We start from the raw sequence: 1,153,433 nt of genomic DNA on the forward strand, positions 1-1,153,433 counted from the left end.
CAATGCTGTGCCAGCAGTGCTTCATTTGTATACAAAAATAATAATAATTAAGTGCCAGGGCCCGCCTCAGGATGCCACTGCAGCTTACTCGACCCATTGTCCCTGCAAGCGCTGCCAATAACAGTACCAACACAGCTACCAACCATCACACTCCTACAAGAGTGACAATTCAGACTATTACAAGCTCTCAGAGCTATACAAGTGGCTTGAGTGGCAGGCATTCATTGTTTGTTATTGTATATTACACTAGCAGCCCGCCCCAGCGTTGCCTGGGGTAGAAGGGGGCTGGGGGCTGCATTTCAGGTTTGCGTGCTCTCCCTCCCAGGCCCCCGCCTGCCACGACATTGTCTGTGTCCCGGACAATGTTGTGGCGGGCGGGGGCCGGGGCGGGAGAGCACGCAAGCCTGAAATGCTGGCTTCCCCTACCCCCGCCTGCCCTGACATTCCCCAGCAGCCCGTGCCCCCGCCCACCCCGACCCTGGCTGCCCCGGATTCTTACCTTGCCTCTGCTGCTCACACCGCTGGTCCATATTTCTCCGCTCCTCCGCTCTGCCACTCACCACCTGTCCGCCGCCGCTCCTCCCCGCGCCACGTCCGCCTCTCCGCTCCGCCGCTGGCCTCACTTGACCGCTCCTCCCCTGCGCGCCATGTCCGCCGCTCCTGGGACGCTGCTCCTCCCCTGCTCCTGACGTGACGACGCACGTCGCGGCCGGCGCTACTTTGGGTGAACCAGTTTTTGTAAAAATTTAACTTTTTATATAACGTTTATTTTTAAAATTTTTAAAGCCTATGACCATCTACACACCCTGCCGATTTCAACGGTGTATCGGGTGTGTAGATTGGCTCTGTGATACCCGAGTTTACCTGGCTCAAAGGTGCAAGTTCTCTCTTTATAATAGTAGTATAGATTAATAACCAACTGATGTTGTGCTTCTCTCTAAATTAGATAAACAGAGCTGCCATGTGACAGATTAACATAAGAGCTGTGTAATTAAAATGAAGGATGGCCCAGCCCTATACTTTGGAATGACCATTTGCTAAAGTGTGAACTTGATCTGGACTTCACGCTAAGTGCCTAATTCACACATATTTTCAGCACTTAAATACAACTGCGGTACACAAAGTGCGCATAGAAAGTTGTAGTACTGGTATTTTGGAATTTTCTATCTGCCAAATTGGATCATAAAATGCAGAAATTCAGGCAGTGGGGGAGAGTTTCTGCAATCAAATATGGTGGGCTTTATGTGAGTTCTGATGGATTCGCATGTGCAAGTTTGAGAGCAACCAGAAATTCTTAAAGTTGCGGATGCAGTAATTACATGCAAGTTATTCTTCACATAGGAAACGCTAGCAAATGAATTCTTTGCCACACATATGTACCATCTGTTATGTAATGGGATTAGAGAGGGGACACCTTCATGTTCAATGGGAGGAGGGGTGTAGGAAAGGGGTCTTCTTTACCGGGATAAATATTTTGTCTATGGCAAATCAAAACAGAATTGACAAGTGCTAATGAGCTGATGCTTCATGTTTCCATATGGGAAAAAGATCACTGGATAATAATTCTGAATGTTTAAGTGTTAAACATGTACTACTGGACAAGTATTTGTGGTCTAGCTTTACCGAAGTATTCCTCCAAGTCTTTTCGAGTTTCAAAAAAGTTTCTAAAAAGTTGAACATTTTCTTCAAAATATTGGAGTAAACTTATCAAAATCTGTGAGCTTTTTCAATTTTGTTTAGTGAGTAAGGTCACAATTTCACAAGTGCAATTTTAGAGTAAGATTTTTCAAGTTAGTTAATTACATAGTTTACTGAATGTGAATTTTGTTAACTGTGCTCATTTAAAAATATTGCATGTAGATTGATACTTTAATTTATTCTGTAAGTCTTTGAACAGAGACTGATTTAAACATTTTGTATGAAGTAATGGTTTAATGCTTAGTTGTAAACTCAACTTTGGCTTTGAGGAGGGGCTTAAATCCACTAGAGTGACTTTGGTAAACTTTAAGGTAAGCTGTTTTCATGGTCAGAGGAAGGTGAGAGGAGTTCCCTAGCTCACGTTGCCACTGGATTCGAGCTAGCCTGGCCGATGACAGCTGATTAGCCAGAAACCGGTCCCAGGATGCTTGTTTCCAGTACAGGGAAGACATGGTTTGGCAGTTCGGGCTGGACTGTTCCCATGGGGCACAGGGTCAGACAGATTTGCATATGGCCATGTCTGAACTGAGGTGGCAGAGTGAGCTAAAGAATGATGATGGATTAAACCCAGATCAGTTGATTGGGGGTGAGTGCATGTTTTTTAATAAATGCTCAAACTACCCAAAAGTGGACGTCTTCACTTAATGCACAACTAAGGATAAGAAAGAGAGCTGAAGCTGGTGATTACAAACTTTCTGGCAGTGGAGTGGATATTGGGTAAGTTGTGAGATAGCTCAGAATATGATGATAACAGATTTGTGCACCCATTGGTAGTGAAGTGAAAACAATCAGCATTCACAGAATCATGAATCTTTTCTCAGGATAGCAAGAAACAAAGGATCATATTTAAAGTTTGGCAGGCAAAGCAAGTTACTCCAACAGAAATGTGGCAAAGTACCTGGTCCACCAAACTCTTGGTTCGCCCATTCAATTTAGAGATAGGCAAAGGATCATGATTTTGCAAGTGGAGCATCCCCTGGGCCAGTTGGTGGAAACCTTTGACGATAGCCCGACTCAAATTGGTCTGCTGGTGAACGTTCCTAAGATGGTCCACCCTATTTAGAGCAGATGTTCTGACATACTTCTTTCCTGTTTGGGACAATCAAGGAAAGCCTGACTGCCCCAAATATTAAAACAAATAAATGTCTCTCCTCAACTCAGCGAGAAAAGTCCCAGCTTGTCAGGGACATTTATTTGTTGTTTTTCAGATATAAACTCCAGCTTTGGGTGTTGGTGTTTGACAGGCAAAAATACTTTGCGGTTGGGTGCACTGAACATGGCACCCATACAGCAAAGCTATAATGCCTTCAGAGGAGCTGCAATGGTGACAGCAACTCTTCAAGAATATAGGTCTCCTACAATAGGTGGAAATTGCTAAATATTGTGGGTTATAGTCCGCCAACGTAGTTGATAACTACCCTCTGCTGCCCTGGTGGAATAGAGTACAGCAAGCCAACCTTTTAATAAGCACACCATTGTCTTAGTGAGCACTCGTGTATTTTACAAAGATAATTAAGAAAGTAGTTGGATACCAGCCTCTGTAAACATGTTGTAGTTGTTCTTAATGGCAAATAATTAAATATAAGTGATTACAGCAACTTCATAGTTCTATAAATTAATGTCTGACTTATAGGGATTCTTGGTGCGGACCTGAGGAAGAGTATGAGTTACCTAAAGGATGCTACTAACGTATTCAGTGTGGGGATCATAAATCCTTTGTGCCAGAAGAATAGGAACATACTAGAGTTACAAATATTCAAAATGTTACGACCCTAAGTAATACATTTTAGGAGTTTAGTGGCACATGTATCAAGCTAGAATTTTGCGAGTCCTTAATTGTGAATATTAAGTATTCGCAATTAAGGACTCGCAAACTCCTATGCATGTAGGGATCGCTTTAATGATAGAGATTCCTACACATTCCTTATTTGCGCCCCCCAAATTGGTACCCGCAAATTGCACATACAATTTCAGGGTGCAAGGGTGTCAAAAGGACACCCTGTTGCACCCCTGGAATTGGCCTGTGCACATACGTTGCGCACACACATGCCCTAAGGGCATGTGTGTGCGCAACATGAAACTTTGAAAAATGCACAAATGGGCTTTTTTCAAAGGTTTTGCAAATTACCATGACGTTCAACTTCATGGTAATTTGTGCCCCTATTAGCGAAATCGCTAATTTTTTTTACTTTAATGCATTGCATTTAAGGAATCTCAATTTCGGATTACTTAAATACAATCGCAATTTAAGTAATCGCAATCTAGAGATTACTTAAATTACGATTTTTGCATTTGGGATGATGCATCCCAAATGCAAAAATACCGGTCACAAAGGGGCAGATTCTGAGAATCTGCCCGTTTGCGACCGGTTTTTCCTTTGATGAATGTGCCGGTTAATTTCCAATTGCATCTTACAAACATAGTTGTGTCAGCTACTTCTAGAGTGGCAGTTGCTTTTATTTTTTATCTTTTGAATTTTCAGAGGAGCATCAACCATGTGCATGAAAAAATTGAGAATGTTTTGTAGGAAGCACACATGTCCTAGTTTGTTTTCATGTCAGGCTGTGCCTTACTGGTAGATAGCCTTGATCGGAAACAAAGAGTGAGATTTGCTTATAGATAGGTTTAACATAGTGAAAAACTCAGGAACTATAAAACAGCGGAAACAATGTCTACCTCCTGTGCACCTCCTGCTTCTACATCCTACGCCTGCTATGAAATATCTTCAAATAGTCACCTCAGAGCACTAGACGGGCCATCATGCAAGCACTTATCACCCGCAGACTGGAATGCGGCAACACACTCTTCGCTGGAATCTACAAACAATTCCTACACAGACTCCTGACCATCCAGAACACCGCTGCAAGACTCATACTCGACCTCCCATGTCTTTCCAGCATGACACCACACCTTAAGAAGCTTTACTGACTCCCGATTCACAAGTGCAGCCAATTAAAAATTCTCACTCACTGCTATGGGTTCTCCTACACTAAACCCCGCACGCAGTCAGGGGCAGCGAGATATAGAAGCGAAGGGAGAAACTGCTGCCTCTAGGATCCCAATACCTCCCGTTCAAAGTGGGGGAAGCGAACCGGCTTCAGCTGAGGTAGTCTTTGGAAAGCCCACAGGGATTCCACCAGCATCTATGGAAGCTTTGTTCCACATCCTTTCGGAGGATATCAAAAAGGGATTCACAGTATCTGAATCCAATCAGGGAGAGATTAAGAGTTTCTGCGAATCATTGGAAAAGAAGATAGATCTCCTAAATTTGAGAATTGAGACTCTCGAGAACTCTGTAGGGGAATTGAAAAACGAGCTAAGTATTGCAGAAGCCGACATATTGGCTCTCAAAGGGGAGGAGCAGAAGATCCAAGACAAGCTGGTACAATTAGAGAATAACTCCAGGAGGAGCAACCTTCGTATTTTGAATATCCCAGAGGGGAAGGAAGGAGATGACTTAAAGTCCTTTAGCGTCACATTAATAAAGGAAACGGTGCAGATCGAGGAGACTGAGGAAGAACTAAGGAAAGATATTCAAAGGGTGCATAGGGACCCCTTTAGAAGAAACCCTAATAAAAACAAGCCTCAAAATATTCTCTTGAATTTGCATACCTATTCCCTAAAAGAACAAAACCTGACCATGACTCTTAGAGCTAAATCACTGAGGGGGAAAGACTACTCATTTGAAATAAGATCTGACCTTGCACGACCCACCTTAGATAGGCAATGGGAGATTGGGAAAAAAAACTAGATGAGTTTTAAAAGCTAGGGGCCGTTGCCCAACTCAAATTTCCAGCTTTGCTAAAAGTCATGTATAAAAGCAGAATGCATAATAGAAGATCCAAACGAGAGGCAGACAAGCATGAAAAAAGGTGATAGTTAACGTCAGGAATTTCTTTTTGGTTTCTCTCCTTCTGTGTTTGGCTAAAGCTTCTCTAATCATTTTTAGCTGGGTGGAGGGCACACGTAGGGGGGCAAATAGACAAACATACTTTCAAGTAGAGGGGGGCAAAGCGGCAGGCCCGAATGGTCTGCCAACTGAGCTTTACAAAAGCATGGGTGATGTTTTAATTCCAGTTATGTCCCAACTTGTCAATGAGATCTTAAGTGATGGGAAAAATTGCCTGGCTCCTGGGGTGAGGCAACAATCACTTTAATATTAAAGCCAGGGAAAAATCCAGCAAGTTGTGAGTGATACAGACTCATATCGCTGCTCAATGCAGATTATAATATCTTCGCTAAAGTCCTAGCTGATAGGTTAGGCACAGTAGCAGGTGATATGCTACACCTTGACCAAAAGGGGTTTGTCAAGAGAAGAAATCTGTATGTACTTACATATAACCTCATTGGCGCGATAGATCTAGCCTCAACATACTCGCTTCCTCTAGCAGCTATTTTTGATAGAGTCAACTGGACATACCTGGCAGTTGTATTGGCGAAATACAATATTGGTAAGAACTTTCGTAGAGCCATCCAGTTGATATCTCAAGATCCACATACGCAAAAGTGCTGGTCAATGAAAACTTAACTAAGCTTTTTAAAATAACTAGGGGCACTAGACAGGACTGTCCCTTATCCCCTCTCCTTTTTAATTTGCAAATCGAGCAATTTGCTCAGAAGCTGAGAGATGAGGTGAGTATCTCACCATTTAGGCATGAATGATGGGAGAGAAAAGTAGCCCTCTATGCTGATGACATACTGGGTTTCTCCTCCGATCTCTCCACTGCTCTGCCAGCTATTATAATGCAGGCTGAGGATTTCGGTAGGATATCAGGGTATGAGGTTAACGCAGGAAAAACAGAGGTTATGTCATGGAATTTAAAGGAGAGCCAACATAGGACTAAAAGAGAGATGAGATCTCTTGGGGTAAAGTTAGTGTAGGACATTAACAAAATCACAGAGGCTAATTTGTTTAATGTAACAAGGGAATGTTTGCGCCTTAGGAAGAGCTGGGTTCATCTTCCCTTGTCAAACTTTGTGAGGGTGAACCTGGTTAAAATGATAATACTCCAGAAAATCACCTTCTTTTTTTATTCAATTCCACTACATTTCGGCAAATCTTCCATTGATAAACTCCAGCAGGCTATAAATTCATTTATTTGGGCCTATAAAGGATCCAGAATTAGCTGGAAGAAGCTTAGACATAGGAGGGAGTAGGGAGGACTGTCCCTCCCGGACTTACAGTACTACGCTTGGGCTTTCCAACTGTCCCACCCTAGAATGCTGTTAAAATCTCCAGATTGTGTTGGGGTAGGGGCTATGTTTTCAGCAATGTTGAGGGGAGCTCATCTAGTTCAGGATAGTTTTATGTTTAAGTACAGAGATCCTAAGTTCTTTAAAAAGATATGGTTAAAGGTGTTTCAGGCAATGACCAGAACATGGGCAAGCATCAGGCGGTTGACGGGCCTTAGCTATCTTTCCAGCCTTGTCCCCCTCTGGGACTCCGCTGGATCACAGGACTGTTTAAAGGACAAACTAGTGCAGCCACTAAGGGAGGCTGGACTTAGCATTTGGGGAGATCTCACACAGGAGGATACAATTCTACCCTGGCTAATGTTACCTACCATCCTGAAGGGGGTATCTCCAAATTTAAATACATCCAACTCAAAAGCTGGGCACAAAACCTGAAATCCCCAGTTGGCGAAGGAAACTACTTAGAGGAGCATCTGATGGAAAAACCTCTGGGGAAAAAAGAGGTTTCTGTATGGTATTGGAAAATTGAAGAGGCAATAGATGGGGACTTCAGACTTGCAGAAGATCTGTCTGTGGGGGGCTTGTCTGCCGGGAGAGCCTTGGGAACAACTCTGGCAAGTATCACTGGGCACTTTGTTCCTTACAGTTAAGCCGGCATGGTTAAGGATGAATCATCTCTTTTCAATCCGCAGGGCCTACCTAACTCCCCAAAGGTTATCAAAGAGGATGAAAGGACCCCCTGTAAAATGCAAGAAATGTGGCCTGGAGAGAGCGTCAGCCAAACACATATTCCAGGAATGCCCGGCTATCCTGGATTTCTGGGTTAAGGTCGGTGAAACATTAGATTCCAAGTCAAGGTAAGCCTCACTATGATCATCTTTGGAATTTCTAATGAAGATACAGGCCCAGCAAGAAGAGCATTGCTTTTTCATGCCACACTGTTAGCAAGAAGGGAAATCTGTCGAAGATGGTCGCCTCCCCAACCCTCCGACTGGTTAGACTTGGTTATTTCGACATCCAAATTAGACTTGAGATGGACTCAATCCAAAAGGAAGAAAGCCCTTTGGAACTTGTTATCGAGATGGTTAAATACAGAGGCAGGTGCAAATTGATTAGGGCTCCTATATTTTAAAAAACAAAACTGCCCTATGATTATACCTCTCTGGATCTCTCTAGACTGCGATGGGGTTTCCTCCCTCTCTCCCCCTTCAATGCCATCCTAGCAGTCGCCAGTGTATACCGGACCTAGTCTAAGAGTGACCTTTCCCATTTGGGACTGTACCCTTCCAGTACGCAGATGTACCTGCAGGGGGAGAAATCTCATACCTGCTCCTCCTGGGGCATGTTTGGGTACAGGCATCTAGATCGGTTAGTGTGGTAAGAGGTGAATGAGGAGAAAGTAAAATAAGTAAAAAATCCACTTATCTATAATACACCACCTGGTAGCCTTCCCAACGAGACAGAGTGGGCTCACAATGATGTGAAATGCCCATGTGACAATTTCTTGATATAATCAACAATGCATGTAACCCTTTGTTGTGTATTTTACCTTGAATGTGGAAAAAGTGTTTAAAGTTTGGCTTTTACATGAAGGTCTTTATAATTATCAAAAAGCATATCAATTTTTGATGGATATAGGTAACATCAAGGTCAATTATGCTTTAGCAACTTCCTCATTAAAATAATAAGGAAAGTTTTGCAGGAAAATAAATTGCACTGAAATTAATAATAGGTGTATTACATCTTTTTTTAGTGCTGTGCACTTTAGTCCATTAAAGCTGAGAATAATTGTCAAGACTATGACTGATTTGTTCTCCTTTGTCTGCACATTTATTAGAAATCCCATCTGAGAATCGGTTATCAGCCCTCTGCACTTTAACGTTTTCGAAGATGAAATTAATTCCTAAGATTATGACTGAAGTTTTCTCATTGAAGGGAGAGAGAGGGTAGAAAGCCCATTGCAGTCCAGAGAGATCCAGAGAGGTATAATCATAGGGCAGTTTTTTTTTTAAAATATAGAAGGAGCACTAATCAATTTGCACCTGCCTCTGTATTTAACCATCTCGATAACACGTGCCAAAGGGCTTTCTTCCTCTTGGATTGGATTGTTTAGTTTAACTACTAATTGCATTTAAGAAAATGGATATTTTTAAAAATTAAGAATGAGATTGATTTCGTCCTTATCACTTGCACTTTATATAGGAATATTTCTTCCTTTATTCTGAGCGGAGCAATTCTAAGTGGGCACTGAGCTTTGATTTGTTGTATCGTATTATCTGTATAAGGATGGAACAGTGGAGGCTCCTCATTTATGGTGGAGGAGTTCTCCTCCTTCCCCAAAATCACTGGAAAGAAAAAATAAAATAACACTTGTTCTATTTTTCCTTTCCTGCCGAGTCTTGGGGGCGGGGCCTGGTAGTGACAGGCAATCAGGTGGGCCAAACCATCAGGCAGGCACTCAGGCAGGTCAAACCATCATGTGCAGTGAAAGCTCTCTCCAACCTGTGACTAATTAAGCAAAAAAAGAATGGAGTAAAGGGTGGAAGGAAAAGGAAGAAACGAAGGAAAAGGGAAAGAATTAAGAAAAGAAAATAGAAGTACTCAAAGAAGGATGTCAAATAAAGGAAAAAGGCAAAAAGAATTAATAGGAGAAACAGAGAGAATAAAGGATGAAATGCTAACAAGAATTAAAAAGATGAAGAGAAATAAGTATGGTAAGTAACGGGAAAGGGTTGAAGAAAGAAGGATGAAAAGGTGGAAATGTAGAGAAAGTAGTAAAAGAAAGATTGAGAGAATAAAGTGGGTTGGAAAGAATGAAAGATAGAAACAGGTGGGAAGCGAAATGAATGACTGAAAAGGAGTGTAGAGAGTTCTGGAGGTGTCATTCGCACTCAGAGGGCTTTCTCTTTTCTTTGTGTTGGACCTGGTCTTTTTTGCAGGGTTATCCCCAAACTTTTTGCCTTTCTCTGCCTATTTTTCTGAACTTCTTTTTATTGGCGTTTATGACTCTGGGCACTTTACCACTGCTGATCAGTGCTAAAGTGCGAGGGCTCTCTCCTCTAAACATGGTGAGACAGCTTTGCACCTATTTGCCATAGTTGATTCGCATGTAAGAACTTGTACAGTGATATACCATATACCCAGGGCCTCAATTAAATGCTACTAGTGGGCCTGCAGCACTGCTTGTGCCACCCACAGATGTTGTCTTTAAATCCTGTTGCAGGGGTGCCACTGCAGGGTCTGCAAGTGCAGTTAATGGTCACTTTAACTTGGCATTGAAAGCACTTTGCAAGCTTTAAACCCCCCCTTTGATTACACATAGGTCCCTCCTAATGCAGGCCCTAGGTAGCCCTGTGGTTAGCGTGCAAGGTGTCAGATTGTCTCCCACTAGAAACCACGCTGCAGGAGCGACGATATTCCCAGCCCTCTATCCCCACCCAAACCGCAGTCCGCAATATATATACCACTGCACACTACAGCCTGAGCCTGGAGAGAGGGAAGGATAAAAAGAACAAAACCCGGGGAAGAAGAAGACTTCAGAGGACCCAGTGCGTCTCCAGCTCTTAAGGCTCTCAAGGGGTACAGAAAGAAACTCACATCCTGTAGAGGAGAGATAAACAGAAAGAACACAGATGAGAAATCACACCCCGCTTTACTCTCTCTATGCACATACAGTGTTTTGGGAGACACAACAACCCCTTTCCTCTTACCCGCAGAGGGATTCAGTATCGCTGTACTGGAGACTTTGTGCATCTTGATCGGTATTGAAATCTTCTAGAGTTAACACCACTCTATAGGAGTTTCCTTGACTCTTTATACACATTAGGAGAAAAAGTCTTCCGACACAAAAAACCCCTTCCGTCTTGGATATGTGTAAATAAAACGTCCCGCTTCCCAACACAACCCGAAGATTCAGTGGCCACAAAAAGAAAAGAAAAAAAACGCCAACTAACAGCTGGTTCGTAAATGAACCTTAATTACACACAAGGACATCGAGTGAGATCCAATACCCGGAAATGAATGCACTGGCGTTCTTCGAATGTCCGCACCCAGCCGCGTACAAACTCCAATGCAGAATCAGGTACTTAGCGCTCCAATGTCCGTAATCCCAATCCAGATTCTGAAAGGTATATCCTTTTCAGAGCGAAGCCTTGCTCTGCAAACAAATAGTCTCTCAGCACAAAACACAAACTCAGCAGATAATCCCACGTAGCTCGGTCACCAGAAAAGACAACGTGACCGGTAACTAAACCAAGCACTGACTGCCCGGTTTCTTCTCCTTAAAAGCCATCACATGGGTCAAGAGGGAGGGGTGTAATCGTCAGCATGTGCACAGAGAGAGCACTGGACGCAGCCCACTCTAAATCCCAACAGTACCTCCCCTCAAAGGCCTCCCTACCGGACGGGGCTTGGATGGGTGGCGTAAATGGAAAAGCCTCACCAATCTAGGGGCATGTACCCCACTTGCTGCCTCCCAGGTACGATCCTCAGGGGGATATCCTTTCCAATCAATCAGATACATGAGTTTCCCATTCCTTCTTCTGGAATCCAAGATAGCACTAACCTCGAACTCCTCGTCCTCACCTACCACCACAGGAGGGGGGGGGGCAAAACCTGCGTGGTAACTACATATGGTTTTAAAAGGGAGGTATGAAAGACAGGATGGATCCCATACTCATCAGGTAACCCCAACTTCATTGCTACAGGATTAACCACTTTGATAACAGGAAAAGGACCCACAAATCTAGGCTGTAATTTACGTGACCCCCCTAGTCTCAAATTCTTGGTGGAAAGCCACACCTTATCCCCCACCCGGTAAGAAGGAGCAGGGGCCCTATGTTTATCTGCCTGGCTCTTCATGTCAACCTTGGCCTTCTCTAGATGTTCCAAAGCCGTGTTCCAAATCTGAACCAATGAGAGCCCCAAGGTAGTTACTGCAGGTACCTGGCCTGAAGGCTGAATAGGGATTGCTCGAGGGTGGAACCCCATGGAACAAAAGAAAGGGGTCATTCCCACAGCTGAATGCACACTGTTGTTACATGCGAATTCAGCCAGAGGGAGAGCCACAACCCAACTGCATGACAATGACGTTACCAGACACCTCAAATACTGCTCCATGGTTTGATTGGTGCGCTCCGTCTGACCATCCGACTGAGGATGATAAGCGGAGGACAGACATAGTTTCATCCTTAAAGCAGCACACAACTCAGTCCAGAAATGAGAAACAAACTGAGCCCCCCTATCCGATATAATTGCCAAAGGCAATCCATGCAAGCGTACCACGGAAGACACAAAGATCGTTGCCAATTCCCCAGCAGTAGGTAACTTAGCTAAGGGTACGAAATGCGCCATCTTAGTGAATGAATCCTCTACAACTAATATGGCTGTAAAGCCAGACTCCAATGGTAAGTCTGTCACAAAATCCATACTTATTGTTTGCCATGGAGCGTTGGGTACTGGGAGAGGATGCAACAATCCTGAGGGCTTATTATGGGTCGGTTTATTCACGGCACACACAGGACAAGCCTTTACATACGACTGTACGTCTCTAGCCACTGACTCCCACCAAAACCACCGCAAACAAAACTCCATAGTTTTGGTGGTACCAGGATGCCCAGCGAGAGAGGAAGAATGGCACCATTCCAAGACCATATCCCAAAGATCAGGGGGAATAAACAGTTTGTCCTCATGATACAGCAACCCATTTCTTAAGGAAAACAAAGGTTGCGACAGCCAAGGTGTAAGATCGATCTTTCCCATTCTTAACTGAACCAACTCTTTAAAGTCATCAGTGGAAATGCTGCCCACTATCCTTTCAGGAGCAATGAATGAACACCTCTCTTTCTCAACTGTCAGGTCAGTGTGTTTCACATGGATACGGGACAATGCATCTGATTTTAACTGCTGCACTGCGGGCCTATAGGTAATGATAAAATCATACTCATTAAAAAATGAAACCCACCGCATCTGGCGAGGGGTCAAGGCTCGCGCTGACCAGAAGAACTCCAAGTTTTTGTGGTCAGTGAAGATCGTTATCGGATGCCGAGCACCCCACAAATGATGACGCCACTCTTCAAAAGACAATTTAATGGCCAACAATTCACGCTCCGCCACGGTATAATTCCTCTCAGCGGGCAGCAAGGTTTTAGAAAAAAAGGCAATCGGATGCATGTATCCGTTTTCCACGTCTTTCTGGGACAACACCCCACCCACTGCGCACAAAGAAGCATCCGCCTCCACAAAAAAAGGCAATGTAGGGTCAGGATGAACCAAAACAGGTGCTGTAGTGAACCTTTCAATTAATAGATTCAAAGAGGATTGAGCATGATCTGACCAAACAAAAGGCACCCCCTTCCGTAACAACACCGTCATGGGGGCTATGATCTCTGAGAAATGTGAGATAAACCGCCGATAGAAATTGGCGAACCCAAGTAGGACCTGAATCTCTCTCACACAAGTCGGCGACGGCCAAGAAGTGATAGCTTCTGTTTTCTTGGGATCCATCATAATTCCCTTTTCGGAAATCACAAACCCCAAAAACTCCACCTTAGGTGTGTGAAAGCTACACTTTTCTAGTCCGACGTACAGCTGCTGTTCTTTCAGGCGCTGCAATACCTGCCCAACATGGACTTCGTGTTCCGCAACAGTGTTAGAGAACACAAGGATATCGTCAATGTAGACTATGACGCTCAAATCCAAATATTCCCTCAGGACCTCGTTGATAAAAAACTGAAAAGCAGCCGGAGCGTTACATAGCCCAAAAGGCATAACGCAATACTCGTAAAGGCCAAATTTGGTCCGGAAGGCAGTTTTCCATTCATCGCCTTCACGGACGCGGATGAGATGGTAAGCACCCCTAAGATCTAACTTGGTGAAAACCGTCGCATGCTTCAGTTGATCAAGCAACACAGGTATTAAGGGAAGAGGGTACTTGTTCTTAATCGTACCCTTGTTGAGCGCTCTATAGTCCACACACGCCCGAAGTCCACCCTCCTTCTTCGGAATGAAGAAGATAGCCGATGACACAGGCGAGGAGGAGGGACGGATGAACCCTTTCTCCAGCATTTCTTCGATATACTCAGGGCCCGACAAAGCATAGACACGACTACAAGGTAGCGTCGCCCCCGGCATCAAATCAATCCGACAATCGAAAGGGCGGTGAGGGGGAAGTTCTCTAGCCTTTCCTTTATCAAACACTTCACTAAAGGCCGAATAGGTTTCAGGGACTCCCAACTCTTCTCCCGTTCCACCAGAGCTCACCGCACAAGTCAAGGGGGTTATCCAATCAGTGGCTATCTTATAACAACTCTGCAAACAGTGAACGGAGTCAAGGGTCACCGTTCTCCTTATCCAATCTATTTTGGGATTATGTGTCTGCAACCACAGTACTCCCAGAACCACGCCAAAAGAAGGGGCATCAATCAAATCAAATCCTATTTCCTCCGAATGACCATTGTCTCCTACCATACATAGAGGTTCAGTCTGACGTGTAATTGTACCGGAAGACAATTCAGTACCATCTATGGCCCGCACTGGCTCAGGCTGTTCCTTGTAAACCCAGGGAACTCCAATTCTTTCAGCCAACTTGATGTCCATAAAATTCCCCGTAGCACCAGAATCTAACAATGCCGACACTGGAGCCCTATGGTTGTTTGAGATAACCAAACAAACTGTGATGGTGAAATGTCTGGGGACCCTCTTCACAATGCCGGGTATCTGATACGGGGTACATAGAACCATAGATTCCTTAACCATGGCGTCCCTGTGCACACAGGCCACAGCCTTACGAGAGGGCTCCTTAGAAGGTTTCACTGGACAGTCCCTTGCATAGTGTCCCTCATGGCCACAATATAAACACAGATTGTTGGATCTACGCCTTTCTTTCTCAACCGAAGTCAACGGTCCCCTTACTCCACCTATCTCCATCGGTTCGGGGGTCTGTTTTAACTCCCCCCCAGATCCCCTTGATTCACTCCGAATAGGCAGAGGTCTTGACAAAAAATGTCTAGTTCTTTCTCCCTTCCTTTCCAACAACCTGTGATTCAACTTCACCACCAGATCAATAAACTCAGTACAATCCGACGGAGGATTAACCACCTGGGAAACCACATCCTTTAGTTCCTCGCATAACCCCTGATAGAAAATGGAGGTTCGTTTGTCAACAGGCCAGTGAGTTTCTGACACCAACCTATTGAAGGTGGACACATATGTAAGTAGATCTTGTTTGCCTTGTCGTAACTTCAATAGCTCAGCGTCACTAGCTTGCATGAACGCATGTTTAGCAAAAAGGGCATGCATCAAATCCTTGAATAAATCATAATTATTCAACACAGGATCATCATTCTCCACTAAAGGCACAGCCCATGTAGCCGCAGTCCCTGCCAAATAAGATATCACAAATGCCACTTTGGCGGAATCGTTAGGGAAGGCTGTGGGCCTGCACAAAAAATGGAGATGACACTGATTCATGAAGACTGCGAAAAGGACAGGAGTAGGGGTGGTGACATTGAAAGTCATAGGAGCAGAGCTATTACCAGCACCTCTGTCATACTGAAAAGTGGCGGGTTGTAGCAAAGGTTAACCGCTCCCCAACTTCCCTGTTCTCGTGACCTGGCCACATCCAACTCCCGACGCAACCCCTGGTTCTCTTTCTTTAGGTCCTGCAATTGCGTTTGTAATGCCGTTATGGCACCCATTAATTCCTGCATAGTGGGGACCCTCTCTTCCTGCCCATTATCCTCATTCTTATCAATATCCATCCTCGCTCGGGCAGCGCAACTATTCGTGGGCTTGGTTTTTTGTCAGATTGTCTCCCACTAGAAACCACGCTGCAGGAGCGACGATATTCCCAGCCCTCTATCCCCACCCAAACTGACTGCCCGGTTTCTTCTCCATAAAAGCGATCACATGGGTCAAGAGGGAGGGGTGTAATCGTCAGCATGTGCACAGAGAGAGGACTGGGCACAGCCCGCTCTAAATCCCAACACAAGGTGAGTAAAAGGTAGGGCATGCTCCTTTAGTTTGTGGCATACCCTCGTAGTGACAAACAGACTATTTTGTCTGTCACTATTGTGAGGTCTACTCCTCCCACAGGCTAGCATACAGAATTCCTTTATATATTTGTAAGTGGTAATTCCTGATGTGAAAGCAGTAGCGTTGCCATGCTTAGTATGTTTAGAATGGTAGTGATAAATCTAGCTTACTGGTGTAGTTGGATTTTACATTACTACTTTAGAAATGCCACTTTTAGAAAGTGGTTTAAGCAATGAGAAGCACTTGGACGTATCTTTAACTTGTATTTTTTTTTAATAAACCTTCTTTTTGACAAAGAAGCATGGTTTGGTGTTTTTTATTTCACCTATTTAATCTCACTGTTAGTTTCTTGACATAGAACAAACATTGAAATCATGTCAAGAGAAATAAACACATATATTAAAACAAAAACATCAGAAATCACATTCAAAATCTTTCACATTTGATTATTACAAAACAAAACGACAATTTTGACAATCACTAACATGAATGACCAGTCCATAAGTTGGAACAAAGAGCGTAGCTTTGCAGAATTGTTTACACTTTTACTACTGCCACCTGCTACAAACAACTAGACGATAAACCAAAAACCACAGCAGGCATACTGCCTTGTTTGTCCACTGTATCAATCAGTGCAATACTAATTATGTAATCTGGTTGTGTATGGTAGACGCGTTTCTGAACCCTATTCTAATTGGAGGGTTCTCATCAGGACCAGGACTCGGTCAGATTCTAGAATGTAATAGAATATTACACATGTATAAGTGGGGGTGTTAAGCTGATAGGACTTATTTCTGAATGGTCCACTCATCCACATAGTCTTACCTTTCTTATATGTTGGATAATTATGATGGCTGTTGGTATTCTGATTCGGGGTGTGTCAAGGTGTTCAATGTATATCTTAAAAGAGCAGTATAAAATTTCTATATTTTATGATGCACTCATATGAAACTGACCGCAGAGTTTAATTAATGACAAATGGTACAGGCAGCATGCACGCCTACGGGATATTAGGAGATGCACTAAAACAAACTTGCCTGTGAACTTTCACAGATGGGGCCAGGTCATTGGTGCCCAAGTTCCAGCGTAACGCAACTTGGATCGGGGGTTGATCAAATCAGCAGACGCGCTGGTGATTCTATTCTAAACACTTTTGTGTACAAGGCGTACGTGCTCGTGCTTGAGGGGAAAACTTGCCTGGACAGTTGCTATTTACCTCCGGGTCTCTTCTCTTGACGTCCGATACAAAGCGGAAGCGAGTTCGGACCTGTTCCGAACTTAGTAAATAAACACTCCCATTTTCATTTGCGGTCACAAGATCCTCGCTAAGCTTTCTGGGTCATGTAGTTACATGCACTAAAAAAATTATAGGAATTGTATGAAAGTGTAAAACCGGGTGGTGTTTTTTAAGTGTAAGGCATTGTGTAAACTCACAGTCTGTTTACTTCCAACATTCTCTATAGCGGTCACATGTCAGTCAGTCAAAAGATTACTTTATTTGGTATTTCATAACCATAAAGCATACATATCCAAAAACAGTTTAAAATAGCAAACACATTAAAAAAATTCCTTTAGTTAAAAGTGTCTTTTCTCGTTTTTTCATTTACAAATTAACCCAGTCATTATCGGAGGTCTAGTTCTGCTTTTTGAAGCTGGATCTCTACAGAATTCATAAACTTTACCCCGCGGCATATCAAAATGTTTGAACCTGCTCCCATCCAGCTGGTCACGGCTTGCCTGCAAGTACGGATCTGTAGCATATTAAAAATTGGTTTCAGTAAAATTTTCCTTTCTTCTTTAAAAGACTCACACGTGCACAGGAGGTGGCACAAGGTCTCACTGTGATAATCACATAATCTGCATCTTCGTTCCTGGTGAGTGACCTTCCATGACGGAATCAAGTCTTTTGAGAAATGGTTGCCCATTCTGAAAGCCATGAATTTTGTTTTTAATGATAGCCGGAAGTGTGCGGTGAGATAAGGTTGAGGTTTTAGTCGTTTATATGAATTTAGAATGGTCCATGCGTGTCGACGTTTGGCCAAAGTCTTTTTATCTTCTACCAGAGATAAGGCTTTTGCATTTAGATTGCAAATTTTTTTAAAGGACGTTGTTTCCGGTGGGTTGTTCCAGATCTCTACTATTTTTAGGGTATCTAGTGATGCTCTCAGGTCATGGCGCCATGAGTTGGGTTCCTGTTGGTCATATTGTTTTTTAATTTCTTGCCAACATAAGTTGTTTAAGGATCCTATTTCTGATAATCTCAATTTCCAGCACCATTTCACGAGAGTTGCTTTCCTCTGGTAGATTTGATTTTGTAGACCAAATTCTAGCCTTATTTGGGCAGGGGCTGCTCCTTTGTATATGTGAAAGACAGATTTGTAAATTCTTGTCTGGAGTGTGTTTAGGATTGCAGCTTCTTTCCCATGCCATATTTCCAGTCCATATGAGAGGGATGGTAAGACTTGGGCTGTCATTACTTTTAACAGGTGGTCATATGATGGACATTGCAATTTCTTTTGCAAAACCTTGTAGGCAAAACTCAGAGCTTGTGCCTTTGCAGCAATTGTTCTTTTATGATCTGTGAGGGACATGTTTTTACTTATTGTAATCCCCAGATATTTATAAGCAGTTGTTTCCTCAATGGGATTTCCTTTTGTTTGCCAAATGAAGGATTTTCCACTGGTGCCCGTCAATCTCACCACCTTTGTTTTTTTGATGTTTATTTCCAAACCTTCTCTATCAAAATAGTCTGTTAGTTCCGATATTACTCTTTGTAGGCCTATTGGGGTTTGGCTTAAAACTACAATGTCATCCGCATATTGGAGGCACTGGATGCTTTCATTGGCCAGTTTGGGCGGGTGTCCATTTACATTCTTGAGTTGATCTTTCAAATCGGCCAGATATATATTGAAAATGCTTGGGGAGAGCACGCAGCCTTGTTTAAGGCCATTAGTTATTTTTTGTTCGGCAGATATTCTTCTTCCATCACCCAATTTTACCTTGGCCCATGTTCTGCTATATAAAGCCATTAGTGTATCCATTAGTGCTGGAGGGAGACCCATGAGATCCAGTTTTTCCCATAGTCGTTTTCTGGGAACTCGATCGAAGGCGGTTTTCAGGTCTATATAGCAGGCTATTAGACTGGTCTTCCTTTTCCTTGCTCCTTCGATTAGTAAAGACAGGGCTGACAGATTAGTTAAGCAGCCCATGCCTTCCCTAAAACCAGTTTGAAAATTGGGTATTATTTTGTGATCCTTTATCCATTTTCGTAGTAGAGACAATATGCAAGATGAAAAAAGCTTTGCCTCCACATCGATTAGGGCTATTAATCTGTAGTTGCCAGGATCCATTCTGCATCCACTTTTAAGGAGAGGGTGAAAGATGTTTCCTTGTCAAGATTCTGGAATCTTTTTTTCCTTATAAATGTGGTTAAACAAAGGAGTCAGGTAAGTTGCCCAAAAGTCAATGTCATATCTGAATAAGGCATTAGGCATTCCATTTGGGCCAGCTGCTCCCTCCGCTTTTAATTTCCTTATTAAGCCGGTTAGCTGTTTGGTGGTTGTCAAGGGCGTTTGTTCCTCTAGGGCAGTGCTTTCGAGCTGGTTCTTTTTCCACTGTCCGAGGGTTTTTTCTTTTTGTACTTGGCCTTTTTTTAGGTAAGTCGATCTTACTGAGTTAATTGGGAGGCTCTGGGTGTTATACAAATTGTCAATATATGCAGCCCATGTTTCTTCACTTATTCCTATGTTGTGTTGATCGCCTGCTCCTTTCGATAGTTTGTTTATAATTTTCCAAAATTCTCCACTGTTTGGTAGTTTGCTTGTTCTTAACAGTTCTATCCAGATTTCCTCTGTGTAAGATGTTTTTGCTTTTCTGCAATCTTCTTTATATTCTTTTATCATTTTTTGTATTAAGCTGTGATCTACTTCTTTTCCTAATCTTTTTTCTGCGGCCATTTTCCTTAATTTTTTCGAAATTTCTCTTTTCTTATCTCTTAGGTTGAAATTATACCACGGATCTTTATTTACTTTGTATCCATAGATTGCCGGAGTTTTTACAGCGAATTTTCCTAGTACAAATTTATGTAAATTCTCCCAATTTGTTATGGGTGATTGGTTAATTAAGGTATTCGTAGAATTTACATGTTCCAGCACCGAGTCCATAATTTCCTTTTTTATAAAGCCTTTGCTTTTAATTTTCTTCAGTTTGTATATCTCCGGAATCATGGTGAGAAATTCTAATTGAGTTTTCTCTTTGATGTTTTTCCTTATTATTATCTCTTGTGGGGAATGATCGCTCTCTGGTCGAATTTGGATTCCAAAATAATCTATGCTCTTTTTTAGTTCATTGCTTATTAAAGTGAAGTCGATTATAGAGTTCCTTTTGCCACTCGTAAAGGTGGTTTTGGCAGGTATGTCTCCCTCTGTGTTTCCGTTGAGGATTGTTAAACCTAGAGATTCCAGTTCACCCCAAATATTATGTAATTTATCCTTAGTCGTATTGGTTTTTATTAGGTTGCTGTTGAAATCGCCGGAAAGAAATATCTCATGTAATTGATAAGTTTTGCGTAGGGATTTTATCAAATTAACTAAAGTTAGTGCTTTATTCTTTTTTGTTGTCTTATCTGGGTGGATATATATGTTTATAATTATTAAATTCCAGCCTGGACTTTTTTTACTTGTTTTTGACTCTATTTTGATCAGTTGTAACCAATTTTCCCCTACATCAAGCAGTTCGGTTTTCCAGTCTAGGTTGTTCGTAATAAAGATAGACAGGCCACCCCTTGGGTGTCCAAACTTTGCCAGACTTTCCGCCAGTATGTGATGTTCCTCGTATCCCATAATTTGCTTCGGGGTTAGGTTCCATGTTTCCTGAAGTAGAATTATTTCGAAATTGCTCAGGTAGTCTATTGTCTCTTGATCTTGGGACATTTCTTTGAAACCGTGTACATTCCATGAGCAAATCTTTATTTTTATTACTGGTTTTAATATTAATTTGATATTATGTCTTTGATTTTTTGGTGCCAGTTTCACTACATCAGGATCGATGAGAATTTAGTGCCTGTGCTACCCAAGACCAGTCTTTGTGTTCCTTCTGACGCTGGTGTTCCTGCTTTGTTTTAGTACTGCACAGATCTTGTTCGGGGACTGTTTTATTTCTTGCTCCCATTAGGATTGATTGCGTTTTTTCCTTTGTATTGTTAGATTGAGGAATTGTATTACTTAACAGTGGGAATGGATATTTTATTGGGGTGTGACGCTCTAGAGTTATTCCCCATTCTAAAAAGTGAGTCCTGGTTGAAAAAATGAGATCTGCTATTTCTTTGGAACCCAGGTGGTTCTACTTATATCCATGTTTGTTTCTTTGTTTCCTTGGATGAATTCTAGGGTTTTTAGGTCGCTTGTTGTTATACCCCTTAGTTTTGGTATCACTTCAAATATTCACAGGATATTTCCTCTGTTCAGTGTGTCTGTGTTTCCTTTAGTTTGATATTCCGGTTTAAACAATAATGTACATTCTGTTTCCATACTAACCGATTCAGGATGTCGGGTTTGGTAGACTCTCCTTTTTCCCTCACTTGGGACAAAATGAATGTGAGATATGTTATCGTTCTGGCAGACCATAGTTGTTGGGACCGGTCTGATGTAATCTACCATTGATGCCTCTTTTGCAGGATGCATATCTTCTCGACTTATTTGTAAGTTGTTTACGTTTTGCCCCATTTTATCGGTAGACTCATTTTCGGCATTATCTCTGCAGGTTCTTCCTTTATTTCCTACTGTGATGGTTAGATAAATATTCGATTCCCTCACTTGGTCTGCCTCTATTTTTTGTCTTCGCTCCTGTTCCGTTTTTTTCTGGTTGAATAGTGGATTTCCGCGATTGTGACAGATTGATCCTTTTTGGGCCAGAGTTACGCATTCCCTTTCTTGCGTGTTTTCCTGTGTTTCTTTTTGTTCTAAAGCTTCTCCACGGTTTGGTGTTGGTGTTTCGTTTTTGCCGTTGGTTTTCTTTAGAGTTGACTTTTCCTCATCTGTTGGTTTCCCTACTGTGTTTGATGGTATTTTGGTTAGGTTTGAAAGTCTTGATTGTTCTTCTATTTCCTCTCTATTTTTTTCTTTTTTTCCCTCCTCTATGATGGAGGTGTCTGTGATCTGATTGATTGGGACAACTTTTGTCTTTTGTTCAAAAATAGCAAAGAGTTTGTCTACCTGCTTACTTTTAATGGCTTTTTTTCTCGCCTTCCTTGCCCGTTTCCGTTGTCTTTTGGTTAGGGGTTCTGACATGCCCGACGAACTCATGGTTTTGTTTTCTTCCAGGCCTCTCGTTGGTGGTTCATTTTTGTCTGTGTCATTTGAAGTTTTTTCTTCTATGTTATTAATAGGTCTCTTTTGATTTAAGGGTTTATTGACCTCTGTGGCCTCTGTATTGAGGTTGTCACTTTTATTGGATTTCCCACATGTTGCCTCTAATATGTCTTTCAAAATGTCTGGGAGGGTTGCTAATTTATCTATTATTTCTTTGCAGACACAATTTTGATCTGTTAGTTTTGTTTTCCATTGTTTTTCCTCCTCCTTTTCTTTTATGAGGTATAACGCAATTCTTTCCAGTTTCAAATTTATCCCTGATATGTGGGTTGCAATTAGGTTCATTAAGTCTACCTGCACATCCAGTTTGTTAGATTGAAAGTTCAGTGCGCTAGTTGCTTGTTGTAGACTTTTTAGGAGCACCTCCCCCCATAGTGTAGATTTTCCTTCGGTTTGTTCTGGCCGTATTCTAGCGGTCACATGATCTTCGTTAAGCCTTCTAGGTCATGTAGTTGCATGCATTAATATTATATGAAAGTGTGAAACAGATTTTGGTTTTTTATCTTGTGAGGAATCGTGTAAATTTACAGTCTGTTTACTTCTGACATTTCATTCAGACCACTGACAGCTGTGTTAAAACGCATGATTAGATATGCTTCTTTTTGAAGTAATCTTTTCTCGAGGTCGCCTCTTCTTGAGTTCCACAATGCAGCACACATGGAAACAGCAAAAACGAGGAGAAATTAAACATTTCTCCTCATTGCACCAAGATAAGACCAGGATTTCACTGGTCTTAATTTTGGTGCTGCCCATATTTATGATACAATTTTATATAGAGGACAGCATCAAAATCAATTGGTGTTGCGGTGGAATGCCCACCACAACACCCGTTGACCACCCCTTTCACGCTAAGTATAACGGGAAAGGGGCCTTATTTATAAGGCAGCATTACACCACATTAAGTGGCTTAACGCTGCCTTGTAGATAGAGGTAAACCCCTATCGCCATCACAACATCAAGAAAAGAGGCGCTGTGGTGGCGAAAGGGGCTTGTAAATATGCCCCAATGTGTACCAAGTTTTTTTTCAAATGTTTTTGAAGCATAAGCAATTACTGTAATTAACTATGCAAATCTGTTTTTTGTTATCTCGTCTGAGCTCTGATTCTGAGTTTGTCGGAATTCAGATGTTTTTTATCACACTATGTAAATAACAATAACACAGAGTACGTTATATATTTGCTGCAATAAACAGCTCTATTATGAGTTTCTGGGCAATAACATGCAGAATTTAGTGCTTCCTGCACCAAAAATCTGCATGTACCATAAATACTGTATACTTTCCCCTGTTAAGCTCTGGAAGGTTTGGCCTGCTTAAATTTAACAGAAGGTGAGATATTAATGCACTTGATAATTACTGAATGCAGTAAACACCACCCAAATTGTAACTCCAAACCCTGCGCAAGCAGGGGTTTGTGTATGGGTCAGAAAACACTGACCCCCCTCGCAATCAGGGCCTTGGTAAGATATTCAATATATTTGTGGTTTTCATATTTTTTATTATTTTCTTTACATTTATTCAAGCAAACAAAAGTAACATTACATAACCCTCTGTTCTTTGTTTCCAAAATATATTTATGTTTCTGTTTTCCACAACTTTCACATGAGCCCAGGCAGTAGTGGGATGTCTTGGTAGTCTCTTTGATACTGCTATCACAAAACCATGCTCCCCATACCTACTTTATTAGGGCCTGCATTTATGAATATGGGAGCAGTGGGTAAGTGAAAAGGCAGTGGCCAACAGACTTTACTGACCAAGTGAAACAAACACTGCAGTAGATGCTACCTGAGGGCAATCAACATTTTATTTTAACATTTTTATAGCACTCACAATATTCAGGACTCTATCTACATGCAAAATTATACGTGACCTCAGGCTGGCCCTTTCCCCTATAGGCTGTGGGGAACCCAAGCACTGACCTTCTGTAAGTCAGCTTCATTGGCTTCACTGCCCTGTGCCTGCTTATGAATCTTTTGATCCCCTGCCAAGATGCTGATGGTGTTTGTCTATTTTGTAATCCTGCCTAACATCCTATTAACACACTTGTTTGGTCTTGCCTGCCACCCCTTCTTCAAATATGAAAGTCTGTGTCCACTGACCAGGATGCTGCTGTCTTTCTCTGTAGTGGTGTCAACATTAACTCATCTGCATGACGACTCTTCACAAAGAAATGAGGAACTAATTAAGACGCTCTAGAAAACTAAAAGGATGACAAGCTGCACATAAATTCTGATGAAGGAGGAAGGTGAAAGCCAAGGAATATGGTCAGTATGTTCCAAGTACCTGGTTCCATTTACATTATGCAGGAAGGTCAGTAAAAAGTATGTTAATATTCATTCACACATACACATATCCAGACAGGATAGGGGGCTGAGGTCCAGGAACGTTGTGGAGTAAAACTACTACACAGTTCTGGTTCCTACTAGTCATGCAACACCATGTGCTATTCTTTAGAATATAGTCATGGATTAAAATGACCCTTACTTCCCTTCTGCTACCTGAACTGTGGTTGGATGTCGCAGGAAACATCTAGTACAATGAAGGCATTATGGCATAGTGCCTTTACTACGCAGTCAGTACTGCGACTACAACATTACCACGAGTTCCATTAAAAAGCAAGAAAGTACAACAACTTGCTTTAGGGAATGCAGTGTTGGACTGGTGTTGGATTTTAAGTCAAACACCTTCCCTACTGATACACCGACTGGATTTGGAATAGTAATTTAAACTATTCCAAAGTGCAGCGCTTTCCTAAAGCCAGTCATTGTTATGACTTGCGTTGTAATGGAACTCGTGGTAAAGACACCAGTCGTGGTATTGACTACGTTGTTCAGCTACACGTTGTTTTGGCATGCGTGGTAACAGATGCTATTCAGATGTAGAAAGTACAGGACTGCTCTCACCATTTCTGGAGGATATATGATAAATAAGCTGACCACAGCATTCCAGCTTTGCATATGTTTATGGTGATGACCCGGTGATGTTGGATGTGATTGGCAGTTGCAAGATTGGTGAAGTTCGGTTTTCCAGTGAAGAGTGTGGTGTCAGTGCCTGTCGGTGTAGGTCTTTTTCATTGCCAATGTTGTTTTTAAATTGAAACCCTTAGGATGTTATGTATATTTACAGGTGCAGACTATGCATTGTACGACAGCAACATGGGGGTTCTTTTAAAATTGGTGTCCATTGAGTCTCTTTTTTCGAAGTCTGATGTTTCCTACGCCGCATTTTGCATGTTGAGTGAGGTACCACAAGGAATGTTGCTGGGCATTTGTCAACAGCTTAGGACTCACTGTTGCCAAATGAATAGCTGGTATTGTTGGCCTGCCGTCATGTCACAGAGATTTACTGACTTGTCATTTTGCAGGTCTGATGATGGTGTGATTATGAGTGGCTAGATGACTGCTATCTGTATATTTTGTATTTCAATCAATATAATCAATTTTTAAGTTGTTTGTATGCCATTTTCCTGGATTATATCTGAGGTTCTGGGTATTTTGGGTCCTAATTCTAAATGTGATGCTTAACTTTTTTGGTGTGTATTGTTTTGCCTTCAGATGCAATAATTAGATGTTGTACTGCATTATAGTCCCATTCATGGGGTATGAGGCCATGACGGTATGCCAATACCTATATAAACTGCAAATTCTATGGGCATCATTTTTGTTAGTGTATGCTGAGTTGAGTGTTTTGGAATGTGTCATTGGGCTGCACGTGCTGGATCTTGTCTTTTGGGAATCTTAGCATGTATTTGGATTCTGGATGGACATTTTAAAACATATGTGTGCTCATTCATCGATACAAGAAGTAAAATCACTGGATTCCCACCAAAACTGTCTTTAAAAGAAGAAACCAAACAAGAGAACTTAATTTCCCAAATCCATATGCACAGGAAGTTACATTGCTGGATTTCCCATTATCCATCTGCACAGGAAGGAAGATAACTACTCCCAGAACCTATTTAATAGTGGCTGCAGTGCAGATGCATGCAGCGGGCGCACTGCTGGTACGCTGACGTCACGACAAAAACAAGCCCCTCTGCGTTGATCTGTGACTGGAAAGCACCCAGTGCCAGGAACCCTGGTTCTCCCGTTACCCACTGATACACTTTTGCTGTCAGGATTCTGCCATCCTGCTAATAGATGTCTCTGAGGAGGGCCCTTTACAAACCTGATTTTACCTCAGTATAGGTCAATATACACGTCAGTGCTTACCATACTTAGTTTTGCTTCAACCTTTAGTCCAGGTTCATGTTCCATGTCCCTTATGCATTATGATCCTTGTAGTCGCCTCTGTCTTCAGACCCTTCATAGATCACATTACAGTGATGGTTTCCTGTTCACTAGATTTGTTCCTGGATCCTAACAGTTGTTCTGACCTCTGTATATTTACATTCCGGACCCTTCTCTATGTTTTCTCTGATCCATACTTCATTCTAGGCTTTTCTTTTCCCTGTCTTGTGTCTCTTGGTTCCCCTGGTCTTCCCTTTTCTAGGCGTCAGTTTAGCCTACTCTTCATTGGTGGTTCCCTGATTCCATGCACCTCGGGAATTCCTTGCATTTGTCTTTTGCCTTGCACCTCTGGTCCTCACCTGGGCCTAAAGCTAATTAAGCCCTGTGAGCACAGAGTGCAACAGCTTGCAACTGACTTCTGTTGCTGCTGTCATTACAGGATTGTTCTTTGATTCAGTTTTCCTTATTCCCTGAACTTGTCATTTTTGACCTTTTGACATATTATTCATCAGCTGAAAACTGGGCATGACTGCACAAGTCAATGCCATCACTGCATCCTGCTTCCACACTCTAAAGATGCTGAGGAAGATCTTCAAATGGCTCTCAAGCAACACTAGAAGAACTGTCACTCATGCCCTAGTCACCAACAACACCCTGCACACCAGGATTACCAAGCAACTCACTAGACTACTACAAACCATCCAGAACCCAGTGGCCAGACTCATTCTCAGCCTCACACATAGGACTCACATCACACCACACCTCTGGAAGTACACTGGCCCCCGATACACAAACACACTCAATTCAAACTCATCACACATACAGTGAAGGCACTACACATCTCAGCCCCCATCTTCCTGAACAGGCACATCTTCTTATACCAATAATAATAAAGGAATCTTATCTTGCGCAAACTTAGCCCAATGGGCGTCAAGGCGCCTAATTCAAAAAAGCCAGCTCATGACAGAAACCTGCAGTTCAACCTATGTAGGCTCTAGAAAAGCACCATGTTTTTAAGGCCTTTTTGAAAAGATACAGGGAAGGCAGAATTTTGATCTCCATGGGCAAAATATTCCAGAGGTGGAGGGCAGCGACAGAGAATGCCCTGGCTCCCCATCTGGTAAGCTTAAAACGAGGGACAACAAGCTGAAAAAGTCCCGCAGATCGGAGACACCTTGTAGGATGGTAGCGAGTAAGCAAAGAGCTGATGGCGCCTTTAGATCCATCCTCGAGAGCTCGATAAGTCATACACAGAATTTTAAAGTAAATTCTGTGTTGAATGGGCAGCCAATGGAGGTCTCTCCTCGCAGTAGTAGCAGAGGAAGCCCTAGGAAGATCTAGGACGAAGCGTGCAGCAGCATTCTGCACGATTTGCAGCCGATGTATGAGGCCCTTGTTGGATTTCATGTAGAGAGAGTTGCAGTAATCTAACCTGGAACCAACAAGGGCGACTGCAACCTGCTTACGTGCTTGTAGGGAAAGATAGCTGCGAATTCTGTTAAGTGTTCTGATTACTCCCCAACAGGTTGCAACCGTCCGATTCACCTGAAGGGACATCGAGAGTGACGTATCAAACACCACACCCAGATTTCTGGCAGATTGAGAGGGGGTGGGACAGGCGCCGAGAGAGGCAGGCCACCACTCACTCGACCACGCATCTTAGTCCTTCCCAAATACCAGCACCTCAGTCTTGTCGCCATTTAGCTTCAGGGAGTTGATAACCATCCAGTCTGCAACATGCTGCATGCAGATCCTGAAGCTAGAGGCAGATGTTATGACAGTCCCCCAATCCCCCAGACACCTGAACTCCACAGGACTCCTACTCGCACACTTCCTATGCATACACAGAACCAGATCATGAGGATGTGAATTCTCTTACATTGCTCCTAAAGCATTGAACGACCTCCCACTCTGCATCAGAGACTCCTCCTATTTTCTTGAATTCTGTAAAAAGCTGAAGACCTAGCTTTTCAATTAACCAATTTACCATTGGCACGGCTAGTCACACATACCTCCTCAGTGCTAGGATACCCCCTCGCAGATGCTAGTGTGCTTTACAAATACACATAACATAACGTAACATTGACACAGTGATGCTTTTGTTTCTACATCACCATTCGGCACATTTCATCTTCATGCATTTCTGAAGATCTTAGACTCTTTTTCATGACTCTGTTCTCATTTGACGGGTGCTACTTCTGTTTCTCTTTGCCGAGTATCTGAATCAGTTATGTACAATGGCTGTATTTGAGTCATAGGCTTCTACATGTACCAGAAAATAACATTAACAGTAAAAAATACATTTGGAGAAATCATCTGTGGTATGTCACAACAGAATTTGTTTAGGGGCACAAATACATGCAAGTTTGAGGAAGTTTGCATGTCTGACAGTGCAAGACAGTGACAGCTACACTCTGAGTACAGGGCCAGCGGTTCCCCTATCAAGATTCTGCAGAAACCACTTAAAAAAAATTCCCTAACTAACTGCTCACCTCAAGCTTTGATACAGTTGAAAACCAACACTGTTACATTCTAAATCGTCCATTTTACTGTCACACTATTAATCTATACTGTTCAAATTCTGAGAAGGTGAATTGTTAATTTGGGAGGACAGAGTCTCACCTCTTTCATACAACACAGTCATGCTAGATTGAAACAATGTTCACTGAGAATACCCTGATAAAATCCTCATAGCAATTGTGCAAGCAGCTTTTTTTCACTGCGCGAAATCTGCGATTGGTTCAAGCAGTACTAAATATTGTTAAGACAAGAAATCAACACAATAACATTTTCAAACAAATTTATGAAACTCAAGAAAAATAATAAGCAAACAGATAAAGAAATGGTAAAGAAATATGGGAACTGGAGGAATGCTCTTTTTATAGCTTGATTGCAAAAAGACACCAAGAAACTGCAGAACACCAGTCCAAGTCATCAATGTTCATTTTTGAGCAGGACCACGCATTATAACAGGCCAACCATGTTGGTGCAGGGGTCGAGCAAGCTTTGTGGATGGCACCAGTAAAAGGTTTTACCATGGGATTTTTACCTGGAATTCAAACTCCTCCAGTGGGGCAAAGCATGAATCTGAAGTTGCAGAGGGTCCCTCAAAGCTGGAAACACCTAATTCTGGACTCCAGCTGAAGCCTTCAGTTATGGAACTGAATAGTCCAAGCGGTAGAAAGTTATATTGTGTAGCCACTGGTGATGCTATGCTGCTGTGGTGACTTTGATGCCCCACCCTAGTTCCAAGCCCTAAGTTCTCCTAAGTACTGACCTAGTCACTCTCTTGGATTTGAGAAACCTCCATGGGGTTTCCTTATTGGAGAATAGCTGTAGCTAATGAGGGCACCATAGGATTAGATGCTTTGTTTCATAAATCATAGGTTTTCTTTGAATTATCTGGGAAAATCTCTTAGTGGGACAAACTAGCAATTCATAGCTGAAAAGTTGCACATTTCTTAGAGCGCATTAGTGCCTCACCCAGGCACTCCAAAGGGCAAAAAATGACTAAGTCCCACATTTTGAAGATTCTGCAAAGTCACACCTACTTTCTCCCAAAAAACTCAGACTCTCCTAGAAGGCTCCTTATGGCCAAGTCTCATTCCAGCCAGGTCTCCCTCTATGTGATGCACTCCCAACTAGGTAGCTGGCAATCTTATGCAGGATGGAGATATTCTTCAGTGATAGGTGTCTCTAAGGCAGCTCAGGGGCCCTCAACTGATTTAATGCCACCAGAAACCATTAGTAATAATGTGGGCACAGCAGCCTCCCATTATCAGGGGCTCCAAGATAGCATAAATAACAGACTTCTTAAAGTCACCCACAGAACCAGGCCACCCCTCCCGGGGTCATGAACAGTTAGGGACTTTCTCAACATAATTACCATCAAATGCAATTTTGATTAAGCGAGACCAGGACTATACTTAAAACCAGGAGACACAAATCTTTATCCTTCTTTGCTCCCGGACACCGCCAGGCATTATGACAACCCAAACCTATTACTGGTGAAAGCGCAGGTGCATAGAACAGACCAAGATTTAATAAAGGAAGCACAGGGTGATTGTGCCCATACCCTACCAGTTGCAATGTTGCCTAGCACCTGGGAAAAAACAGTAGTCACAACCAATCCTCAGGCGCACCTCAAAAAGACTCTATTTCACCACCCCCCCATTCACAGTTTAGTCAATGCTGTATTAGAGGGGGCACCAGAGGACTCCCTAGTGCAGCAAGAGTTGTTATTAAGCCCCTTTAACCAGTCCCATAAAGACGTTATTGACTAGCACAGCACCTCAACCAACTCTGGGCCGAAGCTCAATTACAATGCCTCTCTTTCTTCTATCAAATTGCCTCAAGGAAACACAATAGCCCTGATTAAAATCAGCACACACTCCAGGATAACCAAAGCGGGATGGACCGAGTGCGACATCGACTTGCCACATGCTCAATTTAGTTCCAATGAGACTTTAACTACCTCACTCAGCAGCAACAAGGAAAGTCCTTTACTTGTTGAGAAAAAGTCCAAATCCAATATGGTCACCCTTGTTTGAGACCATCGAGGTGATATCTTCGGCCCTATAATTCCATTTGGAAAAACTAGAATTTCAGGTAAACCTACTAAACGCCTTGGCAGCCTATGATTTAAGCAACAAGTGTAGGCTTTAAATGTCCTGATCAGGAAAGTATAGTAAGACCCAGCCACATCTTATCACTCGTGCCAATGCGCTACAACCGTGGACCTCTTCGAAAAAGTCCCAACCATCCTTTTGGCCATTTTAGCAGGAGTAAAAGCCCTAAAGTCTATCTGTGTCACATACAGACAATCTGGTTTCCACCACTCTCCAGATACTTCTCCTCATAGCCCAGTCTGGCAGGAGTGGGACCATCAACAGTCATCATGCCTGCTGAGTGACACTCAGCGCACATGTTCCATTAGGCCATGCCATAAGGATTATCGGGAAATCATCGAGGAAACAAAGTTGACTAACCAAGCAATACAATCAGCACCTTAAGGATGTCTCCCCATTCCCCAACCAGCTTGATCCAAACCAGGACCTAGTTCATCAAGGCCCAAGAACCTCCCTATCGAAAAGAGTGCATACGCATAAGTGTAGAGATGTCTCTATTAGAGTCTGCATGTGTTGCTAGGTAACTTGGAATGTGATGATTAGAAAGCCTGTGTACTGGAAGAGTGAAGCAGGTGGATAGAGGAGCTGGAGTTTCCTGTGCCTATTCTTCAATAAAAGACCTATATTCAGAAACCTACAATGTTCCTGCTTTCATCTTTACATTGGCTACGAGGATGGGATGCGAACCCACGCGTGCAAAGCACAATGGATTAGCATCCACAAACCCCTTGTACATTGATTTAAAGGTGGAAAAGGGCTAGAAGGGAGTGTAACTCCGAGAATTTCTAGGTGGATTCTTTCTGTATTGGAGTATAATTTTGAGATTGAGTATTTGAAGGGTTTGAAAAACATTGTGGCTGATTGTTTATCAAGGATGCCTATTGATATGAGTGGTGGTGAATCTGAAGTTGTGGAAGATTTGATATGTTACACAGAAGAACAAGCTTTTGATAAGGAGGAATGGAATGCAGCAATGTTGGAAGATGTTGTGTTGAAGGAAGTCATCCTGAGGGTATCTAATGGTTGGAATAGTAATCCTAGTCTGGATGTGTCTTTCAAAGAGTTCAAGAATGTGGAAGAAGAATTGAGTGTAAGAGAAGGAAAGTTATGGAGGAGGGATAAGTTGGTACCACCGGACGGTCTTAAAGCAAAGATTATCAGTATTGCTCACGAGGGTCATTTGGGCAGAAATATGACTAAAAGACGCATTCGTCAGTCGTTCTGGTGGCCAAAATTAGACAAGGATGTTGAAAACATTGTCACGGATTGCTATGCTTGTGCTGCAAGCGATAAGACCAAGGTTGTTCGTCAACCACCTTTTTCGTGTATTAAGTTTCCTGATCATCCTTGGGAAAGAGTTGTGTTGGATTTTCTAGGACCCATTTCAAGATTAGGGACAAATTGTAAATTTCTTATGGTTTTGGTAGATTACCATTCTAAATGGTTTGTTGTGGAAACTGTAAATAGTATTGTGTCTGAGAAAGTGATAAAATGTTTGGAGAACGTTTGTATGAATGAAGGGATTCCCAAGACATTAGTTTCAGATAACGGCCCACAGCTGGTGTCTAGGGGAATGCAAGATTTCTTTCACAGCAAGGGTGTGAGACATGAAAGGGTTGCTATGTTCAGACCTCAAGAGAATGGTTTGGTGGAGAGGATTAATAGGTTGATTATGGACAGCATTCAACTTTCTTTGTGTAATGGGTTGTCTTGGTCGGATGAGTTGAAAAAGCTAATATGGTCTTACAGGGTGACACCTCATTCTGTGACTGGTGTCTCACCATTTGTATCATTGAAGGGAAGGGAGCCAGGACTTAAAGAAATACCTGGTTGGTTAAAAGCAAAGGAATGTGTGTGGGTGGATCTTGAGAAGATTAGTAGCAGTGTTAAGAATCAGCAATTGGCTGCTGCTTGTCGGTACAATCAAATGAGGAGTGTCAGGCTTCCTACTATCAAGGTGGGTGACTGGGTGGTTGTGAAACGGGGTGGTGTTGTTACCAAAGGTGATAGTAAATTCTCTAAACCTTTCAGAGTCAAGGAAGTAAAAAAAAGTGTGCTGGTTTTGAGTGATGGTTCCACTTGGAGCTATGGTAATATTTCTAAATGTCCATCGCCTTCATTACCATATAATTGAGTATCATTATTTTCTTGTGAATGTATAGGTATATGTTTAGATTTATAAACATATGCGATTGAGTAACTTTATTTTCTTGTGTATATATAAGTATGTTTAAAGCTATTTAAATGTGTTTAAGTAGATTTTTTTATATTAATATGTATGGGGGAAGATTTGTAGAGATGTCTCTATTAGAATCTGAATGTGTTGCTAGGTAACTTGGAATGTGATGATTAGAAAGCCTGTGTACTGGCAGAGTGAAGCTGGTGGATAGAGGAGCTGGAGTTTCCTGTGCATATTCTTCAATAAAAGACCTATATTCAGAAACCTACAATTTTCCTGCTTTCATCTTTACAATAAGCCCCTCAGAAAAGCCAGGAACAGCAGAAGAATAAGGAATGGCAGTACTGCGCAAAAACCTCTCGCATCTGGCTACAGCAATGAGGAGCCAGACAACCTGCTGGCCTCAACAGAGTCCCGGCAACAGTTAAGCCAAGGGATAGTACATTCTTATCCAATATTCCTACAAAAGGAAGGGACTAACAAAGCCACTCAGCTTCTAGGGTCTTTGACAATGTGACTTGAGCACGGTGGCCACTATGACTCACCAGCCAGAAAAGGCAGTGCCACCTCTAAAGCAACAATATTATCTCATGAGTCCGAAAAGGTATGCACCAACTCTAAAGTGAGAGGTGGTGAGAGGATAGAGCCTAACGGCTAGAGCGGTTGACCTTGGAACTGGGGTCTCAGCAGTGATGCTTAACATCCTGTGATTCTGGGCAAATCACTTTATCTCCCTGTGCCTAGCAAAAATCAATGTGTCCATCTGTAAAGCAACTGGTGCTCATGCAAAGCGCTCTGATACCTTCGAGTCTAGTTCACGCTATATAAAAGCCCCCCCCCCCCCCACCAAAAAAGAAATAATTGACAACAATATCTCACCTCCAGGGCACAGTTTTCCTCTACCACAGCTAGTGGTCAAGCCAAATATCACCACTTTTTGTAAGGAAAGAAGGCCCATCTCACTCAAATATACCACCAGTATACCTGGAGGCTGGGTTATGCCCTCCTCAAACCAAAAATCTGCAACCGTCCAGTCAAACGCCTCAAGCACATGCAACCTCTGATCACTTACCCAGCCTGGGCTGGGGTCCCCTCTACAGCCACAGGTAGACACCACGGATACAGCCCCAGTAAGGCTTGAATTAGTCCCACATTATAAAACTAAAGGACTAAATGATGTTCTAAACAGGAGTGCTATCCTAAAATTGACAAGCAAGCTGAACAACCTGAAACATTTACAATCCAACCACATAGAAGGAGCCAAATTCAAGCCCAACCCATTTATTCCAGGCAACAAAATACCAGTAGTCACATGGGCCAATCCAACAACAGCAACTCAAGTGTGGCAGAATAAGGAATACTCTCAAAATGGGGTTTCCAAATCATAAAGTCTGAACCAGAGTCCCATCCCCAGCACCCTACTACCTTGCAGGGATTGTCACACAAGAGGCTGATTCCAACAAGTGGAGCTTTAATGGGGGCAATAGGTACAACAGACCCAGTAGCACACAGAGCCCCTCTGCAGATATGAAGTAACCAGCAATCTGACACGCTAGGAGTGTTATCACACACAAGGCATGTCACTCTTCAGGCACAGCAGGGGTTCCCCTCAAGGGGGACGTTGGATGAATGAATTTGAAGGCAAGAGTCACTCAGCACCGAACAACTGCTACTAAATGTAAATGGCCTTATTAGCAAGATGGTTGAGAACGACTTCACCACTTTCCTTTCAAAATATGAATCTACTGCTACTGCAGGAAAGCTGGTTGCAAACACCTACACCACAAATCAGCTTAAAAGAATTTCACATTGAAGCAACCGATTGAACCATGCGGCAAGAAGTAACTATCTACAGTGAGATCAAGAACCCTTGGACCTGAGCCTCTCTTGGGCTCAATGCATCAAACTGTCGGCTTCCCCTCCAACACAAAATGACTTTAACTTTCTAGCTTGCAATCTATACATTCATCCTGGCAACAAGAGCAACGCTGGCAAAATCTAGATATTGATTATTGATCACCCTGCTTAAATTTCTACACTTTTCCGCAAGCACATCTGGTACTGTCAGGGACTTCAATATGCACTTTTTGCAAAGTAGATCATAGACGCCCCAAGAGCTTCAAACACACATGCAGAAAACTGAGCAGCAATGATTTTAAATGACTCCAGAATAGCCAGGGATGGAAAATCATGTATTTGGACCTAGAAAGTATCTGTCTCACACAATAAATGGGTTCTTCCCCCAGGACCAACTGGCAGCTTACACCAGGCTGGCACATAAAACTAGCGCAATGCTGGATTATACACTGGCAGATGCGGAGCTGTTTCCAATGTTCAATTATGGCATTACTGTTTGGATGGAGAGTGATCACTTCCCCCAGCACGTTGAGCTACTAATTTGTCCACCAAAGGCCCCACATGCAAACAATGACTAACATCTCCTAGGACCTTCAAATTGAAACGTCTCACATGGCCATGTTCAGATGCAGAGGAGAACATGGACTTTGCAACCTTGGGGGTGCCTAGGAGTGGACGCCTCACAGGGAAAGCCAGGATGGGTTCCACAGCGGTATTCGTACAAGCGCCTTGAGACCCTAGCGGGTGAGTAGTGCGCTATACAAGTATCAATTTTTACAATTTTACAATTTTTTGCAAGAGCCCACTTGACAGCTGAGCAATCAAGCTCAATACAACATATTACTCAGGCACAGACCTGGGAGTCCTTGGTCTCCGCTTTCACTTCCACCTTCTTAATAAAATCCATCCCAAAAAAAGACAATTCCCAGGTGAGGGTAGCCTGGTTCACCCCCTCATTACTACTGAAGAAGAGGCAGCTAAACATGGAGATTCGATGGGCTCTAAAAGCAGACCCTCAGATAAATCAAGACATGAGGCAAGCATACAGAAAAGCTATTTGGTCGGCTAAAACCTCCTACCAGAGAAAACTGGGAATAAACCATCTCTATATGAGCAAACAGAAAAACAGTACATTATTCTGGGTTGAAATCAATAAACTCGCAAATGGGAGCCATTGTCACCGCAATGCTGACATCACCGAAGCAGATTGGGTAGCACATATAGCAGCAGTTTACACCTTGGATAAATTTGTCCTTCCTTCAAGAGCCACATTGGTCCAGCCAGGGATCCACGTTCAAAGCTCATTAATGGAGGCTCCAACATCCACCCAATTAGATGGCTTGTGGCAAGACGACTTGCAGGGCTGGTGCATCCTCAAGCAACTCAGATCTGAGGGGGCCCCAGGCCCGAACGGAATTCCAAACGCTCTATTCAAACAAGAGCTTCAATTCTGGGCCTCTCGTCTAACCCCACTGTTCAATTACACCTTCTTCACCAAATCTATACTGGCATCCTGGTGAGGCAGTATACTTCATCCCATTTACAAGTCTGGCTCGCAGTCCAATCTGCCAATCTGCAAACTATTATTGATCACCCTTATTGACGTTGAAGCAAAGATCTATATCTTCAACCTTTTGATAATTTTGGAAGCCTGGGTTTCTCTGGGCTTCAGAGCAGGCATGAATACAACAACCAACCTCTTAGTAGTCAGCCTCCGTGTAGAAAAAGCCAAACGTTCCAAACTCTATGCTTATTTTGTGGATTTCAAAGCAGCTTTTGATAGAGCACCAAGGGATCGCCTCTGGCAAAAATGGCCAATTGGGGAGTGCATTCAAAACTATTGGAAGCCGTTATTAATTTGTACTCAGACACAAGTCTAAATCAAGGTTGGTGAGAGCAATCAAACCACTTGCAAGAACCCCCATCAAACTCTGTTGGAAGATTAAGCAGCCCCACTTGCCGCCTTGTGCTGGTTGGAAATGAGAAGGCTGTCTGCTCACAAACACTTGTGGCCAATGGTCCTCCAGCAGACCATACATAACCTATGATTAGTTAAAGCCGGAGAACAGCAGTTTTGGATCATTGACTAGGCAGAGCTGGCCCAGAAACGACATGTATGAGAGTTTTGCAATCTCACACATCTTGGAGCCCGCAGCCATACTTGACAACACACATCGCAGTGCCCATTCATTAAGCACTACTGCTATTTCAAGTGGACTAATTTCCATCAAAGGACCTCACACCCACCTGGAAGCAGCCTTGGCCGGACAGCCAATGCCGCATATGCAGCAGCAGCCAAGAAAGCTTACTTGACCATGCGTGTGTGTGTCCTGTCCTCCTACCCCTTATATGGAAACTGACATGTCCTGCTTTGGGTGCCCTTCAGATAAGGTCTAGCCAGCCACAATAAGGTCACATTTGAATTGAAACTTGTGCCACCCCGAAACTTGTGCCACCCCTCCTCCCCCTAGCTAGGGATCTGGGAGAATGGCTTTTTCACACTACAGGGACAGAACAAATCTCTGTTAGAATGGACTCCTATTTACTTACTTTACAGATCCCAAGAGTGTGTCGGAGTGATTTGCAAAAGAGCGGTGTCCCAAGCATTTTATACAAAAACATCTACACATTGCAATAACAGAAGTAAAAAAAAAGTCTGATGCAAGAATAATTCACTGTGATTACATGTTAAAATGAATATCTGCAACAACAGCAGAATCATTTTTTCAATCATTTCATCATCTTTCTTATATAAAAATAAGCAGGTGAGCCCACGTCCAACATGGCCACCAGCTCTCACAATGTTTCATATGGTAACCCGTCACAGCAGGAACAGTGGAAAGAGCAGTCTAATTTGTATAGTTTATCCTTTGGAGAATGGCTGCTTCTTACCTGCTTTCAGCATGATTTATGACATCCCAAGTGTTGCATGCTCCCCCTTGCTACTGAAGCAGCTTCCTGGTAGGGGGTGATCAGGGCATCCAGATGTATGTGTTTTTGCCCCAGAGAACATCCTCCATCTTGCAAGCCATTTGTACACAGGAGTTTCAAAATGGATTCCTGCCTCCATATTGGCCAGTAAACACATGGCCACCCCCCACATGAATGCAGAGTACATGTGTGTTCACCACCGTGAGCCACATGTGGGTAGAGCGGAAACATTCAGCGAAAAGCAAACTGGAGGAGGCACTCTCACACTGAAGTTAACAGGAAAAAGGTTTAACTCCTATATAACAATCATAATGCTTCACCCCTGTTATTCTTTTTCCACCCCTGAAAAATAACTGTTTTCACTTTCTGAAAGGAGGGATGCAATTTTGGTGATGCAGCAAACCACAGAGACCAACTTTTTGTCTCAGGCCGACATACCGATACCCGCAGTGAGCATACACGAAGGGCATATGCAATGCACTACAGTGAAAACCAAAACTCCCCAGACTCATTGAAAACAGAATTCAGAGAAGGAGTGCGTGATCTAGAAAGCCACAAGGGACATCCCAAAACGTCCTTAGTCTTTTGAAATGCACCATTCTGGGTGTATGTGTGTGAATGAATCATAGCTGTATTTTCCTTTTTTTTAATCTTTATTCTTGATTTTTGATTATATGTAATGAATCACAGTATGAGCATACACAGGCACCCTACAACACAGGAGGATGCCAGTGTACACACAGGCAGAAGTCCACACAGGGCCGTTATAGGGCAACAATAACAATGTGTCAGTAGGTTGAAAGGCAGTGATCAGAGAACGACAAAACGCATCTGCCAAAGCTGCAGGTAGCAGTATGTCATAGTGTTTCAACCAACTCCCCCAAACCTTGAAAAACATGCTTGGGCAACCACTTCTTTTATAGGTAACCTTTTCCGCCACTATGAAGAGGTCCATTCCCAACCTCTAAACACACAGTTGGGACCTCTGAAGCACCCCAGGTACGCGCCACATCACACTTGGCTACTACAAGTACCAAGCTGACAAAGTGGAGCGTCTCTATATGGACATCGGCATCTCCAGGTACTTCCAATAGGACATACCTGGAATCAAGTGGGATGTGTTCTCCTAACACCCTGACCCTACTACCCATGACCAGTATAACTGAATGGCTGGACACTTCCAAAGAGTATGGACAAATGTCTCCTGTGCCAACCCACATTGCAAACATTACGGGGACACAGCCCTTCCCATGCAGTGCAGAGGGTCCCTATCAGAGTAAACAAAGTGCAGTATTTTAGGTTGAATCAAGCATAGCTGACACTTTATGCCGACCTCCCTAAGGTGTATGAGAGTTGCCTCCCAGTCCACGTCCTTGAGTTGTCTCCCTGATTCCTCACCTGAAGCGCTTTCAGGTTAACCAGTGTGTCCAGCATATGGTTGTTGAGTGTCTTGTACAGGAGGGAGATAGTCTTCAAATGCTATTCCTCAAGGAGTAGTCTGCCCTCGAGAGTGGTGTACCCAGGCATATCCAGCTCAACCATGGCATCTGACCCTATTTTAAGCATTGGTTGGAACTCATGTGGTACTCCCTTTTGAATTGAGGAGAAAGGCATCAGATCACTGTCCTCCAGGAGATACCCTCCCTAGTAGAGTCCCAGCAAGTCCCAAGACCCAATCCACTTAAGTTTCCTCAAATCACACACCCATGTCCTCTCCCAAAGCAGAACCATCAGTGTTAACTTCCCTGTCCAGCCCATATATTTAGTGGCTCGCTTCCAGGCCTCCATTGCCATCTGCATTCCCGGTAGTAATGTTTGAATACCCTTCCCACCCTACAGGTAGTGGAAATAGACCTGGTTTTCAAACTGTGTATGCTTCACTATGTAAGTAGAATGGTCCTGGGGCATGAAGGACCTGTCGTTAATAGCCACCATATGGGATGCCCAGTAGTAGGACCTAGCATATGGGATAGCAAACCCACCATTATATGGGTTGCGCTGAAGGGACTTGAGCACTATCCTATGGTGACAGCTGTCCCACATTGAAGCCTGCATGTCTCCTACAATCTTAATGAAAGTTGCCTCGGAAACCGGGCAATATGTATTTTATGAATATGACTCATTACAACGCGAGTTAGCCCAAGCATGCCATTACAACGCGGTTGATACAAAGACTGCATTGTTACCACGCAAAGCAATTACTACGCAAGTCATTACATCGACTTGCAGTAGATGGCGCACTGACATTAGAAATGTATAGGTTGCTATTCTAACTCCAGTCTATGTAAAAGTAGGGAATGTGTTGGAATAGTAAACTATACTATTTCTAATGTTAGCACGCCATCTACTACAAGCCGATGTAATGACTTGGTTATAATGGCATTGCGTGATAACAACGCGGTCATTGTAACAACCGCGTTGTAAAGGCATTGCGATGTGATGCCCGTGTTGTTAGGGTTGTTTCCCATATTTAGGTTTCGACCTGGCGATCTGCGCAAGCAGTTCGTGCAGGCGAAATCTATTGTTTACATATATTGGCTTCAGGAACGTCCCCCGGCTCCCATTGGCTAGCTCCATAAATGGAGGCTAGCCATTGGGAGCCGGATCTGTCCGTCAAGGCCGGACCAGATTCGGGGGCGTTCCCACGATTTTTTCCCTCTCCACCCACTTGTGATCGTCATCGCGGCGGTGGGTGTGTGTTATTTTTTTTTTTTGAGTCGGCCTGTTTTCGTCTTTTTACAAGTGTTTGTTGTTGGAGTTGGCTGCAAGATTCGAGTTCCCACGAGGGAATCAGGTAAGGAGCATTTTGTTTATAAATGTGTTTTCACTTTGTAAGTTTACGTATTTTGACGTTTTCGCTCTTAATGTCTTTTTTCTGTTTGCTTTTGTTTTTATCCCGTTCCCGCCCCCCCCGACCGCCAACGGAGGAAGCCTTCCCGACCGCCCTCCCGCTGTCCGTTCCCGCCCCCGCCCCCCGACCGCCAACGGAGGAAGCCTTCCCGACCCCCTCCCGCTGTCTGTTCCCGACCGCCAACGGAGGAAGCCTTCCCGACCCCCCTCCCGCTGTCCGTTCCCGCCCCCCCCCCCGACCGCCAACGGAGGTGATGTCCAGCTTGCGAAGCAACTATACAGTGGCTGTAGCCACAACATGTTTTTTCCTAAACTAATTGATGCAGACTGGAATCGTTTGAGTAGTTTTATGTCCGTAAAATATCCGTTCTGAAAAAGCAGATATTCTGTACTGAGTCTGTGTGTCCGATGAATCCCAGTTCCCTCACCGTGGTGGACTCATCGTCTTGGCTCTGAGTGAATGATCCCTTCTGCTGACTGAGTTCTTCAATGGCGTCCCGATGAACCAGCAGAGTCTTTGTTTTCTCTGTGTGAATCAGACTGTTGGTAATTGCTTGTGGAATACTTCCAGTCCCTAGCAACCAACATTTAATACTAATCAGATTTTTAAAAAAATGTGTTCACAGATTTAGTACTACACTTTACAAACCATTATACATATATCATTATTTTAAGCAAGCTATGTTTTACCACTCCATTTATTTAGTGGTACCCTGACTCAATCTGAGGTCACCGAATGCTGCGGTGTCCTTGCCAAAGCGCATACAGAAGCCACCGACCACCGCAGAAAGGAGTGGCAAGCTATTCATTAATTTCGCCATCTCATCCGCTAAAGAAGAGCCGTGTTGTATGGAAGTGGAACGACAGACTGGCTCTTGCTTATCTCCAGAGTTGAACGTAGTGCCGATTGAGGTGGATACACTGAACCATTAACCAGGCGGGCAAGCCAACGAATTGGCTCTCTTGGCTTGGATTGGCTTGGCTCTCAGAGCAGGCAGGCAGGAGGCTCGGCAATTACAAGCACACGCCGGCAGCGAGCCACATACCTCCCCGGCCCCCTCCCATGGAGCCTGTTTACTGAGCAGAAAAGGCCAACCGTGGAGCATTACCACCGGCGTGCCGAGGAGACGGCACAGTCCGGCAGCGATATAGGCTCCTAGATGTATGCAGGTCAACATGCACACTGCAGAGGCTGGTGGACGACCTGGCGGGCACAAGACATGGGGCAGTGATCACTTTCAACCTTCACTAACAGATTCCCCCCAACTACTGCCTGATGCCTCAGTCCATCCATCATGAACCTTCTCCAAGCCCCCTGTTTCTGTCTGCTCCAGTGTGTGTGTGTGTGTGTGTGTGTATGTGACTGCTCCAGAGTGTGTGTGTGTGTGACTGCTCCAGAGTGTGTTTGTGTGTGACTGCTCCAGAGTGTGTGTGTGTGTGACTGCTCCAGAGTGTGTGTGTGTGTGTGTGACTGCTCCAGTGTGTGCGTGTGTGTATGTGTGTGTGTGTATGTGACTGCTCCAGAATGTGTGTGCGTGTGACTGCTCCAGTGTGGGTGTGTATGTGACTGATCCCGAGTGTGTGTGTGTGTGTGTGACTGCTCCAGTGTGTGTATGTGACTGCTCCAGTGTGTGTATGTGACTGCTCCAGAGTGTGTGTGTGACTGCTCCAGAGTGTGTGTGTGACTGCTCCAGAGTGTGTGTGTGTGTGACTGCTCCAGAGTGTGTGTGTGTGTGTGACTGCTCCAGTGTGTGTGTGTGCGTGTGTGTGTGTGTGTGTGTGACTGCTCCAGTGTGTGTATGTTTGTGTGTATGTGACTGCTCCAGAATGTGTGCGTGTGTGACTGCTCCAGTGTGTGCGTGCGTGTGTGACTGCTCCAGTGTGTGTATGTGTGTGTGTATGTGACTGCTCCAGAATGTGTGCGTGTGTGACTGCTCCAGTGTGTGCGTGCGTGTGTGACTGCTCCAGAGTGTGTGTGTGTGTGTGACTGCTCCTGGGTGTGTGTGTGTGTGTGTGTGACTGCTCCTGGGTGTGTGTGTGTGTGTGTGACTGCTCCAGGGTGTGTGTGTATGTGACTGCTCCAGAGTATGTGTGTGTGTGTGTATGTGACTGCTCCAGAGTGTGTGTGTATGTGTGTATGTGACTGCTCCAGAGTGTGTGTGTGTGTGTATGTGACTGCTCCAGAGTGTGTGTGTGTGTATGTGACTGCTCCAGTGTGTGTGTGTGTGTGTGTGTGTATGTGACTGCTCCAGTGTGTGTGTGTGTGTGACTGCTCGTGTGTGTGTGTGTGTGTGTGTGTGACTGCTCCAGTGTGTGTGTGTGTGACTGCTCCAGTGGGTGTGTGGGTGTGACTCAGGGGCGGATTGGCAAGGCGGGCATTCGGGAATGGGCCGAAGGGCCGGTGCCTCAGTGCCCTCTGTGGGCCGTTTATTTCTCCCCTGTCCCAGTCCACAGAGAGTGGACTAGGAAAGGGGAGAAAAAAAAACGGCCCACAGAGGGCACGGAGACAGAGACTGAGAAAATGAAAGCAGCCTCGCTGTGCGGCCAGACAGCGATTGTCAGCTGTGGGCTCTCCTTCACCCCTACCCTGCCAAGCAATCAAGCTGAGGCTGGGCTGGGGAGGGGTGATTGTTTGCAATAATCGGCCTCCCTGGGGGCAAGGTGTTTCTCAGGCCTTTGAGCCATTTGCACCTCGGCCCCCTGGCGCCCATGCAGCCCAGAAACGGTGTTAGTCTTAACACTTCGCCCACAGCCCTTCACATTCAGGGCATAGTGGGCGAGGAAGAATGGGTCTTGCTGTGGGGGCCTGGTGATGTTTGGATTTTTTTTGTTTTATTTATTTATTTATGCAATTTTATATAGCGGGGACTTTACCCGAAGGTGTCAGGGCGCTTCATACTACGAACAGCAATAATACATGAGGAGAAAATTATAAGTGGACAAATTACAAAAGCAAACGTTAGGTTACATGAATCAAAAGTGACAATAGTGAGCAACCAAAATACAAGAGGAGCAAACGATACATTACAGGAGGAAAAATAGATATGTGTGCAGGTTACAAAAGCGTACAAAGTACAAGTAGAGGTATAATACTGCAATTAATGGCAGACACTCCAGCACAAGAACAAACGTTACGTAGGCAATGGTGGCACTTGTGCAAGTATCTAAAGCAAACAAATGTGAGAGGTAGCAAACAGTGTGTTACAAGAGAAAAGTGACGTGTGCAAGTTACAAAAGGGTACCATACACAGGTACAAGGGTAATACTACAGTAAATGGTAACACTCAAACTGCCAGAACACACAGGGAAGGCACTTCCCATGCACCAGCTTCACCTCAGCCTCCCCCTGGCTACCTGGCTACCTGGCTAACATGGATGACCCAGAAAGCTGTGTTTTGTGCTCCCCTGCCAGGACATTTTCCCAAGGCCTAGAGGGTTGATTAATTTACTAATTGCAGGGACCTTACCTCTGTTCATGTGTTTTGTGACAAAAAGAGGCCTTGCTATTTTTTTTAGTTCCTTAGCATGTAGGCCATTGTCACCTTCGCCCTGTGTCGTGTGCAAGAACAGTATCCTCCCACTTTCATTCCTTGTCTGTGCAAATGGTGTTTCATGAAAGGGCACGCCCCTTGAATGTGGGCCACGCCCCTTAAATATGGGCCACGCCTCTTGAATGTGGGCCACTTTTTTCGTCAGTGCCCGGGCCGAATTGTGATCCCAATCCGACCCTGGTGTGACTGCTCTGGTTGTGTGTGTGTGGGGGGCTCTGGGTGTGTGTGTGTGGCTCTAGGTGTGGCTGGCTCTGGGTGTGTGTGGCTGGCTCTGTGTGTGTGTGGCTGGCTCTGGGTGTGTGTGGCTGGCTCTGGGTGTGTGTGTGTGGCTCTGGGTGTGTGTGTGTGTGGTAGTAATTGCTGTATGCTGAGCTCGTCCGTAGGGTACAATAGTTCTCACATTTGCGAGAGATTAAGCTATTGGCAATGTAAATGACAATGCCATTTATTTATCTGTTTTCAAAATCAACACATAAATAAAAATTTTGTCATTTACAATGCCAATAGCTCTAACTTCTCCAAAGGCGAAACCGTTGCATTGTAAATGCTTGTTTATAGGATGTTAAACAAGTTGGGGACGATTATCATTTAAAGACTGTCACCCTTCCCAGGAAAGTGAGGGGCAACGCATGCCACCTCTTCTCTTTCTCTTGGAATTTGGACATCACACCGCCTAGGTTCCTGGTCTGACATTCCACCCTATGAGGAGTCACGAATATGCCAAAATATTGAAACCAGCAGTCTCTACCCGGAGCAAGTGGGGGAGAATACCAAGATTCCAGACCCCAAGGGGTGACAGAGCACCTTTTTACTCCAGTTAATGTGATAACCAGTGTATATGCCGTGGGATTCAAACACTTGAAGGATAGCTGGAATTGTTGCAGCCACCTCAATGGCATAAAGCAGAATGTTGTCTGCATACAATGAGATTTTCTCTTCATCGCCATCAGTCTGGAAGATATGAAAGGAAAGTCACAAATATTAGGACAGAAGTGAATCATGGCAGCCAAGGGCTCAATTGTGCGATCAAAAAGCAATGGGGACAAGGGGCAACCTGCCAGGTGCCCCACCCAATTGGGAAGGTTGAAGACAGCACCCTATTAACCCTCACTGCCGCGGTAGGGTACTAGTAGTGCAGTTTTCGGGTGAAGATACAGCCAGTGAATTGCACCAAACACCTTTCCAGCATCCAACGCTCGGAAGACATGGGGTTCTGTCCTGTGACTCACCTGTAACATCCAAATGTGGGGACGGCTAAAAGATTGAATCTGGTGGACCTACCAGGCAGAAAGCCAGACTGATCTCTATGGATAAGTGGGACTGTCACCATCAAGAGTCTGGGGACCAAAATCGTGGCCAAGATTTTTGTCTTATTGCTTAATAGGGAGATACAGCAGTAGGAGCCACTGCTTGTCTCCGGTTTGGCCTTTTTATGAATTACAGCAATAGTGGCACACTGCAGGTCCAATGGGAGCTCGTCTCTATCTCAGGCCTCTCAAAATAGGTCCAAAAGGTATGGACTCAATGGCCCAGAGTAGTGCTCAAATAACTCAGCTGGAAGACCATTAGGCCCCAGAGTCTTCCTTGTTTTTACTTTTCTGATAGCCGCTTGAAGCTCCTCAAGTGTGATGTCTTCGTCTAGGGATCGTCAGTCCTCGGCTTGGGCCACTGGCAAGTCTTTCTTGTCCAAGAATGATGCTATTGAAACCTTGTCTGTCAGTAGTCTGCCATTATAAAATGTGGCATAGAATTTTGCATTGGCTTCCACAATGTCGGTATCTGACGAGTGGGGAGTGCCAGACTCATCAATAACACATTGAACCCACCGTGACTCAGCCTCTCGCTTACTTAGCCAAACAAGCAGCTTACCCACTTTATCTCTGACATCATACAATCGATATTGCATAGCCAACAGTTGTCTATGGATCTCCCCCTGCGCCAGGTCCCGATATTCCCTCTGCAGTATCCCCAGATTGCGGAGTACCTGCAGATTTGTCTGGGCCCCTCGAAACCACTCAAGGTCTTTAAGTTGACATTCCAGGCCTTCTATCCCTTCCCTTGCTTTACGTTTTTTATGTGCTTGTATATTCTGCACCCAGTCGCGCAAGACAGTCCTATAGACCTCCCGAGGCAACACCACCAAATCCACTGACCCTTTATTCTCTTTAAAGTAAAGTTCTGCATCAATTAATAATTGTGGGGGTGAATTTTGGGTCTGTTGTGTCCCACACATTAAGTGTCCATCCGGCAGGCGGCTGAGAACCCTCCCATGTAGCATGACCCAGAGAGGAGAATGGCCAGAGAGGCTGTGTACCAAGTAATCTGCCCTATCCACTTCGGTCACCTCACCTGCTGGGGAAAAGATGTAGTCTAGACTTGAGGAGACCCTATGCACCCCTGAGAAGAAGGTGTCCGGACAACGGGTGGCATCACAAATCAAAGAGACCAAGGGAATCCGAAAACCGTGCCAGAGGGATGCCTGTTGGCCTGTCTACATCTTCACCCCATCGGTCTGTCGCCGGGACCATAACATCATTGAAGTCACCACCCACAATATGTAGGATAGAGTTGGCCTCCAGAAGGATGGCTGCCACCTCTTCCAGCACAGGTGCTTGGAGACGAGGGGGTCTGTACAACTAACCAAGGTAACTGACGTCCGCCCTCAAACTCACTGAACACTGACATATCTCCCATTTTGATCCATTTATGTCTGTTGCACCTTGAATGAGGAAGTTTTTTTAAAAATCAGGATAGCCACCCATCATGAACCAGAGGTGAACCCTGCACGTGCTTGAGTGGTATATGCCTCCTTCTCCAAAACATGGCACTGGGTTCTCAACAAATGCAGGAAAACCACATCAGACTGGAGACGATGAATGTAGCGCGTCACCAGACCCCACTTCAACTAAGTACCCAGTCTGTTAACATTACAGGATATAATTGAGCACAGTGTGTCATCTAGTAGGCTGCACTGCATTGTCAGGCAGCAATATGATCATGTCATTTGCTACTGCCGATGATGCTGCGTGCTGAGGTTGAGAAGCAATGGAGGTATGCCAGGAAGCTGTAAGGTGTTTGTTTTAATCTCTAATGAAGTACGAGGCAGGCAGAATAAAATAATGAGTCACAATAATCCTGACGAAGGGAACATTTCCCGAAATGCATTGGGTTTTTTGTAAATATTGTGACTTGTGGAAACGTTTCACTCTTCTGTGCTCTACAAAGATCTTTTTAAAGGAAGTTTGAATGCATAAAATGAATTGAAAAAATTGACGAAAGACTTGAAAAGTGACGGATTTAAATAAAGACCACAGAGGGCTTAAAAGGAGATTTCGATTAATTTGATTTATCCGCTATGGGCTGTGCATCCTGTATAGGGACCTACCTCACTTCCCCTTCGTTTGTAAGCAATATGACCATGCAGTCTCCTGCCAGTGTGACAGGGATCCTGTCTCTGTGTATGTGTCCCTCTCCAAAAAACTTAACTGAATCAATAAAACCATCAAAAAATAACATCTATGCAAATACTTCCTCTGGCATCCCAATGAAATGAGATCACCCTGCATCAATGTATTTTTAACCAACTGGCACACAACCAGGTGCCAACCTCCACACACAACACAAAAATCAGTACATGAAATTGTATGTGCATTTCCATTTCTTTGGTCGAGAGGATTAGTTTGAGCCTATTCATTTTCCAGAGCTCAACAATCGGAGAAAGCCAAACACATATGCACAGCTACACAAACTCGATTCAAATTTCTAAGGTCTGTGCCTAAGGGAAAGGCTGGTTTGTGTTAGTGTGCTATATTTTAGATGGCTAATATGTATCAGCAAATGTTTATCTCCAGACAAACACTTGAATGCCATTACGTGCTCTGTATCCTCACATCAAAGATACCCAGTTGCAAAAACATCTGGGGATACATTTGTGAGTGAGGCAGAAAATATCATATGTTTGAAACTTACTTTAAAAACTGGCAATGTAAACTATCTTTGTAGAACCATCACTCGGAGACACCAATTACATCCTTAATGTAAGCAGAATAATAATGTATAAGGGTTTGTTATGTTTTCTGTCACTACTGACAGTGCTTAATTTGAGCTGGTGGTTTTCAGTGCTCAGCACCGGCACTTAATTGTCAACACCAACTCTTATGACAGTCTACTACATGGTGGCACTGTTTGTCTAATTTTCAGAGGAGAACAACAATGGTTTTGAATTAATGCAATATACATTTTAAATGACTAATACTTGCGTCCAAGCTATTACTACAGCTTTGGATTTCTTGAATATTCTGAATTGTCACATTTCTAGGTGATGGAGCAAGGTCTCACATATGCAGAGACTTGCTTGGATTCAGCCCCCCGAAATAACCTATAATTAATTAACCAATATGTTTTGTTTACTTATATTTGCATTTACACCACATTCTAGTAAGCTGGGGAAGCTTGCATATGTGCTTTTAATAACATTAACCTGAGTGTCTTAAAATGGCCGCCGAAAACACGGGAACTTTACTGCGCATGCGTCTGCCACATCTACGTGGTACGGCGTATCTCTGCTTTTGGTGGGAACTTCTCGCTTCAGCGCACTAGTCCCAAGATTGCTGCTTCATGTGTACTCATACTTACGCTTATGGTGCTGCTTGTACTACGCTTGTACGTTCTGCTTAACTATTAATGTGAAAGTTAAAATACAAGTAGTGGGGTTAGGGTAGAGATAAGTGGTATACAGTGCATTCATTTATTTTTGTATTCTAATATGTTTCTCTTTGGCTTTGTTACTAGCTCGTATTTGGGCCTTAGGGGTGTCTTGAATCGTCATTTTGAATGCGTACTGTGCATGTGCCAGGAGAAACGAGAGACCTCGAACTGTGGCATTGAAACTGTGCCAGGGATTGTCTTACCCGCAATGCGCCTGAGAACCTCACCCCATGACCTGGGAAAAGGAAGAAGACTTGCAAAATGTTTTAACATTGAATGCTAAAATGAAATAATATTGGTGGGCGGAATAAAATCGTGAGAAAATAAATTATGGGTAGGAACTCGATCAATTCAAGTCAATTGAGATGATCTCATCTTGGTATGGTGTGATGACCTCTCCTCGTCTTTCTGACCAATCACTGAAGGGGAACACATAGATTTGCAACATTTATGGGTGGTACATTGCCCTTGTAATGGTATAACTAAGGTAGGGTTAGATAGAGAAATTGTCCGCCTTGTCCGAGTAGCTGACCTGTTACTGACCTAACGCATGCTATAGGAGATCAAGAGCAGGGGTGCTGGCGGAGCACTCTGTCAGAAGAATCAAGGTTTTGGTGGGAAATTGTCGATTACCCAGTCGGGGTACCAAATTTTGCTAGAGAGGGGTGTGACGCTGGCGTTGCACTTGGAGGAGGTCACCTGTCCTGAACAGCTCCTGTCTTGTCCCTAGGGCACCTGATTAGTCGGGAGCCTGGTCCTGATTTGCACCAGCCCGTGGCCAGAATGGGTCATTGCACAATACTAGGTAAATATAATTTGTGTGTTATGTCCTTGTGCTATTTCCCTTTCTCACCCTTCCAAGGTACCAATGTTTAAATGTGTTACTGTGATTTCTTACAAACTGTATGTCTTATTGATTATATTCTTGCTTGTAAAATTTATGGTCACGGTATTTTGGCCTCTTAACCTTTGACTCAGAAAAACTTGCAGAGATAAAACTTTTAAAACTTTCCCAGAGTCTGTGATTACTACAGGAAAGGTAAATGTGTTTAAATATTGCCTGTTTATGCTAACTCCCTCTTCGATCCCTAGGACTTATAGCAAAGGCGACAAGGATTGGTAAGTCAGGGTTTACAGGTATAAGTCCTAAAAGGACTCAAAGTACTGATAGGGTGATTTAGTTAGTAAACCACAGGCAGGACTGCTAGTTCAAAGTGTGAATGTTTTATGGGCCCAGGTGAGTATCGTAAAACTGAGCTAGTTGACCTGCGCGCTCTATCATAGGAATGCAATGGTTTGTTGTTGCGTTGGTATTGTCGTTGGCAGCGATGTCAGGGGCAATGGGTGGTGTAGGCTACTGCAGCCTCCTGACAAGGGCCCTGGCACTTATTTTTATTACAAATTAAGCACTGACTGATTAATGTCTGTCACCATAAAAAAGTGTGCCATGCCACACAATTTTGTCATAATTTACTGTTCTACCAATGCATTGCATTATTGTCTTTGTTGCTCATAATCACTTTCAGCTAGTACCCTTATTAAATATGCTAAGCTCAGGACAGAATTTTATGATGAGCAAGAAAGCCCTCAACCTATTGAGCAACTTTGTTAGGAAATGTTCACACTTCCCTTTCTAATTAGAACTTTCAGATAGATATCCATGTAGGGGTTGTGCCTATTACTTGCATTGCTCTTACCACACAGAACAACTGTTAATATTGTCTGAACTTTCAATGCTTTTGAACTTTTATTTAAATATGAGAGGTTCATTTTGTCTCCAGTGCTTGAAAGTAAACATGCTTTTTATCCCTTTAAAAAAGTATATGTGATCATTGTGATTCTCATTAAAATTACTTCTGGTAATCGAGACATGGTAGGGCGGATCTCCACAAAAATGTCAACTGAGATCATTTCCCATTATGCTAGAGAAGTGAGAAGCTTGCCAATTTTGAAGTCTCAAAGCATTTGCCATCTGCACTTTCTGCTACTAGGAAGTCATATCTGTATTTACTTCCCATCTGCCACAAACCCCTTTAATGTCAAACCACTACAAGATACGTGCGGATCTACTTTTGTTTTATAAAACAAAAGAGAAAAATGTGCAATTATCATTAGAGTACAACTTGAAAACAATGACTTTTATAAACAAAAGCTTTAATTGAAAATGTACTTTTTCAAAACATTGCAGGGATAACTTTTTTTTATCTCATCATTCATTTTAATATTTACCCTTTCGTACCCTATTGAGATTATAAGTGGGCACAACCACCACAAAAAGTGGATTTTAAAGAAAGGAAGGCATTTGCGTTCACATTTGAATTAGAGTTGAACAGGTTGTCATAATTTTAATAACCATAGTGCCAAATATGGCGCAGCTCCGATCTCCGTAATTCTTTGTAAATATACCCCTATGTGTTTCATTGATTTTCAGGCAGCAGCGGCTAGTAATTATTTGCCTGAGAGGTCTGCTAACCTGCCAGGATATCAGAGGCCCAGCAAAGAATCGCCACCAGCACTTAAAGACCCTACCCGGTGGTGTGGATGTGTTTTGCTGACAGTGCCTTCATAAGACCAGCAGGATTTACCTTTTTGGCAGAAAAACATAATACTGGCCAAATTCATGTTAAAGCGACAGGTAGGCATTTTATTTTGTACATTTTGGAAACAAACCCTACAAAGAATGCTATAAAATCCAAACATCAAAAAAGTAAAGACCATAATGTGCTATGGTTCTCTACCAGTGTGAAAGGGCCATTGATTTTTTCCCCATGTATTGGCCCTTATGGCTTACATAGCGATAGGGAAAAATGAAAAAAGGCAGTAGACTGTGTTCCATGAGTAGAGTCTGCGCTCTAGGGCCTTCAAGATGTGTTGCAAGTTGGCCGGTGCCAAGTAGTTTCCTGAAGTGGTGAGATTTGAGAATCCACAATTAGCCATTTTATCAGTCTGCCTACATTTAATTGAAAGCAAATTATAAAACGGTCAAATGTGCCTGGTAGGATATTCAGCACCTGACAATCCATTCGGGGTCACAGAGGTACATGCGTTTAATTTGAAATGTATTATTGCACTATTTTTTACCCTAAAGACAAATATATTATCTCAACTTATATTCCAATAAAATTTGAAGTTGATGTTTTGCCTTTTCCACTTTGCAAACACACTTAGACTGATATGTTTTCTTTTTCTATCTACAACTGGTTGAGAAGTGAAAAACCACTTGAAAAGATTTGGTGAGTCCTATAGAGTTAAAAAATGTTGTGAGTTCCCAAACCTTTTACCCTACTAACCCCAGCATCCAACGTTTGTCAAATTTCGTCTACCCTTAGTTAAGAGGTACACAAGAGGTAAAGTCTATCACATTGGGGAATATTTCTATATTAGCACATTCAGAGGTGAATTGGAAGTCAAATTCGGCCCTGTCAAAAATGTTCAAACCATACCCCAAAAAATGAAATTGCGGCTAGCATAGACCATGGGCCGAGGTTGGGACGTGGAGTCCATCATGCTCTAAAAGTAGTCGCCTCGCCTGGTAAAATCTCAGAGCTGCATAATGGCCAGCTAGGCTCTGCGTCAATGGATCTCCAAAGGGACACCCTGATTATGTAACCAGTATTCACCATTTCATATAAAAATACATTTTTAGCACCCATACGTTCCACCACAAGTACAAACACTTTTAAAATCTGGCCCAATGTGTTTTTTGGTCTCCAATGCTCCAATGATTTCTTGATAGGTCCTAAAGTTAATTCTTTGTTGCCCATATGTTACTGGGTGTGTCTCTGTCTTTCTCTGAAACCTAAAATAATCTCTTTCAGTTTGGTTTACTAAGAATGAGGAAGCAGCTGAACCACCAGCTGAAATTAAACACATGCATTTCTCAGTAACTATTATGAAATTGAGCAATAAATCTCCCCACCATTTTGAGAAGGTATATCAGGGGATTTCATAATGTATTTTTTTAAATATGTACACCCAATTTTTTTCTTATAATCATGAGACCATGCTCCACCCTTTCTGCTTATATCTCCTTCAAAGTAACATTTATCCTGGGCTTCAGTGTTACATTATTTGGGCACCAAATCATATTTTGCAAACAAATACTTTACGCTTAACCTTAGTGATTTTAGAGGAGTATAAATACACATAACTGGAAGTGTATGAAACCACACTCTTGTGTGTACATTGTCTTGTAGAAATAACTCGAAGAGCGTAAGGATGGCCTGGCAATAAATAATTCACGAACACTATATTGTACAAAACAATTGAGGTGCAGTTAATTCGTATAATCGACATTGTGGGTCAGAACAGGGCCGGACTGGGAACCACAACCGGCCCTGGCAAAGTACTCAGCCAGCCCCCCCATCCCCACTGGCAAGGGAATGGGGGGCTGTTTAGAGGTGCCGCAGAGCTCTTTGCCGGTGCGGTTTTCGGCCGATTTTGGTACAGGGCCCATTTTGCAGCTATGCTGCAAAAACGGCCCTGCAACAAAAACGCCCCCGGGGGCCAAAACCGTCCCCCACCCGTGCAGCACCCGGTGCCCGCTATGGCCAGTCCTGCCCTGTGTCAGATTTTTACATCTTTCACGCAACGCGCAAACACATCTTACTGTGTTGCACTGTGTAAGAGAGAGGGCAGGAATGCGCCATATTTACCAGATGGTGCATTCCTGCTCTCTGCCTGCTTTGGCACGCAATCTGCTGCTTAGTGCCAATGCCGGCACCCTTGAACCATGGTGCCAGTGTTGCAGAAATTGTTGTTTTTGGTGAAGGAATGAACACTTTCCTGCACAAATCTATCATCTGAGGCATTTTCCTCTTTCTAAGTGTGCTGCAGAGTGCAGCATCATGAGAGAGAGAAAAAAATGAGGATAAAAAAAAGTATTTCCCTAGGAAGACATGCCATGTTGACGTATTCCATGTTTAGCAGTCCTGGTAAATCAGGAAATGCACCAAAACCCATGGGTGGAAGTGTGGGAACACCCATGCTCCATCCATGGAATTCCTTCCCAGGGCAGAGTAACACAAGGCAGTGACTTGCGCTGCCTTGCAGTAATCACATTTTACCAAGCAATGCAGGGCCACACAAAATTTCCTTGTGTTGCTTTGTAAATCTGACTTTAGTATTGCGCTGCCCTTTCAATACCATAGGTGACGCATGGGCAACACAATATTATGATAAATATGGCCCTATATGTTTTTGACAATGTTGGGTACTGTTCATCATTAATGCAAAGTAAAATGTCACAGATAGAGGTAGGATTTATAAATAGTTGCTGACATGCTGAATATCCTAGGAGAGAACAAAGCAATATGTTGCCCACAATGTTCCTTTCTGTCTACTATCTGCTTTTGCATTTACATTATTAGGCTTGCGACAAATCTACATGTATGAAATTCGCCCACAGATACTTTGATTTTGAATCAGAGGTGTTGACAATACTTGTCCAGACTTGAATCTTTGTGACCATATAAGGAACTACACCTTGAAGTAGAAGTAATTATTGTGTCCATTTCCAGAAGGAGAGTTTTCGACTTTCATGCATTTTTTATTTCTCCAATGAAATCAAAAGAACCAATCACTCCTACTGCACCACTCTTTTCATGGTCTCAAATTGGACTCAAATTAAGTACTCTTAATTACAATCGTTTTACAATCAATTTACAGATCTTGTCATGTGAAATCTTAATAATGAATGGTTTTCCAGTCTTCTAATTCAGAGTAAATTGACTGCATCTAAGTACACCTTTGATCCTCCTTAGACATCTTCAGGTGGAGTAGAATGATGTTGAAATCTTGAGGTGCATGTGAATGGAATACTTAAGAGACTGTGTGTGTAACTTGCTCACACCAAGCAAACTAGCAACATTAATGGTTATATGTTCATAAAATCTCACAAGAAAATGTATTAAATAATCCCAGTATGTGGGAAATTGACTGAAAAAACATGATTATAAGAAAAGCAGTAGTGTGTGTTATTAAAATCTCCATCATGTATTATTTTAACTTATGTGCTAATACAGCATACCATTTTAGCACATGCGCAATTACTGCTGATTAGTGAGCATACAAAAGTAGAGTTTATGACCATGAGCCTAATAACAATTAAGCAAGATAACAGGGAGGATATCTGAACACAGACTTCACAGAAAGACACTTCGCTGTAAGCATGCTATTTGGCAAATGGCCCCATGAACAGCCAATGAGGTGGTCATTCACACAACACAGCAAAGACTAAAACAGTGAACAGTATCCAGTGCCCAGACCGAAACTGGATTATGTGGGCAACCATGGCATCTAATCTGCCAGGAGACAGATGAACGTCAAATTCTCTGAACAAAAGGTTGCAGTCGCAGTAAAGGATATGGTTAAGGAGACTTCCCAATCTTTGAAAATGCCAGTATATTAATTTCCATCTTACTTAACATTTATGTCATGATCCAATCTACGAACACTAATCTGGAAAACGTTGCTCTCTGTTTTCTAACCCTTCAATGAATGTCAAAGGACTTATTTTCTCCATATATTTTATAACCCCTTAACTATTTTCAGCCTCAAATACTCTACTCTCCTCATAGCTCCTCACCCTAATCTACAGGGGCCATGCTTATATCCACTTCACCTCATCCAGCTACATACAAATGCCACTTACATTTATTGTGTCTTCTGCAACAGGTCTCCACAGCACTCTATCAACTATACCACCGCACCATGGAGAAGGAAGCTATCTCAAATCCCACAACTCTTCCCTTCTCACATCCTATTTATAATTCCCCTCTCCCTTTACCTTTCACCTTCCAGAGATCATACAGATCATAATATGTTCCCATCCATCTAACTACACTTCCACTACTTATGCACTCCCAGATCATTCTCATTCTTCTGATTGTACTTCAGTTACCATAGATGATACATCACATCAATGGTGTCACTTCCCCTTAGGGTGAACCCGCTATTCAACCCTCTGGCCTTTCATCCTCCTGATCCTGTTGCTTGGAAAAAAGTACCCATGAATGCAAAAGCAGGTGACAGTGACTTCCTTCGGAGTCCAGGGACCTGTAAACTACCTGAGCTAACAAATATTCAAGCTTTTTTGCCTTATTCACTGAACTTATGTCCATTTTTGAGGAAACAATGTTGAGATCATACCACATATAATCATCTTACTCTTTTCTAGCAACCTTGGTTTCTAATATTAAATCATTTCCCAATGCCATAATCAAGCACAGACAACTTGTGATATGAGACTATAGAGTAACAAAGGGTCAAATACTCTATCACCCGGACGCAATACCTATACTCCAATTTAGGGATCTCCACTGATGCAGTCAATAAGTAAAAAACTTGACAGATGGTACCATCCAAATGATGGTACAGTCTGTCAAACGTGTAACTTGTTCTTGCTTTTTCAAAAACAAAATCCCAAAGCTCAATTTTGTTTTTGAAAATAGATAAAGTAATGACCCCCATGGTATGAGGGTCATTTTAATAGGTTTACAAGCGCTTACCACTACGTTTTTCATGGTAGTAATTAAGGGAAAAAACTGCCCATTCAACCGCCCACTCTTAATCAGGTGGGCGGTCGAGTGGCCAAACTTCCGATGGCCCTTACTCATCGGTCCATCGGAGGAGTATGTCAGTAACAGATACAGAGTAGTCTGTCTCTGACCTACTTGAGGTCCTCCCGTCTGTAAACAGGTGGGCAGACCTTCAGTTTGGGAGGGACGGTACTCAATGGCCATTGCGACGGAGCCTCCCCCCTAACAAACTTTAAATCAGGTGCAATGACAGTGATAAAAATGCTCATTGGGATGAGATGAGTTTTCTAAAAAAGCACCTAGATGGTTGTGGAATCCCAGTCTCTAATAAAATGAAGTCTTCATACAGGTCTTTAAACGTTACGTTTGTTGACAGCGGTTGATCAAACCCATGAGAGAGGAAGAAAGGTTTATGGATTTGCTCGCACTGGTCTCATAGATGAACATACTACAGAATAGATTTCAGACATAGACTAATAGGAGAAAGTTAATTTCAAATGTCCCTTATAGAATGGAAATAATGCAAGAGAAATATAGCCTGTCATTGCAACTGAAACAGAGTAAACAACTCAAGGTATTAACCAGAACATGGTGTAATGATGATGAAAATAATGCAGAGAATCCTGGGGTCATATAATAGAATTTTGCATGGTTTGGCAGTGTCAATTCATTAGTTGGTTTGAGGACAGTTAAGATGGAATAAAAAGAAACAAGAAAAAGCTTGCATTGATGTATTTTCTGTACCATTGGGACTAGATAGACTGGATGAAGGAGGAAGTGGTAAAATTCTAAAAGGAAACCACAGGACACAATTTCAGTTTCTTTCTATAACCCACCATGCATTTGTTGGAAGAATCATGGAGAAAGTGGTTGCCATCCTTCTACAGGAGCATATCAACAAGAATAAGGAGTTGGCCTAACGGCTAGGGCGGTCGACCTCGAATCTGGGGAACAGGGTTCAAGTCTTGGCAACGACGCTGAACATCCTGTGATTCTGGGCAAATCACTTCATCTCCCCATGCCTAACAGCAAAAAAATTAATGTGTCCTCATGTAATGCAACTGGTGCTATATAAAGCGCTCTGATACCTGATGCCTTCGGGTCAAGTTCACGCTATATAAAACTCTTTAAAATATTAAATAAATAAATACACTATTTGAAGATTATCAATCAGGGTCCAAGTAGTCAATGGCACACTTTCCTTCAATGACAAAAATGACCCTTGCCTCCAGGTTCAGCTCAAATTCTCCACAGCTTTTAACACCGTCGACCATCCAACAGGGATCTACTCCTTGAAAACGGGCTTCCCTTCCACAATCATTCAATGGTTCCTCCCACCTTAAGAACCTAGAGCAAATCCTTCAGGTAGGAACTACCAGATTCCTGACTCTCCTACTTACCTATGGAATCCCCAAGGGTACCATCCTGTTACCAGTCATTTTCAACCTTTATATGGAACACTTGGGAGCCACCTTTGCAGACAGCAACACCAGGATCCACCATTATGATGGAAACTGTTAACTCTGCCTCCATACCTCCTCAACCAAAGATATGCAGAGCCTCAAAGTTTTCCTTGAACGTATTCAAACCTAGATGTTAACAAATACCTGATGCTAAACCCTGTGAAGACCTATGCCCACATGCATCAAACTGAATTGCATTCGCAAACGGTGCAAATCGCAAAATTCGGCCGTTTGCGAATGCAATTAATTGATTTGGGATGCATTAACGGCCAGATTCATCAACGGAAAATGGGCTCGCAAAGAGCCAGTTTCTGAGAATCTGGCCCTTTGCGAGCGCAATTTTTGCATTTGGGATTCATCATCCCAAATGCAAAATTCGCTATTATAGAATTCGCTAATTTGCGAGGAATTGCATTTAAGGAATCATTATTTGAGATTCCTTAAATGCATTTCATGAAACATTTAAAAATTGCAAATTCGCAATTTTGGGCCGCTATTTACCGCAAAGTCAAACCTCGTGGTAAATAGCGTAAACTTAGAAAAATGCACTTAAGTGCATTTTTCTAAGTTGTATGTTACACACACACATGTCCTTGGGACATGTGTGTGCGTAACACCAGCATCCAATATCATTTCAGGGGTGCAACAGGGTGTCCTTTGGACACCCGGTCTAGGAAAAATCCCTGGGTACACACTAACAAGGAAATTCACTCTATTTCCATACCTTATCAGTCTAGGTATTCACACAGACGTATTCCCACCAACACGGCCCAATCAATCACAGTGATGGTAAATGGTCAATTTGGAAACCCCTGCACCCTTGAAATCGCAAATTCAAAATGCGAATCGCTATTGATATGTCTTCCCATTCATGGGCCTTTAGGCCCATAGGAATGAATGGGGAGTTATTCCTTATTTGCGATTAGCAATTAGCTAATCGCAAATAAGGAAGCTGTAGGAATCGCAATAAATATTGCGATTTCTACATGAATCCCGTTTTGCGAGTCTGTAATAGCGATTCCTTAATAATTGCTATTACAGACTCGCAAAACATGCCGATGATGAATCGAAGTGTAAGCTTTTTTGTTTTTTTCGTAATTTAAGAAATCACAATTTATTTGCGATTTCTTAAATTGCGATTGCATTTAAGAAATCACAATTTTGCGATTTTTAAAATGCAATGCATGATTTTTTTTACATTGCTAAATCGCAAATAGGAAGTGGTAAATTAACATGAAGTTAAACTTCATGGTAATTTGCGATAACTTTAAAAAATGCACAAAAGGGCATTTTTGAAAGTTTCATTTTACACACACACATGCCCTTGGGGCATGTGTGTGTGTAAAAAGTACTTAAAGGTACATTTCAGGGGTGCAGGGGGGGTCCTTTGGACCCCCCCTGCACCCTTGAAATTGCATTCTCATTTTGCGATTCCTTAATTGCGAATCGCAAAATGAGAATGCCTTAAAATTCATTCCTATAGGACTTTAGGCCCATAGGAATCAATGAAAAGGGATTCCTTAATTGCGATTCGCAAATTGTGAATCGCAATTAAGAAATCGCAAAAAAATTGTGATTTCTTAATGCATAGCCGTTTGCGAATTCTTAATTGCGATTCCTTAATTTTCGCAATTAAGAATTTGCAAACGGGAACATTGATGCATGTGGCCGCTAGTGCCTCCTATTTTCCAATAAAAACAAGTATTCTAAAATTCAAAATTGCTCTTAAATCTAATGGTTTCACACCCCCACTTACAGAACAGACCAAATATTTTTCAGTAACTCTCAACTCAAACTTCTCACTTAAAGAACACATTTCCAAGAAGAACAAAACTGGCTGCTTCAAATTCTTCTGAAAAAATGTTTTCTCCCAGGTGACTCCAGGAAGAAAGTTCCGGCCCTAGTACTCTTTCAGCTAGATTGAGGCAACACCGTGCTCAACAGAATCCAAGAGACTTCCCTCATTCTCATGAAAGGCATTTTTCATGCAGCAACACAGACCATTAAGAGCTACTGAAATCAAACTACATTTCACCTGAGCGGAAGGACCTACAGTGGTTCCTCCTGCAAGCCTCGATCATCTCTATTAACAGCTTCACCACTTACAAGGCTGTTCGACCTGTCCCTCTCTGCAGGGCCACTCCTAAATGTTTTGACTTTTTCCCACCACTTTTTGGTGAATTTGTTTTTGATGGCCTTAGGAATCTTTGCACTTTACCACTGCTAGCCAGTGCTAAAGTGTTGGTGCTTTATTCCTAAAACATGGTCAAATTGGCTTACTTGCCTTTAATTAGCCTGTAAGTTCCTTGTAGAGTGGTATTCTTTATACCCAGGGCATGTAGATTAAATGCTAATAGTTGGCCTGCAGCACCTATTGTGTCACCCACTTAAGTAGCTCTGCAAAATATGTCCCAGGCCTGCTATTTTCAGCCTGAATACAGTTTTAAACTGCCATGTTGTCTTGGCATTTAAACACTCTTGCTAAGCCATAAACTCTTTTTTTCTGACATATGTCACCCCTGAGGTAGGACCTAGGTAGCCTATAGGGCAAGGGAGTTGTGTAATTAAACGGTTGGACATGTATTGTTAAGTTTTACATGTCCTGATAGTGAAAAACTCCTTTATTCATTTTTCACTACTGTGAGGCCTACTCCTCCCATAGAATAACATTGGAGTTTCTTATAATGTCTAATAAACTGTCATTCGTAATTGGGAGAAGGTGTATTTGTCATGTTTGGTACCTATGATATTGTAATGATAAACACATTTTAATGATAAAGTCAGATTTTCCATTACAATTTTGAGGATGTACCATGTTACAACGCATACTATTACAACTACCTACCGTTACAACGCGACCATTACAACGCATACCATTACAACGCATAGCGCTTTGAGGTGCTGGATAGTGGTAAGTATAATTTACTATTCTAACTCCAGTCCCCGTGGACCCTAGGGAAGGTGTTGGATAGTAAATTATACTTATTCCCTATCCTAGAGCGCCCCCCAGCGCAATGCGTTGTAATGGTATGCGTTGTAAAAGTCGCGTTGTAATGGTAGTGCGGAGTAAAAGATGCGTTGTAACGGGTGTATACCCAATTTTGAAAATGCCAATATTAGAAAGTAGGCCTTTACCTGCCCTTTGTGCCTGAGACTGTCTTGGGTTGCATCACTGGGTGTCGCTGACAGTCTTTGTGAACTCCTCCCAGACTGTCACACAATAGAGGGATTAGATATGCCTCAATGGCCATCTGATGGTAGAATGGGGGAGGAGGTATCACCACTTACAACTGAATAGCATGTGCTCTTCCTCCCACAAAGGGCCTAACGGCCCTGTAATGTCACTGAGTCCAGCAGGGAGCCAGGGCAGGGGAGTCAGGAACTTTCATGCACTTCAAATAGCTTTTCCAGAAGCTCTCTCACCTTCCAGAACATGGGCAGCAGGGCATACAAATATGATCTTTAGACTCAATTTTCAGTTCAGGGCTGGACCTGTGAAAGGACTCCCAGAGGACTGCCTGCTGCTATGACCTGCTGTGCATTCTGCCAGACTGCTGCTGTGGCCTGGAAGCACTGCTTTGCTGCCTGGAGCCTGCTTTGAACCCTCAGAGGTCAGCCCTTCTGTTGAACCCTACATCTTCACCTTTACCCAGGATTACCATAAGTGACTCCAGGATCTAGTTTGCTGGCCCCCTGTTCCGAGCCACAGGAGCATAACTGGCTCTGACCATTTTGGACCTGTACCTGGACCCAGCCTGAGTGAGTGCTTAACCCCCAAGAGGTGTCCCACCACTGGACCCTTGGTTATGGTGTAAAACATGCTCAGATGGTCATTAGCTAAAACTGTGGACTTAGACACAATTTGGCCAAAACGTGCTCTGAGATTCAGAAGGAGAATGTGATCAACCTCCGCACCTATCTGCCCAGGGTGCATCGCAGTCAGATTGACTTCATGGTTTCTCCCACTACATTCTTCTCCGCAGCAGCAAATCCATTTCAGCAGTCCTTCACCAAAGGGGTATCCAACATTGTGGAACTGCCTTTGGCTAGAGTCTCCTGCTTTGTCCTCCTGGAGTTTTTCAACTTCCATTTTGGTGACTAAGTCCAAATGTAGAAATCTTTACTGAGACTTTGGTCCAGGGCCTTCAGGCGATGAAGCACCCTCCTCAGACACCTCCTGCAGCCTTGCCCTGTTGAACTTGACCTTCTCAGACATTTTTCTTCAAGAATTTTTCTACATCCGAAGGTAAGTGCTGATCAGGCCCAATCCACTTCTTGTATCCAAACCTTAACTTTCAACTTTGATCCGGTATTGCGCTACTAGATGTTTGTAGTTGGCGATTTGATATTTAGGTGCTATTTCGAGCCTTAAACTTTAAAAACTAATAACTCTGGTTTTACTGATTGGATTTTTGGCATTTTGGTGTCAAATAATTTATTAAAATGTACACTATTATATTAAATTGGTTTAGGATTTTTTCTTGTGGTGTTTTCGCTTTAATAGTGTTTGTGTGCTGCATAAAGTGCTGCACAAGTACTTTACTCTTTGCCTCTAAGTTAAGCCTGACTGTTTTTGTGGCATGCTACCCAGGGTTAAGCACAGGTTAATTTAGTTAATTTTGTGGTACACCCTGAAAGGGATTGTGGCTGTTGCTTCACCAGGGCTTACAACAACTCAGTCAACAAATAACCAACTTTCTCACAATGGCACAAAATGCCAATACCCCTGTCTACCTAGCTGACAAAGCAGCCAAACCAGGTTAGACACTGCCAGAAGAAGATAACAAGAAAATAAGCATTCTCTGCATTTGGCCCCACGATCTGGAACACAATCCTCTTCAACATTAGAACATCACAAACCCTCCTGAAATTCACAAAGAAATTGAAAGCTTACCACTCCAATTGTGATTCTAGTGGATTGTAAATAGGCCACTGAGTGTGAGCAGCCCCATGCTGACAGTGATTCTGTGGCAGCTGCTTGTCAGTGCAGCTTCATTTTTCCTCTCAGCGTGGGTCTGCAGAGACACAAGCAGATAGGGGAGATGGCGATTGGTGCAGGAACAACACAACTTGCATTCTTCTGCCTCCCTATCGTCTGTGGAGAACTATGAGAGATTGGATAAGAAGGTTGAGACCACCACATGCAATTCTTCTGCTGTGCTTGAACTTCTGGAGATCCAGGTGAGGTGGAGGAACAAAGGAAAAGAGAGCGCTTCCACTGTGTGATGTCCAAAAAATAGTAGTTAAATACTTTGTTTAACCACTGTTGTGACGTAAAAATAGTGAGTTAACAGATTCCAATCTGGTTAGTAACACTAATGGCTTCCAATGGAAGCTATGCACAACACTGTAAAATAAGCTGTGACATCAGGAGTTATCTATTAAAAAGGTACATTTTAGCATCACTCAAAAGATGATTGTTTGACTGGCATCCTTGGGTGGTTTCCCCCTACCTTTTTGCCTTCAAGCCTCCTGTTTTTGATGAGTTTGTTTTTGCTAACCATTGCTAAAGTGCATGTGCTCTTTTTTCAAACCATGACAACATTGGATAATACCCAAAATGCATATTTAATTTATTTATAAGCCCCTAGTAAAGGTGATTACTTGTGCCCAGGCCCTGTAAATTAATAGTGGGCGTGCTACACTGATTGTGTTACCTTTTAAAGTTGCCCTTTTAACATGTCCCAGGCCTGCCATTGCAGAGCATGTATGTGCAGTTTTGACTTGCTTTGTCGGCCTGGCAAAATAAACATTTCGCCAGGGCCAAACCTTCCTTTTTAATACATATAAGTCAACCCTAGGTTATGCCCTGGACAGTCCAGTGGGCAGGGTGCAATGTATTTAAAAAGTTGGGCATGTAGTTATTTTGTTTTTTTGAAACAATTATTTATTGGGGCTTTTCTGTTATTTCCAAAACACAAACAGGCAATACAGCTGGAAACAAGCAGAGCCCAGGAGCAATGAAAAACACAGCCCACATAAAAATTCAAAAGGGGCTAAAGAGCAGCCCCCCCCCCCAGTCATAGTGAGCCATAGTAGAACGACACCCAGTGGCCAAGGGCTGAAGGGGTAGGAGGCAGTGTGTGACAGACCCAAGGGGGGGAGGGAAAGGCCCATGGGTCTGGAGGGACAGGGAAAACAAGGGAAATCTGTGCTGGCACCCAGACGGAGCATTCAGGATGGGCAACGTCCACAGTAGAACAGGATAAGGAACAAGGGTGACATAATTCAGGCTCTGAGGAAGTAAGGCAGGGTACAGCCAAAGTGTCTGGGGAGCTACGTGGAGAGTGCCACCAAACACCTCAGGACTATTCTGGACCAACAACGGCAAGAAAAGGAACCCTGATGGTCTCAAAGGAATCCAGGTTGTGGTTGAATTTGTACATCATACGTTCCTGACAAGCAATGCAATGGATTTTTATATGCCATTCCACAACCTTGGGCACTGTGGGCTGCCGTCAGAGGGTACAAACCTTCACCAAAGCGAGTGTAGCGGCACCCCACCTGGGTTTATAGGAGGTGAGGGCTGGGTGGTCTGTTATGTAGTGATGGAGAGCGAAGTGAGACTAGGAGGGAATCAGAAAGGGACAGTAATGGCACGCTGAGACCATATACTCACCCAGTAAGCTGTCCAGAGGATATGATACAATTCATAGCAATTGGCCACACAACTCCAGCAGAAATCATGAGGAAGCAACTCAGCCTCCTTGAGTTTCCAAGGTGACCAGTGCCAATCATGCAGCACTTTAAAGTACAGGAATTCAACCTGAATTCCTTTAGTACCTGGTCATGCCCCACCATGAGGGAAGCCCACGCCTCTGAGAAATAGGCCTAGCCAAGAGCCGTTTGCCACAACAGCTGTGTCACAGCGATCGAGGAACCAGAATGCAGGGCTTTGAAGAGCACCCTATAAATGACTGAGACCTGACTCCGGTAGCGGCCCAGAGCATGACGATATTGCAGAACAGGAGAGGTGGGGAGCGCCAGCTGCCCCGGCCCAAGTGCTGTTACGAGGCAATGCAGCAATGGACAGAATCACTAGTGGTCCACAGGTTGAAGGCCAAATGCCACACAAAGAATCATGAAGGTCTTGAGTAGAGCACCATCGTATATTTGATCCACTGAGAGCAGACCCCTCACGCTCCAGGACTCCCAAGAGAGTGGCACACTTCCAAGGCTCAGGGCAGAATTGTGCCACAACGGGGCCTTCACATGCAATAGCAGTGGCATGTCCAGCATCCGGTGCACATTCCACCAGGCCCCAGCTGTTGATGTCAAGACTGGATTAGAGGACACCACGCTGAGTGAGGAAACAGGTAGGGCAGCAGGGGTGGGGACGGAACACCAAAAAAGAGGATATCCCGAAGAGGGCCCAAATCCACTGCCACCTGGGATAGCTGGAATGCCAGATAATAAGACTTCGTATGCAGGAATCACATTCCACATGTCTCTGTGTCTTCCCAAAGGTGCATCACCTGAAGACTAGGCTTATAGACGCTCCAAATGAAAGTGCCGTTGTCTAAGTCAATAGAGACAAGGAATGCCCAAGAAATATGTAGAGGCAACATCCCGAACAGATAATAAAAGCGGCGATGACGGTCATCTTAATGGTCTGCACCCTACCCCACAGGGAAAGATTCGGGATGGACCACTTCTGGAAATCCCACTTCAAGCAGTCCAGCAGTGGAAGCAGATTATCCCCCACCATACAGGCGAGGCCTCAGTTGAACTTAACTCCCAGATAAATTAGGCCAAGCAAAACCCAGCGGACAAGGTAGACACTGACACAGGTAGCGGTAGTCGAGTGGGACATAGAAAGGGCCTCACTCATAGACCAATTGATTTTGTACCCCGACATTAGGGGAGAATCATTAATGAACGACATCACAGCTGCTATCCATGTCTGGGGACCCAATAAAAGTAACGGAATATCATCAGCATATTGAAGGGCCTTGACATCACTCACAGCGGTGGGAAGGCCAGTCAGTACTGGTAAAAGTCAGATCGTAGCCGCCAGTGGCTCAAGGGCGATAAGAAATTAAAATAGGGGGGAGACAACAGTCCTGGAGAGTCCCAAGTACCACCAGGAAGGGCTCCAACAGCAGCCTACAGCCAATACCACAGCCTCAGTGCGTCATAGAGAAGACGCACCTTTCAGATAAAGTTCTCACCTAAACCCATATGTGACATTATTTGAGAAAGGTAGCACCAGTCAACATGATCAAATGCCTCTTGGCATCCAAGGAAAGTAGCAGAAATTCGGAAGGTCATCCCCATCTGGCACAGCAATTGGCAAAAAAGGTGGAGATGGTCTTGGGAGCTGTGGCCTGGGATGAAACTGACCTGAGATTCATGAATCACGAGGCGTATGAACTCACCCAGACAAGTAGCCAACACCTTGGCCAACACCATTGTGTTGACTTTGAGCATTGATATTGGGTGGTAACTGGCACATTACAGGGGGTACTTACCTACCTTAGGGAGAAGGGTAATGGTAGCCTTGTTGGCAATAGTTCCCAATTTGCCCGCCTACTCAGCCTCCAGGAACACCCCTGTCAGGTGGGGGACCAAAAAGTAATTCCCTGCTTTATAGAATTTGCCCGGGAACCCGTCCTCTCTTGGAGATTTGCAGATAGGGAGGAGTGCTCTGGTGCCGGCCACCTCTCCTCAGTGATGCCCACGACAAGACCTCCTGGCCCACAGTGGACAGCACCAACAAATGCAAAGGGGTCGGGAAGGCCTCCATCCGTTCCAGGGTAGCCCCTTGGTCCACAGACTAAAGGGAGGCTTAATAGGAAGAAAACCAGGTGGAGACATCACTAGGGTGAAAGAGGAGGGCACATGTTGGATCACGGACTGGTGAGATAGCAAGTTGAGATTCCCTTTGATTCAGCTGGGTGACTAAAAGCCGACCCACCTTCCCACCTTTGTCATAACAGTGGCACCGCAGCTTGACTAACACCTTCTCAATAGCCCTTGTGACGGAAGAATTCAGCTGGATTTGAGCAAGTTCTAGCTGTTAGAGGAGAGACGGGGTCGAGGAGGGCATGTAATGAGTTGTGAGAGCACGCAATTCCCATTACAGAAGATCACTGGCCGCACGCTCCTTGCATTTGGCAACTGATTTATCCGCCATCATTTTGCCCTGAAAAGTCACCTTGCAGGCTGCCCAGCTCATCCTACCAGAGGACACTGCACCATCATTGTTTGAGAAGTAGTACCGGATATGATTTTGCAGTTTAGCTTTCCCCTCAGGCTGCCAGTAGGTAAAGGCCCATATGCACCAACGACCGGGGGTGGTGTGCATTGCGGCCCACATCCAGCCCAAGCAAACACCTGACTATGGTAAGACACTCCTGTCTCCAGAATGGTGCAGGAGGTAACTCAGGGCAAGAGTCAACCACGCACCAAAAATTCATCAATCTGTGGCTGAGTCCTGTGTGGAAAGGAAAGGAATGTGTACTCCCGGTCCCCTCGTGTAGTAAGTGCCATATCTCAACTAGAGCATGGTTGAACACCAGGTCCCCATGGAGTGCTCTGTCCCACCTATTGTGCGTATCATGTTGGCCAGTCTGATCCAGGAAAGGGTCTGTTGCCAAGTTCCAGTCACCACCCAACAGCAGCGTTCTGCAGAGGTAGGGCAAGAGTCAGGAAAGCTGGACAAAGAAATCAGATTAGCCTGCAGTGGGGGCGTAAGCCACCCCCACCATCACATGTCTGTCTAAAATCTGCAACTTCGCCAAAACTCAATGACTGTCCACATCAGATCAGGTCCTAAGCCACTGGCCTACTACTTCTAATTACTGTGCTCACCCACTCCCTTTTAAGCTTGGCAGACTCAACAGGGGACAGATGGGTCTCCTGCAGGAGGGCTATTTCCACACACTTGGTATGGAGGCAGTGCAAAATCTTTTTGTGCTTGACATAGTGGGACAGGCCTTTGACATTCATGAAGCTCAGGGTATCGGGTGTGGGTGACATAGTTCAGAGACATGAGGGGGACGGCCCCTGAGGCTAGGGAAGAACCCCATAGCGCTGGGAGAGATCACAATGCTGGTATGGAAAAGGAGACCCCCAGGACTCAAAACAACAGGGGAACCTGAGCAGGTGACCCCAGTAGTTGGATGGGGCTGGAAGGGAATAGGGTCAGGGAAGGGGTTTATTCAGGAAGGAGGCAAATCAAAACAAAACAGGGTCAGGGCCCACCAGGGAACATACTTTAGAGCTGGTCTCAGGGCTATGCCTACAGCACATGCCGAGGGACCTAGTCTGCTACACCATGTAAGAGAGAGGGAAGAGGCGACATGGAAGGTGGTTTAAACTTCGAGAGGAAGCAACCAACCTCCCCCGGGGGGGGGGAGCCGGCCACAGTGAAGGAAATGACACATTGCTGCTCCCCTATGAGCGTGGCAGATTCAGGGTTCGAGATTTTCAGTTATACTACCTTGCATTGCAGTGCCAATTTGCATCTCAATGGTATCAAGCTGATGCCTGTCTACCCTATTCCAAACCTGAATGAGATCAGGCAGGGACTGTTCCAATGGGGTCCATACTACCGCAGGAGCTTAATCTGGACCCCTCCAACATTCAGACATTGTCCAGTATGAGCGGGGTGTAGAGGAAGCCTTGCTGTATGTTGGGGCAGCGGTTCTTTGTATTTACTCGCCCTACCGCTGACCTCCCTGTATCCAAGAGAAAATGGTCCAACTTACATCACTATATCACAAATTTACACACAACGGGGGACGTATTCAAGATGGCCATGTTATCACACATGCAGGTGACATTAGATTTGGCTAAGAGGGGGATTGGCTTACATTGGGGCAGTGGTGTATGTCCTGCTGCAGACGCTTGGTTAAACCAGTATGATATACTGTGGCACAATTAGCAAAATATATATGACACTGCAACCTCCAACCACGAGACTAAAAGATATTTGGCAACCACTCCAGGAGCACCTGCTCACACTGGATTCTTATGAACAGAGCTAAATTGCTGATTTCTGCCTTTTGGTCTTCCTACACACCATGTGATATAATATATATGCGACTGTCATGGCCGTCTATTATGATATATTATATGCTCACTTTGATCCCCCTGTTCTATATCATCATGTACTTAATGCTCCTCAGATTGGGCTTTACAAACAAACAGTGCCACAATGCAGGCTCAGACAGATGGTTCTGATACACTCATGTAGAGTGAAGATACAAAAAAGCCCCCCTTCAAATGGAGAGTTCACTTCTAAAGGAAAATAATGAATCTCATAATGTTGTAAATAGCATTTGAGACAATGAAGATATTCAATGTGAGTGCTTCTCAATCGTAGGAATAGCCAATAGTACAATTCATTTACATGAACAACGGCTGGGTAAATCCAGTGCTGTAAGGATATTCATAGAGTGTGCTCCTTGAAAATTTGAAAAGGCCAGCAGTACAGAGGCATAGAATCTCCTTCAGAGTGGGGTCTTTTTTGCATCTTCAGCCCATCTTTGCGTTGGGCCCTTCAGTTTATCTTTAGAAGTTTTGCCTTAATGCCAAGATGGACACTCAAGTGTTTTCATGAGAGACTGGGTATTAGTACATTGCTAAATGTTTAGAAGCAATAGTGCAAAGTTTTTTGGACAACATATTGTCATTGTACCATATGTTATCATTTTCTTTGAGCCCCTTTATTTTATTTCTCTGTTTGAATCTAATATAATTAGTAAAATCATATATACCTTTCTTTGTGATTCATTCAACACCTAACTGCTTCATAATTTGTAAGGAATTAATTTGTGATGTCACCCTAAGACATCCCCCACTAACTCTCTAAGTTAAGTCTGACTGCTCTGTAGCAAGCTACCAGGGGGTGACCACATGTTAGGTTGGGGTTTGCTTGTGCCTTACTCTGACTAGGATTGTGGTTGCTGCTTGACCAGGGCTCACACCCCAGTCATCCATTAACCCCATTTCTAATAATGATCTATCACAATTGCTGTGCCACAGGAACACCGCTGAACTCCTGTACGATACATGATCCTTTGCAAGTTGCAGAAAGGTTGTTCATAATGCTTGAAAATGCAATCTAAATTTCAGTAACAAAGCACCTTTCTGCTATTTTCTGACAGTTCTGTGAAGTAGAGTATGAAACACTCGAAGCATCCACCTCAGTAGAACAGAAAAACAATTTCACCACTTCAATAATAAGTGAATTGGACACAGTGGTGAAAATGAAACCCCACTGAAAATTGATTTGAAAACATCTGCCAGTAGAGTGCATATGGATGTAAAAAAGATGAGAAACCTTTTGTAGTATTTGTTCTAAAAATACAGTGCAAAAATGTCTAGAATAGAGATACAGAGTGTGCAGCAATTTTGCCACTTAGGAGATGCACATTGAATGTAATCACAAGATTTTGGGGTTCATATCAAAGTGGAACTTTACATGAGATGTCAGTAGACCACACTCTCTGTGATATGAAGAAAAGGGTGTGGTCACAGTAATGATTTAAAAAGCTCAGTATGCTGCCACCAAAACTTTATTTGATTCACTCAAGTGCATGCTGTACGTCCCCCTCCAAGTGAAAGAACAGGCTCGAGACCTCACATTTTCAGGGACTAGAGGGCATATGTACAAGCCCCTATTGCCACCACAACGTCACTTTTTACGATGTTGTGGTGGCGGTAGGGGCATTGCCTTATTTACAAGGCTGCCTTGTAAATAAGGCCCCTTTTCACGCTATGCTTAGCATAAAAGGGGTGGGCAGAGGGTGTTGCAGTGGGCGTTCCACTGCAAAATCCGTTGTTTTTGATGCTTTCCACTATGCACAAGAGGCAGCGTACATAGGAGGCAGTGCCAAAATGAAGATCAGAGAAAACCTGGTCTTAAGTTGGTGAAAGGAGGAGAAATGCATTATTTCTACTCGTTTTTTTGCTTTTTCCATGTGTGCTGCCTTGCCAGCACACATGGAAAAAGCAAAATGCCTTTGAGTTGTTTATGTACAGGGAGGTCCCCCTTCCCCTGCATGCAGACTCTCCTGCACTATGGGTGCCTACATTGGCGCTACACAGCTAAGTGTAGCACCATCGCAGGGGAAAACGCAAGGCTGCACCATATTGTTGTAAACATGGTGCAGCTTTGCGTTACTGAAGTGGCGGGGTAAGGCGTTAAGCCATGACGGCTGACGCCTTACTCTGCCACTTCCTTGAACATATGCCCCTAGGCTTCTGCACACATGGGGTACACCCCCAATCACTTTGCAGGAGGTATTCCCAATGCAACATTCACAAAGAGGATATGCACATAAAAATCTGAGGTTTTCGTCATACATTGACTCTTTTACATCACAGAATGAAAGTTATAATCAAATTATTATTATTTTTTTTTTTTATTTCAAAAGTTTTTATTGGACGTTTCAGGGTTATATAACATACAAATCAAAAATTGCAATGTACATACAATCGATACTTGTAAATACACATCATTTAGCATAGGAATGCATTATGACCCATGGTGGTGGTCATTCGGGACGATCTTGAAGACAATATGGAAAACCACCAAGCAGCTTCCTAGGCTGGGTTCCTGAGGGGCTGCAAAACAAATGAGTTGGAGATGGAAAGGAAAGGAACGGAGCAGATAAGAGGAAGAAGGAGAAAAAGGAAAGAGAGGGTAAAGGTTAGAGGTGAGATGTAAGAGGTGAGAAGCTAGATGTAAGAAGTTGGACGTTAGATGTCCACCACGATGCGGCTTGGCAGTCCCGGTTACGAGTGACTGGTTATTTAAGCTGTGCAAAAGTATAAGCGGCCCCCCTGGAGCTGTAGGAAGAAACTGGGAGCATGAAGTTTCACGGTGGTTTGTGGGTTTTGAAGTAGATATCTAGTGAGTTCCAAAGTTTCCTTTCTGAAGTTCGCCCTGGTGTGTTTTGTAAAGTGATATTATCAGCTCCTCGGAGGTTAATCACCCAGTTTAGCCAGCAGGCATAGCTTGCCTTTTTGGTGTCCTTCCAATTATTTAGAACGACTTTCACAGCTGCCGTAAAGAGGAGGTCAAGGAGTGCCCTGTCTATTTCTGGGAGTTGGGTCTCTTTAGTAAATCTGAAAATAAGATAGGGGAGTTCCTTGGCAGGTGAGATATTAAATACTTTGTGGACGAAGTCAAATACCCTTTCCCAAAACAGTGAGACACAGTCGCATTGGAGTATAAGGTGTTCTAGATCTCCTTCTGCACGCTTACAGTTCCAGCAGAATGCGTCTGGGCTGAGTTTATGTGCATATAGGCGAGCCGGCGTCCAGAAGACTTTATGCATGAGCCAGAACTTGGCTTGTGATAACGTAGGGCTTATTTTATGGCTTGTGCAAGATCTCCACGCCGTGGACCACTCCAGCTCTGAGATGGAGAAGGAGGCGACTGACGACCAGAACTGCATTGTTTTGGTATTCAATGTTGATGATTGCGGGCTCAATAATTTGTATAACCTTGAGACCTGGTGGCCTATTTTATTTAGGGAGGAGAGGAGTGAGGGAAGAGCTGGGTGTTTGGATGTCAGTCCCGCTTTTGTGATGGCAGTTTTAACGTTGAGGAATATGTAGAAGTCGGAACTATCAATCCCAAAGTTCGATTGGATTTTCGTAAAGGGTAGAGGGTAGCCATTGTCATAGAGTTGGTGGGGGAAGAAGATTCCCTTCTTGATCCAGGTTGGGTTAAATAGTGGTTTACCTTTGTAGGTGATTGAGGAGTTTTTCCAGATCGCTTCCCACCTAGATTTCCTTATCGTTGAGTCTAACAGTTTATCTACTCTGAGTAGGGCTATTTTGGTGTTGGTAAATATGGGTTTAGAGCATGGGATCTGATTCGCTTTCATTGAAAGGATCGAGATGGGAGGCATGCCTTCCAGAAGCGCTTTTTCGACATCCAACCACTCCGGCGAGTAGTCCATTGGGGGGGACAGCCAATAGGATCCTTGTTTCGCTAAAAAGGCAATTTGATATCTTTTAAAGTCAGGGAGGTTGACTCCGCCCATGGATTTATCTAGTTTCAGTTTTTGCAGGCTGATACGTGCTTTTTTCCCTTTCCAGATGAAATTGTTAATAGTTTTATCTAATTTATTATGAAATTCTTGGGACAGCATTAAGGGGAGCATGGTAATTAGGTAGTTTACTAGCGGTGTAATCATCATCTTGATGGTCTCCAGCCTACCCCACCAAGTGATGAAGCGGGGTGACCATCCGTCTAGTTGAGTTTTTATTTTTTCGAGAGTGAGTTTCTCATTATGTAGTAGGGTTTCTATGATGGAGCTTCCAAATTCTATACCCAGGTATTTGATGTAGTTGTTTTGCCACACTAGACCTGATAAACCTAAAGATTCTTTATTAGTGAATATGTTGAGGGGTTTAACTTCAGATTTATCCCGATTCAGTTTGTAGCCTGAATGTTTAGAGTATGATTCTATAGAATCCATCAGTGCGGCTATAGAGGTATCAGGGTTTTCAGTGACTATCAGAATATCGTCTGCGTAAGCAGCAAGTTTTACAGTTTTATCCCCGAAGTTGATGCCACTAACATCTGCGTTCTGTTGTATGTCGCGGAGGAGAGGTTCCATTGCCAGAAGGAATAGAGAGGGAGATAATGGGCAACCCTGTCTAGTTCCTTGTTCGAGAAGGAATGGTTCTGATAATGAACTGTTGATGGCAATTCTAGCCGAAGGGGAGGCGTACAATGACATGACCATATTAATAAAAGCCTCACCCATGTTGAATATGTGCATGCATTGGCGGAGGAAGAGCCAATGCACTCTATCAAACGCCTTCTCCGCGTCCAGGGTGATTGCTACAGCGGGGGCATTTGAGATGTTCGATTTCTCCAGTACATGACATAGGAGTCTCGTGTTGTCATTAGAAAGGCGATGTTTCAGGAACCCCACCTGTGAGTTATTTATTAGGGCGGGTAAAACTTCGTTTAGTCTGCATGCTAGAGCCTTCGCGTAAATCTTGCAGTCCAAATTTATGAGGGATATCGGCCTATAATTCTTAGGAAGCAGGGGGTCTTTCCCATCTTTGGGGATCACTATTATTGTCGCTTCACTCATCGTGGGGGTAATTCTGTTTGACAGTGAAAATGAATGGAACAGTTTAAGGAGTCTTGGGTTAAGTTGTCCTTCAAAAGTTTTATAAAAATTGGCCGTGAAGCCGTCAGGCCCCGGAGCTTTATTGTTCTTTAGTGTTTTGACTGCGGAAGAGATTTCTGTTATAGTCAGTGGGGCCCCTAGTCTGATTTTGTCAGGTTCGGTTAACCGTGGGAGTCTGATTGAGTTTAGATATTTGTTACATTCTTCCATGTCGAATTGGTTATTATTTTTGTAGAGCTCCTCATAAAAGGACTGAAATGTGTGAAGAATGTCCTTCTGTTTGGTTTTGGTGTTATTGGATTGGTCTCTAATCGATGTTATGTGGAATTGCTTCCTTTTGTGTTTAAGATAGGAAGCAAGGAGTTTCCCTGCTTTGTTACCCTCACAAAGTCTTAATGCCTTGAATTTGTTAATCCACACTCCTGCTCTTTTAATAAGAATGGCGTTGTATTTATATTTCAGGTTCGTCAGTTGGTCGATGGTAACTTTATTGTTCAGATCACGGGAGTGTTGCAACTCTAGTTGCTTGATTGTTTTCTCTAGAGAGTCCAGTTCGGAGTTTAATTCTTTATTCATACGGGCCCTGATACCTATCAGTTTCCCTCTTAATGTGGCCTTGAACGCGTCCCATACTAAGGCGGGGTCTGTTTCCGGTTGTGAGTTTATCTGGAAATATTCTTGTATGCATTGTTCTATGCTTAATTTGTTCTCTGGCACTGAAAGTATCTCATCGTTGAATCTCCATCGTCTGGGGGGGATAAGAGAATGGGAGCCTGCCAATTTCATATGGATACCCGCATGGTCTGACACCAATATGGGGGCTATATCAGTTTCGTCGATGAGGTGTGTATGAGAGTCGGATATCAAAAGGTAATCAATTCTTGAATAAGAATTGTGAGGAGGGGAGTAGAAAGTGTAGTCACGGCCATCTGGGTGTTGGAGGCGCCATGAGTCATGTAGGTGGAATTTGGCACACATTCGTTTCAATGCCTCGTGGGTGCGTGGGGGGTGGTATGTACTTTTGGATTGCCTGTCTAACAAGGGATCTAATGGTAGGTTAAGGTCTCCTCCGACCACTAGTAGTTCATCTTGTGGAATATTTTCAAGTTCTTTCGACACATATTCCCAAAATTCAGGCATATCTGTATTAGGGCCGTATATATTTGCCACATAGATATGGTCCTCGTCTCTTTGAAAGTGTGCAATACTCAGTCTACCCTCGGAGTCTATCGAGTGTGATATCAGGGATAAGTTTGCCTTTTTAGCAACCAGGGTGATCACCCCTTTTTTCTTTTGATTCGCGGGGGAGCAAAGTGTCAGTGAGATCCAGTTTTGTTTAAGATTGTCAGCATCAATCTGGGATAATTTGGTTTCCTGCATGAGTATTATGTCTCCTCTAGTCTTGGCTAAGTAATTTAAGATTTTTTTGCGCTTTACTGGGTGATTAAGCCCCTTAACGTTTAGCGAGACAATATGTAGAGAGGCTGCTAAGTTCTTATCTGAAGCCATGGATATTTGTTTGGATTATTGTGGTGATGGGCCGCCACGAGATATTGTGTGGATATGGTCTTACTGTAACGTGAATTTCCGCACACCTAGGTAGTCTGTATTCTATGGAAGCACCATAATCAAATTATGTCAATTTTCTACTCTTATAAACAATCAGTCTAACTTGTATCCTCTTCTATGCCCAGTATTGACTTAGTATTGACCTAGTATCTTATCCACATTACATTCATTCCATCATACATTCTACTACACTCCCTACCTAGTCTAAAAGAACAGAATAGACATAATTAACAAAAGACATAAGACAGACAAATAATTGTTTTTAACAGACCCCTATAGATTTGCTGCGAGAGAGAATTCCTGTAACTATCACTTTTTCATTTTTTTGAACACATTGTTGCTTCTTTCTCTTTACATATGTCAGAATGATTTTTTAATGAGGGGGTCTTAGATGCGTACGGCCTACGTACGTTTTGGTGATTGTTGTTATTTAATTCACCTTCCTCTAATGGGGGTTCTGAGCAATTATTATTTGTCTGTCTTATGTCTTTTGTTAATTATGTCTATTCTGTTCTTTTAGGCTAGGTTGTGAGTGTGGTAGTATGTATGATGGAATGTATGTAATGTGGACAAGATATATTGCTTTGGGTTCTTTATTTCATGTTTAATTAAGTTTTTCTTATATTGATCAAACTGAATGTGTTACTTTACTTTTGTATATAAAGAAAATGTTATGTATTTATTATGAGCCAAATAGAATAAATGAAAAAATTATAAAAAAATAATACAAATAATACTTTTGAATAAATTCAATGTCTTCTTCATATATACAGCATCCTTTTTGAAAGTTTTTGTGAAGATTATCACTGCAAAAGTATATAGGTCTGTCAGAGGTACTCTTTTGCTGCATGTCTGTGCATTATTACATAGGCCTAACTCACCAATTCCAGACTTGCTAGACCAGGTGTGGTGCCCAAACTGCTACCCTCATTTTGGTGGAAGGCTACTGCCTTCACCATGAGTTAAGCAGTTTGAGCGCAGTGGTGACAGAATACTGTGGATGATGATAGGAGTGAACAGGTCCTTTTTAGCCTGTGTCACTAGAGTGTGGCCTACAGGCTCACCCATTTTAAAAGTTCTGCTGCTGTGTGCTTTACTCACCCTTGGCCTACATCAGACTGGTATAAAGTGCTACACATTGCAGAGGTAGTGTATCTGCGCTGGGTATATGTGTGCCCAGGATGGGTACAATACAGGGAAATGCAGTACTGAGCAGTGCGTGCATTGTGAATGCATGTGCTGGATGTACAAGTGCCTATGAGTGGCACTGTTCCTGAACTATCTAGTGCTGTGCAGTGCATGCAGGACAAATACATGTGCTGGGTGTATGTTTACCTGGGAATGGTACAATGCATGAAGGTTGCAGTGTGTGCATGTTAAATGCATATGCTGGATGTATGTGTGCATATGAGTGGTATAATACATAAAAGATACAGCACTTAGAAGTGTGTGTATGTTAAGTGCATATGCTGAATGCATGTATGCCTATGAGTGGTGCAGTACATGGAGGATACAGTACTGTGCAGTGTGTATGCTGTATGCACGGTCTGGGTGTATGTGTGCCTGTGAATGAGACCCAGGCCTGCATGTCGAATCATGGAGGGGAAGTAGAGAAATCCCCCGGACAGATTTATGTATTACTGCATTCCTGTGAGCTGGGTGGGACACACTGAGGTGAGGAGAGTGAGGCTTCCCCAGTACATTTCAAAGCATTCTCTTTCAGTAAAAGGTAACAAGGAAGTGGTCTGGGCACTTCTCAGGAAGGAGATGGGACTGATAAGAGGTCCATAAAGAGTAGGGTTTGGGGCCCTGGGTTAACCTTTTGATGCACATATCACTGTGGCTGACATCCAGGTGTGAAGTGAACTCTATTCACTCTCATGGCCTATGCTGTGGTACAATCATCTTTGGAGACACTATTTCTGTGACAGACTGCTTTTTAAGAGAAAGAATACGCAGGAGTGAACAGTTAAAAGAAGCAGAACTGCACCTTAAACTTTAAAAGACTCAGGGGCATATTAGCGAGGGGAAGTATCGCCGCTTTTTTGGCAAATTGTGCAGAGAAAGCGGCGATACTTCTAGAGCTATATCCACAAGGGCATTTTAACGCCTGGCTCAAGCCCACTTTGCATGTCGGCGAAAAACATCGCTAATGACATGCAAAGTGGGCGTTCCCACGTTGGGAACACCCTATTACCAAGGCAGGCGTTGAGAGAGGCAGACCTGCGATAAACTCGTTTATCGCAGGTCTCCCAACGCCTGCTCTGACCAGGTGTTAGGGCATTGATAACATGGGGTATGGATCATAACGCTGATTCCACCCCCTTATATTATCAATGCACACATTAGCGCATGAAAACAACGTTTGTTTTCAGGCGCTAATGTGCCATATCGCCAACTATCGCAGGATTTAATTTCGCCTACGTGATGCGCATTGATAATTGCGCGCTATCACGGCGAAAAAATCTGGCGATAGCCGGCGATATGGGAATGTGCGTTGTGCGTTTTCTAATGCACTTCTAGGTAATATGCCCCTCAGACCCTAAATCACATTGCGTGTCTGGAAATGGACTATAAGGAGGGGAGTTTGAGACCCCAAAAATTGTCATTTGCCAAGGTTCCAGAAATGCTGTGTGAGAAGGTAAAGGTCTTTACGACTTCTGCCTGTAACCAGGACTAGAGGTCAAGGTCTGCTAGTCTTCCTGCTGGGTGAGGGCACAATGCCCAGGAAATTCAAGACCACCTGCCCTGGAGCCTGGAGCATGGGTGCCTGCTTGCTTACCAAGACCTGTGTTCCCTGTGAGGAAGAGGTGAGCGTTGGAGTGACTGAAGTCCAATGCAGAGACCAGTCAAGTGGACTCCCTGTGCAAGATGTGAGGAAATAGCTGCTGCACCGATATGGTTTGTTGCTTGTGTGCAGGACAGATTCAGCGGCCCCCGCATGCCAGGAGAGGAGCGCTGTGAAACTAGCTGTGTGCCTTGCTGCACCGATTGGGCTGGAGCCGGTGTAGTAGTAGTCAGGCAGCGAACCTGTGTGATCGGAGGACCCACCGTGGAAAAGACTGCTGTCGGTTAAGGGCCATAGCCTTATGTGGTAGCGAGGCAGAGACCCGTATGTCAGAAGGGGCCATTGTGAAAATGTCACTATGTTGATCGGCTTACAGTCCGTGGATTGTGAGTAGTGGGGGCCACATACACTGAGAGCCCCAAGGACTACATCTGGTTCTGCTCCCACTGGATAAGTGAGAACGCCATGGAAGCACATGTGCACCATCACCCAGACGAGGGACCCCAGATAGGATTGTCCTAGCCACCCCCAATTGGGAGACCAGTGGAACACTTAGAGCAGAGCTTCAGGATCGTGACCGCGAGTGAGAGACTCTCCACCTGCTGAGTTGCTCCTCTGGGTCCACGTGCGGGCAGCTCACCTGAACTAAGCTTCTGCAATCTTCTGCGGATGGGAAGTACTCAGAAACTCCTAACCCTTCACACCTGACGGTGTGGGTAAGGCTATATTATACTGCTCAACTAATAACGAGTTCTATTAATTTGTTTCCTGTGTTATATATATGTCAACATGAACCCTTAGGGAATAGCTCCATCTATATCAACATTTACAGCTACAAGATTAGCCATATCTGGTTAACTTGAATCTATATCGCTCAATGATCACACCAACAGATTTGTATTCTCTCAGATAAACTACAGGTGTACTAAAGTACTTTGTTGCACTAGGCCATTGGTCTTGAGCTGACCCATTGTGTTCAAAGATGTTCTCTGCCTTTTTCTATCATGCAGTCGACATCACTACAATTTTTGTTTAATATCAGGTATCAATTAAACACAAAAGAGGTCCTAGGGGAAAGTTTATAGACCCTATCTGTTAAGCCCCCTAAACAGAACTGACACCAACCAAAGATTAACAGAGAGTCCAACAAAAAAGTACCTTTACATGCAGGAAAGGGAGTGGTTTTGACTAAGCCGAGTTCCCATCAGTCCACCATCGAGACCGCCCTTCATCATTTGGGATCTCTTTGGCATAAATGATTCACAATCAGGGGTGAAAAAACCTGTATTGGTACTTAATTACCATACACAGGAAAAACCAGTATTTTAATCCTGATGTGGAATGCTAATGTGAATAGGATAGCGTTTCTAGTGGTGAACTGAATAGCAGTGCTTGAAAGAAAGTGAATGGTGAAAAAAGATAAGAAGATCTAAAATTAGGTAGTGATTGGGAAAACAATTTAATAAGCACCCTCACACTCCTAAATCAATAAAAACAGTGCTGAATAGTGGTTTTAACAAATGTCCACTATAAGAGAATATTAGGTCGACATGTTTCTGCAGACGAATGAGGTCAAAGGATCCCCTGCTGCTTCCTCAGGACCATTAGAGCTACTGCTAGGTTAAGATAAAAGAATCATATCACCTGAAAGTGTATGTATTAACATCTTCTCATCCTGAAAGACAAGATGAAAATGGTTTGTGTCAAGGTAAAGGTACAGTTTATAAGCAACAAATTATATCCACATTATGCTAAAAGTTTATAATGTGCCAGTCATCCGGTGAGTAATGACCAAAAAGTACAGACCGTCAGAGTCAATCTGAACACGCCAAATATAGTGGTTATATAAGTATATGTTCACTCACCCAACTGATGAGAAGGAACAGCCCCACCTCACCTGGCACGAGCTCAGGTAGTGGATGCACCGCACTAAAAAAAAAAAGGGATAACAAACTAAGATGTATTTACATCTATATACACTCCGTGGCGAAAACACCTCCATGCGGGCGCCACCCCTGCGTCACACGCATACAGCCACCAGAACCCTCTCCCTGGTCAAGTTTATCATTATAAACACAATGGTCTCAAACACTCTTTAGACCAACAAGAACTACCTTGGTTAATCCTAGCATAGCACATTAGTCACTCACCTCTCCGTCGGTACACCGGTCGTCCCTCAAAGCTCTTTCGTAGGGAGGAAACGACTCGGTGCACCGACGGGGCTTTTAATGTCAGATCTGGGTCCGCCCTGATGCCGCGTCGCGCAAGCTCTGACGCCCCTAGCGCGTCATCAGTGCACACGCGTCAGCCATCGCGCTAGGGATAGAGGGAATTGTAGTTTAATTCGGCCTAAGATGCCGAGTTAGATTGAGTAAACCTACGCGTCAACACAGCACACGCGTTGGAGAACGGGAATTGTAGTTTGACATGACCCGCGGTGCTGTGCCAGTCGGTGTTCGAATCCCCGAAGGGGGGCAAGCATCTAGTGAGGCAAAACCCTGTGATATTACCGCAAAGGCGGTATTCAAGGAAACATAGACGTTAATTATAAAAGCAGTGGTACGTAGGCTACAGAGATATATGGATATATGTATATATATATGCCCATACATCACATTGACAGGTTTTGGAAGCCTTTATTCATATAAAGGGGCACACTTTTTTCACAGTTGTCTATGTCAGGTTCCTATCGGGTGACAGAGCATGGTTGTACACACAATACAGGGGGCATCCCAGAAATTACAATGACATCCATGGGATTTCATCGTTCAACCCATTTGTGTCACTGTGAAGTCTGTACACCCATTTTTGCTCACATTTAAACAGGAACTTTGATATATCAGTGACCGAAGAGGGGATCCATGGTTGGTCCAGTACCGTCCATGATATATCAGTGGGTTGGTGGCCCATTTGCAAAAAATGACTCGACATTTTTGTAGCTTGTTTACAGCAACGGATAGAACTCTTGTGCTCAGAGATCCTGTGCTTGATTTTTCTAGTGGTCATCCCCACGTAGTTTAGTTTGCAAGGGCAGGTGATTAAATAGATCAGGTTTGAGCTGTTACAGTTGGTGAACCGTCGCAGCTCCCAAGGTCTGTTCGTGCCTATGTCAATGGTTACCGTTTTGGTAGTTTGGGGACAGGCTGCACAGTTCCCACAGGGGTGGTGCCCGGTAACTGATGGCATGTCCCACAATGTACCAACTGCACGTGGCAGGACGGTTTTAGGTCTAGTATGGACCAACTGGTCTCTCAAATTTTTCCCTCTTCTGAAGGCAAACAGAGGAGGAGGTATAGGATCAGTGCCTGTTTTAAGGATCTTCCAATGTTTTTTAACAATTTTTTGCACTTTATTGGAGAATGTGCTGTATGTGTTTACGCATGTCATCCTCTCTTGTTGATTTCTCGGAAGTGCCGGTTCCAGTAAGCTTTCCCTATTGTTGTTAGCAGCCCGCTTTTTGGATTGTTTGATGAGCTGTTTAGGGTATTTCTTGTCTAGCAAGTTACTCTCTAAGGCTAGAGAATGAGTGCCGAAAGCCTTTTTAGTTGAACAATTCCTCTGGATGCGCAGGAATTGCCCAAAGGGCAAATTGTCCCTTAAAGCCCTTGGGTGGAAACTGTCATAGCTGAGCAGAGAGTTTCTCGCCATTGGCTTACGGTACAGTTCGGACTGTAGGCCCCCTCCTGATGCTGAGATCAGTAAATCTAGGAATGTTAGTTGTTTTTTGTCAAATTCTATGGTGAACCTCAGGTACTGATTTCTCCCATTCAACCACGTGTGAAATTGGCGAAGTTCATCTTCTGTTCCACGCCATACGACAAAAATGTCGTCTATGTACCTTTTCCATACTCGCAGACACTGAAGATGGGGGTTAGTGTCTGCGAGTACGTGTGTTTGTTCAAAGGTATGGACATACAAGTTAGCGAGACTAGGAGCAAAAACGCTTCCCATGCTCGTCCCGCTAACTTGTAGGTAGATGGAATCCTCATACTGAAAGAAATTCTCAGTCATTGCGATCGTGGCCAGAGTCATGATAAACCTGACCGGGGTAATAGAATTGAGCTCTCTGGTGGTTAGAAGGGCCTCAATAGCTTCTAGTGTTTCTGATTGTGGGATCGATGTATACAGACTCTCCACGTCGAAAGACACCAAGAGGTCGAGATCTCCATTGAAATCGATGTCTGGCAAGAGTCTAAGAACATCCTTAGTGTCTTTAAGGAAGGTGGGCATCTCGCGCACAATGGGTTGTAAGAAAAAATCTACAAAGGTAGACAGGGGTTCCAGCAGTGAACCTATCCCTGATATAATAGGTCTCCCGGGCGGGGGACGTTGTGGCTTGTGTACCTTTGGAAGTGTGTAAAAGTACGGCATTGTAGGGTTGACAGTACGTAGATATTGAGACTCTTTCTCAGTGATCCATCCTTCCGCAAGGCCTTCCTCAACGATATGGCCAATAACTGTAGTTAGCCTATCTGTAGGATCGCTATCAAGCTTACGATACGCCCTAGTGTCATTAAGCTGGCGCATGCATTCCTTGCGATATGTATCCACGTCCATAAGGACGGTAGCTCCACCTTTATCAGCTGGCTTTATTACCACTGATTCTAAATTGGCCAATCTCACAACCGCTTCCTGTTCACTTTTGGACAGATTGACAAAGCATTTCTGGGGTTGAAGATATAGCTGATTCAGGTCATGATTCACGGCTTCTTCAAAGGCTTGTACTTTAGCCGGTAACCCCACTGTACTAGGGTTAAAAGTGGATGGCCTCTTAAGGCCCGTGTTCTCTGTGTCTCCACTTTGTGTTACTGTTGTTTTGTTGGCAAACAAGTAGTGAAGCCTGATTTTCCGATAGAATTTGGCCATTTCAGTTTGTACAAGGAAAGGATCGCCTTTGTTAGTTTTCACAAAACCTAATCCTTTATTAAGGACCCGTTCTTCGGTGTCAGTCAAAACATGTTTGCTTAAATTCATCACGAGGCTGATGTTCCTGCCTGTTCCCTCGGGATCTTCTTGCCGTCTCTCAGGTCCATGGTCGCTGGAGGGAGATTCCAGCGCACCTGGCCTTGTTGTTGATTTCTCCGTTTGCCTCTCGGACGTCCAGGGCCCTGTCCTAAAAAAGGCTGCTGGTTGAAATCTGGGTATGGTTGTTGAGGTCCAAAGGAACCCGGCGGGGGAAACGTAGGTGGACCCCAAGGCGAGGGTTGCCACCATGCTGGCACTGGGGGTTGTGTGTAATAGGGGTAATATCCCCTTCGGCCTCTCCCATTGGTGCCCCTACCCCTCACATTAGTCTTAGTACTATCTCGATTGGAGGAATCCGAGTCAGTGGAAGCCCCATCTGAACTGGACGTGTCATATGATGATCCCCGTCGGCCATTGCTGTTAAAAGCCGTTGGTACATAATTATCCGCTGTATATGGATAAATGGTCTCTGCCGCAAACTTGGCCAGATCCTTTTTGAATTTCTCAAGTTTCTGCGACAAGATGGAATCTCTCAGATCTTTACTAGCTTTGTTCCCTTCATCCTGTCCTTTTGTAAACACTTTGCTGGTAAGGGTTGTCTTGATCTGGCCCTCAAGGGTTTGAATTTCAATCAATATGTCATCGGCTTTCTTTTTGGCAGTTTTGATGATCAACACTAGCCAGTCACGTGTACATTTCCACGCGATGAGGTACCAGTCATCACCTTCATCAAGTGGCCCCATTTATCTGGTTTTGGCTTTCCTTTCTATTAATAACAAAGAAGTTATCATCGATTCTTTTGACATGTAAGTGACTTGATTTATATGAATTCAGAACTGAGATCACAACACTTCATATAGGATCAGTTTTAAAATATGAGTCCCTTTTTGGGAAATTATTTATGAATTTTGTGTAGGACAATCATTTGTACCAATATCACGGTTCCTTATGTTTAGCTGAGTACGGCACTAATGTTGTAAATATATCAATCTATTATATGACGCTAGGTGACCAATTAATAAGTCTGGACCTTTCGGTTAGATTAAGAATTGTTACAAAGTCTATCTTTATGAGACAATTTGTTAGAATTGTGATTAGATAGGTGTATTATTAAAATGTATAAGACTATATGCACTGTTATCTATAACTGCGTTTCCTATAATATTCTTTACAGAGTTTCATCAAAGACTCCTGAAGAAGGCAGTTCTTCCACTGCCGAAACGCGCGTCGAGTCAATTTAACTAATTTGTTATAAGTGCATTTGTTGTCTCAGTAAATACCTCGCTTTTTAATATAATTGTCATAACTAGCCAGGATTCATTTTGTTATTATTATGTTTTCGCTTTTTAATGAATGTAATTGATGTATTGTTTTATTGTTTCATATAGTTTGACTTATCACCTGAGTCTCTATATGATTTTTATCCATGTTTAATTAAATATATATATTTTTTAATATACACATTATCTCCCGACAATTCTTCTTCTCCTTTGGTCCCAGCTTGTTTGGTCACTTATTCTGTGGATGGCCTAGGATTTTGAACTCACATTGATTTATATTTCGGGCCTGTCATCCTAGGGTGAACTTGCTGCTCAATTTAGCGCAGTAGACTGGAACACTATTGATTTTAAGTTAGAGTCATAGTGGTCTCTGGAAACATGGACTACTATTTGGGCAAACCCTGGATGTTGCCAGTAGTGAATGGGTAATAACCACAATCCCTAACATGAGGAGATAGTATGTCAGGGAACCACCAAAGAAACAGTAAAGCCCATACCTCAGGGGAGGACTGTGTAATTGATTGTGCATGTCATATTTTTCCTTGGTCTGGATAGCGGTAGAAAACAAAATACTTTTTTCTTCTGGAATGTGAGTATTTGGCCGGATAATGATTTATTGCTGCTGCTGCATGCATGTTAAGTTGTGAGCCTTTGTTAACTATTTTATACCACCTGCCACCTGATGAAGCCATGAACTGCTAGGACCATGCAACCCTGCAAGTCAAGTGTAGAAAGGGTACTTGTCCCAGTTCCTTAGAATCCATAGTAGATCTGGCCCTTGGACATCAGGAGAAAAAAACCTCAACCCCCACAATTGAGCCCATTAGTCCCTGTGTGTCCTGTGGCTCCCTGAAATGGGTTCTGACACATGGTGGCTAAGGTTCCTTTTGTAACTACTTGTTTAACGAGTGTACACTGTTAACGAGACCCATGGATTTTGTTGCACTAAGGGGATCACTGAAATAATATCGAGGGACAAAATATCGACTTGCAAAAATATCGTGGACAAAATATCGACAGTCAAAATATCGAGTTTGTATCTACAAACAGGTAAGTACAAAAATATCGAGTACAAAATATCGTTAACAATAATATAGTTGTAAAAAATATCGACTTTATTAAAAACAGTGTTAAATTAAATTAATATTCAAATTTAATTACTAAAATATACTTTAAAATACTTAAATTAACTTATAATAATTAAATAATAAATGAAAATAATAAAAATATTTTTTTACAAACTTATTTGTTAAAATATATATATATAGTAACATACTATAATTAAATAAGATACTATTATATTACCGTACGATACCAGAAGTGTAAAAAATACTATTCCCACTCCAAAGAGTGCAAGCGTAGGGAAAGCATTGGATAGCGTAGGGGTTAAAATTACTATTCCCACTCCAGTGGGTGCAACAGTAGGGAAAACTGACCCTGAACCCTAAAAATACCCCTTTACCCAAAAACCCAAAACTGACCCTGAACCCTAAAAATACCCTTTACCCCAAAACTGAAAACTGACCCTGAACCCAAAAAATACCCCTTTACCCAAGAACTGAAAACTGACCCTGAACTCTAAAAATACCCCTTTACCCAAAAACTGAAAACTGACCCTGAACCCTAAAAATACCCCTTTACCCAAAAACTGAAAACTGACCCTGAACCCTAAAAATACCCCTTTACCCAAAAACTGAAAACTGACCCTGAACCCTAAAAATACCCCTTTACACAAAAACTGAAAACTGACCCTGAACCCTAAAAATACCCCTTTACCCAAAAACTGAAAACTGACCCTGAACCCTAAAAATACCCCTTTACCCAAAAACTGAAAACTGACCCTGAACCCTAAACATACTCCATTACCCAAAATTAATTAATATTATTTAATTACCAATTAATTATTAATTAACAATAACAATAAAGTAAATATATTAGCACATTAGCTGTAATTAATGTAATTTAATAATTAATATTATTTTTTCCCAATTATTTAATTAACAATAACTAAAAATTAAATATATAAATAAATTACTCTAATTAATGTAATTAACTAAGTAATATTATTTAATTAGTAATTAATTACTAATTAAAAATATGTACAAAATTATATTAATCAATTAACTAATTAATATTCAATAATTACCAATTAAGTATTAATTAAAAATATTTACAAACATATATTAATTAATTAATTATTATTAAATTACTCCCCACCCTTATCCCCCATTAACCCAACATCCCGCTCCTAAACATTAACTACAATTTATATTACTATTAATAAAAAAAAACTGTAACCTTTTTTCTACATATTATTGATATTTTTTACTTTAACTATTTATGGATATTTTGTCTTGTCAATTTTTTTAAGTCGATATTTTTGTACTCGATATTTTTTTAATATTATTTTATTCGATATTTTGATCAACGATATTTTTGTACTCGATATTTTATTATTGTCGATATTTTTGACTCGATATTTTGTCCATTCGATATTTTGGAGTCGATATTTTGTCTGTGCACCGCACTAAGGTGATATTATGCTTCCATGAAAGCTAAAACACTGGGTTTGCATCATACACTCTTGGGGACGGATTTATCAAAAAGTCTTGCAACACAATGCAGCAAGACAACTTATTGTGCTGCATAGCATGAAGGGGAGAGGAAAGAAATGTGCCTTTATCTACTGAGATATGGGACATTCCTGCTCTCTCACCCTGCACCCTGGCACACAGTGTACTGCCTAGCCCCAATGCAGGCATACTGTGCCATGGTGAAAGGGTGGCTGATTTACATGCTGGATTGTTTTGGTGCAGGAAGGGACATCTTCCTGCACAAAAACAATCCTCTTTTTTCATGTGCAGCAGAATGCAACACATGTTGAAAGAGGAAATAACCAGGAGGAAGAAAGATATTTCTCCTCATTACATCTCTATTGGGAAGGTTTACCATTTTGACATGATCCCAGATTTACTAACCTTTGTAAATCTGGGATTGCATTAAAATCCATGAGTGGATGTATGGGAAAGCCCATGCTCCACCCATGGAACATCTTGCTAACGCAAAGTAATGCAAGGAAGTGATTTCCCATACCTTGTGTTACTCTAGATTTACTAAACAACGCAGAAGCCATGCCAGGTGGCTTTGCATGGCTTTGTAGATCCCACTAAAGGTCTTGTGTTGCCTTGCGTAACCTTGTGTGACACAAGGCCAAGCAAGTCCTTTGCAAATCTGGGCCTTGATCTTTAACTCCCTAAAACAACTATTTTTCACTTTGTCTCTTCAGAAACAAACTGAACATCAAAGCAAGTCAATGGTGAAATATTCCCTTGTTTCAATTTGTTTGCTCATATTGCCATGTATATGCAGGGTACAATTTACATAAAAGTGACACCATTCTAGCATTAGTGAATGAGGTCACATTTATTTGTAAGTCACAAACTGCCTTCCATTCGCTGTTCTTCTGGTTACATCTTTCTACAATGCCTGCTGTGTTATGTTACTATTTATTTGGATGGTATTTCCTATTAGCATTTGTGAAGGATACTTTGAAATTGTACATATCTGATGCTCTCAGGCTCTGTCACACATGTGCAGTATTTTCCACAGTCACTCAAGTGCTGTACTTTACTTAAAGGTAGCATTATGTCAAGATATTGAATCAATCACTAGTGATTTTAAGTTGTAAGAACCATAAAAGGCTTTAACTTTATGTTTCACATCTGCTGCACTACAGGCAACAATTTTGAAGATAGAGAAGTAGAAAACACAACTAATGTGGAATGGGAAGTCTGTATGAGAGGAAGCAATGTTGAGACATGCACCATTAAGAAAGTACCTGATTGAGGCTGCCACTCTCTTGCCACTGTATGTGTCACCAGCACCATTGGAGAGTAAATCCACAGACTATTAGCTAACAAATCATCAGGACTCAGGAAGAGGTAATTGTAAGAGAGTGGGATATTAATTGGGATGTATGTGAATACATTTCAAGGAATACAAACACAAATTTGTGAGGTAAAAACAATTCTAACAATTTAGACCTGGGATCAGCTCTCTGTTAGCAATGGCACAGAGCAAACAGGTTTAAATTAGGAAATGTAGTGTTCAGCATTAGTATTAAGCAATAACAAAGCAGTTAAAAAAGTCAAAACACAACACAATAAAAATCCCGCAACACATGTTTAAGATTAGAGAAGAATGGAATGACCAAAATGACACCAAAATGACAAAAATCAAATTAGAGGAACCAGAGATATGAATTTTTAAACATGCAAGGTAAAAAGCAACAAGAACAATTACAGCCCCAATCAGTAGCCACTATTGGTGGTTGACCAGGACCTAGGCATAATTTCAGGCTGACTGCGATAAAGCGCTGGTCAGATATACCAATGGGTCCACCCTAGCAAAGATGTTTTCTTCTGACTTTGTTTCTATATTGGAAGTCCAAATCCACCAGCCGGGCAAGATTGTAGCCTGTATCTGCCGAAGTCCTCTCGAAAGTGGATATCCTTTGGATGAGTTCTTGCTGAAGCTGATTGGTGGGAAAAGTTCAGACTATGGGTCTGATTTAGATGTTGATAGGACTGCAACGGAGTAGGCCTTTTTGGTCGTGTTCCCACCCGCCTACTTGGCGGTCTGCCTGCCCGATTTAGATGCTGCATTGCAATGAAGGAGAAGACTGCCGCTGTCCCAAAGACTTTGCCAGCGCTTCGCTCCCGCCCCTTCGGCAGGATCGGCTATAGGAAGGTGTGGAGGTACTCCAGCCAGGATTACCAGCGTTGGTTTTTGGTTCTGTCTTGTTTCAGAGTGATTCCAAACAGGAATCCCCCTACTTTGAGACAGCATAAATGCTCCTCCTCTTCTCCTTTGTCCAGGTCCCCCCTGTCCTGCTGAACCTTGACAACAAAGGACCGGCACCCCATTTTGATGGACTGGAAGGTAGGTGTTCGTGGCGTGTGGGTATACATTTCATGGTGTGCGTATGGGGTGGGATGCAGTGCAGAATGTACACATAATACACACAACACATATCCCACAGACACATATGTACACCTAAACAATATATATGTGGTTGACATTAAAAAGAATATCAGCTACCTGTCTCCCCACATACGGGGTCACCCCCGTCAGCACTCCACTGACCGGACACCACCAGGCAAATGGGAACATCCAGATCTGCTCGGCGGGACCCCACCCTCAGGACTGCAACTGCGGGCAGTTTGCCAACACAGAAGTCCGCAGTTGCGGCAGTCTTCTGGCTATCACATGTCCATCGAGATAGGGCAGGCAGACTGCCATTAGCCCGACGGTGTTTCAGAGACCGCCAAGGTGGCAGGCCAGCAGCTGGACCGCCACGACTGAAATCAGGCCCTAACATTCCTTTTATAGAGCTCAAACTCCTCCAGCAGGGCAAAACTGAAACTGTTAATAACGTAGTATATTGGAAAACAGATACCTTCGCTGTGAGGTCCCACTAATGTTCTGACTTTTCAGAGCTTGTGAAGAAACTCATCTTGGCCACTTCTAAGATTCCCAGGACCTAACGGACAGCACTTAAGGCCTAGGAGTCACAACAGCATAGGCCACCAGCAGGGTCCAGTCCAGGTTCCAGTTGTTACAGCCCAGCTAATGAAAAGACTGATCGCAGCTTGTGATGTTCCCTTAGCCATCCAGAAGGTCAAACAACTGAAACTTGTAATCCACGTCTTAGCTTTTGGTACAAGTGGGAGGAGGTCCACCCATTCAGGTTTCCACATCGGTCTCGAATAGCAGATCCAGTATTCTTCTATTCTTCCAGATGTCTACAAAGTGTTCCGATGAACAGTGAGTGAAGGGCCATGTGTGTAGAATTCATAAGCCAGAGGGTGGGGTTGATTCCTGAACATTCCCTAACCAATTGGAAAGATTCCCAAGAGCAGACCTTCCCACTATTAAAGCACATCCTGATGGCACAACCTTTATGCTCTTGGAGGTGGATTGTGTGTCAGCCAATGTTTTTTTAGAGAAATGAGCAGTTCCCTCCTCCTCAACTACATCAAACTATTTCTGGCACCAGTTCTTCCTCCCATTGCACTGGTGCAAAACTGGTTACAGAGAGCCCAGTGTACAAAAGGCTTCTCTTCTCCAGGTGTCCCTTTAAATTTAACTAAGAATCAGCAGGCCTCACTCTGGTCCTTTTCAATATAATGAATTTCCTGAACTCTTCCCAGCTGCCATTCCTGAGCTGATATGAATGACATAGCTCACACCCAGGTCTTCCTGCCAAAAGGCCTCAGCAATTTGTTTCACTTATCTGATCAGTTTTTACACCTCAGTAAGGGGAAGCATTGGCAGTGCCATCCATCAGCAGGCTAAAGCCAATTAGCTCACTGGAGGTTAAGGCAGACAAATTCTAACTTTTAAAATGTTGCTTTTCAGAATTGTTTACGAAAATCTGGATTCACAACTGAATTGGATTTTTAAATATATTAAAAATAGTGTTTGAATCATTCTGATAGCTTGTCCCAAACTAGAGTTATAATTTTATTTGTGGGGTTACAAAATTCGAGTAATTTACTTCCACAATAAATATGCAAGGGTTTGCCAAAATAAAATGCATTATGCATAATGATGTGAAATGTAAATCCATAATTTTGCACAAAATTAAATTCAAGAAAGTACTGAAACAACAGCTGCTCGCATTCTATTGTTCACAGTAATTTTTTACTGCGAATTGTTGGTTTTGCTTTAAATGGTTATCCCGAATGAGGTAGAAATATGCAAAGTGCTGTAACTGTGTACGTTTGGGAATTTTGCACATCAAGCAAAATTTCCTAAATTAAGCAAAATACACTGGCATAATGTAAATGTCTCTCCAGACCTAATTTTAATTCTAAACTTAAGTTTTTTACACGGGACGGCTACAGCTGTTTATGGTGAATATAGCATTTGGGTACTAGTCACTGTAGGTACATGCCAACATTACATTCTTGCTTGTACCACTTTTAAAAAAGAAGCATTCTAGCTTGTAGGCTACATGGCCTACATAAGAGGACTTATTTAAAAAATAAAAGTAGGGTTCTTTCTGGTTAAATATGGTTTTAACAAGTTTGCCTACAGGTTCAATAGCTTCAGGAGTCAGGATGCATGGGTAGGCTTAAATATATGTTTTCTGTCACTCTAATAGATGGCACAATAAGTGCTAGCGTCCACAGGTCCCAGTTAGCTTTCTAACTCCTTGGTATATTTTCCAATACCATATACCATGGCCTTACTGGAAACTTAAGTAGGTCAATTCGGAAATATTTAATGAAACCACATTTTAAGTCGAAGAACAAATACATAGAGGTCCGGACAGCAGTCCCCTAGAGTGGAGAGCTCAGCCACCAGCAAAACCAGTCAGCCAAATATGGGGGTGGACACGCAAAAAGAGCCACTTACTCACAACAATTCTTTTCCACTGTATGATGTAGGGGCTCATGAAATAGAAGCAGCTACTTTCGAGGAAAACCATCCTGAAGCATTGTCAGTCAATGAGGTACAGGTTCTTAGCAACACAACATTTAAAATAGAGATAATGTGCCAATTTAACAAACATTTCACTTAATGCACTAAACTGATGACAACATCATTGTTGGGCAAAATGAATGAAATAAGAAAACTGTGCATTTGTAGAGATTAGATAGTCAAGACTCTAGGGCAATATGTAACTATAAAGAAGCCAACTAGAATCAGCATGAATACATCCAAGCATTGATCGATATATGTTGACAAAGCAAAGTGTATGCTGATGGTACAGTGTATGGCATGTTGAGTAACATATATGCTAACAACTAGCCAGTAGCCGTCAACATCCATTGACCAAAAGGCCTGTTGTCACTGGTCTTCAAACTCAGCATACACATTGGTCTCAAAGATGTAACGTTCAGAATTTGAGGTTATTCTGGCAATATAGCATACCAACAATTCTCCACTTTCAGAATAATCCAAAATTTAACGTTCTGCATTTGTATTTTGTAAGAAAAGGCCTCTTTTTGCATGATCACCCCCAAGTTTGGGATTGGTGTTGCTGTTTTTTTTTACTCTGAAAGTGCACTGAGTCCTACTAAACAGACCTCAGTGCCAGCACTCTGACCCTTAAAAGTATAATGTTTGGCTTATATTCAATTGGCATGACTTAACTCACTTATAAGTCCCTAGTATATAGCACCAGGGGTACCCAGGGCCTGTATGTTAAGCAGTCCCTCATGGCTGCAACTCATGTCTGCAACCATACATAGGACAAATAATTTTTGTGTCCTAACAGTAAAAAAAATGGTGTTTTTCCTGTGCGAAGGCCACTAGCCGCATTGGCAGGTACTGAGCTACACGCCAACAATCCACATTGTTTACCCCTGAATGGGCCTACTAAAGTTAGTTGTGAATGACTCCTAGGAAAAGGAAACAGCAGCTACCTGCCATTGGACTTGCTGTCCCAATAGCAGAAAGTCACTCAGAGTGTGAGCCCAGAAGGCAAGCTTCAAAAGGGAAGCAGCCTTTAAAGGGCAAATGGTGGACACATATGAGTGGGGATGCTCTTTTATACTGGTAGACAGGTTGGAGACAGGGCCAGAGAGGGGAAAACAAAACAGTTGCCAAACCGGTTTTCCCGTGGGCATGTAGCCCTCAGATAGCCACACATCTAGGGTGTGTGTCACGACGTATTGAACCAAGACGTGAAAGAAGAGGACAGTGCAGACATGTTCCCCCTTAACTATCTCCTCTCCTCTGTTCCCAGTCCCCAACTACACGGCACCTTTAAGACACTCAATGTCCGGGAGTCCCTAACAAACCATGTGACTTGGTCACATAGACCAATGAGAGCCATTGTTGACACCCCGCATGCCTTGAACTGCGGGTCTCCCCTCTGCGAGGACGCTAACGATTCGGAAGTTGGAAGAGAGCTGCTGGTTGAGGACCAGAGGAGCCCCGATAACGACAAGAAAGATGAAGGAAACCTGGTGCCCAGGACGGAACTCCAAGGACCAAAGGAGACCAAACCGAAGCCTTCAGCGCCAAAAGGAAAGAGGGAGCAGGACTCCATCCGGCACAACGAACTTGGCAGCCATGCTCCCGGAGGAGCGTGGCTGTCTGAGGTACGTGCTCGCCTCAGAGGCACATTTCGGAAGGGACTGGCAGACGGCAGCACATCTCAGACTGAGAAGGGAGGGGGTTGACTGTTGTAAATCAATGGCGATTAGGTTAAGCATTAGCAGAAGACATGTTTTGTTTAACCATTATCGTAACAAATGTGCCGACTCCATCTTGAATTTGTAGCGGCCATTTTGTGTGCCATACATTGCCAAGTGCTTGCCATGCGCTTGGTCCTACCTCCTTGTTCATCGCGCCTGGAGTCTGCCGGGCAACAGGCTATTTTTAGTGGTCTCCGCTTCCAAACATGCCCAGACATGCGAAGTAGGATCAGTGACCGTTACTTAATTGGTTCCAGACAGGAATGTGATCGGAGACTGTTAACTCCGCCCATCTATCGATTGTGCCTTCTAAAATGTCCTTGTATGGTCATAAATCTGCTCTTGTATTTTGTACCGCCTTTTCTTGAGCCCCCTCATTGTGTATAAAAATGGCCATGTGCTCCAGTTCCTTGTGCTACTCGATACAATACCGAAGGGTGTTGTGTGGGCTGTAGTACCACCTTTAAAGGTTTAATAAACTTTGTTTTTGTATTTCCAGTTTCATTGCCAACTTCTTCCTAAGGTCTGAGGACTCTGTGCAGAGAAGGGCGAACCCTTGCACTAAGTAGGCCTAGCTGAGGTTTGCTTACAACAAATTGGCGCCCGACACGTGGGGCTCATCGGCGACTCGGATGCCCGAAGGAGCGGTCGTGATGAAGGATTGGAATCTCGCTGCGGAAGCGTACGCATGCCAGAGGAGACCCGAGTCTTGGCATCCAAGGCGTTTTTTCCTTTCTTTCCGATCTGACCATCCAGGTGGTGCCGGTCCTCGACTGAGATCTCTTCTGTTGGCTTGCAGTTGGAGACTGGACACCCTGTGAGTGGTAAGAACCGTTATACGGTACTTGCTGTGGGTTTTTGAAGCCTGTGAGTGGCAAGGCAGTTTTAGGATACGCTTGCAGTGGCAATTTTGGAAGGACTAGTCCCTGATGTGTATGTGTATGTGAAATATATGTGTTGCAATATATATAGGCAGGTAATGAGGAGATTTTTCTCCATGATACGATTTTGATTTGAACCGCACAACGTAATATAGATACTTTAAGTGCTACTTTGATTATAATATTGCATATTCTGCACTATTTTTGGCATGCCTGTTTTTAGCGCACTTAGTAGAATGTGCTGCTTTTGTGGGAATAACCGGTTAAAACTTGAGGAATCGCAGCCGGCTCCCCCAGAGGGGATGCCTCATCGAGAAATGTACGTGAAATATGGTCTTTCTTCTATAATGTACAGCACGTTGTGGAGGAAATACACGCGAAAGGATCCTGAGTTGTGTTGGCCGAAGTATGGGTCATTTGATATGCGAAAGATTGAGTATGTGGAACAGTGTATCTTTAAGCGAAAATGTAGACAGGATATGTTTGAAAGTGTGCGGATGTGGGTGAAAGAAGTACGTGAGCATGAGAAACGTGAGCAAGCACTGATTGAAAAAGAACTACGAAAGAAAGTGTATGATAAAGCGCAAGAACTAAGAAAGAAAGAACCAAAAGAGTTGGAAGAAAAACAGGAAAAGTAGCGTAGATTATAGATATCTGGCCAATATGCTGTTCGACAACCTCCTTATCCTGTCCTTAATAAACAGCAAGATGATTTTTCTTTGTTAGATCGTCCCCCGTCTCCGTATATCGTCCCGTCCGCCCCATCCGGTGACGATGAGGATTCTGATGCTGATCAAGCGAAACCGAGTACCCGCTCCATGATTTCGGTTGAACGGGTGGCTGAACTTAGGAACCTGGCTCGGAAGTCATTTAAGGATACGGTTACTGTTTTAGAGATTATAGAAGCTCTTAAGGAGTGGCATGATAAAGAGCAGTTGTATTTTACTGAGTATTTTGCAGAGGAAGTCGTTGGATTGTTTCGTAAAGTGTCTAATGTTCTTGAACCTGATGATGTGGCAACTGATTTAAGCAATTACGTAAAGGTTCTTTCCCTGCTTCCCAGGTGACTGATATCATCAGGCGACTTGTTAAACTTCGAAACAATGCGCTTCGGCTACGAGAGGAGCAACGGAAAGCTAAACCAGATGAATGGACGGGATTGGTCTACGGGAAACAATCATCTATTTTCGAAACAGATAAGAACGCGATAGTGCATGCAAAGCCTATGCGAGAGGCCGCGCCTTTATACGTTTCTCCTAAAGGAGTGGCTACGAGTGACGATAAATAATCTGTAGATGCTAAAGGGTATTTCATTTATAATTGGGTTTATACTCCCTGGAATAGAGCCGATGTCATGGCACTTAAAGCTGCATTGCCTGACCCGCGTAAAAACTAAGCCTGGGCGTAGTTCGCGTAGCCGCACTCCGCGAGCTACGCGAAGATGCACTTGCACTCCGCGAACTACGCATAGCTCCGCGAGCATGTGTAGTAGCTTGCTTGACCCGTTCGCGAGCCATTTTTCATCTTCGGGAGCGCCGTGGAACTCTGGAACCTGCTCGACACCACATTTCCAGACGTCGCCTTCCTCACGGAAACATGGATGAACGCCTCCTCAGCGCCCGACATCGCCGTCGCCATCCCGGACGGATACAAGATCACCCGGAGAGACCGCGTCAACGAGACAGGAGGAGGCATCGCCATCGTCCACAAGAACACCATCCGCATCACGACCAATCAGCAGCACCCTCACAGCTGCCTAACGTCTTCACTTCCAGATACACACCGACCCCAAGACCACACTGCGAGGCACCCTCATCTACAGACCCCCAGGACCTCGCACACAATTCAGCGAAGACATCGCAGACTTCATAAGCCCGCATGCCCTCGCCTCCGCTGACTACATCCTCCTAGGGGACCTCAACTTCCACCTGGAGAACAACAACGACAACACCACCACCACCCTGCTGGACAACCTAGCCAACCTCGGACTCATGCAACTGGTGAACACCCCCACCCACTACGCCGGACACACGCTTGACCCAGTCTTCTCCTCCAGCAAGTACATCTCCTTCAGCCACTCCACCGGACTCCACTGGACAGACCACAGCTGCGTCCACTTCAGCTTCAGAAAGACCACGACTCACCACCACCCGCAACAGGTTCCCTGCAGGAACTGGAACAAGATCACCACCGACCAGCTCACCACTTCACTGAGCCAGAACCCTCCCGCCAGCTCAACGGACCCCAACCAAGCAGCCAACAACCTCACACAGTGGATCACCAATTGCGCTCGCCCAACCAGCCTCGACCACTCGCAGTCCGGCTTCCGCGCCAACTACAGCACCGAGACCGCCCTCATCGCAGCCACTGACGACATCCGAGCCCTGCTCGACAACTGGGAAACAGCGGCCCTCATCCTCCTGGACGTCTCCGCAGCATTCGATACGGTCTGCCACCGCACCCTAGTGCAGCGCCTCAGCAACATCGGAATCCAAGAGAAGGCACTGGAGTGGATCATCTCATTCCTCACCGGAAGAACCCAGAGGGTCCGCCTCCCCCCGTACAGATCCAAGGCCACCGAAGCCATATGCGGCGTACCACAAGGATCATCACTCAGCCCCACCCTCTTCAACGTCTACATGAGCCCCTCGCAGCCATCGTACGCCAACACAACCTCAACATCATCTCCTACGCTGACAACACCCAGCTGATCCTGTCCCTCATCAACGACCCAGGAACTGCCAGAACCAACCTACACGAAGGGATGAAAGACGTAGTCGAGTGGATGAGGAACAGCCGCCTGAAACTGAACTCAGACAAGACGGAAGTCCTCATCCTTGGATCATCACCCTCCGCCTGGGACGACTCCTGGTGGCCCCCTGCCCTGGGCAGCGCACCCAAACCAACGGACCACGCACGCAACCTGGGCTTCATCCTGGACTCCTCCCTCTCGATGACCAGACAAGTCAACGCCGTCTCATCATCATGCTTCAACATCCTACGCATGCTCCGAAAGATCTTCCGATGGCTCGCCACCGAAACCAGGAAGACGGTCACACAGGCACTCGTCACCAGCCAACTGGACTACAGAAACACCCTCTATACCGGAACCACAGCCAAACTCCAGAAAAGACTCTAACACATCCAGAACGCCTCCGCACGACTCATCTTGGACATCCCCCGATACAGCCACATCTCTGGACACCTGAGAGACCTTCACTGGCTCCCCGTCAGCAAGAGAATCACGTTCCAACTCCTCACCCACGCACACAAGGCCCTTTACGAACTGGGCCCCAGGTACCTCAACAACCGCCTGACCTTCTACACTCCCACCCGCCAGCTACGATCGAACAGCCACGCCCTCGCCGCCGTGCCATGCATCCGAAGATCCACCATGGGAGGAAGATCCTTCTCCTACCTGGCAGCCAAGACTTGGAACTCCCTCCCCATCCACCTCCGCCTGACCCAAGACCACCTCTGCTTCAGGAAGCAACTCAAGACATGGCTGTTCGAGCAGTAGTGGACCCCCCACCACCAAGCGCCTTGAGACCCTCTGGGTGAGTAGCGCGCTATACAAATATCCTGATTGATTGATTGATTGATTGCCTGCATGCTTGGGATGTGTAGCGCGCGAAGTTACCCATGAGGTTTGTCCCGCCCGCTTGCGTTCTCTTATTTCCGGTCACTACTAACGTGTTCGCGAGTTATTCTGTGCCAGATTGCAGTTTCTGCGTGTTCGGCAACTCGATCTTCCCGACAAGCATCCTCGCGCACGCGAAAATGCTATTGAGCGCGCGAGAACTACGCTACGCAGCAGTTCGCGGAGTATTCGACAACTTCGCGTTCTCCGCGGAGCGCGGAGTTGCCGAAACTCCGCAAACTCCGCGAACGGAGCGTAGTTCTTCGCCCAGGGCTAGTAAAAACCCTGCTGCCTTTTATGAAGAAGTTGAGGGAGCCATAAATTCTTGCACTATGACGCTGGCTGATATCGATTTATTTTTCAGGCTCATATTGCCGCCCCCTAAAAAGATTGATTGGACTATTTTAGCAGCCTGCAAACAAAAGACAGATGAATCGGTTTCAGATTTCTTCACACGTTTTGAGGAGGCATCTCATGATTTTAGTGGCCAGTCGCTAACGGACGATACGGGCCGTCACTTATTTGTAGACAAGTATGTTACAAACTTATTACCAGGAGTGGCTTACCGTTTGAAAGCCAGTGGAAGCTCTTGGACCACCTCTTCTCCGGAATCCGTCCTGACAATGGCTCAATATTACGAGCGTCAGGAACTTGAAGCGAAGGCCAATGAGGAAAAGAAATCTAAAGAATTAAAAACCAAAGTCATGTTATCTCAGGCCTATGGTCCACCTTTTCGAAGTAATGATAGAGGCGGACGAGGATTTTCTAACTCCTCCTCTACTCGTTACTCTTTGGCTATTGATCAATGCGCGTTTTGTAAGTAATTTGGTCACTGGGCAGAGGAGTGCCCATTGCTTTTTTTTTTTTTACTTTTTATTCGTGACTGCATCAGATATTACATGGTACATTTATTCCATTTACATTATATCAGTCTTTTCCATTTTCTTTAACGTAACTGTGGCATATTATTTATCATATCCAGTTTTTCGTCATATCTTACATTTTTCCCAAGGATTGTGCTATTGCATCAATTATCATTAACACTCAAATTGCAGTATCGCCGCATGTGAACTGTCCCTTAACTCCCTCCCTCCCCCCACCCCGTCTCCCGGCTGTTCCCTCCGTACACACTTATATTTTGGATACATTAGCTTGTAGCTTTTCCAGAGAATATTACTGTCCACAGGCCTGGTTGACCATTACATTTGTCTAGATACCTGTATTTGTAGGCTATCCCTACATCTGGCATATAATCGACAGGTACATCACTGCGTCATTTCTAAGTCTACATCGTCTAGGTCCATCAGCATTCGTTCCCGTTCCTGCGCAACTGGATATTTACGTAGGCCCTTCTCTTCCTCCCTACGCAGCGCAGCAGTTTCCGCCTTTCCCCATTTCAGCAGGTCTGATCGCCAAGTTTCTGCGTTTGGGGATCTGGGCGATTTCCACCTCATGGTGATCACTCTAATTGCTAACAAGAGGGCTAAATCCTTAAATTTCAGTTGTGCCTTACAAGTCTTAGGTCTCTTCCTGTGTCCTATCAGGCAGGGTAGTGCCCCCGCAGGGATCTGCAAACTGTTATAGTGTACAATATGTGACTAATCGTCCCCCAGTAGTTGCGTATTCTCGGGCATGTCCACAACATATGGAGGATGTTTGCTTCGTCTCCCTGACATCTAGGGCAAGTGTGGGGGGTGGCAGGGAACATCCTGTGGAGCCTGTGGGGGGTGAGATATGCTCTATGGAGAACCATGGCTTGTATAAATTTGAATTTAACATTTCTGGACACCCTCCTATGATGGCCCAGGATGATCTTCCAATCCCCGTCTGTTATGGCATCCCCTGTTTCCGTAGCCCAAGTCTCTCTGAGTGCGGTGAGGGGCAAAGCCGCATGTTCCCTGATGCCCACGTAAAGCCACTTTACTAGGTGTCCGCCCGTCCCCATATAATGGAGGAGATGAACTAATTCGTGCTGTTCAGGCTTGGTGCGTTGTGAGGCCCAGGTGCGTCTGACATAGTGGGTCACCGAGGCGTGTAGGAGATATAAGCGTTGTGGGGCGCCTGTGCATTGTGCGAAAGAGGCATGATCAAGTAGAGTGTCGTCCCCAAACAGGTACCCCACTCTGTCCACCCCGACCGTCAACCAGGGTTGTAATCTGCGTCATGTCAGGGTCCCATGTGGCGTTTGCAGTCCTAGGAGGGGGATGTTGTCTGCGTAGAGAGTGGTTACTGCTGTATACGACAGCGCCTTTTGCCAACACTTCAAAGCAACATACAGTAGGGGGTGGCAGTCTCTGGGGATCTTAGCAGCGGGCAATAAAAGGGAATGGAGATCTCCACGTGCCAGTACGTCTGAGCAATCTTGTGTAAATTCCTGCCCGCCACCCACCTCGACAGCCATTGAAGTTGGCTTGCGTACTAGTAGCTTTGTAGGTCTGGTACCCCCAGACCTCCCTGTCTAGTGTTCAGTTGTAATTTCTTGAGGCTTATTCGCCGACTTCCTGACCCCATATGAGATTTATTAATAGTGTGTTTAGTGTGGCAAAAATATGTCGCGGGAGTAATACTGGTAAGTTTACGAAGTAATACAGAATCAGGGGAAGTAGAACCATTTTTGATATCGCCACCCGGCCCATTACAGAGAGGGGCAGGGATGTCCAGAAGTTCACGCTGCCCCGAAGGCCATTGATTGCTTTCCGTATATTACCCTCTATCTGGTCCTCCGGACTCCGAAATACATTAATACCGAGGTACTTAAACGTGATTGGTGCTACCTGGATCACGTGAGTTCCAAACTGTATTTGGGTGGGTCTCTGCCCGTCCCGGAAAAAGAAGCCTAGTGATTTTCTCGGGTTTATGGCCAGGCCAGATATTTTCTCAAATCGGTCAAAGATGGCCGCTAGTTGTAAGTAGTCATCCTGCAAACTACGGATGAACACCAGTATGTCGTCGGCGTATATGGAGAGCAAGTTATGGTTGTCCCCAACTAGTATTCCCGACTCCGCCGCCCTATTTCGGAGTGCAATCGCTAGGGGTTCTAGTGTAAGTACAAACAACAATGGCGACAGCGGGCATCCCTGTCAGGTGCCCCTGTGAACATCGTAGCTGTCCGAGGTGTACCTGCCCGTGTGTGCCCTAGCCGTCGGGTTCGTGTATAGTAGACAAATCCATTTAAACAGGGCATCCGGGAAGCCGAAACGGCGTAGAACTTCAAACATAAAGTCCCAGGCTAGGGAATCAAACGCCTGTCTGAGATCTAGGGCTATGCAGCCAGCGTGCGGCAGGTCTTGTGGGGTGGCCAACATGAGGGCGTGGAGTCTCCTCGTATTCTGAGAGGTGCTTCTCTCTGGGAGGACGCCACTTTGGTCAGTGTGGATCAGGCCAGGGAGATGGGCTTGTATTCATAAGGCGATGACTTTACTGAGGATCTTATATTCCGAGGAGAGCATGGAGAGGGGTCTATAGTTGCCCACATCCAGGGTGTCTCTGCCGGGTTTCGGAATGGATATCACCAATGCCTGCATAGTCGTGACTGGTAGATGGCCTGTTTCATAAGCGGTTTTATAAATTTATAAAACTCCCCAGGCAATCCGTCCATTCCCGGAGTCTTGCCCCGATTAAGTGTGCGGATAGCTATTTTTATTTCCTGTTGCGTTATGGGTCCGGCTAGGGCCGTCTGAGTCTCTGGGGTCAGGGCCGGAATCGTCAAGTCTGCAAGGAAGTCAGTCACGTCATCTCTATCAGTTTCAGGGGGGGAGCATAGAGTTCCTCTAGATGGGACTTAAACACATTGTTAATTTTTAGTTGCGTGTGGACTTGTCTGCCTGTTGCATCCCGGACGCTCGTAATTACTGGGGTTTCAGGGGTATCTCGGATCAGCCTGGCAAGCAATGCGCCGGATCTATCCGCTTCCGCCTGCTGTCGTCTCAAGTATTCCCCATAATCAATAACCCTTAAGGTCTCTAGTATTTCTGCGTGCTCTATGTTACTTAGTTGTAGGTCGCCTTTGCGCTCTGGATCCTGTCCCACCTCAGTCTCAAGCTCCTTCAGGCGGTTCTCCACTTCACAGAGTTTTCCATGAATTTCTTGTCTGGCTCCTACCAATCTACCAATCACAGCCCCCCGTATCACGGCCTTCATTGCATCCCACACAACCAAGTTCGGGGACGTGGAGTCCCAATTTTCCCTGAAATAATTGGTTAAAGTGTCGGCAAGGTGTGAGCGGAACGGGCCGTCGTCAAGCAGGGAGGGATTGAGTCTCCAGGTTGGGACTGGTGAGGGTACCCTACCCCAGTGCAAGTCTAGTGTTTACGGTCTATGGTCCAAAAAGGTTTTGGCAAGATAGTCTGAGGATGTGCACTTAGCTATTATGGAGGTGGTGCAGATGAATCTATCCAGTCTGGTATGCAGGTTATGCAATGGGGAGTAGTATGAGTATTCTTTGTGTGCTGGGTGTAGCGAGCGCCATATATCCGTCATGCCCCATCCCTGGATCCATGTCCTAAAGGAGTCAGACAGTTTGTGTACCCCTGTCGCTTGAAGGGGAGGGTGTGAACTATCCAGTTCCGCATCTAATACCATGTTCCAGTCACCCCCTAAGATCCAGGAAAGGTCCACCCAGTCTGCCAAGGCCCGTCCAACGGTTGTGAGGAATCTGTCCTGATCGAAGTTCGGGCGTAGATACTACCCAAAACCACCATTATACCATCTAGTGTGCCCTTTACCAATACATACCGCCCTTGTTCGTCCACCCTCCTGTCTAGTTCCACAAAGGGGGTACCGTATCTCACCCATATCATGGCTCCTCTGGAGAAAGCAGAGTATGCAGTGGAGAAGATGGTACCTCTCCACTTTTTCCGTAGTGTGTGCGCTTCGGACTGTGTCAGGTGGGATTCCTGTAAGAACACTATGTGTGCTTGCTGTCGAATCAAAAAGGCATGTACCCTATGTCTCTTCTGTATCGCTCCTAACCCTCTCACATTCCAGGTAACCAGCCTGTATTTCCCTTTCGCATCAGCCATATCCAGATTCAGGTATTATCATAAGCATTAGTTTACATTTCAGTGTGTACTTCTTCATTACTAGCCAGGAGACGTTTCCCTCCCCTTCCCAACCACTAACTCTGCAGGTGCAGCTTCGGAACCTTGCTGTGCCGAACATGGAACAGTAAAACATAACTAAACATTCTGTGTTGCATACGCTTCTGGGGTGTCGGCTAAGCTTGGGCCGTGTCAAAAAAGCCATACTTGTCTGTGCTGCCGGCTCAACAGTGCCGCCGGGAGAGGAACACACAATCGCCAATTTCTGGTAGCCGTGTTTTTGGAGGGGGGGGCTCTGATGTCCTGCTTATACAATGCTATATTCCTGTGTGATACGGGGGTGCGGGGAGCATGAGGTCTTTGTGTCAGAGATAGTAGTTAGAGAGCTCAGCTCGGTCACCACAAGTGTCAACATATCACCATGTAGTCCCAATCCTGCACCCCGTCTATGAGTCCCCCTCACCCCTCAAAGTTCGGCTGTGCCTTCAGGTTATACTAAAGAAAGGATACCAGTTTGACTTGGGGTTCCACTTCCCATCCATGTAAGGAGTCATTCTTGGGCATTGTCCAGCAGGTCATCCGCCGCTCTGGGTGTTACTGTTGGAAATAACACCATACTATTTTCCGAGTCCGAATGTACCGTGCTGTCTTCAGTGTCCGTGGGTATTGTTTCATGTTCCTCCCTGAAGGAGCCCAACATTGCTATAGCATCTTCCTGTCCTTGTTTCTGTTGTTGGGCAGTAGGTTTTTGCTGTTTCGGTTCTGCGTTCCGTGCGCCTGATTCGTCCTCCGCTTGATTCAATCCATCCTTGGAGCCGCTGGCCGTAGAGTCTTGGGTCGGGTCCTGGTTCTCCTCAATGTCCATCACTTCCAGCAACTCTTCCACGTCCGTGGGACTTTCAAAGAAATGAGTTTTATTGTCGTGGATCACCTTGAGACGCGCAGGGAACAACAGGGCATAGCGGAGTTTGGCTCTCTGGAGTCTCTTTTTCACCTCGTAGTAAGAGGACCTCTGTTTCTGCACCAGGTTGGTATAATCTGGGTATAGTGAGATACGTTTGTTTTCGTACTCTATGATGGATTTCATCCGGGCCTGTCTAAGCAGCGTGTCCCTATCTCTGTAGTTGAGGATCTTTACAATCAGTGGCCGTGGTAGCTGTCCTGGTTTCGGTCGGCCAGTAGGCATCCTGTGTGCTCTCTCCACACAGAAGAACAGCGATAATCCCTCAGCAGCCACATTATCTTGGAACCACTGCTCCATGAATTCCGTCGCGTGGGGCCCCTCACTGCGTTCCGGAAGTCCAATGACGCGTATATTATTGCGTTGATTGCGGCCTTCTGCGTCTTCCACACGTTCCGTGAGTTTTCACCTGGTGTTGGATTTGGTGGATGGACGCAGTGTGTTCCGCCACCGTCGGAGTGAGATCCGTCAGCGCCAACCCCTGGTCTTTGACTTTGTCCGCCAGTTTGTCGTGGTCGGCTTTAAGCAATGAGAGATTAGTGGTGAGAGTGCCCATTTGCGTCTCAATCGCGGCTCTGGAGTCTCTGATTTCTTTAAGGATTAGGTCCAGTTTGTCCCCCTGCTGGTCTTCTGAGAGGGTAGAGGTCAATGTTAGAGGTGTGGGACCTCCTAGGCCCGCGTCCGGCGTAGGCCCCACAGATGCCCCGTCCCTGCCCTCCGTGATCTTCGCCCCTTTCCGTACCATGATTGTAGGTCACTCTCGCCTTCCTTCAGTTCAAAGGGGGCGCCAGGGATCAGCGCGCAGGATGGGCACCAGTTTTTGCCGTGTCCTGGGGGGCTAGGCCGGGCGAGCTTGCACTCTTCACCCAGGTCAGCAATGGCATCTAACTTCGCGCTTCTCGTCGGTTCTCAGGCCGTTCCCGCGCCTTCGCTGGGTTTGTGGCCGCCTATCCAGGTCCTCACCCTTCCGGCGCAGCGCTGTCCCAGACCAGTGGTCTCCTCCTGGCCACCACCTCCACCTTACCCCGGGTAGCTCCGGTGTCTCTGCTTACGTCTCCAACCTCGTTCTAGGCCGCCAACACTCACAGTGTCCTGCCTTCGCGCTCCTCCGGTGGCAGCAATGGCCGTGGGGGAGGGGAGGAGGGGGGGAGGAGGTGGGTAGCGGGGGACGGCAAATAGGGTCAGCGCAGCTCTATCCTTGGTGTCCCGTGTGGCCCCCGCTCAGCGCTAGACCTACCAGGCTCCAATCCAGGGCGTCAGCGTGGTGCGGTCTCGGGGTCCCAGCAGGCAGGGCTCTCGTCCATGCGGCAGTCTCCTCCTCCGAGCAGCCGTTCCTAGACTCCTCGATTCCTGCACCAGTGGTAGTGGAGAGGAAGGGGGGGTGGTCTCAGCTTGCACCCCCGGGCTCTTCTATCCGTTGGGCGCCGCACCAGCCAAACACTGCAGGGCAACCTCTGACTCCGCGGCAGACAGCGTACCGCATCCCGGGCTCAGCCCGCACTCGAGGCCCCGGCTTTCAATGAGGGGCAAGGCCGCATACGCGTGCTCACCGTCCGCCGGACATCCGCAGCACCCAGAGCCTCCAAACCTCCGTCGAGGCAAGCGGAGCACTTTATAGGCAGAATCCCACCTTCGGAGACGCAGGACGGCCCCCCGTCGCGGCGGTCAGGATCTTCTTTCCCCCGGCGGCACCGGAGCTCTAGCAGACTCCGTCCGCCATGCTGGCTTGCTAGCCACGCCCCCAGGAGTGCCCTTTGTTGCGCTCACAGCACTATGTCCGTGGCCGAGGAGCCATGAGGAACCGCTCGGGAAACTCAGGTTTTAGAGGCGCTATGAATGATCGCGCTAGGTTCGATTCTAATGTGCGGGTACAAAATGGGTCTAATGCTTTTGATAGGCGTAACCAATATCAAATGTCTGCTTATGCGCAGCCTGAGTTGCATGATTCTGCTTTTGCATAGGATTGCGTAGGATGGGGTAAGGAATCAGTTGAAGTTCCAGTAGATCAGAGGGGTCCTTATGTTACAGCACATGTTTTGGGTTCTACTGATCAGTTTCTGGTTGATACAGGAGCTACTCGTAGCGCTTTGTCTAAACAATTTGTTCCAAGGGCTCCCCTGTCCGGCTTAACAATTACATCGATAGGGTTCGATGGAACTCCTTCCCTTAGCCCATTGTCACAACCACTTGCGTTTCATGTTGATAAGTTTACTGCCCCATGCCCGTTTTTGCTTTCCCCGAACACGCCAGATAATATTGTGGGTCTTGATATGCTCAAGTATTTCAGAGCCACAATACGATGTTCCCCTAAAGGAGTGCGTGTGATTTTGAATGACAATCCCCCAATAACGGACAGAGTTTGCATTGTTCAAGAAGATATTGCATTAGCTTCCCTACCTAATACCCTGTGGGCCACTTCAGATACGGATGTGGGTCAGATGGTTATTCCACCAGTGCACATTAGTGTAAAGGAGGGAGCTGTGTTGCTATGTCTGCCTCAATATCGAATTTCACAGGAGGGTGAGGAAGCACTTACACGAATTGTACAAGATCTTATTCAAGTTGGGGGTTGTTGAGGAAGTGCCATTTAACATTTGTAACAGTCCGATTCTCCCAATTTTGAAGAAAGACACTGATACCAGGATCTATCGATTCATTATTGATTTGCGGGAGGTAAATAAGATAGTGGTACCGCAATTTCCCGTGGTTTCTGACATTACGACACTTCTTACTTTACTTCCACCTACTGCAACTACGTTCACTGTTATAGACTTGAAGAACGCTTTCTTTTTAATCCCTTTTCATCCTGATAGCGGATATTTGTTCGGTTTCACTTTGAATAATCGATCGTATCGATTTTGTAGAGTTCCTCAAGGATATACTGAGAGTCCCAGTATTTACAGCCAAGCTTTGAAAAGACAACTTGATTCTTTTGTTTTACCCGAGGGTGTGGCGCTCATTCAGTACGTTGATTATATTCTGTTAGCAGCCGATACCCCTGAACAATTTGAGAAATGCACACTGTCTTTGCTTTCTTTCCTTGCTTTGCATCACCACAAAGTCTCCAGAAAGAAATTGCAATATTGTAGACCAAAGGTAACCTACTTAGGTCACCTTTTGTCTAAGGAGGGGTGTGCACTCACATCAGATCGTATTCAAGCACTTCTAGACACACCAGTACCTACTACACAGAAAGGGGTTCGAGCATTTTTGGGTCTTACTTCTTTTTTTAGGCAATGGATATTAGGATTTTCACACATCGCTAAACCTTTGTTAGCATTATTGACAGAAGATACTCCAGTACCCCTCCTCTGGACAGATGAATGTGAGAATGCTTTCCGACAGTTACGACAAGCCCTTTGTTCAGCACCAGTGTTAGGCACTCCAGATTACACGAAGCTTTTTACATTGTATGTACACGAAAGGGATGGATGTGCATTGTCAGTTTTAGTACAGACACACGGCGATAAGCAACGTCCTTGTGCATATTTTTCAGCAGTACTTGACCCTGTTGCTCAAGCGTTGCCTGGATTTTTTCGCTCAGTTGCAGCAACAGCTGTGTCAATACGCCAGAGTGAAGGGATAGTCTTATCACATAAGCTTTTGGTGTTGGTACCCCATGCTGTTGATGCCCTTCTGAATCAGACAAAGACGCAGCCTTTAACTAGTGCTCGTTTGACAGGATATGAGCTGACGCTGTTAGCTCTTCACATTACACTGAGGAGATGTGCAACACTAAACCCAGCCACGTTGTTGCCATTTCCAACGACTCAGCCTGAGGCGCAAGAAACACATGATTGTATTTTTCTGACTGAGAAACAGACAAAGGGTCGTATTGATTTGCAGGATACGCCCCTTCCAGATGTGGATGGTGAATTGTGGGTGGATGGATCTTGTCTGAAGTTGCCGGATGGTATAACTTCAGCTACATATGCAATCACTACGCTTCACACGATAGTGGAGACAGCTCGCATACCACAGAATTCAGCTCAAGCAGCAGAACTGATAGCTTTGACACGAGCGTGTGAGCTTAGTAAAGGATTGTGTGCGAACATTTATACAGATAGCCGCTATGCTTTTGGAGTGGCGCATGATTTTGGCCAGCTCTGGAAGGAAAGAGGCTTTCTGACATCACACGGGATGCAGATAATGCACAGTGAACTAGTGCATAATCTTTTGACCGCATTAACATGCCCAAAGAAGATAGCTATAGTGAAGTGTAGTGCGCATAAGAAAGTGACTGAGAAGGTGGGACAAGGAAATGCTTTTGTAGATCGAGTGGCACGTGAAACTGCGATGCAGCCTGAAACTACTTCCATGTATGTAGTGAAGTCACAAGCTGAGCGGTGGCCTGATGCTAGGAAAGAAGTACTAGAGATACAGAGGACCGCTTCTGACAAAGAACGAGAGCAATGGTCCATAGATGGAGAGTTGGATGATGAAGGTTCTTGGAGAAACAAGCAGATGGACAGATGGAAGTTGCCTATAGCTTTTGTGCAACCTATGGTTCAGCACATGGGCTAGCACATGTTGGAGCTTCAGCAATAGTGAAATTGCTTACGCAAGTTTGGGAGCATCCAGAGATTGCTAGCACAGCTAAGAGAGTAGTACAGTCCTGTATGATATGCTTACGATTTAATCCTGGAAAAGGGACACGAAATCCAGCAGGAGGGTTTGTTACACCGACTGCACCGTTTGAAGTTTTGCAGATGGATTATATTCAGCTTGAACGCTGCAATAGTTTGAAGTATGTCTTGGTGGTGGTATGTGCCTTCAGTAAATGGATTGAGGCGTACCCCACAAAAGACAACACTGCAATTACTACAGCATAGGTGCTTTTGAAGGAATGTTTCCCACGATATGGAGTTTGTAGATTTTTGTGGAGGGATAACGGACCTCATTTTGTAGGGGACGTTATAAAGTATGTCCTGAAAGGATTGGGGATTAAACAAAAGTTTCATGCAGTATTCCACCCACAATCAGCAGGTCTAGTGGAAAGATACAATGCAACATTGAAACTGAAATGAGCTAAAATACAGGCTTCTACTTCTCTGACTTGGCCAGATGCGTTGCCACTGGCATTGTTGTCAATTAGATCCGTACCTCTTTCTCGGACGGGCCTTACACCTTATGAGATTCTTTTTGGCCGTCCCATGAATATCTGGGGAATTCCTAAACCAAGTTCTGTGTGTCTTAATGAATGACAATTTGGCACAATTAACTGATAACTTGGTTTCTATTCATCAATAGGTTCGAGAAGCACTTCCTGACAGATCCACAGGAGAAGGCCACAACCTCTGACCTGGGGATTTCGTTCTTCTAAAATCCTTTGAGAGATCGAGCAGTTTGGAACCGAGGTGGCGTGGACCGTAGCAGGTGCTACTTGCTACAAGAACTGCGGTTCGAGTGATAAATCGGAAGAACTGGGTTCATGGGACCCATTGCTGCCGAGTACTTCCAACTTTGGTGGAGCCTGCTGTATTGACCGACCACCGAGAGGTTCTGACTGCGGAAAGAGGTCGTGCTGTGACGCCTGACGGATCTGAGGAGTTCTTCCCGGACCAGACGGTCCCTGGAGCAACCAGATATAATTTGAGGCCGAGAGAGAAATCTGCAGCATTGTGAAAGTTGTCGGAGCATTCCCTGGGTCAGTGAAACGGAGAGCCGATGTGGCAAGAGGGGGGGGGGGGTCAGCCCTGCATTAGAGCAGTGACACCCATCTTGGCCTGTGGTGAAGAAATCAATGGCTACCCAAGGGGTAAGAGCTCTGACAACTACTTTAGTTTCAGGAAGATTTGTTTTGTACCGAGACTGAGAATGGAGAAGAAGAAGAAGATTTTTTGTGTTGTAGGGTTTGTTGTTGCCTTGATGATTGTGTCAGCAATAACATGGTCTGTTGAGGAAACGACTCCTGCTCGTGAGTTGTTTGTTGTTACTACGCCTGCACCAGAGGAGCATTATTTCTTTACGCTCCCATATCAAGAATTGAAACATCGACAATCTTATTTGAATAATACATTTGTTCAAATGTTGCATCACACCCACTTCGCTACTAATGCGACAAACTGTTGGATTTGTGGGATGATGCCTGCACACCAAAAGAAAGGTGGTACACCATTTATACCTCTCCCTTTTTCGCATAATGGCTCTTGTCGAGCCTGGTATACTTTGCTCTTTGCGACTAGGAAGCCTACAGTGGGCAGACTGCTTTTCTGGTTGAACAAAGAGTGCCATGAGGACAAAGATGGGTATCCTCAAGCGAATGGAACTATATGGGAGTGGGAAGAATATCGACCGGACAATGTTTCAACACCATATATCTTCACCAATACAAGAGACTCATTTGAGACTGAACGTTTTGTTATTTCTGTTACCCAAACACAAGCAGAACTTTGTGTACAGGTCATTGGACATATCCCTGTGGGGATCAGTGAGTGTTAAATATAGATGGCTTAAACAATAGTTCTTTTTTAGCTTCGCATAATATGTACTTTGTATGTGGAAATCGAGGATATTATCGATTGCCAGCCGGTTGGACTGGTATTTGTTATGTCTCTTTTCTGTTGCCCCCTGTGTTCTTAGCTCCTCCAATGTACCACCGAAATCTTAAATTGTTCAATATTATTACTGTAAACAGATATAAAAGGACATTGACTACAGATGATGTTGATCAGACTGACACTAGCCTACAACAGTATGTAGATTTCAATTTAGGATTGTTCTTTTTTGTAGGTGCTGCATTAAATAGCAGGAAAATACGACGATTGACTAGAGTAGTGGAGGCTGTTAATGTTCAAACAGCTGCAGCCTTAGGAAACATTACTGAAGAGCTACAAATTGCTAGAATTGTAGCTTTTCAGAACCGAATGGTTCTAGATGTAATGTTAGCAGATGGAGGTGGTGCGTGCCGTGTCATTGGTAGCAGCTGTTGTATGTTCATTCCTGACCACACCCCATCAGTGTATAAAGCGATTAATAAACTTTATAAAATCGCTGCAGACATCCACACAGAAAATGGTACATGGACTTTTACAGGATGGCTTTGGACTTTGATCTCTGCTTGGGGCTGGAAAGTATTAACAGTCCTATGTATAATTGTTGTGATAATCTTTTCCTGTTGTGTCTGTATTCAATGTAGCCCAATGATTTGCTCTATGTGTGTCAATGCTTGTATACCAATGAAAAGTAATATTACGGAAGTCAAAATGCAGAATGATCTGAAAAAGGAAATAGCTAGTATGATGGCCATTGATATAAGAGATGAATATCTGGCCTTTCCTAGGAAATCGAATGTCTTCAGCTAATGCTGAAAGGGTCATCTGTTGAAAATCAACGGTGATTAGGTTAAGCATTAGCAGAAGACATGTTTTGTTTAACCATTATCGTAACAAATGTGCCGACTCCATCTTGAATTTGTAGCGGCCATTTTGTGTGCCATACATTGCCATGTGCTCGCCATGCGCTTGGTCCTACCTCCTTGTTCATCGCGCCTGGAGTCAGCCCGGCAACAGGCTATTTTTAGTAGTCTCCGCTTCCAAACATGTCCAGACATGCGCAGTAGGATCAGTGACTGTTACTTAATTGGTTCCAGACAGGAATGTGATCGGAGACTGTTAACTCCGCCCATCTATCGATTGTGCCTTCTAAAATGTCCTTGTATGGTCATAAATCTGCTCTTGTCTTTTGTACCGCCTTTTCTTGAGCCCCCTCATTGTGTATAAAAGGGGCCATGTGCTCCAGTTCCTTGTGCAACTCGATACAATACCGAAGGGTGTTTTGTGGGCTGTAGTACCACCTTTAAAGGTTTAATAAACTTTGTTTTTGTATTTCCAGTTTCATTGCCAACTTCTTCCTAAGGTCTGAGGACTCTGTGCAGAGAAGGGCGAACCCTTGCACTAAGTAGGCCTAGCTGAGGTTTGCTTACAACATGACGGTCTCAGAGGGAATGATGGTGAGGCTGCATGAGTAGGAGTTACCACGGCTATACGGCACAGCGCTTTTCCCTCGCATGTAGACAACCACTGGTGACAGAGCTCGGGTGATACCTCCCTCCACTCCCTATTCCCTTTAAATAGCAAGACAGAAAGGGCAATGCTCTTTTTAGAGCTCTTCTTTTTCTCTTCTTCCCTGAGGAACACTTGATGTCAGAACATCCAGAAGAAGCATGCCTCAATGTACCACATCACAGATGACCAACTAGGAGGAAATGACTATATACCCTTACTCTCAAAAAATGCATACTAAACAACATAAGGAATCAGTTGTTGTTTTATCAAGTGCCACACATGGTGGAGAATGTGGGCACTTGCTTCATAGACATACAATATGGAGACCCTCATACATTAGTTGATCCGCAGGCAAGAGAAGCTCGAATGGGCAGTGGAAAAGCAGGTGACGTCCGCTCAAGCGGACAGAGACCTATTCAAGGATACTATGAACCAGCAGGTAGAATGTATCCAGAAGGTGGCGGTTGACCAGTTACAGCTGACTTCCCAGTTACAGACTCAACAGGAAACCCAACCAGTGAATCCCAACATCGTCCTACAGAAATATGTCCCAGGGGAAGACCCTGATGCTTTTCTGTTTGAACTTTGAAAGAGCGGCCCGAGCTTGTGGGTGGCTAGAACATAAGGGCCTTTCTTCCTGGCCCCCCTGCTGACTGAGGAGGCCCAGGCCACTTATAAAGAGGCCAACTCCATGGGGAACACCCCCAATAATGATATAAAAGGCATCATACTCAACCACCTTGGCATGTATCCTGAGGCCTACAGAGTAAGGTTCCGGAAGGTAAGGGGTGCGCCCGGAGACAACCCAAAGACCTTATTCTTCAAACTTAAAGCCCTAGCTGATAAATGGCTTAAGCCACAAGTACATACTAAAGAGGAGATCTTGTCCCTTATTTACTTAGAACAATATTTGGAGGCCCTGCCCTTTTCCACACTGAGGTGTTTGAGGCAACATACACATCTTACGGTGGAGCAAGCTGTTTGCACAGCTACCACGTTCTCCAGATCCCAACCCCTATCCTTGCACTGGGAGACAGAAAAACCATCTCACTCCTCCACAGCTCCTGTTAAAACAGAAAGAAAAGCTCCAAAACCCACACCAGAACCCCCAAGACCACGTGGATATAGGCCAGAGACTATCCCATCGAGGGAACCCCAGTGTTTTCACTGTGGGGAATGGGGTCATATCGCCAAGTTCTGTCCCATCAAGAAATCAACTGAAGAACCAATGGACGTCAGCTATCTGCCTAGGTCCATCCTTTAAACTGAAGAACTGGGCTCCTGTTTTTATGTAACTCTATAGGTGAATAGGAACCCAGTAAAAGTCTTATTGGATTTCGGTTGCTGACAGTCTGTCATCCTCCACTCCCTAACAGACTGGTCCCAAATTGTAACAGGAGAACAAATGCCCATTACATATGTCCATGGTGATGTACGAATCTACCCAGTAGCACTGATACCCATCTCCCTACAGGGTGGGGAAATCATACAGGCCAGACTAGGGGTGTCACCCAAGCTTGCCGAACAGCTGATTTTAGGGTTAGATAACCCGATGTTCCTGAGCCTTCTCAAAGGTAGGGGGAAACCCACTGACTCTCACATAGTAGACCAACCTACCTTCCTTACCCAAGCCCTCTAGCTTTCAGACAAGAGCTGTAAATACACTCAGGCACATGACTTTACCCTCCAAGCAGCATGGGCCCAAGCCAGGAAACCCCCTAACCCAACCTATCCTCTCTTTCACATTAAAAACGATCTCCTGTACAGAACGGGAAAACCCGGGGAGCCCCCTCAGTTGGTGGTACCTCAGAGTTTCTGAGAGCAGGTTTTATTCCTTGCTCAATCACACTTACTTGCAGGACATAGAGGGACCCAAAATACCCTTCAAACAGTGTTACAACACTTTTACTGCCAGGGAATATTTGCCCATATTACCAAGTATTGCCAAGAATGTGAGGTCTGCCAAAGGAGGAACCCATGTAGACCGCCCCTTCCTATAATTGGAAAACCATTCGAAAGGGTAGGGATGGACCTCATAGGTCCTCTATCAAGGTCAAAAAAGGGAAACCTGTATGCATTAGTGGTCATAGACTATGCCACACGCTATCCTGAGGCCTTTCCATTAGGAGCACATACCACCACAAACATCAGCGAAAAACTTCTCAAACTGTTTTCTCTGGTCGGGTTCCCAAGAGAAATTCTCACTGACCAAGGGACTCCCTTCGTCTCCTGTTTAATGCCTCAGTTTTGCAAATGCCTCAGCATCTCCCATATAAAGACCCCTGTGTACCATCCACAAACGGACGGCTTTGCGAACGGTACGATGCCACTCTTAAGTTGAATCTGAAAAAGATGCTAGCAGTAGAAGGAAGAGAGTGGAATATGCTTCTTCCCCTCGCACTCTTTGTCATAAGGAGCCAAATACAAAGCTGCCTAGGCTGCTCCCCCTTTGAACTCCTCGATGGGAGACAACCATGCACCCTTTTGGAAATAACAAAAGAGGCATGGGAACAAGAGAAACAGGACGAAACCAGGTCTTTCCATGATTATACTCTGGCTTTACGCATCAGACTACACAAACTGCGGGAGTTTGCAGAAGCCAACCTAGAAAAAGCCCAAATACGACAACAAATCTTCTATGATAAGGGAAAGAAATGGCACCACTTAAACGTGCACAACTTGGTGTTGGTGCTCTTGTTGTATTCCGTGCCTAAAGCCAGGTCAGAGTGGGAGGGTTCCTACGAGATCCTTAAGAAGATAGGTATAACTAATTACCAATTGCAAATCTCACCCTGAAAAACACAAATGTACCACATTAATCTTTTTGAACAATGGTTAGGAACCCTTCCTAAATACACCCATCTAGCTGTCCCCGAACCAACAAAGGATAACACTACTCTGGGCCAGTTGGTTGATTAATGAGAGTTTGTCAGATGTCCACAAAAAGACCTTACAGGAAGCATTGCTCCCCTTTTCTTCCTTGTTTTCCGAACTCCCAGGGAAGACCACTCTGGTAGAACACCCCATCACTACTGTGCCAGAGACGATAGTGAAACAAAGAACATATCATATACCCGCAGCCAGAAGAGATGCTATTAAAAAAGTCGAAAACATGTTTGCAATGGGAGTCATCAAACCCTCCGAGAACAACTGGCCCTCTCCAATAGCCATTGTACCAAAGCCGGATAGATCCGTTCGGTTTTATATAGACTTTAGGGCTGTCAATGCAATCTCGAAGTTCGACTCGTATCCCCTACCTCGAGTAGATTAACTTATCGAGAAAATAGGTGATGCCCAGTATATCACCACCCTTGACCTCGCAAAGGGCTACTGGCAGGTTCCCCTCTGACCATGAGACCAAGAGAAAACCACCTTTTACACTCTGAAGGGACTATATGAATTCCCTGTGTTGCCCTCTGGTTTACACGGCACTCCGGCTACGTTCCAGAGGCTCATGAACAGGGTACTCCAGGGTCACTAATTCTATTCATCCGCCTACCTGGATGACATTGTGATCTATAGTTCCACGTGGGACCAACATCTATCCCATTGTCACAAGGTTTTTCAACGCCCTCCATGTGAACGCAAAGAAATCCCGGGTGGGCTTCCACAAGGTCAGGTATCTGGGCTATCTCTAGGGAAACAGAGTTATCGAACACAAAAAGAAAAAGTAAGAGCAATCGTTGACACGCCTTTTCCCACCACAAAAAGAGAGGGCAGGGCTTTGTTGGGTCTACTTGGCTACTATCAGAGGTTCATCCCCAGGTATTCCGATATGGCAAGTTGGCAACACACTTGACTGACCTCTTGAAGAAACAGTTGAAACTAAAAGACCTCTTAAACCCTACACCTCAGGCAGTTCAAGCAGTTCACGATCTGAAGGGCACCATCACCTCCAGCCCCGTACTAACGTCCCCCAACTTTTCTAAACCTTTCATCTTGCAGACGGATGCCTCTGAACACGGTGTAGGAGCAATTCTGTCACAGGCTTCTGAAGATGGTACTGAATACTCTGTACTGTTTATAAGCTGTAAACTATATCCCCAGGAACAGAGATATCCGGCAAATCTAAAAAGAGCGTCTCGCTATCAAATGGGCGGTGGCTAAGTTGCGGTACCACGTGGAGGGATCCCACTTCTTTTTGTATACGGACCATGCACCTTTGCTATGGATGAGCCGAAATAAGGACAACAACCCCTGGGTCCTGTGATGGTTTCTGTCACTCCAGCCGTTCTCCTTTGAGGTGAAGAATCGTAAGGGGAACAATAACCGGAATGCAGACTTTCTCTCCTGTATTCCCCCGTTCCCCAATCGGAACAGTCGGGGGAAGGGGTGTGTCGCAACGTATCAAACCAAGACCTGAATGAAGAGGACGGTGCAGACATGTTCCCCCTTATGTATTTACTCTCCTCTGTTTTCAGTCCCCACCGGAGTCACACCTGCAATACCCACATGGTGCCTTTAAGACACTCAATGTTCAGGAGTTCCCAACAACCCATGTGACATGGTCACATGGACCAATGAGAGCCATTGTTGATGCCGGGGCTGCCTTGAACTGCGGCACTCCCCTCTGCGAGGATGCTAACGAGTCAAAGGTTGTAAGAGAGCTGCCAGCTGAGGACCAGAGGAGCCCCGATAATAACGAGAAAAAGGAAGGAAACCCAGTGCCTAGGATAGAACTCTGAGAACCAACGAAGACCAAACCGAAGCCTCCAGCGCCAGAATGGAAGAAGGAGCCGGGCCCCATCCGGCGCTAAGAACTTTCCAGCCATGTTACCGGAGGAGCGTGGCTATCTGAGGTACGTGCTCCCCTCAGAGGCACTTTTCGGAAGGGACCCGCAAACGGCAGCTTGTCTCAGACTGAGAGCGGAGGGGGTTGACGGTCTCAGGGGAATGATCATGTGGCTGCGCGCATAAGAGTTACCATGGCTATATGGGGCAGCATGTTTCCCTCACATGTAGACAACCATTGGTGATGGAGCTTAGGTGATACCTCCCTCCACTCCCTATTACCTTTAAATAGCAAGTCAGAAAGGGCAATGTTCTTATAGAGCTCTTCTTTTTCTCTTCCTTCCTAAGGAATGCTCGATGTCAGAACATCCAGAAGAAGCAAGCCTCAACGTCCAACAACACAGATGACCAACTAGGAGGAAATTACTCTATACCCTTACTGTCAATAAACGCGTACTAAACAACATAAGGCGTCAGTTGTTGCTTTATCAAGTGCCACATTGTGATACCAAGCTCCGCACACCAAGAGAATGGTCTTGCCATCTTGTGAGGTTGCATAATGTTGAACTCTGGATAGCTAGAATCCACACATCGTAGGAAGTCGTCATCAGACAGAAATATATCTGGTTGCAGCCCATTGGCCAGTAACCACCACATGCCCCAGGAGCACTTTCTGGGCATAAATATGGCTCCCCTGGTATCAGGCCTCAGACCATGTCTGCAGTGGAGAGAGAATTGAAGAAGAACTGCCCTGCTGCTCCCTGAACCTGGCAAGAGAGGCTGCACCTGTCACTGGACTGCACCCGCTGATCCTTGGGCTAGCAAAGAGAGGACTGTGCCTTTGGTGCTTGACTAGCGGAAAAGTCATCCAAGAGCCCCATACAGCAGAGGTGAACTCCAAGATACAGTTGTATGACATCCTGTTACAGCTACAGGGTCACAAACGCTGAAGTAGCTTACCCTCGCAAGTCAGTAGCTACAATTGCTTGACTACCACTGACTGTCGACATGCAGCCTCGTAGACTGGGTCCCCATGCTTAAAAGTTGCACTCAAGTCCGCTGGACTTGGGCGAGTTGCCAGATTGCAGTTTGTTTGCCCAAGGACACTAATCTCCACCTAAGGGAACAACTGCTGTGCTGTGACCGGAGACCAGTAGAGCAGTGTCAACAGGAAATTTGCTAGATCCACCAGGACTTAGAGGTACATCGATCCCTGTGGCTAAAGTAGGTAGAGCGAGAGCGAGGGAAGGGGAGAAAGGGTTTAATCATCATTTTTAAAACTTACCTGACGCAGCCAACCACCTCCAGTGTCGTGTTGCTCCAAGGATCGGTCTGAGCGGGCTAAAAAGACCCTTCGCTCAGACCAGGGAGTCTGTAGGTGTTTCTCCAGCTTGGCTGCTGAATGCAGCTGGGTTGAAGAAACCCAAGTGTGCATGTGTGTTTTGGTCGGCCCGAGATGGCTGGCCAAACAGACATGATTGGGAGTGCACAAGTCATTCTCCTCCACACTCCCATGCACCGCCCCTTCATGCACAAGCTGGCAAATGAAAAATAAAAATGTTTGATGGCTATGCGCCAGCAGTAGGGTGACACTCCTCCGCCATTGCATAGGAGTCACTACTGCCTAAGAGAATTACATACTGAGCTCACTACCCACATCATATAAAACACCACTTTCCTCACATATTTGCTTTGCGCACTATACATACTGGTTACTTAATGGCTAAATCTGACTTTGGTTTCTTACATAGATTATCTTAAAGTAATGACAGCATCACATTTTGACTGTCTCGCTTAATATGCACTCTGGATGCCTTCTCTCTCTCTCATTAAAACATAAAATGTCTCTACTTATTTGTATGACACCTTTCTTCACTCCACTTTTTGTCCAACCCAAGACTCGTCCCCTAGGGAATATCCTTAATTAGCATAGGAGAATGTCCTGATTGAAAATGTGATGTAATATGACAGATGTCAGCTTTCTGACTGTCCTACTGTGGAATGCATTAATCTTAATATAAATGTCTAAATCCAGACTATAAATATCCTTATTGCGGTGACACATTGGTAGGCATCTGATAATGTTCCCACTGTGTGAAGTTGAAGATTTCGCATAAACAGTGGAATATTCGAAATGCCAGTCTTACAAATGGTGAAAGCAGTGAAAGTGTTTGTAGTCATCTACATCGGGTAATGAGACCAGTCATTGAACAATGCATATGATTGTAATTCGAACATCATGTTACTGACTGCATTATTCACACAAAAAGTGTCCCACGATCCTGTTGTGACACAATGTTATCAAAAGTTAGTCAAATAACTTGTGAATTGCACTAGATCAAAAGTCGCATCTTTGAGTGAAATTCTCTGAGATTCACCGACAAAATCTTTGTTGTTGAAAGCAGCGAAAGTATAATTGCAGGTGCAGGTATAACTTCAAAGTCACTGCTTCTTTGTAATTCGGTCAATATTGTCCAGGTACCATCCTGCTAAAAATCTACACAATTATAATCCATGGAATTAAAGATGCTAGGGGTAGGTACCTGCTGAGATGGCATGTATTGGTCGCCATTCTGGACCAGTGATGAGCTGAGGGGCCTCATCCAGGCAGGTGGCACACTAGTAGGGAACATACAGGCACCTGCTGTTCAAGGTGGCAAAGCCTGCTGGTGGGCATCAGCAAGAAGGGTCATATAATTGTTTACATTTCTCTACAGGCCATTGATTATTGGCGCGTTGTGTGTTAAACAAGTGATGATATAACAGGGCAGTGATCAGAACCCATGATGTCAAAGTCTGCTGTAGCATATTATTTATTTTACACCGTGGTTGGAAGGGATGTGAGAATTGTAATTCTGTGCACATGGCAGACCGAGCATCAGCAGATGCTTTTTGAAAAAATGCTGGCACATGGTCAGAGCGAAAACTGAACTATGTGAACTATACATGTTGCGGCTAAACAGAGTGAGTACTTTGAGACAGACTAATCATTGCTTAGCATCGAAGGCATAACAATCTAAAGAGAGAATCAACACCGAGGGGCGTGGTCACGGCGCCGATCAAGATGGCCGCCTAGGAATTCCACTCCTCACATTGGTCCGATTTGGGGATCGCCAATGCGCTTCTCATCACGTGCCTGACTGGAATCTGGCTGCATTGTACGTCGGAAGATGCAGTGCCCCCGGTAAGGTGTTTCTTCTCTCCCGGAGCAACGTGCTTATGCAGAATTCCATTACTTCTTTCATCTCCTCACGGCCGCCGCCATATTGAGTGCGCGGCCGCCGTGCCTCATCTGCTGCCACACGGATGTGTGTCTCATCGTAGGGGCACCTTGTAAACACTTGCTGCGGTCCTCATATGGCTATGCATGGTGGTCTCATAATCCTGCCTTATTTATGTTTATATGCGCTCCTCACTTCTGGACTTTAACATTAAGTGCACTGAGGGACCTGTTATTCTTGGTGAATATTTCATTGTTCTCAGCAGAATCTGCTCCTCATCAAACGGCCTCACTTGTCTATTTATTATCAGACATTTGCGCTTTTACTATAATTGCTGCACTTTGGTACATTGCATGAAATGCCTGTAATCCATTCAATGCTGCCATTGCTTTACACCAACCACCATTTCAGGTGTGTATTTTTGTATCATATCCCTCCATCCAAACATTGAACTACTCTATGTGATTATTGAGCTGCTTCATGTTTTCAACTGTTTCCACAACCTTACATCCTGCATATGCTTAAGCAAGAATATTTACAAATATTACTATGCTTTATCTGCTCCTCAGCTCTGCTCAATATGGTGCCGTGGTAACTGTTCGCTGCTGGAACTGTTTTACTTCACGCTCTCCTACAAGAACATGATATTTGTTTTGCTCGGAGTGCTCACTGCTTTTGGCATTTGGTCTCCTATTTCAGCGCCTTCTGCTATTTGACTAGCATTTCACTATTTTACTCTGATCTTTTGAAGTGGTATTATTCTCACAGTGCTTACATCGATTGCTTATGGGAAGGCTGCGTAAACCGAAATTTGTTTTGTCTCCGCCACAAGTTCATCTCAGACAACTTCTCCGCCTTCCTCTACATCAATATCGAACTTATCAGAACAAATGGCTGGAGTTAACTCTCATCGTGTCTCAGCTTCGCAATCTACTCCAAGTAAACCTTCTCCACCTATTTTCTCAACTAAGCGTCTGAAGCAGGATCCTCCATTCCCTGACAAGGAATTATAGAGCTACTTTTAGAAGAAATACGCGCATTGCGTCCCTTTGTTGAAGAAACCAACAATAAAATGCAACTTCTTGAGGAAAAATGGGCTGCAATGGATAATAGATTGACCTTCTTGGAGCAACACTCTGCAGAAATTCAGGTGAACTCCACACGTATTTTATCTTTAGAGAAGACGGTTTTAGCCTCCAGCAACACACCGAAGACCTAGAAAATAGAAATAGGAGGAATAATCTACATATTTATGGCTTGCCTGAATCCTTGGAAGGGGACGACCCGGTGTCATTCTGCTCCTCTTTCCTCCCGAAGCTTCTAGAGATGTCAACTTCTACTTCTCTCACCATCCAAAGAACTCATAGACTGGGTCCTAGACTTTCTTCTTCAAATGCTCCAACCAAACCTCATGGTGTCATTATTCTTTTTTTGAAATTCACAGATCTTCTCTCAGTCCTCTCTGCAGCTAGATCTAAACGTCAAATCTCATGGTTGGGTCAGAGGGTGTTCCTCTCCTAGGATGTCTCCAACGGTACTGCATCCAGAAGAAGGGGGTTCCTGAGTCTTCGTGACCCTCTTCGATCCCTTGGAGCCAGATATGGTTTATTCCATCCGTGTACCTTCAAAGTGACCTACCAAAATAAAACGTGGACCTTTCAAGATCCCGCGGAACTCAGGAACTTTATCCTTATCCATACTTCCAGTGGCATGGATATTACTAACACTCCTAATGGCTGATTCTTTAATTCTTTTTTTCCCTTCAGGTTTTTTGGTGCAATTTTGCATTCTCTTATTTTCAGTTGTTATACATTGATTCGTATTTTGCTGATTGTTTATAGAATGTTTCCATTATTCTGAGATATTTAATTGCTCGTTTACATGCGTTTGTATTTCTCTTAGGTTTATCATAGTTCTTGACTCATGTACCTCAGTGATTCTTTTTCGTGCTATGGTTCATGTGTTAAATGTTTCTTTAGGCCTTCCTTATAAGAGTTGTTTGTTTATTTACCCTTTCCTTATATGATATTTTTTCTCTCATTTTTCCCTGTCCTGATGTAGTCCGGAATCCCATTTGTGGTTGGTCCGTCTTGTAGTGTGTCGCCATAGCCTCGTTGTCCTTCTTTTTCTTCCTCTCAGGTATGGTAATTTCAATCATCCTTTTTGGATATGTACTGTCTCTTCTCTCAGTTCTCACCTTTCCTCCTTTCCTTCTTGTTCTTATCCTTTTCTTTCCCCTCTCTTGTCTTCCTCACTCTCTTGACTCCTTTATACCGGCATACTTTTTATTTGTGTCTTTCCTGTTTCCTTTCGGCTATTTCTTACTTTTCCTTGTTTCTCCTTTCTCTCATAATCATTACCTCATTTTTTCCTTATTTCTTTTCCTTGTTTTTGCATTGGTTTCTTCCTTTCCCCTACATGTAATATCTTATTTGATCTTGTATGAATCTTTTCAATTTGTAATGTTTCTACATTCAGAGTTGTTTCCTGGAACGTAAAGGGGTTTATTAACCCTATTAAACGACAGAGAATCATTTCCCACCTAGCTTCATATAATCCAGATATTGTCTTCTTACAAGAAACACATTTAACAGTATCTGAATCAAATAAATTAAAATGGAGCAGGGTGGGTACGGTTTTATTCTCTCCATCTACCAATAAAAAGAATGGTGTTGTCATTCTATGTCATAAGAAGTTGAAATGTAAAATTATATCAATAGAGAATGACTCTGATGGTAGATGGATCATAGCAAAGTTATTGATACATTCTGTTCCTTTAACTGTTTTCAATGTTTATGGACCTACACAACTAGATAATACCTTTTGGCTGTTGATCACTGAAAAATGCATTCAATTTCAAGAGGATTTCTTCATTTTAGGTGGTGACTGCAACCAAAATGTCGATCCTTTTCTTGATCGCAAATCCACAGTCCGCTTTACTCCCCATAAATCTCACAAACAATTTCTGGATGCCATTCCCCAGATAAATCTCATGGTCTCTTGTAGACTTTCTCACCCTGACACTCTTGATTACTCTTTCTTTTCCCCTCCTCATGCTTCTCTTTCCCGCCTAGACTATATCTTTCTCTCGCAATCTTTATGTCAGAATCTACTTTCCTCTTCTATTGAACCCATTGTCATTTCTGATCATGCTCCAATTGTTACTGTCCTAGACTTACTTCCTCCCAGACCGAAACCTTCTTGTTGGCACTTTAATAATTCACTACTTAATGACCTGTCTTTTTCCTCTTCCTTTTGCTCTTTTACTAAGGAATTCTTCAAGCTCAATTCAGATCCTGCTTCCCCTCTTCTATCATATGGGTTTCATTTAAGGCTACTTCTAGGGGATTCATTATAGATTTTGTCTCGAAAAAAGAAACGTTGTTTCCTTCAAAAACAGAAAACTACTTTAGCGCATATTAGGCATCTGGAATATGTTTTCTATACCTCTTCAGGCTCTTCTATCTCGCCTGACCTGATACGAGCTAAGACTGAATTCAACAAATCCACCACTAACAATGCTTCATCATTGCTCCTTCATAGTAGCTCTCGCTATTATGGAGGTCGTAATAAAGCGGGCAAACTCTTAGCAAACTATCTTAAGTCTTGTTAAAGATCGTACCCTTATTGATTTCATTTATTCCTCTGAGAATTCCCTTCTATATAAAGATCAAGAAATTCTTGACGAATGTAAATTGTTTTTTCAGAATCTTTACACACCAGAATCGCCTCCCTCCCCTACTCTTATTAAATCCTATCTTGACAAGCTACCCTCCCCACCTACGTCACATCTTAATCTCCCTTATCTTAAAAAAGACCTTTCACTTCCAGAACTCTGTGCTGCTTTATCCACTCTCACAAAAGGAAAATCGCCTTCCCCAATGGCTTCTCTGTTGAATTTTATTACATTTTTCTGATTTATTGCTCCCCAATCTCCTAATGCTTTTTCGCTCTTTTGTTTCGGCTGGTAAAACAGAAGGAACCTTTCAGGAAGTCATTAGTTGCCCTATCCCCAAGGATGGTTGTGATCCCCAATTCTGTAAAAAAAATACCGCCCAATTTCCCTTGTTAATGTGGATTACAAACTATTCGCTTAGATGCTTGCCTTACGCTTAGACCCCCTTATACCCCATCTTATTGGTAAAGAGCAATGTGGCTTTGTTAAAGGGAGGCTTACGTCAGATAATTCTCGTCTTCTTCTTAATTTCTTAAACAAATCTCCATCTCTTTCTTCTTCTTTGGCCGCTATTTCAGTGGATGCAGAAAAAGCTTTCGATAGAGTGGATTGGTCTTTTTTGTTTGCATCACTTCGCTGGCATGGTTTTGGTCCAAAATTCATATCGCTCCGCTCCTTACTTTACTCTGCTCCAAAGACTTCGGCACTAGTTAATGGTTGCGTTTCCTCCTATTTTCCTCTTCAACGTGGTGTCAGGCAAGGTTGTCTTTTATCCCCTCTTCTTTTTGTCTAAGCCCTTGAACCTTTTTTAACTTCTATTCGCAATAATGATTCCATTTCTGGTTTTCCTTACAGTACCCATGAACTAAAGCTCTCTGCATATGCTGATGATATACTTTTGTTTATTTCTTCCCCTGAAACCTCTATTCCTCCTTTAATGTCTGAATTTGAGTCCTTTTCATTGGTGTCTGGTTATAAAATTAATTCAGATAAGACTGAAATTCTTACTCTTACAAACTTTTGTCTTCCTCACTCCTTCTCTGCCACTGGTTTTGTGTGGAATAATACTAAAATCCAATATCTAGGTATTTGGTTTTCTAACTCCATTGCTTCGTCTATCAAATTGAATTTATCCGCAGCCTTATCACACATTGAAAAACTAACTTCTTCTTGGAATCCCCTTTTTCTTTCCTGGTGGGGTCGTTTAGACTCCATTAAGATGATGATTGCTCCAATTTTACATTATATCCTTTCCATGCTTCCTATTCACATCCCTGCTCTCTACTTTAAACGCATGGACTCATGCCTTTCTTCTTTTCTTTGGAAGAACAAAAAATCCAGGATTGCCTTATCCTCTCTTCGTAAACCGAAGTATAATGGGGGTGTTAATTTTCCAAGTTTCCGTCTTTACCATAAATCCTTCTCCCTTCGTCAAGCTTCAAATTGGCTTTTGTCGGAACCCTCCGCCTTTACTCCTCTCTGGCTCCTTATTGAGGAAACTTTAATGCTACCTCACTCTTTTGACAAAGTTATCCGCTTCTCTGCTAAAACAGTTACAACATCCTTTCCCTTATTTAGACATACCTGTTACTTATTGAAACCTTTGGTCCACCCTATTGAGATTTCTCGTTAATGATTTTTAGAGTCTCCTCTTTGGCATAATTCACTTATCCTTTTTAACAACAGACCCATTTTCTGGAAGTCATGGAGATTAAAGGGTATTATATGGGTTAAGCATCTTTTTGATGGTCTCCTCCCCTGCTCCTTCCCCCAATTTCAATCTTTATTCCATTGCCTTCGCTCTTTTCTCCATCGGTTTACCACTCTTATGGCACTTATCACTGATATTTATTATTCTCTTCCCTCCTTATCCTCATCTGAGACCCCGACCTCTCTTCTTAAAATGCTCCGTACTCTTCCCAAGGCTTCTCTTATATATAAGTTCTTCCTAGCTCATAATCCAATCCATAACAAAACTAAGGTAGAACTTGCATGGGAATCAGACCTAGGATGCATTTGGTCTATCACTTTTTGGGATCAACTATGGCTCAGATCCTTTAAAATATCTTGTTCTGCCTCTCTGACTCAATCTATGTTTTTTCTTTATCACAGACTCTTTCTTACCCCGATTTCCTTGGCTCGTTTCTCTTCCTCTACCTCCACTGATTCTAACTGTTGGATCTGCGGCTCTTCTAATGCTGGCCTCCTTCATCTCCTTTTCCTCTGCCCTTCAGTCTCTGCCTTCTGGGAGAAAGTCTGGTCATACATATCTCGTATCCTTGTTATCTCTACTCCCTATTCTATTCCCCTACTCCTTGCTGGCAGTCTTTCTGATTCAATTGAACTTACCCCAAATACTCACTGTATTTTTGAGCTTATGCTCGCTCTTGCCTTTCAACACATTTCCTTCAATCGGAAGACGCTTACAAAATTATCCATACAACACTGGTCTAATACTCTTTCCCACTTTCACAGATTGGATATTGCTTTTGCTTCCTCATGTAGGCCAAGTTTTAATAGAGATGTATTCTGGTTGCCTCTTACTTCCTATTTGGATCGAATTGTACTGCAAAAGGTTTCTCATTTATCCTCTGAGAATTTTAAACCTCCTTGAATGATTTTATCTATGTTATTCTTATTCTTCTTATTCTTCTTATTTATTTATTACACTTCTACATTGTTTTTTATTGTTATCTTCTTTGGATATACTTTACAAACGCTTTGTGATCTATGTTTGATATATGATTAGTATGCATTCTTCTGTTGTATACTTGATGCTTATAATCTATTTTATTAACATTCCTTATTTTTTCAATCCCCCTCTCCTTTATTCTCTTTCCTGCTCCCTTCCCTTCTCCCTCTAGTAAAATCCAGAAAATGCTTTTGTTTCTTTACTATTGATATCAGCTTACTCCATTATTTTGGTTTTGGGTTTGCTTCTGTGCATTGCTGGTATGTTTATATCTGATGAATCACTAATAAAGCTTTTCAACATAAGAAAGAATAAACACCAAACAATACATATGTGAATTGGTTAACATCACTTCAAAAATCTGTGACTCTTCAGTGAGAAGTGGTCACAATGGGAGATGGATTTATTCATTGACAAACTCGACATTGCAAAATGTTTTAGATTGTGTATGCATCAGGGGCAACAAGTACCATTGCTCTAGTAAGATTAGTGTTACAACTGCTAGCCATTTCCATGTGTGAAGCTTTCATAATATTTGATCTGTCTTTCACATTAGGAATGTGTTGTTTCCATAGGCAGTGTAGCATTGTTTTCTACTGTCAAGGTATATCTCTAGTGTTCTACTAATGTTTATGTCTTTGTCGATTCTAAACTGTGACCTACTTATAGCTGCATCTTTACATGCATTCACATCTAGCTTTGCAGCAGTGTCTGCAGCATCAATGCCTTTTATAAGGTGTTATTCTGTTGTCTAATACGCCATTGGCTGATGGCCATGAGTATGGAAAAGCCTCTTCTGGGATAGCACTACCGTTCCAAACGATGCTTAGATCTTTTTGATCTTGCTTTATATTCTCAGTAACCATTTCCATGCCATATTTTGAGTTCTGCTTTGTAGCCATGAAAGCAAAAGGTTGAGTCTGAAAGAATTAAAGTAGAAGCCATCATGGCGAACAGAAAAGCCTGTATGTCCACTATATAAGCTGTAGTCATCCAAATGTTTGCTGTCTGTGTGTGTGTGTGTGGTGGTACGAAATCAGAGCCATCAATGGGGCATATTTACATAAAAATGTCGGAACGCGGAGCTGTGCCAAATTCAGCAGCACCGCACTCAGACATTTTTAAAACACAGGGATACGCCATATTCACATGAGTACAGCACACCCCTGTGTTTCCCCTAGCGCTGGAACAAAAAAAGCTGCCTAGTACCAGTGTAGCACTCTGTCTCCATGTTTCAAGGGTGCCTGCGCTGCAGGGGCGATTGTTTATGTGCAGGAAGAGACAACTTCCTGCACATAAACAATCATTCATGGCAATTGTCTCTTTCTATTTTAATGCCTGATAATCCATGGTTTTACAATGGTGCTATTTTTGGCTCTACCTCAACCTTGTAAATCTGAGACAGCATAAAAAAGCAATGGGTTTTGTGAGGTAAAGTCCACAGCAACACCATTGCATGCCCCTTTGCCGCAGAGGACTGCAACAGTAAAGGGCATATTTACAAGGTGGTGTTAAGCCACATTAAGTGGCTTTGCGCCACCTTGTAAATATGGGAAATGGTGCTCCGCCACTGAAGCTTCAAAAAAAGTGACGGTCCGGTGGCGATAGGACTAGTACATATGCCCTAAGGTTTCTCTCAATTTTCGCCTAAGCAGCATAAAATGTATGCTTCACGCATGAAAGAACTGTTAGTGTAAAACAATATATGCAATGTATTCCCATATTAAGTTTGCAGTTTCAAAACTGCAAGTATTAGGTTTCCAGCATGCCAGCATGCAAACCTTTTAATAATGTTTTATGATATTCTGTCCAACTCCCTCCTGACCCTGTAAGTGTGATTAGATAATATAGGGGTTTCATTATTTGCTGAGATTGGGGAAGGTAAGTTCATCACATATTCAAAAACCCCATTGATGCATCATAAAGCTTGTACAGTGTATCTGGATGTTTTCATGTCACATATTTTTGTAGCAATTTTATGGCTCATCTTGTCACTTTACTGGATAATTCATAATCCAAAATTATGAAATTTGATAAGTGCTTTTTGTATTTTTAATTAAATTTTTTATCCCAATTTAGGAAGTGTGATGACTACTAGGACTACCTTCTGTTCTTCTATAAGATCATCTGTGAGATATGTCATTGACATATGGGATGATTTCTGGATTCTCTTGTAAAAGCTCCATTATACCAGAAGCAAAAACACCCAGGCTACGTATATGTTTGCAGGTATCATGTGAACACAAAGTGTGACCCAGAAAATGTGAATAGGTCACATTTGACATATGTAGTGCAGCGCTTTAGCTTAAAACTATATTCACAATTACTAGAGTTGATTTATATTTTTTACAGACTAGGGACCTGATTACAAGTTTAGGTGCTATTTATTTTTTGCCCAGCCACTTGCATAGGAGTGATGCAGTGCAGTAGGCGCTCTCTGACAAAATGCTTCAGTTATGACCTCATCTCTAGGTGCTTGGAATTAGGGGTGGGTATGACTCAAGTAGTAATTGTTGTACTGTAATTACACAAAATTACCGCAAAATGACAATGAACTACATGAAGAGCATGACCTACCAGAAGAGCCAAACTGGCCGTTGCGGGCATCGGGTGTTTTCCAGGGAGGCTGGAATGGTGGGGGCTGAATTAGCAGCAGTGGGGGCTGTTTTTGTTACCGAGCGTTGGTTTTGCAGCAGTGCTGCTTTATTGGCACCTAGTAACAATAGCAGAAGGGGGTCTGGTCCGTCAAATTTGCCAGGGCTGCTTTGGGTTTCGACTTGGTCCCACGCAATATATTGTGGAAAGTCCTTGCGGGGTTGGGGATGGCACCCGAACTGCTGAGTTTAGTCGTCCGCTTGCATGAGGGCACGTTCGCTCGGGTACGGTGGGGTTGCCGGGGGGAGGTTACAGAGCCGTTCCCGGTGGAGCAGGGAGTGAGACAAGGTTGCGTCATGGCGCCGACCTTGTTCTCGCTCTTTGTGAACGGGGTTGTGGCCTTCCTCTCCCTGGTCCCTACCGATGCCCCAGCGATGTCTGGTGAGCGGGTTCAGATCCTCATGTTCGCGGACAACACTCTCATCATTTCAAAAACACCAAGTGGGCTCCAGCTCGCACTGAAACGATTTGAAAACTTTTGCCGAGATAGGGGTTTAGAAATAAACACGGCAAAAACCAAGTTTATGGTCCTTGCAGGCCGCAAAACTCCTGGATCTGCCAGACCTTTTAGAGGGTCGATACATATGAATGGTTCCCCGTTGGAGAGGGTAGATGCCTTCACATACCTGGGGGTCACCCTCCAGAGAGATCTAGGATGGTGTAGCCAGTTAGATATTGCAGTGTTTAAACACCGCCAACAGGCAGGCATTCTTTAAAGAAAATGTACCTCTTCGATAACAAAGCCCATCAGCCCACTGTTGGAAGTATACGGGATGAAGGTGGTAAGTTCGGCACTTTATGGTGCTGAACTTTGGGGATTTGAGGATTTAAGAAAGCTGACGCTGGCAGAAAATGAATTTCTGCGGAAAGCTACAAGCGTTCCCATAAGTACCCCGTTAACACCTCTAACGTGGGATCTTGGAAAAAAGACGGTGCAAGATCTTGCCCTCCTACGGCCATTACTGTATTGGTGCCGTCTTTGGTCCACTGATGAACTACGGCATTATGCCCGTGGGATGAGGGAAATAATGATCTTGGATTCACGCCAGAAAATTCATTGGCTGAAGGCCATCCGGTCATTACTTTTCAAAATGGGAATGAGGGAACTCTGGGATGACCCAGAAAACGCTATATTCCCCTCCAAAAAAATTGTAAAAGAAAAGTATTGGGAGATGGTGTTTACAGAAGCAAGGACAAAGGGACTCTCCTCGCACTTAACTGGCCAATTTCTGGAAATAAAAGCCCGACCGAAGCTGGAACTATATTGGGACACTATTGGAAAACAGCAGGACCGTAAGCTATTTCCAACTAAGAGTAGGTACCCTTCCAGTAAGGTCTTTTACAGCTAAATGGGCAGGAGAATATGGTAATGACAGATGTCCTAAGTGTGGGGAGGAAGAAGAGTCATTAAGTCACTTCCTTTTCTTCTGTCATTTGTATTCGGCCCCTAGATCGATGTGGATCAAACCTATATGCAAATTGTTTGGTATCCATAGACATCATGAGGCGCTAAGAATCCTATGTACTGACCCGATGCCTCTAATTGCTGTTGCTATGGCTAAATTTTTTAAATGGGCCTGGATAATTCGCACAAAACAAATAGCGGGAGGCTTATGAATTTTAGCTGATTTCTTTTGTAATATTAATATTTATGTATATGTTTTTATGGATTTTTAATCTAAAATTGTGTATTTTATGTATACTTTTATGACTTAAATTGTCGAATAAAGTTATTGTGGTAGCTTTGGGTTCTCAGTCCGGCCCTGCCCACCATTGAAGTATTATTGGAGATGACATTTCTTACATTTCCAGAAATCACTGTCACAGCAGTTCCTGTAAATGCATTAAAGGTTTGAACGATGGCTCCATCAACATGACAGAACCCTAAGTTAAATTTTCAACATTTTTCTTTAAAAACATAAAATCCCAAAATGAGATTTTGTTTTTGAAAAAAAAAAAAAAAATGAGCCCCTCACCATGGATTTTTTCTCCCATGGTGTGTTGGTCATTTAAATGTTTTTGCTTTCGCTATCCACCATGTTTATCATGGCAATTTGTGAAAGCACAAACTGCCCATGTGAGGTCCTGCTCTAAAAAGGGCCGGCAGACACATGGCCAAATCTCTGATGGCCCTTACTCCATAGATCTGTTGAGGTGTATGCAGGCAATGGAGAGACGGAGTAGTCTCTGCTGTCTACATTCTGAAGTTCTGCCTGATTCTAATGAAGCGGGTGGGCAGAGCTTCGCTTTGGTTGAGAGGGTACTGAGTCATCTTTACTATGGAATACCCTCTCTGCAGAAGTCTAAATCAGGGCCATAGGGGCAGATTTACAACTTCTGGCGCATCTCTGCTAATCAGCGGGGATGCGCCAGCACAGTTGCGACATGCCAAACCACCCCTGCGCAACCACTGATGCACATGGCACACGGATGGGCAGATGCGTGTCGCATCCCCCGGCGGAAAGGCGGTGCATTGCTGGAGTCGCGTCTCAAGGACGACGCAGTTCCAGCAAGGCTCGGGGTGCCCCTATACCTAACATCAATCCTTACGTCTGCTTGAAGCAGGCGCAGGGTTTTGATGCAGCATGGCCATAAAGTGACTGAGTGAAATCTTGAAGATTTCACCACTTTTCCAAGGCGTTCCTGTGCCGGAACGCCCCCCCCCCCCCCCCCCGTGCTGGAACGCCCACATGTGGCGCAGGGCTTTACAACGTGACACATCTCCCAGATGCATCACGTTGTAAATACCCTGCAACATGGCGCTGGTTTTGCGCCGCCGCTGAGTCACAAAAATGACGGAACGGCGGCGCGAATGTGGCGTACGGGGCTTGCAAATCTGCCCCACATTGTCTAACATTGAACAGTGCATTGACCATTCAGCAGAAAAAGAGTCAACTAGTTAATTTTGAACATGGCTATACCTCCTCTTACCATGAGCACTGAGCAGTTCGTCCCTTCTTTTCCATCACTAAACATGCGCAGTTTTAGTCAGCAGAAATAACCTTCATGCTATTTCCATCACTCAAAGAGCATTTCGCTATGAATCCATCAAAGCTCTCTGAGAGATGAATAATACATCTTGTCCTCATGATTAATTTGTCATTATTTCTTACCTTAAAGGAAACACGAATTCAAATCAGTCCCTCGCCATTTTTGTTTCACATTATGTTCCCTCCGAAGACTCCTCTCTCTAATGAATGTAAACTGACAGTTTTCTACAGTGCCTCGTGCACATCCACTGGGAGAGCTAAAGTTTCAATACAAGTTCAATGGAGCCTTTCCTATTGCTGTGTAATAATTAAAGATTGCGTTTTGATGGTCAGGATGCTGTCTAGAGCTTTAAACGCGACAAAGCTATATTTTATTGTAAATGAGATTCATTATGTCTTCTCCCTGTCACTTTCAACTTCTCCCATATCTTTTTAACCACAATAGAACGATCTCGCGCAAGAGCCAATTAGAGCCTCTGTAATTACTGTATGCAGCCTGTGTGGGAAATAAAGCTGAGTCAAATGACAGAAGCCGGCACATTCTGGCTGCCCACAAACCTTTGGAAGTTTCACGTGCGCTTTCAAGCTAATAATGAATGCGTCATCCTAATGGTTCGTTAGGAGCAGCACGCTACAGGGTGCACGCTTGGCTAAATTAAAAATGTTATTTGTGTGGGGACAGGCCAGTTTCTGAGTGGCAATATGCTCAGTATTTATAAAGCTGAGTGAGGGCGATGGCCTGATCTGGTGGCTCACTGGACTAATGCATCCCCTCCAAGGGCCAGTGTTCAACCTCATGGTCCACAGGTTCAAATCCCAGCGGATCCACTCAGCCTTTCATCCATTTGAGGTCGATAAAATGAGTATCATTGAGTTGGGTAACAATATACATCTGTTATTTCAGCACCCCGTTGTAGCTGGAGTGAACGTGCGCTTTACAAATACACATGTTATGTTATGAGAGTGGACTCCTGATGTCATTGCCACCAGACGTAGAATAAATATAAAAAAATGGTATTGACAAAGCCAGTAGGTCTGGCGGTAGGATTTTAATCTATCGAAACAAAGGCTTGCATAAATTACGTTTTTATGTGTTAGATTAGATAGAATAATAAAGTTAAACTCAACAGCTTTGGCAAAGCTTTGCTTTATAGAATCATGTTTGCACCTGAAACACATTTTGAGAGTGTTAGAAGGCTAGTTGGTAAATTGCACGACTGCGTGCTTGTTGAGATGCTGACACGTATAGGAACACCTACTACAAACAAGCATTTGCAATGCAATAGGCCTCGCATTCCTGAAATTTTAAGCTATTGGCGCTGAAAATGATAAAGTTTTTTTGGGGTGAAAAAATATACCAGCAGTACCATAAGAATTAAAATAAAATGCACAAAGTAAGAAAAGGGTGCAAAAAGCAGCAACAAAGCTACTCCGCAACATTCTCAACGACCAGTCAGATCGGCGATAAGAACCCAAAACAGGCGATAAGCCGCGTTAGCAGCAGGAAACTAACACCTGCTCTGACCTGGTGTAAAGTCGGACGACAGGCTGCACCAGAAAACGGAGCCCAGCCCAGAGCCACACCGGAAGGGCTACAGATGCCATGGAGCCAACGATCATGCGGCTGGGAGCCTCAACCGGGCTACAACACCCACCGCCACCACCCCCAGGACCTCCCCTCCCCGGGCACCCAACCCCCGGGCCACATCATCTACACAAAACATGTACGAAATAATCCGCCTGATGTCACACAATCACATTTGGTGACATGCATGTGTCGTCACAAAAATGAGAATCGCACAGTCACCTTCGAATTAATAATCGAAAACGTATTCAAATAAACACAGTACAGAATTGAAGACACATGGCGTTTCTCCACAGGACAATCTGTAGGTCACAGCCTGCAAGACAAAAATCCAGATGAGAAGGGTTGACTTGTGCTCATCAAAGGACAGAGAGAGAGAGATACAGAGAGAGAGAAAGAGAGCGCAAAAGAAGGACAGAGAGGGGAGAGAGAAAGACGGACAGAGAGGGGGAGAGAGAGAAAGACGGACAGAGATGGGGAGAGAGAGAAAGACGGACAGAGAGGGGAAGAGAGAAAGATGCATAGAGAGGGGGAGAGAGAAAGACGGACATAGAGGGGGAGAGAGAAAGACGGACAGAGAGGGGGAGAGAGAGAAAGACAGACAGAGAGGGGGAGAGAGAAAGACAGATAGAGTGTTACGAGGCACTCACCTGTGCTCCAGATTGTTTCACCTTGATGATGATGTGAACGATGAGAGGACAGGTTCCCAATCCCTCTAGAAACTAGCAGCGAGATACCAAGATATAACTTAGGATCAATCCGGTAGTCTCAGGAGGGAAAAGGGGTTGGGATGACAAGAGAAGAGCAACAAGAAGATTTCAGCGGTCTTCTTTTAGGGGGACCAGGGCTTCTGGGGGCTTGAGTATTCACAGAATACAATAAACAGGAATGTAACTGGATAGTGGCTTGAGTTTTCTACTAGACTCCTAAGTACAAAACACAGAAGATAAACAATGTGTATATCTGTGAGGAAGTATCTTCTTCCATTTATCATAAACTTGTATCCAAAAGTCTCCAATAATTCTTACCTACAGACTACGTAGGTTTCAACAGAATTTCGGGTTGATCTAACAATCTAATTTTCGATTTATGCAATCTGCAATAAACAATACAATCATTAACATACTTTCAAATAAGTTTAATAATCAGGATAGCATTTAGTTATGTTCATCAGCATGGGTACCGGAATCCTTATATGCCCAGCTTAGGATCATATACCTTGAGTCCACAAAGTTCAATTGCTGCAAAAACAACCTTCAGCCAAAAAGGAACAAAATACTGCATACACAATTATAGTAGTCAAAACCACATCTTTGCTGTTGTGATTCTTAAGGCTAACTTTGCTTTGCAATAACTATTTTCACACTTTAAAAAAGGCACAAACTTCTTTGTTTTATAAATGTCAATAGTTTCTGGGTACTATGGGGAAACTCGCCGTAACACTCGAGATGAAGTGTGCTGCTTCTGTCCAAGAAATATAACTCTAATAATATGCACAGTGCAAAGAACAATGTTCCAAGTTCTAAAGCAAATGTTCCAAGTTCTAATGTAAGCAGACTCACCGTGGGATAGTTGTCTTCCCAAAAATACCTTAAAGCATGTTTTCTCTGTGCGCTTCATTTTAGGGAACACGACACGGAAGAAGACGTCAAACCGGAGACTCAGACCAGAACAGGAAGCCAGGAAATTGCTGATGCAAGGCTGTCAAGCAGGAGATGCCGCTCAGAAAAGCTGGTGCCAGGTAAGTGTGTTGAAGCAATGAGGCCAAGCCCTGAATAGTGAAGGGGAGTGGTTTAAATAGGCTCCTATCAGGTGCTGAGTGTGGCGCACCTGTCTTTCAGGCCCAGGGTTTGTGGCAAACCGGGTGTGGCTTCCAACTGTTTTTCAGGCCCAGGGATTGTTGGGTGTGGTCCTGGGTGTGGCCCAACTGTCTTTCAGGCCCAGGGTTTGCACAGAATAACTGCACATTATTCTATTACTTACGGCATGATGGAGTCACAGTTTAAGAACATGACATAATACATTAGCATAATTTACAGTAAACACATATATGAACAGGATGGCATTCCATGAGTTGAAATGGAAGAAATCGATACATTAACAGGATGCCTTATACAAGATACCAGTGTTATATTACCATTACCTCTGTTTCTGCTGATATGTGTTCAAATCAAGGTGGACAGGGAAGGAGACGTGCATGGGACAATGCACCTGTAACACAGGGAGGAAGAGAGAGACACAGATACTAGAAGAGATGGATGGGGAGAGAGAGTGCCGACACTGCGCACCCAGGCCTCCCTGCTCACCTGCTGACTGGAGTGTCTCCAACCATGTGCCGGTATGTAATGCAGTTCACCAGGTCCCACATCTGAAACAGATCTGTCATCTGAAACAGAGTCCAGATACATGAATGGCAAAGTACATACAATTGCACCCGACATCATTGCCTGTGCGCCCCAGCGCACCCAGGCAGTTGCACCCCAGCCCCTCCCACCGCCCAGCGTTGCATGCCCGCCCCTGCGCACCCCGGCCTCACTATTCACCTTTTGCCAGTGACGTGTCACAATGAGGGCCCACCACGTGCTGGTGCAAGCCCCAAGCCCGGGGCCCGCAAACATGGCACCCTCCACATCATCCAGCCCTGCTCCGCTGGCCACCAGGTCTCACATTTGATTCTGGGTCTTGATTTTCGCCATGGCAGAGGACATACCAGTGCACTCGGCACCATCGCAGGCTGCACACCGCTCAGCTCTTGAGGTGCCACTAACTCAGTGATCCTGGAGGCGACGCCACATGGCGGTAAGCCCACGGTGCCCGCTGACTCTGGCTTACACTGCTGTCCAGCAGGGCACACAAATCCTGAGCAGTCCGGAACACCGGGACGGGGCATCATTGTAGGCTGCACACCCGCTCAGCACTTAAGGTGCCCCTACCTCAGTGCACCGAAAGTCACCGTCCCGTGGCGGTGTGCCTGTGCTGGCCGCAGTGTATCCGGTGCCACCAAGTCTGTGCCCCGCAAGTCATGGACCCTGTATGATTGGGTATCGTGGTGCGGACATCATCATGTCACCTCCGGGCCGTGGGAATGTGATGTTGCAGGGCCCTGGGCCCTCATACCTTCATGAACACTACACGGATACACCCAGAGAGAGGTTGGAAATGGTGTCGAGCATGTGCGCCCGGCCCTTTTTATTGGCATGGTCACATGTCCTGTGACACGTGTGTGGGCTGGGTATGGTGTGGGTATACACCAGCCATGAGGGAGTGGCTGTGGCATGCTGACAACTAGACCTATGATCAGCAGATCACTACAGGGTAGACCTGGGAGATGTAGCATTGCTGTCCCCCGTGTGAGCGTAAGCAGAGTGGGCTGGCCTGGCGTATGCCAGTCCAGAGTGTAGGGTGTGAACATGACCCCAGGGCTCTGGGTGTGGTTCCATACGGGGCTGGCTGAGGAAGTAATTAATGTATGTGTCCCTGCTGTTGTGTCTGCGCCACCCGGACCACATTCAGCAATCAATGTGTCACCCTGTGACCCAAGTTCTATGACATGAGCCGCATGCACGTAAGAGGAATTCACTGACCCTACATTCATCCATACTTGAAAGACCATAGACATTACACATCTGTGTGTTAAGAATGTTTAATGTACATTCAGTGGAGTGTTGCATCTGGAGCAGTACAGGGTCGTGCAAACCTCACATGAAGATGTTGGCCGGTGGAGGGCCAGTCAGAGTCCTACAGGGAAATACAAGTCAAGAGGGAGAGTTCAGTCCGCAGTCTGATTGCTGTGTCATTGGCGATCAAACAGAATATGGCAGTCCATGTCGAGGTCCTAGGTGAGTGTCGCAGAGTGCATCAGGGGACCGTGGAAGGTGATGATGTAGAGGGCAGAACCAAGCAGAAACTGGCCATATGATGGAGAAGAATGCCTCTGCGCCCTTCGTACCAACAAGGCAGGTTCATCCGCATCTTCATCTACTGCTGTTGCATGTGCCTCACGTGTGGGTGGTGGTGTTCTGCCTCCTGCACTGTGTGGCAGCGACACCTCAGGGGCCGGAGGTGGAACGTCTGCTGCACTGTGTGGCACTAACACTTCAGGGGGCGGAGATGTGGATGTAGTGGTAGCAGAAGCATGCATCAGCACCAGGCCTTGTGGCTGCAAAGCCATGGGGATGGTCTTGAGGTCATTGAGGAACCCAGCTACCACTCGCTGATGTGCAGCTGTGGCAGCCACTATTTCCACATTCGCCCACTCCATGGTCTCCATTAACCTCTGCATGTTTCCCAACTTATGAGTGACATCACTAGAGCCACTCCGACTGGACAGTTGTTCTATTCTCTGAGTCAGGGCTCCAGCGATGTCAGCCATGGTCCATTGGAGTGCATGGAGCGGACTATGGGGGTCCATTAGGGACTATGATGAGTCCCTGATGGGACTTAGACATCCAAGTATGCATCTAGTTTGTCTGCCATGTGGTCGAAGTCCACCTGCCCCTGTTCAGCCAGATTCTCCTGGCACCCCAACACACTGCGTTGGAAGGCCAGGTGTTCTCCGTGGGGGTCCTGGGAGGCAGCCGAGGTGATGGGTACTGCCTTCTATGTGGTCTGTGCAGGGGGTGGCGTCCGATCGATGCACCTGGGCTGCCCAGCTCCTGGAAGTGGGCTGCGGAGGCTGTCCACAAGCTGTTGGAGGGCGTTGGAGTTGAAGCTGTGGTGGTCCTCTTTGTCATCAGAGAAGAGAGGTTCGGGCTGCTCTGCAGGAGGTGTTGATTCCCCCTCTGCAATGTGAAGGGGAGATGCAGTTTAACAATGTGTCCACATGTATGTTGTCACATTGTACATGTTTTCATACAAACTGCATGACTGTGTACATTGTGGCTGTTTGGGAGGTGCTGCCTATTTGATGGGGGGCAGCGAACATTTCGACAACATGACGTGTGAGTGTTTGTACTTGTACATTAGCAAATCACATTTCCCTGTAGCGCCAAATGTGATTGGCCAGTGTGTACACCCAGTCGGCACCAGTTGTGTCCTGTGTTCTGTTGTGGACGTGCTGCGTTTTGTAGCACATTCTTGTCAGTGTTGATGTGCTCTGCATGTTATGTGTTATCCAGTATAACAAATTAGTTTGTGCTATTGATTAAAGAGGACAATGTTATCAAATGAAGAATGGTAGTCCTATAGCAAAAGAGATGATGGTATTTAGAAATGTAGAAGAAGATATTGCAAAAATTGTACGATGAAGGCGTAGTCAGGGTACTGTATACAAATAGAATCCAAGACGAAGTTTAAAACACAAAATAAGTTATACCACTCAAGAATGCAAACTTTAGGTAGGAGACTGTATTATGTGAAAACTCCTGCTTTATGTTTAGGAGAAATAAGTAGAGGTATTTTGCATGGTAGTATGGCAGATGTAGAAAAGGTTTCTGGTGATGTGCAGTTTCATTTATTTGGTACTGAGCGGGATTCTAGGGAAAATAAAGAGTTGTTAAGAGGAGGAGCTGCAGAACAAGACACATATTAAATTTGATAGTTTTAAAAAAGAGATTACAAAATGTAATAGAGTGTTTTGTAAAAAGCAGAGCATGTTTGTATATGTTGTTGATGCACTTACTAGAAGATTTAAGCATTGACTGTTGACATATTTAAAAAGTGAAGAAGTAAATAATGATAACTGACAAAAGTTAGCTGTGTATTTATTTGTAGAGGGATGGTTTGACTTGTGTACACAGCTAGTTATATGCAAGTAGTGTTGCAATAAGTTGGAAGGTAATAAAATAAATGAAAGATAAATATTAGATGCCCATTTTGTAAAATTTTAAAATGCCTGCTAATGTAGAAAAGCTATCAACATCAAAACAAAAACTAAAACATATTTATTATTCTGTCCAGCATTATGAAGGGCAGTTATGGACTGCACTCCAGCACTAACTAAAACTGCACAATCCATGCAGTATGATGCCATCAGGGAAAAGTGTGGAGCCAAATCTTGAAATTGAGATTGGATTTTTGAATGGACTCTCTGCTTCGGTGTTGTTTATGTTTATATGCTTATAAAGCGCTCGAATGCCGAGGCGTCTTGACTCTGTGACGTGTGAGGGAAAGGGGGGACTGTTGTAATTCAGGCCAATGTGCTTGTGAACAGCCAGGTTTTGAGGCTCCTACTAAAATGCTGAAGGTTGGGTTGAAGCTTCAAATTGTTGTGCTGCCACTGAAGTCGAGGGTCCTTCAGCTTTGCATTGCCTTCTTGCTGCTCACTTGAACTACTCTTATGGAAAGTTAAAAAAAGATAAAAGGTGAAAAAAATACCATGAATGATTTTTGGCGGCATTGGGAATACCTGTAACACACTGCTCACCAGCACTTATAACAACACTACAGTCCATGCAGTACGTGAACAATACTACAGTCCATGCAGTACGTGGCTATTCTTGAGAATTCTGGAGCCATATTTGTTACAGTAGGGAGTTTATGACCAGGAATTGTTGCTGCTGCCACTGAAGTAGATTATGCTCCTTCTTCACTCTGCTTTAGATGGTATAACATAGATGCTGCCCCACATGAATATTTTTGGTACGACCCTCTAGAGAGGGTCGTATCAGACATTGTGCATGTCACTAGTTTTGCAGCAGTTCTTGATTCTCCATAAGTTTGGGTAACAATGGATAGTTTGATGTTTGTTTGGAAGTTATGTTGTGTTCCTGTGTTTGAATGTTGAAAGTTATTTTTGAGACTGTTGTTTTTTTTTACAAATGTGTTGTTAAAATAAAGTTAAACCAATATGTTGCTAAAAAGCTAGACTCAAACTTTGTGTAAAATATGGCTATATATTTGTTTTACACTTTTTCATTTTTATTCGTGACTACTAATGTCATTGCGACCTCTGGTGTTGCTGTGAAGAGAGAAAATGCAGTTTTGATGTTGTTATTTTGACAAATGAATACAAAGGGAAAAGCTATATATTAGTATATTACTAAATAGCTACACTAACATTTGATATCAAATATGTCTATATATGTGTTCTACACTTTGTCAAAACCACCCGGTATTCGCAGTCTGTCCTTGGCAATGGCACTCATAGAATCATATGAGCACTACCTGTGCAGTCATCAAGGATGTCCTTTCTGTATCACTCTGTAAACGTGCCTCCTGGCATAGTACTAGCTGGAGAATGAAGCCCCTTGGGTGTTTGGGGCAAGTATCCCTCTTGTTACCGCCAGCAAGTTGTACACAGTCAGTTTGCTAAGAGGTGTTCTGAGGCCACACACCCTAACTGCACCACTCTGCAAACACGTCTCTTGGCACACTACTGATTGGGGAATAAAGTTGTCTTGGACACTAAAGGACCTTGGGGACCAAAAAGCCCTCCTGGTACTTTCTATAAGTCCTACTCAGTGGGATTTCTGAGAGCGTGTCAGAGGCCCTGCCCCTTTTCCACAGCATTCTGCAAAGAACATTGCTACGTAAAAAAACATGGAAATTTACTGGAAAAAAACAAAGATTACATGTAAGTTACAGTGAGGAATTAGCATTTAAAAAATCTTGGAAGTTCACTAAAAAAGCAAAGGTTACAGGGCTGTTATAGTTAAGAAATAGAATTAAAAAAAAACCTTAGCTATTAACTGAAAAAAACAAGGTTAAAAGGACGTTATAATTAGGCTGACATTTCACTTGTACAAAACCAGAGAAATTCAGCAGTTATAGTTAACTGGGCTAACTATAACTCAGGCCTCCGCAATGCACTGTTTATGACCTCACATATTACATCAGTCATGACATGGTCAGTGACATCACTGATGACATCTTGAATGACATCACTGATGACATCATCCTCAGAATCTCTGAAGCAGCCACTCATTCCCCATGTAACCCTTCATATACCCACTCCAACTTTCACACTACCATTCTCGAAACCATTGACACGCCTTTACCAGTGCTTACATACCCATTCAATCATTCATAGGTGGACGCGTGAAAACAGATCGGAGCGGCTCGTGAGTCTGGGTCTGCCTCTCTACCTAGCCACAATCTTTTTTTAAACCGCTTGAACCCTGATAAATATTGCCAATTTGCACATTACTTGTACTTTGTGAGATTGCTTCTCTCACCTGCACTTTCTGCTGTGTCCTGCCGCCTACACCCCGGTCCACCATGGGTTATCCCGATTGTTGTGGAGGGTGCAGGCTGACACAGGGAGTAGTACCTCTTGTGTTGCAGTTGAGGGCGGAGCTCCATGGCTAGGTCGGGCTCGCAGCCTATATCTGCAGGAACACTTCTCCGCGCATTTGGATGCGTGAAAACAGATCGGAGCGGCTCGTGAGTCTGGGTCTGCCTCTCTAACTAGCCACAATCTTTTTTAAACCGCTTGAACCCTGATTTTATCTTTTCAATAATCTGTTTGTAAAAGAAATATTGCCAATTTGCACATTACTTGTACTTTGTGAGATTGCTTCTCTCCCCTGCACTTTCTGACGTGTCCTGCCGCCTGCACCCCGGTCCACCACGGGTTATCCCGATTGTTGTGGAGGGTGCAGGCTGACACAGGCAGCAGTACCTCTTCTGTTGCAGTTGGGGGCGGAGCTTCGCGACTAGGTCGGGATCGTAGCCTATATCTGCAGGAACACTTCTCCACACATTTGGACGCGTGAAAACAGATCGGAGCGGCTCGTGAGTCTGGGTCTGCCTCTCTACCTAGCCACAATCTTTTTTAAACCGCTTGAACCCTGATTTTATCTTTTTAATAATCTGTTTGTAAAAGAAATATTGCCAATTTGCACATTACTTGTACTTTGTGAGATTGCTTCTCTCACCTGCACTTTCTGCCGTGTCCTGCCGCCTGCACCCCGGCCCACCACGGGTTATCCCGATTGTTGTGGAGGGTGCAGGCTGACACAGGCAGCAGTACCTCTTCTGTTGCAGTTGGGGGCGGAGCTCCCCGACTAGGTCGGGCTCGCAGCCTATATCTCCCTATGTGCTACCCGTCGTGCAGCGGACATGCGCAGCGGGCGCGCCGCTGGCGCGCCTAAGTTAAGCCCGTCTGCCACCGTCCGCGACCGGCTGGGGCCAGGGGCCATGCACTCTGCCCAATCCTCCCGTCATTACTCCCGAACTAAATTATTGTCACTATGGGCATGCCAGGCCATATTCCCAAACACCAGCAATATTCTGAAGGTAAATGGACTATTATCACCTAAAGTCACGGTTAGACACACCATCACTCTCCCACCAGACCTCCTCCCACGCACTAAACCCCATAGGGACTTTTTCCCTACACCTCCCCCCTCTCGGATAACACAGACCTGTGATAATTTGTCCATCTGGTATCGTAACACTCGATCTATGAAACACCAATTAGAGATATTTTTTCTTTTAGACACTCACAAGCCCGACATTCTGTTTTGAACCGAAACATGGCTAAATGACGAATCATCCCCAGATATGTTGGCGGCCATTCCCAATAACTACTATGCTCTTCAGGCCAATAGATTGGAGTCGAAGGCAGGTGATGGGGTGGCAGCCATAATCTTGAAAACCCATACATTTATGTCCCTCTCCTCCTCCAAAATCCTTCTGGTAGACTGCCTTTTTTTCAAACTTCATTCACCAGCTTCCCCAATTGTTTGTGTGGTAATTTACAGACCCCCCAGTTATATGCCCACCTTTTCTCAAGTCTTTGGAAACACTATTGCAGAACTCGCTTTAAATCATGCCAGACTTCTTGTTATTGGGGATTTCAATTTCTGGCCATGTGATGCACGCGAGTGTCCAATGTCTGTAGCCTTCACAGAGCTACTGAGCGGGATGAACCTTACACAGCATATCAACGAAGCCACCCACACAAAAGGGCATATACTTGACCAGGTCTGGCCATCTAATGTGGAGATCTTAGACATACAGATCACTCCATGTACCTGGTCAGATCATTACTTCATTTCCTTCTCCCTCCCCATCCCCCCCGTGTCAAAACCCCTCACCCAGGGACTGGCCAGGTAAGGAACTAGAGTCGGGTCGACATCGCCGAACTCTGTTCCTTCCTAGCCACCTCTAAACCCCCCAGCCCCCCACCCAACGACCTCCAACCATCTCTCCATGCTCAGGCTGATAACATCAATGCCTGGCTGGCTACAGGCAGAGATAGTTTGGCTCCACTCAGGAAGGTAAACCATAAAAGACCACATGATGCTCAACGCTGGTTCACCAACAACTTGAAAGAGATTAAACTGTCCCTGCGCCAATCAGAGCAAAAGTGGGACATAATTATTGCCCCATAAAGAAATCCTCCTTCGTAATGGCTCTTTTACAACGCCTCAATAACATCGGAATACAAGGAAAAGCACTTGAATGGATCACCTCGTTCCTCACCGGAAGAACCCAGAGAGTCCGCCTCCCACCATTCAAGTCCGAGGCCACTGAAGTCATCTGTGGCGTACCACAAGGATCCTCACTCAGCCCCACCCTCTTCAACGTATACATGAGCCCCCTCGCGGCCATCGCCCGCCAACACAGCCTCAACATCATCTCTTACGCGGATGACACTCAACTAATCCTTTCTCTCACCAATGACCCCAGCACCGCCAAAACCAACCTACACGAAGGAATGAAAGAAGTTGCCGAATGGATGAAACAAAGCCGTCTGAAACTGAACTCAGACAAAACAGAAGTCCTCATCTTAGGTACATCCCCCTCTGCATGGGACGACTCTTGGTGGCCGGAAGCCCTTGGAAAAGCACCCATCCCGACAGACCACGCACGGAACCTAGGCGTCATCCTGGATTCTTCACTCTCAATGAACAGACAAGTCAGCGCCGTATCCTCATCCTGCTTCAACATTCTTCGCATGCTCAAAAAAACATTCCGCTGGATCCCCACCGAAACAAGGAAAACAGTCACCCATGCTCTGGTCACGAGCCGACTGGACTACGGAAACACCCTCTACGCAGGTACTACCGCTAAACTCCAGAAGAAACTCCAACGAATCCAAAACGCCTCAGCCAGGATCATATTAGACATCCCGCGCAACGAACACATCTCTGGTCACCTGAAAGACCTCCACTGGCTACCCGTCAATAAGAGAATCACTTTCCGACTGCTAACCCACGCACACAAATCACTCTACGACATCGGACCCGAATGCCTCAACTCACGACTGTCCTTCTACACCCCCTCCCGCCAACTACGTTCCTCCAGCCATGCCCTCGCCACTGTACCTCGCATCAACAAGACCACCATGGGAGGCAGATCCTTCTCATACCTGGCTGCTAAAACATGGAACTCACTCCCCGCTTACCTTCGCCTTACCCAGAACCATCTAGCATTCAGAAAGCAACTTAAAACGTGGATATTTGACAAGTAATCCTCCTCCCCTTTCTAAGCGCCTTGAGACCCTCTGGGTATGTAGTGCGCTATATAAATTCTCTGACTTGACTTGACTTGACATTCTGAAAGCAAAATCAGATTATTTCCCACAAAAAATTCTCAGTTCCGATAACAAAGCGAAGGAAATCTTCTCCATTGTGGACGAGCTAGTCAAACCCGACCGGATTACCACTAAACCAGCTCCCTCTCAACAGCTCTGCGACTCCCTCAACACTTATTTTTTCGATAAAATAGCCACAATCAAAGCCAGTATTCCCAAGATTGTATTCCCCCCGGAGCCCGCTCAGATATATCACAATCCGCTTTCATTTGACTTCTTCCCACCCATCACACAAGAGACTTTTTTCTCCCTCCTTAAAAAAGTCCACTCTGGTTCCTCCACAGACAGCTGCCCCCCTCACATTGCTTGTGAGATTTTCCTCCAGCTCCCCGAAATTCCATTGTCTCTTCTTAACAACTCCCTGTACTGGCATTGTCCCTAACTGCTTCAAAATGGCAGAAGTATGACCTATTTTGAAAAAAACAGGCGCAGACCCCACCGTACCCAGTAATTTTCGACCCATCTCACTTCTACCGTTCCTGGAGAAAATCCTGGAAGCCTATGTCACAAGTTGCCTTAGTACATTCGTGGAACACTCGCACTACCTGGACCCACACCAGGCGGGCTTTAGACCCGAGCACTCCACTGAATCCATCATACTGGCAGTAATGTAATGATGATACTTGTAAAGCGCACTGTTACCCCATCTCGGGGTGTCCTGGCGCTGAAGACCGCTGGGGAACCCGTCCTGGCTTTCCCTGTGAGATGGTCCCTTCTGGGTATCTTCAAGGTAAAACCAGGCATCCCCGGCGTCTGTGGGGGGCCGTTGTAGAGATGAGGCAAGCTTAATGCCCAGAGTTGCCGAGTGTGATCCCTGGTTAGAGTAGGCACCGAGGCGAGAATTATCGAGTCCGTTGACCCTGGTCCACGACCCTGCCGCGTCGGGAATTGAACCCTGGTCCCGGGCCGTTCTCTGCTTCCGGGTCTGCCTTCTCTAACCAGTGAGCCACACCACTCCACAGTCCATGATGAGCTGAGAAGAGGCGCGGACCATAACATCGCGCAGGCTCTTTTCCTCCTGGATTTTTCGGCTGCCTTCGACACCGTCGACCATAAACTTTTGGTCGAACGTGTCGAGGGCGCCGGTATCCAGGGCATACCCCTAAAATGGATCTCCTCTTTCCTAAGCAATCACCACCAAGCCATCCGCCTATCCGACCTCACGTCGGAAAAAAAGGAACTCACCTGCGGGGTCCCCCAGGGTTCCTCCCTTTCCCCGCTCCTATTCAACCTCTACATCCGGCCACTAATATCAGATCTACGGAGAAGGGGCGTAGCTATCTTCAACTACGCCGATGACATTCTGCTTGTCTTCACCATTGACCCCTCTCCTCCTGCAATCGAAACCTTTCAGTCCACCATGACGTCCATCAGAACGTGGATGAATACAAGCCAACTTAAATTAAACCCAGACAAGACTGAGCTGGTACTTACTAGGCCCTCACTCAACCCCTGGAACCCTAGCTTTTGACCACCCGCCCTGGGCCCTCCACCTACCCCTCTCGGTGCGGTCAATAGCCTCGGGGTCACAATTAGTAGCGATCTTACTTTAAAAACTCAGGTCAATTCTGTAGTCTCCTCCTGTTTTTTCACTTACGCAGGATCCGCAAAATTAGCAAATTTCTCTCCTTTGAGGCCATGGTTCAGGTCACCCTGGCCCTAGTCATGTCACGAATTGACTACTCCAACTCCTTGTACACCGGGATTCCTGCTTATCAGCTGCAGAGGCTTCAGCTGGTTCAGAACCAAGCGGCTAGACTTGTACACGGCCTACCTAAGTTGCACCAGGCTAAACCCCTCCTTAAGGGCCTTCACTGGCTCCCTGTGGCCCAACGTTGCCTCTTTAAGATTGGCTGCTTGACCCACAGAGCTCTATCATCCCATGGGCCAGTCTTCATTTCCAACAGAGTCCAGCGCTACATTCCCCGCCGTACCCTTCGTTCTGCCAATGCTAATCTCCTAAATCCCTTCGCCTTCAAACGCAAGAAACATGGGGGGCTTAGATTTGCGTTCCTTGCACCCCAGTTTTGGAACTCATTGCCACCCACACTACGTCAAATTGAGTCCTACCCCATGTTCAGGAAAGCTCTTAAAACATGGCTGTTCTCCCAGGCCTATGATCAATAAATCACACCCTCTCTCTGTTCACGCTTCCTCATATCCAGCGCCAAGAAACCGTCGGTGAACGAGCGCTATACAAATCCCTTTTATCATATCATATCATACACATACATTCACTCATTCACCCATAGAGTCACTCATACACCCACACACTCACTAATACATCCATTGACATATCCATTCATATACCCATACAGCCACTCATATACTGTCAGACACTTATAGAGCTACTCACACACATACTCACTAACCCATAGAGTTGATTGTACTGCCATTCACTCACCTATATATTCACCTATATATTTGTACACACACCAACTCACTTATTCATACAGATACTAACACATACTCACTCACCTGTGCACTCACTGACACAAATACACACTCACCCATACAGCCACTCTCACAATCACTCACTCACGCATATAGTCACTTTTCTACTCTAACACTCACCTATACTGCCATTCACATATGCAGTTACTCACCCATATACCACTGACACATCCATTCACTCACCAAAACTGCCATACCTACACTCATGCACCCATGCAGCCCCTCACAGACGCACTCATGAACCCATACAGCCACTGATTCACCCACTCACTCATCCGTACAGGGAGTCACACACCTCTCATACACCCCTCATAAACCCATACAGATACTCAGACAACCAATCCATAACCCATACAGCCACTCATGTACCTACTCACCAACCAATGCAGCTACTTACACACAAGCTGACAAACTGATACAGACATACACACAAATTAATCACTCACCAATACATTCACTGAGACATGTATACTCCCTCACTTATACAGTCAGTCATGCACTCACTAATTCATCCATGCAGTTAATCATACACCCACTGATTCACTAATAAACCTTGGTGTATATATATATATATTTAACACTCATAAACCTTTTAGAAACAATCACCGGATGATGTCTTCAGTGATGTCATTTGAGATGTCATCAGTGATGTCATTAGTGATGTCACTGACCATGTGATGAGTAGAGCATTGCGGGGCGCGAGTTATAGTTAGCTCAGCTATATATATATGTAGTGAAAGAATACACTGAAAAATAATGTATATATATTTCTTTCTTTTTTCCTTTATTGCCTCTTTTTCTTTCCATCTTTCTTTCTTGTCATCCTCTTTCTTTCTCTTTCCTTTTTTCTTTCCGTCTCTCTTTTTACTTTCTTTACTCTTTCTTTCTTGCTTTCCTCTTTCTTTCTTTGTTTCTTTCCTTCTGTCTTTCCTTTTTTCTTTATTGCTTGCTTTCCTTCCTTCCTCTTTCTTTTTGTTTCTTTCTCTTTATTCTTTCTTTCTCTCTTTCTTCATTCTTTTGTTCCTCTTTCTTTCCTTGTTTGCTTCTTTGTTTACCTTTGATTCTTTCTTCCCTTCTTTCCATCTTTATCTCTTTCTTTCCTTTGTTGCCTTTTTTATTCCTTCTTTCATTCTTCCCTTTTTCTGTTCTTCCTCTTTCTTTCTTTCCTTGCATCGTTCCTTCTTTATTTCTTTCCTTCTTTCATTGCTTTTTTCTTTATTTGTTGCTGTCTTTCATTCCTCTTTTTTCCTGCTTCTTTCTTTCTTTCTTTCTTTCTTTCTTTCTTTCTTTCTTTCTTTCTTTCTTTCTTTCTTTCATTATTTTTTTCTTTCTTCCATGCCTGCTGTCCCAAAGGCTGATTGGCTTTTTTAAGTCTGTTAGCAAAGACCTTTTGATTTTACTAAAATTATGTGTCTGACATACTTACCTATGGGGGTTTTAAGCCAGACTTTGTTCATTAGTCTGTGGTTCAGCCATTCACATTTTTCTCAATCCACTCCAGCTTGCATCAAGGGGCAATATGTCAGCCGACTTCAGCCATTGGGGGACTTCATTATGAGTTACAGCTTTTTTCACAAGAAATAGAAACTCACCATAAACAATTATGGATTACCACATTCAACATTAACCAAATGCTTGTGAGTCTTGGTTATTGATAGAATTTGTCTTTATTGTGTAGTTCCAAGATAGCTCAGCCAAAATGTTTCACCTTACAAAGGCTTCATCAGGACTGCAAACATGAAGAACATGTAAATGTCACAGATCAATAAACACATCTATGATCTATTGACAGGAAACTATCATTTAAAACAAAAACATTTAAGCTATTAAAAAAATACAGTGCTGTATCCTGTTACATAAGAAAATGAGAAATATTTGAAAACAACATATACTCAGTCTATACCATTGGAAGAGCTAGAAAGCGACGGCATTCCTATACCACTTGTATAAATGTATTCTCTTCTGAGAAATGGAACACCTAGAAATTATATGTGCACATGTTCAGGTATCAAGAAATACCAGAAGACATTTCGGAGTAGGGCATAAATAGACTGAGAAAGTGTGAGAATGGCTCAAGTTCATGAAAGTTGTGCGCACCCAGTTCCTACTTGGTGACTGAAAATGTTTGCATGAGTCGCGAAACAAGGAAAAGAGAGTTAGTGGTGTGAAAAGACCCCAGGCAAAACCCTATGCCTTTGCCCATACAGTCTATAGTGAAGATGACAGCACAGGTTCTTAAAAGGTCTCTTACCAAGAGATCTGAACCATTGGGAAACACAAGGATCTTCTTGACATAAGATATGAGTTACAGCTTGCTGCTCTGTCACAAGGGGCCCTTCAACACACAAAGTAGGTCACTTTAGTGCCAGGAAATAGTACTAAGGCAATTTGGGGGCTTTTAGAGACCAAGACAGCATTTTTGTCCGTAGTGGATGTTTTTGTTTAAATTGAGGAGGCCTCCACAGCTTCCCGAACAATAGTTTGGCAAAAAACATGACAAAATAAGAATTACCAAAAGGCTGGCAGATGACTCCAGAACTGTTGGCCTTGCCAATGCTTGTTTACATTTTGATGTCTATGCAAGTGTCAGGGGTGTTTCTAGGTATGGTATATTTAAATGATTCTAGAACATTCCAGCACTGGAGCCTCAGCAATAGAAGACACCTGAAATGCTTCAGCAGGTGGTGTAAACCGACACCCACTCACATAACTGACTAACCTCTCCACCACACAAATTACTTTCATAATTCACTATACTAATTCACCACTAATCCTTTATGGGTTCCAGAGTAGCGTGCAACTCTCCGAAAAAGCGCTTTGACGCCTCGTCAGGAGTAGTATGCGCTATGTAAATGCAATTACAATACAATACAATACCTCTCGCACATTATTCACGGAGATCATTTGTGATGCATCTGACAGAAACAAAAAGGGAATGAAATATGCGCTGCGCGTCCCCCCTCGTGCCAGCATGATCAATGTGCTTTTGGAAAACGCGGCGCTAGGATAGCACGCACATCCGTTTTAGAAATCATATCAAACACTGATGCTGGAAGAAGCTGCCCTGAGAACGCACAAAAACAGAGATTAATCGTGACAGAGAGGAGGAAAATGCGAAGGGCCCAGCCAGGGCTCGCATGAGTGATGGGAGAGTGGGAGAGTAATGAGGGGGCGGTGTAAACGTGTTTCTTCTCCGCCCTGACAAATCAGCTGTCTGGGGGAAGGTGGAGAAAGGAGGGGTGAGGCTCCGAGCCAGTGCAGGGGGGCGCTCAGAGATCGCTGCTGTTTTCCCATCGTAAAAGTGTTGTGTGTGGAGACGGCATCGGGCAGCAAAGACCGTTGAATTTTTTTCTCATCTTTATTGCATTTTTTCCCTATCCCTTTCACCCCATTCGCCCCACCTACACTTTTTTCCCTCTGCCCCGTCCTCCCTTATCCCTGTTTGTCACTCCTGGGACCTTGCCCCCCATTTCTGTTTTTCGATCGGTTTGACGCCTGTGTCACCACCGATGCACTGAGGGGCGACTTGTTTCGGACTTCACTTCATGCAAATTATCCTTGTCTGCTGGAGCATTTGCATAGCCGTCGCGGGAACATTTCTCTTGTAAGTATGCATGGGGTTGGGCTCCTCAAAGATGCAAAAAAAACCTTTGTGTGTCAATAACCCTATAGTCAGTCTGTTGAGCAGCATTTCTATTTTAAAAGATGATGCATTAAGTATAGGTGTCTGTGTCGCGTGACAGTAGTGAAATGTCGGTGTTTATAATGATGTCCACACCCACAAACGGTGGTTTACCTGTAGCCCGCGGTCTCGGGCTGTGGGGCTGCAAAAGCGCGCGCGCTCCTTCCACAGCTCAAGCGCTCTATTGAAGTGAGCTTGGGAAGAGACGGCAGGTGGCACCCCTTATCCGACTTCCAACACCAATTATGTCACCCGCTGTATGCACTTTTTTTTCCTCTGTTGGTGTTGGATGCCCCTTCACCTCCTTCCAAATGTTGCGCCGTTTGGCTTTAAAACACTCTTCCAGAGCCTGTTGTGTTTCGGTTCATATCGCAGAATGAACAAAGCTCACACGGTTCGTCTTTCCGTGGCCGCCGCTGACACAGGTGGCACAACTCACCCGAACTGATGAGAAAAACATAATTAGAGAGGATACATACCTTCAGTGGTTACAGACAAATATTGACAGGCTGACAGCCCTCTGCTGTGCGTAGACGGCAGCGATCCCGTCTTCCGTTTGCTCATCACCTCACTCAAGCTCTGCTGGGGAGTTAGAAGCTATAATCAAGGTGCAGCAACCCAGGTGTTCGTGGACAGACAAATACAGACGTATCAAGATTTTATCCAAAGCTCCTTTTTGGATCCGGCTGCCTTGTGCATTGAGGAAGGTTTAAGGGCTTACATCATCTATTGGATGCTCGTGCAAGCTGCCCTTCTGGCGCAGGAGTGGCATGTAGTAGACCCTTGTACTCACTACCATTCCTATGTGATTCTTAGAGTTTATCCATTTGTATCTCTTCCTTGAGTGTCTTTACAACTTGTAAATTTGCAATTTTCTCTGTTTGTATCTCTTCCTTGAGTGACTTTACAACTTGTACATTTGCAATCTTCTCTGTTTGTATCTCTTCCTTGTGTGACTTTACAACTTGTACATTTGCAATTTTTTCTGTTTGTATCTTTCATGTAACTCATATAATCCTAAATCCTTATGTATCGCAACTAGTTCTTTTGTAAAGCGCTCTTACACCTTCGGGTAATGTTCGCGCTATATAAAATCACATTAAATAAATAAATAAATAAATAAAAGATCAGAGGGTTCACTAGGGCCACTGGCTTCCAAGGGCTCTCCATGGTATTTCTTACTGCGCTGAATTGTCGCCTTGGCAAATAGAAGGGCAAAACGAACCAACAATGGATTGGAGTCCATCTCAAAAAATGACAGAAGCAACCATATTGTTCTCTCTGTCACCTATTTTCATAGGATGCTTCTGGGTATAGTGTGCTTGGGTTCTAATGGTTACAAGGGTTACAACTGTAGTAAAGCGAACCGTTATGTCACTATAAATCATGAGTAAAACGTATAGAGCAAAAACGCAAGAACATCCTATTCAGTGCTTAACTATGTACTTTTATAATAATTTGTTAGTCACTCGTTTTGCTCCCTCGGTTTCAGCCTGGTATTGAGTAAATCTAATTTGACTGCTTTTGGAGTCTGTGGTGAGCATTCTTACACCAGGTTACACATTCTTTATTTCTTGGTATTTTGCTGACGCTTGTGGAATGCCGGTTCTATTTAACATACACTCCCTGCACCACTTAACATTTTCATGCTCGCACGCCTCCATTACACCTCACAAGCTTACTGAAACAAAGATTGAAACTTAAGATTTAGTCATACCCGCAGCCCTCCAGACATTTTCCTCCCCAACAGCTGCGGCCCGTGCAGGTAAGAGCGGTGGGGCAGGGTGGGGGAGGGGGTGGGGGTAAATTTCGATAGACATCGACGAGGGACAATTAATAATTTATTAAAATTTCCCTTGTGGTCCTCTGTCGAATCCTCCCCCCCCCCCAACCCAGCCTCACTGCCCCACCATTCTAACCTGCACGGGCCGCGGCTGCTCCCCAAATGTTTCTGAGGAGTTCTACGAGTTTCCTGGTGCCTGGGCCTATTAATGGCTCCCCCGTTAAGAAAGCAGGTTGGGCTCAGACAGTGAACCAAAGGACCTGGGTGTGGATGGGAGAGGGCCTTCCTGACAGGATGGCCCACTTACACTTCAAGTAACTTTGCCTACAGCTCACACAAAGGTACATAACACCAGGCCTGTCCTGCCTTTTGTCAGCCCAGACAGTTTGGAGTCCTGACCAGGGAAAGGGCAATAACTTTCTAGAACCAGTACCCCGCTCAAAGACTGGTACCTGCTATAAATATGTGACCATTAGGGCCCTTCTTCAGTACATTCCTGGACCTATGGAAGATTCAGAAGAGCTGCACTATTGCCAAAAACCAAAAAGACTTCCTAGCTGCTTGAAGGACTGCGTTGCTGCTTGAAGGACTGCCTTGCTGCATAAGGGACTGTCTTGCGGTCTTCAGAAGGACAGGTTCTGACTACTCAAAGTGACTCCTAGGGTCAATTGGCTACCTCCTGTGTGAGCTACAGGGACACAACAAGCTTCCAAAGGCCTCCCTGCAACTGCCCAATGACCAGCTACAACTGGACCTGTGTGGACCTGCTGGAGCCCTGCTGCTGGCCTCTCTTGGAGTGGGTTCTAATCCCCAAGAGGCGTCTCTCAGGCCCTCCTCGCTTGGCTGGCATCAGTGGAAGCTCCACCAGGAAGAAAAAGGTGAACATCCTGAAGATGGGCTCCTTGCAGCCAACTTAAATGTGAACTGAACACTTCAGTGAGAGGAACATGGTTTCTCTATCCAGCCCGCACTCCATTGTGGTTGGGCTGAACTTATGACTTTACCCCGGTCTAGCCAGATCAGGTGACCGTGAGTAGTGCTATTTTCTTTTAGGCTCTATTTTCACTAAAACTGTAAAAATTGATTATCTCCGGTTCTTCTGATTGGATTTTTATCATCTCACATCATTTTATTCACTAAATTATACTCTATTTTTCGAAATTGGTTTGGGATTTTGGTATGTTGTGTTTTTACTTTTTTCCTTGTTGCATAAATACTTTACTAATTTACCTGTAACTTAAGCCTGACTGCTTTTGTGGCAAGCTACCAGAGAATTAATCACAGGTTATCTCGATGACGTTTATGCTTCATCATAATAAGGATTCCGGTTGTTGCTTGAGTGTGACTTCCACTCCCATCAACCAATAACCAATAACCCAAATTCTTACAAAGTTCATATCCACACCAAAAGCTACCAAATGTAAATACACGCCGGATCTATTAATTTTCCTGCTTTCCAACTAGGGGCTATGGCGAAGGAGTGACGCCCCACTGCTGTTACCCAGCAGAGGCAACAGTGAAAAATAAAATGAGAATAAAATAATTTAAGCATCATTTTATTTTTCACTGAGCCAGCCGAGTCACAGGGTAGGATGGCACTGTGCAATCCTGGGCTTCAGGAGTAGGAGTGATGGGCACTGCCAAGTGCGCTTGTCGGTTTCACTGGCCGTATTAGGACAACCAAGCCGACATGCGCAGTTAGCATTTCCCCAGCCGGAGCTTTGTTGTACAGCCAGGTGGAGAACCGACACAGCCTCCCAGGCCCTGTCTGAGCGACAAACCATGCTGCTCAGACCAATCCCAGTGCTTCTCTCATGCTGGGTAATAGAATTCCCAGCATGCAAGCAGGGTCAGGATTGACATCTGGGAGTCTGTACAGAGTGCACCAGTCGAGGATTGGGAAAGGAACAAGGCGGTGGATGCAGTGTCAGGTAAGTGATTTTATGTGTTATTTTAACGTTTCCTTTGTGTTTTTATTTTTGTATTCTCCCCGCGCTGCCGTCCTACTATGTCACATTGGGCGCAGCCGCCACTGATTCCAACTTACAGCAAATGGCTCACTCTCTAAACAGCCACTTCTCCAGATCTTACCTCTTTTTAAATTAGTCCCATCTCTCTCCGTTTTCTCTCTTAGGGACTTTGTGACTGTTCAGCCATGCTCCTCTCTCAGTTGTATTTCCTTCAGTATCCGCTCAGGGTCTCTGTCTTTCTTTCTATACGCTGAATCCCAAAGACACATACATCCTTTCATATAGCTTCTCTTATCATCTATTAATCGATGATATGTAAAAAAGCTCTCCGACTATCTCACACCCATTCGTGACTGAATATTTATCCATTCCATTATGCTCAAGTCTTCCGGACAAACGTTACTTTCTTCTTTACTGAATCTACGAATATTCCAATTCCTATTCCATTTCCCCCTTGACACTCTCATCCTTGCACCTTCAAACACAAAAAAATGATTTTAGATTCCTGCATTACTACACGAATACCAAATATCCACAATCTTTGCCCCTGCATCCCCTTCCCTACTACTACAATTCACTTCCCTGCTCTCTTGTTCTGAGCAGGTTGGGAAACTGCAACGACCTGGTAGATGGCATTCGTTAATTCTCAGTCCTTCAATCCAATAAGATTCTTAAACACACTGCTACTTCTGGCTATTATTTGCCTTATTAAATCATCTGGTTTTAAGCAAAAACAGGGAAACATACAAATTGCTAATTTTTGTTTTTCAATTCTGTGAATGATCTATTCCTCCCGGCAATTTATCTTGAATGTTCTGTGGCATGATGTTCACTCATTACGGCTACTCACACCAGGGGCGGCTCTAGGCTCATGGCGGCCCTGGGCAGGGAGCGTAGGTAGGGGCCCCCGAAGAGGGGGTCTGGGCGGGGTGGAGCCCGGAGGCCAGTGAAGAGGGGGGCCAGGGTGTTTGGAAGTGGAACAGAGCCGGAGGCCGCCAAATCCCTGCCAGGGACCGCCATGCAAATATGTATCCATCCTCAGAGGATTATTATATTAAGGATATATATTGGCGTGGTGGCCCCTGGGGTTTGGTGGCCCTGTGCAGGTGCACAGCTTGCACATGACTAAGGCCGCCCCTGCTCACACCAATCGCCTGGATTGAACTCCGAGTTCAACTGCGCCCCATTTTCTCTCTTCCCTCTTTCAAATACGGCTTTAGAGTTACCTAATTATAGTTGAAATTAGACTCAACTAATTTTTACCAAAACACCCTTGTAGCACTTCAACCTCTCGTATCCTCTGATGTAAATATGTAGATATGTATATATAGTAAGGTGTCTAGCCTGTATATTAATAACTGTTTAGCTAGCCTGCATTTGTGGCTGCCTGTCTACAGCTATCATGCATCTAACATACAGAAATATGTGTTATTACACAAACTCTATTATACATTTCACACAGTAGTTATTTTCAAAATGAATATATCTTGCTCAGTTTTATAAATAAATACATTATTAAAACAAAGAGAATACTTTCCTAGCTCCCGTTGGCCAAGTTAGCTTATTCAAGGCTTAACTATTGTATGACTCATTACAGATACCACAATTGTTAGAAAACGCGCACATTTTTTAAAGTTGTTTGAAAAGGTGTTCTCTTAGAGTCAGCAGAGTTTTACCTGTCTGTTGCACATCTTAACTGAAGTGGTAAGATGATCTTGGCTAGAACGCATGAGCAGAGAGGAGCCACTAGCAAAGCCACGAGCCAGGAGCAAAACCAACCAATGGAAAACATTGATTGTCACATGCTTTGGGCACCAATGCAAAAACAGTAGAATGCCAACAAAAAACTTACCTTACAATAAATGACGGCATCCGGAGTATGCCTCAAGCACTCATGCCAATCATTCACTCTTACCCCTGAGTTGCCACTCCTCATTGAACGCTGCATGAATATTCCAGTGCCCGGCCAATGCAGGCCTCGGGGTTGCATACCCCTTTTTACGAGGGAACTGGAACGCACCACCGGCTAGCAGCAGTCTTTAACTTTGAACATCCCTACCTCAGATAGATGCCATTTAGGGTTCAATTCCAGACAGGACTGTCCTCCGATTTTAATTAATTTTTTTATGCCCCCTTTAACAATACTGCCAATTCTAGGGGAACCACACATTCTGTCTGGAATGTAATACATTTTTGTTATATCTACATGGGGCCATCCGCAGGACTTCGTGATGGCTCTGCTCAGTGACACACACCCTGGCAACCTGCCTCAAGGACGCTACACGGCTCCCCTGCCGCATCTTTATCCTCCCGCTCTCACCTTGGGTACTGCCCTCCTCGGCAGACAATTTCTGATTGAGAGTCCACCACAACAGGCCATTATTCACCCCCTATTACGGGTAAGGAAGAACTAGTCTATCTTGAACTACACATGTATATCATACTCCCCCCTTTTTTAATTTTATATGTGCAGGGATCAGAACGCCAGGCTGATATTATACTCCTGCATTTGAATTTACTCCTGCATATGTTCCCCAACTGAGAGTCCGCCCATCATGTCCTCCATCAACCCTACATTAATGGGAAAGTGTTTTCAGACCTATTCTCTATCAGTTTTTTATTTCTCAAAAATTCCTCCTTATGCATTACCCTTAGAATCCCACAGGGTCCAGCATGGCAAGTTGATATCCATACCCCTACCAAATGTCAGCATTGGCCATCCAGTGGCCTTATTGAAAGCACTAGACCATCAAATCAAACCACCAGTATGCATCACCCTTTTACACCTCTACTTATGAATCATCTGAGTCGAGTAGTAATTTCTAAAAATCTCCTTAGCCCCCCAGGTTAATCTCTGTCCTAATGAGATTCTGATACCTGATAAAGGGTCAAAACTCATTTGACACCAATAAAGACAGACCTTATTCCTGTGTGAATTAAAACTGGGATTGTACCCACTGTGTTAGAAATATATGTAATGCATTTTGACTTTCTTTCAAAGTAATAACCAATATACCATGTATGTTTGTTCACATTGTCACTTTTTCTTCTTTGATGGTTTTGGTTCTTAGCACTTGGGATTCTTCAGTAATACCTCTTCACCACTTACTTGAATATTCATTGTGTGATTCAGTATCTGTTATTCATGAAATAATAAACTTTGATTCAGCTGAATCTAATTTATTCTAAATGCTGGCTGGCTTTTCTTTAGGATTGAACTGTAACATAATTTATTTCTGTAGAAACATTATTGCCCCCTTGTGTACCTTATTGTTTGCAACTTCATCACTCTTCCCTCTCTTCTTCCTAAATCAGTCTTTTTGTTCTAAATTTCATACATTCTTGAGTCTCTGCTGTGCTTTTAATGTTTAACTCCTGCCCCAACACCCAATCCTTAGCCTCAGCTTGTGGATGCAGATGAAATTGCAACTTTCAGCTAATCTGGGCCAATCAGCAAACAGTGTAGTGTGATCTATGTGTTCTTGGGTTTCCCAGAAGAAGGCCTTTTGTTGCCTCTTCTCCCGATGGTAGGGATGCAATCTTTCTCTTAGATAGCAGGGGCCTTTTTGCTCGCATGCTCTGTAGGCAAATGTTAGGGCTTTAAATCTGATCCGGTTGACAATTGGTAGCCAATGAAGACTGTGCAGGGGAGCCGCGACACATGAGTGAGCCATAATCTCCATAATCAGCTAATCTGTGGCATTCTGAATATTCTACAGGCAGTGGAGCAGGTACACTTTTAGACCTAGGTTGTGTAATCATGTTTTGAAGGTTACCCTGGCATGGATGGCGGATTAACGGCTTTCCCCAGGAATCAAGTGGATCATTTTGCTAACCGATTTCAGCGTGAGGTAGCAACTGGCTGACACAGCTGTAACCTGAGGTTCAAAAGAAAAGTTGGAATCAAACTTGACCCCAAGATTTCTTACCACAGATGAAGGGGTGGGAAGGGAGTCTAGCTCAGTGGGCCACCAGCTGTAGGTGTCTGGGTGACTGTCGGTGTAAAAAAATAGGGTCTCTGTTTGGTCAGAGTTCAATTTGAGGCAGCTCACATTTATCCATTCGCTGACACCACTCAGACAACTTTCCAACTACCCAGAATCCTTGATTACCAGCACATACCCAGCCTTCTTAATCTTAACATAGAATACTCATTTGATTTCAATATACCAAACAACTTGATCTTCTTATTGTAGAACGTTTTCAATGTCCTATCTTCACAATTGATACCACATTCATCATTGTGGTAAGCAGCATTCAATAGTTCACAGACTTTTGTGGAGTGCATTTACATTTTATTAGATATAACCTTTTGTGATGGACTTCTCATTTTCACTTAAATATTTGTGCCAGTTATGCACCCTCAGTATGATAATTGGACTTCACACGAATATGTAGTTGAAGCTATGCCTTTTCGCCAGGGCTACTTCTTGCACTTTTCGATCTTGCATTCACGTTGGACCGGGAGAAAACATAGGAATGAGTGCACAGAATATATGTAACTACATGTCACCTTATTATGTTCTCTCCATCTTTTTGTTCAGATACAGAATCCCAATATAGTAAATAATTAGCTCCTTGCATTTACCCATTCGCATACTGCCGATCGAAAAATAAACAAAATAGTACATAGCCTATCACTGTCTAAAATGCCCCACATTATCAAATTGCACTCTTTTCTTAGCCCTCAAATTCGGGAGTTGGGTGGGGAGTCTGAAGGGTCTACAAGAGTAATATCAACACAACAATAATTTTTATTGCTCAAAATATCATTACTAAGAAAAGAAGTATAGAAATCGTGGGCGGCTACTGCCAAAATAAAGTGGTGAGGCATGTGGTGGCAAATAATAAAAAAACACGTACCTGCCGCTCGGGTCGCCTCGGTATTCTTCTCTTCCCAGAAGACACCCAAGGGCCAGCACAGGCTCCCGGACTCCCCACCCAATTCAGGCACTCCTCTCATGCACTGAGAGCAGTGTCAGGATTGGTCTGAGCTCCCTGATTAGGCTCTCACTAAGGGACTGAGAACCTGTGCCATTTCCCCACTGGACTGTAAAATGCCGCTGGGTTGGAGATAGCTAATTGTGTATGTCGGTTTGGGCGTCCTAAGGATGTCTGAGTCGGAGTTCGTGGAATTCCCCTACACGTAACTCTGCAAAGTGACAAAATAACTCTACGGAGTTCCGGCTGTGGCGAAGTGCAGTGCGAAATGCCTTTCGTGCTAATCTTCCTGATGCTCGAGTAGAAATTTTACCCGAGCGGCAGCTTGCGCTCGCCAACATACTGTTTTTCTGCACTCCGTGAGCCCCACGGACTGTGGAGTGCAAAAAACTCTGCAAACACTGCAAATGGAGTGGAGTTCACTGCCCAGGCCTAGTCCTAGGATTAACAGCCAAACCGACATGCACACTGGATGGCTGGCCCCAACCCTAGACTCAGCAGCATTGGCTGTCAGTGAAAAATAAAATGATAATAACATTATATTCTTACTGCTTTTTTTCCCTCTGCAGTGGTGCAATGCTCCTCCGCCTTTACAGAGGAGCCGCCGCTGATAGAACCAAAAGAAATATAGTATATATACTGATGTTGAGGGATCATCTATAGTGCCACCAAAAATGATCATCATTTGCCAGTTGAGAAATTCTTAGTGTGGCTATCTACCATGACCATCAAGGATGTTATCAAATTGATTTAAAGTTTATTAGAACATTGGAATGTTGGGAGCTCCATTGAAAACAATGGAGTGCTCTGGGCTTATAATGGTCGGTATAAGTCTGGAGCCCAACATTCCAATGTTTCTTTGTTCACAGCTCTGGCTGTGAACAAAGGCTTCAGGGAACCTGAGGGGATTCCAATTTCCTCACGCTCCCAAAAGGCTTTGTTTTTTTTGTTAGAACATTCTGTCCTCTAGTAACAGAATGTTCTAATAGCCTTATAGCCCTTCGTAGATGGGCTATACCGCTATTAAAGTCCCTCTCCCTTGTTAAAGGCCCTCGCCTTTGGCTCGGGGCCTTTAACGCTGGAGAGGGCCTTTAATAGCCGGTATAGCCCTTTACGGCGGGCTATAAGGCTATATCAGATGGTTTCCTCAGTCATAAACATGGCCGGTATCCAATCTTCCATATTACAAGTAAGACATGGCTTGGTAGTTCGGACTGGACTGTTCCCATGGGGCACAGGGTCAGAGCTGATTTGCATATAGCCAGTGTCTAACCCAGGGTGGTGTGGAGTGCAAAAAAACGATGAATTTAGGCCCAGATCCTTGTACTGGGGTGAATGTATAACATTGTTCTACATTCTGTCCATCAACTGTGTTTTTTGCAATATTACAAGTAAGGGCAGGCAGAGAACTCTGCTCCGCCAGCGGAGTGTGAGTTTTTCAGGGAACCTGAGGGGATTCCAATTTCCTCACGCTCCCAAAAGGCTTTGTTTTTTTTGTTAGAACATTCTGTCCTCTAGTAACAGAATGTTCTAATAGCCTTATAGCCCTTCGTAGATGGGCTATACCGCTATTAAAGTCCCTCTCCCTTGTTAAAGGCCCTCGCCTTTGGCTCGGGGCCTTTAACGCTGGAGAGGGCCTTTAATAGCCGGTATAGCCCTTTACGGCGGGCTATAAGGCTATATCAGATGGTTTCCTCAGTCATAAACATGGCCGGTATCCAATCTTCCATATTACAAGTAAGACATGGCTTGGTAGTTCGGACTGGACTGTTCCCATGGGGCACAGGGTCAGAGCTGATTTGCATATAGCCAGTGTCTAACCCAGGGTGGTGTGGAGTGCAAAAAAACGATGGATTTAGGCCCAGATCCTTGTACTGGGGTGAATGTATGACATTGTTCTACATTCTGTCCATCAACTGTGTTTTTTGCAATTTTCACCCCGAGTGTGCTGGGTATACTCAGACGTGAGTCCCAGGCTCTACACACCACTGGAGTCAAGCTATCCAGGCTGAATGAAGGCTGATAGCCAGAAACCGGTCCTTGGATGCTTGATTCCGGTCTGGGAAAGACATGGCTTGGTAGTTCAGACTGGACTGTTCCCATGGGGCACAGGGTCAGAGCTGATTTGCATATAGCCAGTGTCTAACCCAGGGTGGTGTGGAGTGCAAAAAAACAATGGATTTAGGCCCAGATCCTTGTACTGGGGTGAATGTATGACATTGTTCTACATTCTGTCCATCAACTGTGTTTTTTGCGTTTTTCACCCCGAGTGTGCTGGGTATACTCAGACGTGAGTCCCAGGCTCTCCACACCACTGGAGTCAAGCTATCCAGGCTGAATGAAGGCTGATAGCCAGAAACCGGTCCTTGGATGCTTGATTCCGGTCTGGGAAAGACATGGCTTGGTAGTTCGGACTGGACTGTTCCCATGGGGCACAGGGTCAGAGCTGATTTGCATATTGCCAGTGTCTAACCCAGGGTGGTGTGGAGTGCAAAAAAACGATGAATTTAGGCCCAGATCCTTGTACTGGGGTGAATGTATAACATTGTTCTACATTCTGTCCATCAACTGTGTTTTTTGCAATATTACAAGTAAGGGCAGGCAGAGAACTCTGCTCCGCCAGCGGAGTGTGAGGAGTTTTGCCTACTCTGCGCTCCGCTGAGAACGCAGAGTTTAGGCAAAACTCTGACTTTGCAGCAGAGCTGAGTTAGCCAGCCCCTCTGACAAAAATAGGCTCCCTGCCTCCACCTGCTCTAGTAAAAAATATTTTAAAAAATGTAAAAAGGAAAAAGGCATTTACCTCTACTGTGGCATCTCTGGGCCTCCCTCCTCCTCCTCGCCGTGGTCTCTCTTCCACAAATCCCTACGTCGGACGTACGTCTTGGTAGGACTGCACACGTACGTGCGTGTGAGGAGGCACAGTTCTCGCAAGACGTACGTCCGACATAGGGGTTTGTGGGAGAGAGATCACGGAGTCGAGGAGGAAGGCAGCCCAGAGACACCACAGCAAAGGTAAGTGTTTTTTTCTTTTTTAATTTTTTTATTTGTATTTTTAGTAGAGGGGATGGAGGAAGGGAGTGGAGCGGAGCGGAGTTCCATGTAGTTTTTCCTAACTCCGTTCATCTCTGTGTAGTGGCACTACGACAGCTCTGCCCAGGGTGAATTACAAGTTCAATAGGCTACTATGCACTTTAATAAGGCAGACGGGATATCTGTCATGTTTCAAACGGAGTAAACCATCCTCCAAACTCTAAATCAAGCTCATAATTTTCATCGCTCAGTAATGTTTACTTTTTCTATGCAAAACAATATAGTTTTATTATAAAATCAAAGTTTACAAACAAAACAGATATTCCTATTTTCTGGCATCTATTGTAGATCCAATGTATCTGTGGACTTTACTAAGGACCATGAATTATGAGGTACTGGGTGGCATTGCGCTAGGTGCCAGTCTTGCTGTTACCTGAGTGTGAAAAGACTGCGCTATCTAGAAGTATTCAATTTGTCAGTAAACACCTACAGTTCATTGATGTTCTGAATCAGGCAATGCTAGGTTTTCCAGGGGTCTCAATTACGCCAACCATAATTTTCTCAAAGGCTTGTACAGTTATGTAGTTTGTTATTGTAACAGGACAATGTACTATCCAGAAGCTTGTTGAACAATGATCTGTTATCCCTGCACTGAGAATCCTGAGATGGCAGGTTGCTTTATGTTGTCTGTGTTGATTAATGATCAAGATCTTCAATTAAACAACTTTGATGTACGACTAGTCCCAGAAGAAATAAATTACATAGGAATGCACATGGATGACTTGTTTAATACAGAAAGTAATCAACCGCAGGAAGTTAATGAGGAGAGTTGTTACCCCATAAAGGAAAGAAAGGAACCCTGTGCACTGAAAGACTGTAGGAAGTGGGTGCCCATTGGCAACTTTTCCCGCAATAAAAGTCTGACCTTTGTATCTTCCAGAATTCAGCACTGCACCCCCTCTCACCAACTTAGATCGGCTCATCACAATTTACTCATGGTGCCAATAGCAAAAGAAAGAGGTTAGGATGGGTCAGACCTTCGGTATTAGCCCCCCTCACCTTGAAAATCCCCCCCCCCCCCATATTAAAGCATTATACAACTGTGTAAGTGCCAGGAAACTTTTAAAAGCCTGGCTGTTTAAACAAGCTTATGTCTAACCTGAATGCTAGTTGTTGTCTTTTGCGACTTAGCACCAAGAGTCGTTTTTTGAACATGCGCTGTACAAGATGCCTATAACATAAGATAACATAACAACAATATCCTAACAAAGACACAAGTATTGACTACTGGCAAAAGTGACACCTAGCAGAGGAGAAGACAGTACCAACCCAGATTGCAGAGGAGAAGACAGTACCAACCCAGATTGCAGAGGAGAAGACAGTACCAACCCAGATTGCAGAGGAGAAGACAGTACCAAACCAGATTGCAGACCAGAACAAGGCTAGATGTGTACTAGGTTAGATACAGATACAAATTACATAGCTGGTTAAAGCTCCTTAGATTATAAACTTCTCAAGAAGATGAAGTGCACTGAGAATATGCACAAAAACATGGAAGTGGAAACATGAACAATACACACAGCCTGAACTAATGATGCTGCCTTATCATTTCTCAAGCTCTTCACTTGGATGCAAACTTGACAATCATGATTAAAACATCTTGATTGACAACAAACACGGGTAACTGGCATTAACACAAAGAATATACTGTCCTCTCATGGTAAAAGGTGCAGTTCGACTGATCATCATCATTGCAGTCAAGAAAAAGCTGATCTTCTATAGAGCTGCCTTTAACTTGAAACTTGAGTACATCATTGCTAATAGGTAAATCTTCTTTGAAAATAGGAATTTAGGTAATTATTGTATTATACACTGTGATGTGTTTCAGTCATATTTGACGGAATTCAGAATGCTATTTTTGATGTGATATGGTGTTTTAGTATATGTGTAACTACACATAAGTCTTTAGATAAAGTATACTGGTGTAATAGGTACATACCAATGTGTTTTTATTACATTATATCTGACTAGGACTTATACTGTGATATTTGATAGATATACATTAATTTTACTTAAAGAGTGTTGTAAAATGAAAATCTCTTACTGTGATACCTGATGGAAGTAAATGTAATTAATGGAAAGAACATTCTTAAAAGGAAATACAAATTGAGGTAATAATTGAATCTTAAATTGGTTCATGTTTGAGTGTTATTTGATGGAATGCAGTATGTTGTATCTGATGTAATAGGGGTTTTAACCATGGCATGTGTGTAACTACACAAATGAAATACTTGTAGGCCGATTGGCGCTTAGGCAATACATTTATTAAGAATATAATTTTCATTTGCCCCTCGCGATTCTTTCTGTGTATGGGTTACATGCTTAGTTTGTGGAGTTTCCTCTGTGTGAGAAGTTGATTGTATTCATTTGATACTTCTTGTAAATGTAGATATGGGTCAGTCCCTGTTACACTGCCAATTTCAGCCTGCTTTTCCTGTGCTGCCCAACACTCAAGACACAGCTGCGGGATATCCCATACTCCTGTAACCTCTTCTTGCAGGTTCTGACTCTCCTCTATTTGTAGGCCAGGCCACAGGCAGACCTACAGCTCTGTAGAAAGGTGTGAAGTCTTCAGGTGATGTTTCCTCACCACTGAGAGACAGCCTATTAAATAATCCAGCACTGGATCTCTGCAGTCGTTTGAGTACTCTGAGGAACACTTCTTCCCTTGGTCAGTGGTAATTTGGAACTGGAACCACGTGGGATGGTCAGAGCCACACTCATGTAAATTGTCCAGATGTGGCATGTTGACCCTGCTGTCAATATATGGAACTGGCTTTGAGCAGTTTGTTTTATTAGATCCCTTTTCCTTTTGCAGGGCAGACATATTATTTGCCAAAGGTCTTGATTTTTTCAGCAGATAATGAAGCTGCTGTCTCCAAATGAAGCACCTAAACATTAGCACAGTGAAGTGTGAAGACTCTGTACTTGGCTGTCATCAGACATCTGGAGTAGCATTCAGGAGAGAGAGAAAGAGGGCAAGCCCTATCTAGAAGAGCACCTCTATTTAACAATGAAAACTGCAGACTCACCTTGTTTTCAACACTTTCCGCCCACATGGTAATGCCCAAGAAGAGATCATTATCATAATCCTGATAATAGGTCACAATTGAACAACTAAGGCAGCCCTTTCTTCACACTGCAGCACATCATTGTCTGAGGTCACACACTCTAGATTTGGAATACAAGCAATACACTAAGAATGCCTGGGGAGGCTGTGCATCCACCTCTCTCTTGTACTATGTGTCCCAGGGGTTTCCAAAATAGATTCCACTGGTCTTTACAGCCACAAACTACAAAGAATATATAGCCCCATAGCAGTCCCCAACCATATAACATGCTTACAGGTCACTCAAGCATAACTTTACTAGTACAGAGCTTGTGGACACCATTGAACATCACTTGTGTCCCTTCATAGAAAAAGGTCTGGTCAGTGCTAGCATTCACGAAAATGGTCCACCACTAATTAATGTATGCGACCCAGGACATGGACAGTAGCCCTGTGTCGACCAGAGAGCACCATTGGTGTGTGTCTCCACACCACAGTGCTAGGCTCTGAACTAATCAAATGTGTCAGACTGAGTGCACACAGGTGCTGGTAAACAAAATACAAGGATACAAGGATACAAGATAGCCTACAACTGAGATTACCCAGGGCAGGGGTGCTAGCCTGTAATACTATGCAAGGAAGGTTCCCATCTCAGCAACAACAATACAGCAAAGTATTGAGCTTAAAAGCCAGAGAGAGGAGACTTGGCTTATGATTGTTAAGTTAAAGGTGGAAAACACATGTGATGATGGAAGGATATAGGAAGGCTTTTCATGTTTTCTCTTTTCATTTCACAAATTAATATGCAGCAAAATGACAGGGAAGGTATGAAGAACTTATACATTATTATTTTGATTTACAGTTCAAATCTCTTTATTGCATTTTAGCAAAAGACAAGTAATATACAGGGAGTGCAAGGCTCTGCTTCAACACTTTACAGTTTGCCTGAGTCACCAAATCGCAACAGTCCCTCCCTGCCACTACACCCTCCCACTCTGGGGTACTCACTTCAAAGTTCTTTATCCTATAGGGCTCTACATTACATTGGTGGCCTTGCTCTGGTCGGTAGTGTTGGCCTGTGGAGTGACCACTACCCCCATTAACCTCTAAGCGAGGGTATCTAGGGCATGTTAGCTCTCTAAATTCCATGGACAGCAGGGTGCCACAGCTCTCTCTATGAATTGTCCCTGGCGGTGAGGGTGAGTCTCTCCATGCCCAGTGTACGCTAAAAACAGTTCATCCAACCCAGCTGTGTCCGAATTTCATCAATACCCCATGTGTTAAGATATTCTGAAGGGGGTCTCCCAACACAAGTCCAATGTGGGGCTCCTATGGTTTTTTGAGGGGAAACATAAGGGCATAGGGAGCCCTAAAATGATATATGCAGGGAAGCTGAGTGCTGAGGTGTGCATCCATGTCAGATAAGATTGTGTCCCAATATCATAAGAGTTAGGGGCAATCCCAGAGTAGATGAAGCAGAGTCCCGGGGGACCCTCATCCCCCCCAGCAGTCCGCACTTCTTGTATGGTTGTCTCTATGAAGGCACACTGGTGTAAGATACCAATAGGTTGTAATTTTGGTAGTAGTCTCAGTGCTAGCTATATTTTGAGCCGTGTGTCATGACCTATGGTATATTTCCTTCCATTCCTTCTGTGAGAGGTTCACCCCAATTCCACCTTCCAGGGCCTCTGACCCACTATCTTAGTCTGTGGGATGGCGTGATGCAGTAGTCCATACAGGTCTGTGATGAGTCATTTGTCAATGTCTTTATAACTAGCCACCTTTCGAAGGGGGTGAGGGGCCTCTGCACCCCAGCACATATTGTTGGATGAGTCAGCCATTGTCATACCTGCAGGTAGTGAATCCTCCCCTACTCAGGAAGTGCATGGTCTGTACATAGCTTGGTGAAGGGGAGAGGGCCCTCTTCATCGAAGAGGTGACTAATAGAGCAGCAACCTGTGAGTTTTCATATCTGATATGCCCTTTGATCAAGGGCCAGTGTAAAGTCAGTGTTGTCTATTAGTGATGTTAAGGGGATGGGAAATGACAATAAGCCTCTGCTCGTTGCCACCTGATCCCACACCTCGAGCGTGGCCAGAACACATGGGCTCTGTGACTTATGGAGAAACAGGACCATCCACATGTGCAGCCTGCAACCGAGGTCCATGAACAATCAATGTTTCTGAGATTCCTCCTTGGTCTGCGCCACCATGTCGCAGAGCTGGACCGCCTGACAATAATGAAGGAGATCTGGAATATCCAGACCCCCCTCTCCGGGAGATCTGTAACACTTCGCAATCAGGGTCTCTAGTCTGCCCAGGAAAAGTGGTTCATCTCTCCTTGCAGAATCTGTACTTTGGATGTGGCAGGTTCTATTTAGAGAGTCTGTAACAGAAATTATACGTTCGGAAGGGCAGTCATCTTTAAAGCAGCAACAAGGGTTGATGAGGCTTCTAAATAAGGCCAATGAACCGAGTCAAATGCTTTCTCAGTGCCTATGGCCAGAAACATGATTTCCCTGCTAGTGTGTTTGGCCTTGTCAATCAGATGAAGTACGCTTTTTGTATTAATATTGAAGTGTCTGTGTGGGACAAAACCTGCTTGAGGTGTGGCGCAGCGGCCACGGGGGCTGACTACGGAACCCGGGGGCTCATGGTTCGACCCCCGCTGCCGCCACATGAGCCCAGCACCCTGTGAAACCCTCGGGTTATTGTTCGCGCTTTACAAATACTGGACATTATACTGGACATCCAGGGCAAGTAACTCTGGAATAAGTGGTACTAAACGTGCTGCCAGAATGCTAGTAAGAAATGTAATGTCCACATTCAGAAGAGAAATCGGGTGATACGAGCTGCATTGCATTTGGTCCTTTCCAAGTTTTGGAATTACCACTATGGAGGCACCAACCTGCTGAATCTTTTGCCCCCTACATAAAAGGATTGTTGTGCTGGAGCTGCACATATTCGCCCTTGCCAATGTCCAGTCTTGTTAACTATACCCGTGCCACCTCTAGCTGCTTCCAAACCCTTGGAGCACTTGTGTATGTGTTTTAGTTCCTGCACCTATTTGTGGAGGTGCTTCATTTTGTCCTGTTGAAATGTGTTCTCCACTGCTGACACAGCTATCAGTTCCCCCTGAATTTCTGTCTTTGGGGCCTCCCAGAGGGTGGTGATCTAAGTGTCACCGTGTCATTATTGGTGAGGTAGTCTACTGTTGCTTGAGTGATCTTCTTCACCACTTCTGCCCTATGGACTAGTGTCTCTCACATTCTCCGTGACAGAGAGGGACAGCGCCTGCTGGGAGGGCTAAAGTAAGGGATCCTGCTGCATGATCTGATAATGTTCATGGCTCTGTCTCTGTTTTGACGACTAGGAGGCAGAGCTCCCTTGTTCCCAAAAAGTGATCTAGGCATGCGTATGTTTTATGGGCACGTGAGTAAAATGTATAGGCCTGAATCTGGGGGTGTTGGGCCATGCAAAGGTCCCTGTTGGACTTGGCCCTTTTCCCAAAAAAATGTTTTTTTCCCCCTAGCCTTTTACCATGTGTTAGAAAATGCCTGCTGCGCAATGGCGTGCTCAAATCTATTTGTACTGTTGTGAATAAATGCTACTTTTAAAATGGACGCCATGGCTGTGTGTTTGTGCTGCCTGACTGAGGTGGGTTAGCAGTCTAGATGTTTGTTTCTCAGCAACCCCAGCTTTTGGAGGGAAGCCTGGCACCCAGGGTGCTCTACAACTCCTCCACAGTCACAGTTGGGAACTGCCAGGAGCCTTCTAGGAGCTTCCTGCACTTTCTGGTAGGTGGGAGGAGGGGTGTATATGTAGAGCAGTAGAGATGCCATGTGCTCAGACTGAGCGTGGACCTGAATGAGAGGGGACAATCTGCCAGGAGGTACTGCCGCATGGGCCTGTGTGCTGGCCCCTGAGCCCATATCTACCCCTCTGCTGTCCACAGGGCCAGTGAGAGCCTTTGCTGGAGTCAAGACCGCTATGTCAGGAGGAGTGCCACTTTATGGGAGATGACTGCTTCTAGGAGCTGCTGTTCTGTACTGATGAGTGCCCACTGTCTGCTGATGTTGCCCAGCCTGGCCTGCCTGCTCTGCTGCCCTAGTGCCTCGTGGGCGCTATACTTTGACTGCCTGTATTTCCAGGAGGTGAGGAGTGTGGGCACTACTTTCTTATGTGGGGCTCTGGATCTTCGCCAGCTCCCAAACGCTTGGGAGGCGCTATTTTCCTGATTGCCAGAGGAGGAGGTGACTCCTGCAGTGCGGTGCTGTCATAGCACTATATCTCCATCCCCAAAGAGAGGAGGAGCGTGGATCCTGCAGCTGACGTCTGAAGGGGGAGTACCCCTGCATGTTCCCCTAGCACCTCGTGGGTGCTATATTTGGAGTGACTGGGCTCCTCCTGCTGCCTAGCGCCTTGTGAGGGCTGCAGTGCTACCCAAGCCCCTAAGAACTTTCCTGCCAGCCTTGCGCCCCGTGAGCGCTATCCTCTGGTTGCCTGCACTCCAAGGAGGTGAGGGGCGTGGGCGCTACTCCCTCGGGTGGGACCCTGGGACTGTAAGCCATCTAGCGCCTTGTGAGCGCTTCCTCAACCCCCTGCCCAGGAGAAGAAGGTGTGTGGGTTCTGTAGCGCTGTGCTGCCAGAGTGCTATATTCGCATTGACTGTGGACTGTGCTCTGCTTGATGTCTAGCGCCTCATGAAGTGCTAAAACTGGTTTCCAGCCCCCAGGACTCCTAGTCCTGCATCCCACGGACAGCGCTGCATTTATTTTCCTCAACTGCCCGCAGGACAGTGGGCGGCTGCCACGGTTGGGCATTCATCCGCAAGAGAGACTCCAGAATGGGGGCTCCAGGTTGTGCATTGTTGGGGTCACGTGGTGTGGCCTGCTGATTTCATGTGGATTGCTTCATGCTAATGATTTCATGCCCAGGTGTATTTACAGAAGGTGCCCTGCAAACGTTCTGGGAAGGGTCTTTGTACAAGTATAATCTAGTTTAGGCTGATGAGGTTGTAATGTCTACAGTTATGCCTGCAGTATTGTTTATGCAATGGGTCTTGTGCTAATAAGGTGCCTACATTTCCGCCTCCTATGCCCATTATTGTGCCTAATGCATCTACGCTGATGATTTAATGCCTTATGTGTTGCTCAGGCGTAGAGGCTAAAGAAGGTGCCCTGGGTCCACATGTTTATGCCTCAGGCGTTCATGCACTCTGTGACGTATGCAGATAGAAGGCACACTGTGTTCTACATCTAAGAGTTAGGCCTAGTGCTTCCATGCTAATAAAAATGTTTTCCCCCTGAGGCTAAATTTGTTGGTGTTTTGCATAACATGCCTATGCCTACTCGGACTTAGGCTAATGTGATGAGGAGTACAGTTCTGCAAACAAATGCCTAATGCCATGCCCCACCTCCAGAACCCTATACATTCGGCAGAGGAAACTATACCTGTCCCACATAAAGAAAGCCAAAAAAGAGTTTTTCACCTCAGCTATAGAAGTAGCTAATCAAAAACAACAAACCATTTTCAATATTGTTAAGTCCTTCACCCACCCCAAAGCCCTGGCGTTGGAAATCCCCCCATCTCAAACCCTTTGCAACCAAATTGCTGACTTCTTTGTTGAGAAAATTAATAACATCCACAAGGATTTCCCTCCCCCTGCCACCCCTCCCTTACCTCACAACACTAATACACCCTCTTTTTGTAATTTTTCACCAGTATCCCTGCTTCAATCCCAGAAGGCCATCATGACTTGCCGTTCGGGAGCCCCCACCGACTCCTGTCCCCCGGCTATCCTCCATCTTCTCATTGAGGCCGTCAACCCCCTTATCAATTCCATCATTAATCAATCCCTCAGCTCAGGCACTGTTCCTGCTGAATGGAAGAAAGCCATTATAAAGCCTCTAATGAAAAAACATAATAAACCCCCGACAGACCTTTCCAATATGCGCCCAATTTCCCTACTCCCAGCACTAGGCAAAATTACTGAGCAAATAGTACAGGCAGAGTTAAAAGCCTTTGTGGAAAACAACCATATTCTCCATCCACAGCAATCTGGTTTCCGTTCCGGCCATTCTACTGAAACTGCTCTGATCGAGTTATCCGACACCATTAAGTTCCTGCAGGATGAGGGGAAACACGCTGTACTCATCCTGCTCGACTTAACCGCAGCATTTGATACCATCTCTCATGAAATCCTCATCCACAGAATGCGCGAAATTGGTGTGTCGGATACCGCTCTGAAATGGATATCTTCATTTCTATCCAACAGATCACAAACAGTCTCACTTGGCCCCTTTCTCTCTAGCGAAAGAGCCATTCCATCAGGTGTGCCCCAGGGGTCCATTCCTAGCCCTCTTTTCTTCAATATTTACATGGCCCCCCTGCTTACCCTGATTGAATCTCATGGCATCCTCGTAACATCTTACGCGGACGACACCCAACTTGTCGTCACCTTAGATAAAAAACTCCCCGATGCCGCTCTCAGATTCCAGAATTGCCTTTCCCAAGTCTTTGCATGGCTCAATAATAACCACCTTAAGTGCAATAGCGCCAAAACTGAAATTATACCCTTAGGCAAAGACACCCTTTTCTCCCCAAAAGATTGGTGGCCTCAACACTCTGAAGCACCCCCTAGTGCAGTCTCATCGGCCCGCAATCTGGGTGTCCAATTCGACTCGTCCCTCAGTTTTGACGACCATGTGCGCATCACTGCAGGGTGCTGTTTTAACCTCATTAGACAGCTAGAGAAATTCTTCGACTTTCTCCCTATCTCTGCCAGGAAATCAGTTGCCGTGGCTCTGATCCTGTCTAGGCTTGATTATTGTAATGGTCTCCTGGCAGGTATGAAGAAGTCCACCCTCAAGAAGCTACAGAGCGTCCAGCATGCGGCGGCCAGGCTCGTTCTCGGACTTCCGAGAAGGTCCTCGCTCTGCGGCCCTCAACACCCTCCATTGGCTGCCCCTCCACAAAAGGATCCTTTTTAAACTCCTTGTCACTGTCTTCAAAGCCACTAAGAACACAGGCCCCTCCTACCTTGTCAAGCGCTTTCCTCAGTACATTCCATCGCGCTGCCTGAGGTCATCAGGAGCCAATCTGGTCATCATACCCAGGTTTAAGCTCAAAACGAAAGGTGGAAAAACCTTCTCATTTCTGGCGGCTAAGGCATGGAACGGCCTTCCCTCTAACCTCAGGCACGCCCCCTCAGAAAGCCTTTTCAGGAAACTCCTGAAGACATGGATCTTCCTTCAACCCGACTCTTTGGTCCTCGCAGCCATATGATTCCTGTTCCCCTCAAGTTGGTCTCTTCTGATTGCTCAGCGCCAAGATGCTCCTTCCGGAGCGATAGTCGCGCTATATAAAAATTAATAAATATCAAAATTAATAAATATCAGGTGACTGATGCCCCCAATGGGATGTTGCTTAACGGTATTACCATGATGATTGAGGGTTATGCCCACTGTTAATGTTGGTTACGCTAATCAGATGCCTAATAGGATGTTTTAGATTACGCCTGATCTCATATGTTCCTTCTTAATGCTGAGGATGATGCCTTATGTGTTGGCCTGATACTTTTAACAAATGTCGCCCAGTACCTGGACTTGCCAGAAGGAACTGGATGTTACACATTTATTGATGGACTGTACATTTATTCTAGGTACTGAGGAATGGTTCTGGCACCGGCCCGATTGCATTGCCCTGTAAATAGTGCCCGTTTAAATTACTACCCAGTAGTAGCTGGTTGGCACACTGTATCTGCACCTGTGATTCCCTTCTGATGTGTTTATCTTAGAATGCACATACTGTTTTTTCACCCAAACTGGTGTGGTCTCTTTTTGTAGTGTGCCTTGTTTGTCGCCTGTGTGTGCGGCTTGGATGCTTTACACATTTCCTCCGGAGTTTCTCTCACCCGCTCTGCACCACGCTAACCGTTTCTAACAGTCCCTCAGCACCATCTCCTGCAACCATTGAGCCCCTTCCCGGGAGAGGACCCTTGTGTCCATATTAGTGTGCTAGTGCATTGTCAAACACCAAGTTAAAGTCTCCCCCCCAAAGCACCATTCTCTGCCACCTCTCTCTTCAGGAAATGCTCGTGACCCTTGTTGGGGGCATACAAGGAGGCCAGTGTAAAAACGTGATCTCCCACAGTTACGTAATAGGCCAGTAGGTGTCCACTAATCTCTTCTAGCTTGGGGCCTATCTTCCCTCGAAACGAGCAGAATACCAGTATACCAGAATACCAGTATGGCCACTCCGCTCTTTTAGAGGCGGAAGATGAGAAGAACTGGTGTGGAAAGGCAGGCAACTTCAGCCTGTGACAATCGCCGGAGACCAAAAGGGTCTCCTAGAGGAGACGCAGGTCTGCCCTCATCCCCTCCAAGTCTGACAGGATGACACTCCTCTTGGTCAGATTATTAAGCCCCTTCATGTTGAGGGTAATATTTAATCAATTATGTGGGGATGGGGGGGAGGAAAAACGGTCAGTAGTTACCCCAACAAGAGTGTACCTCCCTCTGTAAGATTTACCCTCCACCTTCTTGGACAAATCCTATGTTTGCTGGAATCCTGCATGTAGTCTGTACCTTTAAGGTGTGAGTACCCCCCCTGTAAAAGTATAACAAGAAACATAAACCATAATATTATTTCTGCAAAACCTAGGTTCCAGAACGACCCCGAGATGTCCCACTGGGAAATTGGGCTAACAGGCCTGTTCTGTGGTCTAAGTACCTTTCCAGGCTAACCCTTCTCCCTCCGCTCCTTCCCTGCCCCCTCACCCACATGTCTGACTGCAATCAGGTTCCTAATGGTGCTCATGCTGCCTCCATCATCTCAAAAGTGAAGAGGCAAAGTATTTTTGATATACTCGCCCAGCTTACTCCCACAAAAAGCTGGGTGAGTATATCAAAAAGTCTTTCCAAAGTCCTATTAAGATAATCAGGCTATGCAGGATCTGTCCTGATGGGCACATTTTTTGGGCCCGTATATGAATAATAATAATATTAAAATCCTTTGCCTCTTCACTTTAGAGATAACAGTGAAGCTGTTTATTTTTGTTCATGAGGTTGTGTGTTCATCTATTAATATCACAAATTTATTTTCATCACTGTAGGAGGGAAGACTACATATGGACCTACCATTCACCATGAAATACACTTGGTTCTGGTAGGGTTGTTTTTAAACCACCGATGTATAGTTTTTCTTGGGAATAATTTTGTTTATAATCACTTTGTACATTATTGCAGTAGCATTCCATCCTTTTTAGGTCCTGACGAAAGCCAGGCAATATTACCCTTGCGGCTGAAACAAGTTAACCTTTCACCTATTGCTAAAAGATAGTGATTTTTTTCACACTGGCTGGCTGTTTTTAATCTTGACATCCGGACGAATCTCAATAAAATATATTTTTTTGTCCGTTTAGTCATTTTTAGTTATCACCTTTACTTTGCACTGCACACCATCAGTACGATTGTTTTGAGAGCACCTTGGCCAAACCATCTATTGGATGGAAGTCTAGTGTTACATAGCCATTCCATTTCTGGTCTGGGCACACAGATTTCATTCCACTTTTTCCCAGATGACGATGCTCCGCCAAAGTGGTGGGCTGATGGGATTTATCTCTGAGCCCGGTGCTACTCAAAAAAATTATGTCTGATGTTCCCATCCTCTTGAGCTCATACAACAGATTTGGCTAACTGACCTATAATCTCCTATTCTGTATTATATGTATTTGATTGGGGGTGTGGAGCTTATACGGTCATTAAATATTATCCCCTAGACCCTCTTTCTTAAATTTCTTTTTCCAGACATTTCAAAACCACAAATGTGCTACTGGTGTTCTCCGTAGGTTGATGGGGTGGAAAACCTGCCCTTCGTAAGTGAGAACCGCTGGTACGGTCCAGTCCAGTGGCCCAGTGCTGCTACCTCCTTGGGGTAGAGACAGTCATCATTTTCCTCATTGCAGGTTGCACCTCACTATCCGAGTGCCCCACCTGGCACACCTGCATGCAGCATAAGAGTCTTGATGCAAAAGTTGTGTGTTTTGTGGCTTCGTGTCCCCGGGTGATCTGCATGTCCCAGCTGGCTGACCTGGCATACAGGTATCCACGAGGGGCATTCGTGTTTCATCAAGTGGTCACCAGGCTACCGCTCAATTCATTTGGGAGTGTATGGGTCTCCTGAGGCACCTCCAGAATGCCTCATGGAGGAGAGGTTGCAGAGGCCCCATCCCCTATCTACGGATCTCAGTGTCCAGCGCAAGCAATAGTTTGAGTCTCTGGGTGGCTTCTACAGTCAAGAGCTTTGCCAGAGCACACTATCCCGCAGGGGCCCTTCTACTAGGGCCTCTAAGAGGGCAAGGATCCACCAGTGATGTCGCCGCCTGTCACTCTGCCCCAGCATAGTCCCCTAAGTGCCACCATCACCAAGACCCCAGGTCAAGGAGCCCCTGGGAAGTCAAGTTGCTCCCCTAGCTCCAGGGGGAAATGAATCAGCCCATTAAGATATATCAGGGTCCACGCTTCCTCTTCGCCCTGGTCCAGCCTTCAGTCTCGCCCGACCCCTATTGTGCAGGCGGTGGGGGCTCCACTGTTCAAGCGTCCCTCGCAGAACTCGGGTGACCCTAAGGGGCACGCGCAGTGCAGAGGCAATGTAGTCAGAATGCCCACAAAAGACTCATAAAGTAGCTGTGGGCCCCGCACTTACTTGGTCTTGTGGGGCCTGCAGCTTGCTCCAATTGCACAGGGCTGCAGCCACCACTGTCCTGGGCACCGGGCCCTTTGGCCGGATCCTCAGTGTCCCATTCAAAGACTTGTGGGGGCTGGAACCAGCAGTTGCTTTGCTAGGCCCCTCGTCTAGGGGGCCCCACTCACCGTTCAAATTTTGGGGATCCCGACAGCAAGCACCAAAAGCAGGGCAGGTGGAGTGTCAGATACTTGGTCGTCTTTTCCATCTCAGCTGCTGGCCTTTATTGTCTAGGTCTTCACCCTGCAAACTTCTTCACATGGGCCACCAAATAATCCCCTACTGGTGCCCCACTCCGTCCTGAGTAGGGAATGGTGGGCGTCTTCTCGCCCTATTCACTACAGGTCGGGGTCCGCTTCAGTCTATGGGACTATGGCCACCGCAATTATGTGCACCCCAACACTTAGATGCAGGGCTGATCTTTAAGGCTGTGTGGCTTTCAGACAGCACTTCATGCCCTTCGTTCCCCTAGAAGGCCCATCAGCAGCAGGTGGGTCCAGAAGGGCTATGCAGTGCTGGCCACTGTCCACTTCAGGCTACGAGACAGGGCTGCTGCCTGTACTCATCCCTGTCACCTGGTTGGAGGGCCAGTCCTCAGGGGAGCACAGTGTTTGTACAGCATTCACTGGCTCCCCTTCCCCCAGGGCACCTCGACGTAATCCGGTGGAGCCAGGTGCTGTGACTTCGCCGCTTGCGCGGGAGTCAATACGTTGTGCCATGCAGGCGGACCATGGCTGGTGCACTGCTCACCGCGCCGCAGTCACCGCCATTTTACTGCTCAACATGCCGTCACCTTGCTTCACTGTCTTGGCCCTGGAGGAGAGTCTCGTCACTGCTGGGCAGGTCCCTCCATGTTTGACTGGCGCCAGGGGTGATGGGCACTTAGGAAGTTCATGGTAGGTGGTAGCCAGGCCTGGTCTGCGCTGGTCATTGAGGGACAGGGATTTAGAAGCTGAACTAACTAAGGCTTTACTCTATCAGAACTTATTCCCAAAACCATAGATTGTGAGTAGACAGTTATATCTGAGTATCCTGTTGATAATCAAGGCACAGCCTTTCACTTGAGATTATAAAACATTTGTAAAGTATTTAATCTCTGAGGTGATTGCTATGTTCAATGAAATTTTTAATTATGAGAATTCTCATTTTTTCAAATTATCAAGTGCAGTGATAAAGCAAAAAAAAAGATAAAGATTTTACCCGCAGCAAATCCTGCCACCCTTTTAAAATGATAAATGCTGCTTTATAAATGTATGTGTAATCACTGTCAATTCAATTCAATTCAAAAGGCTTTAATCGAGGATTAGACTCATAAAAGCACAAACATACATTTAAAATACATCATTAAACAGTTGTTTCCTCGTTAAATGCAGTAATTTAAAAAAAGATCTCACTGTCAAAAGCTAGTCTAGGCTACGCCCTCTCTTTTATATGCAGATAATAAGGTTTTGACAATGCACAGGAAAAATCAACACACTTAGTAATGTTCAAATTTACATTTTATACATCTGTCCAGTTTTATGTTAACATTGCATACATGTCACAATTGACTCAGACATTGTTAGAAATGGGGGTCTCTAGTTGGCAGAGGTAAGTACCTTTGTCCAAATAGGGACCCTTGCTTCTAGTCAAGGTAAGGGAAATCACACTTTAGATAACCCCTGCTCACCCCCTTGATAGGTTGGCATGAGCAGATAGGCTTATCTCAAAGGCAATGGGTAAAGTATTTGTACTCAAAGCACACAGTAATACAGTGATTACACCACAAATGGACACCACACCAATTTAGAAAAATAAAGTATCTTTATCTAAACTCAACAAGATCAAACGACAAAAATCCAACATACATGTAGTAAAATAGCACTTCAAAATAGTTTTTTCAAGAATAAAGCTTGTAAGAAACAAATAGTTCCACCTGGGGCTGTTGCAACGTTGTGAAAGCAATACATCCAAAGTACAGCGCCGACCGTGAGGTGCGGGGCATCGAGCATGGAGTCACACGGACCCTCAACAAATAGTACCTTTGGATAACGAAGTCTATGACGATGCATGGCGTTGTGGAGGTGCTGAGGTTAAGGCCGGCTCCCTGGCTGCCAGAGGGAGTGTGAGGTGTTGTAACCGCAAGGAGGTGACGTGTCAAATTCAGGAAAGGGAAGTTGGTTGAGTCAGCAGTGAGGCGTAGGTTTCGGTGACGGTGCAAAGTCGGCGAGTTTGTGGAATCACCCTCAGCGGTTATTGGAGCCATGGCAACACGATGCAGGTGGTAACGGAATCGGTGCGAGCACTGGTGTCGGGATTGCCTATAACTTCAGACATTGACAGGCGTTGAAGGGCTTCGGAGCTGCGGTACAAGTTGAGCGGTGCGCCGTACACTTCACGAGCGGTGCCCCTGACCTCAGTGCAGGTCATGGCATTACAGTGGCATCGCTGACTGCATCGGAGACAGGTTTACTTGCTTCTTTCAAGTTACTTCCAGCTCTGAACAGCAGGAACAACCTCCAGAGGCCCAAAACTGGAATAGGCACCTTCTGGCAGGTCAGACATCTCAGCAATAGAGTTCTGGGGAGCTGGGGGTGAAGTCTTTGTGTCCCTGAGATTTCAGAACAGGAGGCCAGCACACACAGGGCCTTGGAGATTCTTCTTCAAACAGGTTCACAGCAAAGTTCCAGTCTTTGTCCTTTCCTTGGCAGAAGCAGTAACTGCAGGCCATCCCCACACAGCAACCAGCAAATGGGCATTATTCCTCCTTACAGCTCTGCAGCTCTTCTCCTTGGCAAAGGTTCCTCTTGAGTCTAGAAGTGATCGAAAGTTCAGGGGTTTAAAGTCCACGACTTATGCCCCATTTTGTCTTTGTTAGCTTTGTGCAAGGGTCTGCGAGCCCAGCCCAAACAAGTTCTGTCCTCAATGGTGCAGTATGGCCACAGGGGATGGAGACAGCATTGTGCAAGGGAGACAGGCCCTATCCAGGTACGAGAGAAAGGTCCTCCCACTACTCTAAATGCAGCCAAGCCACCCCCAGCTCAGCTCTGCATCATCCACGAAGGGCCAAGCACATCTCAACCCCATCAGTGGCTGTCTACAGGGAATGCACATACCCATCCCCTTTCACTCCAAAACCAAACAATCAATCCACAAACAGACAGGGGGACACAGAATGGTTAAACAAGAAAAAAGCCTACTTTCTAAAAGTGGCCTTTTCAAACGCACAATGTAAAAAACATCTTTACTAAAAGATGTGTTAACAAATTCAGAGAGCCTAAACATTATTCTTCCATCCTGTCCCATTGGGAAGTTGTACTTCTAAGATGTTACAAAATATCTCTCATTCTATCCTATGGGACAGATAGACTTTCAATAGTAAAAAACGAAATTGGCAGTATTTCACCAATAGGACATGTCACACACCAGTACATGTCCTACCTTTCACATACACTGCACCCTGCCCTTGGGGGTACCGTGGGCCTACCTGAGGGGTGTCTTACATGTAAGAAAAGGGAAGGTTAGGACCTGGCAAGTGGGTGCACTTGCCAGAGCGACATGGCAGGTTAAAACTGTGTGTGCAGACACTACAGTGGTAGATTTGAGACACATTTACAGGGCTACTCATGTGCGTGGCACTATCAGTGCTGCACACTTAGTGCACTTTAGTAGGGACTTACCAGTAAATCAAATATGCCAATCATGGCTAACCTATTATAATCATAATTTAAACAGAGAGCATATGCACTGTAGCACTGATTAGCAGTGGTAGAGTGCCCAGATCCCTAAAGCCAACAAAAACAGGGCAGAAAAAATAGGAGGATGAAGCAAAAAGTTTGGGTATAACCCTGCAAAAAGGGACATTTCAAACAGAAATCACAATGTTCACAGGTCTACAAAGAAAGCCTGTGGAAGATGGTTAAATGGAGATTGGCGTTTTGCTGCTACTGAGGGTTGGGCAGGCTTTTATTCCATTGGGCTTTTCCCCGGTGAGCTGGAGCCCTTAAATGGTGTTTTGAAAGCCCAGAACTGCTCCTGCTGCTTTTTGTCACTTCCCCCTGTTCCCTAATGTTAACTGTAGCAGACAGGTGGAGGCTTCATGAAAGAGAGAAAGAGATGGAGGGAGAGGAAAAGCAGAGACAAAGCGACCAAAGAGGGAGAAGAGACGGAGGAGAGAAGAGAAAGAGGTTGGATAGTTGGAAAGAGAGAAATTCCACAAGGTGAAGAACGGAGCAGGTCTGATCATTTTTGCCAGGGCTGCTTTTGGGTCACCCAGTCCAGACTCATTGATATTAGACCTCACAACAGAGTTTCACGATGCATCCTCATTTCCTGGATACCAGAACATTTCCACAATGATAGCTGTAGTATCAATATATGAGGTATTTTCAAGAGGAAGAAGAATCCTTAACAACGTGTCATTTATTTGGTGTGGTTTTGTGCTTCGTACTAGGTTACACCCAACTGCTTCTTCCAACATCTTTTTGTTTTCTCCTTTTAAGGTCTCTTCTGATAAGGCATTTCCCTTGTTATTCTTATGGATTTTGCTTATGTGATGGATACCTTTTAGTAGCCTTGTTACCGATATGATTCCTTAGTTGTGAACTGCCTGTTTACTGCCTCCTGGGGTTCGCATGCTCTCTGATCTTAAGCCTGTTAAAGCGCAATCTGAAAAAAGGTAACAATTAATAATAGGAGAAGGTAAAGAGAGATAAAGAAAGAGATCCATATACATGTACAGATTCAAGGTGTTCTTGCTTGTAACACTGTGCATTTAATAACCCTTATGCTTTTGACCTTAAAAACTCATTAGTTCCCTTGTCCCAGTCACTCGTTCATTACTTTTCTTCCCCTCCCTCCACCGTGATAGCAGGCAAAGCTAAGACTCAGGGGCATATGTATGAGGCAGGGGAGGAGTAAGGTTTTAGCAGTCATAGCTCAATGCCTCAATCTGCCACTTCAAAAACGCAAACCTGTACCATATTTACAAGGCTATGTTGCAGCCTTGCATTTCCCGCTGCGCTGGTGCTACACTTAGCAGTGTAGCGCCAATGCAGGCACCCTTGCACCAGAGTGCAAGGGTGTCTGCGTGCAGGGGAGGATTGTTTATGTGTAGTAAGATGTCCCTTCCTGCACATAAACAATCCTGAAATGCCATTTTGTCACTTTCATGTGTGCTGCTTAATGTCAGAAAATGGCATTTAAAAAAAAAGATTGTTTATGTACAGGAATGGGGCTCTCCCTGTACATAAACAATCCATTGCAGTTTGCTTTTTCCATGTGTGCTGCACAAGGCAGCACACATGAAAAAAGCAAAAACAAAGAGATATAATGCATTTCTCCTCGTTTTGCCATGTTAAGACCAGGTTTTCCCTAGTCTTAGTTTTGGCGCTGCCTCCTATGTACGCTGCCCTTGTACATAAGGGGCGGCCTCAAATTCAATAGGTGTTGCGGTGGAACGCCCACCGCAACACCCACTGCCCACTCCTTTCCCGCTAACAATAGCGTGAATGGGGGCTTTATTTACAAAGCAGCGATAAGCCACGTTAAGTGGCTCAGTGCTGCGTTGTAAATAAGGCTAAGCCCCTATCGCCATGGAATCGTCACAAAAAGTGACGTTCCCGTGACGATAGGGGCTTGTACATGTGGCCCTCAGTCTCTGCCTGCCTCCTCCACCAATTTTTCCTTCTTTCTTTCCACCACTTTCTGCTATTGGGTTTGCCAATGACTGTACAACTGTGCAAAGCCTGTAAATCATATATATATATATATATATATATATATATATATATATATATATATATATATATATATATATATATATATATATATATATATATATATATATATATATATATATATATATATATATATATATATATATATCTTTATTTGTATGATTAATGAAAACCATTACAACATTCTCTAACTCTTCGTCTTAAAAATGCATTGTAAACAGACTAGCATAAAAATACATACATGTTAAAACATATATAATTAAAATATTGATAGCATGGCCTTCAGATCAAGGCGTTCTTGTCCTAACATGCACCTGCTATAAACGTGGCTGGGCCCCCAATGGTGCATAAAGAAGGAGTGTAAAGTGCTGTTTTGATCAAATCCTCAAGTCTCATCTTGTTTTAATTTATTTGAGTTTATTCAGTGTTAACTCCAAAGTCTGCATGAATTGCATGAATCTCCCTGACAAAATAGATGTTCGGCTGAGTGACAGGCGGTCACAGCAGGTCTGTAGGAGCGGATGCCCAGTGCCAAGAACTGTTGTTTAAGAGAGCCTGCCTTTCTTTTATCAGGGCAGATGCTAGTGATGAGTACAAGTATTTCCTTACAGGAAAGACTGAGCCTGCAAAGGTTGTTTAGTCTTTCTCTTTTTTGACAGTCCAAGGTCGGTGACCCCCCAAGCCTTTGTCGAAGGAGTTGTTTGACTTGCATTGACATGCATATGTTTGTGATCAGACACAGCCCTATTTTTATGTAACTTCCTAGAACAGTATATGAAGTAACAAAGACCCAATGACATATGAAATCTTCTAGGACAGGGCAAAACACAATGTTAATATCTTCCTAGACAGTTATAAACCACCATAAACAAATGTAAAATATGTGTCTCATAAGTCATGTACAAAAAATGTCAAACAAACATGAACAATAAAATTGAAACTGTTTTAAAAGAAGACAAATTATTAGGTTTTATTCGATACTTAAAGTATAAAGATAAAAACAATATAGATATTCAACATATGATATTCACATTTAAAAACGTTTAAAAATACAAATCATGTATATAACAATTATATTTGAAAAAATATAATCCAATGATTAGTGCTGTGGCTGAGCTGTATTCTATTCAACGCGGGTTTCGGTGTTTTTTTTACGCCTTCGTCAGGAAGTAAGGCCACAAATTCCTGTATAGCTAAGACAGGAAGCCTGGGCATATATTAGAGGATGAATGCTTCTGTATGGAATAACACCTTATTTTGTCATATAGAAAAAACGCTGAAACCCGCGTCAAATAGTATACAGCTCAGCCACAGCACTAATCATTGGATTGTATTTTTTCAAATATAATTGTTATATACATGATTTGTATTTTTAAACTTTTTTAATAGTGAATATTATATGTTGAATATCTATATTGTTTTTATCTTAATACTTTAAGTATCGAATAAAACCTAATAATTCATCTTCTTATAAAACAGTTTCAATTTTATTGTTCATGTTTGTTTGACATTTACTGAACATGATTTATGAGACAAATATTTTACATTTGGTTATGGTGGACCAGGCATGTGAACATGAAGCCATTTTCTGAAAGGCCATTCTGGTAATTAACTTTTTTAAATTTAGAAGATAGGTGGGGGTTTTCTGACCGATTGATCAAGGTAGTCCCGGGCAGCGGAGTGGCTAGCCATTTTGGAACTTTCCATCCAGAGTTGGTTTTCTAATGTGTCAGTGCCTGCTGTGCAGAGCTTGAAACTGATATTCAGGAAGGTGGCTTGTCTTTCTAGTACTTGACAATACAAGCTATATTCAAGTCGAGTTTACGCAGGAGAGGCTTTTTTTTAGGAGACTGAAGGCTTTTTTATAGGTGCTCACTACTAGCTTGTCTAGCAGGGGGAGATTGTAGGAGCATCTGACTAATTGTGGACTAATTGCAGAATGTTATTTGTTATACTTTCAAGATGGCCGTCACCTGGGATCTAGCTGCAACTTAGCAGCCATCTTGGAAGTTAGAAAAAAACATTCCAAGACAGCCAGCAGCGGTTATTGCATTTGCCAAAGCGTGTGGTGCTTTTTGTGCATGCTTTGGTGAGGCTAGTAACTGTGCCTGGGCATCATCAATGTATTGAAAATAAATTTGAGACTCAATCTATTACATCTACGAACAAGTCTCTCCTTTAATTTCAGAACAAAAATGAGCTTAAACGTCTTCTAAACTTGTATCTTTAAATATGAAACACTGCCAGTCTGACACAGAATGCTCCTGTTATAACTTCAGCAGTACCCTTGACCAACCATGTTCTTTAGATTGGATCGACTGTAGGTAGAGGCAGGCTATAGATTTTTCATATGCCCTGCATAATGTATTAGGTAAAGAAAGAACTGATCAGTGGCGGCTCCTCCGCTAAGGTGAAGGAGTGTCGCCCCACTGCTTTCAGCTGAGGCAGTTTTGCGGGGCGGGGCTAGGCTGTTCATAGAGCAGAGGGGATAGTGATGAGTACCTAAGTGCGCATGACAGTTTGGCCGCAGTGATGGCCCAGCCAAACAGTCATGCGCACTTTGCATTTTCCCCACCAGGCTGTAATACACAGCCTGGTGAGGAAAATGCAGAGGCTCCCTGTCCCAGTGTGAGCGCCAAACCACAGTGCTCAGACCATCTTAACGCTGCATTGCAGCGTTGTGATTGGCTTAGGGGTGGCCTGTGGTTTCCTGCTTCCATTCTGGACTCGTCAGTAGGGACGCTTAGGAGAGACGCGGCCGGTGAAGAGGTAAGTGATTGTTATCGTTTCTACTCCCCCGCACCCCACCACCCTGGTCCAAGCCAGCCACCAATGCAACTGATGGATCATCAATGCATAAATATGTTGTAGTCTTGCTTGTGTTCATGTCTATCATGTATTATTTTCACAGGCAGCTGTTGAAAAATGCCAGCTTTTAACAACAACTTTCGCAAGGAGTGACACAGTTTGCTTGCAATGCAACCACTCTTGTAGTGCTGATATAGGCAATAGTGTGCCTACTCACCAAACCATATACGTTTAGTTTTACCATATATTTATGTCAGTTGATTCAGTAAGATATGAACGTATTGCAATTAATAATAAAGCCAATTTACATATTCATTTTCACCAGATTTAATGGAGTATCGCATAACACATCTCATAATGTGCAATCATCCACAACAATATAATTATATAGCGAACCTGCAATTTAGAAGAAATGAATTAAACCTAATTGTCGTTTAAATCAGTGAACATTAATCCATCATAGTAATTATTAAATGTGTTTGGTATATTACAGATGTTTTCTCCACCCTTTATTTGAATTGATTGGTAGTTCTCACTGAACTTTTAACAGTATAAACACAGTTCTTTTATTTTGCAGGGAGATATCTGCATGGCGACAATATATCCTATTGCTAATAAAATGGTTCCTTTTTCCCAGCAGTTCATCCGCACGAATTCAAATCTGCAGATTTGAAAAAAGTCAGCTGTTTAATAAAAGTGACACCCTATTTCTGAAAAGAACAAATCTGCTTTAACCAATGTCCATTTCTCAGCTTCATTAAAGTCAGCACTTGTCAGGCATGCCAACCAATACCACTTCCATGCGGCGGCAGAGATATTTCTTACTGCTCTCTGTACCTTGCATCTCTCTATTCTTCTCTTATTACTCATCTTTCTACTTGTCAACATCTGCCTCTCTCTTCTTCTGTGACTCACATTGCTCTCTTACTTTTGTCTTTGCACATTGTTGAATTGATCCTATCTCTTGACTGTTTGAATACAAAATCTCCACGCACACGAGTGCTGTAAACTCTTCCCAAAATTCATAGGAACCTACAAAACTCTCCAGGAAGACCAGTAAACTCTCCCCAAAAATCATAAGAACCTACAAAACTCTCCATGAAGCTCTGTTGTCTCTGAATGTGGAGCAGTATTTGAGCCACTGGCTAAATATATTGTTTTTTTTATCAAGGATTTTGTACTTCTCAGGAAGATCTATGAACTCAACAGTGGAGATACGATACACCACATCAAGGATGCAATTTTTTTTTATCTGAAAGGGAATTTCTAGTATGCTTCAAAACGGAGTCCCTGTAAATGACTATACCCCAACTGGACAGTATTAGGTGATTACAGAAGTATTTAACACACAGACAGGTGCAGTAATTGTACATACTAACTTATCATAGACCTTCTGCATTTGGTTTTAACTTAGAACTATTTTGATTTTGATGGCACCTTCTACCTACAGGCCAAAGGCGCTTTGTAGGGGACTTCTTTTGCCCCACATTTTGCCATACTTTTTGTCGATTACTTTGTGTGCAGATTCATATATGAAGCTACAAAAAATCCTTTGTTTCACCACATACATCTATGGAAGAGGTTCATAGACAAAATGTTCTATATTCCAGCAGGAACAAGGAGACCATTCAGCATTTCATTGATTGTATAAACTATCTATGTCTTGATGTATGATTCTCCTTCAAATATAACAATAGTTCAGTTGACTTTTTTAATATCACCATCTCTGAAAAATTAAAGTTGCCAGGGTATGAAAAAGGTACTCACATGCCTGCTGTCCTCCAAGACACATGCAATTCAGCCCAAGAAATTGTTAAATAACATTATTTTCATAGTATGCCATTCATTATATATGATAGTCTTTTCTTTTATTTTGCAATAGGTTGATTACATTTTTGGAGTATTAAGCTACATCTCCTTGAGTGTGTTACCTTGACTGTATGAATTTGTGTGCTTTGCAGTTGCGAAGATCTTTGAAGGAATTTGTGAGCCATGGATGTGTTCATGAGAGGGCTTTCTAAAGCCAAGGATGGTATGGTGGCAGCTGCAGAAAAAACGAAACAAGGCGTAGCAGAGGCTGCAGGAAAGACAAAAGAAGGTGTCCTCTACATGGGTAAGTAGGATCTTTATTACAGTCCTGTACACTGTGGGTATGGTATTGCACAGATGTTTATAATTATGCCTGGCCTTTGGTTCTCTTTAGTAATAAATTAGATATGTCAGTTAGAAAATAATGTATAGATATTATTTTCAAACTTATAGTCCTAGCATATAACCTGTAAAAGAGCAGGATTGGTCAGATAAGCCATTTTAGTTTGGCATTGGTGGGAAAATGTTATGCAACTGGCTTTCAAACACTGGTAAATGCCTTAAATGTATCTGTGGTACTATGAGTACTTTTAACACCCTTTGACAGAGGTCATACTTTGTTATCTGGCTCCAATAAGCCTCACTGGTTCTTTTAAAGGCTTTTCTCCATTTGGCAGATTGTCTGGTTAATAAGAAATTGATTCATAAAACATCTATTCTGAGGGACCTTTACTGGCTTCCAGTTGAAGCAGGAGTAGATTTCAGAATGCGCTTCAACACACACAAAACCTTTCACCATTATCTACCCAGTAACTGAAACATAAGCTCCATACCACAGACAGAGAAATAGACACTACTACAAATCCAGCCTCCACATAGAGTAAAGTCAAAAATTCTCAGGCCATACACTGAGACTCTGGAATTGTCTCTCGAAGAACTTCAACTCAACACAAACTTGCATGCTTTCTGAAAAGGCGTAAAAACACACCTATTCAAAACTCCTCTAAATTCCAAAGACTGATTATTCTCGTTCCTCCCCATGATCTTTTCAGCTGCATTTAGTATTGGGGGAAGGGACGTACTAGTTCCTTCTATAAGCCATTATTTTAAAGGAAGGTCCATTTTAAGTTTGAGAGAAGTAACTCGGAAAAACCTTTGATGTGTGATTTTGAAGCAGCACCTTCTTCGTATATGTTCAGAATACACCACATGGCCTATAATGTGTGGGCTCGCTTTTGGGCTGGGAATGCACCTATATTATTCATTGAATTCACAGGCTAGGTATTCTTAGAGCAGCACATATAAGAAATGCATCATGCTAAATTTTTATTTATATTGACAGTAAATGTGACATGTAGACATGGTTGCCAGCATTTTTTTTTACATTCCTCATGCAGAGAACATTTTTACTATTAGTTTTGAAATGTCTTGTCTTTCTTAGAAATATTAATGACGCTTGAGATAGTATTACAATGATAGTGAAAAACGATTTTTGGAGCTTTATGACATCTTAATAATTTCTTTGTGAACAGGAGTTACTTACCTTGTACGCCTAATAATTTCTTGGTTTTCAGGTTTTTCTATTGATAGAGCTAGATTGGGCTGCTTGTTGGGTATCTGAACAAGAGGTCTCAAATGATAATTTTACTGTACATTATGTGATGAAAAATGTGTTGTGAGGCCTTTTTGCTAGTAATTTGGTGTTTGACTGCTAGGCACGTAATTCACTTTCTTGTAGTTGTAGAAAATGAATTTCAGAATTACATGCCAAGCCAATCCCACCTGAGCTTCTTTTCATACTGTACTCAGCTGGTCAGGATTCTATAGCCAAGAACCTGCATTAAATCCTCTTCTCAATTGTACACAAGTCTCAATGAGTAGTACAAATATACATTGTTGAACATTTCATTTGTTTCAAGTTGTGAAACTGTGTCAATTTGCTATTGGTTTGGCTGAAATAAATGCAGCTTGAAATGTCTAATGTGATGTTGATATCCATAGAATTCATGCATGAAACAGGCCTAAAAACCCACCCTAATATTAGGCAATAGCATGCTTTTTTTTGTATATCAATAGCCCCTTACCGAGTATCCCATAATTTCGAGAAAACTATCGGTCCAAATTCATAATGAATTTTGAGTGCCTGAATATCAGTTTTGTTCTCAGAAAGTTGTTTGCAGTTCGAAATTTAGAATACTGAATTATCAATCACAAATTGTATATTTTCTGATTGTAAATTCCACTTAAAACTGTGAAACAATTGAAAATGTGTCACTTTTCTCATGAGTGTAGCTTAATAGAAATCAAGACATTAGAGAGAGTCAGGACAATGGCCATGCGATGTTTGGATCCCCACAAAATCATAATATTGGATATTCACATACATCATACAAGGCCATTTCGAGAATTAAATACATGCATCCCCCTATAAGAAAGTGAGAAAAAACATTCTTACATGGAGTGAAATAGCATGGAAAATGCCCACATTTCAGGGGAAAAAGAGTTTCTGTCATTTAAACATGTTTTCTCAGTGAAGAGAAAAGAAAGAAAACCTATAGGCAGATTATCACTCAAATGGAATCATAAACAAGCACATTTTCACCATTTTAAAATATGCCATTTTGAATGTGTTAATACTGAGAAGTACTTTTTATAAAAGTCTTTGTTTCGTTCAACTTTATACAAACAACGGGACCCAATGGATATACTAGGACCATGGGAAGTCAATTATTATAAAGAACAAAGGTCCTAGTTTGGTTTGGATAAACATACAAATGATTTATAGACTAGAATCCGTACTATAAATTCAATTCCTATGCCCAGCCGGGTAAGGAATATTTATTAGATCAGGAATATAGTGACCCTAGAGGGGTCATACACACACAATAGATGGGGCACAATCCTGTACCTATCCAAGGAGGAGGAAACATAAATTGAGGAAAGAATGGAAATTAGAGAAAAGAATATCAGGCAAGAACGTTGGAGCCAATTGCTGCTTGCAGACAGCAATTGGCTCCAACGTTCTTGCCTGAATCGGTTCCTGAATCGGTTGGAAAGACGGGTTCAGAATCGGATTTGGCAGACCTGAATCCGATTCAGGGCCTTTCCGAATGGCATCGTAATCGACCCCATAGTTGTGAGAGAGTTTATGTTTATTATAGTAGTGCTTTAAGACTTTGATATGTACATAGCTCCACAATTCTCTAAGGTGAAAGTTTTAGAATGTCCTTGGTTCTCAGCAGCAGAAAAATAATGATTGCAAATCAGCTGACTAAAATAGGGGTTATCAAGGTTAATTCAATCCTGCCAATGACTACTTTCTTTGTAATAGTGAGGACTGGGCTATTCCAGAAACAGTCAAATTCAGTCATTTTGGTATTAAACCTTTTGTGTTGTGCTTTAATTTTAAATGATAATGTAGCAAATTATATTGTATTTGCAGCTGCAATTGATTTGATTTTGTTAGCAACAAGATCTATTTAGAGAAGCAATCTTTACTGAAACATGCTCAATGTGGATATATTTAGGGGGTTCTTGTATAGTTTGTGTAAATCAGGGTTTGAGTTCGTAAATAAGGAAGCTGCTGTTATAATTTGTTAGCTCAGGAAAGTCAAAGGCTTTGATTTGACATTTCAATTTCATGTTGATTGCTGAAATTCTGGGGCTGTGGTTATCTTTGTGTAGGAAATTGGTAGGTGAGAAAGTAAATGCATAAATATGAGCTGGTTGCACATTTTTATAGTGCTGTGTTGTGCCCACAAAAATAGGCCATAAGATATTCCCTTTATCAGTTGCTTCTTTGACATTGACCAATACAGTTGTAACATTTATCTCAACTATATAACAAATGTTCTTATTAAATATGATGGCCAAACAACCTCTTTGATCTGTGGACCATTCATATTGCAAAAATTCTGATTTAGTTTGTATGGCTCCTGTTAAAGAAAGTTTGTTGTTTAATCTGGACTAGTTATTAGTGCAAACTGCAAAAGATTCAAAGCTGTGAATGAATAGTAAGAAAAAAGAGTCACAAGCATCTTACCTGCAAAGATGGAGGATTTGAAGGATTTCTCTCCAACTTTAATCACCTTTATGATATCAAGGTCTCTGATAGACACTGTAAGTGTTCCTAGGGCTAAAGCAAATGAAAGAGGTGTGAGGAAGCTACCTTGTTGAGTAATCCTCTTGATGTGGATTGGTTGAGATTTGATTCCATTGGTGACAATAACTGATTTGAACCTTGATAAAGGACTTAACGGGTAGCACAAAAAGTTCTTCGGGTTGCATTTGTTCAAGATTTAAAAAAAGATATCTACAGTTGATAAACATTTTTTTGTGGGAAAGAACTTCTGGTTAAATGTGTATTTTTCCCACCATTCACCAGTGATTGATATAATGGAAAATAGAATTGTATAGGGAATGAACAAAAAAGTAACTTCAGGTACAAATGCATCACAATGTATGTCGTTTCTCAGGAGACAATGGTTGTTACCCCTGAGGACCACTGAAATTTCAAAAAGTAAGTTTTCATGGAGGGTGAGGCATTATAATATTATAGACAATGCCAGAAGTCTACACATGCTTAGGAAACAAAAAGTAAAATCAGCAAATTTCAAAGGTTTCAACAGCATAATACATTTTTGAATAGGGATGTGGAAATCAATCTTTTTTGGCCCTATCCCACCAAAAAATGAAAAACAAATACAATATGTTTTACAAAAATTCCTTATCAGTGCATTGCTTGAAAATTGATCACGAGGGCACACCTCACACTCACAGAACATCGGAGATACCAGCAGATGACTTATTCAAAGAGAAAATTTGTTCTTCAAGTTATTTGCTGCTCAAGCCAATTTCTCGTGGACAAAAATTGAGCATAATTTGTGAATGAAAATTATCACCTGTGCATCATTTTACACCTGCATATTAGAAACGTTTTTTCAAAGTCCATGCAAAGTTTCCAAGCTGTATATGAATTTGATCTAATTCTAAGTTGGCCAAAAGTATTTAAAAATCATAAAGCAATTAATTATTCTATATTTAAATAATTATTTGTGCTCTCTTTTGCAAATAATATGTTGGCTGATACAAAAACTACACAACATCACATGTAATAATATAATATATGTAATTTAGAATATATTTGTGTCATTGAATTAAATAAAAAAACAACAATGACGAGAAGTATAAATAATGCACTACAAAGGTATGATGTTATTTCAACATAACATTTATGCATATTTAGTCTGAAAATAATAAAACATGGATAGTTTATATAAAACTAGCAGCCCGTCCCGACCTTGTCTGGGAGCAATCAGGCTTCAGGGCCCCCGCCCGCCCCGACATTGTCCGTGGGTCCCCCGGAGTAGCAGCCCGTCCCGACCTTGGCTTCAGGGCCCCCCGCCCGCCCTGACATTGTCCGTGTGTCCCCCGGAGCCTTACCTCATCCGCCGCACCTCCCTGCGCTCCTGAGTTCACCGGTCCGCCGCTCCTCCCCTCTCCTCCCTGCCTGTCCGCCGCTCCTCTCCGCTCCTACCAGCCTGTCCGCCGCTCCTCACCGCTCCTCCCCGTCTGTCCACCGCTCCTCCCCGTGCTCATGTCCGCTGCTCCTCCTCACGCTCCTGGACGTCGCTCCTCCCCGTGCTCCTGATGTCAGCACGCACGTCGTGGCCGGCGCTACTTTCATGGGACTTCTTTTTTTTTCTTGTAAATTTTTTAAATAACGTATATTTTTTTAATTTATATAGCCTATGTCCATTTGCACACCCTGACAATTTCAACGATGTATCGGGTGTGTGGATTGGCGCTGTGGTTCCCGAGTTTACCCGCCTCAAAGGTTCAATGTTCTTCCTTTATAATAGTAGTATAGATTTCCACGCCAGTATTCTTTGAAATCTTGCTTCCCCTTCCTCTGTTTTCTACCTCATTTAGTACTAAATGTGTCTCTATTAGTTAAATAATCACTGCTAATGCCTGCTCCAGAATGCAGGCCATAAGTTTGAATCCTACCAAGGCCAACACAACCTTCCATCCTTCCGAGGACAGTCAACTGAGACCCATCAAATCTGTGAAAAGAAGAACTCATTGATAACAGCACTTTAAAATGACAAAATGGTGGTATGGATAGCTAAATAAAAATAAGTTGGCATTATTTTCTCTCCCACAATCTCCTGTAAGGGTTTGAGCAGATTCTCCAAGGGCCCTCAACTCAGTGCCATATATAATAATGCTTTGGGAATGAGCGTCTGTCACTACCAGTGTGCCCAAAATTCTTCAATGGGTGGCACCATGCAGCCCAAAGACTAATGACGATCTCGATATCGATATGGGAGACTCTGGTGTACCATATCACATTCTGTAAGGGGGCAATCATTTTTCACTACGCCACTGGCTTTCCTCTCAGTGTAATTGTGTTGTGGGCTAATCTCCCATCACTGCTCAGTGGTCTGAGAAGATTAGTCCTTCCTTCTCAGTTGCAGCAGGGGGGCGAGCAACAGCTGTGACTGCATGTTAGACTCTGTGGTTTGCAGTATAACCCCCACACACAGAAAAGTGACAGGAAAGAGCAGTAACACCTCTGCTGCTACAGACTGGCATTATGAAAATCACACAGTGCTATAGTGTACACCTGGACAGTGAATTTCGACCATGAAAATGTTTTCTTCGCCCCGATTGCTGCTGGAAATCAAAATGTCCGGGGAGCAACTGGGACATAAATGTTCATACATTTAAAGATGCGCACAGCTGCCTGAGGGGTACTAATTCATTAGGCCCAGGGCAGAACCAGTTAATTTTAATCTGGGTTAATTGAACTATGTGGCGGGGACGATCATGCCTCAGAGTTGACTTCATTTGATGGCAAGAAAAAACAAACTATGCAGCATAATGCATCGCATTTTGTGATAGTATTACTTCGTTATTACAATTCTTAACACTGTCTGCGTGTCGGTTTTACTTCATTAATAAAAGTTTACACCCTGATATAGCAATATTCAAGAGAAAGGTGACCAGTCAAACTTTGTGAGGGGCCTTCCATTGCACTGCAACTTGTAACCACACTTTTAGTCACTGTTGATTGGTGTGAGCTACAAACAAAACATTCTTTTTGTTAAAATCTTCAGATTATGCAGCAGTTGATGGATAATGTGGCAAATGTGGCAAACGACACGAAAATAGCATGAGTGCAGTGACCATGATTATAAGCACTTGCACAGGAAGACTCTCTTCAGACTCCCCAAAACGCGAAAAGAGGTGTGCAGAGGGAGGCCTAGCTACGAACCTTACCCGAGTTTTGGAAAAAGAACAGCGAAGCACGTCTTTTCCTAGAAGCAAAACTCATGTGCTCTACTCCCATTCTTGTAGTGTTGGGTCAGGTAAAAGCAATGAGTGGTTAGATGACTGGATCTACAAATCATTAACGTGTCCTACACATTGCTTCTTGCGCCATGAGTACTGCATACATTCAAAAGGAGCTCCCGGTCTCTGCAGGTACCAACAACACGTCATTAATAATTACGGCGCAGAGGCACAGCAGAGGCACGGCACAGCACTGATGTCAGCACGCACGTCGCGGCCGGCGCTACTTCCATGGGACTACTTTTTTTTTCTCGTAAATTTTTTAAATAACTTACATTTTTTTTATTTATATAGCCTATGTCCATCTGCACAACCTGACAATTTCAACGCTGTATCGGATGTGTGGATTGGCGCTGTGGTTCCCGAGTTTACCCGCCTCAAAGGTTCAAAGTTCTTCCTTTATAATAGTAGTATAGATATACATGATTCGTATTTTTAAACGTTTTTAAATGTGAATATTATATGTTGAATATCTATATTGTTTTTATCTTTATACTTTAAGTATCGAATAAAACCTAATAATTTGTCTTCTTTTAAAACAGTTTCAATTTTATTGTTCATGTTTGTTTGACATTTTTTGTACATGACTTATGAGACACATATTTTACATTTGTTTATGGTGGTTTATAACTGTCTAGGAAGATATTTACATTGTGTTTTGCCCTGTCCTAGACGATTTCATATGTCAGGGGGTCTTTGTTACTTCATATACTGTTCTAGGAAGTTACACAAAAATAGGGCTGTGTCTGATCACAAACATATGCATGTCAATGCAGGTCAACAACTCCTTCAACACAGGCTTGGGGGGTCACCGACCTTGGACTATCAAAAAAGAGAAAGACTAAACAACCTTTGCAGGCTCAGCCATTCCTGTAAGGAAATACTTGTACTCATCACTAGCATCTGCCCTGATAAAAGAAAGGCAGGCTCTCTTAAACAACAGTTCTTGGCACTGGGCATCCGCTCCTACAGACCTGCTGTGACCGCCTGTCACCAAAATTCATGTGGTCAATTTGACTATTCTGAATTATGTCCATATAATTGTATCCTTAGTTAACTATATTCATGAGTTTCATGACACCAAACGAGTCTTCAAATCATATTTTGTCTGTGGACCATGCATATGGCTTTAGAACTGATTCTGTTGATGATTGGCAACCAATGTACAGTATTCAGGAGTGCCTAGGTGGAGGTCATATTTGGCCACTGCAAGGCCAATCTAGCAGCAGCATTCCAAATCCATTGTAGTCACTTTAAGAGCCCAGCCGGTGAACCAAAATATAGGGAGTTGCAATAAACTAGTCAGCTTACGTTTGTCGACTAAACAACAAAAGGACATACCAAAGATGGGAGGAAAGGTAGGATTTTATTAAACACACACCAGAGAAAAAAGCAGGAATTTACAAAGATGGTTGACTTGGCTGATGAGCGACAGAGGGTTACCAAAGTAGACACCTAAAATATGGGCCAGATTGACTTGAGACAGTGGTGAGCCAAGTGATGCTAGCTATAGGTCCTTAAAGATAACTGCAGAGGGGCAGCCACCAAAAAAAGGGAAGCCTCTGTCTTGTCAACATTGAATTTCAAGAAAGTTAAGTGATAGCCATAAAGCAATGGCTCCCACATGATCCTGACAAACTGTAGATGGGTTAGGCACTCTGCTGTCTATCATCGACATAATTCATCAAATTAACACCATGAGAACTTATACGCTGGGCCAAGGGGCATATATACAGATTCAAAAGAGTATTTGCTCAGCGAGGAGCCTTGCTGAATGCACTGCTGTAAGCCTGTAAACACAGCACTATATAGAGAGAGATGAACAACCTGTGATCTATTTTACATATACAACATAATCCATAGAAGAGCTGGATCACAAATATCAATCCTTCCTGGCCAACTGGGCTGCCAAGCTAATGTAACAACCTATCTAAAGGACATCAGGAAGTAGAACAGTGACAAGAAGACAGACATTTTCGTCTCCGGTCCACTGAAATGTAGAAATGATGCAGAGCACTTACTTCTTATTTTGCCCGTTTGAGGCTCTGTTTTTCACTTAGCAATCCAGAGTGGAATCTGGCAGTTAAAAAAAAAGTAATATATATGTACCCAACAAATGTGTTTCTCCAAGAATAACATTTTCTTTCAAATTCACAAATGTGCAAAATACAGGAATTGATTCCTAGATAGAACAAACATTGGCACCACCTCTATTTTGGGTTTAAAGGAATGTTGTATGGCAATGTGAAGCATTACATGTAAATAGTTTTGGAACGGTTTGGGATTGGGATTGCCCTCCTCCCATCTATGATGTTGCCAGAGAAAGACACCATAAATGATTTAGTTTTCTAAGACATTTTAATAGCATTACAACGTCATGTGTGTGCCCCTGAAAGTTCAAGCGCAAGCAGCTGGATAAATAAACAAAATGATCACAGCTGTGTGGAGGGCAAGCACTTATTTGTGGAAGCACTGAACTTCTGCCTAGTCAAAACATATACTCCTGGCTCCCAACATGTGGTTTAGCCACACATCTCTCTAGTGATGCTCATATAATTGTCTGTTGACAGCTGTGCCATCGAGCGAAACTGTAAAAAAGTTGTTCTTTTTCCTCAGATAATTGTAATAATATGCATTAATAATGACAGTCTAAACAAAAGAGCCTCTAACACTGCCGTCCTTATCGTTAGAATGGTTCCTTGTTGATATTAGTAAGATGTTTGTGATTGTATTGAATTGGGCGAAAGCTTCCAGAAAGAAACTCCTCTCCGTTTGTGAATCCTTAAAAGTAAAAATTGACCCAGAGTCATTATGTATTGAAGAACGGAAGAGTGTTCTAAAAATCTTGGGAAATGAAAAATCTAAACAAATCGACATAAATTACCTGAATCACAAAGAGTCTGTGCATTTTATGTTAAATAGCTGGAGTAATGATAATTGGTTTCCGCATTTAGATACCGTACAGAATCACTGGTTTAGATTGGAATTACTAAAGGTGAGAATAGGCATTAACCCTGCACGTTCAAATGAGAAAATAAAAATATATTAATGGATAATATGGGTAAATGTACATGCAGGATTGGTTCAAAATGTACTTGTGTTCATATTTTAATGGATTGCCAAAAATTGCTATCTGTGCGACGATTGATTTCAAGGCCAATTTTTTAAAAATATGGAATAAGGTCAAGGACACAAGCAATTGAGCTTCTTACTGACATGCAGTTCTTGGACATTGCAAATGTGTTGGCGAAGTTTGTCAAAGAAGCCAAAACATTTCTCACGAATTAAGGAAATGGTAAGAAGGGCCCATGGAGGGACAATCAGAGTCAAATTGAATGATTTTAATTATAATATGTATTTTTTTTAAATATTTCATTTTTAGGCATTTCAGTCTTGGAGTTCAGAATGATATTACAAAAACAAGTTTTATGAGAAATAATGAATTTTGGTTTTAGGTTGTTTTAAAAAATTTTTTTTTAATAATTGTACTTAAAGCTGTGTTATGATGGTATGTGTAGTTTAAAGACCAATTGGTCATAATACACTTATTTTTGAATTGAACTGAATAGTAACATGTTTAAATCACTGTGCCTAATATATAAATATTTCAGTATGACTTACCCAGAAGCTCTATCAAGCCGAATTTGCAGATACATGTTCAATAGAGTTCTGAGGTCAATAAAAGCAACAGCTTGATAGGGCCCACCTTGAAGCAAATCACAGAAGACGAGGTAGATTTAGAGTCCAGGGATCCAGCACATAAAATCCCATTCCTTAATTATCAGATTGGAAGTCAATTTATCTGAGTTGTTTTCTCCCACTGAAGCAATCCCTCCACAGTTCTAGACTGGCTGAATGAGAGGTTAAAACCCAGGTCACTATTGCACAGAAACATTTTAAGCATGTAGCATTCCTCATTTGTCTCATTCAGCTAATTCCAACAATGGCAATAAAATCCAAATTGCAAAAGTATGTAATCCTTCTTCATAATTTTTTTAGCTAAAAAAGCTAAATAATCTGAAATATCAATGTTTTTATGGCCTGCTGTCAAACATAGTATGAACATTTGCACTTTCTGATGATTAAATACTGTCTAATTAATTGCCTATCTCCAGCAGTAGGTACATTATGTACTTCAGTGCTGGCAATATCATCAACTGAACTAATTATATGCCTAGTTGACACAATTGTGGCAAGACGAGAGTATACAGTCAAAGGCCTAACATTCCCTTACAGAGCGTGCAAGCGAAAAGTCTCCTGCTATCTAAGAAAAATATTGCATCCCAACAATCATGAGAGATAACTAGACGAGGGTCTACATGGCAGGAAGAGGTGGTCGCTCCTTTTCCTTCTTAACTGCCAAACATTGGAATTCTTTGCCTTCAACTCTTCATTTTGCTCCCAGCGAATCTGTGTTCCGTAAACTTCTGAAGACCTATCTGTTTAATATAGAGGCCTCCCGTTATGAGTTTTATCAACTGCTTGTTTTACTTTAAAGTCACTAGCGCCGAGCCACCTCTTCGGATGCAGCTGCGCGCTTTATAAACTTGATTGTATTTGTAAGGAAGTTGATTTTATTTGCCTGTTATTCAATTTTTTCATATAATTTTTACAAGAACACTTTGGATTTGGGTTTGGATTGGTATTTGTAAAGCGCAAGCGGTCGCTCCGGAAGGAGCATCATGGCGCTATAGGTCCTGATTCCAGTCAAGGGGAGGAGTAAGGGAAGCTAGATGGCGGCTTTAGACCAATCGTCAGGAAGCGTGAAGATCCAGGTTTTGAGCAGCTTCCGGAATGGTTTCTCAGATGTTTGGAGCCTGAGATGCCTTGGCATATTATTCCAGGCTTTTATGGCTAAGTTGCTTAAGGTTTTGCCGCCTTTGGATTTAAGGTTGATTTTAGACAAGGTCATGAGGTTGTCTTGTGAAGATCTTAGAGATCGGCAAGGAGTGTAATGGGGGAAACGTTTGGTTAAATAGGAAGGGCCAGTTTTGTTGAAGGCTCGAAAAGCTACAATGAGAATTTTGAAAAGAATTCTCTTGTGTAGGGGGAGCCAGTGCAGTGCCCTAAGGGCTGCGGAGATGGAGGATTTTCGTGGAAGTTTCAGGACAAGCCGTGCGGCAGTGTGCAAGACACTTTGCAGTTTGGCGAGGGTCGATTTTTTGGTCCCTGCCATGAGTCCATTGCAGTAGTCAACCCGGGACAGAATGAGGGCTACTGCTACCGTTTTCCTCGCTTCGAGCGGGAGGAAGTCAAAGAATTTCCTTAATGATTTTATTATGCCGAAGCATTTACCTGCCGTGTTTGAGGCGTGGAGGTCAAAGGATAGCTCGGAGTCGAAAAGGACACCGAGGTTCCTAGCTGATGAGACAGTTTGGGGAGGGGCGGCAGAGTTTTCCGGCCACCACAGGGCTGGGCAGAAGGATGCATTTTTTCCGATGGGGAGAATCTCGGTTTTGTTCGAGTTGCAGCGCAAGTGATTGGTGTCCATCCACTGGAAGACTGCTGTAAGGCAGTGTTTCAGGTTGAGCTCGGCCGAGTTGGTATTATCATCAAGGGGGATGATCAGCTGAGTATCGTCGGCATAAGAAGTGACAGTTATGCCGAACGATTCAATGAGGGTAAGGAGAGGGATAAGATAAATATTGAAGAGGAGAGGACTCAGGATAGAACCCTGGGGGACGCCGCAGAACACCTTTTTCTCCTTGGATTGATAGGGGCCAAGTGAGACAGTCTGGAACCTGTCACTGAGGAAAGAACTGATCCAAGATAGGGCAGTGTTGGAAATGCCGATATCTGAGAGTCTCTTGATCAGGATAGAGTGAGAAATAGTGTCGAAAGCTGCCGTGAGGTCGAGAAGGATCAGGATAGCCTTCTTCCTCTGATCTTGAAGGGTTTTGATTGTATCGGTCAGCTCGATCAGGGCCGTCTCAGTGGAGTGTTTCGGCCGGAACCCGGATTGTTGGGGGTGAAGTAGATTATTTGAGTCCAGAAAGGTTTTAAGTTCCTTGTGGACCAGTTGTTCCGTTATTTTGCCTAGTGCAGGTAGGAGGGTGATCGGACGAAGGTTGATCAGGTCGGTGGGGGGTTTATTCGCCTTTTTTAAGAGCGGCTTGACCACCCCTTGTTTCCAAGAGCATGGTACTAAGCCGGTTGAGAGGGATTGATTGATTATGGTGTTGAAGGATGGGTTAATTTCGTCGATAATGAGGTGGAGAATCCTAGGTGGACAGGGGTCAGAGGGAGAGCCAGATTTGCAAGCAAGGATTGCGTCTCTGGTCTGGGACAAGGTAACCGGAGTAAAGCTTTTGAAACTGTTAGTGGGCTGGTTGGAGTGGTCAAGGTCCCATGGTAATGGAGCTGGGGATGGGGGAGGGAAGTTTTTGTGGATGAGGGTGATTTTGTCATCAAAGTAGTCCGAAATTTTGTCACAGAATTCTTGGGATGGGGGGATTTCCGATTGAAGAGCTTTGGGTTTGGTAAAGGATTTAACTATCGAAAAAAGGGTTTTTTGCCTTTGACTAGCATTATTAATAGCATTGACGTAATAGATTTTTTTTGCTGTTTTGATAGCTGCAAGATAGGTTTTCCTTTGTTGGAAGTAGTTACTGCGGTCACTAATGTCGTAGGTACGACGCCATTTCCTCTCAGCTTTTCTGCAAAGGAGATGGGCGGCGGTTAGGTCGGGTGTGTACCAAGGGGCCATGAGTTTAACTGTTTTCGTGGCCTTGTCCCGTTTGTTGGGGGGGCAGCGAGTCGAGAATTCGTGAGTGAGCCAGTTATTGAGGCCTGTAGCATCTCTATCTATATCGCCAGAGGGAGAAGGGGCATTGGATGGGGAAAAGGGGTGGAGAGTGAGATTTTTCTGGACAGTATTCCAGTTGATGGAACGGGCGGACTGTCGAAGACGTTTATTGCCAGTGGGGATGACGCCACAAGAGATATGAAAGGGGATTAGACAATGATCAGTCCAGATTTGGGAAATAGGGGATAGGGAGGAGAGGGACGGGAGGTTAGAACAGATGCCGTCCAAGGTGTGACCTAGGGAGTGTGTGGGAAGCTTGACGCTTTGTTGCAGGTTAAAAACGTCCAGCGACTGTAGAAAATTTCTGGAGAGCGGGTCTGCTGTGGATTCAAGATGTATATTAAAATCTCCAAGGAGGGTGAAATGTGGATAGCGAAGGAGGAAGCTACCAAGAGCATCGTCTAGCGAGTCTAGGAATTTCGTAGCATTTCCAGGAGGACGATAGATAAGACCGCCGGTAAAGGAGAGCGTTTTGCTAAGGTTTATGCAGAATCCTAAACCTTCTATGTCGGTGAGGGGATCGAGGCTGAAGGTGTGGCAGTTAAAGGTGTTCCTGACGATAACTGCAACCCCACCTCCTCTACCCTTCTGTCTATCTTGTCTGTGAAAGGCGAAACCCGGAGGGAGGGCGGTGGCAATGTCAGGGTTGCTGTCATCATTGAAAGGAATATGGAGGTTACCATGTATGTAATTATAAACCATTTCATCATTAAAGTAACTAATTATATAGTTCCCAGGTACTTTTTGACCAATCAAGTATTCGTAATCTGGCTCACATTTATAACGTTTACCAGTAACTGTGGTTTGGTCTCAGTGAACAAAGCTCAACTCAAACATATTGTTGTGCCCAAGAAATGCATTTGATACTTGGGCCTCATTAGATGAGACTCAGAGAGCCTCCGACCGCAGGTCGGAGGCTTTCCGAGTCCCACGGTGGATATCACTTTCAAACGCCGGATTACAATGCAGGCGTCCGAAAGTAAAATTGCCCGGACATTCCGGCTGGATTTCGAAGGGCTGAAGGAGCCTGTTGGCCAGTCGGAGGCCTGACCCCAATCCCAATGGACGGCATTTCCGTCGGGAGTACGATGTTGGTTTCTGACATGCTTTCCATGTCAGGCTTTCCGGCATGGAATACCTGTCAGAAAGTGACTTTGGAGGCCCATAGCAGGGCCCTCTTCTCCCTGCAGCCTATGGTTGGGTGCCAACGCTGCTCATCCCTGCACCATGTGGCAGGCACCTTGAGGTGCCCAAGGTGCCTGCCAAGCGGTGCAGGGATGAACAGATTCTCCCATTTCTCGATGGGAGCTTGTGCTACGGCTGGTTTACGCCACAGCACACGCTCCCATAGAGAAATGGAGTTTGCGACCGCACCACGTGTTCTTAGTTTTGGTAGGCAGGGTACGCCATCACATTTGTGGCATGTACCCTGTCTGGCAAAATATACATGTGCCCATTTTTTCATTCCTTCCAAGATCTAGTGATCCAACAATCATGTTAAGAGACAACACCCTTCATCACTCAACAGTTGATGAATGAGCTCTCACCAAAGAGGACAGATAAACATCAAAGAGCTATCTTGTGTTTGTGTCACAATGCAAAATAATGTATCGCCTTAAATGGCAGCATGTAAAGGACTAAATTAATCCCAACAGATTCTAGATATGGTTGTGAAAGAGAGAAATTGTAGAGTAGGACAGATCCTGATTTCCCTATTATAATGCTTTTTCTTATTGTTTGGGTTGCTACCTAACTCCCTGTCTTACTGTCACAATGTCTGCACTACCATGGCCTTCAAATATTTTAATGGATGGGTTGACCCAGATATCTTTTGACATCTGTGAAATTACTTGTAACTTGCTTAGGGGCAGAGAATTACTTGGTGCACAGGTAACTGAATGCAGAGTCATCTAAGTGTCTATGAAAACATATGTATCAGCTTTGGGAAAATCGTTTCTATACTCTAGGGTGAAGATTAGGCAAATTGAGGCATTTCCAATTTGGACATTAATACAAGGAAGAGAAACATTTTAAAAATTGATACCCCAAAGCTCAAAAAATGATACAATCCATCTACAGTTCTATAAAAAGATCTTGCTGAAATATTGAAATGTTTACCTGAAAATGAACTGCAGATTAAATTTTCTAACAGGTTTTCAGCTCTGATGCCACTGGACGGTCAATATCTTTATCAGATTTTAAAATAGCTCATAAAGTAGATTATTATTTATAAAGCACAGTAATAGGCCAAATAAAAAATAAACATGTTTCAGAGCTCCTGTCATGACACTTTTGCGGTAATGAAGCTGCTTTAGGGCACAACAATGTGGAGAATAGAGAAAGCTTCCTAGTTCATCAGTTTTCTGTTTTAAGCCCAGAATGTGAACTAATGGCCTTTCTAAAATGGTCTCTCAAAGGCGAATTACATTACTGATGCGTACAGCCTTAGGTAATAACAATATGATGAAATATCTCTTTTCGCTATCAGCAATACCACTGATGTACAGAGAATTTTGTCAATTCGGAATTTATTGTAAATAGTTTCTTCCCATTGCTGTTCTCTTTTTCTACAGCATGGGCTTTTAATAATTATTTCAAATTATAATAATGTAATGGTTCTTTGTTATTTTTTTGTGTATATATTTTTCTGGCAATGTATAGGTATTTGGCAGCTGTGAATTTATGACATTATTTTGTCATCAGAATTATTGCTATTCACACTTTTTCCTCCTATTTTTATACCATATCAGCTATACTCATCTTGCTCTCAACTGACTGCTTGTCTCTTTCATACCTCATCCTTGTGAGGTTTTGCTAAGAATGGGGGTGTTTTATACCCTTGGGAGAGGAGTTTCATGTTTGCAAGGAAAGATATCAGTGGGTTTTAATGCAGCTGTAATTCTTCCTGTGGCAGTGTGTTGAAAAGGTGACAAACTATTGATATCCTTACATTCTTGCTGCTGCAAATGAAATACATGAAAGTGGGACTAGTTAATAATTTATAATAATAGGCCTTTGAGTACAATATAGTTGGAGGAAAAGAATCTACTAACACCCAATACGCATAGATTGCTTATGTACAGAAGTCATGAAATAGTTCAGAAAAAAAGATGTATTGCTCTGATGTACGTATGGTAATCCAAGGAGTCTTTGTTCAAAATGTAAGGCACTTAACATTTCAATGACAGCCCATAGCACAGCTGTTATTAAGGGTGTATGATCTAATATAGAAAAACTCTTCAAGAACTTTTACATTTTTGGGAAAACTGGGTGGCTCTATAACCTTCACAATTCTATGAAAACGAGTTTGAAAGAGCACGTTGTCACATACTCATGGAAGGTGTAACAGCAAATGTTGGGCCTGATTCACTTAAAATGAGACCGTATGTTTGTGTCACGAGAAAATGCCGGAAGCATATATCGGTTCTGGTTTCAATGGAAGGACTAGCCAATGCCGTTAAGTGCAGACAGTATGCTAACATTCACTTTCAAGGCATTTCAAGCATAACAAAGCAGCAGCTAAGCCCCACTTCTCTGACACGCATTGGCGCTTATGAGCTAAGTGGCTGAAGGTAACGGCGGCTTTCTGATTCTAGCCGACTCCATACCTATACCCACATTAGATTTTAGCAATGTTAGTTGTTACATTTGTAACTTAGTGGTGGGAATGTAAATCTGTACTTTGGTAGCCATGTATTTATTGAGCAGTAGAGGGCGCATTCTGGAATACACCCAGGGGATATTTTTGCATCCTACCTGGTTTGTCCCTTTCACTCTTTCATACCTACTCCATATAAGACTGGTGTGAAGGAGAGCTGGGGGTGAAAAGAGGGATCCAAGTGCAATCGGGAACTGCCACAGCACTTGGCAAGCAGCCAAACGCTACATTTACGTGAGTGCAAGACGTATCTGAAAATCTTTGTGAATTAGAATTGTTCAAAATATGTGTTTTCCAATCGAAAAACGTTTTAGTGTATTGTGGGAGTTGCTCTTTGTGTGCAACCTGCCCAAAAACACTTTTTTGAAAGCAGAGCACCAAAGGTTAAACATCTATAACTACTCGCTCCACCAAGCCACATCTAGCCAGTTCATAGATACCTTCATTTTCACCAAATAGTGAGGTATGTAGGATATTACATCTTAATTCCAGCCTGTTCCCTCCATATGTCTAACTCCTGCACTGGGTTTTTGTTCTCCTGATGAAATTACAGGTTTGGACTAACCTCATGGTTCAGTAATTTTAGGTTTTCAGGCAATAGTAGGTCATTGCAAGGGATTTGGGTCCATATTCCCCAATTTGCAAAGCTTTTCATGGAGGGTGGGTCACCTCTGCGATCCTCTCAAGATCCTGGTTCTCCAATGTGCAATATTTTATACCCTTGGCCTTTAGACACTCTTTAAAACAGACATAATTTAGTTGAGTTGTTTGCATTTTAAAGGAGTTTCTCTTTCTCCCACTCTTGTCTTATGCCAGGATGTAAACCACCTTTTTATGTTTGCAACTACAGACGTTGTTTTATTTTTTCTTCAAGAACATCTGAAAATATATTTATTATGAATTCCTTCTCGTTTTTGTACATTAGCAAAAACATATTCTTTACTTTGACATGTCTCTACAGAGTCTAAAATCCTGACTCTACATTGCTGAGTACATGCTACGCTATCCTGACTCTTCACTCCTGAATTTATACTATTCACATACCATACATTATGCTCCTGGCTATATACTTGTTACTCCACATTACTGACAGCACACTTGAAACCTTCCCAGTTCATCATTTTAACACCACATAACTGAGGGGCATATTATCAAGAATCAGCGATACATTATCGCTGCTTTTATCGGCAGGAAACTGCCGATAAAGCGGCGATAATGGGCTTGATAATATGCTCTACGGAATTCCAATCGAAGCCCATGTTAGATGTCTTCATATCTAAAATGGGATTTGATTGGAATCCCATAGAGCATATTATCAAGCCCATTATCGCCACATTATCGGCAGTTTCCTGTGTCCATAAAATACAATCCATACTCCACCCTAATAAAACTATATGCACTATCCCTGATGTATGACTCTATGTTTTGATTGCATATTCCCAACTTCACATTACACAACATTGTCCTCTGCCTCACCATCCTAACTCCACACTCTTGACCAAGCTTTTGTCCTTTTGAAACCTCATTGAAACCTCATTGCAACCTCATTGCTCACTTGACATGCCGCACTCCTAAATTCTTACAGCATACAGTGTATATAACATTTGTGCCTTCACACTTGCTCTCTTTTCTGCAAATTCCAGACATCATATGGCTAACTCTGAACTGTTGGACGTTATCTATATCTATTGGAGAAAATGTGTATGATAAATATGGCATATATGTGAACTGCATGCATAGGTGTCGTGCTTGTAAAGTTGTGCAGTTGTACTTTCGACCGTTTCGTTTTATTCCCTTTCTCTGTGATGTTATCTTTTGTGCCTGTGTGCATGTCAATCATGAAATACTTTATTTGCCCGCAAAAGTTATTATTTGACTCAAATATGATCGTCTGATGATTATGTATGTAAATGTTTCAGCTACAATTTACAGCGTGAACAAGAATTGCTTTGTAATGAATAAGACTTTTTGTAATAAAAAAACGTTGTTCTAATTATTTTGTTGAAAAGCTAATTAATGTGAAACACACTGGCACTACTCCTGACACATCTTTTGGAACACAAATACCTTTATGTAAACTGCAGGTTTGATCATTGAAATGTGAAATGTAAAACGCGGCATGTAATTATTTCTGAAGCACGCTCTTTATGTTTTTACTATCATACAGCTCAATTCACAAACTAAATGCTATTGACTCCTAGTCATATGGGATTACATCGAAACTAAGAAGTTGCTTTTGTGAACTTTGAATGATAATTCACTGAGGGAGTCCTGCTCCCATGTTTAGCCAATGAATACCTGCTTTCACTCTTCAGTCTCACTCAGCCTTTTTACATTATTGTTGAATGTTCTGTAATCGACACATTCGTCCCAAATCATGAAAAAATTGTAAAGTACACGTTTGTGCAGGTATAAGTTGCACCCATTTGAGTTAACTGTGGAGCTACTCGAGAGACAAAAAGTCTCATTCAATGCAAATAAATTATTGAACATGTAAATTGCCTTGAAACCCAAGATCCTAGTAAAATGTATCACAAATTAAGCACCAATTTTCAAAGATAATCATGTTAGAAATTATATTTTTTTATTTTACTTTATGAAATACTTTTTTCCTCTCATTTCAAAATATAAACTCTAATGTGTGTCTCGTTCATAATGCCAATACTAAGGTTAATGGTTCCTTTCTTCTCACTGTCAGTAGCATTTTCACCTAGATTCTATAGAGAATTTAAAGAAAACCATTTGCACTTCTCCCTCTATAAATACTTGGGTGCATATTATCAAGAACTGCGATAAAATTATTGCCGCTTTAGCAGCAGGAAACTGCCGCTAAAACGGCGATAATGGGCTTGATAAAATGCCCTTGTGAATTCCCATAGCAGCCCAAGTTAACACCAGAACCTGGGCTGCTATGAGAATTCATAAGCACATGTTATCAAGCACATTATCGCCGTTTTAGCGGCAGTATCCTGCCGCTAAAACAGCGATAATTTTATTGCAGTTCTTGATAATATGCCCCCTAGTCACATCTATATTTGCTTAGGACTGCTCTAACCAGTCCTTTGAAAGGTCACTCATATTTTCTGTTTTTGTAAATAAGTCTCAAGCGTGAGAGTTGATACATTATCAAAACACAGGAAAACTAGAGACTTGCATTACACACACGTCTTTTGGAATTAGGCATAGATTGCACCTTGCTTCTTGTTCTAAGTCTAACTTGGACCTAGAAAAATTCTTTGTAAATTAGGCCTGCTCTTCGAAATAGGTTTTTGTTTTTGCACTTGTCATTATTATCATGAATATCATGCCGCCAGACCACCCCACTTCTTCTTATATGTAGTCTCTGCCATTTAAATCATATTTTGAATATACTCTGATTAGAGTTACGCAAAATTGTGTACATTTTTATGGAGATATTTTGTGAATTTCTGTGAAACTTTTGTGAAATTACACTCTAAGAGGAACATGGCGTTTTTTGGCGTTTGAAAATATAACATGACTTTCTTCACATTAGCGCAAACTGCACATAAAAAAAGTATCGCAAGATACTAGTAGGAGACCAATCTCTCTCAATTGGAAAGTTTCTGCACAAGCAAGTCTCTTAAGGGTGAAACGTGTGTGAAAATTCCTAAGGATAAAAGTTTTAAAAAATCAGGAATTTTGCGAATTTTCCAGAGAGTAACTACAATTTTGCTCAAACTTAACAGTGACTCCTGGGCCCTCATCTGAAATTCCCAATGAACATTTGTCTCTTTGGTTTGGTTGTTATTATTTTCCTTCTTTTGCTCATTACACCAAGGAGTCTCACTAGCTCTATTTGGATCACAAATGATTTTAAAACATCCCAAGCTCATTGCAGAGTGTTCTGTGTCTCGCAAAATATTCACTTTGGGCAAGTTGTAGAATTAACTAACTCGACGACAGGTAAGCCTGCTTTCCTGCTGCAAGCATAGAGAAAGTATAGAGCTCATTATTGTGCAAAACCTTAAATTGTTTTTTTTGGAAGTATATGATAGATATAAGTAATAATTGATTCCATACCTTGCTCCTAAATACAAATGGCATGTGTTGACAGTTAAGGATGCATCTTGCTAAGGGAAGTTTCTCAAATTTTGAACAATGGTGTTCAGTATTTGAATTTTACATAATAATCTTACTTACAAAATGTTTGGTAGCATGTGTAATTTCCGAAGGTGACACAAGCGTTTGCAGCAGGTCTGTAAACTTCAATATAAATAAGGAATACGATCACGTAAAGAGGCGGAAAGAATCCTAAGAACCGAAACTGCACAAGTTATTGTTTTTGGTGTTAGTAGATTCTTGTTAGCTGTCAGCTTCGTAAGAGCCAAAGCAGGACTAAAACTATAGTGTATTGTCCGTGTTTGCCTGAAATGTTTGAAATAACTTAGTGTCGATAACAAAAAGACATGGGGAATTGCACTTTACTATGTATTAATATGTATGAATGTATTCATTAATTGGTAAACTACTGCTAATGACAATATTAGAGTACACTTTAATGGTCGGATTTAAGACTGAACTATGAGATCTTCTCTTTTTAATTGTTGATGCCTTTTAAATATATTTATATTTGTATTTATGTTTTAACAAAAGGGTGCAAGGGTTATGTAGACCCCTTTCCAGTACCTTTCTTATGTATAATTGCTACGCAGATTATCAATGGATTATTCATATTTGTATCCAAAACTGTATGTGTTTTTATGTGTCTTTTATGGTTTAAAGGAACCGAAATAAAGATTTTGAAATGAAATAAATATAAACTAATGTTTTAACACTGTGTATTAATATTCCTTCTATGCCCTGATTACAAATTGCTCAGAGTAAAATTACAATTACTGCATTATATAATTCCCCTCAACTAGATTCTATGGGCCATATGCATCAAGCAAAATTGCGATCGCAATTGACAAAATTCGCAGAATTTTGCTTTGTGGTATGTATGAGGCACATGTGCGTGCAAAATAAGGAATCACACAATTTGTGATTCCTTATTTTGCAATTGCATTTAAGGAATCTCAAATTTTGCGATTCCTTAAATGTAAAGTATGAAGCACCAACAAAGTGCAATTTGGCCTTAAGAAATCGCAAATTATCACCAACTTCAAGTTGGTGGTAATTTGCGATTTCTGTAAAAAATGCACTTTTTTGCATTTTTCAAAGTGCAATGTGAAGCACCTTCATGCCCTTAGGATATGTATGTGCGCCACATGTGCACCCATGCCTATTTCAGGGGTGCAACAGGGTGTCCTTTTGACACACTTGCACCCATGAAATTGTATTCTCAATTTGCGATTCGCTAATTGCTAATCGCGAATTGAGAATGTGTTCCCATTCATTCCTATGGGCCTCTAGGCCCATAGGAATGAATAGGGAGGTAGTCATTAATTGCGAATCGCAATTAGAGATTCACAATTAAGGAATTTGTAGGATTTGCAAAATTTATTGCAATTCTATATACATAGCATTTTGAGATTCTCAAATAGCGATTCGCAAAAAATCGCTATTTGAGAATCGCAAAATGACTTTTTGATACATATGGCCCTAAGTCTTACCACATGAGATTTTACTGCAAGTGGTATTAGACCTGATGTTTCTGTTTAGTGGAAATTTATCATGTGCTAAATCCTAGAGAATAAAAAGGTCTCAACCACCATGTTTGAGTCCAATAGTTCCTGCTCGTTTCATGGCCATCTGAGAGGGGTTCTAAAAATTGGTGCCAAGAGGTTGAATGCTTAACAATTAGGAGTTCAAGGAGCGGGTGTGGCATTGAGCAGTTCTAATTTAGACTAACAGCACAATAAGTGTGGTTTTATGTTTTGTTGGTGTGACGTGTTTGCAATTCCATTGCTCAATGTTTATTACGTACTTATGGGAGAAAGAGGATTTAAATAGTATTTTCTGATATTGTACTCATTTCCCCTCATCTTGTATTAGTGGGGAATGGCTCCATCTGATTTACAGACTTGGTGCTGATGTCTATTCCCAATCCTGTGTCATCCATTATTTATGTGTACAGACTTTACACATAAAACTGGAATTATTGTGCTAAACATATACCTCATCCAGTAACTATTGCTCAATATGGTCCATAATCACAACCAGTTATTGACAAGCGACCTCTTAAAATCACAGAGAGCACTCCTTTCTAAAACGGCAATGTCTTTGTTTAGCGCTGGTGATGAAAAGTGAATGTATACGGCTTAATGTGCCCTGAGAAGTCGATGGGAGATTGACCCCAGAGGAAACACGTGTTGGCTACCTCGATATTAACTGTCTTTCTGAGTAGACTTGAGTTTTTTTGTGGTGTTTACTATCTTAATTCCACTTATAACTTTGAAGGATTGGCTTTAGCACTGTCAATTCGATACTGGACTTTGGAATAAAAAAGATGTTGCTACAACTGCACACCTGTGGGATTTGAATCTTACTGGACATTTCCTCAGGATAAAGACTTTTTCATGCACTGGCACGTTGGCATAAACCGGACTTTAATGTAGTAGCAGCTGCTACCGACCAAGGGTGGTAGGGCGTGGGTGAGAGAGGGAATGAGGGAGGGGGATTAATTAAACTTACCTCTTTTCCGCGGCTGCCGCCTCTTCTTTCTCCGTCCTCATCTCTCCAGGAAGCACACAGCCTCACAGAATCCCCTGACCATTCACAACGCTGCCTTATTGGTCTGACAGGGGATGGCAGGATGTGCATGTTCTCCACCCAGGCTGTAATACAGTCTGCATGGGGAACATGCAGAGAGCGCATGGCGCTTTGGTTGGCCGGGACGGCAGCCAAAGCGTTATGTGCACTTCTAGGTGCTGCCACCACTCCTCCCCTTGTTTCGAGGGTAGCCCAGGCCTGCCCGCCTGGCTTCAGCTCCAAACTGAACACAAGTATTCAGCTTGCAGCTGAAGCACTGGGGCGATGCTCCTTCACCTTAGCGGAGAAGTCGACACTGCTTTAATGTAGTTGTTTTAAGAAACTGCTTCTTTGTGGTGAGTGCCCAGCACTACTTTCATTTGTATTTGCTAAGCAGAGCACAAAACACTATCAAATGTTAAGCGCGGTATATAAAGAAACAAAATATTTAGAGAGCCAAAATTAACACAAAATCATAAAAGAGCTAATTACCATTTCAAAAAGTTATGATAGTAAAAGTGTAAAAAAAATACATCTTTACTGGTATTCATGCGATAAGTTGGAGCAGCGTGCAGCCCTGTTTCCAGGCTAAGTGGAGAGGTATTTTATCTAGGTAGTTTACGAGTAGGTAAGTCAATCACATCTTACTGTGGGCACTGCCAATTTTCTTTATGGACACTAGGAAAATGACGTTACTTAAAATGGACTGAAAGTTGAATCATATACTTAAGGGCAATGTTTGCATATTGGAAATATCTACAGCCAGCGTGATCTGTCACCTGCGATTTCTCTTGGAGGAGTAGGTAGATTTTGTAAAGGTGTTTCAGTGACACTGAGCATCCTTGACCAAATTGTTAACATGACCTTCAAAAGAAACATAATTACCAAATATTACAACCATATTGCTCACGCCTCCTTTGGGGCTAGGGGTTCACCAAACAAACCTTTTTCAATCAAAACAGGATGGGGATCATCCTTTTCAACGCAACTTTTACGACGCATTACTTTACATCGCAAGTTTTACAACGCATGTCATTACAATGCATTGCGCTGGGGGGCGCTCTAGGATAGGGAATAGATTTAATTTACTATCCAACACCTTCCCTACTATCCACGGGGACTGGAGTTGGAATAGTAAATTAAACTATTCACTATCCAGCCCCCCTCAACACTATGTGTTGTAACAGCATGCGTTGTAAAACTTGCGATGTAAAGGCATGCGTAGTAAAAGCATGCGTTCTAATGTCATACAACCAAACAGGATAGCCTACCCAGTAGTTTCGTTTTACTACCAATTAAGGAAAGTTTAGATCCCTTGTTACCATCTCATATTAGCTGCCTGGTTGCATGTCATTTATGCTTGCTGTCTCCAGTTATCATTGCTGGTGAATGAATTTCCACAAGGCCAATTTAAACCCTCAAGGAGAGGAGGATAGGCAAACCAGGGGGAAACAAATTGCTGCTTTTCTCCTTTTCTTATGTTAATCTGTATTAGAACATTGGAATGTTGAGTGCTCTTTTGAAGTCAACAGATTGCTCTGGGCTTCTAATGGCTGGTAGAAGCCCAGAGCATCAACATTCTAATGCTTGTGCACAGCTCTTGCTGTGAACAAAGGCCTCACAGCCCTCAAGCTCCTTGAGGCCTTTGTTTTTACAAATGAGAACATTCTGAGCTCTAGAAGCAGAATGTTCTAATAGCCTTAAACCATACTGTTGGGGGCTCTGCCAGTCATTAAATGCCTGTCCCCTTGTTAATGGCCCTATGAAGCGGGCATTTAATGGCCGGTAGAGCTCCCTATGTCGGGCTCCAAGGCTATAATATAGAACCTGGTGAGCATGGGGATTTTAAGCATCCATCGGGGAGTCTTAACCCCCCACAAAGCTTTTTGATCTTTTCTTTTAGTCCCGCTGGCATCCACGTCTCTCTCGCACTCACATCTTATTGAATGCTGAGTATGGTTGCGGCAGCTCTATGCCCACCAATATGTGTGGCCTGGTGGCTCCCATAGTGCGCAAGAGATGGTGGACTAAAAACAACAGCAATAACTGGATTGTGAGCACTACATATTTGTTGTTTCTTCTTGATTTGTTGTCTTAATTTTTTAGCACATTCTTATCTCCTCATGCTCCAAGTTATAGAACCCTTGCAGAAGGCTTTTTCCTGATTAGGCAAGAGTTAGGGATAATAATTAAGAGGGAAAAATTGCCCTGGTATAAACTGTTGATTACAGAGTGGAATCATACATTCTTTGGGGATCACCCTCGGCCTACCGTATGGTGATACTTTTTATGTATAATAGAGGGTGTGTTTTGTCGTAATGCTGAGTTCTAATACACTGCACCAAGGGCCTCATTATGATGTCGGGGGTTCTGCCCAACCGATTACGATGCGACCGAACACTGTTTGGTCGGAGTACCATTGTTCCCTATGGGAGCCCTGTTCCTCCCGACAAGACAGGCTCCTATGGGGAAATGGGGTGTGTGTGGAAAACCCTGCACCCTATCACAGGCACCCCACAGTGCCTGCCACACAGTGCAGTATTTTACAGCGTGGTCCCTTAGGTACCCTTAGGCCACTACCTGGAGACCACAGGATGAATGGGGTCCTACTAGGGGCCCCCAAAGTCACTTTCCGACAGCCTTTTCTTGTCGGACAGGCCAACTCAGAAAGGCTGTTGGAAATCAACATCATAATCGGTCAGTCAAAAATGCTGTTCGTAGAGGTGCATGATGCTGGTCTGACCGACACAAATTTTCCGAGAGCCAGTCAAATCCAATTAGGAATAACCGTATGGCTTCCAACCGCAAACATCATGATCGGTCGGGAGATTGTGAACCAACTGAGTCGGTCAGAAGGGTTCTGACGCGGTGTAGGAAATTCCGAATGTCAAGTGGAGGCTTTCCGCCTTACTTTGTAATGAGGCAGTAATTGTTTTAGATTAAACAATGTATCTTTTTTTTGTGCGATGGAGGAATATAGATGCACCCTTTTGCTTTATTTGTCTTTCCCATTTTTTGTGAGGTCAGTTAGGTGCATTGAGATAATATTTACCAAGATATGAGGTGGCAAGAAAATGAATAGACCCAGAAAAAAAACATTCAATTATGGCCTCCAACTTGGGAATGGATGAACCATAAACCTAGAAAATAATTGAAGATTTCACCAATATATTAAAAAGAATAAGTTTCAATTGTCAGCTGCAAGCACTGAGCTAATTTAAATTTTGTCTTAGTGATGTGTCACTTCCCGCTCTCGGACAAGAGAGGCAACAAAAAACAGACATAACGGAAGGCATTTATTTTCAAAGGGAAAATTATCACTCTGAATGCTCGCAGCCTACTGAGATGAAAACATAGCATCTTTGGAGAACAGCTTCCCCTCATAGATATCAGGGGCCTCATTTATGAGGCCTTGCGTCAGTTTTGCGCTGCTGATGCATCACTTTTTGTGATGCATCGGCGGCGTAAAACATGCGCCTTGTTGCGCCATATTTAAAAAGTGACGCATCTAGGTAGATGCGTCACTTTTTAAACCCCTGCGCCACATTATACCTGCGTCAGGTATAATGTATGTAGAGGGGGCTTTCCCCCGCAAAAAGCCTCGTAATAGTTACGCAGTGAAATCTATGAGATTTCACTGCGTCACTTTTACGACGCTGTTGCGTCAAAATCTTGCGCCTGCCTCACAGCAGGTGTAAGACTGACGCAAGCCCTTTCACATGGGGCTTTCTCCATGTGAAAGGACGTATTGCTGGAGTTGCGTCACTTTTGTGACACACTTCAGCAATGCGTCACTTTTGCGCTTACAGATACGTCAGAAATACTGACATATCTGTAACTCCTTGCGACATGATGCGTCATACATTAAATATGACGCATCATTGGTGTCGCAAGGAGTGCGCAGTGAAAAGTGACGCATCGCTTTTTTCACGCATCGATGCGTCAGTTTTCATAAATAAGGCCCCAGATACACTAGGAATGCAATTGGTAATTCTGCCTTTGTTTGCAATTCGGGGCGGAGTCTAAGGGTCCTTCAATCAAAAAAGATTTGCTTCTAGATAAAAATGCATCCACTGTCACTGCCCCTCTGAAGCCCACTCTTACGATCTCTCCAAATACATGTTCAGAGGAGTAGAGATAGACCTAATAGTCCAGATATGATTTTGGCAGTAAAGAGTTCTAATAAAGCAAAAAAGAAAGAAGAGCACATCTGCACATGCTTTTTAGGCATCAGGATACAACAGGCAACTATCTAAAACTATCTGTATTGAAGTATGTAGTTGGACATCAGCTTGCAATCTCAGAATCCTTCCAGCACACCCTAGAGCATTGGACTTCAAACGTTTTAGTGCCGCCAGAGAAAAAAAATATCAGGCCCCCGGGCAAACTTATTCAGAATTAGTCTATTAAACTACCAATGTTTAAATATGTCTAGACTGATTTTAACATCTCAGTTAAGCTATGTTACTGTTTTAAAAATGCTATCACAAACACGATTGCCAAAAATACTATTCTGGTCAGGCTGGCGTTACTAATGCATAAAAGTATCTACTGAGTATTATCAATGGGTTGAGGGTTTTGAAGAATATTTGGGGTCCCTTCCTTTTTAACACCTTCTCCCATCCAGATATAAATGACAAAAGATGTTAGTGATGGGCCAATATTGAGTGACTTACTGCCCGTCATTTTTTGTTGTTTCTGAGAACAAAGCACTGTTATCATCATAAGGCTTTTTTTGGCCAGACCCTCCCCCCTCCCCCTCCCCGGGATAACTTGAGGCCTCCCCTAGGAGCCTTGAAGACCGTTGTCCTAGAGGAGCTCATGCATACAGGTGGTGACTGATTTAGCCAGACAGACCTTGATAGATGGTGTTCCGTCAGCACTGCACAGTACAACTCTTATCACTTCAACCACTGCAATCCATTCCAGAGCATTTGGGTCATCTTGTTATCGAAGCGAGCGTACAGTAGGTTTGATTGTGCTATCAAGTTAGATGGTGAAGTAACCTCTCTTGGCCACTGCAATACAACAGAGGGGGAAACATGTATTCACTACATTTAGAAAGACCATCTATAAATAGTAACCCCACCTCCATGGAAAGAATATGGTCTTCAACCTCTAAGCTCTCTAACAGTCTCCTGCACTGTGCTCAGTTGCTACAAGAATGGCAAGAATATCGGATCATCCCATTAAAACAAGTAAATAAGTCATACTAACTTCAAAACATAGAATTTAATCACATAACACTAAATATTGAGAATGCCATTATCCCCAACTTGACCTTGAGGGGTGGCAGTTTGAAAATGATGACCTGCAAGAAATACAGCAAGAACCATGCAATTTTGTTTTGTAAAGCAACCTCGGGTATGCATAATTTTAACCATGGTGAAACTTCTCAGGAAGAGACTAGGGTATTGGAGTTTCTTCAAATGTTGATTGAAGAGATGGGGAAGAGGTTTGAGAAGTTATAGGATGAAATCCAATGCCTACTTACAGAAGTGAAGTAGACTGCATATGGACTAGATAGTAAAATCTTCAAATCATGTGAAAGAATAATAGTTAAAAAGATGTGAGGATTGTGCTGCATTATATGGAATGGTTGTGCAACCTCACTTTAATATACTCTCAAAACTGTCTTGGGGCCAGTCAGGCTCGTTTGTAAAATCTCTAGCTCAATCTTGGGTAGCTGTTAGTTTGAGCAGCAAGCCTTAAACAAAGGAACAGGTGTAAAGCATTTAGAAGTACCAAACAATAGAACAAGAAGGTCAAACAACAGGAAACATATCTGACACCAACTTATAAAAATAGATTATATTCTTATGAAATTTAGATACCAAGATGAGCAAAATCCACTGGAGGGTTTCGGAGATACAGCTTTTTAAGTAGAACGGTATCAACTTTTTAGTCCAAAGTGCAAACAAGCAGTGGCAACCATAGAGTTTAGAAACTTTTGAAAACTTTGAAAGAGTTTTGGTCTCCAATTCTGGCTTCACTGAGGCGACCAAACCCAGCAGATAAATAGTCAGGGGGCCACTAAGGAGAATATGGAAGTTACTTGATCACCAAAGCAGTCTCAAGTCCAGTTCCACACTTGACATTAAGACCGCCATAGACTTCAAAGGAGTGATCCTGATGTTGGGTATGCAGGATGCTACGAAACCTGAAAGTTGCCCTGGGTGGTCAAGGGGGGTGTCCTTGAGGTTATTCTTGGGACCACAAATAAGGTGGGGTGACTTTGGCCACAGAGGTCGGCTGTCCCTCAACGTCATCTTTGAGGCAGTAATAGGCCAGGTAATGCTGAGCTACTGGCCTCCATACACAGAGGGTCCAACAGTATCCTTTGGTGAAGACTGATGTCCATCTTTGGTGACCAATCTGAATTCAGGTTTCACTCCTGGGTTGAGCAGACTTGGCTGCAACTTTTGCATCAATGATTGGCCTCTAGGGTCGCCTGGCGGCGGTCAGCTTTGATGGCCTGGTGCTGGTTCCTGGGGGTCAGCCGACTGACTATTGGAGGACTTCTATGGTCTGGGGCTCGTGCTGACTTTTTAATGAGCCAGGAGCAACAGGCATATTTCTTCTTTGGTAGCCCAAGGGGCAGCAGTCCTTTTTTGGTCACTTCTCCAGTACTGTCATGATCCCAGCTTCAGGGTGCCAAGATGCCATATTTATGCCCAGAAAGGGGGAATGATGTGGTCACTAGCCAAAGTGCTACCGGAATCCCTCCAATCTTGTGCTGACTTCTGGCTATGTTTGGCATCTAGGAATCCCCAAGCGCACTATTCTGCATGCTTTCAATATGTCTGAATCCTTCCTTAAATGTTAGGTGCTTGATATCCCACCCTAGAGATGTGGCTACCTGTGGGCTAAACGCCCACGGGAAAACCAGTTTGGTCACTAGTTTCCCCTCTCTGTTAGTGTTGCTAGCCTGTCTACCTGAAAAAAGGGCCAACCCTTCGGGATTGTGCTCACCATTTACCCTCCTTTTCGGCCAACAACCTGAGTGGCTTCATGCCAGTGTGTGGGGGGTACCACCTCTCCCTGTAGCAGGTAGTATTTGTTCCTGAGCCTGGGAGTTGTTCATACTACTGCCCAGGAGGGTAGGAGGCTGTCTGGGGACCAGCAACTGTGCAAGGCTACGTGACAAACTGGGCAACAGAATTGTCTTTCCTTAAAAGTAGTATTACATTTGACTTGGGCATAAAATCAGGTTTAATGCCACAATTAATTAGATACCTTGAATTACCAATTTTTGTAGTCCCATTCAGACATTAGCTGGGCTGAGGCCAGTAACTCCCTGTCAGCCAAAGGGGCTACTAACATTTCCAAGGCAAAAAGGAAATTACCAGTGAGTAGATCCCAAAGGAGTGCCCCCAGTGTGACTTCCTCACTATCTGCATTTCACAAGCCCTCTCACAAGCTGTCAACCATTTGGTGATGTCATCACCTTTCTCAAATTTGAGGACAATCCCTTTGGGGATTTTGGGATCATAAGACTGCTCTCTGTCCCTATTTATTAAGTTGCTGCCCCCATTGATGGGAGCTAAGCCCATCTCTGCTCTTTCTTTTTTCCAGAGCCAGGAGTCTGGTCTTTAGATTTAATATTTTGGTCAACCTCACTAAGAGGTTGGTCTCCTTATTGAGGCTGTCCTCAATGTACTTAGAAGTACCCGCCCCACCTGTGTGGGAGCTAGATGCTGTGACTAGTATTCTTGGAGTCAGGGGCACAGGGACCCTGTGCTCCCTAGAATGTAAAGGGGGTTGGAAGGTATCCATCCTCTTCCGCATTTGAGAGGTCTTCACTTTGCTCAGGGGGGTGGTCCTTGGCATACCCTGCCAACAGCTCCTGGAGTCAATGTTTGGAGGGATGGGACCCAATGGTAATGTTTTTAGGCTTACATAGAGACCTTAACTCCTTAAAGGCTAAATGAAAATAAGCAGTGAGGTTGAGCTCCTCAACCATATTCTCTATGGCATTAGTTATATTTCACACTAATAGTTAGGTTCTTGTTAAAGACATCATTCAAAAAAAATTCTAACCCTCATACCCTTAACTATAGTGATTTTTTATTTTTCTAAAATTCTAAAGGGACTTAACTAAGGCCCTAACAAGACGTTTAGTAATTTGGAAAAATTTGTCAATTCAAAAATCAGAATTTCTAAAGAAAATGTAGGAGTTCTGTTGTGTGATGAAGTGTTGACCAAGTCAGTCCAACAAATGCAAATTGGTATATCCCACCACTGAGCCACCAATGTAGGGAGCTGGCTCTGTATATACTATGCCAAAGTAGGATATAGTGTGCACAGAGTACAGTGGAACCCCAAAGGTAGCTAGAGGTAAAAGTAGATAATACATTACTTTCTATTTGTGGTAGTGTGAGCGAACAGTCAGTCTTTATCAAAGGGTAGTGTTAAGCATTTATTGTACACACTCAGGCAGAAATGATGTCACACACTCAAAGACTGAACTGAGAAAAATCCTAACTTTAAGACTTACGGTATTCACAGAAGGCATTTAGGAGTCCTAAAGTTAGGACTCCTGACTTCTGTGAATACCGAAATGAGTAAATGCCTTCTGTGAATACCAAAATGAGTAAGTGCCTTCTGTGAATACCAAAATGGTAGTACGTTTAGGATTTTGTCTTAAGTTAGTTCTGTGAACCGGGCCCGGTGTGATTTGGCCCAGTTGAAAGGAGCCCGGAACACAGCCCGACAAGAGAGAAGCATTGATTTTGGTCGAGAATGGAGAGATGATGTGGTCTGGTGGCTCAGTGGACTAATGCATCCACTGCAGGTGCCTGTGTTTGAACTCATGGTGACAGGTTAAAATCCTGGTGGGTCAACTCAGCCTTTCATCCATCTGAGATTGATAAAATGAGTACCATTGAGTTGGGTAACAATAAACATCTATTATTCAGGACCAAGATACCCCGTTAGGGGTGAACAAGCGCTTTACAAATACTTATGTTATGTTAGGGTTCTGTACTGGGGAAGAGGAAAGGGAATCAGTGGTATGAAAAATGTGAGTTTCAAGTTTCCATTTATCGTGTTGACTTCTCCTTCTGTCAGCAGTTTGATCTCTGACCAACTGTTATTGTTTTTCAATTGGTAAAGATATTTCATGACTTTTGATATTTGTGGGTTGTTTGGGTCTGAGGTAGGAAAGGTATTTACCATGGTGATGGGTACTTTGTCAGAGCAGGAGAGCTGAGGTGTCTGGCTTGTGACAGGGTAAGAGATTGTTCAATTTCCACTATTTTCTCAGCAAAGAAGTTTGCTATTTCTTCCTAGCGTTGTTTAGTGGCTATAGTTTACTGATGGGAAATGAGTGTAGTTTGTTGCTTAATTATGCTTAGAGATACTCTGCCTATTCTTTGCTCGGTCAAGTTGAGTGCGAAAGTAAGCAGTTTTTTCTCTAAAGATGTGTTTCTTGTAGGAGAGGCATTCATACCTGAAGAGAGCAAGGTGAGTTGGTGTTAGGTGCCTCCTCTCAGTGTTTATATCTGGATTGCCTCAGGTTCTAGACTGGGTCTTTCTGAATCTCTTGAGTCTGAGCAGGGACACTTGGTCAGGGATGTTTGTCATTTTTGAGTTATAGTGGTCAGTGAGGTTATCTACCATGTGTAGATGAGTATGTGAATGAAGTTGGGCATTGATTTTGCTTTCCATAGTCAATGGGGGACTTTTTGATGTTCCAAGTGCAGGGTGCATGATTATTAGATGTGGCTTGGTAGGGTCTGGGGTTAGCCTTTAGGTTAAAATGTATGAGATTATGATCCGACCAGTTTATAGGCATAATAGATCGAAGAGAGACAAGTTCACTTCTGGTAATTATCTTATCGAGAGTTTATAGGCATGATAGATCGAAGAGAGACAAGTTCAGTTCTGGTAATTATCAGTGGATTTGTAAAGCGCGCTACTTACCCGTGAGGTCTCAAGGCGCTGTGGGGAGGGGGTGCTGCTACTGCTCAAAAAGCCAGGTCTTGAGGAGTTTTCTGAAGGTGGGCAGGTCCTGGGTCTGCCGCAAGATGGGTGGGGAGGGTGTTCCATGTCTTGGCGGCGAGGAAGGAGAAGGATCTGCTGCCGGATGTTGTTAGTTGGATTTGTGGGACGGTGGCGAGGGAGAGGCTGGCGGAGCGGAGCTGGCGGGGGTGTGGAAGTTGAGTCTGTTGTTCAGGTAGGCTGGTCCGGTGTTGTGGAGTGCTTTCGGTGCGTGAGTGAGGAGCTTGAAGGTGATCCTCTTGTTGACGGGGGGCCAGTGCAGGTCTCTTTGGTGGGTGGTGATGTGGCTGCGTCGAGGGATATTGAGGATCAGGGGTGTGGAGGCGTTCTGGATGTGTTGGAGCCGTTGTAGGTTTTTGGTTGGTATTCCTGCATAGAGTGCGTTGCCGTAGTCCAGCCTGCTGCTAACGGGGGCTTGGGTCACCGTTCTTCTGGTTTCAGTCGGGATCCACTTGTAGATCATGCGGAGCATGCAGAGGGTGTTGTAGCAGGAGGAGGAGATGGCGTTGACCGGCTTCGACATGGAGAGGGAGGAGTCGAGGATGAATCCTAGGTTGCGTGCGTGGTCCGTGGGTGTTGGTGCTGTTCCCAGTGAGGTTGGCCACCAGGAGTCGTCCCAGGCGGAGGGGGTGGGGCAGAGGATGAGGACTTCCGTCTTGTCCGAGTTCAGTTTCAGGCGGCTTCTCCTCATCCACTCGGTGACAGCCTTCATTCGCTCGTGGAGGTTGGTTTTGACAGTGTGCAGGTCCTTGGTGAGAGAGAGGATGAGTTGGGTGTTGTCGGTGTAAGAGATGATGTTAAGGTCATGCTGGCGGGTCACTTGTGCGAGGGGGGCCATGTAGACATTAAACAGGGTCGGGCTGAGGGATGAGCCCTGGGGTACGCCGTAGATGATGTCAGTGGCTTTGGATCGGAAGGGTGGGAGGCGGACTCTCTGGGTTCTGCTGGAGAGGAAGGATGTGGTCCAGTCCAAGGCCTTCTTCTGGATTCCGGCTTCCTGGAGGCGTGTTCTTAGTGTGCTGTGGCAGACCGTGTCAAAGGCGGCTGATAGGTCCAGGAAGATGAGGGCTGAAGTTTCGCCGCTGTCAGGTTGGCGCCTGATGTTGTCTGTGGCGGCTATGAGGGCTGTCTCTGTGCTGCCGTTTCTTCTGAATCCGGACTGGGAAGGGTCTAAGATGTTGTTGTCCTCAAGGTGGCGGGTCAGCTGTGTGTTGGCGATTTTCTCGATGACCTTCGCTGGAAAAGGGAGCAGGGAGATGGGCTGGAAGTTCTTGAGGTCCTTGGGGTCCACCTTGGGTTTCTTGAGGAGGGTGTTGATTTCGGCGTGCTTCCAGCTTTCTGGGAATGTAGCTGTGTCGAAGGAGATGTTGATGGCCTTCCGTATTTGGGGTGCGATGGTTGTGTCTGCTTTGTTGAAAACATGGTACGGGCAGGGGTCAGATGGAGATCCTGATTGTATGGAGTTCATGACCTTGCGTGTTTCGTCGTCATTGACGTGGGCCCAAGAGGTCAGCTGGTTGATGCGGGTGGTGATCAGGGTGGGGTCTGTCGTCGTCTGAGCGGACGAGGTGTTGAGAGTGTCGTGGATGTCGGCGATCTTCCGATGGAAGAAGGTGGCCAGTGAGTCACACAGATCTTGCGAGGGTGGGATGTCGTTGTTGTTGGCGCTGGGGTTGGAGAGTTCCTTCACTATGTTGTAAAGCTCTTTGCTGTCGTGTGCGTTGTTATCCAGGCGTGCTTTGAAGGAGGATCTCCTGGCTGTTCTGATGAGGTGGTGGTGTCTGGGGATGGCGTCCTTGTGGGCTGCGTGGCTGTCTGGTGTGCGGTCGTGAAGCCATTTCTTCTCTAGCTTCCGGCTTGTCCGTTTGAAGGTTTGGAGTTCTTCGGTGAACCAGACGTCTTTCTTGCTCTGTTTGAGCCGATGAATGCAGGGATACTAAATGAGGGATTGGGATTCTTTATGGATGCTTATGTGTAGTATGATTCACTAAGTAATCTTGTTTCAGATGGAGATAGGACTTGAGGGCTCAGTGAGGTCTGTGAGATATGTGATCAAGGGGGATAGAGGTCCAGTAGGTTTGCCCATTACATAAGCATCTGACTGATTGCAGATGACATAATAATGTATATGGGGGAGGAAACTTCAGCAAGAAAGGTTCCAGATATTATGGGACAATTCAGGAATTTCTCAAGGAACATAATTAGCCAGACCATAGGCTTTATTTAGAGTTTGGTAGACAGGGTGCTTCACCAAACATTGGCACATGTCCAATTCGCCGTAATTAGGGTTCCATTGACTATAATGCACTCATAATACGACAAACCGAACACCTGCAATGAGTATCATGTCTGTCAGACTCTAAATAATGCCCTAAACTAGTAAAATATTTATATGATATGTTATGATAATTCATACTGCAAATGTATTTCTATATATTTATTTTGACTGAAGTACAACATAAAAAAATGTTACAACACTAATATCTTAATTTTGAATATGTCATGTAATGAATTTAAATTTATTAAATGAAACCGATTTTTTAAAGATTTATTGAAAAGAAATTCCCGCCTAAAGTAAAATATTTATATTTATTCCATATATAAAATTACTAAAAGTTATATTTAGAATTACATCAAATGTATTTAATTAAAACTAACTGTAACTTAAAAAAAATAAAGTTACATGTATTTTGGGAAGTATTATATGATGCAATAATACTTATTTTTACTCAAAAGTTATTTCTTACATTAAATTAAATGTATATATTTTTCAAACTTCTAACTAAATTAATCAATGTTAATATTATTTCCCATGGGATTTGATTTTAAGTCACCACTGCCATATTTACTATGGGAATGTGTTGCATTACCAGTGGTTAGCCATATGTGGTGCTAGACTTAATCCAGAACTGAGTTGGGGTATATGAACCACATTGTTTTAGGCCTTTTGGGTTGTTTTAGTTTTAGAAGAGCAGTTTGTGAATAGGAATGGGTTTATTTTGAGGGTGGATGGATGCCTCTTCCTAACCCATCCTTAGCCCTCCATAACCCCTTCTTACTCCTCACTTAACCCCACCTATTTAGTATTCCCCATTTTCCAGCCGCTTCTTCCTGTCCCTCCCACATTTGCAACAAAAACATATACATGCATGTGTGGCAGTACCTAATTTGTAAAAAAACATAAGTGCCAGGACCCTGGGAAGCAGGCCACTGCAGTTTGTACAACCCAGTACCCCTGTGAGTGCTTTCAATGACAGTGCAAACACATCTTCTAACCATCACACCCCTACAATTGTGACACTTCACACTGTTTCAGGCCCCCAAAGCAATATTTATTGTATATTGAATTTATCAACAACTCTGTTGTGCTTATCTCTGAATAAAACACTGTGTGGCAGACATAAGTGCTGGTGTTGGCAATTCAGTGTTGGTGCCACCATCCTAAAACCGCTAGCAGAGGCCCCCCCCACATATCTAAGAGACACCACGCAAGTCATCACCTTCATTGATCGCAAGCCATTTAACAAAGAGGAACAGATTCTGGTAACAATGGACATTGTCTCCTTATACACCAGCATTCCCCAGAGACCAGCACTTGACTGTATGAGGAGAGTACTTGACGGCCGTAAGCAACCCACCTCAGTGCCAACAGAATTTCTAGTGGCACTCTTAGAAATTGCAATGACCAGAAATTTCTTCATTTTCCAAAGTAACTTCTTTGAACAGAGCAAAGGAGTGGCGATGGGCGCTGCCTTTGCTCCAGACGTAGCCATTCTCTATATGTCTGAAATGGAACAGGATAGTATCCTTTCACATAACAACCCATATAGAGCGATGATTACATCATGGCATCGATACATTGACGATGTCCTCATGGTATGGACTGGTGAAGAGGAATCCCTCCATGCATTCCTGGCCTGGCTAAACAATCAGTCACAAGATATAAAATTCACCATGCATTCAAACAGAGAATCGATCGATTTCCTAGACATAAATATTAAGGAGAAGGATGGACACCTCTATACCACCCTTTACCGCAAGCCATCCGAAAGAAACTCCCTATTACGGTATACTAGTCACCACACCAGAGGGCTAAGGGACAATTTGCCCTTTGGCCAATTCCTCCGCCTCCGGAGAAACTGTTCCCTCAAAGAGGATTTCTTTAAGGAATCGGATGACCTCATCAGCCGCCTAATAGATCGAGGCTATCCCAAACGCCTAGTAAAAAGATCAAGAAAGAGAGCATGGTTCCAGGACAGAGCAACACTACTCGAACCGAGGACCAGAACTACAGCACAAGACCGAATGATATGTGTGACTACTTTCTGTACTAAAAGCAATGCTATTCGCAAAATTGTCAATAAACATTGGGGCTTGGTAGGAGAAATTTTGAAAGTTCCTGATCCCCCAATGCATGCCTTCAAAAGATCTAGGAATGTCAGAGACTCTGTGGTGCGCTCTTTGCTAGAAACCCCACCGGCACCCACAATTCAAAATTTATGGAATCTACCAGAATTGGTGGGCCACTTCAAATGCACTAAATGTAAAGCCTGTCCGATGTGTTTGGAGACTAAGCAAATACAGTACAACGACCTCACAGTAGACCTCACGTCCCTGACTAACTGTAACTCAAGTGGGGTGATTTATGCGATTCTGTGTCCGTGTGACCTCATGTACATTGGACAGACACAGCAAAAAGTAAAAAGCCGCATATTCCAACATTGTAGCCGTATTCGCTGCACTACTCTAGGGGCCCCTCTGGTAGATCACTTCAACGAAAAAAACCACTCACCGGAATCCATCCGCTGGTTGGTAATTGAAAAAATCTCCCTTGGCCCACGGGGGGGTAACTTAAATGCCATTCTTGACACAAGGGAATGCAAATGGATGCAAAAGTTTCAGACAATAAGTAAGGGGTTGAATGAACTTGAAGCTAATTTCTCGCAGATGGCGGGATTCAATCCTGAATAGACTATGGGACATCATGAACTCCCCTGCTGCATCCAACATTCCCTATGTATGTATACCTGTACAATGTAACTTGTTCACGTATTTGATAGGTATAGTTATTCCTCATACAACAAGTTTTGGATATTTACTAGGCCATCATAACATTTGGCTACTCCACTATGTCACATGTATAGAATGTATTTTCGAGTATCTTTGACGTTGTTAATTCTGTCTGGTCTTTTACATGTTAAAACTGTGGATATTTGTACGTTCATATGCAATATACTCGAACTCAGCTAGACTGTCCACCATCATTATAAAGAAAACACCAGCTTTCAAACTTCCCCAGGGTGTGAGGATAATCTTGAGAGACGCTCCCTTGAGCGCGCGAGTCAGGCCTCGGTTCCCATTGGACCCGTGAGCCGAGCCCTTTTCTATTAGGCATAGGCATTGAGCGCCTGCACCGCGAGCACACTCGGATGCAGGACGCCGACGGAGAAGCAGCACGGCTGTGCGTTCCCGTTTTGAAAGGTAAATAACCTCCAAACAGCCCGTCTTTTAAAGACATCCGCTCTGTATGCTCATGTGCACCGAGACGGCCAATTATGCTAAATGAAACTCCCCCTCTCTTTACAGTGAAACAAACCCTTCGAGGATTGTACTACCTGTGCCCAACGGCTGTGTGATTACCAGCACGAAAAGTAAGTCCCTTTACCTGTCACCCCCGATCATTTTTAACTCAGTAAGTTTCAGGGCCCTGATGGCACCTCTTGATTGTTTTTCAGTACCCTTTGGAGCTTGAGGGAGCCCCCCTTCTTTGCAGACGGAACATAAGATGACCGTTTGATGATGTAGGTAACCTTCCACATCCCTTTCTTGAATAATATTACCACACTTATTCACCACGTATATACTGAATTCTATATTCATATTACCCTGTAGGCTCTCCATTTCTTCCTGATGAAGACCCCAACATGAGGCCGCGAATTGCCCTTTAGCGTAACCGGGGTCGAAACGTAGAACTACGCATCCATTCTACACACCATAGGAGCTAAATAAGCGATGCACTCTCGCTATCTATGTGTGATGTGATTTTTGGGAACCTTTGCCCATTAATTTGACTGTAGAGGTTTTTCAATCGTTAATCTGGATGTAACAATTATGTCACAACACCTTTACCCTGTCCCCTTCACTTACTCACTTACCCTCCCCCTTTCACTGAGAGCACCTATTCCGAATATCGAATGTAATGACGTTACAATTACATGTATATACTTCAATTTGTTTACTCATAACTTTGGCTGCAATTGGATCGCACTCTGACCTTGCATGAATAAAATGCCAAAATGAATGAAATGAATAAGTTGTTCCATTGGTTTGACCTATTTCTAAATTTAATGGTGATCGTGTGTCCACTTTGAATTATATGATACATCTGAAACTCAGACCAAACCTTGTTTGTACTGACCAACTCACATTAAGCACTAGTGTGCAGAGATGTCTGCAGTCAATGTGGAGATCTCCATACAGAATAGCTAGGCATGGCCGGCACTGGTAAGTGTGCTGGGGCGGGGAAAGGGGCAGGGTGGGGGGTAAAGTTGTCAGACAACAGGATAGGTAACATGAAATGAAAAAAAATGTATATCATCACATACCTTGCGCTCGCTGCATCACGGACTCGGCAATGCAGCTAGCGCATGGTAAGTGGTTTTATTTATTTTTTAATTTAATTTTATGTATCCCGTCGTCTGTCGACTTTGTGCTCCCGCCCCGCTGCTCTTACCTTTGCCGGCGGCACCTGTAGGCAAGGCTGCGGTGGATATCACTGCACATTCTGCTGATATTACATGAATTGCTACTGGCATGAGAGGGGCAGTTCCATTACCCAAATGATGGGTACTGCCTTTGAGGTAATCTATTCTTCCATTCTGGTGTTGCATTGTAAGACTGAAATATTGGGCAATGCCAAGTGAATGTTCTTTTTGATTAATCCTACCAGCCTTCCAGTTGGAAACTAACCAGTATCGAAAAGTTGATTGAGTAGTGAAAGGTATCCAGTACAGACCACTTGATATAAAACTATAAACCATAAAAGGGAAAGATCTTGCTGGAGTGGCATTTCAGTTGTTGACTAATGTAGAGATGCATTATCGGGACCGGTTATGGCATTATTATCTATATCTAATTTCTTTTTCAATGTCTTACTGTTTCCTCAAACTATGGGCACCCAAAAATCGATTATTCACAATCCAAATAAATTGGATTGAATGAACCCTATCAATATGTTGTATCAAAAATGAATGTGATAGAGGGCTTAGCAATTTGTTATGCCTGATTCTGTGTTTAACATATGATGAAAGAGCTGAGTCCATATTTTCTGGATCTACTCTAGAATTACAATCCCATGGTTCTTCTTAACAGCATGTAAGCATAGAGGAGAGAAATTCGTTGTTAGAGCCAATCAGTTAAACAGGTGTTTCTCTAGATACATACATAATAACCACAGACAACTATGTGAGGTTAATTAATTTATTCAGTTGCGGCCGGCATGGCTCACAGGTAGGGGGTGGGGTGGGGATAGTTGGGTCACGTGGGTGGGTCTGCAGAGAAAGGGGGTTAATTTAATATTTAAATAAAAAATCAAACTTACCATTCCGCCGGCCAGGTCCAGGCTCCCTCCCCATAGCCAATCACAATGCTGCAATGGCAGCGTTGTGATTGGCGGGGACGCCCCCAGCCAAGGGGCTTAAGGGAAGGCCATGTTCTCCATGCAGGCTGAATTGCAGCCTGCCTGGAGAAAGGGCAGATTGTGCATGACTGGTTTGGGTTGCCCCAGAGGGCCGACCAAACAGTCATTACGCTCTCAGGAATGGGCACATCACTCCTCCCCCATGCCCTGGCTGCTCACATAGCAGCTCCACCCACCTGCCCGCAGAGCAACCCCTCCCACCTACAACCAAACATAAAATGGAAATAACAGAACGTTATTACCATTTGATGTTTCTGCTTCTCACACTGGAGAAAGCAGTGGTGCGACACTCCTCCACCCTAGTGGAGGAGCCACCACTGAATTTATTACAAAGCCATGAATAGTTGGATACAAATACACCTCAAGATGAGAGTATAGAAATGCATCGAAATCAGCATAAAAGTCAAGTCTGCAAATAAAGTTGAGGCAATGTAACATAAACAAAACAGTTAACTCAAGAAATAGGATACAGAGGATCAGAAAGCATGAGTTCAAATTACCCTGCATCAAGGGAATTAAGCATTAATCTATCTATGTTTAGGAAAGAGATAAAAGGTGTCAGCATGTGGAGTCTTCCTAAGAAGTCTCTCAACCAGCAACGGGTCAAATAGCATAAAGCTATTGAGACAGAGCTTGTTCTGAGGTGCTCTCTCTCTGAAGGAAGAAGAAGTGGGTGCTTTCTCTCTTTTCCTTAGTACAATATTGAAGAGAATTTTCTCGAGATCCTCTACAGGTCAGGCCATCCGCTCTGGGTGCCCCCTAAATATAGCTTTCCACAAGGCAATGGTGCTCCTCTTCCAAGCACATTTGGCCTTGGCTCCCAAGCCTTCTTCTGTATGAAGGACAATGGCCATCCTTTATCGATTCAGACCACATGTAACACTTTCCTCTCCTTGCCTAACCAGTAAAACAATGACACTATTCTAGATAACAAGAGATCTTCTTTAACCTGCAACACAAAACGTGAGCAAAAACAAATTCCACAGCACACATGAAATTCAGACTGTTAATTCTAAAGCGAGATATTCAAGCGAAAATGCATTTATGGCCTACAACGTTTAGGTATCATAAGAAAATAGCATGTGAACTTTACGAGTTACATAGGAAAATAAGACATGCTTAGTTAATAAATCTACCTTCATGTAAATGACAATTTAATAAACACATTTAATAATGCAATGATGACCAATTGCACAACACAAGTTTTTCACGTTAATGTTTCTAGTTACATTCACTTTCTACGTGAATTCTCAATGTTATCCTTCAATGGGATAAAAACATCACATTTCCTGTTATTACATCTCAAACTTTTAACACTTCATGTTAATATGACAAAAGATTGTATGTGAATGCGCCATACACGTGTGATAATAATGCATCCCTACAGTTAGACTTCAAATTTCTCTGGGAGGGATTGTAAGAAATAAGAAATATTGGGCAATGCCAAGTTCATGTTTTTTTTATTAATCCTACCAGTCTCCCAGTTGGAAACTGACCTGCATTTAAGGGTAGATTGGGTAATGAAAGGTATCAAGTACAGATCACTTCATATAAAAGTATAAGCCATAAAAGGGAGAGGTCTTGCTGGAGTGGCATTTCAGTTGTTGACTAATGTAGAGATGCATTATTGGGACCGGTTATGGCATTATTGTCTATATCTAATTTAATTTTCAATGTCTTACTGTTTCCTCAAAATATGGGCACCCAGAAATCGATCATTCACAATCCGATTACATTGGATTGAATGAACCCTATCACTATATTGTATCAAATATTGATGAGATAGAGGGCTTACAAATTGTTTATGCCTGAATCTGTGTTTACAATATGACGATAAGAAAGCATAGGCTACAGAAACCTTGGCCTAGATCATGATAGTCTTCTGAGTAAAAGAAATTACTTATCACAATTAGGACCTGCAGATGAGTAGGGTTTGTTTACTAGCTCAGTGTTTCTTCTCCATAGAAGGAAATGTTTGCAATGACAAGTGAGGCAAGATGGCGTCCGAGTCAGACGCGTAGTTTGTTGCTCCTGCCAGACCCCATAAAGTGGGAGTAATGCGGTGAGAATGCAGAGGAAAATTGGACCCATCGCTTAAATAATCCGAAATAAATCAGCTTTTAGTCGAATTGGCCCTTCATGATTCTACAAGGAGCGGTTTTGACCTGGATGTGGCGACGGTTTTGGCTGCAGGCACGCTACACAAGGTTCCTGATTGCACACCTAACGCAGCTAACGCAGCGCACCTGGAGGAAGCCGGACCTCCGCCCGAAGCAAGCTAGAGAGACACTTGATACTGCGGAGTACTGCAGCGAGAGTGGCGTGTGGAGGCACAGCGCTGCATTGAGTGTTTCGCCTGGAGAAATGAGGCTGAAAGGCAGGAGAGCGCGAGGAGAGGGCACCGCAGCTGAAATGATTAACGGAGCGGAGGGAGTGTCGAACAAAACGCCAGAAACGCCGGCTGTGATAACGGACGGGACAGCTGCCGCTGGAGTGACTCCCCCTCCTCCCGCAGTGAGTACGAACAGTACTGTGGTGGAGTACTGTGGTGGAAAAATCGTTAGGGAGAGAGGGGGAGCAAAGTGTTCGCAGAAAAATCCCTGGAATGTTTACCGCTTTGAAAACTAACCTCATAGATGCTATTAAACAACCCTCCCCAGTGCTGCGCTGTCCATTGGAACTAGTGCTGAATGGACGTCCAATGGTCGTGCGCAGCACTGGGGAGGTAGTGCTGCCGTCGGCCAACGCACCGAGGCAGCACTTAAGGGGCTAAAGCGGTGGATACATTAGCGTTAAACATGCAGCAATCAGCCGGGGGAGTGGTAGAGGTTCCGGCAGCCGTGGAAAAAGTGATTGATTCCAGTCTGGTTTTGAGGCCAGCAGTGGAAACTATGGCTAATGATAGAGCGACAGACTACAATATAGTTGCTAATAGAGGCAATGATGTGGCTTTAAAAGGTACGACAACACAAATGGACAAAGAGTGTTTAACTGAGAGCTCTGTGCCTGCAACTTCCGAGGTGCAACATGAGAAAGCGGTCAGTGTTGATTTAGCTATATCAATGGCAGGAGAAACTGATTCAGCAGATTTCTTTTCTCTGTCAGAGCACTCTATGTCTTCGTCAGAAAGTCTGGTTGAGCTGTATGCTACACGTATGAGCATGGAAGATGGTGGACCAGACGGTGGTTTGGAGGAGGGGAATGGCTGCAGCCTTCATAGCAGCATGGATGAGAATATGGATGAGAATATGGACAGAGAGTTTACTGGTCCTAGTACTGTCCGTAGGCTTAGACTGGATAAAAATGATAAAGCTCTTGAAGGCACAGTCGATGGAAATAAAGGTGCAGAGTGCTCTGAGGATATCTCACTAGATTTGATATACCAAACTATGATGCAACATAGGGAAGAGAATCGTGAGGATAGTATTAAAGTACAAAACTCATGTAAGAAATTGCAGAACTCTGTGAGAAGGCTGGTCAAGTCACATACTGAGTTTGTCACTAGAGTAACGGAAGCTGAAGCACGTATATCTTCATTAGAGGACGAGATGGGTCAACAGCGAAAGACTATTGAACTGTATTTGGCGACCAAAGAGGATATTAATTGGAAGCTTACGGACATTGAAAAACGATCACGTAGGAACAACTTGAGGTTCTTGCAAATTGAAGAAGGGAAAGAAGGATCTGATGTACGAGGATTTATTGTCTCACTTTTAAAACCTGTTATGCCAGAGACTGGGAGATGGGATTGGGATAGGGAGGTTGAGAGGGCCCATCGATTCCCGTTTAGGGCTAATGCCGGAGATAAAAAACCTAAAGCAATTCTAGTAGCCTTTAATAGCTTCCAAGCTAGGGAGGAGATTTTCTTAAAGGCTCGCCCTGATAAAAAATGTAAAGGCTGTGATTGTGAATTTTTTGTCAGACCGGATTTATGTAAGCAGTCTGTTGAGCTACGATGGCACTTTAGACAACTTATTGCACAGTTTCAAGGCAAAGGCGCGCAGGCTTATCTAATGTTTCCGGCGAAGCTTAAAATTATATACAAGGAGCGCACCAGGTTCTTTACCACTGAAGCTGCTGCCATGGAATTTTTGTTATCAATATGATTCCGGTCTGTAGGTTAAAATGACAAATGCTTAAATAGTCAGGATTAGTGAAGGGGGGGCAAGGGGGTGGTGGGGGGGTGAGAGGGAGGGTGGTCTTCTGGGGAGGGGTAGGGGCACGGGAGGGTGAATTCAAAAGGGGGAAAAAATATGGAACACGACCAATGCATGTTGAAGATATAGGCATAAGACATGATGAGAAGAAATTTGAGCGTAATACATGGTAATACAATTTTTCTTTTGAAAAGAAGACGGTTATATCACTTGGGTTGAGATGGAATGATCGAATATGGCGGGAATTGGCTTAAGGATTTGTTCCTTGAATGTATCTGGTCTAAATAATTTAATAAAAAGACACAAAGTGGCAGCGGAGTTAAAATATATACAACCCGATGTGGTTTTCCTACAAGAAACGCATATCCCATGGAGTAAGAGGGAGCTTCTAAAGGATTTAGGGTTCAGATTAGTATCAGTTTCCAAACAATCTAGTATGATACGAGGGGTGGCCATTTTAATCAGAGATCGCTTAATAACAGTTGGGCGTAAGTTAGAAGATAAAAAGGGACGCTGGGTTATTGTTGGATTGAACTTTGGAAATAGACAATTTACTTTAATCTCGGTATATGGGGCCAATTTGGACGACCCTGAACCACTGATAGAGATCAATACGGAGCTAGTTAATTACCAACAGCCGATAGTGATCTGTGGCGATATTAATATCAATCTGAGCACCAGTATTTTAGAAGATGCACCAGCAACTTATAAAGGACGCAAACCCAAGGTGTACACAGCACTTAGGAACTTGTTAGAAGATCATGGGTTGGTTGATACGTGGGGTATGTTGAGAAAGAGGGATAGTGGATTCACATTTTATTCTTATCCACATAAAAAGTTAGTTAGACTAGATTATTTTTTTTTACTGCGTAATTTAATTGAAGGTACTAATATTAGAATCTATCCTCGAATATCTTCGGATCACTCTCCAATAGTCATAGATATACATCACTTACCTAAAAGGAAGATACAATCTAGTTTCTCATTTGATCGCAAGCTTTGTTTAAATACGGATTTTATTACACACATGCAGGGTTGGATTCAAACTTTTTTTGAAGAAAATCGTGGTACTGCCAATATTCCGGTAGTATGGGATACATTTAAAGCAGGGTTTAGGGGAGAATGTATTAATTTTACAATGGGATATCGTAAGAAACTGAAGAAAGAATTGGATAAGTTATATGAAGCTTTGAGTAAAGCCGAGATCTGTCTAACTAGAAAAATTGCACTGGGCAACACGGGTTTGGCTGAAGAGGAAAATGGTGTCACTAAAGCCAGGTCCAACATTTTGGGGTTTTGGGATAATGAAATTGCCAGAAAATTCTTAACCTCAAAAATGACAAGTTATGAATTTGGTGAAAGAATAGGTCGCACCTTGGCGACAAGGCTTCAAATGAAACAAACTGCACAGAATATAACTGCAATGAAAGATACCCATGGTAATTTACATTACGATCAGGAAGGTATTTTGGGAATTTTTCAAACTTACTATGCAAAGCTTTATGCTAGGGAAGACAGTGTAGTTTCTGATGATCAATGGTACGATAGGATGTTGATTGATTTGAAGGTTTTAGATTCTGGCTTAGCTGATGAGCTACAGTTACCCATAACTTTGAATGAAGTGGAAACCACAGTAAATAGTCTTGCATTGGGTAAAGCTGCGGGGCCTGACAGATTGCCTGTTGAAGTTTATAAACGTTTTTTTCATATTATAAAAGATGAGCTTCATTAGGTAATCTTAACAGCCCAAGACGGCAATCCCCCAAAAACATGGGCCGAAGCAACAATTGTAGTGTTTTGCAAAAAAGATAAGCCCATTGATTGTGTTGGATCCTATAGACCCCTATCCTTGTTGAATGTGGACAATAAGATATACTCAAAGATTTTAGCTAATCGATTATCAGGGGTAGTGTCATCTTTAGTGTCCAGAAACCAACATGGGTTTATTCCTAAAAGGAGCACCATTGATCATATTAATAAAGTTATCACATTGTTCGACTTAGCTGCGGTTAACAAACGAAAACTAGCGCTTTTTCTATTAGATGCTGAAAAAGTGTTTGATCGAGTGGCATGGGAGTACCTCTGGATCTTAATGGAGAAAATGGGCTTTGGCCAGAGATATATCAAAGCTATAAAAACACTTTAGCTCAAACCTACTGGTAAGATTTCTACTTTGGGCGGACTCTCTGAAGTGGTGAATATTACCAGAGGGACTCGCCAAGGGTGCCCCTGCTCCCCTATATTATTTGCATTATATATTAATCCTTTTATTGAGTTACTAAGCCAGAACATATTGATTCCCCCCTTTATGGTCACTGATTTTTCTTTTTCTGTTTTTGCCTACGCGGACGATATAGCAGTAGTTACGGATACCCCGGAAACTGCTAGTTTGGAAATTGAGAGGTTAGCCAAGGAATTCGGCATGGTAACGGGGTACAAACTCAATGCCACTAAAACACAAATTCTCTGTTCAGAAGCCATAATTTGGGAGGATGAGAGGGTGGTAGAAGAAGTTATTTATTTAGGGATACGTATTAAAACTGATATGTAAGAATTGGTTAATGTTAATTGGAGTAATACTTTCCATAAAATTAAAACTTCGTTGGAGAAATGGGAGCGGCTGTACTTGACTATCATTGGCAGGACTAATGTCATCAAAATGAATGTCCTCCCGAAAATTCTCTATCTATTTCGATCGATACCTTTGGAATTCTCGAAACTCAAATTACAAGCTTTGCAATCTCTCTGTGGTAAATTCATTTGGAGCCCTGGTAAACCTAGGCGAGTGATGAAACATCTCATTTTACCTATTGAAAGGGGAGGGTTAGGGGTACCAGACTTTTTTATATTATGTGGTATGTTTTTTGTTAAAAATGAGATTTTTGTTAATAAGAGATCCCATGGAACATATGCATAACTATCCCACCATATTCGAGATATTGATGGGCTCACACACAAAACAAATGTTTTTCAATGAAATTGATGGTAATTACTACAAAAGGACACAATTTAAGATTCTTGTTAGTGCCCATAAAATATGGAAGTGGGTAGCCCGCCTTATTGATATAAGGAAACTGTCATACTATACTCCATATTTTTCTGTTAAATTTTTACCTATGATATTTTCGGATGGAGCGGCTCGGAGTCTGCAAAAAAAAGGGGTGTTGTGTTTGGGAAATTTATTTTCGAGTGAAGGAGAATGTAAGTCGTTTTCTGAAATGTGTGGAGAATTTGGTTTACCTAGAAGCTATTTCTTCAAGTTTTTACAAATTCGAGATTATCTCACAAAACATAAAATATCTCTAAAAAAGCATAAAATTGTAGAGGGCATTGCTCAACAAGTTAAGATTGGGGTTCTTTATCGTATGTTTTTGGAAGAGAAGCCTGATGATTTAGTTAAAATACAAGCAAAGTGGAGGGAGCTACTGGGAGACAATGAAATAGAAGTGGAAAATCTGATTTTGTTGTCTAAAGAAGTACTGATGTCTGCTAATTTAAAAGCTCAATTTTTAAAAAATTTGTTTGATTTATACTACACACCTGCTCGAATGTTAAAGTGGGGAAGAGGGCACGATGGCAAATGCTTTTGCTGCAGAGCAGATAATGCAGATAGTGTACATATTTTTTTTTCTTGCCCTATATTAGGAAAATTTATTGAAGACATTGAAAATTTTGTGTCTATTATTTTAAAGGTTAATTTAAAAATCACCCCTTCTATGATGATTTTAGGGAAGATCCCTGGCGACAGTCAAAATAATGAACTTCATCGTTCTCGACACTTTATTTTCTTTATAATGACAGTAGCTCGATTATGTATTGCAGTAGAATGGCTTCAAGAAAACCCCCCACTGTTTCAACAATGGCAAGCCCGGTTATATAAATTGTATAAATTAGAGTGGAGTCTCTTTTCATTATCCGGATCTAGACGGAGAAAGAGATTGGGATGGAAAATATGGGGGACTTTTTCGGATTATTATGAGGTTTAAAGACTTTATGTTGAGTGTAAATTTGTACATACTCTCTGTTGTATAGTTTTTGTCACTTTCTTATTTGTATGTATATAATGCTCGTATGTATGTATGTATTATTCCTTATCAAATACAGGGCGGGACTTATATTTTGTTAGGAACTATGTATCAAGTCTTATGTGATGACTATGATGTGTACTTTGATTTTTGACGTGTTCCAATAAAAAAAAAAAAAAAGAAGGAAATGTTTCTGAAACACTGAGGCTGAGATCAGGGGGGACATTAACACATTCATTTTTAATTATTAGAAATGAACTTGTTTGTGACTTATTTTTTCATCTTCTCTGCTTTCTCCAGCACTGTTCAAACATTTTTCATCAAAATCATTCTCAAAATTGAATGTAATTTTGCAGATAATTTGAAATATTGATGAGATCAGAAAATTATATGGTTTTCCAAATTACACAATTTAATATAATGTATTTATTGGAGGTGTGCTCTGGCTGAGGTATTTTCTAGAAACTAGGAAGGGAATCGTTCCAAGTGATCATTAGGAATAGCTGTGAAATAATGTGTTCAGAAACAAACTCCTTTTTAATCTCAAGTTTGACATGATGATGTCTGAAACTTGAGATAAATGTGTAGGGTTTTATTAAGTTGTCACAAGCTATAATTTAATATTTCCCAGTAGTAATTGTTCAAGTAAAATGCGTCTTTCTTGGTAATATTATTTTGTTGAACATTCTATTTAGTAACTTTTGTTTAAAATGAGGTGTTCATTAATAAAAGTTTACTTATCTGCTCATTTCAGGACTTCATATAGGGTACCTTTACAAATGATGGAGGGTTGTTCATTAGGACGTGTTAGGCGTGGCTTGTCATTTTCTAATGTACATAAGTGAAGCAGTTGATTTGAAATTCTGTCAGCTGAAGTATTTGAAAGGTACCTCACATTAAGGTAAATAATTACCACTTTTTTGAATGGTATTCAAGGTTTAACAAATTGGTGATTGCCTTAACATTCTTTATAGAGCTTAATACTCGCAAAAAAAGTAAAAAGCATAATACACCCTAAATGTGGGTGATTTCATAGATATGCTTTATGTTCTGCATCTGGGGAAAAGTTATGCCCATTAGCACTACAGAGGTGATAGAAAATTGGTCTTATTGTAGCTCACTGAATAACTTTCAGTATGAAAAGCAGCTATCAAACTGAGATGTCCATTAGATTAGTTCATCAGTGATGTTATCAATAATGTCATCAATGATACCATCTGAGATGTCGTCAGTGATGTCATCAATAATGTCATTTACCATTTTATGACTGATATAATATGTGAGGTCATAAGCAGTGCATAACAGAGTTGCAAGCAATAGATAGCTCACTAAACTATAACTGGTGTATTTCAGTGTTTTTTATTTTTAAACATCACATTGTAAGTGACCAGTCCCCATTGTGCATGGTCTATGTCCTGCACAGGGCTGGCTGCCGAGAGGGCCTGCTTTCCCAGCCCAAGTCCCTCGTCCCCCCTACATTGTCAGGTTTCCGCTCCTGCCTTTTTTGTCTAGCCTCCATTGTCAGCTTGCTGCCCCTACCCCAATGACTTGCAGTTAATGGTCTGTGTGCTGCCTCTCCCACCTGTACTTAGTGGTCTGTTGTCTCTTCCTCTTGCCTGCCCTTCCAGTTCTGCTTGATGCCACTGACCCTCTGCCTGCACTCCGTGGTCTATATGCTACCGCTGTCCCTTCCACCTGCCCTCCACGATTCATTGATCTGGTCCTGTTCTCTCCTGGCTGCTTTCTGTTGTCTTTTGTGCTTCCCCTGCCTCTGTTGCCTGACCTCCATGGTGCATGTGCTCTCCCATCTGCCATCTGGTGTCCTTTGTGTGCCCCTGCCCCTCTCTGCTGTTCTCAAAGATCAGCTTGCTGCACCTGGCTTCCCGGCCTGCCCTTCGTGGCACCTGTGATGCCCCTACCCCCGCCTGCCTGCCCTCTGAGCTCAGCCAGATGCCCCTGCCCATCCAGCCTGCTCTCTGTGCTCTCTTGTGCTTCTGCTGCCCCTCCCACCTTCCCTCTGAGGACAGCTTGTGTCGTATCCTACGACCCAGGAACTCACACAGGACACGATGTGGATTCTACAGGTATTCCTTTATTTGTCTACTTACAGCATGCATGGATCATGACCTCCTGTCTCGAGGTCCAGCAGCAGTATGTTCCCTCTCCCCACCCCTTGACCGGATGTGGTGTCCGGTGTCCCCTCGCCTCGGTGCTGTCCCAGGGTCCTAGTGCCCTTGTCCTGGACACGACAGCTTGTTTCATCCCCACCTACCTTTTATGGTCTCTTGTGCAGCCCCACCTGCCTGTCCTCCATGATGCGTGGCTGCCCTGCTGTCCCTTCTTCTTCTGTCTCCCCTCTGATGTCAACTTGCTGCTACTGTCCCTCCTGCCTCCCCTCCATCATCTCTTGTAATGGCCCTGCCATTCCCACCTGCCCTCTGAGGTCAGCTTGCCGCCCCTGCCCCTCCAGCCTGCCCCTCGTGAACCATGTGCTTCCCCTTCACCTCCTGCCTGCCCTCCCTGGTCTGTTGTGCTCCCATAGCTACTCCTGTTGGTCCTGCATTGCCTATGTTCCCCTCCACATCTCAACAGACCTTCTTGATTTGTTTTCTTTTAATGATTGTTTTGGTACTACAGTAGCGAAAAAGTCTTCAATTTCATGGGTTTTTATCGGTACTGAGGTACTAAAGAAACCATTCGAAAAATAGCTGCTCTGGATACCGCAGTATCAGGAGCAGGTACCCTGCTCCCTGAATTCATATTTTTTAAGTGTCCCTTTGGAGCTTCCCCACATGGCCTAAGCATCCAGGGTAGTCCCACCATGCCCTTATAGGATATTTCCATTCTTATTCAGGACTCTGGGACCAAGTATCTGAGTCCTGTTATGGTTGCACCACGATTTTGTTTCTTGCTACTGGCAGCCAATACTGAAAGGGCCTAAGGCCCTGGTCCAATGAGAAGGGCACATTTTTTTTTTTTTTAATGACAGTCCTAAAGGACCAACTGTCCTGATCTATCTATTTTTTTAGCCCTTTCAAGCCCATCCAAGCACCTCTTTAAACACACATTTCTCAATAATGACTGAGTGGATTCCCCCCAAAACACAAAAAGCATGCTTTCAGAGTAAACATAACATTTATTTACACATTTGGTTAAAATTCCATAAAGCTGTTTTTCTGTATAGGAGAGCAAAGTTTCCTATGGGAATTAGCATGATAACTATATAATTTGGACCCGCTCTTTTCTTACCCCTCCCCTTGCAGGCATCTAACCTATATTTATGTGGGTGTGTGTTTGTATTAGCATGTTTCTCTATAAACCCCTCCTTAAATTTCCCTAAAATTCATTAAGTTCTAACCATTCATTATTTTGCAGCCACTCTGCACCTACTTGAGTGAAGATCTATGCACCACACAGAAAGGACACAAAAGGTGAAGGTCTCTGCCCATCTGTTTGTGAATATCATTTTATAGTACTTGAGTAGCACTACTGTATTACTACTTTACATACTACAAAATACAGTTTTTAAATAGGCTCTTTATGTAATATAAATGGTACACCAATTTTGAATACTTTTGAATATTGCAAAGGGTTTTTTGACTCTGCATAGCTGATTACGTGACATGCCCCCAGTGCAGACTTCTCCATTAGGAACAGACAGTCGCACAGTTCTTTAATGAAATAGTGTCTTTCCGCATTATTCGCTGTTGAAGTTTGGGGCATATTACAATCCGAAACACCGGGCTGCCACCGAGGACACAGCTGAGGGCACTGAATACCGGGCTGCCACCAAGTTGCCTCGTAGTCCTCCCGCCGCCGCTCCTGTCACCTGCGGCCGCCGAGCGGAGGACTACGAATCCCTTGCTGCATCGCGGCAGGAGCCGCCATCGCCCGCCCCCGCCCCCGGAGGCGCTACTAAAGCGCGTGTCACCGGTGGAGTGGGTGTCTTTCCGCATTATTCGCTGTTGAAGTTTGGGGCATATTACAATCCTGCGGAAACACCGGGCTGCCACCGAGGACACAGCTGAGGGCACTGAATACCGGGCTGCTACCAAGTTGCCTCGTAGTCCTCCCGCCGCCGCTCCTGTCACCTGCGGCCGCTGAGCGGAAGACTACGAATCCCTTGCTGCATCACGGCAGGAGCCGCCATCGCCCGACCCCGCCCCCGGAGGCTCTACTAAAGCGCGCGTCACCGGCGGAGCGGGTGTCTTTCCGCATTATTTGCTGTTGAAGTTTGGGGCATATTACAATCCTACGGAAACACCGGGCTGCCACCGAGGACACAGCTGAGGGCACTGAATACCGGGCTGCCACCAAGTTGCCTCGCAGTCCTCCCGCCGCCGCTCCTGTCACCTGCGGCTGCCGAGCGGAGGACTACGAATCCCTTGCTGCATCGCGGCAGGAGCGCCATCGCCCGCCCCCGCCCCCGGAGGCGCTACTAAAGCGCGCGTCACCCGCTTTGTGGGACGCGAGCGAGACGCTGGGCGAAGGCCGGGCAAAGGGCGGGCCCTCTTAGGCCCTCAGAGGCCAGAGGAGGCCGGGCTGGGCCTCCCCCTTGTTGCGTTGGACGTTGGACTCCATAATCTGGTATTTATATTCACGTCATCCAACACACTGTCCCGTTCATCAACATTGACTTCTTAGTTGCACTATGGTGCGGACACTTAGGAAGGACCGCAAGGTCACCATCGCGTCCACTGAGGGATTGCAACTGGTACTATTGATCAATTCTTGACACGGGCGAAGGTGGTCATAGAGAAAGAAATAGCGCTAGCGGAGAACCGTTTGTCGCTACACCTTTTAACTGGGAAGCGCTCTTCGCTTGGCAAGATAGCCACATCTGTCACACCTGAACCTACACCTAGTACCACCCTACCAGTCTCTAGTCACACACCAGGGGAAACTGATAGCACCGAGGTATGTTCTTTACTAAATTCCACCCCCATCAGTTTGACCTCTTGTGCTTCTTACGTTTCATCACCCGCATTATTAATCTCACCATTGCAGCCATCCACGCCCGCCATCTCTGTACATGTTAATAAAGAATCACATGGCACCACCAACATTAGTACTACTAAATCACCAGTATTATTGCCCTCTCCACCTGCGATCTCTGTGCATGCAAGTTTAGATCCCCCCAGGAAAGAGATATATAGATGACATTTTCCTCATCTGGGGAGGCACATTAGATAAACTTCAGGGACTACTACACTGGCTCAACAATAATTGCAATGGCCTTACTTTTACCTTATCCCACAACAGGCAGAACATCTCATTCCTAGACCTTAATATCCAACATCAAGAGGGTTCCCTATACACCTCTCTGTTTCGTAAACCCACGGAAAGAAATACCCTATTGAGCTATGACAGCTGTCACCCCAGGGCCCTAAGGGATAGCTTGCCATATTCCCAGTTTCTAAGACTGAGAAGAAACTGTTTTAAAAAGGAGGACTACTTCTGTGAGGCCAATACTCTAGCTGAAAAACTGAAAGCAAGAGGCTATCCTAGGCGCCTGATAAAGAACTCCATGAAAAGAGCCTGGTACTGCCCCCGTGAAACACTTCTCGAGCCTAAACCTAAACAACCATCTGACAAACTGGTCTGTGTTACCACCTACTCCCCCATCTCAAATCGTGTCAAGAAATGTATAAAGAAGAATTGGCACATTTTGAACTCCGGTCCATTAAACGGGGATACCCCCCTCTTTGCCTTTAAGAAAAATAAAAACCTTAAAGATCAGCTGGCAAGGGCTGCAATGCCAACAGTAAGAAATACTACACTGCAAGTTCTTTGGCAATTACCACCGCTCCGTGGCCACTCCAAATGTGGCACTTGTGTTGTATGCGATTATTCTATAGATGGTAAAGAATTTGTTTATAAAAGTGTGAGAAATGTACTGAAAACATTCACCAATTGTAACAGCTGCAATATCATTTATGCTATCTTCTGCCCGTGCAACATGATATACGTGGGGCAAACGAAACAGAAAATCAAGCTGAGGATATCCCAACACCGGAGCCGTGTTCGATGCAAAACGCCCAATGCCCCGTTGGTTGAACATTTTCAGGAAAAAGGGCACACAGAAAATGACATTCGCTGGACTGTGATTTCTCAGGTCACACTCCCACCTAGGGGTGGTGACCTCACGCACCTATTAAACAGAGAAGAGCTCAAATGGATTCTGAAAACTGATAGCCTGAATTCAGGACTAAATCTGCAGGATGAATGGACTGCCTTGATCTAGTTTGGGCTTTCAAGTCAGTTAATTACTGTATTCTTGTGATGTTTTATATGTAACTATGTACCTTTGTTAATGTCACATGCACTTCATTGGGTCACCTCACTGCGATTTTAACCACCCTCTCAAGATGGCTGTCGATCGTAAGTCCATCCTTTATTTCTATGCCCTCACTCCTCACAGGGTTCCTGACCACTCAGTACACTCTATATTGGTTGTTCACATCCGCCCCACCAGCACGCCAGGAAGCATCCTTGCCGACCGACTGAACCGGTAAGCTCGCTCTCTATTCCCTCTCTTTTATTCACCCCCCGGCCCCACTTTGTAGCCCAGAATTATTTCCTTACGCCTCGGGTTTTATTACAGGTTCCCCTGGCTCCGACTTTATTAGACCGCGGACTTACGCGCCCGATTCTGGGAAGCACCCGGGACCTCGCTCCTTCACTAATTTTAAATTCTTATCACGCATGCTGGTTTACCCATTCACCCCCCTTTTTGTAGGGTTAGAACCATCAATCTTTTACCATTGCCGTTCCTGATCAAGGCGTTACGGTAAGCGGTCATCTGTCCTCTGCTCCTATCGTTCAGGCTGATTGTTGGTCCTCGAGACCCATGCTTATCTCTTGAAATTTAAATCCGCTCTACGCACTTCTGCCGAGCCTCAATCGTGCATGTGTCACCATCATCACCTGACACCACACGCTCTCCATGTTGCCTAAACCCTGTGATAAGTCAGACACCCAGCTCCACATGATCATGTGCCCCTGTTCTTTCACCGCTATAACCACAACACCGTTTTTAGCAGCTTGAAACGTCAACGCTAAGAGCATGTCATTGGATTGCTTCAATTCCTGGCCAAATAAACTAGCATGCCCATCTGCGCCACCCCGTAACCACATAGGTCTTTCAAGTCGATCCTCCTGTGAATGTAGCACTGCACTTTTCACTACAAGTCACTGGGTTTCTGAAACCCCCCTTTTTACAACTTTGTCCCTATTGTATGTAATTCCTTCCTTTTTCCCCTTCCTTTTTTAGGCATTTAAGAGGCTAAATTTCTGTTAAGGCTTTCATTGAAATGTCCTGATGATGGTCCCCGTGATTTACTAGGGGGTCCGAAACGCCGTCGACTTACTGAGCACCTAATACTATAAACGTGATTACTATGTGTTGTAAAGGTGCTTTGTTAAAAATTCTGTACAACTGTATTTATGACAGATAACATGCTATATTTTACTCCTTACGTATGATTTCTGTATGCATGGGACCTGTGTTGCATGTATAAAAAAAGGTAGGGCAAAGGGTGGCTTACTGACACTGATCTCTACCAGGCTCACAGAATTCAAACTAGGTAAACACATAGAAGTCGGCCCCCATGCCTTAATAATTTGTCTTGAACATGACCAAACTAATGATTTGATGATTGTTAATTTCTATAATAACCTGTTTAATTCAAATAGAGATTCTGTGGTACAAGAAATCGAAATAGCCATAGATAATCTTCTTACCAATTATAGAGATTGCCCTGTTATTCTCTGGGCAGGGGATTTTAATTTGCAAGCCTGTGCTGATGCCCAAAAGGGGATCTGCGGTACCATTTATGACCCAGAGGATAGAAGTACACAAACCCAAAATCACTTCTCACATGACAAATATGGGCTGGCTTTGAACAGTTTGGCCGCCAAATTAGACCTAGAACTTCTGGACTGCTCTAAAAAGAGGGGAGAGATCCTCAGATGTCCAACATTCAAGGGTAGAAATTTTAATTCCAACATTGATCACATCTTATTATCGAGTGGTACTGCGTACCGTGATTTATGGGTCGAGGAGCAAGCTGTGAGCGACCACAATAGTATTTTACTAACTTTACTCGGCTGGGGCCCTATAACGCAAAGGTATAGTAAGCCGACCCAATAAATTATGGCCTTTAGACCAAATGGCCCTAGAAATAAGTGGGCCAAAATCAACCCCCCAAATTATTAGCCGAAATAAAAGATAAATGTGGAGAGGATATAAGCTATTGCCTCAGAGATGAGTATAATCCTGCTGCCATACTACCCAAGATCAACAAGATCCATGTTACCATAGAGGGCCTATTGACTGGAAAGAACCATAAACATAGAGCCAAACAATCGGGCTGGTTTGATAAAGATTGTACTGAGGCCCTAACCTCATTAAAACACGTGATGTCAATCAAACCAAGAGACATGGAACAAATTAGGGAAAAGCAGCATGTTTATAAAACCAGGCTAGCAATTAGGAAAAAACAATTACAAGATGAGGCATGGGAAAACTTAGATATGGCGGCAACCTTAAAAAACAGTAAATTACTATGGGAGACAATTAATTGCCCATTTCTAAAGAACGACTCCATACCTGCAGTAACTTCTAATGTCAGTTTTGCAGATTGGATAGAGCACTATTCTAAGGTTTTTAATTCAGATGATTTGGTTCTGCATAGTTCAGGTCAATGGCCGATCACCGCGCTATCTATTACCTTGAACGAGGTCATGGCAGGACTTGAGAAGAGCAGTGGTGGCAAGGCCCCAGGTCCGGATGGTGTGCCCATAGATCTATATAAACATGAAAACCAATTATGGGCACCCATCCTCACACGTTTTTTTAATGCTGTCATTGAATTCGAACTTCCTCAGACATGGGGTCAATCAATCATTCTACCACTTTTCAAAAAGGGTTCCAGGGCCGAGGCATGCAACTATAGACCCATCTCCCTCCTCGATTCCTCCATCAAAATACTAAGCAGGGTCCTCCTAGCCAGATTGGAAACCTGGGCAGAAGAGGAATCCATTTTATCACCAGTACAGTATGGGTTCAGGAGGGGGATTGGTACGATGGAGCAATGCGTTAACCTCGACCTTATCATTAATAAATATACAACAGTTAAGGATGGAAACCTTTTTTTATGTTTCGCCGATCTCAGTTCTGCTTTTGATTTGGTCGAACATTCACTTTTATGGCCTGTTTTAATTGGGATGGGGGCACCGAAAGAAATTATACACTTTCTGGCCAGATTATATGAAATACTAACCTGCAAGGTATGCTTTGGGACGGCCGGCGAATGCACCCCTTATTTTAAAGTTAACAGAGGCATAAGGCAAGGATGCGTTTTAGCACCCCTTTTGTTTTCATTGTTTATCAATGAGGCAGACATGATACTTAGAACAACTGCGGTGGATGCACCATGTATTGATGGTAAGCCCACCCCAATTCTGCTTTATGCAGACGACGCAGTACTTTTATCGCGTACCCAAAATGGTCTGCAACACCTCACTGACAACTTTTCAACGTTTACAATGGTATGTAGGAAAAAGACCCAACATAATAGAACCTTCATTCTAGATAATGTCAGGCTAGAACCCGTCAAGAAATTTTGTTACCTAGGGATAACTTTTTCTGGGGACGGGGGCTGAACCAGTGAACAGGAGGCTGTACACATAAAACTGACAAGGAACATAAATAGTATCTTTGGCTGGATGGATGGCGAAGAACTGCCTCCGTCTGAACGGAGACAAGACTGAGGTGCTGATTGTAGGAAAACCCCCCTCAGTCTGGTCATCTGCCTGGTGGCCACAGACCCTGGGGCCTCTCCCTACCCCCAGTGATCAGGTCAAGAACCTTGGAGTATGGGTGGACTCAAAGCTTAATTACGACTACCACACCAGACGGGTAGCTGGCACGTGCTTTTCGATTCTACGGAAACTCCGTAAAACCCTGGACTTGCTCCCAGAATCCTCTAGGAAGACCCTGGTCCACGCTCTTGTCACTTCGAGACTGGACTACGGCAATGCCTTGTATCTAGGCGCCAACGCCACTAGTCGGCGTCGACTGCAGACAATCCAGAATGCTGCCGCCCGCCTGGTCCTCCGGCTGCCCAGAAGAGCCGCTTCTAATAAATCTCTACAAACACTACATTGGCTTCCGATCAATGAAAGGATCGACTTCAAGGTCCTATGTATTGGCCACAGGATCGTACATGGCAAGGGCCCTGCCTTCCTTCGGAACCTTCTCTGCCCCTATACGCCTACCCGACAACTCCGCTCATTAGGAGCAGGCCTCCTCGCTGTCCCCAGTCACAAGAGAGCCAGAATGGGGGGTAGATCCTTTCGTTCTTTGGCGGCACATAAATGGAACTCTCTCCCCCTGAACTTAAGAGTGGAAACATCAGAGCTCACCTTCCGCAGGAAACTTAAAACATTCCTCTTTCCTAAAGAATAGCCCCGTCTTGTCTGACTGACGGAGCAACTGGCTCTTCTGACAGCGCGGGGACACACTGACAGTGTAACCAGGCGCTATACAAACTCAGAAATAAATAAATAAACCAAGCTGGGGAATCGCAGAATAAAAGAAATGATCCACATTTACATTGTGAGGTGTCTGTCATCTGCACTGTATGGGGCCGGCGTTTGGGGACATAATTCCAATAGTTGTAAGCTGCTTCAACATCAGGAAAATCTTTTCCTTAACCGCTTATTGTGTTCCCCGGCATCCGCCTCCATAGAGATTTCACACAGGGAAGTAGGTTTAGCCCACATTGGAGACTTGGCTGCACTACGCCCCCTTTCCCTGTGGAGATCCATTTGGTCCAAAGCAGAAACAGAATTTACACAAACTGTTATTAAGGATTGTTTAAAATTAGAACACCACATGTGTATCCCCTGGTTTAGGTACATCCGGTTTTGGTTCAAGGCAGTTTTTGATCTTGACCCTTTTCTGAATCCAGAACTGGGCGTCCAGGTTTCAAAAAAAGAGCTCAAAGATATGTTCCTGGAAAATGTAAAGAACGTTAGGTCTACCAGATATGCAACCCAACATACATACGCCTTCTATAATGAACATAATACTACAGAAGGTCTCCAACAATATTTGACAACTGTTACTAGAAGTTCCCATCATTTTGTATTGACTCGGTTGAGACTAGGCACTGTGCACCACCTAATGTCCTTCCCTCACACCAGAAGGAGTAGCACTTTGCCCTGTCCATGCGATGGGATATCTAAACAGAGCTGCTGTCACTTTATGCTTTTCTGTAAATTTTACATTCCTTATAGGAAAATGTACTTAAAGCCTCTATTTTTAAAATTTAACACAAGAACCACTAAGGAAGCCTTGCAGCTTATGTTCGACCTGAATAGCGCGGATGTATGTTTCCACGTAGCTACCTACATTTTAAAATGTGTTTCCAGCAGAAAATCAATCATTCCATGATATAGACTATTAAGATCTTTGCATTTTTAATAATTTGTATACCGTTGTTTGTACTGGGTTTTTTATCCGTTTTAAAACAATTGACTATTTTATCTAGATGAAATTATCTCACATCATTAATTTTAACATGTTTTTAACTAGAAACTATATCCTAAAGTAATATGAGCTATTCTAATCTTAACTGATGAACTTTGGGATTATGCACTTCGTCACTTTGTTTATGGAAACAATGTAATAATGCAATTAATTGTCCATAAAGCATCTTGGGCGAACTACCTTAACTCAGTCCCTTAAAAACTGACTTCATTTATCTAATTTTGAGGAAACTTTGTACCTGCCCTTGTTCCTGTATGCTAATGGTTCCTTTTTAAAAACAAAATAACTCTATGATGTATTATTTGTATTTCTTTGTATGCTATATGGTTATATTTATATACCGAATAAAGCATTTGAAATTTGAATTTGATTTGACTCTGCAAATCCTTGGAACAATTAGAAGATTGTTAGCAAGTATCTGATTTTTCTTACCTGGCCAAAATGTGTTGGTCTTTTTGACACATTGTCAGTTAGGAACTACTTCATAAAATGTGAACTAACTGATGAAAAATGTAAACTGAACATCTGTCCCATTCACATAACAGCTAGGGCTTAGGTAATTAAATCACAAAAATGTGACAGCACGTGTGCGAACAGGGATTCGAAAACAAATGTTCTCACAGATGTTATTGTTCTTGGTACGACCACAGATGTACATCTAAACATATTCTATGATTGATATTGATATTTACTGATAATTCAGATCTACATTACAAACCCATGCATAAGCCATAAAGGACCATGCATGTGAGTGGTTTGAATAACATTGCAAATCATAATTTATGTCAGGAATATATATGTTGAAGCTACATATATGAAAGCAATTTTGGGGTAGCTACATATATGCCATACGTTAACATTGAAAATGTATTGGTAGAAGCTCTGTGCAATGGCAGCACTTTTCAAGGTAACTGAATGTGTGCTAGGCACACAATATATTCTGCATCACTCTGTGAACAAGGAATGTGGCTAAAAGTGGTTAAATGTGTGTGCTTTACTTAGCTCCACGCATACCTTCAAGAGCAGATGGACAGTCACAAAGAAATGTTCACACACACAAGATATTTTGGGCAAACCTTTGTAGAGATTATGAATTACTAACAGTGCAAATGCTGTTTCCCCAGTAGTTTGCTTCTGTCCATCACTTTGTACAGCATGGGGCAATGGGTCAGCCCACTTCAGCCATTGGCTGAAGTGGACTGGCGTTTTCGTTTGATGGCGTTTTCGGCTGATCACATGTGCATATCTGCCTAAAAAGTGGTGCACTTCAGCGCCAGGCTTTGTGAGACATACTTTACTTTGCCAATGCATTTTTTCCTTCATTCAATATCCTTCTATATTTTTTAAGCTGTCCTTGTGTGTTTATACCAGGTCTTCAGATTACAGTAATTCAAAATCAGTGCCACCTTTACTTTGCATCTATATGAATCACATTATGCTATGCTATACAGTAGATGTAAAAAGCATTGGCAATGTCAAAAAGTCTGGCTTAAGAATGCACAGTCAAACCAGACCTAAAAATGCATGTAGTTTAATGACTCCCATCAGTTGGAACACCATAAATTATCTAGTTGCCTAATACACTTAAGTAGCATTACAATGTCATATGTGTGCCCCTGAAAGTAAAGCCTAATTCAGCTGGTTAAATCAACGGACTGACCGCAACTGCATGGATGGCAATCATTTTTTTGTAGAAATACACAAATCCTGCCCAATCAAACCACTCCCAACATGTGGGCGGAGCAGGAGCCACTCTCAGCAGGAGCTGTCAAGCCAGACCATAAAAATGGCTTCCATACCTGTTCTATGTACTACTTCTTCCTAGGAAGTCATCTGTTCGTTTTAAATTATGTGCATATTTAATTGTTTTAAATGCAACATTATTGTTGCAAGCACACAGCTGCCACGTTTAAGCGGAGTATGTTTTCTTAATTTTTTTACTATAAGGTTTAAGTTATATGCTTGCAATGACAAATAAGGAAAAATAAATATTCATCCCAATTGCTTTCCATTGTCAGACCTATTGGCTTTATAAATTACTGTTTCAGTGTTTGTGACTCCTGCATAGTTTGTGCCTGGGTTAATGGCGCTTTTTTATGGGAGCACTTCTATTTGAGAGAAAATATTCCGGGCTGAATCTGGCCCTAATTACTCATTAGCCAAATCATAGAGGTACACACCCCAAAATGCAATAAATAGACATGAAAGACGTTTAATGTAATGTTCTTTTTTGGTCTGGCATAAGTAAATGTAAAAAATGTAAATGTAGGTATACTTATATAGCGCGACCTGTCACCACAAAGGGCATCCTGGCGCTTGCCTAGGGAACCCGTCCTGGTATTCCCCTGTGAGAGGCCCCGGCAGGTTATCCACAAGGTGAAAGCCAGGCATCCCGCCGCAAGGGGCCGTTGTGGAGATTAAGCAAGCTATTGCCCAGAGTCGCAGAGCGTGAACCCGTGAGTCGAGAAGGCACCGGAGCGAGAATTATCAAGACCGTGGAATTTTTAGCCCAAGACCCGCCGAGGCGGGGAATTGAACCCTGGTCCAGGGCCGATCTCAGTTTCTGGGTCTGCCGCCTCTAACCCCTGAGCCACACTTCTCCACACCAAGCCAAACCAATTTGATGTAACTAAAATTATATGTATAATATACTTACTAATAGGACAATTCTGAAAGCCATCTTCATCCATTGGTCTGTTATTGTGTGATTCACATTTTTCTTCCACCTAACACACAATATAGCAAGGGGCAAAAGACCAACCCCCATCAGCCATTGGCTAACTTTACTGTGAGTGAAAGCATTTTTCATCCCTTTTTACAAGGGCCCCATCCACACACAAAGTAGCTCCCTTCAGTGCCAGAGCAGCTTCGGAAATGTGTGTTTTTTTAGACCAAAAAAACATTTTTTTTTCTTTAAATCATATTATTTTTATTATTTTTAATTTTCGTCGGCCCTGCAGCTATTGCAGCTGGAAAGTTTTACAAAGACCATGACAAAACAAAGCAGGCATCGACAAATCCAAAAGACTGGCCTGAGCCAGCGCTAGAGTTAATGGCTTTGCCAATGCCTGTTTTTAAAAGGAGTGCATGCCGTGCTTATTGAACTCCTGTGCTGTAGCCAATTGCATCATCACGTTCACGCTGCGTCCAGCAGCCATGTTAGCTCCGTGGCAGGCAGACGTCTGGTCTGGAAGCAGAGAGCTTGTTAGAAGAGTTCCCACACAGATGGTCTGCTAACATTCGATCAGTGCTTAATATGCCATCTGCCCGGAGCCATGACTAGCAAGCAGGCTTGGCTGCCTGTGGGTTTTCACCATGTGTAACACTGAAACAGCGGGATCAAAAAACTCTGACAGTGTGAATAACACAACTGAAGAGATAAATGTGTGCTCGAAGATTCTAGAAAAGGCAGGTCTAACAGAGAATTTGAGACATTCCAAAATACGGTTTTCGGGAATAATCGAAAAATGCTCATTTATAGTACTAGGATCCCTAGATATCTGTTTGAACTGACCTGCCCAGAAGCCCATTTGTAGCTCCGTCTAAAACGCTGTCATCTTTTTTGGATCCCTGTGCCTTTTCTTTTCGTTTTTAATGAGCAAGCATCCGGGTACATTGACATGATCCGTGAGTGTATTCACTGCACCAAGCCTTATGAAACCTGGATAACAAGAGCAGGGCAAAGGGCAAATATATTCTCTAAAACGGTCACTCTTTTTGCTAACTGGGCACATTTCTATATTTAATCAGCTAATTAAGGAGACGTTAACATTTAATTTTCTCCACTGCAGCAGAAATGTCTGTTTCCTCATAAGGTCCAAACGATTTAAAAATACTAACAAGTAGAACACCAAAGCATGCAGCAGTTCCAAGAAAAGCTTCCAAGGGGCATATACTTACGAGCCCCATACCCCGCCGGTGCCCCACTTTTTGTGACGCACCGGCGGCATATTTTGCTGCCCCATATTTATAACGATACGGCCACCCTGCTTGGCTTTTATTATTATTATGTTTCTTATATAGCGCCAGAATCGACCCCCGAAGTGGTATCTCCGCGCTTGCCTTGGGAACCCGTCCTGGCTTGTCCCTGTGAGATAGCCCCTACAGGGCATCCCCAAGGTGAAAGCCAGGCATCCCACCGCGGGGGGGGGGGGGGCGTTGTGGAGATTAAGCAAGCTTAATGCCCAGAGTTGCAGAGTGTGAACCCATGATTAGGTCAGGCACCGAAGCGAGAATTATCAAGTCCATGTATATTTGTGCTCAAGACCCTGCCGCGTCGGGAATTGAACCCTGGTCCCGGGTCTGACCTCTGCTTCAGGGTCTGCCTGCTCTAACCAGTGAGCCACACTTTTCATGTCTTTATAAATATAGCACCTTTTCACGTATTACTTTGCGTAAAAGGGGCGTGCCATGGGTGTTGCTGTGGGTGTTCCCACTCAACACTCATGGCTTCTGCCATGTTTCCAGATTTACAACATTTCATACACTCATACACCTGGGAATACGTCAGAATGCTTCACCTCCCCAGTGGAGGCGTTGGGAGCCTCAACATGGGGACATTTTTTCAATTTCTCTTAGTTTTTTCCTCTTTCTATGCATGCGGCATTCTGCAGCACACATCGAAAGAGGAAATCACCTCTCGTGATTGTTTTTGTGGAGGAAGGTTTCCCTTCCTGCACAAAAACAATCATCCCCGCAACGCAGGCACCCTTGCACCATGGTGCAAGGGTGCCTGCTTCGGCGCATGGCAGCTAATTGTGTGCCCGCACAGGGGAGCGCAAAGGGATGCGTCATATCATTGTAGATATGACGCATCCCCTTGCTTCCAAAGTAATGCAGCAAGGCACAGCCAAATGGGTTGCGGCACCGTACTCCATTACTTTGTTGTAAATAAGGCCCCAAGTCCTTAACAATGCTTAATTTGTAAAATAGTAAGTGAAAGGTGCAAAATTGTTTCTCAGGAGGCCGTTCCTTGTGCTTACAAAACAGCCTCCAGAGAAGAGAGGGAACGGGGCAAACAGTCAGTTAGAGCTTACTGCCTAGTGAAGTCCATTGAAGGAATGGAACCGTACCTAGCCCCCCTCATACACAACGCTCATGACAGATTTTTAATGACCTCTTTTAGGCTCAACCTTTTACATTATTTATTAGCTGATCCGGCAGGTTTTATTAATTTTGCTGAGCCAAGGGGTCCCTGCGGCTGCGATCATCGATCTCCGCAGAACACCCTTCATTTTGTACTATTGTGCCCTTTTTAGGTCTCCGCCTAGCGTTACACTGCGCAGCAGTGTTCGCGCAGCGAGAGTCCTTTTCTCGGCGATTTGAAAATGGACGTTTACATTCCACACGCTCGTGCGTGTATTTTTTCTTTTCAGGTCTGCTATTGGCGTTTTCATGTGTGTTTCATTGGTGTCTGTTACGCGCATTTCTAGCATATGCTTTAAATTATCCCGGCCGTGTGTGTGCGCGATAATTGAAAGCACATGCTAGAAATGCGTGCGCATCACTCGCAGCTTCTGTTTTCATTTTGAACCTCGCTGCTGCTTGGACAAATGTGTTTTTCTAGCTCGTGTTCTGGCTGCAGAATTCAAAAGTTCAGCCCAGAGAGCACATACTCTGAAGGGAGTTACTCCTTGTTTGCTCTGCTCATCTGCACCGGAGCGCTTTACGTGAGCACACGTTACATTAAACATGGTCTGAGTCATATTTTTATGTACAGGGAGATAGAGGGATTTTCCAGAATCACAGGATGGTGAGGTGAGCCGACGCCAAGACTGGAGCCAGGCCCTTTTTGACCTATCGGCTCCATGTTTTCCTTGCTCTCCATTGGGGCGGGGAGGCATTCTTTCAGCAAAGCACATGCCCATGCAGCAGCTAGGTCCGCCCCCAGGCATCAACGTGGAAGATGGACGCCCGCCATGGCCCCAGTCTGGCATGCTCTTAACATGTTCGTGCATCTGGTGTGTTTGTTACAATGCTCGTTGTGACTACCTTATAACCTGCTATATCCACCACCCTTGCTACTCTAATGAGGTCCTGCCTCTAAGGTCTATGTATGCAGAGGTCTACCGTTCTGTGCGTTTGTTTAGAGTGGAATCCATTGCGTGTTTATGTGTTGTGTGTGGTGTATGTTGGTGTTTTTTCGGGTCTGGAGTGTTTTTTGGGCTCAAACCCACATGTTGCCCGGTTTCTGGGATGGACCCAGCTCGCACTATGTGCAGCCACTCGCAGTGCTCCGGTGCAGACAGAGGGCATCCTCCCCAAAGCCCAGCGCCCTCCTACGATCCTGGGTGTACGTTGGTGACAGCGATATTTAAAATTTGATATATTTTATAATTTCGAATATTCGGATTTCTGCTTGCAATTGAGCGCATTCTTCAGCTGTTAGCTGTGTTCCTGCCCCTCTGCCTGGCTCTGGAAAGTACGTACGTGCCCCCCAAGTGTCTGGTGTTGTTTGTGCCTCCCTTCGCCAAATGTTTGCCAAACGTTTTCAGAAAAACAAAAACTTGGGCCTTTTGGAGGGCCGATTAGGAATGGCGGGCGCTTCCCTTTGTCAATAGAGTTCCCCTGTGAGTGAGGTAGCCCCGGGGGCTCGTGTGCCTGATGCAGATATCACTCTAACTCATTTACCGACGGTCCATTACAAGTGAGGTAGATAAGTGGGTTAACGAACCTGCTCCTAACATCTAAGCAACTGCGCGCCCCGGTGCAAACCCAGACACACCAGGCTTGCATTCCACCCTCAGTGCAAAGACATTTTAATTTGGTTTTCATACTTCTAAGTTCTGTGAAAAGCAGCGCCAAGAAATGTCAGTGTGTGGGGTGCGCTAGATCGTTGATCACCTTTCATGTATTGCGTTGCCCTCCAACCTACAGGAGCGAGCATAGAGCTTCTTAACATTTGAAGAAAAAAACTCTTCTGTGTCTACTTATCCATGATTAACAAGGAGGCGCTTGGGAGTTTCGCCCGCCGCACCAGGCACTATATAAATAGGACAGTAGACACAGCTCCAGGAGCATTCTAAGCACAAGGGTCTTCTAGGCACTTTATAGCAGCTACTTTCCCAGATTTTCTTTTCCTCTCGCCAGGAACACTCTATGTGGCCACTAATTGTATCCATGGCCGTTGTATAAATAAATGTTTTGGGCCCCCACCGCTGCTAATGGCTCGGCTGGAGGATCGTTTGCGGACCCGCTGTGCTTCGAAGCCTTGAGCTCCACCACATCTGTGGTTTTTGCACTGGATTTGGATAGGGACTGCCTCTGTTGCCGGCCAGATGAGTTGGACCGGCCCCGGATGCCTCCACTGGTTTGGTGGCATTCGGCAGAGTTTTGAGCCTGGTTTTTATTGGCGTTTTGTTTCTGCACTGTTCCCTCCCCCCCTACTCTATTGTTGCTTTTTTGCTCTGGGTGGCGATTGCCTCTGTTGCCGGCCCGGTGTATTGAACCATCCTCAGATGCCTCCATTATTATTGGTGCCGTTCTGCGGAATCATGAATTTCATTTATATTTACGATTGTTCCTGCCCTATTCCCTTCCCCCCACTCTATTGTTACTCTTCTCCAATGTTCTACACCTTGATCGGACACAAAGAGTGTGTCCGGCACTGGATGTTTAATACTTGACCCCCCAACCGGTTTGTTGACTCTTGATCTCTTACTTCTTTGGTGTCCCCTCTAATCCTATCTTCCATTGCTGCTGGTGTGCCATACCTAATCTACTTTCTAGCCCCCTGATGCTCCCCCACTACCTTCTATGCTCCATGAACGTCCTGGTGTGTTGTTCTATGTACTAGTAACTGATGTTATTATGTAACTCTGTTTGTAACGTTAACCTCACGTAAAGCGCTCTGATACCCCCGGGTCTAACCAGCGCTCTATAAAACTCTGCAAATAAAATGCACTGATGTGGAAGTTCTTAGTTGGGTAGGTTTCTGTGGTGTTTCGTAGGTGCATGCGTTTGACGCTCACAGTTCACTGAATCTTGAATCTCCCACCTCCCACGCTGAGTACACAGAGCTTGCTCGTAGGAGTCTTCGGCATTTGAATGCTCTTTTCTTCTTCTCCTTGTTTAAATAGTAATTCGATTTTTTTCTCGCAAAGAACAGTCTCTGGGCATGGCCCACACTTTATTGGGTGGGATTTTCATCTCGCACTATCAAGGTGCAAGTGAAACTACCAGGCCCAGAATGCAACGCTCCTAGGCTTTAAAAGTAACACCGGTTGACGGGCCCCAGCCACGATTATGGAGCACCTGTCTAAAGCCCATGCACACTAGGCTCAGGGGTGCAGTCTGGTTGTGGTCTCGGCTCCCCTGTAGTTAGCTAGTGACATCACTACCGCGCTAACCTGTGACCTCACAGCGCCTGATGCAGAGATGGCCGAGAGCATGCAGTGTGCTCATCTGTTATCTCACCATTAGTAAATTTCGTCCTGTCATTAGCAGCTACGGGGCACTTTTACTGCTGTGTTTGTTTATTTTACTGCTGGGGTCACAGCAGGAGGGCGGAGCGCACCTGAATATCACGCAAGTTTGAAACCACAAATCTGGCTTTAACCTTTATATACACAAAACTGCTTTAGAGATTTAAAGATGGGGGCGGGGAACTCCCTGCCTGGCAACCTGGCACACATTTCCCCCCAGGTGCATTGTGGTAAATGCAGTGCATGGCAACAGTCGGGTTAGTGTACTCACAAATATTGCAGTGTTTGCCATTTTAGGCGCAGCCCGTGCAGCGCATCTCACAGTGACTGTGTCTGCTTTACATAAAGAGGTGCTTATCTATGGGGTTTTGGCACAGCGCTGCAGTGACGCTGCTCGGCCCTGTGGCCCAAGTGAAAGGGAAGGAAGCACTGTATTTAAGCAGTGCGTTGCATTCCTGTCCTTTCCCCCTAGTTATAAATGGTTCTCATTTAGAGACTAGTTTTTTAAGGCACAGAGAGATTTGCAGTGAATCACAGGCTCGAACTTGGTTCCCCAGCTTCAAACTCGGCTGATCTGACCATTAAGCCACATCCTGTTATCCTGGCCAGACGTCAAACAAATACCACATGACCCTGTTTCTTAAAGCAATTCGGCTCTGTTCCAAAACACGATCTGTTCTTTATTGGTTGTGGTGAAGCGATAGCAGACATGTGCATAGGGCGCTTGACTCCACTGTTTTCCCCATGGCTACAAAATTGTCCTCCATGATTCTTTGTGGGGGTACCACTACCACTTTGTCGCGCGTTCTCGGCGAATACGTAGTTTGATAGTTTGAGGAGATGCTGAGTTTTTTTTGCAGTTTTGTATTGCGCAAACTTGACTCCAAGGTATCAGAGTGCTTTGCATGAGAACCAGTTTCATTACAGAGGGACACAGTATTTTTTTTTAAGGCACGGGCAGATTTGCAGAGAATCACAGGCTCGAACCTGGTTCCCTAGCTTTAAAGTCGGCTGCTCTGACCGTTACTCCACATCCTCTTGGGCATGAAAACCCTGAACACGCTGCGTGGTTTTTGCTCAACTGGTCTTCTCTACTTTACCACTGTGCTGGGCGCTCTAGGAAATTAAGTGGAAGGCAGATAGCGCGGTAAAGGATCAATCATTGACAAATGTATGTGTGCGAATTATGGCGGTGCTGTGATTGTATAGGCCCAGGATGAATGGATGCTGATAATGAACGTTCCTTTATCGCTTCCATCCTTCCTGAATCTTTCAATTTTTAATTTTCTTCCTTTAATTCCTACATGTTTTTTTTCTTTGTCCGCTTCCACTGTCGTTTTCTTCACGCTATTCTTTCCCCCTTCATTTCCTCCTTCTTGTCTTTATTTTGCTTTAATTTTTTCCCCTTCCCTTCTTACTTTCCTGCACCACTTTCTGTTTTACTCTTTTCTTCCAACACTCCCTGCTTCTTTTCATCTGTTCATTGCTTTCTTCATTTCCTACCTTCAGTTTCAGTTTTCGGGCTCTTTCTTTCCCATGACTCATTTTCTTTTACCCTCTCTTTCTTTTGTAGTTCTCACCTAGTCTTTCCCTTTCCTAACATCCTTCCTTCATTCCTGCATCTGTCCTACCTGTCTTTCGTAACAACCTCTAGCTTTCCTTCCTATTGCACGTCTTCATTTTCTTATGCTTTATTCTCCATATTTCTATCTCTCTCGCCGCCTCAATCTCTCTACAAGGAGTCATCTCAGGAAAACGTATATTTGTCTTTTTGATGGATGTTTTAGCTAATCAAAACTAATCTGAGCCACTGCAACCAGTGACTTGAAACAGTGGGCTGATGTGCCAGGCGCGCTGCTGGAGCCCGCTTTGATATCGGCAGTCGGCCTAGCAGCGCCGCTGTGCCCCCTAGTGTCGCAGCGTGGGCTCCGATAACGCCACTGCGTATCTCGCCTACTTGGAAAAACAAAAGGCAGCAGCCAGGAGCATGTCCTGGTGTATATGATACTGTGGACTCTGAAGGGCCAAGTCACGGCTGATGGCATTTATCTTGACATGTGACACCCACCCATGCTGTAAGGCACAGTGAAGACACAGCCTTCCAGTGACAGCTCCCTCTTATGTTAGGATCTCGGTAGAGCAGTGTCTCGCCCAAACACATGTTCAGAGTGGACTTTTTTTGTTGTTGCAATTTTATATAGATGGGAGGTTAAAGGATTTGCCCATAATCACAGGGTGCTTGAGCCTCTCACCAGACTCAAACCTGGTTCCCCTGCTTGTAAGTCAGTTGATCTATCCATTAAGCCACATCTTTAAATACTGAACCAAATATTTGCCTCCTAGTACATTATTCCCATTGTCCCCCTCCCCCTTGCACCCTTCTCCCCTTTGCCGTGCACCCTTCTCACCCTCCCCTTGCACCCTTCTCGCCCTCCCCTTGCACCCTTCTCCCCCTTGCAACCTTCTCTACTTTGCACCCTTCTACCCTCTGCCTTGCACCCTTCTCGCCATCCCCCTTGCACCCTTCTTCCCTCTGTCTTGCACCCTTCCCCCCTCCCCCTTGCACCCTTCTCCCCCTTGTACCCTTCTGCACATCCACCTTGCACCCTTCTCTGCCTTTCACCCTTCTCTCCTCTGGCTTGCACCCTTCTCCCCTCTGCCTTGCACCCTTCTCCCCTCTGCCTTGCACCCTTCTCCCCCTCTCCCTTGCACCCTTCTCTACCTTGCACCCTTCTCCCCTCTGCATTGCACCCTTCTCCCCTCTGCATTGCACCCTTCTCGCCCTCCCCCTTGCACCCTTCTTCTCTCTGCCTTGCACCCTTCTCCCCTCTGCCGTGCACCCTTCTCCCCTCAGCCTTGCACCCTTCTCCCCTCTGCTTTGCACCCTTCTCACCTCTGCCCTGCACCCCTCTCCTCTCTGACTTGCACCCTTCTCCCCTCCCCCCTTGCACACTTCTCCCCCTCCGAATTGCACCCTTCTCTACCTTGCACCCTTCTCGCACTCTGCCTTGCACCCTTCTTGCCCTCTGCCTTGCACCCTTCTCCCCCTACCCCTTGCACCCTTCTCCCCCTCCACCTTGCACCCTTCTCCCCCCTTGCACCCTTCTCCCCCTCTGCCTTGTACCCTTCTCCACCTCTGCCTTGTTGTGGTATGTTGTCAAGTCCGAGCCCATCCACACTCTATCTATCTATCTATCTATCTATCTATCTATCTATCTATCTATCTATCTATCTATCTATCTATCTATCTATCTATCTATCTATCTATCTATCTATCTATCTATCTATCTATCTATCTATCTATCTATCTATCTATCTATCTATCTATCTATCTATCTATCTATCTATCTATCTATCTATCTATCCCACACTCTATCTATCTATCTATCTATCTATCTATCTATCTATCTATCTATCTATCTATCTATCTATCTATCTATCTATCTATCTATCTATCTATCTATCTATCTATCTATCTATCTATCGCACTCTATGTATCGCACTCACTCTATCTATCGCACTCACTCTATCTATCGCACTCAATCCATCTATCTATCGCCCTCACTCTATCTATCTATCGCCATCACTCCATCTATCTATTGCACTAACTCTATCTATCTATCACCATCACTCTATCTATTTTTCTATCGCACTCACTCTATCTATCTATCTATCGTCCTCACCATTACTCTATCTATCTATCGCCATTACTCTATCTATCGCCATTACTCTATCTATCTATCTATCTCAATGTCTAGTTCATTCAGCAGTACTGACATATTGAGGACAATGTCATCTTCAATGCTAAGTAATAGTTGTACATTTCTCATCTCCTCTACACTTCGATGGAATCTGCCTTCCTTCGTTTGTGGAGCGATTTGTTTGTCAGGATGTTGTGAGAAGAAATCCCGCAATTTAAGTGTCTGCACAAATTTAAACATATCAATATGGACATCTGTAGCATCCCCACTTTGCGTAGGACAAAAGTATAACCCTTTAGACAACACAGAGATTTCGTCAACATCAAGTATTTTACTAGAAAGATTGATGATTTTCAAGTCATGTTTGCCAGTCACATTAACATTAGAAGTTGGATCGATTGTATTAGCAACCATCACTTGTTCGCTTTGGTCACAGTACCTCGGCCCTTGTTTGTAAGAATGTATTTCTATCCACAAGAACCCCTTTCAGCAACATTAGGGTAATGAAAGACACAAAAAAAAACATAATGTTCTTGTTGCGTGTTTATCTAGGTTCCTGATCGATACTGTGACCTTATGCCCCTATTCGGCTATAAATCCATTTATTCCCTATATTGGCATAACCGTTCAAGTGCGATATTCAGAAAGTCATCTCTGGCCTCACACGAACAGAGCCACATTCCAGAATAGTTCTCTGCCACTTCCTTTGCAACCAATTAGTGCAATGACAGAGCAGAAGTCACTATCTGATATTCCTAGATTAACACTCCGAGTTCTTCAACAAGATAAAAACTCAGCAAACCTGGAAATCCCCGCTTGCTGTGTTTTGATTAGTAATGGAACTCTAATGAGCAACTGATAGCTATCACTTCCTAGTGACATCTTTAATTGACGTCTTATGTCCAGCAAACTTGCGTCAAACCAGGCACCTGTCAGGTATAAATACTACCAACGTTGCCTTAAGCAATTGCTGGTGTCCCATTGCTGTTGTATGCTGTATGCAGTACGCTGATGCTGCTGCTGCCCCGCTGCTGTTGGTGAAGCTACTGATACCATTATCGCTGCTAAAGCGCGAACGATGGTGTGGTGAGCTTAGGAGCTGAACAGCCGTCCCTCTGCGAAGAGCCCAGCAGATGCCAAGCTGCCCGCGGACGCTGTCCCCCCTCCTCTTCCTCGACGCGCTGAAGAGAGACGCTGCCTTTCTCCTGCAGAGAAATCCAGCTCCAGCGTTTCTAGTCTGCCCTCGCGGGTGACTGGGATACCGAGTTCCCCCTGAAGGAGATACCAGACCTCCATCATTCTATTCAGAGGTATGGTGTTGACTAAACCCTTAGAAGAGAATTCTTGAAGCAAACCTTGGCAAAACCAACTTAACTTAGAGCTACTTACTTACTCCCCTCCTACGTATTAGGCTTAGGTCAGGTACACCGGGGTAGGCGTAGTTAGAAGCACCAGTTGAGTATTTTAGCCTAATGTATATATGACTGTATATATGTTTTATTACTTTTAAACCATTGTATGGCTAAGAAACCATATCAATGCTTTTACAGTATTATTTCGCAATACTTATCTTACTGTACGTACTTTTTATAATAACAAGTCTTGCAATTGTGGCAATACATTTCTCTTGTACGAGAAGAAAGACTCTTCAATAAATGTTAACCCTTTATTGACAAACGCCCGTCTCTCTAGTCTCTACATATTGTGAAAGTAATCTGCACTAACCTGACTGAGTGAAATACCTGTCTATTGTTTCACACGACCCTAGAGATTGACTCTTAATCTGAGGAGCAAAGTTGTCATGTTGCACGGTTGTTGGAAAGCTGAATCCCTTCTTGTCTGTGCCAGGGAAGCTGATCACTTCCTATGCAGAGAAGAAAGTTTCCAGTGACCTCTGAGCTAGTTGGTAACAAACCCAATTAAGTTTAGCATAGTCAGTAGAGGCCTGGAAGATCCGCACTTCTACGTCGATACTACTGTTTATGTTATTCCAATGCGCAGGGCCTAGTGGGAAACTAGGAACTACACTACATGGCGCCCAACGTTTGGTAAGGCGATAAACTAACGCAAGACGTTAGAGTAACTCAGTCGTGCATATTTCACACAGACCCCTTTCTCCCGTAAATACTCCAATAGATGTCTGGAGTGGGTGAAAGGTTAAAATCCGCCCGACCTCAGTAGGAAGAGATTCCTATGTAAAGCTCTGGTTTATTCAACGTTGAAGGATACAGTGTTCCAAAATATTGTGCACCTAATCTTTGTCTCCTTGGAGACCAACTCTGCAAAACCTGCATTTATACAATGCCAGGAGAAAACGGAACCACTGGGGCCGCAGCAGATGCGACTCAGCAGGGTCCCGAACACACAGACCCTGATGCAATTATCATCCCGGTCCACTTAAGAAAATCTATAACTTTAAAACTTATAGAGAACGGACTGACACCACAAGGTGGTACAGTAATTTTCGTGATAGAGGCTCACGAATATCGGCAGACAGAGGTATTCTATTCATGGATAAACTTTCCAGCGGCAAACGCTACAACAAAAGAGTTTCACTATTACAAAATAGAGGAACCTCCGGAAGAGTACGCTCCTTTCGAGGAGACTGAAATCCCACTAAAATTCCAAGAGCACCTGCTCTGGTTTAATGGCGCCCTAAAACATAATGATCATATTACCAGGCTCGGTCCACTAGGTAGACCAGGAGCAACGTGGCCGGTTCTAGCCGGCTACACACCACATCCTGACATTGCAAGAATGTCTAGAGAAGAGCTGTTAGTACAGCTAAAAACATTAATAAACATATATAGGCAATTAGTCCAATATGTAATGCAGACTGCAACAGTCCAACCAGCTGTTAATATACCACAGCTGACCCCTCATCAGGGGAACACTAATAAAATTACACCACAGAACATATAATCATGTCTTGGTAAAACACCCGTAAAACGGGAACAAATTCCTTTCTGGTTAGCACAGAAAATCACTCAAATAGAGGCAGTATTTCCTGATACTACCCCTATAGAGAAACACAGAATCTTGACAATCTGCCTTCCTATGGGAATCGCACCACACGTGGAGGACTGCGACACTTGGGGTACAGTCTTTGCTTCCATTTACACAAAAACACACGGTGTTCCGTCTATGGCGGTAATACCAGAAGTGCTAAAACAGATTCAAAATGAATACGGTCCAGAGCCCGCTTTAAATCTAGGTATGAAATTACTGAAAGACTTCAAGCAGGTCTCGGCTATATTATTAGCCAACATAAAGGGAGAAACAGCATCTGTGGCGATCCGCCAGAAGTTGAAGGAAACAGATATAAAAGATCCTGTTGAGCTTGCCAAAATCATAGAGAAATGCTATGAAGAATTAGGTAGAGACAGCTTGGGTGGAAAACCGGTAAAGCCCCAACTGCTCGAAAATCCTGAAAAATTATTTATTAAAAATAATTCAAACACTCCTAAAAAGAGCTGGGATGGAAATAAACAATCCAATCCCAAGGAAAAAGTTTTCCAGTCCAGAGGAAGGTCTCCTCGACGGAGGGAAAGAACTCCGACTCGAGAACACCAGTCTCCCCAGAGGGAGCCCTCTGAGAAAAGATATAACCTTAGAAATAGGGATAATCTGAAAAAACCTGATAGATATCAAAGTATTGATACACGTCCCTCTCGATCTTTTCCACAGAATTCGGAAAGAAGAGGACGGTCAGACCCAGGAGAGCACACCAAGTCCAAAGACAAGGAACCTGCTCAGAGTAAAAAATCTCAATTTTCAAAAAAGAAGGTAGCCAGTATTAGAGTAATCAACCATGCCGAGAATACTGAGGACACAGTTGAAAAACGGGGAGTGGGCATTGACAATGTTGGACAGTGCAGCAGAAATCAGTATAGCGCGCAAGATCTTGATGAGTCATCTGGAGACAGTGGACACGAATGAATACATTCAGGTTGAAACTGCCGACACCAGACTTAGCGAGCCCCATAAAATATACGAAATAACATTGCGTATAGAGGGTGATAAGACTAGGAAAATAAGAGGTCTATTTTGGGATAAACTCTCAAAAGGCTATGATATTCTGTTAGCTGAAAAAGATTGGCCCCCAGAGTTTGTCAGGGAGTGCCCTCGTGGCGAAGAAGTGATTATGCCTGCCTTCTCGAATCACATTCCGATTCACAAAAAATATACTTATGCAAGGAAATGGGCAGTAGCCCAGGCACCTGCATTATATAAAAATCATGTAGGATGGGATGAGGACTCGACTCCTCACAAAATCCAGTTAAAAAGTGAACCAACTGCCCAACGGCAGTATCCCATTAAGCAAGAAGCTAAAAAACAGGTCAGGGAGATTTTAGATCAACTTGAATACCAGGGGGTGATTGAAACATGCACCTCTCAAATGAACAATCCTTTGTTTCCTGTCTCCAAGCCAGACAATTCATATTGTCTAGTTTTGGACTACAGGCACCTTAATACATGTTGCAAAACATTTGCAGTACAAAACTCACATAGTGCAGCCCTAATGAATAACATAGTTAGGAAAAAATATAAAACGACATTAGACATATCTAATGGCTTCTTTTGTCAAAACATTGCACCGGAAAGCAGATATCTGACCGCTTTCTCAGCATTTGGGGCGCAGAAAAAATTCTGTCGACTCCCACAGGGGTTCAAGAACAGCCCAGGACTATTCTCAGCTAGGGTAACAGAGTTACTACAAATATATGATGATGAGGCATTATCTTACGTAGATGATATCTATCTCACAGACGACGACTTGGATACTCACTTGAAAAGAGTGAACACCATTATACTTGGGTTCGCAGCAGAGGGTTACAAATTCAACTTTAAAAGTCTCGAATTGCCCATCTGACAGTACTATTTTTAGGGTACGAATTATCAAGTGAAGGGAAAAGCCTAGCAGACAACTTCTTAGAGAAGTGCGCTGTACTCCAAGCTCCTAAAACGCTGAAGAATTTACAATCCATTCTAGGTTTTCTGAATTTCGGAAGAACTTACATACTAAATTACGCAGAGAGGGTTAAACCTCTTTACGAACTAATAAAACCTGATTTTAAACAAATCAATTGGACTCAAAAACACACAGAAATTTTGAGATCACTGCAAACAGACATGTTAGCAAAAACAAAATTAGATACACGTGACAATACACGCGATCTTGTAATCCGAGTCATCCCAGGAAGATGCAGATTCACGTACCTAACCTCTAATGAGGGAGAAAAGGTACCAATAGCTTACAAATCACATTTGTACACAAAGGCTGAAATAAAATTCAGTTCAACTGAGAAAATTCTAACTGCGGGTCAGACTGCTGTAGCAAAAGAAAGGCCCCTAGCACAAGGTAAACGAATAATAATCGTAACACCTATACCGGCTTTAGAAGCGGTAACTAAAGCAAGCAATCCTAATGCTAAGGCTTTGCATCCGAGATGGATCCAGTGGGTTAATTCTCTTGCTGCAACAGACGTAGTTTACGAATTTGATCCTAACTTAAAAACACAGGAATTTTTACAATATGAATATGAATGTCCTCTGCCAATTGAAATCCTGCCTCTCGAAGAATACGGAAGTATTATATATACTGACGGATCAGCACAACCCGCAGTCGGGGGTAAGCAAGCTTACAGTGCTGCGTGCGCGATTGTTAAAGGTCGCTGGCACAAAGGTAAATTTAGACCAATGGTCACCAAAACACAATCTCTAGGAGATTGCTCGGCTCAACGAGCTGAATTAGTAGCAGTGAAGATGGCGCTAGAAAATACCGATCGCGAATTCCCCACACTAATAGTGTGCGATTCTTTTTATTGCGTACAATCTTATAATGAATACTTGCAGAATTGGGTGGAAAACGGTTTCAAAGATGCAAAAGGTGGCACAATAAAGTATAAAATGCTTTGGGAACAGGTAGTTCTTTTGCAAAAAGAACTACAAAAGACTCACGTGATACACACTCTGAGTCATCAACGTGATGGCGTTCACGTTGCAGGGAATTCATTGGCTGATGAAGCCGCGAAGGCAGCTGTGCAAACGGCTTCCGTAGCTGCGATAACTCGGTCACAAACAAAAATAGACAGCGATATTCTACAAGCTGTCAGTGCGTCAGTAAAGAATGATAAGAAAACACTCCCAAAAGGCTTTCCTGAAAAGTACTTGTACTTAACAGATACAAATAATGTTCCTTTTGCTCGAATCCCTGGAGTGGGGGATAGGGTAATTCCAAACAGGGAACACAGGTTAGGACTAATCAAAGCGGCACACGAAGGGCTTGCTCCTGCACACACTGGCGTTTCCGCAACAATATCGCTATTAAAACAGAGATATTGGTGGCCTCGCTTGAGGATACAAACTAAAAAGTATGTATTAGAATGCAATATATGCCAAAGGATAAAAGTATCAACAGTAAAACGACCAGCGCAGACACCCCTTCTTATCTCGGATAAACCATTTGCATGTGTTTACCTGGACCACTGTGGTCCCCTACAAAGGGACGGCAACTATAGATATATCATGGTAGCAGTGGATTCCTGTACGAGGTTCATATGGATGTGGCCCCAGCGCTCGGCTGACGCTAGAACGGTTATAAAAGATTTGCGAGTCTTTATCGGCACATACGCAATTACCACGTTCCATTCTGACCAGGGTCCTGCTTTTAGCTCTCGAGCTTATAAGGAGGCCATGGCCAGCATGGGAATTGGGTTGCGGTATTCTTGTCCGTCGCACCCCGAAGGGAATAGTGTGGTAGAAAGAAAAAACCGAGACATAAAGCGATCTATAACAGTGAAGGTATTAGGTTCAGGCGCTGGGTGAGTCAAACATTTAATAAGTGTCCAGACTAGTCTTAATAACTTGCCAAGAAATTCTCTAAAAGGTTTCAGCCCATACAAACTATTGTTCGGAATTAGAATGAACATTCAGGACCTCGATAGTCAGATGTCAGTGGTACAAGAAAAAACAACAGACTTTGACATCAAAGATCGTTTGGCTGTTTTACAGGAACTGAATGAAACAAGAAAATCCTTAAGCAACACAAAGTTAAAGCAACAGCCATCTACCACTGACGAGGCACCACAAGCAACAGCCCCAGCAAGGCCTGTCTGGATTCCAAAGATTGGGGATCTAGTCAGAGAAAAGATCGCGGTGCAGAAGGAATTTGGGCCTTCTTACAGAAAAGCAGTACCTGTCTTGGCAGTCACCGGAACAAGATCAGTTGTACTACCGCCCCTTGCTGGTACAAAAGGAGAACAGAGTTGTGTCTATCGACCTGGTAAAACCACAAGCATGTGGCCTATAATCAACAGTAGGCCCAGTGGACTCCCAAGAAACAACAGAATACCCAAACTTGCAACAATCCAAGAGGTTCAAACTGAAAGACTAATCACATTCGATCAGCCTGCAGTGCACAGTGAAGGACTATGCAATAATGCCATGGAACTAGTACCTCTTGAGACACAGAGTGAAACAGTTTGTCAAGAAACAACACCAGTCTACACTAATGTGGCATCAGAAAATGCTACCGAAAGACAGATTGAAAGAACAATCCCATCAATTGACAGAACTGCCTCTGGTTATTTCATCAACTTCGACAACTTCTCTGAAGATCAAAACGACCCCGAAGTGATGCCAGAAACAAAAAAGTATTCTAAAGAAAATACAACAGGACTCCTTCAACAAATCAAAGAATTATATCTGGATTCACCGTTGATTGAGCATTGGATTATTTCAGGGGTATTCATACTCCTACTATGCCTAATTTTAGTTTTAATTTTTGGAAAGTTTATTACAATTGAATGGACACAGCAAGTCAGAACATCAACCTAGTCCTCAAACCACACAGATCATCCCACGTGAAGAAAAGAGAACTGTCAACAGTAAATGTCACAGCAATTCCAATACCTGGTGGGGTAGTATGGGAGAAAACTGACTATGAGATCTATGGTCCGGTCGAAATCCTGAAGTATCCTCATCAACTGAAGGTTTCCTTAAGTGACTTTGTAAAACCTAGTACATTCTCTGATGATTGGGACTTTAACAGTATTAATGACATGATGTCTGATTTAGTAATGTCAGCTAGATTCACAGATCATGATTATTTACAAGGTTCATCTAGTTATGAGCAGCTATTCTGCTACACACATTATGGCGATCATTACTTGCATAAATCTGCACAGCCTAGAAATGTTTTTATGTATAATCAATGGGAACATTGTGCTACACCACCTAAAAGCAGTTCTAAAGCATTTTTTGAGAAATTCAAATACTTCTCAGGGTTTAACACTAGTGATGCAGAAACGTTTTATTACAAACTGTTAGATAAAACAGGAATGAAAACAATGCTGACAAATTCTAAATTGATATATTCAGAAGCATTTTATGACAAAATGATGACAATTGGTTTTGATTATTGGAAAAATAACATTGAAACGAAAACAATTTGGGGTACAAAAGATTGGCAGGTACAAGGCCTTGAAGCACTATTCAGAACCTGCATGATACCAGAACAAATGTTGTTTTTAAATGACACAATACACCAAACATCCTGTCTTGGCCTAGCTAAGATCAAAGACCTTAAAACACCGTCTATTCCAAAGCCAATGCCTGAAAATATAACTGCAGATATTGAGTTAGACGTTTCACAAATTTTACATTTTAACAGAACACATCCTGATTGGAAAAAGTGGTTAATCTGGCCTACTGACACAAACAACTGTCAAGATAGATTCCTGAATAAAACACAGGGGTTAAAAATGACCAGACTAGACCCGAGATATTCCCAGAGACAACATCCAGGGATAATAACAACATACAGTGTAGGGAAACTCTGCCTCGAATGGCTAACATCATCCACACTGGCTGAAATTAAGCAACACTTGTCTTTACTAAAAGATGGTGCTGATTTGCGCGATTTCATTCTTGGACCACGCAAACAGCGTCAAAAGTGTTTCATAGCGACCAGTATCTTTGCTGCTTACAACGAGGCTTGGAAAGTCAAACAAATTGAAACAGCAGAAAAAATACGAGAAATTGATCGTATTAATTTGGAAAAATCACTTTCTGTAGTAGACAATGGGTTAATGACTTCCAGAATATATTCGTTGGACAATATTGTATCCTCTGCCTTTGATGTGATAGATAGAGACTTGCTAATGTTACAACATGGCCAGTCACAATTACGTTCTATTATACAATTAGGCTGGACGCTGCAAGATCTTCGTTCAGGCTATGTGCCTTGGCGTTTAATCAACATAACGTCATTATTTTCCATTTTTAACCTTACTGATAAACAGATCAGTTTGGCACAGAAAGGAGCAGACTATACAATCCTGAGCATCGAGAAACTTGAGAGATTACCATTGACAATGTCAGAGAGTCCTGTCATTGAATGGATAATACACGGAATTATCACTATTCCGATAACAACTTTCCGATTTAAAAAGTGCCTTGAATACATACCTACTGGCCAGTATGAACAATTGGGTAAAGGATATGTAAAATCAGAATGGAAATTACCATACACACATTCTTGCTATAGTGACAGCGACAAAAATGTATTTCTTAGTGGTGACAACTGTAAACATTCACTGAGCGGTACACTTTTGTGTCAGGGTATTAATTTACACGGAGCATGTGATGGAAATTCTAACAACCTTTCATGCCACCAGCTTGTCACACCTGCAACTCAGATAGAGCCCTTCTTTATGCAACTTGCAAACGGGAGTTACATTCTTAGAACGGATCACAGATGTTGTGGCCTTGTGCCAGGGAAAAGTTATCTAGTAAGCGTAACATCCATGGTCAAATGCTGTATGCAGGCATTGTTTCCGAGTGGGCCTGCAGACACAGTGACTCCCATCTGGCCTCGTCTGAATCTCTATTCTATACGAATTGATACTTTAAGCAAAATGAAGTCTGTGCTTTTGCAGACAACAGTGCCCATAACGTCATCAAAAGAGACGTATGATCTTCTAGTTGCAAGGACAGCTACTGAAGTTCATGAACTTTTATCAACAAATTGCCCCGTGCATTTCGTAGAAATGCTTAGCCAACTCCTTAACCTGTCTAGTGCCACAGGCATCCCAGGCATATTTAAGACGATTTTTACGGGACTGCTAACACCTTTTCAAGCAATTTTGGGAATCGTTCCTAATTTTGTACACTCTGTTTTTGGCGGCATACCCTTATTTTTGGGACTTGTAGCAGGGATTTTATTTTTGGCCATCCTGCTTCGTTATGGCAAGCCGAAACTCAGACATAGCTCCCATGGGAATGGAAGAGACAATCCTAGCAATGCGCTACCGGGACAGGATAACTAACGTCCTCGGATTGGCCAGGCTGAGAGATCTAAACATGACCTGGTTCCTTTCATTCAGACCTATATGGCAGAACTGTATCTTACCGGTACTTCGATGTATGCTATGCGGAGATGAGTGCGTGTTGGACATCTGTCTTTCACTTCCATCAGCAGTACCAATGGACGTCGATACTTTGCTCAGTCCAATAACGGCTCACGCATTGTGTTGTCCCCAGCGGCTACCAATCCTGATGATGGCATTCGTTGAGACTCCTGTGCTACGACTAGGTGGTAACAGTGGAGCGAGTGACAAAAGCAACATCACCCAGGTACGACCTTCTGTGAGCATTGCTGATCCTGACTATGATGACAGCAATCATTCTCACACCTGCCAAGTTACAGCACTATCGAATTTGGTTGAACTGTCACCTGATTTTGTAGACCAATTCTTTGAGAGCCTGTCTGATACAATGTTCTCACCCGTACAGAAACAATAACTTTGGAGAAGCTTTCCGACACACAGCGTTCCCATGAACTCTGAATTCGGCCTTCAGTTTTGATCAACAAAAACTGCTAAAAGCGTTGGAACTCTATTTCCCTGTTCAAGCATTAATTCTTTTGAATTGGACATTTTTTAATATTGACCTTTTTTTGGCACGAACAATTCTTTGCTTAAGGTAAAAACTATTCTTAGAGAACAGAAGCTTCAAACTTCTATTTCTAAACACATCTAGAGACTTAATAACTTACATCAGCCTCTAGCACAGGTTATTGCAATGCATTTATATGTGATGATTTATCTCGCCCTTCTTCTGTTTCAGAGATATTTCATGTGTAATTCTTTTTGCATAATCGTTCATTGATTTCATATGCAATAATTTTTGAATGATTTCTATGCTTCAAAAAACGTACAGTACCTAAATTTCACGTATTACAATATACGCCTATTTCGAATGCATTTATGTATTTTGGGGTGGGCAATGTTACACATGCATCTAATTGCTCTAGTTTTAGTAATTTGATGGACATGAAACCGTGGAGTGGGTGTTACGTGTTTATCTTGGTTCCTGATCGATACTGTGACCTTATGCCCCTATTCGGCTATAAATCCATTTATTCCCTATATTGGCATAACCGTTCAAGTGCGATATTCAGAAAGTCATCTCTGGCCTCACACGAACAGAGCCACATTCCAGAATAGTTCTCTGCCACTTCCTTTGCAACCAATTAGTGCAATGACAGAGCAGAAGTCACTATCTGATATTCCTAGATTAACACTCCGAGTTCTTCAACAAGATAAAAACTCAGCAAACCTGGAAATCCCCGCTTGCTGTGTTTTGATTAGTAATGGAACTCTAATGAGCAACTGATAGCTATCACTTCCTAGTGACATCTTTAATTGACGTCTTATGTCCAGCAAACTTGCGTCAAACCAGGCACCTGTCAGGTATAAATACTACCAACGTTGCCTTAAGCAATTGCTGGTGTCCCATTGCTGTTGTATGCTGTATGCAGTACGCTGATGCTGCTGCTGCCCCGCTGCTGTTGGTGAAGCTACTGATACCATTATCGCTGCTAAAGCGCGAAGGATGGTGTGGTGAGCTTAGGAGCTGAACAGCCGTCCCTCTGCGAAGAGCCCAGCAGATGCCAAGCTGCCCGCGGACGCTGTCCCCCCTCCTCCTCCTCGACGCGCTGAAGAGAGACGCTGCCTTTCTCCTGCAGAGAAATACAGCTCCAGCGTTTCTAGTCTGCCCTCGCGGGTGACTGGGATACCGAGTTCCCCCTGAAGGAGATACCAGACCTCCATCATTCTATTCAGAGGTATGGTGTTGACTAAACCCTTAGAAGAGAATTCTTGAAGCAAACCTTGGCAAAACCAACTTAACTTAGAGCTACTTACTTACTCCCCTCCCACGTATTAGGCTTAGGTCAGGTACACCGGGGTAGGCGTAGTTAGAAGCACCAGTTGAGTATTTTAGCCTAATGTATATATGACTGTATATATGTTTTATTACTTTTAAACCATTGTATGGCTAAGAAACCATATCAATGCTTTTACAGTATTATTTCGCAATACTTATCTTACTGTACGTACTTTTTATAATAACAAGTCTTGCAATTGTGGCAATACATTTCTCTTGTACGAGAAGAAAGACTGTTCAATAAATGTTAACCCTTTATTGACAAACGCCCGTCTCTCTAGTCTCTACATATTGTGAAAGTAATCTGCACTAACCTGACTGAGTGAAATACCTGTCTATTGTTTCACACGACCCTAGAGATTGACTCTTAATCTGAGGAGCAAAGTTGTCATGTTGCACGGTTGTTGGAAAGCTGAATCCCTTCTTGTCTGTGCCAGGGAAGCTGATCACTTCCTATGCAGAGAAGAAAGTTTCCAGTGACCTCTGAGCTAGTTGGTAACAAACCCAATTAAGTTTAGCATAGTCAGTAGAGGCCTGGAAGATCCGCACTTCTACGTCGATACTACTGTTTATGTTATTCCAATGCGCAGGGCCTAGTGGGAAACTAGGAACTACACTACATTCTAACCTATACCTTGCAGTTTGCATGCAGCTCTTTGATGACAGATCATAGATCACTGTGCTATATTAGGACTGTGACTTATGAACTGCAAGTAACAATAGGAACTCTATGACAATCTGAGCTAGACATATAAAAGAAAATGTTGTGATCTGCATGGTGCACATTCTTTGCAGCAGGCATATCAACCCTCTGCACTACTTCATTATGAGTCAAAATTGACACTAGACAAAACACTTTCACTCCCCAGCAAGTGCATTAATCACCAAAGTTATCTAGCTATTTTTATTGTTGTCTAGAAATTGCTGTACACACAGTGAACTCTGCAACAGGTTCAGTTAAAACCATAAAATATTTTAAAACACAGCGCCTCCTGAGCTCGACACCCAGTGCGGCTGAAGTGTAGCACCGCCCTTGTGTCGGCCCTGATGGCATATACAAGGACTTACACATTTTCGGTTGGTCAAACCTGTTTTATTTACCAAGTTAACCAAGTATATTGAAATAGCTTTTTGTCAGTGTTGCAAATTTTTCCCGGAGCGACAGTTGCGCTCTACAAATACCAAAATACAAATACAAATACAAATACAAATATTTAATGTGTGCGGAGATAATTTAGTGTTCGCTGTTGTTCTCGATTGACCTGAAAAATGTGACACGACAGAACGGTATTTCTCAACATCTGAGCTCTTTCTACTGGTGTCGGAGCTCAAGCCAGGAGAAGGATGTGCTCAGCGTGAGCTTTGGCTTTAACAACAGACTTGTGTAAAGCAAAGATATCATTTTCTGAGACCAAAGTGAGCACAATCTTTGGAAACTCCTCTAGGGAATTATTATTAAAACGCCTAAGCGAAAATAGCAATATTTCGTACCGTAAGCAAAGCTTGATAGTGGAGGCAAAGGTATGGAGTGTGTAATTTTTCAGCAAGCATCCTGAAAGTTTCTGGTTCATAATTAGCATCCTTGAGTGAGGCTGGACTTCATAGCGCTGTGAGTGTAGATAGTATAACGAGCAGAGCGTGACTGGAACACGGACATTATCAAAACCTAAATGACTGTGAACATCATCGATGGTTCTGAGTTTAGTGTCTTTATAGCCATTCGATTTCAAAGCTAGAAATGATCATTTGGAAGTGTGAGTTTACAGAGATAGTTTAGTACTTCTAATGTGACACTAGTCTACAGGACAAATGACCTACACTAAAATGGACAACAAAGGGGGAAGTAGGCATGCAAGGTGCCATGCCTGTGCAAAACCAGGACTTTTTGCACTGTCCTCCAACATTTTTAATATTAGATGCTGGTTTTGTGAATCTGACTGTGCCCTGGGTTCTACTAACCAGACCCAGGGCCTGTTCTCTGTGTAAAAGGTACATGGTAATTAGGTATAATTCCAATTAGTATGCAGCCTACTTGTAAGTCCCTAGTATATATTAGGGCATGCAGGTTTTGAGGCAAAATAGATTTAAATCACTTAAGTGTGCACTGCTGTGTTGCATGTTGTCATTTTAAAAGACAGCCTGCCTTGCAGGCTGCTTTTAAAATAAAACCATGTCCAATTTTACTTAGGAATTAAATGTACTTCCAGAGTCTTAAACTAACTTATTTTCACATATGCTTCACCCCAAAGGTCAACCCTAGGTACCCCAAGGGTATACTGTGATGTTAAAATAAGCAGGAACATTATAAAATATGTTTTATATGCCCTGTTCAAAGAAAAACTGCCAATTTGTTTTTCCCCATGGTCGTACATTAGCTCCATGGGCTAACATCGGAATGCTTTATTAAACTTTAAAGTCCAACTATTGACAGGAGTGATCTAAAATATTAATGAAAGTGTCAAAATAATATTTAGAATTAATCCCACAATTTGCCCAGGTTGGATCTGATATATCTATGTCAAAAAGTCATACAACTAGCTTTTCTGATGTGCCTGAATTCAGCCCTGTAGCATCCCCTCATGATAGGCTAGCCTTTGAGAGGCGGAGCCAAGCACTCTTGATGAAGTGGGAAGTGGTCTGCAAGGAAACAAAGAGACATCTGGTGGGTGGAGATCTGCAAGATGCAGAGCAAAATACAGGAAGGGGGCAAGGTAGCCAAACTGGTCTTCAAAGAGGGAAAGACCCTTAGGACAGGACCCAGGCCCACTCAAACGTCCTGCAACCCCAGCCAGACGGTAGCCCCTGTAATTGAATTAGCAGTGGGCTAGGGGAGTTTTAAGGAAAAATGGCACGACTGTAGGTTGGGTCAGCCAGACCTGAAGCTCCAGGAGAGATTTTCTCCATTTTTGTGCTTTCTTGGACAGGAATATGCCACACTTAAGGGAACTGGCAAACTGGGGGGCAGCATTGGTTGGGGGTGTGCCCATGTTTGCCAGCTCAGAAACCTGGATAAATATGGGGGAGTGGCCCATAAACTCAGATCCCTACCTGGAAGAAATAAGAAGAAGGACTACCCTGCGGAATCCCTGGTATGCGCCAAGAGCACTGCACTCAGAAGGACTGCACTTGCTGCACACTTTGGGCTTCACCAAAAGAAGGACTTTGCCTTGCTTTGAAAGTTTAAGGAGTGGACTCTGGGAAAGCAACATTTTTAGAGAGCTCCCCCTGCATCATCTCCACAAAATACGAAACCAGCTGTTCAGCTTCACCTGATCTTTGAAGGATTTGGCCAGGTGCAATGTGGGTCTTGTAGTCCCAACTTTCCAAGGAGCAGCTGAGAGCTACTGAAACCTTGGATTGTGGTAGTGGACACTCCAAGATAACAAAGGACCTTCAGGAAGAAGATCCAAAAGTTTGAGACCAGTGGGGGAATGTTTGACAAAAAGCTCCAGAAGTCTACTGACCAGTCGTTGAGAATCAAGCCAGTGACGAACTGCGACTTGGCCTGAAATTCAAGTTTATCCCTTTGAAGCTCTGGAGCTTTTTTGCCATCGATGAGCCCTCCAGAAGTGCATTGAAGCCTTGCTCTGAAGCAAGGTACCATTGTCGAACTGCAACCTGGCCCAACGAGGTGCTTCGCTTGACATCTGGAGAAAAAGTTTCCAAAAAAGTGATAAGTCAGAAGGTAAAAACTTAACCGGGTCCTAGTGCTCATTGTATCCGACCCGCTCCTTCATGGTCTGCCTCAAACTTTGACTTTGTTCTGGTTAAGCATGACCAGATGTCTCAAGTTGATGCTTTTGGATTTTAGGCACTAGAAAGCATTTAATCTTTAGAAATTCATATGTCGGGTTCCCTACAATGGATGTTTGTCATTTTGGTGTCATTTAAATCATAAGAATATTTTCTGCATTTATAAATTGGTGTTGGATTTTTATTTTGTGTTGTGTCTTACGTATTTACTGTATTGCCATTTGAATATGCTTTACACACCTGTCTACTAAGTTAAGCCTGACTGCTCGTGATCCAAGCTACCAAGGGTTGAGCAAGGATTAAGGATTCATTTATTGAGACTTGACTGGACCTTATACGTGATTGTGGTGTTATTACTACTCGTAGGTACCTACCTGCACCTGCTAATAAACCACCTTCCAACAATCCTGATTTCATTAATGCACATTGCAGTTTAACCAAGTGCAAAGAAAAGGATGTTCATATCAGGCTTCAGGTTCACTATTTTCCCTTGAAAGTGTAGATGTATTAACTTGATTTTGAAAGTAATCAGTGCATAATTTGCAAAAAAAGAAGCCCCAGGGTTCAAGGGTATGTTCACAAGAACCCGACCAGAGCTACTTAAGGTCAGGAAAACAAAAGCCAAGGCTGCTTAGTCTTGATAACTCCTCATGCTTCCACCAGACATTCTTGCCTCTCTATCTCACTCCTTCAGGTTGTTTTTATCCCACCTTCCTTTCTGTCTTTCACTTAATTCTTTTTCCTTTTGAAGTTTTTCTCTCCCTAACTCTAGATCAAATTTGTTTTAGGAAAAATAAGTGCTGATCTCCAGAAATGAGTGCCAGTGGGGCTCGCCTAGAACCACCGGCTGACATTAGGCACTAGATACACGCTTTCTTTTCTGCTCCCCTGTAAGCCCTATTATCGCCAAGTATAACCTACTTTCGCCACTGGCATAGAGTAAGGTCTAGTTTTTAAAGACCTAGAGATGTCAACATATTTTTTGAAAATAGACAAGATAAACAATCTCACGGGAACTTTAAAGGCACCACACTCTCCTTGTTGCTGAGTAAAGGTCTGATGTTTTTGAAATCCACGTTAATGTTTTTTATCAGGGGGTGTAGTGGAAGGGATTTTGCCACCTAGAAAATTGCTTCCTTGTGAACACAAAAGGGGAAAATGCACATTTCCCTTAAGGTCATAACTATTGGTGGTCATTATTTTTACTGAGCTCCCTTTGCAAGCGCAATTCAATGCTTTCTCTTCGACCAGAGGTGGCTGACTCTGAACAGAAGTGGTGAGGAGGTGGGGAATGAAAATTAAACAACAAACTTACTTTCTCTGATGCTGCGGCACGCCTTGCCTCATCCTCGTTATTCTGCAGACCTGGAAGCACCCAGGCTTTCGGGCACTGTTAGCGAATCACTACCCTGCAGGAGCTGCATCATGATTGGTCTTAACATCCTGTTTGGATGCCCAGGCAGTGCCTGGGGAGGCTGTGCATATTCCCCATGGGGCTGGGCAGCACAGGACCATGGAGAACATGCCAAGTGCTCGTATTGGTTTGGCCGGACCTAGAGGGATGGCAAAATGTCATTGGGCACTTGGGGGTGGCCAAATCACTCCTGCTCCCTCTGATGCGGGAAGCCCCACCCCTCCCTACCTGGCTGTAATCTAAAGAAAAATAAAATGATAATAACTGCTTGTTATTATCATTTTTTTAAAAAAATTTGCACTGCTAAGACAAGCAGTGAGGTGACGCTCCTTCGCCTTAGCGGATGAGCTGCTACTGTCTTCAACTTGATCCTCTGCTTTAACGCTACTAGGGATAATTTTCTCTTATCTACCACAAAAACTCCATGCCAAGGTAGTCTCAGCTTGTAACTTCTCGGGAATTGATTACAGTATCATCTTCCTTCTCAGAAATAACCATTGCTATCCTACAGAAGATACAAAACTTTGTGGTCTGTAGAATAGCCTGCCTAATGAAGTTGAAGTTAAAGCCAGGAGAGACCCCCCAAAGATGCAGAGCAGGAGTATTTATCAACGAGCGGTGGATGACTGACTTACTGGGACCGGAGCATTAAATCGACAGCACAATCCTGCTCTCACAAACTGGCGGCCACGGGCAGGAGAGAAAACCCCTGAAGCTGGCGAAGGTGAGCGGTCCTGGAGCACTGTGGAAATGGAGCGCTACTGAGGCGCAACATAAGGGGAGCGAAACAGAATAAATGTATTGCTTGGCGATATAGCACAGCATCTGGGGGAGCTGGCACTGTGTCTCCCGTGAAGGTATTATTGTGAGTGGAGTCCGACGCGGCCATTTCCAAAGTGATGGAGGAGCTGAGGACCTGACAGCAGGAGCTTTAATGGGGCCGAGAGGAATACTTTGAACGGCAACGACCAGGAGGCACTAAGGGGGCATAAACATACGACAGTGCATGCCCGGAACAGCGTCCCTGAAAGCAGGGCCAGGTGGGAGTGAGAAGTCGTATATTGCCACGGAAGAGCAGAGTGTGACTACCAGCTGGGTGGTGCAAACCCGTGGACTTTATCCGCAATCTGGCTGCGAAGACCACTGATCCCGCGGGCTAGTGGGAACACGCGGATGCACTATTAGGACTCAGGCCGAGGGGTAACACCTATGTGATAACGGGAGTGGTACACAGATTTGGCTCAGAGTGACCAGTGAGGAGACATACGTCCTTAGGGCCTGATGCATTCAACTATTGACATCCTCTCCAGAGCACTTAGTGACCTATTTGACTTGGCCTTGACACACATTAGTGGCTACGTGCCAATCCTTAAAGATGTGTAGAGTCTCTAGGAAAAAAGGATTTGCTGTCCTAGATGTGGGTGATGTTGAGCGGCCAACTGCATACTTTTTGTATGATGCCCTTTGGAGCTACCTCGGTAGCTATGGGGGAGATTGACTTTGGGCTCCCTCCTTTGATTCGCACCTACGCAATTGGACTTTGGGCTAACGCGCCCGCGTCTCTCCTGATCTTACATTTCCCCTTCCCCTTCCCCCAACCCTCCCCCCTCTCCGCTCCTACTCTTTCCAGCTTCTGCCCTCTGCCCTCTCATGCCCTTGCCCTTTGTCCCCACCCTGTTTTACTGTGAACCTCTTCCCTCCCCACTTGAGACTGATCTATTTTGTCTGATGCCCGATGGAGCTACCTGGTTTAGCTATAGGGGAGATGGGCCGTGGATTCCCTCCTTGGTCGTCACCTACCCAGTCGGTCTTTAGACAGACTTCCTTTCGTCTCTACAGTTGTCTCTTCCCTTATCCTCACTTTCCCTCCTCCCCTAAGCCCCACTACTTTCTCTCTCCTGTCTCTTCTCCCCTAATTGTATTGCTGATTGTTTGATTTAATGTTTACTTGTTGATCTTTTTCTGGTATATTGTTGAACCACATTGTTGCACTTCCTTTCGTCTCTCCTGTCGTCTCCTACCGCAACCTCCCTCTATGTATGTCTCTCCCTCCCTCCTCTCTCAATGTTTTGAGACTGAACTATTTTGTCTGAGCTACTTGGTTTAGCTATAGGGGAGATGGGCCGTGGATTCCCTCCTTGGTCGTCACCTACCCAGTCGGTCTTTAGGCAGACTTCTTTTCGTCTCTCCTTATTGTCTCTTCCCTAGCTCCTATCCTCTCTCCCCTGAATCCCTCCCCTTGCCTGCTACTCTGCCTACCCCTTGTCCTTAATGCCCTTTGACTAAGCACTCCTTCTCCCCTTGTTGGGGAAGGATCCAATATTTATACTCTGGAGTCTCAGCGAACCCGCTGAGTGAGTCCACTGCGCCAAGGGAGCCACTCACACTTGATGTATCGTATGGTACCCCTTGCCAAAGCACTCCCTCTCCCCTTTTTGGGTAAGGATCCAGTATGTAGGCCTTGGAGTCTCAGAGACCCCTCTGAGAGAGTCCACTGCGTAAAGGGAGCCTCTCGCAATAGAGTTAGGGAAGGGATACCACTTCCCCTGGGATCACAGCTTACTGGACCTTGGACGTTGCCTTGACTCGTCTATCGGTTTGTGTCCCCGTCACCCTTCCCCTCCTCTCCCCATTCTGTGTCTCCCACCCTCCCCGCCTACTTCCCCTGCTCCAAACCCCTCCCCTGAATCTCTCACCTTGCCTGCTTTTCCCCTTACGTATTTGTGCTTATTGTTTATCTCGGCCTTACAAGTAACTATGTTGCCATGCTCTAAGAACTGTGTAACCTTTGTAACGATGTAACCTGTAACTATGATCTGATGCTCATGTAAAGCGCTCTGATACCATTTGTCTAGTCAGCGCTATATAAAACTTTTAAAATAAAATAAATAAACCCAAGCTAGAATAAAGATCCGTAGTCAATATAATACCAAAATACCCATCACAATCTAAATCACTTCATCTGCTGAGGGTCCAAACCGTCAAATAGCATCATTGGGGGTCATTCAATTAACTTTTAATTTCCCACATTATAGAACAACATTTCCCCTCCCTTCAGGTCTTATCCCTCACATTTTAGTTTTAGAAATGCTGTCAAATTATTTATTTTCCACAGAAAAACTTGAGCACACAGAGGAGTACAAAGTTCCCCAGGGATCGTGAAACAGTGTGGAGAGGAGAGTTAATATGAAGGATCAAGGAACTAGGAAGGTACCCTTGTCGGAACTAGAGAGCCTCACACACCCAGAGTGTTAGGTGTGAAACACACCCTGACTGAAGGATGTCCAGTATCATCATCGGCTCACTGCCCCTCGTCAGACCGGCACTGCAATGTCCGATGGAGTCCCCTAGGGTACTCTTTTGGCGGGGATCTTTTGTTCCTTGCCGATGGTGAGTGTGAGTGAGGATGAAGTGGAGTGTAGTCAGTGAAAAGTGAGTGAATGTTAAAAAGGGTAGTCAGTCCACAATAAACTTTATTGACGTGTCTGATTCCCTAATTAAAAGGGGTGGGAGGGGAGTTAGAGGCTGAGGGGGTGTACAGACATCTAACTCAACCCCCTGGTGTGGTCAACATGTTTCTCGCCAACCGGCGATTCGTCAGGACCTAATACAAGGTACTACACAACAAAACGAAACAGTGGCGTGCTCATGCACTAAGTAAAGAGCAAATACAACCTCTCAGGGTCGGGTGCAAAGAGGGCCACAGGGTCCTGCTCTAATTAGGCGACCCTAAGGGAAAGTAACACGGGCCTCGCAGCATGCTCCCGTGAGGCCAGCACTGTCCGGTGGGTAAACCTCAGTGTGGGCGCTGGCACGGCGGAACACCTACCCCTCACGCTCGCGGCACCTGGTCAGGGTGCGGAGCAGATTGTAAAACAGAAAAACTTGTCACTATTTCCTTTATTCTTTCTCGAAAAGATTGGAAAATAGCTGGGCCTGACTCATCGTGATGTCAGGATGCCCCCTATGTTAACATGTGCTCTACAAGAATATATCAAATCATTCGCATAGGCAGTGGAACATACAGCCGTTGTTGCTTTCCATGTTCCAGACCTTGAGGGGCAATGTCAGGGAAGGGGTCCAATTACTCTATGGTCACCAATATTGGCAAGCTTAGCTATGTTCGTTTTTACGACCTTGTGATTTCTGTTCAATTGTTAACTACTGTGATGCATTAAAGTGAGCTAACATTTGAAGTTTTCATGGAAACGTTGCATTTTATCACAATGTACCTATTTAAACCGGGAGCAATAAAGTCAGAGTAGCACTTTGAGAAACGTGTTTCCTCTGTTTGTTGGGAAATACCCACGGAATATTTAGGCATTTGAAACACTCTTCTATTGTTTCAACTACTGGAGTTTCTCCAAGGTAATTTACCTTGAAGAGTTTCACGTTGTTGACTGTGATTGCTTGTAGGGAGGTTCAAGTTTCTAATTGCTGTTTGTTGAGAGAGGGGTATGATTGAATGGCAAATTATGATAGGAAAATAATCAGCGTTCTTCAGGGTTTTGATCCTGCCTGCCTTTTTGTTGCTCAGTTTATCATTCAAGTCAAGTTTTTTGCCTGGTTTTTAAAAAAAAATTCCAACGATATGACTGTGGTCTCTCTCCCAAAAACATAAACACAACCTCTGCCAATGAATCTAATAGTATCCCATAGCATATATTTCATTTGAAATCTTTAGAATGATAATAAATCATTAGTAGATATTTGCCTATAATTCATTTGTATGAAGCACATATGCAAAATGATTCAGAATATTGCCATTTTTTGCATTTGCATTATGCTGAAAACAATATTTCATAATCAGCAAAATGTCTAAGCCCAGATTCACTAACATTTCATGTTTGTTTATGCCACTTTTTTGGCATGGCATTGATGCAAAACGCTAGTTGAGATTTACAAAGCTACACAAAAGGGCCAATTTGATTTGCCATGAGTGACATTGTAAAACGATAGTAACACAATGCAGCTCCTTCTGTTGTGTTGCATTATACTGCATCGGGTAGGCATCACATGGGTGGGCATGGGCATTCCCATGCATTAACCCATGCATTTGGTTGCAAATCCAGATTTACAAATCTCATTAAACCTCGGTTTGCACCAAAATGTTGTGCTTAATGTGCTTAACGGAGAGCAGCATAACAAGGAGAAATATATTTATTTCTTCTCTTTAATTCAAATTTCCTTGTGGGCTGGATTCTACACAACCCATATAAAGTGGAAAATACCTCTGAGAATTGTTTTTGTGCAGTAAGCTGTCTCTTTCTGTACAAAAAAATCCTCACCATAATGCGGTCACCTTTGAGATATCTTGCAAGGGTGCCAGCGTTGCAGCTAGTCAGTCACAAATGCGTCAGCGCAGGGAAAGTTTGGAACAGTGCCATAACTTAGTAAAATGTGCGGTTCAGCTCTGTCCCATTCACACAATGCAGAGCACCGACTTGTCTTGTTGCGTTGCATGAACTTTTAGCAAATCTGCTCCCTAGAGCCAAGTGCCATTTTCTTAGCAGGATGATTCATAGCGTAGACCAGGATATTTATAAACTTTTTTTTTCTTGGGTATGTTCAAACCAGTTTGTGTGCAACAAACCTCTTTCCATATCATCAGTTTATTCATATTTTGGGTTATCTGTTTCTCCAAAAATTGCAGAAGTGTTTTTGAAATGTGACAAAGGTCTATCTCTTTTTATTTGTATCTTACAACACAATCAGAAAGAAGTGTTGGAGATATTACTGATTTTATTATATATGGAGCATGCCATGTTTGCCCATTTCCCTTGCCATGTTTGCACTTACATTTTCACATGATTGGGAAAAATCACTGCATCTGGCAAAGCACCTTCAGTACTCCAGAAAGATTTACCATCGCTTTTCGCTTACTTTGGAAGGTAGTAACTGCTCCCATTACGACGTTTGGCTGTAATTCTGTGCTACTCAATGACAACGCGATTCATTATTGTCGTACCTTTTCAGTTATTTTGTCTCTTTGAATGTTTTTCTACCTCATGTTGGAAAACTATTGCAATTTCCTACTCTCTCTTACCTTTGACTGCTTTAGTTACTTCATTTCGTTTTCACACTCATGCTTGTACCCTTACATTTATTCATGACTTTGCATCATTACGGCAAACAGGAGCATGTCCAATGGCATGCAGCCAGTTCTTCTATTCTACTGTAGTTGGAGAGTTTGGTGTTTGGCAACAAAGTTTCAAGTTCTGTACCACCTGATCTGTAAGTTCACCTAATAGATGTTTACATGTACTTTGTATTTTCCTGTGTAATTGGTGTAGTGTTGTTTGATTGTTGTTTGATGTGACTATTTGTGTCCCTAATTCTTAGAACTAATTTAATATTTTATTGATTTTGACAGGTCCTACCAGAGAAAGAAGCTAGTAAACCTTTGAGATCTACCTTCCAGTGATGGACAAAGAGCAAATGGTTTACTACTGCTCTTGACGAGGTAGGCCAAGAGTTTGCTTTGTAATGTAAACTTTTTACATATTAGGACTTGACATAAACAAATTATTTGTGATAGTATAATCAAGGCTTGAGCAATTTTCTCAGCCGGAGATACAGTATTGTTCTAGTTAGAACAGTGTGACAAAAGTAAATTTTACCCCGGACAAAATTGTCATTAAATTGTTTGCACAAATTAAGATGTTGGGCGGTACCAAAGAACCAGGAGCTGTAGAAAGTTCATTGTTTGTAATTTTTTTTCAAATTTGATCTTTTTCTTTTCTTTTCTGTGCACATTTTATAAATTATTTTTCTATTAGCTAAGTCCTCCTGCTTTGGTTCACTGATAGATAGTTTTTTGTAAATTTAACGTTTGGATTCTAATATTGACCTTAACTTTTACTTACCAAATCACTTTACACCATCTACATTGTATCCACAGTCAACTAATTGTTTTATGTTTAGTGTATGTCCTTTTGTCTGTCCCAATTGACTGGATAATGTGTATTATTAAACTCAGAAGCTCAAAGTAACCTACAATACATGCAACACAGGGCAGCAGGTAAAGTTGCTGTGCTGCGTTGTGTGAGCAGGAGAGAACAGAACAGTGCCTCATCTACAAAGATGTGGTGATGTTTTGCTTTCTCCCTGTGCTGGTGCACTTTTGACTGACATGCGCCAATGCAGACACCCTTGCATCATAATGCAATGGTGTCAGCATTGTCTGAAGCATAGTTTTTGTGCTGGAAGGGGTTCCTTCCAATACAAAAACTATGCTTTAAGGTGTTTCCCACTTTTTATGTGAGCTGTAGAATGCAGCACTAATGCAAAGAGGAAAAACAAAAACAAGAAAAATGAACACATTTCTCCTCATTACGCCTAACACCAGGAGGCACAGTATTTTGGTGCAAATCCCTGTTTACAGTTCCTTGTAGATATGGAATATACGCCAAAACCCATGAGTGGTGGCATGGGAATGCCCATGCGCCACCCACTGAACGCCCCCTTGATGCAAAGTAACACAAGGCAGAGCATAATGCAGTTTTATTTTACTTCAAGTTACAATTTCACGCAAATGTTGATTTATATCTGATTGTTAATCACAGCACAACTCTCAGTGTCAGGATCGCGTTAAAATAGTAACACAAACCATCGCAAAGTGTTTTCTAATCATGCAAAAGGGTCAAGAGATAGGAGAGCAGGTATTGGCTTTAGAGGTCGAAGAGGAAAATCAATAATCTTATTATAGGAAAGGGAAAATCACTGCAGTGTTCGCTTTGAGGAAGGAGTATAATAGTATTTCAGAGATGGAGAAGGTCAGTCACTTGAAGAGGGAAATACATATAGTACCATGATCAAAGATATTTAAAACTGAACCAAACTCACCAGCTCAGACACCATGAGCACCACTACCAATGCTATAAATGCTAGTGTCCAGTTAACATTACCAAAATGAACAGGGACAGCATGATTAAGATGCCATCTGCTAAAGAGAGTTCCATATATTGTAAGATGCACGTGTGGAACACTCTCCGAAGCTCAGCAAAAACACTGATGTGTAATGCTGGTGACTTTTTTAGACTCAGACTACCGGGGTGATCACGATGGTTTGTGTTTTAAAGAATCATTTTGTCCTATATGGCAGGGAGGCCAGTCAACATTGAATTCTCCATTTGCAAAGAACAGATGTAAAGAGTGGGATGGTCTGGCCATGGTGTTTCCATTCACAAGTAAGCCTAGGAAAAAAGCAAGCACTGGCAATGCGAATAGGTCTGGCTTATAACTGATTGTTTAGTTATCAAGAGGAAGGAAGAGGAATGGCTGTCCTATCGGTTCCCCGAAACAAGGTACAGTTAATCAAAAGGAGATAGGACACTTGTAACCACTTTTTCCAAGAGATTTGAAAAAACCCTCATAAACGCTGCGTATCTCGAGAAGCGGTATATGTTGTTCTCCGCCCCACGCAAGCGTTATGGCAACAGTCATTGGGTTTATTCGGTCAGTGTCTTGCCAGCCTCACCCGAGGCGATCTCTGGTTTTATGTGGCAGTATCCAGAGAAAAGCGAGTTACCCCACTGAAGCTGAGTGATAGGATAAAAAAGTGTACAGGTGAATATAGGCTTTATTCAGTTCACTTGAACACTTGTTAAAATTTGTTGGGTATGCTCTGGGATAATTAGGAATCCTTAGCATAGGTCAGTTTAGACAAAAGAAATAACGTCGACATGTTTCTGCTCTGTCGGCCCGAGGGTCTAAGAGCTTTCGTCAGGACAAATGTACACAAAACACACAGGGAGAATAAAAAGTTGATTGATGTCAAATTTTTGACATAAAGGGACTTTCTTATAGTCTTACCCTTGAAGGTTTTCATATACCTGAGGATTCAAAGGAAAGAGAAAGGAAATGGGGTAACTATTGGCAATTTTTTTGCTAGAGTGGTTTGATCAAACAAGCATTGTGTCGATATGTATTTTATATTCTTTTTCAAAATTCAATCCAATTAAAAGAAACACACAACTGGAATGACATTAAGGTGAATCTATAGGGGAAAGAGGAACAGCGATATCACAGTGGTGCACAATTAGTTTTGGTATGGTAATTCGTACTTTTGAATTAAGGCTTAAACGTTGCAATGGCAGAAGAATGAACTCATATTGGCGTAATACCTCGTGGAGAGGTCTTACCTTAAGGAAAAATCAGTCGCATTTCAGCAGGAGGATTCAGGCTGAAAAAGGGGGATCAATAAACGGGATTGTAAGAGAGCTGTCTAATAAGAACTAGCGCTCGAAGATGGACGTGAACACACTCACCCGCTTATTCAGCGTACTCCGCGTCTTGTGCTGGCTCTGCCTCCTGGACGCCAGGAGCACGCGTTCAATGGCGTTTAATACGAGTTTACTCATGGTCAGAGAAAGAGGACTTAAATTGTATTGCAGAACGGGGTACTTTTGAAAATAAAATAAAACAATTAATGTCCTACATTTTTACAAAAAAAGGAGATGTACGTGACTATCATGGTTTTACTTAAATTACCAAAGCTCAAAATCGAATATTTAAATAATCGGCAAAATACCGAACGAGGTAATATTAATACCAAAATGCATACGCACTCGATGTTAAGTGTCCCTTTTCTTGTATGAGGTTTACAAACAAATTAAAAGGGTTCAGTTTTGGAACTTACTAGGTACTAGTAGGTACAGCATGTTATGTGGACTTTAAATTGACTCGCTAAACGGGGTATTGTTGTCTGCAAAGAAAGGCTTCATCAAGATTCGCAATAAGTGATTAGTTCGTGATGAGCATGGCTTATCTTAAATTACCAGAACTAAAATACGGTAATATTAAGAAGATGGCAAAGTGTCGTGGGGGTGGTGATCTTGCCATTGATATCTCACTTACAAAGTTGTGTTTCAGTTGTATGTGAAGCTTACATGGTTGTCAGGGTTCGATTTTCAAAATAATGCATGAAGGTTCAGCGTGCAAAATGATGCCATGAGATATCATCGTTCAAACCAAATTTGTTTGTTTTCAAACGATCTACCCAACGTTGTTCTTTCTCATATAGTATTTTTTCGACGTTGGGTATGGTTTCTGATATCTTTTCTATGACTGTCCACCTTAGGTCTTCAATGCTGTGATTTTGTTCGATGAAGTGAGAGCAGAGCTTGGTTGTATTCTTTTTGAGGCGGATATTACTTTTATGTTCCCCTATGCGTAGTTTTACCTTCCTGCAAGTCATCCCTATGTATTTTTTGTCGCAGGGACAGGTGACCATATAGATTACATGGGATGAATTGCAGTTGCTATGTTGTCTCTGTGTCCATTTTAGTGTGGGGGACAATTGCAAAGTTTTGGTGCTGGTAGTCGATTTGCAGGCTATACAGGACCCGCATGGATAGTGTCCTGTAACTGGAACCATATGAGCATTCATTGTAGATTTTGGCAAGATTATTTTCTTTGGACGCGTGTGTACCAACATGTCACGTAAGTTCTTTGTTCGTTTATTTGCCATCCGTGGCTTTGGCCATTTGAATTTTCCTGTGTTGACGATATGCCAGTTTTTATGGATGAGTTTGTTCAGTTGGTAAGAAGCTGGGCAAAATGTGGTTACACATGTCATCAGATCCACCGTTTCACTCTTTTCGACAGTTGTTAAGAGGCTGTCTCTGGGTTGGTTCAATGCTCTCTTTCTGCATCTTGTTATTGTCGTTGTCTTGTATTCCCTTTGGAGCAATCTCTGGCCAAGTTCTTTGGATTGTGTCAGATAATCCTTTTTCTGGCTGCAATTCCTTTTTAACCTTAAAAATTGGCTGTACGGTAGATTGTCCCTTAATGGTTGAGGATGATAGCTCTTGTAGGACAGTAAGCTGTTTTTGGCTGTTGATTTTCTGAAGGACTTGGTTTCTATTTTTTGATCTTTCGAGTATATAGTCAGGTCTAGAAAGTCGATGCTTTCTTTATCTGCCATATATGTGAAGCGGAGCCATGGATCACGAGTATTCAGCCAGTTCACAAATATTTTAAGATCTTGGGTGTTATGCCATATTAGAAGGACGTCAATATAACGCTTCCAGTAGAGTATACTGGAAACGTAAGGATTAGTTTGTGTCAGTACATGCTTGGCTTCAAAGTTGCTCACGTAGAGTCCTGCCACCGAGGGGGCAAAGGCACTCCCCATTGATGTTCCGTGGCTCTGCAAGAATAGCTGATCCTCAAATTCAAAATAATTTTCAGTAAGTGCCATCCGGCAACACTCTAGGACAAAGTGTCTAGGTGTCCTGAAGTTCCAGTTCTCAGTGAATAAGACGTCTTCCAGCATGTCTAGTGTTTCTTTCTGGGGTAGGCTCGTATAAAGGGACTCAACGTCCAGTCCTACTAAGAGCATTGTGGTCGAATCAAAGGATTGATCTTTAAGTTGGTTTAGCAAATCTCTGGTATCCTGTAGATATGTTGGGGTTTTTTTAACCAATGGTTGGAGAAATTGATCTGCAAATTTGGAAAGAGGTTCCAGAGCTGATCCGATACCCGATACTATCGGGCGGCCTGGGGGAGGAACCCTGTTTTTATGGGTTTTGGGTAGCGAGTAGAAGTATGGAATTTTGGGATTCTCAGTGGTTAAAAAATCTGCTTCTTTTTTGCTTACCCATCCGTTCGTTTCAGCTTCATAGACCATCATAGCTATAGTTGTTTTTAGTCTGGGTGTACTGAAAATCTACCGTACAGCCAATTTTTAAGGTTAAAAAGGAATTGCAGCCAGAAAAAGGATTATCTGACACAATCCAAAGAACTTGGCCAGAGATTGCTCCAAAGGGAATACAAGACATCGACAATAACAAGATGCAGAAAGAGAGCATTGAACCAACCCAGAGACAGCCTCTTAACAACTGTCGAAAAGAGTGAAACGGTGGATCTGATGACATGTGTAACCACATTTTGCCCAGCTTCTTACCAACTGAACAAACTCATCCATAAAAACTGGCATATCGTCAACACAGGAAAATTCAAATGGCCAAAGCCACGGATGGCAAATAAACGAACAAAGAACTTACGTGACATGTTGGTACACACGCGTCCAAAGAAAATAATCTTGCCAAAATCTACAATGAATGCTCATATGGTTCCAGTTACAGGACACTATCCATGCGGGTCCTGTATAGCCTGCAAATCGACTACCAGCACCAAAACTTTGCAATTGTCCCCCACACTAAAATGGACACAGAGACAACATAGCAACTGCAATTCATCCCATGTAATCTATATGGTCACCTGTCCCTGCGACAAAAAATACATAGGGATGACTTGCAGGAAGGTAAAACTACGCATAGGGGAACATAAAAGTAATATCCGCCTCAAAAAGAATACAACCAAGCTCTGCTCTCACTTCATCGAACAAAATCACAGCATTGAAGACCTAAGGTGGACAGTCATAGAAAAGATATCAGAAACCATACCCAACGTCGAAAAAATACTATATGAGAAAGAACAACGTTGGGTAGATCGTTTGAAAACAAACAAATTTGGTTTGAACGATGATATCTCATGGCATCATTTTGCACGCTGAACCTTCATGCATTATTTTGAAAATCGAACCCTGACAACCATGTAAGCTTCACATACAACTGAAACACAACTTTGTAAGTGAGATATCAATGGCAAGATCACCACCCCCACGACACTTTGCCATCTTCTTAATATTACCGTATTTTAGTTCTGGTAATTTAAGATAAGCCATGCTCATCACGAACTAATCACTTATTGCGAATCTTGATGAAGCCTTTCTTTGCAGACAACAATACCCCGTTTAGCGAGTCAATTTAAAGTCCACATAACATGCTGTACCTACTAGTACCTAGTAAGTTCCAAAACTGAACCCTTTTAATTTGTTTGTAAACCTCATACAAGAAAAGGGACACTTAACATCGAGTGCGTATGCATTTTGGTATTAATATTACCTCGTTCGGCATTTTGCCGATTATTTAAATATTCGATTTTGAGCTTTGGTAATTTAAGTAAAACCATGATAGTCACGTACATCTCCTTTTTTTGTAAAAATGTAGGACATTAATTGTTTTATTTTATTTTCAAAAGTACCCCGTTCTGCAATACAATTTAAGTCCTCTTTCTCTGACCATGAGTAAACTCGTATTAAACGCCATTGAACGCGTGCTCCTGGCGTCCAGGAGGCAGAGCCAGCACAAGACGCGGAGTACGCTGAATAAGCGGGTGAGTGTGTTCACGTCCATCTTCGAGCGCTAGTTCTTATTAGACAGCTCTCTTACAATCCCGTTTATTGATCCCCCTTTTTCAGCCTGAATCCTCCTGCTGAAATGCGACTGATTTTTCCTTAAGGTAAGACCTCTCCACGAGGTATTACGCCAATATGAGTTCATTCTTCTGCCATTGCAACGTTTAAGCCTTAATTCAAAAGTACGAATTACCATACCAAAACTAATTGTGCACCACTGTGATATCGCTGTTCCTCTTTCCCCTATAGATTCACCTTAATGTCATTCCAGTTGTGTGTTTCTTTTAATTGGATTGAATTTTGAAAAAGAATATAAAATACATATCGACACAATGCTTGTTTGATCAAACCACTCTAGCAAAAAAATTGCCAATAGTTACCCCATTTCCTTTCTCTTTCCTTTGAATCCTCAGGTATATGAAAACCTTCAAGGGTAAGACTATAAGAAAGTCCCTTTATGTCAAAAATTTGACATCAATCAACTTTTTATTCTCCCTGTGTGTTTTGTGTACATTTGTCCTGACGAAAGCTCTTAGACCCTCGGGCCGACAGAGCAGAAACATGTCGACGTTATTTCTTTTGTCTAAACTGACCTATGCTAAGGATTCCTAATTATCCCAGAGCATACCCAACAAATTTTAACAAGTGTTCAAGTGAACTGAATAAAGCCTATATTCACCTGTACACTTTTTTATCCTATCACTCAGCTTCAGTGGGGTAACTCGCTTTTCTCTGGATACTGCCACATAAAACCAGAGATCGCCTCGGGTGAGGCTGGCAAGACACTGACCGAATAAACCCAATGACTGTTGCCATAACGCTTGCGTGGGGCGGAGAACAACATATACCGCTTCTCGAGATACGCAGCGTTTATGAGGGTTTTTTCAAATCTCTTGGAAAAAGTGGTTACAAGTGTCCTATCTCCTTTTGATTAATTATAACTGATTGTGCCTCTTTGTTGATTGGTGAGTTTGCGTTTGATATTCTGGATGGACAAGTGAGCGAATGCATGAATGAGTCAATGTGAGGATGAATGGAAGGATGAGTCCATGAATAAGAGGCAAGTGTATGAATGATGAGGCAGTGTATTTGAAGAGCCCGCCAGCAACCCAACAAAATAATGCATATGCCCCCATTGTTTAAGGTGAAAATAAAATAAAAATGTATGTGAGATAAGACATCTGTGTGTCTGAAAACGTGTTCACATTTACACGTTCTGTTTGCACCAATTTTATTGGTAATTGCAAACCGTATTATATTGTGCTTACTGTACCTGGTGAGGCACTGAAGAGCTTCATGGCAAGTAGCACGCTACCCTCGGAACCTAAGATTAGAGGTTAATAGTTAATAGATTACTAATGAGTTTTGTTTTTCCTATGAGACCATCATCAGGACTTGCGTTGCACCATGAATCTTCAAACGAAAGAGGTTGGACGCGGTTTCTCTGTTTCACATAAATACTGCGAGGGCAACTGTGTGGCTTTCGGTACTGCTTTAAAGCTAATTTCAATTTAAGCAGAAGATTCATGGTGCAACGCAAGTCCTGATGATGGTCTCGTGGAATGATTATATGAGACCGAAACGTCGACGCTATTGACGCTTTTTTGTATATATTGCTTCATTTTGGATAAATGTCAAGCAATGTAAAAAGTTGTAAATAAATGTATATATGGCTGATTTGTAAATACTGCCCATATTAAGTCTAAAAAGTGTCAAACAATGTACTGCATATGCTGAGAAAAAATACAGTACAATTTCTGTTGCCTTACATGAATGGATATGTGGAATAATATCTATACAATATATAAAAAAAGTATATGTTTGAAAAGAAAAACTGATATATAAAAAGAAAATATATTTTTGATACATATGTCTCTTGAACATTGTGATTTCATGTTCACTATTGTGACAAGTTATAAATGCTAAGTAGTGTTAAATTGTTCCTTCAGGAACAATTGCTGATTTGTTATTGATTATACCCAGTTCCTTGGGACTATTGGGTTGCCCTATTGTTGCTTCATTTTACTAACTGAGCATTTTCCATATTTGATGTGCCTGATTTGTAGGACACATATTTCATATTTACAAGTTCAAAAGTTTTTGTAAATCAGAAACATCCATCCAACCAAGGTGCAACTTCAGCTGATGTCCTCTTCAACTCAGATATTTTCTATTTCAAGAAAAAGTTAATCCCAGAATCCGATAACTAAACTACACTTACCTTTAGATCTAGCCGTCACCTTTTTCTGCAGTAGCTTGGAAAATGTGACTTAGGGTCCGGTTAAGAGTTTGACAGACAGGGTACTTTGTCTCAAACGTGACAAAGTAACCAGTCTGTCAAACCGTAGGACCTCCCACTCAATTATAAGGTGAGTGGACCGTCAGTTTTCCAAAGATGCTGCCCCTGCTTGTTCCATCATCAGAAAACATACGTTGATGTCCTGATGGAGAAGGGGTAATGGATTAAAGGTTTAAGAGTACCTGCCATAATTAGACCATATGGTATGTTGTCTTTTTCTTCTGTCTGTCACAGTCAGATATTGAACCCCCACCCCCAAACCCAGGATGTGGAGGGTCATTAGTTGTTTACTTTTCAGAAACTAACTCCCAATTTGGAAGCTTGTATCTGAAAAATGAAAAAAGTTTGGCACGTGCTGTCAAAAATAAGGCAGGCGTGCACTCAAATTATTGTACCTTCGCCAATCGCTCCAGCACTGCATTTCAAACGTTGCTAGAGTCCTGATGAATATGGCCTCAGGGTATAACCATATTTATTTTTTCTAGTTAAAAAAATACAATTATGTGCAAAATTACAAACTTTGCCTCTGTTAGGCTTTGTCACCATATGCACTCTCAAATTCGTGGCTCAACTGAACTTCTAGATAATAATTTAACATTTTTAAGTATTTTTTCCATTTGATGCTAACTTTCAATTTAATGGCTTTCGAATTTCTTGTATGTGTGACAATTTTCTTTTGTGCAAAAGCATATTAACCTCTTGCCCAAATTGTTTATTTTTTGGGGGGGGGCTACATTTTCCTCTTTTATTTAAATCTGTAGTGGATCTAGGGCTTCTTAATTTCTTTATCTGTTTTGCTGTACATGTTAGACGTTATACACACCACCTAACACATTCCCTGTATGGAGAATACATAGTGAACGAAGGTTTCCATTATTGGAATCCTGTTTCGGCAGTGTGAGAGCTCAATACACTCTCATATTGAGCCCTTTGTCCACAGTATGAGAATAAATGGTTGATTAAATAAAACATTTCTCTTTAATTTCTATTGTTCTTCGTTTATCCAGATAAATCATTGACCATTACATCTCGTTTTTATTTTCACTAAATGCACTCCGCAATTTTGAATAAACCAGTTCCCTATACCAATCTTTCACTTTGCTTACACCAGGACTATTTAGATTTAAAATAGATAGTCCCAAACATGTGACACTCATCAATGCCCTGAATGTCTGTGTGGTTGTAGATACTACACAATTACAATTGCATTGCCTTGATGACTTCTCTGACTCTCGTCCTCTATTCATTGGCACTTCCACACCCCACTACGCTTACATTCTACTTAAAAGTAAGACATGTAACTCTTATGTTCCATCTGAAAACTAAAATGTTTATACCTTTTTGAGTCATGCTTGTTATCCATGTATAAGATAATATATTTTCCAGGAGTAACACAAAGAATATTTTTTTGTGGATCAGGCCCTTCTTAAACACAGAAGGCTGTTTTGAAGGTGGCTATGATGCCAACAACCTGCAAAATGATTTTTTTATTACATGAGACCTTACTTGCCTTTCAGCCTTAAGAATATAGACAAGATATAAGATGCATTTAATTAGGTCTGTTTTGCATTAAAGATAGTCTTTCTGGCACAAATAGCAGTAGTGGATGTGTTATGCCTTAGCTTGTAGACTCGATGAGAGCAGATGCATGTTTGTATAAATGTATATGGTATTTCTATAGCATGAACTTAGCCAACAGGCAGATGAGCGCTGTACATGGCCTAAAGCAAGCTTAAAGTAGGGAGTAATAGGCGAGGAAGCTGAGTTATGGATGATTAATGCATTGTGATATACTGTTTAACATGCAAGTTGTCAACTTTTTACTAAATTGGAGCAGCATTGAGGCAGTCCTGAAGGATACAGGGTATTGTTACAGTTCCTTGATATATAGATGGAAAAGGCCTGCTGTCTTGTTTTAAATTTTTTACACTTCTCAGTATGAAGTCTGATGGTGTCCAGGTTGCGAGTGTCCAGAGAATCATCAGTGATGGCGAGCCTGACTTCAAGCAGAGGTGTGGGTTGTGATGACTTTATAAATGATGCTGCTAGTTTCGAAGATGGTGTTGGATGGCCAGCGGAGCTAATGGAGTTCCATCAGGATCAGTGTGATACCATCATATTTCTTCCAGTACTGGATGAGATAAGCTGCAGCATGTACAATGCTCCTAAGTGGTGCCAGTTTGGAGTCTGGGAGGCCATACAGTGGGGCATTACCACCATCAAGATGTAAGAGTATAGCAGCTTGAAGAGCAGTTCTGAAATCACTTTTTGGAAGAATAGGTCTGTCTATCTTTAGAAGATAGAGCTGGAACCGGGCAGTCTTTGTTTTTTTTTATAATGTGTTCCTTGAGGGAGAGGTTGGTGGTCCAGGGTGATTCCAAGTTATCTGGCATTCGGTGGGAGTTGCAGTTCAAAACAGACAAGGTTCATGTCATTGAGCCATGTTTGTGCTGTTTCTTGTTCATGACAATTAAAAAGGATTCTTTCTTGATTGGTTTGAGATCCAGTCAGGCCCTGGACATTCAGGGCTGGACGATGTGCAAGCTGGGTTTGAGGCATTGAAGTCTGAAGCAGGTGAGACTTTAGAGTTATATATCATCAGTATATTGGTGTATATTGATGCTGTTAGTAGAGCACTAGGTGATACCATGTAAAGGTTGAAGATGACAGGAGACAGTATGGAACCTTGGGGGACTCTATATGTGATAGGGATGTTTTGTGACCTGGAGGTGCATATGTGAACAAACTGGTATTGGTTGGAAGGTTGGATGAAAAACAGTGGAAGACTGCTGGTGAACCATATTCACCAATAGAGGATGAGTATAAGGGTGAGGTGGCCATCTATGTTTATGGCAGTGGAGAGGTCCCACAATATCGAGAGACAGGGGTCAACTGTGTTCAAGAGGATATCGTCTACGATGTGTAAACTGGCAGTGCTGCAGCGTGATCTGATGTCAGACTGGAAGTCATGCAGAAAATCGTTATCATTGATTTAATCGTAGAGGTGAACATAATCTGTTCTTTTCCAGTGATCTTTCTGATGAATGGTAGGTGATTGATGGGCTGGTAGTTGGCAAGGTCATCAGGGTTCAGTCTAGGTTCCTTTAGGAGTGGGTCAATGTAGCCAGCCTTGGGACCTTCTGGGAGGTTGCCTTGAGTGAGGGAGGCATTGACAAAGGTAGATAGAGGACAAAAGCATGTCCAGAGAGATCTTTGATGGAGGACAATTGTTAAACATCATCTTCATAAGAAGTGGCGTTTAGGGACTTGAGTATGTCGGCCAGATCTGGGAGTGATAGGCTTTGAAGGCTTACCATTGAATATTTTCCAAGGGAAGGGGCGGGTGTGCGAGATGAAACAGGCTTGGTGTCATCAATGTGCAGCCAGATCTTCTGTATTTTTTCAATGAAGAAGAAGTTGATATCATTGCACTTTTCGGATAGGATTCATGAGTATTTTTGTACAATACCTTTAGGAACATATTTTCCTTATTGTTCATTTTATATCAGGCCGCACCTGAAAAAATGTTCACAGCTCATGTAAGCGACTAATGATGTGATTGCAAGTTGTGCAAATTAGGATGGGGTATTTTACCATGTCTGTTAAATGCCATAAGCCCAGACTGACAATTTTCTTGGCTGCAGTAAATACCTATCCTTCTGTGTTTTCAACTTGGGCTGAGGCATAACACGCAGAATTGTTATATAATCGGTATTTAACAAAACAAATTCATTATGTTTTGCCTTTTTTAGATCTTTTCCCCCAAATAAGTTTGTAATGTTCTTGCACCAGGGGTTACAAGTCTGTTGGGTTGTCAATGCAAGATTTCTACCAGCGGACCAGGCAGTGATCAATCTCACAGATCAAACTCTGAAGTGGTGCATGTCAGAGAATGTATTCAAAGATAATTATTTAGCATCAGATCAGCTAAGCTAGTGCTGAATGCGAAAACATGTGAAGATGAAGAAAACAATCTTAATGGTGGTGTCAGAGTCCAACAGAATCGGAGGTCCTTTGAGCTACACCTGCTCTGGTCAGTTCATTAATCAGTGCAGAGAGTCTTGAGCAGCACAGCTTTAAAATCTATCAGAGGAAGTTGTATGGTACTTAATTGGGTTTCATATATTGCCCTCAGTTGCACTTTTAGGGCCAGATGTAGGTCGCCCAATACCGGTCGGTAATGGCCGAAATTACCGAATTTCAGCTGTTACCGACCGGTATTTGGCATTTGGAATGAAGGTGGCATGAATGTAGGATTTGATATTTTACCGAATCGGTAACTTAAGGAATCAGTAAATTACCGAATTCTTAACATACCGATTCGGTAAATTACCTAATCCTTAATGTAGGAAGCACTCAAGTGAGTGCTTTTCACATTTAAGGATTTGTTATTTACCACCAACTACAAATTGGTGGTAAATAACGAAAACCGTTAAAAAAGCAATGTTGTGATTTTTTAACAGTGCCATGTGGCAGACATACATGCCCTTAGGGCATGTATGTGTGCCACATGTGCACCCATGCACTATACAGGGGTGCAACAGGGTTTCAACGTGCCACCCTATAACCCTTGTAAGTCTACCCCCTATTACCGATTCGGTATTTACCGAATCAGTAATTCTCATTCATTCCTATGGGCCTCCAGGCCCATAGGAAGGAATGGGGAATACCGAATCGGTAAATACCGATTCGGTAAAAATTACCAAATCATTATCTGCATATCATTTACCGATTCTAAAATACCGAATCAGTAAAATTCTGTATTTTAGAATCGGTAAATTATATTTACCTACATCTGGCCCTTAGTCTTTTACAAATGTTAAGAGAATTTTTTTTGTATCACAGTTTGCTTCCAAATAATGCTGTTTTTAGGCGTATTATGGCACCAATGCATTCTGTGTCAAAGTTCATCTCATTCTATGTTTCTGTCACATAGCCATCTAATTTTCAAACCTTAGGTTTCATTTCTACTAAAGGTCATTATTCTTGAAATCAATTATTGCAAAAGCACTGTAGCAACGTTGGATGGTATGTCCATAAGGGAAGCATATTGAGACATCCTAGTTGGACATAAACCAGTGGTATCACGAAAGTAGTATCTAATCTCACCAGTAGAATGTGTTTACAACAAGGGGTGGTGAGGGACAGAGTCTCTGAATTAAACAGAATACTCTCACCCAGTCAAGAGATCAGGGCTAGATCCAACACCGTTTTTTAGCTCACTGCACCATCCCAGTTTCAGAACCTGGCTGTATGCAAATTAGCCTGTTCCTGTCCCAGTGCATGATGGGAACAGGGCAAACCAAACTACAAAAGCCAATTCTTACACTGGGAAGGAACCAAGCTACCGGGGACCGGTTTCTGGCATTTCAGCCTCTTCGGCCCGGCTTGCTTGAATCCTGATGGTGCAATGAGCAAGGGACTCACATCTGAGTATACCCTTCCACGCTTAGGGTGGACAAAAATATTTACAACAAGGGGTGGTGAGGGACAGAGTCTCTGAATTAAACAGAATACTCTCACCCAGTCAAGAGATCAGGGCTAGATCCAACACCGTTTTTTAGCTCACTGCACCATCCCAGTTTCAGAACCTGGCTGTATGCAAATTAGCCTGTTCCTGTCCCAGTGCATGATGGGAACAGGGCAAACCAAACTACAAAAGCCAATTCTTACACTGGGAAGGAAACAAGCTACCGGGGACCGGTTTCTGGCTTTTCAGCCTCTTCGGCCCGGCTTGCTTGAATCCTGATGGTGCAATGAGCAAGGGACTCACATCTGAGTATACCCTTCCACGCTTAGGGTGGACAAAAATATTTACAACAAGGGGTGGTGAGGGACAGAGTCTCTGAATTAAACAGAATACTCTCACCCAGTCAAGAGATCAGGGCTAGATCCAACACCGTTTTTTAGCTCACTGCACCATCCCAGTTTCAGAACCTGGCTGTATGCAAATTAGCCTGTTCCTGTCCCAGTGCATGATGGGAACAGGGCAAACCAAACTACAAAAGCCAATTCTTACACTGGGAAGGAAACAAGCTACTGGGGACAGGTTTCTGGCATTTCAGCCTCTTCGGCCCGGCTTGCTTGAATCCTGATGGTGCAATGAGCAAGGGACTCACATCTGAGTATACCCTTCCACGCTTAGGGTGGACAAAAATATTTACAACAAGGGGTGGTGAGGGACAGAGTCTCTGAATTAAACAGAATACTCTCACCCAGTCAAGAGATCAGGGCTAGATCCAACACCGTTTTTTAGCTCACTGCACCATCCCAGTTTCAGAACCTGGCTGTATGCAAATTAGCCTGTTCCTGTCCCAGTGCATGATGGGAACAGGGCAAACCAAACTACAAAAGCCAATTCTTACACTGGGAAGGAAACAAGCTACCGGGGACCGGTTTCTGGCATTTCAGCCTCTTCGGCCCGGCTTGCTTGAATCCTGATGGTGCAATGAGCAAGGGACTCACATCTGAGTATACCCTTCCACGCTTAGGGTGGACAAAAATATTTACAACAAGGGGTGGTGAGGGACAGAGTCTCTGAATTAAACAGAATACTCTCACCCAGTCAAGAGATCAGGGCTAGATCCAACACCGTTTTTTAGCTCACTGCACCATCCCAGTTTCAGAACCTGGCTGTATGCAAATTAGCCTGTTCCTGTCCCAGTGCATGATGGGAACAGGGCAAACCAAACTACAAAAGCCAATTCTTACACTGGGAAGGAAACAAGCTACCGGGGACCGGTTTCTGGCATTTCAGCCTCTTCGGCCCGGCTTGCTTGAATCCTGATGGTGCAATGAGCAAGGGACTCACATCTGAGTATACCCTTCCACGCTTAGGGTGGACAAAAATATTTACAACAAGGGGTGGTGAGGGACAGAGTCTCTGAATTAAACAGAATACTCTCACCCAGTCAAGAGATCAGGGCTAGATCCAACACCGTTTTTTAGCTCACTGCACCATCCCAGTTTCAGAACCTGGCTGTATGCAAATTAGCCTGTTCCTGTCCCAGTGCATGATGGGAACAGGGCAAACCAAACTACAAAAGCCAATTCTTACACTGGGAAGGAAACAAGCTACCGGGGACCGGTTTCTGGCATTTCAGCCTCTTCGGCCCGGCTTGCTTGAATCCTGATGGTGCAATGAGCAAGGGACTCACATCTGAGTATACCCTTCCACGCTTAGGGTGGACAAAAATATTTACAACAAGGGGTGGTGAGGGACAGAGTCTCTGAATTAAACAGAATACTCTCACCCAGTCAAGAGATCAGGGCTAGATCCAACACCGTTTTTTAGCTCACTGCACCATCCCAGTTTCAGAACCTGGCTGTATGCAAATTAGCCTGTTCCTGTCCCAGTGCATGATGGGAACAGGGCAAACCAAACTACAAAAGCCAATTCTTACACTGGGAAGGAAACAAGCTACCGGGGACCGGTTTCTGGCATTTCAGCCTCTTCGGCCCGGCTTGCTTGAATCCTGATGGTGCAATGAGCAAGGGACTCACATCTGAGTATACCCTTCCACGCTTAGGGTGGACAAAAATATTTACAACAAGGGGTGGTGAGGGACAGAGTCTCTGAATTAAACAGAATACTCTCACCCAGTCAAGAGATCAGGGCTAGATCCAACACCGTTTTTTAGCTCACTGCACCATCCCAGTTTCAGAACCTGGCTGTATGCAAATTAGCCTGTTCCTGTCCCAGTGCATGATGGGAACAGGGCAAACCAAACTACAAAAGCCAATTCTTACACTGGGAAGGAAACAAGCTACCGGGGACCGGTTTCTGGCATTTCAGCCTCTTCGGCCCGGCTTGCTTGAATCCTGATGGTGCAATGAGCAAGGGACTCACATCTGAGTATACCCTTCCACGCTTAGGGTGGACAAAAATATTTACAACAAGGGGTGGTGAGGGACAGAGTCTCTGAATTAAACAGAATACTCTCACCCAGTCAAGAGATCAGGGCTAGATCCAACACCGTTTTTTAGCTCACTGCACCATCCCAGTTTCAGAACCTGGCTGTATGCAAATTAGCCTGTTCCTGTCCCAGTGCATGATGGGAACAGGGCAAACCAAACTACAAAAGCCAATTCTTACACTGGGAAGGAAACAAGCTACCGGGGACCGGTTTCTGGCATTTCAGCCTCTTCGGCCCGGCTTGCTTGAATCCTGATGGTGCAATGAGCAAGGGACTCACATCTGAGTATACCCTTCCACGCTTAGGGTGGACAAAAATATTTACAACAAGGGGTGGTGAGGGACAGAGTCTCTGAATTAAACAGAATACTCTCACCCAGTCAAGAGATCAGGGCTAGATCCAACACCGTTTTTTTGCTCACTGCACCATCCCAGTTTCAGAACCTGGCTGTATGCAAATTAGCCTGTTCCTGTCCCAGTGCATGATGGGAACAGGGCAAACCAAACTACAAAAGCCAATTCTTACACTGGGAAGGAAACAAGCTACCGGGGACCGGTTTCTGGCATTTCAGCCTCTTCGGCCCGGCTTGCTTGAATCCTGATGGTGCAATGAGCAAGGGACTCACATCTGAGTATACCCTTCCACGCTTAGGGTGGACAAAAATATTTACAACAAGGGGTGGTGAGGGACAGAGTCTCTGAATTAAACAGAATACTCTCACCCAGTCAAGAGATCAGGGCTAGATCCAACACCGTTTTTTAGCTCACTGCACCATCCCAGTTTCAGAACCTGGCTGTATGCAAATTAGCCTGTTCCTGTCCCATTGCATGATGGGAACAGGGCAAACCAAACTACAAAAGCCAATTCTTACACTGGGAAGGAAACAAGCTACCGGGGACCGGTTTCTGGCATTTCAGCCTCTTCGGCCCGGCTTGCTTGAATCCTGATGGTGCAATGAGCAAGGGACTCACATCTGAGTATACCCTTCCACGCTTAGGGTGGACAAAAATATTTACAACAAGGGGTGGTGAGGGACAGAGTCTCTGAATTAAACAGAATACTCTCACCCAGTCAAGAGATCAGGGCTAGATCCAACACCGTTTTTTAGCTCACTGCACCATCCCAGTTTCAGAACCTGGCTGTATGCAAATTAGCCTGTTCCTGTCCCAGTGCATGATGGGAACAGGGCAAACCAAACTACAAAAGCCAATTCTTACACTGGGAAGGAAACAAGCTACCGGGGACCGGTTTCTGGCATTTCAGCCTCTTCGGCCCGGCTTGCTTGAATCCTGATGGTGCAATGAGCAAGGGACTCACATCTGAGTATACCCTTCCACGCTTAGGGTGGACAAAAATATTTACAACAAGGGGTGGTGAGGGACAGAGTCTCTGAATTAAACAGAATACTCTCACCCAGTCAAGAGATCAGGGCTAGATCCAACACCGTTTTTTAGCTCACTGCACCATCCCAGTTTCAGAACCTGGCTGTATGCAAATTAGCCTGTTCCTGTCCCAGTGCATGATGGGAACAGGGCAAACCAAACTACAAAAGCCAATTCTTACACTGGGAAGGAAACAAGCTACCGGGGACCGGTTTCTGGCATTTCAGCCTCTTCGGCCCGGCTTGCTTGAATCCTGATGGTGCAATGAGCAAGGGACTCACATCTGAGTATACCCTTCCACGCTTAGGGTGGACAAAAATATTTACAACAAGGGGTGGTGAGGGACAGAGTCTCTGAATTAAACAGAATACTCTCACCCAGTCAAGAGATCAGGGCTAGATCCAACACCGTTTTTTAGCTCACTGCACCATCCCAGTTTCAGAACCTGGCTGTATGCAAATTAGCCTGTTCCTGTCCCAGTGCATGATGGGAACAGGGCAAACCAAACTACAAAAGCCAATTCTTACACTGGGAAGGAAACAAGCTACCGGGGACCGGTTTCTGGCATTTCAGCCTCTTCGGCCCGGCTTGCTTGAATCCTGATGGTGCAATGAGCAAGGGACTCACATCTGAGTATACCCTTCCACGCTTAGGGTGGACAAAAATATTTACAACAAGGGGTGGTGAGGGACAGAGTCTCTGAATTAAACAGAATACTCTCACCCAGTCAAGAGATCAGGGCTAGATCCAACACCGTTTTTTAGCTCACTGCACCATCCCAGTTTCAGAACCTGGCTGTATGCAAATTAGCCTGTTCCTGTCCCAGTGCATGATGGGAACAGGGCAAACCAAACTACAAAAGCCAATTCTTACACTGGGAAGGAAACAAGCTACCGGGGACCGGTTTCTGGCATTTCAGCCTCTTCGGCCCGGCTTGCTTGAATCCTGATGGTGCAATGAGCAAGGGACTCACATCTGAGTATACCCTTCCACGCTTAGGGTGGACAAAAATATTTACAACAAGGGGTGGTGAGGGACAGAGTCTCTGAATTAAACAGAATACTCTCACCCAGTCAAGAGATCAGGGCTAGATCCAACACCGTTTTTTAGCTCACTGCACCATCCCAGTTTCAGAACCTGGCTGTATGCAAATTAGCCTGTTCCTGTCCCAGTGCATGATGGGAACAGGGCAAACCAAACTACAAAAGCCAATTCTTACACTGGGAAGGAAACAAGCTACCGGGGACCGGTTTCTGGCATTTCAGCCTCTTCGGCCCGGCTTGCTTGAATCCTGATGGTGCAATGAGCAAGGGACTCACATCTGAGTATACCCTTCCACGCTTAGGGTGGACAAAAATATTTACAACAAGGGGTGGTGAGGGACAGAGTCTCTGAATTAAACAGAATACTCTCACCCAGTCAAGAGATCAGGGCTAGATCCAACACCGTTTTTTAGCTCACTGCACCATCCCAGTTTCAGAACCTGGCTGTATGCAAATTAGCCTGTTCCTGTCCCAGTGCATGATGGGAACAGGGCAAACCAAACTACAAAAGCCAATTCTTACACTGGGAAGGAAACAAGCTACCGGGGACCGGTTTCTGGCATTTCAGCCTCTTCGGCCCGGCTTGCTTGAATCCTGATGGTGCAATGAGCAAGGGACTCACATCTGAGTATACCCTTCCACGCTTAGGGTGGACAAAAATATTTACAACAAGGGGTGGTGAGGGACAGAGTCTCTGAATTAAACAGAATACTCTCACCCAGTCAAGAGATCAGGGCTAGATCCAACACCGTTTTTTAGCTCACTGCACCATCCCAGTTTCAGAACCTGGCTGTATGCAAATTAGCCTGTTCCTGTCCCAGTGCATGATGGGAACAGGGCAAACCAAACTACAAAAGCCAATTCTTACACTGGGAAGGAAACAAGCTACCGGGGACCGGTTTCTGGCATTTCAGCCTCTTCGGCCCGGCTTGCTTGAATCCTGATGGTGCAATGAGCAAGGGACTCACATCTGAGTATACCCTTCCACGCTTAGGGTGGACAAAAATATTTACAACAAGGGGTGGTGAGGGACAGAGTCTCTGAATTAAACAGAATACTCTCACCCAGTCAAGAGATCAGGGCTAGATCCAACACCGTTTTTTAGCTCACTGCACCATCCCAGTTTCAGAACCTGGCTGTATGCAAATTAGCCTGTTCCTGTCCCAGTGCATGATGGGAACAGGGCAAACCAAACTACAAAAGCCAATTCTTACACTGGGAAGGAAACAAGCTACCGGGGACCGGTTTCTGGCATTTCAGCCTCTTCGGCCCGGCTTGCTTGAATCCTGATGGTGCAATGAGCAAGGGACTCACATCTGAGTATACCCTTCCACGCTTACGGTGGACAAAAATATTTACAACAAGGGGTGGTGAGGGACAGAGTCTCTGAATTAAACAGAATACTCTCACCCAGTCAAGAGATCAGGGCTAGATCCAACACCGTTTTTTAGCTCACTGCACCATCCCAGTTTCAGAACCTGGCTGTATGCAAATTAGCCTGTTCCTGTCCCAGTGCATGATGGGAACAGGGCAAACCAGACTCCCCTATCTCACAGATATGCGTAGACCCTTCCTTGAACAGGGGCCTATGGAGTGTGACCCCCGCCCCCCACCCCAACCTTCAGGGGCAGCATGTGCCTCCTTTACACCCTTTTCATGAATTAGCTCCTTTTTCTTGGTGAGTTCCTAAATTAAATAACTTTCCGGATAAAACTGCCGGCCCAAATGTTACATGAAGCTAAAAAGCTAATATGGGATTCAACATAGAGAAGATTGTTGACCTTCAGGCATTGAAGTTGTGGGTGGGTGGACGTAACTCACTTAATTCCGTGTAGCCGAATCCCGTGGCATTACCTAAGAATTCTGCAAGGTTATGCTTGAATTTTGCGAGAAGAGTAATTCTGTGCTTAGCGCTATTTATTAGCACTAAACGCCCCCTCGCGTCTAAAATGAATGCGTGGCTGCATTTTAGGTCAAGAAATAGTGCTAAATGCAACAGATTACAAATAGCGAGTGCGTACAGTCACTTGTGCTTGCTAAATGGGCTCTTGAGGTAGGATTTTTCCACAACTTAATACTAGCATTTAGCGCATTTTCCTTGGCACGAAATGCAGCAGAACACAAATAGGGAACATGAGCAGCCACTTGCATCATTCGATGTACCCTCTTGTTGGGATTTTTCCCCCCAAACTACTCTAAATTATACAAGGAGGACTAATCGCATACTTGTCAGTAATTCTGCATCAACGAGTAAGGTGGAATCACCTAAATTACTACGATTAGCCCGGAGCAATCAAAATTTGGCCCAGGTGTAATTGTGAGCACTTGACAACTAACCTTTGTAAATTCTCACTAAACCATCTGTTTATCACTTATGTGATTTCACCGCACATTTCGTGTGCTTGTCTGTATACCTTTTGTTACCACACAGCACAGACTTACATATATTAACTTAGCAATTAAAGTAAATCAAAATACCTGGTAAACAAAATGAAGATTATACAACATTTTTCTGTTACTGCACCCGTTATACGGGTATCTCAAATCTATCTTTGTAGTGTACCACGTTGGTAAATGTAATGATCTCCAAAGGCTGATGTTGGGAAGTAATGGGATGGATGCGGCAAGGAAGCACACCCTAAATTTGCAGTATGCCCAAGATGCATTTTGTGTACGTGGAGCATTGATTGGTGAATACAGATAATGCAGTAAGATAACCGTTGTTTATGTTCATCTTTCATTTTAGGATGTTTTCTGTGGGAACCTCACTGACACGCCGAAGCCACCTCTATTTCTGCAATCATCCAAAGAATGGCAAAGTTTCCTTAACTAGATCTGGAGGCCAGCAGGAGCCCATCAACAACTGCACACGCTGCCAGCAATTGCTGCACTCTGTTGCCCGTCAAGTTTTTAATTTTATTTGTTCAAATAAACATTTTTACTATTAAATGGTTTGCCAGTCACCTTTATCTGTACAAGCATTGTTTTGCTCTGTAAACACAACTACCAAGTTGAAAAGTACCTACGCTCATTTACTTACCTATTTCTTTGGCAGTGGGTAATGATCGACTAATATGATTCGATTGGGGGCTTTCCATCCTGTCAGCATTTTGCTCCCCTCAACTTTTCATAAGCAATTTCCAGGTTGGCGTGTCATTGGGGTATATGCAGACGCCCCAGGACCTTCCCGTTCATTGGTCTACGCTGTGCCCGTTGACCTGGAAGTACACGGTGACGCACTAGACCCGCATTCAGCTTAGCAAAGGCAATATTTGCAGAACGTTTTGTTGATTGACAAGACTGCAGATGTGTAAATTGCACACTGTGTTGTTGAATGTCCTTCAATTAGAATATTTTTCCTTGTAATGTCTCTACGTCTCCACTTCCAAAGTCAACAGTGTGATTTCTATTAATTAATTAATTAACTAGAAGCAATCATTTTTAGCTCATAAACTATACGCATGGCAAAACACTGTAACATTCGGCCATTATCACAGATTTTGTTACCATTGACGCCAACTTGATCAGCTGTAAGTTAAATGGTTAGAGCTGGGTGGGAAATAAATTGAAAGTTAAGAGTTTGTGGTGTACAACTATTTTACATTAAACGTTTTAGACCCGTTCTCTGACAATCCATTTGAAACATGTATACATTAGAACTGCTCACTTTTTACAAAGAGCACGTATTGCTAGACATACAGAAATTTGAATTTATTGCAGGTGTAAGTCACACTTACGAGGCATTATCTCCTCATGAAATTCCATATATTATAAATTAGGTCCCGCAGAATGAAATGAAATGAAAATTACATGAATAGAGCGCTCTACTACCCAGGAAGAACTCTGTGGGCACTGAATTATCATATGTAATTTTATGCAATATTCCCTATTTCACAGAAGTTTAATGCTCACATTTAACTCTTGCTCTGATCAGATGGTAAATGGGAGCCGTGACTTCCATAAGGGGTGGGATTATAGGGAGGTGGGTAGGAGATCCGGTAACCAATAGGGAAGAAAAGCTTTGGCAGAGATTGACAAGGACCAGGGTTCTTGACTATTTCTGCAGACAAAGAGCTTTGTCTGATTTTACCAGCCGGAATTTCTGGCTGGTAAAATAGGGTTTGGTGTTTCTGCACCCAGTAAAATGGGGTGCAGGAACACTGTGCCATTTGTTAACCGCATCGCTGCGGCGGCTTTTCCCCCTGTGTGCAGCACATTTGAAGAAAGCTGCGTTACATGATGAGCTCAGCTCGTCATCAGCACACGACCACCGTGGCTGATGACGAGCTGAGCTCGTCATCAGCAGCGAAGAGGCTAACAGGCCCTTATAGCTGAGCTAGTATAAACAAAATCATACATATTAAAAGCTAGGAAAAATGTTTATTTACACTGTAAAGAAATGCATCTTTTTGCTTGATCACCCCCAAACCTTGGGACAGATTCTGCTTGTTGTTTGGCTCTGGAAATGCACTGGGACCGGCCAACAAGGCCCCAATGTGAGTGCTCTAATCCTCAACCCTTTCCGTGCTGATGACGGATCCGCTCCGTCATCAGCCGCGGTGGCGCTGTGCTAATAACGGAGCGGTTCCGTCATGGCTCTCCCGACGCGCCTGCGCGGAGCTGATTTTGCGCCTGCGCAGCGCGTTCTATTAAGCGGGCGGGGCCATGACGGAACCGCTCCGTCATGAGCACAGCTCAACCGCGGCTGGTGACGGAGCGGTTCCGTCACCAGCATGGGCGCGCCGCGCGGCCTCCCGCCCCCTTCGCGCTGCGGCGGAATAGCCACCGCAGCGATGAGGTTAAAAAGGTGTATGTGCAATTGAGTGAACCCCGATTGGCATAAGTTAGCTTACTTATATGTTCCTGGTATAGAGTAGCAGCTGTACCTAGGGCCTGTGAGTTAAGTGTCTGTTGTGCACTGAGCACTTATTGTTCCACCACAATCAAGACAAGGCAAAGCATGATTCCCAGGCAGCCACTTGGTTTAGCGGTTTTAAAACTGCTACAGTGACTTTGCCATTTAAATACTTGGCACAGCCCTAACCTTCGGTTTGAATATTTCTAAGTCACCTCTAAGGTAGGCCTAACGTCCTGCCCACTCCTAACTTTGTGAGACCCTTCTCAAGGCAGGGTGCATTATATTAAAAAGAATATATGTTTTGATGACAGTAACATTTCTTAATTGGCATTTTTACTGTAATAAGGCTAGTAGCTTCATTGGCTAGTATGGAGTTACATGCTGACAGTTCAGCAGTGCTAACTTTCAGATGGGATTACTAAATCTTATCCTCCAGGGTATCTCTTGGGGGGAGGTGAAAATGGCTCGCAAGAAGAGAAACAAAAGATCTGCAGAAAAGAAAAGGTGTTACCTCCTCCTGGCAGGATGAGCAGAGTGGGTGTGCGCACTGGCAACAAGCTGTTGGGGCTGGGCAGAATAGTGTACTTTGAGATAGCTAGATGCCACACTTCACAGAAAGTAGTCATCACGCTGGAGGGGACCTGTAGCCCATTGCCTACTTACTTACCAGCACCCCTGATCTCATAGTGGGCATAAACGTGGCACCCCTGGCACCCAACCCTCAGAGTACTACTGGCCTGGAAAGAAGATTCAGCAAAGAGAGGCTGCACTAATGACTGGCCTGCTGGACCTAAGGACTGTCAAAGGAAAGACTGTGCCTGTCGTGTTTCACCTGTGGAAAAGTTGTACATGTGTGCCAGACAGAAGAAGTGACTCCAAAAGTCAGTTGGCTGACTCCTTGTTCAAGCCACAGTACCATTAAAGCTGAGAATCCTATAACCCTTGTGAGGCCAGCAGTAAGAGCTTAGCCTGCTATGGGAGGCCGAAGTGCAGCCTAGGAGACCGAGTCCTGAACCACATTAGGTGCCCCCGATTTCGCTGGACCCATGCAGGCAATCAGAGTGTACTCCTGTCACCATGCAAAGGAGCTATTACCATTTTAAGGAAACTGATGGATATGCTGTAACCGGAGACCAGTTAACCAGCGGCAACTGGACTTGACCTGGACTTTGCCTGGATGCCATGAGAGGTCAACCCCTATTGCCAAAGATGCCCTCCAAACTTGAGGACCAAGGGATGGCCACAGGAAGACCCAACTAAACAGCCCAGCACCCTATCATCTTCAGCATCCCGTATCACTTGCATAAGTACTACTTCCATTGACTTCAATAGCGGTCCTACCTAATGACTCAGAATTGGACTCGAGACTGCTAAAATTTCCAGGTAACTGTCCCCCTGGACCTGTTTGGTCCCTGTGACTGGTCCCATATGAGAAGCGGCCCATCCAGGTGTGCCCATATAGCTGTTTTCAACGTGCCAGTCGTGGCTAGCCATAAATCACTATCATGGTCTAGTATGTATGGTGGGTTAATTGTCAACATTGCTAAGTTAGCATGAGCTTTGAGGTTTAGTCTGCACACGATGTACAAGGTCGATAAACAATACCCCTTGTTATTCTGTTCTGATCAGTCCCTCGCACCTAGACATAACATGACACACATCTGCACTACTGAAAATGGTATGCTTCAATATTGCAAGCTAAGCATGTTGTTCACACACTTGGAGAGGAACCTTTCCAGAGAGAAGAGCTGTGCTTGTCCTGAAATGTAAACCTTTAGTCTAGGCCTTGAGGTATGGGGTCCGCTGACAAAGCACAGAGGTCTTTTTTATAATAAACTATATGTTATCAGGGGGAGGGTGGTTAGACACTGTAGCCCTTTTCCACTGTGTTTATAAAATGATATCCCCGTTTGTATTCTATGGAATTGTGACAATGCTGACAATATTGTTTTAATGCATTTTTCTGCTAGTAATGCATGAGTACTGTACCATATTGCGCGTTAGTTAAAATAAATATTATAAATTATATCGTGACTCTGAATACTCTTATTGTGGACAAGAATGAGTGAGTGATAGAAAGAGTTGTCTTGCTTCCGCGATTCCTGAGAGAGTCGGGAGTGTCGTGTTCTGGGTTGTCTAATCATTGGTAGCTTTCCTGTTAGTCGGAGAAGGAATGAGACACTATTGCTAGTCGGTTTTTGGGATTTATGTACTGAGGTGATAGGTTGGTACACCACTATATAACTGAGGTCCTGGTTTCCTGCGCATAGTTCTCTATATGGGCAGAAACCCTGCAACATGGCACCACCAACGTTTGGTCTGGTTCTTGGGGAGAGGTGTGGCGGGGCAGCCAGGATAACTGACTCCAGAATCTGTGGATCACAGTTCGATCCCCGGGGCCGGCGGCAGATTAGCCCACCATCATGTGACTCTGGGCAATAGCTTGCTTAATCTTCCTGATGGCCCCCAGCGCCTAGAGACCCTAACGGGTGATGGTTCGCTCTTTACAAATGTGTATTATTATTATTATTATTATTATTATTATTATTATTATTATTATCTGCGAGATGCTTGAGTAGTGCTTGTGCTTGTCCACAATACCCTCACTTCTGTTTCCAGAGACAGCTGTGACGGTGTAACCTCCTATATTGATGTTTTTATAGGTTCTTTCAAGCTTGAAGTTTTAAAAAGGTTTCTCTCTATATTCTTAACCCTTTACTGCGCTGCCGCCTTTTAGGTTTTTACTCTTTGTTTTCCGTGAGGGCGCTTGATATTTCCCCTCTCAGCCGCGCAGCCCTCCATATATATCTGGCTCGATATGGAGTGCCTAATGAGGGTGCAGAGCTTATATTTGTGGTGGAAGCGAACCCGGCTTACCACGTCGAGGTATTTTATTCTTGGGTCACCTTTCCGGTGGTGGTTGGAACCGATGATCTGTTTCATACACACACACTGCCACAGCCTTTTCTCATAATATCAGCCTTATAGGTTCCGCTTATGGCTTGGCAACACCATATTTGGTTTAGTGGTGCACTTCCTTACCCAGTGTCAGCGGTCCTTTTGGGTCCTTTACCAATTCATGGGGCCACATGGCCCGTTTTAGCTGGGTACACCCCACACCCCACATCCATGTTATTTAACTCTTCAAATTGCAGTCCTTCGTGTCTTATACACGTCTTTGATACACATGCATGGAGCTGTTATACAGTACGTGACGTGCAACGTCCAGGTGGGATCACCTGGCTCTGCAGCACATCCTGTGGGACTTAGTGGTGTGACTATCAGTCCTGTTATGATTAATTTGGTAATGGGCAAGGGACCCACGAATAAGGATGAATTTCCTTATTGGATTGCTGAAAAATTGTGACAACTTGAGGCTGTCTTTCCAAATACCACTCCTGTGGAGAAACACAGGATATTGAATATTAGTTTGCCTAAAGACCTACTTCCTGAGTTTGCTGATTCTAACACCTGGGGTAAGGTGTTTGTAGCGGTGTATTCGAAGTTCTTCGGCAATCCCTCCATGACTGTGCTTCCCTCCGTGATTAAACGTGTTCAAGATGAACACAGAGTCAAAGCAGCTGTAGAGCTGGGGAAGCGTCTAGTGGGGGTGTTCAACGTGGTTGCTGATATGATCCTTGCCAATATCAAAGGCATTGCAGTGAGCTTTCAAGTGGCAAACCGCTTGGAGGCTGTCCCTGATGCAGACAAACCACGGGAATTACCAAAGATCATTGCAAAGGCTTATAAAACCATAGGCTGCAAGTTTGGGAGTTAAGCCTTTTACTCCATCGCAAACTCAATCTCAAACGCAACAGAAAGCTCAGTCTGATAAAGACAGGCATCCAGTCTTTCCTAAAAAGAACTTGAACAGTAAAAAACAGGGGCAGCAACAACAGAAGCAATGTTTGCGTGCTAGTTCACCGACACCTGACACTTCTGAGCGTACTTATGACTTGCACGACCGCGCGAAAATTAAGACTCCTGATAGATTTCAAGTCCCTGATCAGCATTCTCCTCGTTCTTCATAGGGCCCATCTGGCTCGCAAGTTGGTGGTGGGGATCGCCAGGATCGTTGCAAGAGTCATCCTGCCCCACAGAGATGTGACCAGCCTCATCAATTTGACGTCAAGGGCAAACAAGAGGATCAACCTCGTTTTTGACCGCCTTTTCAAAAGAAAACTTTGCCGCTTTAACAGCGTGATATGCCTCAGACGGTGAGAACCCGAGGCGACAGCGACTGAAATTTTCATTACAGTAGAGACAGCTGACACCAGAGTTGCCCTCCCTGATAGACTGTATTATATAGTTTTTCAAATTGAAGGTGACATTGACTCAGTAATCACAGGGATTTTTTGGGGGACTCTGACCGCTTCTTATGACATTTTGTTGGCGGAGGCGGATTGGCTCCAACCATTTGTTCAGGCCTCATCCAAAGGTGACGAGGTGATGCTTCTGAGTTTTTCGCGTTATGTCCCCAAGGAGCATGCAGATGCTTTTGCAGCTGAGTGGGCTCTGGCCCTTGCACCGGTGGTGTACCGTAATCAAGTGGGCTGGAATAAAGATTCTCCGCCACACGAGATTCCATTGCGGTCTATGCCACTAGCTAAACCCCAATATCCCATCCTGCGGGAAGCTAAAGGTTCAGTTTCTGATGTTCTAACTGAGCTGGAGTATCAAGGAGTGATTGAGATGTGTGTGTCGCCAATGAATAATCCTCATTTAACTGTATCCAAACCTGATGGGTCTTAACACATAGTGTTAGATTACCGTCATTTCAACTTTCATTGTCGTACTTTTGCGGTACAGAATACCCGTAGCTCTGCTCTTGTAGACAGTCTTGTTCGTAAGAAATATGAAACAACACTTGACATTTCCAATGTCTTCTATAGCCATAACCTGTCCCCTGAATGCAGTGAATGGACCGTATTCATGTCCGGTGGAAAATATAAAAAATGTTGGCGTTTACCTATGGGGTATAAGAATCGCCCTGGGGTCTTCGCCGCCCGTGCTGTCTCTTTGTTAGACAGCATTGACCCTGATGTATATTCGTACGTTTATGATATTTATCTGACAGACAACGAACTTTGGCCACATCTCTGCCGTGTTGACCGCACCATTCTTATCTGTGCGGACTACGGTTACAAATTTAACTTTGCTAAATCACACCTCGCTTTCTATGCTGTGCTCTTTTTGGGCTATGAGCTCAACAATGAAGGTAGGGGTTTAACACCCCACTTTCTGAAAGAAATGTGCAAGTCTGCGCTCTCCAACTACTCTAAAAAAATGTCTCTTTGTTGGGATTTTTTAATTTCGGACGGACTTACATTCCCGATTATGCCCAGTGTATGAAGCCTTTTTATGCTTTGATACAACCTACATTTTCTAAAGCCAGCTGCCTTGCAGAACATTCTGCTATTCTGTGGTATGATCTACTTGAATCTAAGTACTTGTTGACACGTGACAACCACCCAAACCTAGTCAGGCGCAGTGGGTTTCACGTACAATGAAGGTGACACAGTACCTATTGCAAACAAATCTCATTTGTACACTTCAGCCTAAATGCCATTTTCCACTGTTGAAAATGTTTTAACAGCTGTGCAGATGGTGGTCCTGAAGGAACGTGCACTGGCGCAGGGGAAATGCATTTTGGTGGTTATTTCTTTAGAAGCAGTGACAAAGGCAAGTGTACCAAATTCTAAAGCATTACATCCTCATTGGATACAATGGGCTACTTCTTTGATGTCTCCTGATGTCACAATTATCGTTGACACCTCTCTTCAGACACAGGAGTACTTGCAGTATGAACAAGTCCTCCTGTCTCCTCTGTCTTTGCTCCCTTTGGAGGAGTACACATGTATTATTACACCAATGACTCGCGCAATCGGCCACCGGCTCTAAACATGCTTATTCAGTGGCTTTTGCCATTGTGGCCGGTACACTGGTGAACGGAGAGTTCAAATCTAATATAGTGGATGCTCAGGTGCTAGGAGACTGTACCGCCCAATTGGCCGAGCTGCACGCTCTAGTTATTGCTCTCGAGTTTGCAGATCCGAATGTATCTGCTGTCATTGTGTGTGATTCTTATTACTGTGTTCAGTTTTTCAATGACCACGTATTCTTTTGGTCTCAAAATGATTATCAAGATTCTAAAGGCAGTGCAAATAAGCATAAAACGCTTTGGGTTCGAGTGGCAGATCTTAAACAACGTCTGCCCCTCACACATGTTATACATACTCTTGGCTATCAGCGCGTGGGAGCACATGCTTTCGGTAATTCTTTGGCTGGTGAAGAAGCCTAATCTGCAGTAGCCACGTGTTCTGTAGCAGTAGTTACAAGTTCCAAAACTAAGATTGATAATGAGATCTTGGCAGCTATAGCTGGTACTACGAAGGGCACTAATTACCCTGGGATTTCACGTAAAAGTATTCTTATCAGTTAACTCCCGAACAAGTTCCCTATGCAAGAAAACCAGACATTGGTGATTGGCTGATTCCCAACGTGGACCGCAGATATTCTTTGATCAAAGCAGCACACAAAGGCATGGCTTCGGCCCATGCCAGCGACGTGTCTGCGACAGTTTCTATCTGGCAGCAACGTTATTGGTGGTGTGGTTTATATAAACAGACCTGTAATTATGTACTTTCTTGTGACATCTGTCAGCAAATTAAGCCTTCTACGGTGACACGCCCACCACAAACACAGCTAAGCATTTCTAATAGGCCTTTTGGTTGTGTCCATCATGATCACTGCAGTCCATTTTCTTCAGATACTGCATATGAATACATTTTGGTTGCGGCTGAATCGTGCACTAGATTCCTTTAGGAATGGCCACAATGCAGTGCTGATGCTTGAAATGTCATCAGAGATTTGCGTATCTTTGTAGAGATCTTTGTCTGTGGCACCCCTTTCATTCAGACGACCAAGGTCCAACATTTGCCTCTAAGACGTACAAGGATGCAATGAGGTCTTTGGGGGTGCTGGTGCAGTTTTTTCTCCATACAGGCCTTAGGGCAATTCAGTTGTGGAGCGAATTAACCATGACTTAAAATAATCATTGACAGCTAGAGTCTTAGTTACTGGCAGGAACTGGCTAGCCCATTTGTATGGGGTTCAACGTGTACTAAATAATCTCCCTAGAAGACTTCTGGGTGGGTGGACCCCATACAAGCTGCTCTTTGGCATCAAAATGTTTGTGCTAGACCTTGATGGTCTAGACTTTGCCGCGGCTGCAGCAATCTTTTGACATAGATAATCATTCTACTATGTTACAAGACCTACAAGAGACCTGTGATGGTCTTTCAACTGAACATTTGCCCTCTGCCACTAATGCTGCACTGCTGATTCCGGTGGCCGCCTGGCTTCCGAAAGTTGGTGATCTGATCCAAGAGGAGGTGGAGAACAAAAAAGAAGTTGGTCCCTCTTATCGAGCACCAGTTCCAGTGCTTGGCTTGAAGAGCACTCGTACAGTAATTTTACCACAGCTTCCTGGTCGCAAAGACAAAAGATACATCTCAATCAACAATGTCAAGCTACAACATCTGGCCGATTCTGAATAGTGTGATGCCTGCTGCTTCGTGCCCCACAATTTCAAGGAATCCTGGAGTTGGCATGTCTATCAACTCAACTCACCACACGACACTGTCATCAAGATGGACCCTATTGTTGACCATTTGCCTGTTCATCCCTCTACCTCTTGAAACGAAAAGTGTAATATGCTTGTCCCACGAGTGAGTCTTTGCACAGATTTCCTGAAAGTCCTTTACACCATGGCAGTTTTTCTTATGACTCATCCTCCACCACCTCAATTGGCCCTACCAAACTGACTATTTTTGTCTCCTGTTTTAAACAGACTTACTTAGTCCCTCCTTGGACATATATCTTTGTGGCCCTCGGCCTGATTTTTCTCTTCATGTCATTTGGATTTGTGACAGTGTTTTTCCTACTCCTCAATGGTCACTACTTACCGGAACGCTCTGCTGTGAACTTGGTTGATGGTATTTTACCCCACCACTCACCTGCCCACATCATGAAGCGTGACCAGACTCTTGTTAACATTTTAGCTTTCCCAGTTTCAGATGGGATTGTTAGGGATAAAGTGGATTTTCAGGTCCATGGCCCGACGAAAATAATTTACGTACCATATGTCTTACGTGTCTCCATGGGTGATGAGGTAACACAGAACATATGTTCAGATGACTGAGATGTGCATGCAATACAATCATTGTTTTCAGATTTGAAATATTATTCTGTTTTTATTGCTGAAGATTTTTAATTAAATACTGCCTATTATAATGATTTATTTTGTTTTCAACATTATGGGCATCATTTCCTGCATAAGACTAATACATTATGTCCTGCTGTTAATTATACACAGTGGGAACATTGCCCCACACCAGTAAAAGGAAGTTCGAGAACACATAGAAATAAATGTACTTACTTTACAGATTTTGATAGGTCAACACCTGAGTCCTATTATTTTAAATTAAATATTACTTCAACTCTGAAAGTCATGTTGACCCATACAAAATTAATGTATTCAAATGCTTTCAGACATTATCTGTCAGTGAGGGGTTATAAACACTGGAAGGCCACCATTGATTTGAAATCAATCTGGGGTTCTAAGACCTGACAGGTGCAAGGCACTGAAGACTTACATCATGCCTGCCTCATACCAGCACAAATTTATTTTTTAAATGAGGCTGTGTACCAGACAACTTGGTTTGGTTTGACAAATGCAAAAAAGTTCAACGTCCCTGCCATTCTCTTTAGGTGAATATAATAATTGGCACATGTACACGAATTATACAATTACTGCCTTACAATCTTTATTTCAGAACAACATGTTTAATGTGTCTGATACAAATCCTTTAGGTTGGCTAATTTGGCAGTTGAATTTGAATTTTCTATACTTCAAATAAAGACCCAGTCCAATAGCGTGCATATGTAGCAGTGACATCCAGGTTTTTTTTTTTTTTTAAATCCTACTCCCCACTACACTCTTATACACATTATAAGGAGGTAATGCACTGTGCTCCGCTCACAATAAAAGACCTGTTCTTTCTGGCAACACCACAGAACACCCACTCAAAGTGAGCCAACCCAGAATTGGTCACACAAGTCCACCACAAACATTAGACAATCCTCTTCATAGAGGAAAAAATGTGCGAGAAGCAAATGACCCCTCACGGAAACACCACCATCGGGGTAACTGGTATGCAATTTCCAGACAGGCCCCTGTCTCATCATCGGTGGTCACTTGCTTCTCAAAGAAAAGTGAGAGGAAAGAAAAGACATGTCCAAAACAAACAACATTTAAAGTGACAAATAGTGAAGTGCAGAGAAATCTGCTAGTGACAAACAAACACAAGTATAAACTGAGTGCTTAAAAACACACACAGCACATCAGTCCCTTAACCAATTTTATTCATAGGGCGGTGATTGTGTGCTATTGAATACTAAAAAGGCTGGTAGCTAATCATGCATACCATTACCTACTGCCAGTGCCGACATGTTTCACTGCTATGTTTCATTAAGCAGTTTCATCAGGGCTGCACTCAAATGCTGCCACTTCACTTTTTTGGACACTAGTTCTGTAAAATGCTGCCGGGAGAGAACAGGTAAAACACATATTTAAAAACACGTAAACCCTAGGGTGGCAAGAAACACATTAGGGGGATAGTAAGTATAGTAATGTGTGGAGTATTACCAGGAGACAGCCAAGCTACTCCTACCGGCCGCTCCGGTATCAACAAGGTCACCGGGTACTTCTAAAATGTGGATATCCCTGGATCCTTGGAAGACTTAATGATCTGCAAGGAAAGACGTACAGGGGCTTGTAAACTGTACTGTATAGGGCGTTGTTCTGCTACCTTTCAATGTGCACAATCATACTTCAAGTCACAGTGCTGTTGCTCGTGCCCCCGATATCGAAAAACATAGCCACAGTGCCTACCAGATGTATACTGGTTAATAGAAGCAAGGTCGTAACCAGTTGGTGCATTTAGAACGGGCACGCTGTACTTTTGAAATCCTTCCTCGGTGTACACCACACTCCACACTGCCCATAAGTCGAATTTGAATGCCTGCCAACTCCGTTTTCAGAATGATATTTCCGATTATACACAAGATAAAACCCGATCCCGAGATTTCCAGATACACATTTGGTAACCACCTATTCGGTGGGAAAATGATGTCAACAGGGGTTGCAGCACTCTACACTTTTGTCCGTTAAACAACACTTATTGCTGTTGTCCAATAATCGACTTTGTCTTAGGACCCTGTGTTCCTAGAGCAAAGAGATTCATTTACGTAGTTTACAATGAAATATGGAAACTTTCACAGATTGAAGCAGCGTCCCATCTGCCGGAAATTGACCAATCACACTTAGAAAATGTTCCTGCTGTTGTTGACAATAGTATTAACACACTGTCTTCCCACATTTACACATTGGATAATGTTGTTCCTTCTGATATTGATATTGTACAAGAAGATGTGTCTTTGTTATATTATGGTCAAAATCAATTGCGTTCTGTGATACAATTTGCATGGACTAAGCAAACTTTAAAAATTGGAAAAGTACCATGGGATTATTTAAATGCGTCTGCTTTGTTTTTGCCATTCCAATCCAATCCAATCCAATCCAAAAATTCTTTATTTCGGCCATTTAGGCCATAAAAGATGCATAAAAGACATACATACATTTAAAATTCAAACATATAAAGTGCAACAGAGAGCTAGTGACAACATTCATGACATTTAAAATCAGGATTATGGAGTAGATAAAAGGAATAAGCAACAGCATTTCATATCATTGAAAATGAAATTAACGAAGTGTTATAGGAGACGCTGTTAACGGGAGCCAGATGTTACAATGTCACAGTGGTGTAGGCATACATCTTAGGGTGGTTTTGCCTTGATCAACTTGGACCTAATGCGCCACATGGCTAAAAGATATTTTGCAACCGCGAAGACAATGTGGGGGGAGGAATCAGTTTTCAGTATTCTGAAAGATGTTACACAGTTCCTTATTGCCAAATTCCTACATAAGGGCACAAGCCAATATTTCCTAGGTGAGTTGTAGGAAGGGCAAAAAAACAGAACGTGAATTTCCTCTTCATCGCAGGATTTACAGCCAGGGCATGTTTTGTCCCCTCCATTAGTCCATTTACTGATAAAGGATTTGATGGGAAGAGTGCCAAACCGCCACTGTAAAAATAGCTTCCTTGCCATGATTGGGTAAATAAAATCCATAAAGGTTTCGAACTTATAAGAATTTTTGGATTCAGTAAAACGCTGTGTTAGGGTGCCGATGCGGGGTGCAGTCACATGGGAGACAAGATTTTGTTCCTTGTAAGCTACCACTAGTCTTTTCCGGGGGACCCTAATACATCCTGTTTCCGGGGCCTCCCACAGCTCGTTAAAACCGAGCCGGAACAGTTCTCTTTTGACAAAGGATAACCAAGGGATCTTATCACTGTGATTTAGATTCATAACATGCACAAGATCTTGCCTGTAGTGTCTGAGCTCATTTGTTGACCAAAGTCTGTGCCAGAATCTTAAAGGTTTGGATTCAAGGTCCTCCCTAATAGATGGTAGACCCAAATCTAGGCGTAAGGGAAACAGAGGCGTTGCAGTCGGGAGGGCCAAAAGACGCATCAGAAAGTTGTTTTCAACACGCACCAACTCATTTGCAGCTTGATGTCCCCATAGTTCACTGCCGTAGAGTGCAGCTGATTTCGCTTGTGTTTTGTACATCTCAACTGCAGGAGCTATGGGTTTGTAGGTTGAGGTGTTCGTAGCCCTTAAGATAGCCCCAGAGAGTTGAGAAAGCCTTATTCGCGAACTTGAGATCTGTGGACCCCAGGATAGGTTTTCATGTAGGGTTACACCCAGGTACTGAAATGTTTTAACCCTCTCCAATTCCGTGGAATTTAGGGATGGGTTAGGTCTGGTTGTGGGAGAGGGGTTGAAGATCATGAATTTGGTCTTCCCTGTGTTGATCTCAAGGCCGTACTGCCTGCAGAAAAGACCAAATCCATCTAGGATTCGCTGAATTCCCATGGGGGATTTGGAGAGCAGGAGGGTGTCGTCAGCAAACATAATTGCCGGCACCCTCCTGCCTGCCAAAACCGGGGCGTCATTATCCCTAACGTTGACTAGGTGTGAGATGACATTGTTCACGTAGAGACAAAAGAGAGTAGGGGCCAGGACACATCCCTGCCTAACCCCCCGGGAGACAGGAAACCTTTTTGTCAAAACTCCACCACGCCCACATCGTACCTGGGCGAAGTTGCCCTGATGGAGTCTTATTATGGCCTGTAGTAAGTTAGTGGGCACTCCCATCTCCTTCAGGACCTCCCAGAGTTTTTTCCGTGGTACCAAGTCAAATGCTGACTTCAGGTCTACGAACACCATGTACAATCTCCCTCCCTCGATGCTAACCGCGTTCCAAAAAAGGAGGACAAGGCGGAAGATTTGGTCCATGGTGGACGTATTTTTCCAGAAGCCAGCCTGGAGGGGGCTTAAGATTTCATTATCCTCCATCCAGTCCAGGAGTTGGTCCAATAGAAGTCGTGAATAAAGCTTTTGGGGGACGTCTATAAGGCTAATCGGCCTGTAGTTGGATGGGAGCAGAGAACAGCCCTTCTTGTAGATTGGGACTATCTCTGCCCCCAACCAAGTACAGGGGATCGCCATTCCACGTGCAATTGAATTGAAGAGAATATGAAGGTAAGGCACCCAGATCTCTGGCTGGGACCTAAAAAGGTCACCTGGTAATTTATCAAGGCCCGGTGCCTTACCCAGCGCCAGACCATCTATTGCACTAACCACTTCCCCTAGCGTAAACTCTAAGGTGTCTCCCGGAAGGGATAGGAGTGTAGCAACAACGGCATCAGTATTCTCTAGGGTATCTGCATAGAGGTTGCTGAAGTGGTGTTCCCATAAGTGTGCAGCAATATTCGGTTCAACTGCAGCTTTGGGTTCCCCTGTGCCAGTGGTGACTAGAGACCAGAATCTTCGTAAGTCCTTGGTTGTCAGGGCTGCTGAAAGATCTTGCCATCTGTCCCAGTCCCAGTCTGACCTCGCACGGGCCATTGTGGCCTTGTACTGGCGCCGCAGTTCGTCCACCCTGGACCGAGCAAGACCATCTTTGACTGCAGTAATAAGGTCAGATTTGGCCTTTCTGCAGTCGGAGTTGTACCAGGAGGAGGTTCTGGTCTTTTGCTTGGACTTTGGCACCTCAGGGTAAAGGACCTCACCTAGAACTCCCACTAAATCTTCATGAATGAGAGGTAGAGTTTTAAGTAAATCCTGGGAACTGGATTGGCTAACTAAATCACTCAAGGCCTCGAGTTTAGGCAGCACCAGATCATAGATTTTCCCAATATTTTCTTCTGACTTGGAAAATTTCTGCCATTTCACCCTACGCCTATTAGAGGTTAGTACCAAATTACCCCGATCATCTCTATCCTCAAGTGTTGGTGATCCGGGATATACTGGGAGGTAGGCCAGAGAAAGTAGGAGAGCATTGTGGTCACTATCTGTGCGGGGAATTATTTTGAAATCCTCAAGCTTTGGCCAGAGACTGGTATCTACAAAGATGTAGTCCAGTCGTGACTCATGATTTTTTCTATTAAATGTACATTTTGAGGGGGTGTCTGAGGGTGTACGTCCATTGAAAGCTCTTAACGCAAAGTTAAGGGTCAGCGACATAATTTGGACCGCAAGTGGGGACCAGGATCTTGGGTGGGGCGATTGACACACTCGAATGCCCCAGAAATCGTCTTCAGCCGTAAGGGCCCCTTCCCTCAGGCCCTCTAAGGGCTCGAAGTGGCAGTTAAAATCTCCACCCATTATCAACTTATAATCGGTCGGCAACTGGCCCAAAAAGGACGTAAGATCTTCTAGTGTGGTGGACTCCTCCGTAGGGCCAACTGGGCGAGAATAAACATTTATAATTGCCAGCTTGGGGGCGCCCGACCAATTCAGTACAACGCACTGGATGTCTTGAGAGGACGTGGCTATAGTTTCTGCTGTGCAACCAATGTGACACGCTATCCAGACCGCCAGACCACCCGAGGGCCTCCCCTTGCCATTCCAGGTAGCATGAATTTCAAATGTTGCATAGCCAGTTTTGAGCACGGGTTCCCTCGCCCATGTCTCTTGGAAGAGACAAATGTCACTATTTGTTATTAGGGTGTCCCAGTCTTCAGTGTGCAATTTATTGGCAATGCCTGCAACATTCCATGACAGTACCCTCAGAGCTCTAGAGGGAGTATGCAATGTGGATCCCTGCCCCCCTGTAGTATCGCTATCACAGCTTGCATGTTAGATTGGAATCCCTGAAGGAGGAGATGGACTATGGCTGAAAGTGGCTGAAAGGGTTTGAGTCGTGCCATGGGAATCACTTGGCATCTGAGGAGGGGTGTTTGCACCAGATGAATAAGAGGTAACATCCTGTGCGCTTAACCCCCTCACTAGAGCAGGATGACTAGGGGAAGTACCCAGGCGTCAATCGCATGAGTCCAAGCCAGAAAAAGCATTGAATCTATTACTAACTTACAGGGGTGTGAAAGGAAGCAAATGGTCCATCCCCCCTGTTTCAAGAGAATAGTCCGACCTCCTAGGGTTGGTACCATATCCCCTTTGGGGTATGGATTCCCACCCATATGCATTCTTTGAGACCGTAGGGCCGTGCTGCGGGGGGAAGTAATGATTGTTATGTTTTGGGCCTAGAGTACCTGTCAGGGCCATAGAAGGCCAAGGACATGACAGGGGAGCTACTAGGGCTCTGGGATAGAAATAAGTAAGATCGCACGGCATAATTGATTTGCCTAGGTTCCCTGGCATCCAGCTCAAAATGTGCCTAACAGCTTCTGGATCCCTAAAGTTGATCACAATCAAATCACCCTCAATGTCTTTCTCCCGCCCCCCCAACCAGGGGAGTCGACGCACGTGCACTATGTCCCCATTAACATTACCTGGGAGTGGCCTATTCTTAGACAACCAATACATAGTTTTGTTTTTAAGCTGCTGTGGACCTTCTCGTTTATCTGGGTCAAGGATGGGAACACCCGTAAGTACCACTACATAGGGTAGTGCTTCCGGAGGAAGTTCAACCTGAGGAATTCTACGTTTTACTGCTCTGCTTAGGGATTCCCTCTCTCCAGCCGGCTGCGATGGTCTTGCAGCCGTACTGTTTCCACCCTTTGGGATGGCACCATCCGTGTGCATGGCAGGTCGGGGGGGAATAGTGGAGGTTGTAACCCCTTGAGGATTGTGGGTCACTATTTTAGTAGGAGCATTGGGCTTAGGGAATAAGGCCGTTGTGGTGATAATGGATGTTGTATGAGCCGCCTTGGCTATAGTAGGTTTTGAGGTATTGGTTAAACCGACCGTAGCCAATGCTGTGTTAGAAATAGGAGGGGCCTTCTGCTTGTCCGGCTTGTTGACAATAGCCTGTTCCAAGTTCCCTAGCCGTTGTTCAATAGCCAATAATCTATCTACAATAGGAGAAGTGAGCGTCTTGAGCATTTGCTGAAGAAGCTCCAGGGTGGGGACAATCGGCTGAGTACCCTCGGTTTTGGCACCTGAGGGGGTAGTAACAGTTGTAAGTGGTGGTGTTTCTTGAGTAGTAACTAAAGTGATTACAGGTCTTGTATCCACTATAGGTTTAGAGACAGGAGCTACACCTCCCCCTTTCCCCTTGCCGAATTCAGAGTGGCTAATTTTGCCCTTTTGGATAGAACCCCCCTTCCTCCTTCTCTTATTGGGCGGTGGACCATGAATTTTCGGGACCTCTATCTTCCTTGGTTGATTTTTAGCGGTGATTTTGCCAGTGTTGAGGGTAGCTGGTGTAGCTACCCGACCTACCACAGAAGTACAGGAAGGTGAAGGAACGATAGTAGGTGGGCTAAGTAAGGCCCTGGGAGAGGGTGGTGTGGGAGAGGTATCCCTTAAAAGTTCAGGAATTCCCTGGGTTGAGAAAGGGTCCTCAGTAATAGGGGCCACCCCTGCACTGGATGTAATAAGTTGCGGGGATGCTGTCAAAGAAAGTCTGGCCTTATAGCCCTCGATGGAACGACGGCGCTCCACCCTTCTCTCCGCTAGAGCTTCTTCCCTTTCAATTTCTGAAGTAGATTTCTTGAAGTAATTATCTAATGTGCCCTTGTTGAGATTTCCCCCCGCAATCCCAGGTGAAGCAGTGTCCATATTGATAGGGCAATACTACAGGGTTTAAGCAGGAATGTCAGAGCAGGAATGTCAGTTCAGGACCTGAAGGTACTGGAAAGAAATTTGAATCTACGTGTGAAAGGAAAGAAGAAAGAAGGAAAGACGGGCTAACCAAGCAATGGTAATGACACAGTTACTGGCACAGAATGGTAATGTCAGCTACACAGAACTTCGCAAAGGGAAAATATAAATACTGTTATAAACGTGGGGAGGTCAGGTCTAGAGGAGAAAAACAATGGGGATGAAAGAGTCAGGGCCCAGCCCAGCCTCTACAGCCACCTAACGGCCACACAACGGCCCGCCCTTTGCCCGGGCTTAGCCCCGTGCTGAGTCCCGCGCGCGTCCCGCGATGCGCGTTGAAAGCGTCTGTTATGAGGCAATGAGAGGAGGCGGGGCACGCCCGGGAAGAGGCACCAGCTGTTGGCAATCCGAGGAATGCTGGTCCTCGCAGTCCCGGGCTCCCGCAGTGTGTGTCCTTGCATTCAGGCGCTTGCACAATTAATCCCCTCCAACAGTGCCACAACAACAGGAAGCAGCAAAGAGGCCAACAAATGGCAGGGCGAACCTCGGAACAACAGAATCCTGCTACGAGCGGCTCCCGCGGAGCGGGGGCCGCGAGCAGTGATGAAGCAGTGAGAGGAGGCGGGGCACGCCCGGGAAGAGGCACCAGCTGTTGGCAATCCGAGGAATGCTGGTCCTCGCAGTCCCGGGCTCCCGCAGTGTGTGTCCTTGCAGTCAGGCCCTTGCACAATTAATCCCCTCCAACAGTGCCACAACAACAGGAAGCAGCAAAGAGGCCAACAAATGGCAGGGCGAACCTCGGAACAACAGAATCCTGCTACGAGCCGCCCCCGCGGAGCGGGGGCCGCGAGCAGTGATGAAGCAGTGAGAGGAGGCAGGGCACGCCCGGGAAGAGGCACCAGCTGTTGGCAATCCGAGGAATGCTGGTCCTCGCAGTCCCGGGCTCCCGCAGTGTGTGTCCTTGCAGTCAGGCGCTTGCACAATTAATCCCCTCCAACAGTGCCACAACAACAGGAAGCAGCAAAGAGGCCAACAAATGGCAGGGCGAACCTCGGAACAACAGAATCCTGCTACGAGCCGCCCCCGCGGAGCGGGGGCCGCGAGCAGTGATGAAGCAGTGAGAGGAGGCGGGGCACGCCTGGGAAGAGGCACCAGCTGTTGGCAATCCGAGGAATGCTGGTCCTCGCAGTCCCGGGCTCCCGCAGTGTGTGTCCTTGCAGTCAGGCGCTTGCACAATTAATCCCCTCCAACAGTGCCACAACAACAGGAAGCAGCAAAGAGGCCAACAAATGGCAGGGCGAACCTCGGAACAACAGAATCCTGCTACGAGCGGCTCCCGCGGAGCGGGGGCCGCGAGCAGTGATGAAGCAGTGAGAGGAGGCGGGGCACGCCCGGGAAGAGGCACCAGCTGTTGGCAATCCGAGGAATGCTGGTCCTCGCAGTCTCCCGCAGTGTGTGTCCTTGCAGTCAGGCGCTTGCACAATTAATCCCCTCCAACAGTGCCACAACAACAGGAAGCAGCAAAGAGGCCAACAAATGGCAGGGCGAACCTCGGAACAACAGAATCCTGCTACGAGCGGCATCCATTTAACCTGATGGATACACAGCAGTTTATGTCCATGAAAGATGCAATTTACACTCTTCTAAACATAGAAAAAATAGACCCTATCCCTTTGGCCTTATGGCGCGTGCGGCTGCAATTGGAGTCTTGGCTCAATAGGATATCTGTGAGGTTACACAGAATCTCCTACTTCAAAGTTACATCAACTATCACACAAGTTATCCGGCAATGCTCATGGAGGCATCCGACTATGAGGAACAAACTTGTTCATTCAGCTTGCTGAATTGGATGGCATCTCTTTTTTCAACCAACGACAATGATGTCCTTTTGAAGAGTGTTGCATTCTTTTGCTCATACATTCTGATGGATTAACCTTGTTAATCCACCACAGGTTCTTACATTTCAGATGTATTTCTTCAAAAAAATGTTCACCCTAAAACCTTTATCCACCCTTCTTTTCGCTCTTTTTTATATTTTTTACAAATGAAGGTACTTTTTAACTCTGCTCCTACTAATTTGAACTCTGTTTTCGTCCTATGGCTACATACTATGGACTTACCAGGGGGAGGGTGTAGTATGGATGGTGAGTTCATTGTCGACATTGCTAAGTTAGCATGAGCTTCCCTGCCATTAGGCTGCTTTTGCGCTCAACACTACATGCATTTATTTTGCAAGACTTTGTTTGTGCCCTTTTCACATGGGAACTGTCTGCTTTTTGAGTTCTCTGCTGTGCTCTGAAGTTTAGTCTGCACACGATGTACAAGGTCGATAAACAATGTCCCTTGCTATTCTGTTCTGGTCAGTCCCTCGCACCTAGACATAACATTGTATTGTTTTGTTTTGTAATTGCATTTATATAGGGCTTACTACCCCTGATGAGGCACCAAAGTGCTTTTTCGGCGAGTAGCATGCTACTCCGGGACCCATAGAGGATAATTGTTGAATTAATATAGTGAAACATGCAAGTGAATTTTAAGTGGTGGATAGGTTAGTCAGTTATTTGGATTTGGAATGATAGCTGAAGGACAGAGGAGGAAAAAAGATTTTCATTTATATTGCACTTGTTACCCCTGATGGGGTGTTGAAGCACACTATTCAGGGAGCCCATAAAGGATTAGTGGTTAATTAATATGGTGAAATATGAAAGTAATTTTAGTGGTGGGTATTAGTCAGTTATTTCGAGTGAAAAGGCTAGTGGAGGGTTAAAAGGGGAAGAAAGGTTTGCATTCATATAACACTTGATACCCCTGACGGATGTTGAAGAGCTTTTCTAGCGAGTAGCACACCACTCTGGAACCCATAAAGGATTAGAGTTGAGAATTAGTATACTAAAATATGATGTAATTTGAGTAGTGGATATGTTATTCAGTTATTTGGGTAGAGAAGGGTAGGTGGCGGGATAGTGAATGGAAAGAGATTTGTATTTATATAGCGCTTGCTTCCCCTGATGGGGTTTTGAAACGCAAGTAGCACGCTACCCTGGAACTCATCAGGATTAGTGTTGAATTAGTATGGTGACACATGAAAATAATTTTAGTGGTGGATTTGTTAGTCAGTTATTTGATTGAGAAGGGTTGGGGAGGGGTAGAAAATAGGGAAGAGTTTAGGAAGGTTTATTTTAGGGGATTGGTATAGTAAAAGAGGTGTCAGATGATACAAGGAGGGGTAGAGAGTCTAGAAAGGGTTATTTTGGGAATCATAGTAGTGGTATGGGGCTTGAGATAAATGAGAGAGTGGATGTAGAGAATATATATATAGATGTATAGGATGAGAGATAGGGTAGTGCATTGGAAAGAGTAGTAGAAAGAAGTTTAAGATGAGTTAGAAGGTTGGCCTAGAAGATATATTGAGCGAAGTATAGGCTGACAAATAGGGAAGTGCTTTGGAAATACTACATTAGAAGAAAGTGATAACTATATAGATCCATAAGTACATTGAAAGTATATAGATACATAATGGAGGTAAGTATATTGGGCAGCATTTCTGGCCCTGGCCCTGGTCCTGGTCAGACTGAAACAGGCTCAAACAGGCAACTGCCCTTGTCTTCTCTGCCCATAACAGGCTCAAACAGGCAACTGCCCTTGTCCTCTCTGCCCTTAAAAGGCTCAAACAGGCAACTCCCCTTGTCCTCTCTGCCCTTAGCCTCGATGCCCCGGCTCAGACGCCCGACTAATCGGGGGACTCCGTCAGCCAATGGGAACCCTAGCCCTAACACTATCCAATCACAATACTAGCCCTAAAAATCTAGAACCAATAGGAGACCAGGACCTTACAGCCAATCTTGGCCCTAGTCCAAGCACCCAATCAGTTCAAAAACCCTGATCTCTGCATCCAATAGAGACCCTAGCCTTACCAGTAGTCCCAACCCAAGTCCAAGCAACCAATGGCACAAGAAGCCCTGGTCCCTCTAAATAGAAAGCCTAACCCTACTCTTAGTCCCACAACTAGTCCAGCAACCAATCACACCACAAGCCCTAATAGCTACTTCCAATTAAAGGTCAAACCCTAGTCTTAGTCCCACCCTAGTCCCAACAACCAACAACACTGGAAACCCTATTCCCTACTTTCTATAGAAATCCTAATCCTAACCCTGGCCCTAGTCCCAACCCTGCATTGATTGAATCACAGACCCAGAAACCAATCAGAACACTCAAATACCCAACCAATGAGGACACTAACCCTAATCCAAAAGAAACATCAGATACAACCACCAATCAGTGTATACATGTACCAACCACTAGCAGACCATATAAGGTCCCAGCGACCTCAGACATGTTTTGCTGGCCAGAGAGTTGGAAGCTGCTTCTCCTGTTCAGAATCTCCCAGGAGACAGACAGGCTCAATCCACACTTTGGACTTCCACACGTAAAGGCCTCACTAACTTGAAATCTAGCAATATTGTTTGAATAAGACGTTTACTCCCTCTCCTGGCCAAAACACGAAGTGCACAGTCCCTAGTGAACACAGTTTAAACTGCTCACAGAAGCACCCTCTGATGTAGAATATCCCTGTTGCTGGGGGGAGGCAGGGGGCTGGTTTCACTGGCTTGTGAACACAAATTGTGGCTGGGGGTGCACTATTTTAACATACAGGTCTTAGCACAGAGCAAAGGAGAAATTTGGGGGGAAATCTGATTAGTCACCAGGAATAAGAGGGAACAACTACAGAGTGTGGACTGCAAATCCCACAATTCAACCTGTTAAATGGAAGCAATCATGGGCAGGAAAAACCACAAGTTTAAAACACAAAACAGGTGATAAAATATGCATCACAGGCAGGTTAAAACTATAAATTTAAACAGTAACAACCACAGGCAAAGACAGTAATCACGGAAAGGGAAAAATGTGTTGGGGAAGAGAGCACTAGTCTGCCTCTTTTCCACTTCCTGGACTCTGCTCACTGCAATCTGGGGCACAGGTAGGCAGCAACTCACAAGATGGAGGAGAATCATTTGAGGTGCACCCAGCAAGGCCTTAAGGGGCCTGGGCAGGTGTGAGGGGACTGCTCAGAGTTGCCTGGTAGTTGATTAGCCAATTCCCAGTCCTGGGTTTTACTGGCCTGGGGGGGGGGGGGGGGGGGGACTGGGGAGCTGCTTCTCCTATTCAGAATCTCCTAGGAGACAGACGGGCTCAATCCGCACTTTGGACTTCTGCAGGTAAAGGCCTCACTAACTTGAAATCTAACAATACTGTTTGAATAAAACTTTACTCCCTTTCCTGGCAAAAAAACGAAGTGCACAGTCCCTAGTAAACACTGTTTAAACAGCTCACATAAGCACCCTCTGATGTAGAATATCACTGTTGCTGGAGGGAGGCAGGGGGGCTAGTTTCACTGGCTTGTGAACACAAAATGGTGGTTGGGGTGCACTGTTTTAACATACAGGTCTTAGCACAGAGCAAAGGAGAAATTTGGAGAGAAAACTGAATAGTTACCAGGAATTAGAGGGAAAAACTACAGAATTTGCTTTAATATTACAAGCTAAGCATGTTGTTCACGCACTTGGAGAGGAAACTTTCCAGAGAGAAGAGCTGTGCTTGTCCTGAGATGTAAACCTTCCATCTAGGCCTTGAGGTATGGGATCTGCTGACAAAGCCCATATATCTTCTTTTTTATAATAAACTATACTTTATCACTGGGAGGGTGGTTAGGCACTGTATCCCTTTTCCTCTGTCTTTATAAAATGATGTCCCTGTTTGTATTCTAAGGAATTGTGACAATGCTGACAATATTGTTTTTATGCATCTTGCTGTGGCACGTGTACTGTACCATAGTGTGTTATTTAAAATAAACATTTTATACTATATTGTGATTCTGAATACTCTTATTGTGGACAAGTATGAGTGAGTGAGCAAAAGAGTTGTCTTGCTCCTGCGATTCTTCAGAGAGTCGGGAGTGTCGTGTTCTGGGTTGTCTAACCATTGGTAACTTTGCTGTTAGTCGGAGAACAAATGAGACACTATTGCTAGTCAGTTTTCGGAATTTTGGGTACTTAGGTGATAGGTTGGTACACCACTATCTATCGGGGTCCTGGTTTCCTGCGCACAGATCTGTATATGTGCAGAATGCCGGAGTACAATAATTTATTGCATTGAGTGAAAAAAACTGATTTGTTGTTTCTTTTAAAAATCATACCTTTGGATCCCTCTAGTGGAGGTTTGTCATTGAGGTGTCTATTTGAAGATACAAATATACCCTATTTGTATAAGTTGGTGTCAGGTATTTACTGGATCGTGTTTTCTCCTTATTTACTGAATTGGTACTTCCTAATGCTTTTCACTTGTTCCTTTGAAAAGGCCTGACTACTCTGAGCCACAGCTATGCAGGACTGAGCTTAGGTTTTATGGATGAATCTGACTGGACCTGATACAAAATTGTGTCATTATTACTTATTGAGGTCACACAGCACACAATATAATAATCCACGCTTCTCTCATACACAAAGATAAGGCTCAATCTTTCGTGCACTCTATGCGCATGTTAATTTATATTGTGTTTTCTGTAGAGGATACCCCCAAAACACAATGAGAAAATGTTTGCTCAGCCATCTTTCCAGAAAGACACAATTTCTGACTTTCTGGCTTAATTGTAGTCTTCTTGCTCCAGACAGACCTGGCTAATATTTATAGATTTTTATCTATAGTCCATGTATGCAGTAAGAATCCTTAAATATCATTTCGCTAAAATGCCAAGATAGCAGAAGTGATGTGCCCTTTGAATTCCAGATGACGTCACAGGAAATTACAGTACTGAAAAAATACCAAAGGGCAGGAGTAATAAAATGAGCAATGCAAAAGTCGATTTTAGTAATTACCTGCATATCAATTCGGGTGATGCTGTATTATATATATGAAACAACCATAATTTATCTAGATAGGCACAAAATTACATGGGGCGCGTCATCACATGACCTAGTAAAGTCAGTAATCCTAGGCCTGGGCAGATAGTCATACGATCACTTGCAGGCTCAAATACCAACATATTGCTTGAAATGAGCAGGTTAGCCTCAAATGCAAAGGCAGAAATAACATACCCTGACACAGTGTAAAATTCACAAGCATATCCTAACACACACAAACACAATTGAAACCTGACTATGCATATGTTCAAATATCCATTCACTGTCACACATGCATAATGACAACTTCTAGTTCTTAGCCACAGCCTCTACTGCTAGGACATCACTTGAAATGACCAGTTACAGCTCAGAAACAGAGGCACAAGCAAAATATGCCCCAAATGCAATTTTTTTATTATTGTGCACATACTTCTTGCTACTAGCAAGCCTTTATTTGTATGCCAATCTAATAAATTCTACCCACCAACTTTAATTCTACTATTGCACTGCAAATGACAAAGGGCCTGATTTAGAACTCAGTGGGCGGGTTACTACGTTACAATGGTGACAGATATCCCAACTGCCGAAATATAAATCACATTATTTCCAATGGGATTTATATTTGGGCAGATGGGTATATCCATCAAAATGTGACGGAGTAACCAATCCACTGAGTTCTAAATCATGCCCTTAGTGGTTTGTCTAAAATTTCTCATCCTTTTGTTCCATTTAATCTGAACCTAATATTTTGATAACTCATTCTCTTAATGGGACTTTTTAACCCTCTTATAGCTTGTTTGTCATCCATTTTTCAATTTGAGGGAATATATTTTAAGTAAGTACCTCATAAATTGAGGTATGAATAAAAAAAGTGCCTAAAATGTTTTTCCACTTTTTATTGTTCCATTTCTCTGTTTAATGTTTCTAAAAACGTGGAGGTATAAACAAATTGACACATTTACAAAACTCTAGTCCCTGAAAAGCTTCAATGTAAATTTCAATATTCAAAGATTAATTAATTTTAAAATTATAATTTTCTCCTAGCAGCACCCTGTAAATTAAGTGCAAGATTCCTTTTCATTTCTCTGTTTCCCTAACTGGAACTTCTTATGATTTAAAAAAAATATATATGTTTTTTCCTGAACCTTACGTTCTATTTGAAAACATTATTTTGCGTGAGCGACTTAATGTAGGAAAAAGTGATTTGTGATTTGTAATGCCACTTACTGAGACATAGAATCAGTCTTGATGCAATTTATGAAGCTCAAAGTGCAATTATGATAGTGCAAAATTCACCAGAATGATTAGGGATGGGAAAAGAGGCTTTGTGGTATTACAGGGATAAGCACAAAACACAACATGTTTATGTAGTTTATTGTTAAGAGGAGTAAATTATTTTACAGGATGTAAAAGGGAAAAGTACAACACCACATTTTATGTGGGTGCACGCAGAAGATTATTTTTGTCTATTGGAACTACTTTCTGTGGGATATGCTGGTTGTGAAAGGGCAGAATACCGTCACTTATAATGAGTGCATTTGTGGCCTGCGGGTCGGCTTCTCAATTCAGGGGGACTCGAGTCAGTGATTCATCCGCAATGCGAATACAAAGTCCGGTGTTGAGGATGCATCGTGCAATTGAGGCGATGCATCAGTTCTGAACAGCTGGGATGGAAGAACATGCGTTATTGTCGAGGCTGCCATTGGTATGAGATTTGTAATGCAAGGGCTTGTATCAGTGAAACTTCACACAACTGTGGTTCCGATGCAGACTGCAGAGTCGATGTGGAGCTCTTGCACTAGGAGAACCCTTGCAGCAGAGGCCATGCATCGATTTTGCTTGGGATTATGCAGAAAAGCAGAGGATATGCATCAGTTCTGCTGGATGAGCTGGCAGAGCACCTTCAAACCTACTTCTAAGGGTCTAGGAATGGGTTGGAACCACTTGGCAGGGTAGGACTCACAGAGGACAGACTCTAGGCACTGGGTTCAAGTTTGTTGGAGCCTTCTTTCCCTGAGGCTTGAGTCAGGAGACCAGAAAACCAGACCTTGGAGTCACTTTGGGGTCCTAGGTACACCAGATGCAGTCCTTTTCACCCAAGCAAGATGGCAGCAGTTCACCACAGCAGGGTAGAAGTTCCTTCAGAGCTGTAGTCCAGGTAAGTGGCAGTCCTTTCAACAGCAGAGCAGTCTTTCTTCCTGCAATATTGGTATAACATTATTTATACATGGGACTTCAGTTGCAGTGGGAGAAGCTTCTAGAGGTTTCCCTTTGATGTCTCCAGGCATCCTGCTTCAGACTAACTACATGGGATATGCAGTCTTTTGCGTGGAGGCAGGACACAGCATTTTCAAGTATATAAGTAGAGCTGAGCCCAACTCTGCCCTCCCATCCTGCCAGTGATGGCTCATCCAGGCATACCTGATCTCCCTATTGTTTGTGGTGTCTTGGAGGAATACGCAAAGCCCAACTGCCAACTACACCCAGTCATGAAACTCAGAGACAGGCTGCAGGCACTAAATGGGTAAGGCAGGAAAATGCCAACTTCCTAAAACAAATTCCAACAGAGTGCCCAAGCTGATAATCATTCAATAGACACAACTTTTCAGAAAGGCAAAGTAATTTAATTGTCTTAACTTTATTTTTGATTGAATTTATTTTTGTACATGTACACACTTAACATATCCTTCCCACAACATTTGTTTGAATTATAAAGGGGACTTCCATGAGTTCTTTCTTTGTGCCAGAAATGACAGTATTGTATATGGCACTCTTTAAAGACAAATTTGTCTACAACAACAATCCTTAATCAGGACACATAGAAAAGTAACCCAGATTTATTGACGACATCAGGTGTACATGGAATAGAAAGTGAGAAGCACTGGGTCTATGCCATACTTGGCTCAATAATAGGAGCCTAGACATAAAATAAAGTATGTCAAAATATCAAAACTGTCTGACGTTTTTAGATTTACAGATCAAGGCTGAAGAAGGGCAGCTAATTGATGATACTGTTTTTGTTTTTTCAGTCGCTTCTTATGTATGATCTGTCTAACTTAACCTGAGGAAAGATCAGAAATTAATTTAATTTATTTGCCTCTAGCACTGAGCATTAGAGTTTTTAATATTTTACTATAGAAGCTGGTGGGAACTTTATAATTATTAGTGTGCACTGTGCAATTGTTATGTATTGTGTAATTGATAGTTTTATGGCTAAAAGCTGAATACATTAAAATGTACTCATCAGGTGAAATCCCTTCTTTAAATCAGGTATGTAAACCTACTATGGTTTCTTGTAGTTGTGTAATCAATAGCTTGTTACATATCTATCAGCTGTTGTTTGCCTCCCTGAAATAACCTTTTTTTAGCCCTGCTTATTAAAGGCCAAATTGTACTAGTCAGTCATTGCCAAAACTTCATCTTGAAAAGTTAAGACTCCAGTGGCCATACTATGCATTTTCATTGTTTGCGCTGGCGGACCTTTTAATTGGTGTGCCCGGTGCAGACAATGAAAGTGCGCCCTATTACAGTGAATCCCCCTGCCCTCAGGGCTGCTGCGAACTCGTGCTGCCCACAGGGCAGTGCATTCATGTGAAAACACAGTGCATGTGGCATCCCCTTGCACGCTTGTGCAGTCAGTGACTGCATCAGCCTGCAAGGGGATGTCTGGGGGATCCATAGCACAACTTTTCCCCCCTCCAGAGGGCTGATCTAAGGGGACGACTCACAGTGCACTATCTAGAAGGTGGGGCACTGTGAGTGCACCCTCTGAAAGCTTCTTTGCCTCTCTGTCCACGTCTGGCATATGGTGCGAGTGCAGAGCCAAAGTAATTCCCTCATGTGAAGATGGAGCATAAATGCGCCACCACTAACGGTTTTACTGTAGGGTGAAAACTGAATTTCAGCTCTTTAAATGAGCTCTCATCACACCTGTTTTGAACTCAGAAAGGTGTTGGTACCAAGTGTTGTTTTGTAAGCAGTAGGTGTGGCCTGTACCAGGGTTTAAGAATCACTTTGAGATGTAGGCAGAGATTTGTTTTGCTTATGTCAGAGACCGAAGAATGACATGAAGAGAGGTATTTAACATTTTTTGAAAGTAGGATTGTGTAGCTGATACTGTGTGCCTAGAATATTTTTACATATTTAAGCCTGTGAGGTGCAACAACACCATAACACAATCAGACAGCAGAGTACTAGCAATGCAGCACCGTATCAGAAAATAAAGTACAACAATGCAATAATAACACAACAAAAAGTACACAAAATGATCAGACCACACCATAAAATACACCAAAATGCAACAAACAAGCACTCAATAAAACACAACTACAGCACAAAAACTCCACTCAGATATAGAACAACACACAACTACACAGCCTACTAAGACGGCACATCAATACAATAATGCCACATATTCATAAACCAACCGGAAAAAACACAACAGCACACATTGTCAGTTGTGTGTGTATTAGAGTGTGCTGATAGTCTATGTTATGGGATTGTGGGATAAAGCTGTGTTAGGTTGTGCTTTTTCTGTTTTATTTGTCTTTCTTTCTAGCACATTATTGTGCTTTGTGTTATTGTGATGTGCAGTGTTGCTGTATTTATTGAATCACTATGTTCTTTTATATTGTTATCCTGTTGTTTAAGTAAGTTGTCGTATTTTTGTGCTGGGCCAAGATGGGGATTTTTATCTCCAGTGTTGTGTTGTATTTTTGTGCTGTATTTTAAGTTGTGTGGTTGTAGTGGTGTGTTGCTGCTTGTGTTTATGTATTGCATTTTAATGGTTGGGGTTGTGTTGTGCTGTTTTTGGTGTATTTTTTGTATTACATTATTGCATTGTTTTGCATTTGTGCTGTACTTAGACTGGCATTCTACTTTGAGTAAGTTGCTTTCTTGAATAACACCCTGTGATGTTTGTGTTGTGTTGTTGTTGAACTTTTAACCTGTTGGCTACTCCCGCGATTTTGCGGCAGAGCGGCCGTTTTAAAAAACGGGCTGGGCCACGTCAGCCATTGGCCGACGGCAGCACCAGCGAGGTAGTGCTGCCGTCGGCCAATGGCCGACGACAGCATGGAAGGGGTTAATATGTTAATGTGTTCTGTTGTGTGTGTCCTCGTCATACTGACATTCCAATTCCATTAATAATAACGTAACCAGCTTTTGGTGGCTACTTACAGTTGCAAGGGTCTGTTCTTGAGTCTGCAATAGGTTTTGTACTGGAAGGGTTCAAAATACTATGTTTAGGCCAGTGTAAAAATGAGGCACTAATTTGCAAAATGTAAACAAATAAAGTAAATAAAAAATGTTTTTCAGTAAATCTACTCCCTACTGTCGGTACCTTTCACTTATTAGGAAAGGTTATAGAAAGCTATGTGGGTGGCCTCCCAATTTTCATCTCATGTCTGTGCTAATAACGTACTTGATACCTTCCATTCTGGGCTCAGACAGGGATACAGAAAAAAGACTGCTCACCTGAAAGTTGTTGATGACTCCCTCTGCATCAATGACTCCGCCAATACCTGTCTATTTGTGCTCACTGATCTCTCATCTGCCTTTGAGATAGTGAATCCCTTCACCCTCTTCAACACCCTAAAAGAACAAATGGGCATCTTGATTGGTTCATCTCCTATCTGATGGACTGATCACAAGTAGGGAAAATTGAGTGAAATTTCTCCCAAAAAGTCAGCCTTCTACAAGAATCTCACAAGATTCAAGGTTCGAACCTCTCATAAACCCTGGTCAATGCATATCTAGATCTACTTTGTCGGATCTCCAGTAGTTCAGGATTCTTTACCAAGAACATCAGAATTTACTGTGCAAACATTTACTAAGCTAGACTTTACCATTCCTAACTTATTTTGAGGAAACATGGATTTGCCATCTAAACAGGATACGCCGCAAAAGATCTGAAAAAATCCCATTGAGTGGTAGAACTGCTACCAGACATGCTAAGCAGAAGGGGCAAGAACTAACAATGTGCTTGTTGGCATAACTCTTTTGAAAGCTCAATAGGAAAAGCCCATCCTTTTACGAATAGTCTTCTACCATGAATAACTAAATAAACTAATGAAATAAATGAAAGACTAGTGATCAAAGACCAACAATTTGTCATGTTCGGTGGCACATATTATTTAGAAAATATTGCATGCATTTTACAATAATAACTGTGTTTATAATACAACCTAACTTTACTCATGTTTTGCAAAACTTCAACGCAATTTAAAAAACATGTATTGCACTGTTAGTCAAAGGGGGAATAAAAGTTGGCCAGGCATATCTCCAAAGCTGAGCTCAGGACTGTCACAAGAAGAGAAGATGGCAGAACATTCCTGATACATCCACCAAGTAGGACTGACTCTGCAACAATGCTGAAAGGAGAGGACAACAACTGGAGCTTACTTTCTGTTGCCCTACACAATGCTCCCAATATTGAGAGTACTGACAGACCAACATGCTCTTTTTCATTGTTTTAGCACCATGGATGCCCCATCTCTTGGGACTACAAATGACAATAACCTCAGAACTAATAACTAATTCCGCCATGAAAGGGTAGGCGGAAAGGGATATTGTAATCCCTACGGTTGTGCCTGAGCAGACGCCACCCCTATTGCCTATTGTAGGGATTCTTGATGCTCTGACAGTCTGATGGGCTCCTTGAGCCCCGTCGGACGGCGTCAGACTCTTCCCTCCGCCTGCTGCCTCCTATCACATGCATTTTATTGCGTTGGTCAGACCACAGCAGCAGATGGTGGTTGGACATCACCCGATGAGCCATCATTTACTGTTGGACCACATCCGATTGACCCTCAAGGTCTTTAGAGCATCCTTATTTATCTTTTGTAGCTTGTAAATCTGTTTTTGACTTGGTGAACTTGTCAAAGGTATGGCATCCACTGGGTCACTTGGGAAATGAGAAAACCACTGCTAGAACCCTTTAAAGATTTGCATGTGGAGACAAGTGATTGTGTTCAATATTGGGTGGCAGAGGAATGCAGTCAATTCTTTTCCATTCCTTCCGAGTTCATCAGGGACGTGTGCTCACGCCTCTCTTGTGCTCCCTTTTCTTAAATGATGTTGAGAGGTTCCTAGAGAAGGAGAAAACTGATGGGCCAAAATCATGTAACATAAATTAGATATTCAACTGATTGCAGATGACGCATGGATTTTATCCAAGACACAAAATGAAATCACAAGTCCTTCGTAGAGAAGAATATCTTAAGGCAGTCCATCAAAAACAAAAATCATGGCTAGGCATCCATCACCACCTCCCAGGAAGTCCTAAATGGTTGGCGGCTAACATGTGGAAACTGTTAGATCATATCATTTTCTGTGTATTCGTTTTAATTATAAATTGAACTAGAGTGACCAAATGGACAAGGCTGCAGCTATTCTGAAAATGCATCAAATGCCATCCTTGGGCTTAAAAAAAAATCGGAAGTAGTTCCTTTAGTATAATTTCAGAACTCTGTAAACAGAAAGTTTCACCCCTGCCCCTCACTAAATCATCTACCATATGGTGAGGGGAACAGTCAAATGATTACTTGCTTCCCCAATCTAGCGCAAGATGACCCAGTCTACCTATTGACAAAGGTGAAGTCAGGTTCACGAATGATAACTGTCCCCCGAAGGTTCTAGGAGCAGTATGAACTCAGTTTTCTGACCTTGTACTGTCCCTAGGTCTTTCAAAAAAGCGACTGTTGCACCAATCCTAAAGAAAGCTAGAGCCGGTCCTAAGGATATGAAACATTTCCGGCATATCTCTCTCTTACCTTATCTGGCTAAATTACTCATGGCTCAAGTAGCTCACCATCTATGTTTATTTATCAAGGAGTCAAGCTACTTGGACCCAGCTCAGGCGGGTTTTTGGCCGATAAATTCTACAGAAGCAGTGATCATGTCTGTCATTGATGACATGCGTGGAGAATTAGACAACGGCAATACTCAAGCTTTGGTACTACTGGACCTGTCAGCGGCTTTTGACATGGTCCTCCACATTATCTTGGCTGACCGGGTAAGGGCCGCAGGTTTTTGGGACTCAGGGCTGAACTGGCTTATCTCCTTTCCAATCAGTCCGGCTACCCCCATTCTCTTCTATGAATTATGGGGTTCCTCAAGGTTCCTTGCTGCCTCCTAATCTCTTCAACATCTATATTCTCCACTTGATCAATGCCGTCATTAATAAGAAAATCAACATCTTTAACTATGCAGACCACATGCAATTGTTATTCTCGATTAACAATAGCCCCACGTCTGGACAGCAATTTCAGGACACTATGCTGTTCATTCGGGATTGGATGAACAGCAATCATTGAAGTGGAGCTTTGATAAAACTGAGATAATCATCACAAAATGTAAGATGGATTATTGGACCCCCTTGTTTTGGCCCTGTGAGATTGGTCTCCCCCCTGGCCCCCAAAAGGCGGAAAAAAGCTTGGGCATTATTATCGATGAGGGGCTATCCTTCAAGCATAAGGTAGGAGCAGTGACTTCAGCTAGATTCTGCTAGCTCTGACGTATGAAAAAGATTTTTAAAAAAATCTCATTAAGGAGGCTTTGACCCAAGTAATCATAGCTTTAATCATGAGTAGAATTGACTGTGACACCTGGCTGTACTTCAGTCTTCCCAAAGTCCTGATGCACCGGCTCCAGCTAATCCAAAATCAGGCCAAACGGCTGATATACATTCTGCCCAAACATGGCCACATCTCCCAAGTGACCATGGACCTTCATTGGCTGACAGTCGAACAGAGAATAATGTTTAAAGCATGTTGCATGTTCTTTAAGGCCCTCTATTAGAACTACCCCACATTTGTGAAATCTCAGACCATAAAATACTGCCCAACTAGAGCTCTAAGATCTAGTCACCTTCACTTCCTGGTGATCACCTCATGTAAAAAATAAAGGATCGGAGGGCGTAGGTTTGTGGTTATCGCCCCTGGAGTATGGAATAGCCTGCCCCTGGACCTTAGGTCCACCACTGATCTTATTAGATTTAGGAAATCTCTGAAGACATGGCCGAGACAGCCATGTTCTTGACCGAAGTCTGGCTGTGAAGCCCTTGCGGTCTTGCCCCCTCTGACCGTTGGCTGCCTGGGCCCAGGACTTTTGTCCTAACACCTGGGTGCTCACTGGACAATTTACTTATTTAACCATATTCTGAGGCAGCTAACTAAATTGTTGCATTTCGAGACAAGTCACTGTAGGTACATCTGGATAGGCATCATTTTCTTTTGCCTGTTCCTGCTCAGTCATTTTAAAGCCACCGTTATCATAAGAACCAGAGAGACAGAAGAGATCCTCACCTGTCCCTCCGCATAGAAATAGAAAAAGGACGGATTTCACTTTAGCAGCGGCCATCTTGGCATGGACACATTTATAACAGTATTTTCTATCTAACTGCTGAATGAGACCTGGTAATCATCACTGAACAATGGCTGGCTTAATTGTAATTTATTTGAATTTAATTTGCACTCACTCACATTTACACCTCCAAGACTGCTGGTCATTTAAGAAGGTGTAATTCATCATAACGTGCTAATTTGTGGATCAATTAAGATTGGGCAAGTCGTTATCAAATGCAACACTAGCATATAAATCTTCCACAACCCCAGGCCCATCCTCAATTGTTCTGCAGCACATTCTTTAAGTAGGCCTAGCTCATAAGACATTCCTATTATGCAACTAACCCTGCAGCAACAGTAATGGTAGGACTCCCTCACATCACTATTCAACAAACTGGTCACACTGGAATGGTCATTTCCCCTAGGACCTCCTAAGAGAATATACTCCCTTCCAGCTCTACCCAGGCCCAGTTGTAGTCTCTCATAGACGCACTCTCTTACTTAACTATCTTCATCTGATTTACTCGCTCACTGTACCACCTGCTCCACTTTTACCATTACCTGCCTTCTGAGTTTAGCTCCCTCTCTCCCCCTTGTTCATGATAAGCGGTCTCCCCTATTACAATCATCATCGTGGATCTCTCTCAGAATGGATCTAATTCCTGACCCTACTGGAGACAATGCCTTCACTATCAACTATCTGCCGAACCTCACCGAAAATGCAGTAAAAAAACACCGACTACTCAAATCTAGTCCTGAAACATTAATCTCTGATGTCTACGTATGTCCAAAAAAGGGTATTCTCTCTAATGATCTCATTTTCTACACTAGAAAAAGGGGATGCTGGCGGAAGATCATCTTTTCCATGCTTCAAATGAAAGATTCTAGGAAAACCCCTCATGGTCTAAAATAATAATATCACCCTTACTCTTCCTCAGAGCTAATGCCACCAATACTATCTACAATAATGGTATAGTTCTCATACAAGCCTCTAAGTCTAACCTAGCCAAGATGGACCACATTTTCCCCACCCTCAAGATAGCCGTGACTGCTAAATCCCCTGTCTCTCCAACAGCCCCTACTAGTTCACTCGACCTGTCAAGCTCCTCTCCCTCCGCTAGTTGGAATAGTCCTAGTTCAATTATTCCTCTCACCATTTAGCTGTCCTCAAGGAATCTCCATCCCATATATTAGCCTTGTAAACTAATATGACCTTCCTTTCAGCCGGGTGGTAGGCTAAATGATCCACTCTTCTCTCTGTTAGCAAGTCAGAATCTCTGCATCTCCCCCATCGAGAGACCCCCTCCCCTCCCCTTCTCTGCAGATACTCTCTCATATAGTGACACACATACTAAGCCTTCCCTTCAGATGGAACACACAAGATTGATACCAACATTAACTCCTTATCCCAACACTTTGAGCACCTACACTACAACCCACAGCCGGCCCTCAACCAACCTTCCCCCCGCCAGTCCCTCCAATCGAGCCGGGCTCCCACATGACTACAGGGAATCACTCCCAACCCAAGAACCTAGCACTCTCATATTACCCCATCCAGATATCACTTGAGGTCCCCCCTCTCTGCAGGCTCCCTCCCCACAGCTCCTATCCTTGTATCATCACTAAGACCCGGTAGCGCGTTTGGACGTTATCTATTCAAGTGAACCTACTTATCCGAGAATTCCATGAACTGATAGCCCTCTCACCCGACCGTCTGCACTTGCTTAGATCTCTTAGTTCCCTAGCAAAACCGCATTCAGTCCCTACCTCTGCAGCCATCGGCCTCGACCAGCACTCCTCTCTCCTTATCTCTAAAACACTACGCCTACCCAATGGCCCCTCCTGCACTAGAAGGGCGAACTTGGGGCCAGTGAGATTGATGAGCTACTCCTTTCCAAATCAATCACTCTAATTATTGACAAGGTCCCTAGGGTCCAAATTCAATCCATTCTAGCCAACCCAAATAGGGGACCCACTAACAACGATAGAGTCATAAATAGCGACAATCTCAAGCAAGTGAACATCACGCAGCCCCCTACATCATACACGCCTATTCGGTTGAAATATGCACTACTCAATTGTTGAGCATTAAAAAAACATGCTGCAGATATATTTGACCTCATCCAAAACAATGAGCTAGATATAATCCTCACGGAAACCTGGCTAAACCCTTCCTCCACCCCATACTAGACCTCCTAGTACCTTCTACTTATGACATAATCCATCTAGACAGAACCACGAACCAGGACAGGAGATTAGCTTGTATATACTGGAACACACTATCGGTCTCTCCCATGGAGACTTCCACCTCATCCGTTGAATACCTTTGCCTCAACATTTTTAGTAACCCCCTCCCAATATGCAAACTACATACTTTCTACCACCTTCCTGGCGATAACTCACTCTTCATCGAATAAATAATGGAAATTATCTCCTACAATGACAACCACTCACTATCCCAAATCTACCTCGGTGACTTCAACCTTCATTGGTCTAGGCCGAATGACCAAGCGGTGATCTGTCTTAACGCTTTCGTAGTGGAGATGGACTTCATTCAATTCTGTGACAGGCCAACTCACAACAAAGGAGAAATTCTGGACCTCATTATTTCAAAAGGTAATACCATCACATTGTTAGACATTACTTCTTGTGATTGGTCTGACCACTACAGCATCTTCTTCCTTATCAATAGGGAGGTGATACCGAAAAAGATCCAGCCCAAGAAAACTAATCAGTGGAAAAGGGAATATTAACACGGACTGCCTAGCTACCGAATGTAAAAATGCCCTATCTCCCTAAGACGACCTGTCTGATTTTCATGATCTCACGGACTTCTACAACTCTGCTATCTCTGATATCATGGATTCAATAGCACCTTTACAACTAAAAAGTGCTGCCTCCAAATTCTCCAAACCATGGTATAACCACAACCTAAACTCTGATTGCCGCAACTGAACAACTATGGGGATCAAAATCATCTGCGTATCACTTAAAAACCCTTAGATCGTTTAGGAGCTCCTGCAATAAAAAAATCAAAATGACTTAGGCTGACTACTTCCGATCCCAACTTAGACAAGCCTCTAATCGCCCCAAAAAACTTTTTGATATTGTCAAACAGCAATCAGTGATAGCTTTCAATCACATCTACTCAGCAGTCAATTCTCCTTCCTGCACCGTTCTGGCTATCTTCTCTATGGAGAAAACTAAATCCATCAGCCTTGACCTTGAAGCTAAGAAGGCTCTTTTTACATCACTTGAGAGCACGGTTAAGCCTGTCCTCTCGGAGAGTCAAAAGTCTCTCATTATTAGCACTAAGAACAGACCCGCATGGAACTCCTTCTAGCCCCACAGTGAAGATTACATATACAAAACACTGCTTAGCATTAACCCCTCTAATCACTTTAGCGGCCACCTGCCACCATCTGTCTTCAAAGAAATCAAGAAGGCCCTCATTCCCCTCTGGACTAAAATTGTCAACGCCTCTTTATCTAAAGGCAAGATCCCCGAATGTCTAAAAGCAGCTCAGGTCTCACCCATTCTAAAAAAACCTGACCGTGATAGCTCAGATTTCAACAACGTCCACCCCATTTCCAACATCCCTACTCTGGCTAAGCTCTTAGAAAAATGTGTCAAATCGCAAATTTGCTCGCACATCAAGACTTTCAATCTCCTGGATATATACCAATCTGGCTTTAGGAGTGTCACAGTACTGAATAGGCACTCATTCACATTATTGAATTAAACATGCTAGACCATAATGAATCCTGCCTCTTAATCCTCCTTGATCTTTCTTCTGCATTCGACGTGGTTAATCACGACAACCTTCTGGCTATTCTGGAACACAGGATGGGCCTCTCTGGCTTCGTATTGCAATGGCTCTCCTCCTTCCTTCATAATAGATCCCAAAGAGTTAAGGTGAACCATACCTTATCCTATCCATCTGCAGTTGCTATGGGGGTCCCGCAAGGTTCTGCCCTTTCTCCTATACCACTAGCGGATGTTCTATCATCCATGAACATTCTTTTTCATATATATGTGGATGACACACAACTTTATCTGAAAATCAACTCTTCTGAAGACTTCACCTCACTCAACTCCTCCTTGACGATTATCCAAAACTGGTTAACTAAAAACCATCTCCTGCTGAACACCTCCAAAGTAGAATTCCTTCTCATTTCCCCTCCTAAGCACACCCTCAAGATTGACCTATGGATGAAACAGCTCACTACCTTAAACTGCTCCCCAGTTATCATTGACTCAGCAAAATCTCTTGGAATCACCCTTGACTCACACCTGAACATGAAGAAAAATATTAGTAAGATGTGCAAGGGTGTGAATCACCATATAAGGATTCTTAGAAACCTAAAACCAGTCCTCCCTCAAGAGGACTTCGAGCAGGTGGTATGAACACTTGTCCTACCGAAGCTAGACTATGGAAGTGCAACGCTCTGTGGCCTCCCCAAATATACTTTAGCCCCGCTTAGGGCTTCACTGAATGCCGCTGCTAGACTGATCACTGTCACAAAAAGAAATGAGCACATTTCTCCAGACTTAAGATCTCTAAAGTGGTTACCCTATGAAGCAAAAATGCATTTAAAGATTTCTTGTTTGAGGCACAAAGCTCTCTACTTCAAAACACCTGGATAACTGGCTCAAAAACTGGAATTATCAGGTGGTGGCAGACCTTCCTGAAGTGCAAACTCATTGCTACTCAAACCGCAGACTTTTCGAAAAAAGAAAACGAGACTCAGAGCCTTCTTGGGCGGAGCACCTAAGCTCTCTCACCGGAAATTCACAGAACCCCCTAGACGGCTGCATTCAAACATAAAGTAAAGTAAAAACAGTCCTAATGAACAAGATCCTGCCATAATTGGATCACGACTTGTCTGTTTTTTGATATGTCTTTTTTTCCTCCTAACATTTGTAATGTCTATGATTTTTTGCCTTACCTATTAAGTAATGTTTTGCCTTATTTGTTGGTCCATTACGATGGCAGTAACGGTACACGGGACCGACCACCAGGGGTGTGGCGGTCCCGCCATGGCAATAAGCATGGGCGAATTTTGCGAATCTCGCGTTCGCGAATTTTGCAGATTTGCGAACTCGCAATCCGAAAAATCCGCGAATTCTCGCGAATTTGCAGATTTTTTTTTTTTGTGTTCGCGCGGGTTTCTGCCAGTTCGCGAGGGTTTTGTACAATTTCGCAAACGCAAACTTACCTGTCGGGTCGCAAGTTTTGCGAACTTGTTGTTTCTACGTGTCCAGCCTGTTTGGGACACTCTTCTTCATCACTGCCACTCTCTGTCACCACTGCCACTCTCTGACTACTCATGCCACCCTCTGGCCCACCCATGCCACCCTCTGTTTCATCACAGCACCCTCTGGTTGTCCAGTGTACATTATTGTGGCAAAGCAAAGCACACCTTCCCTGCCTCAAGTGACCTGAATTAATTTGGGGCTGATTAATGTGTCACAGAATATTTTTTTAGCTGGCACCTGCTTCCTTAGTGCTTCCTGATTAGTGATCTTTTGCACTTGCTAAGTGCTTTCATTGTTGCAAAATTAGTTACAACACCTGCCCTGCCCCAACTGACAATAATGAATTAGGGGCTGATTAATGTGTCACTGGATTTGAACTTCCAGCCTGGCTCCTGCTTGTCTCCCTTAGCTGTAATTCAGGACCTTTGTGGCATATGTGTAACTATTCTGAGGGTCAGAGCAGAGTCACATAATAGTTGCAAGTAGGCAACTGAACTCTGGAGGGGCCCCTCAGGAAGCACTACAGGAAATGGCTACTAATGATGAGCTTGAACTTTTGAACCTGGGAAGTAGTTTCAGTTTTGCTAAGATCGTATTTCTGCAATTTAGCGCTTATTCGCGGTGCGCGAAGTTGAACTGGGAAGCCGCGAACTCACGCGAACAGTGCGAGCAAGCCATAAAATCCGCTGCTCGCGGATTTGCGGATTTTGCGGGAAATTCGCGGATTGCGAATTTACCGAAAATCCGCGAGCGGAACGGATTTTCCGCCCATACTTAATTTGGATGCCACCGTAATGGTGGCGTGGCATCCCGTATATATTGCAGTGTGGCGGGTGGTGCTGTAGCAGCACTCACCACAATGCAATATATGCATGTTGTGCATTGCCACCTTGTGTATGCCAATGTTTGAGGGTACCATAGGTACCGCACAACTGCAGCCCCCCCCCCCCCCCTGCCACCCCCTGGAAAATCTGCATTCCTTTCCATGGCAGAGTCTCCGCCATGGAAAGGCATTGAAAAAGCCACATGCTAATATGGATGGCAGTGCCATGTGAAAAAGCCACATGCTAATATGGATGGCGGTGCCTGCAGGGCACTGCTACCATGTTAAGGGCCTTTTCCGCCCGGTCGGGAATCCGACCTGCAGAAAAGCGTCAGGTGGTTTTTCCGTCCGCTGCTGTGGGCCATGCCATCCAAATATGGCAGGGGGTGATACTGGTCCATCTGGCGGGCCGAGTGCCACCCCCGGGCTGTCGGTGACCACTGCTTGCCTGGCGGTAGCGAACCGCCCTTCATGCTAATGACCCCCTAAGTTACGTTCTGTTCGCATTTATGTACAATTGTATGTTATTAGCTCAACATGTTAGCCTCTCCTACCCCAACTTTCCCCTACTCTGTTCCCCCTTCCATACCTGTGAAGCACTATGATACCCTTCGGGGTCTTGTTCGCGCTATACAAAACTTTTAAATAAAATAAATAAATGGCTTTTGAGACAGGCTTACCAATAAGTGGGGAGGACTTGAGCTTTAGAAATGGACAGTAACATGACATAACATAACAAAGTGGCAGCATCACCAATATATAGCTCTGAACTGTGTGCATACAGCTTCTGTAAATGGCTGCAGGTACTAGTGGTAGATAACTACTTTTTAGGATCACCAAATGCGATGCAGTGCACACAACGAAATTCGTTTTATTTATTTATATGTTTACTTACCTGTAAGACTCTGTAATCCATACATTACTACCCCCACTCTGCCCCTCCCCCTCCCCCTCCCCACGTCACCGCCCTGCAGGTCATCCCACTATCGACCGCGGCTGATCAACGCAAAAGCTCGGTGCTGGGTCTCTGTTGATTGTACTGTATGTTGCCTCTACCCTATCGAATGTCACTGCTCTTGCTGCTGTGTTGTACTCGCTCTGTCTGAATAGAAATCATCACAGAAAGATTTATTTGATGGTGCTGGTTGAAATGATCAAGCCTATAAAAAGCTCTAGCAATGCTTGTGCACTGTATGTTAAAAGAACTTTGAATGAATTTGGGTTTAGTTACCTCTGCACTAACCCAGCCACCATAACTACTGATGCTATTTCCAAAGGAGCCAAAAGGATGGAATACCCTTCTCACAGTTTCTCAGAGTAAGACGAAACTGTACGAATATCAAGGACTACGATATTCAATCAGAAAAAATGAAGAAAAAATTCATTGACAGGGGATATCCCCATCGATTAGTCCGACAAGCTTACAAGAGAGCCCGATATTATGATCTGGATGCACTCTTGAGACCCAAGATTAAGGCCCAGGAGACTAAATTGGTGTGTGTCACACGACATTCAACCATGAATGCCACAATCAGGCAGATAGTAAATGCAAATTGGCATTTGCTAAAAATAGAGCCCACAAAACCTAAACTGAAGAAACCGATGTTTGCCCATCGAAGAAACAAGAACCTTAAGGACTTTATAGTAAGATCTAGACACATAGGTACCTCTGAAAAGCCCCCCTTCCTACAAAAATCGATACAAGGGGCTAATCCGGTGAAAGGCACCTCTAGATGTGGTTCCTGTCAATCCTGCAATGACATTATAGTAGGAGAATCACTTCAGCTAAATGGTTACAACATCATAGCCAACGACTTATGGACGTGTAACACCAGCAATGTTATCTATCTGCTCCTATGTCCTTGCAATTTAGGATATGTGGGCGAAACTTCCAGACCCATAAAAATTCGGCTGACAGAACACAGGTCAGCCATTAAGACCAAAAAATTATCTGCACCCCTAGTTGCACATTTCAATGACTTCCAACATGCTCCATCAGATCTGCGATGGCGCATTTTGGAGAAGATCAATATTCCCAATAGTAAGGGAGGAGAAAAGATACGAAAGAAACAAGAAGTTTTTTGGATCTTCTCCCTTAAGACCTTTACACAGGGCCTCAATAATGAATTGCCCTGGGAGAATGCTATCTTATAAATACCTCATTCTGTATGACCCCAATGATTAGAAATTGTTTACTGCCTCCTTTTAGCATATGTGAGTATACCGACACAAAGAGTCCACGTATTAGCCTTTATATATATTAAATCTCCATTCCCACTAGGTAAATTATATGCTTCAATGTAGTTCCCTGCCACGCATGATTACACTATAGTTTTTATTACTCAAATGCATATTATGCAGTCCAGATAAAACACTTTATCAGGTATGAGCGCCTGTTTATTTCTCTAATTAGAACGCGGTTTTCTCTTCCCCGCCCTCTATTAAAAATACATTATATTACAATTACGCTGTTAGTACCACGTATATATACACATAGACCATGCTAATAAAGAGTATTGCCCTTTAAGATACGCAGGTGAGAGTCCACCCAATGAAAAATGTCCGTATAAAAGCACGCCTTATACCTCCAATTAGAGCCGTTCTTTTTTCGCAACCTGACCCGTTGGCAGACACCCGGATGCAGCTGGTTTCCTTCAGCGCTCACGGTAAGCGATAGCGGGACCCAGTTAGAATAGTCTATAGTATCTTAGAGTTTGGCCGTCCACTATACTAAAGTGTTCCCCCTTTTATCTAACAGGAACTGTAAGCGCACTGAAGGGCTTACGTGCGTTTGAATTTTATCCCAACTTTACCCGAATGCAGCTGGTTACCTTCAGCGCTCACGGTAAGCGATCGCGGGACTTAGTTAGAATAGTCTATAGTATCTCTCAGTTTTGCCGTCCTCCATACTAAATTGTTCCCCCCTTTATCTAACAGGAATTGTATGCGCATAGAAGGGCGTACGTGCGTTTGAATCTTTTCTTAACTTTACAGCAAGTCGGCTCGACAACCATATTTTATCATCCGTGTACGTTGGACGAGCAAGACGTTAACGCGTCTAAATCAGCTTTCCAAAGGTATATCTTTGCCTCATGGCCACCTATTTCTGTCTAGTTTTAGCTTTGACAACGCAATAAATAGATTTAAACATCTAATATGGGTAAATACTCTCTCCATTAGGAGCCACCTCGCTTCCTACGACGCTACACTAACGCTCTCGACATTCAATTTTACCTGCCACAAGTAATGGTTGTTCCTATCTACAAGCAACTTTAACTTAACCTTTAGGTAAGCGGTTTACACGTGAACTTTAATATAAATCATAGATTACTCGAACCCATCCCACATTGTGCATCTTTTTCTCTTTTGATAGGTTTCCATTACGACATTTTAATCTAGTATGGTATTTTTCCACCAGTTGACTGGAACCCACTCTTTGAATATACAAAGTAGATTTTCAGGGTAAGAACGCTAAAGGAACACCCTTTTGTTATATTATCAACAGCAATAATATGTGCATTAATGTGATCACACTATTTACCCGTAGGTTCTCCCTGCCTTGTTTCTATATCATAATCTAAAAAGAGAAGAGTATTGTAGCACGCCTACGTACGCTGCCCACGTATAAGAGTTTTAGGTAAGAGTATACAAATTTTGTGAATGGATATTAGGCTACCATTTATAAAGAGGATAGATCTATTCCTCTGTTGACATAAAATAGCACCTTTTTAGTTTAGGTCAAATAATCCAATAACTCCCAGTAAAATAAAAATACTCATTCCAATTTCCTATAAACGTAGTAATTCCTTACTACCTATCCTTTTTGCTTTGTTTCATCTTTTCTTTTATCTTTACTGTTTATTGTCTTAATAAGTACGACTAAATTGGTCTTTCTCATAGTTTGGGAACAGACATGTGTATATATCTCTGTGAACACGTCTCCTGCAACTTGTATTTTGAAACTGTACATATAAAAAAGTTTTTTACATCTGTGACAAGACTCATAGTGATATGGTAGCAAAACATGTATTAATGATTATAAGTAAAAAACAACTTTTATCCATGTAATATATATACAAAATAGGATAGCTTATATGCACACCCCTCTTTCTTTGTTATTTGTCCCTAGTGGAACAAAATGATTGCTGTCCTTCATCAATAAGTTATTACGTTCTTTGCTATTTCTGTGAACCAATTTATATCATGTCTTGTTTCTATAAACTATGGAGTATTCACCAATTAAGTCATGTGTTGCTTCAGAGACCAACGTCTATGCATAGGTAGTCCAGCTATTGAGTTGTTTTATTAAAGCGGTACATCATGAATCTGGAATGAAGATTATACTTTTACCAATAGAATGTAGTAACAAACTTTTAACTAGTTCAGTTGTAATTATGTCACGATAGGACTACAATAACAATAATACTATGTTATAATTATGTTTTACAGAGCTTGTTGATGGTTAAAGTCCTGATGAAGGCATATTGTACATGCCGAAACGCGTTGATTGGATGCCATCTGACTTCTTTTTAATCTGTTTTGTGAATACATATGTATCATTTTTTTATCAATTGTGACTAATGCACTTACTTTTTATCCCCTTTTTATCAAATTAAATATGAATATTTTTTCTAACTGAACTAGTTTGTTTGTTGAATCTATTGTGTATTTTCCTCAGTGTATGCCTGGGATTGTTATTTTTCACATATTTCCAAAGTTAAGCCACTTTTCTCGAGCACACGTTAAAAGTACACATTGCTCATACAGAACTTTCTTGTTTGACTGCCAGTTTTCTGTCGACCAAATGTGTGTGGTGTTAGAGATAGAGCCCTACCCTAAAGGGGTATCTGCAGGGAAGCGTCACACTTTCTACCTTATTTTTCGTTTGGGACTCTTCACCACTGGAATGTACATGTCCAAATGTTAATCAAATCCATCTATTAACAAACTTTGTGACTGCGAGACTGGGGTCATGAAACCCTGTTGTGCTCTTTAATATTTTGCACTAAAACTAGATACAGCAGCCGTAAGTAGCTAGTGTCCCTTTTTAAATTATTTTATTGAGATTGATATTTATTATTTGTTAAGCAGAAAAATGCCAAAGGGCATCTTGGAGCTGATGTCTGCAAAGATTTGAGGCAACAGAGAAATTAGTAAGGAAGTCAGAAAAGCCAGGACTGTAGATATTTCCTAAAGCATTTGGAGGCATATTTACAAGGACGGTGTTAAGATTATCGTTGCTTTAGCGGCAGGAAACTGCCGCTAAAGTGGTGATAATGGGCTTGATAATAGGCTCTTGAGAATTCCAGAGAATTCCAATAGAAGCCCATGTTCTGGTGTAAACTTGGGCTTCTATTGGAATTCTCTGGAATTCTCAAGAGCCTATTATCAAGCCCATTATCGCCGCTTTAGCGGCAGTTTTCTGCCGCTAATGCAGTGATAATTTTAACTCCGTCCTTGTAAATATGCCCCATCAGATTTAGCAGATTTTTTAGATGCCATGGGAGTTTATTCCAAAGTTTACAGGTGAAATAGACGAATCAGCAATTGTCAAAGTAGTAATTTCCAATTACAACATGCAATAATGCACTCACACTTTGTCATAAGATAGATATTCCAATAATGTATGCATCTGTAGCTTGCTCCCTATTGGGAGCCTGGACCTTGGTGAGAAGATCAACATAGGTTTGAGATCGGGGGAAGCCTTGTTATGCCAGGCACCTGCCACCGGCTTTGTATTTTAATCTGTTATCATGATGCGTGAAATTTCTACTGTGCTTACGTTTATATGCCTTCCTCGTAGCAGTTATTTTTTCTCACTTTTTCAGCCTTGTAATATTTATCTTCCTTGTGAATGTTTTGGGTAATAATTAACATTAAAATTGAAGATGCAATTTTTCTACCACCTGGTTAAGAAAAAATGAGTTAAAATACACAACATTACAATTGATGTCTCTACTGAATACATCTCCCATAGCTGTCCCTGCAAAAATTTACATTTTTATTCTCTAGAAATAATCAAAACGTTCTTTCTGAACTCTCTGACGCAGCAACACGTGTCTATCCTGTGCTCCAGCAACTATCGAAAGAAACGTAGAGTTAGGAAATGCAGCAAAGAATATGGCTGCAAAATTAAAAAAGGACTCATGCTTCCATATGATATAATGGAAAAGCATAGGAAAGAACATTATACATGGTTTTAAAAAAGTGTTGTGTACTTATCAATAAAGGACTAGCTTCGTTGTGTTTATAGGGAGACTCAGTACGTACGTATGATGGCAAACCACTTGGTTTGGTTGTTAAGCCCTCACCCACCAACCTAGTTGGTGGCATGCTTCATCATCGGGCCCACCACAGTGACACCGAATGTGTCCTGGGTGTGCTTCGACTCCAGATTACTGAGGAGCTGGTATACTTCTCTGCGTGTGCTGTGAGGGGGTGTGTAAGAAAGTGATTTTAAAAGCTATGCAGTAGGTCCCAGTTCCCGAGGGTATATAGAAAACTTTAATATCTGGGCCCACGCTAGCACATAAAAAGGCAGTCGGACGCAGTGGAGTGAATTATGAGCTCCCACGTCCTATGTGGTCGACATGTTTCAGCCAGGCCTTTTATATTTACATCTGGCTTTCCTCAGGACCAATGAGTGTGTGGGTGAAAAAATAAACTATATTTAAGTGATAAGTGTTGTTTAAAAAGTGTCGCACACGCTAAGGTGCTATACGTGTATGGAGGGGGATTCCCTCCGCTTTAACTCGCTATTAGCTGTTAAAGCCTCACTCGGGACACCGCAGCAGGACTACAGGTTTACGGAGCTCGCAGACCGACAATTTCGGTCCTCTCTCCCCCTGCCAGGTGACCCATGAGGCTTTAACAGCTAATAGCGAGTTAAAGCGGAGGGAATCCCCCTAGGTCCCTAGGTCCCTAGGAAGATCATAGATCAACGTTTTTATTTAATTTACTTTCATCAGTGCTTACAAAAGCGATGTTTGCCTTCATAAAATTCGATATTTAAAAGCCAGGTAGAGTGCTGCCTAAATCTCGAAAAAAGTAATAAAAAAAATGGTATCCAATAAATGCCTTGTTAAATACTTGGATGAAGAAGAAATGCAGGTCATAAGAAAAGGTCTAGATCTGATGTGCTCAAAATGTGGGTCATGCCTCCCCCCAAAATTGGCCATGGCTATATCTTTAGGGGAACATGCTTCTACAAAGGGCTTGAAGTGCAATAAAAAAAGTCTGGGAACAGTGGGTGCAGATTCCAAATGCGTCGGAGAAGGACCAAAGCCGCAACCAAGAATCATATATTTCGTTAGTCGTTTCCTTTTCAGTTAACTGCATATTAAATAACATACATACCTTAAATAAAGAGTAAAGACACGTAAAACGAATGGGTGGGAAAAGCACTATTATAGCTATGAATCACTAGTTAGTTGATGTGACCCATGCAGATGTCTGTGAGTGTAACAAGAGGGTCACTGAATTGATTCCTGGTTGGCACAGAGAGAAGTAGTCACTTTTATATTTATGGTACTACGAGGGTCCAGCCTGTGACATAAAGCAAAGTGAATATGGATAAGCTGCTGCAAAATGTCTTAAAAGATTCAGGGCCAGGTGTATAAAGCATTTTTACAGTTGCAACAGTCCAATTCGAGGAATCGGGCCATTTGCGACCGGAAAAATGCCTTTTCATATGTACAAAATGCAAATTGTGATTCGGTGTATGGAAGGGGTGTTTATAGGGCGTCCCTTCTAAATACTAAATTGCATTGGTATGTATGAATTACAGTTGCAAAACATTCATTTTTTACCAACACGTCAAAGGGGGTGGTAACCATTCACAAGTGGGAAGGGGTCCCCATGAGACCCCTACTCCTTTGTGAATGTTGAAAACAATATTTTTTAAGAGCAGACAGGTATCCAAGGGCCCACTGCCTGCTCTTACAAAACTGAAACCAAAAGTTGAATTTTTTTTCTGTTTGAATGGTTCCCATTTTCCTTTAAGGAAAACGGGCTGCATTAAAAAAAAAAAAAAAAGATTTCTTTATTAAAAAGCAATCACAGACACGGAGAGCGAAGCCCAGTCTTTCCTTAGACAGCGTCCTGGCCAAAACTAAATTTGGCGCCCCACCTGATCCTCCTCACCCACCCTTTCCTTAACTCCGCCTCTAATTGGTTATACTGGTAGGGGCCCTTTTGTGCTCACTGATTAGTCCTGGCTAAATACCTCAGACCAGTGAACAGCCTGTTAGCATACATTTGCCTCTTGTCACCTCACCTTAATCACTTATTCAGATGCTGAACTGGGGGTAAGTCCATGGGAGGGTGTGAGGAAAAATGAAGGTGGAGTGGGGGTAAGGTAATTGAAGAAAGGATAACTAAAGTATAATCCTTCACTCCGGAGGTATTGAACAGAATGGCAGCATGGAATGAAAGTATTATTAATGGAAGGTCGGGAGGTGATCTAAGTGTGTACCTCTCTAAATGTAGAGAGGTACACATGTCAAATGCCGACCCTGTGTGGAGCTGGAGAAAAAGAGACATGCCACATGCCCTGGCTTTCCAATAAAGTTCTTTCTACATGAAGATTCCTAACCAATAAGAAACACTGATAGGGAAGCAACTTCTAGATGTGTTGTGCGATCACAGTGCAACATACTTGTGGCACATCTGTAAAGAGAACTAAGGGCCATATTATCAAGAACGGTGATAACATTATCGCCACTTTAGCGGCAGGAAACTGCAGCTAAAGCAGCGATAAGGGGCTCAATAATATGCCCTAGTGAATTTCCATAGAAGCTCAGGTTCTGGTGTGAACCTGTGTTTCTATGGGAATTCACAAGGGCATAATGTTATCGCCATTCTTGATAATATGGCCCCAGATTGGGTAAGAAACTAGCGAAGTTTTGCCGTCGTTGCTGAACATGGCTTTGTACAGTTACACAATGAATTGACTATAAAGATGCCCGACTAAGGGCCCCAAAAAGATGGAAACAGGAACAGCGTGGGGTACGTAGTCATCAATATTTCGCCAATGGCAGTAGTAGTACACACGATACCTGGATGGCATGCTTAAGGAGATGTCTTTCGTAACTAGAAAGTGAAAAAGAAAGCCTTTTCAAAAATAATGACGGCAACGAGAAACAGGAATGTCAATTTGTATAGGAATAGGACGCCAACACCATAATTATCTTGGCACTATAATCTAACTGCAACCTTACCTGAACTTTTCAGTTTTGTTGATTCACTTGTTTGTGAACTATTGACTGATTGAAATCTTGCCTGCACATCATAGTCTGATGGCATACATGAGTGGGCACTACATATTAATGATGTCTGAAGAACTATAGTTTGCATATTTATTTTGACAATATTCTTCAACGCGATTTTTCCGGAAAAATGTTATGCCACATGAGCTGTCAGTGTATTAACCAAGCATTAGCAATGCTAATAGTTCTGGCCTTTCACATAGATGAAGTCCTTGAGGACTTTACTAGATGTCCCTTTCGAGCAAGAATCAATAGTTTAACAAGTCTATCTCAAAGCTGCAGTCCCTTAGGTATCTCAAATCAGATACAACTATGGCAAAAGTCCTGCACAAAGGCGAGGAGTTGTGCTTTCAACATAAAACTGTGCATGTACATTTTTGCTAGTATAATGAAATGTCCTTGTTTTCTGTAGGGCAAGAAGGTTTCTGATGATAAGTCAATATTTCAACTTTAAATACAAGTCTTTATTACTGTGTAGCACTTGTGATAACATTACTAGCAGTAACTAGTAAATTCAAATGCCTTATAACTTAGTCTTTTCAAACTGTTTTTTGACAAGCACTTTAAATGTGTGCCATTAAATTGGAATGTTTATAAGACAGTCTTCCTATGACTAAATTATGCGTATCCAGTGCCTTATGGTGTGTGCTATGGTAGGCAAAAACAAAATGTCAATATCTGATGAGCAAACCAATAGATAAAAACATTTGATGAAAAGTGCTTTTATTCATGTATATGTATGTATTTTTACTGTGGATTGTTCTTGAGGCTGGCAACACATTCAAAACATTTAGTAACTCAAGCCGTTACTAGAGGTCCTTCTCAATTCAGATGCAAAATCCTCAAGCTTCTTTCACAAAGCTGCAATATTTCAAGTGGTTACTAGTGTATCGCTTGAGTAGTCAAGTCCAACTAAAGACTTAACAAACCTGTAGTATCTCAAGTACTTACTACAGGTCCCTGACGAATCAGATGCCAAAGCCTGGAAATGCTTTAATAAACCTGCACTGTATCAAGTGATTTGTTTGTGTCCCTTCAGCATATACACTTTTGCTGCTATTATGATTTGTTCTTGTTTTCTCCAGATTATAAATAAATATGCCAAAAGGGTTTATGATAATGAGTCAACATTGGAACTATACACTTCTTGATTTGTATTGAAGCATTTGACACTCTGCTATACACCATAACTTGTTGACACTGGTAAATACAAATGCCTTAAAGAAAAATCTAACATTGGGGGGGGCTATTGTTTTCAGGTAGATGTATACATATGCACAAGCAAATTGTAGTCATTTGAAGTGAATGTATACAATAGACGTAAATAGATGTACTAGGGAAAAAATTTTGAGTGACATTTGAACAGCTCAATGGATAAAGAGGGTTTACTAAAAGTCTCCGCATGTATTTTTTTTAATAATTTGATTGCATAAATAACACTGGCCAGACAACTAAGGATGTTTTTAGGCTGGAGCTAAAAAAACAAGCCAAGCACTGGCCCTTTCGAACCAGCTTGTCTGGCAGTGTCCGACTACCAGAGTGTCTGACAGGCCACTCCAACACTGAGGGGGAAGGAATTTCAAATGGATTGTCTGTTTATGAGTCTCATTGATGCTACTATACCTATGTTCCAAAAGGTATGCCTTTGTCCCTTGGCACATAGTTGTAATGAATTGCATTTGACCATGAATGATCTATTGAGAAACTCCAGGCATTTTTGTAATAAATATATCGAATGATCACAATCCTGAAAATATCAAACATTAACAGACATACAAAGTTTGATGAATGGTACCAAGATGTGACCTTGATCTCTGTGATGCCACCTTAAGTTTCTCTTACTGCAGACTGTGTGATTAATCATGCAGACTTGCTTGCGCACAGTAAGCATGAGGAGATGTACTCTTGCAGTCTTCTTTCAAATACTTTTGAATACATTAGTACAGTAGTCAGGAACACATACAATTAGAATATATATGGAATATTCTTATGCAATTAGTAACAATAGAAAGGACTGTAGGTTCTTTGAATTTTTACCAATAGTTAGTTGGACATTTTGAGGCCAAATCACAAAAGCATACATGACTACATGAAAGCTTTCACATATTCATGAATATCTTTACGAATAGGACCCAGTATGTTTAACAAAGGTTTTTTTTGTATTTTTACATTGAGTGAATTTGCCTTAGTCATGGAAATTACCAAGTTACACATAACTCTCGGTAAGATCCACCTACGTACAGAATAGCCTGTGCAAGTCAAGGCCTCACTGTCTCGAGAAGTTAGTCACAGCCTCACTTATGCTCCACACTGATACACAACTTGTCATGATTTAAGAAAAGCAGCAGGCTTCTTGAATCACTGCAACATTGCAGGTGAAAGATGTAAACAGAATAAGGCAATAATTTGAGAACTACTCCACAAAATATTGCTTTGCTGCAATGAAAATTAAACTATTGTTCATATTTAATTTTTTTAGTAAACACACTTTAGTTTCTCAGAGCTATTGACCTCAACGTTATAATTATGTTGTTGTGGTTGATCCTGTAAGTGTTTATAGTGCAAGCAAAACTTGCACTGCTGTTCACTGTACTGTTCCTGTTTTGCCTGTATAAAGAAAGCTTCAGAAAATCTTTACACTATACAAAAGTTTAAATGTAGGGCTTTGTCATTGACGTTTTTTTCAAAAGCCATGTAATAAAAACAATGTCAGTACGCTTGCAATTCGTTCTTTAGATATTATTTGATTCCCTTCCTAGATATATATAATCCTATATTGACAAGTATGATTAGGGCTCATTTGTATGACAATGTCATTCAGACTCTTCTTGAAAGGCTTCTCTGCTTTAGACATCCAACAGGTCAAAAACTTGTTGCACATCTTCCAGACCTGGAAATATCAGTTGTTACAACGCATGCTTTTACAACGTCTGCCATTACCAAACCTGTAAAATAACGTGTTGACCTTTACAATACGTTGTTTTACATCGTGGAATTTTACAGCGCATTTGACGGAACAGATAAATACGTTTACATATAATATATATATATATTATTTATAAGTTTTATATAGCGCTAGCTATACCCACAGGTATCAGAGCGTTTTACATAAAAAGAAAATGGCATAACGTAGCTTTAAATGAGATGCATGAAATGAGTAGTCGACTAACAAACATAGCTCTGTGTATGATGCTTGACACAGAGATTCGAGAGCAGGCCTAAAATAGAGATGAGGAAAGTAGGCGGGCAGGAAAGGTGTGATTATAGTATGTGGATTAATTTAGGGCAGCTTAAATTAAAGGAGTGATTAACATATTATACAGCTGCAACTGACAAATAACCAACTGTCACAAACCGTTGAGTCTTGGAGAGAGTGAGCTATTGAAGCCTGGATCGGTTGGCGTGCAAGTTAAGGCATTTGTTGACGAGCAAGAGTTTCATATCCCCTTTAAAGAAGGAGAAGGAGGGGTTGCCCCAGAGACCTCTAAGAGAGTGTTCCATATCCTAGGTGAAAAAGAGCAAGTTTCGGAAGTTTTCTTTTTCATTTTTGGAGGAACAAGAGGAAGTGAATTGGTGCTTCTCAGAGTTTTGGTTCTTCCCACTGTCATAAGTTTATTATCTAGATAGTTTGGGGTATGTGTGTGGATGGCTCTGTGTGTGATGCAGGGAAACTTGTAAATACATCTTTCTTAAATGGGAAGCCAGTTGAGGGACTTGAGGCATAGAGTGATGTGTTCAAATCATTTAACACCGGTTATGAGACATGCCTCTGTGTTCAGTACAGATTTTAGGGGCGGGGGCTAGGTGAATTTTCAACAGCTCTGTGACGATGGAATTTCCATAGTTAAGTTTAGAGAGGACTAGAGATTGCACTACTGTCTTTAAGTCCTCGGGAGGAATGAAACATTTAATTTACTTGATGCCCTTGGGCTAAGTCCGTGCTCTATAAGACCCAATTCCATCCATTCATTCATTCATTCTTGAGGTGTTTCAGTGAGTAAAGTGCTCCATTGGCTGAGTTTTTGATGTGATCTTTCACTGTCAAGATCTTGTCTAGGGTGATGCCTAAGGACTTTACTGAATTGGACAGTGTGAGGGAGCAGTTTAGAGCACTCAGGATTTTGAGACACCCTTGAATTGATAGATGGTTACTTTTTGGGACAAACAGTATTAGTTACGTTTTGTTTGGATTACATTTTAAGTAATTCGAGTTAAACCAAGTTTGTATTTTGGTTAGTGTGGCATTAAGATGTAGAATGTCAGTAGGTGATTTGATTTTGTAGTAGAGTTGCGTGTCATCAGCATATAGGTGATACTTGACCCCTGCTTACTTCAGGATGATTTTAAGGGGTTCCACGAGGAGATTGAAGAGGGAAGGGGAGAGTATTGAGCCTTGGAGAACACCAAGAGTGACTTGTGTGGGTTTAGAGAGGCAGGATTTGATTTTAATCTGGTGTGAATGGTGTTGCAGGTAAGATGTGAACCATTTAAATACAGTGCCCTTAATACCAGAGCGGATCTTAAGTGTCTCAAGTAGACCTGAGGGGTTGACAGTGTCGAAAGCTGCTGATAAGTCAAGTAGGATGAGTAAACATGCATTACCTTCACCTCATCCAAGGTTCTGTGGATGTCAACAGAGATATTAAGTCTGTCAGTTTCTGTGCTACAGCCTTGTCTGAACCCTGATTGAAAGGTCCCATTTAGGTTGTTCTCGTCTATATGTTGGTTAAGCTGTTGAAGAATGTACTTCTCCATGGGTTTGGCTAGGAATGGGAGGTTGGAGATAAGTCTGAGGTAGATGAGATCATTAGAGTCAGCCCCTGGTTTTTTGAGTATGGGTGTGATTTGTCCAAGTGGGAGGATGTCAGATATGGAGCCTGAGGCAAGGGGTGAATTGATGATTTTTGTCCAGAACAGGGCAATGATGTGGTTGAACTATGTATGTCACTTTCTTCCCAGCCACTTGAAAGTGGCAAATTGCGGCGTGGTAGCAAACTTTCTAAATATCCAAACAAAGCCAAGAACTCGTTTGTATGTAGCATTACCAGACCTATGCCCAAGGTGACTTGAGCTCCAAAATAGGTGGGCTGTATTTCAACATTATCCTGTTTAAATAAACCCATGCTGATAATTGCATTTGAATTGCTGCCCGTCTTCTGTTCTACCCCTGTCACGTAGGGGGCTTCATAGGAGTTCCGGACTGTTTTGATGTGTATATATATATATATAAACGAAGAACAGCAAACAAAAAGCGCAGCGCAAGGAGAAAACTCAAGAGGCAGAGGTTACACAAAGAGAGGCAGAGGTCAGGGGAAGAAACGCTAATGGCTGCATCAAACCCTACCCTATTTAATCCATCAGAAGCCCATAATCAAAGTTTGAACATAACCGCGAACAAAATAGAGCCACAGGACAACACTGTCATCAATTTGTCCGATACCACCTTATCCAAAGCAGAGATGCAACTCCTCTCTTTGGGCTTGTCCTATTGTCCAAAGAATTCTTTCAACTACGTGCAGACACGCATCGATGTATTCAAATTTATCCGCAAACTAAAATTGAGGAAGCATTTTAAACTAAACAATGCTCAGGTTCGGGCTGCGAACATCACCAACCAAACCCAACCTTCAAAAATATTTCAGACCTCTGATGTAAATGCTTTGAAAGTGGCAAACGAACTGGCACAGAATGTGGAGTTTGAACCAGGCTCTACCCAGGAGAATCTTTCCAGGGCTGGGATTTTAATGAATCAACCATGTGTGACATCCTTTAAGCCCCCGTCCACTTTCTGTCCTATCATGCCGAAAGATAATATCGATGCATTTTGTGACATAGTTGTGGAGGATTTGAAAAGTTTGGGAATGAGCACTGCACGCAGAAAGAAAAGAATCAAATACATGGAGAGACAATACCAAAGACTAATGAAGAAGTTAAGGAGTGATTTGAACCTCATAATTAACAAATCCGACAAGGGTGGCAACACTGTCATCTGGCCAAGGGATTTGTACATGGCAGAAGCGGAGAAACATCTAAATGATACTACCTGCTATAGAAAAGGCAGCTTTGGTGACATCAAGAGCTTGAAAGAGAAAACCCACAAAGAATTGAATCAGTGGAAGCGCCTTGGGTTACTGAGCAAACAAGAGCACGCCTTTTTGAAAAATGATTTCCCTGTCACTCCTTTCTTTTATTTAATTCCCAAAATTCATAAGCAAACATCACCGGTCCCTGGGCGACCTATCATCTCCGCCCAAGGGAGTTTACTGGAGTCTGTTTCAAGATATGTCGATCAATTCCTGCACGAGTATGTGGACAATCTACCATCCTACATAAAAGACACTGGCCATTTCCTTTCTAAAATTAACAGCATCAAGTGGGAAAATGACTTTATTTTGATTGCTTTGGACATTAATTCATTATACACTAGCATCTCTCACAATGATGGTTTAAATGCAGTAAGATATTATTTAAACAAACGGAGCATATCTTACAGTCAACATAGTAATATGTTAATGAGCATGCTAGAATTATGTCTGAACAATAATTACTTTCTGTACAATCGTGAGGTATACCAGCAGTTGAGAGGGGTGGCTATGGGGGCATGCTTCTCTCCCACCTACGCATGTTTACATGTGGGGTGGTGGGAGGAGCATGTCCTCACAAAAGTACTCGCCGATTATTTCCCCAATTGCTTGGTACATTTCTGGCGTTTCATTGACGACATATGTATGATTTGGAGAGGGTCGTTGGAGTCAGCCAATGAATTCGTCAATTTGATTAATGTAAACAACCTCAATCTAGGTTTCACTTCACAGATTAGTACACAAGTCATCCAATTTCTTGATGTGGAGATTTATATTGAGAATGGGAGAGTAAACACTCGCTTGCATAGGAAAGCTACAGCGGGCAATGCCATACTGCACGCGAGTAGCTCCCATCCTAACCATTTGATCAGAAGCATCCCTTATGGGGAGTTTCTTAGGATGAGGAGAATCTGCAGCACCCCATCAGATTTGGAAAGATGCCAGAATGAGGCACTGGAAAGATTCTGTGCCCGAGGATATGATGTGGCTCTCTTATTAGATGCGAAAGATAGAGCCAACCAACTGGACAGGGATAACTATCTAGCATCCATTACTGGGGTTGTTACCCCTAGTCCAGTTGAGAGTGAGGTTGAGACCCAGACTAACAACATCAGCCTCATAACCACCTTCAATGATGATCACAAAAAAGTGAGAGGGATACTGAAGAAGCATTGGCCCCTTTTGAAGACAGATATTACTCTGGCCCCCCTCATACCAGCTGAACCAGGGGTGGTGTTTAGAAGAGCTCCCTCCATGAGGGATATGCTGGTTAAATCCAGTCCGGAGGTAGTAATTAAACCTTATCGTATCTCCAACAAATGCGGTTTTTTTAAATGTATATCTTGCAGGGCCTGCAAATTTGGTGTAAACACCAGTGAGTATTGCTCTGCTTTTGACCCTACTCCCATTAAGATCAGGGATCATTTCACCTGCCGCACGGACTTTGCCGTATATGTGCTCCAATGTACCTGTGGTTTCAGGTACGTTGGTAGCACCAAACTGCAGGCTTTTAACCGCATTCTGCAACACCTACGGGCTGTGGTCAATTCGGATGGCAACTATCCGGTAGCCCGGCATTTCGAATTGGTCCACAATAAAAACCTTAATGAATTGAGATATTTTATCATTGATGCGGTGCCAAAAAATATCAGAGGGGGAAACAGGGAGAAAGCGTTAAGACAACTTGAGAGTAAGTACATCGTATTACTCGATACCAGAATCCCAAACTGTTTGAATACAGGGGAGGATCTTTATTGTTTCCTCTAGAGGTAACAGCACAGTAAGGTATATCAGCCACCCTGTTACTTCAATCACGAACTAGTATCCGTTGGGATTAAGCTGCCCGTTGAACAAGTGAAAAGGGCACTATGCCATAATATTCACTAGAGGTACTACACATACCTGTTGGGCCCCGTACCCCATGATGTAGCTTTTCTTATCAGATATTTGTGCACTATGCCATGATGTTTCCGTTGTGCCTTATTACATACGTTGTCTATAAAAGGTTTTTTGATGTCACTGTGACTATTACACACATTTACTTCTGTTAGTGGGTGGCATGCAACTCTTCATCAATAGAGATTAAATTAGCGTGCCACCACCAATGCACTCCCTTATAATATTAGAGTATAGTACTCGGTTTTAACAAGCACAATTTTGCACATTATCACTAAAATTGCACTTTATTAAGCATATATTGCACGTTCCCTATATGTGAGACTTTTTGCAACTTTGGAACACATTAACACATGAATTGGAGTGAATCATGAACTTGATGAGCAATGCACTTTATTCCATAGGCATCAGTATAAAATGATATATTTATTTGTAAATAGTATGTAAATATATTAATTTGCCTTGTTATGTGTTTACATCGATAGATATTTTATCATGTAATGAATTTGCCTTTTGCACTTGGACCATTGTACATTGTCGATGGGATTGTAAATAACTGCTCCGTTTACAAAGTATTTTTTCCATGTTTATGTTGCATTTAAGTCTGATTGGGAGCATTCACAGTATATAAGCACACTTATTGGTTCTTTCTAGTCATGTGATCAAGGCTGCCTTGTTGCAGCCGAAACGCGTCATGCTGGGGACAGAAGAGCAATAAACCACCCTTGAATTAAATCTAATCGCAGTGTTTGTGGTCTGTACCTACGTCGAGGACTCTGCACTTTTGCCGAGAGTAGGAGTTGGAACGGATATATATATATATATATATATATATAATAAGCTAACTATAACTTGCGCACCCGCAATGCACTGCTTATGACCTAACATATTACATCACTCATGACATGGTAAGTAAAATGTTTATGAGTGTTAAATATATATACCAAGGTGTATTGATGAATCAGTGGGTGTATGAGTGCCTGCATGGATGCTTCAGTTGGTGCTTGACTATATAAGTGAGTGATTAGGAGTCTCAGTGAATGTCGCTGGGGGAGGGAAAGCCATTCTGATCCTGTTAGACCTCTCAGCAGCCTTTGATACCGTGCCCCATGATAAACTCTTGGACATGATCCAGGATCTTGGTATCATACTGAAACTCTTCCCTCTTGAGGCGAAAAGCCGGGAGGTAAAGAGGCACGTTGTTTTTTAACTATTGTGTGGCTGATTGTCGATTTACGGACTTGAAGTTTTTTAAAACTGTGATTTACTTACTTGTGCACGAGTTTTACACCTGGTGCCCACAGACCTCTGCTGGCCCCCCGCAGCCGATTTAGGTGCTGCTACGGGGCAGAAACTGAACAAAAACACGCCATCTTGGGGGAGGTGTAAGGGGAGCGCTCCAGCTGCCTGACCCCTCCCGCCCTCTGGCGAGCACATAAATACGTCATCTACTGTGCGCGGTGTTAATGCTGAAACTCTTCCCTCTTGAGGCGAAAAGCCGGGAGGTAAAGAGGCACGTTGTTTTTTAACTATTGTGTGGCTGATTGTTGATTTGCGGTCTTGAAGCTTTTTAAAACTGTGATTTACTTACTTGTGCACGAGTTTTACACCCGGTGCCCACAGACCTCTGCTGGCCCCCCGCAGCCGATTTAGATGCTGCTACGGGGCAGAAACTGAACAAATACACGCCATCTTGGGGGAGGTGTAAGGGGAGCGCTCCAGCTGCCTGGCCCCTCCGACCCTCTTCCACTCCCGCTCCAAATGCCTGACCTACACCGGAGGCGCAGCGGACGGCCCCGGACGGTCATGGACGGGCACAGACGGGTTTGCCTTTGGTGCGCTTCCGGCGCGCCCGCTGCGCCCGTCCATGACCGTCCGGGGCCAGGGGCAGGAACCCCTGTGGGTTTCAGTTTCCGAAAGCACTATAGCTCCCTAGAGCTTAGAAACTTATGTCCTCCCATAGACAGTACCTGTCTGCACAGTATAGTCATTAAGAATGGAGACAAAAAGTGCGCACACTGTCCCTTCGCCGTTAACAGACAACTTGGGTCTAGGTGTAAGGGTAAGATATTAAACCTCGCCCTTTTAAACTGCCGTTCCCTGGGGAAACATAAGATGGAAGTATTTGACTACCTGACGGACGAACAGGTGGATGCTCTATTCATTACGGAGACGTGGCTTAATCCAACATCGCCACCAGATGTACTGGCTGCCCTCCCACCAGGATATGATATAAAGAGAATAGACAGAAAGAAGGGGAAGGGGGGAGGAATTGCGATAATACACAAACAAGATCTGGCCTGCACCTTAGAAGTGATGGATATTGCAAACAGCGAGACAGGGTTCTTCTCCATTTCAGTGCCCCATGGATACTGTCTCAAGGGATTTTTAATATATCGTCCCCTGGACCTGGAGCCAGTTTTCCCACTCAACTGATGGAAACCCTCACGCTTTCTGCCCTCAAACATGAGAGACTCCTCCTCCTAGGGGACTTAAACTATCATTTTGATGACCTTCTGAGCACTGAAGCTCAGGAAATCAGACAGAAGCTAGCAGGCATACAGATGTTGTTAAAATCAGAAAGGCCCACCCACTGCCAAGGTCATCTCCTGGATCCTATTTACGCGAATTGGGACACCTTGACCGTAGCGCCACCAACTCCGGTGATTTGGTCAGACCATTTTCTAGTCTCTTTTCGGGTAGCGATCCCGGATAGTGGACCTCAGAATGGGACCGGCACTTCAAACAAACGCAGGAAATGGGCCAAGTTTTGCCCAGAGGCATTTAATAAAATAATAGCATCAGAAGGCCCTCCCGAGGGTGAGGAAATAGATTCTGCCTGCGAAGCACTAGACCTGCGAATCCAAAAGGCGCTAGACTTCACAGCGCCATGGACTCGGAAGGCTCTAGTGAGGAAATCTAAATCAGCCCCCTGGTTCAATACTGAACTGCGAGGACAAAAAGCGATATGTAAAAGTCTAGAGAGAAAATGGCAGAGGTGTTTCTCTGAGAGAGAAAGCTGAATATAAGAAAGGCTTGAAAGAATATCATGCCCTGATCTGGAAAACTAGAAGAACCTATTACTGCACTAGAATCAAGAATGCGAACAACTCCATGAAGGAAATGTTCCTAGTATATAGGGAATTATCAGATCTCGCCCCATTAGCTGCCCCTATAATTGGATCAGTCAAAGCCTGCAATCAAGTAGCTGAGTTCTTTGCCAGTAAAGTAGATAAAATCTACGCTGCTTTTCCGGAGGCAGCTAGAATAGGTGATGGGAGGGCGGAAATCCCCCTGACTACACAGGACAGTAACTGCCTCTCGGCATTTCTAGTACCCTCACGGGAAATAATATGCAATATAGCAGGCAGCATTAAATCAGGATCACCGAATGACCCAGCACCTCCAAAAAGACTGTATGACAGTATAACCACTCTGGAGCCCTATATCAGTCATTTACTTGCCCTCTCCTTTGAATCAGGACAAGTACCTACTCCATGGAAGAAAGCAGTAGCCCTTCCTCTGAGAAGAAAGCCCAATATTAGTTTAGCGAATCTGGAAAATCTGCGGCCCATCTCCATTCTCCCCTACTTTGCCAAAATCGCGGAGAAAGCAGTCAATAAACAACTCTCTGCATTTGCTGAGACTAACGGACTGCTCCACCCCTCACAGTCGGGATTCCGTGCTCTACACTTGACTGAATCGGCCCTGCTTTCCTCAACGGAAGCCCTACGGAGATATGCAGATGAAGGCCAGACAGCGGCACTGATTCTCCTTGATCTCAGTGCCGCTTTTGACACTGTAGCACATCACACACTGCTACAGTGTCTTAAAAAGGGAGGAGTGAGAGGCAAAGCATGGGAGTGGTTGGAATCATTTCTAACAGACCGCAGCTTCCAGGTCGCACAGGGACATCACAGGTCCAAAGAAATAAAACTCAAACAGGGAGTGCCACAGGGCTCCAGCCTCAGCCCCACCTTATTTAATATGTATGTGGCCCCAGTTGGAGTGATCACAGACAAATTTGGGGTTGAGACAGTGTCGCAATTGATTGTGACCTTGACGCAACCAGAGGAGCAATGTGCTGCCAACTTCGCGATCTGCCTGCAGGAGTTGGCCAAGTGGATGGTGGACAACTGCCTCCGTCTTAATGGGAACAAGATGGAGGTGCTGATTGTAGGAAAATCCCCATCAGTGTGGACCTCGGCCTGGTGGCCGGACGAGCTAGGTGAATTGCACACACCTAGCAATCTAGTGAAGAACCTAGGAGTCTGGCTAGATAAGAACTTATCCTTCGACCACCAGACCAAACAAGTGGCAGGCACCTGTTTTGGCATAGTACAGGTCCTTAGGAAAACACTGGACCTCATGCCCATGCCGGTACGTCAGACCCTAGTCCATGCCCTGATAACATCCAGGCTGGACTATGGAAATGTACTATATTTAGGGGCCAGCGCAAAATGCTTCTCGAGACTACAACGCATACAAAATGCAGCTGCCCGCTTGATCCTGCAATTGCCTAGAAGGGCATCAGCACAAAAAGATCTGAGGACCCTTCACTGGCTCCCAATTAGGGATCGGGTGACTTTTAAGGCCCTCTGTGTAGGACATCGTATCCTCCATGGGAGAGGCCCTAGGTACCTGCATAGTTATCTTAAGCGGTACGAGCCCACCCGCCAGCTAAGATCTTGTGGCACGGGGCAGGTGCAGGTCCCGAAGGCAAAAAGAGCTAGAATGGGTGGAAAATCTTTTAGAGTCATGTCTGCTAGGATATGGAACAAGCTGCCAGAAAGGCTGCGCCTGGAAACCTCGGAGCTCATCTTCCGAAGAGAGCTTAAAACAGTCCTGTTCCCCAAAGTCCAGTGTTAGGCTTGAGACTCTCTCCACAATCAGGCCCAGACTCCAATAGACTCCAATGAAGCAACTGTAGCAACTAGCGCGGGGACACACCTGCTGGTGTAACCAAGCACTTTATAAAATAAATAAATAAATAAATAATACGCTCAGTTCTAAAATGGCTTGCCTCCTATCTGAAAGACAGGGATCCGGAGGTTTGGATTCCTCCTTTTACAGCTGGAATCCCGGGAATGGATGTGGGAGTCCCTCAGGGCTCCATTCTGAGCCCCACACTATTCAATCTCTATATGTCCCCTTTAGCTGTCCTGGCAGACGTAAGGAGCTAAAATTATTTCATACGCTGACAACACTCAGCTCCTTTTCTCCTGTGACAAAGGCAAGAGTTTTGAGTGATCCATGATCAAATTTTGCCTCTCAAAAGTGTTTACATGGCTAAGATCAAAGCAGCTTAAATGCAATCCGGAAAAGTCGGAACACATTTTTTTCGGCATTCAACCGCCAGACGACTGGAAACTCTGGTGGCCAGAAGACATGTCACCACCTCTCGCTGCACAACAAAAGGTAAAGCCCAAGTCCAATCTGTGGTGGGAACATGCTTGGTCTCCTCAGGATGCTGAGGAAGTTCCTTCCACTCCTGACTTTAGACTTCAGGAGATCTGTGGTTTAGGCACTGATTACTTCAAGATTGGACTATGTGAATATACTCTACCTTGGTCTTCCTGAATATCTTCTCAAGCATCTGCAGGTGGCACAAAATGCCGCCGCCAGAGCCATTTTCAGGCTTAAAACTAGGACACATATGTCTCCTCACCTCAGAGTGCTCCATTGGCTCCCGATAAAGAATAGAATCAGATTTAAAGCTATGGTTCTATTCTTTAAAGCTTTGCATAGAAAGGGGGCAAAATACCTTTGCAGGAGAATTGCCCACTATGTTCCTCTCAGAGCTCTGAGATCTTCCTCAATTAATTTGGCCACGGTCCTTAGAATTTCTCACGTCCGAGCTGGGAGCTCCTCGTTTGGGTTCCTTGGTGCTCAGGCCTGGAATGTGCTTCCCGCTTCACTGAGAGTGGTGACAGATTTAATTACTTTCCGGAAACATCTCAAAACTCTGCTTTTTATCCAACAATTGTGAGGAATCTGCCCTAGCTCTCTGTTTTCCCCTTTTCCTTTTTCTTTTCTGCAATTGTAGCCCGCGGGGGTTCTACTCTAGGGTCCTTTGATGCACTGGGACACTCTTTTGAGTAGCTGTGCACTATATAAAAGCAATTATTCATTCATTCATGTAGGGCACACTGACTAGGTTGTCTGAATGTCTGTATCAGTTGGTGTTGAAGTGGCTGTATGGGTTGGTGAGTGAGTACCTGTGTGGGTGTATGAGTGATTGATCGGTTGTCTGTGTGGGTGGGTGAGAGGGTGTGTGACTGGCTGCATGGATGAGTGAGTGCATGAGTCAGTGGGTAAATGGGTTAGTGAGTGTAAGAGAAGGGTTGTATAATTGGCTGAGTGTGTCAAACGCTGTGTAGTGTGAATGGTTGTGCCAGTGGTATATGGGGAAGCGGATATGTGAAAGGCAGTATAGGTAAATGCAAGAGTATATCAGTGTATGTGTGAGTGACAGATTCTGATAGTGGCTGTATGGGTTAGTAAGAACATGTGTGAGGTCTGTATGGGTCAGTGATTATATGTTAGCATCTGTATGAGTAAGTGAATGGGGGTTTGTATAACCTTATAGGTGAGTAAGTGGCTGTCTGACTCTATAGGTGAGTGAGTAGGTGTGAGTAGCTCTATGAGTGACTGAAAGTGTGTGAGAGGCTCTGTGGCTGTATGAGTTGATATAACAGTGGCTGTATTAGTGAGTGAGTTGGTGTACGAGTGGTTGTATGGGTGACTGAGTGGATGTGTGTGTACGGGTATTAATCAGTCAGTGGGTATGTAAGTACTGGTCTGGCTGTGCCAATGGTATCGAGAACGGTAGTGTGGAAGTTGCAGTTGGTGTATGAAAGGTTACATGGAGGTGTGAGTGGGTGTGTCAGAGAGCCTGTGGATGTCATCAGTGATACCATTTGATATGTCATCAGTGATGTCATCAGTGATGTCACTGACCATGTCATGAGTGATGTAATATGTGAGGTCATAAGCAGTGCATTGCGGGGACGCGAGCTATAGTTTGTCTCTGTTTTGTACAAGGAAATATCAGCCTAACTAAAATTTCCCTGTAACCTTAGGTTTTTTCAGTGAATATATACGTTTAAAAAAATTATATTTCCTAACAATAGCAGCCCTGTAACCTTTGTTTTTTTGTGAATTTCTAAAGTTTTTTTAAATGCTAATTACTCACTATAACTTACCTGTAAAAGTGGTTCAGTATACATCGATGATTGAGCATTGGGGGCATTCTCAAGCTTTACTTGGAGGGTCTGTACTGAGGCTTTATGTTTACGGATATCCTCCCTTACCTTTATATTCTGGGCAACGATTGGGCTAGTTAAAATGCCTCTTAAAAAGGCTATGTAAGTGTCCCATACTATATGGAAGGGTGTGGACGCTTTTTTAAAGATAAAAAAATTAATTTTGGCAACTTTCAGCTTCCCAACTGCCTGTAAATCTAAAAGTAGTGTGCACTTAAGGGTTCATCTCTGAGGAGGAGACCTACTCACAGGTGTAAACTCTAAACTAACTTCAGAGTGATCCAATAGATGTCTGGTCTTTGAGTAACTCTGGTGGTGTCTTGCTGATGAAGGAATCTACCAGAAAGAAGTCTAACCAGGATTTATGTCCTTATTATTCATTGCGGAAGGTAACCCTCTCCCCAGCCCTGTCCCTTTTGCTACTCTTAAGCCTCCAGATGTCAATAAGACCAATATCCTCCATCAGCTGTTTCAGCACAGTTCTCGTATGAGGTGTAATTACAGTTGCCCTCATGGGTGATTTGTCCTGAGCAGGATCAATTACTAAATTAAAATCCCCTCCTAGTATAACAGGGAGATTGAGATCTACAAGATGGAAGAATAAAGCATAAAGTGGGGCAAGATCATCTAAGCCAGGCCCATAATGCCCTACGAATGCCATCCAAGAGCCAAACATTTTGACCTTGGCTATTGCCCATCTTCCTGCTGAGTCCACAATACACTCCCCCAGCGTAGCTTGAATAGATTTCTTAAAATGCAGCGCCACCCCCTTCACTGAGCATGACTGAGTGGTGCACACACAGTGGTCTATCCAATTCTGCCCTTTTAATATCTCTCCCCGTTCCTCTTTAAGTAAATGAGATTCCTGCAAAAGGAAAACCTCACTATCTGAAAGCCGGATATATTCCAGGTTCTCTTTCTTCTGTAGGCCACCCTAAAACCATGAACATTCCAGGTTAAAACTCTTACACATCTAGGTTTCCCTCGGCTGGCCATAGGTTAACTTTTGGTAGCCAAGATTGATTGTGTGCAATTGTGTACCTAGCACTTCTACCTGGTTAATTTTAAATAATGAGGACTCATTTCTTTACTTCCTCCCACATACTCCCCCACCCACTGAAAACAATCTGTGTTTATTTTTGTTTTTGGGCTGGTAGCCCACCCTTTCCACCCTGGGGAACCCTCCCTAGTAACTAAAGTTATTCTAAAAGTTTACCTCTTTTCGAGCTCTCCCTCTTCCCCTCGGCAATGAAATCTCCATCATTTCTGCTGCACATTGATCTGTTCAATTAAGGAGCTAACTTCGTTGGAGTCTCTGAAGTTTTGCATTTTTTTATTCCACATAACTCTCAAGGAGGTGGGGAAATGAATATGAGCAGTAACACCCAGTTCTCTAAGTTCTTGAATGAACTTCCCTTTGCTCCCACTGACTATCGTGTGTAGCTCACGAGATATCCGATCTTTTACAAAAAGACCAGTCCCCCGTTTGCCCACCGAAAATTCTTTTAAAAAGTGAGACTTAAGATACTGGCGGGCACATGCAAGCTTTGGTACAGAGCAAGACTCTCACTAGTAATTCCATATTACAGTAGCCTTGCCCCGATATGGGATTCCCCCGGTACCCCAGCTTGCCTCTTTGACGCTCTCTCAATTCCTTTATGAGACTTTGGTATTCATAGATGGGGCAAATAGTAGACGATAATCAGTTAGTGCCCTGGCAGCATTTGGCAGATAGTACTGAGGGCTCCGTATCGAAATTCAAATATTATCAACTAACGAGTTGGGCAAAGGGCCTAGGAAAAGATGGCAGGGGGGACCAGTATTGGGAGGACAGGATATGGCAATGACCATTTCTACGGAAGGAAGTTCCAGAGTGGTACTGGATGTTAGTCCTGGCTGGAGAAGAGGTGCAAACTCTACTGATAGAGATCTGGAAGAGGGAACTGCCAAACCAGGACCTTGAATCACTCTGCCAAATATCTATGTCTTATTTATGGCTATCTGTAAAGGGTACGCCGCTGAAGAGAAACCATCTTGTTACCATCCACAAGACCTGTTCCAAGGAAACTATTGAAGCTGGGAAATCGAGTGGGAAGAAAGTGTCCGAAGTGTGGCGAAGCAAATGCTGACGATGTTCATATGTTCTGGCAGTCTTCTACAATCCAGATTTTCTGGCATAAAGTTGGTCAGACTCTTTCGGAGATTATGGGCCAAGAGATCAAGGTGAGCCTTGCTTTGGTAATTTTCGGGGTGGATGGTGGAAATGGGATAACTTATGGCTTTTTAAGGCACAAAAATCACTTATTTTTGTTTTAATTTTGCTTGCACAAAGAGAGGTATTTATTAAGTGAATTCTCCCTTGCCCCCCCTCCCCTAGAGTTGGAATGGCTGTGCTCAGCACAAAGAACATCTAAGTTAGACCAGGGCACATTCAAAGAGAACAACATTCTGGGAGATTTGGGAAGACTGGTATAAACAGGCAGTAAGTATGCAGATATGGAATGACCCATAGTCAGGGAATCATCTAGGCACTACTTGCCTCCGCAGGGAATCACCTAGGTACTACTTATGCACTCATTCAATCATCCAGGGAGTGCTGATGTATTCAACTACAACTCATGAATTTACAAGTTTTATTGAGGAATATGTTGTATTTAGACAATATGGGTGATAGGTTTAATTAATGCACATGTGCCCGATTCACAGAACTAACTTAAGACAAAATCCTAAACTTACTTCCATTTTCGTATTCACAGAAGGCACTTACTAATTTTGGTATTCACAGAAGACACTTACTCATTTCGGTATTCACAGAAGTTAGGAGTCCTAACTTTTAGACTCCTAAATGCCTTATGTGAATACCAAAAGTCTTAAAAATAGGAACATATGAACATCGTCAGCATTTGCTTCGCCACACTTCGGACACTTTCTTGCCACTCGAATTTCCCAGCTTCAATAATTTCCTTGCAACAGGTCTTGTGGATGGTAACGAGATGGTTTCTCTTCAGCAGCGTAGCCTTTACAGATAGCCATAAATAAGACATAGATACTTGCCAGAGTGATTCAAGGTCCTGGTTTGGCAGTTCCCTCTTCCAGATCTCTATCAGTAGAGTTTGCACCTCTTCTCCAGCCAGGACTAACATCCAGTACCACTCTGGAACTTCCTTCCGTAGAAATGGTCATTGCCATATCCTGTCCTCCCAAACTTCTGTGAATACCGAAATGAGTAAGTGCCTTCTGTGAATACCGAAATGAGTAAGTGCCTTCTGTGAATACCAAAATGAGTAAGTGCCTTCTGTGAATACCAAAATGGTAGTAAGTTTAGGATTTTGTCTTAATTAGTTCTGTGAATCGGGCCCATGTGTGCCTCAGTATTCCAATGACTGCATGGGTTGTAAGTGGATGTTTAGATGGCTGAATAGGTTGTGCGCAAATGTTATAATGATTGCGTAGTTACAGCCTTGTGAATTTTGTGTTACATTTTAAAAAGTGTAGAAGAAGGAGAGATGCAGTGAAAAAGAAAGAAAGAGTTGAGAGAGTAGTTGATAAGGCCTTTGGTTTGAAGAGTAAGCTTTTCATTTTGATTTTATATAGATAGAAAACTTTTTGTTTGTTTGTTTGTTTTTTTGGTCCTCATCCTGCCAATTAACCTGTTGGCGATACTCACTTTCCACTGCGAAAGCAAAATGGGAATAGAGTCTTTCCAGACAAGAAATCTAGCTGTTTCCATTCCAACCCCTCTTACGCTTAACACGCAAGAATACCAAAGAGGGGGACTAGGACCGACAGCTATTTGGTGGCTTAATCATTGGACCCCGTTCCTCTGGCACCATTCAACCAACATAGCCCAAGTCTTTCCTCGACTTCTAGGATCGCACGCCATATAGTGGTGACTTATATATATATATGATGCTGTTTTTACAGTCAGAGAAAAGGTGTGGGACAGCTGATTTCCACGCTTTACAAATCTCTCTTCTTCCAAATAAAATACCATAAAAAGTTAGCCTTGCCGCAGGCTTATCTGAAATCAAAGTACTATGCTGGCCTAATCCAAAAAGTATAAACGTAGGGGTTGCTTCTATTCGGATTCCTGTTACATCTGTCAAAAATTCACACCATCCATCCAATATTTTGTAATTACAGGACAGGTTAAAAACATATGGCTATCATTTGCTGAGGGATCCTGACATCTTGAACAAATGTGTTGAGTTCCTGTGAATTTTGTCAATTTCGCCAGAGACCAATAAACCCAGAAAAGAGTAAAAAGATGGTTTTGCTTAAGGTAAGCTGGTTTAACTGTCTCACAAAGCAATGTGAACGAACTCAACCAAACATCTCTCAAATTAATAGTATCCACAACATCACCCCAAAGTTTTTGGATATCCTGACTCATATCTTCTGATTCAATCAAAGTTCGGTACCACAAACCCACCTCTTTTTTGATCCTCCCAATTCGCATAGCTTGAATTAACCATGCATCATCCATCTATTCCTCCAACTGTTGCTGATCCTACCATGCAGACAGTTGATAATATTTGAATCTCGTTAATTGACCACCAGTACATGATGTCATAGCTTCCCAGCTCATCAGGTCCATACCAGTTTTTGAATCTCCCCAATGAGAGATACCTGCTTGTTTCAATGGTAGGCTGAGTAAGTCATCTAAACATGCTGGAGTACCTGGGGACCCCCAAATTGGCGAAAAATCTGAGTAAAATGTGGTTCCCAATTTTTTCCGTATGAATACCCAGTTCTTTAACGCCTGTAGAAGAATTTTTAACCTTACTCTCTTGAAGAATTTTGGGTCTCCGAACATAAACAGGAACTGATCTTGTCCATCCCCCAACTCACTCAGTAATGCCCCATAAACTATGCCTAATGTAGAGTCATCTGGCTTACTTAATAAAATTCGAAAATTCTTATAGTGAAATACATGTGCATAGATCCATAAATCCGGAAGGGCAAGACCACCACTCTTTAATCTTCTCCTCAGCCTTTTCCAAGTTATACAAGGGCCTTTTGACGCCCGAACAAAGCTTCCTATCTTGCCCTGTAATTTTGCTACCTCGTTCTTATCGAATGGGAGAGGTATATTATTGAAAAGAAAAGTAATCTTGGGAAGTACAATCATTTTGATCAAATTCACCCTTCCATATAAATTAAGGGGAAGATTAGCCCATCTGATCAATAATCTTCCAACCTCCTGGCTGATCTTTCTCCAATTGACCCCAAGGAGATCTACTAACTTTTGTGTGATTATAACGCCAAGATATCGTATTTGAGATTTCACTCCGAGGGTCTGAGAGGGTTGATTCCACTCCACTACCTCAGTCTTATCCCTATTTATGCTATATCCGGAGACCTTCCCAAATACATCTGCTTTATCCCAAATTTTGGGACTAGTGTAAAGAATAAGGTCGTCCGCATATAAAGCTACTTTAACCTCCAGATTTTTATATCTAAAAGGAAGAATAGAAAAGTCCTGCCTAATTAAGGCTGCAAAGGGTTCAATATATATGTTAAACAACAAGGGGGACAACGGGCATCCCTGCCTTGTTCGCCGCATAATACTGAACAAATCCGTTAATTCCCCATTAATTAGAACTCTGGCTTTAGGTGCACTACAAAGCAACTGTAACGCTTTTATAAAGTTTATAGGGAAACCGTACATTCTTAGTGCTTCCAAGAGGTACGCCAGTGAACCTGGTCGAACGCTTTAGCAGCATCTACTGCCACCATCATCACTGGAAGATTGAAAGATTCTGCCAAATCTATTATACCCATGATAATGAAGGTAATTTCATTAAGCTGCCTTCCAGGGATAAACCCCCTCTGGTCTCCATGAACTATACTCTTTATAATCTTGGCTACTCTAGTTGCCAATATCACTGTGAACACTTTAATCGGTGTTCAACAGGGATATAGGTCTATAGGACTACTGCCAACGGATCCTTTTTGGTTTCAAAATTGAAACAATCGCTGCCTCGGCCTAGGATCTCAGAGGATCCTCGCCTTCTATCAAGATCTTATCAAACAGCTCTTTAAATACTGATATTAGATTATCCTCACAAGATCTATACATTTCTATCAGAAGACCGCCTTCCCTGTCGACAATCTTCTCAACTGTGGTCGGATCTCTTCTTCGCTTATCCCAGAGGCAAGATAGTTTCTTTGATATTTGTTCAGGGATGGGAGCTCAACTCTACCCAAAAATTCTTTAATCTCATCCATCCCAGGTCTAGTATCCTTTTTATATAATGTAGCCATATATCCCAGGACGTCAGCTCTTATTTTTGTACTTGTATCTAAAATCTGGCCTGTAGAACTCTCTCTCAGAGTATTTATATGATAGCAAACTTTATCAGTTTTGGCTTTCCAAGCCAAGAGCCGGCCACTTTTCTACCCATATGAAAAGTTGTCCAATTTACTGACCTTCCATTTATTTATTATAATCATATCCAAAAGCCCCTGATATTCTGATTGGAAGTTCTCCAACTCTTTAGTAAGACGGGGGACCTCACTAAAAGACTCTAAGGAAGCCCTCTGTAATTCTAACTCCTTAGTTTGAATAGATTTCAACAGGTCATTCTCACGCTGCCTAGAGCTACGCTTCTTCCCCGCCATTATTGATTTTCCCAAGCCCGAAGGAATGCCTTCAATGCACGCTAATGCCCTGTCCTGAATTTTAATATTAGCTACTATCCATCTACCAGAAGAATTGAAAAGGTAGCTTTCCTGTTTAATTTCACTATTTGATCTAATAAGAATTGCTACTCCTTTTGTGCTACCCCTCTGATTGGAACAAGCTACATCCTGAACCCAGGGCCATTTTCCAAGCTCAGCTAAATATTCGCTTTCTTCTAAATGAGTTTCCTGTAGATGGATTATATTTACTTCAGCTTTCTTCAAAAACTCCATAATACAGGCCAATTTTTTTTAGATCTCATCCCATTCACATTCCACGAAATGAAATGCTCCAAATTCTTATCCATTTATATAATATCCATCTCCGTCCCCACTGATAAACCAAGGCATGTGTATTTAATTATAAAGACCAATAAGATCAAGAAAATTTAACAAAGACAAACCAATCGTAAATGGCAGATTGAGAACACTATTTTTTCTTTTTTTCCCCCGAATGCACCCAACACCCTGTGACCCCCACCCCACCCTCCTCCCACTCCCCAGGGAACCCCCCTAGTTATCTCTTACGGCAAAAGCGCCTTTGAGATATCCCTATGCGGATGAGTCAAGTCCAGGTACCCATCTCAAACTGACAATAGGACTTTATGTTTCTAAATATAAACTATACTACTTTAATATTAAGTGATCCTAAACCTAATATATATCCAGTCAAACCTCATAATGAGTGAAAACATATAATCTAGATGGGAACTCCACCCATGCTATCTATACATTAATAACAATTAAATTACTTTGACTAGAACAGAGAGTAATCCAAATGTTATTCCGGTCCTCCCATCTGTTTTAATAGTATATGTACTTCCTCCGGTTCTTGAATGGTATACATCTTGTTTTTCCACATGATTTTCAGCATGGCGGAGAACTTTATATGTACTTGCGCCCCTCTAGACCGGAGTTCTTTCATTTTTGACCCCAACAGCATTTGTCTCTCTGCTGTTCTTCTGCCCATATCAGACCGTATAGAATAGGTAGAATCCACATACTTCAATGAGCGTTCTTTTAATGCTTGTGTCAAAACTAGCTCCTTGATTAGATTGAAAAACTTTTGACAAAATAGTGTTGTGCATGAGTAGACAAAACCAGAAGAAAAGTTGAATGAATAGAAGTAACTGTTGTACAGTTTTTAGTGGACAATGGATACATACTTCTTGTATAGAGGCTGTCTTAAATGAAGAAAGCCATCTCCAGGATAACAAGTTAATTCATGCTATTAATTTAAGAGGACGATGTTGTGAAATGAAGAATGGTAGTCCTATAGTAAAAGAGGTGATGGTACTTAGAAATGTAGACAAAGGTATTACAGAAGAGGTACAAAGAAAGCGTAGTCAGGGTACTGTATACAAATGGAGTTGCAGTAGTGTTTAAGCATTAGACAGCAATCCATTGATATATTACGAAAGTTCCTACTTATCTTTCCAAGGCGAAGTTTAAAACACAACACAGGTTACACCACTCAACAATGCAAACTTTAGATAGGAGGCTGTATTATGTGAAAACTCCTCCTTTATGTTTACTAGAAATAAATAGAGCACTTTTGCATGGTGGTGATACAGACTTAGAAAAGGTTTGTGGTGATGTACAGTTTCATTTCTACGATCATGAGGAGGATTCTAGGGAAAATGAAGAGTTGTTAAGAGGAGGAGTTGTAGAACAACACAAATATATTACAGTTGATAGTTTAAAAAAAAAGACTACAAATTGTATTACAGTGTTCTGTAAAAAAACTGAGTATATTTGTATATGTTGTAGATGCACTTACTAAAAGATTTAAATAGAGACTGTAAATATATATCTAAAAAGTGAAAAAGTAAATTATAATAACTAGCAAAAATGACCTGTGTATTTATTTGTAGATGGACAGTTTGACTTGTCTATACGGCAAGGTATATGTAAGTAGTGTTACAATAAATTGGAAGATAATAAAATGAACAATACATAGATGTAAGATAATAAAATGCGTGCTAATGTAGAAAAACTATGAAGAGTCATAAAAAATCTATATTTATTATTCTTCCAGCATGTGAAGGGCTGTTATGGACTGCTCTCCTGCACTCACTACAATTCCACAATCCATGCAGTACGATGCCATAGGGGAAAACTGTGAAGCCAAATTTTGAGGTTGAAATTGGACTTTTGAATGGACTCTCTGCTTCAGTACTGTTGTGCTGCTATTGAAGTTGAAGGTCCATTAGCTTTGCATTGCCTTCTTGCTGCTCACTATGAACTCCTCTTATGAAATGTGAGAAAATCTAAAATGAGAAAAAAATATTCTTGAAAACTCTGGAGCCATATCTGTTGTAGTAGTCTGTACCTCTGCTACGTACAAAACCAATGAAATTAACTGAAAAAATCAAAGGTTACAGGTATGTTATAGTTAGGAATTAGTATTTAAAGAAACGTATACATTTACTGAAAAATCAAAGGTTACAGGGCTAATATAGTTAGGAAATAGGATTAAAAACACCTTAGATATTCACTGAAAAAACAAAGGTTACAATCCAGCTTATATTACACTCATACAAAAACCAGGGAAATTCCACAGTTATAGTTAGCTGAGCTAACTATAACTCATGCCCCCGCAATGCACTGCTTATGACTTCACATATTACATCACACATGAAATGGTCATTGACATCACTGTTGACATCTCCAATTACATCAATGATGACATCATCTACAGAATCTCTGACGCACCACTCACACCCCATGTAACCTTTCATACACCTACCCCAACTTGTACTATGATTCTCAAAACCATTGACACACTCAAACCAGTACTTATATACCCACTTATTCATAGGTCTCCACACACACCCACTCACTCACCCACACAGCCACACTCACTCACTCACTAATACAGCCACTGACAAATCCAATTATACACCCATACAGCCACTCACACACTGACAGACACATGCCTACTCACTCACCCATAGAGTCAATCACACACCCACTTACTCACTTATAAAGTTATACACTCACCAACGAATTTATTCATATAGATATTAACACATACTTCGATATACAATCACTGACACAAGTACACCCTCACCCATATAGCCACTCTCACAATCACTCACTCACACATACAGTCACTTATTTACTCCAACACTCACATATAATTCCTTTCACATATGCAGTTACTCACCCATATATCACTGACACATCCATTCACTCACCGACACAGCCATACGCATACTCACTCACCCATACAACTATTCTCAGAAGCCCTCATGAAGTGATGTCATCAGTGATGTCATTTGAGATGTCATCAGTGATTTCATCAGTGATGTCCCTGACCATGTCATAAATGATGTAATATGTGACATCATCAGCAGTGGATTGCGGGCTCGCGAGTTATAGTTAGTACAACTAACTATAACGGGGGAATTTCAATGGTTTCATACGAGTGAAATGTCTAGCTAACTTTAACACCCCTCAAACCTATGTTTTTTTCAGTGAATATCTAAGGTTTTTTAAATGCTAATTCCTAACTATAACTTGTCTGAAACCTATGGTTTTTTCAGTGAATTTCTAAGGTTTTTTAAATGCTAATTCCTAACTATAACTTGTCTTAAACCTATGGTTTTTTCAGTGAATTTCAAAGGTTTTTAAATGCTAATTCCTAACTATAACATGTCTGAAACCTATGTTTTTTTCAGTGAAATTCAAAGGTTTTTGTAAATGACACTTTTTAAAAGTATTAATTGTTAATTTTTTTATACTGATTTTCTACTTTTTTTAAACTATTTATTTTTAGATACTTTATTTTTTAAATTATATTATAATTACATTATACATTACATTACAAAATATACTTTCTCAGAATGAATTACTTTAGTTTAAATACTTTGCAAATAGGCAATCGTCTTCTAAGTACAGTAGTTACAGTTGTTGTAATACGCAACACAATTTCAGACACAATGCAACAGTGAGGTCAATGTGAATTTCTAGTTAAATGCAATTAGTTACTTTTTGGATTACTTTTCTAACCACAGGACTGGATCCTAGATTCAGTCCTGGGACATCTCTTGTAAACAGTTGAGTAAAAGCGTTTTGGTTACAGTAGTGATTTTTAAGGAATATTATTGTATTTTAAAAGTTGACAGAAACTTTTTCACATAGAATCACCAATGTGATCCTATGGGAGGAAATTCACTTAACAGGTAAGTAGTGTTAACGTTACTTTTTCTTACTCAGTGGTGGCTCCCGGATCCAGCACGGGTGAATCTCCTGTAAACAGTTGAAAGAATGTGTTTAAGTCTTACAGGCGATTTTTAAAGAATATTTTTAGTTTGCGACAATAGACACTTAGAAACTTTTCTGTTGAAAACCAGACAATGGATTCATATGGCAGGAAATACAAGTTACTGGTAAGTATGGTTAGTATTACTTTTCAGGATCGGTACTAGGCTCAAAGAAGCAGCACTGATAACAGGTGAGTAAATCAGAAATCGTACTTCTGTTGATGTTATAGGAATTTTATAAAGTTCAAAAACTCTACACTTAGAAGTGAAACCAGTCAATGTTAGCCTATGGAAGGAAATTCAAGTTACTGGTAAGTATTGTTAGAATTACTTTTCAGGATCAGTACTGGGCTCAAAGATGCAGCATTGAGGTCTCTCCTGATAACAGGTGAGTAATGTGGAATTTGTTGTTCGGCTGATTTTAGGTGAATATTTTAAAGTTCCAAAACTGCACATTTAGAAAAATTTCCAAGTGAAACCACTCAATGTTACCCTATGGAAGGAAGTTCACTCAACAGGTAAGTAGTGTTATCGTTACTTTTTCTTACTCAGTGGTGGATCCTGGAACCAGCACTGGTGCATCTCCTGTAAACAGTTGAAAGAATGCGTTTAAGTCATACAGGTGATTTTTAAGGAATATTTTTAGTTTGTGAAAAAAGACACAGAAACTTTTCTGGTGAAAACCAGACAATGGATTCCTATTGAAGGAAACACAAGTTACTGGTAAGTATGGTTAGAATTACTTTTCAGGGTCAGAGCTGGGCTAAAAGAAGCAGCACTGAGGTCACTCCTGATAACAGGTGAGTAAATCGGAATTCATAGTTTGGCTGATTTTAGAGGAATATTTGTACATTTTAAAAATCAACACTTGAAAACTTTTCTGCTGAAAACCACACAATAGATTCCTATGGAAGGAAATACAAGTTACTGTAAGTACGCTTAGAATTACTTTTCAGGGTCAGTGCTAGGCCAAAAGATGCCGCACTAGGTTCTCTCCTGATAGCAGGTGAGTAAATCGAAATTCGTAGTTCGGCTGATTTTAGAGGAATGTTTGTACAATGGTGAAGAAAGGGGGCGGGGCCTGAGGTGACATAAGTGCAAACACGCCCTGAGGCACGTTTTAAGTTCCAGGATTAAGGGCCCTTGAATCCTGAGGTCCCCTGGTTGTCAACTAGCCCACCAGGTACCTCTAGTATGCGCCAGGGGGCTGCGTTGCAGGGAGGTGTTCAGAGGCCACGCCCCTTCTTACAACACTCTGCAACGCAGCTCCGTGGCGCTTACTAGAGGTACCTGGTGGGCTAGTTGGCCCCCAGAGACCATCAGTATTGACAAGGAATTAATTCCCCAACTTAAACCGCGCCACAGGGCGTGTTTGCACACATATGAACTTAGGCCCTCCCCCTCCCTTCACCACTGTGCAAACGCGCCCCGTGGCGTGTTTTAAGTTGGGTGATTAAGTCCCCTTGAATTCTGAGGGGCCCTTGGGTGCAACTAGCCCACCAGCTACCTCCAGTAAGCGCCACAGAGCTGCGTTGCAGAGAGGTGTAAAAAGGGACGAGGCCTCAGAACACCTCTCTGCAATGGAGCTCCCTGGGACATACTGGAGGTACCTGGTGGGCTAGTTGGCCCCCAGGGACCTCCAGTATTCCAGGGGAATTTGTTCCCCCTCTGCAAACGCGCCAGGGGGCGCTTTTGCAGAGTGGTGCAATGAGGGGGCGTGACCTCCGGCCGCGATCCCCTTTTTTTTTTAAAGCTGTGTAGCCCCCCTTCTTTTTCCATTTTTTTTTGCCCTGGGGACCCCCAGGACCTGCCCCCAATTTTTAATTTAGAAAAAAAAAATCAGGAAGGGGGCAGCGTGGCCCCCCTCTCAAGGCCATAATTTGCCTCGGGGACCCCATCCTCTGGGGCATGGCCCATTTTTTATTATATTATTATTTTGGAGAGGGGCTACCTTGCCCCCACCTATGGCCAGTTGAGGCCCCGGGGACCCCATCCCCCGGGGCTGTTTATTTATTTTTGTATCTTTTTTTTTTGAGGGGGCCACGTGGCGCCCCTCCCAGGCCACTTGTAGCTCCGGGGACCTCATCCCCTGGGGCTGGCCCACTCCGTTGGGGACAGTGGGGGGGGTCCCCAATCCCCCCACCGTCCGGCCGGCTCCCCGCCTCCTGCGGGATCCGGAATTGCTTTTCCATATGGGGAGCAGCTAACATGCTGCTCTCCATAAGGAAAAACAATCTTCTTTCCTACTTGGAAGAGAGAGCAGCTTTCCTGCTCTCTCTTCCAAATAGAAAAGCAGTTTGCAATGGCAGGGTTGGAGCCACAAGGCTCCCGCCCTTCCATTGCAAACGGCAGTGTCCTGGGGGAAGGCACCCCAGGACACTGCAGGAGCCGGCCCTGGGGGGTGGCAGTCCCCAGGGCCCTCAAGAGCTACAGTAGTAGGGCCGCGCAGCCCCACTCCCATTTTTTGAGAAACCCCAGGGGGTGGTGGTCCCCAGGGCTTGGGGGTCCATAACAGACCCCCAAATAAAAAATGTAGTGCCCCGGGGAAGTGGCGGTCCCCGGGACATGTGGGGGGGGCTCAGGCCCTCCCCACACAGGTTTTTATATTTAGGGGACCCTGGGGCTGCGGGGGGGCCTTGAGCCCCTGCATACATTAAATTAGAGCCCCGGGGGTTGGTGGTCCCCGGGGATGGGGCGCCTGAGAGCCCCCCACCCATTTAAAAAAAGCCCTGGGGGTGGCGGTCCCTGGGGCTGCGGGGGGGCCCAGTGAGCTCCCCGCATACATTAAATTAGAGCCCCGGGGGGTGGCAGTCCCCGGGGCTGTGGGGGCCTCAGAGCCCCCAGCTAAAGTTTTAAAGCCCCGGGGGGTGGCAGTCCCCGAGCCTAGGGGGTCCTGAGAGCCCCCCTACCCATTTTGTACATTCCCTGGGGTGTGGCGGTCCCCGGGGCTGTGGGGGGACCAGTGAGCCCCCCACATACATTAACTAAGGCAGTGTGGGGGGATTGGTACCCCCCACACTTTTTTTTATTAATGCCCCTGGGATTTGGCCCCCCCGGAGGCAAATTACCTTATTTACCGCGGGAGACCGCGTTTCTATTTTTTTTTCTATCGCTAGGATGCGTGGACCCTAGGCGCATCCCGCGATTTAAAAAAAAATTATAATTTTGTGGGACCCCCTGAGCAGGCCTAGGGGATCAGGGTGTGTCTACCCTGCCCCCTTTTTGCGTTTTGTGGCATTTGTTTTTGGTTTCTTGTGCCTCGGTTCTACTGAGGCATAAGATGGCTGCCAACACTTTCTGATTTTGACTGTTGACAGCCAATCAGCATGCAGCTCGTGCACGGCAGGGTGCGTGCAGGCTGCGCTTAGGGTACGCGGATAGATACGCAGATCCACTGCGCCCATAGATATATAAATTATTTTAACTGTCATTTTCTCAGGAACTACTGAACAGATTTACACCAAATAAGCAAAAGGCACAAGTCTGAACCAAGGACTACCTCTTTGCCAAATTTTGTGTAATTCAGTTCAGCCGTTCGGTCTGTAGCCTTGTCTAAAGGTCCTATAGGAAATTGCATGGGAAAAACGCGTTTGGGACCCCCCTTTTTTCTCAGCCCCCGCTTGACCAATCACCCCAAACTTTCAGGGAAGGAGCAGTACTGAGCTGGCCAAAAGATTGGAAAAGTTCAAGAAGATCCATCAATTGACGCCAACGTTATTGGTAATAGAATGTTGCGGTTTTCCTATGGATAATAGGTCCTAACTATCACTACCTACTGGCAACCTGTTCTTTTTTTCCTCATTGGCTGATGATGCAAAGTTTGTGATGATAAGTTAAAGGCATGGAAAGAAAAAGGGGGGCCCAAAAGAAGTTTCTCCACCAATGCATTTTTCATATACTTTTTAGACAGACCTAAAGACAAAATGGCTGAACAGAGTCACATACAATTTGGCAGACATATAGATTATTGTGTTTAAATGGTCCATTTTTATTTGATTCGATTTGGTTCAGTGGTTTTTAGGTTATAAGAGACAAAAGCATAGTGATATATTGGGCACGGTATACCGCAGTACCTTTTCGGTATACCGCGGTACATGGAGATGATGAAACAAAATACTATTGGTAAAGGAAACTTTCTACAAAATAAAAAGGCACCCATATTGTTTAGACCACACTTTGCCTTTGTTGTGGGTTTTAATGTGAAATCTAGATTATTAGTGTTTTTTTAATGGATAGGAAGACAGGGGGCAGGTTAGCAAACTCTGTAGAAGTAGGAAATTGTTTTTATTTAAATTTATATATTTTTTAAAAAGTTAACAAAGTATTGTGGTACTCTCTCAAAAGTATCACGTAAGTACTTCTGCACTTCTAAAGTGTAAAAGATTTCTCCAACACACTACAACACTCTACTGTGTGCCTCCGCACTCTATGCCACTCACTCTATGCCACTGCACTGTGCGCCACTATACTTTACTGTGCACTAATGTATTCTACATCACTGCACTCTATGCCACTCTACTCTACTGTTCACCTCGGGTCTCTATACCACTGTACTCCGCTCCAATCTACTCTGCACCATTCTACTCTATGCCACTGCACTCTATTCTGCACCATTCTTCACCACTGCACTCTATGCCACTGCACTTTTGCCTGCATCACACTACTCTATGCCACTGCACTCTATGCCACTGCACTCTACTCTGCACCACTGTATGCCACTGCACTCTACGCCACTATACTCTGCTTTGCAACAGTCTGCTCTAATCTACTGCACTCTAGGCCACTCTCCTCTACTCTGCACCACTGTACTCTATGCCACTGCACTCTGCCTCACTCTACTATTCACCACTCACCCTTTGCCACTGCACTCAAAGCCATTGCACTCTACTCTATACAACAGCACTCTGCGCCACGCTACTGTACTTTGCACCACTCAATTCTGTGCCACTACACTTCATGTCACTGCACTCTACTCTGCACCACTCAACTCTATGCCACTGAACTCCATGACAGTCCCCTGTGCTCTATGCCATTCCACTCTACTCTATGCAACTTCACCCCACACCACTCTATGCCACTCCATTCTATGGCATTCCACTGAACGCCACTCTACTGTACGCTGTGCCACTCCACACACTGCCACTGTACCCCACTGTACCGCCACACAATGCCACTCTAATCTATGCCATTCTTCTCTATGCCACTATAATGTATGCCATTCTACCATATGCCACTCCACTCTAACCCACTTTACTCTACCACATTTCACTCTACCCTACTTCACTCTTGGCAACTCTACTCTATGCCAGTGCACTCTATACCACTGCACTCTACGCCACTGCTCTCTACTCTACACCACTCTACACCACTGCACTTTATGCCACTATACTATACTCTACTCTGCACCACTGTATTCTATGCCAATGCACTCTACGCCTTTGTTTTCTAGTCTGCACCACTCTATTGTACACCACTGCACTGAATGCAGCTGCACTCTACTTTGCAACATTACACTCTATGCCACTCTACTCTAATCTGTACTATTGCACTCTATGCCACAGCATTCTATTTGACTGCACTCTATGGCACAACTCTGTGACATTTTATTCTGCACCACTCTACTCTAGACCACTGCACGCTATGTCACTGTACTCTGTACTCTGCACCATTGCACTCAACTCTATGCTGCTCTACTCTACTTTGCACCACTTTGTGCCACTGAATTCTATGCCACTGCACTGTATGCCACTGGACTGAACGCCACTCTACTCTATACCACTGCAATTTATGCCACTCTAATCTACTATGTACCACAACACTCTATGCCACTCTACTCTTTTGTGCACCACTATACTCTATGTCTCTGGAGTCCATACCACTGTACTCTATGCCACTACAATCTGTGCCATTCTGCTATGCACCACTTTAGCCTACTCCATTGTACTCTATGCTACTCTAATTGTAATTGTACACAGTTTGTATAGAGGTTGAACCAAGAGGCATCAAAGCGCTAAGCTGGATAATAACTGAGTGAAAGTGGAGGGCCCTATACAGAGGCAACCTAAACAACCTAGCTGCTCTGAGAGAGGTCTAATTTGAGAATAACCACGTTTTAACCTGTCTACGTAAGATCAGATACAAGTTAAAACTCCTAATATTGTCGTTGAGGGAGTTTTACAGCCTGGCGCCCACAGCTGTGCCAGTTCGTTCCCCCATCTACCTTTTCTACACCTAGTGACTATTACATTGCTTCAATATGCCAAACTCAGAGGTCTGCTGGAGACATGCCAATTAAAGGCAGTCCTAAGATAACCTGACCCCTGCAGATCGAGAGCCTTATGAACCAAACAAATGGCTTTTAAAGTCACCAACTTCTGCACTGGCAGCTAGTGGAGAGTTCTTAATCCCTACATGACAGAGCTGTGTTTAGGCAAACCCAGTACCAGTCATGGTGCCCCGTTTTGGATAATTTGGGGCTTGAAAACGTATTAGCGTTTGGATAAAGAGCATTGCAGTAGTCCAAGCGCAACATAATGAGCACAATGAATACTGACACCCTAAGGGGCATATTAGCAACAACTTGAGATAATTATCGCAAACCGCAGTTGGCGAGATTTTTTTTATTGCCTCTTATCGCTGGATTTTATCGCAGAGATAACGCAGTATTACCAATGTTTATCTCCACTATGATAAAAAATCCAGCGATAGCGGCGAATCCCATCCTCAACATTAGATTTTGAGCAATAAATATCCTATCGCTAAGGAAAATCTTGCTAATAGGCAGGTGGGGACATAGCCGTAGAATCCACTTCCCATTGACTATTATGGCGATCATCTATGGCGTGCCTCAGGATTCCTCCCTCAACCCGACGCTGTTCAATAGCTACATGGCTCCACTCGCCCACGTTTCACGACAACACAGCCTCAACATCATCTCCTATGCCGACGACACACAGCTGATCATATCCCTCACCAAAGACCCCCACACCGCCAAAGACAACCTCCACAGAGGCATGAAGGCCGTCGCTGAATGGATGAAGAACAGGAGGCTGAAACTGAATTCAGACAAGACGGAGGTCCTCATCCTCGGCCCCACCCCATCAGCCTGGGACGACTCCTGGTGGCCTACTTCGCTAGGAACTGCCCCGGAACCCACCGACCACGCGCGCAACCTAGGGGTCATCCTCTACTCCGCCCTCTCCATGACCAAGCAAGTCAACACGTCTCCGCGTCCTGCTTCAACACCATCCGGATGCTCCGCAGGATCTTCAAATGGATCCCCTCTGACACAAGGAAAACCGTCACCCAGGCCCTCGTCACCAGCAGACTGGACTACGGGAATGCCCTCTACGCAGGAACAACAACCAAGCTCATGAGACGGCTGCAACGCATCCAGAACGCCTCGGCACGACTGATCCTCGACATCCCCCGACGCAGCCACATCGCACCCCACCTAAGAAGCCCACACTGGCTCCCCGTCAACAAAAGGATCACCTTCAAACTCCTCACCCGCGCACACAAAGCCATACAAAACACCGGACCGTCATACCTCAACGACCGACTCAGCTTCTACACCCCCACCCGCAGTCTCCGCTCTGCCAACCTCGCCCTCGCCACAGTGCCATGCATCCGGAAAACCACCGCCAGCAGCTGATCCTTCTCCTACCTCGCCGCAAAAACCTGGGACACGCTCCCCACCGACCTATGGCAGACCCAGGACCTGCTGGCCTTCAGAAGATGCCTCAAGACCTGGCTCTTCGATCAGTAGCAGCTCCCCCTCAGCGCCTTGAGACCCTCACGGGTATGTAGTGCGCTTTACAAATGTAATGATTGATTGATTGATTGATGGTAAGTCAGGTTTTTACCAGGTGTAAAATCCTGGCGCTAATCGCGGTTAGCGCGCAGTTTTTTATTACGTCGCGGGTATTGCTAATAGGCAATAGCTGTGTTAGCGACTGATTTCAGTCGCTACCATTTTGGGTACGCCCACTTTGCATGTCATTAGTGATAAATATCGCTGACATGCAAAGCGGGCCCCAAACCGGTCGCTATCGCCTGGAAGCTGTCCCTAACTGCTGTTAGCGACAGCTTGGAAATTGGGCGATTAAAAAATTGCTGCTTTATTGGCAAGAAGTGCTGATAAAGCCGCGATCTGGCCCTTGCTAATATGTCCCTTAGTTCTTTAGAAAGAAAAGGCAGAATTGTCTCCAGGGTCTTAATAATACAAAAGCAGGAGCTCACCGTTCTATTGACCTGGGTGTCAAAAGTCAAGGTTTTATCAAAAACTACTCTCAGATTATTAGCCGTAGCTGCCGGAACCCATAAATTGCCACAAGTATACAGCCACCAACAGTTGGTCGAGATCGAATTTTCAGTTTTCTTCCTCTTCATTTTGAGACAAATCTCCCTCATCCACCTGCGATCTCCGTCATGCAAGCCTTAAACTTCACAGCCATGTCTTCCCAGTCATCGGAGGTGAAGAAGATGATCTGGGTGCAATCCACATAGGACGACACCTGGAAGCCAAAACAATGCACCAGCTTTGCCAATGAGGTGACATACACATTAAATAAAGTAGCCCTGAGAGGGGGACCGCTGTGGAACCCCACATGGAAAATGAAAAGGTTTGGCTCTGAAATCCCTGCAATTTACACATAAGAGTCCTGTCCAGAAGAAAGGACTCCAAGAAATTAAGCGCCAAATCCGTCAGCCCGGTCCGCTGTAGCCTTTGCACCAACAAAGCTTGAGATATTCGTATCAAAGGCAGTTGACAGGTCTGACAACACCAGAATAGCCACACCTCCCTGATCGACTTGCCTATGATTGGAATCAGTGGTGGCTAAACGCGTCAACTCTGTGCTGTGATTCCTCCTGAACCCATACTGAGAAGGGTTTAGGAGTTCTTGATCGGTAAGGTAATGGACCAATTCCTAGTTGATGTGCTTCTCCATGATTGTAGCTGGAACAGGCAGCAAAGAGATCCGGGTAGATTTTTTAAATCGCAAGGATTTCCATCAGGCTTTTTCTTTAGTGTACTGACAACTGTGTCCTTCCAACACTGAGGGTACACAACAAACTCCAAGACCTGTTAATAGACCTTCACCAAGGCATCCGCAATAAGGTCCAGACCAGTTGCAGTACTCTGGGTGGGCAAGGATCATCAGGCGAGCTCAAGGTGGTTCCTCCTAGGATAGTTTTAATTTTAGTAACAGGTAAAGGGAAGAACCTGGCAAATCATCTATGAATATACTGTCCTGAAGTAGTATCCTCCACACAGGATGTAACTGGCCTATCCTTCCGTTCTACCTTCCCCAAATCACTTGGCCGGTCATTATATTGCAGAAATCTTGAGTGTTTTCTACCACCTGCTGTAAAGGAGGTGACAGGAGAGAGTGAACCGTCTTGAATATTTCCTTAGAAACATTGGTAGCAGATCTAATCTCGGCCTGGGCAGAATCCGGCAAGCGGTGGGTGTGTTAGGTTCGCGTCATTCGCACTGAGTTTTTGCACCGGGTGTTTGTCCTGCACTGAAAAATCTGTGTGCAAATGGCACCATGCACAGCATAATAGGGCGCTGCTTCTTTCTGCCACTTGAGTAGATTTTCTACTCGAGCGGCAGCTTTCTCAGCGCAAATGGATGGTTTCTTAATGCAAGTGGTCACAACCATCCGTGACCATCTGCGTTGAGAAATCTTGCTGGGAGGTGGTCTAGCGTTGGATGTTCCTCGCTCTCGCTCGCCAACTTAACATTCGCAAGTGAGGACAAAAAATCTGCTCCTCTATGCAGAGCCTAGTTTTTCGGAACTCTGCATGCTCCGCGGAATGTGGAGTGCGGAAACCTCCGACAAATGGAGTGGAGTTCACTGCCCAGGCCTAATCTTATTCTTTGGGGGAAGTATGATGATTTAGATGCCTTAATCACACTTTGATATTTGATAAGTAGTTCCCAGTGTTTTTTTTATCTTACAAATTTGGAGCAAATCTCCATCTTCATTCCTGCCTCCTACACTGCCTCTGGAGGTCCTAAAGCTCCTCTGAAAACCATGAGGCAGAGAGTTTACTCCTGCTCTTAGGCCTAGATCTAACCAGAGGGACAACCTCCTCAATGGCTGACCTAACCCATTTGTTAAAACTCTCTGTGGGGGAGCCCTGGCTGCTAAGGGCTTTTTCTTTAAATTTCACAAGGGCTTCAGTAAAATTTCCCTCCAAGATTTTTCTCCATTATCTAATGCTGTTAGCAATGCCCGGCATGCTTTTCACTACCAATTCCTTGTGAACCCTAAACCTCACCATACTGTGGTCAGACCAACTTAAGTGAAGACACTCCGCCATGATCAGGGCTTCTAGATTGGAAAAAATCCCAACCAACATGTGACTGGCTCTATGGGTACCACCATTCACACTTTGGATAAAACCAAAGCTATGCATACGATCCATAAAAGACCTGGTGTCGCTACCCCCCTCTTCTTCCAGATGGAGGTTGAAATCCTCCAAGATGGTAAAATTACTCCTGGAAATAAAGGGTTCACTTGGTTTCAGTTCAAAATGAACTGCTTCTTAGGACCAGGCAGACGTTATTGTATGCCACTGCACTCTTCTTTGCAGCTTTGCACTCTACACCACTCTACTTCACTCTGTGGCACAGCATTCTATGCAACAGCACCCCACGTCACTGTACTCTACGCCACTGCACTCTGCACCGCTTTGCTCTGTACCAGTCTACTCTATGCCACTGCACTCTATGGCATTGCACTCTACTCTACACTATTGCACTCTATGCCACTCTACTGTACTCTGCACTACTGCACTCTATGCCACTGCACTCTTTACCACTTTACTTTACACCACTCTAATCTACTCTGTCCCACTCTATGCTACTGCACTGTATGCCAATCTACTCTATCTGCACTGCTCTACTCTACACCACTGCAATCTATGTTGCTGAATCCAATGCCTTTGCACTCTGTGCCACTCTACTCTGAACTACTTTACTTTATGTCGCTGCACTGCTTGTCACTGAACATTATGCCACTGCCCTTTGCACCACTCTACTCCATGCCACTGCACTGTACGACTCTCTACTCTAGTCTGCACTGCTGTACTTCATTGCACTCTACCGCAGTTCACTATACACCACTCTACTGTTCTCTGCACCACTCTACGCCACTGCACTGTACACCTCTGCACTGTACACCACTCGCCTCTACTCTGTAATGCCAATCCACTCCACTCTACTTTACCCCACTCCACTCTACTGTAGCCCACTGCATGCAACTCCACACCACCCTATGCTGCTCCATTCTCTGCCACTCCACTCTAAGCCACTCTATTCCATGCCACACCACTCCTCTCCACCCACTGCTTCTCTGCACTGTTCTACCTCACTCTATTTCACACAATACCACTTTATTCTATGCCATTCTACTCAATGCCACTCTATTGTATGCCACTAGACTCTACGCCACAGTACTCTACCCCACTTCACTTTATCCTGCTTCAGTCTATGCCCCTCTGCCCTTGCACTGTACACTACTCTGCTCTATGCCACTGCACTCTTCACCACTTTACTCTACTATGCACCATTCTACTCCACTGCACTCTATGCCACTCTACTCCAATCTAACTCTACTCCACTGTATGCCACACTACACCACTCTACACCATGCTACACCACTCTTCGCTATTACACAAGAAATTATCGAGAAAGTACAGCTATAATTTTGAGATGTTCAAGGAAAATTATATATGAAAGAATTAATATCAAAATAAAGATCATTATGTGATTAAAAACGAATTTAAAAGAAACATGTAATTCAATGAAAAAATCAAAGGTTGATGGGAAGTTATAGAAAGGAAAATGTAATTATTTATTTGTTACAAATCCAACATAAACTACACAAACATTGAAAGTTGTGACTGTATAGTTATGACTTATAGTTATAATTTGCGCACCACCCACCAGCCTATAATATCACTTATAGCACGTTAAATTATAGCATTCATAACAACACTCATATCATTTCAAATGACATTATATATGAGAACACTGTGTATGATATAGGGACGAGTTATAGTTGATTTAGTCTGCATAGTGAGTTCACAACAAGTGAGCCTGGTTCATAAAGGTAAATACACTTTTGTATAATTTTACGTTTGTTTTGGAATTCACAAAATAGCATTTATTATCAGTAAGTTTATGAGTGCTGGGACCCCGCAGACAGGGCAGAGAACTCAAAAGATAAAAAGATAGGCATGCCATATCTTTTAATGTGCAGAGTTCTCAGCCCCAACTGTGCAATCTCTGCACTCGTAAACTTACTTTTAAAATGCTGTTTTGTGAATTCCAAAACTAATGTAAGCTTACACAAAACCGTATGTTTATTTTTGTGAATCAGGCCCTGTGTACAGAGGTGCACGAGTTATATTAAGTTTTGGGTGGTGCGCAGTTTATAACTTTAAGATATAACAATACCTTTAGAATGTCGAATGATGTGTAGTTTATGTTGGTTTTGGATACAAATAAATAATTATGTTTTCCTACCTGTCCTCTGCCCCTCAACCTTTGATTTTGTCATTGAATATATACATAAATATGAAAAACAATGGTTAAAGGGATAGTGTAATTAGGTGAAAATATCAGTTTAAACATACTGTTTTACATTAACAAAAACAGTTAAAGTCACCAGTTATAAGTATCTTAAGTCACTATAACTATAACTCAAGCCCTAAAGTAAAGATAATTTGCATACTTGCCATGCACTGCTTATGACCCCACATATTACATCACTGTTCTATGACATCATTGATAACATGACTGCAGCATCTGAAATGACATCATTGATGACAAAACTATGAATAGTTGTGACCTGAGTTATAGTTACTTTAAGGCACAAGTTACTTGCGATTGCAAAGTACTGAAAAATACCACTCATACTTACCTGCATTGTAAAGTTTATCATGGTGGCGCTTGTGTTGTAAGCGTTACATACCAGACCTCGATATCTAGCACCTACCTGAAGCTCGACCAATTCAAGAAAGAATTTCTGTTATGTGCAAATTACAACATATAAGAGAGAGTGTAAGCCTGGTTCAATGAGATTAATGTTGACTGCTTTGAACCTCAACTTCCACCGAATGGCAAGTCACTTGGATTCATCCTGGACATCAATCTCACTCTTGAGGAACACAATGCCAAGAAAAACGAAGACAGACAGCTCTCTCTTCTAAAGAAAGTCACACAGTTTCTTCGAGAAAGTAACTTCAGAACTGCTGTTCAAGCCCTCATAATCTTGCATGTACGTAGTGGTAATGATCTACTCCATGGCCTCCTTAACTCCACACTGCCACCCCTTGGAGTCACCCTAAACATCACAATGTGTCTCATCTACAGCTGACGAAATATGATCACCCTTATCCTGATGAAACTCCATTGGCTCCCATTGCCGTCCGCACCATCTTCAAGCCCAGCTGCATCATTTACAAACCGCTCAAAAGCAGCATCCCTGCTTATCTTACAGAAAATCTCATCAGCTCTGATGGTTCTTGACACACCCACAGCTAGGACACCATCAGACTAAGAAGTATAAAAAGAAAAAAATAAGACAGCAGACCTTTTTCATCTATGTTCCCTTGATCTAGAACAACATCCCCATATTTCCCCAATGCCGCTCCAATCTAGGAAAGGGTGGAACACTTACATCTTTAAAGAACCCTATATTACATTGCATTAAATGTCCACATGCCAGCTTCTTCCTGAATTACTTGTTGTCTTTATGCTTGTCTTTGACCATGTATGGCGCTCTGCTGCATTTTGACTAAGTTCATGCTATAGAAATACTATATAAATAATTACATAAATACCTAATAAGAAAGCAAATGTGGCTGGTGGGATTTCATTACTGTTAAGGTGTAACAATCTGCTCAGGCAGGATTTATTTGCCGATTGAATGGTGGTACCAATCCTTGCTCTACAGATCACTTCTAAATATGTGTGAAAGGGTACAACTAGAGCAGGACCAGACTAAAAAATATATGTGTAGATTTTGAGTAAGCCCGCTAGAGGTGGTGCCGCAATCTAGAAAACGTGAAAATTAGAATGAATAAAACCACTTACATGACTTGAATAATGGGCGATCTAAGTTCAGAACAAGCAAGCAGGAAGTATGGTGGTTGACTCCACTCCTAGAGAAGGAGACGAGCTTGGAGTCACTGAAGGTGCAAACGGTTCTTTTACTGTAATAATTGTTGACTTGTATATCAAGACACTTCTGTGGACAAGGAGAGACCCATCAGCGTGTAAGGACTGGGTCAAGAAAAATGGATGAGTAGATAATGTGTTGGAGGGTAGTCTGTTGGCACATATGGCTGTGAATGTTCACACAAAATTTTGTTAACAAGTACTGCACTTTTTTCACTAAACTGTGGTGCATCGATCCGTTCCCCCTTCCAGCACTACATGCTCATTGTGTGAAGAAATTGTAGCTGGTGTTGTCTTTTACAATAGTGCACAAAGCCATTTGTTTGAAATTTGTTCTGTTCACTTTCATGTTTTGTTGTCTCAATCAAGCTTTGTGTTCTACTCTGTTGCAGGCTCAAAAACAAGGGACGGCGTTGTTCATGGAGTTACAACAGGTAAGAATAACACATTGAAATCTGTCACTTTGTAATCTCAGTACAAAATGCATTTCTTTAATAAACCTGTGGGTCTGATGTTCATCCATCTTGCAGGAGGCAAACAGCATTAGTATTTACTCCAAAGGAGTATATTCTGCGTTTTAAGCTGCAGGAAAAAATATATCCAGATTTGTACTGTTGCAACTGATAAGGAAATTTTGTATATAGGTTATTTATTTGTGGTTAGTCTGGTAGAAGTATTTGAAAGTGTTTTCTGTTCTTTTTCTGAAAATAAAAGACCTGAGTTGAGTTTGGTGTTCATTACAAGGTATTACAGCTTTTAAATGTACCAGTATGTATCCACATTGTTTAAAAGTGATGCTGTGCTTCAGAATCAGGACTCTAAGGTTTTTTATATGCTTCTTGTTAAAAGTGGGACATTCTACTCCTAATGGGTCAGTGCTCTAATGCCACGTGTTATATTCATCCTTTTATGCCCATAGAAAATGCCTTTATTTACAGTACCCTAGAAATAGGTAAAAACACAATGCTTTTTGCATTTGGATGGAGTACGATGGTTCATCTATCCAAGAGATTCACTGCAACATGTTAAGGCCAATTTAAACCACCATTACGTGTCAACAGCCTTCTACACGACCTGCCTAGTTCAAACGTTTATGCCATGAACACACATGAGGACCAACTGTATATATGTAATTCCTTTTTTCTGGGAAGCATCCTGAGTCCTGACTTAGTGTGACTTCAAGCCTATATGATTAGGGCTAGGGGTCATTTTCCCTGTGGTCACATATTTGTCAAGAGGTAAATGTCTCAGGTAAACCTGTTGCTGAGATGTTTTTATTACCACCCTGGATCCCTGCTTTAATTCACAACTATTTTATCTAAGGACTCTTTTCAGTGGCTTTTGCCACCAGGGATAGGTCGCCTATGATGAAGAATGTTACTATAATTTGTGGTGAGAAGCAACCCATCCAAAAATCGTAAATCCTGCTAGAAAACTACTTGAACATGACTCAATAGGACTAGACTAAATATCATTTTTTATCTAGACTTTGGGGGTGTGACTGAGAGACGTCCCTTTTTAGCAGTGTTTATGCGGTAATTTAAGGCAGCTTGAAGGTGGCTATGGTAGGGTAAGAAAAGCCTTGAACTCTAAAGGAAGGCTGTTTCTCAGGATTGGAATAAGTATTGCTGATTTAGATTTTGGAAGTGACCTATACAACATGGACAATCATCTCCCTTCTTATATAGCATGAATTTGCATGTGTTTAAAGAATGAGGATACTTGCAATTTTAAAATGCTTACTTTTCTATTTGGGCTAAAGTTTATTGTGTATATACAAGGAAGAACACCGAGGTGTATAGAACATTGCAATTCACTTATGAGTTCAGCGACATATTGTGACACAAGAGCAGAGACTGAATACTATCTGCAAGTCTTGGAACACCAAGGTTACTTGAAATATCCAGTGTATCTTCCTATGAGGGTAGTTTGTTCCGTATGCTGTGCTAGATGGGACATGAAAAGAAACAACTGTTGACTATTCTTTGGCTGTCTCTTGTTTCAACCCTTTTTAAAAACGTTGCTGTTATATTTGTTTCCATTTGTCTCTGACTCTTAGTGTTGTACACCGCTTTCACTACTCCTTCCATCTTAATTTGTTTGCCACAGGAGATCTGGATCTTTATACACGAGAAATTGGAACATTAAATTTCCCTGTGGTAGAGATCTCTGCCAATATAGCTTCCATTCTTCTCACAGTCGCTCAAGCGGTGATGTCATTTATGTCAAAGCTGAAAATATAGCTTCCATCCTTCTCACAATCGCTCAAGCGGTGATGTCATTTATGTCAAAGCTGAAGCTGAGCTGTGCCATAATGCTACTCCTTCAACTAGAACCACTGACTTCAGCTAGGTTTCATAAAACGGTGGGTGGTGATGAATCAGGTGGCAAGGACATCTAACTGCACTGTTGCTGGATACCCACTGCTGTCATGCTCACTGCCATTCCTGCTGTTGTTTCAAAAACAACCCATTTATAGGGAGAAGAATGTAGAGTGGCACAGTGTGCAAAGTGTGCAAAGTGAGCAAAAGGGAGAGGGGGGTCTCAGTGCAGGATCAACAGGAGGTTATTCTCAGCCTTCCATTGTTATGTCATGATTCAACTGTAAAGCCTTTTTATAGGTGATGTTTATGTGTGTAATACTTTCATTCAATCCTTGGGGTCGCATGGTCAACATGACAATATCAAAGATGAGTTGCAGGTTGTCCCATTACCCAGATCACTAGGTAGTTGATCTGGAATACGAAGTTATTCTGCCAAGCCTCTCAGATTTTCCATGGTAGTTTTTGAGCAACCAAGTCCTAGCATGAATGAGGCGGTTTGAAGTTTGAGATAAGATATAGTATAACTCAGCTATGGAAGTTGCAATAAACTTGGAATGCTCAATCAGAGCTGTTCCTTAGATATTGTTTTTATAAACAGAGCACTTCATTAACACCTTTTGATATCTAACTATATGTGTAGTAAATTATTAGTGAATGTAAATCATACCACTTCAGCAAGCAACAAAATATGACGCGCATGTACCAAGTAATTTCATAAACCTTGAATCAAGCTGTAAAGCAAAGTTGAAGCTTTGCAAAAGTAAAGCTTGATTGGGTTTTGTTCTTGAAGAGCAAACAACAATGGAGGTCTCAAACAGCAATAGATAAAGTAGGTTCCAGGCCTTGATAACCAGATAAAAGAAAAATCATTTGCCTAGTCATGAACGAAGTATGGAAGCTGCAATAGCCAGATGAAGAATGGTTGATCTTAAGCCACTTTTGGATTATAAAAAGAACCTTTTTAGGTGGAGCTTAGGTAGCGCGCATGCGCTGTCTGGAAGACCTGCTGTAAAAAGAATAGGGAATGTGATCCTGCCTGTTGGTTTCGATTGAATAAGCCCTCCATTGCTTTAAATTCATTCCTGGCTTCTAATTGGTTCCAACAGCCCATATGTCAGTGCCTTTGAAGGCAGCATAGCCAAGTACAGTTTCCCTTAATTTTCAGGGCGTATCTGTTACTTGACAGAACTCTTTTTCTTCTGCTGCCCTTTCCTACACTACAAGCCCAGCTCCTGTCTTTGGTGCCCCAGCTCTCGCTATGTATCTCCCCATGCTGTGCCCTTCCCTCTCCACCACCTCCTGCAGCACTGCACTCTTGGCCCGTGTGGTACCCTTCCCTTGCCACCAACTCCAGGGGCACGCCACTCTTGGCAGTGTAGCGCCTTTTCCCTACAGCCACCTCCCAGGGCACGCCCCTCTTTGTTTAATTATGGTGGCCCATGGGGCGCCCTTCCTAAAGCCCTGATAATAAATACAAACAGCATTAAAAAAAGGACATCTCCTCTCTGTGAGGTAAAAAGACAGCCTTTCCTTTTTTTGTTGAGTGTTAACTACTTTGTGCTGATGGCATTAAAAGGCCCTGCTGGACACTTTCCAGACATGCCCAACTTTAGGACAACTCTGAGGTGAAGATACAAGGTATAATCAAGGCCCCCAAGTGTTATTCTGCAACCTAACCGCAAAGTTGCACTACAACCCTTAAGGCAACTTGGACAGTTATTAATAAGACACACACTCGTTCCCATGATAAGGGAGCAGAGAGACTAACTACAAACTGTTTACAATTAAATGCTGGCACACTAACCGGTGTAATATTACTTTTTTATTAGGCCACCACCAGAGCCCACAGAGCTTCAACGTGAGTGCTTTCACTCTAAGGATTCAAGTTGAGCCCTCTTACCACCGTACGAGCACGAATGCAATGTTTCCCTCAACCCACACTTTCCCTGTACATTGAGTGAGGCACCATCCATGTCCTTATCTGGAAGAGGGGGTACATTTAGGCCCTTTTCTATGGCATTCCAGCAACTCTGAGGCATATCTGACTACTGTATACAACCAAGTCACATGTGTGAGCTTGTCTGCGCTCTCAGATGTTGACACCTGCACCCAGTAACTTAGGCAGCGATGACCTAACCCCTTCAACGAATATGACACAATTTCATTAAGCTGGGCAGGACGCTTTGCAATTAAACTTTTTTAGTTAATATTTCTTTTATTGCTACAGTGTCCTGAGTGTAGTTTTATTTGCTTTCTAGCACTCTATATTAGTGCAGTTGTAGCCTGCCATCTCTCCTCAGCGCTCTTCCCACTCGTTCCTGGTCCCTCCCTCCCCTCTCGGTGTGTATTCTTTCCTATCTCCTCCTTACATTGCCCATCCCCCAAACCCTTCTGCCTTGCAGCAGTTTTTAGGACTAGCGATTCTGCTGTGAAACCACTCTATTTTGCCCTATCTGTCTTTATGCTGTATGAGTTGTTTCTAACTTTGCAGTAACATTATTTGCTGGGGTTATATGCAAGAATAGGGGCGATGCTTCGGGGCTAAGTGTGTGTGGGGACGGCCGGTTCACCACGATTAAGAAAATTTATTTTTCAAAAGGGAAATTACTCTGACTTATTTAAGCATTTAATAACATACCATTCACGCATCAGCATTCACAAGCAGCACACGACATCTCCCTCACAACTCCTCAATATGCAGATAATAAAGTTCCAATATGAGCTTTGCACCTAATAAGTGAGGCTGTTGTTGAAGACTGGGGAGCCGATTCACATAACTAATTTAAGACAAAATCCCAAACTTGCTAACTTTGGTATTCACAGAAGTTAGGATTTTGTCTTAAATTTGTCTTAAGACAGAATTAGGACAGACTTAAGACAAAATCCTGACTTAAGTCTGTTTTAAGTCTGTCTTAAGACAAACTTAAGACAAAATCCTAACTTCTGTGAATACCAAAAGTAGCAAGTTTGGGATTTTGTTTTAAATTAATTCTGTGAATTGGGCCCATTCAGATTAGGCTTCGAGGTCTTAGGCCCTTGCTAATCAGCGTGATGTGCACCACTGCGAGGAACCCAGGCCCTCTGCAGGTGCCTCACTGTTCATTTGCTATTTTACCTGGAACAATATTTGCTTTCTCTTTCGTGCCATGTCCTAAACATATCTCAACCCCACTAATATGAATACTTTGGGCCTGCGCTGTGTAAGTGGAGAAATCTGTCAAAATGTGGAGCACCTCCGGTAGACCTACCTATCCACTATTTCATTGGAGGAAAACTTAAGGCGGCCCAGAAAAAAAAAATGCTCAGGGTGGCACAGCCTCTCTAGGCCATCTGTCCGTACACTGCCTCACAACATGATTTAGGAAGTGTTTTTATAGGAAGCATTGGCAAAGCCAATAGGTTTTGCCTATGCAAAATCTATTGGCTTGTCAATGTTTTTCATACTTTACACTGCAGTTAAGCTTCTCTACAACATGTAAAAAAACAAGCTTTTGCGATACAATAGGTCTTGCATTGCTGAAAGTTTGAGCTACCAGCCTAGCACATAATAATGCAACACCAATAGCTCAAACTTTCAGTAATGCGAGACTTCGTTTTTTTAGGTATGAGGGTCCTTTTTTCATTTTGCAAAAGTTTTTTAAAGATTTTCACAAAAGAATACAACATTTGATTGGAACAGTCCCGCCCATCCTTATCCCTCACACTTTCCTTTCCTTTGTAGTTCCAGGAACAGATTATATTTTCTTCTTTATTAAATGTGCACCTCTGATGCTTAAACACATGTACATCTGAGCTTTTTGTGCTCCTTCTCTCTTATTGTTGCTTACAAGTGGTCCACAGATTTGCATTGTCCCTTTCCATTCATACACACTATATTATCCTTATTTCTTACTCCATGCAACTTTCCTGTCTGCGAACAGGGCATTGTATAACAATGTTTGCAAACTTATGATTATCCATTTACAACAAAATGCCAATAAACATTATGTTTTAAAAAAAAATTAGTTGGCACAGTAAATTCACATTATTCGTGATTCCGAAATCAAAACCTAGGATCCACCTGCCAAGAGTTAAACGTTGGAGTTCAATTCAACATTCAACATTCAAAATACAGGAACAGCTTGTTCAAAATTCAAATACCTACCACCACACCATCCCCCAATCCTGACAACCTCAACACATGTCGACACCAGCATTAAAAAGCAATATTTAAATGAGTTAAGTGATGTTTTACCTACAAACACCAAACAATGGGCATCAACCTCTTGCAAAGAGAAAAGAAAGTGTAACTAGACTCAGCAGTTCAGACTAAGAAACTATCACCCAATATTATAGCATCTGGTCGGAGGAACCTAAGCAGTCATTCACTTTTGGCTTTCTTGTACTATTTTATGCATCCTGTTACTAGATTATTACTGTCTCTCCAAATATGTAATTTAATGCAGATAGACAAAAGGGTAATTCCATCAGTGCCTCCCCCGGGATCAAATGGAGATCAGAATCTCCCTCCTTGAAAGCTGAACCCTACAACAGGACTTATCTTCCCCCTGGGGATATAAAGAGTTCCCATATGTGGTCAAAGCATTCTATCTGATCTTTGGTATTGTAGATGATTTGCTCACAGTCTGCTATTTTAGCCAGTTAATCAGCCTGCTTGTGCTAGTAGGTAATATTGGCTTCCTCCAATATCTTAGGGCCAGATGTAAGTCCCTAAATTGCATGCACAAACGGGTTAGCGAACCGTTTGCGCATGCAAAAACGAATAGGGCCATGTACAATTCCTATTTAGCGAGTTGCAATTTTTTTTGCGACTCGCTAAATAGGAATTGCGACTCGCTATTTCAAGGGCGTCCCTTCCTAATAGCGACTCTCTACCCCATGTATGAATGTTTTGCGACCGCAATTGCGGTTGGAAAAGTTTCATTTTTCTTTTTTTTTTAAATGCATTCCGTTTTTCTTTCAGGAAAACAGGATGCATTTTTTTTTAAACCGCTTTGTTGGAAAGCAGTCCCAGACATGGAGGTCTGCTGAGTCCAGCAGGCCACCATCCCTGGGAGGGCCAGCCATCCCAATGGGGTCACAAATTGCGAGTGCCTCATGAATATTGATGAGGCATGCAATTTGCGACCCCATTCGGAATCGCAAACAGTGTCTCAGGGCCGATTCACAGAACTAACTGAAGACAGAATCCTAAACTTACTACCATTTTGGTATTCACAATAGGCACTTACTCATTTCGGTAGTCACAGAAGTTAGGAGTCGTAACTTTAGGACTCCTAAATGCCTTCTGTGAATACAGAAAGTCTTAAAATTAGGACTTTTCTCAGTTTAGTAGTAGTAAAGTTAAAACTCCTAACTTTACTACTCCTAAACTGAGAAAAATCCTAATTTTAAGACTTTCGGTATTCACAGATGGCATTTAGGAGTCCTAAAGTTAGGACTCCTAACTTCTGTGAGTACCAAAATGAGTAAGTGCCTTCTGTGAATACCAAAATGGTAGTAAGTTTAACATTTTGTCTTAAGTTAGTTCTGTGAATCGGGCCCCCTGGCACTGTTGTACATGGCGTGTGTTTTGGACTGCTTCGATCAGCCCGGAAAATCTTACCCCTCCTTCCAGTGGCCTCCAGGAGGTTACTTATTCAGGGGCTTATCATCTCGCGGTTGGACAACAGCAACGCGTTGTTCCTGGGTGCTCCAGAATCTACCCTGAACAAACTGCAACAAGTGCAGAACGCGGCCGCCAGGCTCCTGACGGGCCTCCCTAGGCGTCAATCTGCTCGCCCTGCATTGAAGGCGCTACACTGGCTCCCTGTCAGAGAGAGGGTGAAATTTAAGTCACTCTGCATGGCCCACAAAATTCTGCAGGGGAAAGGCCCACCTATCCTAGGGGATATGGTTCAGCCTTACAAGGCCTCTCGCTCCCTTCGTTCTGACCATCAACACCTGCTGCAGGTCACGAGGGTGAGGAAGGCAAGAACCGGGGGTAGAAGATTCTCCGTAAATGTGGCCACGCTATGGAATTCTCTCCCTTTGCACTTACACTCGGAAACGAGCCTTCTTCGGTTTCGTAAACTTTTAAAAACTTATCTATTCACTGTCTAGTTCTGGTGTCTATAGTGGCAGTGTTTCCTTCTGGATCAGCGCGGGGATGCCCAAGGGTAACCAGGCGCTATATAAAACTCGTTAATAATAATAATAATAATAATAATTTTGCGACTCGCAAATTGGGACTCGCAATTGAGCGCAATTTGAGAGTATCAAATTGTCATGGTTGTACATCTGGCCCTAAGTATGCAAAGTTTTGCAACCACCAGTGAAGTTGGCAACCATTTATATCCAGCCACGGCCCGTGGAGGGAGTTCCGGTTGGGCAGAAAGGTGGGGGAGGGGCAGGATGGGGGGTGCTAAAAACCGGAATATGGATAATTGGAGGTAAGTAAACAATTCAATTAATAAAACGAATTTCGTAGTGCGCGCTGTATAGTATTGGAAGTTTGTCTTTCCCCAAATAAAAGTCTTGATCTCAGTGTCCATTCGATTTAATACAGATTAGGGGACAAAAAAATAGGCAACATTGAAGGAAATGGCCCAAATAGGGTCACTCAGGTCACTCACGACCACCTCTCAACCTTCCATACCAAATGAAGAGTTGGTCAGACAGTAGAGAATACAAACCAATATCTATTTATTTAGGTACACTTAGAGTGGATCCCAGTCTGACCAGTTGCTTAGAAGTGCTGCAGAGGGACTGACTTCAGCAAGCATAACGATACATTATGCACACTTCGAAACCAATAAAAGCACGCCCCCAATTGAATTTTTCAAGCAGTTGCAGCTGGACGATAAATTACTAAGGAGTAAGTTTCAATTCTGAGGCCAGGCACACATTATCCACTATCCAAGGTCACTGCCTGTGCCCACCACTAGACAAGTGGGAGAAGGCCTATGTCTAAAAGGAAAGGTATGCCCCAATAAGAACAGTGTATTAATTAGCTAAGCAGAACTTAGCCTTGAAGAAACAAAACCTAAGAGAGGCCTTTTCTCGGAAATAGCAAAGGATTAGTTTCGATTATGATTTAAAATGGTGCCCATTTACAAAAAGGTGCCACAAATGCTAACTTACATAAAGCAATGTGAAAGCATATTTTTCTATTCTAACAGACACTCCTTTTAGCATGAGCTAACAATTCTATATTGAAATGAAAGATCAAATATATACAATCATATTTTATACACTTTCCATATTCTCATCATCAGGAAGGGAGGCTGAAAGAAAGGAAGCTGTCTTGAAGATGCCCTCTTCTATTTGCATCAGATTGTCGACTTCCTTCTGCAACATAATCGCAGCATTTGTGTCATGAATCAATATACTTTTCTTAGGAGTAAGAAAGGTAGTACAATAAGAGCAACAGAAGGGGAGGCACTGGACTAGGATACAGCAAGAGATCAAAATCACAATGAAATAAATCACCTTTTCAAGGATCGCACCCCAACTGCCAAAAAGTGGCCAACTCCAGTTCCCACTTTCCATTCCTTTAACATTTTCTAGAATGTCTAAAAGGTGTTGGGTAATGTTCTTTTCCATATTGGTGATCCCGACCACACACTGGTCTACTACTGAGCACACACCACTGCTCTTAGCCAAGATAAAATTGACTTCATATCTAGTCTGCTGAGAATATATTTGAATACTTTCCAATTGGGTGGTGTTGTCACGCAAAGCTGCTACTGTAGAATTAGACAATGTCTGCTACTTACATCCAAAGTATTTTCTAGCTCTTTTGCCCCTGGCCATAGCAGTACCACCAAAGGTAATAATGGAGGAGAGAATATACCCAAAAGCGATACTCTTACTATACTTATTGATTTCGAGGTCTGTCACTCCTTCACAGAATTACTTTGTCAACGTTCTTTTAACCCATATTACCTTAGGCTTCGCGTGTTTACAAGGCATACTTAAAGGCAACACCATCCCAAGGGCCACATCATTTGTACCATTATGCATATTAGTATAAGTCCCATTAGATAAAAAGTAAAAACCTGGGTGTGCATAAATAGGCCTATCATATTCTACAGCAGAATTCCTGGAATTTCACCCAATGGTACTGGATCTACCATAGAGTACGTGCCATTACGCAGGACTATCCCACAGCAGTTGACATACAAAATGAGTTCAGTAAAATTGACAATTGGAAAACATGCAGGGTAATCACCAGCTTCTCGGGGAATTCCAACCCACCAATGTTACATTCTGCCTTTCCATATAGAAATTGTCACAATAAGTGTTTGCTACACTTTGGATAACCTATGCCTTGTGGCTTTCTGTGATATAGACAAGGGCCTGGATAACCAAACCCAAAAACTCCTTGCACTTCTGCAAAAACAGGGGGTCGGGTATAAGTGTAATTAACAATTGACAATGGATATGCTGTCCATAAACTGCTAACAGACTCAGTAGGGTAACAAGAAGTACCTTCTCCCAAAAAACTTTTATGTGTGTCTAGAAATACATTACTCAGGGCTGTACTTTTTTTGCGGACTTGAGAAGCAACCTTATTCTTAGTACATGACAGTGCATCCCGATCACGTTCCAGAACCCAGGACACCCCATCCAGAATCAATAGCAGCAAAATCACAAAAATAGCACATAATATATTTTTCTTTGTAGATCAGAATATACGTGTGAAAAACAGGGGAAATCACTGGCTGCCCTTCGTCGTCAACTATTCTGCTAAAGGAATGCATTGCAAATGATGTAATAAGGGGGCAGAATGCCAAAAAAGAAGAATCTATATGTCCATCAGAGCCTCACTTGTACAGGCTCCTATTGTCCATCAAAAACATTGGCACTCTTAAGCACTGGCGGTGGAGCTTGCTCTGTCCTAAGCTTGTGTTCCCACGTCGACCAGGATAATGTACCCCAAGGAAATACCTTGAACTATCCTGTCCAATGTTGAAACAATGCACAAATCTCACATCACCCTAAACTAACTCCATTGGTACTATAACAAAGTACACCCTAACTTACACAGCCCATCCCTAACTCATCTTTTTTCTCCTTGAGTGCTCCGTCCCTCATCCCAGGGCGCAGATTGTACCTAGTGACTCCAGGCACAGAAGGATCCACAAAAAGGGGTTCTTGGATAGCTCGTATTTCTGGAGGAACTGCTGCGTTCAGCCCTTCATCATTTTCCTCATCCATTTTTGTCCAAGTCAGCCTGGCGTCGCTGAAGGGGACAAACTGAGGCACCGTCTCACGCTCAGAGTCCCCTAATCCATCTTTCATCCATTGATCATAGGGCAAAGGTAGAGGTATCCTGGCACAATGAATCGCATGCACCCAGTTCTTACGGCCAGCGACCTTGACTGCTGTGCGTGTAGATGGGGGGACCTGCTCTGGTCCCTTCCACCGCGGCTCCAAACTCTTCTTCTGCTGAAAATGTCTTACGAGAACATAATCCCCAGGCTGGATTTCGTATCTGGGCCCCTCTGGTTTAGCTGGCAGGGCTTCCCAGACGTGTTGGTGAATAGAAGGCAAACTTTCAGTTAACCGAGCAAGATAGCCACTCAACAACGTGTACTCAATATCAGAGAACCACCGGACATCCAAACACGACCTCATACGGTGCCAATCCTGTCCTAGAATATGATGTCGTTCTTGTTGACAAAAGAGCTAACGGTAAAGCATCATGCCATTTTAACCCTGTGGTCTCCTGAATTTTTGCCAATTTAAGTATGAGAGTACCATTGCACTTCTCAACCAAACTTTCTGACTGTGGATGATTGGCACCATGGAACTTTGCTTGATACTCAAACCATCACAAATCATTTTAATCACTTTGGCAATAAAAAATGACTTCCACTATCACTCCAGATCAAACGGGGCAAGCCAAAACAAGGCAAGAACTCCTTTAAGGGAACCTTTGCAGTCGTAATAGCTGTATTGTCTTTGGTAGGATAAGCTTCAACCCATTTACGGATTGCGCAGACAACCAGCAAAACATACTTCAAATTATTGCATCTGTCTAGCTCTATATAATCCATCTGAAGGACCTCAAAAGGGAAAGTGGGTGGTGCAAAATTACCGGGTGGTGTAAGGGTACCTTTTATAGGATTGTGCGTCCTGCTCTCCATGCAGTACTTCACTAACTATGCAGGTTTCTAAGAAATATTGTCATTCTGCCATACAGGGACTAACAACTTGCAAATACCCTGAGCACTAATATGCGTTGGGCCATGGGCCATCGTGACTACCGGAAGAACATATGCATCGGGCAACATCCATCTCTGCTTCCCTGACTTATCAATGCAACATCCCTCAACATTCAATTGTGCTGTACTTATCTTGCCATACTGCCAACTCTTCTATTGTGGCCTCACTTTGTATCTCTTTCACATTCTCAAGTGCATCCTCAAACATGGTGACTTCAGGCACTGACCTAAAGGGACCTGCCACAAGCATTCTTTTCATTTTAGTCCGGGCTGTTTCCTTAGCAGTCTGATCTGCAAATGCATTGCCCCTACTCACATCATCAGTAACTTTCCGGTTGGCACTACACTTTACTATGGCCCATTTCTTAGGGAGTGTCAAAGCAGACAAAAGCCTTAATATAAGGTGCCCATTCAGAATTTTAGTGCCATTTGAAGTAAGAAACCCTCTCTCAGCTCAGAGTCACCCAAAATTGTGCGCAACCCCGAAGGCATACTGGCTGTCGGTATAAATATTGACAACCAGCCCTTCACTCAATTCGCAAGCTCGTATTAATGCAACAAGCTCAGCAGCTTGGGGTGACTGATAAGGGACTTGTGATGTCTCAACTATGGTACGCAATGTGGTAATAGCATATGCAGCAGTTGTAGTGCCATCTAGTAATTTAAAACAAGAGCCATCGACATATAGTTCCCCTTGTGGGTCAGATAAGGGAACATCAGTCAAGTCTACCCGTCCTTTTGTCTCTTCTACCGTCGGGAAGATATAGTCATGTTTATGGATCTCATCACTCTCAGAAGAGCGGGGTAGTAACGTGGCTCGATTCAGAGTGGCACATCTTTTGATCGTGATGTGTTTGGCAAACAGTGTTAATTCATAGCCTGTCAGACGTGCACTGGTGAGGTTCTGTGTCTTTGTCTTATTCAAAAGTGTATCCACAGCATGGGGTACCATGACTGTGAGATAAGTATCAAGTACGAGTCCAGCCGATTGTCTTATTTAGGCGGCCACAGCTGCGACTGCTCTCAGACAGCTCGGGATCGCTCTCGCGACAGGGTCAAAAACAGCAGAGAAATAAGCACACAGCTTGATTTGATTTGATTTGATTTAGGATTTCTAGAGCGCGCAGCTACCCTCGGGCATCCCAGCGCTATCGTGAAAGCTTGACAGTACTCCTGGGGATGGATTATTGGGGGAACAACCAGGTTTTCAGCAGTCTGCGGAATGAGAGAAGATTGTTTTCTTTGCGGATGTTAAGGGGAAGGCTGTTCCAAAGCTTGGAAGCGTTATAAGAAAAGCGGCGACCGCCAGCACGAGCTTTCCTTATTCTGGGAACGCTTGCAAGAAATAGGATGTCCGACCTGAGCTGTCGGGATGATTTGTGTGGCTTGATGAGGGGTCTCAGTATTGGTGGACCCTTGCCTTGTAGGATTTTATGGGAGATGCACAAGGCTTTGAAGGAAATGCGTTCTTGGACGGGAAGCCAGTGAAGAGCCTTGAGGGAGGGTCTGGCTGAGCATCTAGATTTTGTTCCAGTCAGTAGTCTTGCTGCGGCGTTCTGGGTATGCTGCAGTTTTTTTATGACAGCTAGAGGTGCACCTAGATATAGGGCGTTTCCGTAGTCTAATCTTGATATGATGAGGCCCTGAATCCGAATTTTCCTAGACTGGGGGGGAATGAGCGGAAGGATCTTACGGGCTGCTCGCATGAGCCCAAAGCAAGTGCCGGCTGTCTTTCTTGCTTGGGCTCTGAAGCTGAGGTCCTGGTCTAGCCAGAATCCCAGGCTTTTGATTTCCTGTTTTGGTATGGGGGGGGGGGGGGGGGGTGCCCATGCTAGCTGGCCAGGCAAGGGTTTTGGGTAGTTTGTTTGGGTTGCCCAGAAGCATGATTTCGGATTTCTCTCCGTTGAGTTTGAGTCTGGAGTCGCCCATCCATACAGATATGTTGTGCAGGCAGGAGACTAGATTATCCATTGATTGTTCGGCCTGGTTGATGGAGACGACTAATTGTGTGTCGTCGGCGTACATGACCACCTTTATCCCGAATGGAGAGGATAAGTATACCTATATACATACATACATAAAAAGTGTGGGACTCAAGGAGGAGCCCTGAGGGACTCCACAGTTCAAGGGGAGAGATTTAGAATGGCCGTGGCTATCAGCCACTTGGAAGGTCCTGTGTTCCAAGTAAGATTTTAACCATGCCAAAGCGGTCTCCGAAATGCCCGTTTTTCGGAGGCGGTGTAGAAGAATGGTGTGGTCCACAGCTGTTGCTTATCTCCAAATTTTTGTGTTAGAATGGAATGCGCACATCCAGCCATCTCATGGACTAATAACACTAACAGTTTATTATAGTCAGGGGTGCTGAGTACTGGAGCTGAACAAAGCGCAGTTTTCAATTGCTCAAAAGACTGTTGACATTCAGGCGTACAAGGAGGAGCTCATGCACTGCTTTAGTGGTTAGTGCAAGTGAGGGTTTGATTAGTAAGGAATAACTAGGTATCCACTGCTGACAGTGGGAATTGATACCTATAAAAGCACGCACATCCTTTTGAGTTTGTGGAATAGGCATTTAACAATAGTACTGATGCGCTTAGGGGTCAATCACCTACCCTCCTTCGACATTAGGTGACCTAAATAGGTGACCTAATGTCGACAATATTGGAATTTAGAAAGAGAAACTTTATGGCTATGTTGGGTCAAATGCAACAAAAATTTAACAGTGCTATCTCTACAAACCTGCTCGGTCACAGTAGCGATAAGGAGATAATCAACATACTGCAGCAATATATTACTTGTAGGAAGCGAAAGGGAATCCAATTGAGACTTTAAAGCCTGACTATAAATACTTTGCCTCTCAGTATAGACCCGAGGAGCTTGACAGAATCTAAAGCTTCTGCCAGCTTGTGTAAACCCAAACAAATATCTGCTATCTGGATGAATAGGAATACTAAAGAATGCATTTTTCAAGTCGATGACAGAGAAGAATTTAGCAGTGGAAGGAATCATTGTTAAAGGGTAGTAATGTCAGGGACCAATGAAAACTGGGGAGTCACTATTTTACTAACTTCGCACAAATCAATCACAAAACGATAAACATCTTCATGATCATCAGAGGAACCTGAAGGTGTCCATTTAAGAATGGGAAGAATAGGGCTATTACAAATATTGGCAGGCTTCTCCTCAACCAATAAGGCTAACTCTCCTGCCTAAGGTATTTCAGACTGAGGGATATGAGGCAAAATAGCACTATCCTTAACTTTTATTGAAACTGGTGATATCTGCATGAGCCCCACATCTGTATAACCTGTCGCCCACAAAGTGGGTGGCACATCAGCAAATTCAACAGGAAGAGACGCATCTCTACAGGTATCAGAATTGGTCCCTTACTCTGTCCCTGGCAGTCCTAGCTGTAAGACATTCCTGACAATTCCTCCATATCATAATCAGCATGGTAGTACTGTCCATCCCAAGGGTCATCAAAGTAGTTATTATCAGAATGACCCTGTGAGGCTGCAGCATTCTGAGCCCTACCAGCCCCACCAGCTCCACAACCCTGTCCACGAGAACCACGTCCTCTAGGGACAGCTACCTTCTGCAAGAGCACAGGACACTCACTATGCCAATGGCCCTCCTCCTTACTATACGCACACTGATTCGGTCCTGAAGGCGTAGTATTTGGCTGCCTACTAATGCATGGCAGCTGTCGCCGGCAGGGCCACCAGGTCCTCTGCCATTCCCTCTAAAAGCCTGCTGCAATAACACCTTTGTCTTTAAATCCTTATGCTTATTCACTGTTCTCTACTTTTCCTTGTTATCCCCATGCTCATAATACTGCGCCATATTCAAATTAACAGAAGGGGAAGAGAAGCCTGCAATCGAGTTGCAATTTCAGGAAGCAATGTGGAAACAAATCTATTAGCAAACAACAGAACACCCCCCTCAATAGACAAATCCTGCCCACTGTAATACAAAAATGTGTCTTCAAACCGGGTGAAAAAATCAGACACACTCTCATCTTTCTTTTGTTGACAAGCCGACAATTTATCCCAATCTACTTTTCTCGGTGAAATATGCGAATGCATGTATGTAATAATGCGACCAGGCAAAGCAAGTATCTCAGCTTGGGGTTTATCACCTGGCTTCCTTTCCTGATCCCATCCTTTAATCACATCTCATGTACCTCCCAACTCTGCAACATGATCTTGTGTGTGCACCTGCCTCCAAATATTAACCGGAACCAGCAGACCAATAAACATTATCAGCAAGAGTCATTACACTGGAAGACGCAGCTTTAGTTAATTCTTTATAATATTCTGTAGGATTTTTCATAGGGTCAGGCAAATGAGTTTTAAGAGATAGAACTTCACTTCTTTTTCACAGAGTATAAACCCATTGTTCCTGAAAACGGGCCGCCTCCCTCCGCCTAGTAATTATACCACTGCCATTCATTAATACTGGCAATTCTGGAGGATATATAGGATGAACCTCCCGCACTGGAAACTGAGATACTGACCTGGGACTTTTATCATGTAGTCTTACCCTATCAGCAATTATTGTCCTTAACAAAAACTTGTTCTGGCCCAATTCACTAATATACACCCAATCTCTAATATCATCCAAAATTTGAAGCGCTTCTGCTTCTAAGTACTGTTGCCAAAGACCAATCAAGTAGCGGACATTAAGGCATGCTGCTGTATAAAGGGCTCAAAATATTGCATAGTCGCCCAGACATCATCTAAAGTATAAATAGGATTTCGAGCCCACTGTGCAGCCTGATTAGCTATTACCTGTTTCTCATCATCTCCCATATCAGATCACACTAACGGTCCCATGTGCTCCTTACATTTCATCCAGTCCCTATACTGAAAACCGCGTACCGGTGTCCCACTACTTAGTAATGTCGGAAGATAAAAAACCATAATGGGAGGAGCAACAAAAGTAACAGGCCCTATCGTCGCTGATAGTTGTGCCGCAGAAGAAAGAGCTGGTGAGAGGGACGCTGAGACAATAGGTGTGGCAGGGGTACTAACAGTCACAGTTGCCACAGATGGCAAAGACACAGAAGGAGAAGGAGGAGCCGAAGCCACAGCCACTGAAATGACAGCAGTTGATACAGATACAGAGACAGTGGAAGCAATGGTAACGGGCAGCTGCGAGGACATCAGGACAGTAGGATATATCCTTTGCAGGGCATATGGAGGCGGGTGTCAGGTGTCTAACAATTCTTCCACAAAACGTATCATCTTCTTCCTGGACTAAATATGATTTATCTATGTGTAATCGAATCCTATCTGCACATTCAACTCGTTACTCCTGTTTTTCTCAGTCATATGCTTTCTGAGTCAATGTCTGCATTTTCCCTTTCTGGGCCTCTTTCTCTGCCTTCAATCGCCTCTGTCTAGCTGCTTTCTGCCATGTTCTGAGGGAATCAAATAGACTGCCTACTTCATCTCTTAAACAACTGTTCTTGTAAATACTCAATCTTTTGTTAATCGAAAGTGCCCGTCAATGGCCTCAGCAACTCTGCATTGTCCCTCGTATATTTGTGCCATAATGTACTAAACATAATAGGGCCAAGACATGCTTCACATACATATCAAAAGGCGCCTGGCTGAGCTTCTTTCAATCGAGCCTCTGCAGAACAACAGCAACTGCACAAAGAAAACAATTTTTACTGAAACCAGGCATTCTCAAAAGAAAACAAAATCACTCTTTTATGCCTGGCAAAGCAATTGCAAATGCTTTTATCCCAAAATCTGTCCTTAGACCGTACCAAATACAAACGAAAATGGTACCATATCCACAAAGAACCAAAACAAACTCACCTGATATGTGCAGGTCAAGCAAAATAATTCTCCACTGCCGACTCTTCAGACCAAATGGTCAGATCCAAAGGTTTTGCCGTTCAGGACTCCAGTCTGGATGACGACTGGGCGAGGCACCATCCGGCAGGACAGAATGGGCAGCTGAGAGTACCAGGAACTCTCCATGCAGGGATTCCTGATCCATTCGTCTGACCCGACGATAGCCTCGACCTCCTCACCATTCACGGAAGGGGATGGGTCACTCACCCGAAAGAGTTCCTGTTCGGGTGGCAACTGAAGGAAATGGCCCAAATAGGGTCAGTCAGGTCACTCACAACCACCTCTCAGCCTTCCATACCAAATAAAGAGTCAGCCAGATAGTAGAGAATTGAAACTAATATCTATTTATTTAGGTACACTGAAAGTGGACCTCAGTCTGCCCAGTCGCTTAGGAGTGCTGCAGAGGGACTGACTTCAGCAAGCATAACAATACATTATGTACACTACGAAACCAATAAAGGCATGCCCACCATGGAATTTCCCAAGCAGATGCAGGTGGACAGTAAATTAAAAAGGAGTACGTTTCGATTCTGAGGCCGGGCAAACATTATCTACTATCCAAGGTCACTCTGCTTGTGCCCACTACTAGACTTGTGGGAGAAGGCCTATATCTAAAAGTTAACCTCTGTGATGAAATTCTTCCCCAGGCCAAATGTGATGTGCCCATAACTTTGAATAGGTAATGCCATTCAACCTCAGCCAAAGGTCTTCTCTTTGTCCAGGAATACTGCCAAGGCATCTTCCCTGCAGATCCTTGGCCTCTGAGAGAAAATGGGCAAGTGTTCTCATATGATTAATTGAAAACCATACAAGGACAAAGCCTTACTGGGATGTAAGGACCAGTGAAAGAATCACTTTGCGAAGTCTATTGGATAATACATTTGCCAGTAATTTAATATATACATTTATCAGAAAAATAGGCCTATTACACCCACAATCCAGCAAGTCATTACCCTCTTTGTGTAACAATGTTATGATAGCTTGTTGGAGATGGGGCCCAATGATCCTGATTTTTCTATCCTGCTGAAGGCCGGAAATAGCATCTTAGTCACTTGAGGTGTGCATGACTTGAAGAATTCTCCAATGTATCCATCTTTCCTTGGTGATGTACAAATCAGTAGACTCATTATAGCTTTGTCAATCTCTTCTCGGTAGATCTCCCCACCAAGAAGCTCTTTCCCTTCTATTGATAAAGTTGAAATACAGATAGAGTCTTCACATTGCCTCTCTGTTCATTGGTCCATATCAAAGTGCCAGTTGTATAACGTCTCATAGAAGGAAATAAATGCCTCTGAAATACATGCCCTAGAACTCTCATTCAGACAATCACTCTATCCACCTAAGCCAGGGGAGTATCTCTCTCTGTAATCTCATCCATTATCAGACTCTAGTTGAAGTTCCTCACTCTCTCACTAAGCTCATCATGATGGTCCGTACTCACATGGAAACTTCTGCATGAAGATTGCTTCCCCTACAGTCACACGGAGAATACCCAGAACAAGCCTGCATGTATGATAAGCTATATCCTACGCTACTTTATTGTATTAATGATTGTACAAATGTTTTTCTCTATTTTATTCTCTCCTCGCTTCTCTTGTCCTTCGAGGTAACTACATTTATAGGTTTCTATTGCAATGTTTAAAACTTCAATGATATATATATATTTTTGAACCGCTCTACTACTGTTTAATACGACTTTTATTTGTGAAGCGCTCTGATACCCTTTTCTGGGTCTTGTTCGCGCTATATAAAACACTAAATAAATGAATATAGATGTGTGAAGACTTCAATTGCGGGGTCCTGATGGCTGGGATGGCCATTTGGGTTTTCCTCTGTCAAAGCTGGAAGGTCAAAATGATCAGAAGTTTGATCTACTCACCTTGCTGCCAGTTATGTTTCTAAGGGATTTTTTGTCTCTGAAGTGTAGTTTGTTGAGCGCAAATGTATCTGCCTCCAAATGGTGACACAAGTGCAGTGTAAGAAGTTAATTGTAGTCAACAAATTTGCGCCTCGCAAATTGTGACTCTTTTGCGAGTCACAATTTGTGAGGCGCAATGTGCCATGTACAACAGTGTGTTTAACACTGTTTGCGATTCCCAATGGGGTCGCAAATTGCGAGGCTCATTAATAATAATGAGCCCTTTGCAATTTGCAAGCCCATTGGGAATGACATGCCCTCCCAGATACAGTGGCCTGCTGGGCTCAGCAGACCACCATGCCTAGGACTGCTTTTAAATAAAGCAGTTTTTTAAAATGCAGTCCCTTTTCCTTAAAGGAAAACGGGATGCATTTGAAAAAAAAATGAAACGCTTTCGTTTAATGTTTTAAGGGCAGTTAGCAGTCCCTGGGACCACTGCCTGCCCTTAAAACATATTTTTAGAGACAGTCACAAAGTGGAAGGGGTCCCGTGGAGACCCCTTCCAAATTGCGACTGCATTACCATCCTCTTGAAGAGGGTGGTAATTTGTGAGTGTTTTACGACCGCAATTGTGGTCGCAAAACATTTTTACATGGGTTAGAGAGTCGCTATTTGGAAAGGAACGCTCCTTCCAAATAGCGAGTTTCTAAGCACTTTGTTTTAGTCGCAATTCATTTGCGGCTCTCAAAATTGTGTTGGTACATGGCTATACCAATTTTAGCATGCGCAAACGGGTCGCTAACCCGTTTGCGCATGCTAAAATAGGTCGTATATCTGGCCCTATGAGTTGTAGTATATGGGGTTTAAGGTGTTTTCTTTTGTCATAGACTTTTCTTTGAACAATTGCTGGGTCCCTTCTAAAGAGCTCCCGCCATCAACTTCTCATTCTATGGCCTGTAGAGTATAATATGGGCATTCAATGTGCAATTTCTGCCAGTGGACAGTATTTTGAGGCCAGTAGACCTTATTTATGAGGCTGTGAGTCACTTTTACGCCTCCGGTGCGTCACTTTTTGTGACGCACCAGCGGCGTAAAAAATGTGCCTTGCTGCACCATATTTACAAAGTGACGCATCTAGGTAGATGCGTCACTTTGTAAACCCCTGCGCCACATTATACCTGTGCCAGGTATAATGTATGCAGGGGGGGTGTTCTGACGTAAGAAAGGGTCATAGAAGTGACGCAGTGAAATCTATAAGATTTCACTGCGCCACTTCTAGGATGCAATTGCGTAAATATCTTACGCCTGCCTCACAGCAGGCGTAAGACTGGCGCAGGCCATTTCACATGGGGCTTGGCCCATGTGAAAGGACACATTGCTGGAGTTGCGTATCTTTTGTGACACACTCCAGCAATGCTTCACTTTTGCGCCATACAGATACGTCCGAAATACTGACGTATCTGTAACTCCTTGTGGCATGATGCATCATAAAGTAAATATGACGCATCAATCATGTCGCAAGGAGGGCGCACTGAGAAGTGCCGCATCGCTACTTTCACGTAGCGATGCACCACTTCTCGTAAATAAGGCCCTGTATTTTCTAGAAACAAGTGGGGTTGATCAGTGGGCAAATGAATAAATGTGTAGATATGTGATTGGATAGCCCATCTTGTAAAATATCTGTCTTGAATGGGAATCTTAAGAAGACACTGTGGAACAAAAAGAAGTCTATCCATGATGCAGTGATATATATTGGAGAGGCAAGTAAAGCTCCTATCAGAGGGATGTTTAATCCTATATAAGTCCACCACTGCGTGGTCACTTATGAGATCATGCAGTAGCTCCCTGTCCTTAGCATCATATCTATCAGTTGGCCCAGCCCTATTTATGAATGGGTCAATAGATAAGTTCTAGTTCATACTCAAAATAAATGTAGTCTTTCCAAATTTGGCTAGTTAAGCTAAGGAAATAGATTTGCAGCCATTGGGTGCATATATAGCATCCATAATGAGGTTCTGGTCAATTGTCTTTAGTTTCAGATAGACATATCGCCCCTGGGGTATGTCCATGTTTTTATAATCTTATGTACATAGGACTTGTGGAGCTGGATCACTATCCTGGTTTCCTAACGCGAAAGCCTCAAGATTTATACAAAAGACACACAAATGATGGACGGAATGCAGAACAAATCAAAACATTCACCCAGTCAAGCAAGCGGGGGTGAATCCATTGTTCAAACCATGTCACCCCAGTTTAGACCCAACCATATGCAAATCAGTCTTGAACCTGTTCCTCTTGGGAACAGTCCAGCCTGAACTGTCAAGCCAGGTCCTCCTGGGACCAGAAAGACAACATCCTAGGACCGGTTTCAGGGTTTCACCCCTCATCAGCCAGCCTAGCTTGAATCCAGTGCCACAGTGAGCCCTGGACCCACGTCTGGGCATACCTGGCGCACCTAAGGAGAGAAAGTGAAAGACACGCTAATGATGGACGGAATGCAGATGAAATCAAAACATTCACCCCCAGTCAAGAGATCTGGGTTAAATCTATCTTTCTTTTACTCACCATGACACCTCAGTTTAGACCCAGCCATATACAAATCAGTCTTAACCCTGTTCTTCATGGGAACCGTCCTGCCTTAGGACTGATTTAAATATGGCAAGGTCTAATCTGAAATGGCATGGGGAGCAACAAAAGATGGATTTAGGCCCAGATATCTGTACTGGGGTGAATGTATGGCATTCTTCTGCATTATGTCCATCATTTGTTCTTTTTGCATCAAGATTTATGCAGCAATTACTGACTACCCTCCTAGCCCAGTCCCTATTTAGTTTCTTAGTCTTCAGAGGGTCTTTATGAATTTCCTAAGAGAGGGTTATAACTACTCTGTTAAGGTGTAGGTAATTCAGGATCTTCCTTCTAACAAAATTGGTAAGACCATTCACATTCATCAACAATATATTATGCTTGGGTACACTCTGTGTGTTTCCCTTGTCCATATGGCTGATGGAAATAGTCAGTATTAAAGGGAAGGAGAGATGTTGCTAGCACTATCAGAGTTGTCTAGGGTGTACAGGGGATGGGGCAAATGTTGACAAAATAAACTCTTTGTTTGCCAGATGATGTCTGAGGCATCTCCTAAATGCAGCATTGCAAGTGTCCTCTAAAAGAGTATAGCCTAATAGCTAATAATTGGGCCAGTAATTCTTAATCCCTTTTGATAGGGAGGTCCACCAGACTTAAATGTGACTATAACCTACGGCACTACAACATCTCGGGGCTGCCTGATATGCCACTTGGAATATTAAATGATACAGTAATACTGGTAAATACCGACGACAGAGTAAACAACATGATTGCAAGAGTGGGGGACGAGGAGACAAGAATAGATAAATAAAAGAATAATAATCAAATTAAGTGACCAATCCTCCAGCTGAGTGGCCTCTGGAAATAGGAGAATGTGAGAACAGGTTAATCACTTCATGTAATGCCATGCCACACTTCCCCCAACAGTATAATGATCAAGAAAAATTGAAAAAATAACTAATCCAGACAGGTCAAATAGCATGCAGGTCAAATTCATGCAGTAAAGCCTAGGAAAAAAGGACATGTGCGCCATTATTATCCTGTTGTCTCTGGAGGGTTTTCTTTAAAAAATGAGTGGGACTTATCCCCATCCTGGGCAAGAGTGTCCAGGATCCCGACCAAGCCCTTCTCTGTCCAATTGCCTGTGATGAATAGGCTGATTCTAGTACTATTGTGTTGCATGCATTTTGGATGGGTGGCATTGGCCTTGATGTAGTTCTTCGGTTGGTGTATCCCCGCCACCCTGCACTGTTCTGACATCCATCAAGATTTCTTCAGTCACATCCAGAAAGTTGGCCAAATCGTCTGGATTGTCAAATTCAAATGTGCACCCATTGACTGTCATAATCTTAGTTGCTGAATCTAATAGTGAAAATGTTATACTATCTTTACTCATTCTAGGGTGGAGTGCACAAAAGTTCCTCCTATTTATGGCTGAATCATGGGATAAGTCTCCTGCGATGTGCAGAGGGAATTCATCATGCTTGAATGGGCCCCAATCTGTTTTGCTGTTTGAAAGATGAGCTTGGTGTATTGATGTCTCAAGAGACATGCAATGATTTCTCTGAGTTAGTTGGTGGGCCTTGAGAACATGGATCAAAGCCTGTATGCCCACTTGAGTTTAATGTGCAAGAAGTGTGGCAGAATGTTTGTCAGGAACATGATCATATCTCCTCCCTTAGTCTACTCTGGCACTCCATAAAGTCAGATGTTAACCCAGGGAGACCGGTCCACTAATTTCGTGACTTAACTTTGCAGTCACCCAATTTTCTTGTCTCAATCCAGTTGTAAACTAACTAGTCTATCTAATTTGTCAACTTGCTTGTCGGTTGAAATAATGCGGCGATGGAGAGTTGTGAGGTCAGTTTGCAGGAATTTGATCTCCATAGAGTTTGTTTATCGTGGCGTGAAACCTAGTGATCTTGGTGCTCAACACTGTGGTTTCTTTCAGTAGGTTTCCTAAGTAGTTTTCAGCATTGTAGTAGACTTCTGGGGTGGTTATAAAGCACCACCTGAAAGTACTTTAGTGAAATACAACTTTCTGAAGATTTTGAAACAGGTATGTGGGCGAATGGTAGGTCCTTATGACAATACCAATGGGTGTGGTGCAGTATTGCAGTGGCCAGACCTCCAGTATTGCTTGTCCTCTTGTCACTGATAAGTAACCATTCAAATCTCAGCCAGCATGGAATTCATCCTAGTGTACATCCCGTAGTTGTACCACTAGCACTAAGCAATAAGCCCAGTGTCGGACTAAACACCTCCTCTACCACGGTAGGAAGCTTCAATTCTTACATAGTTGATCAGGCTGCCGCCCTCACCGCACAGCTCCGCCTGTGTTGTGCAAGCCTAGAGCCAGCTGCTGCCGCCTCGTGATTCCCCCCCCCTCCGCTGGTAAATTGTACTGTGTCCTTCTTTCCTGGTATTTCGTTTTCTTTTAAATTGTACTGTTTTTTTTTTTGGTAATCCTCATATATCACAGATGGAACTCTTGATGGGAAACTGGCTCCTCCATGCACCAATGGTCATTCTGTACCGGCCCTTGTTGATTTCAGCCAGATGCAAGTTGGTTTGCCCGTACCCTCAAGTAGCCACTACCTTCCCCTCCATACTCCTTTTTTCGCCGATCTTTGGGCGCCCCATGCTACTTAGGAGATCGGGGAACCAGCAGGGCTCCAGACAAATCATTGGAATACCAATCATCGAGATTGCCATGCCGCCAAGGCCGCCCAAACATTCGTCTCACTTCTGGGATCACATGCCACATCTGATTTGCTAGTTATCATAATCTGCCTCAGGCAGTTAGCAAAGGTGGGGGGAGTTGGATCTTTCCATGCCCTGCAGATCTCACGCCTTGCTAACAGGATAATGTAGAATACTAATTTCGTGGGAAGATCATTCACCTGATAGTTCGTGACAAGCCCAGACATTACTGTAAACCTTGGGACTGATATAGACATTTAAAAGACTTCTTCTAGGAATTCCCTTATCTTGCTCCAATATTCCACCAATTCAGGACAATCTACGAACATATGTACATCATCTGCCTTCAGAAGGCCACACCTTGGGCAGTTGTAGTCTATATTTGAAAATGTGGCCAGTTTTTTAGGAGTTATACAAACCCTGTACATAGTGTATATATGATTTCTTTTCAGCGCTGCCGGCTTGATTACAGCGTTTAACACCCTGAAAGAGTCGTGCCAGAAATCCATGAAGGACCCGCTGGCCGGGGTAAAAGCGTTGCACCACAATTTGCTGATTTCAGCCTCCATAACATCCTCACCCTCTAACATTGCCGAATACCAAAAAGATATTTGACTCTTCCACTTACCCCTTCTAGTTACTGCATCAAATTTGGGGTTAGGGGGGTTGTTATCTCCGGGTGTCACAGGTCTCGTTGCCCACCAACCTGATAGTTGATAATATTTAAACCGCGTCAGAGATCCCCTAGTTAGATTCGACAATATATCCCAACTTAAAGGTTGGCCATCTCCCTGCAAGTCTCCCCAACTCTCCAACCCCGCCTGCTTCAATGGTAAAGATAATTAATCATTTAGACAGGCTGGAAGGCCTGGTGAGTCCCATATGGGTGCCTGCAGCGCATAATAAGAAATATTTAGTTTGTTCCTTACAAATACCCAATTTTTCAAAGCTGACCTCAAGATCTTCAATCTCACTTTTTTAAAGAATTTTGGGTCCCCAAACTTATAAAGGAAGAAACTGAGGGCCATATTATCAAGGGGGTTTATCTCCGCCTTTTTGGCTTTAAAAGCCAAGAAAGCGGAGATAAAATTATCTCCCTATTACCAAGCTGTCGCTAACACCAGTTAGTGACAGCTAATAGGAGATAGCGACCATCTTGGGCCCCGCTTTGCATGTCAGTGATATTTATCACTAATGACATGCAAAGTGGGCGTGCCAAGATGTTAGCGACTGGAAACAGTCCCTAACATCGCTATCTCCTATTACCAACTTTTGGAGATATTCGCGCTAAGCGCGAATATCTCCAAAAGCTAACACCTGCCCTGAGCAGTTCTTAGCCATGTTATCCAATGGGAGGTGGATAACATGGCTAAGAGCATTTGCTCGATAATGCATGAATATCGCTGACTTTTCAGCGATATTCATGCATTGCGGCCGTTTTTTATCGCATTTGCGATAAACCTTGCTAATAGCAAGGTTTATCTGCGATAAAAATCGCCGATGTGCGGCGATAATTTTTGTCTCTAAACAAGTTAGAGACAAAAATTATCGCTAGTTGTTGGTAATATGCCCCTTAATCCCTGAGGAACATCTTTTAACAAGGCAGAGAATAGCAAACCCATCGATGATTGGTCCAAACGGCCCACCATGGTTCTAAAATGCTTAAAATGAAAAGCGTGGCAATACAATAGTAGGTCAGGGAAGGCTAGCCCTCCTGTCTTGAGACCTCTTCTTAATTTTTTCCACGCTATTCAAAGGCCTTTGGCATTCCAAATAAATGAACCCAATTTTCCTTGGAGTTTTTTGATTAAAGGTACTGGAAAAGATAATGGGATAGCATTAAATAAAAAAGTAATTTTAGGAAGGACTATCATCTTCAAGAGGTTCACTCTCCCGTACATATTTAAAGGTAGAGAGGACCAGCGTTGTAATAGAGCGATTGTGTCTTTCATGACCCTTTCTAGATTAGTTTTGGGAATTTCTTCAATCTTGTTGACCAGATGGATTCCCAAGTACCTCATTTTATTCTTTTTCCCCATCGAGCTAATCAGCTGATTCCATTCCATCATTTCAGTTTTTTCAGCATTGATAGAATACCCTGAAATATTACCAAACCCCTTAGCAAGATCTAACAGTCTGGGTATCGCTACATCCGGATTTGTTGTATACATTAGCAAATCATCAGCATACAATGCAAGCTTCAACTCCATATCCGTGATCTTAAAGGGTTTAATTATTGGATCCGCTCTTAACAGACAAACAAAAGGCTCTATATACAAATCAAACAAAAGGGGGGATAAGGGAAATCCCTGTCGTGTGCCTCGGGAAATAAAAAACTGCTCAGTCAGGGAACCATTTACTAGAACCTTCGCTGTCGGGGCTGAGTATAAGAGCTTAATGGCCGTTATGTAACTCATCGGAAAGCCAAATTTTTCCATCGCCATCCAAAGGTAGTCCCAGTCTACCTGGTCAAATGCCTTTGCGGCGTTGACTGCTACTATGGTCAGGGGCTGCTTCTTTTCTTGAGCAACATCTATCGCTGCCACAACTTGAAAGGTCAACTCGTTGAGCTGCCTATCCGGAATGAAGCCCCTTTGGTCACAATGTACCACCGATTTTACTACCTTTGCTAATCTCGTTGCCAGCACCCCCGAGAATATCTTATAGTCCACGTTTAATAATGAAATGGACCTATAGGACTCTATCCTACTCGGGTCCTTATTTGGCTTCAACAGTAATGTGACCGTCGCCTCAGCTCATGACCTAGGGACCTGCCCCCCCAGAGTAAGATTTCGTTAAACAATAGAGTCAGAACCCCTATAATCTGCTCTAGAACGATCTTGAACAGTTCCACTGGAAGCCCATCTGGACCTGTGGCTTTGCCCTTAGCCATTTTCACCAACTGAGCCCTGACTTCCCCTTCCTTGATTTCTGAACTGAGATAAGACCTGTCTGAATCCGACAACTCAGGGAGCTGTACATTTGCAAACCACGATTCTGCTTGTTGCCTACCCAGAGAAGGGTTAGTTCCGTATAAAGACTGCATGTATCTCTTTGCTTCTTCCCTGATGAGGTCATCCTCGTTGGTTTTTCCCCTGTGCTTGTTAATACCAAACTGTCTATCTGGTTTCTAGTTCTGTCCGCTCGGGCCTTCCAGGCTAGGAGACGCCCACACTTCTCACCATAGGCAAACTGTTGTAGATTACTTGTGTCCCACTTTTCCTTCAGAACCTTATCCATCCCCGCTTGGAATTCTGCTCGCAGACCATCCAGTTCCCTCTGGAGGAGTGGCCTATTATCTGACTCCTCGGCCGATGCCTTCTGCAACTCCAGCTCCTTGAGCTTGATTCTTAGAATCCAAGCTTCCCTTTTCTCTTTCCTCAGTCTGTTCCTCCTGATCATCAGGGTTGTTAACAGACCTCGGGAAAAGGCTTTATACGTTTCCCACACGATTTGTTTACTTGCTGACCCGGTATTGACCCTAAAGAACTCTTCAGACTGGGTCACTAGGTCCTGTCTGACCCCTTCTTCTAGTAACAACGTCCGGTCCAATGTCCATCTCCTTTGTTGTTTTTCCTGTTTCAGATTGACCACCATTTCCACCATTGAATGGTCTGACAGAATTGCCGGAACATATGATATGGAGTCAACTGCCGATGAGAGATTATTATCTAGCAGGAAAAAATCTATCCAAGAATGATGCCCATACCTTCTGCTGTAGAAAGAATAATCTCTTCCCCCCGGGTTTTTAAGTCTCCAAATATCTATCAGGTTAAAATCCCTCATAATGTTCTTCAGTTCCTGACTTGTTTTTTGGGGAGGGGGAAATCTCACTCTTGATGTTCTATCTAGTTCTCTATCGAATATTAAGTTGAAATCTCCCCCTAAAATTATGGGGCCTGCTGTCTCTATTAAGTTGGTTTTAAGTTTCAGCAGAGCCCCCGGAGCATCTAAATTCGGGCCATAGTAGACTGCACAAACAAAAGGGGTACTTCCTGCAATCAGGGAAGTTATCACCCATCTACCTGAGTTATCTGTTTCATGTTTAATTAGCCTGATCCCCATGCCTGTTCTAATAATTATGGCCACCCCCCGTGTACTGCCGCTTTGCCCCGAGGAGACAACATCCTGGACCCATCTACATCTCCCAAAGATTTGATTACATTCTTCCCTTTCCAAATGCGTCTCCTCAAGTAGACAGATATATGCCCCTGATCTAAACAAAAAATCAATAATCCTTCTTGCTTTCTTCCTATCCCTTAACCCATTAACATTCCAGCTTATTAGTTTTATACTACATATCGTATTGGCCATAATTCTCTATGATCACTCTATGCATTCTAAGCCGGTTCCCTACCTGTGTGTGATTTAATTTCAAACATATATGAGGATTAATTTTTTTTCTTTTTCCCCCTGCTCCCCACCCTCCTCCCCCCCTCCCCTGAGGAACCCCCCCCCTTCACTCCTACGGCGATCCTGTTGCCAGTCGGGAGCTCACCAGACCCCTGGATGGTGACCCTTGTGGTTTATTTGATTTGTGAATACGACAAAAGCTGAATAAATTAATTTATTAGTTGACCAATGAAAAGGTACAACAAAAAAAAAAGGATAATCTTGCTAATCGTCCTACCCTACTATAATCACCCAACCGTCTAACCGTCTAACCGACAGGTTTTATTCAGATTCGGCTGTTTGGCCCTTTTTCCTTTTTTTTTTCCTTTTCCCTTCCTTCTCTTTCCCGAAAAATAGAAAGAGGTCATTCATTTTTTATTTTTTTTATTTTTTTCTTCTTTTTTTTTCAAATTATATTTTCCCTTTATGTATATTTTTTTTTCCCTTTTTTTCTTCACCCTCGATAAACTACTTACACCCATTAACCCCCCACACACCCCATTGTTCACCTTGATACAAGTGTTACTTAAATTCTGAACTATATTTCTAGCTGATTATAATCTCTACCCCCCGGGGTTTCCTACGTCTTTCTACATTTTACCAATTTAGTATCTCTTACTAAAGCGTATTCTCTCGCATCAAAGTGAGAAAGGAGTCAACATCGTGGGCTGAGGTAAAGTTGTGTGTCTTGTTTTTCCAAACCACTCTCAAAAAAGCAGGGAACTTCATCTGCACCTGCGCTCCTAAACTCCTCAGCTCAGGCATTCGGCTCCCCAACTCCCACTGCCTCTGTGCTGTTACCTTCCCCACATCAGATCTGATCAAATAGTTAGCTGAACCGAATTGTAGGGATTTTTCCTGCAGAGCTCTACTCAGGATTAATTCCTTGACCGAAAAGGACAGAAAATTCACCAAGATCTTTCTTGGACCTGACCTCCCTGGACGCTGCCTAAAAGGATCTCTGTGGGCTCTTTGTATCTCGCCCTCAAGGTCTATTTCTGGACTATTCTTAAGGACACCCTCTCTAAGAATTTTGCAAATGAGGGCCTTGACATCCCCATTTTCCATCCCTTCCGGTATTTTCAAGAATTTCAAATGATTCCTTCTTGAGTGAATTTCAAGTCTTTCCACCTCCATCTGTAGAGCCCTATTTTGTACTCTTAGTGTCTCAATGTCCCTGTCATGTCTTTTTGAAGCCCCCGTTAACAGACTAACCTCTTCCTCAAGCACCTCTGTGCGTTTGCTAACATCCACCAATTTTTGTTCTAAGCTGGCACACTGGTCATGAATGATTTTTTGGTTAGCCACGGATGTATCAAATTTCTGATCAAGTTTTGTCAAAAGGTCCTCTCTGAGACATAAAAGGAGAGCCCCAACCTGTGACAAGCCTGCATCGGGGGTTGTTGACAGCGTTCTTACAGAGGCAAGGGACTAGCTTGAGCTACTTGCGATGACTTCTGTCCTGTGGGTATTCCCTCTATTCTATCTTCTTCTACTTGCACTAGCTCTTCCTCCAACTTCTCCTGACTTACGGCATCCTCTAACTCTGCCAACACCGTATAACTATTTTTGAGAGGAACTGTGAAGGAAACACCCTGTATGTTGGGAGAAGTATGATTAGGTAGACTGCAGGCACTCGGTGCAACTGTCCCTTTCGGGTCTTCTGACGGAGGGTGACTGGGTGGGCCAGGGGAGCCGGAGGGGCTGGGGAAAGGAACACTCAGGGTATCGACTGTATTAGCTGTAAGTCCCAACCCGGGTAGTTTCTTGCTCCCCCCCCCCCCTGTTGTAGTATCAACCACCTTCTCCATAATTCTAAAATAGGCCTTTAAGGAAGGGGTGGGCTTTGGCACTGTCCTGCGCACCTTCAGGGGCTTCTGCTTTTGCTTGTTCACTTCCCCCACAATATTACTCCTCCTGTCCCTCCTTCTTTCTATCGGGGAGATTGGGATGGCCCCTGCCTTAGCAGTGCAAGGGACCTCAACTCCAGTCTTCTGTAGCGCAAGTCTCGACCTCAGCTGATACCTGTTCCTGGCCGGTGGGACGGGGGGTGCGTTAAAAGGCTCCTTATTACTTCCCCTATCCTTATTTATAGTCTTATTCTTATGCTCCTCCCCGACCAGGCTCTCAGAGAGAACAACTATCTCTTCTTCTTCCTGAGGATATGTGTGTGAATTCACTGAGGCAGGGCTTGCTCCTAAGTCCATGCCCTTGTCCCGTGACAAACTCTGCAACTCACATAATATCCCTCCACTGCACAGTTTTAGCACAACAATACCCCCCGGGTGCTTAAACACTTGATCCCCCTCCTTATCCCCCTCCTTAGACAGTGCGCGGTAGAAAAAATAGTTAATTAATGGCGAGCTGAGGCTTACTCTTGCCAGCAGCAGCCTAGCATGCCCCCAAGCACAAGCCCAGTCACCTGGACCCCGCACTGTACCGCCGGAATACCTCCTCTCCTTCGACGGGGCGATACCTGCTCCTGTCGCTTCACCAGCTGCCTTTCGGACTTCCTTTTCCACCGTGAGTCCGAGCTCCGGTATGGGAAGGAGCCTGAACACGCTCATATCACACCGCCGAGAGCGTTTTTGCGACTACCTCACCCACCGCCTTCCTTCGCGTCCTGACTCCGTCTCCGTCTCTCCTGGGTCCTAGTGCCGGGTGTGCTCAGAAGGGGTGCGGACGCCGCCTCTTGCTCGTTTCTCCGTATGTGAAGGGTAGAATCAAAAATAAAACGAACGCCTCATCAAAAACTACCTCACAACGAGCCATTAAATCATCAGCTCTGTCCTCACCGTTTTAGAGCCTTTATCGCAGCCTTCTCTTCGGGGAAACCACCTCCCGGTCTGGAGCTCCCACGGCAGACGTCAGCCTGCGGCCATGTTCCTCTCCTCTGTCATTCCTTCATTCATGTCCTTCTTTCCTGGTATTTCGTTTTCTTTTAAATTGTACTGTGCCTTATTATTTTCTTTCTGTTGCCCTGCACTCTTGACTGCTCTTAGTGCCCCTGCCCTGCCCCCTTTGCCTTCCGTATCTCGCTGTCTCGTTCCCTTCCCACCGCTGCCTCCCTGCGGCCCGCCCCCCCGCTCTCCCATTAGCCACCCTGCTCCCTCCTCCTAACAGCTCCTCCCTCCCACATCCCCTTATATGGCGGCCGCTGCACGGGAGAGGGAGGACCCATGACCCTGCTTGCAGGTCAGGCCGCCCCCCTCACCGCACAGCTCCGTCTGTGTTGTGCCTGCCTTGAGCCAGCTGCTGCCGCCTCGTGAGTTCGCCCCCCCTCACTCTGGTAAATCGTACTGTGTCCTTTTTTCCTCGTATTTCATTTTCTCCTAAATTGCACTGTGCCTTATTATTTTCTTTCTGTTGCCCTGCACTCTTGACTGCTCTTAGTGCCCCTGCCCCTTTCCCTTTGCCTTCCGTATCTCGCCGTCCCGTTCCCTTCCTGTCACTGCCTCCCTGCGGCCCGCCCCCCGCTCTCCCATTCGCCACCCCGCTCCCTCCTCCCAGCTGCTCCTCCCTCCCACATCCCCTTATATGGTGGCCGCTGCACGGTAGAGGGAGGACCCTTGACCCTGCTTGCAGGTCAGGCCGCCCCCCTCACCGCACAGCTCCGTCTGTGTTGTGCCTGCCTTGAGCCTGCTGCTGCTGCCGCCTCTGAGTTCGCCGCCCCCCCTCCGCTGGTAAATCGTACTGTGTCCTTTTTTCCTGGTATTTCGTTTTCTCCTAAATTGTACTGTGCCTTATTATTTTCTTTCTGTTGCCCTGCACTCTTGACTGCTCTTAGTGCCCCTGCCCCTCCCCCTTTGCCTTCCATATCTCGCCATCCCGTTCCCTTCCCGCCGCTGCCTCCCTCCGGCCTGCCCACCGCTCTCTCATTCGCCACCCCGCTCCCTCCTCCCAGCTGCTCCTCCCTCCCACATCCCCTTATATGGCGGCTGTGCCAAAGGCGCGCCTAAGCCAAGCCCGTCTGCGCCCGTCCATGCCTGGACCGCGCCCAGCGCAAGAACCCCCGGACCCCGAAGACACCACGACACCCGACTACACTACGGCACGAGCACCCTCCATGCACTCAACCCCGGACGAGAACACACCTGCTACCGGGCCACCCCGAAGCCCACCCAAGGACCCTTCACCTGCCGGAACTGCAGCTTCACCAGTATCCAACCCGTGAAACCACCTACCAACGATCCCAACCACCTGAGGTGCATCTTCCTCAACACTCGCTCCGCCCGCAAACACGCCATAGAAATCTGTGACCTCCTCGACTCAACCGCCCTGGACGTCGCCTTCCTAACAGAGACCTGGCTGACCCCCGCCTCAGCACCTGACATCGCCATAGCCATCCTGGAAGGCTACCAGATCGCCCGCAGAGACCGCACCAATGGAACAGGAGGTGGAATTGCCATCGTCCACAAGAACACCCTCAGCGTCTAGACTAGCACCGACGACACCCTCAGCACCTCCATACACCTGCACTTCCAGATTCACACCGACCCCAACACCACCCTCAGAGGAACCCTCATCTACAGACTCCCTGGACCCAGACCACAGTTCAGCAACTCCATCACCGACCTCATCAGCACCCACGCACTCGCTTCCACAGACTACAGCCTCCTCGGGGACCTGAACTTCCACCACGAGAACAACAACAACGTCAACTCCACCACCCTGATCGACAACCTCGCCAACCTCGGACTCGGACAGCTCATGACAACACTCACCCACGCCGCCGGCCACACGCTAGACCCCATCTTCTCTGTTAGCCCTCACGTCTCCTTCAACCACACCACCGAACCCCACTGGACCGACCACCGCTGCGCCCACTTTACCTTCAAGAAGGCCTCCGCACATTGCCACACACAACAGATGCCTCGTCGCTGCTGGGGAAAAGTCACCGAAGAGCAGCTAGCTACCGCCCTCACCCAGAGCTCAACAGCCGACCACACCGAACCCGACACCGCCGCCCTCAACCTCCGACAGTGGATCAACGACTGCACCAACACCCTTGCCCCACTCAAGACACCCTCCAACAGCCACACCAGCAAGAAAGCCACCTGGTTCACTGAAGACCTCCAGGCCTCTAAGCATACTTTCCGGAAATTGGAGAAGAACTGGCTCCGCGGACGATCAGCAGACCGCCACACAGCCCTCAAGAACGCCACCCGCAGATATCATCAACTCCTCAGAACCGCCAAGAGGACCACATTCAAGGACTGCCTGGATAACAACGCACACAACAGCAAAGAGCTCTTCAACATTGTGAAGGAGCTCTCCAACCGCAGCTCCAAACACAACGACATCCCCCCTTCGCAGGACCTGTGGGACTCACTGGCCACCTACTTCCACCGCAAGATCGCAGACATCCATGACAGCTTCAATGCCACGACCGCCCCGCCAACCTCCGAGACCCCCACCCCCGCCATCACCTGCCGCCTGACCGCATGGTCCAACATCAACGACGATGACACCATCAAAATCATGAACTCCGTCCACTCCGGATCTCCGTCAGACCCTTGCCCTCACCACGTCTTCAACAAAGCCAGCACAATCATCGCCCCCCACCTCCGGAAAGTCATCAACACCTCCTTCGAGACAGCAACCTTCCCAGAGAGCTGGAAGCACGTCAAGATCAACGTCTTACTCAAGAAACCCAAGGCGGACCCCAAGGAGCAACTGACCCGCTACCTCGAGGACAAAAACATCCTGGACCCATTCCAGTCCGGCTTCCGCAGCAACCACAGCACCGAAACTGCCCTCATCGCCGCCACCGACGACATCAGGACCCTCATCGGCAACGGAGAAACAGCAGCCCTCATACTCCTGGACCTGTCAGCCGCCTTCGACACGGTCTGCCACCAGACACTACGAGCACGCCTACGCCGGGATCCAAGAGAAGGACCTGGACTGGACCACATCCTTCCTCTCCGGCAGAACACAGAGTGTCCGTCTCCCCCCCTTCAGCTCCACCACCAAGATCATCTGCGGCATACCCCAGGGCTCCTCCCTCAGCCCAAAACTGTTCAACATATACATGGCACCCCTCGCCTACGTCGCCCGACAGCATAACCTCAACATCATCTCCTACGCCAACGACACCCAGCTGATCATCTCCCTCACCAAAGACCCTCACACCGCCAAAACCAACCTCCACGAAGGAATGAAGGCCATCGCCAAATGGATGAGGAACAGCCGACTGAAGCTGAACTCGGACAAGACAGAGGTCCTCATCTCTGGCTCCACCCCCTCAGCATAGGATGACTCCTGGTGGCCGACATCGCTGGGAACAGCCCCGACACCCACGGACCACGCACGCAACCTGGGGGTCATCCTCGACTCCACCCTCTCCATGACCAAACAGGTCAACGTCGTCTCCTCATCCTGCTTCAACACCCTATGAATGCTCCGCAGAATTTTCAAGTGGATCCCCACCGAAACAAGAAGAACAGTAACACAGGCCCTCTTCTCCAGTAGGCTGGACTACGGAAATGCCCTCTACGCAGGAACATCGAATAAACTCCTGAAACGGCTGCAACGCATCCAGAACGCCTCGGCACGACTGATCCTCGACATCCCCCGCCGCAGCGACATCACACCCCACCTGAGAAACCTACACTGGCTCCCCGTCAACAAGAGGATAACCTTCAAGCACCTCATCCACGCACACAAGGCCATCCACAATGCCGGCCCAGCGTACCTCAACAAATGACTGAGCTTCTACGCCCCTACTCGCAAGCTCTGCTCTGCCGACCTCGCCCTTGCCACAGTGCCACGCATCCGAAAAACAACCGCCGCCGGCAGATCCTTCTCCCACCTCGCCGCCAAGACCTGCAACACCCTCCCCACCAACCTACGGCAGACCCAAGACCTTCTGGCCATCAGATGACTTCTCAAGACCTGGCTCTTCGATCCGTAGCAGCACCCGCTCCCCAGCGCCTTGAGACCCTCACGGGTATGTAGCACGCTTAACAAATGTCCTGATTGATTGATTGATTGATTGATTGATTGATTGATTGATTGATTGATTGATTGATTGATTGAAGTCAGCTCTTGGAAGTACATTTGACTAGGTCTGGACTAGCTGTGTGGCTCTTGGTAGAATATGAAGGTAATGGATTAACCCCTCTTCATCCTTTTTCTGTACTATTAATAAACCATGCCCCGCTGTTGACAATGACTACTATACAAGAAGCGGATCACCTCATCTATTCATCGTTCTTGGGGCCCGCCTCATGATGGAGGGGAAGGCAGTCAGAAACAGAGGTGAAGGAAGGGAGGTAAAGAGAGAGACCACAAACCCTTCTCTCTGTGATGTCTCTGTGTCAGTATCTCACCTCCTCCGTGTATGACTCTGCTTGGTGACAATTCTCTAAATTACATAGTGGTCAGCACATCAGTGCCTGCAAAAACACACTAAACTTATTCCAAAGCCACCAGCTGGGCCTGTCTCCAGACAGCACCCTATGGCATTAAACAATAAGCAATCTGGGGGTGCATTGCTGCCATATGTGTTGGTGGAAGGGAAATAAGGAGGCAGTCCATGCATGCTGCTATACAGCTTACAAAAAAATTGTTTTGATCATCATTGTAGCCCCCCGGTCATTCCTGCTCCCTTTTGTCCTCAACGATGCTGCTCTCCACCGCCACAAGGGCTAGAAAATGTGTGAAGGCCTCTCCCATTAGAGTGATAGCACGCTCAGGGGAAGGATTGGTCTCCAAGGTGCTGTACTGTAAACTCACTCTTATCTCAATCCAGGTTAGATACTGCTCCTGCTGTCGCCAGCCATGTGTGTGGTCAGGCAGCCCTTCTCGTCCTTTTGCTGATGGAAGTCTGGCAGGCCGGTCTGGTGATGCACAGAATTTTTTTTGTGGAGGATGGGAAGTGCAGTGCAGCTCAGCACTGTGTTTAGATCCCCAGGTATGGCCCACAGGACGTTCTGGATCTTGGTCCCTGACAAATCCCAACTTTAAGGGTCCTGGTTTGTCAAGTTTTTTAAGAGTAAAATTTAGAATTTTGAAAACTGACAATTTTTGTACCAGTTTTAAGTAAATCTCCCTAATTTGGGTGGAACTAGGGTTGGCAGTTTGAGTACCAGCCTAGCGGTTGCATTTGGAATCATCTAACGTCTATGCATTAAATGTGTCAAAATGCTGAAATAAAGCGCATTTTCATAATCTAATTGAAAGGTGATGTAGGCTTGCAAAATTGTCTTACAAGGATATAGTCGGAGCCAAACAAAAACCCGGTGAAGACGTTTGAGGATGGTAAAGCAAGTGGAGAACATCTAATTGATTTCAGCTATCATAGAGAGGTCCTGATCAAGACAAATGCCAAGGTTTCTCGCAGATGTAAATGGATTGGGAGCATTTCGTAGTTCCAGTAGCTACCAGCAAAGCGACCAGGTGTTTGATAGTTTACCAAACATTATGACTTCTTTCTGTTAAGAGTTAAACAGCTACAAATCATCCGTTTAGAAATAGAAGTCATACATGGCCGGAATCTGCTTTGGGCTATATATATATATAGGAAAAAAGCATATATATCACATCAATGGAATGGATGCAATAATCTGTGTATCGTTGGTATTAGAGAGAGTGTCAAAACTAAGGGATCTGACAATTCCAGTCAGGGGAAATTAATGGACGTTAAAAAGTATAGGGCTTAAGGGTGAACAAATAAGGGGCTGCAAATCTAGCTGGGAGGCTGAAAAATGAGAGGGGGCAAAATGCACTGTTTGTGATGAAGCCACTCGAGGGACTTAAGACAGATACCTAGGTTGTGCAATTGTTTGAGTGGCTTGGGAACCTGTATCAAAGATTCAATGACTGTAGTTAACATGAGGGTGAAGTACCCCTTGATGAGGTGAGTTTTGAAATCTTCATGGAAAGAATGGAGAGCAAAGCATTAATGGATATCTGGCGGAAAGTAGTTCCACACCCTAAAAGTGGAATAGTGGACTGCTTGTCCTCTGATTGTTTCTTTTTTAATTTCTTATTCTACAGCATAGGCATTTCTGTTGCTGCTTTTTTGTGCTGGCTACTAGTGATCTTGATTTTGTCTGAAACCTAGGGTGGCATGTTGCAGTTCATTGTGCTGAATGTTATGCAGAGGATTTTGAATATGGGTTAAGATGATAATACTGATGGAGTGTGGGTGTCATCTGGTTGTTCTTCGTCTCTTGATGTGTTATGCATCAATATGAAAGACAATCACCAGTGTTGCCAGTTAGGTGTCAAAGATGCTGCTTAGGAGGACAATCCTTCTGTCTAGATGAGAAATTGCTGAAGCTTCAATAGCCATTCTGAAATGTCATCCATTGAGATACAGGGTGAATCTGCAAAGCATCTGTAATTGGTGACAAGACAACTACATTTCTTAGTGATGTTTGTTTTGGTCCTGAAACTGCAGTCCACGTAGAGTGCTAGTATGTATTGTAACACTCCCGAAAAATTGGAGAGGTTAATTTACTAGCTTGCATCTCTATGAACTGTTCTTGTACTTCAACATGGATGCAGTGATTGCTGATCAGGACAAACTCCATTGTCTGGGGGGTCAGCTTCAGGGAGAATTTAAATATCAAAACTTGAATGGTAGAAAGGCAAAAATTCAGATTATTAGCATAAGTACTCACTGAAACCAAGAAGGGTTTGGTGTAAGGTATATAACTATAGATTTTGATATTCTTGTTGGCTATTCATTCTCAATGACGTTCCATATGGAAGATGAGTAGGGAGAACAATATGAAGCTTTGAGGTGTCCCACAGGTCTTGGAAATACTTTCTCTGCTTGAGGTATTCATTTGTCTGAGGAGGTATCTATTGATAAGATAGTGTAGTGTAGTTCCTATTTTCCCAATAGGCTCTGCGCATTGGAATAACATAAACAGCAGTGTAGACGTAGGACTGAGGCCATCTAGGTCTCTACTGACTATGTTAAACTTAATTTAGGTTTGCGCCAGCTAGCTCAGAGGTCACTGGAAACTTCTTGAATGAATAGGGAGGGACAAGCTCCCCTGGCTCAGACAAGAAGGGATTCAGTTTTCGACAACCGCATAAACATGACAACTTTGCTCCCTCAGAATAAAAGTGTATCTCTAGAGTCGTGTGAAAACAATAGACAGCTATTTCACTCAGTCAGCAGTGCATACTTAGTTTCACCAGAATGCAGAGAAATAGAGAGACAGGCGTTTTCAATAAAAAGGTGTTATTTATTGAGCAGTCTTCCTTCTCATGCAAGAGAAATGAATTGCCACAATTGCAATACTTATCATGAAGTAAAGTGCGTACAGTAAAAGTAGTATTAGGAAATAATACTGTAAAAGCATTGATATGGTTTCTTAGCCATATGTTACTTTAAAATGGATAAAACATATACATACATAAATACATTGACTAAACGTACTCAACTGGTGCTTCTAACTAAGCCTACCCCGGTGTACCTGACCTAATCCTAATACTTGGGAAGGGATGAGTAAGTAGCAGTTTAAGTTAAGTTGGTTAAGATTATTTTGCCAAGAATCTGCATCAAGAATTCTCTTAAGGGTTTAGTCAGCTCCGTACCTTGGTAATAGAATGTGGGAGGTCTGGCATCTCTTTCCTCAGGACTCGATATCCCAGCAACCCGCAAGGGTAGGCTGGAAACACCGGAGCTGGATTTTCTCGGCTGGAGAAAAAGACAGCGTCTCTCTCAGTGCGTCAAACGGGAGGGGCGGCTTCCGTGGGCTCTCGCATCAGCTGGGCTCTCGGGCAAATAGATGGCCGCTCTGCTCCAAACCACTGTGTGTTTGCTTAAGGCAACTGTTGGTATTTTATACCTGAAAGGTGCAAGGATTGACGTAAGGTTGGACATAAGACGTCACCAAGAACTAACAGTTCTTGCTGGACTCCAGAAGTTCTTGTTCAAATCAAAACAAAAGCAGGGGTGGGGAATTTCCCGGGCTGCTGGAGGCTTGGTTTGTTTAAAGAATGCATTGTGCTTTCTAGGAGTCGATGGGAGTAGCCGTGCTGTTCTTTGGACTGCATGGGCTATTACTGAATATGGATCTGATTCTTATGCCTTTATCAGGATGATATTGATTATAACCTCATAAGGGCATAAATCGGGAATATCGAATTAGGGTCCTAGATATAAACACAACACCCACTCCACGGATTGATGTCCATCATTACTAAAAACTAAGCAATAGCAAACATTCAATGATGCATGTGTGTTTTCCGACCCACCCCAAAATACATATTTCGCATTTGAAATGGTATAAGGTAAATACACGAAATTTTGTGATAGTACTGTACGCTTTTCAAGCAGTGTCATCATTCAGATAAATGCATATATATATCAGCTGAATGAATTGCGAAAATTACACATGAAATGGCTCTAAATACAGAAAAGAAGGTCGAGACCATTTCATCACATTTTTATTCAAATTGCTGTATATGTGCTAGAGGCTGAGGTAAAATATTGTCTCTAGTATCCTAAAAATAGAAGCTCTGTTCTCTAAGAATAGTTCTACTTTAAGCAGAGTATCATGTGCCAAAAGAAAAAGGTAAATATTTTGAAAAATGGGCCAAAATAATTTCGCGTTCAGGGGAAAATGAGTTCCAAATATTTTCTGTAGCTTTGTTTTTAAAAAAACTGAAGGCCGAATTCAGAGTTCAGGGAACGCTGTGTGCTCATTGTTTTTATTAAGAGTTATTCTCGTTGTTTGGAGAGAACATTATTTCAGACAGACCCGCAAAAAGTTGGTCTACCACATCAGGTGAAAGTTCGACCAAGTTCGAAAATACTGCAACTGTGCAGTTCCCTGAGTGATTGCTAACATCGATGGTTGGATCAGCAATGCTCACAGAAGGCTGTACCTGTTTGGTGCTGCTTTCCTCTCGTACTTCACCGCCACCTATTCGTAGTGGGGAAGTCTCAACGAATGCCGTCATCAAATCGGTAGCCGCTGGGGACAACACGATGCATGAGTCGTTCCAGGACCTAGCAAAGTATCGATATCCATTGGTACTGCTGATTGTAGTGTAAGACAGATGTCCAACACGCATTCTTCTCCGCATAGCAGACATCGAAGCACAGGTATTATGCAATCTTGCCAGATTGGTCTGAATGAAAGAAACCAGGTTGTACTCAGATCTCTTAGCCGGGCCAATCCGAGGACCTTAGTGATACGGTCTCAGTATCGTATTGCTAGGATCGTTTCTTCCATCGTTGCTAGAGTCTTGTCTGTGGATTGGCTTGCCATATCGGTGCAGAAGAAGCAAAAATAAAATTCCTGCCCCGAGTCCCAAGATCAAGGGTAGGCCGCCAAAGACAGAATGGACAAAATTCGGGAAGATGCCCAGAACTGTTTCAAAGGGTGCTAACAGTCCCGAAAAAATTGTCTTAAATACATGTGCGATGCCACTGGTATCAGACATGTTTAAGATTTGGCTTAGTATTTCAACGAAATGCACGGGGCAATTTGTCGAGAAAAAGGGAATGTATCTCCGCTGATGTCCTTGCCACTTGCAGATCATACATTTCTTTTGATGACGTTAACAGCACAGGTGTCTGTAAAAGAATAGACTTCATTCTGCTTAAAGTATCAATTCGAATAGAAGAGATATTCAACCGAGGCCATAACGCAGCCCCCATATCTGGATTTCTGTGTGGATACAATACTTGCATACAGCAAATGGCCCTGGAAGTTACAGTTGTCAAATAGGCTTTTCCTGGCAGCATGCCACAACAGCTGTGGTCACTTATTAAAACGTAACTGCCGTTAGAAAGTGGTCTAAAAATGGCTCTATCTGTTTTGCAGGCGTGCCATGCAGGTGACATGAAAGGTTATTTGAAGACCCTTCGCAGGCTCCACGCAAATTAATACCTTGACACAGAAGTGTACCGCTTAGTGATTTTTTACAATTTTTACCACTAAGAAATACCTCCTTGTTCCCTTCACTTTAACATCTGTGTGTATAAGGTAAATCCCAGGTTGATTTGATGTATTCTTTACCCAACCTTTCATACTGGCCTACAGGTGTATACTCTTGACAGTATTTAAACTGGAAAGTTGTTATCGGAATTGTAATCGTTCCATGTATTATCCATTCAATGACAGGTCTCTCTGACATTGTCAATGGTAATCTCTCGAGTTTTTCAATGCTCAGAATCGTATAATCTGCTCCTTTTTGTGCCAAACTGATTTGTTTATCAGTAAGGTTAAAGAAACCGAATAATGACGTTGTGTTGATTAAACGCCATGGTACGTAGCCTGAACGCAGATTTTGCAACGTCCAACCAAGCTGTACAATAGAACGTATTTGAGACTGACCATGTTGTAACATTAGTAAGTCCTGCTCTATTATATCAAAAGCAGATGATACAATGCTGTCCAGTGAATATATTCTGGAGGACAGAGTCATTAACCCATTGTCCACAACAGAAAGTGATTTTTCCAAATGTATACGATCAATTTCTCGTATTTTTTCTGCTGTCTCAATTTGCATTACTTTCCATGCTTCGTTGTACGCAGCGTATATACCGGCCGCTATGAAAAGTTTTTGACGCTGTTTGCGTGGTCCCATTATGAAATCATGCAAGTCAGCACCGTCTTTAAGTAAAGTCAAGTGTTGCTTAATTTCAGCCAGTGTGGATTTCTCTAGCCACTCAAGGCATAGTTTCCCTACACTGTATGTTGTAACTATCCCTGGATGTTGTCTCCTGGAGTATCTAGGGTCTGGTCTCGTCATTTTGAACCCCTGTGTTTTGTTCAGGAATCTATCTTGACAGTTCTTCGTGTCTGTTGGCCAGATCAACCACTTTTTAAAATCAGGATGTGTTCTGTTTTGGTGTAAAATATGGGATATGTCTATCTCCACATCTGTAGTGCTGTCACTATCAGTTATGGGTTTCGGAATAGACGGTTTATCTTTTATCTTAGCTAGGCTAAGACAAGTAGTTTGTTGAATTGTGTCATTCAAGAATATTATTTGTTCTGGGATCATGCAGGCCCTAAATAGTGCTTCTAGGCCTTGTACTTGCCAATCTTTGGAACCCCAGATCGTTTTTGTTTCAACAGTGTTTTTCCAAAATTCGAAACCTAATGTAGACATTTTGTCATAAAATGTTTTAGAATTAATCAGTTTAGTATTTGTCAACATTGTTTTCATTCCTGTCCTATTTAACATTTTGAAGTAAAATGTTTCTGGATCACTGTTATTAAACCCTGAGAAGTATTCGAATTTCTCATAAAATGTTTTCGAACTGCCCTTTGGTGGAGTTGGACAGTGTTCCCACTGGTTATAAGATCAAACATTTCTAGGCTGAGCAGTTGTATGCAAATAGTGATCACCATAATGGTTGTAACAGTATAACTCTTCATAATTCGATGAACCCTGCAAATAATCATGTTCTGCAAACTTGGCTGACATTACTAAATCTGACATCATATTATTAATGTTTTCAAAATCCCAATCATCAGAGAAAGTACTTGGTGTCACAAAGTCACTTAACGAAACCTTGAACTGGTGTGGATACTTCAAGAGCTCAACCGGGCCAAACATGTCATAATCAGTTCTGTCCCATGCTACCCCACCGGGTAGTAGTTTGGCTGAGATGTTTACAGATGTCAGTTCTCTTTTCTTGATGTGAGAGGATGTGTGAGGCTTTAGGACCAAGTTGATGTTCTGACTTGCTGTGTCCATTGTACTGTATTTTCCATCAATGAATTTCCCCAAACAGAGAACCATGATTAGCCAAAGCAGGAGAGTAAGTACACCTAACACAATCCAAACTTTAATACATGGTGATATCAGATATGTTTCCTTTAGTTGGTGAAAAAGTTCAGTTACTTTGTCTTTGAAAGTTTTTGTTGGAGGCGTTTCTTCATGCTCGCTTGGATCTTCTGAGAAATCGTCGAAGTTGATGAAGTAGCCAGATGCAGTTCTGTCAATTGTTGGGATTTTTCCCGGATTTTCATTTGCTTTTGCATTTTTCTTTGTTTCATTAGAATAGTCAGAGGCTACATCATTGTAGATTGGTGTTTCTTGACGGACTGTCGTTATTTGGGTTTCAAGAGGCACTAGTTACATGGCTTTATTGCATAGTCCTTTTTTATTCATTTTAGCTTCATCTAATTTGATTAGTCTCTCAGCATGAGCCTCTTGGTATGTAGCAAATTTCGGTATTCTGCTATTTCTTGGGAGTCCACTGGGCCTACTACTTATTATTGGCCACATGATTTTGGTTTTACCAGGTCGATGGATACAACTCTGTTCTCCCTTTTACCAGCAAGGGGCGGTAGTACAACTGATCTTGTTCCGCTGATAGCTAAGACAGGTACTGCTTTTCTGTAAGAAGGCCCAAATTCCTTCTTTACCACGATCTTTTCTCTGACCAGATCCCCAATCTTTGGAATCCAGACAGGTCTTGCTGGGACAGGTGGTTTTTCTTCAGTGGCTGTTGGCTGTAGTTTCAACTTTGTGTTACTCAGGTTTTTTCTTGTTTCATTTAAATCCTGTAAAACAGCCAAACGATCTTTGATATCAAAGGATTTTTCTTCTACCACTGAAGTATGACTATCAAGATCCTGAATAAGCATTCTAGTCCCGAACAATAGTTCGTATGGAGAGAGACCATTTAGAGAATTTCTTGGCAGATTATTAAGACTACGTTGGACACTTGTTAAATGTTTGACCCACCATCACCCGAACCTAATACCCTCGCCGTTATAGATTGCTTTATGTCCCGGTTCTTTCTTTCCACAACCGCATTTCCCTCAGGATGGAAGGGAAAAGAGTACCGCAATGCAATGCCCATGCTGTTCATGGCCTCTTTGTAAGCTCAAGAGCTAAACGCAGGACCCTGATCAGAATGTAGCATGCCAATTGCGTATGTGGCGATAAAGACTCGCAAATCTTTTATAACAGTTCTAGCGTCAGCCGAATGCTGGTGGTCTACATAAACAAGTTAATTTGTCTTAATAATTTATTGGGACGCATTTCTCTGGTTGGATTTCTGTATCATACAATGCTTGAAGCTTTCTAACAAAGATGTCTGGGCAATATCCTGGTCCGGTTCACAGCTGCGATCTCTGTTGCAGTCTGGACAATCCATTGCAAATTTGTAAATTTGCACACTCATTTCCGGCCACCAGTACTCTGATTGTAATTCTATTAAAGATTTCAAGATCTGTTCGTGCCTCGGACCTAGTCCCATGTGTGCGTCTTCAATCAGGAACTCTCCTGTTCGTGTTTGGAATTACTCTATCCCCCACTCCAGGGATTTGAGCAAAAGGAACGGAGTTTGCATAAATTATGTATGTATTTACTGAGTGGATAGTTGAGAGGTAATGCTGCATAATCGCCTTTTAGTGAGGCTTTTACCGCGAGCATGGTTTCCCCATCTATGTGTTTTTCTGAACGCTTTTCAGTGGCTACGGAAGCCGGTTGAACCGCTTCCGCTGTGGCTGTGTTAGCCAATGAATTCCCTGCAAGGTGAACGCCATCACGCTGATGACTCAGTGCGTGTATCATGTGAGTCCTCTGTAGTTCTTTCTTTAAAAGAACTACTTGTTCCCAAAGCGATTTATGCTTTATTGTGGCACCTGTGTCATCTTTGTAACCGTTTTTGATCCATGTCTGCATGTCACTTTTGTATGATTTGATGCAGAAATACGAATCGCACACTATTAGCATTTTCAAGCGCCATCTTTAAAGATCTTATTTCAGCTCGTTCAGCTGAACAGTTTCTGATTGATTCAGTTTTGGTAATCATTGGTCTGAATTTACCAGAGCGCCAGCGACCTTTAACAATTGCGCACGCTGCTTTGTACGATTTTTCCACTACATTGTAGTGTTGTGCAAATCAGTCAATGTAGATTACACAAGTGTACTTTTCTAGAGGCAGAATTTCGATTGGCAGAGGATTTTCTTGTTCATACTCTAGATCATCTAGTTTCTTCAGTTTTTGGTCAAAATAGTATTTTACGTCTTCTGCAGCAAGAGAATTTTCCCATTGTATCCATTCTGGATCTAATGCCACAGCATTTAAACTGCGTGTACACGTTAATGCCTCAAGGGCTGATTCTGCTGTAAAAACAGTTATCCTTCTGCCTTGGGCTAGGGCTCTTTCTTTTGCTACAGCAGTTTGAACCGCTAACAGAATATTTTCTGTAGAACTGGATTTCATTTCAGCTTTAGTGTACAAATGAGATTTGTAAGCTATAGGTACTGTTTCTCCCTCATTAGAGGTCGGGTTTGTGATTCCGCATCTTCCTGGGATGACTCGGATTACAAGATTGCATGTGTTTTCACATGTTTGCAATTTTGTTTTAGTTAACATGTCTGTTTGTAGTGATCTCAAAATCTCTGTGTGTTTCTGAGTCCAATTTATTGGTTTAAAATCAGCTCTTATTAATTCATAGAGAGGTTTAACCCTCTCGGCATAATTTAGAATGTATGTTCTTCCGAAATTCAGGAAACCTAATATTGATTGTAAATTCTTCAGCGTTTTTGGTGCTTGGAGCACGGCACATTTCTCTAAGAAATTGTCTGCCAGGCTTTTGCCTTCACTTGATAACTCATATCCTAAAAAAAGGACAGTAAGATGGGCAATTCGTGACTTTTTAAAGTTGAATTTGTAACCCTCTGAAGCGAACCCAAGTATTATGGTGTTCACTCTTTTCAAGTGAGTCTCCAGGTCATCATCTGTGAGATAGATGTCATCGACATAGGATAATGCCTCATTGTTGTATATTTGTAGTAACTTTGTTACCCTTGCTGAGAATAATCCTGGGCTATTCTTGAATCCCTGTGGGAGTCGACAGAAGTCTTATTGTGACCCCATTATTGAGAAAGCGGTCAAGTACCTGCTTTCAGGTGCAATGTTTTGACAAAAGAATTCATTAGAGATGTCTAATGTCGTTTTATATTTTTTGTGTACAATGTTATTCATTAGTGCAGCACTGTGTGAGTTTTGTACTGCAAATGTTTTACAACAGGAGTTAAGGTGTCTGTAGTCCAAAACTAGACGATATGAATCATCTGGCTTGGAGACAGGAAACAAAGGATTGTTCATTTGAGAGGTGCATGTTTCGATCACCCCTTGATATTCAAGTTGATCTAAGATCTCCCTGACTTGCTTCTTAGCTTCTTGTTTAACTGGGTACTGCCTTTGTGCCACGGCTGATATTTTAACTGGATTTTGTGGTGAGGTGAATCCTCATCCCACCCTACATGATTTTTGTATAAAGCAGGAGCTTGGGCCACTGCCCATTTTCTTGCCAATGTGTATTTTTTATGAATCGGGATAAGATTCGAGAAGGCAGGCATAATCATTTCTTCGCCATGAGGGCACTCCCTGACAACCTCTGGTGGCCAGTCTTTCTCAGCTAACAGAATGTCATAGCCTTTTGAAAGTTTTTCCCCAAAGAGACCTTTTATTTTCCTGGTTTTATCTCCCTCTATACGTAATGTTATTTCATATAGCTTATGGGGCACACTACCTCGTGTGTCTCCAGTTTCCACTTGAATGTACTCATTCGTGTCCACTTCTCCCAGAAGATTCATCAGGGTCTTGTGAGCTATGGTCACTTCTGCTCCACTGTCTAGCATTGTCTGGGCCCACTCTCCGTTTTTCAGCTGTGTCCTCAGTATCCTCGGCATGTTTAATCTTAATACTTGCTACCTTCTTTCTGGGAAATTGTAATTTTTTACTTTGATGAGCAGGTTCCTTGTCTTTGGACTTGACATGCTCTTCTCTGTGTTATGATCGTCCTCTTCTTTCCGATTTCTGTGAGGAAGATCGAGAAAGATTGAGTGAGAAGGATCGAGAGGGACGTGTATCAACAGCTTGATATCTGTCTGGTTTTCTTATTTTATACCTATCTCTAAGGTTATATATTTTTTCAGAGGGCTCCATTTGGGGAGACTTGTCTTCTCGGCTAGGAGATCACTCTCTACGCTGAGGAGACCTTCCTCTGAACTGGAAATGTTTTTCCCTGGGAGTGGATTGTATTCCATCCCAACTCTTTTTTGGAGTTTTTAAATTATTTTTAATAAATGTTTTTTCAGGAGTTTCAGTTAGTTGGGGTTTTACCGGTTTCCCACCCAAACTATCTCTTCCTAGCTCTTCATAGGATTTTTCTATGATTCTGGCAAGTTCCAATGGTTGGGCTGCTATATCTGTTTCCTTCAATTTTTTGAGGTTCTTTATATCATCCCTTGCAAATTGAACTAATTCTCTATATGCCTTTGTTAATTCTTTTAGTTTAACTAGGAGTTGTTCGCTTGACATTATTTCATAGTCTGGGTGTGTTGCATAGTTGCATAGGACCGGCCCGGTTTCTTCTGGTCTACCTAGTGGACCGAGCCTGGTGATGTGATCATTATGTTTTAGGGCGCCATTAAACCAAAGCAGGTGCTCTTGGTAATTTAGTGGGATTTCCACGTCCTCGAAAGGAGTGTATATATCCGGAGGTTCTTCTATTTTGTAATAGTGGAATTCTTTTGTTGTAGCATTTGCTGCTGGAAAGTGTATCCATGAATAGAATATCTCTGTCTGCCGATATTCATGGGCCTCTACCACGAATTTGACTGTACCACCACGTGATGTCAGTCCATTTTCTATAAGTTTAAGAGTTATAGTTCTCCTTACGTTGACCGGAATGAGTATAACACTCGGGTCATTTTCTTGGAACGCTGTGTCATCCTCCATGAGTTGCGCTGCTATTCTAGCTCTCTCTCTTTCATCGTCACTTTCCGCCATTCTTACTGACAGAAAGTTTTTTGTTGCAGATCGAGTTTCAAGGAAACAAAGATTAGGTGCACAATATTTTGGAACACTGTATCCTTCAACGTTGATCAAACCAAAAACTAATACATAGGATTCTCATCCTACTGTTACTGCGGATATTAACCTTTCACCCACTCCAGACGTCTATTGGAGTTTTTACGGGAAAAAGGGGTCTGTGTGAAAAAGCACAACTGAGTTACTCTAATGTCTTACATTAGATTATCGCCTTACCAAACATTGGGCGCCATGTAGTGTAGTTCCTATTTTCCCAATAGGCTCTGCGCATTGGAATAACATAAACAGCAGTGTAGACGTAGGACTGAGGTCATCTAGGTCTCTACTGACTATGTTAAACTTAATTTAGGTTTGCACAGCTAGCTCAGAGGTCACTGGAAACTTTCTTGAATGAATAGGGAGGGACAAGCTGCCCTGGCTCAGACAAGAAGGGATTCAATTTCCGACAACCACATAAACATGACAACTTTGCTCCCTCAGAATAAGAGTGTATCTCTAGAGTTGTGTGAAAACAATAGACAGCTATTTCACTCAGTCAGCAGTGCATACTTAGTTTCACCAGAATGCAGAGAAATAGAGAGACAGGCGTTTTCAATAAAAAGGTGTTATTTATTGAGCAGTCTTCCTTCTCATGCAAGAGAAATGAATTGCCACAATTGCAATACTTAAAGTAAAGTAAAGTGCGTACAGTAAAAGTAGTATTAGGAAATAATACTGTAAAAGCATTGATATGGTTTCTTAGCCATATGTTACTTTAAAATGGATAAAATATATATACATACATAAAAACATTGACTAAATGTACTCAACTGGTGCTTCTAACTAAGCCTACCCCGGTGTACCTGACCTAAGCCTAATACTTGGGAAGGGATGAGTAAGTAGCAGTTTAAGTTAAGTTGGTTAAGATTATTTTGCCAAGAATCTGCATCAAGAATTCTCTTAAGGGTTTAGTCAGCTCCGTACATTGGTAATAGAATGTGGGAGGTCTGGTATCTCTTTCCTCAGGACTCGATATCCCAGCAACCCGCAAGGTTAGGCTGGAAACACCGGAGCTGGATTTTCTCGGCTGGAGAAAAAGACAGCGTCTCTCTCAGTGCGTCAAACGGGAGGGGCGGCTTCCGTGGGCTCTCGCATCAGCTGGACTCTCGGGCAAATAGATTGTTCGCTCTGCTGCAAACCACTGTGTGTTTGCTTAAGGCAACTGTTGGTATTTTATACCTGAAAGGTGCCGGGTTTGACGTAAGGTTGGACATAAGACGTCACCAAGAACTAACAGTTCTTGCTGGACTCCAGGAGTTCTTGTTCAAATCAAAACAAAAGCAGGGGGGGAATTTCCCGGGCTGCTGGAGGCTTGGTTTGTTTAAAGAACGCGTTGTGCTTTCTAGGAGTCGATGGGAGTAGCTGTGCTGTGCTTTGGACTGCATGGGCTATTACTGAATATGGATCTGATTCATATGCCTTTATCAGGATATTATTGATTATAACCTCATAAGGGCATAAATCGGGAATATCGAATTAGGGTCCTAGATATAAACACAACAATAGGTTTTGATTCACTGCACGACAATATCAAATATAGTCACACATTGGGCAAGGAAGTTGAGGGTTCATTAATAGTCGATTGTGTTAAAGAAGAGAAATAAAAGAGGATAAGGTAACAAGGACATTATTGTTAGTGATATGTAGTGCATCGTCACACACCTGGGTGTTTGCTATCTCTGTGCTGAGAAGGGTGGTCTTTAGTTCGGTTTCACTTGGTAGATGGGTAGTGGCTACTTGCTCAAAGATTTTTCAAAGCTGGTGGGGTTGATATTAGGCATGTGCATAATTATTGCAATTTGCTTTTGCATAATTATGCCAAATTCCGTGAAAATTATGAAAACTGGCATTTAGCATTTCATTTTAGCTTGATTCGCATCTTTGAGTCTATTTTGGGAGCAGGGATGGATTTCATTCTAATAAAATGGGGCCAAAAACACAAGTGTCACGAACAACAGGACACACGTTTTCGTTGTTCACATTGTTCCTGCACTCCTACGCTGTGACTTTGCCACCAATGTGGCATCATTGCTTAACATGGTGTACAGGGGCCATTTTGGGAATTTCACTGAACAAGTGTAACACAAAGTTCCTGAAATTATGCTAAGGTAATTGAAATTTTGCCCGGGTCAGGTTGTTACAGACATTATGTAGGAAAGCGATCTTAAGAGTTTAAAGGGAAGGATCGATTAGTAAGGGAGGAGCTGCTGATGTTTATGAACAGTGCCAAAGTTTTGTCTATGATTGACTATTGCTGTTGAGATTTGTATGAAATGTTCCTACTGAGAGCTGTAAATATCTTTTAGATGTACTACTACTAAATATCTGTGGGGTGATTGTGATATTTCCTAGCTCAGTGCCAACAAAATACGTAGACCAAAATCAACTTTTTAACTCCAAAATATGTTCCTTACCTTTTTATGCCCTCAAGATACTTCTCTTCAGCTAGAACCCCTAGAAAGAACAAGCATTTGCAATGCAATAGGTCTCGCATTATTAAAGTTTGAGCTAAATAATGCAACACCAATAGCACAGATTCTGATTCGCCTTTAGGCGTATGGGTGAGTTCAGGTTGTGGGTGGGTGTTTATGATGCAGCAGGACACAGAACTCTGCAGCTGAGGCTGAAGAAGAATGAGTTTATTTCAGGTCCTGTCAGTGGGTTATACAGGTATTCAGACTGCATGCACATCCCATCCTTGGCCTCTTCGCAGAGCGCACAGAGCGATGGTCTCATATGTTCCAATTATAACTGTGGGGAAGTGTGTGAAGGAAGTACACGGCTGTCAAAATAGAGACAGTGCCAAAGGAATAGAAATGAAACGCTTCCAGGTGTGTGAGTTGTGTGCGGCAGGGATGGTGAAGTGGAGAAGATAAAAGCGGATATGTGCAGAAAGAGAGAGCGAAAGGAATGGCGCAGAAGAGGAAAGAGATGATACAGTTTTACAACTGCGTGAAACAGAGAATTTTAGTTTTTGTGTTTTAAGCCATGCCCTTCCTAACATAGACCATGACTCTTGGAAAATAGTCCTAATTCTACTTCTTTTTCCACATCCTTTCTAGAGACCTCCTCTCCGTTTTATCCTACTTTAGCACTGGGTATGTATATAGTACAGTAGGTAAATGCACCTGTTGCCCATATGCGCGCATAACCCGCAGACAACCGGCTCGGTTCCTTGTTTGGCGCTTTATCACTCATGCTGCAGACATCTAAAGCTGCAGGTTCAAATCCCAGACCCACATTTCATCACCCTAAAGAGATAAAAGGTGGACCATCTAGATATATCATGGGTAAATATCAAAGTGTTTATCAATACATTATGTGCTGGAAGACATGAAAAGTCACTACACGTGAATAGGAACAAACTCTACTTCCGACAACATTACTGTAAACAATTCATAATTAAGGGCCATATGTAGGTGGCAAAATACCGGTCGGTAACGGACGATTTCGGCCGTTACCGACCGGTATTTGTAATTCCAGATGTAGGGGGCCTGAAAATTACCGATTCTGTATATTTACCGAATCGGTAATTTTACCGAATCGGTAAATTACCGAATCGGTTAATGTACAGAATCGGTAATTTGGGATGTAGGTGGCACTGGAAACAGTGCCACAGGCCCTTAGAAATTCATTATTTACCATGAAATACAATGGCATGGTAAATAACGAATTTCTGTGTACATGCACATCTGTGCATGTACACCTGTGCCATGTGGCACACATACATGCCCTAAGGGCATGTATGTGTGTCACATGGCACACAAGCCAGAATTAGGGGTGCAACAGGGTGTCAAAGTGACACCCTGTCCCCCTTGACAAATCGGTAAAATTACTGAATCGGTATTTACCGATTCGGTAATTGCCATTGATTCCTATGGGCCTCAAGGCCCATAGGAAACAATGGCAATTACCGAATCGGTAAATACCGATTCGGTAATTACCGAATAGTACCGATTCGGTAATATTTAAAGAATTATTACCTACATGGCATTTACCGAATTGTAAATACCGAATCGGTAAAATTCGGTATTTACGATTCGGTAAATGCCATTTACCTGCATATGGCCCTAAATCAGGTGGAGCTTACCTGTCGTCCGCCTGCCAATCTCCCAGCAGGAGGTCCCTGAAGCGACGTCCTTCTCCAGCTCCCCCATTTTTACTTGGACGACGGGGGGCACAGCTTGGAAGAAGGGGTGGGGGCTGGTGGGCGCTTGGGGGTGACAGTGACAGGTGGTCACGGGCACGCGGGTGAACTTTAGGAGGGGGCTATGGGTGATCAGATGGGAACCACCACCTGAGGTTGAAGGGGGGTTTAGAAAGGGTTCTGGAACAGAGCTGCAACTGTGGGAGGGCCACGGGGTGGTGGGGGGTAGTTGTGAAGACATCGTTTGTAGTTAAAGGGTGCCCAAGTGGGGGTGAAGTGGCAGCTGTGTCGAGTGTACTGCCCTCAAAAGATGCGCGTGCCAAGGGGGAGCTGTTTTTTGATGGTGGACTGAAGAGCACTGGGGTGATCCAAACCATATGCTTGGTTTTAAAGGGACGGGAACATATGATATGGAAAAGGTTTGTTTTTAAGGAATGGTTTATTGGGTGGGGGCAGATTCACCTGCTTGGAAACTGCCTTTGCTCCTGCAGGCGAGCAGGGTAAGCAGGGGGAGCTCCTGTAGCTGCGAACGGCGGTACTGCACCGGCAGGTGTGCGGCTCTTCCGGGCGGGGGGCTTTTCTGATCCCTGGCAAGCAATGGTCCTGCAAGGGTGGGGGCAGCGGGGGGGGAGGGCAGAGGGCCCGGTGATAAATGGGGAGGGTTCCTTGGTCCTGCGAGAGGGGGTGCTGTGATGAGTGGGGGGTTGACAGTTTGTTGGTACTATGGGGGGAGGATTTGGAGCTGTTATAAGTGTGGGGCGAGGGGACACCTCAACTCTTCCTTGGTTCTGCGGGTGGGGGGTGCTGTTATAAGTGTGGGGGCACCTCGGCTGTTCCTTGGTTCTGCGGGGGCGGTGCTGTTATAAGTGTGGGGGGCACCTAGGCTATTCCTTAGTTCTGCGGGGGCGGTGCTGTTATAAGTGTGGTTAGCACCTCGGCGGTTCCTAGGTTCTGGGGGGGCTGTGCTGTTATAAGTGTGGGGGCACCTCGGCTGTTCCTTGGTTCTGCGAGGGGCGGTGCTGTTATAAGTGTGGGGGGCACCTTGGCTGTTCCTTGGTTCTGCGGGGGCGGTGCTGTTAGAAGTGTGGGGGCACCTCGGTTGTTCCTTTCTTGGTTATGCCAGAGGGGGCCTCTGTGGTTTCTTGGCTCTGGGGGTGGGAAGCTGCAGAGGAGGAGGTGTTGGTGATACATGTGTGTTGGAGGGGGGGGTGTGGGTCATGCTGCTACAGGTCATCGGTTCTGCACGGGGCAGCAGGCTCGAGGCTGGGGTGTGGACTAGACGGAGAACCTTTTGGGGGTACAACAGGTGCCCGTTCCCGAGCGGGAGGGTGGAGTTGGGTGAGGACCGAGAGCAGTGGGGCGAGGTTCTCAGTGCCGGGGGGCTGCAGGAAGGGGGCTCTTCCTGGGGTGGGGGCCTCTTGAACTGCAACAGGTGTTGCTTCTGTGAGAGATACGATTGTATATAAAGGGGGCTTGAATTCACGGTGGAGGGGGAGGGGCGGCTTAATGCTCTATGCAGAAAATGTGCTTCATACGGGAGTCGCCAAGAGGAGGTGCTTGATTTTGGGAAAGGGTGAAATGGGGGGTTAGGATGGGGGAGATGTCAGCTGCGGCAGAGGCGCCTTCGGGGGAGGCGAAAGGATGCGCTACCCTCGGCCCTCTACCCGGTCCCCTGTGGCCCCTGGGAGCAGGGGGGATGGTCAGTTCCCAAAGAGCGGTAATGTCCCTGTTAGAAAGGCGATCTTAGGGGGAGGCAGAGGCTGCCTGGCCGACCACCCCAAGACCCACCTCTCCTTCTGGAACTGGCCGAGCGAGGTCGAGAGGCCTCCTGGTGAGGTTCCTCTCTTAGAATCGTACAGGTCGAGCAATCACCCCACTACAGATGGACACCACACAAGGATAGATTCTTAACGTCTTTATCAGCAATGTAGGCAGGTTATCTCAGTAATACAGTACAAATGGATCGAGGGATCCTTTCGGTCTTTAGTAACTGCGGGAAGGGGGTAGCGGGACAGTCTCGGTACCAGCCTGGTACAGGGATACCCTGCGCTCAGCTCTCAATCCTCGAGCTGGGGGGGTTCCTCAGGGTCGGGCCGCGGCAGCGCCAGCAGGGCTCCAAAGATGGTTTCAGCGAGGTTGGGCCGCGGCAGCGCCAGCAGGGCTCCAAAGATGGTTTCAGCGAGGTTGGGCCGCGGCAGCGCCAGCAGGGCTCCCAAGAGGGTTTCAGGGTTCGGAATAGGTGAGTTCGTCTCGGGTCTCTCGACGCCAGGATACAACTAGTGACCCGTTCCAGGGCTGCCCCAGATATAGGTCTGGTGGTCTTTGATGTCCGGACCCTCGCACCTGGGGGCCAGAGGGGCCGGGATGAGAGCGGCCTGACACTCAGCAGGAGGGTGGAGCCAGCGCCCAGGGAGGCAGGAGGGCGATCGACACCCGGTGACCGGGGGCGGTAGGGGGGCATTCGAAACTCCCATCCTCCCTGATGTGTCAAGTGGCCGATTTACCACCTGGTCGGATCTTGGTGCCTCGATGTTGGGGCTGCGTTGGGGCTGCGGCCAAGGTCGGGCCGAGGCCACTGGGCCTGGACGAGGGAGACCCAAGATGGAGTCGGGGCCTGCGAGGGCGGCCCGGGATAGGTATCGGGCCAGCAGCGTGGGGCGAGTAGGGGTCGCCATGTTCTGGTGGGGGGAGAGCTGGGGTCGCCAGGAGTGGTGGCTCTCATGAAGGTTAGAGGGGGTATCTTCAGCCCGGGGGACAGAGGGCTATGTCGTCCAGGGCCCGCCAGGCGGGGGAGTGGGACCACATCACGAGGCCGGTTCCAACACACGTCCCCCCCAGCCGAAGGCAGGGAGAGTCACCCATCTTCTTGGGGGTCCTCCTCGCCGAGGCGGAAGAAGCGGGCAGGCCGTCGGCGTTGGCGTGGTCGCTGCCGGGGCGTTGCTCCACAGTGAAGTCCATCCCCTGTAGAGAAATGGACCAACGTAGCAACTTCGGGTTCTCCCCTCGCATCTGCATCAGCCACTGCAGGGGCCGGTGGTCAGTTTGCACCCGGAAATGGGTGCCGAAGAGGTACGGTCGGAGTTTCTTGAGGTCCCACACCACGGCGAAGGCCTCTCGTTCAATGGTGCTCCAGCGCTGCTCGCGGGCCAGCAGACGCCGACTGATGAAGGCCACCGGCTGATCAACTCCCTCGGTGTTGACTTGGGACAGGACCGCCCCGACACCATGCTCGGAGGCATCTGTTTGGACCACAAATTCCCGGCTGTAATCGGGGGCTTGGAGCACGGGGGCGGTACACATCGCTGTCTTTAGGGTCTCAAAGGCGGCCTGACACTCAGGTGTCCAGTGTACCTTCTGTGGCTGCTTCTTGGAAGTGAGTTCAGTGAGGGGGCCCACAATACTGCCATAATCCTTTACAAAGCGCTGGTAATACCCAGTGAGCCCCAGGAAGGCTCGGACCGCTGTCTGGGTGACCGGGGGCTCCCAGGCCAGGATGGCGTCGATCTTGGGTTGGAGGGGGGCCACCTGGCCGCTACCCACTTGGTGTCCCAGGTAGGTCACGGAACCTTGGCCGATCTGGCATTTGCTTGCTTTTATGGTCAATCCGGCCCGGCGGAGGGCCACCAAGACCTCCTGGAGGTGTTGAAGGTGTTCAGCCCAGTGGAGGCTGTACACCGCAATATTGTCCAGATAGGCGGCGCTGAACTCTTCTAGTCCTGCCAACACCTTATTTACCAGTCTCTGGAACGTTGCGGGGGCGTTTTTCATCCCGAAGGGCATCACCCTGAAGTGGTAGTGGCCATCGGGGGTCGAGAAAGCGGAGCGCTCTTGGGCGCCTGGTGTGAGTCCGATTTGCCAGTAGCCGGAGGTTAGGTCGAAGGTGCTTAGGTAGCGGGCCGCCCCCAGGCGGTCGATCAGTTCATCAGCCCGGGGAATGGGGTGGGCGTCCGTCTGGGTGACGGCGGTTAACCCCCGGTAGTCCACACAAAACCTTAGTTCGGGAGCAGCGCCAGGGGCGGCGGACTTGGGGACCAGGACGACAGGGCTGGCCCATGGACTGTCAGAGAATTTGATCACTCCCAGAGCCAGCATCTTGGACACCTCGGATTGAATGCAGGCCCGAACTCGTTCAGGGACTCGGTAGGCCCGGTGCCGCACAGGCGGGCTGTCCCCGGTGTCGACGTCGTAGACGCACCACGAGGTGACTCCGGGGGTGAGAGAGAACAAGTCTGCAAATTGTCCCAACAGCTCTTGGCAGTCTCGGCGTTGCTCTGGGGTCAGGGCGGAGGAGAGATTGACTCCCTACACAGAGCCGTCTTTCTCGGAGGTGTTCAGGAGGTCCGGGAGGGGCTCGGAGTCATCCTCGGTCCCACTATCTGTAGCCATCAGGAGGCTAAGTTCCGATCGGACAAAGTGAGGTTTGAGCCTGTTGGCGTGGAGGACCTGGAGGGGGTTTCTGGGGGACTCCATGTCCACCAGGTATGTGACAGGGCCCTTGCGCTCCACCACCTTGAAGGGCCCAGTCCACTTGTCCTGGAGGGCACACGGTTCGACCGGGGACATGACCCATACTTGTTGGCCCGGCTCGAACTCAATGGAAGAGGCGTTTTGATCATACCAGCGTCTCATGTCTTCTTGGCTGGCCTCGAGGTTGTTTTTGGCAAGTTCCCGGAACCGCCGAGTCTGGTTTCGGAGAGTCAAGAGGTACCGGTATACGCCGGGGGGAGCATCCTGGGCGGTCACCTCCCAGCCTTCTTTGACCAGGCTTAGGGGACCCTGGACGGGGTGCCCGTACAATAGTTCGAAGGGGCTGAACCCCAGGGACTTCTGAGGGACTTCCCGATATGCGAAGAGAAGGCAATGCAGCAACACGTCCCATTGGCGTCGTAAGGGCTCTTCCAGGCCCATGATCATCCCCTTGAGGGTTCGATTGAAGCGTTCCACCAGTCCGTTCCCTTGGGGGTGATAGGGGGTCGTGAATTTGTACGTGACCCCGCAGTGTTGCCACAAGGACTTCATGTAGCGGGAAATTAAGTTTGTACCCCGGTCACTGACGACCTCTCGGGGGAAGCCCACCCGGGAGAAGATCCCCATCAGCGCCCTGCCCACGACGGGAGCCGTCACAGTCCGGAGAGGGATGGCTTCGGGGTAACGGGTGGCATTGTCCACCAGGACGAGGATGAAATGGTGACCTTGAGCTGTTCTGGGTTCCAGGGGTCCTACGATGTCGATCCCCACCCGCTCGGAGGGAGTGTGGACGACGGGAAATGGTTGCAGGGGGGCCTTTAGCTTCCCGCCGCTCTTCCCGCTGGCTTGGCAGGTGGGGCAAGTCCGGCAGTGATGGCTTACATCGTTCCTCATCTTGGGCCAGTAGAAATGGGTCACCAGGCGGCTGTACGTCTTGTCCTGCCCCAGGTGCCCGGCAAGGGGCACATCGTGTGCCAGATTCAGGAGGAAGTCTCTGAACCAGAGGGGAACCACCAGTACCCGGCTGGCCCCCAGCTCTGCAATCTTCTGCTCACTGTAGAGGAGGTTGTTGTCCCAATAGACCCAGTGGGACCCCGAGGGGTCTCCGGTGCTTTGAGCGGCGGCTTGTTGTCGGATCCCCTCGAGGGAGGGACAGGTTTTCTGTTCCTGTCGGAACTGTTCGCGTGTGGGGCCACCTTCTTGGTGCCATTGGGCTAGTTCCGGGAGGTCGCGGAGCGGGGTTATCTCTTCACGGTTGGGCTCCCGGGGATCGGGCTCAGGGTCGGAGTCTTCGGAGGCGGCGGGCGGCGGAGGTTCGGGCCACTCGGGTTCTTCAGTTGGGGTGGTGGCCCGGGCGGCCATGGATCGGGTGGTCGCACAGGCCCACTCAGGGAGGCCCAGCATCCCCAGATGCTCTCTCCGCTCGACGTCGGCCCAGGGGTAACTTCCCAGATCGTTCCCGAGGAGGCAGTCTACGGGGGCATCGTCCCTGACGGTCACTTTTCACATGCCCGACACTCCCCCCCACTCAAAGGGGATGCGGGCCATCTGGCACAGGCTTTCGGAATTGTCCGCTGACCGTACTGGGCACAGTACATTGGGCAGGATCTGGTCAGGGGTCACCAGGTGGCCATGGACGGCCGTCACGCTGGCTCCCGTGTCGCGGAGGGCTTCGGCCCGGTGTCCATTAATGGTGACCCACTGGCTGTACTTCTGAGTGTTGGCCGGAATCGGGGCCCAGGGGACCATGTCTCTTTCGCCCAGACATACCAGGGACATGACGGCGGGCTCCCACTCGGTCTGGTCTGGGTCATAGTCCTCTTCTTCGCCCCGATCCTCTCCCAGGGCGGCGGCGGCGATCTGGCAGTTTGGCGGACCGGTGGTGCTGGATCGCTGGTTCATTGGGCAGTTAGGGTCATTGGCATAATGACCGGGTCGCTGGCATTTGTGGGAGATGACGTTCGAGCGGGGCCCCGGCCGGGCTGGGGGGACCCCTCCCCTGGCCAGGGAGGGCGAAGTGTTGGACGGGGATGGCACCGCGGGGGTGTCCCGGTTCCTGGTCTGGCCGGCCCCGCCGCCTCGCGGGCGGTGGGACCCCTGGGGGGTTCGTCCTTGGTCTCCCATCGGGTTCCGGAAGACCCGGGTGCTCTCCCATCGATCGGCTTTGATGGCCAGTTTACGGGGCTCGGTCAGTTTGTTGTCGAGGAGATGCTGCCTGAGTTCGACAAAACAGTTGTTGGAGAGGTGCTCCCATACAATGAGGTTGAACAGCTGCTCGTAGGTGGTGACTTGGCTGCCTTTGATCCATCCCTCTAAGGCTCTACTATAGAAGTTCACATACTCCACCCAGGTAGTACCGGGGATTCTCTTACAGTCTCTGAATCGCTGCCGGTACATCTCGGGGTGAGTCCATAGCGAGTAAGGAGGGCGGCTTTCATGTGCTCATAAGAGGTCATTTCGGCATCGGGAGCTGTAGCAGGGCGTCTCTCCCCTCGTTGACAAACCTCCCCCATAACCCGGCACCCCAGTCTTTTTGCGGTATCCGGTGGGAGGTCATGGCTACTTTAAACCATTGTTGGATGTCGTCGTTTTTGTAGTATTCTCTGACGACATCCTTGGGGATGTGGACCTTGGTGTCCGCAGGAGGAGGTGGGCTTCGGTTCCCGGAGGCGCCGGCCTCCCCGTTTTTGGCCTTGATCTCGAGTTCTTTCAAAGCACGCTCGTGCTCGTACGCGAGCCTCTTTTCCTCTAAGTCCCTCTGCCTTCTTTTCTCCTCCAGATCCCCTTGTAGCCGTAATTGCTCCAGGGCTATCTTTTTCTCGGCCAGCTGTAGTTCTCCATCCAGACGGAGTCGGGCCAGCTCCAATTCGTGGAGCCGGCTCTTATCTCGCTCTCGGGCGTCTTCGTGGGAGAGGCCCGTGTTTAGGTTGGCGTTTCTTTCCTCCGCTGGGGTTATGATGGCTTCCGGGTGCATATCTGGGATCGTGATATCTTCGTTCTGAGGTGGTATCGCCCCTGTGTCTACCCATGTTTGTAGGGCCTGCTTGAAATCGTCCTTGGTGTTTAGCCCAGTGGTAGCGATGCCCAGGTCTTTGCAGAATTGTTTCAATTCTTTGTGGTTGTAGTCTTCCAGCCGTTCCATTTGGAACTCTGCGGTCGGTCTGGTTTCCTTGGTAGTCATGGTCGTGTGTTTCTGTTAGTAGTGGGTGAGTCACTCTCTGTACGATCTGCGTCGGCTCTGATCGCACCGCCTGCCACCAATGTTAGAAAGGCGATCTTGTTTCAATTCTTTGTAGTTGTAGTCTTCCAGTCGTTCCATTTGGAACTCTGCGGTCGGTCTGGTTTCCTTGATAATCATGGTCGTGTGTTTCTGTTAGTAGTGGGTGAGTCACTCTCTGTACGATCTGCGTCGGCTCTGATCGCACCGCCTGCCACCAATGTTAGAAAGGCGATCTTAGGGGGGAGGCAGAGGCTGCCTGGCCGACCACCCCAAGACCCACCTCTCCTTCTGGAACTGGCCGAGCGAGGTCAAGAGGCCTCCTGGTGAGGTTCCTCTCTTAGAATCGTACAGGTCGAGCAATCACCCCACTACAGATGGACACCACACAAGGATAGATTCTAAACGTCTTTATCAGCAATGTAGGCAGGTTATCTCAGTAATACAGTACAAATGGATCGAGGGATCCTTACGGTCTTTAGTAACTGCGGGAAGGGGGTAGCGGGACAGTCTCGGTACCAGCCTGGTACAGGGATACCCTGCGCTCAACTCTCAATGCTCGAGCTGGGGGGGTTCCTCAGGGTCGGGCTGCGGCAGCGCCAGCAGGGCTCCAAAGATGGTTTCAGCGAGGTTGGGCTGCGGCAGCGCCAGCAGGGCTCCAAAAATGGTTTCAGCGAGGTTGGGCCGCAGCAGCGCCAGCAGGGCTCCAAAGATGGTTTCAGCGAGGTTGGGCCGCGGCAGCGCCAGCAGGGCTCCAAAGATGGTTTCAGCGAGGTTGGGCCGCGGCAGCGCCAGCAGGGCTCCCAAGAGGGTTTCAGGGTTCGGAATAGGTGAGTTCGTCTCGGGTCTCTCGATGCCAGGATACAACTAGTGACCCGTTCCAGGGCTGCCCCAGATATAGGTCTGGTGGTCTTTGATGTCCGGACCCTCGCACCTGGGGGCCGGAGGGGCCGGGATGAGAGCGACCAGACACTCAGCAGGAGGGTGGAGCCAGCGCCCAGGGAGGCAGGAGGGCGATCGAAACACGGCGTCCGGGGATGGTAGGGGGGCCATCGAAACTCACATCCTCCCTGATGTGTCAAGTGGCCGATTTACCACCTGGTCGGATCTTGGTGTCTTGATGTCGGGGCTGCGTTGGGGCTGCGGCCAAGGTCGGGCCGAGGCCACAGGGCCTGGACGAGGGAGGCCCAAGATGGAGTCGGGGCCTGCGAGGGCGGCCCGGGATAGGTATCGGGCCAGCAGCGTGGGGCGAGTAGGGGTCGCCATGTTCTGGTGGGGGGAGAGCTGGGGTCGCCAGGAGTGGTGGCTCTCATGAAGGTTGGAGGGGGTATCTTCAGCCCGGGGGACAGAGTGCGATGTCGTCCAGGGCCCGCCAGGCGGGGGGAGTGGGACCAAGCCACGAGGCCGGTTCCAACAGTCCCCGTCACCCAGCTCAAAGCGAGTCAGACTTGAGCTACAGCAGGCCTTGGGGCCACATGTCCCCAGAAGTGGGCCCCGTCTTCCGCGGAAAGCCTCCTGCAAGAAGTCACATGTTGCACCCTTTGACCATCTTGCCTTTGACTCGCCGTGCCCTTTCTTTCCCCTCCTGGACGGAGAAAGAGCTATTTCCCTGCAATGTCTGCCCCAAAGGGATACGGAAACTCAAAACATTCAGTAGAACGATCTGTGTAAGCTGTTGCTCAAAAGTTCAGACCCGTTTTTTTTCTAATCCTCTTGTGGAATTATCTGCGCAACATCCAAAAGCGATCGCCGCCATCGCGAACCCGAAAGCGATCGCTGATCGCTTTTGAAAACAACAAAACCGCGAGTGGTGTGCGTGCGCGCCATATGCTTTCAATTATCGCGCCCGTGTCTGGGCAAGATAATTGAAAGCATATGTCGGGAAATGCGTGTAATAGAAACTAATAGGCCTGGGGCGGAGCTATGCACCCGCCTCTGGCCTATTGGTGTCTATTTTACAAAACAGCAAGCAGTGACAGGCCAATAGCAGGCCACAAATGGAATATCACATGCACGAGCCTGTGGAATTTCCAGGTCCATTTGCAAAACCCGGAAAAAAGGACTCTTGCTGCGCAGAACTGCTGCGGAGTGCAATGCAGGGCGCGAGCCCTAAAAAGGATTATTAACTTGTAGACAGATCTCCTCATCTCACTTGGTTTCCTTACTATGAATTAGTGAGCCAGTGTAGGAACAGAGGGGCATATTTACAATAGAATGGCGGAGCATGGAGTTAAGCTACAATTGCTAATGCCACGCTTCACCATTCTGAAAATGCAGGGATACACTGTATTTACAATGATGTGGGGCACCCCTGCGATTTCCCTAGCCCTGGGGCTAAATTTAGCTGCCTAGAGCCAACGCGGGTACTGGCGTACCATAGTGTAAGGGTGCCTGCGTTGAGGGAATGATTGTTTATGTGCAGGCAGGTGTCACATGCAGCACACATAGAAATAGCAAATACGAGGTGAAATTAATAATTTCTCCTCGTTATTAATAATTTCTGCTCATTTCACCATGTTAAGACCAGGTTATTGTGGGTCTTAATTTTGGTGTTGCCCCATATTTATGCCACCCTTGTAAATATGGGCAGCGTCAAAATCAATAGCTGTTGCGAAATGCCCATCTCAAACCCATTGCCCACCCCTTTCATGCTATGCGTGGCATGAAAGGGGGCCTTATTTATAATGCGCCATTAGGCAACGTTAAGCCTTGTAAATAAGGCGAAGGGGTTTATAGCCACAGGAACGTCACATAAAGTGACGTTCCTATGGCGATAAACCCCTGTAAATATGTCCCAGAGTGCCTTGTCAGAGACAGCAGACCTTAAAGAAGTGCTTCATTCATACTGGTTTAAGGGATTGAAACTAGTATGTCAAGGATATATGCATAATTCCCAGGTAGAACTTTTTCTGTACCTTTATCAGGTTGATCAGGATAACTCCTTTGTTCAATGTAAATTTAAAAAGGGAAATCTCTGATTAAAAAATGGAATTTAATTGAATAGTACATCTAACTACTTTGGTGAAAACCATGTTTTGTTTAAAAGAAACCACACACATTCAGCTCTGGAGGATTTAATGAACGTCTGTAAACATGGGAGATACCATCCGATTGGAAATAAGCCGGTGGGCTGAGCTGGTCCACCAGAGAATAACACTTTGGCCTTCCAGGTTCCAAAGCACCGTCTTGAGTCCTCTAGGATTTAAATACAAAGCCAAGATTATCCAGTGAATTTAGCTTTCAAAAGACCTTCTTCAGCAACTGTTTTAGAGTGTTTTCTAAGCATCTAGTGTTAGCTGAAAATTGGTAATAATTCTGGATGTCAGCATAGATAAAACAGTAAGGGGCGGAGTGTGGTGCTTGGAGTCTTCACGGGATATATCTCAGTGAGATGCTTTTAGCTCTTTGAGATAGGACTGTGAATGCCAGCTCCACAGTAGCATCAAAAAAAGGCTGCAATAACATATTTAATCTGCTGATGCCACAATTTTTACATTAAAATAAATAAAGGTCAGGAAATATTAATGACTAACAAATAAAAAGAAGTGTTATATTGGACCTTTCAATTTCTTTCATACTAAAAATATCTTTTGGTATTTAATCTTAAACAGTGATGTTTAACTTGCAGGTTAGCATTTATTTTCCAAGATCATTGTTAACAAAGACATTATTTGTTTATTGTTGCCAGTCCTAATTGCTAATTAAAAGTTGCCTTAATTTAACAGTGGCTGAAAAGACCAAAGAGCAAGTGTCTCATGTTGGTGATGCAGTAGTGACAGGCGTGACAGCGGTAGCTCATAAAACAGTTGAAGGAGCAGGAAATATTGCTGCAGCTACTGGATTTGGCAAGAAGGACAACATGGCAAAACAGGTCAGTTATACATCAAAGTCTAAATGTGTTTTATGCTTCTTTTAGTGTACAGTTCTTAAACCCAGGGTGCTATGAAAGAAGGATGTTTATTTAAGGTTATTGGTAACTCCTTTTACAATTAAGCATCTAAGCAGAAGATAAGTGTAGTATACAGGACAATGGTCTTCAATAACTCAGGTTGATAAGTTATTTCATCATTGCCAACTGTATCTCAGTGGTACATCTATGGTCTGTCAGATTGAATATATAATGAAACAATTTGACTTTCATAAAATCCTTGGATATTATACAGCTGTAAAATGTAGTTACTGTTAGAAACACTCATGGCACATCATTATAAGTACTTGATGTAATGTATTCTTAAGTATTATAAAGTGAAATATAGGTTTCATTGACTGCTTTACAAGGTGTAAGGTAGAAATATAAACAGAGAGAGAATCCCTATCAGGGGTGCTAGAGTCTGAGTTTTGGAAGGGGTGGGATATTTACTGTGTCAGACGTAGTGTTCCTAAAAGAGGTGTCCTCAGTGTCTACTTTTATATAATCTCCTTGACTGTTGACATTCTGCTATACATAGTTTTTACTGGTATATAATCTCTTGTGTTTTGGCATGATAATTGCTTCATTTAATCTGTCCCTGACTTGAACAGATGGTAAATGTAGTTTTTCTGTTAGAAAATCCCCTATTTATTTATTTATTAGTTTGGCATGATCAGTATGTGATGAAAGAGTGAACTGTGTTTATGAATTTATGGGCACAGAAAAACAGCGGTTGAGTTTAAGGATTCTCAGGTGCACTGCGACGTTCTAAGAAAGTCATGGCATGTGGAACCTAGTAAATTGGATTTCATACTGGTTATTTGAGAAGGCAAGGTAATTACAGCAGAAACCACAAAGGCGATTTTCTGATGTCTTCTTCATCAATGAGGGTTTAGGTCACCATATGGAGCTTATGTTTTGCTTTGTGAAGTATTCATGCTCTGATGTGCTTCGGGGAATAACGTCCTAAAGTTTCTGAAAAACTGAATACGTGAAATTAACAGCAAGGCCAAATGTCCTATTTTTCTCAATAAGTATACGTTTACCTAAATTATCTTTTGAAACACTATGTAAAGATTGGTTACTAATGTCAATCATTTATATTCAAAATAGCTCTAGATAAAGCAAGTCTTGTTTTGACACAGGTTTTCAAATGTGATGCTAACATGTTCTTAAGTTCTGTTGAATGCATTTGTGTGATAAAACTGTTTATTCACACACACACACACACACACACATACGCACACACATATGGTGTGGGCTATTTGAAAATCAGTGGTTCAGGGTAAAAGGCAGCTAAGAACCAATGTTTTCTGTATTTAATTGAGGCTTTAGCGGGCTGTGAATATATGCTCTGGCAAGGAACTAGGGGGTTTATTAAGAGTTTGGCATGTGCAGGACATCTCCTAGAATTGTTGGATGTCCCTATATCATCTCGAGAGTGAGATACCTTGCATCTGGGGATTAATGGTGTAAAATGTGGGCATGACATTTGATTTTGCTAACATGAAGATTTCAGTGTTAATAAGTCTCCTACTGGTATGTGGATGCCCTGAAAGTTGGTGAACATTCACAAACATACATATTTATGGGTATTCACAAACCATTTTTCAAACCCTTCCTAAATGTAATTTACACTTGTAAGCAATTTTACTACTTTTTGTTTATTCAAAAAAGCAGAATATAAGTTATCTATCTATCTACCTATCTATCTATCTATCTATCTATCTATCTATCTATCTATCTATCTATCTATCTATCTATCTATCTATCTATCTATCTATCTATCTATCTATCTATCTTTCTATCTATCTATCTATTGTTTTTTCACTGAAAAAAGCAAAGGTAAATGGGACGTTATAATTAGGAGAAAATGTCTGTTAAATCATTCTGCTTTAAACAAGCAAAACCATTGAAATTCACCAGTTATAGTTAGCTCAAGTAACTATAGCCCTCGTGCCTTAAGTAACTACAGCTCATGCCCTGTGTTGTCATCAATGATGCAATTTCAGAAGTTACAGCAATGTTATCAATGATTTTCATAGAAGATGCCATGCGTGATGTCATATATTAGGCCATAAGCAGTGCATGGCGAGGGTGCTAGTTATAGTTACTTGAGGGCATAAGTTATAGTTACCTGAGATAACTAAAACTGGAGAATTTCAGTGGTTTTGCTTTTTTAAAACAGTACGTTTTAACTGTCATAGAAGATGTCATGAGTGATGTAATATATAAGGCAAGAAACAGTGCATGGCGAAGGCATAAGTTAAAGTTACTTGGGCGCATAAGTTACTTGGGATAACTAAAACTGGAGAATATTAGTGGATTTGCTATTTTAAAACAGTATCTTTTAACTCTCATAGAAGATGTCATGAGTGATGTAATATAGGAAGTCATAAGCCATGCATGGCGAGGATGCGAGTTATAGTTACTTTAGGGCATAAGCCATAGTTACTTGAGAGAACTATAAATGGAGAATTTCAGTGGTTTTGTTTTTTTAAAACAGTATGCTTTAACTGTCATTTTCACCTAAATATAATGTCCCTTATATCTTTTTTTTCAGTGAAATTCTGCATTTTTTTCCACGCAGAGTAAGATATTATAACCGTACCTATCTATAACATCACTTTAACCTTTGGTTTTTTCAGTGAATTTCTAGGTTTTTTCAATGTGAAGTAATATTTTATTACGATACTTAATGCCAGCTCCAGACTGTGTACCGCCTTTTGCAGTGCACAGCATTGGGGTGGCCACAAGGCCTGTTCTGTGGCCAGGTCTTCTATGGGCAGACCTGTGCACAGCCTTCGCCGGTAGAGTTGTCCGCAGGACCTGGTTTCTAACCCCTGAGTGCGTGCGAGCTGACTATGTGTTGTTATGACTTAAAGGGTGTCCTTGTAAGACAGGGCTACTGACTTTGTAAAAGGGTCAGAACACCACAGTAAATAAATTGAGCCTATTGGCTTTAAGAAGGAGTCAACATTTCAACATATATAAAGCTGACCCATTGTCTTTGTCTACAAAAAACACATATAATATACTTTTAATCACAGATTACCAGAGGAACCAGGGCTCCTGCCTAAATGCTTCATTTCATTTTTTGTGTCATGAAAGTAGAAAAAAATAATAGTTCTTAGTTACAAAAAAAATAGTAATCTTAGAATGGAGCAGTAGCCTGACACAAAGAGGTGATCTGAAATAAAATGACAACCTCCAAAGCAATATTGTAATATAAATGAGCAAAGGAATCAGGGCTGCCGGCTTAACACTTCATACCAGTTTTCTTTTTCTTTTTCTGTATTTTTCATTGTGAAAGTAGAAAAAATAAAATTCTCTTTTATATAAGATCCCAAAGATGTTCACACATATATAAACAATTATATTTTCACACCTAATCATTAAGCATTTCCATTGTATTGCTTGTTCTTCTGAGCATGCAACTTCATTTTGAGCCGAACTATAATTACTCATACTTTTCAATGGAAAGATTTTTAGCCCGGAGTTTCTTCAAAGGTTCTCCAAAGGGCCCCACATAGACGAAAGATGAAAGTCTATGCTGACTTCTTTGACACTTTACTGTGTTACTAGCAGTCTCTTTCTCATGTATATGACAGAGAGAGAATATACCATTGCGTAACTTTAGGTGGATTTTGGTTGATCCAGTGATCAGCATTACACAAGGCAACAACCGCAATTGCGATGAGACAAAAACCCAGGTGCAGATTCGGGTATATCACCGGCATATCATCTGCACTTAGCAATATTACACATGTAGTCAAAACAAGATCAGTCTACATAAATGTCAAATTCATACGTCATTATTTAAAAAAAAAACAATTAAAAATCTTTCTGTTAGAGAAGGACAATCAGTGATCCAAGGGCATTCAGAGTTACTCCAACATTCTGAGTAGAATAACTTCATTGGAGTGCGGCAAAATACATTTATTACCTGAAACTGCAATGAACATTCACTTGAGATTTAAACTCTCAGAGACCATGGTTCTCTATGAAAGGAATCTTGCTGAAATAATACTGTAAGGAATAATTGTGTTGATAAAACACGGAATCTGAAAATATAAGGAATGCAGTTTTAAATTTCTTTCCATGTGCACAAGATTCCACTACAGTACAATTGGCCTCTGCTAGTAAGACTTGTTTAAACTTATCAACTACAAATCATAGTGACAAAACATGCCCAGAAGGCAAGACTACAGTCCACAATGAGGTATATTGATAATATCTAGCAAAGAGCTAAAGTACCTCCTGCAATACCTTATAATGATATTGAAAGTCAATGAGAAGTTCCATAACCACATAAAGGATGGAGGCTGATGGTCGAGCTCCTTTATCAGGTCATGGAACTCCGAAGTGACTTGCAAAATCCATTTTATGCTTGGCTGAGGGTATGTTTCCATATAATACTATATAATAACACCCTTACCCTTCCCACCTGCTCTTTTGGGTTCATTTCAGATATGAAGAATAAAAGCAGCACACACGTAACCTTTAATTATACCTTTTTGCTAAATATTACATTAGAATCTGCTTAAGGTTAATCAAATAAAAAATTGCTGTGGCCCAATCTGTGTAGAAGCATTGAGAGATGATGCTATCTTTCTTGTATTGACTGATATTTTGTAAACATGCTATCATAAATATATCATTTTTCTTTGAAAAAGATCGGAAGAACTAAAACCACTTCCCGTTTTCCTTGTTTAAACTGCAGTGTATTGATGCTTGGTAACCTGCCTTTTGCTTGGATCGTGGCTATGGCAGCAGGCATTATGTTATCTTACTTCAAATTTAATGACTTATTACAGTTGAGCAATTGCGTCATTTTGTTATTGCATGTAACTAGAGAATCTCACAACTCGCTTGTAATAAGGAAGTTAGAGAGGGGCTTTTATAAACAGATTGCTGGTTCCCATGTATTATAAAACTCTGATATCATGTCTGCCATATACATAACTCTGTGTGAACTATCTTAAATCAAGTTAGTTCACTTTGTGTAATTTTCATAAACACTTAGGGGCTCATTATGATATTGGGCAGAAAGTTTCCGCCCGACAACGTCTCGGATTTGGGAACCAACCGGCAGTTCCTCCTGACCATTACAATGCAACCAAACACTGTTCGGTCGAAGTCCCATTGTACCCTATGAGAGCCCGTGTTTCGACCGGCAGCACAGCCTCCTATGGAGAAATGGGGTGTGAGTGTAAAACACTGCACCCTGTGGTAGGCACCCCACGGTGCCAGCCACACGTGGAAGGTTTTACAGGGGTTCACTTAGGTACCCCCTCGACCTCCAAACAGAAGCTGCAGGGTGATTGGGGCCCAGCTAGGGACCCCCAAAGTCACTTTCCGACAGCCTTTTTGTGTCGGACAGGCCAACTCGGAAAGGCTGTCGGAAATAGACATCGTATTCGGTCAGTCGGAAACCCTGTCTGTAGAGCTGCATGATGCGGTTCCGACCAACACAACTTCTCCGAGAGCCTGTTGGAACCGATTCGGAAGGACCGCAAGGTTTACAATCTGACCGCAAACATCATAATTGGTGGGGCGGATTGTAAACCGACCGAATCGCTCAAAAGGGTTCCAACACGATCTAGGACATTCCGACTATCAGGCAGAAAGCTGGAACAAGGCCCTTAATGTTTTCGAAGTTTGTAAACCAACATAAAACAAAAGAGTATGGAACGGATGCACTGCATTGCAGGACTTGCAGTACAGTGATGTAACTTTCTCAAATAAACAAACAAATACTACTTTAAATCTTTTGAAAATGCTAAACTTCATTACCCATGTGTTTTGCAAACATCTAAAACAACACAGAACAAAAAAAAAATAGGATTTATAAATAAAAAAAACAATGCCTTCCTCACCATGGGCATCTCCTCCCCTTGCGAGGAGGTCATTGTAAATGTAAATGCCAGCATTTGTAAAGCGCACAGCTTCCTCCGGAGAGGTGTCCCGGCACTGGGGCCATCAGGAACATTAAGCAAGCTATTGCCCAGAGTCACATGGTGCTTGGCTAACCTGCCGCCGGGGATTGAACCGTGAACCCTGTGGTCCGGAGTCAGGCACCCTGGTCGCTGCGCCACACCTCTTCCACCGCCGCACCTCTTCTTCACTTTCACTTTCAGTGCCCCTTACCACCAGATTTTTCCGGAGGTTACGGGCACTGAAAAATGGCTGTATGTCTACCAATCTAAATTAGGTGGGCAGACATACAGCCAAAACTCCGAAGGCCTTTACTCCATCAAGCCATTTGAGGAGTTTGACCACAGTTGAGACAGAGTAGTCTCCGCCGCCATCAAACTATGGTCAGACAAAATCAAGATCGGGCAGGCGGACTATAATGTTGGCGGGAAGGGAAACCATCGCTGTTACACTGGAGTTCTCTCTCCGTCATCATTTTATTGGACCCAGCATCACCACCATAGCACCTGTATAAGTAGCAGTCACTTTGTCAACCTGCTTGCACTTTGTTCTAATTCCACATCCTTCTTTCAGATTCAGTCATAGATAGAAATCGAATTGTTTGATCCTTCACTTTGACAAATAAATCTACCAGAAACAAAAATGAACAATCAACAATCTCAAGCTTGTTTCAAGTTTATGATTCGTAATGATTGTGTGTGTGTGAGGGCCCTTGGCCCTAATGGAGTGTATCCCCCTTCTGAAATACTTCCTAGGCACTCCATCCCCTCCACTTCCACAGGGTACTGCATACTCTTGTTTAACCCCTTGCATGCTTGTGACGGAACCATTCCGTCACAAGCCTCGGGTGAGCTGTGCTTGTGACGGAACAGTTCCGTCATGGCCCGCCCGCCGCGCCTGCGCGGTGCGAATTCCGCGCCTGCGCTGACAAATTAATGGGCGGGCGGGTTTGTGACGGAACCGTTCCGTCACAAGCACAGCTCACCCGCGAGCCGTGACGGAGCAGTTCCGTCACAAGCACGGAACCGCTGTGCGGCCGCCCCACCCCCTTAGCGCTGCGGCGGAATAGCCGCCGCAGCGAAGGGGTTAAACTCGTATGCTGGGCCTATAACGCTCCTGGTCCCTCTCGCTTTTGTTATAGCTACAAGTACTGCGGCTCAGCTGGGGGACCTTTTCTTCTTTAGTAACAGTGGCAGCCAGTTGGTGTCCCATCCCTATAAATGTGATCAGTGACACATTCATATATTTTCTATCCTTTATCTTGACCCACACTCAATTCTTGTTTAATCTCGTAATGATTCAAAGGGTAATTAATTTGGTATTAAGACGAATGTGAGCCTGATTTAGAGCTCGAGTGACTGGTTACTCTGTCACAAATGTGATGGATATATTATCTGCTGTATTAAAAGTGAAATTGGATTTATTACACTTGTAGTACCGTGGACGGCTATCACGTTTTTGACAGAGTAACCCCCCCACTGAACTCTAAATCAGTCCAAAATCGATTCTGTTCTGCTGTTATAATATATACAGAGCGTCGTGTGTGTTTTTTTCAAACCATAGACCTTAAAATATTTTAAATAATGCTAAGAATTTTAGAATTAAGCTGCCATTCTCTTTAAAAATTTCATCTCAAGAGATGAATCAGTCTCAGAATATAGGGCCATATGTATCATCAAACTATTTTGCATTTCCTAAATAGCGAATTTTAAGGAATCGCTATTTAGGAAATGCAAAATGGTATGTATGAACAAAATCGCATTTAATTTGCGATTCCTTAAGCTTCCTTAATTGCGAATTCGCATTTTGCGAAATCGCAATTAAGGAATATTTTGCAATGCATTCCTATGGGCCAGGAGGCCCATAGGAATAATTTACAAATAATTCTCAAATTGCGAATTCTCAAATTGCTAATCGCAATTTGAGAATTTTTGCAAGGTTGCAGGAGTGTCTCAAGGACACCCTGCTGCACCCCTGTAAATTACATGTGTGTGCATATGGTGCACATACATGCCCAATGGGCATGTATGTGCGTCCTATGCTACCCTCACAAATGCACAATTGTGCATATTTACAAGAAATCACAAATTACCACCAACTACAAGTTGGTGGTAATTTGCGATTCCTTAACCAAAATTCGCTAGCCAAAAATGCTACATACATAGCATTTAAGGAATCGCAAAATTGCGATTCCCTAAATATTATGGCAAAATAAGGAATCGCACAAGTTTGCAATTCCTTATTTTGGGAATGTTTCATACATCCCAAAACATGCAAAAAGGCCGTTTGCGATTTGGAAAGGCCGAAATTCTGCGAATTTCGGCCTTTGCGAATCATAAAAGGCTTGATACATATGGCCCATAGTTTAGCTCATACTAACAAAGACCCTATCCTACCCTACCCTATCATTAAAAATGCAAATTCTCTAGTTATCTTAGATGCTGGCCATATTCATATTATAATTTGAAAATGTCTGCACATCTGTTTTCACCACGCTTCGATTCGAACCGACCTTCTTCAGGGCTGTATACTGCCTGAGAATAAAGAAGGTAGTAAATATTTTATATTTAATTCACAGGACAGTAGCATAGAAAATGTCCCATAGGCCTTAAAGCAAAAAAGGAAAACATGTACCCTCTTGCTTTTATGGGCAGTAAGATACATTAAGAATTGGAGTGCATTTGTCTCACCGCATCCCTGTATCTAGGTGCCAAAACTACAAGGGAAAAGGTCCGTTCTTGTTTAGGAATGGCAAACAAAACGAATAACAGTTTGACCTACTTCTTGCCTGGCTGAAAATGTTTTTAAAGATGCCTTCTGGCTTTCAGTCCATTTCGTAAAGCTGTGGGTTCCAAATTGGCTTCCGTCTCACTTCAAAGCAGGTCGGTTTTCACTGAGCGATAGCCGGAGGCATGATCTACGCTTCCCAAAGGTCGGGTTTGGATTGATATTGGAGCGCGTGACATTTGTCATGCTGCCACTTTTGGCCTGCAATCGCTGTTCATTGAATTTCGCAGATCAACGCTTGATTGAAACCGCGAAGCAGCGCGCGCCCATCATTCTTATGAGTAACCGCCGCCATATTTCGAGCAATTCTGGCGACTGGTGGCAGGAATTAAAGGCTGGATGAACAGATTGTGAAACGTGTACCCGAGCCATTAAATGCAGTATCAATCGTGCTCCTCACTGACGTTCAGCCAAGCCCGGCTTTCAAAATGTGGCAAATGTGAGTCATATCGAAATGCATAGCAGTGTAATTCACAACGTGCACGAGCTCTACACTCTCATGTATGTAGAATATATTTCTTAATATGCGTCACACCGTGATTGGCTGTCACACCCAAGGTCTCGGGAATCTAGCCTTCTAAAAACAATGTTATATTTTAAAACCGGTGCTTAGCTGCCATGGTTTCAGATCGTTAAGTGTGACATTTTCATAATTTCAGTGAAATTTTGAGTGACATTTCAATGGCTATGAGTGACACTGTCTCGTGGGCAAAACTAAATAATGAAGATTAGGGAAACAGATAAATATCGAAATTACACCCATTTGAGCAACAAGAAACTCTAACAAGGTCTTAAACCTGCAGCAAAGCACCAGAAATGGAAGGGCACTAACCGGACACCGACTGCATGACTGCAGTTCCCAGTGACAGAGACATTTTTCCCCTGAAATAAAACCAAACACATAAGTCCATGGAAAAAGCTAAATATCAGAAATGACACCCTTTATAACGGTAATAAGCTTCGGAAAGACTTTCAAGCTGCTGCATAGCCCCTGAATTGCAAAGTTACTAACCTCCTGCCCCTTTCTAAGATCAATGTTACAGGAAGGGGACCTGGGAGAACCCATTTCATAATTCAGGCTAGCAAAAGGCTTGTCTTTTAAAACTGCATGGAGATAGAAATTGCACACAGATGATCAATCATGGTAGTTAAGAAATAATTTTTAGACTCATTAAATGTAAACTGTCACTAGTCCTAGCATGACTTTTTTTTAAGGGACCATTTCTCCCTTTTCCGTTTTCATACTGCTTTTCAAAAAAGGTTTTTGTTTTGGCATTTATAAAAACAGAAGCGTTTAGGTCTTACAAGCAATGTTCGCTTAGGCCGCATGAGGAGAGCAGGGCTCCTGCACACTCCAGTACGGATGACAGCAATAGGTGTAACACGAAAACAATCAACAGAACTCCCTTGATCGCTTTTAGGTGACCTCAAGACGCCATAATGTACTAAAGAAATAGCCCATAGAAAAATAAAATGCAATCGTCTGTGCTCAATTCTGCTTTTTACCACAGCATGAATTTCCAATAAATATATCTTTATTGTTAGAAAATTGTAAAGTGGAGAGGTCCTTTGAAGAAAATGTTGTAGATCAGGGCTAAAAAGAGCTGGTGTGGGTCTTCTGCACCAGCATTCCAATGATTACCTTTTTGTTTCTCCCAGTTCAATTTAGAACAATCTGTCCTCTGTGGTTGTAATGATGAAATAGCCTTAAAGCCCTTTTGCCTCTGTCCATACCTGTTGCTACTCCCAACCCCACCCCCAACCTAATCAAGCAACACTGCAGCACTTGTGTAAAAGGGGTTTGACGGAGCATGGCCAATGCACAGGCCTTTGAAGGTTGCAGGCCCTTGAGAGGTAGTATATAAACAATTGGATTTGAATTGTCAAATCCTCGAAGGCATTTAAGCTTGTGTTCTAATTGTTAAAGAGCTCAGCAATTGATAAAATGGCACTGTTGCTGAGAACCTCTTTTCCTATTTCCAGTAAGAGAAGAGATGCAGAGGAGATTGTGAAATATTCATTGTTTACAGTCTATTCAACACAAATGAGATTTTTAGGACTCAACTAGACTAACTTTAAGGTTAACACCGGATTATTTTTATATTAGGATAACAGAACCTAATGCCAAGAGCACAGTTTGGACCAAATTCTCTGATCCAGGCCCTGAAATGAATAAGAGTGTTTAAGATAGACCATACCATTATTCCATCAGCAAAGATATGGGAAATAAGAGCAGAGGATTCCCAGTTATAAGAATTCCTTGGAATTTTGGTCGCTAATAATATTGTCCTTGTTTGACAAATCTCTATAAACCTTTCCAGACTCTGGGCCTGATTCACGTGGGGACTCTGCACTAGTGGCGGAGGACCCACAGTCATGGGGGAGTTTTGCACTCGAAGAATCTCGGCAAAGAGAAATCTCATTGCGGAGATTCCACCCCAAGTACGGATACTCCCCAACGAGTGCGGAGAACCTTTGTGAATCAAGCCCCTATAGCTTTTTCTCCATTGACGGAGGATGAAAAGTTTCACAATGATTGGATATGGGGTGCATAGATTGAAGGGGGGTCCAAGATATGTTTTTCCACCAATGCGTTTTCCATAGACTTTTGTATTTCACTTAGCGCAAACACAACTGAATGGCTTTCCATGAAATTTGGCAGGATTACACATTATGGTGCACAAATTATCCTTTTGGGTACTACAGGCAAGTATTTTGAGAAATTTTAAGACATTTTATTCAGTGATACTGTTATCACTGTACTTTGACAACATTGTGCGTTATTTTACAGAAGTACCATAGTAAAAAGTGATGACAAGAATTTTGTCAGTGGCTACTGACTGCCTTTGAACAAGTTAAAGGCAGCCATGCTGTTTGCCTTTAAACAAGTTAAAGACAGCCATGTTGTTTTTAAGTACATATTGTCCGTGTTATGCAGCACATCCTTAAATATAGGTATTAGGTTCATGTTTTTTTCCTATGTATTACCACTTTACAAAAGTGGTAATAGATAGGAAAAATTAATTTTAAGTTTCTATATATTTTAGAAAACATTTACAGAGTACTGCAATACTTCCTTGGAAGTACATCAGGACTTGATTAAATAAAAAATAAATGTGTGAAAACATTTAAGATACACTGTATTGTACTACATTATACAAATATAGTGAGCTACAGTGGATTTATTATTTTCTACATATTTAATTCTTTACAAAAAGTCTAAAGAGTCATACAGAAATATCTAAAAATTACAGCTGTACTTACAAAAATTAAAGAAAAAGTGTGGTTCTCCGTAAAGTTCTGAAAAATATAAATAAAAATATAAATACATTTCTCTACTTACTAACAAAGTGGTAGTAGATACGGAACAACAATAAAACCTACTACTTACCTACAGTTAAGTCCCTAACCCAAAATGCACTAAAATGTAGAATACAGCAAAAATGTGATTAAAACAACAGGGCTGCCTTTTACATTTGGTAAACACAGCCAATAGCCAATCACATACTGCCTTCTTATCTACATTTACCATGGTATACCATGAACATACCAAGGTCAACCGTGGTGCAATATACAACCAAAAGCCTTATTACGAGTTTGGTGGTGTGGCAGTTGGCTACCATGCCAGCACCTCACTGTCACACTGCCAAAACACATATTGAGAGCGCCTGCCGTGTTCTTGCTGGAATCCAGATTGGGCTGTTCTGCTTTGGCAGTCCCATGGGGGCGCCTTTAAAAGGCTCATATGTGAGCCTTAGAAACGCACCGCAATCGGAACACTAAAGCGCGTTCCTGCACGGCATAAACTGTTAAGTCCATACTGTGCAAGATCAGGGGGTGCATACAGACAGGGGGGCACACTATGTGCCCCCATTTAAGCACCCCCAAGCCCTGAGACAACAGGGGGCCTTGTGGGCCCCCTTAGTTTCCTCACAGCCACACTTTTTATGGTGGGCTCACCGCCATAAAAACTATGGCGGTGAGGAAACTCCTAATATGCTTGGTGGTGCAGCAGCCGCACCACCAGCACAATGTGGCCTCTGACCATTGTGCCACTGCCACAGGATAAAGGATCCTCACCACCATAGTCCTAATGTGTGGGTGGACCTCCAATCTGTGGGTCCAGGGACTGTCATCACTAGATTGACAGTCCAATGAACTGCCAAACTCGTAATAAGGCCCTAACTATTTTAAAACTTATAACTTTAACACTACTTACACTATTTACTCATATCCCCAAAAATGTCCATTTACACCTCAAAAATGCCACAGTACACCAATATACGTTCACCTACATTATGCTGCATCTGTTTCAATTACCATAATCTGCTCTATGCCACTCCACTCTACCCAGTTATGCTCTATGCCACTCCACTCTATGTCACTTCACTATATGCCACTCCATTCCACACTAATCCATTACACTCTACGTTATTTCACTCTAGGCCATTCTATTTTATGCTGATTCAGTGTACACCACTGTACTGTACACTATTCCACTGTATGCCACTCCACTATGAGCCACTCCTCTGTACGCCACTCCACTATACACCACTCCACTCTAAAACAATCCACAGTATGCTATTACACTGTACACCACTCCACTCTATGCTACTCCACTGTATTCTACCCCACTCTACATCATCCCACTGTACTCTATTCCATTGTACGCCACTCTACTGTAGCACAATTCACTCTACTGCTCTCTACTCTACTCCACTCTTTGACACTACACTGTACAATAGTACACTGTACTGCCCTCTCCTCCACTATACTGCAGACACTTCACTTAATAACCCTCCACTCACTGAACGTTAACTCTACGAGCTGAAACACATTTTAATTTAAAAATAAAAAAACATTGAAGTTCAATGCAAAAACCAAATGTTAACCCTTTATTATTATTAGGAAAACTTTAGGTATTCTTTCCATACAAACAAAACTTACCATACACAAACATTACAAATTCCAAAGTTAAAGTTATACCTTAAATTTATAAATAACATGGTGTATTCAACTCAGTAGCTACACTGCATTAACTATAACTCGCGTCTCTAACATACACTGTTTTCAACAAATCACGTGATTTGCGATTCTGTAAGTATTATTGTAAATGCTATTATTTTAAAAAGTATAACTAATAATATATAAATGGGTATAAACAGTTCATGGAGAAGGTATGAATTATAGTTAGTGTAAAGTGGCTACAGCGTACACTGTGTATGGAGGTACCTGAGTTATAATAATTTGAAGGTGTTACTTAAATTGTAAATTAAATGGTGTAAGTATATGTTTAGCAATTTACATTTAAAAATATCACAGCATGGGTGCCATCTCTCCCCATTGTTGTTTGCTTTAATAATGGAACCTCTGGCCATCCGATTGCAGCGAGACATGGACCAGTGGGGAATCACCATGATGGGCATAAACACCTGATTTCCCTTTATGTGGATGACGCACTACTGTTTATCCGCCACCCAGAAGAGGCGATACCGGCCCTATTGGAAGTGTTACACTCGTTTGAAAATTCACCAGGTCTCCGCATTAACTGCCGTAAATCTGTCATCATCCCATTAGCATCTTTAGCATGGGTAGAAGTGCGAGACCTCCTTGAAGTAGAGTTCAGCTGGGAAACGGACCATTTCCGATACATTGGCATGCAGGTGACACACAGCCCCCGAGACCAATATGCACTAAATATAGGTGCAGTCATCAAGAAACTGAAGGAGTCAATCCGTTTATGGAATAGACTCTCCATTTCCATTATGGGATGAGTTGCACTGGCCAGAATGGTCATTCTACCCAGGTGCCTGTTTGGAGTACAAAATACGTTCTGCCATATCCCAACCTCTATGTTTACTACACTAAATACATTATTGATATCGCTAGTATGGGCTAATGGCAGGAGCAGGGAGGAATTAGATGTACTTAAACTGGACATGGAGCTGGGACGATTGGGCCTCCCTGATCTTAGGATCTACACTTTCACTGGACTATTACAGCACGCCACACAGTGGTGCATGGATGGACACAAGAAAAAAAGGTCTCCTAGCAGACCGAAACTGAGGCTTAGACCTCCCAGAGTATGTAATGGTAGGCGCGTGGGTCCCTAGTACGTGCCCATTTATGATCAAACAGGTGGTGGTGATCTGGGAGCAGGCGGTCACTCGGGTTATGCGAAGAGCACCATACACAAACTCACTTCCCTTACAATTGTTGCAGGGGTACTCTCAAATCTAATCTGTCATGGATGTATCCAAATGGTACGAGAGCGGGCATATGTCGGCCAGGGACCTACACGTGAATGGGACATTTCTGACATTTGGCAAAGCGAGCGACTGGTAACAAATCCCTGAGGGTCCCTTTCTTCAATACAGTAAAATATCACACAGAGTTTGCAAAATGTGGCCCAACTTTCCAGAGGATCCAACAGAGTCACATACCCTAGCATTATTGCTTAACCTGGGGTCCACTAAAGGCCTAATTTCCCATTTTTATAAGGCCCTCAAAGAAGACCGCAGAGTTGACACATCCCTGACAAAACATGACAGATGGTCGGTGGACCTACTGGTCCCCTTTATGGAAGGAGAATGGGATAGATTTTTTCAAAGATCAGGGAGGGGGCCAATAATGCCAGATTTCAACTTATTCAATTTCACTATATACACCGTACTTACCTGACACCTCAAAGGCTTGCTCGTTTTTTAACCAGAACACCCTTCTCATTCCCCCCAGATGTGGCGCAGACCCAGCAACTTACCTATACACGACCTGGTCGTGTATCTGTTTGCAGAGATAAGGGAATCCAGATGTTACGCACAGTTACTCCCGTCAATATAGAAGCGTCCGTTAAGCATTGCCTGCTGGGAGTTCTTTCGAACCCAAAGAAAGGAATGCGTACACAATACAAATTTGTGCTGCTAGGCCTAGTTTTCGCAAAACGGCGTGTTGCGATACATTGGTCTCAAACTCTCCCCCCGAGACTGGCCATATGGCAGGCGGACATGCAAGAGTGGGGTGTGGCGGAAGAAAGCAGTCTAAAAGCAGTGCGCACTGATAAGAACTCAGAACGGGACATTGAAGACTGGGGTTACATGCTAGAGGGGGCTGCAAAGACCTAACACCCACCCAGAGTCTGACACAGATGACACACAGATGACGCAACCCAATATTTTCCAACCACACACGGGAACTGAGGGTAGTTGGGTCCAGCGTGCATAGTATGGACAGCCACTATGACCATTTCATATGGAATGGTGGTCAAACTCCGGCTCCCCAAAAATGCATTACAGACATAGTAAACATTCTTTGCAGATAATACCGTAACTTTTAACTGCTGCAAATAATTGTTGAGTAATTTTCTTTGTTGAAGTAGTTCTTCTTTCTGCAATATCCGTACTCTGATAGTAACAAATGTGACAAAGGTGAGCAAACCCAGATATGTCAAAATGTGACCCTGTTAATAGCCCAATGGGCGGGATATGAGATTGTAAACTGTGTAATGTGCAAATTGTTATGTCAAATAAAGCAGTGCTATAATAAAAATAAGTAAAAAAATAATATTTAAATATGAAGGAGTGAGTTCATGCTTTTCATCCCACCATTAAGTTGACAATGAGTTCAGGTCAAATAGGCAACTAATTAGGCAGTCTCTACTTCGACACCTACAAAATCAAATGGCAAAATTGCCTAGTTACATGTTAGCACCTTGAAGCTCTAGGCACCTTTAAGGCATAACTCCAGAGTTAACTGATGTAAGTTGACTAGCAAAAAGATTTAGACGATGAGGGGCATATTTACAACAGCACAGCATGTAGAAGAGTGACGTTAAGCAAACATTGCTAACACCACACTATTCACAAGAATGCAGCGCACCCCTGCGTTTCTCCTAGCGCTGGAGCTAAGTTCAGCTACCTAGCACCAACGAGGGCACCCTTCCACCATGGTGCAAGGGTGTCTACGTTGTGGGAAATGATTGTTTATGTGCAGGAAGGGTCACCTTCCTGCACATAAACAATCAATGGCAATTTGCTCAAGGCAGCACACATGGAAACAGCAAAAACGAGGAGAAATAAAGCATTTCTCCTCGTTTCAGCTGTTTAAGACCAGGTTTTCCCTGGTCTTTAATTTTGGCAATGATTCCTATTTACACCACCCTTGTAAATAGGGGGCAGCATCAAAATCAATGGGTGTTGCGGTGGAACACCCACCACAACAGCCATTTCTTTCCCCTTTCACACTAAGTACAGTGTGAAAAGGTGCCTTGTTTACAAGGTACCTTATGTCATGTTAAGTGGCTTAACACTGCCTTGTAAATAAGGCAAAGCCCCTATCACCAACACAACGTCACTAAAAGTGACGTTGTGATGGCGATAGGGGTTTCTAAATATGCCCCTGAGCCTACACTACTGGAGATCTCAATTTAAAGAACAAAGCACAGTATTTGAATAGAGGTGAGCTGCTTGACCCAATCAAGAGCAAAATAATGGGATATTTTTAAAGTTACTACATGCCAGAGAATCAGCGTATTATAAAGAAAAATTGGAGTATGTTTGCCATTGAGAAAATATGTCAGATGTTATTTACTGTGCCCCCAAGTCTTGCCTACAGGAGGAGTACATGTTTCTATGATACCTGAATGATACCTGGATAAAGGAAAACCCCCAAAAGTGATAGGACACATATAGAGAATTCTATATTCAAAAGGAGACTTACTAATTCTTAACTCGATTGCGGCAGTCCTACTGGAGATGAAATATCATTGCCTCGCGTACGTGGAAGAAAAATAGCTTAGCTCCATTATGCCATGTGTTGTGGCAAGGTAGTTTTTAGGTTTCGACCTGGCGAGGGCACGCAGTGCCCCTCCCAGATCGAAAACTTTTGTCTTCAATATGGATGTTCGGACCGCCTCTGTTTCCCATTGGCTAGCTCCATAAATGGACGCTAGCCATTGGGAGACAGAGGCTGTCAATCACGCTTTCTCGGGAAAACGCGATTCGGGGGCGTTTCTCAGGCTTTTTTTAAGTCCCGCCCCTTTGTCCCAGGCCGCGCTGTGATTGGCTGCCGGCCCGGGACCTGACTTGTTTCTTCAATTCCATCAGAGGTTTAAAGGCAGCTAGGCGCAGTGTAAACACGCGTGCATCAAGTCCCTTGGAGCTGTCTGAAGGGCGGGTGCCTGCCTGCCCTTTGAAAAACTCCAGCTTCATAGTAGGGAAGAAAGACTGGCAGATAACGGTACCTGCTGCCGTCAGCATCGAAGACAGACTAGCGGGGCCTGCTCGCCCCTCACAGACATGGCGGTGTCGCGTGTCGTCACTTCCGCGCCCTGGCAGCCCCTCCGCACTCAGCTCCCGGATCCCCGGCGTTGAGGGAGAGAGCGGCGGCCGAGCTCAGCTCTCCATGCATGGAGCGGCGACCCCGCCCCTGGAGGGCAGGGGGGTGTCTGAATAAGGTGAGTAAATGATGCACATCCAGGAGGTGTGTACAAACTGCTCCCCGAAGCCACCACATTCACCGCGCCATTGGAAGCGATTGTACTCTTTAAACACATCCCCTTGCCCACCCTCTGACATTCTGTTTCACTCAGTTCCTAAATTTCTCCTACAACACACCTTTGTGTGATATGTCACTCCCTCGCGATACCTATAATGCCTTGTGGTGGTCCATCACGCTCCACCCTGATATCGCCTCCGAATCAATAGCGGCACACTTGTTAAAGTTTCTTATGTAGGATGAACAGCCACACAAGTTATATTAAGTTATAGTAGCTGGTGGAGAAATAAGCACTTTGAAACGAGGCACTAACCAAAAATAGAAGCTGACAAAGAGAGAAAGAATACCGGGCCCATGTCAGTTTGTCGGTCTGTGCCCGTCTGTGTGAATGTCCATCTGTCTGTGTCAGTCTGTCTCTTTCTTCGGTGTCCGTCAGCCTGTCTGCATGTTCATGTTACTTTGTCTGTGTCTACCGGTCAATCTCTTCGGCTTTGTTTGTCCGTCATTGAGTGAGTATTTCCGTCTCTCTGTCTGGAAGTTCATGGCTGTTTGCTGGTGGTGGTGCGTATGCATGTGCATGTCAGTTTTCTTCGTGTCTGTGTGCATGCGAGTTAGCTTGTATGCACATCCATGTCTGTGTTCACCGGTCTGTGTCTTTGTCCGTGTGTCTATCTGCCTTCCTCTGCGCCTCTGCCTCCCACTGTCCGTGTTGTTTCACGCATCCTCTAGCTCCTCCCCACCTGTCCCCACTCCAAGGCACTTGGCTCAGAAAACCAGCAAGTGTAGCTCTGAATCACAGGTTCACAACACATGCAATGAGATGTGCTCACGCATCAGAGTCGGAAACACCAGGGCACCCTGGTGGTTTCACTCAGAGGTTTATAACCCCAAGGAGTTTTCCACTCACATTTTAAAAGGTGGACAGAGTTTGCCAAGCGCGGTGAGTCAGAACGCAGCACTGTGCCTGCCCGGCTCACAGCCGCAGCAGGAAGCAGCCAGACAGACAGCTCGATGAAGTGGAATAGACACAGGGATGTCAGTAGTCTAGAGTGGCATAGACAAACAGGAAGTACAGAGTTATTTGTGGCCTGGACTTTCGGTCTTATTTACCTTCGATGCCCTGACTTGCAGTCTCAATAGCCTGTAAAATAACAATAGACTATTTCTATAGTGAAGTAGTGTGGCTCACTGGTTAGAGGCGGCAGACCCGAGAGCAGAGGACGGCCCGGGACCAGGGTTCGATTCCTGGCGCGGCAGGTTTCTGGACCAGGGTCAGCGGACTCGATAATTCTCTCGCCTCGGTGCCCACTCTGATCAGCGATCACACTCGGCAACTCTGGGCATTAGCTTGCCTCATCTTCACTAACGGCCCCACCAGACCGCCGGGGATGCCTGGTCTCACCCTGGAGATACCCATTAAGGGACCATCTCTCAGGGAAGCCAGGAAGGGTTTCGCAGCGGTCGAAGCACCTTGGGACCCTACGGGTAAGTAGTGCGCTATATAAATGCCTATACATTTACATTTACATCTATAGGGTCAAAGGCGGGGTGGGGGGACCAGTACTGGTATAGGAAATAGGTCTGGCGTTGGCGACCAGCCTTATGGCTTTGCCAGTAACTTCTTATATCATGATTTTTGTCAAACTTTATGTTTGGACGAGTGCCAGGCCTTCACTATTATACAAAAAAACACATCTACTGAAAGTCAAAATATTTTCTTGGTCTCAAAGAGTAAGCAGTGCCATTAAAGTCCCTGGCACAAAGCGAGCTACTTTGCATGTGGGTGTGCGACTTTTGTAACAGAGCTGAATGTGTCAATCACAGTGAAGTTATCCTATGGGTGAAGTGGGCTGCCCCACTGATCTGTCAGCTGTAGTGAATGAATGATGTTTTGTAGAGAGCGCAGTTATTACTCCTAGGAGTGTCCGGCACTGCGGGTGTGCAGAACAAAAACCAACAGAACACCTGACCTTTAGGACAGAACAACCATATCCAGCCTGGGGTAGCATTTCTTTCTCTGCACTTGGCCCCAGGACACAGTGGCACACTGCAGCCCCCTGCGCTGGTGCCAGGGACCGCCAGAGCCTCCATGGCGCGGTGGCTGTCCGCAACGTCTCTCCTGACCTCTGTTGTGATCCTCGGCAGAGGAGCGGGGGGCAGACAGCCCGGGTGTGACCTCCAGGGCCGGACACAGCAGTCCTACTCCTCAGAGGGAGACCTCCTCATTGGCGGGGTGTTTGTGGTGCATTTGGGATTCTCGGCCCCCGCACACCCCCGCGGAGAGGCCCCGGCGCAGCTCTCATGCGAGGTGTACGTCACCAGTTCTTGTCTTTTATTGCTGGGGGTGTTTGTGAAGTGCAGCCTCTGCGCACGTCCTGTCCCGCCTTTGCAAGAGCTCTCTGTTTGTTGTGTCCTAGGTGGTGTGCCTCAGTGCTTACAGTGGGCCGGCACTCGCCGGTACGGTGCAGCGGCACTTCACATCGGTTCCTTTGAAGTGTCGTAACTTCCTCCAGGGAGAGTCCGGGACTCGGAGGGGCAGGGGCACCGGGCATGCAGGCTGTGCGCGTCTCTGACAGAAGACTGAGCCCTGGGCTTCAATGAGCTGGCTCCTCCTAAGTGTGTCAGCTTGTCAGGTGCTGGCGGGGGGGGGGGCGCATCACACTGTGAGTGGCAGCGTAGGGTCGGGTCTACACTACTAATCACTGCGTAGGTGTGGAGCAGGCCCACCGCCTCCATAGTGTGTGTGTGCATGTGGGTCCAGGCTGCCTGGGAGGGGAGGGGAATCAGACGTCAGTGGCGAGCGTCTAAAGGACAACTAGGGCTGAACTGCTGTGTGTGTAGGAGGGTCCTTACTGCCCCCTCACCGTTCAATGATACCATGGGTCCTGCAACCCGCTCTCATGCATCAGCCAGGTACCTAGGGGCGTCTGGAAACTACCTCCCAGGGTCAGGCCCACAGGGGCACTGCTGGAAACCTAAGGAACTGAGAGTGTGTGGCTTTGGGTGTGTGTGTGTGTTTGGCTCTGGGTGTGTGTGTGTGGCTCTGGGTGTGTGTGGCTGGCTGTGTGTGTGTAGCTCTGGGTGTCTGTGGCTCTGGGTGTCTGTGGCTCTGGGTGTCTGTGGCTGTGGGTGTGTGTGTGTATGGTAGTAATTGCTGTCTGCTGAGCTCGTCCAGTAGGGTAAAATAGGTCTCACACTTGCGAGAGATTAAGCTATTGGCAATGTAAATGACAATGCCATTTATTTATCTGTTTTCAAAACCAACAAATAAATACAAATTTTGTCATTTACAATGCCAATAGCTCTAACTTTTGAAAAGGCGAAACCGTTGCATTGTAAATGCTTGTTTATTTGGCTACATGGTAAGACATTACTGGGTGAAAATGTATTACTTTTTAATTTATATGTCTTTTGGGACATTCTTTTGAATTTGTATTTACAATTTGTGGACATTCAAAGAATTGGTTCCTGCCAAAAGGTATTCGCCGTTAATATTTTAATCAAAACCCATACACTACATTCACTATAATACCATTACAAATTCAGACCATAACAACAGAAACAATGTGTACTTTATCAACCATCTCCTGTTCCCACACCATCACAAAATATAATTTACAGCTAAAGCAATTGGAATAATTGCAACCACGTGCCCAGGCCCGCCTACCTCTGCTACATCGAAGTAATCAAGTGCTTTTGAAGAATTTTGTTTAAAATAAAATAAGCCTTCTCATCGCGCATCCCCAGGTTCTCTACAGACCCAAGCTTCCTCTTTTATGGAAACGGTTTTAATGTAACTAAAATCCATTGAATACTTGCCTTCATTCCTTCACAATACAGATGCAAACTGCTCTTCCTGTAAAAAACATTTGAAACCAAGCAAACGCAAAGAAAAGGCAATTTTGGTTATTTTAAAACTATAAATGAGCACAAGTGTGCAGGTTTTTAAGGATTGACCTAATACAATAAGTAATTTTGGAACTACTGCTTATGTGTCTACCTTTGCTACGAGTGCACCTTCCATTTTCTTTTAAAACTATAAGTGCATGCTTAGGAAATGTGGGAAAAGAGATGTTGTTCTTAGAAAAGCTTTCAACATTTTTGTTTTTCCTCATTCCTCTGATTCCGAGGTGTTGCTCATGGAACAGAATTATTTGTGGGGTGTGTTAAATACCTCACCCTTCAAAAGATTTTGTCACATCAAGCCTGTAGGAATTTAGCAGGAAAACAGTTTACAGTGTTTACCATACCATGCAGGATTTTATACGTTGAGCAACAGAATTGAGGGGGATATTATCAAGGACCGGTGTTAAAATTATCGCTGTTTTATCGGATAAAACGGTGTTAAAGGGCTTGATAATACGCCCTTGTTAATTCCCATAGAAGCCCATGTTAACATCAGAACGTGGGCTTCTATGGGACTTAACAAGGGCGTATTATCAAGCCCATTATTGCTGTTTTATCTGCAGTTTCCTGCCGATAAAACAGCGATAATTTTAACACCGGTCCTTGATAATATGCCCCCTACATGTTATTTCTTAGAAAACTCTTAAAAGGTGCTATTTATTGCACCTGTAAATTACCTTCCCCAGGCCATAATTACCTATCGGGTGCAATTATAGCACCTTCATTCTGTCAATTGTATGGTATTTATATCATATTTATTACATTTTTGCAGATATTCTCTTGTAAGAATTTAAACAGCTGACAACTACTCACTGTAAGCACACTGTAAGCACACTATTGTTTTATATATATTTTTATTATTTTGATACCAGTCAAAAGAGAGTAAAAAAACATTGGAATTGACAATGAGAGCAATAGTCAACAACATTTCTTCACCTCTCATTCACCATTGTCAAAGACAGAGTTTAAGAAATGGCAAAAAAGAAACAAGCCTTTGCAATGCAATAGGTCTAGCATTTTAGAAAACTTTGACCTATTGGTATTGTAAATGACAGTGTCTTTTTTATTGCAGTTTTTAAAACACACAAATAAAAGGCATTGCCATTTACTATACCAATAGCTCAAAATCTTGCATTTGCAAGACCTATTGCACTGCAAATGCTTGTTTGATTATTGTGTTCTCTACCCTCTAGTGAAATAGGTGGTCGAACGCACAGACAATATTGCTGTCAGCAGAGCACACAAGTATATCAGCATTCATGTTGAAATAAAAAAGCTCTCTTTTGGAGCATTGAGTTTGGTTTACTCTCTGCTGACACTCCGTAGTTTCTGGAAGCACACTTTGCACCAAAAAACAGACAGACAGTTCTGTACACAGAATATTTATCTTCTAAGTGTCCCAGTAGGATTTGCTTCCAGAGTTAAAACACAAGCTTTTAAAGATATGGGTGCCATTTTTAGAGGAAGAGCTGTTTGAAGAACTCCTTGATGTCAAGGCAAGCCTTTCACATAGACACGTAAATATGTTGCCTTAGAGCACCATTACAAGGCTTTAAATCACAAGAAGCTAAAACAAGTCAGGTTCTAACTGCCTGGGCAGGGCACCGCAGCAGCACAAGTTGAGGCCAGGACTAGGAGCTGAGCAGTGGGTGATAGTTGACCACCGACTTCCTCCTGTTTTACTCAGGGCTTGCAGGAAGCGGGGCACAGCTGCAATTCTTTCTTTGATACCTGGGGGCCCAGCCGACGGGAAGGAAATTAAATAAATATCCTCCCACAGTATGTGCCAACCGGACACAGCTCCTCCTCAACAGTGTGTCCACTCCACGGGGACCGACTTATAAGAACCTCCGAGACAGAGGTGTTGCCAGCGGTATGGCCAGGGACTACCGGACCCCCCTTGCGTTAACCACATCGCTGCTGCGCATTTTCCCGCTGTATGCTGAAGAATTGAAAATGCCTGAGTTCATGACGAGCTCAGCTCGTCATCAGCACACGGCAGGTAAGCCTCATGATGAGCTGAACTCGTCATCAGCATCGATGTGGTTAAACAACATTTATTAAAGATGGACATGAGAGGGATTTTCTTTGGAGGCGGGGATCGTACAACCCCGGCCATATTTATTAAATCATAAAAATAAAATAAAATTGAAATAAACAATAGTTACACATTTACGCAGAAAAAAGTTGCATGACATTTGATTACAATTGATATATACAGATATCAGATGGCTAACCTTACCATAATTCTAGTACAAGGTATTTCCTATCCGAATCTAATCATATGAACCATAATCATACAGTAATTACTTTTCTGCGTATCCTATTTGGGCCTACGGCAAGGTCGCTAACTGGTGTCAGATCCTTAACAATTAACCACACCCCCCAGATGAAGTGCGCATGCGCAGAGCGCTCATTTACCGTGAGGGTACTTCCCCACCTCGGTTTCCCCCTGTATGCTCAATTAACTCCATTAAAGGGGGCCCTTGCATCTCTGCGCCGTTTACTGACGTCATTGCCACTTGTGGGACACCCCCGCGCCGCACGGCCACCAGCTGCTGCGTGTGCCCCAGCGCCTTGCCCTCTGCCTCGCTGCCGGTTGTCTCGGCTGTTGTTTGTTTTGGTTTTTGCCTTGTTTTTGTTCGCCATTTGTGCCTGTTTTTCTGTTATATTTTCTGCCCGTGTTAGCGTTGTGTTGTTCATTTGTGCCTGTATTTTAATCTTTTTTTGCCCGTGTTAGCGTTTTCCTTCCTGTTTGCCCGCCTACCTCGCCGCCCTCCGCCTTCCCTCCCCGCTCCCCGCTCCCGCCACCACCGCTGACCCCGCCCCTTTTTTCCTTCTGTTCCCACCCCGCTCCCGCCTCCCAGCTGCTCAGCCCACCCGCGCACTTCGCCTTATATGGCGACCGTGCGGACGCGCAGCGGTCACGCGCAGCGGGCGCGCCGATTGTGCGCCGAAGGCGCGCCAAAGGTAAGCCCGTCTGCGCCCGTCCGCGACCGGATCGCGACCAGCGCCAGGCCCCCTGGCCCACGACGACCCCGACCTACCCGCCTGACGTACTCCGCCGCCACCCTCATCGCACTCAATACCGGCCGACTCCCAGATTGCCACCAAGCCACTCCACGACGCACCCACGGACCCTTCAGCTGCCACGCCTGCAAATTCACCTGCATCCGGACCTGCCTCGCACCAGCACCCGCCAAGTCGAACACCAGCAGCACCAACCTCAAGTGCATCCTGCTCAACACCCGCTCCGTCCACAGACACGCCATCGAACTCTGGAACCTTCTAGACGCCACAGCCCCTGATGTTGCCTTCCTCACGGAGACCTGGATGAACGCCTCTTCAGCTCCCGACATCGCCATCGCTATCCCAGAGGGCTACAAGATAGTCCGGAGGGACCGCAACGCCAACCAGATGGGAGGAGGCATCGCCATCATCCACAGGAACACCATCCGTCTCACGACCAGCACCGACAACACCCTGACCAGCGCCGAACACCTGCATTTCCAGATCCACACCAACCCGAACACCACCCTCAGAGGCACCCTGATCTACCGACCTCCGGGACCACGCACTCAATTCAGCGAGGACATCGCCGACTTCATCAGCCCGCATGCCCTCCCCTCCGCTGACTTCATCCTCCTGGGGGACCTCAACTTCCATCTGGAGAACAACAACGACCGCAACACCAGCACCCTGCTCGACAACCTCGCCAATCTTGGACTCAAGCAACTGGTGTCCACCCCCACCCACCTCGCCGGACACACACTCGACGCAGTCTTCTCTTCCAGCACAGACGTCAACTTCAGCCACGCCACAGAGCTTCAATGGACGGACCACAGCTGCGTCTACTTCACCTTCAAGAGAACAACGACCCACCACCACCAGCAACAGGCCGCCCGCAGAAGCTGGAACAAGATCACAGCAGACCAGCTCGCCACCTCCCTGAGCCAGCACCCTCCTGCCAGCTCAGCGAACCCCAGCCAGGCCGCCGACAACCTCACGAAGTGGATCAGCATCTGTGCGGACGAGCTCGCCCCGCTGAGGACCCCGCCCAGCAGACCCGGCATCAAGAAAGCCCCTTGGTTCACCGACGAACTCAAGAGCTCCAAGAAGAACTGCCGAGCCCTCAAGAAAGTATGGAGAAGGGAACCTACACCGGACAACAGGACCTCCTTCAAGCTTGCCACCCGGAAGCACCACCAGCTGATCCGCGCCGCCAAGAAAACAGCATTCAAGGACCGGTTGGACAACAACGCACACAACTGCAAGGAACTCTTCAACATCGTGACAGAGCTCTCCAACCCCAGCGCAGGAAACAACGACATCACCCCATCGCAAGACCTCTGCAACTCCCTCGCTTCATACTTCCACAACAAGATCGCGGACATACACAGCAGCTTCAACAACCAACCAACGCACACCATGACCGAACAACCACCCCCCACCACCACCCTCCACGCCTGGACCCCGATCAGCACCGAAGTCACCATCCGCACGATGAACTCCATCCACTCCGGATCACCGACCGACCCCTGCCCTCACCACGTCTTCAACAAGGCCGACGCTGTCATCGCACCCCACCTGCGAGACATCATCAACACCTCCTTCGACACCGCCACCTTCCCTGAGAGCTGGAAGCACGCCAAACTCAGCGCTCTACTCAAGAAACCAACAGCGGACCCCACCGAACTCAAGAACTACCGCCCCATCTCGCTCCTCCCGTTTCCAGCCAAAGTCATCGAGAAGACCGTCAACAAGCAGATGGCCGCCTTCCTCGAGACGAATGGATCCCTCGACCCCTCACAGTCCGGCTTCCGAGCCAATCACAGCACCGAGACCGCCCTCATCGCCGCCACCGATGACATCCGAGCCCTGATGGACAACGGAGAAACAGCGGCCCTCATCCTCCTAGACCTCTCCGCGGCATTCGACACTGTCTGCCACCGCACCCTAGTACAGCGCCTCAGCAACATCGGAATCCAGGACAAGGCGCTGGAATGGATCATCTCCTTCCTCGACGGAAGAACACAGAGAGTCCGCCTACCACCGTACAAGTCAGAGGCCTCCGAAGTCATCTGCGGCGTCCCTCAAGGATCATCTCTGAGCCCCACCCTCTTCAACGTCTACATGAGCCCCCTGGCGGCCATCGCACGCAAACACAACCTCAGCATAATCTCCTACGCCGACGACACCCAGCTGATCCTCTCCCTGACCAACGACCCTGCCTCCGCCAGAGCCAACCTGCACGAAGGGATGAAAGAGGTAGCCGAGTGGATGACGACCAGCCGCCTGAAACTAAACTCTGACAAGACGGAGGTCCTCATCCTGGGCTCTTCACCCTCCGCCTGGGATGACTCCTGGTGGCCTCCCGCCCTGGGCACCGCACCCAAACCGACAGACCATGCACGCAACCTGGGCTTCATCCTGGACTCCTCCCTCTCCATGACCAGGCAAGTCAACGCCATCTCCTCGTCATGCTTCAACATCCTACGCATGCTACGGAAGATCTTCTGGTGGATCCCCACCGAGACCAGGAAGACCGTCACCCAGGCCCTCGTCACCAGCCGACTGGACTACGGCAACGCCCTCTACGCCGGTACCACCGCCAAGCTCCAGAAGAGACTCCAGCGGATCCAGAACGCCTCAGCCAGACTCATCCTCGACTTCCCACGAACCAGCCACATCTCCGGACATCTGAGAGACCTTCACTGGCTCCCCGTCAACAAAAGAATCACCTTCCGCCTCCTCACCCACGCACACAAAGCCCTACACGACCAAGGCCCGAGCTACCTCAACAGCCGGATCAACTTCTACGCTCCCAAACGCCACCTCCGATCAGCCAACCACGCCCTCGCCGCCGTTCCCCGCATCCGAAGAGCGACTACAGGAGGAAGGTCCTTCTCCTACCTGGCCGCCAAGACCTGGAACTCCCTCCCGACCGACCTGCGCCTGACCCAAGACCACCTCTCCTTCAGGAAGAAGCTGAAGACCTGGCTGTTCGAGCAGTAGCGGCACCCCCCCAGCGCCTTGAGACCCTACGGGTATGTAGCGCGCTCTATAAGTGTCATTGATTGATTGATTGATTGTGCATGTGCGGGGTGGCCAACCAGTATAGAGAAAGCGTGACTCCCCCCTCCCCGGCACCCATCCAGCCAACTGGCTGTACTGCTCCTGGAGTTCTAGGAGAGACCACTTGTCCCTCCCCTTGGGCGACCCCATTCAAGAATGGCGCCGCCCTCTAAGGACCTTAAATTTACTGCTCACCAATCATGACCTTAACGCCTGACCAAGAAATAGCAATAAATACGATGATTGATGACCTGTAAACGGGATAAAGTTCTAAGTAACAAAAAAACAACAAACAAAAGTACAACACACTTGTCATCCATACACATGGAGAAAAAGCATATAAAACAACCTTCATAAACACAATATCAAATATTTTGCTTTAGGGGATGGTGGGTGGGGAAAAAGAATTACAGCCTCCTAAAGGCTGGGGGGCAGAACTTGGAGCGAGGGGCAAAGAGGCAGACTCCCGTGCTCCACGGCCTTTTAAACCCCTCACTGGCCAGGCCGGTTCTAACTGGCCTGACCTTTGCTCCCCAGTGACCAGGAAGTGATTCAATCACTTACAGGCCAATGTGGAGCCTAGGATCCAATCCTCAAGCAGGCGCACCCACCGCCTCATTGTGATGTGGCGTGGCGCGCCCCACCGCAGAGAGCAGCTAGGGGGGCCGGTGCCCCGCTATATTTATGGCAGGGCCGATGCCGGCCCCGCCTTTATCTTCCAATCTTAAGCATCAAAGAAAAGAGGTCACTGACTGTGGATGACTAGCACAACTTTCAAGATGTGCGCCTTGTAAAACAAACGCAAGTAGCGGGTGCCACATTTAAAGACTAAAGTGCGGTGAGCTGCGGTACAGCAAAACGTAAAATGGCTATTAATATATTACTTACCCACATATAGAAGGACTATATGGAGCCTGCAAGATGCACATTGTGTAAAACAAGAGCTAGTAGCGGCCGCGATATTTAAAGCATTATCTGCGGTGCAGCAGTACAGAAATTAGAAAAATTGTTCTCCCCAGACCACACAAGGAAAATAATTGGAAAGACATTGTAGTTGAGTGGTGCTGTTCTGCAGAAAATGGAAGTGAGGTATCGCTCCATGAACCAATTAGGAGGCAGCAAAACAGAGCGATACTGCACTGAACCAATGGGAATGCAGCAGACGGGATCAAAGACCTGAATCAAATACACCAGGTCTTCCAGACTGCATATGCACAGCCTAGGTTCGACCTAAAAAGGAAGGGAAAGAACATAGACAGTGGAGTCCACAAGGGCAATGAATATCTTGTGTCTCATAAGGATGTGGTTATGTATGGTACAAGTGGAGGTCCAGGTAGCACTTCCAATATGCATTCCAGATGTAAGAGCGTAGCTGGTGGGGGTGACTGTAAATGCCTAACCATCAGTTCCGAATGTTTGTTGCAGGGAGAGATTGAAGGGGACGTTAGTAGGGAGCATTTGTGCATCCCGGATCCAAGCAGTCTTCTCAGGGCTTGCCCAGTGATCCCCAAAAGTGGTTCTCCGCATAGTGGACCAAGAGAGGGCAAGGGGGACCCTAGGTAGCATGATAATATCCTTGGATGTGGGTTTTGGAGGGGAACATGGTCCTATCCCTGTGTGTCCCGCGTGGCAGTCTGAGATGTCATAGTGAAATTCAGCTGAGACTAAGGTGTCATTCGTGGGGGCGGGTGTCATATTTTGCTTCTATGTTCCTGATGGAGGTCTCCCAACATCCATCTCCCATCAACCTGTCCCATCTGATGGTAATAGTTTAAGAGTATCTGCGCTACCACTTCATTTGAGTGGCCAGCTAGCGCTGGATATAGGAGGTTGCATTCTCATTCCATGAAATCACATAAATGCCTTCTGTGAATATCGAAAGTCTTAAAATTAGGATTTTTCTCAACTTTACTACTACTAAACTGAGAAAAATTCTAATTTTAAGACTTTCGGTATTCACAGAAGGCATTTAGGAGTCCTAAAGTTAGGAGTCCTAACTTTACTACTACTAAATTGAGAAAAATCCTAATTTTAAGACTTTCGGTATTCACAGAAGGCATTTAGGAGCCCTAAAGTTAGGACTCCTAACTTTACTACTCCTAAACTGAGAACAAATCTACCTTTAGGACTTTCGGTATTCACAGAAGGCATTTAGGAGTCCTAAAGTTAGGACTCCTAACTTCTGTGAATACCAAAATGAGTAAGTGTCTTCTGTGAATACCAAAATGAGTAAGTGCCTTCTGTGAATACGAAAATGGTAGTAAGTTTAGGATTTTGTCTTAAGTTAGTTCTGTGAATCGGGCCCATAGATATCTACAATGTGAGCAGAGTCCCATTGAGGTGCCCATCTACTGTTACATATTCTCCTTCTGTATTAACACTGGGTGGGTCCATCACATATGGGACACCTGGGGCAATTCATATCAGGACTCTGCATGCATAAGCTGATGAAAGGGTGCCATGTACTTGCTGCCTCCATTTCACTCGCACCTTGTGTTCTTCCTGTAGTGTTAAGTGTGTCTCCTGCAGCAGGGCAATGTGTGTGTGGCAGCACTTTAGGCAAGTATATATCCAGAAGTGTTTGGCAGGGGTTGCAATGCTCTTCACATTCCACATCACCAAGTTGTATTGTGGGCTAAGTTGATCTGGAGGGTACCCATTGGGGATATTGGTAATGTGTACTGTGCATTAGCCTGTTACACCAGTCACCCCTGCATCTCAAGTACAACCATCCATCTCACAGATACCTGGGCTATAGACCTCTGGCACACCTGTAAGACTCCAGTAAAACAATACTAAAATAGAAGAACTGTGATAACCCCTCCCTTCTGGCTAAATGGAACATGCAGCCCCAACCAATATCTCTCTACGAACAACAAACAACAAAAGTAAAACCCAACTTAAGGTGAAATATGTCCTGTTTAGAACCCTTGTGGGGCATGGCAACCAGCAGCTCATATTCTCATGTAGTCAGGTCTGCTGCGGATACCAGTGCATCTGGCCCAAGTCCAAGGGAATGTCCAGCGGTTCACAGTGCACACCAACCAACAAGTCACACCAGTGAGAACATGAGTGTGAGTGACATCAGTTGTTTAAAGTAAATCATCTGCCATCTGCGGTGTTAGGACAGGGCCGTGAATTGTATCAGCTGTCAAGGCCCCAGAGTCTCATGTACCCAAGCTAGCATCCGATATATGACCTAATGACTTCAAAAGAGTTTCGGCTGTGCCGAAAGGGTTTCACCATCGTTTGTGCCTGCTCTTTGGCCACTTGATCTTGAGTATGGAGATTTCTGACACCCCTGCGGCTTCTGTCTTGCAGTCGGGCACTAAGCATTCACCATTTGTCTGGTCGTCCACGGGGGAGGTCGCTAGTTTTTTAGCATGGCGCCAGGTCCACACATCCTTAGGAAATGAGAAAAAGTGGGAGGTGTCACCGTCAGTCACTTTAAGCTTTGTGGGGTACAAGAGTGCATATTTGAATTGCAGCTCCTGGAGACGTTGTTTTACCTTAACATAAGAACTTCAACAGCATCGCACTATCGATGTAAAGTCAGGGTATGCCATGATCGCACCTTTTTCAAGGTGCCGGGGGCCTTTCATTCAGAAGAGTTGCAATACCAGGTTGTGATCAGTAATTAAGGAGGCGAGTTATAACATGATGCTGCAGAGCCCCCTTAAGTGGTGGTCTGCTGGGTATGCATTGGGTGTGTTCCACAGAAAAGAATTTAGGAACTCTGGGGCATATTACCAAGCAATAGCGGGTTAGAGACAAAAATTTATCGCCGACCTGCGGCGATTTTTATAGCAGATAAACCTTGGTATTACCAACGTTTATCGCAAATGCTTTAAAAATCGTCCGCAATGCATGAATATCGCTGAAAAGTCCGCGATATTCATGCATTACCGAGCTAATGCTCTTAGCAATGTTATCCACCTCCCATTGGATAACATGGCTAAGAACTGCTCAGGGCACGTGTTAGCTTTTGGAGATATTCGCATCTCCAAAAGTTGGTAATAGGAGATAGCGATGTTAGCAACTGTTTCCAGTTGCTAACATCTTGGCACGCCCACTTTGCATGTCATTAGTGATAAATTTCTCTGACATGCAAAGTGGGGCCCAAGATGGTCGCCATCTCCTACTAGCTGTCGCTAACTGGTGTTAGCGACAGCTAGGTAATAGGGAGATCATTTTATCTCCGCTTTCTTGGCTTTTAAAGCCAAAAAAGCGAAGATAAACCCCCTTGATAATATGCCCCTGTGTTTTCAAATACCGTGGATTTCAACCAGTTCTCAAGAAAGAGTTCCATGCTCTGGCCCTCAGTCCGTTCTAGAAAGCCCAGAAAATGGATGTTATTGTGCCTCGAGCACCATTTGGCATCTTCTGCCCTGCAATGAAGGGAGAACACTTCTTCCTTCATGTCTTTCATTTGGATCTAGAGATCCTGTAATGTTGGTCACATAGCAGGCAGGGTGGACTTAGCATCATCCACCCAGTCTGTCAGCTTTCCATGATATGCTATAAGGAGATGCACATCCAGTGAGACAGGGTTGATCTTTGCTTCCAGCAAGGATTTGGTGTCCAGTATTGCATGTAGCAACAAAGGTACGAATAGCAAGGACTGCAGAAGTGCATTGCCTGCGGGAGTGTGGGCTGACAGGAACATTTTTTCACATGATACAGGGATTCTGGACTGTGGGAGTAGAATGAATGGGGCGGTGGGTGGGGGAGCTATGGCTGTCTCTGTCAAGTGGTGTATGCTAAACATTTGGTGAGAAATAAATATGAGCTACATGCAATGAATCTGGATGATGCTGGGCCTGGTGGTGGACAAGATGAATATAGCGCAACTATGGGAAGCCGATCAGACCCTGCTGCTCGAGGAATGTAAGGGAGATATGTACTAGTGCGTGCTGTCGGAGAGGGTGGTTTACGAGGGCAGAGAATGCCCACCAAAATTAGGTCAAATCTGGAACATTTAGAATGCCTACAGTAGAAACATATGTAGAGACCCCACCCTACCGATTATTGATGATACATCACCAGGGAGTGTCGCGAACATAGTCAATGTCGGAAGGGAAGGAGAGCGGGTGTGAGGAGGGATATGGAATTGTCACTTGCTGCGAGATTAAGATATGTAACATAGCAAAGTTACAAAATGTATGTACTACTTAAAATGACAATAAAAGATATGTTAAAAAAAATTATGAATGTAGCACTTTTTCAATTGTGCGGAATGACAATGTAGGGTGGCCTCTAAGTGGTTCAGCTCCTCCCCGGGTATGGTCAGATGAAGTTAGAAAAGTAGAATCTCCATTGGGGCAGTCTTTGGCTTCACCATTATGACTCTGCAGGTCAGCTTCTGTGTCAGGTACCCAAAGAGGTCTGTACAGTTTTATCAGGGCATTCGGCCACCTCCACGGCCAGCAGGCAATGCCAGTTATGAATGTTCCAGGTGATGGGTTCTCACTTCCCCCTTGCTAACAAAGGGTAGCGTTTGAGGGGTTGACTGAGACTGTTGATCACAGGGTCTAATGTCCAAGGGTGGTAGAGGGAGATGATGAGTCAGTAGTGTGCATCATCGGGTGGAGTAGGAATAGATCCCAAAGGAGTTCCTCTGAGCTCCCAAGATCACACCCTCCAGCCCATCCAGAAATAGTCAAGAGACAGAAAGGATCATGTCAAGAAGGGGCACCCAACAATGTCCTCTGAAAGGGTGGGGCTCTCAAAGAAGTGTTGCTGTGTAATCGAGACGGGGTCAGTGTGGTTTCATGGGGTCAGGTTGGCCGTCATTTGTTTCGTGGGTGGCAGTGGTTACATCAATCTCACATTGCACATGTACCGACAGTAGATACAGGAAAAGTGCGGCCTCCAAATCCACTGTATCCATCAGCAGCACATGACAGGCCTCTTCACACTACCAGGTGTCAGGTCTCTCAAGGCGCAGTGCTAGCCCAGCACCCATTTCCACTGCAATCACCCAAACATAAACCTACAGTCTCCCCACACTCTGGAACCCTCTGGTAAGTGGGTCACGTCCGGGCAAATCGGGTGTGGTAAGCAAGACAATGGGCAGCAGCAGGGTGGGGCACAGTGATCCTGTAGCCAGCGTGGTTCAACCCCCAGTGAGGCCTCTCACAGGCAAGTGGCGGGGTATTGTGCAGCCGCTGCCCCAGGGTCTCCAAAAAGCAGAGGCCCTGTGGGTAGTAGTCCACAGTGGGCTGCAGTATATGAGGGGGAAAAAGCAAGCAGAGTTGAAGGGCAGCAAGGGATTCCCTCTGTGCAATGCGGCTACCCCGTGGTTGAATCGGGCCTCCTTATCAGGCCGCAGTGTAGAGCGGGAGGAGGAAGCAGGCCACTCACTGAGGGTGTCATGGGTGAGTTGTGCTCCGGAGGTCAGCCTTCTTGTGGCTCTGTAGGTCTGGGCCCCAACCACAGCTAGTTACCTCGGTGAGCCGGGAGGGAGTGGGCAGCAGGTAGGGGCCTCTTAGGCAGATAATGAAGTCAGGGCTGCCCTCGGGCAGGCCCTACAAACCTGGCCTCTAGGTGAAGTTGCCTCACAGTGGGAGCAGGATTTCGCTGGTCTAGCGCTGGCCAGAGCCACATGCTGTCTCTCATGCACGTGGGTGGTGGAGGAACAGCTGCTGGGTGCCACTAACCAGCATTATCCCCGGGGAGGGAGGGTTGCTCAACCGGTCTCAGGCATCTTTGGGCCAGAGAAGAGCCGGATGTAGCAGGATGGTTTGCTTATCCAGGACGAAGCTTGCTAAAACACATCCACTGCGGCCACCTTCTTGACCACGTCCAATCAAGAAGGTATACACTATAATACCTATCATGATCCCAAATACAACAGCGCTCATCATGAAGAGGTGAATATTTCCAAAAGCATCTTTGCCAGTCGCTCTACTTTGTGCACACGTTATGAGTGACTCAGAAAATGGGCTGATAATTCCCTACTCTTGGAGATACCAATAGGGGAGATACGGAAACTCCAGGGCTGGGAAAAATCCTGCCTGTATGAGTTGGACCCTAAGGATCCACTAAGATATGAGCAATCTGGGTTCTAAGGGCCGAAGTGGGTTGTTTCTGAGTTGTTATGGAGTGCTCTTTAAAGAGAATTGCCTCCAGCTCCTTCATATATTGGAGCAGTGTTGTGGCAGTCCTGGTGGATGTAAGAATGTTATTACAGATCCTTGGAGCATAAATGGAGAACACGTTTCCTTGTTTTTATTTTTTTAAATCATTCTTCTCCAGTCTGGTGGTATTCTGGCAGTGCGCTTGCCAAGAGCACTGACGGTGGTGGGTTTGACAGCTAGAAAGGTAGTGTTGTCAGTAATGATGGATTTATAGATATTGCAGCTGGTTTTGATGGTGTTGTGGGCTGGCAAGGTGAGCCAATGGAAATTCATCAGACAGGGGTGGTGTATTCATATTTGTTCAGGCCCTGAGTGGGTCATCCTGCAGCATGTAGGAATCCTTCAGGTTGGGCCAGTGTGGATACTTGGAGTCCATGGAGCAGGTTGAACCAACAATCATATTAGATTTAGAGAGTATGAGGGCGGCATGAACAGCAATACTAAAGTCACTTTCTGCAAGAAATTATTTCACAGTTATGGTTATCTTTGCACTGTGCTCTTTTGAAGTGAGTTTAGTGTTGAGGGTGAATCTAAGTGAGTTGACAACTCATATTCACAGTCCAGTGTTCACAGTTGACCACAGACTCCACCCCCAGCGCTGGAACATACCACTTCTTCCAAGCCAATTAAATCTCTGCCTCACAGCATGCTGGCACAGTTTAAATAAGGTTTTGAGATCCTCCCCATTCTAATACTCTTTCCATAGAGTAGACTCTTTTCTTCAAGTTGTTCACAAATAGGGTCCTTTTTCCATCTACACATAAACATCTTGGTCCTGAAGCAGGTCTCTTGGGGGCAGATGTATCAAAAGATTTTTTTGTCGCAAACGCTGCGATTCGGTAGAAAGCAGCGTTTGCGACAAAAAAATCGGAAAATGCAATGTATCATCTAAAATGCATCGCAATATTAAAGAATCACAAATTTTGCGATTCCTTAATATTGCGTAAGCATTTAAGGAATCGCAAATTGCGATTCCTTAAATGCAATGTAAGAAGCAATTAAATTTTGCGAATTTACACTAAGAAATCGCAAATTACCACCAACTTGTAGTTGGTGGTAATTTTCGAATTCTTTTACAAATGCACTTTTTGGCATTTGTAAAGGTGCCATGTGGCGCACATACAGGCAGGGGTGCAGCAGGGTGTCCTTAAGACACCCTTGAAAATATTCTCAATTTGCGATTAGCAAATTGTGAATCGCAAGTTGAGAATAACTTCCCATTCCTTCCTATGGGCCTCCTGGCCCATAGACATGAATGGGAAATTATTCCTTAATTGCGATTAGCAATTTTCTAATCACAATTATTTGAATCTTAAACAATTGCTAAAAATTAGCGAATTTTTATATACATACCATTTTGCAATTCTCAAATAGCGATTTTCAAAAAATCGCTATTTGAGAATGGCAAATATGAATTTTGATACATCTGCCCCTTGGATAATTACCGCATGAGAGAGAAACATCGACGCACAGCCAATCTTGCTCCTGGACCGTTTACCTCACTACAGCAAGCCTTTTCTCAATACTGAGATGGAAATTTCTTTGCTGTACTAGGAAAGTGGGCTTTGAGTACATTGTCATATGTGACAGAATGTTCATATTTTAATTGTGCTGCAGACAGCACATTGTCAATGTACTACGTGTTATCACTTATGATTAACCCCTTTATTTTTCCTTTATCTGACTTTCAATACAATTCTGAAATAAGCGTATATAACTGTCCATGTGATTCATTCATCATTTTCGTAAAATAATTTGTTCTTCGTATAAAGTATGAACAATACAGTTGAGATGTTACTGTTGGAAATCACTGAATAATTTAAAGATTATTATCACTGTGTATGTAAATGATTCCCTTGTTGGCGCTTTCGTTTTCTCTACAAGGGAAGAACATGGCCTACATTTGTTGTAAATTTCAAACGTTGACAGAACAAGTATCCTTTCTGCAAATAAACCATGACCGATCCAGTTAACAAATGTTCAATCACTATCTGTCAGTGCCAAGCTCAGTGGAGGAAAACATCAGAGAAAATGAACCCTTCCTTTCTAACTTTGTCTCAGTTCGTGGCCCTTTCAAATCATGGAGAAGTGTGGCTCAGGGGTTAGAGGCGGCAGACCCAGAAGCTGAGATCGGCCGGACCAGGGTTCAACTCCCCGCCTCAGCGGGTCTTAGGCTCAAAAATTCCACGGACTCGATAATTCTCGCTCCGGTGCCTTCTCGACTCATGGGTTCACACTCTGCGACTCTGGGCAATAGCTTTCTTAATCTCCACAACGGCCCCTCGCGGCGGGATGCCTGGCTTTCACCTTGTGGATACCCTGCGGGGGATATCTCACAGGGAAATACCAGGACGGGTTCCCTAAGCAAGCGCTTAGGTACCGACCTCGGTCAGTGATTTGCGCTATATAAATACATGTACATTTACATTTTATTTTGGTTTCTCTCCTTTTCTCTGTGTGCACCGCGGAAACCATACTTTGAAATCAATCAAAAATGAGTTGATGCTGGAGATGACGTGTAAAGGGAGGGATGATTGTTTTTATGGTAACCTATAGAATATGATCATGTCACAAAGCAAGCTCACCAGTAGGTAGAGGAAGATTCAGTAGGAAAAATATTAAATTACAAGCATTAGGAGACTTTAGGCATACATTTAAAACTGATTTTAGAGCTTATTTTTCTTTTTGTATTTTAAAGTTTTATAAAACATTCGGTGAATATATAAAGACAGTGCGGTATTCCAAGATATTGTTTATTCCCATAGAACAGCTTGGATTCAATAATGACTTTCCCAATAGAGACTTGGAAAGTAGAGGAAGCTGGGATCTTTTTCCATCACTCTGAGATTACAAGAGCTCTTGCAGTATCTTCCCTTGATAGATTGTGTGCACGGTGGTCCATATCTGTTCTAAAAGATCCATGGATTTAATTGGCAAGGTTAAAAGTTGGAGGTACATGTGGCTCTCCCTTTGACTTACGGTTTATCGTTATGCAAGATATTAGGGGTCTCATTTATGAGGCTGTGCGTCACTTTTACGCCGCCGGTGCGTCACTTTTTGTGACGCACCAGTGGAGTAAAAAATGCGCCTTGTAGTGCCATATTTACAAACTGACGCATCTAGGTAGATGCGTCACTTTGTAAACCCCTGCGCCACATTATACCTGCACCAGGTATAATGTATGCAAGGGGGGCGTACTGACGCAAGGAAGGGTCGTAGAAGTGACGCAGTGAAATTTATGAGATTTCACTGCGTCACTTTTAGGACGCCGTTGCGTCAAAATCTTACGCCTGCCTCACAGCAGGCGTAAGACTGACGCAGGCCCTTTCACATGGGGCTTGCCCCTTGTGAAAGGAAGCATTGCTGGAGTTGCGTCACTTTTGTGACACACTCCAGCAGTGCGTCACTTTTGCGCTTACAGATACGTCAGAAATACTGACGTATCTGTAACTCCTTGCGACATGATGCGTCATACATTAAATATGAAGCATCAGGAATGTCGCAAGGAGTGCGCACTGAGAAGTGACGCATTGCTGCTTTCATGCAGAGATGCGTCATTTCTCATAAATGAGGCCCCAGGAATTTATGGGTGTTTATTATCCTTATTTATCATATATTACAAATATATTTTAGGGCATAATTCACTGGGCCACAAATGCAAGTGCTCTCCATAGATAGCCACGTTTACCTTTGTCTTGTTTAATTTAAGGCACTCTTGCTGCCTCCATGACTGCGTTTTATATAAAATGCATTTAACAAAGAAACTCATTTAGGAATGATTTCAATTCAGCCTACGGAGAATGTGGATTTTCCCAGCAGTAGCACAAACTAAGAATTTAAACTTTTATTCTACAAAGAGGAAAGAAATACGAATGAAAGAAAAAGCTGAGACAACAGTCATGAGGCTGACCACATGAACGGTTAATAGTGCTGGAGCTAAAACCCCCACTTATTTTAGTGAGAAAGGAAAACCAGGGCAGCTTGCAGGCCAGAGCCTAAAGTGGCACACAGCATTTCATGGTAGTTCTAACACTTGGACGAAGGGCTTTAATGTTTTTAGAATATTCCACTTATTGAAGGAAGAATGTTCTAAATTAAACATTTTGAAATAGCTAAACGTTAGACAGTTGGAGGAAATGCCCAATTCCATCCATTATAATTAGTTCTGGTTGGATGATTTCCGAATGGCAAAAGCGACGCACAGTTTTCAGCAATTTCAACTTAAGTGTAAAGTTTTTCGTGGAAAAGAGTTGTTTCCTACCCATATAAGTAGTGTTTTAATTCATTAGGCAAACTGCTTACTACACAAAATGAAAAATATCCTTATAGATTTACTTAATCTCCTATGTTGCTATGATGATGAAGCTGAACAGTGGTATTATAAAAACACTCATCTTTTGTTAGAGTATTAGTAAAGAAAGAGGGGCATATTAACAGGGCGGCGCAATAAAATATTGCCGCTTTTGCGGCCATTTTCAGCCAAAAAGCGGCGATAATTTTATCGCCTTATCAGCAAACACACGCTATCGCGTGTTTTGCTGACTTAGCGCTCCTTTTCCAGCACGCCTAACTTTGCATTGCTAATGAGATGCAAAGTAGGCGTGGCTATGAAACCAACCAGGGAAAATAACGCGAAGGCAGCTTTGTGATATCACCAAGGAAGGGTAGCGATTATTTAAATCGCGTTAAGTATGCCTCAACGCAGGAATTTAACATCTGTTAAATTCCTGACTAAGGCATCCTTAACATGGGGGGTGGATTCTGTGGCTAAGACCACAGGCCCTATCATCTAGGATATCGCCGTTTTCCAGCATGGAAAATAGCGATATCCACACAATCTCTGGAATTTTTATCGCCTCCGCGATGCGCGTTGTTAATAACGCGCTAACTGGGCAATAAATTCCAGATAGCCGGAAATAAGTATGCAAGCGCTTGTTAATATGCCCCTGAGTCTTCTAGATCTAGAGCCAGGAATTCAGGTGCAGATTATAAGACAAGAAGAAGACATAGCAATGATTTCTTGGGTGTGGTGGGCCTGATTGGCTGGGCTGGGGAAGAGCCAGGATTCTGGGACAACCTACTCAACTTGCCTTCAAGTGCAAACTGTATCTTGCAGGCAGTAGTTTGCATCCTCTTCTTTTAACTGCTTATTTCAGGCTTGAAGATTTTTATTTGCCGAACCTCAACCTATGTGGTGAACACACTGGTGTTTCTCGTTAATTCCTGGATAGTCAATGTACCAGTGCTTAATTTGTGAAAATATAAGCGCAGGGGCCTAAAGTTTTTCTTGGGAGCCAGATGTCAGTTCTGTTGAATGCCGGGTTACTGAATACCAATGGAATATAGTCTTAGTTGCACCTCATGCTTCTTTCTTTTATTACCCTACACTTTATATTGCCTTACCATATCCTTTTCTTCGCAACCTTGTGTCTCTGCCATTGTTTTCTTGCCTTTCTCTTTTGTTCTTTTGTTCTGCCTTTCTAGCTCTTGCTTGGGGCCAAAGTTTGTTGATAAAAAATAATTCCTGGTCTCCTAAAATGAGTGCTGCTGCCCACCACTGGCACCCACCAGCATAAATTAAGCACTGCTTTGTACATTGTACTAATGATGCAATACTTTTACACGCACTTTAGGAGCATCAGTAAAACTTTCAATCTGTGGCAAATTCTTGTACAGACACAATAGTTAATGCAGTAATTTCTTTCAATCTAGCTCATGGAAACTGTCTGTTCATTGGCCTCCCTACCATTCTAATTGAGCGTGAGCAATATTTTCTAAACAAGTTTCCAGATTTCATTGACAAATCTACAGTACAACCTGTGTATCTCCTCCCTTTGGGGGCTCTTTCTGTCTGCAAGTACCACAGAAATGTGCTTTTAAAATCATTAAGCGTGATGCCTTCATCTGTTCAAGTCCATGGCCCAGGGCTAGCATCTCTGCAGATGAAGGTCATTGGCATTCCTCCGAGGCTAGGTTTGTGATCTTCGACATGAGAAACCTTGTCTGTCTCTGCTTCATAAACAGTTTCAAGAGTAGCAGGACCTTTACAAGGCTCCTTAGCGGTTGTCCATTCCTCCCCAAAATAGGCATGATATCAAAATGCACATGTAGTAACCACGCTACGCTGGTATGATGTAAACCAAGTAGGTTTATTCAGAAGTAAGATAACAGGTGGTAAAGGTCTTGTAGATGGTAATTCACAGGTAACTCACAGCCCCACCAGGAGCAGCCTGCTAGCTGCTCAACCTCACTGACCAACTGTCACACCTCATCCAGTCACCCAGGCATTCTAGTGAAGGTCCATGCACCAACATTCCATACAAAGGACACACACACAGACTGAGCAGCTAAAGAGAAGAAACATAGGGAATGAAACATCATGTGAGGGTACTACAGCACACCCACTGTCAATAACCAGCAGTTTCTTGAGAAGGCTAAATCAGACACAATTGGCTCCATTCCAAGTTGCTTCTAATTTTTGATGGCCAAAATGAGGAAGTCTGTGAGCCTTAAGAGGTTCCCCAGAGGACTTCAGCTGCTCCAAGCAGTAAGGATCTCCAGGAGGAAAAGTGGCCAAGAATGAGAAATATCCAGATGAATCAGCTGTGGTAAATCTGATTTCCCTGGTTATTCGCTGTTTCTTAGTGGGCCTCCGGGGTCCAGTCATAATGTCACTGTGTTTCCGGCTCCAAGAATAACCATACTAGCTAGTGAGAGTCACTACAAAGATTCAGAGTTACTGGTCCCATCTATTGGCCAGTCATAATTTGTGCTGCTGTCCAATTACATGATGTTTACAGTTCCTGCACTCCGAAGCCACTGTGATGAGTGTTGTGCTATATACGTTGTTTAATGCAGTTAAAAAAGATTTACTTGGTGAGATAAATACAAGCTGAGAAAACTCCAGAAAAATAAGACCAATATTTAGGGCTTCCAGACAGGTTTTGCTTTTCTGCGACTGAAGGAATAGCATAGTCAGATTGCAATAAAATGAGTGCATTTCAAAATGTGTGGTAGCCACTGCTGTCTAGTAATATATGCAGGTACTGAAAAATATGCAGATGAACACAGGCCAAGGAAGGTCAACAAGATGTCTAGGCGCCTGCTTCTAATTACTCCTACAGACTGACCACACAAAGTGATGAGTCCACAAAAGGCAGAGATGCTGAGGAACAATTGCACCCCCTCCACCCGCACAAATCTAAGAATATGATACAGCATTGACCAGCTTTTCAGCCCTCTGCGCACTGAAGCATTGGTGTGATAATTGTGATAATTGCAAATGGTGGGAAGAGTGCAGTGTAGCTACTGAAAATTAGGATGGCATGAGGTGTAACTAAAATTGAACAGATGCTTCAATATGGTGTCCAATAGAGGTGATATCTCCTATTGTTTGAGATTACAGAAAGTCATAAGATATCCAAATGCTGACAATGCACTTTTCAGAAGCCTGCTCAGCAGCAGAGCCACCCAAGCAGCCCCAACTCTTCAAGTCTACAATGTACACAAAAATATTTGTTTTACTAAAGTACACCAAAATGGACTTTTGGCTATCTGCCAAAAATCCTTGTGATCCATTTTTTACACTAGCTGAGCCCTTAGGAGAGCAAAAACAAGCTCCCCACCCAAAAACTGAAATGTAAACACTGATAGAGCAGTGACTCTCAATGAATATTTGCCTTGGCTCCAGAAAACCTAAGACACAGCGACTCTGTTGAAGTGAGCAGAGACTTTGGAGAGAGTGCCCTCTGCTTTTCGTTCATACATCCTGATATTCTTGTCAGGACATAGAGAATTTCATTACCCTTTTTAATACTGTTCTCATTTTTTTAAAAAGTCAGATCCCATCGGATTTCAGTGTGAGCACAATTAATATGTATGGGGCCGATTTACACTTAACAAATTTGAACGGGAATTGTTCATCATTCTGAAAGCCTGACTGGGATAATCTTAAATTAGTGGCTCTTTCACCCTTTCAAATCCACAATCTCTCTCCTCGTGTATATATGGGAAGCCTATAGGTTTCGGATATCAGAGCCTCAGCGGGTTCCGCTGTCGGAAACTTATGATCTGCTGACCCATCAACCAGAGACCTGCCACTTCAGTAGGTCAGAAGCCAATTATCGATGACCACCCCTGCTAAGCACACGAAGCATTTTTTTGTGTATCAGGGCCATTGGCTGTTTCTCAGAAACAATCCCTTCATGTCATGGCAGCCTGCAAGGCAAAGTTGGCATTAGCACATTTGGAGAAATTGGACCAATGAAATGAAGGTACATAATGAATAGGGTTGGTTCTCTGGCAGGCAAGTGGTGGCAGGGATCTCTACTGCAACAGTGGGCTGGCTACCAGACCACCCACCAGGGCCTATTCAGCCAATACTTACTTATTCCAGTAGAAAGTTAAATCTCATGCTTAGAACACTGCACAGTACATCCAGTGAGAAGCAATAAGTTGCCTACATCGAGGGTAGGGTGATATTTAGGTAGGGCATCACCTTAGTGTTGTTTCACAGCGAGTCTGCCATCTCCTCTATTTTCACAGCATATAATAAAACCACCAAAAGGGTAAAATAGGTCTGCAGGTGGAATTGGGCTTCTTTTTGGCACCAGACATTTCTGCTTTAGCCAGTGTTATCTGTCTTGCAATTTCAGCCGTGAATCTTTAATCTGCTATATACTTACAGTGATGTGTTTTATTCACTGTATATTTGCAGTCAATAGGATCTACTCTTCCACCCCTTCCCCAGGGACCCAAGTACTTAACTTCATGGACATCATTGCCACATACTCCTGAGGCGGAAGCCGGGAGGTTTTACTGCTAGATAAACAGAATAATTGTTATCTCTATCTTTTAAACGCACTGCACTTTATACCAGCACTAGCGCTTTTAAATTGTTGTTATTACCGCTTTTACTGTGTACTTTTGTGAGCTGTGTTACCTTGTGGAATTCACCTGTCAAAAATCTCCCAAACGACCGCTTGTGAGCCGCTTTTACTGTACCTAAGAATTAAAAGGCACAAAGCTATCTCGAGGCTCCCGGTCTAACTAACAATTCCCTCGAGGCAAGGAATCCACGGCCGCCATCTTGAATTGGGGCCTGGACAGCGCTCTAGTGGCTGGGCGATTTGGGCCCAATCCACTATAAAAGAGCCAACGCTAGTCCCTTCTTTAGATCGATTGCCACATACTCCTGAGGCGGAAGCCGGGAGGTTTTACTGCTAGATAAACAGAATAATTGTTATCTCTATCTTTTAAACGCACTGCACTTTATACCAGCACTAGCGCTTTTAAATTGTTGTTAATACCGCTTTTACTGTGTACTTTTGTGAGCTGTGTTACCTTGTGGAATTCACCTGTCAAAAATCTCCCAAACGACCGCTTGTGAGCCGCTTTTACTGTACCTAAGAATTAAAAGGCACAAAGCTATCTCGAGGCTCCCGGTCTAACTAACAATCCCCTCGAGGCAAGGAATCCACGGCCGCCATCTTGAATTGGGGCCTGGACAGCGCTCTAGTGGCTGGGCGATTTGGGCCCAATCCACTATAAAATGGAGCCTCCTCCCCGTCCGCGCAGCGGGCGGGCGCAGCGGGCGCGCCGATTGCGCGCCGGAGGCGCGCCAGAGGCAAGCCCGTCTGGGCCCGTCCGGGCCAGGCCGGGCACAGGGCCATCCAATATGCCAGTTTCACATAATCCTCGGGTCAGACACTCACGTGACTACCTCCTGCAATTCTGTACGACAGCTCCCTCCCCAGGAGCCCAACTTGCTCCCAAGCCCCAAGAGGAGCCTGCAGGGACATCCATCAACAAGTCCTCCAATGGTATCAGCCTAACTCTGCTGAACTGCAGATCAGCCCCTAAACACGCCATAGAGATCAAAATACTGATCCAAGACTTAAAATTGGATATTCTTTTTCTCACGGAAACCTGGCTAACGTCCCACTCCGAAGCGGACATTGTCAACATGCTACCCCAGGACCACCTTATACAATATCAGAACAGAAGGGAGGGAAAAGGAGGTGGACTAGCGATTGTCTACAAAAATTCCTTTGTATGCAGGCTACAAGAAGGAGGTATCGAGGACTGCGAAAGCACCCATTTTTCCATTCAGATAACTCCTAATAAATCCCTTACGGGCATTCTAATTTACCGTCCACCCGGCAGCATAGGAAATTTTGTTAGCTCACTACTAGAGTCCACTATTTCCTCCTGCACCTCGACCCCTAACTTCATCGTACTCGGTGACTTAAACTTACATTTTGAGGACAAAACAGACAAAACTGCTGGGGACCTCACCTCAGAATTAAAAGTACTTGATCTTCATTTAATTAATTCAGAGGCCACTCACACAAAAGGTCATCTTTTGGACCCTCTCTTCACTAATCTGCCAAAAACTGAGGTTCGACCTGTGATCCCTCTCCCTTGGACTGATCACTTTCTCATCCCATTCACCTGGCAAACTCCAGTAAAAATGGCCCAAACACCAATCCCCAGAGAACACAATAGAATATGGTCTAGACTATCATTTGAGCGCTGGACACAGGAGCTAATCCGCTCCGCTCCTCAGCCACTCCCCGACCCGGTAAAAGCAGACGAGAACTTCACCAGTTGGCTCACTTCCACTCTGGATATAATCGCCCCTAAACAAGATCTAAAAAAGAAAAATAACTCCTTTAAATCTCCATGGTACTCACAAGAACTCAGGAACCTTCGAAAAATCTGCAAAATCCAGGAGAGAAAGTGGAGGAAAAAGTGGGACCCCCTTATCAAGGAAGAGTATAAAACAGCAATGAGGACATACAAAGCAGCGCGAAAAGCAGCCCAAGCCTCCTTCTTTGACAAAAAAATTAAAACTGCATCCAGCTCCTCCCAAGAGACTTACAAAATAGTCAAAGAACTTCTCAAAATACCCAACCCCCCCTCTTTTCAACAACCCTCTGTTGCCAGATGCAACCAAATAGCGGGCTTTTTCCAAAACAAGATCACTAACATTCTGCAATCACTTCCGCCCAAAGCAGACAACAACCCCCCTGTTGCCCCCCCCCCACCCCGAGACCAACCCTGGACAGCTTTAATCAACTGTCCAATGAGGACTTCTTGAAAGCCCTCTCAGACCTGAAAAGTGGTTCCCCCAACGACCCTGCTCCCATTCGAATCCTAAAACAAGTTGGACCTACCATCTCTCACCTGGCCTCTAACCTTATTAACACATCGCTGCGCCAAGGAGTGGTCCCCCCCAGCTGGAAGCATGCCATGGTCAAGGCATTACAGAACAAACCAGGCCACGACCCCTCAGATCTATCCAACCTCCGACCGATCTCCCTCTTGCCTGGAATGAGTAAGATCGCAGAGAAGGCAGTCAACCAGCAATTGTCAGCCTTCCTCGAATCCAATAATCTCCTTCGACCCTCACAAACAGGCTTCCGTCCAGGCCAGGGGACCGAGACTGCCCTCCTGAAAGTGGTAGAGGAGGCCAGATGCATCTTGGATTCAGGGGGATCGGTTTTACTGCTCCTCCTGGATCTAAGCGCTGCATTTGATACGGTGGACCACAAGATCCTTATCCAACGACTATCTGAGCAAGGAGTGAGAGGCACTGCACTCTGTTGGCTCTCATCCTTCCTAGAAAACCGTACCTTCCAGGTTTGTGAAGGGAACGTTCGATCAGATATCCTTTCCCTCCAGTGCGGGGTTCCACAGGGCTCTTCACTGAGCCCTACACTCTTTAACACATATATGGCCCCCCTGGAGGATGTGGTCACCCCATTTGGGATAAAAGCCGTCACCTACGCTGATGACACCCAAATGATCGTATCATTTTCACTCGAAGAAGAAAAAATCAAAAACCTCCATGACTGCCTAGAAGGCATATACGTTTGGATGACCAATTCGAGGCTTAAGCTCAACGGCTCAAAGACCGAGCTTATGCTCCCGGGACAACAACTACCATCTCTCCCCATTGCAATGTGGCCTTCATGCCTAGGACCCCTCCCCCAGAATCTCTCCATGATAACACAGGCAAAAAAAACAGCCGGCACCTGTGTTGGTCTACTTCGATCAACTAGGAAGATTCTTCCACTACTACCCGCAACCTCACAAAAAATGCTCATGCAAGGTCTAATACTGTCAAGATTAGACTACTGCAATGCCCTTTTTTGGCCGCCCCTGAAGCTACGCTCAATGTCCTGCAGCGAACACAAAATGCCGCTGCAAGGATACTCACGGGAACATCTCGCAGAGTTTCAGCCAAACCTGCCCTAAAGGCATTGCACTGGCTGCCGATCCGAGAAAGGGTCAAATTCAAAACCTTATGTACCACACACAGAGCCATGCAAAATCAAGGACCCCCAATGTTGAAATCTATGATCTGCCCATACTTACCTAACAGACCCTTACGATCAGCGCAGGGCAACTTGGCAAAGGTCCAACGAATTAAAAGAGCTCGAACCGGTGGACGCCGTTTTTCGGTGATCGCCGCAACCCTCTGGAATTCTCTTCCAATCCAACTCCGGTCTGAGCCTAATCACATGAGATTCCGAAAACTTCTCAAAACCCACCTCTTTCCGCAATAACCTCTCCCCTCTCCCCTTCTGCTTCTACCCTCAGGTGTTTGTCTGCAATCTCAGCGCTGGGACGCTTCCGGGCAGCCATGCGCTATAGAAGTCCCATATTCATTCATTCATTCATTCATCAGTTAGAGGCAGCCAGGGCTTGTGGCTTCTAAACCTGGCTTGCACTTTAGAACCTACAGCTCTGTCAGTGCTACCACTGGTATCAGGGTTCATGAAAGGAAGTTCAGGAGCAGAAACTAAAGAAGTCTCCGAGAGCCTTGTTTACTTTCTATAGTTTACATCCTTTGCTCTCCATCAGCCATGTAGCAGCAAAGGGGGGCCTGTTCAAGCATTAAGGAGGAACAAAGGATCAACATTGTGATATCATAAGGGGTCAAAGGCTGAATGATGCCACTTGGTCTTGCCCTGGAATTTTAGTGAATCGAGATCTATGCTTTATTTTCAAAATGATGGCCATGTTTCTAGATATGGGTGGATTTCTTTGCAGCCTGTTTCGTTTTGACCTCAGTACTTATAATGTAACACGATTTTGATTTCTCCCTAATTCTGCTTTCACTTCCAGGTGCAAGTTGCCTTTAACTTTTGCTGGAGGGCCTTTCATCATACGTTGACAACCCGCAAATCCATTTTGTCCTGAGGACTGTTTTAACCATAGTATATGATATATTGTGGCTTTACCTACTGTGGCGTACGTGTTCCCTGTAATAGTAGTGCATATGTTGCACGTGAATGCCTATCTCTCATGAAATATCCATTTACTTCTCTCACAAACGAGATTTCTTTGACAGAATGTTCTATTCTGGAAACCCCAATCTCTTTGTGTTGCCTGAATCGCGCTACCCTGAAAATGTCTATGGTGGCATATTCTCACAGTGCGGGAGCAGGTTTTAGCCGAGAGGAGGCCATAGGCTTACGCTGTTGAGCTGAAAACAACTGTCTAGCAATCTCATTCTAAAACATTCTTAGAAATAATGTATTCACTGAGGGGCGCATTCATCAAATTTTCATGCAGTGCAACGCAGCAAGCCACCTTGCTGTGCCGGATGAAAGGGTAAGGGCAGGAGTAGGCCGTAAAGAATATTATACAGCACGCACCTGACTTTCCTTGCATTGGTGCACAATCTGCTGCCTTGGGCCAGTGCAGACACCCTTGCAACATGGTGCAATGTGCCTGCATTGTAAGCAGTATTGCTTTTTGGTTTAAATCTTTTATTGAAGTTTTAACACAATAGACATAGGACACATCAACAACTCGGGCGAGCATGCGGATGCCGTGCCAAGTTCTGTTACCCCTCTTCTCCCATCGGCTGGGCCCATGGAGGCTACGTAGTGCATGTCTTTTAGAGCCGGGGAGGCCCTGCAGTCGAAGTTGAGCGGTAGCCCAGTCCAACAAACATCCAACTTCCCACCCCCCATTCCCTCCCTTCTCCCACCCACAGTTCCCCCTCTCCAGTGTGATAAGTGCGATGGCATCAGTTTGTCATTGCTGGCATACTCTGAGGTATTTTGGGCAAGTGATTTCATGAAACTCCTCAGAGAGGAGGGAGACGAAGGGCTGCCATGTATCCAGAAATGTGTCCCGTGTTTGGGTAAGGGAGTCCTGTATTTTCTCCATGCCCATAATGTACCACAGGCGATGGAGCCACCCCGTGTGAGTAGGCTTCCTGGCTTCCTGGCTTCCTGGAGGTGCCCCAGAGTGACAGGATATGTTGGGTGGCCGCTCCCATCGACAGCCCCATCTGCTTGCCCCTGATCGATTTCAGAGGGAACATGATGGCGTTGGGGAGGCCGAGGAGCGTGTATGCCAGGAATCGGGGAATTTCGGTATCGAAGTGTTTGTCAAAGCTGTGGAGCACTTCCTCCCAATACCCTTGAACCTCTGGGCATTCCCATAGGATGTGAGTGAGTGTCCTTTGTTGCCCGCATCCCCTCCAGCACCCAGGGTCTCTGGATGGGTTACCCTGATGAAGCCGGGCCGGCGTGAGGTGCCAGTAGTACGCTATTTTCACCGCTGCTTCCTTACTGGCTACATTGTGGGCGGTGTGGTGAGCCCTGAAATAGATGTCCTGCCACTTCTTATCTGTGAAGGAGCGTCCTAGTTCGTGTTCCCATCTGTTCTGTCCCGCCAACCGTGCAGCAGGGGGAGGTGGGCTGAGTATCATGTACAGGTCAGTGATTGCGTGTCTGTCGTTTTGGTTCGTGTGAAGCCATCGTTCATAGACTGTCAGGGGTCTGCCTACATGAGGTTGCACATCTTTCTCCGTGAGTCAGTGTCAAATCTGGAAGTATTGGAAGCGCTGTATCTGCGGGAGTGTGTGATAGTCTTGCAGAGTGCAGATTGGCATAAAGCCCTCTGGGTTGAAGAGATCGCCAGCTGCTTTGCATTCCGAGTCTCGCCACTGCGGGAATGACCCGGGGGCCATTCCCGGAGGGAACGCAGGGTTTTCAAACAGGGGGGACATAGCAGTATTGCTTTTGAGCAGGAAGGGACACCTTCCTGCCCAAAAGCAATCCTCTGAGGCATTTTCCTCTTTCTATCAGTGTGGCACACTTAGAAAGATGAAATAACAAGACGAAAAATAAAGACATTTCTACTTGTTATACCTCACCTGGGAAGACAGAGCATTTTGAAGCATTCCCAGGTCTACCCGTAATGGTAAATCTGGGATAGCACCAAAATTCATTGGTGGATGCGTGGGAACACCCACGCTCCACCCATGGAATGCCTCCCAGGAACAGAGTAACGCAAAACAGCATTTGCGCTGCGTTGCGTTACTCTAGATTTACCAAACCACTCTGGGACACGCAAGGTAGCCTTGCGTGGCTTGTTGGATCTAACTTAGTAGTTGCATCGCCCTTGCACATCTGAATGATATACACGCCCCGGAATTCCTAGAGGCAGCTTCAAGGAGTATAATCCACAGAACGTGTGGGACCAAAAAGTGTACAAACCTGTTGTTAGGTTTTACTAAAAACAGCCTTAACCCCTTTCTTGCAGCCCCGATTTTCCCGCAAGGCGGCACTTCCGCAAAACGGGCGGGCCGCGTCGGCCATTGGCCGACGGCAGCACTGGGGAGGTAGTGCTGCCGTCGGCCAACGGCCGACGGCAGCAAGGAAGGGGTTAACTGTCCACCACATCTAGTGTGATCAAGATATACAGAGAGGAAATTAGAGTCACCCTTTTGCCCATTTTCAGTCATTGCAAATCAGTGTTTGATTTGTCAGTGATTGCATCATTTTGCACATGGGGACCAGTGGATACTTTTTTCATAAGCATATATTTAGAGAACATTTTAGTTAGATTCTTTTAGCCATTGTTTTAATAGTGTGTCATTCACATTTTGGATCAGACCTCGACAGGGCTGCATACTTAGAGTGGGGCAGTTGGTGTGCACCCTTTGGTCATTGCTTTGCCTGCAGTGTTAATCATTTTTGGATTTTGGATCAGCCTCAGGCACAGTCATCGGGCGATTAGAGTGAGAGTGACTAAGGGCCTGCTTTATATGTTGGCGGCCGGGTTACTCCGTCACAAAAATGCCAGATGTCCCATCCACTGAAGACAAGTGTAGTATCATCCAATGGCACTTGTAAGATATTGGACAGGATATCATAGCATTTGTGATGGAGTAACCTGTCCACAGAACTCTAAATCAGGTTCTAATTCTGCCTCCCACTTTTTGATGATGCAGCTGTGGCCATGTCCTATGCTGAAAGCAACATACAGCACATACTGAACTTTAAGGATGCCCCTCTTATTTTTATAAATCAACCTTTGGCAATACCTCTTCCAACCGAGCTTGCATTCTTATTCTTTAGGTGGAGTGAAAAGGCTAAGGCTTATGCTCAGTCCCCTCCCAATTTCAACCTTTGATCCTACAGATTTATGTGAAGCCAGAGCAAACCCTCAGCAATTCACTGCTGCAAGAGCTATATGTTTCTTCAATATTTCTTCGGCCATGTTGTACAGCAGAAGAGCATGGCTGAAAGAAAAAAAAGCGCTATGGCTTAGCCAGCTTTTTATGAAACTATAGGTGGGCAGGGAGGGCGGGACATGAGGCAAGACAAAGGGAAATAGGGTGGGTCAATGACCAAAAGTAAACATAGTGGTATAACATGGCTTTCCCTGGTCGCTTCTAACTCATTTTGTTTGTATTGCATGACGGGAAGCAATGCACATGGCTGGCAGGAGGCAACACCGATGAAAGAGAGGGTGTGTGATAGGGGCTGGGAGCCGGCAGAGAACGACAAACACATGCGCAGTGCTTCATCAAAAACAAATAGGTCCCACAACCCAAATAGTGGAAGGACACATGCTCCAGAGGGGGGTCAAACACAAGAAGAATACAGGAAGCCCCAATGAGTTAACCAATCAGAAGCAAGCAAAAGAGAGTGAGAATGGAGCTAACAAACTCTAAGCCGAATTTAAGGTAACAAAATTGCAAGCGACGGTACATGTGCTGTCTCAGGCGAGACCTAAAGTATAGCAGACAGTCACAAATGTAATTGAGAAAGGGTCTTAGAAAGTGAAACTTGAAGTGCATTGACAAAAAGAGAGACAGCTCACCCAGCTACCTGGCCTCTGCAAAATCCTATAGACATGTGCAGATCTGTATGGTCTTAGAATAACTGATCCTAATGAACCTGGAAGAGGGTATTTTTCATCTGGAGCCCTGACCCTTGTCCAGGAGGCAGCTTCAGATTAATTGAGGAAGCTGATTCTGCCACATCCCACCTGCATTATGAACTAACCTTTCCACTGTTGCCCCTGTGCATTGTGATACTTGCAGTCCTCACTGTGATTGTTGCCTTTTGTCATTTTTGTCTGGCTAATACTATATTCCTCAATGCAAACCAATATCTGTCTTACCCTCAAACCTCCCACACATTTTACTGCCATCGCCTGGCTCTGGTAAACAGGCTGGAGGCTCTCTCCTCTCAGCTGCAGTATCACTGGTAACAATACCAGACTCAGTGCTATGAACCAGATCCTTGCCACTGGACAGTCCTAGAACTCAAGGTGAATGAAAGTTAACCGCATCGCTGCTGCGGTGATTTTTGTGCTGTGCTGCATTTTTCTAATAACCGCGATACATGACGAGCTCAGCTCGTCATCAGCACACGCCACCCGTGGCTGATGACGAGCTCAGCTCGTCATCAGCATCGAAGGGGTTAATACTTGGAATTAAGCCACGCAGCAAGTAATAGCCATGGCAAACTGTCAAGTATACATCTAGCGACATCAAAATGGCCGCCGCTTTATACAGAGCAAAACACGGGCAAATTCTATGGTAGACCTCACCATGGACAGGTAGAGGTGGGACGGGTGGGACTTGATGAGCTTCCCATTGCCTTTATCGAGAGTCGTTTTTACGTTTTCATGGTCTATGGCTCTGTGGGTGAGAACTCTGAAAGTTCATTTTAAAATGTGAATGTTTGAAACAAAGCTGAATTAGTGGTGGGGGTAATTAATAATGCTTGCCTGACCTGTAGTGCACAAGATCCTATCATAGAAGTACACAATTCTCATGAGTGAAATCTATTTTGTCCGCCCTAAAATTAATCAGTCATTCCGGATAAGCTACTGAGTTACATGGAAAGATGTATATCTGCATGATGTCATTCTTTACACTTTATAAGCCCTAAAACTGTTCACTGTCTGCACGAACAAAGCTGACAGCGGCCTGTGTCAATACGTGAGAGCTGCCTGATGGATCTTGACCCAATTTAGAGAAATGAAATGTTGAAAAATTCAGGCTCCATCACACAATGCAAACAAAGTGGCATATTTACAAGCCTCTGTCGACACCACACGTAACTTTTAGTGATGATGTGTTGGCGTTAGGGGCTTCGCCTTATTTACAAGGCAGCGTTAAGCCACTTAATGCGGCTTAATGCTGCCTTGTAAATAAGGCACCCTTTCACGCTGTACTTAGCCTGAAAGGGGAGAGCAATGGGTCTTGCGCCCAGCAACACCCATTCATTTTGACGTGCCCCCTATTTACAAGGGTTGCGGAAATAGGAGACAGCACCAAAATTAAGACCAAGGAAATCTTGGTCTTAAACTTGTGAAACGAGGAGAAATGCTTTATATCTCCTTGTTTTTACTGTTTCCATGTGTGCTGTGTTGTGCAGCATATATAGAAACAGCAAATTGCCATTGATTGTTTATGTGCAGGAAGGTGATCCTTCCTGCACATAAACAACCCCAAAAATATTAAGTTTTGCAACTTCTATGTGTGCTGCATTAAGCAGCACACACAAAAGTTTCAAGACGCCATTTAAAGATTGCTTATGTGCAGAAAGGGAGACCTTCCTGCACATAAACACTCTTCCCCTCAATGCAGGCACACTTGTACAAAGGTGCAAGGGTGCCTGTGTTGGCGCTAGGCTAAGTTTAGCGTCAGCGCAGGGGGAAACGCAGGGCTACACCGTATTGTTGTAAATATGGTGCAGCCCTGCGTTTCAGAAGTGGTGGAGCGCGGCGTTAAGCCAAGGAGGCTAATCCTGCGCTCCGCCACTTCATTGTAAATATGCCCCAAACTTCTTTTCTAATGGAATTTACGCATTGCTAGAAGGCAAACAGCGGCGACGGAGCGTTGATTTACTTAACTGGCAGACTCATTTCACAAATAGCAGGTTTCCCTAGCCCTGATACATCTTTGAAATTAGACGTGACTCGGGGTTATTTCTAAATATGTGTGATTCATAGCACTCAGCATGCATCATGATATCCAGTTAGCTAGCGAAACATCTAATTTATCTGAACAATGAAGCCAGGTGTTGTTGCTTCAAGTTGTTCACACACGTTTACATCTAATCTTCTACGGGCTTTGGGGCATATTACCAAGCAATAGCAATAATTATCGCTATTGCTTGGTTAGAGACAAAAATTTATCGCTGAGCTGCAGCAATTTTGTACCGCAAATAAACCTTGTTATTACCAAGGTTTATCGCAAATGCGATAAAAATCGCCGCAATGCATGAATATCGCTGAAAAGGCAGCGATATTCATGCATTAGCGAGCTAATGCTCTTAGCCATGTTATCCACCTCCCATTGGATAACATGGCTAAGAACTGCTCAGGGCAGGTGTTAGCTTTTGGAGATATTCGCGCTTCGCGCAAATATCTCCAAAAGTTGGTAATAGGAGATAGCGATGTTAGCGACTGTTTTCAGTCACTAACATCTTGGCACGCCCACTTTGCATGTCATTAGTGATAAATATCACTGACATGCAAAGGGGGGACCAAGATGCTTGCTATCTCCTACTAGCTGTCGCTAACTGGTGTTAGCGACAGCTAGGTAATAGGGAGATAATTTTATCTCCGCTTTCTTGGCTTTTAAAGCCAAAAAAGTGGAGATAAACCCCCTTGATAATATGCCCCTTTATTTTTTCTGTTTGGTTACATTTTCTTTCTTCTCGGAAAAAAGCACAGCGTAGTCCTCCTTTCAATGACGCCCAGGTCTACCATTTCTGTAATAATGTTGTGACTCTTTTCATGCCCATGAATGTGGCTTCATCTTCAAATCACGTGCTGCCGCAAAGGTCACTCTAGTTACAGTAAGGATTATAAGGTTCTTACGGAGGCTGAGAAGTACCTATTTTACGGAAAAAAAACTTGGTGCAGGGGCCCAAGTTTTTCATGTAAGCCTGAAATTGATGCTGCCAAATTCCGAGGTTGCCCAAAACCATGCACAGTAGTTTTGATTCAACCTCATTTTTCGTTCTACCAATACTCTGCACTTCTTGTCTCTTTGTCACTGCTTCTCTGCCTCTTTTCCTCTTTGTCATCTTCTTATTCTGACTTTGATTCTCTTGGTCTGTGTCGATCTCTGATGAAAACTAGCATTTGCAATGCAATAGGTCTCGCATTTATGAGAGTTTAAGCTATTGGCATTGTAAATGACAATGCTTTTTATTTATGTGTATTGAAAAACCAGCACTCACATATAAGGCATTGTCATTTATATTGCCAATAGCTCAAAGGTTCGCAAAAGGGAGACTACTTTAATGGTGGCCAGTGCCCCTTTCTTTAACGCTGCTTGCCATATTCAGGTTACAGCGAGCTGCGTCTAAAGAAAGGGGCGCCGCCACCCTTCAAATGAAAGTACGGCATGGTGCGCGTTCACCCAAAAAGAAAAAAAAAACAAAGGTTCTATAGCGTGGTCGCTAAAGTTAAAGCGGACCGCAACGACAAATAAAATAAATAAAGAAGTGTTGCTGCTATAGTTAAAGCAGACCGCAATGACAAATTAAATAATTAAAATATAAAAGCAGGCAGTGTGCTGTATTGTCGGAAAACACGTCGTGGGTGGAATAGTGGAAAATTATTAAAGAAAATAGCACTCACAGACGAGATGAGGCAGACCGTGTAACAACACAAGAGAAAAGGGTATACAGACAAAATATCGAATCAAAAATATAGAATAGCACTAATATTGAAGTGAAAATATAGAATGGACAAAATATAGAATGGACAGAATAAAGTCAGCAGAAATATCGAATTTAAGGTAAGTGATTTAATATCGATTTTCATAAATATAGAAAGTCAAAATATCGAAGTATATAATATAGGTATTAAATATATCGAATTTTTAATAATATCGATTTTTTTTAAGTGTTTTGTATGTTAGTATTTGTGTGAAAAGTGTATATTTATCTTAATATTTATTTTAAGTAATACATTTTATTTTATTTAATTTTTGCGTAATTTAATTCTGTAGCGGGTTGTGGGTTTATAGGGGAATAGGGTGGGAAGTACTTTAATTATAATTAATTAAATATTTAAATGTATTTATCGGTATATATTTTGAATTATTGTTAATTAATTTTTAATTGGTAATTAATTACATTTTAATTGGCAAATTAATTTTACTCAATTGATTAATTGATGATTATGTTAATTTTATTAATTTATTTTCCGTAGTGGGTTGTGGGTTTATAGGGGAATTGGGTGGGAAGTAATTTATTATAATTAATTAAACATTTTACTTTATTTATTGCCATTTTTCTTGAATTAATTGTTGAATAATTTTTAATTGGTAATTAATTAACATTTTAATTGGTAATTAATTGTTAATAATTGATTCATTGATAAATATGTTAATTTTATAAATGTATTTCCCGTAGCGGGTTGTGGGTTTATGGGGGAATAGATTGGAAAGTAATTTAATTGTAATTAATTAAATATTTTAATTTATGTATTGGTATTTATTTTGAATTAATTGTTAATTATTTTTGTAATTGCTAAATAATTAATTGTTAATTGGTAATTAATTTGTATTAATAGGTAATGAATTGTAATAATGTATTTTTATTTTTATTTTTAATTGATTATTATTATATTATATTAAATTGGTAATTACTTTTAATTCATTTTTTATTGGTATTAATATTTAATTTGTTTTTATTAATATATGAAGTATTTACTTTCCCTACTGCTGCACTCTGTGAAGTGGTAATAGTAATTTTTACCCCTACGCTATCCAACGCTTTCCCTACTGTTGCACTCACTGGAGTGGGAATTGTAATTTTTACCCCTACGCTATCCAACGTTTACCCTACTGTTGCAGTTGCTGGAGTGGTAATAGTAAACTTTACCCTCCCGCTATCCTACAGTAAAAATATTGTATTTTATTAATTAATACTATGTTAATATATATATATGTGTTAAAAAATTAAATTGTATGTTAATTTATTTTTTTATTTTAAATTAATTATTTAATACTTTTAAAGTTATTTAAGTATTTTTAAGTATGTTTTAGTTAATTATAGTTATTATTTCATTATTTAAAATTACATTTAACCCCTTGCATGCTCGTGACAGAACCATTCCGTCAAGAGCCACGGTGGTGCTGTGCTGGTGACGGAATGGTTCCGTCACGGCCCGGCCGCCGCGCTGATTTCGCGCCTGCGCTGAGCTTCTATTAGGCGTTGCGGGGCCGTGATGGAACCATTCCGTCACAAGCAAAGCGCCACCGCGGCTCGTGACAGAGTGGTTCCGTCACGAGCATGGTGGCGCCGCGCGGCCCCCCTCCCCCCTAGCGCTGCGGCGGAATTACCACCGTGGCCAAGGGGTTAAGACATTTTTAAAAATTCAATATTTTAACTAACTATATATATATTTTTTATATTTTTGATTCAGTATTTTTGTACTTACCTGTTTGTAGATAGGACTTCGATATTTTTGCTTTCTATATTTTTACTTCGATATTTTTAGTATTCTATATTTTTGTATTCTATATTTTGTCAGTGATCCATAAAAAGTTCAGTCCTTATCGGAGGTTAGAAATGCAGACAAGGCAGCACCAAGGAGGGACTACTGAGCCTATTCATGAATCAAAAGCAACAATTTAGAAAGGACAGTAACGGGAGCCAATTGAAATGCTGGGCGGGGAATGGGGCGGAGCTTGAAGTCCATACCTGAATACAGAATAGCTTGCAAAGCAGCGCAGGCGCTGCCAAGGCTCGGCCTAAAAACTAAAGGGCATACTTAGAGTTCCTTTTACGCTGCCTGAGCATCACTTTTGGAATTTTGCGGAGGTGTAGTATGCCGGCCCATATTTACAAGGCCAAGCAAAGTCACACTGCGCAGCTTTTCATGGCCCTGTAAATATGGAGTAAGGCACAGCTTTACTCTGCGTGGAAGGGGCGTTCCATGGGTGTTGTTGTGGGTGTTCCCAAGCAACACCCATGGTTTTTGATAGTGCCCCAGATTTACAACATAGCGTCATTCTGGGGCAGCACCAAACCTAGCGCCTTCCCAAAGCAGGCATAACGAGGAGAAATGTTTACATTTCTCCTTGTTGCTTCCTCCTTCAACGTGTGCTGCATTCTGCAGCACACATAGAACGAGGAAAACACCTCCTTTGATTATTTTTGTGCAGAAAGTTGTCACTTACTGCATAAAAACATCCATGCCAACACCACAGACACCATGGTGTCAGGGTTCCTGCATTGGTGCTCTTCTTCAGTTTGTGCACTGGCGCTGGCAGAAAGGACAGGAAATCGCCATATCTTGTAGATACGGTTCATTCCTGCCCTTTTTTTTTACATAGGGCAGCGCAGCCAGAAGACTTGCGGCGCTTCCCTACGCCTAAATATTGTGAATATGCCCCTTTACCCTGGTCACCAAAATGAGCCCAGGTGCCCACCACCTGCTACTGCCTACACAAATTGAGCATTAGGGCTTGTTAAATCACCATATGGGAACCACAACAGATTTTATCACAGTTCAGGCAAATGCAAGGTAAACAGATGTGGGGGAGGCTTACAGAAATTGCATATTTTAAATGATTACCTCCAGATTTTTGAAGTAAATAGCGTTAAATTCTTGCTTAGCGTAGAATTGCAAGCTACATTTTTGGAAGCAAATGAGCTGAAGGACTTGGAGTCCACAGTAATGTACACAGAATCAACAATTTGTTTAGGAAGAGATGCAGAGACCCAAAAGTAGGTCACCTATTTCCAACGTCTGCAACAAATGCACAATGCCGAATGTTCTTTCCTAAATTTATAGATATCTCTTCTACATGAACAGCCAAACGAGCTGCATTACCTTTTGAGAAATTGAGCGACACAGCAAAAGCAGTACTGTGACCTGAAATCTCATAAGATATGATCTGAAAGTGCAGTGCTGAGCTTCTAAGTTTTTGTAATTTTTTTTAAATATTAAAGAATGAAATCTATACTTTGTCGAATTGCACATTGGACATGTTTGTCTTGTTTGCCCTCTTGAAAATGTATTCAGCCCAATGCATTTTGGTGTGACAGTAATTTAGCCTGCCCTTCCTCCATATATTGGAGGCCAGATATACAACAACATCACACAACGCAGATCAGCAAATAAAGTTGCTGCGCTAAGTTGCATTAAAGGGAAGGAGAAAAACAGCGCTATATCTATTAAGACGTGGCACTGCTCTGCTCTCTCCCTGTGCTGGCTCACTTTTGGCTGCCATGCACCAACACTAATACCCCTGCACCATAAGGCAAGGGTGTCTGCATTGGGGTCAGTATGGTTTTTGTGCAGGAAGAGTAACAACTGTGGGGCAGATTTACAGGCCCCTTTGCACAACTTTTGCGTCACTTTTCCCATGTTAAAAGTGACGCAAAAGTGGCGCAAGGGGCTTGTAAATCTGCCCCTGTGTGTGTAAAAACTATCCTTTATGGCATTTTTCCTCTCTGTATGTGCACTGTAGAATCCAGCCCACATGCAAGGAGAAAAAAACAAGAAGATATGATAATGCTGCACCTGCATCAGGGAGAGTGACGCATTTGGTGCGAATCCTTGCTGACAATTCTTTGTAGATACAGAGTGTCATCAAAATCCATGGATAATTGCAATGGAACAGCCATTCACCAACGACCCCTTAATGAAAAATAATGCAAGGCACACATTACGAGTTACAATCCCATTTGTAAATACCAATCCAATGCCACATTGGGTCTGCTTTCAAAATGAACACATTCCCAATGCAAAGCTGGGTCACCACCACTTTAATGCTGGGAGGTAAGCACCAGAGGCAGGCTGGTCTGATATTTCATCAGTCCAGTCCCTCTACGAGCTGGAGTCCTTTGGAAGCCCTGTCAGGGAAACATCTAAACTTCTGCAGGCCAATCTCCCTTTAGCATAGACAAACCCATTTCTCATCTCGATGGCTTAGGATACAAAATTTAATATTTCGTTTGTCAATATAGCAGTCACCCAAGACAGAAATTTCAGGGCGATGGTGCTTAATCTTCTGAATCATTTGATTTCTGGCACAAAGTGGCCTCCTAAAACTTTTAAACTCTTTTAAGTAGCGAGACACAACTGCCTAATCTACTGACTGCACATGTAAACAACTGGGGGTAGACTTATCCAGACTTTGCACTTGTATAAGGTCAATCAAAATGACGCAAACTGGTGCAAAGTCTTTATAAAAATTTACTTTCTGCGCAAAAAACTTTTTTCCCCGAATGCAAATAACACTTTATGCTGGTTTGGATTAATTCACTCCGCAAGAGGGCTTCCTATGGCTGGCACATAGGAAGCTCCCATATTAATGCAAAAACCTATTAGAATTGGTAAATAGGGCTTTGAGTAAAAAGATAGCGCATCCTTACAACAGGCATTAACGGGAAAAAAGGTTTTATTTCTCCTTCGTTTCCTCAAATTGTAGACTTGCAGTCATACTGGACAACCCTACATGTAAAAAGAGAGGATAGGCCTATCATTCTATGTGGCGAGTCTTTGTAGTCGTAAAATTACTATTAGTAAAATAAAACTTGCTTTAATGAACACAAAAAAATTGTACATTTACACAAAATTATACATTTACCTTTGTGAAGCACTTTAGGTGTCTAATGAAACCTCAAATTATCTACTAATGAGTATTATATCTTCTTCTAGTTCCACTGAGTCACTGCAATGTAGCTTTACATGTTCAGTTCAAGTTTGCTCAGTAATTTAGACGGCCACGATTATTTCTGAAATTTTCTTCATTGCAATACTTTTTATACTGCATGTTTATGTTGGAGTAGTGGGACGAAAAAGTGTTTTTCAAACCAAGAATCATTTCTAGGATATAGTAAATACAATATTGTACAGTACTGTTTGGTTATCCTCAATGTAAAGAAGAAAACAATACTTAATTATATAGTTATTGCATATATGCAGACACAGCCTGTAAGATGCTATTAATCACCATGGTGACAAAGAAGCACACAACTATTTCTGCATTCCTTTTCTAAAGGAGTCAGAAGTGGGCCAGTGGGGAGTGGTTGCAAAGCCCATTGGATGGATAATATTTATGTCTTGATAGTAACAATTACTTCACACTGGGAAACAATTCTTATAGTTCCAAGGCCTCGTCAATGTGATTTTAACTTATGCCTTTTCAATGTGATCCAACTAGTGGCAACGTTATTTGTGAAACAAAAACATTCTTCATATGGAAACTATTATATATATGTCTTACTCCATAGTGGTTGCCACTGAGTAGTTATAGTTAGGTCAGCGTCTCCATGTCGTTGGCGTTGGCGCTGGGGTTGGAGAGTTCCTTTACAATGCTGAAGAGCTCTTTGCTGTCGTGTGCGTTGATATCCAAGCGGTCTTTGAAGGAGGATCTCTTTGCTAATCTGATGAGGTTTGGGTGTCTGCGGGTGGCGTCCTTGTGGACTGCGTGGTTGACCGGTGTGCATTCCTGGAGCCATGTCTTCTCCAGTTTCCGGCATGCGCGTTTGGAGGTCTGGAGCTCGTCGGTGAACCAGGTGGCTCTCTTGTTGGCGTGGCTGTTGGAGGGGTTCTTGAGCAGGGCGAGGGTGTTGGCGCAGTCGTCGATCCACTGTCTGAGGTTTCGGGCTGCGGCGTCTGGGTTGGTGGGGTCGGTCGATGGGTTCTTGGCGAGGGAGGTGATCAGCTGGTCTTCGGTGACTTTGCTCTAGCAACAGCGAGGCAGCTGTTGGGTGTGGTGGTGCGTGATTGGTTTCTTGAAGGTGAAATGGATGCAGCGGTGGTCGTTCCAGTGGAGTTCGGTAGTGTGGTCGAAGGCGACGTGGGAGCCTGTAGAGAAGACGGGATCCAGCGTGTGGCCGGCGGCGTGGGTGGGTGCAGTGACAAGTTGTCTGAGGTCGAGGTTGGCGAGGTTGTTGATTAGGGTGGCGGAGTTGTTGTTCTCGATGTGCAAGTTCAGGTCCCCGAGGAGGATGTAGTCCGTGGAGGTGAGTCCGTGGGTGCTGGCGAGGTCGGCGATGGAGTCGCTGAACTGAGCCCGGGATCTGGGGGGTCTGTAGATGACTGCTCTTCTGAGGGTGGTGTTGGGGTCGGTGTGGATCCGGAAGTGCAGGTGTTCGGCGGTGTTGAGGGTGTCGTCTGCTTGGGTGGTGACCTTGAGGGTGGACTTGTGGACGATGGCTATTCCTCCTCCTATTCTGTTGGCGCGATCCCTGCGGGTGATCTTGTAGCCATCTGGGATGGCTATGGCGATGTCGGGCACCGAGGAGACGTTCCACCAGGTCTCGGTCAGAAAGGCCACGTCTGGGGCGGAGGTGTCCAGCAGATCCCAGAGCTCGATGGTGTGTTTGCGTGCAGAACGGGTGTTGAGGAGTATGCAGCAGAGGTGGTTGGGTCCAGTCCTTGGAGGTTTGGTGGTTCTGTCGCAGGTGAAGCTGCAGGTGTGGCAGGAGAAGGGTCAGTGGGTCCGATTCGGGGCGACCTGGAAGCAGGTGTGGTTTTGGCTGGCGTTGAGTGCGTGGAGGGTGCTGGCGTCGTAGTGGATTCTGGTGTCGTGGGGTCCAGGGGTTCTGGCGCTGGGTGCGGTCCAGGCACGGACGGGTGCAGACGGGCTTGCCTTAGGAGCGTCAGCGGCGTGCCCGCTGCACGCGGCCGCTGCACTGCCACTTCTCGGCCTGCATATGAGGTGGCTTGGGAGGGAGGAGCAGCTGGGAGGCGAATGGGTGTGCAGGGGGACGGGGCCACAGGGAAGCAGCGGCTGGACAGGGCCGAATCGGGAGCGGCGGGGGGGCAGGGGGAACTGGTGCAAAGGGCAGAGGGGAGGGAAAAACCCAGGAAACAAGGAGGCAGCAGGGAGTCAGGAACCAGGCAGTCAGGTGACGAACAGCAGCGTGGGGGCGACCTGCCTGCGAGCAGGGTCAAAGGTCACAAAAAAGCGCAGTAAGGTCACAAAAAACGGGGGGAAACGAGTGGCACAGAGGCACAAAGGTCACAAGAAAGGGCTGAAAAGGTCACAAAAAGTGGGGGGAAACGAGTGGCACAGAGGCAGAAAGGTCACAAGAAAGGGCAGAAAGGTCACAAAAAACGGGGGGAAACAAGTAGCACAGAGGCAGAAAGGTCACAAGAAAGGGCAGAAAGGTCACAAAAGACGGGGGAAACGAGTGGCACAAGAGGCAGAAAGGTCCCAAGAAAGGGCAGAAAGGTCACAAAAAACGGGGAGAAACGAGTGGCACAGGGGCAGAAAGCTCACAAGAACGGGCAGAAAGGTCACAAAAAAACAGGGGGAAACAAGTGGCACAGGAGGCAGAAAGGTCCCAGGAAAGGGCAGAAAGGTCACAAAAAACGGGGGGAAACAAGTGGCACAGAGGCAGAAAGCTCACAAGAAAGGGCAGAAATGTCACAAAAAACCGGGGGGAAACGAGTGGCACAGAGGCAGAAAAATCCCAAGAAAGGGCAGAAAGGTCACAGAAATAGGGGCAGCTAAGCTACAGAAGGCAAAACGGGCAGAGAGACACGGGGGCCGCGAGGGGAGCAGAAGGAAAAACCGGGCAGAGAGACACGGGAGCAGCGAGGGAGAGAACAGGCATAGGCGGTGCTGTGCGGAGGGGGAGCGACCTACCTGTCATGGAGGTTGAATTTGTCTATGTGTTGGTTGATTTGTAGCAGGACACCCTTTTACATTGCTTTGGCTAGGAAGGGAAGGTTGGTGATAGGTCTGAGATTATTGAGGTTATTGGGGTCCGCCCCAGGCTTTTTGAGAATGGGTGTGACTTGTCCAAGTTTGAGGAAGTTGGTTACATGGCCTAATGAAAGAGAGGCGTTGATGAATTTTTGTCCAAAACAGGGATATGATATGGTTAAGATTCTGTACTAGGGTGGAATGGAGGGGATCAGCAGAGTGGGATGTGGACTTCATATCCGTGATTATATTGAATACTTACCCTTCTGTCAAAGGTTTGTAGTCTGTTTGCTCCTGTATTGTGGGAGCATTTTTAAATCTCCCGCCAGAGCAAACATGGAAGTCTTCACACAGCCATTGGGAGCTTTAAACAAGCTCCTTCTGGGTTGAAGCCGCCTTCTATTCTGTTTCCCTGTCCCACTCCTGTGGGCAGCGAAACAGAATACATATTTCCCCTGTCCAGAGAGAGCATGCATAATTAGTTGCTCAATCGGGATGGGAGCAATGCCGGTCCTGTGGACCCAACGTGGTAGTGGTGGATGCCCCGGGTTTCACCTATGAAATAATTTAGGCACCGGGAGATAGGGTCCAAGAGACCTAATAAGGTTGTGGGAGGTGGGGCGCTCAGACTCCCTCTCCATTTTTATTATATTTGGCCCAGGGGCCAAGAAGACTCGGGGAGGGGGTGCTGCCCTCCCCCCTCTACTTTATAATAACATGTTTCCCCAGGTGTGGGGTCCTGAGGCTGGATTAGGGGGGCTGCATGCTCCTCCACTTATAATTTGACCCCAGGGATGGGGTCCCTGGAGCCCAAGTAGGCTTGAGGAGGAGGGGTACCTGCCCTTCTCCTGTTAAACTTTTTTTAGCCCCTGGGAGATGAGCCCCCAGGAACCTTTAAGGCTTGAGAAGAGGGTCATGTTGCCCCCACCCCTTCATATCAGAATTTGGCTCCAGGGGATGGGGTCACCAGGACCAATTAAGTGAAGGAAGAGATGGATGCAAGTCCCGGAGATGCGGTTACATGGGCCCAAATGCAACCTTATGCCATGAACGCCAATGGCTATGCGCGGCTTGAAGGTGGTGCCTGCTGGGGGTTTGGGCCTAGGGCCTGGCGACAGGCCAAGCCCTGTGGCCAACCCCCCACTGTGCACAGCCTAAGGGTGTGAGCTTCATTGGGTTAGCTGCCTGTGGGGAGTTGGATGCAGGTCCTGGCTACAAGCCTGGCCCCGTCAGCAACTCCACGCCACATACAACCAAAGGTCATGCGCAGCATGGGGTTAGCTGTCTGTAGGGAGTTGAATGGGCATCCTGGCAATAATGTATGATATCAAAGAGAGGAGTAAAGGGCCATTACTATTTGGGCATAAGTTGAAGGTCCAGCTACAGCGTGCCCTTAAAGGATACGTATATGCAAAGATTGCCGTGCTGTTCCTAAAGTAAAGGAAGAAGGAGTTAATACAGTCACTGATGCGGATGATAATGGTAGGGTAACCAGAGGTTAACCCTGGGGATCCCTTTTGTTGGATTTAATGCCCTCACACACCCTTTTAGGTGTCATGCTTCATCATTTGGGCCTGCTCCTCGTTGGGTCGGCGGTGCAATACCCAACGGGCAACACCTCATAGAGGGGCCCTTTGGCGGAGATCTTTTTCCAACAGCCGTATGGATGAAGTGCGGGTATGGGGCCAGAATGGAATAGTAGACATAGTAAAGTGAATTAAAATAAAGCTAGGGGTACCGGGAATGATTTATTCGGGTGGTCCGCTGCTTTAGTTAAAAACAGAATTCTAGAGGAGAGTGCGGGAATATTATGCTTCCAGAGATCCTCCAGAAATTATTATTATCTGGTCAACATGTTTCTCGCTGGCGTTAATTAAACAAGCGATTCTTCAGGACCTATGTGACAATTTAGCAAGTATCTACCCGGATCCAGCGGCGAGGGGTAGGCGCGAGACACGCAGCTCAGGAACTCCCAACCTTGCGGTGGAAGATCTAACCTGAAGCTTTACCCGCTGGATACTGTTGTTGTTCAACTGTTACTAAATTTAGGTAACAACAGCTTAACACAATAGAAGAAGGGTAATATAGTAACTCTCCCTTCAACCCTAGTTGTATTTTGTACTCACACTAATGTACACACACCACAAACTAGGGAATTAGAGTAGACAGTTTTCACTTTTAGATACTTGCTAAATTGTGGCTGCAAGGCCTGGCCTGTGGTGAGGCAGAGTGACCAGCATCCTAACATCCTAACGTCATCTAACCCAGGAGAGGGGCGCACAGCACCCTCTCTGGGCCAATTTTTGCCCCAAGGACCCCAGCCGCACCATTGCGGACAGAGAAACCGCTATGTCCTGGGGGTGGCCATCCCGGGACATAGCAGGATGAGGCCCTGGGTGATGCGGTCCCTTTTCAAATTGCAGTAGAGCCCCAGGGGATGGGGCCTCTGATGCTGAAATTGGCCTGAGAGGGGAGTCACATGCCCCCATCCGAATTTATGTTAATGTCCGGGCCCCAGAGGATGGGGTCCTTGGGGCCCCGGAAGGGGCTGCATAACCCCGCCCAATTTATAATAAGGCTGGGCTCGGGGGATGGGGTCCCCAGTCAGAAATTGGCCCGGGGAGGGGGCGTACAGCTCCCTCCCCTTATCAATATTGGCCGGGCCCTGGGTGATTGGGTCCCAGGTGCGAAATCAGCCTGGAAAGGAGGCCACGTGTGCCCTCTCCACCATTAAAAGTTTTATAAATTCACCTGGGACCTAGCTCACCCAAGGGGGCATAAAAGAAACAAGTGCATGTAACCACGTTTGTCTTTTTATTTTGTTTCGCTGCTGATCCTCATTCAACATTTTTGGCTCCCGGCGGCGTCTCTATGGGACCCAACCACCAGGTCTGTGGGTCAGGGTTTTTCTACCCTGCCCCCTTGTGCTTTTTAAAAAAGATGTTGTCTGGACTTGGGCTGAGTGTAGGTGTGACCTCGTTTTCAGCCAAAAACTCGAGGGTTGTATGACGGAACAACGCGGGGAAATACTCAACATGCCTTTACCACACATTTTTTACCCCATATAAATATTTATATGTTTAAACAAAGTATTTAGGGGGGAGACCCCCACACCTCCAAACTTACTTTAAACGCGTGGTAAAGGCATACTTTTTAAAAGCATATGCGTTCTGAAAGCATGCATGGTAAAAAATGCCGGGTAAAGGTACAGCGTAGTAAAAACACGTTGTAAAGGTTTTTATCCCAAACAGGAGGATCTCCAAACAACATGATGTCCCTCAGTTTCTTCTCTTTCTCTCATCAAACCACCATTTAAAGCTCTGGGCCAGATTTACTAAGTTTGTGTGTGAGCATTCACATCTCTCAAAGAATTGCTGTATGAAGGTCGCACTAACGTAAGTTTGTTAGCCTGAGTTCGGCTGATGACGTCATCTTCTATTTTCTACCACCTTCGCAATGCGCTGCTGCAGATTTTCATGCAGAGCGGCGTGACGGTTAGTACGTAAATCTAACCCCGGTGACCAGTATATCACATAACAATTCGTTCAAAACCTTCCGAGAAGCGCTAAAGCAACCTCCAAGCCACAAGTCAGCTTTTTAAACAGACGTTCTCATTGCGTGGCCATTCTTGCTGCCAAGATACCTCATACTTTCCATACATTGTGCAAGATAAAGACTTTTAAATGCAATCAATGTCCAAGCATTGCAGTCATTTGGAAATTCTACCGCTAAGTCTCTTATCCTGGACGTTGTATTTATTATGGTTTGATCTTATATTGAGGCGTATTCAAATAAAATAACACCCCCTTTAGATGACTGTTCTTCCACGTTGCGTCATCGGTGAAACTGCTCATTATAGGAGACGAGACAGGCGCACGAGTATGAAGATTATAGGGAAAGCTCAGTGAAAGCTAGCAGAGAACATTTTCTGAGCTGATAATGGGCAAATACAAACGTGAAAAATTGAGTAGAAAAAAACTTAAAGCGGGAAAATATAAAAGACAGAAAAACTGTGGGGCATATTATCAAGGGGGTTTATCTCCGCTTTTTTGGCTTTAAAAGCCAAGAAAGCGGAGATAAAATTATCTCCCTATTACCTAGCTGTTGCTAACACCAGTTAGCAACAGCTAGTAGGAGATAGCGACCATCTTGGGCCCCACTTTGCATGTCAGTGATATTTATCACTAATGACATGCAAAGTGGGCGTGCCAAGATGTTAGCGACTGGAAACAGTCGCTAACATCGCTATCTCCTATTACCAACTTCTGGAGATATTCGCGCTAAGCGCGAATATCTCCAAAAGCTAACACCTGCCCTGAGCAGTTCTTAGCCATGTTATCCAATGGGAGGTGGATAACATGGTTAAGAGCATTAGCTCGGTAATGCATGAATATCGCTGACTTTTCAGCGATATTCGTGCATTGCGGCCGATTTTTATCGCATTTGCGATAAACCTTGGTAATACCAAGGTTTATCTGCGATAAAAATCGCCGCAGCTCAGCGGTACATTTTTGTCTCTAACCAAGCAATGGCGATAATTATCGCTATTGCTTGGTAATATGCCTCTGTATTTTTGATATTTAAAGTATGTTTGCACACCTCAAAGGGCAATAATTCACAACTGGAACTGTGAATGTATCTAAAACGCCATTAAACGCAACACAGCTTCACAGTTTATGGCAGGTATTAGTTGGAGAGGAACATATGTCCTTTGCAGTAATTCAGACACATTGGTTGCCTAGGTACAGAGTCAATTTAGTAGGACTTTGATGCAAAAGGCCCCTGCTCCCTGGCTTGGCACATTCAAAAACATATTGCTTGCCTTTAGTGTTCATAAAAAAGTACTTCAAGCCTTCTGATGTCCTTGAGTGATGTTTCGCCTGTGTCTCGCTAGAGAATTCCAGGGGGCTGCCGGCTACACACAGAATACAGAAAGCCAGAAAAAATAACCTTATTATTTCGATGATCAGAATGTCCCATGCTCCCTTTGTTAAGGAACAGGAATGACTGAGCTATTCAGGTGAGTGTCGGGCAAACAGATCTATTTGTGGAGGTTTGGCTGAAATTCTGACAGTGTTACCTTCTTCATCCATTCTTATGCAGTTGTTGGAGACAGGTTCATTAGTAAAATGGTATGGAGTTGACCCACATTTTAAGGCCTTGTGTAAGCAGAGTGAAGCAAAGGACTGGGTGGTAGGTCACCTGATGTACATATATAATGTGCGAAACACACAAATCATACACATTAGACTGTTGTGCGTGGCCACACAAGAGAATTTGTTCAAGAGGGTGTACCTTCACTTCAAATCCTAGGGTACATGCTGCTGGCTTGCCTTGGCGCCTCATCGCACGGCTTTGTGTCAGACACAATAACCAGATTTAGCGCAAACAGTACCAGTGATGTCATCAGTATACAACTGGGTCTAAATCTGGGTCTGAGCTTTTTTCTGCCCTACATTCAACCCAGGGCTGCTCTTTCACCGCCGTGCTCCACTGCATGCAGGACAGGACATCTCAACATCTATGTCAGGTTAAATTCTTGTGATGAAACTACTAGGACTGTATCATAACATTATTACTGTTAGCACTGCATCCTGTAGGCTATATACATCTCTGCATATCCACCCATCTTTATCTCAGCTCTCTTTACCTCATGTATGTCTACCTCGCCTCTCCCACTCGACATATCTTTCTGTGGTGCACTTCTATCTCTGTCTCATGACTTAATGTCACTCTTACTGCTACTCTGTGAGCCTGTCTACATCTTACTCTATAACCCATCTATACCTCAGTCTTCCTCTACCCCAGCCCTCTCCTTTTTCTTCTCACAGATGCATATCTCCTCCATTTATGTCACCTCTTTCTCATTCTTATCTCGGTTTACCTTCCCGGTCTATCGCTCTCTTCATCTTTTATTAATTTACCTATTTTAAACTCTTTCCCAGCCTTCCAACTTAAATCTGTATTTTATTTCTCTCTCTACTGCTTTATACTACTGAATCTTGTTTATTTGCTAAAATGAGTATCATTGAATTGGGTAACTATAAACATCTAGTATTCATCGCCATGATGCCCACGGGTGAAGTTGCGCTTTAAAAATACACGTTATGTTACCTGACCTCTCACTGCCCCTCTCAGTCAACCTCTGTTCCCTCAACCTAACCTCTCACACTACCTAACTCTTTTCTTGCTATCTCTTTTTCTCTATCTCTAACACATTTTCTCCATTATTACTTCCTTGCTCATTCCCTTTCCCTCTCTCTCCCTCACATGTACACATCTCTTTCTGCAACAGTTTCTACAAGCAGCTCATCCACCTACCTCACATTTGTCTCTTTAACTGTGTCTTTTTAAGCATCTCTCTACCCCACCTTGTTACTTCTGCCTCAGTACCTAACAATGCTTCCTCACTACATGTATGTCGCATTCACCTCCCTTTATCTACTTCACCTCTTTTCACTGTACACCTAATTTCCATTTCTAATCTTCAAATTTCTCCCTACCTCACTACTCTGTTAATGGACCTGTCTTATTACACCTCTTCTCAAATTGCTCCTCTCTTTGCCTACACCCATTGCTTAATTTGAGTCAACGGTTACCGATGGGGCCAACTGGCATTCATTTTTGGGGCTGGGCACTTATTTTTCCTCATCAGACATTTACTGAATGCAAGAAAGGAAAAAACACACAAAGTGGAAAGCAGGAAGAAGAGAAAGAGATCAAAATGTCACAAAAGCAGATACAATGAACCTGTAAGTGTGAGATAAAGGGACAGGGGGAAACATCCTTTACAACGCAACTTTTACCACGCAGTGCTTTTACATCGCAACTTTTACAACGCAAACCATTACAACGCATTGCGCTGGGGGGCGCTCTAGGATAGGGAATAGATTTAATTTACTATCCAATACCTTCCCTACTATCCAGGGGGACTGGAGTTGGAATAGTAAATTAAACTATTCACTATCCAGCACCCCTCAACACTATGCGTTGTAAAGGCATGCGTTGTAAAAGTTGCGATGTAAAGGCATGCGATGTAAAAGCATGCGTTGTAATGTCATACATCCAGGGACAGGTAATGCCTGGTAGTGGATTTGAGAGGCATACAAAACTGTGCAGCCTTGGTATCCAGTGCACTGACATTTCAGCAATAGCAGTGTGCTTCTGAGCAGAGCTTGGACACCAGCACTCTTTCTTTTACAAATTAAGCACTGCCAACGCCCCTATATAAATGCCATCTATATCGAGGCTCTCTCTACCTAATCTATTTCTCTGCCTCACTATAAGAAATTGGGTTAATGATTGAGGGGAGTGAAACCCTAATCAAGCAGCAACCACAATCCTTATCACGGTGAAGTCACAAGCAAACCCAATATTAACCTGTGCTTATCCCTCTGGTAGCCTGGCATAAAAACAGTCACTCTTAACTTAGAGGCAATATGTAAAGTATTTATGGAGCACAAAAGAAGTAATAAAGTGAAAACACAACAAAATAAAATTCCACACCAATTTTTAGAAAAATCGAGCAAAATGTAATAAATTATTTGACACAAAAATGACAAAAATCCATCCAGTAGAACCAGAGTTATGAATGTTTATTTATTTTTAGTAAGTTATAGTGCATAAAAGATCAAAGCAGTAACCTCAAATATTTTGCTGTGCAAGACCGAGTCAAAGTAAAAAAATATGGCCGATCGCAATGGAGCGTGGTTCAGATACAAAGAGTGGATTGGGCCTGGTCGGTGCTTAACTTCGAACTTAGATGAAATTCTGGGGCAATTGTTTTTATTAGAAGGTAAAGTTAAGCAGGGCAAAGCTGCAGGAGTTGTCTGAGGACACAGCATCATCGTCAGAGAGCTGCTGAAAGTCACTGTGAAGATTTCTAAGTTCGGACTTAGTCTCTTTTTTGGAAGCCTAAAATCTTCAGTGGGACGAAGCTGGAGGCTGTAGCCAACAAGAGTTCCAGGAGCACGGATACCCATTCACAGACGGACCTCTGAGCAGGAGCAGCTGCAAAGTCAGCCCGACTGGCAATGCACCTTGGGCTAATCAATGAGGAGGTTAGTCACTATTTTCCCTTGGTTCTTTAGCCAAAAAGTTTCTAAGTCCCATGTTTTGGATTTTGGCTATCTGGACACCTTTAGCACCAACAACCCAGGACTGGAGGTGCACCCCGTGGGGGATTAGGAATTACTCAGGCTGGGTCCAGATGTCGGTTCAAGATGGTGGGAGCCTGTAATGTCCCTGTGGCTTTGTACAGGAGGCCAGAAAACTATCCCTTTGAGTCACTCAGGTAGTTCTGGGTTCAGGTGATAAAGGCTGAACAAAAACATTACTGCGGACAACACAGACCTGGTTAAAGGGTGCCTGAGTTGGTGAAAGGCTGCCAAAACGGTGCCAGTGCATCGGGAAAGGACAGGAATGCACTGTATTGGATAAATACTGTGCATTCCTGGCCTTTCACTTTGGCATAAATCAGGGCAGCAAGGGAACTTGCTAGGCTGCCCTAGGCCATATCCCCATAAATGATGGACTGGATGTCTGGTCATCTGATAGCCCTTACTAAATACTCATCCTCTGTCACTCTTAATCACCACATGAACATTTCCATGTGTATTAATTTCACTAAGCATGGGTGAACTTTGCTAATTCGCGATCCGCGAATTTGCGGATTTGCAAATTCACAATCCGCAAAATTTGCAAATTCGCGCGAATTTGTGGATTTTTTATTTTTGCGTGTTCGCGGGGAACTTTGCGTATTCGCGGGGCGCTTTGCGTGTTCGCAGGGTTTTTTTTGCCTGGTTCATCACTGCCACCCTCTCGTTTTTTATGCCCTTCTGCCCTCTGTACCACTTGTTTTTGTGCCTTTCTGCCCTCTGTCCGACTCTTGTTTGTGCCCTTTTGCCCTCCTCCCCACTGGTTTCTGTGCCCTTCTGCCCTCTGCCTAACTCATGCCCTCTGTCCCACTTTGTGCCCTTCTGCCCTCAGCCATAAGTCAGCTTCAACAGGAAGCACTAATAGATAAAGTATAGCAGGTGCTTCAGTTGAAGGTCACATTAAGTTACACAGTCTTTAATCACCCCAAGTTTGGGGTGATTAATGATTGTGTAACTGAATTTGAGATTCAACTCTAGCACCTGCTTTACTTTATCTATTAGTGCTTCCTGTTTAAGCTGACTTTTGTAACTATTTTAGAGGCTCTGGCAGCTTGCCGGCGCCATTCTAAAATATTTACAAAAAGTCAGCTTGAACTTTTGACCCAATCCGTTCCGCTCGCGGATTTTGCGGGAAATTCGCGGATCTCGCGGATTGAGAATTTACCGAAAATCCACAAAATCCGCGAGCGGAACGGATTTTCCGCCCATGCTTAAATTTCACCTATGTTATTCTTTGGAGGATAATGGAACAGGTGTATTATTTATTTTTAAACTTTTATTGTCTTTGCTAAGCAACATTGTTGTGCCCTTGTGCAAGGCTGCATCCTGCTTCTTTCATTTATTAACAAGAGTGTACTCATAAATGATAAAAGTCAAGTTTTTATTTCAAGATTTGAACTCCAATGAGATTTACAGAAAGCATGCAAACAATACGTATCACATCACTGAATTAAAATATAATCTGCAACCGTATACAATCTTATAACCTAGACATTTAATTAGTTGGACAACAGAAACATTAATTAATAGTTATATCCTTAACATCATAATCAATACAAGTGTAAAATGCTTTTAAAAACGTCAAACCTCGCTAAAAAGTCATTTCATCAGGTGAGAATGACAATAAATCTAAACTGTCAGACGTTGTTTGATTTGCGGTGAAATAGAAGCAATGCAGGATACATAAATAGCACGTGTTTTAGATCTTGGATACCATGGGCCTCACTTTTGCACCGCCGGAACGTCACTTTTTTGACGTTCTGGTGGCACAATCTGCCACTGGCATATTTATAAGGCCACGTAAAGCCACATTAAGCGGCTTATCATGGCCTTATAAATATGTGACCCTTCCATGCAAAACACTACATGAAAGGGGAGTTCCATGGGTGTTGCTGGGGGAGTTCCCAGCAACATCCATGGCTTTTTGACACTGCCCTAGAATTACGAAAAATGTTAAGCCTGATGCAGTGCCAACAATGTACACATCCTCAGGAGAGGCGTAAGGGAGTCACAATGAGGAGAAAATTCTTTATTTCTCCTTGTTTTTCCTCTTTCTGTGTGTGCTGCACTATGCAGCACACATAAAAAGAGGAAAAAGCCTCTTGTGATTGTTTTTGTGCTGGAAGGTTTCTCTTCCTGCACAAAAATAATCATCCCCGCAACACAGGCACCCTTACACCATGGTGCTAAGGTACATGTGCTGGCGCATGACAGCCCAGCCCATTATGCACCGGCGCAGGGGGAAAAGGATAGGAATGTGCTGTATCTAATAGATAAATCTTCTTTGTTTAGATCGAACATTTTTATGCATGGATAAGATTTCTATAAAGCTGGAACTTCCTATAATATTTTAGTCATAGTTCTCAGGCAATTCTATTATGGTTTATGACAGCAATTGCAACGCTCTATTGTGCTCAAATGTGTTAATTGGTTTTAGTGAAGTCAATAAAAGGAAAACAAGGTATAATGAAAGATAATGGATCACCGACTATGCCTCAGCTATTTTTATCTACGCACTTGACACTTTCTTGGCTACTGCATGCATACATTATATGACCTGCTATTTGTGGTTATATATTGCACCAATACATGTTGCACTTTTATTAGATCAATCTATTCTTATGCCTAATGTTGTGACGTTTTTGTGCTTCTAGAGCCAGGTGTATGACCATTTTTTGCTGCCGCAAATGGGATATCTGCACGTTTGCGACTGCAAAAAAGGGTGGTGATATGTACAAACGCTATTTTGGGAGTCGGCGACTCGGAAAATGGTGTTTGCGAGTCACCATTAGGAAGGGCCATGCAAAGAGCATGCTTTCCTAATAGTGAGTAAGAATGGTATGTACCATTTCTTTCTACTTCGAGTAGGTGGTAAGCCACTTGCAAATGAGAAGGGGTTCCCAGGGGAACCCTTCCCCCTTGGTAATGGTTGTGAAAATATTTTTTAAGACCAGGCACTGCCTGCCCTTAAAAAATTAAAAGACAAATTTTCATTTTTTTAAAATGCATCCTGGGTTCCTTTAAGGAAAACGGACAGCATTTGAAAAAAAAAAGTTGCTTTTTTGAAAAATCGAACACAGACATGGGGGTTTGCTGTCCCCAGCAGGCCACTATCCCTGTGTTTGCAATCAGTTCCCAAAGGCTCACAAAATGAGACCTACTTCATGAATATTAATGAGGCAGGTCCCTTGCAACCCATTGAGATTCGCAAACAATGTCTCAGACGAGTTGCAAAACATTGAAATTAGCGACTTGCAAACTGGAATGGCCATGCATCTGGCCCCTAAGGGTATAGTTGTATAGCATTTGCCGCTCTGTTTGTACTGTAAAATGTCATTTTGGGTATGTTTTTATTAACTAAATAACAAGTAGACTAATGGTTCAGAAGCACATGGCACTTTCAAGGCTTATATGGTTTCTTGCTGGTAGCTTTAATTTCTAATGTGGATGAATGACTTTTGCATAGGGAATTTATGAATAGTAGTGTGCCCCCTGTGTTAAGCACATGGCACTTTTATGGATTCTGTATGGTTCTCCTCGCATTGGGATAAATGTACTCCTATATTTAACCTTGTGTTATTCTATGTACCTACGTTTGTGCTCTGTTTTTTCTGTGTGCTGTAAGATATCATTTTGTGAATATTTTTACTAATCAGACAATAAATATACTACCAATACCATCTACATTTATAGATCTAGTTCCCTTTATCTTTGCCAACGTACAAACTGCTCATATTGTAGGACGAGATATAAACTTGCATACAAATCAAATGATTCAATTCATTTTAGGAAAGAATGCACAAAGACATGTGCTGCTGTAGATAACATGTGACTTTGTGCCAATCACACTCCATATTGCACTGATGGAGTGCAGCTAGCAATCTGGACACTTCGCATCGGATTTTAATGAGTTTCTTCAACAGGAAATATTTTCCAAGAATATTTGCATTGGATTTTAATGAGTTTCTTTTACAGAAAATATTTTTGAAGAATATTGTATTAAACCATGCACGTTAGAGTATATTCACAAAAATATCTAACTTAACATCGAATTTTCAGAGCCATTTCTAAGGAGAAACTCATTGAATATTACAGTAATTTAATTGTCGTCCATAAAAGAAATTATGTATGTGTCTTGACTCATCAGAGATTTGTATGTCATATAGACACAGAGAATTCTGGTTAATAATGTCTGGTTATCAATTAAACTTATCTAGTGATGCCACCGAAGGCATTTGGATACTAAGGCTTAAGTCAAATACTAGCAATATATTTTTTCTTCTAAAGAGAGTCGGGAAGAAAAAGACAAGGATGCCCTCACTAGAGAGTGGCATGAATCTATCAGAGGACATATGTTTTAATCCATTGGGAGGATAAACAACAACATCCTTGTAGGACTCCAAACGATCCTACATTGGCCACAGCTTCAATTTCTCCTACCCAAGCCTTTCTTTTCTGTTACTCAGTAAATAAGAGAACCTTAGACCAGTTGTTTTGGACACCATTACCACTGTTTACAGATGTTACATCTGTATTTGGTGGTTGAAAGCGTTAAAAGCAGCCAAAAGATCCAGACACAGAAGGGCAGCCACATCTCTGTTGACAAAACATTTGAATGGTTTTGCTTGCGCATCTTACAAAGCAGATAAAGTGAATTATTTTGGATGTAACCGTTGCTGACAGTCTCCCAACAGATGATTTCTCTCAAGTAAATTCAGTGGCTTTTTCCCACCCCTTTGATAGAATTGGTATCTGGAAATTCTGTAACCCAGGCTTTGATTAGCTCTTCTTACATGTCTTCAGGTTGGACAAATGTATTCTTTATTGTAGTCAACATATTTGAAAATCCGCCCATATCCTTTAGCCAGCCTTGATGGACAGGTTTCACGAGGACAAGTTGTTACATTTAATTTCTCAATGGTTAGTGACACCACCTTATTGGTGACCACCCGTAGGGAGAAGGTATTGCAGAAGATGACGTGTGTTTGTTGGTATCATAAACTGCCTCTTTATTTGTAGGAGAGTTATAGAGTGTATATGTTGTCTTTCATCTAGCTCCACAATTTCACCCTGAAAAATGATTTGTGACATTATTTTACGATAATGATAAATGTGCGATTGGTTATCAAGTTTAAAGAAAAGCATAAATGAAGCCTGATTTAGATACTGCATTGTAAAAGCATGCAGAATGTTATGTGTAGGTTTTTGATGACACAACCTTCAATAAAAACTTGTGAAATTTAACAAATATATTAACATCTGCCGGCTGGTATGCTTGCGTAGTGGAATCCTTCAGGCTGGAAGGTTTCCGTGAAGACACTGTTGCATGGATGCTGCAGTACGGACAGGGGCAGTCAATCCTGTCCGTGAACTGGAACTGGTCATTAGGAAATGTACTGAACTTTCATTGATAGGGTTTGTATTGAGAGACAAATGATGTTCCCATAATATTTACTTTCTTCGAATAAAACCTCCCTCAGCTGAGGAAGATATTTCCTTTCGTAACTGGATTTCACACGCTTGTTAGATACTTATTAAACCTGTTCAATTGAAACTAGATTGAATGCTTATCATTTAAAATAGGATAAAATAACAATTTGAGACAAAATACTGAATCTGCTTCATTATGTGCTGGGGTTACATTAATCTGGTCCATGATCAACCAGTTGGGTGCTGGTAATTACCTAGGAGTTTATTTTGACTTATTAAGTGCTTACAATGATCTTATTCGAGGTCCTTGTATGATAATTGTTCATCCTCAAGTATTCTGGTCCCTGTAAGCAGAGAACAAGACCCGTTGGAGGACCTAATAGGTTTAGTATGGTAACTGAGGTTATTCTGAGATAAGATAAACTGGATCAATTAAAATAATTTATGAGGCCCAACACGTTTATGCTACAACAAAGAGAATTCCACATTTGCATTTTCTTTGGGTGAAGAGTTTTATTTTCAAAGTACATTTGAAGAGTTTGAAAACAACTTGCAGATCACGGTCTTTGTCATAACTATTTCATGGTTCTGAGACTAACTTTCATGTCTACGAAAATTCTCAAAGTGTATAATCACCCCCTGTAATATTATAAGAAAATAGATTCACTTAACTTCATATTGGCAGTTTTATATGTTTTCCCCTTGCTTCTTTAATTTGGAGTCATATCATCAGACGACTTCCTGCTAAGTACTGCGGGCAAAGCTTTCAACAGACAAAGACAATGTTTGATTGTAAGAATTGATCATCTCATTCACAATTATTCCTTTTCCTCTGGAAAGAAGTGCCTTCTAAATAAGGTTTTGTAGTGGGCCTTAGTGAGATTTTTTATAATTTCTTAAGATAGAATTAAAAAAACCTCCTCAGTTCTTTTTCTACTTTTTTACTTGCCATTGGGAATTAGATAATTTGTATGATAAGTCTATTCAAAACTATTGTCCCCAAACCTGAGGTATCAGCACAGCATGTGCAGTTCCAATCTAACACATGCCCGTCTCGAATGGACAGTGTTGACCTCATAGCTATCATAGTTTCATTCAATGTCATGTCCACTGTATCTTCAATAATCATACATGATAAATTAAACTTTCACAATAATAGATGTTTATTTTTGTGACATAATGAGTTCCTAAAAGCTTTCTTCAAATAGTTTCTCCATTTGGTGAATGGTATAAAATTACAATTGTTTGTTTTTCTGTCTGGCATATGTAGTTTAATCACTAACGGCCACATGCATCATTGTTACATTTTGCGATTTCTTAATTGCGAAAATTAAGGAATCGCAATTAAGAAATCGCAAAATGCTATGCATTAAGAAATCGCAATATTTTTAGCGATTCCTTAATTTTCCTTAATTGCGATTCACAATTTGCGAATCGCAATTAAGGAATCCCTTCCCATTGATTCCTATGGGCGTAGAGGCCCATAGGAATGAATGGGAAGCCATTCTCATTTTGCGATTCGCAATTAAGGAATCGCAAAATGAGAATGCTATTTCAAGGGTGCAGGGGGGTCCCAAGGACCCCCCCCTGCACCCCTGAAATTTAACTTTAAGAACATTTTTCACACACACATGCCCCAAGGGCATGTGTGTGTGTAAAATGAAACTTTCAAAAATGCACTTTTGTGCATTTTTGAAAGTTTTAGCAAATTACCATGAAGTTCAACTTTATGGTAATTTACCTCTTCCTATTTGCGAATTCGCCCAAAAAAATATTCATGCATTGCATTTAAGAAATCACAAATCGCGATTTCTTAAATGCAATCGCAATTTAAGAAATCGCAACATAATTGCGATTCCTTAAATTGCGAAAAAATAAAAAAATATGATGCATCCCAAAAAAAGAAATTGCATTCGCAAATGCCCGAATTTTGCGATTCGCACCGTTTGCAAATGCATTTTACCTTGATGCATGTGGGCATAAAAGCTCTAAAAAAAGCCACTTAGGGTAAGGTAGAGACACCAGCCTGAAATTCAATGGAAGATTCAGATATCTGCCCTCTGTATCAGATTGACAGGACTCAATCAACATCTCATGTTTCAGAGATTGTGGGGTTATAAGATTAGGGCCTGATCTATACTAATATAATAAAGAGAGAGCCCAAACCTTTGAGGTGGGTAATCTCAGGAACCACAGCACCAATCACAACACCCAATACAGCGTTGGAAAGGGCAGTTGCAGCAAAAGGATATAGGCTATGTAGACGCCCACCATATACATTTAAAAGGTAAAAGAACCGTGCCAGCAAAGTAATCCCTTGTGGGCATGTCTGCGTTGTGCTGTGGGCGTGTGCTGGGGGCGTGGCAAATGCTGGGGGCGTGTGATACGTTCCGCCCTTCAAGCCATGTCTCATATCGTGTGCTGTGGGCTTGTGCTGGGGGCGTGGGCGTGTGCGGGGCACGGGATTATGGGAAAAAAAGCGAGTGTTGTGCCCAATATTTCATTGTTTTTTCTTCCCAGGTTCTGTACATTCCAGCTCCGGGTGTCCACCCTGCTCCCTTTAAATACCCCTGCACCCCATAATCATAACCCACCCTTACTCCTTAAAATACCCCAACACCCTTAAACACTAATCCATCTTAACCCTATAAATATACCCTGTACCCCATAACCCAAGCCTATCCCTAAACCCTAAAAATACCCCTGTACCCCAAAACCCAAACCTACCCCTGAACCCTAAAAATACCCCTGTACCCCAAAACCCAAACCTAGCCCTGAACCATAAAACTACCCCTGTACCCCATAACCCAAAACTATATCTGAACCCTTAATATACCCAAACACCCCAAAACATATACCTCAGTACCCCAAAACATATACCCCTATGTAAATGTATGCGTGGTAAAAGAATATAAAATGTAATGCCATGCGTTATAATGGCAGTGCGGAGTCATGGTACTTTCGTAATGAAAGTATGCGGAATGATGGTATGCGGAAAGAAAGTTGCGGAATAATGGGTGTTTACCCTCCCCCGGTAAGTACATTGGTGGAACGGCGGCCCACATCTCCAGCAACATACTCATATTTTGTCACCACCGATTTGAAAAATGCACAGGTCTCTCTCATTGATGGTCAGCACCGACATACACTTTTAGACACACCTCCCGCCACAAGTTCTAGAATTGCGAACTTTAGAGCTGGAGAGCTACGTTCGAATCTCGGCATCAGCTCAACATCCTGTGATTCCAGGCAAATCGCTTTGTCTCCCCGTGCCTACCACAAATGAATGTGTTCTTCTGTAATGTAAATTGTGCTCATGCCATGTTGTCGAGTTTGCGCTATATAATATTGCAAGGAAAAATAAAGTAGGAAAACTTGAGTTCACACACTACTGAACACGCACTCTTAAGTGCATCAGCAGTGCACTGTGAATCGGAGCGTTTCACAGGCCTGTCACAGATAAGAAATGCTATCAAAATGAAATCCTACAAAACAATATACTACTGTCCGGCAGCAATTCATACCCGGACAAGGTCGGGAAGGGCTGCTAGTATATCATAAAGTCAAATACTTGTTAATCACATCAAATCCAATTGATCATCAAGAATTGTATCTTGCATATCTAGGCTGCCAGTGAATCTGTATCGTATTGTATTGAAGAAGTTTTATTTATTGTAAAATGTATATAGAGTTCCATAACTCTGATGTGGTCACAAAGAACTCTTGTTCTCATTGGGTCACAAAAATAAACATCTATTATTGTGAAAGTTTAATTTATCATATATGATTATTGAAGATACAGTGGACATGACATTGAATGAAACTATGATAGCTATGAGGTCAACACTGTCCATTCGAGATGGGCATGTGTTAGATTGGTAGTGCGCATACAGTGCTGATACCTCAGGTTTGGGGAATCTGGAACCAAAGCAGTAACTATGACAATGCCCTATTTTTACCATGTCTCCACTTTCACACAAAGGACACCAGTTACATTCTTTATTGAAAAACACGACAAGGCATCATTTTGTCAGGAACTTTTCATTATTATGATGCTCTCTTACAGTTGCATCATTAGGGAACACAGAACCTGCTGTATTATTGCCATTTGAGGTCATAAAGCCTCCAATTTGCGAACTCACATGTATTGCGACCATAGATTGCAAGGTTGTAATGTACCTCAGACATTTTATGATTTGGAAAAGCTAACTTACAGAATGCCATTTGTGACTCATTCCACATTGTAATTTGTAGGGGGCGTGACAGGGACATCCTCTTCTAATTGTGCTTTACAATGAAATATATCAATAAATTGTGAACACAATATCAAACACACAACTTTAAATAGATACCAATTCCCAAGTTGAGGATGTATTTGATTAGGGAAGAGATCCAACAGGGAGCCTGATCTTGTCAGACAGCTACCTCTTGTGTATCATGTTGAGCAGCACCTAACCCTCATCCCAGTTATCTTCCTAAATGGGATATTATTACAAAAACACCTGTCTCTTAAACTGATGCATCCTGCTTTAATAAAAAAACAATTCCCTAGCTTGGTAGACAAATGCAGGGGTTGGGCTCAGCTGCCTCTTAAAAGTCACTGTTAGACCTGGCTTCTTTTGGCATGGTTTCCCCTGCCTTTTTGCCTCTGACCTCCTGTTTTGATTGTGTGTTGCATTTTATTTTTGCTGGTTTTAGGACTCTGGGCACTTTACTGCTGCTAACCAGTGCTAAAGTGCAAGTGCTCCCTGTCTAAATTGTATTGGTGATTGGTTTATCCATGATTGGCATGTTTGAATTACTAATAAGTCCCTAGTACAGTGCACCATGTGTGCCCATGGACTGTAAATCAAATGTGACTAGTGGGCCTGCAACACTGATTGTGCCACCCACATGAGTAGTCCTGCAAAGATGTCTCAGACTTGCTACTGCAGGGACTGTGTGTGCAGTTTTAAACTGCCATTTTGACCTGGTAAAAGCACCTTCCCTTTTATCCCATGTAAGGCACCCCTAAGGTAGGCCCACAGTAGCCACATGAGCAGGGTGCAATGTATTTAAAAGGTAGGACATGTACTGTTATTTTTACATGTCTTGGTGGTGAAATGCTTCTAATTTCATTTTTCAATAGAGCAAGTCCTATCGCTCTCATAGGTTAGCATGGAACTGCTTTGTAACATCTTACAAGTGTGTCTTCCAATTGGGAATATATAGAGATTAGGAGTTTGAGGTCTCTGGACTCGCAATTTAAAGATACATCTTTAGGTGAAGTTGTTTTTGAAATTGCCTGTCTGAAAAAGCCACTTTTAGAAAGTGGACCTTTTCTTGCTTAACCATTCTGTGCCTCTGCGTGCTGACTACACGTCTGGGTTAGGACGACAGTTGACTTGTTTTTGCATTCACTCTAGATAGTCACACAAAGGGAGATGATGTGTGCCCTCTATATGCTGATGGCCCTTCTCCAGGCTGATGGATCTTCCTGAGTGGAGAGAGGAGTTGATACTGATTCCCCTGTAGAGTGTTTGGAACCAGGGCAGGAAAAGGCAGGGTATTGTGCGCCACAAAGACTTTCCTTTGAAGCTTGCCTACTTCAAAGCTTGAAATGGATAAAAGTACTGGACCTCTGACACCATATACACAGAAAATGTCTGGATTGAGGCTATTCTACCAGGAAGAAGAGCTGGATAAGCTTTCAGGAGGGACAGACACTTTGCTGTTTGCTCTACTTTGTTGGCCTGCTGTTTGCTGCTTGTGTCTTGGGAGAGAAAGGACTGGACTTTGATTTCTATATCTTACTTCCAGGTTTCTCCAAGGGCTTGAGTGTGCTTGCCTCCTCTTAAGAAACCTCAGGGCCATTAAATACTTCACCTTCCAGTGCCTGGGTTCTCCTGCTGAGAGTCCTGACTTGTCAAGTGGTGCCAAATCCAGTTCTTGGGCCTTTGGAATCGAAATCTAGTGATTTTGAGGAGACACTCCATGCATTGACTCCAAGCGTCTGTCCGAATCGATGCATCACTGTAAAGATCAACGCATTGCCATTGCTTATCCCGAATCGTGGTTCCCGATTGATGCATCGACCATGGCTTTCATCATAAGCTCGAGCTTGCAGTCGCAACACAACCGAAAAATTGTCACTGCAGTAGTCTCGACTCGTGCATCACCGGCAACTGTGATGCCCACTCTGACTCCAATGCAGCGTCTGCTTCATCACTTTGGATTTGACGCAGCACCTGCTTTGTCGCTATTGCATTGATGCCGCGTGTCTGGGTTTTCGACGCATTATCCCTCTGTGCTGATTCTTTATTGACACCTTATCGGAGTAAGGAACTGAGGCCGTGAGTCTGGAAACCAATGCATCACATTGCTTACCAGTAAGGAACTGACGCTTCTCCTCCCCAGCATAGTAAGGTACAGACGCATTGTTTTGCTTTTCTAGTGCTTTGCCTTCCCTGCTCCTTATCCCATCTTTGGTTTTTGATGCATCTAAGGTACTTTGTTTTAAACAAGCACCTCCGTTGATTTCTATAGACTAAACTTGTTGTATCTCTGTTCCCAAGCCAATTAGTTTTCAATAGTCACATTCTGGTTAGCTAACAGGGATTTGCCGGTAAAGTCCTGTTATTCAGCTGCACTCTATTCATTGTGACTCGGTTAAGCGTTTTGGCTACAGGGGCATGAGGTTCAATGTCTCTTACTACATCCGGTGAAGACCTCCAAAGCATACATTTAGAGCTGATTACTACCCCCCTACCTGTGTAGGGACACTGAATGCCATGAAAAGCTGTGGATGTCCCAGTCATTAATTTGTAAAAAAAATGTAAGGGCCAAAGCCCTCGTTAGGAGGCCACTGTAGTTTACACTACCTATTGCTCTTGCGAGTGCCGCCATTGATAGAATCAACAAAACTACTAACACCACACACCCGACAAGTATGAAAGTTCAGACTATTCCAGCCCCCCAAAAGTATATGAATGGCTTGGGCGGCAGGCTACGCCATTTTTTATGTATAATGAAAATGAACAACTGTTGTTGTGTTCACTCTAATTTAGACAAGCAGAGCCACCATGTCAAAACTACTGGTGCTGACAAACAGATTCTTGTGAAGAGCAAGAGAAACTACCAACCCAATTGTTACCACAAGATTGTGTGTGTAATAGTAGTGATTTGGTCCTGACATTGTTATGTATAATTTTAAGACTTCTGTGCAAGCTCAGCATGTTCATGCATTATAGCTCTATCAGTATGATACCCAACTGCATAAAGTAGTTCCTGTGAATGTTGCCTAAATATTGACAGCTTTCTTTATGGTCATGGCATCCATCAGTAATAAAGTCATAATCTTTGTTTAACAAAGTGCTTAGCAGTCAGTTGATTAGTATCCATATGAAATTAAATGTCTGGCAGTTTTTTGCATGCGCCTATAACTGCTGCTCATTTCCCATTATTCTGCGATTGAAAAGGGCATAAAAGCTCTGGGAATTGATTTATCCAATCTCAACGAGGCAAAGAAATGTAAGTGCAGAAAAACTGTATCCCCAGTGACTTGGGTAATCTGTTGTGAAAAACGTGCATCTCAGAGTACTTCAAATTGTTGAAACTGCTTTCAAGTGACAGATTTTTCCAAGAAAACGAAATCACGATTTTTAAAAGCAATCCATGAAAATGCTGCTACAATTGCAGTAGCGCCTCCTCCTCTAAGGCGGAGGAGCTTTGCCCCACTGATCAAAAGGACAAATAGAATGATAATAACTATTTTATTATAATTTTATTTTTCCTATATATTTCAGTGGCTCTCGGGCACGGCAGGGCTGGCGGAGCTGGGAGAGGAGTGGTTTTTACTCCTGAAGTGCGCATGACTGCTTGTCCGGCCCTCTTGCGCCAGCCAAACAGTCCTGCACACTCTGCATCTTCCCCGCCAGGCTGCATTACACAGCCTGGTGAGGAACATGCAAACACTCCCAGTCCCATTGTGAGAACTGAGTCCCAGCACTCAGACCAATCACACCGCTGCATTGCAGCATTGTGATTGGCTATGGGGAGGCTGGGAGTGCCGGTTCTTCCTGCTGCTGGGCGAGAGTGCAGGAAGATGTCAAAGAGATGGAGGACGAAGGAGAGGCAGCGGCCGTTTCCGATAAGTGGTTTATTTTTAGTATTTTCGTTTCTTTTTTGTCCCGCCCGCCTCACAACCCGGGTGTAGAGAGCCACCCGGCCTCTAACTTACAATGTATCTACATGAACACGCATACACGCACCCTCGGGGCGGGCTCGCCCCGAGGTATAAAATAAACGGCGGAAGACCGCTCGGGGTCTTTCCGGCATACCTCTCATACTGTTGTTTGTGTCCGTGATTCCCGCATCCCCTGACCACGTGCGAGGCCCTGACCTCGCCTGCGACATTGGCGACGAGGCCGGTACCGCACCTGTGCGTGCCCTGCCACCTCCCTCTGGCCTCGACCTTCCTCCGCCGACATCGCTTCACCCAGCAGCAGGGACGCAGCCGGCCTCCTGGTTCCTCTCAGCCCGCGAGTTGGCACGAGCCCTGCCCACGCGTCTCCGCTCCTCGGAGCGTGTTCAGCTGGCGGGGGCTCGCCTCCCGTGATGACCGGGTGAGTGTGCGTCTACGGCCACGCCCGCACAGCGCTTCCTGCGGCCTAGCCTGGCCCCCCCCGCGCTGCACACCGCCTTGGGCCCATCTCTCACCGCCGGGCCCAGGCGCGAAGCTCCAAAGCGCTGCGTCATGTGCGCTGCCCCGGAGGGGGAGGGGTGAAGAGGAGCGACGGTGCACGTCGGCTCCGAGCCTGCTCTGGCTGTCCCGCCTGCCCTGCTCGTCGTGGGATCCCTGCCGCTCCCTAAAGCATCAAGCACTGGCAAATACAAATCGGCAACCTCCTCGAGTACTGCCTCATGCACTACGTTGATCTGTGGCATACATTCTTGTGACCTCACCTCTAACAAGCATTGGCGAAGGCAAACTTGTTACTGCATTATACTGGGGACTGCATCTATCTCATTCTGTGACACCCCAGAAGTATGTCTCCTGTCACACGGGCTGCCTGAGGGTGCTACTTGCCCGCACCTACCGCAACACTGCCTGCAGCTACCCTTCACGGCGCCACACTACACTTCACTGGGGAGGGGAGAGTTTAAACACCCACACACTGCAACGCAATGAACGACGCCACTCAAGGTGGTGCAGCGACGGCGGCGCCTGTGCCAGGCCCAGCGCAGCAGAACCTTGCTTGCCCACTCCCGAATCGCGCTGCCGGCCCGCAGATGGTCAGTCACGCCCACACAGGGGTCGCCCCCCCTTCCCCCCTTCAGCGAGTCGGCCGACCCGGCGACTGCGCCGCCGCGATGGAAGGCGTGGTTGGGCAGACTTCATCTATACTTCAAGGGCACCCGTGAGACGGACAATACAGTCAAGAGGTCACTCCTGATCCTATATGGAGGCCCGGAGATTTACGACCTTTTCGAGACTCTCCCGGACACGGGTGAGGAAGATGACTACGACGCAGCGGTCGACGCGCTCAATGCTCATTTCGACCGCCAACTGAACAATGACTACGAGAAATTTAAGTTCAAAAGAGCCTGGCAGACGGACGCCGAGTCCGTAGACATGTACTACGCCAGACTGCGTCGTCTGGCAAGTAGCTGCCCGTTCACCAACCCAAGGGAGGAAATCAGAGACCAAATTATTGTGGGGTGCAGGTCGAAGCTGCTCAGAAAACTCATCCTCAGACAGCCCGGGATTACGCTGGATGAAATCCTCATTCTTGCTCGCTCCCATGAACTGTCGGACTCGAGGGCTGACGAGATGGAAATAGCCCTACGCTCGCCCATGGCCCCGCCAGTTACTCCCAAGATGGCTCCTATCAAAGAGGAAAGAGTGGACGCGCTGCAAAGAAGGCCGCAAGGCGCCCGCCCACGCCAGTGGCAAGCCCGTGACGCCCAGTGTGCATACTGCGGTGGAGACCATTCGCCAACGGCTGTTTGCAGCGCAAAAGGGAAGATGTGCTCAAAGTGTGGCAGGCTCAATCACTTTGCGGTGGTGTGCCAAGGAGGGAGATACCGACCCAAGGCCCCTAGGTCAAGAGGAGGATATGGACCCAGATCTATGACGCAAAGAGTAAGACAACTATCGCTGGAGCCGGAGCACCCGCCACCTGACAATCAAGCGCAGGAAAGAAGGCCGCGCTATGAAGATGATGACGACGATGAAGTGTACGTCATATCATATGTCAGTCGGATATCCACGAAGAGGAGATCACCTCCCATGTGCACCATCTCGGTTGAGGGCACCGAAATGAGGGCGCTCATTGACACCGGGGCGTCGGTGAACGTGATGGATTCAGAGCAATAAGAGCAAATGTCGCCTAAACCAATGCTTGCGCCCTCGAGCGCGCGCATCTACACTTACGGGGGCACTGACCCGCTTCCACTACGAGGAGTCATCTGCACCACCGTTGTCAACGGCGATTACACGACTGAAGCCCGCTTCCACATCACCGAAGACAAAAAGGGCACCCTCCTTAGCTGCCACACCGCTGAGGACCTGGGACTAGTATTTTTCGCAAATCAAGTTCACCAATCTTACGACGACAACATGCTGCAAGAGTTCCCAGCGCTATTCAGCGGCTTAGGAAAACTCAAAGGAAAGAAGGTTCGACTACACATCGACACCTCTGTACGTCCAGTCGCCCTAAGACACCGGAGGGTACCTTTTAACCTCTGCCCCAAGTGGAAGCTGAACTCAAACAATTGGAAGATCTAGGGGTTATCGAGAAGGTATCCGGACCAACCCCCTGGGTATCCCCACTGGTGGTGGCACCCAAACCCAAGCAGCCAGGCACCATCCGTCTGTGCGTCGACATGAGGCTTCCCAACGCCGCAGTGAAGAGGGAGCGCCATATCACCCCGAAGATGGATGACATCGTCGCCGACCTGAACGGGGCGAAATGGTTCTCCAAGTTGGACCTCAACGCTGGATACCACCAGCTGGAACTTGAGCCGGAAATTCGATACATAACAACATTTTCGACTCAAGTCGGACTCTGATGATATCGGAGGTTAAGTTTCGGTGTATCGTCTGCAGGGGAAGTATTTCAAAACGCGATAAGAGAGGTCCTGTCAGGTTTGAGTGGGGTAATCAATCTGAGCGACGACATCCTCATATACTCCAACACCCTGGAAGAACATCACGCTCACCTGAGAGCCACACTGCGCAGACTAGAAGAGCACAGACTAACCCTACACAGAGCAAAGTGCTCTTTCTATCAAGAAGCAGTCAACTTCTTCGGATACACATTCATGAGGGAAGGCCTGAAGGTAGACCCGAAGAAAGCGGAGGCCATTCGGAATGCGAGCACTCCCCGGAATCCATCTGAAGTGCGGAGTTTCCTCGGAAGGGCCACTTACTGTGGTCGGTTCATCCCCAACTTAGCAGCATTGGCAGAGCCGTTGAGAGCACTTACACGACACGACCAGGAGTGGGAGTGGACCTGCGCGGCGAATCAAGCATTCCAGGACATCAAAGCGAGCCTGCTGGACAAAGCGGTAATGGCCTATTTTCAACCACGCAGAAAGACAGAACTCATTGTGGATGCTAGTTCGGTAGGCCTGGGAGCTGTGTTATTACAAGAGTACGGCAGAGATGAATGGAAACCGGTTGCCTACGCCAGCAAAGCCCTCACCGATACAGAGACCCGCTATGCCCAAATAGAACGGGAAGCGTTGGCGATCAAGTGAGCATGCCAACACTTTCATTTGTACCTTTGCGGTCAGGAGTTCACCATTGTGACCGATCACAAGCCACTACTGCCCCTTTTCACCGGCTCATCCAGACCTGCGCCCCCACGGATGGAACGGTGGGCAGTTCAACTGCAGGGCTACAACTTCAACCTCGTATTCCGGCCAGGAGCTCACAACCCGGCGGACTATCTATCGCGGCACTCTGATGTGACCAGGAAGGCGCTCCCGCTGGCGGACGGACAAGGGGCCAAAGAGTTCGTCCACATGGTGTCTGTATGAGTGTGCCCTGACTCGCTAACTCTGCAGGAAATAGGGGAAGCCACCACTGCCGACGAGACACTGACCCGAGTCAAGAAGGCCCTCGAAAACAACAGCTGGACTCGGTTCCTCGATGGAGTCCAGGGCCTGCGCCCGGAAGTAAGCCATGCCCGACAACAAATATGGCAGATCCGAAATGAGCTGAGCGTTGGAGACGAAGGAGTCGTGCTGCGAGGACATCTCATTGTCGTACCTGAAAGCCTCCAACGACACATGCTAACCATCGCACATGTAGGTCACCAAGGGATGGCCAAGATGAAGGCCCGGCTCAGGGACAAGGTCTGGTTCCCTGCGATGGACAGCATGGTGGACGACATGGTACGCTCCTGCCACGCGTGTACAATAACTGGATCCGACCCAGCGCCGGCCCCAGTAATCACGGAAGACGCCCCCACGAACCCGTGGACCCACCTAAGCATTGACTTTGGAAGTTTCCCGGATGGCCAACACACGCTTGTGGTGATAGATTCGTTCTCAAAATTCCCAGTAGTGGAACTTGTCCCATCAATAGCTTTTCCCCAGGTCAAGAGGGCACTGGACCGCATCTTCGCCACAATGGGACTTCCTGAGGAAATAAAATCTGATAACGGGCCGCCATTTCAAGGAAGGGAATTTCAGGCGTATCTGGATGGACTCAGGATTAGGCACCGAAAGATAACGCCATTGTGGCCCCAAGCCAATGGGGAAGTAGAAAGACTAATGCGGACCCTCAATAGGGCCCTCCGAATCGCTGTGAAAGGCAGAACCGACCGGGAGGCGGCCCTAGACCAATTTCTAAGTGCATACCGACAGACCCCACACAGCACCACAAAGTGTGCTCCTGCTCACGTGCTGCTCAAAAGAGCGCCACGAGGAAACATACTGACATCACCCACCTGGATGCCAGAGGCGAGGGACGGCGAAGCCATCCAGTCGCGGAGGACGACGACAAACCAGAAGGCGAGTGAGGCTCGACACGCAAGACACCCTGGAATAAGAGAAGGAGACACCGTAGTGATCCTAGACAGACATCCGGGATGGAAGTTCAGGACCCCTTTTGAGACAGAGAAGTGGACTGTTGAGAAGGTCCAAGGAACCATGGTGACGGCATGTCGAGGCCGCATGGCGGTTACCCGCAACGTATCATGTTTCAAAAAAGTGGGAGGGCCAACCAGCATTCCCCAGAACATCGGGGAGGCTTCGGGTGTGGAGCCAGATAACCCTGAGGAAGATGGACTAGGGGCTGATGATCCCGCTCCACGACCAAGCCAGGACAACACTGTCGAAAGCACCGGCCTACCCAACACGGCTCGTGGCACGCCAACAAGATTTCTGTCTCCGGTGCGGAGAGCCGAAGTGACCCTGGCTGGGGTTGACGGCTCCCCCGCAGGCAGGAGTCGCAGATACAACCAGAGGCCCAATCCAGGCCTGAGCCAGAGGCTAAGAGACTTTGCCTGGTCCTCCCCTTAGCTGAAAGGATCGCATGAAGCGAACTGAATTTAAGGAGGGATGTAGAGAGCCACCCGGCCTCTAACTTACAATGTATCTACATGTACACGCATACACGCACCCTCGGGGCGGGCTCGCCCCGAGGTATAAAATAAACGGCGGAAGACCGCTCGGGGTCTTTCCGGCATACCTCTCATACTGTTGTTTGTGTCCGTGATTCCCGCATCCCCTGACCACGTGCGAGGCCCTGACCTCGCCTGCGACACCGGGTCTGGTAGCAGCTGAACCTAGCCAATTATAACTGCTTCATCACCTTTCCTCACCAACAGTCATTTGAAAAGTACTTAAAGAAGCAGCAGACGTAAACTAACTTTTGGAACTGAAATATTAACATATCTTATTTTAACATACATGGAACTTGGGTATGGTGTACATACTTGCAGATATTAGCACATATGCTCACTGAGGTGTCTGTACTACTTAGCATGCGTTCTGGACTCCTCCATATCAAGTGTGTGTTAAGAATTACGGGCAAGAGGGATGAAATCCGTGATGGTCTTTTGTCGCCCGGAGGTAGGTGGACGATAGGTATAGGATTATCCTGCGGTATAGGAAATGCTGTGTATGTCTGGCAGGAACAAAGTAGTCGGAGTTGGATATGCAGTGCTGGTTGTAACTTTATCAGTTAGTAGATGCTGTTCATGCCAATGCTGCCTTTCAATTGAAATCTTTAGGAGCTTAAATCAATGTACAACTGTAGACAGATCGTTATGTATGTATACGGTATTTCTATAGAGCAAACCTAGCCAAAAGGCAGCGGTCAGGAGAGCAATTATATTCCACCCTGGGGCCAGATGTAATTGCTTCTGCTTTTGTTGTCAGGCGACCTTCTTTCATGCTCTGTCAGTGTATTCTTTTGCTTGGTGTTAGAAAGGATTTCTACTAGGTAGGTATTGTGCCAGATGCCCAGTTTTCATCTGGAAGGAATGAATTGGAGAAGGATTTTGCCTTTTGCTGTGAACCTGCCGTTCTTTGGAAGTTATTTGAAGGTGTTTCACTTTTTAAGTCCCGTTTTGGTGATGGTATGGACGGATATGTGGTGGTACCGGTACATATTCTAATTAAAATTATCATCATCTTTAGGGTATTTGAATTATTTTTATGTATTTCTCTGGTACTTACTGTTTAGTGCCATGATTTGTGTGCTGAAGGCCTGCCTTGTGTGATGCAGCTTCTGTTGTAATAGTTTGTGTGAAAGTTCCAGTCACTTTGTGCCATTTGGGTTGAGCTAGTTGCTCTCTGAAGGAATAGTCCATGATTTATTAGGTCTTTCAACTTTTGCTTTGACCATCACACAATTGAACTGTATTGATATTATCACAACATTGCTTAGATATATGTGAGCTCCAGTTCCCAAATGCATTTGACTTTGGTTCCTTTGTTGTCATGTGTGCAAGCTTACTGTAGCGGAAATGTGTCAACAAGGTGTATGCATGCTGGCATTGTTTTTACTATGGCTTTGTGAGTGCATTATGTGCCTGTGCTTATATCACCAATATGTAGGCATAGATTTACTAAGATTGTAAATCGAGGCAACATCACTTATTTGACGCAGCCCAACACAAAATCCCTTTTAGGGATTTACAAAGCCATCCAAGGCCCGATTAGTGTGGCTTTGTCAAAAAAAAAAGAAATGCAACACTGCTTATAGGGCTGCCTTATGGTACCTTGCACCAGGCAGGCTTTACAAGAGTGGTGCCTTTGGCATTCCCATGCATCCTCCGATGTCTTTTGACGCAAAGCATATTTACAAACACTTGCAAACATGTAAATGTAGTATACTTGTAAAGCGCACAGCTGCCCCAGCAACGGGGCGTCCCGGCGCTATATAACGCTGTGGAACCCCTACTGGGCACCCACAAGGTGAAGCCAGGCATCCCAGTGTTGTTGGGGCTGTTGTGGAGATTAAGCAAGCTATTGCCCAGAGTTGCAGCGTGGGACCCATGATTAATGTAGGCGCTGAGGTGAGAATTATCGAGTACGCGGACATTGAGCCCAAGACCCTGCCGCGTCAGGACTTGAACCCTGGCTTTGGGCCTGATCTCTGCTTCAGAGTCTGCCGCTCTAACCAGTGAGCCACACTTCTCCACCTGGATTTGCGCCAAAATGATGGGCCTACCTGAGGCTGACATAAAAAGTAGAAATATCTGTATTTCTTCTCGGTAATTCCTCTCTGCCTTTGTGATGCATGCTGCATGAGGAAATCGCCACAAAGGATTGTTTTTGTACAGGAAGGTATCCCTTCCTGCCCTGAAACTATTCTAATCACAATGCAGACATACTGGGCAGGAAATAATGTGCCAGTCCTAGGAGAGAGAAGAACTGCACCATATCTTTGAAAATATGGTGCTATTGTGTTCTCTCTTACATGCTGCAAAGTGCAGCAACTTCACTTGCTCTACTGCATTGGGTGAAATGTTAGTAAATGTGCCTTGTAGTGTGTTTGAGTCTAGTTTGCCATCAGTCATTCGTTTCTTGAAGGAAGAAATTATTGGATCCCTTAGGAGTGCCCCATTCTTCCTCTGGTATATCCTCCTCGGCCCTATCAGTAACTGAAAACCAGAGATATTGCTAACAATGTGTGAGAGTTCCATGGGAACAAGGGTTGGACCCTTAGGGCTCCCTTGAATGAGAGAAGAAAGAGCATGGCATGCATTTTTGCAGCTATTAGCAGAAGTGCCCATGTTCTGTATCTTATAGAATTCCACCAACACAATGAGATGATGGAAGGAGCGCTGAAACTTTTCAAACAGTCACCCCCGTCACTATTAGATCTGGATTAAATCCATCATCGTTCTTTAGCTCACTCCAACACCCCAGTTCTGACTCAGCCATATGCAAATCAGTTTTGAGCCTGTTCCTCATGGGAACAGTCCAGCCTGAACTGCCAACCCAAGTCTTCACTGGATAAGAAACAAGCATCCTGGGACTGATTTCAGGGTAACACCCCTCATCAGCCAGGCTAACTTGAATCCAGTGGCAAACAGGTTCGTTTTCAAGTCTCTTTTGAACTTTAGGCAATCTTTTTTTATATCCTAGGGTTTTGCTATTGCTAGAACCCTGTAGAAAAAGGGTTATGCCTACATCGTTTTCAACGTTGGCATCAAGATGGCTACTGGATTTGAATACGCAGATCTCAGGTCCCCTGGTAACTAGTAATGCTTGACATTTCCGGGTAAGCAAACAGGAGCGCAGCTATGGAATTCATACCCTGTCTGCTGTTGTCTCTGAATGTGGAAGGAATATTATGAAGAATTTTGTGGCATAGGAAAGCGAGATGCAGCAAACTGTGCTCCACACTTCCCACCTGCGCCTTCACTCACTCTCTATTAGGCTTCCTAGAGCAATTCGGCCTCCATCTTCTTCCCATATTTTCACAAGCCCCATTTGTAGCTGTGTGAAGAGAGATCCAAGGAAGGGAATGAGCATACTGCCCATTGTGAGACTGTTTCAAATGTCTCAGCATTGGTTGATTTTGCTGGTGGTTGCATAAGGTGGCCTGCGGCAGTCAATTGTAGGTACTGTTGCAGCGCTAGCGTGATAACGTTGTATTGCATGCTTACTCTCCTTACTACTCTAACCGTACTGGGCCCTTTACGATTAGACAGGCTGGAGCATTTACATTTACTACACAGGCAATGATCCTCTGGGTGGATATTAGGTTGGCCAAAACACCATGTTAGCTGTCCAATGAGGACAATTAACTGAGAGCTAACTCACAAATTTGACATCAGATTTAGGTACACCACTCTCAAGACAATGCTGTAGAAATAAAGAATTGCAATAGGAAAACCCGACCTCCTGAAGAAATTAAGTTGGGCTATAAATATGCAGACAAAAAGCTCTGCAACAGCAACACAGAACAAAAGAAGTAAGACCTGATCTTCTGACAGAGCTTGCTGATTCTCCCTACAATGCTTTTAAATCAATTGTAAAATAGCACAGTTTAAATGTAAGAGCTAATAAGACTAAGTACCAGACTCAGGCAGGAACTAGATTCATTTTAACATTGCATTAAAGATTCAAAATTCATAGCCATAAGCAACCTTTTGAGAATTTCAATTAAGAAAATCACTGCTTGTATTAAAGCGCCAAACATTTAGGCATGGCTTTATCAGATGGTTATTATAAGAATCAGCTTACAGAATTACAGAGCCACACTACTATTAAGGCAGAAGGATAGTTTGATTGTCTAACAGCTCAAATTCTGTGAAGAAAGGGAAAGGGTTCAGATTTAAAATCAAGTAAGGGCGAGTCCATTAGCTTAGAACAAAAAAAATAAACAATAAGGAAAATGCAATGGTTAGTCAAAGAAGGTTTTAGTCCATCAGTTGCCAATTGCAGCATAGGCATGCAGCTTAAAAATAAAAAAATAGTTCCTTATAATCATCAAAAATCAATTAGCATAGAGACCATGTATCGGAGTAGGAAAAATCAGAATGGCGATGCCCCTCCTTTGGGGTTTCTTCTTTTATAAAAGTCTCTAACAAAGTTCAAGTGAGGTAGCATCACACCACCATCAAAAGACTTTCATATGCTCAGATTCACATACTGTCACCTAGGACACTCGCACCCGTAAAATGCTTTCCCATGCTAGTCATGAGAAACAAAAGATTCAAAAGTCCACTTAGGTCTAACATCAGATGAATAGAAATACGAAGTATCCATCTATGGCAACAGTTGAAATCCTGTTCCCACAAGAATATTTAACTTTGAACGTTGAAGAAACATTTAGGAATGTCAAAATTCTACATGTACAGAACAAACAAAGCAACATTTCGGTAGTAAGTGGACCATTGCATTAGGTCAGGGGAAAATTATGCATTAGAGAAAAAGTATTTTCAAAAAAGCCTTTAAATTAGCATTACACATTTTAAATGAAATAAACTGTAAATCAATACCAAATATAATGCAATAAATCATTTAAAAATAGGGAATGTGTAGAAATTTCACCAGAGATTATTACATTGAAATAGCTAATGCTGGAAGCATCCTACTACCACAATGTTTCATAAAATTCATATAAGTATATAATTTTTTAAGTTCAAACTACAAAAATAGTTTTTCAGTCAGTCAGTCAGTCAGTCAAGAACTTTATTTCGGCTGCACAGCCATAAAAGCACAGATAATTGTAACAATACATAAATTGCAAAAATTATAGTAGCTGACGATTAAATATTAAAAAGATAGTACAGAGAACCATTAGAACTGAGGATAATATGCTACAATTTTATAACATATTTCTTATTCCCACTTTCCCTATATATTAGTATTGCATTATTTGTATGTTTTCTTCATCTTGCATTTTAGAGAACGCTTTTACGGACCTTCTACTACATGTCTCATTTTCATGTGTAACTGTGTCTAACATGTGCAAAGTGCACTTTCAGCTTTTCGTGTCTTCAATCAGCAAATGTGTCCTATTTAACGATTTTTCAAACCTTGCATCATCAGAAACAAAATGTATTTCAAATCATCAGACTTTGGCCCAGAGTGGGTTCAGACAGGCAGAAAGGAAGAAGTAAGAATGAAGAAAAAGATATGAAAATGTAGATATAAGGAGAAAGTAGGGAGGAAAATGATTCTGCAAAAGTAAGAAAAAACTGGAAGTGTAAGTTGATGGAAGAAAGAGACATGAAGTTGGGCAGCCTTGGTATTCAGCAACCTCAACATTGGACTCCAAAGAAAAATGTTGGCCTCTCTACATATTTATTGGTTGTCTAAATTAAGCACTGAATGGAAGTAACTGGAAACCAGGTATCTACTCTACTGTAGTGCAAAGGGTCTGAATAGTTTTATCTTCTTGGCTTCTTCCAATTGTGATGCTGCCTATCCCATGTCTGCATCTCTTGCAACTCATCCATTTTCTGAAATACATTGTAAATTTTTTCCTTGTGAATATCCTCCTTGTTAATGTCTGCAGTGTGAAATGATTCTCAAAATATAAGCCCAGAGCTGCCAAGGTTCTGCCACTCATTGGGAGTCAATTGTATCAATTTAAAATATCCCCTCTGGCACATGCTTCCTAGCTGACACGTGCCTCGGGCACCATTTCTGACAATGTTTATCTAGGAAAAACTTTTTTACAGATAAAATCTTGCTCGATTGTACCAACAGTTTATCTGTCCATTGTCCATTAGCATTCCAGGGAAGACATGTTAAACTTAATACAATTCAAGATAGTTCTTCTTCTTTCAGAAACGTTCTTACTTATTCTTCACCAGGCCAAACACTCTTGCTGAAAGGGTGCTCAGTAATTAACAGAAGTCATAAGGAAGTATAAGAAAGGGTTAAAGTAAGGTTAAGGTGAACTTCGGTTGTGAAACCTTTACGTACAGTTTAAAAAACCTCAGAAATTCACAGCAAAAGTCGCAGATACAGTGCAGTTATGGTTACAAGTCAAAGTCGAACAACCTTGGAAATCCGCCTGGTATGGTAACCATAACCTCCATCTGGTGATGCACTGCTTATGACCTAACATATCACTCACTGCATGTTACATTTCATCATTGCTTGAATCTTAAAGTACATCAGTCTTCTAGCATACAAACACCTATTAGATATGCTGTTTTTGTGAGCCAAGCCCTGACCCCCTAAAATATATGATTTTTTTGTTAAAAGCTACACTTTTGAACTTAAGTAGATAACATTAATCATGATGCGAGGTTTTGTCCTGTGAATACGTGTTAAATATTCTGGTTTATGTGAGAGTAGGCCTGACAATCTGGGGGAATTGTGCCATGCTTATGTTACAAAGAGAAACAATTAGGTAGTGCAGTAATTGTGACCTTAGCTGCTGTTTAGAAATTAATCATACCAATTTCCATATGGCTGTCGGAGTAGTAAAGTTAGGAGCCTTAACTTTACTACTCCTAAACTGAGAAAAATCCAAACTTTAAAACTTTCGCCACATTAGGATGCAGGGGAACTGTCTGGGGCGGAAAGACCGTCTGACACTAATCCGATGGGATCCCGTTGGACAGTCTGTAATGCCTACAATGGTGGCAGTGCCTGCTCAGGCATCGCCGTAGGCATTCCAAAGTCAGTTTCCAGCTGCTGTTTCATGACAGTAAACTCGCCATGAGAAGGTTGTTGGAAATTGACTTTTGGGGCCCCTAGCTGGTTTGGTGAGCCAAGCCCTGACCCCCTAAAATATATGATTTTTTTTGTTACAAGCTACACTTTTGAACTTAAGTAGATAACATTATCATGATGCAAGGTTTTGTCCTGTGAATACGTGTTAAATATTCTGGTTTATGTGAGAGTAGGCCTGACAATCTGGGGGAATTGTGCCATGCTTATGTTACAAAGAGAAACAATTAGGTAGTGCAGTAATCGTGACCTTAGCTGATGTTTAGAAATGAATCATGCCAATTTCCATATGGCTGTCGGAGTAGTAAAGTTAGGAGCCTTAACTTTACTACTCCTAAACTGAGAAAAATCCAAACTTTAAAACTTTCGCCACATTAGGATGCAGGGGAACTGTCTGGGGCGGAAAGACCGTCTGATACTAATCCGATGGGATCCCGTTGGACAGTCTGTAATGTCTACAATGGTGGCAGTGCCTGCTCAGGCATCGCCGTAGGCATTCCAAAGTCAGTTTCCAGCTGCTGTTTCATGACAGTAAACTCGCAAAGAGAAGGTTGGTGGAAATTGGCTTTTGGGGCCCCTAGCTGGTCCCCCTAGCCCTCCGACATGGGCCCTGGGGCACCTATGGTTCCCCCACACCATATCCCTGCACCATGTGGCAAAATACACTGTACGACCGCCTTGAAGACGGTTGCATGGTAATACCAATGACGAGTTATAACACAAACAGAGACTGTTTGAAAGCGACGCACTATACACAGGCCCCCGCGGGGTGCTCTATAAGCCACAGTTATACATCATACCACATGTTAAATATTTCAAAACAATGTGAAAGTTCATTCCGCCAAAATATTGTCCATAATCTTCTGCATGAAAAAGTGTGCTTTTTTCTTCCTTCTTTTGGTACATTACTTCATGTACATCCATTCATCTTTTTCAGTAAATCCCAATGCATTTCGGTATGGCAATACCTTCATCAGGGGAATACTGTAATCAAAATGAACACAATAACAATAATCAAAAACTTGGGATTAGGGAGCCAAAGACTCCACCTCTAGTGCATGTCAGTTATAGTGCAAGTTTGTCATAACGAGTCCCAGCTTAGTACAGCCTCCACCTAAGTGCCTGAGAATGGAATATTGAAATCACCGTGTAACACACTGTGCCCTTATCCTAGTGAATAATGTAATGAGCGCATACCTGACTCGATGATACAAACGACTGATAGCTGCGCTGTGGAAAGTGACGTGTCCCTAAAGTTGTAAGTTGAAAAACAGATGACTATTGGTAATGACCTTTATTGAAAACTCTGAGAACTCCAAAAAAAATAACAAAAACCAAGTGCCGCCTACCTAATTCAAAGGGCATCCTCCCTTATGTGTGAGTTCCGATTCCGCCTGGCTGCTCGTGTTCTTCACTGAAAAAGACACGGCGCCGTTAATACCCCGCTGATGAATCCATTTGTGTCCCACATAGAGCCCACACCAGTGCCTCCCCTTACCTTCCTGCCTAGAATCCAACGCTTCTCTCGTCGTCTTGCGTGTGGGACGCTAGCTCTCCACCATCCTTATGAGCTGCCGTTTGTTTCCGCGTAGATACTAAAAACAGACTGTGCGAACTAAACAATGAGACGGGCGCCATTTTAAGCTAGTCAAAGGTCCACTAATGCGTGTGAATGAAGAAACCTATGGGGCACTTTAAAAAATGTGCAAAAAAACTATGAGATATGTGCAAAAAACCGGAGTGTACCTAAAGTGAAATAAATATGCCTCCACTAAGTGAGTCCTAGTTGTGACAAAATTGCTGTACATGCTACATTAACCCCTTCACTGCGGCGGCTATTCCGCCGCAGTGCTAAGGGGGCGGGGCGGCCGCATGCTGGTGACGGAACCGCTCCGTCACCAGCGTCGGTTGACCTGTGCTTGTGACGGAGCGGTTCCGTCATGGCCCGCCCCGCTCAATAGAACGTCAGCGCAGGCGCGAAATTCGCACCGCGCAGGCGCGCCGAGCGGGCCATGACAGAACAGCTCGGTCATCAGCACAGCTCACCCGTAGCTGATGACGGAGCGGTTCCGTCATCAGCACTTAAGGGGTTAAAAGAAATGTCATTTGTTACACACAATACACTTATTATTTACAAAAAACACGCAAATTCAATTTTGTCATTAAGTCCATTCGGTTCTAGCGTATTCAAACTACGAATCCAGTACGTCTCTCTCTGTGATAATTGGCGATTGGTGTCAGCATGTACCTCCTGATCTATACTCTCTAACACAGTGAATCGCAATTGTGGGATTGTGTGTTGTCGCTCTTTCCAGTGCATGGCTAAATTAGACTTCGGATTGCAAGTTCTTATCAAGCTTTTATGCTCCGTTATGCGGACCTTTACTTTTCTAGTGGTTTTCCCCACATATACCAGCCCGCAGGGGCATTTAATGGCATAGACTGCCATGCTGGTATTACAGTCTGACGTGTGTCTCAACTGTATGTGTTTGCCTGTCTGTGGGTGTGTGAAAACATCCCCTACCATTGCATTACTACAGTGACCACAATTGTGACACTTCACAATGCCTCTACCAATGACGAGACCACCGACAACAAGTTGGGCAGTCCTGTCCTGTCCCCAATATGATGGCGGTCGGACGAAAGTCCAGCTGCCATCATAATGAGGCCCTGACTCTTTCAGAGACGTGTAACTTGCCTGTTGTCTCCACGCATATGGTTTGTGTAAACTGGGCATCAACACTGTTTTCCTAGCCTGTAGATCCGTCATAGGGCCTGATTACTAGTCTGTTGGTCCACGGACCGTAAGACTCATGGGGCCGAGGTGGTGGTGGACTCCCGAGCTCCCTATTAGGATTCAGGCAGTCAGACTACCATAGCCATTCTGCAGCTGCCAGCAAACCGCCTTTCTTGGCAGTGTTGCAGCGGGAGGGACTGCTGCGGTCCTGCCAAGCATATTACGAGGTTCCTCCTCCATGAACACTGTGGAAGAGAGGAAACATGCCCCCTGTGCCTCCTCCGCACGTAGTTGCACACTGGGGGACAGAACATGTCCTTTCTCCCTCCCGGTGTTCATGCACACTAGTTCCTGCATGGCATGAACTTTTCAGTCCATTCTGTGCAGAAACTGCTTTTGGCATTTCCATAGCAGTGCCCATTTTCTGGGCAACGCCATGGGAACATTAAAAAAAAAGCCCGCCATACAAAAGGAAACTCCTCATCTGACAATGGCATTGTGGCAACAGGGCAGACCGGGCGATGCACTGCCAAAGTCGTAATTAGGCCCTTTGTGTTCTGGCTTTGGTTGAGAATGTAGGATATCATTCCTCCTATTTAAATAAGCGCTTGCAATGCAATACGTCTCGCATTACTGATAGTTTGAGGTGTTGGTGTTGCAAATAATAATGCAACACCAAAAGCTCATACTTTAAGTAATGCAAGACCTAGTGCATTGCAAATGCTTATGTAGTGAGCCAGGAACCAGCATTGCATGTCTCAGTGCAGTACCGCAAGCTGCTCCTAGTGGTCGCAAGTGAGCGAGTCACCAGCACTGCACATCTAGGTACAGTACCACAAGCTGCTCCTAGAGGTCCCTAGTGAGCAAAGCACAAGCACATGTCTAGGTGCAGTACTGCACGCTGCTCCTAGAGGTCCCTAGTGAGCAAAGCACAAGCACATGTCTAGGTGCAGTACTGCACGCTGCTCCTAGAGGTCCCTAGTGAGCAAGGTACGAGCACTCCATGTTTCATGCAGTACCGCAAGCTACTCCTAGAGGTCCTCAGTGAGCAAGGCACCAGCACTGCATGTCTAGGTGCAGTACCGCACGCTGCTCCTAGAGGTCCCTAGTCAGCAAGGTACCAGCACTGCATGTCTAGGTTCAGTATCACACACTGCTCCTCGAGGTCCCTAGTAAGCAAGGCCCTAGCACTGCATGTCTAGGTGCAGTACCACACGCTGCTCCTGGAGGTCCCTAGTGAGCAAGGCTCAGGCACTGCATGTCTAGGTGCAGTACCACAAGCTGCTCCTAGATGTCCCTTGTGAGCAAGGCACAAGCACTGCATGTCTAATGCAGTACCGCAAACAGCTCCTAGTGGTCTTTAGTGAGCAAGGTACCAGCATTACATGTCTACAAAGTTGGAGTTATAGGCAGTATAAATGGTAATGTTGTTTACCTAGCCATATGTGGCCAAAAGGGCACCTCTTTCTGTCCCATATGGTATTGCACCCTGCAGAAGATATGGTAAATCCACCCTACCCATAATGCATTGCATGCAAGACAGTCTGATGAGTATATTGAAATAGCTATGTCCATATATACAATTAGTAGCTTTAAAATGTGGCAAAATTATTATTATATTAATTTCGGATTTGGCTATACTCTGTGTGGAGCTGATGAAGGGAAATTTATAGACGGTCTCATATAAATATGAGATGTTCTAGTGAGTGAAGTAACAATTGCCAGCCTAGCTTAGGACCAAGTGTGTGTCCTGCCTGAAGTCTTTGAAGAAAATAGTGCTTTGAGGCTGTAATTAAAACCTAGGGAGTAATAACACATGTAACAGGGAGTGTCCTTATTGGAAGTTACAAGAAGAGACAAGACGGTACTAAGGAAGGACTACTAAGCCTATTTACTAATGAAAAGCCATCATTTACAATGGACAAGGACAGGAGCCAATTAAATTGATGTGTGGAAAGTGGGTGGAGCTTTATGCCCATATCCTCAATACAGGACAGTTACCATTGATTTCGACACCTTCCTGTTGATTTGGAAGTCATGTGGATATAATCTCTAGGAGCATTATTTTGATTTCAAGCCACAAAGACATTGTTGTTCGCTTCTTTATGCTCCTTGCTCTTTGGGTGTTCGAAGAAGGAAATAAGGCCAGGAAAAGACATTGCCAGATTTTCCTTGAATATAAACTATTGGGCTTCTCATACATCTCGGTGATTAAGGATTTACAACGATAAGATATTTGAGTCTTTGGATTCTGAACAGGATATATTGCTTTTGAATTTTGAAAAATAGTTTCACACAAGATTAAATATTGTGTGAATTGTATGTATGATGTAAACATATAAAAAGGATTTCTAAAAGAAAATTTTGAATCATTTTTGTTTGCAGGTGTCCTTTTTAGTTTTAGTTGTTTTGTAATGGCTAGTAGATGAACGTCCAATTAGATGAGATATTGAATATATCATGTACTATATGAAGAAGACAGATAATTAGTAGTGTTTGTCTTGACAAATAACCATTTTTAAGACAATACCGTTGGCATCACCTCTTTCTTAAATTGCTATATTCACCCAGATGCCACATGGTTTACCGGGTACCCCCTGTTGTTAATAATAATAACATATCCTCAATACAACATGTCTCGACGAGACAGCGCAAGAGCTGCCTAGACGAGACCTAAAATTGGTATGATTGTTTTAACAGTCACGATGGCTCAGTGAGTCAAATGCTTGCCTCAAGCCAACTACTTGATCAGCAGGTCATGAGTTAGAATCCTCAGAAAGCACAGCTGAGCCTTCCTTTGTTCAGAGTTGGAAAACTTTATAACCCTTAAATCATGTAATAGTAACAACTGTAATGTACAGCACGTAGTATAGCATGAAGTGCAAAATAAAAAAGGGCTAGGTATGCAAACGGTTTTAGCATTTGGAAACTCTCTAATTTGGTAACTTAGAGGGTTTGCACATGTTAAAACCCTATATCAAATATACTAAGCCCATTTAAAGATTCAGAGAAAAGTTTTCTGATTCTTTAAGTTGGTTTAGGAAGCCATACTGCATCAGTATGTGGAATTAGTGTGCTAAGGACGTTCCTTCCAAATACCGATTCCTTATGATATATAATAATGTTTTAAGACTGAATTCCGATCACCAAACATTCATATTTTGCTGACAACTCAAAGGAGGTGGCAACCGACGTGCAAATGGGAAGGGGTCCCCAAGGGAACGCTTCCCCTTTGTGAATGTTGAAAAGAAAACATTTTTGGGGAAAATGCAGTGGTCCATAGGACCACTGCCTACTCCTTAAAATGTTTGTGAAACCTTTCCTTTTTTTTAAATGTATCCTATTTTCCTTTAAGAAAAATAAACTGCATTTTACAAAAAAGATTGCTTTATTTAAACACAATCAGAGATCACCATCCCTGTGATGGCAGTCAGTCGTAGTGGGTCGCAATGAAATGTGCAACCTGCTTCATTAATATTCATGTTTTAAAGAAAGTCCAGGGAAATCCGGGACTGGACCCTGCCAGGGCCGGACTGGCTACGGGCAGTTTGAAATGCTGCTGAGCTGGGGGCTGAATTCGTTCATGGAGACCTGCGTGTGCTAAACGAAATTCGTTTTGCTTTAATTATTTCGAAGCACACGCAGGTCTCCATGAATGAAATCAGCCCCCACCGCAAGGAAATCAGCCCCCAGCTCGGCAGCATTCCAAACTGCCCGGTAGTCAGTCCGGCCCTGGACCCTGCACGGCTTAATTGTCACTAAGGCCTAGAATCAATAAACAAAATTGCTTCACAAGTAAAGAAGTAAAGTTTTTTACTTTTGTGGTTATACAAGACTCAAAATATATTGAATTAGTTCAAGTAAATTTCACAGAAACAGTGATCCAAATAGTTTCACAGAATCAAAATAAATTGAACATATATACATTCTGTATGCGTTAACATCCCAAAACAACATTTTTCTATAACCCAATGCATTTCGGGTTCAATCTGAACCCTTCTTCCGGGGTATATATTTTTCTGAACATCCTAAATTAAATTCAATTTGAAGTCTTCGGAGTCAGTCAGGTTGCAAATCTCTTAAAATAAGTTACACTTCCCTCAGTTATAACAATAATGAAATATAATGCAAGACATGTTTCAGCAGTATACATGCAACTGCGGGTATTTACATTCCTAGAAACGACACAGTTGGGAAGCGAGAAGAAGAAAGAAGAAAAAGGTTCAAGAGAAGCTGTGTCTCCAAAAGGCAAGATGGGGGCCGCACGGCTCTGTGAGTGAGCAGCTCTGCACCTTGGCAGAGAAGAACTCCAGGATTTACCGTACCTGAGAGGTGCGTAACCGGGCCGCCGACGGTGATGGTATTGGCAGCGTCTAAGCGCACTTCGGGGAAAAAACATCTCAGTGTAATTCGGCTGTGAATCCGTCGCAGCGCGGTGAGAGATGAAAGGAGAGAACGCAGGCTAAGGACGCCAGGGGTGCCTGGAGGAATCGGAATCAGACGACCGGCTCTGAGGCAGGGGCGGGCTTCGCTTCAACTCAGCATTGGATTGCAGGCAGCTGAAGTCGAGCTGGAGCCATGCTGGGGCCTGGATACAAGGCAGAGGCGGAGGTGTGTCAACAGTGTGGTTTGTGTATGAAACACAAACTTAGGTGATTGAGAAGCTGCAACTGTTGCAACCGGCCGGCGGAGACTCTTTTTAGGTCGAGCAGACCTACGCTCAATGCGTGAGCATTGAGGTGTCTGCTTCAGACCTATTGTGGCCCGTATTTAGGAATGTGGACAGCTACCAGACGCGCGCTTTGACGAGGTCAGATTTCACCTCGGGAGCGAGCGTCTGGTAGCTGCGCATGCGCGAATGAAATCCCTTGCTCACACATACCCACAGGCAGCCCCCACCCCTCTGCATGCACGCACACACACACACAGGCGCGCGCATGCACACGCAGGCATACGACACACATACAGGCACACATACAGGCACACTATCCCCTACGTCGCATTCTCTCTCAATCACACACAGTCACACACGCGCGCACACACTCCCCCCCTCCCCCCTCCCCCACCCCTCCCAGGCATACACACAGGCACGCACGCACTTCACTTCAGTCCTGGGCCCCACTCACCGACTGCGCTCTTCCGGCGGGCTCCTCACGGCGCGGCGCGTCTCGTCTCCTCTTCTCAATCGGGCTCGCGGACCTCGGGAGGCGGGACTTCCGGTCGGCCGCGACCGGATTCGCCGGCCGGCCAAGAGCTTCCGGGTCGCCGCGGGCAGCGCGGCGCCCTGAAACTTGATCAACACACACTCTTGTGAAACTTCCAAAGAAACAAAGAGGCCAGTCGGAAGAGTCAATATCTATCTCTAGCGCACTACTCAGCAATTCCGTAGTCAGTTTTGAGGGAAATGAATAAGCGACAAGAAAAAGTCAACATTTCAGCTTTTATTTTTAGGTCTGGCACCTCGGCGCTAGCACTCGGAAAGCGTCTTGTAATTTAAGAAAAATAGTAATGCAAACACACAATGCATGCACCGAGAGGGGGGTGTTGGGTCATCGTCGTTCAGGGATTGCTGTGCTTTGTCCATCGGATTTTGGATAAGCCCACAACAGAATGCCTTCCCCCTTCAGGCTGTTGTCCTTGTCATAGTCTTTCAAACCCGGTGGTAAATTAGAGGGGGGGCCGCGTTGTGGATTGGTTGGCGACGAAATGGTCTTTTTAGATAGAGGATGCAGGCGTTAAGCATGTGGGGGCTTCTATTTGAACCCCGTGCCATTGGAGGGGTTCGGGCAGAGAGGCAAACAGGGCTGTCAGAAGGGAGGGGAACAGTGAGCGTTATTCCTCAGGTCACCTGCTTTTTTTCGGGGCCTGCGCTCGTGCTGAAAAATGTATGTATAGATTTTGAATTAAAGATGCATTGTTTATTCAGGGCGAGGTGCTTAATACTATTAGATTGTGTAACACGTTGTATCTGTCATGTCTTCTCTTTTCCTGTAGGACATGTTTGTTAAAACTTAGAAACGGGCGCTCCTTTAATTGTAGGCCGCCTAAAAAACCTGCAATGCCTAATGTCGGGGTGCACTTGTCCCCACAGCCCCAGTACAAACTACACTCAAATGTACCCCCTCTCGCCCCCAGCACTAAGGGCGCGGTGTTATTGCACCCATTGAATCTGGGTGCCGGAATACTCAACTTTTGAGCTGTTTTGCTCTGCCGCAGGCAAGCCAGTCTTTCCTCGACAGGCACTGGGGAGTGATGGCATTATGCCTGCTTACTGTGCTACCAACTAATAAGGGTCAAGTATTGCCAAGCAGAAGAGTCCACATAAAAAACACGAGAAAGAGCAAGAGCAGCAGCTCTCCAATTTCCAGGGCCTTGCTCTCTATTGTTTTTGGCTAATACGTTATAGGAAGGGCAGTGCTGACACTGATAAATAAGATAATAGATTTACAGAGGAGTACATATTGCATTACAAATGCTATAGGTATCACATTTGCGAAAGCTATAACTATTGGCATTGTAAATGACAAAGCTATTAATTTCGCTATTTTCAAAAACAACACATAAATAAAAACTTTGCCATTTACTTTGCCATTTACAATACCAATAGCTCAAACTTTCCTAATGCGAGACCTATTGCATTGCAAATGCTTGTTTTTTTTGGGCTACAAGTTCCGAGGGGCGACAGCAGGCTGATCTGAACGTGAGGGATTCCCTACAGCAACCTCCAAACTGAGGTGGAGTGTCTGAAAAGCACCTGGAGTGCTCAGGAAAAACGCGCTCTGTCTTCACTGCAGCAAAGAATCAGTAGTCTGCAAGCAAGTAAGCAAACATGGTGCCGAAAGGCAGAGGTACACGAAAAGCTCCTGCTAATAATGCTAGTGCTAATACAATTAATAATACAAACAACGCAACTAGTATTAGTGCTATTGCTAATAACAATTTAAATATTTCAGAGAGTACGGCCCTCCTGTCTAAACCAACTGATATGAAGTTACCAGCAGGGAAAGGCGATAACGGTGGACAGACTGCTAGTAATAACACTCCTATAACCACTACCATTACTTCTACTACAGCTGGAAACTTGGATGCTTTAAAAACACCTGTGCTACATGCAATTTTTATGAAAAAAAAGCGCCACCACTACCAGCACAAGACCCACTGCCGGGGCGATAGGTGGTGAAGAGACTGATATTAATGGCTTGGCCCCTGCTGACCACAGTACTAGGAGTGGAGAAAGTGGAGAAAGGGGTGTGAATGGGCAGCCAACAGTTATAGAGGACCTGGCAGATACAGATTCTGCATTGTCTGATGGCAAGTTCAACTCAATGCCAGATTTATCTGTTGTCTCAGATGATAATGGTAACAGCCTACCAGGCGAGTGGGGTGATGATGAGATGGCACTTACAGATGAGGAAGAGGCGCTGGAGGAAACTGTTGACACTACTCAGTCACCTACACAGATGAGGGGACTGGTGGACTATCAAGATACGGTTCGGCGAAACCCCGAAGCCGAAGAGCTGTCACAGGAGATGAACCCCCTGGTACAACCTTTATGGGAATCAAGGGATAATGAGTTGGAGCAGGACTGGGACCAGGGTCAAGGTGCTAGTGGAGCTACTCTGGATTTAATATATAAGAGCATTATGGCCCACCGGGCTGAGACTAAGGCTGAAAGCAACCGCACTCAAGGCGCAGTACGGAAATTACAGAATACTATGCGGCGGGTGGTTAAGTCCATAAATGAACTTACCACTCGGGTGACAGATACAGAGGAACGCATATCGAGTGATGAAGATATACTTACTAAGCAGCAATCTGTGATAGAGACTCTCCAGGCTACTAGAGTGGATATGGAGTGGAAGATGACAGATTTGGAGAATCGCGCTAGGCGCAACAATCTTCGTGTTTTGGGAATTCCGGAGATGAAAGAAGGGAAGGGCGCCCGAAAGTTTATAATTGAGACCTTTGCAGAAGCATTCCCAGAGTTAGCTGTGGGAGAAAGAGATTCCTAGGGCACATAGATATCCATTTGTATTGCGTAAGACTCATGGGGAGTCAAATGCCCCGACAGGTACCAAAGCTTTTCCACGAGCAATATTAATCTGCGTGAACAATTTTGTCTTGAGGGAAGCATTATACGATTTGGCTCGCCCAGACAAGCGGCGCAAGGGTTCTGGATGTGACTTTTTTGTCAGGCCGGACTATTGTCCAGCAACTGTGTCTTTAAGATGGGAATTCAAACAACTATTTCAGCCATTCAAAGCTAAAGGCGCATAGGTATTCCTCTCGAACCCTGCTAAACTTAAGGTGATCCATAAGGGGCAAGCTAAATACTTCACCTCGGAGTCTCAAGCGCAAGCATATTTGAAGTCTATTTATATTAATGGTGGAGCACCTTGAAAAAGGAAAGAAAAAAAAGCAGGAAAAGAAGCTAATTGGAATGCAACTTCACAGGAGGTGTATTGTATATTAGAGGTGAATTTAATAATTCAGGGAGGAGCGGCGGTCCGAGCACGCACCAGATGGACAGCTTTGACAGCTTGGCCTAGTAATGCTATCTGTGTTTTTTTTCTTTTTTTCTTCTTTGGTTTTCTCTTTGGAGCAGAAAAGCTGGACTGATCAGTGAGTGACACTTGAAATTGTGATTAATCAATTAAAGTATATATGGAGTAATGGGATATGGTGCCACTCTGAAGGATGTTTATGCAGAGAGGTGGATAAATAATTTTGGAAGGTTAGAAAATATGATTTGAAATATGTTGCTCCAGCAAGAACAGATAGCAGCTAAATATAGGCGAGGGTAATGGCCTGGCGGGCCCTCTGTCGAGGTGGATCTCGCACGCTCGCATCACTAAGGACGATGTCCTTTTGCTCACAAGGGGTGGTTGAAGGGGGTAGGGGGGTCCCGGTGTGGGGTCTGCAGGACTGGGGGGGCCAGAGGGGGGGTAAAAAAGGGAAAAAAAGAGACCACAGGTATACTTTCTATTGATCATGTGGAAGCAATGCGGGACAGGGAGCAGAGTGTATTTTTTTTAGAGGTAGATGGCAGATAGAATGTTAAGAATAGGTACGTTAAATGTGAGAGGATTGAATGCTTTAAATAAAAGGCAACGAGTTGCCCGGGAACTGCAGTGGCTTAACTGCGATAATATTGCACTTCAAGAGACACATTTAGCACGGACTAAGAGAAAGTATTTAAGCGATCTGGGGTATAGTGTGCTGGTGTGCACTAAGCAGTCTACTACAACTCGTGGGGTGGCTATAGTAGCAAGGAAAAACCAGGTTGGTGGTGGACGAGCCTTGGAGGATAGTGGTGGTAGGTGGGCAATTACGGAATGTAAGGTAGGAACTTTTGAATGCACTGTCTGCTCCATCTATGGATCAAATTTTGATGAGGCTGTAGTCCTGGAACATTTGAATGTGGAATTAGCGACCTGGCCGGCTCCTTTAATTGTTTGTGGGGACTTAAATATCAACCTCCATTCTGGATCATTAGGTAGTTATCAATATATGTATGTAGGCAGGAAACCAAAGGTATATAGGGCGTTAAGACTTATGGTGAAGGCACATGGGCTAACAGATGCATGGGCTTATCTTAGGAAGACTGATCCTGGATATACTTTCTTTTCGGCCCCTCACCAAAAACTGTTTCGCTTAGACTATTTCTTAGTCTCGCATAATCTGCTTCATGATGCACAAATACAGGTCTATCCACGAGTGACCTCTGATCATGGGCCAGTAGTGCTGTCTATTCGGATATCATATCCATCCCGCAAGCCCCGTGAATTTCCCTTTGATCGCAAGTTATTACTTGAAGATAAATTTCAAGAATATATGAGGGATTGGGTGCTAGAGTTCTTTAATTTGAACAGGGGAGCGCAGGGGGTGGGATAGTTTGGGACATGTTCAAAGCTGCTTTTAGGGGCGAGGTGCTCAGCTATGGATTGTATGTTCAAAAACAGCTTCGAAATAAGCTACAGGAACTTTATCAGGATTTAGGTAAGACAGAGGAGCTGTTGACTCAAGATATCATTTATAATAGGGATACCTATGATAAATCAGCTGAGGTGACCCGAGTTAAGGCTAAGGGTAACAATCACTGGAGAAAGGAAGCAGCAAAGACCTTTTAGACTAGGAGACAGATGGTGTATGAGTATGGGGAGGCAAGCGGGAGGTGTTTGGCTCAGAGAATGCGGACTAGGGAAGCAGCTCAGCGGATTAAAAGTATGAAAAATGAAGCCGGACAAAATGAAGAAACTGAAGTGGAATTCTAGAAGTTTTTAGAAGATTCTACGCTCGGTTATATACGGCAGAAGAATATGACAGTAATAGAGCTTTATCCTTTCTTGGGCAAAATGACTGGCAAAAATTAGATCAAGGATAAGCAGATATTCTGGAGGCCCCTATAGAGATGTTTGAACTGGAAGCGGCTATTAAAGCATTACCAGCAGGAAAGGCTGCTGGTTCCTGACAAGCTTCCGCTTGAAATATATAAATCCTTTTTTCAAGTTCTTAAACAGGACATGTTAGCCACATTCCAAATAGCGCAGAAAGGGAAGCATCCTACTACATGGGGTGAAGCTAGTATAGCAGTGTTTAGAAAGAAGGAAAAACCGCCGGACCTACCAGGCTCATATCAGCCTATCTCGTTACTAAATACAGATGGGAAAGTGTGTTCAAAGATTTTAGCTACTAGACTTTCAAAAGTGATAACCTCTTTGGTTTCTATATATCAGCATGGGTTTATCCCAAAGCGCGGCACAACTGATCACGTTAACCGGGTGATTACTTTAATCGATCATGCAAAAGTGTCGGGGAATCCACTGAGTCTCATATTACTGGATGCAGAGAAGGCCTTCGACCAAGTGTCGTGGGCCTTCTTATGGGACCTGATGAAACTTCAGGGACTTTATTAAATCAATTCAGGTGCTCTACCAACAACCTAGCGCACGGATTAAAGTATTGGGGCTTCAATCAGCAGTGGTGCCAATACAGCGAGGGACAAGGCAGGGATGCCCATGCTCCCCCCTGCTTTTTGCTTTATACATAGATCCCTTTTTAAAAATGATAGAAAAGAGCATTCGGGTGCCTCCAGTTAGGATACAATCTCAGCAGTACCGTGTATTGGCGTATGCTGACGACGTAGCCGTGCTCTCACCAAGGCCAACTATGGCTATGCCTGAAATTGAAAATTTAGCACGACTATATGGATCGGTATCGGGGTATAAATCAAACACCGCTAAGACTCAGATACTTTGTATGAATATTAAGTCTTATGATGATCCACGAGTCTCAGCTGTGGTTACTTATTTGGGAGTGCAGATTAGCGCAGGAGCCTCGGCCACGGTAGAGGCTAACTGGCAGAAGCTGACACATGGGGTCCGTAAGCAGTTGGATCTGTTAGAATGTTTACATCTGACACTGGTAGGTAGATACAACGTCTTGAAAATGATGGTATTACCTAAAGTGCTATATCTTTATCGATGTTTACCATTAGAGATTACCTGTGCACTCATTTCACAACTGCAAGCAATCTGTATGAGGTTCATGTGGTCTCAGGGGAAAGAGCAACGGGCTAAGAAATATATGGTGCTGCCCAGGGCAGTGGGTGGCTGGGCAGTCCCTGATTTTCTTTTGTATTATTATGTATGTATCCTGCAGCGAATGAAGATCTTAGTAACTGGTCAGGGACCTGTGGAGCCAGCACTGCAACCTTCTATATATTCTTTACTTTTAGGGGCTGAAGCTAGGAATCGGCTCTTTATCGACATAGACTGGAATTATTACAAGCGCACAAGGTTTAAGGTGATTGCTGCTGCGTATAAGGCGTGGAAGGCAAAAAGGAAGCAATATAATATTGGAAGCGTGTCCATCTATACCCCATTAACTGCACCGATCCTGCACCCTAGTATTTGCTGGGATCGCATAGTGGTTAACTTTCGCTTAAGAGGCTTAATAACAGTTGGAGATTTCTATAATACAGATGGGTTAAAATCTTTCTCCCAATTGAAGGAACAATATCAGTTGTCTACACCGCACTTTTTTAAGTATCTGCAGCTGCGTGAATATCTTACTAAATTGAACATAGTGAACGTGGCTAATCCTCTTATTGAGGCAAATAAAAGACGTGCACGCATCGGGGCACTGTATAAAATAATTATAGAGGCAATGCCCAATGATTTGGAATCACACCGAATTAAATGGGAAGAAAGATTAAGGAACCCTGAAATACCGTTGGAGCTTTCGATTGAACTGGCTGGCCGGTTATTTATGTCCGCCAACTTGAAGACACAACATTATAAGACTTTGTTTTATCTTTATCGTACGCCTGCTAAAATTGCAAAGTGGGGGGGAGACCCAGATGGAAAGTGTTTTAGATGTAATACTTTACATGCTGATGTAGTGCATATCTTTTGTACTTGCACGAAATTATTAGAATTGTTCAGACACACAAACGGGTTTCTATCCGAGATTCTGGGTGTTCCTATACAACTTTCAACAAGTCAGATTTTGTTGGGTATAAATACAGGTGGATTGCGTACAGATCACGGTAATGAAGTTTGTTATTTGATATTCATTGCATCAGGAGTGCTAAGGTTGTGCATTGCCTCAGCGTGGCTACAAGCTAAGGCCCCTTCATTTGATGAGTGGAGGACTCATTTTCTCTTTATGTACAATATGGAATACAATCTGTATATTTTGAAGGGGAGGCGGAAAAAGGCACTGGGGCAGGCTATATGGGGCGCTGTTAGGGCATATATGGACATATAAGATTGTGAGGTTAAGCTATCTAGTGTACCTACATGGCTTATGTTCTTTTTTTTGTTTTCTGTTTTTCCTTTTCCTTTTATTATCATCTAAGGACAATTTAATATAAATTGACCAGTCATATCTTTGCTTGAGACTTGGTAGGATTTAATGTAGGTGACTTGACGCTGGTATTTTGACTTGATCTTGTCAATGCAAGCAATGAATGATATAAGGGAACGGTTTATTTTTCAGTAGCATAAGTTGTCCTCTAATCTCAAACATCTTGTATATATCTGTAATCTCTATGATCCGATCCTGCATTGTATAACCCACTATAATCGAATGTTTGGTTATTTTTGTACCTGTGGTCTCTATCTAATAAAGAAATTAAATTTAAAAAAAAAGAAGCTGTGTCTCCTAAATGTGCCCTGTGTAGATCAAAAGAAACTGATAGAAAAAACAATGCCCATACTACTCCACACGTGTGTCATCCATAGTGCATGATACTACCCTACACCAAACGATTACCAATTAGAAAACTAAGTGCCTATTCAATCCAACTCGGACCAAGTGAATCTATCCAAAGATTTGAGAGTATAACTGTAAAAATAAAAGTGACCATCAATATACATAGTGGGTATGTAAGGTGCTGTTAGTTCAATGAGGCCAAGAATTTTAACGTTACCAATAAAAATTACAATGAGACATACCCCTATGTGCGGGGAGAATTCAAACTGTAGTCCAATGCCATTCCATGTAAACCTCGTAAGTCACTAAGATAAGAAATGTGTAAACATTATGAAGTCTCCCAGCTGTAACAAACTTAAATCTAAACTTCAAAAATAGGACAATGTCTCCATCTTACCTCAATATGAAAGTTACTCGCTACCTCCGTGTACTTGCGATGCTCTAAAATAAACGAAACACTCGAAATTAGTGTCTAGAATGCGGGCCAATTCGGTAATATTAAACTGACAGAATCTAAATGACTCGTACCTCCTGGGACTCCACTCCTCCAAATCTCATTCAAACAGTCAGTGAACAGCTGCCGTTGATCTATTCGAGGTGCGCCGGCTGATATGCGACGCATAGCATTCCGCTTAGGGGGACATAGAGAACGGACTAGTCGGAGCAACTAAACTGACTTAAAATGGTGGCCACAGTTATAGTCAAAACGATGTGATGTCGTGAATAATCAAAGAGAAGAAGGAAAAAGAATAAATAAAGTGAAGTGAATAAAATGAGTCATGAATTATATAGAAGGTCTGTGCTAAGAAGTGTTGTTAAAAAGCATGTAAAAACAACCCCTCACAATCTGGAATCCCAATGTGTGATGTCATAAAAAGCACAAAAGTTCATAATGGTCATTAAGACCTCCCGGGAGATACACCTATCACAACAACAACAACTCAGTTTAAACCCAAAAGCAAATTCATCTCGCCGATATCTCATAAAACTCTTGACAATTTTGAAGTTTTAGTCAAAAAAGACCTTGAACAAGTGAAATATTTTGCAAAGTCACATTCCAATCTCACCCTCCAAGAACGAGGATTCTAAACAAAATGCGACAAGATCGTTCAACAATTTTTCAACCAGCTGATAAGGGAGGAGCCCTGGTAATTCTTGATACCGACTTTTACCAACGAAGTGTAGACATGCATGTCCAACAAGAGGATACATACCTCCAACTACCACAAGACCCGATTAAAGAACTGCAACAGGTATTGATGACCATTCTAACTAAAGGAGTAGAGATGGGAATTATCACTGAAAAAGAAAAACAGTTCCTATTCAATCAATATCCGCAAATTCCATCTATGTACATGTTGCCTAAGGTGCACAAGGACAGACAAAATCCCCCCTTTCGCCCCATTGTGGCGGGATGTGGGTCAATTCATGAAGCATTAGGGTATTTCTTGGATTTTCATCTACAACCACTGGTCCAGGCATGGATCACCTATGTGAAAGACACAACAGACTGTTTATTGAAACTAGACTCTATCAAAGAAATGTTCACCCAAGACTTGTTACTTTGTACCATAGTTGTGGTGGCGTTATATACGTCCATAGCTCATGAGGAAGGATTGGAGGCAACGGAGTGGAGATTACTCAATTCGGATTTACCACAAGCAAAAAGCGTGTTTCTTTTGGAACTACATCATTTTGCTTTGTTCCACAGTTATTTCTGTTGGCAAGATCTGTTTTACATTTAGAGGACGGGTACCTCAATGGGTTTTCCAGGGGCACCCGCCTATGCTAATACGTACACGCGTATTTTGAGGAAAAACATATACTTCATCATCCAGACTGGCAAAAGTACGCTATCATGTTTATCCGATATATTGATGACATCCTTGTCATTTGGAAGGGTCCACGACAGATACTGGAGAAATGTCTAGAGGAACTGAACCTGTTTAACAGCAGGATACAATTCACACATGACATTAGTGAGTCCACAATACATCTCCTAGATATTGAAATACTGAAGACCAACACAGGTTTGGAAACTAAAGTTTAAAAAAAAACCACGGATGTGAATAGTGCACTACACTTTTCAAGTGCTCACCCCTTGTCCTTAAAAAAACATTTACCCCTGTCTCAGCTGATGAGAATTAAAAGAATAACATCTAATGAAGAGGTTTGTGAACAACAGATGGAAGAACAAGTGATTAGATACAAACAAAGAGGTAATCCAGACGTCACTTTGAACGAAGCCAGAAGGACTGTGTCCAATGAAAAGAGGGAAGATCTCCTACAAAAACAGAATAAAGTAAACATCAAGAAAGAGGTGTTTGTCCTAAAACATTCAACGCAAGCCTCTAAAATAAAAGCCCTCATTCCCAAAAGATGGGAACTGATTGACAATGAACCGGATTTTCTAGGCGTTTTCACTGGCGTACCAGTGTTTGCTCACACTCGTGCTCAAAATCTTCGGGAACTATTGAAAACCCAGAGGACGGATAAATCAGGAGAATTCAAGGGTATGAGAAAATGTCACAATTGTGGACAATGTGGGAATGTAATGGTTGGGAAAGAGTTTCAACACCCTCAAACTGGCAAGGCGATTGCTCTTAGACATACTTCAGATTGTACGACTGACAATGTCATTTACGCAATAAAATGTCCATGTGGATTGGTCTACGTGGGAAGGACCAGCAGAAAAATTAAAACCAGAATAGTGGAACATAAAAGCCGGATACGCAACAAAAATACAAATTCTTCACTTGCAGTACACTGGAACAATACTGCACATACCATCCTGCAACTTAGGTTCACCATACTTGAACACATTCGACCACACATAGGTATTGACATGAACACCACATCATCACGAAAAGAAACACAATGGATCAAAAAACTAGGGACAGTAATCCCGGGAGGTCTTAATGACCATTATGAACTTTTGTGCTTTTTATGACAACACACACTGGGATTCCAGATTGTGAGGGGTTGTTTTTACATGCTTTTTAACGACACTTCTTAGCACAGACCTTCTCTAAAATTCATGACTCATTTTATTCACAAGTTACTTCACTTCACTTTATTTTTTTTTTTCTTCTTCTCTTTGATTATTCACGACATCACATCGTTTTGACTATAACTGTGGCCGCCATTTTAGGTCAGGTTAGTTGCTCCTACTAGTCCGTTCTCTATGTCCCCCTAAGCGGAATGCTATGCATCACATATCAGCCGGCGCACCTCGAATAGATCAACGGCAGCTGTTCACTGACTGTTTGAATGAGATTTGGAGGAGTGGAGTTCGTGCACGGACAGCGTTTTGTCCCAGGAGGTACAAGTCATTTAGATTCTGTCAGTTTAATATTACCGAATTGGCCCGCATTCTAGACACTCATTTCGAGTGTTTCGTTTATTTTAGAGCATTGCAAGTACACAGAGGTAGATGAGTAACTTTCATATCGAGGTAAGATGGAAACATTGTCCTATTTTTGAAGTTTAGATTTAAGCTTGTTACAGCTGGGAGACTTCATAATGTTTACACATTTCTTATCTTAGTGACTTACGAGGTTTACATGGAATGGCATAGGACTACAGTTTGAATTCTCCCCGCACATAGGGGTATGTCTCATCGTAATTTTTATTGGTAGCGTTAAAATTCTTGGTCTCATTGAACTAACAGCACCTTACATACCCACTATGTATATTGATGGTCACTTTTATTTTTACAGTTATACTCTCAAATCTTTGGATAGATTCACTTGGTCCGAGTTGGATTGAATAGGTACTTAGTTTTCTAATTGGTAATCGTTTGGTGTAGGGTAGTATCATGCACTATGGATGACACACGTGTGGAGTAGTATGGGCATTGTTATTTCTATCAGTTTCTTTTGATCTACACAGGGCGCATTTTGGAGACACAGCTTCTCTTGAACCTTTTTCTTCTTTCTTCTTCTCTCTTCTTTTGTCTTTCCAACAGTGTCGTTTCTAGGAAAGTAAATACCCACAGTTGCATGTATACTGCTGAAACATGTCTTGCATTATATTTCATTATTGTTATAACTGTGGGAAGTGTAACTTATTTTTGTAGATTCGCAACCTGACTGACTCCGAAGACTTCAAATTGAATTTAATTTAGGATGTTCAGAAAAATATATACCCCTGAAGAAGGGTTCAGATTGAACCGGAAATGCATTGGGTTATAGAAAAATGTTGTTTTGGGATGTTAACGCATACAGAATGTATATATGTTTTTTTGTTTTTTTTATTCTGTGTAACTATTTGGATTACTGTTTCTGTGAAATTTACTTGAACTAATTCAATATATTTTGAGTCTTGTATAACCACAAAAGTAAAAAAACTTTAGTTCTTTACTTGTGAAGCAATTTTGTTTATTGATTCTAGGCCTTAGTGCCATTTAAGCTGTGCAGGGTCCAGTCCCAGGTTTCCCTGGACTTTCTTTAAAACATTTTACCCAGGAGATAGGTACCCTCTCCTACACCACTGCACGCTAATACAGTTAAAAACATTGTTTATAAAATACATAAGTTTGACTATAAACGGTGTGCAGACCCACCCACATATCATAGATCATTAATATTCATGTAATAGGTTGAATCGCTATCCACTATGATTCAGTATTTTGTAAGCAGCCTTCTGGACTATTGGGGCATAGGTTGGTTTACAAAATATGAAAGCATTTGCTGAAAGTTGGAGTGCAAATGATGACTGACCCCCTTTGCCAAATACATTCTTAGTTTATATATTCTTTTCTTTAGTATGAAAACACACTCCACAAGGCATTTAAGAAAAGATTTTGTGATGTCATAATGTCAATCATATTTCATATCAACACATATAGACCTGTGATTTACCTTCTGGTGTAGATGTTTGCCAGCTCACTTGATACATTTATTAACAATAGGGCTGCAAAAAGAGAATATTTTACACTCACCAGTGTATCAGTTTTAGAAATATTTAGCCAGAAAATGTAGGGGATAATTAAATGTGTAAACCATAATGTATTCTTCATTGTATTTTTTTATCTTGCGCATGCTACTATGAATGTGCAGCTTAGTTCATATAAATCTGATTGCATGCATAACAATCTTGGCATGGCAACTGACCAGTTGGTTGATACGCCACTTCCTCTTCTTGAAAGCACCTCTCCCATATATGTTTGCTTGAGGGTATAGGGGCATGTTCTGTAATTATCACATAAGGCACATGTCATTATGTTGTCTAATGGGGTTTAATAATGTGCACTGAAACACCTGTATAATGTAGAGAAGAGTTCATTGGTTTTGTAAAGTACTGGCTTTCTGATTTTTAAACAGATATGTGTTAGTAGGACACAAGTGGCATACATCTGGGTCATATCTCATGTCTTCTTCATCTGATAACAATTGTTAATTTAATTAAAAAAGGAGTTTTAACAAGGGGGTTAAGGCATCCAAATCAAGACCTGAAGTCAACATTCTCCTACAAGATTGGGTTAACCACTTCCATTCCCTTTGCAGTGACCCTGGTGTCTCTTCCCCTTTATTTCCCCATGGCTAGAGCCAAACCAATAACTGTTGTATCCATAATATCTGATTTGACCTCCTCAGGCCAAGCACCAGGAGATGCTTTGGGTTTCTTCACCTTAAAAGAAACCAATTCTGCTATCTTTTCCCAGAAGTCTACCAATGCTCCAGGATAGGATAGAGTCCCGGTTGATATATTTACCTCAGAACCAGCAGTCTGGGAACCCTATCTTAATTGTGTAGCTAACACTATAATGCTGGGTGCTGCAATCCCTGCTAACTGTTAAGGTGCAGACATTATTTCTATTTTTAAGAAGGGTCTTAAGTCTGATCCAGCGAACAATCAGCCCAATAGCCTCATTGACTCACTAGAAAATATTCTGTAAACATATTCTGGATCGCTTGCAAGCCTGGATTGTTGATAATAAGATTCTCTCCCAGGCTCAGGCTGGGATTCGCTCCAGAAACAGCACAGTCGATCAGGATTTTAGGCTCCGGCTTATAAAATGGAAGAAGGTAGACTTAAACAGTGGTAGTTTATATATTGCCTTTATTAACTTGAAGGCAGCATTTGATGTAGTTCCTAGATCTAAACTTTGGTCCACCGTCAAGGTTCTAGGGTTCCGTACGATATTATAATCAGACTTCACTGTGACAACTGCGTACAAATCTGCTGGGTAATAAATGGGCATACTACTGACCCTTTCACAGTCAGTAGGGGAGTTAGGCAGGGCTGCGCTCTTGCCCCCACCTTATTTCTTCTTTTCATGAACAGCTGTGTCGATTTCCTTATGGGTTGCGACAATGACTTCCCGGTGCTCAGGGGTACCAAGATTCCAGCCCTATTGTTCGCATACGACACACTGCTGATTTTGAAAACTCCAATGGGTATTAAGACACTTTTTTAAGGTTTCAGGCATTCTGTATCTTCTCTGGCCTAACCATTAATTCATCCAAAACCAATTTCATGGTAATAAACCCACATAGGCACTACAGCGGGGCATTAACTTGAATTGGAGAGAGTTCATGATTGCGACTGTTTCGGAGTCTGGCTTTCCAGTTGCAACTCCTGGGATAGTCAATTCTGTAAGAGTTCTCTCACGTTAAATCATAGGGCTGCTGCTATTTTAAGATTTACCGGCAAAACCTCTTTCCATCCTGTTTATTCACTTCTAGAAGTCTGGAGAGCCCAGGCATTAGCATCACCTGCCTTTGGTGCTGAACTTAGGGGGTACAGTAAAATAGGTGCGTTGGGCACAGAAGAAAGCAAACGTTTTATGATGGTTCTTAAACTACCCCAGAGCGCTCCATTGATCTTCAAGCATGATCTAGGTATGCACCCTATTTCTTACCTGGTGCTGTTGAAACCTTTACTTTACTGGTTACGTCTTTGGTCTTTTCATAAGCTCTCACACTTTACGGAGGGTTTGAGCAACATCCTTGATAGGTAAAAAAGCGTTGTTTTATTATCATGGTTATTTGGCATTAAACAGACCCTCTATTCACTTGGGATGCAAGAGTTCTGGGTAGATACTTCTGCCATCACATCCTCCTCTGTTAATAAGCTATAGTCTCTTTATTGGGAACATGCGGAGGTAAAGCTGATTAACCAGCCAAACCAAGGGTACTATAGCGATTGTTTCATAGAGTTTAAGCCTTTTCCCACATTTGAGGCATATATGGATCAGATTGATCCACCTTCCACCATGGCCCTTTGTATAAAATTTAGATTGGACACTCTTCCCCTAGCCTCATTCCCTTCCAAATCAAAATGCGGTTTGGGGAGGAAGTAACCTCTGTCCAGCATTTAATGGGGATGACCATCTGCTGTTCTGTTTCCCTTTCTACTTGAAGCAATGTAAGCTCTGGATCCTCCCCCTTCTCCTCTTGCTAGGAGTTTGTCGGTACAGGGTGGCCCTTGGAATTTTCAGGGTTGACACCTCACCCAACATTGTGTTCTTGATTGCCAAGTTTCTAGACAGTGTTTGGTGGATTTGGTGCAAAGTTATCTCACACTAACTTTTTTATTGGCTGAGACCACCCTTCTGTCGCACAACCCTGCTGGTTTGAGTAATATCCGTTGCACGTAGAGGGACCCCTGTTGAATTCTCTGCTTGCTCTTACCGGATTCTACGGATTCTACGCTGCACACTGTGACCTGGTGTGCCTCTGCTGCAGTGCGGAAGCGGCTTCACTGGCGACTCGCAAGACCCGCTTCGCGGGTCCCGCAGCGCGCCTGTGTTGAGGAGGCTGTTGGCTGCAGGCTGCAGGTGACTGTTGGGAGGAGCGTAGGAGTGGTGTTGGGACCAGCGGGGCTGCGAGTTGCTAAACAGGGACTCCAGTGTCCAGGAGTCCCTGCGCACCCAACCAGCAACACCTGGGCTGCTCTCCCCGCTGGCCACGCCCCCTAGCCTATCATCCAACGATCAAACAGGACCTGAGTACTTAGGACAGTAGAGCTTCCGCTACGCGGGAGCGTGCGGGAGCGCGCCGGGAGAAGCCCGGGACAAGGGCGGGACTGTCTAAGGCCGTCATAGGCCGAAGTAGGCCGGGCAGGGCCTACCCTCTTGGTTTGTGCATCCGACCCCTGGTCTCATACATTCGGTAGAGCCGCCCGCCGAGTTCAATTCATTGTGAACACCATGCCGTCCCCGGCAAGGGAGAGTACCCCACTAAAGCCGGGCGGAGCAAAGAATAGGACTCTAGAGAATTATTTCTCCCGGGCAGTGGGGGAGGGGGACAAAGAGTGTAACCTGTCCAGGTTAAGGGCAGAACGGAGACGCTCAATAGACAATATGAAAAACACCCCCCTCGGAGACCAACTCATTACACCAAGGGAGGAGTTGTCCCGAATTGATGATGTCCCACTACTGTTGAGGGATTGCACTAATATGTCACCAGGTGAAGTTATGAGTATAGCTCCAGCTATTAGTCCTAGCCCCCCCAGGGTGACCATTGATTTAGTGTCCCAACCCCCTCCAGCCCCTCCAGCCCCTAAGACTAGGAAGGCTAAATCTAAGCTAATCAACACACAAGTAGCTTTTGGACCTCCTCCCAAAAAACGCAGGAGGAAATCGAAGGGAGTTCAAGGAAAGAGCAAACCCAAGGTTCCACACTCGGACTTCGGGAAGTTTCTAAAAACCCCCACATTAGTAGAGAAACCAGCGGCTGATTTACATCCTAAACCCATTGCTCATGAGGATCCAGCTCCTGCTATGATAAAAGACACAGGAGCTGGTATCGCTAATATTCCCTTGTCTGTTGTCCCGCTTGGAAACTTAGAATTTTTGCTAAGGTCTCTGTTATTACCGATCAGCGAGAGTATTAAAAAGATTGAGATCAGACTAACCATCCTGGAGGCCACATTAGGTAGTCTGAAAACTCCAGCTGGTCGACAGGGAAGGCAATCAGATTCCACTCCCCCTACTGTAGCCCCTCAACAGTCGGCAAATAGTGTTGTCAACCCAGTCCCTCCACAAGCTGTGAATGTGGCGCCCTCACAACAACCCTCAAGGCCAAAGCCTGCAACAGCTAAGCCCCCTAACACCAATATGCCCAACCCTCCTTCAGGATCTGTACCTCCGGCACAGCCGGTAGATAATAGCACCCCGACCCCTTTAATGAAGCTCACTCTGAGACCACGTAGACCTAATTTACCCCCGGAGACTAACGCTTTTACTGTAGTCATGGCGGGTGTCCCCCCACTTGAGGAAGGTGAAATGGAGGACTTTTGTGCCCTGAAAAGTAGGGTAATTAAGTGGTTAAACATAAATAGACCCCTCCCGACACACTTCAATAATGAAATTATAATGGTAAGAAGGGTACCATGGGTGGGGAGAACACAAAAATCCATTAAAGGGGACTGCATACTGGTGAGTTTTAGGGATACAGGAACGGTGTCCCATATATGTCAAGGGAAAAATAGATCTAGGGAATCTACCATCCAAACCCTCCATGTGTCGTTCTTTTTTCCCATTACCCCAGTCCTATTTCAGCAACCCCAAACTCATGACAGCTGGGAGAGGGTTGGCAGGAGGGGGAGTCACCAGGCCTTTAACCTTAGGCCGATATTTGGCCGATCTGAACAACCCTTTTATACCTATAATCGGTTCAATTGCCTGAATGGCCTAGAGGGGGTCGATTGACAAACAGATAAAGCCCCCCAGGGTTGTACAGAAAAGGGTGGTCTGGTAGAAATATTGGAGGAGCAAAGTTCTAAGGCGCAGCAAACCTTGGCGGTTGGTGTGGGGGAACCAAAGTGTGTTGTGCCTAAGGCAATAGTTAAAGATAGTACAGGAGGGGGACATGGGCAGGCAATGCAAAGGTCAATGCGGGAAATAAGACCAAGGGCCCAGGGGGGCGCTGAATGGAGTGGAGAGGGTGTGAGACTTATCTCATGGAATATAGCGGGCATAGCGGGCAAATTCAACAACAAGGATTGGGTTGACTTCATTAGAAAATTTCATATCATATGTGTACAGGAGACATGGGCTGTGGAGAATAACTACCATCTGCAGGGGTACAAGTGCTTTTTTGTTCCCGCCCGAAAATCCAGCTCAGGGAGAGCAATGGGCGGTTTGTCCCTCTATGTAGATCTAGACCTCCCAGGCACCTGGTCCTTCCCAGACTGGTTCTCATATGGGATCCAGGCAGTTCGGTTCCATGGAAAGGGGTTACGATTCTCTGTTTTTAACATATATAACACCGAGATAGCAAATAACCATACCCCGGTATTAACTGAACTCGACCAAAGGTTAGGAAAAGAAATCACATCCCAGAATAAGGGCCCGTCTCTCGGACTGCTTGTGGTGGGGGATTTTAATTGTCACCTCTGCCCGGCACTGGTTAAAGCAAACACAGATTGGGCGCAATGCCCAATTGAGAAGGGGCCGCATTTTTCTCACTCGCCTACTGGGTCGGCTCTTAGGTTGCTTCGGCTTAAGTACGACCTAGAGCACACCATTAATATGATAGACCCACAGTCGGATGGTACACTCCCACCAACTTTTAAGGGCAGGGGCTGCTCATCTATTATAGATTATATTCTGGTCTCGAGATCCCTGGTTAACAAAGTAATCAGTGTAGGGATAGACTGGAACAGCTTCAGTGACCATAACCCGCTTGTCTTAATGCTCGTATATAGGGCGGGTATTGGCTCCAATGCCCATCGTTCAATTGTGGAGAGGGTCACCGATCAAGGCAGGAGACTGAAATGGTCCAAAATAGATGGGGTAAAGTTTTATAAAAACTTGAGCAATAAGGGTTTGCTGGCCATAAATGACTGTTTGGATCTGGAAGTCCAGGGACTAAGGTTATTAGAAGCGTTCGACCACATTGCCAACCTGATTGACGGACTACTAAGGTCCAGTGTGCCCACACGTAATCTGGTCAATCCCCGGTGGTTTGATAAAGATTGTTCCAAGGCACTGAGGGAACTGAAATGCTCTCTTAAGTCAAAACCACGTGACCCACAAGAAATTAGGGCATGCAGAGAAAAATATAAAAAAGAGACCAAAAGGAGGAAACTCACCCTGCAGGCAGAAGCTTGGGCAGATCTGAGAGAGGCAGGGGAAAGAAGGGACCTAGCGGGGTTCTGGAGAATCATCAATAAACCGACCTTTCAAGAAAATGATTCTCCGGAGATAGGGGCTAACATCCTCCCGGAGCAGTGGGTTACACACTTTAGGAGTTTGTATAATCATGAACCGGGCACCCATGTAGAGTCAGCAGTAACCCCAAGTCAGGCTCCCCCGGTAGTATTCACTCTTAAGGAGATCACGGCAGGGATGGAGAGTCTAACTGAGAACAAAGCCCCGGGCCCAGATGGAATTCCCCCTGACCTTTTTCTTAGTAATATAGATCTATGGGCCCCCCTGATGACTAGGGTCCTAAATACTGCTATCACCTGCGGTCTCCCCCCATCATGGTCTAAAGCGATCATTGTGTCAATCTTTAAAAAGGGCAACAAGGACGACCCTAAGTGTTATCGGCCTATTTCCCTGATTGACGTCTCGGCTAAACTTTTGGGAAGGGCACTCCTGAACAGATTGTCTGAGTGGACCGAAGAGAACAACATCTTCTCGGACACTCAATATGGGTTCAGGTCAGGGAGGTCCACCAGTGACCAATGCCTGAACCTATATATGCTGACTGCCAAATATACTCTGGCCAGTGATGAACCCATTTATATGGGATTCATGGACCTGGCAGCAGCATTCGATCACGTCAACAGAGGGAAGTTGTGGGACATGATGGCAGGCATGGGGATCGAGAGTGGTCTAATCACCATATTAAGATAGCTGCATAGCGACACTACGGCTAAAGTTAGATTTAACAGGGAGGGTGGATTGTCTGACTCCTTTCCATGTAAAAGTGGAGTCAGACAAGGTTGTATTCTTGCCCCTTTTTTGTTCTCCCTTTACATTAATAATCTGGAACAGTTTCTTTTGGGTTTAAAGGCAGATTCCCCAAGGGTTGGGACGCGGCACATCCCTGTCCTGCTTTACGCAGACGACGCGGTCTTGCTTGCGCGTACACCCCGAAGCCTACAGATTCTGATAGATGGGTTCGTCAAGTTCATGAGTGACCTGGACTTATCTGTCAACCTAGGCAAATCTTACGTGCTCCTGGCAGGCAAAAAACCTTCCTCTAAATTTTCTCACACAATAGGCACCCATTGTTTAGAGGAGGTTAAAACGTTCTCCTATCTCGGAGTAACCTTTGATGGTGCTCTTCAATTTAACTCCTTGGTGGCAGAACGTTGTAATAAATTGATTGCCTCTAACGGGGCAATAGCCGGATATGGCAGTAGTCTGGGCAGATGGAGTCCGGAACAGGTGATGAACCTGTACGGCTCCATAACATGCTCCAAAGTAAGCTATGGGGCAGAAGTTTGGGGCTTTGTGAACACCTCTAGAATTGAACAGGAAGAAAACAGACACCTGAAATCTATCCTGAGGGCACCACCCAGTACTGCTGGATTCATAGCTCACAGGGAGCTAGGGAGGCCATACCTGGTTGATTTGTTAAAACTTAGGCCAATTGTGGCGTGGCTAAAAATCTGGGTAAATCCAGATGCGCACTTAAGCAGAAAAATTTTATTGGACTGCTTAGGTAGGACTCACTGCATGCGCATCCCATGGCTTAAATATGTGAGAAATACTCTTGAGGATCTAGGGTTTGGAAACCTCTTCAAGAACCCCACCACCATTTCAGCACAAGAAACAAGTAGGGGAAATTTTCCTAGAGCGGAAACCCCAATGCCGTGCTGTGGCTGAAGGAGAGAAAAAGTCTGTAAGGGCTCATAATTTGGTGAAGAGTGTGGAGGGTATGGAGCCCTATCTGTATCTTGTACATAATACACAGGATAGATTTCTTATGTGCCGTTTCAGACTGAACCTACTTCCTTTTATGTTGGCTTCACCAGCAGGTTTCACTACGTCAATCGAGCAGAAGGGACCCTGCGGCTGCGACAACCGGTCTCCGCAGGATTCCCTTCATTTTATCTTGCTTTGCCCCTATTTTTCCATGCCCAGGCGTAGATTCCTAGTAAACATCTTTAAAAAAGCCCACCTGGAACACGCCAGAGACGCATTAGTCTATTTGCAAAAAGCTTCTGACCCGCTAACCTTGTGTTGTGTTATGAATTTTATCAAGGTTGCGGTCCGACTAAGTATGACGAGGGGAGAGGAATGAAAGACTTGGGACTCTCTGTTTTAAATTTACGGCCCTGTATGTCAGTATTTTATTGTATTATCTATGTACAAGGATCTTGACTAATATTTAATGCTTTTTATCTATGTATATGTATGTGTGCTTTTATGGTGTTTTTTAATCACCGAATAAAGATTCTTGAACTGAACTGAGTGTTTTAATTTAGGCATACATGTAAATCACTATGTGACCTTAATGTCAAGAATATTCTTTACTTAATATATGTTTCTTTAGTTACTAGTTTAACTTATGGTTTTATGATTTTATGGCATTTGTCTTGTTGTCACCTAAGTGAGCCCACATTGTATTTTGTTTTCGAGCTTCATTATTAATGTGTCTTTAACTGGGCTTAGGTACAAAATATATATATTTTTTGATTCGTGACTTTTATGGTCCATGACGGAAATAAAGTTATTTTCGAGTAAGAGTTTCAACAAGCCTTCTTCAAAATCTATCGTGAATAGAGGTGTGCTAAATGTGCATAATTTCCTGTTGGATGATTACGAGAAATTTTTAGAAACTTTATATTGAATTGCATGAAATTCAAATCTGGCATTGTGTGCCTTTTTGTTTTTAGCTTAAATGTGTCTTTGTGTCCAAAATGCAATCGAGGGTGCACATTGCACTGATAAAACAGTGGAAAAGCACCAGTTCTGCAAACAAGCGCATTTTCAGTTCCTTTTGCGTTGTTCCAGTGTTCCTGTGGTAGGATTTAAACAAACGTAACATGAAATGCCAGATAATATGCAAATTTTAGCAGGTTATTTGAAGGTTCATCCGGGCCTAATTATGAGTGGAAGTGAGTATGACGTCTCCGAGAGAGGGGCAGAGTTTTGCCGAAGAAAAGTTCAAATTTAATGCACGGTATTTTCTGAAGTAGTGACACACTATAGGTCTACTTTTGAGAAGGCTGGCGATTTAACAGGAGTGCTAATGCAGTTTCCTCCATAAGTGTACACCAGAGATTTATCTGCTGGAGAAATCTGCAGGCTTCAGAATGTTAGTTGTTAACCCTCTGTTAGACTTGGTATCTTTGGCTTGTTTTTCTCCTGTCTTTTTGCTTCTGACCTCCTGTTAATGACTGTGTGCTTCATTTCTTTTTTGCTGGTTTTAGAAACCTGGACACTTTAGCACTGCTGATCAGTGCTGAAGTGCAAGTGCTCCCTGTGAGAATTGTGATTGTGATTGGTTATCCATGATTGTTATTTTTGATATACTGGTAAGTCCCTAGTAAAGTGCACTGTTTGTGCCCAGGGCCTTTCATTCAAAAGATACTAGTGGACCTGCAACACTGATTCTCCCACCTACATGAGCAGACCTGCAAACGTGTCCCAGACCTACCACTGTATGTGTGGGCAGTTTTAAACTACTATGTAGACCTGGCAAGTGCACCCACTTGCCAGGCCCAAACCTTCCATTTTTCCACATGTAAGGCACCCCTAAGGTAGGCACAAGGTAGCCCCATGGACAGTGATTGGTGTATGTGAAAGGTAGGACATGTACTGGAGTGTTTTACATGCCTTGATAGTGAAATACTGCCAATTTCGCTTTTCACTATTACAAGAACTATCTCTCCCGTAGGCTATCATTGGAGCTGCCTTGTAAGCTCTTACAAGTGTAACTTCTAATTGGGAAGAGATAAAGGCTTGGAGTTCGGGGTCCCTGAACTCACAATTTAAAAATATATCTTTTAGTTAAGTTTTCTTTTTAATTGCTTGTTTAAAAATGGCACTTTTAGAAAGTGGCAAAAAACACAGTTGATGGACAGAATGCAGAACAATGTCTTACATAGGGTGGTGTGGAGTGCAAAAAAACGATGGATTTAGGCCCAGATTTTTGTACTGGGGTGAATGTAAGACATTGTTCTGCATTCTGTCAATCAACATGTTTTTTGCAACTTTTAGTAAGTGGGTACTTCTTCCTTTTCCATTCTGTGCCTCTGCCTCCCTTGGTAGCTTGGCATGAGCAGTCCGGATTATCTCAGAGGCAGTGTGTAAAGCATTTGCACATAACCAGCAATAATACACTACAAAAGGACACCACACCAGTTTTAGAAAAATATCCAATATTTTATCTGTGCCTAACAAGACCGAAAACAATATAAAAAATACAATTCTTAGAAAAATCAATAAGCAAAAATAGACTTAAAATATAGTTCCTTGAAGTTGATAGCTCTATCCAGGGCGATCATGGCGTTGTGAACAACTAATCAGCGACAGCCCGCATAGGCCGTTCCACCGGGCAGTGACGTGGGGCGGGGTGTAAAGTACGGGAAACGGGCGATTACAGATAAATAACGTAAAAAATAAATAAAACAAATTTCATTGCTCACGATGCAACACCAAATGCGATGCAGCACGGGCAACAAAATTTGTTTTATTTATTTTTTACGTTACTTACCTTTAATTGTCCGTTTCCCGTATTTTATACCCCCGGCCCCCCCTCCCCCACCTCACGTCACCGCCCGGCAGAATGCCCTACACAGGACGTCGCTGCAACTAATACAAACAGTTATTGCTGACTGCGGTGTCATGGGTCAGCTGCAGTATCGGGAAGACCCGCAAAGCTGTACCTTTAGAAATGCAGGGCGTCTGGGACCTTGCGGTGAGCTCTGAAGATCCGGCGTCATCAGGCGTCGGTTCTGGAAGTCGGTTCAGGAGTTATTGGGCCCTTGAAGTCACACGCGTTGCGGATCAAACTCCTTGTAGTTGAAGTCAGGGGCACTGGCGTCGGTGGACATCGGGGCTGCGGTGCAAAGTGCAGCAGTCCAGCATGCAATGCCCTCAGATCGTGGTGCAGCCAGCGGTTTGGTGACGGCCCTCCAGCAGCATCGGTGAGACCAGAGCTGCGGTGAGAAGTGGTGCAGTGCTCGTTACAGAGCTGCCAGGTCACGGTGCAAGCAGCAATGTTGTCATTGCTGAAGAGTTGTCATCGGCTGACGACCTGGAGTTGATGGCGCTGGGGCCAGTAGACCAAGGCTGTGGTGTCCAATGGGTCGGTGCGTTGTGTTACTGAAGAGTGTTCCCCTCAAACCACAGTGGAAGAAGCGGCGTCGAGGTAGCATGGAAGAGCATCGTTGGGGATACTGGGCGGTGGTGTGCCAGTTAGACCATTGTTGCAGTGCAAAGGGTGGCGGTGCCCTCTGCAGTGCCTTCAGGACACAGAGCTGGCAGCGGCATCATTGACGGCATTGGGTTGCTTTTTCTTCTGTTGCATCACAAAATGCGCAGTTCCTACTGCTGGTATCAGATGACCTTGAAGCCTTTGCTGTTCCTGAGACTTCTTGAACAAGGGGCAAGCTCAACCTTAAGCCCTTGGTGAAACTCAAACACAGAAGTTGCAGAAAGTTCAGTCCAGTCCTTTCTCTGCCAATACAGAAGCAGCAACTGCAGGCCAACACAGCAAAGTGGTAGTTCCTCCTCACAGCTTCTCCAGCTCTTCTTCTTGGCAGGTTCCTTGATCCAAAAGAGTTCCAGAGTTCTGGAGTCAGGGCCCCAATATTTATATATAATTTTCTCTATGTGGCAAGGGTCTCTGAGCCCCGACTAAACCAATTCTAGCCTCTCTGGCCTAGCTTCACTAGAGGAGGTGGAGACCGCATTGTGCAGAGGAGACACTGCTTATTCAGGTGCTAGCAACAACTCCTCTCACTACTCTAAATGCAGCAAGGTCTTTTCAGCTTGGCTATGAGTCACTCAGGAAAGGCAGGATACACCTCAATCCTCTCTGGTGTCTTTCTAGTGTGAATGCACAAATCAGCCCCTGTCAGTCTAAAACCCAGCTAGCGAATACACATCAGGCAGAGACACATAGATGGTTAGACAAGAAAATACCCACTTTCTAAAAGTGGTATTTGTAAACACACAACATCAAAATCATCTTTACTAAAAGATGTATTTTTAAATCCTAAATTCAGGAAGCCTAAATTCAATTTCTCTATCTTGACCCAATGGAAAGTTATGCTTGAAAGATGTTACAAAGCAACTCCCATGTAAGCTTTTGGAGCAGATGGCCTTGCAATAGTGAAATACTCAGTCTTTCATTATCAGGACATGTAAAACACACTAGTACATGCTCTACCTTTCACATACACGGGGTACCCTGGGCCTACTGGAGGGGTGCCTTGCATGCAAGAAAAAGGAAGGTTTGGGCCTGGCAAGTGGGGGCACTTGCCAGGTCGACATGGCAGTAAGAACTGCGTGCAGACTCCTCTGCAGTGGCCGGTCTGAGACACCTTTGAAAGGCTGCTTGTGTGGGTGGCACAATCAATGCTGCAGGCCCACTAGCAGCATTTTATTTACAGGCCCTGGGAACACAGTGCACTATACTAGGGACTTAGTAGTAAATCAAATAAGCCAAACATGGAAACACCAAGCCATAAACACAATTTACAGTAGAAGCACTTGCACTTTAACACTGAAGAACAGTGAGAAAGTGAGCAGAGGCACTAAACCAGCAAAACGAAGTCCAAGGTATCATTAAAACCAGGAGACCAGAAAGCAAAATGACAGGGGAAACACACCAAAATATGCCAGGTCTAACGTAACCATATGCTATGTTATAGAGTTTATTCTCACCATATAGTATACCTTTGTTTTCAGTTCGATTGTGTTCATTAGTTCTGCAATTGAGAGAGAGAATAGACTTTCTGGCTTTATTTGCTTAGAGAAATAATAATTTGCAGTGTATTAAAAATGTTTATAATAGCCACAAACATTACTTTTCCCATCACTGAAGTAGTAGTACTATCATACAGAATAGTTATTTGACATGCTGTATTATTTAGGTGCTTTTTTCACTAGTGATATGTACAAATTGGCGCTTGTATGTTGTCAAAATGATGTGGGATTAGTGCTGCATCACGTTCAAACTTTTTATGGTAAATCATTCTAAAATGCATTCGCTGTTGGATTTGAATATCATTATAAACACAGAGGTTCACTGTGGACACAATGGTTAAATTAACGATATTGCCTCTGGCTCAATCAATAGCCCAGTAAGTCATTACTACAAGAAAGGGTGTGGTAAGCCAGCCAGCTCCAAACAAAAATATTCAAGAACTTGATGAAAAAAAAGGTGTATTCATTCTTTTATCAAAGTCGATAAAGAGTTAAAATTATGATCACACAAACAACAAACTGATTCAAACTCACAATTATTTTTTAGAGAATATGGTCTAAGGAGTCTAGCTATGTGCAAGTCGATGCCCTTTTGACCTTTTCAGGATTATATAGGTCATTTTATGGATTAATTCAATTGAAGCAGTATGAAATGGGCTAGAGAGTCACTGCCGCATAAAGAGGCATTGCTGAGGCCAATAATGCCCAGTTACTCACTGATAATAACGTAACATGTGTATTTGTAAAGCGCATGTTCACCTGTAGGTATTTTGGCGCTGAATAACAGATGTTCATTGATACCCAATTCAATGGTTCTCATTTTATTGACTTCAGATGGATGAAAGGCTAAGTAGACCCGCCAGGATTTGAACCTGTGACCATGAGGTCGAAAACAGGCCCCTGCATTAGATGCATTAGTGCACTGAGCCACCATTCCTCCAAGCCCTGGTCTTCCCTTTCAATTCCTTAAGCATGAGCAGTTTGCCTGCTCGACAAATACTATTACCTAGCTGAGGTCAAAATACTTCCCCATAATATGGCACTGACTACCCAGCATGCTTAAAGGGAGAAGCACGTCTCTAGGACATCCTGAGAATACCAAAGAAAGAAAAACAAAAAAAACAATCAGCGAACTAGAAACCAGGAAAGGAGGGACGGGCTCAGAAATGGAAAAAGAAGACCAGGACTCAGAGTAATGCAGATTACCAGTGAGTAACCTGGTATTACTTCCTCGTCCGACTGCCCGCCCCATTCCTTATTCATGAGCCCATACCCAAGTGCAGGGTGATTGATCCACATAGAAACCAAGGATCATGCCTCATAAATGAAAGGCAGTGCAAAAAATAGCACAACCCCCAGATCATAAACAGCTGACAAAACATGAGCGCCAAACCAGCAGACACAGCCATCCCCAACCGAAGATGGTAGTTGGAAACCAAAGTGTGTGGAAAAGCCCATGAAGGAGCAGTACAAATGGCACCCAATGACGCACCCTGAAACGATGCCAAGGAGAGAGAAAACAACACTTAACGAATCTGAAGAGACAAAGAAAGCACAAGACCCCACCCAGAGACCACAGGCAGCATATAAGGGTGTCTCTGCCCAAATGCACAGGAATTCCAGCCAGATGTGAAAAACCTAAATCACATCCAGAGAGTAGAGAACCACAACCTCAGGTTAAGACGTGGAAGGAGAAAACACCGGAAGGACAAAACCCTCAAGACCAACGGAAACCAGGGGTGCAAAGTTGGGCCAGGTAATGCCAGAAGCAGAAATTCAAAACCCCGGTCAGGGACCGCAGAGCAGGGGACAAGACCCAGAAGCAAAAAAACTCCACCAAAAGAGAGCCACCAATGGAGAGAAAGAAGACATAATAAAGTCCCTGAAGGGCAGAATGGACATTCACCGGGCATGGAGAGGGGAGATTGGCAGCCCCACCAGAAATCCTCACAGCAAACAGGAGACAGACCCGTCCCCCTACACCAAGAAACAAAGCTCCACCAATGATGACTGCAAGATGCCAGGGTCGAAGGTGCGTGAGAGGACCAGATCGTCCGAGGCACTGCCACAAAACAACCCAGAGCCAACAGGGACAACCTCACAAGAGCCAAACTCCCAGTTTGAGGTGCAGGAGAGAGGATGGGATGAAAAGAAGAGCAAGCAGTGGAGGTGGGTGTATGGGAACCCACAAATGCAGACAAGCAGTCAAACCCTCAAGAAGGGGATACCATGGATTCAAGAACAGTATGGAACAATCAGAAGAACCACCATCAGAACCACCCAAATCCCCCAACCCTCAAAGACCCTTGAAAGCAAGGCCCATGAGATGAAGAAAGCATTGAACGTCCAGGTCTAACCATGAGAGAATCAGGCCATAAACAGGGAGAAGGGCCAATTCTACCTTGGCAAATAGACAAAGCTAGGGAAAGCCGAATGAGGAGAGAAATGGCCGAAAGAGAAGGGGCACACCCAGTCAAAAAGAAACCACAGGCCCCTTCACCACTCCAGAAGAGAGACCACAGAAAGAGAGAGGAGACTCCCCACGGCCCACAAATTGGCCAATCCCCCATAGAAATGAGAAAACAGAGACCGACAATTATCCCCTGCCGGTTGACTGAGGCTGAATGACCTGGGCAGCTGTCAGAACACAGATCGCACGGGCAAATGGAAAGGATCAAAACAAAGACAGCGCCTGCCACAATGCCACCAAAGCCCACCAGTACAAAGACTAGAGAGACCGGAAAGGGAGCATCAGCCCAGGGCCAAGGAATCCCCCAGCAGCGCCTCTCCCCATGGCACAAGCATCAGCCGCAAGGCCACTGAGGAAGAAGGAACGAGTCCCTGAGAGAGCGAGTGATGGCAACCACCACTGGAGAAACCCCCAACCTCCGGGGTCCCAGGAATGAAAACAACTGATCCATGAGAAGTCGGAATGCAGGGAACAAATGGAGACACTGAGGTCTTGTTAACTTTGTGCACACCTCCACCTGCAAATGGGACTCCCATTTACTCCATTTTTATCCAACAAATGGAGACAGGTCACAGAGACCACCACCAGACCGTAGTCCATCTGTCTCAGACTCGGCAGTCAGAAACAGGCAGACACCCAAGGCTAGAAAAGAACCCAGGATATATGGTGGAGCAGATGAGAGAGAGCCCCGATAAACATCAAAGCCAGTGGGGCCAAAAGGTTTGGAAAAACCCCTGGTGTCACCAAAAGCCAAAAAAGAAGCACCTTGAAAAGACAGGGGAGTTAACCCACAGGAAAATTAAGAAACAATGCCTCCATCGGGATGAGGGATGCGAGGAAGCACTCTACAGGAGCTGTGAGTACAGTGTAGACGGAGCAGAACAGCAGGCTTATGCTCCGTATTTGAAATTTAACTAAAAGGAAGGGAACCAACAATCCCCCTTGACGACACACATAAGAACCACAGCACCCGAGCGTTCACCTAAATATACACCCCTTGACCCCCAACAGAAGGGAGGAAACGAAATCCGGAACCGGAGCCAATGCCTACCAGATAGAAAAAGGATAGAATCCCCTTGCAGGAGGGACAGACCCAACTGAGGACCCTTGGGGAGGGCGTCTGGATACAACCACTACTGCACATCATGCCAAACCTGGCAAGCGATTGAACCCAATGCCAAAGACGCCACAGATGAAAAAAAAATCCACAGGAACATGCTGTGACAGAAATCAAGGAAAAAAAGAATTGCCCACCACCTGCTATACAAGGGACAGCACCCGTACAACATAACATGAGTAAGTGCAAAGCGCACATTCATCCAGAAGGGCACTGTGGGGCTAAACAACAGAAGTGTATCACAACCCAACTTACTGGTACTGAAAATAGTGACCACAGAAAAATAAAAGGTTGAGGGGGCCCACAGGGTTAAGGACCAGAGACCCTGAGACCAAATACAGGTCCCTACAGGAGTTGCATAAGTACACCAAGCCCCCAGAACAAAAACAGCTGCAGCAGAGTGAGCAGGCGCAAGGCGGACTATAATTGGGGTGAACCAGAAGATGACAGTCCTCATGCATCTCCTCCACAAAGAGAAAGAGGAGAAACAAACAGCTAGGCAACAAGGCAAGGGTCTGATGTGCAATATGATGGTAGAGCAGAGGCCACTAGGATGCCTTCGGGAGATCAGCCAAATCAGATCCCTGAACGTAAGGACCCCTCCTGGCCACCACCCCACAACCCCCAATAGACCAAACAAATCATGCCAAGGGACCTAAAGTGGTGGCCGCCCTCGCCTAAAAAAACACCACCTCCGCAGTCAAAATCAAGGCCCGAAGAAAGTGCACATTCACCACTCGGGGCAAGTGGGCACCTATCGTCAAGTGTTTACAGTGACATAGAACAAAGGAACTCGTTAAATCAAACCCCAGAAGGATGAAATGCTTACTGATCTTGCTGATAGTTGAACCTGTAGCAGTGAGGCAAAACGCTAGTCACTGGAGTGGACGCAGCGACGGCTCGTGGAGGGAGTTACGGTGGGGCAGGAGGGTGGGGAGGGGGAGGGGCAGGGTGGAGGTTGCTAAAAGCCGGCATATGGATAATTGCAGGTAAGTAAACAATTTAATTAATAAAACGAATTTCGTAGCTCGCACTGCATTGCATTTTGCGATGCAAGGCGCACTACGAAATTCGTTTTATTAATTAAATTGTTTACTTACCTGCAATTATCCATATGCCGGTTTTTAGCAACCTCCACCCTGCCCCTCCCCCTCCCCACCCTCCTGCCCCACCGTAACTCCCTCCACGAGCCGTCGCCGGCTCGTGGAGGGAGTTACGGTGGGGCAGGAGGGTGGGGAGGGGGAGGGGCAGGGTGGAGGTTGCTAAAAACCGGCATATGGATAATTGCAGGTCATTAGTACCGCCTTGTCTTCATTTGTAAAGTCCCATCAGGACTGGACCTTTTACTTGTGTGGTTACACGGTATGTTAATTTAGTCTTTCCAAACTATTTTCTTACATTGTTTGGTCCTATACCAAACACGAAGTGCTTTCCTACAATGGCTGCGCACCTTTCTTTCTTTATTTTTCCAGAGTTCCTCTTTCCATTTAGCGGCCACGCGCCTTTCTTTCTTAATTTTTCCAGCGAGGTCCGCTTTGAATAGAGTGGCCACACTCCTTTTTTACTTTAATAAATGCTTCTTTTTTTTAAAACCGCCCCATGCAGTGCTTTCACTTTAATATCAGCCAGGCACCTTTCATTACATGAGCTGCACCTAAAGAAATGGGTGTGGCCGACACTAAAGCGAAGAGTGGCATGGGGTGCTTTTACCCCTAAAAATATTTGTTTGTAAACTTGACAAAAAAAATATTTCTTTGGCAACTTGACAAACAAATGCTTTTTTTTGTAAAAGCACTTTCACTAATTTCTTTGGATACGGCTCGTCTAAGGAAAGGGGCGCGACCAACATTAAAGTGAAAGCGCTGCATCGGCATTTGACAAACAAAAACTTGGTCTCGTAATTATGAGAGTTTGGTACATGCAAGACATATTGCATTGCAAATGCTTGTTGTTGACAAATTTTCGTTTCTCGTGTGACTTACTTTAATGGTCTGTTTTTTGGGGACCTGGTCACCCTGCGCAGCGGGTGTTGGTCCATCTTTCTGGGCTGTGGCAGTGAGCATCTTTTTCGCCCGTTCTCATCCCCCGCTGGTGGGCAGTTACATTTTCCTTATGGTGCCGCTGCAGATGGGTGTTTGTTGCTCCTTTCCTGCCTGCGCTCCTTGTTTGGTGGGTGTTTTTTGCTCCGCAGGGGCAGCTTGCCTCTCTGCAGCAGCTTTATCTCTATTTTGCCCTCTGCCCTGCAACAGCGGGCTGGGCTTGCTTTTGGAGTCCTCTGTGGGCACGGGCATTTTGCAATATGCTTCTGCCTAATCATCACCATCTTATGGCATAGTGCAGGAGGTAGCCTTTGCTACTTCGTGCTTTTGGAATACTAGTCACTCGAGGCTGTGGGATTGTTGGTTTGTGGCTGTTGCCTCGATGGAGGTATCGTAGGCTGCATCTGGTGGTTCTGTAAATTGATGCGCCAATTTGTCCTGACGTGTTTGTTAGCAAATTGACACTTGCACAAACTTTTGATATAGATTTGTGCATTAAATGATCGTTATTTGTGATTTATCTGTGTGGGTGAAATCCTCATTTTCACATGTTCACCTTGGCCATTCGAGTTTTACATCTGCAAATATGTAATTTTCTTTGTTGTACTATGTTATCTGCCTACCATCTTCCTCTCAAATTCAAATATATTAGCTGAGCATTCGTGGCATACATTATTTAAAAAAAAATCACAAATGAATGCAAGCACATCTGTGTTTTTTCATCTTTTGTAAATCACTTACATAAACAAGTTATGAAGTTGTTCAAGTCATCTTCTGGTACATATTTCCCTTTTGTTGATTGGCCCTAAGGGCATGTGTGTGCACAACATATGTGCACAGATCAATTTCAGGGGTGCAACAGGGTGTCCTTTGGACACCCCTGCGCCCTTGAAATCGCATTTTCAATTTGCGATTCGCTAATTGCGATTCGCAAATTGAGAATGTCTTCGCATTCATTCCTATGGGCCTAGAGGCCCATAGGAATGAATGGGGAGGTATTCCTTAATTGCGACTCGCAATTTGCAAGTCGCAAGTAAGGAATTTTAAGAAATCGCTATTTTTTTAGTGATTTCTTCATGCATTGCATTTTGCTATTCCTTAATTTCGAATCGTTATTTTTCGCTATTAAGGAATAGCAAAATGGGTTCTTGATGCATCTGGGGGTATGGGTCTTGTTTATGAGAGCCCTGCACCACGTAAAGTGGTTCATGCATGACACAGGGCTCTCATAAAGCTTTATGAAGCCACGCAAAGTCACCCTGCATGGCTTTGTGGGGCCTCATAAATCATGAGTCAAGCGACTCAGCGCCAATTTGATTTGATTTGATTTGATTAAAAGACTTGTAGAGCGCGCAAATGCCCTCGGGCGTCTTGGCGCTGGGTCAAACAAAAAGAGTCTGATCTGGTCACGCCAGGCCGGCCGAACGCCTAGACCGAGAAATGCCAGGTTTTTACGGCTTTCTTGCACATTAGGAGTGAGGGGCGATTCTTAACTGAAAGGGGCAGCAGGTTCCTCGCCTTGGCGGCATGCAGCAGGAAACTTCTGCCTACCCATTGCAGTAGTTTAAATCTGTGTATTTTGATCAGTTTCGCCTTGCTAGATCTGAGGTTCCCTGTTAGTTCATATAGTTTTAGGTTCTGTTTTAAAAAGTGTGGGTCAATCCCATGTAGAGCCTTATAGGCCAGACAAGCTGATTTAAAATGCACCCTTTTCTCCAATGTGAGCCAGTGTAGACTCTTAAGTCTGTGGGCTACTGGTTCATACTTGGGGATGTCCAGGATAAGCCTTGCAGCAGCATTTTGAAGTCGTCGTAGTTTTAGCATTAATTGCTTCTGTATCCCAGCAAATAGGGCGTTTCCATAATCGAGCCTTGCCAGAGCTAGCATGGTTACCAAGGTTTTGCGGGTGTCTATGGGGATGAATGGTAGTAGAATTGTTATCATCTTCAAGGTATACCACACCGAAGAAGTCAGTTTGTTTGTCTGGGCTCGGAATGTGAGTTTATCATCGAGCATGAAACCCAGATGCTTGACTTTATCAACTGGTAATGGGCACGCCCCTAGACTATCCGGCCACCACTTATGTGACCAGACGTTTGGTTCTGTGCCAAATAGCATTACCTCTGATTTGTCGCCATTTAGTTTCATGCAATTTGTTTGCATCCAATCGTTGACTTGCGCCATGCAATTCCTGAAACTCTACGCTGATTCATCAATGTTGTTAGAGATGGACATCACTATTTGTGTGTCGTCGGCGTAGGAGACAGGAAGGAATCCACAGGTTCTAATGATGGCGGCTAGGGCGATACATATATGTTAAAAAGGGTGGGACTGAAGGAGGAGCCCTGAGGCACCCCCCAAGGGGATTTAAAGGGTTTGGAGGAGCAACCCCCTATTTTTACCGTAAAAGTTCTATCTTTGAGGAATGATGCCATCAGAGCTATGGCCGAGCTGTGGGCCCCCAAGTCAGTGAGGCGAGCCAGGAGTATATCATGGTTGACCGTATTGAAAGCTGCCGATAGGTCTAACAGAATCAAGACAGCCTTGACGCCCCCATCCAGTATACTCCTGAGCTCTTCCACTGCCATGATCAGTGCTGTTTCGGTCCCGTGTTCTTCCCTGAACCCATACTGTGAATGGTCTAGAGCGTTAACGGACCTAAGGAACCCAGTCAGTTGTGTGTTTAGTATTTTTTCCAACACTTTTCTGGGAAAGGTATTTTTGATATTGGTCTAAAGTTGACAGGGTCCAGGGGGTCCAAATTATGTTTTTTTAGAAGCGGTGTGACAGATGCTGTTTTCCAGTTATCAGGGAAGTCGCTTGCCTGTATGACTTTCTCAAAGAGTATTTCAAATTGTTTGCTTAGTAGCTCTGGGAATAGATGGAGGATCTTAGGGGGGCATGGGTCAGTGACACCTCCTGACCTAGTTTTCAAAATTATTTGATGGATCTGCTCTGCAGAAGGGGTCATAAATCTGAACCCGGGATCCCCGGCTTCTCTTGACCCACAGGGATTGGTGTCAGTCCCTGCTTGTGGATTGGTATCGCTATTGTTGTAATTAACTGAATCATATACAGCTTTTACTTTGCTGATGAAAAATTGTCCCAGAGTGTTGCAAAATGCGGCACTCTCCTCCAATTGGACATTAACAGCTGGGTTAGTCAATTTCTTTACTGTAGCGAATAGCTTTTACAGGAGCTTTTGGCTTCGTTGAATTTCTTTACATAGTATGAAGATTTTTCTTCCAGAATCAATTTTTTATAGGAGGCGAGGGACCTTCGATAGGTCTCTTTGGCCCCTTCTTCGTAGTTGGTCCTCCATTTCCATTCAGCCCTCCTACAGGTTTGTTTTAATAGTCTTAATTTCTCCGAGAACCAAGATTCTGATGCTTTATTTCTTGTGGGTTTTGCCTTTTTTATAGGAGCAGTTTTTAGGACCGTGGATTTGATCCAGGTATTTAGTTGCTCATTAGCTATATTAGAGTCAGGTTTTAGTTTGTCTGTTCTAATTGTTCCTGTAACTTGGGTACGTTCAGGTTGGCCCAATCCTGATATGTATGGTCTCTTATTTGCAAGGGTCTTGACCTTATGGTTTGCTCAATTGTCAGGGAGAACGTGATGGCTTTGTGGTCCGACCAAGGCACAGGAATAATTTCCTCGATCGTTAAGTTGATGTTGGAAGTAAACACTCCATCTAGTGTATGTCCAGAGGAGTGTGTGCCCTGTTGGACCTTTTGTATTAGTGAGCAACTGGCCAGGGTTTGTGTGATGGCCAGAGTATCGCTATCTGTGTTTTATTCTAAGTGAAAATTGAAGTCCCCCAGTATGGTATAGTCTGTCTCTTTCAGGCAAGATTCTAGGAATGGGTCAAGAAGTTGTAACAAGGGAATTTTGGCTTTTGGGGGTCTGTATAGAAGGAGGCCTTAAAAAGCGTAGTTTTTTGAGATAGCAATGTTGAAGGATAGAAGCTCGCAGTCCGGGTTGCTGCCTGTGGCTGATCCTCTAGCCCGTAACTCCTCTTTATAAATAATAGCTAGCCCGCCCCCGCTTTTACCTGTCCAATCTGCCCGAAGTATCGAATAGCCCCCAGGGATGGCTAATGCCAGGTCTATGCCGGAGGCTTCGTCCGTCCAAGTTTCCGTAATAAATAGTATATGGAGGGCATGAGCCTCAATTAGGTTGGCCGTGCATGAGTTGTGTTTCACCAGGGACCATGTGTTGAGCAGGGCCGCTTTTATAACTATGTCTTTCTTTCTGCTGTCCTTAGCGGGTTGCTGTGATACCGTGCAGCTCTGGGTGAAATTGAAGGGGAGTAGACAATTTGGACAGTTTTTAGTTTCGGATAGCATATTTAGGCTGGACATTGTGGAGAGGGTCGGAGTTCTAATAGTTTGTGGCTATTGTAACTAATTATGGCCTCCTTATTCCTGGTTTAGGCAGGAGGGCATGCCCTAGGCACGGGCCAGGCGCGGACGGGCGCAGACGCGCTTGCCTTTGGCGCGCCTTCGGCACGTCCGCTGCGCGCATCCGCTGCACGTCCGTTTTATTATGGTTTAAGTAGGGCTTTGTAAAGTGGCCTGAGCGACTAGACCGCTTAGCCGGAAAAGCCCCTGCACTGGAAGTGTGCATCTCTTCGGTCCCCGCCACACCCTCCGTACAATCGGCAATTTCCGTGACGGACCGGGGTGACTGGGGAGAGCTGTGGGCTAGGTGCAATGTGCAGGTGAGTCAAGCTACATATAGCGTTATTTCCTTGTTTTTAAAGGAACCCCAATTATAACCTCAGTTGCAGAAATCAGTCTTGAGGTAAATGTAACATACTCAATACAATTTTTTTTAAACGTTGCTTTCCTTTTAAAATAATCACAGTTTTTAGCCTTTGATGCTGTTGTCAGTCACAGCGTCTAGATGGTAGTGAGATTTTGGCAGAACTGCGGCAGTCAGAACATTCGACCAATGCTGCTTCGCCTTACTGTGCACCAGGGAGGCGTTTCATGGGTGTTGCAGTGGGTTTTCCCAAACAACACCCATCCAATTTGATGCTGGCCCAGATTTACAAAGTGATGTAAACCTGGGGGGCATCAAATCAATACACCTCCCAAGGTGAGGTATAACAAGGAAAAATATATTTACATATATATTCTGCAGCATACATGGAAAGAGAAAAGCACCTCGTAGGATAGTTTTTTTGCAGGAAGGTGGCCCTTACTGCACAATTACATTCCAGGGTGCAATGGAGGCACCCTTTCACCATGCTGCAAGGGTGCCTACATTGGTGCTAGGCTGACAAAACGGGCCCAGCGCAGGCAGAACGGACAGGACTGCACCCTATTGCTTAAATATGGGGTGTTATTTATGAGAGTCCTGCGTCACTTTCCAGCATGTAAAGTGGTACATATGTGACGCAGGGCTCTCATAAAGATTTATGAAGCCATGCAAAGTACCCTGCATGACTTCCAGTGACCTCATCAATCATGAGTGAGGCAGCATGGCGCAAATCGCTGTGTTTCCTTACTCAGCGCTCAGTAGGCATTGTGTGGGAGTTGCGGTGGGTTATTCCATGTAACACCAATGGAATGTGATGCTACCTCAGATTTACAAAGTGATGTAGACCTTGGGAAGCGTCAAATCCGTATCCTCCTGAGGCGAGGCGTAACGAGGAGAAATATGTTTATTTCTTCTAGTTTTTCCTCTTTCCTGCACAAAAACAATCCTGCCTGCAACGGAAGCACCCTTGCCATAGTGCAAGGGTCCCTACATTGGCTCTAGGCTGCTAAAACGGTACCAGCTTAAAATGCACTGTATTGCTTAAATACGGTGCATTCCTGCCCTTTCACTTTAGCGCAGCGTAGCAAGCGGTTTTCTGTGCTGCCCTTAGCCAAAATGCCATATATGAGGCCCCATGTAACCACACAAGAAAGAGAAGGAAACACGACAGTACCTATGCTATCTCAAGCTATTCTCTAATTATTTGTGATAATGTCTAAATCTGTAGGTAATGTTGAACGGTAACGTTATTATCACTCTGAAAAGTTAAAAGCCGACTTATGGGGACCTCTCAGTGAGAGTTGCTGTAAATATTATTTAGCTAGCAAACATGTTTTTTCACATTATTATTCTAGGATTCCTCTTGTTGAAAGTGAGTATCATTCCAATGTTATGCAGTTTATCCGTTGAGTGTGCCCATGAGTGGGTTTCACATGAGGTTACTATTTCATTTTTAGAAGTACTTTACTTGTGTGGACTTTTTATTACCAGCAATCAACCCCATCCTCCTTTTTTTCTGTTATTAGTAAGGACAGTTTTCCAAATGTATAGGCCTTGTTGAAATAACAATTCAGACTAGTTGTAGCACTGAAGACAGCATATAGTCCTTAGCAATTTTTTAAAGTTTTATAGTTTCACCTGATTATAAAATATATTTTACTAGCGAAACTGTGATAGGCTGGAGTGTCAAAGTAGCACTCTTGAGCACATACTTTCATCCTCACTTCCATTGAAATTTAACAAAAGAAGTCTCCTTTTCTGCTCTGCTGACTTTTTCAACTGGATTTGAATAAATAGCACTTGCATCGGTCCACAAAAGAGATAAAGAACAGCGAAGGGACAATACACTGTGCACTATGACAATTGCTATGCAACAAACACACGAAGAAGCAGTAGTTCCTTTGTCTTAACTGGAAAAGAAAAATCTCAATGGCACTTAAAAGGTAATTTTTTATTTTGCAGTTTAATGAACTGTGAACCCTACCCAAAGGGGTTGAGCACTTTTCATGAGCACCAGTTACACCATACAGGGGCACATTCATTTTTGATAGGCATGGGGAGATTAAATGATTTCCCCAGAGTCACAGGATGGTGAGCCGACCCAGAGACTCGAACCAGGTTTTCCTGATCCAAGATGGGCAGTTCTGGCCGTTACCCAGGCCTTTAAGTGGTGTGAAAAAACTGGGGGCGAGGTCTTTTAAATGGGAGTGGCTGGTGAAATTAAGGAGGTGGTTTAAAAAACCTAAGCTAAAAATCTGTGCTTAGCATAATGGTGTGCTGCTCGTCTGGCATTTTGCTGTTTCTATCGTTGCAACTATATATATATATATATATATATATATATATATATATATATATATATATATATATATATCAGATCCACATCCTTTGTAACACCGGTACACCGGGACAGCGGTGCATTAAGGGGCAAAGGTTCCCCTTCGTCGATATGCAGGTCCACAATGCGTAGCAACGCTACGTAAGATGCACTCCCCTCGATATGCCAGGAATCAAAAGTTCTCAACAAGGTGCGCTTTTCCAAAAATCCATATTTATTTAAAGTGCAGCATCGTGATAAGTCATGGAATCAAAAACCCAACGCGTTTCGGCGAGGAAACTCGCCTTGATCACGGGTAATTTCAGATCCAGTAAACAAACATTTAAATAAAGTTTCACGTGATAAGTGCAACATAAACAAAGGACTCATAGCTTGATTATGGTGGCCATCTTTGAGTGGAGTACACATTCATTAGTCACGTAGCTCAAACAATACGTTTCAATGGCACCTTCTCATAAATCAAAAAGCATTTGACATAAATAAGCCCATTATTGCCACTTATATAGTGTCCTGACATGCAAAGGAAATAATAACCGGAAACGCTATTTGCGCGTTCTAAAGTCCCGTCAGCATCTTAAATAAATTTGAAAAACATCCGTTTTCCTTACTCTCATTTAAATTAAGACTTCAAATGAAATTGCCTCAAACGTAAATTATGAGATAGTCTCATATGTATAAAACCCCCAGTGAGGTTTTGCATACTGTCGTGTCCGGTCCTAGAATTAATCAAAGGTTACTTTTAACCAACATACATTCTTGACCTCTATTTAAATAGTATTCAGTTTTATGGAACATTTAACTGTCCAACTTATTTGAGTTGAATTTACAAAACGGTGCCCAATACGTTCAGTACGTTGCATGCTACATGTGAAATCCCAAGTGAGATATAATATACAAAGCAGTCATTCGTATCAATCCAAGTATATATAGTCTTAGACGGATGTCTCTTCATGTGCATCAAAACATAGTCAGTACCTATAAGTGAAACACAAAAGAAAGGTGCCAGTCAGAATCTATATCATGCATAACCAGAGACTAATGAATTTAGCTATGAGTTTTGAACTAAATGAGTAAAAGTGACGAAACAAAAATTAAAATTTCAGAATACATTTAAAAACAGCAGAAGGCACTGACTAGACCCGGGGCTCAAAACCATTTACAGTTCTAGTTACATCCAAAACAAATACATTAGTTACCATATCCAGACTGCAGCTTACATTAATCACCTAGATGCCATTTCATTTCTTCCTCCGAATTTAAACCTCTAGGCATAAGGGTGTCGAGCTCAATGATGTACCTGTTCTCCATTTGTCTTAATTTGCGGATCTTATCTCCACCTCTCTTCATGGCAGGGAGCTTGTCAATTACGAAGAACTTGAGCAAATTTCTATTGCTTTTGTGTTGTTCCTCGAAATGACGTGCGATGGGCGAAGTTTGATCCTTGTTTTCAATAGATCTCATGTGTTCAAGGACACGTTTCTTGGCAGGGAACATCGTGCTCCCTACGTATTTCCTTGAACATGGGCATGTCAAAACGTACATGCAATATTCAGATAGGCATGTTAGATGTTTGTTAATAGGCTTTTCAACTGCTTCAACAGGAAAAAAGACTTTCTTGATGTTATGGCTATACCTGCAAGCTTTGCATTTCATGCAGGTATAGAAGCCCTTGATGTCACTTGATTTAGTTGTGTTCATGCTTACTTCATTTTTGCTCAATTTGTCCTTCAGGGAATGTGCTTTTCTGTAGGTCATCAAGGGATTCTCACTAAGGACTTCAATCAGAGTGGGTTCCGTTCTAAGGACATTCAGGTGGCGTTTAAAAGTATTAAATACTTGCCATGATTTGGAATGAAAAGTAGAGATGTACCTCACTACCTCTTTAGTGTTTGCAGTTTCAAGGTTTGCATTGGTTGTTAGCAGGGATTGGTGGCTGACTTCACTGGCCTTTTTAAAAGCAGCATCTATGATAGAGGATTGATATCCCCTTTCAACAAAGCGCTTCCTCATGCATACACTTTCAGTCATGAAATCTTCTTCAGTGCTACAATTCCTCCGAGCCCGGAGGAATTCCCCAAAAGGAATGCTTTTGATCAAGGTTTTCGGGTGTCCACTGTCCGCGTGCAACAGGGTGTTACCCGCAGTTTCTTTGCGGTATAAACTGGTTTTCAGTTTCTTATTGAGCACTTTCACATGTAGATCCAGAAATACCATATTCTGGGTGTCCATGTGACCTTCCAACCTGACATTCAGATCATTTCTGTTTAGGTCTGCCACAAAGGTCTCTGCTTCACTCTGTGTCCCGTTCCAAATGATGAAAAGATCATCAATGTAGCGCAGCCACAGTTTCACATGGCTGCGGTACATTGGATGAGTCTTCTCTACTTGCTGCTCCCAGTTCGCCATGAAGAGATTAGCAAAACTGGGAGCAAAGCAAGTTCCCATCGCCGTCCCCTGCCGTTGTCTAAAGTAGACATCATTAAAGACGAAGAAGTTGTGTTCCAGACAGAATCTGATCATTTGGATTATCATCTCAGAATGATTCAGATAGGAGATAGATCTGGTGCACAGAAATTTCCAACATGCTCCAATGCCATCTTCATGTCTAATAGACGTATACAGACTGCATACGTCTAATGAGATGAGTAAATAGCCATCCTGCCATTCAAAGTTAGTGATTTTGTTAATAAAATCCCTACTGTCTTTTAAGTACGATGGTACATTCTCAACGAATGGTCTCAGAAAGAAGTCAATGTATCTTGACGTGTTCTCCAAAAGAGAACCAATCGAAGATACTATCGGCCTGCCAGGGTTTTTTTTTGGGTCTTTGTGTAACTTAGGCAGACTGACTAGGAGTTACTCACACACCTAGTCAGTCATGCAAAAAATCAATCACACCTCCATTTCCTCAACTATACAGTTATACACACCTTACTTATTCAAACATATACTAACACATATTTACTCTCTTATACAATCCCTGATACAAGTTCACAATGATCCATACAGACACTCACACATTCACTGGCTCTTATGCACAGTTATTTATATATGTCAACTCTCACATGAACTGTGTTTTACATATGTACTTACTTTGACATGTAGCACTGAGATATCCATTCACTCACCAATACACTCATGCACACAGTCAACTGTCCATACAGCTGTTTCCACATGCACTTTTGAACCCATACATTTAGTGAATCAACTGCTCACACATCTATGCACAGAGTCATACACCTCCCAGCCACCCACACACATACTCAGTCTCCCATACAAATACTTGGGCAACCATTCAATAACCCATATAGTTACTCATATAGCTACTGATTTAAACATGCAGCAGTTTACAGAACAACATATATAATGATGCACAAATTAAGACAGTTTAGTCACTAACCCATGCACTCAGTGAGACACATTTAATCATTCTCTCATACAGTCAGTCATGCACCTACTAAATCCTTCATCCAGACACTTATACATCCACTCATTCTTCAATATGTAAGACATATTTTAACTTTACAGAAACATTCAGTCACTGGGTGTTGTCATCAGTGATGTCATCAGTGATGTCATTTGAGATGTCATCAGTGATGTCATCAGTGATGTCACTGACCATGTCATGAATGATGTAATATGTGACATCATCAGCAGTGGATTGCGGGTGCGCGATACATAGTGCAACTAACTATATATGGGAATTTCAATGGTTTTGTGCGAGTAAAATAAGGTTTTGTAAATGCTAATCCCTAACTATATATGGTCTATAACCTATGGTTTTTTCAGTGAATTTTCAAGGTTTTGTAAATGCAAATTCCTAACTATATATGGTCTATAACCTATAGTTTTTTCAGTGAATATATATATATATATTACAGCAAGTAACATTACACCTACAACTAGCCAGGACTATTGGATTTGCTAATGGTTGTTAGCTGCATCAGAAAAATAAGCAACAAATATGGCTTTGTTGTATGTATAATATTGAAAATGCTTCCATTCTGAAATGATGACACTGTGAAAGAACTATAAGGAGTCTCTTTGAAGTTACAGTGAAGGGTGATACTGCTGCAGAATTAAGTGAGGGTAAATATGGAGAGCCTGATAGGGATCAATCTCAGCACCTGCTTTTAAGAACTGCCGATTCTGAGCACCAGCAGGACCCGGCCCACTTAAAGCCCTACCATTACCCACATCCTCAACCTAATTCATTAGTTCACATATACATTTAAGCATGAAAGAAGAAATACGTGTATGACATTGTAGGGTCACCAGGATCAGAATTGTGCAGTCAGTAGGTACCCTAATGACATATATTCTCAAATGCCTTTCAGGTGTGTTATCTTCTAAGTCGTTGGCCCCACACAAGCAGGAGTGTTGGTGCTCTGGTGCACCAGCGTGGAACTGATTGTCAGGTATTCTGTGAGACACCAATTTTAGTAGCCAGCCATCCAGTTCTTCGCAGGTTTGCCTGAAATTTGGAATCATGTGTCCGGTTGCCGCACTCAGCTGGTGCAGATGCCCAAACTGCTTTTTACAGCTCACACCTTGATGCTGATGCAACGTCTTAAGCCACATGCCATGGTACACTATTCCTGTCACCTTTGAAGTGCTTTTCTATAGCAGCTTCAGGGACACAGTTACCTTTAAGGATGATAATGATGATAATGAGAATGCGGTTGACCCACTTTGAATAAGTGAATGAAAAGCATGCTGGTGGAATATAATCTTGGGGTTTTTGTCTTACATTATGCCTCCTTCAGGTGCAGATATATTGTATGATTGGGGAACAGAGGCACAGGAAGAGTATGATTCGTCCAAGATCAATTTGTTTGTAAAGATGGAGACCAGAGATTGTAAAGCAGTACTGCCTGTGCCAATGGTGTTTACTTTACCACCATATTACGTTTTGGTGAATATATCATGAAATTGGTCACTGTCTACCCACCTTCTACAAAATAATGCAAAATCCAGGTTTCTGTGTTTTTTAACACAAGATTACTGTAAGAAATGACGTTATTAGTTGCAGAGTATGTGAGTCATTCGCAAGTAATAAGTCCACACATTTCTCTTTACTGGGAATCCAGTTACTTGGCTCTCTCAGCATAGTGAATTAGAGAAGTCCAAAGCCTAATCAGTGGAAATGATGTGGGCTAGTATCTGGAACTCGCTGATACTTAACAAAAACTCACAATGGAAATGCCTTTGGTGACACTCTCAAGACAGTTCACATCCCCAGGCTGCCCTAATATATATAATGACAAGGATTCAAAGGTGATCTTATGGCCCCAGGCTTCAATACATAATTAAGAACCATGCCATTTATAACAAATGCTCTGCACTTTTATCTGCAACGTGCCCCTATCCCTTCCATGGGCACCGGCTCTGTGCTTGGTGGTGTGGGACACACTGAAGTCTGCACCCACGTGATCCCAATAGGCTCCCAGCCCGAAGGAAACCTACTGTGCCAGCATGGAAGCTGGTATTCCTTCTCTCCCCACCCATGCCCTCAGGTAGAGCTGGCGGCCATGTAGTGTGTGGACCACTCCTCACAGATGGGGGTATACAGAGAGTGTGGTATGCATACTGCTCCTGCCAGAGGAAGGTGGTACTTATCTCTGTTCTGGAAAAATGAGGTCCCTCAGGACAGTTCTTGTTTGCATCGGCCCCTAGGGAATGGCACCCCTGGGAGCAAACACCACTCTGGGGAAGATATGGCCTTCCTGCAAATCAGTGGCTTATATATGGCCAAATATCGGGTATCATACTGGCTTATAGGCCAAAACTTAAACCCCTGGTAGATTTCCCTGTGGTCGAGGTCATTGGAAGAGGATGCAGGAAGATAAAAGAGGTTTATAATCTACTGGTGTCCAGAATACAGGATGATGTAGGGAAAGTATAAAGTGACTGGCCAATCAAATTGGGAAACCCGGATGTAGATTTGGACCTAGCATTATGGTTAAATAAAAAGATCTTTCGGGCATCCAATTTACGGGCTCAACATTTTAAAACAGTTTTTAACCTGTATCATACACCGGTCAAACTATTTGCCTGGGGTGTCAGGAATGATAATTGCTGCCCGAGATGCAATAAGGGGCAAGCAGACTTATTACATATGTTTTTCTCCTGTGAGTTGCTGGCCCCTGTTCTGGATGGAATAACAACATTTTGGAAGGGGCTGCTAGGTCATAAGATCGATCTATCCCCAACATTGATGTTATTTGGCTCTGATTCCAAACTGGTTTTAACAGAGGATGAGGCTGCGTTGGCTTTTATGTTGGTTGCTGTGCTCAGAATCTTGATCTCGGCCGGATGGAAGGATGCTACTACATCCCCCTCTTTTCAGATGTTGGATCTCTAGATTATTAGGCATTTATAATATTGATTCTTGTCTTTATGAACTTAAAGGTGCTAAAAAATGAGAGATGGGAAGACGATTATGGGCCCCGGTTAAGAAATGGCTGGAGGACAGAATAAGAACTTGAAATGTACTGTATTGTTATATTTATTGGTAGATCTTCTGCATCTTGTTTTTTATCCCCACGTCTTGTAATGTGTTTTTAGCTGTTTATATTTGAGTGATCATGTAATTGTATCAGATGTTCTTATACCTTGCTTGTAATTAATTATGTGTTTTGTCAAATGCACCATGAACTTCAATAAAAAAAATAAAAAAGGGGAAGGGGCCCAATACACACCCCTCCCCAGAAATAAGTAAAAGTTGGGGTGCACCACCACCAGGGTCTTGACCCTCTTTGGGGGATATAGGGCTATGCCCTCTGTTTCTTACTCATTCCTCTGAGAACGAGGCTTCTGAATCAGCTGTCCTCAACTCTGTTGAGTCGATTTGGATGGGGGAGGTGCTGTTTGGCTCATGGTGGTGCACTATAACCAACAGGTGTAGTTTCCTCAAGCTTCCTGGGTTCTAAATTTGATTTCTTTTGTGGAGCTTGCTTTTTCTTATTATGCTTGTAGGGACAGATCCAGGAAGACCCCACTCCTTCCCCACACAGGTCCATCCCTCTACTGTCCCTCTGAGGGTGTAATGGAGCCATTGTCACTGGCTGTGGTGAAACTCTTCTAGTCCCTGGATGCCAGTTGAAGTAAATTACTTTAAATACTTCTATGCAGGGGGCTTCTCCTTCCAGTTGGGCATTTCTCTGGTGGTGTCGCTCCCAAGGCAGTACGTTTTCAAATTGCTTCTACCTTGTGCTGGGGTTCTTAAGTGGGGCTGGAAAGTTCTGGAATGTAGTCAAGTCTGTCCAATCATCACTTGAGCCTTGCCTCAACCTTCCTACACAGCTTTCCGGGACATTTAAACATGCTGGCTTGAAGTTGTCTATGGAAAACCCTATCCTGGAGATTCAGTTCCATCACAACTGGCAGTTTCCGACCAAAAACTCAAAGGGGACCCACTCCCATGTTTGTTGTTTTGTTCCAAATAACTGGCCTTTCTCCTTTATTTCAATGTACTTTGGCTTGCACCCCTTCCTTTCCTATGAACTGAACCAAGCTCTGGCAAATGGCTCTATTGTATTGGGAGACCTGTGATCCTCCTTCTGGTCAGCAGAGTAATTAATGTGGCCCAATAGTAGTGAAAACAACCTCAAATCTGATTAGGAATTGAGGCAGGAAAATATGACAATCCACCATGTGCCAAAAAGACTACAGTTACCATAAAAGGACAGTGGGTTTGCACTGAGTTACTTGTTTACACTAGGACTGTTACCTGATCGGTATCCATAGGCGTACATAGGGCAAAACTGTGGGGCACATTTCACCCATAGTGTGTAATTCAGTAAAGCACACAAACGTTTCAGTAATCATTATAGATGTGAACCATGAATTCCAACTCACATTGTAGGGCCCACTCCGGATCAGCACCAATCTCATCTCTGAAGGGTCCATTCTGTGGCAGGATACCTGTGCACAGAAAACAGGTTGAGGTAGACAGCAGGATCACATACTTAATGAGTACTTGATTAGCGCACAAACGTCGTAAGTGTGTCCCTGCGTTTGGGCACACCTTTTGGTTCGTCACAAAAGACAGACTTCGTTGTTTTTATTTGATTGTTTAATTGTTGTTTAGCAAGTCATTTATTATGCTTTTAGTGAATATTTCATTTCATATCCTTCTTTGGTAATTTCCAGTGCACATTTGTAGCTAAAAAACACAAACGCTCCGATGCATTTCAGGCATGGCCCTTTCTCAAGGAGCTCTGTTGATAAAAATAATATAATTGAAATACGCAATAATATAAAGGTATTCATCACACATAGTTGACGGTTGAAATCACATTCAAAACATGCATGTTGTGTCAATGTGGTTGATTGAACAAAACAAATTAAGTGAATACATGCTCGACGTGTTGGTGCGTGGTGACATGGTGACATTGTGACAAGCTGATCAACTGCGTGTACAAAGATAAAGCGTACCGGTTGTTTCTTGATAACAAGAATCGGGGTAGTTGATGGCTTGTGCTGTTGGTAAAAACAGCCAAAGTTTAGAATAGTGAACTGACGGAGTGGCAGGTCGTCAGAATAAATAAAATCAGTCTCGCGGTTTGACTTACTTCGTAACGAAGGTGTGCCCAAACGCAGGGACGCACTTACGACGTTTGTGCGCTAATCAAGTACTCATTCATTCAGCGCACTTGGAGGGTTGCGCTACCTGGTGGAGCACCCAACCTCACGAACTTTACTAATCCACTTCAACTTCTCTACAAAAATCACGGCTGTGCACCTAGCCATCTCTCAGTTTGCTTACATACTTAGGGAGGACACATGCACTCACACGTTTAATTGCGTGTTCATATGTAACCAGTACAGAGCCTCCTACCCTAGCTGCACAGCAATTACTTTATTTTAAAAGGCACTGAATGGAAGCACTCTCAGCAGATTTATTGAGTTTACCATTAGTGAGATTCAATTGGTGAGGCTCACTCACAGTGAAGGTTCACAACCACATAGTCAAAAACAGCCCTGGCGCATCTGTACGAGCTGAAGGGGTACGGCACAGCTTCCACTTTTTTCCTGGCAAGGAAATTGTCTGTCAGGCTGAACAAAAGCCAGCCTGACAGTCACTTTTCTCGTTCAGGTCAGGCAGTCATGACCTAGACATGCGCTAAATGTGCAGCCTCGTGGCTGCCTGAGCTGAACTTTGCCACTGCGGGGAATGAGATTTTGATATCTTATCTGATCACCTAGATACATATCTCATTCTTCCTTTTTGGATCGATTATTGACTGTCATTGAGTAAAAGGCAAATCCACATAAGTTAAATCAACCCCATAGACTGACGCAACTCTGAAGAACCACTTACGACTGGTAGAGTTTAAAAAGTTTAATATAATCCCAAAGTTATCTGCAAATACAATCCTCTCAATATAAGATTCAACAAGTATACAGGAACTAAAAGGAACATAAATTCCCTAAAGAATCTTAGTCTACAAAAGAATACAATCAAAACCAATTCTAGAATCAGCAAATTGAATAGCATAGACACAAAATGAATATGATGCGTCATTTACATAAAAAGAATGAAACAAGTTAAATCTGTCCCTACTCTATGCTAGGTGACATCCCTACTCAACAAGTTCTTTACCTAAAAAGGTGTCAGCAGTTTGACTTCCAAAGAAGTTCAAACTCTCTCAATTTCTGATGGAAACGTATGTCGAGAAGCAGTACCCTTTCTGCCTACCCATCCGCTCTCTAAGGGTCCTCGGCCTACTGCTCTCCTTCTGTTCCCTTCTGCTCAGGCCATCTGCTCCTCTTGCTCCGACTTCTCCCCGGGGTGCTGTCCCTAAATACAAAATCACAGTATGGGTGGAACGCCCACTTGAGACGCCCACTATGTACACATTTCACGTAGTCCTGCTTCTGGTTTTTTTCCATAGTTTCGTCTCTTCGTGTCGTCTGTTAAGTTGACCTTTTTCTTCTCAGGCGCCGTCTCCGTCATCGTGCTGGTAACCCCATGACATTCCAGTTGACACCTCCAGACCAAAGTCTATCACCTCAACAGAGCTCTATTCATTACAACTGTGATTGTAACCCCTTTTGGTCCTGTGAACAGTCACTTCGAAACAAGACCCCAAATTCCAAACGTCCGTTATCTCGCTAGGCCATAAAACTTCATCCAGCATTGTCACTTTAATTTAACAAGACCTTTGACACTTGTCTCGCACGTACAGATCAAAGCTATCCCACTATTCCTGTGAGCCCACTAAATTATATGCAGTGGACTACACTCTTGCGAACCCTTGGTCCGTTAGGTTAAAATCACATATGATCACACCATTCTAAAATTCCTACAAACTCTTCTACACGGTATGACTTTTAACACACATATATATATAATCGAATTAGCAAATCATTGATTATAATCGAATCCATGTTACATAAAAATACAACATTATACTCTCGTTCTTACACAGTGCTATATAGTCTGCACATTTCTTCAATTTACATTTCATCTCTTTCTCCGTTTAATTATTGCATACATACATGAACTCTGTTTAGCACGTTCTACTGTTCTTAAGCATTTTCACATTTCTATATTAGCCCAACCTATGTATACGGGCCTTTCTAATTCTAATGCACATTCTGGAGTAAATACAGACACGTTTCTCGTTACTAAAGTTACATGTGCTAACCTTACGCTACAAGTTCTAACTTTATGCTATAGTGCTAATCTTTACATTACAAGCCTATAAATATGATACGGATATATTTTTCATTCAAATTGCGCTCTCTCACCAGGCTGAGAATTTCACAGCCCTATGGGCATGACCTCATAGGCCTAGCAATAGTGCCTCGAGGCTCTCACTTTCGTGATGTATCACTAGTTGCCATGGACCTAGTAACCTCAGTTTTAAGCCCGAAAGTGCCCAGGGCCGAGTATCAGTCAGTGACACCTCGTCACAGAGTGGGGTGTGGACAGCAGTCTAACTGGCCCCATCCACTCTGTGACAATGAGGGGATGCTGCCTTCTCTCATTGGCCGAGGCTTCCCTCCCGAGATCTGCAGTGAAGGTAAGTTTTGTTGCTTGATGTTGGGTGCATGTGTGCATGTATGTATAAATGTATGTGTGCGTATGTTAATTAGTGTGTGCTGTGAATGGGTGTGTGTGTGTGTGTGTGAATGCATGGGTGTAAGTGTGTATGTGTACGTATGTAGCCTTCAACACCCCTCCCCGCTAAGATTAACGGCTGTGACTGGTCAAAAACTGAAAAATCCAGAGGGGATTTCCTACACTTACTAACTGGTTTAAGATTGATTCTAAATTCTCTCAATGCTTGCCAAAAAGGGTAATGAATGGGGTCAGGGGAATACGTTCAAAAGGTGAATACCCAGGAGCACGAAATTTAGCCAAATGCAGTTAGGGATTAAAAACCATGGGGGTTATTTACAAGCCCCTTGCACCGCCGGGGCTTCCCTTTTATGATGGGAAAAAGTGATGTACCTGCAGGAAGTTTTTAAATGGGCCCCCATGTCTCCTGGTTCCACAGTTTCCAACTAGTCAACTAGAAGACAACTGTAGTCACAGTGAGTCTGATGGAAGTCAAAGGACTACCTTCCCTGGGAAATGTCACTGTATCATGTATTGTAGCACTCGCTACCTGTATTGTGCTTATCTTTAACCCCTTGCGTGCGGGGCGTATTTTCCGCCTGTGCTGACTCCGCCTTGCGCGGGCGGAGTCATGACGGAACGGTTCCGTCATCAGCACAGCTCAACCGATGGTGATGATGGAACCGTTCTGTCATCAGCACGCAAGGGGTTAAACCGCTTTCCAAATATTTTCATATAATGTGAATAAGACATAAGTAGATTGTGAGACCTTTTGCTTAGGACGTGGAGCAGTAGGTGGTTGCTGGCATTATCTGTCAGATGCAGATCGCATTAGATTGACCATGTCAGCAGAGACTCCAGAGTCCACTACTTACTACACTGGATCAACCACACACCTGGAATCAATGGATACTTTACTAACCAGCCATAATAGTCTCAAGACATCTCAAATCGCATGGCAATCTAAAAAAATATGTAAAAGATATACAAAGTTTTGAAAAAGCCCAGGACCGTGTGGGAAGAAAAGGCTAATAGAACATTGACTTTTCATTTAAGAAACAATGAGTTATATCTAAATAAAATAAACAGAGCTGTGGATTTCATACAAAAGAAGGCAATCAAGATATGTATAGTTTTTCTATACCATCCTTGTAAACATGTAGCCAATATGGGCAACATTTTGTTGAGTGAATAAGGTTTAAAATCATTCTAGGTGAAAGCATTGGCCACCGAATTACAGAATTCACTGAGAAATAGTAGGACTAGCTCTTGTCATTCGAATGCATCATGTCAGCACATTTAAGTGGTGCCTGCTTTGTCAGGCCTTACAAACACTTATATTACTGAACAGTATCAGTGGTGGAGACTGTTGTTTGTCATTAGTGATTCGTGCCTTAGGACAGTGTTATTTCTTTTGGATGATGATTTATTCAAACTTGACTCTCCGAGGGACCAATAGCAAGCAGTCAAGACCTACTCCAGGAGGAGGTAAAGGGGTTGGATCTCAAACACAGTATAACACATTGATCAAACTCGATAAGATAAATACCAGGCACACTGATATCTTTTAAAAGGGCCTGATTTAGAGGAGGGGATTATAGAGTTAAACTCCAAAATTGGGTTCCTTGACCAATAATTCCCCCCTTTTACATTAGACATCTTCTAATATGTCCAAACATGAATAGTGTCTGTGTGTATGCAAAGTGTCCTCCAAAGTGATAGTAGAACATTTCTCATCCCTCAATAACTGATGTCAGGGATGCCATTTCACTACTGCCTGATTCAAACTACAATCTAAATGTTCTCAGACTATGAATCCTCTGCCTTACATTTACCTGCATCTAGGGGTATTTGAGGTAAAAGAAATTAAGCTTTCTATTTGGTTTACTGTTTCCATTATGCTGCTTGTGAGAAACTGGGTTACTGGTTGACTGGGTTGTGATCCCTGGTCAAGTAGCAAAGACATTTGTAATGGTTATGCACAGGCCAACCCTAAATTAAGCTGTGCTCAACCCTCAGTAGCAATAAAGTGAAAACACCACACAAATAGTACCCCACATCAAGTTAGAAAAATATGGCAAAATATTATAAATAAAACAAGACCAAAACTACAAAACTCCAATCAGTAGAACCAGAATTCTTAATTCTTAAAGATTGTATGTTAAATTGCCCCAAAAAGCATAAAGCTCCAACCGGGTAGATCTGGTTGTGCTGGACCTTGACAAAATCACACTTTCAGGCTGAAGTCAACTATATTCACCAGGTTAGGCCCGCTGAAATGTTTTGTTCTCATGAATGTGCCAAGAGTCCCATTTAATTTGAAGAGGATCGCAAAGAGAAGGGAGTGCGTCATGGGAGGCTGTCGGCAAAGCGTGAGGAGCTAGCTGGCACTGTGGGCAGGTGTTGCTGGAGTTTCACGGTGGTGATCTCTGCAAGCGGTCGATGTTGCAGTGGGAAGAGTCAGGCTGACAGAGCTTTGTGCTGATATGTGATGCGAGCTGCAAGGTCTCGGTGCAAGCAGTTCCCTTCATGGTCGTGAGGAACTCAAAAGCTTGATTTTAGTGCACTTGAGCCACACCAAAGGTCCTGGACCTGAGAGGCACCACTTGGGGGTCAGGAAGTAACTGCAGCTAGGTCCAGGGGCTGGTGCAGGATGTTGGGGAGCATTATATGTCCCTGAGACTCAAATCAGGAGGCCAGCAGACTATCCCTTGAAGTCACTCTGGATACTAGGTTCAAGATGAAGTTGCAGGTCCATTTCTTCCTTTCTAGGCAAGAGGGCAGCAGAAATCAGGGCAGCACAGTATGACAGCAGTTCTTTCCGAGCAGCAGTCCGGCATATCAGTAAACCATCTTGTCACAGTATCCACAGGTCTAAATGTGTACTCAAGAGTTGGTGTCCGAGGTTCAGTATTTTTACACTGTTATGCCTTTGAAGTGGAGAGAAGCTTCTAGAGTTATGTTTTTGAAGTGCACAGATGCCCTCCCTGGCATTAAACTAACTATAGGGTGTATGTAGTCCTTTGTGTGGACAGAAGACACAGCCTATTCCTGTGTAAGTAGGAATGGGCCCAGCTCCTTCCACCCATCCTCTCAGTGGACGCTTATCCAATCACACATAAGCTCCACATTGTGTGTGGCTGCCTATTAGGAAAACACAAAGCTCCACTGTCAGCTGCACCCAGTCATGTGACCCAGAGACAAGCTTCAGACGCCAAATGTCTAAGGCAAGAAAACACCAACTTTCTAACAAGTGACATTTATAAAATTGGAATTTAAAATCCAACTCCACCATAAGTTAGGATTTTAATTAGTGATTCCAAAGATACCAAAAATGGACTCATTCCTATTCCCATTAGGGAATTGCACTTATAAAATATAATAAGGCAACCCCAATGTTATCCTTTGGGAGAAGCAGGTCTTGCAGTAGTGAAAAACGAATTTAAGAGTCGATCACTACCAGAACATGTAACACTTAAAAGTAAATGTCCTACTTTTTAAATACATTTCACCCTAACCTCTGCACTGTCCGGGGCTTACCCAAGGGGTGACTTATACGCATTAAAAAGTAAGGGTTTGGCCTAGCAAAAGGTTTAATTTGCTAGGTCAAAATGTCAGTTTAAAACTGCACACACAGGATGCTATAGCAGGCCTAAGGCATGATTTAAAGGGCTACTTAAAAGGTTTTCACAATCAGTGCTGCAGATCCACTTATGACATTTACTTCACTGGGCCTGGGATCATATAGTGCCACTTTATTAGGGACTTTAAATTAAATATGCCAATTGGGCATAAGCCAATGTTACTGTGTTTTAAACAGAGAACACAAGCACTTTAGCACTGGTTAGCAGTGGTAATGTGTGCAGAGTCCTTTAGGCCAACAAACATCAATGCAGAGAAAATGGAAGGAGTAAAGGCAAAACATTTGGGGATGACTCTGCAGAAACAGCCAATTTCAACACGGAACGGCTTCTGGAATCATTATGGTCAAAGGTAATGCAGTGTCACTTCCCATATGGGTAGCAGCTGGAGGCCCTTTTGGTGCTCAGAGGTTTTGTTGAAATCATGCAATCACAAAATATACTATTACAGGTAGTACACTACATACACTTTTTCTTCCCTTAAATGACATGCAGCGTCACTGCAAATATTAACATTAGTTTTGCATCTGCTAAAGATTTCCACATATAAGTACTGCTTCTAGTGCTTCAAGATTTATCATTGTTCTCTAACTCAGCTCTCAGTTATATTCTGGCATTTGAATAACCATGCTGGGCCAAGTTAGTTGCTCTGCTGGCCATCAGAAGAATTTAGGCCCAGATGTAGGTAATAGCAAATTACCGTATGGTAAATACCGAATTTTATCGATTCTGTATTTACTATTCGGTAATTGCTATGTAGGTAAAATATTCGGTAAAAATACCGAATAGGTAAGATTCGGTAATTAGCGATTCGGTAATTACTGAATCTGTATTTGCCATTGATTCCTATGGGCCTTGAAGCCCATAGGATTCCATAGCAAATACCGATTCGGTAATTACCGAATCAGTAAATTTACCGATTGTACAAGGGGGACAGGGTGTCACTTTGACACCCTGTTTCACCCCTGTTTCTGGCTTGTGTGCCATGTGACTCACATACATGCCCTTAGGGCATGTCTGTGTGCCACATGGCACAGGTGTACATGCACAGATGTGCATGTACACGGGAATTCGTTATTTACCATGGAATAGTATTCCATGGTAAATAACGTTTTGGTAAGGGCTAGTGGCACTGATTACAGTGCCACCTACATATGGATTTACAGAATCAGTATATTCACGGTTCGGTATTTTACCGATTCTGTAAATTTTCCGAATCAGTAAATATACCGATTCTGTAAATATGAGGCCCCCTACATGTCAAATCCCAAATACCGGTCGGTAACGGCCGAAATCGGCGTTACCGACCGGTATTTGGTGACCTACATCTGGTCCCAAGTGCTTCCCCCAGACAGTAGAATCATCAGATAGTGAAAAGGCTGCCCATGGGCAAAGACTCTTGGTGGTCATCTTCTGGTAACAGGGAATTAATCTCAAACACAAATTTTACAAAACGGGCGGCAATCTGAGCTGAGTCGCCCCTCATACACTCCTCTACAGCTTCTTGGCATGTCCGGACATTCAGGATCCGCCAAATTGGGTGCAGCAAAAAAGTTTGTAATGGGAGTAAGGTTCTGCAGATGCAAAGTACGTGGATTAGATTTCTTCTCCGTTATCACAAAAATGGCCCTGTATGGGCACGTCTTCCTTGTATCTCCGGCCATACTTATACTCCATCAACAGGACTTGGCCGAAACGTAGTCTCATTAGGTGGTGTTTCATACGTGGTTTCATGGATGATGACAAATAGTACGGTGGGGTGAGTTTTGATGCCCAACTGCCATGGGAGAGATTCTTCACTGTTAGCGCATCTTGTTCAAGTTACAGGAACCTTGCTTCTTTGGTCAGGATTTTTGTAATCGGCCCTATGGGCAGTGAGCTTGCCCATATATCTTGAACCTCTATTGTGTCCAGGCAGAATGTTAAGAATTGGCTTCAGGGAGTGCTAGGGTTATTTAACAGAGACCATATGCAGCTCTTTAATGTAAAGTCACAAACCTTTTTGGTGTTTAAACAGTAGGCGATAAATCTTACTTTCATAACCCAATGTTGAGATGACAAGGAAAACTCCATGCGGATTTGGGCTTGAGAGGTCAAGTTGGGTAGGTGAAACACTATGCGAAAAGACATTGACTGCGCTTTGTCAAGCCAGGTGAATATTTCGTCTTGAAAGGTTACGGCACCAAAGGCTATTGTCGTCAGAAATTTGGCCCCTATCACCCTGATTAGCAGTGAAAAATCTGGAGAGTGAAGGGCTTTCTTGGTTCTTACGAAAGGCCCCTCCAGGCTGCGGGCAGCCCCCTGCATTGCGGTGATATGCTGAGCCTGTCTCCCTTTGTGATCCATCCAGACTCCCAGATACTTGTATGCAGTCACTATTTCTATTAACTTCCCTTCAATGTACCAAGAGTACTTTCTGGCTTTGAGCGCAAGACTATCATTACCTTAGTTTTGGAGATGTTAATCTGCAACTGTGCTTAGGTACACATCTACACTTCATTGCAATGCACCTTTCCCAAATGTAGATTTACACCTAAGTGTAGACTTACATTTTTTAACTAGTGGCACCTCTCACAGCAGAATTTATGAGTGTAAAGTTACTACTTGTAACTTTTCACTCGTAGGAGGAAAACTTTGCCTCTAATGCAGAGATCTCACTATGGGAAAGCATATAGAAAATAATTTACATAGAGTTTAATTTTGGCCATGGAGGTAACTGGAGATTTGATCTGAAAACAATTCCTAATAGCAATAGTTAACGGTTCGATAAAGAAAGCAAAAAGAATGGGTGATAAAGGGCAGCCTTGCCTAGTGCCACGTTGTACTAAAATTGAACCTGCTAATGATTTATTAATAATTATGCTTGCTCTAGCGCCTACATACAAATTCTTTATCAAATTGATGATGCGTTGAGAAATGGCAAACTTAGATAAAATAAGGAAAAGGGTGTCCCATACCACCAAATCAAAAGCTTTTTCTGCATCTAAAAGTAATACCAAGGCCTGTATCCCACGTGCTTCAAAATAATCTAATGCTTCAACTAAAAAGTGTGTGTTAGTAAATAATTGTCTATCTTTTATAAAACCGTTCTGATCTGGATGGATCAAATCCGTCGCATGATCATTAAGGCGGAGTGAAAGCATTTTAGTAGTTATTTTATAATCGGAATTTAATAAAGTTATTGGCCTGTAAGAATTCGGATCTTTGGATTCTTTCCCTTTTTTAAAAAAACTAATGACTGTACCCTCATGGAAGGATTCCGGGACTTGCCCTCCTTCCAGCATTGAATTCAACAATAGCAAAAACAAATCACTGAAAGAACTAAAGAAAACTTTAAAGAATTCTGAGGGGAAGCCATCGAGACCACAGGCCTTGCCTAATGGAAGGTTTTTAACAACTTCTTCCAATTCTGCTTTAGAAAAAGGTCTTTGCATATGCCTCTGATCCTCAAGGGGTAAACTTGAGATTTCATGTCGGTCTAAAAACTCAGATAATTTTTGGTGATCGAAAATATGTTTTACAGAGTAAATACTCTCGTAATGTTTAAGCATAATATTATTTATTTCACCCTGATCAAATGTATCGAAATGAGTAAGAGGGTCTTTTAAGGAATGAATCAAATTTGAAGCCGCCTGTTCTTTTACTTGCCAGGCTAAAAATTTCCCTGAGAAATTACTCTCTTCGTACACTTTTTGTGATTGTTTCTGAAACACCAATTCACTTTGCTCATAATAATGAGCGCTAAGCGCTTGTTTAGCTTCCCTCAATTGAATTCCAACTGCATAATTTGGTTGACGTTGATAGCTTAATGTTAAATCCTGAATTTTTTGAAGCAAAAAGTTCCTTTTACTTTTCACAGCGCACCACTCAGCCGCATCCTTACTAATAAGAACCCCCCGTAGAAAAGCCTTTAACGAGTCCCAGATAACATGAAGAGGGGCCGTACCTATATTTCGATTAATGTACTCTGCTATCTCCAACTTTAATGCTGATATCCAATTCAAAATCTGTAAATACATTTTATTAAACATCCATCTTTTCGAGACCTTAATAGTCTCCGCATAGTCAAAATTAATCACTATCATAGCATGGTCTGAAAAGCCATTGGGGTAAAACCTCTGTGAATTAAATTTAAGCTGTCTAGATGTTAGAAAAAAGTCTATACGAGATGAGGATTTAAACCTTCCTGACCAGCAGGAATACTCCCTTTTCAGAGGGTTTCTCACACGCCATGGGTCACATAAACCAAATAACGATATATAATTTAGGATACTCTTAAAGGATCTAGGCTTAGACTGCCTCTTAAGGGATGATGTGGAGTCTAAATTGGGGTTCATGAGTATATTAAAATCGCCACCTATAATGATATCTCCACCGGCCAATAGAAGAGATTGAAACAGAGCATCATAAATCTGGGGATTATCCTCTATAGGGGCATAGAAGCAAACAAAAGTAATCAGGGAGTGATGATTTTTAACTTTACATGAAACCCAACACCAACGACCTGAAGAATCATTTTCAGTCTGGACTATCTCAATCTCTAAATTTTTATTGATAAATAGAGCGACACCTCGTTGTGAACCCATGGCGCACGAAACCCCCCGAAAAGAAGCCCGCGTTTTAAACATCTTGAAATCCTCTTTTTTAGCAGCAGCTATATGAGTTTCCTGTAACATGATCACTGTAGGATTTTCAGTTCTAATCCAGGACTCTATTGCACGCATTTTTCTGACGTTATTCAGACCATTCACATTAAAGGATATCAGTTTCAACCCCGTCCTAAATGACATGGAGCATAATTAATTGCACAAAGAAATACAAAAGTTTTAATCTCAAAAAACTTAAATTACGCATATATATGCAAAAATGCCTACCAGAGTACCAAAAATGCAAGATCTCACCACATTCAAATCCACTGAAAACAACCTCAATTTTTCCATTTTTTCCCCTCCCCTCTTCACCCATGGCCCTCCTCCTAATACTCTCCCCCACGCTAGCCACCGGGTCTTCCCCCCAACCATAGAGGTGTCTTGGAATAACACCCCGTTTCCCTTCCCTACCCAGCCCTCCCCCTCCCGCTCCCTCACCCCTCCACCAAATCCACCATATCTGTACCCATAATATAACCATCATTTGAGTAAAAAGAAAGAAAAGAGAAAAAACCTTGAGAAAAATACAAACAGAAAATATACTAGGAAAACATAGAATTTGCCTACAACATCTATCCGGGTGACATTTGGCTAAGCAAATCGTTGGCTTCACCAATATCTGTTAGCAAGTAAAATTTGCCTTTAATCAGCACCTTTAATTTCGACTGCTGTGCTATAGAGGCTTGTGCCCCTTTAGCTTTAAACAGGTGCAAAAGTTTCACAAACTCTTTTCTACGCGTCGCAGCAGCGGCAGACATATCGGAAAAAATCCAACATTTTGAAGTAGCATTTGCTGCGAACTGACCCTGTTTTATGGCTCTTGTCAGAATTGTTAACTATTGCTATTAGGAATTGTTTTCAGATCAAATCTCCAGTTACCTCCATGGCCAAAATTAAACTCTACGCAGATGATATTATGTTACTTATTAAACCTGATTTGGAATCGCAGACTTATATTTTTCAAATTTTTGAAAAGTTTGAATCTCTAGGAGGTTACTGAATTAATAAAAAAAAGACAGAAATATTGGTTTGTGGGGGTGCAAACCCAGTTTTACACAAAGATTTACAAGGCTGTATTAATTCAAAACCTAAAAGATATCTGGGAATTTTGTTTTCTTCTAATATTTTGGATTTATATACACTCAATTTCGTCCCATTAATAAAAAAAGTTCAATCAATGTTTGCTCGCTGGGACCCTCTGCCTTTAACTATTCTCGGTCGTATCAATTTAATCAAAATGTCAATCCTTCCTCTTTTTAATTTTTTGTTCGCATCAATTCCAGTCTATTTGCCGGGTACTTTTTTCTCCAAAATAGAATCTATGTTTTCCAAATTCATTTGGGCAAAGAAAACACCCAGATTAGATATTCGGACATTAACTGCAGAAACTGATTATGGCGGTCTTTCCTTTCCAAATTTGAAAGATTATTACTATGCTTATTTTGCACAGTATTTAGAGAGATTTAAGAACGGGAATGCAGCAACTACTTGTTTTATAAATTTTTTCTTTGATTTGATATGTTCAGAAATTCAGATTCCATCCCCTTTGTTTGTACCGAAATCTCCTAAATTTGTGCAGTATAAAATCCTAAATTGGTTTTTTAAACGACGTAATGCAATGCTTAAGAGATATTCACTTCCACCCTTTCATTTACTAACTCCTTTGATTGGAGTGTTTTCCTTTTAAAAGATTAAAATCGATCCCATTGTTATAGAAAATTGGGGTCGGGCCGGGTTTAGAACAATCGAAGCCCATGTTAGATGTCTTCACATCTAACATGTGCTTCGATTGGAATTCCATAGAGCATAGAGCATATTATCAAGCCCATTATCGCCGCTTTATCGGCCGTTTTCGGCCGATAAAGCGGCGATAATTTTAGCGCACAGGCTTGATAATAGGCCCCCTAGTCTTATGATTGTGGAGATTTACCCCACTGGGTCAGAGATCTTCACAAAGAAAATATAGAAGAGGCGGATGCGAAGTTTCTGCCCATTGATTAGTGAATAGCATTTTGTAGCATGAGTAGCGTGATTATAGTACTAACTCACATAGTACAAAATGCATTTGTGAAAATGCCCAATTAGATTATTTCTGACTGGCCATAGCTAGTGCAATTGCTACCAGAAATCCCCTGTGTAAAAGAAAGAGAAAGAACATTACAACTTCCTCCATAGTCCTTCTCTATTGTGAAGTTGCATCCTTTAGTAAAGACTCTTGTGGCTGATAAGATGGAAAAAGTTGTAATACTGTATACATGTTCTTTTCATCAAATTAAAAAGCATTTTCAGATGCGCTCAAGCTGAGGGTATACATATGAGTTAACATTTCTAAAAGAACAATAAAGCCTTTTAGAAGCCAAATTGCACAATGCCAAACAATATGATGAACGTGGAAAAGCAAGCAAAAAAAACTGTTGTTGAAGCCAATATAGCATATCTGCACACCAAGAATATGTATTCTGGGAAAATAACACAATAACTAGTTCAAATGTCCAGTAAAATACCTACCTCTGAAAGAGGCAGCTCAGCAAAAATACCTGCAACAAGCACCTGTAATTAAATCTTTGATCTTTTTCAATATCATGTGTGAAGGATAAGACATTGCACAATGCTAGTTATTACAGGTATGATTACTTCAAAGGTATACATATGAGTTAACATTTCTAAAAGAACAATAAAGCCTTTTAGAAGCCAAATTGCACAATGCCAAACAATATGATGAACGTGGAAAAGCAAGCAAAAAAAACTGTTGTTGAAGCCAATATAGCATATCTGCACACCAAGAATATGTATTCTGGGAAAATAACACAATAACTAGTTCAAATGTCCAGTAAAATACCTACCTCTGAAAGAGGCAGCTCAGCAAAAATACCTGCAACAAGCACCTGTAATTAAATCTTTGATCTTTTTCAATATCATGTGTGAAGGATAAGACATTGCACAATGCTAGTTATTACAGGTATGATTACTTCAAAGGTAGTATGTATGTATGAATGTGTTCCGCTTTTGCATACTTTCAGCGTTGGAGCGGGTGATCCGCTGTAAATCCCCTTGCTGCCTGCTGCCTGGGACTCTTGCCACAACCTTGCCTTGCTGCCGCTGGTCCTGCCCTGTAGTCCCCCCGCCGCCGCAATTACAACCAAGTGGCCGCCGAGTGGGGGACTACCTTTCCCAGCGGGCTTAGCGGCGGACACGTCAGGCACGCGCCAGGAGGCGCTTTAAATCGCCGTCATCACCCGCATCGTGGGAGCGCCCTGGGCTAAGCCCGGGCCAAGGGCGGGCCCTTTGTTGCCCGTTAGTGACCGGTAAGGACCGGACCGGGCCACCCCCCTTGCATTTCACGGCTAGGCTAATTCTGACTGTCGCCTGATCTTTCGACCTGTCCATAATGACCCGAGGAACTAGGAAAAATACCAAATCTGTTCAAAGTGTTACCCAGCTCACAGGGCCAATAGACCAATTTATTTCACGAACAAATGAGGTCATCGACCAGAGTATTTCTCTGCTGGAGCGCAGAGTATCCCTAGACCTTGTAAATACAAAACGCTCCTCTATGGGCCTTTTGGCCACTGCGGCTTCTCCCATTCAGCAAGGCCCTAATACATCTATATTGACTCTACCCACTACTACTGTTGCAGATATCCACACAGTTTCCTGCTCGGTGGATCTTTCTGCAACTCAATCTTTATCTGACTCCCTCTCGTCAGTGGACTTAGAAACAACCCCTAACCTAGAGCTTTGTCAAACGCTGGAAACATCTCTAGATAAGCACCTTCGTGGGGTTAGGGAGGGTGCCGTTCCAAAACGGGGGAACAGTAAGCTACACTGTAACCTAGTTAGATCTGAGGCTCCTCTGGAGTCAGGGGGGGGCCAGTCTTCCCAGTCTGCCCAACTTAGCATTAATACATCAAATGCCAATAATCCCCCAATGATTAACAATAATAGGGAGAATCTAATTGACAATCCTTCTAGGATCTCCCAGCCCGAGGGCCTTTGTACAGTCTGTAGCACCACCCCATTTCTACTATCCACCATTAGGGAACTTCTCATTGAGCATCTAAAACCCCTGGAATCTAGTTTGAGGCATCTTGAAAAACAGATAGCATCACTATCTATTAAACCACCCACCCAGATTAGTGTAGATCATATAAAACAGGGGAAGGGGAAATCCAAACTTTTAACAAAAGCTCCACAAGCGGCCCAACCGGGTCCTGACAGTAAACCGACAGTAGCTGCTAATCCATCTTTCATTAAACCTAAACACACAGATTCTTCAGCACCTCACCAGATTAACTCTGATGTAGGTGTGCCCTCGACTGGATCGACTACTGGCCCGCCCCAGATCCCTCCGGGTTCTGTGAAAAGCACTAACCAACCCGCTAATAAAAAACAGACACCTTTACCTTCCAAAACGCTGGAAATAAAATCTTCGGAGATAGCAAAAAGGGGAGTGCGCCCAAGGCGCCCCGTTCACCTTTCACCTGAGGCGTCCCCTTACACGGTCATTCTTACCGGAGTCCCCGAACTTTCTGAAGGCACCAACGAATCCTCTTGGTCTCTCAAAAATAAGGTTTTGCAGTGGCTAAGCTTAAATAGACCATTACAGCCCCGTCATTTCAGCAGAATTACCACAGTACACAGAGTAACTTGGATAGGGGAGGAACGAAAATCAATACAGGGCGATTGCATTATAGTAAACTGTGATGATCCAACCACAGTCAACTATATTTGCTCTTGGCGAACACTGGAAAAAAAGGGTGGAATCGATGCCCATCATCTTTCCTTTTTCTACCCTCCAGTGAATACCCATCAATACTTCCCCACCGCAAATTGGCAACAACCCTTTGAAGGGCACTGGAACCAGGTGGCTTACAGCTATAGAAACAGGAACAGAGACTGGCAGTCACAGGATTGGCAGTCGCAGTTTTGGCTTCCTGGAAGGCTCCATTTCCCCATGGAGGGTTGGCAGGGCTTCCCAACCAGAAACCGCTATGATTGCCTGGAAATGGTAGACTGACCGCTAGCAACTGCAACGAGTATGATTCAGGTCCCTAAAACTCCTGATGGTCTCACTAGCCCCGGCCGAAAACCAAGCCTGTCTAAACGCCAATCCCCTATACAATTAACACGTCCATCTCAATAATTAATGAAATTGGACCTTTGATAGAATCTTTTCATGCTAACACAAAAATAATGATGGGCAACCCCCCGGAGGCTCCTATTGGAGCTAATGTTGCAAATCTCCACCGGTTTAAAAATACTGATAAAAAGACGTTAGGGTCTGTGACCTCAACAGAGCGTTTGCTTATGCGATCTCCAGATCTTCTATTATCTGAAACTCTACCATCGCAGCCACAAGACCATCCTCACAGCGTAGATCTGAGCTTTTCAATCCTGTATTGGAACGTTGCAGGTTTGCGAGCTAAAACGTCGTTGCAACCGTGGCTGGACACGGTTACTGAACATCAGATAGTCTGCCTTCAGGAAACGTGGTCAATCATTCCACATCATTTAGTTGGTTATAAAACATTTCATATTCCAGCCATTCAAGGAGTCATGGGTAGACCAAAGGGTGGTTTGGCTGTTTATGTCGCCAATACTCTGTCTCCCACAACTATACGCAATTTCAAAGAAGACCCGAGCTATCAAATACTGCAAATAAATTTTAACAAAAATAGTACTTTTATTCTGGTCAATTATTACAATAACTCTGAAACAACGGATTGTATAAAATTGCTTAGTGAAATTACCACTCTTTTAGAATCCTTGCAAAACGATTTACACCCAACCACAGTATATGTGATCTGGGGCGGTGATTTTAATCTTTCACTATGTACAAATTACAAAAATGGAAACTGTGGCCTGCTGGATGAACACGGCAGCCCATTGTCACATTTTGTACATTCCACCTGCGGTAACAAATTAAACGAGTCCCTTTTTTCATTAGAGCTTGAGTTTGTAAATGATCTAGTAGAACCTCCAATAGACTTTTCTCCAACGTTCCACGGCAGGGGGTCTTCAACTACTATTGATTATATTATGACCTCACAGAGCCTGAAGGGTCAAGTTGCCAATTTCTATACAGGGACAGATGTGAGCAGTGACCACTTTCCCATTCGCGTAACAGTTGTTCCTAAAAATTTTACTTTGCATTCTACCATCACTAGCCAACTAACACAAAGCTCTCTAACCATGAGCAAGGTGAACGGCTACACAGTTAAATGGGCTAAGGTAGACCCAGTCGTAATCACTGAGCGGGTCCTTGAAAAAGCTAGACCATGGGTTCTTGACTGTCTATCTATTGATTCCTCTCCTCAAACAATCATGGCCAGCTTCCAGAAAGTCCTGAAGGTTATCAGAGAGGAGTTTACTGGCAAACTTAGGAACAAAAAATCTAATTCTGAGAGATGGTTTAATGTAAATTGTCGTAAGGCTCTTTCGAACCTAAAGGCTGCCCTCCGCAGACCCCTGAGGGACATTTCGGAAATTTCCAGCCTAAGGAAACTCTATAATGCAGCCATAGTGGAACGCAGGAGAGAAATCAAGAAACACCTCTGGGCGCAGCTACATGTCATAATGCCAAAATAAAGACAGCGCTCTCTTCTGGCAAGTTATCAGATCCCCCTTTCTGGCTGACACTTCGAAGGGACAGCATCTAGATGTTGCTGTTACAGCAGATGAATGGGTCTCTAATTTTTCTAAAATCTTTGGAACCCTCCAACCAGACCCTTCTGGGGATGAACAGAGTAGTGGCAACATGTCGGGGAGGAATAGCTACCCGATCAACATAACCTTTAACCCCTTCGATGCGGCCGCGATTCCCCTGGTGTGCTGTAAACAGCACGAACAGGGGCGGGCCGTGACGAACCCCAGCCGTCATCAGCACACGAGCACAGTAGCGCATGACGGCTGGGGTTCGTCATCAGCATGGAAGGGGTTAATCATGCAGAGGTTGCTAAAGCTCTTAAGGCGTCCAAACTCGGAAAGGCTCCCGGGCCTGACGGTGTTCCGCTGGACTTTTTTCTACACAACTTTGAACTCTGGTCACCACTTCTCACCCAGGTCCTGGCTGCAGCAACATCAACTGGGCTGATAGAGTCATGGTCAACGTCTATTTTGCTCCCTATCTTTAAAAAGGGCGATCAAAATGACCCTGCTTGCTACAGGCCTATCTCCCTTCTGGACTCCATGGGCAAAGTTGCGGGCCGGGTGGTACTGGATCGATTACAAACATGGGCCCAGACCAACAACATCATGACCGACCTGCAATATGGCTTCCAGAAGGGTCTCGGAACTGTGGAGCAGGCTTTGAATCTTGCCCTCCTGATTGGGAAGTATGCTGCAGCCAAAAGAGGTAACATTTTTCTTGTGTATGTTGATCTTAGTGCAGCATTTGACTGCGTCCTGCACTCCAAACTCTGGGCTATTCTTAGCGATCTTGAGGTGGACCCAGCCCTTATAGTCTTCCTCCGAAAACTCTACTCTGACGCGACGGCACGTGTCAGATTTGGAGTCAATGGCGAGCTCTCTCCGTCTTTTTCCATCCGAAAAGGGGTAAGCCAGGGATGTGTACTGGCTCCCTTCTTGTTCAATCTTTACACCAATGGACTTGAGTTGGCCATGCTAGAAGGGAGCCAGGATTTACCCCAGATCAATCATCGCCCTATACCAACGCTGCTTTACGCAGATGACTCGGTCATTATTGCCAGAACACTTAATCAACTACAAAAGCAACTTAATAAGTATTGCTCCTTTATGGGCTCTCTCGGCCTCAAAATCAACATAAAAAAGACGTTCACTATGCACATCGGCCCTAAGGTCAAGAACCACCCAGGAGACGGCGTGGGGTGCACTAGAAGGGAGAGGCGGCGCGAACGAGCCTCCCCCACCTCCAGGTGGAGGTTTCTCAGCTACACCCCAGCGCTTCACTTGACCAGCTGACTTGCGCCCGCTCTTGCGACACAGTGTCTCGCTCGGCCAGCTGAATTGCGCCTGCTCTTGCTATTACAACATCTCACCCGCCATCCAATGGAATTGCACCCAATCTTGCGGTACAGCGACAGGCGGCTGCTACGGAGCTCACGAAATGGCGGTCGGCTCCACAGACTTGGGCCTGGCCTGCAAAGATGGCTCTGGGCAACCGTGGAACTCGGACGCTTGACTGCTAGGGCATGGGCCCCATTCCCAAGAGAGTCCCCTCAGCCTTGAAGATTCTACAACAGTCACCGGGACCCCCGACTCCCGTAGACTTCCGGTGGAGAGCGACTGCCATGATTGCTCGCGGAATGGCCACGACGTAGCCACGAGATGGTGGTGCTCTCATGCTGATGCCAGCTTCAGTCTGAAACATCCAGAAACACTGTAGACTACCAATTCGATCAGTTCCGGTGGAGCCCCAACGTGACCCGGTAGAGAAGAACTTGCCCTCCCCTCTTTGACTGATGGTTCTTGTTGCCTGTCCCTTCTGTTGTCATTTAACAGAACTTTTTGGACTGCTGAAAGGGGTTGTGTTCCGACCGCTGGTTGGTGGAGACATTTTGACTATATTCTGGACCTGCGTTGTCGCGTAATGCGTCATATGACGCGCCGCGTTAGCGCACCCGGAAGTGCTCCGGTGCACGAGGCGCAGCTTACCGGAAACGAACGCAGCGCGTAACGTAAGCATAACAGGTCATGTGACTTGTTAATAAAACTTTTCATTGGTTCATTTTACTTTTGTTTTTCTAATGATAGAAGGCTTGGTCATATGACCTAAAAATAACACTTTTAATTGCTTTCGAACATTTTTTTTTCCCAAATGATGAAAGCCCCACCTTTTTTTTCTCACTCTGACTTGTAAAGCAAAGGACCCAGATGCATTTACAGTTTATCACTAACAATGTTCCAGGCTAATGTATTTTCCCGGGAAATTTACAACTGTCCTGCAAGTAAAATATTCCTATTTCGAGAAAAAAGGCGTTTCTTCGTCCCATGAGGGAGCCGTTGAACAAAAGAGGCTCGGCCTGCTATCTTAGTGGCTTATAGGCATGAATATCGGATTCTTATCGATCACTTTATGTTGCAGGAGTGGAAAACACAACAGCCCTAGACCATTTATCTTTACTGCGTTCCTGCGTATTATACCTTTTAACCGTCATGTAATCGGGCTGCTTTATTTCACTTGCCTTTTACTGATTCGAAAACAGTGGCTATTATTCAAAACTTTACCAATCTAGGTACTACTACCATGTTTTGTTTTAAAAACCTTTATTGTGAAAATGTCAGTATACAAGTACGGGCCTATAACCACGTGGGCCGGCCACGGAGCAAACTGGAATCGTATATGATGAGGGGACATTTACACTGTAGAAGAACGTAACGGGGAACCCATTAGGTTGCAGGAACTAAGGTGTCTAACAGTTGCGGAATCGGTGGACGTACATTTTATAATTAAAGTACGACAGGGCCAGTTACAATAAAATTATCTAGATATACATTTGCAGGCAAGTACCATGGGTGACGTTAATTCGAACTTTCAATAGTACAGTAATCAATAACACATCAGAACTTAATATCAATAGGGATGTCCAAATGTTCAATCAGTACTCGTCCCCGCCCGCCATGTGCTTCAAAACTGCATACGTATCTCGTGATATCAAGGTTGGGCAACCAGTACACAACAAGGAGTTACGAGTCCCATTTATACCGGCGCCATTTTGGGCGAGGCCGGGCAGGTCCAGGATATAGTCAAAATGTCTCCACCAACCAGCGGTCTTTCGGCAGTCCAAAAAGGTTCAGTTAAATGACAACAGAAGAGATAGGCAACAAGAACAATCAGTAATAAGAGGGGACGCTTTCGGTAATGGGGCCCATGCCCTAGCAGGCAAGCGTCCGAGTTCCAAGGTGTCCCAGGGTCATTTTAGTGGACCAGGCCCAAATCCAAAGAGCCGGCCGCCATTTTGAGAGTCCTGTTGCAGCCGCCTATCGCTGCACCGCAAGAGTGGGCGCAATTCAGCTGGATGGTGGGCGAGACGCTGTAGCCGCAAGAGCGGGCGCAACTCAGCTGGATGTCGGGTGAGGCACTGTGCCGCAAGAGTGGGCGGAACTCAGCTGGATGGCGGGTGAGGCACTGTGCCGCAAGAGCGGGCGGAACTCAGCTGGAAGGCGAGTGAAACGCTAAGAGGCGCCCCACTGCAGATGAGGTGCCTCCACCTGGGGAGGCGGGAGAGGCCCGTTTGCGCCGCCTCCCCCACCCCCCCGGGCACCCCATGCCGTCTTTCGGCGCAGCATTGTAGGATGGCCACACCAGTGCGGCAACTTGCTGGACACCACCTCGGTGCCATCCGGATCTCGGCGCGTTGTGCTGCCTTCGGCCTACTGTAGCAGCCAGTGCAGGCGCAACTCAGCTGGACAGCGAAGGAAACGCTAAGGCGCGCCCCACTGCAGATGAGGTGCTTCCACCTGGGGAGGCGGGAGAGGCCCGTTCACGCCGCCTCCCCCCCCCCCCGGGCACCCCACGCCGTCTTTTGGGGCAGCATTGTAGGATGGCCACACCAGTGCGGCAACTTGCTGGACACCACCTCGGTGCCATCCGGATCTCGGCGCGTTGTGCTGCCTTCGGCCTACTGTAGCAGCAAGTGTGGGCGAAACTCAGCTGGACGGCGAGTGAAACGGTAAGGGGCGCCCCACTGCAGATGAGGTGCCTCCACCTGGGGAGGCGGGAGAGGCCCGTTCGCGCCCCCCCCGGGCACCCCACGCCGTCTTTCGGCGCAGCATTATAGGATGGCCACACCAGTGACGTTCCTCTTCAGCCAGGCCTTCCCCACTTAAAACTCCCGCAATATCCTTTCATCTCTCCCTGGTCTTTTTTCATCTCAGTTGCCGATCCCCCCAGCGCCAAGAAACCGCAAGGTGTATGCTGCGCTCTACAAGTATTTTAAACTAGAAATTAGAAATCAGTGAGGCAACTTGCTGGACACCACCTCAGTGCCATCCGGATCTCGGCGCGTTGTGGTGCCTTCGGCCTATTCGCACATTGGTCCACTACTGACGCCGCCTCACAGGCCAACGGATTTTGTAGGCTTTTTATAGCCCAAAGCCGCATAACAGGTCATGTGACTTGTTTATAAAACTTTTCATTGGTTCATTTTACTTTTGGTTTCGTAATGATGGAAGGCTTGATCATATGACCTAAAAATAACACTTTTCATTGGATTGAAACATTTTTTTTTCCCAAATGATGAAAGCCCCACCTTTTTTTTTCTCACTCGGCAGTCCAAAAAGGTTCCGTTAGATGACAACAGAGGGGACAGGCAACAAGAACCATCAGTCAAAAGAGGGGAGGGCAAGTTCTTCCCTACCGGGTCACGTTGGGGCTTCACCGGAAGTCATCGAATTGGTAGTCTACAGTGTTTCTGGATGTTTCAGACTGAAGCTGGCGTCAGCATGAGAGCACCACCATCTCGTGGCTCCGTCGTGGCCATTCAGCAAACAATCATGGCAGCCGCTCCCCACCGGAAGCCTGCGGGAGTCGGGGGCCCCGATGACTTTTGTAGAATCTTCAAGGCTGAGGGGACGCTTTCGGGAATGGGGCCCAAGCCCTAGCAGACAAATGTCCGAGTTCAAATGTGTCCCAGGGCCATTTTAGTGGACCAGGCCCAAATCCGAAGAGCCGGCCGCCATTTTAAGAGTCCTGTTGCAGCCGCCTATCGCTGCACCGCAAGAGTGGGCGCAATTCAACTGGATGGTGGGCGAGATGCTGTAGCCGCAAGAGCGGGCGCAACTCAGCTGAATGGCGGATGAGGCACAGTGCTGCAAAAGCGGGCGGTAAACAGCTGAATGGCGAGTTAAACGCTAAAGGGGCGCCCCACTGCAGCAGAGGAGCCTCCACCTGGGGAGGCAGGGGACGCCCGTTCGCGCCGCCTCCCCCCCCCCCCCCCCCCCACCCCCCCCCCCGGGGCGCCCCATTGTAGGATGTAGGATGCCAAGACCAGTGCGGCAACTTACTGGACATCACCTGGGTGCTGTCCGGATCTCGACGCGTTGTGCTGCCTTCGGCCTATTCGCACAACGGACCGCTACTGACGCCACCTCACAGGCAGACGGATTTTGCTGACTAAAAGACAGACCAAAGCAGCCCATTGTTGCTTTGTTTAAAAAAAATTTTTAACGTGTTTACTTTGTTGGAGCGTTGTATATATTTATAAGGTATTAAAGTGTTATAATCCTACTACTTAGTTGGAGTGCTATATATTTTTAATGTGACACATAATTGTGAAGACTTTGATGTACAAAAAGGCATCCCTGGAATTTTCCGCTTCAGGCTCGGTCCCACACACCCTCACAGTGAGAATCCCCTCCCCAATCACAATACAGGATCGTTATCAGATAGTAGGAACGCGTGTGGTGTGACGGATCTCATGGGGTGGGGGCCTTGATCTACTGTAACTCCTTTGAAGAGGGGTGATTCTTTACAGTTGGGGCCATAAACTACATCTGCAGGGCTAGGTGATAGCCTGGGACCAGCCTGGACAATCAGACACAGAGGAAGAGGAGTGTCAGAGGATGCGGTAGTGAATAGGGTGAAAGGGAGGTGTCGGCGGGCACAGGGTGTGATTCTCAGGGAAGAGCAGCGCAGATGGGGGGAGGTTTATGGCCCATGCATGAGAGAGAGAGCGGGGGTGACCAGTGCGTGGGGGAGATGCTTGCGAGGGTGGGGAGCCATGCTGAGGATCGGCGGCGTGCAGAGAGTGGGTCTGGTCAAGGCATCTAAAATGGCTGCCGTGCACGACAAAAGTGTGGCATTGGAAAAAAGGCAAGATGGCGCAGACAATGTTTATCAATACGGATTAATTTATAACAATTATTTTTAACAATATATTTACTCGCAGTGACAAAATGGCGGTCAACACTTCCTGATTTCCTTCTAATCGAACGTTAACAGACGTCACGCAGCAAAAAAAAAAAACGCTCACGCGCAGCCGCTGGAAGACATGTATCAACATATATGAGCATCCTCAGCCACCCTCAGAAAACATAGGGGGTCAGGATACATCTCCCGTACCCCCTTATACCCATTTCTCACATTGTTTTTCCTCCATCTTGTAATTTAATTAAAACGAAACACAAAATGGCGAATTCCCTTTTCGCGACCCGGTTCGCTACCCGGTTCGCAAACCGGAAAGCGCTTCTACCGCGAAAAATCACATTTTTTTTATTTGCCCCACGGGACCCTTTAATAACCCCAACATCATTCCTAGGGGGTCAAGAAGGGTCTACCTTGCCCCCTTTCATTAAATTCCCCCTTCGTTTTTCTCCTCCTCTTGTCTCTCGATCCTACCGAGAGACAAGATGGCGGCCGTTCCGGACTGTTTAGAATGTTGACAGACACCGGAGAGCCAATCAGCTTCGCTTCGCAAAGTTCCGTTACGCGAAAAGTTCGCGAACCGGAGCGTTACCCGGGACGCTGTCACAGATATATCTGTTTTTAAAATGTTAATTTCTCAAAATCCACTGTGCACATATATTGAGACCTAGCAAAGGCACATCGGGCTAACAGTCCCTACAATTTTGCCAAGTTTCGTGCAAATCCATTCAGCCGTTCGAGCTAAAAGTGAGGCCAAACGCCCTATGGAAAAATTAATGGGAAAAACACGTTTTGGGACCCCCCTTTTTTCTCGACCCCCCCAAATTTTCAGGGGCTGCTCAGAAACAAAATGTGCCATTTTCCTGAAAATTTCAGCCGATTCCGTCCACAAACGCCAAAGTTATTAGACATTGAATTTTCAAAAGTCCCATAGAGAAAAAATCCTAACTATATATACCTACTGGCGACCGCCAGTAGGTAATATATATATATATATATATATATATATATATATATATATATATATATATATATATATATATATATATATATATATATATATACATATATATATATATATATATATATTCACTGAAAAAACCATAGGTTATAGACCATATATAGTTAGGGATTAGCATTTAAAAAACCTTATTTTACTCGCACAAAACCATTGAAATTCCATATATAGTTAGATGCACTAACTATATATCGCGGACCCGCAATCCACTGCTAATGATGTCACATATTACATCATTCATGACATGGTCAGTGACATCACTGATGACATCTCAAATGACATCACTGATGACATCTCAAATGACATCACTGATGACATCACTGATGACAACACCCAGTGACTGTATGTTTCTGTAAAGTTAAAATATGTCTTACATATTGAAGAATGAGTGGATGTATAAGTGTCTGGATGAAGGATTTAGTAGGTGCATGACTGACTGTATGAGAGAATGATTAAATGTGTCTCACCTGAGTGCATGGGTTAGTGATTAAAGTGTCTTAATTTGGCAATCATTATTTATGTTTTTCTGTAAACTGCTGCATGTTTAAATCAGTAGCTATATCAGTAACTATATGGGTTATTGAATGGTTGCCCAAGTATTTGTATGGGAGACTGAGTATGTGTGTGGGTGGCTGGGAGGTGTATAACTCTGTGCATAGATGTGTGAGCATTTGATTCCCTAGGTGTATGGGTTCAAAAGTGCATGTAGAAACAGCTGTATGGACAGTTGACTGTGTGCATGAGTATATTGGTGAGTGAATGGATATCTCAGTTCTACATGTCAAAGTAAGTACATATGTAAAACACACTCCATGTGAGAGTTGACATATATAAATAACTGAACATAAGAGCCAGTGAATGTGAGAGTGGCTGTATGAATCATTGTGAACTTGTATCAAGGATTGTATAAGAGAGTAAATATGTGTTAGTATATGTTTGAATAAGTAAGGTGTGTATAACTGTATAGTTGAGGAAATGGAGGTGTGATTGATTCTTTGCATGACTGACTAGGTGTGTGGGTAACTCCATGGATGTGTGACAGTCTGTGAGTGCCTGTTTACACTGAGTGTATCTAAGGTTATATTAGAGTCTGAAGATGTATTATCACATACATGATATCATCAGTGATGTAATCAGTAATGTCAAATGAGATGTCAGTGATGTCATCAGTGATGTCATTTGAGATGTCATCAGTGATGTCATTTGAGATGTCATCAGTGATGTCATCAGTGATGTCACTGACCATGTCATGAATGATGTAATATGTGACATCATTAGCAGTGGATTGCGGGTCCGCGATATATAGTTAGTGCATCTAACTATATATGGAATTTCAATGGTTTTGTGCGAGTAAAATAAGGTTTTTTAAATGCTAATCCCTAACTATATATGGTCTATAACCTATGGTTTTTTCAGTGAATTTTCAAGGTTTTGTAAATGCAAATTCCTAACTATATATGGTCTATAACCTATGGTTTTTTCTGTGAATTTCATTGGTTTTTTAAAAGCTAATATCTATAGCTGTAAAATATATTCTTTATTAAGTGACGTATCACGTAGCCCGTGAGACGCCTCATGATACATCGCATAACCGTGACGTATCGTCTCTGCAGCGCAAACCAAACCCAAAACGTAAGCGCGCCAGAACACGCTTAAAGATATATATATTTTATTAACCTTAATTAGACAAAATCCACACGTGCACATATCACAAACGTTCAAAAAACACAATATGTCGGACTCCCGTTACGCTGCCGGTTAGCTGCCCGGTTAACGTACCAGGAAGCACCTTTACCGCGAAAAATCGCAATTTTTTTTTTCACCCCCCAGGGAACTTTAATAGCCCCCTCATCAATCCTAGGGGTTCAGGAGGGGTTTGCCTTACCCCTTTCATTCATTTACACCTTTTTTTTTTCCACCTCTTGTCTCTCGATCCCACAGAGAAACAAGATGGCGGCCGCTCCAGACTGTTTACAATGATAACAGCCAATCAGCTTCTCCTCAGACTCCCGTTACACTGCCGGTTAGCTGTCCGGTTAGCTGCCCGGTTCGCGTACCAAGACGCGTCTCTACGGCGAAAAAATCGGATTTTTTTTTTATTTTTTATTTTGGGCCCAGCGTGGCTCTATAATATCCCCTCATCAATCCTAGGGGGTCAGAAGGGGTCTACCTTACCCCTTTCCTTCATTTCCCCCTTTGTTTTGGCCTCCTCTTGTCTCTCGATCCTACCGAGAGACAAGATGGCGGCCGCTCCGGACTGTTTACAATGTTGACAGCCAATCAGCTACTCGTCAGACTCCCGTTACACTGCCGGTTAGCTTCCCGGTTAGCTGCCCGGTTAGCTGCCCGGTTCGCGTACCAAGACGCGTCTCTACGACGAAAAAATCGGAATTTTTTTTTTTTGGGCCCAGCGTGGCTCTATAATATCCCCTCATCAATCCTAGGGGGTCAGAAGGGGTCTACCTTGCCCCCTTTCCTTCATTTCCCCCTTTGTTTTGGCCTCCTCTTGTCTCTCGATCCTACCGAGAGACAAGATGGCGGCCGCACCGGACTGTTTAGAATGTTGACAGACACCGGAGAGCCAATCAGCTTCGCTTCGCAAAGTTCCGATAAGCGAAAAGTACGCGAACCGGATCGCTGCCCGGAGCGCTGTTACAGATATATATCTTGATTTAAACGTTAATTTCTCAAAATCCACTGAAGCACATATATTGAGACCTAGCAAAGGCACATCGGGCTAACAGTCCCTACAATTTTGCCAAGTTTCGTGGAAATCCATTCAGATGTTCGGGCTAAAAGTGAGTCCAACCGCCCTATGGAAATTAACATGGGAAAAACGCGTTTTGGGACCCCCCTTTTTTCTCGACCCCCCCTTGACGAACCCCCCCCAAATTTCAAGGAGCTGCTCAGAAACAAAATGTGCCATTTTCCTGAAAATTTCAGCCGATTCCGTCCACAAACGCCAAAGTTATTAGACATAGAATTTTCAGAAATCCCATAGGGAAAAAATCCTAACTATATATACCTACTGGCGACCGCCAGTAGGTAATATATTTATATATATATATATATATATATATATATATATATATATATATATATATATATATATATATATATATATATATTACCTACTGGCGGTCGCCAGTAGGTATATATAGTTAGGACCTAGTTACCATAGGAAATCCCCAACATTCTATTGGGAATAACTTTGGCGCCGATTGAGGAATCTGCGTGTAATTTTCCTTAAATTTGCTCATCCACGCTCCGCTCCTTCCGTGAAAGTTTCGGGGGGATTCATCAAGCGGGGGCCGAGAAGAAAGTGGGGTCCCAAAACATGTTTTCCCCATGTTAATTTCCATAGGGACCTTTAGACACGGCTACAGCCCGACCGGCTGAACGGAATTACACCAAACTTGGCAAAATGGTAGGGACAGGTATGCAGTAGTGCCTTTTCTTTATATGTTGAAAATCCCTCCAGTAGTTCTTGAGAAAACTGAATTTGAGCAAAATATATATCTATATGCGCTCAACATTCTATTGGGAATAACTTTGGCGCCGATTGAGGAATCTGCGTGTATTTTCCAGAATTTCGGGCAGCTCCACTCCGCTCCTTCCCTGAAAGTTTCGGGGGGATTCGTCAAGCGGGGGCCGAAAGGGGGTCCCAAAACGTGTATTCCCCATGTTAATTTCCATAGGGACCTTTAGACCCGGCTACAGCCCGAACGGCTGAATGGAATTACACCAAACTTGGCAAAATGGTAGGGCCTGGTATGCACATGTGCCTTTGCTATGTTTGGTGAAAATCCCTCCAGTCGTTATTGAGAAAATTTAATTTGAAATTTTCCGAATGACATTTTCTATGGGACCTCTAGACATGGCTACAACCCGAACGGCTGAACGGAATTACACCAAACTTGGCAAAATGGTAGGGACAGGTATGCAGTAGTGCCTTTTCTATATTTGGTGAAAATCCCTCCATTAGTTGTTGAGAAAATTGAATTTGAGCAAATTATATATCTATATGCCCTCACCGTATGCGCACCGTAACCGTACGGTACGCGTACCCTTACGTGCGCGAGCGAGTTTCTGATTGGCTGGCAGTCGATTGTCAACATTCCAAACTGTCCAAACCAGGAAGTGTTGGCCACCATCTTGTTTTTCAGGAGAACTGAGGCACAAGAGAGCCCAAAACAAGAGTGAAAAACACGAAAAGGGGGCAGGGTAGAGACCCCCCAACCCTCTAGCCCTTCTCAGGGGGTCCCAGAAGGACCCCCAAGGGCAAACAAAAAATTGAGGGCTACGCACACCGTACGCGTACGGTACGCGTACCGTGCGCGTACCCCGCGATTTAAAAAAATAATAATAATTTTTTTTTGCACTTGGTGGTCCTTCTGGGACCCCCTGAGAAGGGCTAGGGGGTCAGGGGGTCTCTACCCTGCCCCCTTTTCGCGTTTTCCACTCTTGTTTTGTGCTCTCTTGTGCCTCACTTCTCCTGAGAAACAAGATGGCTGCTCAGGTGGTCCCAGAAGGATAATAACATATATAAACGTTATCCGCTAATAGAATTAGCATTTACAAAACCTTTGAAATTTATTGAAAAAAATATAGGTTTTACGCCTGATACAGTTTGGAATTAGCATTTACAAAACCTTGCAAATTCACTGAAAAAACCATAGGTTTCAGGCCTTACATAGTTAGGAATTAGCATTTAAAAAACCTTGCAAATCCACTTAAAAAACCATAGGTTTCAGGCCTTATATAGTATTATAGTTAGGAATTAGCATTTAAAAAACCTTGCAATTTCACTTAAAAAACCATAGGTTTCAGGCCTTATATAGTTAGGAATTAGCATTTTAAAAACCTTGCAAATTCACTTAAAAAACCATAGGTTTCAGGCCTTATATAGTTAGGAATTAGCATTTAAAAAACCATTGAAATTGCTCCTATATAGTTAATTGTACTAACTATATTTCGCGCACCCGCAATCCACTGCTGATGATGTCACATATTACATCATTCATGACATGGTCAGTGACATCACTGATGACATCACTGATGACATCTCAAATGACATCACTGATGACATCACTGATGACATCTCATTTGACATCACATCACTGATGATATCATTCATGTGATAATACGATGCACCTCCTCACACTCTAATATAACCTTTGATACACCCAGTGTTAAATACAGACTACCATTCTTGAAACCATTGACAAACCAATACCAGTTACTACATACGCACTCACTGATTCCTAGGTCTACACACACATTCACTCATTCACCCATAGAATCACTCATACATACAGTCACTCATCAATACAACACTATCATATGCACTCATACACCTATACAGACACTCATACACTGCCACTCATCCATGGAGTTACTCACACACCTACTCAGTCATGCAAAGAATCAATCACACTTCCATTTCCTCAACTATACAGTTATACACACAACACCTTACTTATTCAAACATATACTAACACATACTTACTCTCTTATACAATCACTGATACAAGTACACAATGATCCATACAGCCACTTGCACATTCACTGGCTCTCATGTATAGTCATTTATATATGCCAACTCTCACATGCACTGTGTTTTACATATGTACTTACTTGGACATGTAGCACTGAGATATCCATTCACTCACCAACACAGCCATGCACACAGTCAACCGCCCATATAGCTGTTTCCACATGCACTCTTGAACTCATACACCTAGTGAATCAACTGCTCACACATCTATGCACAGAGTCACACACCTCCCAGCCACCCACACACACACTCAGTCTCCCATTCAAATACTTGGGCAACCAATCAATAACCCATATAGCCACTCATATAGCTACTGATCAACACATGCAGCAGCTTACACAACAACAGACATACTGATGCACACATTCAGACAGTTTAGTCCCTAACCCATGCATTTAGTAAGACACATTTAATCACTCTCTCATACAGTCAGTCACGCACCTACTAGATCCTTCATCCAGACACTTATACATCCACTCATTCTTCAATATGTAAAACATATTTAAACTTTACAGAAACACACAGTCACTGGATGATGTCATCAGTGATGCCATCAGTGATGTCAAATGAGATGTCATCAGTGATGTCATCAGTGATGTCATTTGAGATGTTATCAGTGATGTCATAAGTGATGTCACTGACCATGTCATGAATGATGTAATATGTGACATCATCAGCAGTGGATTGCGGGTGCACGATATATAGTTAGTACAACTAACTATATAGGAGCAATTTCAATGGTTTTTTAAATGCTAATTCCTAACTATATAAGGCCTGAAACCTATGGTTTTTTAAGTGAATATATATATATATATATATATATATATATATATATATATATATATATTCACAGAAACAGATTCCCCGATTCTGGAGCCCCCGACCCGTCAAGGCGGCCTCACGGATAAATGGGCTCGGAGAAACCCATCAGAAAAACACCATCCAGTGTAGCAAAGGTGAGGCCCAATACTGGAAAACAAGGCTTTTATTCATGCATATAGCAGCGCAGCATACTTCCATGAGCTAACGTTTCGGCCACTGCCTTGTTCACAGCTGGAAGTCATACCATATATATATATATATATACACACATATATATATACATATATGTATGGATATATATATATATATATATATATATATATATATATATATATATATATATATATATATTTAACTGTAAGTAATATATACATTTATTAGGTAGACATCAAGAAGACCTATATATTTTAAAACCATAGTTATTATACATATTTGTACAAAGAAATACACATACCTTAATACATGCATATAATCAAATTATCAGTGTTTACAAACACAGGGATATGCTGTCCATTAAGTTTGAGTATGTTTGCCATGTAGAAAACAGCCAACTCTTGAAAGTATTAAGTAAAGATTTTGCCTTCAAAGGGTAGCATTCACCTATGGAGTTTATGTATTTATGAATATGTTTAAATAATGAATATAATTATGAATATCATTTATCAGTTCTTCAAAATATGGAATGCATCTTGTACGTCATTTTCCAGGTGGATTACAAAAGAGTAGGAAATTAAATTTGCAATTGCACAGTTACATTAGCCCTATGACTGAATTTTTCAATACGGTGATACTTGAGAACGATAGGGTTAATGGCACAGGCAGGCCAGGCACAGGCACAGGGAGAAGAGTGTTGCCGGTGGCAGAGGCAGCCTCCATTCACTTAGCGCTCATAACTGCTGTTTTCCACTGCACTGCTCGCGCTGTTGTAACAGCGAAAGTTTTTAATGTAGCGACTGAGGCTATCTTTTTAAAAACGTTCAGTGTGGGTTAATAACTGTGCATTTGTATTTACCTTAGCTGTTTAGTTACTCTCCTACTCCCGCCCCGGTCCGCCGCGTCCAATCATGGGCGTTTGATGCGGAGGGCGAGGAGGAGCCTTGCACATCCGGGCTCAGGGAGCAGAGGTCAGCGCTCTAGCGACGCTGAAGGTAAAAAGTCTATTTAGGTCAGCTGTGACAAAGCACGCGCTGTGGAGAAGAGTGTTGCCGGTGGCAGAGGCAGCCTCCATTCACTTAGCGCTCATAACTGCTGTTTTCCACTGCACTGCTCGCGCTGTTGTAACAGCGAAAGTTTTTAATGTAGCGACTGAGGCTATCTTTTTAAAAACGTTCAGTGTGGGTTAATAACTGTGTATTTGTATTTACCTTAGCTGTTTAGTTACTCTCCTACTCCCGCCCAGGTCCGCCGCGTCCAATCATGGGCGTTTGATGCGGAGGGCGAGGAGGAGCCTTGCACATCCGGGCTCAGGGAGCAGAGGTCAGCGCTCTAGCGACGCTGAAGGTAAAAAGTCTATTTAGGTCAGCTGTGACAAAGCACGCGCTGTGGAGAAGAGTGTTGCCGGTGGCAGAGGCAGCCTCCTTTCACTTAGCGCTCATAACTGCTGTTTTCCACTGCACTGCTCGCGCTGTTGTAACAGCGAAAGTTTTTAATGTAGCGACTGAGGCTATCTTTTTAAAAACGTTCAGTGTGGGTTAATAACTGTGTATTTGTATTTACCTTAGCTGTTTAGTTACTCTCCTACTCCCGCCCCGGTCCACCGCGTCCAATCATGGGCGTTTGATGCGGAGGGCGAGGAGGAGCCTTGCACATCCGGGCTCAGGGAGCAGAGGTCAGCGCTTTAACGACCCCTCCCTCTAGTATAAATGTGCTTGGGGCAGCGACCGCGCAGCGGACGCGTGCAGCGGGCGCGCCGGAAGCGCGCCGAAGTCGAGCCAAAGTCCAGCCCGTCTGCGCCCGTCCGCAGCCGGACGGGGCGCGGGGCCACAGACCCTGGTTCTTCGACTCAAACTACTATAAGGTACGGTAGACATGCTTTGCTTGCTCTCCAACCTGACACGCTTGCAGCTTGTAAACACTCTATGCTCGCACAGTCGTTAAATAAATGTACTAGGTGCAGCTTTGAACCCATTATTCAAGTTCCTGCCACCAGTACGGGTCATACCATTAAAGCAGCATTACTTAATTGTAGATCTCTTCGCAAGCACGCCCTAGAAATTTTTCATCTACTTGAGGACCAAAACCTTAATATTCTATTCTTGACGGAAACCTGGCTAGATGAGTACTCAGACCCTGACATTATCCAGGCCATGCCCCACGGCTACTCCCTCTCTAGATTGGACAGGAAAGACGGCAGGGGGGGCGGCATTGCCATAGCTACGAAAGCCCCTCTAGTCTGTTCCCTATCTCCTGTACAGGTTGACCATAGTGAAGCTGGATCCTTCACAATAAACACCGGTCCCAATCACTCCATATCGGGCATGCTGATATATCGGCCACCTGGAAGAATGTATGATTTCACTTCTACCTTAATGGAAGCTATCACTCACTTAGCACTAAGGAAATCTAGACTGTTAGTGCTAGGCTATCTCAATGCTCATTTTGAAGATCCATTAGACAATGACGCCACTGATATTCGTACGGAGCTTCTTTCGGTTCAACTCGAAATAAAAAACAAGGAACCATCACATCAATTAGGACATTTACTAGATCCTATCTTTGGAAACTGGCAGGGAGTTCACACCTCAGAGCCCATACCCATACCCTGGTCGGATCACTACATCATCCCGATCTCGATTCAACTAGACAGAATCGAGCATTTCCAACATCAATCTCTGCGGTATAAACGCAGAAAATGGAAGAGCTTTTCAATAGAATCTTTCATTCAAACTGCCCAGGACGAAGGCCCTCCTAGAGGGGAAGACTGCGAGGCAGCTAGCAATAACCTAAATAATATCGTAATCAAAGCCCTCGATATTACTGCCCCCAGCCGTACCATGACCAATGCCAGGAGATCAAAAAAAGCTGCTCCCTGGTTTAGCCAAGAACTGCAGACCATGAAAACGGCTTGCAAAAAACTTGAGAGAGCTTGGCGCCAGAACTTCTGTGCAGAAACCAAAATGCTGTATAAAAATTCACAGAGAGAATACTACAAATCTGTACGTCTGGCTAAGGCAGAGCACTATCACTCCCTTATCATGGAAGCAGGTAATTCCTCTAGGGAACTGTTTCAGATATACAAAGAAATATCTGTAGTGGATATGACCGCTCCTGCCCAAAATGATTCTGTGGAATCTTGTAATAAAATTGCACAATACTTCTCAGGCAAAATCAACAAAATATACACAAGCTTCTCCAATCATTAGGATCGGCCACAGACTTCACAGAAAATGACAGTCTTATCAATACTCCAAAGTGCCTAAAATCTTTTACAGTTCCTCCGTACGAAGTTCTGTCTACATTGTGCAATAAAATCAAATCGGGATCTCCCCGAGACCCGGCGCCTCCGAAAATTCTAGCTGAAGCCTTCCCTGCACTAGAACCTCACTACAGACATCTACTCCAGATCTCCTTCTTCACTGCTCGTTTGCCGGCGGATTGGAAACAGGCAGTAGTGCTACCGATCAAAAAAAAGCCGAACATCAGCCAAGACATTATGGACAACCTCCGGCCTATATCTTTGCTACCATATTTAGCTAAGCTAGCCGAGAAAATTGCCAACATTCAACTCATGGAACACCTTGAAGCTCATAATGTCTTCCATAAATCCCAGTCGGGTTTCAGATCCAATTTCTCCACGGAGACAGCTCTCCTCAGTGCCACTGAAACCTTACGAGAGGGAGCAGACGAGGGCAAGACCATGGCCCTCATCATGCTCGACCTTAGTGCCGCGTTTGACACTGTAGCACATTCCATCTTGCTACAGTGTCTAAACAAAGCCGGAGTAACCAACAAGGCACTGGGATGACTGAAAGCCTTTTTGATCGATAGAAGCTTCCAAGTCCAAAGAGGGACTTCCCTCTCAGACAGCGTGCTGCTTGAACAGGGGGTACCTCAGGGCTCGGCCCTGAGTCCCACCCTGTTTACCCTATTCATGGCCCCCCTGGCAGAGGTGGTGCAATCGTTCGGCGTGGAGATTGTCTCTTACGCCGACGATACGCAACTTCTAATATCTCTGACTCAAGCCCCCTCCAGGGAAGCTGATAACTTCAACAACTGTATGAGCAAGCTGGCCACTTGGATGACAGAGCATTGTTTAAAACTAAACGGAACCAAAACGGAGGTCATCATCATTGGAGGTAATGAGACCAAATGGACAAAGGAATGGTGGCCCAGTTGCTTGGGTCCTTTGCCCCATCCTAGCCGGGAGGCGAAGAATCTGGGAGTCTGGGTTGACAACAAGCTATCCTTTGATAGCCATATAAAGAAAACTGTAGGCAAGTGCTTCGGAGTGATGAAAACACTCAATCGCACCCTTGACTTGCTGCCTCTCAACTCCAGACAGACTATGACGCAGGCATTAATAACTTCCCGGATTGATTACGGGAATGTATTGCTCCTGGGTACATCAGAGAAAAACATTAAGAAATTACAGGTCCTACAAAATTCTGCAGCACGCTTGGTGTTAAGACTTCCCCGTAGAGCCCCTTCACGACCCTCTCTGGCAGCTCTCCATTGGTTGCCTATCAGCAAGAGGATTATTTTTAAAGCTTTGTTATGGTGTCACAGGATTATCCATCACAGAGCACCAGCCTATATGTCAGATCTGGCATCCCTGTACGAACCCAACAGAGCCCTCAGATCCAAAGGTATAGGTCTGCTCAGAAATGCCCGTCCCAAAAAAGCCAGAATGGGAGGCAGATCTTTCCGCACGCAGGCAGCTAGGCATTGGAACCTCCTGCCCTTGGATACCAGGTTGAGGTTAATGAGGCCTCTTTTAGGAAGAAGTTGAAAACTTGCCTCTTTACTCTGTGATGGGACCCTCTCTCTCCTTAAAACTCACTCTCTCCACAGCGCGGGGACACGCCGGGAGGCGTCACCAGGCGCTTTACAAACTCCTTTAAACTAAACTAAAGTAATTTGAAAAGAATTGGTTGTTACTAGTCCCTTGAATAGAATCATTGTTAATCGTGGTAGATCACATATTTTTTCCTATGTATTTAGCTTTTATTCCATTAAGTACTAAACATATGTGGAAAAGCAGAAAAATGCATCCATAAACTAGGAGCAGAGAACCAGAAAATAAACATAGATTTTACATGAAAAAAATCCTTTTTTTTTCACAATGAGCATTGATTGTTGGGCTGCCATAATCCTATAATTATGGCTTTAGATCTGAAAGTAAAACGTTGCTACCATGCCTAACAAGCAGACTGCATAGTTCAATTTTTTTGTCTTTTGTATTGCTCTCCTCCCTTTCTAGCTTTGATCATAACAATATACAACATTGCTTGCAAAGGTTTGAAAGTTAGCTTTCATTTCCAGGAGCAAATGGCCTGTTTCAAGTGTCACTTTCATGAATGTTAGTGATGAAAGTACTTTATACAAGATCATACTGTGCAGTGCATGTGTGTTTCTTTATCTGGATGACAGATACATGAGTTCTATGTGGCCTTGATTCTCATAAACCCTGGCGATTCTTAATCAGTGCAACAAATAAGGCAAATCAAGCCAAAGGGTCAGTTTGAGTTTGGCGGGCCAATAGAGATATGCTTGTTTTAAAATGCTTAGTTATCCACGAGAAAGAAATCAACAGAGGTATGAGCATTTTCAGAAGCCAGCAATGCTTTGTGGGTATAAAACAGAGCTCTTGGACAAGTCTTAAATAAGGATATTTCATTGTAAAGGTATTTAGTTATGGTATGGTTTTTAAACGTGCTCTACATGTGAAACAGTTCAATAGTGCAAGCTCAGATAGTCTGGGATAGTTTGCTAAAATAAGCAAGAACGAATAGTAAGCAGGTCCCATCTTAAGTGAGGGACAATGCTGTCTACAGAAAGGAAGAGAAAATCAGATAGCTCAAAGCATACTCGCTGATTGTCTTGTGTGTATTCATAAAAATAGCATAACATTTAATACATGCCTAGATATAATTCATGAGGAATTCGTGAGTAAGTCTTGTGTGTGTCTGGATTAAGACACAACCACTCCCAGAAAACTCTTTGTCTATCAGGCTTCGGAATTCAGGAGTAATTTACACCTTAGGAAGGAGTAAGACACAACGACTCAGCTGCAAAAAGAAATCTGAGCTCCTTGTCACATGATATTTACCACCAAAATGAGGGTAAATACCAACATCCAGTCATGGTAAAAGACATGGGGGCTCATTTATGATCCCTTGCGTCACTTTTGCACCACTGGTGCGTCACTTTTTGTGACGCACCAGCAGTATAAAAAAATGCGCCTTGTTGCGCCACATTTACAAAGTGACGCATCTAGGTAGATGCTTCACTTTGTAAACCTCTGCGCTACATTATACCTGCGCAAGGTATAATGTATGCAGGGGGGGTGTTCCCACGCAAGAAAGGGTCATAGAAGTGGCGCAGTGAAATCTACAAGATTTCACTGCGCCACTTCTAGGACTCAAATGCGTCAAAATCTTACGCCTGCCTCACAGCAGGCGTAAGACTGACGCAGGCCCTTTCACATGGGGCTTGCCCCATGTGAAAGGACACATTGCTGGAGTTGCGTCACTTTTGTGACACACCCCAGCAATGCGTCACTTTTAGCTTACAGATACGTCAGAAATACTGACTCCTTGAGACATGATGCGTCATACATTAAATATGACGCATCAGGTATGTCGCAAGGAGTGCGCACTGACAAGTAGCGATGCGTCATTTCTCATAAATGAGGCCCCAACTGAGTAAGGTGATAGCTAAAACATGTTGACATCTACGGAGCGGTGGGAAACTTCACGTTTTTTAACTAGGTTTGAAGAACCACAGAGCAGTCATCTTCAATTGTATTCAAAAAGGTATCTAACATATGACAATACAGCGTCTCTTTAACAGTGAGTCTTTTTATACTGATGAATGAACTACTTCCCAAAATTGTATCATGTTCCATAGCAGATAGTTTGCAAGAGTGAAGAAGCGAATCATGAAAAAAATAGGTTTATGAATTAGCATTAGCATGGAAGGTTGTTGTCAAGCAACAGTGGAAACATGGCTAGGAACTACCCAAACATTACCTATGGGTATGGACCAAATACCAGTTATTATGTGACAAGGTTCTGATAAACACTTGAGCCTTGTTCACAAAGGGACTTGCGACTCGTAAACAGGCGAGTGCAAAGTCTCCGCACTTGTGGTGGATTCTCTGCACTTGAGGCAGAATCTTCGCATTCGTGGAAGGCCCTCGGCACTGAGCACTGCAGTGAGGAGAGTCTCAACACTCCTAACTTTACGAGTCGTAAGTCCCTTTGTGAATCAGGCCGTCAGTTTCCTTCTATATCTCAGGAGGCCAGTACAATTGGCACTCCCACATTGGAAATTTTAAGGGCACTGACTATTTCGGTTTCTTTACTCTTAGCTATGTGAGGAACTCAACATAATAATAGGTATGCAAAAAAAAAATAGAAACCTCATTACATTTGCCATATGATTTTGATTGCAGTGCCATCTAGGTAGCCTTACTGTAATCAAAAGATATACTCTGTGTTGAAGAAGCTGTATGCACATTGTATGAATACTTTGCAACTCAAACAGGTTAAGCTTCTTTGAAACGTGTTCTTTTTCCCAAAAATGAGAAATTATTTAGGCCTCTATTGTGCAAAATGTGCACAACTTCACGTTTCTCATTCGAGCGAAATATTATTCCCTATGATAATTTATTGTTGGCTCTTAGGGGCATATTACCAAGGGGGGCGATAGGCAATTATCGATAGGATAATTCTATCACCCTATTCGCAAGCTGTTGCTAACTAATGTTAGCAACAGCTTTTAGGCGATAGAGAGTGGTTTGGGGCCCGCTTTGCATGTCAGCGATGTTTATCGCTAATGACATGCAAAGTGGGCGTACCCAACCAGTTAGCGACTGAAAGCAGTCGCTAACGTCGCTATCGCCTATTAGCAAGGCAGGCGTAGCGTTGGAAATATTCGCGCTAAGCGCGAATATCTCCAAATACTAACACCTGCCCAGACCAGTTCTTAGCCATGTTATCCAATGGGAGGTGGATAACATGGCTAAGAGCATTTCGTCGCTAATGCGTGAATATCGCTGTATTCTCAGCGATATTCACGCATTTTGCCGCTATCGCTGGATATTTTAGCACAATGGAGAAAAACGTTGCTAATAGCATGTTTTCTCTGCTAACATATCCAGCGATAGACAGCAATAAAAAAAATCGTCGCTAAGTATCGCTACTTGTTGGTAATATGCCCCTTAGTTATCTGTAAATAAATCAATGAATTGCATGCACCAATTTTGTCAGATTTTCTCCAGTCTAAATACATATAAACCTCACCTGCTCCACAATTAACCGTTTTACTGAATGTGTTTCCTGAGTTCCTTGCGCTACAAATAATTGCAACTTAATATCAAGGTCCAATTTTGTTACACAACAGTTATGTGTCCCCTAAGGCATTTTGTGTTGGATTGACAGTTCTGTGGACACTATTTATTTTCGAAGCCTGCCAGCTCTCTAGAATGAAAATCAATGACAAATCTAATTGCCTGAGCTTCTTTCTTAAATGTAATGCATCATTGTAGCAAATGTAGACATACTCCTCAGACAGACATTATAGGAAATTGCTTTTTTTCAATTACTAGGAAGTATTATCTGAGCACAAAAACTAGCAGAATTACGAACCTCATCACTTTGCATGATATTCTCAGTTGGCAACACTTCCTGCATGATTACAATTGAAACACCTGATGACCGACTAAGGAACATCACTGTGTAACTCTCTAAGGAAAATAATAACAGTAACCTCGACTCTCATATTTAGCCTTATACCCCAAAGTTTGGCGCGTTTCACATGGTGAATAGTGGACTTTAAGTCCATAAATGCTAAATTAATTTGTCCTGGCTTAGCTAAAGTGTATTTGTTGACATTAACTGGAGGTTTGGGCACTGTTCCAAAGTGCTTAATCCTGCCCTGAATCCAAATTGTAAGTCAGACACAGTATTGTTGTACTGGACCCAGGCTTCTAGTTAGTCCAGAATAATTCTTCCCAATTCTTCCCATTATCTTCAGTACAGAATTGGTTAAGAAGATGGGCTAGTTACATTTGGGACTGCCTCAGTCTCTTTTCTTGTAAATTGTTACTATAAGAGAATGTGACCAGGGTTTCGGTGGGCCAACCAATGATAAATCATTAAGGGCAATTGTTAATAGAGGTGCCCAAAAATCAATATTGTCTATGAAAAGATCAGGGGGGACCCCATCCGGGGCTGCTGCTTTGCCTGCAGGACATCTTTTAATGGCAGCTATTGTCAGTGGATTTCTTTTCTTTTGTGATATTAGTAAGAGAGAACATCACTAGCTTGAGAGAAAAGTTATACCTACAAGACAAAATCAGACAAAACCAGAAAACCCTGCCTCAGTGAAAGAGCATATTTTCACAACTTTTTTTCATCTTTTCCCACTATGTAAGTAACCCTCCCCCCACCCCCTTTATCAACAGGAGGATTTATTTTCCTTGTTTCAATGTCCCCAGGCTGGGACATCCGGTGCCATGAAATGTAGAGGCTGACTGCTTTAACTCCTCCTGATATATTTAAGAAGGATTATAAGAGGGGAAGGTAAAACGAACAATGTAGGGGTAGGATATGGAGCGCTCAGGAGGTAGTAATAGGGAGCAGTAGGCATGGATGAGTTGCAGTAGTCAGGGAACATTGCAGAGTAGGATTTGGACTTTTACTCTGGGTGTGGGCCAGGAGCAAGTGATGGGAAACTAGTGGTGTAGAATGGTGGTCCACCTGGTGCCCTAAATGGGTCGCTTTGGGTTGAAGGGGCAACTGTTTCCTGCTCCAGCAAAAGCTGGTTAAACTACACTTTTTAGCATTTTTCAAGCTTTACACATCACAACACCAGCACTAATTTTCTTTTGCAAATTTGAGGGTTTTCGGAACTGACAACTTCCCACAATCCTATTATATACAACTAAGCATGCATTTTGATATAGTTATGAGCAAAATAATTTACAAGCAAAAAAAAAATTCCTCATCTATATGTAACATGTATCCTACATCCTAGGCTATATTCAGTTTCTCAATATATGAATCATAACCATAAGAAAGAGTAATAATGTTAGCGTGGGGGCCCATAGCTAGTAATATTTGCAAGGAAATCCATCTTTTTGCCATGTACTCCACACCTGACATTTTTCACCTTCAACATTTAGGGGCATATTTACATGTTCTGGCGCATCTCTGCAAATCAGCAGGGATGATCCAGAACAGATGCGTCATGCAATCCCCTCCTTCCGCCACCACAGATGCGCCGCATTTACAATGCGGCGCACCATGGTGCAAGGAAGGGAAGATGCGTGACGCATCTTGTGGCGTATGGGTGGCGTATGGGTGGCGCATTGCTGGAGTCGCGACGCAACTCCTGCAATGCACTGGGGCCACCCGTACGCAACGTGGTGCGTCACTCCTTACGCCAGCTTGTAGATTTCACGGCATCAGTTTTACGGGGCTTTCCTGCGAGGCAATGCCCACCCTGCGACAGAACACCCACATTAAACCTGACGCAGGTTTCATGTGGCTCAGGGCTTTACAACGTGATGCATCTGCCTAGATGCGTCACGTTGTAAATAAGACACGATATGGCGCATTGTTTATGCTGCCGCTGTGTCACAAAAGTGACGCAACGGTGGCGTAAAAGTGTCGCAAGGGGCTTGTAAATCTGCCCCTTATTGTTTTTGGTTTCTACATAAGTTCAGGTTAGAGAATATATCCACAGCTGCTCTCTTTCAAGTGACAGCTATTTGATTCTAATTGCAATAACTACTACTGTGGTAAATAAACTGTCTATACACAGAAATGTCTTTGCAGCTGTACAGAGCACATAAATGGAGATATAGAATGGAGAAAAATATTTATCATGCCTAAATACCTAATCTGAATATTAAATATATCACTTGTAAATGTATTTGGAGTCTGCAAAGCCTAAGCACATAATGTATAGAAGTGAAGCAGGGTAAAGCAATGTCTCTGCATGAACATAATTATAATAACTACTTACCGCACAGCTTAACACTTTTTGCTATTGTTAAAGGTCTGATTTATGCATAGCATCCCTAAACACCTATCTTGTTCCAGAGACCAGGTAGAAAATCCTTGTTCATGACAACTCTCTTAGTGTTAAACATATGTGTCTTTGTTGAACGTAGATCTTTCGTACAAGGGAAATAACCTTTACAATGCAGTCATTACATCGTCCCATGAGAGACGAAAGACAGCAAGGCATCACAAATACGCTTTAAGGGAGAAGATTGAACAAATCCCCAGCGTAACCCTACAAGAGAGGAAAGTAACTACCTCACTAGAAGGAACCAACAAATTTTAACATTGGTGCCTTCCTGTATACCTAAGTAATTATCCAAACCTACATGAGGACGTAAAGAATCAGATTAATAAAAGAACTTACGTTGATCATCTTTTCCAAGGAGCATTGTTAATCCATCGGGTATCAGCGCCTTAATTCATGAGGAGGTGTTTGATTTGAGCTGTACTAAGACAACTCAAAAGAACTGTTTAAATATTGTCCTGAAGAAGGTGGTGCGCACAGCAGAGATCCACCGAAACGCGTCGACTTGATTTGTTCATAATCATTTTAAAATGTGCGTTTAAATGTACTGTTTATTATGATTCCTGCCATGAAACAATGAATTTAAGAGACTGATTGAGTGCTTTAAAACAACAGTGCACCGATGAAAATAACAACTGGTATAAGGAATACTTATATGTATGTTTTTAACTGGAATGTTTTTATAATTTGTTTTTCAATAAAAAATATTTTGATACACAATACACAAACTTACCGGCTACGTGGTACATAGTTCCTTTAGATTGTAAGTGCTCGTTTTGTTGATTCCAAGAATATGTGGAGCGAGTGAATGTGTGTGGGTCACCTATTAGTCAATAGACTGACCAGTCTTATTGTAGTAAGCTGTAACTCAAGGGAACTCCTTTTATTTTGTTGAGCATTACATCGCAATACACTTACAACACAATCATTACATCGCAACATCCTTTACATCGCATGTCACTACAATGCATGCATTACAAGGCATACCATTCCAACGCATAGTACCCCTACACTATCCAACACTTACCCTACTGTTGCACCCCCTGGAGTTAGAATAGTAATTTTTAACCCCTATACTATCTAATACTTACCTTACATGCAATGTAATGGTATGCTTTGTAATGGTGTGCGTTGTAAAGGTATTATGCAATGTAGTGGAATGCATTGTAAAGGTAGTTTCTAAAAATGTGATGTAGTGTCATGCAATGTAATGGAATGTGTTGTAAAGGATGTTGCGATGTAAAACCTGCGTTGTAAAGGCATGCATTGTAAATGTATGCGTTGTAACGTCATACATTCTTGGTACAAGGTGCCAGTGTGGCCCTTCCTGAGCCATAAAAGCACATTTCACAGAGAAGTGTACCTATGGATAAGATCTGATGGAGATGGTTTTCCATGGGTTAGGAGAAGGAATATCCTCACTTTAATGAGCAAGACTGAATGGGCCCAGGCAGCTACAGCAAAAGAAATAGTCTTCTATGGTTTTGGACCATAGAATAGTGTTTTCTGTTTTAGCCACAAGGAGGAAGATTTGCCGAAAAGTTCTGAAGGTTTATGCAAGGTAACCTAGAAGGGATAGATTCAGTACCCTTCACCAACCACTTGTGTGAGACCAAAATATTTTGGGGCTTCCACAGTCTGGAAATCAGAACATTGTGAAAAATGAGAAGCAAGAACAAAAAAACTCCTTACTTATTCAAGGAAGTCCATGGACCCTGGTTTCTTTAGAAGCCAAAACGCTGGAAATTGTTCTTCAAGGGTCAGTGTAACTGGCCTCCTGTTAGCCACGAGGAAATTAAAGCCAATAAGAGTATCTTAGAAGTAGGACCGACTGAGCAGTTTCCACTAGACTGTATCATGAACACTTGATGGAGAAAGAGGTTGAGGCTGTCTCTATAGCAATCAGTTCCCTGTTGTCATATGAGCCAACCCTATCCTTTTGCGATCAATAAGATTAACCAGGAGGGAGAGATGTTTGGTTCACTGTATTTGGAACTGGATATTGAATATAGCCAAAAAAGCAAGCAATGGGCAAAATTCTTAATGCCCTTTCCAATTTAAATTGAATGAAGAGGTGCTCTTTACCAACTCTCCAACTTCACTGAGGAAAACAACCTCTTGTCAGATGAATAGGTTTATTTATTTTATTTATTTTGAATGTTTTATAGAGCGCGAACCAGACCCGTGTGGGAATCAGGCAATGAAGAAAAATTAAATATCAAAATACAAAACGAGTCGAAACCAATATAAGTGTAAATAATTTGCAAACATACAACAAACACATGAGGTAGATCAAATATGAATAACACATTGTGCAAAATAAAACAGAGAGAGGGGTGCGAGCCGAGAGAGCATCTGTGCAAGAGGGTTGTCTGTTTGCACCCATAAAAGTCATGGTATCTATAGGTGATGATCGTGTGAATGTTTTCATGAGAATCGCCTTTACTTCCTTTTTGAACAATGAAGTAGATGTGATAAGTGAGGTTTCAGGGGGTAGTGCGTTCCAGATCCTAGGAGCCATCCCTGAGAAGGAGCATTTATAAGTTTTCGACTTATTAAATCTGTGTGGCTTCAGTAACAAGTTTTCTGCACTCCTTGTGAATCTCTTACCCCCAGAGATAGTCAATTTCTCAGAGAGATAACTGGATGTCTTGTGGTGAATGGCTTTGTGAGTCATGCAGGCTATTTTTAGGTGAATTCTGGCTTCCCATGGTAGCCAATTCAAAGCTTTTAAGTCTGGGGAGATGTGGAACCTTTTTTTGAGCCTGTGATGAGTATAGCTGGAGCGTTGATGGTGGCTCTTAGTGGTGCTGTTGTAGCTTTGGGGAGTCCGCAAAGATAGACACTACCATACTCGATCCTGGGAATAACTAGAGCTTGCACTGCCGTCTTGACGTCATTTTTGGTAGGAAGGGTTTCAGCTTCCTTAGATTATTAATCTGGAAATGTTCTCCCTTTGTTGCGTTGCCAATATGTTTATGCATGTTGAGGTTGCAATCAAGGGTTATACCCAGTGATTTTGCTGAGTCAATGATTGTTGGTTGAACGTTGAATGCCGTGAGGTGTTTGAACCAATCCTGGAGGAGGGAAATTTTGGAGGGTGGAGCAATAAGTAGGAATTCTGTTTTGAGTGAGTTAAACTTGAGATGGTTCTCAGCTAGCCATGATTGGGTGTTCAGCAGCGTTTTGTTAAGTAGTTTGATGTCTTCTGGAGTATGAATCTTCAGGTAAAGTTGTGTATCAGTGCGTACATGTGAAATTGGACGTTGGATGCTCGCAACAAGACAGTAAGAGGCTCCATAAATAGATTGAAAAGTGTAGGGGATAGTGCGGACCCTTGTGGGACTCCCAAAGTTACTGGTACGGGTTTGGATAAGGAGTTATTGCCCTTGAGTTTTTGGGTCTGGTTTTGAAGAAAGGAGATAAACCAATTGAGTACTGAGCCTGAGAGGCCCATTCTGAGATTCAGGAGGTCAATCAGGTTTTCGTGTTTGATCGTATCGAAAGCTGAGGAGAGGTCTAATAAGATGAGTAGGCATGATCCATTCCGATCGAGTATTTGTAAGGCGTTGTCGATAATGTGAGTCATGGCTGATTCGGTGCTATGCCCTGCTCTAAAGCCAGATTGGTGATTGTCAAGGAGGTCGAAGTGGTCAATGTGTTTAGTCAGTTGTTGGAGTACACATTTTTCCAAGAGTTTGGCTAGGGTAGGGCTGTTAGAAATATGGCCATTGTTGTTAAGGTCCATCGGGTCAGCTGTGTTTTTTTTAGGATGGGTGACACTTGACCAATTTTGAGGATGTCAGGGATGCAGCCTAGATGCAGAGAACTATTGATGATCCTAGTCCAGAGCGGTAGGATCAGAGGGGTTAGATCTTTAACTGCGTTAGCGGGTAGAGGATCGGTGGTATGATTGGCCGGCTTGAGGGTGCTAAATTTAATTTGAATTTAAAATTATTTATATAGCGCACGTTCACCAGCGGTTTCATGGCGCTAAGAATCTTGCCTAATGCTTTTTCAGTGTAGTTATAGAAGGAGGACCAGGCTGCGTCGTTTTTTAGTTCAATTTTTGGGGATGCTAGTTGTGGCAGAGTTAGAAGAGAGGGAGGGATTTTGGTGAGAGGGCAAGACTGTAAGCCTGTAAGGTCATTGAGAAGATCTCTCTCGATCATTTCGGTTTTTAGATGAAAGAAATCAGAGAATTCGTCGCACCAGTCAGAGGCACCAAAACAGCTATTATATCCATATGGGACAACCGTAAACTTGGATACAACAAACAGAGGGGCATATTTACAAAGAAGTGGCGGAGTGAGGCATTAGCCATCATGGCTTAATGCTTCACTCCGCCACTTCAGAAAGGCAAGGCAACAAAATATTTACATGGATATGGTGCAGCCTTGCGTTTTTTCCTGCGCTGGCGCTACACTTATCAGTGAAGTGTCAACGCAGGCACCCTTGTACCATAGTGTACGGGTGTCTGCAAGCAGGGGAAGATTGTTTATGTGTGCGAAAGTGTCCCTTCCTGCACATAAACAATTTTTAAATACTGTTTTGTCACTTCTGTGTGTGTTGCTTAATGCAGCACACATGGAATTTATAAAATCAAAAATGTCTTTTTTTTAAGGATTGTTTATGTGCAGGAAGGGTCACATTCCTACCCATAAACAATCCAAGGCATTTTGCTTTTTCCATGCAAAAACAAAAACAAATCATTTCTCCTTGTTTTGACAAGTTACGACCAGGTTTTCCCTGGTCTTAATTTTGGCGCTGCCTCCTATTTATGCTGCACCTGTAAATAGGGGGCAGCATCAAAATCAATGGGTGTTGCGGTGGAACGCCCACTGCAACACCCACTGCCCACCCCTTTCATGCTAAGCACAGTGTGTAAGGGGGCCTTATTTACAAGGCAGCGTTAACCACGTTAAGTGGCTTAACGCTGCCTTATAAATAAGGCAAAGCCCCTATCGCCGAGGAAACGTCACAAAAAGTGATGTTCCCGTGGCGATAGGGACTTGTACATATGCCCCATAGGGAGGCTACACTACTAATACTGGACTTATCAACAGCCTTTAACATGATCCAACACCACATGCTTTCAGTCAGACTGCAGCATATTGGCGTACCCAACAATACTCTCTGATGGATTGCCTAGTAACTCAAAGGCAGCCAAAGGCCGGTATCTCTGCAAAACTTCACATCAGCACTTCACACTCTACATAGGGGTTACGCCACAGGGATCTGTCATCTATCCACTACTATTCAACATCAACTTAATCTACTGGCCAAAACTGGTGAAATATGTCAACCTGATGTTACACAACTGTGCAGATAACTCACAAATCCTCCTACAAATGGGCATTCTGGAAAACCTCTACAAGTCAAGACTTGATGATTATATCTTCACCACATATTCATGGATGATGACTAGCCACGTAGAGCTCCAATGTGTAAAAAAGAGCCCATGACCTGCCTAACCTCACATGTCGAGTCACTAGGAACACCTTATATAGAATAAAAACAGTGAAACAAATCTTACAAAACCTTGTATACCCACGAAAGCTACAAGCTATCCTTGTGCCTTGTGATCTGTAAGTAGCGTATGCCAGCATCCTAAACCTATAGCCCAGTACTACTTTACACGCAAACTGTAATGAATCCAAAATGAGTCAATAAGACTTCTCCGAAAACACCAGAAGGAACAAATATCCAAAAAATTGTACACTTTTCACAGAGAGATCATTTAAAAAAAAATACTTAAACAATTATGATTAATGATGACTTAAAATGAAAACATGCTACCCAGAAATTGCACCACCCATTTGGTAATTTGTGGGATCTCCCTTTGGAAGGACACCTCTGCCAATACTGAACTTTCACACAATAAAGTGTATTTCACATAGCTGAATAATACCAGAAAAGATGTGAACATGAAAAAAGGTGTAGCAAAGTAAAAAGACCAAATACATAAGCAAGTATGAAAGACTATCACTGAAGAATAGTGTGTGCCAGAGGTACTGACTGTGACAGAGGAGGATGCTTTTGTTGAAGTGGAAAGAACACATCCATTGGATCAATTCATGAAGAACAGTTGGCTTGAGAGAATTGGCCACCTATTGTGGATTTCCATCATCTCCTGTATTGACAGATGCTCAAGAGAGGGAATTTATTTTGCTGGGAACTTTCCAAAATGAACAGAAGGTGGTGATAACTACAGATGACTATTAACCACGAGGCCACTAATGATGGAAGAGTTGATCTTCTGTTGAAATGCTGATTTCGGCCACAATGAAGTTACATGTTTCTATGTTTTACCATACCAACATTGCTCACTATGATAAAACCAGGACACAGCTCCACCTGCCAAAATCAGATGGAATAAATTCCCAGTAAATTGTAGTACAAAAAACAGATGGAGACAAGTGTGGTAGTTTAGCATCGTATATGTTATTTCTCAACACTTGGCTACTAACAGTAATGGCTGAGTGAAATTGCATTCAGGGCCAGACTGGGAACCAAAACCGGCCCTGGCAAAGTGCTCGACAGCCCCCCCCCCCAACCCCACCCCCGGGGGTTAGGGGTGCCGCCGAGCTCTTTGCCAGAGCCAGATTTTTGACGATTTTGTTACAGGGACGATTTTGCAGCTATGCTGCAAAAACGGCCCTATAACAAAAACGGCCCCCAGGGGCCCAAAACCGGACCCCACCCTTGCGGCACACCGGGGGATTGCCCGGTGCCTGCTACGGCCAGTCTGGCCCTGATTGCATTTCATCTGTGTAAGGAAATGCCTCTTTTTGCAGGATCACCACCAAGGGTATATTAAAAATGGGCATTTGCTTTTACATGTCCTGACAGTAAAGAGCTCCACAATTGTTGCTATTACTGTAGAAAGGTTAGTAGCCCCATTGATAAGCACAGGTTTACACGCTGACTGTGACTACTCAGCTGTGTTAATGTCTGAAGAAGACTACTAAAGTTGGTCCTTCAAGGTATCATAAGAATAGGGCTTTGGGGGGGCGGCCGACCGGCGGGAGGCCTGCTTCCCCCGGGGGGTTTTGAGGGCCCAGGGAAGGGGGGAGTGTATGGCCAGCACCGTACGTGGGCTAGTTTGTTGGGCTGGCAGTATGGTTGGGCTTTTGGTTGGGCTATTTTTGGGCTAGTGTTTAGTCTGCAGGAAATAAAACAGGCGATTTTTTAAACTGGCCACCATTTCGGTGGCAGTGACACAGCAGCCGGGCAGGGGTTGTCGGTGGGGTCTGCATATTTTCCCTCCCTCCCACCCTTTATGATTAGGGTTTTGGTAGCGGTTTGGTTTTTTTTGCGCGTGATTTGGCAAGAGGGTTTTTTAGGTGTGAGACTGAATTTTTGGAAGGGTTTTCTTGGGAGCTGGTGCATTGGGGGGTTTGTTGTATGGGATTCCTTTGTGTCGCTGGAACAGGTGCTGGTGTGCATTTAAGACATTGGGGCAGTTCTTCCTAGTCAATGGGGGAAATGGTAGGAGGTCTGAGTTGTTTGACAGGGGGGAGGGTTAAGTATGACAAATTATTTAGCTAGGTAGTGAGGCATGTTGCAGGTTGTAAATTGTGTTTATGTTGTTCTCTGGGGGGAACCATTTTAGGGGTGGGGTGGGGGGTTGTTAGGTTAATTTATATTTAGTGAGGTTTCGTTTTGTACGGCACAGGCCAAGGGTTTTTGTGTTTGTAAGGTGCACCTGCTTCCAATAAAGCGGCCTTTGTCACACCATAAATTGAGCCTGTGGTCGGTGCTGCCACCCCCTTCTTCCCGATGGGCCCCAATTGTAACACTAACCACGACTTGTTCCATAGTCCAATTTAATGTAACTTTTAAGTAAACTTTAGAAAGTTACTACTCTGTTGCCTAAGTTTTCCAGTGACTGTTTATGGTTGTTGGCAACACAAAACAGGAAGGCTAAAAGAGTGTCAGCCCAAAGGGCGAGCTACAAAGGGGAAACCGCCTTTGAAGGGCTAATGGTTGACATACACAACAGGGCTGTCTCTTTTTTCTGGTAGACAAGTTGGCATCAGGGACAGAGAAGGGAATACAGTTTCCAAACCTGCTTGCCAGTGGACATGTAGCCCTTGTTTAGCCACACATTTAGATTGGCTACGGAGCTCCACACACCAAGATAGTGGTCCTGTCATCTTGGCAGTGGGGAAAATGTTGCATTCCTGAACAGCTAGGTGCCACACTTGACAGGAAGTTGTCATCAGGCGGGTGGGGATATGGTAGCCTATTGGCTAGATGCCACCATATCCCAGAGGCACAGGGTCAGACTGATTTGCATATGGCCATGTCTGAACTGGGGTGGCAGAGTGGGCTAAAGAACGGTGATGGATTTAACCCAGATCTGTTGACTGGGTGTGAGTGTTTGATTGGTTCAGATGCTCCGTCCATCACCCCCCCTCCCCTTTTGTACCACCATATCCCAGAGGGCATGTTCTAGGCATTAACGTTGTACCTCTTGCACCCAGACCTCAGATCATGTCCGCACTGGAGAGAGGAAGGAATATGGACTGCCCTCGCGGTCCCTGTACCTGACAAAGAGAGGCTGCATCAAAGACTGGACTACACCTGCTGCTCCTTGGGCTAGAAAAGAAAGAACTATACCTGTAGTGCACTGCTCACAGAAAAGCCATCCTTGAATCCCAGACAGAAGAAATGACTCAAAGAGTCACTTGATTGACTTCCTGTTCAAACTACAGGGCCACTAAAGCTGAAGAAGCCTGATTTGGCAAGTTGGTCGCCACATATGCTTGATCACTGCAGACCACCCACGTGCAATCTGGGAGACCAAGTTCCAACACTCAAAAGTTGCACCCGAGTCTACTCAATCCGGGAGAGTCAACGGGGAGCAATTTGGTCACCCAAGATGGACACTAGCCTCAGTTAAAGGGAACAGCTGATTTTGCTGTAACTGGAGAACATTAGACCAGTGGAAACTGGTTTTTGGCCGGACTTCAACTAACATCGACCCCTGTGGCTAAAGTTGGCCTACCATGTTCAGGGACAGAAGAGTGCCCCCAAGAAGACCCTTTCTCTGGATGAGCAGCCTCAGGATCCTTCAGCATCTTTAGCATCCTGTATCCCTTGAATCAGGATGCCTCTATTGATGTCTATGGATGTTGGCCAATAAAACCTGGACATGAAGGGAGACTGCTTTCAATGCAAAGTAACTGTCATGCCAAGCCTCATTGGCCCCTGTGACTTGCTCCTTGTTAGAGTTGGCCACCTTAAGTGGATAGGAGTAGACGCTTATCACCTTACAAATGCTATCTAAGTAACTGCTAACTGCTGTAGTAGCCAATACTTGTTTGCAATTTGAATGAAAAGCAGGGATTTACTCTTTGCTTAATAATTGATATCTCTGGAGCCCTCCATTGGATTTTGTTAATTTTGATGTTCACAAATTGATCTAAATGAGAGCTATTTGTATAAAGCAGTGTCAGATTTTCATTTTGTAGTGTTTCTTTATTGTTCAACTGTTTTGGTACTTCCAAATGCTTTGCACTTGTCCCTTTAACAAGGCCTGACTGCATGAAGCAACAGCTACCCATGGATGAGCTAAGGTTGTGCAAACAAGCCTGACTGGACCCAAGACAGGTTTGTGATTTTATTATATGTTGAAGTCACACAACCACACCATAAAATAAACCGATATCCTCACAATCCATAATTGCCAGTCCAAATTGATACCTGGCCATTTCCATGCAACTTGTAACTGTCACTGGTGCAGCTGAGCTCCTGCTCAGTCTTCCTATAAAACCTCATATCTAATTCTGTGGGCCTGTATTTTCATAAAAAAACCAATGGAATTGCAATACTCATGGCCGGATTCAAATATTTCTACCCACTAAACAAATATTAGGTGTGACATAAAAACAAACCAAACTGAAAAAAACTAAAATTGTTGAATAAAATACCACATTCTAACAAAGAAAATAAGAACTAATGCAATTTTACTATTGTAATTTGCATTTACAATAATGATAAATTCAACATCATAGTGGAATTGGTTTTTAATTTCTAGAATAAGTATGGCAATGTGGGTATTCGGGCATGGGGGAGGCCTGAAAAATACAATCAACACCCACATTGGTGAATGATTATAGGAATTCACTGAAGGTTTGCAGGTAATTGTTCATCCTAGAAATGCATGCAAAACATTTTTTCAGCGTGGTAAGGTGAAGGTAAAGCAGACGTGAAGTAGAAGCAGATTCTTCTAAGTGTACTATATTTTACTCATGAAGAAAAAAGTTATGAGTAGAAATGTACATTTTTAAGGTTACATATACAGATTTTTATTGTGTGGGGAAACCACAAGCTAGTCTTGCATTAAGAAGTACTCATAGAAATCTACCAATTTTGGGACCTCTGGGAGTACTCACAGGATTCTTCCTAAATGTAATGAAAGTGGTACTCCTTTACATCATGACGGGCTGGATTCAATCAATCAATCAATCAAAGCATTTATATAGCGCACTACTCACCCAGAGGGTCTCAAGGCGCTAGGGGAGGGGGGTCCGCTACTGCTCGAACAGCCAGGTCTTGAGTTGCTTCCTGAAGGCGAGGTGGTCCTGGGTCAGGCGGAGGTGGGTCAAGAGGGAGTTCCAAGTCTTGGCGGCGAGGTAGGAGAAGGACCGTCCGCCTGTGGTGGCTCTTCGGATGCGGGGGACGGCGGCGAGGGCGTGGCCGGTCGATCGAAGCTGGCGTTTGGGAGCGTAGAAGTTGAGGCGGCTGTTGAGGTATCCTGGGCCTTGGTTGTGTAGGGCTTTGTGTGCGTGGGTGAGGAGACGGAAGGTGATTCTCTTGTTGACCGGGAGCCAGTGCAGGTCTCCCAGGTGTCCGGAGATGTGGCTGCGACGGGGGATGTCCAGGATGAGTCGTGCTGAGGTGTTCTGGATCCGCTGGAGTCTCTTCTTGAGTTTGGCAGTGGTTCCGGCGTAGAGGGAGTTGCCGTACTCCAGACGGCTGGTGACGAGGGCCTGGGTGACCGTCTTCCTGGTCTCGGTGGGGATCCACCGGAAGATCTTACGTAGCATGCGCAGGATGTTGAAGCACGACGAGGAGACGGTGTTGACTTGTCTGGTCATGGAGAGGGAGGAGTCCAGGATGAAGCCCAGGTTGCGTGCGTGGTCTGTTGGTTTGGGTGCGCTGCCTAGGGCGGGGGGCCACCAGGAGTCGTCCCAGGCGGAGGGTGAAGATCCCAGGATGAGGACTTCCGTCTTGTCTGAGCTCAGTTTCAGGCAGCTGTTCTTCATCCTTTCGGCTACCTCTTTCATCCCTTCGTGAAGGTTGGCTCTGGCGGTGGTGGGGTCGTTGGTGAGGGAGAGGATCAGCTGGGTGTCGTCGGCGTAGGAGATGATGTTGAGGTTGTGCTGGCGTGCGATGTCTGCGAGGGGGCTCATGTAGGCGTTGAAGAGGGTTGGACTGAGCGAGGAGCCTTGAGGAACGCCGCAGATGACTTCGGTAGCTTCTGATCTGAACGGGGGGAGGCGGACTCTCTGTGTCCTTCTGGCGAGAAAGGAGATGATCCATTCTAGTGCCTTCTCTTGGATTCCTTTGCTTTTTTAGTCACAATGGTTCAGTTTTTGGCCTGGTTAGGTCCTGGAGGAAAGGTATGGGTAGCGAGTACTTAATAAACGCTAGGGAGCAAAGACTGTAGGTGTAGGTAGAAAAAGTTATTTATTTTGATCTTTTCTTTTTTGGATATACATAAATATTTATACTTATACTGTATTTCAGGTGCTCAGGTGAATAGTACGGTGCAGGACGTGACAAAAGTGAACAAAGTGAACGGACTGTCACACAACAACAACAAGGTTAAAAAACAATTATATACAATAGAGAGAGTAAAAATCCTTGGGTATGTCGACGGCGTTTCGATCTATATAGCTTTAGATCATCATCAGGACTGATGAGCTTCCTGAAACTGTAAAAGTTGGTATTTTAGTTACACATTTTTTAACCTACATATTTATTTATTTGGGCTTGCAATCATTGTGCTCCCCGAGATTGGTGAAAAAACATGCACATGTTTGTGTTCCATCACATGCGCATTTGAAATGAATTATCAGAGGTGAAGGGACATAAGTTCCTCACCTTGGAGTGCAACATATATGTAGCCAAAGGGGTTTCAAGGCTATACTTAGAAGCATATTTGCATATTTGGATGCATGCATTTCATTAAAATCATTATAATCATTTAATGACTGGTTTATTTTCATTACCTTGCCAAGGCATTTTCAGGCAAGGATGATATTTTGATGCTGAAACTGAAGGTTGCTTTCTGGAAAGAATCTAGGGCTACGTGATCTGGGCAAAATAAGAAATGAATACAGATTCACACCCTACAACATCAGTAAAGATGAGAAAAACAGTTTCCTAGCATTAAAACAAAACGCAGACATTGTCATAAAACCATGCGACAAGGGTGGCGGGATAGCCATCCAAGACCGCATTTCTTATGAAAATGAAATCTTGCGTCAGATCAATAACAAAGACCATTATGAGCAATTAAGAGGCAATCCCATAAAGAATATAAGTGAAACAATTCTCTCTGTCACACAAGAAGCACTCGAACTAGGTTTTTTAAGTAAGAATGAATTCCTATTTCTGAATAATAAAAACGCACGTACCCCAGTACTTTACACATTGCCTAAAATCCACAAGGACACAGAACGACCGCCTGGAAGACCAATACTCTCAGGCTGCGGGTCGGTTGTAGAACCACTAGGCAAATATATAGATTTCTTCATCCGTGACTTGGTTCAAGACACTGCCACATATGTCAAAGATACTACACACCTCATCAATCTCATTGAGTCACACCCGTTCAATCCAATCAGTGAAATCTTGGTGACTTTAGACATCGAATCCCTCTATACCAACATCCCGCAGGACAAAGGAATTAATGTAATAAAGAAACACCTAAACAACCGCCCGGCACCACATCAAGTCCCCACAGAATTCATAATAAACCTTCTGGAAATAGCCCTAACTAAGAACTATTTCTTATTCAAAGATACTTACTATAGACAATGCAAGGGAACTTCTATGGGGGCGATTTTTGCCCCCAACTTCGCGATTCTTTTTGTGGACGACATGGAGACGAACGTTATCCTCAACACAACAAATCCCTTCCGCAACCAAATAAAAACTTGGCACAGGTACATCGACGATGTCCTGATGATCTGGAGCGGGGATGAAGAATCACTTAACAATTTCTGTACATGGCTGAACTCCAATCAAACAGACTTGAGATTTACCTACTCATATAATAGACACCAAATTGACTACCTAGACGTGACCATTAAATGTGAAGAGAATAAACTATACACCACACTGTTCCGAAAACCAATGGAACGCAACACTCTCTTACAATACCAAAGTGCACACCCCAGGGCTCTGAGGGATGGATTACCCTACGGTCAATTTCTGAGAATTAGAAGAAATTGCAAATACAAAAATGATTTCTTCACCGAAGCAGAAGTTCTCTGCAAAAAACTAACTGCCAGAGGTTATCCACGCAAACTGGTGAGAAGGGCCATGAAAAGGGCTTGGTACACACACAGAGAATACTTGCTGGAACCCCGCCCCAAAAAAACTCTATCCAAGATCACCTGTGTTACCACTTTTAATACAGCTAGTAACAAACTAACAAAAGTGATTAAAAAACATTGGAATGTCCTAGACCCTTTAGAACTAAACACGGGGCTTCCCTTATTTTCATTCAAGAGAGGCCGTAACTTGAAGGACCATCTTGTGAGAGCTGCTAGCCGCCCAACCAGCCATAATACAATTGAAACACGACTGAATATGCCACGTGTTTTAGGGCATTTTAAATGTAATAAGTGCATGGCATGCAAATTCACCACCAACACCAAAATATTCGAGTATGGGAGTTGTAAACACACTTTAAATTTTTTCACAAATTGTAATTCTAAAAATGTTATTTATTGTATTGAGTGCCCGTGCAAATTGCTCTACATTGGACAGACGACTCAACAGATAAAGACAAGGATATCCCAACACAGAAGCAGGATCCGGTGTAAAGTGACAACGGCACCCTTGGTTGAACACTTCCTCGAACTAGGTCACACTGAAAATGACCTGAAGTGGCAAGTCATAGACAAACTAGTGCCAAATGCCAGAGGTGGCAATCAGCAGACAATTCTAAATCGATTGGAATGTAAATGGATTTTCTACTGTAAAACCATTGAGAATGGACTCAACTCACTTGACGAATGGAATATGTGCATCTGAACTACACCGAAAGTTTTTTCTTTTTCTTTTTCTTGGCTGAATCCATACCAAATAATGTGTCTTTCTGATATAACATTCAACACTAGAGTGCAATCTAACTCTTAAGAAAAAGCAGCACGTTATTGTTCTTTCAAATATATTGTCTACAATAGGACTATCGAAAGGCAATAGTACGTTTTTTATGAAAAATGTTGTACTAATTATAAGGTTATGTGTATATATGTTTGCAAATTAGAAATACTCCAGAATGTTAAAAACTTCCTTTTTAAATAACCACTTAATTTGCCAAAAAACACCGCTGCCGAAATAACCTCTCAGGGGCCACGCAGGGCTCATACTAAAAACCCTCTTCGCGCGCAGAATAATCCCATCAAAATCCTTAAAATGCCCCAATTGTGAAATACTATGCTGACCGCACTGCCACAAACTTCACGCGCATGTGCCATTCAGCCACGCTAATCCTCGGACGCGAGAGACTAGCTGGTACCTTCTGCGCATGCGCCGTACCTACCACGTCACCGTGGATGCGCGCGCATACTAAAACACACTACTAATGTCGGTTCCAGCTCACATTATGTTGTGAGTAACGGCTGGTGAGAGACTCGGACCCCCTACCTGCTCCGCGAACACGCCAGAATTAATGTAAGTGGAACGAGGGTCCCCTAACTAACTGTATAACTTAAAATGTAATTCTTTACCGCCTTAGTAAATATGTGATTTTACAGTTCCAGGCGCCAAAACTATTACTTGCATAGCGACGAACGCGCTCAAGCAGACCCCCTACCTGCTCCAAATATCGCCGAAATCCAACGTAAGTGTACTCCGTGGAACGAAGCTACCTTAGAGCACCCCATTATTTACTATTGCACAATCTTACCGCTTTACCAATTACCTGCCCTTACAGTTTTTAGGCGCCCGTAATTGAAATTTCCACAGCGAGGATAGCGCACAAACAGTTTCCCTCGCTCTGCCTAAACATTCAAGTAAGTTTCTCCTGCCCCACCACGCTGCCAAATTAAAGGATAATTATTTACTAGAAAAACGCGGGCTCTAACCATTATGTATCATGTTTCCTTAAAATAGTCCAAGTAGGACACTCGTCTGAGTTAAAGAGACCGAGCGCTACCTGGATCATCTAATTGAGAGAACATTTTCATTAACTATTATGTAAGTTCTTTCATTCCTTAATAATGAAGCCCTTATTTAATTTATTTTGTTAAAAAATGATCACTTCGTTTCTGACAAGCAGTATGACTTGCTGACGCTGCTCACTTATTTATCCAAGTCCTAGTATAACCTTTATTCTAAATTTGTGTTTGCAGTAACGAAGAGTACAGCCAATTCTCTGTGACACTGAATACAAATTATATTATCCCTAGATTCTTTCCAGAAAGCAACCTTCAGTTTCAGCATCAAAATATCATCCTTGCCTGAAAATGCCTTGGCAAGGTAATGAAAATAAACCAGTCATTAAAGGATTATAATGATTTTAATAAAATGCATGCATCCAAATATGCAAATATGCTTCTAAGTATAGCCTTGAAACCCCTTTGGCTACATATATGTTGCACTCCAAGGTGAGGAACTTATGTCCCTTCACCTCTGATAATTCATTTCAAATGCGCATGTGATGGAACACAAACATGTGCATGTTTTTTCACCAATCCCGGGGAGCACAATGATTGCAAGCCCAAATAAATAAATATGTAGGTTAAAAAATGTGTAACTAAAATACCAACTTTTACAGTTTCAGGAAGCTCATCAGTCCTGATGATGATCTAAAGCTATATAGATCGAAACGCCGTCGACATACCCAAGGATTTTTACTCTCTCTATTGTATATAATTGTTTTTTAACCTTGTTGTTGTTGTGTGACAGTCCGTTCACTTTGTTTACTTTTGTCACGTCCTGCACCGTACTATTCACCTGAGCACCTGAAATACAGTATAAGTATAAATATTTATGTATATCCAAAAAAGAAAAGATCAAAATAAATAACTTTTTCTACCTACACCTACAGTCTTTGCTCCCTAGCGTTTATTAAGTACTCGCTACCCATACCTTTCCTCCAGGACCTAACCAGGCCAAAAACTGAACCATTGTGACTGAAAAAGCATCATTCCACCCCAGGTTCTACTAAGTGGGGTTCCCTTGTTTATAAAAAACATTCCATGCGCAGTGGCTACACTGCAAGGGTATCACTCATTGAGTGGTTTTTCTCTCCTAAACACCTAGAAACTCGGTACCTTCCTCCAGATAATGTCTACAAATACAGCCATTACCTACACAGAGGAATATATTGCGACTAAACTTGCCGGTCCATCACTGTTTAAAGGTCCTGTAACCAATTCTGGGGCAACCACAGACACAGCTAGTGATAAACTTGCTCAACTAGAACACCTTAAGAAAAAACATATACGAACAGAACTTCATGCTCGCATGCTAACAGATTATCTGCGAGCAGAGGTCATCCCAATAGGCCTCCAGGTGCGTAACGTACCAGCAATCTTTATCCAAGACCCCAAATTTAAACTAGGCTTCTCTCACATTGGTACAACGTGCTCACGCCACTGGATGGTGTTGGGCATAGACACCGCACTCGAACATAGCAAAAAAGAACTAGAAGAGATCGCAGCTTTAGAACAAGCAATCCGAGACTTAGACAGCCTAGCTGATGCAAAGTCAGCACTAGAGAAAATAGACCGCACTATAAAGGACTTCGAGAGCTTTGAGCACCATAAAAAAACCACAAAAGTCTCTAAAGACATTAACCAATACAATAAAGAAAAAACCTACCCATACCTTAGGGAGGACTATTTCACTGCAGGTCCCCCGACCAACAGAGAGCCCCAACTGGATCGTGGGGTCGGTTCAGAAACAGAGCACCTGTAACATTCTCAGAATCCTCAGCAGAATCAGAGGGCTCAGAGGGATCAGAAGTCCCTAGCACTTCCACTGGGAACAATCCCCATTTTTAGGGAGGGGCCAACCGAGGAATACAGACCCTCCACGGGGGAGAGGGAGAGGGAAGACACGGTCCAGACCCAGGTACAACTTCCCCCCGGGAGAGCGGCAAACCAGGAACAGATACTACCAATGGGGCTACCAATACTAGACCCTGAACCCACAACTAATAATGACCAGGAGACAATACCAATATTCAATCTTTCCCAACACCAACTAAATTCAACAGATGTAGCACTTCTCAGTAGAGGTCTATCGTTTGTCATTGCTGAGAAACCAAACAGGTTCAACATCCAAGCTGAGATCATGCAATTTTTTAGAAAAGTACGTCTACAGACTTTCTTCAAAAACCATGAAGGACCAAATAAGACAGACACCACAGGCCTACGTCCCCCCTCCACATTCAATCCTTCAAGTGGAACCATGCCACCAGAAGTGCTCACTTTCGAACACCTGGTGCTACGTGATCTGGGCAAAATAAGAGATGAATACAGATTCACACCCTACAACATCAGTAAAGATGAGAAAAACAGCCTTCTAGCATTAAAACAAAACGCAGACATTGTCATAAAACCATGCGACAAGGGTGGCGGGATAGCCATCCAAGACCGCATTTCTTATGAAAATGAAATCTTGCGTCAGATCAATAACAAAGACCATTATGAGCAATTAAGAGGCAATCCCATAAAGAATATAAGTGAAACAATTCTCTCTGTCACACAAGAAGCACTCGAACTAGGTTTTTTAAGTAAGAATGAATTCCTATTTCTGAATAATAAAAACGCACGTACCCCAGTACTTTACACATTGCCTAAAATCCACAAGGACACAGAACGACCGCCTGGAAGACCAATACTCTCAGGCTGCGGGTCGGTTGTAGAACCACTAGGCAAATATATAGATTTCTTCATCCGTGACTTGGTTCAAGACACTGCCACATATGTCAAAGATACTACACACCTCATCAATCTCATTGAGTCACACCCGTTCAATCCAATCAGTGAAATCTTGGTGACTTTAGACATCGAATCCCTCTATACCAACATCCCGCAGGACAAAGGAATTAATGTAATAAAGAAACACCTAAACAACCGCCCGGCACCACATCAAGTCCCCACAGAATTCATAATAAACCTTCTGGAAATAGCCCTAACTAAGAACTATTTCTTATTCAAAGATACTTACTATAGACAATGCAAGGGAACTTCTATGGGGGCGATTTTTGCCCCCAACTTCGCGATTCTTTTTGTGGACGACATGGAGACGAACGTTATCCTCAACACAACAAATCCCTTCCGCAACCAAATAAAAACTTGGCACAGGTACATCGACGATGTCCTGATGATCTGGAGCGGGGATGAAGAATCACTTAACAATTTCTGTACATGGTTGAACTCCAATCAAACAGACTTGAGATTTACCTACTCATATAATAGACACCAAATTGACTACCTAGAGGTGACCATTAAATGTGAAGAGGATAAACTATACACCACACTGTTCCAAAAACCAACGGAACACAACACTCTCTTACAATACCAAAGTGCACACCCCAGGGCTCTGAGGGATGGATTACCCTACGGTCAATTTCTGAGAATTAGAAGAAATTGCAAATACAAAAATGATTTCTTCACCGAAGCAGAAGTTCTCTGCAAAAAACTAACTGCCAGAGGTTATCCACGCAAACTGGTGAGAAGGGCCATGAAAAGGGCTTGGTACACACACAGAGAATACTTTCTGGAACCCCGCCCCAAAAAAACTCTATCCAAGATCACCTGTGTTACCACTTTTAATACAGCTAGTAACAAACTAACAAAAGTGATTAAAAAACATTGGAATGTCCTAGACCCTTTAGACCTAAACACGGGGCTTCCCTTATTTTCATTCAAGAGAGGCCGTAACTTGAAGGACCATCTTGTGAGAGCTGCTAGCCGCCCAACCAGCCATAATACAATTGAAACACGACTGAATATGCCACGTGTTTTAGGGCATTTTAAATGTAATAAGTGCATGGCATGCAAATTCACCACCAACACCAAAATATTCGAGTATGGGAGTTGTAAACACACTTTAAATTTTTTCACAAATTGTAATTCTAAAAATGTTATTTATTGTATTGAGTGCCCGTGCAAATTGCTCTACATTGGACAGACGACTCAACAGATAAAGACAAGGATATCCCAACACAGAAGCAGGATCCGGTGTAAAGTGACAACAGCACCCTTGGTTGAACACTTCCTCGAACTAGGTCACACTGAAAATGACCTGAAGTGGCAAGTCATAGACAAACTAGTGCCAAATGCCAGAGGTGGCAATCAGCAGACAATTCTAAATCGATTGGAATGTAAATGGATTTTCTACTGTAAAACCATTGAGAATGGACTCAACTCACTTGACGAATGGAATATGTGCATCTGAACTACACCGAAAGTTTTTTCTTTTCCTTTTTCTTGGCTGAATCCATACCAAATAATGTGTCTTTCTGATATAACATTCAACACTAGAGTGCAATCTAACTCTTAAGAAAAAGCAGCACGTTATTGTTCTTTCAAATATATTGTCTACAATAGGACTATCGAAAGGCAATAGTACGTTTTTTATGAAAAATGTTGTACTAATTATAAGGTTATGTGTATATATGTTTGTAAATTAGAAATACTCCAGAATGTTAAAAACTTCCTTTTTAAATAACCACTTAATTTGCCAAAAAACACCGCTGCCGAAATAACCTCTCAGGGGCCACGCAGGGCTCATACTAAAAACCCTCTTCGCGCGCAGAATAATCCCATCAAAATCCTTAAAATGCCCCAATTGTGAAATACTATGCTGACCGCACTGCCACAAACTTCACGCGCATGTGCCATTCAGCCACGCTAATCCTCGGACGCGAGAGACTAGCTGGTACCTTCTGCGCATGCGCCGTACCTACCACGTCACCGTGGATGCGCGCGCATACTAAAACACACTACTAATGGCGGTTCCAGCTCACATTATGTTGTGAGTAACGGCTGGTGAGAGACTCGGACCCCCTACCTGCTCCGCGAACACGCCAGAATTAATGTAAGTGGAACGAGGGTCCCCTAACTAACTGTATAACTTAAAATGTAATTCTTTACCGCCTTAGTAAATATGTGATTTTACAGTTCCAGGCGCCAAAACTATTACTTGCATAGCGACGAACGCGCTCAAGCAGACCCCCTACCTGCTCCAAATATCGCCGAAATCCAACGTAAGTGTACTCCGTGGAACGAAGCTACCTTAGAGCACCCCATTATTTAATATTGCACAATCTTACCGCTTTACCAATTACCTGCCCTTACAGTTTTTAGGCGCCCGTAATTGAAATTTCCACAGCGAGGATAGCGCACAAACAGTTTCCCTCGCTCTGCCTAAACATTCAAGTAAGTTTCTCCTGCCCCACCACGCTGCCAAATTAAAGGATAATTATTTACTAGAAAAACGCGGGCTCTAACCATTATGTATCATGTTTCCTTAAAATAGTCCAAGTAGGACCCTCGTCTAAGTTAAAGAGACCGAGCGCTACCTGGATCATCTAATTGAGAGAACATTTTCATTAACTATTATGTAAGTTCTTTCATTCCTTAATAATGAAGCCCTTATTTAATTTATTTTGTTAAAAAATGATCACTTCGTTTCTGACAAGCAGTATGACTTGCTGACGCTGCTCACTTATTTATCCAAGTCCTAGTATAACCTTTATTCTAAATTTGTGTTTGCAGTAACGAAGAGTACAGCCAATTCTCTGTGACACTGAATACAAATTATATTATCCCTAGATTCTTTCCAGAAAGCAACCTTCAGTTTCAGCATCAAAATATCATCCTTGCCTGAAAATGCCTTGGCAAGGTAATGAAAATAAACCAGTCATTAAATGATTATAATGATTTTAATAAAATGCATGCATCCAAATATGCAAATATGCTTCTAAGTATAGCCTTGAAACCCCTTTGGCTACATATATGTTGCACTCCAAGGTGAGGAACTTATGTCCCTTCACCTCTGATAATTCATTTCAAATGCGCATGTGATGGAACACAAACATGTGCATTTTTTTTCACCAATCCCGGGGAGCACAATGATTGCAAGCCCAAATAAATAAATATGTAGGTTAAAAAATGTGTAACTAAAATACCAACTTTTACAGTTTCAGCAAGCTCATCAGTCCTGATGATGATCTAAAGCTATATAGATCGAAACGCCGTCGACATACCCAAGGATTTTTACTCTCTCTATTGTATATAATTGTTTTTTAACCTTGTTGTTGTTGTGTGACAGTCCGTTCACTTTGTTCACTTTTGTCACGTCCTGCACCGTACTATTCACCTGAGCACCTGAAATACAGTATAAGTATAAATATTTATGTATATCCAAAAAAGAAAAGATCAAAATAAATAACTTTTTCTACCTACACCTACAGTCTTTGCTCCCTAGCGTTTATTAAGTACTCGCTACCCATACCTTTCGTCCAGGACCTAACCAGGCCAAAAACTGAACCATTGTGACTGAAAAAGCATCATTCCACCCCAGGTTCTACTAAGTGGGGTTCCCTTGTTTATAAAAAACATTCTCTTGGATTCCGATGTTGCTGAGGCGCTGCACTAGGGTGCGGTGACAGACAGTGTCGAAGGCCGCAGAGAGGTCTAGGAGGATGAGGGCTGCTGTTTCTCCGTTGTCAAGCAGGGCTCGGATGTCATCGGTGGCTGCGATCAGGGCGGTCTCGGTGCTGTGGTTGGCCCGGAAGCCAGACTGCGAGAGGTCGAGGGATCCGTTCGTCTCGAGGAAGGCGGCCAGCTGCTTGTTGACGGTCTTCTCGATGACTTTTGCAGGGAATGGGAGCAGCGAGATGGGGCGGTAGTTCTTGAGGTCGGTGGGGTCGGCTGATGGCTTCTTTAGTAGAGCGCTGAGTTCGGCGGGCTTCCAGCTCTCCGGGAAGGTAGCGGTGTCGAAGGAGGTGTGCGATGACCGCGTCAGCCTTGTTGAAGACGTGGTGAGGGCAGGGGTCGGTCGGCGATCCGGAGTGGATGGAGTTCATCGTGTGGACGGTGTCTTCGGTGCTGATTGGGGTCCAGGCGCGGAGGGTGGTGGTGGGGGGCGAAGGTTCGGTCGTGGCGTGCGTCGGTTGCGTGCTGAAGCTGTTGTGTATGTCCGCGATCTTGTTGTGGAAGTAGGAGGCGAGGGAGTTGCAGAGGTCTTGCGAAGGGGTGATGTTGTTGTTTCCGGCGTTGGGGTTGGAGAGCTCTTTAACGATGTTAAAGAATTCCTTGCTGTTGTGTGCGTTGTTGTCCAGTCGTTCCTTGAATGCAGTTTTCTTGGAGGTGTGGATCAGTTGGTGGTGTTTATGGGTGGCGAGCTTGAGGGCAGTCATGTTGTCCGTGTTGGGTCTCTGCGCCAAGCTCTCTCGAGGGCTCGGCAGTTCTTCTTGGAGCTCTTGAGTTCGTTGGTGAATCATGGGGCTTTCTTGCTGCCGGGTCTGCTAGGTGGGGTCCTCAGGGGGGCGAGGTCGTCTGCGCAGTCGCTGATCCACTTCGTGAGGTTGGTGGCCGCTTGGCTGGGGTTTGTTGCGCTGGTGGGTGGGTTCTGAGAAATGATTTTCCTTGATATCGTCAATAAATGTCACGGGGAATAAACCAGAACCTACAGAATTGCAGAAGTTTGGAAAATCATTCCTCTATGTCCACAACAAATATAAATTAGCTCATACATATATTCCTGGTTAAGTGTTTCAGGCATCAATCCTCATTATACTTCACCTTTGTCCAAGGGTGTGCAGATATGCTTAAGTTTATCTTGCATAGTTAGTAAAAGTTACTGGAAAGTTGTTATGCTCCGTCAATGGTAATGACAAGGTGTTTTAGTCCAGTCCTTGTGTTTTTTTTTACCACTAAACCATTGAAGACAGGGATGGGTCAAATGCAAATAAAACCTGGATGTTCTCAAACAGGGACATTCCAGCTAAAACCGCCACTCTGGATCTGAGGATGTGTTTTGTGCTTCCAAAATGCCAAAACCACAGGTACCACACACAGCCGCTGGCATTCCAGTCATTTGCCGTGTTTCCATGCTACCTCGCTAAAAATTTTACTTGAACTCAGCATAATTATGTTATATGGCAAAATGGGGTAATTGATGGATTTCCTCCAAAAGGAATTTCACGAAATTATGCTAGATTACGGCAGAAAAGGGGTAATTTCAACAGGCCTAGTTTTAGCAGGCCTGAAAAAATACATCATCATTACACCTCTTCTGAAAAAATTTCAGCAGGCCCACCGATCATGGCAAATTACTGACCCATTTGTATCAAGCCCTACACCAACAATATCATAGAAAGGGAAATGAAAACACAACTCAAGAACAGACAGAAAAATACCATCTATTCCATGATTACCAGTCAGGATTTAGACCCAATGATGGCACAGAAAACGTCTTTGATAACATTGGAGAAGCTCTCTTGTTCTACAAAGATCACAATAAATAAATAGCTTTATTACTCTGTTAACTTTTAACCACCTAAGACAGAATCCTTTTAGAAAGTATGGGATACTGGATAGACATGAATTGACTGCTGCTCCACTTCCAGGGAGTGTGGTTACCTGGCGGTTGCGGTGGTCCAATGGCAGTCCGGCCACTGCCACACCTGTGGTTTGACTGCCATATTACAACTTTGGCAGTTGGACTGCCATTGGACCACCGCAACCGCCAGGGAACCACATTCCCTGGAAGTGGAGCAGCAGTCAGGGTCTCACAATATGTTGGTGGTGCCTCTTGGACATGCCTTACATATTACAAGTTTTCTGACCGCCAGTAGTCTCATGGAGGCTCTTACTCCAAGAAACTGCTAGCCGTCAGGAAACAAAGGGGCCCTGCAGGCCCCCCTTACCCCTTGCATGTTGGTGTATGCAGGGAGGTAAATGTTGTGCCCCCAAGTGAGCATGTACCCCTAGATTTCATAGTCTATGCCTTGCTGGAATGCGCTGTGGAGGCCCCACAGCAATGCAGCATTAAGGCTCACATTTGAGCCTTTTTATTTATTTATCGCTGCCTGCCTACCAGACCACGATTTCACTCATAATCTAGCGGGCGTGCAGAACCCTGTTTGGCGTGTGGGAGCAGGGCAGTGGTGTTGTGGCATCCTCCAACACTGCCAAACTTGTAATTGGGCCCTAACTATTCATGTTCAGTGACCTATGGAACAAATCCTTTAGCCATATCAGGTGAGCTTACATACTTCCAGTAACTCTAAAATGTACACAGAAATACATACCTGTTTTAATGTGCAACACAGATCTTATAATACATTGTTTTCTGTGTTATTTGGTAATTATACACTGTAATATGCATAATCCAGTTTATCGCACTACTTGTGCCGCAGGACTCCACCGAGTCCAACTGGCATGGATTCCAGTGCCTCTTGTGGGGTGGGTTGACCCTTCAGTCTCCTAATCTGGAAGCCTCTGGAGTGGATATTGAGTGAATTTTCTTTTATGTAGGAAGTGACTATTATGATGCGCCTAGATAGTACACTGCTTTGATTTATGGATGGTTCAATTAGCAGCACCACCAGTACTCACATCATGTTGTTCTTTTCCCTGAAGAAGTCCAGTGGTCTTGACAAAATACGTTGGCTGTTATCTGCTGTACATACCTTTCATATATGAATCTTGACAGAATAAAAAGAAGACATGCATGCATTCTTGAAAATCACATTAGACTGTTTGGTTATATCTATGGAAATTATATAATTATCATATGTTGCACTTTTTGTTATATTTGAATCTGGATAGTCCTTTTGTTGGACTGCACCTTGGCAGCAGGTGCTTTGATTGAGTGCGCAATTCAGAAATACTGTTTCCTTGATAAATTTGTTAAAGCAGGTTAGGTGCGGATTCTATTATGGGTCCTGCTGTCGTGTTTATGTGTGACACACTGTAATGTGCAATACCCAAAAATGAAATATTTTGGCTGGTCAAACACATTCATGTCAATGAACAGAAACTACCTAGGCAGTCATTTATACGTTAAACACACTCTGCGAGAAAGGACCAACACTGAGAATGAACAGCTTCCAATTAAAAACATAAATTTATTACATTCACATAAACAATAATTAAAAAGTACATTTCATAAAAAGTTGACATTCCATGATTCATAACATAAAAATTCTTGAACATAGGGGGATGAGTTGTAAGTCGACGCGTTTCGGCGGCCAGCGCCTTTCTCAACAGGAAGACTAAGGGTCAAAAGTACTGATCATTTGTACAGTCGCAAGTGATCTAGTCCAGAATTTGTGACCCCAAAAAGACTTTTTCTCAAGTATGAATCTCATTTTGAAGCCACTTTTACCAAATGCTAAAATAGGATTGTGACCCCCATTTCAATTAAGGTAAGGGAATGTTATAGACGTCTCTTCCAAGTACCTAATCAATATATGTATCAATGATTTGTGACCAAAATCCATTTGTAAAACATTTGTAAAACATTGAAAACATTTCAAAGCAGGTCCCGGGGATCCCTTCCCCTTTGTAACTGTAAAAAAAATAGTTTGTTGGGGAGGAGGCAGGGGACCACGGTCTACTCTCAAACACACCTTTAAGACATTTAACACTCTTTTTAAATGCAACCATGTTTCCTTTTAGGAAAAGTGATTACATTTAAAAATATATATGTTTAAAAAGATATCACAAACATGGTGGTCAGCTGATCCAGAAGGCCACCATCCCTGATGACCATCGATAGCAGTGAATTGAAATGTGTGGCCTATCTCAAGAATATTAATGAGGTATGTCAGAGGGTGACTGTTGGACAGGCCACGTGACGGGCCGCTCTCCCCCGGCTCGACCAAGCCCGAGCCAGTCATACAAGCACCACACCCCACCATTGCACGTCCTACGTCCCCTCAGGGACACCTGCCCCCGAGCATGATAACCTCGTGGGTCCGATCCACGGCCGGCCCACGCGCCCAGCCCGGGCCGCCATCTTGGACACTTCGCCACGAGGCCGCCTGGCCCCCGATCGACCTCAACCCTGGGCCTAGCCCGGCCTCAGACATTCCGGCACCACCCTCCACCCAGGAGGTGAGCGAGCTACTTGGCCAGTCAATGGGAGAAAGAGGTGTCGATGGTTCTCCCCCGGCCAGTGCCGCTCGCCCATCGCCTCCCCGGGCGCTGGCTCCACCCCCCTGCTGGGTGTCTGGACTCCCTCATCCCGGACCTCCCGACCTCCAAGTGCGAGGGTCCGGACATCAAAGCACGCCAGCCCTATAACTGGGGCAGCTCCAGAACAGGAAGGCAGTTGTATCTTGGAGTCGAGAGACGAAAGAAGAACTCATCCTGGACGGACTACTGGCGCTGCCGTAGCTCTGTCCTGTGCACCATCATCCTGCCTGGTGGCGCTGCCACAGCCGTCGTAACCTTCATCCTTCACCGTCGTCCGGATCTGCTGGCGAGGCCGCGGACCGTTGTAACTGTCATCTGCATCGGGACCTGCTTGGCTTCTCCACGGCCCGTCGACCATCCTTCATCCATCTCGGGACCTGCTTGGCTTCTCCACGGCCCGTCGACCATCCTTCATCCATCTCGGGACCTGCTTGGCTCCTCCACGGCCCGATCAGCAACCACGCCGAGCTCGAGGATTGAGAGCTATTGAACTCATTGGTAACTAAGACTGTCCCGCTACCCTTTTCCTCAACCAGAGATCAGAACCGAGGGGACCCCTGAGTCCAGACCTCCTTGTATTATATCAACGTAACCTAAGAAGTGCATATAAAGTCTCGTTAACCTTCAATCTTGTGTGGTGTCCGTCTGTGGGGGGGAAGTTACTTATCTGTACAGTCGTTGGAGACGGCTCTCCCTGGAGACCTCTCCCCGTAATCTCGGCCGACCCTCCCGGTCCGTCTAACATTGGTGGCCAGCGGCGCGATCCGAATCACCGCATAACGTACAGAGAGTAGCTCACCCCACAACGAACAACAATGTCGACTAAAGAGAGCGGATCAACTGAGAAGTTCCAAATGGAAAAGCTAGAGGAATACAGCCATCGTGAACTAAAGCAGTTCTGCATCGAACTAGGTATCGCTACCACCGGACTAAGTACCAAGGACGATTTTAAGCATGCCCTAGAATCTTGGGCAGAGACCGGGGATGTCGAAGCCCCGGAGCAAAGCACCGCGAAAAAGACCAACACGGCCCCTGAAGAGCAAAGAACGGGTCTCTCGCAAGACGAGATCCAAGAAAGAGAAAAAGCCCGACTACACGAACTTGAAATGGCCCGACTCAAGATGGACATAGAACTCAAATTGGCCGAGCAAAAAATAAACTTAGAGCACCTTCGCCTCCGAGAAGAAAGAGAGGAGAAACAGAGGCAAAGGGAGCTCGAGGAAAAAAGACTAACGTACGAGCACGAGCGGAACCTAGCCGAGATCAACCTGCGCAAACAGAATAAAGAATTAGGGGTGCCCGACAGACCGTCCACCCCCGGGACCACGGACAAAAAAGTGCACATCCCCAAGGATGTGGTCCGAGAATATTTTCGAGAAGACGACATCCAGCAATGGTATAAAGCATATGAAATCGCGATGACTGCGCACCGGATCGATAGAGCCGACTGGGGAGCCGGCCTATGGGGCAAATTCCTCAATGAGGGCCGCGATACTCTGTTACAGCTCCCAGACCACCAGATGACCTCCTACGACCATATGAAAGCGGCCCTCCTCACTCGCTATGGCCTCACGCCCGAGATGTACCGTCAGAGGTTCCGAGACTGCACACGCATTCCAGGTACAACTTGGGTGGACTATGTAACGTACTTTAGCCGAGCCTTCGAAGGCTGGATCAGAGGGAACAACGTCACGACCTACGAGCAGTTGTTCAATCTGATGGTATGGGAGCATCTGTCCAACAACTGCTTCATTGAACTACGCCAACACCTCCTCGACAGCAAGTTAACCGATCCCCGGCAGCTCGCAGCCGAAGCTGACCGGTGGGAGATCACCCGAGTGGGCCGGAATGGGTCCTACGAGCAGAACAGGAACAACAATGGTCACCACCGATCCAGAGGAGGAGGAGGGGGCCAAGGACGAGGAAGAGACAACACTCCGGCCGCCCCCACTACCAGCACCACCCCCCCGGCCAACCGGGGCAGCACCCCGGCGCGACCGGGATACAGAGCCAATGTTACATGTCACCGATGCCAACGAGTCGGCCACTATGCAAATGACCCAAGCTGCCCGCAGTATCAGAGCCCAAGACCCCGCCAGGTGACCGCCGCGGCACTAGGGGAAGAACAGATCTCCGAGGAACAAGAAACAGACGAGCAAGAGTATCAAGGGTGGGAGCCAGCCGCCATGACTCTCGCGTGCTTAGGGGGAAGAGACATGGTCCCGCGGGTCCCCCTACCCGCTAACACCCAGAAGTACGGCCAATGGGTGAGCATCAATGGACAACGGGCCGAAGCCCTTCGAGACACCGGGGCCAGTGTGACAGCCGTCCGCTGTCATCTGGTGACCCCAGAGCAATATCTACCGAACATTCTCTGCCCTGTACGATCAGCCGACAACTCGGAGAGTCTGTGTCGGATGGCCTGCGTCCCCTTTGAATGGGGAGGGGTCTCCGGCATGTTGAAAGTAACGGTCCGAGACGACGCCCCCGTGGACTGCCTCCTCGGAAATGACCTGGAAAGCTCCCCGTGGGCAGCCGTGGAGCGAAAAGAACACTTGGGGATGTTGGGCGTCCCAGACTGGGCGTGCGTCACCACCCGGTCTATGGCCGCCCGTGCCAACCATCACCCGGAAGAACCAGAATGGCCGGCGCCTCCGCCTCCGGTCGCCCCCGCCGAGACCCCCGACCAGTGCATCCCCCTCGAACCTGCTCAACCTTCCGACCTTGCTAATCTCGACCAGTGGGCTCAAGAAGGGGGGCCCACACAAGAACAATTTCGTCAGGAGCAGAAGACCTGTCCCTCCCTTGAGGGACTCCGACAACAAGCGCTCGCCCAAAGCGCAGGGGATACCTCCGGAGCTCATTGGGTCTACTGGGACAATGACCTACTGTACAGCGAGCAACGAATCGCCGAGCTGGGGGCCAACCGAGTACTAGTGGTGCCACTCCGCTTTAGAGACTTCCTGCTAAATCTGGCCCACGATGTCCCCCTGGCAGGGCACCTGGGACAAGATAAAACCTACAGCCGCCTAGTGACCCACTTCTTCTGGCCAAAAATGAGAAACGATGTGCACCAGCATTGCCGATCTTGCCCCACGTGCCAAGCCAGTGGGAAGAGCGGCCGCAAATTAAAGGCCCCCCTGCAACCCTTTCCCGTAGTCACAACCCCATTTGAGAGGGTCGGAATAGACATTGTGGGACCCCTAGACCCACGTACAAGACAAGGCCATCGCTTCATCCTAGTACTAGTGGACCACGCCACCCGCTACCCTGAGGCTATTCCTCTCCGGACCGTCACAGCCCCAGTGGTCGGCAGGGCCCTGATGGGGATCTTCTCCCGTGTGGGGTTCCCCCGAGAAGTCGTCAGTGACAGAGGCACGAACTTTATTTCCAAATACATGAAGTCCCTCTGGCAACAGTGTGGGGTCACCTACCGCTTCACGACCCCCTATCACCCCCAAGGAAACGGACTTGTTGAACGGTTCAATCGCACACTAAAAGGGATGATCGGGGGATTGGAAGAACCCCTCCGTCGCCAGTGGGACGTGCTGCTGCCGTGCCTCCTCTTCGCCTACCGGGAGGTCCCACAGAAGTCCCTAGGCTTCAGCCCATTCGAGCTGCTCTATGGGCACCCAGTACGGGGGCCACTCAGCCTGATCAAAGAAGGCTGGGAGTTGCCTCCGGCCAAGAGTCCTCCAGATGTCTTCCGGCACCTCCTCACCCTCCGCAACCAGTCCCAGCGGTTCAGAGACCTAGCGAAAGCCAACCTAGAGGCCAGTCAAGAGGACATGAAGAGATGGTATGACCAGAACGCCTCATCTATTGAATTCGAGCCGGGGCAACAGGTCTGGGTAATGTCCCCCACAGAACCGTGCGCTCTCCAAGACAAATGGACGGGACCCTTCAAGGTAATCGAGCGCAAGGGACCCGCCACCTATCTGATCGATATGGAGTCCGCCCGGAATCCGCTCCGAGTCCTCCACACCAACAGACTGAAACCCCACTTTGCACGAACAGAACTCAGCCTCTTGATGGCCACAGACAACGGGGTTGAGGACGACTCCGAGCCTCTCCCTGACCTCTTGCGGACCCAGGAGCAAGACGGCTCCGTGGATGGGGTCCGACTCTCGGAGACCCTCACCCAGGAACAACGCCAAGAGTGCCAAGCCCTCCTATCACGATTTGCCAGCCTGTTCTCCCTCACCCCAGGTGTCACTTCCTGGTGTGTGCACGATGTGGACACCGGAGACAGCCCTCCTATCCGCCACCGGGCCTACCGCGTACCTGATCGGGTACGGGCCTGCATCCAGGCGGAAGTAACTAAGATGCTCACGCTCGGGGTCATCGAGCCCTCCGACAGTCCATGGGCCAGCCCGGTCGTACTGGTCCCCAAAGCAGCCGCCCCCGGAACCACACCCGAACTCCGGTTCTGTGTCGACTACCGGGGCCTGAATGAAGTCACCAGAACGGACGCACACCCCATCCCCCGGGCAGATGAACTGGTCGACCGAATGGGCGCTGCCCGTTACCTCAGCATCTTCGATCTAACGGCAGGCTATTGGCAAATCGGCCTCACACCCCGAGCACAAGAACGTTCTGCCTTCTCCACCCCCGATGGCCACTATCACTTCACGGTCATGCCCTTCGGCATGAAAAATGCCCCAGCGACTTTCCAACGGCTCGTCAATCAGGTCCTGGCGGGGCTCGAAGAGTTCAGCGCCGCCTACCTGGACGACATCGCTGTGTACAGCCACCACTGGACCGAGCACCTCCACCACCTCCAGGCAGTGTTGCAAGCCCTTCAGCGAGCTGGCCTCACGATCAAGGCCAGCAAATGTCAAATTGGACAAGGGTCAGTGACCTACCTCGGACACCAAGTGGGAAGCGGTCTAGTGGCCCCTCTTCAACTGAAAATTGCCGCCATCCAGAACTGGCAACCCCCTAACACTCAAACTGAGGTGCGAGCCTTCCTGGGCCTCACGGGCTACTACCGAAGGTTCGTGAAAGACTATGGTACCATCGTGGGGCCTCTCACCGAACTCACGTCGAAAAATCAGCCCAAGAAGGTGAACTGGACCCCAGAGTGTCAAGCGGCCTTCGAACAGCTAAAGGCCGCCATGTGTTCCGCTCCTGTACTCCAGGCCCCAGACTACAGCCGGGAGTTCGTCGTCCAGACGGACGCCTCCGACCAGGGCATTGGGGCGGTCCTGTCCCAGGTGAACACCGAAGGCCTTGATCAACCGGTGGCCTTCATCAGCCGGAGACTCCTACCACGGGAGCAACGCTGGAGCACCATAGAGAGGGAAGCCTTCGCTGTGGTATGGGCCCTCAAGAAGCTCCGACCCTACCTTTTTGGCACCCACTTCCGGGTGCAGACTGACCACCGACCCCTGCAGTGGTTGATGCATATGCGGGGGGAAAACCCAAAACTGCTACGCTGGTCCATCTCCTTGCAAGGTATGGACTTTACCGTTGAACACCGGCCTGGGTCTGACCACGCCAACGCGGATGGCCTGTCCCGGTTTTTCCGCCTCGACGAAGAGAGTCCCCAAGAGGATGGGTAACTCTCCCCGCCTTCAGCTGGGGGGGACGCATGTTGGACAGGCCACGTGACGGGCCGCTCTCCCCCGGCTCGACCAAGCCCGAGCCAGTCATACAAGCACCACACCCCACCATTGCACGTCCTACGTCCCCTCAGGGACACCTGCCCCCGAGCATGATAACCTCGTGGGTCCGATCCACGGCCGGCCCACGCGCCCAGCCCGGGCCGCCATCTTGGACACTTCGCCACGAGGCCGCCTGGCCCCCGATCGACCTCAACCCTGGGCCTAGCCCGGCCTCAGACATTCCGGCACCACCCTCCACCCAGGAGGTGAGCGAGCTACTTGGCCAGTCAATGGGAGAAAGAGGTGTCGATGGTTCTCCCCCGGCCAGTGCCGCTCGCCCATCGCCTCCCCGGGCGCTGGCTCCACCCCCCTGCTGGGTGTCTGGACTCCCTCATCCCGGACCTCCCGACCTCCAAGTGCGAGGGTCCGGACATCAAAGCACGCCAGCCCTATAACTGGGGCAGCTCCAGAACAGGAAGGCAGTTGTATCTTGGAGTCGAGAGACGAAAGAAGAACTCATCCTGGACGGACTACTGGCGCTGCCGTAGCTCTGTCCTGTGCACCATCATCCTGCCTGGTGGCGCTGCCACAGCCGTCGTAACCTTCATCCTTCACCGTCGTCCGGATCTGCTGGCGAGGCCGCGGACCGTTGTAACTGTCATCTGCATCGGGACCTGCTTGGCTTCTCCACGGCCCGTCGACCATCCTTCATCCATCTCGGGACCTGCTTGGCTTCTCCACGGCCCGTCGACCATCCTTCATCCATCTCGGGACCTGCTTGGCTCCTCCACGGCCCGATCAGCAACCACGCCGAGCTCGAGGATTGAGAGCTATTGAACTCATTGGTAACTAAGACTGTCCCGCTACCCTTTTCCTCAACCAGAGATCAGAACCGAGGGGACCCCTGAGTCCAGACCTCCTTGTATTATATCAACGTAACCTAAGAAGTGCATATAAAGTCTCGTTAACCTTCAATCTTGTGTGGTGTCCGTCTGTGGGGGGGAAGTTACTTATCTGTACAGTCGTTGGAGACGGCTCTCCCTGGAGACCTCTCCCCGTAATCTCGGCCGACCCTCCCGGTCCGTCTAACAGTGACCCACCAAGATTCAGAATTGTGCGAACTGGCCTATTTGTACATTGGTTGGTTTGCAATGTTCCACAATGGCCGCCATTTGTGACCAGTGTTTTGTGTACTATGGTTCATGACCATTAATACCTATTACAACCAGACATTTCAGTGATAACCGAGCATTATATTGCTACAATACATTTTGTCCTGTCGAGGATGAATATTAATCTTTCATTTGGATTTTCTACTACTCCCATTTTTTCCTTTTTTAGATATTTTGTGATAATTTACAAAAGCCTGCAAGAGTACATAAAAGAGTACTACAAGAATACTACCTCACATATTTCAAAGTGTCTTTTTATTAATATAGTTCAGTATCTGTTCTTTTGTAGGGGATGTAAATTATTCGCTCAGCTGTAATTCCTAATCATTAAAGACATCCTTCCTAGAGGCCCAGAAGGAATTAATAGGACCCATTACTCAGTCTGAAATTAAGATAGCCATGATGGGTCTCCGTGTACTAAAACACCTGGATTGGATGACTTGACAGTCCAGTTTTATGTTACATATGCCAATTACCTGGTACCTCAGCTGGTGATATTATATAATACAGCGCTAGAGAAGGGCTCCCTACCCCTCACTACAGCACAAGCGTTAGTGGTATCACTCCCCAAGGCAGAACGAGACCCCAAAGATATGGCCAGCTGTCGCCCGTTATCATTACTGACCACAGAGTACAAAATACTCAGTAAGGTGTTAGCTAACAGATTACTGCCCTCCCTGGCTACATTGATCCATATAGACCAGACTGGTTTTCTGCATGCCGGCAGCATGTAATTGAGCATCAGGAAGCTACACCATCTCCTAACTGAAGTATGACCAGGCAGGCGTTTTACTTTATTAACAAGGACTATATGATCCAAGCATTGGAAAAATTTGGAATACCAGCAGGCTATATTGACTGGCTGCGTCTATTATATGATGCTCCTAAGGCGCGTGCACGTAACAGGAGCAATATCTCAGCAGAATACCTGATCTATAGAGGGACGAGGCAGGGCTGCCCCTTATTGCCTCTCATATTCATACTGGCCCTAGAACCACTGGCACTTAAAATGTGTATGGACCTACAGGATATGGGCATAAAGATACGGAACACAACACACCTCTTTTCTGCCTACGCAGATGATATAATTTTGTATCTTCGATTGCCCCTAGGCCCGCTTTATGAGGTATTTCATCACTTTGAATGAATCTCAGGCCTTGCCATCAATGCAACGAAGTCAAATGTATTTTTCTTCACAGAACACACAAGCCCCACCAATATTGAGTTTGGTGATACAAGGCTCCAGGTTGCGCAGCATACATTTAAATACTTCAGAGCCTTGAGATCCAGTATTGCCTTTTGGACTACGTTACCGCTGTCAGGAATGAGTAGAGTTGCTTTAGCGAAAATGATGGTCCTTCCGCGATTGATTTATTATTTCACTAACTTACCTATTATAATACCACATACCACATTCAAACTGATGAATACCTTATTGAATGACCTCATATGGGGATCTGGGAGACGGCATATTAGTCTTGAAAAACTGCAGCTTGGGACACTAGGGGAGAACTGGGTGTTCCCCACCTAAGAATGTACTATTACGCATGTCAATTACAATGGCTGTCCTTTTGGACTGCTGGGGGTAATTTACAGGAGATAGGATTCACGGACCAAGATATAGATCGGGGAACCTTATACACCCTGTTGTTACCCAATAGCAAGATTCTAAAATGTCTCCCTCCTCTGCTGAGCACCACACTACAGTGCTGGAAAGCAGCGCTACAATATACATGTGTGTCCCCTGTTTATGCAGGCAATATCCTGTCGCTGGGTATCCCATTGATGGATGGCCAGGTAACTAAGAAGTACACTAGCACTGTGGCTGGAAGTGGGGATCAGTACGACGGCTGACCTGTTTGGAGTTGGGATACTGTTGGACCATGATGCCTTTGTTAATAAATTGTATTTATTGCATGCCACACTGATACAGTATGTAAAAACCCACTGGGCCCCACAGAAACAGGAACCTCCCATGCATGAACTGGTCAAGATGCTTTATTATATGGGAACGGGCATACACCTTATCAAGTGGCTCTACATAGGGATACGCTCTCAAATAGAGGTTGGTCTAACTCCCTTACGCACAATATGGGCAGAAGATACAGGGAGAGCTTTGATAGATAAGGAATGTGCGGCTATTTTAGAACACCCTAAAAAGGTATCAAAAAGGTATCAAGGAATGCAAAATTTAAATGTATTCAAACCATTATTCTTCACTGGGCTTATGTCATCCCCAACAATATGGACAAAATGTTCCCGCAGACACAGCATTACTGTCCAAGGTGTATATCAGAGGGGGTTGGCCTCATACACATGCTATGGTCATACCCAACATTACGGTGGTTCCGGGACGCAGTCAGACAAACTATTAGAACTGCCACACATCGGGAGATACACAACACCATAGAGGAATGTATTCTAGGTCTGCACAAACCCTTGCCCAAGCATAAAGTGCAATATCGTTTTGTTGATTTGGAGCTCATTTTAGAGATACGTGCCATTACTATGCGCCGGAAGTCTAAGAAGCCCCCAACGGAACATGCCTGGATAGCGAACTGCTCCATTGCCGCAGTGCCGAGGGTGCTGCCATACATCGAGAGGAGCTCAGAGGCCTAGGCAAAGTCCCAGTAGCATTAGAATGGGATGTTATGCTGGAGTCACTTAAAGCAGTGGACATAGACCATCACAGTACCCTTAGCTATACACAATCCACTGTGCAATACGGAGATCATGTCCCGAACGCCACGTAACACGGTGAATGTATGTAATACGTAGTTTTATCAAGAGCCTCAAATGTTTATACAGATTATATATTGGATATACGAGTGTGCATAGGACTGGAAGGAGGGGGAGGGAGGTATTTGCAAGTGGAGTTTGTTTATTGTTTAATCTAGATGTATCAGATAAATAGTCTGCACACAGGAAAGATATGGCACACAGCACAGTTATTGGGAGCTACGATAACTAGATAGTTAATTTGGCTAACATGCGACTGCATGGATGTTTGTTTCCTCAAGTCATTTTACACTGATTACCTATAGTTAGGACCTAGTTTCCATAGGAAATCCAGAACATTCTATTTGGAATAACTTTGGTGCCGATTGACAAATCTTCGTGAAATTCTCAGAGAAGATGGTCTGCTCAGTTCTGCTACTTCCCTGAAAGTTCGGGGGTGATTCGTGAAGCGGGGGCCAAGACAAAAGGGGGTCCCAAAACATGTTTTCCCCATGCAATTTTCCATAGGGAATGTTAGACACGGCTACAGCCCGAACTTCTGAACGGAATTACACCAAATCTGGCAAAAAGGTAGAGTTTGGTCCGTAGATTATGCTTTTTGTTAAATGGTGTCAATCCATTAACCACATGGCTGCTAGGCGTTTTCCCGTCCTGTGCTGCAAATTGTTGTTTTACTTTATTTCATGACGAGCTGGCCTTGTCATCCGCGCACGGCAGGTAAGCGCCATGACGAGCCCAGCTCGTCATTAGCCTCGAAGGGGTTAAGTAGTTCCTGAGAAAATCAAAAGTAAAATCATAGATATATATGCGAAGTTGTACCGTAAGCGTATTGTCCAAGGCCTTTTTGTGTACAATTATGAGCACAAGCTGCATGCTAATTGGCTGTAAACTGTCTGTCAACACTCAAAACCAGGAAGTGTTGGCAGCAATCTTGTGCCTCGGTAGTACAGAGGCACAAGAAAACAGAAAAAGAAATGCGAAAAACTCGAAAAGGGGACAGGGTAGAAACACCCTGACCCCCTAGGCCTGCTTAGGGGGTCCCACAAGGACCTCCAAGGCCCACAAAAATTCTTATTTTTTTTTAATTGTGGGATACGCGTAGGGTACGCGTACCCTGCCGATAAAAAAAAAGATGTATTGCACCACTCTGCAAACGCGCCCCCTGGCGCGTTTGCAGAGGGGGAACTAATTCCCCTTGAATCCTGGGGGTCCCTGGGGGCCAAGTAGCCCACCAGGAACCTCCAGTATGTGCCAAGGGGTCATTACTTCCCCCTCTGTAAACGCGCCAGGGGGCGCGTTTGCAGAGTGGTGGGGTTTAAGGTGACGGATTGCACCACTCTGCAATCGCACCCCCTGGTGCGTTTGCAGAGGGGGAACTAATTCCTCCTGAAAACTGGGGGTCCCTGGGGGCCAACTAGCCCACCAGGTACCTCCAGTAAGCGCCACGGAGCTGCGTTGAAGAGTGTTGTAAAAAGGGGCGTGGCCTCATTACAACTCTCTGCAACGCAGCCCTCTGGCGCATACTGGAGGTTCCTGGTGGGCTAGTTGGCCCCCAGGGACCCCAAAATTGCAAGGGGAATTAGTCCCCCCTCTGCAAACGTGCTAGGGGGCTGCGTTGCAGAGAGGTGTAAAAAGGGTGTGGCCTCATTACACCTCTCTGCAACGCAGCCCCCTGGTGCATACTGGGGGTTCCTGGTGGGCTAGTTGGCCCCCAGGGACCCCAGTATGCAATGGGAATTCATTTCCCCTCTGCAAACGCGCCAGGGGGCTGCGATGCAGAGAGGTGTAAAAAGGGGCATGGCCTCATTACACCTCTCTGCAACGCAGCCCCCTGGCACATACTGGAGGTTCCTGGTGGGTTAGTTGCCCCCCAGGGACCCCCAGTATGCAAGGGGAATTAGTTCCCCCTCTGCAAACGTGCCAGGGGGCTGCGTTGCAGAGAGGTGTAATGAGACCACACCCCTTTTAACACCTCTCTGCAACGCAGCCCCCTGGCGCATACTGGAGGTTCCTAGTGGGCTAGTTCCCCCCAGGGACCCCCAGTATGCAAGAGAAATCAGTTCCCCCTCTGCAAACACGCCAGGGGACTGCGTTGCAGAGAGGTGTAAAAAGGGGCGTGGCCTCATTACACCTCTCTTCAATGCACCCCACTGGCGCATACTGCAGGTTCCTGCTGGGCTAGTTGGCCCCCAGGGACCCCTAGTATGCAATGGGAATTAGTTCCCCCTCTGCAAACGCGCCAGGGGGCTGCGTTGCAGAGAGGTATAATGAGGCCATGCCCCTTTTTACACCTCTCTGCAACACAGCCCCCAGGTGCATACTGGAGGTTCCTGGTGGGTTGGGTGGCCCCCAGGGACCCCCAGTATGCAAGGAGAAATAGTTCCCCTTCTGCAAACGGGCCAGGGCACTGCGTTGCAGAGAGGTGTAAAAAGGGGCGTGGCCTCATTACACCTCTCTGCAACGCAACCCCCTGGCGCATACTGAAGGTTCCTGATGGGCTAGTTGGCCCCCAGGAACCTCCAGTATGCAAGGGGAATTAGTTCCCCTCTGCAAACGTGCCAGGGGGCGGCGTTGCAGAGAAGTGTACAAAGGGGCGTGGCCTCATTACACCTCTCTGCAACGCAGCCCCCTGGCGCATACTGGAGGTTTATGGTGGGGTAGTTGGCCCCCAGGGACCCCCAGTATGCAAGGGGTATACATTCCCCCTCTGCAAACGTGCCAGGGGGCTACTTTGCAGAGAGGTGTAAAAAGGGGCATGGCCTCATTACACCTCTCTGCAATGCAGCCCCCTGACGCATACTGGAGGTTCCTGGTGGGCTAGTTTGCCCCCAGGGACCCCCAGTATGCAACGGGAATTATTTCCGCCTCTGCAAACGCGCCAGGGGGCTGCGTTGCAGCGAGGTGTAAAAAGGGGCATGGCCTCATTACACCTCTCTGCAACGCAGCCCCCTTGTGTATACTGGAGGTTACTGGTGGGCTAGTTGTCCCCCAGGGACCACCAGTGTGCAAGGGGAATTAGTTCCCCCTCTGCAAATGCGCCATGGGCCTGCGTTGCAGAGAGGAGTAATGAGGCCACACCCCTTTTTACACCTCTCTGCAACGCAGCCCACTGGCGCATAGTGGAGTTTCCTGGTGGGCTAGTTGGCCCCCAGAGACCCCCAGTATGCAAGGGGACTTAATCCCCCAACTTGAATAGTGGTGAAGGTAGGGGGCGGGGCTTGAGGTGATATGTTTGCAAACATGCCCTGTGGCACGTTTAAAGTTGGGGAATTAATTCCTCTACAATCCAGAGGTCCCCTAGGGGCCAACTAGACCAACAGGTACCTCCAGTAAGCGTCACGGACCTGCGTTGCAGAGTGTTGTAAAAAGGGGGCGTACCCTCTGAACATCTCTCTGCAACGCAGCTCCCTGATGCATACTGGAGGTACCTGGTGGGTTAGTTGGCCCCAGGGACCCCCAGTATGCAAGGGGAATTAGTTCCCCTTCTGCAAATGCACCAGGGGGCTGTGTTGCAGAGAGGTGTACAAAGGGGCGTGGCCTCATTACACCTCTCTGCAACGCAGCCCCCTGGCGCATATTGGAGGTTCATGGTGGGGTAGTTGGCCCCCAGGGACCCCCAGTATGCAAGGGGTATTTGTTCCCCCTCTGCAAATGTGCCAGGGGGCTGCGTTGTAGGGAGGTGTAAAAAGGGGCGTGGCCTCATTACACCTCTCTGCAATGCCGCCCCCTGGCGCATACTGGAGGTTCCTGGTGGGCTAGTTGGCCCCCAGGGACCCCCAGTATTCAAGGGGAATTAGTTCCCCCTCTGCAAACGCGCCAGGGGGCTGTGTTGCAGCGAGGTGTAAAAAGGGGCGTGGCCTCATTACACCTCTCTGCAACACAGCCCCCTTGTGCATACTGGAGGTTACTGGTGGGCTAGTTGGCCCCCAGGGATCCCCAGTATGCAAGGGGATTAGTTCCCCCTCTGCAAATGCGCCAGGGGGCTGTGTTGCAGTGAGGTGTAAAAAGGGGCGTGGCCTCATTACACCTCTCTGCAACACAGCCCCCTTGTGCATACTGGAGGTTACTGGTGGGCTAGTTGGCCCCCAGGGACCCCCAGTATGCAAGGGGAATTAGTTTCCCCTCTGCAAACATGCCAGGGGTGTGCGTTGCAGAGAGGTGTAATGAGGCCACACCCCTTTTACACCTCTCTGCAATGCAGCCCCCTGGCGCATACTGGAGGTTCCTGGTGGGCTAGTTGGCCCCTAGAGATCCCCAGTATGCAAGGGGACTTAATTCCCCAACTTTCACAGTGGTGAAGACAGGGGGCGGGACTTGAGGTGATATGCGTGCAAACATGCCCTGTGGCCCTGAAATGTCAGGCTAACTATAACATGTGTGAAACCTATGGTTTTTTCAGTAAATTTCTAAGGGTTTTTTAAATGCTAATTCCTAACTTTAATGTGGCTGAAACCTATGGTTTTTTCAGTGACATATATGTTGTTTTTTTTTTTAATTCAATGTGCAATGTATCTTAGCGAATGTCACCTACATACCGAGCATGTTATTGTCTTACACAGCTGGTACGATGTAATTTTGAAAACTAATACAACTATGTTTAAAAAAAGACATCCTTCCTAGGAAAATAAGCATTGTGCACACACATCCTACAATATGATTTATTTAGACAGCAATTGAACAGTACGAGTTCCATTATATCCAATGTAACATAATGGAACTCTTAATAGGGTGAACGGAATACCCATCACGTTTGTGATGGAGAAACATGTCCGCCAAACTCGTAATCAGGCCCAAAGTATGATTTCACTACCTATGATGAGGAAGGATGATGAAAAGGTCCACCCAGAAGGAAACAAATGTGCATGTTTCCCAGTCACAGTTTCTCCAGCAAAAGTTAATTTACCAATTTTGAAGCCCCACTTGCAAAAAACCTGACATCCTTTGTAATTAACCAAGAAACTGCACAGAATCCAAGGATAAATGCAGTGTTTAAAACACATCTGTGGATAACTGGTAACCGTGCTCAAAATAAGTTCAGTGTAGTGACGCAGTGTTAAATTACAGATCTGACAGCAGAGTCATTCTCTCAGTGAGAAGCTCGGGAGGAAAGTGCAAGAAATATATTGATCTGCCTAATTAAGCTAAGAGTTACAGTTGTGGTTTCTTAACAAACAGAATAAGCAAGTACTGTTTTTTAGCAGAGGTAATGAAAATTAGGAAATCACTGTTCAGATATCAGGGACGTAAGACAAATGCATGGCTGTAATTATTACTGCGTATTACGCTTCACGGCCCAGCAGTGGGCAAACACCATCTATTACGAGTAACTAAACCTCGTCAGTTACACTCTATAAATAAGGGTTCAGCTGCTATCCAGCAACATAGAGCCCCGGGAGGAGGGGCAGGAATCGTCATGTCCTCTCAGGGGATTTGTAAGGGGGGGGGGTTGAGTAGTGCAAAATGATGTCACCGGCCACGAGGCTGCTGTAATGATATTACCATGACTTTGGTGCCCTCTGGATCACTTGCCGGTGAACTAACCCACCAGCCGCCCCGTTACAAAGAAGGAAGGGGCAGATTTATGATGCCCTTGCGCCGCAATTGCGGCACGTTATTTGACGCAGCTGCGGCGCACACAATGCGCCCTATTTACAACGTGACGCATCTAGGAGATGCGTCACGTTGGAAAGCCCTGCGCCATAAGGAGGCGTTCCTGCGCAGGAACGCCTACTGAAAGTGGCTGAGTGAAATCTATGAGATTTCACTCAGTCACTTTCAGGCCAATGCTGCGTCAAAACCCTGCGCCTGCTTGAAGCAGGCGTAAGGCTTGACGCAGCATTGTGTAGATGGGGCACCCCCGAGCCTTGCTGGAGCTGCGTCACACTTGCGAGGCAACTCCAGCAATGCGCCACATTTCCGGCACAGATGCATCACGCATCTGTGCCGTTTTTGCACCATGGTGCGCCGCATTATAAAAGCGGCGCACCATGGGTGGCAGAGCTGTGGCGCACTGTGGCGCATGTTAACTGGCGCATCCCTGGGGATGCGCCAGTTAACATAAATCTGCCCCGAAGTCCTTTGGGAGCAGGTGGGGCAGGGGGGAGGTGAGATTGTAGGTTGTCATTTGGAGGCACACAGTGTGAGGGTTCAAAGAATGTAGAACATGAGAAGGATAAACTGAAGAGGTAGGAGGAAGTGAGAGGAAGAACAGAGAAATAAGAAGGCTGGCCTTGCCCAAGGGCGGGAAGGCTATACAATTGAGTAAATGGTAGAGAAAAAAAGGGAGCACATGAGGATTTCAGTCATAACATTTGGTTAAGGTCATCATTCAAAAGAAAAAGGGTGAGAATGTTGGGATAGGAGAACTTTCAAGGGAAGAGTAGTAGTAAATATTAGGCCAGAGCCACACATCCTGAAACACTGCAATTGTCATCACGCTTGCCCAACAACGCATATACTTGGTTAAGGCAGATAGCGCTCTAGTGTTCAGGATGGGCAGTAGCTTGTGGAGAAGCTCTGGAAGAGGGGAGGTAAGTGAGGTTCGGGCCGGGTCTGGGGGTCGCTTTCGGGGGGTGGGGGAGCGGGCGTTGGGATACTGTTTGGAAGGGGTAAGGTTATTAGGGCTCAGGGAGGGGGAATGGGTACTTTTAAGAATGGGACTGGTTTTTAGGGCTCATGGTGGGGGAGGGGTTTGGAGCAGTTTTAAGGGCTGGGTTTTGGGGGGGGTTCAGAATTAGGTGGTTTTAGGGCTCAGGGCAGGGGGGGGGGTCAGGGTAGTTCTTTAAATTGCTGGCAGGGTTTCAGGCCTCAGGGCAGTGGAAGGGATTGCAGTAGTTTTAAGGGATGAGTTTGGGGTGAGTTTTTTTGGAATGGGGTGGTTTCCAGGTTCATGGCTGGGGGAATCGGGGTAGTAACTGGGGCACAGTTTAGGCCTCAGGGTAGTGGAAGGGTTTGGGGTAGTTTTAGGGACAGTGTGGGGTCGGGGTAGTGTTTTTTAAGTGGCAGGGTTTTAGGCCTCAGGGCAGGGGAGGGAAAGGGGTAGTTATCAGGCAGATTTTGGGCCTCAGGGTGGGGCGGAGTTAGGGGGTTCCTTAGGGTGGGGGTAGATGGGTCGGAGTAGTGGCGAAGTTAACTATTCTTACCCCTTTACCATACATACTTGTACAACAAAATTGCGTGGTAAAGGCATGCTTGGTAGAGACACACATGGTTTAGCCATGCTTGCCTCTATCATACAACCGTTTAGGGCATACAAGCATACAAGTGTACTTGGCTCTGCTGAGGCATGTATGTGTTGGCCCAGATTGTTCTGAATCAAAGCTTTGTTTTGCACTTCTAACAATGTTGTGGCATAGTGATTAACCTCACAAAAAAGTACTGAGTCACTGTAAAAAGAAGTAAACTTTCAGATTACTGTGCTGTGACGAAAACAAAAACACCTGTGTCATCTTTTAGGGTCTTCTTTGCAAAAGCATTCATGAGTGTGGGCAGTAGTAGTGCAGGAGTGCTCTTTTCCGTACTCTTACATGACTCAAAATGTCCAACTCTCTTTCATTAAAAGATCATGAAGAGCAGAGTCCTTTCTATTTGTACTAATTACATATTGATACATGCTGAGCATTTTCAATTTTAATGTTGTGGACCAAGTCACAAAGGCAGGTAAAAGAATGTAAAAAAGTACCACAAAAGTACTCATTTAGGTACTCCATAATAGCTTTGTGAGTAGTCCCTAATGTGCCCAAATTTATGAGGAAGAAACACGCATGAAAGCTTGCATGTCAAGCCCGGTGATTTGCAAAGCAGCTCAGAACACATGACGGCTGTAGTCAACACACCGACAGATGATTTACTGAATGTGTGAAGAAAATGTTCTGCATGGCAGTAATTGGGCAACAGTGGCGTTTGAGCCCATTTTCACCATATTTAAAAAAAGCACAAATTTGCCTGCACTATTTGTACACCAAAAGGCTTATGTATGAGAACCCTCTATCACTTTTGCACCATGTAAAGTGGTACATGCGTGATGCATGGCTCTCATAAAGATTTATGAAACCACACAAAACAACCCTGCGTGACTTTGAAAGGCCTCATAAATCATGAGTAAGGCGACGCAACGCAAATCGCTGCTTTGCCTTTCTCTGCACCCGAGAGGCGTTCCTTGGGCGTTGATGTGGTTTTTTCATGCAACACCCATGGAATTTGACAAAGTGATTAAATCTGGGAAGTGTCAAATCCCTCCCGAGGTGAGGAGTAACGAGAAGAAATATGTTAATTTCTCATTTTTTCCTCTTTCTATGTGTGATGCATTCTGTAGCACACATCGGAAGAGTAAAATATCTTGTAGGATTGTTTTTGTGCAGGAAGGTGGCCCTTTCTGCACAAAAACAATCCTGCCTGCAACTAAGGCACCCTTGCACAATGGTGCAAAGGTGCCGATATTGGCGCTAAGCTGCTAAAACTGCACCAGCGCTAGAAGAAAGGACAAAAATTTCCATATTGCCTAAATATGGGGCCTTCCTGTCCTTCGCCAAAATGTCATAAATGAGTCCCCAAGCATCTCAAGGCCTAATTACAATAGGTTCAGTATTCCCATTTTGGACGCAAACTGCATGTGTAAAAAAAACTAGATTATCATTGGGGAATACATTTCATCAAGGTGTAATCAAACGAGCAGAAACAGCACGTATGCCGTATGAGCACATACGAATAAGCAATAACTTGTGCTATTAGCACATTGTTCTCCTTTCTGAGGTGTCCAACATTAAGACCCTCTAATACACCCGATTATGTTAATCATCAGGTTCTTAATTTGCACACATGGTTTGCAATACCATCATCATTGGTAAGTAGTTGCTTTTTGAGCCAAATTCCAACTGTTAAAGTTTGTGCGATTTGTAGAAAAAGCATATGCATCACAATTTTCATGCTGCAGTGTGGCTCCTATTAAGTATTAGAGCATTAGAATGTTGGGAGCTCCTTTGAAAACAATGGAGTGCTCTGGGCTTCTAATGGCTGGTAGAAGCACGGAGGTCCAAAGAGAATTTCAATCCCCTCAGGATCCGTGAGACCTTTGTTTTACAAATTGGAACATTCTGCCTTCTAGGGGCTGAATGTTCTAATAGCCTTAGAGCCCTCAGTAGCGGGCTCTAGCGCTATATTGAACACCCATAAATTTGTAGACCCACACAAAATCATGCATATCAACAGTCAGGCTTTGACAGAATAACTCTTTGAAAGTGCAAAATGTGGCACTTAAGGAGAGAACATATTGTGCTCCTTTGGTCAAAAAACTGCTGTGTAGCAGTTACTGCTGCATGCAAATATTTGTTTGCCTCATGTTGCCCCGACTTTAAAGTAAAATATTCTGGGGCTAAAATCAGCGTCTGAACTACACTGTTATGCTTCTTCTCATCTTTCAGGTTATTTGACAACAATCAATATTGTGTGCCAATTTGCTAGGAGGGAGATAGAGGATTGATTACTTTCTTGTCCAATTTGAAGAGGCAGACTATTTTAATTTGTTTTGGGCTCCAACAAGCACATCCATCCGCATGGAATGTTAAGAAGAGCAACGAGAGAGTTCTATGTTACTGATTGTATTAGTGGCGAAAACTTTTTGATCAAAGAGCACAAAAAATCCTTAGGAGAAGGACCCCCCTGTTGCATTATTTTTTAAGAATAGCAATTGAAGTGCATTCGAAAGGCAGCAGAAAAATATGCAGCTCTTTCATGAACCAGTGAATTTCTTAAATCAAGGTAAGGAAAGGCAGCAAAGGCTTCCAATGTGTGCATAAAAATTCATCTCGAATAACGCATGAGCTTGTGCTTCAAAGAACTTTGAAGCTGAATGTCGCTCTAGTTTCCAGTGGCGCCAGCTCCATCTAAGATACATGGGAGCGCTGTTCTGAAAGCGTGACTTCATCGTCGACTGTGACTCATTTCTCTAGAATTACGGTAGTGCACATCCTTGTTTTGTGAGCTAAGGAGCAGAAAGTTTGGGGGCACCGATTAATACAGCTCATAGACTGATGACCAAGATCAGTGAGCTTATTGTATTTTTCTTTTTTCTCCTTTATAGTGTTACATTTTTCATATAAACACAATAAAATAGTTCTGCATTTAAAATTTCATAGGTGTAATCACACAGTTAAAAAACCACACATATAGGGAAACTGATCGGAGACAATACAAGTGGTCCTTAGAAGCCAACACATCTACTTTTCCATGAATTTATTGAATGACATATACAGATTCCCAGTGCATTGCAGCTCATGCCTTTTAAAACTGGTTGATGCATTTCGTTGGACACTACAAATACCAGCCACATTCTTCATGACAATGTAAATATCACTTTCCCAATATCTTGTCATATAATATCAGCTGGTGATCATCAATGAATTATGGTCACCAGCCAATCCTGTTCTTCTTTATGGGAGACATTTGTGATATTATACACTTCACTATATATTAGTGCAGTTTCTATACTGCCACCTTATTATGCCCTGGAAGTTGCCCTTCCACAGTGTATACGAGTGTTGATTCTTTCTATTCTGTGCTTCCGGGGACAAATTATTTAATCACTCCTTCCAGGGGACATTTACCAATAGATATTACCCCACCTCTATAAATGATCATCCTCCTTTCACCCCACTTGAAAAGTGTTCCTTGCTCCAATATATTCCAATGTATCATCTTCCGAAAGTTTTTATTTTAAAATTATGGCAAACCGCAACTCATCCGTGGTCACCATCAAAAACCAGACAACCAGAAATTGGTACCACAGATTTATGGAGCAACAGCCCAGAGATGCAGGAGGCGCTGGTACTGTGGGCAGAGGTGAGTGCAGGGTGCGGCATACAGGGGCAACAAGGCCGCCACTTGGGAAGGCTGGTCCTCTGAGAGCAGTGCTCCTCTTACTTTTGTTGCGGTGGAGCACCTGAGACCTGCAGGGACCCTGTGTTGAACAGGGCTGTGATGCACTGGGGTTCCCTAGGATAAAGGCAACCTCTATAGCGCCACACAGAAGGACAACCACACTGGGTGCATTGAGAAATCATACGGAAAGTGGCCTTTTGTTTGAAACTTGCACCTCATAGGCCATGCTTAGGCTGAGAATGGGAACAGCATGATTAGGTGAACTTGAACCATGGCAACTGTACAGGCAAGACCCTTGAAGAGTCTGCAGTGGATCATCTAGGAAAGTGCCGGTGGGCACTTCAAAACAGGGCAATTCTCAGGCAGTTGATACCAGTCATTTGGCTTAATGGATAGCCCACATTGCACAAATAGGCCTCGCCAACTGGCTGCGGCCATCCCACAAATTGGGGTAATAGAAAACCAGCTACGTAACTGTACCACTAGGGCTCCATAAGGGGTACAATCAGCCTTGGTTGACCATACTTAAATGCACAGGGAGATTTTCTGTACACAGCCAATAGAGTATCTCAGGTCCCATATTGCCATAGGCCAAACTGCACAACTGGCAAAAGACTGAAAGTTAATAGAAGATCAGTAATTAATTGCAACTGTTCAGCTGATAGGGGAATGAATGTGAGCTGGTGGCAGGTGCACAGGAGGTGAAATAGGAACAATGTAATGGAGTATCTCAAAGAGATCCAGAAGGGCATTGAAGATCTGGAAAGAGGAGTCGACAATTGGGAGGCTATAATGGACAATAGGTCGGAGGAAGTGAACCAACTGGGAATCCACCTCATCACCATGGAAGAACAACACGAGGACCTCTTACTAAACCAAGAAGACAGCAAAAATCAGGAGCCTCCCTAGGGGTACAGAAGGCAATAACACACAATCCTACATACAACAACTACCTCATTACATATGTGACAGAACGGAAGACCCGTGATCTGAATTGATAGGGCCCATAGAGTATCAGCAATTGGACCATGCTGAGAAGCACCACTGGATATCATAGCCTGAATACACTCCAATGATGGAAAAGAAGACATAATGGAAAAGACATGACATGGTAACTACATCAATTAAAGCAGCCATATGCTGTTTCTCTACAGCAATCTGATAGTTAGCACTATATGGTGATGTTGGGAATTCTGACCGATTTGCGTCCAAAAACATATCACAACATACTAATGGGGTCACACATTCCGTCTCAATTTAACATGGTCTTTGAAAAATACTAAAAAGATCTGATTAGCTGCAGGAGGGTTAGGAAATTCTGAGGATCCCAGAAATAGACTCACCAAAAGAACAGGGATCACCATCAACAAAAATCACTGGACTAGGAACTTCATGGTCAAGGGTTGGCAAATAAGCCAAGCGAACATCACCTACAGTGGTGAAAATAGCTAGAGCTCAGAAGATCGCACTCAATGAAGTCAGCAAGCTCAAGGACAAACGACAAGAAAACCCCCTAAAACTCTTAATGGAAAATGAACAAGCAGAAGAAGTTGGTGCCACTTCAGGAATCCTGCAAATAAGACATTGAAAGGAATTTCCTGACAAGTGAGAGATCCTGGAGCCTGGAAGGGGAGGCTCCATCATGGGACTGTCAAACATGGTCTTCGTCACCAAGGGAGGTGCTCTCCATTGCTATAATATATCAATGTGGCTTCTAGAATACTGGAGAATGTTACAGTTAGTTGCTTATATGCTTCTAATGGAAGAGGGAAGGGAGGAAAGTGGGAGAAACACAGCATCTACTGGCGGCATGGACACACTGGTTTGAATGAACCTAAGGTACACAATTCTTCCTCTGCAACATGCAACAGTTTCTTCAAAGAGACACCCACTCGCAACATAAAATCGACTAAACACAACACACTCAAAATAATTAACCTCAATGTCAGTTGCTTTAGATCCCCCTAAAATAGATTAGCTGTGCCTTCTACACACACCTCCTGGTCAGGGCCATCACTGATTGACCTCTAAATTCTTCCCACAGCAGGTCTTCTCCTCTGCATGCACTAAAATAGCAATACTCTGTAACAAAGCATTCCAATAGAAAATTATTCCCAAACGTAAAGCAAGACGAAGAATAGAAATCACATTCACTATGGGGACACACAAATACACAGTGATATCTGTGTATGTGCCCAACGACAAACCAGAGGCTTTCATCAAGGGCAATATTAAAGATACCCTCAGTAGCACAGAGAGTAGCACATCCTGATCTAGGTAGGTGACTTGACCCTAATCCTCGATCCAGTCAAAGATAGAACTGAGAGTAAACAAGAGGATACAAGACCCCAACACTCAGACTTAGAACAATGGTTGGGAGAAGCGGGACTTTCAGATACCTGGTGCCATAACCATGAGGAGGTAATAGACTGCACATTTTATACTGCAGTCCACAGATCATACTCATACCTCAACTATATCCTGGCCATGGATGCACTCCATGCACATCTTACTAGCTCTGACCTAGGTACCATGTGACTCTCAGACCATGCACCCATTCACATTTACCTTTGATTTGCAAACAAGGGTAAGAAGACAATAGATGGACACTAAACACATTTCTACTTCATGGCCAAATTGTTCAGCATGACTTAATCCCCAACATTACAGAATACCTACACAATAATGCCAAACAATATCTTTCCAAAGGCATGGAGGCATCGAATGTCATCACTAGAGGGCACTTTATAGTGTAGGCATCTGATATGAAGGCAAGGAAGAAAAAAATAGAAACACATTAGAGTCCCAACTAAAGACACAGGACAATCAACATAAACTCTCCAGGTCCAACAAGATTCATAGATATGTCCTGGCCTTGCAAGCCCAAACTCAGACCCTAGATTACAATAAAGCAGAAAATGTAATGCTTCCAAACCAAACACTTCTGTACAGCAGGCAATGAAGCAAAGAAACTCCTAACAGCCCAAAATCAAGCAAAAACAGCAGCCACTAGTTTACAGAGATTAAAAAACACAACACTAGTTGAGGAGGATGGAGAGGTAGGCATTTAGCGATTTTTAATGCTTCACTATATAGTAAAGAAAGCACAAATATCAGAGACATAGAGCATTATCAAACCCAGCACTTACAAGACACGATTCCTGACAGCTTGGAGAGGAAAACTAGATGCACCCATAGAAACAGCTGAGGTAATTAGTGACATTCACAAGCTGACGTCAGGAAAGGCCCCTGGGCCCTAGAGCTTCACTGGGGCATTTTATAAAACATTCCACTCCCAAATAGCACCTACATTACATCCAGTATACACTGAATTTGGAACCAAAGGAGAAGTAACTGACTCTATGAAAGAAGCCCCTACATAGCCCGTTGAATACTGGGACCTCTGCACATCGTGTATGCCGATCTTGTTACTAAATATCCAAGCTAGCTGTTCACTAGTATACTGGAGGCCAGAGTAAATGGGAGATGCCCGGCCTTTTTCATGTGGACCAACCTGGCTTTATCCCAGAATTACAGTGTGGCGACAAACAACTATATATTGTAGAAAAAACCCGAGAGAAAATGTAAGAATGTATTCAATCTTTCCTTAGACACCGAAAAAGGGATTCAATCAAGTGGACTGGGGAATGTTTGTGGAGAGTTTTGCAGAAATTGGGGTTTGGTTGTCGCTCCTTAACCCCTTGCGTGCTCGTGACAGCCGGGAGCCGTCATGCGTCACAGTGACAGTGTGCGGTGGACGGCCCCTGGCTGTCCGAATCCTGCCCACTTATTTTAATCCTCGCACAGCGTGAAAATTCATGCCGCATGCAAAGGGTTAAAATGAGCTCTGGGGGGGCTACAAAACCCCATAGGCATGTGTCCGAGTTGATGAGACTTCATCGCCAACCTTCCCCATCAAAAGGGGGACCTAAAGGGAAGCTCTCTTTTCTTTCTACTGTTTACTCTGACACTCAAACCCTTAGATAACGCTATACGAAATAGAGGCAAGATTAAGTGGGACCTAGTGGGTTGTGACAAATGTAAATTGGCAATGTTTTCAGACAACATCATAACAACAAATTCACTTTGGCCCCTACTAGGGGAGCTGGAAACTTCAGATTACTTTGGGATTTAAGATCAACAGAGATAAATCCAAAACACAGTTGCTCCACCCTTTGCTGAATCAACCCCAAGAAATAGAGGCAAACTATCACTTGAATTAAGCTAGAACACAATCTCCTATGTTGGAATTAAGATCTGCTCCTCGATAGCTCAGATAGTAAACATTAACTACTCTGCTCTTCTAAGAGAGATTAAAACAGACCTAGCGAAATATAATCTTCAACACTTCTCCACGCTCAGCAGGATAGCCATTGTTAAGATTAATTTTCTCGCCAGGATCCTGTATTTATTCCAAGCACTTCCACTAGAAGTTCCTAAAGAAAATCTTAATCAGCTATATATAACGCGTGTTTGTTAACCGCAAGTTCACCCAGATGGCTATCTTGGCACTGATTAACAGATGTTTATTGTTACCCAACTCTATGGTACTCATTTTATTGACCTTTAGAAGGATTTGCTCACTGCACCACTGGATTCAAGCTAGCCAGGCTGATGAGGGGTGATACCCCGAAACCGGTCCCAGGATGATTATTCTGGTCCAGGGAGGACCTGGCTTGGCAGTTCAGGCTGGACTGTTCCCATGAGACACAGGGTCAGGACCGATTTACATATGGCTGGGTCCAAACTAGGGTGGCGTAGTGAGTAAAAGAATGATGGATTAAACTCAGATCTTTGTGACTGGGAGTTGAATGTTTGCATTGTTCAGCATTCTGTCCATCAATTGTTCCTTTTGTATTTGTCACCATAAGTGGGAAGGGTATGCCCAGATGTGGGTCCCATGCTCAATGCACCACTGGAGTCAAGCTAGCCTGGCTGATGAGGGGTGATGCCCCAGAACCGGTTCCAGGATGTTTGTTTCCGGTCCAGGGAGGACCTGGTTTGGCAGTTTGGGCTGGACTGTTCCCATGAGGCACAGGGTCAAGACCGATTTGCATAAGGCTGTGTCCAAACTGGGATGGCATGGTGAGCAATAGAATGATGGATTAAACTCAGATCTTTGTGACTGGGGTGAATGTTTGCATCGTTCAGCATTCCATCCATCAATTCTTTCTTTTGCATTTGTCACCCTAAGTGGGAAGGGTATCCCGAGACGTGGGTCCAGAGCTCACTGCGCCACTGGATTCAAGCTAGCTTGGCTGATAAGGGGTGATGCCCCAAAACCGGTCCCATGATGTTTGTTTTCGGTCCAGAGAGGACCTGGCTTGGCAGTTTGGGCTGGACCATTCCCATGGGGCACATGGTCAAGACTAATTTGCTAATGACTGGGTCTAAACTAGGGCGGCGTCGTGAGCAAAAGTATGATGGATTAAACTCAGATCTTTGTGACTGTGGGTGAATTTTTGCATTGTTCAGCATTTCGTTCATCAATTGTTCCTTTTGTATTTGGCGCACTAAGTGGGAAGGGTATGCCCTGACGTGGGTCCTGTGCTCACTGCACCACTGGATTCAAGCTAGCCTGGCTGATGAGGGGTGATGCCCCGAAACCAGTACCAGGATGCTTGTTCCTGGTCCAGGGAGGACCTGGCTTGGCAGTTCGGGCTGGACTGCTCCCATGAGGCACAGGGTCAAGACTGATTTGCATATGGTTGGGGCCAAAATGGTGTAGTGTGGTGAGCAAAAGCATGATTGATTAAACTCAGATCTATCTGACTGGGGTGAATGTTTGCATTGTTCAGCATTCTGACCATCAATTGTTTTTGTTTTTTCAAACAACTTACAGTTGTCCTAATGGTTGGCACACAAGTTTTACTAGGGAAACGGAACATACAAATCCCACCCTCATTCAAACATTGGCCTAATAAGCTAAGCCACACTCTAACTATGGAAAGGATAACTCAACAAATAGAACTGAGAAACAAGACGCATGATAATGATTGGGCACCATATAAAGTCATACTATCTAAAGAGTACCAACAAATAAGGTTCTCCATCTCATTCCAGAACATCACTCATCTGTAAGACTGCAATGTAGTAACAGAGACATAGGATAGTAAGTTGAAATAAATTATGCCCACATTACCTAGGGCTTGGCCACTCATTGACTCACAGGCCCACGTAGAAAATGATACACAAAATGTCGCAATTTCTTTTTTATAATACTCATCCTGCAGATGATGCCAGGGTGTGGGGGAATGGGAGATGTTTGAAAGTTATGGGAGTGGCAGAGGTCTGTTATATTACAATGGCTATTCAAAGCTCCTTACTGTCCGATGGTTGTAGGCAATGGTACTTGTTACAAAAACACAATTCATAGATATGATACTAAAACAATATACAGCTCCCCGAAAAGGGCCTTACAAGAAGTATAGCTTTGCAATATTACACTCCTAGTACTTGTCAGAGAGGAAAATCAACTCCATTGCTTTAACTTTGGCATTCCATGTAACAAAATATCTGTATGCAGCTGTTAACATAGTGTAATGGCAAGTCTCTCTTAAAGGGCTCATGACTTTAACAAACTCTTTTCACTGTAAATACTTCAGGCGTACTGCCTTCCTCACAACTTTCCATATAAACATATCAGATCTGTAGCATCTGACGTAAATTTTTCTGAAGAACTAATCAGGCTTAAATCCACTATCATTGCTTTGTCATGATAACCACTCAGGCTCACTAAATTCTATGTACGTTTTCACACAAGGTAACCCTCAAGCAAATGGTAAAAAAACTATAAATATACTCAAACTTATAGTTGGCAAAACCACATTTGATGCTCCTAAAAGAATTATGAAAGATTATCAAAAGGTAAATGTTATTCAAGCACGGTTTGTCAGAGGGAGAAACCAGAGGGGGAAACCAACATCAAAACACTTCCCTACTATAATATTCTGTAAAGATCCATGTATCACAATACCTGCCTACCGTCTGTAAACCTATGACCTCTGGCATAATGTTTTCAAATGAATCTCTCAGGGCACTAGTTTGTGTTACTGACATGTCACCATTACCAACTCTGGACTACTGTATTCTGCATAAGCTTTCCCACAATGCAACTTTTGCCATACAGAGATAAAATTGCAAACCTGTGCAATATTTGTGTTGGTACAACAATGTACACCTGAAATGATATAACAAGATTGACTCTAAATGCATATCTTCTACCCTGAACCCCTTGCATGATGTGGTAATCTGTGAGATTGCTGATGAATAAATGTCTACTACAAGCTTTAACTCAGTGTAATGGCAAACCTTCTATAAAGACCTACAGGCCTTAACAAATGCTTTTCACACTAAATAAACAAAGCCTACTACTTTTGCCATAACCTTTCAAATTAATCAGGCCTAAATCCTTAATCAGTGATTGTAACTATAACTCATCTAGGTTATGAATTTAGAGTTTGGTGGATGGGTTACTTCTGACATATGTGACGACTATCCCATCCACCTTATTGGAAGTGTTATATAGGGGTGGGCGGAATGTTTCATTCCGCCAGTGGAACTGGTGAAATTTGGCGTCTCTGCATTACTCTTGTAATGTGATATTTCATACAAATTCCGGCAATTGCCGCGTGGCAGATTCTTTTCCTGCGCATCTCCAGGAATGTGAGCGGGCACGAGCAAGATGTGCCATCCCCATGCGCTATATTCTAATGTGGGTGGTTGCGAGCGGTCAGAGGGCTGCTTCTCGAGTAGATTTTCTGACCTCAAGTAGATTTATTTCTTGAGCAGCAGTAAAATCAACTCAAATGGCTGCGTGATCTTGCGCATCGCATGAAGCCGTTTGCACTGATTTTTCAGCGCTGCTCAGTCTACTGGCGCTAAATTGCAGCACTTTGGCGAACTCCACAGACTCTTGCAGAGTTTTTATGGAACTCCGCAAGTTCCACCCACTCCTAGGACCAAACGATATAATGCATTTGTTATAAGGCAGATGAGATATCTGTCATGTTTGTGAGGAACAAACCTCTGTGTCAAACTGTAAATCAGGCACTTTGTCTTACTGTATTTGATATAAGCTTTCCCATAAAGCAAAACGTGCACCAGGAGCACTATTTTACTCAGTAGCACACAACTTCTGCCCTCTAAAAATGTAACTCAAAACAATCCACAATTGAGCAGAATCAGAGTCCATTTCTCAATCATGCATCTTAGAACTCTAATTCTTTTGATCACATAAGTAGGGGTATCAAGACAGACCTAAAAATCATTGGCAAAGCCAATGTGTCTGGCCTTTGTATGATTGTGCAATGTTTTACTGAAAACATTTATTGTAGGTATATGCTATGAAAAGAAAATAAGTAAAACAAAGAAAATATTTTACCACCTAAACGTGGTGGCCATGTGCTTGCAATATATTTCTTAAATTACAAAACAATCCCCATTGCATATCATTTCAATTGAACAATGCAGGTGCTTTCTTGCAGGCAAGTGTACTGATACCATGCAAAGAATCATTTTTTAGTTTTAATGCACATCACAGGAAAATATGATTCTCATTGGTTCAAATAAAAAGTAAGAGAATGACTCAAAAAGAAATTATAAAAAACGGGGAAAAAATACAATGAAAGGTTAAAGTATTGGCCCCAAGCTTTCCACTGAAGTTCTTTTCTTTATAGGTGGATGTGCACTTGTAATGAGGCAAAATGCCACCACACATAGTGAAAGAGATCCAAATGTTGCCCCATTGCCCCATGCTGGGCTCTATGGTGGGCGGAAGCAAAATATTAATGTCAGTCGCACACACATACGTATAAAGAAGCCTATCAGAACCACTTTATGTGGGCATATGTGTATATGACTAAGATAGTTTTGTGGCTAAAACGTGTTACAATAAAATACCACGAGCATGACATTCCAGAGAACGTGTCCTTGTGTGAGAAGAAAGCTCATTATAATTTCATTTTTCAATGTAAAATGTTAGAAGTTTATTCAAAAACTCATCTTTCCCATTTTAATATTGTGACACTGGAAAAATGAATAACACATAAGATTTGAGGCATTTATTCATTTAAATAAAATTGAGGCATTAGCTGGTAGATTCAAAGGCAATATTAAAAGCTCTATATGGAAGCTGAAACTTGCTATAATAAAATTAATTTGGAAGTTAACAAGGAAAGTAGTTGGTTTTAAATGGGGCGGTCTCCTGCTTTGTAGGACCTCACATTCCAGTTCAAGTGGTGAAATGACTCATCACAGATTGTATTCATTTCCCACAGTATGAGTCATGGAAGAGCATTTTTTGAAGATTGAAATAGTAAATGCCTTTAAAAAAGGAACATATTCTGTCAGGTATATTTTTCACAATTAACACGTTGCATTGATCGTTTTTTCCAGGAGCTATACAAATAAGTGTGTACTATGATCTCGCACAGGACATTATCAGTGAAGTCGGGTATGATGCTGTGAGAAGCACATGGTTTCTGCAGCTTAGCACAAGAGAATGTCAGAGTTCTTAGTTTTTCCATTCTAACCATAATGTGAAGGGAGATGTGTGGTTTTCATGACAGGACTTGAGTTAGGCATAGGGGGCATATTATCAAGGGGGTTTATCTCCGCTTTTTTGGCTTTAAAAGCCAAGAAAGCGGAGATAAAATGATCTCCCCATTACCTAGCTGTCGCTAACACCAGTTAGCGACAGCTAGTAGGAGATAGCGACCATCTTGGGCCCCACTTTGCATGTCAGTGATATTTATCACTAATGACATGCAAAGTGGGCGTGCCAAGATGTTAGCGACTGGAAACAGTCGCTAACATCGCTATCTCCTATTCCCAACTTTTGGAGATATTCGCGCTAAGCGCGAATATCTCCAAAAGCTAACACCTGCCCTGAGCAGTTCTTAGCCATGTTATCCAATGGGAGGTGGATAACATTGCTGAGCATTAGCTCGCTAATGCATGAATATCGCTGACTTTTCAGCGATATTCATGCATTGCGGACGATTTTTATCGCATTTGCGATAAACCTTGGTAATAGCTCGGCAATACTTTTTTCACGCTAACCAAGCAATAGCGATAATTGCTTGGTAATATGCCCCAGTGTACCTAACAATAATTTAGACATTTGAAGTGTGTATTGTTTTAATTCAGAACCATCACTGTTCTAAGAAAATATCTGAGGTTTTGTTTTAAACATAAATTCATGTGTCATGAACAAACCCAACATCACTTCACTTTAGCTGTATTTCTCCAGTGAATTTTATTTTTGTTTTGATGAGATATTGCACTGAAATGTCTTGTATTCAAATGTGCCGTGGGTGGTCAACCCCAGTTACACATGGGTGTCTGCATCACACACCACACTTTTATCAAACATTTATTTAACTTTATGCAATGTCATTTATGATGTCATTGATGACGTTTTGTGTGATTTCATCAAAGACAACATTAATGTTGTAACTTATAAAGTCATCTGTCTCTTCTATGAAGTCACAGCCAGATCATTATGGTATGCCTAGCATACCATACTGGGTTACATTTAAGGGAGCTAAGGATTTTTAGTGATATATTGCAAAGGCATTTTCGGTTATTTTTCCGTTGCTTATCTGTCTCTCTGCCAGTCATTGGACTATGGTCTGAGCGTTCTTAAAATGTGAAAACTAGTTTTAAAACTTCTCCTTCCATTCGCCTTTGCCAAACTCTCTGAGGTCAAAAAGTGATTGACTGTCCCTTTCTTCAATGTTTATTAAACTTGCTTGTAGTACATTTAAGCAGTTTAAATGCTAGGCTTTTTTTATTGTCACTGACAAATCACACCTATGTAGTTACATCAATCACAGCTTTTCAGTGATTATTTGCTTTAGAAAGACTGAATGCTGCAATCTGCTTTTATTCCAGCTCTTTACTTCCGGTTGAATTATGGAGTCCTAACAGGAGCATTTGTTAGTGATAGTCGATTTTTGGGTACTGTGGCTTCTCAGTCATTACCAAACTTGTCGATTTGATTCCAATTTGGTTACTCTAAATGTGGGTACGACTTGTCGTTGAAAGGGGTTAAAAGTCACATAGTCTTCATCTTTCTTTAGATGATGTCAGTTCGGAAAGTCTCCTGTATGGTGTACAGTTGTGTCCCTTTTCCTCCGTGTGGAACTGCAAGTCTTTGGTATCCCATTCTTTTTTTTTTGGGCCACAGATTGCACTAATCTAGTGTGCATACAAAGGCCTAGGCCTGCCTTGTGACAAGAGGCTGGTCCCGGATTTATCCTGGACCTGGAGGGGTGCACCAAGCGTGCACTTGATTGCGGCAGAGGTCTACTATCCCTGCTATGGGTTGATGTGAGTGGCACTGTCTTGGCAGTATGCTATGTTTTAAAGTGATATTAGCACAAGCAGGTCTTTTCTATTTTTGTCACAGGAATAGGAGTCTACTGGTCCACTAGTGCAAATTTTCTCTGCTAACAATGAACCCCAAATCCTAGCAAGACATTCCTAGTAAGTTGATGTATGTGTGATAAGCGAGCTACACACTCTATGTTATTATTATTATTAATATTATTGAAGCTTGTAGAGCGCACAGCTACCTCGAACGTCGATGCCCCGGCGCTAGCAGCGTGTCCCACCTGGAGGGGATGAGCCGGACTAGACAGTGAGCTCTAGGGCAGGCCGAACATCCATGTTTTTAGAGCTTTCCTAAACATGGTTTCCGAATTAATCTTCCTCAGGTGGTCAGGCATAGCATTCCAGAGTGTGGCGGTTTTCACTGAGAAAGCCCGACCACCGATCCTGGCCTTTACACAGCGAGGGATCACCAGTAAATTCTGGTCATTAGATCTAAGTACTCTGGCCTGGATATCTTTCTGGAGTCTCCGCTTTAAGTATTGGGGGCCAGTATCCCTGACCGTTCTGTGCGCCATGGTCAGAGCCTTAAACTCTATTCTTCTTTTTACAGGAAGCCAGTGTAAGCTGCGCAAGTGAGGTGTAATATGATGTTGCACTGGTACAATCCTAATTAGCCTAGCTGCTGCGTTTTGAATAATCTGTAGTCTTCGGAGTAAATACTTAGAAAGACCAAGGTAGAAGCTATTAGCATAGTCTAGTGAGAGGTGACAAAAGCATGCGCTACTGACTTCCTGCAGTCCATAGGGAAAAAATGAAGAAAACTCACCAGCACCTTCAGTTTCCAAAAACACAGTGAAGAGACATGAGCAATTTGCGCCTTGCCGGTTTTTTGAGAGTCAAACTTAAACCCTAAATTCTAAGCAGAGGTAACTTGCATTGGAGGCGGATTGAGCTCAGCCGGCCACCAAAGTGCCGACCCAGGGGGAGTGGATTGGTTAAAAAACAAAACCTCTGTTTTGTCAGTGTTTAATTTTAAGCAGCTATCCGTCATCAGGGATGAGATGCTTAGGGGACACTGCCTAAAATTGGCGAAAGCTGTCTCGTTGTGTTCTCTAAAAGAGAACACCAGCTGTGTATCGTCAGCATACGAGACAGATGTCACCCCACATTGCTCAACAACTGCTGCAAGGGGAGTAAGATAGACATTAAAAAGCGTAGGGTTCAGAGCTGAGCCCTGAGGGACACCACACATAAGGGGGCTGGAACTGGAGACATGGGGGTGGAGAAACACTTGTTGAGAGCGACCCTCAAGAAATTAGCGGAACCATGCTAGTACAGTTCCCCTTACTCCTAATTGGTTGAGTCTGTATAGGAGAATCCTATGTGACACCATATCAAAGGCTGCGGACAGGTCCAGCAGTACCACCATCGCGCAGCTACCCTGAACTACGATTTCACAAATCGACTAAGCCACTTCAAGCAGAGCTGGGTCCATGCTGTAGCCCAACCTAAATCCAGACTGGGAGCCGTGCAGATGGTTATTTGACTCCAAGAAGTCTGAGAGTTGTCTCTGTACTTCTTTTCCAGATTTTTGGCTGGGGCAGAGAGAAGAGATAGTGGCCTAAAAATGTTTTGCTCTGTTGGGTCTGCATCCTCTTTCTTGAGGATTGGCCGGACATATGGATTTTTCCAGCTAGTTGGGTAGACCCCGGTTTCTAATGAAGAGTTCCAGATGGAGTTTAGTGACAGATTAAGCCAGGGGGGCTAATAACTTAAAAAATCAAACTGTGCAGGAGTCCAACGGGAAACCTGATTTTATTTTGTTTAGTTCCATTATGTTGATCTGAGTGACACAGGTATGCAGGTTTCATTTGTTATATCCTGGACTATTACTGTACATAAGGTGGAGGTGTGATTACATTGCCAGACAGTGAAAGTGTATTTTTACATTCCTGAGAATGGAGTAAGGGAAGGAACGCAGACATTGAAGCGGGAAAAGAGGTGACACTGCACCATTAGACATTTGACTAGATCTTTTGATACAGAAGAACTACTGATTAGTCATACCGGAGACTGCTACTTATATGATAAGGGTTTAACCTAGGATTGGAGATCATGTTGCCAGAGTGTTAAGGATCTTTTGGAAATGGGCGGTCCTTGTATCTCTTTCTGATCCCTGGTAGGTGTTGCAGTGAGAGTCAGATACAGACTACTCACAGTGTTTTGAGCCTCTTTTGTGGGTACTTTAAGCTAAAAGACAGTGCTGCTATGTAAAGCATCACTCACAACAAAGGCTGAGTTTAGAATGCAGCCTGAGATGAACACATGAAAGGAAAGCTTGCCCAAAAACTGGATTAAGAAATTGCACACTGGAAATACAAAGTTCCAGTTTGGAGTTCCTGTTTAAGAGTGGGAGCTGTTGACCCACTTCTATTTCAGTACCAAGTTCTTTTTGGCAAAGGAGGGGGGTTTCCATAAAGTACTTAAAGACAGAACTGACTGCCTGGTTTAGAAACACCAGAAAAATCCTGCCTCTGCACTATCCTGCAGTGGAAATTGGTTGTTGTTGTGGACAGAAGCGGATTACACTGGTGCTGGAGATACATCCACCGGAGAAATATGGAATAGCGCTACTGACAGCACCTGGCTTGGAGTCGGTCATTGAACTCCAAGGAAGAACTGCTGAACTCCTGTGCCCGAGCGGATCCTATCATAATCCCTGTAGTTGCACCCAGGGCACTTGTTTTAGTGTGCTGAAGTGGCCTTCCCAACTGAAGGAGGGAATGACGTTGCTCTGCAGCACCTGTTTGTGAAAGCCAAGTGACTGTTGTCTGTGTGACCGTGCCACTGATCGACTTGTGACCAAGCGGTCACAGTCACTGAAGAAAAAGCATGCAACCTATGGCTCCCCACCATACCTGGCCAATGTGTCTTAAATCAGTCAGGTCACCGATTCAAGACCTATGCCTGAAAGGAGAACTTCTTTATTGCTGTATCCCAGGGAGACCCATGTTAGAGCATCAAGACTCACAAGTTCGGAGGAAGTGTGCTCCTGCAGAGGTAAAGGCACACACCATCAAGCCCAGAAAAAGACCCGTGTCCAAAGACAGACGCTGCCCTCGCACCCCCTGAATACTGCTGTGTGACATGCAATCCACCCAACCTGATAAGGAGAGCTGAAGTGACTTGACTGTGGATGTCAATCTGATGGTGAGCACAGAGAGTGAGTGAGAGACTGACCTAAGGCCTACCACCACCCAGAGACTGATGAGAAACTGTGCACAACTGCCAATATGGCCTAACCAAAGACTCATACACAAGAGGGAGAGCACTACACCAGCACTGATTGATAGGCCAATAAACCACCAGAATGCAGGAAGGAGTAGATGGGTAGAGAGAAGAGGCTGGCTCTATTAGCCTCACAACCGCCTAGCGGGTATCTGATACTTTTTTATTCGGTGTCTTGTGGTATGTCATTTAATACAGTACTTTTCTTTATTAAAGAAGGACTGGACAGGAAAATCACATTATCAACTTGCATTTCTGAAGTTTGTGAGGATTTCCATGGAATCTACATTTCAGCATATCGTGAATCTTCTACCTCACACAATTATTGCTTTTTACATCTGCCAGAGGCAGCAATAAGGAGGTTCCACCAAGTTTTGTCCCAAGCTTTAAAGCACTCACAAGTTTATCAATAAAGAAACAGATGGCATGACGTCATCAGTCTTGAATTTGACTCCACTAGTAAAAGGAATATTCCATTACTGTCTTCAGTCTGTTTAAGTGACATTTAAACTTTGCTTCCATTTATAATAGTATACATCAAAGGGTAATGGGTTAGCTCACTTCATCCATTTGCTCTCTTGTCCTGTAAAATACAGCATTTGTCGGATCACCTGTGCACATCTACCTTCCGTGTCTGGAAAGGCCTGGGACCCAAGGTGTGCTTCAGTGCCAGGTAGGCCAGTCCTTCACTTTTCTCCTTTCATTTCTTTCCTTCTTCAACTTACATTTTCAATTTCTTAGGCCTCGCCTGAGCCAGTGCAGGCGCTGTCCTGGCGTGACATTTAGTAACTGGGTTTTAAAAGTGCTACCCACAGACTTTTGCCAGCCACCAGTGCGCGCGACGTACACAGCTGCCATCTGGCTTTCTGTAATGGCTCATTGAGCCTTACAGGACATGCGTGAATCCCCTCCCCTACCCCCTCCCTCCTCCCACTCCCTCCTCGTCAGCTTCTCTTATTACAAGCTTCCCACGACCCGCGGCAAATGCTTGTTTTTATTTCCCGTGCTTTCCCCTCTCCCTCCGTGTGATCACTTTCTTTTGCAGCTTGTTTACTTTTGCTTTCAGCACTCAGCTTCTTTCCCTTGTTTTATTAATCTTCGTGAGAAATAATGTTTCTCCACCACTGACCTATACGTCACCCGGTAAAAACCTAACGACCACTCTTCGTAGGGAGCACAACTGAACTTCTATGAATTATAGAATCAACAGCACCTCCAAGAATGAACTGGAAGTTTCATTGAGGTTATTCGTCATTTTGTTGTGCTGCCTCAAGTGTAAAGGCCGTCTTTGTGCATTTTGAATGATGTTCGCGTGCTCTGATATCCCTTTGTCTTCTGTTGTTACGCTGACAGTACTTACTCGAACAATTCTTTTGCTTTCAGCACTCAGCCTCTCTCCCTTGTTTTATAAATCTTCATGAGAAATAATTTTTCTCCGCCACTGACCCGTACGTCACCTGGTAAAACTCTAACAACCGCTCTTCATAGGGAGCACAACTGATCTTTCATGAATTATAGAATCAAATGCACCTCCAAGAATGAACTGGAAGTTTCCTTGAGGTTATTCGCCATTTTGTTGTGCTGCCTAAAGTGTAAGGGCCATCTTTGTGCATTTTGAATGACGCTTGCATCCGCTGGTATTCCTTTGTCTTCTGTCGTTACACCGACTGCATTTACTCGAAAAACAAAAATATGAAATTTATTTTTCAATCAAATAGTCAGGGTTTGCACGGCTCCCCGATTAAGACGTTGGAGCGCCGCCCCACGGCTTTCTTTGCAGCACAAGAAGTAGAAAATAAAATAGTATTTTAAATACCATTTTTTTCTGCTTGTCGTGCTGCAAGAAAGCAGACGTCAGGAGTATGCCTGGTTGGGGCGGGTGCGAAGGATTCCCTGGTCGGGGGCTGGGCAGTGGGCGGAATGGGTAGGAATGGCTTGCACCACTCTAAGTGCCCAGACTGCTTGGTCTGCCCTGGGGCCAAACAAAGCAGTAATGCGCACTCTACATTTTCTCTATGTAGGCTGCATGCAGCCTACATAGAGAAAATGGCGCCCCAACTGGTGCCCGGCTGGGCACTGCCCCGGACTCTGCACCAATCGCAACGCTGCCATTGCAGCGTTGTGATTGACTACAAAAGGGGACTGAGCATGCCTGTTACTGCTCAGGACCAGAGGCGGCATGGGACCAGCAGCGAGGGGCCGTCAAGTAGGTTTTCTTTTTTTTGTATCCCCCCTCCCCCGATTCCCACCCCGCCCCCGTGGTACCTGCTTTGTGTTCTCTAAAGCAAACAGAGCGTGCTCTTTGAGAGCGTCACCTCTGTCAGCCATCTCCTGTTCCCTTGCCAAGGTGCAGCCAAATCTTGTTTTGGCCATGCATCAAAGCGCGCTCCTTCATGCCACAAAGCTCCTGCTTCCTGCTCCCCAGCCCGGGGACCTGCTGCGCCTATCATGATATCGCCTTTAACAAAAGAAAATTGCAAGTATAAACCCAACTCATACACAAGAAGGAGATCACTACACGAGCACTGATTGATAGGCCAATAAACCACCAGAATGCAGGAAGAAGTAGATGGATAGAGAGAGAAGAGGCTGGCTCTATTAGCCTCACAGCCGCCTAGCGGGTATCTGATACTTTTTTATTCGGTGTCTTGTGGTATGTAATTTAATAAAGTAATTTTCTTTATTAAAGAAGGACTGGACTGGAAAATCACATTATCAACTTGCATTTCTGAAGTTTGTGAGGATTTCCATGGAATCTACATTTCAGCATATCGTGAATCTTCTACCTCACACAATTATTGCTTTTTACATCTGCCAGAGGCAGCAATAAGGAGGTTCCACCAAGTAGATTTTCTTTTTTTTTGTATCCCCCTCCCCCCGATTCCCACCCCCGCCCCCGTGGTACCTGCTTTGTGTTCTCTAAAGCAAACAGAGCGTGCTCTTTGAGAGCGTCACCTCTGTCAGCCATCTCCTGTTCCCTTGCCAAGGTGCAGCCAAATTTTGTTTTGGCCATGCATCAAGCGCTCCTTCATGCCACTAAGCTCCTGCTTCCTGCTCCCCAGCCCGGGGGCCTGTTGTCCCAATCCGGATATCGCCTTTAACAAAAGAAAATTGCAAGTATAAACCCAACTCATACAAAAGAAGGAGAGCACTACACGAGCACTGATTGATAGGCCAATAAACCACCAGAATGCAGGAAGAAGTAGATGGATAGAGAGAGAAGAGGCTGGCTCTATTAGCCTCACAGCCGCCTAGCGGGTATCTGATACTTTTTTATTCGGTGTCTTGTGGTATGTAATTTATTAAAGTACTTTTCTTTATTAAAGAAGGACTGGACTGGAAAATCACATTATCAACTTGCATTTCTGAAGTTTGTGAGGATTTCCATGGAATCTACATTTCAGCATATTGTGAATCTTCTACCTCACACAATTATTGCTTTTTACATCTGCCAGAGGCAGCAATAAGGAGGTTCCACCAAGGTCTTTCCCAAGCTTTAAAGCACTCACAAGTTTATCAATAAAGAAAGAGACGGCATGACGTCATCAGTCTTGAATTAGACTCCACTAGTAAAAGGTATATTCCATTACTGTCTTCAGTCTGTTTAAGTGACATTTAAACTTTGCTTCCATTTATAATAGTATACATCAAAGGGTAATGGGTTAGCTCACTTCATCCATTTGCTCTCTTGTCCTGTAAAAGACAGCATTTGTCGGATCACATGTGCACATCTACCTTCCGTGTCTGGAAAGGCCTGGGACCCAAGGTGTGCTTCAGTGACAGGTAGGCCAGTCCTTCACTTTTCTCCTTTCATTTCTTTCCTTCTTCAACTTACATTTTCAATTTCTTAGGCCTCGCCTGAGCCAGTGAAGGCGCTGTCCTGGCGTGACATTTAGTAACTGGGTTTTAAAAGTGCTACCCACAGGCTTTTGCCGGCCACCAGTGTGCGCGAAGTGCACAGCTGCCATCTGGCTTTCTGTAATGGCTCATTGAGCCTTACAGGACATGCGTGAATCCTCTCCCCTACCCCCTCCCTTCTCCCACTCCCTCCTCCCACTCCCTCCTCGTCAGCTTCTCTTATTACAAGCTTCCCTCGACCCGCGGCAAATGCTTGTTTTTCTTTCCCGTGCTTTCCCCTCACCCTCCGTCTGATCACTTTCTTTCGCAGCTTGTTTTCTTTTGCTTTCAGCACTCAGCTTCTCTTCCTTGTTTTATTAATCATCGTGAGAAATAATGTTTCTCCACCACTGACCTATACGTCACCCGGTAAAAACCTAACGACCACTCTTCGTAGGGAGCACAACTGAACTTCTACGAATTATAGAATCAACAGCACCTCCAAGAATGAACTGGAAGTTTCATTGAGGTTATTCGACATTTTGTCGTGCTGCCTCAAGTGTAAAGGCCGTCTTTGTGCATTTTGAATGATGTTTGCGTGCTCTGATATCCCTTTGTCTTCTGTTGTTACTCTGACAGTACTTACTCAAACAATTCTTTTGCTTTCAGCACTAAGCCTCTCTCCCTTGTTTTATAAATCTTCGTGGGAAATAATTTTTCTCCGCCACTGACCCGTACGTCACCCGGTAAAACTCTAACAACCGCTCTTCATAGGGAGCACAACTGATCTTTCATGAATTATAGAATCAACAGCACCTCCAAGAATGAACTGGAAGTTTCCTTGAGGTTATTCGCCATTTTGTTGTGCTGCCTAAAGTGTAAGGGCCATCTTTGTGCATTTTGAACGACGCTTGCGTCCGCTGGTATCCCTTTGTCTTCTGTCATTACACCGACTGCATTTACTCGAAAAACAAAAATATGAAATTTAATCTTCAATCAAATAGTCAGGGTTTGCACGGCTCCCCGATTAAGACGTTGGAGCGCCGCCTCACGGCTTTCTTTGCAGCACAAGAAGCAGAAAATAAAATAGTATTTTTAATACCATTTTTTTCTGCTTGTCGTGCTGCGAGAAAGCAGACGTCAGGGGTATGCCTGGTTGGGGGCCGGTGCGAAGGATTCCCTGGTCGGGGGCTGGGCAGTGGGCGGATTGGGTAGGAATGGGTTGCACCACTCTAAGTGCCCAGACTGCTTGGTCTGCCCTGGGGCCAAACAAAGCAGTAATGCGCACTCTACATTTTCTTTATGTAGGCTGCATGCAGCCTCCATAGAGGAAAATGGCGCCCCAACTGGTGCCCGGCTGGGCACTGCCCCAGACTCTGCACCAATCGCAACGCTGCCATTGCAGCGTTGTGATTGACTACAAAAGGGGACTGAGCATGCCTGTTACTGCTCAGGACCAGAGGCGGCGTGGGACCAGCAGCGAGGGGCCGTCAAGTAGGTTTTCTTTTTTTTTGTATCCCCCCTCCCCCCGATTCCCACCCCCGCCCCCGTGGTACCTGCTTTGTGTTCTCTAAAGCAAACAGAGCGTGCTCTTTGAGAGCGTCACCTCTGTCAGCCATCTCCTGTTCCCTTGCCAAGGTGCATCCAAATCTTGTTTTGGCCATGCATCAAAGCGCGCTCCTTCATGCCACAAAGCTCCTGCTTCCTGCTCCTCAGCCCGGGGACCTGCTGCGCCAATCCGGATATCGCCTTTAACAAAAGAAAATTGAAAGTATAAACCCAACTCATACACAAGAAGGAGATCACTACACGAACACTGATTGATAGGCCAATAAACCACCAGAATGCAGGAAGAAGTAGATGGATAGAGAGAGAAGAGGCTGGCTCTATTAGCCTCACAGCCGCCAAGCGGGTATCTGATACTTTTTTATTTGGTGTCTTGTGGTATGTAATTTAATAAAGTACTTTTCTTTATTAAAGAAGGACTGGACTGGAAAATAACATTATCAACTTGCATTTCTGAAGTTTGTGAGGATTTCCATGGAATCTACATTTCAGCATATCGTGAATATTCTACCTCACACAATTATTGCTTTTTACATCTGCCAGAGGCAGCAATAAGGACGTTCCACCAAGTAGATTTTCTTTTTTTTGTATCCCCCCTCCCCCCGATTCCCACCCCCGCTCCCGTGGTACCTGGTTTGTGTTCTCTAAAGCAAACAGAGTGTGCTCTTTGAGAGCGTCACCTCTGTCAGCCATCTCCTGTTCCCTTGCCAAGGTGCAGCGAAATCTTGTTTTGGCCATGCATCAAAGCGCGCTCCTTCATGCCACAAAGCTCCTGCTTCCGGCTCCCCAGCCCGGGGACCTGCTGCGCCAATCCGGATATCGCCTTTAACAAAAGAAAATTGCAAGTATAAACCCAACTCATACACAAGAAGGAGAGCACTACACGAGCACTGATTGATAGGCCAATAAACCACCAGAATGCAGGAAGAAGTAGATGGATAGAGAGAGAAGAGGCTGGCTCTATTAGCCTCACAGCCGCCTAGCGGGTATCTGATACTTTTTTATTCGGTGTCTTGTGGTATGTAATTTAATAAAGTACCTTTCTTTATTAAAGAAGGACTGGACTGGAAAATCACATTATCAACTTGCATTTCTGAAGTTTGTGAGGATTTCCATGGAATCTACATTTCAGCATATCGTGAATCTTCTACCTCACACAATTATTTCTTTTTACATCTGCCAGAGGCAGCAATAAGGAGGTTCCATCAAGGTCTGTCCCAAGCTTTAAAGCACTCACAAGTTTATCAATAAAGAAAGAGACGGCATGACGTCATCAGTTTTGAATTAGACTCCACTAGTAAAAGGTATATTCCATTACTGTCTTCAGTCTGTTTAAGTGACATTTAAACTTTGCTTCCATTTATAATAGTATACATCAAAGGGTAATGGGTTAGCTCACTTCATCCATTTGCTCTCTTGTCCTGTAAAAGACAGCATTTGTCGGATCACATGTGCACATCTACCTTCCGTGTCTGGAAAGGCCTGGGACCCAAGGTGTGCTTCAGTGCCAGGTAGGCCAGTCCTTCACTTTTCTCCTTTCATTTCTTTCCTTCTTCAACTTACATTTTCAATTTCTTAGGCCTCGCCTGAGCCAATGCAGGTACTGTCCTGGCGTGACATTTAGTAACTGGGTTTTAAAAGTGCTACCCACAGGCTTTTGCCGGCCACCAGTGCGCGCGACGTGCACAGCTGCCATCAGGCTTTCTGTAATGGCTCATTAAGCCTTACAGCGCATGCGTGAATCCCCTCCCCTACCCCCTGCCTTCTCCCACTCGCTCCTCCTACTCCCTCCTCGTCTGCTTCTCTTATTACAAACTTCCCGCGACCCGCGGCAAATGCTTGTTTTTATTTCCCGTGCTTTCCCCTCTCCCTCCGTCTGATCACTTTCTTTCGCAGCTTGTTTTCTTTTGCTTTCAGCACTCAGCTTCTCTCCCTTGTTTTATTAATCTTCGTGAGAAATAATGTTTCTCCACCACTGACCTATACGTCACCCGGTAAAAACCTAACGACCACTCTTCATAGGGAGCACAACTGAACTTCTACGAATTATAGAATCAACAGCTCCTCCAGGAATGAACTGGAAGTTTCATTGAGGTTATTCAACATTTTGTCGTGCTGCCTCAAGTGTAAAGGCTGTATTTGTGCATTTTGAATGATGTTCGCGTGCTCTGATATACCTTTGTCTTCTGTTGTTACGCTGACAGTACTTACTCGAACAATTCTTTTGCTTTCAGCACTCAGCCTCTCTCCCTTGTTTTATAAATCTTCGTGAGAAATAATTTTTCTCCGCCACTGACCCGTACGTCACCCGGTAAAAACCTAACAACCGCTCTTCATAGGGAGCACAACTGATCTTTCATGAATTATAGAATCAACAGCACCTCCAAGAATGAACTGGAAGTTTCCTTGAGGTTATTCGCCATTTTGTTGTGCTGCCTAACGTGTAAGGGCCATCTTTGTACATTTTGAACAACGCTTGCGTCCGCTGGTATCCCTTTGTCTTCTGTCGTTACACCGACTGCATTTACTCGAAAAACAAAAATATGAAATTTAATTTTCAATCAAATAGTCAGGGTTTGCACGGCTCCCCCATTAAGACGTTGGAGCGCCGCCCCACTGCTTTCTTTGCAGCACAAGAAGCAGAAAATAAAATAGTATTTTCAATAACATTTTTTTCTGCTTGTCGTGCTGCAAGAACGCAGACGTCAGGGGTATGCCTGGTTGGGGGCGGGTGCGAAGGATTCCCTGGTCGGGGGCTGGGCAGTGGGCGGATTGGGTAGGAATGGCTTGCACCACTCTAAGTGCCCAGACTGCTTGGTCTGCCCTGGGGCAGAACAAAGCAGTCATGCGCACTCTACATTTTCTCTATGTAGGCTGCATGCAGCCTACATAGAGAAAATTTATTTATTTATTTATTTTTTTGCATTTGTACGGCGCTACAGCTACCCAAAAAGGGTTTCCCGGCGCCTGTGACATACGATTGGATAGAAGGAAGATAGCTAATTGTGGTAAATTACTGCAATTGCTTCTGGAACAGCCAGGTTTTTACGCATTTTCGGAATTTAATATAGCTTTCTTCTTTCCGAATCTGCGGGGGGAGTGAGTTCCATAGAGTGGGCCCTCTCACAGCAAAAGAGCGCCCTCCCGTTTTTTGCAGTTTGAATCTTGGAACAGTGAAATTTGCTGCAGTTTGAGATCGGAGATCCCTTGTTGGGAGATAGGGGGAGGCCAAGGCTTGTAGGTAGCCGGGTGCAGTTTTGGTTTTAATTCTGAACATATATGTCAAGGTTTTGAAACTAATCCGATGTTCTATCCTGAGCCAGTGTAAATCATTTATGTGTTTTGAAATTTGTCAAACTTTGGGATCTTGCATAGGAGTCGTGCAGCAGAGTTTTGGATCAGTTGCAGTCGTTTAATCACTGCTAGATTTGAGCTCAGGTAAAGAATGTTACCGTAGTCAATGCGGGATGTTATTAGTGCATTGACTACGTTTTTTTGGGTATTTTGGTGCAACATCCAGATAATTTTCTTTAACCATTTTATTATGGTGAAACAGAGGCCAGCCACTTTATTTGCCTGCTGTTTCATCGACAGAGTATTGTCGATAATGACTCCTAAATTTCTCACTTGTGTGGCTGGAATGGGAAGGTTACCCATCTCTGTTGGCCAATGTGGGGGGCACCAAAGTTCTTTTTTTCTTCCCAGAAGGAGGACCTCAGTTTTATCCCCGTTTAACTTCAACTGGTTGGTGGTCATCCAGTTGAAGATTTCCTGAAGACCATTTTTCAGAGCAGATGGGGTTGAAGGATTTGACTCAGATAGAGAAAAAATGATCTGAGAGTCATCAGCGTATGACATTAAGGTAAGGCCAACGCAGTCGGCTAGATCGGCCAGTGGTCTCAGGTACAAATTAAAAAGCAGCGGGCTCAAGATAGAGCCCTGTGGGACTCCATATGGAGTGGGGAACGTATCTGAGCATGGAATGCTAGATTTGATCTGAAAGGATCTGTCGGTTAGAAAAGACTTTATCCACTGAAGGGCCTCGTTGCGGATGCCGAATCTCTCTAGTGTGGTCAGGAGAATTTTGTGTGATATGGTGTCAAACGCCGCACTCAAATCTAAAAGAATGAGTGCGACAGTCTGACCCTCATCCAGGAGCTTTCGGATTTTTTCTGTTACACCCAAAAGAGCGGTCTCCGTTGAGTGTCCTGCACGGAAACCTGACTGCGATGGGTGAAGGAGGTTGTTGTTCAGCGTAAAGGAGGTGAGGGTGGCATGTATGTGTCTTTCCATCAATTTAGAAAAGGCGGGGAGTAAGGATATAGGCCGATAATTCGACAGGACCGCGGGGTCAGCTGAAGGTTTTTTCAATAATGGGGTCACAATAGCGTGTTTCCAGCTTGACGGGACAGTGGAAGTTAGAAGAGAAGTATTTAGCACGTTTGCTATAGTAGTTAAAGGGGAAGTGTCTAATTGTTTTAAAAATCGAACTGGGAGAGGATCACAGGGAGAGCCTGAGGAGATGGACTTCAAAGACGTTTTTAGGGAGTCCAAAGTTATAGGGGGCCATTTCTCAAGAGATTTTCCTTTCTCCAAGGTTTTTTGGATGTACTGCTTTGAAACAATGTCCTGAGGACTAGTTGCGAAATTTGTGACAATGATTTCAATTTTGTCGTTAAAGAAGGTCGCCAGGTCTTGACATTGTTTTTTTGTTAACGGGTGGGCTGTAGCCGTTGTTTGCGCACCCGCTAGATCCTTTACTATATTAAATAGGGTCTTTGTTTTGTTTGTGGCATTGTTGACGGTGTTTGCTACATAAAGGGCTCGGGCTTTCCTACAAGAGGTATGATACGCATTTCTTGCATTATTGTAAATTATTTTATTTTCATGGATGTAGTTTTTGCGCCATTTCCTTTCTAAAACTTTGCATTTAGATTTTTCATTTTTGAGGGATTCATTGAACCAAGGGGCAGGGGGGCGGTGGAGATTTTTTTTTTGCCCCCGTTAACGGAAGGCATTGGTTGGCTGCAGTATCCAGCCACTGGTTGGTAGTTGTCGCAATGTTTTCCATATTTTGGTCATAAAAGGGGGTGCTAGTTGTAAGTACGTTGTTCAGTCTATGCATATCTAATAGTTTCCAATTTTTCATGGGTTGTGCAGACCAGGTAGTATTCTTGGGAGGAAATGGTTTAGTTAGGCTGAAACTGACGAGATGATGATCTGACCAGCATATGGGGCTGGTTTGGGTCCATTTTAGGTCAGGGGTATTAGAAAAAACAGGGTCCAATAGGTGACCTGCCCTGTGTGTAGGACCACTATTGAGAAGCGTTAGGTTTAGAGCAGTGAAATCTTCTATAAGATTACAGCACGCCACATTAGTTTGATCCTCGAGGTGCAGATTTAGGTCCCCTAGGAGTGTAAAATTTTTAAAATTTAACAGCAATGGGGCGATATGGTTTGCTAAATTGGCTGTCCAGGAGTTGGCGCTTCCGGGTGGTCTATATATAAGCAGACCAGACAGAGTGAAATTCGGGTTGAGGGTGATTTGGAAGGAGGCGGCTTCACAGTCTGGGATATTGGCTGGGAGCAATTTACAAATAAATTCTTTAAGATATATAATTGCAATCCCTCCACCCACTTGACCTTGTCTATCTTGCCGTACGATGGCATAGTTTTCAGGGAGAGCCATAGCTACATCTGGTCCGGAGCTCTCGTGTAGCCAAGTTTCTGTTAGGAAGAGGGCACTTGGGGCGTCATCTTGTAACAGGGTGAAGATGTCTAATTTGTGCTGAGGTAGAGATCTGCAGTTGGCGCTAATGAAAGAGTAGTTGGGATGAGTGCAAGATGGGCGTTTAGTTGTACGTTGGGAAATTGGTATTGGGTCCACATAGGGTTGGATATTTGAAAGTTCCAAATTGCAGTTGTTACAATGTGTGTCCCCTAGTGGCGAGAGGCCAATACAGTCGTGATGTAATTTAGGGCGCAGCGCTTTTAGTTGCATGGAGGTCATACCTTCAGCGCGAGGGATGTAGGATGTCATGTCCCATGCCCCGTCCTGTCCCGGACGGGCCCAGACGGGCATGTCTTAGGCTAGTCTTTGGCGCGGTGTTTGGCGCAGATGCTGCGCGTATTCGCTGCGCGTCATAAAAAGGGACTGATTTTGTAGAGGACGTGCTTGAGTTCAGCTCCGCCTCTGCAAACTTACTTTGTCCAATCAGAGCCTGCCCCAGCCAGGAGGCAGGAAGAAGGTACCGCCCTGTGCCTTCCCCACACAAAGCTAGCGCTTCCCGAGGACCGGGCAACAGGGAACCTACGTGTTTCTAGGTGAGGTACAAGTTAACATCACACCGTGCTGGTTTTTAAAATCAAATCGGCGCGGTGAAGAAATAAAAGTGAGGCGCTCGAACAGCGTTCGTTTTCAGCGTTTTTGGTCACAGGATTAAAATTTTAAAAATAAAGCAGCGTTTCTATTAATCAGTCACGCAGCTAAATTACGGCAATATCGTTCTGTTTCTTTCAACACAGCATATCATAGCCTTCTTACAATGTAGTCAGCAGGTACAGAATGAACTACAGGGGCTTTCTGCGACCCAACTGGTGCCCGGCTGGACTCTGCCCCGGACTCTGCACCAATCGCAACGCCGCCATTGCAGCGTTGTAATTGACTACAGAAGGGGAGGGAGCATGCCTGTTACTGCTCAGGACCAGAGGCGGCCTGGGACCAGCAGCGAGGGGCCGTCAGGTAGGTTTCCTTTTTTTTGTATCCCCCACCCCCGATTTCGACCCCCGCCCCTGTGGTACCTGCTTTGTGTTTCCTAAAGCAAACAGAGAGTGCTCTTTGAGAGCATCACCTCTGTCAGCCATCTCCTGTTCCCTTGCCAAGGTGCAGCCAAATCTTGTTTAGGCCATGCATCAAAGCGCGCTCCTTCATGCCACAAAGCTCCTGCTTCCTGCTCCCCTGCCCGGCGACCTGCTGCGCCAATCCGGATAGCGCCTTTATCAAAAGAAATATGCAAGTATAAACCCATGGGGGAGCTTGGCATGCGCCCAAGAGCAACTGCGAGTCTGCCCTATTGGAGTTTAATTTTTAGAAATTATTTTTTAAACCGTGCTCTCATCACCGTGTTTATTGATGCTGTCGGACTTGGCAATAAACCTGAGTGGATTGTTTGTTACACTGGTGTAATCTTAGTTAATTATCTTCTTTAAGCGGAAACGACCTTGTCAGTGCTCCATCCTCAATGTAAGACCCTCATCCTTTAGAAGTGTAGGTGAGCGTTTCTATTTCCCCACCTGTGGCTGAAGAGTAGGTGTGAATGGACAATTTCCCAGTTCTGAAAACCAACGCGGGGGGAACTTGACTCCCTTTAATCAGCCCGATTTTACCTCTTGGCTACCCCAGAAACAGAGAGCCTTAGCTTAATGGGGGTGGGGTCGTGGGGAGAGACTCTCTATGCTGATGTGTGACCCCTTACTGCAGAGGACGTTTTTGTTTTGTTTTCAGTTACTCGAAACACTTGAGTAAACTTGCCAGCAAGAAATGCTATTGGCCGAAAAATAATAATTTTCAAACTGGAGGTCAATAGCTTCCTTCAACAGAAGGGAAAGATATAGGCAGGTGTCCAATAAATGGATGACAGGTACACCTTTATAAATGCCATATGAAGAATATTTTGTAATTCATGAAGAAATATGTCTGTGTGCACTTGCTCAAATTAGCCCGAGTTTTGCACGTGTGCCCTATGATATTTCAAGCTTTTCATTGCTTATCTGGAATATACAGTAGCGGAATTGAAAATGTTAAATGTTAACTGCTCTTGATGAAGGGCACAGTATCTGAATTGGATAAATGTATGCAAGTGGGCTTCAAGAAGGGCAGTCATTCAAATACATTATACATGGTTTATTTAGCCCACCATATGAGTTATTTGCAAAAACTAGAAATCCACAAAGCATGTTTTATGCAAATGGGATATTTCACTGACCTTTGCCCCTAGAGACTTAGGGGCTTATTTAAGGAATTCCCTCGCTGATATCTGTCTCACGCCTCTGTCCTTACTTTGCCTCATGTATTCTAACCCACGCCCTCTACATATAGATGTTCGCACTCCTAGCTCAGCTCTGTCTGTCTCACACCTCTACAGCACCCCTCACCTCCCACAGGTACACTTCTATGTACCTGACTTCTCTGTTACTCACTATCATGACCTCAGAGTGTCACTATTCTCTTTGCACCTCAGTGCACTGTTTTCATCTCACTGCCTCACCTCTCTCTCTCACCCTCATCTCTTCCTTTAACTCTCCTGTTTTCATCTTACTTTACCTCACCTCTCGCCACCCTTCATTCCCCACACTTTCACTCACTACCTCCATCTCATTTCTCTCTGTTCCTCACTCACTCTCATCTTTGTACCCCACCCCATTCACAAGCTAATTTCTCAATTTGCCTAACATTTATTCACGGCCTCACCTCTCCACCTCCCTTCTTTCTCCTTGTTGGTTCCTCCTAACTAGCCTTTCACTACCATTCTCCTCTGTTGCTACCTCTTGCTCTACAGCAACCCTTTATTCAGTCTCTCATTCTCTTTTCACTCCATTTTCTCAGGGGGGGAACCACCCAGACCCCCCCCCCTCCCCCACCGTAGGCTGTTCGGGCGCATGGTACGCTCGCTCGCCATAGTGCAAAAGGACGATAATTTTACGCCCTTCCACTTTCAAATGTCATCATCTGCCTCTGGGCTGGAGTGCTATCTTATATTTACGAAACATTCACTTTCAATTTCAATTTCCTTACAGCGTACAATCACAAGTAGTTGCCTTAAATACAACAAAGATGAACAAACGCATTAGATTTGTTTTCATTTTCTGCAGGAGGCAACTGCACAATTTTCAGATAGATCATATCATAATAGTGCCTCTGGCAAAACTGATGCAGGGCATTGAAATATTTGGAAACAGTTGCACGTTAGCTTAAAGGGAACTCTTTGTACTCCTTAATGTTTGATAATATGTTTTCCAGACATTAAGAACTAGGTAGGGTGCTGTACAAAAAAACTGTGCAAAAAGTGCAACTTAGCTGCAGTCATCTCTCAGTCTATGCAACAACCTACCTGACACATTCCACAAACGCAGAGAGCAGTGGCAAAGAGACCTAGGACCCACTGACGATGAGGACTGGCAAACAGCACTAATGTCCCCAGAGAGGCAGCTATCACCCTCCGCTTCAGACTGATACAACTCAAAATTCTACATAGATTATACTTAGCAGGGGTTACTTTGGCAAACATAAGCACCAGATTAGATACACTCTGCCTTAGGGGATGCCAACAAACTGCTACCTTCTATCACACGATTTGGGAATTCCCTGAGCTGCGGCGAATATGGGAGGTGTCCATGACTCATATCCAGAATGCCCTGGGAAAAGAAATAATCCTTACACCAAGACTAGGTCTTTTTAACATTTAAGCACTGATTACCTCACGGAGGTGGAACAACTGACTACACTAGGCTATACCGTGGTTAAGCGGGAAATAGCAAGGGGTTGGGGGGCGTCTGATGCACCTTCTCCATGAGTGTGGGTGAAACAATTCCATAAGTGCATGATTGCAGAAACTGAAGTATTCAAATCACGAGGGTGTCCGAAGATATGGGATAGGAAATCGGGCAAATGGAACGTCTATCGTGTAAACCTGTGTGTATCCCCATCGGTCGAACTAGAAATTCAGCATGGTAGAGAGCGAGATATTGGAATATTATGATTATAGTTACTCTCCCCTTGGCTGGTGTGATGACGCATTATATGACTACTCGAAATGTGAAATGGAATGTTTATGTGATTATTCAGTTGAAATTAATAAAAAAGATTGTTTAAAAAAAGAATGAGATGACAACTTTGGTGTTTCACTCTTGTACAAATTCCACCTCCCACCACTTACTGTAACAGTCCACCCAAACTATGGCATACTTGCATCAATTTGGCAAAATGCTAAAGGTCCTATGAAATCCAGAGCAAATTTGGACCATGGCCATTCTGGAAGCTCTACAGTGTGTAAGGGTGTAGTGACTGTCTTCAGGTCCTTATCACTTATAGCACAAATGACACAATCCCTGACTGTTTCAACAATTTCTCTGTCCATACTGAACCATCAATAAACTGCACAAATTCTTCTCTTGGTGACTGTTTGCCCCAAATGTCCCTCATGACGAGCCTGAATTATACGCCTTCTGAGCAACAATGGAGGAATAAATTTGTCACCCCTCATGATGAGATTTTCATTCTCTAATGTTAATTCATCTGATACCTTAAAATATGGTTGGACACTGGGATGCAGTGCAGATTCCATCTGCCATCCACTGACCACACACTCCTGGAAGCTTCTTAAAAACATCATCTTTGTCAATACCCTCCATCCATACATCTCTACCTAAAGAAGCCAGAGAAGCAAAGATAACTTACTTCTGCTGATGTTTTGATCTGAAGACAATTTAAAGGACACATTAAAAGTACATGGCAGTAGGACTAATGTGTAAAATCTATGATATGAGTAAATTTCCAAGGATCCTCTTGAACATGTTTGCAATTCCCCAAATAATCATAAATCCATCCAAGTCATAGGCATAAGACTTCAGTTCATAGATATCCATAAAAATTTAGGAATCGGGCTGTTTAATTGTTACTTTGGGCTTTTTTTAAAGCATGTTAGCTTCTTTAGTGCTGTGTGTTGCTTTAAGCAATTGTACCCTACGTTTAAACCCATATTGGATTTCCCAAACTCTTTTGAATGGTAACCATCATTTATCAGCACATGCTAAAAGAAAGGCTGTTTTTTTACATGCACCCCAAAAAAGGCTCATATTTTGCCTTTTACTATGTAGGTGGTACCACCAGCTGGTGTCTTATGGGCAGCTAATCTTGCCTTAAAGAAGCACCCCCCTTGCCGGGCAGGGAATTTGGAGTAATAGTAACAGTTTTGGCATAAGTATGTCAAACTTTCCTCTAGTCAAGAACTGATGTGTATTGGTCACCAATAGCGCAACAGCTCAGGTAACAGATACGGCAGGTAGCACATTCATTTACAGGCTTATGGAGTGACAGACTATCCTTTAAACTTTGGAGCAGATTTATCAAAATGTCACACAACGCTGCACAGCAAGACACCTTGCTGCGCTACTTGTGTGACAGATGAAGAGCAGGAATGTGCCATATTTAAAATTAGATGGTGGATTTCTGTCCTTGGCATGGTGCACCATATGCTGCCTAGCCCCATTGCTGACCCCCTAGCACCATGGGGCAAGGATGTCTGCATTGCAGGCAGGATTGTTTTCCACGCAGGAAAGGACACCTTACTGCACAAAAACAATCCTCTGAGGCTTTTTCCTCTTTCTATGTGTGCTACACATAGAAAGAGACAAAACAAGGAGAAATAAACATATTTCATCTCATTATGCCTCTCCTGAGAAGGTGTAGTATTTTCACGCATCCCTAGGTCTACCACTCATGGTAAATCTGGGAACCCATCAAATTTCATGGGTGGCTGTGTGGAAACACCCACGCTCAACCTATGGACCGCTTCCCAGGGGCAGAGTAATGCAAGGCACCAACTTGTGCTGCCTTGCATTACTCCAGATTTATCATGCAGGGCCATGCAAGACAGCCTTGCATGGCTTGGTAAATATTATTCTAGGATTTGAGTCACCCTGCGTCCCCTTGTGTGGCGCAAGAGTGATGCAAAGCCTTTGATAAATATGCTCCTCTGTCCCTCTCTCTGTACCAAGAACATGATGAGAGGTTTTCCACATACATAAAAGATCAGTAGAACTACATCAAAGTCTTTCAGGCAGTTGTTAATTTAGTCACCAAATAAATGTTGCTATTATATCTATTTGAGATTCACTCACTAATGGAAAGTAGATAAATTCCTCTGTGACTGATTAGAGAATACATGTGAATTAGCCTGGGTGATGAGTAGGGGTTATTCCCTAGGATCCACAAAGTGATTAGGGGTTCCTAATATTTCCATTGATTTCCCACAGACCTTTTGGAGTCATCAAACGTCTGACTATTTTTAAACTTTCTACTGTCCTGGGAAAGCTTGAAGGCTCCAGGGTGCACTCAATTAAAAAAAAAGTCCCACTTCAGCTAGAAAAAGACCTTACTTCTGCTATGTATATCATATACAGATAGCTGTTGATAGTATGTCTTCAGTGTTCATTGAAGAGCTCATGAGTAAACGAAACATTATAGAAACAGTAGATGATGTCCATGGATGTGGAATGTATGGATGAATGCGCCTTACATAGTCAGACGCTTGCCTCCAAGTCCCTGACATGTCAGGAGTCTGAATGACTGGGGATGACCATTTAGACCTAAAGGATATCCCTAGTGGATTGATGACCATGACCGGATACCACTGGCTAAAAAGATGTTTCATGATATGTAAATTCTCCTCAAGACTTGTAATGGCTGAGTGCTTACTGAATCAATACAAACGGCTCATCGGATCTAATTCCGAATCGTATTGATACCTATCCCAGACACTACCACTTCTTAATCTCCCCAACCAGAAAAGGTATCTTGAAGTATACTGGCCATAAAGGTTTTTAAGTTGCACCTGTCCACGATGTTGCTGTTCTTGTTTTCTATGCATTCTAGTTAATAAATTGCTGACCTTTGGAACCAGCAGACCTCGGTTTTAATCCCTTCTTTGGAGAAATGCCAAACATCGTGTGACTCTAGGCAAATCACTTTCCTATCCTATACCTTAAATGTTAAGTAGGAGTAATGTGAAAATACATGGAATGTAAATGTTACTACTGCTATTATATTGCCTCAATCATAACCAGTCACATACCTCATACTTTGACCTGTTTGCTGCTTATGATGAAATGCACCTACTTTTCACTGTGTGCAATGTTCCTCATTAAAAAAAGAAATTCTTTTAAACCCAATACATACCACATAGTTGTAGTTTAATCGAGGATGTAGAAAAGGAAACTGTAATGTCTGAAATTATCACACACGTCTCGGATGCTATTATGAATATTTCATATTCGTTGTACTTTGTGCTGTTTACAATTCTTGACGTCCTGTTGCTCATTTGAAGAAAATATTGGCTTGGTACATGAGAAATAGAAACATTGCCTAACAGAACACGTAATGAAAGCATGCCAAGTTGTGATCAATGGAATGGAATGCGAGAGAGATTTTTCCTTGTGCGCTGCCACTAAGAGGCCATTTTGTAATTCCAGAAAGACTAGTGCCGAGTAATTTCCATATAAATGTGGCACTTACGTTGATATAGTAAATCTTATTGATTGTTCTGCGAAAGGAATGCAGCACAGTTATGCTCGTAGGAAGCTAACAACCACGCTCCTCTAAACCTTCGTGAAATATATTATTCCAAAGGCGCGAGGCGTGGGCGGAGTCTGCTCTCATTATCTCGCTCTGCATTCCTCAGACATAATGAGGACAAATCTGCTCTTATTAAAGAAAGAATAAACTGTTAGGAAGGCGTCTATGCGTTGTCTGCATTATGCATTCAGGAGTTCAAAGAAAAAAAACACCAATTAAAGGAAGAAGCTGTGCTTTGTATCAAAGCACACACAGTAGCATTGCTTTGCTGATTTTAGTTAGTTTCATTTTTGTGGCTTGTTTTGCTCAGGTGTTTACTGTGGAAATGTCAGGTAATTCCTTGACTGACACCGACAGATATGTGTTCACCATCTGAAATTGTTCCATGTCAGAAGTGTGCAGCGATCCCTTCTTGAATCGGTATTTCAAGTTTTGTTTTTCTCCTTATAAATGCAGAGCTTCAAATCCCAGCATGAAAACTAAACCAAAACAAGCATTGGCAATGGGTGTGGCTTAGAAATAAATTGTCGCTTCAATCAGTCGCAGGTTTAGGCAGTCGCTGATTCCTGCACTCATGCATCCATTCATCCACTCACTACCTCTTTCGTGCATTGGCCCAAGTACAGAGCCACAATGAACACATACACACATATTCTACAATATATGCAGAATAAATTAGAAGAATTAAAGTAGAAAAAATAAAGCATTCTGCAGCCTAAACATGGCTGGACACATGCTTGAAATTATGACATTAAACATAGCAGTGAGTGGCTGTCTTGCAATGGTACAGGAAAATATTGTTTTTGTGAAGACCCAGCATGGCAGCTACATTTAGAACCAATGTGTTGGCCATCGTGCAGCGGTGAACTATTTAGACACTCTCTTCAGTATTATTCCATGCTGGTGGCTTAGTTTAGAGGCAATGGGCGCACAGAGTACAGAGTTCTGCAGATGAAACGAATTGCAAGTAATAGCCAGTAGCACTGTCAGGGAAATGTCATTATGCTAAAACAAGCATTGGCATGTTATGTTATGTTATTTATTCTTTTGTATAGCGCGCGGCTACTCAAAAAGAGTGTCCCGGCGCTTTATGGAGAAGGAGGGCTGCAACATAATAACATAACACCATTAAAAAGAAAAGGACAGAAGGCCAAACAAATACATACAGGAAAAAAAACAGACTACTGGGTAAACAGCCAGGTTTTAAGGCCTTTTCTGAAAGCTAGTAGGCTGGTAGCTCCCCGCAGAGTGAGCGGCAGAGAGTTCCACAACTGTGGCGCCAGTAGTCCAAAAGAGCGGCCTCCCAGGCGAGCTCTCTTCACACGCAGAACAACCGCCAAAAACAGGGATTCCAACCTCAAAGACCGGGTAGGTTGGTAGAAGACCAGTCTCTTTTGAAGATACCTTGCTCCCACCGTGTGGAGAGCTTTATAGGCCAGAGTCAAAGCCTTAAAGGCGATCCGTTTCCGGATAGGAAGCCAATGCAAGGTTTTCAACAGGCCCGATGCACTGGCCCGTCTATTTAATCCAAAGATTGCTCTCGCGGCAGCGTTCTGCACCACTTGGAGCCGCTGCAGCAAATACTCTGGCAGGCCCAGGTAAAGAATGTTAGAATAATCCAACCTGGACCCGATCAGAGCCTGCACTGTCAGTTTCCTATGCTCCTCAGACAGCAGGGGGAGGAACCTCCGCAACATCCTAAGGATGCCGAAGCAAGTGCCCGACACCCCGAGGATCTGGGATTTCAGTGTTAGCCCCGTATCCATCTTGACCCCAAATTTTTGGCAACTTGGGAAGAACAAGACGGAGGAAACATATTAATCGGCCACCAGGCCTGCCAGTCTGGCTCTGTGTCGCACCCAAAGAAGAGTACCTCGGACTTATCGGAATTGCACTTGAGGCTGTTCAGTTGGAACCATTGGAAAACAGCCCCAAGGCAATCCCGGATACTCTCCCCGTCAAAGTCTCCTCCTCTCTTACACGAGAAGAGGAGCTGGGTGTCATCGGCGTAGGATACGATCTGGGCCCCATACGACTCCGCCAACGCCGCCAACGGGGTCATGAAGATGTTGAATAGGGTCGGGCTCAAAATAGAGCCCTGTGGGACCCCGACTCCCAGAGGCGGCATCACAGCGGAGTCTGGCGAGGCCCAGACAGTTTGCCGGCGGCCGGCTAGAAAGGAGGAAAACCAGCCGAGCACCGTCCCCCGCAGACCTATCTCATAGAGTCTTGCGAGAAGGCCGTCATGGGGGACGGTGTCGAACGCCGCCGACAAGTCCAACATCACCAGCATGGCTTTGCCTCCAGAGTCCAGAACCCCTTTAATGGTTTCTGAGACCTCAAGGAGCGCAGTCTCTGTGCTGAGATGGGGACGAAAACCCGACGGGGTGGCGTGCAGGATCTCGTTGGTCTCAAGAAAATTGGAGAGCACCACCTGAACGTGCTTTTCCACAATCTTCGTGAGAGCCGGCAGCAGAGAGATAGGCCTATAGTTGACCGGGGCCTTCGGATCTAGGCCTGGCTTCTTAAGCAGTGGAATCACCATCGCCTGCTTCCAGGCGTGCGGGACAGCTCCCGGACTCAACGAGAGATTCAGCAACGGGTTTGCCAGCGGATTGATCACCTCCGCAACTTTCGCCAAAAATTTAGCAGGGCATGGGTCGAGGGGCGAGCCCGATTTGAGATTGCCCATTAGCGCTAAAGAGTCAGGGGCAGAGATCGAAGGAAACACACTCAGCGTCACACCTGGCCAAGCCCGTGGGGATAAGATGGCCTCAGGGTTAGTCTGGCCCGTAGGCCCAGGCGATGGAAAAGAATCCTGTATGCGTTGGATCTTGCTCGTAAAAAAATCAGCAAGGTCCGAAGCCCAGGTACCAGATGGTTTTTCGTCCGAGGTGTTCGACCATGGGGAAATGAATTCTCTCACAATGGAGAAAATCTCCTTGCAGGAGTTAGAAGCAGCTTCTATTCTCCTAGCTAGATATGCTTTTTTTTCCAGGCGAATGTCCCGGTGATAGGCCTTGACCACCGTCTTATAGGTCAGCTTGGCTGCAGTATCATATTGTGCCCACCAAGCTCTTTCGGCCACCTTACACTGCTGCCGCGTAGCCGACAGTGCTGCGGTAAACCAAGGAGCAGAGACCCGTTTCGGTGTCAGGCGGGGTGTCAATTCCGGGGCAAGATCATTTAGCCTGTCTAACAGCCAAGCTTGCAGAGTCTCCAGGTCCCTATCCAAATCGCCAGAGAGGGAACATGGGTGATCCACAGCAGCCTGGGCCAGCATCTCTGGGGTCACTCGATGATATGCCCTATGGACTCGACCCTGCTGCTGTGCCAAGGCAGCCACCGGTTTAACTGTGCCTTTGATCGTAAATTTGGCAAGCAAGTGGTCTGACCCAAGTACTGGTATAATCTCAATCACCTCGAGAGGGGAAGACGAGAATACCTGGTCAAGAGTATGCCCCTTCTCGTGCGTAGGCTCCTGCAAATGAGGGATCAGTCCCAGCGGGGCCATAGCCTCAGAAAGTTTAATGGCAGCAGGGTCAGACGGATCATCCATCCGAAAGTTAAAATCCCCTGCCACGATGCAATGTTCCGCTTTCAGGGCCAGCCCCAACAACACGGAGTCCAGATCTTCAAAGAACGTACCGGGTGGACCAGGTGGTCTATACATGAGTAGTCCCTTAACAGATTGATGTGGAGACAAAGTGATAGAAAAAGGAGGGTCTCCGAGCCTCGGATGTCTCTCACTGGCAGGATCGCACAAGGCGTGCCTTTCTTAACCACCAATGCCACTCCACCACCCCTTCCCTTAGCTCTATCCTTCCTGAAGATGTTGTAATTAGGCAGGATTGCCGTAGCGACATCAGGGTTGGAAAATTCACCCCACCACGTCTCAGTGAGCATAAGACATAGTGGCTTCGCTGTATCTAGAAGCTCAAATATGTATTGCGCATGTTTACACGCCGACCTGGTGTTTAATAGCATGCAAAGATAACCCACACTGAGGGTGTTATTGTTGGGACGTGATAACTGAGAGCGGTTAGGGCGCCAGCCACAACTAGGGCAGCAGGACTTCCCACGATGGCGTCCGGGAAAGACAGTGCGACAGCCTGTGACCAGGGTGTCAAAAGAGCGAAGTTCCCCAGGGGAGTATTGCAGCACTGGTGTCCCAGGAGGACACATCCCTGGTGTTAGAGCCCCACCCGCCGCTCCGATCGCCTCCGAGACGCTGACGGGCGCAGACGGGCAGGACTCTGGCTTGACTCCGGCGCGAGTCCGGCGCTACCGCTGCGCGTCACCGCTGCGCGCAGCAAGCGAGCATTAAGTAGGGCTCACCTGTGGTCCTAGTGAGCGCTAGAGCGCTCAAACAAGTGGCACACTCGCTACTCGCCACCCCCAAGATGGCGACCAGGCGCCAAACACGAAGGCAGGAGGAAAGATGAAACAAATCCGCGAAAAGCGCGGTGGGGGGCCCAATTTAAGGTGCAAGTATGTGGGCACAACAAGATTGAGTTAAAAGCAGGGGATAATACAATTTAGAGCAAACAAAATACAAAAGCGGTATTTTGAAAAAATAAGCAGCGCTGTAGATTATAATTTCAGCAGCATAGCGCGCGTGCGTGCTATTACCTTCTCCAAGGTCGAGCTACTGCCAAGCTCACCTTAAGTAGGGCTCACCTGTGGTCCTAGTGAGCGCTAGAGCGCTCAAACAAGTGGCACACTCGCTACTCGCCACCCCCAAGATGGCGACCAGGCGCCAAACACAAAGGCAGGAGGAAAGATTAAACAAATCCGCGAAAAGCGCGGTGAGGGGCCCAATTTAAGGTGCAAGTATGTGGGCACAACAAGATTGAGTTAAAAGCAGGGGATAATACAATTTAGAGCAAACAAAATACAAAAGCGGTATTTTTAAAAAATAAGCAGCGCTGTAGATTATAATTCCAGCAGCATAGCACGCGTGTGTGCTATTACCTTCTCCAAGGTCGAGCTACTGCCAAGCTCACCTTAAGTAGGGCTCACCTGTGGTGAGCCCTACTTAAGGTGAGCTTGGCAGTAGCCTCGCTTTTGGGACCTTATAAGTATTTAGTTATGCAGCACAATATCCTTGGTGCAACAACATCAACTGTTGCATGGCTAAACACGTATAAGGCACCATAGGAGAGATCTATTGGCTATGCCAATGCTTGTCTACATATAATCAAAGGCTAATATCAATTTATCCTGCTTCTTGTCAACCCCTACCACAACTACCCTAAACCCAGCCCCTAGGCACAGGTATCATGTTTGTGTTATTATACCTACTGATGCAGCCTAGACCCATGCTACAGAGCAAACCGCCCGTTTCGTGCATTTTAGTTGGACATTGCATAGTTTGCTCTTATTTTTCTGGCAAAACAATATTGCAAATGTAATGCACGCTCTGCCTATATAACGAAAAGTAAACATCAGAGGTTATATTTGGTCTGCAAAATATGAAATAGTATTGCATTATACAAATGTTATGTTAGATTGGTCACTCACTTAATTCACAAACTCCTGGGCTTGATCTGATAGAACTCTTTTTGGACTTCTACGATCTAGAAATTCAGAAATAAATAGCAAGGAAAATTAAAAGACAAGTTTACAAAAAAAACAAAAAAACAAAATTTTTACTTTGTATCCGAAGTACAGGCTGAAAACGTGTAACGAGCATTAAAATGAGAAAAGGGTTTCAGAAAGAAACGTCTATAAGACTATCACATTGTAGATTTATATTTTATAAAGATATTTATAGAAGCAAGAAAAATTATAACTCATACATTGTTCAATGTTAAATCACATATTTGGGCAATAAAATCGGGAGGACATGCTTTTTTTACGTTTGGTTGATTTCAGAATGCCTACGAATTCTAGTGAAACATGAAAATAACAGTTATCCGTCTGCAAACACATGAAATACACAAGTGCTTTTCTCAGAATGGTTTTCGATCATGAAATGTTGAAGACAAACCTTATAACTCCATTAGGTACATTTTCGGCTGATAACCTATGGAGAGCAGTCAGTGGATCTGGTGTGTCGAGTTGTTCACCATCACGTGGTATAGTGTATGGGCAGGACAGCTTGTGGCGACCAGTACATCTCATGGTTGAGATATCTGTATATTGAGATAGAACAGGGGGAAAATTAAGTTTAAGGTTATCAAAAACCATGGAGAGCGTCCTAAAATACAACATTGACCAATTGATTACATGTGCAGTGCATGGGGAGGAAGCAGCACGTGACGCACCACTTAAAAAATGATATGCAGCAGGATTAAGTGATTTGCTCAGAAACATCGCCTACCATGGCAAAATATTTAAGTTAAAAGAGCTGGAAACCGTGCTAACATACACTTTTGCCAAAAACATTACTTTTGCAATGCATGGGGCACTTGGCGCATTACTTACACGAGAAAAACTACATCGTATTCACTTGAACAGCACGTATCACGCTGTTGTAGGAGCGGCCACGTGGTGCTTGGCAAATTAAACAAACGCACCAGGATTAAGTGATTTGTACAGAAACCAAAGTTACAAAGTCAACTTTAACGATATAAAAAAGCAGGAAAGCGTGCTTAAAAACAGCATTGGCAAATCGAATATGAATTTGCATTTACGCGGTATTTAAAGATTGTTCAGATTAATTAATTTAATTACTCTTAATAAAGTGCTCACCTACGAAGAAGTGGATACGAACACTCTCAATGGCTGTGACTGCGGAATAGGAAAAGTTCAAGAAGGTTGGCAGCTTATAAATGCTTTGCAGAAGGATGATTGGTTGAGCATGATGTCACTGGGTGTGAGAGCTGTGATTGGGCATGTTGTAATTGAGCATGCGCAAATAAAATGAAATACGTTAGGAGTACATAGCCGGACGGTGGGAAGTATTGTGCGCATGCGTAACATTAACACGCATGCGCTACCACAAGCATGCATGCACAAAGGGATGGCAACTCCTACAGGGTACATACATAGATGGAGTTCGGATGTCCCCGTGGTCTTGAAGTAGCTTCAGGAGGAGGGCTTTGCAGCCCTCCTCCATAAACTAATAATATATAATTAGCCATGCCCCGGTGGCTGGGGACCCCGGTGCCCGGAATTGGGCACGGAAGGGGGGCCACGCGGCCCACTTCCCATAAAAAAATTAAATACGTATACTCAGCTTATTGTCACCGTACCATAAGCGCACCCTTCCGATCACACGCTGAAGTCTAATTGGCTGTCAAGTGGTTGTCAACATTCGAAACTAGAAATTGTTGGCAGCCATTTTATGTCTCGGTACAAGGGAGGCTGAAGAAGTATGTGAAATGTGTGTTTAAAATGTGAAAAGGGGGAGGGTAGACACACCCTGATCCTTTAGGTCTCCTCAGGGGGTCCCACAAGGTCTCCCAGGGCCCCTATTTTTTTTTTCTGGAAAAATCGTATGATCCACGCATTCTAGCGATATTTTTTTTTAAAAAGACGTGGGTGCACGTATTTGGTAATTTGCATTCTTTCAACTGTTTAGAGGAGATGCAGCAATGCTGTATCCAGGATCCACCACTGAGTATGAAAAGGTAACGATACCACTATTTACCTGCTAAGGGAATTTCTACCCATAGGATAACAGTGATTTACTTTTTAAGAAAGTTACAGAAAATTATTAAAATAATAACCTCAGATAATCTCTTGTCTTAATATTTATATTAAATATGTTTAAATACGTTTTTCAACATTGAAAAAATCGCAGAAGTCGCACATACACTGCGTCTGATATGTATATGACATCACGCGCTACCGGGCGTCCGTCACGTCGCGTTATCCGTACATCTCGCGTGTGAGGAAGGCGTCACCCACAAGTCGCATAGCAACCGCGTGGGAAAAGTTGTACCCGTCTCACACTCTTTGTGGATCCTAGACAGCGACCCTAAAATGGCGGACACGTTTCGCGCAGTAAATGAGTAGGGTGTTCGTAAGGTGCGCAAGTGCAAAAAAAAGAAAAAAATTATAAAAATAATTTTAATATATTATAAAAAATATAAAATAATGAAAAAAATGTATTTTCATGTAAAAAAATGTAATAGCATAGCAAAAAATGTGTCATGTAATTTAAAAAATAACATCTAAAAATAAAAATATTAAAAAAACAATAAAAATATTTACAAATTAGCATTTAAAAAATCTTTAAAATTCACTGAAAAAACCACCAGTGATGTCATCAGTGATGTCATTTGAGATGTCATCAGTGATGTCATCAGTGATGTCACTGACCATGTCAAGCATGATGTAATATGTGACATCATCAGCAGTGGATTGCGGGCGCGCGAGTTATAGTTAGTACAACTAACTATACCGGGGGTATTTCAATGGTTTTATACGAGTGAAATGTCCAGCTAACTATAACACCCCAGAAACCTATGTTTTTTTCAGTGAATATATATATATATATATATATATATACACATGCCGATATATATATATATATATATATATTCATTATTTATATTTTCACTGAAAAAAACAAACGTTAACGTGACATTATAGTCGGGTAAAAATGTCAATTGTAAAATAACATTTTAAACTGAACTGAAGTTATCCAGTTATAATCAACTGAAGTAACTATAACTTGTGCCCGCACCATGCTCTGCTTATAACCTCACATATTACATCACTCATGACATATTCTATGACAATATGGATAACATCAATATATATATATATCAACTATAACTTGTGATTATATGCTATTTTTAGTTTCAAATGTTACGTTAAAACTGACATGTTCACATAACTGTAATGTTACATTAAACTTTGTGTTTTTTCAATACATTTTTGAGGATTTTTTAAATACAAAGTATGATATACTTGCAATTCCTAATTAAAACAATACTTTAACCTTTGTTTTTTTCAGTGGATTTCTAGGGCTTTTCTGTGCAGCCAACCTCACGCCATAGGGAAACAAAGTGGTTAGCTGAACCGTTCCTGAATGAAGAAATTATGTGTATTTGGCGTGACCGGGGGTGTAGATATAACACCCTTGGGCATTCATTTTGTTGGATGTATTTGCCTCACACACCCGAATGGGTGTCATGCTTCATCATTGGCGTTGCTCCTCGTCGGGGAGGCGGTGCAATCCCCGACGGGCTCACCTCAAAAGAGGGGCTCTTTGGCGGAGATCTTTTGTATCCAACTGCCTTATGGTGAAGTGCGGGTATGTGGGTAATGGAGCAGATAGCCTCGAAGGTGAATTAAAATGTAGTAGGGAGTACCAAAACCTCCTTTATTCTGGGGGTCTCCCGCTATGGTTAAAAACGTGAATCTAACTCACTGGGTGCCAACCAGTTAGGTATATTGGCCCTAGATGAGATTAGAAAGGAAAATGGTCAACATGTTTCTCGCATCAGGATATTACCCGCGATTCATCAGGACCTCACAGCTGTAGAAATTATAGAAAAAATATAGAAAATACATTCATTCATTCATCCACATGCTAGTGTCATGTGTGAAAACCAATATTATGGGTGTTGATTACCTCTGTAATATTGTCCTATGCCTAAAGGTCTGGAGTTATATGCCACATGAGTGCTCGGCGGTTGTAAACATCAGGGAAGAACCTACAGGTATGGCTCTAGCTTCCTGTGTTCCGGCGTATTCACCTACCCATCACCGCCGAGCTCGACCATTTGAGGTGAGCCCGTCGGGGATTGCACCGCCTCCGCGATGAGGAGCAACGCCAATGATGAAGCATGACACCCATTCTGGTGTGTGAGGCAAATACATCCAACAAAATGGATGCCCAAGGGTGTTATATCTACACCCCCGATCACGCCAAATACACATAATTTCTTTATTCAGGAACGGTTCAGCTACCCACTTTGTTTCCCTATGCTTGTTGAGGGCACTAGCTGACACTGGACCTTCCACTTTGCTAAGTGGTAAAGAGTGCCCCATTGATCGATTGATCACCCTCCCCTTCTTTGAATACAACCTCACGCCATACACAGCATGCAGTTGGTCTGCCAGGTGCTCAGATTTACTAACTTTCTCTATTTTTTTTTTTTATTTGAATCAGGAAACAAGAGACATTGTAAGAGAACAAACAGAGACATAACAAAATAGCAACAGCATGGAGCACCATGGAGCACCATGGAGCAATAATTATAAATACAGCACGAACACTTAAGAAATACTTAACTAGATGAAAAAATAAAATAAAAAAGAAGAAAAAACAAAAACAGCAGGGCGAAAAAAGGAGTATGAGAAGGTATTAGCTGGGGCAGATGTAGACAATTTTCATCCAGCCGAGCTATTAACAATATTTGTTGGGATCAGCCAAATCAGATACTCCCAGAGGCAGGGGTTAGGCCTGTTTTCCAGTTGGTGACCAGCCGCCAAATTGCATCCCCCGCTTCTTTGATTTATATCCCCTAGTATCATAAGTGGCCACTTCGTAGCTATAAACCGCTAAAAAGCGGGCTAGCCACATCTGAAAGCTGGGGGGTTCGGGCTCTTTCCAGCGAGCAGACAGAATTAACCTTAATACAGCTGTGCCAATAAATAGCAATCTTTCTTCGGCTTTCGATAGTTTTAACGAGTGATCGTGTTCCAGTAAAAAAAGGGTTTCCGACTCGGGCAATTTATGGCCGAATAGCTCTTCCCAAAATGCTGAGATCATACTTTTAATTGGGACCAGCTCAGAGCAATTACTAAACATGTGGATCAGATTCGCGGGTCCTTGTGAGCATCTGGGACATAAGTCATTCTCTTGTTTGCCCCAGGAAAACAATTTGTCCGGGGTATAATAGAGATCAAAAAGGGTTTTAAAAAGCTGTGCTTTCAGATTGCTAGCCATAAAAAGATTGTGGCTCAGCTCCAAAACTCTATCTACATCGACATTAGGATTATTTAATTTAATCGCCCATTTTGTTTCATTTTTTTCTAGATCATCATGGGTTTTAGTCAAAAGAATATTGTAGAATGTTCCTATTCTAGTATTTACTCTAGACATAACATCAATAGTTTCAATTCTTGACAAACAAATTATAGACTCTTTAGCTTTAAATTTAGCAAATACTTGCGCAAATTTGAGAAAATCTCCGTTGGACAAATCATATTTGATTTTCAAATCAGAAAAGGTTGTATCAAAGTCATTTAACAAAAAGTAATTGACAGTTTTAATAACCAGCCTTTCCCACTTCCTCACGATTAGATCAAACTCAAGACCATGTGTTAGATTTGAGTGGCATTGAGGTGTATAGAGATTTATCTTCCCAAATTGCATATGCTTAGTAACCTTATCCCAAATTTTCCAGGCACTGATTATGATATCTCCCTTAAATTTCTTATAATACTTTGCCTCGGTTTGTTTTAAAAATAAACCTTTAGCTTCTTGACCAAGTAGGAGCTCATAAATTGAAGGTATTAGATCAATGTCCATCATACTTTCTTCAGTTGGGAAGTTAATTAAAGGGGTGAGTTGTTTAAGAAATGCTGCCCAATGATAGAAAATAATATTAGGTATTGTGAGCCCACCTCTATGGAGTGGAAGCGACATGAGACTATGGGATCTCCGGATCTTACCATGCTGCCAGATAAATTTGGACATAAGAGAATTAATCAGTATTAACATTTTATGCTCCACAGCTAGAGGAATCGCTCGAAATAAGTATAAACATCTAGCTAACACGTTCATTTTTAAGAAATTGGCACTGCCTATAATTGAGAGATGAAGACTGTTTATCCTGTCCAGATCCCTCTTTATCTTAACGAGGAGAGGATCAAAATTAAACTTCACTAATTGTTTTGTGTTAGAGCAAATGGTTACACCAAGATAGGTAGCCTTCTCGGCTCTCCTTTGATCCAAACATACAATGTTGTCGGTGCACAAAATAGCAGTTTTTTCTCTGTTAAGGGAGTATCCCGAGCGATTACCTTATTCAAATGTCAGCATGTCAATTTCACGGATTGCCTCAATCGGGTCCGGTGTAATGACCGCGATATCATCGGCATAAGCCAATACTTTTGTCTCAAATTGACCACTGAGCACTGGTTTAATAATATTACTCTCCAGAAATTTCAAAATTAGCGGATTGATATACAGAGCAAAGAGCAAGGGTGAACATGGACAACCTTGCCTAGTGCCTCTTGCAATGTTGATACATCCAGATTCTAATCCTAACATTTGGAGTTTAGCTTTGGGGCGTAAATACATAGACTTGATTGATTTCACAAATTTGGGGCCGAAATTTTTACGATACAAGGATGTCCATAGAAAGTTCCATGAGACGCGATCAAAGGCTTTCTCAAGGTCCAGTAGGATCATTGACATTGGACTCCCCGCGGCAGACATGGCATCGAACAGGGCTATAGCACGGCGTGTATGGTCAGTAGTCCCCTTACCCGGGACGAAACCATGCTGCCACGGAGAGACAAGGTGTTCAATTACCTCACTGAGCCTGATAGCCATCACCTTGGCATATAATTTGGAGTCCAAATTGATTAAGGATATAGGGCAGTATGAGGTTAGTTGCTCGGGAGGTTTCCCTTTCTTCAGAAAAACAATTATATTAGCCTCATCCCAGGACTCTGGGGGGACCCCATTCCACTGTACCCCTAGAAATAAGTCATGAAGAAGGGGACATAATTGATGGCCTAAAATTTTATAGAGGTCGATTGGCAGTTTGTCTGGGCCAGCCGCTTTACCGGGCACTAGTGAAGCTAGTGCAGCTATGACCTCGGCAAGTGTGATTTCAGTTTCTAGCTCTTCCCTAGTAATGTCATCTAACAGCCTCACAGCTTCGGGATTATTAAGAAGATTATCGAGATATCCTTCTATGTCATTCTCGGTTGCAGTTGTTTCCTCCGAATACAATTTTTGGTAGAATTGTTGGAACCGATAGATAATGTCGGCCGCTTGGGTATACGTCTGCCCGCTATCTGTTATTGAGGGTATGTTATTTATTACATTTTTCTGACGGGTTCAGAGTGCCAGCTGCCTGCCAACCTTTTCACCACTCTCATAAACTTTTTTCCTGTGGGTTCTATATGTTTGGGTGGCTTTTTGGCTGAGATTGGCGTTTAATTCAGACTTCAAGATTTCTACTTGATACATCAAGCGGCTAGCATCCTGTCCCTGCGAAATCATAAGGGTGTGTTCTTCTTCGGCTTTAGCCAGGGCTGAAACCTTTACCTCATATTCACTTCTTAATTTCTTTCTGGCCTTTTTCTCAAAGCTAATGGTTTCCCCCCTAAGTGCGGATTTAAAGCAATCCCACACGATATTTCTTGAGGCACTAAACTGGTTGATTTTAAAAAATTCTTCCGTCCAATTTTTAATAAACGTAATGTATTCGTTGTTAGATAGAAGCTGCCTATCAAACGACCATGGCCGGTGTTGTGTAATTGAGGCGCCAACTGTAGTCGAGAGAACAAGTGAGTTGTGATCTGAAATCATTTTCGGAGGTTTATTAATTAATGATTGAGATGCTAGGTCACTGGATACAAACATCTAATCAATCCAGACATGTTTTTGATGTGGATGTGAAAAGTATGTATAACCTGTATCATGAGGATTATTTTGCACCCATACTTCAACTAAACCGAAGCTTTCTACCAGTTTTTTAACAGCCTGATATACCTTTAGTTTGCGACCAACATATTTCTGTTTCAAGCCAGAGTGACAGAGCAGTGGATGAAGTGATATGTTAAAGTCGCCACATAAAATTAATGGGCCCTGCCAGGTGGCAAGTTCGGATTCTAGCCCCTCAAACACTGCAGGATCGTCATGGTTGGAAGCATAAATAGTTCAATAGTGATACCAATTGCAAGTTTAACAATGGCCCATCTACCGTGGGGATCTGAAAGATGACGTACTCACAAACTAAGACGTGTTTTCGCAAGGATTGCTACACCCCTTATGTTTGATGATTGGGTAGATGTTATCAACAAATTATACCCATTGAAGTTCAGTGAGGATCTCTTTGCCCAAGGCAAAGACAGAGTATGTCTACAGGATATAAGTTTACTAGTTCGCCCAATTGACGTCGTTTATCGCCGGACAAAAGACCCCCTACATTCCATGTTTGGACACTTAACCTACCCATTGCTTATAGGAACAGTTAGCTGTAAAACTTTCAACAAGAATTGCTTAGTGCGTTGCTCTGGCTCCTTACTAATTATTTTGAAAAGCAAGTGGGTACATTTTTTATGATTTTATTGTTGTTACTCTTTCAGATTTACTAACGTTCTCAAAGAGTGACAACAATAAAATAATAAAAAATGTACCCACTTGCTTTTCAAGGGGTGAGCATATCAATTTATATAAAGCAGATATATTACCTTTCTCAAACAAATTTCCAGCAGTTTTCATCAAATGTATATTTCAGTGCATTGTTAAATAATAGTGATCATTATAAAAAAGTTTAATAAAGTTTTAATTAAAAAAGTGAACATTAGTGTGATTCTGCCTTTTTACATTGCATGACTGCCTTTGGTGGCCCGTAACAAAAGACATAGATATGTTGTATTTTTAGCCCACAAAATCCAATCATAAAAACAACCTCAAGAGAACCTTCCGCTCCAGCTGAGGAACACAGAGCACCAGCTTGGAATTCTTTTTTTTTTAAACATATGGTAAGTTCTCCTAGGGCCATGGATTTAATGACCCATGTGACTTACTGTTTTGTATTTTAATGTTGTTGGGGTGGTCATGCACTGTCTGCAGTTTCCCACAACAGTAACAGAATGCTTAACAGTTCCCCTTCTCTTCTAGGGGTACCACAAGCATGTGATTATGCTATTTTAAAATTCCCTAGGGCATTATAGGCACTCCTTCCCAGGAGTAGTGAATAATAAAAAATGAACAGCTCCTGCTGCATATATATTTTTTTTTTAATGGCATTGTTGAATGTTTTTTTATTTTTTTTATTCAAGAAACCTTTATTAGCATCAAAAGTCAACATCGTTACAAATGCACTGGCAAGCATACATTGCGTGGCTACACGGAGCTCTACAATTCCAAAATCAAAGGTGTTACACAGCCATGGTAACCGGCATCCCGGGGGCCCGGCGGCAATATGTAATGGAACCAGCCCAGCTTTGTATATATTAGCTCCCCCTCGGAGGCAGCCCGCATCGCAGCACGACAACTGACCACTCATTGATAACAACTCGAGGGGAAGGTCTCTTGTTATGTAAAGTCAATGCTAAAACAAGAACATCCAGAAACCCCCCCGAACCCCAATTCCAAACTCTTCCCACCCACCCGTGTGTGTTCCGTGTAATGTCAAGTCAGTCTGTGCTAGAACAAACGTGTTGTGTGAATACCATGTCCCGTCCTACCCTCTATCCCGTACCCCCCAATGCCTAACCCCTTTAGTGGCTCTCCCTTCCAAACCCTCTCGTGCCTGTAACAACGTGTTTGTCCCAGCACCCCCCCATTGACCGCCTCTCTCCCCATCCCTTAGGGGAAACCCCGTCTATCCGGCCCTTTACTCTGAAACTTGGTCCTGAAGATCCACCACTTCAGACGTGTCCGAACTTCCCTCCTCCCCCTTCTGTAAATATTCCTTATAGAGGTCCCAGAAGTTTTTCGGTCTACTCCTAGGTGGCAACAATTCACTGTACAACTCGGTTTGGGTACAGCAGTACCGCAGATCCCTCCTCCATCTTGCCACGGTGGGCAGCGGACCGCGCATCCAGCAGGATGCCGCTACTCTCCTGGCAATCAGCAACGCCATATCGGCCAGTCGGCGAAGTGATGGCGGGAGTGGCTTAGAAAAGCCTAGTAATGCCAGCGCCGGCGTCCGGGGCAGCGTTTCCCCTAGTATCTGATCAAGCTCAGCAAATACCTCATTCCAGAACGCCTGCACTCCGGGGCAGAGCCACGCCATGTGGAAAAAATCGGCAACCAGAGTGCGACAGCGCTCACATTCCGCCGAGGGTCGTAGGCCATAGCGGTGCAGTCGCTCGGGAGTATAGTACACCCTTTGGAGAAACTTAAAATGCACCAGCCTGTGCCTGCCATTAAGGGAGATCTTACGGGTGCTGGAGCAGCAGTATCTCCACATGCCGTCATCTATTGGCGATTGCAGATCCTCCTGCCATGCCTCTCTGGCTTTAGATTGCATTAGTCTCTGGTGTGTTACGCCTAACTTGTTTACTGCCGAGAGTAGCTTAGCCGGAGTTTTAGTTGTAATAATATAGGTCAGCTCGGGGTTCTCCTCGGGTTCCTCCATAGCCAGGCCCATCTCCTCCCGATAAGCCGAGCGCAGTCTGTGGAACTGAAATTGTTGAAGCAATGAGGGGCTCGCGGTCTGCAGAGCTAGCTGACCCCAAGTTTTAAGTGTGCCCTCCGCAAATAGGTCCTCCATCTTCTCCAGACCCAAAGAGCGAAGGGATTCTACAACGCCTCTCTCTCTCAGGGGGCCCAACCATAGCGCCCATTCAATCGGTATCAGGGGAGAGTATAATCTATCGCAGTCGCGGGCGCGCACCAGTGCATGCCATGCGTGGTTAGTCGCCTTAAGGGAGTCGAGTCGCCCGACCGATCGATCCAGTGGGAGGCTTATCGTGACTGGGAGAGGGAGCGGGTCTGCAAACAGTCGCTCCAGGAGCAAGTGCGGCGTACGCGAGTCTCCGTGAACCCATGAATGCAAATGGGTTGCCTGCGCAACCCGGTAGTAACGTTCCATGTCCGGGGCACCCAGACCCCCCATTTCGCAGGGGAGAATCAGCGTCGCCCACCTTATCCTGGGTTGTTTGCCGGCCCATGCCAGTCGGATGAGAACCTGCGTGAGCTGATTAAAGAAAGCTTTCGAGAGCACCACTGGTAAATTCGTGAATAAAAACAGGAACTGGGGTAGGACAATCATCTTCATAATAGCAATTCTGCCCAGGAGGGACAGCGGGAGCTTGCACCAAGCGTCCACATCCTCAACCAGTTTGGCAAAGGCCACGCCATAGTTATCGCGCACCAGGATTTCCGGGTCGGTGTGCAGCTGAATACCCAGATAACGTACCGAGTCAGTGGTCCACCTTAGGGGGTACTCCATAGTGAAGGGTTGCGTCACAGGAGTGAGGGGGAAAGCGATGGATTTGTCCCAGTTCACGCGCAGTCCCGAGAGTGAGCCAAAGCGGACCACCTCCCTGAGGACTGATGTCAGGTTGGACTCCGGGTCACGAACGTACAGCAAGGTGTCATCAGCGTACGTTGATATCCCTATCTTATAGCAGGGGAAGCTGATCCCCTCCAAACTGTGGTACTCCCTGATGGTACAGGCCAGAGGCACCGCAACCAGTGCATAAAGGAGCGGCGACAGGGGGCAGCCTTGCCGCGTCCCCCTATCTATATGTATCGGTGCCGACACTCTATCTCCCAGTTTTAGTCTGGCCGACGGTCGGTGATACAGGGCGCCAACCCTTTGCAGAAATGGTTCACCCAAGCCCAGTTTCCGAAGTACCCGGACCATAAACGGCCATTCGACAGAGTCGAACGCCTTTTCCATATCCAGGAAAATCGCCAGTGCTCTATTCTCCTGCCGCACATGCTGCATGGTACCCAGAACCGTGCGTATATTGTACGTCAGATTTCTGCATGGGACGAACCCAGACTGCTCGGGTGCCACCAGCTCCGGGACTAAGAGGGCCAGCCGGTTGGCCAGTACCTTCGCGTATATTTTAGCATCCACGTTGAGCAGACTAAGGGGCCTGTATGAACTGCACATATTCAGCGGCTTCCCCGGCTTCGGAATGGTGATAAGCAGTGCCTCTCGCATGGTGAGGGGCATTTCCCCATCCTCACAGATCTCGTCGAAGAGGGTGACCAAGTGTGGGAGCAGTATTTCTTTGTAGGCTTTATAGAAGCCCACCGTGAGCCCGTCAGAACCCGGCGCACTACCCGCTCTCATGCCTGCCAGGGCCTCCAGGATTTCGTCCTCTTGAAAGGGGGCCATAAGGAACTCCCTATCCGAATTCCGCAGAAATGGCATTGCGATATGTCCTAGATAGTCATCCATGGCGTCCTCCGCGCCCAGAGATTTGGACTCATAGAGGTCCGCATAATAGCGACCAAAGGTTGTCAGAATTTGCTCCTCATCAGTGACCACGTCACCCTCTGGGGTGGCCAGTTCGTCAATGACTAAAGGTTTGCGTGAGCCCCTTACCATACGGGCCAGAAGGGCGCCCGGCCTATCCCCCTCTCCATAGACCCGGGCTGTAGCATATTTCCCCATATAGAGGACCTCCCTGTCCGCCAGCTCCTGGTACTCAGATAACAAAGGGGTGAGCATCGAGTCAACGTCAGGACCAGGGTCTCTGAGCTGTCTATTCTCCAAGTCCGCCAGTTTGGCCTCCATCGCGGTTAACTCCCGTCTAATAGTGCGCAGTGTACTGGAGTGTTTAGACATAGCCATGCCTCTAATGAAAACCTTAAACGACTCCCAGACCGTGGAGAAGTGATCTACTGAGCCCAGATTCGTGGCAAAGAATCCTTCGATATCCTCCGCCAGTTCGCCCCTAAACACCTCATCCAACAGGGCAAAGGGGGGGAACCTCCAGGTAAATGCCGGGATACCTCGCCTGGCCGTGGTGATATGTACCAGTACAGGAGAGTGGTCAGAGAGGGTGCGTGGTAGCACCTCGCACATGCCAATACAACGCTGGACCGAAGGCGTCGCCAACCAGTAGTCTATCCGAGTGTGGACATTATGGAAGGCCGAGTAGTGTGTGAAGCCTCCGAGGGTGGGGTGCTTCTCCCTCCAGACATCGACCAAGTCAAGTTTGAGTAATTCGGCCCTCATATAGGCAGCAGAAGCCACCGGCCTCCGGGCAGGGCCGGAGGAGCGGTCTCTCTCGGGGTCAAAAACAAAGTCAAAATCACCCCCCCATAACATCCCAGGTTGTGTATGCTTCCTACATAGTGCGGACAGGGCTGCATAGAAGTCAGAGTTGTCATAATTAGGGCCGTATACATTAACAATTAGTAGGTCTAGTCCCTTACCTACACATCTAGCTAAGACATACCGCCCCTCAGTATCTGCCACTACTGGGATCAATTTCAGTTGCGAGGACGGGCTAACCCAGGTCAGTACCCCCCGGGAGTGTGTCGTGAAGCCAGACGCCACTATGTGTCCCGCCAACCCTCGTGTCTGTAACATCTTAAAGTGGATAGGCAGATGTGTTTCCTGTAAAAGGGCTAGGTCAACCCTATGACGGTGTAGGTAACTAAGGACCTTCCTCAACTTGCGGTGATCATTCAAGCCCCGTACATTCCATGTCATCATTTTGAGAGTGTGGGGGGTGTGTGGGATCAGTCAGGGCGGCATTCGACATTGCAGTCGTGATTGTTCCATCATAAGACTAAAGATAGCGAGAGCAGCGCCCTCCAGGGCAGGGGCAGCCACCGGTGGCACCCGAGAAGGAGCGAAACACAGCATTACACATTGCCCCTCCTTGGGCCACAGACTCCTCAATACATGAACATCCCCACAATCTTAACCACACACATACCCCCCCTCCCACCACCCTTAGTCATCATGCACAACATTCCCAACAAATGAACCAGAGAACAGCCTCCCACTAAGCATGGGCGAATTTTGCGAATCTCGCGTTCGCGAATTTTGCGGATTTGCGAACTCGCAATCCGCAAAATCCGCGAATTCCCGCGAATTTGCGGATTTTTTTTTTTTGTGTTCGCGCGTGTTTCTGCCAGTTCGCGAGGGTTTTTACAATTTCGCAATTTGCGAACTTACCTGTCGGGTCGCAAGTTTTGCGAACTTGTTGTTTCTACGTGTCCAGCCTGTTTGGGACACTCTTCTTCATCACTGCCACTCTCTGTCACCACTGCCACTCTCTGACTACTCATGCCACCCTCTGGCCCACCCATGCCACCCTCTGTTTCATCACCACACCCTCTGGTTGTCCAGTGTACATTATTTTCGGCAAAGCAAAGCACACCTTCCCTGCCCCAAGTGACCTGAATTAATTTGGGGCTGATTAATGTGTCACAGAATATTTTTTTAGCTGGCACCTGCTTCCTTAGTGCTTCCTGATTAGTGATCTTTTGCACTTGCTAAGTGCTTTCATTGTTGCAAAATTAGTTACAACACCTGCCCTGCCCCAACTGACAATAATGAATTAGGGGCTGATTAATGGATTTTAACTTCCAGCCTGGCTCCTGCTTGTCTCCCTTAGCTGTAATTCAGGACCTTTGTGGCATATGTGTAACTATTCTGAGGTTCAGAGCAGGGTCACATAATAGTTGCAACTGGCAACTGAACTCTGGAGAGGCCCCTCAGGAAGCACTACAGGAAATGGCTACTAATGATGAGCCTGAACTTTTGAACCTGGTAAGTAGTTTCAGTTTTGCTAAGATCGTATTTCTGCAATTTAGCACTTACTCGCGGGGTGCGAAGTTGTACTGGCAAGCCGCGAACTCACGCGAACAGTGCGAGCAAGCCATAAAATCCGCTGCTTGCGGATTTGCGGATTTCACGGGAAATTCGCAAATCTCGCGGATTGCGAATTTACCGAAAATCCGCAAAATCCGCGAGCGAAACGGATTTTCCGCCCATGCCTACCTCCCACCCGCCCACAGCCGACCATCCCCAACCCGGTCAGACAGGTCCCATCACCACCCAACATCCCCCCCCTGTTCGTCAATGAACTCTACAAAACCCCAAATAGCCCCCGAAGGAGCCAAAAGCCAAAAGCGCAGGGGCAGAGGTACCTAGCCAGCCAACGGCTCAGAAAGGAGTCCAAAGCTTGTAACCTCTCGCGCTCTCCCGACCCGCCCCCGCCCAGTAGTCGATATTCCTGCCAGCCCTAGTCTTCTCAGTCAGTTAATGTCAGATCCTCATGTGGAGAGGCCCACCCCGCAGCTACCCCCAGCCAGCTGGGCATCCCTCCACCCATTCCACAGCACAGATAAACCATTCCGGTAGGAACCAGATAGATCTCACCCCAAACTCATGTCTCGACGGGCCCACACCGACTGTGCCTCAGCCCTAGCGCAGCTCAACGCCATCAGTTCAGCAACATTTCCCATACTTCCAGCTACTCCTGTTCGTCCAAGTGGGACGAGGCATCCATGTCCTCCCGCTGACTCCTCTGATTATTGCGGTTGTCCTTCTCCCACTCCTTTAAGGATTTCTTAAGTTCCGCGGGGTCGGTGAAAAAGTGAGAGTGGCCTTGCCGGTTGATGCGAATCCTCGCAGGGTACAGCATGGCGTAGTCCAGTCCTAGGTCTTTCAGCTGTTTCTTGTAGGGGGCAAAGCGCTTCCTTTCCTCCTGCACTCTCGCCGTGAAGTCCGGGAAGAGGGAGATGTTCATGCCCTCAAACTGTAGTTTTCCCTTTTCTCTGGCTAGTCGAAGCGCCAAGTCTCTATCTCGATAATTCAATAGCTTCGCTATGATTGGTCGTGGCGGGAGTCCTGGTTGCGGTTTCGGCCCCAGAGTGCGATGGGCCCTTTCTATAATGAACATAGGGGAGAAAACATCTTCCCCTAAAAGGGTCTGAAGGAGTTTCTCCACGAACAGCTCCATTTTACCGGTGCTAGTGGATTCCGCCACTCCCGTAATGCGTAGGTTGGAGCGCCGCGAGCGCGCCTCCAAATCCTCCGTCTTATCTTGTATGACTTGGAGCAGCCGACCAAACTGCCTGCGGTCCTTATCCCATTCTGTCTGGGCCTCCTCCGCCTCCGTCAGCCGTCTTTCCGCCATGTCCAGCCGCTCCGCATGTTTGTCCACTCTTTCGGACATGCGGTCCATCCGGTATGTCAGGGCATCGATTTTGGTGCTGATCGCTGTCATGCTGTCTTGTAGGCCTTTTTCCATGGTCCCCAGCATGTCCCGTATTTCCGAACATAGGGAGTTCTCGGATGTTGCAGGGCGTGGTGGGGTGGCCTGAGCTGCCCCCTCAGCCCCCTTCGTCTTCCTCTGGTCGAACGATAGCTTGGACTGTGTTTTGTCGCCTTTTCCCATGGCGGTTCTGGTGGTCATATGGCCGACGGGCCCAAAGGTGTGGGGTCCACCGCCTGTGGTTTGTGGTTAGGCTTAGCAGTGAGCGCAGCGGTGGCGGTCCCCCCAGTCTAGGGTGTTGTGCAGCAGGTCCGCTGCCCAAAATGGCGGCCGCACGCTCCGGAGCACAGATGGAGCCACCTCCCAAGCTGCCACCTCGAACAGTGTCCCTTGTAGTCTTTACGTTTGGTGGGCGGCCGGTTCGCCCCAGTGCAGAGGTGCAGGTCACTCACTGTTTCTCCGATTTCCCCTCACTGCGTGGTGCGTGGTGCCGGGGATCGGCAAATAGGGCGTCTCTCCGGTAAGCTGGCGGTTCTGTAGGGCCTCTCTCTAGCCAGTGCACACTCCATATACTCTTCCGCTGCCTACCCTATTTCATCTGCACCAGGCAGGAGCCGACCCGCTCTACTGCCTCTCAGCGCCAGCCGCGTGTGCTCCAACCAGGCTCAGCCGACCGGATGCCGTCAAAGATGGCCGGGACCGCCTCCGTCTCCCGCGCCGCACGCACTGCGACGCAGCACGGGCAGCCCTCTAGGACAGGTCGGGGATCGCGGCCTGGGCTGTCTTCGTACCGTTCGCCTCGGCGCCAAACTTCCCCGCGTCGGATCTCCGCCGGGCAAAGGGGCCGCTGTCTTACCGGAGCCCCGTCCGGAGGTCTGCTACTGTTTTGGGTGCCGGCAGGGTATCAGAAGGATGGTTTTGACGGAGTTTGGCGGGTTATCGGCGAGGAGCTCCGCGCTCACGCGTCTTACATGGACGCCAGCTAGCTCCGCCCCCCCCGCTCCTGCTGCATATTTATGAATCATTTTTGTTTCTTTTTAATTCTATTTGGGTGTCCCTGTGCCATATATATAGTCCAAAATGCACCACTGGGTCTGCTGCAGCAGGGAAAATTTTACATTTAAAAATGTTCTAAACTCACTGGAATCAGCACCCAGATTTGTCAGATGGCTTGTGATTTTAGTGAACGGATGTGACAGGCCAGCACCCCACTCTGAAAAGTGTTCCAGCTCCAGACTACAGTGCAGATCAACATCTGAGCCACATTCCAATATCAAAGGTCCTGGCCAAGGCTGTAACTTTTACAAACAATTACTGTTATAACATAAAAAATCACCCAATCTCATGTCAATTAAAGTTAGGTGGGTAGCGAACGTTTGCCACATTAACGATTAGGTTGTGGTTCTATAACGTTTGGAAAGCAGTTTGCTAGAATAAATGTTGTTAATCAACAAACTTCTCTGGGAGCTTTGCTCCTGTATGCATGTGCAACACATTTGCAAGCTAACCCAGGCTGACTACCCAAGTGTGAAGAATTTGCCTCCTTCTTCACTCTGAAGACAGAAAACATAAAGACAGAACTGCTCAACGACTTAATAACCCATACTGACACTCATTTCGACACTACATCACCCCTCCCCAGGAACCTTACCTATTGGCTCACCAAAGTTCGACCTCTAAAACAATGCCTCCAGGGTCTCCTTCAATACTTACAATGAAAAAGCTATACTAAAAATACTCATGTCTCTCAACCCCTCCCACCACTTCACAGAGCACCTCCCTGCAAACTACATAAAATAATTCACTCCACTGATACTGCCCCTATGGACCAAGATTATAGATACCTCTCTCCTGCAAGGAATCATCCCAGAAATCCTAAAATCTGGGCAGGTATCCCCATCTTAAAGAAGCCAACGGCTGACCCTTTGGACCTAAATAATCATCGCCCAATTTCCAACATCCCCACTCTGGCCAAACTCTTATAAAAATGTGGCAACATACAGCTTAGCAACCACATAGACCATTTCAATCTGTTTAACCAACACCAATCTGGCTTCTGTTCAGGGCACAGTACTGAAACAGCCATGACCCACATAATAGATGATGCACTAACAATCCTTGACCAAAATGAAGCTTTTTTGCTAATTTTGCTGGACCTATCCTCTGCCTTTGACACCGTCAAACACGACAACTTGCTAAATGGTTCACCTCTTTCCTTCAAAATAGACAGCAAAGATTCAAGGATAATCAAGCTCTGTCCAAGCCCGTCCCAGTCATCTTAGGAGTCCCTCAAGGATCATCCCTCTCTCCTACACTTTTCAACCTATTCATGGAACCGCTCACTGAAATTCTTAGCTCCGCTAATGTGCACTATCACATGTACGCAGATGATACACAAATATATTTAAAAATCCACTCATTGGGAGACATCAAATCTCTCAACCTAACGTTACATAAAACCCAGACCTGGCTGGCCGAAAATCATCTTGAACTAAATAAACTCAAAACGGAATTCCTCCTAATCACGTCTCCAAATCAATCAACTATCATCCAAGACTGGATGAAACACCTAAAAGCACTCAACTGCAAACTCCTTATTATCAATTCAGCGAAATCACAGGGAGTTACTCTTGCTAAAAATGTAAACATACAGAAATACGTTAGCGCCGCAACAAAAGGAGCAAACTTTCAGATGAACATCTTGAGAAGACTCAAACCCTTCCTTCCTGCACATAACTTCAAACTGGCAGTTCAAGCTCTAGTAATCTCAAGAGTGGAATAAGGGGAGTGCCTTTTTTTGCGGTCTCCCAGACCAACGACTGCTTCCCTAAGAGCTTCAATCAACGCAGCTGCTAGACTCATCACAGGCTCCAAAAGGAACAGTCACACCTCCCGGACCTTAGAGCCCTCAACTGGCTACCTTTCAAAGCCAGGATTCATCTAAAAATCCCATGTATGACATACAAGGCCTTACATCACAACACTCCAAGTTACCTGGCACAAAAGCTGGTACTTTCTTGTGGCAACAGACACCCTCCAGGCTCTAGTAAACTTCTTCTGAAACCACAATGATTCACCAAGAAGAAAACATACAACTGGGCCTTCTCAAGTAGGGCGTTCAGGATCTGGCATGCACTACCCACAGAAACCAGACTGAACGCCTCTTTTTTATCTTTTAAAATAGAAGTGAAATATATTCTTTTAGCTAAATTCACATGAACTTTGTATATAACCTGTAAGACAATTGTGTAATTCACTGAACTGTTTTGTTTCCTATATCTGCCATGTAAAGGGCTCTCATATCGCGCTATATAAAACCGTCAAAATAAATAAATAAATAAATAAAATAAATAAATTGTTTTTACTAGGCTGCTCCTTCAACACTCTCACTTTGTATATGTGAACTAGGTAGCTATGCCATGCAACTATTTCTCCAAATACAATTATTTAGTCAACTTGTAATTTGTGACTTATCTGAATTATTCTCTAAGGGCTGATGTGCAAAAATATTTTGCTTCGCATACAGTTCGTAATGTGACCTATTGCTACATAGGTTGCATCGGAAATCCCATTCCCATTATAAAACCAGATGGTGTGCAAGTTGCAAATCGTTGGTTTACGAATGAGAATAGCACACGAGGCCCCTAAGTGCCTAATTGACATATATACAGAGTAGCTTGCTTATTGGAGCAGTATTTAATGGCAATTGAAAGTTCCACTTTTTTAATGGTAAATTAAGTGCATCAAGAGACTGTAATATATGTACATGAATTTGCAACCAGAAAGGAATAGAAATGAAGCTTCCTATGCAGTTGTCATAGTGACACTCTCTGAAGCAACAGTATTTTCATTTACTTTAAAAAAAATGTGTGTTCTCTGTGTTATCTATTTTATGCCTTTATTGGGCAATTGTTTACAATGAAAAATATACTGAATTATTTCAAATGTGGTTTGCGATGTTATTTAAAATATATACGTATGTCTCACACAGGCTGCATTTTGGGTGTAAACTACCTGCTATTTTCTTCTCAAAAGGAAAACTGAACCTTACAATATAACAGTTATGTAGGAACAAGATTCACATTAGGGACTGCAAGTATGTAAATGCTGCCATTATTGTATAGTTCCGGACAGCTTGCCAGTATGGATCAAAGTGTTAACTTGGCTAGCACTCCGAAATGCCACAAACACAAATGTGGGAAGTATTTGAATCTTAATCACACTAAATATTATGGACAGCCACTTGTGGACACCTGGAGCTCCCTGCCACCACAAATTCCCCCAGCTCGCTTAATATTCCAACCAACTGTCAAGACTAATGACGGGGAGTGGAAGTGTCACGAACCAGAAGTGTCACAAGCCAACTCCCCCCACACAAGCATAACAATGTATGTAAACACCCTATCACATAAATAAACCCTTAGATATAGGACATCTCCCCCTTTTCCCATTGCAATAATAAATACAAGAGGAAAGAAAATAACAGCAAAACCATTGTATAAAAAACAAATTATAATTCTATATAGGAGCTGGAGCAATATACAGCTAAAAAGTGAGGGCCCGATTCACAAAATGAACTTAAGACTCAATCCTAAACTTACTACTGTTTTGGTATTCACAGATTGCACTTACTACTTTTGGTATTCACAGAATGAACTTACTACTTTTGGCATTCACAGAATGCATTTACTACTTTTGGTATTCACAGAATGAACTTACCCATTTCGGTATTCACAGAAGTTAGGACTCCTAACTTTAGGACTCCTAAATGCCTTCTGTGAATACCGAAAGTCTTAAAATTAGGATTTTTCTAAATTTAGTAGTAGTAAAGTTAGGACTCCTAACTTTACTACTACTAAATTGAGAAAAATAGTAATTTTAGGCCTTTCGGTATTCACAGAAGGCATTTAAGCGTCCTAAAGTTAGGAGTCCTAACTTTACTACTACTAAATTGAGAAAAATCCTAATTTTAAGACTTTCGGTATTCACAGAAGGCATTTAGGCGTCCTAAAGTTAGTAGTCCTACATGTATTCCCCGAGTGTAGAATTGACTGCTGTTCAGAAGGGATAAATGGCAGGACAATCCTGTAATATACCAACTACATCACATGACGCATGATCGCTTCACCAGCAGGCAGAATGAGGGAGCAAACCTGCAACCTGAAGCCATGCCGAGGTCCAGTGCCAGCCCTGAAGAATATTGAATAGACTGAACTTCGTCCATGCTTCCCGGACTCCCCATTCCAGGGTTTCCAATATTTCTACCCAGTCCTCCTCAGTATATTCTACCTGCAGGCAAGCCCACCAGGTCGTCCTGAGGCTAGCCAATTGTGGCTGGGTGTAGAGGTGACTCAGAAGATTGTAGAACCTGGACTTCACACCTTTAAACTGACCCCAAGTGTTAAGGTAAGAGAGCACCGGGGAACAGGAGATAGTCCAAGGTTAAGGACCCAGTTTGCTGAGCATGCAATGATGTAATTGTGTGTAGCGCCACTGTTGAGTATTCTGCAGACCAATTTCCTCCTGTAGCATTTCAAAGGACATGAGTTTGCCACCAGAAATCAGGTGTGTTAGGGTTAGAATCCTAGCTCTACGCCAGGGGCCCAGTCAAGATTGGACCCCCCTATGCGAATACCAGTATTGTTCCAGAGGGGAGCCTTGTAATGAAGATGCACATTAACCGAAAAGAGCTTGTAAGCCCGTATCCATGTGGTGTACATGGCTTTCAGCATAGGGTTGGGAATCCAGAGTCTGGGCCAGGATGATAGAGGACATGTCTCCCTCTTGGAGTCTGCATTCAATCACAGCCCATAATGGGGGGGGGGTCTTGGCCCAGAGGATGCATGTACGTTATTTGTGCCAAGTGTAAGGCTAGAAAATAATGTTCCACAGGGGGCAAGCCCAGACCTCCCATTGATCTATGGGTAATAGGCTTCCAGATTGCGAGGCAAGGTCTCACTGAACCCCAGATGAAGGACCCAATGGTCTTGTCTATTTGATGGAGGGGTATTAGTTGAGGAACCATCCCTATCACATATTTAATTCGGGGGAGGGTAACCATTTTTACTGCTTGATTCCATCCCCAGAGTGAGAGATTTAGGAGGGACAAATTTGCCAAGTCCAATCGCATTCACTTCATAAGTGGGTCCAAGTTATACACCACAATGGGCCCAAGGCCTCTGTTAACTAGGATGCCAAAGTACCTAAGGTGGGAAGTCTTCCACTGGAATGGATAATGGTGATGGCACCTCATGTGGTGATTCATGACAGTGGCAAGGCCTCACTCTTTCCCTAGTTCACCTTGTAGTCGGCTACTGCTGCAAAAGCATCAATGATCTCTGGCACAGCATGAATGGATACAACTTAGGCTGATAGTGTGAGTAAAATATAATCTGCATGCAAATACAGTGTCAAGGGACCTCTGTGAGTGGGGATACCTATCATCAGGTCTGATTGGTTTAGGGATGCCGCTAAAGGCTCCATCACATGGAGAAACAGCAGGGGGAAGAGTGGGCAACCCTGTACGGGGACTGGGAAGGGATCAGAAAGAAAGCCCACACAATTGACCTTTGCTGAGGGGGAATCGTAGAGCCAGCTCACTCTGGAAATGAAGTCGTCAGTCACCAATGACAACATTCCAGAATGCAGAGAACAGGTAGTCCCTTTCTAGCCTGTCAAAGATCTTCTCAGCATCTAACGACAGCGCTAAGGCCTCATCCAGAAGATCAGCTGCTAGCCAGACCGAATGGGCTACCATGCAAAGATAATTATGAGCTGAGCGGTCTGGGACAAAGCCTAATTGCGAATGGTGAATAAGAGAGGGGAGGACCCACTTGAGGCAGGCTGCTAGAATACTGGCCAGTATCTTGACATCTCCATTAAGCAGGGATAATGGGTGATAACTGCCACGAAGAAGAGGGTCTTTTCCTGGTTTGGGAAGGACTGAAATCAGTGCCCTGTTGGAAATTAAACCCAAGGAACCACTGAGATTCGCTGCCACGAAGGCCTCATGAAGAAGATCCACCATCTTGGATTTGATCCATTTGTAAAACTCTGCCAGGAAGATATCTTCGCCTGGGGCTTTATGATAGGGTAGCTTTTTAGTGATTGTGCCCTAGAGCAGTTGCCTACCTTCCTCTGAGCCTCTGAGAGGCACTGTAAGTGAATGCTATCCAAAAAGGCATTTATCTGTGCAGATCCTCTGATAATTTCCAGGGAGCTGAGGACCCTATAATAAGATGCAAACGTGTCTGCAATTTTCTGTGGCTTGGGGACTAACTCCCCTGATTCAGTGATGATAGCAGGTATGGCAATATCTGCCGCCCTCTGCCCAAGCTGAGCCACCAGTAGCTGTCCTGCCTTCTCTCACTGTTCGCAGTGCCGGTATTTCAACCTCTGCAGTGCATAATCTGCTATTGGACAGGGCTGCATCCCTCATCAGCTTCCCTCTGATAGTCGCCTTTGTTGCCTCCCATAATGTCAAAGCAGAGTCTACTGAGCCATCATTGTGCTTCTGGTAAGTATGCATGTAGGTTTTAAGCTGCTTGTTACCTACTGGGTATTTGTAGCAGGACATATAAAGATGCCAGAGTTTACAAATTGGCTGTGACAGGCCCATATCAACCAGCAGGGCAATAGAGGAGTGGTCCGAGAGGCTCTCTCTAGTACTGAAGTCTCTCAAGGAAGGGGAAGCAAGGGGTGTGACGTCGAGAAAAAATCCAGCAGTGATTGTGTGTCATGAACCGGGGATAAGCATGTGTATTCCCTGTCTGTTGGTTGCAAGAGACACCATGTGTTGAGAAAGCCATGATTAGCCCCAAGATGTCCTAAAAGGGCTCTATCTGCATTATTGGATACAGCAAATGGATCAATGCGGTCTAAAACTGCATCCCAATCCAGATTCCAATCCGCACCAATCAGGATGTTCGCTGTATCTAATTCCATCAATACACAAGTGAGTTAAAAAGAACGTCGCACTTTGGACCCGTGGGCAAGTACACTGAATCTATGCATAATACCATCCCGTTGATCTTTAGTTTTGTGAATACATAGTGACTGTCTGGATCAACCCAGGTTTTAAGTACAACATTGGGCAGTGTTTTCCAACTCAAAATGGCTACTCCACGTTTCAGGGTCACCGATGGGTCATCTGTCGCTCACAGAGGACAGCAACCGTGTATCTCTTTGCCCACCCAATCATGATGTAGCTTCTCCGCCTTTGCCTCGGTGAGATGCATCTCCTGAAGGAAGGCTATATCAGCATGTTGCCTTCTTAGTATTCAAATGGCACATTCTGGCTAAATGAGCAGTAACCACACACGTTTTACACTCCTTAGTAAAAACAGGACATTGCTTGCAGGAAGCAATGTAGAATTTAGATCCACACCGATTACTTTTGCTGTCAGAACTGAAAGGTTTTCCCCTATCTATTCGTTTGTTCCTATCTATAGCCTTGTTTAAATCAGACTTCTTGCATTTACCCCCCAAAAAAATTTCATTGGTCTTGTTGAGTTCTTTAACTGAATCCTTCAAATCTTGGATTGCGTTGGCCATCTTTACAGCTTCATCTAAGTGCAGCTTTTTATCCCTCTTGAATCTTCTTATAATGACATCTAGTGACAAGTTGATTGCTGATCAGTTTATCAGTGAAAGTTCCGAATGCACATTTGGCTGCCAGTACATACAATGAGGCTACATACATGTCTACGGATTTAGTGGCAGATTATTCCCTTGAAAAAAACTTGTGTCGTCTCACAACTAAATTTGGTGGCTTTGAAAAATGTTTTTCTAATGTTTTTGCTGCCTCCTAATGCTCATCCAGCTCTTCATCATCCTCAGGTGTATTTACAGGAAGATGAATTAAAATTACTTGAACTTCTAGAACCCAAGAGTGCTCACGTAATCATCTCCTATCAGACTTGAATTTGAATCCATCTGTGGCTCCAAGAAACATGTTAAAGGCTCTAAACCACTCTTTCCAAGTAATGGTGGCTCCCCTGGAGATTGTAAAAATGGTGGAGCAGGATTAATATCCCGCATAGATACAGTAGTAACAGTTTAAATGTCAGCACTTTTAAAAATAATATACATATAAATTCTCTTGCATCAAAAAGGCAGAGGACAATATGCAGTGAACACTAATAATGATAATGAACTGCTCTAACCATGTATCCCTCATCACATTAAGCCAGAATCATATACCAAAGGTGAGTCTATCACAGTGATACACATTAGTAACAAGCTGCACAAAATTTTACGACAATAATTAGAAGTGTGCCTGTCACAGTAACATGGCAGGCTGCACAATGATTGTAAATGACTCCTAAAAGTGTACCTCTCACCACAATATATACTCATAATAAGCCAAACCCTCTGTGAACTGTCACCCTTAGAGCATGCAATATATGATGATGGTGTGCCTGCCTCCATAACATGCACCAACATCAGGCTGTACAATAACTGTCACCTTCAGAGCATGCAGAATTTGTGATGAAGGTGTGCCTGTCACTGTAACACATGCCAAAAACAGGCTGCACAATGAATGGAATCTGGGGGGTTATTGCAAGAAAGAGGGGTCGCTGTACATAACCCGAGGGACACTGCATCTTGTTTCCTTGCTCACCAGTCCTGCCATCTGCTCGTCTCCCTCCCGCCTCCGCACCACCACGCCTGAGCGGCTGCTGAGCGGAGGGGGACCAGGGTCGCAGACCACAAGTCCCAGCCTGCACAGCTGCGGAATCCGACGACGCCCATACTTCCAGCGCCAGGAGGCACATAAGAGGGAGAACTGCCCCTGTGGAGCGGGGGTTATTGCAAGAAAGGGGGGTCGCTGTACATTACCCGAGGGACACTGCATCTTGTTTCCTTGCTCGCCAGTCCTGCCGTCTGCTCGTCTCCCTCCCGCTGCCGCACCACCACGCCTGAGCGGCCACTGAGTGGACGGGGACCAGGGTCGCAGACCACAAGTCCCAGCCTGCACAGCGGCGGAAGCCAATGACCCCCATACTTCCAGCGCCAGGAGGCGCATAAGAGGGAGAACTGCCCCTGTGGAGCGGGGGTTATTGCAAGAAAGGGGGGTCACTGTACATTACCCGAGGGACACTGCATCTTGTTTCCTTGCTCACCAGTCCTGCCGTCTGCTCGTCTCCCTCCCGCCGCCGCACCACCACGCATGAGCGGCCGCTGAGGGGAGGGGGACCAGGGTTGCAGACCACAAGTCCCAGCCTGCACAGCGGCAGAAGCCGACGACGCCCATACTTCCAGTGCCAGGAGGCGCATAAGAGGGAGAACTGCTCCCGTGTCGCGGGATCGCGCGCGGGTCTGCGCCGGGCTAAGCCCGGGCAAAGGGTGGGCCCTCTGTGGCCCTCAGAGGCCGGAAGAGGCCGGGCAGGGCCACCCCATTTGACTTTCGCCTTATTTTCGTAGGAAAAAGGAGGTAAACCGAACTAACCCACTATATTGACTGACTTTACCTACACTTTGGCTCACCCTAAAGGACTACTTTTGGTCATTAAGTTATGCGCCCGACCAGCTCAGGTGTCTTTCTCGTTATCTCCACACTGCTACACACACATAAGCAAGCCTCACTATGACGGGTAAAGGGGTTCCAAAAAATATCATCTCTCAGGGGGGGCCACGGAAGGGGACATTGGACAACTATTAAACTAAGACAACATTGGCAATCGAAAGCGAAATAGAGAGAGTAGAACAAAGTCTTCCCATAGAACCCACATCTAGTATCCAATCTCCTCTGGTAGCAGCAGACCAAACTCAAAATTCTACATTACTGGAGGAATTAAATCAGATCTGTAAAACTATATACACTAATGTTGAAGAGGGAAACGAGCAAACCGGTGCTCCTACATTTGTAAGGGGAAACACAAGTCCCCAGCTTAGTACATCATCCCAACCAAACGTAAGCCATCTTGATACCCCCCCTTTACTATCACCTAAAGTCTATATCCACTTGATAGCGAACCTTCAGGCCCCCTTGCTACTAGAAAGCGTAAAGGTGCCAAACAAAGGGGAAGACTAGTAAAAAAACTAAAATTGTATTTAAGTCCCCCTTCGGTTATTAGCAACACCCCAAAAACATCCAAGGCATGTTCAATCCTGGAATCCCCTGTATCCACCATTTCACCTGTCTTACTGGTCCAGATTGAACTTCTGGTCAAATCCTTAATATCCCCGCTGGCAAATAGAATCAAGGTACTAGGGGAAAAGATCACAAGTATAGAGGAAACAACCAGGGCAAATTCGATATTTATAAAAAGAATGGTAGGATATAAGCAAGCAGAGTCCCTAGTCGCTACTGACGCCCCCAACACCTCTGCACAAAGTAATACTGCCCAAATTCACTCAGTTGCCCCAAAAACATCATTAACATTAAATACTCAGTATGTAACATCATACCCCCCATCAGTCCAGAGCCCCGCTACCAGAGTAGGGCTGTCCAAAGAATCCACACCCACAGAGGGGATATCTTCAAAATATGGCAACATGCAAAGAAAACTTAAACAAATAGATCTGCCGCCGTAGGCGGCACCATTTGTGTGCATCCTCTCAGGCGCCCCTGAACTTACCAATGGCAAAATCGAAGGACAACCGGAATTGGTAAATAAGGTATCTTTCTGGCTAACCAAAAATAGACCCCTTCCACCGAATATCGACGGAAAAATCTTAAATGTCAGAAGGGTGGGGTGGTTAGGATCTCTATCGAAAGACATACCTGGTGACCTGGTTATAGTAAATTTTAGGGATACCTATGTCGTTCCATATTTGCAAAGTTGGCAGCCACAAATGGGTGACGGCCCAATAGTAACTTGGGAACTATGCGACTTTTACCCTACAACCACATACCTGCACCCTGTAAGGTCAAATGTAGAAAAGAACTACTGTATGGGTAGCAGAGGCCCTGTATCTAGTAGCTACAACATACCCATTCACAATCGATTTGCGTTATTCTCTGGTATAGATCTGGTGTACTGACTTGCTAACCCGATTTCTAAATGGTTTGTTAATAATGATAATGACAACCACCGACTCTAAGCCCAGGGACGGCCCTTTACTAAAGTAGGCATCTATGCATTTTGCTCTTTTGCACATTCTGAAGCCTACCTGTTTTTAATTGTGTCACTATAAATTGTCCAAGTCAAACGATACTATATGTAATGCTGCTGCGAGTCTACTATTGCTGTTGGGGTTTGTTCATGATGAATTGTATAAACGATTTGTATTTGTATAGTCTATTGTTTACATTAGGAGAATTGAAGTGGAGGCATTTTTTAGTATTGAAAAGCTGCTAGGAGCACATTGTTTAAACTAAGAGAAATGAGGGGTGTTTCTCCTTTATATTTAATGAGTTATGTTTGATGCCTCAATGTAATTACTTTTTTATTGGTGTTGCTTCTTTTATCTATTGTATCTAATGTATTTTGACTTTTGTACTGTGCTTTTATGGTTGCTTTGTCTCAACCGAATAAAGCTTACTTGACTTGACTTGACTTGACTTGAATGGAATCTGCATCTCTGGGTATAGTACATGTATGACAATAAACACGTTCCTAAATACTTAAGATGGCCGCCGTACATTGCAAATTGTGCTATTTTTATAGTCTGTGGGGTTCGTTTAATGCTGCTTCGCCGCACTTAAGACAAGACAGGCAACATAAGATGGCTGCTCAGCATACATTCATGAAATGACAGCAGCTGGCAACATGCACACTAAATCCTGAAGGCGGTCTTATGAAAAGGCCCAGCAGACAGAGCGCAGCCAAGGAAATACCTGCGCAGTTGTCTTCAACAAGCACAAATATGACCTGAAACCAGTGGTCGGAGTGGGGGAAAAAAAGGCGGGGAACTGTGGGTGGAGAACCCGAGGGCGGGAATAACCCATGAACTGGATCAGTGGGCAGAGCCAGAGGTGTGGCTAGAATGCGCAAACATCTCAATTTTTAGTATCTGTTTGGCATTTCTCTGCCCAGTATAATCAACCAATGGATACACATGATTATTTAAGGTTATTATGAGTTATTGACATTAAAATACATTCACAAAATTGGATATGCTTCTTATCACAGAAGTTCCCAAATACGATAAAACGAGGAAGCACGAGACATTTGTCTCCGAGCCATGGAGTTTCTGTCATCAGCACTTCTCCCTTTTTCCACAACAGCAGTTCAAACATGAATGGCAAATATCCTAGTTTGAAAATGTTTTCTTTATAATTAAGCTCTGTCATATTTGCCTCGTAATGCAAGATCTGCTGCATGATCTGACCATTTAAACTAATAAATTGTTTGTAGCTCAAACGTATTAAAAGTTCATAAAAAATGTGACGTGTTGCTGCAAAGTGGATGGCCTACTGCAAAGGTTGACTGATCACCTTTCTCACTTCTGCATTTGTATGTTATACTGGTACTAATAGGGCAAAATCTGTCCAGAGACCCTTAGCATGTGTAAAGATGTCACAATAATAAAATATCTGAAAATATACTGTATTACGCTGCAGCCCTTTTTTTAATGCATAATTTAGTCAACACTGTCGCATAATTCTGTCCTCCTTTGCTGCATAATTAGTTTCAGTGGCCCCACAGTAGGCAGCACATGTTAAAAGTGTTTGTGAACAAAGCAGAGAGACTGTGAAGTTTGCGAACTTAGTTTGGTGTGCGTGCAAATCCTGCATTGCCAATCCCTGGTGAGTTGCAGCTACTCCTGCTGAAACAAGGCCAATGGGGGTACCTATGGGTGAGGCAGACTGGCCTTGGGGGCAGGGTCGGCCTTAGCACTGGTGGTGGCCTGAGCATTAATGTTTGTTAGTGCCCTCCAATGACCACCTCTGCCATGGATTGCCTCACTACCACCCTTTAACAGTGCCCCTCAAGTCTCCATAACCACACTCTCTCTCAGATGCATTTAACTTAATTTACAGTGCCACTCATACCATTGTAGGGTGTCAGATTACTTTACATCACACACATTACACGGAGACAATCAATATGTGTGTAAATCACTGTATAGAACATGTTACATAAGACTAAGGACTACAAGGTGTAGGAGTCACATGAGAGCCATACTAGTAGGCCACATAGTTTAATAGTGATTGGTCTGGAGAAACGCAAACTCAGAATTTAAAACGTAATACCATGGTTGGGGGTTCGCTTTAATAATCAGAATTGATACCTGTCCAAAAGAACACTTTAAGCAACATTAGGATAATCAAAGACTGGGGGAAAAAACGTAACGCACTAATTCATACCTTGAAGTTTATATGCAGCTCTTAGATGACAGTTAATAGCTCACTGTTCTTTGTTAGGATTTTAACTTATAAACTGCAAGTAACAAAAGGATTTCTCTGACAAAAGCAGAGCTGTTTACATTATGTGCACTTTGTGATCTGCATGGTACATGTTATTTGCAGCAGGCACATTAACCCTCTGAGCTACCTTTCTGTGAGTCAAAACTTCCACTAGACAAAATTCCGATCTCTCTCTAGGAAGAACATTAATCACCAGAGTCATCGTGACATTTTTATTGTTGCTGAAAATTGCTAGAGGCCAGGAAGGAGGCAGCAAGTGCTTTTAAAATCATAATATACTTGCAAACATAATGCCTCCACCCGAAGTCAGCACCCGGTGTGGTCACACTGGTTGCACCGCCCTGGAGCTGGCCCTTCTCAAGGGTTCTGTGACCTCAGTGACAGAGTCACTGTTGTTCTAGGGTGTGCCGCTTCATGGGCCTGCCCGCAAGACTAAAGTTGAACTTCATTATTGATTGTGGTGGACAAGCCTTGAAGGTTAACCTTCACTTGTCATGCTAGGGTCCACTTGCTGGTGCTAAGACACCAGGGCTTCTACGGTCTTGCGAAGCCTTCTACGGTCTAGCATGGGATTGTGCTCTCTCAGGAGAGTGGTCTGGTGGACTGATCATTAAGGCTGAATGAACCTGGTTCTCCAGTTCCAAATTAAGCAGCTCTGCTATAATGCCACATCCTCTCCCCCACTGAACACCATACTGTCCCACTGAGAAAAACTCACACTGCCTTTAACTACAACCCAATTGTTGCCCGCTATAAACACCTAGATGTAGCTCAATTTAAATTATCCACTAGACAAGAGCAATATGCGGCCTACAAAAAAAAGTAACAACATCCTTTAAAAAGCAAACACTCATAAGGAATGCAAAATTTAGCAAACCGTGTAAAATGTAAGCAGGAACTACATGGTTACCTTAACGCTTTTACACTCACTATTCAGAAATCAGTAAGTGCTTTTGCCTGAAAAGTTAAGGACACAACTACAGGGCCCTGACTGGATCCATTTCAATGTCCACTGCTTATATCCTTACAAAACGTAAGCAGTATGGTAAAAAGCCCACATCCCCGGATGCAAAGCCGCAGTATACATTTTGCTTTCCAATCCACACATTGCAGTACCTCGAGGATTGGTGCACTAGTTGCAAGTCCAGGGAAAACAAAGACAAGAAAACAAAAATAGCGCTTCACTGTCAAACTCTGTAAAAGTGGGCTAATGTGTTTAAGTGTGCATAAAATCAATCTGACCAGTTTGCTACCACTTTGTCTTACTTTATTTAGTTGTTTTTCATATTTGTAACCTTTTATTACTGAGGCTGTACTTTGGAATTAAAATGTTAGAAAAATACGACATTTCCTGCAAAAATGTGTCTCTTTTTTGGATCCATTTCACAGGGGAGCAAATGAAAGAAAGGAGAGAAAAGAGAGTGAGAACCCCGTCTTGAAGTAACGGTTTTCAGTATGAGAAGAACTGTTAGACAGAAAGAGAGAAATGAAGGGAATAAGGAAAGCGTGGGGGAGGGCATCTGAATTGGCAGAACAGAAGTGGACACTATCTTTGTCTTCTCTGGGCAAGAATACAAGGCAGAGTCCTGTTACTTCTCTGCCGCCCCGCCATCACGAACGCCAGGGACGCCGAGCTTTATTTATAGGCGATGGCGGTTTCTTGCGTCCTGGGACACATTTTCAAAATAAAAAAGTAAGGGAACAGAATACTTGGAATTAAAGAAGTAGGGGCACGCCATGCCCTGCCTATCCCGCCCACTTCGACCACTGCCTGAAACAGATTTCAGCCTCTCGTCATGGCCCCTCGCATTGTAAGGAAACATTGCTTTCAGATTCATCCTTTACCGCAAAGGTTCTTCCTTCAAGTCGTCGCCAATGTTGCAAGTTAATACTCCAGCACGCTTCGTGTGAATAAAGTGAAAGTTTTTTCAAGTTCAGGCCACACATATAATGGGCAGCCACTGGCTGACACCTGGAGCTCCCTCCCACCTCCAACCGCCACACAGCTCACTCAACCTTCCAGCCAACTGCCAAGACGAATGATGCAAAGCGGAGGTGCCACGAGCAAATTCCCACCACATAACATAAGCATAAAAATATATGTGCATACCCCAACATATAAACAAACACTTAGAGATAACACTGGAAGTGTTTAAACCTTAACTACCCACAGTTTCTGTTTTTAAACGTGGGAGAAGAGCTCTGTAAATATTTTCTGTAATTAAGACTGGTAATCTTAATTTTACAATGTTTTTGGGGATCGGAAATGTTCTCTTTTGGCAATTAGAATAATAGAAACAATACATTACTGTGAGCCCAGGGTAAAAAGGCAGAGGTAAATGCAGGGTGGAACCACACTTATTTAGTATGTCAGTTTGTATAATGCGATGTTTTTGGAACACGCAATGTTACAACTATAAAAATAATGGACATATAAAGTAGCAATAATTGAATTATTGTAATAATGGGAATAACCAACTATATAATGGTACACACATATCGGAACAGCTTTGTTATTTCTATCATTGTTCAAATCCCAGTAGGTCAAATAGTCCATTGTTGATGGCTCGCTGACCCATTATAGTCATTTACTTTCTTTCCCTTTACCAAACCTTGCTTTGCCTGAAATGACATAATAACATGATCCTCCCAGGCCATCTGGGATCCTTTAGGGGTGCAACAAAGTTTGATACAATAGTTCTCAGGAGTAAGACCAACTTGTGATTGAGGGCTGCCTTTTTGTGTCAATTAATACTAACCCTGCTCCGACTTCTCTAAGTTCAGGATTGCGTCCCTCCACAAGACGTTCCTCCAAGGCAAGATCAGCCAAATGCAGCTTCATGTCTCTCTTCCTTCTTGCCTTTTGGGGAATATGTGTGCTTCCAGCTCTGACACAGTCAAGCTATGAGAAGATACATTGCCCCCAGCTCTGGATAACTCAGGCAAAGATACGGCTCGTGGCTAGTCTCCCATCTGCACTGATGGCTCCTCCACGTCTTCATCTTCTTTCTCATCTGAGATGATCTGGCCTTGACAGTCTCTTGTCAGGCCCCGAAAGTCTTCTCATAGCTCTCCTTCTTAAATTTATGACTCAACTTCAGACTTCTCCCCTTAGAGTATTGCAATAGCCAATATTTCAGCAGACAGCCAGAGTAGACAAATTAGATTGCTTACTCCTACACAAATTGAGGGTCAAAAATGTGATCAAAAATGAAGGAAATATTATTTAAGCAAAAATAAATCAAAGATACATTTGCTAGTTAAACATTCAAAACATGTTTCCCTCTAACTATGTAATATGAGTTGTAATCTCTTAACTATTAAAACTAAATGGTAATTGGTGGACAAAGTTCTTTCGTAGCCCAGAAATGTCAGGTATTAGGTTATTACTTTGGAATGGGCGGGATTCTTTCAAACATAATAAACCCACTGTGGGTAGGTCTCATTGCAAGGTTCAGTGCAACTCTGCTCAGTCCATTGCACCTATATAACAGGCAGCAGGAAACCCCCAGGGAGATGCATATTAAGGTCAAGCAAAAGAAACAACTTCAAAGTCTAGAAACCAATACAATAGAAATCCCAAACCAATATCGAAAAATCAAGAAACAAATGTAAGGAAAAGACACTTAAACAATTCAAATTGGAAATGGGGAACTTCATATATGGATTTAAAAACTTTTAAAGCACAAAGCGTCTAGTAAAAGGAAGGGGACAATGTAAAGTCTCAGTTCATAATTGACCTAAGCACGATTTCTCACCTTTTACAATGGAGAGGAGGTCAGATATGCAAATCAGTCATTCTGGTCAACGTTTTGAAATTCTGACTCATTTTGCTTTTTGGAAGTCAAAGTTCTCCATAAGTACAAATACAAGGGTGTAGCCAGCAAGAATCTCTCAAAGTTTTTACATCGTTATCAAGATGTCTCTGAAATCTGTTGGTTGGGGTGGAAAAGTTTCAAGCGTAGGAAAACTGATGTTGTAGCCACCTAAATCGCTTTAAAACTGGGATAGACCTACTAATTTGCCCTAATCCCAGAATTTAAGCGCTGATATAAGTCCTGATTTAGAGTTCAGCAGATGGTTTACTCATTCATTAACTTGGCAGATATCCTGTTACATTATTCCATTATATTCTGTGGAACTTGTAAGAAGGTGAACAGGATAACCATTACATTTGTGGAGAGTAATCCTCTGTTAAACTCTAAATAAGGCCCTTTGTCACCTTTTTGGATCTTAAAATTCTCTACCGGGGCAACTCTGGAATCTCTGGGCAAGCAGGGTTCTTCAGTGCTGTGACCCTTTGCAGCACAATTCTTCTGAACCTGTTTTCAGCGCAAGAAACAGTTCTGAGCAGAACAGACCTGTTTGAAATGGGTGCTCTTCATCTCAGCAAGTGCCTGCAGCTAAACCCGGTCCTCCAGAGATTGAAAAAAAGAGTAAGTCTTACTTTTCTTCAGCTTTTGGCAAGAATATTTCTAATCACTCCTGCAACCCCCAGGTCCTCAGAGAAGTAGTGTACCTACAAGTCTGTCTTTAGCCAGGGATCCTGTAGACTTCAGTGTTCTGTGGTCAGCTGGACCCTTTTGGAGCCAGGAGGTGAGATGAGAGGCAAAACTGTTTCTGAGCCAAATTTGATTCAGGCAGCACAAAGTATATATGTATAAAATACTTTACCACTAACTTCATTAAAAATCTACTTGCACCACAACATCATGTTTTAGAAACTGAGTTTAAAAACGGAGTGGGAAATGTCTTTAAATCTTTTTGATAGCATTTTCCATAAGTGGAAATTTAAATAAATAATTGTAATCAAACCTATGCCTATTCATGAAGAATCCATTGTAACATATACAGTGAAAACAGCTTTTGGGCATTAGTCACTGTCATGTATATATTTGGAGTCAGGAGTCCTGCTGTTTTTTTGAGTCCTTGAATCAGGCAAAAAGGAGGCCAAACTCTTGACTCTTTGGAATGAAAATCATTGCAGTTGTGGGTGGAGGATTCAGGTGTCCTCTCAGAGCTACAGTACGGATTCCGTCCAGGTCTCGGTACTGTGGAACAGAGTCCGAACCTGTACCTCATAATGGGTAAATATATGCAGGCAAAAAGAGGGAGCCTTTTTATGTGTTTCATCGACTTAAGTTCGGCGTTTGACTGTGTCAACCACCAGAAGTTGTGGCGCATCCTAGAGGACATGGGGGTGGAAACGTCGTTAATCAACTTCCTCAAACAGTCATACTTAGATGCCCGGGCTAAGGTGCGTTATGGTAGAACTGGCGACCTCAGCCCTAGTTTCCCTGTCAGGAAGGGTGTCAGGCAGTGGTGCGTTTTAGTGCCCCTCCTTTAAACCCTTTACATAAACAGCCTGTGGGACACTATATCAAGGGAATGCCAAGACCTACCCAGACTAGGTAAAAGGAAAATTGGTGCTTTGGTATATGCTGACTGCGTGGGCTTGCTAGCCCGCACCCCAATAGGACTGCAGAAAATCGAGACGAGTTTTGCCTCCTTTATGTCGAGCCTGGATTTCCCTGTTAACATTAGTAAAACCTTTGTAATGAAATGCAGTACCCCCAGTGTGAAGTGGCGCAACATTTTTATTAATACAAAAAACCTTGAATTCACTAATTATTTTTCCTAACTGTGAATTGTTTTTGATTATAGGGGCCTATGGTTAAAAGCCATTCATTGTAGAAAACTGCTTTTTGCCAAAGCTATTGGTGGCTTGATTAATTTTTCCAGGAAGTTAGGAAAACGCCCTATCGAGGACTTGCTGATAATATATAAAGCTAAATGTATTTCAGTTGCTCTATATGGAGCTGGCATTTGAGGATATGCAAATATAGAGCCCTTTCAGCAAGCCCAGATTAGGTTTTTGAGATTTTTATTAGCCGTCCCAAATTCTACAGCTACGTATATTTGCCATGCTGAATCAGGGCTGTCATACCTGTCTGACCTTATTAGAATCCAGCCAATCTTATGATGGCCTAAGGTCTGGACAGGTGTTACTAATGGCCTCAATCGGGACGTGATCAAAGATTGTCTGCATTTGCAACAGGCACAATGTATTCCCTGGCTCGCCTATGTCAAAAACTTTATGCATGATCTAGATTGCTCAGAATATTCTGTTAACCCCAATACCATGTCTCTAATCTCTAGGAAGGCTCTCAAGGCTTTATGTATTAACCACCTGGAGATGATTAGATTGTCATCTAATATCATGAAAATCTCAGTCAGAGCTAATCAATTGCTCTTGACTCAGTCAGGAATCCAACCTTACCTATTAACAACCCATAGAAATTATGACAGGATGTTATTGACACGCTTAAGTCTTGGCAATTTCCATAACCTGGTAACTTTCCCTCAGGTAAATGACTGGTCACATGCTCTTTGTCTATGCCCCTGTGATGAAACATATTCACAGTCCACAATTCACACACTATTTTTCTGTAAGTTTTTTACTTTACTTTGGAAAAGATGGATCCTTCCTTGTTTAAAACTGCAAGGTCTGAGTCAATGTCGACCCGCTTTTCTTAAGCTGCAATTCCTACATGATGAAATTTTTAATGACCAAATTGTAAAATATTTGGAAGGAGTGATAAGAACAAGGAAATCTATGCAAGGCCCATCTTCTGTTTAAGTGACCTTGGTTACTTATCTAGGTTAAGGCCATGCTGAAATCTCTTTTTAGCCCTTGTCTTGCGTAAATTGTAGATAGCTGTTAACTTTTTAATATATTTTCTGATTATGAAATTTTATTACACGTCTCTTAAATTGTGATTACATGAACTGATTATTTTATGTGTATTGCTGTGTATTCTGCTTTTATGAATTGGCATTTTTAAATCGAATAAAGGGTATCTTGACTACACTTGAAATTCATTCACTACAGTGCAGTTCTTTACCCTGTATGCCATTACCCTGTGAATATTACAATGTGTTAACCTTTACAACATATTGTACTTACCCCCTCAACCTCCCTCCCCATTGTTTAGGTCTGTTTTGGCAAAGGAACCCTCAAAACACCCTTTTGTATAGGTCTTTTTTGGGAAAGTAATCCTCCAAACCCCCCTTTCTTAATGAAAACCGCTTATCTTCCTTTACCTCTACCAGTCCTTGAACCCTACCATACAATTTTACCTTTACCTCTACCCAGCCCTTAATGCTAAAATCACCCTTACCTCAATTTACCTCTACCCACCGTTAACTCAAAAATCACCCTTGAGTTAATTTACCTTTACCCACCACTTAATCCTAAACCACCCTTACCCACACACAAGAAGGTTGCATTGATCCTTTGAGGCTGTAGGTCAGTGGTACAAGCCTGCAATGAGATTTGTAATCTTTATCTTGAATAATGAACCTTTCTCTCGGTATGTACTATTTTTGCTTTTTCATGACAATGGCTGTGACCGGGAATTTAGGGCTGTGTCTGGGCATATAATAATTGTTCATGCACATTTAAAGCTGTTTGTGGGCATCTGATGGTGTGTCAGGACACAGCCAGTCTTGCTTTAGCTTATGGCGACTCTACCAGTCGTGTATAATTGTTATGTATGGGCATGACATGTGGAACTTTACCAGCACAAAAAGAATGTGTCTGGCAGTCTTTGGACAACAGAGGTTTTCTTGAGCATATGATGGAAATTCTTATGTTCCAGCTAAGATTGTGCATAGCCAATGGACTATCTATTTTGGGGCTGGTCAGGCCTGAATTGAATAAGGCTGATCACTGTCTATAATAACACAGATACACTAAAATGGAATTTAAATATACTCAGAGTGCTTACCAGTGTGTCAGATTTATTCAAGTTTTTTCATTCATCATGTCTGATGTTGGAATGATCTGCCCTAAGAGTCATGGATATGCCTCAAATGTCAGCTCACAAATGAATTCTAATAGAGCAAACACATCACTGGAATTTCTTGTGTACCCATTTAGATAGGAATTAAGTTTTGCAGTTTGGGGTGAGTGTATTTGGTGAGGGTGGATGAAGGGTGTTTTCCCTATTAATGGTCCCTGTTTGAATGGGACAGATGAGCTAAAGCTTATGCAACAGAATGCGCTCAGAGTAATCACTAGAATTTCAGATTGATTCAATCATTTCTATCCATCATTTGGCTACTGTCACTCTACTTGGGCATTTGGGCTAAGTAAAGCAGCATATGTGCAAGCATCCTTTCAAACACAGAGCAGGTAGAGCAGTGCTAGATATCCTTACACAACAATCTGTCACATCATGGTCATCATTGATGTACTCTGACTGTAAAGGCTAAGCATGAAGAGAATGGTGGTGAGAACATCAGCCGTGAGATCTAGTGTTGACTATGGGAGCCTCCTCACATGAAAAGTGTATGCATGCAGATTTAGGATTCAGGGATCAACTATGAGACCCATCTGTTCTTGACAGAGTGCTCTAGAAATGGAGACAGAGCAGCAGCCTATTTCGGTGCCTGTTTTCCCCCACAGTTGCATGCAAGAGAAGGTTTGAGTGCAGGGCCATGCTTTGATGGGTGGGGTGGGGGCAAGGTGCCAGGGTCTCTGGCATTCCCCACAGCTTCTCTATGATAATTTTGAACAACTAGATAGGACAGCCGGCCCCTCATACACTGGCCTTAGACATTGTCAACTGGCCACTGAGAGCTCCTTTAACTGATCTCAGTCACCATCAGTCAGCAGTTGAGAGTTCCCTCGGATTATCAGAGATTGTCTATTGGTTCTCAGAAACCTTCAGTTGGCTATTGTAGACCCTCAGCTAGCCCTCACTGACCCTCATCTTCCACTCATTGATGTTCAATTAGACCTTAATTACACATAACCAGCCCTGGTGGACCACAAGCTAGAGACCTCAGAAAACCATAGTAAAGTCTTGTCCACCTTCAGGGACCCCCAGCCAGTCCTGAGACATTCTTACCTGGACCTAAGACAGCCTTCAGTAACCAAATTTCAACAAGCAGAAATATCTTCTAGCAATTTGCTCTGACACTGGCCTTCAGTCACGCAAAATTGATTTTCTTATCCTCTTGATTGACACTTAAAAGTCCCTATCAGTTCTCAGCCTGTCAAACCCTCTTTACTGGGTCATAGGCTTCCCACAGACAGACTCACCATCATGTCATAATTTGCTGGCCTTCAGAGAACCAAAGTGGGCCCCTTATTTGGCTCTGAGTAACTCTTTTGAGAATCATCAGAAGCTCTTAGCTGGATCTGGCTATGGTACTGTCAAACATATGATGGGGCTCACAATATGCATGTCTGATTTGGCACACTAGCAATGCTTGCATTAATAGTAGTAAGAGAGGACCATCCTTTAGATTTTACTACTCCATGCCAAAGGCAGTGTCAGCCAAATGATAGGGTCTATGGGGTAGCAACACCTTTAACTAAGTTGCATGTGGGAAGTCACATTGTAATAAAATTGAAAGAATAGCGTGTGCACACCTTCCCTTTTATTGCTTTGTCCGTTTCACCTTTTTAAACTTTTAGATAGTTGCGTGCAAAACAGAACTGCGTTTGTCCCAACACAGTGGTTTAGATAGAAAAGGAAAGGGTTCGCGTTTTGCGTCCCCGTCTGCTGCACTGCTTTTTGAATGAGGAACCATTCCTCGTGCGTGAAGTTATTCCAGCTAAAGTTCAACAGTATAATCAATAGTATTCCACGATTTTTTCAACGTTCTCATATTTCAAGTGTACTTCAAAAGTGGATCACTCCGGAGCCAGGTGGTACTTAAAATGTTTTATTTGGCATTTTCAAATGTCTGATGTTGCCGAAGCTTTTACACAGACATGTGCTTCCAACATTATTACGAACAAACCAGTATTATCACCCAATGCATTTCGAACTTTTAGTTCTTCTTCAGGAGTACTGAAAAAAGTAGATAGAGGGCCACATCAACCAGTGTATAAACGTAACAAATTCAATTCATTGAAAAAATACAAATAAATTCATCACCGTTCAAAAAGCATCTCTTAACCCACAGTAACCTTTACCGAGTATGCAGTTTAATCACACAATGTTCGCAGCGGCCCGCTTGATTTAAACTCACCCTCGTGTATACACATAACTGAATTCAAAGACTTAATCCGAATAATGTACTCTTCCCACACCCCTAGTTGGTCTTAAAGTAAAGCCGCTGAATATAGGTGTAAAATGTACCTGGTCATATACAAAAAGCCGGCGGCTTATAGCGAGTCTTTTTCCTTCATGTGCCATGAGCTTAGCAAAAGAACCATCAACCCAAGGTTCCCCTCCTCACTTGTTCTTGAATCTTCAACCCACGTGTTTACCCACCTATTCCTTAATTGACGTATAGCTGCCTCCTTAGCGAAAAAGTCCTTCCGAAGATTGATTTTCCAGGAATGAGTCAAACAATTGGGGTGCACTCAGCTTGTGGGACAAAACTGTTTGCTGAGCAAAATTGAAAGAATAGCGTGTGCACACCTTCCCTTTTATTGCTTTGTCCGTTTCACCTTTTTAAACTTTTAGATAGTTGCGTGCAAAACAGAACTGCGTTTGTCCCAACACAGTGGTTTAGATAGAAAAGGAAAGGGTTTGTGTTTTGCGTCCCCGTCTGCTGCACTGCTTTTTGAATGAGGAACCATTCCTCGTGCGTTCAGCAAACAGTTTTGTCCCACAAGCTGTGTGCACCCCAATTGTTTGACTCATTTCTGGAAAATCAATCTTCGGAAGGACTTTTTCGCTAAGGAGGCAGCTATACGTCCAAACACAACGCAGATGATAACATCAAATATGGACCACGTTTACTCTACGTTAGAGCTGATATTGCATTTCATTTATTTTACGTTGAACTTACGTGTTATTGTATTATGGTTCATTTGCATGTCCGTAAACATACTGTTTAGCATTTAGCGATCATTTATATTTATGATTTCACTAACTGGTGATTATGTTTGCTCAAAAATCTTTTTTGTTAATTTCGAGCATGCAGGTTTTGTTGAAAAACGTTGGTGCATGGTGGGAAAGGTAGTTTTTCTAGCAAAAAACACACACGATGACCGATCCAGATCACGTGACGGTAATTAAGGAATAGGCGGGTAAACACGTGGGTTGAGGATTCAAGAACAAATGAGGAGGGGAACCTTGGGTTGATGGTACTTTTGTTAAGCTCATGGCACATGAAGGAAAAAGACTCGCTATAAGCCGCCGGCTTTTTGTATATGACCAGGTACATTTTACACCTATATTTAGCGGCTTTACTTTAAGACCAACTAGGGGTGTGGGGAGAGTACATTATTCGGATTAAGTTTTTGAATTCAGTTATGTGTATACACGAGGGTGAGTTTAAATCAAGGGGGACGCTGCGAACATTGTGTGATTAAACTGCATACTCGGTAAAGGTTACTGTGGGTTAAGAGATGCTTTTTGAACAGTGATGAATTTATTTGTATTTTTTCAATGAATTGAATTTGTTACGTTTATCGACTGGTTGATGTGGCCCTCTATCTATTTTCTTCAGTACCCCTGAAGAAGAACTAAAAGTTCGAAATGCATTGGGTGATAATACTGGTTTGTTCGTAATAATGTTGGAAGCACATGTCTGTGTAAAAGCTTCGGCAACATCAGACATTTGAAAATGCCAAATAAAACATTTTAAGTACCACCTGGCTGTCTCCGGAGTGATCCACTTTTTAAGTACACTTGAAATATGAGAACGTTGAAAAAATCGTGAAATACTATTGATTATACTGTTGAACTTTAACTGGAATAGCTTCATGCACGAGGAAAGGTTCCTCATTCAAAAAGCAGTGCAGCAGACGGGGACACAAAACGCGAACCCTTTCCTTTTCTAAGTCACATTGTAATACCATCACAGAGCTAAAATGTGGTCCCACCTTAGCAGATCTTTTCAGGCCCAGACTGGGAACTGCTACCAGCCCTGCCAGATGGCTGCTTCCCTCGACCGGCCCTGGGAGCAGGGGGAAGAGGCTGGGGGTGGAGTGCTACCAAGAAGCACTTCTCCCACTTTTGTTACAAGCGTCTGATATTGCAGCATTGCTGCAAAACCGTGCCCCAGTGACAAAAACGGCGCCCACTGGCACAAAAACGCACCCCACCCCTCTGGCCCACCGGGGAAATGCCCAGTGCCCGCTACAGCTAGTCCGACCCTGGATCCCTGTGACAACGAAACAGGTTAATCATTTTCTTCAGTCACATTTTCTTGGCTTTTCAACAATTGATTTTCTCTTCACTTCGTATAACACAGAATATCAATCAGAAGATCACAAAAAAATGGTCTTAGAAACTGGAGCTTGAATTGCTTTTTCCTAGCTGCTTAAGAGATATGCAACATATATACCTTTTGTCTTGGCTCTGGCTTGTATAGCTTTCCCAGGTACTCTTGTGCTACCTACAGATGATGCTGGAGTTAAGAATTTCTGGTGAGGGCATGTCCTGCTCAAATGACACCTCAGACTTGGGGTTCCCTTGTGGCCTTCTTCAGTCTTCCAGCCTGCATCTCAGCTCTCTCATCCCCTGGGACTATCAGGGAGCACATTTGGAAGGGTAGAAGAGCCAGCAATATGCAGCAGAAGACCAAGAGGTCAGCTTCTACAGCAGACAATATGGATGGAGCAGGCAGGCCCTTCTCAGTGCTGTACACAAATGCTGCCAGGTTTTACCTGGCAACAAACTTGTGAGCAAGTAGTTCTGATGCAATAAGTGCGCATGGGCAAATGGTGCCTTACATGAAATCCCACCTCAAACCCAGTTCTTGCTTACATCTGAAATATGGTGAGTTCACTGGATGCAATCACCGTGTAACACTTTTCTATGCAGTTTATCTGACACAAAAGCACTTTTTAGTTTTTTAGTAAGTATCGGTATGTATGCTGCCATCTTGTTGCCAGCCTTTGACTTATTTGTAGCAACAGGACCACTGCAATGTGCAGGCATGGCTGAACTCCCTTATGAGACCATGTGCTGAAGCTTGGAAACCACGAGCACAAAATATGTTTGGCATTTGCTGTGTCCTATCTTTGCTTTAACTGGATTTCACTAGTCGTTTAGATTCACCCATGAAACCTTTCTTTTTTACAGTTTTTTTTTACAGCTGTCACTTACACACTTAAGCACCACCGCGGTCTCTTCTTGAACAGAGCAATCTTTTTTTAATTTCCTGTTATTATTCTACTGCATCTGTCACTTCCACCTTAATTAAGACAAAAAAAAGAATTGTTACCCTTTGTCATTGTTGCTTTGCAACCTGCAATTAGCTCTAGTGTTGAAAACGAAAATATATGAGAGAGCGTGATGGAGGCGTTTTTTTCTGTGTTTCATCTGCTTGCCAAATGAACCATCTCCTCTATTGAGTTATGAAAATACACAAATGAACCTTTCATTGGAATCACAATGGCTGTCAACATACAGCTAGTTTATCACACCCGGGTTATGAGGTGTTAGAGTTCACCAATTGTGGGGCGTAAAAAACAGACATCTTCACTCCCAAAGGTAGCTGTAAATGAACATCTTATTAGAAAATGTAGAGGGTATTGTATTGTATAGTATTGTAATTGCATTTATATAGCGCTTACTAGCGCTTTTTCGGCGAGTAGCACGCTACTCCGGGACACATAGAGGATTAGTGTTGAATTAGTATAGTGAAACATGCAAGTACATTTTAAGTGGTGGATAGGTTAGTCAGTTATTTGGATTTGGAATGATAGCAGAAGGATAGAGGAGGGTAAAGGTTTGTATTTATATAGCGCTTGTTGACACACGCTATTCAGGAAGCCTATAAAAGATTAGTGGTGAATTAATATGAAGTCATTTCAGTTGTGGATATTAGTCAGTTACCTGGAGTGATAAGGATAGCGGAGGCCTAAAAGGGGAAGAAAGATTTACATTCATATAACACTTGTTACCCCTGATGGGTCTTGAAGCGCTTTTCTGGTGAGTAGCACGCCACTCCAGAACCCATAAAGGAATAGTGTTGAAAATTTGTATAGTATAAATATGAAGTAATTTGAGTAGATGATGCGGGGAATGAGATTTTGATATCAATTTATGATTATGATTAATTTAATAATTTATCTCATTCGTCACTTTCGGACCGATTTTTTATCTGTCATTGAGTAAAAGGCAACCCCCGCATAGGTTAGACAAACCCCATTAACTGACGCCACTCTGAAGAACCACTTACAACTGATAAAATTTTAAGAGTTTTATATAAAGTTAGTTTGAATGCAATACAATCCACTCAGGATAAAATCTCAAAGTATACAAAATACAAAATCAGTTACAATATCAGCAATTGGAGCTTCGATGTGAAGTGGTTCCTTCTGCGTCATCTGCAGTAAGATAAAATAATCAAGTTAAAACTGTCCCTACTCTATGCTACGTGACATCCCTACTTCGCAAGCTTCTTCCCTAAAAAAAGGTGTCAGCAGTTTGACTTCCAAAGAAGTTCAAACTCTCTTAGCCTCTAAAGGAAATCTTAAGTTTCAGAATCAGTACCCTATCTGCCTACCCATCCGCTCTCACTAAGGGTCCTCGGCCTACTGCTCCCTTGCGCTCTGATCTCTCAGCGCATCTGCTCAAGGCATCTACCCTTGTCCACGCTCTGAGCAATTCGCCCTTCTCTGATTGCCCTCTCCTGATTGTCAATTGCTCATTGCTACCTCCTCCCCGGGGTGCTGTCCCTAAAATACACAACCACAGTGTGGGTGGAACGCCCCTTGACGCCCACCACGGACTTTCCCCGATGATGTCAACTTCCTGCTTCTTCCATTGGTCCATTCCTTGCGTCGTTCGTTAAGTTGACCCTTCTCCTGGGATGTCATCTTCATCATCTCGTTGGCGACTTTTACTGAACCTTCCAGATCAAATGTCATATGAACTTAGACAAGGCTTTAACTTATACCTGCAACTCTTTAACCTTCTAGATCCTGTGAATGGTCTTGTCAAAACATAGTTCACCTCAAAAGTGTCTCTCCTCACGTTCGAGCAATAAGCTCCGTCCGGCATTGTCACCTTAAATCTAACAAGTGCTAGACTTCTTGGCTCCCACGTCCACATCAAGCTATTTACGACTTTTACAAGCCCTCTAAATTACATACATTTGACTATGCTCCTTCGAACCCTTGTTCAGTTAGGTTACAATCACAAATGACCTAAGCTCTTCCAACATTCCTACAGAAACCCTTTACACAGTATAACCTTTGGCATACATTTATATACTCGTACTTTAGCAAAAGTCTTAGTTATACTCGAATACATTTTACATCGAATATATAATACATAGAATACGACTGCGTAGAGTATAACTTATGCATTCTCCTTGGTTACATCGTCATGTAAGTTCTCTATACATTTATCCACGTTGTTTCTCCACGTTTCTCCATTTAAAGTTACACACGTACACGAATTCTACTGTGCACGTTCTACATTTCGTAAGCATTTCTATATTTACCCATTATGTATACGGGCCTTCTAAATCTAATGCATTTTAACACGTAAATACATTTACATTTCCTATACCATGTTATCACGTTAGTTGGCCTTTATGCTATAATCGTCCACTTTACATTACGATATGCGTTTCATTCCTACGTTTATAACATATACGTCTAGATATGGCTTACGATATACTTTACATTCAAATTGCGCTCTCTCAGTTCCCCCCTTTGATGACTTTTAGGAGTCATCACTAAAAGCAATTTGAATACATCCTTTATACAGAACTAGTTACATCAGTTCCTCTTTTTATCGATTCGAGTGTTCTCAGACTTTTATACTGTTGATCTTGTAGAACAGCCAGTCTCCTTTCCTGGTCTCTCATCGATCTTTGTAACTGGTTCGACCTATACCACTTATACAATTTTACTAATCCTAATAATGTAATTATGCAAATTAATACTATTAATACAGGCTTTAATATGTACCATATTATACTTTTGCCAAGATTAGCAAACCAACTTCCAACCTTTTCCCAAACATTTATTTTTGATAAATCTTCAATTTCTTGATGAATCTGTGTAATGTTCCCTATGACTTTCTCAAGTGGTTTTGAATTATCAGGAATATAAGTACAACATTCCTGAACTTTCAAAGCTTTACAAACTCCGCCTTCTTTTGCTAATATCACATCTAAAGCAAGTCTGTTCTGTAAAACCATAGCTCTAATCGACTGCATCTCACCTTCTACTAACATTAATGATCTTGCAGTACTGGCAGACAATCTATCCACGACTGTCGCTAACCTTCTAATTTTAACATCGTTGAGGATCAAGCCTAACAATGGAAACATCGCTCCAAATACATCTCCTACTACCTCTGCATCTCCTACTTCCCTTTTCGTTCTCGTCGAAGCCTTTCCTTCTATTATCGCCAAATCCTTTGCATGATATATTTTGGGGAAGACAATTGCCAAGTAACACGAACCATACCAATTATCAGGTAGTTTTACATAGGCATTTCTCCCACATACAAAATACACATTCGGAATAGCTTGCATCCCTTTCATAAAATCTTTCGTGTAGTACTCTAGTTTAAAAGAGTGCTCGCAACTAACTTCACCTACAAATTCACTCTCATAATACGTTTTGCTTCGAGCTAAACATAACTTTCCTTTCTGCGTTCTATCCAATGCTATTGGACCATTGCTACCTTTCTTTTTATGTGCCTTCTCTTCTTCTGTCCAATCTATTTTCCATTGTCCTGACATTTTTAGAATCTTCTGCCGTCTGTATCGGTCATCTACTTGTGCTATAAACCTTTTCTCTACCTCTGACACCTTGCAAGTCAGATTATTTCTACGTGCATATGATGTATCTAATGTATCCCAAGGAAGAAAGAATTTAGCCAGTCTATCCTCCTTTTTGTAATAGTCCCACTTATTCATTTGCTTATAATTCGGAACTTCAGGCAGTACCGAATCATAATTTGAAAAGTAGTACTCAAATTCTTCTCTACCATAAAATATACTAAGCAGTAAACTACATGTTATCCCATAAGTCAATGGGAGATGATGATATCTAATGCCTTCGTCTACAGAAGCCGGCAATTGCATACAAACGTAGCAATCTTTGGCCTCCATGGCATCGATATATTCGTACAATAATTTAGCATATGCATTTGACCTAAAGTTTCCCTGTGACTCGTCTACGTGTAATCTACGAGCTTCATCTGTAAGTAACACCTTTTCACGTATAACAGTGCTCTCCTCCTTCTTTCCCACAAGAGCAGGTTTCAAAGTCGTTACAGTTTTTACATTCGCTATTTCTTTATCATTCTCATGTCCTGTCATGTAAGATATCGCTACTACTATGATTATGAGAAATATCACTATTGCTATAAGTGTACCTACTATACATCTAGCTTTTCTGTTTGGGTTGCCGTTCTCCATGTTATCAAACAGCGTACCTCGTTCTCTAGCGAAAATTCTCTTTCCAGTCTTTGGTTGCTTGTTTGCTTTCTCAGTCTTTAAAGTGCCTTTTTATCAACAGGTATCTTTTTCACCACAATGTCTTTTCTCTTCTTAGCAGCAGACAACCCTAGCCCTTCTCCGTCCTCTAAATGTAATCCCTAATTTTATTCTTCTTTCCACTCGGTGCTAGGTTATCTTCTTCTTTATAACATACGTACAAAAGTCTTTTATGCATCAACAATTATTTTCGGACCTGCAGCTTTCACAACAATTATTAACAGTTCAAAGCGAATAACTTTTTCTTCTTCTTCTGACATTTGCTGACCAACTGTTGGAAATTGTAATCTTTTTAGCACTAGACCTTGAATTTTACTCAAACGCGGGGGTATGGGAAGTGTGAAAGTCAGTAACCCCTCAGTCTCGAGTCCAGGCGCCAACATCCATATCTCCACTGCCACAAATGGATCGAGATTGATTACTTTCACGCTCTTCACTCTCCCAGATTTCTGTCCCCAATACATCTGCTAGATAAGTCCACTCTGGGGTGGCGTACCTCCTGCAGGGCACACGTACCCTTCTCGATCTTCGTGGACTCTCCGTTCCTGAGTCTGTCGCGTCTTCCTCCTGATCCGATTCTTCAGCGATCGGGGCAAGAGTTCTTTCTTTCTTTCCTTCCGAACTTGGCCTTTTCCTTCTCTCCGGCCAACTGGCTTCGTTACTCTTTGTCTTTCCGCTCCTTGTTCTAGGACCTGTCTCTTGGTCACTCTCAGTTTGCTCAATATCTGTGTCGGACTCCCAATTACTTTCTTCTCCTGAGGCGACTTCGGTCCCACTAGGGTCCTGACCTTCGTCGTCCTGGTCCAACACAGTTTCAGTTTCTTCGATCACCTCCCCAGCTTGGGTTTCCCCCTCTATGGCTTCTCCGCTTCCCGCCGGATTCTCATCCGAGAGAGGAGCTGTTTCTTCTGGAGGTGTTGGCACTCTTCGGGTGTGTGAGGCATGTATCCAGTTTGGCAGACCTCCACACTTCACTGCGGTATTCGTTACAAGTATGACTTGGAATGGTCCTCGCCAACGCACGTCTAAGCAGTTCTTCCTGACATGCTTCTTCACCAGGACCCAGTCTCCGGGACTCAGGTCATGGCACAAGTCTTGTACTGATGGAACCTCTGCAGCCTGGACCTGGAGGGACACAGAATTAACGGCATCAGATAGTCCCTTGCAGTAGTCCAAGATCAAATCGTCTGTGATGTTCACTAGCGCTGCAGTCGGAACTGATGGCAATCTCATAGCTCTCCCCATTAGCACTTCGTGTGGAGAGAGGCCTGTTCTTCTATCAGGTGTGCTACGTATGCTCATAAGAACTACTGGAAGTGCGTCTGGCCAACTCAGGGATGTCGATGAACAAACTTTAGCCAGTCTGGACTTGATGGTACTGTTAATTTGTTCTACAATCCCTGAAGCTTCTGGTCGATAGCTGCAGTGTAACTTCTGATCGATATTCAAAGCTGAACACAGCATCTTCACCACTTCGCTATTAAAATGAGTTCCTCTGTCCGATTCCAAAGAGGATGGCACCCCAAACCTCGGTATCAACTCTCTAAGTAACAATTTCGCTACTGTAAGTGTATCGCACCTACGTGTAGGGTAAGCCTCAACCCATCTAGAAAATATGCAGACTATCACTAAAACGTATCTGAGTCTGTTGCATGGAGGCATTTCTATGAAGTCAATCTGCATCCTATTGAAAGGCCCCCCAGACCTCCCAATGTGACTCAATGTAACTGGTGTTCTCTTACCCACATTTAGTTGCTGACAAATCGCACATCGCTGACACACTGCTTCTGCCGCTACTCTAAACTTAGGATTGAACCACGTCTGTCTGAATACTCTCACCATAGCATCTCTTCCTATATGTGCTGATCCATGCAATTTCCTCGCCATTGGACTAACAAGTTCATTTGGTAAAACTGCCCTTCCGTCGGCAGAAACCCAAAAGTTCATCTCACTTTTTCCGCAACCTGCTGTTTCCCAGCTCCTTTTCTCATCATCTGGTGCATTTTCCTGTACTGCTCTCAATTCATCCCATGTATCTACAGTATCTAGTAACATGGTTAATTCAGTTCTTTCCTGGATTCCCCCCACTTTTACATCAGTGTGAGAATATCCCTGCTCTGCGCAGTAACGCGCTACTTCGTCTGCATATCTGTTTCCTAGTGATACAAAATCAACATTTTTGGTATGCGCAACACATTTGACCACAGCTATGGCCATAGGTTTTTGCAAAGCCTCTAACAGAAGTCTCACGAATTCTCCATTCCTAATGGGAGAACCCGAGGAGGTCATGTAACCTCTTTGAGACCATAACTGCCCATAATCATGAACTACCCCGAAACCATACTGGCTATCGGTGTATATGGTGACTCGAAGTTTGTCGCCTGCTAAGCAAGCACGAGTCAAAGCCACAATTTCAGCTACCTGTGCGGAGTGTACTCCTTCCAGGCAAGCGGCTTCTATAACTCTGGTAATCGTGCATACTGCATAAGCTGCTCTCAGCTGACCGACATCGTTTCTTACGCATGAACCATCAACGAAGAAAATTTCGTCTGGGTCTGTCAATGGCTCATCTACGATATCAGGTCTCGGTTTGGTACATAGTTCAGTCACATCGAGGCAGTCATGATCTGTACAATTTTCATCGTCCACTTCATTCGGAAGTGGCATCAAAGTTGCAGGATTCAAGACAGAGCATCTCTTTAGGGTCACATTCTCGGCAGCCAGTATGACTTGCTCGTAGCGTGTGAGCCTGCTATTCGTCAGATGCTGAGTCTTTGTCCTGGTCATTAACAATTCCACAGAATGCGGCACATACACCACTAACTGGTGTCCCATTACTACACTCTCCGATCTCTCAATGCTGACACCCGTTGCAGCTACGGATTTGAGACATCCGGGCAACGCTGCGGCTACTGGATCTAATGTAGCCGAAAAATACGCCACTGGCCTGCGCGCATCTCCGTGGACCTGAGCTAAAACCGCTAAAGCGCATCCCTCTCTCTCGCAGCAGTAAAGCAAAAAAGGTTTGGTGTAATCTGGCATTCCCAAAGCCGGGGCGCGACACAAGTCCTCCCTCAGCTGCAAAAATGCCATCAAACAATCTTTGTCCCATGGTACCGGATCACTTACTCCTTTGTGCGTCAGTTGTAATAACGGTTTAGCCTTCAGTGAAAAGTTTGCTATCCACTGTCGACAATAACCGACCATGCCTAGAAACATCCTGACTTCTCTTTGTGTCGTAGGTGCGTTCATTTTCATAATCGCCTCTATTCTGTCTGGAGACACCTTCCGCTTTCCCTTTTCAATCCTATGGCCCAAGTATTGCACCTCAGTCTTACAATATTGCAATTTACTTGGAGACACCTTGTGTCCGTTCTCGGCCAAGTGATTTAACAAGGTGATGGTGTCTTCTCTGCAAGCTTCCTCAGTTTCTGACGCAACCAGGAGGTCGTCTATGTACTGGACCAGAACTGAATTCTTGGGCAGTACTAGACTCTCAAGATTTCGTTTCAATAACTGGTTAAAGATCGACGGGCTTTCTGTATACCCCTGAGGGATACGACACCATGTTAAGACGCGATCTTCCAGCTTGAAAGCGAAAAGATACTGGCTCTCTTCGTCTAACGGTATCGAAAAGAAAGCCTGGCACAAATCTATCACGGTAAACCATTCAGCTTGGAACGGTATCTGAAATAATATCACTGATGGATTCGGTACCACTGGACAACATGAGACAACAATGTTATTAATCTTTCGAAGATCCTGCACTATCCTGTATTTTCCACTAGGCTTCTGCAAGCCCATGATCGGGGAGTTACATGGACTACCCACGATCTCCTTCAGTATTCCCTGCTTAATCATGGATTCGATCACAGGCTTTATTCCTGCAATCGTCTCTGGCGTTAGCTTATACTGTGGTGTTCTTGGATACTCAGCATGGGGTCTTACCAAGATTTTCACAGGTTCCACTCCCTTGATCAATCCTATCTCTTCCCCAGTAAAATCCCATACCTCAGCTGAGACTTTCTCTCTCAAGTCTTGCGGAAGCTCCTCCACTGTTAAGGTAGGATAAAGTTCCACACATTCTTTTGAGTTTACGACTTTAAAATCAGCATCCTCGTCATTGGTCTGCACTTCTACTCCTTCTGGTGTGCAATGTATCGTGCAGTTCAGTTTGCACAGCAAATCTCTCCCTAACAAGCACACAGGACTAGAATCACAGATCACAAACTGATGTTCGTCACTGTAATTCCCTATCCTTACTGACACTGGTTCGGTCAAGGGATTTGTCATCCTTTTGTTCGCGACTCCTACCACCTGAACCATTTCTCCTGATATTGGCAGACCTGGGACTACCGCAGATCTCAACGTGGATCGAGTGGCCCCCGTATCCACCAAAAAGGTTGTAGGACATCCCGCTATTTCAGCCTCTACGTATGGTCCTCTCTGATCTACTTCCAAGGCGGCTCCTAGAGTACAATCGTCCTCCCTATTCGCCCGCTGCCCTGTAAGTGGATCAACGTAATAGCATTCCTCTCCTCCTACAAACAATGGCATCTGTCTGTAGGTTTTCCCTCCGTTTGAGATGCGAGGTGGTTGAGGAAACGGGGCTCGAGGAGTCTGAGTCCCCCCTTTGACAAACTTGCCCTTCGGGACTGTGGCTCCCTTAACCACGTTGTTCTGAACCTCTTCCTCCTCCTGCTCTAATTCCCCTGACTCAACATTGTAAGGACACTCGCGTCGCCAGTGTCCCACCTCGTTACACTGATGGCATTTCGTCGTCTTTTTCAGTGTCGCGATATCCATTCTCGGTCTCGGTCTTTCTTCCTCATCTCTGCTCTGATTATTCTGTTTCTTTGCCTGCATTCCTGTTCCCTGCTGCCGCGGTTTATCCTTTCCAGCAGCTTGCATTTGCACTAGCATTAACTTTTCTTTAAGCTTCTTCGCCTTAGAATCTATCTCGTCACTACAGTACCTTGCATACCTCAGAATCTCATCTAAAGGTTTGTTCTGCCAACAGATCAGATGCTGTTGGATCATTAGGCATATTTCTGGTCTCAATCCGAGGACAAACTTTGAAACAAACTGTCCTATGTCCTTGGGATCCATCACATCTAACCCGCTGTACTGTTTGAATGCTTTCAGCAATCGCTCATAGAACTCATGAACTGTCTCCTTCGGCTCCTGAGTAGTTCGATCTATCTTTACCCAGTCTATGTCTTGCACTGGCACTTTCTCTTTTAGCCATGTTATTACCCTCTCGTATTTTTCCATGACTCTAACTGATGGACCATTTGTCCGAGTATCTCTCGGTGGCTCGCAAGTAGGCCATTCAACACTAAGCTTGCACGCCGTCCACAAGTCTCCGGGTACTACGATATCGAACAGTGTGTTCAAATCGATCCACAGTACCTTCGAGATCTTCACGAATCTTTCTACCTGTTTGTACCACTCAACGGGATTATCCCTAAGCTTTGGGAAGGAATTGGTAAATGCCGCCAAATCCCCCCTACTCCAGGGCACGTGAACGTAGCTTCCATTCGCGATTTCTCGCAAAGGGAAGGCTTCCATTCGCATCAAGTCTGCGTCCTGGGACTTCCCAAGCACACTCCGTCTAACGGAGCCCTTCTTGGACCACCTTTCCTCCCATCTATCCAGATCTCTCCATATTCTGATACTTACGATCAATTCCCTTATGTGTACCTTCAGCGCGATCGTTCTACGCTCATCTAGATCCCGATCTGTGCAAGTTAGCCTATGGTTACTCTGTAAAGCCTTAGTTCGCGACAGGTCTACCATGTACCTATTTGCCAAATTCGATAAGTTCTCATGAGCTGACCTCGCTCTTCGAGTAATATCCTTGGATAGGAACAGTATTTCATCTGGTGTATACAAGTCTAATCTCTCTAGTGCCACTGTGCCATCAATTATTTCATCCAAGTCTGACTTCAAACTCATCACGTCAAGTCGTTTTGCTTTTATTTCAGCTTTCAGCATTTCAGTTCTATGTTCTTCTCTCATATCCCTCTCACCTCCACTATGCGCCCTACGCCTGAGCACAGGTGAGTTATGAGGAGTCTTCCTTCCTTCTCTTCGTTCCCACCCCTCTAGATCCCAAGCCTTTCCATCTCCACGTGGGGTATGGTGGAATAATGCTCCGTCCCCCAACCCTACGTTCCGATTTTTCGGCTCGGTTTCTCCAGATGTGAGATAGGATCCACCGTTCTGTTCTAACCCACTGTAACTCGCTTGTTGTCTGGTGTCGCTTAATAAACGATAAGATCCTTCACGGCCCTCCATGTTCCCGTGATCTCTTTCGCGATCACCGGATGAATGGCGAGACGTTTCGCGACTCCCTATGTTCTCCTGACTCCGTCCACTATCGCCGGATGCATGTCGAGACGCTTCGCGACTCTCCATGTTTCCGTGACTCCAGTGTCTCACATCTTCACCTGGGGCATGGTGTGTGCACCTAAAGGTATTCCGGTACTCCTGTGTCCTACGTTCCCCTTCACTGAAGGTGACGCGAGGCATGTCGCCACACCCTGCACTTCTGTCTTCGCACATTGGCCTATTGCCGCTATTGGTAGGACAAGTATCTCTTCTGCTTTCCTGACTCCCTCTCTCCCACTCGGGGCTGCTTTCGCCAGCTCCACAATGAGAGAGAATCCTGTTATCCTGCTCTCTCCGCTCGGATCCCGTTTCTAAACTTCTATTCCGAGCCTCTTCGGCAGTGTCCCAATCCTTCAAATATTCTCTTAAATCTTTAAAAGTCTTTGGTTTAGGACCCCTCAAATCCATTGGCCCTCTTCGATCTCCCTGTTCTACCCTGAGACCCGTTGCTGAATCTAATGGGGTACTCCGACTGATTGGTGCTCGTATTTGCCTGTGGGGATTCATTGTGGCATTCCTATTCTCCACTTCTGCTCCTTCACTGTCCCATCGTGCCTGTTCATCCTGCTGGACCCCTTCTGGGTTATAGATTGACACAATAGGGCCTATGGTAACCGGAACCTGCAAAGCGTCTGGCATTTGGTACGACCTTGCGCATTGCGTCTCTGGAACCTTCTGGACCACAAATCTTCCCACTACTCTCTGTTCAGAACTAGTTTGGGGTATTTCCTCAGTCTTGTTAGCGTCCCACTCCGTTACCGGGATCGACTTATATTCCCCCCACCTAGCTCCGTCTGTTTGCGGTAATATGGGACTCGCAAGTTCACCGCTGTATGGAGGTGGTCTATCTGTTAACAACCTTTCTATTAGATCCTCCTCCGACTCGCTTTCCTCCTCTTCTTGTTCTTGAGGTTTCCTTTCTCCCGTGGCCTCTATCATGGTGAACAGTTTGTCCGCTTCTATCTTCTGCACCCTCCATTTCTTAGCTTCATCGTCCCATTTAGCATCCTGCACTGCCTTCACCGATCTTCTCACTCTTTCTTGGCGCCTCTTTACGCCCCTTTCGTGTGCTGTTCTAAACCACACACCAAGAGCTTCAAATTGTGTTGGCCTCGGTAGAGGTCTCATTGAAAGCATCGTCGCCTTCAGTTGGTTCAACACATCTAATTTAAACGTTCCGAATCTTGGAAACGCCAGTTCTTTTTGCCCTTCAGTTAGCCTATGCCACTCGGAGATCCATAATATCGAATGTAAGCCTACATTGACTGCCATATGATATGCTGGTGTGCCTTCTGGTGGAGCTTCTTCTCCGGCATATAAATTTCTCCTTTTTCTTTTAAAGATTTTCCCTAAACCCTTGAAACACTTCATTTTGATAACGTACGATACTCCTTGCTAATTCTCTTCCTTATTTATCTCTTGATGACTACCACCAATCCCCGTGCGACTCTCGCTTAACCGCCTATCCCAGCACGGTTCTACGCTGACCGACCAATCTCAGCGCGGTTCTACGCTGACGTCACTTGTCTCTTCTTCAGCAGTTTCCCTCGTTTCTCAACTCGTCTCACGATCTCACATGCGTTTTCATTCATACATTGAAAAATGACTACTTCCGTCCAAGCGATCACTTTTCTCTGACTGTACGGCCACAGTCTAACTGTAATTGCTACCTCAACTGGCACAGCGTCTTTCCTCCTACGGTCGGACACTTGCCTCAACTGATAGGTTACTTACACACAGTAAACGTACGACCAGCGTCCGCTACTCATTCACTCACACACACGCTCCCCCTATCATCGGTCTGTCGGGAAATCAATGGTACCTCATGACCCCCTTTCAATGGTAGACAAATTACTCTGGGTGTTCGATACACCCGAACCACTTAAGTCCTCTGGACATAAGATTTCATCCGGTTGCGCGCGCTCACAACCTTCCCCCAATCACACTACAGGCATTCAACTCCGCTTGACATTACCACACAGGAACAACATAAAACACCGCAATCTTACAACGCATGACCCTTATACTCACTCTCGACCGACTCTGCTGCTTTTCTCTCGACGCACCATCAGCACCGTCTTACCTTGGGGTAAACTAACCTGGCCTAGGTCGTCTTCCTCAAGAAGATAACCATCCTCTGCTACCAACTGCGGGGAATGAGATTTTGATATCAATTTATGATTATGATTAATTTAATAATTTATCTCATTCGTCACTTTCGGACCGATTTTTTATCTGTCATTGAGTAAAAGGCAACCCCCGCATAGGTTAGACAAACCCCATTAACTGACGCCACTCTGAAGAACCACTTACAACTGATAAAATTTTAAGAGTTTTATATAAAGTTAGTTTGAATGCAATACAATCCACTCAGGATAAAATCTCAAAGTATACAAAATACAAAATCAGTTACAATATCAGCAATTGGAGCTTCGATGTGAAGTGGTTCCTTCTGCGTCATCTGCAGTAAGATAAAATAATCAAGTTAAAACTGTCCCTACTCTATGCTACGTGACATCCCTACTTCGCAAGCTTCTTCCCTAAAAAAAGTGTCAGCAGTTTGACTTCCAAAGAAGTTCAAACTCTCTTAGCCTCTAAAGGAAATCTTAAGTTTCAGAATCAGTACCCTATCTGCCTACCCATCCGCTCTCACTAAGGGTCCTCGGCCTACTGCTCCCTTGCGCTCTGATCTCTCAGCGCATCTGCTCAAGGCATCTACCCTTGTCCTCGCTCTGAGCAATTCGCCCTTCTCTGATTGCCCTCTCCTGATTGTCAATTGCTCATTGCTACCTCCTCCCCGGGGTGCTGTCCCTAAAATACACAACCACAGTGTGGGTGGAACGCCCCTTGACGCCCACCACGGACTTTCCCCGATGATGTCAACTTCCTGCTTCTTCCATTGGTCCATTCCTTGCGTCGTTCGTTAAGTTGACCCTTCTCCTGGGATGTCATCTTCATCATCTCGTTGGCGACTTTTACTGAACCTTCCAGATCAAATGTCATATGAACTTAGACAAGGCTTTAACTTATACCTGCAACTCTTTAACCTTCTAGATCCTGTGAATGGTCTTGTCAAAACATAGTTCACCTCAAAAGTGTCTCTCCTCACGTTCGAGCAATAAGCTCCGTCCGGCATTGTCACCTTAAATCTAACAAGTGCTAGACTTCTTGGCTCCCACGTCCACATCAAGCTATTTACGACTTTTACAAGCCCTCTAAATTACATACATTTGACTATGCTCCTTCGAACCCTTGTTCAGTTAGGTTACAATCACAAATGACCTAAGCTCTTCCAACATTCCTACAGAAACCCTTTACACAGTATAACCTTTGGCATACATTTATATACTCGTACTTTAGCAAAAGTCTTAGTTATACTCGAATACATTTTACATCGAATATATAATACATAGAATACGACTGCGTAGAGTATAACTTATGCATTCTCCTTGGTTACATCGTCATGTAAGTTCTCTATACATTTATCCACGTTGTTTCTCCACGTTTCTCCATTTAAAGTTACACACGTACACGAATTCTACTGTGCACGTTCTACATTTCGTAAGCATTTCTATATTTACCCATTATGTATACGGGCCTTCTAAATCTAATGCATTTTAACACGTAAATACATTTACATTTCCTATACCATGTTATCACGTTAGTTGGCCTTTATGCTATAATCGTCCACTTTACATTACGATATGCGTTTCATTCCTACGTTTATAACATATACGTCTAGATATGGCTTACGATATACTTTACATTCAAATTGCGCTCTCTCAGTTATATGTTATTCAGTTATTTGGGTAGTATATTAGTATAGTTCAATATGGAATTTGAGTAGAAGGGGTTATTTATACACGTTCCTCTGTAAACTCATATATTATCAGGCACTACTAGTTAGCATACACCGATTCACGAGGAGAAATAAAGTGTCAATCCATGCGTGTACTTGAACCAAGGTGAAGAAATTGATTGTGTGTGGGAACCTTTTTAATGAAAATCGCAGAGAGGAGAGAGGAGACATGCCTCACCCCCCACCTTCCTTAGGCCAAACACCAATCAAGCTTTTCGCCATGTTTCAACTGTTGCATGGGTATTTGGAAAAAAGATGAAATTTGTCTAATCCAATTTAGCTTTGATATGTGAACCAGTTGTCATGTGATGTTGCACACAATAAATGTATGGCAACACCCAGAGTAGCCCGTGGAACTTAGTGAAAACTCCAGGGCACAGATTTTGGCACCCTACCAAATTCAGAGGGAGCTGAATCAGGGGCGTGGCGTGGCCTGGCCTTCTGAACCACATTTCCAACCAAGAGAATTAATCATCACATCACGAACATCAAAAATATTTTCTTTCACTTTTGCAATTTTGACATATATGACACTAGACCATACTAGCACTTAGAATAGTATGTATTAAAATATCTGACATAAACTTCCAAAGGTTCAAGAAAGATTACCCCCACAGATTACCCTGACAATGTTAGATTTCATACAAAAAAATAATTCAGTGTACATTATATATATATGGGAATTGTTTTATGCAACATGGAAAAACATTGTGGTCTTTTAAACCATATAAACATGAGGGTTTTGTTTCTGTATAATGTATACTCTAAGCTCAATCACTCTTTGGTTCTAAATGTGTAAGTCAATGAAAATGAGGTCATTTGAGTCAAAATCATGTACATAGGATGATGCACTGACAAGAGGAAAGTCAAGTTTCTTGGATCTGCGTTCTGCAATTTAACTACTTGAAAACATCTACCCCTCTCTCCTATTTGCAGAGAAAGAACAACACATTTGATTGAGCTGTATTTCTATAGCTACATGTATTATTTCCATAGTACAAAGTTAATTATGTATGCATGTATGTTGTAATTATACAGCCCAAACGAGGCCAAAAGGCAGCATTACACAGCACATGGTCAATCGCAAGGCGATTGAAGGGGAAGGAAAAGTTACTTACCTATAATCAAAGTTCTTCTAGCACAGGCAATACATTACATATTTCCCCTCTTAAATGTCAGGAAGTTTGACGTATTTAATGCTTCCAATATTTATCGCATACGTTAAATACCTCCCAACTCGCAATTCAGACCTATGTGCAAACAGGGGTTTACCCACGGGTCGGAATACATAAATCCATTTGAAATTATGCCTTTTTCAATTTGTTTCCTTTTCCAATTCTTATATAAAAGGGTTGCAAAAGATCTTCCTAGTCACTATGTATGTTTACATTAGCCTCTTTTTTAAAAGAAACTAAATTAAATTTTGTGAACATAGTTATCAATCAGCCTGCTTAAATGTTTAGTATATTTTTAAACGGTCTTTCCTGCTGAACAGCTTGGTATTTATATATACAGATTTTTTACATAAAAGTGTTCCAGAATCCCAGTTGCGGGTGGGCCAATTTGATGCATATAACTATTAATCTGGATCCAGTGGAGAAGACGCTGGGTTCTGAGAGAAGTGGCGAAGTGTTATATTGATGTAGTGTTCTATAAACAGATGTGTTTTATCTCATAAATTTGAACAGTTTTGGGACAGGCCTAATGGACACTGGGGTGATGTTCCAGACTAATGGTGCCTAATGGTGTTCCAGCTGTTGGTTTGGTACAGAGCGCGTAGTTTGTGTTAACCAGAAGCTCACCTCGTTTAACGAACCCCAAAAAATCCTTGTAATTTCCCCTTTTGTCTGGCTGTCCTTACCCATCCAGCGGATGGTAATTCTAGGATTTTGATTGTTTTTTTAGAGACTCCAGAAACATAGGGAATCCCCGCGAATCTCCCTACTGTTGTGCATGCATGGCAGTATTTGTGGGAATAATGGGGAATATCCAGGGTCCAAGGGTCACAGGCTGGCTAGCAGGCTCAACAGGCAGAACAGGGACATCAGCATAGCATTGCTTGCCTCATCTGATGCCATACTGATGTCTGACGCTGCCCCACAATTCTTTTGTCACAGTCTAGCTCTCCCTTTAATGAAGAAAAATACTTTCTTGCGGGCATTTTGGTCGAATGGTGAGGTGATGATGAACTTTCAGCCTTGGCGTTGTCAGTTTTTCCACCCTGGTATCAATCAAGGCCTACACCTCTCCTAGCACTCTGCAGAATCATAATGGCATGCTGAGCAAAACTTAGCATAGTGGGTTATCTACACTGAAAAGGGTACTTTGAGAAGGATTGTTTTAATAATTGAGGTGGTGCCCAGAGTTGAAATGATGCCATGAAAGGATGGGCTCTGAAATCATGTGGAGTCAACGCCATGAGACAATCATTAGAACACCTGCACTGTTTTTTGACCATCTTAATTGGTGAGCTTCATTCACATAACAGAACTGTGAATCAATCAGCAGTATCACCCTGAAAAAGGTATCTAGTCAGCAAATATATTCTTTGCAATATAACCCACCAATCAACATTCATATCAGAAGGTATAATTAAAAGTAAACCACCACTAATTAAAGCAAACTAATCTTAAATAATGTATTGCTTTAGCCAAGATATTCAATCACAACATTCACAAAGGAACGTTGACATGATATGAATTTTACCCAATGCTTAATTTATAAAAGAAACAAAGTATCAGGACCCCTGTCAGGATGCCACTGCAGCTTGCACCACCCATTGCCCCAGTTGGTAGTGCCAATGACAGTATAAACAAACCTGCTAACATCACACTTCTATAAGTTTGGTATATTGTCCTATTCCAGGCCTGCAAAGTTATAAGAATGGTTTGGGTGGGAGTTATTGGTTATTTTTAAAGTATATTGAATAAACAAACAACTTCTGTTGTGCTCATCTCTAAATAAAACAAACAGTGCCACCATGTAGCAGACTGTCATAAGTGCTGTTGTTGGCAAGTAAGTGCTGGTGCCAATGACTGGAAACCACTGGCTCAAATTGAGCACTGATTTTACCCCTTTCGCTAGTCACTCATTTGTTACACTCTCATCGTGAAAATATTCCCACTGTCTTCCATGGAAATAACACAGTTAGTTAGAGGAACTATTGCAATACTGATGTGTTCATCTATGTACAGAAACCATGGGGCTGATTTATCAAAGGATTTTGACGCATTCCCAAATTTTCTTTTAGTGGTAGAACTGGGAATGCTTCAAAATTCTACACCTTCCCAGGGGAGGTGTAACGAGGACACTGAATTTGTTGCACTTGATAAAAATGAACACCACTGGTTTAAAAATGATCAAGTGTGATACATTCCACCTATGCTAAGTTAATGGGCAGTAGCACTTGGAGTTTGGCACTTACCATATCAAACTCTGCATGTACCAGAAAATAATTGACTAATTTCTCCTTTTACATTTTGGAGGATGTGACCTGCTGCAGTGTATGCAGAAGCAGACTGTTAGAACTGGGGGTCTCTAGTTGGCAATGCTTTGCACCTTTGTCCAAATAGGAACCCTTGCTTCTCGTCAGCATAAGGGGGATACACTCCTAGGTAACCCCTGCTCACCCCCTTGGTAGCTTGGCACGAGCAGACAGGCTTATCTCAGAAGTAATGTGTAAAGCATTTGTGAACACATACAGTAACACAGTGAAAACACCACAAATGGACACCACACCAGTTTAGAAAAAGAAGTAATCTTTACTAGACTTAACACAAGACCAAACAACAAAAATCCACAATACAATATCAAGAATATGACTTTAAATTTGTCGAAATAGCTTAGTTCAATGTAGATGTAAATGCAACACTTTACTCTAAAAGTACCTTGGATGCGTCACGCAAAACAAACAAAAGGGTCGCAGGGAAGATGATGCTTCGGTTCTTTGCTTCGAGGGAGGTGATGCATAGGTTCCTTACTGCAGCACAGGGGAGGTGATGCGTCGGTTCCTTACCGGAGAGGAGGTGATGCATCGGTTTCTTACTGCGTTCCAGTTACGATGCAACAAAATGGCATCTTGATGCGATGCGACAATGTGTATGCAATACCTGCAAGCCCGACGGCCGTGTGGCAAAATCAATGAACTTTGGAGCTGTGACAGGCCCTGCGACATGCTTCTCTGGTGATGCAACGGCGACCTCTGCGGCAGTGGCATGCTTCTCGGGTGATGCGAAACGCTTCTTCTGCGATTGGACGGCAAACAGCTGCAGCACGCTCCTTCAGTGATGTGGCAGCAACTGCTGCGGCAGCAACACGCTTCTCCTTGTGGCATCGCGCTGCCAGCTCCCAGCCACACGCAGTCTTTCAGAGGGCCCAAACAACAGCAGGCACCTCACTGCAGGTGAAATTCCCACCAAGGGAATTGAGGAGGAGCTGGTGGTGAGAGGTCTTTGTGGCCCTGAGACTTCAGAACAGGAGGCAAGTTCCACTTCAAGCCCTTGGAGATCTTCCTCAAGATGATTAAAGTACAAACAAGGTTCCTTTTCTCCTTTCCTTGGCAATCAAGTAACTACTGCAGGCCAACCCCAAACAGTCACTATCGTAGGGGAAGTCTCCTCCTTCAGCTTCCTTGGTTCTTCTCCTTGGCAAAGGTTTGTCTTGATTCCCAGGTGTGATCTAAAATTCTGGGTCTGGGCCCCAATATTTATACTGAAAAATCCTTTGTTCTCTGAAGGCAGAGAATGTCTGTGCCTAGTCAAAATCAGTTCTGTCCTCCTGGGTGCAGCATCTTGACAGGATTGTTTAAGAGCAGAACTGGCCCAGGTAGCTGAATGTAAATCTCCTCCCCCTACTCTCTATTCAATACAATGTCTATTCACCCAAGCCCTGACCCATCAGACTGCTGGAGCCAAGACCCTCTCCAAACCTGTCACTCACAAACTAGACATGGAATACACAAACATAGCATACTGGATGGTTAGGCAAGAAAATACCTAGGGGCATATTATCAAGGGGGTTTATCTCCGCTTTTTTGGCTTTAAAAGCCAAGAAAGCGGAGATGAAATTATCTCCCTATTACCTAGCTGATCCTAACACCAGTTAGCGACAGCTAGTAGGAGATAGCGACCATCTTGGGCCCCACTTTGCATGTCAGTGATATTTATCACTAATGACATGCAAAGTGGGCGTGCCAAGATGTTAGCGACTGGAAACAGTCGCTAACATCGCTATCTCCTATTACCAACTTTTGGAGATATTCGCGCAAGCGCGAATATCTCCAAAAGCTAACACCTGCCCTGAACAGTTCTTAGCCATGTTATCCAATGGGAGGTGGATAACATGGCTAAGAGCATTAGCTCTGTAATGCATGAATATCGCTGACTTTTCAGCGATATTCATGCATTGCAGCCGATTTTTATCGCATTTGCGTTAAACCTTGGTAATACCAAGGTTGATTTGCGATAAAAATCACCGCAGCTCAGCAGTAAATTTTTGTCTCTAACCAAGCAATAGTGATAATTATCGCTATTGCTTGGTAATATGCCCCCTACTTTCTATAAGTGGTATTTTCAAACACAGAATGTAAAAATCACCCTCACAAAAAAAGATGTAGTTTAACATTCTGAGTTCACGCATACTAAACTCGAATTTTTGCCTTGTTCCCTGGGTCAGTTAGGATTATAAGATGTTATAATCAAACTGCCCAGTCTTGCCTATGGGAACAGGTAGCCTTTCAATAGTGAAAAACGAAATTGGCTGTAATTCACTTTCAGGACATGCCACACACATCAGGGCATGTGCAACCTTTTACATACAATGCACCTTGCCCATAGGAACCTTGGGCCTACCTTAGGGGTGACTAACATGTAGGAAAGGGAAGGTTTAGGGACTGGCAAGTGTGTGCACTTGCAAGTCGATATGGCAGTCCCAGACTGCACCCAGGCTCTGCAATGGGAGGCCTTAGCCATATTTTACAAGCTGCTTCTGTGGGTAGCACAACCAGTACTGCACACCCACCAGCAGCATTTGATTTACAGGCCCTGGGCACACATGGTGCACTGTACTACGGTCTGACAAGTAAATCAAATAGCAAATCATGGAGTCACTAATCCATTACAACAATTTAAAATAGGGAGCACTTGCACTTTGGCACTGAATAGCATTGGCAAAGTGCCCAAAGCATCTAGACCAGCAAAAACATAGCTAAAACACAGGAAGCAACAGCAAAAGAAATGGAATAAATACACCAAACTAATCAGTCTCATGTTGTTGACTGTACTCTCTGGAAAAGATTGGAAAGTCTCCTTAAAACAAGAACAAGAAAGTAACAAATAGGAAAATACCCTGTTGGAATATTAATTTAATTTAATCCTTTGCTATCATAACGGAGTAGCAAACTCAGCAAAGTTTGCTTGACCAGGGCTCACACCCCAGTCACAAGTATGAACAAGCAGTGGAAAATACAAGTGGTTTGTCTGGCATTTTCAGTTACAAACCAGACCTTCTGGCTTTGGCTATGCTTCTTTAAGGACACAGAGACACATTGGCTTTGCCAATGCGTCTTTTTGTTGTATTGGTGTGGATTAATTCAGCTAGGACTTGTTTCTTTCATGAAACCACACTCTCAACTATCAGTTTCATTACATTGATCATTATCAATGTGTATATATCTGAGCATTGAGAAAAAGGTGATCCAAGAAAGAATATATGGGAAAAGGTATTCTGAGTATCTCACTTCTGCTCAGTTACCATATTTATCATCAGTGGAGAAAGAAGAAGCATATCCCTTCTCTCCACTAAGTTGGCGAACTGCAAAGCTAATGGATATAAGACACACCTCTGCTTTCCATGTAATAGCATCATAGGGGATGATTACTTTTTCATTTGGCTTCTGTTAATTGCAGATACTACAGATGGCTGTTGTCGATAGGCTGTTGTGGATAAGACAAAAGAACCATGGATAAAGAATAGTGTATGTAGTGAAATGTGTTAAGAACAGACAAAACCACAGCATGTGAACACTGATAGTTACACAGTTTTCGGTATTTACTGGATCTCGTACTACCCACCCATATTATTTTTTCATCTCGGATTGGGGAAACTACTGATAAACCATGTTTCTCTTGTTTCCAGCTGAAATATTGTGAATACTAGAGTATTTCGCCCTCTCCAAAAATTCAACCAAGTCCTTCCTTCGTGGGTTTTGGGTGGAAAAAGAGTGAGTTTTTTTCTACATTATTTGTAATCCCGATTCACAAACTCCCATTTGTGGCTGAATCAGGGCTGCCGCCCTTTTACACTAAGGGCCTAAGTTGGGAATTTTCTAAAAGGTTTATATTTATTGCTACACACCATTGCTAGGTCCTGCGGCTTTTAAAGTCAGTCAAAAGGATTGTAAAATATATAAAAATAGTGATGCCTTAGTCAATGTTACCACTTGTCCTCGTTGTGTTCAGCATTTTGGTCTTGTGAAAATGTGTTTTTTATTCTGTGCTAGAAGAAACAGTGTTCAGTTTACATATTTTGCTCTTCATGCTTACTCAAATGGGGGAGATCTTTATGTGAATAAGAATTACGTTTATTTGAAATTGCTAAAAGAATGGGAACACATATAAGCATATCGTTTAAAGGAACGTATTTCCAAAAATGTCAGTTTTCTCACTAACACATTTTTTCATAGGATGAAACATTTACTTTGTGATTTCTGATAAATAACCATGTCTTCGAAGATTGCAATGCTGAAACAAAAAATATCAACAGCCTCAAGAGGATGCTGGACATGAATATGCAGACATCCTTAGCTCCTCGTCTTTGATCATGTTGGTGCACTTTTGACAAGTCACTTAGGAGCTTATTTACAAGCCCTTTATGCCACTGGTGCATTACTTTGATGCACCGGTGGCGCAGTGTTATACCCCATATTTATAAGGTCACGCAAAGCCACCCTGTGTAGTTTTTCATGGCCTTTTTCACCCATCGCTTTGGTTAAAAGGGGCATGCCATGGGTTTTGCTGTGGGTGTTCACACACAACACCCATGTGTTCTGCTGCATTCCCAAATTTAAAATGTTTTGTAAACCTGGAAATACGTCAGACTCCTACACCTCCCGAAGAGAGGCATAAGGAGGTGTAACGAGGAGAAATACTTTTATTTCTTCTCGTTTTTTCCTCTTTCGTTGTGTGCTTCACGCAGTACACATAGAAAGAGGAAAACGCCATCAGTTATTGTTTTTGTGCAGGAAGCTGTCCCTTCCTGCACAACAACATTCATCCCAGCAACACAGGCACCCTTGCACCATTGTATAAGGGTGCCTGTGTTGCAACATGGCAGCCAATTATGCGCCAGCGCAGAGATAAGCACAGGGATGTGTCATATTGTGTCTAAATACTAGGCATCCTTGTGCTTTTAAAATGACACCGCTCGGTGCAGCAAAATGGCTTGTGGCGCTGTGCTGTACCATTTTGTTGTAAATGAGGCACACAGTTTGCAGCATTCATATACCAACCCCTTTAGGAGATATAAAGGTAAGGGGCTCTGGCTGGGGTATGTGGAATTACTGGCTTTGAGATCGGTTGAGTAAGAGAGGTGTAGTGTTGTGGTTCAGTACTAGAGTGAAGGGAGTAGTCCCCTTTCCGAGGATAGTTCTGTGGTGCATCCCTGGATAGGAGGTTTGTAATGGTCATGTCCAGACGTGACTTAATAATGTTAAAAAAAAATCAACCAGTTCCGGGTGGGGATTTAGACCTTGAAACTTGGTATATGTCCATACTTTCGCTACAACTGCACCAACAACTGTGGGCAGGCTTGTGCTGACAGTGGCACACAACAAGAGGCATACAAACTTCATGAAGGAATCAGTGGTGGCTGGCATCTATGGGGGTGGGCGTGCGAGTATATAAAATAAATAAAAATAAAAATAAAATACTTACCTTACTCAACAGGACCTTCTTGCTCAGGATGTCCTCTTTGCTTCTGCAGCCTGGCACCAAGAAACTCCCTTTACGAATCAGGGCACTGCTCTCGCCAGCATGAGGTCAGTGCCCTGATTGGAGGACGCAGCCTCACTCGGCACTCCACAGCGCTCTGGAGGCATGTATTTGCTCCAACCCAGCTGTCTTTGGGTTAGAGAGTTTAAAGTACACAAGTGGATGGAGGTCTTAAGATGGCCAGCTAAAAAGACATGCATACTTTAAATTGAGCATACACAGCCCACCCTCCTCCCTCCTGATGTCACTCAGTAGCAGCCCTGCCCCAGTCCTGACACTCTGTTCGAGATGGGGAAGAAAAATAAAATGGAAATGAATTACCATTACATTTTTTGTGATCTCCGAAGCATTTAAGAGGCGCGACGTTCATCCGCTCCAACGGAGAAGCCGCCCCTGGTATGAAGTTTGGAGTTTGTTGTTTCACAGGACATAACAGCTGTTACTAATGGACAGAAAAACAAATGGGGCATATTACCAACAACTAGCGATAATTATCACTATGTTGGTTTAGCGGCGATATTTTTATCGCCGAGCTGCGGCGATTTTTATCGCTTAGGAACCTTGCTATTATCAAGGTTTATCTCCTAAGCAATAAAAATCGGCCAAAATGCATGAATATCGCTGAAAAGTCAGCGATATTCATGCATTACCGAGCTAATGCTCTTAGCCATGTTATCCACCTACCATTGGATAACATGGCTAAGAACTTCTCTGGGGCAGGTGTTAGCTTTTGGAGATATTCGCGCTTAGCGCGAATATCTCCAAAAGTTGGTAATAGGAGATAGCGATGTTAGCGACTGTTTCCAGTCGCTAACATCTTGGCACGCCCACTTTGCATGTCATTAGTGATAAATATCACTGACATGCAAAGCGGGGCCCAAGACGGTCGCTATCTCCTACTAGCTGTCGCTAACTGGTGTTAGCGACAGCTAGGTAATAGGGAGATAATTTTATCTCCGCTTTTAAAGCCAAAAAAGCGGAGATAAACCCCCTTGATAATATGCCCCACTGTTTTGGAGAATGACAGCTGTACAAAACAGCCTATCAAGTTTTCTCAGCACTTGCAAACACTATCCAAATATCAACCAATCACTTGAAAACAATAATTTTCACATCTACGCGATGGTTAACTTTGCCAAGGTCTAACTTTATACAGAGAAACGCTCCGTGTCCTGCTAACATTACTCTCCTTTCTAGCCACAATTAAAAAGAAATGACAGTAATCCCATAAAAATGGAACAAAGGGGTGCCATATTAAGTAAAGAGCCCCGGTGATGCAACATGTGTGTGTCCACTTACTGCACCCCCAGGGCCCTTTGGTATTAAGAAAAGGACTACAGATGCCTGCACAGCATCCCATAAAAAGGATAGCACTGGTATACGTGTAGCTGCTGTCCTGCTCTCACTGGGCGATTTCTCATTTGCTTGAGGGTGTAGCCCCATGCAAATGAAACAATTTGGCTCTGAGCCTGTGCCATTTTAGGGACAAAGGGCACAGTCAGTGTGCCCTCTCAGGGAACCCCTCTGAATGGGGTAAAAATAATTCCCATAGACCCCTCAGACATCTCCCTGCAGACAGGTGCAGACATTCATGGCACGCCCCTGCAGGGGGATCTCTGTCTCTCTTTGAAAGTGTAGGTCTGCTCTGTGAAAAGCAGACCAGCTAATTTAGTGAGCCAGCCCTTCATGCACTAATGTTCTGTCCTGCAGGAAGAGCGAGTTTGCAGCTGCTATGGGGGCAGCTCATTATTAGTAATAGAGTACACTGTCCTTTTTTGGAACCTGGTGCATCTAGTTAAACGGTGCTATGTGGCACAAACAGGGACAATACGCCATTACTGTAGTAAGGCCAGAAGCCTGATTATGCAAAGGAGTGTGGGTACATGCATATATACCGCTCTTAACGGTATACAGGGATTTCCTCAGATGGACATATAGTCATGGCTTGTGGCACTGCAGTCTGTTACAATCAATGCTATTCTTCACTCCACAGGGGCCTCTAGTTGTTGCTTGTGGTACTGTTTTCTGTTTACATCTAGTGATATTCCTTTATCTACAGGAATGTCCAATAATGGACTTTTTTTACTGTACTGTGTTACATTAGGTACCACAGTGAGTCTCTGCTGATACCTCTATTCACTGATGGCAAAGGAACTGCAGTCTGATACACTATGGAACACAACAGTCAACTCAATTGAAAAAGGGGTGAGGTGTAAACAGAAAGACAACTAGATAGGGAGTAGAGTACACTACTTTGCAACAGCCAGTCATGTGTTCTCCTCTCAAGGCTCATACTGAGGTCTGTAACAAGTACCCACTGATTTGCCATTCTTACAACTACATACTGGACACTTCCTTTCAAAATATGATGAATGAAAGGAGCAGTGACAGTGATAAAGCAACTGTTCGAAAGGTGTGTAGTATGGCCTTGGGTAAAAATGGGGATTTATGAATAGCTTTCCAGGTGTGACCGAGGTAGGAAGGATGGCTGCAGACCTGGTATTACAACACTAGCCTTTGTGTTAGTTTTCCCTGCTGGGGAGTAGTCGGAACACCAGGGTCTAAACCACAGGTCTCCTGACTCCGTAAACTAAACCACACTTGCCTTAAGCACACATATGCCCTAACCATGCATATGCATGGTTAAGGCAATGCACAGTCTAGCTGCTGGCTGTTAAGGACGGAAGCAGGAAGACCTCACAAGAAGCTGTGAGGTAAGTGGGGTTGGGGGAGGGTGGTGATTTTATTTTTTGGCTGGGGGTGGGTTGTGGTTATTTTGTGGGCTGGGGTGGGTCTGGATTGTTTTCTGGGCTGGGGGTTGGGTAGTTTTCTGGGCTGGGGTGGGTGGTGTTAGAAATGGGCATCTCTAGTTGCAGAGGTGGGTACCTTTGTCCCAATAGGGACCCTTGCTTCTTGTCAGGGTAAGGGGGATACACACTTTAGATAACCCCTGCTCACCCCCTGGGTAGCTTGGCACGAGCAGACAGGCCTATCCCAAAGGCAATTTGTAAAGTATTTGTACTCAAAACACACAGTAGTACAGTGATAACTCCACAAATTGACACCACACCAGTTTAGAAAAATAAGGTATCTTTAACTAAACTCAACAAGACCAAAACGAAAAAAATCCAACATACAAGTATTAAGAATATGACTTGAAAAGAGTTTTAAGTACTGGGCCCATAGAAAAATATGGCTGCGTGATTTCGCTAAAAGTACCTGTAGTTGCGGCAAAATTTGCGAGGCCTAACAGCTACAGAGATGGGAAGCGTTGAGAATGCGAAGAGATGAGTCAGTTCCTTAGACCATAGGGAGGCAATGCAAAAGTTCTGCTGCATGCTGGAGAAGCGATGCATTGGGTCCGGTCTGTAGGGGGACGTAATACGTCAATTCCAAGACCCATTCTGGTCTGTAGGTGATGCATCGGTAAAACTAGCCGCACAGGCATGAAACGTGGAAATCCGGGATGGGGCTGTGACCGATGCGGCGGCTTTAAGCGGCGCTGCATCGGTTTCTTCAGCTGCGTTCCCTCGATGCGTCAGTTCTTGCAGTGGCAACAGGCGCTGCGTTGGTGTTGGCAGCGGAGACGCTTGGAGATTCTTCCCGCACTGTGGTGCTGCGTCGGGAAAATAGCCGCAAGAAGAGCGATTATTCGATTTTTCTTGCAGTTGCATTGCTTTTTCAGCTCCCAACAGTAGGAATAACCCCCAGAGTCCCAACACAGTCACAGGCACTTCTTGGCAGGTCAGAACTCCCAGCGAGGAATTCCAGTGGAGCTGGGGGTGAAGTCTTTGTGTCCCTGAGACTTCAGAACAGGAGGCAAGCTCTACTCAAGCCCTTGGAGTTCTTCTTCAAGCAGGGGGACACAGCACACAGCAAAGTCCTTGCCCTTCCCTTGGCAGAAACAGCTACTGCAGGCCAACCCCAGACAGCACACAGCAAAGGGGCAGTACTCCTCCCCCAGTTTCTCCAGCTCGTCTCCTTGGCAAAGGTTCCTCTTGAATTTTGAAGTAGTCTAAAGTTCTGGGGGGTTAGGTCTAATACGGATACCCCAAAATGTATTTTTTCTCTTTGTGCAAGAGTCTCTGGCCCAGTTCAAACCAGTTCTGTCTTCCCATGTGTAGTATGACTGCAGGGGGTGGAGTCAGCATTGTGTAAGGGAGACAGGCCCTATTCAGGTGCAAAGAAATCTCCTCCCACTTCTCTAAATTAATTCAAGCCCATTCAGCTCAGCTCTGAGTCATCCAGGAAGGGCCAGGCACATCTCAACCCCCCCCCCCCCCCCCCCCAGTGGCTGTCTACATTGAATGCCCATCCTCAGCCCCTGTCACTCAAAAGCCAGATAGTTAATACACAAACAGGCAGAGGCACACAGAATGGTTAACAAGAAAATGCCTACTTCTAAAAGTGCCATTTTCAAACTCATAATTTAAAAACCATCTTTGTTAAAAGACGTGTTATTTAATTCTGAGTTCAGAGAGCCTAAACTTTATTTCTCCATTATGTCCCAATGGAAAGTTATACTTGTAAGAAGTTACAAAGCATTCCCCATTTTATCCACGGGGCAAGATAGCTTCTCAACAGTGAAAAACGAAATTGGCAGTATTTGACTATCAGGACATGTCACACACACCAGTAAATGTCCTACCTTTCAACTACAGTGCACCCTACCCAGGGGGGTATCCTGGGCCTACCACAGGGGTGCCTTACATATAGAAAAAGCTAAGATTAGGGCCTGACCCCCCCCCCCCCCCCCCAGTGGCTGTCTACATTGAATGCCCATCCCCAGCCCCTGTCACTCAAAAGCCAGATAGTTAATACACAAACAGGCAGAGGCACACAGAATGGTTAACAAGAAAATGCCTACTTCTAAAAGTGCCATTTCCAAACTCATAATTTAAAAACCATCTTTGTTAAAAGACGTGTTATTAAATTCTGAGTTCAGAGAGCCTAAACTTTATTTCTCCATCTTGTCCCAATGGAAAGTTATACTTGTAAGAAGTTACAAAGCATTCCCCATTTTATCCATGGGGCAAGATAGCTTTTCAATAGTGAAAAACGAAATTGGCAGTATTTGACTATCAGGACATGTCACACACACCAGTAAATGTCCTACCTTTCAACTACAGTGCACCCTACCCAGGGGGGTATCCTGGGCCTACCATAGGGGTGCCTTACATATAGAAAAAGGTAAGATTAGGGCCTGGCAAGCGGGTGCACTTGCCAAGGCAACATGACAGTTAACAACTGTGCACAGACACAGCACTGGCTGGCCTGATTTACCATTCATGTGGGTGGCACCATCAGTGCTGCAGGCCCACTAGTTGCATTTAATTTGCAGGCCCTGGAACACTCAGTGCACTTTACAAAGGGCTTACCAGTAAATTAAATATGCCTATCATGGATAACCAATCATGATAACAATTTACAATGAGAGCATATGCACTTTAGCACTGATTGCCAAGAGTCCTAAAGCCAACAAAAACAGGTCAGGAAAAAATAGGAGGAAAAAGCAAAAAGTTTGGGGATAACCCTGCAAAAAGGTCCAAGTTCAACAGTCGGAGGTTTTTTGTGGGTTGGGGCAGGTTGGGTAGTTTTCTGGGCTATGGGGTGGGTCAGAGATAGTTTTCTGGGCTATGGGGCGGGTCAAGGTTGTTTTGTGGGCTGGGGGTGGGTCAGGGGTTATTATGTAGGCTGGGGTGAGTCGGGCTAGTTTTCTGGGCTGGGGAAATGGAGGTCGTTTTCAGGGCAGGAGGGTTCAGGACTAGTTTTCAGGGCTGGGGGTTGGGATAGTTTACAGGGGAGGGGGGTTTGAGGTAGAATTCAGGGATGGGGGCTGGGGGTCGTTTTTAGGGCTGGGGGGTAGTTTTCAGGGCTGGGGGTCCGGGGTAGTTTTCAGGGCTCGGGGATTGGGGTTGTTTTTAGGGCTGGGTGTAGGAGTTGTTTTTTATTAGGGGTTAGGATCTTAGGAGTCAGGGCAGTGGAGGGGAATGGGTTTTCAGGGTACTTTTTAGGGCTTCGGGGAGGGCAAGGTTGTTTTCAGGGCTGGAAGGTCGGATAATTTTTTTAAATAGGTGTTTACCAAAGGGCAGTGGAAGGGGTTGGGGTAATTGTAGGGACAGCGCAAGAGGGTCAGAGTGGGTTGAGGTAGTGTTTAGGGGTTAGGGACAGCGTGGGGGTTGGGAGGAGGTAGGGGTATTTGGACCTCAGGGTGGGAAGGAGCGTAGGGGGGAGTTTGTGGCTTAGGGCAGGGGGATGGGGGTCACAACCTTAGTCACACATACCGTTTTACCATTCATGCCTTTACCACAAAACTATATGGTAAAGGCATTCATGGCAAAGGAAGGTGTGGTTAAGACACATTTGTTGATAAGGTTGCGTGGTAGAGGCTCCTGTGGTTTATCCACTTGTGGTTCTATCATACAAGCTTCCTTGCAACACACAGGTAGTTCTATCGGTGTAAATTCTAACAGAAACAATTTAATGGCTGAGGGAGCCACAAGTGTAATTCTTGGGGGTAGTATGGCTGGCTTTTACTTACGCAATCACTCCAGTCCAGTGCTTAATTTGAGCTTGTGGATTCCAGTGCTAGACACCGGCACTTAATTGTCAACACCACCACTTAGGACTGCCCACCACATGGTGGCACTGTTTGTCTAATTTTGTGATGAGCACACCCACAGTTGTTTGTTTGAATTGACACACTCGTCAGAGTGTGATGGTTAGTAGTTGTGTTGGTACTGTCATTGGCAGCTCTGGCAGGGGCATGTGTGTTGCAATCTGCAGTGGCATCCTGACAAGGTCCTTGGTACTTATTATTTTTTTTACAAATTACGCACTGTCTGAGTCTGTACATTTCTCTGTGGGAGAATGAAAAGTAGGGTGTCTCCAATTACAGGAGTGCTGTTGGCAATATGACGGAAGAAGTTTAAGAGATGGTAGTTTTCTTGTGTGCATGAATTGATGTGTTTTGTTGTTCTGTTTTGTAGTGAGGTGTGAATGCCTGTTGGTCTGAGAACATGGGTGCCTATATGCTTATTGCTCCATTTTGAGTCTCTTACCCTGCATACATAAGTACTTGTATATAATTGGTCCTGAGTGTATGGATGCATGTAAGTCTGATAGTCTGTGTGCACCCTTGGCTGTGTTTGCTTCTATGTCTTTGGTTCTGTGTGCCCTGGTGCCTGCAGGTCATTTGCACAGTGCACATGGATGCCTCTACATCTGCATACATTGGGAGTTCTTTGTGCATGTGTGCATGTGGACTGTGTCTATCTGTGTGCATGTGTAGTATAGAAAAGCTGTATCTCTTAATCTTGTTAATGCTCATTTTAGTCCTGTAATGCCTGAAGCTTGTAAAGGCACTTAGCCACTTTACATTTTTAACACTGTAACCTTATCAATGAAGACCTCCGACTCAAAAATGAGTAGTGTGCCCTTACCACGCTACCAGGGGTTTATTTATTTATTTATTTATTTATTTGTGATATTTGTAGAGCGCATGCAATGGCCCATGGGCGTCTCGGCGCTAGCTAATCTTGATCTTTCCGACGTCATTAATCGCTCATTTTAGCTGCACCCACCACTGATGTTCTTATTAACATGCTACTCAGGTTTGTTGTTTCTGATATGCAATATATGTTGACAGCTACAAAAGAATAGAAACGGGGCTCTTCTTTGACACATGACATGCTCAGACCTCTTGCAGCACATCATTAACCTGAACACATGCTGTTTTATCTCCCTTAAACTAGAATGATGACGGATTCATACAGGAGGGAATGACAGACAATATGCCAGGCAATCCAGACAATGAGACTTATGAGATGCCTCCTGAGGTAAGTGTATTGCCTGTACCTTTTTAAAGTGAAAATACACAGCGGGTAGGACTAATGTACCTCACATAACACCGTCAATCGTACCGACAAAGCCATTATTATCCATATGAATGAAATCCTAGGGGGCGATCAATGTTAATTTAATTTAAGGGGTTGGATGTGTGATCAATGTAACACATTTTTGGTGACTTGTTTTCATAATGGTACTTCGACCCAGAGCATGGCAGAGGCAGAAAATGGAAAAAGAAGGAGGAAGGGAACGACAGGAAACAGTAGCAATGAGAGATGAAGGGAGCAACTGAAATAGAAAATAACTCATAAGAGTGAGAGTGAGAGAAACAGACAGGAAGTGCAAGGCTGAAAAGAAAGAGTCAGGAGGTGGAATCAAAATTAGGCAGCCTTGCCATTGAGCAACCCAAGCAATGGGCAGCACCACCGACAGGTCCTAAGGAAAATTATGGGTGCCTGTATTTATAAATGTATTTATCAATTTTTAGAAATTTACCTTGAAGCCAATTACTGTGCCCCAGCAAGGGGTAGTGTATATTCAACTAATGCAGACCTAACTGCTTTGGGAGGGTACTCAAAAAGTACTTCTTTTATGATGGTGAACATGCTTGCATTGGATCAGCTTACATATTGCTGTTTCAGAATTCCATCTCACCGAGGCACTCTGTGAGGGATCTCTGACAGAATATCCTTTCCAACAATATCAACGAAACATAAATTTCGAATCCAAAATATTGATTACAAAAATTTTGTGTCCGGAAACTAAGTGCAAAAATATATAGAAAAAAATATTGTTTTACAATAATATCGTTAAAAGCATACCCAGATATTGTTTTTTAATATATACATTTTTTAAAATAGTAAATCCTAAATATTGTAATATCATTTAAATTAAATAAAAATTATTTAACATTTAATACTATATATTAATGTATACTTACATAATCATACACACATAAATATATATGTGTGTGTATATATATATATACAATATATAATATAACACTATGTAATATAACACTATTATTAAAAAAACTATATTTTACACTATTACATTTTTTTCTTTACTACAATAAACATATATATATATTATATATATATATATATAAATATATAACAATGCATTAAAAAAATCAAATGCGAAATATTAAATAAATTACGACATTTACTAAAAATTACAAAAAGCAAACAATTAACATGATTAGTAAACAAATTAATAAATATTCCCTATGAACTACCAATTGGATTTATTTTTTATTTATTACGTAATTAAATTACCACACTATACCGCGACAAACCTAAAAGTCCACACTTAAAATATAAGTAAAATAAATAAATGTGACACACTTTCCATAGTTTAAAAATCAATTAAAAAATTAATCATACATCAATAATGAATTATTATTTAACTTCCCACCCTACACCCCTACAAAAGTAGCAACCCACTACAGCAATATAAATTGCTTTTAGCAACAAAAATAAAAACTAATAAATCACTTAAAATTACAAACTATATTTAGAAATGCTATTGATAATTATAAAAACGATAATAACACGTAAGATTAACACATAAAGATATTTAAAAAACCAATATTTTTTACAATTATATTAGTGAAAACGATATTAACAACAACAATATTAATGAAAACAATATTACTTACTTGTAAAATGGATACTCTTCTTTACGATATTTCTGCATCACCATATTTTCCATCACAACAATTTTTCTCTGTTATATTTCTACAACTCGATATTTCAATCTGATATTTTGTCAAAACACCCCTGTGAAGTCACATTCAGGGCCCTGAATTTGATTGCTACCGTAAAAATACCACTTGAAAGCATGAAAGTATGGTCTTTAGATCCCTTTGTTGTCCAAATCAGCACTTGTATAATAGCTATGATTTGTTCTTTACCTGCGGAGATGGAGTGTGACCAGCAGTTTTTTCTATCTGACTGAACATCTCCAGCGAGGCTGGGAAGACATAACTTTCTTTGTCTGCAGCTTTGCTTCAAATTATTTTCTCTTTGGTTTTTACATCTTCTCAAATTATGAAAGATCATGCAAAGCAGTCTATGCTGACTCAACATGTGTATACTCAAGTGGTTTAGAAAATCCTCATTATTTCTGCATAAACCAGTTTTATACATAGTTAACAAAAAAACACAAATATTTTTACAAAAGGATACCCGTAACCCATTTATTACATGTAGGTGATTATTTTCTTTAAAATTTCTACTCAATAAAAGAATGTTTCACAGACAATGAATTGTCATAATTTTGGACATATTTTATCTATATATGTGACTGAAAGCTGCAAACATCATTACATGGGCTAGTTCGCTTTATGTGTGTTGCAGCAATAAAGTATACTTGTGTTTATGTTAACCCTGTAAATAATTAACACTTGGGCATGTCCAAGTCCATTTAATATTTTTGGAACAGAGAAAAAGAGATGCCTTTCTTCAGAACCTTTTGTAGCTGACACTGAACACAGCAAGCTGTTATTCCCAAACCTTATTATACTATCCTAATTATGTATTTCACTTGTGATATATGTCCCTCACATTTGTACTACCTTTAAGAGAAAGAGGTATTATAAACATTCGGTGAAGCTGATTATTGATTGGTCAGAAGATGTGGCATGCACCAGAGAAACTCAGTTTAAGCTTAGTCCTAATACTTTGAAAGTACACATAATACTCTGAAAGTACTTTATACATGTAAAAGGCTACATTAGGGGTTTATTGAGAACTCAAATTGAGGGCCCCATGGTAAGCAACCAGGACCTTTTGGCCTTTTTCTCTAGCCTTGTGAAATAATGTGTGTGTGTGTGTTGAAATGATGGATAGAATCTAGTTGACATGACCATACATCTACAGCTTCAGTTCAATTTCCAACTACCTGAAAATTACCCGAGCATAATGGAATTCTCACAGACTATTACCTAGTGCTGACCTATTTTATTTGGGATTCAAATCAGAAATTGATTGTTGGCTAAAGTTGCTGCGTTAAGCAATCAATGCAAACAGCAAAAGATATGCTGTATAAACGTGAAGGAAATACTTTAAACAACTCTATGCCAGAGATATGCTTACTTTTATGTTGCATTCTCATGGTCATTATAATATCTGCTTCGAATGTAAATTGTACCTTTCCCACCTCTTTAAACTATTTGAACTTATGTTTCGTTTTATGTTGTCTGATGTTTTCAATGGTCATAGGAAGCCTATCATTGTTGCATAAATAAGAAGGAAATTGAATAACAGTGTTTAAGATAGATAAGCTTCATGCTGTGGATTAATGTCCTACTACTTATAGTAATCTTCATTACTCCCGGTCCTGTAGTCCTTGTTCCATTCATGACAGAAAAAAAGAACACAGGGAGTGCTGCACCTCTTACCCCACCCAATTACCCTCCTCCCAAGAGTACATAATGTGTACTTATCCATCATTTCCCTGAACTACCAAGCCCAGAAGAGGAAGGCCGGGAGTTTGAGAGGGAGGGTGGGGTGAAGTGAATGAGACAAGGACTACAGGACCAGGAGTAATAAAGATTACCGATAAGTAATAAGACATTCCACCCAGGTCCATCCAGTTCTTGTCCCATTCATTACTAATGGAGAATAAACAAGCCAGACAACTCGACCTTCCAAAAAAAAACAGAAACAGGAAATCACAAAACCAAACTACACTTTAAGGAGGACCCAAAAGTGATTTAATAAAAGAAAAACAGGCAAAACACAACCAGATTAGGAGCAAAAACCATGCAGACCTCCAAATCCAAACTTTATACCCTCCCCTAATACATCTGGAGCCTATAATGTCAAATAAAAGTGTTGGAAGATATGCATAGTAGCCACTCAGCGAAATTATGAAATAGACAGCACATGCAATCCAGCCCAGGATGCTGCCAGCCCCCTTTTTGATCACTCCTGCACCCCAGCCAGAGGAGGGACCCCTGCCAAAGAATAGACCAACTCAATAACTTGCTTGATCCATCTACTGATAGACATAGAGGAGGCTTTTTCCCCTTTAGATAAGGCCTCCAAAGACACCAATCAATCAAGTCTTGTAAAGCACAGCTACTCACCCGTAAGGGTCTCAAGGTGCTGGGGGGGAGTTACTGGTCCATCGAAGGCACTGTTGTTCAGCTGAAGAGCCAAGTCTTGAGGTCCTTTCGGAATTGAGGCAGTGACGGTGATTGCCAAAGGATCAGACTTCTGAAAAGACCTAAATAGAGCTGTGAAGCATGCTTAACATCGAGGAAAGACCAACCCAAGTCCTCGTCCTGCGCAGTCTCTGCAGGCAAAACCACCTACCGGGAACGATGAAACTGGGAAGCCACCTTAGGAACAAAAGCAGAATCCAGATATAAAACCACCCCATCATCTGAAAAAAACAGGAAGAGTTCCTGTGCCAGTTTTGCCCTTAGTTCACCAATGCACCTGATGGAGGTGAAAGCCACTAAGAAAACTACCTTGAATGTGACAATTTAATGTCAGACTGTTCCATATGTTGCCCTGTTCCCATGATGCACTGGGCCAGGGACAGACTGATTTGCATATAGCCAGGTTCTGAGCTGGGATGGGGCAGTGAGATAAATAACGGTGATGGATCAAGCCCTGATCTTTGGACTGGGTAAGAGTGGTCTGCTCAATTCAGACACTCTGTTCATCACCACCCCCCTTTTGTAAATCGATTTTGGCCACTATAGGTGTGGCAGGGTATACTCAGACATGAGTCCCTTTCTCACTGCTCCATCAGGATTCAAGCAAGCCGGGCCGAAGAGGCTGAAATGCCAGAAACCGGTCCCCGGTAGCTTGTCTCCTTTCTGGTAAAGAATTGGCTTGGTAGTTTAGTCTGCCCTGTTCCCATGATGCACTGGGCCAGGGACAGACTGATTTGCATATAGCCAGGTTCTGAGCTGGGATGGGGCAGTGAGATAAATAACGGTGATGGATCAAGCCCTGATCTTTGGACTGGGTAAGAGTGGTCTGCTCAATTCAGACACTCTGTTCATCACCACCCCCCTTTTGTAAATCGATTTTGGCCACTATAGGTGTGGCAGGGTATACTCAGACATGAGTCCCTTTCTCACTGCTCCATCAGGATTCAAGCAAGCCGGGCCGAAGAGGCTGAAATGCCAGAAACCGGTCCCCGGTAGCTTGTCTCCTTTCTGGTAAAGAATTGGCTTGGTAGTTTAGTCTGCCCTGTTCCCATGATGCACTGGGCCAGGGACAGACTGATTTGCATATAGCCAGGTTCTGAGCTGGGATGGGGCAGTGAGATAAATAACGGTGATGGATCAAGCCCTGATCTTTGGACTGGGTAAGAGTGGTCTGCTCAATTCAGACACTCTGTTCATCACCACCCCCCTTTTGTAAATCCATATGTTGAAAAAGGCAGCAACCAGAGCCTATAAGAGCCTACAAGACCAACGGCAAATCCTACAAGGGGTAAGAAGGCTTCACCAAGGGACGGCTAAGAGAGAAACTTCATAAAAAATCAGCCATTAAATCATCCAGATCCTCCAGATTCCCCCAAGGAGAGTGGAATGCCTTAATGGGTGGCCACTGGGCAGCAAGGTAGACACTCACAATGCTTCTCAAACCACGCCCAAAAGAACTGCTGCACATCCAACAGTGAACACTCTAAAGGAGACAACTCAAAAGGTTCATACAAATGCTGGAAGTTTCCCAATCCCTGTTATAAGACTTTAATGTTGCAGGCTTCCGGAATTGCTATTGCTGAATGGCAAGGGAGGTCCTTACTCTGCAAACCCTCCTCTTAATTTCCAGGCCGAAAGCCTAAACCGCAGGAGATCCAGAGACGCCACTGACCGCAGAAGAGACGAGGAGCAAGGAATTATGCACGCACCTGAACACCCAACAACCGGAGCTTGGGAAATCTAGATCACTGAGGCCATAAAGGTACCACCAGGATCACCACCCTGGATTTCCACATCAACTGAGCCATAAACCTGCGATTGTGAGCACATGGTGTAAAGGCGTACAACAGACGGTCCTGCAAAGTAACTGTGAGTGCATTCACTCCCCAGGCCGCCATCATGCTGGGTGCGGGCACAAAATCTGGGAACCTGTGCAATGAGCCGGTAAGCAAATGGGTCCAGGAAAGGCACACCTAAACTCCTGCACACCTGAAGAAACACTGCCATGTAGAGAGAGAGTACCTGAGAGGGAGGAAAGAACCAACTTAGGGCATCCGCTACACCATTGTCCAACCCCCTTACATGAACTGCCACAGGAGATTGATGATGCATCTCCCCCCATTGAAACAGTGGCAGGGCCACAGCATTTAGGGACTTAGAGCAAATTCCCCCCTGGTTGTTGAGATATGCCACCATCACATGGTTGTCTGAGTGCTCCATCAAGTGGTGCCCTACCAAGATGCTGAAAACCCTTGACAGCCCAGAAGAGTGCCATCAGTTCTCTTCAATTGGACAAGCGTCTCCCCTCCTGAAGGGACCACTAAGCCTGCAGAGACCTGTCGCCCAAGGTTGCCCCATTCAAACAAATGCATCAGTATCTGACGTCAGGACCAGCAGAAGATCCGGCTGCAAGGGAACACACCTGAAGAGATTGTCCTGCACTTTCCAACATCCCAACTTCAGAATCACTTCTGGGGACACTGGGAGTAACATCTCAAAGTATCTGGAGCATGGATCCAAAAAGGACAGCAGAGGGAGCCACAAAGGACTGAGGGGAAACTGAGCCCAGGCCACCATGAAAACTGCTGCCGCCATGAACCCCAACAGGCAAACCCACCTCCATACCACCACAGAAGACAGACTCATCACCTCCTGGGCCAAGGACATCAAGGCCACTGCCCTGGGAGCTGCAAGGAAGACTTTGTTGAGGTTGATACCAAACCGAGCCCCAGTAAAGGTAAGATCTTGAGAAGGAACTAGCTCACACTTCCCCAAGTTTATCAAAAAACCATGCACTTTGAGAGAAGCACGCATCACCTGGAGATCCAGAAGAACACGCCTTCTCTGACGGGACGTGAATCAGTCAGTCATCCAGATAGGTGTATAGTTCAGTCCTCCAGAAAAGGAGAGAGGCAACTAGAAGAGTCACCACCTTGATAAAAACCCTAGGAGCAGACAAAAGGCCTAACGGTAGAACCCTGAATTGATAATGAGTTCCCTGAACACAGAACCACAGAAACTGTTGAGAAAATGGATGGACTGGGATATAGTAGTATGCGTCCTGGAGATGCAGCGTGCACATCAGATGATTTTTTACCATCAACAAGATAATTTGTAGCAGTGTCTCCAGCTTGAAGGGGACATGACTCACAAACTTGTTCAGGGCTCTCAAGTTCGAAACTAGCCAGAAGCAGGACTTTTCGAATAGGAAAATGATGGAGTAGAACCCCCTTGCCCTTCTACAAGGGAGGAACCTCCAGAAAGGCAAACTTCTGCAGGAGAGGGTGAGTCCCTTGGGATAAAGCATACCACTTCACAAGGTTTGAGGTCCGAAGAGTTGTCCACACCCCGAAGAAGGAGGAGCCTCCCCAAACTCAATCCTGTAGCCATGCTGCAATATGTCCAAAACCCATGCGTTGGAAGTAGATTGCTGCCAAGTCCGGAAAAACAACTGCAGGTGGCCCACTACGGGACAGTCCTGCATTACCATATACCATGGAATGAGGCTTCGGGGGGATACTTGGGTTTTCTCTCACTACCATGTCCAGCCAGAGACCTACCCTGGGACTGGACACACCACCATCCTTGTTGGTTTGCCATTAGAAGGCTGCCTGTCACCAGAATCTAATTTCAGAGAGGAGGAATGTGTCTTCTGTTTGAAGAGCTTGTGAAGTTTTTCCTTGATCTCAGCCTCCAAACAGCACAGACCTCTGGAAAGGCATCTGAGAGCGGAAGACTTGTGGGCCGTATCCGTCTTCTACTCTTTCAAAACCAGATTACGCTGAGCCGCCACATAAGCCCCACTGGAGAGCGCCGAGGCCCTCACAACATGAAAAGGACACATCGGAAAAGTATTACACTTGGTGCTCGATATTCTTCAGCAACCCTGAAGAGTCAGAGGATTCATTCAAGGCCCTACACAGGGACTACTTCAGATCTGAAATAAGCATGTAGGACACATACGTGCCATGGATACCAACTTGAGGGATACCTCCATTTTCTTGTCTACCGGATTCTTGATGACCACACTCTCAGCAGATGTCCTTCCCACCAAACTGGCCGCAAAGGAATCAATAGGAATGGAGTCCAGAATGTCCTTTTGCACATCCTGCAATGGGTATAATTTGGTCATAAAGCAGGGCATCAGAATTTTATCTGGATCCCTCCACTCTTGCTTGAGAACTTCCTAGATACAGAGATGTACTGGCAGATCCACTGGCGTTGTACTCGGAAACTGATGCAGCAAGGACCAGATAAAGTTTCCTGCATATCCTCATCTGGAAACCCCATGTTAGCTTTAATATAACTAAGAAGGTCTGGCAACATTTCCTTTGAGATATACTTACCCGTCTGCTCCTCAGGGTCTGGCCTTTCCTCATTGGACCCCAAAGATTGGGGAAGCAACTGCAGGAACAGCCCCCTTTTTCCTGCTAGCATCTCCTACTTTCAGTAAGGACTACCTGATTAGCCATTTGATGCGAGCTTCTTCATCCTCCCTATGCTTTTGGAACACAGAGGCAAAACTGACAATGATAAAAAGAATGTGGAGGCAGAAGAAGACACCACCACATGCCTCCTTTTTTGGGTATGTTTCCCATTGCCAGAATAAAGCATCCCACAGAGAACCAAAGCAGACCTGCACAGACAGTAGGAATGTGGGAGATCACAAAAAATTGCAGAAACTCCTCTATGCAGTACCAACCCTGGGGCTCCCTGCTTATGAATCACCAGTAGTCAGGGAAAATGCTGTAAACTTAGAACAGGCATGGACCTGCCACGCCTGGCACCTATGTAGTGGAATCCTGTCCCGCCCGGAAGTCAGGCACAGCGAGAGCAACCGATACGCACAGCCCCCAGGCCTCCCTGTAGTCCAGGAGAGGAGTAGGACAGCATAGCCCTGGAAGCAGCACTGCAGGGCAAGAAACAATAGGCCTAACTAGTGGCTGTCCAGCCCGAGACCACCATGCGACTGCTTGCAAGCTTAGCCAGCAGGGGGGCGTGAGCAGGTACTCGGACCTCATCTCCCAGCAAAAGGATCGGCCAGATGACATTGGATGCCATCCCAGCCATTCAGGAGCCGTTGTTTCCTATATTTGTACCATTCACCTGCAGGATAGAAAAAAGAACAGAGGGAATGGTGACTAACTACACATTATGTACTCCAGGGAGGAGGGTATGGGTGAGGGGTCAGCATTGATTGTTTTTTTTTCTATTTTGGAGATAGGTTATCTCCTTAAATAATGAATGGGACAAGTACTGGAGGTACATGGCGGAATATCAATTGCAGTTTCATGATATTTTAAGCTTTAAATCTCATGAGTGTGACAAGCTCAATGGAATGTGCCAATTGACTAATTTGCTATTTTGCACAATTTTTTTATTTGTGTGTTTTGGGTTAATTGACTCCTGTTTTACAACCTTAAATATAAAATAAATGACTCAAAAGAAAACGTTTGATATGAAAACTAAGGATGGGCAAATTATTTATTAAAGCAACTCAGATGGGTTAATTAAAAAAATGTAGTCTTTGTGAAATATGACAAAGTTGTCAGAATTCATCTGACTAAGAGAGGCATAGTTAACAACTATTGGCCTGCCCCCCATGACCATTTCTAGTTTCAGATTGTCCCATAGACGAGACTACTTGCAGCAGAAAATTGTAGAATGAAACCTGTAACCTTCCAAAATCCCTGGTCAGAGGTGTGAGGTGAATTGTGGTGAGAGCAGGTCAATGTGATGCAGGGTGCAAGTGGGCCCATGGGCAGAGCACTCTAGGATTTAGGAGGTGAAAGTTAGTGTTCTCATTTCAGATGGTGTAGGGAGCAAGAACAACTGAGAAACACTCAGAAGGGTCCATTCAGCATGGCTCCAGATTAACTACTGTCAATTTACACCAATTCTCGGTTGTCTCAAGCAACACCTTGCAGCAGCCGGAAGTGTTTGCAGCCATCATATGTAGCTGGTGATGATCCCCTTCTTATTTTTTTTAACATAAGCGGCATTGCACTTTACAAAACTACTGATGTTTAGAAAATATGCACAGTTGAGAATCAATGCCTTCACAACTGTGAAAACCCATAATGATTATCAACTTGCATAACCATTTATTCATGTGTAAATGTAATGTATATACCACTGCACGTGGGATTGAAATGTAAAAGTTAATTTAAACTTTGGAACATGTTGTTTTCCTAATGATTTATTTTTTCATTTGAGTAACCCCTTCCCCTGGAAAACCAGCAATTGGATGGTGCTTCCCATTCCCATTTCCATCCACATCCATATTTACTCTTGTACTTGAAAGGATCATATCTATGAGGGTTTTCCAATTCAGGCTGGCAAATTAATGGCAGCAGTTTGGCCATACCTATAAACATGTGAGATTGTGGATGCTCGCCAAATTTGCTGGTGAACAGATCCAGGAATGCCTATGTCTGAGATCAAATTTGCTGAAACAGCAATTCCACCTTAATTGGAGCTAATTCCACTGCGAAGATAAAAATTCCACCATTCCTGTTTAACAGTAACAAAAATAAAGATTGTTTTTTATATAGAGCTTGATGGGATGCCACTGATATATGCAGATATGTACACATTTACATTGCATAAATGTGTGCAAATATATGTGTGAATGAGTCCCAACAGAATTTACATTATTGGTAAACCAACAGGCTTCCAGCAAATTAGACCTCTCTTGAAATATTGACAAATTATTTTTCTTATGGAGTACACAGAGTACAGACTGTTTATCACAAGGGACCACCACCATTGACATGATGTTTTATCTTTTATTTCACAGGGGGAATACCAGGATTATGACCCTGAAGCATGAGGACTCATTGTTTCAAGATAAGAACATCATAAACCCTGCTTAAGGGGTGCCAAGTAAAATTTGTGCCCAATTAGAAACATTTTTTACAGTTTGTACAGTGTGTTTCGAGGTCTTCCTTCAGAAATAATTGGAGATCCTCTTGTGTTTGCAGCTAGCACAGGCTGTCAGGTCATTGTTGTACTGTGGCTATTGTGGGATCAAGTTAAAATGTTTAAAGGAAATCAAACATGCGAACAATGTATCTTCTAACTGTCTGCTATTGCTCTTCTTTCTACAGCTCTATCTATTTTGTGACAAAGCGTTTATATTGCAAGAGTTTGTATCCAAATGTTCATTTTTGTCAAGAAATGGAGTATTGAGATTCACGTTTTTACAGTATTTAAGACAACCCGCATGAACTATGCACTTATACATACTTAATGTGCAAAGTTTTATTAATATTTGGTGATGTGTTCTACTAACTGTTTCTATTTAAATTCGGTTGATTTAAGTTAATAAAACTTACTCTGATAAAATAAGTCTTTTTCATCTTTATTCTGACAAATGCATCTGCTGTCCATTTAATTTTAAATTATCGGGCACTCACCTCTTGAGAGATATTTGCAATAGATCTAAATAGTAGAATTGTTAGAGTCAAATTCAGTGAAAGGTTCAGGCCATTTGCGACCACTTAAAAGGGTTGTAGCATGTATCAACCCCATTTTTGGAGTCGATAACCTGTTAACGACTCACAAAATAGGGTTTGCAAGTTGCTATTAGGAAGGGGCGTGCCAAGGGTGCCCTTTCTAATAGCGAGTTGCAGGGGGATGTACAATTGTTTTGTGGCTGGAATGTGGTTGCGAAACAATTGTAGTTTACCGCCTACTTCATGTTGGTGGTAAGTCATTCGCAAACAGGGATGGGTCCCCAGGGGACCAATTTCCTTTTGTGATTGGCAGCAAAAACGTGTTTTTTAAGAGCAGGCAGTTGTCCCACGGACCACTGTCTACCCGTAAAAAATGAAACTGAAACATTACACTTTTGTTTTTGCCTAGCAGGTGTTACGTGCTTATCTAGGATCCTGATCGATACTGTGACCTTATGTCCCTATTCGGCTATAAATCCATTTATTCCCTATATTGGCATAACCGTTCAAGTACAATATTCAGAAAGTCATCTCTGGCCTCACACGAACAGAGCCACATTCCAGAATAGTTTTCTCTGCCACTTCCTTTGCAACCAATTAGTGCAATGACAGAGCAGAAGTCACTATCTGAGATTCCTAGATTAACACTCCGAGTTCTTCAACAAGATAAAAACTCAGCAAACCTGGAAATCCCCGCTTGTTGTGTTTTGATTAGTAATAGAACTCTAATGAGCAACTGATAGCGATCACTTCCTAAGTGACATCTTTAGTGACGTCTTATGTCCAGCAAACTTACGTCAAACCAGGCACCTGTCAGGTATAAATATTACCAACGTTGCCTTAAGCAAACGCTGTTGTGTTGCTGAAGCTATCAATGCCATCGCTGTCTGCAGTACGCTGATGCTGCTGCTGTCTCATTGCTGTTGGTGAAGCTACTGATACTATTATCGCTGCTAAAGCGCGAACGATGGTGTGGTGAACTTAGGAGCTGAACAGCCGTCCCTCTGAGAAGAGCCCAGCAGATGCCAGCTGCCCGCGGATGCTGTCCCCCCTCCTCCTCCTCGGCGCGCTGAAGAGAGACGCTGCCTTTCTCCCGCAGAGAAATCCAGCTCCAGCGTTTCTGGTCTACCCTTGCGGGTGACTGGGATACCGAGTTTCCCTGAAGGAGATACCAGACCTCCATCATTCTATTTAGAGGTATGGTGTTGACTAAACCCTTAGTGAGAATTCTTGAAGCAAACCTTGGCAAAACCAACTTAACACCTTAGCTGCGTGTAAACATCCCTCCCCAGTGCTGCGCTGTCCATTGGAACCAGTGCTGAATGGACATCCAATGGTCGGGCGCAGCACTGGGGAGGTAGCGCTGCTGACGACCGTTGGCCGTCAGCAGCACTTAAGGGGTTAAACTAAAGCTACTTACTTACTCCCCTCCCACGTATTAGGCTTAGGTCAGGTACACTGGGGTAGGCGTAGTTAGAAGCACCAGTTGAGTATTTTAGCCTAATGTATATATGACTGTATATATGTTTTATTACTTTTAAACCATTGTATGGCTAAGAAACCATATCAATGCTTTTACAGTATTATCTCGCAATACTTATCTTACTGTACGTACTTTTTATAATAACAAGTCTTGCAATTGTGGCAATTCATTTCTCTTGTACGAGAAGAAAGGCTGTTCAATAAATGTTAACCTTTATTGACACACGCCCGTCCCTCTATTCTCTACATATTGTGAAAGTAATCTGCACTAACCTGACTGAGTAAAATAACTGTCTATTGTTTCACACGACCCTAGAGATTGACTCTTGATCTGAGGAGCAAAGTTGTCATGTTGCACGGTTGTTGGAAAACTGAATCCCTTCTTGTCTGTGCCAGGGAAGCTGATCACTTCCTATTTCAGTCAAGAAAGTTTCCAGTGACCTCTGAGCTAGTTGGTAACAAACCCAATTAAGTTTAGCATAGTCAGTAGAGGCCTGGAAGATCCGCACTTCTACGTCGATACTACTGTTTATGTTATTCCAATGCGCAGGGCCTAGTGGGAAACTAGGAACTACACTACATGGCGCCCAAACGTTTGGTAAGGCGATAAACTAACGCAAGACGTTAGAGTAACTCAGTCGTGCATATTTCACACAGACCCCTTTCTCCCGTAAATACTCCAATAGACGTCTGGAGTGGGTGAAAGGTTAAAAATCCGCCGGAACTCAGTAGGAAGAGATTCCTATGTAAAGCTCTGGTTTATTCAACGTTGAAGGATACAGTGTTCCAAAATATTGTGCACCTAATCTTTGTCTCCTTGGAGACCTACTCTGCAAACCTTGCATTTATACAATGCCAGGAGAAAACGGAACCACTGGGGCCGCAGCAGATGCGACTCAGCAGGGTCCCGAACACACTGACCCGGATGCTATTATCATCCCGGTCCACTTAAGAAAATCTATAACTCTAAAACTTATAGAGAACGGACTGACACCACAGGGTGGTACAGTCGTCTTCGTGATAGAGGCACACGAATATCGGCAGACACAGGTATTCTATTCATGGATAAACTTTCCAGCGGCAAACGCTACAACAAAAGAGTTTCACTATTACAAAATAGAGGAACCTCCGGAAGAGTACGCTCCTTTCGAGGAGACTGAAATCCCACTAAAATTCCAAGAGCACCTGCTCTGGTTTAATGGCGCCCTAAAACATAATGATCACATAACTAGGCTCGGTCCACTAGGTAGACCAGGAGCAACGTGGCCGGTTCTAGCCAGCTACACACCACATCCGGACATTGCAAAAATGTCTAGAGAAGAGCTGTTAGTACAGCTAAAAACATTAATAAAAATACATAGGCAATTAGTCCAATATGTAATGCGGACTGAAACAGTCCAACCAGCTGTTAATGCACCACAGCTGACCCCTCATCAGGGGAACACTAATAAAATTACACCACAGAACATACAGTCATGTCTTGGTAAAACACCCGTAAAACGGGAACAAATTCCTTTCTGGTTAGCACAGAAAATCACTCAAATAGAGGCAGTATTTCCTGATACTACCCCTATAGAGAAACACAGAATCTTGACAATCTGCCTTCCTATGGGAATCGCACCACACGTGGAGGACTGCGACACTTGGGGTAAAGTCTTTGCTTCCATTTACACAAAAACACACGGTGTTCCGTCTATGGCGATAATACCAGAAGTGCTAAAACAGATTCAAAATGAATATGGTCCAGAGCCCGCTTTAACTCTATGTATGAAATTACTGAAAGACTTCAAGCAGGTCTCGGCTATATTATTAGCCAACATAAAAGGAGAAGCAGCATCTGTGGCGATCCGCCAGAAGTTGAAGGAAACAGATATAACAGAGCAGCCAGTTGAGCTTGCCAGAATCATAGAAAAATGCTATGAAGAATTAGGTAGAGACAGCTTGGGTGGAAAACCGGTAAAGCCCCAACTGCTCGAAAATCCTGAAAAATTATTTATTAAAAATAATTTAAACACTCCTAAAAAGAGCTGGGATGGAAATAAACAATCCACTCCCAAGGAAAAAGTTTTCCAGTCCAGAGGAAGGTCTCCTCGACGGAGGGAAAGAACCCCGACTCGAGAACACCAGTCCCCCCAGAGGGAGCCCTTTGAGAAAAGATATAACCTTAGAAATAGGGATAATCTGAAAAAACCTGATAGATATCAAAGTATTGATACACGTCCCTCTCGATCTTTCTCGCAGAAATCGGAAAGAAGAGGACGGTCAGACCCAGGAGAGCACACCAAGTCCAAAGACAAGGAACCTGCTCAGAGTAAAAAATCTCAATTTCCAAAAAAGAAGGTAGCCAGTATTAGGGTAATCAACCATGCCGAGAATACTGAGGACACAGTTGAAAACTGGGGAGTGGGCATTGACAATGTTGGACAGTGCAGCAGAAATCAGTATAGCCCGCAAGATCTTGATGAGTCATCTGGAGACAGTGGACACGAATGAATACATTCAGGTTGAAACTGCCGACACCAGACTTAGCGAGCCCCATAAAATATACGAAATAACATTGCGTATAGAGGGTGATAAGACTAGGAAAATAAAGGGTCTATTTTGGGATAAACTCTCAAAAGGCTATGATATTCTGTTAGCTGAAAAAGATTGGCCCCCAGAGTTTGTCAGGGAGTGCCCTCGTGGCGAAGAAATGATTATGCCTGCCTTCTCGAATCACATTCCGATTCACAAAAAATATAGATATGCAAGGAAATGGGCAGTAGCCCAGGCACCGGCATTATATAAAAATCATGTAGGATGGGATGAGGACTCACCTCCTCACAAAATCCAGTTAAAAAGTGAACCAACTGCCCAACGGCAGTATCCCATTAAGCAAGAAGCTAAAAAACAGGTCAGGGAGATCTTAGATCAACTTGAATACCAGGGGGTGATTGAAACATGCACCTCTCAAATGAACAATCCATTGTTTCCTGTCTCCAAGCCAGACAATTAATATAGTCTAGTTTTGGACTACAGACACCTTAATGCATGTTGTAAAACATTTGCAGTACAAAACTCACATAGTGCAGCCCTAATGAATAACATAGTTAGGAAAAAATATAAAACGACATTAGACATATCTAATGGTTTCTTTTGTCAAAACATTGCACCAGAAAGCAGATACTTGACCGCTTTCTCAGCATTTGGGTCGCAGAAAAATTCTGTCGACTCCCACAGGGGTTCAAGAACAGCCCAGGACTATTCTCAGCTAGAGTAACAGAGTTACTACAAATATATGATGATGAAGCATTATCTTACGTAGATGATATTTATCTCACAGACGACGACTTGGATACTCACTTGAAAAGAGTGAACACCATTGTACTTGGGTTCGCAGCAGAGGGTTACAAATTCAACTTTAAAAAGTCTCGAATTGCCCGTCTGACAGTACTATTCTTAGGGTACGAATTATCACGTGAAGGGAAAAGCCTAGCGGACAACTTCTTAGAGAAGTGCGCTGTACTCCAAGCTCCAAAAACGCTGAAGAAATCTACAATCCATTCTAGGTTTTCTGAATTTCGGAAGAACTTACATTCTAAATTACGCAGAGAGGGTTAAACCACTCTACGAACTAATTAAACATGATTTTAAACAAATCAATTGGACTCAAAAACACACAGAAATTTTGAGATCACTGCAAACAGACATGTTAGCAAAAACAAAATTAGATACACGTGAGAACACACGCGATCTTGTAATCCGAGTCATCCCAGGAAGATGCGGATTCACGTACCTAACCTCCAATGAGGGAGAAAAGGTACCAATAGCATACAAATCACATTTGTACACAAAGGCTAAAATAAAAATCAGCTCAACGGAGAAAATTCTAACTGCGGTTCAGACTGCTATAACAAAAGAAAGGCCCCTAGCACAAGGCAAACGAATAATAATCGTAACACCTATACCGGCTTTAGAAGCGGTAACTAAAGCAAGCATTCCTAATGCTAAAGCTTTGCATCCGAGATGGATTCAGTGGGTTAATTCTCTTGCTGCAACAGACGTAGTTTACGAATTTGATCCTAACTTGAAAACACAGGAATTTTTACAATATGAATATGAATGTCCTCTGTCAATCGAAATCCTGCCTCTCGAAGAATACGGAAGTATTATATATACTGACGGATCAGCACAACCCGCAGTTGGGGGCGAACAAGCTTATAGTGCTGCGTGCACGATTGTTAAAGGTCGCTGGCACAAAGGTAAATTTAGACCAATGGTCACCAAAACACAATCTCTAGGAGATTGCTCGGCTCAACGAGCTGAATTAGTAGCATTTAAGATGGCACTAGAAAATACCGATCGCGAATTCCCCACACTAATAGTGTGCAATTCTTATTATTGCGTACAATCTTATAATGAATACTTGCAGAATTGGGTGGAAAATGGTTTCAAAGATGCAAAAGGTGGCACAATAAAGCATAAAATGCTTTGGGAACAGGTAGTTCTTTTACAGAAAGAACTACAAACGACTCACATGATACATACGCTAAGTCATCAACGTGATGGCGTTCACGTTGCAGGGAATTCATTGGCTGATGAAGCCGCGAAGGCAGCTGTGCAACCGGCTTCCGTAGCTGCGATAACTCGGTCACAAACAAAAATAGACAGCGATATTCTACAAGCTGTCAGTGCGTCAATAAAAAATGATAAGAAAACACTCCCAAAAGGCTTTCCAGAAAAGTACTTATATTCAACAAATACGAATAATGTTCCTTTTGCTCGAATCCCTGGAGTGGGGGATAGGGTAATTCCAAACATGGAACACAAGTTAGGACTAATCAAAGCGGCACACGAAGGGCTTGCTTCTGCACACGCTGGCGTTTCCGCAACAATATCACTATTAAAACAGAGATATGGGTGGCCTCGCTTGAGAATACAAACTAAAAAGTATGTATTAGTATGCGATATATGCCAAAGGATATATGGCCGGGATGCCTGTCACCCCCTCCCAACACAATCCCCAAGGATGGGAAGACGGACGCAGTTCTGAACTTTTGGAAGGCGGGAGAGAGTTACCCTCCCGGCCATATTTATTAAAATATGAAACAAAATTAAAACATTAAAATAACAGTTTCATATCATGTACAATTTTCATTTATTACATTTTGATGAAGACATGTTCTTTGGCTAACCTTAACAAATCTCTAGTACAAAGGTTTTCCTAGCCGAGTCTAACATCCTGCAAATGCATACTTTCTAAATTAAAATTGTACATCCTAGCATTACGGGCCAACGGCAAGGTCGCAACCGGTGTCAGATCCCTACTACCAGAACTCTCCCCCTCACGGTGTGAGGGCGGTCGCGCAGAAGGACTGTACCCTCTGTGCTAACTCCAATTTCCCTTGTCTTGCGGGGGCCCCCATTTTAACTCGACGCCATCTTAAAGGTCGTCCGAGGACCCGTGTGGGGTGTCTGTAAGAAGGCAGCGTGGACCCCCCTCCCACCCCACACTGTCTATCACATCCGCCGTCGCGGATATCCGGGCCCCGGGAAATTCGGAGGAGGGGCATCTAGCCGCCTCCTCCCCTGGAAGGGGCCTATGGCCGTCTTCCCTTAGGCGACCCATACTTAGTGGGTGCCGCCTCCCCCCCCGGGCGCTCCCATCCATAGTGGGTGGCGCCCCCCCTCTAGGGACCTTGAAATTACTGCTCACCGATCATGACCTTACCGCCACAGGCCGGATAGTTGACCGGCTATCCGGCCCCCCCACAAACTCCTACTAAAGGTCATGCTTTTACAAACCCCTTAACCATGCTATGAAGTCTCCTATGAGTAAGACATTCCCCTCCTGGGACAAATGGACCCCATCATCGAGATACATGTGATCCCCCCGAATACATCCATGCGGAATACAGTGCAACTGCGCCGAGCGAAACAACTTACCAAGTTTGTTATTGACCTTTTTCACTGAATGGTTCAGTGCTGACACCGAGAGGCCCCCCCGCCACACCTTCCTGGGAATCATGTGGGACCATGCTATCGTGCACCCCGGGATCCTTCTCGCCAGCCAGCTAACAGTAGATAAAACTCGCTCGAGTAGTACTCGCCGACCGAGTGTCACCAAGTCATTGCCCCCCAGATGTACTATGATTACAGATGACGGTGACCTCTGCCGCCCTAACAGTTCCTCGACAAAACATTGAAACTGGTCAATACAGAGCCCGCCCCTTCCGTGGAAGGTCACTCTGTACCCGTATTCCCCAGCTGCGTGAGTCACGTCACCTGCTTTGAATACGTCCCCGGCCCGCCTCACGTATGAGTGGCCCACGACCCACACCACTCGCTCCTCAGCCGGTGATCTCTGACCGCTGGTCCCCAGGTGCCGGGTCGACTGCACAGTCCGCCCCGCATAGCATGCTTGCAAAACTGTAAACCAAACAGAAGACAAGAAGCGTGAGTGCATGACATTGACTTCACAACATGTGCAACCGCACATACCTTTTATAACAGTTCGAGGACCATCGTCCCAGTTGTTTCACCTTCTCAACACTCTGACCCCTGGCTGTAGCCTCTGTAGCAGCCCCTATCCTAAAGGAATGGGTCCCAAAATCGCCCGGGTCCAAGCCCGCCGCTGCGATTGCCATTGTTAGCACCCTCTGAAACTGAAACCTTGTCAGTGGGGTGGCGTCGATGTGTCTCAGCAGGCTTCCCCCCATGTGTCCGCTTCCGCGCAAAATATTCCTCAACGCACTTCACCGGGCACATGGGGGACCCTCGTATGCGCTGGACAACAATACTGTCTCCCATAGCACTCTGGTCAGTCTTGGACCTGGCTATTGTGACCACCATTGAATCACCCTTAATCAGAATGTGATCCCGACACAGACCTCCCTCCACATCTTTCTTATTTCTTGCCACCAGCTCGCTCACCCGCATAGCCCCATGGAACGCTAATGCGAAAGCGGCCCGGAACAGCACTGCCTCGAACTGGGAGGAACATGTCGTGGGGAGTATCGACATCAGCAGGGACAACCTGTCTAACCCAATCGGGCGCCTCTCGTCTACTCTACGACCCTCAAGGCGTTGCCAACCACGAAGGGCTTTCTTTACCAAAAAGGACGATGTCGGGCCCTTGATGCCATGCGCTTGCGCCATGAATGAAATGGCGGCACGGTGCCTATTGGCCGTTGCCGCTGATCAGCCTTCCCTGTGCAGTGCTACTAGAAACTTCAGGACATAGTCTTCCTGACCCCAATTGTCCCCCCCTGCCGGACCCAAAAATGCACAATAGGAACGAAACGCTCCTTCGTATGCCTTCCTTGTCCTGGGGGCTAAGCTTGCTGCCACGAGGTCCTGTAATCCGGGGCACCGAGTAGCCAGAGTGCTTCGGGAAATGGTGCCGCCGCTAGGTCCGCGGAAGGTAGATAACCCCTGAAAGCCTGCATGTGTGAACGAGAGAGTGCATCAGCTGCCTGGTTCAGTACACCTGGCACATGCTTCGCCCTGAATTGCACGTTCAGTCTCATGCAAAGTAGTACAATTTCTTTCAGCAATCTTAATATCCACTTGCAGCGTGCTGCCTGATTATTTATACATTCAACCACAGTCATGTTATCGGACCAAAACACCACAGAGCGATCTCTGAACTCATCCGGCCATGCCTTCAGAGCCACAAAAATGGGGAACAACTCGAGAAACCCGATGTTACCTGTGAGACCGCTGGTGTGCCACCACGTCGGCCATGTCTGTGCCGACCATCGATTACCAAAGATGGCGCCAAATCCCACACTCCCCGCAGAGTCGGTCCACAAACCCAGCTCGTCCGAAGACGCTGGCGGCTTGTTCCACACCACTCGACCGTTGAAGTCCGCCAGGAACGCCAACCATATGCGCATGTCCTGGCAAACCTCTGCCGACAGTCTCGTGCGGTGGTGCCCTTCCTTGAGACCAACCATGGCTTGTGCAATGGAGCGGGAAAAGGGGCGGGCCATTGGTATCACTCTTAGGGCAAAGTTAAGCTGACCCACTGCTTGTTGTAACTGATGGAGAGTAACTTTCTCTTTGCTAATGCACAGTTCCAGGGAAGCCCTGAATTTCGCTACTTTCCCCACTGGCAAACGGAAACATCCCTCCACAGAATCGAGCTCAATTCCTAGAAACTCGAGTGAAGTAGATGGTCCAACCGTCTTACCTGGTGCCAATGGCACCCCGAATTCCTTCATGAGAGTGCAAAATTCATGTAAGGCCTGCGCACATTTTGTGTCGCCGGCTGCCCCCAAAAACAAAAAATCATCCAGGTAATGCATAACATGGCTATGGCCAGTGGCTTTTGTGAATGCCCATTCCAGAAAACAGCTGAATTTCTCAAAATAAGCACAAGAGATGGAGCAACCCATTGGCATACATCTATCCATGTAGTAATGGCCCTGGACCACAAAGCCTAACAGACGCTGATCCCGTGGGTGTACCGGGAGCAACCGGAACGCTGACTCGATATCTGACTTCGCCATCAGCGCTCCGGGCCCCAGGCGATTCAACATGGTGACGGCATCATCGAAGGATGCGTACCGCACCGAACAAACTCCTGGGTCAATCGCATCGTTCACCGAAAGACCCCTCGGAGCTGACAAGTTATGGATCAGCCTAAATTCCCCCGGGTCCTTCTTGGGAACCACTCCCAACGGGGAACAGATTAAATTAGTTACTGGCGGGTGCCCATATGGGCCAACAACCCAGCCAAGGGCAACCTCTTTTGCAATCTTCCTCTCAACCACCGCTGGATTATGCTAAGCCGACAGTTGGTTTCTACAAAGTGGTTCCCCTCGAAAATCCCCCGCCGGGATGTGGAAACCATATAAGAAGCCGTTCCTCAACACCCCAGCGGAGACATGATCAGGGTATTCGTTTAGCCAGGGGATCATTGCCATGATATCAACGGGGGTAGGTAGCGATACACAATGGTCCTCCTCAGACCTGTTTGGCCCCCCCTCTACCCCCCGTATCATTATTCCTGGATCTGCACGAACTCTCGGGGTGTGCAGAATTTCCGCAACCTGCACACACATGTCTGAACTTACATGTCCCTTGTGGCCTTGTGCAATTGCCCCTGTTAAAATTCCAACAGACCCCTTTCTTACCCCCATTCCCACCATTCCTTGGTTGGTGGCCGCCAGCGGGGCCCGCTCGAGAGGGCGCCGCAGGCTGTTGGCGGGAAGGCCCCGACCCATTCCCGCCTAGCGAGGACGACTTCGTCGCGCCCGGCAGGAGCTGCTTCTGCCAAGAGATCGAGTCGAGACAATCCCACGTCAGAGATGAATCGAACTCTTTGGCCTTACGAAACTTCATATCGTAACCCATCCACTCATTGCCCTCATACGTTTCGTAAAAATCCATTATTCGGGCCTGATAGCAGGCCAATTCGGGCAAAACCTCGGGCTTACGTTCCCCAATAATTGCAGTAAACATCGCAAAGGCCTTGGCCCAATTTAAGATTGTCTCATCAACCCTGAAACCCGCCATTTTGGCTCGCCATACACTCGGGTGCCACAAATCCTTCTGTGTCTTAACATACTCCATCTCGCGATGGTCAGTCAGTAGAGAAAACATATTCACATACTTATCAGCCCATATTAATTCTTTCGTGGCCAACGGTATATGTTGGACCACCTTTTCCCGTCTTGAGGGAAAAGACCCCTCCCTTGCCATTGGCAATGCTTACTTACCCGGCTCCATTGCTGCTCCCGCTGTTTTTTCGATGCCAGCTGCCGGTCCTTCCGAGGTCACCTGTGGGGGGACAAGAGGGAGATTCGCCTTCGCGGCATCTTGCGACTGCCGCAACTGCTGCATTAGTAACTTGGCCTCTTCGGCCGTGTCTCCCGGTGCCGTAGCACCCCCTATTTTTCTGCCAAGCCATGCGGCCAACTGGGCGGCTAATTCCGGAGGCATGTCCTCCTCGCTGGCGGGCGTAACAACAACCGGAATCGGTTGGCCCGCGTCCGGGATTGGTACCGGGGCATCGACTGGAATGACCGGGCTTGCCGGGGGTAGCTCGGGAACCGGGACCTCCCCCCCTGCCATTCTATTCCTGACCCTTTTACCCCTCCCTGCGGGGACAACTCCCGGCAATGCCGGGCCTATAACTTTCTTTGGTTTACCAGTATTGTTCATCGCTGCCATCTGCTTCTTCATGCTCGCCATATCTTTTATCAGCATGCGAAGCATCTGGTCAGTCCCGGACTTCTTTCCCGCCTTCTTGCCAGGCATTGTTATCGGATATTCGATCCGCGTTGCTCAACACGGTCCTGGATCCGTAGGCTCGAAGCCGCTGAAAGAGAAACACAAGAATTACAAGTTCTCAAAATTGCTCCTTGTTCCGTCGAGGGCTCACGTGCAACGAGTGGGTGCAGCTTCCAAGCACAGGAACAAGAGGATGCTTCTTCGGATTTCTGCTCTCTTTATTCCTCTTCGGGAGGGCGTGTACCCTCCTCCCGTACGCCTACTGGGCGTGGCCAACGGTGTAGGTGTCTAGGACAACCCCTCTTGGGCGGGAAAAGGCGCGCCCCGGCTACGCCGCTTCGGGCATACCAGCCGTGACACGCCCCCCGCCCAAAATGGTTTCCCGGGGGGGATCCGGGCCTCCAACCATACGTTCAGGGGGACCGAGTGGTCGCCCCTTTCACAAAGTATCAACAGTAAAACGACCAGCGCAGACACCCCTTCTCATCTCGGATAAACCATTTGCATGTGTTTACCTGGACCACTGTGGTCCCCTGCAAAGGGACGGCAACTATAGATATATCATGGTAGCAGTGGATTCCAGTACGAGGTTCATATGGATGTGGCCCCAGCGCTCGGCTGACGCTAGAACGGTTATAAAAGATCTGCGAGTCTTTATCGGCACATACGCAATTACCACGTTCCATTCTGACCAGGGTCCGGCTTTCAGCTCTCGAGCTTATATGGAGGCCATGGCCAGCATGGGAATTGGGTTGCGGTATTCTTGTCCGTCGCACCCCGAAGGGAATAGTGTGGTAGAAAGAAAAAACCGAGACATAAAGCGATCTATAACAGCGAAGGTATTAGGTTCAGGCGCTGGGTGGGTCAAACATCTAATAAGTGTCCAGACCAGTCTTAATAACTTGCCAAGAAATTCTCTAAAAGGTTTCAGCCCATACGAACTATTGTTCGGAATTAGAATGAACATTCAGGACCTCGATAGTCAGATATCAGTGGTACAAGAAAAAACAACAGACTTTGACATCAAAGATCGTTTGGCTGTTTTACAGGAACTGAATGAAACAAGAAAGTCCTTAAGCAACATAAAGTTAAAGCAACAGCCATCTACCACTGACGAGGCACCACAAGCAACAGCCCCAGCAAGGCCTGTCTGGATTCCAAAGATTGGGGATCTAGTCAGAGAAAAAATCGCGGTGAAGAAGGAATTTGGGCCTTCTTACAGAAAAGCAGTACCTGTCTTGGCAGTCACCGGAACAAGATCAGTAGTACTACCGCCCCTTGCTGGTAAAAAGGAGAACAGAGTTGTGTCTATCAACCTGGTAAAACCACAAGCATGTGGCCTATAATCAACAGTAGGCCCAGTGGACTCCCAAGAAACAACAGAATACCCAAACTTGCAACAATCCAAGAGGTTCAAACTGAAAGACTCATCACATTCGATCAGCCTGCAGTACACAGAGAAGGACTATGCAATAATGCCATGGAACTCGTGCCTCTTGAGACACAGTTTGAAACAGTTCGTCAAGAAACTCCAGTCTACAATAATGTGGCATCAGAAAATACTACCGAAAGACAGATTGAAAGAACAATCCCAACAATTGACAGAACTGCCTCTGGTTATTTCATCAACTTCGACAACTTCTCTGAAGATCAAAACGACCCAGAAATTATGCCAGAAATAAAAAAGTCTTTTAAAGAAAAAGCAACGGAACTCTTTCATCAACTGAAGGAAATCTACCTTATTTCCCCTTGGTTAGAGTTCTGGTTTGGTCTAGGTGTATTTTTCCTCCTGCTTTGGCTCATCATGGTACTTTGTTTGGGAAAATTCATTGAGGGAAAATATAGTACAATGGACACAGCAAGTCAGAATATCAACCTAGTCCTGAAACCACACAGATCATCCCACGTGAAGAAAAGAGAACTGTCAACAGTAAATGTCACAGCCATTCCAATACCTGGTGGGGTAGTATGGGAGAAAACTGACTATGAGATCTATGGTCCGGTCGAAATCCTGAAGTATCCTCATCAACTGAAGGTTTCCTTAAGTGACTTTGTAAAACCTAGTACATTCTCTGATGATTGGGACTTTAACAGTATTAATGACATGATGTCTGATTTAGTAATGTCAGCTAGATTCACAGAACATGATTATTTACAAGGTTCATCTAGTTATGAGCAATTATTCTGCTACACACATTATGGTGATCATTATTTGCATAGATCTGCACAGCCTAGAAATGTTTTTATGTATAATCAATGGGAACATTGTGCTACACCACCTAAAAGCAGTTCTAAGACATTTTTTGAGAAATTCAAATACTTCTCAGGGTTTAACACTAGTGATGCAGAAACGTTTTATTACAAACTGTTAGATAAAACAGGAATGAAAACAATGCTGACAAATTCTAAATAGATATATTCAGAAGCATTTTATGAAAAAATGATGACATTTGGTTTTGATTATTGGAAAAATAACATTGTAACGAAAACCATTTGGGGTACAAAAAATTGGCAGGTACAAGGCCTTGCAGCCCTATTCAGAACCTGCATGATACCAGAACAAATGATGTTTTTAAATGACACAATACACCAAACATCCTGTCTTGGCCTAGCTAAGATCAAAGACCTTAACAAACCGTCTATTCCAAAGCCAATACCTGAAAATACAACTACAGATATTGAGTTAGATGTATCACAAATTTTACATTTTAACAGAACACATCCTGATTGGAAAAAGTGGTTAATCTGGCCTACTGACACAAACAACTGTCAAGATAGATTCCTGAATAAAACACAGGGGTTAAAAATGACCAGACTAGACCCTAGATACACCCAGAGACAACATCCAGGGATAGTAACAACATACAGTGTAGGGAAGCTCTGCCTCGAATGGCTAACATCATCCACACTGGCTGAAATTAAGCAACACTTGTATTTACTAAAAGATGGTGCTGATTTGCGCGATTTCATTCTTGGACCACGCAAACAGCGTCAAAAGCGTTTCATAGCGACCAGTATCTATGCTGCGTACAACGAGGCTTGGAAAGTCACACAAATTGAAACAGCAGAAAAAATACGAGAAATTGATCGTATTCATTTGGAAAAATCACTTTCTGTAGTGGACAATGGGTTAATGACTCTGTCCTCCAGAATATATTCGTTGGACAATATTGTATCTTCTGCCTTTGACATAATAGACAGAGACTTGCTAATGTTACAACATGGCCAATCTCAATTACGTTCTATTGTACAATTGGCTGGACGCTGCAAAATCTTCGTTCAGGCTATGTGCCTTGGCGTTTAATCAACACAACGTCATTATTTTCCATCTTTAACCTTACTGATAAACAAATCAGCTTGGCACAGAAAGGAGCAGACTATACAATCCTGAGCATCGAAAAACTTGAGAGATTACCATTGACAATGTCAGAGAGTCCTGTCATTGAATGGATAATACACAGAATTATCACCATTCCGAGAACAACTTTCCGATTTAAAAAGTGCCTTGAATACATACCTACTGGCCAGTATGAACGATTGGGTAAAGGATATGTAAAATCAGAATGGAAATTACCATACACACATTCTTGCTATAGTGACAGCGACAAAAATGTATTTCTTAGTGGTGAAAACTGTAAACATTCACTATGCGGTATACTTTTGTGCCAGGGTATTAATTTACACGGAGCATGTGATGGAAATTCTAACAACCTTTCATGCCACCAGCTAGTCACACCTGCAACTCAGATAGAGCCCTTCTTTATGCAACTTGCAAACGGGAGTTACATTCTTAGAACGGATCACAGATGTTGTGGCCTTGTTCCAGGGAAAAGTTATCTAGTAAGAGTAACATCCATGGTCAAATGTTGTATGCAGGCATTGTTTCCAAGCGGGCTTGCAGACACAGAGACTCCCATCTGGCCTCGTCTGAATCTCTATTCTATACGAATTGATACTTTAAGCAAAATGAAGTCTGTGCTTTTGCAGACAACAGTGCCCATAACGTCATCAAAAGAGACGTATGATCTCCTAGTTGCAAGGACAGCTACGGAAGTTCATGAACTTTTATCAACAAATTGCCCCGTGCATTTCGTAGAAATGCTTAGCCAACTCCTTAACATGTCTAGTGCCACAGGCATCCCAGGCATATTTAAGGCGATTTTTACGGGACTGCTAACACCTTTTCAAGCAATTTTGGGAATCGTTCCTAATTTTGTTCACTCTGTTTTTGGCGGCATACCCTTATTTTTGGGACTTGTAGCAGGGATTTTATTTTTGACCGTCCTGCTTCGTTATGGCAAGCCAAAGCTCAGACATAGCTCCCATGGGAATGGAAGAGACAATCCTAGCAATGCGCTACCAGGACAGAATAACTAACGTCCTTGGATTGGCCAGGCTGAGAGATCTAAACATGACCTGGTTCCTTTCATTCAGACCTATATGGTAGAACTGTATCTTACCGGTACTTCGATGTAGGCTATGCGGAGATGAGTGCGTGTTGGACATCTGTCTTTCACTTCCATCAGCAGTACCAATGGACGTCGATACTTTGCTCAGTCCGATAACGGCTCACGCATTGTGTTGTCCCCAGCGGCTACCAATCCTGATGACGGCATTCGTTGAGACTCCTGTGCTACGACTAGGTGGTAACAGTGGAGCGAGTGACAAAAGCAACATCACCCAGGTACGACCTTCTGTGAGCATTGCTGATCCCGACTATGATGACAGCAATCATTCTCACACCTGCCAAGTTACAGCACTATCGAATTTGGTTGAACTGTCACCTGATTTTGTAGACCAATTTTTTGAGAGCCTGTCTGATATGATGTTCTCACCCGAACAGAAACAATAACTTTATAGAAGCATTCCGACACACAGCGTTCCCATGAACTCTAAATTCGGCCTTCAGTTTTGAACAACAAAAACTGCTAAAAGCGTTGGAACTCTATTTCCCCGTTCAAACAATAATTCTTTTGAATTGAACACTTTTTAATATTGACCCCTTTTTGGCACGAATAATTCTTTGCTTAGAGTAAAAACTATTCATAGAGAACAGAAGCTTCAAACTTCTACTTCTACATACATCTAGAGACATAATAACTTTACATCAGCCTCTAGCACATGTTATTGCAATGCATTTATATGTGATGATTTATCTCGCCCTTCTTCTGTTTCAGAGATATTTCATGTGTAATTCTTTTTGCAAAATCGTTCATTGATTTCATATGCTATAATTTTTGAATGATTTCTATGCTTCAAAAACGTACAGTACCTATAATTTTCACGTATTACAAATACGCCTATTTCAAATGCATTTATGTATGTTGGGGGGGGCAATGTTACACATGCATCTTATTGCTCTAGTTTTAGTAATTTGATGGACATGAACCCGTGGAGTGGGTGTTGCGTGCTTATCTAGGATCCTGATCGATACTGTGACCTTATGCCCCTATTCGGCTATGAATCCATTTATTCCCTATATTGGCATAACCGTTCAAGTACAATATTCAGAAAGTCATCTCTGGCCTCACACGAACAGAGCCACATTCTAGAATAGTTTTCTCTGCCACTTCCTTTGCAACCAATTAGTGCAATGACAGAGCAGAAGTCACTATCTGAGATTCCTAGATTAACACTCCGAGTTCTTCAACAAGATAAAAACTCAGCAAACCTGGAAATCCCCGCTTGCTGTGTTTTGATTAGTAATAGAACTCTAATGAGCAACTGATAGCGATCACTTCCTAAGTGACATCTTTTTTGACGTCTTATGTCCAGCAAACTTACGTCAAACCAGGCACCTGTCAGGTATAAATATTACCAACGTTGCCTTAAGCAAACGCTGTTGTGCTGCTGAAGCTATCAATGCCATTGCTGTCTGCAGTACGCTGATGCTGCTGCTGTCTCGTTGCTGTTGGTGAAGCTACTGATACCATTATCGCTGCTAAAGCGCGAACGATGGTGTGGTGAACTTAGGAGCTGAACAGCCGTCCCTCTGCGAAGAGCCCAGCAGATGCCAGCTGCCCGCGGACGCTGTCCCCCCTCCTCCTCCTCGACGCGCTGAAGAGAGACGCTGCCTTTCTCCCGCAGAGAAATCCAGCTCCAGCGTTTCTGGTCTACCCTTGCGGGTGACTGGGATACCGAGTTTCCCTGAAGGAGATACCAGACCTTCATCATTCTTTTCAGAGGTATGGTGTTGACTAAACCCTTAGTGAGAATTCTTGAAGCAAACCTTGGCAAAACCAACCTAAACTAAAGCTACTTACTTACTCCCCTCCCACGTATTAGGCTTAGGTCAGGTACACTGGGGTAGGCGTAGTTAGAAGCACCAGTTGAGTATTTTAGCCTAATGTATATATGACTGTATATATGTTTGATTACTTTTAAACCATTGTATGGCTAAGAAACCATATCAATGCTTTTACAGTATTATCTCGCAATACTTATCTTACTGTACGTACTTTTTATAATAACAAGTCTTGCAATGGTGGCAATTCATTTCTCTTGTACGAGAAGAAAGACTGTTCAATAAATGTTAACCTTTATTGACACACGCCCGTCTCTCTATTCTCTACATATTGTGAAAGTAATCTGCACTAACCTGACTGAGTAAAATAACTGTCTATTGTTTCACACGACCCTAGAGATTGACTCTTGATCTGAGGAGCAAAGTTGTCATGTTGCACGGTTGTTGGAAAACTGAATCCCTTCTTGTCTGTGCCAGGGAAGCTGATCACTTCCTATTTCAGTCAAGAAAGTTTCCAGTGACCTCTGAGCTAGTTGGTAACAAACCCAATTAAGTTTAGCATAGTCAGTAGAGGCCTGGAAGATCCGCACTTCTACGTCGATACTACTGTTTATGTTATTCCAATGCACAGGGCCTAGTGGGAAACTAGGAACTACACTACACAGGCCTCCATCCCTGTTTTATTGCCCATTCCCAATAGGTCCCTTCCTCCTAAATATTGATGAGGCAGGCCATTCAGAATCGCATAATGTGTCTGAGACACATTGGGGCATTTCCTTTTGCAACTCGCAAATTGCAAATCGCAGCATTAACATAAAATAAACACATTGGAGGAATATGTCGTTATAACCTATTCAATAACACAATTTGTGTTGTGCCACAAAAAAAATATTTTTAATTTGGAAATGTCACAAAGCCTATTTATCATCAACTTGGTCATGTCAAGATCATTTTTCTATTATGTCAACTTGGATTATTTGTATACTTGTATTTTCTCGCACAAGGTTGAAAGCGTAGCCATTTTGTGCAAACCCAGAAGCCCCAATTAATTGCCCGGTAAGGTATAATGGAAAACGTTGAAGGAGATTACATTTTTTACTAAAATAAGAAGATCAAACGTGCGTTCAGTCAGGATGCTGCTTGGGTCACACGTGTCAAAGGAAAAGGAATATAGGAAACTGATAAATAAAATCCCACCACAAAAATTAGAATGTAGAACATATGGCTACAGTAGATATGTACATATATTGACGTGTTAACGTCTGAAAACATTGATGTTGATTCTTGGGTCCCGTTCCAAAATGTTTAAAAGGGATCTGTTCAGGGTAATTCATATGTTAGGCATTACATATGGATATATTTATTTATGTTACTTGATTTATTTATCTGAAACACATTGTAACTTAAATTGTCTCTATGTGCCTATGTCTGCCTACAACAATGATGCTTACAAATTACTGTGTGCCATAAGAGATCCATGGATATAAAGTAGATTATAAGGAAATAAACAAGAATATCGAAACCACATTTCTGAAGTATGATAGAGGGGGCTTATGTTTAATTTCCCCTGGAAGGGAATTTGAATGTGACAAACTGGGCTACTGGTAGCCAATGAGGGGAACAGAGACCATTGCTAATGCTATAAGACTTGACCAATCTTTGGACTAGTCTTGATGCCATATTTAAAAAAAATTGTCGTTTTAACTATTTCCCTGTAATATATTTAGAATTAATGAATAGGAACGCTCTAGTTTTTCTCTGTATAAGTCCTCAGCCGAAGAATGAATTATTTGCTTACTGTATAATTTGCTGAAGAAAACACCACTATATTTATTTTCAGCCTCTCGTTGAGTCGGAGAGGCAGTTATCAGAGGAGACCCATTATGCTATGACACTCTGAGTTTTAACTATAGTCTGAAACCATAAAGTTAAAGTGACACTTTTCTGTTATTCTTACAGCTTGATTTTTTTCATCCAAGGGTGGAAATCAGAAATTATTGCTAGTATTATTGCTAGTTTTGACACTGATTTAAAAAGCAAAGAGAAATTTTAAATCACAGGCTGCCACAATGTCAAACACAAACACACCAGGGTTTAAAAACCTTTCTCAAACATATACAATTGCATTTGCATTTATGACATCAATAAACCTTATTGAAACAAAAACGACTGACCTTTGTAACATATCCTCTTCTCCCCTTAATAGGTGATATTTAGAAAGACCCTTAGTGTGATTAAGGACATAAAAAAGAGATAATGTATAGATTTTGTATGCATGGAATTAACTCAGTGGTGAGGGGCCTCCTACCCTTCAAAAATACTTTGGGCTCTAGGGGATGTGATCCCAGGGGCAAAAGCAGCTCAGTAATGGGGGTTGCACACTCCCTTACCTTTACAAATACTTTAGGCCATGGGGATGGGGTTCACACAGCTGAAAATGGCTTGGGGAGGGGGTGCAGTGTTCCCCTGTCCCCTTAAATATACTTTGCCCTGGGGTATCAGGTCACCGGGACCTACATAGGCTGGTGGGCCCACTGATGCACCCACCCAAAATATATATATATATATATATATATATATATATATATATATATATATATATATATGTTATCAGCAAAATCCTTCAATAAAGAAGACGCCGCACACTGCTTCGATTGTTGATCTGTTAGTTTATTTTCTGTAGGTTCCCCAACTACGCGTTTCGGACAGAAACTGTCCCTGATCACGGTTACAAAAAAAACGTGATCAGGGACAGTTTCTGTCTGAAACGCGTAGGTGGGTAAGCAGTATGTGGCGTCTTCTTTATTGAAGGATTTTGCTGATAACATTGTTTGCGAGGGTGTCCTGAACATCGCCTTCAGCACCAGCTGTATAGCCGCTCCTCTTGCTTTGGGACATTTGCTAGTTCAACATGTATGTCTTCTTTATTGAAGGATTTTGCTGATAACATATATATATATATATATATATATATATATATATATATATATATATATATATATATATATATATTACCTACTGGCGGTCGCCAGTAGGAATATATAGTTAGGATTTTTTCTCTATGGGATTTTTGAAAATTCTATGTCTAATAACTTTGGCGTTTGTGGACGGAATTGGCTGACATTTTCAGGAAAATGGAACATTTTGTTTCTGAGCAGCCCCTGACAATTCGGGGGGGTTTCATCAAGGAGGGGCCGAGAAAAAAGGGGGGTCCCAAAACGCGTTTTTCCCATGTTAATTTCCATAGGGCGGTTGGCCTCACTTTTAGCTCGAACGGCTGAATGGATTTGCACGAAACTTGGCAAAATTGTAGGGACTGTTAGCCCGATGTGCCTTTGCTAGGTCTCAATATATGTGCTCCAGTGGATTTTGAGTAATTTAGGTTCAAAAAAAGATATATATCTGGGCGGAGCCTAACCACACATCTGATCTGATTGGCTGTCAGCACTTCATCCAAGAAGTTTTGGCAGCCATCTTGGGACCAATATACATGATAGCACCTCATTAAAAAGCATTGTAGTTAATAGAGGGTTTTAGGACTTTAGTTACATTATAAATCATTTGTTGATGGTACCATACTCGTTTTAGGAATTGTGGTGGGTTCTAAGGTGATTTTACCATGTGAAAAAACCTTCTGCTGTGATATCATGAATATTGTTTGAAAGAAAACTAATATCTCATGATTTTCCCACAGTGGTTTGGAAGGGGATCTATTAGCTAAACTGAAAGCATATTTTCTGTAAATTCACATTATCTTTCTCAATCATGTGAAAATGAAGTCTGACATTCTCAGTAAAACATGTACATCCAACAAGGACAGAGACTGTCAGTTGATTCCTTTGTGTTCTACTGCAGCCTCCTAGAGTGTTCTAAAGAACAACTAGAGCGCTAACAGTCCTACTTATTACAAAGGTATGGCACACCTGAAGCCATCTTGATTGGAATAAAGTGGTAACTCTTAAAACATTTAATTTAAAAAGAAACAACATGAGGGGGTATATTTTGCCATAGAAAGTATGATTAGTGCTGCAGAATGAAAAATTAGGGCACATTTTGAGTGACTTCTCAAATCCTTTTCTATTTCATTAAAACATTCTGACATGCAGTCTCCCAAAATGGCCACCAGAGACAAAAGAGCCCAAATGTAGCCCAAATATCACCCAAATGTAGCCCAAGTATAGCCCAATGACAGAATGTCCCAGAGTGTTCTAAAGAACAACTAGAGCGCTAACAGTCCTACTTATTACAAAGGTATGGCACACCTGAAGCCATATTGATTGGAATAAAGTGGTAACTCTTAAAACATTTAATTTAAAAAGAAACAACATGAGGGGGTATATTTTGCCATAGAAAGTATGATTAGTGCTGCAGAATGAAAAATTAGGGCACATTTTGAGTGACTTCTCAAATCCTTTTCTATTTCATTAAAACATTCTGACATGCAGTCTCCCAAAATGGCCACCAGAGACAAAAGAGCCCAAATATAGCCCAAATATCTCCCAGATGTAGCCCAAGTATAGCCCAATGACAGAATGTCCCAGAGTGTTCTAAAGAACAACTAGAGCGCTAACAGTCCTACTTATTACAAAGGTATAGCACACCTGGAGCCATCGTGATGGGAATAAAGTGGTAACTCTTAAAACATTTAATTTAAAAAGGAACAAAATGAGGGGGTATACTATGCAATAGAAGGTATTATTAGTGCTGCAGAAAGAAAAATTAGGGCACATTTTGAGTGACTTTTCAAATCCTCTTCTATTTCATTAAAAAATTCTGACATGCAGTCTCCCAAAATGGCCACCAGAGACAAAAGAGCCCAAATGTAGCCCAAATATCACCCAGATGTAGCCCAAGTATAGCCCAATGACAGAATGTCCCAGAGTGTTCTAAAGAACAACTAGAGCGCTAACAGTCCTACTTATTACAAAGGTATGGCACACCTGAAGCCATCTTGATTGGAATAAAGTAGTAACTCTTAAAACATTTAATTTAAAAAGGAACAAAATGAGGGGGTATATTTTGCCATATGAATTATGATTAGTGCTGCAGAAAGAAAAATTAGGGCACATTTTGAGTGACTTCTCAAACCCTCTTCAATTTCATTAAAAAATTCTGACATACAGTCTCCCAAGATGGCCACCAGAGACAAAAGAGCCTAAATGTAGCCCAAATATCACCCAGATGTACCCCAAGTATAGCCCAATGACAGAATGTCCTAGAGTGTTCTAAAGAACAACTAGAGCGCTAACAGTCTTACTTATGACAAAAGTATGGCACACCAGAAGCCATCTTGATTGGAATGAAGTGGTAAGTCTGAAAACACTCAATTTGAAAAGGAACAACATGAGGGGGTTAATTTTGCCATAGAAAGTATGATTAGTGCTTCAGAAAGAAAAATTAGGGATCATTTTGAGTGACTTCTCAAATCCTCTTCTATTTCATTAAAAAAATTCTGACATGCAGACTGAAACATGCACTTTGAATACCAGCAGCAGAAGTCCCTGGTGAGCAGTAGCTTTACTACAGTGATCTAATGTGCAACTAGAGTGCTAACATTCAGAATTTATGGCAAATGTGTGACACATCTGAATGCCTTCTTGATGGAACCAAAGTAAACAAGCATTGAAAATGCAATAGATCTCGCCCTCGTTTAAGTTAAAGCCATTCTGTTTGTAATGAGGTGGCTTTTTAGCTTTGCTTTTATTAGTGTTTTTTCAACTTTCATGTAAATAACATGCATCTGTATGCATATAAGTATATGTATGCATGCATTTATGTTGTATTTATATAGATATACAGATGATATATGTTTATATATGTATGTATATATATATATTCACTGAAAAAAACATAGGTTATAGACCATATATAGTTAGGAATTAGCATTTACAAAACCTTGAAAATTCACTGAAAAAACCATAGGTTATAGACCATATATAGTTAGGAATTAGCATTTACAAAACCTTGAAAATTCACTGAAAAAACCATAGGTTATAGACCATATATAGTTAGGAATTCGCATTTACAAAACCTTATTTTACTCACACAAAACCATTGAAATTCCATATATAGTTAGTTGCACTAACTATATATCGCGCACCCGCAATCCACTGCTGATGATGTCACATATTACATCATTCATGACATGGTCAGAGACATCACTGATGACATCACTGATGACATCTCAAATGACATAACTGATGACATCACTGATGACAACATCCAGTGACTGTATGTTTCTGTAAAGTTAAAATATGTCTTACATATTGAAGAATGAGTGGATGTATAAGTGTCTGGATGAAGGATTTAGTAGGTGCATGACTGACTGTATGAGTGAGTGATTAAATGTGTCTCACTGAGTGCATGGGTTAGTGACTAAACTGTCTTAATTTGTGCATCATTATGTCTGTTGTTCTGTAAACTGTTGCATGTGTTGATAAGTAGCTATATGAGTAACTATATGGGTTATTGATTGGTTGCCCAAGTATTTGTATGGGAGACTGAGTGTGTGTGTGGGTGGCTGGGAGGTGTATGACTCTGTGCATAGATGTGTGAGCAGTTGATTCACTAGATGTATGGTTTCAAAAGTGCATGTGGAAACAGCTGTATGGGCGGTTGACTGTGTGCATGAGTGTATTGGTGAGTGAATGGATATCTCAGTGCTACATGTCAAAGTAAGTACATATGTAAAACACAGTACAAGTGAGAGTTGACATATATAAATAACTGTGCATAAGAGCCAGTGAATGTGTGAGTGGCTGTATGGATCATTGTGAACTTGTATCAGGGATTGTATAAGAGAGTAAATATGTGTTAGTATATGTTAGAATAAGTAAAGGTTGTATAACTGTATAGTTGAGGAAATGGAGGTGTGATTGATTCTTTGCATGACTGACTAGGTGTGTGAGTAACTCCATGGATGAGTGACAGTCTGTGAGTGTCTGTTTACACTGATTGTATCTAAGGTTATATTAGAGTCTTAAGAGGTTCATCGTATTATCACATGAATGATATCAACAGTGATGTGATCAGTAATGTCAAATGAGATGTCATCAGTGATGTCATCAGTGATGTCATTTGAGATGTCATCAGTGATGTCATTTGAGATGTCATCAGTGATGTCATCAGTGATGTCACTGACCATGTCATGAATGATGTAATATGTGACATCATCAGCAGTGGATTGCGGGTGCGCGATATATAGTTAGTGCAACTAACTATATATGGAATTTCAATGGTTTTGTGTGAGTAAAATAAGGTTTTGTAAATGCGAATTCCTAACTATATATGGTCTATAACCTATGGTTTTTTCAGTGAATATATATATATATATATATATATATATATATATATATATATATATATATATATTCACTGAAAAAACCATAGGTTATAGACCATATATAGTTAGGAATTAGCATTTACAAAACCTTAATTTACTCGCACAAAACCATAGAAATTCGCATATATAGTTAATTGCAATAACTATATATAGCGCACCCGCAATCCACTGCTGATGATGTCACATATTACATCATTCATGACATGGTCAGTGACATCACTGATGACATCACTGATGACATCATCCAGTGACTGTATGATTCTGTAAAGTTAAAATATGTCTTACATATTGAAGAATGAGTGGATGTATAAGTGTCTGGATGAAGGATTTAGTAGGTGCATGACTGACTGTATGAGTGAGTGATTAAATGTGTCTCACTGAGTGCATGGGTGAGTGAGTAAACTGTCTTAATTTGTGCATCATTATATCTGTTGTTCTGTAAACTGCTGCATGTGTTGATCAGTAGCTATATGAGTAACTATATGGGTTATTGATTGGTTGCCCAAGTATTTGTATGGGAGAGTGAGTGTGTGTGTGTGGGTGTCTGGGAGGTGTGTGACTCTGTGCATAGATGTGTGAGCAGTTGATTCACTAGATGTATACGTTCAAAACTGCATGTGGAAACAGCTGTATGGGTGGTTGACTGTGTGCATGAGTGTATTGGTGAGTGAATGGATATCTCAGTGCTACATGTCAAAGTAAGTACATATGTAAAACACAGTACATGTGAGAGTTCACATATATAAATTACTGTGTATAAGAGCTAGTGAATGTGTGAGTGGCTGCATGGATCATTGAAAACTTGTATCAGTGATTGTATAAGAGAGTAAATATGTGTTAGAATATGTTTGAATAAGTAAGGTGTGTATAACTGTATAGTTGAGGAAATGGAGGTGTGATTGATTCTTTGCATGACTGACTAGGTGTGTGAGTAACTCCATGGATGAGTGACAGTATGTGAGTGTCTGTTTACACTGAGTGTATCTAAGGTTATATTAGAGTCTGAAGAGGTTCATCGTATTATCACATGAATGATGTCATCAGTGATGTGATCAGTAATGTCAAATGAGATGTCATCAGTGATGTTATCAGTGATATCATTTGAGATGTCTTCAGTGATGTCATCAGTGATGTCATTTGAGATGTCATCAGTGATGTCATCAGTGATGTCATTTGAGATGTCATCAGTGATGTCATCAGTGATGTCACTGACCATGTCATGAATGATGTAATATGTGACATCATCAGCAGTGGATTGCGGGTGCGCGATATATAGTTATTGCAATTAACTATATATGTGAATTCCTATGGTTTTGTGCGAGTAAATTAAGGTTTTGTAAATGCTAATTCCTAACTATATATAGGCTATAACCTATGGTTTTTTCAGTGAATTTTCAAGGTTTTGTTAATACTAATTCCTAACTATATATGGTCTATAACCTATGGTTTTTTCAGTGAATATATATATATATATATATATATATATATATATATATATATATATATATATATATATATATATATATATATATATATATATATTATACACAGTTATTCTTTATTTTGGCCCCAAGGGGATTTCCTCTGGGTCCCTCGCCTGGGGCCCTAGGAGGGCAAGGTATCCCCACTCTGCCCTATATCACTTTTATTTTGTACTCTATGACAGGGGACTAAGTCCCTCAGTCCTGTAACAGCTGCCAGCAACATTTATCTCATGTTGCTACCATCCAATCAGAGTGCTACCTCTTGCGGCGTTCTGGATCCCGTGGGAGCAAGATGGACCAAGAAAAAAAAGCTCCCTAGCCAATCAGAATGCTTTATTTTTAAATTGGAGCTCCTGCAAGACTGTTGCGAGGCTCTCATTGACACAACTGTCCAGATATACAAATATACAAATATTTTTGTCTCTTATTGTTAGAAATTGGGTTACTTGTTGACTGGGTTGCTTGTTGACTGGGATGTAAGCCCTGGTCAAGCAGCAACCCAAATCCTAATCAGGGTACGGCACAAGCAAACCCGAAATTAACTGGTGCTCAACCCCATGGAAGCTTGGGACAGAGCAGACAGACTTAACTTAGAGGAAATGTGTAAAGTATTTGTGCACCTCTTTAAACAGTGAAACATTGAAAACACTACACTAAAAGATCCCACAACAGATTAGAACAATTGAGCTTAATATAATAAGTGAATTATATATAAAACAAGACCAATCAACAAAAATCCAATCAGTAGAACCAGGTGTTATAAAATCTTGCGGAATAAACTGTAAAATAGCTCCTACAAGAAGAAAGCTCTAACCGTGGCTATCTGATCGAACTGGGCCGGCTCAAAGTCAAAAGTTCAGGCCTACTGTGATGGAGCATGGGTCAGATAAAGTCCAAGATTAGCCCAGCTGAAGTTTTACCTTCTCAAGTTTTGTGCCATTGGTGTTGGAGAGGATCACAGGGAGCAAGGAGAGCAACGCAGGAGGTGGTTGGTGTGGCGCAAAGAGCAGGCTTGGCGTTGCGGGCACGTGGTTTAGGGCTTCATGGTGGCAGTCCTTCATGGGCCATCAACGCTTGCCGTATGAAGAGTCAGGCTGGCAGTGGCTCACACTGAACTTTGGAGCAATTGGCATGGTTCTGGTGCAAATGGACCCATTCACGGTCACTAAGCGTCCAAAAGCTTGATTTCAAGAGCATGTAAGCCAACCCAAGGGTCCAAGACCTCAGAGGCACCACTTGAGGGCCTGGAACACACTACAGCTCCGTCCATGTGCTGGTTGGTGAGGTTTTTATGTCACTGTGACTCAGATAAGGAAGCCAGCAGACCAGCCCTTTGAGTACTCTGGGGCCCTGGGATCAAGATGAAGTTGCAGGTCCAGTGCTTCTTTCCAAGGCAAGGAGGCAGCACTTGAGCACCGCAGAGCAGAAATAACTTTAGAACAGCAGTTAAACAGAGTGGCAGTCCTTGTTGCAGCACAGCAGTCCTTATCCTTGGCCAAGTATCCACAGGTCCAGAAGTGCATTAAAGAGTTGCGTCTGAGCCCCTTCTTTTATACTCTGTTGTGCCTTTGAAGTCCAGAAAAGCTTATAGAGGCATGCATGTGAAGTGCACAGACGCCCTGCCCTCCTCTCCTTACCCTGGCTCCAGATTAACTACAGGGGTATACAGCCCTTTGTGTGGAGACCGGACACAGCCTATCCCAGTGTAAGTAGGGCTTTGCCCAGCTCTTCACGCCCACCCTGCCAGTGATGGCCCGTCCAGTCACATCTAAGCTCCTATTCTGTGTGGCTGTCACTAAGCAATACACGAAGCCCAACTGTCACCCACACGCTGTCATGTGACCAAGAGAAAAGCAGCAGGCACCAAATGGCTAAGGCAAGAAAATGCCAACTTTTTGAAAGTGACATTTTCAAGAATTGCACTTTAAAATCTGACTTCACCATAAGTTAGGATTTTAAACTGGGATTCTAGAGGCACCAGACTTGAACTCGTTATATCTTACCATTTGGAAATTACAAGTATAAAATGTAATACAGCATTTCCAGTGTTATTCTATAGGAGAGATAGGCCTTGGCATAGTGAAAAACGAATTTATGAGTTTTCCACTACTAGGACATGTAGAACTTAAAAGTATATGTCCTACATTTTAAATACATTGCACCCTAACCTTTGGGTTGTCAGGGCCTACCCTGGGGGTGACTTATATGTGTCAAAAAAGAATGCTAGGGGATGGCAAAAGGTTTATTTTGTGAGGTAGAAATGTCAGTATAAACTGCACACAAGCTCTGCAAGGTTCGAGCCTAAAACATGTTTAAAGGGCTACTTAAGTGGGTGGCACAATCATTGCTGCAGACCTACTAGTCACATTTAATTTACAGGCCCTGGGCACATGTAGTGCTAGTTTACTAGGGACTTATAAGTGAATTCAATATGCCAATTAGGGATAAGACGATTCTACCATGTTTTAAAGAGAAAGCACAAGCATTTTAGCACTGGTTAGTAGTGGTGAAGTACACAGAGTCCTAAGGCCAACAAAAAGAAATTCAGCAAAAATAGGAGGAGTGAAGGCAAAATGTTTGGCGATAACCCTGCAGAAAGGGCCAAGTCCTACACTTTAATAAACATTCTGGGGAGCGGAATACTGGACATGCGAAATAAAGTCTCATAAATGTGATGCTTTGTGTTGAGTTAATCATTGGAGTAGGGAGACTCTTACCAATAGGCATGTTACAAATCAGCCATACCATATAAATATTGCAACACATGAAGGATTATGCAGTCAGACATATCATACCAATTCGCTTTGCTAATGGTTGTAGGAATCCCAAATTATTTCTACTACACCTTGAGACTGGTTACCTTTTGGTCACATAATTTTGATGTTTGCTTGAACATTCGATTTGTATTTGTTTCCCATACCTCTTTTTTTGCTGGACTGTGACCGTGAACAGCTTTTTTTCCACTGTAATAAAAAGTAAAGGCTGTCAAGACTTGTAGTGTTATTACTGGTTCTGATATGTTGGAGAGATTCTCGACTTCGGCTCTTGAGGGTTCTGGTCTGTCTGAGGTAAGGGTGACCCCTTCTGGTAGCCACGGTGCTGCTGACAAGGAAAAAGACCAAAGCAGACTGTGCCCTCCAAAAGGAGTCCCAAGAGAAAAAAACAGTAGAGAAAAACCTGATGGAAGTGGGGGCTCCAGGAAATAGAAGGCAAGGAATCTAAACCAGAATAGAAGACTATAATGAGGAACAAGGTACACCAGCAGGAATCACATATACACCAGGCAGGAGCACAGGATACCAACAGGAGTGAGGACACATCAGCAGGATCAAAGAGTGTTGCAACGCAAGGAAATGAAGGATTCTGCCTTTGAAATATCCAGGAATACAAAGTGACCAAACAGGAACAGGAAGTGACAAAACAGGAAGTAAGTGACCACCATCTTGGATAAGGAAAAGGATAGTGGATAGAATAGGAAGGTCACCATCTTGAATTGGTAGAGCAGATACTTCCCAAGGCATTCTGGGAAGAAGACTATGGAAACATAGGAAGGCAAAGGTGGCCCCAAAAAGAAATGAAGAAAGAAATATATATCCAGTGAAAGTGAGGTAAGAATATAGTGCCCCAACATGTGAAAATAGTTAGATAGTGGGCTGCCTCGTAGGTATGCGGTATTCCCGAAACAGAAAGAGAGCAGGCACAGCAGGACGCACCTGCGACACCAAAACGGCAACTGCAGGCCGCTGTGCAGCACAACGACGCACTTGAAGAAAAGAAGGCATTATCGCCGTCCGTGAGGAAGGAGCGGGCAGCATCGAGGGCCGAATCATGGTCCGTGGTTCAACAAAAGGCTAACTTTGTTTTATGACATGTAAATACAGCAAAATATGTATGCAGCCTGTTCATGAGGCAGTCTATCTGACTGAGTCATCAAATATTCTATTAAGACACTTGTACTTGTCCTTTTCTTGAGCAGGGAAAAATGGCCATAGTAATCCCATAGATGATGGGAAGCTAACTTTCAGACCTCTATTTTTGTTTCATAGGTTGACTTATGTAATGGAGATTCTTGATGAGATCTTTCAAGGGTAAGAAAGATTCACATCTATATAATTGCTTTTTATTCCACTTTCCCAGCAATAACTTTATCAAAACCTGCATCAAGTGGCTGGAATTTCCATGGGTAATGTCATCTTGTCTTGAGAGACAACTGATCAGGCTATTCCAAAATATCCAAAGGATGGAACATTCTAGGTCAATTCCATTATGTCTCAAGTGACAATTGGGCTATCTCAAGGAAACTGCGAAGTCTTCAGGTCTTCAGGTCTCTGGACTCTTCCTAGCTGCTTACATTGACAAAATCAGCATACTTTCAGAGGGAGAACTGAATAACACTCTGTTAAATGTCAAGCCTATTATTGTCTTCTTGGAGAGTGAAAAAATTAGGCTGTTGCAAAATTTCTGCTACTTTTCCTTCTTGCGCAATTTGGTGAAATTCACATTATGCAAAATATGTGAAATGTTGTTGTCATTTCGCTTAACGTAAAATTTTGTGAGATTTTGCCCATGGTAGGATGGATTTAGTTAAGAATATCTTTTAGATAGACTTTTTTTCTGGGGAAAACTGGGCCAGCTCACTTAAGGGTCATATTGTGGGGATCTTATATGTAAGAAATAAATCCAGATCTAGAGCATTGAGCTGGATGTAAAGACAGGCCTAATCCCATGCCACTGCTGGTTGCTCATGTGCAGTTGTGGTTATGAGTATTATCATTATAGCTGTGTGAGATTAGTTATTGCTTGTTAAACCTGTAATCTCTGGCTCATGGCAATCAAGCCAAACACATCAGGACAAAGAAGATATGTTACTCATTTTAGCACAACCCCTGAATCTACTAACAAAGATAGGGTGTGCTAACTGTTGTAGTAGAGGATGAGGATACTTATTTGTTTATTTTTTAATAATATTCTAGTGTCATAAAACATGCTTCAGAATGCTACTGGCAAAGGGGCGGAGCAGGAAAAGGAAAAACAGATCAAAGCTCTCTTTATGAAAAACATGGAATTACTGATTTTGACTTGAAAATAATTAATGACTGGTAAAAAAATTACTACACCTGGGGACAGGTTTACTAGATTCGCACAGAGCACAGTGCAGCAGCACAAATGCTATGCTGCGTGAGAAGGAGAGTGCAGGAGAGCACCATATTTACAAAAAATATGGCACCCTCCTCCCCTTTCCCTAGTGCTGGTGCAGAAATATGCCGACGTGCACCACAGACAGACCTTTGCACCATAGTGCAATGGCGTCTCGGTGAGTTTAGCATATGTTTTGTTCTGGAAGGGAACCCTTCCAGTACAAAATTCCATGTTTAGACTAATTTGAAACCTTTTCCCACTTTGTAGGTCTGCTGTACACTGCAGCACACATACAAAGTTAGGAAACAAAGGAGAAATGAAAGCATTTATCCTTATAGTGCCTATTTGAAATGGGAACTATTACTTCACGCTAAACCCTGCCTACTTTTTTAGGTAAATAGGGCTTAGCGTCAGAAACCTTGGGTGGGTGCACCACCCATAGTACCCCCTTGGCACTAAGTAATGCAAAGCAGCGCTATCTGCTGCTTTGCACCACTTTCAAATGTTCTCCAGTGCTAAACAAGTTTAGTTCTTGAAAGTAAATTAGTAAAAAAAGACATTGCGTTGATTTGCGTCACTTTTGTGATGCAAACACAGCACTAAAACATAGTAAACATGCCCTCCCCCTCCAGTATACTGTGTGTGTTACCAAGAACAAATACTCCATGCCTTACTATGAGGATTCTGTCCCTCAGAAAAGGCCGACAATTGTCACTTTGTATGATGGAATCAATATTGTATTGCCTCTTGCATTCTGGGCTCTACATGATCAACTTTTGATCCCCCCCCCATCCCCCATTAATACTGACATCATACACATTACAAGCTCCTGTAAAACTGGTTCTTGAACCAGCCCTCAACTATTGGCCACTCATAACAAGAGTGAACACACTTAGAAACACTTTTGTCCTAATACTTGATGTCAGAGGTTGATTTGTTGTTGTTTGTGAAATTTTCTGAAGTCCATTCTGGTTTAACAGCAGGGAAACACTTACTTGGTCACACAATTCGCTTCTATTAGGAACGATAGCCCTAAATTAAAAAAGACTCCCAAGTTTCTGACAGAGTTTAGCTGATTTTGGAGGACACCATAGTGTTTTGCAGACACGTGGAGGCACATGAGAGCATTCACAGCCTAAAACTAGGGGGCCTATTATCAAGGGGGATTATCTCTGCTTTTTTGGCTTTTGAAGCCAAGAAAGCAGAGATAAAATTAGCTCCCTATTACCTAGCTGTCGCTAACAACAGTTAGCGACAGCTAGTAGGAGATAGCGACCATCTTGGGCCCCACTTTGCATGACAGAGAAATTTATCACTAATGACATGCAAAGTGGGCGTGCCAAGATGTTAGCGACTGGAAACAGTCGCTAACATCGCTATCTCCTATTACCAACTTTCGGAGATATTCGCGCTAAGCGCGAATATCTCCAAAAGCTAACACCTGCCCTGAGCAGTTCTTGGCCATGTTATCCAATGGGAGGTGGATAACATGGCTAAGAGCATTAGCTCGGTAATGCATGAATATCGCTGACTTTTCAGCGATATTCATGCATTGCGGCCGATTTTTATCGCATTTGCGATAAACCTTGGTAATACCAAGGTTTATCTGCGATAAAAATCGCCGCAGGTCGGCGATACATTTTTGTCTCTAACCAAGCATAAGTGATAATTATCGCTATTGCTTGGTAATGTGCCCCGGTCTTTATACTTTCCCCATTCCTGCCATCTTCTGATGTACTCGAGAGAAAGCCATTGATGGGGTAGTGGCTTCTGGATCCACATGAAAACCTGAAACTAATATGATTGTTGTCCAATGACAGGGCTATAAAGGGCAGTAATGGAGTGTACGTAGGCTTTCCAGATTGTGCCACTTAAGAGTGGGGGGTCGGGGTGGGGGGTGCACCTGTTTCCTAACTCGCTGATTTGTTCTGATCCAATTAAATCTTTGTTTCCAACACACTTCGGAATTACAAAGAAGTGTTTCCTAACGCCTGAATGTGTACTGTTCATTTAAAGGTATTTATATTTTGTTTTCTGTTAGGAAAACAAGACATCCTACATCTTTTCCTTTCGCACCTCATGTACCCCAGCACGATTATCACATGATTCACTTTACTCTTCTTTCCCTGACTGCAAAGTGGGAGGAGTTTGTAAACACCAATCCCCAAGTTAAAAAATAAAGAGACAATTTGTCAAAAGGCATAGCCCGATGTTTGACCTGCATCGAATGTGACAAGGTAAATACAGAATTTTAAAGGCATCTTCATTTATTGATGCTTCTTTCCCGACTCACCAAAAATAATCCTGGTTGTGACCCACAGTTTGGGAAACACTGGTGTAGGGGGTTAGCGCCCTTTCCGTGTCCTCGTGCATTTATTTGTCTCTATAATGTACATGGGCCTTGTCAAAATCAGCTCCTCTTTGTTGTTTATGCTATGCTTTGGTGTGAATTTATTTAATTTACTCCTTATGTAACATCTCAATTTCCATACACGTCTGGTGAGTCCTGATGCTATGGCCGAGTTCCAGCATTCTAGATAATGTTTTGGTCTGGATGTATGACGTTACAACGCATACTTTTACCACGCATACCATTACAACGCGGTATTTACAACGCATACCGTTACAACGCATAGCGCTTAGAGGTGCTGGATAGTAGTAAGTATAATTTTATATTCCAACTCCAGTCCCCGTGGACACTAGGGAAGGTGTTGGATATAAAATTATACTTATTCCCTATCCTAGAGCGCCCCCCAGCGCAATGCGTTGTAATGGTATGCGTGGTAATGCCTGCGTTGTAGTGGTAGTGCGTGGTAAAAACTTCGTTGTAAACGTTGTATACCTTTTGGTCTGTGTAGCGCTCTAGTGCTCCGAGGGTCTCAGGCTGAGCCCCGGAAGCACTACCCACAATTGTATCACCTTCTGGCCAGGCGTGGCCAGAAGGCTTTAAATAAAGGGACGGAGGTGGCACGGCACTTCCGGTCCACACCAGCATAGCAGAGGTGTGTGTGTCCGTTATTTCAGCTACGCAGGCGGCGCAGCGCTGTAGGCCTTGGCAGGCCCCTTGCACCCCCACACTGGCGACGAGGGTGGGATCCGCCCAAATCGAGCAGCGCAAGCCAGCAGCGCTACCTGCCCGATCTAATACTGCCCGTTTCCACCGGCCGCAGCGCCAGAGCGGAGCGAAGACGACGACTGAAATAAGCCAGCCACCCAAGACAAAGATTCACCTACCGGTAAGCAGCGGATGCAAGGAGCTGCGTGTGGCACCGGCGACGACAGCAGCAAGACGGCCCAGGCGAGGAAGCACGCCGAAGAACGCGACCCGGCAGCAGGCCCGGCAGTGCGCGCATGCGCAGAAGGTGAGGAGCCGACGCTCTCGAAGGAGGCTCGGAAAGAGCGCGAAACAAGTGAGACACCTACAGGCACAGCGGGGCGAATTCAGACACCATATATAACAACCGCCAGAGACACGAAATACCAGTGCCTAATCCACCAGCCTCAACAAGCATAGGCAAACACAACCTGCGGGGCAAGGAAAGACATTCAGTGAGAGAGCGCCAAACTCTCGCCCCACGCCAAAATGTCCACAAACACAGGGGGAGCAACAGGTGGAGCGCAGCAAGTAGCCGACCCGGCACAGCGAGCAGGACCCCAAGCACAGGCAGCAGCCCCCGTGGCGCAACCACCAGCACCGTCAGCCCACTTCCAAATTCAAGCATTGCCGCCTTTCAGTGAGCTGATAGACCCGGGGACAGCAGCGCCCAGGTGGGCCGTGTGGCTAGGACAATTAAACAACTACTTCACCGCCACGAGGGAGAAAGATAACGAAGTAAAGAGATCTCTATTACTACACTTCGGAGGCACAGAACTATACAAACTGTTCAAACACCTGCCAAATACGGGGGCCGACACCGACTACGACGCAGCAGTTGAGGCGCTGAACGCCCATTTTGACCCCCAATTAAATCCGCACTATGAACGCTTCAAGTTCCGCCAGTCCAAACAGAGGGAAGGAGAAACAATGGACGCATTTCATGCTCGCCTGAGGGATCTCATAAGCACGTGCACGGATGATGACGAAAAGAAGGAAGTAACCGCGCAACTCATCCAAGGTTGTCGCAATAAGCAATTGAGAACGCTGATCCTAAGGCAACCACTCATAACACTCGAGGAAATCCTAATCCTCACCAGGTCCCATGAGTTATCAGATGCACGAGCGACCGAGATGGAGGCAGCCCTAAATCCACGAGCAGACGTGGGAACAACTGTGAAGACAGAAAGGGTAGACGCGGTTCGCGGCACCAGTCGGGGAGGCAGAGGACGATGGCCGACCAGGACACCGCGCCGAAACACCTTGCGGATACTGTGGCAGAGAAGAACACAACCAAGATGGCTGCCCAGCACGAGGCAAGACATGCTCGAAATGCGGAATACCCAACCACTTCGCAAGCGTGTGCAGAGGTGGTTTCCGGGGAAGAGGCGCATCAGGAAGAAAATCAATCACCGGAGCTGTGAGGCAGTTATCACTAGATGACGCAGCGTCGTCCCGATCAGGCAAGTCGCCGAGACAAGCGCAATTTGACGAATCATCCACAGAGGACGAAGATGAATGTTACTACGTGTCATTCGTAAGTGAACTAAAGAGACGGCGAAGGCCCCAGCCAAAATGCCAAATACACATCGACGGGTCACCAGTGACCGGCGTCATCGACACGGGAGCCACCGTGAATGTCATGGGCATCCAACACTACAAAGCACTGAAGCCAAGACCCAAGCTAGTCCCCTCAAAAGCACGAATACTGACCTACGGCAGCCAAGAACCACTTCCGCTGCGTGGAAAGATGGTGGTTCAAGTTAAAGCAGAAGACAATGAAGTAATGACGACCTTCCATGTCATAGACAAAGAGGCAGACCTACTCGTAGGAAGCAATACGGCGGAAGACCTCCGCCTCATCGCGTTTGCGAACGCAGTCAAAGCGCTCCAAACTGAGGACGTCCTGCAAATGTTCCCCACGCTATTTGAAGGCCTTGGAACCATCAAGCGACCGCCGATCAAATTACACATCGACCCCGCCATACAATCAGTGGCGCTGAGGCACCGAAGGATACCGTTTCACCTGCGCACCGCGGTAGAGAAAGAACTGAACCAACTAGAAGCACAGGGAGTGATTGAGAAGGTGTCGGGGCCAACACCGTGGGTGTCCCCGATGGTAATAGCCGAGAAGCCACGCCAGCCAGGCAAGATCCGCATCTGCATAGATATGAGGATCCCGAACAAAGCCATATGACGGGAGCGACACCTCACGCCAACAGTAGACGACATCCTGCAAGACTTAAATGGGGCCCAATGGTTCTCTAAGCTGGACCTTAACGCAGGGTATCATCAGATGAGGCTAGCGGAGGAGAGCCGCTACATAACAACCTTTTCAACACACCTAGGGCTGAGACGGTATAAGCGACTGAATTTCGGCATATCGTCCGCAGCTGAGATCTTTCAGAATACAATTAAAGAAATATTATCAGGACTTGAAGGGGTGTTGAATGTAAGTGACAACATCCTGATCCACGCCAAAACGAGTGAGGAACATCACCAAAGATTAAAAGCCACCCTGCAGAGACTCGCACAGTATGGCGTCACCTTACACAAAGATAAATGCCAATTCTTCAGAAAATCAATAGAATTCTTTGGATACGTGTTTGACTCAGACGGAGTTAAGGTGGATCCACGCAAATCTCACGCCATCAAGAACGCTCCAGCACCCACAACCGCGTCCGAAGTGAGGAGCTTCCTAGGGATGGCACAATACTGTGCAAGGTTTATACCCAATCTAGCCACAATCGCAGAGCCCTTAAGAAACCTGACGAAGAAAGAAAGTTCTTGGAAGTGGACAGACACCGAGGACAAAGCATTTCACCAAATCAAGGAGGCACTACTAGACAGCACCACAATGGCATATTTCAACACTGCGAGACCCACAGAGATATTGGTGGATGCCAGCCCAGTGGGCCTGGGAGCCCTACTGTCACAAGAAGCAGAACCAGGGGTGTGGGGCCCGCTGGCATTCGCAAGCAAAGCCTTGACAGCGACAGAGTCGAGATGCTCGCAATTTGAAAGAGAAGCATTGGCCGTAAAATGGGCCTGCGCCCATTTTCACCTCTACATATCCGGCCACCCATTCAGAATGGTGACGGACCACCAACCGTTAATCCCTCTATTCCGAGGCACAGCACCGCACCCACCACCGAGAATTGAACGCTGGGCTATCCAAGTCCAACAATATCAAATGGACCTTGTATATAGACCTGGGGCGAAAAACCCGGCAGATTTTCTATCACGCCACCCTTTCGCAGAAGGACCCCACAATGCGGACCAAGAAAGCCAGACCGAAGAATTCATCAACATGTTATCAACAGGAGCATGCCCCCGAGCTCTAACCGCAGATACTATCATCTCCCACTATGACAGTGATGCAGTGATCCAACGAGCGAAAGAAGCAATACATTCAGGATCATGGGCAAATTTCCTAAAGGATGTCAATGGGTGGAACGAGATGGACAAAACACGTCTACACCAATTCTGGAAAATCCACAATGACCTCAGCTGCGCTGACAACGGACTCATACTGAGAGGAGCCCGAGTAGTCATCCCCAAGACTCTACAAGAGAGGGCGACCACCCTAGCACACGAGGGACACCAAGGCACCCGCAGGATGAAAGCGAGGATGCGAGAGAAAATATGGTTCCCCAACTTGGAAGAGAGCGTTGACACCATCGTACGGGAGTGCCGAGCATGCCAAATAACCAGCAGCCCTGAAGTACCTGCCCCAGTGATCACGGAAGACCACGCCCCGTCGCCGTGGGCATGGCTAAGTCTAGACTTTGGGAGTTTCCAGGATGGGAAGATCACGGTAGTGCTAATTGACAGTTACACTAAGTACCCCATAGTGGAAACAGCAGTGTCAACCAGCTTCGCGAACATTCGCCCAATCCTCAGCAAGGCATTCGCGTTGTTCGGCATCCCGCTTGTCATTAAAACGGACAATGGACCCCCATTCCAGGGGAGCGAGTTCAAAGAGTTTCTGCAGAATCTGGGAATAAAACATCACCAAATCACTCCTCAATGGCCACAGGCCAATGGCGAAGTGGAACGGTTTATGAGGACAGTGAACAAGGTGCTGCGCATATCATCCGCAGAAGGGAGTGACCCAGAAGAAACACTATAGGCCTTCCTAAGGGAGTACAGGAGCACACCACACAGCACCACCATGCAATCACCATGGGCCTTGATGTTGGCTGGACCACGGAGAGACCTGCTACCTATGGCCGACAATTGGGCCCCTGCACCATATTTGCCAGCAGGCACGCAAGAACGGAGAAGAAGGAACAATGAAAAAGCAAGCTGCAAAAGGAGAGCCCAGACAAGGACCCTGAACCCGAGGGAAACTGTGTTAATCCGAACAAGGAGGCCAGGAGGAAAGTTCAAAACACCATTCGAACCGGAACCCTGGTTCATCAAAGAGACCAGAGGAACAGGAATCACTGCCAGCCGAAACGGAGAGGAAGTGACTCGAAACATATCATGGTTTAAACAAATACCACCACTGAAGGAACAAAGCTCCGACCATGACCAATCTGCAGCGAGGGAAGAAGAAGGGAACACCGCCACAACCAGCACATACCTGCCCCCGAACACCGCAGAAGAAGCACCGCTGCCATCACCAAGACCCTCCCAAGAGCAGACACCTCTGAGAGGCAAGTGGCAATACAATCTTAGGCCCAATCCACGGCCTAACCACAGACTAGCAGATTTTGCATGTTGACTTAATTAATTTCGTTTATTTTCAAAATCCAAGTTGGGAAGGGATGTAGCGCTCTAGTGCTCCGAGGGTCTCAGGCTGAGCCCTGGAAGCACTACCCACAATTGTATCACCTTCTGGCCAGGCGTGGCCAGAAGGCTTTAAATAAAGGGACGGAGGTGGCACGGCACTTCCGGTCCACACCAGCATAGCAGAGGTGTGTGTGTCCGTTATTTCAGCTACGCAGGCGGCGCAGCGCTGTAGGCCTTGGCAGGCCCCTTGCACCCCCACAGTCTGTATGGTTCAAGGTGGAGTGTGTGTTATGTTCAACTAATTTACATCTATCACTTTTATACTCACCTGAGGAGAAGAATCCACGCTCAGAATATCTGTGACAGTTAATGGAGCATGCTTGTGTAGTATTGTGCACCAGCCTCTTATGTTGTCTCCACCCTAGCACTCGGTTTGAGATTTGGTAATCAGTAAAACATGAAGGAAAGAGTTGGAAAATGGACTATGAACATATTTTTACAAAATAGGATAATTATTCCTTGTGCAATGTACAGCGGGGAGCACGTAGACATCAGAACATAGCACCTCAACCCACGGATGATAATTGCTGCTATGAGTGTTATTTCCATTCCCTGGATTGAATTGCATTCACTTGCACAGCACCATTTGTATTTTTTTAAACCTCATGCTGTACAATCTGAATTTGAAGTACGACTCATACAAAATATATTCAGCGTGATTCACGCGGCCTATATTCAGTTAAGTTTAGAATGCCTTTTTAAAGATTCTGTTTTTTTTTTTTACATGGATTGTTGGGCATTCGTTTGCAGCAGCCACACTAGAGAGGCATTACCGAAGAGATCAGTGACACGCAAAAAAAGTATGTGATCATTAGCACGAGCCACAGCGTCGTTTACGTCGGAGTTCAACGTCACCAAATATCAACAGCAGAGGCTGCATTAGTGATTACCACGCTATCTGACTGCTGCTGTGCAAACACAGCGCTGACCCATGGTCCAAGCAGTATTTAAATAATGCCAGTTTCAGTTACCCAATTTCTATCACTTGAAAATAATTTACATCGGCATTAAAAGCACCTGGTATGAGATTTTAAAAAAATCTAGTTCTGCCACTGGCTCCCTGCCTTCATTGTGCAGCTTCACTATCCTCCTTTCCAGCATTGCATGCCCTCCACCTCTGCACATCTAAATGTTGCTCTCGACTGAAGCGTGTGCAATGGAAATCCACATACAGACATACACAGTACCCAAGCCGCACACAGTTGATCAAACATGGAAGTGTAGCAGAGATTTGTCTGGGAAACAGGAGATGGAGGGAGGGCAAATTGTGCCCTGGTCCCCTTGAATATAACAAAAACAACAAGGGCACCCAACAAGTCAGCACAGGACCTCGGGGAACATAATTTTATCTAACAACAGTGGTCCCATGCATAGATAGGTACAAGAAAGAATGAATATAGACACAATGGAGCTACATTGAGTAACGTGATTTGTCCAGCCGGACAGTGATCACAGATTTTTACTATAAAACAAATTCAACAAGAAAAATGCCTTACATTCACAAAGAGTGAGACACAAGCCTGTGCCCTCACGCTTACAAATTGGCAAAGTAGAGAGATAGAAAAAGGCAGAGAAAAGATGTTTAGGCAGAAAGTGAGCGATTTCTGAGAGATGAAAAAGTAACAGAAATTCAATTACACCATTAATTGCATCTCATTCGGTATACATTCACATATACGGTGTTACAGTAAGTCAACGGCGTTTCGATCCCTTGACCATAATACACGGGATCATCATCAGGACAAAAAAATATATTATGCCTAAGGAGTAAATTACACAATAGCCTGTAAGTAGGGGCCAAATGTGCGCTCAATCACGTTCCTCGTAGAGATATATGCTGCATTGGATCTCCTTTGTGCGGCTGTGGCTAGATTTAGATATGGTGTCAGCAGGTAATTTCGCAAGGCGTATGCGCTGTCACCTACATGTGAGGGTAGAAAGGCTGTCAGTGGTTGTTAGAGTATTACATTTGTACAAGGAATGGAAAGATATTTTGCACATAATTACCTAGCAAATGTCCCTCTCCATACTCTCCCCTTGTTAGACGGGTCTGAATGCCACTTTGCCTGAAGATATACGAATCATGTGCACTGCCAGGGCATTGTGACACGATGTCTGTTATAATGTTCTTTGCATTGCACACCACCTGAATATTCAGGGAATGATAACTTTTCCTATTGCAATACATATATTCATGAGCTGCAGGGGGACATATTGCCACATGGGTGCAATCAATACAACCCAATACTTGGGGGAAGCCAGCAATTTGATAAAACTCCTGCTTGGTCCTAGCTATTTCATGGGCTGTGGTAGGAAAACGCATGTGGTTGTGTATGCGTACAATCATAGCATCAAGGAAATCTGCCAAAATTCGTGACATTGCACTTTGAGACACACCTCCTGCTACTGCTATGACTCCCTGAAAAGTGCCTGACGCCAGTAGATGTAGGCAACATAATACCTGCACATGCGTTGGGATAGCATTAGTCCTTTGGGTCTGTCGTTGCAGGATAGGGTCCAGTTCATGGTTCAGATCATGTATCATTTGGCCATTCAGCCTATACTTGTCATATATTTCATCATCCTCCTGACCAAGCAGAGTGACGCGTATTCTGTAGATGCGCTCATTGATTTGCCTCCCTCTCTGTTGAGCAGCTTGCAGCCTCATCCTCCTCGCCATCAGGTACAGAGCAGCCATTTTGGAAACTGGGGCCTCATTGTAAGTGTGTTCATATATGTTTATTTTGGTCTTCAGCTGTTTCTGATTTGCACTTATTTTTACCGCCTGGTTGGGTCCCTTCTTAAATTGCGATTGCAAAATAGCGATTTTCCAGAAAATCGCTAATTGCGATTTTTCTTGCATTTGGATTGCGATTCCTTATTTGCAATTCTTTACTTGCGAATCGCAAACGGGAAATCACAATGGTTTTCGCAGATTTATTTTGCGATTCCTTAATTTTGCAAAAATTTACAATTTTTTGCAGAATTAAGGTTCATGCATTTCTACTCTTCAAATTGCGATCACAAATGCCTTTTTTTAGCGATTCGCAATTTTACCGACTTCAAAAACGCTTGATGCATGTAGGTGAAAATGTCTGGTATCGTTGGCTCGAGTGAGTCCACTGACTCAATCTAACAGTGTCTATATATAATAATAATGCAGCTGATGATGACTTCCGACCGTGTTTGGGGCCTCTCACATCCTGATGGAGACTCGAGTGTTGGCCTGGCCCGCCTGGGTGACTCCAAGCAAGGCGCCTGGTATGAGAGCCCCTTGTAATAATTCCCCTTATTTCTCTGCCCCATCATTGCTATTATTAGCGGTCCCAGTGATATTGGATTGGAGAAATAACTAAGCATGGGCGAATTTTGCGAATCTCGCGTTCGCGAATTTTGCGGATATGCGAACTCGCAATCCGCAAAATCCGCGAATTCTCGCGAATTTGCGGATTTTTTTTTTGTGTTCGCGCGGGTTTCTGCCAGTTCGCGAGGGTTTTGTACAATTTCGCAAACGCGAACTTACCTGTCGGGTCGCAAGTTTTGCGAACTTGTTGTTTCTACGTGTCCAGCCTGTTTGGGACACTCTTCTTCATCACTGCCACTCTCTGTCACCACTGCCACTCTCTGACTACTCATGCCACCCTCTGGCCCACCCATGCCACCCTCTGTTTCATCACTGCACCCTCTGGTTGTCCAGTGTACATTATTTTCAGCAAAGCAAAGCACACCTTCCCTGCCTCAAGTGACCTGAATTAATTTGGGGCTGATTAATGTGTCACAGAATATTTTTTTAGCTGGCACCTGCTTCCTTAGTGCTTCCTGATTAGTGATCTTTTGCACTTGCTAAGTGCTTTCATTGTTGCAAAATTAGTTACAACACCTGCCCTGCCCCAACTGACAATAATGAATTAGGGGCTGATTAATGTGTCACTGGATTTGAACTTCCAGCCTGGCTCCTGCTTGTCTGCTTTAGCTGTAATTCAGGACCTTTGTGTAACTATTCTGAGGGTCAGAGCAGGGTCACATAATAGTTGCAAGTAGGCAACTGAACTCTGGAGGGGCCCCTCAGGAAGCACTACAAGAAATGGCTACTAATGATGAGCTTGAACTTTTGAACCTGGTAAGTAGTTTCAGTTTTGCTAAAATCATATTTCTGCAATTTAGCGCTTATTCGCGGGGCGCGAAGTTGAACTGGGAAGCCGCGAACTCACGCGAACAGTGCGAGCAAGCCATAAAATCCGCTGCTCGCGGATTTGCGGATTTTGTGGGAAATTCGCGAATCTCGCGGATTGCGAATTTACCGAAAATCCGCAAAATCCGCGAGCGGAACGGATTTTCCGCCCATGCTTAGAAATAACAAGGATTACAACTTTCTGGAGATTAACATGAAGGGATCCTATCCCTCACAGTACCTTTCCCTGGTGTTTCATACATAGATGTAGGCAGCTTTCCCACACAGGGATCAACTGTTTTCCCGGTAAGCTCTGGTAAAATTGATTGGAGTGCTAACTATCAGAGCCTGCCTTTTAAGATAAGGTCTGCTGCTGCACAACTGGGGTAAAAAGCTCTGGGCTGGTTTCACTCAAACATGTGTGAGGAGACATGTAGGCTGAGCAAGTGAGACTTAGCCCATCATCAACACGCAGTAAGCCTGTAGCAGATGGGACCCTCCATGGATTGATGCTGACCTGGCATGTGCACAGGCATAGTAATTTACTGGACAGTGGGTGTGCTTTAAGGCTGTACCTTTTAAGTGAAAGGTGCTCAAAGTACAATGCTGCATTAGTTGGGACTAAAGAGGTGCCTCAAGCATGAACGTCCAGGTAGACAAACATCCTGAGTGCAAATACGACAATAGTTTCTCCATATCTACATTTCTTCTGGCACATCAAGATTTCTCAATTTTCACCTACTCAGCTCCAAATTAGGATCTGCCTTTGAATCACCCTACTGGGCCAAGTTCATTATTCTACTGGACATCAGGAGGATCATTGGCTTCTCTACAAAATCAAGCCCTTTGAAAGGGACTACGCTTGTTCCTTGAAGAGGAAACAGTGGGGACAGAATCTACAAGTGCTAATTACTTTCTCCACTGCACCTTGCCTGGAAAGGTTCAACTCTACTGAAACAAAGGCTGGCAGCAATACCACAAAAACCAGTCAAAGGAGCTCTTGGGTATGTCTTTTAACATATTACTTGAACTCTCCATGTTGGAAGGTCCCAAAATGTTGGGTACAAGGGTTTTGGACAAGGGTGATGATGGGTCAACTTAAGAGTGGGCAGAGCTGCCTACATTCTGGAACTTTCTAAACCCACTTAATGCACAAGGGAGGGATGTTTGAGAACATTCCAGACCTGGGGAAACTATACAGGAGGAATACCAGACCGAATGAAAGAAGACATCCGACTCCTGACAAAAGGGACTTAAGGACTCCTGGGTTGTATGACGGAACAGCGCATTCAACTATCACACATGCAATTACTTTGCCGTCATTACAATGCATACCTCATTACCATGCATGTATTTACAATGATAATTTTTACAACGCATATAGCTTTACCACGCATGCCTTTTCCATGAATATTTCATTGTAAAGGCATGTTTGGTTAATACATATGCGTGGTAAGAATTAACACAAGCACACACAATCACTCACAGCTGAACACACACAACCGAATGACTGTAGGAGCTCCCTCGCAAGGCCCGACTGGCTCTCAGGCAGCTGGAGAGTGGAGGGCGGAGCCTCAAGACCGGCCCTGCTGGTTGTTTGCCCTGTGGAGTGAGGAGAATAACAGACTAACCAGTCTCCTGAGCCCCTACAATGAAGCGGGTACTGACCGAAGTAGCTTCATGCAAGGCCCAACTGGTTCTTGGTTCCAACTGGTTCTCGCAGAGTGGAGGACGGAGCCTTGAGACCAGGGTCGCAGAGGTGGTTGGGGGTAAGACTGGCCTGTACCTTCCAGACTCTTATGCTTCTTCGGTGAAAAGGCACCCTCACTGTAAACCCACATGAGTAGCTTTGCCGGCATGGTTGCAGCCAACAATGAAGTGGGGAGTGGAGTATACAGGCCAAGAGCAACCCCTCTACAGCTCTCAGAGCTGCGGATTTCTCTCGCAGGACCAGCCATAATGCTCAAGTCAAGTTTAAATTTGTATAGCGCACTACTCACCCAGAGGGTCTCAAGGCGCTTGAGGTAGGGGGGGGGGCTTTACTTATCAAATATCCAAGTTTTTAGTTGTTTTCTGAAGGAGAGGTGGTTCTGTGTGAGGCGGAGGTGGGTGGGTAGGGAATTCCAGGTCTTGGCCTCTATGTAGGAGAAGGATCTTCCTCCCATGGTGGATCTTTGGATGCGTGGAATTTCGGCGAGGGCTTGATTGGACGATCGAAGTTGGCGGGTGGGGGTGTAGAAGGACAGGCGCGTGTTGAGGTATTCGGGTCCTAGGTCGTAGAGGGCTTTGTGTGCGTGGGTGAGGAGGCGGAACGTTATTCTCTTGTTCATGGGGAGCCAGTGGAGGTCTTTCAGGTGACCGGAGATGTGAGCTTGGCGGGGGATGTCTAGGATGAGTCTGGCTGAGGCGTTTTGGATGCGTTGGAGTTTTTTCTGTAGTTTGGCTGTGGTTCCGGCGTAAAGGGTGTTTCCGTAGTCCAGTTGGCTTGTGACCAGTGCATGGGTGACCGTCTTTCTTGTTTCGGTGGGGATCCAACGGAAGATTTTTTTGAGCATACGTAGGATGTTGAAGCATGATGATGAGACGGCGTTGACTTGTCTGGTCATCGAGAGGGAGGAGTCCAGGATGAAGCCCAGGTTACGTGCGTGGTCCGTTGGTATGGGTGCGGTTCCCAGGGCCGATGGCCACCATGAGTCATCCCAGGCGAAGGGGAAAGATCCTAAGATGAGGACTTCCGTTTTGTCCGAGTTAAGTTTTAGACGGCTGTTCTTCATCCACTCGGCCACTTCTTTCATCCCTTCATGTAGGTTGGTTTTGGCAGTATTTGGGTCTTTGGTGAGGGATAGGATCAGCTGAGTGTCGTCTGCGTAGGAGATAATGTTGAGGTTGTGTTGGTGTGCAATGGATGCGAGGGGAATCATGTATACATTAAAGAGGGTGGGACTGAGTGAAGATCCTTGAGGTACGCCACAGATGACTTCGGTGGCCTCTGATCTAATTGGAGGGAGGCGGACTCTCTGGGTTCTTCCGGCGAGGAACGAGATTATCCAGTCCAATGCTTTTCCTTGTTTTCCGACGTCGCTGAGGCGTTGTATAAGGGTGTTATGACAGACTGTGTCGAAGGCTGTGGAGAGGTCGAGTTGGATGAGGGCAGCAGTTTCTCCGCTGTCCAGTAGAGTTCGAATGTCGTCTGTTGCTGCGATGAGGGCGGTTTCGGTGCTGTGTTTGGCTCGGAAGCCGGACTGTGAAGGGTCGAGGGATTTGTTGGACTTGAGGAAGGCGGCGAGTTGACTGTTGACCGCTTTCTCAATGACTTTGGCAGGGAATGGGAGGAGCGAAATGGGGCGGTAGTTCTTAAGTTCGGTGGGGTCTGCTGTAGGTTTCTTCAAGAGGGCGCTGAGTTTGGCGTGTTTCCAGCTTTCCGGGAAGGTGGCGGAGTTGAGGGAGCAGTTGATGACGTCTCAGAGATAGGGTGCAATAATGGAGTCTGCTTTGTTGAAAATGTGGTGGGGACATGGGTCTGTTGGCGATCCTGAGTGAATGGTGTTCATCAGGCGGAAGGTGTCTTCAGTGGTGATTGGGTTCCAGGCGTAAAGGTTGTTGGAGGGGGGTTTTAGTTCGGAGGTAGGTGGGGTGGGCTTGTCTCCAAAGCTGTTATGTATGTCAGCGATTTTGTTGTGGAAGAACGAGGCTAGAGAGTCGCAGAGGTCTTGGGATAGAGTGATGCAGTTGGTGCCGGCGGTGGGGTTGGTAAACTCTTTGGCGATGCTGAATAGTTCTTTGCTGTTGTGGGCGTTGTTGTCGAGTCGATCCTTGAATGCTTATTTCTTGGTGGATCGGATCAGTTGGTGGTGTTTTTGGGTGGCGTTCTTGAAGGTGGTCAGGTTGTCAGTGGTTGGGTTTTTTTGCCAGGCTTTCTCGAGGGTGCGACAGATCTTCTTGGATTTCTTAAGGTCATCATTAAACCAGGGGGCTTTTTTGCTGTGTTGCTTGATTTGATGGTTTTTCAAGGGTGCTAATTCGTCAGCGCTATGGGTGATCCATTGTGTGAGGTTGGTGGCTGCTTGGTTTGGGTCCGATGATTTGGCAGGAGGGTTTCGGTGAAGCGATGTGAAGAGCTGGTCGGTGGCAATTTTATTCCAGTTTCTCCGGGGAATTGGTTGTGGGTGGTTGTGGGTTGTAGACTTTTTGTAGTTGAAGTGAACGCAGCTGTGGTCCGTCCAATGGAGGGCTGTGGTGTGATTAAAGGAGATGTGCTTGCTGGAGGTGAAGATTGGGTCGAGCGTGTGCCCGGCATGGTGGGTGGGGGTGTCGACAAGTTGTTTGAGTCCGAGATTGGCGAGGTTGTCCAGAAGAGTGGTGGTGTTGCTGTTGTTGTTCTTTTCCAGGTGGAAGTTGAGGTCTCCCAGTAGGATGTAGTCATGGGAGGGGAGGGCGTGAGGGCTGATGAAGTCAGTGATGTCTTCGCTGAATTGTGTGCGGGGTCCGGGTGGTCTATAGATGAGGGTGCCTCTGAGTGTGGTCTTCGGGTCTGTGTGGATCTGGAAGTGAAGGTGTTCGGCGGTTGTGAGGTTGTCATCGGACCTGGTTGTGATGTGGATGGTGTTCTTGTGGATGATGGCGATTCCTCCTCCTGTTCGCTTGGTGCGGTCCTTTCGGATGATTTTGTAGCCAAATGCTAAATTAAGGTAAGCAGCAAACAAAGACAACGGAAATAGCCATTACAATGCAATCATCAACACATTCTGTCCTTAAAATGAACATGCCTTTACTATGCATATTCATGAAAAAGGATCTGTGGTAACGGATATGTGTGGTAAAGGCATACTTGTTGTAAAGGATGCTTAATAATAGATATGTGTGGTTATGTCTGTGTTGCAAAGACTGTTTCCTCCCTACACCCTCCGGGGGACAGGAGATGGATAGATCTGCTCAGAGGGGAACTGTAGGTTTCTCCTGGGTCTTATGTTGAATTTTCCTGTATCACAGCAGTTTGTTAAAGTTGTTAAAGTACTTTGTTTTTAGATCAACAAAGCACACCTGTTCCTGTATGAGTTTAAGGACCTAATCTAAAAATATGCCAAGGAGCTGTTAGGTGATTGTTTTTCATGACTCCCCCCACCAAATGGCCAAGCATAAATCTAGACTTACGAGGATATATTAAGTGCCCTTTAGTCAGTCTAATGTGTCTACATTCTTCTATCCAAAGGTGGCATCTCTAGGTAATGGACATTTATCAGGATGGGTCCTCACTCTTCTAGTCCTATATGGTCTACAGAACGTTCATCTAAAGTGCAGTGTGTGGACAGGATATAGAAGCACAAACATAGAATTATCATCTGTGTCACCAATGAGGGAAGAGAGGAATGCTGTCTAGCTCCAGTTATAGAACCTGTGCCGCTGACATGATAATTCCGACGGATAAGTACATTGCCATGGCCATTTAGTATCACGATATGGATGATCCTATCACACACAATTTACACTAGATTATCAAATGAACTAATGCAGTTAAAATACGGTATATGACCAGCATGAACCCCATTCACTCCATCTATCCGTGACAATGCAAACCATCCAAGAGGTAGCACCAATGAGATCTCAATAATAAGGGATTCCGGTTTTATTCTCTTGTTCAGAAATGGGCGACTAGTGGAACTCAGAAGCCCAGCAGGAAAGGCAAGAAAAATAAGTTGGATGAATGATGATTTGTAAGAGAGTTAGAAAAAGGAACTCTTGTGTTCCAATGATGCCAACCTCTTGCCTGAAATAGTCACGCCACCTTCCCACTCCTGGTGCTTAACAGACTGTTTTGTACGACTATAGCAGCGCCCATGGGTGCTGAAAATTGAAGTGTAATAGGGAGTTTCTATCAATGAGTTTAATGTACACTTCACTAATGAGTATACTCTTGTCTACTTTGCTCAATAGGCCCAGAAAAGGACATTGACTGAAAGCACCTCAATAATTTGTTAGTGAATCCATTCCTTTTGTACTTAGCACTTCAAAATACTGAGTCTGACACATAGAAGGCCCCTCTTTTATAACATAATAGATGCACCAGTGTACAATATACACTCATATAGCATTCATCCATATTCAGCCCTCATTATAGCTGACTCAGGAATACTGATGTTTATTCCCCCACTCAGAATTTCTCCTAACCCGGGTATTGATAATTCCTAAGTATAGGAATCCTGTGGCATTCTGAGGAAAGCCCGTACCAACCAATGGCTAATCAGAAATTAGCATAGACAATGATGTCTCTGTTCCAGATTTCTGTGGTAATTGCTCATTTTATGTTATATTTCCACCTAATATTTTAGCAAGTGTTTGCTGCTGGAATAGAACGAAAGCACCAGGAATGTTGTTTTACCACATTTGCTGTCATTCCCAGTTTGGCAAGTAACTGGAACCAGCCATCCAATCATGAATTATGGCCCACTTGTAATGAGGGTCTAGAGCCATTCTAAGATTAAGAAATACTTTTGGGTTATTGGGCTCCTGGAATACCACCTTTAATTAGGGTTACCAACTGGCATGGGTGCAAATTCAGAACGGTCAGTGTAAAAATTCTGGACAAAGGGTCAAAATTCAGGACAAAAATTCAGGACAAAACATAAGTTTTAAAGACATATCAGAGGAGGTGGCAAAATAATATATAAGTAAATAGACAACCAAAATGACAAGTCAAAATAAGTTTATGTAAGGTTGAGCCAAGCGTGCACTTCACAGTTTTTCAGTATGCGCGCAGCATTTCAAAGCGACATCGGGGCCTTTCTGCAATCAAGAATTGTGCCGGTAACAATAAACATTAATAATTAGTATATTTTATTGGTTTGTTGAAATCTGTCTTATAAATGAACAGTGAAAACGCTGTTAGTTATTTTATTTTTATTTTCTCCAGCATGGCGCCAAGACAAAAGCAGAATGCTTTGCACTAGTCCCATGCAGGAGAAGGCACACCACATGCTGTCACTACAATTTGGCCCACTGTCATTCTAAAGTGCTAATCAGCTGTAGTCTCAGAATGACAATGGGCCCCTCCACAGTCTGTGTGAGGTCCGGGAGGGGCGGCTGCAGGCAGCCTCTACAGATTAAAAAGATACGAGCGAGAGGCCTGAGTGAAATCTTTTAAACCCACGGGGCATCTAGCAAGGAAAACAGCATTCTTCCCTGAAATTTCCTATTTCGATTTTAGTATGATGTCTCTAGGCGTCCGTAATTTGAGATCCCCAAATCACGGAAGCCTTACAGACATCATACTAAAATGACGGACGGTCCGTGAAATTTAAGGACGGTTGGTCACCCTACCTTTAATTGGTCATTAGCACAAATCTCAAGGCTTACACATAGGAGTCTATAGAAAAAATACATTTACAGGGCTATGCCTAATCTCAAACCCCTTTCCTAGACATTGTCTGTCGATGCACAATTCGCCAGTTTAAGGTTTGGAGAAATGTGTGCTGGCATATATTTTCACACATTTTTGCAGCAAATCACAAAACATTTTTCTAAGTGGCTATATTCTTCCTCTCGACTCAATGAGAATATGTGGGTGCCAACAGAACTTTCGAGAATGTAAGTACTTGCTGCTTACCAAGAAAACAGCCATCTGCAAAGTCTCCTCTGGTCAAATAGTCATACAGGGTAAAGTGTCTAAACATGTGAGAACCTTTGGAACTGCAAGGCTACTATATAAAAAGGTTTTCAATTATGCAGTCGGCTTTGCATCTCACCTATATGCGTAAGGGATGCTAGTATGTTCACTTCCCATACAAGTATGTAATTTGTGCCTGATTGGAGGCATACCAATATGCTGGGGCATACCAATATGCTGGTTCCACCAACAAAGCCTATCATTTTTGATCATTGTGCTTTGCAAAAGAAACCCTCCATGTTTTCTTGTAACTCAACCGGAAGGAGATAGAAAGCATCCAAGAATGGATACCTTTGAGAGTACACTTTGGAATAGCCTGCCTGAACAGCAAATGTGCCTCAGAAACTGCCTGATGCTAGCAGTTGGAGAAAGGCCCCTCTGCACATGTGTAAGTATGGTGTGTAACTGTCCAATGGAGGCTCCAGTTCATCTTTAGAAAGTATTTAAAGTATGTCTCTTCCTCATCCTGTTCGAAAAGCATAACTCGCTGCCTGACAAAATGCTCACTTTTCCTCCTTCTCATTGGGCTGTCAAAATCTGCATTCTCTTCACTATAGCTTAGAGGGCTTTCATTTTGTAAGAGAGTGTTGCATCATGGGGCTCCTGTTATAATTTACAACTGATTACCAATTGCTCTCACTTGGTGTTAAATTAAGTAGGCAAATTGCCCATTTTGTGACTATACGCAATTTTCGAATGGTTCGTGCACATTATTTGCACATTGCATTTTGGAAATCAAAACTTGCGATTGGCCATTTTAATCATAATTTGCTGTGCATTAGTTCAGTGTCCTAGTTCCACCAAATCACTTTCATCCTTTAGTAAATTGCGCATTGGACATTTTCAATTCGCTAATCGGCTTTAGACTGGTTTGTGACTCGGGAATCATTTTTAGCCATTCCCAATAATACCAAAAGTTACCCCTGTCCACCCCAAACCCCACTACAAAAGCCTCATTTTCTCACCACTTTATTCAACTGATAACTACAGAAAAACTGGCCACCTGGCACATTATCAGTTCAATGCTGTGCAGGAGGAGGAGGGTCATCTTTAATCTGCATAATTCTAGTGGACATTTTCACATCGAACAAACTCATGGTCCTGTGCCAGGACTAGAATACACTATGAGGGTAGGAACCCTTTCTCTATTGGTATGCCATGTTGCTCTAATAGTAGAATTAGTGTCTGTGAGGCATATCTAAAATCCTAGCGCCAGTGGTGGGCCTGGCATTTCTGCAGGGTTACCCCCAAACATTTTGCCTGCCTCCTCCCATTTTTTCTGACCTCGTTTTTTTGGCTTCCGGACTCTGGGCACTTTGCCACTGCTAACCAGCAACAACATTGGCTTATCCACAACTTGCATATTTAATTTCCTTCTAAGTCCCTAGTAAAGTGCACTTAATGTGCCCAGGGCTGTAAATTAAATGCTACTAGTGGGCCTGTAGAACTGATTCTGGCACCCACTCAGTAACCCTTTAAACATGGCTCAGGGCTGCCACTGTGGAGCCTGTGTGTACAGTTTAAACTGCCATTCTGACCTGGCACGTTCACCTACTTGCCAGGTCCAAACATTCCCTTTTATTATATGTAATTCACCCCTAAAGTAGGCCTTAGGCTCGCCTATCGGCGGGTTGCAGTGTATTTAACCCCTTCAGAGCGACGTGAATTTTCGCGCTGTGCTGAAGGTTCTAATGAGCCTATCGGCTCATGACGGAACGGTTCCGTCATGAGCACAGCTCAACCGACGCTCATGACGGAACCGTTCCGTCATGAGCATGGAAGGGGTTAAAAGGTAGGACATGTAATTCTGAAAAACGGACACAGTGTCGTCCAATGCAGACACAGTGCTGATTGACAACAATGCAGCGCCAATCCAGAGGCACCACTGCACAGCTCGACTATGATGCAACGTTGATCTTTCGGCACTGACTGTGAGGATCGACTCCAATGCATCCCACAACTGCTTGAATTGGAACCTACGCATTGAGTCTTCGACACTTGCTCCATACAAAGGTACGTTTTCAGTGGTCCCTGCATGAGTCCTGTAGCGGGTGTGCCCTGCATCATGGTCAACCTGGACATTTTTATTTTCCCAAGTGTAGCTTGACCTCAAGTAACCTTTTAGTGCTATTGACTTCTAATCACTGTTTTTTAGGTTAATCTTTACAAATCCATCGCTCTAGATCTACTCATTGGATTTTTATTGTTTTAGTCTTGTTTAACTCAGAAAAATATTCTCTATTTTTCGAAGCTGGCATGGAGTCTTTTTGAGGTGTTTTTACAGTGTTACTGTAATTTGAGTGTTGCCCAAAGACTTAACACATTGCCTCTTAATTTAGGTTGTGTATCTGACCTACCCTGTACTAGGATTTTGGTCCCTACTTGGACAGGGTGCAAACCTCTGCCACATAGAGACCTAATTCCTAACAACTAAGATTGTAGTTGAACACATAGCACTCTTAGGGACAGAGTCCTAATGACTTACTGGTGGAGATTTTGTCCATGAGTGATTGTGTGTGCTTGAGATCATAATGTTTTGGTCCAACATGGTTGTCAGGAACAAACTATTGCTGTGTGGGGTATGTATGTCAATTCAATGCATGTCTTTACCAAGTATGCCTTGACCATACAGCATTTACCTCAGAGATGCCTTTACCACGCATGTCTTTAATCACACATGGGATTATAAGGTAAGAGAAGCTCTTAAACTGTCTGGGAGAAAGATAACATACATGTTTGTAAATTCGTAGATCTGGCCTTGGTATTGACCATGAACTGAAAGGCAGAAGTTGCTCCAAGTGTAGAGGCTTGGTTTAAATGGACTGGTGCAGAGGTTGCAGCAATAATCTTGAGCAGAAGGTGGCTGGAAAGCTGTTACCTCATGAGGAATGGACTCTTATCTAGACTGGAGGCCAAATCTGCTGAAATATCTCCTTGATGGGTCAATAAATATGCAGATGTGGTCTGCAGGCCTGCCTCCCTAAAAGGGATGAAAGGAGATACTCCGTGGCATATTTACAAGCCCCTATCACCACATGAACGTCACTTTTAGTGTTGTTATAGTGGCGACAGAGGCTTCACCTTATTTACAAGGCAGCGTTAAGCCACTTAACGTGGCTTAGCGCTGCCTTGTAAACAAGGCACCCTTTCACGCTGTACTTAGCGTGAAAGGGAAGGCAATAGGTGATGTGGTGGGTGTTCCACTTCAACGCCCATAGATTTTGACGCTGCCTCCTATTTACAAGGGGGCCATAAATAAGAAGCAGTGCTAAAATTAATACCACAGAAAACCTGGTCTTAAACAGGCGTTGTGCAGCAAACATAGGAACAGCAAATTGCCATTGATTGTTTATGTGCAGGAAGGTGATCCTTCCTGCACATAAAGAATAAAAAAATGAAGTTTTGTAAAGCACACATAAAAGTTACAAAATGCCATTTAAAGATTGTTTATGTGCAGGAAGGGAGACCTTCCTTCACATAAACAATATTTCCCTCAACGCAGACACCCTTGCACTATGGTGCAAGGGTGCCTGTGTTGACGCTAGGCTGCTAAGTTTAGCGCCAGCGCAGGGGGACACTCAGGGCTGCACCATATTGTTGTAAGTATAGTGCAGCCCTGCTTTCTAAAGAGACGGAGCGCAATGCTAAGCCAGGAAGGCTAACGTTGGACTCCGTCACTTCTCTAGTAAGTATACCCCTCAGTTTGGTCTGGAGTGTATTGGTCTGCAATTTCTAAAGTGCGACAGAGGTGACCCTCGTAGGTGTCCCTGACGAGCACATGTTACGTAAGTATTTGTCATTTTTGTGTAACATCTATGATGTATGACAATGTATACCCTCTCCCTGCTTGTCGTTTAGTTCCGTAGTTTTTCGATTTGGCAACAACCTAACTTGGCTGCATGGAATGTTTAAGGTACAACATGTTCATGGGGCGCTATTATTGTAATGGTTCTGGTACATGTGATGGGGGATTATCCAGTGTTGGTAAGTTTCCTCTACCCACTTATGTCAAAATAATCTCTGTCAAAATGTATGTTATATATGGTGATAAGAAAATTAAGAACTATTAAAAAACTCCTATGTAGGGTTTTCTGCATCATGCATAATCTGTTGACCTGACAGACCACAGAGCTCAACCCAATGCTCCGCATCTCAGTCTGCTTTCTGTCTCCTCCTCGTCATATGGTTGCCACAGCTATTACATGAGCTCTGGTTTCAGGTCACTTCTTTGGCGGGTATAGGCTGGTTACAGGGAAGGCAAATTTGAGAATGCTTCTCCTCCCCTATGAAGAAAGCCACCTCCCCTTGATCTTCCTTGTGTAAACGCAAGATCGTTATTGTTTCATCCATCTATCCAACAACTTTTTCTTGGAGAGGGAAGGAATTATCACTACTTATTTCTCAGACTACAGTTGATGCTAACAATATTAATAAAATAAATATAAAGCATTCCTCAGAGTTTAATATGGCAACACCATGTTCACTCCCTTAAAAATATTTTTTACCTCAATCGCTCCAAAAATGGCAGAAAACTTTGAAAACATCAAATCTCTCGTTGCAGAACACTACCATTGACCTATTAAATGAAAAACGGACCTCTTATTTTTCACTCACAGCACCACCCTCTTATATTCCTTCACTCCATGTGAATTCCCAAAAATACTAAAATACTATATTATACTCACAGTCTCTGCCCTCTCTCTTATAAAGACAGAAATGTCTATGTCCATATTTCCTTGGACACCAGCCTTAATCTCTTTGACACTCAGAGAGGATGTAACCTTATGGCTAGAGCGGTCGACCTTGAAGCATTGGAACCGGGTTCGAGTCTCGGCAACGACGACCAACATCCTGTGATTCTGGGCAAATCACTTAATCTCCCTGTGCCTAACAAAAATGAATGCGTCCTTCTGTAACGAAACTGGTGCTCATGTAAAGAGCTCTGATACCTGATATCTTCGTGTCTAGTTTGCGCTATATTAAACTCTAAAAAAAAAATCAAAAGTCACTTTCAAATGCCGCTGAACTTCAAGAATAGCTCACTAAAGAGGACCTTTCCCGTCCCCACATACAATACCAGTTTGAACTGTGGGCCCTTATTAGATCAAGCCCCACACGTAGAACGATCCATTCTGACGCTGAGCACCCCTCACTTTGATACACATCACCACAATTAAACGGGCCAGATCCCATCACTTTTGAATCCAAAGTTGCCACCGTTATCCTTAAAATGAACAAAATGGCAGAATACCTTGTAAATATCGTCTTGGAACTGGTCAATTGAGAGGCCAATCAATCATTCCTATCTTAAATCACCCCAATGAAGGTACCACTGGTAAATACTTAAACACGGAACAATACAGTGCTGCGCTACAAGTCAACCACCTCCTCTCTCTCAAAAGAAAACATATAAGTCATACTTATTGAGTACAACTTAATAAACAGGAGAACTCACATCAAGAAAAATCCAATCATCCGTACAACTGAGTCCAAGAAATGGAAAATACTCATGCACCCACAAACAGACAATAACGAGAACAAGTTTGAGATTAAAATTAAAACAAATTCTACACTGATCATCTGATAACCCTTGCTTAGATGCCTTCAACACAACTGTATATCGCTGAAAAGCAAAGCTTAGAAAAAGTAGAAGATATTACTGAGCACAATATGTACCTTATATTCCTGATACAAGCATGGCTCAACAATTCCTCAAAACCACCATTAGAACAACTAGTCCCACTAGGATTCATCATCATCGACCTAGACAGAATTGACAAGACTGAGAACGAAATTGCGGTTATACGCCAAGATGAGGCAAAATGCATGCCTCGTGACCTTTGAAAGCTTCTCATTGTAATTGCATACAATGGACTCTAATCTTATGAAATTGCATGTCATCTACCATCGCCAAGAAACATGAAAAATAATATTGTTGAATGGGCTGACTGTTTCACTGACCTGCGGACTTTGCTTGCTTGGAGTTTTGACTGGGGGCCACGTTTGGAGAAGGACGCCTGTCTTTTCATCTGGATTCTGCCCAGGAATACTTTCGCCACCTCTCGCGTTTTCCGCTTCGCGGGAAATGCTCTCAGCTGGGGGTTTCTGCTCGAACCATCGGAGGGTGAACTACAGTGTCCATCAGACATCGGGACACAGATTCAGCCTCCCGACACGCCCCCACAGGTGTACTTAATCTGCCCTCTACTCCGGCAGTGCAGCTGACTGTTTCACTGACCTGCGGACTTTGCTTGCTTGGAGTTTTGACTGGGGGCCACGTTTGGCAGAGAAGGACGCCTGTCTTTTCATCTGGATTCTGCCCAGGAATACTTTCGCCACCTCTCGTGTTTCCGCTTTGCGGGAAATGCTTGCAGCTGGGGGCTTCTGCTCGTACCATCGGGGGTGAACTGCAGTGTCCATCAGACATCGGGACACGGATTCAGCCTCCCGACACGCCCCCACAGGTGTACTTAATCTGCCCTGTACTCCGGCAGTGCGGCTGACTGTTTCACTGACCTGCAGACTTTGCTTGCTTGGAGTTTTGACTGGGGGCCACGTTTGGACAGAGAAGGACGCCTGTCTGTTCATCTGGATTCTGCCCAGGAATACTTTCGCCACCTCTCGCGTTTACCGCTTCGCGGGAAACGCTCGCAGCTGGGGGTTTCTGCTCGTACCATCGGGGGGGTGAGCTGCAGTGTCCATCAGACATCGGGACACGGATTCAGCCTCCCGACACGCCCCCACAGGTGTACTTAATCTGCCCTGTACTCCGGCAGTGCGGCTGACTGTTTCACTGACCTGCGGACTTTGCTTGCTTGGAGTTTTGACTGGGGGCCACGTTTGGCAGAGAAGGACGCCTGTCTTTTCATCTGGATTCTGCCCAGGAATACTTTCGCCACCTCTCACGTTTACGGCTTCGCTGGAAATGCTTGCGGCTGGGGGTTTCTGCTCGTACCATCGGAGGGTGAACTACAGTGTCCATCAGACATCAGGACACAGATTCAGCCTCCCGATGCGCCCCCACAGGTGTACTTAATCTGCCTTGTAATCCCGCAGCGCGGGACGAGCCTTGCTTGCTTGGAGTTTTGACTGGGGGCCACGTTTGGCAGAGAAGACGCCTGTCTTTTCATCTGGATTCTGCCCAGGAATACTTTCGCCACCTCTCGCGTTTCCGCTTCGCCGGAAACGCTCGCAGCTGGGGGCTTCTGCTCGTACCATCGGGGTGAACTGCAGTGTCCATCAGACATCGGGACACGGATTCAGCCTCCCGTCACGCCCCCACAGGTGTACTTAATTTGCCCTGTACTCCGGCAGTGCGGCTGACTGTTTCACTGACCTGCAGACTTTGCTTGCTTGGAGTTTTGACTGGGGGCCACGTTTGGACAGAGAAGGACGCCTGTCTGTTCATCTGGATTCTGCCCAGGAATACTTTCGCCACCTCTTGCGTTTACTGCTTCGCGGGAAACGCTCGCAGCTGGGGGTTTCTGCTCGTACCATCGGGGGGGTGAACTGCAGTGTCCATCAGACATCGGAACACGGATTCAGCCTCCCGACACGCCCCCACAGGTGTACTTAATCTGCCCTGTACTCCGGCAGTGCGGCTGACTGTTTCACTGACCTGCAGACTTTGCTTGCTTGGAGTTTTGACTGGGGGCCACGTTTGGCAGAGAAGGACGCCTGTCTTTTCATCTGGATTCTGCCCAGGAATACTTTCGCCACCTCTCGCGTTTACGGCTTCGCGGGAAACGCTCACGGCTGGGGGTTTCTGCTCGTACCATCGGAGGGTGAACTACAGTGTCCATCAGACATCAGGACACAGATTCAGCCTCCCGATGTGCCCCCACAGGTGTCCTTAATCTGCCTTGTAATCCCGCAGCGCGGGACGAGCCGGACGAAGCCCGGACAAAGGGCGGACAGTCTGAGACAGTCCGAGACTGACCGTGACTGGACTGGGCCAGGATTCTTATCCGTTGTCGTCGTGGTCCATCTGTGGCACCCTCATTGTAAGATTTACTGTTGCCAATACATATGAGGATTGTTTGTGCTGCATTCTATCGCCAACTTCTAATCTTTGTTTGCCCTTGAGTTCCCAATGTAAGTGTGCTACCATCTCACTGTGTGCAATATGTCCAAACAAAAGTCTTCTTCTGTTTCTAACACTATGGACAATTACCTAATATAGGTAGTGAGTAAAATCAACAGCACGAGAAGGATATCATTGGGCTTGAGTTCTACACCCATTATCCCCACACAGAGCTCTCCGCCAGAACCTAATTTGGTAGAAGTCCTAATACAAGTTCATTGTAGTGATACTTCAGATATTGTGTTTCCCCCCGATGACAACCCCGACCAAACCATTCCTACTGTTGATAATTTAGATAATGACTCCTTATATCAGGCTAACATGATTGTAGATAATTCCCCCTCACCTGTGACCATGCCAGTAACTAGAGCAGTCAGAGCATGTAGAAAGGGCCAGAGTAAACGTGGTGGTCTACGCTCTAGTAGGAAAAGGACTGCCTCTCCACCTAATAATATGGCCACAAAAGAGGCAATAGGGGAGTATGGTGGGAAGGTGGTATTGGAGGACGATCAAATAAAAAAAAACTAGTGAGCATGATTGATTTAAAGATCAAATGCATTATTAAACCGTTGGTAGCCAAAATTGACCAGCTAACAGCAGAGGTAAATAGGCTAGGGGGACTCATAAGTAAGCCCGTGGAGGAGGTGGCCAATACACCAATCCCAGTTTCAAATAGAGCTGAACCTTCAGTGTATGTCCCAGAGGCTGGGATTGAGGGTAGGGACAAAGTGGCACCAAATCCTCCACCGACCCATGACCCAGTACGTAACTACGATCAGGTAATAGTCAACGAAGTCCCCCCACTAAAATCCATTGGGATGGGCATTGAGAAAGGCCCGGTTCAACTCATTGTAGAGGCCTCCCCCCTAGTCTTGGTCCTGGCCAATGTGCCTCCCTTAAAGCCGGGCCAAGTGGAATCTACATCTTCCCTGATTAGTAAAGCATTTCACTGGTTATCCAATAACATGATGATATCCCCATAGGGCAAACAGCAGTTAGCTGAGGAAATTACTATGGCAAGAACAGTGGATTGGATAGGGAATGGTGTGAAAAAATGTAAAGGTGATTGTGTAGTTTTGCATTTTTTAAGTCCAGATGTACTCCCTGATGTTTTGAGGAATCTATTCCCCCCAAATCAAAATTTCCCTGAAATTATGATTGATGCTCATAGGAATTTTTTTACCAAGCTCCAGGAGTTTTTTAAGAAGCCGACGAAACTAGAAAACGTCTGGAAAAAATTACCCAAAATGGGATGGTATGATAAGTCCTGTAGAGTAGCCCGCCAGAATCTCAGCACTGAACTTAGAAATAAGAACATCTTAGGTGTGAGAAAAGCGAGGGACATATACAGGAAGGTACAAAATGAGGCCAGGAAAAAGTGGGACGAGGCTCACTGGCGTGATCTTAAATCCGCCTGGGATGCAAAGAGTCAAAGCCAATTCTGGGCCTTGGTTAAGTGGGATAGAGGAGGGGTGGCACAACCCCCGCAAAATAATGTAGCTAAAAATCAATGGGTTGACTTCTTTAAACCACAATACGCTCGTGATCCAGCTGAAGGAGAGTGTACTTTACCTCCCACAGTTTTTTATCAATGTCAGTTCTTCACCATAAAAGATGTCCGTATAGCGCTAGATTGCGTGATAGGGGGCCGTGCCCCAGGAATGGATGCTATACCTGCTGATGTGTTCTTAAGCGATCGTCCATCTTGGTGTCAGTATTTCGAGTGGCTAGTTAATTCTGTGGCCAGGGGTGCACCAATACCGACCTCATGGAAGGGTGCAGAAATAATTCCAGTTTTTAAAAAGAGAAATAAATCATTACTCAGTAATTACAGACCTATCAGTCTTATAGACTCTGCTCAAAAGTTAATAGGTCGATTAGTGCAAAGCAAACTGCAAACCTGGATTGAAGAAAAAGATATTCTCTCCCCTTATCAAGCTGGGTTTCGTCCTTGTACAAGTTCAGTTGGCCAGGTCTTTTTTTCATAGCTCTTTACTGGAGGAACATAATGCTAACCAATTGGACTCTCTACGCTGTTTTTGTAGATTAAAAAATCAGCTTTTGATTTAGTTCCTCGTTCTAACCTCTGGAGGCTGCTTGCCGAAGCTGGGATGGCCCCGGAACTACTGACGCTACTCGTCCGCTTACATGAGAACAATTACGCTAGAATCAGGTGGGGGGCCCAGGGTGAGGTGACAGACACATTCCCCGTCGAACGCGGGGTTCGGCAGGGGTGTGTTCTGGCACCGACACTTTTCTATTTACATCAATTGGCATTGTAGACCATCTAAGCCGTTCTCCCACCGATGCACCTGTTTTAGCTGGGGCACGCATGCCTGTTCTCATGTTTGCGGACGACACTCTCATAGTTTCTCGCACACCAAGTGGGCTCCAGAAGGCAGTTAATGCTTTCGGTGAGTTCTGTCAGGCACGTGGACTTGAGATAAATACATCCAAAACCAAGTTTATGTGCCTGAACCAGCGGAATACTTTTAAGGGCTCAATTAATTTTAACGGTATTCCCCTAGAACAGGTTGAGGCTTTCAGGTATCTAGGAATAACCCTTCAGTGTAATATGAGCTGGAAAAACCACATTGACATGGCTGTCTTAAAATTCCACCAGTTGGCGGGTGTAGTGGCCCATAAGCATAAAGCTTCATTGACTAAGCCTATCACCCCTGCCCTAGAAATTTATAATATGAAGGTGATCAGTGCCTCTTTATACGGTTCGGAACTTTGGGGTTTCTCCAACTTGAAACAACTAACATTGTCGGAAAACAGGTTTTTTCGCCGTCTAATTGGGGTTCCCCAAAGCACTCCAACCGTAGCACTGGCATATGACCTTGGCAGGAAAAACATTGAGGACTTGGCACGGCTGCGACCCTTATTATACTATAGACGCATCATGACTACTCCTGAACTTGAGCATTATGCCACTGCCCTAAAGGACATCATTAGGGCAGATCGCTTTCATTCGATCCCGTGGTTAAAGGAAATAAGAGGGTTGCTTACTAAGTTGGAATTAGACCACCTATGGAACTCTCCCAATGCAGAAAGCTTTCCACCAAAGGCAACACTAAAAAATATGTATTGGGAAATGGTATGGTCGTCCTCTTATAGCACTGGTTTTAACATAAATCTAACAGGACGTTTTCTGGATATTAAACCTGTACCATTTTGTGAGCCATACTGGGACATTATTGAAAGACCATTTGATAGAAAATTGTATTTCCAATTCAGAATCGGGACGCTTCCTACAAAGGCGTTTACCCGCAAATGGTCAGTAATTCAGGACGATAAGTGTCCCCATTGCAAAGATTTGATAGAGAATATTGCTCACATGCTGTTTATTTGTCCCCTTTATGTTAGCCCACAACGAAAATGGATAAAACCAGTGTGCTTAAACCTAGGTACGCGCAGGTGTATAGAGGCGCTAAGAATGCTGGAATTGGACTGTACACCCTGCTTGGCGATTGCTGTTGCAAAATTTCTAGGTTGGTCATGTACTATACGCACCCGCACTTTAAAACAGCTAGATACTGCTCGATGATTTAATTGACACCGCTTACTATAGATTAGTTTTAATAATACAGCTTTTATTGAACCATTTTAATCATTATGTACAAATTGTTTCTAAAACTGTAATATGACTGCACTTTGTTTAATGAGTTTTTTTAAAAATAATGATTTTAATATTGTTGTAGTATTTATTGTGTAGTGTAGGATGTAAAAATTGCTTTTATGACTTGCTGTCGAATAAAGCTTTGAAATTTGAAAAATATTGTTGAACAAATCATTATATTCCTCATGGAATACATCATCAAACTGGTCAACAATATTTTCCTAAGAGACGTCAGCTTAGCCTGGAGCTGCCAAAATGACCCTGCAGTCACTCTATTACAAGCATTCCTGGATAAAACAATCTCATCCAAATTTGCTTATCTCTAACCAATACAAAAGGCTCCACACTAGATCTCCTTATCGAGAAAGGAGGAATTGTAAAGAATGACCGCCTATAATCCTGTTAGGTGGTCTGACTACACACTCATCCTATTTTTATTGATCTTGTTTAAAATAAAAATCTTAGTTCATCCAAAATCACAAAAATATAGGGTCAGGTACCTGAAAAAGCGCTTCTCTCTCACTATTACTTTGATACTATAGGAGACCTTTTAGAAAGAATGGCCTCTAATACCCTCAGGAGACCGAAAAGCAAAACATCAGCTAAGTGATTTTCAAAAGAACTCAATAAAGAAAAAAGATCAGTATATGCTAGAGTGCATATCTGGCATCAAAATCCCTCCGCAAGTACGAACACAACTTTGACAAAAGAGTAGTGCATAAGGGAAAAATCAGCCATCACTAAAGTGGAATAAGACCATGCTGAAAAAACTAACCCCAAAATTGTTCAAAATCCAAAAGCAATCAACTAATACAACTCAATATGTGATAAACTATTAAAAATTATTTTTTAATTTGGAAATATTCGCAGCCTATTGCGGGAAAATAACCCTGTGTCAATAGGGAATTCACAACGCAGCGGTAGCATGCAATAGACACCAGATAACAGGTCAAATGTCCACGCAAAAATTAACGCCACGCTGCAAAAATGTGATATACAAACGCTAAAAAACATGTGATGAGGCCAACCGCGGTACAAACGGTAGCGAAACCCAGCCACAGGCCTGCAAATACCACGTGTCTGGCAGGACAGTGCACCATAAAAACCACAGAAACAACACACCAAAAACAAGCCGAAGCACGTAGGAACATGGATGCACCCTGACCCATTGCAGAGGCCAACTTGAACCCCACAACCCCCACAGGCCACCAGCAAAGAACACCGCGGTCGGGGAATGCCAAGTAAAAGAGGTAGAGGAAGACGGGGTGCAGACCACTGGAAAACAGGACCAGCATCACGGAGGTGACAGAACGCTACCATCAACTGACCCACAAGCAGACCACCTGGAATGCAGTTGGAGTGCCGAGAAGGCCAATCGAGAAGGCCAATAGGCGCCGGCATTATGTGACAACCTAAACCAGGCACAAACCCGCTGCCAACAGGAAGGCAGCAATGGCAACGGGAGGTGGCAGTTCAGTGCCACAGGGGGAGCTGGAGGAAACCCAGGCCACAGTCATCAGTGTGGAGATGGTGCAAGGAGTAGGGAGTACGGGCACAGCTTGAGAGGACCTGACAAAACATCAACAGGGAGTGCAACAAACAGGGACGGGTGGGACGGGGAGATGGGCACAATGTCACACATGCACAACGAGGTGTGGCACACTGCACACCCACAATTACCCAGGATCATGTCCCAGATCCCCTTGGCACACTGCAGCACACACACATAACAAGAACAGCACACCCATATTGCCGACAAAGTGCGACAATGTGCATAGATAACACTGCAGAACAGAGGACACAACTGGCTCTGCACATGCACAGAATCATGCCTACTACATCCTACTACATCTGACAGAGCCGGAACCTGTGAAATGGAAATGTACGCGTACGACCTCATATCCGTCAACACCTCCAGCAGAGCACAGAATACAACACATCTGTGATGCCGGAGAGGACCACCACACCGTCGACACCAACGACCTACAACAGCTCATGGATATTCCACGCAACCCCCCACCAGGACCCGGCCAGCCAAGCTACTCAGAGGAGAACACCAAGCCTGCAACAGACCTCACAGCAGGAAGCACCCACAAGCACAGCTGGCTCAAGACACTTCACCCACCCACACATAACACCCCAATGCCAGGTGTCAGCATGCCAAAAGGAGGTGGCCCAACAGGTGTGGGTGGGGGCCGAATCCATGGAATGCAAACTAGAACACATACGTAGGTGTCTATCACCCTTCATGGACTACCCACACCCCACTAAAGAGACTCACATTGCCATAGAAACACATGCAGATGCACATTCACAGTACAGAACCACGCCCATGGGCGCTCAAATAGCTGTCACACACCCATGCTGGCTTTCCGTACGATGTCCCTGGCCACTCCCCTTACAAATTGAGTGGGTGACAGCAAAGCTGCATGTCCAAACTCCAACCCGCTACCTGCAGTGACATGTCTGCATCCGATATACACAGCACAATGTAATGTCGTAGGGCCCAGGGCCCTCATGCATACAACAAGACCACAGGGACACACATATATCATGTTGAACTGGCCACGGGCACATGCAGCCGGGCCCTTTATTAGCAGGGCTACATGTACAGTGACGCCTGTGCTGGATGTGTGTGGGATGAGCGTAAGCACGGGGCCATCCAGTATCTCAGAAGAAGGGGTCCCGGACCAGCACAGAGTTAGGGCCCCGGGTGCACTGCAGCCGGCAGATGTACCCAGCCACGGGACGTTGACTTGCGGTGCAGTCCGATGGGCCATGCGACCTGAGCAGGTCCTCATCAATGTCCGAGGTGTATGTTGTGGAGGGTTGTGGGAGACAGTGGAAGGTGTCCTCCAGGGCATGATGCGGAAGCTTTGATTTTATCCGGAAGCTGCATGATGAGTGGCTCCATGGCATCGGTTGCCCTTCCCATGATGCCCTGGGCTGGGCTCCCTATTGTGGTTCAGGCTGCCATCCGACTTTACACCAGTTCACGCCAGGTGTTAATTTCCTGCTGCTAACGCACCTTATCGCCTGTTTTGTGTTCTTATTGACGATTTGGCTGTCATTCAGAATGTTGAGGTGTCGTGTTGTCGCGGCTTTTTGCATGGGAACGCCTACTCTGCATCTCATTAGCGATAGTTGCGGGGGTCCTCTGTGGCTATGTTATTTGCGGCTGCTATCGCAAGTAAACTGGTGCTGTGGGCTATTAACACCAGCTTGTGAATGGGAAGGTAAATTTATCATGACTTTGGCTGTGTTAAAGTGGCGTTAATTTGGCGATAGCTCCTTGTGAATATGCCCCTCGGTGTCCTAATTAGGTAAAAACTTCAGCAATATACATTTGCAAGTAAACAGCACTTAAACATTTTCAACAATAACTAAACAGATTCAAACTTAATTTCATAAATGGAGACAATTTCTATCAAGCATAACATAGTCAGTACTTTCTAAATGATTCTCAAGATACGCACAATTTAGATCAAAAACTCTGGTAAGACATGCAATAGCAATATATTACATCCATTAAATACGAATTGCACTTTCTTATACCAAATTCATTCAAAATCAGTATTAACGATTTCTTTCTAATGTTGGAAAGAATTGGACAAATACAAAGCAAGTGTAATAATGTTTCCTGTGTAAGTTTAGATAAACAATACACTCCTAAAGTACTGCTATGCATGGGCTACCTTAACATACATTTGAAAAAGGAGAACATAAAAAAATAGACATATACATTTCCCCAATAGCTTTCTTGACAGAAAATGTGACATGCAAACATGAAGAGAAAATAGAATTGAATCTGTCTTAATGTAGAGAGAATGTTTTGTTTTGCTAAAGTCATCCAATCATGTTGGATTATACAAGTTTTCTTTGTGTTTTTGATACTAGATTAAAATATTCAGATGAGGGCGATGTTGCCCAGTAATCACTAAGGGCCAGATTAAAATTCTCTCATCTGCCACATTTAGAGATCAAAGCAGCTAGGCCAGTAGTGATCTCTGTACCTTGATCGGAACTGATATCACAACAGTTCCTGTCAAAGTACAAAATGTTTGGTGGATGGCTACCATACGTTTTGACACTTGTTCACCAAAGTTTTCCCAAATTTGTACTTTCAAAAACAAACGCCCAAAGTGGGAGTTTGTTATTGAAAAACAAACAATGAATGAGTCCCCCACACCCCTAGAGTTTTTTCCTTGAGTACAGAGGTCATTGTTTTTTATTGTCCCTCACCACTAGGTTTTACCTAGTGGTGAGGGACACAAAAAAAGGACATCAGACCTGTAGCATATTGATGTTATGCATACTTGGACCCTGGTGGTTTTGGGTGACTCTGAACAGGAATTACGTAAAAATGCGGGGAGGTGTTAGGGTGTGGTTAATGGGAAGTATGATGTAATAGGCAATGGGTGAGTGTATGCTGAAAAATAAAGTAATGCTTGACCGCAGCTCCCATGTGGCATAATTCCTCTGAATGCTCCTGGGCTGGGGAAGATGTTATCAGACCGTCCATCCGAAATAGGACAGGTGGTGTAACCCCCTTTCTCTGATGATCTCTACTCTGTTGGGCCATTGATGAAGTATTCCATCGGCAGAGCCAACAGAGGCTCCACTGATGGAAAGATGACAGTCAAGCAACTCTAAATAAGTCGTACAGGACAAGGGTTTGACAAACAGAGTACTCCATCACATGTGATGGAGTACCTGTTTGATGTCTCTTGGACAATGACTTGATTGCCCCTCTGTGGGAAAGTGCGCCTTTTGACCACCCCGATTTTTGCCTAGTATTCAATGCAATGTTGACACAAATTCCACTGGGTTCCTGCTCACCAGGTCATCAGTGACAGATCTTTTTCCCTAAACTGTACAATTGTTTCCCCAATTGACAAAACCTTTAGCACCCCCTGTAATTCCATAGTAAATGGTGCCCCTGGTACCTAGTGCAAGGAGGCTAAGGTGAACCTGAGGGCTGCAGCATGTATTATGCCTTTCCAAAAGACCACTAATCAAACTCATGCACTATACCACATGTGTGGATGTATCTGCAAGAGCAGATATGCCCCTGTGCTGGACAGTTCAATTACTGCCAGGACAAGTGATCAGGGAAGCCATTTTAGGAACATGTGTTGGTTACTGGTCAAAAGCGAGTTCCACACCTACACGATGGCTTCACTGAAACCAAAGATGTTTGGTATCAAACTTCTTGTATTAATAAACCCACACTGATTCCAATTATGGATGTATTAATACATGCACCCAGATTGCACCTTAGGGGTGCCCCGTGAAGACCTACCAAATACTAATGTGCTCGCCAACTGGTTCTGACCAGCCTGCAACCACATCTGAATTTCTGACCCGAAGTGGTGAGGGCCCATGCTCTCAGGAGGTCAGGAACAAAGGCCTGTTCCAGCAGATGGTGGTTTACACCCTCTCCAGCAGGATGACCTGTAAATTAGCATTCCAAAGCAAGGAGCTTCAGAGAGCCCACAGCCTTTGGTATGTGAAACTGGATTCACTCAGAGGTGAGGAGATGCCAACGCCCCAGGCCAGGGCCCATTTGGCACCTGGACTAGTGGGAAAATTAGTAGTCAGAGGGGCATGATCACCTTCAGGCTAGTTCTACTCCTAAGACGAGCTAACCTGATGTCGACACAAACATTTTAAGTCTGCCATCTTGGTGATGGCAGAATTGGGAACTCAGGACAGGGTTATGCTGACTTCCCACAGTAAGAGGTCATATATGGGACATTGGACCCCAGGGGTAAATAGCCCATTGGCTACTTCCCTACACTTTCCTAACACCCCAAAAATCTAGTACTCAGGGGAGTCCCTGGCACCAGGAAATCAGATCCTGCCGACCTGAAAGAAGACGACGGACCCTGAAGGGCTGCAAAAGCAAGAACAAAGGAGCAGCTACTGACTTGGCATCACTCCTGCCAGCCTGCCTGCTGTCCTTGACCATTGCTCCAAAGTTGACTTGTCCTGAAGCTACTGTACCTCCAAAAGCCAGGGAGGACTGCCAGCCTTTCTCCAAAAACCCAGGAACTCCTGTGGAGTAACAAACTGCTTCGCAGCTCACTGCAGGCACCACAAAAGACCTTTTAGAACTCTGAATGCCTAAACCCGACACCAGAAAGCACACAGCACCCGAGTCGCCTACCTGTGTCAAAGTGGGCAAACAGTGCCAGCGTGGTCTCAAAACGCTCTAGAGATGAAGCCTGCCTTGGATATGCACACTGCGACTTCCTGATCCCTCCTGCAGCCTCTTTGTGCAGGCCCTCCTCTACCGCAAGTTTCTCTGGTAAGAAGAACCCAACGCCTCACAACACCTCTGCACCGGGCTGCCCCTGCCCAAGGAGAAGAGGATCAATGGTGTCCCCATGTCCCCAAGCATCGTGAGACCTGAACCCTTTTGTTGGATCAGCGGACTGGCCTTCTAGGCCTCACCTGCAGCGACTTTGTGACCTGACCAATACCAATTGAATAACACGGGGCACCCACCGCTGTATAGCACCTCTGCACCTGGCCCCCCAGTGCTGCTCTTAGTGACCTGTTGGTTCAGCCTTTGATCCTGCCCGTACTCACCTAAGGTCCTGAAGATTGGTCCTGTAAGCCATTGTGAAGTACCTGTGTGCCGTATATGACTTTCCTCCATTGGATAATATTAACGCCTCGGAAAATGCACTGTGCCGCTTTTTGAAAACTAAAAACATTTATATCTCAAAACATACTTACCTGATTTTGATGATCTTAACACCAAATATTGTATAAAGTGTGTTATTTTTATAAATTGGTGTGGATCTTCTTATTGACTCATGTGTACCATTTATTGACTGTGTGCGTATTGCAGATGTCTAACACTCCTCTCTGAAAAGGCTAAGGATGCTCAACCACACTAATCTCTAAGAGAGTACCTTGGATTTCTAGAGCAAGCCCCTGTTCACTTATAAGGGATACCTGGACTATTTGCACAGTATACCTCATTTTGGTATATGATATAAAGAGCCAAATTCCTAGATTGGTCATGCAGTGGTGCGATACATGACTTGGCATTTGCTGTACCACTTGGTTAATAGGTGAACCCACTAAGGAATCCAAAAGTGTCCTTAGCTAGAAACATTTTTGTCAATTTAGAGTTTTTTATATTTCTTCAAAACAACTGATAGGGCCTTGTGCTAAGTCCCCCAGTCCAAACTGTTTAGAATTTAAAAGGTATTTTAGTCAGCCCTTTAGAAGTCTACTTAGGATAAATTTTACTAAGTTCCTTAACAGGTTCCAAATACTTTAAAACCATGACTGAGGTAGCAGGACCCTCCTATAAGCTCAACCCGGGCCCCTAAAAGAGCCTTAGGTTGACTCAACTAGAGCTCCTCTGCCAAACATGGAATCTGACCATTGGATCCAGACCTGGTAAAACTCATCTCCAACGGTTGCTTGAAGAGAATAGTAGAACCCTGGCAGGAAAAGAAGCTCCTAATGACACAGAGAAGTGGATGCTGATGAGGATGATGATTCCTTCAGCAATCCTACTGACAGCAACAACACTGGGAGTACCACTGATAGTACCCCAGAAGAAATAGATAGTGAAGATGCAGATCTTCAAAAGCTAGCCAAATGATAGTCTTAGAGGCCAAACTCTTGGAAATAGAAAAGGAAAGATCTGAGATGGTCCTAGGAATTATCTCTGTTGGCAGGTAAGTTTTAAATAGGGAGAAAAATGAAGCTTTTGACCCTAGGATCCCCAAAGGGATTGTCCCCAAATTTGTAGATAGTGATTATTTCACCAACTGGTTTACACTCTTTGAGAGGGCTTGAAAAATGAGGAAACTCAGTTATATGTATTTGGGCTCTCTAATCTGAGAGCTGTTTTCAGGAAAGTTCAGTGATAGGCTCCTGAAATTGCATGAAACAGATGCTGAGTCCTATAACCTTATGAAAAATACCTTGGTTGAGGGCTTTGGACTCACTGCTGAGGCTTACCGGATCAGGCTCAGGAAAACTCTCGAAACCCCGAGCCAGACCTGGGTAGATTTTGTTGACTTCTCAGTGAAACGCAAGCTGGCTGGTTAAAAGGTAACAAGGTCAACCAAGACAATTCATGTTAGGGTGACCATAAGAAAGGGGTTATTAAGCCCCCTAAGAAAAAGATGGTGACCAGTTAAAAGAAAATACAAAGAGTCTTCTAAAGGGCCCCACAAATCCGCTCAGGAGGGTGGGCCCAAGACAATCACAGACAAAGGGTGGGTACCAGGGTAAGATCTGGATCCCAAGAAGCCTTGGTACTTTAATTGTGAAGCCAATGGGCACAAAACTGGAGACCCTACCTGACCCAAAAAGAATCCCACTAGTACACTTACAGTTCCTAATACAGTGGTAAGTCTCCAGCTGGGATCCCAGTTTTGACCTTACCAAGTCTGAGAGCACACTGAAGCAACTCTAGTCTGAGAGTGGGGTGGATATAGCTACCCTGGCCGTCTGGCCCAGTAACCTGGAGAAGTACAGACAACATCCACATATTAATGGGGATAGAGTTGAGGCACTAAGGGAGACAGGTGCAAGTGTCACTATAATGACTGGAAAACTGATATCCCTAGGACAGTATCTGACTGCTGAGACATTCACAGTCCTCATTGCTGACAAACAGACTAAGGTCCATCCCATGGCAATGGTGTCCTTAGAACGGGGAGGGAATACAGGCTAAAAGAAGGTGGTAGTATCTCCTGCAATTCCTGTAGCCTGTCTGCTAGGAAATGATCTGAAGTCATCAGCATGGGTTGTAGTCGAAAGAAAGGCCCATGCAGCTATGTTGGGTATCCCTGAACGTGTGTGTGTAAAAAGAAGAGCACAATGCAAAGCCCTAGGTGAAAGAGGTACATTAGGGAAGGGGTCCCAGTACACTTTCATTAAAAACAGGAAAAACAATGGGTGCAAGAATCAAGAAAATCATAAACAAAGTCAAACTGTCAAATAGGTACACTGTTATTTAATCACAATGTGCCTTTGAATTCTGCTTTATCAAAAAAAATTGCATCATTTACTCAAAAAACATTTGTGCCCCAATAGGTAAAAATGAGGGGATATGTGAGGGTGTCAGTGAAATTGAGTACAAGGAATGGGAAGGAAAGCAGTTTAGGTCATGAGACTCTTATCAACAGAAAATACTAATGACTAGCTTCAACATAGAGCCGAGATTCAATGCAACAAATGTCCACATTTTCTACAAAGCCATGCTTAGAGAGCCTTAGTGAATATCTTCTGGTTATGACAGAAGCTGGCAGGTGTGCAGGTTGTCGAAGTTTCAATCCCAAAATTGTTCTAGGTATCAATTAAACCTTAATTGAGGTCTTCCTCAGGACAAAGGTGACGTGGGGGGGTGCAGGCTTCCGTGAAGGGTTAATCACGGTGGGTTAGTCAGGAATAGATGGGCGTGTATGCTCCACTCCAAGGAGAACGGTTAGAGGCAAAAAATGAACTGGGGCAGGAAGAAATCAATCATCCCCATGAAGGGAGTAATTGTTAAATAGCAGCCAAAATCACTTTGCTATATCTGTTCTGCGGGTGATTAAATGGCCTTGAATTTAAAACATTCTGAGTCTCCCAAACTCTGTGTCCGTTCCGAGGCATACACGGAATGGAGCTTACCATAACCAGAAGATATTCACTAAGGCTCTCTAAGCATGGCTTTGTAGAAAATGTGGACATTTGTTACATTTAATTTCGGCTCTATGTTAAGGCCAGTCATTAGTATTTTCTGTTGATAAGGGTCTCATGACCTATACTGCATACCTGACACCCTCACATATCTCCCCCCTTTCACCTATTGGGGCACAAATGTTTGTTGAGTAAATGATTCAATGTTTTTTGCTAAAGCAGATTCCAAAGGCACATTGTGATTAAATAACAGTGTACCTATTCGACTGTATAACTTTGTTTATGATTGCCTTGATTCTTGTACCAATTATTTTTCCTGTTTTAAATGAACTTGTACTGGGACCCCTTCCCTAATGTACCGCTATACAGCCAGGTCCCAACGACACTAATTGGGTATACCCTTCTCTATAACACACAACCTAGGTGAAAAAGGAGCTGCAGTCTGGAATAATGGCCCAACCCTTCACGAGAAGAAAAAGGAAGCCTAGGATTCCAGCTTCAAATCAGCCACAAGCTTGGGATCCCTCTTCTCAGGGAGAAGACCTGTCAGCCCCAGAAGGAACTGAACCCCAGGAACTTGGGCCTTACCTGGCAGAGGTCCTAGGTTCAGGGAGACTGTCTAGGGAAGAGCAGTGCCAAGGACAGTACCTGTCCTACTCTTGAGAGCCTGAGAGAGCAAGCTGCTTACCAGGAAAAGGGAGATGTTATTGGCTCGCAACAAACCTATTGGGAGTGGGGACTCCTATACACTGAGGCCAGAGACCCCAGACCTGGTGCCACTAGAAGGGTTGTGGTAGTGCCTTGGCAGTATAGAGAGCTGTTACTCTCTTTAGCACATGACATTCCCTCAGCTGGGAGTACCACAGAAGGGAGTAGGTTTCCCCCTTTTGAACTTCTGTTTGATAATCCTATATGGGGACCACTGTGTTTATTGAAGGAAGGCTGGAGAGACCGCTCAAAGAGCCGAAACAGGACATAGTGAACTGTGCACTTGGCCTACATTCAAAGATGGCTGACAACACGGAAAAAGCATCCAAAAACCTTGAGGCTAGCCAAGAGCTGCAGACGCTCTGATATGACTAAAAGGCTGCACTGGTGGAGTACCAACCAGGACAGAAGGTGTGGGGCTTGGAGCCTAGGCTCTTAGGGTCCTCCGGGATAAATGAAGTGGACCCTACTCTAGCTTTGTGTGACAGCTGTCAAGTGTCACGCAGCAACACTTTCCCCTTCTGAAAGGACACATTGCTGGAGTTGCGTCACTCTTGTGACACACTCCAGCAATGCGTCACTTTTGCGCAATACAGATACATCAGAAATACTGACGTATCTGTAACTCCTTGCGACATGATGCGTCATACAGTAAATATGAAGCATCAATCATGTCGCAAGGAGGGCGCGCTGAGAAGTGATGCATCGCTGCTTTCACGCAGCGATGCGTCACTTCTCATAAATGTGGCCCCAGTGCCAGATATCCTTTCCTAAACTGTACAACTGTTTCCCCAATTTTCAATACCTTTAGCACCCCCTGAAAGTTCTTAGTAATTGGTCCCCCTGGCACCTAGGGCAAGGAGACTAAAGAGGGTTCTTAAAGGCTGCAGCATGTATTGAGCCTCTCTAAGGGACCCCTCACCAAAATAATTCAGACTGCCATTGCAGGCTGCATGGGTTGGTGCAGACAAAAGTGAAAACAGAACATGGCACATAGGCCTGTGTGCCATGCCTACAGACAATGTGTGCAGTATACATTAGTCAACCCCACAGCAGGTCTTACAGCCCTAAGTCAGGGTGCACTATCCTACATGTGTGAACATATCTGCATGAGAAGATATGCTCCTGTGTTGGCTAGTTCAATTACTGCCAGTACAATTAACCAGGGAAGCCATTGTAAGTACATGTGTTGGGTACTGGCCAAAAACACGTTCCACAGCTACATGATGCTTCACTGAAACCAAAGATGTTTGGTATCAAACAACTTATATTAATAAACCAACACTGATTCCAGTGATGGATTTATTGATACATGCACCCAGAGGGCACCTTAGAGGTGCCCCCTGATAACCGAACAACAAGTGTGCTGGCTGGCTGGTCTGACCAGCCTGCCACCAGAGATGAGCTTCTGATCCCCAGGAGGGCCCATGATGTTAAGATTCAAGAGCAAAGCCTGCTCCGGCAGTGGGTGTTTTACTCCCCTTCCCACAGGATGACCTGTAAATTAGCATTCCAAGGCAGGGATCTTTAAAGAACATATCACCTTGGGATTTGCTAGAGCAAGCCCTTGTCCGCTTATATGGGCTACCTGTACTCTTTGCACAGTATACCTCTTTTTGGTATATTATATATAGAGCCAGCTACTTACACTCTGATTTAGTACCAAGACCAGAGACCTACATGACTTGTTCCACATCAGCTGTGGTGAGCAGAGCACAGGTTGTACATCAGTCTCAGGAAGTGACTAGGACCATGACTAAGATTTTCAAAGACTAGAAGAGGAAAGTGAGCAGATCAGGGCAGTGGTAGAGAAAGCAAAGGTTTTGGCATCCATCTCCCCTGCTCCAGAGAGAAGAGAATGAGACACCTGAAAAGGAAAATGTGTTGGAGCTGGGGTCATTGCTATAACTGCAGGGTTTGTTAGCAGCTGGAGGACCTACCCAGGAGGAGTTCCACCAGGTACAAGTTGAGTGTGGTACACTTGTAGAAAGCCAGGGCAATGTAAGCAAGAGAGTGGTTGGAAGACATTGCAGTGTCTTGCAAGTTTAATAACAGAACCTTTTTAGCTCCTAACGGACTCCATAGAGTTGTGACATAGGTGTCAGAGTGGAATGCAATAAAAGCTTGTTTCAGAATGCTGAGTTTGTAGTTGCAAAGAGATGAATAAAGACGTGTAATATTAAGCTCCATGTGTGGCTAGTCATTGGGGAGTAACAAGGATGGACTAAAACTGCCAATGACTGTGGGATAAGTAACCCAAAGAATGACCGAGCTGTGTGCTTTGCCATGGTCCAAGCCCACTGCTCGAGCATGCCACGTGTGTCGCTGTCAAAGTACGGAATTAACACTTCATGCATTTGGAGTGAAAGCTCAACTCCAGCAGCTGTAAAGCAGGTGAAGACAAACAACTAAACCGTTGAAAAGAATCTACACGTAGATGGCCGAGAACCTGTCGGTCAGGCCATACAAAAGGTACCGTGCTGCCATGCAAGATAAAGTGTTAATGCTGAAGGCAGAATCAACATTTAGAAAAGAAGAAATAATTAACTTACCTAAGTAAAGTGAAGTACTCAAGGAGTTGTGCTCAAGTTTGTGCTTACCATACCTGAAGTGGCTGCCAAGTGGGGCTCAGAAAAACTTCACAGGTCTTCAAAGAATAAAAAGCTGAGAGCGGCTCTCGGAATAGTGACATTTTTCAGATGGCAGCGGAAAAAGGTAGACTTACAGCTATCATTAAAGATGATTCAGAGTCCAGCACTTCGCAGGGTCTCACAGATGAGATGCCTAAACTAAGTCACACTGATCCACCAGCGATATCAGTAAATTCTATTCTGATCTACAAAGCGGCTGTATTATGGAACCCGCCACCGCCTTTTGATACTGCCAAAAAGTAAAATATTAGTGATAGTTAGACTTTGTGGATAGAGAAATTTTCTTTGATGCACTTGAAGAGACTGATAACAAAAAGATTATCAAGAACCTCAAAAATCTTGCTGGTTATAGTTTGAAATTTTTTTTCAAGAAAATGCTGAAAACTGATGAAGAAATCACATACCATCAGATTAAAAAAGGCTGGATTTCAAGTCTAAACTTATACCAAACATTGATTACAGAAGATACATTTTCAGTTAAGAATGCCGAAAAGTGGGTGAAACCATTGACGAATTTGTGGAGAGACTCGATACACTCATCAAACACTGTAAGTTTAATGAATTTAATGATGAAGAAGCTATACGTCTTAGAGTTATTGATGGATGCTTGTCAGATTCATTCAGATAGCGAATGCTGAGAGAAAATCTTTGTATGGAGCGAATGTTGATGCCTGCCAGAGCTGAGGAGAATTCTAAAAGACAAGCTGCTGACATGGAGGCTGGAGGTGCCCAGAGTTAATCAGTCATGAGTATAAAAAGTAAGCCAAAGCAAAAGCCGGAAGGACAAGGACACAAATTGATGTCTACATGTAAAAAGAAGTAATGTATTAGATGTGAATTTTTATTTCCACACAAAGTTAAATGTCCAGCCATTTGACAGCTATGTCAAGGCTGTGGAAAAGAGAACCATTTTATGATGGCTTGGCGAGCAAAGCAAAAAGTAAGTGCATCATGGAGCGAAGACAAAATGGCTGATAGAATATTCCAATTGCAATGTTCGAAGCACACCTGCAAGGCCAAGCGGCGACATCAATTGAGGAAAATTGAGATCGATCGCAGTTGATCGTCTGCTAAATCATCGTCAAGTAGTTCTTCCATCTCAATATCAAGTGAAAGTGAGGAAGATGGTTGTGCCATGTCGATGTTTACCTCAGAGAATCAGGCGCATGTCAGGCTGGCTGCATGCAAGGAAAAATGTCAGTCAAAGAAAAGCAAGCATGCCAAAGCACCAAAGTTGTACAAATATTTTACAGAAGATTACATTGAAAAACAATTGTTGCTTGATGCTTTTCATCATCAACAATGGTGCCTCAATAAACATAATGCATGAAGAAAAATAAAAGTGCTATGCAAATGATGGTCAGAATGCAGGCTAACTTGAATCCAATGGCACAGTGAGCAAGGACCCACGTCTGTGCATAGCCATCCCATTTAGGATGAAAAGTGCTGCGCAAACAAATGAGGGATGGAATGCTGAATAAATCATACATTCACCCCAGTCAAGAGATCTGGCTTAAATCCATTGTTCTTTTGCTCACAATGCCACCCCAGTTTGGACCCACCCATATGCAAATCAGTCTTGACCCTGTGCCTCACGGCAACAGTCCAGACTGAAGAAAAATAAAATAAATTATCTCCATTGCCGCAGCATATGCCATAAACAATCAAAGTGTATACATGGGCTGCATCTACGCCCATAAAAAGTCAAGGTTCATGTGTAGCGACAATGAAACATAAGGAAATAAAGTTGCAAACACCAAACCATGTGCTTCAAGGTACAGTGTCAAGTGCCTGTCTGCTCAGTTTCAGTGCAGCTGCGGATATGGGATTGAATCTGTAAATTGCTACATGAATTCTCACCATGGAATAGTAAGTCAATTCCCTTTGTTTTTTCATGGTTTAGGGAAGATAAAGTTTATAAAAGTAAAGTTGCATATTAATGTAGATGTCCATCCTGTTGCACAGAGAGATAGACTAATTGCTTTTTTTATACAAGAAAAAGAACTGTCTGACTTCATAAGTTTCTCCCATAGTGGTAGTGTCCAAAAAGGACAGTGAAGTAGCTGTATGCACATGCGTTGACAGGCACCAAGCAAACAATGTAACTGAACGAGATCGACATTCAGGTCCAGACATTGCTAATATGATAATGCAATTAAATGCTGCAAAGGTCTTTCTCGCCTTGATTTAAATAAAGGTTATCATTAGTTGGAACTCGAAGAAGATTGCAGGTACATTACAACCTTTTCTACACTCGTTGGTCTGTTTCGATACAAGAGACACAGTTGTGTTGTGCTATCGTCTGCAAAGCTTTTCCAAGATGTCATCTGACATGTTATATAGCGTGGTGTGAATGCATTAAATTATAGAGATGACATATTGATTTCGATAGCTACACAGAAAGAGCATGATAAATCTCTCACACAAGTATGTAGTTTACTTACTGATGCAGGTTTGACTTTGAATGTAGGCAAGTGTCAGTTCCAGAAGACAAAGTTAAAGTTCTTTGGCCATATCTCTTCAGATGGGGTTATGACACCTGATCCTGCAAAAGTACAAAAACTGTCAAATGCTAATCCCCCCACAAGATGTGTCTATGATACGTTAATTGTTTTGCATGGCCTGTTACTGTTCACAATACATACAAGACTTTGCTATCATAAGGGCTCCAGTAAGAGAGTTAAGGTAGCATTTTTTTTTATTTAAGTGGTCACAAGAATGTGAGAGATGTTTCATGAAAATAAAACAAGCCATTAAAACTGTTGCGGAAATGGCTTACTTCAATCTAATACAGAGGTTGTTGTTAATGCTAACCCATTCAGGTTAGGTGCTATCCTTGCACAGCACAACAGACCCCCAAATGCTTGATGGCATATTGTGGCATATGCCAGTAGACGTTTTTCCCAGACAGAAAGTGCTTACTCACAACCTGAGACAGAAAGTTTAGCTGTGATATGAGCTTATAAACATTTCCATGTATTCCTATATGGAAAGCTTTTAACGCTGGTAACTGATCATCAAGCTTTACTGACTATCTTTGGCAATCCAAAAACCAAGATTCGTCCTTGCATTGAATGGTAGGGACTACGATTACAAGAGTACACATATGCCATTGTGCATCATCCAGGAAAGGCTCAAAACTCTGCAGACTACTTTTTAGAGTGTCTGTACAAGGTCAAGGTACTCCATCCAAGATGGCTGAAGACTACATTAATTTCCCTGTAAAATCAAATACGCTCGCTGCTATACCGTTAGCCCAGATCATCCCTACCAGGATAGTGACTTGCTGAAGTTGAAAGATATAATTACACATCAGTGATGGAACCACCACACTCAACCGGTCACCAGTAATGGTGAATATAAAAATTAGAAAAACATTAAAGATGAACTCTACATAACTCAGTAAGGAATTGAGTTTTCCAAGTGTTGAGAATCCTGATTCCGGAGAGTATGCAACAGAAAATAATTGAAGTAGCTCACGAAGGACATTGTGGTATTGTTGCCACCAAATAGAGCTCTCTAAGACTGAGTTTGGTTTCCATATTTAGATGAGAAGTTTGAAAAGGGACCTCAACCAATGATTTACTGAGTGCTAACACAAATTTCAATAATATATACAAGTGAAGGGAAACACTGGTAAAGATACAGGTTGGAGTACTCTCCTATCGTAGTTACATGAACTGTACATGAGGGATACTGCCACTGGAATTTTGTGTGGGTGAACTCATATGTTAGGATATAGATGTTGGATATTACCATTATGATTGCTTTTATTGTTATATTATTGAAATTCGTGGAGCCCTGAGATAGTCATTGGTTGATGTACCTTTTTGTCAAAACACGTGTTGGCTACAGAACTGAGAAGAATTGCTGGATGCATGAGGAGACGAAAATAGAAGAAAATTAACAGAATAACTTGGGAACAATTTGAATCTTGATTTTCATTACGGAGCTCAGGAGCGTTATTCTGTATTGTGCGTAGCATTGACTCCCTATGTTGAGGTGTGGTGGCCATTTCATCTCTTTGTAGCACCGTACATAAAGAACTTTTGGACTTGTACTTAATAGGAACACACGCTTGCGCAGACATATACCCTAGCCACTGTTGTTTAAATTGGTCCCAAAAGATATATATTTTTGGAAGAAACCTACAAGGAAAATCTAGTGTATACCAGTATAAGTGTAACTGTAAAGGATATGAAGTAAAAAAAATACAATAGTCATAAAGAAGTATAAGTGACTTTTTAAAGTAATGATTTACAAATTCTACATTTCTGTAACTTTTAAGGAATGCCAGGTATGCGATAATCCATTTCTTGTCATTGCATGTTTTTTTAGATTAGAGACTAACACGAGCCCCACAATACACATACCCCGTAGCAGCTGTTATCGTGAACACCTGCTTTAAAAAAATACCACGGCCACAATATTAATCTTTATATTCTCAAAAGTGAATTATCTTCCCTAAAATATTTGCATCGTGTTTCCATTATAATGCCCTCATACACCACTGCTGAAATTGAGTTTGAATATTTCTATCCTGATGGTGCAGAAACTCTGTCACTTCCTCTAGCTCTCTCTCTCTCTCTTTCGTCTGCCAGATCCACAGGCGGCAAAACAGCTATCTCACACTCCATGTGAAGCAACAGACCAATCCTTCCCTTGGGCTTCCTTGCAATATGAAAGAGCAACTGCCATCTTATTCAGAGCAGTAACGGTGTTGTAACCCTTTCCTTGCTTTCTCTGTCACACTTCTTCAAGGCAAACACGGACGTGGAGCAGCATAATTTAGATCCAATTCTGAGATACTCTAGGATTGCAAAGTATGGCGTCTTCAAGACCATGGTCACCACCTGTTCCCACACCTCCCTAACCTGTTGTATCAGATAGGGCACTTCCTTCTGTGTCCATGACCTATGCATTAGCAGCGCCAGTAACCAGTGTGTGTCCAAGGGCAACATACAGAAGTCTCTTTTCCCAACTGTCCTCCTCAGCTGCCTAGTGTGTCGCATATAGTAATTAAAGGCATAATAATAGAGTTCCAGATCCAAGAGGCCTGTGCCTTCCTCAGGAGGACCTTCTTGAGTAGTGGCAATGCCACCCGGATTTTCTTCCCAGCCCGCAACAGTAAAGGCATGAGTCTGTCAAGAGTTTCAAACATGCTGTATGGCAAGGTATAGAGTGCCTTCTGAATAATATACACACCTGGGGAGGAACACCATTTTCATCACTGCGATTCTTACCGCCATGGACAGAGACAGTGTGTTCCAAAAATGTACCGACCTGTTCTTTCCGCTCACCAGCGGATCAATACTATTATAATGCTGACTGTCCAACAAGTGCACAACCATAACTCCAAGGTATCTGAATGGTTGAGTCTTCCAACGCAATCACATAGGAACCAACTCCCCTTCCGGGGTCTCACTCAGTGCCCACAGTGGGAAGAGCAGCAACTTGCGCTTGTTATTCTGCAAGCCTGCTATTGCCCCAAATTCCTCCAACCGCGACAGCAGCTGTGGCACCTCCTCAGTGTGCCTTTATAGGTAAAATAAGACATTGTCTGCATACAGGGAAATTAGATGTGTGGAGCCCCCCCCTCTATAGCAAAGACCCCATCTCTCCGTGAAGCATCGACACCAAGGACTCCAGCAGCAGGGCAAAACGAAAAGGTTAAACTAAGCAGCCCTGTTGTGTACCTTTCCTCACTGCAATTCTTCCAAAACCAATACTTCATTCCGCACCCTAGCCAAGGAAGCCATGTCAGCTTCCTCTCCCAACTGCAGAAATGAGGCCGGAAACCCATCCTCTGGAGTACCTGCATCAAGCATGCCCATTCAAGCGTATCAAATGCTTTGGTGATATCCACTGATGCCAGGACCAAATATTCCCCACTGTGCCACACTGAAGATATCCCATGTGCAAGCCTCTACAAATTAAGGGACATGCTGTGCCCAGGTATAAAGCCACATTGATCTCCATGCACCAAGGTCCCCACCATGTGCCTCAACCATTCTGACAGTATTTTGCAGAACCCCTTGGCGTCTACATTGAGCATAGTAATAGGTCTACAAAATGACGGCCTCATTTCATTGCTCCCTGGCTTTGGAACCATAGCGATCATTCCCTCTCTGAGGGTGGGGGTAGAGTCCCCCCACCCTTTGCCTCCTGAAACACTTTCAGCAGCGGTTCCGCCAACTGCGCCACATATGCCTTGTAAGAGTCCACCGGGAATTTATCACCTCCGAGCACTTTCCCCCTGTTCACCTTACCTAACGCTGCCTTCAACTCTTCTAGAGTGATGTCAGCCTCTTGTTCCTCTCTCAACAGGTGAGCCAACTGCAGTCCATAGCCTTTTACCCCATACAACTTCCGCAGGTGTTTACCTAGAGTGCCATTAATGGGCCGTTGAGATGTGGCCATAGTCCCATCCCGCCTCCAGAGTGCTACAATAGGTGCTCTGCCTATCTCGCGTTTGAGCAGCCAAGCCAGCAATTTACGAGGCTTAACCCCCTCACGGTGGAACCGCTCTCTGTGTTCCCATCATGTAAGCCGTCATGCCTATCCCTTGTGTCTTCCAATTGTCTCCTAAGAGCCACTATTGTCTCCCCTGCATCTCGGCCATCTGCCTTTCCTCACTGGCCCTCTGCTAGCCTCGACTCGATGTCCCTGAACTCCCCATGCAGTTGCGGTCTGATACCACACACCTTACCCATACTCTCCCCCCTGAGAACCGCCTTCAGCACCTCCCATTGGGTCCTTCTACTACCCAAGGTACCCCAATTGCCTGCTAGCTATTCTGTAATTGCTTTCCCCAGTGTCTGCCTGAATGCTGCATCTAGGAGGGCATTGTTTGGCAATAGCCAACTTTTTTTCCCCTCATGGAACCCTGCTCCTCCTCACTCCAGAAGGAGGGGAAAGTGGTCTTACAAATATCTGCCTAGTTAGGTGTCTGTCTGTATTTAAGCCTGTATCTCAGCAATCCCCAGAGCTCGATCCAACCTGCTATAGGTGCCATGTGTGGTGGAGTGACAGGAATACTCTTTCTTGGCCATGCACAATTCCCTCCAGAAGTCCCTACATTCTAGGTTATATGTAACTCCGGTCAGTTTCTCTGTCATGGCAGGTTAGGTGGGTATACGAGGGGGCCATCTCTCCATGTCCCTATCAAGGACGCAATTGAAGTGCCCAACCCACAACAAGAGCTCTGCCATACAATCCGTCACAAGAGCCAGCAGGTGCGCAAAAAACTCCCTATCGTCCACGTGGGGGTCATGTATGTTCAATATAGTAATAACCACACCATCCAGAGTCCCCTGCACCTGGGCGTAGCATCCACTTGGATCTGCATCCGAGTAAATCAGCTTCAAGGGCACACCAGGGGTCACCGAAACCTCCACTCCTCAGGCATAGGACAAGTATGTGGAAGATATCAATTGGCCTCTCCATTTTCTCTTCAATTTACCCGCTTCTAGTCATGCCCATACATCCTCAGGTTTTTCAAAGGAGTTTGTTTTGCCATGTGCAATCACCCGTAGCCTGTCCTTCCAAAATTCTAAGCTTTTGCTTTACTTCCAGAAAGGACTTTCTCTGTGACTGCACCTTTTAGGTGAAATCTGTGAAGATGGTAATGCTGTGGTTCTAGTACTTTAATGCCCGCACCTCTGGGGTGGCCTTGAGAATATAGTCTTTATCACGCTGATTCAAATTTCATGTCAATAGGGCTCTTGAGGGGCTCTTGGCAGAGGTCTCATTACCAGGACCCAGTGCACTCTTTCCACCATGAACATGTGTGGTGTGTGACAAGCCCTTCGGTCTGAGGGTGATTCAGTCCTCTAGGAAACCCTCATTCGACTCTCCTGCTCGATGGGGAACCCCACCAGGTGCAGATTACTGCGGCCGGACCTGCCTTCAATGTCCTTAGCCCTATCCTCCAATATCCTGTCAGCAGTTGTAAGCAGCACAACCTGTTCTTTAAGGGTTGCAACTTCTTTATCCAAGCCACCAATTTACTGCTCCGCGACCGTCACCCTCTCCACTACTTTCTGGAGGTCCGTGAGCAGTAGGATAGCCACTCTCATTGGTTCCTTCTCTGGTTCTGGAAGTAGAGACCTTTTTTGGTATGTGCTATGTGGTGGCAGGCCTGCATCAGGGTGTACTGAGAAATGGTATTGCTCTGCTGGCCATTGGCAACTTATCCTACCCAAGACGGGGATCAAGGGCTGCAGCTCCTCTTCTCCATATGGCCCACTCACCCGACAATGACATCCACTCAGTCCACCAATATACCCCCACTCCTTCGGCACTCCCTGCCATCTCCAGACGTAGGGGATTGACAGCTTCTGCTCCTCACTCCTGTAGCATCAAATGCCCCATCTTCATACAAGCCAAGTTCAGGCCGCCTCAGGCCTCTCTCTCACACCAGCACCTTTCAGGCCCTCCAGTGGTTGCCATTATACTGTGCGACTATTGCAAACCTCAGCCTCCTCTACGCTGTTCCAATGCCGCCGGCACTCTCGGCCTCTTCCCTGATAAACATTGACTCTCACTGCCAATCCACCCTTGGGGTCCCCCACTACCATCCGTGAGAAGTCCCTCACCCTTCAGTTCTCATACGTGGCCCCAGTCTCAATCTGGCAAAGACCGTCCCCTGGGCCCGCTCCCCCCGAAGCAAGGCCCATAGTCCCGCTGCCCTTTCTGCTCAACAGTTCACCAATTCTCGAATTACTCTGGGAGGGGTGGAGATCCCACCTTCACTATAGTACTTCATCTGGCCTTTCCTCTGTTGGGGCCTTGGGCCACTTCCCCAGCTCTCCCCCATGTCCAATGGTCCACAGGGGGCCGATTAACTCTTAACTCCTCTGGGATAGCCGGATGTTGCCGCTCCTCCTCACTGCCTCCTCACGGCCAGAATTTTCCCACCAGGCCACTCCTGCACCCTGAGGCCACTCGCCGCACAATCAGGCCCCAGTCTAGTCCCACTGCTGGGGACACCACTCTCTTTGGGCCTCCCTCACCTCAGCCGTCTGCAGTCGATAAAGCTCCCCTGCGCTGCCGACGTTGCGTTTTGCAGCCCTAGATACTTCCCAGGGGCTCAACAGGAACTGGCTTACATATTAGCATTTGGCATTCACCTCCATGGTGTTCTGCTAGTCCCTGCCCCACTGGTGACGCCTCACGGGCGATGCCTTGAGTCCCGACACCATTGGAACCCCACAACAGGCACCTTCCGTGAGCAAAGCATTTGGCCCTCTCCTGACCAGGAACGCCACAGCGCTCCCTGGCGGCACCGCCTCGCTGCTTCCCCTCACCACCAGTCCCTGCAGGCTCTTTGCACTCCCTGGCAGCCTTCCAGTTCGGAGTCCCACTCCGCCTCTGTCAGGCTCCAGAGCCCCGGTCTCAGGATGGCTGCAGACAGGGGTAGGAAGCGGGACTCCGATCAAGTCACTTTCCACCGACCACTGCCATGGGTCCTGCTTGCACTCTAGCAGACCCATGACTGTTGCAATACTACGTTTATCACAATTGGTGCAATTTGCTCCCATCGAGGGCCACTCGGATACAAACCCCTGTCCCTGCTAGAACCAGATGCACAGTCACACTGTGGTGAAATGGGAGCAACCCACTCTTTCTCTCATGTTGCTGCTATCATATGCATAAGCACACTGCCCTTCATTCTGCTCATTAATTATGCCAACAGTGTGATCACAAAACTCCATTCAGTGGCTCAACACGAGTGGCCTGGTAATCGGTGTGATACTTCTTGCACCTGAAAAAATCAAATTATGCTCAATACCACCACCCAATAATGCGTTTTTGGGGGGAATACAGGGATTTTGGTGCTAAGTGCAGCAAATCCCGCATATTCCAGTAAATGCAGGCTATTTTCCCCCTGATAAATATTAGCAGGATAGACCTGCTGATATGTATCACAAAAGTCATCATTGCGAAGTAGCTGGTAACAGTAGTTACCGCACATATCACGATTAATTAGGCCGCTCGTAATGATACCCTACGTCAGATTCAAAAAGTAAGAACTTTCTTGATTAGGTTTTACAATTCTTTAATTGGGCTTTTTAATTCCTGATTCTCTCTCTTCATGAGAAGGATAATGTGACTGAAAAGAGCTAATATTCAAATATTACGTTGTTCCCCTCTTTCTCTTTCCCACTCTGTCTCCCTTTATCTCTGTAATTGTCTCCCGTTTGCGCTCTTTCAATCTCTCTCTCACACGAAGTGAATGTTACAATCGCTTGTTTTCAAGGCGGTTCCCATAGAAACAAAAATGAAATATTACTTTTCAGATTCAATCCATGTTTTGGTACAACGACAGTGCAAATTGATTATGTCCGGCAGCAGCAAATCATTTAGAATATAAAACAGCGATGCATTCTACTTAGCACAGCAAATCAATACACAAAGACAACAACCCAAGGCGTGAAGGCAGAGTGTCCATGCAGCCATCATATCTGTGATGAACTCAAGGGCAATAGCATTTCCGGCTCCAATTACATTGTACTCAAGAATTTTTATTGGTGCGAGCAATTTTGTTTTCTTCCTGCCAAAATCGTACGATAATATTTGTTTGCTTCTGGGACGTCAGAAGATGCATTTTTTCCTATACTTTTGAAATTGTGGGGCTTATTGCGCCGCCGGTGCGTCACATCCCCATAATAAAGAAAAGTGACGCACCGGCGACGCAAGGGGCTTGTAAATAAGCCCCTGTTTATTTTGATAGAGTCCATTTCATTGGCTGTTTGAAACTACCCTGCTCGTTTTGTTCAACAGCTCAAGGAAGGCAACCTGGTGCTTCACAAACTACCTTCGTCTGACGGGTTATTTTAGATCTGTTTCCGGTTGGCTTTCACACTGTAAACTTAACGTCTTCAAACTGGCTTACTTTGTTTTTCCCTCGAGAGTGGTACATGCGAAAAATAGCAGATGCGTGAAGCTGTACGCGGTCGATAAGTGTTCAGCTGCCTTGGTTTATTTTCAAGTGTGGGCGAATATCTCTGCTGGGGACAGTTGAGGAAGATATTTTGGTTATGCTCACCAATTAAATATGGATTTATGTTGGGAGATCATCTGCTAAAGAGCTTTCAGAAGCTAAGTGAAACATCTTTAACAAAATAAATGCGTGAAGCTTCCTCATTTATTTCCTTTTAACCATGTTCTTTAATTTCATAACAATAAGGATTTGCTCTGTACATAATGTTCTGCTTTGAGGTGCGATTACCAGACTCACTAAGGAATGCTGCCTCTGTCGCATGTTAACACATCTTGGGGCAGATTTACAATTACTGGCGCATCCCTGCATATCGGCAGGGATGCGCCAGTAATTGTGTGCCACAGCTCCGCCACACTCGATGCGCCGCATTTACAATGCGGCTACCATGGAGCAAAAACGGCAGAGATGCGTCACGCATCTGTGCCGTAAAAGCGGTGCATTGCTGGAGTTGCGTCGCAAGCGCGACGCAGCTCCAGCAATGATCGGGGGGGGGCCCTATGTGCACAATGATGCTCTTTTGACTTTTTGGAACGAACCCTGGTGCATTATAAAGATTGTGGGCTCCTACCTGCTGCCATCTGCCCTGCTGACGCTTCCCCCCGCCGCCTGCTCCGCTGGATACCGGGAGCGGCCGCTGAGAGGGGGAGGCTGTAAACTACAAGCCCCAGCAGCCCTCAACAAGGTCACGCCCACAAACGCGCCCGGAGGCGCTTTAAAACAGCGTGCTGCCTCCCGCCTCGCGGGACGCGCACGCGACACGCCTGGGCAGAGGGCGGGCCGTCTGTGGCCGTCCGAGGCCGATTGAGGCTGGGCTGGGCCTACTCCCTTGTATCCAACTTTGAACCCTCTGAATACCGACATGTCTGCTACTGCTGTCACAGGTATGAGTCCAGAAAATACATTTACAGACAAGGTGGGAGGATTACCACTCAAGGGCACCCTTGATAACTACTTTACCAAAGTACTTAACGATGCAGAAAAAGAGACCATGCTTGCTGAACGGAGAGCGGAGCGTCGCCACTCTGTAGAAAATATGAAACAAAAAACTGCCATAGATTCTACGCAGACGGGATCTGAAGATCTTACCCTGCCTGAGAGCATCCCACTCTTGCTGCGAGACTGTACCCCTACACCGACTGTCTCTTCAGGGCAGCCCCAGAGTCCTATTCCCCCTACTACTCCCAGTAGCTTAAAAAAGAATCCGGTCAGAACTAATCGTATATCTGATAAAACAAAACGTAGCAAGAAAAAAAGTTCTGTCTTGCCTCTAGTCCTAGGACCTCCGCCTAGCAGAAGAAGAAGAAAAGAAGGCGTAAAGCAAAAAACCAGGACTAGCCATTCAGATTTTGGTAAATCTAACAAACCACGGATCTTGGCTGAAGAGGTTCCAGCTGTTGTAGAAGACTGCCCAATAAATCTGGTAACCCAGCAATCACCTTTACATACTGGGATGGACATCAGTATTAGTGCATCCAACAATGCTTCCACAGAATCTGCACTGAAACCAGCATACACAAGTGAGAGAGCGCAATTTGAATGAAAATTATGTCCGCATCATATTTACAAGCCTGTAGCGTAAAGTTAGCTTATGTACCTTAAGAAGTGAGAATATGTATCTGCATTTACTCTAGAGTGTAATAGAATTAGAAAGGCCCGTATACATAGTGGGCTAATGTAGAAATGTGTGAAAATGCTTAGGAACATTAGAACGTGCTAAACAGAATTCCTGTATGCAGTTACTAAACGGAGAAAGAGATGAAATGTAAAATGAAGAAACGTGCAGACCACATAGCACTGTGTAAGAACGAAAGGGTACCATTGTATCTTTCATGTAACATGGATTCGATATTATTCAATGATTTGCTTATTTTATATATGTGTGTGTTAAAAGCCATATCCTATAGAAGAGTTTTGTATAATTATAGAGTGGTGTGTTAACATGTTATTCTAAGCTAAAGAAGTAAGAGTTCACAAAGTGCAGTCCACTGCATATAATTTAGTGGGCTTGGAGAGATAGGGGATAGCTTTGATCTGCACGTGCGAGCCAAAGAGTCAAAAGTCTCGTTAAATTAAATTGCCAATGCTGGTCGAAGTTTTACGGCCTAGTGAGATAAGGAACGCTTGGAATTTGGGGCCCTGTTTCGAAGTGTCTGTTTCCAGGTGCGAGGGGGGTACCAATCACAAATGTAATGAATAGAGCTCTGTTTGAGGAGATAGGCTCTGGTCTGGAGGAGTCGACCGAAATGTCATGGGGGTACCAGCACGATGGAGACGGCGCCTGGGAAGCAAGGTCAACTTAACAGACGATTCAAAGAAACGAAACTATGGAAAAAACCAGAAGCAGGACCACGTGAAATGTGTACGTGGTGGGCGTCTCAAAGGGGCGTTCCACCCATACTGTGATTTTGTATTAGGGACAGCCCCCCGGGGAGAAGGCAGAGCAGATGGCCTGAGGACCCTTAGAGAGCGGATGGGTAGGCAGAAAGGGTACTGCTATGCGACATAGTTTTCCATCTGAGATTAAGAGAGTTTGCGCTTCTTCGGAAGTCAAACGGCTGACACCTTTTTAGGTAAAGAACTTGCTGAGTAGGGATGTCATCTAGCATAGAGTAGGGACAGCTTAACCTGTTTCATTTTTTTCTGTAAATGACGCTTCAGATCCACTTTGTGTCAATGATATTCAACTTGTTGATTTTTGAATTAGTTTTGATTGTTTTCTTCTGTAGATTGAGATTTCTTAGGGAATTCATGTTCCTTCTTGTACCTGTATACCTGTTGAACCTTATATTGAGGTGCTTGTACTTGCAATTGATTTTGGTTTTATAATAAACCTTTAAACTTTTACAGTTGTAAGTGGTTCTTTAGAGTTGCGTCAGTCTATGGGGTTGATTTAACCTTTGTGTGGTTTGCCTTTTACTCAATGACAGTCAATAACCGATCCAAAAAGGGACTCAATGAGATAGGTATCTAGGTGATCAGATAAGAGATCAAAATCTCATTTCCCGCAGTTGGTAGCAGAGAAAGATGGTTGGCTTCTTGAGGAAGGCGACCTAGGTTAGGTCTAGATTACCCCAAGGCCCCTAGTCATCGACGACCAGAAGAAGAGCTACCTGCCGAAGAAGGTGCTGACGGTGCGAGAGAGAAAAAGCAGCAGAGTCGGTCGAGAGTGAGTATAAGGGTCATGCGTTGCCAGATTGCGGTGTTTTGTGTTGTACCTGTGTTGTAATGTCAAGCGGAGTTGAATGTCTGTAGTGTGAGTGTGGGACGGTTGTGAGCGCGCGCAACCGGTGAAAATCTTAAGTCCAGAGAAGGGCTTGAGTGGTTCGGGTGTATCGGACATCCAGAGTAATTGTCTACCGTTGTGAAGGGGGTCATGAGGTACCATTGATCGCCCGTAGGACCGTGATAGGGGGAACGTCAGAGTGAGTGTATGAGTAACGGACGCTGGTCGGACGTTTACTGTGTGTAAGTAACCTATCAGTTAAGGCGAGCGTCTGAACGTTAGTGAAAGACGTCTCGTCAGTTGAGGTGACAATTACAGTTAGACTGTGGACGTACAGTCAAGAAAAGTGATCGCTTGGTCGGAAGTAGTCATTTTTCGGTGTATGAATGGGACGCATGCAAGACCGGGAGACGAGCTGAGAAAGGAGGGGAACTGCTGCAAAGGGGACGAGTGACGTCAGAGCGAGCCGCGCTGGGATTGGCTGGTTGGTGTAGAGCCGCGCTGGGATAGGCCGGTCAGCGAGAACCGCGCTGGGATAGGCTGGTCAGCGAGAGCCGCGCAGGGATTGGTGGTTCGCCATCGGGAAGTAAATAAGGAAGGGAATTAAGGAAATCGTAGAGTCTTGAAAATGAAGTGTTTTAAATGTCTAAGGGCGATCTTTAAGAGAGATAGAGGGAACTCGTATGCGGGGGAAGAGGCCCCACCGGAGGGCACACCAGCTTATTACATGGCTGTGAATGTTGGGTTACACTCGATACTGTGGATCTCCGAGTGGAGCAAGTTAACAGAGGGAAACGAGGAACTGACGTTCTCGAGATACGGGACGTTTAGGTTAGAAGCATTGAACCAGCTGAAAGCGGTAATGCTCGCAACGAGACCTCTACCCAGGCCAACACAGTTCGAAGCCCTCAATGCATGGTTCAGGGCGGCGTACGACAGGAGCCTGAACAGGCGCCAAGAAAGAGTGAGACGATCGGTAAGAGCAGTACAGGATGCTAAATGGGATGATGAGGCTAAAAAGTGGAGAGTACAGAGAATAGACGCAGACAAGCTGTACCCAGTGCTAGAGGTTACGGGAGAAAAGAAACCTCCAGAAGAGGATGAGGAGAGCGAGACGGATGATAGTCTGATAGATAGGCTATTATCAGACAGACCACCTCCGTACAACAGAGAAGCCGAACGTCCCGAACTCCAGCAGGGGGACGGGGCTGGGAAGGGGGAATATAGACCGCTCCCCATATCAGATTGGGAACCCAAGAAAGGCGAGGAAATACCTCAACCTAGTCCAGTACAGAGAGTAGTAGGAAGGTTTGTGGTACAGAAGGTGCCGGAAACGGAGTGTGCAAGGTCGTATCAACTGCCGGATGCTCTACAAGTACCTGTTACCATAGGTCCTGTAGTGTCAATCTACAACCCAGAGAGAGCTCAGGAGGAGGAACAGGCACGGTGGGACAGGGAAAGGGCAGAGATGGAAAGCAGGAACAATACGATTAATTCCCAAAGGCAGTTGCTAGGACCAAGGAGTCGGAGTACCCCATTGGATTCAGCAATGGATCCCTTAATAGAGCAGGGGGGTCAGAGAGGACAGATGGATCTGAGGGGACCGCAACCGAAATCTTTTAAGGAGTTAAGGGAGTACTTGAATGAATGGGATGCTGCCGTAGAGACTCAGAATAAAAGAATAGAAACAGAAGCCGAATGGAGAGATCAAGATAACAGGATCCTCTCTCACTGCGGAGCTGGCGAAAGCAGTCCGGAGTGGGAGGGAGGGAGTCAAGGAAGCAAAGGAGATACTTGCTATACCATCGGTGGCAATAGACAAATGTGTGAAGACAAGAGTACAGGATTTGGGGGGGTGCCTCGCCCCATCCTTAGTGAGGGAGAACGAAGAACACAGGAGTACCGAAATAGTTACAGGTGCACTCACCATACGCCGGGCGAAAATGTGCAACATTGGAGTCACGGGGGTATGGGGAGTCGCGAAAGGTCTCACCATGTGTCCGGTGATCACGGACGGGATCGCAGGAACATGGAGGGCCGTGAGGGACCTTATCATTTACTGAGTGACACCAGACTGCAAGGGAATTGCGGTGACTTAGAACATAACGGGGGATCCTATCTTGCATCTAGAGAGACCGAGCCGAAGAGACAGAATGGAGTGGTGGGAGATAGGACATTGTTTCACCATACACCTAGGGAAGATGGAAAAGCTTGGGACTTAGAAAGGTGGGAACAAAGAGAATCAAGGAGGACTCCTCATAGCTCACCTGTGCCTAGACGTAGGACTCGGAGTTGGGACGAGAGGGATATAAACGGACCACCTAGGAGTGAGGTACTGAGAGCTGAGGTAAAGGTGAAAAGGCTCGATGTAACCAGTCTAAAATCAGATCTAGATGAAATAATAGACGGCACATTGCCAATGGAAAGGATCGATCTGTATGAACAGGATGAGATACTGTTTATGGCTAAGGATGTTACTAGGAAAGCGAGGTCAGTCCATGAAAAATTATCTGAGTTGGCAACCAGGTATATGATAGACTTATCAAGAACAAAAGCCTTACAGGGTAACCATAGGCTGAATTGCACGGATCAGGATCTAGATGAACGTAGGACGATTGGGCTGAAAATACACATAAAGGAACTGATCCTGGGTATAAGAACGTGGAGGGATTTGGATAAATGGGAGGAAAGATGGTCCAAGAGGGGGACCGTCAGAAGGAGTACAATTGGAATGTCCCCAGAGGGAGGGCCACCGCGGATGGAAGCTTTCCCTTTGCGAGAAATCGCGAATGGAAACTACGTGCATGTGCCCTGGAGTAGGGGGGATCTAGCGGCATTTACCAATTCCTTCCCTAAGCTAAGGGAAAATCCTGTAGAGTGGTACAAACAGGTAGAGAGGTTCGTGAAGATCTCTAAAGTGCTGTGGGTCGATTTGAACACCCTGTTTGACATTGTAGTACCAGGGGATTTGTGGACGGCATGTAAGCTCAGTGTTGAATGGCCCATCTGTGAACCGGATAGGGATGCCCTGACGAATGGGCCGTCAGAGAAAGTCATGGAGAAGTATGAGAGGGTAATGGCATGGTTGAAAGAGAAGGTGCCGTTGCAGGACATAGACTGGGTTAAAATAGATCGAACCACTCAGGAACCTAAAGAGACCGTTCACGAGTATTATGAGAGATTGCTGAAAGCAATCAAACAGTACAGTGGGTTGGACGTAATGGATCCTAAAGACATAGGACAGTTTGTGTCAAAGTTCGTTCTAGGGTTGAGATCTGACATTAGCTTAATGATCCAACAGCATTTGATTTGTTGGCAAAACAAACCCTTAGATGAAATCCTGAGGTATGCAAGGTACTGCAGCGATGAAATAGACTCGAAAGCAAAGAAACTTAAGGAGAAGCTGATGTTGGTACAGATGCAGTCAGCTGGAAAGGGTGGACAGCGACAACAGGGAACCGGAACTCTAGGGAAAAAGCAGAATAATCAAAGTAAAGACGATGAGGAAAAACAGAGACCTAGGGTAGATATCGCGACACTGAAAAAGACGACGAGGTGCCACCAGTGTAACGAGGTGGGACATTGGAAACGCGAGTGTCCCTATAATGTCGAGACGGGGGAATTAGAACCGGAGGAGGACGATGTTCAGAACAGTCTGGTGAAGGGAACAGCGATACCGAAGGGAAAGTTTATCAAAGGGGGGACTCAGACTCCTCGAGCTCAGTTCCCTCAACCGCCTCGTATTGCAAATGGAGGGAAAACCTATAGACAACTGCCACTGTTCGTAGGAGGAGAGGAATGCTACCACGTTGATCCCCTTACGGGACAACAAGTGAATAGAGAAGAAGACTGTACCCTAGGGGCAGCCCTGGAGGTATACCAGAGAGGACCATATGTGGAGGCTGAGGTGGCCGGATGTCCTACAACCTTTTTGGTGGATACGGGGGCCACTCGATCCACTCTAAGATCGGCGGTGGTCCCAGGTCTGCCAATGTCGGGAGAGACGATCCAGGTGGTAGGAGTCGCAAATAGGAGAATGACGAATCCTCTGACAGAACCAGTGTCAGTGAAAATAGGGAAATACAGTGATGAGCACCAGTTTGTGATTTGTGATTCCAGTCCTGTGTGTCTGTTGGGAAGAGATCTGCTATGTAAACTGAATTGTACAATATATTGCACACCTCAAGGAGTAGAAGTGCAGACTAACGATGATGATGCCGATTTTAAGGTTGCAAACTCACAGGTATGCGTGGAGCTATACCCTACCTTAACGGTGGAGGAGCTTCCATGGGACTTGAGAGGTGCGGTGTCACCTGAGGTGTGGGATTTCACTGGAGAAGAAATAGGACTGATCAAAGGGGTAGAGCCAGTAAAGATCATGGTAAAGCCGAATGCCGAGTATCCAAGAACACCCCAATACAAGTTGACGCCGGAGACGATTGCAGGAATAAAGCCTGTGATCGAATCTATGATTGAACAGGGAATACTGAAGGAGATCGTGGGAAGTCCATGTAACTCCCCGATTATGGGTTTGCAGAAGCCTAGTGGGAAATACAGAATAGTGCAGGATCTTCGAAAGATTAATAATATAGTTGTTTCATGTTGTCCAGTGGTACCGAATCCATCAGTGATACTGTTCCAGATACCATTCCAAGCTGAATGGTTCACGGTGATAGACCTGTGCCAGGCCTTCTTTTCAATCCCCTTAGATGAGGAAAGCCAATATCTTTTCGCTTTTAAGCTGGAAAATCGCGTTTTAACATGGTGTCGTATTCCCCAGGGGTATACAGAAAGCCCATCGAATTTTAACCAGCTGCTGAAGAAAAATCTTGAAAGTCTAGTACTGCCCATGAACTCGGTTCTGGTCCAGTACATAGACGACCTACTTGTGGCGTCAGAAACTGAGGAAGCTTGCAAAACAGACACCATCACCTTACTAAATCACTTGGCCGAGAACTGACACAAGGTGTCCCCAAGTAAATTGCAGTATTGTCTGACAGAAGTGCAATACTTGGGCCATAGGATTGAAAAGGGAAAACGGAAGGTGTCTCCAGACAGAATAGAGGCGATCATGAAAATGAGTGCGCCCACAACACAAAGAGAAGTCAGGATGTTTCTAGGTATAGTCGGTTATTGCCGGCAGTGGATAGCCAACTTTTCACTGAAGGCAAAACCTTTACAAAAACTGACGCACAAGGGGGTGAGCGATCCGGTACCATGGGACAAAGATTGTTTGATGGCGTTTTTGCAGCTGAGGGAGGACTTGTGTCGTGCCCCGGCTTTAGGAATGCCTGATTACGAGAAACCATTCTTGCTTTATTGCTGTGAAAGGGAAGGTTGTGCTTTGTCAGTTTTGGCCCAGATACACGGAAATGCCTGTAGACCAGTCGCATACTTCTCGGCTACCTTAGATCCAGTAGCCGCAGCGTTGCCCGGATGTCTCAAATCCGTTGCTGCAACGGGTGTCAGCATTGAGAGGTGTGAAAACGTAGTCATGGGACATCAGTTAGTGGTGTATGTACCGCATTCTGTAGAATTGTTAATGACCAGGACCAAGACACAGCATCTGACGAATAGCAGGTTCACTCGCTATTAGCAAGTCATATTGGCTGCTGAGAATGTGACCCTAAAAAGATGCTCTGTTTTGAATCCTGACACTTTGATGCCACTTCCAAATGATATTGATGATGAAGTTTGTACAGATCATGACTGCCTTGATGTGACTGAACTATGCACCAAACCAAGACCAGATATCGTAGATGAGCCATTGACTGACCCCGATGAAATATTCTTTGTTGATGGTTCATGCGTAAGAGACGATATTGGTCAGCTGAGAGCAGCATATGCAGTTTGCACCATTACCGGAGTTGTGGAAGCCGCCTGCCTGGAAGGAGTACATTCCGCTCAGGTAGCTGAAATCATTGCTTTGACCCGTGCCTGTTTGGCAGGCAATAAAATTCGAGTCACCATTTACACCGATAGCCAGTATGGTTTCGGGGTAGTTCACACTGATTTTGTGTCGCAAGGCAATAGGTATGCGAATGAAGTCGCACGTTACTGTGCGGAACAGGGGTATTCTCTCACAGAGGTAGAAGTGGGGGGACTACAGGAAAGGACTGAATTGACTATGTTGTTAGAAACTGTAGACACGTGGGATGAATTGAAATGTATCCAAGAGAATGCACCTGATTTTGAGAAAAAGGCATGGGAGACAGCTGGTTGTACCAAGAGTGAGATGGATTTTTGGATCTCTGCAGATGGGAGGGCAGTTTTACCAAACAAACTCGTTAGTCCAATGGCAAGGAGATTGCATGGACCAGCACACATAGGTAGAGATGCCATGGTAAGGGTATTCAGACAAACGTGGTACAACCCGAAGTTTAGAGTAGCGGCAGAAGCAGTATGTCAGTGTTGTGTGATTTGTCAACAACTGAATGTAGGAAAGAGAACACCAGTCACATTGAGCCACATAGGGAGGTCTGGGGGGCCTTTCAATAGAATGCAACTAGATTTTATTGAAATGCCCAAGTGCAATCGACTCAGATACGTCCTAGTGATTGTCTGTATATTTTCCAGATGGGTTGAGGCTTACCCCACACGTAGGTGCGACACACTTACAGTAGCAAAACTGTTGCTTAGAGAACTGATACCGCGGTTTGGGGTGCCGGCCTCTTTGGAATCAGATAGAGGAACACATTTCAACAGCGAAATAGTGAAGATGCTATGTTCAGCCCTAAGTATAGACCAGAAGCTCCACTGTAGTTATCGACCAGAATCTTCGGGGATTGTAGAGCAAATCAACAGCACCATTAAATCCCGACTCGCCAAAGTTTGTTCATCGACATCCTTGAGCTGGCCTGATGCACTTCCACTTGTCCTTATGAGCATACGTAGCACACCAGATAGAAGGACAGGTCTCTCCCCACATGAGGTGCTAATGGGGAGGGCTATGAGACTGCCATCGGTTCCAACTGCAGCACTGTTGAACATCACAGATGATTTGATCCTGGACTATTGCAAGGGACTATCTGACGCCATTCATTCTGTGTCCCTTCAGGTGCAGGCTGCAGAGGTTCCATCAGCTCAGGACCTGTGCCATGACCTGTGTCCGGGGGACTGGGTCCTGGTGAAGAAACACGTCAGGAAGAACTGTCTAGACGTGCGCTGGCGTGGACCATTCCAAGTCATATTGGTCACGAACACTGCAGTAAAGTGTGGAGGCTTGCCCAACTGGATCCACGCCTCACACACCCGAAGAGTTCCAGCACCTCTGGAAGAAACAGCTCCTCTCTCGGATGAAAATCCAGCTGAAAGCGGAGAAGCCACAGAGGGGGAAAGTCAAGCTGTAGAGGTGATTGAAGAGGCTGAGACCGTGTCTGACCAGGCTGAGGACGGTCAATACACCAGTGAGACTGAAGCCGCCTCAGAAGGAGAAAGCAGCTGGGAGTTCGAGTCAGACACTGACCAAGCTGTAAGTGGTCAAGCGACGAGTGCAAGAACAAGGAGCAGGAGGACAAGGAGTGGAGAAGCTAGCTGGCTGGAAAGAAGGAGAAGGTCAAGCCTGAGGGCAAATGCAGAGAGAACCCTTGTCCCGATTTCTGAAGACTCAGATCTAGACGAAGGTGCAACGGACTCAGGCTCCGAGAGTCCGAGAAGATCAAGGAGGGTACGTGTGCCCTGCAGAAGATACGCCACCCCTGAGTGGACCCACCTAGCAGCAGATGTCTTGGGGACAGAGATCCGGGAGGGTGAGGGAAGTGCAGGTGACCAATCTCGATCCAATTGTAACGGTGGAAGTACGGCTGTTGACACCTGGAATCGAAACTGAAGGGTTACTGACATTCACACTCCCTGTTCCCCTTTACCTAAGTCGGATCAAGGACCTGGTGCTGAACAGATTAGAATTTCCAACCTTGGGTCATCCAGTACCAGCACATGAAGAAACCATCCTTCGTTTAGAACTGTTGGAATATGCCATTAGAGCTGCTGGCACTAGAATCATTGTAGATACATAAAGACTTTTGTAATTAAGCCATAAAGAAAGAAGATAACCTAGCGCCGAGTGGAAAGAAGAAGAAAATTAGGGATTTCATTTAGAGGACGGAGAAGGGCTAGGGCTGTCTGTTGCTGAAATTAAAAGACTGTTGAAAAAGAGACTTTGTTGGTTAAGAGTGCTTCACAGACTGAGAAATCAAATAATCCGAATGAAGACCGAAAAGGGATTTTTTTTTCCTCGGAAAGGGAAGAGCTACGCTGTCTGATAACATGGAGACTGGCAGTCCAAACCGCAAGGCCAAATGCATAGTAGGCACACTGATAGCAGTAGTAATTTCTCTCATAATCATAGTAGTTACTGTATCATACTTAGTGGGACATGCAAGTGTAAAAGAGACAACAGATGTAAAGCCTGTAACGACTTTGAAACCTGCTCTTGTTGGAAAGAAGGAGGAGAGCAATGTGATCCGTGAAAAGGCGTTACTGGCAGATGAAGCCCGTAGGTTACACATAGATGAGTCGCAGGGAAATTTCAGGACAAACGCATATGCCAAGTTATTGTACGAGTATATTGATGCCATGGAGGCCAAAGATTGTTATGTCTGCATGCAATTGCCGGCTTCCGTAGATGAAGGCATCAGGTATCATCATCTTCCATTGACATATGGGATAACATGTAGTTTATTGCTCAGTATATTTTATGGTCGAGAAGGGTTTGAGTACTACTTTTCAAATTATGATTCGGTACTGCCTGAAGTCCCGAATTATAAGCAAATGAATAAGTGGGACTACTACAAAAAGGAAGATAGACTAGCTAAATTTTTCCTTCCTTGGGATACATTGGATACTTCATATGCACGCCGAAATAATCTGACTTGCAAAGTGTCAGAGATCGAGAAAAAGTTCATTGGACAAGTTGATGACCGTTACAGGAGGCAGAAGATTCTGAAAATGTCAGGACAATGGAAAACAGATTGGACCGAAGAGGAAAAGGCACACAAAAAGAAGGGTAGTAATGGTCCAATAGCTTTAGAAAGGAAAGTTATGTTTGACTCGAAGCAAGACATATTATGAGAGTGTATTTGTAGGTGAAGTTAGTTGTGAACATGCTTTTCGGTTAGAATATTACACGAAAAATTTCATGAAAGGGATGCAAGTGATTCCTAATGTATATTTTGTATGTGGAAGAAATGCCTATGTAAAATTGCCTGACAATTGGTATGGTTCATGTTATTTGGCAATTGTCTTCCCCAAAATATACCATGCAAAGGATTTAGAGATCATAGAGGGAAAGGCTTCGGCAAGAGGGAAAAGGGATGTAGGAGATGCTGAGGTAGTTGGAGACGTATTTGGAGCCATGTTTCCTCTTTTAGGGTTGATACTTAATGATGTCAAGATCAGGAGATTAGCTACAGTTGTAGATAGATTGTCTGCCAGTACTGCAAGGTCATTGATGCTAGTGGAAGGAGAGATGCAATCGATTAGGGCAATGGTTCTTCAGAACCGTCTTGCTTTAGATGTTCTGTTAGCAAAAGAGGGCGGAGTCTGCAAGGCTTTGAAGGTCCAGGAATGTTGCACTTACATTCCAGACAATTCAAAACCACTTGAGAAGGTTATACAAAATTTTACTAAGATACATCAAGAAATCGAAGACTTGACAAAGATAAATGTTTGGGAAAAAGTAGGTCATGGAATGGGTAAAGTTGGAGGTTGGTTTGCCAATCTCGGGAAAAGTGTTGTTTGGTATATCCTGAAGCCTATCTTCATAATATTGATTTGCATAATCGTATTGTGGGGTTTAGTGAGACTGTACAAATGGTATAGATCAAACCGGTTGCAAAGGTCCATGAGAGAGCAAGAAAGGAGATTAGCTGCTTTACAAGACCATCAATATAGAAGCCTGAGAGCTCTAGAAACGATAAAAAGGGGGAGCCTTGCAACCAGTTCAGTGTGACACATTCAAATTGAGATACTGGTGATGACCCCTAGAGGTCATCAAAGGGGGGAACTGAGAGAGCGCAATTTGAATGAAAATTATGTCCGCATCATATTTACAAGCCTGTAGCGTAAAGTTAGCTTATGTAACTTAAGAAGTGAGAATATGTATCTGTATTTACTCTAGAGTGTAATAGAATTAGAAAGGCCCGTATACATAGTGGGCTAATGTAGAAATGTGTGAAAATGCTTAGGAACATTAGAACGTGCTAAACAGAATTCATGTATGCAGTTACTAAACGGAGAAAGAGATGAAATGTAAAATGAAGAAACGTGCAGACCACATAGCACTGTGTAAGAACGAAAGGGTACCATTGTATCTTTCATGTAACATGGATTCGATATTATTCAATGATTTTCTTATTTTATATATGTGTGTGTTAAAAGCCATATCCTATAGAAGAGTTTTGTATAATTATAGAGTGGTGTGTTAACATGTTATTCTAAGCTAAAGAAGTAAGAGTTCACAAAGTGCAGTCCACTGCATATAATTTAGTGGGCTTGGAGAGATAGGGGATAGCTTTGATCTGCACGTGCGAGCCAAAGAGTCAAAAGTCTCGTTAAATTAAATTGCCAATGCTGGTCGAAGTTTTACGGCCTAGTGAGATAAGGGACGCTTGGAATTTGGGGCCCTGTTTCGAAGTGTCTGTTTCCAGGTGCGAGGGGGGTACCAATCACAAATGTAATGAATAGAGCTCTGTTTGAGGAGATAGGCTCTGGTCCGGAGGAGTCGACCGGAATGTCATGGGGGTACCAGCACGATGGAGACGGCGCCTGGGAAGCAAGGTCAACTTAACAGACGATTCAAAGAAACGAAACTATGGAAAAAACCAGAAGCAGGACCACGTGAAATGTGTACGTGGTGGGCGTCTCAAAGGGGCGTTCCACCCATACTGTGATTTTGTATTAGGGACAGCACCCCGGGGAGAAGGCAGAGCAGATGGCCTGAGGACCCTTAGAGAGCGGATGGGTAGGCAGAAAGGGTACTGCTATGCGACATAGGTTTCCATCTGAGATTAAGAGAGTTTGCGCTTCTTCGGAAGTCAAACGGCTGACACCTTTTTAGGTAAAGAACTTGCTGAGTAGGGATGTCATCTAGCATAGAGTAGGGACAGCTTAACCTGTTTCATTTTTTTCTGTAAATGACGCTTCAGATCCACTTTGTGTCAATGATATTCAACTTGTTGATTTTTGAATTAGTTTTGATTGTTTTCTTCTGTAGATTGAGATTTCTTAGGGAATTCATGTTCCTTCTTGTACCTGTATACCTGTTGAACCTTATATTGAGGTGCTTGTACTTGCAATTGATTTTGGTTTTATAATAAACCTTTAAACTTTTACAGTTGTAAGTGGTTCTTTAGAGTTGCGTCAGTCTATGGGGTTGATTTAACCTTTGTGTGGTTTGCCTTTTACTCAATGACAGTCAATAACCGATCCAAAAAGGGACTCAATGAGATAGGTATCTAGGTGATCAGATAAGAGATCAAAATCTCATTTCCCGCACAAGTATCTCATTAGATAGCATGGAACATCTTATTAGATCCTTTATTTTACCTATCATAGAAAGGCTAAAAATAGTGAAGAAGCGTCTAGAGGTGATGGAGTTGGGAGCTAGGGGGAAGGATAGCACACCTGAAGTTTCAGCAACTGAGGTAGTGACGCCCCCAATCCCGGCTACACTAGCTGTGGTTAATGCCCCCAAGGTTTCGCTCAAACCCACTAGTGCTAAACCCAATTCACTTAAAATAACAAGTTCTAGCCAAAATAAGTTAACTCCCCCAAAACAAACTAAAAAAGCAGTTACTATTCCTATGAGTAACAGCGAGAGAGTCCAGGAAAAGGCCTCTGAGGGGAAAACTCAAGAAGAAAGGAGAGGCACTAGATATTCAGGGGGTATAAAGAACAGAGGTACACCAGCAGAGCTCCCACCAGAAGCTGTGCCATATGTGGTTGTTTTAACAGGGGTTCCCATACTGGCCAATAATAAAAGAGAAGGATATGCCCAACTTAAGAACAAAATCATGCACTGGTTAAGACTACATAGACCAATCACTAGTAACATCAATGGTGAAATAGTTCATGTCCGCCGATTATCATGGCTGGGTAGCAGAAGTAAGGATACCGAAGGAGATGTGGTTGTAGTCAACTTCAGAGATACGCGTGTAGTCGACTACATACTAAACTGGCCAGCAGGGAGAGGTAATAATAGCATTGTGCCTCGCCCCTTGACTTACTTCTACCCTAGATCCCTAGTGTTTGCCCCGAATCACATAAGCAGACCAACAAATATCCACACACTGTTCCCAATTCCACTTAATACTGGGTACATGCCACATATACAACATCAAATGCCCGCCTCTGATCCTTATGGGTGGAACATTGTACCATCTAATGCCAACAGAAATTCCAATAGACGCATGGACCATCTGAGGCCTTTTACTCCCCTGGAGACATACAACAGATTTGTTGTCTTTGATGGAATGGATGACTGCAATTGAAAGTTACAGACCAGGATGGACAGGGATGGACAATCTTGTGTTACAAAATCAGACAACATAGCCGTGGGGGTCCAAAAAGACATTATCATGTATCCTACATCAAATATGTTTTTGGGGCAGGAAAAAGATGTTAGTCGCACTCAGACAGGGGAGGTAGTTAAAGAGTCACAGGTCAATTTACAAAGTAACGTCCCAATCGAACTCAGCAATAAAATACGGAATCCAGTCTCTTTAAGGGATGGGGAAGCACAGTCTGACCTGGCCCTTAGAGACTTGGGGAACGGCCAAGCTTGTCACTACTTACTGTCCTGGAATATAGCAGGCCTTAGGAATAAGATCAACTCTCAGGATTGGTTAGACTTTATTGACAATTATGTTATAATAATTATGCAGGAAACCTGGGCAATGGAATCCTACCACCGCCTGGGCTACCTAAACTTTTCTATATCTGCAACCTAAAGGCAGAGGGGCAGGCATATGGGGGGCCTGACCACCTGGGTTAAACAGGATGCTGGGTATAATACGGAGTACCTAGACTCTAATTCCAAGGACATATTAATTGTGAAACTCCATTCGCCAGAGTCTGGAGATTTAATAATTTTCAATGTATACGCAAGGGGCAATCCGGGAAGTAAACCCTCTGAGACGGTCAAACAATTGGGTCAGTGCTTAAAACAATACAGAGGCAAAGCGAATATAATAATAGGAGGAGATTTTAATTGCTCTTTTGAGCCACTGGACCAATTTGACCTCGACCTCACAGAGGCAGATGATGACAGCTGGCAAATCCCTTCGTTAAATATACCGCATATAAAGAAGTGGACTCAAGCAGCTATCCAGCTTAAAACCTTTAGCCTCGAACATGGGATAAGAGCACTTAATGGTAGAACCAAAGGGGACAGGGATGGAAATCCAACCTTTAACAATGGCATTCGCTCAAGTAGGATAGACTACATTTATTGTTAATCTGGAATATTGGGTGGCTATCCGGGATATGAACATTATTAATAGAATCGAGAGCGACCATAACCCCCTTAGCTTAGAGTTTCAGTTTCTCATAAATATGGAAGTTTCTGATTCAGATACATCCAATGATATAGTCCTTGCAAATAATACTAGAAGGATAAAAAGGTCGGAATGCATGGATAATTGCCAATGCATCCCAGAAATGGAAGAATTAGTCTTAAATGCAACTAGCGAGTTACAACGTTGCACACTTAGTAATGATTTTGAGACTAGGGTGGTTCTTATTCACACAACCTTATTTTTAAATCTTGGTAAATTTTTTACAAAGGAACAAAGTAATTGTCCACGCAAAGGCAGAAAGAAACAGGAATCTTGGTACGATAAAAGATGTAGAACCGCATATAAATCTCTAGCAATGGCTGTGAGATCAAAGGATAGGCTCTCCATACGTGATGCGAGGCGACATTATAAAGTAACCCAGCAGGAAGCAAAAAAAAGCTGGGACAACAAATACTGGGATGAGTTATATGAGGCATGTAAGGCCAGAAACATGATAGGATTCTGGAACCTAGTGAAATGGGGTAAGGGATCAAGTAGGCCTCAGCCTGATAACTCAGTTCCACCCGAAAGATGGATATTACACTTTAAATCCCAGTTTGCAAACACTGAACGGGTGAGTGGGGAATGTTTGGATTTCATAACAAACAGTGTAGGTATCACCCAGTTAGTGTTCAGTCGTAGTGAAGTGGAGCACGCCCTAAATACTATTCCGAGAGGAAGAGCCCCGGTCCGGATAAAATTCCGGCAGATCTCTTTCTCCACTGTAGAGAGGTATGGGTGCCATACATAGAGTTGCTGGCAAACGCAATCTCCAGGGGCTTCCCGATCCCAGAAGTCTGGAGGGGTGCCGAAATCATTCCAATTTTTTAAAAAGGGGATCGCGCAGACCCTGCAAATTACAGGCCAAAAAGACTAATTGCATGCATCCAGAAGGTAGTGGCAAGACTGGTATTGCACAGGATCCAGGAATGGGTCGAAGATTCCGGGGTTAAGTCAGCCCTACAGGCTGGCTTTCGCCCTTTTACCAGTACCGTGGACCAAGTTTTTAGATTTTCTAACATTTATTGGAAGTGGGTTATCCTTGGGGGGGTACTCTCTACGCAGCATTCGTCGATTTGAAATCGGCCTTCGATTTAGTTCCACGTTGCTGTGGCAAGTGCTTCATGACCAAGGCATGCCACAAGAACTTCTTGCATTCCTAATTAAATTACACCAAAACAACTATGCACAGGTAAGGTGGGGTAACCAGGCACAGGTCACTGACAAATTTAATACCGAAAGAGGAGTCAGACAAGGGTGCGTCTTAGCACCAACTATGTTTACATTATATATAAATAGGGTTATTGAATATTTTAAGGATGCCCACACAGATGCACCTAAACAGAATGGCATCCAAATACCCCTGTTAATGTTTGCACAAGACACCCTTTTAATCTCGAAAACACAGGAAGGGCTATAAAAAGCTATTGGTTGTTTCAAGGGTTTTTGCAAAGACCATGGCCTAATCATAAATGTGTCTAAAACAAAATTTATGGTTATGCATAGACACAAGAATGTGAGGGGCACAGTATTTATGAATAATGAACTTTTAGAACAGACAGACAGCTTTAGCTACTTGGGCATTACTTTGGGATATAGGTTGGAATGGAAGCCACATTTAAACTATTTAATAGTAAAACATGCACAGTTAGCAGGTGTCCTTTCGAGAGAATTGAGATCATCAACTACCCATCCATTAGCCCCAGCTATAAAGATATATGACACGAAAGTCAGGGCTTCGAAGTTATACGGGGCTGAACTATGGGGGGTCACCGATATTTCCGCTCTGTCCAATGCACAAAACAAATTTTTGCGGTGCATAACTAAACTTCCCAAATCAACACCATTAATACCTTTGTACATGGATTTGGGATGTCAGAAAATTAAGGACATTGCGAGTTTTCGTCCAATGGCTTATTGGAGGAGGCTTTGGGTTACGCCTGAACTAACACATTATGCTTTGGCACTCCTCGAAACCAGAAATATGGATGCAGGGGGTAAAATATCATGGTTCAAACAGGTCAAGTCGCAATATAAAGCCCTGGGAATGGAGCAACTTTGGGATAATCCATAAGAAAATACTTTGCCATCACGAAAGGCTCTTAAAGAGATGTATTGGACCAACATTACCCAAAGGGAATTCCAATCAAACACTGATGCATCCCTAACCAGGGCTTTTCTGGAACTTAAACATATCCCTGAATATGAGCGATACTGGGACCTCATCACCAACTCCATTGACAGAAAGCTATTTCACTAATATAGGGTAGGAACTCTCCCTATTAATACATTTACAAGTAAATGGTCAAGTAATAAAGATCATCATCAGTGTCCGTTCTGTACAGCCCACTCAGAAACCCTAGCACATGTACTGTTCATATGTCCAGCCTACAAAGCTCCACGTCAGAAATGGATAAAACCTATATGTATACAAAAAGGCATCCATAGTGGTACTGAGGCACTCAGGATTGTAAGAACTGACTGTTCTGATAGCATTGTTATTGCACTCGCAAAGTTTTTAAAATGGATGTTGTCCTTACGAAGAGATAAAATGAAGCAAACATGAAATGTAGCGTTTTAACCCGCTCTGTTTTTATTTGGAAACAATAGCCTTTTTAACTTTATAACAATTTTAAATGGGTTACTTTACATTTTAAGATATAACATATTTATTATTTTAAAATAATTCTGTTTCTACCACCCTTTCTAAAGTATGATCAAATAACCAATTCATGTTTCATTACTGTTTGCTAGGACATCTGGATATTTAATAAGTATGAAGTGTTCTATGATTTAATTGATTGTTATTTTATTGTAATGTCTTTTATGATTTGTGTCGCAATAAAGACTTATTGACTGGCACAATGCTGCGTCAATCCCTACGCCTGCTTCCAGCAGGCGCAGGGTTTTGACGCAGCATGGGCCCAAAAGTGACTAAGTGAAATCTTGTAGATTTCACTCAGCCACTTATTGGAGGCGTTCCTGCACCGGAACGCCTCTTCTGGCGCAGGGCTTTACAACGTGACTTATCTGGGAGATGCGTCACGTTTTAAATACCCCGCACCATGGTGCATCTTTTGTGCTGCCGCTGCGTCACAAAAGTGACGCAACAGCGGCGTAAAAGCGGCGCAAGAGGCTTGCAAATCTGCCCCTAAGTCTCTTTTGTAAGAAATTGGGTTATTAGTTGTGCAAGATGTGAAGACTGTGCAGGTAATGGGTGGAAATTGTCTCCTTAGAGAGAGTCAAGCACCCCAATCTAGAACTCGACTCTCTCAGGGTAGTGAAGCAGAGCAGTCCAAGACCTACTCAGAGTAGATGGTGTGGGCTTGTAATCTCCGTCTACTGAGATGCAATAACAACACTCAGCAAATCATTGTACAGTAAGAGCTTTTTCTTTAAAAAAGGGAACCCTACATTTATAACATACACGCTCCTAAATACTATGCATTAAATTACAAATATGTACATTAGGTAGGTCGAAATAACTTTGTTGACATTCTTAAAATGCATTCGACCCCTTATGGGTCATGTCCCCCAAAATTATAAAACTCCCCCCAACCCACACAAGCTAGAACATTAAAATTGGGGGTGTCATTTGAAATAAAGCAGGCCTAATGGATGTGTCCTGGGGGTATAACACTTATATAAGGATGGCCTATTGACCTAGTCAAGGACTCACCACAGTAAAATATAAGGCAAGCCTATTGGCTTTGTAAAGGAGTCATTACATTAAAACGAATGGAGTAATCACATGCTAGGATGTACCATTAACATCTATCGGCTCGGTTACTATGTTCAAATCCATTCAATATCAATTAGCATTGTATTATTCATCCACAAAGGTTTTGAATTTAAAATGGCATTAAAATGTGTTTGAATCTTCCTTTTACCACTTTAAGCAACAGAATGTAGGCATAGGTCCAACTACAAGCCAATCACAAGCCAAGAACAAAAGCTCCAGGTCTAGAAGTGCTTAAAACAAGCACAACTTTTCCAGGGAGTCATACTTTGAAAGACCCAAAAATTTAGGACAAAGTTGGAAAAACATCCCAGGGAGCTGCTGCAACTCCTGCAGATCCTACCAACACTCCTACAGATTGTTAGTGGTGGCCATTTTGTGGCACCATAGAAGCCAGAACAATATTTAAAGGAGGTCTTGCAGGGCAATACGGCTCATCATGAGCCATGCAACTTTGATGAGTAGCTTTCCACATGGCCTGCAACTGTACAACTTTTTTTTTGTGCTTTCTTTTGATCACTGGGTGCCCGAGCCCACTGGGTACTCAGGTGCAGGATTGTTTTTCACTACTTTCTTCACACTCACCATTTGAGTTTTCACACTCACTGGGCAACTATTTGGAGTACACTTCCTAACACTTAATATTGATTGCTGATATACTTATGTGATTTCTACTGCATTCTTTTCAGAATTACTTTCCCCTGATGTAGGGCTTGCCCGAAAATGCATTTGGTTTGGATTGATCTGTCACACTCATTTCTGTGACCATGCTACATTTGAATACATTTGAATACCAAGCTATGATGATAAAAAAAATCTACCTATTATTTTGAACTCACATTTGGTTCTACACTAATTAACATTTAATGAATATCCCTTCGTGGAACCTTGTCTGTGCAATCAGGGGACGTTTCCCCTGGGGTGACATTCTTCTCAACTTTTTCCTTACGCTGGTGGACCAGTCAGCAACCTCCTGGTTGCACGCAGAAAATCAATATTACCATTTAAATTCATTTGATTAATGAGGTGTGCATGTACCATCATCCTGTCATTCTTATTTCTGACCCTACTTCCAAAATGTCCTATGAAGATGTTCAGACCTTACGGAGAATCGCGCTGATATTTTTGCGTTTACTGACAATGAAGGGCAAAGAATATATGCTTTGATTAATGAAGTGGAAACCACTAGTACAAGTCATAGAAGTATCCAAAGTAATATCAAGCAACTACTATATAAAACCAAAAGAGAAATTAATCAATGTCTACACACCAGCATCCTCATTAAAATCATCAAGTACACTGCATTCCTAGAAGACTAAGAATTCCACTTAAACCCTCACTTTGCAAGAACAGCTCAACATTTGTTGAAACATGGTACACTATCTTGAACAAATCTTCTCTTGACATAATTTTATTAATTGTGGAAGAATTATCTAAAATACTTGAGGATCTTAACAGCGAGATACATCAACTCAAACAAGAACTATTCACGAAAATGACCAGTGAAGAATGGACAAAATCTCTAGAAGACATCAACACCCGACTCGACAAACATACTCAAGAAATTAGAGAACATAAGATACGCAAGTTCAAGCGTGACACAATCGATTACAAACTATGAGAGGTATACAACTGGGCTGGAATGTATGCAAAGAAACGACATAGTAGACCATCTTACAAATTTTCAGATACGGAGACCTCTTCAACCGATGGTGAATCCGGCATGGGAAATCGTACAACTAGTCAAGCATCTAATTCAAGTTAACAGACCAAAGTCACCCCCTCCCAGGTTTCTTTTTTAGGATTAGACTAACCCGCACCCGACGACCCAGACGGGGGAAACAGAGAAACAGAAATAACCTCTGGTCCGAAGATATCAAAAAGAATAACCAGAAGCCACAGGACCTAACGCAATAAGAATTAGTGATTAGCATTCCATCACATTCCTTGAGTCCTCTAGGAATCAATACTCTTCAAAAGGGTACATCATTTGTTACGACTCACCACTCCAATCCGCGGTAACTAGAAGTGAGCGTTTTCAAGTTTATGTGTGCTCTTCGCCTCCAACACTTCTTCACCAACATAATTGATAATCAATCTGTCCAGGATAAAGGCACATTAAGAGGATTAAAACCCAAGAGTACCTACATGCCTCCAGTCAGTCATAACATTTTGGATTCCTTTGATATTCCTATAAAACATGAGATACTAAAATTATTCAAAGGAAAAAGGTCAAAACACTCAAAGCTGACCATTAAGGAACGTGGAATTTTAACAAACAATCTCGAATACTCCTGCAATAACCTGCAGAAAAGCTGACAAAGGACTCTGCATTTTAGTTACGAAATTCCCAAGACAATATCTATGACCCTTTAACATACATGAAACTGGATAAAAACCTAACTGATGATTTCAATAAAATCTTGAAAATCATCTTAGATACAGCAGTTACGAATGGAACTATCACTGATGGCGACAGATGCTTCTTGTTCACAGACAATCCCAGAAGTCCCAAAATATATATGCTGCCTAAATTACACAAAAATCTCATGCAACCACAGTTTAGACCGATTGTGTCTACTTGCGGGATTATTCAAAAACCAAAATGGAGAGCTAGGACACTAGGACAAGAGAGTGGATAATGGGACTACAGACACTATGTCTAGGTCCAGAAGAAAGCCCTAATAAATTTCATATAGGCTGAAATATGTCGACCTGAGGATAATAACCAACTACACATAGTGTCTGTAGTCCCATTATCCACTCTCGTGTCCTTTTTAATCATACCGCAGATTTCCATTGATTTGTATCCACATACACTGTGTTCCAAGAAGTAGTACAGGAAATGATATCTTTCACTACAGGTATGCCTTTAATTAGCATATCCAGATGGCATTCATTAGAACAAGGACAAATAGATTGATTATGTATCCACGATCTTCTTTTCTTGACAGTATATCATCTACAGCAGCAACCTTCAATTCATTCTTTGGTACTAGGCTGCCTTTGCCAGTCTCTACAAATTAGCAGTAGTGACCATATCTCAAGTATACAGTACTGATACTTTTTTATAAGTAAGCATTTTTATCATATTAGCATAAATAGGTGAAGGTGTTGACATCATGTGACTCTCCCTGGGTGGTGCACAAATTTGATATTTGCACCCTGTGATTCTTTAATCACTTTTTCTGTTTGCACATGGGTTTCCTAGTTCTTTGATGTTTTTATGATTGTGATATGAATTGTCGATGATGGCTAGGTAACATATTGAATCATGTCTATATAGGAGTCCTTTCTTCCAGCCACAATTCGACTCGTCCTGAAGGTGCTCTGATGGACTACAGACGAACAGACCGAAACGTCGACCTCATTTTCTATTCCTCAAACAATGTTGTTATCCTGGAGCAATATGTACTCTCATTGAGAGATTTTTTTGCTTTTGATTTAATTGGAATAGATGTTTAGTCATGCATTGTTAGGTTAATTTGATTTGACTTCTTTTCATGACTAGTTGCTGATTGTTTTATTAATTTGTACTCCAATCTCAGATATCGTTTTTGTTTGATGTTGACTAATGACACTTTGTTGTTTGTTCCGGTAGGACTAACCCCCTGATTTATTTGTGAATAACAAAAAGATTGTTGCAAATCAAATCCCTTTCAGGCTCCTTTTACAATAAACATTATTGCCCAAGCCTACAAGGGTAAATTGAATCCCCCAAACTCCTGATTGTATCTAGTAAAGCCAGCTGCGGGCTTCTGAGTAGCATTCTGGGCACCAACACTCATAATACAGCAAATTAGGCACTATGGGGCAGATTTACAAGCCCCATGCGACACTTTTGCGTCACTTTTAACATTGTAAAAGTGGCGCAAGGGGCTTGTAAATCTGCCCCTATCTGACTTTCATCCAAGGTGGGTTTAGTGTGGTTGCAAAACTTCAAATTGAGGGCAAGACTTGTTGTTTGATTTTGCATCTTTTGAAATATGCCATTATATTACTTTGCTAGACCTCAATGCAGTAATGCAGTTGGCCCATGGCTAACAAACTTGTTGGTAGGTCTGGGTATTAAAGTCCACTTCGCTCTTAGAGTTTGCAGAGTTTTTCCCACTATGTGCTCCACGTAGAGCGCGGAGTTCCGAAAAACTCAGATATATTGAAATAAGATTCGCCCAAGTCCATTTAATTTATAAACGATTTTCCACGATGTGGAAAACACCTTAGAAAATGAAGGCAAGCAGATATTGAGTTCAGAGAAATATAGGTCCATATGTATCATCCAGATTCGCAGATCACGGGTGTGCAATTTGTCCCACCTGGTTTGCAAATGGGAATGTAATTTGCAATACAATGTACAATTATGGAATTTGTCCATTTGCAGGTGGTCGCAATGCGACCTACCTAGTATTAAATGTGCAACCCCCAGTGATTGGATACCAATGCAGGAATGGTGATTTGCAAGGCACATCCACCTTCCATCCCTGCATTTGCTTTCCTAAATGGGAAGCTTGTTTTAACAATCCTTGTCCATCAAATGCTGGTTTAAAAGTAAAATGGGGGAGCAGGCAGTGGTCTTTGAACCTCTACCTCCTGCAGCCCCAGGCAGCTGACATATAGTACTCGAAGTTGACACCTCACCCGTTTAAAATCAGTTACTACCCCAAATCGGGGAGTAGTCTCTTATCAATGCTTTTCAACTGAAGTTGAAGTCCCAAACCATTGACACATTCTGCTCCAAATCAGAATTAGGAGAGTGCTGCCCCTTCCCCCCTCCTTCCTATTTGCGATTCTCAAAGCATCTCAAATGCCCTTCTATGAGTCAAAAAAATTCTATGACACCTTCAGGAGTTTGGGACAGTATTTAAAGTTCTTCCGCAGTCCCAAACCCTGGGATTTTGCAAAATGTAGGGTTCACGTAATGAACGGGATCTTGTACATCTGGGGCCTCATTTATGAAAAGTGACGCATCGCTGCGTGAAAACAGCGATGCGTCACTTTTCACTGCGCAGTCCTTGCGACATTCCTGATGCGTCATATTTAATGTATGATGCATCATGTCGCAAGGAGTTACAGATACGTCAGTGTTTCTGACGTATCTGTAAGCGCAAAAGTGACGCATTGCTGGAGTGTGTCACAAAAGTGACGCGACTCCAGCAATGCGTCCTTTCACATGGGGAAAGCCCCATGTGAAAGGGCTTGCATCAGTCTTATGCCTGCTGTGAAGCAGGCGCAAGATTTTGACGCAACAGCGTCCTAAAAGTGACGCAGTGAAATCTCATAGATTTCACTGCGTCACTATTACGAGGCTTTTTGCGGGGGAACGCCCCCTCTGCATACATTATACCTGACACAGGTATAATGTGGCGCAGGGGTTTAAAAAGTGACGCATCTACCTAGATGCGTCACTTTTTAAATATGGCGCAACAGGGCGCATTTTTTACACCGCTGGTGCGTCACAAAAAGTGACGCACCGGCGGCGCAAAACTGACGCAAGGCCTTCATAAATAAGGCCCCTGGTACTTAAATCCAGTTAAAATAAAAAGAATATATTATAAATCAGCTTCACCTAGCCATTTGAAACTATGAATCATTAACAATTATATTCTGTTATATAGTTACTGTGTTTATAAGTACTGTGTTTTATAGTACTGTGTTTAGTAATATTTTATGTTGCTTTTTAATGGGTAAAATTGATGCTAGATGAAAGTCCAAGTGTCCAGGGTGGAGGAATGCGGTATGAATAGAGTGAAAAAATAGACATACAAGAAACTAGACCTAATGCTTATATTCACCCACATTGAAGTATGATGCATGCAAAAAGAAGCAAAAACCAAGCAATTCTCAATTGCGCACAACGTTAGTCTATGCAACATACCAGTTGTAAATGTTACATACTTTAAAAAAAGGCTGTTATGCACACATCAAGAGGAAGCAGGACATCGCCATTTGTGTAACGGTACATGGTTATTGCAAACAAAAAAAAAGTAGAGCTTTCGAGATTGTCAGTTACGTTCAGTAGACTTTGTTCTATAAACTAGGATTACCTCTGATTTAAGTAAGAAAACATTCTGCAGGCTCTTTTTTCACAAAAATCTTGTTAGGCCGGCTACCACTTAAAGATATTTGAGTTTTCCGAATTGGAATTCGTCAGTATTATTGGTCGTCTGATATTAATTAATTTTTTGCTGGAGGCATTTGAATTTGTCATTGGCAAAACCTATTTGTAATATTTAAATTTGTTGTTTTCAGACTATTTCTTCTGAGCCACTTGTACTAATGGTACTAGGAAAATCATTTTGCCTTTTTCCCTGCAACCACGGGAGCCAGGAATTGCTGGAAACTCACTGGAAAGTACTGCCTTTTAGAACTTTGGGGCATATTATCAAGAACTGCGATAAAATTATCGCCGCTTTAGCGGCAGGAAACTGCAGCTAAAACGGCCATAATGGGCTTGATAATATGCCCTTGTGAATTCCCATAGCAGCCCAGGTTAACACCAGAACTTGGGCTGCTATGGGAATTCACAAGGACATATTAACAAGCCCATTATCCTCGTTTTAGCGGGAGATTCCTGCCGCTAAAGCGGCGATAATTTTACTGCAGTTCTTGATAATATGCCCCTTTGACTTTCAGGGCTAGATAGTAAGATCAACCATTCAAGGTTGCTTTTTAACCCCTTCGCTGCGGCGGCTATTCCGCCGTAGCGCTTAGGGGGTGGGGCGGCCGCGCGGCAGTTCCGTGCTTGTGACGGAACTGCTCCGTCACGGCTCGCGGGTGAGCTGTGCTTGTGACGGGACGGTTCCGTCACGAACCCGCCCGCCCATTAAATCGTCAGCGCAGGCGCGGAATTCGCGCCGCTCAGGCGCGGCGAGCGGGCCGTGACGGAACCGTTCCGTCACAAGCACAGCTCACCCGGGGCTTGTGACGAAACGGGTCCGTCACAAGCATGCAAGGGGTTAAGCTTGGTTGTGGGTTTGGAAACTCAGGGATCTTAAACAATTGAATAATGCACAATAATATGAAATGTCCAGTCAGTTATGGTTCTTTTAGTAAACAATACACTTCTTCTTATCTTCAGTTACATAGCTTCCAGAGTTTTTTTATATAGCGCGAACCTGACCCGCAGCTATCACGTAGTAGAGTGCTTTAAATGAGCACCAGTTGCATTGCATAAGGACACATTCATTTTTGTTAGACACAGGGAGGTTAAGTGATTTGCCCAGAATCACAGGATGTTGAGCGCCCTTGCCGAGACACGAATGCGGTACCCTAGATTTGAGGTTGACCGCCTGAGCCGTTAGGCCACATCCTCTATCCAAGCTTGGTTATTATGCCATAATTGTCAGTTCAAATCACAATGAAACCCTGTATAAGAGGTTACTGACATTCTGTAGCATCTCCATCTAATACTCAACAAATCTGTATGACCTGCAAGGGGATCATGTGCATGTGCAGTAGGCTCAAAAGCCCATGTAAAGCAATGCCTGTCTCGTTTAGGGTTCAGTGCTACAAATGTGCTGCAACATTAATGTGTACTTATGTGTCTCTTTTCAGTTGGTGGCCAGGAAAATCAACAAAATGGCACATCAACATCTTATTGAAGCCTTATTAGATCTTGTTTCATTGCCTTGTGCACAGGTGTGTCTTATGTGCTGCTGGTAGTGGCAAGGTAAATGCACAAGCCCAAGCGTCAGAAGTGTACAATTGTTCAATTCAAAGCTAAAGATTGTGTACTTCAATTGTGACTGGTTGGTGTGGGGGAGGGGCAAACATCTCTCAATGCCCTCATTACATCAGGCAGACCAGTGGTGCAGTTCAAATAGCACACTGCAGGATACATTTAGAATGTCGCAAGGCTGGACAGGCAATCAAAAAATAAAGGGGGAGGCATTGCCTGCATCTATCACTCTAACCTCCTTGTAACTAAACGTCTGGCAGATCTCACAGACTCCTGCGAATACCTTGCACTCTCCATATGCAGCAACGCCACTCAACTGTGCAGACTGCACATCTTTTACCACCCCTCAGGCATGAATGACACCTTCACTGACCCCCTCATGGAAATCATCGCAGCCAAGTTTTCGTCCAATTCTAGACATTTTCCTCAGTGACTTGAATCTGCACTGGAACGACTTCAAGGACCCTCAGGTCAACGCCATCAAAGACTTCCTGGCTGACTAAGCCCTTACCCAAGCCAGCACACTCCCAACACGCTCGAAAGGCGTCACTCTAGATTGGATCATTGCTAAGGAATCAGCGGTCAAGCTAATCTCTATAAACCCATGCGACTGGTCTGATCACCACGCTATTATCTTCCATTTACCTGGCACAAACAAGACAAGGGCACCACAACCTGTGATTCCAAAACGTTGGGTTAGAGACACTAAGAACCTTGATACCGGGAAACTGGCTGCACGCTGCGAGATTGACCACCCGCCCCATAGATCACAATGGTCAACAACCTCACAGAACACTATACTGCGACTATGTCTAACATTCTTGATGATCTTTCACCGCTAAAGCTAAAAAGAACCCAAATCAAAGACAGAAACCCCTGGTTCAACGGATCCCTCAACAATAAAAGGAGAACCTCCGGCAGACAGAAAGAAACTGGAGACGGCACCCCTCACCCTCCATTTTAAACTTCTCCGCCAGACCAGAAATGCCTAAATTGGAACATCCTCAATTCTAAAAAAGAATTCTTCAGCTCAGAACTGGGGAATGCCAAGAACAGACCTTGCAAGCTCTTTGAAATGGTAAAAACACTAATCTAACAAACTGGCTAAAACTTCCAAAGAAACCCGTAAATCTCTAATAACAGATATCTATACCTCGTTCACTGAGACAGATAGCCCTGACATATCTGTACCCTCAGCTACAGTAACTTGGTCAGATTTCTGACCTATTAGCCTTGAATCCTCCCTTAATACATTGAACAAAGTTAAATCTGGTTCCCCTTGGATCCTTTTCCAGCAAGGTTCTTTAAACTATTGGCCCATGTGATCAACCCCCCGTTAAATATGGTATGGGAACCCATCATTAAAAATGGGTATCTACCCCTCAGCTTGGAAAATGGCACTAATCCAACCTGTCCTAAAGAAAGAGAATGCTGACCCCACTATATTAAATTTTTTTAGACCAATTTCTTTACTGCCAGCAGCAGCTAAGGTTTTGGAGAAAGAGGTACAGAAGCAGCTACCAGCTTTTTGGAATCCAACAATCTGTTACAGAACACGCAGTCTAGATTCCGAGCCGGCTACAGCACCGAGACAGCACTTCTAGAAGTAGCTAAAACTATACGTGAAACCCTGGAAAAGGGTTACTATGCGATGCTGGTGCTGCTTGACCTATCAGGAGCGTTCGAAACGGTATCCCACAAGATCCTCCTTGATAGACTTAGACTACTAGGAATCTCTGGATCTGTACTGGCATGGTTTAATTCCTTTCTTGAGGGATGCACCCAAAAAATAAAACTTCCACCGCACATCTCGTCATCACGTCCTCTGATTTGTGGTGTCCCACAGGGGTCAGCGCTCAGCCCCACTCTTTTTAATATTTACCTGGCCCCCCTGGCCCCACTTATTGAGCAACATGAAGTCAGTGTCATCTCATATGCTGATGACACACAGCTGATGTTTTCTTTTAAAGATCATTCAGAAGCAGCTTTTACTAAATGTAAACACTGCCTGACAGATATCTCCACCTGGATGACTTGTAACTGCCTGCGACTTAATGCCGATAAAATGGAAGTTCTGTTTTTTAATCAACCCTCACCCCCTCGACCCCAACTTTGGTGACCCCAATGCTCAAAACCCTCCCCCCCCCCACCCCCCAAGCCAGGTCATGCCAGCTAGAAACTTGGGATTCAAATTTGACAACATGCTATCATACAAAACCCAAATAGGACATGTCTCCTTCATATGTTTTTGGAAACTAAAAGCATTGAGAAAATGTCTCCATCTTCTACCTATGGAGTGTAGGAAAACCATTGTTCAAGCTTTGGTGACATCACAACTAGACTATGCCAACAGTCTCTATCTCGGCCTACCAGCTTATCTGATCAAAAAGCTGCAGACAACACAGAATGCAGCTGCAAGGCTCATAAGAAATGTCCCTTTAAGACATCATACCTCACCTCACCTATAGAGCTTACATTGGCTACCAGTAAGAAAACGTACTGAATTCAAGGCACTTACCCTGGCATTCAGAGCAATAAATGGAAAAGGCCCCCACTACCTACAAAAAAGAATTTACAAATCACACCATACTAGAAATTTATGGTCCAACCACCTTGAACTTCTTGTCACTCCATGCTTTGCCAAAACCAGAATGGGCGGACGCTCATTTGCAGTAAAAACATCGGTTCTCTGGAATGCCCTACCCCTACAAATCAGAAAGGCCCCCTCGGAACCCAGCTTCTGCAAGTTACTAAAGACATGGCTCTTCAGTCTACAGTAGATTCAAGAAGGTTCCATGGTACCAACCTCCTTCTCAATCTCTCCGTTCAGCGCCGGGACACCCCCGTTAGGGGTAGCCGTGTGCTTAATAAGCTACATGTTATTATTATTATTATTAATAATAACATGCGAGGAATTCTCCTTCTTCTCTGACAAAATTACTGTCCTAGGAAACAAACTTAGATCCGCTACCTACTCCCAACACCCTCCGGAACTGCCTCATCTCTCCGCGCTGCCCCCGAGATATCACCCAAAAACCAATCTCACTGGTCCAACTTCAAAGTTTCTGAGGAACATTCCGTCTCAAAAATTCTATCCTCCTTAAACCCAATCAACAACTTTAATGACCCACTCCCCTCTAACAGTTTAGCCGCCGCCTCCCAATCTATCATTCCTAGTTGGCATGCAATAATCAACGCCTCCCTTCTTCAGGGGTCACTACCTGACTCTCTAAAAGCCAGTCAAGTCATCCCCATCTTAAAAAAACCTATGCTGAATCCTGATTCCTCTGACAACTTTAGACCTATATCCAATATCCCACTCATAGGTAAAGTTCTGGAGAAATGTGTGCAACAGCAGTTGAGCCAACTTATCACCAACTTCAACCTGCTAGACGATTCCCAATCCGGGTTCAGGCCAGGGCACAGCACTGAAACCACCTTTCTCCACATTGTGGATGATGCCTTCAAAGCCCTTGACCAAGGCAAAACTCGTCTCCTAATCCTCTTAGATCTATCCTCGGCTTTCGATATGGTCAGCCACGAAAAACTCCTAGAATGCCTCAAACTCAGGATGGGACTGGATGGCCCCGTCCTTGAATGGTTTAGGTCCTTCCTCCAAAACCGCTCTCAGAGATTCCTAATCAACAGTAACTTGTCCTCTCCCTCTCCGATTATGGTTAGAGTCCCCCAAGGATCAACCCTGTCTCCTACCCTCTTCAATCTTTACCTCGAACCTCTTTCAGAAGGAGTATGCACCACCAATATCTCCTACCACATGTATGCTGACGACACCCAGATCTACTTCAAAATCTCTTCTCCTGAGGAGATTCTTTCTCTGAATGAGACCTTTAAGCTGACTTTCCAAAGGCTCACCTCTAACCAGCTCAAACTAAACGCAAAAAAAACGGAATTTCTTCTAATCTCCCCACCCAAAACCAACCCTGACATTCAGGAATGGACTAAGACGATCACAGCCTTAAACTGCCCATCGACCATAGTGGACTCGGCCAAATCCCTTGAAATAACCCTAGACTGCCGCTTGAATATGCGTGACCACATCAACTCAATGGCCAAAACCACCAGATTTTACCTGAGCAATCTAAGAAAACTGAATCCTTTCCTCGACACTCCAGACCTAAAAATGGCAGTCCAGGCACTAGTCATCTCCAGATTCTAATATGGATGCTCTACCCTCCCAGGTCTACCCAAGATCGCCCTGGCCCCCTTAAGAGCCTGTCTCAACGCTGCCGCCAGACTCCTTACAGGTTCAAAAAAATTCGACCACATCTCACCACATCTGACAGCTATGAACTGGCTTCCTCTTGAGGCCATAATTCAACTTAAACTGGCATGTATCACACACAAGGCCCTATAAACTAAATCCCTGCATTTCTCGCCCAGTAACTTGTGGTATCTGGAGGAACCAGAAACTCCCGGTTGGCCAGAGACCTCTTGCTCCAGCCTCTGCGCTTTCGAAAGAAAAAAACATACAATCGGGCTTTCTCTGGGGCTGCACCAAGAATATGGAACTCACTCCCGCCTGCCATTAGAAGAATTCCGTCTCTGTCACGCTTTAAAAAGAAGGCCAAAACCTTCCAAATGGGCAAATTCCTCTCCTAATTCTTGCATTGCACTCACCTCAGCGACTTTGTTTTTTATATCCTATTACTACCACACCTTGGACTAACCAGATGCTATCCACCGGCACCTCTGGGCACCCAACCCTTAGGCTCTTGGACCTTCGCTCTTGTAAAATGCATGTACCTGTTTTTATCCCAAATGTTTCCACCCCCCCCCCCCCCCAGTCTTTTGTATACAACTTGTTAATCCTGTAAAGCGCTCTGATACCCTAACAGGTCAAGTTTGTGCTCTGTAAAACACACAATAATTAAAACAATGTTCAATTCAGCACCAGCTGGGAGGGTGAAAAAACGCCTTAGGCAGACCTGCAATCAAGCATGATCATCATTGTGAAGTTGCTTGTGTTCCCTCTCTTTCTCCAGGAGTGCATCTTGCAAGAGACCGTATCTTTGTAGGCCAACAAATAGGAGAAGCCACGGGTTTATGGTGTGTCAAGGGAACCCTGGGGGGTCTGACTTGTCATCATTTTAAGCTCTCTGGTCTTGGCTTCAAACTTTCTACCAGCATTATTTTCAGCAGGTTTTACCAGTCACAATGAATCAGTGGGCACTTATTTCACTGAACCCAGTAATTATTGGGTCCTGTAAACTCTGCACCTGTTTGTGTAGTGATTGCAAGATATTGGGTCTCTCATCACTGAGACATAAATGCTTTTTTGTACCCCAGTATAAAGGATGTTAAGTTGCCAACTATCTGGAATATACGGTTCAAATAGTGCAAGATGAAGAGATATCGCTGGAACTGACTCATGTGCTCCTGGGATGGCAGATTCCTTCCTCGACATCCACAGCCAATTTACATCGAATCACAGGTCCCAAAACGAATCCTTACCTTTACTCTCAGGAATATTTTACACTTGATAAAGACTATTTGCCTGATAAATTTTGTGGACCTTTGCCCCCGTAATATCTTTCATCTATCTGGTATCTGTGCCCTGGACAAATGCCCTTGAATCGGGGACATTTTTCAAAGAAGATAACTGTATTGTTTTCCAGAAAAATATACACATGTAGAAATAAAGGTGCATATATGAAACCATAATACTATGCCACTGTATCAAAGCACCAAACATTGTGTAGATATGCCCCCTATAATTGTCAATAAAAAAGTCCTTTAACTAATCCCACCTAACCTCAAGCATAACCCAACACCCCCCCCCCCCCCCCCCGCCAGAGGCAACCATAAAATATATCAATAAGTTATTGTGTCAACTGAGACCACTGGGCAAGTGTCATCCCAAATTTTCAGATGTACGAGGCAGGAATTATGTCAAACTGCTACAACAAATCACGGTTGCATGGACGATTGCTGCATGGATGGATGTGTGAAAAGGTGGGGGATGAATGATGGGTGGATGGATGGATGAAAGGGTGGGTGGGTGGATGGATGAAAGGGTGGATGGATGATGGATAGATGTATGGATGGGAGGATGAAAGGGTGGATGGATGTATGGATGGATAAAAGGTTGCATGGATGAATGATGGATGGATGTGTGAAAAGGTGGGTGGATGAATGATGGGTGGATGAATGGAAGGGTGGATGGGTAAAGGATGGATGTATGGATGTAAGGATGAAAGGGTGGATGGGTGAAGGATAGATGGATGAAGGATAGATGTATGGATGTAAGGATGAAAGGGTGGACGGATGAAGGATGGATGGATGGATGAAAGGGTGGATGGATGAAAGGATGAAAGGGTGGACGGATGAAGGATGGATGGATGGATGGATAAAAGGTTGCATGGATGAATAATGCATGGATGGATGTGTGAAAAGGTGGGGGGATGAATGATGGGTGGATGGATGGATGGATGAAAGGGTGGATGGATGGATGTATGGATGAAAGGGTGGATGGATGAAGGATGGATGTATGGATGGGAATGTGGGAGGATGAAAGAGTGGATGGATGTATGGATGGATAAAAGGTTGCATGTATGAATGAAGGATGGATGGATGGAAGGATGAAAGGATGGATGGATGTGTGAAAGTGTGGGTGGATGAATGATGGATGGATGTGATGAGGTCTAACAGGCGCATTTATGGTTGTCAAAAGATGATGATGAGGAGTACCAGTTTCTAGAAACTTTTGTCGGAAGGGGGTCCTTACCCCTAAAAAGGTTATACAAGGGGGTCTCGGCATCATAAAGTTTGAAGACCTCTGCAGTAACTTAACAGTTATTTAATGCTTGTCTCTAAAGAGATTAAGAGCTTTGAGTCTATGCGGATATGCTCTCACAGCTGATTCTTCTGATAGGAAATTAAGTACAGCCTGTTCTTTCCTTCGTTAGAGTTCGAGAGTTTTTCCATAGCCATAACGGGTCACCGCTGGGCATACCATTGGGTGATGTTCGGCAAATCTCATGCCGTCCAGGAGGCCGCAAAAGTTGTTCTTGCTGCACCCAAGATTATGAGCATGCTCCCCTTTGTCTTATATTGCAATTCATGCGGAGTCACCTCTAAGATGACAAAAGACAGATCCTCTAGGAAAAGTTAGACCAATATTGTTTTAAGGTTTTTCAAACCATCTCCCAAGAAGGGTTTTATTTTAGGGCATAACCTCCATATATGTTTCATATCTCCCAAGTTGCCACACTCTCTCCAACATACTGGACTCACCCTAGGACAAAATGGATGCAGCATCGTGAGGTACATGTAGTAGTGCTAAAGTAATTCATAATGATATTCATTGCCTGGCACACTATGTGAATTATTATGTAGTGTATACCAGATATGAGTCCATTGTCACACAGTAGGTTTCCTTCCCATAATCGAGTGCCATTTTGCCTCATTTGGGTATGTAGGTGGGAGCAATGCAATCATAAAAACCTGGTACAATGAGGAGTTTACTCCATTCGACTCAATGAAATATTCAATAAGACGTTGCAATGGGGTGGGTTCTCATGTGACAGCGTCTTTTATGGTTGGATAACATAACCAGGGGCATATTCATAACAGAAGTGGTGGAGCGCGGCGTTAGCCTCTTGCTTAACACTGCGATGCCCCACTTCTGAAACACATCGCTGCACCGTATTTACAACAATATGGTGCAGCCCTGTGGTTCCCCCTGCGCTGGTGCAAAATTTAGCTGCCTAGCGCCAACGCAGACACCCTAGTGCAAGGGTGTCTGCGTTGCAGGGGAAGATTGTTTATGTGCAGGAAGGTCTCCCTTTCTGCACATAAACAATCTTTAAATTGAATTTTTTTTAACTTCTATGTGTGCTGCTTGGTGCAGCACACATAGAAGGTGCAACACATTATTTTTCAATGATTGTTTATGTGCAGGAAGGGACACCTTCCTGCACATATCCATCAATGGTGTTTTGCTGTTTCTATGTGTGCTGCACAACGCAGCACAACACATGGAAACAGCACAAACGAGGAGAAATTAAACATTTCATCATGTTGCGTCAGGGTAAGACCAGTATTTCCATGGTCTTAATTTTGGCGCCGTCCCGTATCTACGCCACCCATGTAAATATGGGGCAGCATCAAAATCAATGGGTGTTGTGGTGGAACGCCCACCGCAACACCCATTGCCCTTCCCTTTTATGCTAAGTATAGCGCTTAGTGGCTTAACACTTCCTTGTAAATAAGGCAAAGCCCCTATCGCCACCACAACGTCTTGAAAAGTGACGTTGTGGTGGTGATATGGGCTTGTAAATATGCCCCGTAGTGTCTCAATTGAGTGCAGTGAAGTAGCTCATGTTTGCTCAGTTTGAATTCAGTTTTACAGTCAAGAAATGTCTTAACGTTGCCCTTGAAATACATATCGCTTACCCTGAGAAATTCACCTCTAAGCCAGTCCTCAAAGAGACCAGGAAGTAACGCTGGTGTAAATAAAGAGTTAAGTGGATTGGTGTGTGAGGCTTGAGGAATTAGATATGTAGGTAAGTGCAATTTATTGCTGATGCTGTTCCACCCTTGCAATGTTGCGCTGTAGGAGTGCGACAATATACATTGGGGGGCTTAATCATTTTATGGGTTCCAGATTTGGTTCCATAAGAAAGGGCCTGCTGTTGCTTTATCCATATGTAGCCAGGCTTTTTCAGATTGACCTGCACTCCTCTCTGTTAGGACATGAAGTTGAGGGACAACAAAAGTATCAATATCAGCCAATAGGAGCCAAGTGCCCACTCTCTCACAGTCTACAAAGAATCTTGTAGGCCACTAAGGTCCTTCAACTTCAACAAATATATTTCAAGAATACGGTTTTAAATGTAGTGAAGAAATTTGTGGGAGCAATATGGGTAGGGCTTGAAACACATATAGAAGCCTTGGCAGAACAATCATTTCAATTGCATTAATTCATCCCAACCAGTATACCGGAAAGGACGCCCATATTCGAAGATCTCCTCGGATCTTGGCAGGTAGAGATGTAAAATTGAGTCCAAAAAGATCAGATATGTTAGCAGTTATTCTAACTCCCAAGTATGTGATACATTTGTCTGCCCATCTAATTAGGTGGCAACCATGACCTTTCTCTAAAATGTCGGTCGGGAGTGTGAGGTTAAAGATTACGTACCAAGTCGTTTTTGACAATACCTTCAGAAAAAACTGTTATCTGTAAGGCAAAATGCTGGCAGCAAATAAAAAGTAATACATATTTCTTGAATTTTCATGCCATTTTGCCCAACTTGATGGAGCTCTAAACTTTTCAAACCTTTAAAGTCAATATTTATATTTTGGCAAATTGTCAAAGTTTGTGAAAATGGACGCGTGAGAAAATAAAGTAGCACACAAGCTTAATTTGTGCCATTGATTGAGGTGGTGGGCTGAGGACCTATTTTTTGAGGACTGGGACTTTTTCTTTAGCAGCTGAACCAGAAAAAAAGATAGAACTCAAGCTTAATTTTTGGTAGTGATTGCGCTGGTGGGCAGCCTTTTGGGGGACTGTTATTTAATAGTTATCATCTAACTCAGAGCAAGAGAGAAAAAGGCAAAAAGAGATAAAGAAGAAAAAGAGAAAATCATTGACAGGGGAGAAAGCAAGGATTACAAAGAACCTGCATCAGTGAGCTAATGAGAACAGAAATGCAGGATGGCAGAAGAAAGCAGCATGAGATTTGATCAAGAGTATGCAGCCGTTGTATTCAGACCTCAATGGAGTCTGGTTTCTAAGAATAAACTTGGGTCCCTGCAGTTTTTTATTTTTACAATTAAAACACTGGATCTATGTGTGAAGTTTCTGAAATGTAGGTCAGAATCACTCTAGAGCTGTACCATCCTTTCTTCAAGTAAATAAAGAAACGTTTGCCTTCTTACATTATTCTATGGAAATATTTAAAAATTAGAAGCCATTCACTCCAAGAGGAAAGTGACAAGAATATGTTTTCATGCTATCTGAATCAATGTTGCAATCCAAATTGTTGGAGCTATGCTTAAAAAACGCATCTCTATCAAACAAGAATTGTCACTCTCTACTAATGTCACACTGACTACTTGTATCTATCTATCTACTTGTATCTACCGCTGTCTCCTGGCACTGATGATAACCAAAATAAACTGCAGAAAATTGGAGCACATCTGGGATTATTCTCCTAAACTCGAACTGAATTCAAACTGGCCCTTGCAAACTAGAAAAAATCAGGACCTATCGCTAAAGCTAAATTCTATTCATATAAAATTTTAGCGGGTGACAACTCCACAAAGGAAACATTTACAATACTTAGGCATAGATGCATCAAGCTAAAAACCGGTCGCAAATGGGCAGATTCTCAGAATCTGCCCCTTTGCGACCGGTATTTTTGCATTTGGGATGCATCATCCCAAATGCAAAAATCGCAATTTAAGAAATCGCAATTTAAGAAATCGCAATATTGCGATTACCTAAATTGCGATTGCATTTATGGAATCTGAAATTGTGATTCCTTAAATGCAAGGCATTAAAGTAAAATCATTAGCGATTTCGCTAATAGGGGGAGCAAATTACCATGAAGTTGGACTTCATGGTAATTTGCAAAAACTTTGAGAAATGCACTAAAGTGCATTTTTCAAAGTTCCATTTTACACACAAACATGCCCTTAGGGCATGTGTTTGTGCAAGATGTACCCATATGCAGATTTCAGGGGTGCAACAGGGTGTTCTTTTGACACCCTGGCACCCTTGAAATTGCAATCTCAATTTGCGATTCTCTAATTGAGAATCGCAAATTGAGATTGTCTTCCCATTCATTCCTATAGGCCTCTAGGCCATTGGAATGAATAGGGAGGTATTCCTTAATTGCAACTCGCAATTTGCGAGTCGCAATTAAGGAATTTTAAGAAATCACTATTTTTTTAGCGAGTTCTTCTTGCATAGCCGTTTGCTATTCCTTATTAGCGAATCCTTATTTTTCGCTAATAAGGAATTGCAAAATGGATGCTTAATGAATCTATGGGTTAGGTCCTTAGCATCTCCCGTTTGTGCGGCCTCTGATATTTTTCACTCCTAGTCCCTCGCTGACAAGCTCTTCAATTATTTTGAGTGGAACATTATCTCCATATCTGACCGGGTCAGCCCATCTGGCCATGAGGCTAACCCATGAGTGGACGATTGTTTGTCACTTTCCGGTTCTCTGCTGTGCTTCTTTTTCTGACCATCTTTCAGTTCATCCGGAAGCTATAGTTGAGTTTTCCCTTGTTCTGGATCAACTCCCATGCTAAACCGTGAAACTGTTTGACTCTCTCCCAGGGTCTATTAAAACTAGCTCTCCATGTGATCTGACTCCTTCTAAATTTTGAAAACTGGCAAAATCTGCACTCCTCCATCCCTTGTTGGTGGTGGGTAAGGGCTCACTCATTAACGCCTAGGTGGGTCCCCAGTGAATGGAAAAAGACTCTCATTGTTCCACTGTTGATGAAACCTAATCCTGACCAATCCGTGCTCTCTAATTTTCATTCTATTTCTCTACTACATTTTGCAGTAAAAATGTGAGAAAAATATGTTAATCAACAGATTTCCAGCTTTGTGGAATATGACCATCTATTAGAACCTGTACAGTCTGGTTTTTGACCTGGACACAGTACTGAAGTGCACTGGTTTTGGATGATCTAAGGACGCTAGCGCACAAGACTAATCCAGGCACCTTAGTTAGTTCTTCTTTATTTGTCTACACCTTTTGTTACTGATTCCCATTCCATACTGCTAACCACACTGGAGGAGGTCGGGATTGTAGGATCTGCATTACATTGGCGCAAAGCCTACCTTGAGGATAGGTATCAAGCCATGTTTCTCCCTCTTTATGTATCAGTTTATAAGCCAGTAGGACACTTCTCAGTCCTGCCCCCTTGGACAATTTCCATCAGTGTGTGTCCTCTGTTCTTTCTTGCCTGTGACTTTAACAAGTAATTCCAATACGACGAGGTACTCTGGTTCTCCTGTTCCTCTCTGGCTAAACCTTTTCCACCTTCTCTCTGGCTGTCCTCCTGGCTTGAATCTCCATGGGCTTTTTACTGGAAGGTAATCTGCCTTTGGAGAAACAGGGTGACCATCTCACCTCTTCTTGTTTTCTCTGGTGCTTAGAAAAATAGTTCTTTTGCCCCCCCCCCCCACCAGGTTCGTCGGATCATAGTTCAGGCCACTGTTCTTAGCCGCCTCGATTAATGTCATTGTTTTATGAGCCTCTCACAATTTTTCCAAGAAGCTTTAGAGAATTGAAATCTTGGCAACTAAAGTTGCTCTGGACCTACCAAGCTCTTCTTCTGCTTCCTATGCGGTCGACTCTGCTTTGGATGTCAGTGGCCCAAAGAACCTCTTTTAAATCTCTGCATTGTTCATAAGGCCCTTCACCAAAGGTGGTCCAATTTATTTGAACAATAAGGGTAAATTCTATGCTTTAATCAGTCCCTTCGTTCTCAGGACTTCTTCCTTCTTTTTATTCCCAGAGTTAAACTAGTTTGCTGTGAAAGTAAGACCTCATCTTTAGCTACTGCTAAATTGTGGAATTCTACGCTTCTTTCTTTGTATAGGATGTTAATCGTGATTAAGGTCAGGAAAGCCTTAAAGACCTGGTTGTATACTCTCTGACTTGGCTTTTCTTGGTTCTTTTGTTGATTTTCGTTCGGTTTGGGAATGGGTCGCTGTGCTCAGTTCTCTGTCGTCAGGGCATCTTCTCTGTATTTGAGTGCTTTATAAAACCCTTCAACATAAGATGCATTCACATATTTTACTAATTCGCCTGGTGCAATAAGATCTATTTTCTGTTTAGATGAATTGGATATTTTATACAACACTGAAAGAAAAATAGACAATTCATGTGATCAGAAGAAATTGCTTAACTTACAGAAAAGGGGCCAACAGGACAAACAAAAATCAAATTTTGCAGCAAAATGCGTACGACTTTTAAGAATTTTTCAATATATAATTAGCAAAACTGAAGTAATATACCATTGTTTTTTTTTGCTGTTTTATACAGCAGGAACTCGACCCAAGGTATTTGAGCGCTTTACATGAGCACCAGATGCATTACACAAGGACACATTCATGTTTTAGCCACCGGAGATCAAGAGGCATTTTATCAAGGACCGGTGTTAAAATTATCACTGTTTTATCGGCAGGAAACTGCCGATAAAACGGCGATAATGAGCTTGATAATACGCCCTTATTAATTCCCATAGAAGCCCATGTTCTGAAGTTAACATGGGCTTCATGGGCAGAGTTGTCCGCTCTGACCGTTAGGCCACATCCTTTCCCCCTCAGTATAGAAAAAAATCAAGGGGGCATATTATCAAGAACGATGATAAAATTGTCGCCGTTTTAGCTGTTGGAAACTGCTGCTAAACAGCGATAATGGGATTGATAATAGGCACTTGTGAATTCCCATAGCAGCCCAGGTTCTGGTGTTAACCTGGGCTGCTATGGGAATTCACAAGGGCGTATTATCAAGCCCATTATCTTATCGCCGTTTTAGCTGTAGTTTCCTGCGCTAAAACGACGATAATTTTATCGCTGTTCTTGATATTATGCCCCAAGACTATCTCACGTGTAATCAAAGCACGACAATGACACACTGCTACTTAGAGCAAAGACAATCTGGGAGCATTTATTTTATTCTGAAGTGCAATCACATCTTCAGTTGAAGAGCGATAGATATCAGCCTTATCATTATGTCACTGAGTGAGAGGGTTGACTTCTTGCCTGAACATGCACTAAGTGCATCCTTAACTCAAAGCAAGCTTAGAGCCATGCTGTGGGAGGAAGCCCAATCAGATGGGCTCAAACGTATCACAAGAGATGAAATTGGCTTGCATCTGCCTGAGCACATGAATACCAGCTACTGTACCAAAGAACGAATGGGATGGTGGAGCGTGGGCCTCTCTTTATATGGCCTGGTTGTCATTGTGCGGTTTTGTGATGACTTTCGACAGGGTGGCAGAAGCATGCCTATTTCCAGCAGAATATGAAGTTGTTGCAGCATTCTTTCAGAAGCTTGTGGCTGAGAAGGTCCTCCCAGCACTGACCATCTTTTTCAGTAGCTAGGCCGCACATCAGGCCAGTCAGAGCTATCGACCTCTGCCCCTGGTTATGGGCTTTAATTAGCTTCGATTCTGAGTTTAGGCTACTGATGTAAGAGCCGGTTTCTTGAAGATGGAGTTTGTGAATGTCCACAGACTGCATACCGGCTGACGTTTTTATGGGAAATTTTTAAGGAATATAAACTAACCTAGAAATGTCCAGAATAAGAGCTCTTAATGTGAACCAAGATTTATTTTCCCTCTCAACAATGGAAACCGGGGCGGCCCGCGATGTTAGGCACTCCAGAGGAAACTGTATATTTAGTTCGTTTGTTTTCTGTACTATTTCAGGTATCAGGTCAGCCAGAGACTACAGAGGAAGACATACGAGTTGAACCAGAAACAAACAGACGTTCCCTTATTTTGCTCAGAGCAAACTATATTTAGCCCTGCTGCTATTTTGTTTCACGGTAGGTGCACGGCTGTAAAATTATTTACCGGCAGAAAATCCACGCCATGCGCTCTAGTGCTAGTTTATATGGATTAAACGCAATAGAAATGAATTGTAGCACTGCAGATGGTCTATTTTCAATTTGTCCGTTGCTGGCTGTATATGTCTTGGTGCAGTGCAATTTAATTTCTTATACATTTCTCCATCGTACATGCTTTTTTACTTATTCATCTCGACCCATGCTCTCCTATTTTTAAGATCATTGGAAAACAAATCTGTTTTTTAATATTCTGACTCCTTTCTGTGTCAGTTTTATAACATGTTTAATCTGTCATCCAACCAAAACACACCTATGATGATGACAAGCCAACATTCCCCACTGCTAATAATGTTGTTGATATGAAAGTGATCTAAGTATCTACTCAAAAGCTACTAATTTCCATTTACTTCTGTGTAAGGCAATGCCTACTTCTTTCGCCCCACATCTAATTTGCATATTTTGCATACTCAAATCATGCATGGAAGATTGCTTTTCTATTTTGGTGTTTTCGTCTGCAGATCGTTGCTTTCATCACTTTACAGTTGTGTTAAGCATGAACATTATGCCCCATATTGTTTAGAGAAAACCATACAATACAGTACTTCTTCAATTAACATTAAGCTAAAGATAAAAAGTTGACAGGTAACAAGGTGCTCGAATACCACATCCATATTATGCAATATTACCTCACATGTACCATGTCTTTCAGTAATCTTTTCTTAAATCCTGGCCATTTTTAGGTCGAGCCTAAGCAGTACATGCACTGTCTCTTCAAGACATGCTGTATTTACTTTGTGGACTTACAATCCAATCATAGGCTTTTTTTCACTACTTGGACTGTCCTTCAAAAAGTCTTGCTTGCTAGTGGGTAATCTTTCTTCTTTGTCCAGACTTGTGCTAATTTGTTTCCTCCCACGGAGCAGTGACTAACTACTTTTATTGTTTCACTGTAATCCTTATTGGTTCATTTCATGTACTATTTTTTGAGTTTGTTTCCTGCTCGTGTTCTGAAAACGGTTTGTTTCCTGCTTGTGTTCTGAACTCCATTTACACTGTGTCTGTCTTGCTATCAGTGCTATTTTTAGGTCTCGCCTGTCAATGCGCATGCACCTTGAGCTTGCGGGACTATAGGGGCTTAAACAGACTTTAACTAGACTGGCGATTTGATGCTGTGCCCGGGCGCTTTTAGGTCAATGCGCAAGCGCATTGAGCTAAAATGCGCGTGCACAGCATCAAATCGCCAGCCATCTGTTCCCCAGCTTGGCGCCTCCGCTCCTGCTCTCTCCTGGCTGCTCCTCCCCTAATTATTCACGGCCGGCCGGCCGTACTTTCACTTTCACGGCAGGCAGGCCGTGTCTCGTTTCATTTTCTCAATATTCTTGTCTCTCTGGCTGTTCACTGTGTTTTTTTGTTTTGAACTGCCACAGACACCGCGCTCCCCAGCCGCCAGCACCTCCCCTCTCTCTCCCTGCAGAAAAAAATAATGGTACTTCATCTGGTTTGTTCACTCTTACACATCTTTTCTCCCTTCTACTCCTTAATCATGTACTCCACTACATTCCTTTCTCTGTTCAAAATGTTTGTGTGCAATTTAACATTTTCTTTTCTGTCTCTATCCATTGTTCCATTACTTGTCCCCTTTCCTCCATTTCATAGCCTGGATCTGTGAGCTAACCTCACCTCACACCATTCTTCCATATTGATTGTATTCTTAGTCTACCTCCATCCACTCCCATGTATCTCATCCTCATGCGTACTTCGTTCTCCCGTGCGTCTCACACTACCTCCTCACCCTCCATCCTAATAATGGGCAATCACATGTCCTCTCTCTCCCTTCCCCCAACCCCAATCCTGGGCCCACTTCAAGTCCCTGGCCGCAATGGTTTGTCTCGTGTAATGCTTCCGGTCAGTGTTCTTGCAAACCCTGCTTTTAAATCTTCCTCCTCCCTGATGAAAACCAGCTCAGTAAAGCAGGCGGCTGCTTGGATGGTTGAAAAATGTACTCTGTGAGGGCAGAACGCGGACATAGACAAGCGGGATCCCCGTAGGACACTAAATGCCCATTCTAGGGATGGGAACATCGAGCCCTCTAGGGGAGTGCCCTTCTTTGAAGTGAATCCCATCTCCATTGGAAAGTCAACCCCTTACACGCAAAAGTCCCACCCCTATGTAATTAGCATTTGTTCAAGGACCCTTTACCGTTTTGAAAATAGGTTTGCCCATCCCAATTTAGAGAGCCCCCACCCTTTTGATGATTGCCCTGTCCTCAGAGACGTTTGCTTTGTAAAAATTCTTAAGAGAGAAGCCTTCCTCGTTTGGGTTAGTTCTGACTATTTGGCATGAGTTGTGTCTATTTCAATGTAGCCTGGCGCTTTACAAGCTTAATAATTCCATACAGTCGCAGAGGTTTCCTTTGAATCTGTATTTTCTTTCAGAATGCCTTCCCTCCAGTGATTTAGCATCAGTCAGAAACGTTGTATAGCCTAGACCGAATCAAGTAATTTCGGTCGTCTTGAGGACTGCCTGCAACAGGAACATCGAATTGAAACCACAGTTACGAATTCGTCCAGTCTCTGAAACAATGTGAAAGGAATATGTTTGGGGGAACCTCTGCCTTCTCCCCCTCCCCAGCCAGCTTGGTGCCGCCAGCACCTCCCCTCTCTCTCCCCGCACACAGCCTTGCTCGCATTTCTCCTCCCCCTCCCCTGCCGCCAGCACCTCACCTCTCTCTCCCTGCAGTTTCACAGCCGCTAGGCCGTGTCTCCCTTTATTTTTTCAGCCTCCCCTTTTTTCAGCCTCTGTTGTGCCGCCCGTCTTGTTTCTGTTTGTTTTCTTCCTGTTGTGCAGGATGAGGCCCCTCTCTCAGCCGTTTAGCTTCTGCCTTTGCCAGTGCTTGTTGAATTGTGTCGTAAGCACAGTCCATTGCAACCGCGGAGCCCAGCCATTTGAGGTGTTATTTTATTTCATACAGGCATACAGCCAAAGGGACCTAGATGTTGCTTCACACAGTACCAAGGCCATTTCACCCACTCATCCTCACACACCCTCACTCACCCTCACACCCTCAACCCCCTCACAACCCCCTCACAACCCTCTCACCCTCACTCACCCTCACACCCCCTCACAGTCACCCCCCTCACCCTCACACACCCTTACCCTCACCCCCTCACCCTGACACACCCTGTCACCCTCACACTCTCACCCTCACACCCCCTCACCCTCACCCCCTCACCCCCTCACCCTCACACCCCTCACTCACCCTCACTCACCCTCACACCCCTCACCCACCCTCACACACCTTCACACCCCCTCACACACCCACTCACCCTCACACACCCTTACCATCACCCCATCACCCTCAACCACCCTCAGTCACCCTCACACTCACGCTTCCTCACCATCACACACCCTCATATCCTCTCACCCTCACAAACCCTCACCCTCACCCACCCTCACACCCTCACCCACCCTCATACCCTCACCCACCCTCACCCACCCTAACACCCCCTCACCCTCACACCCTCACTCATCCTCACCCCCGCATCCTCACACACCCTCACTCACCCTCACACCCTCACCCCGTCACAACCCTCTCATCCTCCCTCAGCCTCATACCCTCCCCCTCACACACCCTCACCCTCACACCCCCTCACTCACCCTCCCCCTCACACACTCACACACCCACTCACTCTCACTCTCACACCCCCTCACCCTCACACCCCTCACACCACTCAGTGCTACAACACATATTGTGTTACAATAGGTGTCACATTTGCGAAAGATAAAACTATTGGCATTGTAAATAACAAAGCTATTAATTTCGCTATTTTCAAAACAAGCACATAAATAAAAAACGTGTCCTTTACAATACCAATAGCATAAACTTTCCTAATGCGAGACCTATTGCATTGCTGTGCCTCTCTCCCCTGCTGCATTCTCCTGCTCTCTAGGGATGTAGCCTAACGACCTGAGCTGCCATCTAAGTCACATTTGCGAAAGTTATAACTATTGGCATTGTAAATGACAAAGCTTTCAATTTAGTTATTTTAAAAACCAACAAATAAATAAAATATTTGTCATTTACAAGACCAATAGCTCCAACTTTTCTAATGCGAGACCTATTGCATTTCCAATGCTTGTTTTGTTTTATTACTTTCCTGCTACTTTTACGAGTTGTGCTCTGTATTTTGCTCGACAGCCACCTTGCTTTCTCTTTCAGAATAGTGGCTGTGCACCTTTCTTTTCTTCTGCACGGTGCCTGCTTGTTTTAGAATTTTTAGCAGTGCTGGAATTTGGAGTGCGGTTAATGATAGACCAACTCTTCCTGAAAGGTGGTCTAACTACTCTTAGGAGATGCAAGGGTGCCTGCATTGGCACTAGGCTGCCAAAACGGCACCCGTGCAAGGGAAGAGGACAGAAATGTGCGGCACTGGATAAATGTGGTGCATTCCTGCCTTTTCCTTGTGACACAGGGCAGGGCAGCACAGCAAGGTGACTTGCTGCACTGCCTAGAGTATACAAAGCAGTTTTTTATTTACATACACCAAAAGAGAGTCCACAAACCTCTAACCAGATATCTCTGTCTCTGCCTCTCCTATCTTTTCTCTATTGTAATGCACAAATGTATGCATATGATTTAGCAGAAAACATGGAAGGGACTAGGCAAAGTGGTTGGGGAATAGTAGCTCCTAAATCTGTGGGGCAGGATACCTTGAAGGAGGAGTTTAGAGATGGAGATTTTCATGCAAAACATTGCATTGTATTGTATTGTAATTGCATTTATATAGTCCTGATGAGGCGTTGAAACTCTTTTTCGGCAAGTAGCATGCTACTCCGGAACCCCTAAAGGATAAGTTTTGAATTAGTATAGTGAAATATGAAAGTAATTTGAGTGGTGGATAGGTTAGTCAGTTATTTGAATTCAGAAGGATAGGGGAGGGATAGAAGAGGGAAAAAGGCTTGCATTTATATAGCACTTGTTACCCCTGATGGGGTGTTGAAGCTCTTTTTTTTCGGTGAGTAGCAGGCTACTCCTGAACCCATAAAGGATTAGTGGTGAATTAGTATAGTGAAATATGAAAATATTTTGAGTTGTGGATATTAGTCAGTTATTTGGATTGAGAAGGATAGCAGAGGCATTGAAGTGGGAAAAAGGTTTGCATTTATATAGAGCTTGTTACCCCCGATGGTGTGTTGAGGCACTTTTTTGGCGAGTTGACACTACTCGGGAACTCATTAAAGGATTAGTGGTGATTTAGTATAGTAACATATGAAAGTAATTTGAGTTGTGGATATGTTAGTCTGTTATATATATAGAGGATGGAAAAAGGTTTGCATATATATATAGCGCTTGTGACTCCTGACGTAGCACAATACTCCGGAATCCATAAACCCATAAACACATACACCCACATGAGACTAAGACAAATATAATTCGCAAGATACATATAATACTATAAGTTTGTAATACTAAACAGTTTTAAGTGTACTCCAGTAAATCAAACACCACACATAGCCAACAATGATACTGCAACATACTCTCAAAGAAATCAATGCAGGCAATTAATAACACCAGCACTATAGGAAATGTATAAAATACATTTGTGAGACCTGACATCCCCGGCGTGGTATTCCCACAAACATTTTGTCTCCACTTACTGATTTTTACTGAGCTCGTTTGGTATTAGCATTAGGACTCTGTGAAGTTTACCCCTGATAACCAGTGCTCTTTCATTAAAACATGGTAACATTATACTCTGCCTAAAACAGCAAAGTGAACGGCAGCACTCATTTTGCCACCCACTAAAGTATCACTGTAAACCATCGTTTTGACCTGGCAAATAAACTTTTGCCAGTCCCAAAACATTTCTTTTTACTATGTATAAGTAACACCTAAAGTTGGCCGGAAAGGCTCATAGGCAGGTGGCTACATGGATTTTAAAAATAATGACATGTGTTTAGGTTTTTCTTGTCCGAACAGTGAGAAGACCTAAAATAGTTTTTCACTGTTGCTAGACAGATCTTTTCCATAGGCTAACACTGGATTACCTGATTACACTTAAAAGGTACTAAATTCAGATAGGGAACATATAGAAACATGCTGTTTATGCTCAAATGGATTGTAACTTGAAATCCTCTTTAATTTACAAAGTCAGATTTTAAATTGCCATTCTGAAAATGCACTATTATAAAGTTAAAGTATAGAAAATAGAGATGGATGTAATGCTTGAAATAATTCCAGCCACTGGAAATTACTCGGTGCAGCATCCCATTTTATCATTATTTTAAGCACCATGCCACCTCAGTTTCGACCCAGCCATGTGTGAATCAGCATTGGCCTGAACTGCCAGGCCAGGTCCTCCCTGAACGGAACACAGGCAAACCTAGGACCGGTTTCACCCTATTTAGGGCTCATCAGCCAGGTATAACTTGGTTCTAGTGACACACTATGCACAGGACATACGCACTAGTTTGGGATTTTTGTTGTGTTGTTTTTTTACTTTATTACTGCTTTAGTGCTGCATAAATACTTTGCACATTGCCTCTAAGTTAAGTCTTTCAGCTTTTGTGTCAAGCAACCAGAGGTTTAAGCAAAGGTTAATTTGGTGACTGTCGTAGTTAGACCATGACAAGGATTGTGTTTATTATTTGAGTGGGACTTCCACCGCACTCAGTTAAAACCAAATTTCTTTCAAAATTCAATAAAAAATATTGTCAATCAAACCTTATTTAAATATTTTTTTAAATATATTAATAAATAAGTTTCAGCATTGTTTTGTAAATATGTATTTTAATATACACAATATCATTGTAATAATATATATTATAAATGATCTTTAACATTTTTTAAATCATAACGTACAACCTTTATAGTGATTCATTCAAAACAAAGGATGCCATAAGGGATTGGGGAGGTAAAAATAACATTGAATTGAATATAATTTAATTTAATTTAATTTAATTTACACAAAGCTTAAACAATTACATTCGTTTCTAATGTACTAGTATGTTAAGTTCAGTTGTGTTGTGCATTTTTACTTTGGTAGCCCTAGATGAATAGGAGGTAGGGAAAAGTGTTTTAAATGGCCTTTGTTTAATGAATTTCACATTAATTATCTTAAAAATCCATATTATTTTCTATAGAGAGCTTGTCCCCCCAGTGACAGAGATCTTTACAAACAGTAGCAAAGTTACTAATAGTAACATTAAGTCATAAATCCAGTCATATGAGCCACCACCCCATCTCGTGATCGAGCGGAGACTTGCAGGTCAATATCTAGGCAGCGATCTGAAGGTAAATTACATCCATGAGGAGATTTGCAACTGGAGTAGATGTATATCTACATCTGTGGAGCTGCACCCATAAAATGACCTTTGTGAATAGGCCTTCAAGTGTTCGTTCAATGTCATCACCGGTTTGCATGTGCGTTTGGAGATGCCTTATTTGTGGTACAGTAACTAGCCAACAAAATGGAGTTAGGAGATGCAGCGTGAGAGAATAACCAAGAAGAAAGTACAGAATCACTTGTCTGAAGAAAAGAAGCACTAATCAAATTTAGCCCAGAGCACCAAATCTGTATATCACCTTCCACATTCATTTTACTGTGTGCTACTATGTGAGTGTGAGTCTAACCTGAGTGTTCCTCCAGTTGAAGTTCACAGTGACTGGGTCATACATAGACATTCCAACACACTGGGCTGTTATCCTGGGTATTTGCAATCAAGGGCCACTATTACATAGATTTAGAAAACGTCTGACTTTACATTGTGCTTGACTTCACATTTGTACTTGTACTGGGCTTGGAATGGCCCTAAGGAACCCTTCAGTTTGTATGTAAACCTTATTGGGATCTGGCACAGAGCGCAGTCTTTTCAGTTTGCATCCACAATTAGCAGTTATGATTTATACATGCATTCAAGAATTCCAGGATTATTTTGAAAAGGTTATATCCTTTATATAAGCTTAAGCATGTACACAATTCTTAGGCATGTATCCCCACCTGCAACCTGGGAATATACCCATGTTATGTACTGTCCACCCAAATGGATGTATTTTTCATGTGTAATCAGTGTTTGACTAGAGTTATATCAGAATTGTGTCAAGAAGTAAATACCCCACTTAACTAACACAGTGCCCTGCATGCTCTTGATCTCCCTGTTGGGACAGATTGGCTTTTGCTTGAAGTGGGGAATGCAAATGTGTTACATTTACCCTGAGCATGGTCCACAACACTGAATGTACAAGACCAAAATGGTGACATGAGGGGTTTCAAACAGAGTTAATAATTGATTGAACAGAATTTACTGCTGCATATCTCTCACAGTTAAGTTCGCCCCCTGGACTTACCTATACCCATGGTACCTGTGGCTTTAAAGAATGTAGTTAATAGAGCATTGCAAGTGGAACCAAAAGGTTCAACTCAGCACTGAGGAATTACAAGGAAAATCAGGAAGTATACACCTGTTTCTCTCAGCAATTCCTCCTCCTCTCTCATTGGAGAGCATACCAAAATGTAGTGTCTATTTTCCAGAAAAAGATCTTGCATATTTATTCCTCACTCCCCGCTGATCTCATCATTGAGCTACCTTCAGTAATTGAACCTTCTCCTACTCAGTTGGTAAGGCTTCTCATGGCCTTCCCCACTCTTATGGTAAGTCTACTCACTGATCTGCTAGCGACTGTAAAATCAGACTCCCCCCTTGATCCCGCCCCGTTTATATTTCAACCATGGGACTGGATAGCATTGTTCCACCTTTGGCTGAGCTGCTCAATCTTTCCTTTCTCGGTGGGGATGTCCCCTCACAATGGAAACATGTGTTGGTTAAACTATTTGTAAAAAAAATAAAACTTGATCCTCTGCCAGAGATTTACAGGAACATTTCCCTTCTTCTAAGCCCTGCAAAGCTCTTGGAGAAACATGTCAATAAACATCTTTCTGCCATCCTTGAGTCTAATGAAATCCTCCATCCCACTCCAATGTGTTTTACATGGAAACAGCTCTGCTGGTGGTGATTGAGGACCTGGAAATCTCTCTTAGACCAAGGAGGTTCAGCAGTCATTATCTTACTAGACTTGTGTGCGGCCTTCAACACATTTCACCATCCCACTCTTATCTACAGGATTGCTAAAGTGGGTGTCACAGGACAAGCCCTGAAATGGCTCCCCTCTCTTCTGAAGAGTAGAACCTCCCAGGTGCTGGATCACTCCTGGTATACTGATATTATTTCATTGACCTGTGAGATACCGCAGCTCTCATCTTTGAGCCCTACTCTTTTCAATCTCTGCATGCTCTCCTCGGCCAAGACTGTCCACTCTTATGTGTTGTCTCTGGTCTCTTACGCAGAGGACACCTAGCTGGGGATTTCTATCTCCTCTGACTCCAGCTCCAACCACCTTAGTCTGGCCTCCTGCCATTTGGAAGTGGCCAGTTGGATGGCTAATTGCAAACTTAATCTCAATGAGGATAAGACTAAAATCATGGTATTGGGTAACAATCGCAGTAAGAATGTTCCTTCTCCCATGCCAAACTGTCTGGTAGGACTGCATACTCCTAAAGAGGTTACAAAGAATCTTGGCGTAGGGTTGAATTCTAGTCTCACCATGGAGCACTAAGCTAGTACATTGCCGCAAGTTGCTTTGGCATTTTTAGACTAATTAGAAAGGTCTTAAATCTGGCATCCTTCTTACCCAGAAGACTTATTCTCCAGGCCCTTGTTATTTCTCGCCTGAACTATGGCAATGCTCTTCATCTTGGTTCTCCTCAATCTATGATGAAAAGGTTTCAGATCACTCAGAATAGCACTGCCCAGCTTCTTCTGAAACTTCATAGGCACCAATCTGCCAGGAAGACACTGAAAGATCTTCACTGGCTCCTTGTGGAGCAGCACGTTCAATTTCAGGCCCTTTGCATTTAGCATAAGGCTTGTCATAAGAAAGGTCATATTTTGTTAAGATTGCCAGCTAACCCTTACATCCATAGAAGGTCACTCGGATCCTCCTCTGCCCACCTGTTGCAGGTTCCCAGAGTGAGAAGATCTCGTTGGAGAGGCTGGTCCTTTTCTTATCAGGCTTTCAATCCCTGGAATTCTCTTCCCTTTGAGCTACACCAGCTGTCCAATAGTTGTCTGTTGTATATTGATTCTTCTTGGTCAGCTGGCGAGGTTTTGTACTCAGCTGTGTCCTACAATAAATCTATATGTACTCTACTAGAAGTATCCTGTCATCTATCACTATCCTATTTACAACATTGTCCTTTTGTAAGCTCGTGAAAACCTGGCTTTTCCTTTTGTAGTCTGGTTGTCAGCTGGCATGTACCTGTTCTAGCACTGTGAGGCCTCCAGTTAGCCATGCGCAGGGGCGGCTCTAGGGTCATGGTGGCCCTGGGCAGGGAGCGTAGGTAGGGGGCCCCGGAAGAGGGGGTCCGGGTGGGGCAGAGCGCAGAGGCCAGTAAAGAGGGGGGGGGGGTCAGGGTGTTTAGAAGTGGAACTGAGCCGGAGGCCGCCAAATCCCTGCCAGGGGCCGCCACACAAATATGTATCCATCCTCAGAGGATAAATATATTAAGGATATATATTGGTGTGGTGGCCCCTGGGGTTTGGTGGCCCTGTGCAGGTGCACAGCTTGCACATGCCTAAGGCCGGCCCTGCCATGCGCTCGATAAGAACTGCAGAATAGAATTTTTCTCTTACAGATTTTGCCTGCATTTAGTAGGTGGCATCTTTGGGAAAAAACACTGGGTCTGCTGGAAATCCTCATACTTCCTATTTCCCAACTGGAAGGTAAATCTTTTATCAGCACCATCAGGAATTCCACAGGACTTCAAATGATGTCCTGGGCTTTGTATATTATCTGCTGCAGCCACTATTTTTAAGATTCCTCTACTTCTTAAGAACTGCCTGCTGTTCACAATAATGGAGTCTACACAACACACACTTGCAAACACACTCGCACACAAACTGGCTAGTCATGGTTCAGCTGCACTTTCCTTTGAAAATGCATATTTTGGATTGCTAATATCTTTGGCGCTACTTGTTGAATCAGCATGAAATTTTACACACCTCTGGGTAATGTTATTTTGTGCGCATCTGTAGCGGGGAAAAGATTACAGGTAGGGTGAATAAAAAGTGGCAATTTTTGTAATTCGTTTTTTTAACATCATAAAACAGTGAAGCTTTTTCTCCTGATGTCCATTTCAGGTCTGCAAATCCAGATATAGGCACACAGAACAGAAAATCAGAAGGAGGTTATCCATATTTCCACACTGTGAAAGGCCAAAGAGTGGTCAAGCAATATGTGGAGACAAGCTTTCTTTTGTCTACCCTATCAAGATTTGTAAAGGTTAATTCAAGTACAAAATGTGAAAGAAATTATGTCACAAATCATTTTTTATCATCTTGTATAACTTTTGTCCAATGAGGACTCGTGGTAGATAGCAGATGTAGAAACAAACTGCGGGCCTCATTTAAATGGCCATTGCACTGCCGGTGCGTCGCTTTTTTTTAACGCACCGACGGCTCAGTGTCAAGGCCACATAAAGTCACTCTGCATGACTTTTCATGGCCTTGTAAATAAGGGCCCCTTTTATACATTACTCTTCATGAAAGGGGCGTTCATGGGTGTTGCTGTAGGTGTTTCACCGCAACATCCATGGATTCTGATGCATTTCCAGATTTACAACATTGTGTAAAGCTGGGAGTCCATCAGAATCCTACGCCTCCCCAGGGGAGTCAAAGTAGGGGCACAACGAGGAGAAATACTGTTATTTCTCCTAATGTATTCCTCTTTCTATGCGTGCTGCAGTCTGCAGAATGCAAAGAAAGAGGAAAAGTCCTTCAATGATTGTTTTTGTGCTGAAAGATGTTCCTTCCTTTCCAAAAACAATCATCCCCGCAACACAGGCACCCTTGCAACATGACAGAAGGATGCCTGAGATGGCCCATGGCAGCCAATTGTGCGCCATGGCAGGGGAAAGCACACCGGTGCTTCGGGTTCGGCGCAGCAAAATGGCTTGCACCGCTGTGCCAGGCCCGGCCCGTGCAGGGCGTTATACCGGGCGGTGACGTCAGGCGGGGGAGGGGCAGAGTGGGGGGTTTTAAAATGCGGGATATGAGCCATTACAGGTAAGTAACGAAAATAATGACTAAAACGAATTTCGTTGCCTACGCTGCATCACATTTGGCCATGCCGCGCGGGCAACGAAATTCGTTTTATTCATTATTTTCGTTACTTACCTGTAATGGTCCATATCCCGCATTTTAAAACCCCCACCCTGCCCCTCCCCCGCCTGACGCCACCGCCCTGGTATAACGCCCTGCACGGGCCGGGCCTGCGCTGTGCTGCATAATATTTTTGTAAACGAGGCCATATGTATCTAACAATAATGTTCTCACAAATAGACAGGAAATATGTGCTAAGCAACTTGCCATCAGCTTTGATTGTTAAATCATTTACTGTAGTTTTGATCTTTAAATCATTTACTGCCTACATGGTCTTCAGCGGAGGGCTTTAAAAGGAATCCCTCCTCTAGCCTTTACATGTCATGAAATATGGAAAGCACAGCATGCGAAAGCATTGAATATTAATGCAGAGTTATACATAGAATCATGCCATTAATTTCAGGGCTATGGGTTGTGGTGAGCAACTGACAGGACTCCTAAATTCTACCCACATCTTTCCACTTACAAAATGTAAACGTGAAACCGTTTGCCAAGTAACAATGTATGTGTTTCGTGAATATAAAAACGTAATGGATCAAATACCACCGGAAGGAAAACCTACCGCGCGCTGGGATCAATTCGAATCTAGGAACAAGGCACATCAGGAAACTAATTGGAGGGGTGACCACTCGAGTGCCATTTCATTGTGTACTGGATTGGTCACGTTTCCTCTTCGGAATGTACATGGAAATACGGCTACGGCGCCAGAATAGTCATTTGGGAGTCAGTAGCGTAATTCTACGGAGCAGAAATTGAAATTCGGTGTTATGAAATATTCATGGCTGCGCCGCGGGCAATGAGAGCGCCGGCTTCCTAATATCGGGCTGGCTGGCACAGCACAGGCATGTGCGAGAAAAACTCGACACGCATCGCAGCACCGAGCAGACGTTCCAGATGTGGGGGACTTCCATTCGGCTTTAAATCCGTAATATTTGCACAGCGTCATTAGTGGATTAGAAAAAAGATGAAAGGTTAGCAGAAAATGTTGAAATGAAGGGGAAAAGCATGACTCAGTCTAGCCGCGCGCTCATATTAAATTCCGCTCTATGCAAATCTCTCTTTTCCTTGCCTTACAAACCCAAACACAACTGGAAGCAAAAATAACCAGTGTTTAAAAAGATGACCTAAGCTGTGCAACTCTCTGTTTTTTTAATGAATTCTATATGAATTCTGTTACTCTTCAGTGTGGTCAGAAATCCTGCAGAATGTATCATAAATAAAAACAACCCTTAAAAAAGCTTTCACTTTGCTGTGCTGACATTTTGAGTTTACATTAGGGGATTAAAAACAAGAAATCCTTTCTCCACTACTCTGCATCTCTCCAGGGGCTTAACCAACTATGGCCCCTTGGTAAAGGTGGAGGGGCCACACCCCCTCACCTTTTCCCAGAGAAGAAGAGTGTCTGTCTGGCTGAGCAAATGTCAACCTGGCATACTCTTCTTGTTCAGGCCAGGCAGGAGCTAGACATGTGCTAAATGTGCAAGCGCCTGGCTGCCTGAGCTGAACTTTTTCAGACGGAGGATTTCATAGCCCTGTGTGCATGACATACTTAGCCTGCCATAAAGGGCCTGAGATCCACCCCCTCGTGACGAGGGGGGACTGTCACTGATTACCTCCCACCTGGGCGCTTCAGATCTAAACCCCGAAGGGGGCAGATTTATGATGCCCTTGCGCCGCAATTGCGTCACTTTATTTGACGCAACTGCGGCGCAAACAATGCGCCCTATTTACAACGTGACGCATCTAGGAGATGCGTCACGTTGTAAAGCCCTGCTCCATAAGGAGGCGTTCCAGTGCAGGGGGGGGGGCGTTCACTCAGTCACTTTCAGGCCAATGCTGCATCAAAACCCTGCGCCTGCTTGAAGCAGGCGTAGGTCTTGATGCAGCATTGTGTAGATGGGGCACCCCCGAGCCTTGCTGGAGCTGCATCGCGCTTGCGACGCAACTCCAGCAATGCGCCACATTTCCGGCACAGATGCGTCACGCATCTGTGCCGTTTTTGCACCATGGTGCGCCGCATTATAAATGCGGTGCACCATGGGTGGCGGAGCTGTGGCGCACTGTGGCGCACGTTAACTGGCGAATCCCTGGGGATGCGCCAGTTAACATAAATCTGCCCCGAAGTGTCCAGGGCCGTGTGTCTATTAGTGACACTTCATCACAAAGTGGGGTAGGATCAGCAGTCTCAATGACCCCATCCCACTCTGTGAGGAGTGAGGGACTGCTGCCTCTTTTCAATGGCTGCCTCAAGGTCAGCCAATGACAAAAGGCAGCAGTCGAACGCCCCTGGGACTTCTGAGGGTTTCCTCTCTGAGAGCTTCAGATTAGGTACATTTTATGATTTTGAAAATGTGGTGCATGCGTGTATGCATAAATGTATACATTTGTTGTGAGTGAGTGTTCTAAAAGGGTGTGTGTGACTATTTGTGAATGCATGAGTGTGAGCAAGTGCTTTTGTGTTCGTGTATGGCCCACACGCTCCCTCCCTCTGGCCATCACTGCATAAAACAAGCCCCTGCAGTGCAGGGGAGCCATCCACATTCAAGAGGCCCTATTCAGTCCAATGCCAATTAATATCTATGGTATGGGAGATCAGGGCCCTATTCACTATCTGCATGTGGGAGCCATTATTTTGCGTTGTGCCACTGCGTCTCTTGTTTCTAAGCACCTATCAAATTCTTTTTCTGACATCTCAGTGCCACTTTTTCCTATTCTTTCTAATTTTCTTCAGCATGTAGGTGTCGAGTCTTGTCATCCTGTAGAGCCTTTAGACTCAGTTGCATAACCAACTATACCTGGAAACAAAATCTTATGGATGAATAAACTTGGGAAATCAGTGAATATCCTTCAAGGCTTCAACAAATCTGCAAACAACTTCAAGAATAAGAGACAGAACCAGGCCGCTTGGGTCTTGAAGACTTCTAACAATATGACACATGTCTATTCTTTTCTGCTCAATATCGTTTATAAAATGTTTAACAAAATATTATGAACAAAAACACTGCATCCTAAAGTTACCAGATGCCTGCTTTTCCATTTCCAAAATCCCTCAGCATTTTATGAATCATTCACTGACACTGCTTTTTTCGACGACAGTTGGCACACACCATGTCACTAGGAGTTGGCACACATCCTACGACTGTGAGTTGGCACACACCTTGCGACCCTGTGACAAAACAGCGAGCTGGGGAGCATGGTAGTCTGCTTTAATTCTGTGAAAACAAATATTTGCTTGATCAAGTTCCATAAAGCCAATCACGCATCATTTCAGACATCATCCCTTGTACGTCTCCGTTATAGTCCTCTGTTTGTTTTCATGAGCTTATTTCCATGCCATGGAAACAAAGAAGGCTTTAGTGATATTGTTTGTTTGTTCCTATCAAATAGAAAGAATCACACAGCTATAATAAAGCCCTCTTTATAGTCCTGCGTTTGTTTCGGTGATTAAGAAATAAACACGTGACTTTAACGAAGGGGCTCTTGACATCTGGTCTTCATTTCACATTGAAACAAAAGCAGTCCTGTGTTGAAGGGATGCTTTGGTTTGTGTGTGAAAAGAAGATTGGATGGCAATTCATTATGTTGCTGATGCATTTACATATATGCAGAAATGTAATAAAATCTTCCTTGCTATCCATGTGAAAAAATATCTAGCCCCAGCATTAGTGCTGAGAAGCCGCTGAGAGCTGAAAGTACAAAAAGAATTACTCGGTCCTAGCAACAGTGAAACTACGTCGCTAGGAGCTAAATTTCAGACTAGTTGTTCATGGTGTCAGGTCACCCAAGTTGATAAATTAAAACCTTTACGTGCCCATGTTAGAGTAAGGGTTGCATTAGTCCTGACCTCATGTGTGTATGGAGTCCTGTGATGGCACCAAAGTTAAGCATGTCAATGAAAAGGTCACTGATTGACCAGGAGCGGTGATAATCCCAAAAGATTTGTTGTTCATCAACTGGATTGGCCAACAAATCAAATTCAATATGCAATAACATTCAGAGTTAGATGTAATGCACCATACAAACTACATAAGAAACTACCATGCTCAAAAATGCTTAAAAAAGTGAAATTGCTCACCTTACACTGGGATAATCATTCCCCATATTTGACTAAGCTATCCATGTGAACACAATACACAAATATACAATGATGTGCATCATTACTCTAAGACACATTTCAAATATCCTTGTAGTATCAATTTAGGACTGAAATAATTATTTCTCACTTTTTTCCAACACAATATAAATTACAATATTTTTTCATAACTCTATTTGACACCCCCTATCAAAAACAGTCAGACTCCTCATCCATTCATATCCACAAACACTCAAGCCATGCACATCCCAGTATCATTCAACACACCATATACAGTCAATCTTCCTTCAAATCCACCTAACACATGTGGAAAGTTACATATACAGGAACAGGAGGTAAAAAAGAACAACAAATTAAAATTTAAAAAAAGCAACACTACAATTTCAACATGCATATACAAATTACATTGAAACACAGATTATTAAAATATATAGAGAGATAAATATCCAATTAATGTCTATCTTGAAAAACTTCCACAAGTATTGTGTGTATTCACATAATTTTATCCATCTAGGCAGAATGTTCTAGTGTTCCTGTTTTAACCAACCCCAACTCACGTTTCGGTGACCACCAAACTACGGGTTACACCTTCTTCAGGGAGCTCAATGTAAGATGTTTCTGGATTTAAAGTGGCGTGAAGTGGAGGGGAGCAAACCAGAAGACTAAGAATCGTGTCTATTTGTCTACAGAGCTAATGCATAGGTAGGATAATCATTCAACAGAATACTGGATGTAAAGTTCCATAGGCACAAGTTCTATCAAGGTACCTCAACTCTCTGCACAAAGTCATCTGTAACAAAGTTGGTACATATAGATATTTTGTCAAAGAGCCCTAGGGCTCTAGACCTCCTTTGGTGTTGATCTTCATTACACACCTCTGTCTGGCATTAAAGGGAAAAACTTCAGAGACGATACAGAAGGTGAATCCACGAATGCCTAGTAAGGTGTCTCCGAGCTCAAGAATCAACCGTCTCTAAAGTATTTTCAGGGTCCCTCTTCTATTCTGAATTAGAAGTAGGGCATGCTAGGCTTTACAATAAAGAGCAAAAAGTATTATATTTAAACCATGAAGATTTATAAAAGATTTAAAGGCATTGCAGAAAACAAAAATAAGTGGTTAGAACTCAACTCATCATATATTTTAAATGGATGTATTCCAAGTCTAGTGTCTTTCCTCCATCGTTTTCTTCCCCTCGTTGCCCTTTGTTCACTCACAATTTTACCCTACCTTTAATAAAAATATCTGATGCTCACCACATAAAATAATTATTATAATAGTTAGTATGAAAGTAAGAATGTCCTCTTCTAAATTAAAAAGCCAATCACCACTGAGCTAAATTCTTACTGTGCACCTGATTCTTTCAGAACTTGCATCTCATGTGTGATGATAATGATGTTCAAACCATAATGGCTAATCTGATCAATGTTATTGGGCACATATGTGCAATATTGCTGTACCCTCAAAATGCATCAAACAACACCGTCTTTCACCAAAAATATAGCTAAAGCTAGCCTGTTTTGCATAACCATTTCCCACATAGCCATCAATTTTTTATTGATACTTGTTACAGCACCTTCTGTGTTAATGGCCAATCGGTCCACCATTCTAGACAATCTTCTAATCTTCACATCATTAAAAGCAATCCTAACTGTATGGATCATAGAACCAAATATGTCTTTTATCACCTGACCAGGACTACATTTCCTCACAATTGTACCATCCTTCTCGCTAAATTCACCAACATGATAGACACAGGAAAACTACACCCAAAGAGCAGCTCCCCCCCACCTATTATGAGGGACTTTAAAATAGTCTGCCCTTCACACACACATAATAAATTCCCTTAAAAATGATGGACTCTCCTCCAGTCAAAATCATGTTATTTGCCACATAACTTTCTTCGCACTCACTCCAACCCATTATTTCTGCTGTCTCATTCTGTTTCTGTTAGCATACCATACATGTGTCACTGTTTTGCCTCATCAGGGACTAAGTCTTAGATGTACTTTTGCATTTCAGACCTTCTCTTCTTCCCTTCCTGACTTAACTTCTATCTCCTCCTCCAACTTTTCACTGAATCTCACCTTCTGTTTATTAAGCTCTTCTGCAAACTCCTTATCACCTTTATTCAGTATGCCTGTAAATGTATTATCACCAATGTTAGTTTGGTTAATTTGCGTAATGTGAACAATATATCAAGACGCGGTCCCCAGAGATTCAATTAAATAACACGAAGCCCTAACAATAGGCACATTTTAGAAAGGTAGATCATAATTCAAAAGATATAATTCAATAAAACCCTGATAATAGAACAGATTTATAAGCAAACTACAGGATAAGGGATAGGTAAGGGAAAGGTAGTGGGTGGTTGGGGTAAGTTACCCCCTCAGCTGCAGAAGAAAGCAAAACGTTGCAAATATAGCAGTCATGTACTGCCATAAGCTTTGTTTATACTTCTTATACCCTCAAATAAATATTTGCTCTAGAACTACCTACAGAATTATCTCTATGCAACAATTTTATATTGTCTTTCTCTGTTCATCGAAGTTTGGTTATTTTGTTATTTTTTACCTTAGGTGAAACATGTCCAACTGAAGGGCTAAATCCCACTAATAACGCAAATATGGAAATTAATGCTATAATTAACAAGATTAATTGTAAGAATTCACAGCAATTCATCTTACTGTCAGCCATGTTTCTTTGACTAAATATATATATTTTTTAAATTGAAACCCTAACTACTAATTTTATAGAGCAAAAATCGATAAAACTTTACTTTCTTTAAAAGGACAGATGTCATTCAGTCCCCCAAGTCAATGTTCAAGGAAACATAAATCTTCGACTGGTTACCTTGCCTCAATCGTGCCCCTGTAGCTCTAAGGCCTGTTCAGGTGGAACCTGCTAACATTGATTCTGTTGGGGTTCCACTTGTGCTTCTTCGTGTTCTGAGCCCTTACATATAGATGTGGTTTGATTTGGGGCATCTGTGGCTGTTGTCACCACTTATTCAGCAGCTTGTCTCACTCTCTTCATGTACAATGCATAAATCCACTTTGGCAATCAGGCACATTTCGCAACCATACTGGTCACAAGGATCACCTGATGCGGCCCCTTCCATCATCTGCAAATCTGCTTTTTCATCTAATCGAACCTTCGACATTGAGGCTGTGATACTGCTCCTGCTCTGCTGGTGGTGTTGCCAAGTCGACCTCATGAGAGACAGAACTCCCACATCAGCCAGTTCTTTGCAATACTCAAGAACAATGCCACCTGTAGTATTTATGAGTGCGGCTGCAGGGGCATAAGGGATACACATTACCCTCTCAACGAACATTTCATGAGGAAGGAGTGCTGTCCTTCTCTTTTACATACTTCAGAGACTCGTCAAGGCAAGTGGGAGTGCATTGGGTCATTTGGAGGAAGTGACCATAAGGCAGTTCCCTTTGACTTTGACCCCGGTCCACGGGATCCGCCTCTCAAGGACAATAGTGTCTGGACTCTTAAAAGGAATTTTAGAGGCATCAATAAAGTAGCCCTCACCCCCTTTATCGCTAAATTCATCTCCTCCCCCCAAACCCGACACTGATGCAGCCGATCTGGAGCTGACTGAAACCATCTCTGAAGCAGTCAATACTTTAGCCCCTATGAAACCCCACTACTGCGCCAGGAAACGCCCTTCGGCCCCCTGGTTCTCTGACTCCCTCAGATTACGTAGGCAGGAATGCAGGAGACAGGAAAGACTCTGGAAAACTCAGCTTGAGCCTGAGGAAAAGACCAAACATAAAAATCTCATCACAAGTTATAAGGCCGCAATTCTTGCAGCCAAACAATCCTATTTCACCAATTTGACCACCTCCCTCAGCTCTCCTAGAGTTCTTTTTAAAATTGTGGACTCCCTCTCTCTCACCCCGTCTCCAGATCCCACTGTTCCGACACAAGAACTCTGTGACCAGATTTCCACGTTTTTTCATAACAAAATGGCTGATATTCACTCTGCTCTAGAATCCCTTAACTCCACTCAAGCTCACGTCCCACCCCCAGATCCTATGACTAACCCCACTTTGCCTCTTATATCTCCAGAACGCCTGTCCAACTTTCCTCCCCTCTCCCATGAAGGCTTAAATGCTCTTCTAGATAAGCTTAAATCTGGCTCCCCCCTCGACCCCTGCCCTCTCAAAATTCTGAAAGACTGCAGAGAAGTCCTTCTCCCCCCATACCTGGAGGTCATGAATCTGGCAATTTCAAATGGTGTCTTCCCTGAATCTTGGAAGCTGACTATCGTAAAGCCCTTATTGAAGAAGCCTACTTTAGACCCTGGCACTCTTAAAAACTTTCGTCCCATATCCCTTTTGCCTCCCCCTGCCAAAATGCTTGAGGCACACCTCAACCACCATCTCAGTGCCTTTCTGGACAAAGCTAGCCTGCTGGACTCTTCACAGCATGGCTTTCGAAAGGCGCACAGCACCGAGTCAGCCCTTACAATGGTAGTCAACAACATCCGCGCTAAGGTTGACAGAGGTCATCCTACCATCCTGATCCTGCTCGACCTTACAGCCGCCTTTGACACCCTGTCCCCAACCATCTTGAACAGGTGGCTCGGTGAAATGGGAGTGGAAGGACCTGCCCTTAGTCTTCTGACTTCTTTCCTTAACTACCATTCCCAAAGAGTCAAACTGGGTGACTTCCTTTCCTCTGCCAAGCCCTTGCACTGTGGGGTCCCGCAGGGCTCATCTTTGAGCCCTATGTTGTTCAACATATATATGGCTCCTCTTGCAAAGCTTGTGAGATCTTTCGGACTGGAAGTCTTGTCATACGCCGATGACACCCAGATAATGGTCTCCCTATCCCATTCTGTGGAGTCCACGGCCCTCAACTTTAAGAACTGCATGGAAGCCGTGGCAGGCTGGATGTCCACAAACTTCCTTAAGCTAAACGGTGAAAAAACTGAGTTCCTCATCTTTGGTGGCAAACAAGATCTCTGGTCCTCGGATTGGTGGCCACCCTCCCTCGGAACCTGCGCCCTGCCGTCCTTAGTTGCCAAAAACCTGGGGGTCACATTTGACACCACACTGGCATTTGATAAACAACTTGGCAAAACCGTGTCAACTTGTTGTGGGGTCCTGAGGATCCTCAGGAAGCTAGTACACTATCTCTCCACCGATGCCCGGAAACAGGTGGTTATTGCTCTTATCTCACCCCGCATGGACTATTGCAATGCCCTCTATCTTGGTATCTGCAAAAAACTCGTCCACCGCTTACAGACTATTCAGAACGCTGCAGCCAGGTTTGTGGTGAATGCCCCAAGACCTGCTTCTGTTACAGAAATCAGAAAAAACCTTCACTGGCTACCTGTTCAGGCAAGGATCAACTTTAAGGTTCTGGTTCTGACCTATCAGGCCCTTCATGGCCTGGGTGCCGAGGACATTGGGTCTCTCGTGTCCTTCTATACCCCGGGCAAAGCCCTGAGATCTGCTCACAAAAATCTTCTTGCGACACCCCGGATCGCTAAGGCCAGATGGGGCGGGAGGGCTTTTTTCTCCCTCGCCCCCAAGCTATGGAACTCGCTTCCAACCAACCTTAAAACTCAGCCATCACTTGCCCTTTTCCGGAAAAATCTCAAAACCTGGCTATTCGCTCAATCATATCCTTAAGTGCTGCCTCCGACCACTCAGTTGTTTTTCTTCCATCTTCTGCGCCTTGATGCCTCCGGGTTAAGTTGCGCTCTCACAAATCGCAAATTCATTCATTCATTCCTTCACATTTCGCTATCTTGGATTTCAAAGTACCACTGACGGACTGGGAGCCTGTCAACCCCCTAGCGATTTTGTTGCTCCCCAAATGGTCCTGGTGAAAGTTTTAAAGGTATTACAGACAGCTAAAAATGTATGGCTAGAATTCAGTTAATCAATATCATGATGGTCAGTATAAAATGCATGAAATGAAAAAGTGGAACCAAGTACAGTCTAGCTCCAAGGGAAATAAATCAAAAAGGTATTAATCAGAGGTCAAACTGACATGGAGTTGCCTCCTAAAGTTCAAGGAGGAGCGAGTCCAGCACTCTCAGAAATTTGCTTCTTTTACAATACAAAAAACAACAATATCCATACATGAATAAAATGTTGATAGAATCCTGCGAATTGCACTAATCAGGTTACAGGAAGAATGATACTGCAGATATTTGTTTCTGATCCCCTACCTGGATAACATCCAATACTTCACTAAATTTTTCATTATAAAAGCTCACTTTCTTATTTCTAATAAGGCCATTACATTGTTTTCTCAACTGGTTACCATTCATCTTCATTAAACCTTTCCTAAAGTAATGCTATAATTTCATTCGCTCTCTCTTTTGCTTTCTACATTCTTGGTCGAACCATCCTTTATTATATTTACTAATAGGGTCATTCTTTTCATTCCCCGCTTACAGAAAATTCCAAAGACATGTAATAACACTTTCTGTTAAGAGATGCTAATTAATCTAATTTCTTTAGTAAACAATTGAAATTATTGCCCGGTGTATAAGAAAAATGGAATACCCTGTAATTGCTTTTGGGCAAGCCGGGTGCTCAATCTACATGAAAAGTCCATATCTAAAATCAATACATTTTTTATTAAAACTGTTTTCTTTAATATGGGAGCACATTAGAGGAACCAAGGGTAACTTCCATCATGATGAATTATCTTAAAATCACGAAATAACTTCAATATATTGCATGGAATGAAACCATAATCAGGTGGATGGAGGTGGGAGCCAAACCTAAAGGTTGTGCCAGTCAGGTTATCAGGGTCAAAATGACCATTTAAGCTTATTAAATCGCTTCTAGTCAATCAATTGCAAATAATATTAGAATTGTTGGCTACAGCTGGATACAGTGGCTACAGTGGCTACAGCTGGATACAGTTAGCATAAAGAATGTTATACAAATTGAGAATATCATTTACAAGTTCTTCTACTCTTATTTGATCAATTTTTGAGTTGAAATCTCCTGCTGCAATTATAATACCGATTCAGAAAACAGGAACAGACTAATTTGCATACAGCCAGGTTCTGAAACTGGGATGGTGCAGTGAGCTAAAAAACGGTGTTGGATCTAGCCCTGATCTCTTGACTGGGTGAGAGCTTTCTGCTTAATTCAGAGACTCTGTCCCTCACCACCCCTTGTTGTAAATATTTTTGTCCACCCTAAGCGTGGAAGGGTATTCTCAGATGTGAGACCCTTGCTCATTGCACCATCAGGATTCAAGCAAACCGGGCCGAAGACGGCTGTAATGCCAGAAACCGGTCCCGGGAGCTTGTTTCCTTCCCAGTGTAAGAATTGGCTTTTGTAGTTTGGTTTGCCCTGTTCCCATCATGCACTGGGACAGGAACAGACTAATTTGCATACAGCCAGGTTCTGAAACTGGGATGGTGCAGTGAGCTAAAAAACGGTGTTGGATCTAGCCCTGATCTCTTGACTGGGTGAGAGCTTTCTGCTTAATTCAGAGACTCTGTCCCTCACCACCCCTTGTTGTAAATATTTTTGTCCACCCTAAGCGTGGAAGGGTATTCTCAGATGTGAGACCCTTGCTCATTGCACCATCAGGATTCAAGCAAACCGGGCCGAAGACGGCTGTAATGCCAGAAACCGGTCCCCGGGAGCTTGTTTCCTTCCCAGTGTAAGAATTGGCTTTTGTAGTTTGGTTTGCCCTGTTCCCATCATGCACTGGGACAGGAACAGACTAATTTGCATACAGCCAGGTTCTGAAACTGGGATGGTGCAGTGAGCTAAAAAACGGTGTTGGATCTAGCCCTGATCTCTTGACTGGGTGAGAGCTTTCTGCTTAATTCAGAGACTCTGTCCCTCACCACCCCTTGTTGTAAATATTTTTGTCCACCCTAAGCGTGGAAGGGTATTCTCAGATGTGAGACCCTTGCTCATTGCACCATCAGGATTCAAGCAAACCGGGCCGAAGACGGCTGTAATGCCAGAAACCGGTCCCCGGGAGCTTGTTTCCTTCCCAGTGTAAGAATTGGCTTTTGTAGTTTGGTTTGCCCTGTTCCCATCATGCACTGGGACAGGAACAGACTAATTTGCATACAGCCAGGTTCTGAAACTGGGATGGTGCAGTGAGCTAAAAAACGGTGTTGGATCTAGCCCTGATCTCTTGACTGGGTGACAGCTTTCTGCTTAATTCAGAGACTCTGTCCCTCACCACCCCTTGTTGTAAATATTTTTGTCCACCCTAAGCGTGGAAGGGTATTCTCAGATGTGAGACCCTTGCTCATTGCACCATCAGGATTCAAGCAAACCGGGCCGAAGACGGCTGTAATGCCAGAAACCGGTCCCCGGGAGCTTGTTTCCTTCCCAGTGTAAGAATTGGCTTTTGTAGTTTGGTTTGCCCTGTTCCCATCATGCACTGGGACAGGAACAGACTAATTTGCATACAGCCAGGTTCTGAAACTGGGATGGTGCAGTGAGCTAAAAAACGGTGTTGGATCTAGCCCTGATCTCTTGACTGGGTGAGAGCTTTCTGCTTAATTCAGAGACTCTGTCCCTCACCACCCCTTGTTGTAAATATTTTTGTCCACCCTAAGCGTGGAAGGGTATTCTCAGATGTGAGACCCTTGCTCATTGCACCATCAGGATTCAAGCAAACCGGGCCGAAGACGGCTGTAATGCCAGAAACCGGTCCCCGGGAGCTTGTTTCCTTCCCAGTGTAAGAATTGGCTTTTGTAGTTTGGTTTGCCCTGTTCCCATCATGCACTGGGACAGGAACAGACTAATTTGCATACAGCCAGGTTCTGAAACTGGGATGGTGCAGTGAGCTAAAAAACGGTGTTGGATCTAGCCCTGATCTCTTGACTGGGTGAGAGCTTTCTGCTTAATTCAGAGACTCTGTCCCTCACCACCCCTTGTTGTAAATATTTTTGTCCACCCTAAGCGTGGAAGGGTATTCTCAGATGTGAGACCCTTGCTCATTGCACCATCAGGATTCAAGCAAACCGGGCCGAAGACGGCTGTAATGCCAGAAACCGGTCCCCGGGAGCTTGTTTCCTTCCCAGTGTAAGAATTGGCTTTTGTAGTTTGGTTTGCCCTGTTCCCATCATGCACTGGGACAGGAACAGACTAATTTGCATACAGCCAGGTTCTGAAACTGGGATGGTGCAGTGAGCTAAAAAACGGTGTTGGATCTAGCCCTGATCTCTTGACTGGGTGAGAGCTTTCTGCTTAATTCAGAGACTCTGTCCCTCACCACCCCTTGTTGTAAATATTTTTGTCCACCCTAAGCGTGGAAGGGTATTCTCAGATGTGAGACCCTTGCTCATTGCACCATCAGGATTCAAGCAAACCGGGCCGAAGACGGCTGTAATGCCAGAAACCGGTCCCCGGGAGCTTGTTTCCTTCCCAGTGTAAGAATTGGCTTTTGTAGTTTGGTTTGCCCTGTTCCCATCATGCACTGGGACAGGAACAGACTAATTTGCATACAGCCAGGTTCTGAAACTGGGATGGTGCAGTGAGCTAAAAAACGGTGTTGGATCTAGCCCTGATCTCTTGACTGGGTGAGAGCTTTCTGCTTAATTCAGAAACTCTGTCCCTCACCACCCCTTGTTGTAAATGCAATTATAATACCCTCACTGAATTCCATTGATAACATCAACAACTTTACTTCAAGTACTTCCAAAAACTCAATCAAGTTTGACTTTATATCTTTTTAGGGAATAGAATGGCTAAAATTGAAATTTCCCTTTGATTTTGTGCCATCTGAATTTTGACCATTGAGATAAGTGCCCACAATCTTACAGCATCTATCATGTTTTCCTTTCTTATGATTCTTGTTGATAGCAATGTCAAAAGGCCCCCCTATTAAAAATGGGGGTCTCTAGCTAGCAGAGCTATGCACCTTGTCCAAGTCGGAACTCTTGCTTCTAGTCCAGATAAGGGAGTAACACACTTTTGATAACCGCTGCTCACCGCCTTGGTAGCTTGGCATGGGCCGGCAGGTTTTTCCCAAAGGCAATGTATAAAGTATTTGCACCCAGACACACAATAACACAGTTTAAACACTAAAAATAGACACTAAACCAGTTCAGAAAACTACAGTATCTTTATCTAAACCAAACAAGAATAAAACAAAAATAATCCAACATACACAATTCAAAATCTGACGTTTTAAAGGATTACTGCAAAAATGCAACTCATACAAATCCAAAGTACAGCGCTGGCCACAGAGTCACATGGACTCCCAAGCTACAGTACCTTGGAAAACGAAGTGAAAAGATGGTGTACAGTGTTGCAGAGGTGAGGGGCAATGACCAAGGCACGGCTGGCTCCTTACTGCCACAGGGGAGGCGAGGCGTCGATTCTGCGAGGAGGTGAGGCATTGAGTCCAGGCTGGCAGGGGAGGTGAAGCGGCGTTGGCAGCAAGGCATAGGTTCCATTCAGCAGTGTGGTATTTATGAGTTTATCGAGCAACCCACGTCAGTTATCGGCTCCGCTATGTTTAGATACAGGCGCTGGATGTGAAAGGCATCATTGCGAAGGCTGGCATTTGAGAGATTGCTAACCTGCAGGCATCGGCGGGCATCGGAGCTGTGGTGCGTACGAGACATTGCATTGTGCACTTTACGAGCGGTGCCCACAGCCTCAGTGCAGGTTGCGGGGTTGGGTTTTTCTTGGGTTGAAGCATCAACCACAAGATTCCAAGGGCCCAGGAACTGTAATTAGCACCCTTTGGTTATTAGGAGTTCAGAAGAGGAGTTCAGGTGCTGTTTAGCAAGATGCAGGTGAAGTCTTTGTGTCCCTGAGACTTCAGAACAGTAGCCCACATATAGCGCACGCCATCTGTGTCGACCGATAGGGCATAGCTTCTCACAGCTGGTAAGATTTGAGACCCAGGCCTGGGGAAGCACGTTTGCATGCCCAAATGTTACTGTATTTACTCAGCACGTCACAATGATATATTGTGGGATACATTAGACACCATTTTGACAATGTATGTTTATCATTCCTGGAACATTATGTCCACATTGATTCCCTTTTCAAATTTCTGTCCCCGTATTATTTGCATGTTGGTTTATCTTTGTTTTCATATTTTCACATATGGCAGACCTATTGCTGCTATGTACTAACCTTTAGCACACATGTGAGTCCACTATAAGGGACTCTACTCTGATATATTAGGGTTCCTATTCCAGAGAGAGAAAAAAACGGTGAATGTACATCATGGCTACTACTCATCATGCGCTCTTTTTTGTCCCTCTTCTTCTCTGTAAAACGTGTGGGAGGTATGATTCCATGCACTGTAAAACTCCTCCGTGAGGCCCTCAGTGCTCCTGGTACCAGTCTTCCAGAACTGCACAGCAAGCTAGGGCTGCTGCCGGCTAGAGAAATGATTCTGCCCTCCTGCTGCTGTACCAAGCTCGAGCAGGGGAAGGCAGAACAATAGGTTCCCTGTCACAGGGAGTTGTGACCACCTCCCAGACAGGGCTTAGTGTATTGGGACAGGGTGGGGGCGCTTGCCAGCACCACTGAGACTGCTTGTAGGACACATTTGGTGCCCTTCTTGCACACTCCAGTTCAAGCCAGTACAGGGAGCTGTTGGCTCCCGTTCTGGGGCAAAACTGGACAAAGGGCATTTGAGTATCTTCCACACTGTTCAGCCTCTCCTCTGGGAGGGACCCCTGAATCATCTCAACCCTTTCCTAAGGGTACTTAAGGTTTTACCTGTGGGTGGGTTCCTAGATTCGTTATGGAACCAGATTAATATCACATACCACTTCAACTTTGACCATCTGGACACTCTGGACTTCGCATTGGGAACCAAGACTGCAATGGGGAAGATTCCTGCTGGTCCTGGTCTCATAGTCCTGCTGGTCTTCTACAATGTCTGTGCCCATGCTCCACACAGGTTCCTCACCAGGCCTGTGGACATCTAAGGCACTTCAAGGAATCTCCCTAGGAGTGAGGGGGTCACTTCCATGCATTTGCAGGCACCGCAACACAGCTGATCCGTCTGCTGATCCTAGGCTCCCATGGACTCAGAAAGGCTCAGCAACACTAGAGGTGGTGGTTCAGCAACTCCCGTGAGGCCTGCACGGTCTTCATACTTAGTTTTGAGGCCAGTATCCCTCGTCTGAACTACTGGAACAGGAACCCTGTGCACCACGTTGACTTGCAGTTGCCGAGGCTTATTGACTCTCTCCTCCGGAAATCTTTGGGCTTCAAGAAGCTCCAACCTCAAGCAACTCCTGCAGCCAAGATCTTCGCCCTCACCGCTTGCTCTGCACCGTGGGCCTTATTAATTAGTGAGCTGCTGGAGGTCCTCTTGCGACTCATGTGCCTTCGGCACAGGGGTCTTATTGAGGGTCTTCTTGAGCTTCCAGGGTCTCTCCTGCTTTCTCTGGCCTGCTCCGACTTACCTGCTTGTGGTGAGTCACTTGGACCTTGCTGGCCACGACACTGCACCTTTTTCGTCGACTATGTTGTTTGCTGCTGTCAAGGCTTGTTGGTGATCAACGTCCCATATGGGACAGCTTGTGAACGGTTTCTGGTCTTCTACATCACTGCCTGGTCCACACAGCTGCAACTTTAACCCCTTCCGTGCGGGCGGTTTTCCCCGCCCATGCTGACTCCGCCTTGCGCGGGCGGAGTCATGACGGAACGGTTCCGTCATCCGCACAGCTCACCCGTAGTGCATGACGGAACCGTTCCGTCAGCAGCATGGAAGGGGTTAAGGGCACTGTCAACCTCTCCTGCATCTCCGACATTGCTGGGCATTCGTCTATCTTCCATGCCTCCTGGTCACTCCCGAGTGGCATAGACTCTGTCTCCACTGCTTGCAGGTATCTCTAATCCTGAATCCACCTTAGGTTCCACCATAAGCCTTATTCGTCTTCTCCAGCAGCATCATTCCTGAAGTACTCCATTGTGGTCTACGGCAGTTTCCGACGTCACTTGACACCTATGTACCCACCTTTCCTTGTGCACGTATCTTGGTTCATGGGGTATCCACTTGTGGGGGGAATCTCCAACCTTCCATCTTCCAGGGTGTTTCTCCAGGGTCCACTAGTGAGTGTTTGTAATAAAATATATATTTTTATAACTACACACTTCTTTGCACTCCTTCTGGACTAAGCCTGATGGCTGCTCGCTCCATCTGCAACTTATAGAGTTTTCTAAGGTTGTCTAAGACCACTAAAATCACCATAAGGGTTGTCTGGATTAGTTACACGGTGCTACACTTACATAAGTGAGCACCATATACTAAGCCAGCCTCTCATAGTGGTATACTTAGGTAAAAGAAAGCTGCTGCTGTTGTTTATGCGTCCAATAAGTGATCGCAATGAGCATGGAGATGCTATAGATAAGCCACTTGCTCAAAAAATCTCAGAGATGCAAACTCAAAATATGATCAAATGAATAAAGGACAGTGAGGGTAATTTACATCACAAACCCACGCTATCCCTGGACTGTTTAGAAATTTCTATCAAGAATTATACAGCATTGATGAGCTTATAATGCAGGTACATATGGAGGCAAACTTCAAAACAGCTCAAATGCCATAATTACCTATGGCACGGCTGCAGATGCTCGAGGGTGACTTTACGTTAGCAGACGTAATGTCAAGTATAATGACCCTACCTTCTGGGAAAGGGGCTGGAAAGGAAGCTATATCTCTCTAAATTTATAGATAATTTGTGGATATAATCATACCCATTTTTATGCATGCTATATCTAATAGAGATATGGGCAAAGGGATACCTGTGTCAGGGAATATAACAAATATTACTTAATTTATGAATAAGGGAAAGGGCAAGAGGAAAGAGGATCATACTGCCATATTTCGTTAATTAAAGCAGAAACAAAAATATATGCCAAGATATTGGCTACCCGATTGGCTGATTGTAAAAAATCAATTCTTAGCCAACTACAGCACCGGTTTTTATACCAGGTAGAGTTACTACATCTGATACAAATGTTGCTATATCTACATTAGATGCAGCAAATGAGATAAAACAACAAGCCGGTATGATCTTTTGGACACCAAGAAGGCATTTAACAGGATTTCATGGACAAACCTTTGGTCAACAATGAAGATTGTTGGGATTGGGAATAGATTTATGAAGACAATTCAGTAATTATATCAGAAACCCAGAACCAGAGTGGTTTCAAAAGGGAAAGTATTGGAGCAGCTTAGGATCTATTTGGGCTCCCGCCAGCGATTTCCATGTCCCCTTTACTGTTTGCTATTTATCTTATGCCCTATTCGTGGCATTTCATTGATAATCAGGTGATAATTCCAGTCAAATTTAATGGAGTAGAGTTTAGAATTAGAGCTTATGCAGATGATGTTGCTATATACTCAGCTGGCTCAATACATGCTATGACTGTATTATAGTAGAGACTAAGGGGCCGATTACGATGGCGGGCGGACTTTCGCTGGTGGAAAAGGGACCACTCGCCATAGGTGCGGCGGTCCCGCAAAACTAATTAGGATGTGCCTGCCACACTGGCGGGCACATCCTGTATGTTTACATTGTGGCGGGTGGCAGCATCCGCCACAATGTAAAAATACAGGTTTTACATTTCCATGTACAATGTGGCAGGCACCTTGCGGTGCCTGCCACCTTGTACATGCAAATGTAGGGTGGTACCATAGGTACCCCTACGTGCAGCACCCCACCCCGCCCCTACCCCCCAAGGCATTTTCCGCCTGCAAGGCACCACCTCCATAGACCCCTTGTACCTTGGAAAAGGCCCACCTTGCGGGACCACGGCGGACGGTCTTTCCATCCGCCGAGGTACCTTTCCCCTTCCTACCGCCATCCTAATTTGGCGGTAGAAATATTCAGGACGATGGCGCGAAATCCACGACCGCCGGGCCAGCGGTCCTCACCGCCGGCCCGGCGGTCGCGGATTTCCCGCAATCGTAATCAGCCCCCTATCTGTTTTGCAAAAGTACTGTCTGGCTATAAACTTAAAATGCACAAAAACAAGATAATTGGTAACCATACACTTAACAGGTAAGAAGCCCATGTTGTTGAGAGTACAACATATCTCTGAATTAGGTTCACTAGTGAAGTTACTATTATTATATGCTGTAGCTATGAACATTTATTAAATCAATGTATATATAAGATGTACTATTGGCATAGACTACCCATAAGAATTGCAAGCTTCTGCAATATTATTAAAATAAACATTCTACCGAAAAATATGTATATTTAATGTAATTCCACTTTGTGTGCCTAATTCCATATTAAGCATTTAGACCTTGCTATTGGAAGCTTTATATGGGGTTATCAAAGGGCACACCATGCCATTCAATATATTAAACTACCCCTCCATCAGGGAGGCTAGGCCTTATTAGGCTTTTAAAGATATTTTTGAAAGGCTTTTGGACAAACCATTCAGTGTATTATCATTGACAGTAGAGATGATAGGAACCAATTGATTTATCAAATTGCAATTAGTAAAGATATAAAATAATTCCTGTGTCAGCATATAGATCCAACTATTTTAAATGAATTTTTTAAAAACAACATCTGATTTAAGGCATTTTTGGGATGATCCCGATGTACATACAGACACACTCTGGGGTAAAACTTCTTTGCTGACTATCCCCCTGGATAGCATGACACGCAGATGGAACTATTATGTTTTACATTCTTTTGGCCAATGATTGAATCTATTATTTTTCCATACTTTCACTGATCTTCAATCTGAGTTTATTTTGCCATAAAATACTTTCTTTAAGTATTTTCAGAAACAGAACTATGGGGCATATTATGAAGAACTGCAATCAAATTATTGCCGCTTTAGCGGCAGGAAACTGCCACTAATACGGCGATAATGAGCTTGATAATATGCCCTTGTGAATTCCCATAGCAGCCCAGGTTCTGGTGTTAACCTGGGCCGTTATGGAAATCACAAGGGCATATTATCAAGTCCATTATCACCGTTTTAGCGGCAGTTTCCTACAGCTAAAGCAGCGATAATTTTATCGCAGTTCTTGATAATATGCCCCTATGTGTCCAGGAAAGTACAGTCAACTCAATGTTTAGTAGAATGTGACATATCAACACTAATGAATCCTTCTAAAGTGTAGATATAAATTGGCAAGGTGTACAAGAAGCTATGTACAAATAGTGAGGATGATATTTCAGAGTTGACTTGAGTATGAGAGTTGGGCAGTAAATTTGATCAGAAGATATAGAAGAAGCCCTTCAGCTAACTAGTGTCCTCGCAGTATCTGTCAGTCTTGAGCTTCAAGAGTATAAAACAATTTGTATTTTATACTAATTGCTGGAAAAAGCCTCAAGGTGGAGGATAGCAACACCAAAGATGTGCATAAAAGGTGTCCAAGATGCAGATTATTGGTGAATGACATCGTTCACATGTTCGCAAATTGACAAAAGTCCCATATTACTCAGTATCTCTCTTTCCATTTACATCAGGACATTGAGCTAACTACGGTTCACATTATGCTTGGGCTAAAAAGACATCAGCAGTTATTTGTCTGCAATAGTATTAATTGGAATTGTTGTTCAAGGGCTATGCATCATGCTTGATCAGAATAATCAGAAACTCAATGAACGGTGGACACTCATGTGCCAGACCTTCCAGATGGAGTCTGCTATATCAAAATCAAGTGGGGAAAAGTGAATGATAAGACTAAGTCGGACTTGGTCTTTTTTGTTTTAGGAAGGGGAAACCAGAGATACAGATATCTATAATCTGACACTTAGCTGTTTTATTTCCTTCCGATTATTGTGTTTGTGTAGTGTTATTGAATTCCCCCCCATTGTCTTATTGCTTTGTAATAATATGAGAGTAGAGCTGATGTAACTGTCATTCTTGTAAACCCTTAATTCTCACAAGGAAAAATATTTTTAAAATCACCATAGTTATCCGTTTGCATCTTTGCTGAATTCTAACACATATTATAAATCATATGAATGCATATATTGCGAATAATTGATGCGTTATCACACTAACATAGAGCCATGTAGGCAGAAAGGTTATTACCCTGGGCAGGAGTGGGAGGAACTCTGGCCCTTGCTGAATGGGCTATTTCATGCCCATAATGAAATATGTTGTGTCTAGTGGGCTTTTTACCTCCCTGGGGGAGCAGCTTGTGTTAAATCCCCCTTTTGACAGAAAGGCTGTATGTCTTTTCTGGTGTAGTGCATGGGCCAATCCCAGGTAAAGCACCCCCACCCCTTTTGTTTTCTGCCATGCGGAAGTTCTTGGTGTCTAGTAGGTTTTCATCTCCCTATGGAGACAGATTGGGGGCCATCCCCTAAGGAATTTTCCTTGATGTGGATCAAGGGAGAACAGCACTTTGCTCAAAGGATCATTTCACACCCAAATAGAAATCTCTGGTCTTTAGTGGACTTTCCTGATGTCAGCACCGAGGGCAGATTGACTATATTACCCCGTCTGGGATGCAGATTTAGCTAGATGCTGGGGGGGAGGGGCACCTTTTTCTTGTCCACCATGTGGAAATCCTTGATGTCTAGTCGACTTTCTGCCTGCTCAGAGTAGCATATCTGTCCCCAAGAAAAAATATATTACCCCTTCTGAGGTGAGGGCATGGCCTGATACCTGGATGATATGCCCCAACCCTTTATTTTCCCCATGAGAAATCTCTGATGCCCTGTAGGCATTTTACTTCACATCACCGGAGGATTGGGGGCTGTGTGGCAGGAAGACTGTATTGCCATGGGAGGGCTGGGGAGCACTGCCCTTTGTCCAAGAGGCCAGGCCAGTGCAGGCCCCCCTATCTGCCCACCAAGATAGACGGAAAGACTGCATGTCCCTTGTAGGGGTAGGGACAAGAGCTGATGTCATGAGGGGCCTCTCCCACCCCTTTCATTTTTTACCATGCATAAATCATTGGTGCCTAGTAGGCTTTCTAACCCCTTTGGGCAGATTGGAAGAAAACTCGCTAATTTGCCCTGGGAGGGGGTGGGGGGAAAAAACCTGTATTGCCTTGGGTGGGGACACAAACCTCCCTGGTGTCAAATGGTGTAGATCTCTGCTTGAGGATAGCTCTCTGATGGAAATCCCTAAGCAGGGATCAACAAGATAAAGAAAGCATTGGAAAGGGGACACTGTTCCTTTGAAGGGCTCCCTCTGCCACAGAGATTGGTGTGAAGGATGCAGATTATGCCCCTGGCACTGATCGAAAGTGAAAGTAGACCAGACCATTAGCACAAACTATTTTCACTTTAGTTTGCTGTGAAGTCAGTGCACTCTGCATGTTCCTGTTACAGCAAAACAAAAAGATCAATCTCGGGACATCAAGACCTTCTCCTTTGCATCCCTTGTGTCCCAACTTTGATTTAAAAAAGGGAAATGCTTCTGATGATTTCACCATTTTCTTTTCTTGTGCAGCCGTCAACACATTCCTAACAGTAACATCAGAAAAGTAGGAGAGGATGTGGCCAAACGGCTAGGGCCTTCACCCTGGAAGCTAGGGAACCGGGTTCAAGTCTCGGCACAGACGCTCAACATAGTTTGATTCTGGGCAAATCACTTAATCTCCCCGTGCCTAACAAAAATGTATGTGTCTATTTGTAATGCAACTGGTGCTCATGTAAAGTGCTCTGATACCTTTGGGTGTAGTTCACCCTATATAAAACTCCCCCCAAAAAGGTTTGATTCCTTCACTGAAGAGGTTACAACTTTGGCCGGTGCATAATGATGGTAATTCTTGACAATTTGTGGACATCCATGGGATGATGTTAATTGCCCTGCTCTGGTAAAATGCTGACCCATGCGTGATGGTGTTGATTCCTGACATCCATGGCTTGGTACCCACCTCTGATAAAATGTTGGCATTTGCATAATGGTAGTAATTCCTGGCATATTATTGGAATCCCCCAGTGTTGGTCTCTAGCATAATGCTAGTCCTGGTAAAACTTGCATCAACCTTGTCATACAATGAATATCTATGGCACTATGAATTCCACTCATGGTATAATGTTTATGTTAGTGTACATACTTATACATCTCCCTCTCCCAGGACTGACCTGCCTTTGTCAATGACCTGGTTTTGTAGAGGGTCAGGGAAGACAAAATCTATTGGACTTGTAAACGTTTATCAGTCTTGCATTGGTATTTTTACCCACACCAATTCATATAATACGCCCATGTTATATAAGCTGCCAGCACAAATAGTGATATTAAACTGAGCCCTTAGACTAGTCATAAGAAATGCAATTCTATCGAGCGAGCCTTCGACTTTCTTTTTACAATGTAGGGCTTCGGATATTCGGTAACACAAGCGGTATTTCTTGTCACTGAATTTTCAGGAATAGCCAATGCTGTTCAACACCTTGCTTTTTTTCTTGTATTCATAAATAAAAGCTAACTAAGTAGAATTTAATTTGTGCAGTGAGCAGAGTACATTGATGTATGCCTGTAACCTTTAGCTAGGCCTTTAATGTCGCTAAATGAACACCTATAATTGAAGGCTATAGATGATTTAGAAATACTAATGTGCATGTCTCCCAATACCAATATTAACCTTTTCTCCCAGAGGTTTCAGGAATGGGATCATCAGTCAAGTGATTGTCACTAATCCTTAGCAACAGCCACTAAAGTCGAAGAAACATATCTGATAGCTGGAAGGCTTAGCAGCCAAGTGTCTATTTGTATAGAAGAGACCAGTGTCTAGAATTATGGGAAGCAACGCAGGGGCGGCTGCTCCATTAGGGCGAACGAGCACCGCCCCCCTGCCACCAGCTGAAAATAAAACAATAATAAAACAGGTTTTAAACCTGTTTTATTTTTATTTTATTTTAGTCCCCTTGATCCGCCCCCAAGACTCTGACGAGTCCTGGGGCGACAACACTGCTTGTGGGGGAGTGGTAGGCACTCCCTTCACTGCGCATGAGGTGTTTGGCGAGCAATCTCAGGCCACCCAAACCCCTCATGCGCAGTGAAGCTCTTTCCTGTCCCAGCTGTATTGCTGGGGCTAGGGGGATATATGATGTTACAACGCATACTGTTACAACGCATACCGTTATAACGCGGATTTTACAACGCTAATACTACTACAACGCATGTTTTTACAACGAGTACTATTACAACGCAAAATAGTACTTTAATAGGAAAAATACCATTACAACGCAACATTTAACAACGTGTACCATTACAACGCATATATATATTAAAAAATTTCTTTGTACAATAAAACCTGGCACGGGATGCAGGGAAAATAGGGGTTTTGGGTGGGTAAGTGTATTAAAAAACGGCATGAAAAACTACCATATTATTACGAATTCCATTTATTTATTTATTAAATAATTACTCGAGTATTAATTTTCATTATTATTTAATAAAATATTACTCGTCCTTTTTAAAAATTCACATATAAATATATATTTTTTATTTCTTTTGTAAAATAAAACCTGGCAACGGGATGCAGGGAAAATAGGGGTTTTGGGTGGGTAAGTGTATTAAAAAACGGCATAAAAAACTAGCATATTATTACGAATTCCATTTATTTATTTATTTATAATTACTCGAGTATTAATTTTCTTTATTATTTAATAAATTATTACTCGTGCTTTTTTAAAATTCACATATACATATATATGTATTATTTCTTTTGTAAAATAAAACCTGCCAACGGGATCCAGGGAAAATAGGGGTTTTGGGTGGGTAAGTATATTAAAAAAACGGCATGAAAAACTAGCATATTATTACGATTACCATTTATTTATTTATTAAATAATTACTCGAGTATTAAAATTCATAGTCGAGTACTTTCAATAATATTTCGATAAGTAAAAATGAAAACAATTAACTTACTGCCTTTCTATTAATCAAAAATATACTCATTCTTATTCTTTTACACGATATGTAAGTATTCGGATAAAACAAACATATATATAGGATTCATGGACGCCATTTTGCATAAGTATCACAATAATGAGTCCTACTATTATTTCAATGATTTCATACCACAGCATAATACCCAAAATGGATGCCAAAACGGCAAACATAACGGGATATAAACGTCTTTTAATGGATTTTTAAATTATATGTTCTCAGAGAAATAAAAGTAAAATTAAAAACGATTTCCAGCGCATATTTTTACAATTATTTTTGTGATACTACACCAAACTTATAAATAGTACTGAGACACCATTTTGAAATTAGTTGATCCTCAACTACCCGAGAGAGCAGACGTGAGATTCCACTCTGTGAACTTTTCACCCTGTCATCCCATCGATAGTTCTTAATCTACATAATAAAACGAATACCAACTATTTTCAAGTAAGTAAAGTGTTCGGAAAACGATAACACCATAAATAATAGTCATGTTAAATAAATAACTACTATATTAATATTAACTATATTTTTTTTATGGAAATGTATGAAAAATATTTCTGTGAATAAATAAAAATAAATAAACAATAATGACATGTTTTAAAAATACGTCCAATATAAAGTAAAACATAAATTTTTAATAAATAATTTCAAGAATAAAACGTGATTTTAATATAATACAATAGCATTAATATTTTGGTTATTTATTATATTTCTCTCAGAAATCTATTCAGAACGGTTACAAACGAAAGCCCTGTATATTTCATTCATTTTTGAAAGCGACCCGTTTTCGAAAAATAAAATAAGGTACATCATTATTTCTATGAAAATTAGTTTATTATTTATTAAATGTAAAACGCCGCATTAGGAGTAAGCTTTACAATTTTTTTTCCTGACAGAGATACTACATATAAATTATATCTCGATTCATAACTGGACTGAAAAACATTTTCAACACCGATTTAAAAGGTAATCCAAATATTTCAAATAAAACTAAACACTGCAATTCAAAGGCAAAAAATAAATCAGTTTACACTGGTTAAAAAAAAAATATTATTTGTTTTTTAAAATGTTTCAGAAAAACACACCAATCCAAGTAAGAAATAAATCGTACAGCAAGTGGAAGAACACATTTCTACTATTCAAAAAACCAAACCGAAAAGTAAGTGAAAAACAGATTTCGAAATAGATGTATTAATTCTACATAAACAGTAAATAATGCTAGTGATATCAAAATCCTTATACATCTACCAACTCTAGCTAATTGCAGCAAGGAAAAAAAATGTAGTACAGTGCTACAGTATGAAAAATGCAGCTATAAATAAAGTGCAGAGAAAGTGCTAAAGTATGCTTCAATATAATAGCGCATCATATGAAGAAAACATGTTAATCACTCTCGTCAGAAATTATGTGTCACACATTTTCACACATACTTTTCTTTTCTAAGGACTCCATCTACTCAAACGTAGAACAACCTCGAAAAAAACCGACTACAATTACAAGGACACATTTCTAAAAAGCAAACTTCAATAACTAATAGTAAGTATAAAACTGTTTTCATTATACATATATAAGTCATGCATAAATACTAATGAATACCACATAGTATAAAAGAACAGCTACATATTTCACCTGAAGGTAAACACAACACTCAATAAAGTTTCGAAAAATGTAGAAGTGTAAATTAGTATTCCAACTCCTAGTAAGTGCTACAATAGTGAAAGTACAGGGTATTGACCAGGCCTAAATTCCGATATAAACTCCTGTTAAGTGCTACAGTAAGGAAAGTGCAGGATAATCTAGAGGTATAAATTACTATTCCAACTCCGACTAAGTGCTACAGTAGGGAAAGTGCAGGATACTCAACAGATGTAAATTACTATTCCAACTCCGACTAAATGCTACAGTAGGGAAAGTGCTGGATAGTCTACAGATGTAAATTACTATTCCAACTCCGACTAAGTGCTACAGTAGGGAAAGTGCTGGATAGTCTACAGGTGTAAATTACTATTCCAACTCCAGGTAAGTGCAACAGTAGGGAAAGTGCTGGATAGTCTAGAGGTGTAAATTACTATTCCAACTCCTGGAAAGTGCAACAGTAGGGAAAGTGCAGGATACTCTAGAGGTGTAAATTCCTATTCCAACTCCGACTAAGTGCTACAGTAGGGAAAGTGCTAGATTTTCTAGAGGTATACATTACTATTCCAACTCCTGGTAAGTGCAACAGTAGTGAAAGTGCAGGATACTCTAGAAGCTTAAATTACTATTGCAACTCCTGGTAAGTGCTACAGTAGTGAAAGTGCAGGAAACTGTAGAGTTGTCATTTGCTATCCCAGATACATGTAAATGCTACAATACACAAAGGACTGAGGAATCCAGAGTCCAAAATTGCATTTCTGTCTTTACATAAGTACTGCTATAAATAAAGTGCAGAGAAAGTGGTAAAATAAACTTCAATATGATACCTCATGCATGTGAAGAAAACATGAAAATCACTCTCCTCAAAAACTTATGTGTCACACATTTTCACACATACTTTTCTTTGTTTAAGGACTCCATCTAACCAAAAGTTGAACAACCTCGAAGAAAACCGACACAAGGACACAAGGACACATTTCTTCAAAGTAAAGATCAAAAACACTAATAGTAAGTGAAATACAGTTTTCCTGATACATATATAAGTCATGCATAAGCACTAATGAATAACTCATGGTATATATGAACAGCTACAAATTTCACCTCTAGCTAAACACAGCACTGAATAAAGTTTTGTTAAATGTACAAGTGTAAATTACTATCACAACTCCTAGTAAGTGCTGCAGTAGGCAAAGTGCTTGATATTAAAGAGGCGTAAATTACTATTCCAACCACTGGAAAGTGCAACAGCAGGGAAAGTGCAGGATAGTGTAGAGGCCTAAATTACTATTCCAACTCCAACTAAGTGCTACAGTAGGGAAAGTGCTGGATAGTTTAAAGGTATAAATCACTATTCCAACTCCGACTAAGTGCTACAGTAGGGAAAGTGCTGGATAGTCAAGAGGCCTAAATTACTATTCCAACTCCTGGTAAGTGCAACAGTAGAGAAAAGTGCAGGATACTCTACAGGTGTAAATTACTATTCCAACTCCGACTAAGTGCTACAGTAGAGAAAGTGCTGGATAGTCTACAGGTATAAATTAGTATTCCAACTCCTGGTAAGTGCAACAGTAGGGAAAGTACTGGATAGTCTACAGGTGTAAATTACTATTCCAACTCTGACTAAGTGCTACAGTAGGGAAAGTGCTGGATAGTCAAGAGGCCTAAATTACTATTCCAACTCCTGGTAAGTGCAACAGTAGGGAAAGTGCAGGATACTCTACAGGTGTAAATTACTATTCCAACTCCGACTAAGTGCTATAGTAGGGAAAGTGCTGGATAGTCTACAGGTGTAAATTACTATTCCAACTCCGACTAAGTGCTACAGTAGGGAAAGTGCTGGATAGTCTAGAGGTGTAAATTACTATTCCAACTCCTGGAAAGTGCAACAGTAGGGAAAGTGCAGGATACTCTAGAGGTGTAAATTACTATTCCAACTCCGACTAAGTGCTACAGTAGGGAAAGTGCTAGATTTTCTAGAGGTATAAATTACTATTCCAACTCCTGGTAAGTGCAACAGTAGTGAAAGTGCAGGATACTCTAGAAGCTTAAATTACTATTGCAACTCCTGGTAAGTGCTACAGTAGTGAAAGTGCAGGAAACTGTAGAGTTGTCATTTGCTATCCCAGATACATGTAAATGCTACAATACACAAAGGACTGAGGAATCCAGAGGCCAAAATTGCATTTCTGTCTTTACATAAGTACTGCTATAAATAAAGTGCAGAGAAAGTGGTAAAATAAACTTCAATATGATACCTCATGCATGTGAGGAAAACATGAAAATCACTCTCCTCAAAAATTATGTGTCACACATTTTCACACATACTTTTCTTTGTTTAAGGACTCCATCTAACCAAAAGTTGAACAACCTCGAAGAAAACCGACACAAGGACACAAGGACACATTTCTTCAAAGTAAAGATCAAAAACACTAATAGTAAGTGAAATACAGTTTTCCTGATACATATATAAGTCATGCATAAGCACTAATGAATAACACATGGTATATATGAACAGCTACAAATTTCACAGCTAGCTAAACACAGCACTGAATAAAGTTTTGTGAAATGTACAAGTGTAAATTACTATCACAACTCCTAGTAAGTGCTACAGTAGGCAAAGTGCAGGATATTAAAGAGGCGTAAATTACTATTCCAACCCCTGGAAAGTGCAACAGCAGGGAAAGTGCAGGATAGTCTAGAGGCCTAAATTAATATTCCAACTCCGACTAAGTGCTACAGTAGGAAAGTGCTGGATAGTTTAAAGGTATACATTACTATTCCAACTCCTGGTAAGTGCAACAGTAGGGAAAGTGCTGGATAATCAAGAGGTCTAAATTACTATTCCAACTCCTGGAAAGTGCAACAGTAGGGAAAGTGCAAGATACTCTACAGGTGTAAATTACTAATCCAACTCCGACTAAGTGCTACAGTAGGGAAAGTGCTGGATAGTCTACAGGTGTAAATTACTATTCCAACTCCTGGTAAGTGCAACAGTAGGGAAAGTGCAGGATAGTCTAGAGGTGTAAATTACTATTCCAACTCCTGGAAAGTGCAACAGTAGGGAAAGTGCAGGATACTCTAGAGGTGTAAATTACTATTCCAACTCCGACTAAGTGCTACAGTAGGGAAAGTGCTAGATTTTCTAGAGGTATAAATTACTATTCCAACTCCTGGTAAGTGCAACAGTAGTGAAAGTGCAGGATAATCTAGAAGCTTAAATTACTATTGCAACTCCTGGTAAGTGCTACAGTAGTGAAAGTGCAGAAACTGTAGAGTTGTCATTTGCTATCCCAGATACATGTAAATGCTACAATACAGAAAGGACTGAGGAATCCAAAGGCCAAAATTGCATTTCTGTCTTTACATAAGTACTGCTATAAATAAAGTGCAGAGAAAGTGGTAAAGTAAACTTCAATATGATACCTCATGCATGTGAAGAAAACATGAAAATCACTCTCCTCAAAAATTATGTGTCACACATTTTCACACATACTTTTCTTTGTTTAAGGACTCCATCTAACCAAAAGTTGAACAACCTCGAAGAAAACCGACACAAGGACAAAAGGACACATTTCTTCAAAGTAAAGATCAAAAACACTAATAGTAAGTGAAATACAGTTTTCCTGATACATATATAAGTCATGTATAAACACTAATGAATAACACATGGTATATATGAACAGCTACAAATTTCACCTCTAGCTAAACACAGCACTGAATAAAGTTTTGTAAAATGTACAAGTGTAAATTACTATCACAACTCCTGGTAAGTGCAACAGCAGGGAAAGTGCAGGATAGTCTAGAGGCCTAAATTACTATTCCAACTCCGACTAAGTGCTACAGTAGGGAAAGTGCTGGATAGTTTAAAGGTATAAATTACTATTCCAACTCCTGGTAAGTGCAACAGTAGAGAAAGTGCTGGATAGTCAAGAGCCCTAAATTACTATTCCAACTCCTGGTAAGTGCAACATTAGGGAAAGTGCAGGATACTCTACAGGTGTAAATTACTATTCCAACTCCGACTAAGTGCAACAGTAGGGAAAGTGCTGGATAGTCTACAGGTGTAAATTACTATTCCAACTCCTGGTAAGTGCAACAGTAGGGAAAGTGCTGGATAGTCTAGAGGTGTAAATTACTATTCCAACTCCTGGAAAGTGCAACAGTAGGGAAAGTGCAGGATACTCTAGAGGTGTAAATTACTATCCCAACTCCGACTAAGTACTACAGTAGGGAAAGTGCTGGATAGTCTAGAGGTGTAAATTACTATTCCAACTCCTGGTAAGTGCAACAGTAGGGAAAGTTCTGGATAGTCTAGAGGTATAAATTACTATTCCAACTCCTGGAAAGTGCTACAGTAGAGAAAGTGCTGGATAGTCAAGAGCCCTAAATTACTATCACAACTCCTGGTAAGTGCAACAGCAGGGAAAGTGCAGGATAGTCTAGAGGCCTAAATTACTATTCCAACTCCGACTAAGTGCTACAGTAGGGAAAGTGCTGGATAGTTTAAAGGTATAAATTACTATTCCAACTCCTGGTAAGTGCAACAGTAGAGAAAGTGCTGGATAGTCAAGAGCCCTAAATTACTATTCCAACTCCTGGTAAGTGCAACATTAGGGAAAGTGCAGGATACTCTACAGGTGTAAATTACTATTCCAACTCCGACTAAGTGCAACAGTAGGGAAAGTGCTGGATAGTCTACAGGTGTAAATTACTATTCCAACTCCTGGTAAGTGCAACAGTAGGGAAAGTGCTGGATAGTCTAGAGGTGTAAATTACTATTCCAACTCCTGGAAAGTGCAACAGTAGGGAAAGTGCAGGATACTCTAGAGGTGTAAATTACTATCCCAACTCCGACTAAGTACTACAGTAGGGAAAGTGCTGGATAGTCTAGAGGTGTAAATTACTATTCCAACTCCTGGTAAGTGCAACAGTAGGGAAAGTTCTGGATAGTCTAGAGGTATAAATTACTATTCCAACTCCTGGAAAGTGCTACAGTAGGGAAAGTGCAGGATACTCTACAGGTGTAAATTACTATTCCAACTCCTGGTAAGTGCAACAGTAGGGAAAGTGCTGGATAGTCTAGAGGTGTAAATTACTATTCCAACTCCTGGAAAGTGCAACAGTAGGGAAAGTGCTGTATAGGCAAGAGGCCTAAATTACTATTCCAACTCCTTGAAAGTGCAACAATATGGAAAGTGCCGGATACTCTACAGGTGTAAATTACTATTCCAACTCCGACTAAGTGCTACAGTAGGGAAAGTGCTGGATAGTCTAGAGGTGTAAATTACTATTCCAACTCCTGGTAAGTACAACAGTAGGGAAAGTGCAGAATACTCTAGAGGTGTAAATTACTATTCCAACTCCGACTAAGTGCTACAGTAGGGAAAGTGCAGGATAGTCAAGAGGCCTAAATTTCTTTTCCAACTCGTGGAAAGTGCAACAGTAGGGAAAGTGCTGGATACTCTAGAGGTGTAAAATACTATTCCAACTCCGACTAAGTGCAACATTAGGGAAAGTGCAGAATAGTCAAAAAGCAAAAATTACTATTCCAACTCCTGATAACTGCAACAGAAGGGAAAGTGCACGATAGTCAAAATGCCTAACTTAGTATTCAAACTACTGGTAATTGCAGCAATAGGTAAAGTGCTAGCAAGTGAAGAAACATGTAAAATGTGCTAGATACAATAGAAATAAACAATAATCAAAGTTAACCAAAATGAAAGCTGCGTACAAATTCTTTGTTTTAAATTTTTATATTTCAAATATTAAAACAATTATTTTTTCTTTTCAGAAAATGTCTTCACAACAAACTGCTAAATATATCCCATCCAGAAAAGGAAAACAATTACTAGCTCATCAAGGTTACATTTATCGTAAGGATAGGTTAAGTAATCCACAGATTCATTGGAGATGCGTGCAATACCATACAACTCGTTGCAGCGGCAGAGCGGTTACGGTCAATGATAATATTGTAAGGACAACTGACCATAACCACTCTGCCTCTGCAATGGAAGTTGATGTTAGAGAAACTGTGAATGAAATGAAAGCTATTGCAAGCACCTCCAATGAATCCACTGGATCTATTTTGAGACAGGTTGCACAACATGTCCCTACTCATATTGCTAGCAATATTCCCAACGTTCATAATTTGCGAAGAATTATACAAAGACAAAAGCAGGCAAGTAATACTCAAATAAACACACCTCATACCTTTTCTGAAATCAATATTCCTCCTGAACTTACTATTTCTTTTTCTAATGAACCTTTCCTCCTGCATGACAACGAAAACCCTCTTAAGCGCATCTTAATTTTTAGTACCCCACGCAACCTTGTTAAACTTGAATCAAGTGAAATTTGGATGATGGATGGGACGTTTAAAAGCACGCCCCATCCATTCACCCAAATTTATACTATTCATGGCAAAATTAATAATAGTGTAATACCCCTAGTATATAGTTTGCTGCCTGATAAGACTTCAGCAACTTACACAGAATTATTATCTGTGATTAAGTCCAAAACAAACCAAAGTCCTAGGAAAATTATTATCGATTTTGAATTGAGTATGATCAATGTGATAACCAAACTGTACACGGATACCCAAATTCAAGGGTGTTTTTTCCACTTTTCCCAGGCATTCTGGCGTAAATTACAAAAAACACCCTTAGTTACTGAATACTCAACGGACAGCAAACTACAAGTCGAATTAAAAAAATTAACTGCTCTTTGTTTTGTCCCTCCCGAAAGTGTAGACGAGTACTACACTGCAATTACAGAATCAGATTATTATTTAACAAACGAAGATAAATTGGCACCCATTTTAAATTATATGGAAGACACATGGATTGGACACCTAGGCAGATCGGGTCGCAGGAGGAAGCCACGTTTCCATGTGCAGTGGTGGAACTGTTATTCGAGTTGCCTAGAGGGAGAGGCAAAAACAAATAATGCCATTGAGGGATGGCATAACTCCTTCAATCATGTAATTGGTAAACCCCACCCTAATTTCTATTCATTTCTGGAAACTTTAAAGAAGGAGCAAAGTTTCCAAGAAATGAGACTTTCACAAACTCTCACTGGTAGTCTAAACTCACGGATTACCCAAAGAACTAAGGATATGTCTGAACGACTATTGGCACTATTACAACAATTTTCGTTGTGTGTGGCTTTAGATTACCTTGAGAATCTTGCTAACATCCTTTCTTTTTAAACTATTATTGACATTACTTTCCTGCTTCTACCAAAATTAAATATTTTTCTAATTTGAATTCGTTAAAACATTTTTCCTAAAACATTTTTTAATATTTAATGTTGGGTCATTTTTCCTCGTTTTTATTTTTTAAACATTTTTGCAAAAATAAATCCCTTACATGAGATATTTTTTTATTTTTGAATCACATAAGACTTTAGAAAAAATAGCAGAACCAATATTTTCCCAAAAATAAATTTTGGGACTGCATTTTTAAATAATAGAAAATTACAGTGCAAATAAAAAAAAATGCATTTTCAATTTTTCCCAAAACTCTTCTATCAAAACCACACCATAAAATGAAAGATTAAAATATTTATGTATTCAAAATATTGATATTTCCATGTTTCCACATCAAGTGCTAATTCCTACAACATTTGACCAAACATAGAAAAATTCTTTTTAAATTTTCTTTGTTGTCTTCAGAAAGTGACAAACAATCTAACCTTGTCATCTTTATTATTCTACATAACCTATTTTTGTAAATTCAAATTTCTCTACTCCTCCTCATACAAAAAATACAGACTTCAACTTAATTAAATACAAAACAATAAACATCAATTCTGCCTTTAAATCTAATTAAGCAGAATATACAAAGTCTCCAAAATTTTGGCTTTCATATTTTCAAAGAAAAAAACAAAGCAAGAATTTTTTCAAAATTTATGCAATACAACTAAAATGTAACCAATATAATCAATCAGACAATCAATTATTCGCAAATAATCCCTAGATCAGAATCTTCTGAAAATACAAAGTTGTTTCCGAAAAGCACCAAGAAAACATTGGAAATATCTTTATTAACATTCATATAATATTTTAACAACATAGCAACTAACTTTCTCAAACTCCATATTTCCAAACTGTAATATCACTCGAAAATGCATTTTAATACTTTGCATACATAAATACATTTTGAAATATATGTTATGCTTTTCTAAACACTTTTTCAACTTTTCATGCTACTAATTCAACTAAATCTTACTTTAATTATATTTACCGATGTTCCCCACGCCCACCGACCCAACATCGGCATATTCTAATAATACGAGTAGCGACATGTTGTTTTTTTTACATTTTTTTAATTTCGAGCAACCTCTACTTAACTTATCCTTACAATAAATGTAAATCTTTTATTATTTAACTTTATTATTTAGTATTAAATTGTTTTCCTACCTGATCGTAGTTCAGCGTCCTGCTGCTTCCTGCTGCTTCCAGCTCCGGTTACCCACAAAATGGCCGACGACGCACGCGTATACGTAATAACGTCAGGATATGCTGCAACAATAAACAAAGGACTACTGTACATTTTAATATAATACAATTTTTGAATAAATATTATTTTTATATATGATTACATGTATATGTAAAAATTTACAAAAATATACATAAAATGTATAAAAAAGTGATGAATTTTTTAATATATTTTATATGTAATAAAAACATATTTTTACTGTCAAAAACATATCTCTTCGTTTTTATTTATTTCATATAATGTATCTTATCTTTTATAATGTAATGTAAAATATATACTTCCTTACTATACCTGTTTTCTTCTTTCTTTTCCGCTTTTTTCCTCCTCTTTCCTTTCGTTTCCTTTGCTTTAAATCCGAACCGCTCTACATTTCTAGATGTATCATGAAAATAAATGAAGGACAAATGTATCCATAGAAAACAATGGTAAAGCGTGGGAACGGAAACATTAATATAAGTATATCACAAACAAAATCAATTATAAATTAATTTGTTTTAAAAACATTATACTTAATAAAGTCTAAATGTAGAAAACATTTTATTTTAATTTAATTAAACTATATTAGAACGTAAACTTTTTCCAATATATTTTTTATGTAATAAATAAAATAAAATAAACATATATTCATATATAATCATTTATAAAATTCAAAATAAATCCAAAGTAATATTATTTAAATATTTTTCAAATTTATTTAAACAATTTATTATTATTAATATATAAATATTAATTAATACTTAAATACCAAAAATAATAAACAAATTCCTAAAATAATCAATAAATTAAATACTATAATAAAATATATATCTTATAATTATTAAACTTTTAATACCCAAATTTTTACTAAAATAGATATATAATTATTTACAAAAATACTTTTCATTTGTTTAATACATTATTTTACAATTATTAAATATACATTCCTATATTTATACTATACAATACTAAATTTCAATGAACATATAAATTAATAATACCAAAACAAATTTAATTATTTAAAAATCAATACAAATATTACTACAATCTAATCTATTTTTAAATAAAAAATTATATTTAAATACATACATATATATATATATATATGCGTTGTAAAAGTACCTGCGTTGTAACTGTACCTGCGTTGTAACAGTATAAGTTGTAAATGTATGCGTTGTAACAGTACCTGCATTGTAAAAGATGCGTTGTAACAGTACTGCGTTGTAAAAAATGCGTTGTAACAGGTGGATACCGGGCTAGAGAGGGCAGGAACAGGCTCCCAGTCTGCTTGGGAGCGCAAGTTGTCGGGGCTCCAGCCAATCCTGAAGCTGCTCTTATGAGAGAGAAGCTTCAGGATTGGCCGCAGGGCAGGCTGGGAGCCTTTGCCTAGGACCAGAAGAAGAATGAAGCGATTCGTGCGAGGCGGCTGTGGTTGCAGCCGCAAGGTACGTTTATTTTCCATTTTATTTGCCCCCATAAACTCTCCCCACCCCCCTCATCTGGCCAGGTCCGCCCCCCCCCCCACTTTGGCAGGGGATAGGCCACTACTGAAAGCAAGGCTTTATTTGTGTGTAACACATCACCTGTAATGACAGGTGGATTATTTGTTGTATGTGAATCCATTAGATGTGGTTAGGTAGGATGTACAGAGTGTTATATTTCCATTCCCACAGTCAAATTCTGCAATTAATTTCTGGCGTTTGCGCCATGCTTAAAGTATTACAGTACGGAGTGGATTCAGATTCAAGGGAGGAAAAGAGGTGCAATTGAGATAACAATTAAATGTACCCTTCACTGGGGTTTAGTTTTGGGATTGTCCAATAAAAATTTGTTTTATATTCCTGATAATTGGTGTTTTTTCCAAAAGTGTCTATAAGGGTCATAACATTGAAATTGAGTCTAAGGACCCAGTTGGGCTCAAGTGGATAAGGTGGAAATATGAAGTAATGCGGCTTTCAATTTAGAGTTATAAAAAAAAAGAAAAAAGAAAGCACCTGATCTGATGGTCAGCTGGATGAGAGTTGTCCAGAAAGCAGTCGTAGGTCCAAGATTTTTTAATTCTTTTGTGCAGCTCTTCTGCAAAGCTAAGCGGTGCTTCTTGATGCAAGTACAAAGCAGGAATGGAAGAAGTGACATCGTAAAATCTCTCCCCTTAACACCATCCCAGAAAGTGATATCATATGACCTTTGACTCTGGGTCTTGCTAGGTTTTGATGCTACATGACCTTACCCTTGATGACATCTTAGTAACTGACATTGCTAAAGTTTCACAATCACTCCATGATGAATGGATCAACATAACATAGGCACATATATGTTTAAGAAGGAACTTATATTAGGGTGCAGACTTGAGATGCCAGTTAAATATTACTATTTTTTCTTAGAATGACATGAAAACTAAGGTGTTTGTCTCAAAAGGATATACAGCCACAAAACACAGAAAAGCACTGGGAATGAACCTAAATTATTTATACTACTGTGATGATTTAATATGTCCCTTAGTGAATACTGCAACAACATCATAGTGACAGGAACAAAGAAAGATTAAAAAAAGAATAGTAGTATGTCCGTAAGTATTAAATGAGATAGACCAAATATTGAATATTCTATATGTTAATCTCTCAAATTATCCATTGTTGTTATTACACTTTCATTTATGAACATTTGCAAGGCGATAGCATTCGTGCACAATACAGGTGAATGTTTTATTCAAAAATATCATCTGTTCACAATTATGAAGTTTGTCAACAATCTGTTCCATTTGAGTTTACTTTATAGGTAATTTTTATCTAATCTAAATGGTGCACATTGAATCGCTTCCTAGGTGGAAACTGCAGAAAGTGTTCATCTAGTCGCTGCTTACCTTCTCTTTTGCTGTATCTGCTGGTTGTTAGAAATGGGGTTTCTGTTTGGCTAGGGTATGCATCGAAGCAAGGTAGAACCCATCACTCTAGACAGGATAAGGGAGTTACACACCGAAGATACTCCCTGCTCACCCCCTTGGTAGTTTGGCAGAGCAGTCAGGCATATCCCAGAGAAAAGTGTAAAGTGTTTGCGCAACACACACACACCAATGACACACCTACCACACCACAAAAAGAGACTCCACATAGGGTTGTACTAAAAATATCCTTAATATTATACATAAAACACATTCGACCACAATCACATAAATCACTTTGCCACTAGGCAATTTTCATAAACATAACAGTTCGTTTATTATATCAAAGATGTATAAGTTGCACAAGTCATAAAAACCAAGTGAAAAAAGTATGCATAACACCCCCTCACACCATCACTGTACATATTGTGCAGTTTCTAAACATAACAGTACTTGCTATTCTGTCTGTGTAAGGTATAAAATGACTTAACTCCTACCATTAGGGCATCAAATACCCTTGTGGCATGAAATGCAGTAGTTAGGTCATGCATAACACATGCATCACTCAAGAGGCAGCACCTCTACTCCTAAATCCAGTAATACAGCAGTTATCTGGTTCCCCACAGGGCACGAACACCTGCCATCCTATCAGGGCCAATACAGTACTCCCAGGTGGGTTTCAACTATGGCCCCTCTGGACCAGGGAGAAATTGCGACTCTTTGGCACCCCCTCCCAGTAGGAGGAGGGTGCACACTCTGCAAGGAGGGCGGGAGACCTCCCTTGGTTCCCCAGATGCAGTGTGACTTAAATGGCAGCTGCCTGCGAGTGCATTGCAACTGCAACCTGCCCAAACCCGCTGTTGTACTTTTGAAAAATGGGGCTGAGCGGGACCTCCTTCGAGAATTCCTCCCTGCTCAACTAAAGGGTCCTGGGTCAAAACAAAAGGGGCCCAAGTCAGCCCAGTGCACATGCAGCAGGACACTCCCTCGGTGCTACCTTCATCTTTACAGCTCACCTGAGCCTGCGAGGCTCCATCTGGCGATGGGCGGGCTGGATCTGGGTGGTGTTGCTGTGGAGGTTGATTCTCCCTTTGCTTGCTTCGGGAGCCCTGGGCAGCCTGGAAAGGCATTGCTGGCTGCTGTGGTGATCTTCCATAGCATCAGTTGCCAGGCAAAGCCTGGCAGCCCTGATGCATTCTCCCAGACGGGGAGTGGCTGCACTTCAGTTTCCTGGGGTTGGAGACCTCACTGCAGAGCATGGCGGTGGTGCCTCGGTTGCTGCTCACCTTAGTGGACGGGGAGGGAAGCACGAGGGCTCCTCAGTCAAGAAAGCCCAGAGAGACTTCCTACAGCAAGCAGAGGGTAAACGAAGGCAAAACAAGCACCGGGACTTGGCAGATTGATGTAAAAGCACCAGAACTTGGCAGATCTAAGTAAAAGCACTAGAACTTGGCAGATGTAAGTTAAAGCACGAGAAGGAAGAATTTAATGTCCCTAAATCTAATAGAACAGGAGGCCCGCACACACAGAACCTTGGGGATTCTCCACAAGCAGGATACCACAGCAGGGCAAAAAGAGTCAGTCGTTTTCCTTCACCATAGACAGAAGCAGCAATTCCAGGCCAAACCACCCCTCACACAGAAAAGGCAGTGCTACTTATACCCCATGTTGTCATTGTTCTCTTTGAGGCAAGCGTCTCAGAGCCCAGTCCAAACCAGTCCTGTCCTCCCTGGTCCAGCATCACCACAAGGAGTGGAGATTGCATTGTGCAAAGGAGACACAGCCTTATTCATGTGCTAGCGAAACTCCTCCCACCACTCTAAATGCAGACCATGTCTATTCAGCCCAGCGATGAGTCAACCAGGGAAGGAATGACACACCTCAACCCCCCTTGTGACTGTCTAGCGTGAATGCACATCCCCAGCTCCTGTCACTACAAAACCAGATGCTGAATGCTGAGAACACAGAATGGTAAAGCAAGAAAATACCCACTTTCTAAAAGTGGCATTTTCAAACACACAATTTATAAACCACCTTCACTAAAAGGTGTTATATTAAATTCTGAGTTCAGAGAGCATAACTTCCATTTTTTTATCTTATCCCAATTGAAAGATACACATCTAAAATGTTACAGCGCAGCTCCAATGTTATCATATGGGACAGATAGCCTTTCGATAATAAAAAAACGAAATACACACTATTTCACTATCAGGACATGTAAAACAAGCAAGCACATGTCCTACCTATCTTATAGTCTGCACCCTGCCAGTGGGGGTATCTTGGGCCTACCTTAGGGGTGCTTTACATGTAAGAAAAAGGAAGGTTGGGGCCTGGCAAGTAGGTGCACTTGCCAGGTCAACATGGCAGTTTAAAACTGTGTGTGCAGACACTATAGCTGCAGGTCTGAGACACATTTACAGGGCTACTCATGTGGATAGCTCAACCAGTGCTGCAAGCCCACTAGTAGCATTTGATTCACAGACCGTGGCACTTTGATAGGGACTTATCAATAAATCAAATATGCCAATCATGGATAACCAATCATAATCACAATTTACACAGAGAGCACATGCACTTTAGCATGCATCAGAAGTGGTAAAGTGCCCAGAATCCTATAGCCAACAAAAAAAGGGTAACGATATTATGAGGCAAAAGGCTAAATGTCTATGGATAACCCCACTTAAAGGGCCAGGTTTAATACAAGTGATCTTTTTTTTTTTTTAAAACCTTTATTGGTCATTAACTTAGAGTACACTACTAACTGCCCACATCCTCCATCATGAGGCCGACAGCTGTGTCGTATCTTATGAAGATGCATATGTGTATCTAGCAGGGGTGGACAACTAACACAGCATGTCGCCTACAACCCATTCGGGCCGGCCGTGATGTATCTAGATGTGGGCCATCTAGGAATCTTTATCTGATCAACATAAACACATTGCAGTAGTATAAGCAATAGAGTCTTGAGGTTACTTTTTACTGAACTTTCAACTTCATAACATATAAGTCATGTTACCTTCCCCTAATGGGCCCACCATACACAGTATGTGGCGTGATGGATCTTACAGTATGGAGTGCCAGTAAGGTATCTCGTAGCAGTATGTAGTGCTAGGCTCTTACAGTGTTACAATTTTGCACTCCATAAGCGTCACTCATTCTCAGGGAAGGTGTATTTTGTGCCGTTCGAAGAATTTAATGTCGTGCCGTGTCATGGGTATGTTGTAGTGAGTGTCGTGTATTCATACAGGATGTGGTGCAATAGAACTGGGGGGGGGCTGGGAGCCTCGCGATCCGTGTCTCCCGTGCAGACTCTGGCCCATGTGCATGGGTATCCTGAGTGGCGTGCCATGTGCTCAATCACGTGGGTGGTGGGGCGCGCAGTTACTAGGAGGGGGGGAGCAAGTTAGAGGATATGTGCGGGAATCAGTCTACCGCGTTGCGCAGGGGAGTGCGACCAGGGGGGGGGGTGATGGTGTGGTCATTGTTATTTGTTGTTCCGTTACCTTCCACTTCGGATTCGTCAGTGTTTTGTGTTTGGAGTAGATACGTAATGAGGGGGCCCCAAAGGTCTTTGGGACGTGATTTATGTGGTAGTAGCTCAGCGTAATTGTGGAGTTGTTCCTGCCATGTAGTCATGCTGTTTAGCCAGTCCTTAAATTTAGGCGCTCTCCCCCTACCCCATCTACATGCCACCTGCCGTTTAGCCAACAGGAGGCTTAGTGCAAAAAAAAATGTGTGTGCTTTTATTGTCGGGTTAGTGTGCCCAAGCAAAGCTAATTTGGGACAAGGGTCCGTGGGTATTCCAATCATTGCAGATATAACTTCAAACACTTCTATCCAGTACAGGGCCACAGCCTGGCATTTCCATGCTAGGTGTATGAAGTCCGCGTCAGGTCTACCACATCTGAGACAGCGATCGTTGTCTCTGAGCCCCAGTCGGTGTAATTTAGCAGGCGTGAAATAGAGTCTGTGCAGGAATTTATAGTGTACTAACCGAAGACGAGCGTTGCCTGTCACTGCTTGTGTGTGAGAGCTCCCATTGCTCGTCGTCATGGGGTCATCAAGATCCGCGTCCCATTCTCGTTTAGCCCTGAGCGGAGGAGGGGATGGAGCTATTTGAACATGCTTATACAGCATAGAGACCACGTGCTTTGGGGTATCTGCCTGGAGTAGGGAATGAAGGGGAGCCATGGTTTCCGGCTCGTCCGGGAAGTTGGGTGTGATGGATTTAATGTTTTGCTGAAGCCGAACATAGAGGAAAGTGTCCATTATTGCAGGGGTATGATCTGCAAAGAGCTGCTGTGCAGTGCGAAAGGTACCCTGGAGGTAGAGATCTCCCCAGGTATGGATAGCTAGTTTCGCAAGGAACTTGCGCCCTATTTCTTCCCGTGCACTGCTCACTCGGGGATCGTTTGCCAGTGTCATAATACAAGTGATCTTTGAAAGTGATGGGGCATAATGCTTGGCCTGAACTGCAGCAAGGGAGTAAAGCAAGTGAGCTCAACCTAATCTATGGATAGTAGAGGTTCCACCCAGAATAAAATTCTGTAAAAAAAAATGAGGTTGGATATTCAAGTTCTTTCATGGTGTACAATGACACCTGATACTCCCCATCAATTGATCCCATATTTTTTCAAAATGTGCCATGTGTGACTCCATATGTTAAAAAGTATGTATGAAAGTAGGATCCTTCTGCATGGTTACCCCCACTTTTTGCCTGGTGCTAAGCTGTTTTGGGACTATTCTGACTGAGATCCTGCTAATCAGGACCCCAGTCTCTCTTCTTTCTACCTAAATTGGTTATGTTCAATACTTAGGGACATCCCAGATGGGATATCGGGGTACCCTTATAAGTCCCTACTATATAGTACAAAGGTACCCAGGGCATAGGTAACCCAGAGGTCCCCCTTGGGCTGACTCATGCATTATGCCACCCATGGGAGACCCTTCAAAATGGAACTACAGGCCTGCCATTGCAGCCTGTGTAAGCTGGTGCTAGCACCACTTACTAAAGATATAGGTTTCCTATATCTAGGGTCACTGCACTTAAATCCTATGTCAATCCTATAGCAGGACTTTAAAATCCTGAAGGCACGGTGCTTGGTTCTAAATGAGAGGGTACCCCTTGATGAGCAGGACACCCCTACAGCCTACGGTGTTCATTCTGCCGGGTTGTCAGTGAAGCAGCCATATATTATTTAGAGGGGCACTGCGTAGATACGCAATGACCATATTGAAACTGGCTGCCACTAATCCTATCATGTTTGGTATCAAACACGTTGGAATCATACCCCCACACCGTTTATGAATCCAAGCACTGGAAGAGCCCTCCGTTAGGCTCTCCATGTCCCAAGTACCAGTCTTCCAGACCTGGACAGCACAAAATGGTTGCTGCCGACCAGGGACATGATTCTGTCCACCTGCTGCTGAGCCAAGCTTGAGCAGGGAAGGGCAGAACAATAGGCATCCTGTCACAGAGAGGTGTGGCCACCTCCCAGACAGGATTTGATGTATTGGGGAGGGTGGGTACGGTTGCCAGCACCATTCAGTCTGCATGTGGGGCACATTTGGTATCCCCATGTCCTGGGAGCCATTGGCTCCAGATCTGGCATGAAACTGGTCAAAATACATGAGAGTAACCTTCCCTCTGTCCAGACCATCCCCTGGGAGGGTCCCCTATATCATCCCAACCCTTTCCCTATGGTACCAATGGACTTACCTGGGTGTAGGTGTCTAGACTTGTTGTGGGATAAGATTCAGATCAGACACCACTTCTACTTCTACCGTCTAGGCACTCTGGACTTCCCTGGACTTCGTTTGGGCCCGACTTTGTCTCCATTCCAGTCTACTGCATCATCTATGTCTGTGCACAATACAAGAACCTTCCAAGGCCTGTGGGCATCAAAGACACCCCAAGGAATCTCATTTGGAGTGAAGGAGTCACTCTCCTGCATTCACAGGCACCACAACTAAGTTGACCAGTCTACTGATCCAGCGATACTCCAGACTCCAAATGGCTCTGAAACACAGGTGGTAGTTTTTCACAGCTCCTGAGGCCTGCCCTGCCCTTTCACCAAGTTTGAGGCCAGTATCTCTCGTGGGGGGTGCAATAACTGGATTTCTATGCACCGCGTCAACTTGCAGTTACAAAGGCTTGTTGACTTCTCTCCAAGAAGATCTTCAGACTCCAAGTAGCCCCTACCTCAAGCATCTCATGACTAGAATCTTCAGCCACACCATATTGTGTGCATTATGTCTTGCAGCTTTTTGTAAGCAGCTTTAGGTCCAATCGCGACTCCAGTGCTTCTGGCCTGTGGGTCCATTTGAGGGTCACCTTTGGTTTTCATGGTCTCCACTGATTGCTTGGAGCCTGTCCTGACTCCCTTGCTTTTTGTGAGTCCCCTGGAATTTGCTGGTCCCGACGTTGCTCGTCCTTCAGCTCATGCATTAGTTGCATTTGCCAAGGCTTTTTGGTACTCCCGTTGGACACCGATCCCTCAACACTCGACATCCTTCATAGGACAGCTCATGCACAGCTCCTGGTCTTCCTCAGCATCGCCTGGTCCTCACAGCTGCAGTCAAGGTCCACATCAACTGTCCTGTAACAACCGACATGGGAGGGCATTTGTCTTCCAAGTCTCCTAGTCACTCATGAGTGACATAGCACTGTCCCCTCTGCTTGCAGATACTTCGCATTTAGAATTCACCTTCATATTCCACCGGACACTTCTTCCAGTAGAAGCACTTTCCTTATGTCCTCCATTGGAAACGAAGGTGGTTTCTCACACCAATTCACACATATGCACCTGGCTTCCCTGGTGTAGGTAACATGGGTACTAGGGTAGACATGGGTGGAGTGGCTCTCCAACCTTCTGTCTTCCACTGGGTTTCTTCAGGGTCCACTGGGAAGGGAGATTAATCTTTAAAAATCCAACCACAACTTACATGTAGACTTGTACAGAGCACGCGGTTGTGTACTCACACTGCACATGCTCACCATGGGGGTTCCTAGTAACTCACCTTAGGTGGTTCCTTGGGTCCCCAGTACTTCTACATCCTCTTGATCTTGCCTTGACACGAGTTGTGGTTCCTATACCACTTTCTTAGTATAAAGTTTGGTCCCCCCTGGTGTCCACTGTGTATTTTGTGCTATTTACAGTGAGTTCTAGCAAAGTAGTGTGCGCTTTGTGCATATCTCAGGGTAGGAGATATTTGTATGTGTTAGAGAGTGTTATATAATAAATACACATTTTTATAAATACCTTTTGTGGGTTTTTTCCACTTCATCTATACCATAAGATTGCATGCTGCTGAAACAAGCTGATTTACACTCCTTCTGGACTAAGCCTGAAGGCTGCTCTCCTCAGCTACCACTTAGAGATCTTTCTAAGGTTGTGTAAGACCCCTTAAATCAACATAAGGGTTGTCTGGACTGGTGCAAGGTGTCCACTTACATAAGTGTACATCATATACCAGGCCATCTTCCCACAAATGACCTCCATTTTTCTAGGTCCAGCATTTTGTCAAGGATGCCCCACATATGCCATGCCTACCCCTAGGTGCTGTAGGTGCCCCTTAAGCCAAACATTACATACAATATTGCAGTGTCAACATTTTGACATTAGTGCAGTCCATGTACAATGAATGATCATCATGTCTAGTGTCAGCATTTTGCAGGGGTGCCTCTGTAAGACAAGAAGGACCTTCACTATGTTGGATCCAATGGGAGATTCACAAGCAAAACACCGTATTCTCTCTCATACTCATTTACATTCACTCACTTGCACTAATTCTCACTCACTCACTCTCACACATTCATGCTCACTCACTTGTGCTCTCTCATTCTAACACCTTTGTTCACTTAATTTTACCTGCACTCATTTTGACTCTCAATATCAGGAAATGTAGACCTGCGCTGCTGTACCTACAACTTTTGAAAACTCAAAATTTCTTTTTATTGGTATACAAAAATATCTTGGCCGTGGTTAGACTTAGAAACAAGGTTGTTAATTGATAAATTGTAGAATATGTCATCTTGAAATATAATTTGAGCTTGAACTACTTGAAAACATGCACTTTGCACTTTAGGATTATCTCTAGAGAAGTTAATGAACTTTCAATTCATTTTATTGTAAATATTTTTGAATTTTATCACATTTTCACTGCTAAATGTACATAGATTAGCTGTTAATGTGAATACTAGAACAGGACTTGCTCTTATGTCCAACCAGCTGATGTGTACTGTACAGTGAAATATTTGTTAGAATTTTAATTTACTGTAATTGATGTTGTACTTTGATGGCTTAAGAGCCAAATAAAGTAGTATCTCATTGATTGACTCAGTCTCACTTCACTTACTCTGACTAACTCATACTTTCTGTTTTAGTCACAGTTATTTGCACCCATTCTTTCTCTCACTCACTTATTTTCACCCAGACTAAAGCATGTTCACTTATTTATTCAGACACACACTCATCTTCACTCACATTCACTCCTACTCTCACTTGCTCATATTTTCTCCTGATGCAGCTAAATTTTATAAAAATCTAAATCCACAGCACATTTACTAATTAAAGACACAAGGAGCTGAAAGATCACTGTACAAGCACCGTAAATGTGTGCTTTAAAATAGGATGAAGAACACATGCATATAAGACAATACTAATACATAAAAGTGCTAATAAATTTCTAATGCACATGTTGCTTATTAACGTTTATTGATGAAATGTTGTTGTTAAGTAAAGTGGCCTAGTGTTTTGATGCTTTCTGTCAGAATGCACCAGTTAGAAAAGTTGGTGCAAAAACGTGTAGAAATGAAGTACAAGCTTGAAACGTTGCATAGTAATGCTAGAGCTTCTATATTTCATGAAAATTGTAAAACACATTTTGTAATATTAGTTTGGAAACATATGCTCTAAAGGGTATGTTGAGAAATATTTGTGGTAGGAGGGCATTTCTAACATTAGCTATTTTCATGTAATAATGATTTGTGAAAGTTATAGGGATTATTTTTTTAATTGATTTAATTTAAATATATTAGATGTTGATTTGGATCTCATTTCATTTAAATGTGAAATGCTAACATAAAGGTCATTTCGAAATGCCTTTTTTCAGTGCTGACCTTTCTACTAGTGAAATGTTGCGTTATTTGTCCTGTACACGTGCAGGCCCCAACATTGCTGAATGTTTCTTCAACGTCCACAGTGAAATATTCCTGTGGGACCAGAATTTCAGCTATTGCTGTAGCTGATTACTTTGTATCTTTTTTTTTACTGATACTAGGCGTCTTAGGACTGTAGTTTCTCTTGACCAGCATGGGAAACCATTTCACTGTTTCAAGTATTCTAGGTGACATTATGCGAATATGGACATGTGATAGTCTTTTAATGGTGGTGAGATGTCATGCTACTGGATATTGCTAGAGACTTTATAAAAGTAGAAACCCCAAAGGAGGGAAACGCCATACTTTCCCTTTTCCATGTGTAAGAGGATGCTACGCTGACTGTTTTTGATTAACTTTTCTCTTACTTTGGACTGCCTTGCTGAACCTACATTGGTAGCTGATGGACTGAAACCTTCTTTGCTGAACCATTTTTAGTTTTCATTCCTTTATTTCTTTTCTCATGCTAATGGGCTTGCCCTTAATGGACTATAAATCTGAACCCTTTATTCTTTCTCCATCTTCGTAGGACTTGAGCAGTTAGACAATAATCTACCCTTCTGCTTTAATGGTGCTGGGGCTCTGTAAGTCTGTGATACTGATTCTAGTAATCACCATTCAATAGAGCCTGCCTAGATGTTTGGCGTTTTTGTATGAGCTGAAATATTCTTAACTGAAATTGTATGGATTTTAAATCTTTAATACAATAATAATATTTCTCAAATATCTGTCTGAGTCTGATATTGAGTCCTCATGGTTCTTCTATTGAAACTGTGCTGTTCATTAATGATTTAAATGTGTTGTAGGGAGAATCAGCGAGCTCTGACAGAACATTAGGTGTTACTTTTTGTTTTTTGCATTGCTGTTGCAGAGCTTTTGGTCTGCATAATTTTAACTTGATTTAACTTCTTCAGGAGGTTGGGTCAACAGGATGGTTTTAAGAGTGGTGTACGTAAATCTGATCTCAAATTTGTGAGTTGGCTGTCAATTAATGGCCATGATAGGACAGCTAATGTGGTGTTTGGGTACTCTAATTTATACCCTCCCTCTCAGCGGAGAAAGATTTGTCAGAGTGTCATTAACACTCTAGTAAATGGAAGTGCTGCAGAATGTCTAATCGTAAAGGTCCCAAAACTGTTACAATAGTGAAGGAGAATAAGAGTATAATAGAGTTTTTACCACATGTATGCTGCAACACTAACTTGCACTCACCCTTCACTAGCTCAAATATTCTGACGTATTCTCATCAACTCGTCCATACTCAGTCACTGTTACACTCACTCACTAACATATTTTCACAGATATAAGCTAACCCACAAGCTCAGGCATACACACTCTCACCCGCATTCAAGTAACATACATGTAAAAGCAAATAATTTACTTACCTCAGCTGCCAGTGAAGGTACTGATCTAGCTCAGGGGTGTATGACATTTGAGTAATACCTTTTGTGTAATTACATGATATTTCAGAAAAATAATACAAAATTATGGCAAAGCATTTCTGACAGTTAGCATTATATTTTAAAGTAAAATGAATCCTTCAGTTCATTTTGGATGTGATTACACATTTTGCATATAAAATAGCTAAAAAATCACAAAAGCTGCAAACAAGAATTGCTTGCATTCTCTTTGTTTGGCTTGTTTTGATGCTCCTGCAATAGGATTTTCCCCCAAACTGATATGAAATTACACAAAGCGTCCTAATGGTGTCATATGAGAATTTTGCATAAAATGTTTAAATTAAAATACTAGAAATTGTGCAAGATTACACTGTCATAAAGAAAATGTCTCACAGGCCTTTCCAAATATTTCATTTTTTATTTAACCAATAGAGAATAATTGACTATTGTTAACTATTAGTGTAGTAAAAAATAGTCAGAAGCAATTAGTGTGGAGATGCGACTGTCTTACTATTGAGCCTCTCTTGTGTTCTTGGCACTGTTTTTTTCACCTCTGGGGAAAGAATTAACAATGTTAGTTACAGAGATGGCTAAGAAAAAGGCAGATTTGGCAATTGTGACCTAGGGTGACCCCCTAAATGATGTCCATGGTTTTGGCGCAAAAAGTGGTCACATATGAAGAGCCAAAGTGCTTTTTTATGCGGGGTACTAACCTCCTTTTATTTTATGTTAAGGGAACAGAAAAAGAGAACTATAGTGCCAACACCCCTAGGTTGTAAAGCAAAGCCACATCTACTAAGCTAACAAGACTGGATTTTGTATCAAATTCTAACACCAATTGAAGTCAGGTGTTAGCAAGCATTGGCAAATCCAATAAGTCTTCGCTGTGAATTTATTGGGCTTGCCAATGCTTTTTTTGTGTGAAAGATAGCCAGCAAACATATGCCCATAACTGCAGCAGACATCTTGAAATGAGTTTGTAAAACACAACAAAATGCATTTAATGATGGCCCATTTGTTGCATATACCTCCAAAAGCCAATGTTGCAAGAAGTTTGTTATGTTTTAATATTTTCTGTTTAAAGATAACCATTGTGGATGCTTCCACATCTGCAGAGACCATCTGTGAATTTATTTTGTTTTATTTTAATAATTCATGTTCAGATATGGCTACATTGTATACATATGCATCCGCAGTGATTATCTTCGAATGACATTAGTTCCAATTTAACAGAGTTAATAGAGAGACTCCGACATGCATTTGTGTGTATGGGCATGCAGAGACAGCCCTCTTTGAATGGTCAGAAAAATCTTTTAACATGGACTCTCACCCACCAATAGCAAGGCAGGTGGAAAAGAGATTAAGTAAGCATTGGCAAAGCCAATATGTCTGGATTAAAATGGCTATTGCAGGCTAACATGCACAACTAAATTCTGTTTGCATTTCCTGATTGCTAATGTTAAACGTATCTGTCCTAGACATATGTGCATGCTGATCTAATGATATGCAACAGAAGCAGCTCTAGGTGCAGTGTGATTGAATGACTATATTGACCTACTAGGAAGGAAACAAGGAAAAATGGAGGAGGCCCCCTTATCTGTCAAATCTGGGACAGGGGAGATTAGCTGAAAAAACAGGGAAGTCCCACAAGTAACCCTAGTTGGTTAGTATTATTTTGTAGGTGCCCAGAGTCTTATTTTTTACTAATACCAATCACACAATACTGTTACCAAATCTTATTTGTAGCTTTCTTAGATTATATATCAGCCAACATAGTGATGCAACAAATATCAGAAGTATTTAATACCTACTAAACTCGTACTCTCCTTGATTTTATCAAGCTTAAAGAGGACAGGACATTGAACTTTTTAATCATGTATAAACTATTTGCTTATTGTGTATGCCAATGATTTTGCAATGTTTTTAAACTTGTTACTGTAAAAATTGTTTTTATTATTTGTGCTTATTGCGATTTACATGCGACTCTGAAATAAACACACAATGTTATATTTTTCTAAAACTTAATGTCCTGTCCTCTTTAAGCTTGATAAAATCAAGGAGAGTACGAGTTTAGTAGGTATTAAATACTTCTGATATTTGTTGCATCACTATGTTGGCTGATATATAATCTAAGAAAGCTACAAATAAGATTTGGTAACAGTATTGTGTGATTGGTATTAGTAAAAAATAAGACTCTGGGCACCTACAAAATAATACTAACCAACTAGGGTTACTTGTGGGACTTCCCTATATTGACCTACTGACACCCACGATTACATGTAGGTGTCCATGAAGAAATGAGATACACTGACAAAAGAAAAGCATCATCATTTACCAGATATTGCCTGGCATCACTAATTAAACAGATTACAAAAATTGTTTAGAGCACAACTTCTATAAACTGCCTGAGTAGGATCAAGAGCCTACAAACGGTGGCTGCATGATCATAATTAAAAAGCAGAAGCCTAACTGGTTTCTATTTCTTTTTGTTTGGCACAGTCATTCTGATCTGTCATATCTCTATTTACTAACCTTCGCCACCCTAATGTTTACTTGTAGCTTTTGTACCTAAAGGTCACTTCACACCAATCAATAAAATGAATCAAAATTGAAATTAAGTAGAAGCAGGATTAAAGTGTAACGTAGGTGTCACATAAAGATTTATGAAGTCACTCAAAGCCACCCTACGTGGCTTTGAGTAGACCCATAAATCACAAGTAAAGCGATGCAGCGCAAATCGCTGTGTTAGAATTTCTCCAAATTGGCCCTACATCAGCGTTGAAGGGCACTGCGTTAGTTCTGAACGACGCAGTGGTGATGATGCATCCATTTTGTAAGCTGCTGAACCCACTACAGAGACACAGAACTGGAGAGGTCACCTCAGGCAAGGGTTGGCCTCACAGATAGCTGTGTCCAGCAGCAGCAACAGAATTGCAAGAAGTCTTTTGTGTCCCTGAGACTTCCGAATCCATTAGGCAAGCCAGCAGGCCTTGGTAGATCACTTGGAGAGAAGGCAGAGCCCAGGTCTCCTTCAGCAGAGTCAGAGAGCAGCAGGCAGTAGGGCAACACAAGTGAAAAGTAGGCCTTCCAAGTCTGCAGTCCAAAGATAAGTGTTTTAGGCAGCACAGCAGTCCTTCGGACAAAGGTTCAGCTCAATAACCAGTACTGCCTGAATTTAGGGGTCAGAGAGGCAGTACTTATACCCAAAAGTCCCTTTAAAGTAGAGAGTGACTTCAAAGCAGCTCTCGAAGTGCTCAAGGATCCCTTTCAAACCAGTCCTGTCTGCAGGGTTATCTGTGGGGAGTAATCAGTCCTTTGTGTGGGAACAGGACAGAACTTATTCAAGTGGAGTGTTAGCCTCTCCCTTCCATCCTGCCCAGGCAAGACCATCAGAATGTAGATTATGTAGATGGGTTCTCAGACTCATCTATCCTTCCTGTGTTGGGGGCTTCTAGAGGGAATGCACAAAGTGTAGCTGTCACCCAACCCAGAAGTGTATTGAAGACAAGCTACCAGGCACACAAAGCATTAAGTGCAGAGAAATGTCCACTTTCTAAAAGTGGCATTTCTAACACTTTAAAGTTAAATCCAACTTCACCAATAAGGAGGATTTATCATTACAATTTCAAACATATGAAATATGAAAAAGCTACTCTTCTCTGATCAGGAATTACAGCTTAAAAGGGTATTAAGGAATCCCAAAGCTAGTCTGTGAGAAAAGTTTGCCTCAGAGTAGTGAAAAACAAAATAGGCTGTTTGTTACTACCAGGATATATAAAACATAAGAGTACATGTCCTACCTTTTACTTACATAGCAACCTGCCCTTAGGATTGCTTAGGGCCAACGTTAGAGGTGACCTATATGTAATAAAAGGGGAGTTTGAAGTTTTAAATGCGAAGTGGAAGCGGCATTAAACTGCACCTACAGGCACTGCAACTAAAGAGGACAAGGGATGTTGGAGTACCTCATTTTACATTTGTCGGCAGGGATGAAATGACACACTAATGGAAAACAAAAGATGGACTACTGCAATGAATGGAGAACAAAAGTGAACCTAGATATTGTAATTAGTGCACAGTCAAAATATCGAGTCAATAATGTTGATATGCAGTAATATCGACACCTAAATATCGCATGTAAGAAATATCGAATATAATATTATCGATGTAAGAAATATCGTTATTTGAATAGTGTAAGTAATATCGCTGTATGTTATGTCGATGTAAAAAATATCGAAATGTAAAAATATCGTTGTTGTAAGTATTGTACATTGTAATTGTTTCTATTTTATGTATGTTTATTTTCTAAGAAATATTTATCAAATTTTAACTTTTATAAATATTTTAGGAGCGGGATGTAGGGTTTATAGGGGATAAGGGTGGGGAGTGTTTTAAAAATATATAATTTTATTAAAAAAAAATTGAATGTCGAAATTAAAATTTTGAATTTCGAAATAAATATTAAAATTTTAGGAGCGGGATGTTGGGTTTAAAGGGGATAAGGGTGGGGAGTGTTTTAAAATTATATAATTATAAAAAAAATTATAATTTCGAAATTAAAATTTAGAATTTCAAAATAAATATTAAAATTTTAGGAGCAGGATGTTGGGTTTATAGGGGATAAGGGTGGGGAGTGTTTAAAAAATATATAATTTTACAAACAAATTTGAATGTCCTAATTAAAATTTTGAAATTCGAAATAAATATTACAATTTTAGGACCGGGATGTTGGGTTTATAGGGGATAGAGGTGGGGATCCTTTTTACATTTTTAAAATAATGTAATCAATTTTTTAAAACAGGAAATGGAAGTTATAAAATGTAATTTTTAAAAACAAAAATTATGATCGGGATGTAGGGTTTATAGGGGATAAGGGTGGTGATTGTTTTAAATAAAAATATATTTTTTGTAAATTTTATTTCAAATTTGATTGTTATAATTAGGAAGTAGAAAGTATTAGTATTTTTAGGAGTGGGATGTTGGTTTATAAGGGATGAAGGTAGGAATTTAAAAATAATTGTGAGTTTATTTAATGTTAATTTTATATTTATATTATATTAAAATGTTAACAATTATTTCAAAGTGGGGTGTTTAGTTTATAGTGGGTGTTTATATTTTTAGAAAATAATAAAGTAAATGTATTTAAATATTTGATTTTGAAATAAAAATTTAACATTTTAATACATTTTTCATAAATAAATTTTATTGTGATTATTATGGTAATGTTTATTGGAATTGGAATTGTAAATTTATTAGTTTTAGTGTCCACCACATATTGTAATTACATGTACACTGGAGTGTGAATAGTAAATTAATTAGATTTATTATCCAGCACCTACCACAATTAAATGTAGATTGGAGTGGGAATACTAAATTAATTACTTTTATTATCCAACACCTACCCCAATTAAATGTAGATTGGAGTGGGAATAGTAAATTAATTAGTTTTAGTGTCCAGCAATTACTCCAATTAAATGTAAACTGGAGTGGGAATAGTTAGTTAATTATATTTATTATCCAGCACCTACCCTAATTAAATGCAGATTGGAGTGGGAATAGTAAAATAATTAGGTTCAGTGTCCAGCACCTACCCCAATTAAATGTAGATTGGAGTGAGAATAGTAAATTAATTACTTTAATTATCCAACAACTACCAAAATTAAATGTAGACTGGAGTGGGAATAGTTAATTAATTATATTTATTATCCAGCACCTACCCTAATTAAATGCAGATTGGAGTGGGAATAGTAAATTAATTAGGTTCAGTGTCCAGCACCTACCCCAATTAAATGTAGACTGGAGTGGGAATAGTACATTAATTAGGTTCAGTGTCCAGCACCTACCCCAATTAAATGTAGATTGGAGTGGGAATAGTAAATTAATTACTTTAATTATCCAACAACTACCACAATTAAATGTAGACTGGAGTGGGAATAGTAAATTAGTTCGATTTATTATTCATCACCTACCCCAATTAAATGTAGACTGGAGTGGGAATAGTATATTAATTAGGTTCAGTGTCCAGTACCTACCCCAATTAATTGTAGACTGGAGTGGGAATAGTAAAGTAATTAGGTTCAGTGTCCAGCACCTACCCCAATTAAATGTAGACTGGAGTGGGAATAGTAAATTAATTAGGTTCAGTGTCCAGCACCTATCCCAATTAAATGTAGATTGGAGTGGGAATAGTAAATTAATTATGTTCAGTGTCCAGCACCTATCCCAATTAAATGTAGATTGGAGTGGGAATATTAAATTAATTAGATTTATTATGCAGCACCTACCCCAATTAAATATAGATTGGACTGGGAATAGTAGATAATTAGATTTAATATCCAGCACCTACCCCAATTAAATGTAGATTGGAGTGGGAATAGTAAATTAAATAGGTTCAGTGTCCAGCACCTACCCACATTTAAATGTAGATTGCAGTGGGAATTGTAAATTATTTAGGGTTAGTGTCCAGCACCTATCCCAATTAAATGTAGATTGGAGTGGGAATAGTAAATTAATTAGGTTTAGTGTCCAGCACCTACCCCAATTAAATGTAGATTGGAGTTGGAAAAGTAAATTAATTAGATTTATTATCCAACACCTACCCCAATTAAATGTAGATTGGAGTGGGAATAGTAAATTAATTAGATTTATTATCCAGCACCTACCCCAATTAAATGTAGATTGGAGAGGGAATAGTAAATTATTTAGGGTTAGTGTCCAGCACCTATCCCAATTAAATGTAAATTGGAGTGGGAATAGTAAATTAATTAGGTTCAGTGTCCAGCACCTATCCCAATTAAATGTAGATTGGAGTGGGAATAGTACATTAATTAGTTTTATTATCCAGCACCAACCCCAATTAAATGGAGACTGGAGTTGGAATAGTAAATTAATTAGATTTATTATCCAGCACCTACCCAGATTAAATGTAGACTGGAGTGGGAATAGTACATTAATTAGGTTCAGTGTCCAGCATCTACCCCAATTAAAAGTAGATTGGAGTAGGATTAGTAAATTAATTAGATTTATTATCCAGCACCTACCCCAATTAAATGTAGATTGGAGTGGTAACAGTAAATTAATTAGATTTATTATCCAGCACCTACCCCAATTAAATGTAGACTGGAGTGGGAATAGTAAATTAATTAGGTTCAGTGTCCAGCACCTATCCCAATTAAATGTAGATTGGAGTGGGAATAGTAAATTAATTAGGTTCAGTGTCCAGCACCTATCCTAATTAAATGTAGATTAGAGTGGGAATAGTAAACTAATTAGATTTAGTATCCAGCACCTACCCCAATGAAATGTAGACTGGAGTGGGAATAGTAAATTAATTAGGTCCAGTGTCCAGCACCTACCCCAATAAATGTAGATTGGAATGGGAATAGTAAATTAATTAGGTTCAGTGTCCAGCACCTACCCCAATTAAATGTAGACTGGAGTGGGAATAGTATATTAATTAGGTTCAGTGTCCAGTACCTACCCCAATTAAATGTAGACTGGAGTGGGAATAGTAAATTAATTAGGTTCAGTGTCCAGCACCTACCCCAATTAAATGTAGACTGGAGTGGGTATAGTAAATTAATTAGGTTCAGTGTCCAACACCTATCCCAATTAAATGTAGATTGGAGTGGGAATAGTAAAATCATTAGGTTCAGTGTCCAGCACCTACCCCAATTAAATGTAGATTGGAGTGGGAATAGTAGATTAATTAGATTTATTATCCAGCACCTAACCCAATTAAATGTAGATTGGAGTGGGAATAGTAAATTAATTAGGTTTATTATCCAACACCTACCCCAATTAAATGTAGATTGGAGTGGGAATAGTAAATTAATTAGATTTATTATCCAGCACCTAACCCAATTAAATGTAGATTGGAGTGGGAATAGTAAATTAATTAGGTTTAGTGTCCAGCACCTACCCCAATTAAATGTAGACTGGAGTGGGTATAGTAAATTAATTAGGTTCAGTGTCCAGCACCTACCCCAATTAAATGTAGACTGGAGTTGGAATAGTAAATTAATTAGGTTCAGGGTCCAACACCTATCCCAATTAAATGTAGATTGGAGTGGGAATAGTACAATCATTAGATTAATATCCAGCACCTTCCCCATTTAAATGTAGACTGGAGTGGGAATACTATATTAATTAGGTTCAGTGTCCAGCACCTACCCCAATTAAATGTAGACTGGAGTGGGAATAGTGAATTAATTAGGTTCAGTGTCCAGCACCTACCCCAATTTAATGTAGACTGGAGTGGGAATAGTAAATTAATTAGGTTCAGTGTCCAGCACCTGTTCCAATTAAATGTAGATTGGAGTGGGAATAGTAAATTAATTATGTTCAGTGTCCAGCACCTATCCCAATTAAATGTAGATTGGAGTGGGAATAGTAAATTAATTAGATTTATTATCCAGCACCTACCCCAATTAAATGTAGATTGGACTGGGAATAGCAAATTAATTAGATTTATTATCCAACACCTACCCCAATTAAATGTAGAGTGGAGTGGGAATAGTAAATTAAATAGGTTCAGTGTCCAGCACCCACCCCAATTAAGTGTAGATTGGAGTGGGAATAGTACATTAATTTGGTTTAGTGTCCAGCACCTACGCCAATTAAATGTAGATCGGAGTTGGAAAAGTAAATTAATTAGATTTATTATCCAACACCTACCCCAATTAAATGTAGATTGGAGTGGGAATAGTAAATTAATTAGATTTATTATCCAGCACCTAACCCAATTAAATGTAGATTGGAGTGGGAATAGTAAATTAATTAGGTTCAGTGTCCAGCACCTATCCCAATTAAATGTAGATTGGAGTGGGAATTGTAAATTAATTAGGTTCAGTGTCCAGCACCTATCCCAATTAAATGTAGATTGGACTGGGAATAGTAAATTAATTAGTTTTATTATCCAGCACCTACCCCAATTAAATGTAGACTGGAGTTAGAATAGTAAATTAATTAGATTTATTATCCAGCACCTACCCCAATTAAATATAGACTGGAGTGGGAATAGTACATTAATTAGGTTCAGTGTCCAGCACCTACCCCAATTAAATGTAGATTGGAGTAGGATTAGTAATTTAATTAGATTTATTATCCAGCACCAACCCCAATTAAATGTAGATTGGAGTGGGAATAGTAAATTAATTAGATTTATTATCCAGCACCTACCCCAATTAAATGTAGACTGGAGTGGGAATAGTAAATTAATTAGGTTCAGTGTCCAGCACCTATCCCAATTAAATGTATATTGGAGTGGGAATAGTAAATTAATTAGATTTATTATCCAGCACCCACCCCAATTAAATGTAGACTGGAGTGGGAATAGTAAATTTATTAGGTTCAGTGTCCAGCACCTACCCCAATTAAAGGTAGATTGGAGTGGGAATAGTAAATTAATTAGGTTCAGTGTCCAGCACCTACCCCAATTAAATGTAGACTGGAGTGGGAATAGTAAATTAATTAGGTTCAGTGTCCAGCACCTACCCCAATTAAATGTAGACTGGAGTGGGTATAGTAAATTAATTAGGTTCAGTGTCCAACACCTATCCCAATTAAATGTAGATTGGAGTGGGAATAGTAAAATCATTAGGTTCAGTGTCCAGCACCTACCCCAATTAAATGTAGATTGGAGTGGGAATAGTAGATTAATTAGATTTATTATCCAGCACCTACCCCAATTAAATGTAGACTGGAGTGGGAATAGTAAATTAATTAGATTTATTGTCCAGCACCTACCCCAATTAAATGTAGACTGGAGTTGGAATAGTAAATTAATTAGGTTCAGGGTCCAACACCTATCCCAATTAAATGTAGATTGGAGTGGGAATAGTAAAATCATTAGATTAATATCCAGCACCTTCTCCATTTAAATGTAGGCTGGAGTGGGAATACTATATTAATTAGGTTCAGTGTCCAGCACCTACCCCAATTAAATGTAGACTGGAGTGGGAATAGTGAATTAATTAGGTTCAGTGTCCAGCACCTACCCCAATTTAATGTAGACTGGAGTGGGAATAGTAAATTAATTAGGTTCAGTGTCCAGCACCTGTTCCAATTAAATGTAGATTGGAGTGGGAATAGTAAATTAATTATGTTCAGTGTCCAGCACCTATCCCAATTAAATGTAGATTGGAGTGGGAATAGTAAATTAATTAGATTTATTATCCAGCACCTACCCCAATTAAATGTAGATTGGACTGGGAATAGCAAATTAATTAGATTTATTATCCAACACCTACCCCAATTAAATGTAGAGTGGAGTGGGAATAGTAAATTAAATAGGTTCAGTGTCCAGCACCCACCCCAATTAAGTGTAGATTGGAGTGGGAATAGTACATTAATTTGGTTTAGTGTCCAGCACCTACCCCAATTAAATGTAGATCGGAGTTGGAAAAGTAAATTAATTAGATTTATTATCCAACACCTACCCCAATTAAATGTAGATTGGAGTGGGAATAGTAGATTAATTAGATTTATTATCCAGCACCTAACCCAATTAAATGTAGATTGGAGTGGGAATAGTAAATTAATTAGGTTCAGTGCCCAGCACCTATCCCAAATAAATGTAGATTGGAGTGGGAATTGTAAATTAATTAGGTTCAGTGTCCAGCACCTATCCCAATTAAATGTAGATTGGACTGGGAATAGTAAATTAATTAGTTTTATTATCCAGCACCTACCCCAATTAAATGTAGACTGGAGTTGGAATAGTAAATTAATTAGATTTATTATCCAGCACCTACCCCAATTAAATATAGACTGGAGTGGGAATGGTACATTAATTAGGTTCAGTGTCCAGCACCTACCCCAATTAAATGTAGATTGGAGTAGGATTAGTAATTTAATTAGATTTATTATCCAGCACCAACCCCAATTAAATGTAGATTGGAGTGGGAATAGTAAATTAATTAGATTTATTATCCAGCACCTACCCCAATTAAATGTAGACTGGAGTGGGAATAGTAAATTAATTAGGTTCAGTGTCCAGCACCTATCCCAATTAAATGTATATTGGAGTGGGAATAGTAAATTAATTAGATTTATTATCCAGCACCCACCCCAATTAAATGTAGACTGGAGTGGGAATAGTAAATTTATTAGGTTCAGTGTCCAGCACCTACCCCAATTAAAGGTAGATTGGAGTGGGAATAGTAAATGAATTAGGTTCAGTGTCCAGCACCTATCCGAATCAAATGTAGATTGGAGTGGGAATAGTGAATAATTAGATTTATTATCCAGCACCTACTCTAATTAAATGTAGACTGGAGTGGGAATAGTACATTAATTAGATGTATTGTCCAGCACCTACCCCAATTAAATGTAGACGTGGGAATAGTAAATTAATTAGGTTCAGTGTCCAGCACCTACCCCAATTAAATGTAGACTGGAGTGGGAATAGTAAATTAATTAGGTTCAGTGTCCAACACCTATCCCAATTAAATGTAGATTGGAGTGGGAATAGTAAAATCATTAGGTTCAGTGTCCAGCACCTACCCCAATTAAATGTAGACTGGAGTGGGAATAGTACATTAATTAGGTTCAGTGTCCAGCACCTATCCCAATTAAATGTAGATTGGAGTGGGAATAGTAAATTAATTATGTTCAGTGTCCAGCACCTATCCCAATTAAATGTAGATTGGAGTGAGAATATTAAATTATTAGATTTATTATCCAGCACCTACCCCAATTAAATGTAGATTGGACTGGGAATAGTAAATAATTAGATTTATTATCCAGCACCTACCCCAATTAAATGTAGATTGGAGTGAGAATAGTAAATTAAATAGGTTCAGTGTCCAGCACCTACCCCAATTAAATGTAGATTGGAGTGGGAATAGTAAATTAATTTGGTTTAGTGTCCAGCACCTACCCCAATTAAATGTAGATTGGAGTTGGAAAAGTAAATTAATTAGATTTATTATCCAACACCTACCCCAATTAAATGTAGATTGGAGTTGGAATAGTAAATTAATTAGATTTATTATCCAGCACCTACCCCAATTAAATGTAGATTGGAGTGGGAATAGTAACTTATTTAGGTTCAGTGTCCAGCACCTATCCCAATTAAATGTAGATTGGAGTGGGAATAGTAAATTAATTAGGTTCAGTGTCCAGCACCTATCCCAATTAAATGTAGATTGGAGTGGGAATAGTACATTAATTAGTTTTATTATCCAGCACCAACCCCAATTAAATGGAGACTGGATTTGGAATAGTAAATTAATTAGATTTATTATCCAGCACCTACCCCCAATTAAATGTAGACTGGAGTGGGAATAGTACATTAATTAGGTTCAGTGTCCAGCACCTATCACAATTAAATGTAGATTGGAGTGGGAATAGTAAATTAATTAGGTTCAGTGTCCAGCACCTATCCTAATTAAATGTAGATTGGAGTGGGAATAGTAAATTAATTAGATTTATTATCCAGCACCTACCCCCAATTAAATGTAGACTGGAGTGGGAATAGTAAATTAATTAGGTTCAGTGTCCAGCACCTACCCCAATTAAATGTAGATTGGAGTGGGAATAGTAAATTATTAGGTTCAGTGTCCAGCACCTACCCCGATTAAATGTAGACTGGAGTAGGAATAGTATATTAATTAGGTTCAGTGTCCAGTACCTACCCCAATTAAATGTAGACTGGAGTGGGAATAGTAAATTCATTATGTTCAGTGTCCAGCACCTACCGCAATTAAATGTAGACTGGGGTGGGAATAGTAAATTAATTAGGTTCAGTGTCCTGCACCTACCCCAATTAAATGAAGACTGGAGTGGGTATAGTAAATTAGTTGGGTTCAGTGTCTAACACCTATCCCAATTAAATGTAGATTGGAGTGGGAATATTAGATTAATTAGATTTATTATCCAGCACCTACCCTAATTAAATGTAGACTGGAGTTGGAATAGTAAATTAAATAGGTTCAATTTCCAACACCTATCCCAATTAAATGTAGATTGGAGTGGGAATAGTAAAACCATTAGATTAATATCCAGCACCTTCCCCATTTAAATGTAGACTGGACTGGGAATAGTATAATAATTAGGTTCAGTGTCCAGCACCTACCCCAATTAAATGTAGACTGGAGTGGGAATAGTGAATTAATTAGGTTTAGTGTCCAGCACCTACCCCAATTAAATGTAGACTGGAGTGGGAATAGTAAATTAATTAGGTTCAGTGTCCAGCACCTATCCCAATTAAATGTAAATTGGAGTGGGAATAGTAAATTAATTATGTTCAGTGTCCAGCACCTATCCCAATTAAATGTAGATTGGAGTGGGAATAGTAAATTAATTAGATTTATTATCCAGAACCTACCCCAATTAAATGTAGATTGGAGTGGGAATAGTAAATTAATTAGATTTATTATCCAGCACCTAACCCAATTAAATGTAGATTGGAGTGGGAATAGTAAATTAATAAGGTGCAGTGTCCAGCACCTATCCCAATTAAATGTAGATTGGAGTGGGAATAGTAAATTAATTAGGTTCAGTGTCCAGCACCTATCCCAATTAAATGTAGATTGGAGTGGGAATAGTAAATTAATTAGTTTTATTATCCAGCACCTACCCCAATTAAATGTGGACTGGAGTTGGAATAATAAATTAATTAGATTTATTATCCAGCACCTACCCCAATTAAATATAGACTGGAGTGGGAATAGTACTTTAATTAGGTTCAGTGTCCAGCACCTAACCCAATTAAATGTAGATTGGAGTAGGATTAGTAATTTAATTAGATTTATTATTCAGCACCAACCCCAATTAAATGTAGATTAGAGTGGGAATAGTAATTTAATTAGATTTATTATCCATCACCTACCCCAATTAAATGTAGACTGGAGTGGGAATAGTAAATTTATTCGGTTCAGTGTCCAGGACCTACCCCAATTAAAGGTATATTGGAGTGGGAATAGTAAATGAATTAGGTTCAGTGTCCAGCACCTATCCCAATTAAATGTAGATTGGAGTGGGAATAGTAAATGAATTAGGTTCAGTGTCCAGCACCTATCCGAATTAAATGTAGATTGGAGTGGGAATAGTACATTTATTAGGTTCAGTGTCCAGCACCTACCCCAATTAAAGGTAGATTGGAGTGGGAATAGTAAATGAATTAGGTTCAGTGTCCAGCACCTATCCGAATTAAATGTAGATTGGAGTGGGAATAGTAAATAATTAGATTTATTATCCAGCACCTACTCTAATTAAATGTAGACTGGAGTGGGAATAGTACATTAATTAGATGTATTGTCCAGCACCTACCCCAATTAAATGTAGATGTGGAAATAGTAAATTAATTAGGTTCAGTGTCCAGCACCTACCCCAATTAAATGTAGACTGGAGTGGGAATAGTAAATTATTAGGTTCAGTGTCCAACACCTATCCCAATTAAATGTAGATTGGAGTGGGAATAGTAAAATCATTAGGTTCAGTGTCCAGCACCTACCCCAATTAAATGTAGACTGGAGTGGGAATAGTAAATTAATTAGGTTCAGTGTCCAGCACCTATCCCAATTAAATGTAGATTGGAGTGGGAATAGTACATTAATTATGTTCAGTGTCCAGCACCTATCCCAATTAAATGTAGATTGGAGTGAGAATATTCAATTAAATAAGTTCAGTGTCCAGCACCTACCCCAATTAAATGTAGATTGGAGTGGGAATAGTAAATTAAATAAGTTCAGTGTCCAGCACCTACCCCAATTAAATGTAGAATGGAGTGGGAATAGTAAATTAATTTGGTTTAGTGTCCAGCACCTACCCCAATTAAATATAGATTGGAGTTGGAAAAGTAAATTAATTAGATTTATTATCCAACACCTACCCCAATTAAATGTAGATTGGAGTTGGAATAGTAAATTAATTAGATTTATTATCCAGCACCTACCCCAATTAAATGTAGATTGGAGTGGGAATAGTAAATTATTTAGGTTCAGTGTCCAGCACCTATCCCAATCAAATGTAGATTGGAGTGGGAATAGTAAATTAATTAGGTTCAGTGTCCAGCACCTATCCCAATTAAATGTAGATTGGAGTGGGAATAGTACATTAATTAGTTTTATTATCCAGCACCAACCCCAATTAAATGGAGACTGGAGTTGGAATAGTAAATTAATTAGATTTATTATCCAGCACCTACCCCCAATTAAATGTAGACTGGAGTGGGAATAGTACATTAATTAGGTTCAGTGTCCAGCACCTACCCCAATTAAATGTAGATTGGAGTAGGATTAGTAAATTAATTAGATTTATTATCCAGCACCTATCCCAATTAAATGTAGATTGGAGTGGGAATAGTAAATAAATTAGGTTCAGTGTCCAGCACCTATCCTAATTAAATATAGATTGGAGTGGGAATAGTAAATTAATTAGATTTATTATCCAGCACCTACCCCCAATTAAATGTAGACTGGAGTGGGAATAGTAAATTAATTAGGTTCAGTGTCCAGCACCTACCCCAATTAAATGTAGATTGGAGTGGGAATAGTACATTATTAGGTTCAGTGTCCAGCACCTACCCCAATTAAATGTAGACTGGAGTGGGAATAGTATATTAATTAGGTTCAGTGTCCAGTACCTACCCCAATTAAATGTAGACTGGAGTGGGAATAGTAAATTCATTATGTTCAGTGTCCAGCACCTACCCCAATTAAATGTAGACTGGAGTGTGAATAGTAAATTAATTAGGTTCAGTGTCCTGCACCTACCCCAATTAAATGTAGACTGGAGTGGGTATAGTAAATTAATTAGGTTCAGTGTCCAACACCTATCCCAATTAAATGTAGACTGGAGTAAGAATGGTGAATTAATTAGGTTCACTGTCCAGCACCTACCCCAATTTAATGTAGACTGGAGTGGGAATAGTAAATTAATTAGGTTCAGTGTCCAGCACCTGTTCCAATTAAATGTAGATTGGAGTGGGAATAGTAAATTAATTATGTTCAGTGTCCAGCACCTATCCCAATTAAATGTAGATTGGAGTGGGAATAGTAAATTAATTAGATTTATTATCCAGCACCTACCCCAATTAAATGTAGATTGGACTGGGAATAGCAAATTAATTAGATTTATTATCCAACACCTACCCCAATTAAATGTAGAGTGGAGTGGGAATAGTAAATTAAATAGGTTCAGTGTCCAGCACCCACCCCAATTAAGTGTAGATTGGAGTGGGAATAGTACATTAATTTGGTTTAGTGTCCAGCACCTACGCCAATTAAATGTAGATCGGAGTTGGAAAAGTAAATAAATTAGATTTATTATCCAACACCTACCCCAATTAAATGTAGATTGGAGTGGGAATAGTAAATTAATTAGATTTATTATCCAGCACCTACCCCAATTAAATGTAGATTGGAGTGGGAATAGTAAATTATTTAGGTTCAGTGTCCAGCACCTATCCCAATTAAATGTAGATTGGAGTGGGAATAGTAAATTAATTAGGTTCAGTGTCCAGCATCTATCCCAATTAAATGTAGATTGGAGTGGGAATAGTACATTAATTAGTTTTATTATCCAGCACCAACCCCAATTAAATGGAGACTGGAGTTGGAATAGTAAATTAATTAGATTTATTATCCAGCACCTACCACCAATTAAATGTAGACTGGAGTGGGAATAGTACATTAATTAGGTTCAGTGTCCAGCACCTACCCCAATTAAATGTAGATTGGAGTAGGATTAGTAAATTAATTAGATTTATTATCCAGCACCTACCCCAATTAAATGTAGACTGGAGTGGGAATAGTAAATTAATTAGGTTCAGTGTCCAGCACCTATCCCAATTAAATGTAGATTGGAGTGGGAATAGTAAATTAATTAGGTTCAGTGTCCAGCACCTATCCTAATTAAATGTAGATTGGAGTGGGAATAGTAAATTAATTAGATTTATTATCCAGCACCTACCCCCAATTAAATGTAGACTGGAGTGGGAATAGTAAATTAATTAGGTTCAGTGTCCAGCACCTACCCCAATTAAATGTAGATTGGAGTGGGAATAGTAAATTATTAGGTTCAGTGTCCAGCACCTACCCCGATTAAATGTAGACTGGAGTAGGAATAGTATATTAATTAGGTTCAGTGTCCAGTACCTACCCCAATTAAATGTAGACTGGAGTGGGAATAGTCAATTCATTATGTTCAGTGTCCAGCACCTACCCCAATTAAATGTAGACTGGGGTGGGAATAGTAAATTAATTAGGTTCAGTGTCCTGCACCTACCCCAATTAAATGAAGACTGGAGTGGGTATAGTAAATTAGTTGGGTTCAGTGTCTAACACCTATCCCAATTAAATGTAGATTGGAGTGGGAATATTAGATTAATTAGATTTATTATCCAGCACCTACCCCAATTAAATGTAGACTGGAGTTGGAATAGTAAATTAATTAGGTTCAATTTCCAACACCTATCCCAATTAAATGTAGATTGGAGTGGGAATAGTAAAATCATTAGATTAATATCCAGCACCTTCCCCATTTAAATGTAGACTGGAGTGGGAATAGTATATTAATTAGGTTCAGTGTCCAGCACCTACCCCAATTAAATGTAGACTGGAGTGGGAATAGTGAATTAATTAGGTTTAGTGTCCAGCACCTACCCCAATTAAATGTAGACTGGAGTGGGAATAGTAAATTAATTAGGTTCAGTGTCCAGCACCTATCCCAATTAAATGTAAATTGGAGTGGGAATAGTAAATTAATTATGTTCAGTGTCCAGCACCTATCCCAATTAAATGTAGATTGGAGTGGGAATAGTAAATTAATTAGATTTATTATCCAGAACCTACCCCAATTAAATGTAGATTGGAGTGGGAATAGTAAATTAATTAGATGTATTATCCAGCACCTAACCCAATTAAATGTAGATTGGAGTGGGAATAGTAAATTAATAAGGTGCAGTGTCCAGCACCTATCCCAATTAAATGTAGATTGGAGTGGGAATAGTAAATTAATTAGGTTCAGTGTCCAGCACCTATCCCAATTAAATGTAGATTGGAGTGGGAATAGTAAATTAATTAGTTTTATTATCCAGCACCTACCCCAATTAAATGTGGACTGGAGTTGGAATATTAAATTAATTAGATTTATTATCCAGCACCTACCCCAATTAAATATAGACTGGAGTGGGAATAGTACATTAATTAGGTTCAGTGTCCAGCACCTAACCCAATTAAATGTAGATTGGAGTAGGATTAGTAATTTAATTAGATTTATTATTCAGCACCAACCCCAATTAAATGTAGATTAGAGTGGGAATAGTAATTTAATTAGATTTATTATCCATCACCTACCCCAATTAAATGTAGACTGGAGTGGGAATAGTAAATTTATTAGGTTCAGTGTCCAGGACCTACCCCAATTAAAGGTATATTGGAGTGGGAATAGTAAATGAATTAGGTTCAGTGTCCAGCACCTATCCCAATTAAATGTAGATTGGAGTGGGAATAGTAAATAATTAGATTTATTATCCAGCACCCACCCCAATTAAATGTAGACTGGAGTGGGAATAGTACATTTATTAGGTTCAGTGTCCAGCACCTACCCCAATTAAAGGTAGATTGGAGTGGGAATAGTAAATGAATTAGGTTCAGTGTCCAGCACCTATCCGAATTAAATGTAGATTGGAGTGGGAATAGTAAATAATTAGATTTATTATCCAGCACCTACTCTAATTAAATGTAGACTGGAGTGGGAATAGTACATTAATTAGATGTATTGTCCAGCACCTACCCCAATTAAATGTAGATGTGGAAATAGTAAATTAATTAGGTTCAGTGTCCAGCACCTACCCCAATTAAATGTAGACTGGAGTGGGAATAGTAAATTATTAAGTTCAGTGTCCAACACCTATCCCAATTAAATGTAGATTGGAGTGGGAATAGTAAAATCATTAGGTTCAGTGTCCAGCACCTACCCCAATTAAATGTAGACTGGAGTGGGAATAGTAAATTAATTAGGTTCAGTGTCCAGCACCTATCCCAATTAAATGTAGATTGGAGTGGGAATAGTAAATTAATTATGTTCAGTGTCCAGCACCTATCCCAAATAAATGTAGATTGGAGTGAGAATATTAAATTAAATAAGTTCAGTGTCCAGCACCTACCCCAATTAAATGTAGATTGGAGTGGGAATAGTAAATTAATTAGATTTATTATCCAACACCTACCCCAATTAAATGTAGATTGGAGTTGGAATAGTAAATTAATTAGATTTATTATCCAGCACCTACCCCAATTAAATGTATATTGGAGTGGGAATAGTAAATTAATTAGATTTATTATCCAGCACCCACCCCAATTAAATGTAGACTGGAGTGGGAATAGTAAATTTATTAGGTTCAGTGTCCAGCACCTACCCCAATTAAAGGTAGATTGGAGTGGGAATAGTAAATTAATTAGGTTCAGTGTCCAGCACCTACCCCAATTAAATGTAGACTGGAGTGGGAATAGTAAATTAATTAGGTTCAGTGTCCAGCACCTACCCCAATTAAATGTAGACTGGAGTGGGTATAGTAAATTAATTAGGTTCAGTGTCCAACACCTATCCCAATTAAATGTAGATTGGAGTGGGAATAGTAAAATCATTAGGTTCAGTGTCCAGCACCTACCCCAATTAAATGTAGATTGGAGTGGGAATAGTAGATTAATTAGATTTATTATCCAGCACCTACCCCAATTAAATGTAGACTGGAGTGGGAATAGTAAATTAATTAGATTTATTGTCCAGCACCTACCCCAATTAAATGTAGACTGGAGTTGGAATAGTAAATTAATTAGGTTCAGGGTCCAACACCTATCCCAATTAAATGTAGATTGGAGTGGGAATAGTAAAATCATTAGATTAATATCCAGCACCTTCTCCATTTAAATGTAGGCTGGAGTGGGAATACTATATTAATTAGGTTCAGTGTCCAGCACCTACCCCAATTAAATGTAGACTGGAGTGGGAATAGTGAATTAATTAGGTTCAGTGTCCAGCACCTACCCCAATTTAATGTAGACTGGAGTGGGAATAGTAAATTAATTAGGTTCAGTGTCCAGCACCTGTTCCAATTAAATGTAGATTGGAGTGGGAATAGTAAATTAATTATGTTCAGTGTCCAGCACCTATCCCAATTAAATGTAGATTGGAGTGGGAATAGTAAATTAATTAGATTTATTATCCAGCACCTACCCCAATTAAATGTAGATTGGACTGGGAATAGCAAATTAATTAGATTTATTATCCAACACCTACCCCAATTAAATGTAGAGTGGAGTGGGAATAGTAAATTAAATAGGTTCAGTGTCCAGCACCCACCCCAATTAAGTGTAGATTGGAGTGGGAATAGTACATTAATTTGGTTTAGTGTCCAGCACCTACCCCAATTAAATGTAGATCGGAGTTGGAAAAGTAAATTAATTAGATTTATTATCCAACACCTACCCCAATTAAATGTAGATTGGAGTGGGAATAGTAGATTAATTAGATTTATTATCCAGCACCTAACCCAATTAAATGTAGATTGGAGTGGGAATAGTAAATTAATTAGGTTCAGTGCCCAGCACCTATCCCAAATAAATGTAGATTGGAGTGGGAATTGTAAATTAATTAGGTTCAGTGTCCAGCACCTATCCCAATTAAATGTAGATTGGACTGGGAATAGTAAATTAATTAGTTTTATTATCCAGCACCTACCCCAATTAAATGTAGACTGGAGTTGGAATAGTAAATTAATTAGATTTATTATCCAGCACCTACCCCAATTAAATATAGACTGGAGTGGGAATGGTACATTAATTAGGTTCAGTGTCCAGCACCTACCCCAATTAAATGTAGATTGGAGTAGGATTAGTAATTTAATTAGATTTATTATCCAGCACCAACCCCAATTAAATGTAGATTGGAGTGGGAATAGTAAATTAATTAGATTTATTATCCAGCACCTACCCCAATTAAATGTAGACTGGAGTGGGAATAGTAAATTAATTAGGTTCAGTGTCCAGCACCTATCCCAATTAAATGTATATTGGAGTGGGAATAGTAAATTAATTAGATTTATTATCCAGCACCCACCCCAATTAAATGTAGACTGGAGTGGGAATAGTAAATTTATTAGGTTCAGTGTCCAGCACCTACCCCAATTAAAGGTAGATTGGAGTGGGAATAGTAAATGAATTAGGTTCAGTGTCCAGCACCTATCCGAATCAAATGTAGATTGGAGTGGGAATAGTGAATAATTAGATTTATTATCCAGCACCTACTCTAATTAAATGTAGACTGGAGTGGGAATAGTACATTAATTAGATGTATTGTCCAGCACCTACCCCAATTAAATGTAGACGTGGGAATAGTAAATTAATTAGGTTCAGTGTCCAGCACCTACCCCAATTAAATGTAGACTGGAGTGGGAATAGTAAATTAATTAGGTTCAGTGTCCAACACCTATCCCAATTAAATGTAGATTGGAGTGGGAATAGTAAAATCATTAGGTTCAGTGTCCAGCACCTACCCCAATTAAATGTAGACTGGAGTGGGAATAGTACATTAATTAGGTTCAGTGTCCAGCACCTATCCCAATTAAATGTAGATTGGAGTGGGAATAGTAAATTAATTATGTTCAGTGTCCAGCACCTATCCCAATTAAATGTAGATTGGAGTGAGAATATTAAATTATTAGATTTATTATCCAGCACCTACCCCAATTAAATGTAGATTGGACTGGGAATAGTAAATAATTAGATTTATTATCCAGCACCTACCCCAATTAAATGTAGATTGGAGTGAGAATAGTAAATTAAATAGGTTCAGTGTCCAGCACCTACCCCAATTAAATGTAGATTGGAGTGGGAATAGTAAATTAATTTGGTTTAGTGTCCAGCACCTACCCCAATTAAATGTAGATTGGAGTTGGAAAAGTAAATTAATTAGATTTATTATCCAACACCTACCCCAATTAAATGTAGATTGGAGTTGGAATAGTAAATTAATTAGATTTATTATCCAGCACCTACCCCAATTAAATGTAGATTGGAGTGGGAATAGTAACTTATTTAGGTTCAGTGTCCAGCACCTATCCCAATTAAATGTAGATTGGAGTGGGAATAGTAAATTAATTAGGTTCAGTGTCCAGCACCTATCCCAATTAAATGTAGATTGGAGTGGGAATAGTACATTAATTAGTTTTATTATCCAGCACCAACCCCAATTAAATGGAGACTGGATTTGGAATAGTAAATTAATTAGATTTATTATCCAGCACCTACCCCCAATTAAATGTAGACTGGAGTGGGAATAGTACATTAATTAGGTTCAGTGTCCAGCACCTATCACAATTAAATGTAGATTGGAGTGGGAATAGTAAATTAATTAGGTTCAGTGTCCAGCACCTATCCTAATTAAATGTAGATTGGAGTGGGAATAGTAAATTAATTAGATTTATTATCCAGCACCTACCCCCAATTAAATGTAGACTGGAGTGGGAATAGTAAATTAATTAGGTTCAGTGTCCAGCACCTACCCCAATTAAATGTAGATTGGAGTGGGAATAGTAAATTATTAGGTTCAGTGTCCAGCACCTACCCCGATTAAATGTAGACTGGAGTAGGAATAGTATATTAATTAGGTTCAGTGTCCAGTACCTACCCCAATTAAATGTAGACTGGAGTGGGAATAGTAAATTCATTATGTTCAGTGTCCAGCACCTACCGCAATTAAATGTAGACTGGGGTGGGAATAGTAAATTAATTAGGTTCAGTGTCCTGCACCTACCCCAATTAAATGAAGACTGGAGTGGGTATAGTAAATTAGTTGGGTTCAGTGTCTAACACCTATCCCAATTAAATGTAGATTGGAGTGGGAATATTAGATTAATTAGATTTATTATCCAGCACCTACCCTAATTAAATGTAGACTGGAGTTGGAATAGTAAATTAAATAGGTTCAATTTCCAACACCTATCCCAATTAAATGTAGATTGGAGTGGGAATAGTAAAACCATTAGATTAATATCCAGCACCTTCCCCATTTAAATGTAGACTGGACTGGGAATAGTATAATAATTAGGTTCAGTGTCCAGCACCTACCCCAATTAAATGTAGACTGGAGTGGGAATAGTGAATTAATTAGGTTTAGTGTCCAGCACCTACCCCAATTAAATGTAGACTGGAGTGGGAATAGTAAATTAATTAGGTTCAGTGTCCAGCACCTATCCCAATTAAATGTAAATTGGAGTGGGAATAGTAAATTAATTATGTTCAGTGTCCAGCACCTATCCCAATTAAATGTAGATTGGAGTGGGAATAGTAAATTAATTAGATTTATTATCCAGAACCTACCCCAATTAAATGTAGATTGGAGTGGGAATAGTAAATTAATTAGATTTATTATCCAGCACCTAACCCAATTAAATGTAGATTGGAGTGGGAATAGTAAATTAATAAGGTGCAGTGTCCAGCACCTATCCCAATTAAATGTAGATTGGAGTGGGAATAGTAAATTAATTAGGTTCAGTGTCCAGCACCTATCCCAATTAAATGTAGATTGGAGTGGGAATAGTAAATTAATTAGTTTTATTATCCAGCACCTACCCCAATTAAATGTGGACTGGAGTTGGAATAATAAATTAATTAGATTTATTATCCAGCACCTACCCCAATTAAATATAGACTGGAGTGGGAATAGTACTTTAATTAGGTTCAGTGTCCAGCACCTAACCCAATTAAATGTAGATTGGAGTAGGATTAGTAATTTAATTAGATTTATTATTCAGCACCAACCCCAATTAAATGTAGATTAGAGTGGGAATAGTAATTTAATTAGATTTATTATCCATCACCTACCCCAATTAAATGTAGACTGGAGTGGGAATAGTAAATTTATTCGGTTCAGTGTCCAGGACCTACCCCAATTAAAGGTATATTGGAGTGGGAATAGTAAATGAATTAGGTTCAGTGTCCAGCACCTATCCCAATTAAATGTAGATTGGAGTGGGAATAGTAAATGAATTAGGTTCAGTGTCCAGCACCTATCCGAATTAAATGTAGATTGGAGTGGGAATAGTACATTTATTAGGTTCAGTGTCCAGCACCTACCCCAATTAAAGGTAGATTGGAGTGGGAATAGTAAATGAATTAGGTTCAGTGTCCAGCACCTATCCGAATTAAATGTAGATTGGAGTGGGAATAGTAAATAATTAGATTTATTATCCAGCACCTACTCTAATTAAATGTAGACTGGAGTGGGAATAGTACATTAATTAGATGTATTGTCCAGCACCTACCCCAATTAAATGTAGATGTGGAAATAGTAAATTAATTAGGTTCAGTGTCCAGCACCTACCCCAATTAAATGTAGACTGGAGTGGGAATAGTAAATTATTAGGTTCAGTGTCCAACACCTATCCCAATTAAATGTAGATTGGAGTGGGAATAGTAAAATCATTAGGTTCAGTGTCCAGCACCTACCCCAATTAAATGTAGACTGGAGTGGGAATAGTAAATTAATTAGGTTCAGTGTCCAGCACCTATCCCAATTAAATGTAGATTGGAGTGGGAATAGTACATTAATTATGTTCAGTGTCCAGCACCTATCCCAATTAAATGTAGATTGGAGTGAGAATATTCAATTAAATAAGTTCAGTGTCCAGCACCTACCCCAATTAAATGTAGATTGGAGTGGGAATAGTAAATTAAATAAGTTCAGTGTCCAGCACCTACCCCAATTAAATGTAGAATGGAGTGGGAATAGTAAATTAATTTGGTTTAGTGTCCAGCACCTACCCCAATTAAATATAGATTGGAGTTGGAAAAGTAAATTAATTAGATTTATTATCCAACACCTACCCCAATTAAATGTAGATTGGAGTTGGAATAGTAAATTAATTAGATTTATTATCCAGCACCTACCCCAATTAAATGTAGATTGGAGTGGGAATAGTAAATTATTTAGGTTCAGTGTCCAGCACCTATCCCAATCAAATGTAGATTGGAGTGGGAATAGTAAATTAATTAGGTTCAGTGTCCAGCACCTATCCCAATTAAATGTAGATTGGAGTGGGAATAGTACATTAATTAGTTTTATTATCCAGCACCAACCCCAATTAAATGGAGACTGGAGTTGGAATAGTAAATTAATTAGATTTATTATCCAGCACCTACCCCCAATTAAATGTAGACTGGAGTGGGAATAGTACATTAATTAGGTTCAGTGTCCAGCACCTACCCCAATTAAATGTAGATTGGAGTAGGATTAGTAAATTAATTAGATTTATTATCCAGCACCTATCCCAATTAAATGTAGATTGGAGTGGGAATAGTAAATAAATTAGGTTCAGTGTCCAGCACCTATCCTAATTAAATATAGATTGGAGTGGGAATAGTAAATTAATTAGATTTATTATCCAGCACCTACCCCCAATTAAATGTAGACTGGAGTGGGAATAGTAAATTAATTAGGTTCAGTGTCCAGCACCTACCCCAATTAAATGTAGATTGGAGTGGGAATAGTACATTATTAGGTTCAGTGTCCAGCACCTACCCCAATTAAATGTAGACTGGAGTGGGAATAGTATATTAATTAGGTTCAGTGTCCAGTACCTACCCCAATTAAATGTAGACTGGAGTGGGAATAGTAAATTCATTATGTTCAGTGTCCAGCACCTACCCCAATTAAATGTAGACTGGAGTGTGAATAGTAAATTAATTAGGTTCAGTGTCCTGCACCTACCCCAATTAAATGTAGACTGGAGTGGGTATAGTAAATTAATTAGGTTCAGTGTCCAACACCTATCCCAATTAAATGTAGACTGGAGTAAGAATGGTGAATTAATTAGGTTCACTGTCCAGCACCTACCCCAATTTAATGTAGACTGGAGTGGGAATAGTAAATTAATTAGGTTCAGTGTCCAGCACCTGTTCCAATTAAATGTAGATTGGAGTGGGAATAGTAAATTAATTATGTTCAGTGTCCAGCACCTATCCCAATTAAATGTAGATTGGAGTGGGAATAGTAAATTAATTAGATTTATTATCCAGCACCTACCCCAATTAAATGTAGATTGGACTGGGAATAGCAAATTAATTAGATTTATTATCCAACACCTACCCCAATTAAATGTAGAGTGGAGTGGGAATAGTAAATTAAATAGGTTCAGTGTCCAGCACCCACCCCAATTAAGTGTAGATTGGAGTGGGAATAGTACATTAATTTGGTTTAGTGTCCAGCACCTACGCCAATTAAATGTAGATCGGAGTTGGAAAAGTAAATAAATTAGATTTATTATCCAACACCTACCCCAATTAAATGTAGATTGGAGTGGGAATAGTAAATTAATTAGATTTATTATCCAGCACCTACCCCAATTAAATGTAGATTGGAGTGGGAATAGTAAATTATTTAGGTTCAGTGTCCAGCACCTATCCCAATTAAATGTAGATTGGAGTGGGAATAGTAAATTAATTAGGTTCAGTGTCCAGCATCTATCCCAATTAAATGTAGATTGGAGTGGGAATAGTACATTAATTAGTTTTATTATCCAGCACCAACCCCAATTAAATGGAGACTGGAGTTGGAATAGTAAATTAATTAGATTTATTATCCAGCACCTACCACCAATTAAATGTAGACTGGAGTGGGAATAGTACATTAATTAGGTTCAGTGTCCAGCACCTACCCCAATTAAATGTAGATTGGAGTAGGATTAGTAAATTAATTAGATTTATTATCCAGCACCTACCCCAATTAAATGTAGACTGGAGTGGGAATAGTAAATTAATTAGGTTCAGTGTCCAGCACCTATCCCAATTAAATGTAGATTGGAGTGGGAATAGTAAATTAATTAGGTTCAGTGTCCAGCACCTATCCTAATTAAATGTAGATTGGAGTGGGAATAGTAAATTAATTAGATTTATTATCCAGCACCTACCCCCAATTAAATGTAGACTGGAGTGGGAATAGTAAATTAATTAGGTTCAGTGTCCAGCACCTACCCCAATTAAATGTAGATTGGAGTGGGAATAGTAAATTATTAGGTTCAGTGTCCAGCACCTACCCCGATTAAATGTAGACTGGAGTAGGAATAGTATATTAATTAGGTTCAGTGTCCAGTACCTACCCCAATTAAATGTAGACTGGAGTGGGAATAGTCAATTCATTATGTTCAGTGTCCAGCACCTACCCCAATTAAATGTAGACTGGGGTGGGAATAGTAAATTAATTAGGTTCAGTGTCCTGCACCTACCCCAATTAAATGAAGACTGGAGTGGGTATAGTAAATTAGTTGGGTTCAGTGTCTAACACCTATCCCAATTAAATGTAGATTGGAGTGGGAATATTAGATTAATTAGATTTATTATCCAGCACCTACCCCAATTAAATGTAGACTGGAGTTGGAATAGTAAATTAATTAGGTTCAATTTCCAACACCTATCCCAATTAAATGTAGATTGGAGTGGGAATAGTAAAATCATTAGATTAATATCCAGCACCTTCCCCATTTAAATGTAGACTGGAGTGGGAATAGTATATTAATTAGGTTCAGTGTCCAGCACCTACCCCAATTAAATGTAGACTGGAGTGGGAATAGTGAATTAATTAGGTTTAGTGTCCAGCACCTACCCCAATTAAATGTAGACTGGAGTGGGAATAGTAAATTAATTAGGTTCAGTGTCCAGCACCTATCCCAATTAAATGTAAATTGGAGTGGGAATAGTAAATTAATTATGTTCAGTGTCCAGCACCTATCCCAATTAAATGTAGATTGGAGTGGGAATAGTAAATTAATTAGATTTATTATCCAGAACCTACCCCAATTAAATGTAGATTGGAGTGGGAATAGTAAATTAATTAGATGTATTATCCAGCACCTAACCCAATTAAATGTAGATTGGAGTGGGAATAGTAAATTAATAAGGTGCAGTGTCCAGCACCTATCCCAATTAAATGTAGATTGGAGTGGGAATAGTAAATTAATTAGGTTCAGTGTCCAGCACCTATCCCAATTAAATGTAGATTGGAGTGGGAATAGTAAATTAATTAGTTTTATTATCCAGCACCTACCCCAATTAAATGTGGACTGGAGTTGGAATATTAAATTAATTAGATTTATTATCCAGCACCTACCCCAATTAAATATAGACTGGAGTGGGAATAGTACATTAATTAGGTTCAGTGTCCAGCACCTAACCCAATTAAATGTAGATTGGAGTAGGATTAGTAATTTAATTAGATTTATTATTCAGCACCAACCCCAATTAAATGTAGATTAGAGTGGGAATAGTAATTTAATTAGATTTATTATCCATCACCTACCCCAATTAAATGTAGACTGGAGTGGGAATAGTAAATTTATTAGGTTCAGTGTCCAGGACCTACCCCAATTAAAGGTATATTGGAGTGGGAATAGTAAATGAATTAGGTTCAGTGTCCAGCACCTATCCCAATTAAATGTAGATTGGAGTGGGAATAGTAAATAATTAGATTTATTATCCAGCACCCACCCCAATTAAATGTAGACTGGAGTGGGAATAGTACATTTATTAGGTTCAGTGTCCAGCACCTACCCCAATTAAAGGTAGATTGGAGTGGGAATAGTAAATGAATTAGGTTCAGTGTCCAGCACCTATCCGAATTAAATGTAGATTGGAGTGGGAATAGTAAATAATTAGATTTATTATCCAGCACCTACTCTAATTAAATGTAGACTGGAGTGGGAATAGTACATTAATTAGATGTATTGTCCAGCACCTACCCCAATTAAATGTAGATGTGGAAATAGTAAATTAATTAGGTTCAGTGTCCAGCACCTACCCCAATTAAATGTAGACTGGAGTGGGAATAGTAAATTATTAAGTTCAGTGTCCAACACCTATCCCAATTAAATGTAGATTGGAGTGGGAATAGTAAAATCATTAGGTTCAGTGTCCAGCACCTACCCCAATTAAATGTAGACTGGAGTGGGAATAGTAAATTAATTAGGTTCAGTGTCCAGCACCTATCCCAATTAAATGTAGATTGGAGTGGGAATAGTAAATTAATTATGTTCAGTGTCCAGCACCTATCCCAAATAAATGTAGATTGGAGTGAGAATATTAAATTAAATAAGTTCAGTGTCCAGCACCTACCCCAATTAAATGTAGATTGGAGTGGGAATAGTAAATTAATTAGATTTATTATCCAACACCTACCCCAATTAAATGTAGATTGGAGTTGGAATAGTAAATTAATTAGATTTATTATCCAGCACCTACCCCAATTAAATGTATATTGGAGTGGGAATAGTAAATTAATTAGATTTATTATCCAGCACCCACCCCAATTAAATGTAGACTGGAGTGGGAATAGTAAATTTATTAGGTTCAGTGTCCAGCACCTACCCCAATTAAAGGTAGATTGGAGTGGGAATAGTAAATTAATTAGGTTCAGTGTCCAGCACCTACCCCAATTAAATGTAGACTGGAGTGGGAATAGTAAATTAATTAGGTTCAGTGTCCAGCACCTACCCCAATTAAATGTAGACTGGAGTGGGTATAGTAAATTAATTAGGTTCAGTGTCCAACACCTATCCCAATTAAATGTAGATTGGAGTGGGAATAGTAAAATCATTAGGTTCAGTGTCCAGCACCTACCCCAATTAAATGTAGATTGGAGTGGGAATAGTAGATTAATTAGATTTATTATCCAGCACCTACCCCAATTAAATGTAGACTGGAGTGGGAATAGTAAATTAATTAGATTTATTGTCCAGCACCTACCCCAATTAAATGTAGACTGGAGTTGGAATAGTAAATTAATTAGGTTCAGGGTCCAACACCTATCCCAATTAAATGTAGATTGGAGTGGGAATAGTAAAATCATTAGATTAATATCCAGCACCTTCTCCATTTAAATGTAGGCTGGAGTGGGAATACTATATTAATTAGGTTCAGTGTCCAGCACCTACCCCAATTAAATGTAGACTGGAGTGGGAATAGTGAATTAATTAGGTTCAGTGTCCAGCACCTACCCCAATTTAATGTAGACTGGAGTGGGAATAGTAAATTAATTAGGTTCAGTGTCCAGCACCTGTTCCAATTAAATGTAGATTGGAGTGGGAATAGTAAATTAATTATGTTCAGTGTCCAGCACCTATCCCAATTAAATGTAGATTGGAGTGGGAATAGTAAATTAATTAGATTTATTATCCAGCACCTACCCCAATTAAATGTAGATTGGACTGGGAATAGCAAATTAATTAGATTTATTATCCAACACCTACCCCAATTAAATGTAGAGTGGAGTGGGAATAGTAAATTAAATAGGTTCAGTGTCCAGCACCCACCCCAATTAAGTGTAGATTGGAGTGGGAATAGTACATTAATTTGGTTTAGTGTCCAGCACCTACCCCAATTAAATGTAGATCGGAGTTGGAAAAGTAAATTAATTAGATTTATTATCCAACACCTACCCCAATTAAATGTAGATTGGAGTGGGAATAGTAGATTAATTAGATTTATTATCCAGCACCTAACCCAATTAAATGTAGATTGGAGTGGGAATAGTAAATTAATTAGGTTCAGTGCCCAGCACCTATCCCAAATAAATGTAGATTGGAGTGGGAATTGTAAATTAATTAGGTTCAGTGTCCAGCACCTATCCCAATTAAATGTAGATTGGACTGGGAATAGTAAATTAATTAGTTTTATTATCCAGCACCTACCCCAATTAAATGTAGACTGGAGTTGGAATAGTAAATTAATTAGATTTATTATCCAGCACCTACCCCAATTAAATATAGACTGGAGTGGGAATGGTACATTAATTAGGTTCAGTGTCCAGCACCTACCCCAATTAAATGTAGATTGGAGTAGGATTAGTAATTTAATTAGATTTATTATCCAGCACCAACCCCAATTAAATGTAGATTGGAGTGGGAATAGTAAATTAATTAGATTTATTATCCAGCACCTACCCCAATTAAATGTAGACTGGAGTGGGAATAGTAAATTAATTAGGTTCAGTGTCCAGCACCTATCCCAATTAAATGTATATTGGAGTGGGAATAGTAAATTAATTAGATTTATTATCCAGCACCCACCCCAATTAAATGTAGACTGGAGTGGGAATAGTAAATTTATTAGGTTCAGTGTCCAGCACCTACCCCAATTAAAGGTAGATTGGAGTGGGAATAGTAAATGAATTAGGTTCAGTGTCCAGCACCTATCCGAATCAAATGTAGATTGGAGTGGGAATAGTGAATAATTAGATTTATTATCCAGCACCTACTCTAATTAAATGTAGACTGGAGTGGGAATAGTACATTAATTAGATGTATTGTCCAGCACCTACCCCAATTAAATGTAGACGTGGGAATAGTAAATTAATTAGGTTCAGTGTCCAGCACCTACCCCAATTAAATGTAGACTGGAGTGGGAATAGTAAATTAATTAGGTTCAGTGTCCAACACCTATCCCAATTAAATGTAGATTGGAGTGGGAATAGTAAAATCATTAGGTTCAGTGTCCAGCACCTACCCCAATTAAATGTAGACTGGAGTGGGAATAGTACATTAATTAGGTTCAGTGTCCAGCACCTATCCCAATTAAATGTAGATTGGAGTGGGAATAGTAAATTAATTATGTTCAGTGTCCAGCACCTATCCCAATTAAATGTAGATTGGAGTGAGAATATTAAATTATTAGATTTATTATCCAGCACCTACCCCAATTAAATGTAGATTGGACTGGGAATAGTAAATAATTAGATTTATTATCCAGCACCTACCCCAATTAAATGTAGATTGGAGTGAGAATAGTAAATTAAATAGGTTCAGTGTCCAGCACCTACCCCAATTAAATGTAGATTGGAGTGGGAATAGTAAATTAATTTGGTTTAGTGTCCAGCACCTACCCCAATTAAATGTAGATTGGAGTTGGAAAAGTAAATTAATTAGATTTATTATCCAACACCTACCCCAATTAAATGTAGATTGGAGTTGGAATAGTAAATTAATTAGATTTATTATCCAGCACCTACCCCAATTAAATGTAGATTGGAGTGGGAATAGTAACTTATTTAGGTTCAGTGTCCAGCACCTATCCCAATTAAATGTAGATTGGAGTGGGAATAGTAAATTAATTAGGTTCAGTGTCCAGCACCTATCCCAATTAAATGTAGATTGGAGTGGGAATAGTACATTAATTAGTTTTATTATCCAGCACCAACCCCAATTAAATGGAGACTGGATTTGGAATAGTAAATTAATTAGATTTATTATCCAGCACCTACCCCCAATTAAATGTAGACTGGAGTGGGAATAGTACATTAATTAGGTTCAGTGTCCAGCACCTATCACAATTAAATGTAGATTGGAGTGGGAATAGTAAATTAATTAGGTTCAGTGTCCAGCACCTATCCTAATTAAATGTAGATTGGAGTGGGAATAGTAAATTAATTAGATTTATTATCCAGCACCTACCCCCAATTAAATGTAGACTGGAGTGGGAATAGTAAATTAATTAGGTTCAGTGTCCAGCACCTACCCCAATTAAATGTAGATTGGAGTGGGAATAGTAAATTATTAGGTTCAGTGTCCAGCACCTACCCCGATTAAATGTAGACTGGAGTAGGAATAGTATATTAATTAGGTTCAGTGTCCAGTACCTACCCCAATTAAATGTAGACTGGAGTGGGAATAGTAAATTCATTATGTTCAGTGTCCAGCACCTACCGCAATTAAATGTAGACTGGGGTGGGAATAGTAAATTAATTAGGTTCAGTGTCCTGCACCTACCCCAATTAAATGAAGACTGGAGTGGGTATAGTAAATTAGTTGGGTTCAGTGTCTAACACCTATCCCAATTAAATGTAGATTGGAGTGGGAATATTAGATTAATTAGATTTATTATCCAGCACCTACCCTAATTAAATGTAGACTGGAGTTGGAATAGTAAATTAAATAGGTTCAATTTCCAACACCTATCCCAATTAAATGTAGATTGGAGTGGGAATAGTAAAACCATTAGATTAATATCCAGCACCTTCCCCATTTAAATGTAGACTGGACTGGGAATAGTATAATAATTAGGTTCAGTGTCCAGCACCTACCCCAATTAAATGTAGACTGGAGTGGGAATAGTGAATTAATTAGGTTTAGTGTCCAGCACCTACCCCAATTAAATGTAGACTGGAGTGGGAATAGTAAATTAATTAGGTTCAGTGTCCAGCACCTATCCCAATTAAATGTAAATTGGAGTGGGAATAGTAAATTAATTATGTTCAGTGTCCAGCACCTATCCCAATTAAATGTAGATTGGAGTGGGAATAGTAAATTAATTAGATTTATTATCCAGAACCTACCCCAATTAAATGTAGATTGGAGTGGGAATAGTAAATTAATTAGATTTATTATCCAGCACCTAACCCAATTAAATGTAGATTGGAGTGGGAATAGTAAATTAATAAGGTGCAGTGTCCAGCACCTATCCCAATTAAATGTAGATTGGAGTGGGAATAGTAAATTAATTAGGTTCAGTGTCCAGCACCTATCCCAATTAAATGTAGATTGGAGTGGGAATAGTAAATTAATTAGTTTTATTATCCAGCACCTACCCCAATTAAATGTGGACTGGAGTTGGAATAATAAATTAATTAGATTTATTATCCAGCACCTACCCCAATTAAATATAGACTGGAGTGGGAATAGTACTTTAATTAGGTTCAGTGTCCAGCACCTAACCCAATTAAATGTAGATTGGAGTAGGATTAGTAATTTAATTAGATTTATTATTCAGCACCAACCCCAATTAAATGTAGATTAGAGTGGGAATAGTAATTTAATTAGATTTATTATCCATCACCTACCCCAATTAAATGTAGACTGGAGTGGGAATAGTAAATTTATTCGGTTCAGTGTCCAGGACCTACCCCAATTAAAGGTATATTGGAGTGGGAATAGTAAATGAATTAGGTTCAGTGTCCAGCACCTATCCCAATTAAATGTAGATTGGAGTGGGAATAGTAAATGAATTAGGTTCAGTGTCCAGCACCTATCCGAATTAAATGTAGATTGGAGTGGGAATAGTACATTTATTAGGTTCAGTGTCCAGCACCTACCCCAATTAAAGGTAGATTGGAGTGGGAATAGTAAATGAATTAGGTTCAGTGTCCAGCACCTATCCGAATTAAATGTAGATTGGAGTGGGAATAGTAAATAATTAGATTTATTATCCAGCACCTACTCTAATTAAATGTAGACTGGAGTGGGAATAGTACATTAATTAGATGTATTGTCCAGCACCTACCCCAATTAAATGTAGATGTGGAAATAGTAAATTAATTAGGTTCAGTGTCCAGCACCTACCCCAATTAAATGTAGACTGGAGTGGGAATAGTAAATTATTAGGTTCAGTGTCCAACACCTATCCCAATTAAATGTAGATTGGAGTGGGAATAGTAAAATCATTAGGTTCAGTGTCCAGCACCTACCCCAATTAAATGTAGACTGGAGTGGGAATAGTAAATTAATTAGGTTCAGTGTCCAGCACCTATCCCAATTAAATGTAGATTGGAGTGGGAATAGTACATTAATTATGTTCAGTGTCCAGCACCTATCCCAATTAAATGTAGATTGGAGTGAGAATATTCAATTAAATAAGTTCAGTGTCCAGCACCTACCCCAATTAAATGTAGATTGGAGTGGGAATAGTAAATTAAATAAGTTCAGTGTCCAGCACCTACCCCAATTAAATGTAGAATGGAGTGGGAATAGTAAATTAATTTGGTTTAGTGTCCAGCACCTACCCCAATTAAATATAGATTGGAGTTGGAAAAGTAAATTAATTAGATTTATTATCCAACACCTACCCCAATTAAATGTAGATTGGAGTTGGAATAGTAAATTAATTAGATTTATTATCCAGCACCTACCCCAATTAAATGTAGATTGGAGTGGGAATAGTAAATTATTTAGGTTCAGTGTCCAGCACCTATCCCAATCAAATGTAGATTGGAGTGGGAATAGTAAATTAATTAGGTTCAGTGTCCAGCACCTATCCCAATTAAATGTAGATTGGAGTGGGAATAGTACATTAATTAGTTTTATTATCCAGCACCAACCCCAATTAAATGGAGACTGGAGTTGGAATAGTAAATTAATTAGATTTATTATCCAGCACCTACCCCCAATTAAATGTAGACTGGAGTGGGAATAGTACATTAATTAGGTTCAGTGTCCAGCACCTACCCCAATTAAATGTAGATTGGAGTAGGATTAGTAAATTAATTAGATTTATTATCCAGCACCTATCCCAATTAAATGTAGATTGGAGTGGGAATAGTAAATAAATTAGGTTCAGTGTCCAGCACCTATCCTAATTAAATATAGATTGGAGTGGGAATAGTAAATTAATTAGATTTATTATCCAGCACCTACCCCCAATTAAATGTAGACTGGAGTGGGAATAGTAAATTAATTAGGTTCAGTGTCCAGCACCTACCCCAATTAAATGTAGATTGGAGTGGGAATAGTACATTATTAGGTTCAGTGTCCAGCACCTACCCCAATTAAATGTAGACTGGAGTGGGAATAGTATATTAATTAGGTTCAGTGTCCAGTACCTACCCCAATTAAATGTAGACTGGAGTGGGAATAGTAAATTCATTATGTTCAGTGTCCAGCACCTACCCCAATTAAATGTAGACTGGAGTGTGAATAGTAAATTAATTAGGTTCAGTGTCCTGCACCTACCCCAATTAAATGTAGACTGGAGTGGGTATAGTAAATTAATTAGGTTCAGTGTCCAACACCTATCCCAATTAAATGTAGACTGGAGTAAGAATGGTGAATTAATTAGGTTCACTGTCCAGCACCTACCCCAATTTAATGTAGACTGGAGTGGGAATAGTAAATTAATTAGGTTCAGTGTCCAGCACCTGTTCCAATTAAATGTAGATTGGAGTGGGAATAGTAAATTAATTATGTTCAGTGTCCAGCACCTATCCCAATTAAATGTAGATTGGAGTGGGAATAGTAAATTAATTAGATTTATTATCCAGCACCTACCCCAATTAAATGTAGATTGGACTGGGAATAGCAAATTAATTAGATTTATTATCCAACACCTACCCCAATTAAATGTAGAGTGGAGTGGGAATAGTAAATTAAATAGGTTCAGTGTCCAGCACCCACCCCAATTAAGTGTAGATTGGAGTGGGAATAGTACATTAATTTGGTTTAGTGTCCAGCACCTACGCCAATTAAATGTAGATCGGAGTTGGAAAAGTAAATAAATTAGATTTATTATCCAACACCTACCCCAATTAAATGTAGATTGGAGTGGGAATAGTAAATTAATTAGATTTATTATCCAGCACCTACCCCAATTAAATGTAGATTGGAGTGGGAATAGTAAATTATTTAGGTTCAGTGTCCAGCACCTATCCCAATTAAATGTAGATTGGAGTGGGAATAGTAAATTAATTAGGTTCAGTGTCCAGCATCTATCCCAATTAAATGTAGATTGGAGTGGGAATAGTACATTAATTAGTTTTATTATCCAGCACCAACCCCAATTAAATGGAGACTGGAGTTGGAATAGTAAATTAATTAGATTTATTATCCAGCACCTACCACCAATTAAATGTAGACTGGAGTGGGAATAGTACATTAATTAGGTTCAGTGTCCAGCACCTACCCCAATTAAATGTAGATTGGAGTAGGATTAGTAAATTAATTAGATTTATTATCCAGCACCTACCCCAATTAAATGTAGACTGGAGTGGGAATAGTAAATTAATTAGGTTCAGTGTCCAGCACCTATCCCAATTAAATGTAGATTGGAGTGGGAATAGTAAATTAATTAGGTTCAGTGTCCAGCACCTATCCTAATTAAATGTAGATTGGAGTGGGAATAGTAAATTAATTAGATTTATTATCCAGCACCTACCCCCAATTAAATGTAGACTGGAGTGGGAATAGTAAATTAATTAGGTTCAGTGTCCAGCACCTACCCCAATTAAATGTAGATTGGAGTGGGAATAGTAAATTATTAGGTTCAGTGTCCAGCACCTACCCCGATTAAATGTAGACTGGAGTAGGAATAGTATATTAATTAGGTTCAGTGTCCAGTACCTACCCCAATTAAATGTAGACTGGAGTGGGAATAGTAAATTCATTATGTTCAGTGTCCAGCACCTACCCCAATTAAATGTAGACTGGGGTGGGAATAGTAAATTAATTAGGTTCAGTGTCCTGCACCTACCCCAATTAAATGAAGACTGGAGTGGGTATAGTAAATTAGTTGGGTTCAGTGTCTAACACCTATCCCAATTAAATGTAGATTGGAGTGGGAATATTAGATTAATTAGATTTATTATCCAGCACCTACCCCAATTAAATGTAGACTGGAGTTGGAATAGTAAATTAATTAGGTTCAATTTCCAACACCTATCCCAATTAAATGTAGATTGGAGTGGGAATAGTAAAATCATTAGATTAATATCCAGCACCTTCCCCATTTAAATGTAGACTGGAGTGGGAATAGTATATTAATTAGGTTCAGTGTCCAGCACCTACCCCAATTAAATGTAGACTGGAGTGGGAATAGTGAATTAATTAGGTTTAGTGTCCAGCACCTACCCCAATTAAATGTAGACTGGAGTGGGAATAGTAAATTAATTAGGTTCAGTGTCCAGCACCTATCCCAATTAAATGTAAATTGGAGTGGGAATAGTAAATTAATTATGTTCAGTGTCCAGCACCTATCCCAATTAAATGTAGATTGGAGTGGGAATAGTAAATTAATTAGATTTATTATCCAGAACCTACCCCAATTAAATGTAGATTGGAGTGGGAATAGTAAATTAATTAGATGTATTATCCAGCACCTAACCCAATTAAATGTAGATTGGAGTGGGAATAGTAAATTAATAAGGTGCAGTGTCCAGCACCTATCCCAATTAAATGTAGATTGGAGTGGGAATAGTAAATTAATTAGGTTCAGTGTCCAGCACCTATCCCAATTAAATGTAGATTGGAGTGGGAATAGTAAATTAATTAGTTTTATTATCCAGCACCTACCCCAATTAAATGTGGACTGGAGTTGGAATATTAAATTAATTAGATTTATTATCCAGCACCTACCCCAATTAAATATAGACTGGAGTGGGAATAGTACATTAATTAGGTTCAGTGTCCAGCACCTAACCCAATTAAATGTAGATTGGAGTAGGATTAGTAATTTAATTAGATTTATTATTCAGCACCAACCCCAATTAAATGTAGATTAGAGTGGGAATAGTAATTTAATTAGATTTATTATCCATCACCTACCCCAATTAAATGTAGACTGGAGTGGGAATAGTAAATTTATTAGGTTCAGTGTCCAGGACCTACCCCAATTAAAGGTATATTGGAGTGGGAATAGTAAATGAATTAGGTTCAGTGTCCAGCACCTATCCCAATTAAATGTAGATTGGAGTGGGAATAGTAAATAATTAGATTTATTATCCAGCACCCACCCCAATTAAATGTAGACTGGAGTGGGAATAGTACATTTATTAGGTTCAGTGTCCAGCACCTACCCCAATTAAAGGTAGATTGGAGTGGGAATAGTAAATGAATTAGGTTCAGTGTCCAGCACCTATCCGAATTAAATGTAGATTGGAGTGGGAATAGTAAATAATTAGATTTATTATCCAGCACCTACTCTAATTAAATGTAGACTGGAGTGGGAATAGTACATTAATTAGATGTATTGTCCAGCACCTACCCCAATTAAATGTAGATGTGGAAATAGTAAATTAATTAGGTTCAGTGTCCAGCACCTACCCCAATTAAATGTAGACTGGAGTGGGAATAGTAAATTATTAAGTTCAGTGTCCAACACCTATCCCAATTAAATGTAGATTGGAGTGGGAATAGTAAAATCATTAGGTTCAGTGTCCAGCACCTACCCCAATTAAATGTAGACTGGAGTGGGAATAGTAAATTAATTAGGTTCAGTGTCCAGCACCTATCCCAATTAAATGTAGATTGGAGTGGGAATAGTAAATTAATTATGTTCAGTGTCCAGCACCTATCCCAAATAAATGTAGATTGGAGTGAGAATATTAAATTAAATAAGTTCAGTGTCCAGCACCTACCCCAATTAAATGTAGATTGGAGTGGGAATAGTAAATTAAATAAGTTCAGTGTCCAGCACCTACCCCAATTAAATGTAGAATGGAGTGGGAATAGTAAATTAATTTGGTTTAGTGTCCAGCACCTACCCCAATTAAATATAGATTGGAGTTGGAAAAGTAAATTAATTAGATTTATTATCCAACACCTACCCCAATTAAATGTAGATTGGAGTTGGAATAGTAAATTAATTAGATTTATTATCCAGCACCTACCCCAATTAAATGTAGATTGGAGTGGGAATAGTAAATTATTTAGGTTCAGTGCCCAGCACCTATCCCAATCAAATGTAGTCTGGAGTGGGAATAGTAAATTAATTAGGTTCAGTGTCCAGCACCTATCCCAATTAAATGTAGATTGGAGTGGGAATAGTACATTAATTAGTTTTATTATCCAGCACCAACCCCAATTAAATGGAGACTGGAGTTGGAATAGTAAATTAATTAGATTTATTATCCAGCACCTACCCCCAATTAAATGTAGACTGGAGTGGGAATAGTACATTAATTAGGTTCAGTGTCCAGCACCTACCCCAATTAAATGTAGATTGGAGTAGGATTAGTAAATAATTAGATTTATTATCCAGCACCTATCCCAATTAAATGTAGATTGGAGTGGGAACAGTAAATTAATTAGATTTATTATCCAGCACCTACCCCAATTAAATGTAGACTGGAGTGGGAATAGTAAATTAATTAGGTTCAGTGTCCAGCACCTATCCCAATTAAATGTAGATTGGAGTGGGAATAGTAAATAAATTAGGTTCAGTGTCCAGCACCTACCCCAATTAAATGTAGACTGGAGTGGGAATAGTAAATTCATTATGTTCAGTGTCCAGCACCTACCCCAATTAAATGTAGACTGGAGTGGGAATAGTAAATTAATTAGGTTCAGTGTCCTGCACCTACCCCAATTAAATGTAGACTGGAGTGGGAATAGTAAATTAATTAGATTTATTATCCAGCACCTACCCCCAATTAAATGTAGAGTGGAGTGGGAATAGTAAATTAAATAGGTTCAGTGTCCAGCACCCACCCCAATTAAGTGTAGATTGGAGTGGGAATAGTACATTAATTTGGTTTAGTGTCCAGCACCTACGCCAATTAAATGTAGATCGGAGTTGGAAAAGTAAATTAATTAGATTTATTATCCAACACCTACCCCAATTAAATGTAGATTGGAGTGGGAATAGTAAATTAATTAGATTTATTATCCAGCACCTACCCCCAATTAAATGTAGACTGGAGTGGGAATAGTAAATTAATTAGGTTCAGTGTCCAGCACCTACCCCAATTAAATGTAGATTGGAGTGGGAATAGTAAATTATTAGGTTCAGTGTCCAGCACCTACCCCAATTAAATGTAGACTGGAGTGGGAATAGTATATTAATTAGGTTCAGTGTCCAGTACCTACCCCAATTAAATGTAGACTGGAGTGGGAATAGTAAATTCATTATGTTCAGTGTCCAGCACCTACCCCAATTAAATGTAGACTGGAGTGGGAATAGTAAATTAATTAGGTTCAGTGTCCTGCACCTACCCCAATTAAATGTAGACTGGAGTGGGTATAGTAAATTAATTAGGTTCAGTGTCCAACACCTATCCCAATTAAATGTAGACTGGAGTGGGAATGGTGAATTAATTAGGTTCAGTGTCCAGCACCTACCCCAATTTAATGTAGACTGGAGTGGGAATAGTAAATTAATTAGGTTCAGTGTCCAGCACCTGTTCCAATTAAATGTAGATTGGAGTGGGAATAGTAAATTAAATATGTTCAGTGTCCAGCACCTATCCCAATTAAATGTAGATTGGAGTGGGAATAGTAAATTAATTAGATTTATTATCCATCACCTACCCCAATTAAATGTAGATTGGACTGGGAATAGCAAATTAATTAGATTTATTATCCAACACCTACCCCAATTAAATGTAGAGTGGAGTGGGAATAGTAAATTAAATAGGTTCAGTGTCCAGCACCCACCCCAATTAAGTGTAGATTGGAGTGGGAATAGTACATTAATTTGGTTTAGTGTCCAGCACCTACGCCAATTAAATGTAGATCGGAGTTGGAAAAGTAAATTAATCAGATTTATTATCCAACACCTACCCCAATTAAATGTAGATTGGAGTGGGAATAGTAAATTAATTAGATTTATTATCCAGCACCTAACCCAATTAAATGTAGATTGGAGTGGGAATAGTAAATTAATTAGGTTCAGTGTCCAGCACCTATCCCAATTAAATGTAGATTGGAGTGGGAATTGTAAATTAATTAGGTTCAGTGTCCAGCACCTATCCCAATTAAATGTAGATTGGACTGGGAATAGTAAATTAATTAGTTTTATTATCCAGCACCTACCCCAATTAAATGTAGACTGGAGTTGGAATAGTAAATTAATTAGAGTTATTATCCAGCACCTACCCCAATTAAATATAGACTGGAGTGGGAATAGTACATTAATTAGGTTCAGTGTCCAGCACCTACCCCAATTAAATGTAGATTGGAGTAGGATTAGTAATTTAATTAGATTTATTATCCAGCACCAACCCCAATTAAATGTAGATTGGAGTGGGAATAGTAAATTAATTAGATTTATTATCCAGCACCTACCCCAATTAAATGTAGACTGGAGTGGGAATAGTAAATTAATTAGGTTCAGTGTCCAGCACCTATCCCAATTAAATGTATATTGGAGTGGGAATAGTAAATTAATTAGATTTATTATCCAGCACCCACCCCAATTAAATGTAGACCGGAGTGGGAATAGTAAATTTATTAGGTTCAGTGTCCAGCACCTACCCCAATTAAAGGTAGATTGGAGTAGGAATAGTAAATTAATTAGGTTCAGTGTCCAGCACCTACCCCAATTAAATGTAGACTGGAGTGGGAATAGTATATTAAGTAGGTTCAGTGTCCAACACCTATCCCAATTAAATGTAGATTGGAGTGGGAATAGTAAAATCATTAGATTAATATCCAGCACCTTCTCCATTTAAATGTAGACTGGAGTGGGAATACTATATTAATTAGGTTCAGTGTCCAGCACCTACCCCAATTAAATGTAGACTGGAGTGGGAATAGTGAATTAATTAGGTTCAGTGTCCAGCACCTACCCCAATTTAATGTAGACTGGAGTGGGAATAGTAAATTAATTAGGTTCAGTGTCCAGCACCTGTTCCAATTAAATGTAGATTGGAGTGGGAATAGTAAATTAATTATGTTCAGTGTCCAGCACCTATCCCAATTAAATGTAGATTGGAGTGGGAATAGTAAATTAATTAGATTTATTATCCAGCACCTACCCCAATTAAATGTAGATTGGACTGGGAATAGCAAATTAATTAGATTTATTATCCAACGCCTACCCCAATTAAATGTAGAGTGGAGTGGGAATAGTAAATTAAATAGGTTCAGTGTCCAGCACCCACCCCAATTAAGTGTAGATTGGAGTGGGAATAGTACAATTATTTGGTTTAGTGTCCAGCACCTACCCCAATTAAATGTAGATCGGAGTTGGAAAAGTAAATTAATTAGATTTATTATCCAACACCTACCCCAATTAAATGTAGATTGGAGTGGGAATAGTAAATTAATTAGATTTATTATCCAGCACCTAACCCCATTAAATGTAGATTGGAGTGGGAATAGTAAATTAATTAGGTTCAGTGTCCAGCACCTATCCCAAATAAATGTAGATTGGAGTGGGAATTGTAAATTAATTAGGTTCAGTGTCCAGCACCTATCCCAATTAAATGTAGATTGGACTGGGAATAGTAAATTAATTAGTTTTATTATCCAGCACCTACCCCAATTAAATGTAGACTGGAGTTGGAATAGTAAATAATTAGATTTATTATCCAGCACCTACCCCAATTAAATATAGACTGGAGTGGGAATAGTACATTAATTAGGTTCAGTGTCCAGCACCTACCCCAATTAAATGTAGATTGGAGTAGGATTAGTAATTTAATTAGATTTATTATCCAGCACCAACCCCAATTAAATGTAGATTGGAGTGGGAATAGTAAATTAATTAGATTTATTATCCAGCACCTAGCCCAATTAAATGTAGACTGGAGTGGGAATAGTAAATTAATTAGGTTCAGTGTCCAGCACCTATCCCAATTAAATGTATATTGGAGTGGGAATAGTAAATTAATTAGATTTATTATCCAGCACCCACCCCAATTAAATGTAGACTGGAGTGGGAATAGTAAATGTATTAGGTTCAGTGTCCAGCACCTACCCCAATTAAAGGTAGATTGGAGTGGGAATAGTAAATGAATTAGGTTCAGTGTCCAGCATCTATCCGAATCAAATGTAGATTGGAGTGGGAATAGTAAATAATTAGATTTATTATCCAGCACCTACTCTAATTAAATGTAGACTGGAGTGGGAATAGTACATTAATTAGATTTATTGTCCAGCACCTACCCCAATTAAATGTAGACGTGGGAATAGTAAATTAATTAGGCTCAGTGTCCAGCACCTACCCCAATTAAATGTAGACTGGAGTGGGAATAGTAAATTAATTAGGTTCAGTGTCCAACACCTATCCCAATTAAATGTAGATTGGAGTGGGAATAGTAAAATCATTAGGTTCAGTGTCCAGCACCTACCCCAATTAAATGTAGACTGGAGTGGGAATAGTACATTAATTAGGTTCAGTGTCCAGCACCTATCCCAATTAAATGTAGATTGGAGTGGGAATAGTAAATTAATTATGTTCAGTGTCCAGCTCCTATCCCAATTAAATGTAGATTGGAGTGAGAATATTAAATTATTAGATTTATTATCCAGCACCTACCCCAATTAAATGTAGATTGGACTGGGAATAGTAAATAATTAGATTTATTATCCAGCACCTACCCCAATTAAATGTAGATTGGAGTGAGAATAGTAAATTAAATAGGTTCAGTGTCCAGCACCTACCCCAATTAAATGTAGATTGGAGTGGGAATAGTAAATTAATTTGGTTTAGTGTCCAGCACCTACCCCAATTAAATGTAGATTGGAGTTGGAAAAGTAAATTAATTAGATTTATTATCCAACACCTACCCCAATTAAATGTAGATTGGAGTTGGAATAGTAAATTAATTAGATTTATTATCCAGCACCTACCCCAATTAAATGTAGATTGGAGTGGGAATAGTAAATTATTTAGGTTCAGTGTCCAGCACCTATCCCAATTAAATGTAGATTGGAGTGGGAATAGTAAATTAATTAGGTTCAGTGTCCAGCACCTATCCCAATTAAATGTAGATTGGAGTGGGAATAGTACATTAATTAGTTTTATTCTCCAGCACCAACCCCAATTAAATGGAGACTGGAGTTGGAATAGTAAATTAATTAGATTTATTATCCAGCACCTACCCCCAATTAAATGTAGACTGGAGTGGGAATAGTACATTAATTAGGTTCAGTGTCCAGCACCTACCCCAATTAAATGTAGATTGGAGTAGGATTAGTAAATTATTTAGATTTATTATCCAGCACCTATCCCAATTAAATGTAGATTGGAGTGGGAGCAGTAAATTAATTAGATTTATTATCCAGCACCTACCCCAATTAAATGTAGACTGGAGTGGGAATAGTAAATTAATTAGGTTCAGTGTCCAGCACCTATCCCAATTAAATGTAGATTGGAGTGGGAATAGTAAATTAATTAGGTTTAGTGTCCAGCACCTATCCTAATTAAATGTAGATTGGAGTGGGAATAGTAAATTAATTAGATTTATTATCCAGCACCTACCCCCAATTAAATATAGACTGGAGTGGGAATAGTAAATTAATTAGGTTCAGTGTCCAGCACCTACCCCAATTAAATGTAGATTGGAGTGGGAATAGTACATTATTAGGTTCAGTGTCCAGCACCTACCCCGATTAAATGTAGACTGGAGTAGGAATAGTATATTAATTAGGTTCAGTGTCCAGTACCTACCCCAATTAAATGTAGACTGGAGTGGGAATAGTAAATTCATTATGTTCAGTGTCCAGCACCTACCCCAATTAAATGTAGACTGGGGTGGGAATAGTAAATTAATTAGGTTCAGTGTCCTGCACCTACCCCAATTAAATGAAGACTGGAGTGGGTATAGTAAATTAGTTGGGTTCAGTGTCTAACACCTATCCCAATTAAATGTAGATTGGAGTGGGAATATTAGATTAATTAGATTTATTATCCAGCACCTACCCCAATTAAATGTAGACTGGAGTTGGAATAGTAAATTAATTAGGTTCAATTTCCAACACCTATCCCAATTAAATGTAGATTGGAGTGGGAATAGTAAAATCATTAGATTAATATCCAGCACCTTCCCCATTTAAATGTAGACTGGAGTGGGAATAGTATATTAATTAGGTTCAGTGCCCAGCACCTACCCCAATTAAATGTAGACTGGAGTGGGAATAGTGAATTAATTAGGTTTAGTGTCCAGCACCTACCCCAATTAAATGTAGACTGGAGTGGGAATAGTAAATTAATCAGGTTCAGTGTCCAGCACCTATCCCAATTAAATGTAAATTGGAGTGGGAATAGTAAATTAATTATGTTCAGTGTCCAGCACCTATCCCAATTAAATGTAGATTGGAGTGGGAATAGTAAATTAATTAGATTTATTATCCAGAACCTACCCCAATTAAATGTAGATTGGAGTGGGAATAGTAAATTAATTAGATTTATTATCCAGCACCTAACCCAATTAAATGTAGATTGGAGTGGGAATAGTAAATTAATTAGTTTTATTATCCAGCACCTACCCCAATTAAATGTGGACTGGAGTTGGAATAATAAATTAATTAGATTTATTATCCAGCACCTACCCCAATTAAATATAGACTGGAGTGGGAATAGTACATTAATTAGGTTCAGTGTCCAGCACCTAACCCAATTAAATGTAGATTGGAGTAGGATTAGTAATTTAATTAGATTTATTATTCAGCACCAACCCCAATTAAATGTAGATTAGAGTGGGAATAGTAATTTAATTAGATTTATTATCCATCACCTACCCCAATTAAATGTAGACTGGAGTGGGAATAGTAAATTTATTAGGTTCAGTGTCCAGGACCTACCCCAATTAAAGGTATATTGGAGTGGGAATAGTAAATGAATTAGGTTCAGTGTCCAGCACCTATCCCAATTAAATGTAGATTGGAGTGGGAATAGTAAATAATTAGATTTATTATCCAGCACCCACCCCAATTAAATGTAGACTGGAGTGGGAATAGTGAATTAATTAGGTTTAGTGTCCAGCACCTACCCCAATTAAATGTAGACTGGAGTGGGAATAGTAAATTAATCAGGTTCAGTGTCCAGCACCTATCCCAATTAAATGTAAATTGGAGTGGGAATAGTAAATTAATTATGTTCAGTGTCCAGCACCTATCCCAATTAAATGTAGATTGGAGTGGGAATAGTAAATTAATTAGATTTATTATCCAGAACCTACCCCAATTAAATGTAGATTGGAGTGGGAATAGTAAATTAATTAGATTTATTATCCAGCACCTAACCCAATTAAATGTAGATTGGAGTGGGAATAGTAAATTAATTAGTTTTATTATCCAGCACCTACCCCAATTAAATGTGGACTGGAGTTGGAATAATAAATTAATTAGATTTATTATCCAGCACCTACCCCAATTAAATATAGACTGGAGTGGGAATAGTACATTAATTAGGTTCAGTGTCCAGCACCTAACCCAATTAAATGTAGATTGGAGTAGGATTAGTAATTTAATTAGATTTATTATTCAGCACCAACCCCAATTAAATGTAGATTAGAGTGGGAATAGTAATTTAATTAGATTTATTATCCATCACCTACCCCAATTAAATGTAGACTGGAGTGGGAATAGTAAATTTATTAGGTTCAGTGTCCAGGACCTACCCCAATTAAAGGTATATTGGAGTGGGAATAGTAAATGAATTAGGTTCAGTGTCCAGCACCTATCCCAATTAAATGTAGATTGGAGTGGGAATAGTAAATAATTAGATTTATTATCCAGCACCCACCCCAATTAAATGTAGACTGGAGTGGGAATAGTACATTTATTAGGTTCAGTGTCCAGCACCTACCCCAATGAAAGGTAGATTGGAGTGGGAATAGTAAATGAATTAGGTTCAGTGTCCAGCACCTATCCGAATTAAATGTAGATTGGAGTGGGAATAGTAAATAATTAGATTTATTATCCAGCACCTACTCTAATTAAATGTAGACTGGAGTGGGAATAGTACATTAATTAGATGTATTGTCCAGCACCTACCCCAATTAAATGTAGATGTGGAAATAGTAAATTAATTAGGTTCAGTGTCCAGCACCTACCCCAATTAAATGTAGACTGGAGTGGGAATAGTAAATTATTAGGTTCAGTGTCCAACACCTATCCCAATTAAATGTAGATTGGAGTGGGAATAGTAAAATCATTAGGTTCAGTGTCCAGCACCTACCCCAATTAAATGTAGACTGGAGTGGGAATAGTAAATTAATTAGGTTCAGTGTCCAGCACCTATCCCAATTAAATGTAGATTGGAGTGGGAATAGTAAATTAATTATGTTCAGTGTCCAGCACCTATCCCAATTAAATGTAGATTGGAGTGAGAATATTAAATTAAATAAGTTCAGTGTCCAGCACCTACCCCAATTAAATGTAGATTGGAATGGGAATAGTAAATTAAATAAGTTCAGTGTCCAGCACCTACCCCAATTAAATGTAGATTGGAGTGGGAATAGTAAATTAATTTGGTTTAGTGTCCAGCACCTACCCCAATTAAATATAGATTGGAGTTGGAAAAGTAAATTAATTAGATTTATTATCCAACACCTACCCCAATTAAATGTAGATTGGAGTTGGAATAGTAAATTAATTAGATTTATTATCCAGCACCTACCCCAATTAAATGTAGATTGGAGTGGGAATAGTAAATTATTTAGGTTCAGTGTCCAGCACCTATCCCAATCAAATGTAGATTGGAGTGGGAATAGTAAATTAATTAGGTTCAGTGTCCAGCACCTATCCCAATTAAATGTAGATTGGAGTGGGAATAGTACATTAATTAGTTTTATTATCCAGCACCAACCCCAATTAAATGGAGACTGGAGTTGGAATAGTAAATTAATTAGATTTATTATCCAGCACCTACCCCCAATTAAATGTAGACTGGAGTGGGAATAGTACATTAATTAGGTTCAGTGTCCAGCACCTACCCCAATTAAATGTAGATTGGAGTAGGATTAGTAAATTAATTAGATTTATTATCCAGCACCTATCCCAATTAAATGTAGATTGGAGTGGGAACAGTAAATTAATTAGATTTATTATCCCGCACCTACCCCAATTAAATGTAGACTGGAGTGGGAATAGTAAATTAATTAGGTTCAGTGTCCAGCACCTATCCCAATTAAATGTAGATTGGAGTGGGAATAGTAAATAAATTAGGTTCAGTGTCCAGCACCTATCCTAATTAAATGTAGATTGGAGTGGGAATAGTAAATTAATTAGATTTATTATCCAGCACCTACCCCCAATTAAATGTAGACTGGAGTGGGAATAGTAAATTAATTAGGTTCAGTGTCCAGCACCTACCCCAATTAAATGTAGATTGGAGTGGGAATAGTAAATTATTAGGTTCAGTGTCCAGCACCTACCCCAATTAAATGTAGACTGGAGTGGGAATAGTATATTAATTAGGTTCAGTGTCCAGTACCTACCCCAATTAAATGTAGACTGGAGTCGGAATAGTAAATTCATTATGTTCAGTGTCCAGCACCTACCCCAATTAAATGTAGACTGGAATGGGAATAGTAAATTAATTAGGTTCAGTGTCCTGCACCTACCCCAATTAAATGTAGACTGGAGTGGGTATAGTAAATTAATTAGGTTCAGTGTCCAACACCTATCCCAATTAAATATAGATTGGAGTGGGAATAGTCAAATCATTAGGTTCAGTGTCCAGCATCTACCCCAATTAAATGTAGATTGGAGTGGGAATAGTAGATTGATTAGATTTATTATCCAGCACCTACCCCAATTAAATGTAGACTGGAGTGGGAATAGTAAATTACTTAGATTTATTGTCCAGCACCTACCCCATTTAAATGTAGACTGGAGTTGGAATAGTAAATGAATTAGGTTCAGTTTCCAACACCTATCCCAATTAAATGTAGATTGGAGTGGGAATAGTAAAATCATTAGATTAATATCCAGCACCTTCCCCATTTAAATGTAGACTGGAGTGGGAATAGTATATTAATTAGGTTCAGTGTCCAGCACCTACCCCAATTAAATGTAGACTGGAGTGGGAATAGTGAATTAATTAGGTTCAGTGTCCAGCACCTACCCCAATTAAATGTAGACTGGAGTGGTAATAGTAAAATAGTTAGGTTCAGTGTCCAGCACCTATCCCAATTAAATGTAGATTGGAGTGGGAATAGTAAATTAATTATGTTCAGTGTCCAGCACCTATCCCAATTAAATGTAGATTGGAGTGGGAATAGTAAATTAATTAGATTTATTATCCAGCACCTACCCCAATTAAATGTAGATTGGACTGGGAATAGTAAATTAATTAGATTTATTATCCAGCACCTACCCCAATTAAATGTAGAGTGGAGTGGGAATAGTATATTAATTTGGTTTAGTATCCAGCACCTACCCCAATTAAATGTAGATTGGAGTTGGAAAAGTAAATTAATTAGATTTATTATCCAACACCTACCCCAATTAAATGTAGATTGGAGTGGGAATAGTACATTAATTAGATTTATTATCCAACACCTAACCCAATTAAATGTAGATTGGAGTGGGAATAGTAAATTAATTAGGTTCAGTGTCCAGCACCTATCCCAATTAAATGTAGATTGGAGTGGGAATAGTAAATTAATCAGGTTCAGTGTCCAGCACCTATCCCAATTAAATGTAGATTGGAGTGGGAATAGTAAATTAATTAGTTTTATTATCCAGCACCTACCCTAAATAAATTTAGACTGGAGTTGGAATAGTAAATTAATTAGATTTATTATCCAGCACCTACCCCAATTAAATATAGACTGGAGTGGGAATAGTACATTAATTAGATTCAGTGTCCAGCACCTACCCCAATTAAATGTAGATTGTATTAGGATTGGTAATTTAATTAGATTTATTATTCAGCACCAACCCCAATTAGATGTAGATTAGAGTGGGAATAGTAATTTAATTAGATTTATTATCTATCACCTACCCCAATTAAATGTAGACTGGAGTGGGAATAGTAAATTTATTAGGTTCAGTGTCCAGCACCTACCCCAATTAAAGGTAGATTGGAGTGGGAATAGTAAATGAATTAGGTTCAGTGTCCAGCACCTATCCGAATTAAATGTAGATTGGAGTGGGAATAGAAAATTAATTAGATTTATTATCCAGCACCGACTCTAATTAAATGTAGACTGGAGTGGGAATAGTACATTAATTAGATTTATTGTCCAGCACCTACCCCAATTAAATGTAGATGTGGGAATAGTAAATTAATTAGGTTCAGTGTCCAGCACCTACCCCAATTAAATGTTGACTGGAGTGGGAATAGTAAATTAATTAGGTTCAGTGTCCAACACCTATCCCAATTAAATGTAGATTGGAGTGGGAATAGTAAAATCATTAGGTTCAGTGTCCAGCACCTACCCCAATTAAATGTAGATTGGAGTGGGAATAGTAGATTAATTAGATTTATTATCCAGCACCTACCCGATTAAATGAAGACTGGAGTAGGAATAGTAAATTAATTAGATTCATTGTCCAGCACCTAAACCAATTAAATGTTGACTGGAGTTGGAATAGTAAATTAATTTGGTTCAGTGTCCAGCACCTATCCCAAATAAATGTAGATTGGAGTGTGAATTGTATATGAATTACTTTAATATCCAGCACCTACCATAATTAAATGTAGCATGATTTACATATATGTTATTAATCTAAAAAAATACTCATTTTTGTACAATGGTAGTGTTAGATATTTTTTGCAATTAAAATAAATTACACAATTTAAAAAAACATGTTTATTACATTATTCCAAGAGTACATACATTAAAGCAAATTTGTATTATAAATAATAGTATACTTTTTTGAACAAATATGTAAGTAATTCTATTTTTTTATTTAATACAAATTGATTTTCATTTATAAAGTTTGAGATATAAGTACTTTATAGTGATATAGAAACAGTATAGTTAATGAAAATACATTATACATTAGAATATATTTTGTACATGTATTTGGATCATTTTATTTTATTACAAAGTTTGTAAAAGTATATCATTTTTTATACATTTTGCATATTAATTTGATTAAACGATTATGAAATATATGTTAATATAAACGTAAAGTATATGGATTATATTATATCTAGTACATTTTATACTAAACAGTTTTTCTATATTAACATTTCAAAATTTTTGTATAAAATACATGTATGAATTTTATTAATAGTAATTTGTTTTTTATTAATATTAATACATTTCAAAAATTAGGAAATGTATTATTACACAGAAAATAAATGTATATGTTATTTTGCACATTTTGAAAAACATCCATTTTTTAAAATTATAATATTAAATATTATAATGTGATAATTTTTAATTTTATAATTTTACAATATATGAACAAAATTATACATTTTGTAATACATTATATACAATTATAGAAATTTAGACCAAGATGTGCTAAATTTTTCTATTATTTATATTTTGTTAAATACTTTTTTTAGTCATTTATTTAACTATTTGTGCATTGATATTATTATTTGGGTGTTTTATTTTGTAACCGCTCTTGGTCTTTTTGGGTCATTTGGAAAGATTCAAGCTCGCAGTTGGAAGCTGCTTCGCGTTTGAGAAGGTAAGAGATATTTTCGTTATATTTTAACTTATTTAAGTGTGTTTTGAAGGTAGTAGTTTGATGTTTAAGGTGTGTGGAGTTTTGTTTTAGAAGTTGTGTTGATTGTAGTCGTTTATTTTGATTTTAAATTTTAGTGGCGTTTTTTGGATTAACGGCGTACTTGCTCTTATTGTGTTTGTATGTACTTAGGTAGTTTTTGTGTCTATGATGCATGTTATTGTGCTTTAAAATGTGTAAAGTAATCTTTTATGTGGGTGGTAATGTTTGTATTTCTGTTCTAGGTTTTTGGAGACAGCGTTTTTGTTTTTTGAAGTTTACCGTTTTTTTTCAAAGGAAGTGTGTTTTAGTGGTTTCAACTAATGTTTTTTTACTACTACCTTTATTATTCGGGTTTCCTGGAGCGTTTTTTCGAGTTTATTAACCGTTTCGGGTTTTTCATGGTTTGAGGATTATCGATTTTACATGGATATTCGATGGATTTGGCACATTTGTATTTTTCCATTTTGTTGGGGTTTATTATTTATTTCCATGGATTTATGACTATCTGGATTTTTTTTGAGAAGTTGGATTGTCGATTTGCATCTTTCGTAAAGGTAAGTTATTTTAAAACACACTGAAACTGTGTGTCTCCTGAGGCGGAAGCCGGGAGCTTAGCTGCTAATTTTAAAATTGATTGTCACTATTTGCACTCTTGTATTTTTAAACATTTAGAGCTCATTCTCACCGCATCTTGGCGCTCCTTGCATTGCCGTGCAGCGGATCTTAGCGCTGTTCAGGGAAAACGACAACAACAAATGCAGCCCCGCCATTATTGGCGCGAATCACGGCCACATCCCTTTTCCCGAGGCCACGCCCACTTTCCGCCTACATAAGCGCCGCTGATTACGAGCGACCCACTGAAACTGTGTGTCTCCTGAGGCGGAAGCCGGGAGCTTAGCTGCTAATTTTAAAATTGATTGTCACTATTTGCACTCTTGTATTTTTAAACATTTAGAGCTCATTCTCACCGCATCTTGACGCTCCTTGCATCGCCGTGCAGCGGATCTTAGCGCTGTTCATGGAAAACGACAACAATAAAGGCAGCCCCGCCATTATTGGCACGAATCACGGCCACGCCCCTTTTACCGAGGCCACGCCCTTTGTAGACGACTTCCTGGTCTCGTAAATATGTGCCATTCCCGGACGCGCAGCGGGCGAGCGCAGCGGGCACACTGTTTGCGCTCCGAAGGCGTGCCTAAGGCAAGCCCGTCTGTGCCCGTCCGTGCCGGGACCGGGCCAAGGGCCAGAACCCCTGATCAACACCCTCGACAGGTTCCACTAGCCTATCCCAAATCTACATTGATGGCACTGCGCATGACAAATACTCAATGCGCTCAATATGATCCGTACACATGTCTGAATACCACAAAATTCACATGTCCTCACTGTAACGTTAAGCTACAGATAGCCAATGAAAAGGTCAAAACAAACGTTGCCACTGCAGCAAAGTCCACCGATTTCTTCGCTGCACTTATCAACGCACGATCCCTTGTAAAGCACCGGCAGGAAGTACATGACTTCATCACTGATAACAACTTAGACTGCCTCTTTCTTACTGAGACATGGACGGATGAAGCATTCGATCCAGATATGGCAGTCACAACCCCCCCAGCCTACAAAGCTTACCGCTCAGATAGAGTAGGGCAGCGTGGAGGAGGACTAGCCATCATCGCTCGCGACCACATAACGGTAAGAATATCACACATCCCTTCCACCTCCTGTGAAGCCCTCCTATTTGATCTTAAACTTACTTTGTTGTTCCATTTCAAAGGTATCCTACTATACCGACCCCCAGGCTCACGCACCAGCTTTCTAGCTAACCTAGGCGCAATACTAGAAGCCCCTTTGTTGGAAGACACACTCACAGTAATGGGCGACTTGAACTTCCATCTTGATAACGCTTCCGACAAGGACACCCGTACCTTGATATCAGATATGGACACCTTGAGTCTTCGGTAACTGGTCACCACCCCTACCCATATAGCCGGCCATACCTTAGACCGCATCTTTTCTAACATGCAAGGCATAAATATAACAGATACTTTACCAATGCCTTGGACTGACCATTTTGCCATTTTAATAAAAATAACGGTCAAAACAAACAGAATCAGACCTTACCCCGTTGGGAAACCACAAGCTTTCAAGGTATGGAAGAACATTGATCAAATTGAGCTAACGGCCCTACTCGAAAGAACCCGACCTGATCTATCCTCTGATCCTAACTCTGCCACACAACAATTTCAGGAGTGGATAGGAACCGCCACTGACTCCCTAGCCCCAACTAAAAAACCCTCTAGAAATAGAACAAAGCCATCAGCCCAGTGGTTCACTGAGGAACTACGTAACAAGAGACAATTTTGTAGAAATAGGGAGAGACACTGGCGCAGACCCTTTAGCGCTGAAAGTAAGGCTAGCTATAAGGAAGCACTTGGACAATACAAAGCCCTCATTGTTGTGACAAAGAAAAACTTTTTTACTGAACAGATCAACACTGCTAAAAACTCAAGTAAAAAACTCGATGAGATAACTAAGATCTTAGCGGGAAACACGCCGGACTTAAATCCGCCACAATCCCAAGTCTTTTGTGACTCACTGGCCAATTTCTTCTTCACCAAGGTGAACGATATATACCTAGCCTTCTCCTCTAAAACAGTAATCAATTCATCCATGCCCGACGTTGGGATTCAAAACACCGAATTATCCCAGTTCACAGACCTTGGAGAAACACAAATTAAGGAAATAACTGCCACCATTAAATCAGGCTCAGCATTAGATCCCTGTCCTCTCAAGGTCATTCGTCCGATCATGGACAACCTAGCCCCTGACATTGTTTTATTCTGCAATACAATGTTCAGAACAGGGATATACCCGGACTCCCTGAAGAACACTCTGGTCAAACCCCTACTTAAGAAAGCCAATCTGGACAAGGACCAACTAAAAATTACCGCTCCATAGCCAGTCTACCTTTTCTGGCTAAGGTAGTGGAAAAGGCTATGAACATACAACTCTCAGAGTTCATAGAGAAACACCAATTGTTGGACAACACCCAATTTGGCTTCCGCAAATACCATGGAACGGAGACTGCCTTAATTAAAGCAACAGAGGACATAAGAGTGATCTGGGACCAGGGAGGTACAGCAATACTGGTATTGCTCGATCTGTCCGCAGCCTTCGACACGGTCGACCAAAAAAGATCTTGGTCGACCGTGTCGAAAACATGGGAATCCGCCACATGGCAAAAAATCTGCTTTCCTCCTTCCTGGCTGGGAGATCACAGGTGGTCACATTGGGGCACTTGCAATCTGACAAGCTCTCATTACCGTTTGGGGTACCCCAAGGCTCCTCCCTTAGTCCGACACTCTTCAATATCTATGTGTCGGACTTGGCCTCTGTCATCAAGGCCCATGGGATGAGCCTTACCTCATATGCAGATGATACGCAGCTTGTGCTGGCCATTAACGGGAATGGAGAAAAGGTAGCAGAAAACTTCCAAGAGGGCATGCAGGCGACTGGAGAGTGGATGGCCTCCAATTGCCTAAAACTAAACTCTGAAAAAACTGAGGTCGTCATATTTGGACATCTTTCACCCGGATGGTCAATTACTTGGTGGCCCCCTACCCATGAAACCCCACCTATACCTGTTCCCACCGTCAGAAATCTGGGTGTGACATTTGACGATAAACTAAACTTTATGGCCCACTCAAACAAAATAGCAGCTACCGCCCACCACAAACTCAGGCTGTTCAAGAAAATTATGCCGTTCTTACCAACCGCAGCAGGCAGGACGCTGGTAAGCTCCCTCGTGCTGTCATCCCTTGATTATTGTAACGGCTTATTCATCAATGCCCAAGCCAGAGTGACCAACAAAATGCAGACCATCCAGAATGCTGCAGCCCGTCTCCTGTCTGGAACCCCGAAGTTCTCCCCAATCTCTGAGACAATAAGGGACCTTCACTGGCTCAAGATTCGGAATAGGATCAAGTTTAAAGCGCTGTGCATAGTCTATAAAGCACTGCACAACCAGGGTCCGCACTTCCTGAACTCCCAATTCAGGCCCCATTCTACCACTAGATCGCTCCGATCCAACAACCTTAAACTCCTGCTGATCCCACGAACTAAAACAGTCACTTGGGGCGATAGACGCTTCCTAGTGGCAGCTCCCAGATTATAGAACTCCCTACCAGCATCTATCAAGAATAGTTACTGGCTCAGCCTTTGGGAACCCATGCACAGATTCTAGCGCCGAGACGCCTACGTGCAATTGTTCGCGCTGTACAAATTACAAAATAAATAAATAAATAAAATAAATAAATATATTGTATTTGGGGTGGGTAAAATGTAATTTTTGATTGTTGGTGTCTTGTTATATATTTATTTTGTCTATATGTTTAAGAAAAATTATATATATTTTAGACAAAATAATTATTCATTTTTTTAAATGAAAAGTGTTTGTTAATATTTTACAGATATTTTGGTTTGTTTTTAGTTAAAGAACTTTTACATTTTACATTAGAGTTTTGGCAATCATTCTTAAGTACTCTAGTCCTTTTGTTGTTGGATAAAGTTGGACTTGTTGTTGTAAATATTGGTACATTTGAGCAGTTTGTCGTGATAGTTTGGGTTTCAATTGTAAGACAGATTGCTCCATTCTTAGTTCTTGAAAGCTTTGCTCTTTTTGGATTGCTATTAGGAGTTTGTATAGGGTAGGGGTAGTTCGGCCTGTTGAAGATAGGAAGGCATTATGCCAACCTTCAACTGCGTTGTTAGTTTTAGCTTCTTGGTTTAGGGTTGATAGATAGACATTCCACCAAGGGATTTGGAACTTTGGTTGTCATCTGTGGCCTGATCTGTGTAGTTTCCCCACCCAGGTGTCCTCAAAATAGTTTAAAAGGGGAGCTAGGTTTTGTTCATTTTTGGTGTAGAATGGACTTTCTATTAGTATGTTGTAGTGCTCAGCTACGTCTGTGACTGGAACGCATGCTAGGGCTATTAGATGTTTTATTTGGTATGCAAATGTCATGTTGGTTGCATAATCAACACTTAGGGGCCCATTAGGATGGCGGACCCAAACGTGTACCGTCTGCCATGGTCTCAGAAAAAATACTCCTGATCGCACTCCGGAGATACCGCGTGTGCGATTAGGATATGAAAGGCAACACGCCCCAACCGCGGCGGACGGAAACACATAAACTGCGTCCGCTGTGGACGCAAAGGCCGCAGAAACATTCCCAACCGCCGCAACACCTGCGGAGTGTCCGTACGCACGATTAGGATCACCCCGCCATCCCAACGGAACTCACCACTTTCCACGACCACTGCGGAAACAAAGCATCGACAAACGGAGCATGGTTGGGGAAGGACCAAACGAACACCACCCTTGCCGTCAAACCAACATAAAAATGGCAGACGGAAGTAAATAGCATTAAAAAAACAAACTCACATCCACCTGCAACACCCACCTCCAACAACTAGACGCTCCAATGACACACTCCCAGCACTAACAAGTGCACACAAGCAACCACACCCACAGAACAACTGACCGCCACAAACCATCGTTGCACAACCACCACACAGAGTATAAAAGGAATCCCTCCCATCACCACAATCCTATGCATATCAGCACAGCATCAACATAGAGACAGAGCACCAGAAACAACAGAGAAACACAAACACACATACAACCTGCACAACAACACACCCACCACACCAACCCCCACAACACCATCCACACATACCACACACCTGCACACCCCACACCACCCACACCTTGCACATCACACACCATGGCACCCAAGAAAAATCCCAAATTCACAGAGAGTGAGTTGAAGGTCATGGTGGATGAGATCATATGTGTGGAACCACATTTGTGTGGTACCCTTTTCCCGCGGACCACCATTGTAACCAGAAATAGCATGTGGGACAGGATAGTAAGCCGAGTAAATGCATCAGGGTCCGTGCCACGCACCAAACACGAGATCCAGAGGCGGTGGCACGACCTCAAGACAAGGGTGAAGGGCATCAGGGCAAAGAACCACCTGCGGGCAACCCACACTGGCGGTGGCACTCCCCCGGAACCCACACCATATAGGCCGAATGGGAGGAGAAGGTGCTCGGCATACTGCACCCAGAGAGCCTGGAAGGAATCAAAGAGGGGCTCGAGGCTGGTAAGTACAAACCAATGATCACTAGCACACTGTAATTGTCTGCCGTGCTTAACGGCCAAAAGACAAGTCCCAGCACACAATCCATGCATGTGGACCACACAGTCACACAAATGTGAAGGCCAGGGCAGAAATGCACCCAACATGACCAACCACAATGGTAGTCTCCTACGTCCCCAGGCATGCATTTGGTCAAGCAGCAAACACCACAACTTCCACCAGTCCCAAATGTCTCCAGGGAGGGGGTGGGTGGGTCCTGCACTACAACTCCCACCAGTCCCACATGTCTCCAGGGAGGGGGTGGGTGGGTCCTTCACTACAACTCCCACCAGTCCCACATGTCTCCAGGGAGGGGGTGGTTGGGGTGGGTGGGTCCTGCACTACAACTCCCACCAGTCCCACATGTCTCCAGGGAGGGGGTGGGTGGGGTGAGTGGGTCCTGCACTACAACTACCATCAGTCCCACATGTCTACAGGGAGGGAGTGGGTGGGTCCTGCACTACAACTCCCACCAGTCCCACATGTCTCATCCCAGAGCAAGATGGAGTCCAGCCACCATTTGGTGACCTGTGCATCTTTCCCTTCAAACTCACAGGTAGGTAGCCATCTTCACAGGGGCACCATCCAATAGAAGGACTGTACTATACACATGCAAGTATTTTCAACCCGCCTCCACAACAACAAAGTGTCCACTACTGTGTACAACACCAATATGATGACACCAACTAAAATGAACGGATTTGCTACATAGATGTAATCTAATAACTACAAACTTGTCATGTCCACAGCATTGATTCATACCTTCTTGTCCCTCAGGTGATCGCAACTTGGCTGGCGAAACCAGCAGCGGCCAGCACCAGTCACCCCCCTCACAGCCAAGTCCCTCAAGAGAGGAATCCCAGGACAGCTCGGGTGCAGAGGACAATGCTGGGCCCAGCACACAGCCACAGACAACTGCCTCACAGCCCATCCATTCCTCCACCACCTTGGCCACTGCAACTCCAGCAACAACTCCCACTGTGAGCTGTGCAGCTACCGCAACCACCACCAGCACCAGCACCACCACTCCTGCCAGTCACACCCTCCATGAGTCAGTGGACGATGATGGGCCCTCCACTTCTCAGACCATCAGGGAGAGTGGACGTGGTGGCACAACAGTGAGGCCACAGTGCACAACCAGGAGTGGAGGTGCAAGTAGAGTCCAGAGACAAGAGCCAGCCCATCCTGGCACTGAGACCCTTGCAGCCATCGCCAGGGTGGAAGCCTTCTATGACCGGATGCACGCTACGGCGGATAGAGCACACCAGGACTCTGAGCAAACCCGCCAGCTGTTGAGCTCCATGGATGCCCGTATGGGCCAAATGGTGGACTTCATGGGCCAGCAAACTGCTCTGTGGAGCGAGTGGCTATCCTGCGCCACACTACCTCCCCCAAACCCAAGTGCCCAGTGGGACAGGTCACCAACACCACCACCGCCACCATCACCTGAGGCCCCTGACAGGGAGGTGGTCCCTGAAGAACCTGCCCCCACAGCTGGGCCTGCTCCGGCTCTGAGACGGAGGGGCCGTCCGAGGAACGACCCAGCACGACCAGTGACAATGCCCCATCCACCCGCTCCAAGAGGGGCCGCAAATGACTCCACCCGAACTTCACCCTGGCCTTCACCCTGCTAACTATCTTGTCCCACAGTGCTATGCATTGGCACAGGTCTGTTGGAGTAGGTGGACACCAACAAATGTGGTGTCTCCACGTTCTTTTCATCTGCCATGACCTTTGACTCACTCTCCCCACCCCTACCTATTTTGAATCATGCACAAACACTTATCTGCACCATGTAAATAAAAAGCACTGCAACACTTAAGGCTGTGTGTTCTCCATGTTTATACACAGGTATGTCTCAGTTGTTGTGACCAGCATTTTCCGTGATCAATGTTGTTTTCGTTCCTGGATCGGTGTGAGTGACCTAGGCACAATCAGATAACAAGAAGCACAGGTCAGGAAACGGATCCACAAGCATCACAAATGAACGTACAGCAACAACACAAACACCACAATCATCACAAACAGCGGATCACAGGACACACATCAGGGTTCAATGCTGGTAAACCATGTCCCGCACACATTATCAAACATGCCATGACAGACAGCAAACACACAACACATCCAACCATCTCCAGCAGACATACGCCATGCATTGTACAGCAGCACAAGAGGCAATTAATCACCTTCAGGGAAAGTAGTGATCGATGAGCTGACGCCTCTGGTCCACACCTTCTTCCTCGCCACTATCCTCATCACTGGACATGGGTGGGATGGGATGTGGTGCAACCTGTTGTTCATCAGGGTCCAAGATCAGTTTAATATTCTTGCGCAAGGCCAGGTTGTGTAGCATGCAGCAGGCAATCACTATTTTGCATATTTTGCCAGGGGAGTATGGCAGGGCCCCTCCGGTCTTATCCAGGCATCTAAACCTAGACTTCAGCAGTCCAAATGTACGTAGAATCACACGACGTGTCCTTCCATGTGCTTCATTATAGCGCAGTTCACTTGGGGTAGTCGGATTCCTTAAGGGGCTCAGCAGCCACGGTCGGTTTGGGTACGCAGAGTCGCCTAGGTGGGGTGGTGACAAAAAAAACATCATCACCAGGATTCTTCTCAACAGCACGGCACACATACAACACAGTAGTCTGCACAGCACACTCACCTACAAGCCACCCCCGTTTCTGACGTAGATTAGCCATCATTTGTGGGACAATGCTGCTCCGCAGAATGTGGGAGTCATGTGCGGACCCGGGGAATCTGGCAAACACATGGGAGATGATGTTGTCAGCCTGGCACACCACTTGCACATTCAGTGAATGGAAGTGCTTCCAATTGCGATAAACGGGTTCACGATCCTGTGGTGGAATCAGAGCAATATGTGTGCCATCAATGGCACCCACTACGTGTGGAATGTTGCCCAGGGCATAGAAGTCCCCTTTGACTGCAGCCAGCTCTTCCGGACGTGGAAAATGTATGTAATCATCCCTGTAAAGCATCATTGCGTTCAGCACATCACGCAGCACCATGCTGAACATGGATTGGGACATCCCCCCGGCATGACCAATTGTGTACTGGAATGTGCCGGTTGCGAAAAAGTGAAGTGTTGCCATCACCTTTGCAGTGGGGGTTATTGCTCCGGGATATGTCCTGCGTGGCTGCAGATGTGGTTCCAATTTTGCTACTAGTTCCAGCAATGTCAAGCGGTCAAGGCGGAACTTGCGGATCACCTCCTCTGCAACCATGTCCTCAAGCACAGTGTATGGACGATGCACATTTGGAGCCCTCCTGTGTGGGAGTAGATGGTAGCAGATGTCAATATTCCAACACCGCACAACTGTGCCACACTATCACATCTAGAACTACACAATCAAAATGATACGATTTGCAGACACTGATTGAATGTGTGACGTCACATGTATATGAGCCTCTAGAGCCAACTACACACACAATGTACACCGCCAAACAACATCCTGTGTGCAAACATGTTACTGCAATTGTGTGCCACATCTGCTGCATGCTCAAGGTCCATCACGGTCACACCCTGGAAACCGCATGTGCGCACTACCGCGACCATGCATCATTCAAAATACATCACTCACTGGCGTCGCAATGGCGGTGCACGCATTCCACGGGGGCGGGGCAGGCAAACAGATACATTTGAATGTGCATGTGGAAGCAGCAGTTGGTACCCCCCCTTACAGACACATTGATGCACACACCGTAGACCGCATGTTGCGGGCGGTGGGTGACCGCCCTGTGTTTCGATGGTGTGATGGCATGGAGGGCCGAGTCCGCTCCCCTACCACCTGGTCTGGCCGGTCACCTACCGCGTGGTGCGGGCGGGGGGTCACCGCCCTGTGTTTCGATGGTGTGATGGCATGGAGGGCCATGTCCGCTCCCCTACCGCCTGGTGCGGCCGGTCACCTACCGCGTGGTGCGGGCGTTCACCTATCGCCCGCACCAGGCGGTAGGGGAGCGGACATGGCCCTCCATGCCATCACACCATCGAAACACAGGGCGGTCACCCACCGCCCGCAACATACGGTCTACGGTGTGTGCATCAATGTGTCTGTAAGGGGGCGTACCAACTGCTGCTTCCACTTGCACATTCAAATGTATCTGTTTGCCTGCCCCGCCCCCGCAGATTGCGTGCACCGCCATTGCGACGCCAGTGAGTGATGCATTTTGAATGATGCACCGTCGCGGTAGTGCACACATGCGGTTGGCGGTGTGTGCCCGTGATGGCCAGTGTACACGTAGCCAATGGGAACAGGTTAAGCGGGATGCGTAAGCCATTTCAAAAGTAGCGGAAGCCGTATACTGCCACAGCAGGTCCAGTCATTGGACAATTTTGAATGAGGCAGTCCGGGGAAACCAATTGCTGCAGACGTGTGCCACTGATATCAGCTCTGGGCCCTATATATGTGTGGATTTCAGCACCACACATCCACTGCTGCCTGCACCCATCACCTCTACTTGCTGCTGCTGCGCACTCCGACAACTGCTGCCTGCACCCATCACCTCTACTTGCTGCTTCTGAGCACTCCGACAACTGCTGCTGTTGTCCCATACTCCGTGATCTTGCCATGTCGAGAGTCAAAGAGATCCGGTCTCGTCCCTTCACCGCAGCGGAGCTGGATGTCCTCGTGGACGGTGTGCTCCGCAACTTTGGACGGCTCTACGGCGCACCCAGACAGGTGGTAAGTGCAGTGGGGGACATGTTGGTGTGCATGAGGTGGTCACTGACTCCTAGCTTCGGCAATCTTGGCTGTGTGCTGTGGGCCAAACACATATGTCGGAATGTACATGGCTGCTGTAAGATACGTGTTGCCCCGATCTGTGTGACTGGCCAACTGTCCACTGACTTGCCCCCTCTTGTCTCCCATCATGGTAGGTCAAGCTGAATCTTCGCAAGGCCGTGTGGAGGTCCATAGCACGTGATGTACAGGCAGTGGGGGTGTGTAATAGGCGACACACACTGCCACAAGCGCTGGGACGACATCTCCAGGCTCAGCAAGAATGTGGCGGAGATGACACTGGGGCAGATTCCACATACATCCCGGCTTACACGACGTACCATGACCCCTCTGATGCACCGTATCATTGCAGTGGCGCATCCTGACCTGTCTGCCTGGTTGAGAGAGGAGCAGCATCAGCAAACTAGCGGTAAGCACAGTGATAGCGTTTGTGACTTGTGTGAGCATGCATGTTATTCTGCTCACACACAGTAGTGACATCCATGGTGTGTATGTGGTGTTGCAATTTCATGTTGGTGCCATTTGCAGACTGACCGTTAGCATCCATGTCAGACAGGTGGACAGACCAGTAAAAAAGTTGTGCAGGGTCCCAGGACATCCCGTTGAGGTCTGTGGACCCATGGCATCACATGTGTGGTGGTCTGCATGCACTGTGCAAAGTTTTTGGGGGTCCATGTTTCCAAGGCACCCTGGATTATTTGACATGATAATGTCTGATAGGGTGGCTCGTGTTCAGGATGGTTGCTACATGTTGTTCATCAGTCAAGGATGTACTGATTGCTTTGTGCTGTACGTGAGATGGTCACTTATGTATACCTCTTTCCTATGTTTCTTACAGATTTGGACGAGCGCACAGAGCCACAAACTATGGAGGTCAGTGGGGGCAATGCATCTGAATCTGAGACAACACAGACGCAGACTGAGGCAGAGGTGAGCAGCCCCGGAGAAGGGGACAGGACTGTCCATGAGGACTCGCATGTGGAGTCATCATCACCATCTTCTTCAGACAGTGTTGGTGAGTCAGCACTGTTGGTAGACACTGGGAGTGGGCAATCTACACCTTCAGTCGGTACACAGCACACTGGGCCCACACTCCCACCAACTGCAAGTAGTACTGCTTGTGCACGCACAAGTAGGGGGAGCAGAGTGGCCTTTGGTGCAGGCACCGCTGCCCCTGCCCCTGTGACACAAACTGCCCTTTGTGCTGAGGCGGTTGATCTGTTGCGACAGCTGAGTGTAGGGCAAACAACCATGACTAATGCGTTCCTAGACCACGATAGGAAGTTAGGGCAGGTGGTAGCATTCATGGAGGGGATGCATGGCGATGTTGCTGGTTTCCACAGGACAGTACAGTCATTATCCAACACAGTGTATGCAGCCATTCAACAGTCGCATGGCCACGGTTCAACTGCTGTTCCCCCTTCCATGCCACTTGTCGTCTCAGGGGAGAGTGACACTTCAGACCAGTCCTAGTTTTCTGGATATGACACTAGGAGCAGGGACACGCAGCAAGACAGGACACGGAGGGCACAGACACCATCCACTTGGACAGGAAAATCTTTCCCAGGACAGGACATCAGCCACCCTGGAGTTGACACAGAGGATCCTCAAGGGGTGCTGGGGGACAGGGATTCACATGGCACACAAATATCCCCCTCAAATACTTATCCCAAGGCAAGGGCACCTCTCAAGCCCAGGAACACTCCCAAGGAGAAGGAGAGTACAAAGGACAGGTCACCTCCCAAGGAGACAGACTCTACAAGGGGCAGGGCACCTCCCAAGGAGAAGGACACTACAAAGGGCAGGGCACCTCTCAAGGAGAAGGACACTACAAATGACAGGGCACCTCCCAAGGAGAAGGACACTACAAAGGGCAGGGCACCTCCCAAGGAGAAGGACACTACAAAGGACAAGGCACCTCCCAAGGAGAAGGACACTACAAAGGACAGGGCACCGCCCAAGGAGAAGGACACTACAAAGGGCAGGGCAGCTTCCAGGGACAGGGCACCCCCCACGTATCAGGCACATTCCAGAGACAGGACAACTCCTACGACCGAGTATACTCACAGGGCCAAGGGTTCTCCCATGGACGCGAGCACCATCAGGGACAGGCATACATCACCCCTGCATGCCCTAAGGCTGATGTTGGAGAAGGAACATAAAACACATGTACCAGCGGTGGAGTCCCCCCAGACCTCTACTCCCATCCACACCCTGCAGAAGCAGAGGAAGGAGTACACTGTTGTTGCATCCCCCATTACACATGATGCAGAAGGTAGAAGGCAGGGACACAGCAAACGTCAAGCAGGGTCAAGCACGTCCCCAGAGAGCAGACCCACACAAGCACATGATCCACCTTTGTTGGGTGATGTTTCTGATGAGACTATACCACTCACCAGTCCAGTTCAGTCCAGGGTGCCCTTCCATATCCCAAAGAAACGGAGACACACACCAGTGACACCTGCCCACCCCAATGTCGCTCAAGTACAGCTGTCCCCGGCTCCCAGGGCCACCCTGCCTCCTAGCCCATACAGCCCTGTGGCTCATCATTTCAGTGGTCCTAGTGGGTCAGCTGCAGTTCACTCTCATGTGTCAGATGGTGCCACTGAGTCTGTTGTTCGCTGTCATGCCTCATGTAGTAGCACTGTGTCAGTTGTACCCTCTCCTGTTTCAGGTACTGGCACTGTGTGTGTCCGCCACTCTCATGTGTCAGATGCTGGTATGTTACTTGTTGGACAATGTACAGGGACATGTCCTAGCAGTGTGCATCATTCTATGGCTCATGTGTCAGTCAGTAGATCTGTGGCTGTGTCTCACACTCCTGTATCTGGTGCTGCCAGTGTGTCTGGGGCTATGGCTCATGTTTCAGTCACTAGATGTTTTGCTGTGTCTCACTCTCCTGTTGCTGGTGCTGCCAGTGTGTCTGGGTCTATGGCTCATATGTCAGTCACTACAGCTGTGGCTGTGTCTCACACTCCTGTTACTGGTGCTGCCAGTGGTTCTGGGTCTGTGGCTCATGTGTCAGTCACGATATGTGTGGCTGTGTCTCAGACTCCTGTTAGTGGTGCTGGTGGTGTGTCTGGGTCTATGGCTCACATGTCAGTCAGTAGTACTGTGGCTATCTCTCCCAATCCTGTATCAGATCCTGCCACTGTGTCCGGAGCTCGTAGGTCACACAGTCCACCTGATTCTGTGCTGTGAGGTGCAGTTCACTTTAATGATATGTGATTGTAGTTGGTGTATTGAATGTACATTGTGAACACCCTTGCATTATTCGTGTCCATGGCGCGTTGTGCAGGACACACATCCTTGTGCTGCCTAAGATGTACCTGCTCTGTCCTTTGCCATGGACTGTTGATGCACTTGGCCCCTCTCATGTGCTGCCTCAGATGTACCTGCTCTGTCCTTTGCCATGGACTGTTGATGCACTTGGCCCCTCTCATGTGCTGCCTCAGATGTACCTGCTCTGTACCATGGACTGTTGATGCTCTGTGCCCCTCTCATGTGCTGCCACTGATGTACCTGCTCTGTACCATGGACTGTTGAGGCACTTGCCCCCTCTCATGTACTGCCTCTGATGTACCTGCTCTGTGCCTTGGACTGTTGATGCACTTGGCCCCTCTCATGTACTGCCTCTGATGTACATGCTCTGTACCATGGCCTGTTGATGCTCTGTGCCCCTCTCATGTGCTGCCACTGATGTACCTGCTCTGTGCCTTGGACTGTCGAGGAACTTGGCCCCTCTCATGTACTGCCTCAGATGTACCTGCTCTGTACCATGGACTGTTGATGCTCTGTGCCCCTCTCATGTACTGCCTCTGATGTACCTGCTCTGTGCCTTGGACTGTTGATGCACTTGGCCCCTCTCATGTACTGCCTCTGATGTACCTGCTCTGTGCCTTGGACTGTTGATGCACATGGCTACTCTCATGTACTGCTTCTGATGTACCTGCTCTGTGCCTTGGACTGTTGATGCACTTGGCACCTCTCATGTACCGCCTCTGATGTACCTGCTCTGTGCCTTGGACTGTTGATGCACTTGGCCCCTCTCATGTGCTGCCTCTGATGTACCTGCTCTGTACCATGGCCTGTTGATGCTCTGTGCCCCTCTCATGTGCTGCCACTGAGGTACCTGCTCTGTGCCATGGACTGTTGATGCACTTGGGCCCTCTCAAGTGCTGACTCAGACGTACCTGCTCTGTCCTTCGCCATGGACTGTTGATGCACTTGGCCCCTCTCATGTGCTGCCTCAGATGTACCTGGTCTGCACCATGGACTGTTGATGCTCTGTGCCCCTCTCATGTGCTGCCACTGATGTACCTGCTCTGTACCATGGACTGTTGATGCACTTGGCCCCTCTCATGTACTGCCCCTGATGTACCTGCTCTGTGCCTTGGACTGTTGATGCACTTGGCCCCTCTCATGTACTGCCTCTGACATACCTGCTCTGTACCATGGCCTGTTGATGCTCTGTGCCCCTCTCATGTGCTGCCACTGATGTACCTACTCTGTGCCTTGGACTGTTGAGGCACTTGGCCCCTCTCATGTACTGCCTCAGATGTACCTGCTCTGTACCATGGACTGTTGATGCTCTGTGCCCCTCTCATGTACTGCCTCTGATGTACCTGCTCTGTGCCTTGGACTGTTGATGCACTTGGCCCCTCTCATGTACTGCCTCTGATGTACCTGCTCTGTGCCTTGGACTGTTGATGCACTTGGCCCCTCTCATGTACTGCCTCTGATGTACCTGCTCTGTACCATAGACTGTTGATGCTCTGTGCCCCTCTCATGTGCTGCCTCAGATGTACCTGCTCTGTCCTTTTCCATGGACTGTTGATGCACTTGGCCCCTCTCATGTGCTGCCTCAGATGTACCTGCTCTGTACCATGGACTGTTGATGCTCTGTGCCCCTCTCATGTGCTGCCTCTGATGTACCTGCTCTGTACCATGGCCTTTTGATGCTCTGTGCCCCTCTCATGTGCTGCCACTGATGTACCTGGTCTGTCCTTTGCCATGGACTGTTGATGCACTTGGCCCCTCTCATGTGCTGCCTCAGATGTAGCTGCTCTGTACCATGGACTGTTGATGCTCTGTGCCCCTCTCATGTGCTGCCTCTGATGTACCTGCTCTGTACCATGGACTGTTGAGGCACTTGGCCCCTCTCATGTACTGCCTCTGATGTACCTGCTCTGTGCCTTGGACTGTTGATGCACTTGGCCCCTCTCATGTACTGCCTCTGATGTACCTGCTCTGTACCATGGCCCGTTGATGCTCTGTGCCCCTCTCATGTGCTGCCTCGGATGGACCTGCTCTGTCCTATTCAGTGCCCGTGCTCCTGGCTACTGTGGGAGTATTTCTCTATTTCTTTTAATAAAGCAAGTTACTCAAGTGTACTGGTTTCTCTGTGTCATTACTGGTTGTCTCTTGTCATTGTTGATATATTGGTGGCATCGTGAATGCAGTATCAACAACATACCCCCCCCTCCCCAAGTCACGCCCCAGGCAGGTACTCCCTTTCAGACAGCGATTGCTGTGTTGGCCTACCTGCGTCGCCGTCGGCGAGCTCCCATGACTTGCTATTGGTGGAGCAAGAAGAGTATCGGAAAAGCGTTCAGAGCTGGCTCCATGACGGCGAGCTGCCTGTGGTAGGTATATGTACAATGATTTGCCTCTCAGCGGGGGTGATTCCGCCGTGTTCAGGATGGTGGTTTTTCCGCTGGGTTTTGCTGTGTCATTTCCGCAATTGTAATCTCGTTGACGGTCGGAACGTCATTCCGTACGGCGGTCTCTCGGGAATGGTTACGTCCGCTGCGTGGTCGGGTGTGTTTGCGCCGCGGTGCTTGATCTTCCGCGGCGTACGTAAATTTGGCAGTTTTTCCCATCCTAATATGGCGGACGGACTGTCAGTGGCTGGCGAACGGAAAAAAGGCATTTTTCGTCCACTCAAGACCGGCGGACGTGCTTCCGTCCGCCATCCTAATCGACCCCTTAGTGTTGATTTTTGTAAATGTCTCCATATACATTGATTGAAGTGGAAGTAACATCCTTGTATGGATGCATGAGGGTATATTTTAAGGATGGTATTTATCATAGCTTGTTCAAAGTCAATGATTATTTTTAGGGGAAAGAAGTCTGATGTTTCTTCTTTCATTTTGTTTAAGATTTCTGTGTATGTTGAAGTTTGTTTGGCAACAAACTATAGATAAATGGAATGCAGGTGTTATGGTATTGTCCATGTATTGTATATAATTGGTAGAATGGTTTTGGACATATACTAAAGGTGCCATCCATCATCCAGATTTGGCTTTGTTTCAATTTGTTTATATTGTTTATTGTAGAAAACATAATTATTCTTTTATCTTTACTGTTGTTATCATAAAAGATAAAAGGTTCGTCATTATGAGTTATGGTAAGGTCAGGGGGAATTATTATCTCTTCAAAAGATTTAGGCGTTGGTATTGTTGGTCTTGTAGAATTTTTTGTTCTAGTTACAGTTTTTTTTATAGAAGCTATAGTTGGTAGTTGACCTCTAGCTTCTCTAGGGACTTTAGGAAGTATTTCTTTAAGTATTACACTTGTTGGTAGTTCTGAGGTGCTGCTTAATTCTTTAATATTTTCCATAGTAGATCTAACTTATATTTCTGTTAGATTAGGGGGATGATTGTGTTCAGTAGTATTTATCACACTTGTTTCCCTAGTTGTGGCACAACCATAACATTTATTACTGTAATACTTTGTACATTTCCAATTTACTTTAAGGTCTTTTTGTTTCTCTTGAGTATAAATATACCCCATATAGCATAACAGAAATTTGCTTTTTTGAGATGTAATAAATTTTGCATCTTCTGTCATTGTGGATTTCTTATTTCTAGAAAAAATATATAAAATATTATAAGTAAATGTGTATATTTTTAGTAATTAGTAATAGTATAGGCAATTTTTAATATATACTTACCAATTATATTTTAGTACACTTTGCATGTAGTTTTGTTATTCTTAGGTTGATGCTCTTTTGTATGTTAGTGACCTGTTGAAAAAAAGCGATTTATATTTTAGTTCATGCCTAAATGTTATATTGGTTTTAGCAGTTTGTAGGAGTTAATGTTTTATGACTAGCATATTAAATTTAATTTTCAAGCATTTATTAAAAGTATATAGGAAAATGGACAAGATGTTTCATGAAGTTAACTTTAGAGTTTGTTAAATATAAAGCATTATTAGTAGTATTTGTGCTTTTTAATATATACTTACCAAGTGTTGTTTCTTTGCACTTCAATATAGATGTTCTTGTAAAAAGTTTTTTCTTACTTTATTCAGTTGGCTGTTGAAAGAAAGTGATATGTATTTTATGTTTACCATTTTATTTTGATATACATTAAGCATTTCGTAAATACTAAATTTGTTTAGTTTCAAATTAAACATGTTTTTTCACATTTAGAGGAATTTTTAAAAATCTGAATGGCATTTGTTTCATTCTTAGAACATTTTAGCTGTTTAGTTGTCTTTTATTTCCTGTTTAAGGAATTGCAATAGTATAATTACTTTTAGGATGAGTTGTGTTTTGTAGGTATAAAATGTTCTTCTAATTTGTTGTAGTTGGGTCTGTTGTGGCTATATAGAGAGATAAAAATATAAATTAGTATTTATGTTTAGATGATGATAGGCAGGTTACAAGTAAATTGTTAGTTTATTTTTAGGGATTGATGTACTTACTTTTAGATAATCGTTGAGTCGTTTTCAAAGTAGTCTTAAAGTTGTAGCAGATCTGGTAGAGTTTCTCCTTATTTGTTTTCTGGAAGGTGTGAGAGTTTTCAGTTTAGTTCTTTATATAGTGAGTATTTAATTAGTTGTTGATTTTGATTGGTTACTTATATAGAAATGTGTTTCTATTGGTTAGTTTGAATTTTTTTTATTTAGATAATTATTTAAATAGGATGTGATTTAGTAGCGTCAAATTTTGCTGTGTTTTTATCATTTTATCAGAGGCCTTTGTAAGGTATGTTGTTTTAGAAAAGGTATTATATTGTTTGGAATTGTTTTATAAATTAAGTGTGTTTATTAAAAAAGATTAACTTTATTTAGTATCCTTATTTTTTTTTTGGAGAATTTCTCGTTCTAGTTCAACTTGTTATGTATATAACATTTTTTATGAGTGTGTAATTATTTTATTTCTAATTATATAGTGTAAATAAAGTATGTATTAGTATTTTTGACTTGTCAATATTTTTGTATAGTCGATAAAATTGATGTCTATATTTTAGTTTCCGATATTTTAGATATGTGCTATATTTATTTAAGACTGTCGATATATTTGATTTCGACATGTGTGCTAACAATATTTTTGTGTTCGATATTTGTGTTTAACGATATTCTTAACCCGATATATATGTTGTTTGTTAGTTAAATATAGGAGGTCGATTTATTTGTCATCGATATTTAGTACTCGATAATTTTGTAGGTCGATTTTGTTGTTTTCGGTGTTTTGACATAGATTCATTGTAATTAAAGCAAGTGATGCCAAGAGGTCGAATAATGTATTTCATGTGTAATGCTCTACATTAAAGGAGTTCGAGGAAGAAATGGTGTTGATTTATTCTCAAGCTTGTGCCAGCTGCAGAATTTCAAAACTTTACCTTATTTAGGTTTCAGTTGGTGAACATGGTCATAAAAATCACCAGTGATGCTGCTGTGATCAGCATATGAGTATGCTTTTCACAGTAGAACTTTTTGCATTTTTTAGTCTGGCCTTTTGAAACAGGTTTAGCTGTTTCGACAGACTACTGTTTATCCAAAACAGTCATATAATATGTAAATACGTATAGGGGCTTTTGGTCAGCAGGCTTCATCTATTGAAATTTCACATTCTCATTCACATTAAGTTTCCTGCTAGCACAGCATACAACATGGGGAATATGTCTGCACACTTTAACCATTGACATTATTCACCCTTAGTGACTGCATAGAAGCTGGGCACTTTTATCACGCCTGTCTATAAATAGTTCCTTTCTCGTCAGCGACAAGGCTGGTTCAGTGCTCTTTTTTTCTTGAAATAACTAGCATTTATTTCATCTGTACAACGGGTGCTCGCACTTAGGGTGATTTATTTTCCGTCTCCCATTTAAAACCGCTGTTATAAAGTGTGCAAGAGACGTTGTAAAATCGTAGCTTTCTGGATTTTGTGTGGTTGATTAAGGCCATATTCTTACTTCACAAATAATAATAATAAAGTACATAAAACAACTGAAGGGCTTGTTATGTAAAAAATATTGCTAGTAAGAAGGTCACATATGTGACAGTATTTTATTTCAAATTTTTATTGCAAGCATATAGTGACCATGTTTATGTGGCAGCATATTTTCTTTTCTTTTTGTGGTATATGATCGCAATGGAAATTGAAAAAATGAACCAATACACCAGCTTTCGAAGAACAAACATTTTGGCTTGCCACTGCTTGTTTATTATATGTGCTCCATTTACCAGGCGAAATGCAAAACTCAGAAAGGTCAGAAATTTAGATATTCTACAACTGTGTGCCAGCCTCCCAAATCAGCTCCATTTTTTTGTGCCATACCTCTACTGTGTGCAACATTACAAATGAAATTATCCAATCGAAACATAGCGAGATTGAAATGCTCCTGGTGGGACAAACATAAGAGTAAGAAGGAGAGCCAGCAAATCAAAAGCAGGGAGTTGAGATATACATTAACGCTTTCCACCCATGAGCAAGAGGCTAACCTAAACCCCTCTAAGTATATATAATGCATTGGAATCAATAGGTCTTGCCAACAAAAAGCTCAAACTGTCAGTAGGTGATAACTAGAAATGGGCATTCAAATATTTAAGTTGTATGTATGTATGTATTTTATTTTTATAAAGCGCACATTTCACCATTAGGTCTCATAGCGCTGACAGAGGGTTGGGCTCAAAATTGAGCCCTGGGGCACTCCCTTATGGTTGTCAATCGCCTCTGATGAAAAAGGTCCTGATTTGACCCTAGAGCTACGTCCTGCAAGATAGCTCTGGATCCAACCTAGGGCTTGGCCTTCGACACCTATCTCCGCTATTCGCTTTAATATGACTCTGTGGGATATGGTGTTGAAGGCCGCCGAAAGGTCTAGCAGGATGAGGATAGCCGACTGTTTGGAGTCCAGTGCCAGCCGGATGTTGTCAACCACCTCTATCAGTGTAGTCTCAGTGCTATGGGAAGCTCTGAATCCTGACTGCGAGGAATCCAATAGCGTGTGTCTTTCAAGGTATTTAACTAGTTTCGCATTGATAATGGATTCCATTGATTTACCTAAAAGTGGTAATAAAGATATGGGGCGGTACTTCATCGGTTGCTTAGGGTCTGAGTTATTCTTCTTCAGGATTGGCCTCACAATGGCTTCTTTCCAGGGAGTAGGGAAGGTGGCACGTGTTAGGGACGCATTGAAAATAGATGTCAGTGTGGGAGCCAGGGCGGGTGCTAGTTTTGGTAAAATCTGGGCGGACGCTGGGTCTTTGGGAGATCCTGATTTAGCCTTTTTTAGTATGTCAGCTACCTCGTCCTCAGTGATTATTCCAAAATCAGCTACGTTTTGCTTTATAGGGTTTATGGTAGGTAGGTCTGCATGGCATACCCCACTTATTGTGCCTGTTTCTGTGGGAAATGATTCATGGATTATATTTATTTTGTCTTTGAAATAGATAGCTAATTTATCAGCCCAGTCCTGAGATTCCTGGACGGCCTTTTGGCAAGCAAGGTGGTTTGAACAATCTTTTACAATAGAATAGAGTTCTTTCTGTGAATTATCGGCTGCTTTAATTTTTTCCCCAAGATAGGTTTTCTTAGCGGTGGCTATTTTGCTCATATATTCTTTATGTGCAATTTTGGAGTGTAATTTGTCGTCAATGTTTTTTGATTTGCGCCATTGTCGTTCAGCTTTCCTAGTATGTTGTTTAGTAGTTTTCAATTCCTCAGTGAACCAGGGTGATTTCATTTTCGGGCAATTTATTTGGCGTTTGGGAGCTATGAAATCCAGAGTCTTACTGATTGCGGAATCAAAGTCTAGGACCGACTTATCTAGTTCTATGTCCTCGCTTACTCTCGGGGGAGCAAAGGTTTTGGAGAACACTTCTAAGTTAATCTTTTTCCATGGGCGGCTCAGCTTTTTTTCTTTAGGGTGAACCTGTAAGGATTGGTTTTAATGGTGAATTTGATTATTACATGGTCTGACCATAAAACAGGAATTAGTTTGTTTATATATGTTTCCTGGAAGTTGGTACATACAATGTCCAGCGTATGACCCGCTTTGTGTGTAGAGTCAGTTTTGAGTAGTCTTAAATCCAGGGACTCAATACTGTTCATTAGTTCCATTGTATATGGGTCATCGTTTTTTTCCATGTGGTGGTTCAGATCGCCTAACAGTAGGAAGTTTTTACAGGCTAATATATGTGGTGCCAGGATGTCGACTAATTGGGCGGCAAAATTGGCTTTGGTTTCTGGGGGTCGGTAAATCAGGGCTCTTTTCCATGACTCCTTCCTATTGAAGGCAAGAGAGAAGATTAAAAACTCTCCCCAGGTGTCAAGATGAGTGGCGATGATGTTAATTTCAATCTCCGATTTGTAAATTATCGCAGTCCCTCCCTCTCGTTTCCTAGTTCTGTCTAGTCTGACTATTTTATAATCAGAGGGCAGAGCTGCCGCTATGTCTGGGCCGGATGTTTCTAATAACCAGGTCTCGGTTATAAAGAAAAGATCCGGGGCTTCTTGATCGAGTATGTCCCAGATCTCTAGAGAGTGCTTAGGGAGCGACCGCACATTTCCATAAAGGCAGGTCAGTAGTTTGCGAGTTGGTGGGGGGCCAGGTTTGGAAGGAGGCACTACGTTAGTTAAGTGGGACGAGTTGAGGGACAGGAGCTCTGTGCGAGTATAGGTAATCATTTTTACAGGTTGTATTTGTTTTAATTTAATACCTGTTTGTAGACGACGGGCTGTCGGGGGATCAAAATGAGTGGGTCTGGCGCGGACAGGCGCAGACAGGCAGGGCTTGACTTTGGAGCGACTTAGGCGTGCTGCCTGGGCGTCACTGCGCGAGTCCGCTCTATGCACTCAGCTACATGCAGGAGTGGGCGGGACCGCCCTCCGGGGAGTCTGGGGCACTGACCGGTGTGGGCTACCGGAAGCGCTATTGTGGGAGGAAAGACCCCGCCGTGCTAGCGGCACAAGCCGTGACGGATCGGGTGTCCAATAGATAATCAGGGGCACAGTTTCAATTTCTACACAATACAGATTTCAATCGTTTGTGGAAATGCTTACAACACGGCGCAGCACAATTAAAATCAAGGTGCAAGCTGACTTTTAAATCAGTCAGTCTTGTTCTATATTACCCGTTCTAAAGTGCTCGAGTGCTCATGTGCAAAATGCTAGCTTTAAAGTTTCAATTCAATTTCTACAGTTCATGCTAATTTTAAAATTCATACAAGGTTAAAAACTAAGCAAAGCAAGGGCTGCCTAGCAATCAAGCAATCTCTTTTACCATCTGTCTGGGCGAGTCCGCTCTACGCACTCCGCTACATGCAGGAGTGGGCGGGACCGCCTTCCGGGGAGTCTGGAGCGCTGACCGGTGTGGGCTACCGGAAGCGCTATTGTGGGAGGAAAGACCCCGCCGTGCTAGCGGCACAAGCGTGACGGATCGGGTGTCCAATAGATAATCAGGGGCACAGTTTCAATTTCTACACAATACAGATTTCAGTTGTGTGGGGAAATGCTTACAACACGGCGCAGCACAATTAAAATCAAGGTGCAAGCTGACTTTTAAATCAGTCAGTCTCGTTCTATATTACCCGTTCTAAAGTGCTTGAGTGCTCATGTGCAAAATGCTAGCTATAAAGTTTCCAATTCAATTTCTACAGTTCATGAAAATTTTAAAATTCATACAAGGTTAAAAACTAAGCGAAGCAAGAGCTGCCTACCAATCAAGCAATCTCTTTTACCATCTGTCTAGTTAGTTTGTGAAATCATATTCGAGTGCATAGAAAATAATTGCTCAATTCCCAGTCTTTAAATGCAGATATTTCTTCAAGCGAATCTTTAAAATCCAAAAGATATGGCGGCAAAAACTCTCTGTAATGGATAGCACTAGCAAGACATTACAGAGGAGTAAATTTGAGGGGGGTAATTGTGAATAGATCGAACCATCTGCCACTAAGGAAGGCCATTATGTACATACAAAATAATCCTTAACATTCATTATACTAGTATACTATACTACTCTAATGAATTAGAATAACAATTCTCCCTATAATTACTTGCAGATCTATCCCTATGTGTTTGCTTCAAGTGTATTATATCATTTGTATAGTAGTAAATTCAACTTGTGTTGTGAGACGTATCCAGGTAGAGAAATCAAGAACAACAGTAGGCCAACTACAATTTTTAACATCATTATATACATCAAATGCACCAAACATTTTGCAGCACCTCTGTCTCCAGGTCGACCCTTTCTATTAAGTAACAAAAATAAACAAGACAGAAAACACACCTTTTAAAAAGGTACCAAATCAGAAATCAAACTTCTGTTACTTCAAATACATAGGTTCGTTGACTTAAAAAAACCCTACTTTCTTCATCTGGGTGCCTAAGGTACAAAACAAAAATAAAACCTATATGAAAGTTTTTCTTGTATGTATTAAGGTTTCAGCTAAAAAAAAATCATTAAGATGTCTCTTTTTATAATGTTCTGGGGACTCTTCAGGTTCCTTTTGAAAAATGAAATCACATCAATTTGTCTAATCATAGACTTTCACATGGAAATCTTCATCTGTAGAAACTGGTACTAGATAAGTCAATTCATGAGAAACATACTGTCAGTTTGGCACTCTCTGTCCTTTTAGACACTATTTTTGGAGTCTATTTCAATGTTCTTTGGTTATTCGCTGATCAAATCTGGTCTTTTCGAGTTCTACAGAATTTTGCTTCTTCTCACAGATTCAGCCCACTTTTCTCCTCGATGAACATTGTCATCTTCAGATTCTCTTGTGACTGCTGCTGAATCTTCTCCTCTTGCTACTGGATTTGTGGTTTCTTCTGCATCAGCAACTTGGGTCACTCTGAATCATTTCTCCCAGGATTTCTTGAAATTCGAATTTTCAGCTTACCATCTTCTTGTAAATGTAAATGTAAATGTAAATGTGGGTGTACTTGTAAAGCGCACTGCGACTCCATGGAGTATCCTGGCGCTGAAGACCGCTGGGGAACCCGTCCTGGTTTTCCCTGTGAGATGGTCCCTTTCTGGGTATCTCCAAGGTGAAACCAGGCATCCCTGGCGTCTGTGGGGGGCCGTTGTAGAGATGAGGCAAGCTTAATGCCCAGAGTTGCCGAGTGTGTTCCCTGGTTAGAGTAGGCACCAAGGCGAGAATTATCAAGTCCGTTTTGACCCTGGTCCACGACCCTGCCGCTTTGGGAATTGAACCCTGGTCCCGGGCCGTTCTCTGCTTACGGGTCGGCCGCCTCTAACCAGTGAGCCACACCACTCCACAAGGGAGTTCTTCCCATAAGGAGCTGTTGTTATACTACCTCCTCCATTCAGCAGTCACCGGTGGACCTAATACTGCAGCCTTTACCATAATTAAACACCATAGAGCATTGTGTGACCTGACAATCAAACAATTAGGGTGTACATTTTGGGAACTGCAGATAGTCATAAAATCCACCTATATCACAAATAAATTAGTAGTATCCAAACCCCGAGAATCACACTTGTCAGTGACTTGAGCTCCTAGGTAAGGATTCTGGGGATGCTTTGGCAGAAAGAAAGTCAAATGTGCCAGAAAGGGCTATTGCATCCTAACTCCACGCCTAATGGGAAAATCAAGGTCTCTGGGGTCCCCATAACATGGGAGAAAAAGTGAATGTCAAAGAATGTGCTCAGTAGATAATGGGGGAGGGTGCCAGTTGTTCAATAGTGAAAGTTATCTAAAGGTAGTGTTTTGGGCTGCACACAACCTCCAGGGTTGATTTCCAGGAACAGTGGATTGCTACTCACACTTAAGAGAGTGTCCTTTTTGATGATGATCTTAGAGATGGGTCTTTCTGATGCCTCCCTTAAAAAGAGATGAAAGACAGTTGTGACAGTCTTCAAGCGATTAGCTGAACACTCTGATTTAAAGAGAATCAATCTGTGCAGCAAATACAATGAAAAGTAAATAATGTGAGAAGTAAAATGCTTTTTAAAGTGAGGGGCAATGAGCAGATACATCATTAGCTCTATAGTAGGCACATGGTTTTGTGAGTGCATCCTCCATTCAGTTTTTTTATTTATATTTTATTTTTTATTTAGCGAAATCAGATAATACAAAATACGCAAGCTTAGCATACACTTGTGTACTTAAAAAGCGAGATTGCAATTAACAATTTGTAAGAAGCTAACTAATGCATAGAGGGAAACGAAAAAACAAGAAATTAAGAGGTTCTTCCACATATAACTAACATAAGAAAGACAACATAATTGGAATTTACATGTTTCTTATATCATAATACCAGGCAGTAATTGGAGACCAAATTTGAGCCCCTCGTATTCTTGACTTTTTCCCCCGTGTTTCATAAATTGCTGCCTCTTGCTTATAAACTCCTAGAGAGCGGGTTAACCACAATTGAAAGGTTGGGGGATCAACATCTTTTCACCGTGCTGCCAAGATGATCTGGTATACCACCAACCCCAAAAATAAAGATGATTCCTCTTCTTTACTGTGCCCGAGAGTGCTATCATGACCCAATAAGTAAAGTGTAGTTGATGTTTTCACTTTATGCCCAAAAACCTCTTCCCAATAATCGGAAATCATTTTTTTGCATAGATCTAATTTGGGGCACTCTGCAAACATGTGTATTAAGTCTGCCGGACCCTGCCCACACCTTGGGCAGTTGTCATTTGTTCTTTTGCCCCACGCAAATAATTTTGCAGGTGTAAAATATAGGTTAAAAATGGTTTTATAAAGTTGGGCCTTAAGGTTAGACACTAAAAATAATTTCAACGATAGTGACAAAGACAAATCAATATCAACGTAGGGATTTCCTAATTTGCTAGACCAGCCTCTCTCTGTGCGCTCTAGGTCGTCTTTTTGATTCTGACTCAACAGTTCATAGATGGTTCCTATCCTGGTGTTTCGTTTCCCTATCATGTCCAGCAAGGGAATATTATCCAACTTAATTTTGGGGGATTTCTGATTAAGGGCAGTATATACTTGGATGTATTTAAGAAAGTCATTTCTAGAGACAGCAAAATGTGATTGAATATTTTGAAATCCCAGATTAGGATCATGGAAAAGAAAGTCCCCCACTGTATTGATTCCCAAACTTTCCCATTTTCTAGAGAGCTCATCCTTGCATTGACGTGGTAGGATTGAACTCTGCCACAGAGTATTTAGTATGTTTTGGTATCAATAAAAATTTAGAAACTCTTTTCCAAATGTTCCATGCACTATGTATAATCTTAAATTTAGTTTTTTTAAAATAAGATGGCTCTACCTGCCTAAGTAATAATCCTCTGGCTTTATTGCCAATTGCTAGTTCATAAATTGAAGGTATATCCTGAGCTGGTGTTGGTCCTAGTGCTATTTTAGGAATAATAAATAGAGGTGTCATTTGTTGAAGGAGGATTGTCCATAGGTATAACGTGATATTTGGTATAGCTAACCCTCCAATATCAGAGGAAAGGGACAAGTATGAAAGAGACCTCCTAATTCTCCCATAGCTCCAGAGGAATTTAGATAGACAGGAATCTATAGTTTTATTGATGTTTTCATCTACTATCAATGGAATTGCACAGAATAGGTATAATATCTTTGGAAAGATATCCATTTTAATAAAGTTTCCCCTCCCAATAATAGATCAGTGGAGGTTGTTTACCCTGGAGAGATCTTTTTTAATATTTCTAACGAGGGGCTCATAATTAAGTTGGTTAATAATCTCAACCTTGGGAGAAATACAAACTCCCAGGTAGGTGGCCTTATCGACCTTATAAGGGCTCTCGTACAAGATGTTATCAGTACATAAAACCATTATTTTATCTCTATTCAGGGAGTAGCCTGAATATAGTCCGTAGGTATTAGTAATTTGCTCGATCTCATGGATTGCCTCCGCAGGGTTCGGTGTTAATACCCCCACATCATCGGCGTATGCTAAAACTTTAGTTTGATAGCTATTGGCCATGACTGGTTCTATTAAACTAGATACAAGCAGTTTTAGGATTAATGGATTGACATAAAGTGCAAATAAAATTGGTGAGCATGGGCAGCCCTGCCTTGTGCCCCTTTGAATATTGATAAACTCCGACTCCATCCCCTGTATGACAAGTCTGGCCCTAGGGGTAACATATAAAGCTTTGATGGCCTTGATAAACTCTGGACCAAAGTTGTTAATTTCCAGAATCCCCCATAGGAAGCTCCAAGACATTCGATCAAAAGCCTTTTGGCATCAAGCAGGATCATCGACATCGGTCCCCCCGTTTCCCTCATGATGTAAAAAAGAGAAATAGCTCTACGAGTATGATCCGTAGTACCCTTTCCAGGTATAAATCCGTGTTTCCACGGGGAGACCAAACGTTCGACAACCCTGCTGAGTCGATTGGCGAGTATCTTGGAGTAGAGTTTGGAGTCGGAGTTTATCAGTGAAATTGGGCGGTATGAAGATGGATATTCTGGGGGTTTCCCTTTCTTGGGAAAAATAGCCATGATTCTGGCGACATGTCGTTCCACTGTACCCCCAAAAATAAATCTAGTAAATACGGTGTTATTGTTTTTTCGAGTACTTTGTAGAGATCCAATGGGATTTTATCTGGACCAGCAGCTTTACCGTTGGCCAGCTCTGTTAGTGCAAGCTGCACTTCGGTAATCGAGATTTCACGTTCTAGATTTGTCTTATTTGTTTCATCTAGCACCTGTGCTGAACCAATTTCATTTATCCATTCCTCTAGGAATTCTTTGATATTATAAGTTTCAAATTGATCCTCATTCTGGTATAACTTTTGATAATACCGTTGAAACGCATCAGAAATATCTACCGGCGTTGTATATTTTTGTCCTTCAAACTCAATAGAGTCTATCAAATTACGTGAGGATTTTTGCCGGGTGCGAAGTGCCAGCTGTTTACCTACCCTCTCCCCATCCTCATAGATTTTAGTTTGGTTTGTTTGGAAAATTTCTGCTGCTCTTTGGGTAAGACTACTATTAATCTTCGTTTTCAGAATAATCATCCTACGCATACTACTTCCCCCATCCTCCCTTAGGGCTATCTGGGTGGCGTGTTGTTCTTCCAATTTGGCCAGCTCGCTCAGGCGTTGGTTATTGAGTTTTTCCTGGATTTTTTTACGCTTGGCCACAAAAGCAATAGTCTCCCCCCTCAGCGCGGCCTTAAAACAATCCCAAACAATTAATCTTGGTGCACTATATTGATTATGATCAAAAAATTCCTGTGTCCACAAAGTAATATACTCTATATATTCTCTGTTGACAAGTCATTTTCTGTCAAATGACCATTGAGAATGTGGTCTATCACATGCTGGAAAATTAAATGTGAGTACGAAGGGGTTATGGTCTGAAATTATTTTCGGAGGCTTACTTATTTCCATACCTCCAGAGTGTTCTTTTAATGCCATTATATAGTCAATCCGGACATATTTATTATGGGGATAGGAGTAATAGGTATAGCCAGGGTCATTTCGGTGATTGAAATCCCAAACGTCAATTAGATTATGACTCTCCATAAGCTGCTTTATTGCCCTGAAAGCTTTTGGCTTGCAACTTATATAGTTCCGATGTGTATGGTTGCCACCCATTGAGCCTAGTGAGACATTAAAGTCCCCGCAAATAATTTGTGCGCTACCCCAGGAAGCTAGTTCAAGTTCTAAATGTTTGAAGATATCCGGTTCATCCTGATTTGAGCCATTTAAGGAGCAGATTGTAATGCCCATCTCTAATTCGACTATAACCCATCTACCCAGCGGGTCAACTAACCTTCGTTTAGCCTGTCCAAGAAAAGTTTATGCTAAAATTGCCACCCCACGTATCTTGGAAGTTTGGGTTGTCACTGCGAGCAGGTTATAGCCAGGGATTTTTTTTAAATTCTTCTCCGCAACAGGGAGGTGGGTCTCCTGGAGACAGAGGACATCATATGAATTCTGACGGATCAATTTAAACAACCGGTTCTTTTCCCTCTGTCATTCAAGCCAGCGATATTCCATGAGCATAGTCTTAACTTCCCCATTGCTTTTTTATTCCGATTTTAGCCAACCAACTCCAAAAAACATTGCACCAATTACTTTTTTTGCTTTTTTTACCTTCAACCACTGATCCCAAAAATTGATTTTTAACATTGATATGTTTCTTCCAAAAATTTCTTGTTTCTTTATTTGTTATTTTCCTTGTTACACACCTCATATATCTGATTTCACTCTTTTTTTGTTTTTTTTCCCCCCGTCCACCCCCTGTCGCTAGGCCCCCCACCCAACCCTCCCCCCTTGCGCCCAAAAAAAGGGCTGATAGACTCCATGAGAGTCAATTGTGATGGAATCGTGCCACCTGACCGGAGTTTACTTAAATCAAGAAACCTCTCTATTTTTTGTTTTTTTTTCCCCAGATTTCAGCGGGGAAGCTAGCAAAAGGAACCCATTCTAACATCTAGCAATGAAATACGAAGATATACAGCACCACAGAATTCCTTATTTTGAGCTCCGGTCACTAGTCACCTGCCCCATTTCCCCATTACTTCCTACAAGTCCCACCTCCCCTCATGAATACCTGGCCAATAATAGTGCCACTTCTCTTCTGATTCCCATCAGATCTATTTACCAGCTATTTCATGCTATCTAAAAATTCCTTAGCTTTAATTTCTGAGGTAAAACATCTCGTTTGACCATCATAAATTATCTTAAGCTTAGCAGGATTATTGAGGTAGGCCTGTGCTTTCTTTTCCTGAAAAGGCTTTATCATTTGACGAAGGCGCCATCTCCTCTCCACCGTAACATGACAAAAGTCCGGGTGGACAAAATATGAGACGGAGTCCCTAGTGCGGCGCGCTTCTGGTCTAACCTTTCATAGATAGCCTGCCTCAAAAGAAAGTTACCGAGGTAAATCAGAATGGCACAAGGATACCTCCCCGATTTTGCTGCAGGCTTCAAGGTCAGTGGGACACGGTGTATCCGCTGAACCTCCAAGTCCCAGTTCCAATGGGCTAATTCGGGCAGGGTATCCTTGAAGAGTTGGATCATATATGAGCGGATATCCTCCCCCTCCACTGCCTCCGGGACACCCAGTACGCGCAAGTTGTTTCTGCGTAAACGATTTTCATAGTCCTCCAGCTTCCATCTGACGTCGACCAGCTCTGCTTCATGGGACTCAACTCGTTCTTGAGTCACTGCAACCTCGGCCTCATTGGAAACTATTCGGGTTTCGATCTCAGTCATTCGGTCGTTAAATGTTCCGACAGTTCTAGTCAATTTTCGTACCACCCCCTGTACTTTGCGGATATCTGCCTGTGCTTTACAACCATCGTTGGACGTCTCCTCTCGATGAGACGCTATTGCTTGCGAAACTGTGGTCAAGACAGAGTCCAACGTGATTGCAGGTTGCTCTAGATGTATAGCTTGAGAGGGATGAGACGGGTGAGGAGATCGAACAAAGTCCTTAGCAGTCTCAACAGCTCCAGTATTTACTATGGTCGCTGGGTTCAGTGAATTCACAAGCTGCGTAGAGGGTGAGTAATCCCAGGTAAGTTCTGCTGCTCCATGATATCCCCTTTTCTTTCTGCAATCAGTCTTCTGAGCATCACTAAGAGTGTACCTTGATGCTTCATCACTCACACTCTCTGTAGAGATTTCTGATCTCTCACTCGCCCCATCCTCACCCCCATTCTCCTCTGACCATTCTCCATCATTGGAGAATGAGTAAAAATCACTCGGATCCTTATCCACCTCCCAAGTAGCCCCCCCTGTTTCAGCCTCAGGCGGATCAGTGATTGTGTCAGAAGACTCCAGATTATCAAGATGAACTATGCTGGGAGAGATGGAACCATTCTGCACCTGAAGGACTGGCTCGCCCTTGTCATTATCACTGCTTATCAGTTGAAGAATAGTATCTGATTTAATAAGTGGCCGGGGCTGTTCTACCTTATTAGAGCTATCATCACCAGTCAACAGGGAAGTGTTTGTAGCATTACCAGTTTCAATAGATGGCCAGATGAATATATCTGTAGCCAGTACAGGGGAAGGGGAAGGTAATAAAATCAAACCTTCATTATGTTGTATTGCCAGGGTAGAATTTGTATGGCTGTTAATCTCACCCTTGGTGCTACTACTAGTAGTATTGCCAGTTGTTAGCTCGCCATTCTCCTCTGCCAAAGAGGGGCATTCTACACCTACAACTGGGGGTGTATCCTCCATTCTGAATGATGTGCTCCACACCAAACATAATAAATGGAGATGTGAAAAAGAATGGGTTATTTTCATCCTGGAAAGAAACTCAAATTAAAGAGATTTTGTTTTCACACTTCTCGAACAAGCTCTATGTCCAAACAAGCACTAGAATAGGTGCTTCTAAAAATTGAAAAAACAACGCTCAGGACAAACGCCAAATAAGACCAAGTAGAGGAACCAGTATATGAATTGGAGAGGAGAATGGATGGCCTAGAAGGCATCAGAGACACCAGACAGTACAGTAGAATAGAGAGACGCAAGTGCTCAACCAAGAGAGAATAAATATTTAGCAGTAAACACAGAAAAACATGAAAAATCAAATGAGGGCTGCAAGCTAAGATTGATAGGCTCTCTTATTGGATCATAACGGCATGCCCTCACTCTCACAGGTAATTGTGAGAAATTGTGTATTTCGTTGAGTGAGGTGTTAACCCTGTTTAATCACCAGCCACAATCTCTGTCAGGGTGAACCACAAAAGTCACCTAATTAACATGTGCTTAAACTGCTGGTAGCATGGCACTAAAGCAGTCAGGCTTACCTTAGAGGCACTATGTAAAGTATTTATGCAGCACATTAGCAATAACAAAATGAAAACCAACCACAAGCAAATCCCACACCAATATGGTAACATAGAGTACATTGTAATACATTATTTGACACCAAAACAAAAAAAATCAGTAGAACCGGAGTTATTAATTTTTAAATTTAAGATAAAACTAGTCCCTATAAGATCAAAGTGCCAAAGGGGAACATCTAGTTGTGTGACCACGATGTAGCATGGGTTGCATGCAAAAAGTGGATTGGGTCCAGTTGGCGCTTAACTTCGGAGTTAGAAGAAATTCTGAGAAAAAGTCTCAGAGAAGTTAGAAGTTCAAGGGGGCAAGACTGCAGGCAGTGTCAAAGTAGGAAGCGTTGTCATCAGGGAGCCGCTGCACGAAGTCAAAATCTCCAGGGGGACGAAGCTGGAGACTGTAACTAATGAGAGTTCCAGTATGCTGGATACCACTTTGCTGAAGGACCTCTGAAGAGGATTTGCTGTGCAGAGAAGTACATATCAGGATATACCACAAATACAGGCCGACCGGCAATGCATCTTGGGCAGATAGATGAGCAGATTGGTCCCGGTCTTCTCTTGGTTCTGAATGGATACCATTACCACCACAATCAAGGGTCCAGGACAAAGGGGGCACTATTTAGGGGATTGGGACTCAGGTGCAGGTTGAAGATGTTTGGAGCCTCTTCTGTCCCTGAGGCTTTAGTCAGCAGGTCAGCCAACTAGCCCTAGAGGTCTAGAGGACCTAGTCCTAGGTTCATGTGTGGAAACAGGGCTCAAACAGCAGGGCAGGGCTCTGAGGGTTCAAGGCAGTCTCCAGGCAGCAAAACAGTCCTGCCAGATGTACCAAAGCAGTCTTCTGGAGTACACAGCAGGCCAAAGCCGAAGGCTGGGCTCGGAGAGTTCTTCCACAGGTGCAGAAAGTGAACTGAAGGGTGTGCCTGAGGGTCCCCTTTTAATGCACAGGGCCTTTTTGAAGTATGAGAAGTTTCTAGAGAATTCCCTTTGAAGTGCTTGAAGTTTCCTGCTTCCCCTCGCCTGGCTTCAAGTCCTTTGTATGAAGGCAGAGCACAGCCTATTCAGTTGCAAGTGGGTCTGTGCTCAGCTCCACCCGCCATTGTGCCAGTTGATGACCCATCCAGACAAACCTAATCCCTCTATTGGATGGCTGCCAAATAGGAATACAAAAAGTTAATTTGCAAACTACACCCAGCCAGGTGACCTTAGACAGGCTGCAGACAACAAATAGTTAAAGGCAGAAAAAATGGCAACTTTCGAAAAGCACATTTTCAAAATTGTAACTTAAAATCTGACTTTACCGTTAAAGAGGATTTTTAGTTCAAATTCTCAGACACCAAACATGAAATACTTACCTCTTCCCAATCAAAAGTTAGCACTTATTAAATGCAAAAAGGCAACCCAATGCTATCATGTGAGATAGGTAGTCCTAACAATAGTGAAAAATGAATTATGGGGTTTTCACTATCAGAACGTGAATATATATATATATATATATATATATATATATATATATATATATATATATATATATATATATATATATATATATATATATATATATATTTTGCTCACCAAAGCAATCCCGGTACAGAAGGCACGCTATCGCACAGCTGGTGCGAGTTGCAGGGATGGGCTTCCCCTGACAATTAATTTACCACCAACAAATTATACTCGCACTCCTCCAGGAAATGAGTTTAGCAGGTTTTATTTTATCATTGTGCCATTACAGCCCACAGCACTTCAACCTACGCGTTTCGATCTCACGATCTTGCTCACGGTTACAAACATTTGTCTTTCTTTGCTTTCAGTCTTTTATACCAGTTAGTCATGTCTGCACTGTTATGGTGCATTATGGGTCTGGTAGTTATACATTTACGTTCAAAATTACTACTTTTCTAATACACAGTTTCAGTTATTTTTTCGTGACATTATCATGTGCATAATTTGACATTATATAGTCTCTGGCTTGATTTCCAAGGACGGGCAATTTCATTAATCCAATTTGACTTAACAACTTTTTTCGTTGTATATGAAACGCGTAGTTCTCCGCAATTGTATTAGTCTTTAACCCCTTCAGCGCTAATGACAAGGGTAACTCGTCATGGAGTTTCCATTGATTTCAATGGAAATTACATTGAAGGTCCAGCAGAAGCATAGCAGCCAAGTGGTTAAGTGAGTCGAGTGGAAGTTCATTGATTTACATATTTTATGTCATCATTTATATTATCACATATATGTATCCACTCTATTGTTTAAGGGCATTTTACTATATCTTCCCTTGTTATGATGAAGTAAATTTGGCGTATTTGTTTTTTGTTTTCATTTGGGGACTTAGTGCCCAGGATGTATTGTAGTTGCATGTCTCTAGGTTCGTTCTTTATTGTCTGTTGGTCGGTATAAGCCAGATTTATCAGTATGGAGGGTGGATTTTCTCAAAGGTGCACATAAAGTTCCTCATCCCCGTTCAATCCATACGGGATCTTTTTGTTTTAAAACGAATGATTAGTCTCGATTCCAGACGACTTAGTGTCATTAGTCTGTTACCACCTCGTTCTTTTATTGGCACTGTAGCCAATCCACTGTAGGTTATATTTTCCATGTCTGTTTTTCATGGGTTAACATGTGTTTGGCCATTGCATAACTTTGGTCTCGATTTTCTGCGCACTCAGAAAGAGGGTGGAAAAACACAAAATGTATTCTTTAGTTACCGCTACGCGTTTCGAGACCCACCAGTCTCTTGATCACACGTTAATGTTCGTGTACCGCATTGTGCATAAATAAAGTTTTCAAACAACCCAAGTGTCTGATGAGTAAACATAAAAGACGCACTGCAAATCAACATACTGTGGCTGAAAGCATGGTAGCCAAAGCATGGTAGCCATGGTAGCCAACAAACAGTAGGAGATAATGAGATGCTACAGACTGTGTTTGAATTAGGAGATGTACCTAGAGAAGATGCAAGTAATTTAGGGTTACAAACCCCTGATGGTATCAGAACTGATAAGGCAGCCCATACAAATTTTAGACCGAAATCATAGTCCTGTCCTTTGAGGACGCGAGATGTATATCGCTGAAGCTTACCAACAACTTAATGATGTAAACTATTACTGTAAAAGTAACACTACTGAATATAATCAATGTATCACCAATACATGGAAGAACTTTGAAAAATGGCAAAATGATGGGCTTATTACATGGCACGAGTACTGCTTCCTCAAGAAAGACTACCCCAAGTTACCTATCCTATACCTTCTACCGAAGGTACACAAAGACCCTAGGAGACCACCGGGGAGACCCATAGTTTCCTCAATAGGCAGTGCAAATGAAAATATCTCTAAATACATCGACCATTTCTTGAGAGATTACGTCAATGCGCTGCCTTCACACATTGAGGACACTAAAGATTTTTTAAACAAAATCTCTACCATAGTATGAGAGGAGGGGCTCACACTCATGACTATGGATGTGAGTTCCCTCTATACCATAATTGACCATGAGCAGGGTATAGCAGCATGTCTTTCTTCACTTCATGCAGGCGAGAGATATATCTTACCTAGAATACACGCACATGCTTGTAGAGATGATGAGGATGTGTTTGAACAGCAACATCTTCATGTTTAATGGTGATCTCTATAGGCAGGTGCGTGGGACCGCCATGGGTTCTAGCTTTGCGCCGAGCCTGGCGAATATGTTTCTTGGCAAGTGGGAGGAGGAGATTCGTAAAGACAATCAGCTTAGCTTTGAATTCAGCAAAGTTAGAACATGGATCCGTTACATCGATGATCTATTTGTAGTGTGGAGTGGGTCCCAAGTGGAAGCCCAGAATTTTGTTAGAAAACTCAGTGAGAATCCATATAACATCACACTCACTCTGAATACCAGCACCCAAAGCATAGACTTCTTGGACACCAAAGTAACAGTACAAGAGGGTTGTCTCACTACCACATTGTACAGAAAAGAGACTGCTAGCAACAGCCTCTTACACGCCCACAGTGCCCACCCTGAAAGTCTCAAATGGAGTATACCCTACGGGGAGCTCCTAAGAGCAAAACGTAATTGCAGCGAAGAGAGCCTTTTTGAGTTAGAAAAAACCACTATGCTCAATAGATTCCGAGAGAGAGGTTATCCGGAATGGGTTCTTACCAAGGCAGTCAGTAAGGTCAGTGAAAAAACAAGAGAAAGTACTCTAGAAGCTAGAATTCTCATATCTGAGACAGAATCAATCACAAGATTAATTACCACGTTCAATGATGATTCCAAACAAGTGAACAAAGGGCTTGTTGATTACTGGAATGTATTGAAAAGTGACAATATCATAGGTCCTATGATAGGGGACCGACCTTCTGTCACCTATAGGCGGGGTAAAAGCCTGAGAGATATTGTAGTGAAGGGGAACATGAGCTCTAGAGGAAGCGCGAGCACACATAATCTGAAAGGTTTCTACCCTTGTGGACATTGTCGTGCATGCAGATCCAGTACCATGGTGAAAGAAGTAGAAATACCAGGCGCAAATAGGAAGCACAACATAAAACAATTCTTGACATGTAGCAGTAATTTTGTGGTATATGTTTTAGAATGCCCGTGTAAACTAAAATACATGGGCAATACCGTATGTATGGTAAAAAAGCGAGTCCAGGAACACCTTCGGGCAATTACTAATGTTGATAAAAACTATCCTATTGCATGCCACCTTCAGATGAAACATCAGTCAAACAATGCCCTTTTGAAATACTTTGCCTTAGAACAAGTGAACATGAGTGACAGAGGGGGCAATAGACTGTTAGCTCGAGACTAGATTCCCGGGTGGGTATAATTTGGATGAGAAGCTAGCAACCCATCTCCATGAAACTTGAAAATTATGAATATAGTATTTCTGTTGATGTAAATATGTCTGTTTCAAATGTAATTTGATGATATGCATGATTATATACATGGTTTTTAACGTTATTTTAATACACTTCCTTTTTTTTCTCTGTTTTGCAGGAGGAAAAGGAAGGGACCTTTTTCACAGCTCACTTTTATAAGATGCACGGTTCCCTACCCTTTTTGTTCATAAGACTAGACCGCCAAAGGGTACAAGATAAGGAAAAGGCTACAAGCACTTTAAAAGCACTATAGTAAATTTCTTCTCTATTTTTTATTAAACTACTGGTCGGTAGTTAAATAAATATATTTATTTTTGTTAAAAATCACTCATTGTTATTTTACATCTCTGCACAGGGGTAACTCGGGGTTGTTCTCTAATCAAAATGAGGTTTGACAAACCATTACCGGCTGGTGATGGTACAGTATGTTCTGTGGCTGGCGGCTGCCAGGTACTTATAAGGGCACTAGACCTAGAGCATAGAAATTTCCGGCACTTGTCCGAGTTCAAAAATATTTTAGAGCATGCGTAGGTAATAGGACACTTGCTGTATGACCGGGAATATAGCTATAAAAAGTAACTATAGCTATTTTTCCCTCTCTTAATCATGGACAGAGTGATATATTTGCACTAAGTTGTTTAGGGCAGTTTTTGAAATATTTCTCATGCCTGTGATGAATATAAAAGTGCTGAGAGTTAGAATTTGTTCCTAATAGCATTTCCATGTGACAACTAGGATCTTGACACTTGTATCGCCCAGGGAGGAATCGCATTTTCCTGGTAAATTCTCACTATGGTAATACTAGTTTGTCGTGTATATGTACACACATCATATAAATGTAATACAAAACGTAATTATAAAATGTTTAATATTCGTTTGAAAAAGAGTCCAATAATGAATGTTATAATACGCCTGCTATGTAAATACTCCGTTCCAAGATGGCTACCATGCTTTCAGCCACAGTATGTTGATTTGTAGTGCCTCTTTTATGTTTACTCATCAGACACTTGGGTTGTTTGAAAACTTTATTTATGCACAATGCGGTACACAAACATTACTACATTCAGGCTGCAATGGCAGACCTAGGACATGTTTTATGGGACTACTGAAGTGGTTGGAAATATAAGTGGAGCAGGCTGACTAGTAGTATTTAATTCATAGGCCCCAGATAAATGGTCTACCACTCTACAAGTGACTTATATGTAATTGAAATATATCAATCAGGTGAGGTGTAAGCCAATTTTAACATGTGAAAAGGAGAGAGCACAAGTACTTTAGCACTGGTTAGCAGTGGTAAAGTGCACAGAGTCTTAAGGCAAAGAAAAAAGAATTCAGCAAAAATGGGAGGGAAGAAGGCAAAACGTTAGGGGAAGGGCAACTCTATTGCAGACAGGTCTAGCAGAAATCAATTTGAGAACATCTAAATCTAAAAAAAAATGTGGTGAGCTGTCATGTCTTGGGGAGGAGGAGTGCCCATGAAAAAATGTGGAAGAGGAGTTGCTGGTTAACGGAGATACAGAGCTGAGATTTCTCCAAGCACAAAGAAGCAGGCAGCTCTCCTTCAATTCAGCATAAGCCCAATTGTTAATCAGGAAACAGAGAGTGGGAGGAAAATATCCGAGTCCAACAGAAAGGATTCATAGACTTTGAAGCTCACGTTTGAATTATGTACCATGGCAAAGTGCAGTGCTTAATTTGTGAAAAAAGAGAGTTCTGGCGCACGGAGCTCCGTTCAGAGGTTGGCGACCTGTACAATTATATGTCAGCGAACAGCATACCAAGCTGGTTGTGTTTAATCCACTACCAGACACTCCCTGCTCCTTTTGCCCGCATTTGCATGCTGCTATTTTCTGTTTGTGAAGGTTCTGCTATCTTTTTCTTCCTCCGTCTTTCATATCCGTGGGATTGTCTCGCTCCTGCACTCAGTAAATAGCGAATAGGGGAAAAATAAGTTCCGGTCCCCTAAAATTATTGTCGGTGCCCCCTGTAAAGTGGTAAGTGGGGCCTACCACGTGCTCACACAACACTGCTAATAATGATACACGGACACTAGATGACAGTTGGCTGGAAAGACCACGAGCGGACTTCCGCCCGTTTATTTATACCCCGGCGCGAGCCCGCCCCGGGGTTGTGCGTGCGTGCGTGGGGGAAAGTGAAACATTGTAGTGGAGAGCCCGAGTGGCTCTCTACATCCCTCCTTTATTTTAGTTCTTTTAGCAATTCACGGAGATGTCCATGCAAAGTCCCTCAGCCGTTGGCTCGGCACCGGATTGGGCCTCAGACCGTAGCGACGACTCCGGACCCCTGATGGTTCGGCAGCCCCGGCCGGGGTTGCTCTGGGATCTTCACTCACGTCCGAGGTCCTTGGCTGACTCTGCTCGGCGCCGAGGCCGGGTGGCACTGGCCTTGGTTGACTCTCTCCGCGTGTCGGTCCTGGCAGAGGACTAGGGGACCGGGGGCAGCTTGCATTTTCCACCACCAGCTCTTCTTCCTCCGCTTGCTGGTGCCCAACGGCTGCTTCTGTTGCCTTTCGGAACCATGATACGTTTCGTGTGACGGTTTGTCCGTTTCTCCTGGCTATGACCATTGTCCCTTGAACTCTTTCAACTCTCCACACCTCTGGTTCAAACGGTGTTCGGAACTTCCATCCTGGGTAACGATCCTTGACGACCACTGCATCCCCTTCCCGGATTCCCGGCTCCTTGGCGTGGCGATGCAGACTTGCTTTGGCGTTGGTGGTTCGTCTCCTTGCTTGTGTGGCATCTGCATCTCTCTCGGCCGGCATCCATGCACTCACCGTGGGTATGCCGTCTCTGGGGGCCCGTTTAAACAGTACGTGAGCTGGGGCGCACTTTGTCGTCGAGTGCGGCGTTTGCCGATAGGCCCCTAGAAACAGATCCAGTGCTACCTCCAGATCTTCGCCATTGTCCACCGCTATCCGAAGGGCTCGGTTTATTGTCCGCATCAACCTCTCTACTTCTCCGTTAGCTTGAGGCCATAACGGAGTGATCTTCCTGTGAGTGATTCGGAGAGATTCCAGGTATGATTGGAATTCTCGACCCTGGAAGGGAGGTCCATTGTCTGACTTAATCTCCTCGGGGAGTCCCATGGTTGCGAACACTCGGTTTAGCACCTTTCTGACGTGTGGGAAAGCGGTAGATGCTATGACTTCCACGATGGGGAACTTTGAGAAGGAGTCTACCAGCACCAACATCTGTCTCCCGTCCGGGAAGCTGCCAAAGTCAATGCTTAGTTGGGTCCATGGAGCCCGGGGCGCATCTTCCGTGTTTACAGGGGCTGGAAGGGGTTCGCCTCCGGTGATCGTGCACGCATGGCAGGACCTTATCATTGCCTCTACTTGGGTGTCCATCGCCGGGTACCACACCTTGCTTCGTAGGCGCGCTTTCGTCTTCGCCATGCCTTGGTGTCCCACGTGAGCTAGGCTCAATGCGCGCTGTTGGAGGCTTTCCGGCATGACGAGGAGGTGTCCTCGCAGGATCACTCCTTCTTCTCCCACACTGAGCTCACTGCGAATGTGCCATAGCTGCTGTCTTGCATGGCTGGCCTCTGGACGGAGGCTTGCGGCGCCTTCAAGGAAGCGGGCCCATTGGTTCTCCTCCAGGGCTCGGCGGACTCTCGTGAGGGTTTCATCTCCCGCCGTGGCTTCTCCGATCTCCTTGAGGGTCATGTTGTCGGGACACGCAGCCTGCGTGATCATGTGCACGATCTCTTCTACTTCCTCTCCGTCCTCGGTGGGTGGCAGTTGCGAGGCAACGTCCGGGTGTCTTGACAAGTAGTCGGCGGGATTGTGAGCCCCAGGCCGGAACACCACTTTGAAGCGATAGCCCTGTAGCTGGACGGCCCAACGCTCGATCCGTGGAGGAGCTAGTCTTGAGGTTCCTGCAAAGAGGGGTAGGAGAGGCTTGTGGTCTGTGACCACGGTGAATTCCTGTCCACAGAGGTAGAGATGAAAGTGTTGGCAGGCCCACTTGATTGCCAGGGCCTCCCTTTCTATCTGTGCGTATCTGGTTTCCGTGTCTGTCAGCGCCTTGCTGGCATAGGCGACTGGTCTCCATTCTTCCGGACCGTACTCCTGCAAGAGGACGGCTCCGAGCCCCACAGGACTGGCGTCCACAATCAGTTCGGTTTTCCGCCTTGGTTGAAAATAGGCCATGGTGGTATTATCCAGAAGACCAGCTTTGACGTTGTGGAACGCTTTGTTTGCGGCCGGGGTCCAGTCCCACTTCTGATCGGTGCGGGTGAGAGCCCGGAGGGGTTCCGCGATGGCAGCCAGGTTCGGGATGAACCGGCCGCAGTACGTGGCCATGCCCAAAAAGCTGCGCACTTCCGTTGGGTTTCGAGGTGTGCTGGCCGCTTTGATCGCCTCTGCTTTCTTTGGATCTACCTTGAGGCCTTCCCTGGTAAATGTGTAACCGAAGAAGTCCACTGCTTCCTGGTAGAAGGCACATTTGGCCCGATGCAAGGTCAACCCGCTGTCGGCAAGCCTCTGCAGGGTCGCCCTCAGGTTGGTGTGATGCTCTTCTAGGGTTGAAGAATAGACAAGGATGTCATCGCTCAGGTTGATGACACCCGTCAGTCCTGACAGCACCTCACGGATAGCGTTTTGGAAAACCTCGGCTGCCGAGGATACACCGAAGCTGAGCCTTGTGTAGCGACGCAGCCCCACGTGCGTCGAAAAGGTGGTAATGTATCGACTGGCTGGCTCCAACTCTAGCTGGTGATATCCGGAATTAAGGTCCAGCTTCGAAAACCACTTTGCCCCGTTGAGGTCTGCTATGATGTCTTCCATGGTGGGGGTGATGTGCCTCTCACGTTTTACGGCCGTGTTCGGGAGTCTCATATCCACGCATAGGCGAATGGCTCCTGGTTGCTTTGGTTTGGGGGCGACGACCAACGGGGAGACCCAGGGTGTCGGTCCCGACACTTTCTCAATCACCCCCAGCTCTTCAAGCTTCCGCAGCTCTTCCTCTACTTGTGGCCGGAGGTTGAAGGGCACCCGCCTGTGCCTGAGTGCGACGGGCCTCACAGTGGGGTCTATGTGAAGTTTGAACTTTCGCCCTTTGAGCTTGCCGAGTCCTTTAAACAGTTCTGGGAAGTCTTTGAGCATGAAATCCGCGTGTGCTTGATGCACCTGGTTGGCGAAGAATACCAGGCCGAGATCTTCCGCAGTGTGACAACTCAGGAGGGTGCCTTTCTTGCCTTCGGCGATATGGAACTTGGTCTCGGTGGAATATTCCCCATTGACGACTGTGGTTTGTATAACCCCTCGGAGAGGGAGCGGTTCCGTGCTTCCGTAAGTGTATATTCTTGCCGTGGATGGTGCCAGCGTCGGCTTCGGGGACATGCTGTCGTATTGCTCTGAGTCCATGACGTTGACAGACGCTCCGGTATCAATCAACGCGTTGACATTCGTCCCGTCCACGGTGATGGAGCACATGGGCGGCGGCCTTCGCTTTGTGGATGCCCGGCTGACGTAGGAGACGATGTATACCTCGTCATCTTCATCGTCCTCGTACCTGGGCCGACGGTCTTGTGCTTCGGTGTCCGGCGGGGGTCGCTCCTGGTCGAGCGATAGCTGATGGATCCGCTGCGTCACCGCACGAGCACGTGGTCCTGCTGATTTGAATTTGCCTCCTCGGCAGACGGCGGCAAAATGGTTGAGGCGCCCACACTTGAGGCACGTCTTGCCTCTTGCGCTGCACGTGGCGGTGGTCGGGTGATCTTCTCCGCAATACCCACAGCAGTTGGTCCGTGGAGGTCCTTGTCGCTGCCTTGCCGGCGGGAACCGCCTGTGAATGGCGTCCACACGCTCCTCCTTGATGGTCGGGGACCGCGCTGCCGTTGGAGCAATGACTGGAGTGCGCAGTGCTACCTCCATCTCTTCGGCCCTTGCATCCGACAGTTCATGCGATCTGGCCAGGACGAGGATCTCGTCGAGCGAAATCCCTGGTTGTCTGAGGATCAATTTTCTTAGCAGCTTCGACTTGCATCCGACGATTATTTGATCCCTTATTTCTTCCTTGGGTTCAGTGAACGGGCATGTGCTTGCAAGTCGACGGAGCCGCGCATAATACATGTCGACGGATTCAGATTCAGTCTGCCATGCGCGCTTAAACTTGAATTTCTCGAAGTCGTTGTTTAGCTGTGGGTCAAAGTGGGCGTTTAGGGCCGCAACCGCGGCGTCGTAGTCGTGCTCAGCACCGGTGTTCGGGAGTGACTCGAATAGGTCGTAGATTTCTTGTCCCCCATAGAGGATGAGTAGAGACCTTTTCACCGTTCCATCAGTTTCTCTCGTTCCCTTGAAGTACAGATTGAGGCGCCCGACCCACGCTCTCCATCGGAGGGCGGCAGTGGCTGGATCTGACGTTTCGCTGAACGGCGGGATGGGCGCTGCGCCGGCGTGCAGGTGGGCAGGCTGTGCAGGAGTAGTGGGCCCAGCAGGCGCTTGGTTCCCTGCCTGGGCGTTGGCCTGGGGGGGAATCGCAGGTGGCGGTGGCTGGACAACGCCATCTTGTACTGCGCCGGCGTCCTGGTTCATGGTGACGCTGTTAGCGAGGGTGTATGGTGCTTTCCGGGGTCGTGGTGGTGCACAAAGTATGGCGCCCGGGGTCCGTTGCTCGCTGGTACCCCTGGGTGCAGTGACAGTCTCTAGTGTCCTCCCCTCTCTTCGTTAGGTGCCTTGACCACAGGGCTGCAGGCCTCGCAAATATCCCTCTTCAGAGGCAGGAGCGGGCCGAGATGTATTGCTTGAGGTAGGCCAGAATTGTGGCTGCCAATGCTTGATTCGTTGGGCAGAGCCAGAGTGTGCCGAGGGAGAGGGAGAGCAGCGCGGAGCCCAGCGCGCACACGCAGCGGAGGCGTCTCCCTGGAGTCTCCAGATGATGAGAAGAGGAGGCGGGCCTGCTCCGGGCCGCGACCACGTGGTGCAGCCGGTGACGCTCTTCTTCTCGCCGGCCGGCGAGATGCGGGGGCGCGGTGAACGCGCGCAGGCGGGGCAGAAGAGTCGCTCACCCGCAGGAAGCGAAGGCAGCGCCCTGGCACCACGAGTCCCGCCGGCTGAAGGCGCACCCTCACGGGTGACGCGTGGGCGGGTCTCGACCACAGGGCGCCGCGAGCAGGAGCGGCTGGGCACCGCGGCCGGAGCACACACAGCAGGACGTGCAGGAGGCGGAGGGCACGCGTGGCATACGACCGCCTCGTCGCCAATGTAAAGTGGTAAGTGGGGCCTACCACGTGCTCACACAACACTGCTAATAATGATACACGGACACTAGATGACAGTTGGCTGGAAAGACCACGAGCGGACTTCCGCCCGTTTATTTATACCCCGGCGCGAGCCCGCCCCGGGGTTGTGCGTGCGTGCGTGGGGGAAAGTGAAACATTGTAGTGGAGAGCCCGAGTGGCTCTCTACACCCCCAACCGGGAACCACCAGTTTAAATTAAGCACTGGCAAAGGAAGATCCAACTTTACTATTTTTCATGTAAGGGAGCTCTGTGCGACCAATTACAGTGCATCGTTTCAAGAGCAGTAGGAACGTGGAGAGCTCCAGATTTACAAATAGTTTACATATTGCATTACCCAGAAAATCGTTGTACTGAAATGATGTATTTTATTGTACAAAAACAGTCTGCTTAGCATCTTCAGTTTGGATTATCTTCAGTATCTGCAATATCCCCCTCCAATAGCGATCTAATGTGCGTCTGGTACATACTTTATATTTTCATTTGTGTTCATCAATATTTTCATACGTCTAGTATAAACAATTGAATAATTATTGTGAACATTGAAACAATTACATTGAAAAATGTATCTCCTTTCAGTAACTTTATCTATTATTTGTCATATTCTGCTGTCAGGGAACATGGATTCAGGAAGAAAGTGAGCGGAGAGCCTGATATTGTGCTAATTGTTTCCTTTTTCTTTTTCAGGGACAAAGCGCCCAGAAAATAGTCGCTCGCTCCGCACAGTTCCCAGTGGAGTCCATGTGCAGCACAGCAACCTTCACAGGAACGAGCTTTTGTGAAAACCCTGAAAGAATGAGGAAGAGCGGAGACACAGTGCAGGCAAGGCCTCGGCAGATCATCTGCGGTCCAAGAACCCACTGTACACTAGCTGCCTGCTTCGAGTCCTTTTCATAGTTCCAAACACATTGTTTTCATTCTCATATATTCAGGAGTCTTGAGTTTCTTTGTTGGTCGCCATTATGTTAAATCATTGAGAGTTAAAACGCTCACTTTTCTGCATACTCACTTTTGAAGGAGATGGGGTAAGTGATGGGTTGGAAGGAATACCATAAAAGACAGATTTAGAGAACAAAGAAGAAACTAGCAGGATGAGTTATATATGTATGAATAAAAGACAAGGACGGAAGACCTCATCCACATTCACAGCTGGCTCTACCTGGTACAGTTCAAGCTACAAATTTCTATATGTCAATTTGTAGGACCTAGAATGCATCAGCGCTTCATTTGAGCCAGTGGTTGCCACTGGGGTCCATCTGCACTTATTTTTGGGGACCAGCATATACTATTCTTCATGAGACATTTCCCTAGAGCAAGAGAAGGAAAAACACGCATAGAGTAAAAAATGGAAGAAGAGATAGACAGAATAACCATCACAAAGGGAAAATGAAGGAACGCTCGCGAGTGTCTGGTAGTGAATTAAAGAGGCATGAGGTGGATTCAAGACTACCAGCCTTGGTATTCGGTATACGCTACGCCAACATTAAGTTGCACCGCCTGCTGGCTTCTGAGCAGAGCTTTGGGCGCCAGTAGCCTTTCTTTTACAAATTTAGCACTGGAATGAATGGGTACCTATATACCACAAAGAGTTTATTTGTTTCTACAATTTTTATATAGGTAAAGCAGGCAACGTGCACCGTAGAATTCCAGTGTAGCACAGTGATCTTTGCAGAAGTGGCTGCCTGTAGAAAGAAGAATCGAGTGTCTCTCTCTTCTCTAACAACAACAGTGCAATCCCAAAATGATATGTACAATATCTACATATCCAGAATAGTTAGACAATCCCAAACACTTCTGTTTCACTCTCACAGATAAAAACACATTAATCCAAAGTATTATTTTGTAGGAAAGGTTTTCAGCTATTGCTTTGGTATCATTTTTGTGGAAGATCATGGTGGATAAGACTGTCCTAAATCCGAAGAGGAGTTCAATTTCTGTCTTAAAATCCATTGAATAGAATTCATCAGTTGGAAGAGTACTCAAGTTTCTAGTGCCTACTCCGAAGGAGGTGTAATAAAGTAAAAGACATACAGCTAGATTCATCAAAGACCCGTTTTGCGAGTCTTTAATAGCGATTCATAAGGAATCGCTATTAAGGACTTGCAAAACGGGATTCATGTAGGAATTGCAAAAAATATTGCGATTCCTACATCTTCCTTATTTGCGATTAGCAATTAGCTAATCGCAAATAAGATAGCAATTTCAAGGGTGCCGGGGTGTCCAAAGGACACCCTGTAGCACCCCTGAAATGCAAATTTACACAGGTGTTGCGCACACACATGTCCAAAGGACATGTGTGTGTGTAACATGCAACAGAGAAAAATGCACTAAAGTGCTTTTTTCTAATTTTTCGCTATTTACCACGAAGTCAGACTTCGTGGTAAATAGCGACCAAATAATGCGAATTCGCAATTTCAAATTGGTTAATGAATTGCATTTAAGGAATCTCTAATAGAGATTCCTTAAATCCAATTCCTCGCAAATAAATGCAATTTCGCAAATAGCGATTTTTGCATTTGGGATGATGAATCCCAAATGCAAAATTTGCACTCGCAAAGGGCCAGATTCTCAGAATCTTGCCCTTTGCGAGCGCAATTTAGCTTGATGAATCGGGCTGTTAAACACGAAAGATGGCTTTAGTGGGAAGTCTCTTATGTCACCAAGGTGCTGAGGAAATAACAATGTAGCATGCAATTCCTGTGCCACTCAGCAAACTTCACAGGTGCAGATGAATGTGCAGCTAATGAAAGAACGGAGAGAGCCAAACTCCTTCATAGCAAAATAAGCGCAGACAAAACCTTGGAAGAACATTTGCTGCTTGATAGTTTTCTTGGAAACATATGACACATTATGGACCTCCAGTAGAAACATGTTTTCTTCTTAACACTCATTACAGATCAGTTGGGGATCGGATCAGGAAATTAAAGGTTGCTCGCACTTTAAAATGCTCACTTTCACAAGGGAAGTATTGAATGAAGCAGCATATACCTTACTTATGGTTAACATATTGAGATACATGGAAAATAGCAGTCATTTTACGATGGGGTTTCATTACTGTCAGTGGAAAACCCCATTCTAAGATGGCAGCCTTTTATTCTTATAAGTGAGAACGTACATAACCAGGGTGGCAACATTTACCAGCCTGTAGAGTTTACAGCTTCCTCGACACAAATCGCTGCAACAGGAAGCTTTGGGGAAGGCCAACTTTTTTGATGTATGCTTTTAGCAGACTCATTATTTTCTCTACACCAATGTCAAAAGTCCATGGGCAAAATATAGAATTCTGTGAAATTGCAGTGTCTGGTCCTAAACATGATCGGCAACCCAGGGAAACCAATTGCCCGGAGGAGCTCGCCCAAACAATGCTATGTTGTTCTGACAAGCACTGAGGAAGGTACCTAAAGTCCACAGTAGCAAGACAAAAAAGAAACTTATTAAAACTGAAATATGTGGCAGACCTATGACAGATTACCTACGAGCTAATATTTTCCCAAGGCCTACCTTGGACCACCATGATGCAATACAGGAAAAAAGACAATGACCCCAGATGTATTTGCCCAAAGGAGCACTTTCCACTGCTTTTCCATTGTGCAAACGTGTTTCGAAAGGAAATCATCCTGTTAGTGAAGTGAGGGAAGTTTATGGACACAGGCATTGCAGCTCTCAATGTACAGAGCAAACTGAATGAAGTGCCCACTCAAAAACCTACAGATGCCTTAAGGGAGTTTTCAACACTGGTTCTGTATTCTATTTGCATTTATATAGCATTACCGCATCAAAGTTTGTGTACCAGCTGCATGCTGCTCTTAAAGAGAGTAGTATGGACGCGAAGTGAGGGTCTGCCTTGTGGTCTTTATGGGTGGTGTTTTAACGTTAGGCATGAGGACCAGATTGTATTGAGATTTTAAAGTATGCCTAATTATGAATTTGAAGAGCTAAAGAGAGCAGTAGGACAATTTAAGCCTCATTACCATTTGCCCTGAGTTAAGTGGAGTAGATATTGATGTCAGACTCAATGATTCTGGACAGCATCTCCTGCCTAGCTCTGGGCGCTCTGAATATCAATTCTAGGAATGGGGAATGACCTGCTTAACCTGCTATACGAGATCCAAAGTTCCGGGGCCTTTTTTCTGATTCCTTGGAGATTTCCCCTCAAATATACCACCTGCACTGACAGCGGACTCTTGTGTGAGGGTCGTAGGAAGGAGTCAGGGTCATAGCGGGTTCAGAACTGCTGGGGCAGCACCCATGCTGTGGGAGCTAGTGCGTGGAGGGATGCTGTGCCTGTGCCCCCTGCCTGCCCTAAAGGTCTGGTAATTTTACAGTGCCCGGATTTGCACCCATTAGAATTGAATCACACGTTTCTGTACCAAATAATCCTGGGTGCAGGCAGAAACATGTGGCCACTCAATATTACCCAAAGTGGTTTCTACTCCTTTCAGCTGATGAAGAAGAGCACCAAAATCAGTAGATTTCAGTGTTTAACACAGAGAAAAGTGTGTGAGCGCAGAGTGGCTTATGCAAGAAGCATTTTAGTATTGTTGTGGATGAATGGGAAGGATTGCTCAAACAGTTTTGCACACAAGTGTGTTGTGTTTAGGAATTGCGTTAGTATAAAAGAGAGATGATAGAAGAGGATGCACAGCCATCTTTCGAGTGGTCTGTGTATACAGTTAAAACAACTTTGAATATGGGCTTAGGAAAGTGTCAAGAGATGAAGGCTGTACAATCTTGCATGAAGTACAGTATAGGCTTGGAGGAGAGGTGTGGTGCAGCGGCCAGGGCAGCTGACTTCTGAGCACAGAGTTCACGGTTCAATTCCTGTCTGCAGCGGCAGCTCAGCTCAACACCATGTGACTCTGGGCAATAGCTCACTTATTTTCCATGCCGGCGCCTAGAGACCTGTAAGGGTGAGTAGTTTGCGCTTTACAAATACAGATTTATTTATGCTTCTGACAACTCACCGTATTGGCATAGTAGCATCCCATAGGAATGAGAACTACAACCGAGGAGCAACCAGTAAATGACCAGCATAATGCATGACTGAGGTGTTAATGTTAACCTTGGTGGGATGGGGAATAACCCTCAGAATGGTCATTATAGCATCAGGCATGGTGTATGCTATGCAGAATCTGCCCCAGTGCAGCAAGGAGTGACAATAAAGTGACAATCACACAACCAGACATAATATTATCCTGAAAAGTCAGCCAAGGTGTGGGAGGGATTAATCCATAGGAATGTCCATTATGCATCTCTCTGTAGTATATGCTATGTGGAGTGTCTTCTGGTACAGCAAGAAGAAGTCATTATGCAGATAGCGATAACATATACCCTGATAAATATAAACAGCTGTCACAGATAAGAAACTCATTGGAATGGGCATTAAACAATAATTCTCTGATGGCTACACCGAAGAATGTTTGAGGATCATCCAGTATAAATTCAGCCACAGTACATAAATGCATAGATGTAGGAAGGAACAATCCACAAGAGTGAGGCTAGTATAGCCATCTATTGTATATGCTCTTTTGAGTCTTCCCACTCAAGTGCCAATAATGTTCTGATGGGTCCACTGTGAGGTGCCAGAGTTGCAAGCATTATACAACCATCTGAGAAGTGAACATAGGAGCAACAAACAAGCTACCAAAAGAAATGGCCAGAATACAAGCCATGGGCATTATACAACCAGCCATAGTGCTAATGCAGGAGCAGCATTGGAAAAGCTTGCGGGAATGTGCATTATATGTTCAGCAATCGTATGCAAGCTAGCTGTGAACACACCTAGGAGTGATGACATTCCATGCCATCAGTATTCATGGTGCTAAAGAAACAAAAGAAAGAAGGCACAATCAGTGATTCTGTGGAAAGAATGAATTTAGGTTAGATGACATAGGAGGGGAAAGCTTAGGGGTGGTACAAGGAAGGAAATAATAGTGTGTAAAAGGGCAGAGGTTCGGTCTCTATCCTATAGCTTCTTCCAGGTTCTTAAAAGTCCTTTAACTGGAAGCCCAGGTGCAGTGACGTAGCACAAAATGATGCTCCACTACAGAATGTGACAAGGGGCCCCCAAGGCTCCTATATGTCATAGAGATTCATTGATTTGGGATTAAATGGGTCATACCTGAAGGATAGGGGCCCCCTGAAGGGTCAGCTTCCCTTCACCGCAGGGACTGCAGGGGTTAATGGGCTTGGTAATAAGGGGGATGGAGATTGGAGGCAATCCTAAAGACCAGTCACCAGTGCCTGGTGCCTGTGACTATGTGGGTGAGGGCTGGATTGGAACTTTCCCTGCCTTTATATCTTGGCACAATCAAACAGATTAGCTTTTTACAGGGGGTGGGAAGGGGTAAGCAGAAGGGGAGAGCCATATTATAGCAAGGTTCTGCAATAGGAAGCAGGGCACAGTGTGAGGAACTAGAGACAATCTACTCACAGTACCACTGGAGATAGGGGGAAATAACAGCCTAACACTGAAAGTAAATACGTATTTAAATAATTGAATTGATAAATTATAATTTTGAAATATTTAAGGTTATTTTGTGATTTTTTTTGTGTGTGTAATTTAACTTGCTCTAGTTCAATTACTGAATTATTATTTGATAGCAGATTGTTGGGGTTCTAGGTGAGGATGGTGGGTAGGTACTTAAATTATAATTGTTTGAGTGCTTAAAATAAATCTTATGATAATTAAATATTTACTTGGTAATGAATTGTATAAATATTTGTTTTGATTATTTGTTATGTAAACTGTTCTATTTTATTTATTCGTTAATTCAAGGGTATTAAATAAAAAAGTTTTAAAGTGAATTTTATGCAAAAAATATTTATAATTATAAATATTTTAATTTAATTTAATTTTTATTTAATGTTATGTTTTATTGTATTACTATTTTCATGTTATTATTACTTTATTTTAAAGATTTTTTGATGGTGTTTTTTTTAGAAGTAGTGAGAAAGTGAACTTGTTTCTTTTATTTTATACAATGTATATATTTTTATTTTAAATATTTAAATATTTTTATGTTTTAGGTATTTAATTTTTTTTTCTGCAAATCATTAGGAATGTGAATGGTATATCCAATCCTTCCAAAGTCCAACACTTTCCCTGGTTAATATATATATATATATATGAAACCAACAATCCTGTTCCGCCAGTGGAAGGCGGAATCACTCCAGGTGCGGACCTCCAACCAACCTCATGTTTGCAGCATGAATCATCCAAAAGAATACCGACTCCTCAAATAGGTAGCAGAAAAAAGTTCTTTATTTTAAAATAAAGGACAAGTGTCCATCCGACGACGCTTTTCGCTCCTCATGGGAGCTTGTTCACATATATATATATATATATATTTATATGTCATGTGATCAAGGCCGGCAACGGTCGCAATGCGCCATGACTGTTAACTGTGAACAATAAAGAAAATCGCACAGTTGAAGAGGAGTTCATGCTCTCGTGTTTTCGCCATGAGAAAGTGAATGAGTGCATCGCTATCGAGGTTGATATATATATATTACCTACTGGGCGTCGCCAGTAGGTAGTTATAGTTAGGACCTATTATCCATAGGAAATCAACAACATTCTATTTGGAATAACTTTGGCACCGGTTGACAAATCTTTGCAAAATTTTAAAAACTGGTAGCCCGCTCCGGTCCGCTCCTATCCTGAAAGTCTTGGGATGATTTGTGAAGCGGGGGCTGAGAAAAAAGGGGGGTCCCAAAACGCGTTTTCCCCATGCAATTTTCCATAGGAACCGTTAATCGCGGCTACAGCCTGAACAGCTGAACGGAATTACACCAAATTTGGCAATGAGGTAGTCCTTGGTTTAGACGTGTGCCTTTTGGGTAAATGGCGTAAATCTGTTCAGAAGGTGCTGTGAAAATCAAAAGTAAAATCATAGATATATCTATGGCCGCGGTGGATCCGCGCATCCTGAGCGCACCCTGAGCGCACCCTTACGATCACGAGCTGCATGCTAATTGGCTGTCAACTGTTTGTCAACACTCCAAACCAGGAAGAGTTGGCAGCCATTTTGTGCCTCGGTAGAAGCGAGGCTCAAGATATCAGTAGAACCAGTGTGCAAAACGTATAAAGGGGGCAGGGTAGAAATATCCTGACCCTCTAGACCTGCTTAGGGGGTCCCACAAGGACCCCCAGGGTTGAAAATTATTATATTTTTGAGAAAACAGAAAAATGTGCCCAGGGTGCGCGGATCCGCCGTAAAAAAAACCACAGAAAAGCGTGCTCTCGCACTAGTTTAAAAATGAGCCCCGGGGGGCCAAATTTCAGGGGCTAAAATATTAAATGTGATGGGGGGCCCAGAGGGCTCCCTAGCTCTGGGACCGCCATCCCTCGGGGCTAAAAAATAAATGGGTGCGGGGGGGCTCAAAGGTCCTCTCCAGCCCTGGGGACCGCTACTCCTTGGGGCCTTCAAAAAAATGGAGGCGGGGGCTCAAAGGCCCCCCCAAGCTCCAGGGGCAGGTGCTGCAGTGTCTCCAGGTGCCCACCCTCTGGATTCTGCTGTTGCTATGGCAGGGTGAGAGCCGAGGCTCCCGCTCTGCCATAGCAAACTTGGTTTGGATTTTGAAAGAGTGAGCAGGGAAACCTGCTCTCTTTTTCAAAATGCAAAGCAGATTGCTTTTCCTCACAGGGAGCAGCATGTTAGCAACTCCCCGTGTGGAAAAGCAATGGCGGCTTCCGAAGGATGCGGGAAGCAGACTGGGACTGTGGGGGCAGTAGGGTTCCCCCCACAGTCCCCAACGTTGTATATAGACCCCGGGGGATTGGGTCCCCGGGGATAATAAAAATTAGTGGTAGGTGGTACTTTTTTTACAGTAAAATAAAGAGTCTCTACGTTTTTGAATGTCGACAATCCCGTCTTCCAATTAAATAGTGACTAAGCATTTACTGAAGCCCACCCTGTGAAGCGTTTCCCAAATTGTGAAACAGCAGTGTCTGATTGGGATTGATAAAGAATTGCAAATTGTTGAGTACAGGGTAGGCAAGTTGTACCTGGGGTTTTGTAACGCCAGTGGCTGCTGCCCGTGCCCTCTCTTGAGGTTAATTCTAAGAGTTGTGTACTCCTTTTGCTCCTGATGTAGACAGCGTTCCGTCGTCTTTGTTTGGTTTCCTCTCTCTCATGTAGAGGCCCCTGGGTAAATATGATGGCTTACCTATAGCCAGCACCTCTGAAAAAGTAGAAGAGCTGGTAAAGAGTCAGCCCGGGTATTACACTTCCAGTCATAAACACCATTCTTTTCTTAGTAAAACTTTGAGCCCCCGTACTTCTTTCATAAATTAAGTACTATCTTAATGTCACATGTGAATTGGTTGCGGAAGGGTACAGCGACTTTTTGCAGTCTAGTAGAGCGCCACCTTCCCGGGTGTTATTTAGTGATTGTTTGAGGCCAAATTAAGTCAGGAGATCGTCATACTCAGGATTTTTATTTAAATATGCAGGGTGTGCCTCGGCAATCCCTGAAGCCTCGTGGTGCTAAGCAGTGCTTTATTAGTTCTGGAATCACACGGGCAGTACTTATCCATACTAATATAATAAAGAGAGAGCCCAAACCTTTGAGGCGGGTAATCTCAGGAACCACAGCACCAATCACAACACCCAATACAGCGTTGGAAAGGGCAGTTGCAGCAGGACATAGGCTATGCAGACGCCCACCATATACACTTAAAAGGTAAAAGAACCGTGCCAGCAAAGTAGTCCCTTGTGGGCGTGTCTGCGTTGTGCTGTGGGCGTGTGCTGGGGGCGTGACAAACGCGAATTCCACCCTGCTCCCTTTAAATACCCCTGCACCCCATAAGCATAACCCACCCTTACTCCTTAAAATACCCCAACACCCTTAAACACTAACCCATCTTAACCCTATAAATATACCCTGTACCCCAAAACCCAAACCTACCCCTAAACCCTAAAAATACCCCTGTACCCCAAAACCCAAACCTAGCCCTGAACCCTATAAATACCCCCGTACCTCAAAACCCAAACCTACCCCTGAACCCTAAAAATACCCCAGTACCCCAAAACCCAAACCTACCCCTGAACCCTAAAATACCCCTGTACCCCAAAACCCAAACCTAGCCCTGAACCCTTAAAACACCCCTGTACCCCAAAACCCAAACCTACCTCTGAACCCTAAAAATACGCCTGTACCCCAAAACCCAAACCCAGCCCTGAACCCTAAAAATAATCCTAAACCCCAAAACCCAAACCTACCCAGAACCCTAAAATACCCCTGTACCCCAAAACCCAAACCTAGCCCTGAAACCTAAAAATACCCCTGTACCCCAAAACCCAAACCTAGCCCTGAACCCTTAAAATACCCCTGTACCCCAAAACCCAAACATACCCCTGAACCCTAAAAATACCCCTATACCCCAAAACCCAAACCTAGCCCTAAACCCTAAAACTACCCCAGTACCCCATAACCCAAAACTATATCTGAACCCTTAAAATACTCAAACACCCCAAAACATATACCTCCGTACCCCAAAATATATACCTCTATACCCATACTTACCTTATCCAAACATTTAAAAAAAAGCATGCTTTTACCATTCATGCATTTACAACGAATTTCGTTGAAAATGTATGCGAGGTAAAAGCATATAAAATGTAATGCCATGCGTTATATGGCATTGCGGAGTCATGGTACTTTCGTAATGAAAGTATGCGGAGTGATGGTATGCGGAAAGAAAGTTGCAGAATAATGGGTGTTTACCCTCCCCCGGTAAGTACATTGGTGGCACAGAGGCCCACATCTCCAGCAACATACTCATATTTTTTCACCACCCATTTGAAAAATGCACAGGTCTCTCTCATTGATGGCCAGCATGACATACACTTTTAGACACACCTCCCGCCACAAGTTCGAGAATTGCGAACTTTAGAGCTGAGGAGCTACATTCGAATCTCGGCATCAGCTCAACATCCTGTGATTCCAGGCAAATCACGGTGTCTCCCCGTGCCTACCACAAATGAATGTGTTCTTCTGTAATGTAAATTGTGCTCATGCCATGTTGTCGAGTTCGCGCTATATAATATTGCAAGGAAAAATAAAGTAGGGAAACTCAAGTTCACACACTACTGAATGCGCACTCTTAAGTGCATCAGCAGTGCACTGGGAATCGGAGCGTTTCACAGGCCTGTCACAGATAAGAAATGCTATCAAAACGAAATCCTACAAACCAATATACTACTGGCCCGCAGCAATTCATACCCGGACAACGTCGGGACGGGCTGCTAATGGTGTTATAAAGTGATACACTCATAGAACTCTTGGACTTGTATAATTACCCAGGATTCATCTGCGTAACAGTCATTTACATTATTTTTTGTAGGTGCATTGTAATGTTAAATGGTATTGATTTTAAAATGTTCTATAAACAGATGATTATCACAATAAATAATAGTCAAGTGTCATCAGAAAAAGAAGACATATACACTCAGTTGTTGTTTATTTTTTTTTAAAGTAACCTTTATTAAAACAGAAATAAATAAAAATGCAACTTTAACAGAACAGTATAGTGAAAAAAACGTGGGTTGAACTCCAGTGGAAGCAGTGTAGGTAACCTGCAAGACAAAAATAAAATATAAGTATGTCTGCTATGCGGGAGAGGTAAAGAAAGCTACGTCGAATGAAAGGACCATAGTGAAAATGTAAGGAAGGGGCAGTGGGTGGAACTGAGAAGGGGAGGGAGAGTTAAGAGAGTGGAGGCAGGAGGAGATGGAGCGTCGGCCTATTGCACTCTGTCCTTAGGGCCTCATTTATGAGGCCTTGCGTCAGTTTTGCGCTTCCGATACGTCACTTTTTGTGACGCATAGGCGGCGTAAAACATGCGTCCTGTTGTGCACTATTTACAAAGTGACGCATCTAAGCAGACGCGTCGCTTTGTAAACCCCTGCGGTACATTATACCTGCATCAGGTATAATGTACCCCCGCAAAAAGCCTCATAGAAGTAACGCAGTGAAATCTATGAGATTTCACTGCCTCACTTCTAGGACGCCGTTGTGTCAAAATCTTGCACCTGCCTCACAGCAGGCGTAAGACTGACGCAGGCCCTTTCACATGGGGCTTGCCCATGTGAAAGGACGCATTGCTGGACACACTCCAGCAATGAGTCACTTTTGTGCTTACAGATACGTCAGAAATACTGACATATCTGTAACTCCTTGCGGCATGATGCGTCATACAAAATATGACGCATCAGGTATGTCGCAAGGAGTGCGCACTGAGAAGTGACGCGTTGCTGCTTTCACACAGCGATGCGTCATTTCTCATAAATGAGGCCCTTAGTGTTTACTGCCCATCACTCGTTTGTCTATGACGCAGGGATGTGCGAGATAGAGTGTGGTTTAAGAAGTCCTTAAAATTCAATGCATGAAGCCAGATATTTTGGGCCATATTATGAATGAAGGACGATAATATTATCACAGTTTTAGCAGCAGGAAACCGCCACTAAAGCAATGATAAGGGGTTCATAATATGATGTTGTGAATTCTCTTAGAAGCTTAGGTTTTGGTGTGAGCCTGGAATTCTATGGGAATTCACAAGGGCATATTATCAACCCTTTATTGTTGCATTAGCAGCAGTTTCCTGTCGCTAAAGTGGTGATAATGGTATTGCTGTTGTTTGATAATATAGTCCTACATTATTACTTACTGGAAAATCGCTTGTATGCACTTGTGCACCCAGAGTTGTGCACCCCACTCCCTACCCCGCAATGTGCTCAGTTGTAGATCTTGCACACTGAGGCTTTACAGCTCACCTGCCACCACAGGTGTCCCGCAACGTGTTGGTGCAAGCTCCGAGTCCGGGTTACATTTGTGAAGAAGAGCATGTCTCCACAATGGAACGGTGTCTTGATACTGCAATGGTAGGTGTTAAAGTGCTCAGGGCATCATTGCGGGAGAGAGTTGCCACTCAGCCCCTTTCAACCAATTATTGATTTTCTGTAAAGAGAGAAATATTTTAATGGTGGAAACATTTGGAGGTAAATTATTGTTTATTTTAAGCTTGATAGAAAATTGGAGTTGAGTGCATCCTTCGTTTTTGAAGTACGATCAATCGTTAGTGGTAATCATGGTTCAAAGAGGAGTTGGAGTGCACGTATGCTAAAAGCTTAATGTTATCGTGCAATGCAGTGGCGGGAGCCTGTGTGCATGTACACTCAGTAAGGAGCTAACTAAAGTGTCCTAAAAGCCAACGCCACGTGTCTGTAGAGCAGCTCTTGTTGCTCTCTGAGGTCTATAGAACGGTCCAGTGGGTCCTTAAAATTAGATCGATGTGATTGATTGAGGTGAGAGCTTACATCATTACGGACGACAAGAGCGCTTTTTCTCACATGCACACTCAGGGTAGTGCACCCCACACCTCCTGCAGAATCACCCTCAAACGGAGTCTATAAGGCAGCCCGGCCCGTAGGCTTAGGCCTACCTTATGGTACAGATAGTATTTAAATGAGACAGAGATGTGAATGAATGTGGTCAAAGATCACAAATTAACATAACACTTGGCAATATTGCTTATTCGCACGTGTGCAGTGTGCCTAATGCATCCCACCCCTCTCGTAGGCCAGGGCTGAAGAGGTGTCTATAGGGAAGTGCCCGCTGGCTCAGATCTACAGTATGGTCCAGCAGGTCTTTAAAATGATTCAGAGATGGGACTGAATGAGGTGACAGATCACGTCATTATGCAGGACAATATCGTTTGTTCGCACCGCGTTTAATTGGAGACCTTGTGCACCTAAGCCGCTCTGCTTACCAGTTGCAAACACTGCATTTAGCAGAGCTCACAACTTGAATTCTGCTTTGGATCTATACTGCGGACAGCGTTGAAGTCAGCCTTGATTTATTAATCTGCACTGTGGACAGCAGGGTTCATAGCTTGAAAAGAGAAATAGAAACAGTGTGAGAGAGAGGAAGAGAGAGAGAAAAAGAGCAAAGAGTGGAAGAGAGAGAATGAAAGAATGAGAGAGAGAGAGGAAGAGAGAAAGAAAGACATTGAAAGTGTGAGAGAAAGGAATAGGTGGAGCAGGAGAGGAATTGCTGACACTGGAGAAAATCTTCGCAGCTCACCTTTTTACCACCGGTGTGTGTCTAACCACAAGCCGGGTTATAGTGCGCCCTCAAGTTTAGTGATCTGAAAGATAGTATACAATTAGTAATTGCAGAGTACATACAACTGCACATGTATATTTCTGCGTTACGCCTCTGCACACCCAGACTGCTGTATTCCATCAACTCCCACTGCAAGGAGGTCTCTGTGCGCTCTTTTCCTCCCAGGGTGCTATACCCCATGCACTCCCACTGCATAGCGGTGACTTCTCATTACTGCGCACCCAGACTGCTGCACCCCATCCACTACCAGTGTCCGGAGGTGAGTGCCCGTTCCTGCGCACCCAGACTGCTGCAACCTATCCACTCCCACTGCCCGGAGGTGATTGTACATTCCTATGCACTCAGGTTGCTGCACACTATCCACTCTCACCGCCCAGAGGTGGCTTCTCGTTGCTGCGGAAAGAAGCTTCTCTGCTCACCTTGTGCCATCAGCGTGTTTCAAAGAGGGTCCACCACGTGCCCAAGCAACCTTCTCAGGCGTTATTAGGATGGCCACGCATCTTTGCAGATTCCTCAGATGTTGAGCTTTGGTGGTGTTGGGAGGGGGGTGGCGGGGGGACGCCAATTTGTGAAACAGAACCTGTTAGATAAAAAGGAAGATAAGATTGTGTGTCATTTGTTCATCAAAGGAGAGAGGAAGAGAGAGAGTGAGAGAGTGACACTGAAAAGAATATTCGCAGCTCACCTTTCCGTCACCGGTGTGTCTCCCACCACGGTTCGGGACATAGTGCACCCTGAAGCTCCACATCTAAAAGATAGTAGAGAATTAGTAATTGTAGAAAAGTCAAATATGCAGGATTAAAAAGACAGAGATGGTAATTCTGTTGATTTCAATTGATCCTCAGAACATGTGTTGTATGCAGCAAATTTAAAGCAAGAATGACTGAACACCCGTAAATTTCTACTTCTCAGCCTTCTCATATTCAAAACATAACATTCCGAAAGCAATGTGAAGCAGCCACGAGCTGTGACACGAATGTGTACATACTTTGATGCTCGCAACACACCATACCTCCTTAAAAACAAGCATTTGTAATACAATAGGTCTTGTAGTAATACAATTTGAGCTATTGGCATTGCTAAATAATGCAACACCAATAGTTCAAACTTTAGTAATGTGAGACCTATTATATTGCAAATGCTTATTCTATTGTAGAGTTGAACTTAAAGTGATATAGTAGCAACCATTATGTTTGACACAGATTCTTTAACAGGAACAACACGAAGGAAGATGTTATGATTGGTAATTGGCACTATCTTAATGTGGAGTAGAATAACACCGCCCTCTCACACCCCTCCCCTTCCTCATTAAAAACACAACCTTCTGCATGGTTCCAACTTTTTTAATGGGCTTCGATTTTTTCTTTAAAATATTTTTTATTGACAACACGAGAAAAAATACAGTTTAACAATACAAAACATGCCAAGGTGGTAGAAAAAAACAGTATAGCAGAATGAGAATAAGTTCTTTACAAATCAATATTATATAGATCATAACATAATGACTAACAGAGAACGTTGCAGGATAAAGCCTGATAATCAATTAGTCGTCAGATGATAAAAGTTTTACCTGGACAGACAATAGAGAGGGACACAAAAAAAGTGTTTGCCCTCTTAGTTTATAGTGTTACAACCAAGATTTTTATATAAAAGTACCCCAGATTTTATCATATTTTATTAATTATCGGAGACCTCTTAATCTTGCCAAAGCATGCTCCAAAGAGTGAATTTCATTGACCAATGACCACCATTCCATAATGTGAGGGGGCTTCGGAGAAATCCAGGCTCGGGCAACAGCCAATTTAGCGCATGACAATAAAATAGTTACAAAGGCTTTCTGCGGAATAGTGACGGTATATATGTCTAATAATACGGTTGATGAAGTAAGTGAGGGCGATTTAACCAGTTTTGTTTCAAAATTTTATCCAGAGCTGTCCAAAACTTCGCCAGCACCAGGCAGGAAAACAGCATATGCTCCAGATCTGCTGCGACTAAATCACATTTGGGGCATTTAGTACGGTCACTGAAAAGAATATTTGTAGACCTCTTAGAAATCCTTTCAGGTGTATAGTATAACATACATGTGGTCTTAAATGGCTGTAATCTTAAACTTGAAGAATGAACAAGATCATTAATATTACATAAAGAGGCAGCAATCATATTAGAAGTGATATTAAGCCCCAACTTACTACTCCATTTCTCCACCAGTTTGGAGCAGTCAATGATTTTATAAGTATTGAAACATTTATAACCTTCACTGATTAAGGATTTATTCTTAAGTGAGTAAAAACAGTTCCATATATCAGAATCTACGATTTCCCATACTTTCATCTTACGTATAAGAAAATCATAAATTTGAATATATTTAAATCTCATTGGTTCCATCAGTTTGTATACATTTTTAAGTGTCTCGAAGTCCAAGAAACCGTGAATACCATATAGATCACCTAAAGTTTTGATGCCATACCGTCATTAAAAATCCCAGGGAGTCCCTGATTACCCCATAACAACAATCTAGGGTGGAAAAAAGAGATTTTACAGAGCGCCAGAATATTAAACCATATCTTAACTAAATCTCTGGCGGTCTTAAATTTAACCCTTTTAAAGTAATTGGGGTCGTTGACTCTTAACAGAAACATATTAGAGTCGGAATGTAACATAAATGTATGAAGGTAAAATTGATTTCCAAGTTGAGTAAGCTGCGCAAACGACCGAGAAACGTTGCCCAAAAGTATCATATAAAATTGGGAAAGTTGAGCCCACCATTATCTAAGGAACTTTTAAGTAGCACCATGGATCTACGAGCTTTCCGGTATCCCCATATAAAACTACTAAATATCCCATCAAGTTTCTTAAAGAAGGAGTTACTGATAAAGGAATGGACCGTAATAAATATAAAAATTTGGGAAGTACCTTCATTTTAATCAAATTAATCCTACCGATGATATTTAGGGGGACCTTATGCCATTTTTTTAATAATAGAGTAGTTGCCTTTAATAAAGCATCATAGCTAATTGTAATTATCTCGCTAATTTTAGAAGACATTTTGATCCCCAGGTAGGTAGCAGTCTTACAGATCCCCGATATTGGTGTCACAGGTTCATAATTCACATCTTTTTGTGTTTTATTTAAGTTTAATATATATCCGGACACAGCTCCGAATCTGCTAGCCTCGGCGGTTATACCAGATAATGCCTCTGCCACATCTGTGGAGAAAATAGCTATGTCTTCGGCATATGCTGTAATTTTCAGGGAATGAGAGCCGGATCTAAAAGAGGTTATTTGGGGATGTGTCAGTAAGGCGTAAAGAAATGGTTCCATTGAGAGCGCAAACAGCAAGGATGACAATGGGCACCCTTGCCGAGTGCCCCGGGATATGACAAAGGTGGGAGACATCAGAACTGCATAGCTAATTCTTGCTATGGAATTATCATATAATGCTCGAATCCATTTTACGAATTGGCCATTAAAGCTGATTGCAGTCATTACAGACCAGAAATAATCCCACCCCACTCGGTTGAAGGCTGTCTCAGCATCCAAAAGTATCATACCGAGTGGGATCGATTCGTCTCTGCTATGTCAAAAGTGGTTATAGCCATATTAATATGAGCTGTAGTGTCCCTTCCAATCACAATCCCACGTTGCTGTGGATTCACTATTTTTGGTATATATGGAGCCAGTCGAATGGCCAGAACTTTGGCAAATACCTTTGTGTCCGTGTTTATTAGTGAAATAGGTCTGTATCACCCACACTCATCTGCAGGTTTACCCTTTTTCAGAAAAAAAAACATTTTAGCAATATTCCAGGAACTTGGGGCTTTCCCATTTTCACCGATAGATCTAATTACCTGATGAAAGAGGGGTAATAGTTCGTCAATACAGATTTTATATATCTCTAATGGTAAAGTATCCTCCACTGCCGCTTTCCAGACGGTAGGGAAAAAATAGCTTGCCTATTCTCTAACAGACTAATATGATCTGACAGTTGATCTAATCCGGGTGTACCTCTATTTTCTTTGATATTACTATCCAAGTAATCTTGTATTCTAGCTGGACTGGGGTAATTTTCCGGAGTATATAATGTGCTATAAAACTCCACAAATTGTTCTAGTATGTGTGCCAGCTGATCATAAGTAATGTTATTGGAGCATTTTATAGTTTTAATCCGTGTTAGCTCTATCATCTGCAACTTTATAGGCCAACATTTTCCCAATTTTATCTCCACTCTCATATTGAGAAACTTGAAATTTATGTCATTTCGCACTGCTTTTTTCCCTGAATATTGTTTTCAAAGCTGATTTTAAATGCACTAGTTTTAACCCCAGTTCAATCGCATTAGGGGAGCCTGAATGTAAAGCGTCAGCTAGTAATTGTTCTTGCGATAGAATATCAGTGGTCAGCATTTTATTTGTTTTACGGCGCTCAGAGTTGTGTCTAAGAACAAATTGTTGGGTAAACCCCCTTATACTAGCTTTACAGGCATCCCAAACTATAGTGCATAAAGACGAATTGAGATTAATTTCGATAAATTCTGTAAGGTGTAACTTAAGCTGAGAAATAAACATAGTGTTTGACAATAAGTATCCAGGAAAGGAGAACATCCTAGGGCACTGATGAGTTTGTGGTGTATTAAACGTAAGCAGAATAGGGTTATGGTCTGAAGTGACCCGTGGACATATCTCGATACATCTAGTGTTCAGTATACTGTCTGTGGCCCAGGCCATATCAATACAGGAACATAGTTTATGGGGCGCAGAATAATAGGTGTACCCGGAAATGTTAGGATGGACGCTTCGCCAGATATCCCTAATATTATGAATACAACCTATTTCTAAGATAGCAGCACGTGATTTGCGCATGCGTTGAAAAGCACCACGCCTAGTGGTATCTTGCTCGTAGTCCATTATACAATTAAAATATCCCATAATAACAAGTTCCCCTTCCCAGTCCAATAGTTCCAAATTTAGTCTATCGAAGACAATAGGATCATCTGAATTTGGCCCGTAAACCACACAAAATACATATTTGCATTTTTCAAAAGACATTTGTAGGATAGCCCATCTTCCACCTTTATCTAAAGCGGTTTTAAGAATTTCTGCTCTAAGCCTTCTATCCTTGAGAATAGCAACCCCCCTTATTGAAGCATTTAATGTAGAACAAATTGTTACATCGTAACCTAGTTGTCCGAGTAACTTTCTATCCTTATGGGCAATGTGAGTCTCAGATAAAAAAATTAAATGTGGGTCGTACATTTTTAACTCTTCTTGAACAAGTCATCTTTTATTCTTGCTATTAAAACCCTCAACATTCCAGGCTAAACATATTAACCAAAACATTAAAAAAAATATATAATCTTTGCCATTCTGCTCCAAAAAACAAATAATAATCTCCCTCCTATCAATTTCAAAAAATCTCCTTCTCGTGTCGTATTTTTCCAAAATGTTACCCCTCTCACAAAACCACCCCCAAACACTCCCCTCCCCTCTTCCCCCACCGGGGGGGAGCGCCCCTCTATGTTCTTCTGCCGCTGGATGGGCAGCCATAAAGAGGGGCAGCATGGGGCTCGACCTACTACCCTACAAAAAGGAAGAAAAAGAGAGAAAATATAAAAGAATAATAGATCTAACCTAACCCTTTTTAGAAGTTAGACTACATATCCAAGCCTCTCTGCCCTTTTAACTAAACAAATTTAGAAAGCGCAATCTTAGCTTCCCTCTCATCAGTAAAAAATAAGTATGACCCCCCTTGATAACTTTAAGGCGGGCAGGTTCCGGTAAGAACACTTGGCCCTCCAGAGATTTGAATGGATCAATAAGTTTACGTAATTTCTACCTTCTATCCATCGTAGCCTTGCTAAGATCGGATCGTGCAAAAAAAGAGACGTTCTCTGTGATAACTGGGAAATTGGGCCGCGCTTTCAATGAGACTGCCTGTCTTAAAAAAAGTACCCGAAACAAATAATGAGGGGACGGGGGAATTTGCTTTCCTTGTTCCTCTGTATTAAAGGTAGTCTGTGAACTTTTTGGAGTTGAGAATCCCAGTCCCAATCAGATAGGTCTGGGAATGCCTTCTGAAACAATTTTACCACATAAGCCATTGAGTCCGAGCCTTCTGCTCCTTCGGGTATACCAAAGAGTCTCAGGTTTAGACGTCTTTGGCGATTCTCCAAATCTTCGACTTTCAGCTGAAGGGACGTGATCTGGGCATCATGCTGGTTCACAACAGATTCCGTACGGGCTGACCCTTTGTCTATATAAACTACCCTATGTTGCAGATCCTCTATCTCTTTTGAGACCCCCCCCAATTTAAGAGTCAACTCTTGCAAAGAATTTAGCATCTTGCTGTTGTCGTCCCACAGCTGCAAGAAATGTTCTTGTGCCTCCTGGCGATGACTAGTTAAAGTTTGTAGAATAATATTGAGGGGTGAGATGATAGCCTCTTGTTCCCAAAGTGGCTGTAGCTAGAGCCGATGTTGACGAGTCAGTTGTACTAGGTACAGTTAAAACTGGGGGCGTGGATGAAAGTAGGCTAGAATCAAGGTTTATACTGTTTAGTATTGATTTGCTCGAGGATGCTACCACCTTAGGTAGGGTCAGATCAGCGCCCGTAGGTACTAAGAATAGCTCAGGTAAAGGCGCTAGAGATATAGTATTTACAAAGGGCATATTATTGGTGGTAGAAGAGCCCTCAAGTGATACAGGACAGTCTTTAGAGGAGTCAAGATCCGTTGGACTAGTGCCTGAAAGTCGCATAGTCATGTTTTTCACAAGCCCCTTTGCTTGTATCCATTTCCTAAGAGGGCTTTTATCAATAAGAGGATTCTTTCTTGGAGCTGGAGCGGTAATTAAAACCGGCATATTCGCAGAGCAAGGGAGTTTCCCTCTCTTATTTTTATTTTTTGACTTTGGTTTAGCCTTCTCTCTTCTGCCAGCCTATAATTGAATTGTATCTACTGAGGGGTTAGTGTGTTCATCATCAATAAGCTCCTCATTGGAGCCGTCCTCTTCTATCTCCTCACCCTCCGCAGCTAGTAGATAGTCGGTGTGTGAATCAATACCACCCGCAGTTAACGTTCTATCGGGTACCTCAGTTAAGGGTAAATTACATATCTCTAGACAGTCCTGGGTGTGGGTAGAAGTAAGATCGAAAAAACAGATGTGCAGAGGGTCAAAAGGGGAAATAATTTACCGACCTGTCAACTCATGCCCCTGTACTCAAGATAAACAACACAGAAAGAGAAGACCAGGTCTGAAAGTGGTGTGCTGTCCTGAAGGGTGGACGCGGATCACACGGACACATGTGTAAAAAAGTGTGTTGAGTCTCACTGAGCTAAAAGATTCCCATCAGACCACCCTCGTGGCGGCATATCATCATATGGGACTAGGCAGGCGCTCCATGCACCACCCATACCATCGGATGACGGTGCAAAAATAGAAAGCGGCGCATTAGGCCACAGTCATGCTCAAAGTATAGTACAAAAAGGGAAAAGAAAGTGCAGTGCTAAAGAAGTGCTTACTAAAATTGACTACCTAGACTAAAAGAGATGCTTATAGAAATTAGTGTAGGTGTCAAGATTAAGAACACGCCTAGTAGTAGGAAAATGAGACTACATTATGGCGTTGTGCAGAGTGGTCAACTAGTTTCAGCTAAATGGAGTAGTCAAGGTAGTCAATTTTAGTAAGCACTTCTTTAGCACTGCACTTTCTTTTCCCTTTTTGCACTATACTTTGAGCATGACTGTGACTAAATGCGCCGCTTTCTATTTTTGCACCGTCATCCGATGGTATGGGTGGTGCATGGAGCGCCTGCCTAGTCCCATATGATGTAATGCCGCCACGAGGGTGGTCTGATGGGAATCTTTTAGCCCAGTGAGACTCAACACACTTTTTTACACATGTGTCCGTGTGATCCGCGTCCACCCTTCAGGACAGCACACCACTTTCAGACCTGGTCTTCTCTTTCTGTGTTGTTTATCTAGAAGTAAGATCGCCCTCTAGATTTGCTGTCTCCAGAAGGCTTACTACGGACACCAGCCCTTCCTCTAGTATTGTATTATTAGTCTTGTCGGAGACTCCTTCGAGCTCAAGGATATCCATCAGTTTATCAGTTAAATGAAGAGTTTTAGAGCTGCTATCCGAGTTCTGTAATGAATCCACAGAAACGACTGCTGAAGACCCTGCTAGCTCTACAGGAACAGCTACATTGTTGCCTCCATATTCTGCAACTGTTTCAGCAACACTGCCTCTTTTGCTACCACCTTTAGTCACTCCGTTCAACCCGCTCTTCTCAACACATTTAGCGGCAGGGGTATCCACAATCACAAGTATAGGTGGACAAAGTACTTGCTTACCCAGCGGCAGTTGTTGGACTTTTCTGGATGGGTTATTCGGTATATTTGGAGCGGCTACCATGTCAGTTGTAGCCGTTGTAGCCGCCGAGGCTGCTGAGACCGCTGTGGCCGTTACGTTTTTGCCGGCACAGGTCGCTCTAGGCACAGTTTTCGGTGCCATCTCCACTCGTGTCCAGAATCCTGCAAGGGCAGTAGAGGTTGCCAAGACAGGCAGCAGCGGCGGTGGTGTCGGCTCCGCAGGAGTACGATGCAAACTCAGCTGCAGCCAAAGACCAGACCAGCCAAGCACCAACCCGCAGACCCACCGCAGGATTGTGTGCCGAGAGGTCGGCAGGGGGCCACCGAACAGCCACAGCATCCGCAGCAGCAACTAGACGAAAAATAGTTAGCTGGAGATTTCACTCATACAAAACCATTGAAATTCCTCTGTTATAGTTAGTTGTACTAACTGTAACTCGCGTGCCCCCAATCTACAGCTGATGATGTCACATATTACATCATTGATGACATGGCAGAGAGCTATTACTGGAATAGCCAGGTTTTTTGTTGCCTTCTGAAGGTGAGGAGATCCTGCGCCCATCAGGCCGTTCCATAGCAGGGCGGCCATCACTTGGAAGGAGCGACCACCCATACGGGTGTGGGAAAACTTAGTTATGGTCATCAGAAGCTGCACTGAGGACCTCAATTACCGTCGCGGTACATAATGCTGAATCCTTTTCCTAATGTAGAATGCACCCATATTATGTAGAGCCTTAAAGGCCAGGACCAAAGCTTTAAATTGGACCTTCTTCCGGACTGGCAACCACTGCAGGGACTTCAAATAGGGAGACATTTACGCTCTATGTACCACCATGAGAATAGCTCTGGCTGCCACATTTTGAACCCCCTGCAGGTGGCCTAGCAGATAGTCAGGGAGGCCCAACTACAAAATGTTGATGTAGTCTAGCCTCAATACAATTAGGGCCTGGACTACAGTCTTCCTCTGAGAGACCAGGAGCAGGGAGAGAATATTCTTTAACATTTTAAGCAACCCAAAGCAGGAGCCGGCAACTGTTTGGATCTAAGCCTTCATGGACAGGTCAGCGTCTAGCTTGACCCCTAGTTTCTTCACAGTGCTCACTGATGCTGCAGGGGGGGACATATCCAGTGGCCACCACTGGTGCCATGCTTGGCAAGGACTAGGACCGATGAAAATTATCTCCAATTTCTCCGGGTTGCACTTTAAATGGTTCAGTCTTAACCAGAAAAACACCTCTGTCAAGCAGATGTTTATCTCTGCACCTCTAAAATCGGCACCCTTGTCACAGGTGCTGCTTAAGACAGAGCTCTTGAGGCGGAAAGCCGAGAGCTAGGAAAATATCTTGAAACAGCTCCGGACTAACTCAAACCTACTCTCCTTCCGCAAACAATTGAAAACCTACCTGTTTGCGAGGTCCACCGTACTCTAAATTCCTTCCGGTATACTCAGCTCTGTCTTATCCTTCAGCGCTTGGACGCCCACCGGGCAGCAACCGCGCTATATAAATGACAATACAATACAATACAATACAGGTGAACAGCAATGGTGTGTCATCATCGTATAATACTTGTTGCAAAGTCATCCTGTGCCCTGGGCAACCCCCAACTTTTTGCTGACTGATGCTGGTGGTAACTGATTTTGACTGACCCTGGACTCTGCTTAATCAGGCCCAGAGGCCAGTGCTAAGCTGAAAGGAACACATTAGAATACAGTTAAAACACCTAACATACACTAGGGTACACTATGGTATGGTGGAGTACTCCTGTAAATCGCAGGACCTACCCTCTAAACTCCTAGTATATAATAGGGCAGGGGATTGAAAGTGCCTAGGATTTTCTCCTGCACTTTGGGGGTCACACAGTCTCCTGCTGCCAGTCTCCTGCTGCCGGTCTCCCTGGTCTCTCTCTCACCGCCGCTGCCGCAGCTCACCAACAACGCGGCACGGTCACGGAGAGAGGAGACCACAACTCCCAGGAGCCCTAGCGGCGGAAGCCGCCACCGCCCATACTGCACCTGGAGGCGCTTAAATTAGAGCAGAGCCCCAGTGGAGCGGGTGCTCTAAGGACTTTCTCCTGCACTTTGGGGGCCACATACCCGGGTCACACAGTCTCCTGCTGCCAGTCTCCTGCTGCCGGTCTCACTGGTCTCTCTCTCGCCGCCGCTGCCGCAGCTCACCAGCAACGCGGCGCAGCCACGGAGAGATGAGACCACAATTCCCAGGAGCCCTAGCGGCGGAAGCCACCACCGCCCATACCGCGCCCATTGGCGCTTAAATTAGAGCAGAGCCCCGGTGGAGCGGATGCTCTAAGGACTTTCTCCCGCACTTTGGGGGCCACATACCCGAGTCGAATCACTGACAGAATTTCGACCTCAGAAATATCGACCTACAAGAATATCGAGTCAACAATATCGAGGGCAAAAATATCGACATCCTATCTACAACATGGTAAGTACAAAAATATCGAAAAAATAATATCGATGTAAAAAATATCGATGTTAAAAATATCGATTTTTTTTTTTTTAATATATAAATGTAAAATTAAGTATATAAGACTAATAAATAAAATAAACATATTTAAAAGTATCTAATAATGTTTAAAAGTAATAAATAATACATATATATTAAGAATACATTAATTAAATATATACAGTAAATATGTAATATATATGCACTGAACAATAAGTATTAATAATTATTTTACTAATTTATAAATTAATGAAATATATTCTAATTTACTAACACATTTACAAATATAAAACAATAACATAAATAAAATGTAAGTAATATAAAAAATAAAATAAACATTTGATATTTTAACAATTAATTAAATAAAACGTTGGATAGCGTAAGGGTAAAAATTTCTATTCTTACTCCAGAGAGTGCAACAGTAGGGAAAACTGACCCTGAACTCAAAAAACACCCCTTTACCCAAGAACTGAAAACTGACCCTGAACCCTAAAAATACCCCTTTACCCAAAAACTGAAAACTGACCCTGAACCCAAAAAATACCCCTTTACCCAAAAACTGAAAACTGACCCTGAACCCAAAAAATACCCCTTTACCCAAAAACTGAAAACTGACCCTGAACACTAAAAATACCCCTTTACCCAAAAACTGAAAACTGACCCTGAACACTAAAAATACCCCTTTACCCAAAAACTGAAAACTGACCCTGAACCCAAAAAATACCCCTTTACCCAAGAACTGAAAACTGACCCTGAACCCTAAAAATACCCCTTTACCCAAAAGCAGAAAACTGACCCTGAACCCTAAAAATAACCCTTTACCCAAAAACTGAAAACTGACCCTAAACCCTAAAAATACCCCTTTACCCAAAAACTGAAAACTGACCCTGAACCCTAAAAATACCCCTTTACCCAAGAACTGAAAACTGACCCTGAACCCTAAAAATACCCCTTTACCCAAAAACCCAAAACTGACCCTGAACCCTAAAAATACTCCTTTACCCAAACTTAATTAATATTATTTAATTAGCAATTAATTATTAATTAACAATAACAAATAAAGTAAATATATTAGCACATTAGCTGTAATTAATATAATTTAATAATTAATATAATTTTTCCCCAATTAATTAATTAACAGTAACTAAAAATTATATATAAATAAATTATTCTAATTAATGTAACTAATTAATATTATTTAATTACCAATTAATTAATAATTTAAAATATGTACAAAATTATATTAATTAATTAACTAATTAATATTAATTATTTCCCAATAAATTAAATATAAATTTTTAAAAACATATATTAATTAATTAATTATTATTAAATTACTCCCCACCCCATTCCCCTATAAACCCACATCCCGCTACAGAAAATATAAATCAATTAATCAATTAATTTTTCCCAATTAATCAATATTAATTAGCAATTAATTATAATTAATTAATGAATCCTACTAATTATTAATCAAATTACCATAATTAAATTACTTCCCACCCTATTCCCCTATAAACCCACAACCCGCTACAGAACATATATATCAATTAATAAATTAATTAAAATTATTTTCCTATTATTTTCACATAATTACCAATTAATTATAATTTATTAATAAATCCTACTAATTACTAATCAATTTACCATAATTAAATTACTTCCCACCCTATTCCCCTATAAACCCACAACCCGCTCCGGTACAAAAACATAAAATTTACTTATAAATTTATTTATTATTATATAAAATTTATACACATATAATAGTAATTATTTTAAATACTTAAATTAAACATATAACACATACATAATAAAAAACTATACAATAATACAAATATCGATATTAGTGTCATCGAAATTAGTAACATCGATATATATGCTATCGATATTACTAACTTCGATATTACTTACATCGATATTAAGTATTTCGATATTACTTACCTTGGGCCGATATTCTGTCCTACGATATTCTTGCCTTCGATATTATGCTCCTTTGATATTTCAGACTCGATATTATGGTAGGTCGATATTTCCTACTCGATATTTTGACTGTGTACCACCCGGGTCACACAGTCTCCTGTTGCCAGTCTCCTGCTGCCGGTCTCCCTGGTCTCTCTCTCGCCGCCGCTGCCGCAGCTCACCAACAATGCAGCGCGGCCATGGAGAGAGGAGACCACAATTCCCAGGAGCCCTAGTGGCAGAAGCCGCCACCGCCCATACCCCGCCCGGAGGCGCTTAAATTAGAGCAGAGCCCCCGCATCGCGGGACCGCGCGCTGGTCGCGCCAGGCTAAGCCTGGGCCAAGGGCGGGCCCATTTGAGCCAGTTCGAGGCCAGCGAGGCTGGGCTGGGCCACCCCCCTAACATCAGCGACAGACACCCACAAACAGTAAGTGTATTTACCTACACCAGCACCTTTTCTATCGTGCCTATTCTAACTTATGATGACCGATCATCTAGCAAGAGGGAAAACTGCTATACGTGGAGGCTCTGTGACTGGAACTTTAGACAATTTTATCACAAGAGCTTCCTCAGTTCTAGCACACGAAATCGACTTAACTGAACTCCGCCTCTCTCTGGATCCATCATTTAATAAGCGGTCCTCTCCGGGTAATATCGTCCTGTCTAACAGCCCAGAGGGTTGTGTAAACATCAATACAACCAATGACTCAGTTGCAATGGATCTAATCAGTGATATAGCTCAAGATCTTACTACCATCAGGGCTGATGAAACACCAAAAACACAGACGTTAAACATAAAAGACCCAGTTATAATCTTGCCTGATGGAGTATCCACCCGAGCTCAAACACTAGGTGAAAAGGGAGGTGTCATTCTTCCAATGGGTACTACGCCAGGAGCAATATCGAAACAGAAGATGGTAGGGGCTACTAAAAAAGGCAGGCAACATAAAACTTTATCAGCCGATAAAAATGACCCCATTCTTATTACTCAAGCTACCACTGACACACATATAGCTGGATCAGATTCTACTTCTGTTAATTCGACAGTTTACCCTTCTACGCTTACGGGGGAAAGTTTTTGTGCAAAATTAGGTGAGAGTCTAACATCCTCTATAAGGCCCATCACGGACCCGAACACATGGAAGAGAGATTGAAAAAACTCGAGCAGCTGACTTTATCGAATCTCGAGTTAAATAAAAAGTCTAATTCAATAATTCTACCAGTGACCCATGAGAAACTCGACCCATTAAGAGAGACAAGGATAGAGCTGGCCTCATCTTCAATACCTCAAATACCTGGCTGTGATTCAACGACAGGTCTATTACAGAAAAGGACGGAAGGTGTTCAGTGTACAAAGAATGTTGAAAAAACTCCGGGAAAAGGGGACTTGAATCATACGGGGTGGGAGAAAAATCAAAATTACACCAAAGCGGGGAAATCGTACTGATAAATTTGATGAAGAAGTTTGTTTGTTACCAACTATAGATTTGCCCCCAGAATCTACCCCCTATGTCGTTGTTCTGACAGGAGTCCCTGAATTAGGGAAAGGTATCTCAGAATCTTTTGTCGAACTGAAAAACAAGACGACACATTGGCTTAATGCTAATAGACCCTTACCCCCACACATTCACAGCAAAATTCTGTTTGTACGAAGAGTCAGCTGGGTAGGGAGAAGTAGGAAAAACATTCAAGGAAATTGAATCATTATAAACTTTAGAGATAGGCAAGCTCCTCAGTACATACGCGATGAGTGGCATTACATGACACATACAAGGATACAGTCATTTGATCTTACCTATTTCTATAGCCTAGAAATGGGTAGATCAAATTATGCCTTACAGGGAAATTGTATGGAGGGGAGCACAGGAATAAGATATTCCATAAACAGAATAGCTCCTGAGGGTTATGGGCAGGTAATGGGTTTCCCAACCAATAATAGATATCGCACACTTGATATGGTGGATTGACTGGCTACAAGTACTGCCACATTAAATAACTTCGGGCAAAAGACTGACGAAACGAAAAATAGTGATAATACCCTTGGAAAACATCCTTTTGATAGGAGCACCCAAGCTATTAGCATTGCGGATGAGTTGGAAATCTCCCTGGCACAGAGTAAAAGAATAGAGATAGAAAATGGAGGTATGCCAGTTGATATATCCTTGCAGAAAACTGACAGGATTATTGACAAAAAATGTAGAAATGTCTGATAGCATTAGACTGATGTCCTGGAACATCGCAGGGTTATCTGGCAGGATTGGTGATCCTGGCTGCCTATCTTTTATCCAAGAATTTTTGATTATATGTCTACAGGAATGCTGTGTCACGGAGGCCATTCATATAAATGGCTACCGTACTTTCCACACACCCACTACTCACATGGCAAGGGGAAGAAACAAGGGGGTATTTGTACCTATATATCAAATCTCTTAAGTGGCGTAACAGTAACATTTGAACCAATGTCCGAATACTATCAGATATTGCTGATGACGGATGGGAGAAACCAAAAAATAGTTTTGGTAAATTTCTATAATAATATCCCTAAAGCAGAGATTAGTAATATTTTAGAGGACCTTTCCCAAACTCTAAGGAGCATTGAAGAAAATCAGACAGGTGACAGTTGTGTCATATGGGTGGGGGGCTTTATTTCTCTTCTTTGTCTACATAGCCACCTGAATATCTGCGGCTTGGGCTCAGGCAGAGAGGATGTTAGTGCACATTTTTCCCGTACAATTTTGAGTCATTATTTTAATGACATCATATTCCAATTAGATTTGGGCTTCATAAATGAACTATGTGCCCCACTGGTCCCTTTTAAGCCAGCATTCATTGGGAGGGGATGTAAATCTATTACAGAATTTGCCTTAATATCCCAGCGGCATTCCAGCCGCATTCTCAACAATAATATATGTGAAATAGCAATGAGTGACCATTATCCATGTAGCTTATCTCTCTTCTTTGCAAGGACTCAGGGTAAAGCAAATAATTTAACTGAGAATTTATATAGTTACAAACTAAGCCTAGAAAAGAAGAATGGATATTCCTTGAACTGGAATAAAGTAGAACCAATAGCCTTCCTTGCAAACCTCATTAAAAATAAACAGAGGGAATTCGAAATATGCCTCAATTCGGAAACAGCTGATCTTGAAGTTAGTGGGGCTTTCCTCATAATTACGGAGGAAATTAAAAAACTCCTAATAAGACCACAGGGACACAATAGGATTCATGAACAAAGATGGTTCAACTTAGAGTGCAGCAAGACACATGCACACTTAATGTCATCTTTAAAAAGGGAGCCACAAAATCAGACAGAAGCAAGATCTGCGAGAACTGCCTATCCACATGCAGTAAAAAATCGCAAAAGAGAGCTGAAGCAGGAAGCCTGGCAGGCGTTACATCAAGCCTGCCTGATTAAAGATAATATTGGGTTCTGGAAGGCCGTAAATGCCCCTTTCTTTGTAGATAAAGAATCGAATACAATAGAAGTGGCAATTAATGAAAACACATGGATAACCTATTTCAGTGATTTTTACCAGGCAGATGTTTTAAATGAGGCCGCGAGCTTAGAACAAATTGATGGAGCTCCTGATATGGCCCAAAAAACCTTCCCTCTAAATGTTGAATTTTCCTTAACAGAAGTCCAACTGGCTATCAATAATGGTGCTGCTGGGAAAGCGCCAGCACCGGATGGGGTGCCAGTAGATGTATATAAATCCAACATAGAATTAAGGGCCCCACGTTTAACCAACGTCTTAAACAGCTGTAATAAATATGGGTTTTTTCATACATGGCAAGAGGCCATTGTGATTCCTATTTTTAAAAAAGGCGACCGTAGTGATCCAAAATGTTATAGACCAATTTCCTTACTGGATTCACTCATGAAGGTCGCCGCGAGGGTTATACTTAACAGACTGCAGTCCTGGGTGGAAGACCAAGGTATCTTTTCACAGTTTCAATATGGTTTAAGGGCAGGACTTGGTACGACGGAGCAAGGCCTGAATTTAGCGCTGATAATATCTAAGTACGTAACGGCTAAAAAAGAAAATGTATTCCTATGCTTTGTAGACTAAAGTTCGGCCTTTGATTGTCTGAATCACGAGAAGTTATGGTCCATAATATTGCAACTGGGAGTTGAACCAAAACTGCTAGATTTTATAAAGGAATTATACCAGGGGGCTGGGGCAAGGGCGCGTTATGGGAACAAGGGCGAATGCACCTCTAAATTTGATATTAAAAAGGGAGTGAGGCAGGGATGCATACTTGCACCTTTCCTATTTAATTTATATATAAATAGTGTAACCTCCCACCTTATGGAAGACCAGCATGATTATCCCAGAATCAAGAATACCCCAGTCCCCATATTATTATATGCAAACGATGCAGTAATTATGGATCGGACACAAGTTGTCCTTCAAAGATCACTGACTAAATTTTCACATTACATGAGTGATAGAGGCCTAAAGATAAACATAAGTAAGAACTTCAACATGTGCTGTACTACAAAGAAGACCCTAAAATGTAAGATCTTTCTCTCAGATTCAAAAATAGCTACGGCAGAGACATTCTCCTACCTGGGCATTAACTTCGACAAAAAGGGGACTTGGTCTTCGGCAGTGCAGGCAAGAAAATTGTCCTTTTCAAGGGCAATTGGGGCTGTTCGAAACTTTGCTAATAAATTAGGGGGTCGCCCAGTCCCAGTACTAGTGGACATAATTAAAACTAAATGTGTGTCCACAGCGATGTATGGTGCAGGGATATGGGGGATAAGTGAAGCTTATACTATACAGCTTTGCAAAAATAAATACCTCTGTTACTTATTGGCCGTCCCTCAGTCCACTTCTACGCTTGTGTGCCATCAAGAACTAGGCATACACTACATCTCAGACCTTATTAAGGTTGATCCCAGTCTATTGTGGCATAAAGTGTGGTCAACTGATGAGACAGGCCTATATAGGGATGTAATACTGTATTGTCTTAGTTTAGAGGGGGCTTCAAGGATTCCCTGGTTTAGGTATGTAAAGAGATTTTTGACTGATATTGGGCATACAGAATATTTTGATTCCCCGGAATGTTTAGCATCAGTCTCTAGGAAGAAGTTGAAACACATTTGCTTGCATTTTCTAGAGAGCAAAACGTTGGATGGACGAGAAAAGCAAAATATCAGTCATGGAGAACCATTTGATTCTCCAAGGGCAGGGTATGCAGCCATACTTGATCCAGGTGCAAAGCTGCTATTCACGTATGCTACTGACAAGATTCAGGGGGGCATCTTTTTTAGAATGATTACGTTTCCAGACTGAAACTGTTGGTCCAAAAACTTGGTATTATGTCCTTGCGATGATGTTTCAGAACAGTCCACTCTACACTGTATACTTTTTTGCAAATTTTACAATTTGCCAAGGAAAAGATTTCTAATACCAATCTTAAAAAATTGGGGTATGAGGCAATGTAGGACTGCGTTAATGAAATTGTAAATGCTGGAAGATGAACTGATCATGTACCTTGTGTCATCATTTTTAAAATCTATAATCAAATCCAGGATTGCAATGAATTAACCCAACACAAATTTTTGGTAATTATTGTGACTCTCCCTTTGAAATGTTTTTTTTTAACTCAATTGATTTTATTCACATAATGAACTAATGATGTTAATGTATATTTATTGTCTTATTGTGCTTTTATTATTTTTACTATCAAAATCGAATAAAGCTGTTTTTGACTTGACTTGACTTGGCCTAGAAGTCCCCAGTACCCTGGGGCATGGCAGTTTAGAGGCCAGCAGCTTTTCTGCACTTGCATGTGTGCATTGCTGAAACCCGAGGTAGGTTTAAAAACAGCCCTGGGTGCCAGGACTGCTTTCAAAAAGTAAATTGTTCCCAAACTCGACTTTGGTGGTAGGGGCACTTAAAAATGGAAAACCTACAATGTTTTGGCATATTAGGGACCCCCAGGGTCTCCCCTAGGTATCCCAGGGGTGGGGGGTCAGTTATCTATAAGGTACCCCCTTCTAAAATGAGTTTTATATGCCTGGGTATAGTGAAATTTCACATTTCATTCCCCACAGTGTGTTAAAATGCTGCTCAAATTCGAATTTGATGCTAGGAGTACTGGGTAATGAGGATTTGCAATATTTCTTCAGATTCAAAGCCCCTAAAGTCTCCCCTAGTTGCACAGGGGATGGGGGTCCTGTAGAAATTAGGGAAATACTTATAAATATGTTTTTATAAGCCCTGGTGCTAGAAAGCTGGCCCAAGTCATTTTCCCCATTGCAAATCGCATGGCCCATAGGTTAACATTGCAGGGAGTTAATAAATAATAACTCCTGATAGGAAGGAGATAGAGCTACCTTTCAAACACTTCCTAGAATGGTAGTGAAAAATCCAACAATATTATATTCTTTTAAAATGTACATACAAGAAGTTATAAGACTTTCTTGTTTGTAAGTCCAAATGCAGCCTTCCAGTGGTCTGCCCAGATTGGTCAGAGTTAAGTGGATTAGCCAGGCTGCTTTGAAGAGGTGATAAAGAGCCCCT

At 43.5% G+C, this 1,153,433-nt stretch overlaps 1 protein-coding gene across 1 annotated transcript; it reads left to right on the forward strand.

The window, feature by feature from the left end:
* The first annotated feature begins 151,585 nt into the window (after window positions 1–151,585).
* Window positions 151,586–831,902, forward strand: SNCA (synuclein alpha). The gene is made up of 6 exons (XM_086963138.1): window positions 151,586–151,763; window positions 187,906–188,057; window positions 398,518–398,559; window positions 463,448–463,593; window positions 820,288–820,371; window positions 831,352–831,902. The coding sequence occupies exons 2-6, from the start codon at window positions 187,937–187,939 to the stop codon at window positions 831,382–831,384; spliced, it is 426 nt and encodes a 141-aa protein (XP_086819264.1). The 5' UTR covers window positions 151,586–151,763; window positions 187,906–187,936; the 3' UTR covers window positions 831,385–831,902.
* The last annotated feature ends 321,531 nt before the right edge of the window (window positions 831,903–1,153,433 follow it).

This window comes from Lissotriton vulgaris, chromosome 3_1 (assembly GCF_964263255.1).
Source record: "Lissotriton vulgaris chromosome 3_1, aLisVul1.2, whole genome shotgun sequence".
Lineage (NCBI taxonomy): Eukaryota > Metazoa > Chordata > Amphibia > Caudata > Salamandridae > Lissotriton > Lissotriton vulgaris.

What these genes read in the sequence shown, in the direction of transcription:
- SNCA (XM_086963138.1), top strand. Translation starts at nt 187,937, where the DNA reads ATGGATGTGTTCATGAGAGGGCTTTCTAAAGCCAAGGATGGTATGGTG. An exon ending in AGGACAACATGGCAAAACAG is followed by an intron (nt 463,594 to 820,287) that starts GTCAGTTATACA and finishes CCCTTAAACTAG; the next exon opens with AATGATGACGGATTCATACA. An exon ending in CTTATGAGATGCCTCCTGAG is followed by an intron (nt 820,372 to 831,351) that starts GTAAGTGTATTG and finishes TTTATTTCACAG; the next exon opens with GGGGAATACCAGGATTATGA.